The sequence below is a fragment of the Planococcus citri genome, chromosome 5, assembly GCF_950023065.1.
Source record: "Planococcus citri chromosome 5, ihPlaCitr1.1, whole genome shotgun sequence".
Classification (NCBI taxonomy): domain Eukaryota; kingdom Metazoa; phylum Arthropoda; class Insecta; order Hemiptera; family Pseudococcidae; genus Planococcus; species Planococcus citri.
Genome location: NC_088681.1, coordinates 19,228,016 through 20,332,309, shown reverse-complemented (window position 1 = coordinate 20,332,309; position 1,104,294 = coordinate 19,228,016). Strand labels below are relative to the sequence as shown.

Sequence of the window (1,104,294 nt, the reverse complement as noted above, 5' to 3'; positions counted from 1 at the left end):
AATTTTGGCCCAAATGAAGAATCCTTACTATGTTTTTTGAATTTTTTTCCGAAACAACTCAAAAACGTTTTTTCAAAATTTGGGTTCCTAATCCCGACCACCTCTAAAAGTTAGGTGCCCTAAAATTCCGACCACATTTGAAAGTGCAGCAACCAATAAAATACTATTTCACATGAAAATACAGTAAATGGCTTAAAAGATAGATTGAACCTTCCCCCAACTCATATTAAAATTTTGGGGTTGTAGAATAATTCTTTATGGCTTTTTGGAATTTTCTTCCGAGGCACCTCAAAAATGACTATCTGAATTTGGTACCCTAATCCCGACCACCCTGAATTTACATGATCTTATGGGTGGCCGGGATTAGGCGACCCATGCCATTTTACACTTTCGTAAAAAAAATTTTATACATACCTTTGATGGATTAGGAAAGTGGCTACATCATCAGAATTGTACTTTAATAATGATCACAACACATGTATAACACCATAAAATTATTTATAGCTAGTTAAAATTTTTTGACAATGAAAAATGACAAAAAACTTTGATATAGTGTGGATTAGAGGGACTACGAGATATAGGGGGGAAAAGATCCTATACCAGTGTGTGAAGATTAGAAATATTCCTTAGGCGGGGAATATTTGCCAATACCTAGATTGCTCACTTGCTCAGAAGGGTGTAGTTTTTCTTTTTCTACTCTGCTCTATACATCATTTAAAAAGAATACCTAATAAAGAAGTCTCTGCTCTATTTACAAGGTATATTTTTAGGCCTACATTTTACACACAAATTCATCGACATACGTAGTATTCTCTAATTTTAGTAGAAAGTATGAAACGAATGAATTTAGTTTGAGATGAGATGATCTCGCCATGCGTGTGTTGGCGTAGATCATGAAAATCGAAACAATAATCTAACTTGAGATTTTACCCTAAACACCTATGAAGAATAGGATATGCAAAAATAAGTAGTTTTTTGATGATATTTACACGAGAAAACAACATAAAAATTAATCTTCATGGATTACGACACCTTGCTCGAAATCCATGCGAAGGGTAGGGTATAATATTAAACTTAAACTAAACAAATAAGTGTATCTCACCACTTACGACAAACTGTAAGGTAAGACCGCCTATAAGTACGCGCGGCCTATAAGTACGCATTGCGTTTTTCTCTGGTGTGGTTGAGTTTGAGAAAAAATTGGAAACACTGTAATGTTGCTTGCACAGTATTGCACAACATATCAAAAAATCTCCGCTCAATTCAAACACTGAGAATTAGAAAAATGTAAAAAAGTGATTTTGGTGGTTTCTAAAAACGGGGATTCAAAAATGTGAAGTTGTGTGAAGGACATTCAAAATTATTAAAAGGCAAGTTTCAATAACTCATTTGATAGAAAATTTAATGTACTTTTTAATGATGTAATGTAATTGAAATTAGATGTAAATCATTTTAAATCACGTTTTTGAGCAATCTTGTGAAAAATCCAAAATGTGCCCGCAAGTACGCACCTCACCTTATATGGAAATTTACATGGAATTTTTTTTTTTTTAAAGGTACCTATGTAATTTGAATGAAATTAATTGAAATCGGTAATTTTATTTTTTAAATAACATAATGAACACTACTTACAGTCTTTTTTTTGCATTCTAAAAGTATTTTCATGAACATGCAATCCATGTAGGTAGTTGTACATGAAAAAAGACTGAAATAGTATTTTTTGGAATTTTCTTGCAAATAAAATTATTTATTTCAATTATTTTTATTGCATGTGTTCTTAAAATAATTTTCCTAAAGTTGTTTTCAAATAAAATTGAAGATTTTAATTGTTTTTACTGAGTATGTAGGCTGCATACTAATAGGAAGACGTTTGCGTACCTATAGGATACCCCCTGTCCTATAGGTACGCATTTGAGGTGTCTCGGCATTTTCAATTTTACAAAAAGGGGGTGGGGGTTAGGGCAAAAGTGTTCAGGGCATTTTGTAGCCAAGACCCTAAGGTATCTTTGGCCAAAAAATCATCGCGTTAAATCAATATGGGTAGGAGCCAGAGCGATTCTCCCACTAAGTGCGTACTTATAGGCGGTCTTACCTTACATGTTTTCCATCTCTTTTGGGTGCCTAACCAATAACTAAGGCGTTTGATGGAACTTAACTAAAAGAGGTGCGCTTTAATTCTTTGCCTATCTTGGTGATGTCCGGATACATCCCAAGATATCAAAAAGGTACACTAATTATTAATCGTACATATCGCACCTCCGGAGTAATAAGGTCACATCTCAAAATAGTGAAATTTTACAGGAGAGTGATTTTCTTTTTTTTAAAAACTTGATTCATTATTTTTATCAACTTATAATTAATTGTGAGGAATGAATAGCACCTCATTTTAAAGATCTGGTATCCTACCTTCATTTAGCATAAGAACACTTTGAAAAATAAAATCTTAAAGAGGAAATATTTCAATGTTTGGAAAACATTTTGAGTTAGAACCTTTCATTAAAGTTGATGTGGAGGCGAAAGGAAGCGTCCAAAGAAAATTTCATGATAACAAAGTTGTAGAGAATTAAATTTCCAATCGACATAATGTCGTTAGTTTTTTTCTAGAGTGCTTAGTTTTTGAGTTTTTCTCAAAAAACTAAAATTTCATGATATGTGCAAATTCATTTTTCTGAAAAGTGATCAATTTAAAAATTTTTTCCATTTGGTACAAACCAATAAAAAATGCACTCCTTGTGATTATTTCTAACTGACAAACATTCAAAACAATCAAAACTATTTGTTAACACTTTGTATGTACGAAACTTTCTCAAAAAAGATGGAGTTTTTTGAGATGTACCCTTATAACTCCAAACAACTTGCAATGTTGTTGAGATTTTGAGTTAGGCCATTTGGGTTTTTTACAAGATCTAGATAATGTACCCAACTCATAGTGTAATTTTTGGTTGAGGGGGGTCATACAAGCCCCAAAAATGCAAAAACATCAAAATCATTTTTTTTTTGAGATGTGACCTTATTACTCCCGAGGTGCCGAGGTGCGATATGCACAATTAATCTCACCGATTTGCGCAGGTTATTTACCATCAAGGGAGATGCCCAGATGGAGAAAACAAAAGAACTTTGCCATGGTCTCCTCCTATGAGGCACTCCCATGGCATAAATTTTATCAACGTCCTGCTAAAGAACCCGGAACGGACGACCGCGAATCACTGAGACAAGAGACAAAAACGTTCTGCACTGTTGAGTAAGAACTGCCAACTACTACTTAAGATTTTGGCGCGAAGATCAGTATCATAAAGAGACTTGAGATGGTCAAGTCTCCACCCCTATTAGTGGGGTACCAATAGCGTAATTGCCAGTGATGGCAAAACTTTTTCATTTCAGTTCAAGTTTTTAGTTTTTAGTTTCAGTTTTATTTTTTTCAGTTCAAGTTTTCAGTTTTTAGTTTCAGTTTTACTTTTTTCAGTTCAAGTTTTTAGTTTCAGTTTTCAGTTTTGATTTTTTCAGTTCAAGTTTTTAGTTTCAGTTTTCAGTTTTGATTTTTTCAGTTCAAGTTTTTAGTTTCAGTTTTTCATTTCAGTTTCAGTTTTCATCATTTATTAAGGTTCAAAACGAAATGAAAAAAAAATTTCTTTTCTTTCATGAATTTTTTCATACTCATATATTAATTTAATAGTCGGGGAGCCCACTTAAGGATAAATTGCACCCCCTCGTCGATCCTCCGGGACAACTTTTTTCTTAAAGGGGAAGTCCTAAGGAACATTTCTAGCCCTTGCACTCAAAAAAAAACTTGGCCCTACTTACAAAATCGCATCCTTTTTTATTGACAGGTGAGCCGAAATCGCAGATTTCGTGTTCCAACATAGGACTTGCACAAAAATTTTTAAACCGTACAAAGGTATATCGAAAGATCAAGCAAAAATTTATCACCTGTCAAAATTTCAAGTGCTAAAGTACGTTTTTCGATTTTTGGTGAATTTTTGAAAATCAAATTTGGGCCAAAAATGAGGGGAAAAATCAAAATTTTACCAAATAGACCAAGAAAGCTGAAATTTGGGACACACCCTATTTTCGACATGACAAATCGATTGGAAACTGTTTCAAACCGGTTCGAGCAGTTCTGGAGCCTCCAGCAGATTTTTGAAACTCGAAATTCCCACAAGATTTCACCAACATGGAGTTGGAAAGCTGAAATTTATTCTGTAAACTAATTTCAATGCGCTACGAAGTACTGCAGGTGAATTTCAAGTCGTTTTGGAGCCTCTGGCGGCTTTTTGATTATTCCTGGAGCCTCCATCAGATTTTTGAAAATTTCAATTTTTACAAAATTTCATCAAATGGCGATGGAAAGCTTAAATTTACTCTACACTCCAATTTTAACATCCTCTGAAGACGACTTCAAGTGGGTCCAAATCATTTTGGAGCCCAACGACTTTTTGAAAATTACTGGAGCCTCCAGTAGAGGCAGTAGATTTTTGAAACTTGAAATTCCCAAAACATTTTACCGAATGGAGTTGGCAAGCTGAAATTTACTTCGCAATCTAATTTCAATACGATATGAAGTCGACTACATGGTGGTTTCAAATGGTTTTAAATGATTTTGAAGCTTCCAGCTACTTTGTGGAAATTTCAATTTTCCAAAAAACACCACATGACCTCTCAAAAAGTCGCTGGAGGCTCAAAACGTCTTGAAATCCACCAGCAGACGACTTCGTAGCGTATTGAAATTAGTTTGCAGAATGAATTTTGACTTTCCATCTCCGTTTGATGAAATTTTTAGGAAATTTATAAAGTTTCAAAAATCTGATGGAGGCTCCAGTAATTTTCAAAAAGTCGCCGGAGGCTCCAAAACGACTTAAAATCCCCCTGCAGTTGACTTCGTAGCGTATTGAAATTAGTTTGCAGAGTAAATTTCGGCTATCCAACTCCATTTGATGAAATTTTGTGGGAATTTCGAGTTTCAAAAATCTGCTGGAGGCTCCAGAACTGCTCGAAACGGTTTGAAACAGTTTCCAATCGATTTGGCATGTCGAAAATAGGGTGTATCCCAAATTTCAGCTTTCTTGGTCTATTTGGCGACATTTTGATTTTTCCTCTCATTTTTGGCCTAAATTTGATTTTCAAAAATTCGCCAAAAATCGAAAAACGTACTTTAACACTTGAAATGTTGACAGGTAATAAATTTTTGCTTGATCTTTCGATTTACCTTTGTACAGTTTGAAAAATTTTGTGCAAGCCCTATGTTGGAACGCAAAATCTGCGATTTCGACTGACCTGTCAATCAAAATGGCCACCATTTTGTAAGTAGGGCCACTTTTTTTTTCGAGTACAAGGGCTAGAAATGTTCCTTAGGACTCCCCCTTTAAGAAAAAAGTTGCCCGGAGGATCGACCGGGGGGGGGTGCAATTTATCCTTAAGTGGGCTCCCCGACTATAATCTAATTTGCTACTTGGCAACAGAAACTTCATATTTCAAATTCAAACATTTCAAACTCAAAAATTAAGTATGAATAAATAAAATCATGGTCTGGGGGCTGAAAAGAAGACAATGTCAATGGTATGCTACTTGGAAGGAGGATTGCATCGTCCTTTTGCCGACAATAAATTGTTATTTTGCCACAATAATCAAAATTTTATAATTAACGTGCTGAGCAGTGAGCACTGTAGTATCAAAAAACTTTGAAAATCCAGTAGTTCAGTTCATCAGTTCTGTTCAGAAAAAGTGAAAAATTTACATTTTTTGTATAGGTACTTACAAGTAGCATCTAGAATGGCCCCAGCAAAGCAAGGCCAAAAGTTTTCAGTTTTGGAAAATTTGTGATTTAAAAAGTAGAACAATATCAATTTTAATGAAAAAATTAGGTTTTTCTGATCTCAACATTTTTTAAATTCAATAGGTTTTTTGAAATTGTAACCCTGAGAAGAGAATCAAATTGACAATGACAATTGACATTTGACCCAGGCTGGCAACTCGACGAGGGCAAAAGATTGGATAATTTGTTGTTCAAAAATTAGAACAAAATCAATTTTATTGGGAGAATTCGCCATTCGGTTTTTCTGAATTCAACTTTTTCTAAATTTCATCAATGGTTTTTTCAAACTCTGACTTCTGACTCTTAGCGGAAAGAAGGGGTTCAATTTAAATTGGCCCGAGCGAAGCGAGGGCAAAAGCTTTTGAAAAAAATGAAAATGTTGAAAATAGATTCATGATTTTGTCGACAGAATGGCAAAACTTTTACATTTCAGTTTCAGTTAAAGTTTTTAGTTTTCAGTTTCAGTTTTATTTTTTTCAGTTCAAGTTTTTAGTTTTCAGTTTCAGTTTTATTTTTTTCAGTTCAAATTTTCAGTTTTCAGTTTAAGTTTTTCTTATTTCAGTTCTAGTTTCAGTTTTAGTTTCAGTTTCTCCATTTCAGTTCAAGTTTTCAACCAGTTTCAGTTTCAGTTTCAGTTTCAGTTTTCCATCACTGGTAATTGCTAAGTACACCTAAGTTTGAGGAATTTATGTGATTTTGTTAATTTATGCCCAAAAATCCTATCTCGAGCTATAAATGTCACCAAGAATCACTATCTCAAGTCATAACTGTCAACGGCTCGCGAACCCTTTCTCTTCGAGAAGGGTGCCGCCTTGTATGTGCGAGTACGTAGTGTACTTAGCCTACTTCTTGTAAGATATTTGTACACGTTACCTATATTTACTACATATAAGGGATATGTTACGTCAGCACTACCTTCGGCAGTGGGGCCAATCTGCCCTCTGTCAACTTTTTGTTGACTATGGAATTTTTTCAACTTCAATTCATTTTGCGAGTTTTGGCTTTACAATGGCCGGGAATGTCTCAAATTATTCGTCTGTGTCTGTGATAGAGGAACATGTTTATATCACTTTCCAATAGGTAGCGCTAATAATAGACGCGATATAGAGGGTGGTCGGGATTAGGCACTGGGCGGAATAGGGGTCTTTTACTTAACCCGTTTTTCGCGCATACTGCGCTCCCTTTCTAGATATGAATGTTCATTTAGAAAATCATTTAAGAATCTTGTAATTCCCAAAAGTTCTGTTTTTTGCTAACATTATTATTCTTGCTTTCTGCCAAAAATTGTGAAAGGTTATGGATGTTTCAAGGATTGACAGAAAAAGAATTGTTTCAAAGCAAAAAATTCCAATAATTCTTCCTTTTTATCAAAAATTACCCAAAAGCATCAATTCTTCTCCAAAATATTCTAAAAAACATCACTCTGTCATCGCTTCATCAGAAATCAAAATAATGTCCTACTTTTCCATACAAAAATTGAGAAAAAGTATCATCTTTCTTACCAACAATTGCCTGAAAAGTCATGGTTTCATTTTTCAAAAAGTTGACAAAAATTTCAAGTTTCGCTTTCTCCTTACATTTGAAATGAAACTAATACTAAAATCTCTTTTTTTGACAAAACTTGTAAAAAATATACTTACTTAGTACATTAATGCTTGCCTTTTTATCAAAATTCTCGCCCTAAAGGTAAATTGATAAAGATTTTCACTTTTTTTTTCTTCAAAATTTACCTAATAAAAGTCTCGCTTTTTTATTATTGCCAAAAAGTGTAATGTTTTTGCCATTGCCAAAAATTTTCTAAAATAACTGCTGATTTTAAAAGCTGTTTTCATTGCCGAGGTGCGTTTATCCAACTCTTCATGTATGCATTAACTGCCATTACAATTGAAGCATTATGTTTACAAACGGTACTATGTCCAAAAAAAATATTGATAAGAAATTCATGGTACTTATCTAGTACAGTTTGGAAACGTAGAAGTGGTGACTTTATGCTAGATGGATTATCAATCTAAGGGAAATTCAATAGAATGGTTATTTTCGCCATTAATTAAACCAATATTTCTAGAAGCAATCGTCATTTCAAGCCTTGATTAAGGCTCCTTTTCCGAAATTTTCCCCTTTGAGAGCGTTCCACTGCTCTAAATAAACATTTAATAAACGTACATATTCTCATCCATAACCAAACACGAGCAATTTTCACAAATAAAATTCATCCATTTCCACTATTTCATTCCCTCAATACTCCATTTATCTACCAAAAAAATAATAAAAATCGAATTAAAAATATATAATTAAACATCGATACATCATCATTCATAACATAGTATTAAAATTTGTCTTTGAAATTATCACGTTCCAAAAATATTTTAAAACAGTATAATAAAATCTACATAGTACACATCGTGCAATACTAACCAGTTCTTTCCAAAAGAAAGTAATAATAACGTAACCATCAGAGTAGAAATAAAAAGTATGCATGACCCGTCAGGTTAATTCATCTATATACACGCTTATAAATTGGCACTCACACAAACGAACAATAAAGAGAAAAAAAATCACCACGTACAAGGAACCTCTTTTAAAAAAATCACTCCTCGTACAAGTACCTACAATAATATTATAAAATACGTACGTAGGTACAACAATTTCCCTAAAGTAAAAGCCAACTACATGAGAAAAAGAATCGAGGAAACAAAAATAGGTATAAGTATAGGTATTCGGTATAGCTTAATTTATGAAAAAAAAAATCGAATAAACCACAAAATAACAAAGCGTACAAACATCTACATCGAAAACAGTCATAGTCAATGAAAAATAAAAACTTGTTATCACATATATCACACCATATACACGAACGAAAGAAAAAAAAAGAGTTAAAAATTCAATAAGCTTAGAAATACACAATCATGATACATAAACATTTAAAGTATATGTAATTGTTTCAGGATTAAAAATTATTCACAATTAGGCTCAATGTATAGGACAGAAGGAGGAAGAAGTAAAAGGCCATGGGTGTATTGGGTCGACTATTAAGGTGATATTTTCCCCTTGAACTCAATACAGATTGACTAGAGTTTTGAAGTAATTAAAATCCCTGATGGAAAAAAAACCTAGTCGACTCGATACGTAAGTATAAATTTTTCAATTCAAAAAAAAAGATTGTTCGTTTTCAAATAATAAAAAAAATTACGACTGGAATAGATACCTAATATTTTACAACAACAAAAAAAAAAGTCATCTAAATAAAATAAAATATAAAAATCTTCGCTTCGATCAATTATTCAGTCTTGAATACGGATCTTCCGTTTCAATTTCTTTAGCTTTTAATAATAATTTTTGTTCAAATTTACGTAACTCGTTGCGTTCTCGGATCATATCCAGTAACTCTTGCATTAATTCGTATTCGCTTTCTGAACTTTCTGTAAAATAAAACAAACCAATTAGAATAAAAAAAGTCACCAAAAAATGAAAATTAAGTATTGGAAAAATTAATACGAACGATTCTTATTTCTTAAAGCTTTCTCTACGTTGACACCTTTGTACTCTAATTCTTTCTGTTTAACCTCGATTTCTTCCAATTGACGTTGGATCTCTTGAGCCATCCGTAATCTATGCCCCCAAAAAAAACACCAAAATTACTCATCTGTTAGATTATAAATTAATATTCGCTAATAAAATTCTGACTCTTGCATCGTTATACCTTTTTTGATTCTCACGCCTCGTCTTACGATGACTAGATCTCAATTTGGAAGCGTTAATAGCGGCATTGTCATCTTTACTTTCTATACTAGTCACCGAAATATTTTCATCTAAAAAAACGACCTCTTTGGTTAGTACGAATTAGTCCTCCACCAATTTACCCAAGTTTTTATTGGTTATGTTCGAATGACTCCCCCAGAACAAACCTGATTTCTCTCGAGCCGGAGTATAGCAAACTGGAGAAGGTGGTCTAGGAGGTGTTTGATCCATTTCCGCTGATCTCTTGATTAGATCGCAATCGCTGATGTATTTAGTCTGCAGCGTTGTCGGCGTATCATCGCTGGCTAAATTTTTCTCCTGTCAAATACAAAAGTATAAAGGTGAGATTAATTACTCGTATGAGAAAATAGGTGAGATAATTTACACAAAGCTGAAGAGACGAGATAATAAGGGTGCCGACGACTAAAATATTGGTATTGATGCTGCTGACAATAGCTGCGTACAGATTATTTACCAGATAATTGAATAAATATTGTAGATAATATTAAAACACAACACAACTCGAAAGGATTTCAAAACAACTACAGACAACGTTAATTAAAAAATGAAGCAAAATTTCAACCAAAAAAAAAAGGGTTCTAACTTTAACTACCAGGTTGGAAAATGAAAAATCTTTGATAGGTAAGTTCAAATTTTTAAAAAACTATCAAATTCAAGTTGCCAAAGTTGGTATAACTGAAATTATTCGAAAATCAATTCATGGATCAAAAGATAGATTTGCAATTAAATAATAAAAAATAAAAAAAAACAGAACATATAAATAGCATAACACACCTTAACCAAATTCTTGAAAAGCAAAAAGTATATAGCAATATTAATCAATTTGGCAACACTGTAATTTGTTGAAATTGCATTTCATCAATTGAAAAACTCGAAAAAAAATCACTATAACGTCACAAGGTATAAAATTTTACACAAAACTGGCTCAAATAATCTAGAAGAATTAACGATACATTTAGAAAATTGAGCTACAAAGCTGAAATTTTTGATACACTGGTCAGGCTTTTACTGCCCTGATCAAGGATCTGAGGTGTTTGGTCCCGTCCGGAGTGAGTTTTCCCCTAAATGGATCAGACACTTCAGATCCTTGATCAGAGCATAAAATTGGACCAGTGTATCAAAATGCAGCTTTCTAACTGAACGTTTCAAATGACCCCCTTTTTTCTGCTAATTCTACTAGAGTAAAATTGAAAGGTTTCTTTTTTTAAAAAAAAAAAAGGAGAAGGTTTTTTTGAAAAAGCAGACGCTAATACAGCAAACAAGCTAAATTCAAAACGTAAGTCTTACGTTGTGTTCCAAAATTAAGGTAAAAATGTCATCGGCCGACTGAAAACAAAATTAGTAAAGAAAAAAAATTAACCTCGTACGAAACATGGACGAGTAGGTAATATTTTCATTCGAACGGAAATCTCCTTTCAATTTGCACAAATCGATACCGTGTGTTCTAATTTAATATCAATAATATCAATGCTGAAATTCACATTTAAATGGGGGGGGGGGGATTGATTGAAAATTATGTCTTATTTCGAAAAAAGTGAATGATTAGGGTGAGGCGGGGAGGGCGGAGATGTATTGAGTCTCCGAATTTAAAAAGTGGGTCGATATTCGAACTCAGTGATCTCTATTCAATAGAATTCGACATATTACACCACATTTTCATAATTTTTGAAAGAAATAAAAATTATTGGGCAAAGAAGGACATTAAGGAGGGTCGAATACAAAAAAGTAATTTAATATTTGAACTCAGCGCCCTTGAAACCCCAATAAACGACATGTCGCTCGATTTTTCAATTTTTCGACGGTTTGTTCATGTTTAGGGGCGAGAGGGGGCTCAGAGGGATCAGATCGAAAAAATAAGTCTATATTTGAACTCAGCGTCTTCAAATCAGTAACAATCGATATGTCACTTGATTTTGATTTTTTTTTCCAAAATTTCGTTCTGAATTGAGGGCCTTGTGCCCCCTGAGGGTAGTCAAGAAGTCAAGATCAAGGAGGGTCGAATACAAAAAATTAATTTAATATTTGAACTCAGCACACTCGAAACCCCAACAAACGACATGTCACTCAATTTTTCAATTTTTTGACGGTTTGTTCATGTTTAGGGGCGGGGAGGGGGACTCAGAGGGATCAGATCGAAAAAATAAGTCTATATTTGAATTCCGCGCCTTCAAATTAGTAACAATCGATATGTCACTTCATTTTTGAATTTTTTTCTAAAAATTGTTCTAAATTGAGGGCCTTATGCCCCCTAAGAGCAGTCAAGATCAAGGAGGGTCGAATACAAAAAAGTAATTTAATATTTGAACTCAGCACCCTCGAAACCCCAACAAACGACATGTCACTCGATTTTTCAATTTTTTGACGGTTTGTTCATGTTTGGGGACGGGGAGGGGGGCTCAGAGGGATCAGATCGAAAAAATAAGTCTATATTTGAACTCAGCGCCTTCAAATCAGTAACAATCGATATGTCACTTGATTTTGATTTTTTTTCTCCAAAATTTCGTTCTAAATTGAGGGCCTTGTGCCCCCCAACGGGTGTCAAGATCATGCAAGTTCAAATTTGAGTTTTTCAAATTTCAAGTACTGGTTCCGAAGCTTCAATTTTTTCTTTCAAACTACCAGTAAAATCAATCTTGAGAAATGGGGTTTGAAAATTTGGCGAAAATTACGAGCAACCCCCTCCCCCCTCTTTCATCCCGGAGGATCAGGACGGAAATTTAGGGGGCGGGGGAGAGAAGGAGGAGGGAGTAATTTTACAAATCGATTACCAAAATTCATCAAGAAAAATTGGAACGAAATGATGAATTATCGACTCTAAAATTGCAAATGGATCGTTCACGAACGATTAATTTTGATTCCAAGCAACGAATCAGTTCATTCGTGAAAGATGAAATCACCAATCAACTCGTATTTTAAATTTTGTTCATATAATCCTGAATAGTGAAATATTATTCATTTCAGGGACTCATCATGAATTTATTAGATTACGAAGCAAATCGTTCGCGAACTCTGAATCATTTTAACATGAAAAGTACCTATTGATTTGGACATTTTTAATTCATTTGCAAACCATTGTCATTCGTCAAATTGGCACACGACTTTTAAATTAATTCCTGAAAAAAGAAGTTTTCCAAAATAGGAGCTCAGAGACTGGAAATGAATCATTTGCGAACGATTCTTGAACGATCAAGCTCGAACGACTCGATTTGGACTATTTCTTTAGTAAACGATACATCACTTTTACATTTTGAATTTTACGTAAAGTAAAACATTCGCGATGAATCATTCATAATTGAATCGTTCGCGAACGATTGCATAACTCCCAGTCTAGAAAATGATTATTTGTCAATGAATCATCATTCACGAAGAGTAAAATCTACAAATCATATGAATTCGATAAAAAAAAGCATCGGAATTTAGAGTCAAGACAGCACAGCAAATCAAATCATTCGCGACCGATGAATCGATTTTGAAAATTTCAATTCATTCGCAAACTCTCACCGATTGGTTAATCTTTTAAAATTCATTCATAACTTTTAAAAATGATTTTACAACTTCAACTATCCAGACTTGAGAAATTCAAACTGAATCATTCGCGAACGATAACGATATGAATCCAAGATAGAATCAACCGCTCGTTTTGGTTTTGGACTGTTTCGTTCGCAAACGAGAAACGACAGATCGTTTTAAATTTAGTACTGAACGTTCATGATGAATCATCATTCGCGAACGACTAATAATTTGAAATGAATCGTTTGCTAATGATTCTTTATGAATCCGGGTAAGTAATTTTCGAGCAAAACTTTCAAATTCAAAAGCAGGAGTTATTTTATAGGATTTTTTTGAAAGCTTTTCAGGATCTTGAAAACAGTGCTTCTCAGAATTTCATCCTTTCACTAATTTTCAATAAAAAGTGCAAGATTTTAGAGCCAAATGGGAAACTTTTCCAGTAGGTACCTAGTACCTACCTCTGTGTTTTTATTCATTCAAAATTGAAAAAAAAACTTTGGGTCCTTACAAAAAAAATTTCATACTTCAGAAATTTAGAAAAAAAATCAAAAAATGATAAATGAAGCTCTGTAGTTGAAAATTTAGTTGGGGGATTTTTTTTTGTGAATCTAGAACCGTAGATCAAAAATTATGAACTCAAGCTCCCACACGTACAGACACAAGCTCACCATTTTCTCTTGGTTTTTCCTTCAAAATTGAATCATTTCAACATTGATATCATTCAAATCAATAGAACACACGGTATACTCGACACCTTCCATTAAAAAACCATAAAAGTTATTAATTAATTCAAATAAAAATGGAAAAAAATCAATACCTTAGATCTTTCCTTGCTCATCAAGGCGATTTTGAACTTGAGTTTGTTCAGACTAGAAGCGGACGGTGTCTCTTTTATAGGAGCTGCTTTGGTAGGTGACTTCTTGGTGAAGAAATCGGATACAGCTTGGATGATACTTTTCCGGCGATCTTTATCTTTAGCCATTTTACTCCTCGGCGATATCGACTGCCCATCCTGAAATCAATTCCAAAAAAAAAAAACAATAAATAATTAAATATCCTCCTCATACTTCCATTTACTGAAAGAAAAAACTCTCATCTTTACAACTCACATTATTATTTTTACAGTCAGCATCCATGATAGCGTTTTGCAACGCATCCAGCACATTCGGTGTACCTTTCTCTTCGAGAAACTCGTTCGACTTTGGATAATCGTAATAGGCACTTTGGACGGCTTTTCTAGCAGCTATTTTCTGCTTCAGTAACTTAAGCTTGTCTTCCGGACTAAGCCCTAGTTCCGAATCACTCATCAGTCTAGCTCTGGTTCGAGCCTGTTGCCTGATCGACTCCGTAGACTTCAGGATCTCCATTCGTGCGGTCGACGGAAGCACCGGAGTGAGCAGCTTATCACCTACATCATTCAGTGCTTTTCTGATATCCGGTAACGAGAAAGATTCGGCGTATTTGCCTTCCGATTGTAGAGACTGTTCGCTAGCTTTTTTACTCAGATTTAACGACGAATAGGGAATATTTTCTTTGAAATCGTCACCGTCTCTGATGGGATCGTTTTCGACAATGATGTTATCGCGAACACGACTGGTACTCACGGCGGCCATATCTTCATCTTTTTTATCATCCGGTCTGCTTAGCAGAGAGTTCTGGGAACTCGAACTGTACGGGCTAAGGGACGAACGCGAGTTACGTTTGGATTTCCGATCTTGTAAAGATTTACCTTCGGATTGCAATTTACTCATGACCATTTCGTGGATCAGGTTTTTCTGTTTGGATCGTTCTTTCGAAAGCTGTTCTAGTTTTTGACTCGGTCCTTGCGGTTCTTGAGGTGGTTCGGGTAATTCGACCGGAGCTGGGGGAGTGATTTGCTGCGACGGACCGGGTTCGGTCGGCGATCTGACGGATTTATTTCTTTGTTTCCTTATGTCGATGGAATCTTTAACGTTGCCGAAAGGAGAAATGCGATCTTGAAAGCGATGAACGAAGTTATCAAATTCTTCGCTAGGGCTCGGTCTCTGGAGGGAATTGTTATTGATATTATCGTCGAATATCCTAACGGTGATGTCTTGATCGCTGGTACTCGTTCTGGACGTGCTGTAATCGCTAAAGGACGGATAATTCGAATTGACGGCTTCGGCCAGCGGTGTCTTAGCTTCGTCTTCACTGGTAACGTACTCGATGTATCCGCTATTCTTCAAGAACATCGGATTAGCTGCTTCGGCCGTCTCGCTGAGATCGTCGTCTTCACCCGTATCCATGAACTCGATATCCATATCGTCCAGATTAGCCAGCATTAGCGAGGTCGGTTTCGAAGGCCCGGATTCCGAAGGTCTACCGCACACGTGGACGAATTCATCTCTCAGCTCGGATTTCAACGATTTAGCATTAGCGTCGCGATTCGAGCGTTTTTTCTGCGGTTTCTGGTGACGTCTGTAAGTGATGTTAGACGTACCCAAGATCAAATCGTCGAAATTCTCCGATACGGCGCAGTCTTCATCGCGAGCCCAGTCCGATAGCTCGGTTTCGGTGAACACAGCCAGCGTGTTATCGTCTCCCTGGCACGACGTCGGCGTCGAAGGACTGCTTTTATCGCTGAACGAGTTCTTATCGCTCGTCTTCTTCGCATCGTTCGAGATGAATAGCTCGGCCGGAGTCGAGACGTGTTTCAGGATCTGCGCTTCTTTGTCTTTCGAGTCGACAGGCATCGCCATGATTTTACTAGGCGAGCTTTCCTTACTTCCGGTCACGTCTTTTCGTTTGCATTCCACCGGCGGAGGAGAAGGTGTAGGGGTAACGTTCACATTCGCACTGTCTTCGGTACTGGAGGCAGCATTGTCGCCCAATTCGCTATTCTTCTCGACATCTGCGTCGCTTGGTAACAATTCGCCTTGCGAATTATGTATTTCGACTTTTGGCAACGAGATTTGAGCATTGGTATTATGGTAACTGCGTTCTTCGTCTTCTTCGCCAGCCGACGAGTCGTCCGAAGTCGACGTCGTCGTGTCCTTCTGCGGAGCCTGATTCTGATGCTTCTTTCTAGGCAGATCCGGTACCACAATCGATGTCTCGAATACCGGACTAGGTTCCCTGCGAACCTCCACAGGCTGCTCCTTGGTCACGATCTCATCAACGTTGGTATTCTTCGCCGGATCGCAAACATGTTTGAAATCATCCAATCCGGTGAGCTCTTTGGATTTACGCAGATTCGTCGACGACGTAGGAGACAGCGTAGGTGACCTTTTCAGCATACTCGAACCGTCCAAGAAAGCCTGCATCGAAACGCTCGGCTCCGGAGCCGGATTCAGCAACTTCTGGTGTTCGGAGATCTGATCAACGAGTGATTTAAACTTCGTATCGAGTACAGAAGTGGAGCCTGATTTTTTCACAGTGTTTGTTGTCGAATCGCCCAACAAGTATTTCTTTTTCAATTCGAGAGAGATTTTCGAAGCAACTCCCTCCGTTGATTGGGTTCTATTGAGGTAATAATCGCCTCGATTCGGGTTCACGAATGGTAACCTGGGTCTGGTCACTTCGGTCGCCGATCCGGATCCGTTCACTACCGTCGTCTGCTGCTTGGACGAAGAATCGTCTTTTATCTGTGGTACGCTTTTCTCGGCTACGTTTTTACTGATAATTTGTATTTTTTGAACCTCTTCTAGATGACCTTTTCGAGTTGGTAGGCTTTCGCTGATGACGATGTCCGGTATTTCCGATTTTATCACCGTGCTGTGATTTCGCTCGAATTCCGAATCGGTTGAGATTTCGGTGGCTGAGTTTTCATCCGAGTCGCTATCGTCATCTTCGTCGCTGTCGTCTTCGTCCCCTGAAGACGTGTATTCGCCGTCAGAAGCAACCTAAGGATGAAAAAAAAACCATTGTAAATTATTTATCGTAGAAAAGTACGCTAATTTAAGGTACGGAGAGGTGACTTTATGGGAAAAAATCAACGACCTTTGTAAAATTTAAATTAGGTAAAGCTCGTGCAACACGAAAGTGTTATCGGACGAGATCATACTCGATGAACTCAACGTAAAGGCACACTCGAGTGACTTCGTTCTTCAAAAAAAAAAACAACTCAAAAAACGTGCAAAACCATGCTGATGCTCGATTAGTAAATCAATTTTTTAGAAGCACCCTATACTTAATAGCCTAGATTAAGTTTCGTGTTAAATATAAATAAGAACCCCACATTGCTAATTTTGTTTAGCATTCGTAATGTTAGTTGGATTTCGAGACAGATGGTAAATATGGGCAATGTATAAGCTCGAAACACAACGACAAAAAAGAAAACAACCAAAGAAACACTCCCGACGAAGTTTGTTTACCTGTATGTGTTAAAATTCGTTCTTCAATAACGATTATCTCTCAAAATTGAACTCGTGTCATAATCCTCCCGCCAAATTATCGTAAATCGTACAAACCAGCCTCAAATTACACGTATAATAAAAAAAAATTAAACTAAAAAATCAAGTAGGTATCACGAAGAAAGAAGGAGAAACAAAACGCTCTAACCAAAAAAAAATATAAAAAATAACGCCTCATATAATTATGTTAATAAAAATTAGACCACTACGAAAAAAAAAATGAAAAGAAAATTATAAACGTATGAAAGTGAAAAAGAAGAGAAAAATCTTGGCAGGATGAACGCATTCAATTCAGTACAAAACTTGGACGCATTCGACCAAAATGTATCACATAACGATGCATTCTTTTTTACTGCGGTTTTTCTTTTTATCGTTCAAAGGTCGAATGACACTTTTGACCGAAGAGATAGAAACAGAGTCGGAAGAGAGATGCGACGAGTCAACGGTACTAGTATACTTCACCTCGGTATCCGATCCGGAATCCGAAGCGTTCTGACGTTCCGGTACTTTGAGGCGGACTCCTTTCATACGCATTTCTCTCACTTTGGCTTCTTCTTCGCCGGTGGCCGTGTCGCTCTCTTCGTCTGTAAAATAAATACGAGATTAGTGTTTTTCATTAATTATATTTCAATACTTTTAATAAAAATGTTTACAACTTTTTCAATGCATGATTTTTATGTACCAAGATCCTTTCTGTCGAAAATTCCGATCGTAATTCAAAAATTTTTAGAGATAATAAATTCTCGAACCCTCGCATTTAAATGTATTTGTATGTAGTTTACTTTCATAAAGTTTGAACTTCCAATTTTGAACAACTTTTATAAAATATCTAAACCTTTAAAAACTCTGCCGATTTTGATGATTTTGGCAATATTTTTTAAAAACCGTTTTAAATTATTTGTCGTAGTAAATTTGCAAAATTGAAGCATTTCTGCAACACTTTCAGGAACAACAAAATTATTTTTAAAATGCAATTTTAAAAACTTCAACTTTTTGGATTATTTGCTCTTTCTTTAAAAAAAAATTCAATCAATATTTTAAAAACGTTGTCGATTTTAATGACGTTATTTTGCAGAAAATTCATTAGCACTGTTTTTCATTATTGCCATTGCAAATTTACAAAATTCAGTCATTTTTGCAACATTTTGAAGAATTTTCTTCTAATAAAAATACAATAATTTTGCAACTTTCAGGCAAACTGAACGTTTGGGAAATTTTTCCACTTTTTTGAACATTTTTTCAGATATTTTGAGGATTTTAAAAATTTTGTTCAACAAATTCAACTGTTGAATTGAAATTTTAAAAAAATTTAAAAAAATTATTTCTGAACTGTATTTTCTTAATTTCAACACATTTTCGAATTGTTTTTGATCGCTCCTCTCAAAAATTTAATAACTTCTGCAATTTTATCAATATGGTTTTCATTTATTGAAATTTTAACGATTTGTGAATTTTGTTTGAAAAATTTTCTTCTATATTTTGAAACTTTTTCATTAAATACGATATAAAATTAAAAACTCTGGATATTTGCAATGAGTTTTTCAACTGTTTTTATTGCCACAACAAATTTAAAATGTTGAACTTTTTTACAACATTTTCAAGAATTTTCGTGAAAAAAAATAGGTAAACTTTGATGCAATTTTCAAACTAATTCAACTTTAAAGTATTATTTCACATTTTTGAAGATTTTTAATGAATATTTTGAGCCTTTTTCCAACTTTCTTCAAATTTTTCTGTTGAATTAAAAAAAAAAGATTTTAAACTGTGTTTTTAACATTTTAATACATTTTTGAAGTGTTTTTGCTCAAGTTTTTCAAAAATTTAATGACTTACAATTTTGTCAAAAAGTTTTTATTTTTCTTAAATTTTAATGATTTTTCCACTTATGTTCCAGCAAAACTTCAATTTAATCAATTTTCTTCCCAAATTCGAACAATTTTTACAAAATATCTGTACTTAATTTTAAAAAATGTGCAGATTTTAAAGATTTTTGCAATAATTCTTTGAGACTGTTTTTATCGTCGTTACAAATTTGAAAAATTGATTCTTTTTCACACTACTTACTTTCAAAAAAATTATTTCTTTTTCCAAAAATTGTCTCAAAGTCTCGCTTTTTTGCCAGAAATTGCCAGAAAGCTCATTTTTATGGTAAAATTGCCAAAGTTTTGCTTTTTGCCAAAAATGGTAAAATATTTTACCGGATTAAAAAATGATAAAAAGTTTTGCTCTTCAGCAAAATGGTTAAAATTTGTCGTTTTTCAAGTACAAAAAAAAAGAAAAAAAACTCCAAAAAGCCTCACATTTTTTAAAAATTGTCCAAAAGTATTGTTTCTTGCCAGAAAAGTGCAACTTTTTCACAATCTTCAAACAATACATCACCTTCTTGAGATTTTTATTTTCAGCAAATATTTCGAGATTTTTTCAATGCTTTTTGCCAAAGTTTTTCATTATTATTTTTGAATTTATTTTACGGAACTTCACAAAAATTTAAAAGCTTTATGAGCAATTTCCTGTAAAATCTCCAGATATTCCCCTACTTGAATCTGCAATTCTCAAAAATTCAGCCCTTTTTATGTCTTTTTGAAGGAAAAAAAATTACAATATTTTACCAATTGTTTTCAACTTTTGAAGATGCGATAATTTTCGAATACTTTTTGCAGATTTTTCAAGTCGGCCATTTTCAATGAGTTTTAGAACATGTACAATTTTTTTTAATTTTCTCGATCGAATTATTTTTCGGCAACTCTTAATAAAACTTTTGAAAACTTTAAAAGATTATTCGTCTCTTTTTACACAATTTTGAAAAGTCCATCATAATGCATGAAAATTTTTTAAAAGAATTTCGAAGCATTTTAGATCAAATTTCATCCATTTTTGCAAAATTTTATAATTTTTGCAACACAATCGCGAAATTTAGAATTTTGCTTTGCAAACGATTTTTGTGAAATTTCAATGATTTTTCCATTGGAAATTCTCGGTATTTCTTCAACAAACTTCTACATTTCATACTTATTTTTGAATAAGTACCACACTTTTGAAAAATTCAACGATTATATAAATTTATTATTTAAATAACATTTCAACGATTTTAGGAGAACATTCAAGGGCAATATTCATAAGAACTTTTTCTGACAAAATTTAAAAAATTTTTACAACATTTTCAGGAAACTTTTTTTCACAACATTTCAGAAATGTTCAAGATTTTGAATGATTTTTAGAACACAACCAATGGCTATTTTTCCAAACAATTTTTCCATAAAATTTTTTGCAATGTTTCTGAAGGACTTGATATGGTGAGATATGGCCTGAATAGCTTAGTAGGTATTCTAATAATGACCTATATACGGAGCTGGAAGCTAGGTAATGTGATAGCTATTTATAGATGCGTTCATGTACCAAGTATGTACCTCCGTACAACTTGGTATTGAAACGCATCTTCACTTAGTTTCGGTAACTCGAGCTCGCTGGAGCTAGGTCAAAGAAAGCGTACTTTCGCAGATGTATAGGAGGGCTAGGGCAACGTAGCCCCCCTATTTTCCTGATTTCGCCCACTCGGTCAAGTGGATAAAATGTGTTTTTAACGCGAAGTTATTTAATTATTTAAATATTCGTCGTGGTACGTAATTGATCCCTTTGGACATACAACCGATCTCCCGGGCATCAGTAATGTCTCTCGTTGAATAGGTACCTATAGTAATCCATTTCTGCCGCCAGTACCTAGTATTAGTGAGTACACCTGAAAGAGGCAGAAAATGTTATCATTCCTTGGTAAGTGGTGTTTACACCATTTAATTGTGATCTTGGTACCATCTAATTTGATGTAAATACTCGTGAACCTGAACAACAAGTACTACGTTCACGAGTATTATTCAGATAGGGAATATTTTAACATCTGTGTGATAACCTTTAATTCATCATCTTCGATTAAAATTATGTTATTCAAATTCATTGATTGAACATTTTACTTTTACTCAATTAACGCGAGTCGTCTATAATAGGCTGCGGCCTTTCATTATAATATGAATTGATTTAGTTTAATTTATATTTTTATTCATCTGTCATGTTGGACCAAATTGTAATAAATCATATTGACACGCAAGTGGCGTTTTGGTTGTTATTATTTGGTAGAAACATTAAATGCATATAGTTAATTGGTATGATTTCCTGCTCTCCGACTAAAACCACTCTATCTTGGCAATAGGTAAATATGCACTACCTATGTAGTGATATTTGGCTCATTCTCCTAAGTGCAAAAGAAAATAATATCTCTATAACTAGTCTTTACTGTTTTAACTATATCAGACTTTTTTTTGACAAAATGTTGCAAAGATTTTTCTAAACGACTATCAGAAGTTTTGTACTACATATTTTTCTTCGCCTCTAAAAATATTTCAGAACGATTTTCACAAAATGGTGACATTTTTCAAAGATTTTAACAAAACGTCTTTTTCAATTATTTTTTCAGAATAATCGATAAGTGACCAATGGGCCAATATTTTAACAACGATTTAAATTTTATTCAGTATTTTCAAGGTTGATCTAGTTCAACTGAATTCGATTATTGTTCTAAAACTCCCACTCAATTCAAAAAATTCACTCACCATCGCTTTCGAATTCGCAATAACTTATATGCTCATCGGCCGAATCATCTGAAGGCGAGCTGTCACTTTCATCCGGCGGTATTATCTTCCGACTGACGTTATTGATAATCAAGCTATGACTATTCGGACCGGAATTCTTCCTATGGGGCGTCTCAGTCAAAGGAGACGCTGGTAACGAGGTGGAAGAAAATCGTCGAGTGAATTCCAGAGATTCGTTGTTATCTAAAGCTGGAATATCGATAGCTTGAGCAAATTCGTCTTCGTTTTCTTCTTCTTCTTCTTCCTCAGAATCACTATAAGTACAGAAACATTAAAATCAACACATCGGGTTTTAGATACTTACGCATGTAAGTGCAACCTCCTCCACCATTATGAAAGAAGGAAAATTCTCCATTACGTACCTGATATCTGACACGTCGTCGCTGGATGCCAATTCGTTGGCCGAAGTACCAAAATTATGATCGGTCCATTCGTCTTCGTCCATCTCGTTTCTCGACGTGCTACCTACGTCTTCTTTATCGATATCTAAATTCTCGAATTCCACTCGTTCCGGTGTATCGGTCGAGTCGTTGAGGAAATTTAAATTGAGCTGCAAAATACGTAGTACCTCGAATTAGTCCAAATCCAATATCAAATTAATTTCTAACGATAAATCCGTCAGATATTTACCATTGTAGGAGTCTTGGGTACATTTTCGTTTTCTTTATCGTTATTCGAGATCTCATTTTTATAATCGTTCTGTCTATTTTTCACCTTCGTCCTGTACGTTCCAGGGAATCCGAAATGCTGCGTGCAATAAAATCTGCTACCATGTTTACCATCTCGATCAAAACTATAATTGCCTGAAAAAAATCAACCCAGCGAAAATTAAACATCTTGTCTATTTTTCAAATAAACTACAGTTGGAGTTTGAAATAAGCTTACCTAATCTTAAAGAAATGCCACAATACTCGCAACGGAAACAACCACGATGGAAAAACCTCCCTTCGGCGCTCAGCCTCTCCATAAGATAGACCCGTTTACTGCAAAAATGACACATCTCGCTAGCTCCTTGACTACTAATTACGACAGGATTACGCGATTCCTAGAGTAGAAAAATAAATGAATTAGTTTTTACGTAAGTAATTAAGTACTTGATCCTTCGAATTGAATAAATCCTCATCCTTACAGATTTCTGGATTGTCACTTTCTCATCCGATGGCTGATTCAATGTGGTTAACTGAGCTGCCATGGCTGATACTTTATTAGCTCCTCGTTGACCTTGCTCCAGAGCGGTTCCATTGCGAAGCTTTTGTTCGAGCTTTTTCAGCGTGTTATCGTATTGTGCGTATTTTGAATCGTTGTGCGAATCTCGATCTACCAATTTCTTCTTTACGGCGCTGAACTGTAAACAAACGCAAAAAATACACCTTCGGTTAGTAATTTGGTTTTTTAAGCGGATACAAAAATGTTTGTTTTTAAAGAGATAATTCGAGTCAGAAGTGATCACTCAATTTAAATACTAATAACATTTTCTGAGGGGTCGATTTTTAATCTGGTTTAAGGGGGCAGGAGTTTCGATACAGTGCCCCACGATTTTCAGTAATGTTAACATGGGATCTTATGTATCATCACACCAACTAAAAAATCATCCTCATTTCTCCTCGGTCTCTTTCAGGTGGTAAGGGGTGGAGAGAAGGTGTTTTTCACATCGTCGATTTTTCATCATGTCATCAAACTTGCCATATTATTTGACATGTGTACTACTGATGGATATTTTCTAATAGAGTTCCACCAAAAAACGAAAAAAATTACTAACTACTAAATATACATTTCTCGAGATAACCATCACAATTCAAATACGATTTTCGTCTTAATTGATGAAAAAAATGATACAATTGAGCCACATTCTGTAAAAATTGCTCAACAATTCGTTAGATTACCATAAAAACATGCAAAAATTGATGAAACATTGCAAAAATCAGGAAAAATTCCGCAAAAACATATCTGAAACGACTGAAAAATTGTTGAAAATTATGAAAAATCGATCACATATTATACCAGGGGGCTCCGTCCATTGGTCTCCCTCTCTATGGAACCAAATCGGTTCAAATTTTGGAATTCAGTTTAAAAAATTTGGAAGAAAATGTTTTTCCAAATTTTTTTTATATTGATTTTAGCACCCCCTCCCCCCAAATTTGGGGCCATTGAAATCAATTTGCCCTTCGCTATATTTTTCGCATCAAACGTATATTGAACAAAAATTCCAAAAGTGCAATAAAATCTGTAAACCCAGCAGAAAAAAAATCACTGAAAATCAATTTTTCATAATTTTTAGCCATTTTTTGATCACGTGAGACATTAATTTGGCAGCATTTTTTATGTATTTATTTTTGCAATGTTTCATCGACTTTTACCCAATTCATGTGATTGCCTTTATGACAAATTTTTGAGCTATTTTCTCATCATTTTGCTCAACTTCAGTAGATCAGCAATCCTTAGAACACTATTTTCAGCAGCCGAAGTTGATTTTTCGAGAATTTTCGATTTTATACAAAAAGAGAAAACTTGGAGATAGAAATCTGAAACAAGGTTTGTATACTGAAGTCGGCCTACCGAATCGATTGTCACAATCATTAAATCGATCTGGAGACTACAGCAAAAATTATTCACATTCCTCTAGCGATTTCAAATCGCTCCAGAAGACGTTGTAATCACCTTCGACAGCTTAAAATTTAATCCTATCATAAGGTCGGTGTTCCAAATCAATTAAGATCGAAGAATTGAAAATCTGAGGTATAGAAAAGTGTACCTACTTTTTTACGAGTTAAAAAATCTCAAATTTTCGAAAAATTCCAAATTGTCATTTTTCAAAAGAATTTTCTCGAAACTTCACCTCTACTCATAAAGTCTACCTTCCATCAAAATCGATTGCCACCATCGTTGAATCGATCTGAAGCCTTCAGTGAAAGGGGATGTTTTTTCAATAATTTTAATTCTCTATACAGAGGCATTGTAATCAACTTCGGCAGCTAAAAATTTAGTTCTGATGTCTTGTTGACATGCTCTTTCAGTGAGCCAAATTTCAGCTCGATCGGAGTTGACGAGTTGTAGAGATTTTCTTGTAAGCCCAATTTCAATGAACCGAGTAGGTTGTATGCCTAATGTATAATCACAAAAGGATCAAATAGGTGTATGTAGAACAAGAAAACGCAACAATTTTATAAATTCATTGACACACCATCGAGAATTTCAATTGTTGAAAACTTTTTTCTTGCGAAAAACGAATTAACTTTTTTACTCATCAAGATTTTTTTTTAGTTATAGAGAGTCTGGTTTGTCCAACTTTTGCAAACAAACACTGAACACCACACAGTTTCATCATAGAGATAGAACATTGCACATTATTCATCATATTTTTGCGAATTTTATTATGTTTTCAACATTTATTATTACTGATACAATCAAATGATCAACCATTTCGATGATACAACACGTCAACTCATACACAGGTACTAATGAAAAAATCAGAATGGAGATTGAAAAAATGTGTATATTACATCAAGTGAAATACCAAATTCATTACTTTTAATATCTACATAATAAGAGATACAACTTCAACTTACACTTACACTAAAAAATAAATACACTTTGGGAGTTGAAAAACAAGGACACTAGATCCAACTGGATCAAACCTAACCAGTCATTTCCTCCTGCTTCCCATCGGAAAATTTGATAAGCTATAATATTTTTTCATCATAATACGTAGACGCATCAAAAATCATATTTCATACAATTTCTATAGGTACAGTCTGCTGCATAGTGATACTTCCCGTAGCAGGCTTGTTTGTTTTCATTTTACTAGTAATTAATATTCTAATAAACACTCCTTCTAATAAGTATCCAATACGATGTATCCGAAAATAAACTCCTTTTGTCATTCTTCTGGAGTTCTTGAAAAGCTCACAATCGTTTCCTATGATAACCATTGAAATTATTTCTAAAACGCTTATTACAGCAGAGAATCCACCAAGCATCATAAGAATACGTATATGTAGACCAAATTTTGACCACAATTCTTTTTTATTCACACTAGATAATCTAATGTACCAGAATGTACCAATAACCAAAAATAAACGTGCAATCCGGATAGCTTTCATCGTTGAAAGTAATTCACAAATCCAATCTTCCATTCCCCCAAATGAAATCAAAACTAATGAATAAATTAGCGGCATACACGTACTGAGAAGACAAATAATAACAAATTTTTTATTCTGAGTCCCTAAAGAAGGTTTTTGCAGGTAGATAGCAACTTTGCGGAAACACCAGAATAAATCCATAGCAATTATAAATTTGATGAATGTGGCCATTAACATCAAATGTAAACCTAAATAGCCAAATTTATAAGACCTGAGCAAGTAAGAGTAATGTCCTAATTCCATTAGGAATAGAACACTGCGTATAAAGGCAAACACATAGATCAACAGTAAGATGAAACAATAAAAAGTAAGATACTTTGAAAGCAGATTTCGAGGTGTTGCTGCCTTATAAAATTTGTGCACATAAGAGGCTACGCAGAATGTCGAGAATACACTTAGGCCAATGGATACGATCTTTTCGATGTACTTCCATGGTAGATCTTCAATCGCCATGCTGTTGATAATTTCATGATTAGCAAAGAACATTAACGTGTGTATCGCAATTTTTTTGTCCTGAGTCCGAAATAAAACTTTGATTTGGACATAATATTAGCATTGTATGCATATATGTACAATTGTACATTCCCAAATTACATAGTTCCGGACTCGAGACGTAACATACTCACAACGCTGCAAGCATCTTGTACTTATAAATCTTTTTGCTTACCTATTCGGAATATAATGGTAATATGAAGTAACTTGAATTTATAAAATTATTCTTTCAAAAAACAATCACACTTTTTTCACTTTATAAAGCGTCCTAGTTGTGCAATAGTAATTTTAGATATACTTCATTAAGCGATATGCACCTTTTGCAAACATGTACCTGCAAAAGTTTAATTATAGTAGAGAGCTACCTATGATATTGACAATTACTCATCTTTACCATAGGTAAACAATTAAACATGAATTCATCACACCAATATTCATCACATTTTGAATCATCAAGTCAAAGGGTATTCCCAGGTATTAAGATATGAGAAATGGCCCTGTTCCCAGATACAGAAAATCATGATGGATTATTGTTGGGTACCTCTAAACAAAATTTTCGAGCAGAATTTCCGTCACCCAACCCACCCTATTAAAATTCCAAAAATAGGGAAATTCGATTTTTGAATACCAGCGCAAAATTTTATTGAGCTCGAAATTTGGTAGGAAGGAGATCTTTCAGATACGAATAAACTGCAAAAAGCTTTTAAGTGGGGTTCAAAGGAGTACGTTCAAAATTGTGGTTCCATAAAATTTCTAAAAATAAAACCCCCCAATTTCTGCCTCAAGGGTCGAAAATTAGAAAACCACATGGCATAACGTTTGTAGGGTTTAAACACGATATTTTACACTAAAAAGTTTTTGAAAATAATACTCAGTGGTTCCTAAAAATTCTTTTTTTATTCACAACTTTGAGAGCCCCTGGAACCCAAAAATGATCATTTGTGTTAACTACCCACGGATTTGTATTTGCGACATGTATTACAACATTTTTAAGAATGGGTAAGTCGATAACTGTCTGGTGCCAAAAAATGTCCTCAATATCGGGACTCCTTTTTTACCAACTGATGCATCATGTGCGCAGTATGTTGACAGGCTGTACTGGTGCCAGTATTAAGACCACCACGAGAAAAAGGTGATTGTTTTTTGAATGTAAATAATACCGCAATAACGACACCTTCTAGCAGGTATCCTAAATAATGAAGAAATAAAAAATACATAGTTATTCTTGTGCTTTTGAAATTATTCTTTTCAGACTCATCATTCTGAATTTCCAAGATGCTAAATATAGCGGAGTAGCCACCAAGCATAATGACTTCTAAAACACTAAATATACCAGAGAATCCACCCAGCATTGCAAGAATACGCATATGTAGACCATGTTTAGACCATAGTTCTCCTTTATTTGCAGCAGCTGACCCAAGGTACCAAAATGCACCAATGATTAAAAATAAACGTAAGATATGGATAATCTTCATGATTATGTATGGTTCAAAATGCAACTGCATATCTAGCATTTCTACGCCGATCATTATGTATGAAATTAACATATAAAGTAAAGGTACACCAGTACCAAGAATACAGTAAAAAATAAATTTTCTGTTTTGAGTTGTTGAGGAAGGTTTACGCAGATAGATAGCCACACTGCGAAAACACAGAAATACGTCCAAAGCTATGATGAATTTGAGGAAGGTTGTTGTCACCATTAAGTATAAGATAATCTACTCCTTTTAATAATAACAAACAAAAACAACAAACTCAATCGTGAATTTGTATCTAACATAATAACACAAATTAACGGCTGTATGATGTAAATCAACAATAAGAAAAAACAGTAAAAAGTAATGTACTTGGATAAAAGATTTTGTGGTGTAGAAGTCTGGAAAAACTTGTACAAATGGATGATTACGCAAATTGTCGAGGAAATGTTCAGGCCAAGGAATACAATCATCAGTATGATCCTCAGCAGGGATTTCATCTCCATCTTGTAGATTGATATTACACCAGTTCAATTTGAATGAAATGATATTGGATACCAGATGTGAAATGTACAACAGGTATTTATGATCAAAAAACAATTACATACCTACAAAACAAAAGCCCACATTTTCATGAATTTGTCTACTCTATTTACCTTTGTGGAATTAAATTTTAAATTTTTTCTCACCAACAATTTTTTTTTTCAACTTGTTTTACCACATGAAAATGTTTTTGTACTAGATAAGTAATAATTAATGCACCATTTAACCTATCCAACTTTGAGAGTAAATGCGAAAAAATTGTTACAGAGAGGTGATACCACAAATTATTCATCACATTTGTCATTTTTATTAAATGTGTATCAGCTTTTTTATCAGTAAAATCATCAATGTTTAACACTTTTAACACCTACCTAAATGACAGTACCAGATCTGGTTAGTTTTAGAATTGTATGGACCCATCTCAACCTGCTCAGATCAAAGTTCAGATCATATTGAATCCAATAGGAAGACTTACCTATTGATCAAGTCTAGATAATAATTTTCTGAATCTTATTAGATCTGACCAGATCTAACCATATCAGACTTGTGGTCAAATCCGATCTGTTCAGATGTGATACATCCTCACAACTGCCACTCAAATGAAATGTACATACCTCACCTTGCAGAAGGTAGACTAGTGAGGTGATGAACTAATATTAAAGTATTGTGTGCTGAATAAACCACAGAAGTTACACTTTTCATCATGTATTTTGTTTCATTTATAATACATATCACATACTTACCCAACATTCAAAATGAAACTAAATAATTTAATTTACAAGTTTTTTAACAAAGAATGATGGTGTAAAATATTAAATCACTTCAGCTGATGCGCATTATAATCAGAATCACCTCTGCTAACCCAATAACTACCTGAACATGAAGATACAACCTGCTGAGTATGTACACATGTACTAGTACCAGGAGATCTGAATGTTTCTTCTCTAAATGTGAATAATATTGCAATAACAAACCCTTCCAGAGCGAATCCAAAATAATGTACCCAAAAACCTGTGATTATTGTTGTATCTTTAGAAAAAAACACCAACGAAATGACTTCTATAATGCTTAATATAGCAGAGAATCCGCCAAGCATTGTAATCAGACGGATATGCAGGCCATATTTAGACCATAATTCCTTTCTATCCATAGTGGCTGACCTAATATACCATAATGTACCACAAACTAAAAATACACGCATGATACGTGTAATTCTCATGAATGCAAATGGTCCCAAATTAGAATATAAAGCATCAAATTCCACGCCCATTGATTTGGACCAAATTAACATGTAAAATAAGGGCAAATTTGTACCAAGAAGACAAAGAATTACAAATTTTTTATTTTGTGTAGCCAAAGGAGGTTTTTGTAAATAGATAGCAACTTTGCGGAACCACAAGAACAGATCCAAAGCAAAAATGAATTTGATGAACGTTGTCACTGTCATAAAGAATACAAGAATAGGATCCCATGTTGTGTTGTATTGTTGTAAATCACCATTGTTCACAGCAATGGAGATGAATGTAGAAATGTAGAGCCAGAATAAGGAAATACAATAAAATGTAAGATACTTTGTTACAAGACTCTGTGGTGTTGTGGTCCGAAAAAACTTGTAGGAATGAATAACTGTGCATAATGTTGACAATATGAGTAGTCCAGTTATAGAGATGTTCAGTATTATTGATAGTGTATTGCTGATTTCCAAAAAACCTAATTGAAATAAAATGAGTAGATTAGAAGTCTAAGAATATGAAACACTTGGTGCCTACTAGGTTATGTACTATGAAATACAATAAGATTTCTTGACCATTATAATATGACCAAAAAAATCAAGTACAAAAAGATTTTTAAAGAACAAAGATATTCAAAAATTTGCCAACTTACCCTCCATAGGACAAATAATTTGGAAGTCACCAAAATTAATTTTGAAAAAAATTAGTCTGCTTTTTGCACTGTATCAAAAGTCCTCTTCAAAGAGTAATAATATGCATCACTATAATCCAACTTTTATACACAGTGGTGACAACAAGCACGTGAAATAGTATCATTAGATAAATGTAAATTGTAAGTGGTAATACATGATAGGAAAAATTAACTCATCAAATTTCCTATTCTCGTTTATTGTCATCATCACAATCATCAAACAATTATCTTTCTCTTGGAAATATGCATATAACATGCATGTGAGATTTACAACTGAATCACTCCTTTTTCATCATTTTTCAAACATGTTTGACACTGTCAAGGGTTATTCATGATCCCCATGTCAAAATGTGCATTTTTAGTGTTACAAACTTTATTATTGGTAAGCACTTTCAGATGTATCCCACCTTGATGTACCTAAATCATGCATTTTGTTGAGGAATTTTTCATATATGTAGATGGGAAGTGTTTGAAAGATGCAAAAAAAAAAAAAAAAAAAACATTTTCACCTTTGGAGGTTCTCAGGGTTTCCATGTTGAGGAATTGAATTGTTGAAAAGTGTTATAGTGTTCCTGGTCCAATTTGCGAAACAAACCAAAACATTTTTCAAAGAAGAAATGGACCTTATATTATTAGTTTTAAAAATTAGAAGCTGGCTTGATAAAGCAGGAGGGTTCCTAGAAAGGAACGACGATTTGGGTGATAATTTCCGCCAATTTTCCGGATTCATCGCATGGCAATTTTGACATGCATAAATTTTGAGTGAAGGTCATCCTCATTCTAAACCACTGCAAAAAACACCACAGTTTAATATGTCATAAAAGATAGAGATATAATATTGCAAATTATTCATCATATTCCCAGTTTTCTCCTTCATTTAACTTTTATTATCACTGACATCAACAATAAAATGTTCATTGCTCACCCATAATTTTCTTCCACGTGGAGATAATGCAGCACACGCAGGAATATTTACATAATGATGTCAATAAAATTTCCTCTCAATAAGTACATACATGCAGCACAAAAGATTGGTCAACATAGATTTAAAATCAACTAAGGAACTTTCACATCTGCCTCACTCAGGTTTGAATGAAATGTAGCTAAACTTGTTGCAAGTAGGGGTAATAGACTGAATATGTACCATAGCCAGAGCATGTATTTGTTACCATTAAAACATCACATACTACCAAATATGAAAATTGAAGCTAATTGGTTCATTCAACAAATTTTTGAATTACAAAATGAAATTGTCTCCTTATTCATAGGTATATTAGATGACATTAGATTGCATAGAAATGTTTACTTGTAGAATAACACAACCTACTAACAATCATGTAAAATATTCTATTATATAATTTATAATACAGACATTGCTTGCAACAGTTGAAAAATAATATAATCATTTCACTGGATACATATTGGAATCACTAATCATTACTGTCTTTGCTAATCCAGCAAATATTTCCCAAAGTCGAATTTCATAACATACTTGAAGATGTAGCTTGTTGACTACATACACCAGCACCTGTACCAGGAGATCTAAATGTTTCTTCTCTAAATGTGAATAATATCACAATGACAATTCCTTCTAGAGCATATCCAAAGTAATTTACCCAAAAACCTGTTATTATTGTTATATCCTTGAAAAAAAACACTAGTGAAAATGCTTCTATAATGCTTACTACAGAAGAGAATCCACCAAGCATTGTAATCAGACGGATATGCAGACCATATTTTGACCACAATTCCTTTCCATCTATTCTAGCTGACTTGATATACCACAATGTACCACAAACTAAGAATACACGCACAATACGACATACCCTCATGACCTCAAATGGTCCTAAATGATCATATAACGGTTCAAAATCCAATCCCATAACTATGAACCAAATCAATATGTAAAATAAGGGCAAGCTCACACTAATAATACAAAGAATGATGAATTTTTCATTTTGTGTCCCAACCAAAGGTGGTTTTTGCAAGTAGATAGCAACTTTGCGAAACCATAGGAATAGATCCAAAGCGAAAATGAATTTGATGAATGTTATCATGGTCATCAAAAATATAAGAATAGGATCCCATGTTCTGTTGTATCTAGCTGAATCACCCTCGTTCACAGCAATGGAGATGAATGTAAACATATAGCACAAGCATAAAGAAAAATTATAGAAAGTAAGGTACTTTGTTACAAAACTCTGGGGAGTTGTTGTCCGCAAAAACTTGTAGGAATGAATAATTGTGCATACTGTTGACAATATGAGTAGGCCAGTTGTTGAGATGTTCAATATTTTTGATAGTGTGTGGTTGATTTTCAAATCCATTCTGTTGATTGATATTGTACAAACCTAATTCAAATATGTAAAATTGATATACGTATGTTAGAAAGGAAGTCTAATATGAAACACATACTGCCTACTCTGTTACTACAAAATATGTACAACATGAATTCCTGATCATAATATGACTATATAAATCAAATCAGAAAAGATTTATAAAAACCAACTATGCTTATTCAAAAATTTGTCAACTTACCTATAGGCGTACATTATACAGATTTTGAATTTACTAAAATTATTTTTGAAAAAAGACCAGCCTGCAACTTCGCCAAGAACAATGAATACGAGTACGTGCAACCGTTCCATTGGATACCTACGTGAAAGTTGCGGCATGATATGAAAAATTTACTCATCAAATTCCTCATTTTCATTTTTTTCCATCATCACAATCAGTAAACGATTATCTTCCTCTCTCATGGAAATATAATATAATGTCTGCGCAAAATTTATAACCAAATTACTCATTTCTCATCAGTCTTCACTTTTAAAAACATTTGGCCCAACCAAGTCTTATCAAGGATCAAATACATATGTTAAACAGGAAAACGCAAAAAATTCTATGAATTCATTCACACACCTTTGAGAACTTCAAATGTTGAAAACTTTTCTTGCAATAAACAAATAAGTTTTTTTTTACTATACCTAATCAATTTTATTAGTAGAGTCGGTTTTATCAATTTTTTCAAATAAACACAGAACACCACACAGTTTCATAATAGAGATAGAACGTTGCAAATTACCCACCATATTTTTGTCATTTTTATTCCATTTTCAACTATGTATTATCATCACTGACATCATCAAACGATCAACCTTGTTGATGATGCAATACGTCAACTTTTACATATTATCTAATAATGAGGAAATCAGAATAGAGATTTAAAAAATGTGTATTTTACATCAAGTCCAATACTAAATTCATTACTTTTAATTTGTAATGAGAAATGCAACTTCAACTTACACTTACAATAAAAAAATAAATATGCGTTGGGAGTTGAAAAACATGGACATTAGATTATTATTGGATCTTGGAAATGTACAGATTTGATCAAACCTGACCAATCATTTTACCCCTGGGTAACTTGATTGAGAATTTCAAAAAAATTGAAAATGGAAACTACATATATAGACTTTTTGTTGGAAAATTTGATAAAAAAATATATACCTTTTTTTTGAGATGGTACCTTATGTGGACATTCAATGAAAAATCAGTTTGTAATATTTATAGAAACACTTCATCATAATAGGTATAGACACACAGGCACCATATAAAAAATTATATTTCAATATCATAAATCATAACATTCATGCACTTCCTACAGGTACAGTCTGCTGCATAGCAATACTTGCTGTAATAGGCTTGTTTGTTTCTATTTTACTTATGATTAATATTCTAATAAACACTCCTTCTAAGAAGTATCCAATATAATGTATCCAAAAATAAACTACTTTTGTCATACTTCTGGATTTCTTTATAAGCTCACATTCGTTTCCTTGGAAAATTATTGAAATGATTTCCAAGACACTTATTACAGCAGAGAATCCACCAAGCATGATAAGAATACGCATATGTAGACCAAATTTTGACCACAATTCTTTTTTATTCGCACTAGATAATCTAATGTACCAGAATGTACCAATAACAAAAAATAAACGTGCGATCCGGATACCTCTCATGGTTGAAAATAATTCACAAATCCAATTTTCAATTCCCCCAAATGAAATCAAAATTAATGAATAAATTAGCGGCACACACATACTGAAAAGACAAGTAATAACAAATTTTTTATTCTGAGTCCCAGAAGATGGTTTTTGCAGGTAGATAGCAACTTTGCGGAAACACCAGAATAGATCCATAGCAATTATAAATTTGATGAACGTGGCCATTAACATTAAATGTAAACCAACAAAGCCAAATTCATAATATCTTGGCCAGTAGGAGTAATGCCATAATTCCATTAGGAATAGAACACTGCGTATAAATGCAAACACATAAATCAACAGTAAGATGAAACAATAAAAAGTGAGATACTTTGTAGGCAGATTTTGAGGAGTTGTTGCCTTATAAAATTTGTGCACATAAGAGGCTACACAGATTGCTGAGAATATGCTTAGGCCAATTGATGTGATCTTTTCGATGTAGTTCCATGGTGGATCTTCAATTGCCATGCTGTTGATAATTTGAAATACATGATCAGCAAAGAACATTTAACATGAGTAACTTTGTATCGCAAATTTTTTGTCCCAAGTCCAAAATGAAAGTTTGATTTGGACATATTAAGTAATGGTAATTTACAAACAAAATCCCCCACACCATTACCAAATAGCACAGTTCCGGACTTGGAACATAACATATTCACAACGTTGTCCTAAGTACATATCTACCTACTCTACTTATAAGTAAATAAATCTGTTTGCTTACCTATTTGGATTTTTATGGTAATTTGAATTTATAAAATTATTCTTTTGAAAACATAGTCACACTTTTTTCACTCTTCATAAAGCGTCCTAGTTGTGCAATAATAATATTAGATATCATTTCAATAAGTAATATTATGCAGTTTTTGCAAACATGTACTCGGCAAAAATGGTATTATAGTATAGTGATAGCTATGATATTGACAATTAATCATCTTCACCATAACGTGATGTTTATCACATCAACTACCGGCCACATTTTAAATCATGACGTAAAATTTATAACCCAGATGTAATAATTTCAGGTTTTTATAAGTGAATCACTCCTTTTTCATCACTTTTCAATTCATTAAAACCAAATGATAAAGTTTTCAAACTTCCTTAGATATTTGACACTGCCAAGGGTCATTTTTGATTCCCACAGCAAAATGTGCCTTTTTAGCATTACAGCTGAATTTTTGGTAAGCACTTTCAGAGGTGCTATCTCACCTCAATGTATTTTTTTGAAGAATTTTTCATATACGAGCAGATGTAAAAAAAATTGCATTTTCACCTTTGGAGGTTCTATGTTGGGAAATTAAATTGCTTTGAAAAGTGTTATAAAGTTCCCTGCCCAATTTGCAAAATAACCAAAAATTGTCTTTCAAAGAAAATTGGACAACTTAGTATGTTATTGGTTTCAAAAATGAGAGGTTGGCTTAATAAAAAAGGCAGGTTCCTGGAAGGGGGTGATTTGGGTGATAATTCCCTCCCAAGGCAATTTTGACATGTACAAATTTTGAGTGTAGGTTATCCCATTCTGAACCATTGCAAAAAACATCACAGTTTATTACTTAATACAGATGTAAATTGCAAATTATTCATCATAGGTATTCCCTGTTTTCTTCTTTATTCAACATTCATTACCACTGACATCATGAAATAAAATGTTCATCGCTCACCCATTATTTTCTTCCACGTGGAGATAGTACAACAACCTCTGCAATATTTACATATTGTCATAGGAATAGGTATTCCAACCTACTCATTGCATTTCAAATCATGATGTCAATAAAATTTCCCCTCAATAAGTACAGCTCAAAAGATTTGCAAATAGATTAAAAATCAAATAAGGAACTTTCATAGCTGCCCCACTCAGATTTGAATGAAATGTAGCTAATTTTGTGGCAAACAGGAGTGATAGTTAATAGACTAGATATGTACCCGAATATTACAAATGAAATTGTCTCCTTATCCTTAGATATATTAGATAATAACAGATTGTATAGAAATTTGTACTTGTAGAAGAACACAACCTACATGTAAATTAAACGTAAAATAGTCTATTTAATACAGACATTGCTTGCAATTGGCTGTGCGACGCATACATAGAGCGCGCTGCTACGCGCCGAAACGTAAAGTTGAAAACGGGTCCACTTGTACAGAGAGCATAGGAAGAAATCGCGTTTTTTAATTTTTACGCAAAAACGGTTGGGTTTTTTACCAATTGCATAGGGCATTATTTAAAGGGAATTTAATTTCCGATTTTTTGGTGTAAAAAAAATTGAATTTTGATAATTTCTTTCGCCCCTTTTCAGCATTTCACAACTTTTTAATTGAATTTCTCCGCGAGTATTGAAGCTAAAAATCTGGTTATTATATTAATGTAAAGAGGAGAAAATGCTGATTACTGAGAAAATTAAAAAAATTGGATTTACCGATATATTTTTTTGTGAAATTCTGAAAACGGGTGAAAATTGCTACACGAAAATTGAATTTGTCGCGTTGGAAATGGTCGAAATTCATTTTTTTTTACACCAAAAAATCGGAAATTAAATTTCCTTCAAATAATGCCCTATACAATTGGTAAAAAACCCTACTGTTTTTGCGTAAAAATTAAAAAACGCGATTTCTCCCTATGCTCTCTGTACAACTGGACCCGTTTTCAGCATTTCGAGCGTTCGCCGCTAGATGTCAGCCACTTTGCGTCGCAGTGCCAATAGCTGAAAAATATAATTATTTCACCTGATACATATCTTAATCACCAATCAGCAATTGCATGAGGTACATGAAGATGTAGCCTGCTGACTAGATACACCACCACTAGGAGATCTAAATGTTTCATCTCGAAAGGAGAATAATATTGCAATAACAACTCCTTCTAGAGCATATCCAAAGTAATGCACCCAAAAACCTGTGATTACTGTAGTATCTTTGGAAAAAAATACCAATGAAAATGCTTCTATAATGCTTACTACAGCAGAGAATCCACCAAGCATTGTAATCAGACGTATATGCAGACCATATTTGGACCATAATTCCTTTCTATCCATACTAGCTGACCTGATGTACCATAATGTACCACAAACTAAAAATACACGCACGATACGTGTGATTCTCATGAACTCAAATGGTCCTAAATGATCATATAAAGGTTCAAAATCCAAACCCATTACTATAAACCAAATCAATAAGTAAAATAAGGGAAAGCTCACACCTATAATACAAAGAATGATGAATTTTTCATTTTGTGTCCTAGCCAGAGATGGTTTTCGCAAGTAGACAGCAACTTTGCGAAACCATAAGAATAGATCCAAAGCAAAAATGAATTTGATGAATGTCGTCATTGTCATCAAGAATATGAGAATAGGATCCCACGTTCTGTTATATTGTGCTAAATCACCCTTGTTTACAGCCATAGAGATGAATGTAGACATGTAGAACAAGCATAAGGAAAAACTGTAAAATGTAAGGTACTTCGTAACGAGACTCTGTGGTGTTGTAGTCTGGAAAAATTTGTAGGATTGAATAATTGTGCATAATGTTGACAATATGAGTAGGCCAGTTATTGATATGTTCAATATTATTGATAGGGTATAGTTGATTTCCAAATCCATTCTGTTGATTGATATTGTACGAACCTAATTCAAATAAAATGGGTATTTATGTTAGTGTAATATGAAACACATACTGTCTACTAGGTTACTACAAAATGCTGACCATAATATGACCAACAAAAAATCAAAGATACTTAAAAATTCATTAACTTACCCATGGGTCTATATATGTATTATAAAAGCATATTGAATTCACTAAAATAATTTTACTTAAAAAAAACTAGTCTGCTTTTAGCACTTTATCAAGAGTTCTCGTGGTAGCATCAACAGCAACTACGAATATATGCAACAATTTTATTGTATACATGAAACCTGCAGTGATATGATATGAAAAATTTACTCATCAAATTTCTCATTTTCATTTTTTTGTCATCATCACGATTATTAAACGATTATCTTCCTCTCTCATGGAAAATGTATGTATAATATGCATGCAAAATTTTCAACTGAATCACTCATTTCTCATCACTTTTCCAATCTACCTCAAATGAGCATCATATTTCCATTACCAAGTATTCTGGTAAAATAAGTGAAATACTGTAACTTTTAGTCAGAAAAAGAATTCAAAAGGTAACCAAAAATGTAAAAAAAAAAAACTCCAGCAAAACAATGCAGAAATATTCACAAAGGAGCTCGATCATTGAGATTTTACCAACTTTTAACAAAACACAGAATTTCATGGAAATTATATTGGCATAAAAATGAACTTCGTCACAATTTTTGCCAAAAAAAAGTCAAATCACTTAGCAACTTTTTGATCATTTTTAGCAGAAAAGTGACCATTTTTGGCAATTTTTAACAAAAATCGAGATTAATAATATTTTTGCAATCCACAATTTTCAACAATTTTTGGCAAAAAAGGCGAGATTTATTGGCGTTTTTTGGTAAAAAATGTGACAAACTTATTAATAGGTAGTGTTCGTTTAGAAAAATATGAGACTTGATCATTTTCAAAAAAAAAAACAAAGCTTTCTGGCCAAAAAAGTGAGAATTTTTAGCGATTCTTGACAAAAAGCAAGATTTTGACAATTTCAGTAAACTGCAGGGCTTTTTGGCTACTTCTGGCAAAAAAACAAAATATTTTGACTAATACTTTACTGTTAAAAAAAACAACAAGTAATGTTTTTGGAAATTTTTTGCAAGTGCAAAAATTTTAAGCAACAAGTAATATTTGGCAAAACGAGACTTTTTGGTTGGCAAAAAGCAAAACTTTTTGCAATTTTTGGTTGAAAGTACAACTTTATCATGTATAACAAAAAGCAGAGATTTTCAGCATTTTTTGGCAAAGCAGCGAAACTTAGAAGCAATTTTTAGCGAGAAATGAGGCTTACTTCTCAGTAATTTTTGACAAAAAGTAAGACTGAAAATTTCAGTGACTAAAAGCTAGGTCTTTTCGGCAATTTTGACAATGTCTGACAAATAGGTAACACATGAAGTTTCGAAGCAATTTCGGCAAAAAAAGAGATTTTTGGAATTTCTTTAGAAAAAACTGCAACTTTCAGCCATCTTTGACATGAAACGAGATTTTTTGACATTTTAATGAAACGCTAGATTTTTTGCTGTTTATGGCAGAAAGTAAGACCTCAAAAATGTTAGCTAACGGCAGGGCTTTGAAATTACCAAAACATAACGCTGAAAAGTCATTTCCAAATGAATATATGTATTATCTACCTAGGTATGACATGAACACGAGTTGATAACATCAAAAAAAATTTCTAAACTGTGCTCTAGGTATGATTGGTTAATTTCAAACGAACGTGATGTGTGTACTTCCAAGAAGGAAAAAAAGATAATAGTCGCAGAGTTGATGATAATTTAATTTGAAAAAAAATTGAAAACACAATAAATTTGATGAGTAATTTTCACACTTCCGTGATGAAATTACAGTAGCCGTTCTATGGTCACTGCACAGTATAGGAACTCGAAAGTCGGACAAATAATACTGATGCTTTTGTGATCATTACACAACAATGATGCTTCTAAAAGTGATTAAAACTTAAATACGTGTTCTTTGCAAGAATATATTGTATAATTTTACCAACTGAAATCCATAAAGGTGAGTGAACAACTTAATAAAATATCAATGCTCATTTTTTATAACTACCTATTTCATAAAAATGTATGCTTCAAATTAGGTTCACGCAACATCCATCAACACCATGGAAGATATTAAAACCTTGCAGAAGATAACAGTATCAATTATATTTATTGGTCCACTCATATTGGCAACAATCTGTGTCATCGTCCATTTGTGCAACTTTTTCCACACTAAAACTCCACAAAGTTTGTCAACGAAGAACCTTACTCTTTACTGTATTTTTTTACTATTGAGCTATATTTTAATATTTATACTCGCTATCACATTGGCAACCGATTCAACTAGAACTACCGATTGTTTAATGATGATTATTTTACACCTGATGGTGACACTATCGTTCATAAAATTAACTATGTCTTTGGATCTATTCCTATGTTTTCGAAAAATAGCTCTCTATCAGCAAACACCATCTTCGGTTACTCAAAATAAAAAATTCATTGTTCATTGTCTTCTCAGCACAAGCGTATTCATACTTTGCGTATTTATTTGGTTCGAGGTACAGGGAACAAGAATTGAAGACTTTTGGTGGTTTCAAAGCATGAGAATTATTCGCGTTGCGCGTTTCTTTTTAATTATCGGTGCATTTTGGTACATTAGATTTGCTAGAATAAATAGACAAGAACTATGGTCTAGATATAGTCTGCATATTCGTCTTCTGACAATGGTTGGTGGATTTTCTTCTATAATAAGCATCTTGGAAATCACTTCATTCATCATTCGGAATAATCTTCACTGGCTCAATGAGCGTTCTTCCATTAGAAGTATTGAAAATTGTTATTTTTTCATATACTATTTTATGTACGTACTACAGGGAATCGTTGTTAGATTATTGCTCACATACAGAAATGAAACGTTTCATTCTATCTCTGAAAATGGCGAACAGTCACTTCATGGAATCAATAATAAAGGTACACTGGGAAATTATTCACATTTATCCGTGACGTGAGAAGATCTGCATGATCTACTTACACTCTATATCCTTTTGTAGAATTAATCAATTTTTAAGAATTTTTTTTAGCAGATGAATTTGTCATAATTTTCAAATACAGATGTCTAGAAAATTTCTCTTTGTAGTTTTTCTTTTAAACCTTGCTCAAAATGTATCCTTTTCAAAGACTCAAAAGTCATCGATGGCTGTTTTCGAACATTTCTGGTCTCCAAAGGTGAGACTATATAATAAAACCATTTCAAAGAAAAAAGCTACAATTTTCAAAGCATATTTTAAAATTATTTGAAATTCTTCCGGTATTGAAATGGTATCTAGTACGTTTTGAAACTGTTTCAAAACTATATTTAATTTTGAAATTATAACGACTTGTCAAGTCAATGACTTTAAGAAGGCAGACAGGCAGACCGACAACCTTGGAAGCTAGAAAGGTAGATTAGAGACCTTGAGAGTCCAAACAGACAGATTATTAATAACCTTAAGAGACCACACCGGCAAACAGACGACTTTGCACAGCCAGACAGGCACTCAGGCAACCTCTAGACGTGAGACAGACGACTACGAGAGACTAGACAGGTAGGTCAGTGACCTTATGAATCCAGACAGACGGGTCAATAACCTTTAAAAGACAGACAGACGACCAGGAGAGGGTGCACAGGTAGCTCAGTGACCTCAAGAGGTCAGTTAGATTGATAAATAACCTTAGGAGGCCAATGAAGCAAACAAACATCCTTGGGAAGTCCACAACAGTCCACAGTTTTTCTGGAGATCAGGTTAGATACCTTTTTTTGGTGCAGGGGAAGGGGGGCTAATGACGATAGAAAATAATTTTTTGATGAATTTTAAAATTTTCTTTCAAAAAAACTGACTTTCTGATCAAGCTTTGGTATGAGAAAACAGCCCATGGAAGAGATATCAAATTTCAATCTCTTTTCTCTGTTTTAAGAGGTTTAGAAATAATACATTTTTTTTTTTTGAAAACTTGAGTGAGAAATTTTCTGAGCAAGTTATCATCAAATCGACTTTAACTGCCTGATTGGCCAAGAAATCTTCAGTTGAAAATAGCAATTTTTTAATGTCTTCCTCTTTTCAAGGAACTTACGAATACATTTGCAGGTATTCTCAAAATATTCAAATTCTATGGAAAAAAGATTTCTACAAAACAAAGTCAAGTTCAGTGAGTAAGTAAGTAATTCAATAACAGTAAAAATTCATTCAATTTTTTTCTTCAAAAATTGCAATTTTCAATAATTTTAGCGATTATGGGATAAAAAATTGGAATAAAAAAAGGAGTTGAACAATTTACTCTTTAGTTTTTGCCACCTTAAATTAGCACAAATTTTGCACTAAACGTGACATTGAAGGCAGCCTCCCCAACGAGATGTCGAAATTTCAGTTTTAAATGCGATCCTTGAAATTGAATACCCTGTTAAAATATTTTCGTTTGATCATTGATTTGTTTTTATTTTTTACGTATTTCATTTTTATCATCATTTTATTCTTTTTGGATGGGGAAACACTGGAAAATTTGTAAAATTCTATCTCAGTACAGTATTCGCGATTTTTTGTCCTCTCATTCCATTTCTTTTTCAGGCATCTACCATCAGCCCAAAATTACTTGAGTATTAAACGGGGAAAACCTGTAATTTAATAAAATTCGAGAAATCTGTGCCAAATAAGTACATTTTTCTCTTTTCAAATTTTACTAATTATTTGAAAAATGAAAACTGGGTCCTCTGTGAAATCTGTGACAAATACTTACATTTTTCTCTTTTCAAATTGAACTAATATGTACTTGATAAATGATATCTGGCCGTCATCTGTGAAATTGATTAATACAGTACATGAATCGAAATATCAGAGAATCGATAAAAATTTAAACAGATGAAGGATGTGAAGCATCACTGTAAATACCCACGTTCGGGTAACTGCAAAGAGTAGCGGAAATTTATCCGTACATCCTTTACATGCTGCACTTTTTGATAAAACAAATGCATCATCATAACGTAAGAGCTTCGCGTAAGAGAAAAAGTAGTCTTTGAAGCAGAAGACGATGGAAAAGAGAAGTTTCTCATTTGAAAAAAAATTGAAGGTGCTGAATCCCACAATATTCATTTATTAATTTGGTTTTCAATAATTAGTAAGACTATTTTTTCAACTTAGCAAAAATTTGGTAGGTAGTCGTTACTTACATTAATTACAAAATTATATATACATCATTACTCGTCGATTTAACCTCATTTTTTTGAAGTGCATTCACCCTTTTTCATCGTATCTATTCATTTGGAAAAACAAAAGATAGAAAAATGAAAAACGTAGAATTTGATGAGTAACTATCAACATCATATCTCAGTGATAAAACTCTAAAATCAAATCGTGAACTGGAATAATTTATACGCAGTAACAGAATAATAAATCAGTCTGGTACTAATCAGCAAAACGTTTTATAAAGTGGAAAAAAATCCTTCATTTTTTGCAAGAATATTCGATGCATTCAAATCTATAGAGGTAAGTAAACGAATTCATTGGTAATTATTAATGCTTTAGTTTTTTCATTTGATATTTTTTAATACTGATCACGAATATGAATTTCAGGCATCTAACTCACACATTTTCTTCACATTGGATTGCTGATGAACTTTCAATCAACAACATGGAAATTAAAAATATATTGCAAACCACACTGCTGATCATATTCAGTGCTTTGAGCATATTATCGACAATTTCCGTAATCTGTCATTTATACAAGTTTTTCCGCACCAAAACACCACAAAGTTTGTTGACAAAATACCTCACTTTTTATTGTTTCTTCTTACTACTGATCTACATTTTCACATTATTCTTGGTTGTCTTAGTTGTTTTGATTGTAAATGAGAATGACATACACTCAAAATTGTTTAATATTTCGATGAGTATTGTTTTATGCTTGATGGTGACAACAGCATTCATAAAATTCATTATTGCTTTAGATTTATTCGTGTGTTTTCGCAAAATTGCAATTTACCCGGGAACACCTATTTCGGCTCCTCAAAAGAAAAAATTCATCGTGTATTGCCTTCTCGGTACAATCATGCCTTTACTATACGCATTAATTTCGTTGCAATTAATGGGCACATGGTTTGAAGACCTGTACTCGCATTTTGGACCCTTCGGAATCATGAGACTTATCCGTATCGCGCGATTGCTTTTCATAGTTGGCGCAGTCTGGTATATTCGATCAGTTGGTATGAATAGAAAGGAATTGTGGTCAAAATACAGTCTACATATGCGTATTCTTACAATGCTTGGTGGATTTTCTTCTATAATGAGCATTTCGGAAGTCATTTTAATGATGATTCGGGGTGATTTTCCACAAATCAGTGTGTATTTTGTAATCAACTATTTGGGATACCTTCTAGAAGGCACAATAATTACATTTAGCACCCGTTTCAAAAAAGAAACATTTCCATCTTCAATTGCCGGAGAGACTGAGTTCAAAAAGTTCCCATGTCATGAATAATTTTATGCAGAATTGAATTCGTTCATGTTTTTAAGAAATTATTATTAGATAACAGATGTACATATATGAAATTGTAATTTTAAAATAATAAAAATTTTCAGATATTTTCCGTCATGATTTTTTTTAATGTTAGGTAAGTGCAGCTAATTACGCCACGCTGGCAATTACGCCACTACATCAGTTCTCATGGTAAACGGGTAGATGGCGCCATGTGACGATTTTTAGGTGATTGTACTGTTAAAACCCAAGGTAGGAAAACCAAAAATATCTCCGGACCGGATAATTTTCTGATCTGTGGCTCGCTTTTTCGTAAATTTGATGCCAAAAAAAATCGTCATGTTAAATTGATCACAATTTGGACAAGTGCTGTAATTTGTAATAAGGGCGAAAAAAATTATTGAAGATATGTTTCCTGTAGTAAATTTAATGCCGATTTCAATGCGATAAACAGTTTTTCGTTATTTCTGAAAGTAAGTATCGAAATGTTGGAAAATATACAAAAGTACCAATGTTGAAAATTACGCCACTTTAACAAAACTCTTTCAGGACTTTCACATTTTTGTCCAAAATGCTAAAAAATAATTTTGAGCGATGTTTTTATCAATTTTAAATAATTTTTTTCTGGTGGATGGGGGGATAGTGGCGGAATTACCTGCATATGCTGACGATTACACCACTTTGGTGAATAATTTTCAGAGATGGAGGGGCGGGATAGGTGGAGGGGCAATGGAAACATTTTTTTAAGGGAAAGGTAGCCAATAAGATGCCCAAAATGACAAATGATTTTTACCAATGTTTTCATTGATTTTAAATGGTTGTTGATAATTACGCCACTTTTGTGAAAAATTTTCAGGAGGAGATGGGCGGTATCGGGGGAGGGGTAGGAAAACAATTTTTTTTGGGAAAGGTAGCCAATAAGATGTACTTTGAGGTGGTTCATTCACATTTTTGCAAAAGATGCATTTTAACCCCACTAAATGACCTCAAACCTTAGCATGGCGTAATTACCTGCACTTACCTTTGTACTTGATTGATTTAAATCTCATAATCATAATTAATACTCAATTGATACTCAAATTTTTAGAACCTCCCAGAGCAGATGAATTTAAATTTGTGGATTGATGTGGTAGAAAAACATCAATTTTTCTTATGAATAACGTCATTTGCCATTCCAGAGGCGAATAAATAACATGGATCGACTTTTATACTTCGATAAACTGAAATTTATTCAAATGAAAAATTTCTAACTTTAAATAAAAATTGACAATAAAATTGTCATCGGAGAAAAATCAATAACAATAACAAAAATAACGTTGTTAACGCATCAAATATTTTCGGAGTAATAAACTTATTTCAAAACAAAAATAAGTTCAACATTTTAACTTTTTCAACTTGCTGCTAACCAGCGATATTTACAATCACGCAAACTACGTAAACTTAATCCGCCTGGTGCAGCCACATATTACCGAACAAACAATAAGAAAATTTCGACGAATTTAAATTCTAACAATATTTTCCTAGAATAAAATTTAAAGTGTAATTTACGTACGGCCAACATACAATTGTACAGTGCGTACTCAACGTACTATAACGAAAATCTTTACAATTTTTCCAACTGATACAATATTCATATGGCTTATGAAAATTTTTCTTTTCTTTTTTGGAGGCTTCAAATGTGAAATTTGTATATTCAAAAATGAGAAACAAATTAAACTAAACGGAGCGAGGCGAAAGCTTTTGAAAATTTGAATTTCGAGATGCCTAAAATTGAGGGCGTTTTAATGGGGAAAGTTTATTTTTTGTTTTTTAAAATTTTAGAATTTGAATCATTTTTTTTTCAAGTTAATTTTGAAAAAGACAAGAGAACAGGCTCGAACGAAGCGAGGGCGAAAGCTTTTGAAAATTTGTACCTAAGTACGTATTTTGAGAGGCATAAAAACGATGTTTTTTTTGTGAAAAGTTTATTTTTTGGCTTTAAAACTTGATTATTTTTTAGAATTTTCCATCTTGATTTTGATAAAGAAGAGAAAACAAGCCTGAGCGAAACGAGGGCAAAAGTTTTCGAAAATTTGTGTTTTGAGAAGTAAAAAATGATCCGAAATTTGCATCAATCCTTTTTTTTCAAAATTCCAGGGATTTTGCGTGAAAATTACAAAATTTTGGGACATTTCCCTGACTTTTCCCGATTTTCCAGAGAATGGACATACTGAAACACATTCAAAAATCAGCATAGGTACCAAAGCAATTTTTGGAGGAGAAACCCCCGGTTTTTGAAAAAAAAAATGTTGACCCTAAAAAATCTTCTGTTACTCCACTACCCCTCAAACTGACCTAAGAGGCTGAAAGTTACTTGAAGTTTTTTCCAAAATGTTTGTATTACTCATTGCTTCGATCAAAGTCATTTTTGCAGCAGCATCGACTATTTATTTTGAATTTTTCATGAATAAAAATCCAATTTTTTTTATAATCAATCCAAGTAATCTGTGATGATTTTTGGTTATTGGTAGCATGATAAAATCCGAAAAAAGTGATTCCTCAAAATTGATCCACGAATAAAGTTTTACATATCATTAATAATTTACAAATTATCATTGTGTAAATGATTCGAATCATGGATCACGAATAAAAAATTTTGATCCGGATCAAAGTAACCCTAGATTAGACAAAATCAATCATCTTTGACCATTAAGCTCATGTGAATGGCTATTGGCTATATGAACGTGAAAAAAATTACATTTTGTGGTTCATAATGAAGGTAAGTACATTTTTTTTGGAGGAAAATAGTAAGCAACATTGCATTCAAAAACTCTCTCGCAATCAGAAATCAACTGATGACTCACTTATTTGAAGCAAAAAATTATCAACACATATAACCAAACATTACAGTTACTTCATACTACATAGAAGTTTGACACCAATTCGTGGACTATTTCATGAAACATTCAAAAGTGGGGCATTGAATAATGAAAAAAAACCACCTCATCATCACCCCCCCCCCACATACACACACTCAATTCATCCATAATACCAACGAAAAAAAAAATCAAAGAAAATTCGAGATCAATGAATCACTTCTGAACTTCATCTTGAACTTTCAACAAAAGTAATAAAAACCCGTATAAAATTTCTCATCATCAAAGGATGATGGATAAATGCTTCAAGAGTGAAATACAGATCTATTTAATAGACTCTTTCATGGATATCACTAAATGACTCACCGATTTTTATGCATGCTCACATATTCTACAACTTTCATGATTGTACTCACCTGAAACAAAAGAAAAATACAGTTGAGGATTAGTCAAAAAATTCAAAATTATAAAATTATTGATTTCGCGGTTTCATTTCAACTTATCAGAACATTTAGATCTATGCTCATTTCAGTCAGGACTTAAATCACGGATAAAAATCCACGATGAGCCCGGGGGGGGGGTCAAACTCATCCATTCCATTTTTCACTCTGGGCAAACCTACTTTTGTATTTTCAAAAAATTTAGCCTCCAGTGAAGGCTCAGAAAGTACACAAAAGTGGTCTTAAATGAACCAGAAGATCTTCCCTTCTATCACAAACCCTATAGGTCCAACTTTCTCCAAAATTTAAAGGGCTCATACCCAAATTGCAAATAAATTAATACGAGCATTACGAGCAGTTATCGCAAGTACGAGTACATTCACCTCATTTGACATCCTGACTGGAAATGTAATACGTAGTTTAATGATGAACGCAAGGGAAGTACATTTGCAGAAAGAAGGACGACAATGGTAAACCAGTCAGAGATGACCCCAAAAGATAAAAAAAAAAAAATTGAAAACGAAAAATGAGTAATTTTTTATACGTAATATCTTTATCCTGAAAAATCCGTCTGCGAAACTAGGACGACATTTTTTGACTCATCATAAATCATCATTCGACGAACAGAAATGGTGAAGAGTGATACTCGATTTTTGCAAGAATCGTAAATTTTATAAGTTCAAATCCACATATGGGTAAGTTGAAAACCTCGTAAGTTTTCTTATTTCACTCGATTTTTCACTCATCATATCTAATGAATAATTATATGTTTCATTGTACGATTGTAGTGTATTTCACATTGGATATTTTATACCTACGAGTCACGTGGATAAAAATAAATATCAATAGACAGCATGGGACTAAATGACCAATTGTTAACAATATTGGACATCATATACTCTGTCTCAATCATATACTCGGCGATTTGCGTGATCAATCATTTGTACAAGTTCTTCCGCACCACAACACCACAAAGCCTGTCCACAAAGAACCTCACTTTTTACTGTTTTTTCTTACTGCTGATATACAGTTTTACGCCAATATGGATCATTATGGACAAAGTGATATCACGATTATACGGTCAGATTTCTTACAATATTATTTTACAATTGATGGTGACAACGGCGTTCATCAAACTGATTATCGCTTTGGATTTACTTACGTGTTTTCGTAAAGTTGCTATACACCCGCAAACACCTTCTTCAGATACTCAAAATAAAAAATTCGCGATTCATTGTCTTCTTGGAACCAGCATACCTTTGTTTTATAGTACTTGTACGTTAATTTCGAAACAAGTATCGTTTACAGAGTTTTCGGGACAGTTAGCAATATACGACGAATTTTCGATGATCATGAGAATTATTCGTATCGGACGTTTAATTTTAATTATTGGGGCATTCTGGTATATTAGATCAGCGAGAATGGACAGACAGGAATTATGGAGAAAATACAGTCTGCATATGCGTATTCTTACAATGCTTGGTGGGTTCTCTTCTCTGATAACCGTTGCTGAAGTTATTTTCATGATAATCCAAAATAAAAACGGAGCACTTGCATGGGATTTAAAGGTGCCAACTGGAAAGGTGTTTTTCTGGATATATTATTTGGGGTATCTTTTAGAAGGAGTAGTTATCAGGATGGCACTCACTTACAAAAAAGAAACATTTCAGTCTATTACTAGTACTACTAGTATGCGTGATCAAAGTACAACATAGTGAACGAATTCGAAGCAGGGGGACAAAAAAAAATCACATTTTTCTATTACATATGAATAAAAAGTCTACAGTCTACATGTACATAGAATAAGCAATTATTTTAAGTGAAACATTTTTTATACAACGTCTAGATTGTGCACTTAAACATAGAATATTTTTATATAAACGTTGTTTTAAAAATAATTCAAATAAGTATAAATGAATAAGTTTCCATAAGGAGATGATTTTAAGAAATTTCATATAAAAATATCTTCACACGTGATTAATTAGATCGCAATTATTTAAAAAAATAATTATTCGATAGCATAACGAATTTTTTCTAATCAAATATAAGATGTTTACAAATTTCAACTTTCAATATTTTCCTCATTAATTCAAAGACTCGAATAGGAAGCAAAATATAGAGTATTCCACTACAGATTAACCCCCTTTTCACCAATAACATAGGCAACCCATCCTGATCATAAGTATGAAGTTCCTAAATTTCCACGCAAACGGGAAACTTTTGATTTTTTGGATATTTTTATTATGGAAAAAGCTGGTCAAAAACCCACTCTTGAGGTATCCCCTCCAGAATCGGCTCAAATGTGGATAAACTCGTTAAACAGGTCGAGTATAACGCACAACACGATTTTTAGCTGCCCAATTTCATATTCCGCCTTCTGGAGCAAATTCAAAATTCTGGAGAAATCGAAAACTGCGCTGGAGGCTCCAAAAACGGTTCGAAACTGCGGAAAGTCGCCTCGGGGGGGGGGGGGGGGGGGTTCAATTCTAGACGAAATACAGCAAATCGCGCAAACTTCAAAAATTTCATCGCACTCGGGAAATTTTTGATTTTTGATAATTTTCTTTATGTAAAAATTTGGTCAAAAACCCACTCTTGAGATGTCCCCTCCATAATTGGCTCAAATGTGGATAAACTCGTTAAACAGATTGAGTATAACACACAACTTTATTTTTAGCTGTCCAGCTTCATATTCACGGCTTCTGGAGCAAATTCAAAATTCTGGAGAAATTGAAAATCGTGCTGGAGGCTCCAGAATGGCAGGAAATGGTGGAATTTGGATTATTTGGGAAATTAATATCAGTTTTTGGACTTATTTTGATCATTTTTACAGATCAAGTACGTATTTTTTTTACAAAAAAAAGCATAAATCACCAAAAACAGTCAATTTTGAGTTTTCAAACGTTCGCCAAAAATCGAAACATGAAATTGGGCAGCTGAAAATTTGGTTTGAGGGGTTTTAGACCATGCTCTTTCCAAAAATCGCGATCCCATTCAAATCGGAGCCAGACACCTCAAGATGTTCTCTTGTAAGTGTTTTTTGAATTTTTAAAGATGACCCACCTGGAGGAAAGTTTTGAAAAAATTCACGTTGTTAGACTCATGTCTCCTCTATACATTTCGAGTGAATTCAATATTTTTTATTCAAAACTTGTTGAAGCAAGATTTTTTCCCGAAAAAAGCGTTTTTTACCATTGTGGGCAAGAAGGTGGAGGTGGAGAATTCCTTCGGTACAAAATTTTTTTTGAAGATATCCAACAATGTTTTATAAAAATTTCAAAACTCTGGGGACAGGGAAAATTCATTTATTTTACCTGGGTATTTACCCTTTTATATGAGTAAGAGCTATAAAATGTTTAAAATCGTAATTTCCAATTCCAAAATGAAAATTTGAAGTTTGGCAGTTGGGAAATTCTATACAGATTTGATCTAATGATTTGAAATTTACCAAATACGTATTTCGTCAGTGAATTATTTGGTATTCAGCATGAATTTTACATTTCACGGAAACACGAAGATAAATTGTTGAATCATTGTGATTGTAACAAAAAAGTGGGGACAAATCACCATTTTATCACTAGGCACTAGTATATGTATGCACTCGTAATGTATCTTTGTGATTTTAAATATTAAATCCAACTATAGCAAAACATATTGGTGTTCGGAAAAGATGGACAAATTCACGAGTAAATCATAACTCCACAACTAAAACGTCTTACTAAATAGATAGAATTCATACATATACAGGAAGAGTAAGTAAGTATCTCTATTTAATTTTTTTCTCTTTATTACATCCTTCGCTGATCATGCTTATAAATTAATCATTTCATTTCCATTAGATTTGCACAAGACAAGTATCAAAGTTCAAACAACAAAATGGAAACTGAAAATGTGGGCAATATGTTCAACATTGTATTCCTCGGTCTGAGCATAAGCTCGACAATTTGCATAGTCATACATTTGTACAAGTTTTTCCGGACCACAACACCACAAAGTCTGTTGACAAAATATCTCACATTTTACTGTTTTATCTTGCTATTGATCTACATTTTTTCATTCATCGTCATCATCATGGATATAAAGCATTTAAGTACTGTTTTAGTCTACTCGTATTATTGGAAACTTGTCATTATCATTGTACACTTAATGCTGACGGCAACATGCATCAAATCCGTGGTGGCTTTGGATCTATTCCTGTGTTTCCGTAAAGTCAATATCTACCCTGGGACACCTTTTTCGCTAACTCACAATAAAAAGTTGATTATTTATTGTCTCCTCGGTGCAAGTATACCATTACCTTACACCATAATCTCATACGTAAATACAGATTTAAATATTAAATACGTTTGCTCTAGTTTTGGACCATTTACAATCATGAGAATTATTTGTATCGCGCGTTTATTTTTCATTTTTGGTGCATTTTGGTACATTAAATCATCTAGTGTAAATAGAAAGGAATTGTGTGTAAAATATGCTTTGCACGTTCGCATTCTTATAATGCTAGGTGGATTCTCGTCTGTAAGAAGCATTTTGGAAATCATTTTCGTGATGATTTTGAAAGATGATAAGCGTCCAGATTCTGAAAATTTAATAGAAATTATGTGTCTCTTGGTGTTCATAAATTATTTGGGATATCTTTTAGAAGGTGTTGTTATTACAATATTACTATTACTTTCATTCAGAAAAGAAAGATTTCAGTCTCCCACAATCGATACATCTGGTCGACAGACTACCGTAGTATATAGTTCACAAAACTTGGAACAATCACTTGGGTAATTCATTCACAATATGATAAAATAGTTCGTTTTCATCATCAATTTGAAGAATCATTTCCTTTTTGTGAACACATTCTGAGCCTGCGCAATGCATTGTAAATCTTTCTACATTAATGTTTTCTAAGGTAGCGTAACATGATTAGGTCTGATCCGGATATTCAATGGATTCAATTTTATCTGGCCTGATCTAAACACATTTTTACTTCGATTTAGATCGGATTTGTTCAAGCCAACCAAATCATATAATTATTTTTCCTATTTATAAGCTGTATATTCTAATCAAATCTATTTTTGTAAAGTGGCATTATTATTTGGTAACATTAAGCATGTTGTGCTGATTATTGAATAAACATTTAAAAAAATTTTTATAGCGACTTCTTCATTACATGTAGGGACCTAACGCATTGATAAACGCCAAATTCATATCTTGGACACTTAAATTTTTCATTTGATGCTTTTGAGTGTTTTGCAATTCATAAATAATTGGCGTTTTGGCATCTCCAAAACCCAGCAACACTCAATACACCAAGGGTAGCGACTAGCGAGGGAGAAAAATTTTCAATTCGAAAAGTAACCGTTCAAACAATAACTATGGTAAGTATTTTTTTTCTGTTAGATTTAATATTAGAATCTTAAGATTTTTCTTAAATAAGTAACACGTTGAACTTATTCTTTTATAGAGTAACATGTGCAGGTTGGTTCCCATGAACCAATCTGCTATACACATTACATGTTATATCAAATCACCAAGTCATGCGGCTTTCGATGTTTAAGACGCCTAACCAGCAAACTAGTATCTAACAGTTGAATTGCCTCTGGGGTTGATGCGCATATGAAGTCGTTTCTCATGCTTTGTTGCAAATTCTCTAACAACTTTATCTACCCATTTTATCTCAAGATCCTTATGAAGTGCTTCATTTATTTGAAACCATATTGCACTTGCACCAGTCATTGTTCAGAGAGTTTTATTTTGAACTGTTCAGATGATTTTATGATTTGATGCTTTAGCACATCCCCATAACTGTATCCCATATGTCCACACAGGTTTGATTATCATTTTGATAAATTAGCCTTTTACTCTCAATCTTCATTTTTGAATGATATCCAACCAATACATTTGGCGGAGTTTCAGGTTGATTTGGGTTTTCTTCCAGAGGCAAGATGAATACCCAGGTATTTTGCAAGGCTGGCAACTAGAATTTCATTCAGTTTAATGTAGATTGTAGACTGTGTACTAAACATCACATTTTCTCTTAGCAAATCGTCGCCCTAGATGCAAAAGCTCGTATCTCCAATTCTGAGATCACACCTTGTGTAAACCGTTCTTTTTGCACTGTAGCGCTCCCTCTCGGACTTCACTGCTCAATTAAAAGGTAGGCATGAGGGATGGTACCCCTCATACCTACCTTTTAGTTAAGCATTCAAGCTCTGTTGTTTGGGCTTGGGATGAATGAACTGACAAAATCGCTGTGTCATCAGCAAACATTGCAGTTTCAGTTTCTTCTGATGTTGGTATATCAGCTGTGCACATTAAATATAGAATTGGTCCCAGAACACTACCCTGAGACTCTCCTGCATTAATTGGATGCTGAGTAGGTATGGCATCTTCATTGAACACCCTGAATAGGTACTTTTTCTGTAATATAGAATTTCAGCAAACTAACGCAATTTCCTAGTAGGATTTCTACAAGTTTTGATTGGAGACCTTTGTACCATACTCGGTCAAATGCTACTGCTACATCAAGAAATTCTGCAGAATTGGCAACTGTTATCAAAGTAGCCATCATCTCGCACCTTGGGAGTAATTAATAAGGTTACATCTAGAAAAAAATTGAATCTGACATTTTTGCATTTTTGGGGTTTGTATGACCCCCCTCAACCAAAAAATATAACACTTTGAGTTGGGTACATTATCTAGATCTTGTAAAAATGCAAATGGCTTAACTCAAAATCTCAACAACATTGCAAGTTGTTTGGAGTTAAAAGGGTACATCTCAAAAAACTCCGCTTTTTTTGAGTGATTTGTACCAAATGGAATTTTTTTTTTAAATTGATCACTTTTCAGAAAAATGAATTTGCACATAATGAAATTTTAGTTTTTTGAGAAAAACTCAAAAACTAAGCACTCTAGAAAAAAAACTAACGACATTATGTCGATTGAAAATTTAATTCTCTACAACTTTGTTCACATGAAATTTTTTTTGGGCGCTTCCTTTCGCCTCCAGATCAATTTTGATGAAAAGTTATAACTCAAAATGTTTTCCAAATTGAAGATTTTTTGATCAAAACTTGTTAAATAACCTCCCCTCCCCCCATAAACCAAAAAGCGTTTTCTGCCATTTTAGGCAAGGAGGTGGGACGGATTTTCTTTTTCACAAACGTTCATAAAAATGTTGACAAAAAACAAATAGGGTATTATTTGGGATTTTTGAGAATCAGAATTTTTTGAATAATTAGACCAGCCCGAATAAATACAAAATAATAATAATTAGATATAATTGTCGTTGTCGAAAATTCGAATCGTTGATTGAATATTGAAGGTAACAAGGTACCACATTTCATTCATCATTCTGTTGGAGATGAGCGTAAGAACATTTTCCAAACATACGTTCTCATTCTACTTATGATGTACTTGCTGCTGAAAAAAAAAACATTCGCTTGGTATGTATGTAGTATATTGTATTTTCTCATATTTTCTGACTTCACCAATAGAGGCTGATAATTTACAGGAGAAATAGTTCTCTTTACACGGCACCAGACAGCGTTAGTAGGTAATAGGTATCTAGGTTACTGAAAACCTGAAAACATAATGATGATGACGATGATCCTAGGTGATTTTAATAGGGTTCCCCTTGGTGGGGGAACCCTAAAAATCGTCATTTACCAGGCATTAGTATATTGTGATGCATGTACGAGACCTATGTAATTTTGAATATTGAATCCATCTAACGAAACATACATATTTAGTGTTCGGAAAAGATGTACAAATTCACGAGTAAATTATCATTCCACAACTAAATTGTCTTTAAAAATGTGAAAAACCATGCTTCTTATTTGTAAGAATAACTAAATACGAGTAAATAAAATTCATACATACAGGAAGTGTAAGTAAACCAATTTTCAAATATCTCTATTTATTTATTTATTTTCATCAGATCCTTTGCTGATAATGCTTATTGTACATTACATATATTAACCATTTCATTTCCATTAGGTTTGTACAAGACAAAGACAGTAGAAAACAACAAAATGGAAACTGAAACTTTAGGCATTACGTTGAATATTGTATTCCTCGGTCTGAGCATAAGCTCGACAATATGCATAATCATACACTTATACAAGTTTTTCCGGACCACAACACCACAAAGTTTGTTGACAAAACATCTCACATTCTACTGTTTTATCTTACTATTGATCTACATTTTTTCATTCATTGCCATCATTATGGATATACATCATTTAAGCACTGATGAAGTCTATTCGTATTATTGGAAACTTGTCATTATCATTGTACACTTGATGCTGACGGCCACATGCATCAAATCCATGATTGCTTTGGATCTATTCCTATGTTTCCGTAAAATTACCATCTACCCTGGGACACCTTTTTCGCCAACTCATAATAAAAAATTAATTATTTATTGTCTCCTCGGTGCAAGTGTACCATTACCTTACACTATAATCTCATACATGAAGACAGGTTTAGATATTGAATATGTTTGCTCCAATTTTGGACCATGTACAATCATGAGAATCATTTGTATCGCGCGTTTATTTTTCATTTTTGGTGCATTTTGGTACATTAAATCATCTAGGGTGAATAGAAAGGAATTGTGTGTAAAATATGGTTTGCACGTTCGCGTTCTTATAATGCTAGCTGGATTCTTGTCTGTAAGAAGCGTTTTGGAAATCATTTCGGTGATGATTTTGAATGATGATAAGCTTCCAGATTCTAAAAATTCAATAGTAATTATGTATCTCTTCATAAATTATTTGGCACATCTTCTAGAAGGTGCTGTTATTACAATATTACTCTCATTCAGAAAAGAAAGATTTCAGTCTCCCAAAATCGATACATCTGGTCGACAGACTAAACAATCACGTAGGTAATTCATTCGCGATGTGAGAAAATGGTTCATTTTCATCGTCAATTTGAAAATCATTTTTTTGTGAACACATCTGCGCCTGCGCAATGCATCGTATTTCTACATTAATGTCTTAAGTAGCGTAAAATGATTAGATCTGGTCCGGATATTCACAGGATTCAATTTTATCTGATCTGATCTAAACAGATTGGAGTTTGGTTGAGATCGGATCTGCTCAAGCCAGTCAATTCCTATATTTTTTCCTACATATATGAGCTGTATATTCTAATCAAATCTATTTTTGTAAGGGGCGTTATTATGTATTTGGTAACAATGAACATGTAACTATTGAATATACCTTTCTAAAATTTTCTATAGTGACTTCTTCATTGTACGTAGGAACCTTACTCATTAATAACTCATTGGGAGACTTGAATGTTTAAATAATCATAACTCTTATTTCAGAATAAGTGCGTGATAACTTTCTGTTTGAACAATAATCAATGACCCATTGTAAAATTTTTGTTCAATTTTGCATAGAATTACCCAAAATAGATATTGAAAAATTGTATACTATACTGTAAAGGCCCATATCGAAACTGGTCTTGACATTTAGATGCTGGGAATATAATAAATATTGGCACGACAGAAAAAGTGATTCGAACGACAAAATAGGGTATTTTCAACGACAATTGTTGAAGATGGTTCACCACGACAATTTACAATTCGATTTCATATATAACGACAAAAGAAATGTAATCCACGTCCAAATAAAATTTTGACTCCCAAAAAAATCCTCACCATAAAAGTTTTTCCAAAAAAATAACGTGTAAAAAAAATTGTAAAAATGAATTGTAAAAATGGAAAGTCCTTTATTTTTTAAAAAAACTCCTTTTTTAAGTTGAATTTAAAAAAGTTTTGCGTTCCAAAAAAATTGATTTATTCTAGCAGAATTGGTAAAAATTGTGAAAAAGTTTTGTTTTTGGTCAAAATTTTCAAAAATTGTCAAAAATCTTTTTTTTTTGCAGAATTACTACAAAAATGTTGCTTTTTACAAAACTGCAAAAAATTTTGCTTTTTTACCAAAAATTGCCATAAGTTTTCTATTTTTTGAAAAAAAATTTCTAATCACGCGTTGATAGAGCACCTCGGAATGTTTTGCTAATCGGCAAAGGAAAAATGTTATGAGAGATTTGATGATAAATTTCACATGAGCGTGACGTATTCCATGGAAAATGAAGATAATCGTCATACATTGGGTAGTGATAACAAAAAAATTGAACAAAACACGGTAAATTTTGATGAATAATTTCCATTTTGATACCATCGATAACGAAATTGACGCACACGTTTGTTCGCAAAAGCTAGACTGATTTATAGATGCATTAGTACCATAAATTATTATCATTTCATAAATGGAACTCTCGAAAAAGTGAAAAAAGCTGATTTGTTTTTTGCGAAAATAATTATAAAAATTCAAAAGGGTAAGTAAGTAAACGAATCCATGAATATCTATATGCTTTATTTTATACATATTTATATTTTTTTTCGTTATTTCGCTTGTGTAGAAGATATGTAGATACCTGTACTTCTTTCATTTCAGACTTCTGATCTACTCATTTTATTCCAAATAGGTTTGTGTAATATCAATCAAAAGAGTGGGAATGGATACACTAACGACAATATTGTACATCATATTGATTGTCATTCTCATATTCTCGACATTCTGCGTATCAATCCATTTGTACCAGTTTTTTCGGACCACATCAACTGCACACAGTCTGTTAACAAAGTATCTCACTTTTTATAGTTTTTTCTTATTATTGATCTACATTTTCACATTCGTCTCTATTGCTGTGAACCATGGGGACTTGGCAGAATACGACAGTACATGGGATCCTTTAATTATATGCTTGATGGCAATCACAACGTGCATCAAATTCATTATTGCTTTGGATCTATTCCTGTGTTTTCGCAAAGTTGCCATTTACCCGGGAACACCTTTTTCATCAGCTTTTCAAAGTAAAAAATTTGTAATTTATTGCGCTCTTGGTACCAGCATACCCATAATTTACACATCTATTTGGTTCATAAAAATGGGTGTGGATTTAGATCCTTTATATTATCATTTAGGACCATTCGAGTTCATGAGAATCGTACGTATCGTGCGTTTATTTTTGATATTTGGTGCATTCTGGTATGTGAGAACTGCTAATATCAGTGGACCGCAGGAATTATGGTTAAAATATAGCTTGCATATTCGTATTCTTACAATGCTTGGTGGATTCTCTTCAACAGTAAGCATTATAGAAGCCATTTCATTGATGTTTTCCCGAGACACAACCATAGATGTGAGTTTTTGGATGCACTATGTGGGATATTCTCTGGAAGGTGCGCTTATTAAGATATTGCTTGCACCCAGAAAAGAAACATTTCAGCCATCCACTACTGCTGGATCTGATCAACAGGCTGCATATCATGCATGAAAACTGAATGCACCAATAAAATCATTTTAATGAAAAGGTCTACACTCTACATCTATCATTTTTCATCTAATGTCTAAGTATGTAGTATGTACTCGTAATGATGAAATATTTTCAAATACTTATAACTGAACAGTGATTAATAAATCTTAAGTTTTTATTTAAAATGTTTTCACAAAGAAGTTGTAAGTTGTGAGAGAAATATACATGTTTTGTTTTTCAGAACATAACGAGTTTACTTTATTATAATTGTCGTATCAACCAAATAATTCATCCCAAGCATTGAAAACTCAACCAACAACTCCTATTGAGGTAAAATTATACTCACTGAAAAAGCATGTCACCCACACCTCAGAACTAAATTTTGAGCTACCGAAGTTGATTTTACGATTTTTGACGAATTTTTGAAAATTATGGAAATAGTCGATCGATAAATTAATTTTTCATTATACATGCTACGAAAATGTAGCATTTTACCCCCGTTTACCCACCGCGAAAATACACTTTTTCCTACTGTGATTGAAAAAATTCCTCTTTCCGTCTCTAGGGATGGAAAAGAAATTCTTTTCCGTCACACTGTGATGGAAAAGAATTTACAATATATTAGTCAATGTGAATTCTTTTCCATCTCTAGGGATGGAAAAGAATTCTTTTCCATCCCTAGAGATGGAAAGAGGAATTTTTTCAATCACAGTAGGAAAAAGTTTTCACGATGGGTAAACGGTAGTAAATATGCTCTATTTTTTCGTAGCATTTATAATGAAAAATATCTTACAAGATAGTAGTCAAAAGTGAATGAATTCTTGTCTCGTGCGTTGGCTCCACTCGCCTTCGGCTCGTTCCGCCAATCTTCGCACTCAACAAGAAATCATTCACTTTCGTCTACTGTGTTGTAATATACTATTCTACAAAAAAAATTAAGATATTATAGAGATGAAAATTTGAAAATTAGATCAAGTCAAACACCAGTGTAATCCCCCCCCCCCCTTTAGGATCAACGTTGACTTTTTTCCAGCAGACGTTTTAATCAACTTTGGCAGCTGAAAAGTTAATCATATTCTAAACCGACTAAGGCAAGTAAATTGCAAATCCGAAGAGACGAGAATCTCAAATTTGAAACAAAAAAATCCAAAATTGTCACCTTTTTGCCACAAATTAGGTAGGTACTCAAAATTTCTTTCACACCTTCAAATCGACCCTTCTCTCACATCCACGAGAGAGGTATCAAAATTCACACAAAAATTTCTGAACCAAACAAAGCTTGATCGAGAGAGCCTAGAGAAATGTACCATGAGCCAAAATTTCCAGAGTTTAAGTGCTTTTTTGATTTTTGGTAAAATTTGAAAATTGAGTCAAAAATGAGAAAATCAAAATTTTACAAAATTGACTGGCCAAGTCCATTGGAAACAATTTTGAAACGTTTTGAGCAGTTCTGGAGCCTCCAGCAATATTTAAAATTTGCAAGCTGGAAAGCCGAAATTCACTCTGCCCCTCTCAATTTCAAAATGTCGAGTCGACTGGACGTGGTTTCGAGTTGTTTTGGAGCCTCCAGCGACTTTCTAGAAATTCCTGGAGCCTCCAGTAGATTTTTGAAACTTCAAAATTTTCACATGATTTCACTAAATCAAGTCCGGAAGCCAAAATTCATTCTACACTAGACATGCTGAGTCTACAGCAAGTGGTTTGAGGTTGTTTTGGAGCCTCCAGCAACTTTCTAGAAATTCCATTTTCAGGGTGTCTAACAAAACTCCCCAGACAAAAAAATCATGACTTTTTCATAACCTATTTTTAACATTTACGCACTTGTCAAACAGGGTTGCCATTTTTTACAGGATCAAAAATTAGGTATATCAATTTTTCATTTTTCCAATTTTGGAACAAATTTTTGATTTTTTTTTTTCATTTTATGGGCTTTTTAAAAAATTTTCAAGCGTGTTTCGAACAAAATTCATGACTTTTTCATAACTTTTCATGATCGTTGGACACCCTGATTTTCCAAAAAATAACAAAAAATCTCTCATTTTTAACCAAAATTTAATTTTTAAAAATTCACCAAAAATCTAAAAAATAATGCTTTTCAGCAACTGAAATTTTGGCTGGTGGTACATTTTAATATGCTCTTTCGATACAGCTTCATCCGATTTACAAAATTTGAGTGGGAGTTGGGCTTGGGGTACCTTAGAACCATTTGTTGTTCAAAAAAAAATCAGAACTTTTCACAGAAGTGAGGTAAAAATTCCAAAAGTGTTCAAAAATCACACGATATACGAAAAGTAAAATTTTTCACTTCCAAAATAGGTATTCTCCAGGATACATCGATGAGTATAACCGAATCGAAAATTTGTCGGGAAATATTTCAAGCAGTACTCACGTCAATATAAGGGATACATTTTACAATTTTTCATTTGACGTAACAATTCAAAGCGCGATGAGTGATCGGCGATAAATTTTATACCCGCGTTTAATTTTCTGCCGGAAGAAAGATAATATTTGAGTATTTAGTGATAATAACAAAATTAACGTTGAAAATAAAATGGTACGTTTGATGAGTCAATTTTAGTACACTTATCACGTCCTCATAGAAAAATTATCATCCCGATCCGCAAAAGTTGGAGAAAAAATTACGCATTATTAGGTAATTATTGTATTGCTTCACGCTCCGTGCAACCAGAACGCTTCATATAAGGAGAAAAATGGTATTCTTATCCAGCGAGAATAATTTCATAAGTTCAAATCCATAGAAGTAAGTAAACAAATTTTCAAAGATATCCATGCTTTATTTTTTCATCGGATCTTTCGCTGAATTATGAATTCGTACTTGTATTTTTCTGCTTACATTAGGCTCTCTCATAAAACTCTTTGTGATGTCAACCAACGACACGGAAAGCGACCATTCATCTCACGATCATCAGTTCTGGACTATAACTGATATTATATTCGTTATCCTGAGCATATTCCCGACAATCTGCGTGATCATTCATATATACAAGTTTTTCCGGACTAAGACGTCACAAAGTCTGTTAACCAAATACCTTACTTTTTATTGTTTTTTCTTACTGTTGATCTACATTTTGACTGCGGTAAAGGCATACTGGAATATTTGGCCTACATGTATCATACTTATGATATATTTGATAATGGTATCCGCATTCGTCAAATTTATAATGGCTCTCGATCTATTCTGGTGTTTTCGCCAAATCGCCTTCTATCAGCGAACCCCTTTTTCGACCACTCATAATAAAAAACTTATTGTTTACTGTCTGCTTGGTGCTGGTGTACCATTACTTTACTCGGCGATTTGGTTCAAATTATGCAACCCACGAGAACATGGATGCGGTACAATAAACTCGTATTTTGGACCATCCGTAACAACGAGAATTATTCGTATCGTGCGTTTATTTTTGATTATTGCAGCATTCTGGTGCATTAAATCTACTGGTATGAACAGACAAGAGTTATGGTCAAAATCCAGTCTGCATATTCGTATTCTTACAATGCTAGGTGGGTTTTCTTCCGCCATAACAGTTCTGGAAATAATAATTTCGATGACGATACAGGATAAATTCGATAAACACTGGAAGGATGATCATTGTATGGAGAATGTGTTTTTACGAATAAACTGGTTCGGGTGTATTCTCGAAGGAGCGATTATTCGGATGTTACTCGCGTTTAAAAAGGAAACATTTCAGCCTGTTTCTAATACTATGAACATCCCTAGTTCATCGATTGTACATATATAATTCGTGGAAGAGCCATTTTTTGAACAAAAAATCATTATTACTAAGATAGCGAATTGTATATATGTATGTACTATGTATACCATGTAATTAGCAAACAATTATAGATTTTCATGAATTTTGAATTATGAATTATGATACATTCAATACGCTAACCTATCATCAAAATAATTCTACGAGGTGTTTCATTCATAAGTAATCTAACCTCTTTCCATCTAATAAGTAGGCAACTCACACTAACAAGGGAACCGTCTCAAAGCGTCCATTTTCGATTTGAACGGGACCACGATTTTTGGTAAAAGCGTGGTGTGGAACTCGGCTACCCAAAATTTCAGCTGACCTGCCTATTTGATTTGATTTGATTATACATATATTTTCGAAAAGTTGTGATTTTTGAAAAAATACAAAATTTACTCGGTAAAAATGATGGAAATTACTCCTGAAACTAATATAAAGTCCTTCGAACCGTTTTGGCTGTTTTGTTTATCTGTGTATTTTTGTATTTATTTATATTTATATTTATTCTTATTTATTTTATTTTATTTGTGTTTTTTTCAAATCTTTTTTGGTTTTTGCATTTGTTATTATCCGAGTGTTGAGGAGAGAGCCGATCCCCCGCTCACCGAAAGGTACTGGTGGGTCGTTAAAGGTACATATTTATTAAGATTCATGTATGGAACGAATAAACAATAAACAATAAACAATTTCACCATTTTCAGTCATTCTGGAGGCTCCAGCGCGATTTTCGATTTGTCCAGAATTTTTATAATTTCTCCAGAAAGCGTGGACATTATTTTATGCCACTAAAAAACGTGGATCAACTTCCATAATTTGATGTTTAGCTGCCCAAATTAATTTCTAGGCCTTTTGGAAAAATTTTTAGAATTATAGAGAAATTGAAAACCTCGCTGGAGGTTTCAAAATGGCCGGAAACAGTGTTTGGTTCGAGAAGTTGATACCTATATCTAAGTTTCAGGGTAAATTTCTGCCATTTTTAGTGCATGAATTTTATATTTTATAAAAACGCATAAATTATCAAAAATGAATGTTGAATTTTTAAAAAATTGCCAAAAATTGAAAATAAAATCAATTTGGACAGCTGAAATTTTGATTATGAGGGTTTCAAATTGAGGTCTTGTTCAAATCAGAGACGGATTTCTCGAGAGGTAGATACTTTGGACTTTTCATGGTTAAGGTTCAATCAGCAAAAAAATCAACACTAAAATTACAAAGGGTGACAATCTGACCAACCAACAGATAACAGGTAAACCATTGCACTTTCAAAAAATTGTGGTACTGTTCAAATCAGAGGATTTTAAAGAATGATCGGCAAAAATCACAAAAAATCACAAAATAATTCCAAAAAATGAAATCATAAAAATCACTACAGAAAAATTAATCAAAAATTGATTTGAAATCAATACAAATAATTTTTTCAGTCACCAATAGTTTGCTTCACCACACAAATATTTGAAATGAATAGGAACAACAAAACGCTCTCAAAGGAGATGAAACGTTTAATATTATGAGCTCCAAAATTTCAGGCGCCCTTGATGTAAACAAATTTTTGAAATCAAAATACCCCCATCACATTACCGCCCCCCCTTCGAGATAAATAAACAATCACACAGCGTTTATAAGTAACCCTATGGCACATGGAAAAAAATAAAATGAGTACCTACAATAGGAAACATAAACTTACAGCGGTGACTAAAATTTTGAAATAAGTATGATATAAAATTCAAATATATTAGGCCATAAGTATAAATTTGTAACACAATGAGCAGAACATTAGATAATAAGCGATAAAATTGTAAATGAAAGGAATGTTTAGAAATTTCATAGCAGATGATATTTTACAGATTTGACGTTATGATTCAAAACCAATAGTTATTTCCGTGATAAATTTCACATAGAAGTTTCATTTCCAGGAAAAATATAAATAATGGGTGAACTGTTGATGGTATTGATAATGAGGGAAAATGAACAGCAAATTTGATGACTAATTCTTAATATCATATTTCTATAACAAAACTATTGCGCACAATTGCCAAAACAGGACAATTTTGGTGAGGCAGGTAACCTACACACATTCCAAAACTATAGTGCTTGATGAAGTGACAAAACCTGTTTTTCATACAAGTATGTAGCTTATAATTCAGATTCACACAGGTAAGCAATCAAATTTATTAATTTTTATGCTTCGTTATTTTCATACAATATTCTACTAATCGTGAATATATTGTTTCACGGCAGGTTTTTGCATCAGACTTCTAATCAATTCATTTCATTAAAATCAAGTAGTTCTCATAATATCAATCAAAAGTATGGAAACTAAACATCTACTGATTATCATACTGTTCATCATTTGCATTGCCCTAGGCATATTCTCAACAATCTGCGTACTCATACATTTGTACAAGTTTTTCCAGACTACAACACCACAAAGTCTGTTAACAAAGAACCTAACTTTTTACAGTTTTTTCTTATTGCTCTTGTATATTTTTACATTCATCATTGTTATGGCAAGCATAGGTTTTCACAAAGACACCTATATGTGGCTTTACATCATCGTTCTTCACTTGATGGTAATAACAACCTTCATCAAGTCCATTATTGCTGTGGATCTATTTATAGGTTTTCGCAAGGTTGCCATTCATCAGCAAAACTTTTTCTCAACTACACAAAATAAAACATTCATCATTCATAGTCTTCTAGGAGTGAGCATACCTTCACTTTACATGTTAATTTGGTTCATAATATTGAGTGTAGAAAATACAAATATGTATGGATGGTGTTTTGAACCATTTGTGATTATAAGGACTCTTCGTTTCACACGTTTATTCTTCATTATGGGCGCATTCTGGTACATTAGATACGCTGAGTTGAATAAACAGGATTTATGGTCAAAGTATAGTCTACATGTTCGTATTCTTACAATGCTTGGTGGTTTCTCATCTGCAATAAGCATTGCAGAAGTCATATCAATGATAATTTTGAATAAACATGGTGAACAGGAAAAGATATTTGAAGAGGTGTATTTTTGGATACATTATTTGGGGTACTATTTAGAAGGAGTTGTTATTAGGATATTGATCATATTTAAAAAAGAAACTATTCAACCTACTATCCAAAGCACATCTGATCAAAATACAATAGGCTTGTAGTTGATGAAAATGAAGTACACTATATGTATTTGTGAAATACGGATTTTCAGAAAATTTTCATTTCAATAATTTTATGTTATTGAATAATTGAGCTGCAGAAACAGCAGCAAACACTTCAACATTTTTTGATAGTTGTACAGCACTTGACCAATCCAATTTTTCACAAAATCTGTATTATTTGGTCAAGATTTTTTTTTCGGAATACTGGAATTTTTAGGAAGTTTCTGGAGGCTCCAAAACGACTTGAAACCAAAAATAGGATATTATATCCCAAATTTTATCTTCTTGAGTTGATTTGGTAAAATTTTGATTTTTCTCTCATTTTTGACCAAAACTTAATTTTCAAAACTTCACCATAAATCGAAAAATGCACTTTAGCAACTGAAATTTTGGCTGGTGGTATTTCTTCATATGCTCTTTTGATACAGCTTTGTCCAGTTCACACAATTTGTGTGTGAGTTGGGCTTGAAATACCATTAGAATCACCTTTTAACTTAAAAAAAAAATTAGAACAATTCAGAGGAGACAAGTAAAGATTCTAAAGAAGTGTTCAACAATTATATGAAATGCGAACAGTAAAATTTTTCATTTCCATAATGGGTATTCGCCAGGACACATAGGTAAATCTAATATAGGTAATCAAAAATTTGTGGGAAAATATTTCAAGCAGTATACTCACATCAATATAAGGGGAACATTTACAATTCGTATTTGATGTAACAATTCAAAGCGCAATGAGTGATTGGCGATACATCTTATACCCGCCTTTAATTTTATGCCGGAAGAAAAGATCACAAAATTACCGTTTAAAGTAAAATGACATGCTTTATGAGTTAACTTCCATACACTCATCACATCACAGACTTGATTCAACATTATAATTTGTGAATTTCACATAGAAGTTTCATTTCCCGGGAAAATGAAAATAATAGTGAAACTATTGCTGGTAATGATATTGAGGAAAAATATATAGCAAATTTGATGAGTAATTCTTAATAGCATATTTCTATAACAAAACTGTTGTGTCCATTTGCCAAAACAGGACAATTTTATTGATGTAAACTACACTCATTCCAAAACAAGAACATTTAATGTAGTGAAGAAAAATCTGGTTTTTTTATACGTGGTTTATAATTCAGATTCACACAGGTAAGCAATCAAATTTATCAATTTTTATGCTTCATATTCTGATGATCATGAATATAATATGTTTCACGATAGGTCATTTACGTATTTTGCATCACACTTCATTAAAATCAGGTTCTCATAATATCAATCAAAGTATGGAAACTAAATATCCACCGAATATAATACTGAGTATCATTCGCATTGCCCTCGGCATATTCTCAACTACCTGTGTACTCATTCATTTGTACAAGTTTTTCCTGAACAAAACACCACAAAGTCTGTTAACAAAGAACCTAACTTTTTACTGTTTTTTCTTATTGCTGTTGTATATTTTTACATTCATCATCAATGTTATGAGTGACATAGGTTTTAATAAAGAGGCCTATATCTGGTCTTCTATCATCACTGTATACTTAATGGTAACAACAACTTTCATCAAGTCGATTATTGCTGTGGATCTATTTATGGGTTTTCGCAAGGTTGCCGTATATCAGCAAACCTTTTTTTCAACTATACTAAATAAAACATTTATTGTTCATAGTCTTCTAGGAGTAAGCATACCTTCACTGTACATGTTAATTTGGCTCATATCAATAAGCGAAAAAAATACAGTTATGTATGAGTTGTATTTTGAACCATTTGTGATTATAAGAACCCTTCGCTTAACACGTTTATTTTTCATTATAGGCGCATTTTGGTACATTAGATCAGCTGAGTTGAATAAACAGGAATTATGGTCAAAGTATAGTCTACATGTTCGTATACTTACAATGCTTGGTGGTTTCTCTTCTGCAATAAGCATTGCAGAAGTCATATCAATGATGATTTTGAATGGCAATGATGAGCAGAAAGAGATTTTCAAAGGCACGTCTGTTTTGATATTGATACATGATTTGGGATACTATTTAGAAGGAGCTGTTATTAGAATATTGATCACATTCAAAAAAGAAACTGTTCAGCCTACTGATCAACATGCAATAGACTTGTAGTTCATGAAAATGAAGTAGGTAGGTACACTAGGAAAATTAAATTCACCAATTAACGATTAAAAAGTTCCACAAAAAATGCATACTTATTGTTGGAAGATACATGTATTGATTGATGTACGTACCTATAATGAAAAATTAATGAATTAATTCCAATTGGATATTTTATAAGCAGACTTTTAAGAAATTTTCAAGTTTTGTTTCTTTTTGCAATTGGAAGTGTATGTACATATCTTTACTTACGCATATTTAAATCACTTAAATTCTAAGGAAATTATAATTATTATTATATGTAATATGAATTTGTGAAATACAGATTTTCAGAAAATTTTCATCTCAATTATTCTATGTTATTTAATAATAGAGCTGCAGAAACAGCAGCAGACTCTTCAACATTTTTTTGGTAGTTGTACAGCACTTCACTAACCAAATTTTTCACAAAATCTGTAGGAATTTGGTAAATTGCAGCCCAGTGAAATTAATGTTCTTCAAACACAAAAAAGTAGGGAAAAACTGATACAAGTTGTATTCTATTCAATTTCATGACTTCTGTCAAATTTTTTCTACTGGGGAATTTAAAAATGAAAAAAAAAACAACATTCATTAAAACCTTGATTATAATTCTAATGTTTTTTTTTCTGTAATAAATTTGATCATACTCGTATTATATTTCCAGGAAAAAGAAAGATAATATTTAAACATAATATGAAAACAATATTGAATAAACAGGAAATCAGATGAGTAAATTCTAAACACCATACCTCTGCCTCATATCATAAAATTGTTCTCGTTTGCAAAATTTGAAAAAAATAAACTCAGGTTTGGCTTATCATTCCACAACTACAATGTTTTGTAAAGTGAAATATTAACAACTCGTCAACTGAAAGAATAATTTTGCGAATTCGAATTTTTAAGGTAAGCAAACAAATTTATAATTTCTGTAATTTTTTCAAAGTGACGCTTGACTAATGAATTTCAAATTGTCAACAGCATGGCAATTGAAGGTATAACATGGGATCACACAGAAAAGATCACATCCATTGGCCTGAGCATTTTCTCAACAGCTTGCGTAGTCATTCATTTGCACAAAGTTTTCCAGACCAAAACACCACAAAGTCTGCTAACAAAGTACCTAACTTTTTACTGTTTTTTCTTATTGTTGATCTATGTATTCACATTTATGCGCGGGATTGTATTCCTAATGGAATTGGGAGGTTATTCGCAATTGCACAAGCACCGTCATTTTGGAAATTTCATTTTATACTTTATGTTAACGGCCACACTGATCAAATTCATTATTGCTATGGATCTATTCTGGTGTTTTCGCAAAATTGCAATATATCAGCAATTGCCTTTTTTGGCTACAGAAAATAAGAAATTCATCATTTATTGTCTTCTCAGCATCAGCATTCCTACAATTTACACATCAATTTGGATATCATTTGCGGGACTTCAAGATTGGCGTTATACATTTGTTTTAATAGTGCGAATTATAAGGATAACGCGTTTATTTTTGATTGTTGGTGCGGTATGGTATATTAGATCAGCTGGTATGAACAGACAAGAGTTATGGTCAAAGTACAGTCTACATATCCGCATTCTTATAATGGTTGGTGGAGTCTCTTCTATAATGACAATTCTAGAAGTGGTTTCTGCGATGATTCAGAATAACGACGTTAATAAGCATCAACAGAACGCCAAACAAATGGAAAAAGACGTGTACTTTTGGATAAATGTTTTTGGATATTTTTTAGAAGGAATGTATATTAGGATATTAATCACATTTAGAAAAGACACATTCCAGTCCACTACTGCAGATATACCTCGTCCGCAAAGTGCACCAGTCACAAGTTTATAAAATAGGTACGCGTATTATGATATTGAAATGGGCTCCCAAAATCATATTGATTTGTGGCGTGAAATGGTGTGTACTAGATAAGCATTGATTATCAAATAAAATCTTGAAGAAGTGGATAGAGTAGCAGGAAATCACAACTGTGGATTACATATTGTGATGATACACGCAGGTTATCAGAGAATATTTGACACAAAGTTCACATGTACTTTTGACACATAATAATTTATAATGATGAACACAGCTCCTCAGTTTCTATTTGACTCACAAGGAAAACTTTACAATTTGTCGACTTCGATTGAGTTGAAATTTGACTGACTGAAGGAGCATGTCACTTGGCCTTCAAAACCTTTTCAGCTGCGGAAGTTTATTTTTCAATTTTTAATGAATTTTTGAAAAAGGTGAAAATAGCCTTCTAGCATGTACATCAATTTTCTATAAAAAGAGTAAAATATACATATTTAGATAAAAATCTGAAACTCAGTTCACAAACTGTGGCCGACCCCTCCCCTCCCCCCTCCTCATCAGTTGACACAGTTTGTTAGTCAATCTAGAGCCTCTCGCAAAACTTGACTTTTCTACAGAAATTGTAAATCTGGTTCTGAGGTTTGAATGACGTGCTCTCTTGGGGAGCTAAATTTCCAATTAATCAGAGTAGTTGACGAGGTGTGAAGATTCTGTATTCTGTATTTTTAGCCCAAAATTCCACAATTCCACAAGTTTTTCCTCATTTCTCGAGCTAATATAGTCTGACTCTCATTTCACTTTTATGTGCTCTCTAGACTGGAAACTGAATTATGAAACTAATTTCAAAAAATATCACAATTTTCAAAAATTGATGATCATAGCCCAGCAAAAATATGACAAAACATACAAATTGGTTTCAAAAATGAACAATAAGTTCACGAATTAAACTTTATACCTTGATGAAAAATTCGAGAGAACTGCATTCTTCTTCTACAGTTGTGAACTCTCTTCCCCTCTCCATTTCAAAATGACAGCTTCAATCTGATGGTTCTTGGATAGCTTGATGTTTGTGTAATGATAGAATAATTATGTTCATAATTAAGTACCAATGTAAAAATAATTTTAGAACATGTGACTTCTTCAGAAATATATATTTTTCATGAGGTAATGGCTCATTTACGATTTACGTATTTTGGAATTCAAAGCATTTAATACCCCAATAAAATAATTTTGGGCCAAAAGCCCACCCCTCACCCCATCCCCTCAGCCAGGGGGCCATAAAAACGCTTTCTTCAGGGGAAAAATCCTGCATCAGCGCGTGTTTGAGATACATTTTTTCTGTGAACGAATATATTATGTAGTTAGAGGATACATGGGAGTACCTCCCTGAATTTTTTCAGAATTTTTCATCGATGAGATACATTTTTTCTGTGAACGAATATATTATGTAGTTAGAGGATACATGGGAGTACCTCCCTGAATTTTTTCAGAATTTTTCATCGAATGGGGGGGGGGGAAGAAAAGGAAACAAAAGGAAACTTTAAATCGACATCAACAAGTAAACCATTGCACTTTCAAAAAATTGTGGTACTGTTAAAATCAGAGATGGATTCCTTGAGAGGTACATACTCTGGATTTTTCAAGCTCAATTGGCAAAAAAAAATTAAAATCACAAAAAATTCCAAATAAATGAAATCATAAAAATCACTACAGAAAAATTAATCAAAAATTGATCTGAAATCGACAAAAATAATTTTTTCAATCACCACAAATAATACTTTGCTTCACCACAAAAATATTTGAAATGAACAGGAACAACAAAACGCTCTCAAAGGAGATGAACAATATGAGCTCCAAAATTTCAGTTGCTCTTGATATAAACAAATTTTTGGAATCAAAGTATCACATCACATACCGCCCCCCCAACCCCACTAACAAAATAAATAATCAATCACAAAGCGTTTATAAAAAACTCTGTGGCAGATGGAAAAAAAGAAAATGAGTGCCTACCATAGGAAACATAAATTTACAGCTGGTGGCTAAAATTTTGAAATAAGTATGATTTGATATGCCATATAAATTTGTAACATAATGAGCAGAAAATCAGATAAGCGATAAAATTGTAATGAAAGGAATGTTTAGAAATTTCACAGCAGGTGATATTTTACAAATTTGACGTTATGATTCAAAACCAATACATAGTTATTTCCATGATGAATTTCACATGGAAGTCATTTCCAGGAACAATATAAATAATGGGTGAACTATTGGTGTTATTGGTAATGGGGAAAAATGAGCAGCAAATTTGATGAATAATTCTATATCATATTTCTACTTATAACAAAACTGTTGTGCACATTTGCCAAAGCAGTACAGTTTTAGTGATGCAGGTAACCTATACTTAATCCAAAACTAGAGTGCCTAATGAAGTGAAAAAACCTATTTTTCTAACAATTACATAGCTTATAATTCAGATTCACATCAGGTAAGCAATCAAAATTATTAATTTTTATGCTTCATATTTTCATACAATACTCTACTAATCGTGAATTATATTGTTTCACGGTAGGTCCTTCACACATTCTGCATCAGACTTCTAATCAATTCATTTCATTAAAATCAGGTTCTCGTAATAACAATCAAAGGTATGGAAACTGCACATCCACTGATTACCATACTGGATATCATTTACATTGTCCTAGGAATATTCTCAACAATCTGCGTACTCATTCATTTGTACAAGTTTTTCCAGACTAAAACACCACAAAGTCTGTTAAAAAAGAACCTAACTTTTAACTGTTTTTTCTTATTGTTGTTCTACATTTTTGCATTCATCACTTTTATTATGGGACACATAGGTTGTTTTCAAAATAACGCTCAACTCTGGCCTCTTTTATTCATCATATTTTGTCACTTGATGATGACGATGACTTTCATAAAGTCCATTATTGCCTTGGATCTATTCCTGGGTTTTCGCAAAGTTGCCATTCATCAGCAAACCTTTTTTTCAACTACACAAAATAAAACATTCATCATTCATAGTTTTCTAGGAGTTAGTGTGCCTTCACTTTACATGTTAATTTGCTTGATATTATTTGGAGTAGGAAATCCAGTTATCGATGAGTGGTATTTTGATCCATTAATGATCATGCGAATTCTTCGTTTCACGCGTTTATTTTTCATTATAGGCGCATTCTGGTACATTAGATCAGCTGGGTTGAATAAACAGGAATTATGGTCAAAGTATAATCTACATGTTCGAATTCTTACAATGCTTGGTGGCTTCTCTTCTGTAATAAGCATTGCAGAAGTCATATCAATGATGATTTTGCATGACAATGATGAGCAGGAACGGATTTTTGTATGCATATATTATTTGGGATGCTATTTAGAAGGAGCTGTTATTAAGATATTGATCACATTCAAAAAAGAAACTGTTCAGCCCTCTGTACAAAGAATAAATCTGATCAACGTACAATAGGCATGTAGTCCATGAAAATGAAGTACACTAAGAAAATGGAATTCAGCAATTGACGAGTGAAGTTCCACAACAAATACATAGAAATAAAGAATCTGTGTATCTAATGATTCGGTATGTAGTGTATTGATTGGTGTAGGTATGTACATCGAAAAATAATTCATAATGAGTAATTTTTAATTGGATACCTATTTCATAAGCAGACTTTTAAAAAATTTTCAAGTTTTGTTTCTTTTTGAAATTAAAATTGTAAGTACATATCTTTACTAACGCATATTTAAATTGCCTAAATTCTTAGGAAATTATCATTATTATTAGTTGTTATTATAGGTATGTAGTATGTACTTCTGAAATACAGATTTTTTTCAAAAAAATTTCATTTCAATTACTCTACTACATATATTTACTTTTGAGCTGCAAAAATAGCAGCAGACTCTTTTTAACATTTTTTGACAGGCGTACATATGGCCCAATACAATTTTTTTGCAAAATCTATAGGTATGGAATCAAGTAAATGAAAAGCTCAGATGACATTTTTTTTCAAACTCAAACAAGTAGGCAGAAACTCAATTTTTTCAACTAGGGAATTGAAAAAAAGAACAGAGCCATAATTATAATGTGTTTTTTTTTTTTTGTAATAAAGGTCATATTATATTTCCAGGAAAAAGAAAGATAATACATACTCGTATGTGAACGTATGAAAAAAATTAAATAAACAGGAAATGAGATGAGTAAATTCTAAACACCATACCTCTATCGCATATCACAAAATCGTTGTTCTCGTTTGCAAAATTAGAAAAAGAATTATTCACGTTTAGCTGATCATTCCACAGCCGCAACGTTTAGTAAAATGAAATATAACAACTCGTGAATTGAAAGAATAATTTTGTAAATTCGAAGTTATAAAGGTAAGTAAACGAATTTATGATTGCTGTAATTTTTTTCAACTGATACTCGACTAATTATGAATTTCAAATTGTCAACAGCATGCTACTTAAAGAACCATGGTATCAAATAGAAATGATCGCGTCCATTGGCCTGAGCATTATCTCGACAGCCTGCGTAATCATTCACTTGCACAAGGTTTTCCAGACCAAAACACCGCAAAGTCTACTATCAAAGTACCTCACTTTTTACTGTTTTTTCTTATTGCTGATCTATGTATTCGCATTTATGCGCGCCGCTTTATTCCTAACGGGATTAGAACGTTACTCATACCTGCCCAACTATACTCGATTTAGCCAATTAATAATTATACATTCGATGTTAACGGCCACATTCATCAAATTCATAATCGCTATGGATCTATTCTGGTGTTTCCGCAAAATTGCAATACATCAGCAAACACCTTTTTTGGATACTAAAAATAAGAAATTCATCATTTATTGTCTTCTCAGTACGAGCATTCCTACAACTTACACATTAATTTGGATATCATTTGTGGAAATTGAAAAATGGCTTCGTGACTCATTTTTAATAATGAGAATTATAAGTGCGGTGTGGTATATTAGATCAGCTGGTATGAACAGACAGGGGTTATGGTCAAAGTACAGTCTACATATCCGCCTTCTTATAATGGTTGGCGGAATCTCTTCTATTATGGCGATTTTAGAAGTTGCTTCAAAGATTATTCAGAATAACGGCTTTGAGCATCAACCAGACGATGAGGTGCCCTTTTGGATAATTGTTTATGGATATTTTTTAGAAGGAATGTATATTAGGGTATTAATCACATTTAAAAAAGACACATTCCAGTCTACTAATACAGATTTATCTTGTCAGCAAAATGCACTAGTCAGAATTTCGTAAATATTATGATAGCGAAATGGGCTCCCAATATCATATTGATTTGTGACGTGAAATGGTATGTACTAGATAAGCATTGATTATCAAATGAAATGTCTTGAAGTACTCAAGTCCTGAGCATTTTTTAGGAACTAGCTGTCTAAAAAGCGAAAATAACGGAATTGATGTCTGAACTCATGTTGTGTAGTGATGAAATATATTTGTAAGTAGGTAAAAAAAGTATGTAAAAATAATTTTAAAATATGTGACTTCTTCAATAATATATTTTAATGAGGTGATGGTTCATTTATTTTGGAATTCAAAGCATTATAATAATGCATGTCTCAATAATTCACATGCATTAAAAAAAAAGGTTCATCAGGTGTAAGGTACCGAATTTGCAATGAAACAGCAAGATAATCCGACTATAATGAATTAAGATTCAACTCACTCAGTGTCCTGGAAATAAATAGGGCCATGAACACTGGACAGCTATGACGAACCCCCCTCCAAAAAAAAACAGCTTCCGTCAAAAATGATAAAATTATGAACTTAAAGATCAAGTAGGTATCTAAACCTTTTAGAAATGTGATATGTTCTTAAACATTTTAATCAAAAATTTGAATTTGAGTTTTCACAACTTTTGTAATATACCTAATTAATAAAAAAAATTAATTTATTTGTGTTCAGATCAAGTAAAGAGAAAGCGAAGTACTGGAAAAAATAGAAATGCTATCAGGAAACTCACGATTTTTCACTCTAATATTTTTTAAAATACTTAATAGGGAAATTTGTACAAAAAAAACAAAAAAAAAACTCAACAAGTCACTAAAAACTGAGAAAAAAATCAGCGTTCAAGCGTAAAAAATTGGAATAATTTCCCCAAACTTATAGATTTTTTAGAAATTAACCACAAATTCATATTTTTTTTCGAATTAAAATTGACATTTTTCAGCTCACACGTAATTTGACACTTTGGACGGATTTTACTCGAAAAATCAACGAGTATTTCTGAGATAAACGTACACGCGCTGTTTTTACAGGAAAAAAATAAAGATAACATCAAATGGAACATTGATGATAAGTAATTACAAAATTTTAGTTTTCATTTAGAAAAGTTGAAAAAATTGATCCATCGATGATCATTCCATAATACAAAGTAATTAAGTGAAAAAAGTTGACTCTTGAGTACGAGAATTTCATGGATCCAAGCCCATTAAATTAGGTAAGTAAACGCCATCATGATTATCTGCCAATCATTAAATTATTATTTTAAAATTGAATTTTAATAAAAATAAATTTAAAATTTTTGATTAACAATTTAACTCAATATTTTTATTTTTTTTAATAAAAATAAGTAAAAAAAATTTTGATTTAAATTTATTTATTATTTTTTTTTAATTACAATTTTTAATAAAAAATAAATAAGAAATTGATTAAATTTTGATGAAAATTTATAAAAAATTGTAGTACTTACTACCTACACATATTTCGCATTAAGCTTCTAACCTACTCATTTCATTCAAATTAGACTTTCGTAACACCAATCAACAAAATGCCAACTCCAGATCCACGATGGATTACAAATTCACGAAAATTCATCTCAATTGGCCTGTGCATATTATCAACAATCTGCATTTTCATTCATTTACACAAGTTTTTCCGCACCAAAACACCGCAAAGTCTGTTGACAAAATACCTCACTTTCTATTGTTTTTTCTTACTGTTGATCTACATGTTTACATCGATACGTATCATTATATACCTCACGGAATCGGAAAATCAGTTGTGCTTGAAATACTTGGGCCGAATTATTCTACACTTCATGTTAACAGCGACATTTATTAAATTAATCATCGCTTTGGATCTACTAGTATGTTTTCGTAAAGTGGCCATTTATCAACAAATGCCTTTTTTGGCCGCCGAAAATAAGAAATTCATCGTGTATTGTCTTCTTGGCGCGATTGTGCCACTATTTTACACATTACTAATACCATTCGATAAAAAACCAAACTGGTATCAAGAAAATGATTTGTTCATGAAAATTATTCGATCTGCGCGGTTGTTTTTGATTTTTGGTACATTTTGGTATATTTTATCAGCTGGTATAAATCGGCAGGAATTATGGTCAAAGTATAGTCTACATTTGCGCATTCTTGCAATGCTGGGAGGATTCTCTTCTATTATAACCATTTTAGAAATCATTTCATCAATTATTTCGAATGATAATGAAGATGGTAAGCTTGGCATGGATCCTAAATATATGCCACTGGTACGGTACAGATATTTTTGGATTAATTTTTTTGGGTACCTTTTAGAGGGGATGTTTATTAGGATATTGATCACGTTTAGAAAAGAAACACAGCATTTTACTTCTGCAAGTGTAGCAAGTCAACGGACTGTACCTTTAGAAAGTCCATAAAGTATCGTGCTAGTGTTCTGTATCGTGCTATTCATGAAATTAGAGCATGATAAATTATCGGGTGTTTTTTAAAAGGACTAAAATTTAAACTATGTAAATTCAAGTTCAAATAATATGTTTTCATAAAATAATTTTAAATATATCTAAGTTTCATTTTGTAATTTCATATCTAATATTAATATGTTTTGATTTTTAAACTATCACCATTTTGTTACCTACTTATACAATATATATTAATTTATTGTAATTATTAAAATACAGATTTGTAGAAAATTTCAATATTGAATTCCTCGTTTCATCCGATTAAGAAACACTAATTCACTAGTCACCAAAATAATACATCAACGTTCCACTTTTTCACTTTGCACAAGGAGAATACCATTTTCATGTTCATTTCCTTTCGTTTGTTTTACTCCAAAAATATTTCAGAGTCCATTCATCCAAAAAAATCATATTCCCTGGCTCTTCACCAGTTTCTTCAATTTCTTTAGGTCATTCAAACATCAACTACACTCCACACAGGGTAAGGAAGGGGGAGTTGGAGGTCAAAACTAGTAATCAAAAATCACTCACCTTATCATCAAATTGCTGTTTATTCCATTTGGGCACTTTGGCAGCTGACGATAGAAATTTGCTTCCGTATTTATTTTCTTCGATTTTCTTCTCGAGTTCTTTCACGTTCCAATCAGTTTTTTCAATTTTACCTTTAAAAAAAATATCAAAAAACGCATCGATTAGCGCTACTACCTCAACACACGTTTTATATTCGAGAAACGTCAAAAGTTATCCACCACCTTTACTTATGTAAAAGCAAGCTAAATCGCGATAAAAACACGACGATCATTATCGACAAAAAATCCATCTAATCTCGACCAAGATTCGAACTTGGACATCTGTAAGCCAGGGCGAGTGTGTTAAACTAGACTACTGAAGCTCGTAAGTTTTCTTTTCGAATAAGTTGATTAAGAAAACAAAAATTGAAAAAAAAGGTAAAGAAAGAAACAAGAGATTAAAGAAAAAAAACAAAGAAAAACACATCGTAGTAAAGGAAAAGAAAACTCAACGTAAAGACTCCACACAAACAGAAAAAGGTAAGATTCCTATCATCTAATATTGTACGTATTTATAAAAGAATATTCTAAAATAGGGAGTGCTTTAAACTTTCTTCAGCTCTAACAAACTATGTAATTATATAAGTTAACCAAGAACAAGAAGAAGAAGAAAACAAACGAAAAAAAAAGAATAGACGTCAAAAGGCCACACATATTATAAAAAATTAACACCGTTAAAAGATATATCACGTCTACGAAGGAGAAGAGTAAAAAAAAAAAAAAAAAAGAAACAGAAGTGAAAACAAAAATAATAAAATATCATACAACATGTATAGAGACCTGAGTGTACCCTTTTATAACAAATAAATAACAAAGTAAAACACCAATAACAAATATAACGATAACAGTAACAATGAAAATTCAAAACCAAACAAAAAAAAATTGAATTATCCGCAAAGAAAAATACCTCAGCCCCAGCCAGGATCCAATTTAAATCACCTACGTATCTATCTGTACAGACGTGCTACCTGTTATCACCACCGAGACTTATTTGCAGATTTTTTATCGTCATAATGATCGATTGATTTTTTTTCAAATAGGTACCCGTCACCTCGAATACGATCGCTCGTACAGCGCTAGTAATCGAATTTTAAACAAAATTAGATTACCGATTGCTCGCAGCAGGTCTTTTGGTTTCTTTTCGTGTCTCGATCCTTCCTTTAGTTTTGTTTCGATGACTCGTACTCGGCCGGAGAAATCTTCTTCTAATGGATTCTTTTTCACTTCTTGTAGTTCTTTAACGTCTCGATCCTGAATTCGAAATAATAAAATTAATAATCATGATTCAAAAAAAAAAAAAAAAAATTGACAAAGAACACACAATTATGTGAAAAAAAACACGTTAGATCGTTAAATTGAAATACACAACAAACAACAAAATTAAGCCTATTCAAAAACACACATGACGGATGAGTTGAGAAAAAAGAATCAAATAGCACGATTTGGTTAAGATCAGAGTATTGAATCGATCCGAGTTCTAGGTCGAGTTCAACTAAATGTTTGGTTAAATAAGGCGACATTAATCACACCGATTTCGCTTACTGGATTCAACAGCTTCCTTTCAAGATCCTTAACTCGCTCCTTAAAATCGGGCGCTTGTTGTCTGTATACAAACATGGAATAATCTTCGAACGGAATGCTATCGTTTTCTTGTTTTTTATTTTGTTGCAGCATTCTCATGCTTTTCATTATTCTCATCGAGACCAGTTTTTGATCGTTTAATTTACTATGATTATTTTCAACGTCATAGTATACTTTCTTTTTAGCACCTTCGAAACAGTGTTTTCTTTCTGCCTGGTTATACATAGGTACACCAGACAATGAATATATTCCAATAATTTCAATATTTGTACGTAAAAAGATTGCTGATGGAGTGAAACTGGCCCAAAAAATGTCTCATCAGCTTAACGTTTCTAGTAATTGGCAACGCTGTATTTTTACACGTGACCGGATTGATGACAAAAGGCTTTCATTTCATCACAGACAAAATATACTTACATTATTTTCAAATTTTCATCTTTGGGAATCTTAAAATCATTTGATTCAATTTCAAGCGAATCGTTCGCGAACGAATTTCAACACTGACTGATTAAAAAAGAACTTTTCAAATTGACTTGAGTAAATTCCACTCAAAAAAGACAACTACTGGAATCCAAATTAGGCACATGGAAATTATTTTAAAATGAACTCCGCAAAATATGAACGAATCGTTCACGAACGACTGCTCTAAAAATTATGATTTCATTTAACTGAATCAATTTATTCCTGGATCAAATGTTTTCAAAATTCGACTCATCTCTATTATTGAACTTCCATTGAAAATTGCACAAAAAAAGAATTGAATCGTTCGCGAACGAATCATTCATTACCACTACCGACGAGATTTTCGATTATGGGAGGCAATCAGGATGGGCAAGTAATTGAAAATTGATCGCTCGTCAATTTCAAATGATTCTTTCAAAATGATTCAGTCACAATGAACAAAAATCACTATTCGTTCACGAATGACTCACTCTAAAATGAGCAAGACGTTCGCGAATGATTCACTAGGAAATTTAATGAATCAGTTTGAATATTATGAAATTATTATTGTTTGCAAACAAGCCACTAAATCATTGATAAGTTCAAGAACGATGTCGTTTGCGAACGATTCGAAAACCAAGTGAATCGGTCGCGAATGATTCACTTTGAAATTTGTAAAACTAGTTCGAAGATTGAAATCATTCTCAAAAATTTTTTGAATATTGAATTGAATTACTCTCAAGCAGAATCGTTCACGAACGACTTACTTTAAGAATGACTCAGTTGCTCCTGAACGAATTTTCTTAGGAAGTTCACTTTTCGCGAATGAATCATTCAAACGATTCTGTAATTTCAGAATAATTTTCTGGAGGAAAATTGTCAATTATCTGACTTCCCCCCCCCCCGTTACATCATCATTCCAAAATTCCTCCCCAAATGAACTAACAGCGATGCCAATTACCTAGATATGCGCTCTCGAAACACATTTTTGAGCCATTATCACTCCACAGAATCGAATATCAATAGCATATTTCGAGGAAACGATGATCAGTTACTTACTATGATCCCAGAGGTACATCCGCTCTTTCTTTTCTTCGATTTACGAGGAGGTACGGGTGCATCTAATGGCCTATTAGGTACCGTGGGCGATCTGCTTTCTCGATATCGTTTCCTAGGTATCGAACCAGATAATCTACTCAATAAGGATAATTTCTGCGATTGCGATAATTTACTAAATGAATTTTTGTACGCTGCGGCTTGTTCGATTGTGTCTTTTGTTTCAGGATCGTCTTCATCCTGCGACAATGCGACAAATAATTAATTATTATTTAATCTGTAATCTTGGGAAAATGTCCATAGATCAATAGGTTGGGAAAAAAAATGAATTTTACCATTCTGTGATGATGGATGCAGGGTATTTCGCCTCTGAATATGTCGTAAATTTGAGTCAGGTACGATAACATGGTTAAATTATCAGGTACGTCGCATTTTTCCATTTCTACTCCGGTCATAACCTAGAAACACAAAACAAAGTAAAATCAAACAGGGCTTTGAACACAATAACTTGAATTTGAGCACTTTACACAGTTCAAAAAAATTACTCACAGGTAAAATACCGTACTCCTTTTCTAAAATATCAAAAGCTAGTTGATTATTGGCCGCGACATGGGTCGAATTTAAAGACTTAAAATCAATGAGATCAGGACGATATCGATGTATGATAGCACACAGAGCTAATCCATTTTTAAACGATTTGCTGGTATCTTCGATGTATAAATCTCTATACAGGGCTACCTGTCTTTTAAGCCACGATAGCAATACATCGTGATGGATTTGAGTATCTGTAAAAATACAAACACGAGGATTAATTTCTGTAAAATAATTTCAAACGTGAAGTAAACTCAGAGCCACGCTGATAATTTACCTTTTCTTCTACGTTTTTTCGAATAATCAGAGATCATATTAGACGGAGCTTTTAAGCAATTCTCCACAGCCAACGGGTCATCGGAAGCGTAAAGATTTTTAACTTGAATAGGTAAGACGAGCCTGGTATTCAGATTCGGATACCTGGTGTGCGGATCTAGCGTATAATTGGCCGTATCTCGAGACAGGTTCTCGGGAGTAGTTTGATTCAACAGCCTATAAATCGATTCACGTTCGGCGACCACCTCCAATGGATTAGATAGTCCACTGCCCCAACTTCGGACAACCCAGCAGGCATCCATTGAGCTGAGGAAGCCTCTAGCGCAGCCTGATCCGGTCGGCCAAAATGGCTAAAAATAAAAACGTTCAATTTTAAAATATTTTCTAAAATTTCTATCATTTTCGAACTTACAAAATGGAGTTGATGGTAAATAAACCTACCTCAAGTAAACTGTCACCGACCAGACACATCAAAAGCTTGTTATTTTTGTGCTGTATTACACGACTGGCGTTTTCAGCCGCGTACATCGAGGTGAAATCAAACATGGCGACGTCTGGTTGGCCATAATGATTGACGGCGAACTGCAACTGAGGCAGTTTATATTCGGTAGAAAAATCAGCCGCTTCTCTGGCGTACTCCATTAGGGCATCTTTGTTGATATTTTCGATGGCTAGGAGCTTCGCTGTGTCGGCGTAGTCCTGGAAAAAGAACGAAATATTCAGTCTGATAATAATTTTATTCGTCGATATACACATTAATTTATCAACAATTTTGCCTCCGTACCCCCCCCCTTCCTCCCTCCAATTCCATTCCCAAACCACTCAACAATTTCGAAACGAATAATTTGATTACTGAATCCTTTTAATATTTTTCCTAAAATACATACAAAAAGTTTATAAACAACTGGTATCTAACGGATTTTTTTCCTCGAAAAAATCACTACTTTTTTCAACCAAATTTTCACAGGAAAATTTTTTAAAAAATTGAAATTGGAAGAAAATTCGTATACTACAAAGTATTTTTTAATTTCAATCGAAATTTTAAAAAAAAATACAAAAAATCATTTTTTGAATTTTTTTTATTTTTTCACTAACTTTTTGACTAAATTTTCACTGCTTTCACTACCTGTAGGATACCCTGATAAATTATGGATTAAATTATTTAAAAAACGAAAATCATTTTGAATAAATGAACAGAAAACATTTTGTTAATTAAAGAATGATTATAAGGACTAATGAGAAAAAAGTTTTCCAAGTTTTAAAAATTGTTTAGCGTAAATAGAATAAAAAAAGTCACAGGAATGAAAAAAAAACTGTAATTCCATACAGATTATTGTAAAAATTCATAAAAACCACACAAAGACAAATGGGGCATTTTTATATTTCCTAGACTTAGAATTGAAGGTGCTCGAATTTTCGGAAAATTTAAAAATGCAAAATGTGTAATGCTTTCAAATTTTTCAAATGCACTAGTGTCTTAAATTTGGAGTTGAGACAAATGATGAATTTGATTTAACATCTGGAGAATTATGCAAACTCGAAGAATCAATATTTTTAAAAAAATAGTCCAGCATGGCTCCTTTACTTTTTATGGTAAGCAACGCAGTTTACAGCTACGTAGTTTGGACTTTGAGTTGCTGTATCCCCACTCCCCAGGCAACCGATTCGACATTTTTGCCTGTCTGTACGAGAGCACTTGAATAAAATTTTTGTCAAAAATGTTGGCAATTTAAAAAAAAAAATGAGAAATGAAAAATCTTAAAATTGTCACTGAAAACATTATTTTAAATGGTTTGAAAAACATTCATATCAATATTACTTCGAACATAATTTCAAAAATCTTACAAACATTTTCATTTTTTTCCTTCTCCAATAGTAATTGATTACTTTGGCAAATTTTTCACCATTTCAGCCATGCAGGTGATTTTCGAGTCATTTTCAGCAGTTTTTTTTTTTATCTGAATATAATTGATTTTTTTTCAATTAATCTGAGTTTGTAAGACAGGCTAAAATAATATTTGGATCATTTCAAAGAATTTCTCCAAAACTGGAGACTCCAGCAATGAGACTTATTTGTCTACTTTTTAGGAACATGAATCATATGTTCATTTTTGAAAACTTTTACACTTTTCCAATTTCAAATTACTGCACTTGAAAAATATTTATTCAAATTTTAAAAAATGCCCAATCTAGAAAAATTCATCGATTTCTCATGAAAAAACAAAGCGTTTTTTTTATTTTTCGAATCATGAATTTTCGAAAATTTTCTCGCAAAAAAATTTTTGTTTTTTTCTTGAAATTCGAATTTTCAAACGCTTTTGCCCAGATTTTCACAACTCAGTTTCTCTTTTTCAAAATGAAAAAAAAAAACAGATTTCAAGCTTCCAAACATTTAAAAGTGAAACTAAATTTTTTTTCCTATTTTTTTCAAGTGGTATGGATCAATTAATCCCCAAATTTGTGATTTTATTTCTTATTTTGCTTAAAAACCCTTTCATTTTATTCAGCAATATTGGTTTATTCTTTCATATCAGTCGACAATTTTTTTATTTTTCATCCAATCGAATCAGAAACTTGAAAAATTAGGTAAGAAATCGAACATCAGCTTTCTATCTCGATTGAACCAGATTTTCATTAATAAGTACATATTCATAAGCCAAACTGACATTTTCAAAATTTGTCCAAATTTAAAAAAAAAAATAGGAAATTCAATTCAAAAAATGTAGCATTGTGATGCTGATTCGTCACAACCCAACATTTTCAAGGCATAATTTGCACAAAAAAATGCCATTTTTTTGGATTCTCAGAAAAGTTTTTTCCAAATTATTAATTCAAAATTTCGCATTGATCAGAATTCAAAAATTAGAAAAAAATGGCGAAAAACCACTCTCATCGCGACGATCTTGTCTAGTTAGAATGACAGTGAAGTGTGCTGCCTCACCCATTATCTAATAAAAATCTCTTCTAAATTCTTTTTTCAAAAATACAAATGTTTGTAAAAATACTGCTTGCATCAAAAAATTTTTCAAAACATCTTGAAGTGCCCTAACCACTGAATACCTATTGAAAAAATGATTAGGGTTCGTGTTTTTCAAGGGGAAGGGATCGACAGCAGTCTACATAGAGAAATATTTTCAATTTTTAAAACAACATCTTCCCCCTCCCCTCCCCTTCCTACAAGATCTAACACATCATAATCACTCGATATCAATTACTCACGTTAAGTATGACTCCTTTATTGAGTAAACTCTGCTTTTTAGCAGTCATCACGAAATAATGGGTATCATCCTTGTAGTAAACGATGTTTTCCAAATCGATACCCGTCGCTTGGAGCAGATCTTTGAAAAATTTTTGATTAAAAATATAGGCTACTCCGCTAATCTCTTCGACACGAGCTTCCGCTTCACTACGATGATTGATAAAATTAGCCGTTATAGCGATGGCCAATTTACCTCTGAATTCTTTCCTCTTGAACCCTGCGAAATGGTAAACAGAAGGTCAATATTACACATACTAATACGAATACTTAAACATAATAGATCTCACACCATCAAGTAAGGTAGCTCCTAACTTACCTTCCAAAGTATTTCGTTTACCATCTGCGCCGATCAAAACATCGAATTCGTACTGCGATACCGGATGATCTTCTGGTGACACTTTAGCCTTCCAACCAATTTCTAAATAAGAAAAAAAATACTTAGTTAATTCCTTCATTAATTAATAATACACGTGCCGAGTCATTCTAAATCAAAAAACAATTACACAACGAACGCGTTCCCTTCACTCGAGACCAGTCCTTGAAGCCCCCTTGCCCTGCTACTATTCAAATGTGCACCAACCATACCTTAGATAATCACTTCCTAGACTTACGAGAGATTCGAGCAATATACAAAAAAGTATCCACATCTGGATATACTTATTTTAATCTTCTGGCATGCTATTTTTTCCTTCACTAAATGCCAAAGTCTACAAGATACGCGTCAATTGTACTGATAATTGTCGCAATTAAGTAAAGAAGAAAAAAAAGACCCTCTCTTTGTACCGCGAAGTTCGTTCTCAGCAATGGCTTCTAATTAAATTAAACCGCTGCTGCGAACTTTGATGAAAATAATAAAAAAAAAAGACGTCCTTACAACGCAAGATGAATACCTATATACTACGTAAACGTACGGGTATAACGGCTTAGACCATTTAACTCGTTAAATAAGTCGAGTATGATTCTCGAAGGTCCGCGTGCAACAAATCATAATAATGTACGAACTATACGTACGAAGACCGACATCTCAACTCATAATACTATTATATAGAATTAGAATACTACTTATTAACACGATGCACCGTCTGAGTTTGCACTTGATACCCTATTAACTCGAGAGCTTATTTCATGGTCTAATTGGCGCATGCATCGTTCGTTTGGAAACCCGCAACATGCATCGAATTAAAAAAAAAAAATGAAGAAAAACTCCGCGGAAAATTAAGTATACCTACAAATGTATCTACGAATGCATTTTCTTTTTTATTCGCAGAAAAAATTCATACTTACTATCTTCGTCTTGATCTGAAGGATAAATCAGCGATTCGAAGCCGACGCCTTCGTGAATCTCGACGCCCAAAAGTAACGCTACTTTTAATAATATGCATTGCAGTTGCCTTATACCTGCGGAAAATTTTAATTAATATCGTGCCAATTCGAGCCGCCTGCATGTTGTAAACGTATATTAAACTAAATGAATTACAGCGTCTCTGAAACACTTACTAATATGATCGATGGAACCGGCGCAAAACTTGCCGAAAAATTTCTTAGCACCGAGGGCCCTTAAATCGTGGATAACGAAAGGCCATAAATGTAATACGTTATTTCTAGTCATACGGTCTCGTTTTTCTATCACTACTACTTTGGCACCTAGTAACTGAGCTTCGATCGCTGCACGTAGACCGCATGGTCCGGCACCGATGATTAACACCTGTAAAATAAAATTTAGAATTAGCAACGTGAAAATTACTTTACGTTATTTGCGAGTGATCGAAAATCACATAATGTATCTACATATTTTGGGTAAAAGGGGAAGGGGAAGCAATAGAATCGACTCCTAAAAATGTGTATATGGAGCATTAAAGAAAAAATTCAAGAACTTTAGTCTTAACCTCCTCAAAATTCGAGAAAAAAATTGTAAAAGAACAATACCAGTAAACTGTAAACATGGAAAACATTTCCAAAAAATGGTCGAAAAAATAATGAATTTTGAAAAAATATTTACAATTTTAACTTTTTAATTTTTTTATCTCAAAATGGACAATTATCCCCCCTCCACTCCAAAATCAATTCAAAATAACAGAAATTTCACGTTCTTTTTTTATCAGATGAGACGTTAAGTCCTTACAAGAGAAATAGCTCATCTGAAAAAATTAAATTTTTGTTAAAAGATTTTCAAAGAGATGGCAATTTTTTTTAGAAACGTTGAAAAGAGTAAGTTGTAAATTCAAGAAAAATTCAAATTTTTTTCGAACAGAAATCATTTTCTATTAAGGCAATTCAAGTCAACAACACATACGTAGTTTTCAATTTTTGCCTCTTTAACAATTTTTCTGACCTCGAATTTAAAAGTTTTCGAGCACAAAAAAATATTTATGTTGGTGAATTCCGATGAAAAAAGTAGTGGCATCTGTATTTTGGATAAACAAAAGTTTTGTTGAGAATTTTCATTTTTTACATAGCTCTCTTTCTAATAATTTACTTTTTTAATTTAAAAAAAAAATGTTCTATCCAATTTTCCAGGATTTTTGACTATTTTAAATTCTCATTTTGAAAAAAATGAACGAAAGTTTTCGTTTGTTTGCACAAGTACATTTTTAGTCATCAATTTTTGATTTTTTTGATACAATGTTTCATGCGTCTGAATTTGGACGAATTTTGTTGAATTTTCATCGGTTATTGGAATTTTTCAATGCTTTTTCATATGTTCTAATGTCAGTTTTAACTTTTTTTTATTGATTTTTGGACAACATTAAAAATCTGTATGGTTTTTTATGATTCTAACGATGTACAATGCAATTTTATGCAAATTTCAGCATACTTCAATCAAAATTTTATCAATGTTTCGCACTTTTTTTATGTATTTAATGAATTTTTGCTAAATTTTCATAAAATTTCATCAGTTTTTGGTGATTTAAAATTTTTTAAAAGCTTTTTTAATTATTTTAATATCATTATTACAATATTTTAAAGATATTTTAGGAATTTTCGCTAAAATTTGTCCAAATTTTCATGACCTTTCATCCGTAAATTGATGGTTTTCGAGTATTTTAATGCTTTCCAGATATTTTCACCTCATTTTATTATGGTTTCATGATGCTTCAGGTAATTTTTGCTGATGTATGCTAAATTTCCAAGACATCAGTGTGCATGTTGTAATATTTTAACGACGTTCTATACGCAATTTTAGCAACTTTTGCCAAATTTTAGTAAGTATAATTCATAAATTTTTGACAAATTTTTAATTATTTTATTGGTTTTTAATCATTTTTATCACATTTAATTGATATTTTATGCAATTTTCGGTGATATTTTTGCAAACTGCAACGACAATTTTTTGTGCTTTTAAAAAATAGTTTTCATGTAATTTTTGGAAAATTTTTAGTACCTTTTACAATTATGCATTTCAATGTTTTCAAGTGTTTTATGTTATTTTAAGATGTTTTAATGACGTTCTATGCAATTTTTACCAATTTTATCAGATTTTGATGAAATTTCATTAGTTTTTGGCTCATTTTTATGAATTTTTATGTTTTTCAAATTTATTTCTATGTCAGTTAAGCATGTTTTTGCAATGTTCAATGCAATCTATGATAAGTTTTGTCGAATTTTGGTAAAATTTGATCAGTTTTTGATATTTTCAAATGACTTTAATTTTTTAATAGGTTGTATTATGTTTTTTTGATGAGTTATACAACTTTTACTGAATTTTGAAAAATTTTCCTGAAATTTCACCAGTTTTTGGTAACTTTTAGTTAGGTACTTTATTAATACCTTATCAAGCATTTTTAAGTAAATTTTGTCAAATTTTCATAAAATTTTATCAGTTTTTTGTTACTTATTAAAATAATTATGTTGCTTTTAACAGGTTTTTATGCCATTAAAAAAAATATATTTTCATGTTTTTAGATAATTTCAACAGCTAAAATTTTCCCAGGGTGTCTAACAAAACTCACAGACAACAAATCATCATTTTTTCATGACCTATTTTTCACATTTTTACCGCATAAAATACCCCCCCCCCCCTAAAAAAATTAAAAATTAAATAACTTGAAACTGCGAGGATTATTTTTCAATTTGTAGGCAAGTAGGTAAGTATTTCATTTTTTTTTTCATTTTTCTGATTTTTTTTCATTTTTTTTTATTTTATGGGCTTTTAAAAAAATTTTAAGTGTGTTTTGACTTTTGAGCAAAATTCATGACTTTTTCATGACTTTTCATGACCGTAAGACACCCTGTTTCATCAGTTTTTGGGTAATTTTGAAAGGTTTTAATGGGTTATAAGCGTTGAAATGACATTTTCAACAAATTTTGCTAAATTTTTATTCGTTTTTTTTTTAAATTTTGATAATTTTGGTACTGTTTAAGAAACTTTACGTAATTTTTACAATAGGTACTTTGATAATGTAATTTTCATTGGAATTTTTCCTGAAATGTCATCAGTTTTTGGTAATTTTTATTGATAAATTTTACAGGATCTAAGCAAAATACTTCAAAATTTACAAAACGAATCTTAAAGAATCTGTGAAACAAATTTAGCAAAATTTCATCAATTTGAGCCAAAAACAAATTATGTTAAGGAAAAATCGAAAAACAGAAGACGTCTTTCAAATAAAAACATTTAACAGATCCCCACATACCGTCATCTTTCTTTTTGAAAATTCCACGAATCATTATGTATTTATAAAACCAAATTACGTAACCAAAATTCGGAGAAAAATCAAGGTATAAAGTACTCATAAATTTCATCCACCCCGATATTTGTATTTCGTCCCAATACACCCTCGAAAGCAATCCTATCGCTGTTCAACGTACTAGAAATAAACATTACCTAATTATCACGACAGCACGAGCACGTGGCTGTTAGTAGCACATAATAAAGTGGTTTATTTTTTTTATAACCCTTTGCCAGAACACCTTGGTAACGGTCCACGTTCTAACGCCCAACACACCATCGTCGCATCGTCCGTACGTAATAAAATTAAAATACCAATTACACGATAACCCTACAGTCGTCGTCGCAGTAGCGTTGAAAAATTAAAAGTATGATATAAATTATTTCAAAAAAAAAAAAAATTACCCTCGTATTAGGACACGCTTTGCCTCGATTGTAACACTTATGATTAGCTCGTTTATCGAATTTATTCCATAATGCTTGAGCTCTCCAGGAACATAATTTGCTCTGCAACATAACATCATCGGTCAAATCATCCCTTCGATAAGCAAAATCGTTCTATAAAGTATGTGTATAAGATGACGTACCTTAAGTTTAGGGTAAAACTGCGGAAAATTTGTCGGTTTAAGGTTCAAAATTTCGCACAGGTTACGATAATTGCACAATATGGTTTTGAGGGTAGCTGCGCCGCAGAACTTATCGAACAAGTCGGAAGCCAAAGCCAGCTCCGGCGACAAGACCGGTTTACGGTGATGGTGATGATGATGGGCCATCAGTTCGGCTCTTCTTCGTAGTCTGCTGTAATTGAAAACAAAAATAAATACACGTTAGAAAGATACAGACACGAGCAGAAAACATGTACATTACATCGATACATCTACTTTATACAGCTAGTACGACGAGTATATGGTCAATGGCCCATCTCATACTCGATTCCCTTACAAGGTTCGATACACATAGTGCACAGACATATAGACAATGTTAAGGTCAATTTTGGATTCTGAATCGGAATCATTCGGTCGCGATCGAGTCGAAGACGCGAGACAACTGCTTAATTAAAATCCATCTCTCGTGCTCTATAAATCAGTCTGCAATTAAAAGTACGTTTGCATTTCACGGTCGAGCTGCGCTTCAGCGAATCGTCTCGTTGTAAAATTTTCTACCGGGGACCAATTTACTCGCACTCGTACTCGTACCTACGATGTTTTTGTGCGTTTCCCCAACTACCCCTCGTACCTCAAAATGTAGCAGGATGTTTTCTAGTCTTGTACCACGCCGATCTAAAATAAACGACCGAATAACTGCCAAAAAGGTTCGTAACCTATTTCGAAATGGTGGCACTATACTCGTGTTTTCGTCTCTTAGTATTCAGTTATCGTTCGCCCATTTGACCATCTTCATCTTTTACAATACCAATACGTACGTATAGCATTATGCCAATGCAGCACGTACATAGGATGATATTTTTTTCAACCGACTAATATTTCAAAATACGTCTTCGCTGCAGATGTGTATGTACTTCATACATATTTACGAATTGTTCACTATTGTCCCTAAGTCTCGGTGTGATTTAGTGGGTCATCTCTAAAAATCGGACATTTTCTTCAACCTAAAATGATGAATACGGTACCGAGATTTATTTCTAATCAACATTTCCCTCGCACCCTCAACTTTCATTTTCATTTTCATCCCCTCGAACTGATCCCCACTGGTCTCGTTCTCGACCTTATTACGAAGTTGAGGTCGTCACAAATTACCCACACAAAAATATACTCACCGAAAAAGAAACCCGGAGAGAGTGGTCCAAAAAATTACATACACATAACAGCACACGCTTACAGTGGGCGATATTAATCACGACATCGGGCCCAATCAACATAACATATACTTACTACAAAAGTGCGTGCGAGCTGCGCGAAATATCAGTCTAATAAATCACCCAACGACGACGAGACCATTGCGAAAGTACCTACACGTTTAACCGACAATTATAATTATTGAACGGTTTATACGAGTACCAATCGAATGAAACATTTTAAATGTAGGTATTGATATTGCTATACAGAAAAATGGCACGAGCTGTAGAATCCGTTAGATCGTTGGCGTTGTGCGCGAATGTGAAAAAATTTAAAGTAAAAAGTTGCAAACTTTAATTCATATATCGTAGGTCTAACCTCGAGGTATGTGGAGTCGTATAATTATGATAAAATGCATCTTAAAAAATTCGGTAGAAAGTAATAATGGTATAGAAATCTGCACGAGCTCGCTAGTTACATATTAAATCATAAGCATTGGACGGGCCAATTTGCCAAAAAATTGAAGCACTGTACTCGTAAAATGTTCTACTATGACGAGCCAAGTATGTAACGTTAATCCTTTTCACACTCATTAAAGTGTCAAATTTTTCAAACCAGAAGAATTTCGAAGAGGTGACGTATTTTTAAAGCAGTGATTCGTCGAACTTCAGAACATACCATCAGGTGTTATATTTCGTCATTCGACAACCAAAATGGTAAGAGCTCGAGTTTTCAAGAATCTTGGATAAATTTTTAGTTACGTCTTTTCCTCTGCAATATTTAGGAAATTACGTTCAAAAAATCAATACGTGTTTTTCGAATTCCATCGTCGCTCTTTATTAATGTTACTTGATCCTTCAACACCTGGAAGAAGTTCAACTGATGAATTTGAAAATTTAAAGTGGGAGAATTTGAACAAAAAAATAAATTTGAGTCATCACTTTGGATATTAACGTACGCGAATTTCCAAAGCCAAAAGATGTAAATATGAGAAGAAAAAGTCAAATTGGTGAAAATTCACTTTCATAAATTTAAAAACTTTATCGATTCTTTTCTTCTCAATCATTTTATAAGATCTGCGAAGGAAAAATTCAATGCAGGGTCATTCCACATCAATTCCACCAAGAAATGGTAAGAGTGAGGAAGGGGAGGGGGTCGGCGATTTTTTTGAAATTTTTCCTGTGGATAGATCTTCCGATGAGATGACCAATGGAACTTTTTCCAATAGTTAGGGGCCTTGAAAGGCTTTTTGGTAATATCATAAAAATCAGTGTTGTCACATTATTTCGTACGAAAAATTAGCTCGAAAAGTTTCAAAACGTAGTTTACATAATTATCGTTCCGACTCTCAAATATTCTGAAAAAAAATATATTATAGACAACTTTTCATGCTGAATAACATATTTAAAAAAATGGGATGACGTTATTTCGTTAAGTCGAATTTAAAAAATTGAAAGTTTGCGAAAAAATGTGATTTTTTGATTTCAAACATGGAAAAAAGTTTTGATTGGTGAAGTTGACCCTTTTGACCCCTATTATTATGCATCCGTTGAAAAAGTTGAAAAAACCTTTCAGGGTGTCCACTCATTTCTGGAAATGATTTTCCCTGACTTTTCCAGATTTTCCAGACCATTTTTTATTTATTTTTTATTATCTATGCTTACCCCACACTTTAATTGAAGAGGAATGGGGGGGGGGTGTAATTTTATTTTATAAGCTTCTCTTCGAACTGGATACTTCTTCGGATATAAAAAAACAGCTAAACTTCGATTACCTTTTTGAAAATTTATCTTTCGAGAAGTAAAAAATAATGTTTTTCTTTCATCACAGGTCCTTATCCAAAATTTGCAATAATTGATCGTTTTTTAAAATTCCAGGGATTTTGCGTGAAAATTACGGTATTCCCTGACTTTTCCAGGTTTTCCAGGCTTCTGGACACCCTGCCCTTTCACTTGATGAAATGAACTCATCACAAAAAAAAAAACAAAATTCGAAAAAATTCAATTTTCAATTCCAAACATCAAAAAAAGTTTAAAATTTAGTTGTCTTATTTTGATCTCTTTCTGACGTATTTTATTTCATAAAAAAGTTGATAAAAATTAAACTCATAGCAAAAAAAAAATAAAATTCGTTCATTTTTTGAATTTTTTCGAATTTTGATTTTTTTGTGATGAATTTCTTTAAATTAAAAAACATACAAATTTGTAGAATGTGAAAAATGTCAATTTTTTGACAAATCACCAACTTCGGTAGTTTTCAGTCATTTAGATGCTTTTTCAATCGTTTTCATGTCATTTCAACACGTTTTCAACACTTTTCGAGCATTTTTGACATGTTTTAGAGAAATATCGCCAATTTTTCGCAATTTTCAGCGAGTTTAATGTTTTTTTAAAATTCACTTTCAACATTTTGAAATACATTTTTAACAAAATTTCATTTAAATTTTATAATTATTTTCCAATGATTTGCAGTGATTTTAATGTTTTGATTTGTATTATAAAAAGTTTCAATGATTTTTTGCGCAAATTTTGTTAAATTGCAAAAATTTCATAATTTTTTTTTGAGTGTATCAACAAATTTTTAACACTTTTTCAAGAATTTCTGACAAAGGAAGAGTATTGATAAGGCCATTTTTTGGCACCAGACAGTTATCGACTGGACCTATCTTAAAATGTTGTAATAAATGTCCCAAATACGAATCCGTGGTTAGTTAACCCAAAATGACCATTTTTTTGGCTCCAGGGGTTCTCAAAGTTGCGAATAAAAAATAATTTTAGGAACCACTGAGTATTATTTTCAAAATTTTTTTCAACGTCAAATATCTGTTTGAACCCGGTAAATGTTATGCGAGGCGATGTTTTCTATTTTCGACCCTCGTGGGCAGAAATTGGAGAGATTTTAATTTTTGGAAAATTTTGGAACCACTATTTTGAACGTACCCCTTTCAACCCCGCTAAAAAGCTTTTTACAGTTTGTTAGTATCTGAAAGACCTCCATCCTACCAAATTTAGGGCTCAATAAAATTTTTCCAATTTTTCGTAATTTTGATATTTTATTTTGGGAACCCCTGGAAAATAAGAAACCTGCTATTTGCTCCAAACGTAACGTTTTGAGGCATATATTCAACTATCTAGGTGAACAAGTTTAATTAATCTCCCTGTATATTCGTAATTTTGAAACTTTTTTTTAGAGTCCCCTACTTTGGGCACCCCTAAAAAAGGCGTTGATACATATTTTTTCAAATAAATTGAAGAATTTACATTTGAAACACACTAGCAAGGGTTCGATAATTTTTTATTTGATTTTTCCTCTAACTTTCATATTTGAGCCATTTTGGGTCAAATTCAGAGGGGGTACTCCTCGAAAAAAAGTTAAAGTCACGTTTTCACGATTTCAACGAAGTAAAATCTCAGAATTTGAACCCAAAAAACGTCAATTACGAAAGTTACAGGAAAAATAAAATGAAAAATTATCGGGTGGGGAGGGGTCGACTTGAGTACACAAATCGATTTTCAGATTTTCATCTCTACGATTATATTTATGTACTCTTTTTGACAAAAGTTTATAAATATACCTTCCAACAAGCTATTTCCGATTTCTGTCATTTTCAAAAAATTTGCGAGTTTAAAATTTGGTCCTGAGATCTGAATAACATGCTCTTCCAGTAGCCGAACTTCAGCTAAATCAGAGCTGACGCGTAGTAAGAGTTACCTTCTTGTAAGGAATTAAGTACATGAATTTGACAATTCAAAAACATCAATTGAAAAAGCAGCGAGTTATACTTCCAGTCCATTCATTCGCGATCAGTGGTATTTAGAACATCAACTTTGCCAAAGGCACGAAGAATTTTGTTCGCTTATGTATAATTATTCTTATGACGTCAAACTGTACATGCGAGTTTCAAAGCAGCATTTCAAAACGAGTTTTTATTTGACTTTTTTTTATTTTTCACTGAAAAAAAAGTATTGAGGGAAAAAAAGATTGCAGTTGTTTTTATCCATTCCATTTAGGATGATTATAGATTAATTCGTCTCAATTATTACCTCTCTCATTCAAACAACTCCCAATCCTTCTACAAAAAAAAAAAAAAAAAAAAAAAAAAACACAATAATTGAACTCCAATTTCTACAACATTAGAAATTTGAGGAAACCACAAACAATGAAAAATGAATGGAAATTTTCAAAAAAAAAAAAGTGTCACGATTACCACACATTTTTAAACGTCATATTTCACCAAGCCGAGTAGGTAAACAAGTCGATAAAAAAGTATGCTAATTTAAACTGCACCGATACAACGATTCGAATCATCGAATCAGTGTTTTGCGATAATAAAAATACATCTTTACGATAATCGATCATGAATACGTAATAATTTTTTGGGTTATTTGATTTGTTAAGAAGGCGCACATGTATAATAATATGGATTGGATTTAATTGTCATTTAACGGTATCTCGACCGAGTACGCAGTGCCAAGGTTTTTTCGTGTGTACCTCTTTTAGGAAATACGTAAGTACAATATTATCAAGTCGTACAATGGCCCCACTACGTACACCGCCGCGCTAACACACAGAACAGGATATTAAATGATGGCGGTTGTATTTTAATTGACAACTACTGCATATGATCTGCTTTAATATATACGACACGCACTATAGTACAGCAAACTGATGTGCATACGTAAGTAGTATTTACGTGTAGATAGATAGAGCTGCTGTAGGTATGCATTTAATTTTTAGATCAGACAGGGATAAATAAAATGTCAGTTTTCAATTTTTTTGAAATTAAAAAAAAAATTAATTTGATTCATTTTGAACTTTAAAATTTGAAATTAAATCGCAGTGGAGCAAAAAACAAAAATTTGATTCATACAAAGTCGATCCATAATTTTTGCCCTACCCCCCCCCCTAGGGTGTCCCTTAAAATGTAAAAGTAAATATTTTTTCGGTCTGACCCCCTAAATTTTTTAATTATATCATAAAATTCTCGAATACAAAATTTTAGCCCATTTGGAGGTCATTAACCCGTGCCGACTTGGCCTAGAATGTTTAAATGGGATTTAACATAGGTTTTCAAGTGAAAATTGCATTTAAATTCCTCTTAGGCGCCTAAAAAATAATTCCGAGGGGTTTTTACAAGAAAATGCTACAAAAGCATGTCAAAGACCATATAAAACAATAACGAGTTCATGGGGACCCCCCTACCCTTTCTTCCTGCCCTAAAAATATAGGGGAAAATTCAATATTTCCAGGGTGGGAAGGAAGGGTAGGGAGTCCCCATGAACCTGTTATTGTTTTATATGGTCTTTGACATGCTTTTGTAGCATTTTCTTGTAAAAAACCCTCGGAATTATTTTTTAGGCGCCTAAGAGGAATTTAAATGCAATTTTCACTTGAAAACCTATGTTAAATCCCATTTAAACATTCTAGGCCAAGTCGGCACGGGTTAATGACCTCCAAATGGGCTAAAATTTTGTATTCGAGAATTTTATGATATAATTAAAAAATTTAGGGGGTCAGACCGAAAAAATATTTACTTTTGCATTTTAAGGGACACCCTACCCCCCCCCCCCCCCATGGATAATTCCGACACGATTCTCCAAAATCTACTTTCCAAGGTTTTGATTCATTTTTATGCAGTTTTAAGTATCAGAAAATTCCTAATTTAAGATCGATCGTCAGCAAATAGCAATTGATTTGTAAGATCGAAAACAGAATGAATAATTTTTTACAAAAAATTTCATATTTCCGTGAAAATTAAATAAGTGCCTAAAAAGGTAGGAGAAGCCAAACTTCAGAAATGATTGAAAACTGAATTTCAGCACGTAAAATTTTGCCTGACGATACTTTTATGCTTATTGAATTTATTCAACTCTCATAGGTAGGTAGAGGTACTGAGGAAACTACACAGTCCACACTCCAGTTATTCCATAACCATTTAACAGATTATGACGGAAGTTCCGTTGAATAATAAACAAGTGAGTGACCACAGGTATACAAGAGGGAGAATAGTCAGTGTTGAAACGAGAAAGAGATTAGAAAATTATGCTGATGCGGCAGATTGATATTTTTATTTTGATAACAGGGCGGTGAGATACATGGTTTTTTCCTATTAGCAGCGTAGGTTTTTTTCGCCCAGTATTCTCATCGCCCTTGGTCGCGAATGTTGTCGATTTTTATGACGACTTCTGATTAGAAGTCAGTTTTAAATTGTAATGGTATGAAAAGCTGCGAAGTGTAATTCCGAAATATAATCGTTTCGTTTTTGGGCAGATCGTGTTATTTATTTTATAATAAACAAGTGTATTTATCTCGAATTTCGGATACAAAATTTCTCATGGTAGCAGAGCGTGGTTTGCGATGGAAACTGCGGTTGGAAGTCACTCAGAAAATTCCAGGATGTGCCAAAAATCGATTCCAGAAAGTTGGTAAAGTATACAGTTACAAGTATGGCATTTTGATTCGTTCAAATTCGTGAATTACCTACCACATTGCAGTAAGTGAATATAATTTTACTCTTGCATGAAAATATGTACCCTGTGTACTGAATATATGTATGTATTACACGCGAACGTAATTATTGGGAAAGCTACCGTGGCGATTTTTTTGGTACAGCTTACAGATAAAGTTGTTTGTGACTCGTGCATGGTAAAATTTGCTGACTACAACATCCGGTGCTGACTGCAGCAGCGGCGGATGTTGTTATCAGTTGGCGAGTTGGATTTGAATTTCTGAGAACGTATATTATTGCGTGGCTTTAGAAATGTTTCGAAATATCTTCTTTCTTTAATTTTTAATCTTATCAAGATGACGGCACTTTTGTACAGAATGAAAGCTTGAGGAACGCTGAGTTGGAAATATTAGGTAGTTGTTGTTTTTTTTAGAATAACATTGATAGAAAAATGATCGTTTGCATGCTCGTCATATAGCTAGCTTCTCAGTATGTTTTTTTCTTGCCTTCCAGAGTGGTTGCTCTCGCATATGTCGTGTTGAGGTGCGAAATTCGGAGCTTTGGTTCGTGAAATATTTACTAATGTACTTTTTGAGCTTTGAGTTCGCGAAATAATTACTTGTCCTGTGGTTGTGATAAAAACTGAGCTATATTGAACGTATTAACGAATTCGTGTTGCTAACTCTTTGTGAAGAAAACATTGCAATATTTTGAGTAAATTTTTGAGAAAGATCGCGATCGAGTGTACCAGCATAATTGCTGTTATTGAAGACTGAAAACATAAAATTTTGTGCACGTACGAAATGTTGAGAATGCCAAGAGTACCTAAAAAGGGTGAGTTTGAAAAATAATTGATTTAATAAAATTGTGATGTTGAAAAATAGTGTAAATTTTCGAGAATAAAATTGAAATTTGGCTGGTTTGAATTTAAAGTGACTCAGGTTCGTGTTGGGTGAAGCAGTGATGGCTGGTATTCCGCATTGCTGTGACACTCAGCATGAAGTTGGTGTTTGAATGTGTGTGTGTTCCATGCATTTGGACATTGACCTTTTTGGGGCAACTGGCAATTGACCCAAACTGCTTTGAGCATTTTTTATTCTTTGAAATCGAAATAAAGTAATGATAAAATGTTTGAAAAATTGAAAATTTGAGTTGAAATATTTTTGTTGTTGTTTTTTGTGCAGGAAAACGAATTGCATTCAGCATTGAAACTCTTACTGAGATAATTACTGAGGTGGTTAAAAATGTTATGAGGCCTAGCCAGGCTGATGTTAAAAGAGACTACAAATTAACCAGCACTACTAGAATTGATTTGTGGAAGGATAAGTTGGTTTCTGAGTTATGGTCAAAAGATTTGCCGAATGTTTTTGAGGAACCTGTTGTGTATAAAAATTTGAATGTTAGAAGAGTGGTAAAGGATATTATTTTGAATCGCCTTGATGATACCTATCATGTTCAAGTTTTGAATATTGAAGAACCTTCCGAGATAATCACCAGAGTTTTTGAAATCAAAAGAGCTGAAATGAATCTCAATACTACTCATATGAGGAAGCGTTTTGCTGAGTTGCGTTTGAATAAAGGGGAAAAGGCATCCCAATTTCTGGATAGAATGGAGGAAATTATCAACTTCTTCAAGTTTATTGGAAAACCAATTCCTGAAGACCAGATAGTCGATCAGGGAATAAATGCAACGTTGGCAGTGTATCCGAGCGTGAGATTGAGGCTTTTGCCTGACAAACGAATGCAAGAAGGTACCGAAAGGCAATTGGGTTTCTCGGACTTCAGGAATGTTTTGATTGAAGAGGAAAATGCGTTCCCTCAGGAAAAAGAGAAGCCTACAGTACTGTATGCGGCAGAGAAGCCCATGAAGAAGGATTATTCGTCGAAGGAGTGTTATAGATGCCGAAAGACAGGCCACCTCGCTCGTGAGTGTAAAACTCAGAAGATGAAATGTGGAAATTGTAAAAAGTGGGCCTTTCATCGTACCAAGGATTGTACTTTCAAATATCAAAAGAAAAACGCAGGAAAGTTTAAGAGATATGGAAAGAAAGATCCAGAAAAATCTGGCTCAAATAACTGGCGTGATTCTCATACGAAGTTCAGAAAAGAGAGGGAAGATGTGAAAAATGGAACTCCTACTACTGATCGGACTGAAAGAAAAGAAAAGCAGCCTGAAAAGGATCGTACTAAGGAAAAACCCAAAGCTCATCTGGCGAAGGTCACTGATGAAGGTAAGAGTTCAAAAATTGCTAATAGAATAGAATTTATTTGTGACACAGGTGCAACGGAGCACATGGTCAAAGATATTGAGCCCTTGAGAAAACGAAAGAAATGTAATACTGAGATTCTAGGAGCAAATACTGAAGAAAGTGCAAATATTGAAGTAGTAGAGAAAGGTGTGATAGAAACTGTAGTAAATCAGAAAGATTTCGTGATTGAAAATGTATTGTATGCACCAAAGTTATCTGAAAATTTGTTTTCTTTGAGGAAATTAGTTGAAGAAGGGTATGAGGTTAGACTTACTAAAAATGACGTGAAAATAGTCAGTGAAAAGGATGGAAAAGTACTGACATCGGGAAAATATAGGAAACCTTTCTGGTATGTAGAATTTGAAGTTCCTGATAAACCTGAAGCCTTTGTGACTGAGACAAGGCAAGGTCCAGTTAATCCTTTGAATGTAGGAAAACAAAAGGAAAAGAGGAAAAGGGAAGAGGAATTACCTGGACCTAGTAAAAAGTTGAAAGTAACAAAGGGAGAGAAAAGTGAAAAATTAAAGGAACTGGAAAAAGAAAGTAATGAGAAGAAAGCTGAAGAGAAAGAGAAAAATGAATCGGATGAAAATGAGAAAGAAATCAGTTCTATTCAGGATGGGCCTATTGTCAAGAAAGTGGTAGAGTTGAGTGAGAGGGGATTGGATGAATTTATGTATAGTAATGAAGTTGAATATGAGACCCAAGAGGACATATATGATAATGAGGAAGCCAGAATTAAAGCACAGGAAGGAGATGGTAATAGAAAAGATTTGAGAAAAGACCTTGGAATGCTTTGGCATATTCGACTTGGACATCTGTCTTTAGATTATTTGAAGAAACTTAGGGAAAGTGTACCTGAATTGAAGAATGTCAATTTTGAGGAAAATATCCTAGATTGTCAGATTTGTGCTTTTGCAAAAATGCATAGATTAGCATGTTCAGAGGAGAGAGAACGAGTTAAAAATCCATTGGAGCTAATACATAGTGATGTTATGGGACCAATTAATCCAGTTTCATTTAGTTCTCATTATAGGTATATAGTGACTTTTATAGATGACTACTCTAGATTTGCAGTCGCCTTTGCAATGCATAAAAAGAATGAAGTAGGCTCATGTTTTGAAATGTTTATTAGACAGTTGAGGGCCATTTTAGGAAATCATATTAAAATAGGGAGAATTCGAAGTGATAATGGAACAGAGTATACTGGAGGAGAAATGAAGGAAATCTGTGAGAAGGAAGGAATAATTCAGGAATTCTCAGAGCCAAATACTCCTCAGCATAATGGAGTAGCTGAGAGGTTTAATAAGACCTTGCAAGAGAGAGTGAGAGCAGTAATATTTGATTCAGGAGTACCGAAATCCTATTGGGATAGTGCTGTAGGTTATGTGGTTCATACCTATAATCGAACTCCTCACTCCAGTATTGGTTTTGAAAGACCACTGGAGAAAATGATTGAGAATATTGATCTGAGGACAAGACAGTTGAAAAGATTTGGATGTGTAGTGTATATGCATGTAAATAAGAGAATAATGGAAAAATTGGAGAAAAGAGCTATTGTAGGAATTTTGGTAGGATACACAAAAACTGGATATAAAATCCTTTTACCTAAAAGTAGAAAAATAGTTCGTTCGAAGCATGTTCGTTTTGTAGAGAACAAAACATACAGAGATTTAGAATCAAATAATTTAGGTTTGGATGAGGTAGAGATAATGGATGAAAAAGCATGGTTTTTGTTTGAAGAACTGGAAGAAAAATCAGAGAAAGGAGGAAATGAGGAACAATTGAAAAATATGTCAGATTCGGAGGGAGTAGTAGAAAATAAAGAAAGTACCTCAGGAAAGGAGGGAGTGATTAGATCGGAGAAAGAAAATAAAATTAATGTAGAAAATGATGAGTGTATTGAAATAGAATCACATTTTGCTGAGATAAAAGATGCTTTTAAGAGAGCAATTGAAGAAGCTGAATTAGATCAGAAATTAACAGATGAGGAAAATTATTCACTCATGGCTGAATTACAGAAAGATCCTGTCACTATTAAACAGGCCTTGGACTCTTCGGAGAGGTCCTATTGGAAAAAGGCCATTAAAGAAGAATTGAATGCCATGGAGAAAAACGAGGTATGGGAGTTGGTAGATAGGCCAAAAGAAACAATAGAAGGAAAACCAAATGTGTTAGACTCACGAATGTTATTTAAAAGGAAGTATGAGAGTGATGGGAGAGTGAGACATAAAGCCAGACTAGTGATAAGGGGATGTAAGGATAAGAGAAATTATGACTTGAGTGAGATTTATGCTCCAGTTTCCAGGTTGGTAAATGTAAGGACTGTTTTTGCAATTTCAAATAAATTTGATCTCGAAATGAGACAGTTGGACATAAAAACAGCATTTTTGTATGGAGATATAGATGGAGAAGTGTTTATGGAAATCCCAGAAGGAGTTGAGTGCAGTGCTGAGATGAGAGAAGAAAAAGTGTGTAAATTGAAAAAGGCACTGTATGGGTTAAAACAGAGCCCAAACAGGTGGCATAAGAAATTCTTGAAAATCATGAGAAAACTAGGATTTAAATACGAATTGCATGAACCATGTTTGTTTTACATCAAAGATGGTAATACTATGATTTTCCTTGTATTGTATGTGGATGATATTTTATTGATTGGAAATGATATTGCAAAAATGAACGAAATTATTGAACAACTGAGTAAGGAAGTTGAGTTGGTAAATTTAGGTGAGCCTAGAAAATATTTAGGTGTGGAAATTGAGAGAGATAGGAAAAACAAAGTGATGATTTTGAAACAGGAAAAATATTGTGATGAAATACTAAAAAGATTTCGAATGGATGGGTGTTACCCACAAGCTACACCTATGGAAAAATACACCACTGAAAAGAATGTTGTAGTAAATGAAGTTAAGTTTCCTTATCGTGAGGCAGTGGGTAGTTTATTGTACTTGGCTAATGCTACAAGACCAGATTTGATGTTTGCTGTAAATATGCTCAGTAGAAAGCAAAATAATCCAAGTAAAGAGGACTGTCATGCAGTGAAGAGAGTGTTCAGGTATTTGAAAGGGACAAAAAGTTTAGGTTTGAGGTATGAAGGGAAATCACATGGTTTAGAGTGTTATGCGGATGCAAGTTTTGGAAGTTGTGAGATAACAAAAAGATCAACTACTGGCGTTTTAGTGAAATTATTTGGAGATGTAATTTATTGGTCAAGTAAGCAACAATCTACTGTAGCTGGGTCTACATGCGAGGCAGAGTACATAGCCATGAACACTGCAACTTTTGAGGTGATATCTTTGAATGCTTTTGTTCACAGATGTGTGAGTATTGACTATACACCAATAACTATGAGATGTGATAACACAGCTGCTATAGAATGTGCAGCTAAACCAGGAGCGAAAAGATTAAAGCATTTGACTGATATAAAATTGCATTATGTGCTTGAATGTAATATTAATAACAAGATAAAGATAGTGTATGTACCTTCAAAAGAAAATGAAGCGGATATTTTTACAAAACCGCTTGCCAAGAAAGAGTTTGCTTATCTCAGAGATAAGCTAGTTCGAAATTAAAAAGATTGCTTTTATGTTGTTTGTTTGTTTGTTTTTCAGATGTATTAGAACTGATGGTATCGGAATCGGACAGTGATATGGACACAGAGAATTGAATTAATAATCTACAACTCGAAAATTATGTCTAATTTCATTTTTATTTCAGAATATCCGTTTCCTATCTGTATCAACATGATATTATATATGCATACTTATACCTATCTAATTTTATAAAAATGTTCTGTTTCAGCATACCTATTAAACCTATTAAAAATTGAATTTGTTGATTAATAAGTTTTTCTTTCAGATTTGGAAGCATAATTTTGGAGGGAGTGTTGAAACGAGAAAGAGATTAGAAAATTATGCTGATGCGGCAGATTGATATTTTTATTTTGATAACAGGGCGGTGAGATACATGGTTTTTTCCTATTAGCAGCGTAGGTTTTTTTCGCCCAGTATTCTCATCGCCCTTGGTCGCGAATGTTGTCGATTTTTATGACGACTTCTGATTAGAAGTCAGTTTTAAATTGTAATGGTATGAAAAGCTGCGAAGTGTAATTCCGAAATATAATCGTTTCGTTTTTGGGCAGATCGTGTTATTTATTTTATAATAAACAAGTGTATTTATCTCGAATTTCGGATACAAAATTTCTCAGTCAGGCTAACATCTAACAGAGCTGGATATATGTATACGTACAATATTACTACGCGGTCCATTCGACATTGACACAACCAAATCAATGGCCTCGTCATTAACATTATACACGTAAAACGTAACGAACTAACGATGGTAGTAGTAAAATTGACCTAGATGATTGCTCTCCCTGCTGTGCTCCCTGCCATCGCTGTAACCTGGGTAATTCATCCTTCTGTTTACTCTACAACGAGTGCAGATTCGATTTTTAAGTAACAGGTGGTCGGTGTGTGCCAAGAGATGGATTAGTTTTACGGTGCACGATGACAGCGTGATGCGTGACAATAACCTCATCCGGCTTAACAAACAACGACACGACACACCCGATCGAGGAACAGGAAGAGTGACTACCTGTGTCATATGTGCGTCTTGTGCGTATATGAGTGTGTGAAATTACGTACGAGGTGAATATTTTAATAGAATTTTTCGTTGATTTTGTGATGTATTTTACTTTAATCGAACAAAATATTTTTTCAAAAGTTCAAAACTTACAGCAGAATTTTGGTTATTTGATGTGATGAAGATAGAAAAAAATTGAGGAGTTGCATCCATGGACACTCGTCCAAGAACTTCGATCCTTTATTTCAAAAACATGTTTCGAGTTTTTCGAGCTAATATTTCATCCCTCTATTTATGAAACATCAGTTTTGAAAATTTTTGGAAAAATATTTCTGGTCAGGAAAAAGTTTTTAAAAATGGATTACATACTCAAGTACCTATTTAAATTCATTTAAAATTTTGAACAAAAAACTTTGATATCATTTCAATTTCATCACTTTTCAACCAATGTGATTAATTCTGAAAAAATTTTGCTTTCACTTTCCTTCAATTCATTCTTATGTAGGTGCTACACGAAAAAAAATATTTTTATTATTATCATCTACCTACATATCCTTGAAAAGCCCCCCCCCCAATGATAAAAACCATCAAAAATAACTTCATTGGATGGAAACAGCAGAGCCAAAATCATATCAAAATTTTCTCAAAAAAATGTTCTACTACGAACTAAATTCTACAAATACCTACCCTCCAAAAAAGTAGTATAAAAGTGAAAATTTATAAGACTCCTTTCACAACGCAATAAAATTAAATGGTAGAATTGAAAAAAAATATCGACGAGAAACTCGGATTACTTAACTGTGCATATTATAAAATTACGAATTTATGATGCAAACTTTCCTGCGATGTACTACACAGAATAATCCTATTTTCGAGGACGATTTACAAAACTACGAATGAAGAATATATCGCAATTCTCATTGCTTGATGCAGATTTGTAATTTTGCATGCACAGACCCATCTTATGTACCTAACCTACGCCTACGAGAGTACGAAATATTGGTAGAATAACCATCATGCGAGTGTTATTGATGCAACAAAAAAGTTCATCAAGTTATTCGAAAAGACGAGTAATAAAAAATTTTATGAATGTGTTTTTTTTCACGCTCAATTAATCTTGTAGGTAGGTCTATATGTACCTTTGTCTAATGCACTAATAATATAATGTTTTTTTCAAGACTGCTCACTCCTGACTAAAATTTTTCTGCAATTGTAATGGAAACAACAACTGAAACCTATGACCTTTCATCGTTAAAATAAGAGTTTTCCAAAAAAATCAATCTGAAGAAATCATAAAATTAAGTAATTATCTACTTGTAACCTTTAGTGCAAAACTGACAGGAAATTGAGATGAAATTTTAAAATAGAGTATGATTCAAGATCAATTTTTAGAAATTAAAATGATCGTATTTCATTTTATGAATTGATTGTAGATTCCCGCATAAGTCATGAACTATATTCGTATTCACTTACTTAGTACCATGTTCTCCGACTCATAACGCAAAAATTTTGACTCACCTGAAACAAAAAAAAAAACAAATAAATTAGCGATTAATGAATGAACTGTAATGCAGGCATCGTATAGCAAATTTGAAAAATTAAAAGAAACTTTTCCAAAAAAAAAGAAATCAAAAAAGTAATCATAATTTTTACCCAATGCTTAACCCTATTCGTCAAAAATGAATACCATATTATAGAAGTGCCTTCACAGTGACCAACACATTATCCAAAATTCAGAATCCCAGGTCATCCCCATCACACATAAATTTTTCATTTTTCCAGTGTTGTGGGGTCTTCCAATATTGTATCACCCAGGGGGGGGGGGGGGGGGTGAGAGTTCACAATATTTTTACCACCTCAATATTTTTCTATTCAAATTTTTCAACTTGTTTTGAACGTTTTCAATAAAATTACTGTCATAAGTATTTTTTTCAACACGTACAATTGCTCTAAAAAAAATGCAAACCCAAGGTTTCTACTAAATTGAAAAAATGGGGAAAGATGATTTTTTGATAGAATAAATTTCCATTTTTGGACCACTTTTTAAAAAAATCAAGCAGCTTTGAAATTCAGCATTGATGAGTGATTTTTTATAGAATTTTTCGTGCTGATCAATGAAAAAATTTTATTACGTCAAGATTTTTCACCCCTTTGGGAGTTGATGACACCCTTTAGCACTGAAATTCTATCAATTTTTGGTAACTTTCAAGTTATTTCTATGATGATTTTCCGATTTTTACATAATCATATTTTTATGTGATTTCATTTCAATATTTGACCAATTTTTTGGAATTTTTCGCTTTTTTTTTAAATTTTTGGTAACTGAGCATTTTTGCGATATTTTCCTCAATTTTTACAATGATTTGTCAATTTTCAGCCAATTTGAACAATCTCCAAGGCGTTTTAATAAATTTTAAAGCCATTTTCGCGAAATTTTGCACAATAATGCTGATTTTTTTATCAATTTATCGTAACTTTCAGTACCGGGTAGGTCAATTTATTAGTAATTTTCAAGTACATACTTTTTTCATTTTTGATAAATGATCCTTCAATTTTATAACAACGTTTGATTAATTTTTGGTAATTTTGTTACAAAAAAAAAAAGAGTTGGCAAAGTAAAACGAGACCGACAATTTTAACAAAAGGAATGGTTTTTTTCTGACAATTCCTGACAAAAAAGTGAAAATGATGGACAGTTCTCAAAAAAAAGTAAAAATTTGGATTTTTTTCTCAAAAAAAACGGATACCTATTTTTAAAAATTATGTAAAAAGCAAGAATTTTTTACAATTTTTGGAAAAAAGTAAGACTTTAACAATTTTAGCAAAAAACAGCACTTTTTTGGGAATAATGGTAAAAAAATGATTGGTAGATATGTACTTTTTAGCAATTTTTGGTAACTATCCACCTTTTTTTTAATTTCATAAAAAAATTGACAATTTTAGCAAAACATAACAATTTTTGAGGATTTTTAGCAAATAAATTAAATTTTATAGGTATTCACAATTTTTTCTGAAAAATGAGAATTTTTGACAATGAGCAAGATTTTTGGGCAATTTTTGGAAAGAAACATAACTTTGTCTTGGATTTTTTATGTGTATGGGTGGGGGAGGGGGAGAGGAGAGATTTCAGAATTGAGTTGGTGAATTTTCTGTCCATCCAAAATTCCGTCAGTAAGCTTGTTCTGAACTTTTTAAAAAAATTTCTTGAATTATTCATTTTTGTGAGAAAAGTAGGGGGGGGGGGTTGGAAATTTTCATATTTTTTTTCAATCGAAATTATTTTAGTTTTAAATTTTTTATTTGGAGGGGGGGTGGAATTTCCAGAGTTGACAAATTTTCATATGTATTTGATTTGTTTTAATTGACAAGAGGAACGTTTCTAAATATCTTGTGTAAAATGTGAAAAAAGTGCTGAAAAGTAGTGATTTTGAAAAGGTCTGTCAAATTTCATGGCTAGGAAATAGGAATGAGCTAACATTTTGTAACAGATCAAAAAGTTATAAATATTATGAAAAATAATTATTAACCTAATTTAATAATCTCTTTAGAACTGATTGAATTAAGATTTCGTCTTCGTGTTTCTTTTCATTTTGATTCAGTTTTTTGAATTGTTTTTAAAAACGGAACGTGAAACAATTTCAACTCTTCTTGTACAAAAAAATTAATAACTTCTTGAAAATCTCGTTAAAACTCGACTGGTGAAATGAAACAAAAACAAATCAACGAACTGAAAAAAAAAACAATAAGAAAGAATACGAGTAGATTGAATGCGAACGCAAAAGAAGACACAGACGATGTTACTATCTTGCTAACATACTCTGAATCATTAAGTAGAATTTTTAAATTAGTCACAACAACTGCGATGATGACTCACTGACGATCGGAGACCTTCTTTACTTCTCGTCGTGTCATTCTTCGCGTCGATATGCCTGTTTGCTTGTAATTTTTACGTTTCGTTTTGATAATATACATATACGTACAAACAATAGGTCTAGATTAGGGCAGAAGAAGAGGTAGGCGTGGAGAGTATTACCTTTGATGAAAGTTTTTGTCATTTAAACAAGCTCTGTCTTTGTTATATGCTGCAGTTTGTCGGTTTGTTGTGGTGAAATTTGATTTGGGAATTAAAGCTTTGCGAACATAGTTTACATCATAAGTAAATGGACTCGACGACGCTGAGATGGAATATTAATTAGCGTCGAAAGGTCTCTATTGCATGTACGTCTTTTATGTGTACAATATTAACTCATAACTCGAACTTGTTTGTAAATTTAGATACCGTATGTGGGAAGCTTTTAGATAATACTGTACTGTAAAGGCTAATATAAAGCTTTATGAAACAGTAAAATTTTACCATCGATGGTGGAAAATTGGATTAAATCGAAGGTGTATTTCTCAGAATATACCTGTCATGAACTTTTAATGCTTTTAATGGCCGACAGCAAGGAGACTGCATTTCAAGCCAATTTATTGCGTAGGATGTAATGGTTTTAGGAAGCATATCGACTGATGATAGGATTTTCGACTGGAAAGCTAAAAAATAGGATAAATTTTACGCGAATTTCTGAGAAAAAATCGAATTTTTCGAACTCATGCTGTAGAGTTGTTTTTTATTTGTGCAAACAATCTGTACAGATTTCGAAGACAAAACAAGTTCGATGCGAAAATATAGATTGGAGAAATCGGCGACACGACCTGCGGAGACCGCAGAACGAATCTCAAGTTCAAGGTACATACAATATTATACATATCGCGATACCTAGACCTACCATTTTAGGTAAAAAATGTAGGCGTTTGAGGCGTCTGTGTGTTTTTTCTTACTTCAGACATAACGCGATTGTATAGATCCATTACACATACTGCCAATGAAAGCATCGTCGAATGGGTAAAATTACATCATCGCCATTATTGTGCTGCTCTGCTCGGTCGAAGTATAAAAAAATTATTGCAACGAAATTTTTTTTTTACGTCGTTCCTATACTACTACGGTGATGAAAATGCTATGTATAGCGTGATGATAGAGTAAAAACGTCCCCTGCACCGTTCGCATGCCCTCCTTTTTTTTTTTGCAATTACTCGTAAAGGATGAACGTGAACCGCGTTGCGACGCTTTTACGGCGGCATTGGCCTGCTGACGGTTAAAATTAACAAATTATTATGTTTTTAACCCTATTATTATTATTATATCGGATAAACTGGCGATATTAATGAAAAACCTAAGTGTATTAACGTAGTACTGTAGTAGGTATATAGGGTAATACGTAATCATCTATATAGGTAGTTTTTTCTCTGTTTTTTTTTTCATCGTTGTTGATGGAAGTGTCGTCAGGCACGTTGTGGACACGTGTCGTGGTGATAATTATCGCTTACTATTAGAAGACGTGTCGTGTCGTGGTCTCTCGATGATGACGACAGCGTGTGTACTGCTAGACACGAATATAATCGATATAAATGGTACGTGAGTGACCACGAGTCTGTGGTCAGGACGTCTGCTTTGTTCGGAGATGATTAATTATGGTATATTGCTGCGGTGTAAATAGAGATGTACGTCTATTGAGGAAGCAAGAGGACGAAAAATGGACGGTCTAGTTTCGTTTGGTGCTGGAATTTTACGTATTCGTTAAATTGAGAGGAGGAGATTTCATGATTGCTTGGTGTGATGTTTTTATTGTCCGTATCCTAGATGGGTGAAAAATTTGAATTTGAAGCTTTCTTTGTGCATTTGTTTTGCGCTCGAGTGTCGCGGAAGTCATGGAAAAAATTACGGTTTCCTGACTTTAAATTGGTAAAATAATCAAATAACCTGAAATCAAATTATAAAGTGATGAAAATGCCATTACAGGGTGTCTCGTACAGGAATTTGTTGGCCGAAAATCACTACCTTTCGAAAAAAAATCGTTACCTTCCTAAATATTTTCAATATTTTCAATTCAGCTCCCCTCCCAAAAAATAGATATTTTCATTTTTTTTTTTTTGGTCTGGAGTTAAAATTGACTCAATGATTATAAAACCATCGCTATTTATTCAAGTTATTACAATTTCTCGTATGTAGGTATTAAAAAATTCAAAATGAACGAATTCGAAAAATATAAAAATATAAAAATTAAAAATAAAACAATTCAAAAACAACTAATGACAAATTGACAGAAAAAGGAAGATCTTTTTGACGATTTTGACCAAAAAGGTGAGGCTTGAGGGCGATTTTGGCAAGAGAACAGCATTTTTTTTATAGGTACTACACTAATTTTGGTAAAAAAAAATCAATATTTTTAGTAACTTTGGTAAAAAAAACAGAACGCTTAGAAATTTTGACCTACGTATAATACAACAGAAATTTTTGGTACCTATTATGTATTTGACAAAAAAGTAGACGTTTTCGGCCAATTTTTTTTCAAAAAAAAAAAAAAAAAAACAAGACTCTTTTGTCTATTTTAGCAGACAGGCTTTTAAGAGGGGGAAGAGTCGTCGATTTTTTGAAAAATTTTTTATTCGTGAAATTCATCATTCGGAAAAATGGCAATTTGAGACTTTTTCATCCTGGAAAGAGCAATTGGAGAAATTTTCAGGAACCCGAGTTGACTAGAAAAGGTTTTAAGGCGTTTTGAAGTCTCCAGAAATTTTTTTGGAAATTCCAGTTTTCCAGAAAATGAACTTTGGCACTTAGTTTTTCAAATTTTTCATTTTTCACTACCTTTCAAGCAAACTTGCTATATAAATCACTAAATTTTTCACTACTTTCACAACCAACATTCAAAATCACTATCTTTTCACTACTTTCACTACCTGTAGACACCTTGCATTAGAACGCAGGTAACCAAAATTTTAGGTTTTGAAGCTCATTTTTGAAGAATTTTTGAAAAATTCAAAATAACTATTTTAAGGACAATTTTCAAACTTTTTTATGAAATATACATTTTTTAAGCAAAGTGAACCAATGTGAAAAGTTCCATCATCTCAAATTAAATACTCACGAAAAATTTTCAAAAAGAAAAAAGTCATCACAAGCTCAGTTCCAAAAATTTTCGAATCCTCCTCCCCCCCCCCCCAAATAAAAAAACAAAACTGAAATTGCATCCAAAAAAATTAAACATAGCTCGTACTCAATATTTTTCGAATAAAAGTAACTCAAGTAATCAAAAAAGTCCGGAAAAAGTAATCAAAAAGTAACCCAAAAACTCGATACTCGTAAAACAAGTGTGTAAAACATTTTAATGCAAAAAAACAAAAACAAAAAACGTCTCAATTAGATTCAATGTAGGAGAAATAACGAAAGAAAACGCTCTATCCAATCAAAATCTGATGAAACTCAATCGAGATTTTGGTAATTTATACAATTTTTGTTGAAAAAGTGGGACTATTCCGCAACTTTTTGGCAAAAAAGCGAGATTTGGCAAGTGTGATGAAAGGCCGGAATTTTTCGCTATTTTTGACTGAACGTAAGACAATGGCAATTTTATCAAAAAAGTGAGATCAGGACTTTTCGGCAATATTATTGAATAAACAATTTTCGACGATAGAGCGAGACTTTTTCCACGAATTTTTGCAAATAAACGAGATTTTTAAGCAGTTTTTGACAAAACGTTGTAATTTTTTGAAACTTTTTGCAAAAAAAAAAAAAAAAGAAAGGTCTTTAGTAATTTTTATGAAAAAACAAGAGTTTTGGCAAATTTGACGAAAGATGAGATTTACAGCAGTTTTTGGCAGAATTAAATCTCTACTGTCTGACAGTAATACTCAAAACCTTAGACTCCTTACCTTCCTGAAAGAAATCGATCTGTACAACAAAATCTAACTCCAAATTGTCTCCACGTCTCTAGCCAAACGGCTGTACACGGCGTGGTTAAATAAATTTAAAAAAAACAAAATTATTAAACATTCTTTTCAAAAAAAATAACTTTGGCAGCCAAAATTTTAAAAACGTAACCAAGTAGGTACAGGACCTGATTGAATTTTTGTTTTATTCTGAAAATTTTCACTACACATGTACACAATCCTTCTTTACTTCTTACAAAGATGAAATAAAAATTGATTCAAAAAAAAATTAAAGAAAAAAACTTATCACAAGCTCAATTCCAAAAATTTTCGGATCCCACTCCTTCCCTACCCCCTCCCCTTAACCCTCCCCAAAAAATCTGACACTGAATTCAAAAGCTCTTCGTTTTTTCCCAAACGTCGATTTTTCGCATTGCAAAAAAATATTGAAGTTTCTCACGAAAAAACATTTTTTTGAAGGAAGAATAATGCAGAGAAACGAAATTGCAAGACATATTATTTCTCACCAGAAGAGAGTGATTTCTCCTAAAGAGCTCAACTTTTGTTATATTTTGAGCAGAATTTGTAAAATACAAATTAAAAATTAGAACCCGTCACTTTTTGCCTCACAGACGTTGAATTTTTGAAACCTCGAATGAATATCTTCCTGTCCCCAAAACGTGAATTCTCGTGATTCATTATCATTATCAACGAGGAAACACACTCATAGAGTGTAGCCTATCTCATTCAACGTCATCTCTTCTGTTAAGCCTTCGTCATTGATATCAGATTAATATGTACAACGAATGGTGAAAAATCGTCGTCGTCGCTCGTTTGAATAATATGCTAAGCTTTCGTTCGATTAACGCACATTCGACATATCAAGTACAATAAGGCACTACGGATAATAATGAATATAATAATGCGTAATAAACAACGTATTTATGGCAAACACAATGCGGATACATTGACCAATCGTTGCATTTTATGTGCACATTATATTGTACATTCAATATGTGTTTTCAATACCAATGTACGAGTTATTGTTGAAATTCTTATTTTCATTTTAATAATGGATGAATTTTCTCTGATTTTTCCTACTGGGTGTTCGATGAAATGAAAGGTTTGGCAAAACGTCATCAACGTATGTTGTACTACGTATACAACTACATACAAGACGCATGATGCACGTTAAGTGCATGCGAAAAAGTGTTACGGTAGGTTTATTTATACGACTTGACGTTCTGAAAGTAAAACCCAATGAAAGGGAATAGATATACCTGCTACGTTTATTTTTAAACTGTATCGTCAGAAATACCAAGAAGTTGAACTGAAAGTAGTCGAGATGATCGATAAATTGAAATTTGAAAAGTGACATCATTCGTATGTAGGAAGTCAGGTACTTAATGCTTTCAACTTACGTCCACTTGATTGCAATATTTACTGGCTAGCTCAATAAAATATCGAGCATAACAAAATTTTTAAAATTCTCTCTCATTTTCAACACAATTCCAGGCAAAAATCAAACCACTACGAGAACGAAATTATACCTCAATAAAATGATCACATACGATATCTAAAGCACCAATTTTCCACCAAATTCGTCTAATCAAGCCCCATATACCAGGCCCTAAATCAACACTCAACCTCACAATACTCAACGCCAATAATTAATAACAAACTGTCAAAAGTCGAAAGTCGAAAGCTTCAACCTTGATGAAATTCGCGCAAATAACACGTACCTATAACGAATTAGCTGAAAACGTCGCACGAACGTGGACGCCTCCAGTTTTGAAAAACGCGGAAGTTGTCGATCTCGATACACATTTACATGGTACGAAAAACCTACGCGATTCGCTAATAACATTACCTGCGGCGTCTTGGCACTTGGCATTACACACTCAATAACTTTATTCGCGCACTGTACATATTTTAAATGATATTATAATCTCGAGCTAGGAAACGAGCTTCGACATTTGCACCATATTCATAATTATACTTACACTAAAATCATAAGTATCAACATCGTTTAGCGTATTAATAATTATGGCGAGCGAGGTTAAGTCGATGCGACGCGACACACCAAATTCAAAATTAAATCGTTCGTAGACTCCGCTATCCCTCTTTCTGCAGTTTCAATTTAACGCCAAATTTTGCACCGACATTGTCAGATACTTCAAGCAGTAAACTAATACGATTGATGTGGTTGTGTCTGCTCGAAAACTAATCCAATACTTGAGAAAGTTCACCAGGGTTTTCCAATTGGTGTTTGAGAATGAAATTATCGTTCTTCATTGAATCCATCATCTTTGCAACCCCCTCCAGGATGTCTACTAAAATCTAGAAAGCTAAATTCGTGTTTTTTGTAGCTTTTTCGTACTCCCTGCAAAATTAAATTTCGACCGTGTCAATGTCGTCAAATTTATCCATAGTTACCTCCCCCCCAATCAAGTCTTCGAAATGTCCACATATATTTTTAAAAATATTCCAACAAAATTTTTTTGAAATTTTTTCTCCGCGAAGGTACCCACATAAGATTTCAAAATTCGCCCTCTTCACCCCTCCCATCATTTCATCATTTTATTCAAAAGAACGAGAGAATTGTCAAAAAAAAAACAAATTCACGCACCCTCTAAGAAAAATCGTACAGTTTAAAAATCTAAATTTCAGACATTTTTGTGATTTTTGGACTACTTTTCTGTTTTTGAACAATCATTTTTCAGAAAATTTGAAAAAAAAACAAGTGGCCCAAGCAAAGTGGGGGCAAAAGAAAACTTCTGATTTGGAAATTTTTTTTCTGTATTTTCTTGAACTCTTATGGTAAACAATTTGGGAAAACCAAGGGAAAAATTCGCAATTTTGGACGAATTGTGCATCTTTTTTACAACTTTGGCAACCATACTGTTGAATTCTCAAAAAAAATTGGAATTTCGAAAGTTGGCTGCGAAAATAGTGAAAAAGATGCACAATTCATTTAAAATCGAGAATTTTTCCATAATTTTCTCACATTTTGTGTCAAACGATGATCTCCTAAATTCTATCACTTCAGAAAACACTCAACTACTTCATTTTCCAATAAACCCCAACCCACCATGGCTTTCTTTCAGCCCAAAAATTGAACTCACACTAACGGAAAAATCCCAAAGACACTCTGCAAATCATATCCAAAACTATAATACTCTCCTTGCCAAATACCCAGACTTCGTTCAAATCTATACAGATGGCTCAAAATCAGCAGACAGTGCGGGCTGCTCAGTTATCCATGACGACCACGCAATACCTTTCTCATTGCCTCACCACTTTTCAGTACTCTCAACTGAACTTTATGCAATCAAACTAGCGATTGAGTACAGTCAAAATCTTATCTCTAACAAAATTCTAATACTATCAGACTCTCTATCAGCCCTACATTCAATCCAAAATTTCCGCAAAAAGAAACAACATCCAATCTCCCAACAAGTAGTCCAAATCCTACATTCATCAAATAAAGATATCATCTTATGCTGGATCCCTTCCCACTCCAAGATCCCTCAGAATGAAAAGGCAGATGAAACAGCAAAACTATCGCTAAATATGTTCCCAATACCAAATATTCCAATTCCACTCTCAGACATAAAACGAAACTGCAAGATTTTCGTTCACCGTTCTTTTCAGAGATCGTGGGATCTGGTCCCAAGTACCAACAAACTCAAGCCTATAAAGAAAACAATTGATTCCTGGAAAACCTCCTTTCAAACATCTCGAAAAGATGAAGTCATTTTGTTCAGACTTCGAACAGGCCACTCCTTACTTTCTCATGGCCATATCCTAAATAAATTACCTAAACCATTATGCGAAATCTGCAATATCCCTGTCTCAATTAACCACCTAATAACCGAATGCCCAAAATTCCAATCTGAAAGAAATCGTCTAATCCCAAACCCCACTCTTGAATCTCTACTGTCTGACAGTAATACTCAAAACCTCAGACTCCTTACCTTCCTGAAAGAAATCGACCTGTACAACAAAATCTAACTCCAAATTGTCTCCACGTCTCTAGCCAAACGGCTGTACACGGCGTGGTTAAATAAATTTAAAAAAAAAAAAAAAAAAAAAAAAAAAGTAAATTCAATTTTTAAAATTTTAATTCCATTCTCAGTGAACTTCCAAGTCTTGAAGTTAGAAAAAACGTGTGCAGGTTTCACTTTTGTAACTTAATTGCATAATTCTTCCTCAACACAAAAGCAAACGGGGTTGAAGTTTATTCTACAAGTTTTAGCTTATATGGTACACTGGTCGAAAAATAATTCTAAAAAATATTATTTTTGGCACGAAAATCGGTTTTTTAGACTTCAATTTTTCATATTCGAAGGATGTAGATTTCTACGAAATTTAATTCGAAAAAAAAGAGAAGTAGCACGAACGAAGCAAAGGCAAAAGCTTTTGAAAATTGTTATTCAAGAAGTACGGAACAGAGGAAATTGAATAAAAATTGGAAACAACGACAAGTTGGATACTGACGCCAATTTTTTTAGAAAATTTTCGTGCTTTCCGAAGAAATTTCTATACTATGTATTTTCGTGTTTTTATGCTACCAAGTCAAATTCACCCTTTTTTCGTGCCCGTATAGACACTCTGTTATCAGAATTGAAAAGCAAATCGAAAGTCCTGAGTGAAAAGAGAGTAAGGGGGTGAGGAGGGTGAAAAATTTCACTTTATCGAAAAAATGATTTGGTATCAAATCATTTTTTCCACAGGCGATCTTACCATCAAATAACACGTTTTAAAATTTTGATTCGGAAAATTTCTTCATCTTCGCCACCCCCCCCCCTTAAAGCATATTTTCTCGAAAATACTGAAAAAAAATTGTAAGTCACAACTTTATTCAATTCAATGGCATTTGGCATTTTTGAGTAATCAAGGTGTCTAACAAAATCTAAAAACTAAAAAGAATTGGACCTTGGAAGGACTTTTTAGAAGGACATTTTCAAAATTGAAAATGTGCTGTTCCCCCCTCCAATTCATTTTCATAAAATTGCTAAAAAAAAAAAAAAAACTTTGGAAATTTAGGTATAATTTTTAAAAGAAACAAAAAATAATCAAGAAAATATGTACATCAAAAAAATATGGATTATCAATTATCATCTACATACAAAATATTCAATTTTTTGCTATCATTTGACGTCTTAAAAAAATGAAAAATTCTGAGAAAATTGAGCATTTATTTTTCGCTTGATTTTGATTAAATGACAGAATTATTTGAAAATTCGGAAAAAGGAGGACCTTATTCGGGCAAATTGAAGGACTTTTTTCTGACTTTTTTGAAAAAAAGGATCCATAGGCAAAAAGACAAACTTTTCCTGACCTTCTGGATCGGAAGGACTGTTAGACACCCTGGTAAGTAATGAAACCATTTCCTCCCTTTTTCATGAGCTGTTGTTGAGTAGATTTTTCTTCGTCTGGGGTGATCCAATTGTAAAAATTTCCAAGTTTTGGCTAAAATCTTGAAAAAACTAGAAATTTGGAAAATTTTTTGTTCTGTGCACTTTTTTTTGGGAAATTGTAGAAGCTCGAAAAAAGTTAATTTGAAACTGACTCAGTCTCCACTCTTCTTGGAACAGCTCAAAATCAGGATTCAAGGCAATTTAGGGTCAAAACTACGAGACTTTCAAAAAAAAAATACTGAACAAAAATGGTTGTGCACAAAATTTTCCAACTACGTTGAACAGTTCTTTTAATCTTCAGAGCATTCATTTGTTAAACAATTTCGCATAGAATGAATAATATTGAATTTTTTCAATTAAAAAAAAAAATTTTCTCACTTGGCTTTTGAATTTTTTTTTTTTCTACTAAAAATGAAAGTATGCGATAAAATTTACATCAAATGATTTATAAAAATGATGAGATCAGTTTTTTTTGTACTTCCTATTTTTTAATCTCTATTGTGCCCTCAACTGTGTACAATTCATCCCGATTTCATACCTTTCTTAAACAGATTCATTCGATCGATAACATAAGATTAGAGTATGGGGAGATAAACTCAAAACACCTCGAAAAAAAACACCAACTTGTCACTTTTTACCGAATCAACGATATAGGTAAAATATTATAACTTAATACGCTGCTCAGTCGTCGTCAAACCGTTAGTGTCGGATTTAAAAGGACAGTCGTCCCAAGGTTTTAGATTTTAATACAGCTTTGAGCCCGTCTCTACGTGGATTAAATTCCACACTATGCTTCGAATAAATTCCTAAGTGTTTTATGTGTGTAGGTTCTATAGGTAGTTAGAGATAGGTATGGGTAAGTTAAGTACGGGCAGGCAGGCGTTTAAAGCTGCGCAACCCTCGCACCATGGTTATACGAGTATCTTATGGCTATAAAAATACAAGTATACTTTATACTTTCAGAAGACGACCAAGTCGAAGAAGCTTCTTCTTCACCACTATATACCCTCACCGCTGCAACTTATATAATGCTCTCTTGAAACACAGCGTGGTTTTTATTTTCGAAAGAAATACTTGTAATGGGCGTTATTAAATCAAGGTCGAGTTAATTTCATTCGTTTCACGACTAATTTACCCCCTCATTCCTGTCTTATTCGTCGTCGCACTCAACGTTGCTGTAAAGTTCATTATAAAAAGTTTTTATACTCGTACGTCAAGTAAGCCTTTAAAAATTTGCGAAATTAAAAAGAGCTCGTGGTGATGACGTAGCTTTAGATGCTTAAAAATAAAAGTTCAAAAATGACGAAGCACGAGAAATGGAGGATCGATTTTTTTTCGAATTTTTGGAGTCTTGCGGTGGATGAAAGTAAGAAAATAATGTTGAAATTGAATTATTTTCTGTTGTATTTTGGCATTGGCGAAATGTTTATTGAGGAATTCTTCTAGTGTTTAATAAAATATCAGAAGGGGGGGGGGTCAAGAAAAAATTGGCATTTTGAAGTCACCATCAAAGTTCAAAATTTTCCATAAACATTCAATTGCAAAAATAATACACGAGAACATCGAGAAGTGACATTTTCTCTTTATTTTTAGAAGAATTTTTCAAGATTCTCCATTATACGAGTAACTACATCTTTATCTAAAATGTCATAATTTTCATAACTTTACACGCCATTAAGTTGGGCTTTTTGAAAAATAAAATCAAAATAATACGTTCGAAACCTCGAATAACTGACATGGAATGACCTGGAATAACAGGCTTATTTCTGGACACAGTGTTTTTATATAATTTCAGCCAACTCTTTCCCTTCCTTACAGCAGCTTGAAAACTCCATTTTATAATGTTAAAGGCAAAGACTAAATAACCCTTAGATTTATTACGACTTACGGCGAATCGATGTACGAGCAAAGAGAAGGAAGGGGCATATCCGACACGATACATTAAACTGAAAAAAATACACTATCAACTCGATTAATACTTTTTATTGTCTTCTCTCAGTCTGCGTATTTGGTCGCAAAACAAGAGACTCGTCGTTGACCTAGCAGAAGAGGGTTTCAACATCCTTTTCCTTCCCTCCCCGATCCTCATCCACTCAACACCGATATACTTAAACTTTGGGCAATGAAATCGAACAACTTTATGGAATTTTTCGCACAATCATCGTGTACCCGGGGTTTTAGTTTATTGTTAAGGGAAACTCGTCTCTCATAAGATCGATTTATGTATATAGCGTCCGTCGTCGTCGTAGTCGTAGTCGTAGTCGTCGCTTGTGCATGGAGAAGGCGGCTCTGGCTCATACTTGAAATCCCCTTTTAATCGCTGTGTGTTTCTACAACCCCTTGACTTATCGCCGGTAACCGGAGTAACCACTGTGTTTCCATCTCTTTATTATACGTTTAAAATCGTCGACATCAGGACGAACGTGAACGTACCTATTAGCCGGCCACCCTGACCCTGCCAGGCCTTCACGCAAATCCGATTCCGGCGACTACGTTTCTCGTTTTCAAAATGTATAAAATTATTCCAAAAATTTCGTCGAATATTTTTTGCCTCGTGCGCAACATCATCATCGTCGTCGTCGTATAGTTTTTATTCGAGCACGTAGTAGCTGATTTCGTTTTCCATTTTGGATAAATTGAAAGAAAAATAAATTCGAGGAATTTTTTCCCTTCTCTGGTGTGTGTTTTTCGACGGTGAATTTTAGTACGTCGTATTTTGTATTACGCCGAATATTGTCGTCGTCGTCGCTTCTTTGGCGTGCTCCTTTTTTTTCATCTTTTAATAAAATATTTTCAGCGAAAATTTTAATTTATCTCGCAATAATTTCTAATTTCCTTTTTACGCGGTATTATTTTTCTTTTCAATCCGTAAAAGTACGTATTTTCTCAAACGAAAGGTATTTCGACGTATAATTCCGTCGGTATTTGACTTTTTTTTTGTCAAAAGATTTTGTCGTAATGTTTAAGAAAGATTATTTTCCTCGAATGTTTCTCTTTGCTAGTCATCGGGTGTTACGTATTGCAAAATTCGAGTTGATTCTCGAAAAGTCGAGAGAGGTTTTAATGAGGCCAAGGACCGAAAAAAACATTGAAAGTAGAAAACATCGGAGGTTGAGAGTTGACTATTTGAAAGAACAGAAATTAATTTTCTAGACTCGTGTTTTTTCAACAAAAAAAATGGTCCGAAAATTTTGGAATGTAAGTATACGATTGGGAAGCTTCAACTCTAGGAACCTACTATTCAAAGTCATATTCCATCAGACTTGAGTTTCATTTTCGACGACACAAAGTGAAAAAATGTATTTTGAGGTCAATTGATTAAAAAAAAAAAAAAAAAAAAACTCAGAATTTCAAAATGTGTGATTTGGGCAGCTATAACTCGAGGAATCCCCCATTCAGGATATTACCAATATTTTTACTTCCCACACGTTTTGAGGGGCACTTTCGACATACTTTTGCCAATTTGTTACAAGTCAGATTTGATCGTAATAGAAATTTCAGAAATTGGCCACTTTTTTCAACGTTTTTGATATTTTGGACACAAGTATGTAATGTCAAAAATTCTTGGAAATTTTTTCCAAGTTTATAAAAGTCAGAGAGAACATTTTGAAACCTGATAACATCACAAATGTCAGAAACTGTTCCTTTCTTTCAAAGTCTTTGAAAATTTGATTCAATGTCAGGAATCTATCAAAATAAAAAAAATGCTGTAATCAACATTTTTTTTAAAAGTCAAGCATAATTTTATGAAATAGCCCCCCCCCTCCCGCGCAAAAAACATGTCCATATCTGAAAAAAAAACTTGAAACGTAAAAATGTACGATTGGGTAGCTAAGAGAATAATTTGTCAAAGTCATACTCACTCCAAGTACCCTACCAACGTATTTTGAGAGCTATTTTCGACATGAGTAAGAAAAACCATATTTTTGAGCGCAAATTTAAAAAAAAAAAAATACCCTGGAAGTAAAAAATGTTCGAAGGGAGCCACCACATAGTCGTTAAATGAAGGTTGCGCCCCACTTGTTGATTTAGATTGGATTTGAATCACCCAAATTTGTTCATGTGAGGTATCATGAGAGTTCTGCGCCAGGAGTTAAAATGCTGCTCTTTTGCTCCTGGCGCAGAACCCCCTTAGTAATCGTCTACTGCAAAAAAGAACCCTTTTTGAACCGGACAAAGCCAGATTAAAAGAGCATGCAAGAATATATCACCAGTCAAAATTCCAGGAGCTAAAGTCCAATTTTCGATTTTTGGTGAATTTTTGATAATGAAATGGCTAAAAAGGGAGGAAAATCAAAATTTCACTGAATGAACCTTGAAAGCTGAAATTCGATATATACCTATATTCGATCCAGCGAATTGATTGGAGACAGTTTCAAATCGTTTTGGGGTCTTCTGGAGCCTCCAGCAAATTATAGAAAGTTGAAATTTCCACCAAATTTAACTAAAAATAAAATTGAAAAGCTCTAAACTCGCTCTGTATCCTAATCTCAACATCCTGAGTTAACTGGAAAAGAGTTCGAGGCATTCTGGAGCCTCCAGTGACATTTTCGAAATTCCACTTTTCCATCCAAAATTGGTGTCCATCGATTCGAAACCTTCTTTTTGTCCAGCGATTTTGTAATTGAAAGGTTGAAAAATTTCATATTCCTCCACCGTTTCATCGCAGAAAGCTGATATTCAGTTTATACCCCAATTTTAATAACTCGAGTCGACTGAAGCTGTTTTGGAGCCTCCAGCAGCATTTTGAGAATTTCCGTTCTCTAAGGGAATTTAGCCAGATTTTTTGCAGTTTTTCAGGATAGTGAAATTCACTTCATTTGGTAAAATTTGGAGGAAAAATCTGCTGGAGGCTCCAGAACTGTTCAAAACGGTTCGAAACCGCTTCCAATCAATTCAGTGGGTCAAAAATAAGAGTACGTACCAAATTTCAACCTTTCAGGTCAATTTGTTGCAACTTACTTTTTTTATCCGAGCTTTCTAGACCTCAAAATTAGGTAGGTATCTATGAAAAATTCGTGTAATCGACGGCTTGGTAAATTTTCAGAAGTGCTGATTTCGAATTTTAATTTCAGCCTACTAAGCCTCATGATTTTAAAAAAATTGGAAAATTCGAGTGACTATGGTTTGTTTGGGTTTTAGATTTAGAAGTGCATTTTATTTCAAATTTCAACTCACTTTTCTGACCCGAAAAAAATGAAAAAAATTCGTGTGGATAACTGCTTGCTGAATTTTTCAAAATGGCTGATTTCTAATTTCAATTCATCTCTTTTCAATAACAGCCTAAGGTAATAAGCCCCCCTCCAAAAAAAACGAAAAATTCGAATGACCTTATGACCTGTTAATGTATGGTTTTAAGAAGTGCTGATTTCAAATTTCAACTCGCTTTTAAGACACAAACTCTCTAAATTTCGCAATTTTCTCCCAAGTTTTGAAAAAAAAATGAAAAATTCCGGTGATCGCCCAGGCATATGTTGGTCAGCATTTTAACGACTGCAAATTTCAAGTTTTGAAACTGTCAGAAAAGCTTCTTTATTCATTCTTGAAAAATACCAGTATAGGGTAGGTATGTGCAAAAAGCTTCAATATTTTTACTCCCTAAAGATTTGTTAAATTAAAACAGCAAAGCTCCATCAATTATTATAAAAAATGTCAAATAAGTATGACTTCTTCCCAACGGTACACGTCCAAAAAATCTCAAGACAGAACCCCCCCCCCCCCTTCAAACAAACAACGGCTAGGCAAGGGTTCAATTTCACACCAATTTTTTTGCCTTCTTTTCACCTCTTGCAAAAACTGTTTAAAATCCGCCTACATTTCCATTAGCACTACCGCAGCGTTGGTTCAAAAAGTAACCCCAAAAGGTTAATAATTCTTTCCATTAATTAGCACACGGTTAAAACGATGAATGCGACGAGTACTAAATTCTGCCAAATGCATCGTCGTCGTCGCTAAGCAACTAGGAATTTATTTCGTCTTCAACTTCGTACACTTATACGTATTGCTTATACAATGTAGATATTCTTCACAACTCCATACACACTCACTATCTCGATCGGCCCATTAACAATGGCAAAAAAAAAACTCCACGCTGAACTTTTCTTTCTTGCAGCGATCGCAAAAGCTCCCCCTTTTTCAACTTATCTGATAAGGAAAAAATCCGAATGGATGAAACTATTCGAACGAAAGGAACAGATTAACTTCTCACGATGATTTGTATATATACGTACCTCTACCTACGAGTATGTAACATAGGCGATATTTCAGGTACAAAAACGATAATGGGATTGGGCTTTTCAAAAGCTCATTGCTTTTGTGTTTACAGTCTGCCATACGTGTTGTTTCAAAACAAAAAGATTATTTCGCTAATACCAACCAAAATATACGTATATTAACGCCAAACATTGCGCAAAAATCTATTTCAGAATCGAGTCTCTACAGACACATGGTCGTATACTCATGAGCAAACAAATAATATGCGGTATTACGTGATCAAATTCATACACACGTATGGGGAAAAAGTTACCCGTCGAGGCTTTTTAGCACCTCGCTGCACGCTGCCCTGACACGTCAACAGCACGCGATCTAAAACCCCCCTCACACTGGTCGGTTCGCCCCCAGCTTGGGCTCAACACACCCCCACAGTTTGGCCAGCCGTAATCCCTTTATGGTTGGGCAAAATATAGTGGTATGTTAAAAATTGCTGCTGTAGAGGAATACGATTGCGTCGTATTTACTCAAAATATTCTATACGAAGGGGTACACGGTGATGGACGCGAAGCAGGCATCGTCGATACGACGCGCCACCGTCATTGCCCCTTGCATGCCTCGCCGTGTTTTGTAGCATTTGGCAAAGCGCCTGTTTCGTTGTCGTGTTTCGTTTCGGGCCGCGGCCCATCGTAAATATTTTCTCGTGAAAAAATTTTCTCTCCCCGATCACGTTTTCTATATCGTTCGAACCGTCTACAACAAGGGTTAAAGTACGTCGCGCCTCGTTCAATTTTTCAAAATTTAACACCCACCCCAGCCTCGTCCTTACTCGTACGAAAGTCTATCGCCTTTAACAGCATCGCAGAAGACGTGTCTGTTCTTTTCTCCTTTCTTTGCCATTTTATCTGCTCGCAACTATGGCATTAGCGTGTACTAAATCACATGCTAGTCATTGTACTATACGTACGTAACGTACGTATGACTGTCTGCTCGAATAACTTGCATCTAGACGACGACGACGACGCGGGAGGACGACTCTAATGCGCTATTTGATATTTAAACGAGCCAAACAACAACGGGAAATTTGTTCGAGAAAATCCGCAATATTCTCGCTGACATTTGAGTAAACGTAGCTGATGTCGTAGCAATACTATAGCATATGTCGTCGAACTTGAGCGAGCATCGTTCTCATCGTCGAAAATATACAGCCAAAAACGTGTATTACTCGTACATGCTGCGAAAATACCGCGTACACGTACGTATCGAATTTTCAATTACGATCACGAGTTTTCCCATACACATATGACTCGCGAGTGTTTTCATAATGAAATCTATAGGTATACTCACGAAAATGAGGATCACATATTGGCGAAAAAATTCGTTGTTTTTCTATAATAATGAACATCGTGCGTTTTCGTGCATACCTGCGAACAAACAAAAATTCAACATTAGTATCACGTTGAGTCGTATATTTGGAGAAATTACAGCTAAATTGAAAGTAATATGATTGTTTTTATCAAAAATAAACAACGAAACCTGAATTCATCAACTTTACGAGTAAAATTACCACGCATTTTACGAAATTACCCGACATAACCACGAAATACCGTAATTACCGCGCTCATGCCAAGGGTAAGTTTACTTCATAAGTGATTTTTCATCATTTACCAGCGATTACTAAATTTTACAGAATTTCAGATCATCAGTAGGACGAGAATTACGGATAATTACCACGAATTATCGATAAATTACGTCAATTACCGATAATAACAGTATTTTACAGTTGATTATGGGTATTATGGGTTAATTACAGTAATAACTGTTTGTTTTCAAGGAACATATGATACGTTACAGAAAATTAAATTGTCATCAACTCGCAGATGATAAGTGATTATCGCAAATTACCAATAAATCACGTCAATTACCGGTAATAACGGTAAATTACTGGAAATTTCGGTAAATTAAGGGTAATTGTGGAAAATTGCCTACAATTGTGATAAATTACGCGTAATGATCAATGATCATTGATCACAATTATGGTGAGTCAATTTTTTGAACCTTACAAAGGGGAATCGAAATAAGAGAACCCCAGCATATTCCACCAAAAAAATTATTCGATTATTTGATTATTTCTTTAAAATTCAAAGTTGGTCAATTTCTTACAAAAACAAAAAATTGATCAAATTGGCAAAAGAGCTGAAACTAAGTTTGCATCCTTTCTTCAAACACCTGAGTCGATTAGTGACGGTTTTGAATCGTTGTGTAGCCCTCAGTGGATTTTTGAATTCTCCAGTTTTGAAAAAAAAACGTTTTAAAAAGTAGAATGAAAACTTAATTCAGCATCTAAAAATTTGGAATTACCATCTTTGTGACCCTTTCGATCGATTTAGGCACATATTTTCAAAATCTTTTTTTGTCGGTTCAAATTCAAAATTGTTTCCAGCAATTAGCTATCATTTTTTTTTGGACGGAGGGGGGGGGGGAATTAGAGTGTACCCTATCTTCCACTTTCCGAGTTGAATGATGATGATTTTGAACGGTTTTCAAGTCTACAGAGCGTCAGTAGATTTCGAGGAATTTTTCATCTGAATTTCATTTTTACTCTACTCGCAGCATTTTTTCGAAAAATGAAGAGTCTGAAAACCTGCTGGAGGCTTCAGACCACGACCAGTTCGAAACCATCATCACCAATCGACTCAAAAGGTTCAAAAAAAGTACAAACCAAATCTCATGGTCAGCCTTTCAAGTACTAGTACGTCAATTTGATCAAATTTTGTATTTTTATTTTTTTCATGAGAAATGGGCCAAATTTAAATTTTTTAAATTCACCAAATGAAATTTTAGCACCTGAAATTTTCGCTGTGGAAGTATTTTGGCGTTCTCTTTTGATGCCCTTTGTCCGGGTTGAAAAATTCTTTGTACAGATTGGGATACTTCTCTTGTTGGGTAATCTGGGTAAATTACTCGTAATTGTGGTAAATCAAAACTTCAAAAGTATTCAGAATAATTCAAGAGTTATTTTGGTAAATTACGGGTAATTTTGGTAAATTACGGGTAATTTCGGTAAATTACGGGTAATTTCGGTAAATTAGGTAATTTTGGTGAATTGTATGTAATATTAATAAATTCAGTGTAAGTGCAATTTGGTAAATTACAAGTTATTTTGGTAAATTACGAGTATTTTGGTGAAATACGAGTAATTTTGGTAAATCACGAGTAATTGTGGTAAAATACAAATAGTTTTGAAAAATTACGGGTAATTTTGGAAAATAACAGATCAGGTGATTATGGCAAAATACGTGTAATTACGGTAAATTGCTGGTCACTAAAGAAATTCACAATGACACATTGTTCAAATTTGTGAATTTTTCAATCATTATTCTTGATGAAAAGGAATACTCGTATTTCAAAAATCTGTCTCGGATGTTTTCATTTTTCCGTCACTTCAACAAAAAAAAAAGGTATAGCATATTTTTGTTTACTTCGGAATGATTTTCTCATATTAATCAAGTACGTATTCGTAGAAAATAAAATTCAGCATAATCTCACACAATCGATGGAGCGAAGCTATCGCAAGGTGCATAAATTTTGAAGTAGTTCTTTACCACAAAAGTTAAAAACCCCAAACTTTCCCATTTTCTTCCACCAAAGAACATTTCGCTCAACTTTGACATAACGTTCTAATTTAATTAATTATCATTCCAGCAAGTCAGACATAAACAGAGAAGCTTTTCGTCTACAAATCTAATTACTGATACGAGTAAGTCTAAGTACCACGCTGTCAACAGAGTATTTCGTACCTTTGTAAAAGTTTCGCTTCATCGTTGATCGCTCGAATTACTCGTAAGGTATTTTAGCAAACTGCTAAATAGCCATTATGTTAATGGTCACGACGACGACGACGCAGCTGCGCCGTCAGTGACTCATACTTCTCCATAAGCGGAGAAAAATGTCCTCTAGCAGCTGGACCAACCAGGGCCCAGCATTCGAATCGCCATAGGCGAGTTATTTTTCATCTGCCTCGGGCACAGTTAGTGTAAAACCGTTCGGCGTTCTATACGCTTGTAATATTTTGCGACAATAAAGAGTTAAAAATGTGAACCGATTTTTTGTTCTATTCGAGTATTAACATTTTGGTGACCGACGACGTGATTTGATCGCGTTTTCGCGATTTTCGTTTCGTTTTTTCCGTTTTCTCACACTGTGAGTGACTTTACGCGTTCGTTTCTTCGTTTTCTCACACTGTGAGTGACTTTTCGAGTTCGCGATCGCGACTTTCGAGTTCGTTTTGGCGACTTTCGTGTTTGTTTTCGCGAGTTTTCGTGTTCGTATCTTCGTATCTTCGTGACTTTTCGTAATGGCACCGCCAAAACGTACGCCGGAAGCGACTCGGCGTTTGCGCGACAATATTATTAGGATGTTCGAGATTAATAGGGACTGGCTGGGAGACACAACGACGGACAAGCGGCCTAGGGAGCTCAAACGACGTATCAAAGGTTTGGAAGATAAGTACATGGAGTTCACTGCTTTGACCAACGAACTGCTGGTTGAGGATGAGTCCGAGGGAGCGGACACAGAGCAAGTTGCGGTAAGCACCGAAAATTTATACTTTGAAGTTGTCTCCCGACTGGAGGCTGAACTAGATCGATTAGAAATCAACAACGAAGAGCAGTCCGAGGCTGGCTCTCAGTATGGCAGTTGTAAAAGCCATAAAATCGAACAAAGCAACGTCTACCGAAACGAGAGTTACCTACGTTTGATGGTAATAAACCAGAAGAGTGGCCGAGTTTCTTCCAGCGGTTTACGACCGCGCTTCGTCACCCTAGTATTTCCGACCTTGAGCGCTTTGAATACTTGACTGGATGTATTAAACAGCCAGCATCCGACCGTATTAGCCATATACCACTACTCGAGACTAATTACCAGTTCGCTCTTCGTAAACTGAAGCGTAGGTATGAAAATAAACGCTTAAATTTACGACTACACCTCGGCAAGTTATTCCAGCTCCCCCTTACTAACGAGAACGACGCCTCCTCCCTCCGTAAACTGATTGATGTTACGACATCTAACATTCGCGCATTGGAAAATTTGGACCTAAAGAGGGACAGTTTTTCCAATGAATTACTGGTACAACTTATCAGTTCGAAACTCGATCGAAAGACTAGAGAAATGTGGGAGACCATTCGTGGGGAGGCAGAAGTAGACGGAGATGAAGAAGATGACGAGCAAGCAGCTGAGAAAGATGCCGACACCTTCTCAGAATTTACTGACTTCTTGGAGAAACGATTACGCGTCATTTCATCTGTATTTGCCGGCAACAAGACCGATAGCACGTCGACGACAAAACCCCCCCGTAACCGCACAGCCTCTCTCATCACAACTTCGACTGTGAGTCCTCGTTCGTCTACTGGTGCCGCGGCTGCTGGTACTGCGCCGCCCACCCCACACCCCTGCTTGTGCTGCGATAAAGCGCATCCACTTTACATGTGCGACGTATTCAAGTCGCTTGGCATAGTTGATCGTTATCAGAAGGTTCGTGATGCAAAACTCTGCGTCAACTGTTTTTCAAATTCGCATTGGGCGAAAGACTGTAAATCGATTCGATGTAAGGAGTGTAGCCGATTACATCATACTCTACTTCATCCGCCACGGACCACGAATTCGGTACAAGGGACACCGCCCCCTCCCCCTCAGACTACAACTACAGCACCTGTAACCTCCACCACAACTACTACAACGACAGCCGCATCTATCGTCACTGCTGTAGCAAACCGAGCACGTGATGTGCTACTCAGCACCGCTCTCGTTCATGCGTCATCCAATGAGCAGGTATGTGAAATACATGCCTTACTTGACGGTGCGTCTCATGTTACGTTGATTACTTCCGAATTAGCTCGTACCTTGAACTTGAAATTATCGCACTCGACTACTGCGATTTCTGGACTCGGTGGTCACCTATCGGCGGCGGTGGCTACTACCTCGATTCGTATTGCTGCGCGGGATGGAAGTTTTTCAAGAATGTTACATGCGACTGTGGTCAACCACGTTACTGACCCCCTCCCCGCCACCAGCTTCGAAATACCGTCATCTTGGTCGTTTACTCAGCAGTACAATCTGGCGAATCCCAGCTTCAACGTGTCGCGATCGATTGATATGTTGATTGGCGCAGATTACCTGTACGACATCGTTTTACCAGAAATGGTGAAAAAACCTTCACTACCAACACTTCTCGCTTCTCGCCTTGGGTGGTTAGCCACCGGACCCTACTCTGCCTCGTCAAACAGTACCAATCTACGTTGTCTCAAGGTAACTGTCGCTAGTAACGAACTTCGAGCTATCTCTTCATTTTTGGGTCTAGATGACGTCGTGCACCCAAAGGAACAACTCACGGCCGACGAGGTCGCCTGTGAGGAAATTTTCGTGAAAACTCATCAGCGTGATGAGACCGGTCGTTTCGTGTTGGACTTACCTCGACGTCCTGGAGTCGCGTTGGGTGAGTCTCGTCATCTCGCTATCGCTCGACTAAAACGTGCTAGAATCGATGACAAGTACAACGAATTCATGCGCGAGTATGAAGCTTTGGGTCACATGAGCAAATGTGCTCCCCCCGCACCTGGTGAAGAAACATACTACATTCCTCACCATGCCGTGTATCATAACGGCAAGATACGCGTAGTTTTCGACGCATCGATGAAATCCAGCAACGGCGTTTCACTGAACGACTGCTTATTCATCGGACCTACTGTCCAACCAAAACTTGAGATTATTTTACTACGTTTTCGTATGCATCGTTACGCCCTTGTAGGAGACATCGAGATGATGTACCGTCAAATACTCTGCGCTGTGAAGGACCGAAAATTCCAACGAATCGTATTTTTCGTTGATGGTGAAATTATCGACTACGAGTTAAATACCATTACATATGGTACCAGTTCTGCGCCATTTGAGGCCACCCGTACTCTCAACCGAATTGCAGAAGATGGTGCAAGTGAATTTCCTCTTGCGTCTGCTGCACTGCTCGACAACACTTACATGGACGATTGTCTCTCCGGAGCTGACACCAAGGAAGAAGCGCAAAGGCTGCGTACTGAACTTATCGAGTTGGTTCAAACCGCGGGAATGAAATTTTCTGCGTCGAAATGGCTATTGAATGAACCTACGCTACTCAACCCAACTGACCGTTCGTCTAGTACTTCACTTAACCTACATTGCGGCCGTACATTAGGTGTGGCATGGAATACAAATCGAGATACATTCAGTTTTCCCTCCCTCGCTACTCTCGCCTGGACTGGTGATACATTGACTCGTTGTAGTGCACTTTCGTGCATCTCGCGTATTTTCGATCCGATTGGCCTACTTGCGCCTCTCACCGTAGGAGGAAAACTCCTCATACAGGAATTATGGTCCGAGCAGATCCAATGGGATGATGCGGTGGAGCCAGAATTTCAAATTCGTTTCGAGGGCTTCTTAAAGGATGCTGCATCGGCGGCGGCGATCGAGTTTGAGCGGTACCTCGGAACCGGTGACTACAAACAGGGACATTTCGAATTGCACGGTTTTGGAGACGCTAGTCGACAGGCATACGCAGCCTGTATCTACATTAAAGGTACCTATGATGGGAAGACTGTGACACGTTTATTGGTCTCAAAAACTCGTCTTGCGCCAAAGACATCACCTCGGACTATCCCTCAACTAGAACTCTGCGCCGCCGACCTACTGGTGCAGCTTTTGAAGGGAGTAACAACAGAATTGAACTACCCAATCTCGAAGTGTTTCGTTTATACTGACTCGTCAATTGTCATATCGTACCTCGCCAAGCCAGCCGGCCACTGGAAACCATTTGTGGCAAATCGTGTACAACGTATTACCGATTTGATTCCGCCAGCCCAGTGGCGACACGTACCAGGGGATCAAAATCCTGCTGATTTGGCTACTCGCAGTGATTCATTCGCCACCTTTCTCCAGCGACCAGAACTCTGGCAATATGGTCCAGAATTCCTTCAAAACGTTGAAGGTTCTTCAATTACCTCTCCTCTGTTCGATGAACGTGCATTAAGCGATGCACGTGTATCCGTTAATGTAGTTGTTGCAGTCGACACCGTCCAGACTGAGCAACCAGACTTCGTTAGTCGAGTAATCACTCATTGTTCCGAATACGTACGTGCTCGAAGTATTATCGCATCAATGCTCCGAGTTAGAGATTTCCTACTGACACGAGTCCGTAAAACAACCCCTCAGTCTGGTCATTTTACAGCAAAGGAATTGACCCGAGCGGAGTTGGAATTGTTGCGCGCCGCTCAACGAGATACCTACGCGAAGGAATTAGCTCAACTTGTAGCTAACCAACCGTTACCACGAAAAAGTCAACTGAAATCGCTTTCACCGTTCCTAGAACACGAGTTACTTCGAGTCGGAGGTCGGATCTCACGTGCCGACCTACCCTACGAGCGCCAACATCCAGTCATCTTACCTGCTTCTCATCGTCTTACGCTACTACTGATCCGAAATTGCCACCATCGATTTTTTCATGCTGGCACTCAATTCATTGAGACTCAACTACGCCGTCATTTCTGGATTGTTGGCCCTCTTCTGCCTCGTATACAAAAATGTATTCGTACTTGCGCTCGATGCGCCAGATTTCGTCAAAATGCTCAACGTACCCCAATCATGTCCGACCTTCCTTCAGCACGAGTTCGTCCTTCAGCACCCTTCAGTCACGTTGGTATCGACTATGCGGGTCCGTTCAAACGTCGTTCGGATATACGCACCCGTTCCCAAACAGAGTTGAAGACCTACGTGGCAGTTTTTGTGTGTTTTTGCACTCGCGCAGTGCACCTGGAAAGCGTATCCGACCTGTCCACAAAGGCGTTCTTAGCTGCGCTGCAGCGTTTCGTTTCTCGTCGTGGAATTCCCACTAATATCTATTCTGACAACGGAACTAACTTCGTTGGAGCTGCCAACAAACTCCACGAGGAATTCCAAAGGCTTGCCAAGGAACCACAGATACATTCGTACGTCAGTGACCTGCGCATCAACTGGACCTTTAACCCCCCAGCAGCCCCCCACATGGGTGGGTTATGGGAAGCCGCAGTAAGGGTGATGAAGTTTCACCTGTATAGAGTCATTGGTGAGACGGCGCTGAACGTCGAAGAATTCAGCACCGTACTATGTCAAATTGAGGCGATTATGAATTCTTGCCCAATTACGCCAACTTCGTCATCGTCACAGGACCTGGAAGTTCTAACCCCAGGTCACTTCCTCGTTTATCGTCCACTAACCGCCTTACCAGACAACATCACCGATTCCGATCTTCGCCCTTCCCAGAGATGGGATTTACTCACGCACCTTCGTAATTCGTTTTGGCACCGTTGGTCTGCCGAATATCTGCAATCGCTTCAGAAACGAGTCAAGTGGACGAACCCAACACGCTCATACAACGTCGGCGACATCGTCCTTCTAAAGGAAACAACGACCCCGCTTACCTGGCCACTGGCTCGCATCATCCAAGTTTACCCCGGCGCAGATGGCATTGTGCGCTCGGTCGACGTATTCACTCGCGGTGGAACTACATACCGCCGCCCCGTGGTAAAACTCATACCTCTCGTAGATGTCGATGAAGCGAATTTCGACGCCGCTACAGACACCGACGTCGACGGCGGCGGGATTGTTAATGGTCACGACGACGACGACGCAGCTGCGCCGTCAGTGACTCATACTTCTCCATAAGCGGAGAAAAATGTCCTCTAGCAGCTGGACCAACCAGGGCCCAGCATTCGAATCGCCATAGGCGAGTTATTTTTCATCTGCCTCGGGCACAGTTAGTGTAAAACCGTTCGGCGTTCTATACGCTTGTAATATTTTGCGACAATAAAGAGTTAAAAATGTGAACCGATTTTTTGTTCTATTCGAGTATTAACACATTAAGTTCATCGTGCATGTATACGAGTATATGTATTTTCACGCTGCATTTGTTAAACATACGTATGTGTACACACGTAAAACATGTTGTCTATAAACGAGGATGCTTTGTGCTCACTGCTCACGTGGAGAAAGTCGTAGCGAAAATATGATTAAATACAATGCACGACGAAAGACGTTTAAATCGACCGATTAAAGGCCAATTTAATGACAAATGAATTCTTCTCGATAACGCGAATGACCACGTGTTTGTTGCCCAACATCGTGTATCTGATCGAGTTCACTTTTCAGGTATACCTAAATATACGAGTATACGAATTTTCCATCAACTTTATGCACGATGATGAGGAGGTTCCTACTTCGTATACGTTTACGACTTACTACTATTATACGTGTGTATGTTTCTCGTCCGTATCTACGCGCTTCGAAGTGGGCAAATAGGTAAATTAAAGAGGTGAATGTACGTCGTTCTGCTCCAGTTGTTAAAAAACGAGATGTACTCATCGTACTACAAACGTTAAGCATAGAGTTATATTAACCAACGGACGCGGACACCGCGCCGGGACGCGCCTTATCTCTCATACCGGAATATTATTACTATTGCTTTCAAATGGAGACTTCTCTCACTCTCTCCTTCTCTCTTCATCTCTATACGCGATATATCGTGGTAGAGTTCATCAACCCTAAATTCGAGATAAAAATTTGCAACCGGCCGCGAGTAATTGGCCGCTAACGAAAACATACTACTACATTGCCCACGAACATGAAGAGTACGAGTAGCTTTTCGTCGTCGTTGGACGGCTTGTTGCGCTATTTAATACCGCAAATGCTCCTATGGAACTCGTATACGAGTATACATTGCGGCCGCGTTAATAAACTATTCTCCGGGTATAATTACAAACCAACAGCAGCCAGACAACGTAGTTAGAATACGTCGGCTTAGACCGCATGCATTAATTAAGCCGTCCCGCGAGTGTTGATATTTGCAACTATTTTTCACACCTTATTACCCACGCCCCCATATCGCTATTTGGTCGTATTATGGATAGTTATAGGTAATCATACTGTCGCTGATGTGTATCGTTCTACATATTCTGGCTAATCTAGTTAATCCCGCCAAAAATCTCTAACCGGTGTAATCTCAAATCGGGAAAGATTAATTTCGATACACGTCATAAATTACACATTAGGATACATTTTAAATTAATACCTTTGGTAATTTGATTTTTTTAACCACCGTTTTTGGCTACAATGTTACAAGGAAAGCAGAGAGGTTCTGCGAGGTTGATTTTATTAGTATTTGAGGGAAAGGCGGGCGAGGTGGAGGGGACGAACTATACTACATCCCCGAGGCATTGCTCATCAATCTCGTGAAGGAATAACTTGAGATATTTGGTTTCGAATTTAACAACGATGGATTTTTGGGAAAGATACGTGTGGCTTGAACTCAATTTCTTCAAAACAACAACAACAACAACAACAACAACTTTAATAACCAAAAAGAACTTTAAAAATAAAGAAAAAGTCACAAAACCTGCAGAGTAAAACATTCAAATTGAAATGTTCTGGTTTTTGAAATACGAGTATGTACATAATTTGCAACTCTTTAGAGACGTTTTGGTAGGTATAGGGTGTCCAAAAAATGATACTTTTAGTCAATTTGGGACAAAAAAGCGAAATTTTTGGACAACATTCGGAAAAATGTGAGACTTTATGAGATTTCCAGCAAGAAAAAAAATAGCCATTTTGCTAGAAAGCAAACAGTTTAATCATTTCTGAAAAAAAAGAGAATTTTCGATCATTTTAGTAAAAAAGCAATTTGGCAACTTTTACTCGTACAAAGGGAAGTTCTCCTTAGCGAATTTCTGCCAAAAAAAACTAGAATTTTCGATTTTTGGCAGAAAAAAGAAATTTTTTATCAATTTTGCTAAACGCGAGAATTTTTTTCAATTTATAAAAAAGTGAGAATTTCTGGCATTTTTTGCAAAAAAAAGATAGCTTTTAGCAATTTTGGTAAAAAGCGAGAATTTTTGACAATTTTAAGCAAAAGAATCAAGATTAAAAATCTCAGAAAAAATCAGGACTATTTTGGCAATATTGAAAAAAAATTATAGGTAAATTATTCCTTTACAATTTTTATCCAAGATGTGAGATATTTTTGCAACTTTTAGGCAAAAAAAGGAGACGCCGCGCCGGCTTGAGTAATTTTTGAAAATGAATGAGATTATTTTCTATGCAATTTTGCTATAAATTAAGTATTTTAGTCAATTTGAGGCAAAATACAAGATTTTGGAAAAAAAAACTAGAATTGTGGACAATTTTAGGGAAAGAAATACGTTTTTTAGCAATTCTGCTACGCACGAAAATTTTTATCAATTAAAAAACTGTTTGGAATTTTTTGCACAAAGAACGAGAATTTTTGACAATTTTCGGCAAAAAAGGCAAGACTGAAAATCTCTGCAAAAATCAGGACTATTTGGCGGTGTTGAAAAAAAAAAATTATATGGAATTTATTCTTTCACAATTTTTGTCCAAAAAGCAAGACGAACTTACCCTACATTTCTGCAACTGTCTAGTAAAAAAAAAAAACAACAAAAAAAACGAGATTTTCTAGAAATTTTTGGCAAAAAAACCAGACCTTTTGAGTAATTTTTGTAAACAAGTGAGATTTTTCAAGGCGAGTTTGCTATAAATTGAGTATTTTAGTCAATATTTTGACAAAAAGCAAGACGTTGAAAATTTCAGTAAAAAGCCGGACTTGAATGATACTTTTTTTCGCAATTTTTGTTGAAAAAACACACTTTTGGACAATTTTGAGAAAAAAGTTGACCGTTTTGGAAATTTCTGCAAATTTTTCAAAAATTAAAATGAATATTTTTGTAAACTTTTTGAAACGAGAATTTTTTTGACAATTTATTTTGGCAAAAAGCAGGATTTCGTCGGTTCTTGCAAAAAAACAGGACTTCCTTGGTAATTTTTGGTTTAAAAAAAAAACGAGTCTTTTGGGTGTTTTTGGGTAATTTTTGAAAAAAAAAAATTTGTCAATTTTTGGCAAAAATCAAGACTATTGACAGTTTAAGCGAAAAGCAGGACTTTTTGATAAATTATTGGCGAAAAAATAATGATTTATTTTTCACAATTTCAGTCAGAAAAGCGAGACTTTTTTCAACTTTTTAGCGGTAAGGCGAGACTTTTCGGAAATTTCTGGCAAAAAGCCACATTTATTGCAATTTTTGGCATAAAGCGAGATTTTGACAACTTTATAGCAAAAGCCAGCGTTACCCGTTCAATTTTTAATATTCTGTTCCAAATTTGATCAAATTTTCAAATTTTAGTATGTACCTGAAAATTAGTCTAATGCATTTTTTTGGATCCTCCTTGAATTTCTTATTACTGTCAGGTTTACAAATTCTCATGTCAGTGCCATCCAGTTTCATATTCCTTTTTTTGGAAAGGGAATTCCTCGAGTCAAATACATATGTAACATTTTCATGGGTTAAACAACTAGTACCCCCCTCCTCCTGCTCCTGCTCCTCCTAAAACTCAACTAAAGAAAACATTCTCAATTTTCAACCAAATTCTCTTATTTTTCTCAACCTTCGTATCTTGAAAACGATTGGCCCCTCTCTTCTATACTATAGAATGATGAATGAGCCCTTTTAAATCCCTAGAGCAAACGTCCCCTCCTCCCTCCAAGATTCTGAGAGCATCACATTCACTTCATTCTCCTTTAGTCCTTGCACATACAGCACGGAACCAAAATATTACATCGAGATTCACACCAAGCAAGGCGCGCACTTGCCTTGCCTACCATCATTCTGCTTGCTGCTTGCGTGAACTTTATTATGAGCTCATAAATTTCTCAACGTGGCGTTATTATTTCACCAGTATGATTTTAAATCACCTTAGCGCATCCGTTGCCGGAGTGTCGTTAGAACACCGGTTGTTAAACAACGGCGATAAAAAAATAACTCATTTTTCTACTCGGTTTTCTTTTCTTTGCACTCTACACGGTACAGAGAGTCAAACAGAGTACACCAATACACCATACATACACGATCCCAAATGCGGACGTATTCCGCATACCACACAGGTTGTTCGTTGTCGAGCAAGTGCACCAGCACGCGTCGCACTGTCACAATAATATGATGCTCACAGAGATACTGGAAGGAAAAAACCAACTAGTAAGAGAAGAAAAAATTAGCAATAGTACATTTTTAATTCAAACATAAATACGCAGAGCTGAGGAGGCGTACAAATGGCCTACTAGTTTAAAATAATACGACATGATTAACAACAGCAACTACTACCAGGACAAGACAGCTTAGAAGCATGTGTGAATTACGCGACGCCCCTTCGATGCTCACCACGTCTTGTATGTACTTTTTTGGCGGTGCACGATCGCGTCCGTCCGTCCGAGTCGGACATTTGTAGATATATAGAGTCGTCGTCTCTCGATGAATTAATAATATACATAGTTCTGCATTTCCATATTTCTTCTCTCGTTTTTGGAGCAAACATTTCGGTAATTTGTTCTGTTAAATACGATATGTATATTAAACCAGTACAAGGTTTCGTGTAATGTGGTGTTGACGAAATATTAATGAATCTAAGGCAGAATTGTTTTGTAAGCATTACATGTACTTACTTAAGAATCACGTTGAGTAAATTTATAATTTTCATTTTAAAAAATGTTTCTGAAATGATTGATATTATAAGATAGGAAAGATTTTGAGCGATACAATGTCTCAAATACATGTATGGGAAATGGATTATGAAAATTTTTTGTAAATACCACAAAAAAGTTGTGAAATAGCTGTAAAGTCTCAAAGAAAGTGAAATAAACCCTGTCTACAAATGACTTCTAAATACAAAATAATTTTTTTTTAAAATCTACATAAACTTGCACTTTTTCTGCGAGAGACAATAACTTCAATTTTCCTTTAATTTTCACATTCAAAAAAAAAGGACAACACAAATTTTTAAAAAAATTCTAAGAATGATCATAAATTATAAAAAAAATAACACAAATTATCACAGTTAGAGATGAAGATTTTTTTACTTTTTTTGAGAAATCCCCAGAAATGTCTGATTCAGCAAAAATTGCAAACATCCTCACTTTTTAAAATCAAAGTTATAGCAAAACATTATTTTGCTACCGAAACTGCAAAAATCGTGTTTTTGTTTAAATGCAATACCATTATCCTATTTGTCTGGGGAAATTCTAAAAAAAGTGATTTTTTTTGCCAATGGCAAAACACATTTTGATTTTTTGCGAAAATTGAGGGGAAATGCAGTTTATTTTTTGTTTACCAAAATTGCATAACAAAATACGTTTTGGTGGGTAAGTAATTGCAGAAAGTTGTGCTTTCTTAGGCAAAAATAGCAAAAAATACAGCTTTTCAAATCTGTTGTTGCTAAAATGGGAAGACCTGGGCACATACTCAATTTTTTCCAAAATAAATAACTTTAGTAACCAATCACAAAAAACCAGAATATTTCAATTAAAAATGTAAAAACAAAAAATACAAAACAATTCTGAACATACCAAGTAAAATATAATAATAATGAGAATCGAATGAGACTCTGACAATTTTAGTAGAAAGCAGGACTTTTTGACTAAAAATGATGCCTTTTTCAAATTTTTGTCAAAAAAGTGAGAATTTCTGGCAATTTTAGTCGAAAAAGCAAGATCTTTAACAAATTGCATAAAAGTTGGAGCTTTCGAAACTTCTTGACAATTTAAGGGATTTTTTAGTATATTTAGGTAAAAAAGCAAAATTTTTGAGCAATTTTGTTGAAACCGAGAATTTTGGTGAATTTTTGGCAAAAAGCGAGACGTTTTTGCAACTTTTCGTTTAAAAACGTATTTTTTTGGGAAATATTGACAAAAGACAAAACTTTTGCGCAATTTGATACATTTGAAATTTTTTGCAAAGGAGCGTCTTGCAGAAAGGATACACTTTTAATAATAATAATAATAATAATAATAATAAGACGCTTTTGCTAAAAATTTGAAAGAATTGAATTATTGAAAATTTTTTTTCAACTAACACCTTAAGAAACCAAAATTTTAAAAAAGCAACCAAAAGTTATTTTTAGTAACTTTAATACCTAACTTAGTTACTAGAAAAATAATTCCCAGTACGCTCCTGCAAAAATTCTACTTTTATGTCAAAATTTCAAAAAAAAATCGTGCTTTTTTGACAAATTGGCAGAAAATTTTTTTTAGAAAAAAATTGCAGAAAATCCTGTTTTTGTTGCCAAAATTGCGAAATAGAATACGTTTTGGGGGGGGGGGGAATTGTAGAAAGTTGCGATTTTTGGGCAAAATTTCTAAAAAAAAAATGCCAAGTTGAAAGGGCAAGAAATGTTGCTTTTTTGCGAATAATAATTGTAGCAAAATCCGTTTTTTTATAAACTTCCAAAAGGTTGTGTTTTTTTGTTGAAATTGCTAAGTTTTTTTTTTGCCTTTGCAATTATGTATTTATCTGGCGAAATTCTAAAAAATTGCAGAACATCATTATTTTGCGAGCGTTGCTATCAAAATTTCGTTTTTTGGTCAAAATTGTTAACATGTCGTGCTTTTTTTAAAAATTCAAAAAAAATTATTTTCTCTAAATTGCAAAAATTCAACTTTTTTGTTAAAAATTTTTAAAAAATTATGTTTTTTCGCTAAAATGAAAAAAAAAGTGTACAGTCATAAACTAACTCACAAAATTCTGCTTTTTGTCTAAATTGTCAAAAATCTTGTCTTTTTTGAACGTTTTTTGTTATAGCAAAAAACTCCCGCTCTTTTAGCCAAAATTGCCAAAAACTTACTTTTAAGCCAAAATTGTAAAAAAAGGTGCTGTTTAGCCAGAAATCACAAATTTAATTTCTTGAAAACAAACTTTGAAACTATAGTCTTTAATTTTTTCTAGTTTTAGTCAAAAATGGAAAAATTTTGAATTGAATCAGAACATTTGAGAAAAAAATCCTGACAAAAAAATGGGGAGGGGGGGGTGTGAAAAATAATTAATTTAATTATGTGCTATTCAAGCTGGAAAAATTTCAATCGATGAAACTATCGAACAATCATTTTCATTTTATATGTACATCCATTTTCAGCAAATTTCTGTCTGCGGCGCCCCTTTCTTTAGAGCACATCATAAGAACTTTTTGAAATATCCAACCAGTATTTTTGAAAAAAAACTGCGAACTATCACCTCCAGAACCCTACTTTGAGACTTCAATAGATTTCTCAGGCTTTTTACCACATTTATATCGGACAAAACTTGACTCATTCAACCGGAGGGCAATCTATCCAGATGATTATTTATAATAAAAAATCTTCATAGCAATATTTCGAATTTACAACCTAGTCTAGCAAAGATTCATCTAAAAACATAAAAAATTGCAAAGGCCAATAACACCATAAATACTTGTACACGAAACAGATGGAATATTCACGACATTGTAATTCGTGCATAACCAATTAAAATTTAAAAGATCAATATGCACAAAAATTTCACCACACTTCCGCACAAAAACAGATACAACGTTAATAAAATCATATAAATTTTAATAACTACTTATCGAATACATTGAATACAATCTGGGCGAAATATTTATACGAGACCTAATTCAGCCAGTTCACGAGAAAACTTTATCCATATATTTTAAACTACACGTCATATATGCGAGCTTTTATGGGCTTTTTAATTTTCGTACGTACGTACGTATTTCCTGCAACACAAAACTCGTCGTATACAATACGATTCCATCGCTGTTCAGTATATAATCCTCCATCATCGACCTTTCATCTCCTCTCTCATTGAACGTCTAATCGTTACAGACATCTGGCAATTCCCAAAAGCTTCATACTTGGGTGAAATTTTTGGCAGGACACCTTGTATGGTATGCATATAAAAGCTTCGTTTTATAGGTTATTCGAACTAAACACCATTCTGCTTTTGCGACTCTGTACAATGGAATCGTTTACGTGCCATAACGACCATTCAATTCGATGTATAAACTGTTCCCATTCTTTCTCCTCCATTCGATCGCAATACCACACCGATTCATTGGTACATACATACAATTGTGTTATAAAGCCGATGAAAAGCGAAAAAGAAAAACATATAAAATAGCTCGAGCTCGTACAGTCGTACACGCTTTCATCGAATTACACAAGTTGGCTTTTAGTTTTAGGAATCACTATACTATGCACACCAGATCCATATAGTTTATAATTAGGTACAATTCTACAGTACGTCTTGGTTCGCGTTTTACTTAATAATTAACTACACCACGGTATACCAGTCTTGCTGCCTGCTTCCCTTCTTCTCGCTAACTCTTCTATGTATTGTTGATTGTAGTAAAAACAAAAAAATATGTACGTATACATATACTATAACGAAATATGCATTGTACGTTTCTTTGTTTTATCGATAATCGCGGCGTTTGTTTGTGACTTCACTTCACACACATAGACGACGACTTTCTGTTACCTAGATTCCAATATGCACTCTACAGAGATACTACACTTCTGCCTTCTGAAAAAAAAACACACGCGAGAAGAGAGCTTATGGTACACTTTACACTTGTACATAATGAACTTCATATATTGCGGACGTAAATTCGTATCAAACAAAAACACAACAGAGAGAGAGAGAAAAAAAACAGGAAAAATTTTCACAGTTTACAATTCGGTGCATATTTCACGCTCGACGAATTCATTCGCGGTACAAAAACCGCTACACATGCGATTTAGTCGCATTAAAACATTTGGGAATTCATTTACTCGCTCGTATTTGGCTGCTGTAGGAACGAATTTACAACGCATTTGTATTATCTCGATAACAAGAAAGGTCCATTTTTGTCAAATCAGCTACTCAAGTATAGTAAATAATCACGAATTCCGTCATATTTTATCGATAGTTGGGGATAAAAAAAATGCCAACATTTGGTTCCTTATCTTCCTAGCTCGAAACTAATGTTCATTCAGATGAAGATAAGCGACAGATGAAATTGTTTTTTGTTGATTAGGATACAGAATGAACAAAACATCTTTGATGAATCATGGGGAAAAAAATGCAAAAATGGACCATCTATACACTACTAAATCAATTTTTCACATCTCAGGCTCCTAGACTGATAAGGATGATGGTGCAAAAATGATCAAAGTCACCCTACGAATTTGAATGCAAAACTTGAGCCAGAAAAACAAATTTTATCCGGATTAGAAATTTGTAGACCAATTTTTCTCCTCCCCCAGTCAATTAGGTGGAGCAAGGGGGGAGGGCGACACAAAAATTTTCGAGGTCAAAAAAATCGTAAAATTCAGGGTTTTTTATTTACGATTTCAATTGATAGAAACGGATTTTGAAAGTGGCAAATTTTTGGAAAGAGCATGATTTGAAACTTTCATAACCAAAATTTCAGCAGCGTAAATGATTTTTGAAAATTCAAAATTCACCATTTTCTGGGGCACAAGTGCTTTTAAAAATTGTATTTATTCAGTAAAAATGATGAAAATTAGTCCTGAAACTAATATTTCACTCCCTAATACAAATTTCACAGTTTCGAGCCGTTCTAAAGCCTCCAGGAGCGCGTTTTGGATTTTCCAAAAATTTGTTAATTTCTCTAGAAGACGTGGAAATTGATTTGAGCACATGAAAAAAATCGAGTCCTGACCTTTTCTCGACCTGTTTATTGAGATTATCCACATTTAGACAGATTTTCAGGCATACATCACGAGTGTGTTTTTTTTACCATCATTAAGTACAAGAGAAAAAATTCAAAAAAATCAAAAATTTTCGAAAATAAATTTTTGAAATTTGAGCGAATATTTTTCCAGAAGTTGTGGAAATTAATTTGGACAGTAAAAAATCAAGTTGTGCTTAAATATTGATAAGTTCAACAAGTAAAATGCTGGTCAAACAATCACATTTGATGGATCTGCAAGGAAATAGTCCCAAATATGAAGTAAAACTGACTCGTTGAACAAGCTGAAAATAATTCACGACTCGATTTTTGGCTGCCCAAATCTAAATTACCACACACTTTCTGAAGAAATTTGAAAATTTTGGAAAAATCCAATTCAAGCTGGAAGCTTTAGAATGACTCGAAACCGTGAAATTCAGTTCAAGGAGTCGGTATTAGTTTCAAGAACAATAATTCCAATTATTTTTATTGAACAATTTTTTTTTTTTTTTTTTTTTGAAGAAAAGCACAAATTGTCGAAGTGCAGTTAATTTTAAATTCTCAAAAATCCATCAAAAATCGAAAAAATCAATTTGGGCAGCTAAAATTATGATTGCTTAGTTGAAATCAAAAGCGGATACTTCGATAGTTTCCCTGATCAGTTACATAAAAGGTGCGAAATTTCGATATGGCATTTTCTATAATATCTTTTCTAAAACTGAACCCCCCCCCCCAAATTGCTGAAAGGTCCAAAACGATTCGAAATCACCACCAATCGTTTAGAGAAGTTGAAAGTATCGTAGAAATCCAATTTCAAATTTCTACTCCAATTTTGGCAAAATTTTGATTTTTTTGTTGAAAAAAGAGCTTATGAATTCTCAAAATTCGCCAATAATTGAAAAATTGTACTCACAAGGAAACTTTTTAAACTGACATCCTCCAATTTGAACGAAACTAAGCAGTATTGAGCAGATAAAGTTCAATTTTGGATTTTTGAAAAATGTTTCAATTTTCTCCAGAAATTTTAAATTTTTTTGGAAGGGTCAAAAATGAACTTTGGAACCTACGTCTTTGGTCAGTGCTCATTGAAGACCCTCTCAACCAAAAGAAAACTTTCAAATTCCTGAAAAATGATGAAAATGGACCACTGAGACCATAAAACAAATGATTCCCCTCCTCTCCGCCCAAAACCGTCCAATTCTTACATCATAATAATCTGGGTTTTCTAATCAAATTAGAAATAATACGTAATCTTTTAAAACCAAATAATTGATTTTTTATCTTATACATACAGAAGTCAATATTTATCAACGACAGACACAGATAAGGTGCTGGAAACTGCATTATTTTTATTCCACACGTGTGATTATTCAAGATAAAAAACGACTAGTCGTCTAGGAAGGCACTGGCTGGTACCCAATCCTCTGCAATGAATTCGATTCAATCTACATTCAAATTCAACCAACTGCGTATAAACACGTTGCAAAAAAACCACACCTTATCAAAACCCGAGCTTGACCAGGTGACCACACTGATCAAAGTAAAAAGGTCGAAAACCGCAGAGGACGAATTAATCACTCTGCGTATACGTCATTAACTTCATTTTTTAACATGGTAATAAAATTCGTCAACTCGAACCATCCAACTGGGCATTGCTCGAAAACACAGGTACGTGAAAATTTTACACGAAAAATTGTTCTCCAATTACGGGTCCATTGAATAGGTAACTAACGGAAGCGTTGTTGTCGATGTACCGAGCAAGGTGAACAACTCGCACACGTACCGCATGACGTAAACCAGAAGCATAATATGCTATGTATGCTATGGCTTTATCAATGGTTTAGATCTCTCACTCCAAGTCTTGGTATGGATCTTCCTATGACGTTCCCAAAGTACACATATGTGCATGCATACGCAAACTACATGCGTTTATCACTAATTTAGACACGACCATGTCTATCTGCAAATCTGCAATCTGCATACTACTACATCATCTTGAAGGAATTTTGACCATTTTTGTTTTACTTTTTTCGCACTTCGCAGCATACCTACCTACCTATACATTAAAACTGCATCCTTGGCATAGCCTCTAATACTAAAAATAAACCGTACCATTGCAACAATGTACTTTCTCACATTTTCACATCGTCATAAAATTAAATGGTTTAATGACGCTAATTCGATACTCGCGTCGAACAAAATGCTGAGTAATGTAATTTTCACACATAACTATGTCTCTTTGTACCTAAGCTTTAGTGATTCAGAATCAGTGTTATTGTTTCAGAGTAATTAAAAAAAAAAACAAGCTACATCACGGTTAAGGGAAAATATTTCACAATTTTTTAAAATGCCATAGAACTGTTGGAAATTTACCAAAAATATAGCAAAAAAATCATTGAAAAAGTAAAAAAAAAAAATTGAAAAAATTCCCAAAATTTGATGACAAATCATCAAAACATGAGCTAAATTAAATTGTTTGAAAATTCTTTAAATTGAACTAAAAGTTTATGAGGAAACATGAAACATAACAAATTACTAAAATTACCAAAAATTGATCACATTTTACTAAAATAGAGCAAAATAGAGCAAAAATTGCCGAAAAATCGTTAAAATTCCGAGCGAATAAAAAACTAAATTGATTATTCAGCAACACATTCATAAGAAATCTCATGAAAAATGTAAAATATACACTAAAATTAATAAAATTTTCCCGAAGTTGAGGAAATAATTGAAAAAAAAAAAAAAAAAAACTTGATAACGACAAAAATTTTAGGAAATATCCAGCAGTTCAAGTAAAAATTGAAAGAATCATCTTAAAAGCTAAAAACTACAACAAAAATTCCATAATTTGAGCATTTCTGAAAAGAATCACCTCCTTTTCTGAATTTCTGATAAAAACTCAATTTTTAGGACACGATTTCAATTTTACAAGAAATATATAACTAATATATCTATCTATAAGAAATAAACGAAAAAATACTACAGGTGATGGCCTAAGCACACACAAGGAGATGATTCAGATTATCAGTTCTCACGTGGCAACTTATTTATTTTATTTTTTTTTCAACGAAGACGACATCGGCTTGTCTTCCTTTGTACGTAGCATAGCGTGTAAGTATATTTATTTGCATAACCTCGAAATTCCACGTACGAATATATCGTAGAAGCTCCAATATTCCAAATACTTAACGCTACAGTGTTGACTGTGGAGCCAAAGTAAATAAATAATAGCGTAAATTTCTCTCAAATATCTATAAAAGTACTGCAATGAAACTTTGAAAGGGCACTTGGGCACTTCTTTATAAAATTAGATATACTGACGCATGGTTAAATTCGTTCAATTGAAATTATCACAGAAATTCGTTCGAAAAAATCCGAGATGGTTTTCATCCTTCAAAATTGAAAAACTGAACAGATCGGGCGATAATCACAGCATCTGAATCAAAATTTTATATCATCCAAATACATGCTCACATATCATTCAAATAACTCGTGAAAAATGTTACACCTTTTCATCAAAATCGATTCGGCGCTGAGTGTAAAATAAAAGAAGGTGCATTGAACACTTATGCAAATGAAGAACTAAACGTATACGTGATTTTCAACGAAATCTGAATACACATAACACTTATAGCAAACACACAATGGGTAGATATGATATAGTACAAAGTCAGCGTAAAAATCTGCAGACAAAGGGAGATTTTCACACAAGCGAAAGAAAAAGGGGGGATCTCAGAATCAATCCAGTACAAGAGGGACTGGTGAGTATGGCCCGACAAAGTAAGGAGCATTTTGCTGAGAATGAGAAGTATGAAAAGTATAATGGAACATTGACCAATTTCAAATTGCATGTGTACGATAGACCATACGACGATAATAACAGACGAAGATATTTAAAAGCTGCCTACGCAGTCGCAACCTCCGCGAAATAATTCGTATTTCGTGGAATATTTACGAGTGATGAGACGATGTGTTATGAAAAATAACGACGCGATGGGTATCTTGGATTTCTTTAGGGTGACGAGGAGTGACTCTTTGGTATGTTGGTGAATGTGCTATATAGAATAATGATCAGGTAGATATATCGTTCTAGGAAGACAAGAAGAATAGAACTTGTGTATGGATTTGGACAAAATTCCATTTCGATAATTGTACACTATTTGTCTAGGATCGCATGCTCAAGGGCTAATTTAAGGGAGAGTAGAAAAAACATGATTTCAGAGACAGAAAATAAGGTACGGATATGCTCAAAACGGGATTTCATTACCTTATTAAAAAAAAAAAACTACTAAAAATTGGAATAAAATTATATTATGAATACAAAATATTGGAGGTAAAATTTCAAGAGAGTTTTCAATTTTTTTTCAAATCAGTTCTTTGGACCCGAGGGAGAGGAACTTGACAGAGGAATTTCCAGCATTTTCATAGCATGGGGATGTGGACGAGTAATTTTTTCCTCTTGAATTAGAGACAGTGATTTTTAAAAAATCTTTTCATTGACTTCTACAGTCATTATTCAAACGTTGAAAATTGATACTGGACCTATAAGGGCAGAAAGGCAATAAAATTGCACATCACTGAACATATTATTCGAAAATTTAAGAAATTTTCACACAAAACAGTTCCAAAATTTCAGCTACCACAGTTCATTTCTCAATTTTTAGCAAATTCTTGAAAAAAGTCAAAATCATCTGATGGAAGTGGGCATTTTTTGATTGAATTGATGCAGTCGTTCTGGGGTATTTGAAATTTCGCGGGGGGGGCTCCACAACGTCTAGAATTCGCAAAAAATGGACTGGGGCAGGTGATGGTTCATATCAGCTGGCAGCCAAAATTCTAGCTATTCGACTCAATCAAGTATTCCACAATTTAAATGGTACCTGGTTTTTAGGAAATTTTTGCATATTTTTATAAATTTGCCAAAAATTGAAAAGCAGATTATTGGGGTAGCAGAAATTTTGATTTTTTTGACAAATTTGAGGCCGAAGGTTGGAGTGAAAGGGGGAGTATCTGAAATGGTAGAAAAACTCTGGTTCAAACAAAGCTGTACTGAAAGAACAAGCAAGAATACTCCACTAACCAATCAAAGGGTCAAAAAGGTAAAAAAATCCAAATCTCGCCTGATTAATTTTGAGCTGGGAAGCTAAAATTTGACATAATACGAGTATACCACATTTTTTGGCAACTAAAAATTGATTGGAGGAAGTTTTGATTTGTTACGAGCACTTCTGGAGCCTCCAGCAAATTTTTGAAAAAATAATAATGGCTCAAATTTTTGCAACCGACGATTTTTTTGCTTCGTGTTCCTGCAAAATGCTTTTCCATTCCTAATCTTGTGTAAATTTGGTTTGGTCAACATTGCAGGTTGCCACCGAAAGTTGCAATTTATCTACAATCGTACTCACTTTCAACTTTGCAAATTACATAAATAAAGGAGGTTCAGTTTCAAGAGCAGTTTCGGAGCCTCCAGCAACTGTTAAGAAATTGGATTTTCCTGAAAAGTGTTCCAAAATTCGTCAAAATGGACTGGAAAAGGAGAATTGCGGGAATAAAAGTGAATGAAACCTAATTTGGTAATTTGTGGAATGAAAATTTACAGCAACTACATACAACAGACTTATTTTGGCTTTCGAAATATCTCAATATATAAAGAGCCAAAAAATATAAATCGGATTTTCAGTTTGTCGTGACCTATTCAGATTATTTTTCTGATGCCAGATTTGATTTCCAAAATGTTGAAAATCAACAAAATAAATCAGAAAAGCTGGAAAATTAGTTAAAAACATAAACAAAAGGATTTTTCAATTTTTTTTTTGATTTGCAGATGACACTGGGACAGTGGGACATCCTCAATTTCAATTTTTCGAATACTTGAATATTTTTATAAACTTTCGTTAAAAATTGGAAATTGATCCATCAGAATCAGAATTAATTTTCTTTCTGAATCTGACACTGGAAAATGAATGGAAAAAATTCCAGCAACATGTCAAATAATTCGATGTTTTGGTTTCGGAAGAGAGAGAAAAGCATTTTTTCAAATTTTGAGGAACTTTATCCACTTCAAGTAGGTATAATATTTCAAACAATTGTTGCCGATTTCTCGTCAATTATTTTTACGATTTTCAGTCATTTTTATGGTTGTTTTACAGTTTTTATGATATTTTATGTAATTTTTAACTAATTCCATTTCATTTTAATGAAGTTTAACTTCCTTTGTTGGTAATTTTTGAAAATCTATGCAATTTTCAAGAAATTTTTCTCAAATTCTGAAATATTTCATCGATGTTTACAATAATATGTTTTTAAAAAAAAATTTTCATGTCATTTTATGCAATTTTTATGAACTTTTTATTCAATTTTTTCAATATTTCGTCACTTTTTGGTAAGTTTGTAAACTGCAATGAGTATGCTGAAAACATTGAAAAATATTTTTAAAAATGGGCATATCTTGAAGATTAAAATTCATAAACACAAAGATAAAGCAACAGAATCAATTTATAGCATTTTCTACTCAAAAAATACTTACAGGTTTCGTAAAAATTGAAAAATGACTTGAAAATTACGAGATTCGAATCACTTTTTTATGAGCAGGGATTCGTGATCTGTGATTCGGATCATTTTTTTCGTGATTCGTTTGAACCTTGCACACTTCCATTTTCTCACGAAATATTAATTCTAAATCACAATTATAAGTTAATGAAATTTGAGGTTCCCAACATCAGAAATCCATGAGCTTCTTTGAAACAATAAAGCCCCTTGCCCAAAAAGACAAAATGACCCTTGTCGCTTGCAGCTCATTTTCCGGATACAGTGGGAAAAAATCAGTGATACTTCTCACCAATTGGTTCCAATTTTTGAAATTTTCGAATGAAACTTTTCAAAAAGAAATTTTCACAAGGATATATTTGAGGTTACTTTTCACATCACCCCATGGTTTGAGTGGAGGGGAAGCTAAAAAACATAAAAATATCAAATTTTCGGTTCTAAGAGAATTACACACACGAGTCATTCATTTTTGAAATATTCGTCACCGGATTCTGCAGTTAAATACCATCTCATCTCCAACGTCAAAATATTTTAGATTTTTTAACACTTGAAAAGAGATAAAAGTCGTGTTTTTCAAAGATAAAGAACCATTTAACACGCAATACTATCAGATAATATCGTGGTTTGGCACGTTTTTTCAAAAAGATGAGATAGAAGAAAGCAAGCCACTGATAAATCCTCAAATTCTCCTACACTATAGTGGAAAACGAGTAAAACTCCTAAAAATAAAACCAAATTGTCAGAATTTTGAACTTCGACCATTCGTACAAGTATAGAAACATCTCTCCGAACACCTGTACTCGTCTTTTTTATACATTTTTTTCCTCTTAAAATACAAAAATCGTTCACATTTACGACCTCCGGAGGCTGCGAGGTTACACGAGACCAACATAATGTAATTCTCCGGAGACTACTTGTTTGCCGAATTCACTTAAACGTTTATATACTCGTATATTAAATCGATAATCTATTCGAGCCCGAAACCCCACAAACAGTCGAGTCGTACTCTTTGAAGGGCCAAAACAGATATTTTTCCTCAAAAGATTACAACTTTGATACAGAATTTTACGACAGTAAGTATATGAGACGGTTCCAAATTCCAATATCCGAAACACTATTATTACAACGAATACAACAAGAGGGTTGCTGGGATCTTTCTTCTCGTGTACCTACTTCTGACATTGCAACTCTGTTTGCTCTTTTTTTCTCCCCTTAACCTTCGCGAATAAAAATCAATGCTCTAGTTTATGTACGCTGTTCGAGGTAAAAAATGGAAGGAAAAAAAATTAAAAATACTACATAGTCGAGCCAGCCAATTTCAACAGAACACCTTTTTTTACGTAATTCACACGTGTAATCAAACAAATCCACCCATCGGAGTTTATCTAGGTGAAAAAATCTAGGAAATTTCGATTACTTCAAAGAATCGTCAAAAGATTAGTATTTTTACGATTGAAACTCGACGTACTGTTCGAGTCGCAGGTTAAATAATAAACACGTTACTCGAACAAATACAAAGTTCCACGAATAGGTAGGTAGTACATCGTTGATGGTATTTTTTTATTTTTTTGAACCCATTAGAATCATTAGCAGGATTAAATTCACCATATCGGAAGAGTACGAAGAGTAGTTTTCGTTGTTCGAGTAATAATACTCGTACCCAAGCAAAGACTCACTCGATTAATCTGTAGGTACGTGCATTACGAAATAATCCACATTGGGCAACCAATCGGTAGTAGGATGGTGACATTGATATGGTAAAATCTATAGCTAATAATTACCACGGTTTAGGTCACGAAGTTGATTCGAGATTCGACAAGTCGACCGAGCTAAGCTACGCAGTCGTCGCATCTTCATCGTGTATTGTTTTCTCATCTCGTCGTGATCGTCTCTGCCAAGAGGTGAATTTTGGGATGCTGGTCGTCTGACTCGAAAATATCCCATGCGAGGTTTTTCAATCAACACCCTGTTATTTTTTTTTTTCAAAAGATGACGTCAAGATGACCTACATGCTGCACGTAACATTGACCCAGATTGAAAAAAATGTCTCTGAGTTTGAAAAGCGCGCTTTTTTATCAATTCGAGTACGATAGTCGACATAAGTTATCGATTCTTAGATGACAATTTAGATTGGGTTCGGTATACTTCTTTTCTGAGACGAATTATCGAAAAAATATTCAACGCTTCGATGATTTTTTTAGTTATGGTAGCTTCATGACACCTGTTTTTTTTCTTCAAATACACCCAGAGCTCGAGTATAGGTTCTCTGATCTCATAGAATCAACCAGCATGGCATATTCGTTTGGGTTCTCGACTCGAGCTTGAATTTTAGAGGTGTTTTTTCTCTATAGCTGAGTAACCAAAATTGTGCAAGATTTTCTTCTATCGACGTAACCGAATAATTTTCATTTTCTTCAGAACTTCTTATCTTCTCTGCAACTCGTGAAACACATTCATGAATTGAAAATGAAAACGTAGCCCATTGAAGTAAACCTGTAGTATTTTCAGGCAAGATTTCGATATCGATGAGTAATCTAATCACAGCGTATTTCGGACAAGATTACAGTAAACTTTAATACTTCGGTATCTCTATTTCATCACGACTAGGAAGTCTGAAATGATAACTTTTCATTTTCATAACACAAAACAACCGTGTAGTCGAGCCGCGCAGATAACTCAACAAAGAGAGATAACACACTGAAAACGTTTCGATAACTTCTACCTTAGAGAATACACTCTTACAACAATATTATTACTTCTCACATTGATGAGCATTCCCATATAACAAAAGGTTTTATATCCGAACAATTGGTAATTGTATTTACACAGATATCATAATGCACTTGGACGATTATTGGAATGGAAACACCTTCTCAAAATGCATCACTCTAACATGGCTCATCTCGCTATCGTACGCAGATCTTCGATATTTGTTCGTATTCGTTCGACTATATGGAATTATTAATGAGGAATTTTACCTGTATTCATTAACCGAAGAGTTGATTCAGATGATGGTTTCAAGTAGAAAGTGAGGAGAGATCCATTAGGAGCATGAGCATGGTAAAAATTAGTACACAACACACACTGTAAACTAAGTATACAAACTCGCGAACGAACACATTTACACGAACAAATTACACGCGAAAAGCTTACGAATATCACGAAACTTTGATCACTTGATTTCTTTATCCTTTTATTTGTTTTAAAACGAACATTTAATTATAATTAACGACGAACAAAACATTACGAAGAGAAACACTTCACTACTCGGTTCTTGTTGTCAAACTCTCGTTCCCAAATTGAAATTAATCAGAAAAGCAGTGTTACCAACTCGTCAAGTTGGTAGAATTTAAAGCGAAAATAACTAAACGAGACGTTATTTATAACCGATTGGTGGGTTTAAATTTGCGGTGAGGTGATCAATGTTCATTATTTTAGCTGAGCTTTCATATTTTTTTGATTTTTTCATTGTCGTTCGTAAATAGGAAATTATTCTCACATTTTGATATTTCAACTTTTAAGCAATGTGGTGATTGATGAATAAATCAATTATGAATGAGTTTTCCAAGTACCTGGTAACTTCAATTTACGATTTTTACTTCGGTGTTAGGGTAAAATTTTCGCTTCAGCGTTCAGCATGAAAAGTGACCGTCCAAAAAATCAACTCAGCATCTCATCTTCAAAGTTCAAACACCAGATTGAAACTTTTTATTTTAATTAAAATGATTCATTTTCATTTTATTCGAATAAAAACGCAATCTCAAAAATAGAATAATTTTATTACTCTGTAGAAAAAAATTATGCAAAAAAGCTGCTTCAAAGTTCAAATACCTTTTTCAAATGAAAAGCGAAAAACAATAAAATACAAAAGAACATAATTACGAAGATAATGTTCGAGCCATATTCAATACAGGAATAATTTCATACTTCAAATTAGGATAATCGTTACAAAGAGATTCTAAAACATTGCATAAATCAGAATTAAAAGACTGGTGCTTTAAATAATTATTCTGCACCACTTCTTCGTTCTGATTGAAGCCTTTAATTTTACCAGCTTTCACCGAGTATAGGAAATCTGCGAATTTTTGTTTAGCGACTAATACTTCCAAATTCTGTGAAAAGAGAACATCGAATATTGAATGAAGGAAAATTTATGAATAGATAGCACCGGGAAGTTGTAGAATTGATTCAAAATATTTAGAATAAGTACCATTTGCTTTTGTATAAGAGCTTCCTTCATTTTAACATCGAATTCTTGATCTGCGTTCTGAAGATCTTCGATTTCCATTTCGGCTTTCTTCATTTTCTCCATCAAATGTATGTTTTCTTTTTCCAATGTTGAGTATTCATCTTGGCGACATTTCAGTTCCTATGCAATGTTGAAAATCAATAATGAATGATGACGTAAAATTTGAGCATATCGAAATAAAATAACCATCGTGTTAAAGCTCAAATATTATAATAATATTCTAAATTTTCATGCCTGCGTATGGCAAGTAGATGATAATTACTTTTTCCATTTTGGAAATTTTATTCTGCAAATTTCGTATCTTGGTTGAAAGTGTTTTCTCAACTTTGATAGCGTTCTTTTCATTTTTCTCTTTAGCGATGTTTTTACCAATAATATTATCTCGTTTTGAAACACACGATTCTAAATCTGATACCAAACTTTCCTGAGCTTTTTTCAATTGAGCATATCTTATCTGCAATGAATACCTCATAGTCATTAGTAAACAATTAATTATACTATGTTTATTGACACAGATAACTCGAGTACAATGCTACTAACCTCCATTCTATGAATTTCAGTTTTCATCGTACCAATATCACCATTTTCACTTTCGTCTTGCATTATATTACGTTTCATTTCGTTCGCTAATTTGATCTTCTTTTCCCATTCCAAATCTTCGCGTTGTAATTCAAGAAGCTTTTCTTCTAAAGATTTCTTGGATTTTTCCAAATTCTCTATTTCTTCGACAGTGACCAAAGTTTCTTGTTCTGATTCCTTGAAAAATAACATCGAGTTGAAAAGAAATCTTGTTTTTATTCGAGGAAAAATTTAAGCATAGGTATTGAATTAAAAACCTTTAATTTTTCCAAGACTTCATTCTGTGAAATGTAATTTTCACTATCGAGCATTTCTTCTTGACGTTTTTTCTCGCTGTATTCGCTATTCAACTTCGATATACGATTGAACATGAATGAAATTGATTTGTCGATGCGTTTACTTTCTGCTTCGGCTTTAAAAATGTCGTTTTCTAATCGCTGTACACTTTGTTGGAATAAGCTCACGTCTGTAAATGAAAATGTTTTTAAAATGAAAAATTAATTTTATTCTATCGAAATATCTATTATTTTTTTCAACTTCGATGAAAAGGGACAAAGGAGCCCGATTTTTAGAATTGAGCTTACTTTTTCTCAATTCGTTCAATTCGTTAATACAACGTGAATTTTTCTCCGTTAATAATAAAACTTCGTTTTGTTTCCTGATCCATGCTTTTTTCTTTTGTTCGATTTTTTCTGAAAGTTCTTCAATGTCTTCTTTAGTTTGCTGAATCCTATCTCCCAATTCCGTCGAAGCGAACTGCAAATAATAAAAACCATTTCTTCAATGATGAGATGAGAAAAAATCATGCTGCGAAATTGTACTCAAAATATAATCACTTTTTCTTCCAGCCGTTTTAGTTCTTTTTGTTTGATATCCAAAGTACAATTGTGTTGTTTCACTTCGAGTTTAATATGTTCTAAAAATTTCTGATTTTTTGAAAATTCTTCTTCCAGCGAATAAATCGAAGCTTTTTTGTCTTCGACGCACATTTTACTAGTTTCTAATTCTTTTTTCTTGATTTCCAACATTTCTTCGTTTTTATGATACTCATCTTGCATTTCTTTGAGAAAGATTTCCTAAAGACAATCTCAATGTTATTTTTAAATTCGTTATGATGTAAAGTGGAAAAATAAAATCATACTTTTTGTTTAATTTCTTCTCTTATTTTTTTAGTTTCGTCGTATAATTGAGAAGCTTCTTTGTTGGCGACCATTTCATCTTGTAATTCTAAAAGAATTGATTCTTCCAGTTTGTATTTTTCAACGTTCAGTTTCCTGATGGTTTCTAAAAGTATATCTAATTCACGTTCTTGATTTTGTTGTTCCTAAACATGATTTCAAATAATGAAAAAATAAAAACAAATACATCTTAAACGAGAAAAAAATGTGTTTCAACTCACTTCGAGAGTATCTCTGAGTGTTTTTTCTGTGCACTCTATCATGCCAGTCAATTTGTCAATTTCCTCTTCAAATTCTCTTTTTTGCTGCTCCATATCGTGACATTTTCTTCTCACAGCTCTCAAAGCATCCTTTCTCCGATTTTTGTACGACAATAGGAGCTCATTTTTGGACATTTCTTCTTCGATGTTCTTTTCATAATTACGAAGTTCCATTTGATGTGCTTTATACTCGATGTCTTTATTTCTGTGTAAAAACACATTAAATACTCGTTAATAAAAATTTTCAAAGTAAATGGTGCTCAGAGTATCACAGAGTGCGAAAAAAATGTATAAAATATTACTCGAATTCTTTTTTAAAATCCGAATACTTTTGATCACGTTTAGAGACCAAATCTACCAAATTTTTCCAAATATTTAACAAATTAGCGTTATCTTGACTTTCAATTTGAAATTCATTTTCACGTTCTGATATAGTTTCTTTCAAAACGACTAATTCCGAGCAAGCGGTTTTAATTTGCGTTTTGTACAACTCTATTTGCATTTGAACTTTAAATACTTCGTTTTCTAATTTCAATAAAAGGTAGTCCTAAAATAGTAAACGTACTTAAATTATTCTTATTACTTTGTAAATTTATTTAGTGGTTGAACTTGCAACTATACTTCTTTTTCTTTTTCGGTTAATTTGGTCTTTTTTTCAGCTCTGTTTTTAGAAATTAATTGACTCAGAACTGCCAGAGAAGCTGCTTGTTTTTGTTCGAATTCTTTGAGTTGATGTAGCAGATTACTTTGTACTTCGAGTTTAGTTCTTAATTCGAGAGCTAAAATAATTACGAATTCGTGAAATAGAACGATAAAAGAAGACGAATTTTTCAACAGATGATCAAAATATTCTCACTTAATCTTTCATATTCTTTCAACTGAGCTGATTCTTTAGCAAGTTGTTCTTTTTCACGTTTCAATTCTTCTTCTTCTCGTTGTCTTTCTAGTATTAAAGTTGATACCGATTCGTTGCATTCTTCGATCGACTTCTTTTGCTTATCGATTGCAGCTTTATGATCGTATAATACTTCTGTTAAATTTAGTGTTTCAGATTTTACAGCTTTGATCTCGTATTCCTGTAAAATTGTACTCAAATATAGTGTTACAGAAACAAGAAACACATCACAAATACAGGCTATCGACTCGAGTTTACTTGAATGAAGACTCACCAAAGCATTGTTTTCTTGACGAAATTCTTGAATTTTAGTCTCGAGTAATTTTTTCAAAGCTTTTTGAAACTTTATCATTAGAGGGTTCTCAGGATGAAGAATTTCAAAATTCATCTCGTTGCTTTCTTCAACGTTGACTTCCTCTTCTTCGTTCGAACGTTGAGTCTCATAATCGGAGAAATAATCACTACCGACAGACATTTTCACAATATTTATGATTATTTTGATGGAAAGTTGAAAGAAAATTTGCAAAATTCGGCGATTTATTTTTTTGAAAATTTTTTTATTACATTTCTTATCACTATGACAACAAAACAAGCGCGCAAACGCGAATCGTTCAAGTAGGTAATTTGAAGAAATTGAACTTCAATTTTTACAATAAATAGAGAAAATTTTTAATTTATGAGAATGAATTTGATAAGAATAATAGATGAACAATAATATATTATAAAATCATTCAGTTTTATTGAGGAAATCTAATAAAAATTGCAATTTAAAATTCAACAAAATAGGTATCTCGATCACGCGCATTTCGACTATCGATACGCAACATCGATTTCAAAATCGATTGATAAAAACACGAACCATTTTTTAATTCTGGAGTTAACCACTAAAAAACCAGCAAATACGTTCATTAAGCTACATTTTATTATCGTCGTTGATCGTCGTGAGTGTTTAAATGTTCGGATTATTCGAAATGTACATATTATAGTGATTAATAAATTATTTATTCGTTCGATTTACGTGATATATTGTGGTTTAAATGCAATTACGGTGTAATTATGTGTTTTCGTGTTCGTGAATGGCTCGTCAGTGTTGAACGGAGTGTCGATACCTAATCTGTGAATATGTCGGTTGAAAATCGTTCTAGTTCTGCTCTTTTCAAAAGAGCAGAACAGCTCAAACGTTGGGAAGAATCGGAAACAAATCGTGAATCCGGCACGCCTCGAGATAAATCTAAAAAGATACAATTCTCTTTGGAATGTGTATTCCTAGCTGCCTGCGCTTCTGGTGATAAAGAGGAAGTTTTGAAGTTACTCAATGTCGGAGCTGATATCGATACCTCAAATGTGGACGGATTATCGGCCCTTCATCAGGTACTAGAGAACGAGTATTGTTTTACTTCGTATTCGATATTATATTCTACATATATGACTACGGTTCCATTCTTTTGGCCAACTATAGCTACACACAGCTACATAGAATGGTTGTATGATATTTGGCAATTTGTCAATACACTGCAGTCGACTTTATTGTATAAATTTGTAAACCCTCGAAGTTTGCAGAGATTTTGGTACATCAGATAATTGTGCACAGGTGACCCAAAATCATCTTACTCGAGTGTATTCGATCGACGAAATTACCAACACTAGTCGCAGGCAGGCATTTCCTCGTATAATTATGTCGATAACGGGACAGGTAAACAAATAATTCGCCGTCTTGAATAAAAATTGTTCTAAATGCTGACTCGACAGATAACTTGAAATGTATAAATCTACCTAGTACGTATGTATTTCGATAAATCTCGACGTAAACGTACGTTATTGGATTGTAAAAAAAGACTCTCGATTGTTTGATAGAATGATAATTTAATTATAGCTCGTTTCTATCGTGTCCTGTCGATGGTGGCAGTTTAAAATAAAATCTGAGATCACACGAGTAAATTATTTTTAGACAGACCTGTCTACTAATAGCTGATTTACGTGTTCGTATAAATGTTAACACTTTGAGATCTGTTTTGTTTCCAAGTCTTATCAGGTTCACTAATGTACACCGAACTCCAGGTCAGGCTTCATTTTATCAATTCGTTCTGTATTGGAAATTACCCCAGAACATCTGCCGGTTAATTTTTAATAATTCGACGTCTGCTGTACCAGACATAATCGAGCGAATAAATTTGCAAAAGTGGTTACCAAAGTGGAACGAAAATTTACTCCAGATCACTCGATCCATCTTCGACTCATCGTTTACTCATTTGAGCAAACTCTCGAGTCGAAAAAAAATTGATCTATATTTCAAAAAATTTGGGTAAAAAAAAAATACAAAAAAAGTTTTTCATCATAATGAGAAATGACTTCAAAGCTGGTTAATGGTTATTAACCTCACATTAGGTATCTCAAGTTACACATTTTCGGTATCAAATTACGTCAAGGCGAGTAAAATTCGACATAATTATTCGAAACATAGTATATATGTATAGGATTGGAAACTACCTATACATACACAAACTACGTCGTGAAAAACTGCACCATTCGAACACCATCCTCACATCCTCCCACACAAGCGTATCTTTAAATTCTCATATTTCACGGTTTGAAAAATTACCATCATCAGGAAATTGGTTACTAAAAAGGGCGCGAAACGAATAAACGTATAATTTGTCATTTAGTTTGGAACAATGTATCCGAATCTGATTCGAATTCGAATGCCATAAAATGGATTTACTGAATCGTCGTCGGTTTTTTTTTCACCTTCGATTGTTGGTGCTGTTGGTTGATCCATTGGATTGGATACCTACAACAATGCCGATGATTTTTTTTCTCCTACTGCGATGTCGATGAAATGATGAACATGAGATGAGTAGATGACCCTGCGGAAAACGAAAAAATCGCCCGGAGAATGGCCAATTTCTGGACTATGGACCAGAGAGAATTGTACATCCAGAATCTAGTTTACATTTCGAGTCACGTCGTCGTCGTGGGAATTCAAACTGTTTAGAAACTAGTTCGGGAAGCCATTTCCAAATATTTATGCAAACGGTAGCCGGCACAATCGTATGGTGCAGTTTTTTTATGCATTGGAGAAGAGACCACATTGCTGAAAAGATTCTGTGCCACGAAATGTGACGATTTGTGCGAGTTTTCGAGATTTGATGGATTGGAGAAGAGTGTTGGGAAATTGGATGAGGTGTAGAGGGATGAATTCTTCAGAGTTTAGGGTGGTGAAGTTTCAATTTTTTCTCAATTTAAAAGTTATTTATGTATTCTATGAAAGTCTAATCGAATATTTTGCATTTGAACTTGTCTGATGTGTTGAATGATTTCATTTTGCACGAATTTCTGATTTTTCAAAACAAAAAATTCATCAAGTTCGTTGAGATTTCTCGAATAATCACATTTTTTTATGTCAGAATGTTTGGAAGGAACCCTCCTTCGGCTTCCCCTCTCCCCAAAATATACCTCTACCATTCGTTCAGAATACTCGTGGACAATAAATTTCCCCTGAATTCTTTGATGTTGAACAAAAATGTCATTTTTGACCGACCTTACAACGTAAATACCCTGATGTGTGTTTTTTTAATGGAAATTTCTTATCTTATCTATGTTTACTTTTTTCAGTTCCCTTTTTTTTTTGCGCTGAAAACATCAGATTCGAGCCATTAACTTGTTTTCCTCGGTTGAAAAATTTCCTGATCGACGGTTTCTCTTTTCAAAGTACGAGTACAAAATGTCCTTGAATTGAAAGAAGCACCCCATAATTTGCATTAATTTCAAGGTATTTTCCAAAATGATTGGGTGTTTCATGATTTCAAGATGAAAATATATTCAAGTTCTTATCGTAAATTGAATTAAGTACTGTTGAACCTCGAGATTTCCAAATAAAAATTGGATCATGTTTTAATGATTTGATGTTACCAACAAAAAAAATCAAAATCAGATGGGCGAAATAAGAGTCCAAAAATACGACTTATAGGATTATGTAAATTGAATGCCTCCTTGGTCAAATAAAAGTCGATTCTACATAATTATGTTTATCTGAATAAGTCATCTCTTTCCAAAATTCCTTCTTCCAAAAATTTTGAGGAAGTGGAATTCATTTTCCATGCTCTGAACAGTGCTTCAAAATTCTTTCAGAATAGCTACTATTTTCAGGTCTCCTTCATTTGAGATGTTTTCAGCTTCCAAAATCGATGTAGAAATAGTTCTGTATTGTTTTACTTCAAGTCAAATTGCGAGGAAGCTTTTTCAACCCTTGCAGCAGTCGTATTTTTGGGTCAGTTTGAAATTCAATTTGTGCTTCAAAGCACTGGTATTCTGATTTTTATAATTTCTTCAACTTTATTCCTAAATTTAGGGGCTATGAGGTGCACCGAAAGGTCGTATGCGGAAATTGGCGGATACTTTCGAATTTAGTGCCCTCTAAAACCTTACAGCTCCCTTAGTATTTAATTTCAATCTTTTTGATATTTTGGCCATTCGTGTTTTAGGGCGCTAATTGGCAGAAGGGGAGGGGAGGGGTCGAGTTGGATTTAAAAATGATGAACGCCTTCAAATTGATGGTAATCACTAATCAATAATGCTACTTCAGTTTTTGAAAATTTTTTGAATTTTGATGAAAAGTTGTGGCTCTTGTGCCCCCAGGAATGATAAGATCCTATTTTAAGAATTAGTTTGTTACTAATACCTAAGATAAAAAAGGCATTCATTGTAATTTTTGCAAAATTTTTGTTCATAGCTTCAAACTTTTGCACTTATCATGAGAATTAAAGTTTTTACTTTGAAAGTTCAGGTTTGAGATTTTGAAATTTTTTTCCTTTGAAATGATGTGAAATACCTAGTTGATGAAAAGTATCAAAAAGGACTAAAAAAAATTATTTAGTCTCAAAGCTATAAATTTTTGTATCTTGATTTGATGAAAATTCTATAAATTCATCAATTTTTGTCTTGAAATAATCACAGTGATCTTTCAGGGTGTCTAACAGGTACTGCAGGTACTGCAAGTACTGTAAAAGTACTGCATTGAAATCCTCGGTACTGCAAGTACTGTAAAGTACTGCATTTTGCCTGAAAAGTACTGTATTTTTTCTCAAAATCATTGATTTAAAATTTTTTTAAAAACCTCAAAATGAATTAATTGGTGAAAATTAAAAAAAAAAAATGTTCATTTTGTACCTCAAAAGATGCAGGGTGTCCACAAGCCTGGAAAACCTGGAAAAGTCAGGGAATTTCGTAATTTTCACGCAAAATCCCTGGAATTTTGAAAAAACAATCAATTGCTGTTATGAAAGGAAAACATTATTTTTTACATCTCGAACCACAAATTTTCAAAAGCTTTTGCCCTCGCTTCGCTCGGGCTTGTTTCCTTTTCTTTTTAAAGGGCCAGAAGAACATTTCTAGATGATAAAAATCAAAGTTTTAAAGCCAAAAAATGAACTCACGAAAAAAAACATCGTTTTTATGCATCTCGAAATACAAATTTACAAGAGCTTTCGTCCTCACTTGGGCCTGTTCTGTTTTCTTTTTCAAAATCAACTTCCTTTAAAAAAGCATTATTCAAATTCTAAAATTTTAAAAGCCAAAAAAACTACTCGCTCTCACTAAAAAAACCTCGTTTTTATGCCTTTCGAAATGCAAATTTTCAGAAGCTTTCGCCCTCGCTTCGCTCGACCTTGTTCACTTTTTTTTAAAAAGTAGTTAACTTCCTTCAAAAAAACATCATTCCAATATTAAAATTTGAAAATCAAAAAATAAACTCTTCTCATTTAAAAAAAAACTCGTTTTTAGGCATCTAGAAATGAAAATTTTCAAAAGTTCTCGCTTCGCTCGGGCCAATTTGTTTCTCAATTTTAAGATGAACAAATTTCACATTTTGATGCCTCCAAAAAACCATAAAAGAAAAGAAACATTTTCAAAAGTTATTATGAATATTGTAATCAATTGGCCAAACTTGATGCACGTTTCAGGGTGTCCACAGGTCTGGAAAACCTGGAAAACCTGGAAAAGTCAGGGAATTTGGTCGGTCTGGAAAAGTCAGGGAAAAGTCAGGGAATTTCGTAATTTTCACGCAAAATCTCTGGAATTTTAAAAAAACGATCAATTGAAAATTCTGAATAAGGACCTGTGATGAAAGAAAAACACTGTTTTTCACTTCTCGAAACGCAAATTTTCAAAAGCTTTTGCCCTCGCTTCGCTCGGGCTTATTTTCTTTTTCAAAGACAACATGAAAATTTCTTGATTATATAAATCAAGTTTTTATGCCAAAAAATGAACTCCTCACGAAAAAAACATCGTTCTTAAGCATCTCGAAATACATACAAATTTACAAGAGCTTTCGCCCGCGCTTGGGCCTGTTCTGTTTTATTTTTCAAAATCAACTTCCTTCAAAAAAAAAAACATGATTCAAATATTCTAAATTTTAAAAGCCAAAAAAAAGCTACTCGTCCTCACTAAAAAAACCAAACATAAAATTCAAATATTCTAAAATTTTAAAAGCCAAAAAAAAGCTACTCGTCCTCACATAAAGAAACCTCGTTTTTATGACTCTCGAAACTCAAATTCTCAGAAGCTTCCGCCCTAGCTTCGCTCGAGCCTGTTCTCTTTTCTTTTTCAAGAGTAAACTTCCTTCAAAAAAACATCCATTCCAATATTAAAATTTAAAAAACCAAAAAATAAACCCTCTTCGCATTCAAAAAAAAACTCGTTTTCAGGCATCTTGAAATAAAAATTTTCGAAAGTTCTCGCCCTCGCTTCGCTCGGGCCAATTTGTCTCTCATTTTGAAGTAAACAAATTTCACATTTTGAGGCCTTCAAAAATCAAAAAAAGAAAAGAAAAATTTTCAGAAGTTATATGAATACATAGGTATTTTATCAATTGGCCAAACTTGATGCATGTTTTATTTATTTTTAATTAGAAAAGTTAATAATCAAAGTTAAGCTGTTTTTTATATCCGAAGAAGTATCCAGTTCGAAGAGAAGCTTATGACAAAAATTACCCCCCCCCCCCAAAAAAAAAAATTAAAATTGAAGTACGGGTGAGCATAGAAAATTGAGAAAAATGGTCTGGAAAAATGGAAAAATTGGTCTGGAAAACCTGGAAAAGTCAGGGAAAATCATTTCCAGAAATGAGTGGACACCCTGACGTTTATTCATTTATTTATTCATTTTTAATTAAAAAAGTTGATAATTAAAGTTGAGCTGTTTTTTATATCCGAAGAATTATCCAGTTCGAAAAGAAGCTTATAAAAAAAATACACCCTTCCAAAAAAAAAATTTTTCTTGAACCAAAGTATGGGGTAAGCATAGAAAATTGAAAAAAATGGTCTGGAAAAATGAAAAAATTGGCCTGGAAAACCTGGAAAAGTCAGGGAAAATCATTTCCAGAAATGAGTGGACACCCTGAAGATGGCAACACTTATATTTTTTTTTTATAGGCGTGGTGACACTTTTTCTTCTGTAATTTCAATTTGTTTCGATTGGAATACTTATAATTTTATCGACAAATTCCCACTGGTTCAAAAATATAATTTTTTTCTTGGGGGGGGGGGTCGGTGTAAGCTGGATTAAAAAAATATAAGGTACTGCAAAAGGTACTGTAAAAGTACTGCATTTCTTCGGAGAATTTTTGTTAGACACCCTGTCTTTCTGGAAAACCTAACCTATGGAATTAGTAAAAGGTCAGAGAGTTTCGTATTTCTACGAAAGACTAGAAATTTTGTTGAGGAATTTTTCCAATTTTATCTTCAAATCAAAAAATTTTAATGATAAAATCTTCGTAGTGTGTTAATACTTTTCTGGTAGTGTAATTAAAACCGATTTTACTCCAATTTTTTTTTTTTTTTTTTTTTTGAAACTCTGCCCCTCGGTTGTTTTTTTTCTATTAAGGGGGGGGGAATAAACATTTTTCAGAGTGGTTAGTAGTTGAGAAATTTGTAAAAAAATGTGTAGAAATTAAATTTTAGAACGAGGAAATGTCAACGAATAAATAAAAAATCCATGCAGAAATCATAAAATCTCAGAAACTGCCAAAAAAAATACTCAATTTTAAAACCCTGTTCTAAAACGTTTTTTAGAAACTGAAAACTAAAAATTTCAAAAAATGTTTTCAAAATCAAATTTTAGTGGAAAAAAAAATGAGAAATCGGCCCAGAAATTATTTAAATTCCAGAAATTGTATGTACCATAAACCATAATGTTCAAAATACATATTCTAAAACGTTTTTTAAAAGCTCAAAACGGAAAATTTCAGAGAATATTTTTAAAATTTTGCACCTTTGTTTCACTTGGTCAGAAAAAACTTCCTTTTTGATGAAAGAAATCGAAGAAAAAGGTCAACATTTTTAAAAAAACGTACATGTCTTAAAGAGAAAAAATTGAGTGATTATTTTAGAGAAGAAGAGGATGAGAGAGGCCACAGCACTGAAAATTTAGGATTGAAAAAACGTCAAGAAATTCAATTTTTCACATTTCGTAACTTTCTTTTTAATTTTTTCTCATTTTTTAAAATCAATTCATCAATAATTCTGAATTTATTGAAGAATTTGATGCAAATGAGGTACATACATATGGCTTTCAAAGCTGAATTTCGAACTAAAGTTTGGTTTAAATCAAGAAAAGCTCGCATCGATTTCTTAATTTTTCACTTATTTGTCCTTTTAAAATTTTTTGAAAACTTCTAGATCATTCATGACTCAAGGTTTGGATGATTAGAAATTTATTTTCGCTCATTTTGCAGGGAAATTAATTATGCGAAGACAATTTTCTTGTCATGACTCGTGAGTTGGAAAATATATTCAAATAGGTCATACTTATCTCAATTTTTTTTCATGGTATTTTGTAAATAAAGGGTTTCTTGCAGGATCCCAATGTCCAAAAAAGAGTTTTGAATGAATTTCAATTTTTTTTGAACTGTGATCAAATTTGGATTCATTGTGTGTGGTGACTCGAGAATATGAAAATCCTGAACTTCGTAGCCTTCAGTGATTAAAACATAATAAGATTTCTCGATAAACACAGGGTTGGAGATTTGAATGAAAATTTTTTCATTTTTTTATTTTTTTGGGGTGTTTATAATCAACTAGATTATTACACCCTACGTCAGATTATATTGAGAATGTCACGATTTGATTTGTGATTCGAATCAATGAGCCATGAATTACGTTCACAAATCATTTTTTGCTCCTCGTTCTCTTCATTAGAGAACGTTAAGTTGTACTTTGATTTTTGCAACTTTTTTTTCAAATTTTGAGATACTTTATCCACTTTAAATAGTATTTCAAACAATTTTTTAAAATACATATATATACCTACTTCAATTTTCAATTTTGCAAAAATTTCATCAATCCGTCATTTTTATGCTCATTTTACAGTTTTTATGATACTTCGTGTAATTTTTACTTTATTTCATTCCACTTTGACTTATGTGTATTGGATCAATTTTATTGGTAATTTTTAAAAATCTGCGCAATTTTCACGAAATTGTGCTCAAATTTTGAAATATTTCATGAATTTTTACTCGGTTTCATTTTCTAGCAGTTCTTCATTTTTTGGTCATTTTCAAGTCTGATCAATGCAATTTGCCGAAATTATTGAAGTAGAGTGAAGCGATGGGCGTATCTTCAAAATTATAATTCCACAAACACGAAAATGAAACAATTGAATCAATTTTCAGAATTTTCTCCCAACTCTGATAAAACATAAAATTTGAACAAGATTTTGGATTTCAAATTTTTTTAAATAAAAATTCGTTTTGACGTATTTTTTGTGAAGGGGAGAGGGATGGTCCAGTTTTGTTAATAGATAAGTAAGTTTGTTTCTATTTTGAAAGCAGGTACTTCATTTCTTCGCCTTGAAAAATCATACTACCTGAAACCGAAGCAATATTATTCAAAAATTTTTTCGTATGTAAATTTTAGCTGATCCCTTCCCTATTTAATTTTCAAGCAAAGGAAAATTTCAAAAAAAAAATGAATTCTCTTCTCCCCCCCCCCCCCATACAATGTGAAAAATGTAATTTCAATCATCGATTGGAATATTAAATTGGGCAAAATGCATCAATTTTTTCCACTTTTTTTTAAAGTTTGAAACCACTGCTTACCAGGTCTCTTCCCTATTCACCGAAGCATTGATCAAATCATCATCTGATTCTTAATATTTGATAATAATCGAGAATGAATTAGTGACCATGACCACCCTTTATAAAAACCTAAAAATCGACAAAATGTCGAAATAACATGATTTTTGAAACCATTTTTTTAAAAATTTTATATTATGTACAACTAAACGCTTTTTTCCAAGCTTTACCACTCGCAATATGGTAGTATGAAATTTACAACGACTTTTAGGGGATTTACTCGCGTATACGAGTGGATTATCATAGCAGACAGGTGTCGTCAAATCGCGAGGATTACGTTAGTACTCGAATTTCTATCCCGGTATATCCGTATAACTCATCTTTATAAAAATATCTACTCCTCCGATAACCTACATTCATCTGCTGTCTGTCGTGTCGTCGTCTCAACGTGTGGGAATTTTTTTTGTAAATTTTCCATGGTCATTTTTGATAAGGTAACGCGCCAAATGACAACGAGTACACACAGATTAGCGCGAGCGTGCTGAGATGACACTACAAGGCGTTAATATTATCGATGATTTCAACCAAGATGAAGTGAAGTGTAGAGAAGTCGAAGAAGAAGAAAAAAAAACATCATCACCTTTAAACCTACGACAACGACGTCGGTTTTTTTTTTTGTTATAATCGAACACTTATGGATAAATACTTGTTGTGTATTTGTTGGATGAAAAGAAAAACCGTGGTAGTGTGTACGCAGTTTACACAAAGTGTGGCGGAAATAAACGGTAATAAGTCTTCATTAAGTATAGTACTTCTATATGCGGGGGTTTCTCATCTTATATAGTGAGTGCTCAGTGCTGTGTGTGGTTTTTGTAAATATATTTATACGTGGAGCGAGTAATTATTAAAACGATGGCCGGTGCTAGAGAGAAGATTGAAGGGGCAATTGGAAAATATCATAGCCTTATAGAACTGTGGTGGATGTCCGGCCATACCACGGCTGCTTCGGATAGGTTTTTTTTTTAAACCAAGCTAGAGTATACGGTAACGAAGATGATGTATTATGCTTGTACGGTTAATGACTTTAATGACCAACTCGTACCCAGGCGAGCGTTTTATATTTGTATGTAGATTGTAGGTTAATCAAGTAACAATTAACGAGGGTAGCCGCGTGTCCCCGCACACGAGATGGGCAAATAGCATTTTTCAAATATGTACACATAGGAGGATAGGATACAAATACGTGGTATGGAAACGAGCATTTTTACTCTCTTATAAGAGAAGACGACGACTATATGCGACGACGACGTCCGGAGTCCGGACTTGATATATACGTATTATGTGTACCACACCAACGCTAAAAATGGATAAATGAATACGAGGAATTTTTCATTTTACTTACTTGGCAAATGATCCGAAAAATTTTTTAGAGCTGGTGATCATGTGCTGGTTGGTGTTGGTAGTACAGAGACTTATGTAGCTGGGCGAGAGTGTGTGTCTGTGTACTATAGACACGAGTATTAAGCTATGGTATCGAGTAGAAGAGCGTATAATTTTCGGAATCATTAAACCGTGCACTTTATTATTGCGACTGCGATCTTTGGCGATGGTGATTTTATCACGAACGTTGTACGTGTCTGTATCGATAATTGTTTCCTCGATGATTTCACCGCGTGCACTTCGGATATTGCATCGATGCTGCTAACTGCAAATAAGTATACCGAGAGTGTTGGCAAACGGCGGTGTCGTTCGATCGTGGTGCAAGTTTGCTGAAAGTTGTGTAAGGTGATGGGGTGTTGGTTGGAAAAGTTGTGGATTGGTGATTGACGACGAATAGAAGAGTTATATCGAATTATTTCAAGCAGGTGGTTGGATTTTGAAAGTGAGACGTGGAGAAAATTAGAGCTTAAGTCCTCGAATTGAAATTTTGGTCCGATGAGTGGTGGAGAGAATCCACTGAGGCCCTTTTTATAGCCCACTATTTTGAAAAAATAGATGGGCTTGTGCCCAAAAAATGAATTGATATTCGAACTCAGAGTAGGCTCGAATTAGTAAAAATCAACATTTGTAGGTATGCTAGGTATAGGTACATATCGCCATAATTTCTCGATTTTTTGATTTTTTTTTCGAAATTGTGTGGATTTTGTAGTGGCACAGAGAGACCTACCAAAAAAACAAACGAATATGAGGTCAAATCAAAAAAAAAATGTCAGGACCAAGAAAAATTGAATAAAAATTTTTGGAAATGTAAAGAGAATTTTCCAAGTTGATGAAAAATTGATTGAAAATTATGTAAAAATCGATAAAATGCCTCCATAGTCAAAGAAAAAGTTCCAAGAGTGAAAATCCCGGCAAGCCCGTATCCAGGATTTCCTCCTGGGGGGTGATGAATGACTCATAAGTAGGGGACAAAAATCACAAAATTCCCAACGGGCTCATATGTATAAAAATTTCAATAGTAGGCACATTTCAGACATTTTCATGCTGAATTTCAGCTTGAAAAACGTGTTGATCAGAGTGAGGTTTTTGAAATTTATCCAGTAAATTGTTTATACTTATTTACATATAATGAAATTCAGACAAGCACGAGCGAAGCGAGGGCAAAATTTTGGAAATTTGTCAATCCAAAGAGTAAAAAATACTACATTTCTGATTGTAAAATTGATTTTTCTGGATTCAACTTGACACTCCTCACGTCCTCAGACTTGAATTAGTAGTTTGTTCAACTAGGGAGCGATAATGATTTTTGACGATTTTCGAGATTATTGCTCAAGCATAGCGAGGAAAATAATTCAAAATTGTCGAAAATCATTTTTACTCCTGAGTTGGATAACATATTTTTTGGTTATGAGGGAGAAAAATCCCAGTACCTATTCAATTCCAATAATGATCAGTAAGCTGGAGCAAAATGAGCACTTTTTCTCCCTTATAATAACGAAAAATATGCTTCCAGAAATTTCAATTTCAAAAAAGGAAAGCAAACAAAAGCATTGGAAATTCATAATTCAAGAAACAAAAATAATTAGTACATTTACATAGATTATGCAACTACCTGGGGAGATAATGTGATTTTCAATGAATTTTGAAGTTTGTAGCAAATTATCCCCCTAGAAACGTAAAACAACATGATTTTTTTCCTGTGATTCAATGCAAGAAATTGTAATAAAACAAAATTCATCTTGAAAAATCATTGTAAATTAAATCAATGTTTTTTTTCAAAAAATAATAAAATTTTAGAAAACACATTAAATTGACGTCAAAATTGTTAAAAACATTGTTTGAATTTGAAACCGAATTGAAACGATTGTTCGAATCACGATTTGGATTAAAAATTTCGTGATTCGAATCATTTTTTTGCTCTCTTCCTTAGACGAAATAAGTTACAAATTTTGCAAAATTTTATGTACTTCTTTGAGATAGTTTATCAACTTGAAATGATGTTTCAAGCAGTTTTTGCCAAGTTGACCTCCAATCTTGATTCTTGAGAAATTTCATCAATTTTTGGTGATTTTCAGTTGTTATTTTCATAATTTGTGAACGATTTTGATGCTTTTTTTCATGTGTTTATATCATTTCAATAGGCTTTGAATGATGTTTTAAGCAAATTTCGCAGAAATGTCATCAGAGGACCATTTTCAATGCTTCAGGGTATCTAACAGACAGTGAAAGTGAATGTAGTCAAAAAAGTAGTGAAAAAAGTAAAAATTCAAATGCGCAACAAAAATATTCAAATCATTGAAAAAAATTTTTATTTTTGATGAAATTAAAAAATACTTTGTGTACACAAGTTGTCTTCCAATTTCAATGTTTTTGAAAATTTTCCTGTGAAAAATTTGACTTTAAATTTTTTGTGAAGTGGAAGGGGGAGGGGGGTCGAGTGGAGAGCATTCCGAAAATTGGGTTGAAAAAAGTAGTGATTTTTTCAACAAGTTTTTTTGTTGTTGTTTTTTATATTATTTCAACAAGTTTTTAAGACTTTTTATGCAATTTTTATCAAATTTTGTTGAAATGAACAGCATTATTTTTATTGATGATTTGTAGTAATTTTAATGCTTTATGTTTGTTTTAAGCCATTTTTAGCAATGCTTATTTTCACCATTTTGGCTGCATTTTATCAAAATTCAATAAAATTTCATCTCATTTTGGTAATTTTTACAAATTTTAGTCACCTTTTCGTGTTTTTATGCCATTTTAACAAGTTTCTGGTCCTTTTTTAAGTCTAATTTTCATCTTATTTCTCAAATTTTGCAAAAATTCCGCCAGTTTTTGGCGATTTACTGAAATTTTGATGTTTTTTCTCATTTTTGTATCACTTTGTAACATGTTTTCAACTCTCTTTCTAATGCAATTTTTGCTAACAAAAAATGTTATTGGTTTTTGGTACTTATTCTATAATTTTACATATTTTGAGAAATTCTTCTACCATTTTTTTTTTCTTTTTAAGAAACTTATACTGACACTTTAGAATTTGTATTTCTTTAGCGCCACTATTTCGGTCAATTCGATAGTAAAGTTTATGATCTTTTGAAAATTTTTTTTTGACTTTTTTACGTAATTTTCATGGAATATTTTCCGATTTTTTTTTTTGATTTTTTCAACATTTTTTGTCCAATTTGAAGTTATAATTTTCACATGTGTAACGATTTTTATGACATTTTCTGCAATATTTACAATGTTTACATAACATTAGTGAGCTTCTGTAAATTTTTTCTTAGTTTTTGACTTTTTTTTTTTTTTTTGATAAATTTCACATTGGTCAATGTTTTTTTTTTTGGTAAGTATTTTTAGTAATTTGTGTGTATTTTGTGTATTATTTTGATAATTTTTTTGTATGAAATCGTTAATAACGCATCATTTTATCAACTTGAAAGTACTTTTCAATGTTTTCTAAATTATTACTTTTTTCAATGCAATTTTTTTTATAACATCTTGAGCCTTTTTGCAGTTTTTTTTTCATAAAATTCATCAATATTATTTTATTCTGTTTTAAGGAAATTTTGTTTGGTAAAGTTTGAGAAAAATTTTCAAAATATCATGTGTCCTTTTCTTGAAAAATTTCTGTTTCTGAGTGCAGAAAATAGCAAAAATGTTATCCTAAGCAGGGGGGGGGGACAAATCAGGAGTTCTGGGTTTTTTCATTTCATTTTCTCCCCTCCCCCCTCCAAAATTTTTTTCGATGGACTTTTTTTATAAAAATGTAAGGAAATAATAAATTTTGAAATTTGGTAAAAAAAAAAATGTTGTAAATTTGAATTTGATGTCAGTTAGAATGGGAGGCAGGTATTTTCATTCTTAAGGACATCTCAATATTTCAAAAAAAATATAAAAAAAACATGATCATACGATTTTTAAAACTGCAATAATTTTAAAAAATTTGAATTTTCAAAATTTAGAAAAATTTGAAATTGAAATTTACTTTATCTCTTATCAAAAACAGATGAGCTTCATGTTCATGTCTCCTACACTGAATTTGATGCGTGTTAAAAATGAGGGGGGAGGGGAAGTTGAATTCTTACACTCGAGAAAACTCCAATTTCATTAGGAGGGCTCATGCAATTTTTGGAATATCGAACTTATAAGGGCAGTCCAGGTAGGGGACAGATCCCTCTGATAGTACATATGTGAAAAAAATTCACGCGTCAACTTTCGCTGTATTGACACACACCTATGGGTCACTAGTCACACCAAAATACGTATGAGATGTTGGCACATGTGTTATAATTCTAGACCTAGACCTTCCTAATTGCTTTTGAATTGTAGAATGATTCGAACGAATGGGAAATTTCGACATTTATTAGCGTAGTTTTGTGCTCTACGATGTATTATGGAAATTTCGGAGCGAATCTACTTCTCCTCTTGCCCCTCTACATTATGGAAGTTTATTTTTGACCATCCTACATATTGAACAACCTGTTGAGAAATCACTCGAAGAGCGCACCGTACTCGTATAGTATTTGAATATTCGATGTGACACTCGAATTGGCGAAATGTGCTTGGACTAGTATAGTATACGAGTATGGGTATACCACAGCACCGGTACGATTTTCGTTGCTGGGTTTAATGCATTGCACCTCTCGACTGCATCTATTTTTATCACTCGAGACGACACGTCAAGTGCATTAACCCAGTACTTGGCCTTCCTGTTGAAAATTTCCTTATACACGTTTTCGCTATATCTTATAGCACCTGTGTAGGTTATACGTAGTAATATGTGAATTTAAAGAGGTACACTATGGATTGTGTGCTTTTAACCGAAATTAGTCCGAAGATGGCTTTTGAGGAGACAGGATCACGCATATGTTACCTATTAACCCATCGAGACGTTCGGCGACCCGAGTACGGTTTACGGTAAAATCTTTAAAAAGACTCGGTTTGGCTCGATTTCATCAGCAGCGCAACGATGAAAGTTGAATAGTTTAATTAAAACCGCGAATATATGGTTTGAACGCAATACACGTTTATCTTCCATTGGGTTGACGACATCTGCGAGCCTATGCCATCGACGACATGAATGAAGCCAGGTCACATAATGTCACATCCAGTTTTAATTATGTCGTAAAATTATTACTAGGGTTTTGAATTATACTCGACCATGTTTTTTTTTTCTTATTTCTTTTCTTCTTCGTTGTCGTAGTATTTTTTTTTTTTATCTCGTATATAGAAGACTATACGAGTACACCGTTTATGTATCTAAAAGTACATAGACGACGTATACTCGTCGTGTATGTCTTATTCGTGTAATAGACTTCGGGCTCGCGCACGTCTTGTGCGTGTACCGTGTGTCTTAATAATTCTGCGACGCGATAAGCTTCGCATTATTACAGGTTGATATACCCTGTGCTTTGAGTTTGAATTGGACCTGCCATCGTTGGAAAAATTCGCGTTTGAATGGCGTATTTTATTCGATATAAGAATAGATTTTTTTTACGACTTGATAAACTTGGAGCATCAAAGAGATTACTTTACTTACTTACCTTAATTTGTTTTTGTTTTTAGTACACGTACATATTTTTCGCGTTGGTTAGCCAAATTTCAAACAAGATTTGGATTAATAATTTTTTCTCGAGTTTTGAATTGCTGTATGGTACGTCTTCTTGGAGTTAGTTGAGTCTAAACATTCTGTGACCCATTACTAAATATTCCTTTGTACGGTGGATAAAACTATTAAATGAATTAGAAAGCCAACACGAAGTGCTTGATTCGCTTGAGTGAAAAATTAGTTTAGATGGAAAAAGCAGATCGACGTTGTAGCCGAAAAACTGTATCACTGTTCGCTTTCACTGTGGTTATTTTGCGGTGTTTGATTTAGTATTTATATCCGAACTAATCGTGTTATGTATTGCTATGAAAAGACTGAAAATCTAGATTGAAATCAGGTTTTCCTCGAAAAATACTCCTACAATGGATAGAAATCGATGGGAAAATATCTGTACTGCGATTGGGTGGTTTTGATGAAATTCAATGCGAGCGAAAATCAGAAAATCGAATTAAATTGAACTCGAAACCTCAAAACTAATCACTTCACTAGGAAATTTTGTTTCTCTTCATTTTTTTCGTCGGATTCTTATAGTTTTTTTTTTTTTTTTTTTTTTTCTAAAAAAATCGATCTTTTATTAAATTTTTATCAATATCAATTCAAGTTGAACTTTTCAACTTTTTCTCAAGTATATCTCGAAAACAATGCTTCCAAGAAAAAATGAATAGAATTTCACTATAGTATTAAATTTTGGGGTCTCGTTTTATTCATAGGGTCCTTGATTTTTTACTATAATCAATAGTTCGTGTTGGAAATTTTTTTTTCAATTTTTTTTCCCAACAGAAGGCCAATTTTTGTAGAAAATTGAGGATTTATCAGAAGAAAAAAAAAACATAAAATCAGGGTTCGATGGAGGAATTTTTTGTTTCATAGTCAGCTGTTGAAATGTTAAGGTCCATTGAGAAAATTCATTTCAGACTGTCAAAAAATTCATAAAATTGGAAATTTCCTTCTCTTGATTTTGTCTTTCTTGTTTTTTGAAAATTAGTCGATATGCATTCTCAGCATTTTCATTTGCTTTTTCAATTTATTCAAAAGAGCTGAAAAATTTTCAAAAAAACTGAAATCTGGAAATTTGCTTGGAATTTTGTATTTTTAAAGAAATAGACCTTCGAATGATTATCCTCGAGATTGACGTTTCTATCAAAAAAATGGTACGAGGAAATTATTATTTAAATGATACACTTATTTTGATTGTAATTTTTCCTCAAACATAACATTAATCCCCTGATAGCATTGATTTGAGAATGATGCCAATGGTGATACTCAAAGTTGACGAATTTATAGGATGGTCTCCAACTCGAAAATGTATTCAAGTACATTAGACTATGGTTTTGAGTTTCCATACAAATATAGCTTTTCATTTCAAACTTCTCCAAAAAAAATCCTAACGCCTTACCACGTGATTCATTCAAATAAGTTAGTTGTAAATGTCAGAGCTCATACTCGGTTATTTTTTTTTCCTTTTTCTTTACAAAATTCTAGTTAGGTACTCTAGTTACTTTTTTAAAATAATTTACATTAGCCTTACTTCTTGAGAGAAAAAAAAACAAAAAACTTTAATAAAATAATTTATTTACAAAAGTATTGGGTCATTCCATGCCAAATCGGCGGATTTTTGCACGAGGGGTCTTCGATTTTTTTCAAAATCAGATCATTTGTAGAGGTCATCAAACGATGACGAATGACGCAAACCGGACATTCTTTCGATTTTTTTTGACAGAGCTGTGGCGCTTCAAAGTTTTCCAAAATGGCCGAAAATGGAAAATTTCAGTTGCAAATTGCTCCGGTTGTACGTGGTATAGAATTTTGAACTTTTTTTCAAATTGTAGTACTTTGAGAGGGCAATCGACGAGTGATGTCAAAATCAGTGTTGCCACTTTCAAAAACCTAAAAAAATCGATTTTAAAACTTATAATTTAAATATAACCACGATGTCCGCCATTAAAAATTCTGAAAAAATTCTCAGTTTTAGTCCTTTTTATGTAGAATGACATATCAAAAAATTGGACTGGTATCTTTTTTCATTTTCGAGAAAAAAAAATTACAAGTTTTACAATCGCTGCAAAAGTACCATCAGAAACCTAAAAAACGAAAATTTTTGCATTTTTGAAATATTTTACCAATTTGTAGACGATAATGTGAAAAAAATACCCCTCCCCCCATTTGTCAACGAATTGACATTTTTTGCGCTATAAATTTTTATTTCATAGTGAAATATGTGCATTTTTCGTCAATTTGTCGACAAATTGGGGGGAGGGGTATTTTTTTCACATTATCGTCTACACATTGGTAAAATATTTCAAAAATGCAAAAATTTTCATTTTTTAGGTTTCGGATGGTACTTTTGCAGCAATTGTAAAACTTGTAATTTTTTTTTCTCGAAAATGAAAAAAGATGCCAGTCTAATTTTTTGATATGTTATTCTACATAAAAAGGACTAAAACTGAGAATTTTTTCAGAATTTTTACTCGCCGAGATCGTGGTTATATTTAAATTATAAGTTTTATAATCGATTTTTTTAGGTTTTTGAAAGTGGCAACACTGATTTTGACATCACTCGTCGATTACCCTCTCAAAGTACTACAATTTGAAAAAAAGTTCAAAATTCTATACCACGTACAACCGGAGCAATTTACAACTGAAATTTTCCATTTTCGGCCATTTTGGAGAACTTTGAATCGCCACAGCTCCGTCAAAAAAAATCGAAAAAATGTCCGGTTTGCGTCATTCGTCATCGTTTGATGACCTCTACAAATGATCTGATTTTGAAAAAAATCGAAGACCCCTCGTGCAAAAATCCGCCGATTTGGCATGGAATGACCCATTCACTTTTTTATTCTTTTCCAACTGATTGCACTTCCTTTTCAGCGTTACAGTTACAAAGCCCTGCTTTTGGCTAAAATTTTTGAAATATTTCTCAGCCAAAAATAGCAAAAAGTCTCTGTTGTTACTAAAATTTTCAAAAAGTGTTCTTTTTCACCAAAAAATCGCCAAAAAGTTTCACTTATTTGAAAAAATTTCAAATGCCTCACTTTTTTCCAAAAATACATCTCGCTTCTTGTCAATATTTTCCAAAAAAAAATCAATTTTTATCAATATACTGCAAAATAGTCTCACTTTTTCGACTAAAATGGCAAAAAGGTGTCAGTAATTTTCAAAAAGTCTTCATTTTTGCCAAAAATTATCACTTTTTTCAATTATATGAAAAATCATTTTTTTTAAATCTGAAAATTGCCAAAAAGGCTCACATGTTTTGCTAAAAATTGTTGAATGTAGTCTCACTTTTTCGCCAAAAATTGTATTTTCTTGCAAAAAATTACTAAAAGTCGGGGTTTTCTCAAAAATTGGTCAAAAGTCTCATTTTTATGTCAAAAATAACTGCGTTTTTTGCTAAAATTGTTGATATGTACCTTGCTTGTTTGCCAAAAATTACCAAAAATTCTCATTTTTTTGTCAAAAATTGTCCAAAAAAATCCTTGTTTTATTACTGAAAAGTTTACCTTTTGGTTAATTTTTTGGTTACTTTTTTGGACTACTTCGGTTACTCAAGTTCTTGTTTTTGGAAAAAATTAAGTACAAGTTTTTTAGGTTTCATTCCATCCCCGTCTTTTTGACGAAATTTTAAAATTTTCAACACGTCGAAAATACCAAAAAAAATTACAAAAAAATTTGTTGTGAAATTTTGAATACTTAATAATTTTTTTTAAGGATGTTGTATTTTGAAATTTGATAACCCTGCTATTTTTTTTTGAAGGGAGAGGTGGCAAATCAGGGTAAATTTACATCAGAATCAGCAATTTGAACAAAATGTTGTCTAAAATCGAGGTGAAGCCAATAAGGCTGTTCAATTTTTGTATAGTGGAAACAGTTGTACGTAATATTTTAGCCATTTTTCTCGATTTTATGTAGTATTTATCTTTAAAATTTTGTCCAAGATCCAAAGTTGACATTGTAAACTTGCTTATCCACTGCAATGGTTGATTTTTATGAAATTTTTTTCAAATTTTCTTGCTTTCACATTATTGCGATTTAAAATATGTACCTAATGTAAAATAACTCTCAGAAATAATCATGCTCTGTTGTTTTAACCAGAAAATGTTATCCAGATACACTCACGTCAATGCTACCTATTTTGCATATTTATTTTGGTAAATGCACATTTGTGTCATATTTTCACCATGATAAATGCATTTTTTCAATCTGCATAATGAAAAAATTCTCAGTGCGTAAAACTTCTTTTTGTAGCCTGTTTATGAATTCAGTTTTCACTCATAGTGCAATTTTTTTTCACGATATTTCAGATCAACTCAATTTTTTCTCCCCACCCTCTTCCCTCCATCGAGGACGAGAAGGAATGTGGATTTTGAATGTTGAGAAATTTAGGAAATGAAACTTTTTAAATTCACTATTGAGAATTTTTTTGGATCCTGTAGTCGTATTAGTATTTTTTAATTGTTATACATTTAAGTCTGAAAATCTGAGGGGGGTAATTTTGTTACCCTTAATGCAATTTTTTTCAAAATTCATCTTTTTGAATTATTTTTTGTTCACGAAATGGAACCTTATTTTTGCAACGAATGTTTCCAATTTTGGAGGAAGAAGTTTTGTCCATCATTCTCCATACACCAATCCAATAAAATTCGACTTATTTTTTTTAAAATTGCTTGATAATGAATAAAAATTGAAATCCATTTGATTCTCGATTGCCTTTTGCTTTCAACAATTGATATTTTATCGCTATCGAAAGTGAAATAAATTCTATCAAAATGAAATACTACATTACAATATGGCAATGCAAATCAATCCAGGACGTGGTTTTCGTGTAATTGCGATAATGACTTACGAATTTTAACATTCTACCGTACTTATTATCAGCTGTTGTGTAGACTTTAGATACGAAGTTTTGATCTGAAGTCTAAACCCTCTCCTTCCTCTTCTCCGTGCCATTCTTTCAACAAAAGATTAAAAGAGCAAATACGCCATATAGAGCCCGAATAACTCACTCGTTCACGATGTTTTTCTTTTTTCACTCATGTATACTTACTCGTACGCGAGAATATTTTTTACAATGGAAAATTATTCACGGTTTTTTTCTTTTTTTTGATCTATGTTACAGGCGTGCATCGACGATAATTTGGATATGGTGGAGTTCCTGGTTGAACACGGAGCTGATATAAATAAAGGCGATAATGAAGGATGGACTCCTCTACATGCGACAGCGTCTTGCGGTTTTATCAGTATTGCGAAGTAAGTGACGCTGATGACGGATCGTCTGACTTGATATGTACTTTTTTGCCAGACTGATTTGACTGAATGTGTGTGTGAGAGAGAGAGAGGGAAAGTGGTACAGTCATAGTCGTCGTAGAGTATCGTATTTATATTGTATTTTAAGTGTATTATAGATTGCTGCGTGTGTTTTTCCTTTTTATGGATGGTTTTCTGGTTTTTTAATTTTGTAAATTACCGTGATATGTCTCGTATCCCTCTGGCTGCTTCTACTATAGCTCGACTTGACGTAATTGATCTGCTTGGATGACAGGATAGGTTTACTACAGATTAATGAAGAACAGCTAATCTTATAACTATACTGAAGTTACTCGGTTCTCGAAAATACATATCTATTCAAAGCGGTATCCATCCATAATATGTATGTAGGTTTTATGTACATATATTTGTATAAAACATCCAAGTATCTATTTCATAGACCGCGCGGTGTATTTTGTATTATCGCATCGGCGACAAATACAAACGCACACACTCCACACAGCGACATATTAAGTAAACGAAAGAATGAGCAATGCGCTTTGTAATTTAATGAAGGGTGAAGAGGGATATAGAAAAAACTACTATTTAACTGATAATATGGTCAGCAACCGGTTTCGAGATTTCGATTCGAGACGATCGCGTGGTTGCGTGACGCGGTGGCGTATCATTTCAGAGTAAACATTATGGCTTTGGTGATCGCAGACGAAGAAAAATTGAAAGAGAGCCCAAAAAACACATCACTGGGATAAAATTTAGACGTTGAATTTCATTTTGGAGAATTTTTGAGCATTTAAAATTGGTTTATTTTTAATGGAAAAAATTAAAATTTGGTTTGTTCACATTTTTTGAACTTCTGAATGGATTTAGTGATGATGATGATATTTGAACCATTCTAGAATTTGCATTGGATTCTTTTGTTTTTTAATTTTGAAAAAATTATAATTATAAATGGACTAATAAAATGAAAAACGCTCATAAATTAATAAGTCTCGTTTTTGTCAAAATTATAGAAAAATTTCAACTTTTGTCAAACTTGTGTTTTTGGCCATAATTGTCGAAAAATACATTTTCTTCTGTCATCAAAAAAGTCCTGATATTTTTTGCAAAAATTAACAAAAAAAAAACCCCTGTTGTTGGCCAAAATGTCAAAAATTCCTACTTTTGCCAAAATTATCATGAAATCTCAACTTTTGTAAGAATTGTCAAAAAAGCACTTGTTTTTTGCCAAAATGATCAAAAAATCTTATCGCCAGAATAATTTTCAAAAAAGTTTCATTTTTGCCAAAATTGTACAGAAGTTTCTTTTTTGAAAAAATTATTTAAAAATCTCAACTTTTATCAAAATTGCCAAAAAAGTTCTGTTTTTTGCCAAAATGTTCAAAAAATCTTATCGGCAGAATAATTTTCAATAAAGTCTAATTTTTTCCAAAATTGTACAGAATATTTCTTTTTTGAAAAAATTATTTAAAAATCCCAACTTTTTTCAAAATTTCCGAAAAAGTCCTGTTTTTTGCCAAAATCGTCGAAAAATACCTTTTTTTTGACGTTATTAAAAAAATCCTAATATGTTTTGCAGAAATAACCAAAAAACTTTGTTGGTAACCAAAATGTCGAAAATTCCTGCGTTTGCCAAAATTATCAAATCCTTGTTATGTTTTTTGCCAGAATTTGCTGCAAAGTTCTGTTTTTGCCTAAATTATCAAAAAAATCTCGTTTATGTCAAAATTTTAAGGAAGTTCCTTTTTTGGCAAAATTATAAAAAAACTACTAACTTTTGTAAAAATTGCCATAAAAAACTCCTGCTTTTTGCCAAAATGCTCAAAAAATCCTGTTGCCAAAATTGGCAAAAATTCTTGCTTTTGCTAAAATCATCTTAAAAAGTTCTGTTTTAGCCCAAATCATTATTAAAATTTATTTTTTTTGTAGTTCTCAAAAAAAAAACAGTTTTTTGCCCAAATAAATGCATAAATTATGTACCAACTGCAAAAAAAAACTTCTGCTTTTAGCCAAAATTTTCAAAACTCCTGCTTTTTGTCAAAATTGTCTGCAAGTTCTACTTTTTTGACGAAATATTGTAGGAAAAGACCTTTTTTTGACAGGTTATCCAAAAAATTCTGTTTCATGGTGAAATGGTCAATAAAATCCAGTTGTTAACCAAAATAGTCTAAAATCACAGCTTTTGCAAAAATTGTCAAAAAGTCCTAACGTTTGCCAGAATTTGTCAAAAAAGTGCTGCTTTTTTCATTTTTTAAACAGGGTGTCTAACAGGTACTGCAGGTACTGCAAGTACTGTAAAAGTACTGCATTGAAATCCTCGGTACTGCAAGTACTGTAAAGTACTGCATTTTGCCTGAAAAGTACTGTATTTTTTCTCAAAATCATTGATTTAAAATTTTTTTAAAAACCTCAAAATGAATTAATTGGTGAAAATTAAAAAAAAAAAATGTTCATTTTGTACCTCAAAAGATGCAGGGTGTCCACAAGCCTGGAAAACCTGGAAAAGTCAGGGAATTTCGTAATTTTCACGCAAAATCCCTGGAATTTTGAAAAAACAATCAATTGCTGTTATGAAAGGAAAACATTATTTTTTACATCTCGAACCACAAATTTTCAAAAGCTTTTGCCCTCGCTTCGCTCGGGCTTGTTTCCTTTTCTTTTTAAAGGGCCAGAAGAACATTTCTAGATGATAAAAATCAAAGTTTTAAAGCCAAAAAATGAACTCACGAAAAAAAACATCGTTTTTATGCATCTCGAAATACAAATTTACAAGAGCTTTCGTCCTCACTTGGGCCTGTTCTGTTTTCTTTTTCAAAATCAACTTCCTTTAAAAAAGCATTATTCAAATTCTAAAATTTTAAAAGCCAAAAAAACTACTCGCTCTCACTAAAAAAACCTCGTTTTTATGCCTTTCGAAATGCAAATTTTCAGAAGCTTTCGCCCTCGCTTCGCTCGACCTTGTTCACTTTTTTTTAAAAAGTAGTTAACTTCCTTCAAAAAAACATCATTCCAATATTAAAATTTGAAAATCAAAAAATAAACTCTTCTCATTTAAAAAAAAACTCGTTTTTAGGCATCTAGAAATGAAAATTTTCAAAAGTTCTCGCTTCGCTCGGGCCAATTTGTTTCTCAATTTTAAGATGAACAAATTTCACATTTTGATGCCTCCAAAAAACCATAAAAGAAAAGAAACATTTTCAAAAGTTATTATGAATATTGTAATCAATTGGCCAAACTTGATGCACGTTTCAGGGTGTCCACAGGTCTGGAAAACCTGGAAAACCTGGAAAAGTCAGGGAATTTGGTCGGTCTGGAAAAGTCAGGGAAAAGTCAGGGAATTTCGTAATTTTCACGCAAAATCTCTGGAATTTTAAAAAAACGATCAATTGAAAATTCTGAATAAGGACCTGTGATGAAAGAAAAACACTGTTTTTCACTTCTCGAAACGCAAATTTTCAAAAGCTTTTGCCCTCGCTTCGCTCGGGCTTATTTTCTTTTTCAAAGACAACATGAAAATTTCTTGATTATATAAATCAAGTTTTTATGCCAAAAAATGAACTCCTCACGAAAAAAACATCGTTCTTAAGCATCTCGAAATACATACAAATTTACAAGAGCTTTCGCCCGCGCTTGGGCCTGTTCTGTTTTATTTTTCAAAATCAACTTCCTTCAAAAAAAAAAACATGATTCAAATATTCTAAATTTTAAAAGCCAAAAAAAAGCTACTCGTCCTCACTAAAAAAACCAAACATAAAATTCAAATATTCTAAAATTTTAAAAGCCAAAAAAAAGCTACTCGTCCTCACATAAAGAAACCTCGTTTTTATGACTCTCGAAACTCAAATTCTCAGAAGCTTCCGCCCTAGCTTCGCTCGAGCCTGTTCTCTTTTCTTTTTCAAGAGTAAACTTCCTTCAAAAAAACATCCATTCCAATATTAAAATTTAAAAAACCAAAAAATAAACCCTCTTCGCATTCAAAAAAAAACTCGTTTTCAGGCATCTTGAAATAAAAATTTTCGAAAGTTCTCGCCCTCGCTTCGCTCGGGCCAATTTGTCTCTCATTTTGAAGTAAACAAATTTCACATTTTGAGGCCTTCAAAAATCAAAAAAAGAAAAGAAAAATTTTCAGAAGTTATATGAATACATAGGTATTTTATCAATTGGCCAAACTTGATGCATGTTTTATTTATTTTTAATTAGAAAAGTTAATAATCAAAGTTAAGCTGTTTTTTATATCCGAAGAAGTATCCAGTTCGAAGAGAAGCTTATGACAAAAATTACCCCCCCCCCCCAAAAAAAAAAAATTAAAATTGAAGTACGGGTGAGCATAGAAAATTGAGAAAAATGGTCTGGAAAAATGGAAAAATTGGTCTGGAAAACCTGGAAAAGTCAGGGAAAATCATTTCCAGAAATGAGTGGACACCCTGACGTTTATTCATTTATTTATTCATTTTTAATTAAAAAAGTTGATAATTAAAGTTGAGCTGTTTTTTATATCCGAAGAATTATCCAGTTCGAAAAGAAGCTTATAAAAAAAATACACCCTTCCAAAAAAAAAAATTTTCTTGAACCAAAGTATGGGGTAAGCATAGAAAATTGAAAAAAATGGTCTGGAAAAATGAAAAAATTGGCCTGGAAAACCTGGAAAAGTCAGGGAAAATCATTTCCAGAAATGAGTGGACACCCTGAAGATGGCAACACTTATATTTTTTTTTTATAGGCGTGGTGACACTTTTTCTTCTGTAATTTCAATTTGTTTCGATTGGAATACTTATAATTTTATCGACAAATTCCCACTGGTTCAAAAATATAATTTTTTTCTTGGGGGGGGGGGGGGGGGGTCGGTGTAAGCTGGATTAAAAAAATATAAGGTACTGCAAAAGGTACTGTAAAAGTACTGCATTTCTTCGGAGAATTTTTGTTAGACACCCTGTTAAATCAATTTTCATAATTTTATATTTTTTTTCTCGATTTCCTGTTCTATTCATTTTTTCTAGTTCTTTTTAAAAATAGAAAAATTCTGACCCAAAAACAATGTGCAATTGTACCTTGTGAATGAATATTTAGTATGGGTAAAGGACCTTCAAAAATGCTATAAAATTGATTTTTCAATTTTCCTCTCGCTGTCAAGCCAAATTTGGATCAAGTTGGTCGATTTTTTTATGGTTTGTAATCTTCATTGAAAAATATAAATTGTATAATTTATCATTCGGCTATTTTTGGAATCACTTTTTTTCATTCACTTTCACGAGACGTTGACCTGATTTTTCTATAATCGCGTAAATTACCTCTTGATTTTGGGACAATAATCTGATTTTGAACCAATCCATGATCTAGAACGAATTTTAGATGACTTTTTAGTACAATTTTGGGATTTTTTTTCAAAGTTTTTGAATTTTGGTAAGATTTATTGAACTTGTGTGTATAGTTTTTTTGGATTTGAAAAAGATTTTGTTAAAATTGTTGAAAATTGAAATTGAAATTGAAATTTGTATTTTTTGCAAATTACTGATTTTGAGTTAGACGTCTGAATAATTTTTGGGTAATTTGCCCATTCTTGATAACAAGTTTGACTTGCGATATTTTCATTCTGAAGGATTTTTTTCACCAAGCATTCTGGAAACGTGTTTAAATTGAAAAGAATGTGAGAATTGTAACTGAATTGCTCTGACCTCAATTTGAATTTTTTGGTATTTTTTTATTCACAAGAATTCATGATAATAATCCTGGCTAATTTTTTCAATTCTTTGGATTTTAATGATTTTTTTTGTATCATTTTTACATTAAAAATGAATATCAAAAATTTCTCATTTATATGGAATTTTAGTATATTTTTAGGAAACGAGTTTAGGGCTCATGAAATGTTGATGAGATTTCAAAAAGTAATCAACCCCCACCCCCAACACTTCAACATTTAGAGCACTTACCGCCTTCCAAAGGTGAAATAGCATATTTCAGAACAGACCAGACTTTGGATAGGACACCCTGTATACTCTGTAAACCTTGACTATATGGTATATTCATTCGTTTATCCTATTGCAGAGATATACGTTTTTCGCGTATAAATCCTAAACGTACGTTTATCGTATACTCTCTGCACATAAATCTAGATCGACAGACTCGACCGATTTAATTTATATTTTTCGCCTCCTCTCGTTCGCGTATACACACAATATACTACACACATAATGGCGATAGAAAAAAAAAATAGAAGCAGCTTTTTCAATGAAAAATTTCACTCGGGCTGCGCGAAATTATATTATCGGTGTATTTTTAGAACATTATGTAGCAGCAAACACGTTCGCCATCCAACTGTTGTTTATAACACGAATTTAAGCTTCTTTTATGCGCTAATTTCTATCGAATAAGTCTTTTTTAGGGTTTCGCCTCTCCTCGCCACATAATACCACCTTATTACATATCGTCATAACGAGAAAAATCACGTTCATAAATTTAATAACGCTCTTTTATAATGGAGATTTTTTTCCGCCCTTCTACGTGCGTCTATATGGTCTATTGGCGTATAGCTCGCCTATCATTATCACGTGGCCGTGATTTTATGATCTCAACGTGAAATTTTTTCCTCTTTTAATCAATCGCACGACGACGACGACGTTGCAAATCAATAATTCAATAATCTTGAATTTTTATCCGGCAAATGCGTATTTGGACGAGTAAATCCCTCAATTGTAATTCGCATGTATAGATAAGATAAATTTACGTGTAAACTTCCCGACGCTGCTGTTGCTGCTTATACACCACTCCACTGAAACAATACGATTGCTCGTCTTATCTGGTACTCGAAGAATAATCCAAGTATGAATCGCAAAACTTACGTAACTTTTTTCGAAACGAAAGAACGAGAAAGAAAAACAATAAATCTCAGTTTGAAGAAATTTGTTTACATTTTGGTTTATCGATATTCGTATCAGTGACGAAGATCATGTAGGAGGCAATTACAAAGTACACCGGCGAGTATTTTTTTTTTTTGCAAAATTCTCTCGTTTTGTGGATGTTAAATTGTAAATTTGGCGATACGATGTGTGAGCTTTACTCTTCTCATTAATACCGTTAACTGCGAGCAGGAAATTTGTTATTAGCGCTGATTCGTAATCTGGCCAACATAATCAGGTAATTATCCGTACAAGGCGAGTGTACATAAACGAACGTATGTCGATAACGTTATTATTAGCACGGCCCGAGTAATTAAGCCACCGCCACCACCGCCGCCGTCCTCACTGTCGTATGTATGTATACCGACCACCAAGTGCCCGTGCCTGTGCCTGAGCCCGATGCCAGGCTTTTGTTATTGTTTTGTTTCAATTATAATCTTCTTTTTAGATATGAAAATATCAGCATTGTTTCTTCGATGCATGAAACGAGACGACGACGACGATAATATAGGTAGTTCATATGTCGAAAATTTTACAAGCTGGAATGAATCCTCGAGTATTGAACGAAAATTTGAAATGGAGAAGTGACCGAAATTTTTTGGTAGATATTTTGAACATATTTAGAGCATATTTGGAGAGGGAATGGTGTCAGAGGGATCGGATCTGAAAAATGAGCCAATATTCGAACTCAACGCCTTCAAATCAATAAAAATCGATATGTCACTTCATATTTCAATTTTTTTTTGAATTTCATCAAAATTAGGGGGGGGGGCTTACATCCCTTGGAGATATTAGAGTACATTTTTTTTTTTTTTAACAACCAACTTGAAACATGACTGAGTATTCAAGAAGTCAGAAATATGCTAATATTTCTTTAAAATTTTGAACCAACTGGTTCTGGTTGTAAAAGAATCCAAACCCTAAAAGTCGAATGTTTAATGGGACACCTTGTGTATCGCATACATGTTCAAATTCCACCTTCTAAAATTGTTCTCTGTTACTTGATCACACCTTGTACAACTCGACAATAAAAATAAGGGGCGAATTTAAAAACCTCTTTAGCGGTGAGTTTTTTCATTCCAACACCCTTACCTACTGTATAATGTACCTTTACCTACCCTTGCTTCTTTTTGATAAAATGTCAACAAACGATTAACGCCGTTGATGTGTGTTTCGGGTTTTGGTTTCTTTTCTTTTTTTACACTTCTTATCATACGCCTATGTCGTTTAAGTCTCTAACCGATTTTAATAATCGAGGGGAGTTCACTTTGTGTGTGTAAGTTACTCGCGAATACATATTCAAAAGGTTGTACTTACTCGTACTTACCTATACCATTCTGTGAAATACTCGTACGTATATGTACATGAAGCGGTTAATATGGTGCGTGATTTAGAATTTAAATGTGTAATTATTTAGTAGCGGTAACGTATTTTCTTTCGAGTTTTTCTACAAGGGTAGTATTGAGTTGGGAGTGCGTGAATTGATGTGGTATTGTAGAGGGTTGTTTCTCCCTTCTACTCTCTTTCATTTTTTTATAGCAATTATGCTGATTTGACGCAAATCAGTGACTCTCGAGCACGAAGTGTTTCTCAGTAATGGAAAATAGAAAGACGTTGGTTTCAGTTTTTAATTTGATTTCGAAGCGTTTGATAAATTTTCAGTAAAAGTGAAAAAGTGATTTTTAATTGCAGATTTTTGTGTATCTTGTTGAAAATATTTAAAGAGTTGAGGAAAAAAAAGTAACAGCCGAATTACTTGGTTTTCAAATTGATATTTGAATTTTTGTTCATTTTATTCTAAGAGTATTTGGTGGATTGTTCGTCTGCACTCGTGAATGAAATACTTATTAAAAATTACATATTAGATTGTTATTTTTCTCTGTAGCCTAAATAACTTGACCATATCAGTGATTCGTTCAGTAACGAACGATTTTTCTCACCTCTGAGTGAATCATTTACCAACAAATCATTTTTAATTCTTATCAATGTATATTGAAAAGTCAAATTCCACGCCCTTTTTCATTGTATTTGATTAAAAAGAAATTAATTCAGTTGTTCTCGAATGATTCGTCACTTCGGAGCGAATCGTTCGCGAACGAATCGAGTTCAAGTATTGATGATAAGATTAATTAAAACTGTCTAATTTCGTCATGACATTTAGATCTAATGTTGGTTTTTCAGCGATTAATTCGTTCGCGAACGATTTTTTCCCCTCTGAGCGAATCGTTCGCGAACGAATCGCTCGCGCAATTTTTGTTAGCAGATTGAAATGCGATTCGTTTTTCATTGTCCTGTATTATCTGAGAATCGTTCGCGAACGGGGTTCAGTTTTTGGTGGCAATTGATAGGATCAAAACTGTCAAGTTTCGTCTTTTCATCTATACTATACCCAAATTTGGTTGTCGAGTGTTTCATTCGTTCGCGAACGATTTTTCCTTTCTGAGCGAATCGTTCGCGAACGAATCACTCGCAATTTTTGTTAGCAGATTGAACAACGAATCGTTTTCTTTTCTCCTATGTTATCTGATTTTATCCCAATATAAATCCAGTCGTTCGCGGATGATTCATCGCTTCTGAGCGAATCGTTCGCGAACGAATTAGGTTCATTTTTTGATTACTATTGATAGGACCAAAACTGTCAAGTTTCGTCTTGTCATCTTATCATCTATACCAAATTTGATTGTTCAGTGATTCATTCGTTCGCGAACGATTTTTCCCATATGAACAAATCGTTCGCGAACGAATTACTCGTAATTTTTGTTGGCAGATTTTTTTTTTTTTTTTTTTTTTGAAAAAGCGAATCATTTTCCCTTCTCTTGTATTATCTGATTTTATTCCAATAAAAATTTGGTCGTTCTCGAATGATACATCGCTTCTGAGCGAATCGTTCGGGAACGATTTTTCCCATCTGAGCAAATCGTTCGCAAACGAATCACTCGCAGTATTTGTTGACAGATTGCAAAGTGTTTCGTTTTGCTTTTTCTTGTATTATGTGAATTGATTCCCAAGTGATTCAGTCGTTCTCAAATAACTAGTCGCTTCTGAGTGAATCGTTCGCGAACGAATCGTGTTCAATTTTTGATGATAGGATTAAAACTATCAACTTTCGGCATGTCATCTGACCTCATTTGATTTTTCAGTGATTCTTTCGTCCATGAACAATTTTTTTCCTCTGAGCGAATCGTTCGCGAACGAATGGAATCTAGTTTTTGATGATACGAGCAAAACGGATACCCGAGTTTCGTCATGTCGCCGATGTCTATACTTGATTTGATTTTTCAATGATTTATGTATTTATTCGTTCGTGAACGATTGTTCTTCAAGCGTATGAATCGTTCGCGAACGAATGAATTATCGATACATCAGATCAGATCAAATAGAAAATTATACAAAAGAGTTGAAACTTGACGTTACAAATTTACTGACAAAAATTGAAATTGATTCGTTTGCGAACGATATTAGCCCAAAAATGATGAATCATTCGCGAGAACGACTGAATCACTTGGGGACTAAAAAAGATGATATACGGTAAAACAAATCGAAACATCCTTTAACCCGTTAATAAATTTGCGAAAGATTCGTTCGCGAACGATTTTCCATCTCTGAGGAACTCATTCGCGAACGAATGAATCACCAACAAATCAGACCTTATAGAACATTATAATATAGGTACCTTAAAGTTGGAACTGAATTGGACATTGAGATTGAGAACACAAGATCTATCTACAATAAAAATTGCTGTTGATTCGTTTGCGAACGATTCGTTCTAAAATGATGCATCATTCGAGAATGACTAAATCACTTGAAAACCAAATCACATTCTAGGCAAAATGACACATTCTTTGATCTATCAATAAATTGCGAATGATTCTGTCACAAACGTTTTGCTCGGAAGGGAAAACCTTGACAATTTTTGTAATTTTTAAACATTTTTGGATTGATTTTGCCAAGTTATAGAATTTTCTCTATATTCAACCATTTTTTGATATTTTTCTCAAATTTGATATTAGCTATGTATCTCGTAATTGCACGATGCCTTTACAGAAATTACAACGTAATTTCGTGCTAATTGCATTGTAATTTCATAATAATTTGGTGATAAAATGTTTGAATTAAATCCTTCGTTTGTAATTTTCATTCTGGAGTATCAAAATTTATTTTTTGAGAAAATAAAAAAATTATACAATTTCCCCTCAAAATGCTGGTAATTACCGTGATTTTCGTAATTGAGAGCTCAGGTAAATAATACTCTTGCTCTCTGCATTTTAAATGAGCCCGAAGTACGTAAATACTCGGTAATTCCCGGCTATCACTCCGATTCATCTAAATCCACCTTGTTAACTCGCTGAAACCATTATTCGCGTAGTATTGATAACACATATAAACGCGATTAATCCAAATAACGAGTTCGTTGTCGCGTAATTAATTCCCTAGACAGGTACGATTTACTCGTAATGACGGGTAATTTTACACAGAATAGGTATTCATTGACTTGTTGCCCGAGTAGACAAGGTATACATTATTTAATTTGTATTAGGTACGGCGAGAAAATTCTCTCAACGCTGGTTCAAAAAAAAAAAAAAGAAAAAAAAATGAAGGAATTATTACCTAAATGCGGTTAAATTAGCGGTAATAAAACATTGGCCGAAGGCACGTGGTGGATAATTTGGTACATTGCAAGTTGAATGTACGTGGTCGTTGTCGTCATCATTGCTTACGAATCAGCGAAAAAAAAAGAAGAGACACTCATTACTGCAGGAAAGACCCCAATTGTCGTAAAATCGACGAGATGACGTAGCTAAGAGACAAAAATTGGGCGCGGTGGATGTAAGGACGTTGTACATACGTAGCACAAAATACGAGTGTAATGTACATTGAGAGATTTTGTAAAAATTTCAAATAATGTACTACTACGTACATACATATGTATTAAGATGACTTCAACGACGTCATTAGAGGTGTGCGGCAGCATCACAGAGCAATCGTGGCCACGTTTTGAAAATTCATCAGAAACGAAAAGTTTACGCGAAACTTGGATTGGGATCTCAAAGAGGTGTGAAGGGGAGAAGGCTACAGTCTCTCGAACGCGTCAACGCTATTTTTGACCGTCGTAAACTTCGACTATACGACGGCCACGAGAAGAAGCAAATAGAAGTTGTGGCTTTCCGCTGGCGTCGCACCTTACGACCATCGTAAAAATCTCTGAAAATAGCGAAATTAGGGTTTCGATGTGGCGCTGGCTGGCATGGCGATCGTCGATGGTGCTCTAGCGAAATTGTGTGCTGGTGATCGAAGTACATTGGGTGTTTTTTGGTGGGTATGGGCAAGTGTGTCAATCATCGTCATAAAGTCTGGTATCGATAATTCGAATTGTTGTCAGTTCATTTCTGAAGGTGTACGATTGAGTGAGACAAAATTTACTCGAAAAATGGAAGAATTTGAACTTGGAATTTTGGAATAATATAGGTTTGATGTTGATGGAACGAAGGAGAGAGGGAAGAGAAGGGATACAACTTATTATTAATAGAACAAATTCGCTCAAAATACCTAAACTGACCTACATTAAGACGAATCTGTCTGATTCGAACATTATTGGTAGGACATAGGTTGTTGTGAAGAGAGAGAACAAGCAGACCATTTTCTCGCGACATAGCCTACCGAAATCGTATTGGATTTCGATTTCTTATATGTTCGTATATAGCCCCGAAAGAGTTATAAATAAAAACCATTGGCAGCGGACACGTGGTTATTTACCTTAAACTTATTTCTAGGCCGGTAGGATCGTCGATGCGGAATATTTTTAGTCGACTCGACTCGACTCGCCCGATCACCCGGCTGGCTTCTCTTGGCGTTATGCGGTTAATTAACGATTTGTTGTACAGTCAGTGTGCGCAATGGATAGCTAGAGCTAGCCTATGCGGCGGCGTGGCGCGAACCTGGTTCAGGGCGATTGCGACCGAAGCTGGTGGAAATGATTGATCCGAGAGAGATCGATTATCGCACATCAAAAAGTGACGCTGACGATGATGGCGTTTCTATCTCGCGAGCCAAAGGATCGACACCGTCACCTTCGTGGCTTCGTATAGTCGTTGTCTTCGTAGACCATTGTTATCGTCTCACAGAATAGAGCATAGATCACAGTACGCGTAGCTTTGACTTTGGCTCGATTAAATTACCAATGTACACTGTACTGTTTCCATTATGGTATTTAATTGGTGTAAAAATTCTTCCTACATTAATTATACCAAATGCCGCGGTCGGGCTGGTCAGTGAAGCTCGCCGATGCTTGATTTTGTTCATTTTTCTTCTCGTATATGCGGTGGATGCCTCATTGGGATAGATTCAAGACATTTACTGCGATAGTTTGCGCTTTTTATTTTACTGCGATTCGTTGAAAATGTCTTGTGGAATCCTAATTTCGATATTGTGAGGATGTGGAGTTTGGGAGTCTGATTAAAAATTATTTTTTTTTTATTTGAAGGTACAAAAAGAAAAGCAATCTGTTGCAAAATAGTAACATTTAGCTTGAAAAAAAAATGTAAAAAAATTGTCTGAAATTGATGAAAGTTGTAAAATTTTTGTTACAATGACACAAAAATCGATGAAATTGATGTCAGTTATGTTAAGTACATTTTTTAAAAAAATAGAGGGCTAGAAAGACTTCGAAGAGTCGCGTGCAAAAAGTAAATGAACATCCGAACTTAGCTTTATCGAAAGCCAATAAAGTAAACGATTGATAACAGTTTATAAAAATTTCTGAAAATGTTGCAATATCAGGATGTCCAAAGGTCATGAAAGTCATGAATTTTGCTCGAAACACACTTGAAAATTTTTTTAAATGCCCAAAAATGAAAAAAAATAGAAAATTTGTTCAAAAAAACAGAAAAATGAAAAATTGAAATACCTAATTTTTCATCCTGTAATAAATGGTAACTCTGTTCGATTTCCTCGCAGTTTCTTTAATTTTTTTGTTGGGGTGGGGTGGGGGGTATTTTTATGCGGTAAAAATGTGGAAAATAGGTCATGAAAAAGGTCATGATTTTTTTGTCTGGGAATTTTGTTAGACACCCTGAATACAGAAAAAAATTTATGAAATAGTAGAAAAATCATCCTAAAATTTATAAGTATGAACAAAGTTTTCGAAATATTGTAGGGCAAAGTACTCGTAAGTATCAAATTTCGATCAGAGGTGTCAAATGTTGATCGATCACTTCAACAAAGGCAGGGCTCGTATTTAGTTATTTTTTAAGTAACCGAGTTACTGAAGATTAGATTGAAAGCAACTTTTGGTCATCTTTTCAAAATTTTGGTTACCTACTTAGATAAGCAAGTTTTTTTTTCAATTTTCAATTATCAAAAATTCAATTTATTGAAAACGAAGTCTTACCTCACTTTCTGCAGAATGATATTTCTGGCCAAAAGACGTTAAAAGTGGTTACTTTTTTGCCAAAAATTTCGAAAATTCTTGGTTTTTACAAAAGTTAGGTAGGTGGGTACACAAAAGTCTCGCTTGTTTGCCAGAAATTGTCAAAAGTATCGATTTTTTGCCAAAAAGTTGGGGAAAAGTTTTACTTTTTCGATAATCAGTACAAAAAAACTACTTTTTTCTCAAATATTGATCAAAATTTTCACTTTTTTGCTAAAATTGTTGAAAAGTTTTGCTTTTTGCCAAAAATTGCTTTTAAAAAAATGCTCAGTCATTTGTCAAAATTGTCAAAGTTTTGCTTTCTGCCAAAAATAGCCAATAGTTTCTCCTTTTGTCGAAATTGCCAAAAATTCTCGTTTCTTGCCAAATATTCCTGAAAATTCTCGATTTTTTGCAAAAAAATCCAAGAGTCTCTTTTTCCAACAATTTTCAAGATCTCGCTTTTTGCTAGAAATTCTCAAAAATTATCTAATTTTTTGTTAAAGTTGTCAAAAAGTCTCGTTTTTTACCTAAGAGCAGCGAAACAGTTTTAATTTTTGACAAAAATTTTTAAAAGTTTTGTTTTTTGCCAAAATTTTTAAAGTCTTGATCGAGTTTTATTGTTGAATATTAATTGGAATGTCGTAGGGTAATTTTTTTAACATTGGTAAGTGCATAAATTTTATTGAAATGTACTTTACTATTTTTTTGGTGGTTGTAAGGTTAAAAAATTAATAAGTATTTTCAAAATCGTTCCTTTTTCTTCGAGTTGCACCAAAAATACAAGAAAATATTTTCTCGATATTTTTATTTTCAAAATGGAACTAAATCCACTAAAATTCAATTTAACTCACTCGCCAATTTTGCAAAACCATTGCACGATTCAATGCAATCAGAAATTTTGTATTCAAAAGTTATAATATGAGAACGAAAAGAGGGTGGAAGGGAATCAGAAATATTCCAAAAAAGAATTAAGTCTTAAAATAATTTGAATCCCAAAAAATACTTTCATTTGTGAACTCGCTCTTTGAAAAATTTTTTCTCGATTCCCATAATTTTTGTCGTTTTGATTCCAGAATTTTTAATGTACTCTCCAATTTGAGCGAAATCAAGCTTCAAGCTAGATCGAAAAAGCATGTTCTGAAAACCTTGTACTTAACAAAGTAGGTAGGTAGCTAGGTACATACTTTTAAAAATTTCAAAATTTCAAAAAACCGGTTTTAGGGCAATTTTTGAAAGTTTTCATGAAATATAAATTTTTTTGAGCTAAATGATTCAATGTGAATTACTAGTTTTGCATCATTCTGGAATCTCCAGCAATTTTTTCATTTTCTTCAGAAATTTCAAATCAGTGTGGAGGTGACGTAAATAGACTTTGGCACATAAATATCTTGGGTCGCCTCTTATCAGGCGATATCTTGACGAAAAACCCGCTCATTTTATAAAAATTTGATTTTTTTTTCATTTTTCCTTGAATTTACAAATTGTTGAAAATTCACTTTTGAACTGGCACTCCTGGAATTTTGCGGTAACCACCTAAAACGGTCGAGAAGGTGCCCAATTAGCGTCGATAAAAATTATAGGTTCTGAAGTAAATTTTTGGTCCCACTAAAGCCATTTAAAATTTCTGGAGAAAATTGACAAATCGCTGGAGGCTCCAGAATGGCTCAGAACTTGCAGCATTGATGCATAGAAGTTGAGTTGAAGAAATTTTTTTTTTTTTTTTTTGGGGGTGTTTATAATTACAAGATTATTACACCCGTAAGGGGGGGGGGGCTAGATTTGGTTTGTGAGGCCGATGTTTTCTACTAGGGAGATGAATTTTTGTATTTCTGAGGGATCGTCAGGGATAGTAGGTGGGTTTTCTTTTATCTGTAGTGTAAGTCTGTTTTGTTTTAGTTGGGGACAGTTGAAAAGTATGTGTTGGATGGATATGGGTTCGTTTCTGCAAAATTGGCATGAGGGTTTTGGTTCTTTTTGGTATAAGTGGTTATGAGTAATTTTTGTGTGGCCTATTCTTAGTCTGGTAATCAGGATTTCTTCTTTTCTGTTCAGGTGGCCTAGATTTTTCCAGGGGAGAGTAGTTTTTTTATGTTGGAAGAGTTTGTTTGAAGTTTGTTGTGACCAAAAGTTCTGCCAGTTAGTAAATGTGTTGTGAGTGATTAGAGATTTAATGTCATCAGGAGTGAGAGTGGTAAGAGGGGAGGGGGTAGCGGCTGTTTTTGCTAATCTATCAACAGTTTCGTTTCCAGTGATACCTATGTGGCTGGGAACATACATGAAGCTAATTGAGTAATCATAATATTGGAGGTTAAAAAGGGACTTATGTATGTCTTGGACTATGGGGTGGTCAGAAAAAATGTTTTGAATGGATAGCAGTGAACTTAGTGAGTCGCTTTGGATTAAGAATTTTTTATTTTCTGATTGAATGGAAATTATATCTATTAGGCAATGTTTTATGGCAGTGAGTTCAGCAGTAAAAATTGAGGCACAGTTGTGAATTTTGAAACTGAGAACTTTGTCATTAATTGAGTAAGCATAACCAGTATGAATATTAGTAATTTTTGAACCATCTGTGAAGCATAAGTTATATTTAGTATAGTTTGATAACAGTTCTAAATAATGACTCTTGATTAATAATGGGGAGTGATCATGTTTTGGGTAGTTTCTTAAGTAGAATTCCATCTGTATAGGTTTAAGAGACCAAGGGGGATAAGATATTGGTTGATGTATTAGGTTTTTTAGGTCAATTTGTAGGTTGTTCATATTTTTGATAAATTCTGGGATTGGACCTGAAGTATGGAGGAAATGCTGAGAGCTGTAGACATTGAGTGACCTTTGAAGAGGGTGAGATGGATTATTTGCAACAGTTGTTAAGAATTTGTTTGTCGTGAGAATTTTCCTAAAATCAGGAGGAAGCTCTGCAGCTTCACAATAAATACTATCAATTGGAGACGAATAGAGAGCACCTATGCAGATGCGCAAGGAGGAATTTTGAACAGTTTTGAGAATGTTAGTAGTTTTATTTGACAGGTTTGTAAAGCATGGACTTCCATATTCAATTTTACTACGTATCAGAGCTTTGTACAAGTGAAGTAATAGTTGGCGTGATGGGTTATACTTTGGATTTTTAACAATTTTTAGTAAATTTAGACGTTTGTTAAGTTGAGCTTTTATGTTGAGAAAATGAGGCGTCCAAGTAAGTTTTTTATCAAAAGTAAGTCCAAGGAATTTAGTGGTTGGTTTAAAAACTAAAGGATATCCTTTGAATTCAAGGATAGGTTCTGGGTAGGTTTTATTTCTCTTGGTAAAAAGTATACAGTGAGTTTTAGATTCAGAAAATGTTAGTCCATTTGTTTCAGCCCATTTTTCAATACAATTTAGAGTTTTTTGGATAATTTCTGAGGCTAGTTTGATGTTGTTTGAACGTATTGAAATGTTTATATCATCTGCAAAAATTCTTAAGGAAAGAGGTTGAGGAATAATACTACAGATGTCATCAATTAGGAGTATAAATAGGATGGTGCTAAGCACAGAGCCTTGAGGGACTCCATTTTCAATATCAAAAAGTTCAGAGTATGTATTTTCAATTCTGACTCTAAAGGTACGATTTGATAAAAAGTTTTGAATAAAGTAAGCTAAATGCCCTCGAATCCCTATAGAATGTATTTTTTGAAGTATTTTGTATCTCCATGCTTTGTCAAAAGCTTTTTCAAGATCAAAGAAGACTGAGAGTACAAATTCTTTATTTTGAAAGGCAGTATTGATTTCCTGTGTAAGACTAAAAAGATGGTCCAGAGTAGATCTTTTTTTCCGAAAGCCACTTTGAAAAGAACTGAGGGAATTTGTAGAGTCAATATACCAAGTAAGACGTTTCATAACCATTTTTTCTAGAATTTTACATGGGACAGAAGTTAAAGAAATAGGCCTGTAACTGGAGGGAAGGTGAATATTTTTCTCAGGTTTAAGTATGGGAATGACAGTTGCAGTTTTCCATGTTTGAGGGAAGGAATCTGAAGACCAGATTATATTATAGAGGTTTAGTAAGTCATTTTTACTGGTGTCAGAAAGATGTTTCAGCATATATGGATGAATATCATCTGGTCCAGGTGATGAATTTTTGATGTTGTGGTTTAAACAGTACAGTAGTTCGTTTATAGAGAAAGGTGCATTATATGGTTCAAGGTTATCAGATGAAAAATCAAGTACTACATTTTCAGTTTGGTTTTTGATTGTTTGAAAAGCTTCACTATAGGAACTTGTTGCTGAGACTTTAGAAAAAGATTGAGCCATGGTGTTAGTAATGTTATCTAATGAAGTAATAATGTCATTGTTGTGGAGAAGATATGAAATGTCAGATGGGACATAGCAGCCTTTTAATATTTTTATTTTAGTCCACATTTCTTTTATACTAGTACTGTGAGTGATATTCAACATGAATTTGGTCCAACTATCCCTTTGTTTTGATAGATTTGTTCGGCGAGCAATTGCTCTTTTTTTCTTAAAGTCTATGAGATTGTCAGTAGAAGGATATTTTTTGAATTTTCTTAAAGATCTTTTTCTTTCTTGAATAGCAATTTTCAACTCTGGACACCACCAGGGTACAGATTTTTTAGGGACCTTTGAAGAAGATTTAGGAATGGTTTTGATAGCAGCTTGAATGATTGAATCAGTGAAGTACTGAACAATAGAGTCAAGGTCTTGACAAGAGAAATCTAATGAAAGCACTTCTTTATTAAAATGAGACCAATTTGCCTTATCTAGTATCCATTTTGGAAATTTTGCTTTTGTGGGATTATGAATTTGATTTGGAATGGAAATGGTAATGGGAAAATGATCACTGTGTTGAAGATCATCTTGGGGGTTCCAGTCTAAAAGGTGTGAAATATTTGGAGAGCAAAAGGTCAACTCAATATTTGAGAAAGTACCATTTGATATATTAAAGTGAGTAGGTTTTGAAGAATTGAGGAGAAAAATATCATTTTTTGATAAGAATTTCTCTATAACATTGCCTCGATTATTGTTTGAATTTGATCCCCAAATTTTTGAATGAGCATTAAAATCACCAAGTACAATGTATGGTTTAGGTAATTGTATGAGAAGGTTTTCTAGTTCTTGTAAGGTTATGTTTTGATGAGGGGGAATGTAAATATTGCAAATTGTGAGGTTTTTTATGCTATAGTGTGGGGTATTTATAGTTACAGCATTGGCTTGGAAGTTACCTAAGAAGATATTTAGTTGGGATGATGTAATTGTATTTTTGATATAAATGGCTGTGCCGCCACAAGCTTTATCACCTCCTGGGAAGTCAAAACGGAAAGAAGAGTAATTTTTGAGCCTAAAGTTATGGTGAGAGTGTAAGTGTGTTTCTTAAAGGGCAATTATTTCAGGATTTTGGTGGTAAACTAGGGTTTTGAGCTCACTCAAATGACTATATATGCCATTTATGTTCCATTGAATCAAAAAAGTCATATTTGTATGATTTTAGTTGATATGTGATTTTTAGATTTTCCAGAATGAGGGGGGGGGGGTCAAGAACTTCAGGCTGAGTATCAGTATAAACTATAGTAACTAATAACATATGATAATCTAGAATACAGAACTTAAAACCTACTCAATAACTTTAGTTTGTACAAAGATTGAGAAGATAATAATACTTAACAGCTCATAGGAGACATTTAACAAACATGTAGCTATAGTATGAGAAAGAAATGACATTACATACATGTTACAACAGTACATCTTTTCAAATATTTAGTAAAAAAAAAAAAAAAAAAAAAAAAATCATTCTGTCTGGTTGATGCCATTACTCAGAAGTTGAATCACCGTCAGTTTCCATTTTCTGGACATTATCTTTTGAAATCTTCTTTCGGAGCTTGGTAAAACGAGTCTTCATAGTTCTAGTATCAAGATGTGGGTAATTCTGGTTCAAGATTTTCACTACACCATCCATGTCATTTGTAAATTGTGTAATTGTTGACATTGGGTCACTTTGTCCTTTCAACATATCCATCATAACTAGAAAATTTGAAAATGATATTGGATATTCCTTTTCATGTAATTTGAAATTTTCTTCTATTGATTTGATGCTCCAAAAATTATTTATATTTCATGATAAAGTTCAAAAATTGCACTTGAATGTGCTTTTTTGAATTTTAAATTTTTTTTAAAATTCGCCATAAATCCATAAATGAGCTTTGGAATTTGAAATTTTGATTACAAGGGTTTTAGGACCCTCTCTTTCGAACTAACTTGATTTCGTTCAAATCGGAGAGTATCAGTTCAGAAAGTTTCCTTGTTAATAATTTAATAATTCATTTTTAGAAAGTATTTACTAGTATGTGGTTCACTTGCTTGTTTCAAATCCCAAAAAGACAAATGCTCATAATAAAATTGATGCATACCGAACATTGAAAAGCTCTCAAAAAGTTCATCACTTACTCTCAGACTATGTACTGTATTTCAGAGGCACTACGTATGCAATATTTCGTGAACTTCGAAACGTTCGTATTTTCTAAATCGAGTCTCAAACTTATACTAATCCACGAATAATATCTCCAAGCTCTAGATTTTTTTTTCTTTTCGCATACGAAATGAACAATTTTCGGCCAAACAATTCGTCACGACGAGCCACCTATATAATTAAAATCGCGAAAAAATACTCGCCGCAGAGGCTCGTTGGGAGGTTTCCATTCACCGAATACCTTAAACTGTCGCCTCGAGCTAAGGAGGAGACTGTGACTCTTTCGAGTGCAAAATTTTTAGATAAAATACGCGAAAAAAAAGAGCAAACCTAAACGATGCGCGATAAACCGGTTCGTCGTCGGTTTGTTGTATTCGAGTGCTGAATTGTAATTGGAATACGGAATACAGGATGATATTTGGAACAAGATTGATTCGCGTGATTGGTTCAGAGATATTGTGACTTCTTTGATTTGATCGAGTTGGTTGGGAACTGGGAAACGTTCGCGTCTTTCAAGCTCATGATGACTGCGCCCGTCGTCACCCATAATAATTAAAAATGTATTCGGGTGACTTTTAAGGACTATAGAGACTACATAGTGTAGTATTGCTTTTATTTTTCTGTGTCATCGATTTCCTCCTTCTTCACTTCATCCAAAGTACGTTTCTTCTGCGAATATCGGAGTTTTATTCCAATTTTTTTTTTTTTATTATTAAATAAACCGTATACTTTTGCGATGATACGATACGAGTATATAGCTAATGTACTCTGTATCGATTTGTTTTCGACCTTTGTTTGGCACGAGCTTATTGTCGACTTGAATGTATACGTCTCATTAGCTTACAAATCTCCCGAGTAACCTTTTTAAATATACGAAAAAAATAAGCAAGGAGAAAAGGTCAAAAAATAGAACGACGCCATCGCCATTTGCACCATCTTTATAATTGTGTAGGTATCAAAAAGCACATAAGTAATCAGGATATTTGTATCGCGATCCTCGAATGAGAAGTATTCGTTAAAAAACTGAAGACATTTGGGATAAAGTTATGTCTTTTTAAAAGGCAGGATATGGTTGGCGACGATTGACCAGTCAAGCTGAGCTTTTCATTCATTTGAATTTATTTTTTATTTCATCATTAGTCTTCTTATTTTAGAATTTTGAAAATTTTGTGTAGAATTTGTTTCAAATTGACGTATTTTCTACCTACCTTTTGAAAATCAACCTCGGTATTAATTTTCATTCAATAAGATCGTTATGAAAAAGCAACGTTTATCGAAGTAAATTTCAGGACGTTGAGCTACTGTTCCCACGCTGGTTCGTAGGAGGTTCTCCTTCACAATTTCGTTGACTTTAATATGGTTCATACTTCCTGCTAAGCTCCATAGGGTGCAAATTATCTTTTGAGCTTCCTGGTCTTACACAAGACATCCAAAATCTAAAAAAAAAAAATAATAAATACTATAGAAAATTGGGAAAAATCGAGGAAAACCATTTCTCGAAAATTTTGAACACTCTTTTATATTTGGTTCTTGAAACTCTAGAAAAATTAGGAATTTTCTCTTCGAAGACTCTCAATTTCTAAGGAGAAATATGAATTAGACGGATTACAGCACATATTTGGTCTCTCCTTCAAAAATGTCTCTCGAAGAGAGTTGGAAATCCCCAAAAAAATCAGTTTGAGAGAAGTAAAAAATTGAAGGGAAATTATCGTTGGAAAAAAGTCTGTTTCCCCTTTGTTATAAAACTTTCAAAATTTTTCTCATTTACTTAATCTCTCCTTTTTTTTCATTTTTTAAATAGTTTTCTTTAATAAAATTTAAAAAAATTTGAACTCCAAAAAATTTTATTAGAAATAATTTTGCTTGAAAACGTTTTGACCCCTGCCTTCCCTCTCTCCATCGTCCCTCTATCATAAAAAAATGCAAAAAGTTGCTCGGCCAAGATTGCATTAAATTAGCAGCAAATAGATTAACACAAAATCGGGAAAAAAACGATTAAAAACAATTTATATGGTGTTAAGATTGCAAAATATTGCACAAATCACACAAAATTTGATGAAATCACGTGGAAATTATTGAAAATTCTACTAGACTGACATAAAAATATAAGAGAGTGAGCAGAAGTTGATGCAACATTACAAAAGCTGGGTAAAATTGGACAAAAATTGATCGAAATTTCAAAAAATTATAGTTTTGTAAACATTGACGTAAAATTTGGAGAAAAAAGAAAAATCAGGGAAAAGCATTATTGAAAAAGAGTAGAATGAGGGAGTCGTACTTATACTTTTTTTTCTGCTGTTTTCTATTTTTTTTAATGAAACTTTGAACTTTTTTATTTACCTTAGTATGTTGTTATTCTCCTTTTTTTCTCAAAATTTTAAATTTTTTCTCTACTTTTTTTTGTAATTGTAAAAATTTAGAAACCTAAATAATTTTTACTGACAATTTTAGTTTTAAAAAATGTTGCCCCCTCCCTTCTTTCTTACTCTATCCCTCCTCCCCTCCCTCTCCCCATTTACAAGAAAATACAAAAAATTGTTCAACACTGCAGAAAATTAATAGCGATGATAACCTGACAAAAAACAGTGAAAATAACGAAAAACAGTTAATCGAATGCTAAAATTGCAAAAAATTGCACAAATCGTGAAGAATTTGGAGATCATTCGAAAATGATTAAAAATTGATTTGAAATCGCATACATTTTTTTTAAAATGATTAAATAACATCGTAAAAAAACGAAGTTAGTTTAAATGGTGAAAACTGTCTGAAATTGGAGAACATTGATCAAGTTGTGGTAAAAATTGATGAAAATTGCATAAAAATGTTGAAATTTTTGTAAAATTCAAAACTAAATAAAACTGTCAAAAAAGACATTATAAAAAACGGTTTTAAGTGAAACGAAATTCGTCAGAAGCGATGAAAAATCAGAACTATCATTGTTAAATATTCTACAAAAATTCAAAATTTTGATAAAATAAATCACTCAAAATTATTGAAAATTTCTATTAGAAATGGTGTTAAAATCGTCGAAAATGAAGAATAAAAATGAGGTACCTATTATCAGAAGTGCTCAAGATTCAACAAAAAATTGATCAAAATTTACTAACGAATTCCTTGAAATGTTTAAAAAATTGATTAATACGAGTATTGCAAAAACTTGTCAAAGTTGCATCAAAATGCTCTACATTTTTATGTACTGAGCAAATAGACTATTTTGATGCCGATTGCCATCAACATTTCATCAATAATTTATTCATTTCTTCAATAGCCAAAAATTTTTCCGAAATAATGAACATTTTTTACTACCTATTTTATTGTTGGAAGAGATGGAAGGTGAGGGGGTATGTTTTTGGGAATTAGTCCTTTTTTTCGATAATATGAGATGATAGTTTTTATAATTTGTAAAAAAATTCTGCTGAGATCTTACCGAAGTCTTGGGTTTAGATTTGGAAATTTTATTAAGGTTAGGTCTTGTAATGATCTTGATTTAGTTAGTTCACCCCCTCCCTCCTGTCCATCTGCTGGAAACTTCTTGCCTCCATTCTTCGCTCATTGAAGTATCAAAATGACCCTTTTTTCACCCCTGAAACCCCATTATGATTATGAAATCCATCTGCTTTTTCAATTGTAAAACATATGTAAGCCTATTATTATGAATACATAAAGTCCTCGTATGTATGAAAAATACTCAAGATTACATTCTATGTTTCAGGTATTTAATCGAACAAGGGGCCGATATCGCAGCGGTAAACAATGATGGAGAATTGGCTGTCGATATCGCCGAATCGGACGAAATGGAGGATTTACTACACGCTGTACTCAGAGAAAAAGGTAATTGACTCTTGACTTTTTTTTCACTCGTGTTAATATGTACCTATCCTTTAATTATATTAGCAAATTCGCAGCTAGTGATCGACGATCGATCGCTGGAACAGGTGGCGGAGTTAAGGGGTGGGCAGAAGTGAGTGAAAATTTCATTTTTTAAAGATCTATGTTCGAATGTATAAATTATTACTGGCCGCCTGCCTTATAAAGATAGAAGTGGAATTCGTAGCGTATGCTGAGTCGACGATGAGGGATGGCGTGTTAACGAAATACGACCAAGACGAATTATAGAGTGCAAACAAACAGCAGGCGGTGGCGCCTGGTGCGTTGTATTCAAATAAACTGGTCTTTTTTTGTTTTTATTTTTCATTTTTCAACGTATAATATATTATTATAACAATGTATACGCGGAGTTTTCGAGTATGTAATTGTTGATGAGATATGAATGAAAATGCAATTTTTATTGTGTTTTGGTCATCGAGCAAATAACTCGTCGTCGTTGTTGAGTGTTACATTTCGACTTGGTTTTTGTGTGTGTGTGTTTTTTTTCGTCGAGTCGAGTAGGTATACACCAATGCGCGAATTCATCGAACCGTGTAGATTGCTGATGTGCTGGACGAGGAAGAAGAAAGCTTGCGGTATGATTGGCGGATAGGTTAAGGAGGAATTGTACGCTTTGGGTTCGCTGGCTGTATATGGAGGTCGTTGTGGAAATACTGTATATCTATATCTGTGAAGATGAAAAACTACGACTACGAGTATGATGATGATTTGAACCATGTCCTCAGAGAGCGACGAGCGTGAATTTAAAGGTGAGGAGGGGTGTAGTGGAATTGAAATGGTTCGAGGTACATATTGGTGAAAAAATTCAAGATTTTTCTCAGGGGTGGATTGGATTGTGAGCTCCGATGAACGAATTTGCTTTTTATGATTTGGAGTTTGTGAGAAATTTTTTTTGAGGAGGTTGATTTTTTTAGTCTTGATATTGAATAAAAAAGTGGAAAAAAGCTGAATTTGTCAAAATTTTGCGAAATGAGGCATGAGCGAATGTAAGTGGGACAATTCGTAATGATATCTGAGAATAAAAATTAAAACATGCTATTTTATAGCCAATCAAATTTCTTATCAAGATTGATAAAATAATGATGTCATCATTTCCCTCAATTTCGGTTCGAAATTTTTAAATTGTGGTTTATTTAACGAACAACTACCTCTGCAATCTTATGTAATGAAAAGAAATGATAAGATTATGTAGTAGCGAATGAATCACGAATTACATTGAAAACCCGATAAGCGAAGACACATTTAAATTTAGTAAATAAATAAGCCATTTTAAGCTGCTAATACGAGTAATTGAATAGATTCTTCGGAAATGACGAATTTTTTATCAAAATTTGTCGGACGAAAATATGATGCTTGAGATAATGCAAGGTGATGCAAAGATCGTGTGCAAAATGGAATCCTAGAAAATTGGTATTTTTTCCCGAAGTTCATTGACCCTGAAATTTATTGATGTGAGCTAGATGAAGTACATTCATTTTTTAAAATGAAATATCCTGTTTTTTGATGTTGTTCTGTTTGTTAGATATTAATCCCCTCTACCCTCCTTTATTGACACTTGCCTAGACAAATTGTCAAGCTCGAGTTTTATTCCTCAAAATCAAAATTACTCAATTTTTAATTTTTTTGCAACATTTAAGAATTTTTCATTCATTTTCCCACGTTGAAACGATTCAGAAATGAAAAGTCTTGATTTTTCGACAAAAAGTTTGAAAAAGTGTAACTGTTTTTTCCAAAAATTTCAAAACGCGTCCTTTTTTTAAAAATTACCCAAGTCTTGCATTTTGCCAAAAAATTTTAAAAATTCTTGCTTTCTCGAAAAAAACAAACATTTTTGCTTTTTAGCAAAATGGTTAAAAAAGTCTCATTTTTTTTGCAAAAAATTGCCCCAAAGTCTCACATTTTTCCAAAAATTGCTCTAGTCTCATTTTTTTGATAGAAATTGTAGACTACTTCTTTTTGCTAAATTGTCAGTCTTGTTTTTTTGATAAAAATTCTCACTTTTCAACGAAATTGCTGAGAAGTTCCACTTTTTTCATGAATCACCCAGAATTCTCGCTTTTTTGGAAGATCTTGCCAAAAAGTATTTTTTTGCCAATTCAATTCTCAAAAAATTCTGTTATTTCCTAAAATTGTCGAAGTCTTAAATTTTGCCAAAAATTCTCACTTTCTCGAAAATGACAGCAATTTTTGCTCTTTATCTAAATAGTTTTAAAAAAGTGTAATTATTTTGAAAAAAATTGCCCCAAAATCTCACTTTTTAGACCACAATTGCGAGAAAATGTTTTTTTTTTTTGTTAGTTATGTAATTAGCAATAAGTAATGAACTTCTACTTTTTGCTAAAATTGTCAAAGTCTTGTTTTTTGATAAAAATTCTCACTTTTCAGCAAAATTGCTAAAAAGTCCCTTTTTTAAATAAATTACCCAAAATTAAACGGTTGAAAAAAATGTCATTTTTTTGAAAAAAATTGCCCCAAAGTCTCATTTTTTTGACAAAAATTTTGGAAAAATGTCATTTAAAAAAAAATTAATTACCAATTGTGTATAAATTGCTGCATTTTGCTAAAATTGTCATGAAAAATGGCTTAAAAGTCCCATTTTTACATGAATTATCCTTAATTATCGCTTTTTTTTAACAAAAATTGCCAATAGGTATTGTTTTGCAACAATATAATTTTCAAAAAAATCACACTTTTTGCTAAAAGTGTCAAAGTCTTGTTTTTGACCACAAATTTTCAAGTTTTCTCATTATTTTTGAATTTTTGGCGAAATGGCTTGAAATTGTTGTTTTTTGCAGAAAAATTTCAAAAAAGCTCATTTTTTTCAATGAGTTGTTCAAAAGGTTTGCTTTCTACCAACAATTGGATTTTTGGACAGAAATCGCAAAAATTGTTTCTTTCATCTTTGTTGCCAAAAAATTGCAAAACAGCACAATTTTTTTATAATTAAGAACCGAAACATTTCAATTTGAAATTTGATGTTTTTTTTTGTCATTTTTGTCTGCATTTATATTTTACTTTGTAGGTTTTGCCACTTTTTTGATTACTTTTTAGAGATTTTTTTAGCCAAGTTCCAGAAAAATTGAGTACCAGTTCCCTACGTGTAAATTTTGAATACTTTTGAGACCATGTGGTAGAAATTTTCACTATGGGGACCTTCAGGTTCATTGCAAATTTCAATAATAATGAAGTTATGTCCTCAAAAGTACTTGACTACAATATTTTTTTCTATACTTTTTCATTATCCTACGTTGACTTCTTCGTGAAGAAAATCACGTAATAAAAAATGTCAATGTTGTATGCCCTGTGCCTATTTGATAAAAGCTTACGAAGCAGATGAGATACCTGGAGGTCATGTTCCAATGATACATAGTACATACATTGAAATCAACACTCAACTGTTGACCGTAGGTTGCATGCAATATCAGCAAATTTTACGAAATAAATACCCTCTCTTGCTCTTCGATTTCCAACATGTCCAATCCTACTGCTCGAGCTTCATCGTCATTCTGAGATCTGCGTCGTCAGCATTTCAACGTGCACCCATCTTACTTATCATTTAGGTGGCTATTTATTGATAGTAGAAGATGTAGGTAGCTGATGCTGATTGGGATTCTTCGAAATTAAATCGACGACCAAGACGTATTCCTTTTGAATATTTTCGCGTTACCGAAATACCTACTGAAAGAAAAACGCGTATATAAAAATTCCGCCACGAACAGAAGTCGTCGTGATCACGAGTACCTAGAATCGGTACGTTTGTGATTGCAAAGTGTGCTGTGCGTGTGTGAGAGAGACGAAGACAGAATGAGCGAGAGAGAGATGTTGCATAGAGCATAGAGTATACGAATACGAAAAGATATTACCGCTTTGATTATTTATTGCTTTCTACGTTATCGAAGAAAGATGTTAAAACAGAAGGCTAGGTGTTACGTATGTACTTGTTGCATATTAATAAACACTGTTGTTAACTGTATTTGGTAACTTGCCATATTCCACACCCCCTTAACTACCTTACGCTGCTTTGTGCTTATGGTCTATGCTGGTATAGTACGTATATTTATATTCCAAACTGTGTGTATATTTTAATTTACTACCGACTGCCCATCTCTCGGTACAATGATGCACGTTCTACGAAATTTTGTTTCCTGGATGGGTTCAGCCCTCTTGGAAAGGGCCAGGTCAGTGTGGCTGGAAATTTTGTTGAGATTTTGCAAAATTTCTGATGCGAAAGGTTTTGTGAGCGGTGCGGTGTGGGAAGTTGAAATAAGGACTGGAAAAATGAGAGGTGATCAATTGGAGAGATCGGTATGAATGCTGTGGGAAATCAAATGCAGGCTTTTTCGCACGCGATCTAATGAAATATTGAGCTATGAGCTCGGAACTGAAGTAAAGGTACAAGTTCGGATCATTTTGAGAGAGATCGTTGAATAATAAATCATTTCTCTCGTTCAGTTTGGTCGCAGAGAATTTAAAAACTTTCAAAATCGGGTGATTTTTTTCCAAAGGGCATTGTTCTATTACAGCATCATTGAATAATTATCTAATCATCTTTCTCGTTCATTTTAGTCGCAGAGAAGTCAAAAAATTTTCAAAATTCTGTGATTTTTTTCAAAGGGCATGTTCCAGTTTTTCAAAATTTTAGTGCCTTGATTGATTTTTTGATGTTTGACGAATTTTGAGAAATTCTAAAGAGGGAGTCCTAAGGAGCATTTTTAGCCATTGCTCTCAAAAAAAAACATGGCCCTACTCACAAAATGGCGGCCATTTTGATTGACAGGTCAGCCTAAATCGCAGATTTTGCGTTCCAACATAGGACTTACACGAAAATTTTCAAACCTTACAAAGGTAGATCGAAAGAGCAGGCAAAAATTCATCATTTGACAACATTTCAAGTGCGAAAGTGCCTTTTTCGATTTTTGGTGAATTTTTGAAAATTAAATTTTGGCCAAAAATGAGGGAAAAAATCAAAATCTTACCAAATTGACCTAGAAAGCTGAAATTTGAGATATACCCTATTTTCGACCTGCCAAATCGATTGGAAACTGTTTCAGACCGTTTAGAGCAGTTCTGGAGCCTCCAGCAGATTTTTGAAACTTTAAATTCCCACAAAATTTCATCAAATAGAGTTGGAAAAACGAAATTCATTCTGCAAACTAATTTCAATACGCTACGAAGTCGACTGCAGGTGGATTTCAAGTCATTTTGGAGCCTCCAGCGACTTTTTGAAAATTACTGGAGCCTCCAGTAGATTTCTGAAATTTGAAATTTTCACAAAATTTTATAAAATGGAGATGAAAAGCGGAAATTTACTCTGCACTCCAATTTCAGCACTCTCTGAAGACGACTTCACGTGGGTTCAAGTCATTTTGGAGCCTCCAGCGGCAGCGACTTTTTGAAAATTCTTGGAGTCCCCAGCAGATTTTCGAAACTTGAAATTTCAACAAAATTTCAATTTTTTATACTTTGAGAACAAGCCTCCCTCGGGTGGCTCTTTTTTTGAAGATTCGCATTTTTGTGCACTTGTCCCTCCTCTGTTGTTGGATTTTATGAGAAAATAATTCCTCATTTTTTTTCTTCGAGTCCAATAACAGATGTATTGTAAACACGCCCCCCTCCTTAGTTGAATAAACATTAAAAAAATTAAAATTCCTTTATCCGAAAACTTTCCATTTTTGCATCAATTTTTTTCAAAAATAATCCTCTTTTCAAAAAAAAAAGCTTGTCCTGATTACCCAAGGTATTTCTGTGTCCTTGTATTCACCCCCCCCCCCTTGCAAAAATAAAAGATAAAATTAATTTTTCATTTTTGCATCATAATTTTTCAAAATACGAGTACCCAATCCTATTTTCAAGAAAAAGTCTCTTGCGATTCCTCCGAGTTATTTTGGTCTTCTTGTATTGGACCCCCCCCTCCTTGAGAACAATAAAAATCCAAATAACCGTTTTATAAAATAAGATACGTTCCATTGGTCCCCAAACAGTGCCAGTCTCCCTTTCAAAATCGTAAAAAATTGGAAAAAAATGAAACAATCAATCAAGTCATTAAGAATTTTTTTCAATTTTCGAAGTCGAAATTCGTCCACATAACCACATTTTTTTTCAAAAAATCGTCCCTCGGTTTTCCAATATTGGTCGATGCTCTAGCCGAGGACCATCTTGGTTTTTTTGTGGGGAGGGGAGGGCAGATTTTTTTCTTGAAAATTGCAAAAAAAAAGTTTATCGCCTTTAATTTATTTTGTGTTCAAACATTTTTTCAAGCCTTGAAAGGCTGCGTACAATAGCAGTAGGTATCAAAATATGTTTAGGACGGGGGGGAGGGATTTCTTTTTCAAAAGGAATTATAGTGTTGGAGTAGAAATGGATAATTTTTGGATATATGTATTGGATTTTTTTCGCATCGTTTTTATTATTCTTGTAAGTTGAGGCTAAAATTTTCAGAATGTGTTGTGTCTTCATAAAAACCAACAACTTTGAGAGGTGGGAGCAAAAAAAATTTCAAAAGTAGAATTTGACTAATAAGAGTTACATCTTCCTCCTCTCTCTCTCCCTCTCCCATTTTGTGAAATGGGAATTATTTTCTCATGAAAGTATATGCCAACATGAAAGGCTCAAAATTGTCAAAATATCCGAAGAAATTCCATTTGTTCAATTAATTTTAGTTGAAGTGTACTTCAAATCAGCAGAATAAAAACATCCAGACCCCCCCCCCCCGAATTTCAAGAGCCAAGGTATATTCTCAAATATTGAGATATTTTAAAAATTAAATTTGTGTCAATGGTCAAAAAAAAATTGAAATTTTACCCAACTGATCTAAAGATCTGTTTGCGTTAGATATTAAATTTTTTTTCTCGCTTCCTCCTCATAATTACTTGAAGCGGTTTAGAGTCATTTTTAAGTCGTTCCATACTTCTGCAGGGTATTTAACAGGTAGTGAAAGTAGTGAAAAAGAAGCGAATACCTTCAAATCACTGGGGAAAAAGTTTATTTTTGATGAAATTGGCAACAGTGTTGGAATACGTGACCTTTACGTACTTAACATACTTGTAAGTTTAGCCAATAAATTTCTAATTTCAACTTTTTTGAAAATTTTCTTGTGAAAAATTTGACTTTTTTGATTGTTTTATGTATTTGTGAGGGAGGGAGGGGTGTCGAGTGGAGAGCTTTTTGAAAATTTGGTTGGAAAAAGGGCAGTGAAAAAAGTAGTGATTTTTTCAACCAAAAAAAAATCCGTTTCAGAAAATTTGTAGATCTCACAATTCCACAAAATAATGATCTAATCATTCTAGATAGCTGAAATCACTCGTAAAGTATCTCACTTTTAGCCTCACAAATTGATTAAAGCTAGTTTCGAGGAGTTCCTGAAGCTCATTAAAATGTTTACAACTCAACTCGTTCAGCAGAATTTTCAAAAGATGGTGTAAGAAATACAAATAGAAATATCCGAATTCTTCTGCAATGTTTCAAAATAGCTCTTAAAAATGAACTCTTAATCAATTTGAAAGATCGAGATTTCTTCTTACTACTCAAGCAGCTCGAAATGCAGTTGCATTGTTTACGCGAAATGATGAGACAACCTGTAATCTAGAATCATATCAGTTGTAAGAATATCCTTTTCCTATCCTCATCTCTGGGTTTAAATCCTGCGGATACCTTTTTTTTTTCCGAATCATAACCATTTATCAATACACAGGATGCGAGGAGTCGATGTATATCGATATCTCGTACTCAGCACGTCAATCTCGACCATGCACAATACACTTCATGTCTTCAGAAGCTGAGGCTACATCACCATTAGAAAGAATAAATACGCCATTAGCAGCCTCGTGTGAGATGGTTAATGGGCTCGAGAAGTCGAGATGGAGGAGAAGAAGAAGCATATTATTATTTGCATACGCCTATAAACACGCCACACGGTCTGTTTCGTAAACGATGATGATAATTTTAATAACATCGCGTTCGATGATTTTACAGATTTTTATCTGTACGCGCGTCTGGTCCAATGAGTTGCCCGAGATATTGTATCGAGATTTTTTTTCGCCTTGTCTGCCTCCTTCATTTTTTTTTTGCGTGAGTGTGTGTGTGTTTATTTGTATTTGTTTTTTCTTTTTTAAACGTTAGTTAGGTACACAAGTCGAAACAATTTCTTTCCGCTTGTTATGGTTTTAAATGAAGGATGAAGTGTTGCAGCTAAAGGTACCTATATACACGCTGGTCATCGTCGTCGTTATCGATAAACCATAGACTATACTTCTTCCTTCTTTATTACTGTCTTTCTCACGATATGGGTATAGAGGTACTTACACTATTACCGTATGTCGATTTGCCTGCATGCTGAGATGATATTTTTTACCCTTTAGCGTTAATATGTCCATTAATTGGTATCATATCGAGTAATGAATGTGTATAAAGAGGTGTATTCGCCTCTGTAAGACCAGCAGGGTTAGTGAAAGATTTTTTTTCAATGATAGTATAGGATTAATAATCGTGGTTGCGAAATATACTGAAATATGTACTGGTGAAGTTGTGAATGAGGTAATGTCCAGTTTGAGAAAGAAAAAAAATGATCTCATTATCCCTACAGTTCGAAGTATTCTGATATTATTTTACAAAGAATTTACCTCAACGTTTGTCTTCTATTTAAACGATTCGATTTCTATCGAATTATACGTTCATTGTTCACTTTTCTCTCAATTTCCTTTATTATGGTCAAAAAGTCGATGAATTTTAATCATCGAGTATTTTCTGTTGATTTCAGGAATCGATTTAGATGAAGCTAGAAATAAAGAAGAACAAGTAATGCTGCAGCATGCAAAAGAATGGTTAAATTCCGAAAAATATGAAGACATTCCTCACGAAAAGACTGGTGCTACCGCATTGCATGTAGCTGCATCAAAAGGTTATATTAAAGTAATGGAGTAAGTACTGATTGTTGCAGTTTGTCTTCCTTCGTCTTCTGCTGTGACTGAAAAGTTTAAATTTACTGTTTGAATGTGTTTGCAGTACTCTGATACAAGCTGGGGCAGATGTAAATGCCCAAGACTTTGACGGATGGACCCCTTTACATGCGGCCGCGCACTGGGGCCAAAAAGAAGCGTGCGAGATTTTAGTCGAAAATTTCTGTGATATGGATAAAAAAAATTATGTGGTATGTGTCCCTTGGATTAATTTTTTTTATGAATTTAGATATAGCCTATTTAAGGATTTAAAAGTAAGCTAATAATTGAGAGGATGTGTTTATTTAGAGAGGGAGAGGGGTTGTTGTGTCTCTGTAGAGTCCGGCTTTTGATTTTTTTTCAAATAATGTGTATACCTAAGAGAATCCTAAATATAATATTCTGTATTCTGTAAGGTTAGTCTGAAGAGTGACTTTAAATTAGAAATCAGGGAAGAAAGCTATCTAAAATGTGAAAATCATGATAATTATTTTCAAATTTGAATTTCAAAGCAGTTCCTTGCTTAATTATGAAATATTTCTGATGACGATGGCATCAGTTTTCAATTTTAAATTCTTACGACGAATAGAAGGAGGTTCATCTCTCTTCTGGTCGTTTTCTGGCCCAAGCCCTTTTTTGTTCGATGGGTTCAATTCCTTCGGAATCTTTTCAAAAATTTCTTGGATTGCGTCGAACAGTAGTAAAAAAAGATATGAGTTCACTCAAGAATTATCAAAAATAGACGAATTATCCAAAAAAATTCGAAAAACATGTTTAATGAATTCTTTCGAAAATATCGAATGGAAAATTAAAGGAATTTGTTCGCATGTTTCAAAATAAAATGCTACAACATGACTTTGATTCCATCAAAACTTGAATTTTTCTTGAAAAAAAAAAAGTGTAGAATGAAATTACAAAACCAAATTTTTTACTACTCAAACAAATTTTAACGAATTGTAAACATTTAAAAAATTGTTAATTTATTTTTCTTCGCGTATAATTTTAAAATTTCAACGTTGGTCAGTTTTTTTTTTTGGAAACTTTCAGATCTGATTTTAAGTATCCTTTTGGGATTTTTATTTTTTTGTTCAATTGCCAAAGAACCAAAAGATTTGTGAAAGAACAAGTTGAAAATAGTTACGAAGCATTTACAATTGGTAAAAATCACCGGAAAAACTGATGAAAAATCCAAAAAAATTCACTTAAAATTGTGTAAAATTTTATTGAAATATGTTTTGAATGATATAAGAATAATTAAACATCATTAAAATTACAAAAAAATGTATTACAATTTTACGAAATTGAATAAAATTCAGTAAACACTGCTCACTGCATCTTCTCAAAACATAACAATCATTTCAAATTGTTGAAAATTGATGAATTTTTAAAAAAATTTGACGTGGTGAAAAATGTATAAAGCATGATTAATTACGAGTAGAAACTCATTGAAACGATATGAAAACACTGAAGTATCATTGAAATTATTAAAAATTGCCAAAATTTCAGCAAAATTATAAGAAATAACACAGAACGTTGTTGAAAAATGCTAAAATTGCGTAAAAATATTTTTTAAAAAAAGGGCTGAATTTTTTTGTAAAATTTGTAAAAATTCCGCAAAATTCAACAAAACTTGCGTAAAAATTATAAAAACACGTTACAAATGACATATAAATTGTTAAAAAATGCCATAAACAATTTCAGCAAAATGTGTGAAAGTTTGGTAAAATTTAGCCAAAGTGGAAATTCTACAAGATTTTTTTATAACAACAAAACATGTTGCAAATGACCTGAAAATAACTACTTAAAATCCATATAAATCATTGGAAATTATCAAAAACCTATGAAATTTTAACAAAATTTGTCAAAAATGTAACCAAATTTAACAAAATTTATGAAAACGTGTTAAAAATGAGATAAAAACTCTAAAAACTCTAAAAAATTATCAAATGAAAAGCTGATGGAAATTTAACAAAATTTGTCAAAAATGTAACCAAATTTAACAAAATTTAAGCACAAAACATCATAAAAACGTGTTAAAAATGAGATAAATACTCCAAAAATGAAAAAAAAAAACAGAAATCAAAAAATTACAAAATGAAAAGCTGATAAAAATTTAACAAAAGTTGTAATAATGTAGCAAAATATCTCAAAATTTGTCAAAAATTTACTTAGCGTAAATAAAACACTAAAAAAGCTTAAGATTCATCAAACGTTATCAAAAACAAATTCAATTTTAGAAAAATTGATAATACCTGCAGTGATTTATCAAGAGCTGTCAAAATTTAACAAGGTTTGTCAGATCTGAATTTATGAAAAATTTGGATTAAACATTGTAAAAACATGTTAAAAATGGAATAGAAATACTTTTCAAAAAAGTGAAAATCATTAAAAATGACCAAAAACTGATGATATTTCAACAAAATCTGTCATAATTTAGCAAAATATATCAAAATTTGGTAAAATTTGTCAAAATAAGGCAAAATTTTGAAAAATTCAACAAAATTTGCTTCAAACATGACAACAACACGTTCAAAAAAGAATAAAACTTCTAAAAAAATGTGTAAAAAAGTCATGAAAAAATTACCAAAAACTGATGAAAATTCAACAAAGCTTGTTAAAATTTAGTTCTGTGAAACGTCATAAAAACAACCATTAAAAGCATAAAAATCTTTAAAAATTCAAAATCGGTCAAAATTTAGCAACCGTTATCAAGTATAAATCTGTCAAAAATTGAGCAAAATTTTTAAAAAATTTAAATAAAATTCATAAAACATCATAAAAACATGTCAAAAATGAAATAAAAACACTAAAAAAAAGAAAATGAAAATGATAAAAAATTATCAAGAACTAATGGAATTGGGCCTTTAAGCGAAATTGTAAAAATATGTTGTATTGTTACTTATTTTTTCGAACAACTTAGGTAGGTATCTCTTCTCTCAGTTGTTTTCATTGTTGAAAAATGGACCATTTTATGAGAGAACTTTTTTGTAGATTTCATAAAGTTGTATCGAAATCATAGTTTGAAATTTAAAATATTTCTTCGGACACTTGTGACTTGTCTATTCATATTTCCGAATTATTAAGTACGTTTTAGGAAAATCTAGTATGAGGTGTAGTTGTGCATGAGCACATTTTCCCTTTACATTGGGGGAATTTCCGTTCAGATTAGCCGGAGAGACTTGGACGTAAGTTTCTTGCGAAATTCGTAGTGAGGCATCTTGCTTGCAAATGTTTCTTTTTAATAATTCCTGATTGCTTACAAATCTTTCTGATTTACATCTGCATTTTTAAGTCACTTTTTAAAGGAAGCGGAAAATTGAAATTTGAAACCACATTAATCCATCACCATTCAAATAAGGTTTTTGGACAATTTTATGAAAATTCTCATCATGCTTCTATGTAGAATACTTGACTACAGTTCGTTCAAGATTTAGTTCACCTTTCCGGAGGCCAGGATCTCAAATTCAATCTTACTTAAGACAGTGCAATACGAGAATACCTATGGTTTTCTTTTTCTAACCCATTGGTATAATTCGTACTGTATAAGCACAGGCTGTGCAACCAGGCCACGAAGCCAGTGTATTCGTTTACGCGTCCGGTTTAATTATAGATTAGGCGTCGCGTAACGCGAATCGTTCTCGGTATTACGAGTATAAGGACGATGGCGTGTATTATAAATTAAAATTCGTAGGAAATGAGTTTTTGGTTTTTAAGCGTAACATTAGCAACGGTATCAGAATTCTGAACCGCTGCACCGTCTCTTATGCTTACTTAGGTACTCAGATACAGACGAGAATGATAATTTGAATAATAATAACGATGATAATTGTGACCGAAAACAGGGACAAACTGCGTTTGACGTATCGGAAGGTGAAATGGTACGACTGCTAGAAGAATTAAGAAAGAAACAATGTTCACTGCAAAAAGATACTAGATCTGATATTAACGCAATAGTAAATATTAAAGATTCGCCGAAAAGAAGGTAATCATTATACTAATTTTAATTACGCTAATATACGTATGCTTCAAATCGTCTATAGCATTTGCATAAGTACACATAAGAATAGAGCCTTGGCTACCTCATGTAGCTGCTGCTCGAATTAAACGGTTTTGAAAAATAAAAAAAAAAAGTTTTCGGTAAAGGTGGTCGCTGGTTGGATATGTGTGTCCCTGTCCACGAGCCATCGCAACAGCTCCCTCTGAAGTGTGTGTACAATGAGTTGAAGAGAGAGAAAAAACGAGTACATCGTTTTAACGTTTAATTTTTTTCTATACTTTAATACTTTTCTTTAATACGTTTCGCGCTACGTGTAATTTGTTTTTTTGGCATCGTCGACGAACCCGTTTGGTAGAAATTGGACGTTTTGTACACGTTTCATTGAACGAATTTTATGCGGCTAGTCTGGCTCCTAGTGTACGGAGTACGGATTTGATACACTTTGTGTTCCGATTCTGACTCCAAGTCCGAGGTTCGACTTAAAATAATCGGATGCGGTTACGGATTTAGAATTCGGATCGGGGAAACGTTTTGTAAAATGTGCGTGATTTTTGCCAATGAATCACCGTGTGCGACGTGTACCTACCTTGTTTGCCTTTTGTGTGGGTTATTTTTGGTCGAAATTGGGTTCGCGAGGTGTTTGGCGAACGCCTTTCGTTTCGAGTGATAGGAATTTGTGAGTGATGAAGCGAAAAAGATATACAGGGTGTCCTCGTGAAACGGATGTTACGTGTATGTTTTGGATTTGAGTATTCGGTGATGTGTTCCTTGCATTATTCGTGTTTTGAGAAAAGAAAAATTTTCAATAAATTTTGAAATTTCTTCCCCCACCCCCGCTCTTGTGTTTTCCCTCATATTGATTTCATGTCGTGAAAAGTTGGTGCATAAATTTTTACCTGGATCCATACTTCATTAATTCGAAAAGAAAATGAAAGAATTTTCAATGAAAAAAATTGGATTTGAAGAGCAACTTTGCGTAAATCTTCCTCCCCCTCAACCTCCCAAAAAAATCCATACCTGAAAGTTGTAGGTTTGTGATAATTTTGGGGTAATTTTGATTTTTTCTACATTTTTTTGATTTACTAAACTCTATAAATTTTGAAAACTACATATAATTTCGATTTTGGTCTGTTGGGGTGCGAAACTAGGACCTTTTCTCCTTTTCAAAATAAAAAAAAATGTTCGAGACTGGCTGAATTTTAAAAAAATTTCTAGTATGAAAAATTTAGATTTTTTTCTCCTGTTTTTTTGTAGTACCAACTCAGTAAAAAAAATCAAAGAGACAATTTTTTATTTTTTTGAAAATTTTGAAATTTCGATCCCCATTTTTGGAATTTGAATGATTTATAAATCTAGTTCCGGACATGAAATTTTAGGTATGTTTTTTTCATCTTGAAAGTTTGGATATGTTCAGCGAAAAATTGTTACAAAATGGTTCAGTGAAATTTTAAGCCCTTTAAATTGATATTTTCAACATCGCCACGTTACCTGCCATCCCCTCCACACCTTCCAAACTGCGAGTTTCAAAATTTTATGAAAAAGAATAAATATCAACACTTTTTTTGGAAAATTGACTTGACGTTTTCACAACATTTTCACTGTTACCCAAAGAAAGCCCCATATTGAAAGTTTTTTTTTGAAGTTCTAAAAATGAAAATTTACAGAAACAAATATTTAAAAAAATTGATAGTGGTGCTAAAAATTGTAAAATTTCTGAAAAAGTTGTGCTTTATTCATTTGAACTTTCATTCAGAGTGAAAATATTGGGTTTTTTGGTATTTACAAGGTAATCTTTTGAGCAAACATTCTCCAATCTGAACGAAAGCATGCTTCAGGTGCTGAAGTTCATTTTCGGATTTTTGGTGAATTTTTGAAAATTTTAAATACCTATTCAAAAAATCTGTTTTGAGGACGATTTTCAAACTTTCTCATGTAAATGTATAAATTTTTTGAGCAATGTAAACCAATACGAATGATTACTTCAATTCAACTTCCACTTATTAACAACTAGCCATTTTAGACCATTCTGGAGCCTCCAGTGATTTTTTTAAAATTTTCTCCAGGTATTTCAAATCGCTCTGGAGAGGCCAAAAATGAGCTTTTTAGCACATTATAAGTTTGATTGGTGTCTATTGGACGTCCTTTCGACTGTTTTCGTTGAAAATTTGATTTTCTATTTTGTCTGGAATTTTCAAATTGGTCATAAATTTACTTTTGAACTCACACTCTTGGTTGAGAGGATGTCCAATAAGAATTGAGCGAAGTTGTAGATATCAAAGTTAATTTTTGGCTCTTCCAGAGCGATTTGAAATTTCTGAAGATTATTAGAAAATTGCTGGAGGCTCCAGAATGACCCGAAACTGTGAAAAATTAATCAAAAGAATTATTCATTTCATTTTACTCAAAAAAATTGTGGTACATTTTTATGAAAAAGTTTGAAAATTTCCCCAAAAACAACTTTTTTGAATTTTTTAAGTTTTCAAAAATTCGCCAAAAATCCTGAAATAATCTCCAGAAACTGAAGTTTTGGTTACTGGGGTTTTTTGGCATGTTCTGAGAGGCTACTTAAGTAATAGAATCTTGAATCCATTTTTGGCTTCTCCAAAACGATTCAAAATATCTGGAAAAAATTTAAACATCCTTGGAGGTTCCAGAATAGTCCAAAATTATGTAATTCACATTAGTTTATTTTGCTCAAAAAGTATACATTTCATAAAAAAGTAAAAAAATCGCTTTTAAAACATTTTTTTTTTGAATTTTTTAAATTTACAAAAATTTGCCAGAAATCCAAAAATGATCTTTAGGGCTTGACATTTCGATTATAGGGTTTTTGGAACATACTCTCTCGATCTAGCTTGGTTTCATTCTAATCGGAGTATAAATTCAAGAAGTTCCCTTGTGAGAAAAATGTACGTAAAAAGACCAAGTTTGGTGAACTACTTAATATTTGCAGTTTTTGAAATAATATCGCTCCCGTTCCTACGTGTCTTGACCAATTTCTCAAGAAATGGAAAGGGGCGAGAGGAGGTAGAATCCGAAAAACACTTTCAACTAATGTTGAGAGCGTATTTGAATGAGAAAATTTTTGAAAACAGGGAATGTATTTGAAAATTACTGTGCTCATGAAGTGATGATCGATGAAATTGATTCTGGAAGATTTTCCGAAAATATTTCCTGTTCATTTTTGTCCCTCAAACTTGAAAAAATATTGAGAAATTGCCTTTTCCTCCTCAAAACAAGGTTGAAAGCGAAAATCATTCGAATACAATTTTCCCACTTAAAAATATCCGGATCAAATCGATTTTCATTTGAAAAAATTTTTAAATTCTGAAAAATTGTCATAGAAATGAGGAGAAGGGCGTGAAACTACAGAGTTCAGAATTTTGCCAGGTTTCTTGGGATCATTTCGTTCATATCAATTGTTCTTCCAAGTTCAATTTTTGAGAAATGCTGAAAAAAATCGAGTCACCCTGGTGCTCATTTTGAAATTTTATTTAAAGGACACTTTGCGTAAATTACCTCCCTCCCACCCTCGCAAAAAATAAAGTGGTAGGTTTGCGATAATTTTGAGGTATTTTTGATTTTTTTCAAAATTTTATTTGAGAACTAAATTTTTGAAAATTTGCATAATTATCTTCAAAAATTGGATTTAAAGGAGCTTTGGGAGACCTAATTTTGAATGAAATGAATCCCTTTTTTTTATTCCCAATATCATTGTGCATGAATTTCAAATTATTCTAAAATTGTGCGATATTTGAAATCACCATCTAAAGATTTTATAACCGAGTTGTTGAATTTTTACGTGAATTCGTGAAACCTCAAAAGAACGAATGCAGCTTGAAAATCATGAGGTAGGCAACCCATACGACACGTGAATGCGAACAGTTGCCTACTCTTCTCGAATGCAGCATAAAACCACACTCGAAACATCGACTAAAACGTTAGAAAAACAGCCATAAATTCAAAATGAAATTATGTACTTACTGTTTGAAAAAACGATTGTTAATTAAAATCGATAATGTTTTACAGTTCATTTGTATAAGTGTAGTATTTACGACTCATTTACGTGTATTTTTTTCAATTCCATTACGACTGTTTGATTTATACAGGCTTTCTATGAACGATAAACCATCGCTGGGTAAAGAGAAAGATGGCACGACGGAGAAACAAACGTTAGGTCAATTAATTTTGGAGGAGGATGTACCTCCTGTTGATAAAGTTCCTAAAGTAGAGCTTAAAATTGAGACTGAATCGGACGAAAAGCGTAGAATTGCCGATGAAAATAATGGTAAATTGATCCACGATCGTAATTATTTCGAGCGAATTTTTCAATTTCTATAACTCTATTTTGTTTTTTTTTTTAGATAAAAACATTTGCGTTAATAATGACGCTAAACCGAAGATACGCAATTTACCAGAACCTGCTGCAAAAGTTCCTATTAACTCGGTGAGTTGTGATGTACAACATACGTTTTTCCATAGCCCACGGAAACGAAAATATGTTTCTCGCTGGTAGCCAAGATGGAGGTCGTAATTGACCTTATTTGCTCGTATAAATTTCAATATAGATCGTTATAGCGAAATGGAAATTAATCGCAGTTTAATAAGGTTATATTTTGTAATCGGAACGTTTGAAAATTTAACGAGTATGTCGTCCTTATCGGGTGCATATTCTCGTAGTATATTATATACTCGATAAAAGGTTATTGAACCCGAGATATGCACGGTGGTGATTTTTTTCAAAATATTAGGTTGTATTTACATGTGTGTAATATCTTATGTTTTTTTTTTCCAAAGGTTCCTTCGTCGCCTTCGAAATTAACGAATGATAATGACGATGTTCACGTTCCCTCGTGGCGTAAACCAGTTTCGTTACGAAATGCAATCAGAACTCCGTTTAGTGAGTATATTTTTGTTTTTATTTTTCGAGTACTGAGTAAGGTATTATGATGGAGTGTTTGAGAATTTGTGTGTAGGTATTTTAGTATTTGAGGTAGAATGAGAATTTGGCTGCTTTATTTAATGAATGAAGTTTTTATTTGTTCTGGGTCATTAGAAACAATTTTTTTAAAATAATATTTCTGTTACGAGAAGATTATCTCATAAAGATGTTCATTAAAAAATCGATGAATTTTTGTTTTAATGAGAAATTTACGATTGAATTTTCGTTTAATCTCATTATTATATTTTTCATTTTCCGAGTAAATTGAAATGTTGTTGATTGTACGAAAATTTCGCAGAAGCAATAATGTACTCGTAATTTCCTATTTAATTGGCTGTAGAAATTGTTTCATTCGTGATGCTTTACTTGTTCTCATGAGTCACGAGAATTTTTCATCGCCAATATCTATTAAATCGTTCGATGAAATTTCTCGTGATGGGAATTTTCAAAATTCAAATGTTTATTTTTCTAATCATTGGGAAATGGTGTTTTTTCATTTTTTGTTGCATGGTTGTCGGTTTCTATTGATCGCGATATTGTAATTGAAAAATTTGAAAATTTATTACATGCTCCGACTCCTCCTTGTATCCACTTTCCAATTTTTTTTTAACAATTTCTATTTTTAATGATAACAGTATGGTAAAAGAAGGAGAAAAGAATGTAGGAAAAAATGTTAATACTGTTTAAAAAGTAGAAAAAATAGCTTAAGTAGGTCTAGGTAGTAGGTACCATTATAATTGATGAAAAATTGTTAATTAGCTAGAGCTGCGTATTTGAATTTTGATTAAAAATCAGTTCGAAAATTGTTTAAAATTCGATGAAAACTTTTTCAAACGGTGTGAAATTTTTTTGCTCTTGTTTTATGAATAATTTATACGGTGTTATAGCAATTTTAATAATGTTTTGAAACGACTTTCACATACGTTAAACAATTTTTACTGCATTTTAAAAATAATTTTTTTCATTTTAATCTCAATGACGTTTATGCTACGTTAATTTATTAATCGTTTCAATTCATTTATATGATATATTCATATTTTTTATGCTATTCTGAGTACATTTTACATTAATTCATTCTCGAAGTTATAGAGTTTAGAGGTGTAATCATTTTAAAATCGTTGAATATTTTATATCTTGGTATAAATGTTTATTCGATTGCGCTGCGATCGTCCAGTGAAAAGTAGAATTTTGCTTTTGAAGTGGAAGATTTAAATTTCACTAAATTTTTTTATTATTTGATCAAAAGGTCTCGAATGAATAGAAATTTATTTATTGTTGATATTTCGTATTGTTAATGTAATTGTGTAGATTTTTTTGTATTTCAAGTTTGAAATTTCAAATCATGAGTAGACTGATGAATGGGTTTAATAAACAAAAAAGAATACCCACATTAATGTGAATAAGAAATCGCGATGTGATGAAAAATCAATGCTAACTTCATCTTTTATCAAATTTTTTGTTGTTGACTTTTCCATACTTGATGAGCTGATGATTTTGTTCAAATACTTAGTTTCCTTTTTAAAAATATGTTTTTGTGTTTTTATTTGAAAATCGAAAAAATGCTTCAATTTTCTTATATTTTTTTAATATTATAAAGCTTTGGTTTCTTGAGATTTCAGCAAAATTTGATAATCATTATATCTCTCACACTTGCTTCTTTCAGTTTCATAAAAATGCTTCAATTTTTAATATTCTGACAAAATATCAGATTTTTGTATTGTCAGATAGGTTTGATTATCGCGTTTCTTTTCAAATTTTTAACCCCCTTTTGAATACCAAAAAATTCTTCAATTTCTTAAATTTCTTGTAAGTTTTCGATCTTTTTGTTTGAGAAATTTTTATTTTAATTTTTCCAAATGTTACTTTACTAATCTGAAAATTCTTTATTTTTTCAATTTTGATTCATGTTCATAATTTATTATGACTTGAAGCCGTATTTTTCCAAATAACTCTCCTCCCCTTCCTCTTCCCCGCCCTTTCCAATATTACAATCGTGTTTTGTTGTTTGAAAAATTCCATCTCGGAATTTGATGAAATTAATTGGAAAAATTGTGTAAATTTTTGAATCGATAGCTAAAATTTTCAATGTTGATTACAGTTGCATTCATTTTGTCCAATCTGAATTCATCAGATATTTATTGAGATTTCAAAAGTTGTTTCTTAAGCTGCAAAAAGTTGAGAATTGAGATTTTAACCCGCAGGTTTTTATTCGAAAGTTGAAAGATTTGTGCCGTAAGCTCAAAAAGCTCAACAAAAATTATTGTTTGAATTCTGAAATCGATGTCTAAAATTTAAAAAGTTGATTAACGTTACATTAATTTTGACTAATCACAGTTCATAAAATTTTTACATAAATTCAAAAGTTGCAAATTTGAATCCCATGAACTTGGGTACATTTTTTTTTCTTTCGGCGATCTTTACCGAAGCGAGGCCTCTTTAATGGTGGATCAATCATTTGTATGAGTTGTGAATTGAAAACAAAGTCACGTATGAAAAATGTTTGCGTTTAATATTAGAATCCTAAAAGTTGATATGTACATAAGATGCGTTAAGTTGAGAATTGAAATTTTGACTAGAAAATTGAAATTTTTGTATCATGAAAGTTCAAAAAGTTGCTAATTAAGCTGCGAAGACCAAACTTTGACCAATCAGAATTTCAGTATTTGGAAAACACCCTCTCTATGTCGTCTGTCTGTCAGTCTGGCCAATTAAGGTCATTGACCTGTCTGTCTGACATGTCAAGGTCGTCTGTTCTCCTGTCTTGACATCTCAAGCCGTATGTTTGCCTGTCTGGACTCTCAAGGTCATTGACCCGCCTGCCTTGAGGTCAATGACCCGTATATCTGGCTTCTCAAGGTCATCTGTTCTCCTGTCTGATATCTCAAGGTCATTGACCCACCTGTCTTGAGGTCAATGACCCGTATATCCGGCTTCTCAAGGTCATATGTTCTCCTGTCTGACATCCCAAGGTCATTGACCCACCTGTCTTGAGGTCAATGACCCGTTTGTCTGGCTTCTTAAGGTCGTATGTGTGGTCTTTTAAGGTCAATGACCTGTCTGTCTGGATTCTTCATATCGTCTGTCCGTTCCTTCAAGGTTATTGAACCGCTCGTCTGCAGTGGCGTAGCCAGGATTTTCTCAAGGAGGGGGCAAAACCAGATTTTTAGGCATGAAAAATCGAAATGAGGGGTAATTTTTTGGAAATCTATTGTAATGTGTGGTGATTTCATGAAAATGAAGGTAAAATTATTGCTCGAGCGAAGCGAGAGCGAAAATCTTTGGAAAAAATGGGTCCAAACAACGAAAAAACGTCCATTTTTGCATGTTTTCTTTCAAATTTTCGCTCTCCTGGGGGGGGGGCCATGGGCCTCTTGAGGTCAATGACCCGTTTGTCTGGCTTCTCAAGGTCGGATGTCTGTCTCTATGGTTTCTTAATATGGTCAATGACATGTCTGTCTGTCTGTCTGTCTTCTCAATGTTGTCCTGTCTGCCAGTCTGGCCTCTCAGGGTCATTAACCCGCATGTCTGGCTTCTCGAGGTCATCGACCCGTTGGTCCGGCTCTTCGAGGTTGTCTGTCTGTCTGTCTGTCTGCTTGGCTGCAATTATTATTTGGTTCTCGGTAGAAAATTTTTAAATGGTTTTTTCCCAGAAAATTGCAAAAGCCCCTTTTTCGTCATCAATGCCATAAAAAGTCCTGTTTTATGATGTTAGTCAGAAAAGTTTTGTTTTTTGCCAATAGTACCAAAAAACGTCCCATTTTCTGTCGAAATTTTGAAAAAGTCCTGTTTTTTTCATTTCCTCAGTCAACTTTCGTAATTTTCCATTTGTTTATTTATTTTTTAATTATTTATAGTTCTTAGTTCTCTATAAAAATAGAAACATTTTGACCCCAAAAGAGTCTGTCTTAAATAAATTTGAGTCTCTTCTTTACCAAATTGACCCCTCCCCCCCCCCTATTTAAATGTAGGTGCTATTTGAAGGGTCTGAAAAATTGGATAAATTGGTCTGGAAAGCGGGGGGAATGTATCGGAAAATGATTTCTTCAATGAATTGGTCACTATGTTGGATATTAACTTAGCTTCTGTAGTCGACTATCCTGTTCTTCAAGTGTGCCTCAAAATTAATCAAAATTGCAAAAAATTGAATTGGACTTGGTTTTCAAGAGTGCTGAGTTTGAATATTCACTTACTTTTTGAATACGACCCTTTCAGTGCCCTTCATCTACCCTCTCTGTTATTTTGAAGGGAAAAATGTACGTAAATCGCGCCATATTTTCGTAAACTCTTGTATCTAATTGTGTGAAAATTACAAGGCTCTTCCAGTTCTCCTCACCTTTCTAACGAGAAAGTGTCAAAAATGACGATGATTTTAGTTTTTGGATTTGAAAAAAAAAGGTAATCAGTAGTCTATTGTTTTGGATTTGAAATTTTCGAACATTCTTCACGAGATATAAATTTTTTTGGAGGGAGGAGAGGGAGGGGAGGCAAAGAACTTGCCTTAATTTTTTCTACAGATCGCTTCGGTTGTCGTAGGTAATTAATTAACAACGTGCTATAATCGATGTCGCAGTATCAATAAAAAAAAACAATGGTAACTCAAGAACGAGGAAAAGATACCGCCGCGTCGCGCGTGAAATTTACCAGACAATGAAACATCACAACGACGATGGTCGCAGTTACTAGAACGCAGTTTAAACATTTATGGTTTATTGCTTATTGAATACCTACGTTTTTTTTCTCTTTTATTTTATTTATCGTTCTTACCACGACAGTCGGAGTCGGACACCTGCGTGACGACTTATGTACATCTCTATGGTACTTTAAACAATGTGAACAAACAGAACAAAATAATATAGACAACGGCAACAAAAACACCATAAACATCTCGGTACCTATGATTTCAATTAAGATGGATTTTTCGAGTGGTTTTTCATTATTGCGAAGTTGCGAAGAAGATGATCTATGGAAATGGTGGTCGTTGGTCGCGATCGTGTTATTATGATTACTCATCATTGTAGTAGGTAGAGTGAGAGGTACCATTATAGATCGGGCGATTAAAACAAACAAACAGGGTCGCCTCCTCGGTGTGTTTTGGCGCTTAATGTACCTCCTGTATAAGAGACCTCTGTTCTCTATCTGCATAAACCAGTTACCTACCAGTTCGGGGGCTTCATCGTTTTGTTATTATAGAAGAGTTGCAAAATGGAAAACAAGAGGAGGTTATTATGTAATATGTATTAACATGCGCTATAGTGGTAGAGAGATAGATATATACGTGTAATGATTCATGTGTCCACTATGGTGTATGTCCATGTACTTTGTATTAGTTGTAGGTATTGACTGTATATGTAGAAGATGGAAAGAAAGAGAGAGAGAGAGGTGAGCACGCGAGCTTTATGATAAAGTCGATGGAACACGACGCGGCGTGTTCTTTGTTGCGTGGTTGTTGTATCGGTGCGGCGACGATTTGTCTGAATGTGTGTGCTGTGCTGTGTGGATGGCGGTTTGTTTATTGTATACTTCGAGCTTTATTATTAATGATCACATTTTACGATACTAGGATTCGAAGATGAGAAGTTATGGAATAATAATAATACAGCAGCATCCAGCGAGTCGGTAGCTGTACACGATGATAAAGCACCTGAGGTCGTTTTAAGACGTACTCAAAGCTTCGAAGCTGATGATAAGTAAGTTTGCGATGGCATATCTATCTACATCTGTACTGTACCTTACCTACCTATATCTATCGTATATATCTTATAGTACTATACGTACGCTAATCATACGAGTATAACCTAACTCGATTAACCGTATATAGCTTATACGCTTAATTGACCAACTTTTTTTTTTTATATTCTAATATGGCTCGACGATTTCAAACGTTATTTACTTACTATTATTTCACCTACTTACCTACTAGCTGATTTTACGTCTTACGTGTGTATGTGTGTGTTTGTGATCGGCTTACATGGCGCTTTTTACTATGTATAATATAGGTTTTATCGAAGGTATTGCGAACTGAAAGCTAAAATCGAATCTGGAAATACTCACCCTGCGTTAATTCCTCCGCATACAAATAACACCGGCAGCTTACCAACGCGATCTGCGTCGCTGAAAGAAAGAGCAAGGTATGATTATGATTCTTTTTGTATTTCTCATCGTTTTCCCGCAACCAACCAACCAACCAACTATTCGAGTACCTTGTATCACTATCAATCGGCTTCGGCCAGCCAATGAGTCCGGTGTAATTGGAACCGTGTCGTTATGTAGTACCTGCTATTATTGCTATATTATGACTGACATATGAAATAGATATGGATATTGCTATGATTGCTTTGCTGTAGCCAAGTCAAGTGACGAGAAAGTGACTCGTATCGTAGATTTATACTGCTTTTACTAATATTCAAATTTCCCCGTGAAGTTATAAGTCAGGGTTTAACCCTTTGATGAAAAATCTGAACCTGTTGATCAAAACGTGATTTGTGAGAAAAAAATGCATCGCATGCTAGAACGCTTGGGTATACATTATTTTGTGTCTATTTGCTCAAAAGTTGCACTACGGTGGTCAAAAGACCCCTCATTTTTTGCTCAGAGGTTTTGGGTGAGTGAAATGTCATTCCCCCCCCCCCCCTCCCGCCATAAATTTAAAATCAACTGAGAAAAATTACTACGCTCCACTTTTTTTCTCGATTACCTGTTCTTCATCGAGATGGGTTGAAAAAAGAATTTACCACGGATTTTGTTGAAATTCGGGGAATTGGTTCACTTTGGATTGAAAACGTTCCATAAAAAATTTGAGATCCTTAGATCACATGAGAGTGCAGTTATTGGTACCCAAATAGGGTCGTTAAAAAAAAAAACAAAGAAAACCCTATTTTTTGCAATTTTACCTCATATAACTTTATAAATGTGGGAAATAGTGACTCGGGCTCGTTTGCTTTTCTTTTTCGAGTTTGAACTTTTTTTTTTTGAATGATTATTCAGATTTTAAAATTTTGAAGAAAAATACTCGTAATAAACTTTGTACGAGTAACTCATCGCACGAGAAAAGAGCTTTTGCTCTTCGCTTCGCCAGAACCAGTTTGTTTCTCTTTTCCATAATTAAAAAATTCCAGTTCTGAAGCAGAAATGAGAAAAAAATTTTAGCTAGTCGTTATGCGTATGAATATTAGGCAAAATTATACCTACCTGTCAAATAACAGAATTGCTATTTTTTCTCTTATTTATTTTATTTTAAAATTCTTCGTTTTGTTTCGAAAAACAATAAAGCGAATGAGATCCATTTTTGGGGTCGGAAGCAAAGCGTAAAAAGTGACGATTCTTGTCGCGATTTAAATTCATCAAAATAAACAATTCAATTTTTTTTCTAATTTTTTTTCATGAAAATGTCCAAGATTTCTACCAGGTCGCGAAAGCCGCGGAAAAGTTGAAATTTTGAAAATAGGTCGCTACTCTCTAAATTTGAAACAGTGAAATTTCACTGCTTAGCAGTCACGACATTTTGCCTTCTTAAAAGCAGTAGTTTTTTACTGCAAAACAGTAGAAAATCTACTGAATTAGTCAGTCAAAATTATTTTTACAGACCAATTCAGTAGATGCTTCAAATTTAGGGAGTAAAGTCGGGAAAAGGTCGAAATTCTGACCAATAATCACCAAAAAATCGCATTTTTTAAAAAAAGTTGACCAAAAAATTTTTTTTGTAAAAAAGTTGCAATTTTTTTCAAAAATTTCCAAACAATTTTTTTTGCTAGAAAAACGGAATTTACTTTTGTAAAAAAAGGAAGGACATTACCGAAAAAAAATCGCGAAAAAAAGGTCGTGATTTTGAAAATATGTCACAAAGGTCGCGGTTTTTACCAAAAATCACCAAAAAGTCCGAATTTTTCGAAAATTTTCAATTAATTTTTTTTCGTAAAAAAATAAAGGATGGGGGCACTGAAAGAAAAATTGCGAAAAAATGTCGCGAAAAGTCGCGATTTTGAAAGTATGTAGTTCGCAAAAAATTGCAAAAAAGTCGCAATTTTTACCAAAAATCACCAAAAAGTCAAAAATTTTTTCAAACATTTTCATTTAAGTAATTTTTTTTTGTAAAAAAGTGAAGGAGGGGTATCAAAAAAAATCGCGAAAAAAGGTCGCGATAAGTCGCAATTTTGAAAATAGATTGCAAAAGTCGCAATTTTTTTCAAAGATTTCCAAATAATTGTTTTTGTAAAAAAATGAAGGAAAGGTACCGGAAAAAATCGCGAAAAGAGAGGAAGAAAGAGAGTTGTAAATTCTCAAGATTCAGCTTTTTAAAAAAATGTGTTTCATTCAGTCGAAAAATAGAGATGAAAAGACTACAGAAGACAAATTTTTTCGAAAAGATAAATTCTCAAATCATTCGGGGCCTTTCCTTATCCTTCGAAAAATAATCGTGGAGATTTTTAGTTTGAGATCACAAGGATTGGTCAATCAAATGTCTCGAATCACAAAGGTGAAACGTTTAATATTTATTTTCAGCCGAATTTGGATTTAAAAAAAAAAAAAAGTCTTTTTGAATCCCAAAATTGTGTGTATAATTTTCTGTTGAGTTTATAAAATTCACCTCAAAAGATTTGCTTTGAGTTGTTACGATGGTGACAGTTTTTGATCTCTTTCGTAAGTTAGAAGGTGCTCAAGAAATAAAACATGTGTACCTATTTATATGAAAAATATTCAAAATTTGGGAAGGGAGAAAGAAAGGAAATTCAGTAGTCAATTGCAATTTTATTGACAAGTAATTTTCAAGAAAGAATCAAGTACGATGATTTTTTGAGAAAAAAAAACAATGGCTATTTTACTTCCTCAGTTACAGTTTATAAAATCCATACACATTGCACTGCACAAACATAATTTCTTTGAAAATTTTGGAATTAGTGCCTTTTGAAATCTCGAAATACAAATTTGATTGAGGTATGGCAGGCCTTTGATGCGACATACACCTTTGAAACCGGTTCAGTGGTTCGTAATTTGCACTACTAATAGGTACTTGATTTTTATGAAAGTGAAAGTATAAAAAAAATAAGTTGCAGAGCTTTATAACTTAACATACTCTAAATATTTTTTCATATCTCAATTTTCTTGAGAATTATCATCGATTGCTGACTGAGAAGGGGTTTGAAAAACCGAAACTGAGAATTTTTTCAAACGCAGAATACTCGACGATAGTGACTGGTAAATGTGGGTTGAAGGTTATTATAATATAAGAAGTAGGTCGTTTCTCGAACCTCATCTGTCTGAAAAATCTCATTTTCGAAAAATTTGAACACTTCTTCCTCAGGAGAAACACTCTTTGAGTCTTTATGATCTGTGGGTATTTTCGCCTGCAAGATGTACTTGTACTTACACAATGGTACATAAGTTAGAACGAATAAGTCCATCGTTCGCGTCACTCTCTATACCTAAGATCACACGCTAAATGTGTATGTGTCAGCTCGAAAAGATTTTATACACTGTACTAGTTTCCTTTAATGGTAATTCTGCTAATAGATACATTGATCACGCGGCGGCCACTACTCGTATACCCAAACGAGCGGTCCGTTTAACCCAGTCATTAATACGATGCTTGTCCAGTTTTTAAGTGTTTTTATCGTGCTGCCGTTCAAAAACCCCTATTTATTTGTAAAATTCTGAGTACTACGCGAAATGTGCGAAATTTGAAAATTGTGTATCGTTCAAATCGAAACTAACCAGTGACCGTACAGTTAGAGCTGTGTTATTTAGTCAAAGTGACGCGAAAGTGGTGGATACGAGATTGGTCATCGTTTTACGAATCATAGGTGGGGGGGTTTTCGGTCAAATTTGACCATCGAATATTGAACAACAGCTGATGTAGGATGGCGTCGAGTAAGTTGTGCTTTTTTTTTGCTATGGGTGAAGCGAAGGATTGGGAATGTTGAAAAAATTGGTGATGGTTTTTTTTTTTTTCAATAAAAATACATATTTGGTGTCTTTACGTTTGAATCGAATTTTTCGAACAAAGTGTAACGAGTTGTGTTTTGTGTTTGTGCTCCATTTTTAAATCTCTTCCCTACTTTTGAAATTTTTTCGAGCGATTGTAGAAAAAATTCTTGGAAATGTGTTTAGAGAAAGTAGAAACCGTCTACATCGAAAGTAGGTTCCTCCTGCGTCTTCTTTCTGGAAGTGTATAAAAAATACTACGCTGGTGAAGGTATTTTTCAATTTTTACGTAGTAACGGAATTCTCGAAGTTAACGAAGAATGAATCATTTTTTGAACGAATCGTTCGCGAATCATTTCATAAAATTTTATTTTTCATGATGAGACCTTGTGGTCAATTTTGAATTCATTTAGTGATTTAGAGTCGCGTTTTCTAAATTCGTTCGCGAATGATTCATTTTACGATTATGTAATTCAGTTGTTCACGAATGATCCACTAGTGAAATTTTGGATTGTTTTTGAAAGTCGTTCGCGAACGATTTGTTTGAATTCCAAGAGTCACTCAAAATGATATTGAATTGGTAATTTTCTTGATCGAGTCCAGTATTCAGAATATGTTCAAAAAACGATTCATTTTTGATGATCGATTCAGTCGTTCGCGACCGATTCCGTCTTGTGTTTTTTGGAGTATCAATAGTATCATCATCGTAAACCTGAACTGGGAGGAACAATCGATCGAAAAAGTCGAATTATGATTCAGTATTCGTTCGCGAACGACTGATTCGTGCACTCGTTCAGTCGTTCGCGACCAATTCGGTCCCATGTTTTTGTAGTGACGTCGTAAACATGAACTGAGAGGAATAGGAACAATTCAAAAGAGTTGAAATTGATGATTTAATATTCGTTCGCGAACGACTGATTCATGCACTCGCGAACAATTCATTTCGAAAATCATTAAAATATCTCCAAAAATTCAACCTAAACAATGAAAATGCTGATCGTGATCGATTTTACAAATTTCGTTCCCGTTGTGAATCATGTGGTCGCTGATTCAGTCGTTCGCGAACGAATTTTCACTTTGAATGGTCGTAACGTTGAGCTTCTGATGAATTTGATGCTTATAAAAGGTAATTTTTCGATCGGTCATGCCGAATTCATTTGTTGTGAACGATTTACGTGAGAATTGATGAAGTCGTTCGCGAATGATTCGTTCGAAAATATTGAACGATTTTTGCCAGTTCTAAGAAAATAATTTTTTGGCTGTTTCTTTCATATTCAAAGGACATATTTTAGTGCCCAATTGCGAAATTTCGATTTACATGTTCTGAATATTTTGGAACAGTCCTTAACCTGACCCCCTTCCCACTTATTGGGGGGGGGGTGATTTTGGAAGCTCCTGCGCCAATTTTGTTGTGAAAAAATGGATTTTTTGAAATTCTTACGTTTTTTGGATTGTGAATTTTTTTAATGAAAATAGAAGAGTGGGGAGAAGAAGGGGGAGGGATCCGTCTATCAGAATTGAATGGATTTCTAAGAAAAAAAAAACTTTTTCAAAATAATTTTGTATTTATGTAAATTGAAATTTCTTCTCGATAAAAGATATTTTTGATCTCAAAGTTTGACATAATTTTCGTCTTGCTTCTCCCCCTCCCCTTTATTTAAAAATTACAAAAATGGCAATCTCCTCAGCTATTCTCGCTCCTGATCTTAATCTACATATTTTTGGCCAATGGCCAGTTCTGAAAAAGTCTTGACATAATGTTTCCTCTTGAACAAATCGATTCGTTTGAAAATCCACCGAATGATTCGACTTATGTATGAGGTTGCAATAATTCCATCTACGTAAAAAATTTATTCAAAATAAAATAAATGAATAAACATTAAACATCGTGAAGACAATTCAGCTTGCCAAATTATGTATGTATTTCAGAAACACTTTCCTCGCAAAATCACCCACTACCCCACCTACACGATTTAAACGAAAAAAAGTAATCGAAATCGTTGTAAACAAATCCAATGTAGCCAGCTTAGGAATTGATCGTCGAGAAATACAAGTATTCCAGTCTCGAATTATTGAAAAATTTGAACCTTATGATTCAAAATTTTGACGAATCAACCGTAAAGAATTCCGTTACTTGCTCCCTTCCTCGGTTTGTCTCACATTTCGATAAAAATATAACAGTAATCGTAAAATTACGGTTTGTTTTATCGAATGGGTTAAAAATTCACTTATTACTTGTATTAAGTGATTAATAAACTTAGGTAGATATTTCCGAATGAGTCATTATCTGGCACGCCTATTTACATACTACACCTTTTTCGAGATAGCTCGACGACACTGGTGTACCAGTGAATCATGTTATAGGTCAATGAATGGACTCTCGACTGTGTGGCATGAAATGAAACTTGGGAAAAGGTTTTTATTTTACGAAAATTTTAACGATAATTAGTGTTAATGTATTTTACTTGTAAATTGTCGATTGCTAATTTTTATTTCATTTTTTTTTCTTTCAGGAAATTAATGCGCGACGATATACTATTACCAATAACATCATCGACGACTCCCACGTGTCCGATTTCGTCTACCACTAACGCCATTTCTGCGACGGCAGTGCAGGACATTATCGCCGCATCGACGACTGCAGGAGTCGGACCAAATTCGATCATTTCGCGAACTTTGACGGCTCAGCAAGTCAGAAGGTACTTACTGTTTTGCTTATACCTATAATGGTGTAGTTTGGTTACATCTTCTAGATCTAGTACGTACCTACGTCCTACACTGTACTGTACCTGTGGGAATATAATGCCTCATATATTAGTAGGTAATGAATGGGGCTAGGAGAGATATTAGTTCTATAGAGACTCAGCTCCTATAATAATTAGGTGGTAGAACCTATAGATAAAGGTATATCATCCTTATAGAAAACATTGCTAAGATCATGTGGTAGATCTACCTACACAAACACATTCGTCCTGTTTAGAATGCATCTACCTCTAATTAGCGTATTCTATAGTAGATTAATTAAGCTATTTTTTTTATACCTGGTACATATATCTATAAAATGCTGTTGAATCGGATTTTAATTTCAACCGAATTACCGCAGTGGTAATAAAAATGCGGCTAATAGCGTTAACGCGACAGAACAAACGACAATGTCAGCTCCGACTACGCCGATCGCTAGCAAACTTAGTCCCGGAAATATCTTCAAAAATTTCTTCAAGTGCGTATTTAGCCGATCGAAGTGTGCACTCGCTTGTGTGGCTGTGATTTATATTGCGCTTGAATGGTTTTTTCATACCTTAATTTTTTTTCTCCTTCATCCACGTCTTGTGTGCCTTATACAAAGTATAGAGATCCATTTGAGTAACATTTTATTTTGAAGTATGTAGATGTAGTGTGTTGTTTTTTTTTAGTGTTGATACTGAATGACATTATCAGTCGCATGTAGTGTTTTTTGGCACTGTAGTTGTAGGACTGGAAGGGAAGGAGGGGGGGGGTTGGAGTTTGGATTTCTGAATCTTTGGACAATTGAAGGGTTTAATTCCAAGTCGGCCTAAGTCCATTTTTATCATTTTTGAGTTAGCAGCGCCATCTGGTGGTACAGGTCGGTTAACACCTTTATCACCTTGTCCCAACACCTGGCGTTACTTTTTTCGCTCAGGAGCGCTGTTTTGCCGGCTCGAAAAAACAGCTGATTATTCCAAAGTGGCCTAAATCCATTTTTTACGAGTATTTGTATACAAGTGCGGTTGCGCCGGTTTTTTTTCAAGTTTTTCAACGATTTTCGAGAGACGAAATTTGAAGGTGCTTCGAATGAAATTGTTTCAGAAATGTATTAAATCAATGATTCGTGAATTTTTTTTTGAAAAAACGCGTTTTTCAGCTCTTTTTCGAAATTTTTAACATCAGATAATTCCAAATGGGCCTAAGTCCACTTTTTCTGACTGTTTGACGCGCTCTGGAGCTGAAAATACGCAAAATTAAAAAAATACCAATACGGTACTTTAAAGCAGAAAGATCAAGCTTCACAACCATATAATCACATCATTTATTATTGAAGCGGAAGGGCGAGAAAAACACTTATTTGTGTTTTTCTCGAAACGGAAAAAATGGACTTAGGCCGACTTGGAATTAAACCCTTCAATTTTATTATGAGTTGAGATGGTGCAAAAATTATATCCGCAAGAGAACTGCTGCAACCTTTCATTTTGTTGGAAAAATCAGTGGGATAAAAAATATTGTTTAAAATGTAAAAAAGAATAATCATCGTAATATTATTCAATAAAAGTCGTAAAATATGAGAAAAATATCAAAAAGACTCAGAAGTCGTTCAAAATTTATCCTAAACTGTAGGTGAAAATTTCATTAAATTTATTTTGAAAAGGTGTAAAATTGATCAATAATCGGGAAAGTTGTCTGAATTCTGAAATTATCTTAAAAATTGAACCCTTTTCCATTAAAATCTCTAAAAATACTGCAAATTTTGTAAAAAATGATTAGATATTGCTTGAAAACTACTTCAAATGCTTTGTAAAATTGGCCAAAATAGAATACAAATAAAAATAAATCTTTTACCGGATTTTTGAATTCTCGAACCCGATTTTCCAAATTAATATGACTGAAATGACCATTCTCGTTTCTCACAAATGAATTTTTCCAGAAAACTTCATTTTGAAATGTATGAATTTCGTGCAATTTTAATGACGAATTAAAAGTTTTATGCAATTTCGATTAAAAACGAGCCTTCCCTACAAGTTTGATGAAATAGTAAGATTTTATTGAAATGTTGACAAAAAAGGAGATTTTTTGGGAAGTTTGGCCAATAAAAAAACAGGTCTTTTGCAAATTTGGCGAAAAACTGAACTTTTACTCATATTTATGAATTCGAATTTCGAAATAATGGGATTCGAGGGATTTGTCATTCGAAAAAATGGCGATTGGGAACTCTGTAAAATTGATTAAAGTTGCTTAATGCGGTGTAAATAAATTGTATGAAATATTGTAAAAATTGAATATGAATGATTGAATGCATCAGTATTATGAAAAATATCTTGAACTTCAAAAAAATGCTACGAAAATTGTGCAATGTTTAAAAATGGTTGAAAATTTCATTAAAATGATTTAAATTGATAAAAATGTGTTAAGTAGGTACGTAAAGGTAAAGGTAAGAGTATAGTTTCTTTCCATAGGGAATAAAATTTCGCAGTGAGGAATAGAATTTTATTAAACTCACCTGCCATTAATTTCTTGTACCTTGCCTATCAAAATTGATGCAATTTGAAGAAAAATGTGCCCAATTCTGCATACGAGTATAAAAGATTAGGGCCTTATAAATGTAGAATTTTTCTCTCTTTTCTTTCACCCAGTTCTTGTGGCTAAAATTCTTAAAAAATAAAAACACTTCTCAAAACTTTACATTTTGAGAAAAAATGTTGAAAATTCATCAGCTCGTTTTAATAATGAAATGAATTTTTTGTGTGTTTTACTAACTGTTTGCGAAACTTGAGTGAATAAAATGATTCATATTTTGATGGTTTTTATGCTGATTGATGATTTGAAAAAATATTAACTTGTTCTTTATCATTTTTTTTACTGACTTGAATTTTGTTTTATTGATTTTTCTTATGTTTGATTTCTTGAAATATTTTTTTCTTCATAGAAACTTATATTTTAGTCAAAATTACTTATAAATGGCTGCAATTCATTTTATTTATTTATTTTTTCTTCAAATAATGCAGGAATGAGAACTTTAGAAGTGGAATCTTGTGGAAGGATTTTGGATCCCTCCCCTCCCCCCTCTCAAATACTTCTTAAAATCCGCAACCATTTTCGATTGTTTTCGTTGTGGCAGCTGGTAATCCTCAGCTTTCCACCCCCTTCCCTCTCAAGTATCTCTATAAAACTTTGAGTTTTTTTTTGTTTTTCAAAATTTCGTGTGATAAGTGATAACAGAGTCCCAATCGCTCAAAATGAGAGCTCCTCAAGCAATCTCTGTAAAAAAAAAAATTATGATAGATTAAAATGTCTACTTTTGAACCAATGGGTCTTGTGGAGAAATTTGTCCATCACCAAAAATATGTTGGAAGCGTCTTCTGTGCTGAAAATTACAAAAAATGAGTTCAAGAAGCAGCTGAAATGAAGATTTTTGCATTTTATTCAAAAATATCGTCAATCCAAAACTTATTTAGAATAATTTCACGGTCTGATTCATAATTTGATGTCACGTGTTTTGCTCGCTTTTATCGAGTCCCCTTCCCTCTCCCCTTTAGAATCTACCAAATTTTAATCGTTTTTTTTTTTCTTTCAAATTAAGGTACACTATTGAGTCATTTACCTTATTGAATGAAAAAAAGACAAAAAATGAAAAATTGCAAAGGTTTATGCAATTTTGAAGAAATATTTTAATATTTTTCCCCCTCAAGATTGATACAGCTTGAAAAATGTTTTGGTCTCTTGATTGCAAATTTGCAATATTAATTTTGATTTAAATGTTGATATTTTTTTAGTAATTTTGATTTTTTCAAAAGTACTAATAATACTTGAGCAAGTAAATTAATACAGAGGTCTTGCTCAAAAAAGTAATGAGAAAATATTTCTGATTTCAATAAAAGTTACCTACTCACATTTTAAAATTTATTATAAAATTCAAAGTGTAAATAAGAGATGCAAGGCCTCCGAAAGATGAAAAGGAGATTCACAATGAAGAAGACAGAATATTATTTAATTAGCTCCAAAGTTCATCTCCTTCACAAAACTTCAATTCGAACCTTAAAATTTTAAATGGAAAAACGTATAAAATGAATTTCCCGTTTTTGAAATCCAATAAACAGTCTTCCTTAAGTTGATTTTCCAATTTTTTCAAAATGAAGTCGAGCAAGAAATTATTGTTAAAAAATGGTCTGAATGAGACTTAGCAAACATTTGAGCTTTCAAGGTCAGTAAGTATCTAATCTTTTTCCTTCAAAAGCTCAAAAATTTCAAAATTTAAACCTTTTTTCAATTTAAAAAAAAATTGATATGAGAAAAAACTTGTTTAAAAATTTTTTGCCCTATGATTTTTCCTTCAATTTTTGCTTCTATTTATTTTTGAGAAAATTCGTTGAAAAATAAGTTCAATTTTTAGTTTTTTTTTTGTTTTATATTTCAAAGACGAACAGTGAATATTTTAAGTGAAAATTGAAGTGTGATTTTAGGGCTGCTGTTTTCACCCAATAAGATCATTCACGATGAGTTTTCTCCATTCGTCCATCTTTTTCAAGACTCGATTCACTTACTAAACTCTGAAAGGGCGGAGGGGAGTAGAGAGGAAATTTTCTCGAAAAATCAAATTCAATGAATAAAAACGTAATAAAATCATATCGATTGAAAGCTCAAAAAAATTTCTCGCGTTTTTTTGAACTCGAAAATAAAAAAAACGAAACACGAAAAATTTTCATTCATTCCTCGATCCTATAGGAGAAGGAGGGGGAAATCTACGAAAAATTTATTTCTAAATTCTTTCTCCAAAATTTGAGTAGATTTCAAAATATTGGAATTTTGTACACTGGGAGGAAGGAAGGGGGGGGGGGTAAAGACCGAAATAAATTGTTCATCTATTTTGGCCTATTTTGACCTAGGGAATTTGATCAGCTATGGAACGTGCCAAATTATTTAAGATTTCGTGATTCTTGGATTTTTTTGCTGTTTATAATGACGAACTGAAAAAAATTGCATTTTCTCGCTCGTCTAGTTACTTATTCATTTCCTTCTTCCTCTCCCTTTCCAATTTTACAGACTGAAGGCTAGTTAAATGCAAGGACCAATTGGTGGTCACAAAATAACATAGTACCTTGAAGCAGGTACCACCTACCCAAACATACCCATCCTAATTACCTGACACTTGCACCTATATTCGAATTATTCACCGATGAATGACCCTGCATCGAGCATGTACAATTTACGAGTAATTTTCACGCCATACTCAGCGAGCTTATGACTAATCGGTATTTCATTGACGAGGATTTCGTATTAAGTTGACTAAAAAGTGTAAAATTGCGTGGAAAAATAACAAAGGGAAATTATTGTCGCAGGTTACTCGTGTTTCATTTGAATTGAAATTGTGAATTGCGACTTGATTAAGTATAGTGAAGCTTGATCGTGTTAGCGTTGTTAGTTATTTTTTGCATGAAGTTTTTATTTTTTTGAAAAGTTTTGTTATTATTTTTGTTGAAAAGTATGGTACTAGCTAAGCTTGTTAGCACTTGGTCGCAAAGTGTTGAACTGTAATGTTATTTATTTCATATCTATGTATTTTACACTTATCACTTATTATTTTATACATTTACTAGGTTTATTGTAGAAAGCAATATTTATATGTGTACAAATTTCTATGTATATCAAGCACTTGAAATTTTTCGGTCAAAATTTTAACGATTTATTTCAACGTACTCTTACAGATCTTTCGTACCACCGGTCAGAGATGAAGAATCGGAAACGCAAAGAAAAGCTCACGCGAAACGAGTCCGAGAGACGAGGCGATCAACCCAGGGTGTCACGCTGGAGGAGATAAAATCGGCCGAGCAATTGGTCAAGAAGAAACAACAACAGCAACAGCAGCAATTACAACTAGCGTCGATGCAGCTCAACAGTTTAACACCGACCGGCGAACAAACGGTAAATACTAAGGGTAAACTTCGGGTACTGGTTTTTTGAGCTATTGTTTTTTTTTTACAATTTTCTATCTGGCGACTAATTCGGCCCATGTTGAGAACAGTTTCGGCCAATTCTGCCATAAATTTTTTTTCTTTTCTCTTGTGTACGTGATAGATAAATTTGTTGTTGTTGTTGTGTACCTTCTGATACAACGGTGTGTTGTCTTGTATGTGAATCTCTCAACAGCCTAGTACTGGAAATACTACAAATACGGAGCAGAATGATGTTGTTGTAGAACCTACGAGTATATCTGTTAGCGCTACGATTACTACAGGCACAACTACTGTGCCACAAACTAATAAAACTACCAATGAAAGAAGACCTTCGTGGCGACTTAGAATTGATAATGGTTGTAAGGTGTGTGTCAGAATCTGAATTATTATTGTGTACTCTCGTTATAGTGTATCTCTTTCTGTGCTATACCTTTACTACATTACGTATTATTATCGTGACACCTATGGTTTTTTTCCTTCACCATTTTTTGAAGTGTAATTACTCTTTTCTTCGCGAATGTCGACTTTTTTCACTTCACTTCACTCGTCATTAACCCCCTGCGCTTGTTTGTTTACGTTTTGTGATGTGTGAATTAGGATAAGAAAAGGAGATTGGTGTTTTGTGTGTTGGGTTGTTTTTGGCCGAATTTTCTGCTTAGCCAGGGATATAGTGAAACTTGAAGGATTTTACATAAACTATCATTCTTCCCCTCCCCCTTCCCCTCTGAAAAATGAATAAAGGAAAGGAGCCTAGAAATTCGTATAACGATAGGTTATTATTGCCTTCAAATTGCTTGCTTATTTTATTTAGAATTCATGAAATTTGTTCAACTAAAATTATGAGAAAATGTTTAAAAATTGAAGTAAAAAAATTCTGAAATTGAAAAAAAAAAATCTTTTGAAAATTGTTCGAATTGACGAAAGTTGACAATTTTTTCATTGTATCGTTGTAAAAATATTATTAATGAATGATTTTAAAATTCATGAAATTTTGTAAATAGGTACGCATAAAATTCGATGAAAAGTTTTAAAAATTGCACATTCATGTCAAAATTCTCAAAATTTTGTCGAAATGATATAAAAATTGAACAAAAAAATTTGAAAATTATCAATAACGTTGTAAAAATATTGAAAAATTTGAATTGCATAAAATTAGTGAAATTCACATGGAAATTGATGAAAATATGAATCGTAAAAATGAATGAAATTCGATATTGTGAGTCATTTGTTGGATTACCTACAATTAAAAATGGTGAAAAATTTTATGAGTTGCTGAAAATTGAATAAAATTCTTGTAGGTAAACATAGTAATTTATAAAAATTTCAAAAATAAAATTATAATTAAAAATTTCTTGACCGAAAAAAGTATCTTAAAAGCAGTTTAAAATTTAATTATTGCATACAATTTTTGAAAGTTTACAAAAAAGTGATGAAATTATTATAGGAGAAGATGCTCAAAGTGCACTAAAACCATTAAACTCATAAAAAAAACTGATTTGAGAAAAGTTGTGAATATACAATTATACATATCTCTGTATTGTTTAAAATTTACAGAATTATCGCAGAAATTGATTCAAAAAAGGTGTAGAAAAAAGTTGATTGAAAATTGTAAAATTTGTTTGAAATTTCTGAAAACTATTACAAAATTGTAGTAAAGTTGAAAATTTTTTATGTGGTCCTGTTTTTATTTTATTTTCTGTTTTTGGGCAATTTTCATGCCATTTCAGCCATTTGAAATTTTTTTAAATTCTGTCATCTGAAAGGAAAGATTAAAATTAAAAGTCTCACGCAAAACTAATTTTTTTTGAATACCTAGTTTTTTTTTTCTCGGAGAAACCGAATTTGGGATTTTTTTTAGATTTTTAACAAACGTTTCAGTCTTTGATTTTTGGAACTATTTTCAGAAAAAAGGAAAACTCTGAGCTCATTTTTCTAAAAAAAAAAAAATGTTTTTTCCCATCATTTTCAACTAAAAAAAAAATAAATAAATGAAAAATTGTGGATGTAGGTACATATTTGTATGTTTTTTTAAGAAGATGGATCCGTTTCTTCCCCCCCCCCCCCTCCTTCTTTGGCAACACATCAAAAAGTGAAGTTTTGAGTGTTTTTTTTTTGTTTTTTTTGTCAATAGTTTTTTCTTATCATCCTTCATGAAGTCTTCTCTGAATTAGTGTTGATAAAAATTTGTATAATTTGAAAAGTATTTAGAAGTCGGCTCAAAACAAACCGGATTGTGATTGGGGGGGCTGTCCTATCCAGTTAGATGAAATTGTATTTCGAGTACTCGGCGGTTTGAAATTAGGATTAAAGTGTTCAAAATTTCAATAAAAAGCACAGAAAACATTTTTTTTGTATTTTTTTTTTTTTTTGGATAAATTAGAATTTTGCATTTTTTGGAAGACGGAGGAAGAGGGGTCAGAAAATTATCAGAATTGAATTTGAATAATTTTTAAGCACCAAGAGTAAATTTTTGAAAAATTTCTTCAAAATGAGTAGGTAGGTAGTAGGTACCTAGTTCGAAAAAGTAAATTTTTTCTGAAAAGTTGATTGAATTACTTGGAAAAATAAACTTGAATCTCAGATTTTATGAAAGCATTATTTCCAAGAGAATTAAACCTCATTTTTATCTGAAGTTTTGTGCTGTAGAATGTATTTTTTTAGAGGATTTCCATTGACTCATAGAGTTTTATATTCTTGACTCAAAAATCACAAAAGCCTTATTTTCATTTCTGCTCTCCTTTTGACATCTTAATTTTACATATGTCACCTCCCCCCTTCATAAAATTCAAAAAAATCGTAATTTTTTCATGGATTCTTATTTTTACTTCATATGATGTAGTTTGGGGGGAAAATTTAATCAAAGTACACATTTTTTTCTTTTTCCATTTTATTTTCCTTCTTCGTTTCATGTCTTTTCAAAATTGAATCATTCATCAGTGTTTGAAAATTCGGCTAAGAAATGACGTTTGCTTATATCTACAACTTGTGTTATCGCGATACTAACCTAATTACTGCCTTTTACGTTGTGTGTGTGTTTGTTCGATTTTGTGAATGGTTTTTTAAGATAATTTCGTAATACGCTACGAAATGTTTGTAATCGTTTTGATATACGTATTACGATAACGAGTGATTTTGCGATGCTAATTGCAAAAGGTATTACGATGGTTGCATGTGCGGTGTGTTATTGTGCATGTAAGTAATCGTATGTGTGATTGTTTGTGTGTCTTATCTCGCAATTTATTCCTTTTTGTTGCCATCGAATGTAAGCTAGTTTTTACTTCATTCTGATTCAGTGAAATATTACTTACTTACCTGGTACCGGTAGTGTTCCTGGGTGTGAAAGGATCTGATAGAAAAATGACTTTAGAAAGGGTAAATGTTTTTTTGCTTTCAATTTTTGTGTTTTTCACCGTTTTTCTTTGTCGATTGCAACCTTGTAATTTGTTTTGGTCGAATGGATTACGGATTACCTTGTTTAATAATTTTAACATGAATGATTCAAGTTCGATGTGCTTATTGGGTCTGGGTTTGCGTATTATAATCGAGATACTGAACTTGGAAATATGTGTTTTGTTTTTTAAAGTTCATGTTGGAAGATGCTCGACGTAATGAAAAAGACGACGACGCTATTAATGAAAATGTTACTAGATGGACGACCTCGCAGTCATCGCCAAATGAAGCTACCGATACCGCTACAGTTACTTTACCTTTAAGAAAACCTAATAAGTTTGCTGAAGATGGAGGTAATTTGAATTTACTTATTTATATTCATTATAGTAGATGATAATAATATGAATATTGAGATTGAATTTTTCATATTCTATCTTTGAAAATGAGAATGAATTTTTTAAAACTTGAAAATTTTTACAATATTTCAAGATGATTGAATAAGACTGGATGTGAGGTGAAGAGAGGAGGCCAGCTTTTCATCAGATTTTTTTAAGGTTCACTAAATACAATTTCAAAGTTCCCATCAACCTTCCAGCTCTGGAATTTCCTGGTCGTAGGCTCGTTATTTCAAATTTCAATTAGGTATATAGTTGAGATGTTGAGATTATTTTACTGAATTGAATAATTCCAATTGTAAAAGTTAACAAAAATTCCTAAAATAAGAGTGGTGAATTTTGTATAAAGGAATTTTTGGTATTTCTAATTTTGAGGAAGAAATAAGCTTGAAAATCTTCCAACAGAGTAGTGCATATTTTTCAGAAACCTTTTTGTTTCTCGTCGATAATTATTTATTTATTTGAAATTTTTTTGGCACGGTTTAGTGGTAAAACGTCGGTTGATAGTCTTGTTTTGCTGTTATTTGATTTTTACGAGTATTTGAGCTATTAACCAGACATCATTTGTGCAATTTTCAAAGAAAAATTTGCAATGTAAACAATCTCACGTTTTGTTTTTACTGTCTTCATTAATTTGCAATTGCATAAGCTGAGACGATTCTCGGGCTTTTAGCGGATTTTTCAACTTCCGAGAATTTGAGAAAGATTTGAACGTAGTTTTTTGAAATCCTCTTCTAACGGTTCAAATCGTCGTAATTTTTCCTGCTAATTATTTTTCGAAAAAAATGCAAAAAGTTGTGATATGTACTTGGGGAATTTTTTTTAAATTCTTGTAGGTAAGTCATAAAAAAAAGTTTTTTGAAGTCAGATTAAAACCAACTAATTGTTGTCCAAATTGTATCTGGGGTCTGATAAGTAGGTGACATCAAAATGTCAGAAATTGTTTTTATCTCTTTCAAAGTTTTTGAAAATCTAATTCATCTAATATCAAGAATTTATCAAAAAAAATGTTCAAAATTCTAAAATTTTGACATAATATTGAACATTTATTTTGCAAATTACAAGTTTTCTTTTTAACCGCTCTTTCGCTTGAGCCACTTTGGCTTTTTATAAAACTTTCTGGAAATGAGATAATTTAACAAAATCTTCGTTAAGTAAGGAAAGAAATGAAAATGTTGCTAGTTAGTAGACGCTAATTCTTGACACATGCAAGTCTATAACCTTGTATACCCCCTCACCTCCCGTAAACATGAAAAAAATTGATTTTCGCGTTTAAAAAATCCTCTTTTTGTTCCAATATTGCCGAACAAAAGTCCTGTTTTTTTTTTTTGCAAAATTTGCTTATAAGGTTCAGAAGTGTAAATTTTTGAAAAACTTGTCAAAAATCTCAATTTTTAAAAAACTGGTAAAAAAGTCCATTATGTATTAAAAAACTGGTCAAAAAGTTTCAATTTTTGATAAACTAGTCAAAAGTCCCAATTTTTGGAAAATCAATCAAAAAGTCCCAATCTTTGAAAAAACAGTCAAAAAGCTCTCAACTTTTGAAAAACTAATCAATAATTGCCTTTGAAAAAGTTGTCAGAAAGTTGAAAAACTAGTCCATAAGTCCTAATTTTTGAAAAAATTTTTAAATATAGTCTGATAAACTTGTCAAAAAGTCCCAATTTTTGAAAAACTACTCAAATAGTCTCAACTTTTGGAAAACATGTCGAATAGTCTCCACTTTTAGAAAACATGTCAATTAGTCTCAATTTTTAAAAAAACTAGTCAAAAAGTCCTACTTTTTGAAAAAGTTGTCAGAAAGCCTCAATTTTTGGAAAACTTGTCAAAAAGTCTCAATTTTTAGAAAACGTGTCAAATTCAAAATTAGTCTCAATTTTTGGAAAACTTGTCAAAAAGTCCCAATTTTTGAAAAACTAGTCAAATATTCTCAACTTTTAGAAAACATGTCAAACAGTCTCAACTTTTGGAAAACATGTCAATCAGTCTCAATTTTTAAAAAACTAGTCAAAAAGTCCTACTTTTTGAAAAAGTTGTCAAAAAGCCTCAATTTTTGGAAAACTTGTCAAAAAGTCTCAATTTTTAGAAAACGTGTCAAATAGTCTCAATTTTTTAGAAAACTAGTCAAAAAGTCCTAATTTTTAAAAAAGTTGTCAAAAAGCTCAATTTTTGAAAAACTTGTCAAAAAAGCCTCAATTTTTAAAAAACTAGTCAAAAAGTCTCAACTTTTAGAAAACTTGTCAAAAAGTTTCAAGTTTTGAAAACATTGTCAGAAAGTCTCAATTTTTTGTAAACTAGTCAATAATAAGTCCCAAATTTTAGAAAACTTTTCTAAAAAGCTCAATTTTTTGAAGAACTAGTCAAAAAGTCCTAATTTTTGAAAATGTTGTCAAACAATCTGGAAAACTTGCCAGAAAGTCTCAATTTTTGAAAAACTAGTCAAAAAGTCTCAATTTTTTAAAAAACTAGTCAAAAGTCCCAATTTTTGGAAAATCAGTTAAAAAGTCTCAACTTTTGAAAAACTAATCAATAAATTGCCAAATTTTGGAAAAGTTGTCGAAAAGTCTCAATTTTTGGAAAACTTGTCCAAAAGCTCCAATTTTTGAAAAATTAGTCAAGAAGTCTCAACTTCTGGAAAACTTGTCAAAAAGTCTCAAGTTTTGAAAAAGTTGTCAGAAAGTCTCAATTTTTGGAAAACTAGTCAATAAGTCCCAAATTTTGGAAAACTTTTCAAAAAGTCTCAATTTTTGGTAAACTAGTTAAGAAGTGCCGATTTTTAGTATAATTCTAAAAACGTGCTCATTTGTGTAAAAATTTTCAAAAAGTGTTCTTTTTTGGTCAAATTGTCTAAAAGGGGTCAATTTTAGCTTAATTGTCACACACTTCGAACAGTCCTGTTCTTGCCAAGATTGCTCAAAAAATCTTATTTTCGCTAAAATTATCAGATAATTTCAGTTTGAGTACGAAAAAGGCATAAAAAAGCACGAATTTTGGTAGACACCCTGTCGTAGAGCTTTTTGAAATTACGATGGAAAGTGTTACAGCTTCCCAATTCAACCTTTAAAAAATATGCAAAATAGTCACTCCCCTCCCAAACTCCCTCCTCCATCACAATGATTGTTGATTAATCCGTAGGATGATTGACCAAAATTATGTAAAAAAATACCATTAATTTACTACTTCGTTTGAATTTTCAAATGAATTAATTGTACCCATTTTCATATTATTTATTTTTTATTTTTGTTATCAGAATTGGATAGAGAAGATAACCAAGAAGCAGCGAAAAATGTACCTACAACTCAACCAGCTAATCCTAGAAGGAAGCGACCTAAAAGAAGATCAACCGGGGCTGTGCAGTTCGATAACGAAGTTGTAAGTAGATTATTTCCTCCTCGGCTCGTATGAAAATTCCAAACATACGAATTTTTTTCTTTTTTTTTTCTTCACAGGATGAAAATGAGAAACCAAATTCGACCGGTGAAACGACCAACGAAAAAATTGACAACGAGGTGAGTAGAACTCGGTACCTACTAACTAGCTACTTTTAAAGAAAATGGCAGCATCAGTCGTCGCATCTTCACTCGCTGGCCCGTACATCGTACATTTTAGTCGAGTAATTTCTAGATAATTTCACGGACGAGCGACAAATTTACCTTTATAATACAAACACGAGGTTGAAAAATTGGTCGCGGTCCGTTTGCAAACTGGCGCTGGTGGAGTATTTAAATGAGATACGAGTACGAGTACTTGTGACATGGTCTTCGTCAGCTGCGTCAGTTCGTCACTCCGCACAATAATGGCATTGTTTTTTATTCGATGAAATTTTTGGCATCGCGGATCAGCTCGGATCCGGTGGGCTTTGAAAAGCGAAAATAACACGCCCCGGTTTTTAAAAAGTTCGCGAATTGCAGTATTAAAAATCGAACGCATTTGAAAAGTATTCGGTGACCGGTGTTTATGGATGGCGTATCTATAATTAGATATTCGATGCGTAAGTTTGGACGAGATATGTTTTTAAAATATCGCGGCCCCTGGCAACCGTACAGAAAATCGGTTTGGTAAATAAAAATGCTTTTATTCGATGCTGCGATGGTGATGATGATGATGATGATCGTTATGTAGTTACAACAACGTTGCTGCGGATCGTATGCATAACTCGTATATTTCGATCCAAGACTCGACCGACCCCGGTTTCATGATGGCGGTCTGTGGTCTGATAATCATCGGATTTAAATCTTATTATTATGTAAACGATGATGGCAGAGTATTACGAGTAATTTACCGCAAATGTGAGGCCAAGTTTTGGCAATGGTCGTGTTTCAGAGTCAAAGAGGTGCGAGGTGTGTGGCAGGGTGGTTGAAATTTTCAAGGATACTGTGACATTTTCGTCGACGTAATATTTACGTATTATTTTTGTTGGAAAATGATCGAATTTTGAATTTTTTGAGTTTTGCTTCGGATCTTTTTTGCGATAGTTTTCTTTCGTTGCAGATTATTAGAGGTCAGAGGTTATAAATTATACGAGTGTGTTTGAAATTATTACCATAGAATTTGAAGATGAGGAAGAGTTTTCAGGGAGGGGAGGGGCTGTCGTAAGCTCCAAAACGATAATTGTCGTCGTAAATATGACCGGATTATCGTAAGTGAGGTTCAATGACGACAAAATGGCAAGGCCAGCGAAGAAACGCCACACGTTGTGTGTTTTTAAGAAAATTTATTATGTATACGAAAACAGAAATACACCATCGTAAGCTGAACGAGTGGTGCTTTACTTGACCTCGTTATGTTTATATAAATACGGATGTGTTGTTGGGTGGGTGGGAGGGGGGGGGGGGGGGTCATTTAAAAATCCAAGTTTGGAGAAAACGTTTTGAGAAATCACCTCTTATCGTGTTGAATTTTTTGATATTTTTAAATGTGGAGGAATTGACTCAATTTCGAGACGATGTTTGATATTTTGGACCCTTCGTCTCTTCAATGGTAGTCCAACTTCGAAACCGAAAGAGCTGTGGGTGATTAAAATGTTCAGGAGTCTTCTATAGTGTATCCAAATTTGAAGGCGCTGGAGCACTTTTCAATTTCAAAGTTGGATTGAACCCGGAAGAGACATTTTTTGTGCTCCTTCTTAATATTGTACAGTTTGGCGCTCTCGCGAACCAAAAATAACGTCTGGTCCTCCGATTTTGTTGCATTTTTTTTTAAATGTCCTTTTATGGTGCAGTGACTGAATTTTTTTGCTCAATCCCCAAACTTGAAAGATTTGTATCTTGAAATTGGTTGAATTTAGAACGAATCCGTTTTCAGAATTTTGAAGAAAATAAATTCAGAATTCAAAATCAGTCATATTTATTAAAAAGCTCGAATTTGAATTCTCAAAATGGAAGCTCAATTTTTCATGATGATTGTGATGACTTGGAAAATTGCGGTAAAGACGAATGTTTATCTACTTTGCAACGAAGTCTGGTATCTGAGGCACAAATGTCAAATACCCCTAATTTTGATCAAAATTCAAAGAAAAGAAGTCAGTTGAGTGACATTTTGATTTTTGTGGACTTTTAAACACGTTCAACAGTTGGAATTTTGGATGATTTTTTTAGATTCAACCTCTATAATCCTCCTTCTCTGAACCCCCCTTCCCTTCTTCTCCCGTTTGTGATATTGAACATGATCAAAATGTCAAAAAATTAAAAACTATGTGTAATGTGTATTGTTTGTTAGATTTTCGAGTATGCTGATTTTAAATATTCGCTTATTTTTTGCATAGGACATATCTATGCCCCTCCAGCCACTAAATTTTGCAAAAAAAAGTCATGAAAAATTATCAAAATACGGCGTGACGTTCTAGATTGTTGAGTTCGAATATTTATTCATTTTTTGAACTCAGCCCATTGGTGTTTTCTTCTCCAAACCAAGTACTTCATAAAAAAAAAAGTAAGATGCTGTGAGAACACCGAGAAAAAATTGCTAAAAAAATTATGAAATTAAAAAAATTTTCAAAAAAAACTGAAGCACTTCATTAAGTAAAACCATAAAAAACACTGTTAAAATGAAGAAAAAATTCAAAATAATATGAAAAATCAACCAAAAAAATGCAAAAAAAAATATCAATTCACAAAATGAAGATTCTGTTAAAATGTCAAAAAATTTCAAATATTGAAGGAAAAACTTGGAAAGTTATCAGCAAATCAAAAAATAAGGATTGATTATTTGAAAGATTGAAATTTGAAAAACTGTGAAAAAATTGAAAGAGCTTGTGGAATGTGGAGTAAAATTGAGCTAGAAACTAAAAAAAAAATAATTGGTATCATTTTGATGAATATTCTGTTGAAAGATTTGTGTTTTTCACTTGTATTCATAAAAACAACAAAATATACCTGTAAAAAAAAACATTTTGAACATTTTGAAAAGGAAATCAACCAAAATGTGTCGAAAAGTACTAATAGAACCACATTAAATAATTATTTTAAGAAAAAAAATTCGAAAAAAATATTGATCGATAAAGGACTGTGATAATTTCAACAAATTATGGCAGAAAATTATAGATTTGAAAAATAAAATAAAATATGGGAGGTATTTTTCATCTGTGTCTGTGTATTTTCAAAAAATCAGAAAATGAGTGAATAAAAATAATGTAAGGTGCACCGGGGCAAGTCAGAATGATTTTTTGCAATTTCAACTTTGACCAGCTGTTACTCCCCTTCAAATGAACCAATATGGATCAAATTTATTATGTAGGTTCCCATAAGGGTTCTTAACCTATGGTAAAAATTTGAGCGTGATTGACACAGTAGCTTTCGCTCAGTGGAATAAAATATAAACTGTCCTGACTTACCCCAATTGGGGGAAGTCAGAACATGCTAAACTTAGCAGAGGCGTAGATCACAAACGGAGCCTCCTAGAAAAATTGCATAGAAACAAAATTGTAGAGAATTTAATTCTCTTTGAGATCACTCTCATCAGATTTTCACTAGGACGCACGGTTCGTCCGCTATATGCGAAAAACTAAGAAATAGAAAGTCTGTATTTTAGACCAAATTCAAAATAAGTTCAAAACAACAACAAAATACAATTGAACCAAAGACATCTAAAATGAACCTGAATCGCGAAAATTTTTATGCCGTGATGAAGTAGGGGTAGTACCCTCAAGTCACCTTTAGTGGCACTTCGCCAGATATAAACCTCTAGGCGCTAGAGCAAGTTTTCTAACTTACCCCGAATTCCAACTTCCCCCGGTGCACCTTAGAAGAAAAACATTTTGAAAATCGTTTTGAATCATGGATATTTTTTGTTTGAAACTTTATTTTAAAATTTCATTAATAGGAAGGAACTGAATGCAATTTTTTACAAGTTTAAAAAAATGTTTCCAAAATTACCAGTATCTTACCAAAAAATAGCAGCAATTTACCAAAAACCAACCAGTTATTTATCAAAAACTAACCAGTAATTCACTAAAAATTCCTAGTAATTTTCTGAAAATTGAAAGTAATTCACCAAAAACAAAACTATTGGTAATTTACCAAAAATTACCGGTAATTACCAAGAAAAAAAACCTTTGATTTACCAAAAAAATCACCAGTTTTTCCTCGAAAAAAATTACCAGTAACTTACCAAAAATTTCCTGTTATTCATTTCATCCAAAAAATTACCCGTAATTTATAAATTTACCAAAACAATTACCTGTAATACAAAATAAATTTACCTGATTTTACCAAAAAATTACAGGTGATTTACCCAAAATGTACAGGAAATTTATTCAAAATAATAACTTGTAATTTACCAAACAAATTACCGTAATTTATCAAACAAATTACCGTAATTTACCAAACAAATTACCGTAATTTACCAAACAAATTACCGTAATTTACCAAACGAATTACCGTAATTTACCAAAAACTTGAAAAGTTACCGTAAATTACCAAAAAATTACCGTTTGTAATTTACCAAAAAATTACCTTTAGTTTACCAAAAAAAAAATACCAGTAATTTGCCATTCACTGAAAAAAATGTTTGAAATTTACCAAAAAAAATATTTGTAATTTACTGAAGAAAAATGTCTGTAATTTACCGAAAAAAAATACCTGTAAATTACCTTGAAAAAATGATCTGTAATTTACCTAAAAAAATTAATTGTAATTTATCAAACAATTACCGTAATTTACCAAACAAATTACCGTAATTTACCAAACAAATTACTGTAATTTACCAAAAATTACCGTAATTTACCAAAAATTACCGTAATTTACCAAAAATTACCGTAATTCGTAATTTACTAAAAAAATACCTGTTGTGTACCAAACAAAATACCCGTAATTTGCCATTTACTGAAAAAAATGCTTGAAATTTACCGAATAAATTACCTGTAAATTACTCTGAAAAAATTTCCCATAATTTACCTAAAAAAAATTACCTGTAATTTACCAAAAAAATTACCTTGAATTTACCAAAAAAAAAATAAATATCTTTAATTTACCTAAAAAAAATTACCTGTAATCTACAAAAAAAAAAAAAAAAAAAAAAAAAAAAAAACATTGCTTGTAATTTACCAAAAAAAGTATGTACTGTACTTTATCGAAAAAAATGTTGAAAAAATTGAAAATTGCGTGTGACGTGACGTATTGTTTGCTGGGTTCTCAGAGGCACTGATTTTGAATTTCGTCTTGCTTTCAGGGATGCGGAGCGGAATGAATTTCGTTCCGGGTTCAGGGTTCAGCTCCGACATAAAAAATAATTCTGTTCCGGTTTCCTGTATCGTTCCGCTCCGATTAAAAATATCGTTCCGTTCCGGTTTAGTGTTCCGTTCCGCTCCGATTTTTCTTTTTTGTTTTAGAGAAGGTTGCATTCAAAATACATCAGAATTTTCATGTTCTGAGCAAAAATTGAAGTTGAAAATGTTGAAATACCCGAAATTTTAAAAAAATGGTTGAATTAGGCGCGTTTTAATGAAATTTAAAGTCCACCTCACTGCTCACATGAGAAATTTGAATTTTGATCGCTGAAAATTGCAGCTTTGTTCCAAAAGTACATTGTATAAATGGTCTTTTTCATGTCATTTACCATGTCTTTTTACAATTTTCTAGTTTATTGAGGTAAAATTTCAGCAAAAACACCTTTTGTTCACACTATAATCTTGAAAATCGTTCATTAAAGGTCAAAAAATTTTGTTAGGTCGGAGCTTTAAAAACCCAAATTTTTATTCCGGTTCGGTTCCGGTTTCGCTCCTGCATATTTTTTGAAAGTTGCTCCAGGTTCCGTTCCGCTCCGCCAAAATTCTCACAAAAGTTAGGGGTTTAGCGTTCCGGTTCGTTCCGGTTCAGTTCCGCTCCGCATCCCTGCTTGCTTTTTCGATAAAATTGTTCAAGCTGCACAATCAGCCGCTAAATTTCAGAAAAATTGAAAAATTTGTATGACCTGTGATTTGTTGGGTTTATAGGAGTGCTGATTTCGAATTTCAGTTCATTTTTTAGTAAGGAGCTTCATAAACCTCCTACCATGAGCTTTGAAATGTCAAAAAATTTCAAAAATTCGTGTGACTGATGATTTGTTTTGGATTCTAAAGGTGGTGATTTCAGATTCTCAATTAATTTTCCGATCCCATTCCTCCTTCTCCTCTCTTCATATCGCTCACCTTGAATTTTTTGTATTTTACGACAGTTAAATATAGATTTTTGGTAAATTTTTTAACTAAAAAAAAAAAAAAAAATGTATAATGCATTATTTTTTTAAAATAAAAACTGAATTATTTTTTCTTATGGGTAAAATTCGCTCAATTTTTTTATCATTACGCTGACGTTTACCTACGTAAATTAACCCAGTAGACACTGTGTCTAATAGTGAGCTGAATTAATGACAGGGCTAAAAATTTGGCGCACACGGTGTACTTGAGATTTCGCTAGGAAACCATCTGTGTTGACGATTAGACCAGTGTGTGTATGTGTATTTCTATATAGGTACGTGTGTATTGGAGCAAAAGAAGACGTATTGAAGTTAAAATGCTGCCAAAGGTGTTGCGAATGGTATACCTCACACAATGTCGTATTTCTTGGACTCTGTGGCATTGACGGTGGCAACTCTTGGTTCAGTTCACGCTTTACCTGTAAATTAAAAATATAATTTATAACGCGAAAGAGCAAAAAAGAGCGAAAGAAAGAGAGGAAAAGGAGAGACGGCGCGGATAATTTCTATTTAGATTAATTAAACCAACATCGTGATGTGTACGTGTGTGAAGAAGACATCCATATGTGTGATTTTCACGTCGAATATACGACGACATACTCCTCCTTATTTATATAATCAGCGTCCAAAAGTGCTCTAGAAAGAGAGAAAAAAAGGGGGCTAGGGGATGTGAGACGTATGCGCGTGCTGCCCAAATTGGACGACGAAGCTGTAGCGTAGGCAGAATCTATTTATGGGTTCGGCACGCTTGTTACTGTTACTGTTACTACTCTTATGTAGCCGCCGAAGCACAGACTTACGCATATAATTCAGTATATTGCGAATAATGTCCGCTTATCCACGTAATTCGACGTCGTCTTCGTCGCGACGCGCCCAAAGGCCGAGTTCGTTTTCGGGTACGCGTTCCAGAAACATTTACAGTTCATCGAACCCGATTCAAAACACGTTTAGTTATCCGTACAGTACATCGGCCGGATCATGGAGTCCGACTACCTCTTCTTATTCGGCCGGATTGACCACTTATGGCGGTACACCGTCCGGCTACGGCGGACTAACCGTACCGAATCCGAATACCTATCATTCGTCTTATTTGAATAACTATAATAGGTCTTCGTCTCCTTCGTATAGTCCGAGATCCTCGTTTATTGGTTCGTCGTACACAACGAGTCCGGCCAGTACGTATTCTCCGAACGCGATCGGTAAATCGGCTACGTTTGATTTTAATCTAAAAAGACCCGCGAGTTCCAGCTCCTTGGCCAGTCTGAGGAGTACCGGATCCGAAGGATATGCTGTGAGTACAAGCAGGCGAAGATGATGATGCGATTATGATGTTGTCGTTGTTGTTATTGTTGTTGTTTCCTGGAATCCGGTCTGTGGAAGTGTTTTTACTACATATTGTTGCATTTGTATATTTCAGAGTGGCAATGGAGATAAATCAGGTAGATCGTCTAGACTTAGCTCAGCGTCGTCTGTAGCCGATGAAGATTTCAACACAAACCAAATTAACGCTAGTTCGCCGAGTGAAAATGGAGAACTGGATTATAAAAAAGTAAGTGTGATTTTTTTGTGTATTATAATTATGATACTCTTTGTGCTTAAATGGAAACTTTTCGAGAGTTTCGATGAAGCTGGTTGGTTTTGTTGCTTTTGAAGTCAATCTCTGGTCAACATGTTTCAGATTTGAATGGAAATTCGATTGATGAGAAAATCATGTCAAAAATACCCTCAAAATCAAATTTTTAGCTACCCAAGTTGATTAGGGCGTTATATAGAGAAATTCGATACGTCGGATGAAATCGAAATTTTGCTCGATGCTACAGACTGATTCGAAAATGTTGAATATTGATTTTAGGTGTAAACGTCGAATAAAAATTGGGGTTTTATGGCTCAAAAAAATCAAAAACAGTGAAAATATTTGATTGAAGGGATCATTTGAGGAAATTTTGATCATTTGTCCCATTAAACTGTTTAAATTGAGCAAATTGTCAAATATTGACCAAAAAAAAAATGACAAGGAAATTGTTGAAAATGGTGTACATTTTCATAACGTTGTAATTTGACTAAATTCTGCAGAAATTTCTCAAAAAATTTAACATAATGGTCAAAAACTGACAGAAAATGGGCTTTTGACAAAAATATTTGAAAATTATGAAAAAGTTGATAAAAATTTCATATTTTATTATTGCAAAAAGTATCAAAAAAGATGGATTTTTTTGAGAAAAAGATAGAATTTGAAAAAAAAGTCATTAAAAAAATGTGGAAATGGTTATTCAGACACCTATCTTTTCAGAACTGATCAAGTATTTGTAAAGTTGATCAGCTGAAATAAGTATTGCAAAAACCTGACAATTTATTGGAAAAATCTTTAGAAAAAAAAACAGAATTATCAGAAAATGAATTTTAAAAACATAGAAATTGTTGGAAAATTAAAAAAAAAATTGATAAATTTGTTTTTCATGGAAATTGTTGAAATAAAAATAAAGAAATACTTATTGTAGAAAAAACTACAAAATATCAACGAAATTATCCAAAATTGATACATAAAAATAAGCTAAAATTAGGGGAAAAAATTGACAAAATATCATCAGATTTGTTTAAAATTGAGCGAAAAAAAATCACGAAAAATTCGCTACATTTGTTTGAAAATCAGTGAAAATTTTACCAAAACTCCCAAAAAAATAGCCTTAAATCCCAAAAAATTGAAAAAAAAAATGCTGAAATAACATAAATAGGTACGTCTTAATGTGATTCAAATTGCTTGAAAAGTGCAAACATATGAAAATTCTCCTAAAATTGACGAAAAGTTAGCGAAAATGTCTGGGAAAATGTTTGCAAATTATGGGGGAAAAAATCTGTAAAATTATTTTTCAATTTTTTGCAATGTTTCTTCAAGTAAGTCTCAAGAAGAATCGCATGAAAATCTTTGAGAAAAAAAATCAAATTTTATTAAAATTGTGCAAAAAAAAGCTTTGAAAAAAATTGACAAAATTGGTGAAAAATCCTTGTTTTTTTTTCAAACACATGGATGCCAAAATTTTACAAAATACCGAGAAAATTGAGTTGAATCAACATAAATTTATGGGGAAAATTACGCAAAATAACTTCTGAAATTCTTCTGAATTTTTATGAAATTTTGGACAATTTGTACGATGTACGTACGAAATAATGGTAGGCTAAAAGTTCACTATCATTGTCTGTAAAATCTGTAAAAGTAGCAGAAGTGGCTTGAAAATTATTTGATACGTATATAACTTGAAAGTGATTTTCAATTAGGAGAAATAGTCAATAAATAAGTAACATTTAAAAAAAAAAATGCTCCGAAAAAGTTGGCCTCATTTTAAAATTGTTGAAGTTACTTAAAAATTCCTTAAATTGCGAAAATTAGGTATATAAAAATGCTTTTTAAATAATATTTAGAAATTTCAAGAAAAAATTGGGAAATTTTGTAAAATTGTCTAGAATTTTTGACGATTTTTTTTTTTTTTTTTTTTTTTGAGATGAAAGGTTGGCAAAATAGGTTAAAATGGGTGGAATTATTTCATCAGTTGACCTAAGACCTAATTCACATTTTACGTTTTCAACAATTTTTAAAGTCAAGTATGTGGTGTTTTGAAAAATATCGCACAAATTACTCGAAATGTTGGAAAAATTGCCAAAATTGTCCAAAATCACCAAAAACTTGATAAAAATTGCATGAAAAATTTGAAGAAAAAGATTTGGATTTGCTCAAAATTAACGAAAAAATTAAATTAAATTTTAACCAAAGTAAAATAATAATGGAAATCATTTGCAATTTGACAAATTGGGCTAAAATTTTACCAAAAATTAGGTAAGAGCGTCTGAAAGTTATCTAAAATAGTAAAATTAACATGAAAGCCATTGAAAATGATCAAAAATTGACAAAGTTTCCCAAAACAACTAAAATGAGCGAAAATGTTCTGAAAAATTAGCTGAATTTGAATTTTACATGTTCGAAAATCATGCTTTGTTTTGAGAAATGTTGCAAACATTGCTCAAAATGTTGACATACTTAATAGTGTAAAATTACCAGAAACTTGATGAAAATAGTTACCAATGAGAAATTTTGAAAAAAAAAGAAAAATTTTGCGAAATTGCTCAAGTTTACGAAAAAATGAAATAAGGCTTTGAGAAAAAATGTTTAATCGTAGGAGGTTCAATTATAAAAATTATGTATACATTTTTTCTAATTGTGCTAAAATTTTTCAGATGAACGGATAAAAACGTCTGAAATTAATCTAAAATATTGAAATTGGCATAAAAATGGTTGAAAATGTGGTAAAAAAATCAAAATAATGGCAACATTGTTCGTAAAATGAATTGACACAAAAATAGTTGAAAATGTAATGAAATACGTAGAGGCCAAAAAAATTTTCAAAATTCGAAAAATGCCAAAATTTTTTCTAAAAATTGGCAAAAGTGACAAAAATTATTGAAAACGCTGAAAAAATTGATGAAATGCCTGAAATGGTTTCAAAAAACCAACCAAAAGTGCAGGCAAATTATTGATAATGATGGTAAAAGCTCATTACGTAATCACAATTTATGTGAAATTTGGAGAAAAATGTTCAAAATATGAGAAGATTTACTCAAAATATGCAAAATATTAATTTAAATTGACAGAATATCCACATGTGGTTCGAGAAATAATCAAGTACATAAATCTAACTTATCTTCCTCATTCTCATGTTACAGTTATACGAAGAAACGCTCGTGGAAAATGAAAGACTACGAGATAAACTAAGAAAAACCGAAGACGATTTAACCGAATGTAAATTAAGATTGACTGATTCTTCTTCTTCATCGTCATCGACGGTAAGTTCATCTTGAAATCTACAAATACCTACTTCCTTTGACTGTATAGTGTATATATATGTCAAAGCCTACTTCGTCATTTTGAAAAATAAATCACCATATCGATTAATTTCTCTTCTGTGCTTTCAGACAAATAAAAATTCACTTTCTGAGATAGAAAAACGAGAAAAAAGAGCTATGGAAAGAAAGTTATCAGAAATGGAAGAAGAACTAAAAGTAAGTTGATTTATACTCCAAATAATTAATGATCTTTTTGAGTAGCAATTTTTATCATTATTCTTACTCGAATCGAATTGCAGTATTCTCTTCCTTTATAATTTTATCACGATCGCATAGATTTTTTAAAATTTTAATGAGTGTAGTTATTTATTGAATGACGCTTTTTGAATCACATGATCAAGATTAAATTACGTATTTTTGTGTAGCAATTGCAAAAATTGAAAGCTGAAAATGAAAGATTGCGCGCCGAAAATAGAGCGTTAACTCGAGTGGTTTCTAAATTGACCACCTCAGCTAATGCTGTTAAATAGGTAATTCACTAGAACGAGAGTTTTTAAAATACAGTGTGAAATGTGACGTGGCGTGTTTGTTTTTCATCACTCGAATTACATACCTACTTAATTTTTCAGTAATTTTTTTGAGTTTTTTATTAATTTTTTTATCGTGCTAACAAAAGTGTTTTTTTTACTGTTGTTTTTCTTTTTCAATAATCTCAGTTGTTTGCTCTTAACAATTTAAAGCAGCTTTAAAATGATTTTTTCAAGTTAGTTCTCCTTTTCTCCACATTATCAGAAGTCCAATTTCAAAATTTGGATTCTTCTTTTTAAAAAAAAAGTCGTAAAATTAAAGACATTTTTGTCAATAAATTGTTTCATTAAATTTGATTGAATTGGGAGAAAGGAAGAAAAGGAACTAAGAGATGACTTGAAAAAATTCCAGTCGGAAATTTTTTTCGAAAATTCTAAAAAAAAATTATAATTTTACCAGATGATGTTACTTTTTTATCATTTTTTAATTTTTTAAAATGAACGTTTTAATTTTGGGACACCCTGTATAATAACTTTTTTGTGAAGTTTGCTTATGTTTCCCTAAACGACTGTACTGTTTTGAACTCGATGTACTCGAATTTGTTAAGCCATGTTTTAATGTTCCTACACCATGTTCATTTTCTTTAAAAAATGTAATTAATCAATGAATTAATTGTTTTTTTTTTCATTTCACAGCAAATTGAACAAATAAAGCAAGAAAACCAAAGATTAAAAGATGAAAATGGCGCTTTAATTCGAGTGATAAGCAAGCTATCGAAGTAGTCTCGATGTTGGCGTTTGACGTTAAGACGTTATTAATATTCTCGTTTTATTATTTTGTTTTCTTTGTCTATTCGTATGAATTTTTTTTTCTGTGTTTCGCTTATATATTCGAACGTGATTTGTATACCTGCGCACTCTCGAAATCATTTTAATATACCTGTATTTCATTTTTTATATTATACAATTTTTTTTTCTCTTGTGTAGTTATTTAAGAATTTATAGATCTTCATTAGAATGTAATTGTTACGATTTCTTTCTTCTTCATTTTTTTTTCGTGCGAAAATTATTTTAACTTATATGATTGATGTATAAATAGGATTTTGATTATTTTATAAATATATAACTATTATTCGTTTGTAAATTGCTGTCTAATAGTTTACAGTTTGGATAAATTGAGTAGTTGGATGGGTGCCAGTTTTTTTTAAATTTCAAAAGCTTGTGACGATGTCAAAAGTCAGGGTCAACGGTGTTTTAATTGTAAAATTAACGTACGGATAATTAACCGAGAATAGTCACACTTCGCGTAGGTACGTTTGTATTTTCAGTGTTCCAAGGGTACTTGGATGATGAATTAACACGTGAAAAGATCGTTTACTTTGTATGTTGTGTTGAATAGATTTATTTTATGTGAGAAAGGAATAACGTGAGGATGTCTGTGTAGATCCTTTCGATCAGATTCCATTCTTGGTAGCCATTGTGGTGTATACGAGTTAGATAGATCTGAAAAATAGAAATTTGGAATGATGATCGATATAGGTCATAGGTAGCTGATTTGTAAATATACAGGGTGTCCGGATATTAATTAACGAAGCTAAAAAAAAATATTTCTGAATAATGGTCTTAATATTAAAAACATGTAATGAAAATTTCAGATTTTTCAGTACATATCGCAGAGCTTGGATCACGAGTGGACGAACAAAATCAAAAAATGTTATTGTGACGAATTTTCTATCTACAAAATTGAAGGGGCAAACTTGATTCAAAATTTGCAAGTTTGTTGTGCTCTAGATTTTGAAAATTTAATCGTGTTTGTGCCTTTAATTTTGGAAGGGAGACAATTTGCCATACCTAATAACTTTTTTTGTTTGCCCATTTGAGCAATGGTCGAATTTTATTGAAGTCATTTCATTCAATGAAACAAGTATTTTCTCATTATCGTGTAAACTGAAGAAAGCACCCCATTTTTGAGCAGAAATGTACCAATTTTGAAAAATTTGCCAAAAATGAGAAAAAGTTTGGATCATTCAAGTCACCTCAGTAACTCAATTGGTACCTATGTACATATTTGAATGAACGAACAAAAAAAGTAATTGTGACAAAAGGGGACCAGGATTGTTTATGCACATGTCGCATCTGGTACTTCATCAGCAAGTTATCAGCTGTTCTTCCTGTTGGTATATCGCCATATGCGACAAGGTTTTTTCCCAACCATGTTGATGGTGGTGGTAAGAAATAATAACAGAGGCCGATTTCATTCCGAATTATTTTCCTGGAATTCAAATCATAAAAATTTGGGAGAAATTCTCCTCTATCTAGTGAGTGATAATTGAGTAGATTAGCAGGTACCTCTGAACTCTTTGTCAAATATCAAAATCAAAACATGCAGCATAATGAAGTACATTTACAAATATGAAGACTCAATGCGTCAATGTGAAACTTTACTCACAGAAAATATCGTTAAACTCTGCAAGTAAGTAAATATATGGATACCTTTTTCATTATTCAAAGTCAAACTGACCATTTCTAATGATTAATTGACATGTATTTCATCAACAGCTATTCCATGTGTCTAGTACAGTCACCCTCGATTTCATCATCCGAGTTCACTGAACGAGTTAAGAAATACGAAATTATGAAGAAGAAACTCAACACAGCTCAAGAAAATATTACTACGTTAAAATCAGAGTATAACGACTTAACTCTGCACTGTTTGAAGTTTACCTTATCTGGGATTAATTTTAAACAAGAGTTTTTCAAGTGAGACCATCTCAATTTTAAAAATTTTACCATTATCAACAATCAGTACCAACGACTTGACCCGCGTTTATTTTGATTTTCAGCTACTTAGCTCGCCAAGAGACATTAAGATCGAAATTCATCGAAACTATCAACGAATGCAAACATATAAATTCGTGTTTGGATGACATTCTACGGGACTGTTCGAATGAAGCATTGAGCGAGAGTTCTAATCAAAATACATTGAAACGTGGTTGTTTGAATACAGCTGTTCGATTTGATTTGTCTTCAATTCCCAAAGTATATGTTTTATTGCCAAAACTCGATTGGGACTATGGTGATTCTCTTACTTCGGATAGTCACAGTCTCAAGCCTAATTCGTTTTCAAACGAGCACGATGAAGAGTTGTGTACATCTGCAGCTGCTGCTTCTGCTTCCAAATCGCGGGAAGTTTCATCTTCAGATTTAAATAGCGATGTAGCTGTGAAAAAATGCAACCTAACGACCGTTTTAAAAAACAAGAAACAACTGAAAAATTTGCTCTCTTCGAAACGAAACGAAGCTCCTAGTAAGTTGCAAGTGTGAAGGTACAGTACCTACTTAATCGGTAACGGTATTGGTCTAAAGGGTAGGTCTAGGTACCCTCGATAAGATAGGCAAAATACCCTTAACCTCGGATTTCGATGAAACTCACACGGTATGTTTTGTATCTTCGAAAAATGATTTTGGGCCCATAGCCTGCTCCCCACCCCACCCCCCTCAGACAGAGGGGGCCAAAAAACGCGCTTTTAAGGGGAAAAATTCTGCATCAGCGAGTAATTGAGATACATCTATTCTGTAAACGAATATAGTTAGAGGATACATGGGGGTACCTCCCTGAATTTTTTCAGAATTTTTCATCGCATGGGGGGAGAAGGAGGGACAAAAGAAAACTTTAAATCGACATTACTCCGGAACGAAAAAACATGCCACAACGATTTTTTCGTCAAATATGTATCTTTAGGCCTACTTTCTATAGAAATCATCACCCGGCCATTTGGAGTGGTGGGTCAGGCTCAAAAGCTCAAAAAACTCTCAAAAAACCACGTTTTTTACGTTTTTCTCCAAAAATATGGACAAATGGCGGAAATTGAAGAGAACTAAGTTGTTCAGCGTGAAATTTCATCTCAGAATGTGTAATATTTGAAAATCCATTTATACCGCGTGATCGTAAAACCACACGCTGAGGGAACCTCTTGAGGTGTCCGCCTCCGATTTGAACGGGACCGCAATTTTTGGAAAGAGCATGTTCTAAAACCCCCAAATCCAAATTTTCAGCTGCCCAAGTTCATTTTTCGATTTTTGGCGAATTTTTTAAAATCCAAAATTAACTATTTTGGTGATTTATGCTTTTTTTTTTAAAAAAAAAAGTACGTACTTGATCAGTAAAAATGTTCAAAATGAGTCCCAAAACTGATATTAACCCCCCCCCATCCAAATTTTTACAATTTCCAACCATTCTGGAGCCTCCAGCGCGATTTTTCAATATCTCCAGAATTTTGAATTTGCTCCAGAAGGCATGAATATGAAGTTGGGTATAGCTAAAAATTGAGTTGTGTGTTATACTCGACCTGTTTAACGAATTTATCCACATTTGAGCCGATTCTGGTGCGGACACCTCAAGAGTGGTTTTTGACCAGCTTTTTTTCAAAATAAAAATAATTAAAAATCAAAAATTTCCCATTTGCGAGAAAATTTTTGAAATTTGCGGGAATCACAGTATTTTATCAGCAACTAACCCCACGAGGGCGAATTTCGCCATTTCCAGCTATTCTGGAGGATCCAGCGCGATTTTTCAATTTCTCCAGAATTTTCAATTTGCTCCAGAAGGCGTGAATATGAAGTTGGGCAGCTAAAAATCGAGTTGTGTGTTATACTCGACCTGTTTAACTAATTTATCCATATTTTATTCGATTCTGGAGCGGACACCTCTAGAGTGGGTTTTTGACCAGCTTTTTTCATAATCAAAATATCCAAAAATTGAAGGGAGGCCCAAGAAAGGCTGGAAGATCAAGTATAACACACAACTCGATTTTTAGCTGCCCAACTTCATATTCACGCCTTCTGGAGCAAATTGAAAATTCTGGAGAAATTGAAAAATAGCGCTGGAGGCTCCAGAACGGCTGGAAATGGCGAAAGTTGGATGGGGGGGGGGGTTAATATCAGTTTTAGGACTCATTTTGAACATTTTTACTGATCAAGTACGTACTTTTTTTTTTTAAAAAAAAGCATACATCACCAAAATAGTTGATTTTAGATTTTCAAAAATTCGCCAAAAATCGAAAAATGAACTTGGGCAGCTAAAAATTTGGATTTGGGGGTTTTAGACTATGCTCTTTCCAAAAATCGCGGTCCCGTTCAAATCGGAGGCGGACACCTCAAGAGGTTCCCTTGTGAGAAGTATTTTTGCTTATGTCAAGAATCAAAATAGCTGAAAGGGTATTCCTGGGTGAAATAGGTGAAATGCCCCTGTTCTCAGATTTCTGAAACTTTGATGAAACATTGTTGGGTACCTTTTAAAAAAATGTTGGAGCCAAAAAAATTCCCCCCACCGCACCTCTCTTGCTCATAATAGCGAAAAAACACATGGGGGGAGGGAAATCATGCTTCAACGAGTTTTGAAAAAAAAAATTCTGCACTCAAAGTATATGGAGGAGACAGTATAATGAAAGTACATACATATTTTGAGATTCTGTTTTACTGAGCGATTGAAAATTTGCAAATCTTTTTTTGGTGGGGGGGGGGGGGGGGGGTATTAGAAGTTGGTGTTTTGAAAATATTTTCTTCGCAAATGTTTCGCTATAATGACGAAAAAATATTGAAAGATATATTTCTGAAACTGAGGAAATATTTTGGAACGCTGTGACGCCAATATTTTACGTTTCAAAAAATCAAGAAAAATTGCAAAAAATTCCTAAATTTTTGGTAATTTTTCTAAATTTTTGAGTTTTTGAAGATGGCTTACCTGGAGGGAAAATTTGAAAAAAAAATACCAATTAAGTATAGTACTCATGCAGATGTATTTTTTAAAATAAAAATTTTATTTTGTCAATATCTTCCCCCTGTGGAGCGAGTCAATAATTTTTATAAAAATATTCACGTTGCTCGAATCATATTTTCTTCAAATATTTTGAGTGAATACAGTTTTTTTTTCAAAACTCGTTGAAGCATGATTTCCTCCCTCCCCCAAGTGTTTTTTCGCTATTATGAGCAAAGGAGGTGCGGTGGGGGGAATTCTTTTGGCTCCAACATTTTTTTTTAAAAGTACCCAACAATGTTTCATCAAAGTTTCAGAAATCTGAGGACAGGGGCATTTCACGTATTTCACCCAGGAATACCCTTCGCCAGCTATCTTGATTCTTGACATAAGCAAAAATACTTCTCCACGTGTAGTTTTACGATCGCGCTGTATAAATGATTTTCAAATACACATTCTGAGATAAAATTTCACGCTGAACAACTTGCTTCTCTTCGATTTCTGCCATTTGTCCATATTTTTGGAGAAAAACGTAAAAAAACGTGGTTTTTTGAGAGTTTTTTGAGCTTTTGAGCTTGATCCACCGCTCCAAATGGCCAAGTGATGATTTCAATAGAAAGTATACCTAAAGATACATATTTGACGAAAAAATCATTTTGGTATGTTTTTTCGTTCCGGAGTAATGTCGGTTTAAAGTTTTCTTTTGTCCCTCCTTCTCCCCCTATGTGATAAAAAATTCTGAAAAAATTCAGGGAGGTACTCCCATGTATCCTCTAACTATATTCGTTTACAGAATAAATGTATCTCAATTACTCGCTGATGCAGAATTTTTCCCTTGAAAAGCGCGTTTTTTGGCCCCCTGTCTAAGGGGGGTGGGGTGGGGAGCGGGCTATGGGCCCAAAATCATGTTTCGAGGATACTAAACATACCCTGTGAGTTTCATCTAAATCCGAGGTTAAGGGCATTTTGCCTATCTTATCGGTAGGTACCCTTTATAAAAAAAAGAGAATTTGTTTTCATTTTTTTTATTTCTGATCAGATCTCAGCCAATCGTTGGTGTGCAAAATTTGTCATCAGAATATCAGTACCAAAGGGAGTATGAAAAGACATATGTTTTTGCACGAAGGTTTAAAACCATTCGAATGTGCCAATTGCAGTAAATCGTTCGCAAGAAAGCGAGATGTGAAGTCACATATATTTTCAATCCATATGCCCTATCAAAGCAGACCATATAAATGCGATACTTGCAGAAAATTTTATTCAACTTGGAGCCATCTGAATCGGCACAGATGCTCAGCAACACTAAAGAATCATTCCACACATATTTCAGGTATACCTACGGAGAGGTAAGCTTACAAGTGCTCGCCAAATTAGTCTTATTGTAGGTAATTTATGAGTTGTTAATATTATATTTTCGTTTCTTTTTGTTGTATTTGCATTAGATCGTCGCCAATCTCTGACCTGCAACATTTGCGGTGGACATTTCAGTCTCCGAAGTGATCTCAAAAGACATATGTTAATTCATGAAGGTGTGAAACCGTTTAAATGCGCTGAATGTGGGAAATCATTCAGAAGAAAATCTCATATGAATGAACATATCCGTGCATATCACTCTCCATATCACACCCGACCATATAAATGCGACATTTGTGGAAAACGTTTTGTAGCTCAGTTCCATCTAAATACTCACAAACGCCTTGCTGGACATTATCGCTCTTCAAAATTATCCAAATTTACATCTGCAGATGTAGATGATGGTGTAACTGTTGAGGAACGAGACTCAACTATTGTTTTGGGTGCCAAGAAAGTTAGAAAATTGGTGTCATCGAAACGAAAGAAAAACTCAAGTAAGCTACATACAACACATACATACAAATGGTGGTTTATATCTTCATTGATCTCAATTTATTAGCTACAGATTAAATTATCAAATTTTATTTCTTTTTATTATATTTGCATTAGATCCGAGCCAGTTTTTTGTTTGTAAGGTTTGCAGTCGGAATTACAGCAAGCCGGCTTATCTGGAAAGACATATGACTTCGCATGAAGCTTCGAAACCATTTAAATGCGCCGAATGTGATAAATCCTTTGCAACAAAATGTACTCTGAAGCAACATATAATTCTGATGCACATCAATGATCAGAGGTCTCTTGACCCTCAGTATTATTACTGCGCGCATTGCAATTATCGAGGCCAATTCAAGGAAAGCTTGGTTTATCATATCAAGAGGCACCATATATCAAATTTAAGTCTCGATGAATTTAGCTGCACCGTATGCGGAAAAACATTTACACAAATGGGTCATAGGAAAATTCACGAGCGAACAGTTCATGTTAAAGAAAAATGTTTCTGTTGTACAAATTGTGGAAAAAGATACAAGTACGATAGAGATCTTGCACAGCACTTGAAACGTGAACAGTGTAAGACTCAAGTAGTGCATAGTACATAGTATGAATGATATTTTCTCCTCAGTGAGTGTAAGATTGCCCTCAAATTTTGTTTGAATTTTTGAATTTTTGATGCTGCAAATAAACAAATTTAGAGCCATTTTACAGTATGTATTTCATTTCTTAATGTCGTTTTTCATTTTGATTGATGTAAGTACCTATACCTACCTCCTAAGTGTGTTCAATTTTAGTTATCATACCTAAATTAGTAATTTTAATTATTGATAGATTTTAATATTCCTTATTTCAATTCACGTTAGATATTGCACTGTTGGATCGTCATTAATTAAATTTGTTTTTCATTTTATAAGTATTTTGTTTTGTTGAGTACAGAATAATATGGGTGTGTGCCTATAATGGTAGATATGGTTTTCAAGTAGAGATGATAAATTTCAGGAAATTTATTTTTTGGAAACTTTCAGAAACTTTCGGAAACTTTCCGGAAACTTTCTGGAAATTTATTTTTCTTCAATGAATGAGGCACCCCATACCTGTTTTTAACAAATGCCAGTTTCAAAATGTTATTGGTCAACTACAAACTGATGAATTTCCAATAATTCTGTTTTTTTCATTTATTCTCATATTTTCTGCAATAAAATGTCATTTGTGTGGTGTTTTATGAATTAAAAAATGTGACCAAGTTCAAGAATTCAACGATTACTTCACAAAAAATAAAAAACTGCACCAGAAAAACTCTAAAAGAAAAAAAAATGCAGGGATGTGAACCAAAATTTTCAACTGGAACTGGAACTGGAATAAACCAGAACATTTTCGAGGAAATAATTTTCAATTTTTTATCCAATTAGCTTTTACTGAAATCAAAACAAAAATTGGGATTGGAACCCAAATTTGAAATTTTCATTTCTCTAACCATAAGCTTGTAACCTTTGAATAAATTTGGTTAATTATGGCCCATTAAATTGCGACAATTGAGACAAATATTGCCATTTTCTCTCATTGGTCATTGAATAATTTTTTTTGTTTAAAAAAATTGATTCTTGAATCATTGACAATGCATATCTTGAACTTCTTGAAGGAGACAACTAATTATAGGTATTTGTTTTTGAAAAAATGTGCAGTATTTTTTTAAATTTCAAGAAATTGTCTCAAAATGGTTCATCCACACTTCCACAGGTTTATTATTGTTACACCTGTTGAAAAAATGATTCCAAGTCATACACATACGTGTATTTCGAAAATTTCATTCAAAAAATTTTCTAAAAAACCAAGAAAAACATATTTTATTGTTTTAAATGTCATAATCTAGTGGTGTTTGTTTACTGTTTACAAGCATTTCCTTATTATGAATAAAAATTCTGAACTCTGGTGAGCGTTTTGGTGAAAATTTATAAATTTCATAAATTTCCATGAAAATGGAAATTTAAAAATTTGAAAGTTTCCGGAAAATTTTCTGAAAAATTTCAAGAAAGTTTCCGTTGAAAGTTTCCTCTCATCTCTATTTTCAAGTAAGTAGATATACAGCTCAAATTAATTTCGCCTAGGAAAATCTCGACTTCTGTTTTGGAAAAGAACATTTATGCAACCTGAAACCCCCATAACCAAAATTTCAGCCAGCCAAATTAATTTTTCATTTCTGGTGAATTTAAAAAAAATTAAAATTTGATTAGGTATTTTTGGCGAATAATGCCTTCAAATTAAAAAAAAATGTGACGTATATTTATTCAAAGAACATGGTCGAAATTAGTCCTGGAACTATCATCAATTCAGTCAAACCAAATTTCGCAATATCCGGACTGAAATCGCCCATGAAAATTGAGCCAGGAAAGAATAATTATTGGAAATTATTGAAATTATAGTTGATTTTTTGTCCATTTTAGCGAGTTTGAAGTTTGAAAAAACAAAATTTGTTTATTTTTTGATGTAGAATTAATACCTATCCGCATTTATTTTTTTCATGGCGATTTTTTGAAATCATTTGTAGCCCCTGGTGAGAATTGAATTTTGGCTCTCGCTCAAGCATAGTTCTTAGACTTGAAAACGTAATTTTGCCATTATTAGCCCCTTCAATTTTTAAAATAGGCAACTCAACTAGTCTGCTCAATTACACTAGGCAACGGCATATTTGTTTTCGGGTCGAAAATGGGCTTAATCGATAGTTTAGACCCTAAAACAAAAAACAGAGTGAGGTTTTTCAATTTGAGTTGTTTTTGTAGTCAGGAGAGATGATCAAAGTTGCAAAAATGGCCGTTTTTGCCCTATTTCACGAGTCTGTGGCGACATCAGTATCATGTTTCCAAAAAAAACAAGGTCATATTCGGATTCTACGCACTTTTTTAAGTAAACATCTTTACCGGATTTTTGATTTTCGAACATTCAAGCGCATACGGAAGATTTTCGTTTGTAACACGAAATTTTTACTGCACGAGAACCTCGCCCGCGCGAACACGGTTCCGCGCCACGATTACATCGTGGAGTAACGCCAGCGTCGCGCGCTCCGAGTTTTAAAATTATGTTACAAACAAAAATCTTCCGTATGCGCTTGAATGTTCGAAAATCAAAAATCCGGTAAAGATGTTTACTTAAAAAAGTGCGTAGAATCCGAATATGACCTTGTTTTTTTTAAAAACATGATACTGATGTCGCCACAGACTCGTGAAATAGGGCAAAAACGGCCATTTTTGCAACTTTGATCATCTCCCCTGACCACAAAAACAACTCAAATTGAAAAACCCCACTCTGTTTTTTGTTTTAGGGTCTAAACTATCGATTAAGCTCATTTTCAAGCCGAAAACAAAAAAAAGGTCAAAAATTGTTGCCTAGTGTTATTAACCTTCACAACAGCTGTGTTGTTATTTGTTCAGTTGTTGTTAACAGTAGCCGCTAGCCGAGTTCTTCTAAGTTCTCTCAGAAAATCAAATCATATAAAAATGTAAAATATGAAAGAATTCTCTTCTATCTAGTCACTAGTGAAAATCAGTCTGTACGTCCTATAGCTATTCTGTTCTCTATTCTATCAAAATATCAATATCAAAAAATACAACATTATGAAGTATATATACAAATATGAAGACTCAATGCATCAGTGCGAAATTTTACTTACAGAAAACGTTGTTAAACTCTGCAAGTAAGTAAATTATGGATATTTCTTATTAAAATTGTCCATTTCGTATGATTAATCGGCATATATTTCATCAACAGCTACTCCATATGTCGATGGTGTTGTGGATAAAAGGCCAAACTGTTTTTTTTTTTCCAAAGGGCAAATCTGTTCTCGGTCATTTTGAGTAAATACGAAAGGGCCAATCTGCATTTTTTTACATGAAAGTATAATCCAAAACGGCGAAACTGAACTATTTTTTTACTTTTTTTTTACATTACAGACCACTACAAATTTATCTTTGATGGCCAGTAATTTAAAAAAAATTGCAAATGTACCAAAATGATCTCAGAAAACCCAGACCTACGAGTAAACAAAATAATACGAGGGTGGATTAAAAAGTATCGCCAACAGTGCTCTGGAGGAGAGCCTATATGGAGGTACGAGTATTTTGAACCAAATGAGCGCTCATTTTATAGCTTGAAGTTTTAGGAAGACGGTGGTGTGTTCAGTTTTTAGATACCTACAACTCGAAAAAATGTTGATCGTATTTGAAATTTTTGAGAAAAGTTATTCGGTTGATGGGGCTGGAGTATCGTACATTGCGGTCTAGTAGCAAGTCTAATATCTATATCAAGCAGTGTGTGCAATCATTTGATAGTCCAAAGCCTCAGGAACACGGCGGTGTATTCAGTTTTTTTTGTTTGACTTGTACAAATATTCTTGAATGAATTCAACGAGATCATGGTATAGCTAAGTGATGTTAATTTTCACTAAAAAAAAAACGCCCAAGTCACTTTGGACATGTTCAACATTGTTACAACATGTTGTACAGAAAAACTAAATACATCACCATGTTCCTGTAACTTCAGACTACAAAATTACTGCTCATGCAGCTTGCTATAAGAATTAGTCTCGCCGGTAGAGCGCAAAGTGTACCTACTTGTGTATCCTGCATGACCTGAAATTTTTTCCTCGGCCCATTCGAAGGCCTCCAAAATTTTTTCTATAACTCATAAAGAAAAATTAAGCACATCATCGTGTACCTGAGACTTCAGGCTACAAAATCACAACTTCTTTCTCAATAGAAATGAAATGAGGAAGGATCGAGATGACGGATTTGCTAAACTATTTGAACCTGAACCAAAGACCAAAAATTCAGGTAATTTGAGTACGCTGTATAAGTATTTGGCATTATTTGGACACATTTGAGTAATTCTGTTGGTTTTTCTAGAAATTAAAATATCAAAAGAGCCTCAGGAAACGAATTTTATCCGTCAAAAAAAAGAGTTCATTCTGAAGATGATTAAAAAAGATACCAAAGCTCGAACCTTCACTGATGACTGATAACAAATCGATTTCACCCCTACATACAATATTAGACTATATGAGCTTTCATTTCGCGGCCGAATATTTCCCATTTGCTAAGCATTTGCCATTTATCAACAACAAAACATCTATTATTTTTTGCCAAATTTATCAGATTGGCCCTTTTTTTCATGTTGAACCTGTAGGTTGAACAAATACAAAAGGGCCAATCTGTCCACTCTCGAACTATTTCATCATTATAAATTTCTCAAGCTAGAAAAAATATTATCAGTGGATAATAATGGAAAGCGAATGAGTTGCCTTCATCAAAAAAATTGATACATCGGCCAAACTACTCCTTAGTACGATGATATGACACTTTCGAGTTTAGAATGCAAGTTGGAAACTCAGTTTGGCCTTTTATCCACAACACCATCGATGTCTACAACAGTCATCTTCGATTTCATCATCCGAGTCCACTGAACGATTCAAGGATTACGAAATTATGAAGAAGAAACTCGACACAGCTCAAGAAAATATTGCTACGTTGAAATCAGAGTATAATGATTTAACTCTACACTTTAAGAAGTCTACCTCATCAGGAATTAATTTTAAAGAAAAGGTTTTCAAGTAAGGCTATCTCAAGTTCCAAATTTCAACATTATCAACAATCAGCTAGTACCAACAATTTGACGTATGTTTATTTTGATTTTCAGCTACTTAGCTCGCCAAGAGACATTGAGATTGAAATTCATTGAAACAATCAACGAGTGCAAACATATAAGTTTGCGTTTGGATGATATGCTACAGGACTGTTCTAATGAAGCATTGAACGAGAGTTCTAATCAAAATACATCGAAATGTTGTCTTTCGAATACAGCTGATGGATTCGATGCCGAAACTCGATTGGGACTATGGCGATCCTGTTACTTTGGATAGTCACAATCTTAAGCCTAATCCGTTTTCAAACGAGCATGCTAAAGAGCTGTGTACATCTGCAGCTGCTGCTTCTGCTTCCAAATTGCTGGAAGTTTCATCTTCAGATCATGAATAGCGATGTAGCTGTGAAAAAATGCAACTCAACGACAGTTTTAAAAATCAAGAAACTGAAAAATTTGCCCTCTTCGAAACGAAGTGAAGTTCTTAGTAAGTTACAAGTGTGAGGTAATCGGGAATTAGTCTAAATTTATTTAACAAGAGAATTATTTTCGTTTATTTTTATTTCTCATCAGCTCCCAACGAATCATTGGTGTGCAAAATTTGTCATCAGACTATCAGTACCAAAGGGAATATGAAAAGACATATTATGTTTTTTCACGAAGGATTAAAACCATTCGAATGTGTCGATTGCAGTAAATCGTTCGCAAGAAAGCAAGATTTGCAGTCACATGTATTTTCAATGCATATGCCCTATCAAAGCAGACCATATATATGCGATATATGCAGCAAATTTTATTCAACTCTGAGCAATTTGAAGTATCATAGATGCTCACCACAGAAAGTTTCGGGTATGTAGATAAGTTTACAACTTTTACAAGCCCCTAGTAATTATCAAGTATGAGGTAATCGGTATTGGTCTTTTATAAACAAGAGAATTATTTTCGTTTATTTTATTTCTCATCAGATCTCAGCCAATCGTTGGTCTGCAAAATTTGTCATAAGAATATCTGTAACAAAGACCAGATGAGAAGACACATGTTTATGCACAGAGGTTTAAAACCTTTCGAATGTGCCGATTGCGGTAAATCGTTCACAAGGAAGGCAAATGTGAAGTCACATATATTGTCAATGCATATGCCCTATCAAAGCAGACGATATAAATGCGAAATATGCAGCAAATTTTATTCAACTCGGAGCAATTTGAAGTATCACAGATGCTCAACAACAACACTAAGGAATCATTCCACACGTGTTTCAGGTATGTATAAGCTTACAAGTGCTCGCCGAATTGCTCTTATTTGTACGTAATTTATGCGAGTTGCTCATATTATATCTATTTCTTTTTTGTTGTTGCATTAGATCGTCGCCAATCTCCGGTCTGCAAAATTTGCCTTAAACGTTTATGTCGCCGAAGTGATCTCAAAAGACATAGGTTAATGCATGTAGGTCTGAAACCATTTAAATGTGCGGAATGTAGTAAATCATTCAGAACAAAATATGAAATGGACCGACACACTCGTCAATGTCACGTACCCTATCGTACCCGACCGTATAATTGCGACGTTTGTGGCAAACGTTATGCAGCTCAGTTTCATCTAAATGCTCACAAACGCCTTGCTGGACATTATTGCTCTTCAAAATTATCCAAATTTACGTCTGCAAATGTAGATGATGGAGTAATTGTTAAGGAATGTGTCTCGACTAATGTTTTAGGTGCCAAGAAAGTTAGAAAATTGGTGTCGTTGAAACGAAAGAAAAACTCGAGTAAGCTATATACATACTACAAAATATGGTAGTTTAATCTTCATTGATCTCAATTTATTAGCTGATTAAATTATCAAATTTTATTTCTTTTTATTTGTTTGCTTTAGATCTGAGCCAGTTTCTCAGCAAGCAGGCTCATCTGGAAAGACATCTGATTTCGCACGAAGCTACGAAACCATTTAAATGCGCCGAATGCGATAAATCCTTTGCAAAAAAATTTACTCTGAGGACACATATAATTCTGGTGCACATCAATGATGAGAGGTCTCTTGACTCTCATTATTACTGCGCGCATTGCAAGTATCGATGCCAATCCAAAGAAAGCTTAGTTTATCATATCAAGAGGAACCATGTATCAAATTTAAGTCTTGATGAATTTAGCTGCTCCATATGCGGTAAAACATTTTCTGATAGTTTTCATAGAAGACGTCACGAGCAAACAGTTCATGTCGAAGAAATCTGTTTCTGTTGTATGAATTGCGGTAATCTATACAAGCGCGACAGTAGTCTTATAAGGCACTTGGAACTTGAACGGTGTAAGGCTCAAGTAGTGCACATTAGTATGAATAATCTTTTCTCCTCAGTGACTGTAAGATTGCCCTCAAATTTTGTTTTGAATTTTTGATCCGGCTAATAGGCAATTTTAGAGCCATTTTACAGTGTTTCTTAATGTCGTTTGTTTTTCAATTGATTGTAGTACCTACCTACGTCCTAAGTGTGTTCACTTTTAGCTACGGTATATTTTAATATCATTATTTTATTCACGTTAGATATTGCACTGTTGTTGTTAGTAATTAAATTTGTTTTTTATGTTACAGGTATTTTGTTGTGTTGAGTACCTACAAAATAATATGGGTGTGTGACAGTGTGCCTGATATGGTAAATATGGTTTTCAAGTAGCTAGCTAGAGGTACAGCTCAAATTAATTTCACCAGCAAGGAAGATCTCGATTTCTATTTTGGAAAAGAACATAACCTAAATCAGCCTTCCAAATTGATTTTTCATTTTTGGTGAATTTTAAAAAAATTAAAATTTGATCATTTTTGGCGAATATTGCCTTCGAATTCAAAAAATGTAATGTATACTTATTCGGCGAGAATGACCGAAATTAGTCCTCCAAATTTCACAATTTCTGAACATTCTCAACATTTGATTCTGGAGTCTCCAGTGCAATTTTCGATCGCTCAAGAATTTTACTGTAGAGTCCAGAAAGTGTGGATATAACTACATACCAATTTGGACAGTTGAAAGTCGATTTGTTGTCTATCCTCGACCTTTCTAGAGGATTTATCGTTAATTGAGCGGATTTATGGGGGGGGGGGGAGGGAGCATCACAAGTTCGTTTTTTGACTAGAATATTTATAAAGAAAAAAATCCACGAATCTGTTTTTTTTCTCATTTTCTGAAAATTTGTACGTATGACTGATTCTTGTCTACCAAGACTAAAACCAACCCTCCTCCCAATCCAAATTTCGCAATTTCGAGGTAAAAAAATCCATGGTTGCAATTTAAAATTGTTGCGAAAATAATACCTATTCTGAAGAATTTCTATAGGAATTAGGAATGGATTTGATTTGTACGTTTAGTCGTTTATTACCTAGATTTATTTCTACATGAACTTATTTGGTCAGAGACGGGAGGGAAGGGGGAGTGGATGGAAAAATAAATTTTTCAGGGTTCACTTGCAGAGTTCTGAAATGAATTTTTGGATTTTTGACGAATTTTTGAAAGTTAAAAAAATCCTGTAAAGCTGATTCGAGGGTGATTTTCAAACTTTTTTATAAAATATAAATTTTTTGAACGAAGTGAACGAATACATACCTACGTATTAATAATTTCTTCAATTCAACTCCCACACATCATCAACTACCAGTTTTAGGCCATTCTGGAGCTTCTAGCGATTTTGTTATGTTATTCTACCGAAATTTTAAACCGCTCTGAAAAAAAATGTAAAAAATGATTTTCAGCAGCTGGAAATCGCCCATGAAAATTGAGCCAGAAAATAATATTGAAAAATTGAATTTTTCATGACTTTTCTTGCTAATTTGTGGTCACTGAGGTCAAAAATGTCGTCCAAGTTGAACCTTGATTTCTGATTTTTGAAAAAATGCGATATTTTTCAAAAAAAAATGGAAAACAACTTTTCCTAGATTTTTTGGAAAATTGAAACAATAGGGGCGTTTGAGGACTCTCCAGCAAGTTATAAAACCTCCAATTGCTTAAAAATCTCAAAAATTCTTCGAAGAATTGAAAAGTTTGCTTAAAATTGACGAAAAATTCGCGAAAATGTCTGAAAAATAATTGCAATGGGGAAAAATTCACTTACCTATTCAGTAAAGTTATTTCTCAATTTTTTGTAATTTTTTTCAGGTAGAATGAAAAACATTGAAAAAAAATCATCAAACTCTTTAAAAATTGCATAAAATTGTGAAAAAACTGATCAACATCTCTGAAAAGGTTACTCAATTGATGGAATGGAAAAAAGCTTTGAAAAAAATGGACACGATTAGTGAAAATTGCCCCTTCAATTTTCAAAATAGGCAACTTAACTAGCCATATGCTCATTCCATGTTGTCATTTTTGTGAGTGATAAGAAATGATAACAGAAGCAGGGGTTTTTCTCAGTTTTCTGGAAAATTTAAATCATAAAAATATGCTAGAATTCTCTTCTATCAAGTGAAAATCAGTCGGTACGTTTATACTTAGCTACATATTCTGTTCTCTACTCTATTTATTGTAAAAAAATACAACATTATGAAGTATATTTACAAATATGAAGACTCAATGCAAAACTACCACACCCTTGTACACTAGTATATAAGCTTGTAGACTTGGTTATTTTGTTCAATAGTGATTTAAGCCTGATGATGAACACTTGGTGTTTGAAAAGCTTTGCACTAATAAATAGTAAAAACTGAGAAGCAAGAGTTATTTCTTCCTAATCTAACAAACTTCTCGCTAAAAGGTTCTTTTTACCTTTGATTTAAGTTTGTGTTTGGATGATATGCTACAGGACTGTTCTAATGAAGCATTGAACGAGAATTTTGATAAAAAGACATCGAAACGTGCTCGTTCGAATACAGACGATGGATTCGATTTGTCTTCAATTCCCAAAGCATATGTTTTATTGCCAAGACTTGATTGGAACTACGGCGATCTTTTTACTTTGAATAATAACAAGCTCGAGTCTAATTCGTTTTCAAACGAGCATGCTGAAGAGTTGTGTACATTTGCTGGTGCTTCTGTTACCAAATCACTGGAAGTTTCATCTTCAGATTTGAATAATGATATAGCTGTGAAAAAATGCAACTCAACGACCGTTTTAGATACCAAGGAATTTAAAAATTGGGCTACTTGTGAACCTAATGAAGCTCCTAGTAAGTTGCTAGTGTCAGGTAATCGGTATTGGTCTCTTATATACAAGAGAATTTTTTTCATTTATTTTTGTTTCTCATCAGATCTCAGTCAATCGTTGGTCTGCAAAATTTGTCATAAGAATATCTGTAACAAAGACCAGATGAGAAGACACATGTTTATGCACAGAGGTTTAAAACCTTTCGAATGTGCCGATTGCGGTAAATCGTTCGCAAGGAAGGAAAATATGCAGTCACATATATTTTCAATGCATATGCCCTATCAAAGCAGACCATATAAATGCGATACTTGCAGCAAATTTTATTCAACTCTGGGCAATCTGAATCATCACAGATGTTCAGCAACACTAAGGAATCATTCCAAACAAGTTTCAAGTATGTAAGCTTACGTGTGCTGGCTAAATTAGTCTTTTTGTAATTTATGAGTTATTTATATTGTTTTCGTTTCTTTTTGTTGTATTTACATTAGATCGTCGCCAATCTGCCGTTTGCGACATTTGCAATAAATATTTGAGTCGCCGTAGGGATCTCAAAAGACATATGTTAATTCATGAAGGTCTGAAACCATTTAAATGTACTGAATGCGATAAATCATTCAGATCAAAATCTAATATGTATCAACACACTCGTCTATATCACACTCCCTATCACACACGACTATACAAGTGCGACATTTGTGACAAACGTTATGCAGCTCAGTGTGAACTAAATGCTCACAAACGCCTTACTGGACATTATTGCTCTTCAAAATTATCCAAATTTACGTCTGCTGATGTAGAGGATGGTGTAACTGTCGAGGAACGTGACTCAAGCTATTTTGGGCGCCAAGAAAGTTGGAAAATTGGTGTCATCGAAACGAACGAAAAACTTGAGTAAGCTACAAACTACAAAATATGGTAGTTAATCTTCATTGATCTCAATTTTATTAGCTGATTAAATTGTCAACTTTTATTTATTTTTATTTGATTTGCATTAGATTCGAGCCAGTTTTTCGTTTGTAACTTTTGCGATCGGAATTTTAGCAAGCGGGCTTATCTGAAAAGACATTTGATTTCGCATGAAGCTTTGAAACCATTTAAATGCGCCGAATGTGATAAATCTTTTGCAAAAAAAGATCATGTGAAACGACATATAATTCTGGTGCACATCAATGATCAGAGGTCTCTTGGCTCCCTTTATTACTGCGCGCATTGCAAGTATCGATGCCGAATCAAAGAAAGCTTAGCTTATCATATCAAGGAAACCCATGTACATATCAAGTTTAAGCTTTGCCCTTGATGAATTTAGCTGCACCGTATGCGGTTGCGTGAATAATCTTTTTCCAGATCACTGTAAGATTGCTCTCGACTTATTTTTATACAGCAAATTTACAGCGATCTTACAATATTTTCGTCGTTTATCAATTAATCAATGTACTTCCTATGTGTGTTCATTTTTAGCTATTTTATTATCAAATTAGTGATTTGAATGTTTTTTCTAGATTTTAATATTCCTCATTTCAATACATATGTTACCTATTGCACTGTTGACATCGATTAATTTTTTTTTCATTTTATAGGTTTTTTGTTTTGTTGAGTTCAAAATAATATGGGTGTGCCTAAGGCTAGGTTTTCAAGTACGATAGGTATAACTCAAATTAATTTCACCCGGGATCATGTCGACTTCTCGAAGTTTCCATCCCCCTAAAGTACGTATTCAGCTCAGCTGTTGCGCTATGCCCAAACCGAAAAATTTTATGGTTGTAATTTCAAATTTTAGCGAAAATATGTTATGTAAGTACCCGTATTCTAAAGAATTTCTGTAGTGTAATGGAGTTGATTTGTATGTTTTTGTCTACATTTATTTCTATATGAATTTATTTGGTCCAAGAAGGAAAGGAAGGGGGCGTGGATGAAAGAATTATATTTTTCTGGGTTCACTTACGTCGTCGTCGTATCAGCCGGTTTCTAGCGTATCTGATAGTTTCTCTCAGGGTCTTACAGGGAGTCGAGTTGGCTGGTGAGTTTGTTGTTAATATCTGCGATCGTTTCCTCCCTCTTGTCGTTCTGCCTTGAATTTCAGAGTTCTGAAATAAATTTTCGGATTTTTGTGAATTGAAAAAAAATCTGATCAAGTTGATTCGAGGCTGATTTTCAAACGTTTTCAATAAAATATGAAGTTTTTGAGCAAAGTGAACGAATATTGATAATTTTTTCAATTCAGCTCCCACACATCAACAAGTAGGTACTAATTCATCTCCGGTGTCACATTGCCCCGATAATGCTTCTTTCTGCCGAAAATTTGTCATTTTTGGGATTTTGGACTCATGATGAGCTGGAAAAAAGTTGTCGAATTTTGCATTTTTAATGACAATTTCAAATTTCTGACTAATTTGAGGTCGCTAAACCTAAAAATGACGTTCATTTTTCAATTCAACCCCGAATGGGTCAGAAAAGGTAATTTAAAAATGTATAAAATCGTGAAAAAATTGATCAACAATTTTTAAAGGGTGTTACTCAATTAAGGGAGGAACGCTTTAGAAAAGTTGTAGATAAAAATGGACAAAATTGGTGAAAATGTTTGTTTTTAAAATTTTTTAAGCATTTGACGCAAAAAATGTTACGAAATATCGAGAAATTTGCATTGAATTAACATAAATTTAGATTTTATTTAAGAAATAAAAACACTACCTACGTATATGAATAATATGAGCATTGAGCATCATTTGAATGATTAGAATAATTCAAACATTTCATTTTCCCCTCATTTTATTTTCGATGCTTTTTTTCAAAATCAAAATTGGTGAAGTTTTGCCAACGCAAGCGACAAGCCAACGGCGCTAACGCGAAGCACGTGGCTCCTTCAATGCATGAAATAGGCAAGCCAACCACCTGTTGTTACCTAGAGATTTGTTGGAATAAGAGTCGTTTTGAGCATCATTATATATATCGTTCGTTGTGAAAATAGTTGTACTCGATTATTTCTATGTTGTAAAAGTAGGATGTTCGAGTATTCGTTTTGTATCGCTCATGGAAGACGTTTCTCGTCTATTTTATATTAATTATAAGTTCGTTTTACGTCTACATTATGGCGTTTATTATATAAATATATCGATAAAATGAATGTGCGTTCTGTTTAATGTCGTTTCTAATTATCGTACTATCGAAGAAAAGATCCACGAACGAGTATACCCCCCTCTGTTGCACAACAAGATTGTTAGTGATAATGATAAGAAATGATAACAGAAGCCGATTTCTTCTTTTGGACTTTGAATTCAAATCTAATTCACTCAAATCCTGAAAAAAATAGTGAGAAAATTCTCTTTTATCTAGTTAAAATCAATTGGTACCTTTAGCTGTTCTGTTCGGTCATCTATCAGTATCAAAAAATACTACATTATGAATTATATTTACAAATATGAAGACTCAATGCGTCAGTGTGAAACTTTATTTACAGAAAATATCCTTAAACTCTGCAAGTACGTAAATATAAACATTTCATTATTCAAATTGACCATTTCGAATGATTAATTGACACATATTTCATCAACAGCTATTCTATGTGTCTGCTGTCCTCCTCGATTTCATCATCTGAGTCCACTGAACGAGTTAAGGAATACAAAATTTTGAAGAAGAAACTCGACACAGCTAAAGAAAGTATTGCTACGTTAAAATCAGAGTATAATGATTTAACTCTACACTGTACAAAGTCTACCTCATTTGGAATTAATTTTAAAGAAACGTATTTCAAGTGAGACTATCTCGAATTTCAAATTTCACCATTATCAACAATCAGATCCAACAACTTGACGTACGTTTATTTTAATTTTCAGTTACTTAGCTCGCCAAGAGACGTTAAGATTGAAATTCCTCGAAACAATCAGCGAGTGCAAACATATAAATTCGCGTTTGGATGATATTCTACAATATGACTGTTCAAATGAAGCATTGAACGAGTGTTCTAATCAAAATACATCGAAACGTGGTCGTTCAAATACAGCTGATGGATTTGATTTGTCTTCAATTTCCAAAGTATATATTGTATTGCCGAAACTCGATTGGGACTATGGCGATCCTCTTACTTTGGATAGTCACAATCATGAGTCTAATTCGTTTTCAAACGAACATGCTGAAGAGTTGTGTATAGCTACTGCTGCTTCTGCTTCCAAATCGCTGGAAGTTTCATCTTCAGATTTGAATAACGATGTAGCTGTGAAAAAATGCAACTCAACGACTGTTTTAGAAACCAAGAAATTAAAAAATTTGCCCTCTTCGAAACGAAATGAAGCTCCTAGTAAGTTGCAAGTGTGATGTACTCTACCTACTTAATCAGTATTGGTCTAAAACTTTCTTTTTGTTGTATTTACATTAGATCGTCGCCAATCTATTGTTTGCAACATTTGCAGTAAAAATTTCAGTCGTAAACTTTATCTCAAATTACATTCATTAATTCACGAAGGACTGAAACCATTTAAATGTGCTGAATGCGATAAATCATTCAGAACAAAACATAATATGAATAGACATACATGTCACACTCCCTATCACACCCGACCATATAAGTGCGACATTTGTGGCAGACGTTATACAGTTCAGTGTCATCTAAATGCTCACAAACGCCATGCTGGACATTATTGCTCTTCAAAATTATCCAAAACGTCTGCAGATGTAGTTGATGGATTAAATATTAAAGAACGTGACTCTACTACTGTTTTGAATGCCAAGGAAGTTAGAAAATCGGTATCATCTAAACAAAAGAAAAACTCGAGTAAGCTACAAACTACAAAAATGGTAGTTAATTTTCATTGATCTTAATTTATTAGCCGATAAAATGAATTATTAACTTTTATTTATTTATTTTTTTGATTTGTATTAGATTCGAGCAAAGTTTTCGTTTGTAACGTTTGCGATCAGAATTACAGCAGGTGGTATCATCTGAAAAGCCATATGATTTCGCATGAAGCTTCAAAACCATTTAAATGCGCTGAATGTGATAAATCCTTTGCAAGAAAACATAGTATGAGACGACATATAGTTATGATGCACATAAATGATCAGAGGTCCCTTACCTCTCAATATTACTGCGCACATTGCAATCATCCGTCACAATCCAAAGAAACCTTAGTTTATCATATTGAGAGGCACCATGTATCGAATTTAAAGTCTCAATGAATTTAGCTGTACCATATGCGGAAAGACATTCAGAAAAAGGAATCTCAGAACAAGGCACGAGCCAAAGGTTCAAGTAGTCTTGCAAAGCATTTGAAACTTGAACAGTGAAAGCTGCAGTAGTACATTTGTATGAATAAATGATCTTTTTTCCTGGGTGACTGTAAAGTAGCCCTCCACTTTTACATATGTACATATTTTAATATTGCAAATTTACAGCCATTTTACAATAGTACCTCGACCTCCTAATTGCACTGTTGTCATCATCATTAATTACCTAAATTTGTTTTTCATTTCATAGTTTTTTTCTTTTGTTATGTACAAATTACAAAATAAAATGGGTACCTAAGTATGCCTAATCAAATTAATTTCACCAGGGATCATCTTGACTTCTCGAGGTTTCCATCCCCACTTCTTCAGATCGAATGCTCTAACTCTCAGGTACATGCAAAAATAATATACCTACAACCTACTCTAAAGAATTTCTGTAGGAATGGATTTTGATTTGTACGTTTTCACCTACATTTATTTCTACATGAACTTATTTGGTCAAAGAGGGAAGGAAAGGTGGAGTGGAGTGGATGGAAAAATTATTTTTTGGTATCTGGCTTGCAGAGTTCTAAAATATATAAATTTTTGGATTTCTCTAACGAATTTTTGTAAATTAAAAAAAATTTGATAAACTTTTTTATTTTTATAAAATATAAATATTTTGAATTTTGAGCGAAGTGAACGAATATTACATAATAATTTTTTTAATTCAGCTCCCACGCATCAACAAGTCAACAACTACTGATTTTAGGCCATTCTGGAGCATTTAGCAATTTTGTGATGTTCTCCAGAAATTTCAAATCTCTCTGTAAAAAATGGATTTCAGCACCTGGAAATTGCCCATGAAATTTAAATTGAAAAATATTATTCAAAAATTGAGTTTCTTATTTTTTCTTGCTAATTTGAGGTCACTGAGCTGAGTACAAAAGTGACGTCCCAATTGATCATTGATTTATGAAACAACAAAATCAAATTTGCAAATCTCTAAAAATTCTTCAAAAAATTGAAAAATTTGCCTAAAATTGATGAAAAAATTCTCGAAAATTTCTGAAAAATGATCGCAATAGGTAATAATATTATGGGGGAAATATGTATTCACGTAAAATTAGTAGGTAGGTAAGTAGTGATGAGAAAATTGTACGAAAATGATTGAAAAAAAAACATCAATTGAGGTGCAAAATTCGGTGTTTTTTTTAAACATTTTTGAGCTCAAAAAAGTGCAGTTTTCGAGTAGAAGGAAGCTTCGTCCGCACTGAATTTCCTGTGGCAATTTGTGAATTTGCGAAGCACGTGGCTCCTTCAATGCATAAAATAGGCAAGCCAACCATCTGTTGTTCAACTTAGAGGTTGTTAGTGATAAGAAATGATAACAGAAACCGATTTGCGTATGAAAAAAATTGCGAGAGTGAGAGAATTCTCTTCTATCTAGTGAAAATCGATTGGTACCTTTAGCTATTCTGTTCTGTCATCTATCAGTATCAAAAAATCTAACATCATGGATTATATTTACAAATATGAAGACTCAATGCGTCAGTGTGGAACTTTATTCACAGAAAACATCCTTAAACTCTGCAAGTACGTAAATAGGAACATTTCATTATACAAACTGACCATTTCGAATGATTAATTGACATACACAATATATGTATTTCATCAACAGCTATTCCATGTGTCTACTGTCATCCTCGATTTCATCATACGATGAGTCCTCTGAACGAGTTAAAGAATACAAAATTTTAAAGAAGAAACTCGACACAGCTCAAGAAAGTATTGATAAGTTAAAATCGGAATATAATGATTTAACTCTACGCTTTATAAAGTCTACCTCATTTGGAACTAATTTTAAAGAAACGTATTTCAAGTGAGACCATTTCAAGTTTCAAATTTCACCATTATCAACAATCTGTACCAACAACATGATGTACGTTTATTTTGATTTTCAGCTACTTAGATCGCCAAGAGGAGTTGAGATTGAAATTCATTGAAATAATCAGTGAGTGCAAACGTATAAGTTTGCGTTTGGATGATATTCTACGCGATAGTTCTAATGAAGAATTAAACGAGAGTTGTAATCAAAATACATCGAAACGTGGTCGTTCAAATACAGATGATGGATTCGATTTGTCTTCAATTCCCAAAGCATATGTTTTATTGCCAAAACTTGATTGTGGCTATGCGGTGATCCTTTTACTTCGGATAGTCACCATCTTGAGTCTAATTCGTTTCCAAACGAACATGCTGAAGAGTTGTGTATGGCTACTGCTGCTTCTGCCTCCAAATCGCTGGAAGTTTCATCTTCAGATTTGAATAGCGATGTAGCTGTGAAAAAATGCAACTCAACAACCGTTTTAGAAACAAAGAAATTGAAAAATTGGGCTTCTTCGAAACAAAACGAAGGTTCTAGTAAGTTTCAAGTTTGAGTAATCTAGCATTGATTTCAAATTTTTATATGATTTATTTTCATTTCTTTTTATTTATGTAATTTTCATCAGATCTTAGCCAATCGTTGGTCTGCAAAATTTGTCATCAGAATATCTGTAACAAACGCATGATGAGAAGACACATGTTTTTGCACGAAGGTTTAAAACCTTTCGAATGTGCCGATTGCGGCCAATCATTTACAAGGAAGGAAAATATGAAGTCACATATATTTTCAATGCATATGCCCTATCAAAGCAGACCATATAAATGCGATATTTGCAGCAAATTTTATTCATATCAGAGAGATCTGAAGAATCACAGATGCTCAACATCTACAATACCAAAGAAAGTTTCAGGTATGTAAGTTTACAACTTTTACGAGTACAAGTACAGGCCGAATTTGGTCTTGAGTATTGTAATTTATGAAATGTGTATTTGTAATATTTTCGTTTTTTTTTTGTTGTATTTACATTATTATTAGATGGTCGCCAATCTCTCGTTTGCAACATTTGCCATAAACATTTCAGTCACCAACAAAGCCTCAAAAGACATATGTTAATTCATGAAGGTGTGAAACCATTTGAATGTGCTGAATGCGGTAAATCATTTAGAAGAAAATATGATATGAATCAACATATCGGACAATATTGCTCTGCAAAATTGTCCGAATTTACGTCTGCAGATGTAGATGACGATGTAACCATTAAGGAACGCGATTCAACTACTGTTTTAGAGGCCAAGAAAGTTGAAAAGTTAGTGTCATCGAAACGGAAGAAAAACTCGAGTAAGCTATAAAGTACAAATACTGGTTGATATTCATTGGTCTCAATTTATGAGCTGATTAAATGACTAACTTTCGTTTCTTTTCATTTGATTTGAGTATTGAACGAGAGTTGTAATCAAAATACATCGAAACGTGGTCGTTCGAATACAGATGATGGATTCGATTTCTCTTCCATTCCCAAAGTATATGTTTCATTGCCAAAACTCGATTGGGGCTATGGCGATCCTCTTACTTCGAATAGTCTCCATATTGAGTCTAATTCGTTTTCAAATGAGCATGCTGAAGAGTTTTGTACATCTGCTGCTGCTTCTGCTTCAAAATCGCTAGAAGTTTCATCTTTAGATTCGAATAACGATGTAGCTGTGAAAAAATGCAACTTAAAGACTGTTTTTAAAACCAAGAAATTGAAAAATTGGGCCTCTTCGGAACGAAATGAAGCTCCTAGTAAGTATCAAGTATGAGGTAATCGGTATTTGTCTTTTATAAACAAGAAAATTATTTTCGTTTATTTTTATTTCTCATCAGATCTCGGCACATCATTGGTGTGCAACATCTGTCATCAGAATATCGGTAACCAAGACCAGATGAGAAGACACATGTTTCTGCACGGAGATTTAAAACCTTTCGAATGTGCCGATTGCGGTAAATCGTTCACAAGGAAAGAAAATATGATGGTACATATATTTTCAATGCATATGCCCTATCTAACAGTAAACATACCATATAAATGCGACCCTTGCAACAAATTTTACTCATCTCTGAGCGATCTGAATAAGAACAGAAGCTCAACAACTCTAAGGGATCATTCAACACAAGTTTCAAGTATGTAAAACATACAAGTGCTCGCCAAATTAGTCTTATTGTAGGTAATTTATGAGTTGTTAATAATATTTCCGTTTCTTTTTGTTGTATTTATGCATTAGATGGTTGCCAATCTCCCGTTTGCAACATTTGCCGCAAAAATTTCTGTAACCAAAGAAATCTTGAAAAACATATGTTAATTCATGAAGGTCTGAAACCATTTAAGTGTGCTGAATGCGGTGAATCATTCGGAAGAAAATTTGTTATGAATCAACATATCACTGAATGTCACACTCCCTATCACACTCGACCGTATAATTGCGACGTTTGTGGAAAACGTTATGCAGCTCAGTACCGTCTAAATAGACACAAACGCCTTTCTGGACATTATTGCTCTTCAAAATTATCCAAATTTACATCTGCAGATGTAGATGATAGTGTAAGTGTTATGGATTGTGACTCGACTACTGTTTTGGGTGACAAGAAAGTTAGAAAATTGGTGTCATCAAAACAAAAGAAAAACTCAAGTAAGCTACAAACTATAAATGGTAGTTAAGCTTCATTGATTTCAATTTATGAGCTGTTTAAATTATCAATTTTTATTTCTTTTTATTTGATTTGCTTTAGATCCGAGCCAGTTTTTTGTTTGTAAGGTTTGCAATCGAAATTACAGCACGCGGCATAGTCTGAAAAGACATTTGAATTCGCATGAAGGTTTGAAACCATTTAAATGTGCCGAATGTGATAGATCCTTTGCGAGAAAACATGATATGAAGCAACATATAATTGTGGTGCACATCAATGATCTGAGGTTTCTCGACACTCGTTATTACTGCGCGCATTGCAAGTATCGATGTCAATCAAAAGAAAGCTTAGTTTATCATATCAAGAGGAACCATGTATCGAATTTATGTCTTGATGAATTTAGCTGCTCTACATGCGGAAAAACATTTAAGCGACGGTATGACAGAAAAGTGCACGAGCAAAGGGTTCATGTCGAAAAGAAATGTTTCTGTTGTATGAATTGCGGTAATCGATACAAGCACGATAGTGGTCTTATAAAGCACTTGGAACTTGAACAGTGTGTGCTCGAGTAGTTCAGTATGAATAATCTCTTCTTTTTGGTGACTGTAAGATTGCCCTTTATTTTTATTTTAATACGGCAAATTTACAGCCATTTTACAGTGTTTTTGTTTGCTTTTCAATTAATCGATGTACCTCTTGAAACTGTGTTCATTTTTGCAGTTAGATATTCTTTATTTCAATTTGAGTTGGTTATTGCAATGGTGTCACTAATTAAATTTGTTTTTCATTTTATAGGTTTTTTTTTGTTTTGTTGAGTATAAAATAATATGGGTGTGCCTCATGGTACGGTTTTCATATGGGTAGGTACAGCTCAAATTAATTTCACCAAGGAACATCTCCACTCTCGAGGTTTCCATCCATCGATTGAATGCTCTAAAGGTTCATATTCATCTGTTGCTCTCAAAAAAATTTATGGTTGTAATTTTAAGTTTTAGTGAAAATAATATATTCTGAAGAATTTCTGTAGGAATGGATGATTCAGGTATTTCTACATGAACTTATTTGGCCAAAGACGGAAAGTAAGGGAGAGCTGGGATGGAATAAGTAAATTTTTCAGGGTTCACCGGCAGAGTATTGAAATAAATTTTTGAATTTTTAACAAATTGTAGAAAATTGAAAAAAAGTCTGATAAAACTGATTTGAGGATGATTATTGTAGGGGGAGATTTTGCACATCTGGGGTGTTAGTTACTTCGATCCTTAGCTTCTAGGAAAGGATTCACGAAAGTAACGAATCTCTCTACATGAACAGGACCCTCTGAGTACCATTGGTTCAGTCCGAGAACCTCACGGGGGCCCAACCCTAGATATCGGTTGGGGTTTGAGCCAGAATAAATAAAACTCGTAAATTGGGAATTTACTCCTTGTTATTTCCTCTGGGTGAGTGACCAAGCCACCAATATCATCATAGGACGAATTTGAGTGTTGGGAAACGAATATTAATTACGTAAATAAGAACACAGATCTTCTTCAAGTACATCTAATTATCTCAAATTACGAGAAAAGAACAACATGAAGTTGATATCTCTTGAGAGTAATTATTGGAGAAGGAAAGGGAGGTTGAGAATTACTACAAATTCGTAGCCTATTCTCGGATTGGTATTTTTTGGATAAAAAATTGGTAAAGAAAAGATAAATACCTGGGATTGTGTTGAGTTGGGAAGACAATATAATTAATTCCAACCATACTAGGAATTAATTAAAAATTGCTTGTTGTATGGTATTACACTTCCGGAAGTTCCAATACACCTGACTTTATAGAATTAATAATTATAGGGAGTATCACAAGTCAGTGTGAAAAGATTCCCTATCCAATAAAATTGGACACGTAAATAAGAGGCACTTCCGTAAATAGTGACCCCTGAGCTCCATGTACTTGGCTAGTTTCATCCACTGCGTTATAGAACGAATAGAATTAATGTGAACGAATATTCTGACCCCCGAATCCACACTGGTAGCCCCCTAGGCTTGGAGAGTCTAGGAGAGCTGACCAGGCAGTTCGGCAGTACATTGGATACTGACTGTACAGTGGAACTAGCAACTATGAGCTTAGGGTAAAAATGAGTCTGGACCAAGCAGCAGAGGCAGCGGATGCGCGCGTTTCTAGGCTATGATTGGCTGAATATTATGTCATGAGATCGCGGAAATACCCATGTATTGATAGTATCCGCGAGCTGAATATTCGCGTCAGGTTGGGCAATATAAGAAATGTTTTTTCTCCCAGTTAGGTAGCAGAAAAAGCTGTTTTTTCTCCCTCTACAAATGCCCCGATTTAGGTGACAGATGAACAAGGGAGAAATATGGTACGTAAATCAATAAGAAGCGGGAGAATAGAATTAATAGAATCAATAATCTTCATATTCAGCATCAATAATCTGCGTGCCCAACCTATCAGCTAATCAATAGAATCAATAGAATCAATACTAATCATCCGCGCCCACTGCCCCGAATTATGTAGCATATTTATGTGCTTGTGAAGTGTGTACCGGAAGTAATAGAATTAATAAGAAATCCCTACAACTCAACCAAGATATTCCAGGGATAAAGATAGAAGAAAGATACATGGAAAATTAAACTCAAGAGTAAAAAATACAAAGTAGAAAAATGCATAAAAAGTTACAAAATACAGTAAGTGAAAAATGCATAAGTAGTTAAAGTAGAGAATAAAAAATAACAACAATATTTACAGTATGAAAAAATGAAAAAAGAATATCAGGTATTTTCGTAAATAAAAATTGAAACTTGAAAATATAATAGAAAAATATGAACTGGAAATATTCAAATGTATGTAAAAATTCATTTCCATGTATGAGAATAAAATTGTAAAAAACTCATTATTAATTGTAACATTTTTTTTTTTTTTTATTTAGGAGTACCAATGGGAAGAATACATACCGCATTGAAATCGTGCAGAGTCAACTTACGTGAATGCAGAATCAGTGAAGAAGGTAGGTCTAAATTGTTTACCGTGTAATAATCTAGCTTCTTGGTATGCCGACTGAAAGCCACTATGATATGTGGTAGGCTATCATAAATTGAATTCTGATGATGAATTAATCGAACTAATATAATATTTTCGGCTTGTTTTCCCTGGTACTCGTGTATGGTATTTACAGGAAATCCTTTGCTGGCTAGTATTTGCTTCTCGTTTTGCGTAAATACTAGGTAATGAGAATCAATAAAATGAGGCAAATGGTTGACATTTTTCAAGGTATGCAGGTTCATTTCAGCATATACTTGCGAAGTAGACAGCATTCCATGTTGATAAAATTCTGATAATAATGCTGTGGTGGTAAGAGTGCATCGAAATGAAATGTTCAAAAATTCTATTTCTGAAATTAGATACTCTGGAATGCAGGAAAAATGGATTGATGGTATAGGCGAGCGATTGATGTACTGTATTTGATGTCTGTCTCCGACTAAAATTACTTCTGAAGCTCGAGCTTTCTCTACTGCAAATATAATTTGGCCAAAGTGAATTAAGAAAGCTTCATCAATAAATATTCGAGAGTAGCGAGATGTATTTTGGCTCATCAAATAAGAATCAATAGTTCGGTAGTTGCGTCGTAAAATATTTTCATTGATTGAAAATCCATTTATCTCATTATAGCGCCTGCGAAAATTCTCTGCACTGTCTTTCGTTGGGAATAAAACCAAATCACCAATGTTTCGGGTATTATCTAAAATGTAGGTAGTTTTACCGCAGCCTGGCACGCCTTGAACTAATTTGAAGCGAGGAATTAATAAATGTTGAAGATTGATATTTTTGCACGCAAAGAATAAATCATAATCGCTGAGAATTCAAGTATCTTGCGTAACTATCAGTTTATTAGAATTAATTTTGAACGAATGAGAATTAATATCTGAAAATTTGATTAAATTAATTCCATCACAGGCGTATTTGTAATTGTTATGTCGAGGTGTTTGAGTAAATTCATTAGAATTGATATCGTAGATTCCCAAATCAAATTTAGGTAGAGTTAATTTTTCTGAATTTTCGCAGCTAGAATGAATAATGCTGGCATTCCACAGTGCTGAAATAGAATTTTGGTACCAAATGTTGATTTGCTCATTTGCCGCATAGAATAAATATGAATAAGTATTTTCTTGTAAATCAGCCATTTCTTCAAAATTGATAGAAATAATAGAATAAATAGAAATAATAAATCAGGTTTGAACTAAAAGGTTGTACTCGTTGTAAATGAACAAATGACTAGAAAATAGAAATAATATACATATTCTTTGAAATAATAAATAAAAAATAAATCTTGTCACCGGGAAAAATAAAAAGAAAAAAGTGAAAAAATAATACTAGCTTTTGATTGGCTTGAAAATTGAGCTATTTTTTTTGTTTTTATGACGTAACCAGCGTTATCAATCACCGAACTGTATTTGTCTATTTTATAAAAAATGATAATTGCGAAAATATCGATAGAATCAATAATACATGGTAATTAATACAAATCATTAACGTCGTTTTTCAGCTCTTCTAAAGCTCGGAGAGTTCGGTCGCTTGAGGTATGGTTTTCGTAGTCGCTTATCAGCTAGATATGGAATCAATCCCAGCAAGATTTCGAGATGGAAACTCTGCGGTAGTACTGGAAGATCGTTCTCGGTTGGACCCTGTTTATCGATTATTGTCTCAATTTCATGAAGGTAGATGATTCGTCGTGTATTACTGAATAATACAGCCTTGTATCGGAGCCAAGCGCGAAAATCTTTGCAAAGCTGATCATTTTCCTTAGTAAGTATAGGTGGTAAAAGTATGATTTTTGATACGTGCGTATTCTTAATGAAACATATCAGCTGCTTCGCATCTTCAATAATATCATCCAGCTTACGTTTGTCGGCAATGTCACGATGTCCAATTGATAGTATGATATACTTCGGCAGCACAACGACAAATTTGCGCAAGTTCGATTGTAAATCTTTAATTGAGATTGAACGATTGATGAACAAATTGTTAGGCAGCTGATTGATAAGGTCAATGTTTCCTGCTACAGCATCGTCGACTATGCCATTAATGATTCCATCGCCAATTAACCAATGACTTTGTAGAAAATAAACAGGTTCGGGTCGTCGATCTGAACGCTTGAGTTTTCCAGCCACTAAATAGAAGTAAAATTGTGGCTCATGACAGTAATTTGCCATATCGCGCGGAATTTGTCTATCTAAATAGAAAGGCAGTTCCGCTACTAAAGAGTGAAATGTGGCTGTTGTCACGATACCATTTTGAGGAATGCGCAGCTTCGAAAATACACCATATGTTGGTTTATGATAATATGTAATAGGCTGGTTCGGTCTTATATCAATTCTGTTGATTTTTAATCGTGCATTCTCTCTGTTTACAGGTATAATTGGAGCTGGAACAGGCGCTGCTTCGTGTACGTGTGTTGGAGCCGATGGCTGGAGTACTGGATGAAAGACTTCTTCGAAGTTGATATCTGATGTAGTCGATGAAGCTGAAGAAATCGAGTATTGATCGCATTGATGTGGAGGTACATATCCAGATGTCGAGGGCTGAAGGTCGGAATTTTCGGCGACAAAGCTTTCTAATGCTGCACGTAATTTTTCAACTGTAATCGTAGGTTTAGCAGACGTACCGGAATCAGATGGCAGCGGCGAATCGATTTTGGCTGGAACAGCAGCTTTTTCATCATCAGAGCTCGATTCGGACAGATTTATCTCAGGAATGGCGATCGCTGGCATCGACGCTGGAGCGGAGGTTTGTAACGTTTTGATCAGCTTATCTTTCTCTCGAATTTCTCCGGTTAATGCTGCATTTTGTCGTAGGAGCTGTTGAAGTTCAGAAGCGAGCTGGGAATTACGTTCGTGCTGATTATTCATCGCGATATTCATCTCTGTGAGCTGAGCTCTGGTAGCGTTATTGATGATGAGGCGAATGCTTTCGGCGATTGGTGATTTTTGAACGACGATTTCACGTAGTGCTTTGATATCAATATTCGCGACGCACTTTTTGAACGGACAAGGTATTTTTCGCTCTTTAAGAGTTTTTGTTTTAATCATAAAGCACTTCAAGTGCACCAAATGGTTACACTCCTTACCAGTGATTAATACCGCAGGTCCAGTGGCACCGGACGGAGGAACAGCGAGCGAACCGTCACAGAAAGGGCAGACAGCTATCGAGAGCTCATAAGTATGATCAATTTCCGCGTTGGCCATAGCACTGGCAAATTAATTAGAATTAATAATTATAATTATAGAATGAATAGCTGGAAACTTGAATAAATAAACGGCTTGAGTAACGAGCGAACTGAACGAAGACATACAATCCTTACGAAGAACAAATTACTTATGAAGACAGAATCAGTACTTGCGTAAATTCCTGGTGCAAAAAATGGCCTAAAAGGCTGACGATGGAAGGGATTATCTCGCAAATATCTTGTTAAATGTTGGGTAAAGGGAGTAGAAAGCTATCTGCGATAGCTGTTTATCGCTAGATGTCTGGCAAATTCTATATTTAATCCCTTATCTATTGTAGACAGCATTGTTAGAATAATTGCATTTTAGAAGATATATTTGTTGATAATTTCTGTCTGTATGCTATTTTTATCCTTGAATAAATAGAATCAATAGAATCAATATCGTGTATTAGTAAATTTTCTTTTTGACGAACCATTTTCCGCAAATTCCACCTTTTCACCAAATGGAACAAGTTAAACTCTGTCAGGATAGGTAAAATGTACTCGTGGACATTCTCAAAGCAAAATGAACAATCTCCGAGTTGGTAATTAATGATATCAACGTTGTATGATGTTAAAATAAAGTCGAAATATAATATTTACGCGTTCACGATGAAATAATATGAAATAATAACTGAAACTTCTTTGAAGAGATGAAATTAGGAAACTATGTGTATAAAACGGCTATTTGAATAAATAGAACAAATGGTAATCATCCCCAGTATTATTATTCAAACGATGTATCGTAATATCACCATTCTCTTGAACATATTAAATGATAATTATTTACAGGCTAAGAACTCAAGTAGAATCTTCTCTTTCGAAATGATACGATATAAGGAATTACTCTTAGAGACATGCATTTCTAGATATGTTGATTTCGCATTGTAAGTAATTGAATTAATTGAAGTTGTAATTGAACAAATGAAACAATAATGTTCTTGCCATTTTTTTTTATTTTTATCTTCGGCACAACAAAAGGAACATAACTCACAGCTATTCAAATTGCAATAATAACAGAATCAATATAACATAGAACAAGTAGAAATAATACTCAAAAATCAACGAACTTAGAATTAATAGAACTAATATAAACTGGTAATTTCGTAAATACCTGTCAGTAAGAAAAATGCGACTAAAAATCCAAATTAATAGAAATAATACACGAAGACATGTAAAAAGAATAAAGGTGATATCGAAAATAACAGGCTTTAACGTGGAGATAATATCGAATGCTCAGCCGAATCGCCATGTCTTCATTTCAAACTTAGAAATAGAAAAAATAGAAAAAATAACAAAATTCACAAATTCAAACAACGAAAAAAACAGAAAACAAAAGATTTACGCAAATGACGGGTATAGAATTAATCGAAATAACGCAACATATGAGCCAAACGGTAAATGATATCGAAGTGTACGAACGGATGCGCATATATGATGCCGGCGAGGTCAGCATGGTAAGGCTGGACGCGATCTACTGTTTCTTCCAAAAATTGCAGATAGGTAACGCGGGATCTGTCTAATTGAGGCAAAATTCCTCGCTGCCATTCGCGATAAGATCGACGAGTCTCCGCATCTGGTCGTCGATCAGCAATGATTATCGGGAGGATGAGAATTCGCTCCACGCGCTGGTCTAACAAAAATTGAATCAACGCTGACGTGTTTATTCTGGCTGTGTGCTCGGACTCAAGCGTTAGGTCGTGTCCTCCCATGGCCACTACGCAGAATCGAGGTACGTTACGAGCGTGCTGTTGGATGTTGTGGCGAAGGCGTTTGGCCGAAAGAAAACTTCCTGCGAAACGGCTACGGTCCCAGCGACTTTTCAACGTTGGATCTCGTCTCAGCGGTTCTCTCGCAACACCGTGAGCAAGACCGTCGCCAATCACCCACCATCCGTTCAGGAAAATATGGGTGGTTGGACGGCGGTCGTCCGGTGACCAGCTCGTATAAACTGAAGAATACATCTGCTGACTATGCAGAGTATACTCGTGACGAAGCTCGTGCTGAATCTGCGGGTTGAAAGTATAGCCAGACTGGTTCAAAATAGCCATAATATTTCCACGTCGATGTGGAAATACAGCGCTCTGGACGCCACCATCGTAGACGCGTATTTCGCGCCTCGTTCTAAAGTCTTCGTACGGGGCGTCTTCATCATCTAGCAGCGGTTGGCCACAAGGTTGATGGTCATTGCGCTGTTCGGTTGCATTCCGCATAACGTGGTTTACCAAGACGTTATTGGAGTTGTAAAATGAAGAGAAAACGTTACGTGTACTAGGCCGGAAAGGCTCGCGAAATCGCGACGGTCCGGCAACGTTTCCTACTTCTCCCAGTTCTGGCGCTACTAAAACTGGTCCAGAATTCGATGGGTGAGGCTCCTCGAGGTTTATATCGTCGAGATTAGGAGCGGATGGAGCTGGAGCATTGACCGCAGTTGGAACCGACTCTGGAATTACACCATCTTGAGCATCTCGCTCTTGGTCCATACGGCGTTGCATCTCTCGTTCTTCTGGAGAATAAATAGAATTAATTAGAAACAATTGATCAAAATCACGATTAGGTAAAGTAATTTTAGAGTTTGAGATGCGTAAATTTGCAATAGAATTAATAGAATTACCGTTCGGTTGAACAAATCCTTCTGCAAACGCTCGATCAATTGGTTCATTAAGGTCGTTGCGCTCATCGACGTCTTGACAATCGTTGGCTCCGTTATCGTTATTTGCGCAATTATCTGGAGCTCGATCTTCTTGATTTTCGGCGGCATGAATATTTTCATTTCCAGCAGCCTGATTATCGTGATTTATCATCTGATGCTGCGCATCACCGATGTCGTCGTCGTCATCGTTATCTCGACGGTTGAGATCGTCTTCGAAATCTGGGATTATAAAGCACGTATCGGTTATAAAATTACTCCATCTTGGAATATATCGATGCGGGCTATAATCAATATAATTACCTTGGTAATCTTGCGCCGGTCGCCTAAGTCGAGTAATTTCGCGTTCTAAATCTGCGATTCTTCCGGTCATAATTTCATTCTGCGCTACCGCATCACGAAGCGAATCATTTGATGAATTGATGCGCTCACGCTGGAAATCAATCGTGTCGCTGAGATTTGCGATTCTTTGCCGGTGTCCAGAGTTGGTGCAAATATTGTCAGGCGTCTCGTAGCGGAAAATAACACTGTGATAGTGTTGTCGAATCAAAATCGCACCGCAACTTCGATGTTGACATTTTGCGGGGAGATAGCGGTAATTGCCGGCGGGCGTACGTTGCTCAGTTAAGCTTTTAACGCACTCGCGATGGTAAGTATGTGGACAGGTTTCATTTCGTACAGTTTCTTGTCCTGCCACGAACTCCTCCCCGCAGTACTGGCATACCGGAACACGATACCTTTCCATTGGCCTAGAGGACAGAAAAGAATCAGTGTCAGATGAGTTATCGCTGGAATCTTCGATGCTTATAGATTGGATAAAATCCGTTGGAAAATCTAATCGAGAAAAGTTAGGTTCGTATACACGTATATCATCCATATAGAAAGTATTACACAGCGAATCAAAAGTATTTTCCCATTGCCCTTCTTTAAATCTGGCTCGATCAAATTCGCGCTGTCTTAAGAAAGATGAATTTTCTGGCTTCCTAAATGAGTATTGATTGCCATTCCATGTGATAAATTTATGAATATTCATATCGATAATAGAATTAATAGAAGTAATAGAATAAATGGAAATAATCAATACCTTTTTCACGAAAATCGTAGCGAACAAATGAACAGATCTCAGCAAAACAACCAATGATATAGCAGAACGAATAAACTGGAGAAATAGCAGTGCGCAAGTACAAGTTTCACGAGCGAAATAGAAATAATATGAATAAATAGCTGGTCAATTTACCTTTCCGCAGATTTCGGTTCAATAATCGTCGAACAAATTAATATCTTCGTCAATTGAAACAATTAATCACAGCAACTAGGTTCGATGCTAAATGACCAAAGTAGAATGAATAGAATTAATCGTTCGTCTGGATTTTTGGTTAAAATAGAATTAATATGTCGTACCAGTAACAAAACGAAGCTGGATCATATCGTGAATAAATTCTTGAACAATTCGATTCACCAATCAACGAAAATCTGCGATAAAACACTCAGATTAGTAAATTGACGATGAAAACAGCAATGTACTTAGGCTAGCTGGTAAAAATACACGTACAGAACCGAAGTAAATGTTGAATTTTGATTTATTCTTTTCCAAATTTGAAAGATTATTCCAAATAGAACAAATAGAATAAATAGCACGTGAAAATTTCGTAATTATCTTTAATTTGAATTAATTATTAAAACAATGGCTGTCTAGGTAGCCTAAAGCACGTGGTGAGATGGTAGGTACGAATGTACGTGTGTTTTACAGCAGAATCGGTAAACCATGCAAATTATTAATGATGAAATCAACACTTATACTTACGATTCAATAGAACAAATAATTCTCCAATCAATACGTCGTATTGTCCACCTTGATTGCAATGAGGTCGTAAACAAATAGCTGGAATTTTCAAAATGGTTTAAACGATCGAACAAATGTAAAAAAAAATAGAGTAGACGAACCAAGAAAATACAGCACTGCGTAAATCTTACCGATTATAGAAATAATAAGAACGAAATTAAACTTTGAAAGAATAGAAAAAATTTCACCACGTTAGAGATGTACGCACTAAACACAAAGAGAAGCAAAAGTCGAATGATGAAATGGTAGGTTCGATGCGTATGCTTTGGCTGTCGTTGCTATTTCGAGGAATCAAGATAAGGATTATTTGTACTCGAAGCCTGACTTCTTATCGCAACCCCCTTCCCTCTGTACCTATAATATCGGTCTGCGACAGTCTATTTTCATATACTAAGCAAAGATCTGCTTGTCGATAATGGTTAGGCGTAGCTCAGTTCGTGTATAAAAATAGAAAAATATTTACAAGGTCGTATTTTCGATGATTTTATTTGATAGATTAAAATAGAAATAATACACGATTAATGAGATGAAAATAAAATTACATTTCTTCGCCTGGAAAAAATACGTAATATGTACATGATGAATAAATTGAACAAATATCAATCAACCGGAAATTGCGCAAATATCGGTCGAATTCATAGTTGGTTAGCTTCTTCTAAAGATTGAGTGAATTTCACGATGCGGTACGCAAGTTCAGCGTATATTAGCGGGTTTGAGTAATAATTTCCAGCTCCATCTTTGTAGAAAGGATCAGCTCTATCTGAAATTTCTTCTAGGCTAGTCGCATATTTCAAAATTTGTGGGTCCATTGCGATTAAATCGGTACGAAGCCATTTTCGAAATTTTCCCCGGAGCGAATGATCTGGCAGCATATTTGAATTAATATTTGGTAAAATTAAAATGTCTTCGACGCCTTGATCCAATAGAAAAGCAATCAGCTCCTTTGTGTTATAGCAACATTTATTGAACGTTTCTTTCAGTATATCATGGCAGCCTATAGATAGGATGATTCTTTTTGGAACTAGGATTTTATGATGCTTGATATTATGCATCAAACGCTTCGCTGAAATATTCGTACCAGACACCTTTGAATTATCCCACATCTTTATAACTCTTTTTTCTTCTTTGACAGCATATCTTGCAATTGCATGCGCTATGCCGTCGCCAATCAGCCACCAGCCGTTAATGAAACAATGCATAATGTGCATACCGTCGTACCTGCTTAATGAAATGTAGCGGCTTATGTAGAAATGCTGCTGAGCGTACGTGTAGTGGTCTTGATAATCTGGCGGCATAATTGGACCGTAATCGCAATTTTCATTGACCAATTTGTCTTCTAAATTATCCCATGTAATTGGGAGAAAAACATCTTGGTAGCTGCCATCAAAGCGACGAATTCTGATGATATTTTCAGCTTTATTTACGTATCGAAGTGGATAGCAATTGTCCAGTGGGTACATTTTTCCAGAAATAGAAATAATAGAAAAAATAGAAATAATAGAATAAATTAAAATTTTTCTTCTTAGATGAAATGATATTTACACAGGTCTGCAGCAATGAATAATTTCATACGAATCAATAGAATGAATAGAATAAATAGTGGTAGATCAATATTTTATTTGTATTGGGATATTCGTGAGCAAGAGATGTTAGCTGAAGTCGGTTGAAAAATATAATAAACAGCTTTTGAAATGAAACTTGCGAGGTAGGTAGAAAAATAATCAACATGTTAGGACCGGAGGGTCGGAGGGCATTTGCGACCAATCAGGAAGCTCGGATAACAACTCAACGAATTTCATTCGCTGCTCATGATCGAGCAGGTTCAGAATCAAAGAATAAACGTGTTTAAAACGCCTTCTACCTGTCCGCGGCCCGTCTTCAGGTGCGTCAGTACCTTCGTCGTAATTGATATTTTCGCGCTTGCGCATATTATATCGCAAATTAGCTTGCTGTTGAATATTTTCGCGAGATTTTTCATCTGGAACTACCTGAGATAAAACAGCATCAAATTGTTTGGAATCATAATCATTATTTTTCTTACGAAACCGCTTACGAATCTGAGTAAATTGATCTAATTTTTCCTCATCGTTCATTTCGCTGAATTTGCGAGTTTTCTTCTTTGGTGGAGCTTCTAGCTCTTTAATAAAGTTTTCCAGCAAATCTCGATGCTCAGCAAATTGCTTCATTCTTTTCTGTAAGGAGCGATCATCATATTTGGAGCGCAATTTTGGTTCTTCGCGTAGCTGCTTAAGATGATGTAGGTTGAGGTAGGTCGTAATTTGACGTACGTTGATAAGCCTCTTATCAGTCTTGTCAGCAATTTTTTGAACTTCGTAACAATTTTTCCCCGCGTGAGCCACCACTACATATGGCCCAAACCTTTTTGGAAAAAGTTTAGCTGAAGCTCCTTTGTCTGCGGATGATAGCCTGTGATTGGTTATCATAACAAGTTCTCCTGGTTTAAATATTCGCGGATCACCAAAACGCTTATTATGTTTTTGCTCCCTGGATTGAAAATCTAGCTCACGCTGCTCCTTGATATATCTGATAAGAGCTTGATGATTCGTAAGTTTCTCAGCTGCTGCAATGTCAAATTCGGTAGTGTATACAGCTTTACGAGCGAGTCTATCAGCGGTGAAGTTACCAAAATCAGTCTCGCGTGCATAAACATGAGTAAGTTCGAATAAGTCAAATTGAGATTTCAGCTGAATGATTTCTTTAAATATTTCTTGATGATGAACTGGCTTCTTTGCAGAGTTTTTCCAGTCGTTATCAGTCCATTTAGAAAAAGTATCATTAACAGCTGATGTCAGGTATCGGGAATCAGAAATTACGTGTAATCGAGTAATTCCTTGCTTGATAGCAATTTTCATTGCGGTAAGTAGAGCAATAGCCTCAGCTAAGTTATTAGTCGGTGTATAATTTTCGTGCTTGATTCTTTCGGAAACATTTTGTTTACCCTCAGGATGCCAGCAAATGCCAATTCCAGCGATAGCGTCATCTGAACCGTTGTTAGCGCAAGCGCCGTCGATTGATACCCAAACAACGTTATCAACAGAAGTGTAAACATTGTTGAGTAGGTCAAGTTTCGAGTTCATTAAATCTTCGCTGGTAATAGATGGTAAATCTTGACGTTCTTTCTTCTCCAGTAATCTGCGTAAATGATATTTGGCATTGAATGTTACTCTTCCAGTAGGAAGGTCGGTTTCAAATTCTGCAATTTGCCATACTTCGTCTGGAGGAACGTTGACATCATTCGGCGTATTGTTAATTTCTTCTTCAATTTCCTTGACGTAAGTACTCCATCCATGGTGTGAATACGCACCATCTGCATTAATATTCATTTTAATCCGCAAACGGTCTCCAATAATGCGCATAGTTCTCTCAACCAAGTTTGATTGAGGATTGTGCGCTGTTGAGTGTCCAATCGCTATCTTGTATTTCTTCAATAATTTACGCCAAATCTTGTTGGTAAATTGTGTAGCGTTATCTGTGATTATTTTACGAATTTTATACTTTTTTGAATGAATCTCTTTAATTACAGCTTCCATAGCGCTGGCAACAGTTTGCTGGAGAATATCTTGAAGTGGTGATAACCAAACCTTTCCGGACAATACATCTTTCGATACCAAAAGATATTTCGGCTGATTGGAATAATTTGAAATCGGTCCAAGAATGTCTACCGAGATTACATCAGCAAGTCCGTATGAATTAGTGTATCCAAATTCGAGTGGTTTCTTTTCTGAATAAGTTTTATTTGCTTTACAGTGCAAACACTCGCTGGTGATAAAACGAATAAAATGCTTCGCATTGGATGAGTAGTACATACGACGGAAAATAGCTTCAAGCTTGTTAGCTCCAACATGGCCGTAAGTCTCATGAAGAAATAGAATCATGTCTTTGAAGATTTCGTCGGGCAGCACTGGAACACGGCTCTCATCTGGGTAATTGAAAATTAATGTTTCTTTGTTATCAATTACTTCAATTGAATAACGTTTAGCTAGGTTATTTTTAATTTGTACTCCTCTCGCATCTAAAAATTCATCTGGTGTTTTTAATCGACGAAAAATGTCTGCGCATTTTGGATCACGTTTCTGAAATAAACTGAGACGATTGAGATAATCCAATAAATGAGAACGAATACGCAGTGAGAGGTCATTTTCTTCGGTAATGAAATTGGAACAATTCGCACTGTTAATAGTTAGTTCGGGAGCCTGCATTCCGAACCATTTCTTGTGTCTTCTTCGTAGGTCGTAAATCAAATTGTAGCAGTTAAATAACGTAATCCATCCAGCGGCTTTTCTGTGAACCTCTGCGATGGTCTCGAATTTATGTACAATTGAAAGTAAATCGCTACGAACATGAATTGTTCTGCCATGGAGCCATAGTTGTAGTTTTTTGATGCTTTTGGCCAAGGTATACATTTCTCGTTCAATTAAGGTATACTTCTTTTGGTGCGGCTTAAAACTATGGCTGGTAAATAGAATAATTTCGTCTTGTCCTTCGTAATTTTGATACAAAACAGCATTCATGGCATCATTAGATGTGTAAGTATCTAGGTACAGGTCGATCTTGTCTCTTGCTGGAACTAATTCGAAGTCTTTTGTATATTCTTGCTTCAATTTCTCAATAGCTGCATCTTGCCTAGGCCCCCATTCGAAGGGTACGTTATCGCAGGTTAACTCATACAAAGGTGCAATAATTTGTTGATATTGAGGAATAAATCTTCGATATAATCCGGTCAAGCCAATCAGCTCGAGAATCTCGATTTTATTCTTGAGAACAAATTTTCCACGCTTAGTGTGCTTCGCGATGTAATCGTTGAATTTGTCAATTTTACATGATTGCTTTGAAATTCTGCCAGGGCTAAGATCGAATCCTAAATGCTCAGTTTTTCCTTTGAAAAATGTAGTCTTTTTCGCATTTAAACGTAGATTGTTGATTCGTAGAATAGTAAGAACTTCCACCAATAATTCCAGCATGTATTCGAATGTTGCAGAACGAAGAAGAATATCGTCGACGTATTTGGTGATTCCAGCTTTATCCGGGATGATATCGTTGACCATATTTACAAACAGCGCTGATGAAACTTTCAAGCCATACGGCAAACGAATACATTGATAAACGCGTCCATCGACTTGAAATGCACAATACTTGCGTGAAAATTCATCCATGACCAACTGCCAAAATCCTGATACGAAATCGAGCGTACAAAACAGCTTTGCTTCAGCATCTTGAGTAATAATCCTGTCAAGTAAACCAGCTTCATTGTAATTCTCTGCTAATATTGGATTTAAATCCACAGGATTCAAGCAAACGCGGATTTCCCCGCTTTTCTTGACGTTGACTACAATGGGGTTTACATAAGTTGAATCTGAAGGTTCAATGACATTTGTTGCCATCATTACTTGAAGTTCCTTACGTAAGTCATTCATTAATTTCTTTGATGGATTATACTTAGCTCCTCTGTATCGAATATCTTTAGTTGGAATGTTGAATTTTAATCGAACTCTTTTCCCGGTATATTTTCCAGGAAACTTTGAAAATATGTCACGAAATTCGCTCAAAACATCGAAAGCTCGTTCAGCTTGAGAAACAGTAATTCTTCCAGCAGTAACAGCATCTTGAAGGTCAGCTTCCAGTCGTTCAATAAATATATCTGGACCGTCGTCTATAACTCCATCAGGTAATCGGTGATAATTGCTAAACATATCTGTTCGCCGTAAAATGTTGTTCATTTCTAATCTATATTCATCTTTCAGTTTCCCGCCGAAAATATTCAGCTTACCTTCGTATTGCTCAGGCGTCAAAAAGTCCACCATTTCAGTATGAACTTTCGTAGATGGTCTGCAAAGTGCTTTTCGGCGCTTGATTCTTGGTTCAATTCCAAGATACTCCATCGACTGGGTTCCAATTAAGAATACGTGATTACAGCCTTTCAGCACATAAAAAGGTATTTTCAGTGCATGTTTTCCGAAGTATAATGTTGGCACAATAATATATCTTGCTGTTTCAGCTTCTTTTGAATCAGCTAAAATACAAACAGCTGGATTCTCTAGCTCGATAAAATCCAATTCATCAGAATGGTGTCGAATCAGGTGTAAAGCTGTTTCCTCTGACATTATATTTGGCACTGCCCCAGAGTCAAGCTGGGCTGGATAACAGGAATTTCCAAGTCGTAGTGGAATTACGCAGGTAATGGTGTCATTTCTTTCGTGTAATAATTGCGATTTTAAATTATCGTTCATTTCGGAGACTTTTATCGGTACTTTCGTGAAAGATGATGATTTCAGGGCGTTTTGTTCTTCTTGATTGACAGATATGCGATTTACCATGTTGACTGAATATGCTGGAAAATAACGATACTCGGGAGAAGAAGACTGGGATTCTTCGTCTTCAGCCTGCTCATCTTCCTGCGCTGAACCGTGCTGGACATTTGTTTCGGGAGCATTTGCGTCGAGCATACCGGAAATGTCATGCGAGTTATCTGTTGTCTCGGTGAGAGTGTCTGATGTATCGCTGGCAGATTGATTTAAGGTATGCATCATTTCAGCTGCAGCTTCTTTATTAGGACAGTCTAATATTTCTTGAATTAATTTTAATGAATTCGCTGTCATATGTTGTAGTGAGCCATCTGGTCGAGCAACAAATTGAGCATTCGGGTCATCTTCGGTAGTCAAATCAGTAATGGTTACAGGATCACGTGAATCCATGAAGCGCTTGGTTGGATCACAGAAAGTTTCGAGAAACTCAAGAATTCTTTCTCGTCCGGTAATTCCAAGGTTATAATAATCGCCTTTGTCGTTTAAATAGAAACAATTTTTATCAGGAATCACGTTGTCATTTTCATCGCAGGCTACGGTATACTTGGTTCCAACGAGTATATTTTCCACTACTTCAGCGAAGAATATTGCTGGATACAGCGAATAGCGTACGTTGCGAGTTGAACAGACATCTAGAAGGATATGACGAAAATCGAGCCATCTCTTGAATTAAGTTGTTGGTTCATCTCCAGCTTTCGGACGAACTGGAGGAAATATTACGAGTATGTCTTTAAATTGTTTATTTACTAGTAGTCGAATTATTCTATCGAAATAATTCTGAACGTATTTCATATCGATCGATGAATTATTCAGCTCAAAATCGCCCATTGAAATTAATACATGTTGTTTGGTGAATGAAGCGTTTTCAATTTCATGAGCTAATTCTTTCAATAAAATGACCTCTTTTAAATAAGGTTTTTTATCGAAGTCTAGTTCTGGCATTCCATATTTGATATAATAAGCCAGACCATCACCAATAATTTCGTAGTCATCGAGTGCTGATGGAATTCGATCGAAAGTAATAGAATTAATAGAATTAATTACAACTCCTCGTCCCCCGCTTGGCTCGCAGGGGACTTCCTCAAGTTTTTTGGCTTGACAACTTCAACTTCAGAGTCTTCGCCGTCAGAGCTTGAGTCAGTATCTAGCTCCTGATGATTTTCTTCTTCTTCTTCCTGATTGTCCATTAATGACTGATAAATATAGGTGCACTTTTCCAAATCTTCGGCAGTGATACCTAAGGAATTTAAATATTTGGTTGGAAAACGAAATGAAGGTTTCTTCGGTGGTTGTTTAGGGTCTTTGGATGCCCCAGCGCCGGCGTTGGTACCACTGGTACTTGGTATAGCGTCGTTAGCTTTCAGGGCGGTTTTTCCCTTATTTCCAAGTTTATTGAACAAATTTTTAATCGCACGTCGATCAGTATTTCGGTTCGGAGTGGACATATATGGCGGTACCCAAAATTTAGTATAAGGAGGAATGGTTTGATCGTTAACTTCAGCGTTGGCATTAACGTATTCTTCATGTCGACGCATAACTTGCAGTTTTTTCTTGAATCTGATGCGGTCTTCTTTGCATTCGGTGAATTCAAATCTCAAATCCTTCGGTACTTTTAGATAGACAGTATCCAGCAGCATTGCATCAGTAATATCGGAGTCAGCCAATACATTGAACCACTTGAGTAAAATTCCAGCTATTTTCTTCGATGATTTCTGATTAAACTGCATCTTGAGAAAGTGACTTCTGGCATTATTTTGTTCAACGCCATCCCAAACTTTCTGTACGAATCCATCACGATATTTGAGATATGGTAATTTTGGATTAACGTGCTCCTTATACGCCTTGGCTTCATCACTTTGAATAATTTGCGCAAATAAATTACGATACTGAAATTCGCTAGCGCGCTGTTCTCGCATAAAATGTTCGAATTTCTCAATGAAGCTCATTACTTCATATTTGTTGGTATTATCGTAATAAATATCAGCTTCGCGTAGATGTTTAGCTTTAAGATTCATTTTTCCTTCGAGGAATTCTAAATCATACCGCAATGTACGTTGACGAGGTTTAACTCCAGTGTCTTTTGTTTTAGATTTATTTCTTCGAGCAAATACACCGGATTCATTGAATGGATTAATATTTCCACCGCCATCGTCGTCGTCATCGTCGCTGCTGTCATCATTGTTTCTTCGCGAACTGGAATCATGTCCACCACTGGAACCCCCAGGATCAGAACCGCGATCGTTATTTCGAGTAGTAGTAGATACTTCGTTACCGATTGGTAAAATATCAGGATCTCTGGACGGGTACTTACCGTGCACATTGTAATAGAATAAATCATCGACAGAATAAGTAAGTTCAGTTGTTGTATCTTGAATCATATCGGTTTTTCTGTCAATTCTTATGGTATCTTTCTTTAAAGATTCAAACATCTTGTCGTACATTCCAAATTTACGCGAGGCTTTTCCCAATTCTTCAGTCAAATATTTCTCCAGATTTTTATGATCTGATGAGCGTTGTTCTTGAAAAGTAAAATACACATCTTTGAGATCTCCTCTCGTGGTCGAAATTCCAACTTCAAGACCTTTGATGCGATCCTTAACCGCAGATGTTCGAGCAGCCCATCCGGTATTTTCTCTCTTGATCCAGTCTATAATTCCTTGAGCGTGAGCCAAAGATACAGCTTGATCATTTTCCGGTAGTACATACTCAGCTACCTCAACCGCAGGATAAGGTGCCTCAGGATTAAAATCATCAAAACAATATACTCGGCCAGCATCTTGATCGACGTCATTATTTTCATTTTCATTTGCCCCAGCCTCAGCATCAGTATTCACCGCGACGTTACGAGTTCTAGGTCTTCCTTCACCGTTGTCAATTTCTTCCTCAGCATCGGGATCAGCTTGAGGGAGTCTTCGAATAACTGCTGGAGGAGGTACCTGTAAATTGATTTCTGGAACATCTCCGAACATGTCAATCCAATGATAAGTTTCTTGAAGTTCTTCGAATTCATTTTGGGTAGCGTCGGGATCGTTGTCGTCTTCGACAACAGTTGACAAATTAACACGTGTGGGCTGGGTTTCCACTGTTCTTCTTGGAGTGGAAGTCGAGGGCTCGAGTATAGTTCCGTCTGGAAGAGTGTATCGAACTTTCTTCTTTCCGCCTTCAGTAGAAATAATTGGACTAGCAATCACTGATTGCTGCTCAGGAGTAGCCTTCTTTTTTGAAGCGTAAAATCTCTGGGTTTCGGTAATAAATCTCGACGTTGCTCCTCGCTCAGAACTTTGAGTCGGATGTCCGAGTTCTGCATTTCTTCGAGCAGTAGCGCGAGTCCATGGCTGACGCGTTGGCTGCGCTTGAGGTTTTGGACGAGTCGAGGTTTTTCTTGATTTTCCATTAGAATTACGCTCTGGATCGCCGTTACTCATTTTTTCGAATTAGTACTTGCGTAAATTGCTGGAGTAGTGTAATTTATTGAATAAATTAATCGTCGAAGTTATTCCCGTTATTACGTACGATGAAGTATAGAATTAATTGAATCTTTATTAGAATGAATAAAATTAAACAGATGTTATCGTATAATGTTTCAGGAATACTTACGTAGCTGGAAAGCGAGCTGATAAATTTCTCGAAGAGTTCAGATAAATACAGCACTCCCAATATTACAGCAAGTAGAAAAAATACAATTTGACAAGGTAAGCGTAAATGTGTCCAGAGAAGTATCCACATCAATAGAATAAATAGAATTAATGTGTTTTATTTATTTTCCAGGTTCGAAGGCGCTGATAGGTAACGTAGAATTAATAAATCAATAATACTTGCCGCGTCGCGTTTAATAGCTAATAATTAAACAGGTATCGAAATAATATCCCAATTCTGGAAAAACAATAATATTCGTAGGAATATTTTCCCCAAGTTCGCAATGATAGAATTAATAGAATTAATTACGTGGATTAATTAGAAATAATTGCGCAAATAACAGCAGTCGAATTAATATTCAGGACTATGGTATATTTGAGTTCCGTTTGACTGGTTCTAAAATATTGAAAAAATTCAAAGTCTTGAAATAGAAACAATATTCGAAAGAATAGAACGAATAGAGAGCAGTAGACAGCTTGATGTGAACAGGTCAAGAATCAATAGAATAATGAAGCTTCTGTTCTCTTACTGCTTGGGTATCGACCTACTAACCATACCGCGAGGGGGGTGTGTCGTCGTATTTCCAGGAGTAGGGATGGTTAATCGCGATTATTGCACAATATTTTGCTGCTGGCGTTAAAATATTGCGTTGATGGCGTTTAAATACTCGACCGTGTCGATGTTATCTCGTTGATAAATTCTGGATCTTTCTGTACTGAACAAATTTGTAAGAAACTTCGCGAAAGAAGATAACAATGCTATCAACGGCGCTAACCAGCATCAAGTACCTGCTATCCATCCGTAAACGATAGGGCTCGCAAAATATTTGAATGATGCTGATAAGGAAGCTGCAAAACTACCTAAATATAGAACAAATATCTAACGGTGCTCGCGTAATCGCGAAGGGTAGACAATGGACTAGTATGTTTATCTTGATATAGGTATTTGTGGATTTTCCCAGCTGCTGATTATTGTGTAATTGAGATAACGATTGATGTTGAATGTGTCGAGTGTACGAGATAAGGATCGTGTAAATACCCGCGGCTATTGTATTACGTTAAAAATACTTCCGTTATCTTGTTTAAGCGCCAGCTTTGGTCAGGTTCGCGTGTATTTTAATCGGACGTGTTTATAAATAGAAAAAATATGAAAATGGGAAAAAACCCAGTGCTATTATTGTCACACTTTCAAACCTGTCGAATTCTTGTTCAAGGTCGTCTTAGGTTCGTGGAAAATCCCATAACGAGTGTAAGAAGTGGCAAATTTCATTCCATGGAAATAAATAGAACAAATAATTGTCATTTTGCCGTCATAATTTCTTCCATAAACGAACGAATAAATACGCGATTTCTGGTACTTTCCAGTGTTGTGATTGGATGAACAGTTAGAATAATCATCCAATGAGATTCGCTGGTATTAAATTACGAATTTTGGTCGTAATTTTGCAAATTATTTTCGCTCATAAATGCCATAAGCATACTCTCGTACCATGTAGAGTAGAATCAATAAATGAACGAATAGAATGAATTTTTAATTCAAATAGAAATTATACGTAATCGAGTGAAAAAATGTACTTTTAACTGCTACATGACGAAAAAATACGTTCGGATAAGTTTTTCATCAATATACTTCGAGATGATTTGTGGGTATGTTGCCCCAGGGGGTGTAAAAGGTCCACAGGGGGCTGGAATACGAACAAATACTCGTTTTTTTTTTTTTTTTTTTGCAGTAAAAGGGCAATTACGTGTGTAAATGCGAAGATTTGCGAATTAATTGATATTTTCGAGTTGGTAAAATTATGGTGATGGGTAGTAAATCCGAGCTCGTGAAAATTTCACCACCATAAACGTTCGTTGAAAGTGAATTAATATTCCATCCGTGGGTACTTTTATGGAATTAATAAAATTAATGGAATCAATAGAATTAATAAATTTTCACTTCTCAATCTTCGAAATAGAATAAATAGATGTTTTCACAAATCTTGATGTTGTTTGGCATGAATTTTCGAATCAATCGCTGACTTATGGAATTTTTTCCATTGGCGGGGTTAAAAAAAATACATGGATGTAATAATTACGAAAAATTCTGTTTCTTTCTGCAACTTTCTCTGTAGTTCTGATTCGTCTGCGCAGCCAAATCAAATACCCAAATAATAGGAGAAATAATCAGTTTTTTTCGTGAAATACTGCATCATACTGGAGCTAAGAATTTCCTAACAGAAATATCTTGCTATGAGGAAATAATTTGAATTAATGAGAACTAATAGAATCAATAGAACTAATAGAATCAATAATGCTGATTATTTCCACACCTATGGGCTGGTACACCCATAGGAATTTATCTTGAATTAATATTTAAGTAAATATCTTCGATCCCCACCAGGGATGCCAAAATGTAGGGGGAGATTTTGCACATCTGGGGTGTTAGTTACTTCGATCCTTAGCTTCTAGGAAAGGATTCACGAAAGTAACGAATCTCTCTACATGAACAGGACCCTCTGAGTACCATTGGTTCAGTCCGAGAACCTCACGGGGGCCCAACCCTAGATATCGGTTGGGGTTTGAGCCAGAATAAATAAAACTCGTAAATTGGGAATTTACTCCTTGTTATTTCCTCTGGGTGAGTGACCAAGCCACCAATATCATCATAGGACGAATTTGAGTGTTGGGAAACGAATATTAATTACGTAAATAAGAACACAGATCTTCTTCAAGTACATCTAATTATCTCAAATTACGAGAAAAGAACAACATGAAGTTGATATCTCTTGAGAGTAATTATTGGAGAAGGAAAGGGAGGTTGAGAATTACTACAAATTCGTAGCCTATTCTCGGATTGGTATTTTTTGGATAAAAAATTGGTAAAGAAAAGATAAATACCTGGGATTGTGTTGAGTTGGGAAGACAATATAATTAATTCCAACCATACTAGGAATTAATTAAAAATTGCTTGTTGTATGGTATTACACTTCCGGAAGTTCCAATACACCTGACTTTATAGAATTAATAATTATAGGGAGTATCACAAGTCAGTGTGAAAAGATTCCCTATCCAATAAAATTGGACACGTAAATAAGAGGCACTTCCGTAAATAGTGACCCCTGAGCTCCATGTACTTGGCTAGTTTCATCCACTGCGTTATAGAACGAATAGAATTAATGTGAACGAATATTCTGACCCCCGAATCCACACTGGTAGCCCCCTAGGCTTGGAGAGTCTAGGAGAGCTGACCAGGCAGTTCGGCAGTACATTGGATACTGACTGTACAGTGGAACTAGCAACTATGAGCTTAGGGTAAAAATGAGTCTGGACCAAGCAGCAGAGGCAGCGGATGCGCGCGTTTCTAGGCTATGATTGGCTGAATATTATGTCATGAGATCGCGGAAATACCCATGTATTGATAGTATCCGCGAGCTGAATATTCGCGTCAGGTTGGGCAATATAAGAAATGTTTTTTCTCCCAGTTAGGTAGCAGAAAAAGCTGTTTTTTCTCCCTCTACATTATCAAACTTTTTGTTGTGAAATATACATTTTTTTTGAGAACAGTGAACGAATATTCATAATTTTTCCAATTTCAACTACTACCAACTACCAGTTTTAGGCCATTCTGGAGCTTCTAGCGATGTTGCTATGTTCTCCAGAAATTTCAAATCGTTCTGAAAACGTTCAAAATGAATTTCAGCAGCTGGAAACCGTCCATGGAAATTGAGCCAGAAAAGAATATTCAAATATTGAAATTTTATGACGTTTTCTTGCTAATTTTAGGTCACTGATCTGAGCACAAAAGTGATGTCCCAATTGAACATTGATTTATAATTTTCGAGAAAATGCCGTTTTTTGCAAGAAATTAGAAAACAACTTTTACATGATTTTCTTAAAAATTGAAACATTTGAAACAATGATTCAAATTGCAAATCTCAAAAATTCTTCGAAGAATTGAAAAATTTGCCAAAAATTGATGGAAAATTCGAGCAATATTCTAGTGGAAAATAGAAATATTCAGTAAATTTTTTTTCAGATTTTTTGTAATGTTTCTTTAAGGTACATATAAGAAAATTGTACGAAAATTATTGAAAAAAAAACATCAAGTTTCATAATGTGTAAAATTCGGTGTTTTTTCAAACGTAATTTTTGAGCTCAAAAAAAGTGCAGTTTTCGAGTAGAAGGAAGCTTCGTCCACGCGACTGGACACAGGAATTACGTAAATTCCCCGTGCCAAAAACCCCCCATAATCGAAAATTCAACTCGTTTACGCGCGAATGTCGATAAGTCATTTTTTGAGGAATAAAAGCGCCATTTTGGGCCAAAAAATGACTCATTGAAATTTGTGCGTAAATTGGTTGAATTTTCGGTTACGGGGGTTTTTTGGGACGGAGAGTTCATTTCCGGTGTCAGATTGTCCCAACGACGCTTCCTTCTGCTGAAATTTTGCAATTTTTTGAACTCAAGATGAGCTGGAAAAAAGTTGTCGAATTTTGCATTTTAAACGCCGTTTTCTGACTAATTTGAGGTCGCTGAACCCAACAGTTACGTTTGTTTTGCGATCAGACTCGTATTTTGCGAAATAGAGACGATTTCTCACTGAAGCGGCGTCCTGCGACACGAATGGACACCAGATTTGAACTCGGCGACCTCGAATTAGTCGAAAACGAAATTTTACTAGACTTTTTTGGAAATCGAAAAAATCCAAATAATGCAAAGGGGAGTTTATGTATTTTTTTGGGCAAAAAAACTGAAGCTTAAAACCTGGCTGTGGTTTTTTTTGGGGCGAAAAATTCATCTCCGGTGTCAGATTGACCCTACGATGACGCTGATGCTTCCTTCTGCTGAAAATTTGCCATTTTTTGGACTCAAGATGAGCTGGAAAAAAGTTGTCACATTTAGCATTTTTAACGACAATTTCTGACTAATTTTAGGGCCCTGACTGAACACAAAAATGACGTTCATTTTTCAATGCAACCCCGTATTGGTCAGAAAAACGTTATTTAAAATTGTATAAAAACGGTACCAGTGAAAAAATTGATCAACAATTTTGAAAGGTTACTAGGGTTACTCAATTAATAATGAAGAAACGCTTTAAAAAAAAAATGATTGAAAAAAATGGACAAAATTGTTGAAAATTTTTTGTTTTCCCAAACGTCTGACGCAAAAATTTTACAAAATATTGATAAATTTGCATTGAATTAACATAGGTTATGAAATGAAAACACTACCTACAAGGGCATTATTCAAATGATTAGAATGATTCAAACATTTCCCTTTTCCTTTTTTTTGATGATTTTTTTCAAAATTATTGGTGTTGGTCAATTTGGAGTTTTGCGAAGCACGTGGCTCCTTCAATACATGAAATAGGCAAGCAATCAGACACCATCACAAACCATCTGTTGTCAGTGATAAGAAAATGATAACAGAAGCTGATTTCTCCAGACTTAGAATTTCAAATTTTCAAATCATGATAATAATTATGAGAGAATTCTCTTCTATCTAGTAAAATCGATTGGTAGCTTTAGCTATTCTGTTCTGTCATCTATCGGTATCAAAAAATACAACATTATGGATTATATTTACAAACATGAAGACTCAATGCGACAGTGTGAAACTTTATTTACAGAAAATACCCTTAAACTCTGCAAGTACGTAAATACGAACATTTCATTATTCAAAATGACCATTTCGAATGATTAATTGGGATAGGTATATTTCATCAACAGCTATTCCATGTGCCTACTGTCATCCACGAATTCATCCTCCGAGTCCACTGAACGAGTTAAGGAATACGAAATTATGAAGAAGAGACTTGACAGAGCTCAAGAAAATATTGCTATGTTAAAATCCGAGTACAATGATTTAACTCTACACCGTTCAAAGTCTGCCTCATCTGGAATTGATTTTAAAGGAAAGTTTTTCAAGTAAGGCTATCTCGAGTTCCAAATTTCATTATTATCAATGATCAATACCAACAAGTTAATGTAGGTACGTACGTTTAATTTGATTTTCAGCTATCTAGGTCGCCAAGAAACATTGAGATTGAAATTCATTGAAACAATCAACGAGTGCAAACATATAAATTCGCGTTTAGATGATATTCTACATGACTGTTCGAATGAAGCATTGAACGAGAGTTCTAATAAAAAGACATCGAAACGTGATCGGTCGAATACAGCTGATGGATTCGATTTGTCTTCAATTCCCAAAGTATATGTTGTATTGCCAAAACTCGATTGGGACTATCGCGATCCTCTTACTTCGGATGGTCACAATCTGGAGTCTGATTCGTTTTCAAATTCATCTTCAGATCTGAATAGCGATGTAGCTTTGAAAAAATGCAACTCAACGACCATTTTAGAAACCAAGGAATTGAAAAATTGGGCCTCTCGTAAACGAAATGAAGAACCACTTGAATGTGCCGATTGCGGTAAATCGTTCACAAGGAAGGAACGTCTGAAGTCACATATATTTTCAATGCATATGCCCTATCAATGCAGACCATATAAATGCGATATTTGCAGCAAATTTTATTCGACTAGGAGCCATCTGAACTATCACAGATGCTCGGCATCTGCGAGACGAAATACAGTTTCAGGTATGTAAGTTTACAAGTGCTGGCCAGATTGGTCTTATTGTAAATTATGAAATATTTATATTATTTTCCTTTCTTTTTGTTGTATTTACATTATAGATCGTCGCCAATCCCTCGTCTGCACCATTTGCCATAAAAATTTCAGATACCAAAGTGGTCTCAAAAGACATACGTTAATTCATGAAGGTCGGAAACCATTTAAATGCGCTGAATGCGGTAAATCATTCAGAAGAAATTATATAATGAATCAACATATCAATTCATGTCACACTCCCTATCACACGCGACCATATAAGTGTGACATTTGTGGCAAACGTTATTCAGCTCAGTGGGATTTAAATGCTCACAAACGCCTTGCTGGACATTATTCATCTTCAAAATTATCCAAAGTTTCGTCTGAAGATGTAAATGATGGTGTAACTGTGAAGGAATGTGACTCGACTACAGTTTTGGGTGCCAAGAAAGTTAGAAAATTGGTGTCATCGAAACGAACAAAAAACTCGGGTAAGTTACAAACGACAAATGGCAGTTAATCTTCATTTATCTCAGTTTATTAGCTAATTGAATTATTAACTCTCGTTTCTTTCTATCTGATTTGTGCTAGATTCGAGTAATCTGTTCGTTTGTAAAATTTGTGATCAGAATTTCAGCAGACAGGATCATCTGAAAAGACATATTATGGTTTTGCATGAATTTTCAAACTCATTTAAATGCGTCGATTGCAATAAATCTTTTGCAACAAAATATGGTATTAAACGACATATAGTTCTGGTGCACATCAATGAGCAGAGGTCTCTTGACTCTCATCATTATTACTGCGCGCATTGCAAGTATCGATGCCAATCAAAAGAAAGCTTAGTTTATCATATCAAGAGGAACCATATATCGAATTTAAGTCTTGGTGAATTTAGCTGCACTGTATGTGGAAAGACATTTACAAGAAGGCAGTATAGAACACTGCACGAGCAAACGGTTCATGTCCAAATAAAACGTTTTTGTTGTACGAATTGTGGTAAGCGATACAAGTACAATAGTTGTCTTGCTAGGCACTTGAGACTTGAACAGTGTAAGCCCAAGTAGTGTATTTTTGTATGAATAATCTTTTTTCCTTGGTCACCGCAAGATTGTCCTAGACTTTTATTTTCACGTCAAATTAACAGCCATTATTCAATATATTTTTTATCATTAGGGTCTAATGAATTATTAATCGATGTACCACAGGTGAGTCCATTTTTAGTTATTATCAAATTATAAATTTCGGTGATTGTTATAGATTTTGAGTAAGTTATTCTTCATTTCAATACACGTTAGCTATTGGACTGTGGTCATTAATTTTTGTTTTTCATTTTATATGTTTATTGTTACGTTGAGTACAAAATAATATGGGTGTACCTAATGGTATGATTTTCAAGTATAGCTCAAATTAATTTCACCAGGACCAGGCATCATCTTGGTTGCAATTTCAAATTTTAGCGAAAATAATACCTGCATTCTGAAGAATTTCTGTAGCGATTTTGTAATCTTCTCCAACAATTTCAAATCGCTCTGTCAAGAATAAATTTTAGCTCCTGGAAAATTGCCCATGAAAATTAAGCTGGAAAATAGTATTCAAAAATTGAATTTTTTACGACATTTTCTTGCTAATTTGAGGTCACTGAGCTGAGCACAAAAGTGACGTCCCAATTGAACTTTGATTCATAATTTTCGAGAAAACGCAATTTTTCCCAAGAAGTTGGAAAACAACAGAACTTGAAACAATGATTCAAATTGCAAATCTCAAAAATTCGTCGGAGAATTAGAAAAATTGCCTAATTATTAATGGAAAATTCGAAAAGTGTCTGAAAAATGATTGCAATATTATCGGAGAAATTTCTAGTGAAATTATGATTCAATTTCTTCTTCTTGTAATATTTCTTTTAGGTATATAAGGTATAAAAAAATTGTTCGAAAATTATTTTTAAAAAAAACATCAAGTTTTATTAGGGCGAAAAAAAGTTGTCGAATTTTGCATTTTTAATGACAATTTCAAATTTCTGACTAATTTGAGGTCGCTGAACCTACAAATGACGTTCATTTTTCAATACAACCCCGAATGGATAAGAAAAAAGGTCATTTAAAATTGTATAAAATAGTGAAAAAATTGATTAACAATTTTTAAAAGGTGTTACTCAATTAATGAAGAAACGCTTTAAAAAAGTCATTGAAAGAAATGGACAGAATTGGTAAAAATTTTTCCAAACATTTGATGCAAAAATGTTACAAAATAGGTATCGAGAAACTTGCATTGAATGAATTAACATAAATTTAATTTATGAAATAAAAACACTACTTACCTATAGGAATAAAATGAGCATCATTTGAAGGATTAGAATTGATTTAAAATTTCAAACATTTTCTTCTCCTGGTATTTTTGATGATTTTTTTCAAAATCAAAATTGGTGAATACTGAATTTAGACTTAAAGTTTTCCAACGCGATGCTCGTGGCTCCTTCAATGCATAAAATAGGCAACCCAACCACCTACCTGTTCACTGTTAGTGATAAGAAATGATAACAGAAGCCGATTTGCGATTTTTTTTTCTTCTCTTGGACTTTGAATTCAAATCATGAAAATCATTGTGAGAGAATTCTCTTCTATCTAGTGAAAATCGATCGATTTAGCTATTCTGTTCGGTCATCTATCGGTATCAAAAAATACAACATTATGAATTATGTTTACAAATATGAAGACCCAATGCGTCATTGTGAAACTGTACTTACAGAAAATATCCTCAAACTCTGCAAGTACGTAAATACGAACATTTCATTATTCAAATCGACCATTTCGAATGATTAATTGACATATATATTTCATCAACAGCTATTCCACGTTTTCAAACGAGCACACTGAAGAATTGTGTATAGCTACTGCTGCTTCTGCTTCCAAATCGCTGGAAGTTTCATCTTCAGATTTGAATAACGATGTAGCTGTGAAAAAATGCAACTTACCGACCGTTTTTAAAACCAAGAAATTGGAAAATTGGGCCTCTTCGAAACGAAACGAAGCTCCTAGTAAGTATCAAGTATGAGGTAATCAGTATTGGTCTTGGAACTTTTTTCGTTTATTTTTATTTCTCATCACTTCATCAGATCTCAGCCAATCGTTGGTCTGCAAAATTAGTCATCGAAGCATCAGTGACAAAACCGAAGGGAATATGGAAAAACACATGTTTTTGCACAGAGGTTTAAAACCATTCGAATGTGCCGATTGCGGTAAATCATTTGCAACGAAGATAAATATGAAGTCACATATATTTTCAATGCATATGCCCTATCAAAGCAGACCATATAAATGCGATATTTGTAGCAAATTTTATTCAACTGGGAGCAATCTGAAGTATCACAGATGCTCAGCATCTGCAGGTATGTAGATAAGTTTAAAACTTTTACAAACCCCTAGTAAATATCATGTATGAGGTAATCGTTATTGGTCTTCCGTAAACAAGAGAATTATTTTCGTTTATTTGTATTTCTCATCAGATCTCAGTCAATCGTTGGTCTGCAAAATTTGTCATAAGACTATCCGTAACAAACGCCAGATGAGAAGACACATGTTTATGCACAGAGGTTTAAAACCTTTCGAATGTGCCGAATGCGGTAAATCGTTCACAAGGAAGGCATATGTGGAGTCACATATATTGTCAATGCATCTGCCCTATCAAAGCAGACCATATAAATGCGATATTTGCAGCAAATTTTATTCAACTCTGACTAATCTGAAGTATCACAGATGCTCAACATCTGCGATACCAAAGAAAGTTCCAGGTATGTAGATAAGTTTACAACTTTTACAATCTCCTAGGAGGTAATCGTTATTGGTCTTCTATAAACAAGAGAATTATTTTCGTTTATTTTATTTCTCATCAGATCTCAGCCAACCTTTGGTCTGCAAAATTTGTCATAAGACTATCTGTAACAAACGCCAGATGAGAAGACACATGTTTTTGCACAAAGGTTTAAAACCTTTCGAATGTGCCTATTGCGGTAAATCATTTGCATATAAGGCACATGTGGAGTCACATATATTTTCAATGCATATGCCCTATCAAAGCAGACCATATAAATGCGATATTTGTAGCAAGTTTTATTCAACTCGGACTAATCTGAAACATCACAGATGCTCAACATCTGGGAAGAAATCAAAAAAAGTTTCAGGTATGTAGATAAGTTCACAACTTTTACAAGTACTGGCCAAATTGGTCTTAGATGCTCAAAAACATTGAGTACCTAATCATTCCGCTCCTATACCATTGCGATTTTCATCTCTAGGTTGTACCAAGAAAGAGAACAAAATTGTGTCTAGAATAGGAAAGAAAGTTTCAGGTATGTAAGTTTACAAGTGTTGGCCAAATTGGTCTTATTGTAAGTTATGAAATGTTTTCAAGTATCATTTCCGTTTCTTTTTGTTGTATTTACTAAAGATCGTCGCCAATCTCTGGTTTGCAACATCTGCCGTAAACATTTCAGTCGCCAGTACACTCTCAAACAACATATGTTAATTCACGAAGGTGTGAAACCATTTAAATGTACCGAATGCGGTAAATCATTCAGCAGAAAATTTCGTATGAATCAACATATCGCTGTATATCACACTCCCTATCACACTCGACCGTATAATTGCGACATTTGTGGAAAACGTTATGCAGCTCTGTTCCGTCTAAATACTCATAAACGCCTTGCTGGACATTATTGCTCTTCAAAATTATTCAAAACGTCTGCAGATGTAGATGATGGAGCAATTGTTGAGGAACGTGACTCGCCCACTGTTTTAGGTGCCAAGAAAGTTAAAAAATTGGCGTCATCGAAACGAAAGAAAAACTCAAGTAAGCTACAAACTACAAATAGTAGTTAATCTTCATTGATCTCAATTTATTAGCTAATTGAATAATCAATTTTTATTTATTTTTATTTGATTTGCTTTAGATCCGAGCCAGTTTTTTGTTTGTGACGTTTGCAATCGGAGTTGCAGCACGCGGCGTGGTCTGATAAGACATTTTAGTTTGCATGAAGCTTTGAAACCAGCATTTAAATGCGCCGAATGTGATAAATCCTTTCCAAGAAAACAGAGTATGAAACGACATATAATTCTGGTGCACATCAATGATGAGAGGTCTCTTGGCTCCTATTATTACTGCGCGCATTGCAAGTATCGATGCCAATCCAAGGAAAGCTTAGTTTATCATATCAAGAGGGAACATGTATCAAATTTAAGTCTTGATGAATTTGGCTGCTCTATATGCGGTAAAACATTTTCTGAAAGTAGTAAAAGGAGGCGTCACGAGCAAACATTTCATGTCGAAAAGAAACGTTTCTGTTGTATGAATTGCGGCAATCGATACAAGCACGATAGTGGTCTTTTAAAGCACTTGGAACTTGGACAGTGTGTGCTCGAGTAGTACAGTATGGATAATCTCTGCTCCTTGGTGACTGTAAGATTGCTCTTTATTTTCATTTTAATACGGCAAATTTACAGCCATGAGCCATTTTACAGTGTTTTTTTTGCTTCTCAATTAATCGATGTCGCTCTTAGAAATGTGTTCATTTTTAGCAGTTAGGTATTCCTTATTTTAATTTGAGTTAGTTATTGCAATAGTGTCATTAATTAAATTTGTTTTTTCATTTTATAGGTTTTTTTTGTCGTTTTGTTGAGTATAAAATAATATGGGTGTGCCTCATGGTATAGTTTTCATATGGGTAGGTACAGCTCAAATTAATTTCACCAAGGAACATCGACTTATCGAGGTTCCCATCCACCGATTGAATGCTCTAAAGGTTTATATTCAGCTGCTGCTCTCCAAAAAATTCATGGTTGCAAGTTTAAATTTTAGCGAAAATAATACATTCTGAAGAATTTTTATAGGAATGGATGATTCAGGTATTTCTACGTGAATATATTTGGCCAAAGGCGGAAAGTAAGGGAGAGCTGGGATGGAATTGGAAAATTTTTCAGGGTTCACCGGCAGAGTATTGAAATAAATTTTTGAATTTTTAACAAATTGCAGAAAATTGAAAAAAATCTGATAAAACTTATTTGAGGATGATTATCAAGCTTTGTTGTAAAATATAGGTACCTTCATTTTTTTGAGAAAAGTGAACGAATCTACTACCAGTTTTAGGCCATTATGGAGCTTCTAGCGATTTTGTTATGTTCTCCAGAAATTTCAAATCGTTCTGATAATGTTGTAAATGATTTTCAGCAGCTGGAAACTGTACATGGAAATTGAGGATGACGTTCCAATTGAACTTTGATTTATAATTTTCAAGAAAATGCAGTTTTTTTGCAAGAAATTGGAAAACAACTTTTACATGGTTTTCTTAAAAGTTGAAATATTTGAAACAATGATTCACATTGCAAATCTCAAAAATTCTTCGAAGAATTGAAAAATTTGCCTAAAATTAAAATTGATGGAAAATTCGCGAAAATGTCGGAAAAATGATTGCAATATTCTAGGAGAAATATTCAGTAAAATTATTTTTCAATTTTTTTTAGTGTTTCTTTGAGGTACCTATAGGAAAATTGTACAAAAATTATTGAAAAAAAACATCAAGAATTATTAAGGAGCAAAATTCGCTGTTTTTTCATACATAATTTTTTTGAGCTCAAAGAAGTGTAGTTTTCGAGTACTGAGAAAGCTTCGTCCGTGCCAAAAAACCCCCATAATCGAAAATTCAACTCGTTTACGTGCAAATTTTGATGAGTCATTTTTCGAGGAAAAAAGCGTCATTTTGCGCGAAGAAATGGTCCATCGAAATTTGAGCGTATATGAGTTAAATTTTCGGCTAGGGGCGGGGGGGGGGGGTTTGGGACTGCGAGTTCATTTCCGGTGTCAGATTGTCCCGACGACGCTTCGTTCGCTCAAAATAAGCTGAAAAAAAATGTCGAATTTGGAATTTTTAACCACGTTTTCTGACTAATTTGAGGTTGTTGAACCCAAAAATCACGTTCATTATTCAATTTAACCCTGAATGGGTCACAAAACGTTATTTAAAATTGTATAAAATAGTGAAAAAATTGATCAACAATTATGGAGAAACGCATTAAAAAAGTCGTAGAAAAAAATGGACAAAACTGGTGCAAATTTTTTGTTTTTTAATTTTTTCCAAACATTTGACGCAAAAATTTTACGACATAGATTTAATTTATGAAATAAAAACACTACCTGTATGGGCATCATTTGAATGAATAGAATAATTCAAACATTTCTTTTTACATTTTGATGATTTTTTTCAAAATTGGTGAATTTGGAGTTTTGCGAAGCACGTGGCTCCTTCAATGGATAAAATAGGCAAGCCAACCATACCATCTGTTGTTACTTAGTCCTAGGGGTTGTTAGTGGTAAGAAATGATAACAGAAGCCGATTTGCGTTTAGCTATTCTATTCTGTCATCTATCAGTATCAAAAAATCTAACATCATGGATTATATTTACAAATATGAAGATTCAATGCGTCAGTGTGAAACTTTATTTACAGAAAATATCCTTAAACTCTGCAAGTACGTAAATACGAACTTTTCATTATTCAAATTGACCATTTTGAATGATTAATTGACATACCTATATATTTCATCAACAGCTATTCCATGTGTCTACTGTCATCCTCGAATTCTTCATCCGAGTCCACTGAACGAGTTAAGGAATACAACATTTTGAAGAAGAAACTCGACACAGCTCAAGAAAATGTTACTACGTTAAAATCAGAGTATAATGATTTAACTCTACACTGTTCAAAGTCTACCTCATCTGGAATTAATTTTAAAGAAAAGGTTTTCAAGTAAGGCTACCTATCTCTAGTTTCAAATTTCACCATTATCAACAATGAGCTAGTAGTAAACAACTTGACGTACGTTTATTTTAATTTTCAGTTACTTAGCTCGCCAAGAGACGTTAAGATTGAAATTCATCGAAACAATCAGCGAGGGCAAACATATAAATTTCCTGTTTGGATGCTATTCTTCATGACTGTTCGAACTCTAATGAAGCATCGAACGACAGTTGTAATCAAAATACATCGAAACCGAGTCGTTCAAATTCAGGCAATGGATTCGATTTATCTTCAATTCCCAAAATATGTATCTTATTGCCGAAACTCGATTGGAACCATGGCGATCCTCTTACTTCAGACAGTCACAATCTTGAGTCTAATTCGTTTTCGAACGAGCATGCTGAAGAGTTGTGTACATCTACTGCTGCTTCTGCTTCCAAATCGCTAGAAGTTTCATCTTTACATTCGAATAACGATGTAGCTGTCAAAAAATGCAACTTAACGACTATTTTTAAAACCAAGAAATTGAAAAATTGGGCCTCTTCGAAACGAAATGAAGCTCCTAGTAAGTATCAAGTATGAGGTTATCTGTATTGGTCTTTTATAAACAAGAGAATTATTTTCGTTTATTTTTATTTCTAATCAGATTCCAGCCAATCGTTGGTCTGCAAAATTTGTCATCAGAATATCTGTAACGAAGAAAAGATGAGAAGACACATGTTTTTGCACGAAGGTTTAAAACCTTTCGAATGTGCCGATTGCGGTAAATCGTTTGCAAGGAAGGAAAATATGAAATCACATATATTGTCAATGCATATGCCCTATCAAAGCAGACCTTATAAATGCGATATTTGTAGCAAATTTTATTAATCTCGGAGTGATCTGAAGTTTCACAGATGTTCAACATCTGTGAAGAAACCAAAGAAAGTTTCAGGTATGTAGATAAGTTTACAACTTTTACGAGTGCTGGCCAAGTTGGTCTCATTGTATGCACATAATTTATGAGTTGTTTATAATATTACCGTTACTTTTTGTCATATTTACATTAGATCGTCACCTATCTGTCGTTTGCAACATTTGCCGAACTAATTTCAGTGATCGAAGTTATCTCAAAAAACATATGTTAATTCACGATGGTGTGAAACCTTTCAAATGTGCCGATTGCAGCAAATCGTTCACAAGGAAGGGAAATATGAAGACACATATATTTTCAATGCATATGCCCTATCAAAGCAGACCATATGAATGCGATATTTGTAGCAAATTTTATTCATCTCAAAGCAATCTGAAGTATCACAGATGCTCATCATCTACATTACCAATGAAAGTTTCACGTATGTAACTTTACAACTTTTACAAGTGCTGGCCAAAATCGTCTTATTGTAATTTATGAGTTACTTATTTATATGATTTTCGTTTCTTTTTGTTGTATTTACATTAGATCGTCGCCAACCTCCTATTTGCAACATTTGCCGAAAAAATTTCAGTAACCAAAATAATCTCGAAAGACATTATGTTAATTCATGAAGGCGCAAAACCATTTAAATGTGCTGAATGTGGTAAATCATTCAGAAACAAATATGATATGAATCAACATATCCATCGATGTCATTCTCCCTATCACATCCGACCATACAAGTGTGACATTTGTAGCAGACGTTATGCCACTCAGAGCAATCTAAATACCCATAAGCGCCTTGCTGGACATTATTGCTCTTCAAAATTATCCAAATTTACGTCTGTAAATGTACATGATGGTGTAACTGTTAAGAAACGCAACACGACCAAGAAAGCTAGAAAATTGATGTCATCAAAACGAAAGAAAAACTCGAGAAAGCTACAGACTATTAATGGTAAATTAATCTTCATCAATTTCAATTTATTAGCAGTTGATCAATTATCAACTTTTATTTATTTTTATTTTATTTGCATTAGATTCGAGCCAGTTTTTCATTTGTGGGGTTTGCAATCGGAATTTCAGCAAGCGGGCTAATCTGAAAAAACATCTGATTTCACATGAAGCTTCGAGACCATTTAAATGCGCCGAATGTGAAAAATCTTTTGCAACAAAACCTGCTGTAAGACGACATGTAGTTTTGGTGCACATAAATGATCACAGGTCTCTTGGCTCTCATTATTATTGCGCGCATTGCAAGTATCAATGCCGATTCAGAGAAAGCTTAGTTTATCATATCAAGAAAGACCATATATCAAATGTAAGTCTCGAAGAATTCAGCTGCACCATATGTGGTAAAACTTTTTCTGACGGTTTTATTAAAAGGCGTCACGAGCGAACAGTTCATGTCAAAGGAAGATGTTTCTGTTGTAAGAATTGTGGTAATCGATACAAGTACGGTAGGGGTCTTGCACAACACTTGAGACTTGAACGGTGTATGCCCACGTAGTGCATTTGTATGAATAATATTCTTTTCTCCTCAGTGACTGTAAAAATTGTCCTTGACTATATTTTAATACGGCTAATTTACAGTCATTTTACGATATTTTCGTTGTTTATCAATCATTAATCAAAGTACCTACCTCTTAAGTGTGTTCATTTTAAGCTATGATCAAATCAACCATATTGCACTGTTGTCATCAATTAAATTTGTTTTTCATTTTACTTATAAGTTATAAGTTTTTTAAAAAATGTATCTACCTACAAAATAATATGGGTATGCTTAATGGTATGATTTTCAGTAGGTAGGTAGAGGTACAGCTCAAATTAATTTCACCAGGGATCATCTCGACTTCTCGAGGTTTCCATCCCCTGAATGAATGCTCTAATAAGGTAATATATTCAGATATTGCTCTGTGCCCCCCCAAAAAATTCATGGTCGTCATTTCAAATTTTAGTGAAAATAATAAATTGCCTATATTCTGATAAAAGTATATTTTTTGGGGTCCATGCACAGTTCTGAAATCTGAAATGAATTTTTGGATTTCTCTGACGAATTTTTGTAAATTAAACAAAGAAAAAAAACTGATAAAGTTGATTCGAGGCCTCGACCTTCGAGGGTGATTTTCAAACTTTTTTTATAAAATACAAATTTTCAGCTTCCACACAATCACACTACAACAATCAACAACTACTAATTTTAGGTAATGTTCTCCAGAGATTTGAATTTCAGCACTTGGAAATTGCCCATGAAAATTAATTTAGAAAATGATGATATTCAAAAATTTAATTTTTCATGACGTTTTCTTGCTAAGTCGAGGTCACTGAGCACAAAAGTGACGTCCTAATTATTGAAATGTGAATTTTTATTTTTAATTTTTGAAAAAAAAGCAATTTTTGCAAGAATTTAGAAAATAACTTTTACTTATCTACTTGGTTTTTTTTTTAAAAAAAATTAAAACAATTCAAAGCAAATCTCAAAAATTCTTTGAAGAATTGAAACATTTGGCTAAAATTGATGGAAAATTCGCGAAAATGTCAGAAAAATGATTGCAATATTCTAGGGGAAATATTCAGTAAAATTATTTTTCAATTTTTTGTAGTGTTTCTTTGAGGTACCTATCGGAGAATTGTACAAAAATTATTGAAAAAAAAACATCAAGATTTATTAAGGAGCAAAATTCGGTGTTTTTTCATACATAATTTTTTTGAGCTCAAAGAACTGTAGTTTTCTAGTTTTGAGGAAGCTTCGTCCGTGCGATTGGACACCGGAATTGAATTCCCCGTGCGAAAAAACCCCTGTTTTCGAAAGGGTCACTAGAGCTACTCAAGGAGAAACACTTTGAAAGAATTATTGAAAAAAATGGGCAAAATTGGTGAAAATTTTTAGTTTATTAATTTTTTCCAAACATTCGACGCAAACATTTTACAAAATATCGAGAAGAATTAAAATTTGAATTAGCGTAAAGTTAATTTATGAAATAAATAAAAACACTGCGGGCATCATTTAGATGATTGGAATGATTCAAACATTTCCTTTTTCCCCTTATTTTTGATAATTTTATTCAAAATAGTGATTTTTTTTGGAGTTTTGCGAAGCACGTGACTCCTTCAATACATAAAATAGGCAAGCCAACCATCTGTTGTAACCGTTGTAACTTGTAACAGTTGTTGCCTAGAGGTTGTTAATGATAAGAAATGATAACAGTGACAGAAGCCGATTTCTTCAGTTCTTCTTCTGGACTTGGAATTCAAATCATGAAGGGAATTATGAGAGAATTCTCTTCTATCTAGTGAAAAATCGATTGGTACCTTTAGCTATTCTGTTCTGTCACCTATCAGTGTCAAAAAATACAATATTATGGATTATATTTACAAATATGAAGACTCAATGCGTCAGTGTGAAACTTTACTTACAGAAAATATCCTTAAACTCTGCAAGTACGTAAATACGAGCGTTTCATTATTTAAATTGACCATTTTGAATGATTAATTGACATACCTATATATATTTCATCAACAGCTATTCCATGTGTCTACTGTCATCCTCGATTTCACCATCAGAGTCCACTGAACGAGTTGAAGAATACAAAATTTTGAAAAAGAAACTCGATACAGCTCAAGAAAATATTGCTACGTTAAAATCAGAGTATAATGATTTAACTTTACACTGTACGAAGTCTACCTCAATTGGAAGTAATTTTAAAGAAACGTATTTCAAGTGAGACTATCTCTAGTTTCAAATTTCACCATTATCAACAATCAGCTAGTACCAACAACTTGACATACGTTTATTTTGATTTTCAGTTACTTAGCTCGCCAAGAGACGTTAAGGTTGAAATTCATCGAAACAATCAGCGAGTGTAAACACATAAATTCGCGTTTGGATGATATCCTACACGACTGTTCTGATGAAGCATTGAATAAAACTTCTAATAAAAAGACATCAAAACGTGGTCGTTCGAATAGAGCTGATGGATTCGATTTGTCTTCAATTCCCAAAATATGTATCTTACTGCCGAAACTCGATTGGGACTATGGCGAACCTCTTACTTGGGATGGTCTCCATCTTGAGTCTGATTCGTTTTCAAAGGAGCATGCTGAAGAGTTGTGTGCATCTGCTGCTGCTCCTGCTTTCAAATCGCTGGAAGTTTCATCTTCAGATTTGAATGGCGATGTAGCAGTGAAGAAATGCAGCTCATCCTCAACGAGCGTTTTAGAATCCAAGAAATTGAAAAATCCAGGATCTTCGAAACGAAATGAAGCATCTGCTCCTAGTAAGTTGCAAGTGTGAGGTAATTGGGATTGGTCTGAATTTATAAACAAGAGAATTATTTCCGTTTATCTTTATTTCTCTACAGATCCCAACCAGTCGTTGGTCTGCAACATTTGTCATCGAAATATCTGTAATAAAAAGCAGATGAGAAGACACATGTTTTTGCATGAAAGTTTCAAACCATTCGAATGTGCCGGCTGCGGTAAATCGTTCGCTAAAAAGCAAAATATGAAGTCACATATATTTTCAATGCATATGCCCTATCAAAGCAGACCTCATAAATGCGATTCTTGCAACGAATTTTATTCATATCGGAACAATATGAATAATCACAGATGCTCAACAACCCTAAGCAATCATTCCACACACGTTTCAGGTTTGCAAGCTTACAAGTGCTCGCCAAATTGGTCCTATTGTTCGTTATTTATGAGTTGTTCTTGTTCATAATATTTTCGTTTCTTTTTGTTGTATTTACATTATTAGATGGTCGCCAATCTCTAGTTTGCAACATTTGCCATAAACATTTCAGTCACCAACAAAGCCTTAAAAGACATATGTTAATTCATGAAGGTCTGAAACCATTTAAATGTGCTGAATGCGATAAATCATTCAGAACAAAAGCTAATATGAATCAACACACTCGTATATGTCACACTACCTATCACACTCGACCACATAAGTGCGACATTTGTGACAAACGTTATGCAGCTGAGTGGGAACTAAATGCTCACAAACGCCTTGCTGGACATTATTGCTCTTCAAAATTATCCAAAACGTCTGCAGATGTAGATGATGGATTAACTGTTAAAGAACGTGACTCAACTGCTGTTTTGAATGCCAAGAAAGTTAGAAAATTGGTGTCATCTAAAGGAAAGAAAAACTCGAGTAAGCTACAAAGTACATACAAATACTGGTTTTATTCATTGGTCTCAATTTATTAGCTAATTAAATTATCACATTTTATTTCTTTTCATGTGATTTGCATTAGATTCGAGCCAGTTCTTCGTTTGTAACGTTTGTCATCGAAATTTCAGCAGGCGGTATGATCTGGAAAGACACTTGATTTCCCATGAAGCCTTGAAACCATTTAAATGCGCCGAATGTGATAAATCCTTTGCAAGAAAAGATGTGATGAGAAATCATATAATTCTGATGCACATCAATGATCCGGGGTCTCTTGACTCTCATTATTGTTGCGCGCATTGCCAGTATCGATGCCGATTCAAAGAAATGTTAGTTTATCATATTAAGAAAAACCATCTATCAAATTTAGTGATTGATGAATTTAGCTGCACCGTATGTGGCAAAACATTTTCCACCCGTTCGAGTAGAAAATTTCACGAGCGAACAGTTCATGTTCAAAAAAAAAAATTCCTATTGTACGACTTGCGGTAAGCGATACAAGTACCATAAGAGTCTTGCAAAGCACTTGAAACTGAACAGTGTATGCTCAAGTAGTGCATGAATACCTAATGTTTTATCCTCGGTGACTGACTGTAAGATTTAGATTGCCCTTAAACTTTTATTTTTATATGGCAAATTTACAGCCATTTTACAATATTTTCGCAGATCAATTAAGCGATGTACCTCCTAAATGTGTTCATTTTTAGCTATTCTATTATCAAATTAGCACTTTTTAATGATTGTTTTAGATTTTAATATTCATCATTTCAATTCCCATTAGATATTGCACTGTTGTCATCTATTAAATTTGTTTTTCATTTAATAGATTTTTTGTTTTGTTGAGTACAGAATAATATGGGCGTGCCTAATGGTGTGGTTCTCAAGCACAGCTCAAATTAAGTCCACCAAGAATCGTCTTGATTTCTTGAGGTTTCTTTCCCCAGATTGAATGCTCTAATAAGGTATAGATTCAGCTGTTGCTCTGTGCCCCTCCCATAAGAATTTATGGTTGTCATTTCAAATTTTAGTGAAAATAATAAATCACCTATATTCTGAAGAGTTATATTTTTCGGTGTTCAGTTGCGGAGTTCTGAAAATAAATATTTCACATTTAAAAAAAAAAACTGATAAAGTTGATTCGAGCCCTCGAGGGTGATTTTCAAACTTTTTTATAAATTAAAAATAGAGCAAAGTGAACGAATATTAATAATTTTTTCAATTCAGCTCTCACGCAATCACACATCAATAATCAAAAACTACTAATTTTGGGCCATTCTAGTGGAGCTCTTAGCGATTTTATAATGTTCTAAGTATAGAAATTTCAAACTGCTCCATCTAATGAATTTCATTTCAGCTCTTGGAAATTGACCATGAAAATTAATCTAGAAAATAATGTTCAAAAATTTAATTTTTTATGACGTTTTCTTGCTAATTCGAAGTCACTGAGCACATAAGTGACGTCCCAATTAAAATTTGAATTTTGATTTATAATTTTTGAGAAAATGCAATTTTTTGCAAGAATTTGGAAAATAACTTTTACGTGATTTTTTTAAAAATTATAACAATAATTCAAATTGCAAATCTCAAAAATTCTTTGAAGAATTGTAACATTTGGCTAAAATTGGTGGAAAATTCGTGAAAATGTCTGAAAAGTCAGAAAAGTGAAGAGTGATCGCAATATTATAGGGGTCTTAAAGTAGAAAATTGTAGAAAATTATTGGGAAAAAAACAAAGTTTTATTAAAATTGTACCTACGCATAAAATTGTGAAAAAAAATTGATCAACATTTTTGAAAAGGGTTACTACTTACTGGGGTTACTTAATAGTCAATTGATGGGAAAAAGTTTTTTAAAAAATCGTTGACAAAAAAATATAAAAATGGACAAAATTGGTGAACATTTTTTTTTTCAATTTTTTCCAAACACTATTCAATTCTACGAAATATCAGGAAATTTGCATCTTAGGTTTTTAGTGTACATCATGTAAATGATTCAAAGTTCAATCATTTCTTTTTTTCCTTATTTTTGATGATTTTTTTTCAAAATTGGTGAATTTGGAATTTTGATTTTTGCGAAGCACATGGCACATGGCGCCTTCAATTCATAAAATAGGCAAGCACTCAAGCAGTCATAAACCATCTGTTCGTATTGTGATAAGAAATGATAACAGAAGCGGATTTGTTCTGTTCTCTTAACCTGCCTAATAGACTTGGAATTTAAATCATGCAAATTGTAAATAATTATGAGAGAATTCTCTTCTATCTAGTTAAAATCGATAGACACTTTTAGCTATTCGGTTCTGTCATCTATCAGTATCAAAAAATACAACATGATGAATAATATTTACAAATATGAAGACTCAATGCGTCAGTGTGAAACTTTATTTACAGAAAATATCCGGAAACTCTCCAAGTACGTAAATATATGAACGTTTCATTATTCAAATTGACCATTTCGCATGATTAATTGACAATTTCACTTATATATTTCATCAACAGTTATTCTTCGATTTCATCATCCCAGTCCACTGAACGAGTTAAGGAATACGAAATTTTGAAGAAGAAACTCGACACAGCTAAAGAAAATATTGCTATGTTAAAATCAGAGTATAATGATTTAACTCTACACTGTACAAAGTCTACCGCATCTGGAATTAGGTAATTTTAATGAAGAGTTTTTCAAGTGAGACTATCTCAAGCTTCAAATTTCACTATTACATATCAACAATCAGAAGGTATCAACAATTTGACGTATGTTTATTTTGATTTTCAGCTACTTAGCTCGCCAAGAGACATTAAGATCGAAATTCATCGAAACTATCAACGAGTGCAAACATATAAATTCGCGTTTGGATGATATTCTACAATACGACTGTTCAAATGAAGCATTGAACGAGAGTTCTAATCAAAATACATCAAAACGTGGTCGTTTGAATACAGCTGATGGATTCGGTTTGTCTCCAATTCCAATAGTGTGTATTTTATTGCCAGAAGTCGGTTGGGAGTATGGTGATTCTCTCACTTCGGATAGTCACAATCTTGAGTCTAATTCGTTTTCGAACGAGCACGCTGAAAAATTGTGTACATCTATTGCTGCTTCTGTTTCCGAATCGCTGGAAGTTTCATTTTCAGATTTGAATAGCGATGTATGCAACTCAACGACCGTTTTGGAAACCAAGAAATTGAAAAATAAGGCCTCTTGGAAACGAAATGAAGCTCCTGGTAAGTTACAAGTGTGTGCTAATCGGTATTGGTGTAAATTTCTAAACAAGATAATTATTTTCGTTCATTTTTATTTCTAATCAGATGCTAGCCAATCGTTGGTCTGCAACATTTGTCATCGGAGTATCAGTAACATGAAGAACATGAACAGACATATGTCTTTGCACAAAGGTTTAAAACCATTCGAATGTGCTGATTGCGGTAAATCGTTCACAAGGAAGCAACAAATGAAGTTACATATATTTTCAATACATATGCCTTATCAAAGCAGACCGTTTAAATGCGATATTTGCAGCAAACTTTATTCATCTCGGAGCGATCTGAAGTTTCACAAATGCTCAACCTCTGTAAAGAAACCAAAGAAAGTTTCAGGTATGTAGATAAGTTTACAACTTTTACAAATGCTGGCCAAATTAGTCTTATTGTACATAATTTACGAGTTGTTAATATTATTTCCGTTTCTTTTTGTCATATTTAGATACATTAGATCGTCGCCAATCTCTCGTTTGCAGCATTTGCAGTAAACATTTCAGTCGTCAACAAAATCTCAAAAGACATATGTTAATTCACGAAGGTGTGAAACCATTTAAATGTGCTGAATGCGATAAATCATTCAGAAGCAATTATGATATGAATCAACATATCAATCTATGTCACGCTCCCTATCACACGCGACCCTATAAGTGCGACATTTGTGGCAAACGTTATACAGCTCAGTGTGATCTAAATACTCACAGACGCCTTGCTGGACATTATTGCTCTTCAAAATTATCCGAATTTACGTCTGCAGATGTAGATGATGGTGTAAGTGTTGAGGATCGTGACTCGACTACTGTTTTGGGTGCCAAGAAAGTTAGAAAATTGGTGTCATCGAAACGAAAAAAAAACACGAGCAAGCCACAGACTACAAATGGTAATTAATTAATCTTCATTTATCTCGGTAATTTATTAACTGATTAAATTATCAACTTTTATTTCTTTTTATTTGATTTGCATTAGATTCGAGTCAGTTTTTCGCTTGTAACGTTTGCGATCGGAATTTTAGCAAGCAGGCTAATCTGGAAAGGCATTTGATTTCCCATGAAGCTTCGAAACCATTTGATTGCGCCGAATGCGATAAATCGTTTGCAAAAAAATGTTTTTTGAAGCGACATGTAATTCTGGCCCACATCAATGATCAGAGGTCTCTTGATTCTAATTATTACTGCGCGCATTGCAAGTATCGATGCCGAATCAAAGAAAGCTTAGTTTATCATATCAAGAATAACCATGTATCAAATTTAAGTCTGGATGAAGTTAGCTGCTCCATGTGCGGTAAAACATTTTCTGATAGTTGTAGTAGAAAGCGTCACGAGCAAACAGTTCATGTCGAAGAAATCTGTTTCTGCTGTATGAATTGCGGTAATCGATACAAGCACGATTGTAGTCTTGTAAAGCACTTGGAACTTGAACAGTGTAGGCTCAAGTAGTGCAACATGAATAATCTCTTCTCCTTGGTGACTGTAAGATTGCCCTCTATATTTATTTTAATACGGAAAATTTACAGCCGTTTTACAATGTTTTTGATGCTTCTCAATTTATCGATGTACCTCGTAACTATGTTCATTTCTAGCTGTTAGCAAATTAGCAATTTCAATGATTGTTTCAGAGTTAGATGTTCCTTATTTCATTTTGAGTTGTTTATGGCATTGGTGATTTAATTAAATTTGTATTTTATTTTACAGTAGTTTTTTTTTTTGTTGAGTAAAATAATATGGGTGTGCCTAATGGTATGGTTTTCAAGTAGAGCTCAAATTAATTTCAGCAGGGAACATCTCGACATCTCGAGGTTTCGATTCCCAAGGTACATATTCAGCAGCTGCTCTATGCCCCACCCAAAAAATTCATGGTCGCAAATTGTAATTTCAAATTTTAGCGAAAATAATGTATTGTAGATTTACATAAGTAATTTGTACGTTTTTGCTTAAATTTATTTCTAAGTACGTCTTATTTGGTCTGACAAGGGAACCTCTTGAGGTGTCACACTCCGATTTGAACGGAACCGCGATTTTTGTAAAGAGTATAGTCTAAAACCCCTAAAACCAAATTTTCAGCTGTCCAAGTTCATTTTTCGATTTTTGGCGAATTTTTGAAAATTCAAAATTGACTGTTTTTGGCGATTTATGCTTTTTTTTAAAAGTATGAACTTGATCAGTAAAAATAGTCAAAGCAAGTCCCAAAACTAATATTAATTATCCAAATCCAAATTTTTCCATTTCCAGCCATTCTGGAGCCTCCAGCACGATTTTTCAATTTCTCCAGAATTTTGAATTTGCTCCAGAAGGCGTGAATATGAAGTTGGGCAGCTAAAAATCAAGTTGTGTATTATACTCGACCTGATTAACGAGTTTATCAACATTTGAGCCGATTTTGGGAGTGACACCTCAAGAGTGGTTTTTTGACCAGCTTTTTTCAAAATTTTAAAAAATCCAAAAAATCCAAAAATAACCGTTTGTGTGGAAATTTTTGAAATTTGCGCGAATCTCTGTATTTTGTCCTTAACTAACCCCCCAAATCAAAATTTTACAATTTCCAGCCATTCTGGAGCCTCCAGCGCGATTGTCAATTTCGCCAGAATTTTGAATTTGCTCCAGAAGAAGTGAATATGAAGTTGGGCAGCTAAAAATCGAGTTGTATACATTACACTCGTCCTGTTTACGAGTTTATCCAAATTTGAGCCGATTTTGATAGTGACACCTTAAGAGTGGTTTTTTGAGGTGTCACTCTCGCTCCAAAACGGCTGGAAATGTGCCCTAGAAATGGTAGAATTTGCGCTCCGGGGGTTAGTTCTTAAAGAAATACAGCGATTCGCACAAATTTCAAAAATTTCCTCACAAACGGTCATCTTTTGATCTTTTGGATTTTTTAATTTTGAAAAAAAGCTGGTCAAAAAACCACTCTTGAGGTGTCACTCCCAAAATCGGCTCAAATGTAGATAACCTCGTTAAACAGGTCGAGTATAATGCACAACTCGATTTTTAGCTGCCCGAAACTGCATATTCACGCCTTCTGGAGCAAATTCAAAATTCTGGAGAAATTGAAAAATCGCGCTGGAGGCTCCATAATGGCTGGAAATGGTAAAATTTGGATTTGGGTAATTAATATTAGTTTTGGGACTTATTTTGACCATTTTTACTAATCAAATACGTACTTTAAAAAAAAAAGCATAAATCGCCAAAAACAGTCAATTTTGAATTTTCAAAAATTCGCCAAAAATCGAAAAATGAACTTGGACAGCTGAAAATTTGGTTTTGGGGGTTTTAGACTATGCTCTTTCCAAAAATCGCGGTCCCGTTCAAATCGGAGTGTGACACCTCGAGAGGTTCCCTTGTGAGAAGGAAGGAAAGGGAGAGAGGATGGAATAATTGAATTTTTCAGGGTTCACTGGAAGAGTTCTGAAATAAATTTTTGGATTTTTGACGAATGTTTGAAAATTTATAAAATCCAATAGGTGAAGCTGATTCGATGGTGATTTCAAACTTTTTATAAAATATAAATTTTTTGAGCAAAGTGAACGAATATTGATAATTTTTTTTGTTTCAGCTTTCACACATCAATAAGTAAGTAGGTACTAATTTTAGACCATTCTGGAGTTTTTAGCGATTTTAAAAGTATGTTCGAAAATAGAAATTTTACTACGTTTTCTTGCTAATTTGAGGCCACTGAGCACAAAACTGACGTCCAAATTGAACCTTGATTTAAAATTTTTGAGAAAATGCAATTTTTTTGAAAATTTTTTCACTTCGGATGTTTTTTTTTTTTTAAAATTTTGATATCAAAATCATTCACGAACCATGAAGTACAAATAAAGGAATTTAGGAAGTGTTGACTTGAAAAAAAATAATAATTCATATTAATTAGGGAATTAATCTCTTCAAAATTTACGCAATTTCAAAGAATTTACTTCGGTCACATCAAAGTAGAGCAGTAACACTTCTATGAAGTGTATCGAGTTCATTTTTCCAAGGTTATAACACAGTTTCATCGAGCACGTAATTTTGTTCATTTTCAGTTAAACTCGACATTTAAGTGATTAGATATTACTATAGGCACTGACGTTACACTTATGTAGTTACACGTATATTGAAAACTCGTTCGGTAAATTATCGATAATAATCGCTCGGATAGTCGATAATTCATCTTCAAACAGACGAATAATTGGTAAAATTATCTAAATTTCGTACTCTACGCGCGATAGTAAATTAATACCATAACCATCGACGCGTATCATTGGTGGAAAAAATCAATAAGTAACTAGAAACGCACAAGATCATGTATTACGGTAACTGTACATAGAACAGAATGAGTCTGAAAATGAACAACTCGCCTTATAATTATAAAAAAAAAAAGTTTGACGAAAAATTAAAATCGCGTAAAAGCACAACATAAAAATAGGAAATAGAAAAAAAAATATGTATTAAAATTGAAACAATGCGCGTACAACGCCAATTATTACTCGTATTACGACTCGACAAATCAATACATCAGAAATCTAGCTATATTCTAACACGATGCGAATTCGATCCTCAGATTCGTAATAAAGGATTAACAGAAGATTAACACAGTTGGATATAGTAAAAGTACATCGATAAATAATAAAACTTACAAAATACTGATTAATTTTGGAATCTGAATAGAACGAGAATGACGAATATCAATGCGACGGACCACCGCAGCATTTTCTACGCTGTGACGAATTATTTTCTTCTTCGTCGTCGACTATGAGAACGTTACGTTTTAGGCTACCGCCTCTACTGAGGGCGTTTTCTTTCAGTTTACTTTGCTCTTCGGCTTTATGTAACATGAGCTGAGTCAATTCTAAGAATAATTCTTCTATGCCACGGTTTAGTTTTGCTGACACGAGATAATGTTTTGCGCCGACTTGTTTGGCGTATCTGGAATAAATAGAATTGAACATTAGTCGAGTAAAAATACAGCTATAAAGTTGAAGCTGAGAGGTGAGGTTAACTTACTGTTCAGCTAATTCTAAAGGTACGATTCTATCTTTCTCGAGATCAGTTTTATTACCAACGATAACTATGCAGATATCTTGGCCTAACATTTTCTTCAACTCTTTAACCCAGTTCTTGACCTGTACGTAAATAAATTGAGGGGGTCAATGAACGATTTCAAATAATATTAGCGATATTTTCACTAGGATTACTTTTTGAAAAGAATCTTCATCCGTAATATCATACACAAGTACTGCGCCATTCGACATTCTGTAGTAAATTGGGCCCAGAGCGTGAAATTTCTCTTGACCAGCAGTATCCCATATTGCTAAGTTGACTCGTTTACCTCCAACGTTGAGCTTTTTGTTCAAAAACGAAGCCTGCAAAACACTTCCTAGTGTTAGTACATGTTTTAAGTGGTCTTTTCAATTACGTGAAATGCTCACCTGAAGGGTACTAAGATGCTTATCGTTGAACTTATCCTCGACGTAACGCAGAACAATGGACGTTTTGCCAACGGCACCTTCGCCCAATAATACGATTTTGAAATTATGATTACCAGATGTTGAAGCAGTCATGGTTAATTTGAAAGTTTGTCGTTCGATTGCTCAATAATAAGTCACATTGTTCGACTTGATCAATAATTAAACGCGAGATCGAGTGTTTTGACAATTCCGATATTATGTTCGATTGAGAATAATCTAATCTGAAATCTAATTACTTTAATGCGAAGTTTAAGTCAAGACAAGAAAATAATCAAAATTTTCTATTATCTATTTTACTAGAGAAAGGGGGAAGAGGAGAGAAAAAAAAATTTCGAAAAAAATTCGATTTGTTGACTTTCAAAACAGAATTTCAAAATGGATGAATATTCAGTGTTGCCAATTGAAGATTTGAAAAATTGGTTAATCGATTTGTTGGCTGAAGATGGGCGGGAGGGGAATGTGAGGAAAATCGCAGATTGATAACAATTTTCACGTGTTTTTGAATTTTGAAAATAATTTCAGAAATTATGATCAAATCGCGATGATTAATTGAATTAATTGAATAAATTATAATATTCGACGTCAGAAAGTAGTAGATACCGAACAACCATGTCACTTGATCAAGATGAAGTCCTTTTATTCATTAAATCCGAAGATAAACTCAGCAATCAGGAAAAATTACTCCAAGAACAAGAAAGGTAAATTGAAATTATCCTCAAAACCTTACTCAAAACATGGCTTAATTTCATCTCTTACGAATGTTCACAGACTAGAGAAGATAGTTCTCGGCAAAAAACGTGGCTTATTCGACGCTGTAGGTAAATCAACATCAGATAATGAAGTCGAAGAAGATCAAGAAACTGACGACAAACCTCAAATTACTGATATCCAATCTAAAGCAGCCTGGGTCGACGAAGACGACGATCAAATCGAGTAAAATTGATCAAATACGGAGTATTTAGTAATCTTACATCGCTGTTTTAAACAATTTCTATCTGTTAATTGCTCAGAATCCCTTTCAAATTGAAAAAATATGCTACGTCGCAATCTGAAGATAGTTACCAAAACGTACTCCGGAGAAAATTCAATCAAACTGTAGGAACTCCGAAATGGGCTACGAAAAAAGAACCTCAAAAAGCTGACAGTGATGATGACGATATCGATGAAACTAGGGTAAGAATTACGAGATTATTCATCGATCATCGTATTGAAAAGAGCTGAGATTATATTGATTGTTTTATTGCAGAGATGCGGTAAATTATTGACTAAAAAATCACCTACTCTACCGAAAGGTGTAATAAGAGTGGAAAAGATGGAAGATTTGAATAAAGAAACGAAAATCGAAGGACCTCTGATAAACGCTGTCGAATTCCATCCTACTTCTACGGTCGCTTTAGTTGCTGGTATTTCGGGTACAGCTTCGATATTTCAAGTAAAGCTATTTTAAGTGGTTATTATTTCTTTTTTTTTTAGCCAAATTTGGTTTAATTATTCAATTCGAACTTTTATTTAGGTTGACGGAGTAAATAATAATAAATTACAAACCATCAAGTTTAAAGATTTTCCTATAAATTGTGCTCGATTTTCAAAAGATGGCGAACAATTTTACGTAGGGTCACGAAGCAAACGTTCCTTTTTCTATTACGATATGATGGAAGGTAAATCTGTCCAAGTGCCATTTCATCATTCAATCGGTGCTGTGAATATGTCGGTATGTAACTTTAACTCAGCCAAATGCCAGAGTATTTCTTTAGCTAATTTATTCGTCAATTTTGGTAGAATTTTCAAGTATCACCGGATGGTAAATTTATCGCCATATGTGGTAAATATGGAAATATTCATTTACTCGCTGCCAAAACTAAAGAATGGATCGGTGATTTGAAAATGAATAATGATGCTATCGACATTTGTTTTAATAATGACGGATCCACGATGTACTCTTACGGAGGTAAAAACTCAGTTTTCGAGTAAATTAATATCCATATACGTTATTTACTCCAAATTAATCCTCGTATTTACAACAGATAGAGGTGAAATTTACGAATGGGACATGAAAACGAGATACTGTGTGAAAAAAATGCAAGACGAAGGATGCCTGAAAGGTATCAAAATGACACTATCGAGCAATAATCAAGTTCTAGCCACCGGATCATCTTCCGGTATCGTTAATTTATACGAAATGCCTACGAAATCGAATTACATCGAACCGAAGAAAGTCGTTAATAATTTAGTCACCCCTATTACATCTCTACAATTCAACAGCTCTTCGGAAATATTAGCTATTGCTTCGAATGAAAAAAAGAACGCAGTGAGACTGGTAAGATTTTATCCTCGTTGTGTAAATTTTCATCTACGAACGATTCGTTCAACTTTTATTCATTTTCAAGGTGCATTTTCCAAGTATGACGGTATTCTCGAATTTCCCCGGATTCCAGTCGAATATCAGTCTCGCCAGGGTTATGAGTTTCTCACCGTCGAGTGGATTTTTCGCTATTGGAAATGATCAACGGAAAGTGCTACTGTACAGGTAAAATTATTGAGCTGTTTAAAAACCGAAGTACTCTTCAGTATTTCAAAATATTTCACTCAAACGAAACGAAAATTTATTTCCAGGTTGAAACATTATAAAAATTACTGAACCACGATTCAAATATCCAGCAGTGAGGAAATATCTTTCTACGATTTCATTTTTTATGTTCTATGATTTTTTTTTTCATGTAAAAAAATTTTATTGTTAGAAAAAAATAAACAAAAAGAGATTATTAAACAAAAGATTTTACTTCTTTAATAAATTAAATCAGATATTTAAAAAAAAGAAAAAAAAATACAAATTTTATACACATACAAAGATTTTTTAGCTGACAGCTAAATTGATTTTTTCAAATTTGAATGATTTGAAGTAACTTCGAAACCAATGGTACACATTAGTAAAAAAATAACAAAAATTGAAATAAATTAAGGAACGGTACAACGGACGTTTTTATAGATTGGTAAAAACTTCAAGAAAATTTCAGGATATCATCCAATGATGGTCCATTTCGTCCTAAAGGATCTTTCGGAAGCATAAAAGTATTTTTTACAAAAGTATAATTAATCAGTCTGCAGAAAAAAACAATGGATTAGTAACAAATTAACGATTTGGTAGAAAATTATCAATACATATACCTGTTTTGTACGGTTTCCAACCAAGCTGGCTCTTCTTCGCATATATCTCTGTATCCGTCGTTAGAAATAATGACACCTCCTAATTCGCTAGCATATTGTACGATAAAGCTGAAAAAAATTATGGATTAGTAATGCAATTATAAATATTTATAAATCAACAAATAGTGATGTTATTACCGATCATCATAAGGTGTAATATATTTCCCGAAAAGTTTGCGAGAAGGGGTATAAGATATGATTCCATCTTTTTCGTAGACTTCTAAAATGTGACTTTCTTCAGGTGTTCGTCCTCTGTGTCTATAATGAGCTGGTAAAAAACACGTTATTTCGGTATGACCTCTCTTAATAAAATATTGTATCACTAGAATAACGCCTTGAATATCAAAGCAACCGTTTCCGTATCTAAAAAACAAAAATAAAAGAACACATGGAAATGATAAATGTAAACACAACATTGCCAACGAAACACGATGATGAAATCATACCCGTGAGCAACATTTGGTCCGTCGATAACTACGGGCCTCAACCCAGTAGTTTTTTTATCACCAACAAGTATATTTGACTGAGCAAGTTTAAGAATCGGTGTAAATTTTTCTTTCGTTTTACGACCATCGCTGACGATCACCACATCGTCATTCTTGAGCTGCTTTTTTTTACGTCTCTTTGTTCCTGCATCAGGCGAGATCTGCTTCTTTTTACGTTTCTTTTGATTGACACAAAGATTTTTCGTGAGGTAATCGGGTATAGGGATGTAGTCGGGAGCTGGCATATTTGGTTTATTGTTACAGAACGAATCGCTGTCATCTAACGTGATTACTTCGACGGATGGATTTTCAGTTTCACATTCATCTTCGCTAGAGCTAGACTCTAATATGCTAATAATATCTGCAGAATCGTTAATAACTAGGACAGGATCTTTGGAGTCTTCTGAATCTGAAAGCGTGACGACTTCGGGTGTTTTTGATTTTGGCTCGATAATTGGTTTAACTGGAGCAGGTTCTTGAAATTTGGGTTTCTCGAATTTCTTCGTTTTCGTGGATTTCTTCGTCTTCGTGGCGACCTTCTTCTTCTGGTTCGGCATTTTGATTAATTTGATACCGGAAAAATCGAATTTGTATTGGGACATTTACACTTTTTACAACGCACATTGATAAATTAAGCTCGAATTTTATTTTAAACGTATTTTACGTTAAAATTATCAAATTTTTGAGCACATTTTGTGATAATGCGATTGTTTTCCTATTTTGCATAGATTGAACTAGATTGCATAGATATTCAACTTGTGGGATAAAATTTTACGAGCGAAACCTGGTGGTGAAAAAAGTAACGAGAATTTGCTTCGAAAAAAGAAGACGTTGGCTATCTTGTTTTTTATGGTCTATGTGTTTACATGTCATTTTGGAAATCGTGGCCGATACCTACGAGCTGATAATTTCTGTTGGAACTTGAATAACTTGATTTGTTCTAATTTTTTGCCTTATAAATACAATTATTTAAGTTTCGGTGAGATTTTCGTCGAAAAATTAATCTGATTTTGGAGTAAATTGAAGCCAATTTGGTGTTTTTTTTTGGTGATGGTTTATTCGTAGAGTAACAGAGAATTCCGATGGTACTTTACTTCTAATTCGAGAGAAATAGATTTGTGCATTTCGGAATAGAAAGTTTATCCTGGAAAATGGCAGTAAGTAAACTATATTTCAAGACCTTTATGGTCGTCATTAACTGTAAAATACATTGACTTTAAAATCTTTTGAAATTATTCTATTCAAGATTTACTAACTTTTGTTTTCACTTTCACAGGCTGCAAAAGGAAAGCAAGCCACTAAAGGCCAGAAACAAATCGTTGCGGAGAATAAATCAACTCTACAGTTCTACAGAAATATGGCTCTGATTGCAAATGCTTTATATCTAGTATCCGGATTTTTCTTCTTTGATATCTTAACTTTTAAGCAAATTGTGAGTAACGACAACGTTCATAGGAGAATGGTTTGAAAGAATTTCTGGTTCAATGATTATGATTTTCTTTTTGTGCAGAGTTTACTGGTATTTTCTTCTTCATTGTATATTGGTAGCTATCAATTTATGGCAAGTATGGCGAAGACGAAATATAGTGCTGAGGGTCAATTAATAGATTCGGGTTTGGATCTGAATATGGAAGGTGGTGTGTCTGAGTGAGTTATTCTTGATTTTTTTCGATTAAATTAATATTTTAATCGTCTCGTTTCATTGCTGTTTTTTTGTTTTTCAGACATATCAAAGACTTATTCATTTTGACTGCTGGCTGTCAAGTATTATCTATTTATTCTTCGTATTTCTGGTTGCTATGGTTATTGGTTGGTATCTGTTGGATTTTTCATTGTTTTAGTATTTAGTGTTGAGGTGAAATGCTCAAATGTGACCGCCTTAAGGTTTATTTTTTTAGTTAAATGTAGGTTGGCAAGCCATAGATTACTTTTACTGACTTGAAAATCTTATCAATTAAAAGTAGAGAGAATCTCACATCTTTTGAACAACTTATTTTCAAAACAATTTCAAATAAACCTCAGTTTTTTTTGCTAAAAAATATTAAAAAGCCCTGCCTTCTGTTGAAGTTGATAGATGGTTATTTCCGACCTAAAATAAAAAATCTCGCCTTCAGTCAAAATTGCTAAAAAAAAGTCTCGTTTTTTTCTGAATATTTTTTTTTCAAAAAAAAGTCCAAAGAGTAAGTTTTTTGTAAAAATTGCGTCAAAGTGCCACTTTTTCCCCAGAAATTGTTAAAAAAGAAAACCTGTCTCGCTGCCTCTCCTTCTGCCAAAAATCAAAAAGGCTCGAATTTTTTTCCCAAATGTTGCCCAAATTTTTCTGTTTTTTCTAGAAATTGGTAAAAAAAATCTTTCCTTTTCTTAAAATTGCCAGTATCGCCTTTTGTCAGAAATTGTCAAAAATGTGCACTATTTTTTATAAAAACAGTCATAACGTCTCACTTTTTCACTGAAAAGTTTCGAAATGATTCAACTTTTTTGGCAGAAATTGCCACCAAGGGTCACTTTTTTGTCGATAATTTCTAAAAAGCCTTTCTCTTGCAAAAATTGTTGTAGTCTGGATCGATTTTTTTTGTAATTTTTTCTGCATCAACTTCTTTTGATGTGTGCAGATTGGACCTGACATTTAAAATTATTCTCAAACTTACCAAAATCCTCACTTGGCTCTTAATCTCTCCATTTGAACACCAGCGCAGCCACATTTGGGCATTTTACTTTACTTGAATGTGCCCAATTACCCATGCTCATGTATTAAACGTTCTGTTTCTTTTGTATCTAGGCTCCTGGAAGAGCACTGTGGTTAGCTTGGGTAAACTTCCTCGGCCCATACTTCCAACAACAATCAGCTGCCAATCAGCCACCCGAAGTGAACGAGAAAAAGCAAAAGAAATTAGAAAGACGTATGAAAAGACAACAAAATCGATGAAATGTATTCCTGTGCATGCTAAAGACGATACTTTAATATAATAATAATTCTTCAGTGTAAAAAGCGTATTTTAGCGAAATGTTACCTGTAATGTTAATTTTTTGTACGCCTCGTATATCTATTTTTTTTCGTGTTCCTGGTCTCAGAGCTTTTCTTCGGATTTATATTGTTTAAATTTTTTGTATCGATTATCATTTTTCTCCCTTAATAATAATTGAAGGGATTTTTTTTTGAGAACGGTTGATCGGTTTATAATACGTACGTATTTGTTGATTAAATTTAGGTAATTATTTGTAAGTATTTATCTATCTGTATTTCTATAGTGCCAATAATGTTGATTGTAATTTGTAAATCGTCTTACTTAATTTATTATGACCTTCGAAAGACTTGAAAACTAGAATACAAGCTGTTGCACGTTATTGTAATTATTATATTTCATTTTTTTTGCATCATTTTAACTTTCAAAAAAAAAATTTCAATCGTGTATTTCGTTTTTGTAACTTGCCAGCTTCGGTTTGTGTTTTTGGCCAATAGCCAAAGTACTGGAGGGGGAGGGGTTACAAATTATTTTTTCGTTTGATCATTTTATTGATTTTTTAAAATACATTATAAATTATTATGCAATTTGAAATCTTTGCAGTTTTGAATCTTGATTCTAAGAAATTTCAAGTGAAAATCGTGCCTGAATAAATTTATCGAATATTGGCGAAGTGAAATTTGATTTCTGAAAGATCATCGTTATCATTATTTATTATTGAAAAACAAAAATTCCAATTGGGCAAAATTGCCCTCGGGCCTCGACTACTCATTTCAAGTAATTAAGTTCAGTAATTTTTTGTGTATTGACTATTGAAAAAACGAAACCTGATTGGTTCCTCCGAAATGGTCGAAGCCTGGTCCTGATCTAGTGATCGTAATTAATTAATCAAATCAGCTAATCTAGCATTGATCCTGATCATCCAGTGATCCTGAATTCGATTGAACCATCCTTGAAGCCAAAATTTAATCGAAGCCCAAGAGCGTCTAAAGAAAAGAAAGGAGTAAGGAAACTTCTTGTCTTGCACGTAATCACTAATCAGTGATTCATACTTCATCTCAATTAATTATGTGTTTTATGGATTAATTTTATTAAAATTCAACGAATAATCGTAAGTATAATTGATTATAACATCAATCCATCGAACAACGATCAAATTGGCTCGTATTCAACAATGCAGAATGTATAATTTCTACTACTATCGTAAATGGAAGTTGTTGAAAACTGAACTCTTCTAATCGTATCCTTTTTTTTGCAGTTCAACTCGTAAAAGTCGTAAAATCTCAATCACCAAATGTTCAGCAGTACATTCCATTACGTAACGAGTGAAGTAACTCGTTTCACAACCGATATATAGCTTTTTGTAATAAATACACAGACATCTTGGTAAGTAATAAGTATCGATAATACAACCGAAAGTTCATCACCATGACTAGTGCATTTGGTGGCATGATATTTCGACCGAGCAGACCAACTGTGCGGTATATGCTGAGACTGAAAGAAAGTGAAATAAATGACGCTAGATTAGTCATTGTAGCGATGGTTTTTATGTAATTCTAATACATCTTTCCGGCTTTCAGCGTTCGGTGTTTTTGAACTCGTCTCAGGATGGTTCTTCGCGTGTGTTCGAAAATCAATTCCGCTGATGAAATCTACTCGCTGGTAAGCAGATATTGGATATTGTTTAATTATTTCTTCACGCTAATAACCAAACCATGTTTTGTGTGAGGACCAGCTACACTCCTTTGTTATCATATGAGACGATAAGGTACACAATATTATGCGATTTATGACACTGAAATGCGATACCGTAGGTACCTTCCTTGTTTATATTTTCGCACATTCGTCCGTTTTGGTTCGTTTCATTCTAAATATTTATTCTGGCTTTCAGTTTCAGCTCGTCAGATATTGATTTACTGATGTAATGATCATCTCTATACGCATACGGAGTTACGGACGTTTCCTACAATGAACCACTCTTCAAATCGGAAAACCATACTCGAATCAGCGGATTTTCGACTCGATCGTTGATACTTTGCCAAGTTTATTAATCCCACGCGTTCATCGCTGCTTTAAACTATCGAAATTCGTATCTGTTGGCACCGGTTATATAATTCATTTTGCAGTAACGCATCTGCGAATTAATCGTACGAAGAGTAAGAAATTTCCCCCATCGAAGAAACCAGTTTTTTAATCGAATATTCACCTTGATCTTGACATTAGAATAGGAAAAAAATCTGCAGAAAAAAGGTTCCAACCACGATGGATGTAATCGCGGCGTATTTGACATTGAATATCGCAAGATCTTTTTCGAACCAGTCGTCGTGTTCTCAGTTCCTTTTTCGATAATTACCGAATGGAAAAAGTCGTGCTAGATATTCGCTATTGGCAGTGTTATCATTGAACAATATTCGTAGTATGTTTGTGTACCTTTTAGCTATGTCGGATTTTTTAAAATAGTCATTAATTTTCGTCAAATTTTCATCGATTTGGTAGGTACGAAAAAAATATTCCATTGACAATAAAACAACGATTAAGGTACATTACATACTTCGACGGACCAAGGACAAACATCTACCTCTAACTACCCACTCTCGCCTATTGTTCGTCGATACATTCGATCTTCGATCATTATTTATTGAAAAGTACCCTCGTCTTTTTCACTCGTGTCGTAGCTGTCTTCGCTGTTGTTACCGCTGTTCGCGCTTGTGTTGGTAAGTTTACTTACGTTTTGTATTGTTTTATTCTGTTAATTGTTTCATTAACCTGGACACTGGAACTGGATGTTTTGATTCGAGGTGCTGTGGGTTTTTTCGAGATGTGATTGTGTTGATTTTTTAATTGATTATTGGATCAAAGTGATAATTATGAGTTGAGATGCTGCAATTTTCTCGTTGGATCGGTCAAATTTGGTATTCTAACGTTTTATAGAATGTTTTGTTTTGTTTTTTTTTTTTTTTAAATAATTTCATATTAAACTAGGTTTTTATTTTTTCTAGTTCATTTATAATTTATTACCTAATAGAAAAAATGAACATTTTTTTAAATTTTTTTTTAATTCACTAGATATTTTGAACTTTTGATCAAGTTTTTTTTTTAGATTTTCAGTTTACCAAATTCAGATAGGTATCTCAAGATGAAAAAAAATCCACCGACTCTTATGAAAAAATTAATATTTTTGAGTTTAATTCATTTTTTAGTCTACAAGATTGAGACTAATTTGCTTCATTTTTTTTTTACAACCACTCGAATCAATCTTCAAATCTGTTCGATTTTCTAATACAGCACCTGATGGATCATTCATCGATTAAAAATTAATATTAATAACAATAACAGGTACTCGGATAGAAACACAGGTCATGAAATTAGTGAAATCCTTGACCCTCTACTAGGAATTATTAATTTAGTACGAAGATGAGAATTTCGCAACACGTTTTGAAAAAACGTCGAACAATCAACGATCATTCACTGTCAATAGGCCACAAAAGTACGTCTACGTTCTACATACCTCATCGTATTTTCGATCCTATTTACGTTCTTGTTTCGTGAGAAATTCGTCAAACTATAAGTACGCGTTAGTACATTAAGAAGGTCTTTTTCTCTCGCCGATGTCACTAATTATCGCCTTTGGGCTAATGACACCCGAAGCACGCGTACTTGAAATAATTATTGTGGTCCTGGTAGTACTTACCTTTATATGAATATCGAATGGCGATGAATCTGGTATGGTAGTTGTTGAAATTAGCATCGGTATTTTGTAACTCTGTACTATTGCCATTTTAAAAAGATAATGCTCGAGATGTACCTACTGAGAGGACCATTATAACTTGATGCTAGATGAACTGTTACGTCAACGTTACAACTTATTATACTTACTTAGTAGATTATAAGTAAATAGGCTGTCTATTGACTGGTGCCTACCTACTTTGAAAGGCAATATTGAGCACCTGCTGTAATCTGTCAGATGCGTATGCTTTGTAGAAGATAGGTTCTTATTGTGTATTTGTTGAATGATCGGATTACAAGTGAAGTTCGCGTTTTGGTTTCTTGGTTGCAGATATAATCGCGATTATGTCCACTGCCCAGGTGATACCGTCTTATCGATGGGCTAATGATTTTGTAAACAAAGTTAGCAAGAATGATAATGGCACCGAGTTATCAGAGTTCGCCGAACGAGTCGCCAAATCGGAGCTTAGAGAAGATAAACAGACCCGGGAACAAATGCTGGACGCTTTTCGAGACTGGATCGCTAAGAATCCGGATATAAAAAATATTAATACAGGTGAGCAGTAATTTTTGATACGAATGGTTCTTTTTTTCGAAGAGTAGATATTCGTTTTTCCAAAACGGTTTCAAAATTGGGGTTTCGGTCTTGATTTTTGGAAAATTGGACGATTTTTTTTCACGTGAAGTAACTTTAAAACCTGCACTTGAACTGATGGTACTTTTTTCGTCTGGAATTTTTTTTGCATTTTAGAAAGGTATATGAGATGAATGCTCAATTTTTGAATTTTGACATTCTGAATGAAAGTGTCGCCCTCCTTTCTCCCTCCTTATTGGCGTTTAGTCTCGCTTCTTCAGCTAAATGCAGTTGAAGGTGAATAATTTCATTTTTCAAAAACAAGTTTTTGTTTTTTTCCCATCAATTTCACCCTTTGTCCATCTCCCTCCCCCCTTATTATAAGTCTACTATTTCTAAATTTGAAAACTTTCTTCCCAAATTTGAAGAACACTTTGAACACAAATTGTTTTATAAAATTAATTCAAGGACACCTAATTTTTCTTCAATTTTCTTGATTTCAGCATCCATTTTTTTCAATTCCTTGGAAAATTTTTTGTTTTTAAATTTTTTTTCTTCTACTTAATGGATTTCAAACCCCACAAATACTTGATGAAATTTTTTCGAGAGACTGTTGATCAACTTGATTAATTTTGATTGAAATACTCAGAGTTATTTTTATTCATAAATGACATTTTCGGTGAATTTTTCGTCTCATTTTCTTCCATTTCTTTTTAGAATTGTTTTTAAAAAAAAACAAAATGGATTTTTTCAAAACTCAAGAAAGTAAACTGAAAATCATTCAAAAAGTGCATTTATCCGTATTGAAAAAAATCGTTTTTTTCAAAATATAATTTTTTTAGAATGTTAAGTTAAAAGTTCATTTATTTTCAAAAAATCTAAAAAAAAATTTTACTGCGTTTTTTCTGCAGAGCTCGTGAAATTAAAAAAAAAATAAAGTGAAAAATGACGCACTGACTACATTACTCATGCTCTAGTATAATGGGAAGTTGGGGTTGAAAATAACCACCCCTCCACCTTTGCAAACTTTTGATTACCTACTTCAATATGAATATGTAGGTAATATTTTGAAATGAAAAAAGATAGCGATTTCAAAATTTAGGTTGAATACTTGAACTTGAAAGGCTACACTCTCTGAAAGAAAAACTTTCTTGAAAAAAATAATGAAATTTCTCACCAAAGAAAATTTGTTGATTAGTCAAAAATATTTACATTTCATAGATGAAAATCATCTCAATAAATTTTTTTTGCAAAAATAAGAAGTAGGTAATTTCAAATTTTGAAACTTCCAAAGCTTGAATCATCTTGAATGGCTTATTTCCCCTCCCCTCCTCTCCTTTTTTTTTTAAAAAAAGAAAGTAATTAAAATGAAATTCTCAAAAAAATTGAATTATAAAAATAAAATCTCGAAATCAGGTAGGTACAACTTTTGAATACATTTTTTCATATTTTGAAAAAAAAAGATTGAAAATTTTATGAGAATGAAATTTTGACCAATCAATGATTCTGATTCTGATTTTGAATGAGGTGATTTTTGTGGTCAGGGAGGTCAAGAAGACAATTTTCCCCCATTTCCCTGAAAGCAGTGTTGCCCAACAGAAAACAAAAATTGACTCGATGCATTTTTTTTATGTACATATCAATAACGTAAGGATAGAATTTTCGGCTTTTCATCCAGCCTGTTATTGAAATTATTCATTTTTGATTCCTTCACTCCCTCCCCTCCCCCTTCAAAAAGGCGATAATTTTTACTTTTTTTTAGAGAAGGGGAAAACGCAAGCGTGGAGGCAGATTTTGAAAATTGGTGCCTTAATTAATCAAAAGGGTCACAATAATGTAAATTCAACTTTACAGATGTTGAATTTCATTCTTAACAATTTTATGACATTTTTTTCAAAATTCTGAAGAATCCCAAAATCTGCTAGAGGCTCCAAAAAATGACTCGAAAGTTCGAAATCTCCACCAGTTGATTCGAATGATCAAAATAGAGCATAAACTATAAATTTCAATTTTTTACACAATTTTTATTTATTTATTTTTTTGGGGAAAATAGGCTCAATTTGAATTTTTAAAAATCTGCCAAATTCAAAAACTTATTTAAACCCACAAAAGTGGATTCATCATGTAAAACTACCGGAATCCTTGAAAGATCCCTTTTCTGATACTTTTCAGGTCTAACCTGGTTTCATTTTGACAAAATAAATGAAAAAACTAGGAATTTCTCATGTACCCTTCTCCTTTCGCCCCTCCCCAGTCTCCTCATATTCCATGAACTTGAAAATTATTGAGAAAACGTTTTCAAGGAAATTCATTTTTATTCGATTTTTCCTCTTCTTCATGTTTCACAAAAATTTTCAACTTTGGATCCTGGTAGAGGAGTAGGGAGGATTGAACCACCAATAAAATCTGAATACTTTGACAACGTAGGTATTTTACGAGTAAATTCGCAACAATTTTTTTTTGAAACTTTGACATATTTCGACCTTCGAGAGAAAAAAGAATTGAAAATTTATTCACCACAAGTCGACTTTTAAAAGGGTCTTTTTGAAATTCAAACTGAACATTTTTTTTTGAAAAATAAAAAGATCAATTTTTGCAGAATTAATTTAAAATCCAATTACCTATCTACTCTTGCATGTATTTTGAAAAAAAAAATGTAAAATATATTTTTATATCAAACCATCCGAAAAGTCAAATATGTACAACAGATTGGCTGTACCTCTTCGGTATTTTCCCAATCGCTAATCGTTATTTTTAATCCGTTTAAAAAAGTTGACCTCTGGAATTTCCCTGTTTCTCGGTAGGTATATATCTAATCTTCTCTTAAAATGCCATTTCAAGATGAATAAGTATAAGGCATTGAAACAATCGCTGTAAAAACCGCAAATTCGCCAAAAGTGGAGAAATTCTCCATCAATAACAAAAATACAGTCACCCTTTCGTCTGCTAATGATTCAGTTTAATCATCGAATGAATCTTACATTATTATAAACATTATATCATCAGACCATGTGCTCTATGAAGATGAAAAACATCCAATGACATACTTTCGCCAAACCGGTTTTCAAGTTTACCATTTTTCAGTCAGCGTCTATTTTTAATGCGAGACAATTATCTTCTTTATATGTAATTCGCATATGTAGGTACCTATTCGTTAATGATTTTTTGTTTAATCTGTTGCAGACTCTAATTTCTTGCTACGTTTTTTACGAGTTAAAAAATTCAGCTTACCGATGGCTCAAGATATGTTATTAAAGTACTTAAACCTCAGACAGACTTTTCGACCATATTTTTACAATCTGGATTACTTGTCGCCTAGTATTAATCAGCTGATTGACGAAGGGTAAGAAAGCAAGGATTTCTATTCGATGAATCAGCTTCAGCCTTCTATTCGTACTGCTACGCTACACCTAAGCTTTCTAGAGAAATGGATTCGAGTAGATATGCTAATGAGTTGGATTTTTTCCAGGTACTTGTTCGCTTCGCCTAACAGAGATAAATTGGGAAGACGTGTGATATTTGGTCATGCAGGTAATTATCGCGAAATTGAGTCCTCTCCTTTTTTCGGTGTAATTTTTTTTTTACGAGTATTGTACATATTTACCCTTAGTAATGATTTTATTTTATATGTGTAGCAAATTTGGACCCTTATAAGCACTCAAATGTTGACTTCGCCAAGATACATATTTTAACCTACGAAGCTCTGTTATGCGACGAAGTCACTCAGGTCACCGGAGTGGTTCATTTTGGAAACTGTTTGGGAGTATCGCCGGCAGTTATTACGTACTTTTCGCCTAAGGAATTTTACACATTGTTGCGTTGGGGAGAAGTGAGTTGATTTTATAAAGGTCGTTGACCTTGTGCAACTTTTCAATGTTTGAGACGATTTGCTCGGTGACGAAGCAACCTGAACAGCGTGTATGTGAAGTGTTTTATCTATCGTGAGAATTGAAGGGACGTTCAAATAAAAAATTAACGTGACCATGGCCTTCATTTTTACCAAAAGAACTCCTAATCCTTTCGTATATTCTTGGTTAAAAAAAACAAAAAAAACAAAAAAAACCTATTAAATTTAATTATTACTTTTATTGTTGAAAAATTTGCAATGCTTAGATTTTTACGTAAATTTTAATTTGATGAAATGAGAAGGATGATGGGAGTGGATTTTGAATTGTAAATTATGTTTTGACTCTTATCTGAAATTTACAAAAAAAAAAAAAAAAAAAAAAGTATAAAATATTTAGAGTGTCTGAGAAGTGAGCGATCAAACTAAAAATTTAAATTTAGCCAAGTACTGTGAATGAACATCTTAATAGCTCCCTTGTTACGAATTTTTTTTTCAACCTGACGTATGTATTTGTTTTCTCTTACAGCAATCTGTTCCAATGAGACACAAAGAGTTCCACTTCATCAATGTTCCAACTCCTTTGAAATACATTTACGAATTTTTCCAGTCAACTTTTAGCGAAAAAATCAGGAGTCGATTTATGGTTGGTTTAATTTTGCTAGCTCGAGTGCACTTGTGCGTAGATACTTCGGATAGGTACTTGAAAAAGAGCTTATTACAGAACGTGTTTTGTTTTCCATTGTATTATTACAGATGCATCATTCTTTGAACGATATTGTCGACCACATGGATATTGACACGTTACCGAAAGAGTACGGTGGCACGATTCCAATGGCTGATATGATCGGTACGTAAATGAAAAATTCATATTTAAAGCTTCAATTAATTGCTTGGTTTGAAGGGAGTTCGACATAACGACAAACTGCCGGTGAAATGCACATTGCTTGTCCATTTAATACACTTACCTACCTGTATTTTTAATTACTCGCCCTATTAAGCATTGGTACCTATCTATGATATTTCACATAACACCAGTAACAATCAATAATACTAAATACCATTAAAACTACATATGTAAAATTAAATAAAATGAAAAAAGAAATATTGCACTCGAAATACTCGTTGCAGAAATGTGGAAAAGCGAATTGCTACAAAAACGCGAACGATTACTTTCGTTGGATAAAATGGTCCTATTGAATAACGACTGCGTTACAAAAAAGAAATATTCCAAGTCAGCCAAGGCTCAAGCAATGACCCACGTTACCGGCAGTTTTCGTAAATTGAATATAGATTGAAATCCAATTTTATTGTTACCTGTATTATTTCTTTGTGTATTTTTTTTCTATTTTTTATTTTTATTTTTTTTTTCAAATAAATGCTATTTGTATATTTTTTTGTCAGTTTTACTTGAAAATTGTGTGATCTGCTTCGAAGAGGGGATGAAAGATGAATTTTAATTTCAATTACGTAATCCCTGTCCTTAATTTATGAATTATCTTATTGTTAAATGATGATCTAGGAGGAGGGAGTATTTATTGAATTGAATGTGTTCTCGTATGCATTAAGTTAGGATATTTCGATCTTAATTTTTATCGAATAAATTTCGTAGATCTGTATTACATATTTGTATTGAGGATGAGGATATTCAAAGTGGCAAAACGCTCGATTTGGTGTTATTGATTAACTAACGTAATTTTATTATTTTGTTCAGGTCTTTGTCTTTAAAGAAGAAAGAAATGTAGCCGAAGAAAGAGCAAAATTATGCCAAATATTGGAGTGGATAGAAATTTATATTTTGCTTTGAACCGAGTATTCCTTCGAAGAGGTAAATAGGCAATTTATCTGTAGATAAGTTGTATTGGTCGTGTACTTTGAATGGAAAAGGATGAAGAAAATTACTTCGCTTCTTATCGTCGTGAGCATGGTCAAGCAATCTCATAATGTGGAAAAGCGAAAAAAAAATTGTAATACTGCTTGAGTAACGAAAATATACTCATTGGAAAATTATTACAAAAAAAAATCAGCAAAAATTCTTGAAATTGATGAAAAAAAATTAATAATTTACGATCAGAGTTTAGCAAAATTATTTTTTTAAAAAAGGCAGAAATTTTGGTAAATTGCACGAAAAATGTTGAAAATTGAAAATATAACTAGAAATTTTGAAAATTGGAAAAATAATGTAAAAAAATGCACGTATAAAAAGTCCAGTTCTTCTTAAAGAAAATTTGCAAAAATCATATGACAAATGATGGGAAAAAAAGCGTGGAATTTTCAATAAATTGTGTAGAATTCCTGGAATTTGAAAAAATTAGCAAAATTTGCTGAAAATCAATTCAAGTGACTTGAGAATTATTTTAATTTTTTTTAAAAAATTAAATAACGTAAAAATCATTAAAAATTCAAAAAGTCAAGTTGATGAAATATCATTACAATTGAGGTAAAATTGAGTGGAAATTTCCAACAAAAAAAAATTATAAAAAAGTTGCATTAAAAAACTGTAATATTGAAATGCGCTTAAAAACTTTTGATTTTAATATTGATAAAAGAGTTGTGAAAAATAATTAAAAAATGCCAAAATCCTCGATCAAAACTCGCTAAAATTACCTGCTTGAAAATGCGTAAAATTGTACAAAAAATGCTCAAAAAATTCCTAAAAACCAAATAAATAAAATTGCAAAATTGGGTGAAATATTGTAAAAATTACACTACACATCGATAAACTTGTTTGAAATTAATACGAGTAAAAAATTAGAAAAATTTGTTACAAATTGAAAAAAAAATAAAAATTTGTGTGAAAAGTTTAAAAAATTTGCATAAAAATTTTAGAAAATTGCTCATCAAACCTTTGGTACGGAGGTGGTAAAATTTTGAGATTTTTTTTTAAATTGAAAATATTAAAAAAATTAGTATTGTAAAAATCGTTAAAATTTGTAAAAAATTGTCAGAGTATCGCAAGTTTGGAAAAAGTTCATGTTTTAAGAAGAAAAAAAAGTGCGTAAAAAATGAAAAAAATTGCTTAAAAACTTTTGTAAATCATAAATTTTTGAATAGTGAACAAAAATTATGAAAAAAAAAGGTGCTTCAAGAATAAAAACGTTGGTGAAACAGAATGAAAATTGGGCAACATTTCCAAAAAGTGACCAAATTTCCATAAAAAATGTTGAAATACTGGAAATTTGAAAATGTATAAAACATGTAAAAAATTGCAAGAAAATTAGAAAAAAGAATAAAAAGTTATTAAAAAACGTGTAAAATTATTCGAAAATTGTTGTAAATTTACAAAAAGCGTGGTAAAATTTCTTTATCAAAATTTTAAAATATCGAATAGGCTTACTTATTTTTTAAATTTTATAATGCTCTTTGTCTTGAAGCCTCATAAAACTGAATTTTCGACTTTTTTGGGCTCCAAATTGGAAAATTTTTGGACCTGTGCTTCATTAGCATATAATTTTTTTCATGTTGAAGAAATTGGTGAGTTGGAATAATTAGGAAGAGGCTGACAGAATCGTTCAATACGTTGATTAGGTGGTCGGTTCTCAAAGAGAAGACAGTTTTGAAAAAATTGTGGTTTTTTCGCTCTAGCCCCTACTCAACCTGTTTTGGGAAAAATTAGAGAAAATGACACGTTTTCAAAATTCAATAAATAGTATACTTTCCAAACAGAATCTGAACTATAGTTCAGATTCTGTTTGGAAAAATTTTATAATTTTTAGACTATTTCTCTCTCGATTCTCTAAAATTTGCAAATTTCAATGATGACCAAAAATTGGCGCGACTGCATTCCAAAATATTTCCCAATTTCAGAAATGATATCTTTCTATGTTTTGGCAAAATTAATGCGAAATATTCAAGAAGAAAACATTTTCAAAATACGAATTTACCCAAAAATGAGCGTTTTGCAAATTTTTAACCACTCAGTGGAAGTGGAACCCTCAAAAGTGGTCTTGGATTTTAATGGCAATGGCCTTAGCAAAGCAAAGCCTCCAATATTATCTTTTCAAACTGGTTCATTTTTCACAAAATAGCTTGAGTAGGGACTATACAGCAATAAAACCACGATTTTTTCGAAAATGACTGCTCTTAGAGATTCTGCATTTTTCCTCCAGGGGTACTTCTGGAGCTTAAACATTTTTCTCGTAAGTGAAAGTTACTACCCAAAATGAAGGTCTCCACTGAATTTGGTTCAGAATCATTTTTGACATTTTTTTTCGCGATCCTTTCTAATGTTCACGTCAACATTTTAATTCAAATTCATCAATGATAATTTGTATTCATTCATTAAAATTAACGAATTTTATTGTCGTCTCACTTCCTTAAATTGTCAGCTACCTATGTATTTAAAAAAATGTTCAATTCTTTCAATATGTTCGCTTCTCAATTCATCAATTTGATAATTTGTATTCATTCACTATTCGAGGAATTTTATCCTTTCTCGCTTCCTTAAATTGTCATCGATTTGAAAATTTTTTATAAATACCTTCGTCGGTTTTGTCTAAACGTTTCATGATTAGATGCTACCTATATAGACCTACCATGTGGTAAACAAAGAGATCTCGTCTCTTTAATAATAGAAAGACAACGCCAAGAATACACTATACTCGTATGTACGTGACCGATGGCAAGAATATTGTTAAATTAACAACCGAGGTTTCGGGTTTCCGTATCCGAACAAAGTATCTGATATTTACATATTGCTCTAAATTGCTAGTCGAATGTCAGCTGTAATTATCAAGAAGAAGGCATTCGGAGAGACTTACGACAATTTAACTTATATCAGGTCGTTTATTAAGAGAAGGTTTTTAATTAACGTATTCGCCTTTATACCCTTACTTATACCAACACCAGCGCCACGCTGCAGACGTGATTCATATTTCTGTCCGCTCAAATATACTTACTAAAGTCAATTATCTATTTAAAAAACGCGTATAACCAAACCGAGTACCTAATTAAGTAATAAAATTATTTTTACAACGTCCAAATGGAAAATAATGCTATATCATTGGTCAGACTATCGTTCGTATATATTATTTTTCTATCACAATTATACAAACCTAAATAGGTAAACAATTATTAACGAATATAGCAAATTCTTTCACGCCTCGTTGCGTAATTTAATTTCCCATTTTTTTGAATTCGAATCGAGTTTTTTTTCGAAAATTCTGTACAATGTCAAGGTTAATGAAGGATTTTTTTTATCGACTTGGCTGTTTTTCTTTTTATTCAACTCGCGGAAAATTGCCCTCGAATTGAGAGATAAAATGAAAGAAATTTATGCGATTGTTAAAAAAAAAAAGAACTCTAATGGGGATTTAATTTCGCCTATTTTATTACGCCTGCTTTAGTTTTCCATTGTCTTGTCTGAAACTTTTGCCTGGAAATGGCAAAATGATTAAGGCTAATTTGATCTTTGCATAATGAGGAATTTTTCCAAGAAATCCTCGCGTAATAAATTTTTTTTGGACTGAAAATTTTTTTTTGTCTTGTAACAGTGTTGCCATTTGTGTGTTTTCGAGAATGATAATTTCGAAACTATGGTTCTTAATTAGGCTTCGTTAAATTATTGTTTATTGATTAAACTTTGTTTGTTTGTGTTTTTTTTGCAGATATTTTGAAATAATTTGGATCTCTACTCTTATCTGATTTGTTTTGAAAGTTTTCCGATGCAAATACTTGCAAAAACTAGTATTAGGATGTTTTTGCGAACAAAAGAGAAACCAGTTTTTTTACGTGGTAAGTTAGCGGTTTCGTTATGGTAACTTTTTTGCTAATTTTTCAAACTTGCAAGTTGCAAAAATGAGTCGGTTCTATTTTGCGACACGAAAATTTGAATTATACATATTCATGAGTACGGGTTTCATTTAGAATCACGTGAAATTTGGAAATATAGGGTGCTGAGGGGGAAAAAGGGTGTATGTTTTTTTAAGAAATAATCGCAATTTTATTGTAAATTAGAAAGAACGAATGAATACTTAGTTATTTTGAGTACCTACCTAATCAAATTAGTAATTGTTCTTTCTTGTTTTAGTACGAAAAAAAAAAAACCATTTCACAAGCTCGTCGTACAAGAAATTTAGAATTCATTCCTGGTTTCGAAAAATGTTTTGTGGGTGAATAAATGTTTATTTGAATGCTAACTGTTTTGAAGGATTTTTTTTTTAGATCTTTGCGGATGTTTGGGATTTTTTTTGCAAGGTTTACCTACATTTTCTGATAAATCTAGTCGTAAAAATATTGCCAAAAAAATAAATTTGCAAAAATTTTTGATCTGAAATAAAAAAAGTTTTTTTTAAAAAATGGGAAATTTCATGTTTTTTTTCTAAATTTTTATTAAAAATAACAAAGAACTCGGATCTTGCGATGAAAAATGTTTTTCCATCCCTCCTCTTCTCCCTCAATTTGGAAAATAGATTTAGAAAAACTAGAAAAGTCAGAAAACTTCATTTTCGTGATTTTATTAAGAGATGAATTCATTTGAGATTCGATTGAGTCGTTATCGCCATCACTTTTTGTGGAAGCTAATTCACATTCAGTCGTGGAAAAATATTAAAAATTATCTCGAAATTTGATTCAGAGTGCAGACAGTTCCTTCGAGAACGATTTCCTCGATAAAAGTACCTTTTAAGTCGTGTAATAATGATTCGTTCAAGTGAACGATTCAGTCGTTCGCGAATTTTGAACGACTCATTTGAAGTCGACTTGAATTTGACGAGTAGCAATGGTTTATTTGAAATTGATTCGTTATCGTTATTATTCGCTCAAGACTGATTTATTCGGAAATAATTGATTCGCTTAAGATTTCACTGAATCGTTCGCGAACGATTTGTATGATATCTATCATTATTTTTCATCTGTTCACTTGAAATAGTAATGTATTCACAGTTACCTCAAAAGATTTGTTCAAAACTAAGTTCAATTCATTGGGATGTTCAAATTTGACGAAGTCGTTCGCGAACGATTCGTTTCAAGTTGAACATTAATTTCGTAATCAGTCATTTGAAAACGATTTCTTTTGTTTAGTAAGTTACATTGTGCGTTCAGTTCAAATTGTTCGTGTCGAAGTAGATCCTGTCGTTCGCGAATGATTCACTCTATTGCTTCAGTATGATTGGGCCAGAATTGATGCTGTGGGTCGCGAACGATCCATTTTAATGGAATCATTTTTTTTCACAATTTCACAAATGCAAATCTACCTATTTATAAATTTTCTGAATATTGACGAAGTCGTTCGCTAATGATTCGTTCGAATCTGAAATTAATTCGGTTATTTGAGACCGAAACGATCCATATGTGATTAGTTAGAACATTTAGTTGGAAACATACATTCAATCGTTCGCGATTGATTTACTCAATGGATTTAGTGCACTTATCCATAATTGGCGGAGTCGTTCGCGAACGATTTGTTCAAGGTTCAAAGATATTCCGTCTCTCAGAAACGGTTCGTTCGCCTGGGCTCCTTATTATTTGGTGGAAAACGGCGGTCGTGAATAAGATTGACAGAAGAGTAGTCGTTCGTGAACGGGTCATTTCATCAATTAAGCATTGATTCAGTCGTTCGCGAACGATTCGATTAAATTCACACTTGATTGATTCTGTTCCTCAAGCACAATTTTCTTGCTATGACTCTTTAGTCTTTATCCATACAGTCGAATACACAATCAAATATTGTGTTTGTTTGGCAATGAGATGTAGTCGTTCGCGAATGATTCAGTTTATTTTTTCAGAATTTTATAAATTTGATCACAGACAGTCCATTCAAATTGAATTTCATTTTTAGTGCAATGTGCAAATATCTCTGATTTGCTTGAAATACATCAATTTTCAATTTGATGTGGTCGTTCAGAGGATGATTCGTTCAAATTGAGAGTAGATTTGATTCTTTGAGAAAATTAGCTCTTTCGTTTGGATGAAGTAGTTGTTCAAACTTCGAAGTGCATTCATCCTATCGTTCACGAATGATTCACTTGATAATGTTACTGTAATTTGAGTTGCATTAGCGGAGTCGTTCGCGAACGATTCATTCATATTGAACCTGAATTCGATTCCTCGAGAACGATTTGTTTGCTGTGTTGTTTTTATCCAGTCCTATTCTTGTATCTATATGTATTTTCCTCGGGATTTTCATAAATCATCACTTGATCACAGTCGTTTGCGAACGATTCATTTGAAGTGGAAATCAGTTTAATAATTCTGTTATAGTAAATTATTATTTTTGAGCAAGCTGTTCAAAATATATTCAACCGTTTATAAATGATTCGTTTAATAGGTCTTGTAAAGAATTATTTTGTGCAGAACTGATGTAGTCGTTCGCGAACGATTTTCTCAATTTGAAAATGGATTCGGTTTTTTCAGAAAGATGTGTCTGCTGTCTGCTATGAAAGTCGTTCAATTGTGATCAACTTCATTGATTCGATTATCCAATATATTGTATTCATTCAAAATTGATTCATTTAGCAATTCTAGGTACCTATTCAATTGATTAAATATGATTCATTCGATCCCAAACGAGTCATTCCAAAGTGATTCATTCGTTCTCGAACGAGTCACTCTGAAGTGATTCATTCGTTCGCGAATGAGTCACTCCAATAATCAAAGTCATTCATTCGTTCGCAAACGAGTCATTCCAAAGTGATTCATCCATTCGCGAACGAGTCACTCCAAGTCTAAAGTTCAAACCCAAAGTGAATCATTCGTTCATGAACAAGTCACTCCAATGTGATTCATTCGTTCTCGAACGAGTCACTCCTAAGTGATTCATTCGTTCGCGAACGAGACACTCCAAAGTGATTCATTCGTTCTCGAACGGGTCACTCCTAAGTGATTCATCCGTTCGCGAACGAGTCACTCCAAAGTGATTCATTCGTTCGCGAATGAGTCACTCCAAACCAAAGTCATTCATTCGTTTGCAATCGAGTCCTTCCAAAGTGATTCATCCGTTCGCGTACGAGTCACTCCAAGTCCAAAGTCCAAATCCAAAGTGAATCATTCGTTCATGAACGAGTCACTCCAATTTAATTCATTCGTTCTCGAACGAGTCACTCCAAATCCAAAGTGATTCGTCCGTTCGCAAACAATTCACTCCAATGTGATTCATTCGTTCTCGAACGAGTCACTCCAAAGTGATTCATCCCTTCGCGAACGAGTCATTCCAATGTGATTCATTCGTTCTCGAACGGGTCACTCCAAACTGATTCATCCGTTCGCGAACGAGTCACTCCAAAATCAAAAGTGATTCATTCGTTCGCATTCGTTCGCGAACGAGTCATTCAAAAATGATTCATTCGTTCATGAACGAGTCATTCCAAAGTGATTCATCCGTTCGCGAACGAGTCACTCCAAAGTCCAAAGTGAGTCATTCGTTCATGAACGAGTCACTCCAATGTGATTCATTCGTTCTCGAACGAGTCACTCCAAATTGATTCATTCGTTCGCGAACGAGTCACTCCAAACTGGTCATTCATTCGTTCGCAAACGAGTCATTCCAAAGTGATTCATTCGTTCGCGAACGAGTCACTCCAAACCAAAGTCATTCATTCGTTCGCAAACGAGTCATTCCAAAGTGATTCATCCGTTCGCGAACGAGTCATTCCAAAGCGATCCATTTGTTCGTGAACGAGTCATTCAAAAATAATTCATTCTTTCCTGAACGATTGGTTCGTTTCAAAATTGATTCTGTAGTTCGGGAATCGCAAATAAATCATTTTGACCATTGATTCAATCATTCTTGATCGAATCATTCTAAAACCTGTGATCGATTCTTTTTTCTTTTCTTTGAGAACTAAAATTTAAATACGTTTCTCGGTCGATTTTTCTCCGAATTCAGGTGCTATGACCGATTCGCCTTGAGGGTCGATCCTCTCGTCCCCAGATAATTGCCTTTTTATGAAAATATCCCCACGTATGGTTTTTCAACTGAACAGAGAGAGTCATTGAATCGAATAAATACATATTTTATTCGACGTAGATACTTCTATCTCTTTCGTATAATCGTATAATATTCTACTTCATCTTTCACCAATATTCTCATCCAGCATTTGCATCATTTTCATAAATACCCAAGCCCAACCCCACTGCCAGCTGTAGCTACCTTATTCTCATCGGTCAAACTAGTAGGTATATCAACCTCCTAGACTGATGACATCAAACCAATGACCGATAACGACCGCTCTGTCCGCTCTCATGTATATTAAAAAAAAAAGAGAACATTTACGCCAGCGCATTTATCATTATCACGTAGGTAAACAATAAGGCTTATTTTATATCTACATTTATTTACTTATACATTAAACCGGTTTAGGTAAAATGCATGAATGAAGATCTCTTTATGCTCGTATTTATTTTATATTCTTCTATTTTCATTTCAGCTTCCTCATATATCACGTTCGCGTTATAATCGAGATGTCCGGTAATTAAGACACAACTACAATATCGATAGTACGATGAATTACAAAGTTAAATTCCATCCAGACTTACGCATACTTAATCACGTCTGAGAATTTTTATAATAACGAATCGATCGCTAATACGTCCACAACACAGAAAGGTAGGTATAAGGCAAAAAATTCACGAAGTATTGCAAATCCGTGTACAACTATAGGTACATTCTGTGTAGTAAATCGACATTGAGCTCTCTGTACTATAGAAAGGCTCCAGCTGGGGAAAAATAGAGGCCCGAATGTGGTGATTTTTCTGCGAATTTTTTCACATTATTTTACTATGTACTATACGCATATCTATAGGCGCAGATTGGCGACACCTGTTTAAATGCTGCGTGGTAATTGCCCAAACACCGCGATAGTTGAGTGTCGAGTGAATAGGGATACCTTAGTGCATAGTATCCTTGTACTATATATCGAAAGAACAATAGACATTGATAAGTAATAATTTAGCGATAGATCGGCCGTTTAAAGCTGACAGCTCTATTTACTAAATAATAATTTACATAATGCATATAAATTACCGGTACGTTTGCGGAAAGTAATATTTTTACTAATTATAGCAATTATACCAAAAAATTATTAACCTAGCACTCCTTATCGCAGGAAAAGAGGAAATCGATGCGTTTTGAGGAAGTGGTATTCCTCCTCTGTAGAATTAAACCTAGCTATCTCTACCTACCACATATATACTATAACTAAATATACGTGTATACCTATGCAAAAACCACAGCCTACAGCTCCGCGTTCAATTCAGCTAATTTTTTTTTTTTTTGTTTTAGTCTCCTCCTGGGTTCAAATACCCTTATTTGCCAACAGGGCGAGGCAAAGTATTGAGAAAATTTCCCGTATATTGGGCTGATTGTTAATGTTAACTTACTACTCGTGATAAAGCGTTGAAAATCAATTTCGTTGCATAGATTTAGTGGTATTTTTTTCTAATTCCTCGAAATCGTGTTAACTTATAGCGTGACCGGAAATATGGCTTAGGAGAAGGGTGAAAATGAAACAAAAAAATTAATTACTCGTCTCGAGAATGAATATGTACGAGTATAGTTTTTGGTTTATTAAAATCTTTCACGCGTTGAAACTCTCGTATTTCAAAGTGAGGGTATAATTTTCAAATAGTGTTGTTTCAAGGGATGTTTGTTATATTCACGAATTTTTCAGTCGAATTTCAGACCAAGAGGAAGGAAGGTGGTCAAATATTTTCACTCATAAAATTGCATTTTTTTTTTTAAATTTCAATCTCAAAGTTCTGGAAAAGGGTAGGTAAATTACCGAACAGTTTTTGAAAAAAATTAAAATTCTTACAATTTAAAAAAAAGCAAATATTTGGCGTCTTATTACATAATCATTACTCATTTTCGTAAGTAGGTATTCACTATGTATACTTGTATACTCAACACTTATATAAATATTCCTCAGGCTATGCGAAAAATATGTATCAAATTTCTGAGATTTGCAATTGACGTAATTTACGCTCATTTTTTTGTCTTAGTCATTTTACTTAGGATTAGGTATACTTATTTACATAATTGTACGTGATTTCAAGCACATATACTTACCTTTATTTTTATAGGTACTATTTTTTTAAATAGAAAAATAATTGAATGGAGATTGGTGCCAGAAATTACTTTTATTCCATTTGAAAATCATTTTTTCCAATTATGCGAAATATTAGATGCAAAAAGTATCGTTGAATGGATTTAAAAAATGCAATAAAATGTCTTTGAAATGCATGAAAACTGATCGAAATGTTATAAAAATCGCTAAAAGTTCGTAAAAATGGCGACAATATCTTGGAACATAGTACTCGTAGGTAATTGGAAAAATGAAAAAAAAATGTGAAATTCGTTAAGTTATTGTTAAAAGTAGAAATAAAAAAAAATTGACGTCATGTCCCCTATTAAAACGCATAATGATGAGTTTCTGTGAAAATAATTGAAAAAATTTATGTTCTGTTTTTTAGCTTTGGTAAAATGCCTTGTTTGAGGTACATATATTCTCAGGTATCAAAGAAGTCAAAAAAAGAAGGGCCCAAGGGGGAAGTTCCAGAGCCTCGATTTCCTCAGTGAGACCCGAGAAATGGAGATCCTGAGTTTAATGTTGAATTAAGCCATTGATTGTTCAGATGTTGAATTTACAAAATTTATTGAAAAATTTCAATTTTCATGTTTCTCGAAATGAACAATTTGGCCTGAACAACGTTTGGAATTTAATATTGTTGTGAATCCATTTTGGCTCTTGATAGCTCTGAATATAAACGAAGTATAAAGATATGTGTTGTTATTTCTGCTGGTATTTTTGGTAATTTAATTAGGTCTCATTTTGTGAATTTTACAGCGATTTACGTTTTTCTAAATTTTAAATAGAAAAACGTCTCAGTCTAGGGACATTTTATCAAAATTTTGACAAAGGTCATTAAAATCTCATTAGACTAGTATTTTCTCGTAGGTACTTAAAATTCAAATTTTTCAACATTTTTAAAATTTTTTATTAGAAAAAAGATGAAGACTTGAAAATGTCAAACTTTAGCTCAACATTGTATCAAAATTCCATCTTTATAATATCTAAATCAAGTGGGCAGTTTCTGATTTTTTCTAATTTTAAATTTTTTCGGAACGATCCCCCTCCCTCCCCACACCCTCTTACCATCTGAAAACAATTATGGTGGTGATTATTTGGGGTTTAAAGCACAAAATTGTTTGATATATTGTTTTTTAAAAAAAGTTTGAATAAAATTGAAAAAAAAACTAAAACAATTCTATAAACACAAAAAAAATTAAATCCAATGTGAAAAATCTGGAAATTACTTTTTTTGGAATTACGAAAACTGACAAAACAATTTGGAGAGAAGGCAGAGTTTTAAAACATAAACCAAAACCAAATCAAACAATAATTTTTGATTTAAAAAAAAAAAAATTAGAAAAAAAACGAAATCAAAACCATTGAAATTGATAAAAATCGAAAACCGAAACCGAAACCAAAATTAAAACATCGTAAATGGCATTTTCATTTTCGTTTTTCTGCTCGTAGATAGAAATGTGCCAAATTCTTTAAATTTTAGCCCATTTTTATGAAAAATAATTTTGAAAATTTGTGAAAATAGAAATTCTTATTTCTATTTTTCTCATTTTCAATACATAGTTACCTACTCGTTCATGTTTTGTGAACATGATTTCATCTTCCTTTAGGTTCACGTTCGGATGCTTTTATTCAATGCAACCTTTCAGCCTTTTTTTTTTTTTTTTTTTTTTTTTTTTATACAAAAATTGAAATTGAAAATTGAACTTTTTACCTTTGATACCGTTGATCATGGAAAATCTCCCCCCCTCCCCATTGCTTCAAAAAAACGAACAAATTCCAAATAAATGAATAAAAAAACGAAATTGAAACTAAGTAATATTATCTTATCTATAGTATAAAGCTACAAGCAAAAAAAGTTCAGCAGGCTCTCATTTGGCTCCAATTATACCTAGGAAGCTAATTTTTTTTTCAATAGAAAGCTCTCGACGAGTACTTGATGCGAAAAATATAGCGAAGCCCAAATTTTGATTTTTAGGGCCCCAAATTTAAGAAAAAGGGGGCTAAATTCAACATAAAAAAATTTTGGAAATATGTTTTCTTCCAAATTGCATTATAAACCTAATTCCAAAATTTGAACCAATTTGGTCCCATACAGAGGGAGAAATGGCCCAAAAACTAATTTTTGGGCCCCCTCCTCTAAATTTATGAAAACTGAACCGATTTTGCTCATTTTTTTTTCAAAATATTCCTTATGACCTGTAGATATGTTATAAATCATTTGTAATTCAAAATTTTTTAGTTTAAGCATGAAAAATTAAAAATCAAAAAAGCATTATTTTGAACAATCATAACTTTGAACTTTAATTTCTCAGCCGAATATTTCCAATTTGCTAAGCTATACTTCTCAGCCGAGTATTTCTCTTTTCAATTACCCATTTTGCTTAGTAATATATAGTTTGTTGTAAGGAAAGGGACTTGGGGGCAACCTTGAAAAAGCGAGCTCTAAGAGAGAAAAAGGAGAGCGATGGGGGGTTTGGGGGCGCAGCCCCCAAGAGCGAGTTCCGAGGGCGAAGCCCGACGAATGAGTACGGGGGTGAGGCCGCGAAGCGGCCAGGGGGCGGAGCCCCCTAGTATTTTATATGACCAAAAAAAAGATTGAATACTTGGAAAACCGAAACCAAAAACAGAAACAAATTCGCATGCCTGAAAAAAAGTAGAAAAAGTAAAAAAAAAACTTTGAAAATTAATCAAAAAATTAAGAAAAATATAAATAATTCTGAAAAAGATGAAGAAATTATCAAACAACTTGAAATATCAGTTGAAACCTTTTTCTAGTTTTTGAAAATAAAACACACGAACGCTCAAAAAATTTTCAAAAAATAATCTTGGAATGACTTTTTGAGCTGGTTGTGAGTCAAAAAAAAGTCACGACTTGGGCTCTAAGTGGTGGAAAAAGGGTGGCCTCCTCCGCCTCATTACTACCTCAGTTAGCATGTATTTTGTACTCATTTCATTTTCTTCTTTATTTTTTTGAAAATCGAGGGAAATTGTTGTTGTTGTTGTTGTTGTTTTTGTTTTAAATGACTTAAGAAAAATGCCGAAACAAGTTTTTGTATACATATGAGAAGAAAATCAAATTAGGTCGCCCTTCAATCACGATGTACGTAACTTTTTGAAACACATGCCCAAGATTGATTCAAAAAAGGGTCCTTTTTATAGGAGAAATTCGTGATGATTTTTGAGAAATTCTTTAGAGGGGACCTTATAGAAATTGTCAACTTTGATTGACCTGAACTAAGAAATAAATTTTGAGCTTCTGAAGTGCATTTTTGAATTTTTGATCAATTTTTGAAAATTACAAAAAAAAACATCATTGATTGCTAATTTTTTCACACGCACATTTAATATTGAAATAAAAATCTGAAAACGGTTTCAATATTGAAGTTGATCTCTCCCCCCTCCCCTCCCTTCCCCTCCCCTCCCTCCCTGACCATTTTTCGAGCTGATCTGGAGCCTCCAGCGAAAGTTCATTTTTCTCCAGTATACCGAAAATATTGCAGAAGACGCTGTAATCAAATTTGGCAGCTGGAACTCTTTCAGTGAGCCAAATTTCAGCTCCATCAGAGTTGACAGATTGTTCCGTTGTTGGTTGAATTTGCCTATCTTGAATCTATAAGCTCAAAATTTTGGCACATCTTTGATTTTGGATCAATAGGATACAATATCTTAATCGAATATTATCCAATCATTCAAATCTAGTCATGTTTTATTATTCGAATTAATTTTAAATTTCGCCTTCGTAATTTTTGCAGAATTTCCAAGAAACCATCGCTCGTATATTTTGTCGACACATTATTATGAATAGCCTGCGTCAGCATCTCTGCGGATATGGACACCTCTGTCATCGTCATCGCCAACGAAGAAGGGGAATCTGCCGATGTACTGGTGTATTTGTACACAAAGGTACAAGTTTGATCGGGGCACACTGCGTATACCTAGTCCTACGATTTGGCCCTCTACTTCACTCCACGTCCATAGACCACGAGATACACACGCACACACATCATCGTATTGGTAAAGAAGAATAAGAGAGCACATAGAGAAGAAGAGAAGAAGAAAAAAAACCACGCACACTGGCACACACACTGTAGCAGAATATGAGAGAATAAAATCGAGACTATATTAACTGTAACGTGGTCTAAGCCGGTGTGAAGATCACTCAAGGGAAGGTTAGAAATACGTAGCACGGTGCCTGGCTATTGGGCATACGAGTTGGCCTTGCCATTGAGATATTACGTTTAAAGTTTACAATTAGCGCGACGGCGGCGTGGCGGCGGTAGCGGCGGCGTGTAGTGCGCGTGTCGCGTCCGTTTTGTTCCTTTCGCGCGAGTTCACTCACTTCCTCGTAAGAAAAATCCTTCATTCGAAAGTGAGATTCGTTAGAAAGTGGATCGCGGTATCGTCAAGTTTTTCGCGCTTTTTTTTTTCGGTGTCCAATTTACTCTCGATTCGTTGAATCGGTTTTGGAAATTGAACTTTGAATTTTTTCTCGAGTCGACTCGATTAACTCGGATTCGCCGTTGCGGTCAAAAAAAAAAAAATAGACAACATGACGCTGGAGATGGAGAATCGAATAAATTCTGCCGAGTTGCTCCATATGAAGGAATCGTTGGCTATAGCAGAAAGCTTGGCCAGAGCTAGTCTGATGACTTCTCCATCGGCCGAACGACGACTTCGCGCTAGACAACTGGAACTCGATTCCAAAGATGACCCTAATGGATATGTGCCGCCTAAACACGTCTTACTCTATCTCGTCAGGTACGTAGTCGTAGTATACGCATCCACCATCGTGTATTATATATTTTAATGACCTAAAGTCTCTTCCTTATTTGGCCAGCACGTGTGATCTGTTGTACACGATGCAGCTTGCCAAGATGAGTAAACGTAATCTAGGTACGAGTTTTTAGACCTGTGTGAGAGGTTGGTGTCGATTTAGTAGCGTGTTGTGGATATTTTTTCCAAGTTTTGCGAAAAAAATTATCTTAGTGTGGATTTTTACTACAAAAATTGGTGAAAATTTTCCTTAGAGGTGGTCACATTTTGTTTCAAAATTGGAGAAGAAAATTTATGAATTTTTCACCCTTTTTGTTTCGATAGACTCCCCTTTAGCTTTAATTTTTTTTTTTCGTAAACTAATTTTTATCGATACTTCTGACTATAAAAATCTTGAAATTTTATTTTGGTGATAAGGTTTGATTTTTTTCCCCTGCTGGAAATTTCAGAGTCCTTCGACCCCCTCTCCCCCACACTTGCTGGATTCTATAAATTGGAGTAATGTGAATAGTAACGAATTTTTAAGTATACTTACCTGTTAATTCGGATGAGAAGTGCATTAATTTCATATTTAAAATGCTCAAAAATTGACGTAGGTAATTGTATCAAAAATTGCTGAAAATGAAAAAAACCCTCAAAATTCAAGTGAAAAAAATCTATTAAATTTATTTTTTGGGTGGAAGTGAAAAGGGTGTAGACTTTTGAGAATCTCTAGGTCTAATATCAATTGAAATGCTGAATTAACCATAGAAAAATATGATTTTGATATCTTTAATCGATATGGCTAAAATACGAAATTTGAAAATTTTCAAGTAGGTTGACAAAAATTGATAAAAAATTATACATTGAAAAAGCACTAACATATTTTGAGGAACCCAGTAATTTTGAAAAAAAAAAAATTGAAATTACTTGTGTCTCGATGTTAAATTGTCCTGGAAAATAATATAATCACGAATCATACTCCCTCCTTCTCCCCTCTGGAGAAATTCAAATAGAGAATCATATTTTTTTTTTTTTTTAACCTGGTTTAACGATTTGCAAAATATAATTCCTCTCGAAATGAAGGCTAAAAAAAAAATTAACGAAGGGAATTTTATTGTAAATTACGTAGATTTTATTTGTACATATTTATTCTTCCAATAATGACATGTTTTCTCTGAAAAGTTTGAAAGGAACTGCCCTTTGGGAAATTATGCTTCAATCTCATAAACTGGAATTTTCTCCCACGGGGACGAACTTTCACCTTGAATTATAATTTTCTATCTTTATTTAGATACAGAGTTGCTTTTAAAGTTCGATAAAACGAAGTACTTCAATGAAAGTTTATTTGCCTCAAATTCGTTAAAAAAATAGCGTGGAATTTTTAGTAAAATTTTGAAATGTCTGAATCGATTTTTTTTAAAATAAATTATTCTGAAAAATTAATGTTTTCAGTTCAGTTTGCACTTCAATACGATTTCATAATAAGTTAGCCTGAATGTGAAAAATACGAAATACATATTTCTCGATTAAAATTATTTTTTTACTCACTTTAAGTATCCTTGTCTAGTTTTCAAATTTCCACCATTTTTTTCTAAAAAAAAATTAAAATTAAAATATTTTTTTCCTAAAAATAAAAATATACATTTTTAAAAAAATAAAAACAGATTAAAAAAAAATTTCTCAAGGTACACAACTACCTACTAATATTATTATAATGATTTTGTTTCTTTTCAAATTGGAAATTTTATTTATATTTTTATTAAAATATCTCAAACATACGAAAAAAAAGTTTTTGTTGAAATTTTTATGTCAATTTCACATTTATTTACCTACTAATAATCTTTAAAAACCATTTTCCCAAATTTCAAGTTTTCAATCCAGTTTTTTTTTAAATTGCCAAAAATGGCAACACTGACTTTAGCACCGTTCATAAAATTCTAACATAATGAAAAACAGTTCAAACCATCAAGTTGTGTAGAATTCCCTTTCCTGGAATTTAAAATTTTCAGTTGGTGGTCAATTTCAAAGAATAATCTGGACACATCTTGGGGGCATTTTCGGAACCCACGATTAGCCAGACTCTCATTCCACAAAGACAAATATTTCGCATTTTAATTCATAAATCAAAAATTCTTAAATTGAGAGAATATTTTTGTAGTTTTTAAAAATTTTTGAACACACAAACGCCCCCCCTTCCAATTTATGTTTAGAGCTAAAAAAATCAGCTCTTCTCAAGAAAAAATGTTGGAAAAAGGAAAAATTTATGGACTAAGTGTACAAATTCTCAAAATTTTGAAGCATTCAACTCCTTCCCCTCCCCCCCACCTCATCTCAATTCGTCATAATTTAATCAACCCATCTTGAAAATTTTGGCTGATTTGGAATGCCTGGGATGATCCAGATTCCAGATCATATTTTGATAGAATGGTTTTCGATTTAGATTCTTGGGAAAGGCTTTTGAGGTCAGAGGGGAGGTCCAATGGAAACACTAAGATCGTATTTGTCTTCTATGTACCTACTTGAAAACATGATTATTAATCAATGTATCCCATAACTAGGATATTTGTCTGAATTTTTACTCCTTGAAAGGGGGAAGGGGGAGGGTGCTAAATGCCTTATATGGGATCAAATTGAAAAACGAAGACCATATTCGTGTTCAGTCCCTTCGAAAATAAGTCAATAAATATGTCATGTATCCAAAGTTTTCTGAAAGTTTCACCCCTAATGAGGAAGAGGGGGGGGGGTAAAGATTTCAAAGATGAAAAAATCTATCTTTTATAAATTTTCCAACTTGAAAACCTGGAATTTTTTTTAAAAAGCCTTTATAAATTGATTTTTGGGCTTTTTTGAAAAGTACTAAAAATGTTGACCGAAACCTTGAGCAACAAAAATTTTGAAATATTGTCCCTAAATCAAGCGAAAAATTTGTAAATACTTGTTGATTCGCTGGTGCTGATTTTTATAAAGATTCTTTTTAGCCAATTTTTCTTTAAACTGCGGAAGTTAAATCTAAAAATCCACCATCTCATCTGTCGATTCGAGAGGTAAAAAATTAATTGTTAGATCAATTTTTTTTACTTTCTACCTTAATTTGGGTGAATTTTGGTACTTTTCATGGGTCAAATTTAAACTCTGAAAAATTCGTCAAAATTCAAAAAAATAATGTAGGTATTTTTGAATGTTCTTTGATTTTTTTTGCCTCGATTACAAATTTCTTCATTGTTCAGTATTGTTTTCTAGTTGATAACTTTCAAAATGGTTCTCCCTTTCGATGTCAAATTAGGCATCTTAGGAAATTAATTTTTCGATGTTTTTATGGTTATCGTACTTGGTGGTTACATCTTCTCATAACTAGATCCCGAATATCGGTAACGTTTTACAGGACATCCTGTATATACTTCGAACGAATACACGGGTTCATCGATCGATCGATCGATTGCACGTAAAACTGATACTTGTGAGTAAATTATTCGTGCTGAGGATCGACTTTCTACCGTATTTATTGCGCTGATTCACACGAGGAATAATTAGAAATCACTCCACAAGTCACAAGTTCTGGCTTATGGTGATGACTAAGGTTGCTATTCGCACCTGGTACTCGTATTTTTAAATATGTAATTAGTAATCAAATTATAAAAGCTTGAAAGATCACCAAGGAAGCACCGAGTTGTGTTTTTTTCGATAACATTACGATATCGTCCTATAATACGTGCAGAAACACCCTCACACCATGAAAATTGAATAAGATTTCGTCGAAAAAACCGCGATACACTTCAGGCCTCGGTTACATAAGCTCATTCTGAAACAAAACAGAAGCGATAGGGAAATGAAACCGGCGAAAATTAAAATGTGAAATTTTTTATTTAATAAAAAACAAAGGGTTTAGGTTTACGGAACATGGAACGACGTCGTCGACGGAGAACGAGTCTAATTATTACGACGACGACCGACGACGTGTGTTGTGTATATTTGGTGAGATTATGACGTCCTTGAACTTCTTATAATAATGTGATGTGAATTGATCGTGTCAGTTTCATTCACATTGGGCGTAAAATTTTTACCTACAACGTTTAAATTGGTGCACGATATAGGTACGATTTTTTTCTCATCGTAACGCCGCAGCAGCGGTTTTTTACGATCTAGTTTTTTTTTTGGTCATTTTTTTTTTCAAACATTTATCTCATGTGTTGAGCAAAACTGGCCAGAGATTAATCGCCTCGGACTAAATTAATCTGCTTTTGTAGTTCATTAACACGTCGTTGATAAATTCTTTATTTTTCTATACTGTACCAGAGTGGCAGTATCACTTTACTTCATGTATCATATTTTTATTTGTATGTGAATGACGCTGTTTACGTAAACAATCACGTCTTGTCAATCATCAAACCGTGAAAATTGTTTACTGACCGGTCAACAGTGCCCAAGATGTAGATTTCGTCACAATTATCCAACTCCTTTCTCAGTTTTTCGCGAAATTTTCACGAGCGTGTAAATCAAGTCTCGTCTAGTAGGCCTGACGATAGTGTTCAACTTTACCCTAGACCGTAGAATACCATAATAAGTACGTGCTTATTACGCTGAATTGAATTAACCACTAATTAACGGTCGTTTTGATGCGTTCAACGGCAATAGATAGGTAAGGTACTAGATAGGTAGCTACGGTCGTTACGAAAATTATGTATAAGTACTACGAATGTGTTGTTTTCACAGAGAAAATAATACGTTAATACCTACCTAGGTATGCGAGATTTGAAATTAGCGTGATTCGAGTAGTCGTCTGGTCGATGTACGTGATGATTTTTTATCATTTACGGACCTCTCAGCTCTTCCTCTGTTCGTATCTGAAGTCGTTGGCCAATTAGAGGATCAATTTAGTTTACCCTCTAGAGGTTACTTTATTAGCAAAAGTATTTGTACATATAATTTTAAAAATGTGTGCGCAGATTCTCTAACAGATCATTCCTCGTCCTCCTCGCAACATTTCTACCCTTGGTACCCATTGTTCGAATGGTTTATCTATCAAAGGCTCACCTTTGCTGGCTACTTTTCATCAGGTGACTAAATTCATCTGGGTTAAAAAGGAATGGAGGAAGATCAGGAAAATTCCAGGCTGCTAAGGCAATTAAGACAGGCTTTCCCAAAAGAACGCCCAAAATTTAAAACAGTTTTAAAAAATTGCTAAAATCCAGTTTCTAAAAATTGAAGAAGGATGAAAGGGATGCAGAATCTAAACCCATGAAAGGCTCGATTGGACTATTTTCAAATAGATTTTCCAAATTTAAACCCCCCCTCGCCCTCCCTATCTATCTTGTATCCAATTGAGTACGATTTGGAGATAAAATGATGATGACTTTGGCCATCATCAAGATATGTAGCAATAATAGGAAAGCTCAACCAATTTTTTTCAGCTTCTCGTATAAGTGAGACCCTTTGGATTGGACTGGTACCATCAAATTCAAAAGATTATCAACTTTTAAAAAATATCGACTACTTTTTCATCAATATTTTTCAGTTTGATATTTGTAATTTGTGGTGTCGATTAAAATTCGATTTTTCAAGGCCAAAAATGATGAAACAAAAAATTATAAAATGTATTTAAAATAACTCGATGGCATCTTCAACTATCAGAAAACCAGGGGCGGATTTACATACAGGCTACAGGCAATACATAGGGTCATAGGCAGCTGCCTAGGGTGAAAAATTTTAGGGGGCGACAATTTTAGAGGTTATTTTTTTTTTTTTGAAAAATATTCCCTCATTTGCCAAAAAATTAAAATTTGAATGTTTGCACTTTGCATCCGGAGAAGTAGTATTAATGTTTGGTGATGGTGAAGATCTGTAACCTCTTCTAATAATGATTTAGGCACAAATTTCCAAACTCATATTTCTACCAGCTTTGTCATTGTCGTGGTCACACTCCTTTACAGGAGATAGCATATAGGAGGGGTGTTTCATAAGTCATAGCCAGCCACGCTCTGTGTCTCAGCTCTTATGAAAGCTACAGAAACGAACGACCACTCGTTGGATTCAGCAAGATTTTCTGAGTTGGAATACCGAATTTTGGGTCGCTAGGTACATTTTTGTGTGTTTTGCATTCATTTGAAATGGAAAGTCCTTTGATGTGTCCGTCCAAATTTGGTAAACGTATGAATACTATGAAAGTCCAAAATTTTTCAGGAGAACAAAAAAACGTTTTAAACATTCATATCTTGTTATTTGCAGTTCTAGATTGCATTATTATATTTTAGGGGTCTTAAGGGTATGGCCTGATGATATTTTATAGGTTGATCAATTATAATTAGTTGAATAATGCGCTCTGAAAGGACGTACGAGGTTTCTACTAAAGACAACATACAAGATTTTCATCATACTTACATACAACTTATGTTGTTTTTAACAAAGACTTACGAGGTTTTCAAATTTACAATTGATGAAAATCTTGTGCTTACCTTGTTTGTCGGACTTACGTGTTCTTTAATGTTGGATTTTCACTGATTAGAGCAGTAGGGTGTGTTTAAAACTTACGAGGTTTTTAAATTCGGATTCCTCGTTTTTTTTTTACTATTGACACCACAAAAAAAGCATTTTCAAATAAATCTGGACTTGCGAGGTTTTTATACCAAGCCATCGAAATGTTGATGGAGAGTGTGCCATGCCATTTCAAACAGTTAGAGCCAGTGTAGAATGATTTAAAGTGGGAAGAGAGCGAATACTCAACAAAGACTGAGCGAAAAAGCCAAGAAACGCAGCTGACAACTGGTTCGGCCTTTTGGCTTGGTTTTCATTGAGTATTTGCTCTCTTCCCGCTTTAAATCCGTCTACACTGGCTCTAACTGTTCAAAATGGCATGGCACGCTCCCCATAAACATTTTTCAATTGATTGGTGATTTTTCTTCCTCAAAATTTTTTCCTCTATGTGAAAGTGGACAACTGCACATCGTAAACCAAATTTGGACGGACATGTCAAAGGACTTTCCATTTCAAATGAATGCCAAACACACAAAAATGTACCTAGCAACCCAAAATTTTGTAATCCAACTCAGAAAATCTTGCTGAATCCAATGAGCGGTCGTTTGTTTCTGTAGCTTTCATAGGAGCTGAGCCACAGAGCGTGGCTATGACTTATGAAACACCCCTTGTACTTCCATCTATATTAGCTAGTTTCTAGTGTATCTGATCGTTTCTTTCAGGATGCTATTCCTATTCTCCTTTTCTTGTGGGTGGCCATCATCTGCTTTACTTTGGTATGCATTTCTCTAGAGTTGTGCCTTTTCTCCAGTTCTTTTATTTCTCAGTACTTCTCATTCCATTTATTTTTGGCCATTCTGCACAATCCCATGATCTAGTTATTTAGTGCTGTGTATTCACTACTTGGTCTGTTTGCTTTTCTTAGTTCTTCCATCAGATCCAGTATCTCTTGAGTCATCCATGGTTTGTGTTTTCTTTTTTCTTTGAGCGGAATAGACTTTTCTGCTGCTGTTTTAACCTTTTGCTTCTATTCTTGCCACTTTTCTTCAATACGTACCTTGTTCTTCTTCCAACTTGTCTTCCTTTTGTTTTTCCAGTTCGTCTTGGAATTTCTTTTGTGCGTGCTTTGATTTGATTTTTGCAATGTCAAGTTGTTGGTATTGTTCTTTGCTCTTCTACTGGTTCTTCATGACTATCTTGACATTTTGCCGCCAATAGCTTATGGTCAGAGTTATAGTCAGCACCAGGATATGTATGACAGTTCTTCACTGTGTTCTTGAATCTTTCTTTTATGAGCATGTAGTCTATCTGGTTTCTGACTTAATCTCTAGGACTGACCCACGTGTATAATCTTCTTGCATAGATCATGTCTTTCTGCAAACTCTATGAGCATTTCACCTCTTTCATTCTGCTCTCCAAGCGCATTATTTTTTTCTAAATTAGGTACTTGATTGTCAGAGAAAGATAGAAAAATTGTAAACTTTTGAACTTTTACCAAACTTTAAAGCAGCAGATGTGGGTCGGGGGACTGAGTGATGTGAAAAATACATATTGCCATAATCGAATTCTGCGGCCCAAAAAACATATATTTTGATGCATCACAAGACCATATTTAGTGAATTTTTCGACATCCCCCTTATGCCCCACGATACCTACCAAAACATGAAAATTTTGAAAAATTTTGGCGACTAAAAGTCATTTTACTCTTACAACATTTCGTTAAACTGCTTGAAAATCATTTTTAAACCGATTTTATAGCTTTTTACGCAAATTTAGCCCATAAAGATGAAATTTGAAAAATTTGACCCCCCTTTAAAGCAGTCTGGCGGGGCTTTGGCAGCACTTTAGGGTCGGCAGACCTACTACATATTCTGATTCAGCGTGAAAAATGCTATAATTTGGCACCAATTTGAGCCATCAGTTTTCTCGGGCAAAAGTTCAGAAAAATTGTGAACTTTTGAGCTTTCGCTGAGCTTTAAAGCAGCAGCTGCGGATTAGCAGACGAAGTGCTTTTAAGTCCCAGCTTTCAGTTATTTCAGGGCAATCGCAGTGGGTATAGGTCTTCTACTAATATGAGAAGTCCGCTGGTAAAAGGGCCTTAGCCGACGGAGGCCCTTTTTTCGAATTTCATCGCATCAACTTTTCTCCGAAATGCCCTTTTATCTGTTGGCCCCGCATATATGTATGTATTTGAGTTTATACTGCTCATCGTATCTCACTTCAATTTTAGCCCTTTCTGACTACAATATTCTCCTGAATTATCCTCCTAAAAGTGTTGAAAGATGACTAAAATTTCATCATTATTAATCATTAAAATAATACTGTCCACATCTGATGAACTTTTTAATGGTCCTCCGAGCCGGATATTTTAAATAAAAAGTGTTATGGGAAAGTTCAAACGTGAGTCGCCACTGTTGATGATGATGATGAGGAGGAGGAGGAGGAGAAGGAGAATGAGAAGGATGGAGAGGGAAGGGGAGGAGAACTGGGGAAGATGGTGGTAGTGGTAATATTGGTGATGTTTTGAATCTCTATACAAAGTTGTATTGATTCATCAATATCCTGGTTCTGGGTCTTTTTTCATCTCCTATAGGTTCTTTTGCACCACCCGAAGTCCCTCAATCCCCAAAAGGATCCAGTTTGGTAATGTATTCATCGCATTCCCGGATCCCTGAACATCCTCAAATTCAGCCTTCCTCCCCCTTTGCTATTGACTACTCTCTGAGAATTCGTTCGATGTTAGTTTTTCAGCTTTTGCATCTGCTATTTTTTTCTTTAATGGGTATCTGGGTGGACTACATCTTTATGAAGGAAAATGGTCAAGTTTTCTATGATGGAGATTCAAGTATGATAATATTGTTTCAATCACGCACGAATAGCGAAATTAAATTGCTAATTAAACTCCAAGGATTAAGAAATGTTTTTTTTTCTCCTTTTTTTTTCTCAAAAATTAGCATGATTTTACGAGCTGTTGTTAATCAATGGACGTCATTCTGGGGTAATTTCCGGATTACACCCTTTTCTGTATACCTGTACCTCATACAATTTGAAATTAAAATAGAACAACTATAGAGTGAAATTTCTAAGGTCAAACCAACAACAATGCTATATTTTTTTAGACTTACGTATTTTTAAAAAGTAGTGATGTTTAATTAAGAACTCTATTTCCACTATTGAACGGTTTTTACATCACTGTGACTTGACTCGACGCGCGACGTCAGCTTCGCGTCATAATTTCTGATTAATAACCCGCCAAGAATTTACAATATTCCCCCGGAAGTTGGAATTTAACAGTTTGTATGTATAAGTCCCTATATACGTAGCCTACGTTGAAAATGGATGATGTGATTTAATGCATACAAGCATATAAAGTGCATATATGTGTATAGGGACGATAACGCGTTGTAAGAAAAAAACTCAAAAAAAAATTAACGAATAATTCAAGTAACTACTGCGTTGTATTGACGTCAAAGCACATTATCACGTGAATATTATATTTTGAGGGGCAGGGGCCGATTATGCAAATGATGAGCGGAAATATCGAGTAGAAAATTTAACTACTTACTTAATTAAGAAATTCTGGGATTGCTCACAGTTATGTTGAGAACAAAGAATACTTTCCATTAAAATTATTACGTCAAAATTTACAAAAATTATTCAAATCTGATTTTTCAAAATTTGGAAAAAAATTAATTGGTTGCTAAAATTTAGGCTGACCCTCCCCCTTCCATTGGCGCAAAGAACGTGATACCCTCGTCAAAATTGCTCAAAATTTACTACAAAAACATGGTCAAAAGCGTGTAAAAGTCATTAAAAATGAAATGACAAAAAAATAAAATTGTTAGTTTACTCAATTATTTTGAAAATTGTTCGGAATATTGACAAACTGTCTGGAAAGTTTATGAAAAACCATCCAACCTTCATTGAAATGGTATGAAATTGTCCCAACTTTACATAGAAAATTTTGAACAAAAAAAATTGGGTTAAAAATGAGTGAAAAAATATTGACTGAATTGCTAAATTTAATTTGATTAAAATTATGTAAAAAAATAAAGTAAAAAAATTGAAAAACTTTGAAAATGATGTGAAAATTAAACATCATTAAATTGTGGAGCAAAATCTGACAAAAAAAATACTCTATCAAAAAATCACTTCTTTCCCTTTCAGTTTTAAAATTTCACCTCCCTTCAAGGTGCCCAGAACTAGGGTCCAATCTGCCTCTCAAGTGTTTTCGTAAAATCCGCGTAAAAGCTCGAGAATCACGATCACAACGTTTATAATTACGATGACCTGTCGACCTTTAAAGTTTAGTTTTTTTTTTCAAAAATTACTAATTCAAGGTGTTCCCTTTCGCGTGTAAAAAAATACGCCGTAACGAATTTGTGTGATGACTGAAAAATCATCGCATAACAGATCTCGAGACGTGGGTACTCATATTTTTGTGGTTATTTTAATATAATTATGTGTGGACATACGATACGAATGTACAATATGTATCGTATGAATAATGTATTGGTCGTTGCATTCTCTCAATCATCCGATCTATTGTCAAGATCGTCCTTTCGATGTAAATATGAGTAGTACTACTACGTCTTCACCTCGTCGCGTCGTCCTGTCGTGTCCTCTCTGCAGCATCTCCTCATCGTAGTATGATCAAAATATTCCATTTTTCTCGCCTATATTTACCTACCTGCGCTGTCAAGTGTACCTATTGTATAGGTTGGTATTAACGTAGGTAGTAGGTACTTCTTTACACTTCTACCTACCTACTTACACGCGGATGAGATAACTGCGACTTTTCTTTCTCATTACCTAGAATAAATTTTCGAATTATCAAGATTACGAGAGAAGTCGCGTCAACTTATATTACCATCATAATGTGCTATAATAAAAAAATAAAAAAATTACACAAAAGCAAATTGTTCAAGAACACGGATCTGATCAAAGATACTGTTCAATTTTGCTCCATTCGAAGAGAACCTGCGCAGCCTACAGTGACGTAAATTGGATATTTTTTCGTCTTCAGTCTTTTAGATGTAAAGTTTGTGTCTCGTAATAGGTACCTATAGGAGCTGGAATATTGTTAAATTTTCAAACATCTTTGGTCGAATTATTCGGTGTATTGTTTATGCGATAAGGGATTTTTCGCGTACGTATTGTTATACATACTCGTTGGAGAGGTCTGTCGTGTGTAACCTTGGAGAAAGAAATGCTCGATTGAGATGTTAAAATGTATAAGTGTATTGAAAGATTTGGACTGGTGATCGCTGGCGCTGGCGTATCCTAAGGCTAGGTGTTGTTTTACTGATTTATGAGTATTATCGTGGCCCAAACTGTACAGTAATTAGATGGTATCGTGTATTCGATAGGTGTATTCTAATATTTATGCCTTATAGACGAAATTTTGTCGAGTTCGCTGCCTCTTTTGCATGTCTACCTACCGTACCATTCATGTATAGTATTTCCTTCCTGAAATGATAAATTTGGCTATAGCGGAAGCTGATGAAGCTAAAATGTGTTGTAGATCACGTATAGTAATATTGTGATACCTGGGTGGTTTCCTCGATACCTGTGGGTTCTTGATATTATGTAGAATTTATCTTTATTTCTTCGCTTTTGATGGTATAATTATTAAAGGCTCGCTTCTCGGTTGGTATCCCTTGAGCATTGACTGCTCGTGAAAGACTTCATAAGTACTTAGGTACTTAGGTAGGTATCCGTTAGAAAATTTGTTCACGAGACCTGGTTATTAAATTGCAAAAACATTTTCCTCTAGTTGTATGCGACTGTGGGTTGAAGTGCCAAACTTTGTTGGGAGGGGTGAGGGGGAGGGGGTTATCAAATGTTGATAACTTTTAATTATTGGCTGTTTTACGTCTCCAAGAATACCTAATTGATTAGACGATCATCATTTGGCATTCCTGATCAAGCGTTGGGTCATTGCACTAGAAATGAACTTTGATAGCTGATTCATTCTTGCCCCTCTGCCCCCTTCCCTTCCTTCTGTATCAAAAAAGTCGGACAATGACCGAAGAGAAATTGCTCAAATATCATGAAAATTGGTATATGAGAAAAACATGAAGCTGCAAACTTTTTTTTTTGATTTTTTAATAAAAATTGATTTGACTTAAGTAAGTAACATTTTTCTGACTTTATTGCCTGCGTCAATCTTTTGGTTACAAATGACATAATCGTTTTGTAATTTTTTTTGGATTTTTTAAAAATGATTTTTGCTCTTTTTTTTTGAAATACGTGGGTTGGTAAAATGTTTTGATCTTTAGGTCTTTTTTGCACAAAATTTCAGTTTTTTTTTTTGTGATTTGGAATGACTGGTGTTTTATGTATTCATGTTTTTAAGACATTTTGACAACGTTTTATGTAAATTTCTCTACTTAGCCAAATTTTAGTGAAATTTCTTTGCTTTTTGCTAGTTTTTATACTGAGTATTTTTTTTTTTCGTGTTTTTACGTAGGTAATTTTACATGTTCTCAACAATTATCCATGCAATTTTTTGCCCAATTTTCCTGAGATTTCGAATTCTTTGCAAGTTTTTATTGATTTTGCGGATGTTTCTTAGTGTTTATATCATTTTTACGTGTTTTTAACCATTTTTCATGCAATTTTTGCTAAATTTTATTGAAAATTTTCAACTTCTTGCTAAAATTTATTGATTTAAATATTTTTATTATGCGTTTTTATATCACTTTAACAAGTTTTTTATTTTTTAAAATGAGAATTTTGTCAAATTTTACTGAAATTTTTTTTTGACGATTTAAGAAGTGATTCTAATGGTTTGTTCGTTTTTTAAGGCATTTTGGAAATTTTGTATGTAAAATAATTATGTAAATTTAGGCCAACTTGGTCAAAATTTCTTCAATTTTTTTCTGATTTTTTATTGATTTTAATGTTTTTTTCTCGTGTTTTCGTAATAATTTTTCGTGCTTTTTTGTTAAATTTCACCAAAATGTTGCCACTTTTCGGTATGATTTTAATGTTTTGGAGGGAGGGAGGGGGGTATTTTTTACTCCTTTGCAACGTGTTTTCGACTCATTTTCATGCAATTTTCGCCAAATTTTCCTAAAATTTCATCAGTTTTTTGTTAACTTTTTTATTCAAATTTTTTTCTTGTTACTTTAACATGTTTTTCGTTCTTTTTCATTTATTTTTTCGACTTTTGTCAAAAGTTACTGAAATTTATTATTATTATTTTTGATGATTTAAGCAGTGATTTCAATGTTTTATTTTTCTTTTCAAACCATTTTGACGATTTTTTATGCAAGTTTATCCACATATTGCTCAATTTTGCCAAACTTTTTTCTCATTTTTTGATGATTTTCATTGATTTTAATGTCTTTTTTCGTGTTTTTATTTCATTTTGAATGTTTTTAACATTTTTCGTGCATTTTACAAAAATTTTACCATTTAAGAAATTTTTTTGCCGATTTTAATGCTTTATTTTTCGTGTTTTTAAGTAGTTTTTCGTGTTTTTGATAATTTTTCACGTGAGTTTGACCTTTCATCAACGTATCACACTTTTTGGTAATTTTTTTGAATTAATTTTGCGGTATTGTTTTTTTTGTTTTCAGATTTTTTTAAAGCCATTTTTACTGATTTTTTTGTTTTTTTTTCGTGTTTTATTTATTGTTTGTGCAACTTTTCAAAGATTATATTGAAGAAGCTCTATTTAGTATCATTTTTAAAAAAGGGATTTTAATGCTTTTTCTCATTTTTTAATGCCACTTTTATGTCTTTCCAACTCTTTTCATGCAGTTTTTTGCCAAATTTTTTTTTTTTTTTTTGGGTGTTTATAATTACAAGATTATTACACCCGTAAGGGGGGGGGGGGTTAAATTTGGTTTGTGAGGTTGATGTTTTTTATTAGGGAGATGAATTTTTGTATTTCTGAGGGTTCGTCAGGGATAGTAGGTGGGTTTTCTTTTATCTGTAGTGTAAGTCTGTTTTGTTTTAGTTGGGGACAGTTGAAAAGTATGTGTTGGATGGATATGGGTTCGTTTCTGCAAAATTGGCATGAGGGTTTTGGTTCTTTTTGGTATAAGTGGTTATGAGTAATTTTTGTGTGGCCTATTCTTAGTCTGGTAATTAGGATTTCTTCTTTTCTGTTCAGGTGGCCTAGATTTTTCCAGGGGAGAGTAGTTTTTTTATGTTGGAAGAGTTTGTTTGAAGTTTGTTGTGACCAAAAGTTCTGCCAGTTAGTAAATGTGTTGTGAGTGATTAGAGATTTAATGTCATCAGGAGTGAGAGTGGTAAGAGGGGAGGGGGTAGCGGCTGTTTTTGCTAATCTATCAACAGTTTCGTTTCCAGTGATACCTATGTGGCTGGGAACATACATGAAGCTAATTGAGTAATCGTAATATTGGAGGTTAAAAAGGGACTTATGTATGTCTTGGACTATGGGATGGTCAGAAAAAATGTTTTGAATGGATAGCAGTGAACTTAGTGAGTCGCTTTGGATTAAGAATTTTTTATTTTCTGATTGAATGGAAATTATATCTATTAGGCAATGTTTTATGGCAGTGAGTTCAGCAGTAAAAATTGAGGCACAGTTGTGAATTTTGAAACTGAGAACTTTGTCATTAATTAAGTAAGCATAACCAGTATGAATATTAGAAATTTTTGAACCATCTGTGAAGCATAAGTTATATTCAGTATAGTTTGATAACAGTTCTAAGTAATGACTCTTGATTAATAATGGGGAGTGATCATGTTTTGGGTAGTTTCTTAAGTAAAATTCCATCTGTATAGGTTTGAGAGACCAAGGGGGATAGGATATTGGTTGATGTATTAGGTTTTTTAGGTCAATTTGTAGGTTGTTCATATTTTTGATAAATTCTGGGATTGGACCTGAAGTATGGAGGAAATGCTGGGAGCTGTAGACATTGAGTGACCTTTGAAGAGGGTGAGATGGATTATTTGCAACAGTTGTCAAGAATTTGTTTGTCATGAGAATTTTCCTAAAATCAGGAGGAAGCTCTGCAGAAGGAGGAATTTTGAACAGTTTTGAGAATGTTAGTAGTTTTATTTGACAGGTTTATAAAGCATGGACTTCCATATTCAATTTTACTACGTATCAGAGCTTTGTACAAGTGAAGTAATAGTTGGCGTGATGGGTTATACTTTGGATTTTTTACAATTTTTAGTAAATTTAGACATTTGTTAAGTTGAGCTTTTATGTTGAGAAAATGAGGCGTCCAAGTAAGTTTTTTATCAAAAGTAAGTCCAAGGAATTTAGTAGTTGGTTTGAAAACTAAAGGATGTCCTTTAAATTCAAGGATAGGTTCTGGGTAGGTTTTATTTCTCTTGGTAAAAAGTATACAGTGAGTTTTAGATTCAGAAAATGTTGGTCCATTTGTTTCAGCCCATTTTTCAATACAATTTAGAGTTTTTGAATAGCATTTTACCACTTTTCTGCAATTTTTATTTTTTTTGGTGTTTTTTTTGCTATTTCAATAATTTTAACGTGTTTTTAACCATTTTGGTCAAGTTGGGTTTTTATGCAATTTTTTCCTAATTTTACCAAAATGTCACCACTTATTGGTATTTTTAAAATTGATTTTAATGCTTTTTTTCTGTGCTTTTAGCTCTCTACAACATGTTTTCGCATCTTTTTTGTGAAATTGTAGCCAAATTTTACTGTTTCATCATTTATTTTGTTGATGATTTTCAGTGATTTTAGTGCATTTTTTGTGTTTTTGTGACATTTCAACGTGTTTTCATCCTTTTTCTTCTCAATTTATACAAAATTTTGCTAAAACTTGATTTTAATGTTTTTTTCCGAATCTCTCTAAAATTTCATTACTTTTTGATAATCTTATTCTTATCACTAAAATTTCATCATGTTTGTTTTGTTGAGTTGTAACTGTTCATTTTGAGAAGCTGCAATACATTGCAGCCAAGCGTTGACTATTTTTAGAGTCGAAAGAAAAAAATTCAGAAATTGCTTCAGGATTTCCCTTCAGTCTGTACCTACTCTATACATGTGATTTTGAAAGTTTTCCCTTCAAAAAACTATCATTTTTGTGTCAAAAAAGGTAAAGTGAAGAGGGGGAAGATGATTGAATTTTTTCGGCGATCTTTTTGTTGCCCGAAACATTGATATTTCCTGTCTGATTTTCCAATTCTGGGACCTCGACATTTCACCTTTTTTTACGCATATTTACACAAAGATCGGAATATACCCTTTCCTCTCATCATTATAATATGTAACAAAACATCATGAAATTGACGTAAGTTGTTCGAGTCTTCTCTTTCCGGTATAAGCTCGCAATCATCCTTGTAGACCAATTGACCCAAGTCATTCTTCACCACGATCCCCGGAACCTTATAATTTTATTGGTAGCTCTCGTAGGTTTAGTTTGGGTAACATATGAGGTATAACAACCTATGCGGATGCGGTACTATTGAATTGAATCGAACGAATGAACCATTGAAAAACCCACAGTATATGATGTATTTTTACGTCAGTTTCTAAAGTAAACATGCTACATCATACCATATACCCGCAGAAAATCGAAACACTCGGAGCTGCACTGCCCTTGTTATTCGAGTACGCGATACCTTGGGATGGACAATAGTGCGACATTTTTGTAAAAGGTCTCTCTCATTAATCCAATTGTATCGGATTAGTGTAAATAGGAATAGGATGAAAGGTCGCATCAATGTCCGCATCTAACTATACAGATACGAATAAATATACAGAACAACACCAACGCTGAACGCCAAAGTATCGCTCGTTGACGAAAAAAAAGTGAAAGTAATTTAAACAAAAAATAAAATAATAAAAAAATCGTACGTACTACCTACCTCTATACAATCGCTGCTTCTATTCAAAATGTAATATTGATGGATTACCTACTCGGATTAGAGTCTATCGGAAGCGAAATAATACAGATTAGCGAACCGATAACATGGGATGTAGCCTAAAACCTATATCTAACCGATGGTACGAGACTACGAGTGTATTGATCGTCGAGTTCTTAACTATAGTAATTTTCTCATTTGCGTGCTTTTCAATTACGTTGTCTGTACCGCTGAGAACCCGGCGGATAGACAGTGTGTAAGATGAGAATTATCGCGTGGAAGCTGAGGTATTAACTTGTTTGATTTTCGATAGGTGGATGATCGGTTTTCAATATTAAAGATGGTGTAAAATTACAATTCGCTGAAGAAAAGGGTGTAAAATCGTATTTTTTGAGACTTAGAGGAAGAAAGGAGGAGGGGGACATTCGAGGGACAGAATCTATGAGAAAGCATAGACTAAGAATGTGAGAAATTGAGCAACAATTTTCAGCATGGCATTTTAAAAAATTTTAATACTTTCGGAATTGGAATATGGCAAAAGCCTCAGGACTTCTGGGAGAGGAAATCGAACAAGTTGAGATTACAATATTGAAGTATGTAGGCAGAAGTTGGGTCAAGAGGTTTCTTAGGGCTTCATAAAGAAAACAGGACATCGACACTGACTGACGAATTGAACGAGGATTATTTTATTTTATTTATTCTACCCCATAAATACCTACCTACCTATTTAATAATTTGAAAATTTAGGTACATTGAATTTTTTTAAATTTATACAACAATTAATTTAATCATTTTGGAAATTTTTTGAAAGCCCACATAAATGGACTCACTTTTGGAGTACTTCTAAAGTTATTTTTTGTATCAGAAAATCATTTGAAAATTCATCATATTTGTTGATGAATTTTATTTTGCCTTTTTTACGACAATTTTTCCAAGTATAAAAAATAAAAACCAGCAGGGGGCCAAAAGATTCAAAATTTGGGAGACAAAATATAAGACATGAAAGCCAAATTTCAAGTTTCTACCTTAATTTTAGCAGATTATAATTTTGTCAGTGAAAATGAACCATTTGAATTTTGATGAAAATTCCTGGAAAATTGGAAAGTGGAATTCAAGGCATGAAATTTGAATTGGTGGCGTATTTTTGAATGCTCTTTCAATTTTTAAAATTTGTTTCAAGATTTTTCGCCAAAGCCGAATGAGAATGGGGATACCTTATGCTTGCCAATAATGAAACAAAAGTCAAACATTTGCTGTTTCAGGTGACGCCAAATTGTTGAGAAACACAACCCTGTGAATATTTTTGTACTAAATTTTTTGTTGCTCAGGTATTCAAACTTTATCACACTGTATTATTTGCTGATCAGGTGGGCATTATTCTCTCTAGAGAAGGATCTCATTCGACACAAAAAATTTCATATTAGATCAGGAGGAGGAGGATTGAAAGAAGAGTAAAAAATACACTATAGGCAAAAATTTCAGCTGTTGCAATTCATTTCTAGATTTTTGGGGAATTTTTGAAATTTTATAGCCCAACTTCTTATGAAAAAAATCAAAATTTGATAGAATTAACGAAAAAGGCTGAAATTTGGTTTATACCCAATTTTAGACCTTCAGAGTTGATCGGTGATGGTTTTGAGTTGTTGCGGAAGCTTCAGAAAATTTTCGATTTCTCCAATTTTCTAAAAAAAATATTATAATTTGGGCCAAAATGAAATTCAGAACCTATCAAGTCGGATATTTTTTCCAGCCAGTGATTATTTTTGAAAAGAAATGAAAAATTCTTCGTTCGTGAATGTGTGAATGAAAAGGGCTGAAATTCTGATTGTAACCATCTTCAACAGCTTTTGAGTCGGCTGCTGATGGTTTTGAGCTGTTCTTCTGGAGCTTCCAGCGATTTTTTTGTTGTCCAGTTTCTGAAAAAAAGTCTATAAATAGGATCAAAGTGAAATTCAGCATTTATATAAACTCAGATTTACTGTCTTTCTGACCTTTTAGTTCGATTTAAGCATAAATAGTTTTGTTACAGGTCAAATCCTAAATTTTCTCCAGCAATTTTTGAAAAAAAAAAAATGAAAAATTTGTAATTTGCAAACACGTGAACAAAAAAAGTAAAAATTTGGTTTGTACCCTATTTTTGATCTTTCAAGTCGATTGGTGTAAATTTTGAACTGTCCTGGAGCCTCCAGCGGATTTTCAGTTTTTCCAGTTTTCAAAAAAATACTGCAAATTGGGTCAAAATGAAATTCAGCTCCTAAAAACTCGGATTTACTGGTCTTTATGACCCTTTAGATCGATTCTGGCATATTTATTTTCAAAATAGGTATTGATTCAATTTTTTTGAAACTAAACACGTGAAATTTTGGCGGTTTTTTTCAAATTTTTCAATTTTTAATGATTTTTTAATTTGTTTTGTAGCTTTTTTCTGTTGATTTATAGCATTTTTTTTAAATTTTACAATTTTTACAAAATATTTACAATATTTTACCAATTTTTTTCATCGTTTTTTATATTTTTTCGCGAACGTTGTGTCGTTTAATTAAATCTTACAATTTTCTCTTGCGATCATTTTTGAAAAAAATGAAAAATTTTACATTTGCGAGAATGTAAACGAAAAAAACTAAAATTTGATTTATGTAGTTGCAAATTTGAGTTCCCTAACGCTGAATATAATTTTGACCCTATTTATGTCATTTTTTTGAAAAACTTGGAAAACCGAAAATCCGCTGGAGGCTCCAGAACAGCTGGAAAGTCGAAACCATCACCAATCGACTCGGTAAATTAAAAATATGAGTACTCGTATGGTATAAATCAAATTTTATCCTTTTACGTTGATTTGATCAAAATTTTTTTTTCATGGGAAATGACTATCTAACAGGGTTGGGTATCTACGCGTAGAATAACCTATTCTACATTTTGGTGTAGAATGCGTAAAATTTGATGTAGAATGTGTAAAATGCGTAGAATAGGCGTAGAATGCGTAGAATGTGTAAAATATGATGTAAAATGCGTAGAATGCGACAAAATCACCCATCTGAAAGCCAAAAATATTGTTTATTTATCAAAAATGTGATTTGAAAAATGAAAATTCAACTATTTTGTTCAGCAAATTAAATTGGAAATGTGAATTTGGAATTTCTTCTTTTTGATTATGTAACCTGATTATAAAATAAATAATGGAAAAAATGAAAAAATAAAGTTTTTCGAAAAAAAAATTGTCTGCACATTTACCTATTTTACGCGTATTCTACGCATTCTACACATTCTACGCATTCTACGCATTTTACATTTTTTCCAGGCTATTCTACATGTGCTATTCTACGCGTAGAATGTCCATGTATTCTACATGGTGTATTCTACGGCACAACCCTGCTATCTAATGAGCCTTTAAAATTTCAAAAATTTGCCAAATATCGAGAAATGAATTTCTGCTGCTAAAATTTTGAACTTGTTGTAGTTCGCAGGAAAGGGGGGATTCGAATGAGCGTGACTAAAAAAAGAGCAAATTCACTCTATTTAAAATTTTCCCCACATTTTGGTCAAAAATATGAAGCTTTAGTGCTCCTTGGGGTATTGAGATATGATTTTGAAAATTGATTTATTGAGAAGAGATGAGTTTTCATTTCAAAACTTCCTTTTTGAGCTTTTTAAATTTTAATGACTGATTTGAATTTGAATCGTTTGCCTTTTAGATTGAAAATTTCGCTTACAAATTTGCTTTAAATTCAATCAGTGTTGCCTTCTTGAAAAATGATCATCATTATTAGTCTGTATTTTTACTCCTTCGATTTCTGTAGCTGGCAAACCAGTTTACACTTCTGTTTCTTGGGTTGCTATTTTATCAGGCGAAATTTGATCAGCTCAATTTCAGGCCCAGACTCTGTTGGTGATTGAAATTAGGCGGGCGGGGCAGCTTTGAAGAGGAAATATGAAGAGTTCGTTTCAAAATTTAAATACTTATTTGAAACAAAAATTTTCGAAAATAATTTTAGGTAGGTACCTATGCTTTGTGATTTTTTAATCAACTAGATTAGGAGCCAAGCAATACGAAATAATTTTTTTCGAAATACCTCCTTTTTGAAATTGGGTCTGAAAGTGAGAAAAAAATATACTGCTGAGATTCGAAAATGAATTTTTTTTTCAATGACTCGACACAAAATGACAAATCGCGAATTCGCGAATCGAATCTTTCATTCAGAGATTTGTTACAACCGCGAACCGCGATCGAGCGCTAGTTGTACATTCATTCAGCAAACAATCAGCTGCTGTAAACAAGAGGCCATTTTTTCAGTCGAACATTTAGATAACATTATCAATAGTGGTAAACAAATTACAGTAATTATCCACCGATCGGTTAAAACATGTCTAAAATGTGTAAATTTAATATTCGACAAAATTAACGAGTATTTTTGGCCTAAAACAACGAATCGCACCGAAGACAAATGCACCAAAGTATCATTGTATGTATTTTTACCAACATTATTAGTATAATTAGGTATATCGTATATCAGGTTATCTTTTTCAGCCTGCATAATACATGAACAAAATTGAAATTAATTATAATACATATTATCGATGTGATGTGTATACCTGACGAATTAATATGCAAAATATTACACTTGAAAACAAAAAATCTACTTTGAACGTCATAATATTCCAAGTTGATAAGCTATCTCAATAAAAAAATAATATCGTAAATCCGGGTTTCTTCCCATCATTTCTAGTTCATTCGCTGTAATACGAGTATATAAATATTAAATAATAATTAAGTTATAAAAATATTGTTAACAAATTCGAATGAAATCTAATCCGAAACGTTTGTATTTTTGTATTATGTTTCTACAGAATGGGAAGCTTCACATCGGCTCATATTTACAACAACGATGACCACGAAGATAACGATATCGAACTTCCCAAATCGATGAACGGTGACGATTTGTTGGCTATTTTCGAAAATGACACCGCAACCAATGCTCTGCAATTGCAAAGGGAATTCTTACGAGTTAACGATAAAGGTACCTAATATCAATGTTAAAATTTACGAATTCAAACCTGTGTATAAAGTTCCATCTATGTATTTATTTACCCAATTTTATTGATGATGCCATTTAGGAAATGTTAAATTGACGTGTTGTTATTTTCCTTCTGTTCTAGCTTCTGATATCCGAGTGATGCAATGGAACGTGTTATCTCAGAGTATGTATCGATTCCGATGTTCAAATTTGTAAACAGTCAACACCTATCTAGATCTACATACGTAAAAACTGACCCAATTTTTTTTCGTGTTTTTTTTAGCTATTGGTCAACATTACGATAAATTTGTCAATACTCCTCGCCGGGCTCTCGAATGGAAACACAGGAGATTTTATATTTTACAAGAGATGATTACCTACATGCCGGATATATTCTGCTTACAAGTAAGTTTACGGGTATATTTATCTCTATAGGCAAGTATAGGCCTACCCAGAGTGGCAAGATTCAGATTTCAGAGGACGAAGACTAAAATTCAATTAAAATTATCGAAATGGTTTTTTAAAAAGTCAGAATTAGTGAAAAATTACAAAAAAAAAATTGTTGAAGTTTTGAGCCATTGCTGGGTACGTTGGAACTTGGAGGATTACCTTCGTTCAACTTGCTATACCCCTCCTCTTGGGGCTTCAATGCTGATGTACAACTGTAATTTTTCGTTCAGTTGTCCAATTTTGAAGCCCTGATTTATAAAGGACGTTCAAAAGAGATTTTGAACATTCAAAGTTGATTTTTTTTTTTAGAAAGTTCACTTTCAAATGTATTCAAAACCAAGAGCTATCATTTAATTGAATAGATCTGAATATTTTTTGCTCTGTGATGTCAATATCCTAAAGAGGCACTCTTCTCTCAATTCTGGCTCAATTTTGAAAAAAAAATTAAAAATTGTGTTGCATATTGTTTAGCGATGATTTCGAATTTTAAATTACAATTCTTACTTTTAAAAAATTAAAATTTTTGTAACTTGTGGTTTGTATTTTTTTTTTTTCATCGTTTCAAAATTGTCTGGAATTATTGTTTTTTTTTTTAATCAAAAATTTACTAAAATTCTCGCGTTTTGAGAAAAATTGTTAAAAATTGCTGACTGTCGTTTTTTTTGCAAAAAATTCCTATTTTCTTTCGTCAAAATTATCAAAGTCTCGCTTCTTTTTTTCAAATATTGCCTTTTTTGCCAGAAATTTTAAAAAGTCTCGGTAGTTCAACTTTTTAAAATTAAAAACCAAAACATTTCTATGTAGTTGTAATGCTCTGTTTTTTTTGTTTTTTTTACTGATTTTTTTCTGCATCTAAATGTTTTTCTCACGTTTCGTCACTTTTTCGGTCAACTTTTTGGTTTCTTTTTTGAGCTTCTTTGGTCACTAAAGTGATATATTTTTTGTGGGGGGGGGGGGGGGAGAAATTGAGTGCGAGCCCTGAAATATTGTATCTGTTTCTAATTTGAATGTAGACTCTCATTCTGTTGTTCAGTTTATTTTCAAAATTTTAATTTTAATTTCCAAACTTTCTGAATTAAAGTCAAGGATAACAAAATGAAAAATCGTTACATCTCTCGCTCAAAATTTTCGAAATTGAGTTTCTCTCGGTGTCTCAATTGGAAGTGGAGGTAAATTGTAAAATATACTGTGAAAAAATCGAAATCAGTGACTCCCAAAACTTAAATTTTCATTGTAACCTTGAAATTTTCAACAATTTTGAAATTCGACTCCCGTGCTCAATTTTGAGTCAGACGAAAAATCAACTAAAAATATTGAAATATAGCGACTTCAACTTGTTTTCAAAAGTTGAGTCCGCCATTTTTGAAAGGTTGAATTTAAAATTTTGAACCAATATCAATATAGAGCCGAGAATTTTGATCAAATTAAAATTCACAGGGGCTTGGAAATATTTTTGGTTCATTTTTAGTGAACTTTCCCCGAATTATTGATTCAGAAAACGAAGTTTGCTGAAGGCTCCAGAGTAACTCAAATCCGCCACTAATTCATTTGAAAATATGGAAATAGGATGTTAGTAAATAAATTCAAACATCAGCTTTAAGTTTTTTTTTACGTTTTTAAAGAAATGCTAAAATAAATTTTTGAAAAATTCTATACGCGAATTGGGAGAAATACGTACAGTTGTTGATTGAATGAAATCGTGGAAAGAAGATTTTCTATGTTTTTTTCTTTCTACGTAGATGCTTAAAAATTTTCTCCATGTCAATTTCTCATTCGTTCCCAACCTAAAAAAATTTTAAATCTATTTTTCTTCTGTTTTGTTCTGTTTTTTTTTTCAAAAGTAAAATTTGAAAAGTTCTTTTTTAAATAAATTGAAAAACGAAATTTGAGGAAGTTGGCAATTATTATTCATACTCTGCCTCTGAATAAGTCAGTTAATAATGACGTGACGTAATAGAGGCGTTCCCTACGAGATGATTTTTTTTCAAAACAATCGAGAATAAGGCAACTACATAGTTAATAAACATTATGAATTCCTACTCACCTTGAAAATGCTCAAAAAATATTCCAAAAGAACGGTTCCAATTGCAGAATATGTTGGAAAGATGATGGAGATTTAAAGAGAGGTCGTTTGTGAAATACTTTTTTGCAAAAATGAGTGCAATTTTTATCTTGCTAAAAATCTTCGACAAATTTCTCCAATTTCTTGCTGGAAAAATTTTGGAAAATTTTCTTTTTGAACGATTATCTAAAAAAGCTGTTCGAGGTAATGAAAATTCAACATTGCTGAAACATGGAATTTTATTGAGTTTGAATGGAGGTATGTTCAGATGTGTACTTATTTACCATTTTTTACAAAGGTAAACTTTCCAGTGAGCTAGGTATTGAAATATCTTGTGTAGGTACATATTACAAATTAGTTTCGATTTATGTAAACATTTTACGTAATTTAAATTAACAATCAACATATTTGTTACAAAAATTGATCTGATCTAGAACTAAATTATTAACTGGTTTCGAATCGGTTCTAATATCTGTGAAATTAGCTGGTTGAATGGGCGAGTTTACTTTATCTGATGAGTGGTGTAAATCAACCTCTGTTGAAACCGCCACCCTGTTGATTATAACCGCTACCTTGTTGACCAAAACCACTTGAACCGCCTTGTTGGAAACCACCTTGACCATAACCACTTTGACCACCTTGGCCGAAACCGCCTTGACTGCCTTGTGATCCACCACTTGAACTACCAGCAGTAACACTGCTTTGTTCTTTATGGACGTAGCTATTTTGTCCACCTTGGCTACCTTGACTGCCGCCTCCCTGTGCATAACCACTTTGACCACCTTGGCCGAAACCACCACTGGCACCACCCTGTTGAAAACCACCACCGCCCTGTTGGAAACCACCGCCGCCAATAGGGCGGCCACCACCGCCAAATTGTGCAGAAACCACGGCAACACAGACTAATGAAAGAATCACCTAAAAAAAAAAACACAGGGAAATTAAAAAAAAAAACTTGTTTACGCTTCTTAAATGACTAGATAATGCTATACATAAAATCAGGGTAAAATCGAAAAAAAACACACATAGGTAACTTTAATAATTATATTCGCTGAAAAGTTCGTTTTTTAGTTAAATGTATGCTATAAAAAAATTTGAGATCCTCCCCTCCCTATTTGAAAGCATCGATTTGCTTCATTTATTTTTATTGGCAATATTTTTCTGGATTTTATTGTTCCTAATCGCTACATCGGATCATTTTGGCTGATAAGAAGAGGGATTTTTTGCTAAATGCTGAAAAATTGTGTGAGATGAACGTAATGGAATTTGAAAACAGCGAACAATAACATTTCCCAAATTGAAAAAATTTCTGTATGAAATTGAGGCCAGTGCCAACTCCATGTGGTAAAATTTTATTTCAAGTTTAAAAAATCTACTGAAGGCTCCAGTAGTTTTAAAAAAGTCGCTGGAGGCTCCAAAACGATTTGAAATCCACCTGCAGTCGACTTCATAGCGTATTGAATTTCGGCTTTATAACACCATTTGATGAAATTTTGTGGATATTTAAATTTTCGTAAATCTACTATAGGCTCCAAAATGACTTGAACCCACCAGCAGTCGACTTGATGAAGTGTTTAAGTTTGAGTGCAACGTCAATTCCGGATTTCCAACTTCATTTTGATGAAATATTGTGGACATTTAAAATTTCAAAAATCTGCTGGAGGCTCCAGAACTGCTTAAAACGATTTAAACCCTCTTCAAACCGTTTTGACAGGTCGAAAATGGGGTCTTTCTCTAATTTCAACTTTCTAGGTCGAATTGGTAAAATTTTGATTTTTCCCCTTATTTTTGGCCTAAATTTGATTTTCGAAAATTCACCAAAAATCCAAAAATAGACTTTAGCACTTGAAATTTTAGCTGCATCGTGATCAATTTTTGCATTTTGTGCGAGTCCTATAAGTTGGAAAGCAAAATCTACGATTTCGGCTGCCCTATCAATCAAAATGGCCGCCATTTTGTTAGTAAGGCCAACTTTTTAATTGGCTAGTTGGCTTCAAAATTTTCGTCAGGGTGTCCCCTTCAAGAAAAAAGCCGTCCCACTCCCAGAGGATCGGCGGGGGGCAATTATTCTTACTGTCATATGCCAGACTATGGATGTTTCCTTTTCCTCCATTTTCAAACTTTTTTTCAACTTTCTTACCTCTAAAACCAAATGAGAGGTTCTGTGACTCAAAATTTTTGAAAAACAAAAATTTTCCTAATTTTTGATGCTGCAAGGGAAATTTTGAACCTTTGCTCCCTCTTTTCGACTCATTATGGATTCCAAATGTCCTGTCTCCTGTCTTCAGATTATCAATTTCAATGTTTTAATTGAAAAAATAGTCATATCAGATCATTTTTTTGTAGTTTCCAAAAATTACAATGAATAGAAATCTCTTCAAATGAGTTCTCATAAGGTCAACATTATTTTCAGATGGTTTCCAGTTTCTGGTCGAAAAAATCAGTGCGATGCCAAACTTAAAAAATTATTTTAATAATAATTTTTAAAATTTTCACAGCATTTCAACTCACTACTCTCCGTCTCAGATTGTCTCAGTATCCTGTTAACCCAAATTTGAATGATGAACTTGAGCATTTCTAGTTTTTAGTCCAAAAAAATCTTGTAATGTTACGATTCAGCTATTGGAGACGATAAAATCCCAACTTATTTTTAAAATAATAGTGCCAACCCTTTTATCTCGACCCATAGTAGTTTGTGGATAAATTGTTTAAAAATTCGTCGCTTGACGTTTGAAAAAATGTAATCTTGCCCCTACACCATTTTGTGTGTAGTTTTTGCTTGAAAGATTACAGGAAATTCAAAAAAATAGCCCAGAAAACCGAGAAAAATAAAATAAAATAATTTCTATCAAAGATTGGCTACCCTGTATAAATCTTGGATTCATATCCAGCGTGTTGAAGTGCCCTGAAACGCATTTTTTTCGCAAGCATTTTGTCCAGTTTTTCAAAATTTGATTTTTGATTTAATTTTTCACGAAAAAAAGAGATTTTAGGGTGAAAAAATAAACACTGAAAATGTTGCTAAATAATTTCGAGAAAAAATGAAAATTGGGATAATTTGATAAGTTGAATTCGAGCATAAGCCTAACGATGAAAAAAAAAACTGGCCAAAAGGAATCATCCCTACAGCAGATAATTTTATCAAAACATGATTTTTGTAATCGTTTAAGTGGATTTGGCCATTCGAAAAGTGCTGAAAATTGGCATAATAAAGAATGAATTGAATAATATTTCACCAGCTAATTTTTAAAAAATTTTTGAAGTCGGGTCGAAAATAGCTGACTAAAATTTTCAAAAGAGAATTTAAAATTTTCTCCTACGATTGAGCTAAAAGTGTGAAAATTCTGTACTTTGAGATCACACTCCCTGTAGACATGGAGGGTGGTAGGATTCTAATGATGGGCTCAAAAATCGACCCTGAAGAAAAATTTGAAAAAATGGAATTTAGATGATTCACTTTTCATAGCCTGCTGTTGCCCTTTGAAAATAAGCCACCATCTATCGAATCATAAAAATTGAAAAAAATGAACTCCTCAAGACTCACACAAAAGTGTCAAATAAATAACACTTTTTCCAAAAAAAAAAAAATCAAAATAATACCTAAATTTATAAAGAAAAATAATACCCATCTAATCCTTAAAATGAAACAGAAATAGGTACTTACGAATTTCATCATCTTGTTTATGTTAAATTAACACAAATTATACAAAATCGATTAAAACAAACAAGTACTTAACGTATCGCTGGAAAAATCGCAAATGATACTGAACTCGAAGATTCAAACATAAGCTGTAGCTTAAATAGATCCGGTTGAATAATAAGTAAACTCGTTTTAGGAAAACGATGCCCAATATAATACTCAAGGTTAATACCTATGCGAATAAATAATTTAAATAAAGAAGCTACATAAATGTATCTCCGATTGAACGATAATTTTCTTCGAATAAGGTAAACTACCCTATAGTGAGTATTTATTTATTATACGATTCTAAAACGTGGATTGGCGACAAATAAGATATATCTACCAGCTACCTGGATATTACATAATATATTTTTACTAAATTCAAATCAAGAAGAGAAAAACATGTTTGGAACAAACTCCGTAGGTACCTAGTTTTGATGGAACCAGTTGTTGTCATCAATAATTCTGAAAAATTTCCATGCCTGCCTGGTTTTTTGTCAGGTCATCCTACCTCCGAGCCCTTTCCCATTTCATTTAGGCCGCTAAACTCTTAATGAGTTCGCCTTTTTTACGTGTTATTGTTTTTGTATTATGGTAATTTTTGGCAAGTTCGTTGCTCGTTTCGTTCGAGAATCGCCCCTAGGCTCGTTTTTTGCCTTCAAAAGATACCTACTTTCGAGCCAAATAAATGAAATTGATTGATTGATTGAATATATCGTTCAAATGTATGTAAATGACAAATTTCAGTCTCTTGGACTAATTTTGAGAGGGATCGAGGACGTGGAAGTAAATTGAAAGTAGCTGAAAATGAGAAAAATGGATCAGTTTTTTTTTAGTTATTCGTAAAAAGGGATGAAAAAAGATTAAAAGATTGAAATTTAATAAAGTCAAACCCAGGGTAACCTCTGAATGTGTAATTATACCAATTTTGAGTCCTCTTCCAAGTCTACGTTTGAAGAAATATTTTTTCACAAGATCATCTTTCAAAATTTTGAAAATTTTTACTGTGGGGGGGAGGGAGGGAATCTGGATTTTCGAGGTCCCTAATTTCGGTTTTCACTCTCATTTTGCCATTCATTGCAAATTAATCCTCCAAGAAAAGTTGATTTTCAGGGTTTGAAAATTTGAAACACAAACAGGTTCCCTGCTGGTCAAATTAGCTCAGTTTTAGGGTTTAGGGGTATTCAATTTGCTCAAAATTATTCTATGTATTAGTTTTAACGAAGTAATTTTTAAAATGGGATCGAAAAATTTAAGAGACTCAGGGGTCCTCAATGTTGAATGAAAATTCAAAAACCATTCAAATATTGGCTTACTTTTTCGATCTCTCGTGTATGATCAAAATTCTAAAAAAATTAAAAAAGAGGTGTGGTGTCGTTTATCAAGTTTTCAAGGGCGATGAGTTCGAATATCCGTTTATTTTTCAAAAACGACCCCCTCAGTGCCCTTCCAGCTCTCCAATTTTGAAAAAAAATTGAATTACGATGCATAAATAGAATTTGCCTACAGATCTTATAAAGATTTAAATTTATTTACCCAGACATGGAATTATTTTATTGCAAGATTCATTACAACCTGCAGGTATATTCACAACACGAGTAAATATTTTTTGGAATTTCGCCATTCGAAGAAGCAGCTTGAACATTTATAGTTGTTGAGTTGAATACCTACCTAATTCATAGGTACTTATCTATTTGCTATTTTTAATGGAAAAAAAAATTAATTTCGTGGATCTTGAAAACTGGTGAATCAGTTTTTAAACGATTATAAATAATATTTTTACCAGTTTACGTTTTTACAACCAATCTTGTCTTGTGCCTCGTTCTTTCGTTTGGTTGATTCTTTTTTTTTTATTATTAAAAATTCATCGTCTGTTCTCTATCAAACCTGATTGGTTCATTTTCGATAAAATTTTGGAAATCGATTAGGACCACTTTTGAATCGATCTAAAGCCTCTTGTAAAATTTGACTTTTTTGTAGAAATTATTTTAAATCACTGTGGAAGGTGCTGTGATGAAGTTTAGCTGCTGAAAATTTACCTAATCCTTTCATTTCGCTTAATCTGTGTTCTGCTAATTTTTCGATAAAAAAAATGATCAACAATTTTTTTTTTGAAGCATTGTGTAAAAAAATTATACGATACAACCGAGTATAAAAAATAAAAAATTCAAATTTGGTGAGACTCTGGGAGATGGAATTTTATTCATTGATAATATTTTTACAAAAGCAAACTAACGTTCCAGTTCGTGAACATTTTATGCAAATTAAACTAGTAATTATTTATCTATTCAAAATAAACATAGGTAGGTATATCTAAAATCAATCTGGTCAAGAACTAATATTATTCAACAGTCTTAAAACTACAGGCATGATCATTATTTGCAAAATTGACTGATCGAATCGAAAGGGCAGTTTACTTTCCAAAACCACCACCTTGTCCTCCAAAGCCTCCTTGACCATATCCACTTTGACCACCTTGTTGATAACCACCTTGGCCACCTTGTTGGTAACCACCCTGTGAACCACCTGCGGTGAAGCTGCTAGTTTCTTTATGTACATAACCAGTTTGTCCTCCGGCTGAGCTTCCTTGGCTGCCGTAGCCGGCGCCGCCACCTTGTTGGTAACCGCCTGCGCCACCACCCTGGTAACCCCCACCACCAATACCACCAGCACCGTGACCGTATCCGAGTCCTCCGAGTTGTGCGGATACTACGGAAATGCAGACTAATGAAACGAGTGCCTGGAAAAACATACAAAAGTATTCAATTTGTTAGTCTGTGTTCCCATAAATGAGTTGATAATAATATCAAGAGATTCTCTCGGTCACTCAGTCACTGATTTTGATCATTTTGGTTCTTTTTTGTTACCCAAATGACCGGTCATTATCTCGAAAAAAACTACATTTCGAGGCATATTCAATTTACATAGTTACAATCACATTTAAAGGCCCACCTTTAAAATAAGCTGGAAAAAGGGTATTTTTTGGCCCAACTCTCCTCCTCTTCCTCCCACAAAAACCTTAAAATCTCAGAATTCTCGATTGAACATCTGCAAATAATATTATTTTTTCTAGATCACATTTTGACTGGAAACGTGTTTTGAGGACTATTTTTCAAACGAGTAAAAAATTACATTTTTCGAGTCCAATTTAGAAAAAATCAAATCTCTAAAAATGTGTGCTGGAGAAAATACAACTCTGGAGATTTTTTTTACTAAAATACTCGTATATTTCGGGATCCAACGTGTTTTGAAGGTGAAAAATATCTATGCATTTTTTGGGCTTATTGAATTTTTTCAAAAAAAAAAATACTTCCAAACTTTAAAAGTGTGATTGGGCAGTCACAATTACTCTGAGAATATTTTTTCTAGATCATGTTTCGATTTCCAGCATGTTTGTTATAAGGGCCACTTTCGACATTAGTGGACAAAATGGTATTTTATAAGCTTATATTTTTCAAAAAAATGCCCCTTTTTTGCCCTTTTTAATGCCCAAAAAAAGTCAATACGATGACAAAATGTTCAAAAATGACTAAAATCAAAAATGTTGATTTTCGAAATTTCGGAATGTATTCAACTCTTTAATGCTTGGTTCGTCCCAAGACTCTCATACCCCAAATAAGATTTTTATTCCGATTTTCAAATTAAAACAATTCTTGCATTGGCAAATTTTCACTTTTCATTTTTTTTTTCAAACATAACGAACTAATAGGTATGTAAAATTGCAAAAATAATGCCTATTTGTCAAGATAATACCTTCTTTGTTAGAATTTATCATTTTCAAAATCAAAAGCTTGATGGAAAATCTCATTTTTTTTTACTTGCAAATAAAAAACAATTCATACAAATAAAAAGGAATTCGGGAATGAAAAAAACTAATTTTTCCCCTACTGCAGATACGTCTATTGAGTGATTAAAATAAAAAAGAAATAAATATACTCAATAAAATAAATTAAGACTTTACAAAAATGACAGAATAATAATAACATATAACTATGTAAGAAAAAATTAAAAACACAAAAAAATACACAAAAGAAGGTAATACTTACGAATTTAATCATTTTGTTGAAATGTAAAGGCTTATTTAAAATTGAATAAAACGAACGAAACTACAACTCAATGTAATTGTACAACTAGTAAAATGTAAACGATTTTAAACTCGGAGGGTATGAGCTGCAGTTTAAATAGATCAATCTGAATGTGAAAATGGACTCGTTTTAGGGGGAAAAGATATTCTACGAGAAGATAATTACGATAGGTATATACGATATTCGAATCGAACGATAATTAAGTCATTTTGAAAAAGACATTAGCGTGAAGGTCGTTTTTGTTTTGAAAATGGTATTTGAAAGTTTGATTGCATATGTATATTGAAAATAAAGACGTATTATTGGAACCGTTAAGTTAATCACTGTGTAAATTACTTCCAAGTATCTACCTGACTATACTAGAAACCATATTCATCATCGGTGTAGATGAAATGGTCTATTTTGTGGTTTTATTATTCGAAAATTTCAAATTTCAAATGCTTTTTAAAATGACATGTTAGTTTTACTCTGAGGGATGTGTCATTTGCGAGAATCCCTGTGAAACAAAAGCAAAAAAAATCGAAGAAAAAAAATGAGTGATAATTTTAACAAGGTGTGAGCATCGAAAGAGAAAGATTCAAGTGCCTAAATGTTAGTTTATTGGATCAAAATAATTTTTACGTGCACAAAAATGATGCAAAATTTAATTTTTACAAGTTGAATCGATCCAAAAAATTGTATCAAATGAGGTTATCTCAAATAATTAAAGTTAAAGGATCAGTTTTTTTTTCGAAGTCGCGGATGATGACAAGCTTGGCCACAGTTGAGAGAAAGTCGTCAGCTCCGGAGTTCCAAGATCCTAATCAGCTTGTCCAAAAACCCAACAAACCATACAAATCTGATGACTTTTTTTGATTTTGTGAAATTCAGTGCTCATTGTTGAATCTTGGAGGTGCGTATCTAAAAGCAAGTCAGATTTTTTTTCTTGGGGGGGGGGGGGGGGGGAAACTTTGGTTGAAACCGATTTCAAACCATTGGATAAAGTGGGGGTCTGGTCATAACGAATTATGGGTTTTCATAAACGTTGATTCTCATTTTGAAAACTTGTTGACCAAAAAATCAAAATTGTGTTCCCTGGGGGTGGGATTTTGGCACCAACGTCGTATTTTTCAAAATTTTTGGTCCAGACTATCCTATAAGATGATTAGGTTGGGTATATATTGAGGGTAGATGTGGTCATCAGAATGAAAATCTTTGCCCCTGAAAACCTCGATTTTGACACCCATTTATTGCAAATTTTGATCTCAAACCATTGCCCCTTTTTTTGGGTGCTCAGTTTTGATTTTGAGGTGAATTTTCAAAATTACACATACATACAATCAACGCACTCAGAAAATTGTAATGCGATATCCTTATCACTTTTTCCTAAGCTTTACAAATTTTGTTCGTTCACCCCTCTCTCCACTTTAACAAATTGAATTTTTTTGTTTTTTTGTTTCATCACTTTTTGGTTGGTAGGTATTTTTTTAGTGATTCCAGTATTATTGATCATTTTAAAACTTTTTCGTGCATTTTTGACGAATTTCGTTGAAGTTTCTCCACTTTTTGATATCAATATCAAGTCAGTAATTTTTTTTACATAGTTTTTAAAATTTTCAAAGCAATTTTTCATTCATTTTCAAAACTTTTATTGAAATGTTATCATTTTTTGGTAATTTTTTAGTGTTATTTTCACACTTTTTGAGATTGGTACTTGGTAGTTGGTAGATAATTTTAGCACATTTTTAACAGTTTTTCATTCATTTATGGCAAATTTTACTTTATAATTTTCCTTGCGTTTTTGTGTAATTTTGAGTAATTTTGTCATGCATTTTTGCAATTTTTAGAGATTTTTAGAAGTTTTGCCATATTTTTATGTGTTTTTTGAAAATTTTATAAATGAATTTCATTGGTATCCATCATACATACAAGTATCAATGGGGTTGCCACTTTTTAACTAATCAAGATAGGGAGATGCGCGTAGCGTCATTAAAAAGATCAAACTTTTTTCTTTAAGAAACAATAATAGATAAAAATGATATATGAAGAGGACAAGTTTTTGAGAAATTCTAGAAAAAAGGTAAAAATCATCAATTTTTGAACACGTTTTTACGGATATTTTGTTTTGTATGACCCTCCCTGATCAACTACGTTGATGGTCATCCACATAGAAAAATTCTACATAAAATTTGCTATTTAATGGCGCAAAGTGCAAGTCTCTACCTATCATGGTTCTCGACCCACAGAAGGTTAAAGTTTCCAACCAACATTGAAAAAAAAAAATTTTCAATCGAGCATAAGTTTGCCCCTTCAATTCAAAAGGTCGGCAAACACACGTAGTTGTGCTCAGCACATGTTGCCTACTTACCTGGTGAAAGGAGGTAGGTCACCTACGAAACACCCTGTATTTCGCTTTTGGCGGCGTGACCTTCATTTGTCATTATAACACATTTTTAACTTATGTATTTTTATGCATTTTTTCCAAATTTTGTTGAAATTTTAATAATTATCGGGATTTTTAAAAATATTATTTCACCTATATTATAATTTTAAGACCTTTAAAAACCTTTTTATGGTGCATTTTTGAAAAATTTCACTTACTGTAGGTACTTTGAAGTGGTTATTATGCTCCTTTGAATGTTTTGGCATCATTTCAAATCGTTTTCATATCTTCCCCCACATTTTTGATGAATTTTACCAATATTTCATCATTATTTAGTTTCAAATTCTAGTGTTGTTTTTTGATACCAACCCTTTGAGCTTCCCAATAAAGCCCTAAATTTGAAGAAAAGTAACCGAAAAATTTGTGTAACTTGTGGTTTATAACTCAGATTTTTACAAAAGATGATCTTGAATTTAAATTAATTCGTTTGCTCTCAGAGTTCAAATAAATTGAAGAAATTGGGAACCTATAATTTTTGATAATTTTTAGAAATATCTACCTACACCTAGATATACATTTACTTAGAATAATTTCTTAGTCAATTTTCCATTCGAAGCAGATTTATTCATTATGATTTTTACGACTTTTTCCAGGAAGTTGATCATTTCGAATTTCTATGCAGAACGTTATCAACTCAAGGATACGCGGGTATTTTCTGCCCTAAACCAGATTCTCCTTGTCTACACGTCAAAGACAACAATGGCCCGGATGGTTGCGCTATTTTCTACCTGAAAGAGCGATTCGACGTGATCAAAACGAAAAAGAAAGTTTTACCTGTATGGACCATCAGTAGCAATCAAGTACGTATATTATGCTTCTTTCTTCATCACTGGACGCTACGTCCTTTCGTATACCAAAATAACTACAATCCTTTCATTTCCCAGGTCGCTATCATCATCCAATTGCACGACAACTGGTCAAACAAGGACATCTGCGTGGTCACCACTCATCTAAAAGCTCGCCCAGGAGCTCTAATGTCTTCCATACGTAAAGAACAGGGCCGAGCTTTAATGGAATGCGTATCAGCTTACTCGGATCAATGCCCTTTACTCATTTGCGGTGATTTCAACGCCGAACCAACCGAAGCTGTTTACGACGTCATGTGCAGCAGTACCTCGAACTTGGGCAGCGCTTACGCCTTGGACGGTAAAGAGCCATCGTATACTACTTGGAAAATCAGAGAAGAAGGAGAACAATGCCAGACTTTGGATTACATATTTTACACTAAGAATAAATTACGAGTCGACGCTATATTGGAATTTCCAAACGATGGACAAATCGGTGAAAATAGATTACCATCTTTGGTCTATCCATCCGATCATTTGTCTTTGGTTTGCGATATTTCGTACGTTTAAAAAGAAAAATTTCATCTTTTTGTTTTAATAGGTTGAGGATTTTTTTTCGTTTGTTTTTTTAAAAAAATAAATACTTACCTACAAGTAAAATATAAAAAGATTATATTTAAAAACCCGGAGCCGGACACGTAATTTTTATACGAACCGATGATGAATTATTTTTATAAATTTACGCGGTGATTTTATTTCTTTCTTCTTTTTTTTAAAAAATGCAATTTTTTCTTGACTCGTTTGAAAAAACGCGCCTATCAAGTTGTAAATTGGCATTTAGGTTATTGACGAGTGTAATTTATACTTTTTTTTTCTTCTTTTTTTGGAGTATTTTGTTGATATTTATTTTTTATTTATTATTTGTTAATTAATAAAAAGAAAATCTCAAGAATTGCGTTGGTTTTTTTATTACGAGTTTCCTTAGTAACGAAATTTTTTGCAAAAAAGTTGAACTTTCAGATGTAAAAGTGTAATATCGAATGAAATAAATGAGCTAGACGTGATCAGCGATGCTTAATTAGTAATAATCGATCCCTCGTACACTCTATTACATAGCTTTTAATCAAAGCAAAAAGCTCAATTTTAAAAAGTTCATATTTGCCTCATAAAGTTCAGATATGCAACCCAAACGACATCGACACGCTGAACAAACTAGTTTGAGCGATTTTTGATGCTAAATCGGACCTATTCTGCTATTCATTAGGAGAATATGAGATATTAGGGGTTCTATACTCCTAATACTTGAACTTTTGAATTTATTTTGTGAGCTTTAGGGAGCTTTTTGTAATGTACGAACAATCGTCTGAGAGGTTTTCCAACACAGAGAATCTATGTTTAGCGTCCGTTCTTCCAAAAAGTTCAAAGTTTCCTGAGAAATGAAACTTTTTCCAAAAAAGTTGAACTTTGAGGTACAAAAAAGCTCGATCGATTAAAATAAATGAGCTTGACGTGATCAGGTATGCTTACTTAGCAATAATCGACCCCTCGTACACCCTATTGACTTTTCATTGAGGTAAAATAGAATAGAAAGCTCAATTTTCAAAATATGACTGTGGCGCTATCTGTAATGCAAACAGTGAACTAACTGCTTAAAAAGTGAACAAATTTTGAAAATAAAATGATGCAGCGCTTTGACGGTAAAAAATGGAACTTCTTTTGTTCCTACAGAAAAAGAAGTTGGAAATACATTTTTCTATATAAAAATTAGGATAACAAAAGAACTTCTCATTTTCACCACCTGTAGCGCTGCATCATAAATTTTCAACTTTTGAGTATATTTTATGAGCTTTAGGGAGCTTTTTATAATGTACGAACTGTCGTTGGAGGGGTTTTCCAACACGGGGAATCCATTTCCACTTTTCCAGTGTTGGTTCTGCCAAAAAGCTCAAAGTTTCCTTGATAATGAAACCTTTTGCAAAAAAAGTTGAACTTTCCGGTGTAAAAACATAATATTGAATGAAATAGATGAGCTTATCGTGATCAGCGGTGCTTAATTAGTAATAATCGACCCCTCCTACACCATATTAGCTTTTAATTAAGGCAAAAAGATCAATTTTTAAAAAGTTCGTATTTGCCCCTTAAAGTTAAGATCTGCAACCCAAACGACACGCCAAACAATTTTTCAAAGATCGGTGTCTTTACCTTAATTGAAAGCTAATTAAGCGTACGAGGGGTCGATTATTACTAATTAAACATCGCTGATTACGAATACGACATTTATTTTTTTCCATATCGCATATGTACCTTTGAAAGTTCAATTTTTTTAATAAAAAACTTCATCAAGAAAGAAACTGTACACTTTATGGTAGAATCAACATCGGGAACCCATTCTCTGTGCCCAAAAATTTCACCTTCGACAGTTCGTATGTCTCTGAAAACTCTCCCTACAGTTCATAAAAAAATTTCAAAGTCTCATGATGTTTTTTTTAGCAAATTAAGTCGGTGACGGACGGGTGTTTGTGTTTGATTCAAGGAATTCGAAAATGATGTTCATTTTGACGATAGATCAATTATTCGATGCTTAAATAGCTATTATGCATCTAAATATTAATTTTATAATCATATTCGTTGCATCTTCGATCATTTATTGATAAGGTAGAAAACAATTTCCGTTGACGAGGAATCGAATTGAACGTTTTTATTCAAAAATATCAGTTGATAAGTTCATAGATTAAATCACTAAAAATAATTTACAGAATAGAGAATACAAAAACAACGCAAAAAGAGAGAAAATACAAAAAAAAATACAGATAAAAAAATATAGATAAAAAATATAAACAAATAACTAATAACTAACAACTTGATGAAGGGATAAATTACATTACATAAATTTCTAAAAATAATAGAAGCAGATTTGAATGGTTTCAGACTTGTCTTTTCTGGTTAGTTACGTTTGCGTTGCAACCTTAAACGACGGATTCGCAAAGATCTAAAAATAAAAAAAAAAGACATAAAATTAATATAGGTAATTCAAACTTAAATATTACGTAAAAGTTGAAATTCCCACAAAATTTTAACAAACAGGATTGGAAAGCTGAAATTTACTCTGCATTCCTATTTCAACAGGCTTTTACGTCGACTGAAGGCAGTTTCCAGTAGTTTTTGGAGCCTCCAGCGATTTTTTGGAAATTTCTGGAGCCTCCAGCAGATATTTGAATTTTGAAATTTTTACATAATGTCACCAAATGAGGTCGGAAAGCGGAAATTTACTCTGTACTTTAATTTCAACACGCTTTTACATTGACTTAAGAACGGTCTCAAGTCGTTTTGGAGCCTCCAGCAGATTTTTGAAACGTGATATTTCCAGAAAATTTTATCGAATTAGGTTGGGAAGTCGAAATTCACTCTGAATTCTAAATTCAACACGCTATTACGTCGACTGAAGGCAGTTTCCAGTAGTTTTTGGAGCCTCCAGCGACTTTATGGAAATTCCTGGAGCCTCCAATAGATTTTTGAAACTTGAATTTTTCAGAAAATGTCACCAAATGGGGTTGGAAAGCGAAAATTTACTCTGTACTTCAATTTCAACACGCTTTCATATTGACTCAAAGACGTTATCAAGTCGTTTTGGTGCCTCCAGCAAATTCTCGAAACGTGAAATTCCCGCAAAATTTTACCGAATGAGGTTGGAAAGTCGAAATTTACTTTGCATTCCAATTTCAACACGCTATTACGTCTACTGAATGCAGTTTCTAGTATTTTTTTGAGACTCCAGCAACTTTTATGAAATTCCTGGAGCCTCCAGCAACTTTTATGAAATTCCTGGAGCCTCCAGCAGATTTTTGAAACGTAAAATTTCCAAAAAAAATTACCGAATGTGATTGGGAAGTCGAAATTTACTCTGCATACTAATATCAACACGCTATTATGTTGACTGAATGTGGTTTCCAGTAGTTTTTGGAGACTCCAGCGACTTTTTGGAAATTTCTGGAGCCTCCAGAATTTTTTTGAATCTTGAAATTTTTACAAAATGTCACCAAATGGGGTTGGAAAGCGGAAATTTACTGTGTACTTTTATTTCAACACGCTTTCATATTGACTTAAAGACGTTATCAAGTCGTTTTGGAGCCTCCAGTAAATTTTCGAAATGTGAAATTTCCGCAAAATTTTACCAAATGAGGTTGGGTAGTCGAAATTTACTTTGCATTCCAATTTCAACACGCTATTACGTCTACTGAATGCAGTTTGTAGTAGTTTTTTGAGGCTCCAGTAACTTTTTTGAAATTCCTGGAGCCTCCAGCAGATTTTTGAAACGTGAAATTTCCAAAAAAAAATTACCGAATGTGATTGGGAAGTCGAAATTTACTCTGCATACTGATATCAACATGCTATTATGTTGACTGAATGTGGTTTCCAGTAGTTTTGGAGACTCCAGCAACTCTTTGGAAATTTCTAGAGCCTCCAGCATTTTTTTGAAACTTGAAATTTTTACAAAATGTCACCAAATGAGGTTGGACAGCGGAAATTTACTGTGTACTTTTATTTCAACACGCTTTTACATTGACTTAAGGACGGTCTCAAGTCGTTTTGGAGCCTCCAGCAGATTTTTGAAACGTGAAATTTCCAACAAAAAAAAAAAATGACCGAATGAGGTTGGGAAGTCGAAATCCATTTTGCATTCCAATTTCAACACACTTTTACGTCGACTGAAGGCAATTTCCAGTAGTTTTTGGAGACTCCAGCGACTTCATGGAAATCCCTGGAGCCTCCAGCAGATTTTCGAAACTTGAAATTTTCACAAAATTTTACCAAATGAAGTTGGATAGCCAAATTTTAGCTTTTCAACCGCATTTGGTAAAATGTGGAAATTTCAAGGTTCAAAAATCTGCTGGAGGCTCCAAAACTGCTAGTAACGGTTCAAATCTGTTTCTAATCAATTTAGCAGGTTGAAAATGGGATATATTCCAAACTTCAGCTTTCTAGGTCAATTTGATAAAGTTTTGATTTTTCCCCCATTTTTGGCCCAAATTTGGTTTTCAAAAATTCCCCAAAAATCGGAAAATGCCCTCAAGGACCTCAAAGTTTGACTAAAGATGTATTTTTGCATGCTTTTCCAGTCTGGTTTTATCCGGTTCAATAATTTTTGTGCGAGTCCTAAGCTAGAAAGCAAAATCTGCTAGCAATCCAAAGATGTTGAGTGGCATGCGGTTCTACTTACTTGAACATTTAGGAGCAGACGTGTTGTAGCATGGGCTTATTGTTGTCCCAAACCTGATCCACTTGGTTTCGGCTGCTCTGACGCAACTGTTCCTTCTGCGCCTCTATCCGACGTCGAATTCGCCTCGCCGATATCCAAATTGACCTTCAACACAGGGGAATAGAAAATACGAAGTAGGTATCAAAATGCTAAATTCAAGTAAAAAAACATAGGTATGTACTTACAGATCGTAAGTGTTCTCGTAAAACCTCAATACGTTGATTTCCATTTAGAGCTTTTAGATGATCCTTGTTTATGACGAATTCGAAAAGTGTATGCAACCGTTTGCATACGTCGATGGTATTGATTAATGTTACTCGCAGTCTTTCTTGACCCTTCAAATACAAACTGTAACTGAAATTCATATAAATCTATATAAATAAGTTGATTATATAAACTAAAGTAGGTAGGTATAAGAACTTAAAATCTAACAACAGACTTACTCTGCGAATAATTCTCCCCTAGAACGCGAGTAAATCTCATTCAAACGTCTGTAGACCGTTCTTAATGCGACAATTACCCTTTCCGCTTTCTCCAAGTAGGGGTTTACCAGCTCGTAAATATCGTCGTCAATTCTAAATCCCGATAATCCTTGCCTGTAACTGATAACAAAATGTACAATTTACTTAGTAACTTAGAATATCTATAAGGATTTCAATGGCTACAGGGTGGCCAGAAATATCGGGTACCCCTAAAAAAGTTTTCTAACTAAATACTTCGGTTGGTCACAGTGAATGATAATAATGATAACACATGATTGGTTGTTGGACTGGAGAGAAAACATTCCACCAATCATATGCATCTATTTCACGTTGCCAACCTATATTTTTAATGAAAAACTTTCTTAGGGGTACCCGATATTTCTGGCCACTCTGTATAGAATAAAGATTAAGAGATAGGTACCTACTTATGTGTAGGGTGGATCCCCTCCCCCTCCCTTCACAAGAAATGGTTGGCGAATTTTAGCCAAATTCAGCAAAAACCATCATTTTGAGTTGAAAGTCATTTCGAAAAAATTGAAATATTGGAAGTCCTCCTGGAGGGAAGAAATGGGCCCTCAAACGGGGGGGGGGGGCGTATTTTCAACAAAATCGTTGATTTTTCGAAAAGTGATCCAGTCCCAAATGAAAGCATTTGAGATTCTGCATCGATCTATGTTATTGCCTTCAGAACCCAAGACCATTTATAAGGTTCTAGTTACTGAGAAATTGTTTACGAATTTTTTTTACGAAGAATAGGTCTTCAGGGTCTTCTGTAGGTACCTATGTGTATTTTAGCAAAAGTTTGGACTTTCAGGCAGTTTTGACTAAAATGGTGTTGGGTATTCGAATGAGTAATTTTACTTCGTAGAATGTGGTAACACTGTTCCTCGACTATTCGATTTTTGTCCGTTATTCAGTAACTAGCATTCAATTGTAAATACGACATGTGTTTTAAATTAACGAATTGAAATGAATTCAATTTTGAGAAGTTATCATACTACCACTACATATACTATTTTGAAACTATTTGATGAAAAATCGAGACTTTTTGACAACTTTTCGGCATCGAAGTAAGGATTACAGCAATTTCTGACGAAAAATACGATTCTAGGAAATATAAAACGAGGCTGACAATTTTAACAAAAAGAATGGTTTTTTGAAAGTTGCTGGCAAAAAAACAACACATTTAGGCAGTTAAAAAAAAAAACAAAATTCAAAATTTTCTAAGAAAACGACTATTTTTAGAATTTTTTTACGATTTTTGGCAAACAGCAGGATTTTGACAATTTTAGCGAGAAGAGGAACTTTGTGAGAATTATTAGTAAAAATATAAGTATGTACAGGGTGACCAAGAAAAACCTTTCAAACTTTGGTAACCACTTATCAGTGTTCAGGAGGGGTTAGGGGAATGGTAAACGTGGTTCCAGGTAGCCAAGGGATGCCGATTTGCCGAATTATGTTGCAGTGTATCGTTTTCGTCATGGAGAAGTGGACATCTCCACAGCGCGCTTTTATCGTAAAGGCATTTTACAAAAATAATGACTCCTATGTTAAAGCAATTCGCGCGTTTCGAAAACAATTTAATTTCCATGGAAAAAGTGCTGTACCTACGCGACCTACGGTGAAATTATGGGTCAAGAACTTCGAAGAAACCTCTCAAGCTGGAAAAAAAAAGCCAACCGGGCGAAAACGATCCGTACGAACAGCAGAAACAGTCGAACGAGTAAGGCATTCTGTACAGATTAGTCCCACCCAATCTTATCGAAAACGAGCCGCACATTTGGGAATTAAACGATCTTCTATGCAACAAATTTTATCGAAAGACCTTAACTTTCATCCATATAAAATTTTAATTACCCAGAAGTTGGAAGAAACTGATTATGATGCCAGAAAATCGTTTGCTGCGGATATGCTCGAGAGGATTGATTCTGGTGAGGTTCCCTTGAAATCTTTACTCGTTACAGACGAAGCACATTTTTACATAAACGGCGATGTAAACAAGCAGAACATGCAGTACTGGTCTGACAACAACCCGATGAGCGTACAAGAGAAACCCCTTCACTCCGCCAAGTTGACTGTCTGGATGGGCGTGGCTGAGTACGGTTTAGTGGGGCCGTATGTTTTCGATGGAACAGTGAACGGAGACCGGTATCGCGCGATGTTATCCGAGTTTCTTATTCCCGAACTGAAGCGAAAACGAAAATATTCGGCCACCTGGTTCCAACAGGACGGTGCAACGTGTCACTCAGCTGATAAAACGATTACATTGCTTCGTGAACATTTCCATGACCGAATAATCTCGCGCAATACCAAAATTCCCTGGCCGCCACGCTCACCAGATTTGTCCGCTTGCGATTATTTTTTATGGGGTTATCTCAAATCCAAAGTCTATGTCAACAAACCACAGACCCTAACTGACCTCCAGAACAATATTATCCATGAATGTGCCCTCATAAGTCAAGGAATGTTGGCAAAAGTGTTCAATAATTTTAGAAAACGTCTGGAGGAATGTGTGGAAAATGATGGAAAACATCTCAACTGCGTTATTTTTAAAAAGTGATTTGAAAAGTTTAATCGAATATAAGGTTTGTAACTGGCATGTTTCTACTTTATTTTAGTTCCTGAATCATTTCAGTAGATGTTTTTCTCTTTGAATAATTAACAAAACAAGTTTGAAAGGTTTTTCTTGGTCACCCTGTATTTTTGGCAATTTCTAGCAAAGTACCTACCTAAGCTGGGATTTTAGATAATTTTGATAAAAAAAAATTTTTAAGCAAAAATTTGATGATTTTGGTAAAAATTGGAAATTTTTGAGAATAAGATATTAAGTAAGTACATCTTTCTTTGCAACTTATGGCAATTTTACGTGAAAAATCTAGACTTTTCAGCTGCAAAAAATCTGTATTTTCAGCAATAAGAAAGACTTTTTAGAACTTTTTGCAAAAAATCGAGAATTTTGACACAATTTTAAGCAAAAAGAAAGACCGAATATTTTTGGGGAAAAGTGCGAATTTTCAGTAATTATTGGTCAAAAAAATGATTCTTTTTCGAAATCTTTGTTAAAAATGGGAAAAAGTTATTGGTCATTGACATTTTTTTAAAGCAAAAAAGCGGAATTTTTAGGTAGGTAACTAATTTTTAGGAAGGCAAATGGATACTTCTTGAATTTTTTTGCGGAAAGGTGACAATTTTTTCGTAAGAAATGAGGCTATTTGGAAATGATGACAAAAGGGGGTCATTCCTCGTCAATTCGACCGAGAAGTGGTAAGGGGGTGGTCGACGATTTTTTTGTGATTTTTTTTGTGGAAAAGTTGGCCCATTTGACCCTTATTTTTACGCATCCGTTGAAAAAGTTGAAACCCCCCTTTCACTCGATGAAATGAACTATGAACTCATCACACCAGTGGCGTAGCCAGGATTTTCTCAAGGAGGGGGCAAAACCAGATTTTTAGGCATGAAAAATCGAAATGAGGGGTAATTTTCTGGAAATCTATAGTAATGTGTGGTGATTCCATGAAAATGAAGGCAAAATTACTGCTCGAGCGAAGCGAGAGCGAAAATTTTTGGAAAAAATGGGCCCAAACAACGAAAAAACGTCCATTTTTGCATGTTTTCTTTCAAATTTTCGCTCTCAAGGGGGGGGGGCCATGGCCCCCTTCGCCCCCCCCCTTGGCTACGCCACTGCATCACACAAAAATCATTTTGTTATGAGTGTAATTTTTATCAACTTTCTCATGAAATATGTCAGAAAGAGATCAAAATAAGACAACTGAATAAATTTAAACTTTTTTTGATGTTTGGGATTTGAAAATTGAATTTTTTCGAATTTTGATTTTTTTGTGATGAGTTTTATTTCATCGAGTGAAAGGATTTTTTTCAACGGATACGTAAAAATATGGGTCAAATTCACCAATCAAGACTTTTTTTCATGTTTTAAATCAAAAAATCGTATTTTTCGAAAACTTTCAATTTTTTAAAATCGACTTTACGAAATAACGCCATCCCAATTTTTTAATATGTTGTTCAGCATGAAAAGTTGTCCATAATATATTTTTTTCAGAAATTTTGAGAGTCGGAACGATATGAAAACTACGTTTTGAAACTTTTCGAGCTAATTTTTTGTACGAAAAAAAGTGGCAACACTGATTTTTATGATATCACCAAAAAGTCTTTCAAAACCCCTACATATTGGAAAAAATCCATTTTGGTAGGTATCGCGGTTATCGAGTAATCCGCTGCTGAAATGGATGATATTTCAAGTTCACTGAAAACTTTTACCCCCCCCCTGCCGGCCTTTAAAAAAAGGCTAGAGGGCTACGATTTGCGCCATAGGTCATCTCATCGGATGGTTTTTCCACAGAAAAAAATCGCCGACCCCCCCCCCCTTAAGGTGCCTGAAGTTACCTTGCAAGATAATCTTCGCCTTAGTAAATCGGCAGGCGAAGTTACACTGTGCAAGTATACAGGAAAGTTACAGGAATCGTATTTTGAGCACACCACAGTACCAGACCATCAACTGACACATACCCAATAACCTTTGGACAACTTTTCTTGTACAGGAGGGGAGAGGGGGGAGTTTTAAGTGGAAAAATAGCCGATTTCGATGATAAATTTTTTTTTATACCAATACAAAGAGGGGTGCGGCCAAGGTGACGATGCTAGGTTGTGATATACCCTGAGACGAACTTACCGTGCAATTTTCAGAGTTTTTCTATGCATAGGAGGGGAGAGGGGGGAGTTTTAAGTGGAAAAATAGCCAATTTCGAGGATAAATTTTTTTTTATACCAATACAAAGAGGGGTGCACCCAAGGTGGTGATGGTGGGTTGTAGTATATGCTAAGACTAACCTACCCTGCAATTTTCAGAATTTTTCTATGCATAGGAGGGGAGAGGGGGGAGTTTTAAGTGGAAAAATAGCCAATTTCGAGGATAAAATTTTTTTTATACCAATACAAAGAGGGGTGCACCCAAGGTGGTGATGGTACGTTGTGATATACCTCGAGACGAACTTACCGTGCAATTTTCAGAGTTTTTCTATGCATAGGAGGGGAGAGGGGGGAGTTTTAAGTGGAAAAATAGCCAATTTCGAGGATAAAATTTTTTTTATACCAATACAAAGAGGGGTGCACCCAAGGTGGCGTCGGTGGGTTGTAGTATATGCTAAGACTAACTAACCCTGCAATTTTCAGAATTTTTCTATGCATAGGAGGGAAGAGGGGGGAGTTTCAAGTGGAAAAATAGCCGATTTCGAGGATAAAAATTGTTTTTGACCAATACGAAGAGGGGTGCACCCAAGGTGGTGATGGTACGTTGTGATATACCTCGAGACGAACTTACCGTGCAATTTTCAGAGTTTTTCTATGCATAGGAGGGGAGAGGGGGGAGTTTTAAGTGGAATAATAGCTGATTTCGATGATAAATTTTTTTTTATACCAATACAAAGAGGGGTGCGGCCAAGGTGACGATGCTAGGTTGTGATATACCCTGAGACGAACTTACCGTGTAATTTTCAGAGTTTTTCTATGCATAGGAGGGGAGAGGGCTATTTTTCCACTTAAAACTCCCCCCTCTCCCCTCCTATGCATAGAAAAACTCTGAAAATTGCACGGTAAGTTCGTCTCAGGGTATATCACAACCTAGCATCGTCACCTTGGCCGCACCCCTCTTTGTATTGGTATAAAAAAAATTTTATCATCCAAATCGGCTATTATTCCACTTAAAACTCCCCCCTCTCCCCTCCTATGCATGGAAAAACTCTGAAAATTGCACGGTAAGTTCGTTTCAGGGTATATCACAACCTAGCATCGTCACCTTGGCCGCACCCCTCTTTGTATTGGTATAAAAAAAATTTTATCATAGAAATCGGCTATTTTGTCCACTTAAAACTCCCCCCTCTCCCCTCCTGTACAAGAAAAGTTGTCCAAAGGTTATTGGGTATGTGTCAGTTGCAGTGCTGTGAGAACGAACGAAAACGGGAACGCCTAAAGAACGCTACTTTTTAAATTTCCTTTAAAGAACGAACGGACAATCACACAAATCTTCTTGAAGAACGTTCTTACTCAAGAACGGGGACAATAAAATTGCAAGAACAGAACGGGAACGGGAACGGAGTACTAATTTGGCGTTCTCAGATGTTCTTTCAGGGTCCTCTAATTACCTCCCAAAATTCTGAAAAATAGGGAAAAATAAGCTTTTTCCACAAACTTTTAGTTGTTTTTTGGTACAATTGAAGAAAATGAAAAAATTTCCACCAAAAATTGCTTGGCTTGTACCACAGAACACTATTGAGAACGGGAACGGGAACACAGGAACGTGAATTCTGGAAATTTTTTCGAGAACGAGAATGAGAACGGGAACGCTTCTGCTTATGGAGCAGAAGAACTAGGAACAGGATCGAGGTGTTGCATTTGGGAACAATAAGGAACAAAGAACAACGTTCATTATAGTGAGATCAAAGAACGGGAACGGGAACGAGCACTTCCGCGTTCTCACAGCACTGGCTCAGTTGACGGTCTTGTACTGCGGTGTGCTCACAATACGATTCCTGTAACTTTCCTGCATACTTGCACAGTGTAAATTCGCCTTCCGATTTACCAAGGCGAAGATTATCTTGCAAGCTAACTTCAGGCACATCCCCCCTTAACACTTCTTGGTCGAATTGACGCGAAATGATCCAAGGGTGATTTTTTTTTTAGCTATTTTTGGCAGAAAGGTAGACTTTGACTAGATATTTTGCATTGTACCCAGTTAAAAAACAATACAAAAGATGCGTATTTTCGCAAATTAGTTATTTACTTCCTGATATTATTTGCATTTTTTTCCCCTCAAAATGTACCTATGCAAAAATTGAATTTTGGAAATTTTTAAAAAATCATTTTTAGTAACCCAAACTGAAGAAAAAGTACTTAACCAAAAGTTACTTTTAGTAACTCAAGTAATTTAGTTATTTGAACAGTGACCAAAGTACGAACCATGAGCGAGGACAAAAGCTTGTTTAGAGAAGTAAAATTTCTCAGGTGAATAATGCTTTTTTTCATATAACATTTCTTTAAATATTTGAATGTGACGTATATTTTTCTAGTTCAATTTTTTAAAAAACACACAGGAGTCTAAAGGGAGTGAGGGTAAAAGATTTCAAAAATTCGTATTTTGAGAGAGGAAAAATACCTAATTTTTTTATGACGAGTCTGCCTATTTTTTGACTCCACAATTTTAAAATTGGAATATTGGGTAATTAAAAATGCCAGTTGTAAAATAAAAGAAAAGCAGACAGGCTCGAGTCATGTTTAAAGAAAGTGAAATTTTTTCAAGTGAGTGAACGTGTGAGGTGGATAAAATTTGCTGACCAAATTTTAATTTTTTTACATTTTCAAGTAGGTACACCTACTTAATTATAACGAGTTTCTCATTATAACCGATTTATTGCGAGAATATTCTGTATACTTATATAAATTACGGATTCCGGATATAACGAGCAGATGTCTCATTGTCAGTCCATTGAATCTTCCCATAAGGAATTTCTTTCTACTGCAGGTAGTGGTACATATAAAAACACAGTATTGTGTAAAGCAGTGGAAAGATGCACTGTACCTAATGTAAAAGATGCGAAGACGCGAAGGTTTAGAAAGATAGAAAGTAACATAGGCATAGACCAGTGAGTATGGGGGGATGAAGAGGGTGTGTATTGTTGAAAACTGGGTCGCATTGTATGCACCAATGCACCATTGTGTGATTGTAATCAGAAACAAGATACCCGGAAACGCACCTCTTTGTCTTTAGTTCGTGATTTTTGGCCACTACATGTTAACGGTTTGGTATGCAAACTAGAAATCGCATCTGCTTCTGCTGATAACGCCTAACGGTGTAAAGAATGCTCATTGTAATTGCGCCAGGATATTGAAAGATAATATTATCACTGGAACTAGGAAAATATTTTGGAATGCGATGGTGCCAATTCTTTAGTCATCATCGCCAATCTCACTATTTCAGAAAATCGAAAAAATTTCGTAACTTTTGGGCGACCAATAAACTGGGGTAACATTGATAGAAAAATCGATTTTTTTTTTGGTGGATTTTTCAGAGTTTTCTATTCCTATAATTTGAGTTGGATTTTCTTCTTTAATTTAATTTTTTTTTCTCCTAGCTGAAAGACCCATCTTTCATTTAAATTTTGACGGCAGAATGAGATGTGTAGCATAAAATGTGGTCAGATGTGAGGATTTTTTGAAAACTCGTTGAAAAATTTCAAAAAATGGGGCATGGTAACTTTACCGAAACGTGTTTGAACAAAGGGGTAACATTGATGGAGTACAACTGCTTACAACTGCTCACAATTGACCTAAAAAATTGAAACATTTTTGCTTTCATAGGTACCTAGACCTACTACCTACATATCGCGAAATATTTATGTATTTTAAAAATATAAGATGGTAATTTCTCTTTTTCAATTAGGTACCTACCTATCTCAATAATGCAAATTCAAGTTCTTCCACATATCTCCCACTTCTCCCACCCATGAGTGGTTTGGTAAAAGAGAAATGAAAAATTATACGAATTGTAAAGCTTAATATTTTATCTCTTCAAGTCTCTAAGGTAACCTAGATTTGTAGTATTGAAATTTTATGCATCCAAAGCATGATAAAAAACGATTGCAAGATAATTCTGGTCAGTGGTTACTCACCCTTTGCTACAACCGGCGATGAAATGCATTCGACTTAGGTTAGATAAAATTCAAATCTATACTTTTGGTCGACAATTTTTGTCAAATTTCAAAATTCAAAATAATATTGCCATTTTAATCAGGCAATCGATACCGGGTGTCCAAGAATAAATGGGGTTTGATATGTTTTGACAAGTCAAAATGGGGAAAAATTTCCCCAAATCAAAATTGAAAAATTGAATAATAATTGAAAAAAATGCGCTTTTGATTTATTTTTTTAATGACTCAAACGTCCGTTTTTCAAATGATTATTCAATTTTCTAATTTTCAAGCGGGAAATTTTATTTATTTTTTTTATGACATCAAAACCCCTTAATCTTGGACACCGCGGGTAAAATAAAACCAAATTTTGATAAAATAAAAATGATCACACAAAAGTCACAAGCACCACACACTCGTTATAAAATCTACTAGAAGAATAAAATCGACTCGAGTTTCCTCTATCGAAAGAAACTTGAATCAACATATCGTTTAAGTGCTGTTCGGGCGCATTCGGTAATGTACGGTTTTCATTTTCAAAACAGGTTGTATACATGTACCGATAGCGACAGAAGCAAAAACCCACAATTTTTTTAAAAAATGTCCCCTTTTTGAGCACCCATTTCTCCCCTCCAGGCTCCCGGGACATCTCCTGATCTAAAAAAATTTTTGAGAAAATTTCAACTCAAAATTTAGGGCTTACAAATGCTGATGGTGGTCAAAATCCACCGTTTTTTTTTTTTTTTTAAAAAAGCCATCCACTATTTCTGAGATCGTATTAGTATGTAAATACAGTTGAACGAGTTAGTTTCTCTCCTTTTGCCCTTAGAATGTTGCCATGCAAAGTTGATTTTTCGACTTTCTTTTAAAAAATGAAAAAACAAAAATTACGAAAATTGTACAAGAAGGTGTGAAAAATTTCCCATTGAATAGAAAAAAGTTGCAAAATTTCCAATTATTTCGTAGCCGCAAAAAGAAATGTAATGTAAAGAGTTTACGTTTTACTTACTTCAGCAGTTTATTCTTTGCTTCGTCGATGAGCTCTTCACATTGTTTGAGCCTTTCTTCAGGATCATATGGGGTTATTGGAATCCTATTCATGACGATCAACCTGGCCGCGTGAATCTGAATAGAACACGAATCGAACTAAACAAACATCAAATAAAACATCAAATACCTATTGGAGATTTTTTTTACAAAAATATTCAAGTTAGGGAAATTCCATAGTAAGTTTTTGAACACGAATATATGACCTCAGGTTTTTGATTGGATCCCATTTATGGAAATCATTACCTATTTGTTGGAGTTTTATTTATTTGGGGAAGTTCCGGGGGGCCATGGGTGAGGTCAATTTGAAAAACTAAGGCTATATTCGTGTTCAGCGATATCGAAAACATAATATTTCATATTGTGTCACACGAATGAAACCATTTTTTGACTTCACAACCCCTTTTTTGGTGGGGGGCAGGAGGGGTGCTGAGGGTCGTGGATGAGGTCCAATCAAAAATCCGACGCCATATTCGTATTCAGCGTCACGAAAAACATACCTACTATTTCATGTGTCGTACAAACAAAACACAATTTTGAACTTTTACCCCATTTGGGGAGGTGCTGGGGGCCATGGATGGGGTCCAATCAAAAATCAGACGTCATATTCGTATTGAGCGTCACCAAAAACACACTATTTCATGTGTCACACGAACAAAACACTTTTTTGAACTTTCACCCCATGGGGGGGGGTGCTGGGGGACGTGGATGGGGTCCAATCAAAAATCTGACGTCATATTTGTATTCAGCGTCACCAAAAACATACAATTCGATATATTACATGCCCCAGATTTTTTTTTGTAAGTTTTGCCCAAATTTGGTGGAGGGGGTGCTCCCCTTCCATTAAAAGATCCCATCTCGAAAATTAAATATTTAAAAAAAGCATCAAAAGGTACATCTGTGGAAATTTTTTCAGAATTTTAAATGGTACCTCCCACTTGCAGCGCCATTTTGAAATTTGAACTTTCAATTTGAAAGTTCAACTTTCAACTTTTGAAAATTTCAAAATGCTTAAAAAGTTCAAAATTTAATGCCCTTTCGAACAGGGGGATCAGTTTTGATCAAAGCATCATAGCTTTGGAGGCATGCGCTGCTGAAGTTTAGTACCTCGAGACAATGTGAGAATAATTGAAGCACCCCCCCCCCCACCCACCCCATGAGGGGGCTGGGATCAAGAAAATTATGGTGTATTTCGACCTTATAAAGGGTGTCCGGAGAGTGGCAGTACAAATATCAGATTTGGATGAGTAAAAAAAAACACGTAAGATAAAGAAGTTGCCTAATTTGAGAATTGAAGGGACAAAATATACGTTTTCAAAATCCAAGAGCCAAAATCCAATTTCGACCATAAGGGTCGGTAATACTTTGAAAAATGAATAAAATTTTAGGTGACAAAAATGGTGAAAAATTAAATAATACATGCTATTCATCTAATCGAATCTCTGAAAGAAGTGACCAAAAGTGTCGTTTAAAAGCTGAAAATGCACGTGTTGCCTAGAAAAATATGGATGAAAAAATTTCGAAAAATTTCCGTCCAATATTCCTACAATTTTGAAAAATGTTGGTTAACGTATTGACAACTGTGAAACTTGGAAATTTTTAATTCAAGTTGCAATTTCACCCCTTTTAAAGGGGTTATACAGATGACTTAGCGATCTGAATATCACGGGAGTTAATTTTGGACCATACAAAGAACAACGTCCGCTGGTTATTTTCAAAATTCGAGGACAAAGTCAAATCACCTATTTTACCGGATTATGCTGTTTCTAAACTACCTACATAAATGTCGTTCTATAAAAATGTAATTGTTTTCTTGCAAGGTTGGTAGGTACCTATTGAAATCTTAAATCAAAAATTCGCAATTTTTCGTGTTTTTTTCTGGCCTTTTGGCCTCTGAAAATAAAAGCTTTTGAAGATTAATAATTTTTCAACAGTATAAAACAACATTATTTTCGATGTTAGAAGTCAAATTTTGTACCCATAAACTTTTCACAACTTTTCCCAAGTTCCCAACATTTTCCAACTCACCCAATTTTCTCCAGAAATTTCCAAGTTTTTGTATAAATCTTTCTGTGGGGGGCATCCTCTACTTATTCGACACGTCTCTGATAAATATAGATATTAACTAACTATAGTAAAGTGATCTCACTACGTCCCTTAGCTACATAGTTCATTAATTACGGTAAATGCTTTGAGTCATACCTCGAAAAACTTCAGTAGAGTCAATTTATCTCTCTCGGGTCAAGACCTCTCAGACCAGTTGATAACTGCACTTATTAGATGATATGTATCGCACTAAACGCGAAATGAATAATGTCTAATTATATAAATCACTATAATATTATATACAAGGAAATCAAAAAAATAAAAATAAAAATATACTGTAATGAAATATACGTTTTGAATTTACGTTTCACTGACACTCAACACAACACCAATAATACATACATATTAACACCAAAGTAATATCGTAAATGAGGAGCCTAAAAATCAAAACTCATGGAACAATACAATTTCGGAAAAACAACGATACCCGATTCCGCCCACTGCACTAATGAAAGAAACGTCACAAAATGTGTGAAGTGAACCTGTTGAGTAGGACAACTGGATAGAATTCCATGAGAAATTTTTTTTCCAAAGTTGCGGTATCGTGAATTTTAAGGTGGTTTATAGCTTTACCTACTTTCTTTTGTAAATATCTTGAAAACTAAGCCCCCTAGAAAAAAATTAACGACATCATGTCGATAGGAAATTTAATTTTCTACAATTTTGCTTCTCTTCAATTTTTCTGTAGAATGCTTCGTTCCGCCTCCAGAGAGCTTTTAAACTTTTAAAGGCTCAATATTTCCAAAAATTACCTATACTTTTTTTTGAAACTATTTTGAAAATTAAGCTTTCTAGAAAAAAACTAACGACATTATGACGATTGGGAATTTAATTTTCTACAATTTTCCTCGATTTAGTTTTTCCGTAGAATTTTCATTCTGACTCTAGAGAGCTTTAAAAGTTCTGAGCGCTCAATATTTCCAATTTTTTCTATACCTCCTCAGTAGAAATTCACATTACATATTTGCTAGAATAATAATTAATTTTTAAAAGGCAATCAGTCAGGAGTATTTTTTCATTAATTTTCCAGTGAATTTTTTCCAAATCAATTTCCTAGTGATTGCGATGTATAAAAAGGTAAGGTATAAATCATAAATTGATGGGTGTAAACGAAACCGAATACCTATTTCAAAAATGGCAGAATTGAACCCTAAATCACTGAAAAGGACCTAAAACTGCCAAAACTTCGATCAGAATTGCCCAAAACTTTAACGATGATTTGGAAGCACTCGACTGAAAATTACCAAACGCTACTAACAAGGGAACCTCTTGAGGTGTCACACTCCGATTTGAACGGGACCGCGATTTTTAGAAAGAGCATAGTCTAAAACCCCCTAAACCAAATTTTCAGCTGCCCAAGTTCATTTTTCGATTTTTGGCGAATTTTTGAAAATTCAAAATTGACTGTTTTTGGCGATTTATGCTTTTTTTTTTAAAGTACGTACTTGATCAGTAAAAATGGTCAAAATAAGTCCCAAAACTAATATTCATTACCCAAATCCAAATTTTACCATTTCCAGCCATTCTGGAGCCTCCAGCGCGATTTTTCAATTTCTGCAGAATTTTGAATTTGCTCCAGAAGACGTGAATATTAAGTTGGGCAGCTAAAAATCGAATTGTATATTACACTCGACCTGCTTATCGAGCTTATCCACATTTGAGCCAATTTTGAGAGTGACACCTCAAAAGTGGCTTTTTGACAAGCTTTTTTCAAAATTAAAAAATCCAAAAAATCAAAAGTTTCCCATTTGTGTGGAAATTTTTGAAATTCACGCGAATCGCTGCATTTTGTCCAAAACTAATCCCCAAATCCAAATTTTACCATTTCCAGCCATATTTGAGCCTCCAGCGCGAGTTTTCAATTTCTCCAGAATTTTGAATTTGCTCCAGAAGGCGTGAATATGCAGTTGAGCCTGAGCAGTTGAAAATCGAGTTGTTGGGGACCTGTTTAATGAGTTAATCTACATTTGAGCCGTTTTCGGGAGTGACACCTCAAAAGTGGCTTTTTGACAAGCTTTTTTCAAAATTGAAAAATCTAAAAAATCAAAAGATAACCGTTTGTGAGGAAATTTTTGAAATTTGCGCGAATCGCTGTGTTTTGTCCGTAACTAACCCCCCAAATCAAAATTTCACAATTTCCAACCATTCTGAAGCCTCCAGCGCGATTTTGAAATTTCTCCAGAATTTTGAATTTGCTCCAGAAGGCGTGAATATGAAGTTGTGCAGCTAAAAATCGAGTTGTATATTACACTCGACGTGTTAAACGAGTTTATCCACATTTGAGCCGATTTTGGGAGTGACATCTCAAGAGTGGTTTTTTGAGGTGTCACTCTCGCTCCAAAACGGCTGGAAATGGTAGAATTTGCGCTCTGGGGTTTAATTCTTGAAGAAATACAGCGATTCGCAGAAATTTCAAAAATTTTCTCACAAACTGTTATCTTTTGATTTTTTTGATTTTTTAATTTTGAAAAAAGCTGGTCAAAAAACCACTCTTGAGGTGTCACTCTCAAAATCGGCTCAAATGTGGATAAACTCGTTAAACAGGTCAAGTGTAATGAACAACTCGATTTTTAGCTGTCCAACTTCATATTCACGCCTTCTGGAGCAAATTCAAAATTCTGGAGAAATTGAAAAATCGCGCTGGAGGCTCCAGAATGGCTGGAAATGGTAAAATTTGGATTTGGGTGTAAGGGGACAATATGCCTTCACTGGCTAGACAGGGATATTCATCGTATCTCTCTCAGTGGGTTTATAAATCTTTCATCTAAAGGAAGTACTGGAGAATCCAATCAATAGTTCGATTCTACAGTACTTTACGTAGATGAAAGCATATACTCGATGCACTTAGGTAAGGTGTTAAGTACGTGGGAACCACCCAAGAGGTGTTTTCACATCGTTCCATTAAGGGCAGATGTGAAAAGCTCACAAGTTCGTAAAGCTCAATTCCTTCTCGACTCGAGGCTAGAAGCCAAGTTGAGATGGAATTGATCTTCACTTGTCGATTCGCGCTTCGTCTGGTAGGTCTGACCGCGGAAAAGTAATAAGGCCACTCACTCCTACGTAAGAGTTGTGCTTGAGTCCCAAGTCCTCTGCCTTAACGTTCGTGTTTAAGGGAGAGTATTCGCGTTTAAACTTAAGTCCTAAATTCGCTACCCAACGCGGGCAATTTGATAGTTACACGTAGGTGGGTAAAAGCGATCCTACTTACGCCACTATTTGGTGGAATATATATTGGTTATACGCGTAGAGTTTTATATGTTTTAGACTTAAGTTTCGTGTTGTAATTTTATTCCAAAATTATAATACACTTTTCGTGTTTATCGTGTGTTCTTATTTCGCGTGCGGTTCGAATTAATACAAGGTAAACTCGACTAAATCTGTTTAAATTTATACATATTGGTGTTGTAAAAGCTGAGCTAGCAGCGGGTAAGTACTATTTTAAAAGGTGATATATTACATCTCTTAGGGAGTTAGATTCATCCTGACCTACTAGGGAAATATTCTTATCCTCCTATCATTGGCAACGCCTCTATATATCTATTTAACATTGGCGCCCAAACGTTCCTTTCTGTGAAAAGATTTACGACATTGACTGCTTGTTTAAAGTGACAGTTTACTCAAAACGTCATAGTAAACCTTTCCTGAAGGGTAGCACGTACTTTGCGAGACGTAATTCTATGCTAAAGGCTCGTAGGCCAAACATTTAGCAAAGAATCGTAACTTTATTATTTAAAATAAAGGTACTTCGAAATTTTCAATAAAATTCGAAAATCCAAAAGTCTGACAATTTAAGAGTTTGAAGATTTGTTGGACTCGAAGAAATTTCGAAAACCCAATTAATTTCTGTGTATTTGAACTGAAAAGTACAAATATTCACGAAAATAATTATTCCAATACTCAGTGTATTTTTTATAAAGTGCTTTATTAACGTTTTTTGCTACTCGTTTTTTCTACCTACTCAAGGCTCTACTTAAAGTGAGTAACTTCAGATCAACATTTAGTTGAACTGAAAGGTAGAAAAGTTCCTCGAGAATCGAAAAGTGCGGACGACCTAGCAGAATCGATAATATTCACATAGAAAATACTCACGAGCATCCAGTTTTTCTTCTCAAAATAGCTCATTGTGAAGAAAAATTGTGACTAAATTAATCTAGTCATAAAAATCTATTGTGTAATTGAACTAACTGGGTACAATTATTCAATAAATTTATCCTCTCCTCTCTATCTAGTGGAAATTTTTTCGGAAAAATCTACCAGATAGCTTCCTATCAAAATTATTTCTTTCCTGTGCTTTTTACCTACGTCAAAATAGGTAACCTCCACCCTTTTTGTCAAAACGTAATTTTATACACTGTTATTTTTGTTTTAATTTGTTATTTGATTCGTAATCTATTTGATTACTTAATCTCAATTCAAAATTTCTAAAAGGGATTTGCAAATTTTCTAAATTTCTAAAAGGGATTTAAAATTTTGAGTGTGCTGTATCGTGGACATTTTTCTGTGTTTCATTAAAATTAAAATTTGAAAAATAGGTTATTGTTAAAATATAGTTACGTATTCACATTAACCGCCACGCGCCCCTACCGCCACCCAGAATCGTGTAGTTTTTGTCAAACTACCTGCGACGTTGTATACAACAAACCACCCTCTCGAACAAGGGTGAAACGAACGTGTTTCTTAAGTGCTTGTTGACAGTCGCGAAGTACCCTGCAGAGTTGATAGACTAATTGATTCTTGAAAAACCTTAAAGGTTAACAAATCAATACTAAAATAGCACACGAAGTCTGCTCATTAATTTTTATTTTTATTTAAATACAGACACGAGTCTGGAAACCTTTTTCTCACCCTTACGTGTAGTTATATGAATCAGGACGGTCCTGCATTTAATACGAGAAGAAAAAAGGGAGAAAAGAAGGCGAGTAACATTCTGGAATCTAGGAGTTTAACACCTACGAAGATTTTAATCTCGAATAAAATCGAAAAAAGTACAGAAAGTACTCCAGAACAAGGAAAAATGTCGGACATTGAAGATTATATGCCACACATTTCTAACGAGTCATTTTTTGAAAGCCAGGTTAGTGACAATCAAAATGCAAGTACTTGTCAAACGGCTACTCAAGAAGTATTTGACAAAGAAAATGATCCACTAAATGTAAATTTTGAAAAGATAATAGAAGAAGAACCTGAAAGGCTTCAACGACCTTTTCAACCTGGTGAATATAAGGAAGCATTAGATGATAAGACTTACGAATGTTTTTATAAAACTTGGGAATGGCAGGATGATATGCAGAAGGAAATAAAAATAAATTATGAACTTCAAGATAAACGCATTCTAAGAAATGCAAGATTGGCAGGAGAGGCTAAAGGCCAAGCTGAAGCAGCTATAAAAAAAGCTGAGACAGCCACAACCAAGACAAATAAAGTCATTCAAGACGTCAGTTTATGGTATGACGATATCGACCATAAATTGAAAAAGAGTGAGAAAATCGCCAAAGAAATTTCAGCAGATTTATGTTCTACAAAAACTAAAATCAGGGATTCTTTGAGAGTCAGAGATGAGGGATGCCAGAGGATGTTGGAAGAAATTAAAACTATTCAACAAAGAATGACAGCACCTGCATCTGTTCGCGGCGATTTACAATTTATACCTCAAAAGTATAAAATGATCGACCCAAATTGTGTCAAAAATTCGGGAATTTATTTCTCTGACGAAATGAGACACTTTCCTCACGAATTCTTAAAGGAATTTGAGGATTTCTTTGAAGGAGTGGGATGCTCTGAAGCTCAGAAAATTATGGCTTTCAGAGCTGTGATTTTAACTAAAAATAAAACACAGTTCAAAGAAACCATAAAAAATATGAGCACCTATCAGGAAGTCAGAGATCAATTTTTATCATTCTATTGGAATATTGAAGCGCAAAATGACGCAATGATAGAATGTAGGTACAATAATGTACACGTCGATGACATAAAAAGCATGGCGGTACATATGATAAGATGGGCGAGAACTTTGAGCTATCGCACATATCATTATGATTCTGAGGTCATTCGTGTTCTAACGAATAAAGCCCCATTAGAATACAGATCAATGATTACTCAACCAGGTCAAACTATCGATCAATTTATTGAAAAACTTAGAGTTTTATCAAAAATTGACGTAGATCCCAAAAATGAGGTACCCTACGTAATAGGAAAAAGACCTCAGGTAACGGTTCAACAGCAGAAGCTGCCATGGACCCCAGCAGCTCAAAGTGCTCAAAACCCAACAAATACAAATAAAATTCGTGTACCTGTATATGCGAAAACTCCAGAAAAACCTTCAACTTCTACGAGCGAAGAAAGCTCAAAAACAGCTGAAATTAAAACTGAATCTGGAGTCCAAAAAGGGCCTAATGGTGAAATTATAAAGAAAAAATTTAAACCTAAGAGTCCTTCGACAGGTCAAGTTATACCAGTGCACCACTTAGAATACGATCCAGAAACTGATCAATATTACGAGTTGAGTGACACTGAGGAAGAAATTCCACCTATGAACGTCCAGGCATTGGGTATTTTAACGGATATTTTAAGTAACCCCAATGCTGACCCCCTGGACATGCAAATGCTAACAGGGGCACTTGTGAATTTGGCTAAAGCCAATTCGCAGGCGGGAAACGGGAGCCATTAGAGGACAGCGGGGCATCTTCTAATGACTTTTGGGCCCCCAGTAATATGTTCGAAAATTACATATGGGCTGGAGATGGCATAGCGCATTTTTTAAAAAGGGGCCAAGTACAATTTCAAGAGCAAATACCTGGTTACTTAAGAGATCAATTGTGCTATGAGGATTTATTCGATAGATTAAAAAATGTGAATTTTCCGAAAAATAAGAGATTCATATTATCTTCAGGTCAAGTAGAAATTAACTACTCAAGAAAACCTTATAACGTACTTGAACAATTATTACGAAAAATAATTGCAATGCTTATAAATGAAAAAGAAGCAGAGTGCGTAATTTTACTTTTTCCTATAGTAAAGCCTAGAGCCGTAGCAGAACAGGAAGTCACTATGGCTAGATATATCGCTTTTCGAGAAATTTACTCGAGAGTATGTAATGATACTAGGGTCTTTATTTGGAAAAAACCAGCTTACAGATACCTAGAAATGGAGACTTATCTCAACTCTCACGGTATAGAACGCTCAAGACCAAAAATGAGCGAATCTGGATTTGTGATGCCAAATGTGGATAAATTCCATTATGTAAAATCACTAAAGCGCTATTTTCCATTAATAGCGACGTATCACGAGCTATTTGTGCTAATGTCTGAAGAAATTTATAAATTTGAAGAAATTAGAGCACAACTTACAGCTACAGATGGACGAAGGAGCATAACTGGACCCCTAAAGGACATTTATGAGCCTGAAACAGCTCCATATATTGACCCAGGTCATAAAGAAACGGAGTTAGATCAAGAAGACGAGCTTTCAGAAGAAATGAAAAAATTAAATCACGAGGAGAAAAATTCCTCAATGACTTTTCTTCAACCTGTAAGCGTATTAAAACGCAAACTTGAGAAAAAACCAGTAAACGTGGTAAAAAAGCAACGTGTATCCTGGGCAAAGCAACTCAACTTGGTAAAATGTTTCGAAAAGGATGAACCCCTGAGGGCACTAGATGCGGTTGATAACGCATTAATTGACCCAGAGCAAATTTGCAGACATGTGGGGCCACAATTAGTGACCCAAACTGTGAACGACCCTACTTGTGTCATTCCAATACACATAGGCAAAAAGACCTTTGCTCTACAATTGGACTCAGGGGCCCTACCCAATGCAATTTCGAAAAAATTATTGACAACTTTGTTAAGGGAGTCACCTGAATCCATCAGATTTATTCCCCTCCGACGTACAGTCCAACTAAGGTTGGCTGATAATACAGTCATAAGGTCAATGAGCCATTTAGCTGTAATTCAACTTGAATTCGGCACTGAGCTCATTGGAGTGCCATTTTATGTACTCGAATCGTCAGGAAGTACATTCATTATGGGGAGAATATCATTAGAATACATAAAAATTCTGATTGATATTCCAGAAAGAGTAGCCACCTGTAGGATGGACCCCAATAATGAATACGTAATTCCTTTTATGAATGCTGACGAAGCTCATGAAGCTTTTACCATATTCTCACTGACCCAAACCAGCAGGCAGGGTCACAGAATGGTTATAGATATGGCCAAGCATACAAAATTGGCTGATATCCATAAAGAAATTAAATTAGAAGAAGAAAAAGCTCGAAAACTTTTTCTTGAAAATTTGAATAAAGACCTATGTGATGCTGTGAAAAATAAATCAATCACACCAGAACAGGCTAAATTGGCAGAAGAAAAATTATGCCAATATAAAGACATCTTCAGCTTGAATCCGGGATGCTACAAAGGTGAAGAAGTGGACTTTAAGTTCAAACCTGGTAATGAACACCTGAAACCTTGGAGAGGTGAAAAGTTCAGACCAAGTAAAAAACTTTTACCTGGCATCAGAAAAGCTGTAGAAAAAATGCTTGCGCTTGATATAATTCGACCTTCTCACTCGACCTATATTAACACGCTCGCACCTGTTGTTAAAAAAAACGGGGATATTCGGCTCTGCTTGGATGCAGATGAATTAAATAAACACTTAGAAAATGTACTAACAGAGCCGGATACAATTGAAAGTATGATTTTTGACAATCCTGGGGATATCCTATTTTGTACTCTCGATTTTACTGCTGGATTTTTACAAAGATTATTGAATAAAAAATCCAGGCAATTTACTGCTTTCCAATTAGAAGGGCAAGTTTATGAGTTCACAAGACTACCTTATGGTACAAAAGTATCAAGTGGACTTTTTATACTTATGATCAATGCAATCATTGCAAACAAAAAGGGCCGTACCAAGTACGTAGATGATTTAAAAATTTCAGGAGAAACTTTTGAAGAGTGCTTGGACAACTTAATTGAAGTTTTTGAACTCATTCGTGAGAGTGGCTTAAAGCTCAACCCAACGAAAACTCAATTTTTCAGGAATCGAGCTGATCATCTCGGCTTTGTGCTCAGTGACAAAGGCATTGAGAAACAAAGTGAAAAACTGAAAAAATTGGAAGAGTTTGAAAAGAAAAATACCAAAAAGGGTAAATTTTCTTTGAAAAAGAAAAATGACATTTTAGCCCTAGTTGGACTGACGGGATTATATAGGAATTTTATTCCCGAATATTCCCAAATTGTGAAGCCCATTTATGAGCTCACAAAAGGTGAATCTCAAAACGTAGAGTGGGGAGAAGAGCAGCAAAAAGCTTTTGAAAAGCTCAAGGAATTATATAATAAAGATTTCAAATTGCAGCAACCCCCCCGAGAAGGAGATTTATATTTAGATACCCAAATATCGCACGATGCGATGAATGGAGTATTATTTTTCAGACGTGATGAGGAAAAACAAATCATCATGTTCGTCTCAAATGCTTTCAAAGAGCATCAGAAAGAATTTACATTATTTGATAAAGAAATAATGTGTCTCGTAAAAAGCATTTTAAAATTGCAAATGTGGTTACATGGAAGAACTGTTCATGTGAGATCAAATTTATTGCCAATAGTCAATAGGTTTAGAGAAATTTCGCAAACTCACAGAAAAGCAGCTCACTGGATTACAGTGCTCAACAGTTTCGACTTAGTATACGACATGATCCACTCAAATAGGTCACTTTATAAAATTAAAGCACCTGAATTGGAAATTAAAGCCTTAGAGCTTGACAGTTATGAAGCTGATATTGAAAGTTCGGACACTGACTTGGGAAATTCAGATACTGATATCGAAAATTTTGGTTCTGATCTCGAACCCATTTCAGTAAATTTTATGCAAGAACATATTTCACAATTGCATAGAAAACTAGAACAAATTGGTAAAATTCAAAGCTTTGATGTTACGTGTCAAAAAATTATGAGAATTTTAGAAGAAAAAGTTCCCATAAATAATAAGAAACAGCGTGACATTCAAAAATTGAAAATGATGAAATTTGAAATTCAAAATTCCAAAAACAATGAAAAAGTTCTACACAGAATTTTGGAGAATGGACTGAAAGTTCCATGCCTCCCGGACGAACTTTTTTATGACACCATAGATTATTTACACGATTCTTATGGTCATGTAGGGGCTGCGAAATTGGATATGATTTTTCGCAGAATTTACTACCATCAATGCTCATTGGCATACATCAAGGAAATTTGCAATACATGTATCGTATGTAAAGTCAATAAAAGCTATACAAATAGCAAAACAATAGAATATGCTCAAATTGAGGCATACGCTATTGGCGATGTACTCTCAGCGGACATTTATGGACCCCTACCTGCTTTAAAAAATCAACCAAAATACCTCTTGGTTGTGAAAGATATTTTTTCAAATAAAACCTGGTTGCGCACCCTATTTCAAATTAAAAAGAAAGAAGTGTGTCAACAAATGGCTACAATCATAGAGTACATAAGTAATAAAAATATTGAGATCAAAAAGGTCATAACAGATAATGGGTCACAATTTATCTCAGACTCATGGTATAACCTATTAGAAAACCATGGCATAAAAGTGGCGCACACAAATGTGTATAACCCACAATCATCGTCTGTGGAAAGGACGATGAGGTCAATTGGAGATAAAATTAGGGTCAAATTAAATAAAAATCACGATCCCTATAAAACTCATCTGGGATGGCACCTACTCATTACTGAGGTTGAGTTGGAGCTGAACAATACACCAACCTCCTTCGGTTTTAAACCTAATGAGGCATGGGGAATTAAAGATAAAATTTGTGAAACCCTACCTCAACAATCAATGAAATTTGATTTTAAATTTGAATTGACAAAAATTAGGAAAAAGATGTCTGAGAAAGAAATTCCCTCGACGACATTTTTAAAATGCATGGAAAATAAATTAGATCCAGAAAAGGACTTAATTTATGACACCGATGGCTACGTCAGGGTGACAGCTGACGGGGCTTGCTCCAAAAATGGCGATATAAATGCCATAGCTGGAATTGGAATCTGTTTCGCTCCAGACTCCAAAATGAACATTTCTGAAAGAATTGTCAATAAGCATTATGCCACTTCTAACAATTTGGCAGAATTAATGGCGATTCATGTGGCACTTAGAGTACTAAAAGCGAATAATATTAAAAAAGTAAAACTTTTGAGTGACAGCAATTATGCTGTAAAAGCTCTAAATTATAGCATATCAACATGGCAAACGAATAACTGGAAAAATGCTAAAAACAAACCAGTTCATCATGAAATGCTATTCAAGAAAATTCTAGAATTAAAAATGGAATTTGAAAGCGTAGAATTTATTCATGTTTACGCCAGAAAACATGAATACACGAATATAATTGCTGATAACCTTGCGAAAAAGGCTGTCTACACAGTCGAGCAAAAACAGCAATGTATAAGTGAAATGTCTGAAAGACAAGTGATTGAAAATTTCATAAGAGAGAAAAGGCGATTAAAAAGAATTGAAGAAGAATATGCTTTCAATAAATCGCACTTAGACCCCATCTTATTAAAACCAGGAGATTGGGTCCTTATGACAAATCATAAACAATCAAATGCGGAACGAAAAACTGCATCAAAATTGTATGAAAAAAGGACAGGTCCTTTCGTAATAATTCAGAGAAACGGGCATAATTGTTACTTATTACAGCCTAAGGATGGAAGTACAGTCAATAGGGTGGCCAACATACGCCAACTCACCCCATTCATTTCCAAAGAAAATTTGGAAAAACTGAAAAACGACACCTGTCTAAAATCAAAATTAGACTCTCGAACCTTAGAACAGAAAATTAAAGATTTTTTGACTGAATATGAGAAGGAACTTCAAAACGGAATGAATGAAGAATTTGATGAGTTAATAACTCCAAATTTCGAGCCAATTTCAAAAAGCGACCTTAAAAACGCTTCAAACAATGTCTTGAAGGAGCTCAGTGCCAATGCGCGTGCACAACGTGCAGCGGAAAGGGAGGCTAAGAAAGCTGAAGGTAATCTGAAAACTTCAACTCCTGAAAACACTGAAAAAGCTCCAAAATTGGATCTCCCTGAACAGCCAGAAATTGCTGGGGCAGTCCAAGAAACCCCAACCCTAAAAAGAGGGAGGGGGAGACCCAGGAAAATAGACTTTGGTAAAGTCGAAAAAACTCCTGAAATAATTGAAAATAAAAAAGGTACTATTGATACCAATAAAATTCTAGAAGAAATTATTCAACTAGAACCCACTCAGGATGACAAAATTTTGGAAAAATTGGGCCCAACAGACCCAAAGAAAGTCCAAAATTTTGAAAATTCTAAAGACTTAAGTACAGGGGCACTACTTGAGGATTCCTCACTCATAAAAAGACCTAGAGGAAGACCCAAAAAGTGTACTCCCCGTGAGCCCACTGGTGAACCCACTAGTGAGCCCAATATCACTGTAAACTTGGCTGATTCGGAACCAAAAGATGAAAATGAAAATCTCTTTGGAGAATTACCAAGTCTTGAAACTGATGAGGAATTGAGCGACTCAACCTCAGAAAAATCAGTAATCAATCAAGCTATCACGAAATCTGATTTTAAAAAGTCTAATAATGACAAAGCCACTTCAACCCCAAAGCGTTCAAAACGCATATTGGAAAGAAAAATGCGCCTAGGGGAGGACCCCAAAGCCATTAAAAGACCAAGATTGGAGTTGAAAAAACTGGACTATGGTTCGGATAGCGATGAAGACCCTTACTCATTATTCTTTGAGGCAGTTATGGAAGCCTACAACGAAGAATATCAAAGCCTAAATTCTATGACAGTTTTGGAAAATCAGGATACTGACCAAAATGCCATAGAAGTTGTAGCAAATCCATTTAGGACAACGGATGACGAAGATTCAGAAAGTTCAAATGACTCTGAATTTTATGAAAGGATAAATGAAACCATAGAATTGGTCAGAAACGCGACTGAAGAAAGTTCACCTGATAGGAGCTCTGAAAGCTCAGTGGTCACTGTCATAGAAAATGATCAAAGCACAATCATTTTCTTTGAGACAGAGACAACACAGGAGGATGCTAGAATAAGCTTTCAACCAACTAAAAGGTGGATACCAATTTTTGCTTCGGCAATATTCATTGTAATTTTATTTAGCGTATTCCATGCATTTTTAAATAAAAAATCTTATGATGAATAAAAATATATACTTGTCTACTTATTTCAACTTTTTCAGCACAATTCTCACTCTCTTTTCGAAAAAGACAGGAATGAAGAAAAAATGAAAAAGGGGAAAGAAGAGACAGGTATGAAAAGGAAAAATTCTAATTTGTTAAAAACAATAAAAACGCATTCGCTCCATAAAAATTATTAAAATTCTGAAACCTTTTCTCAGGTACTATTTTGGGAACTTTAGAAATAAAATTTACAAAAATTAGTGAAGGAAATGAGGAGCAGAAAATAAAAAAAAAGGGGGGCGAATGAAAAATCAAAATTCAATTAGGATTTCGACTATTTCTAGGAAATGTAAAAACCATATAAAAATGGCCCATTTCCGATTCTTCGCAAATTACAACAAAAAATGATAAAATTACCCTTTTGTTGTGTTTTCGTTTTTTACTCCCTATAGAATTTTGGACAAAATTCACCAATAGGAATATCTCAAAAAACTCTAAAGTTTTCACTTTTTTGACCAAAAAGGCAAAAAGAGAAAATCAAAACTTGTTCTCAAAAATAAAGATAAAATTTTTTTTGGGAAGAATATTTTGACAAAACTTTTCTGATCAACTTTGAAATCATTTTTCAGAAAGAAAAATTTCAGAGTAACTTCTTAAGAATACTGAGGCTAAAAACTAAAAAATTTCAAATTCATAAGAATGGAACCTCAAAATCGAAAATTTTGAAAAAGTCTCTGGATTTTCAAATTTAGAAGAGTCAAAAAACTAAAATTTTATGCAGCTTCTCGAAACAAAATTTGAAAAACCCAACAGAATGCTGATTATTGACGTAAAAATACCAAAAAATACATTCTAAAAGAAAACAATATTTTTTTGAGAGAATTCAAAAAATGGGAAAACTTTCAGAAAAAGCTGATCGAAATTAGCGTCCCAAAATATTTTTTCAATTTTTCAAATTGATCCTAAGTTATAAAAACAAGACATTTGCCTCACTCTTCAGACGAAAAACTGAAGAATTTGCCAAAAAATTTGGCACAAGCATTCAGAGTTGTCTACCTAATGAAAACTCAGACCTCGGAGACAAAAAGAGCTCACCTAAACATTTGCTCTAAATTGTCAAAACAAAAATCAGAAAGCAAAGAAGAATTTGCTAAAAAATTCATCATCTTTGCCCATTTTTCTTCATTTCGGAAATAAAGAGAAACCTCTCTGAATGGGGGACACCACATCCGCCCTCAATTCGCCCCAATAGTTGCCTTAAAAATTAGCCTACGTTTGTACCTCTGACAACTTCAGAAAAAAGAGAAACTTCAAAAATGAAAATTTTGAAATGAAATTTTAAAAAGTCAAAACACCCCATATTACGTTTGCTCCACAAAAATTAAAATTGTCAATTTTTGAAAAAACCGTCCAAATTTTGAAAAAATTGCTAATCAGAGTTAATAAAAAATAATCATTAAAAAATTGAATTGAAAATTCATACTGGGTTAACGGAGATTTTCTCTTGGCAAATTCATAATTTTTTTAAAAAGGAGAACTATGGGATACATTGGAATGGCTCGAAAAATTCAAAATTTTTCCAAACAATCCAAACAGCAGGGGGAAAACTCAAAATAAAAACCTCTGTATAAGGAATGAAGAAAACTGCATCCAAAATGCTGAAAAACTCATTCAAAAAACCACTTTTTTCTCACTTTTGGAAATTTTTTCTCGAAGGGCCCAGAGAGTGGCTTTTTCTGGTAGAAAGGCCACCCTCTCGACACTTCGATGAAAAAACCAAAAACTCATAACCTGAAAAGAGTTGAAAAAATCTACAAGTATTTATTGTATTTAAAAAATTACATTAAATATGAATAGGCATGGAAAAAATTTCGTACCTCAAACCCCCAACCCTCCAGATCATAAATGGATGAAGTTAAAGCAATTTTTTGAAAAAATTGAAAATTCAAAAAATTTGAAGAATTTGAAAAAATTTGACAAAAATAAGTATACGTTGAAATCACGAAACCCAGGGAAGAATGGAAAATATCCAATTCTCACATACACCCATACCCATAGAAAGACAAAAATTTGACAAAAAACTCATTTTTCAAAAATCAAAATTTTTCTTGGAAAATGAAAATGTTCAAAAATGGTCGAATGTAGAAATTCATTACGATCTAACATAATGTGAACAGTCAGGAAAATAAAAAGCCTTCAAAAAATGAAAATTTGAAAAATTGAAAATTTTTCCAAAAAATGAAAATTATAAAAAAGGGCTAAAATGGACGGATATAGGCTAATAATTAAAAACGATCGATCATAAAGTTGAAGAAATAAATTCTCTTCGATTTCCTTTCCTCTACCCATACCAAAAATGCACTCTAAAGGGGTCAAAAATCACTTTTCGCTTTCTAACCCATCAAAAACTGAATTTTCATGGGAAAATAATTACTCTAAAAATCTCCCCTGAAATTAATGCTAATAGTCAATTATATTGACATGGCAAAAAGACACCTGCCTATGAGCAAAATAAGAGGAGATTAAAAGTAGATTGAAAATTATCAATTTATCTACCAGCCATCGGACGACAATGTTATCTGCAACGTCGCCGAGGCCGATAATTTCCTCGAATTTTGCAAGTTCTAAAAGAAGATATCGCAGATAAGAAAAAAGTTTAGCCAAAACCGGATGGGTTGAAACCTAATCACAATAAAATAAAATAATAATACCCCCGACTGACGCAATATTGGATATAGATTTGAGTGATTGCTTGACAAACGTTCGAAGACTGTGGTTTAAAAAGCATCTTGTGCATGAAAAAGCAAAGTTTGAAAGTGTTTTGTGAATCGTGAAGTTATTAAACGTAATTTTCATCGTGGGTATCCTGCTACAATTTCAAGAGCAGTCCTATTTAATTGAAAATTGTTCGATTGATAATCTACTGTAAGTATTATTATCACTCATACATACCTATACCTGTTATGTACTATTTATTTTGCATTATATGTACCTATACGTGTATGTGATAGTATAGATAGGGTAGTAGGATGAACGAATCACAAGCCAGCCGGAAGTATTCGATCATCCTACTAAGCCAAAATTGAGATTTGCCATTCTCGGCATGAGGTAATTTTTCTGCTCATTAATACGAGCAGAAAAATTTACACCCATTCAGAACCCTCAAAAAATGTTTCAAAAACGGAATTGTGAAACACTCCAAAAATGGGAAACTATGGCTGACTTACCCCCAACCATATCAAAAAACTTCCCAAGTACTCTGCTAGAGTACAAAAATCTGAAACGATTTCGATAAAATGACACAAAATCTGATAGATTCGATCATTTTGAAACTAATTAATTCAGAAAAGTCGTCACTTAGTATTTACGACAAAAAAGTGAAGTGGTCCCTGAAAAACTTCGAACAAATTCAAATCAGAACCAAATTTCAATCTTCATTTGTCTTGAAAATAATTAAAATTAGTAAAAAATCATCCAAAAGGCGATTGGCCAAAAACTAAATTTGAAAATTTAGGAAAACAACCTAAAAATCAGTTAAATCTGAATAAGTAGGTACTACCTACCAAACCAAAACTATCTTACTAAGTAGAAAATTTTCTTAAACTAATTTTGCCTCGAAATTTTAGTATTGAATTACTCAAAAAATAATCCTATTTTGAACCTAGGGCTAAAATGAAAATCCAAATAGGTACCTACCAAACAGATTTTTTTTTTTTTTCTCTTTTCAAGTTTTATTAAAACTACTCCTTTTTTTTTTGACTCGAACATGATAAAAAAATACCTGATAGGTAAGATTTGGAATTGAGAAACTAAAAAATTTACAAACAAGTAGGTACCTACCTACTTCAATCATTTGGCAAATTTACCAAAAATTTTCTGTTTATTTTCTCCAAATGAAATAAAAATTAGAATTTGTTTAAAATACCTTATTCTATACACACGAAGACAACTTTTCACAACAGTTCAGAAATAAAATTATTTTCACCAAATAGGTACCTATTAAAAGAAATTCTGAAACACTTTATCTCAAAATTATTAGCTTTTCACCAAAATGAATAATATGGACAATTTTGAGGAAATTTTAATACTAAAAAGTTTAAATCCAAATGAAATTTCAGTTAGGTAGGTATACCTATCTACATCACACAAAATTCGTCTGTTTATTTCACCGATCTAAACGATAAAACTTCGGGGAATATTTTTTAACTACATGAATTTTGAAAATCAAAATGATTCAAACAAACAAAAATCCGAAAAAACCTAATAAGTAGGTACCTACTCAATACAAAATTTTGAACTTTTTACGATCTTCTTTTTCTAAAACTACTGAAAGTAGAATTTAAAATGAAACATTAACAAATTCTAATAAAATTCGAAAGATTAAAATGAATTTTTTTTTCAAAATCAAAGGAATAGGTATACGTACCTACCTATTTCCTAACTCGAAACTAAATATTCATGAAATGAATAAAAAGGGACCACAAAACTTTAAGTCAATAAAATTAAAGTCGTATTGAACTGACTAAGTTAATTAAAACCCTTCGATTCCCCCCCTCTTTTCTTTTCTTTTTTCTTAGATGCCGAAAAAAGGTGAAAAACAGCAGATCGACCCGAAAGAGTGGAAGGTCAAAGTGAACTTACCTCCTACGACCAAAAATCCGATCACAGTAAAGGGACGCCCAACCTCGAAATTCATGGGCCTCGTGATAGCCGGTTATTGGTTGTATGACTTGGGGAAGACATACATAACTACGAGAAAAGAGGACAAAAAAGAATGATTTATTCGGGTTACTTTGGTGTTCTTTGTAGTTGTTATTTTTTATTTTTTTTTCGGTGACTCGCACCATATTGTGTATACTCATACCCAGTATCTTTTCCTAAGTTTATGTTAAAATAAAGCTAAAAAATACGTATGAACAACGTGTCGCCTACTTCATTTTCACCTATACAACTTAAAAGGTTACCTACAATATTATACATACACTCAGCGCGAAAAATAATGCCTATAGGCTAAATTACTCCAAACTACGAGAACATGGACAACGAATTCGTCCATATCTGGTAGGTACATAAATCTGTCGAGGTAAAACACTGTCAAAGAATAAATCCTTCGACACATCGAATATTCACACTTTGAAAATCGATAGGTACCAGACTTTCCAATACGAGAGTCTGGACCTTATAAAAATTAGCTCTTTTGGGAAGGGAGCTCAGGGAATAAAAAACACATTCGGGATAAGTACTTAAAAATCGAAACTAAATTCAGTTGGTATTCTATTTCGAAGGTGATAACTTCTAAAATTTTATTCAATAGAAAATATCGTGCAGTTTTAGTAACTTCAAAAGTCAAATACAATCACTCCTAAAAGAATTTAATTCAGTTTACATCGATAAAACTTTTCGAATAATTAATTAATCGCGAAAAATAATTAAAAATTTACAACGCGGTAATTAAAATAAAATTTATTCGTACACCACCCACGGTGTGAATCGAACGTCAACCGGTTCGGTAAATTTTGAGTGAATCGAGCTGAACGCGATTGATAATTATTATCAATTTTCGATCGAAACAGTTGTATTTTTTACTTTCAAAACATTGTGTTTTTTCGATTGCAAAAATTGAGCGAAACAATTATAAGTTATACCTGAAACGCCTAAACCTAGTATTGAAGAAAGTAGAGTATTCCAAAAACTGGATGTACGAATTATTGGAAGATTTCTACAGAACCGAAGTAAGTACAAGTGCACTTAGCTCACTAATAAAGTATCCCGGTTCGAACAAGAAAAATCCCAAATACCATATGGATCAAAATTATTCAACGTTGAGTTAGTTCAAACACCACACAAAATTCTCAAACCCACATTAAAACGTTTAGAATGGAAAGTGCAACAAACTCCAATTTTGAATACCGAAATCTTTTCATAACTATTACGATGAATTCCAACTAGTGCATTTTGAAGTAAATCACAAGCAGATATTTGTGAACAAAGTTGTGGATTCTAGCCAATAATCTTGAAACGCTCAAGAACCAAGAAAGTTGATCTTTTTTCAGAAAAAACTAGAAATTCGAACACTAAGTTCGTGGCAAACTTTTGGTATCATATTAAAATAACCGAAAACCCTAATTTTTGGAATTTACCACTCAAACTTGAATACTAAAAAATTCCGATTATTGGTACCAAATTGGCTTATTTATTTTTTCTTCGAACCCCATTATCAAAAGTTGATTTTTTTGTAGAAAATTGATTGATGATTCGAAAACAGTGTTATCAGAAAAAGCCATAAAAATGCAAATTCTGTATTGTTCCGAATTCACCCCCATTTCACTGACAATTAAAATTATTAGAGTGAAAATTCTGAAAAATCGAATCAAATCTTGATCAGGTTAAAATTTTCCTTTAGGAAAAGTTGATTTACTCAAAAATCACACATTTTGCCTCAAACGTTTATAAATTTTCAAATTGTACCCCGACTAAGGTATTAATTTAAAAATCCATCTCAAGTTTGGGCTAATGTCTAGAATTTTTTTTTTCACAAAACAAACTAAAAGTTTGAAAAATTCTACTCGAGTTTACAACCCAAAAAACGCTATAAAATACTCAAAGTAGAAATCTTTTTGGAACTTTCTTCGTAAATTAAAAATGATAAAATTGAAAACTTCAGCGCAGATCGGAAACCAAATGTCAAAATCTTGAATACCCATCAAAACATTCATAAAAATTGGAAAACTAATAATCAACTGAAAAATGATTAGATTCAGGCTAAGCGGAAAAAATTGAATTTTTTTTAGTAATCAACAAATTTGTCCCATACAACCAGCAAAAAATTAAACCATCACACATTTTGAATTTTTTTTTAAAAAAATATTTCAGTATTACCGATGATTTAAGATTCAGATTATTTCGAAATTTGGAAAATGAGATCAAAAATTGAAAATTCACACTTTTTTCAAAACCTCAACGAAATAATCTCAGCTACCAAAAAACCAAAACTCGAAAGTGAATTAAGTATAGAATAAAAAGTTCGAAAAAACTTTAGAAGAATAATAATAAAAATTCCTAATTTTTCGCCTACCTAATTCTACACATTTCGAGAAAATGATTTTTTTTTTACCTTAAAAGAAAAATAGAAAAATATAAAAAAAAAAAAATACTTAAGATAAAAATGAATCAACAAAAACGTTGAAAAACTAAAAAATAAAAAAGCTTTGGCAATTAAATGACTAGAAAAAATAATAAAAAGCTGAAAATTATATTTTCAGAAAAAAGTAAAATATTTTTGGTAACTAAATAATAATCAAAAAACAATCAAAAATTAAAACTGAGTGTTTCGATGAAAAATAAAAAATCTTTGGTTTCGTAAAAATTAAAACTAATAAAAATTGAAAAAATTTATCAAAATAAATCACAACCCAATAAAAACCAAAACAATAAAATGATTTAACAAATCGTAAAATATTTCATCTTTGGCTAATTTTTCGAAACAAAATGTAAATGAATACCCTTTACTGCCCAATAATCCAAAAAATCACTAACCTTGACCGATTTTGAATCGTTTTAAAAGTTCCAAATACTCCTAAAAGGAATAATCAAGACCCAGTAAGCGGTATTTGAATCGAATAAACTATAAGTTTTACACAACTTTTAGTTGAAAAATGAATTCATTTTTGAAAAAGATGAAAAAATAATTATTTTTTCAATAAATAACTAATCATAAAAATTTGTTGAAAATTTTATTTTTTCAGACGGAAATGAAGATCTTATTGTGCGACGAGTGTACGGAACCGTTGGCCGAGCCAGGGGAGCACGCTCCAAAGGACGAGAATGGGGTGAAGAAAGAGGATCCACCGTATGTAACGGTTTGTAAACATGCGTATCATTGGGGATGTATCCACTATCTTTTCAAAACGACTACAACCCCCTCTCGCATCATTTGCCGACATCCTATGTGCAATCGAAGTCTGACTAACTTTGACTTTGTTCAGTTAGAATGTCCAACAAGGACACAAGTGGTAAACCAACCCCCAAACAACGAGCACATCAGGCAGATGAGATCGACGATAGGTCAGCTCCAAAAAGAAATGGAAGTTCTAAAAGAACTAATCAAAAACTTACAATCGAAAAATGAGAAACAGGCAGCCGAACTGAAAGAAAAAATCGATGCGAACGCCGTGCTTTCGAGCTCATTGACCGATTTAGAGCGCCGATTCAATCTTCTAATGGAGCAAAAATTGAATCAGTACATTCAAGCTGGACCATCGACCCCCTCCTCTTCGATTACATCAGGATCGTACTCGAAAATTCCAGCTTTAATGGAATTAGGTACTTCGTACGTGGGACCACCAGAGTACGATCTCACCGGCGAACCCCAGCGTCAGATCCGATTCGACGCCCCGGGTGTCGAACCAATGGACACAATGAATCCTAACATTCCAATACCTCAAAAAATTGAGTATTCGACTCCCCTAAATCAGTTGTACCCGACGCAAGAGTATTATAGAGATCGCAGTTCATCCCTACCTTCAGCGAACCGAGGAAGACGAGGAATCAACGAGCGAAGAGTATTCAGAATGCCGCGAGGTACTACGAAGCGAGGCCCGCCTCCGAGAGCGCTATCTCCGCGCGAAAATGAGCCCGAAGTACCTGAAGAAAAGAAAAACCCATCCGCCGAACAGCCCCGGTACCACAAAAAATACCTGTCGCGTTTTGGCAGATCTTCCAACGAACTCGAGCCCTATTATCCAATGAACGCGTACCCGTTTTACTTCACCGCCGCGGGCAGACAGGACAAAGCTAAAAATATTCACATGGTACTTTTTATGAACCAAGCGATGATGATCGGGGACGGACATATCCATGCGATGGTACATTGCATGGTTGATGAAGAAAAATATGGCCAATATCTCGATAATACCATCTATCGGCGAGACCTCTTAGCGTCTGATCTCTTTCGATTACTCGATTCAATGATAATATTACCGAAAAAATTATTTATCTCGATCGGTAATTTTGATGTGGTCTGCAATACATCTTACGATGACTTCACCGATGAAATGACGAAGATCGCGAATCTCCTTAAAGAGAAAAAAGTAACGGAGCTGATTTTAGCACCATTAGTGCACACGCCCCAACTTAACAACATCGCTTTTGACCACATCAAATTGGCACTGGAAACAGACTGGGGATTGTTAGCAGGTGCGAAGACGACGCGAGTAGATGAATTTTTCGAACAACTGGATAAAATCCCACCGCCCAGAGATGAATTTGGTCCATACCACAACATCAAACGCTACGAAGAAATTTTGGACAAATTGGCCGAAAAATTCATCCCCCTTCCAATTTCTCTGCAAGAAAAAATCAAGAAAGGGAAAGTACTTCAGCCACCGAGTAAAGATCGACGACGCATTGAAATGCTCCGAAAGGGCCTAATTTCAAAAGACACCGAATCGAAGCCGACCATGTCAGTCCCACCAACCATCAAACAGGAAGAAATGGAAACTGACGATAAACCCTACACTCCGGATCAGTTGGCCGAATTAAAACGGATCGAAATAAGAAAGAAATTAATCGAACAGAAAACAGCTGAAAATGCCCAACTAGGCAAATCTGATGAGCACCCTGTAGGAGCTTCGACCAGCTCAGAATTGGCACCCGAAGATGCGCAAAATACGACACCGCAAATGCCAATTTTGACCCCTCGTACCGACTTAAATCCGGCCACGCTGAACATGCCATCGACCTCCGCTCAGGCTATTAACCTGCCAGAAGTGACGCTCACCGCTATTAACGGTCAACAGGTGATACCACCCCTCACCTTTGGGATGAACTGGCAAACATTATTTGACCAGCATGCGCAGAGTTGGACCCAGGAAATGGAGCACCAAACCAGCGCGACGACAAACGAGTCTGAACAGGCTCCAAAAACACCGAACGTGTCGCTCACTGAAGAGCCCATCGTCATCTCTAGTGACGAGGAGAAAAAAGAGGGCTAATGGCTCATATTTTAACGCTCTATTGACTCAAGGTAAATTGCACAGAGTTTTTTGAATTTTTTAAATCGCGTAAAAAATACCCAAATATTTGAACTACTTTTTCAAAAAACTCGAATTTTGGAAGAAATACCATCCAAAAATTACCTAGGTACAAATACGATTAAAAAACAAAAAAAATTCGAACTAAAGTACCAAAATTATAAAAAAAAAAAAAAAAAAAAAAAAAAACCCCAAAACATGTCGATATGAGCAAAAATGACCCTCTCAAAAAATGTAAAAATCAATCACGTTATTTTTCCTTCAATTTTGTTATTTCTTAATTTCAAATCAGCTTCGAAAGCTTCTATTTATTTATTTATTTTTTTTTCTGAGCTAAATTTCTCTGAAATAGAAAGGAAAAAGTCAAAACTTATAATTTTTCGTTTTTTAGATTTTCTGAAGTTTTGAATAATTTTATTTATTGTATAAAAAGTGATTGATTACAAAAGATTACCCCCTAAATTTTTTTTTAGAAAAATCAGACTGATTTTTTAATGGAAAATGGTTTGAATTAAATTAAATAAAAACTCGAAATATTAGCGAATTTTCTACCTCTTGACTCAGTTTAAAAAGCACAATTTTGGCTTTAAAAGTGCTCAGGTAGTCTTCAAAAAATAAAAAAATAAAATCGTCGTAAAAAAGACCACCCAGCTGGAAGATAACATCCACCTTCCCACAACCGGTACCGTTACGCTCACGACCTTCACCAGTAACCTAGTAACCGCCAAAACCACCTAAAAAACTGTGTCAACCTAAATTCCATTTTCCATTCATCGATCCGACCATTAAAACGACCCGTAGAGCAGAAAAAATGAACATCCAAAAATGCAAATAAAGTTAAGATGTAATTTATTGAATATTTATTGATAATTTTTTTTTTCATTACAAAAAACTCTACGCATTAATTTATCTATACATTTGTATAATTAGGTTATAAAATAGCACAAAATATTTTTTTTATTTTTTTTTTTTTTTACAAACATACAAAATTTGTACTCTAAAACTACGATACAATAATACATGTATGTAAAATTTTTTTTTACAAACTTAAAATAAATTCAATTTATTTTTTGAATGTTTACAATTATTTTTTTTTATTTTTTACAAACTTATATTAACGTAAAATACGTTTACAGAATCAAAAAATTCAAATTCAAAAAATTTTTTTTTTTCTCCAAAAATTTACAAAAATTTTAATTTTATTTTTTTTTAAAATTCTTTTTTTTAATTTTTTTTAATTTTTTAACAAAGATATCACATTCAGGGCACAGAAGGCCATGTTGACTCAGACCGTAGACGGTTAACATTCCTTTCAAAAATCTAGCTATCTTTGTCTTCCTGTGGAACAAAAATGGCATAAGTTTACTCAAATTTTATTTTTAATTTCTATCTAAAATTATTTTCTAAAAGAAAATACAACCTGGAAAAGAAGTCCATGAGCCAAGAAAAAGGATCTGTGCATTATTAGTTAAGGAAATCTTCTTTGCCTTCTTACTGGAACAAAAAGAATTAGGCCAGAACTTTCTAATTTTAAAATTAAAATTAAAATTATCATTTTAATTATCATTTTTCCTACTTATTTTTTTTTATAACTAATTTAAACTACATAATCGTAAAAATGCTATAAAAATAAGCCAAATTTTTAGATTTACTCACCTTATTGTAAATACGAAAAATATCCCAACAGACTGGTTCAACTTTGGCTCAATCCTATTTTAAGTTTCACCCATCTTTCTCTGAACTGGTCCTAAACAAAAACAACATTTTTTATTTTTAATTTATTTCATAACTTTAAAATTTTTTTAGAAATAAAAAATGTACAGATATTTTAAATCGATCATGTGTTTAAATTAGACTGATTAATCCTAAGAAACAAAAATGCTCTTAAATTTTACATTATTTAATAAAAATGTAAATATGTTTTTGTACTTATCTTTAGTTTTTGATAAACAAAGTAATTCTCTTGCCATCGTCGTTGACCAAAATACACCTGTAAAGAAGAAGAAAAAACTTGAAATTAATTATGAGAAATAAGACTGACTAGAAATTAATTTATTCTTAATTAACTATAAAACAACGTTAAACAAATAAAAAAGAAGAAAAACAACGTTGCTTAGAATTAAGTTTGTTTAGGTACATTCCTATTTATTTTTATAATTTTTCTTAAAAATTTATTTTCCTTTTAAACTTTTTTAAATTTTTTCAAAATTTTTTTTTTAATTTGTTTTATGTTTCATCGAATAGTGGTGGTAAGTAGTTTCGCTTTCAACCGAACTCCGTGTACAACAGAAAGGTAGCGCAATTTTTTTCCAAAAACTTAGCACTCTATCATAAAAATAAAATTCCAAAATTTGAATTTTTTTTTGAAAAAATGAACATTTTTTCTGATAAAAAAACAATTCATTTTTCCTCAACTTTTTTTTTCATTTTTCAAACTTCCCTAAAAAACAATTTTTCTTGCATTTTGAAGAAATGACAACTTTTCTAATAGAAAAATAAGTCACTTTCTTCAAAGTTTTTTCAAATTTTTTAATTTTTTTTCTTTTTTCTTATCAATGATTAATTTTTTAACTTTCAAAATGCTCAAATATCACATCAAACTTTGATAAAATTTTTTCCTTTAGAATTTTTTTTTAAATTTTTTGAACTTTTTCTTTTTTCAATTTTTTTTTAAACTATAAAAACTCTACTCAAATTATTCAATGAATGACTTTCCAATAGAAAACCATCCATTTTTCAAAATTTTTAGTAAAAACAATAGCTATACTCAAGCCAACCTTACCAGCAATTTTTTCTTCAAAAATTCTTGGTCAGACTATCCAAAGACAACAAAGCCAAACAACCACGAACTTCTTGAGCTTTTTTCATCTTCTCCTGAAATCATAAAATTGAGGAAGGGTACCTTTTAGATTAACCCTCCCCCTCAAAGATTAAATCGTACTTAAATACTTACCATTTCGGCCATGACCCTGCTGTGGAGTGACCAGATCAAAGGTAGCTTCTGGATTGATTTATTGATATCTTGACTTCGGTCAAATATTGATGGTCAATTGTAGTTACTCTTTATCAGTAAGAGTCAACTCACCAGCACACTCAAAATCCACCTCACTTTTGGAATTATAATAAAAACCAAAGAGTTTCAAAATTTATTTTGGGATTACTATTCCCCGCATCACTCAAGCAAAGTACGGGGGGCAATAGGGTCACATCCAGTGAAGCACAATGTCACCTTTTTTCAAAATTTCCGTGCTTTCCTCTACATTTCCTCAGGGGATACTTTAGAAGTAAACCCACGTTAGGGGCAAATGTAAGGGGACAATATGCCTTCACTGGCTAGACAGGGATATTCATCGTATCTCTCTCAGTGGGTTTATAAATCTTTCATCTAAAGGAAGTACTGGAGAATCCAATCAATAGTTCGATTCTACAGTACTTTACGTAGATGAAAGCATATACTCGATGCACTTAGGTAAGGTGTTAAGTACGTGGGAACCACCCAAGAGGTGTTTTCACATCGTTCCATTAAGGGCAGATGTGAAAAGCTCACAAGTTCGTAAAGCTCAATTCCTTCTCGACTCGAGGCTAGAAGCCAAGTTGAGATGGAATTGATCTTCACTTGTCGATTCGCGCTTCGTCTGGTAGGTCTGACCGCGGAAAAGTAATAAGGCCACTCACTCCTACGTAAGAGTTGTGCTTGAGTCCCAAGTCCTCTGCCTTAACGTTCGTGTTTAAGGGAGAGTATTCGCGTTTAAACTTAAGTCCTAAATTCGCTACCCAACGCGGGCAATTTGATAGTTACACGTAGGTGGGTAAAAGCGATCCTACTTACGCCACTATTTGGTGGAATATATATTGGTTATACGCGTAGAGTTTTATATGTTTTAGACTTAAGTTTCGTGTTGTAATTTTATTCCAAAATTATAATACACTTTTCGTGTTTATCGTGTGTTCTTATTTCGCGTGCGGTTCGAATTAATACAAGGTAAACTCGACTAAATCTGTTTAAATTTATACATATTGGTGTTGTAAAAGCTGAGCTAGCAGCGGGTAAGTACTATTTTAAAAGGTGATATATTACATCTCTTAGGGAGTTAGATTCATCCTGACCTACTAGGGAAATATTCTTATCCTCCTATCATTGGCAACGCCTCTATATATCTATTTAACATGGGCAATTAATATTAGTTTTGGGACTTATTTTGACCATTTTTACTGATCAAGTACGTACTTTTTAAAAAAAAGCATAAATCGCCAAAAACAGTCAATTTTGAATTTTCAAAAATTCGCTAAAAATCGAAAAATGAACTTGGCCAGCTGAAAATTTGGTTTAGGGGGTTTTAGACTATGCTCTTTCTAAAAATCGCGGTCCCGTTCAAATCGGAGTGTGACACTTCAAGAGGTTCCCTTGCAAGACTTTTATGAAATTTTCCCGAAATGCATCGACGAAGTAGTGCTAAAAACGCACTGAAATGATTAAAAAATACTCGAGAAAACATTTAAATTTTAAATTACTCCCCAAAACTTCTGAAATTTCAATGCAGTTTTTTCAAAATGCGCGGGAAAGTGTTTAAAACTGATTCACATGATCTACAAATCTAAAAAAAAAAGCGATAAAATAAAAATCCTTAAAAATCACACACGGCTCGTAGGTACTTAATTTTTTTCCAAAAAAAGTAAATTTAGTAGCTAAAAAAGCTAAAAAAAAAATAACGAAGATATGACAAAACATTTTTATGTAGAAAAAAATCACAACATGTAGGTTGTATGTTCATTTGCTATGTATTCTGTGTACGTTAGAGTCAGTTGGATTACCCAATCTTCTGCCTATTCAAGCTGGCTAGGTATTAGATAGATCTCCCCGCTAAAGGGATATTTATTGACAAAATTAATAGGTAAGGAGATCATTCGACACAAACTCTCTTACAGTAATCCCTCTCTCTTTAACAATAACAAAATACATCTACGTCAGAAAGAGGTCAAAATAAGACAACTGAATAAATTTAAACTTTTTTTGATGTCTGAAATTGAAAATTGAATTTTTTCGAATTTTGATTTTTTGTGAGGAGTTCATTTCATCGAGTGAAAGGGGTTTTTCAACTTTTTCAACAGATACGTAAAAATAGGGGTCAAATGGGTCAACTTCACCAATCAAAACTTTTTTCATGTTTTAAATCAAAAAATCGCATTTTTTTCGCAAATTTTCAATTTTTTTGAATTGACTTTATGACATAATGCCATCTCAATTTTTTAATATGTTGTTCAGCGTAAAAAGTTGTCCATAATATATTTTTTTCAGAATTTTTGTGAGTCGAAATGGTATGAAAACTTCGTTTTGAAACTTTTTGAGTTAATTTTTTGTACGAAAAAAAGTGGCAACACTGATTTTTATGATATCACCAAAAAGCCTTTCAAACCCCTATATAAATATGGGAAAATATTCCATTTTGGTAGGTATCGCGGTTATCGAGTAATCCACTGCTGAAATGGATGATATTTTAGGTTCACTGAAAACTTTCACCCCCCCCCCTCGGGTGGCTTCAAAAATGGGCTAGAGGGCTGCGATTTGCGCCATTGGTCATCCGTTCGGAAGGTCTTCCCACAGGAAAAATTTCAAAAAAATCGCCGAAACCCTCTACCACTTCTTGGTCTAATTGACGTGGATAATAAATGAAAAAAAAAATTCAAAAAATTTAAATTTATTAATAAATAATAAGTAACTTATTATATAAAATTTTAATTATCAGTAAATAGTTTAATTCAAAATAATAATTTTGGATAGGTACCTATTATAGATTAATTTACTGAAATTTTATTAATTTCTGATTAAGGATATGGTACATCTTTAGTAGGATAACAAACATTCCCACCTGTAAATTCACAAAGCTTCACAGTATTTGGAGCCTGGCCCTGGATAAATGCTTTGGGGTTCTGATCCTTTGGCCCGTATTGACAAACGAGTGTTAGGAGCTGTACTTCAGTAGTTGGGCTTGTGCTCACATACACTGGCCCACATAGCCTATCCTCTAAAAGAGCTGTGATTCCGGCGGGTGGTTTTGTTAATTTTTTGCACATGTCTCGGCTGCGTTCTGGAATTGCACAAGGATGCAGCCTAAGAAATGAAATTCAGAGCGGTTGATTAATTCTTTCACGCGAGAAAAAACGTTTTTTTGGAACACGCCGCGCCGTCGCGTCGAAGTATTTTTCTCTTCTGACATGTAGATATCGCATGATGTGGGAGAATTTTTTGAAATTGAACAATGATTAATCGTATGAGCATTCATACTAAGTAAATGCAAACTATGGTCCATATAAATTCCAACGAAACAAAATCAAAATGAGTTGGGAAATCCACCTCATTCCAATTTTCTTTCTGATGGTTTCAGGTGAAGTCTCTTGTTGAGAGAAAATATTCCCTACAAGTACAAATTTTTGACCTCTTACTCTTGCCCTTTCTTCATGTTTGATCAGTATGCTGTGTGACATTTTTTCGTTCCAAAATTTTTTTTTTAGGTACCTACTCATTGTCAGTAATGCGTCACAAGAATTTTGAAAATCCAAGGACATGGGCATTCAGTATTCTCACGGAGAATTACCCAATTTGGTTTTTATTTCGTTTCGGACAAAAATTCTGATGGCTTTTTACGAACAATAAGAGTAGAAAAATTTTCAAAAATTCTCACAAGGGAGGTATCCCAACTCGAGGCTATCGTTTTTAAAACAGAAAAACCGAAATCGAAAGAAATGCAATTATTTTTTGATGCTAAAGTGCATTTTTCGATTTTTGTTAAATTTTTTCAAATCAAATCTTTGGACTAAAAATGAGGGAAAATTAAACATTTTACCATTATTGACCTAGAGAGCTGAAGTACGAGGTGTGCCTTACTATTGCACCCCCTGTCGATCCTCCGGAACAACTTTTTTTTAAAGGGATAGTTCTAAGGAACATTTCTAGCCCTTGTACTCCAAAATAAAAAGTGGCCATACTTAAAAAATGGTGGCCATTTTGATGGACAGGTCAGCCGCGAAATCACAGATTTTGCATTCCAGCATGAGACTTGAACGAAATTTTTTAAACCGTGCAGAGGTAGATCGAAAGATCAGGCAAAAATTTATCACCTGTCAAATTTTCAAGTGATTTTTTCGATTTTTGGTGAATTTCTGAAAATCAAATTTAGGCCAAAAATGAGTGAAAAAATCAAAATCTTACCAAATTGACCTAGAAAGCTTAAATTTGGAATATACCCTATTTTCGACATACCAAATCGATTGGAAACTGTTTCAAACCGTTTTGAGCAGTTCTGGAGCCTCCAGCAGTTTTTTGAAACTCGAAATTCCTACAAAATTTCATCAAATTGAGTTGGAAAGCGGAAATTTACTCTTCAACTGGTGTGTTTTGAAGTCTCCAGCAACTTTTTGAAATTACTGGAGCCTCCAGTAGATTTTTGAAACCTGAGATTTCCACAAAATTTCATCAAAAGCATTTGGATAGTCAAAATACATTTTGTGAACTTATTTTAATAAATTATGAAGGCGACCGCAGGTGGCTTTCAAGTCATTCTGGAGCCTCCAGTAAATTTTTAAAACTGTAAATTTTCACAAAATTTCATGAAAATGTTGTTGGAAAGCCGAAATTTATTCTGTAAACTAATTTCAATACGCTATGAAGTCAACTGCAGGTAGATTTCAAGTTATTTTGGAGCATCTAGGGAATTTTTGGAAACTACTGGAGCCTCCAGGAGATTTTTGAAAATCGAAATTTCTACAAAACTTCAACAAATTGAGTTAAAAAGCCGACTACCTGCCCGTGGGTTCAATTCATTTTGGAGTCTCCGGCGACTTTTTGAAAATTCTGGGAGCTTCCAGTAACTTTTTGAAACTTGAAATTTCCCAAAATTTCATCAAACGGAGACGGAAAGCCGAAATTTACTCTGCACTCCAATTTTAACACCCTCTGAAGACGACTTCAGGTGGGTTAAAGTCATTTTGGAGCCTCCAGCGACTTTTTGAAAATTACTGTAGTTCCGAGTTATTACCAGATTTTTGAAACCTGAAATTCCCACAATATTTCATCAAATGAAGTTATGCATGATGATTTCAATGGTTTATGAAGCTCCCAGCTACTTTTTGGAAATTTCAATTTTCCAAAAAACGCCATGCAACATTTCAAAAAGTCGCTGGAGGCTCCAAAACGATTTGAAATCCACCAGCAGTCGACTTCGTAGCGTATTGAAATTAGTTTGCAGAATGAATTTCGACTTTCCAACTCCATTTGACGAAATTTTGGGAAATTTCAAGTTTCAAAAATCTACTAGAGGCTCCAGTAATTCTCAAAAGGTCGCTGGAGGCTCCACACCTATTTGAAATCCACCTGAAGTTGACTTCGTAGCGTATTGAAATTAGTTTGCAGAATGAATTTCGGCTTTCCAACTCCATTTGATAAAATTTTGATGGGAATTTCGAGTTTCAAAAATATTCTGGAGGCTACAGAACTGCTCAAAACGGTTTGAAACAGTTTCCAATCGATTTGGCATGTTGAAAATAGGGTATATCCCAGATTTAAGCTTTCTTGGTCAATTTGGTGAGATTTTGATTTTTCCCTCATTTTTGGCCTAAAGATTTTCAAAAATTCACCAAAAATCGAAAAAATCACTTTAGCACTTGAAAATTTGACAGGTGATAAATTTTTGCCTGATCTTTCGATCTACCTCTGAACGGTTTAAAAAATTTCGTTCAAGTCTCATGTTGGAATGCAAAATCTGCGATTTCGGTTGACCTGTCTATCAAAATGGCCGCCATTTTTTAAGTAGGGCCACATTTTTTTTGAGTACAAGGGCTAGAAATGTTCCTTAGGACTAACCCTTTAAGAAAAAAGGTTCCAGAACATGCTCAAAACAGCTCGAAACCGTGTCTAGTCGATTCAGGGGATCAAAAATAAATCACATATCAAATTTCAGCTTGCCAGGTCGATGTGGTGAGATTTTGATTTTTTCCCATTTTCAGTAGCCCAAATTTGGTTCTCAAAATAAATCACCAAAAATCGAAAAATGCACGAGATGGGATACCTCTTTTGTCAGAAAATCAACGAATCATCTTACCCTTTGAAAGTTTTCATTTGCTCTTCAGTAAAATCACACGAACCGAATGCACATAATGTAACAAAGAGTAATAATATCAAGTATAATGCGATAACTTTCGGTGTCATTTTGAACGTGTGCAAAAAAACAATCGAATTCCAGGTTTACAGAGATGAACGACTGATCACTGTCTATGGTTACTATCAACGAGAAAATATTTCACAATTTACAAAAACAGCTATTCAACAACCGCTTTTTATTCAATTTTTTGAGCATTTTATTACCTACCATGCGTGAAAGCTTTTCCCTCATTTTTTACCAGAAATTATTGTAGTTTCTGCTGATTTATTGTATTGGTTTACATAGCCTATAATGTCGAACTCGCGTGAGTTTTAAACGATACACTCGTATGAAATTCAAATTTTATGTATTTGGAATCAAACATTGCGATGACGAAGTTCGAATCAACAAGTTTTGATTTTCGGACTCTTCTTTTGTGGTGTATAAAATGCGATTGATCGTGAATCATTCGTACTTATTTGCTTTTGTTTCATTTCATGTGTCAGTATTATAGCATTTTCCCCCAAAAAAATCGCAAACTAATGCGTGTTGCGAATGGTGATGACCATGTGGTTTCACAACTGTTGAAATCGTAACTTAATGTGTAATGGTATTTGACATGTCAGTGCGATGAATTATTATTTGATCGCGCCGATGATAATTATTTCACGCTGGCAAAATGGCGAGTTACTCGATCGAAAGGGTCACGATAAAAAAAAATAAATGTGAGATTATTTCGAAGATACTGAAAATGTTCACAGAATCTTTTTTACAGGAAATTCAATTTCATACAAAAAAAAAGGCCAATGACCTTGAGAGACCGTATATGCAGACAGAGGGGTCAATGACCTTAAGAAGCCAGACAGATGCCAACGACAAAATTGCAAATTACTTTTAGATACATATATAAGAGCATTTTTTCATGCCTTAGAAAAATTGAAAAAAATTGATTTAAAAATGATGAAAAATGATTAAATGTAACGTGATTTTGATGATTTTTTTTTTTAAAATTCAGAATTACCTGGAGCGAGAACGAAAATCATTTTTGAGGAAATTCGCTTGAAAAATAGTAGTTTTCAACAATTTTAAAACACAATTGACAGCTTTTAAAATGCCCTGGGGTTCGCCCCTGCATTAAATATTCAAGTAAGTCGATTTCTTTGAGCAATAATTAAAAATCAGGGTAACAAAAGAACTTCTCATTTTCACCACCTGAAGCGCTGCATCATAAATTTAAAAATTTTCAACTTTTAAATAAATTTTGTGAACTTTAAGAAGCTTTTTATAATGTACGTACTGTCGTTGAAGGTGTTTTCCAACGCGAGAAATCCGTTTCCGGTGTTGGTTCTGCCAAAAAGCTCAAAGTTTCCTCGATAATGAAAGCTTTTTGCAAAAAAGTTGAACTTTCAAGTGTAAAAGTGTAATGTCGAATAAAATGAATGAGCTTTTCGCGATCAGCGACGCTCAATTAGTGATAATTGACCCCTCGTACACTCTATTAGATTTTAATTAAGGCAAAATGCTCAATTTCAAAAAGTTCGTATGTATTTGCCCCTTAAAGTGAAGATCTGCAACCCAAACGACAGGCCAAACAATTTTTCAAAATTAGCGTTGTTACCTTAATTGAAAGGTAATTAGGCGTACGAGGGGTCGATTATTACTAATTACACATCGCTGATTACGAATAAGAAACTTATTTTTTTCCATATCGCATATGTACCTTTGAAAGTTCAATTTTTTTAATAAAAAACTTCATCAAGTAAAAAACTCAACACTTTATGGCAAAATCTGCATCGAGAACACATTCTCTGTGTCCAAAAATTCCACCTTCGATAGTTCGTATGTCTCTAAGAGCTCCCTAAATCTCATAAAAAAAGTTTCAAAGTCAGATGATTTTTTTTTAGCAAATTAAGTCGGCGTGAGTGACGAGTGCTCGATGCGAGGAATTCGATAGCGATGTTCATTTTAACGATAGATCAACCTATTCGATGCTTTAACAGCTATTACTCATCTAAACCTTAGTTTTATAATTATATTCGTTGCATCGTTGATCATTTATTGGTAAGGTACCTATAGAACAATTATTTCCGTTGACGAAGTAGGTACTTAATCGAATTTGAATATTTTTTAATTTAAAAAAAAAAAAACAATGTTTTCACGATAGATTATTTATTCATCAAAAATAATTTAACAAAATAATATGAAGAGTGATATTCCAAAACTCGCTTTGTCCATTTTTACAACTTTTCAGGAGAGAGGAAAAACAGTTTCCCTTTAAACGGGTAAATTGGTTTTTTAGGCGAGTTTAGCACTTTATTTGGGTGGATTTATGATGTAGGAGTGTAGGTATACATTTCATCCACTAAATACTGCTGAAAAAAATTTCAATAGAAATGGACAAAGCACGTTTTGGAACATTATTTTTTTTTTAATTTTCAGTGAATTGGCTATTTAGGTGAGTTTAACACCTCATTTTGGTAGGTTGATGATGTAGGAATGTGAGTTAATACTTCATCTACCAGGTACCACTGAAAACCCAACTTTGATAAAAATGGACAAAGCGAGTTTTGGAATATCACTCTTCATATGTAGTATAAAAATATGGTAGAAAACCTACATTATAATATGTTATATCAATTTATAAAAAAAAATAAAAATAAAAACAAATTCTTATTAGATTAAGTACAGGTAATTTAAATTGAAGAAAATGGGTATGCAATAAATTTAAAAAAATGATACATGTTTTTGCATTTTTTTTTCTTGAATACGAATTTTTTGTATAAAAATTTTGCGAAAAATCGATAAGGAACTTGAGTAATAAACCAAAGTGTAATAATAATTAGACTGGTACATTTCTCCATTGTTTCGACGATACATGTTACTGTAGTCTCATTACGATACGTTGATTTCGCTACATTCTTGAGTTCCTTCTGGTTCCAGCGCATTTGCGTCGATTCACACAAGCCTTGGGTCTTTTCAGTTTACGCTTCCGTTGCAACTTTTTACTAGCTTCGACGGGTTCGCAAAGATCTAAAAATAGAAAAAACAATACATAAAATTTAAGCTTAACGAAATTCCCACAATATTTTAACAAATAAGAATGGAAAGCCGAAATTCACTCTACACTGTTATTTCAACATCACGCTATTACGTCTACTGAAGGCAGCTTACAGTAGTTTTGGAGCCTCCACTGCCTCCAGCAATTTTTTGGAAATTTCTGGAGCCTCCAGCATTTTTTTTGAAACTTGAAATTTTCACAAAATGTCACCAAAATGAGGTCGGAAAGCGAAAATTTATTCTGTACTTTAATTTCAACACGCTTTTACATTGACTTAAGGCCGGTCTCAAGTCGATTTGGAGCCTCCAGGAGGTTTTTGAAACGCGAAGTTTTCAAAAAAATTTACCAAATGTGGTTGGGAAGTCGAAATCTACTTTGCATTCCAATTTCAACACGCTGTTGCGTCGACTGAAGGCAGTTTTCAGTAGTTGTGGAGCCTCCAGCGACTTTTTGGAAATTCCTGGAGCCTCCAGCATTTTTTTGAAACTTGAAATTTTCACAAAATGTCACCAAAATGAGGTCGGAAAGAAAAAATTCTGTACTTTAATTTCAACACGCTTTTACATTGACTTAAGGCCGATCTCAAGTCATTTTGGAGCCCCCAGCAGACTTTGAAACGTGAAATTTCCAAAAAAATTTACCGAATGTGGTTGGGAAGTCGAAATTTACTCTGCATTCTAATATCAATACGCTATTACGTCGACTGAATGTGGTTACTAGTAGTTTTTGGAGGCTCCAGTGACTTTTTGGAAATTGCTGGAGCCTCCAGACGATTTTTGAAATTTGAAATCTTGAAAAATATTTAACCAAATGAAGTTAGATAGCCGAATTTCGACTTTTCAACTTCATTTGGTAAAATTTTGTGGAAATTTCAAATTTCAAAAATCTCCTGGAGGCTCCAAAACTGCTAGCTACGGTTCAAAACCGTTTCCAATTGATTTAGCAGGTTGAAAATAGGGTATATTCCAAACTTTGTCTCTCTAGGTCAATTTGATAAAGTTTTGATTTTTTTCTCATTTTTGAGTCAAATTTGATTTTTAAAAATTCTTTAAAAACCGAAATATGCACCTAAGGACTTCAAAGTTTGACTAAAGATATCTTTTTGCATGCTCTTCCCATCTAGCTTCGTCAAGCTCAGGTTCATTAATTTTTAAACGAGTCCCAAGCTAGAAAGCAAAATCTGCAATTTCGATTAACCATGTCAATCAAAATGATCATCGTTTTGTCAGTAATGCAAATTTTTCTTAATGACAAGTTTGCTTTAGAATGTTCCTTAGGATGTCCACTTTAGAAAAGAAATGTGTCAGAGTTGATCGATTGGTTGGGGTGGGGGGTGGGGGTTGGGGGTGTAATTACTCCAAGTTTGTCATACATCAAACTAAATACGATGAGCACTTCAAGTTTTAACTCACCGGTGTCACTGGTGGCTGAATTGTAGTTCGAAGATGTTGCGTCGTCTTCCAATACCATAGGATCGCATGCCTCTAAATGCATCTGAACAATCCGAAAGTATTCCGTGGAATCGGTGGAATCGGTGGAATCGGTGGAATTGATTATTTTTTGAAGATTTTGAAGATAATCCTGGTCCAGGATAAATTCACAGCACGCATTCAGACTTTTACAGCTACGAATTGTTTCGTTCAATGGCGATCTTATTAATAACCCATGCTGTTCTAAATACCATCTGAAATTCATACAAATTTATCAAATTAAAATCAAATTGATTATAATATGTAGTATAAGTACACTCACGTAGGTATATTAGAATGATAATGACCGACTTACTTCTTGCAAACGTCCGCGGAGTAGTTTATTCCCAGCAAATATAAATAATCCCTTTTAAAATCCTTGAATGCGGATTTCAACTCGGTAATATCGTTCACGGCCGTTCGTAAGTATGCTGTTACCATCTCGTAAATCTCATAATTTGAACGTTGAAGCTGGGAACTGATAACAAAATGTACAATTTATTAATAACTTAAAATAATAAGGATTTCAATGGCTATAGAATTAAGATAAGGGATAGGTATGTCCTATGTATAGGGCGGATTCCCCCCCCCCCCCATTCAGCAAAAACCATTATTTTGAGTTGAAAGTCATTCAGAAAAAAATTGCAACACTGGGGATGCTCCATGGGCCCTCAAACAGTGAGCATTTTCAACAAAATCTTTGGTTTTTCGCTACTGTCATTAATCAACCTGTTTTGGGAAAAATCATCTAGTCCCAAATAAAAGTATTTGAGATTCTGGGTCAATCTATGTTATTGCTGTCAAAACCCAAGACCATTTATAGGGTTCTACTGAGCGATTGAAAATTTGCAAATTGTTTATTTTTGAATAAATTCGTGTTTTGGACATTTTTTCTTCGCGATATTCTGATGGCTCCTTGCTGGGACCCTTTTACCCAGAGACAGCTTTTAGAAAAATATGGAAAGCTCAACTTAATTGAGCCAACTGTCAGTGACTTTTCAAATGAGCCATCTTTCATCATAAGTACCTACCAACAAATCTCATTATTTATGCAGCAATACATTTTTCTCTGTGTGTTTCCAAAACTTTTCAAAATTAATTTTTCTATTCTTGAAAATTTTCGAAAACAACATAATCAGGTACCTAGGTATGAATGTGAAAAGTTGATTTTCATGAGTTCAACATTTTCAAATTTTAACAATAGTTTCAGGAAATTATACTCGTATTTTCAAAAATAGGAAGAAAGGCCCGAGCGAAACAAGGGCAAAAGATTTTGAAAATTAATAATTCTTCAGAAGTAAAACAACATTATTTTTAATGCGAGAAGAAAAATGATCTAGCCCAAGCCAAGCGATGAAACGAGGGTGAAAGCTGTGAAAAATTGATGATTTGGATTTGGAAGGCAAAGCATTATGTATTCTTGATTCAAAAAGTTTTCAGGAAATTAGAACATTTTCAAACAATATAGGATTGGGAAAAAGCACTCAAAAATTCACAATTCTTCATTTTTTCAGGACGAAATTTCATGTTTTCAAAAAGAACGAGTTTTGGCAAAAATTAGAAATTGTTTACGCAATTTTTTCACGAAGAATAGGTCTTCTTTAGGTAGGTACCTATTTTAGCGAAAGTTGGGACTTTCTGGCAGTTTTGACTGCAATGAAGAGACCTTTTGGGAAATTTCAAATAAAACATCATTATTTTTACTTTTTCTACTTTCTACTCGCCAACTTTCATTTTTGAGATATTTGTGACTGAAGAAGAAAATTGAACTTTTGAACTTCAAGCGCAAATTTCTTGATAGCTAACCCAAGCTCTCTCTAAAAAAAAAACTGTGCTCTACGAAAATAGTATTTTTTTGTGGGGCACTTAGTTGACCCAAAAAATCCATTTTAATTTTATACTCTCAAAAATGGTGGAAAATGGGGAAAAAATTTTAATCGAAAAATTATTTTTTTGGAACATTTCTACAAATTGGAATTATTTTATTTTTTTCAAGATCAGTGTGGAAAATCTAATCAGAATCGTTTACGAAAATTCAATATATTTTTCATCAGGTCGAGGGGCCCTCATAAGGATCAATTGCACCCCCCCTCCCCGATGATCCTCCGGGACAACTTTTTTCTTAAAGGGAGAGTCCTAAGGAAAAATTTATCATCTGACAAAATTTCAACTGCTTAAGCGCCTTTTTCGATTTTTGGTGAATTTTTGAAAATCAAAATTTAGGCCAAAAATGAGGGGAAAAATCAAAATCTTACCAAATTGACCTAGAAAGCTGGAATTTGGAATATACGCTATTTTAGACTTGCCAAATCGATTGGAAACTGTTTCAGACCGTTTAGAGTAGTTCTGGAGCCTCCAGCAGATTTTTGAAACTCGAATTTCCCACAAAATTTCATCAAATGGAGTTGAAAAGACAAAATTCATTCTGCAAACTAGTTTCAATACCCTACGAAGTCGACTGCAGGTGGATTTCAAGTCGTTTTGGAGTCTCCAGCGATTTCCTGAAAATTACTAGAGCCTCCAGTAGATTTCTGAAACTTGAAATTTTCACAAAATTTCATCATGAAGAATGAAAAGTGGAAATTTACTCTGTACTCCAATTTCAGCCCTCTCTGAAGACGACTTTAGGTTGGTTCAAGTCATTTTGGAGCCTCCAGCTACCTTTTGAAAATTTCTGGCGTCTCCAGCAGATTTTTGACACTCATTGAGTTGGAAAGCTGAAATTCACTCTGCACATGTATGTGCTAGAGTTAATTCGGACAGATTTTGTGACATGATTTTAAAAACTGAAGTGTCCAAAAAGGCGCAGGAGGCTCCAAAATGGATTGAAACTGCATGCAATTCACTTCAGAATAATGCAAAAAATAGGATGTCAACTGAATCTCATCCTTCTACCTCAAGTGGAGGCGAAAGGGTGAATGTTTCAAATTTTCAAATAAGCATGAAATCGATGCACAAAAATAATATGTTTCGAACTGGAATAGGGAACCCTGTCTTAGGAAATGGGCAGGTGTTAAAATTGGAATGCATGATAAATTTCGGGTTTCCAACTCCATTTTGACGAAATTTTGTGGAAATTTCTATTGTAAAAATTTGCTGGAGACTCCAGAAATTTTCAAAAAGTTGCTGGAGGCTCCAAAATGACTTGAACCCGCCTGAAGTCGTCTTCAGAAAGTCCTAAAATTGGAGTGCAGAGTAAATTTCTACTTTCCAACTCCATTTGATGAAATTTTGTGAAAATTTCAAGTTTTAGAAATCTACTGGAGGCTCCAGTAATTTTCAAAAAGTTGCTGGAGGCTCGAAAACGACTTGAAATCCACCTGTAGTCGACTTCGTAGCGTATTGAAATTAGTTTGCAGAATGAATTTCGGCTTTCCAACTTCATTTTGATGACATTTTGTGGTAATTTCGAGTTTCAAAAATCTTCTGGAGGCTCCAGAACTGCTCCAAACGGTCTGAAACAGTTTCCAATCGATTTGGCAGATCGAAAATTGGGTATATTCCAAATTTAAGCTTTCTAGGTCAATTTGGTAAGATTTTGGTTTTTTCTCTCATTTTTGGCCTAAATTTGATTTTCAAAAATTCACCAAAAATCGAAAAAGGCACTTATAGTCCGGCATATGATAATAGGAGTAATTGCACCCCCCCCCCCCCCCCGCCGATCCTCCGGGACAACATTTTTCTTAAAGGGGACATCCTAAGGAACATTTTAATGCAAAGTTGCCAAAAAAAAAGTTGGCCTTACTTACAAAATGGCGGCCATTTTGATTGACAGGTCAGCCGAAATCGCAGATTTTGCGTTTTAACATAGGACTTGCACAAACTTTTTCAAACTTTACAAAGGTAGATCGAAAGATCATGCAAAAATTTATCACCTGTCCAAATTTCAAGTGCTAAAGTGCGTTTTTCGATTTTGGGTGAATTTTTGAAAATCGAATTTAGACCAAAAATGAGGGGAAAAAACAAAATTTTACCAAATTGACCAAGAAAGCTGAAATTTGGGATATACCCTATTTTCGACATGCCAAATCGATTGGAAACGGTTTCAATCCGTTTTGAGCAGTTCTGGAGACTCCAGCAGATTTTTGAAACTCGAAATTCCCACAAAATTCCATCAAATTGGAGTTGTAAAGCTAAAATTCATTCTAAAAACTAATTTCAATACGCTACGAAGTACTGCAGGTGAATTTCAAGTCGTTTTGGAGGCTCCAGCGACTTTTTGAAAATTCCTGAAACCTCCATCAGATTTTTGAATCTTCTAAATTTTCACAAAATTTCATCAAATAGAGATGGAAAGCTGACATTCACTCTACACTCCAATTTTAACACCCTCTGAAAACGACTTCTGGTGGATTTCAAGTCATTTTAGAGCCTTCAACGACTTTTTTGAAAATTGCTGGAGCCTCCAGTAGATTTTTGAAACTTGAAATTTCTCCAAAATGTTATCAAACCAAGATGGAGAGTCGAAATTCGTTCTGCACACTAATTTCAATACGCTACGAAGTTGACTGCTGGTGAATTTCAAGTCTTTTTGGAGCCTCCAGCAACTTTTTGAAAGGTTGTATGACTTTTTTTGGAAAATTGAAATTTCCTAAAAGTTGCTGGAAACTTCAAAACCATTTGAAACCACCATGTAGTCTGCGAAGTAAATTTCACCTTGCCAACTCCATTTGATAAATTAATGTTGGGGAAATTTCAAGTTTCAAAAATCTACTGGAGGCTCCAGTAATTTTCAAAAAAGTCGCTGGAGGCCCTAAAATGACTTGAACCCACCTGAAGTCGTCTTCAGAGGGTGTTAAAATTGGAGTGTGGAATAAATTTCAGCTTTCCATCTCCATTAAATTTGATGAAATTTTGTGAAAATTTAAAGTTCCAAAAATCTGCTAGAGGCTCCAGTAATTTTCAAAAAAAATCGCTGGAGGCCCTAAAATTACTTGAACCCACCTATAGTCGTCTTCTGAGGGTGTTAAAATTGGAGTGTAGAGTAAATTTAGAAAAATGTTGTCCCGGAGGATCGGCGGGGGGTGCAATTACTCCTATTGTCATATTATGCCGGACTATTAGGCAGTTAAAATTTTGTCAGATGATAAGTTTTTTCCTGCTCTTTCGATCTACTTTTGTAAGGTTTAAAAATTTGTATGCTAGTCCTATGTTGGAACGCAAAATCTGCGATTTCGGCTGACCAGTCAATCAAAATGGCCGCCATTTTGTAAGTAGGGCCAAGTTTTTTTTTTGAGGACAATGGCTAGAAATGTTCCTTAGGACTCCCCCTTTAAGAAAACAGTGGTCCCGGAGGATCGGCAGGGGGGTGCAATTGATCCTCATGTGCCCCCTCCCCCGAGTAACTATGTCCACGATCCTTGCTGCGAGTGCTACCATCCGGCTAAACCACATGAGAAAAAAACTGACGATTTTAGAAGAATGCAGGCACATAAGGTTACATATAAAAACACAGCAGTGCCAAGTGCTTAGGTAGTGGTCCGAGATGGTCTAGAAAGTAATATCCAGATGTGTACGAGGGATGAAGAGGGTGTGTATTGTTGAAAACGGGTTGCATTGTATGCACCATCCATTGTGTGATTTTGTAAACAGGCAGAAGAAACCGGAAACGTACCTAATTAGCTCGTGTTTTTTGGTCATTCGCGAGGAACGAGGAACACCAAAACAATAAACATAGAAATCGCATCTGCTGAATGCTGATAACAATGTAAAGAATATTGCCTTTTTACTCTCTCTTTCGCTCTTTCTATCTTTCTGTCTCTTATTCTTCCCGATTCATGCCTTTATTATGCTATCTTCTAATGAAAAAATCCTTGTTTAGAAATACATATGCTGATTTGCTGAATGATTGGTGTAGGTATACCTAAAGCGTCGAATATTTTTCTACTGGAACTGGGAAAATGAGTTTTCTACATCACCGAAAAATAAAAATTCGAAAATTCAATTTTCAATTCCAAACATCAAAAAAAGTTTAAAATTCATTCTGTTGACTTATTCTGACCCCTTTCTGACGTATTTCTAGAAAAAGTTGATAAAAATTACACTCATAGTAAAAAAATTAAAATTCGTTCATTTCTTGAATTTTTTCGAATTTTGAGTGATGAGTTCCTTTGAAATTGATGGAGATACGTAGGTATGCTTTTTTTAAAAAAAGAACAAAGTGAACTTTTTTCGAATATTTTTTAAACATTTCTTCGACTATCGCCTACACGGTTCAACATGAGCAAAAAACGATAAGGACATTTTTTATTGGAATTTTTTTTCTCTACAAGATTGTAATTTCACTTTTTCAATTACCTACAGTATCTCAATGATGAAAATTTAAATCTCGCTTCTTACACATATCTCTCACCCATGAGTGGTTTGGTAAAAGAAAAATGAAAAATTATACGAATTGTAAAGCTTAATATTTCGTCTCGTCAAGTCTCTAAGGTAACCCAGATTTGTAGAATTGAAATTTTATGCATCCAAAGCATGATAAATAAACGATTGCAAGTCTTACCCTTTGCTACAGCCGGCGATGAAATGCATTCCACTTACGTTAGATAAAATTCAAATCTATTTTTGGTCGAAAATTTTAGTCAAATTTCAAAATTCAAAATAATATTGCCATTTTTATCAGGCAATCGATACCGGGTGTCCAAGAATAAAGGAGGTTTGATATGTTTTGACAAGTCAAAATGGGGAAAAAATTTCCCCAAATCAAAATTGAAAAATTGAATAATAATTGAAAAAAACGCGCTTTTGAGTTATTGTTTTAATGACTCAAACGTCCGTTTTTCAAATGATTATTCAATTTTCTAATTTTCAAGCGGGGAATTTTCTTTCTTTTTTGATGACATCAAAACCCCTTAATCTTGAACACCGTGGGTAAAATAAAACCAAATTTTGATAAAATAAAAATGATCACACAAAAGTCACAAGCACCACACACTCGTTATAAAATCTACTAGAAGAATAAAACCGTCTCAAGTTTCCTCTATCGAAAGAAACTTGAATTAACCTATCGTTAAAGTGCTGTTCGGGCGCGTTCGGTAATTTACGGTACGGTTTTCAAAAACTGGTTGAATACTTGTACCTATAGCAACAGGAGCAAAAACTCACAATTTTTTCAAAAAATGTTCCCTTTTTGAGAACCATTTCTCCCCTCCAGGCCCCAGGGACATCTCCTGAGCTAAAAAAATTTCCAAGTAAATTTCAACTACTCAAAATTTAGGCCTTATAATGCTGAATTTGGTCAAAATCCACTTTTTTTAAAGCCATGCACTAGGTAGGTATAATGTATAGTGTTTATAATTATTTTACTTACTCCGTTAATTTCCTACATGATTGATTCATCATGGTTTCGCATTTTCTAATCTTCTTTTTGGTTTTAATCAGGCTCTTCTTAGTCTCACTATCCATGACGAACTTGACTGTGAATCTGAATAGAACACGAATCGAATTAAACAAACACCAAGTACCTATTGGACAATTTTTTTTTTACGAAAATATTTAGGGAAATTCCATACCAAGTTTGTGAACACGAATATGACCTCAGGTTTTTGATTGGACTCCATATATGGAAATCATTACCTATTTGTTGGAGTTTTACCTATTTGGGGAAGTTCTGGGGGCCATGGGTGAGGTCAATTTGAAAAACTAAGGCTATATTCGTGTTCAGCGATATCGAAAACATACTATTTCATGTGTCACACGAATAAAACCATTTTTTGACTTTATAACCCTTTTTCAGGTGGAGGTGGGGGGGAGGGTGGGGTGCTGAGGGCCCTGGACGAGGTTCAATCAAAAATCAGACGTCATATTCGCGTTCAGCGTCACCAAAAACATACTATTTCATGTGTTTCACGAACAAAACACTTTTTTGAACTTTTACCCCATGGGGGGGGGGGGTTCTGGGGGCTGTGGATGGGGTCCAATCAAAAATCAGACATCATATTCGTATTCAGCGTCAACAAAAACATACTATTTCATGTGTCGCACGAACAAAACACTTTTTTGAACTTTTACCCCAATTGGGGAGGTGCTGGGGGCCGTGGATGGGGTCCAATCAAAAATCTAACATCAAAATCGTGTTCAGCGTCACAAAAAACATACAATTCGATATATTACATGCACCAGATTTTTTTTTGAAAGGTTTGCCCAAATTTGGAGGAGGGGGTGCTCCTCTTCCACTAAAAGATCCCATCTCGAAAATTGAATACTTCAAAAAAGCATCAAGAGGTACACCTATGGAAATTTTTTCAGAATTTTAAATGGTACCTCCCATTTACAGCGCCATTTTGAAATTTGAACTTTCAATTTGAAAGTTCAACTTTCATTTTTTGAAAATTTCAAAATGCTCAAAAAGTTCAAAATTTAATGCCTTTTCGAACTGTGGGATCAGTTTTGATCAAAATATCATAGCTTTGGATGGATGCGCTGCTGAAGTTTAGTACCTCGAGACAATGTGAGAATAATTGAAGCCCCCCCCCACCCACCCCACGAGGGGGCTGGGATCAAGAAAATGACGGTGTTTTTCGACGTTATACAGGGTGTGTGGAGAGTGCTAGTACAAACATCAGATTTGGATATAAAACCCAGTACGAGTAAAAAAAAACACGTAAGATAAAGAAGTTGCCTATTTTGAAAAATTGAAGGGACAAAATATACGTTTTCAAAGTCCAAGAGCCAAAATCCAATTTTTACCATAGGGGTGGCCGGGTGGGTAATACTTTGAAAAATGAACAAAATTACCTATTATGGCTTTTTGCCCAACTTGCAAATTGATGGGGCTACAAATGATTTTCAATTTCAAAAATGCATACGTGATGAAAAAAACTAATGTGGAAATAAATGGTAGTACGTCATAAAAAATAAATAACTTTTGTTACAACCTTTTTTTTCTTACTTTAAAATTTAAGAAGTTTTCGAAGCTCGACAATTTCTGATTACCTGAAAATTCCATTAAATTAATGTACTTACAATTTTCGGGCTTGAAAAAAATATTTTGAGAAAAAAATTTTGTGGTCCAAATTGACTAATTTAGGCAAAAATCATGAAAAATTGAAGTTGCAATTTCACCTCTTTTGAAGGGGTTATAGATTATTTAGAGATCTGGAAAGTTTATCGCGAAATGAATAATTTTAAAAATGTTCAAAAACGATGCTTTTATTTTTGACAAAAAATTTGAATCGTTCTATATCACTACTGAAATCCTATAAATCCTAAATTCGCAATTTTCCAAGTTTTTTTTAGCCTATTGGCCTTTGAAAATAAAAGATTTTGAAAATTAATAATTTTTCAACAGTATAAAACAACATTATTTACGATGTGAAAATTCAATTTTTCTACCCTTAAAATTTTCCTAACTTTTTCCAAATTTTTCAACTTTTTCCAGCTCATCCAATTTTCTTCAGAAATTCCCATCTTTTCGTATAAATTGGGAGGGGGACATCCCCTGCTCATTTGATACGTCTCTGATAAATTGAGTAAAAAATAGTAAGATGATGTCACTATACGTACTACCTACTAGTTTATTAAGTAAATTATTTGACTCATACCTCGAAAAACTTCAGTTGGGACTGAGACAACTTATCTCTCGGAAATGATCGGAATGATAATGCTGGAGCTGCGTACCTACGACCGCTGATAACACTTAGTCTTATTAAGATAAAACACCGAAACGCGAAAAAATAATTATGTAATTTCTAATTATAGTATCAATATTCAATATACACAAAAATTATAGGAAAAAAAATCAAAAAATGTACTGTAAATTAAATATGTTTTGAATTAACGTTTTAGTACACAGACGCTCAACACTGCACATATAATATTAACACCAAAGAAGAAAATCGTAAATGAGGAGCCTGAAAATCAAAACTCATGAAACAATAAAAATTTCGAAAAAACAACTAAACCTGATTCCGACCACTGCGCTAATGAAAAAAACGTCACAAAATGCGTGAGACTCTTGAATAGGATTACTGGATAGGTTCCATGAGAAATTTTTTTTTCAGAGTTGCGGTATCGTGAATTTTTAGGAGGTTTATAACGATACTTATTTTCTTTTGTAAATATATTGAAAACTAAGCTTCCTAGAAAAAAATTAACGACATTACGTCGATAGGAAATTTAATTTTCTACAATTTTGCTTCTCTTCAATTTTCCTGTAGGGTGCTTCGTTCCGCCTCCAGAGAGATTTTAATGTTTTGAGGGGTCAAAATTTCCAATTTTCTTTCTCCTCAGTTGAAATTCTGGTTGTTTGCTAGAATAATATTTGTAATTAATTTTTAAAACGCGGTTAGGTAGTCAAGATTAAGTATTAAAATCATTGAGAATTACAGAAAACTGCTAAAATTTTGGAAAAATATTTCCAAAATACATCAAAAAAGTGTTTAAAACGCATAAAAATAATCAAAAATTACTATAAAAAAAAATTTTAAAAAAACCATCAACATCGCTGAAAATTACCAAAATTTTTATGAAATTTTCCCGGAATACATCAAAGAGGTGCTTAAAAGACAAAAAATACTCGAAAAAACTTTAAATTTCTAAAAATTACTCACCAAAAAGTCTGAAATTTCAGTAAAGTTTTTTCAAAATGCGCGAGAAAGTGTTTAAAACGGATTAACATGATCTACAAATCTAAAAAAAAAAAGCATTAAATTGAAAATCCATAAAAATTACAAGTGGCTCTTACTCAATTTTTTTCAAAAAAAAGTAACTTTGGCAGCCAAAAAAGCTCAAAAAAATAACGAAGAAAAAACAAAACACGAGAAAAACTTTTTAATGTAGAAAAAAATCACAATACTTACCTATACACAATAAAAAAAAATCGTAGAAGTTAATCTGCAACGTAAAAGCCAAATTTATGTTGTGAGAGCTTCATAATGAACAAAATGGTCAATATTTTGATACGAACCCCGAAGAAAATTGCCCCTTCGCTTCGCTCGGATTGCCCACATCTCTTTGTACTAGTGGCTGATCCCTTCAAGAGTCACCATTTTATTCAAAGTCCGAGGAAAATTGCTCAAAAATTAACTTCAACAACCCTCTAGGCCAATTTGGAGGGGCTACAGGTACCCTAAAGTTTAAAAAACACATAGAATAACCCCAAAATCCACTTTTCTGACCCTGGAGAGGACTTAAGTAGGGCTGAAAGCTACAAAAAGGTAGGTTTGTTTTTAAATGTCTGAACTGAAAGAAAACAAAATAGACTTTTTGCAGCCTACTACTCGACCACAAAAAAATCCAGATGGATCTCAAAAAGTCTGAGGTATAAGTATGGGTAAGTGAAGACAGAACTTTTGCATTTCAGTTTTCAGTTTTTGTTTCAATTTCTTCATTCATGTGTCAGTTTCGATTCCAGTTCGAATTTTCCATCACTGCAGACGGGTCAATGACCTTGATAGACAGTATAGACAGACAGAGGGGTCAATGACCTTAAGAAGCCAGACAGATGATAACTACAAAACTGCAACTTACTTTTAGATATGAGATGAATCCTGCATTTTTTCATGCTTTGGAAAAATTGAATAATTTGAATAAAAAATGATTAAAAGTAACGTTGTTATTTTGATATGAATATTTATTGCATTATTCTTTTGTAAATTTCAATTTTACAATATTATATTCATCGCATCGTTGATCATTTATCGTATTATTGATAATGCTAAAGAACAATTTCTGTTGACGAAGAAATCTAATCTGAATAATTTTCAAATTACATATGTACATAATATTAAAAAAAAAAAAAAAAAAAAAAACGATCCATTTTAAATTATTTAATTCGTATAATCACAACTCGAACGTTTTCATTCAAAACCAACAACAAAAAAAATAAACGAGAAATAGTTTCACTTGATATATGAACATACCTACATATAAAATGTGATGTAAATCTAGACAGTGAAAATATCTAAAATAGACGGTAAAAAATTCAGTAAAACACCCATAAAAATACAGAATTACATACCTATGTAATAAGTAGAGACTCGTAGAATAAATCTACAAAAATAATACAACCAAAAAAAAAAAAAATGGTGAGAAAGTAATAATCTTAGAATCTTACTGGTTAATTTGGTGAACAAAAAGTAACCAAACTGTTACGAAATTCGAACAAAATAATATTCCAATGCAGAAAAAAAAACAAAACACAATATTCAAAATACCTATTCCAAAGCAACAAAACAAAACAAAACATTTAAATTAAATTAAATTAAATGTAAAAAAAACATTCCAATTAAAATCTTAAAACACTTGTAAAACTAGATTGAGACACAGACTTCGACTTTTTTTTTGGTAAAAAGCATCGCAAAAAGCAAGTTTTAGGAAATTTTAGCAGAAGGTAAAATTTTTTCAGAAATTTCTGGCGATAAAGCGAATCTTTTGAGCAGCAAATTTCAGAAAATAGTGCGATTTTTTGAAATTTTTTGCGGAAAACGAGACTTTGACAATTTTAGTTTAGCAGAAAATAAGGCATTTTGGGATTTTTTAGGAAAAAAAGCGAGACTTTCTGGCATCTGGAAAATAATACAACAATAACAATATCTATAATAAACTAGTGAGAAAGTAATCTTACTGGTTACTTTGGTGATCAAAAAGTAGGTAACTAAAAAAAAAATTCTAATACAGGAAAAAAAAAACAAAACACAATATTTTAAATAAATACTTATTCTAATCCAAAAAACAAACAAAACGAACCATTTAAATTAAATCACATTAAATGCAAAAAAAAAACATTCCAATTGAAATCTAAAAGTGTACTTGTAAAACTAGATTGAAATTTCGACTTTTTTTTGCAAGTTTTGGAAAATCTTGGAAAAAAGCAAGACTTCTTGGGAATTTCTGGCTCATAAAGCGAGACTTTTGAGCAGCCAGTTTCAGAAAAAAGTAACTTTGATTTTTTTTTGCAAAAAACTAAAAAAGCAACGTTTTTTTGTAATTTTTTTGCGAAAAGCGAATCTTTGACAATTTAATTCAGCAGAATAACTATAGGGTTTTTTTGTATATTTTTAGCACAATTCCAGCAAAAAACAGAACTTTTCAGCAATTTACGACAAACAGCAAAAGTTCTTGGGAATTGAATTTCCGAAAAAAAACTAGATTCTTGAGCAACATCTGAAAAAAAAAACGATGCTTCAGAGCAATTTTTGAAAAAGGAGTGAGACTTTTTGGAAATTTTAATTAATAATTAATAAAAATATAATTATTTTTGGCGAAAAAAAATTTTCCAGTTTTGACAAAGTTGAGACTTTTTGATAAATCTTTGGCAAAGATGAAAATTTTTAGTGAATTTTAGTTAAAATGTTTATTTTTTGGCTATTTTAGGTAAAAAAGCGATTTTTTTCGCAATTTTGGTAAAAAAAAGAAACTTTTGTAACCAAAATTTTAAAAAAATAACCCAAAAGGTACTTTAAGTAACTTGGATTATTTGGCAGGTAACTTGAAAAGTAACCGAGCACAAGCCCTGCGTGATGTTTTCTAGAAGAATCTTATTTAAACAGTTGTATTCTTCAAAAAGATGTGAACTCGAGAAATATTCTCTGTGCAAGTGATCACTTGATCAGTTGAGTGATGGACGACGACTGCAATGGTGCAATATGCTCAATGATATTAAAAATCATGAACCCATTGATCGGAAATGAGTTTCAGTTTCACTACTATTTTTTTGTATGTACGATGAACCGACTGCTCATTGTGATGTTTTCTATACGGTTTAAAACTGAATGGGGAAATTTCTCATCTAAATTGTCCTTATTTTGGATTCAACATGATAGAGTAATGCTCGGCTAACAGATTTTAACAATACTTACAGTATTTCGTTGTAAGCGTGGAAATAGTATTACCAAGTACTCTATTTCTTGTTACCTATGTTACGTCTACAACAAAAATATTACATTCAAGTAAATAAAAAACAAATAAAATAATAAAATCAGTCTGACAGCTGTTACACGAATTGAAATTACAAGAGTACCTAATCTAAAACAACACAGTTGAAATCGCCAGCAGCTAAAAAAAAAGAACACGGTTATAGGAAGGAGGTGCATATCGAATCGATTAAATACTGAAAAATAACGTAGGAAATTAATACATTGGCTGCAAAATCGACCGTATTAAAATGAAAGTCGAAGACAATCTTACAGTCACCTAATGCTGAAAGATCATTCATACGAATGTGCATTACTTAAGCTTACACACTTCAAGTTTCAAGTGTCTGGTAAGGGCGAAACCGTGCTTGAATCGTTGACCGCAATTCGTACAACAAAAGCAGTTTCCCTGTGCATGAACTGTTTGCTCGTGCTGTTTTCTATACCAGTGAGTGGTAAACATTTTACCACATACGGTGCAACCGAATTCTTCGAGACTTAAATTCGATATATGGTTCTTCTTGATATGATGAACTAAGTATTCTTTGGATCGACATCGATGATTGCAATGTGCGCAATGATAATAGGAATCAAAAACCGTAACTTGACTCGGATCTAGTGTAAATAGAATAAAAATAAATTCAAGTAGATAATTCAGTTACCGAGCTTAAATTGAGACCAATGATGGCAATGATGATTAATTAAATATAGCATTACTTGAGTTTTTCTTTCGTTTCGATGATACCAATTCTTCAACTTTCTCGAGAGTCGCGTCATGTTCTTCAACAGTTACACCTTCACCTACATCTGAAGACGAAAATTCGGATAATTTTGAAAACCAGTCGTGCCTAGTGCGGCGTTTGTGGTCATTTAGCATCCATTGATATGTAAAAAGTTTGTCACAAATGTTGCATTTATATGGTTTAGTGCGATAGGGAGAGTGACATAGACGGATATGTCGCTTCATATGCTGTTTTCTTCTGAATGATTTACCGCATTCAGCACATTTAAATGGTTTCAAACCTTTATGAATTAATATATGTCTTTCGAGATCCCTTCGGCAACTGAATTTAACGGGGCAAATGTTGCAAACGTGAGATTGGCGACGATCTAATGTAAATATACAACAGAAAGAAACGAAAATGATATAAACAACTCATAAATTACAATACGACAAATTTGGCCAGCACTTATAAACTTACCTACATACCTGAGAATTTCTTTCGTATCGTAGATGTTGAGCATCTGTGATTGTTTAGATGGCTCCGAGATGAATAAAATTTGCTGCAAGTATCGCATTTATATGGTCTGCTTTGATAAGGCATATGCTTTGAAAATATATGCGACCTCATAGTATCCTTCCTTGGGAACGATTTACCACAATTGGTACATTTAAATGGTTTTAAAGCTTTGTGCGAAAACATATGTCTTTTCATATTCCCTTTGTTACTGACATTCCGATGACAAATGTTACGGACCAACGATTGGCTGAGATCTGATGAAAATTAAATAAAAAGAAACGAAAATAAAATCATCTATAACTGCAAACCAATGCTGATTAACTCAAACTTGAAACTTACTAGAACCTTCGTTTCGTTTCGAAGAAACTGAATTTTTCATTCTCTTGGTTTCTAAAACGTTCGTCGAGCTGCATTTCTTCACACCTACATCACTATTCAAATCTGAAGAAGAAACTTCCGGTGATTTGGAATCAGAAGCAGCAGGAGACGTAGAAATCTCTTCACGATGCTCATTTGAAAACGAAGTTGTGTGTGCAGGTGTAGGAGGATGATCATCATAGTCCCAATCGAGTTTCGGCAACAAAACGTATAATACACTGGGAAGCGAAGACACATCTAATTTACTAACTGTACTCAAATTATTGTCCGCAGTATTAGAACATTTCGATATAGTTTGATTAGAATCCTCGTTCGATACTTTATTATTAGTACAGTCATCGAGAACGTTATCCAAACGTGATTTTATAAGTTTGCACTCTTTGATTGTTTTGATGAATTTCAATCTCAACGCTTCTTGGCGAACTAAGTAACTGAAAAATGAAAAAATATACGTCGAGTTGTTTATTCATACACGTATGATGTATAGTGGTTGAATTGAAATTCAATACACAAAATATAGCTCACTTGAAGAACTTGTCTTTAAAACCAATTCCAAATGAACGTGAACTCAAATTAAGCCGAGTTAAATCACTGTATTGTGATTTCAACGTTGAAATATTTTCTTGGACAGTGTCCAACTTCTTTTTCATAACAATGTATTCCAATGACCAATCGAGTACCTTTCCTATTTGGGTAGACTCGGATGATGAAGATAACTGCGACTGCAGTACATATTTCGAACAGCTGTAGACGAATTAATATAAATTAATCGCTTGAAATGGTCAATTTGAATTGTGAAATGGTAATATGTACTTACGTGGAGAGCTTGGTAAAGTTTTCGGCGAGTAAAGTTTCGCACTGACGCATCGAGTCTTCGTAATTGTAAACATATCTCATACTGTTGTATTTTTTAACGCTGTAAGATAATGGCGGTTTAGTTGAACTAAAGTAAAACTGAACTAAATATAATATTGAAAAATACTAAACGATTTTCAATTGGATTTTATTTTTATGCTGAAAACTGACATACAAAAGTTCAGAAGAATTCATATTGTTTATCATTTTCTTATCACAGTGCAACAGATGGAACCTCGACAATGTTCGGGCTAGTTCGGATAGATCTTTTGTCAGCTCGCAGGCGAATGAGGTACTACCTATTTAAAAAGGAAAATAAAATTACGAAATACTTAATTTTGAATTTTTTATTTTTTTCAAACGTCTCGTTTTTTGAAAAAAATTAAAAAATCGACTACTCCGTCATTTCTTAATAAGTGTCAATTTTGAAATTTCAAAGTTTGAATTTTTTCGAGCTTTCAAGTTCTTCTGAACTCCGAATCAGAACTATTAACTTTTTGAAATCCCTTTTTGTTTTTTATAATTTATAATTATTGCTTATTTGACTATTATTCGTTCACTTGTTGAGTGTTGATCTTGATACGTGTTCATTTTGAATTTAGAATTTGAATATCTTATGAATTAATTTCAATCTTCGCGATCAGGGATGGAAAGCTAGCTAAAAGCTAAAAGCTACGGAAGTTTGGGATTTTTGAAAGCTAAAAGTTCTAGCCAAAAGCTTCATTTATTCAGCTTTCTTTCAGATTTTTTACAGATTCATTTGGTTCAGTTTCTGCCTGAGTTCCATCTTTTTTTTCATTTTCACATTTTACTTTTCAGTTTTCTCGTGTTTTTTTTTCATTGTGGTTGTGAGTTTCCATTTTATTTTCTATTCGCCTCATTAAAAGAAATGTTAAAAGCTGAAAGATAAAAGCTGAAAGCTCAGGAAGTTTGGGGTCTCATCTTTCAGCTTTCTATCCCTGTTCGCGATTGCAAAAAATTAAATCGAAGGAAACAAAATCATTAAAAAAATTTATACATACCTACCTAATATATTGTGTTGGAGTATCTAAAGCTGATCGTATTTATCTCATCAATTATCAAATTTATGAACTTAGATTTTTTTAATTCGTTTTCGTTTTTTTAAAAATCATTACTCAACAGTTTGTTTAGGTACCTACAGTAAGTACCTACTTTATTTTTTGATAACATGAAGTGTCAATTTTCAACTAATGTATATTTTTCAAAATTCAATGTTCAGTCCAAATTTGAATTTTGAATTTTATTATTTATTTTAGCTTTTAGGTTTTTTTCATGTTATATTTTATTTATTTTTTTATTACTTACTACTTGACTAATTGTTGATTTGTTTATTATACTTACTTGATGACGAAGAGTGTCTATTTTGAATTGATACATTTCTCAAAGTTCTGGACTTGATTTTTTTTATCATTCGATATTGTTGTTGTTATTGTTTCCTGTCTACCTATTTTGACTTTTCATTCATTTGTGATGAGTTGAAGATGAGTTTGAAATCTTATCATTTTGAAATTTTGAATTTTTTCCAAAAAAATTGGAAAACCGCGACCCACCCACCGAATTTAAAAAAACGGTCCAATAGGAATATGTTTCACCCAGAAATTTGCTCTCCATGTAGCCATAGAGGGGAGTCATATATTGAATACAATCAATTTATTATTTTTATTCGACGTTCAGCGTCTTTTGTACCAATCCTACCTAATCGGCGTTGATCGAAGTGTTGAATATATTTTTCAAAAATGGAGTAATTGGTCACTTATTTCAAAAAGGGAAGGGTGGAAATTGAAAATCTTCTAGAGAAATTTTATTCTAATATTCTGAGAAAATCGAAAGACTCGCTGAAGGCTTCAGAATGGCTCGGAAGAATGAAATATTTCGATTTTTTGAATTTACTTATCCTTTATAAAATATTCTCATTAAAAAAAAAAACACGCATTTGAGAGTTGAGGTGTCTGTCTGAAAATTGGCTCATTAGTGGATAAATTCTTTGAAGAGGTCGAGATCGATACAGTTATTCGTGCAAATTTCCAAAATTTCCAAACAAACAGAAAAGTAAATTACTAAGTAAGTATTGATTTTTAAAATTTTTTCTTCACAAATATTCTGGTTTTAAAAAAACGCACTCGAGTTGTTTGCTCGAAAGTCGGCTCAGTCAAATGTGAATAAATTCTTCAAACAGGTCGAGGATATATGCAACAACTCGATTTTCATCTGCTCAATTTGATTTCCACACAATTCCGAGAAATTTTAAAATTCTGGAGGAATCGAAAACAGCGCTGGAGGCTACAAAATGTACAGAAATTATGAAATTTGGTTTGAAGGAGTTGATGATAGTTTCAGGGCTAATTACCGCAATTCTTACCAAATAAGTGTACTTTTTTTTATAAGGCATGATTTTGCCAAAAATAATCAATTTTAAATTCTCAAAAATTCGCCAGAAATCGAAAAATCAACTTGGACGGCTGAAATTTTGGTTATGGGGGTTTCAGATTATGATGTTTTCAAAAATCGCGGTTCTGTTCAAACCGGAGGCAGACATTATTAAACTGTTCTTCATAACCATACGAATTATAAGCATATCTAAATTTCTACTCAAGGAAACAAAAATACCTAAAAATGAAAAACAAATTTAATTAATAACAAAAGACTGATATACGAGTATAACGAGAATTAAAATAATGAATGTTAACATCTAAAACAATCGTTGAATTTGCTAATTTGCCAATAAACAAAAAATAACACACTTTTAGGAGGTACATTACATCGATTACTTGAGAAACTACGTTTAAAAATATTGTAAAATGGCTTCAATATTGCCCCATCAAAATAGAAGTCGAGGGCAATCTTACAGTCACTGAGGAGAAAAGAATATTATTCATACAAATGCACTACTTGGGCATACACTGTTTAAGTCTCAAGTGTTGTGCAAGACCACTATCGTACTTGTATCGATTACCGCAATTTGTACAACAGAAACATTTTTCTTCGACATGAACAGTTTTCTCGTGTCTTGCTCTATGATACCTTTTCGTGAATGTCTTTCCACATACGGTGCAGCTAAATTCATCTAGACATAAATTTGATATATGGCGCCTCTTGATATGATAAACTAAGCATTCTTTGGATTCGCATCGATACTTGCAATGCGCGCAGTAATAATACGAATCTGAAGTCAACAGTTCATTGATGTCAGCATTGTGCATCAGAAGCATATGTTGCTTGACATAGTCTTTTCTTCCGAAGGCTTTATCACATCTAGGGCACTTGAACGGTCTCAAACACTCATGCAAAACCATAATATGTCTTTTCAGATGATCCCGCCTACTGAAATTCTGATCACAAATGTTACAAACGAAAAGATTGCTCGAATCTAGAACAAATCAAATAAAAAAAAACAAAAGTTAGTAATTTAATCAGCTAATAAATTGAGACCAATTCAGATTAACTAGCATTTGGCATATTTAAATGGTTTCAGACCTTCATGAATTGACATATGTCTTTTGAGATCTCTTTGGCAACTGAAATTTTTATTGCAAATGTCGCAGACGGCAGATTGGCGACGGTCTAAAATGAATACAACAACAAAAAAAAAACGAGAATACATAATATGAACATCTCACAAATTGTAATCAGATCAGTGGTATTTGACCAGCACTGGTGAACTTACATACCGGGAACTTTCTTCTGTATTGTAGATACAGTTGATTTTTTTTTCTCTTTCTTGGTACCATTTGGGGTTGAAAATCGTGATGATTTGGACGTAGAATGGCAGCTTAGTTTTGATGACCATCTGTGATTATTCAGATGGCTTCGGGTTGAAAAAAATTTACTGCAAGTATCGCATCTATATGGTCTGCTTTGATAGGGCATATGCTTTGAAAGTATATGTGTCTTTATATTTTCCTTCCTTGCGAACGATTTACCGCAATCGGCGCATTCGAATGGTTTTAAACCTTCGTGCGATAACACATGTTTTCTTATATGTTTTTTACTAATACTTTGATGACAAATATTGCAGACAAACGATTGGCTCTGACTGAGATCTGAAAAGAAACAACAATAAACTAAAATAATTCTCTAGTTCAGAGATTTAGAACAATTCTGATTACTTCACACTAGCAACTTACTAGGAACTTACTAGGAATTTCACTTCGTTTCGAAGAGACAAAATTTTTCGATTTTTTGGTTTCTAAAACGATCGTTGGATCGCATTTTTTCACAGCTACATCGCTATTCAAATCTGAAGATGAAACTTCCGGCGATTTGGACGAAGCAAAAGCAACAGTAGATGTACAATACTCTTTAGCACGTTCGTTCGAAAACGAATTAGTCTCTAGATTGAGACTATCTAAAGGAAAAGGAAAACCATAGTCCAAATCGAGTTTCGGCAGTAAAACATATACTTTGGGAATTGAAGACAAATCGAATTTAACAGCTGTATTCGAAGAATCACATTTCGATGTATTTTGAATACAATTTTCGTTCAACGCTTTAACAGAACAGTCACGTAGAATATCACCCAAATGTGAATTTATTTGTTTGCACACGTTGATTGTTTCGATGAATTTCAATCTCAGGGGCTCTTGACGAGCTAAGTACCTGAAACATGGGTGTCAAATGTAGTCGATTGTTGATAGTATGTTGAATAGTGTTTGAAAACTTGGACTTACTTGAAAAACGTCTCCTTGAAATTATTTTCAAATGAACTTGACCTCAAACTGTGTAGAGTTAAATCATTATACTCTGATTTTAACGTAGCAATGTTTTCTTGAGCTGTGTCAAGCTTCATCTTCATAATTTCGTATTCCTCATCTCGTTCAGTGGACTCGGATGATGAAAGCGAAGATGACTGTAGTAGGTATTCCGAATAGCTGCCGATAAAATATATAATAAATTAATCATTTGAACTGATCAGTTAGTATAATGAAATGTTTGTATTTACTCACTTGTAGAGTTTAGCGATGTTTTCTGTAAGTAACGTTTCGCATTGACGCATTGAGTCTTCATATTTGAAAATATACTTCATAATGTCGTAGTTTACAGTTAAACTAGGTACAGTAAAATCGAACTACATTATATGTACTTGGGAAGAGTACAAACAAAATTTCGCTAAACAGAACAGTATAGAATTATATGATTGAAAAAGTAGATTATAACATATTAAAGGTGACGTTAATCGTTAATTAGGTGACGTAAATATTTACCTTTCAAAATCCTAATCAGTTTTTCTTATCACTAAAACATGTTTGGAAAAAAAGCGCGCAGTTTTCAAATCATTCTCAACCACATGTTACAACTTGTGTGAAGTGAAGCTGAGTAGGTTGCTATGACCACGACGTTATTTAATATTTTTACACTTGAAATTAGAGAAAATGAAAAATCGTTTGGTAGAATTTCAAAATATAGATTGAAAGGCGTTGAAAGGCTAAAGGAGCGTACACACGATCCAATATATTTGACAAACCAGGTTTGTCAAATTGACATCGTTGATAAAATTTATCAACATATAATCAACATATATTTGGTTGCATGGAAAGTCAAATATATTAGATCATGCAAACGCTATGATAATCTAAGTTTTTTTTCCAAATTTTCAACGTTTTGTTGATCGATGACACCAATTCTGAAAATAGAAATTATTTATATTTTCAAAATTATTTTCAGAGTTGTGTCTATGGTGTCTCCGATCAACAAAACGTTAAAAATTTGAGAAAGACATCATCAGAGCGTCCACACAACCGAATATGTTTGATTAAATTCAATTTGATTTGACAAATCGAGTTTGTCAAATATATTGGATCATGTGTACGCTCCTTTAAATTTCAAAATGCACATTACAAAACGTTGGACAAACATTTAAAAGTCAAAGAAACTGACCATACATATAAGTCACTCAATTCAAACTTTCAAAGGAAGTTTGAGTTTGTGCAAAAAACTTTTGCCTAGAGTTTTACATCTCTAAAAGAACACTATCGAGCCTCGAGGTCAATCGACTTATGTAAATCATTTTATGGTTTTGTTCATAAAATGAGGGGATGGGACTACAACCATTAAATTTTAAAGAGGGGGGTTCTAAAAAATGCATAAAGGCTATAATAATTTAGTTTTTTATTCTCTCATACAAAATAAGTCAATTTCGATTTTTTTTCAAAAGTTTCGTTTAAAAAAAATTTGTTTACTCCATCATTATTCTTGATAAGTGTCAATAATTTTGAAATTTCAAAGTTTAAATTTTTTCAATCTTTCAAATTCTGAACTCGAAAAGGTCGGATCCGAACATTTAATTTTTTAAATTCGTTTTCGTTTCTTTTTTTAAATCATTACTCAACAATTCGTTTACTTTATTTTTTGATAACATGATAAGTGTCAATTTTGAACTAATGTATTTTTTCAAAATTCAAATTTCAATGTTCAATCGAAGTCTGAATTTTGAATTTTATTATTTATTTTAGCTTTTAGGTTTTTTTTATTACTATACTTGACTGTAAATAACTGTTATAATTTGTTTATTTTATTATAATTATAATTGATGAGTTTCTATTTTGAATTTATAAACTTGTATTCAATCTTCAAAGTTCTGAAGTTGATTTTTTTATTACTCGATTTTGTTGTTGTTTTTTTCAACCAATAGACCTACGCCCTGCCTACCTATTATTTGACTTTTCATTCATTTGTGATGACAATGAGTTGAAGATAAGTTTGAAATCTCATTATTTTTCATTTTAAATTTTTTTTTGAAAAAAAAATCGGAAAACCAAGATCCACCCACCAATTGTTATCGCAAAGCAGGGGGAATTGAAAATTCAAAAAAACGGCCCAAAGGAGCTTAAGAAAATTTTTCAAAATCTTGATAAATATTGAATACAATTAATGTTATTCGACATTCAGCGTTTTTTGTACGAATCCTCGATGTTAGATCGAAGTGTTGAGTATATTTTTAAAAAATGGAGTAACTTGGTCTCTTATTTCAAAAAGGGAAGGTTGGAAATTGAAAATCTTCTAGAGAAATTCTATTTTAATATTCTGGGGAAATTGAAAGTCACGCTGAAGGTTCCAGAATGGCTTGGAAGAATGAAACATTTCGATTTTTTCAATTTAATTATTCTTTATAATATTATATTCTAATGAAAAAACAAGCTCTTGAGATGTTCGTCTAAAAATTGGCTGATATGTGGATAAATTCGTTGAAGAGGTCGAGGTCGATACAGACATTTGAGCAAATTTCCAAAATTTCCAAAAGAACAGAAAAGTAAGTAACTAGGTATTGATTTTTAGAATTTTTTCTTCACAATTACTCTGGTAAAGAAAAAAAAAAGGCACTCGAGTTATCGGCCTGAAAGTCGGCTTAACTGTGGATGAATCCTTCAAACAGATCGAGGATTAACCACAATTCAAACTTTATCTGCCCAAATCAATTTCCACACGATCCAAAGAGATTGTAAAATTCTGAAAAAAATCGAAAATCACACTGAAAGGCTTCAAATGTACAGAAACTTTGAAATTTGGTTTGAAGGAGTTGATGAAAGTTTCACCGAATTATAGTATACTTTTAAAAGGCACAATTTTGCCAAAAATAATCAATTTTAAATTCTCAAAAATTCGCCAGAAATCGAAAAATTAATTTGGACGGCTGAAATTTTGGTCATGAGGGTTTCAGATTATGCTGTTTTCAAAAATCGAGGTCCCGTTCAATCCAAAGGCGGACATTATTAAACTGTTCTTCATAACCACCATACCAATTAGGCATATCCAAATTTCTACTCAAGGAAACAAAAATACCTAAAAATGAAAAACAAATTTAATTAATAACAAAAGACTGATATACGAGTATAACGAGAATTAAAATAATGAATGTTAACATCTAAAACAATCGTTGAATAACACACTTTTAGGAGGTACATTACATCGATTACTTGAGAAATGACGTTTAAAATTTCTGTAAAATGGCTTTAATTTTGCCGCATTAAAATATAGAAGTCGAGGGCAATCTTACAGTCACTGAGGAGAAAAGAATATTATTCATACAAATGCACTACTTGGGCATACACTGTTTAAGTCTCAAGTGTTGTGCAAGACTATTATCGTACTTGTATCGATTACCGCAATTTGTACAACAGAAACATTTTTCTTTGGCATGAACTGTTTGCTCGTGACGTCTTCTATAACTACTATTAGAAAATGTTTTACCACATATGGTGCAGCTAAATTCTTCAAGACTTAAATCTGATATATGGTCCCTCTTGATATGATAAACTAAGGTTTCTTTGGATTGGCATTGATACTTGCAATGCCCGCAGAAATAATAATCAAGAGTCAACTGATTTCTGATGTCAGTGACGTGGACCAGACGCATATGTCGCTTTACATGTTCTGTTCTCCTAAAGGACCTGTCACATTCAGAGCACTTGAATGGTTTTGAAGCTTCATGCGAAATCAAATGTCTTTTCAGATTCTCCTGCCTGCTGAATTTCCAATGACAAATGTTACAAGCGAAACGACGGCTCGGATCTAATGCAAATCAAATAAAAAGACACGAAAGTTGGTAATTTAATCTTCTAGTAAATTGAGACCAATAGACCAATGAAGATCAAGTATATAGCAACATTCAAATGGTTTCACACCTTCATGAATTAACCTATGTCTTTTGAGACTTTGTTGGCGACTGAAACGTTTACGACAAATATTGCAAACCAGAGATCGGCGACGATCTAAAATGTAAATACAACAAATAAAGAAACGAAAATAATATAAAAATTTCATAAATTACAATAAGACCAATTTTGCCAGCACTTATAAACATACATACCTGAAACTTTCTTTGGTATCGTAGATGTTGAGCACCTGTGATTATTCAGATGGTCCTGCGTTGAATAAAATTTGCTGCAAGTATCGCAACCATATGGTCTGCTTTCATAGGGCAAATGCATTGAAAATATATGTAACTTCATATTTTCCTTCCTTGCGAACGATTTACCGCAATCGGCACATTCGAATGGTTTTAAACCTTCGTGCAATAACACATGTCTTCTCATATGCTTTTTACTGATACTTCGATGACAAATATTGCAGACCAACGATTGGCTCTGGCTGAGATCTGAAAAGAAACAACAATAAGTAAACGAAAATAATTCTCTTGTTCAGAGATTTAGAACAATTCTGATTACCTCACACTAGCAACTTACTAGGAATTTCACTTCGTTTCGAAGAGACAGAATTTTTCGATTTTTTAGTTTCTAAAACGATCGTTGAATCGCATTTTTTCACAGCTACATCACTATTCAAATCTGAAGATGAAACTTCCAGCGATTTGGACGAAGCAGAAGCAACCGCAGAGGTACAAAACTCTTTAACACGTTCGTTCGAAAACGAATTAGTCTCAAGATTGAAACTACCTGAAGTAAGAGGATCACCATAGTCCAAATCAAGTTTTGGCAATAAAACATATATGTACTTTAGGAATTGAAGACAAAGCGAATCTACCAGCTATATTCGAACGACCACTTTTCGATGTATTTTGATTGCCATTTTCGTTCAACGTTTCTACAGAACAGTCGCGTAGAATGTCATCCAAATTTGAATTCATTTGTCTGCACACGTTAATTATTTCGATGAATTTCAATCTCAATGTCTCTTGACGAGCTAAGTACCTGAAAAACAGGGAGAAATGTAGTCGATTATTGATAATGTTGAATGGTGTTTGAAACTTTGGATTTACTTGAAAAACGTCTCCTTGAAATTATTTTCAAATGAACTTGACCTCAAACCGTTTAGAGTTAAATCATTATACTCCGATTTCAACGTAGCAATGTTTTCTTGAGCTGTGTCAAGCTTCATCTTCATAATTTCATATTCCTCTTCCCGTTCAGTGGACTCGGATGATGAAAGCGAAGAAGACTGTAGTAGGTATTCCGAATAGCTGTCGATAAAATATAATCGTAAATTAATCATTCGAACTGATCAGTTTATATAATGAAATGTCTATGTTTACTCACTTGGAGAGTTTAGCCATGTTTTCTGTAAGTATAGTTTCGCATTGACGTATTGAGTCTTCATATTTGAAAATATACTTCATGATGTTATAGTTCACAGTAAAACTACAGTAAAATCGAACTAAATGATTAATACTATAGAATTAATGAATTATATTATATCATTGAAAAAGTAAATTTACATGTTTAAAAGGTGACGTATGTAGATTTTGATTCCAAAATGATAAATTTATCAGTTTTCCTTATCAGTTATCACTAACAGATCAGATGTTTGGGAAAAAGCGCGCAATTTTCAAAATTATTCTCAACCACAAGTCACAACTTGTGTAAACATCTTGGCCACGAGATCACGACCTTATTTTTACACTTGAAATTAGAGAGAATGAAAAACCTTTCGGTAGAATGGCAAATTACAGAAGAGTCCCATGTGTACAATGTGTTTTCCTTTTCATTGACTCAATCAACTTTCTGCTACAAATATGCTCAACGAAACAAAAATACCTAAGAATGAAAAACAAATTTAATTAATAAAAACAGACCCGTTTCAAACGTGAATTAAAATAATGAATGTTAACATCTAAAACAATCGTTGAATTTGTTAATTGGCTAATAACAAAAAAAAAACACACTTAGAAGGTGAGGTACAACGATTACTCGAGAAACAACATTAAAAAATACTGTAAAATGGCTCTAAGTTTGCCACATTAAAATAGAAGTCGAGGGAAATCCTACAGTCCCTAAGGAGAACAAATTATTCATACACATGCACTACTTGAGCACACACAGATTAAATTTCAGGTGCTTTTCAAGATCTCTATCGTACTTGTATCGAATACCGCAATTCGTACAACAGAAACATTTTTTTCAACATGAACGCATCGCTCGTGATTTAACCTATTTTGCCTGTTCATAAATGTTTTTCCGCATACGGTGCAGCTAAATTCTTCAAGACTTAAATCTGATATATGGTCCCTCTTGATATGATAAACTAAGCTTTCTTTGAATCGGCATCGATACTTGCAATGCGCGCAGTGATAATAAGAATCAAGAGTCAACTGATCGCTGATGTCAGTGACGTGGACCCGAAGCATATGTCGCTTTAAATGGTCTGTTCTCGTAAAGGGTCTGTCACATTTAGAGCACTTGAATTGCTTTGAAGCTTCATGCAAAATCAAATGTCTTTTCAGATGCTGCCGCCTGCTGAAATTCCGATGGCAAACGTCACAAACAAAAATACCGCTCGAATCTAGAACAAATCAAATAAAAAGCCACGAAAGTTAGTAATTTAATCAGCTGATAAATTCGGACGAATGAATATCAACCAGTATTTGTACTTTTGTAGCTTACTCGAGTTTTTCTTTCGTTTCGAAGACACCAATTTTCCAACTTTCTTGGCACCCAAAACAGTAGTCGACGAGTCATGTTTCTCAACAGTTACACCATCATTTTCATTTCCAGACGTAAATTTGGATAATTTTGGAGAGCAGTGTCCAGCAAGGCGTTTGTGAGCATTTAAGCGGAACTGAGCTGCAAAACGTTTGCTGCAAATGTCACATTTATATGATCGGGTGTGATATGACGAGTGAAACAGACGGATATGTTGATTCATATGATATTTTCTTCTGAATAATTTACCGCATTCAGCACATTTAAAAGGTTTCAGACCTTCGTGAATTAACATATGACTTTTGAGACCACTTGGGCGACTGAACTTAACAGGGCAAATGTTGCAAACGAAAGATTGGCGACGATCTAATATAAATACAACAAATAAAGAAACGAAAATAATATAAAAATTTCATAAATTACAATAAGACCAATTTTGCCAGTACTTATAAACTTACATACCTGAAACTTTCTTTCGTCTCGCAGATGCCGAGCATCTGTGATAGTTCAGATCGCTCCGAGTTGAATAAAATTTGCTGCAAGTATCGCATTTATATGGTCTGCTTTGATAGGGCATATGCATTGAAAATATATGGGACTTCATATGTTCCTTCCTTGTGAACGATTTACCGCAATCGGCACATTCGAATGGTCTTAAACCTTCGTGCAAAAACATAATATGTCTTTTCATATTCCCTTCGTTACTGGCATTCCAATGACAAATCTTGCAAACCAACGATTGGCTGAGACCTGATGAGAAATAGTAACAATTGACGAAAATAATTCTCTTGTTCATAAATTTAGAACAATTCTGATTACCTCAAACTTGCAACATACCAGAAATTTCATTTCGTTTCGAAGAGACGCAATTTTTCGATTTCTTGGGTACTAAAACAGTCGTTGAATTGCATTTTTTCACAGCTACATCGGTATTCAAATCTGAAGATGAAACTTGCAGCGATTCGGAAACAGAAGCAGCAGGAGACGTGCCCACCTCTTCAGCGTGCTTGATAGAAAACGATATCTCAGGATGACAATCCAAATCGAGTTTCGGCAATAAAACATATACTTTGGGAATTGAAGACAAGTCAAATCCACCACGTATCGATGTGTTTTGATTGCAATTTTCGTTCAATGCTTCAACTTCAACGAAACAGTCACGTAGAATATTAATTAAATGTGAATTTATTTGTTTGCACTCGTTGATTGTTTTGATGAATTTCTTTCTCAATGTCTCTTGGCGAGCTAAGTAGCTGAAAATCAAAATAAACGTATGCCAAGTTGTTGATAGTGATTGTTGATAATGTTGAAATTTGAAACTTGAGATAGTCTCACTTGAAAAACTTCTTTTTAAAATTAATTCCAAATGAAGTAGACTTCAAATAGTGTTGAGTTAGATCATTGTAGTCTGCTTTTAACGTTGTAATGGTTTCTTGAACTGTGTCAAGCTTCTCCATAATTTCGTGCTCCTTTTCTCGTCCAGTGGACTCGGATGATGAAATCGATGATGACTGTAGTAGACACTTCGAATATCTGTTGATGAAATATATGTAAATTGGGTGGATAATCATCGAAACAGACAGTTTGAATAATAAAATGTTTGAAGTTACTCACTCGGAGAGTTTAACGACGTTTTCTGTATGTAAAATTTCGCACTGACGCATCGAGTCTTCATATTTGTAAATGTACTTCATGTTATATTTTGATAATGTGAAAGAGGACAGAGATAATCGTAGTTTGCTAAATTAATAATTAGGAAGAGGTGTAAAAACCGACATTCGTCAAATAGATTAGAATCATCATCGAAAAGATTACATCATTTAAATTGAAAAAGTAAATATTTTTATTTTCCTTATCACTGATATCACTGAGACAGATGTCTGGGAAAAATTCGCGCTTTTTTTCGAATTACTCTCACTCTCAGGGCCGAATTCATAGACGTTACTTAAGGGACACTTGGCTAAGTGGTGAATTTTGATGCAATTTTTCTCACGAACGAATAAAAATTTTATATTTTTAAAATGATAAATCAACACTTAGGAGTCCAATCTATCAATTTATTCAGAAACAAAATTTCAAAAATTCAATCACGCCCAGAGTTGGCGCGATTCCTTGGTTCGTCAGAATCGGATTCCTGAATTACGATTCTCATACTTGGGAGAATCGCGATTCTCCAGTCTCGATTCTTTCACAAAGCGAATCCGGTTCTGAATCCGATTCTTTAGCGGTTCTCGATTCCCTCCGATTCCGATTCCCAAATACTAATTTTTCTCAACTTCAGGACTGCACAAATGAATCTGAAATGAAATGAGTAATTTCCCCAACTTGGTATATGCTCATTTTGCATGTTCTATTCTTTTGTTTGTTGCTGTGAACAGGGAATCGCAGGGAATCGAGAAGGCACGATTCTCCATTAAATTGAATCCGATTCTTACGTTGCGCGATTCCTTCACTGTATAGAATCGATGATTCAAGATATTTTCACACAACAGCTAACCTTTAAAAAAATGTCATCAGTCCCGAGCTACAAAATGCAAATGCATCACTTAAAAGTCATTAAAAACAGTACATTTCACTGTTTTAACACGTGAAAAACATCTGCAAGGAATCGCAGGGAATCGAGGCGGTGCAATTCTCTATAAAAGGGAATCGGATTCCTGCATTTCCCGATTCTTTTGACTTGGGGAACCGCGATTCGAATCCGATTCGAATCGTGAGAATCGGATTCTTTCTCGATTCTTTCACGCGATTCGAATCGCGCCAACTCTGACACGCCTGGAAAAATTGCTTCAAAATTCACCACTTAGCCAAGTGTCCCTTAAGTAACGTCTATGAATATGGCCCTCAGTCTCAACATCACTATCATCACAAGTCTGAAAGTCACAACTTGTGTTGTGTTAAAAGTGACAAGTGACCATTACGTTTTAAATTTAAAGAAAAATCTTTTAGTAGGAAATTTTCATCATAGATAACTAAGTATGTTAGCGAATGATGATGGCAGGTTGTTTTTAATTTGTGTCTCGCATTTTCTCGAGGTAGGTATTCGATTTGTTCCCAATAATACATGGATTTTCCCATTTTTATTGCATTGTACGTTGAGGTGGAATTGTGAATTTGTGAATACTAAGTGAACATGAGTTCAGAGTTTAATTTCTAGGTATAACTACATCCTTATGAATTTAATTGCCAATGGACAACAGATTGAAGGAAAAAATGATACATTAATATGTACGAATTTAGGTATTTACTTACCTAATATAGACATTATTACCAATATTATGTTCATGAAACTTATGAAATATTCTTCCAAAAAACATAGGTAGGTAAGCTTTTTCACTTTCATGAAACGTATGTATCTTTAATGCAAAATTTACGAGTACCTATATTTACATGCATCAATAAATTTATGATAATTTTTGAATACTGTAAATAAAAACGTATATACAGATCATTGGCAGTACTAATCATTTTGCTGTGGAAGTATGGAGATACCATATCAAATATTACTCATTAAATAAGTATGCTATGTATTTCCTTTATCCTCTCTGTCAAACTTGATGTACTCTGTATGTACAGTAAGTACTATATATACCTATATTCTCTTCAAGGCAACACGAAAAAATTAATTTAAAAAACGATAATTTTTTGTTTTAGGTAGATCTCACGACAGTTAGAGATTCAAAAATTGACCAAGAAAATTACAAAAAAGAAAACTGCTTCAAACTCAAAATTGTATAAAATTTAAAAATTGAAAATTTCAGTCTTCATGGAGATATTTTGAATTTTGGTGATTTTTGTTCGTCAACTTTTTTTGAGAGGTAAGGATGGGCGAGGACTAGCAGAAAATTAATATTACATTACATCGTTAAATATGTACTTACACCAGATTATAGGTATCGAAAAACGTCGTGTTCCCAATTAGCTATAGGTACCTACCCTACATCTAACAAATTCGTTGGGTATCTAATAATTTATAAATACTTTAGAAATTTTTTAAAATCATCTCAGCATTCTTGTGAATGTTTGTATAGTGGAATTGAATTAATCCATTGAACGCAATTTTATATTCTACCTATTGCTTATTTTAATACATAAAAAGAAATCAACGTTTTTTTTTTCATCAAAAATCGCTGTTTATTTTTAATTTTTTGCTCGTAAGAAAATTACGAAAAAAAAAATCTAAAAACTGTTTCAAAATTATAAAATTAAAAAATTGAAAATTATAGTCTTTTCGGAGATTTTTGAACTATTTTGATTTTTGCCAGTCATCTCTTCTTGTGAAGACAGAAGGAGGGGGGCTAGCAGAAAATTAGTTACGTTACATTGTGATGGAAATCAGTCCTGAAACCATATCAACTCCCTCGAACCGGATTTCACCATTCCGAACCATTCTGGAAGCCTTTAGAGTGATTTTTGATTTCTTTAGGATTTTAAAATTTCTCCAGAAGGAGTTGAAATCAATTTGGGCTGTTAAAAATGAAGTTGTGGTTCAGACTTAACCTGTTTCAGCATTTATTCACATTTGAGTCCATTTCTAAGCAAACACTTCCGACTTTACACGCATTTTTTTGAACAACTTATTATTTTTGATAGGTATAAGTGGAGAATGCTTATCAAAAAAATCCACTTGAGGTATCCGACTGGAAATCAACTCAGATGTTGATAAATTCGTTAATTAGATCGAGGATAAGCAGGATTGCGATTTTAGGCCATCCAGATTCATTTCTACATACTCCATCTGGAGACATTTTACAATGCATGGAGAACACACCAAAAAAAACATGCTAGAGGCTTAAGAATACCTTAAAATTGAGAAATTTTGGATTCGGAGAGTTGGTTTTACTCTTTAGTCAGGATACAGCCATTCGTGCGAATTTTCAGAATTTCCCAACACACAGAAAATGTGAAAAAACTGATTTTTTAAATTTTTTCTTCAGAAGTTATCCTGGTTACAAAAACGCACATGAGGCGTCCGCCTGAAAATCGGCTCAATCGAGGGTAACTCCTTTGAACAGGTCGAGGACAAACATCTCGATTTTTAGCCGGTCAAATTGATATCCACACCTTCTGAATTCTGGAGTGAAATTCTGGAGCGATTAAAAATTGCACTAGAGGCTCCAGAATATCCGGAAATCGTGAAACTTGGTTTGAGGGAATTGATAATGGTTTCAGAACTAATTCCGATCATTCTCACTGAATAAGAATACATAACAATAATTTTAAAGGCATTATTCGTCAAAAATAATCAATTCTGATTTTTCAAAAATTCACCAGAAATCAAAATATCAATGTGAAAGCCTATAAAATGAAAAAAATGTAATTAATGACAAATTGACAACAGTGCAATTTGATAATAGCTAAAATGAACACACTAAGGAGGTACATACATGGATTAATAATTGAGAAACAATAAAAATATTGCGACATAGCGATAAATTTGTCGTATTAAAATAGAAGTTGAGGGCAATTTTACAGTCACCAAGGAAAAAAATTATTCATACAAATGCACTACTTGGGCATACACTGTTTAAATCTCAAGTGTTGTGCAAGACTACTAGCGTACTTGTAGCGATTACCGCATTTCGTACAACAGAAACATTTTTTTCCGACATGAGCCCATCGTTCGTGGTATGCTCTACTACCCATGGTTCTAAATGTTTTTCCGCATATGGTGCAGCTAATTTCATTAACACTTAAATTTGATATATGGTTTTCCTTGATATGATAAACTAAGCGTTCTTTGGATTGGCATCGATACTTGCAATGCGCGCAGTAATAATGAGAGTCAAGAGATCTCTGATCATTGATGTGCACCAGAATTATATGTCGTCTCACATAATTTTTTTTTGCAAAAGATTTATCACATTCGGCGCATTTAAATGGTTTTGAAAATTCATGCGAAATCATATGTCTTTCCTGATGATCTCGCCTGCTGTAATTCTGATCACTAATGTTACAAACGAAAGGATTGCTCGAATCTAGAATAAATCAAATAAAAAGAAATGAAAGTTAGTAACTTAATCAGCTAATAAATTGCGACCAATGCATATCAACCAGTATTTGTACTTCGTAGCTTACTTGATTTTTTCTTTCGTTGTGATGACACCAATTTTTCAACTTTCTTGGCACCCAAAACAGTATTCGAGACATGTTCCCCAACAGTTTCACAATCATCTACAATTGCTGACGTAAATTTGGGTAATTTTGAAGAGCAATAATGTCCAGCAAGGCGTTTGTGAGTATTTAGATGGAACTGAGCTACAAAACGTTTTCCACAAATGTCGCAATTATACGGTCGGGTGTGATAGGAAGAATGATGTCGACGGATATGTAGATTCATATGAGATTTTCTTCTGAATGATTTCCCACATTCAGCGCATTTGAACGGTTTCACACCTTCATGAATTAACATATGTCTTTTGAGATCACTTCGGAGACTGAAATGTTTACCGCAAGTGTTGCAGACCGGAGATTGGCGACGATCTAATGTAAATACAACAAAAAGAAACGAAAATAATATAAATTTCATGAATTACAATAAGACCAATCTGGCCAGCACTTATTAATTTACATACCTGAAACTGTTGAGCATCTGTGATAGTTCAGATTGCTCCGACATAAATAAAATCTGTTGCAAGTATCGCATTTATATGGTCTGCTTTGATAGGGCAAATGCATTGAAAATATATGTTGTCTCATATAGTCCTTCCTTGCGAACGATTTACCACAATCGGCACATTCGAATGGTTTTAAACCTTTGTGCAAAAACATATGTCTTTTCATATTCCCTTTGTTACTGGCATTCCAATGACAAATCTTGCACACCACCGATTTACTGAGATCTGAAGAGAAATAACCATAAACGAAGATAATTCTCTTGTTCATAAATTCAGAACAATTCTGATTACCTCACACTTGCAACTTACTAGGAGCTTTATTTCGTTTCAAATAGGCCGAATTTTTCAATTTTTTGATTTTTAAAACAGTCTTTGAATTGCATTTTTTCACAGCTACATCGCTATTCAGATCTGAAGATGAAACTTCTAGCGATTTGGAAGCAGAAGCAGAAGGAGCAGGAGAGGTACATAACTCTTCAATGTGCTCATTTGAAAACGATGTCTCGAAATTATGACCATCCAAAGTAAGAGGATCACCATAGTCCCAATCGAGTTTTGGCAGTAAAACATATACTTTGGGAATTGAAGACAAATTGAATACATCAGCTCTATTCGAACGATTTTGTTCAACTTCAGAATCTTGTGAAGCATTCTGAATAGAATTCTTATTCACAGCTTCATTGGAACGATCGCGTAGAATATTATCCAAATTTGAATTTATTTGTTTGCACACGTTGATTGTTTCGATGAATTTCAATCTCAATGTTTCTTGGCGAGCTAAGTAACTGAAAATCGAAAAAACAAAATGAAGTCTATGTTGCTAATACGTTGAATAGGTAATACTTGAAACTTCGAACTTACTTGAAAAACTTCTCCTTGAAATTATTTCCAATTGAACTTGACTTGAAACTGTGTTGAGTTAAATCATTATAGTCTGATTTTAACGTAGCAATATTTTCTTGAGCTGTGTTAAGCTTATTCTTCATAATTTCGTATTCATCCTTATCTCGTTCAGTGGACTCGGATGATGAAATCGAAGATGACTGTGGTAGAAAACACTTCGAATATCTGTTGATGAAAAGTTTATGTAAATTAATCATTCGAAATGGTCAGTTTGAATAATGAAATGTCTATATTTACTCACTTGCAGAGTTTAGCGAAGTTTTCAGTGAGTAAAGTTTCACATTGACGCATTGAGTCTTCATATTTGTAAATGTACTGCATCATAATGTTGTATTTTTTGATACTGATAGATGACAGAACAGCATAGCTAAAGGTAGCAATCGATTTTCGCTAGACAGAAGAGAATCCTCTCATATTTTTACGATTTGAATTTCCGAGAGAAGAAATGGTAAGAAATGGACTTCTGTTATCATTTCTTATCACTACCAAAAAAAGCCCTACCAGGCTACCATAGCCCTACCAAAAATAACAATATGTTTGGCCTTGGCTAGTTGAGTTGCCTATTTAAAAAATTGAAGGGGCAAACTAAACTACGTTAGGTAAAATGGCGATGGTAAATGCATCGAAGTACATAAGTACCTAGTTATCACCTACATACGTAGTAATTGAGAAAACTCTTAACGAAGTATTTTCAGAAATGAATACGATACGTACAGACACACATCACAGTCGGAGGTAACTTCATCTTCACCCTTCAACTAGACAAATAATTGAAGTTAAGCAGCCAGGCACGTATAATTCAGAGGCTCGAAAAACATTATTTTTCATCGTTTTATCTGAGACTCAATGCATTTCTAAATTGAGATTTGAAGGATTTATTTTTGAACATTTAACGATAACACGACGTACCTATCTATTTCTACTTTTCTACCAATCAGAATGAAAACATGAAAAAAATGAACATAATTAACGGCATCATCATCATCATATTCATGCACGTGATGTACCTACTTATTATAATTATCAATTGTAAGAATTAAGTAAGCGTAGATAAGTGTCTATTTAAAACTTGAACAATCGATAAAATCGATAAATTCACTAAAACAGTACACACTTAAAAAGTTAATGGGTCAAATCTTGAAAATTAACGTGAAAAAAAAATGGAAATTCGACGCGTTGAAGTACGAGTCGAGAAATCGATGTTGACGAAACACATCATTTTCTACGTAAATTGTGGATATTTCGTTCGTGACGTTTTCTATCGCTATCAAGAAAAAATGTTTTACCGCATATGTTACACGCGTATTTCACAAAATTGAAATTTGGTAAGTGCTGTCTCCGGATATGATAGACTAAGGAGGTTTTACTTCGATAACGACGATTGCAATAAGCGCAGTAACAATAATGCCAATCATGAGACCATTGATGAGCAGTTAGAGCTGAATGAGATTTAAAATATTTACTGCAGGTTGAACATTCCAATAAATTTTTGAAGAAATGAGCTAATTCGTGTTGCTTTAGCTTCACCTTCTCACGGAAAGATTTGCGGCAAACGATACAGATGTATTCTGAGTTGTATTTAAGCACACGTTCCTTCATACTGAGCAGCTTTTCAAACGACTTTCTAGACTCGGCATAGATAAATCGTTTCTGTTCATCATGTACGAACATGTGTCTTCTCAAAAAATCCTCTGTTTTGAAATCTCGACCACAAATGTTGCAAAGGACTAACTGGTTTAAATCTAGAATGGAAGTCGAATAAATAAAATGAAAACAAACGTATACCTACCTAGAATTTCTACCTATGTAATTTAATCAACTAACAAATTGAAAAGATTATGATCGATTGACTTACCTGAGAGTGAGACTACATTAACGTGTCGATTCGATGACATAAATTCTGAAACTTCTTCGAGACCGAAAAGGGTTGCTGAGTTGAACTCATCGTCGACATTATCTGAAGACAAAGGGTCGTATGTTTCGAAATCAGCGCTCATTTCTGAAGACGATGAAGCTAAAGGAAGTCGTATGAAGGAAACAAGCGTAATTAAATCAGCTATAATAAATTAAAATCATGATGACCAACTGACGATATATTTGTAGCTTACTTGAGGTCACATTTCGATTCGACGACACAAATTCTCCAACTTTCTGGAAACCTAAAAGGGTTGCTGCGTTAAACTCCTCCTCCTCAGCTACATCGTCACCTAAATCTGAAGACAAAAGGTCGTACATTTTGAGAGCAGCACTCATTACTGAAGACTTTGGTTCGTGCGATTCGGCATCGAAAGCTGCAGGAAAACCATCGTGATTTTTATCCAAGGTGTTTCCGCTTTCGCATTCGTCGATTATTTGAAGAAATTTCAATCGTAATGCCTCTTGGCGTTCCAAGTACCTGAAAATTGAACATAATAAAGTCAAGCAATTTGATACACATACCCATTGATAAAATTTAAAACACTGTGGACTTGCTTGAAGGATTTTTTAGTAAAATCATCTTCGCATGAACTTAAACTCTCGCAGTGTCTAGTTAAATCGTCATATTCTGACTTCAACGGTGAGTTATTTTCTTCTGATGTGTCACGTTTTTGTTTCATAACTGCGAATACTTGGTTTCTTTCGTTGGATTCAGATAGAGATGGCTCTTGACATTTCGAATAGCTGTTGATGGAATAAATGTGAATTGATAATTGGAAATGATTCTGCAGTTAGTGCAGTTTGAAGTATCTACTTATGAAAAAATGCTTACTTTGATACTTACGTCAATAGCTCAGTGCGATGTTTTGTGAGTGAAGTTTCGCATTGCTGTAAAGATTCTTCATATTCGTAAACATACTTCATAACGTCGTATTTTCGGTCATTAATTATACAGTGGATTAGAGTTAAACTTGTAAGTTAAGGGCCGATTCCGCATACTTTATTGCATAAGCAGCAGGCAGAATCCTTGACTAAGATTCACACGTTGCAAGTTTACTTAATTCAAGTACATTCACTTTTAAGTACCTTGATCATCTCTGGTTGCTTGAATTGAATAAACTAGCAGCGTGTAAACCTTGCTTACCACCAAGCATCTTCAGATCTGGAGATCTACTGAACAGAATTAGATGAAATTTGAAATATATATACTTTGAAACAATTAAAAGAAAATGTCGGATGCGATTTTCATTTGATTGAGTATTTTCCGCAGAATTTGAAATTGAAAATAAACGAAATTTGAACACTTTTCAATCATTGATCATTCCAAAACTATTCAAGTAATCAAAAATCCCATCCGACATTTTTTTCTAATTGCTTCATAGTATCTATATTTCAAATTTCATCGATTTTCGTCGGATAGATCTCGAGATCTCAACACTCGAAAATCAGGCGGATCGGGTATGCAATCGTGTATGCGGAATCGGCCCTTAAGGGGATATTCTCAATACACCAAATTTTCTCATTGCATAACCAAAATGCCTTATTTTACATTAGTCTTATGGAACAAACTTTGATATAATTATTCAGAGCCGCGGATGGACAGAATGGGCTCAAATTTGAAATATATATTTTTCAAGACATTTCGAACAATCCTATGCATGCGTTTGTCAATACGTTGAATAGTTTTCGAAAAAATACAGTTTTAAAAATGTTGGATTTTTCACCAAAAAGTCCCAAATTTCATTAAACCGTATTTTTTCGAAAACTATTCAACGTATCGACAAATGCATGCATAGGATTGTTCGAAATGTCTTGAAAAGCATATATTTCAAATTTGAGCCCATTCCGTGCATCCGCGGCTCTGAATAATTATATTTACGTTTGGCAGGCAAACCGATATACTACCATGTATTGAGAATATCCCCTTAAACTAAAATAATTGATGAAATCGAAATCACAAATCGGATAATCGGAATTCACCGGGTGTCCAAGAAATAAGAATACGGGATTTTTATGTCACCAAACAGGAAAAAAATTCCCTGCTTGAAAATTGGAAAATTGAATAACAATAAATCATGCGAAAAATGGAAGTTCAAGTGATTGTTTCAATGAAACACAAGAGTATCTTTCATTTTACATTGAAACAATAATTCAAAAGAACATTTTTTCAATTGTTATTCAATTTTTCAATTTTGACTCAGGGAAATTTTTTTCCCACTTTGGTTTTTCACAAGCCCTTATTGTATTGCATTCTATGGACACCCGGTACCTATGAAGAGAGATATAAGAATGATCTTATCAATTCTCATATCAAAATGCAAAAATCAGCGTTTTTTAGTGATGTTTGCAAAAATGAAGGAACAAATAAAGGAAAAACATAGAGAAATGAGAAATACATTATTTTTAAAAACTGAAAGATAACGCTTATATTTCGAATCAACAAAACAAAAACCAAAAAAAAACCTTATACTATAGCATCAGTGTGAAATTGGTGATGCAAATCAAAATCACGAAACTATCAAAACAAAACTTAAAACAAAAGGTACACTGATGAACTCTCAAAAAGTAACGAAAAAAAAGTATATGCAACGACAATGACATTCGCCACATTAAAATACAACTCAATACATACAAGTTTAGAACATTTTCCACTACTTATACAGGAATTTAAGACATGCTGACGAATCGAATTGACAAACTAAAATACTCCCTCTTCAAATGAACACTGTTTACGTTCCAAGTGTCTTGCAAGGCTGCGCGAGTATTTGTATCGCATACCGCAACTCGTACAGCAATAAAAATTTCCTTTTGCATGAAAGTTTTTCTCATGACGTCTTCTGGCACCGTTTCGTTCAAATATTCTACCGCACTGGGTGCAGCTAAAATCTTCAAGATTCAAATCCGGTATATGTTCTCGTTTTATATGATAGGCTAAGTTTTCTATCAATTTACTTCGATAATTACAATGAGCGCAATAGTTAAGAGAATCAAGAGTCAACTGATGAGGAACATGTGTCAGCAGTACATGCTTCTTTACATATTCTCTTCTTGCGAACGATTTACCACATTCGCCGCATTTGAATGGCTTCAAACCGCTATGCAAAAATTTATGTTTTCTCATATCATGCGGCCTACTGAAAATCCGACCGCAAATGTCGCAAACTGCGCATTGACTCGAATCTGCCAGACCAATTGAATAAAAAGAAATCAAACGTAATTTCATCATCTGACGAATTATAGTAGAGATTAATGGCAATAGCAATAACATACTTGGAGGTATATTTCGGTTCCAGGGCATTGATTCGTTCACTTTCCTGGTACTGGAAAAAATAGCCAAGTGACATTTATTCACAGTGATTCCGCCATGCATATCTAGAGATGAAAATGGCAGTTCAAACGCGGAAAGATGTCTAGCCAAGCGCTTATGAACATTTAGTCTGCTCTGAGACGTAAAACGTCTGTCGCAATTATCGCACTTATACTGCCTGGTGTGATAGGGGTTGTGAAGTAAACGTGCATGTTCTTCCATAGTTTCTTTCTGTGAGAATGACCTACCGCATTCGGCGCACTCGAATGGTTTCAAACCTACATGCAAAAACGTGTGTCTATTCAAATGATGTTTACTTTTGAAATTTCGACCACAAATTCCGCAAACGATTGCCTGTCCAAGATCTAATACAAGAAAAAAACATAGGTATACCCAATTTAATCAGATCATAAAAAATGTAGACCAAGAGTGATTAATCATCAGCTCTAGAAACGTCTTACTTGCGGCTTTATCTCGATTCGCCGAGCCGATTTTATTAATTGCATTGGTTCCCAAAAAGGTGGGCGAATATTCGAACAATTTCGGAGCAGGAGTTGCAATTGAAGCATGTTCCAATTTCACTGATCCTTCGTGTGAATTCAGATCGCTCCGAGATGAATATTTTTCGCAAATATTGCTTTCGAGGCGAGACTTTGAACGATTTTGAAGTTGAACGTGTGTCAGTAGTACATGGCTTTTCATCCAGTCCTCCCTTGAAAATGATTTATGACATTCGGGGCACTTGAATGGTTTCAGACCTTTGTGCAAAATCCTCGTATGCCTTCTTAGATTACTTCCGTTGGCGAAATTCCTACTGCAAATGTTGCATGAGAATGAACGGCCAAGATCTAATGAAAAAGTCACAATAAAAAGGAGTAAAAGTAATGTAGGTATTAATCTGCTTATAAACAAATAGTATGCAGTCCAATTGGCAAAAAGTGTTCAGTTGACTGGCAATTATTGCAGCCCAACTGTCCAAAAATTCAGTTGGCTTTTCGTAGATATGGGTGTTAAAGTCAAAATTCCAGAAAAGACGTATTTTGGATTTTTTTAGTTGAACAATAGGAGAATGAAATCTGAAAGGCCCTGATTTTCAAAATGATTTTTTTTTAAAATTATGTTTTTGAGCATGTTTGAAGAAAGGGCTCTAAATGGGTCATGAACTTGAAAATTTTCAAAATTGATTGATATTTCGTCAAAAAATCAAAAAAAAATTGAGCTTTTTTGGAGATGTTTGAGCCCAAAATTGGGTCCCTTTACTTTTTTAAGCACATTTGAAGAATTTTGAGCTAAGAAACTAGGTCATCATTTTTAGGGCTGTCATGCAACCTATCAAAATAGATTAAAATTTTGTCAGAATAACAAAAATTTCAGTCTAAACATTTTTTTAAAACTTTTTAAGAATTCTGAGCCCATAAATCTGGTCTTGATTTTTGGTATTTTTGAAAAAATCAAAATGGTTAAAAATTACAGCAAAAAATTATTGATAGAAATTGATTTTCTGCCGAAATTTCAATTAATTTTAATTTTTAATATAGGTAGTATGTGAACTTTTTCAAAGATTGCTACAAAATCATGATTCATGAACAAAATTTGGGCTCAAAATTCTTCAAAAAGTCCAAAAAACAATTTGATTGTAATCGTTGAATTTTTCGAAAAATTGTAAACTCATTTCAGTAGGTCGCATATAAAACTTTTTCAGAAAGTTCAAAAATCATGACTCGATTTAGAGGTTCAAAATTCTTAAAAATTACACAGAATACATTTTTGTCGAAATATTTTAATTTTTCGCGAAATTTTAACTAATTTTGATTCGTCGTATGACACTTTTTCGAAAATCTCAAAAATCATGACTCCATCTTTGGCTCAACGTACTTCATAAAAAGGCTCAAAATAGTTTTGATATAAAATTGTGATTTTGGGATGAAATCTTGATCGATTTGGATACTGGATAGGTATAGCATGAGAAGATGAGAACTCTCTCGAAAATCGCAATAATCACGATTTGTGACCCAATTTTGAGTTCAAAATTCCTTTCCATAAATTAAGACCTGATTTTGAGGCTCAAAATTCTTCAAAAATGCACAAAAAACAGTTTTGTCGGAATAATTAAATTTCTTGCCATATTTCAATTCATTTTAATACACAGCATAATGACACTTTTTCACAAATTCCAAAAATGTTGACCCGATTTTGAGTCTCAAAATTCTTCAAAAATGTTCAAAATGCATTTCCGTTAAAATATTCAAATTTCTTGCGAAACTTCAACCCTCTTTGACAAAGTCACTTGATAGCTTTTTCAAAAATTCCAAAAAAAATGATCCAATTCTGGTCTCAAAATTCTTCAAACATGTTCAAAAAAGTTTTTACGGAAAATTTTGATTTTTTGTCAACGTTTTACCTCCTTTGATAGGCTACATGATAGCTTTTTCAAAAATAAAGACCCATTTTTGAGCTTAAAATAATTCAAGGGTTCAAAAAAGTTTTTACGGCAAATTTTGATTTATTGCTGAAATTTCAACTCATTTTGATCAATTTCAAAAATCCCAAAATCTGAAATCATGACTTTTTTTAGGCTCAAAATATTAAAATTCTTCTCAAATGCTCAAAACACTGAATTTTTTGTAAAATTTGAACCTAGCTGAATAGATTGCATCACAATTTTTTCAAAAAATCTCATAAATCATGACTCAATTTTGAGCTCACAATTTTTCAGAAGTGTTCAAAAAAAGTGTTGATAAAAAATTTTGAAAACTCATGGCTCGATTTTAAAGCTCAAAATTCTTCAAAACTGCTCACAATGCAATTTCGTCCACATATTTCAATTTTTCGCAAAATTTCAAGCCAATTTAACAGGTCACATGACAATTTTTCAAAAAACAAAAAATCATGACTCAATGTTGGGCTATTTAAATTTTTTCAAAACGCTCAAAGTACATTTTTGTCAAAATAATTCAACATTATTCAATTTCTCGCGAAATTTTAACCCATTTTGATAGGTCGCATGTCACTTTTTCAAAAATCCCAAAAATAATCACGATTCGTGGCTCAATTTTGAGCTCAAAATTCATCAAAAATACTCAGAAAACAATTTTGTCAGAATAATTAAATTTTTCGCGGGGCTCTAAAAATTACAGTGTAAATAAATTTCTAGAGCATTTTCGCTATTTGGACAGTCGACCGAATAAAATGGTACAAGAAGTAAATGAATAGGTACCACTGCATGTGCACAACTTACTCGAGGCCACATTTCGCTCCGATGAGGCCGAAACGTTCACTGGCTCGGCTCCTAAAACCTTCGTCGAGTAATATTTCTTCACAGCTGGATTATCTTTTAAATCTGGGGACGAAAAATCGACCGATTTGGATACATTATCTGTAGGAGAAGTACACAGTTTAGTTGAATTTGACTGTTCTGATGAAACCAGATCTTTAGCGAGTTCATTTAAAAAAGAAGACGTCTCAAATTCGTCCCATTCGAGTTTCGGCACAGATAACCATAAATCAAATCCGGACACTGCATTCGAATGATCGGAGGTAGCGTCAAAACAGTTCGATTGATTTCGATTGCAATATTGCTCGTTCGACACTTCAACGGAGCAGTCTTTGAGAATATCATCTAAGGAGGCGTTGATACGTTTACACTCGTCGATTATTTCAATGAATTTTAATCGTAATGCCTCTTGGCGCACCAAGTACCTGAAAATCAAACAAAATATTATTTAGGTACCTAGGTATATGTAAGTAATTCAAGAGCTAAAAGTTGTTGGTAGGTAAATGCCTATAATGATTCAATCAAAACTCACTTGAAGTATTTTTCGGTAAAATTACATTGAAATAAACTTAAATTAAAGTTGAGTCGAGTTAAACTATGGTATTCTGATTTCAAACTGGAAATATTTTCCTGTACCGCGTCCAGTTTCTTTTTCACAATTATGTACACGTCGTTCCTTTTCGTGCGCTTGAGCAGAAATGACTCATCTTGGCATTTTTCATATCTGTTGATTGAATAAAAATATACAAATAATTGATCATTCAAAACGATTAGTTTGAATTACGAAATGTTTACCTTTACTTACTTGCGGAGCTTGGAGAAATTCTTCTCGAGTAAAGTTTCGCACTGCCTCATAGAATCCTCATATTCGTAGAAATACTTCATATTGATGTGTGTTTATTAGCTAATGGTACATATAGATAATAGTCCCGGTTCAATATAAAACTGAACTAAAGGATACAAATCGAATTTCATGTAAATTATTCAAGCAGAGATAATAATAGCAAGATAAAGTGTTGCAAAAATCAACATGCATCGTGTGTTACTTCTCATCACATTATCACCATAAAACTGAAGGGAGAAGAGAAAACTCGTCCCATTCAAACCATACTGAACATGATTTTACTTGAATAGAACTTTCATCTGTAGATAAAATGATAAACAATTCCAAATGAAATTCATACAAAAATATTCAACCGAACTGAAAAATAAAGTCTTTTTATTAAAGCTGCGCACAAAATTCTTTCCATTTCGTTCGAAGTCGATGTATTCAGATAAATAAATTTATTCAGCCAATTTTTAATGCTAAACAGTTCACAATGACCCATATCGTGTATTCCTATTTTCATCTTAAAAAAATAAAAACATAACACAAGGAACTATAGGAAGACCTAACTAATGGAACTTTGAATCAGTCTAACAGGTATTTAATAAACTAAAAAACGACCATGAAGGCACTAAAATTCAACACTTCCTAACCTAAATCATAAATTATATACCTACTTAGTCAAAAGAGTTAAAAAAGTAATGAGTTAAAATGCACTAGGAAAGCCAATTAGATATTAAAAAGGCTAAAAAAATAATACAACAAAATTCACCGAAAAAAAAACAATGTCGAGGATACATTCAACTATGCAACAGGAACTACAGACAAAATCACGAGAACGATCGAGTTGATTTCGAGTCGTCGAATCACTCGTTATTGATGCCTACTTCAGTGTGCAATGATTACGTTTCAAATGCCTTTCCAAATTGAACTCACTTTTGAATCTTTTATCACAACTCGTACAGCAGTAGGGTTTTCCTTCCACATGAGCCGTTTGCTGGTGACGATTTCTACCAGATCTCTGCGTAAATTTCTGGCCACATACGGCGCAGCTAAATGGTTTCACACCTTGATGTATAGTTAATATGTGGGCTTTCAGAGCATTTCTCGTACTTAAACGACGACCACAAGTGACGCAAACGTATGATTTGCGAAGTTCTAAAACAGCAAAAAGAAAATATAACAAAAAAAACATGAATAAATCAATCTATGTACTCGGATAAGGATGCTATTGATTGATCGGCGATCGTAACTCACTCAAAGTACTGGTAATAGTTGAGTAGTATACTTCGCCACCTTCATTACGAGACAACGATTCCAAGATTTCGGTCGCAGAAGCCATAGGAGAATCGAATTTTGGAAATGACTCCGAAGTACCTAATTCCAAACCAGAAGACGAATCGAATTTGGTGTTCAAATTATCGTCAGTAGCATGGGCAGATTCTGATGGACTTTCGGCGGAATCTTCATTCATCGTTTCGACAACCTTGCCACACAGAATATCATCCAAACGAGAGTTCAAAAGTTTGAATTTATAGATGAATTCGAGAAACCTCATTCTCAGTACCTCTTGACGTTCCAAGTAGCTGAAAATGCACGTTTTTGTTAGTCGAGTTAATAATATAACACAGGTGACATTTTGAAACACAAGCTATTTATAGACATAGAGTTACCTTAGGAATTCGTATTTGAAATTATTTTCGGAAACATGCAAGAAGTGTTGTGTTAAATCACTATACTCCGATTTTAACGTTGCAATACTCTCTTGGGCTGTGTTGAGGCACTTCTTCACAACTATGTACACGTCGTTCATTTCTTCTAACTCTGAGGAAGAAGCATCTCGACATTTCGAGTACCTGATGATGGAAATGCATAAATGTGAATTAATAATACCAAAAAATGAGTAAGCATTTCGAATACTGATAAGACTGCATGTACTTACTCAGAAAGTTTGATGAAGTTTTTCTCCAATAATTTTTCGTAACTTTGTATACCATCTTCATAGTTGTAAACGAACTGCATCGTACAAACGTTATTCTTCGATGACATTATTCAGATTGAACGAGGTATTTCGCGAAATTACTCCTAAATTTATGCTTGAACTGAATAGAGAATATTATTGCTCCAGCTACAAAAATTACAATCGATTGTGCAATAGAACAATGCTTTGCCTCACCTCATTTCGTCATATCAAATGAAAATAAAACAAACAAGAAAGAGCGGGTTTTTCGCAGGATTCAGGTTTTTTCATGTGGTTCAGTTCATTGATTCGCACTTTTAATCTACAAACCAGAGGTCGCTATTTTCGCTTTCAAAAGTTTCAAAATTTTTGAATTTTTTTAAAAATTTTTATTTTCTGGTTTTTTTTTCCTATTTTCTAAAATACTTTCAATGATTTAATTTAATGTATCAGTCCGTTACTATTTGCTGAAGCCTTCAAATTCAGAATTGCTCGATACGATACAACTAAGATACAAATTTTTAAAAAAAAGGTGTCCAGAATCCAGAGGAACGGTGTCGGCAATCGAGATGAGTTGAAAGATCCGACATCCGACAAATGAATTTTTTTTAATGACTAAAATAATACATACCTACATGTACTTACAATTACAATGGTTCAAATGTTCAAAAACTCCAAATTTATAAATTTCACACATTATAAACTAGGTATAAATAATCAAGACCTCAAGAGCAATGCATTCGATTATTTCAGAAAATACTGAACTTATACGAGGACGAATGAGTAGGTACATTTCACTTTTCAGTTTTCAGGTCACCGACGAAACAAAAGGATGAATCATACATTACAATCACATGTTCATGTACGTCATTCATACGTTTACAAGCTTAGTATTGCAAGGCCATCTAATTAATCGTACTCGAATCGTTTCATCTTTCAAATTAACCGTTCGTTCATGACGTTATCTAAATCGATCCTCACAGCGAATGTTTTCAAAATGATTTGAAGCAATAAAATCACTGAAAATCAACGTACAAATATGAAATTTCAGTGAAATTAAATTGCCAAAGATACTTGGAAAATCATTGAAAACCACTAATAGTAAAACATGAAATTTCAACAAATTTGTCAAAAATGGGAGAAAGAAAAGTCTTCAAAACACTTATAATAACAATGATACCAAAATAGCTACTAATCAAAAAGTACAGAAATTACTGAACATTTTTAAAAAGTGATAAAATGTCAGTACCATATTTGCATGAAAAAATGTCGAAAACTTTTCAAACTGTTGTAAAAAAAAAACACCAAAAAAGGACAGTTGAAATACATAACTATAAAAGTAACAAAAATCATCAAAAAATTACTGTGAAATTTTCCCAGAATTCGCGAAAAAGTGCAGTTGAAAACAAGTTGGATAGGTAAGGATGTATTTTAAATTTTCTCAAATCAAACTAAATAATCGTTTTGATTTGTACTCATTTCAGAAGCCATTACTTCACCTATACTTACGTACCTATACTTTTATTGTACAATGTTAATTTTGAATGAAACTAATCGTGTGAATATCTTCCTTTCAACTACTACCTGTACTAGTATTCGTCGATTGCAGCTGTTTGGGTTGCCTATGCTGAACAAGTTGTGAAAGGGCAAACATGGGTATTGAGATTGACAGATCTTGGATTTTATTCATCTAAATTCGTAGATGCACCGATTAATCTCGATAAATGCTTCGTTGAAGCTTGAAGCTTCAGAGCTTCAGTTCCGGTGTTTGATTATATAGGTAGTTAAGTACATGTAGATAATTCGACGAATGTATTTTAATAGAACAAGAAAAACTAATATTATCTACACAGCATTAGCTAATATGGTACGCACATCAATGGGTACGCAATATAACAAATAACGAAAGTATAAAATGAAAATTTAGATCACAAATATAGGTAAGTGACTACTCACCTAAAACAACTAAAAAAAAAAAAAAGACCAGAGTTAATGTTACCGATCAAATTTTCAAAAATATGAACGAGAAATTGAACAATGCTGGCACATTTTCCACATTAAACTACAAGTAGAGACCAAATTTTCATTCGTTTAAAAAAAATTCTGAAATCGCGAGAAAAAAACGTTCATAATAAGGAGGAATTATTTATCGAGGTACCTGCCGGATATCTTCACCTATTTAAGCGTACAAAATCCTTTTTCCAAGTGTTTTTCGAGATCACTATCGAACTTGTACCTATTTCCGCAGATCATACAACAGTAACATCTCCGCACCCCATGACAATTTTTCTCACGATGGGTTTTTCTAGCCCAAACTGTAGTAAATGTTGCGCTGCAAAAAGTACAGCGGTGTATTTTTCTATTTTTTCTAAAACTCATCAATAAATGCTTTTTCACGTGATTGACCAACTGATTTTTAAAACTGAATCGACGATTGCAATACGAGCAATAAAAATAACAGTTATCGGTACGTCGGTGAGTAGGTAAAGGTGACTTAGATTCGCAATATTTACAGCTAGCTGAATATTTTGAGACGTTTTCTGAAACATGCTGCAGTTCGTGTTCGAGCATTTCACGCTTCTTGTGGAATAAATCGCCGCAAACGCTGCACATGTATTCTGGATTTGGTTCGTGTTCGTGTTCTAGAATATGTTGATTTAAAAAGTCCTCTTCTACGAACAATTGACCGCATTTGGCGCATTTTAATGGAATGTTGCTAATTGATGGCTCGATATCTATAATGCAAATCGAATATAAAATTATTAAAATTAGATCATTTGAATCATATGTACCTACTTAAATGAAAGACCAGTCAGTGTTTAACTCACTCAAAATTTCATTTTGTTCCGATGAGACTAATTCTTTGACTTCTTGCACTTTCTGAATTTCCGAAAAGCTTGTAGAGTAGTTTTCAGTCACTGTTGTAGCCGTATCATCGCCGACATCTCGAGATAAATATTCCAGCAATATAGGATGAGTAGATGTAAAAGATTCTTTGAATTCTTCCCCTTTCTGAATTGCCGGAAAGCTTGTTGAGCAGTTTTCAGTCACTGTAGTCGTATTATCATCGAAATCTCGAGATAAACATTCCAGCAATGTAGGATGAGTAGATGCTAAAGAAGAGGTACAAGATATTGTTGATTTTAACGGATGTTTCGTAGAACTCAACTCTTCGGCAGTTTCATCGTTAGGAATAAACAAAATCGTCTCACAAATATAATTCGGGTCAGGAACAGAATTGTCATCGTCATCGTCTTGATCCTGATCGAGCTGCGGCGGTGGAGTATCAGGTTGAGAAGCTGGATGTGATTTGAATAATACTTTCCATCGATTATTGCACGTGACACGAAAGCATTCCGATGAATTCTCGTTCAACTTTTCAACAGAAATGCGACAGAGATCATCTAAACACGAATTTATGCATTTGCATCGTTCGATTAGTTCAATGAATTTCAATCGTAATGATTCTTGACAATTCAAATAGCTGAAAATCGAACAAAAGTATAGTTAGGTAAGACATGATATGACACTGGTAAAATATTTAAAACGCATATACCGGATATACCTACTTGAGGAATTCTTCAACACATTTATCCGCTAACAAACTCTTGTAGCGATGAGTTAAATCATCATACTCTGTTTTCAATGTCACAATATTCTCTTGAATCGTGTCAAGGCTATATTTTATAATTGAATACATGTCATCCTTTTCAGAGCATTGTGATAGAGATGGCTCTTTACATTTTGAGTAGCTGATAAGGAAACAGGCAAATGTAAAAATTAATTATGCACTTACTTATATTTGAAATGCTTTGAATTATGATATGTTTATTTATAAATAGGTAGGTACTTACGTCAAGAGCTTGGTGAAGTTTTCGTTCAATAATGTTTCGCATTGTCGCATTGAATCTTCGTATTCGTAAATAAGTTTCATCGTGACTTTTTTTCGGAAGTTAAATAAATTAGAACGCGATTCCTAAAAACTAAAAACAAAGCACTAATGGAATGGTGCGATCACCTACATGAATACATTCATAGGTAATAATAAAAGTGAGCTATGGTTACCATTATTGTCCACGTGTGCATTGCGTCATTCCGTCACTCCTTCTTTCTGTCAACTGGCAACGACCTACAATACACACACAGCTACACATAGCGATAGCTGAAACCGCGGAAAAGAACGGAGTTTTCAAATTATACTAGCTCATTTTTACTAAAATACGATGAGAAGTGGGACTGCTAGTGCGTAACCGACATGTAAGCTATTTATAAGTACCTAGCTGTCATTGTTGGAAAAGAATTTGAACTTTGAAGTAACTAAGCATGCTTAAGATAAGATTGTGAATACAACGAGACCTAGGCTAAAGGTATAGTTTCTTTTTTTGATCAAATGATAAAACCAAAAACTGATAATAAAATGAACAAAAGTACCTATCTACTCATAGAATGGTCATAATGGAAGAAGAAACGCGATTAAAACGAGTGAAAGAAATTATTTTTGATTATCAAAATGCATACTTACGATTCTGGCTGAAGGAAATTTTACCCTGGCTAGGAAAATTCGTGTTATTGCCCCTCACCCTACAAAAAAAAAATAAATAATTGATGAAAATAAACTAAAAAAAATCAAACTGCATAAAAATATAAATAAATACCTAAATAAATAAATAAATAAATGAAAAAAGCTACAAATGTATTTTGAGCATAGAAATATTCAGTGGAGTGCACAACAAGTTATTTTTACCTCAAATGATGGCTGAAAACCCGAATTAGGTATTCCATTTCTTTTCAGAATACCTACTTCAATATCAGAAAAACACAATAGAATGTTTTGGATCTTTGAAATTGTTTTCCAACCTGATTGAATTGATTTACTTACATGAAATTTAAATTCGATTCACAGCCTTTGAGAACAAAAACAGACCCTCAGCCACCATGATTTGCCCCTTCCCTCCCAAAAATAAAAACAATTCTGTGGAAATGGAAAAGTAATTAAATTCGAAGTGTTTATTTAAATACTGGAGTTTTTCAATAAACTTTGAAGGAATTTCATTGTTTCTGGCAATTCTAGCTCACATGGAAATCAGGACCTGACCTTTGTTTCAATCCTTCCGCTCCCTAAAGAATTAAAAAAAAAATTAGAAATGTATTTTGATCAATATTTTTATTTTTAAAAACCCAAAATATTAAGAAAGGTTCCGTTTGGCTAAATAAGTATTATGATTTTTTTTCAAATAGGTGGGTGTCTCGTATTTTGACGATCCTTGGAACTGCTTGTGAGCTCGTTCCAGCGAGCGTACCTCGTAAGCCTTCGTAATCACTAATCAGTCATCGAATCACATTTTTTAAAAAAATGATCTCATGCCATAAAAAATCCACAACACACGTCATAGCATTTGATATACACGTACTTAGGTATCATTTCAATTAAAAATACCATACGAAAGCATCCTTCATCGCATCATTCTGATGAACAGATAATGAAAAAAAAAACTTCAAGATAGGTACCGATCAAATAAAACCATTTGATACTTTTTTTTTCAAAGAAATTGAAACAATTTAAACATTTTAAACATTTTTTCGGAGCTACAAAAATTAAAATCTCGAAAATTCAAAGAAATATTTTTGAAAACGAGGAAAAATTTTTCAAAAAAAATTCCCAAGTATTGGAAAACCGAATTTTGTTTCATTATTTTCACTTAAAAATAATCATTAAAAAAATACGAAAGCAAAAACGTGAGCAAATTTTTCTTTGAAGGAAAGTGTTTGAATCATGGTATACAAAATATGAACTTGAATTAGAATTTTAAAAAAACGCAACAAGTAGATTCTTCACTGTAAAAAATTCCTTACACTTCGACGTTTAAATTGAAAAGACAATTTATCAGTGCAAAATTCCTTTTTTAAACATTTTTTATCAATCGTATATTTCATTGTAGGCGTTCAAAAATATATACCTAAGAAAATTGATTGAATTTCTTCAAGTTTATACAGAAAGGTGAGAAATTTTCGCACTTGCCAGAGGATGAAAAATGAAGAAGCATCAAAAAATACATTTTCATGGTCAAATTTCTGAAGCTGAATCGTGTTTTTCGATTTTGCTAAATTGTTTAAAATACAAATTTGTGCACATTTTCCACAAAAAACGCAAATTTTGTTCGAATTGGGGTAGAATGATGACATTTGGCCTACACAGCATTTTCAAAAACTCGAATTGATAATAATTATTGATTGGTAAGTAATAATTATGGTTTGTTGTAGAGCCTCATGGAGCTGATTTTTTGATTTTCCAGTTCTGAAAATGAACGATTGAAATTTTTCACAAAATAATTGCACAAAACATATTACGAATAGTTCACAGAAAATCTCTTAAAATTTCAATTTTTTTTTCAAATTCATTAAAAAATGTTGTTTATCTTCTACCTACCTAGTTGGAAAAATGTTGAATTCAATTACTGTGAAAAATTACTCAACTTTGCGAATTCCTGCCTTAGTCTTTTTGTACTGTAAAGTGGCTTTAAATTTTCCCATTAAACAATTTTTCACATATGTGCAGGGCTCGCACTCAATTTCTCCAAAAAAAGTAACTTTAGTTATAGGTACCAAAAAAGGTAAAAAAAAGTAACTAAAAAGTACCTAACTAAAACGTAAGCAAAAAAGTTACAAGATATAATAAGCAATAACAAACCATTTTAATGTGAAAAAAGGCCACAAAAAAGCCAAAACATTAAATTACAAATACAAAAAAAGTACACGAAACATAAATATTGAACATTCTAATTATAATCTAAGTACATAATGAAACTCGATTGAGACTTTGGCAATATTTTTAATAAAAAAACTGGACTTTTTGGCCTAAAAACTTGATCAGTACCATAATCACTGCCAAAAAATTATGCTTTTTCTTTTCCAAATTTTTGTCAGAAAAGTGGAACTATTTTGAAACATTCTAGCAATAAAGCAAGTTTTTTTTTTGGCAATTATTTAACATAAATATGAGAATTTTCGGCAATTTGAGGCAAAAAACAAAAATTTGACAATATTTTAATACAAGGTACATATAGCTTTTTGGGCAAATTTAAATAAAATTATCAGCCAATTAACTATAGAATGATTCAAGGGCTGAATTTAATGTTTATTATTACTTAACGTGATTCAAAATATAAGCGTAATAGGAACCTAGCTTACTTTAATTATAACTTAGTTAATAGTATCAGTCTTAATAGGGATCAGTATGAACCTTCAGAGAGCTTAAAAACTAACGCAAATGGTTGCAAATTTGTCCAATTGACAATTGAAAAAGTTGAACTTGAAAGACCTAATATTCAAAACGCTGCTGAAACTGATTTCAATTGTTTCGTAAAGCAACGGCTGAGCTTGTATCTTTGAGAACTAGGTTTATGCAGCTGTGCACCTTTAACAATAAGAATACCATATGCTCTACATTTCTATACATGTACCACATGTTCGTGACGTCTTCTATTACTCTTACTCGTGAACATTCTGCCACACACAGTACAACTAAATCCAGCAACATTCAAATTAGACGAATGTTGTCTCTTTTTATCACAAACTGATTTACTTTTACGCTGATGTCGATGATTATCATCGTGATTACGCGTCTTCTGATGAGGGAAGTGTACCATAAGTATATGATTTTTCATATAATCCTTTCGGGTGAATGATCTGCCGCATTCCGCGCAACTGAAAGGCTTCAAACCTTTGTGTTTAATCGCATGTCTTTCCACGTTTTGTCTCCATTTAAAAGTTTTGCCGCAAACGTTGCAAGTAAAAATTTCCCTGGGACCTGATACAAGAAACAATAATGATTTAATCTACTTACGAGTTCAAAATAAATGACTTAATTGTTCATCCAACTTACTTGAGGTAGCTGAAGCTCCATTTTGCTTCGCTGAAACGGATCGTTTTACTTTTTGATTCTCAATAGACCTTGTTGAGCTCTTTTTCTTGCCCGTTACATTGCTAATAACCAAATCAGGAGACGATGAAGCTTGAAAAACGCCAGCCGAAGAAGTACCTATACACAATTCAGTTGATTTTGTCTGTTTAGTTGTGTCCAATTCTTCAACATCGCTCATAGCCATTGACCAGCTCGAGCTTACTTTTATTCGAAACTGTAGAAGTAGATGAATCCAATTCAACAACTACATTTAACTGGTTATAATTAGCATCACAGCCACGAAATTGTTCTGATGGATTCTGAATGGAATTCTTCTTCTTCTTCTCCGCGTCAACACAACTAACATACAGAATCTCATCTATGCATGAGTTGATCCGTTTGCATTCGTAAATGATTTCCAGGAATTTCAATCTAAGTACTTCTTGACGTTCTAAGTAACTGAAAAATACATAAAATGTTCATCTCATGTTGGTAGGTTGATGGGGAAGGAATTTGAAACACATTAGACTTAATTACTTGAGGTATTCTTTTGCAACATTGGTTTCAAGTAAACCCCGATAGCGTTCGGTTAAATCACTGTATTTCGATTTCAACGATGTAATATTTTTCTTCGCTTCGTCCAGGTACTTTTTAATAGTCGTGTATGCGTTTTCCACCGCAGAAAACTCTGAGGAAGATGACGTTGTCGGCGTTTGATCTTTTAAAAACCTATAATAATGAAGTGGTTTACCTATCTAGAAAATTATATTTAAAAATTATTGTTTGGATTATGCTGTGTTTACACTCACTTTAGTTTGTCGTAGTTTGCATTCATCAACTTTTCGCATTGATGCATTGGATTTTCATAATTATAGATGTAATTCATATTGAATCTACGAGGATAACTGTGCAATACTGCAATCTTCACTGTAACTACACATGAGTCATGAACAAATTAGGTACTAATTAAATCGATATGAATTCACACTAAAAAATTTCTTAAACACGTCGTCATTCACGCAATCTTAACGCAATCATGCCAGTCACTTCTTATCACTTACTGATAGCAAAAAAAGAGATTTTGTAGTAGTTTCTATTAGTGTAGTAGTAAGGCTCGTAGTAGAGTGGTAGGAGAAATTAAGGATAAATCACAGGGAGAGGCACCCACTACCTACCAAATCAAACTGGTTTCTGACCCACGTGACCTGTCTAATCTGCACGTTTCTTTTAGTTCCTCATTCATTTAATTTTTTTTTATCAATTCAATGTTTTATGTTAATTCAATAAGTAAGTATGTATTTCGCTAAACACCCAACAGGGAAGTAATCCAAACCCAAACTAACATAAAAATATTTGAACCAGACAAAACCGAATCAAAAAATGACCTCAAAACACATCACCACTCACCAGTAAACATTTCAAGAGTTCAAATTTATTTTTCATTTTTTGGTAAATCAGGGTAAATCTTTTGAAAAACTTCTCATGAAAAAAAAAAACAAAATTCGATTAAATTGGATTGAAAGGCTATAGGTGGATATTGGATACGTATGGCGAATTTGCCCCCCCCCCCCCCCGAGAGCTTCAGGGTTGATATTTGCATGGAAGGTGGGTACCCTTGAGCACCGGCTTCCGTCACGAAAGTTTCAGACCCCAGACCCCCCCCCCCCCCCGTTTCTGAGAAACCGCCCTTTTTCTGAAATTACAATAGAAATTTTTTTCTCAGCCCGATGTGAACCGATTTTTTTCAATTTTTGGTATGTTGTGAGCATCTATAAGAGGTATCCCCACAAAAAATTTCACCCCCCTCCCCCCATATTTTCCCTCAAAATGGCGTTTTTTTAGCTTTGTTTGCCTGTTTTAGTTTTAGCAATGGCCATGATTCGGCACAAAAATGCGAATAGCATTTTTAAGTGTATTTTTGACGCCTAAAAAACATATATTTTTTTTCAAAAAAAAAAATTTTGGTGAAATTGAAAAAACTTACAGAGGGGGTATCGGGGTAAAAATGGATTCTGGTGTAAATTATTGTTTTTGGTAATCGAGGTGTCGTTTCCATATGAATCGAACCCCCCGAACACGAATATGACGTCCAATTTAATGCTACCCTCAACCACACCCCTCCAGTGCCTCTGCCCCCACCTCAATTTTTACTATTATAATAAAAATTGAGCTATATAATAATATTGGTGTCGTTCTCATATGAATCAAACACCCCGAACACGAATATGAAGTCAACTTTTATGCTTCCCTCATCCACACCCCTCCAGTGCCTCTGCCTCCACCTCAATTTTTACTGTATTAAAGGTATGAGCGTTTTTCATAATATTGGTGTTGTTTTCATATGAATCAAACACCCCTAACATGAATATGAAGTCCAATTTAGGTCTACCCGCATCTATCCTCTTCCAGGCTACAGCCAGCTCCTCAATTTTTACTATTTAAAACGCGTGAAACTATGTTCATAATGTTTGCGTCGTTTTGGTACGAACCTTGCGATGGTAATTTTTTTTACTTCTTTTTAGTAATTTTTGTATGTCGTTGAGTTTTCAAAAAAGGTATTGTTTAGGTGGGGACAGAGGCACTGTACGGGTGTGAATGAGGGTAGCGTAAAATTGGATGTCATATTCGGGTTCGGAGAGTTCGATTCATATGGAAACGACACAAACATTATGAAAATATCAAAACTTTTAATACAGTAAAAATTGAGGTGGGGGCAGAGGCACCGGAGAGGTGTGGATGAGGGTAGCGAAAAATTTGACTTCATATTCGTGTTCGGGGGTCAAATTCATATGGAAACGACACTAATATTATGAAAATAGCTCAACTTTTAATACAGTAAAAATTGAGGTGGGGCAGAGGCACAGGAGGGGTGTGGATGAGGGTAGCATAAAATTTGACTTCATATTCGTGTTCGGGGTGTTTGATTCATATGAGAACGACACCAATATTATTGTATAGCTCAATTTTTAATATAATAGTAAAAATTGAGGTGGGGGAAGAGGCACCGGAGGGATGTGGTTGAGGGTAGCATTACATTTGACGTCATATTCGTGTTCGGGGGGTTCGATTCATATGGAAACGACACCTCGTTTACCAAAAACAATAATTTACACCAGAATCCATTTTTACCCCCTCTGTAAGTTTTTTCAGTTTTTGACCACAATCCACCAACAATTTTTTTTGAAAAAAATATATGTTTTTTAGGGGTCAAAAATACACTTAAAAATGCTATTCGCATTTTTGTGCCGAATCATGGTCATCGCTAAAACAGGCAAACAAAGCTAAAAAACGCCATTTTGAGGGGAAAATATGAAGGGAGGGGGGTGAAATTTTTTGTGGGGATACCTCTTATATAGATGTTCACTACATACCAAAAAAATTGAAAAAAATCGGCTCACATGGGGCTGAGAAAAAAATTTCTATTGTAATTTCAGAATAAGGGGGGTTTCTCAAAAACGGGGGGGGGGGGTGTCTGGAACTTTCGTGATGGAAGCCGGTGCTCAAGGGTACCCACCTTCCATGCAAATATCAACCCTGAAGCTCTCGGGGGCAAATTCGCCATACTTATCCACCTATATAGCCTTTAATTTAAACAGCCAATTTTTGACACAGAAGTCAATTTTTTCATTTTTGACAAAAAGCAGAGTTTCAACACTTTTAGAATAAGAAAGGTCTTTTTGGAAATTTCTCTCAGAAAAACGTCCACTATTCGACCATTTTGGGAAAAATGTGAAATTTTTTGGATTTTTTTATTAAATTGTTTTTTTTAGTCATATTGCTGAAAATTATTTTTTTTCAATTTTAAAAAAAGCGAAAATTTAGGACTTTTTGGGAGTTATTGGAAAAAAAGTGATACTTATTCTTTGGCAACTTTTGGCAAAAAAAGCAAGAATTGGGTAAAATTCTTGTAAAAAAAGCGAGACTTTGTAGCCATTTTGGTAAAAAAAAGCGAAAAATTTTGGCATTTTTATAAAAGCGAGAATTTTTGACAAGTTTTGGCAACAAAACAAGACTCTGAAAATTTTGACAGAAAGGACTAAATTATTCAAAAGTCAATCGAAATTGCTCGAAAATTCGCAAAAAATTTAATTACTCCCACAAATTTTTTTTCGACATTTTTGAAGAATTTGAACCCAAAATTGGGTTTTGATTCAAGAGTTCTAATGCAACTTATCAAGATGGATCAAGATTTCGACGGAAAATCACAATTTTATATCAAAACTATTTTTGAGCACATATTGGGAGATTTTTAAGCTTAAAATTGGGTCCTGATTTTCGGGATTTTTAAAAAATTTTACGCGACCTATCAAAATGGATCAACAGTTTGCGAGGAATTGAAATATTTTGACGAAAATGCGTCCCAATTCCTCACAAAGAAATTCAACTTTTGGACAAATTTTGTAAAAAAGGTAGACTTTCTGGGAAACACTAAAAAGTGATGACTTAAAACTTTTTCAACAATTTAGCTAGGGTGTGTTTTTGTCAATTTTTCGCAAAAAGCAAGCCTTTGACAATTTTAGCAAAAAGCGAAACCTTTTTATAGATAACTATTAGCAAAGAATGGTAGGTAAGTAGGTAAGTAAGTACTAAGTACACCTAGAATGTTTTGAATGTTTGAAATTTGAGAACAAAAACAAACCTTCAGCCAATGTGCTTTGCCCTCTTCCTCCCAAAAATAAGAACAAGTCTATGGAAAAGTTATTTAATTGAAGCATACGTTTCCAAAATGCACTAAGTCCAACAAAATATTGATAAGAAATTCATGGTACTTGGTACAATTTGGAAACGTAGAAATTGCCCAAATTGGCTGGTTTTTTGGGCCGCAACTTTATGCTAGATGGCCTTGCAACCTCAGAATCTTTGAAAATGGACTTGGTGTGTTTTGGAAACGTATGCTTCAATTCGAAATGGTAAATGGTTATTTAAAAACTGGCGTTTTTCAATAAACTTAACCATTCTGGCTCATATGGAAATCAGGACCCGACCTTTGCCTCTTTCCGCTTCCAAATGAATTGAAAAAAACCTCAAAAAAAACTTTAAATGTATTTTTAATCAATATTTTTAAGCACCAAAGATACATATTAAGAAAGATTCCATTTGGCTTTTTCTTCAAATTAATATAGCTGTGTATATCAACATGAAAAAAAAATTCAAAATACCAATAAAATACATAGAACAATTTTTTTTTTTTTTTTAATCGAAACAATTCGAAGATTTTTAATATTTTTTTGGAGCTAAAAAATTATAACACTTATTAAAACCTCGAAAATTCGAAGAAAGGATGTTTAAAAATGAGAAAAAATATTTTCAAAAAAAAACACCAAGTACATATTGGAAAACTAAATTTAAAATGTTTTACTTATTATTTTACTTGAAAAATAATCATAAAAAAAATACGAAAACAAAAACGTGAGCAAATTTTTCCTTTAAGAAAAGTGTTTGAATCATGGTAGGTACCTAAACCTGTACATACAAATATGATCTTGAATTTGAATTTTAAAAAACACAACAAGTAGATACTTCATTTTAAAAAATCCTTACACTTCAACGTTTCAATTAAGAAGACAATTTATTAGTGAAAAATTAAGTTTAATTTTTTTTTTATCGAGCTTACGTCTTTATTGTAGGCATTATAAATCGTGTAAAGAAATTGATTGAATGTCTCTACGTTTATAAGAAAGGTAGGAAATTTTCGCACCTGACAGAAGAGAATTAAAAAGACATCCAAAAATACACCTCCATGGTCAAACTTCTGTTGCTGAATCGTGTTTTTCGATTTTGTGAAATGTTTTAAAATACAAAGACACATTTTCCATGAAAAAAAAATCAACGCAAATTTTGTTCAAATTGAAGTAGAATGATGACATTTGGCTTACAAGTTGCATTTTCAAAACTCGAATTGATTTTTGTATTATGGGTATGGAGGTCAAAATTGTCAAAAGAGTAACTAAATTAACCTATTTTGAAACTTTCTAGCAATAAATCGAGACTTTTTGGCAATTTTTTACATAATTAATATTAAGAATTTTTGGCCATTTCAGATAAAAACAAGCTTTTTATAAATTTAATAAAAGGCATTGCTTTTTTGGCAATTTCTGGCAAAATTATCACCCTTATTGTAGACGATTTAAGGGTAGAATTAATGTTTAGGTATTCTTAACATCACACAAGTAGGTATATGCGTAATACCCAGGTATACATATAACAAAAGCAAAAATTAAAACTTACCATTAACTAACTTAATTAATAATTTTATTGGTATCAGCCTTAATGGGGAATGCACATCACAATTACCAAATTGAATTATCGTATAAATTATAATCAGTAAAATCTTCATGGAGCTTAAAAACTAACGCAATTAGTTGTAAGTATGTCCGATTGAAATAAGTTGAAAGAATAATATTCAAATTGTTACCGAAACTGATGGACTCGAATGTCACAGTGAGATCATTGTTTCAAGTCTTCGAAGTTCACTGCAAAATTGAATGATAGAACAGGAACTCGTTGTGGTTGAGAACGGTTTATGCAGCTGTGTATGTGTACCTATGTTCTACATTTTTGCATGTACCACAAGTTCGTGGCGTTTTCTTCTAAACTTATTCGCGAACATTCTGCCACACACAGTACAACTACTGGATCCCGCAGCATTCAAATTAGACGAATGTCGTCTATTTTCATCACAAACTAAGTTACTTTTACGCTGATGTCGATGATTATCTTTCTGATTATGCGTCTTCTGATGAGGGAAGTGTACGGATAGTATATGATATTTCATATAATCCTTTCGGGCGAATGATTTGCCGCATTCCGCACAACTGAAAGGCTTTACACCTTCGTGTATAATCATATTATGTCTTTCCATGTATCGTCTCTTTTTAAAAATTTTGCCGCAAACGTTGCAAGTTAAAGTTTCTTTGGGATCTGATACAAGAAACAATATAATGATTTAATTTAATCTGCTGCTTACGAGTACAAAATAAAATGACGTGTTTGTTCATTTAACTCACTTGAGGTAGCTGAGGTTTCATTTAGCTCAACATCACTCTTAACATGGCTATCAACCAGTTCAAGTTTACTTTTCTTCTTCGGAACTGTCGAAGTAGATGAATCCAATTCGACAACTACATTTAACTGGTTATAAGCATCACGGCCACGAAACTGTTCTGATGGACTCTGAATGGAATCCTTCTTCTCTGCGTCAACACAACTAACATACAGAATCTCATCTATGCATGAGTTGATCCGTTTGCATTCGTAAATGATTTCCAGGAATTTCAATCTAAGTACTTCTTGACGTTTCAAGTAACTGAAAAATGCATAAAATATTCATCTCAAGTTGATGAGTGAGTTGATGAGAAAGAAGTTCGATTTAAAACACACTTAAACTTACTTAAGGAATTCGTTTGCAAAATTGGTTTCGAGTAAACCCTCATAGCGCTTGGTTAATTTACTGTATCTTGATTTCAACGATGCAATATTTTTCTTTGCTTCGTCCAGGTACTTTTTGATAGTCGTGTATGCGTTTTCCACTGCAGAAAACTCTGAGGAAGATGACGTTATCGGCGTTTGATCTTTTAAAAACCTATAACAATGAAGTAATTTATAATTATAAGTCAATTATTCAAAATTGTTTGGATTAAGTATGCTGTATTTACACTCACTTTAGTTTGTCGAAGTTTACATTCATCAACTTTTCGCATTGTTGCATTGGATTTTCATAATTATAGATGTAATTCATATTGAATCTACGCTATGAAGATTACAGTGCAATGTTGCAATATTCACCGTAGGTAACTACACATGAGTCATGAACAAACAAATTACTAATTATGAACAAATGAGTCAAATTACAAATCAAATCGATGTGAATTCATTACCAACTAAACTAAAATAAACGTCTGTTCAGCCTGCCGCCACTTCTTATCACTTACTGATAATATTTTGTAGTAGAGGGAGAGGTATAGAGCCTTAGGAGAGGTACATACTTAGCTACTTTCCCATCAAACTGGTTTCTGACTTCTGACCCACATGATCTGTTTAGTGTTAATCGGCACGTTTCTGTTAGGTAGTTCCGCATTCATCAATTTTTGTTTATCAACTCGATGTTTTATTTTAATTCAATAGGTAATTATGTACTTAAAATATTAAGATGATGATGAAAAGTTAAAAAAAAATGAAAAATGAAGCATATTGCCGTTGAAACTTTGAACACAACGATAAAACACCCAACCAAGTAGTCCGGCATATGGCAATAGGAGTAATTGCACCCCCCCCCCGATCCTCCGGCACAACTTTTTTCTTAAAGGGGACATCCTAAGGAACATTTTAAAGCAAACTTGCCAAAATAAAAGTTGGCCTTACTTACAAAATGGCGGCCATTTTGATTGACAGGTCAGCCAAAATCGCAGATTTTGCGTTTTAACATAGGACTTGCACGAACTTTTTCAAACTTTACAAAGATAGATCGAAAGATCATGCAAAAATTTATCACCTGTCAAAATTGCAAGTGCTAAAGTGGGTTTTTCGAATTTTGGTGAATTTTTGAAAATCGAATTTAGGACAAAAATAAAATGAGGGAAAAAATCAAAATTTTACCAAATTGACCAAGAAAGCTGAAATTTGGGATATACTCTATTTTCGACATGCCAAATCGATTGGAAACGGTTTCAACCCGTTTTGAGCAGTTCTGGAGCCTCCAGCAGATTTTTGAATCTTGAAATTCCTACAAAATTCCATCAAATTGGAGTTGTAAAGCTAAAATTTATTCTAAAAACTAATTTCAATACGCTACGAAGTACTGCAGGTGAATTTCAAGTCGTTTTGGATCCTCCAGCGACTTTTTTAAAATTCCTGAAGCCTTCAGTAGATTTTTGAAACTTGAAATTTCCCCAAAATTTCATCAAACTAAGATGGAGAGTCAAAATTCATTCTGCAAACTAATTTCAATACGCTACGAAGTTGACTGCTGGTGAATTTCAAGTCGTTTTGGAGCCTCCAGCAACTTTTTGAAAGGCTGTATGAAGTTTTTTTGGAAAATTAAAATTTCCTATAAAAGTATAGCTGGAAGCTTCAAAACCATATTTTGAAACCACCATGTAGTCTGCGAAGTAAATTTCAGCTTGCCAACTCCATTTGATAAATTAATGTTGGGGTAATTTCAAGTTTCAGAAATCTACTGGAGGCTCCAGTAATTTTCAAAAAAGTCTCTGGAGGTCCTAAAATGACTTGAACCCACCTAAAGTCGTCTTCAGAGGGTGTTAAAATTGGAGTGTAGAGTAAATTTCAGCTTTTCATCTCCATTTGATGAAATTTTGTGAAAATTTAAAGATTCAAAAATCTGCTGGAGCCTCCAGCAATTTTCAAAAAAAGTCGCTGGAGGCCCTAAAATGACTAGAACCCACCTAGCTGAAGTCGTCTCCATCTAGAGGGTGTTAAAATTGGAGTATAGAGTAAATTTCAGCTTTCCATCTTATGTAGTTTGATGAAATTTTGGGGAAATTTCAAGTTTCAAAAATCTACTGGAGGCTCCAGTAATTTTCAAAAAATCATTGGAGGCTCTAAAATGACTTGAAATTTACCAGAAGTCGTTTTCAGAGGGTGTTAGAATTGGAGTGTAGAGTAAATTTCAGCTTTCCATCTCCATTTGATGAAATTTTGTGAAAATTCAAAGTTTCAAAAATCTGGTGGAGGCTTCAGGAATTTTAAAAAAGTCGCTGGAGGATCCAAAACGACTTGAAATTCACCTGCAGTACTTCGTAGCGTATTGAAATTAGTTTTTAGAATAAATTTTAGCTTTACAACTCCAATTTGATGGAATTTTGTAGGAATTTCGAGATTCAAAAATCTGCTGGAGGCTCCAGAACTGCTCAAAACGGGTTGAAACCGTTTCCAATCGATTTGGCATGTCGAAAACAGTGTATATCCCAAATTTCAGCTTTCTTGGTCAATTTGGTAAAATTTTGATTTTTTCCCTCATTTTTGTCCTAAATTCGATTTTCAAAAATTCACCAAAAATCGAAAAACCCATTTTAGCACTTGAAATTTTGACAGGTGATAAATTTTTGCATGATCTTTCGATCTATCTTTGTAAAGTTTGAAAAAGTTCGTGCAAGTCCTATGTTAAAACGCAAAATCTGCGATTTTGGCTTACCTGTCAATCAAAATGGCCGCCATTTTGTAAGTAAGGCCAACTTTTATTTTGGCAAGTTTGCTTTAAAATGTTCCTTAGGATGTCCCCTTTAAGAAAAAAGTTGTGCCGGAGGATCGGCGGGGGGGGGGGGGTGCAATTACTCCTATTGTCATATGCCGGACTAAAGCCCACCAAGGGAAAAGTACCTGACAAAAACAGAATCAATAACTGACCCCAAAGGCCAAAACACATCACCACCACTCGCCAGTAAACATTTCTTTTCAAAAGTTTAAATTCATTTTTCAATCTCTGGCAAATCTTTAAAAAGTAAAATTTGGCCCATTTTTTATGAAAAAAAAAAAAAAAAAAAAGATCAAATATTGGCAATGGCATATAAACAGCTGAAGTTAGACTTGTTCAAGTTCAAACGAATTTTCAGATTCTCCCACTCAGACTCAGTTTACGTAAAAATGCTGACAAAGAGGTGAAAATGAAATTCAGCGCTAAGGTGGGCCGTCATTGACTTTCATTTTTGAAAATTGGTGGGAGGATACGATCAAAAGTTACATTACAGCCTAACACAGGGGGACTTCATGGGACCACAGGAAAAATTTAGGATCTCTGACTTGAACTATTAAATACATTTTCTATATCAACGAGGTTTAAAATTTTAAAATTTAGTTGAAAATCAGAAAGAAATTGATGATAATTTGATCTTATTACTGATTCACATCGGTTCTGTTTCAGGGTTCGTACTCAATTTTTTCCAAAAAAAGAAAAAAACAACTGTGGTAACTAAAAAAGCTTGAAAAATTGACCAAAAAAAAAAAAAAATACCAAAACTCGATCAAAACATTTTAAAACAGAAAAATTACCCCCCCCCTCACCCCAAAAAACGACATATTTTAGTGTTTTACTTTTCAGTTTTCAAAGTTTGGATTATTTTGCCACTCTTTGGTGAAAAAAATGAGAATTTTGGCAATTTTCAGCAACAGAGAGAATTTTTACACTTTACAATTTCCGGCTAAAACATCATTTTTTTAAACAAAAAACTGAACTCTCACTTTTAGAAAAAGGAAGATATTTTTGGAAATTTCTGTCAGCAAAACGGGACTATATGGGACCATTTTTGGAAAAATGAGAAATGTCTTGGATTTTTTTAATCAAAATATTTTTTGGCCATATATTGCCAAAAATTAACTTTTTTTTGGACAATTTTTTCAAAAAGTAAGATTGATGATTTTTTTTCAACAGGCAAGACTTTGACAATTTTAGCGAAAATCAGGACTTACTCGTATACTGGGAATCATTGGCAAGAAAGTGATACTTTTTTTTTGGCAACTTTTGGCAAAAAAGCAAGACTTGGCTATAACATTGTTGAAAAAAAATCGAGTTTTTAGCCATTTTGGTAAAAAGCGAAATTTTTTTGTAAAATCGAGAACTTTTGACAATTTATGGAAACATAACAAGACTTTGATAATTTTGGCAGAAAGGGCTAAATTACTTATTCAAAAGTCAATCGAAATCGCTCGAAAATTCGCAAAAAATTTCATTATTCCCACAATATTTTTTGTTGACATTTTTGAAGAATTTGAACTCAAAATTGAGTTGTGATTCAAGAGTTGTCATGCAACTTATCAAAATATGGATCATGATTTCGACGGAAAATCACAATTTTCTATCAAAACTATTTTTTAAGCACAAATTAGAAGAGCTTAAAATTGGGTCCTGATTTTTGAAAAAGTCGGTATGCGACCTATCAAAATGGATTAATAGTTTGCGAGGAATTGAAATATTTTGACAAAAATGTGTTCCAATTCCTTGCAAAAAATAATTGAATTGATTTGCTTGAGATTTAAATTCGATTCACAGCCTTTGAGAATAAAAACAAACCTTCAGCCAACGTGATTTGCCTTCTTCCTCCCAAAAATAAGAATGTTTATTTAAAAATTGGAACTTAACTTTGTAGGAATTTCATCGTTTGTGGCAATTCTGGCTCATATGAAAATCAGGACCCGACCTTTGCCTCTTTCCGCTTCCATAAAAGAATTGAAAAATTTTAATGTATTTTTAAACACCTAAAATATTGAGAAAGATTCCATTTGGCTAAATAACAATTTTTTTCAAATTCGTATTAGCCGTGTATTCAACATATAAATGAAAAATTCAAGATACTAATCAAATAACATAGAACAATTTTTTTTGTTTTGTTTAATCGAAACAATTGGAAGATTTTAAATATTTTTTTGGAGCTAAAAAATTATAATTTATTAAAACCTCAAAAACTCGAAGAAAGAATTTTTAAAAATAAGAAAAAATATTTTCAAAAAAAAAACAAGTAAGTATTGGAAAAAACTGAATTTAAAATGTTTTATTATTTTTACTTAAAAATAATCATAAAAAAAAATACGAAAACAAAAACATGAGCAAAGGTTTCTTTTATAGAAAGTGTTTGAATCATAGTACCTACACAAATAAAATATGATCTTGAATTTGAATTTGAAAAAAAACACAACAAGTAGATACTTCATTTAAAAAAATTCCTAACACTTTAACGTTTTAATTAAGAAAACAATTTATTAGTGAAAAATTAATTTGTAAAATTTTTTATCAATCTTGCGTATTTATTGTAGACCTTTTAAATTGATGGAATTTTTCTACATTTATAAAAAAGGTAGGAAAAGGAAATTTTTGCACCTGACTGAAGAGAATTGAAAAGACATCCAAAAATACACCTCCACGGTCATCAAACTTCTGCTGCTGAATCGTGTTTTTCGATGTTGGGAAATCTTTTCGAATATAAATTTGACACATTTTTCATGAAAAACGAAAATTTTGTTCAGATTGAAGTACAAATGACGATATATTTTGGCTTACGAACTGCATTTTCAAAAATTTGAATTGATTGGTAGTAAGGGATTGTTCTAGAGCCTTCGGAAAATGTTTTAATTTTCCGATTGTGAAAATGAAAAATGAAAATTTGAATTAGTAAAAACAATTTTTGAAAATTCGTGTTTTGATTTTTTTGGAAATTTTTACAAAACTGAAAAGTTAATGAATCTGTTTCCTGAAGGCTTCAAAATAAGTTCTTTTTTCAATAATTTTACTTTTTCAACCTATCAATTGTACCCATATCTGTTTTTTTTTTTTTTTTTTTTTTTTTTTTTACCGAACTATCAGGTACCTAATTATAGTTGAGACTGGATTTAAACAAAATAAGCTCAAATATGGTACATGTATTTTGGGTTCAGTTTGGAGTTGGATTAACAAAGTTTGAGTGGAGATGAACTGACCTCAAAATTTGCTTGATGTCCAAATTTTTATAAATATGTACTTGAAGAGGGTGAAACAGGCCAAAAAGTCATCCTAGGAATCAGTTGATGAGAAATCAAAAGTTGTACTACGTCTATATAAATTTAAAAAACATAGGAACTTTTTTTTTTTGGGAATTTTTGGCAAAATTATCAGCCTTATACTTAGAAGATTCAAGAGTTGAATTAATGTTAATTCTTAACATCACACAAGTATATGCGAATTACCTACTATAAAACAAACGTAAAAAAATGAAACTTAGCCAACCTAATCAATACGTATCAGCCTTAGCCCTTAATAGGGGATGCATATCACAATTATCGAGTTAAATTATCAGTCAGTCAGTAAACTCTTCTTGGGGAGCTTGAAAAATAACGTAATAAAAGTTGTAAGTTTTCCCAATTGAAATAAGTTGAAAGAATAATATTCAAAATTCAAAGCATTTCTGCATGTACCACCCGTTCGTGACCAGAGTTGGCGCGATTCCTTGGTTCGTCAGAATCGGATTCCTGAATTACGATTCTCATACTTGGGAGAATCGCGATTCTCCAGTCTCGATTCTTTCACAAAGCGAATCCGGTTCTGAATCCGATTCTTTAGCGGTTCTCGATTCCCTCCGATTCCGATTCCCAAATACTAATTTTTCTCAACTTCAGGACTGCACAAATGAATCTGAAATGAAATGAGTAATTTCCCCAACTTGGTATATGCTCATTTTGCATGTTCTATTCTTTTGTTTGTTGCTGTGAACAGGGAATCGCAGGGAATCGAGAAGGCACGATTCTCCATTAAATTGAATCCGATTCTTACGTTGCGCGATTCCTTCACTGTATAGAATCGATGATTCAAGATATTTTCACACAACAGCTAACCTTTAAAAAAATGTCATCAGTCCCGAGCTACAAAATGCAAATGCATCACTTAAAAGTCATTAAAAACAGTACATTTCACTGTTTTAACACGTGAAAAACATCTGCAAGGAATCGCAGGGAATCGAGGCGGTGCAATTCTCTATAAAAGGGAATCGGATTCCTGCATTTCCCGATTCTTTTGACTTGGGGAACCGCGATTCGAATCCGATTCGAATCGTGAGAATCGGATTCTTTCTCGATTCTTTCACGCGATTCGAATCGCGCCAACTCTGTTCGTGACGTATTCTACTGTGCTCTGTACCAAATATTCTGCCACATACAGTACAATTAAATCGTGTCAGATTCAAATTGGGCGAATGTCGTCTCTTATCACCAAAAGGAAAGTGAACTAAAAGTATATGATTCTTCATGGTATCCTTTCGGCAGAATGATCCACCGCATTCAGCGCAAGTGAAAGGCTTTAAACCTTTGTGGAGAATCGCATGTCTTTCCATGGTTGCTTTCGAATAGAAAGATTTGCCGCAAACGTTGCAAGTACAAGTAACAGTTTTTCTGGGATCTGATGCAAGAAACAATAATGCTTTATGTAATCTGCTTACGATGAGTACAAAATAAATATGACTTGTTTGTTCGTTTAACTTACTTGCTGTAGCTGAGGCTTCATTTTGCTTCGATTGGTTATTATGAGTATCACAGCCACGAAGTCGTTCTGATGGATTCTGAAAGGAATTCCTCTTCTCTGCTTCAACACAGCTAACATACAGAATCTCATCTATGCACGAGTTTATACGTTTGCATTCGTAAATGATTTCCAGGAATTTCAATCGAAGTGCTTCTTGACGTTTCAAGTAACTGAAAAATGCATAAAATGTTCATCTCAACTTGATGACTGAGTTGATGGCAAAGGAATTCGATTTAAAACACACTCAGACTTACTTAAGGAATTCGTTTGCAAAATTGGTTTCGAGTAAACCCTCATAGCGCTTGGTTAATTTACTGTATCTTGATTTCAACGATGCAACATTTCTCTTTGCTTCGTCCAGGTACTTTTTAATAGTCCTGTATGCGTTTTCCACTGCTGAAGACTCTGACGAAGATGACGTTATCGGCGTTTGATCTTTTAAAAACCTGTAATGATGAAGTAGTTTACCAATATAAGTAAATTATTTAAAATTGTTTGGATTTTGCTGGGTTTATACTCACTTTAGTTTGTCGAAGTTTGCATTCATCAACTTTTCGCATTGTTGCATTGGATTTTCATAATTATGAATGTAATTCATATTGAACCTACGAAGATGACCGTGCAATACTGCAATCTTCACAGTAACTACACATAAGAGTCACGAACAAATTACTAATCAAATCAATGCCAGTTTACATTAAAAATTACTAAAAATAAACTAAAAAACGTCATAATTTACGTCTGTTCTGTATTTTACACATGCACATACGTAGATCACTTCTTATCACTTACTGATAGTGAAAAAGAGATTTTGTAGTGGGGAGAAATCACAGGGAGGGAGAGGTACCTACCTACTACCTGTACAGGGTGGACAGAAATATCGGGTACCCCTAAAAAAGTTTTCTGCTAAATACTTCGGTTGGTCACAGTGAATGATAATAATGGTAGCACATGATTGGTTGTTAGACTGGAGAGATAACATTTCACCAATCATATGCATCTATTTCACGTTGCCAACCTATATTTTTAATGAAAAACTTTCTTAGGGGTACCCGATATTTCTGTCCACCCTGTACCTACTACCTATCAAATCAAACAGTCTTTGACCTGTCTAATCTGCAATTCAGCAATTCTGCATGTTTCTTTTGGTTCCTCAATTCATTATTAATTTTACCAACTCAGCAATGTTTTATTTTAATTACTGAAAAATTAATCATTTCCGTTGAAGTTGAAGCTTCAAAGTTCGAACACAGTGACCCCAAAACACATCATTAGTAAAAATTTGAAGAGTTAAAATTTATTTTTCAGTTCATGACGAATGTTTAAAAATTCAAATTTGGCCCATTTTTCATGTAAAAAAAGTTGAAATGTAGAAAAACACCAAAATTTGATAAAATTGAATTGAAGAGCTCATTGCAAAAATAGAAAATATAGCCCTTGTCACTTTGAAAAAAAATTGAGGAGGTTCTTTTCTCCAATGCATTGTATGGATGTATAAGTATGATAGCCCTCTAAAAGTTTTTCTTAGTGTAACAGGAATTACTCAAGTTGATAAAAAAATCACTTTGAATACACTATACCAATTCATCAGGACTTTACAGTGGTTTTTTGTCTTGCTTGTTTTTTATTTTCATTTTGGACAAGGGCTATTTTCGAAATGAGCTCAATTGCCATATACACAGCTGAAATCAGACTTTCAACTTGCAAGGTTACCATAATTTCCAATCTCTTGCGAGTGGATTGTTGATGGTTTCAAAGCATTCTGCTGCCTCCAGCGAAGTTTCGGATTCTCCCACTCAACGTCAGTTTACATATAAAAATGCTGACAATGAGGTGAAAATGAAATTCAAAAGTTACAGCCTACAGGGAGACCTCAGAGGACCGCAGGAAAAATTGTGGATCTCTGACTTGAACCATTACTCTTCAGTTTTCCACCAACGAGGTATCAAATTTCAAAATTTACATTGAAAATTGAAAAGAAATTGATGACAATATTATGATCTTATTAGGTACATCAATACACATTAGGTAGTTCAGTTTCAGGGTTTGTACTCAGTTTCTTTCAAAAAAGAACAAGGTAAAACAACTTTGGTGAGTAACTAAAAAAGCTCGAAAAAGTAACCAAAAAAATACCAAAACTCGATAAAAACATTTTAAAACAGAAAAATCACCCCCCCCCACTCCAAAAAAGCACGACATTATTGTGGTTTTATTTTTAAAAATTTGGATTACTTTGCCACTTTTTGGCAGTTTTTAGCAACAGAGAGAATTTTTTAAATTTCTGACAAAATAGTCAATTTTTTGACAAAAAGCAAAACTTTCAGACCATTTTTGAAAAAATGTGAAATTTTTTGAATTTATTTTTTTTTTTTGCAAAAAAATTTTATTAGCCATATTGCTAAAAATTGAAAAAAGTTTTTAAATTTTAGAATAAAGCGACAATTTTTGACAAATTTTAGCAAAAATAAAGACTTTTTGGGAATTATTGTCAAGAAATGATACTTTTTTTGGCAACTTTTGGCAAAAAAGCAAGACTTTGGGTAAAATTTTTGAAAAAAAGTGAAATTTTTTAGCCATTCGAAATTTTTTTTGTCATTTTTGTAAGAATGAGAATTTTTGGCAACAAAACAAGACTTTGATAATTTTGGCAGAAAGGGCTGATTATTCAAAAATCAATCAAAATTGCTCAGAAGTTCGCAACAAATTTATAATTATTCTGACAATTTTTTTTTCGAAATTTTTGAAGAATGTGAACCCGAAATTGGGTTGTGAGTCAAAAGTTGTCATGCGACTTACAGTATCAAGATGGATCAAAATTTCTACAAAAAATCACAATTTTTCATCAAATTTTTTTTTAAGCTTAAAATTATTGGGTCCTAATTTTCGGGATTTTTGAAAAAGTGTTAAGTAAGTAACCTATCAAAATGAGTTAACTATTGATGAAGAATTGAAATACTTTTACAAAAATGCGTTCCAATTCCTGGTACTAAAAAAAATAAACTACCACTGGACATAATTTTTGAAAAAAGATAGACTTTTGTTTGAGATTTTTGGGAAAACGTGAGACTTGAAAGTCAACTTTTCTTTTTAGCAATTCAGCAAAAAAGAGAGTGCTTTTGCCAATTTTTAAAAAAAATCAAGCTTTTAACAATTTTAGCAAAAAATGAGACCTTTTTATAGATAATTATTAGATAAAGATGGTACTTTTTTCGCAATTTATGTCAAAAAGGCGAGCCTTGGAAAATGTTGGTGACAACTTTGGGTGAAAAAATGAGACTGCTCGGAACTTTTTTTAAAAAAAAAGGCAATCTTTAGCCATATTTCTAAAAAGAAAAAATTTGTGCCAATTTTTGAAAAAGCGATAGGTAATTTTTAATGATTTCTAAAAAGCGAAACTTCGAAGTTACTGCTGAGTGCTGATCTATGGATGATTTGTTTTGTTGTTCCACATTAGATTACTCGAGTTTCGACAGTAAATAGGTAGTCAAGTTGAAAAAAAAAAAATTGAACTATGATTACGTTAAACTTCAGACATCATATTATAGTTATGCATGTGTAAATTAATATGTACTTAATGTATAAAATTAGGAAAGGTAGGTACGATTTTTTTTTCAAAACACAAATTTTCCATCTCAAACTAGCAAACTAACTCTCAAGTATTTTAATGAAAAGTTGAATTTGATAAACCGGTGGGGGGGGGGGGGGTTGAAATTAATTCAGTAACTCGTTCTAAACATAAAACAATCACGCACAAGTATATTTCTTCATAACAAAATTTAAAATAATAGTGAGTAAACCGCATTGATAATAGGATAAAAAATATTAAAATATGAAATAAAACCAGCGTACCTCGGCACAAAAGCCTTTAACTATTTAAAAAGTAGGCACAAAGTCGAAAACAGTTCATCAGTGAAATCTTTAAGAACATAAAAAATAGTAACTTATCAAACTAATGATTAAAATTGAAAATTGGCAGAATTAAAAATCAAAATACATGCTGAAGGAGTAAAGGCATTTATATATTATTTTCTACGATAAAAAAAAAAGGCGAAACAACAAGGAAAAGCGATTGAGCCGAAATTTGGTCCACTCCATCTCTCAGAACCAAATTTTCAGCTGTCGAAGTTGATTTTTCGAATTTTGGCGTATTTTTGGAAATTGTGGAAATGACTATTGATAATTTTTTACAAAAATAGCAAACATAAAGATGAAAATCTCAAACTCAGTTTATATATACTAAAGTCGAACCCCCGAATCGATCGCCACCATTTTTCAGTCCATCTGAAATCTCCAGAAAAAGTTGAATTTACTCCAACAATATTTCAAATTGCTCCAGAAGGCGTTTTAATCAACTTCAGCAGCTAAAAATTTAATCCTGTGATAAGCTCCACATTTCAAATAGATTCAGGCGAATGAATCGCAAATCTGAGGTGACAAGTTGAAAAATGAAAAGTATAATTTTTTATCAATCTCAAATTTTAAAAAATTCAAAAATCGTCAATTTTTGCAACAAATTGCTCAAAATTTCATCTACTTTCTGAAGTCGACCACTGAATCGATTTGCATCATTTTGCAATCAATCTGAAACCGGGTTTTCTCCAGCAATTTCAAATCGCTCACAATACTGACCTAAAAACGATAGGGTATTATTTCCATCCACTCGACGTTCATCTGATACAGTAAAATGTGCCTTTTAGTCTGCCTTGAGTGTGGGGGTAGGTCGACTTGAGGCAGTTGGAAGAAGTTGTAAGAAAATTGTTACAAAATTGACATTGGATTATTTTTTGAGATTTGAGATTTTTCAGCTGTTAATAAAATATATACGTGCTTATCAACACGCCACCTCAGATTTGCAATTCATCGCCTCCAAATGATTCGGAATGTCAAATTTATAACCAATTTTATCAGATTTCAGAGGCCGAAATTTATCACAACACCTTCAAGAGCAATTTGAAATTGCTTCAAATTGTGCTGGAGGATTCACATCGGCCCGAAAATGGCGACAGTCGTTTCGGAGGGGGGGGGGGGCGGGGTCATCGTCTTTAAACGCTAGATAAAGTTTTGTGTTGCGAAGAAGATCATGGAATTTTTTTAATTTGAGATTTTTCAAGCAATCTGAGCCTTTTTTGCCACATACGGTGCACCATGAATCCTTCAACTTTCAAAGTTGATTGTTGTTCTTCGGCAATATGACAAGATATGCTACTTTTATGCAGGAATCGACGATAGCAATACGGGCAGTCATAATGAGAATGAGTCTGCCGAAGAGTCACATGATTACAAAGTACACGACGTCTCATGGCTTTTTTCCTTGGGAATGATTTTTCGTATTCGGCGCAATTAAAATGTTTCCTGCTTTTCATGCGAAATTGTATGCTTCTTCAGATCAGCTCTTCTGCCAAAACGTCGGTCGCAAATGTTGCAAACGAATGGTTGGCGGTGCTTCGGGGTGTGTTTCACAAGTACGTGACTTTTTACATGCTCTTTCCTTGTAAACGATTTGTCGCATAGGGTACAGTCGAATGGTTTCGGATTTTCATGCAAAATTGTATGCCTGTTTAGATGTGACTTGCAGGCGAACTTTCGATCGCAAATGCTGCAAACGAATGGATAATGGCGCTTTGAGATGTGTTCCTGAAGTATATGAATTCTCATATTTTGTTTCCTCGAAAACGATTTACCGCATTCGGCACAACTGAATGGTTTCAGTTTTTCATGAACAGCCATAATATGTCGCTTTAAATAATATTTATGCTTGAAATTCCGACCGCAAATGTCGCAAATAATTGCCTTGCTATTCTTAAGATTTACAACCAGTCCTACGAGAAGAAACAAAAATAATTATTAATCCGCTCGTAGTGAACTGTTGTAATAAATCAGCCTTTTTAAATTACTCGAGTCTTTATTCCGTTTCGATGGAACAAATTCAGTACCATTCAACGGAGCGGATTCCGGTGATTGTGTTCCAACTGCAGTAACCAACTCTTCGGTATATTCGTTTGTAAACGAAGTCTCAAGATCATCATCCATTCTCATGTGCGGATCGCTATCGTCATAATCAATCGTCCTCGGTGACATATTTGTTTCCCAAACTGAAGACGATTCCAATTCGACCGCTTTACTTAATTCACAATGAGCAGCATGAAACCGTTCCAGTGGACTTTGAATGGAATCTCTTTCGAGCGTTTCGACAGGACTTCCATAAAGAATATCATCCAAACACGAGTTGATGCGTTTACTCTCGTAAATTACTTCGAGGAATTTCAATCTTAGCGCTTCTTGACGTCTCAAGTAACTGAAAACAAAAAATGCAAAGAATGTTAACCACGTAGATGAAGTACTATTATACCGTGGAGTTTTGAAATATGATAAACTTACTTGGGAAGTTCTTCGGTAACATTATCCTCAACCTCGAATAAACACGAGTAGTGTTGGTTTAAATCATGGTATTCTGCTTTCAACGATACCATATTTTCTTGGGCTGCGTCCAAGTATTTCTTAATAGTTATGTATGCTCCTTCCATTTCAGAGAACTCTGATTCCGACGATGGGTTTAAGAACCTGATGATTGAATAAAGATGTGTTAGTTACTCGAAATTATTCGAATTAGGTGTACAGCTGTGTTTGTGCATACTCACTTGAGTTTGGCGAAGTTTCTCATCAATAACTTTTCGTATTGGTTCATGGAATCTTCGTACTCGTAAACATAATTCATGTTGGATGTTGGAGAGTGAAACAGCGATCTTCACTATGGAAATAGACGGAACGTTAGTGATCTGTTTGTAATTATGAATGAGAATTTACAGCATCGTCGAAGAAAACAAAATCATCAATTTAGAAAATATGCACGAAACATTGATAATCAAATGACGAATGATAATTATTCGAAGTATCGCCGAAGTGCTTAAAATAATCATTTTTTGTAGCCTTGTAGGCAATGCACGTGCTGTTATCACTTCTTATCACTTCCTGTTAGTGAAAAAAAGGCGGTATTTTCAAATAAGTATAGCAAAATTATCTATTCGATTCGGCGCATTTATTAGTGTGAACAACGCGAGGTAATTAGGTTTCAATTGTACAAAATCGTCGAAATAATGGAATGATAATCGTATCATCATAAACAGTCATGATAATCATGATTAATGTACCTATAAGGATAACCTAAGGTAATGGTAAGTACAGAAATGATTGAAATCATATAGAAACAAATCATCTTTAATTATTCAAGAAAAATACCATACAAAATGTCAGAGTATCGTTGAAATAGGAAAAACTCGCCATTAATAAACATAACAGTACATGAAAATCATAACAACGTAGAAAAAAACCACACAAAAACAGACATAAGATAGGTACATACAACAACAAACTCTCAGGAAACTAGTGATGGGATATTATCGATATTTCGGGATATCGATATCGTCCAAATATCGGAGGTCTGATATCGATAATATCGATATATATCGGATGTTTTTGATGTTCATAAAAAGACCATAAAACAGCTGATTTTTTATGAAAAGAGAAACTGAATCATTTCTAAGCTGTTTCTATTCCTTATTTTTTTGCTTTTTCAGTATCTAGCTACCAATTTGGCGCTTTTTAAAATAATGATGACATTGATGACGTAATTGTCAACATTTCATCATTCTACAGATGTGGCCCATGGCTACCATTAATAGCCGTGATAATCACTATTTTACTCTAAAAGAGTCTGAAAATGCTCAAAAAGATCAAAAAAATACCTCACAGAATTTATTTGCGGGATTTTTGCATAATTTTTAAAAATTTTCCGATAATCGATTATCGGCTTCAAAATATCGATATATATCGACGGCGGCAAATATCGATATATATCGATAAATATCGATAATATCCCACCACTACAGGAAACACAAAACCACGTACCTAGAAACGACAAGAAAATTGTCATAAGACTTCTACAGGGCTCGAACTCAGTTTTAAAAAGTCACTTCAGTAATTTAAGAAGCTTGAAAAAGTACCTACTCAAAAATATGTAATCAAAAAAGTAACAAAATGTGACCAAAACTCATTTCAACGTATGAAAAACTGAAGAAAAACAAACACTACCATGTTGTATTGATCAAAAAGCGTAGGTAACTGTTTAGTTTTAAATTTTAAATCGTCTCGTGTTTATAAAAAGAAAGGAATTTGCAGCCTACGAGCTACTCGTAGATGTGCTGAATTAATTTATGTTTCCTTGACATCACTGTATCATTCTGTACATTCCAATAAATCTATTTACACTTAACATATTGTGTGACCATCGGATAGCAAGACACATGTTCTTTTTGAAAAGATAATTAATAAACAAACAAAAAATGGGTAGCTTGGTCCCTTCGAGAACAAGAGACAAGTAGTTTTAACCTTCGGCTGTGTATTCTCTGGTAAAATAAAGTTGTCTTAGGTTCGATAACCGCGCACTTCTTACTCTAGTGGTGCAAATGATATACTATTGAAATTACACAGTGACTTTTTGGGCAATTTTTGCCTTTGGATAAAACAGTAAAAATTTCTGCAATTTTTGTCAAAAAAAAAAAACAAAAAAAACACAATTTCTAGCAAAACCAAAAAGCAAGACTTCGAAAAGTTTAGCTCATAAAAAAAGGGCATTTTGAAAGTGTCTGGCTAAAAAGCGAGATTATGAGGACAATTTTTGGAAAAAAGTAATATTCCTTTTAAAAAATTTGTTTGAAAAAAAAAACAATAATTTTTGAATTTTGAATGTAGAGTTATTTCAGCAAATTTGCAAAAAAATGAAAATCTCTGCCGATTTTTAAAAACGCGAGAATTTTTGACAAAATTATTGACAGAAGTAAGACTGACAATTTTTGCCAAAAGCAGAACTTTTTGGCAATTATTGGCAAAAAGTGATATTTTTGGTAATTTCTGGTAAAAAACTGACACTTCTGGGAACTTCAGGGAAAAGGGTTACAATTTGTTCAGAATTATTTCAGTTTCTGAAAAAATAATTTTGACAAAAAAGCAAGACTTGGTAAAAGTACGCATGCAATTTTTGGCAAAAATTGAAATTTTTTAAAAATTTTTATCAGAAAATTGAGATTTTGAAAAAAAATTTTCCCCAAAAATTAGACAAAACAATCCTCAGTAACTTTTGGCAAAAAAGTGAAATTTTTTGAGTTTTTGATAATTTTTTGCATTTTTTAGGTAAAAAAGTAAAACTGTACAGTAATTTGGTGAAAATTGAAATTTGAAAATTTTTGTCAGTGTTTGGTAGAAAACGAGACTTCTGGTACTTCTAGGAAAATTTATGGCAAAAAAGTTGAAATTTTTGAAAACAAACTGAAATTTTATTGATTTGTTCATTTTGGTAAAAAAGTGAAAGTTTTAGTAAAAGAAGACGAAGTTGACTTTTTCGATAATTTTGGGTACATTTTTCAGCAAAAAAGCACAACTTTTTGGCAATTTGGTAAAAAGCGAAAATTCTTGAAAATTATAAGCAAAAAAGCGAGACTTTTGGACAATGTTTGAAACAAACTACTTTTTAAATTTTTTTTTTAAAACAGCAAGTTTAAATTTTTTACAATTTTGTAAAAAATTTAGGTTTTTTTTTGATTTTTGAAAAAGCGACAATTTTTGACAATTATGGGTAAAAGTGATTTTTTTGATAGTTTTTGGTAAAAAAAACCGATTTTTTTTAAAACAATTTTTGGTAAAAAAGCGACACTTTTTGGTACTTTTGGGAAAATTTTTGTCAAAAAAGCGAGACTTTACAAGAAATTTTGGGCAGAAGAATCGAGATTTTTTTTTGAAAATTCTGGTCAAAAACTTGGATTTTTTGCAAAAAAGTTACATGTCACACAATCCTTATAAATTTTTGCAAAAAAGTGAAAATTTTAATAGTTACACTTATGTTTTTGACTTTCTGAGGCAAAAAAAAGCAAACCATTCTAGCAATTTGGTGAAAATCGAAAATTTTTGTCAATTTGTTTGGTGAAGCGAAACTGTTTTACAAAAAAAACAACTATTCTGAATTTTTAGCAATTTTTCTAAAAATTATGGATTTTTGTCAATTTTTAAAAACGCGAGAATTCTTGACAAATTGACAATTTTTCGCAAAAAGCAAGACTTTTGACAATTTTAGCCAAAACCAGAACTTTTTGGCACTTATTGGCAACAAAGTGATACTTTTCGGAAATTTCTAGTGAAAAAAGGCGACATTTGTGAGCAATTTTTGACAAACAAATTGAGATGTTTTGGAATTTTTGGCAAAAAGCTGAAGTTGTTCAAATTTTTTTTTGGCAAAAAAAAATACAAATTACCTATTCATAATTTTTTGGCAAATTGATGAAATTTTTAGCAGAAGACTTCTCAAGTTTTTGACAATTTTTGGCAGTTTTGGGTTGAAAATTAAATTGTTTCAGCATTTTGATGAGAAGCGAGAATTTATGTGAATTTTTGGTAGAAAGCAATGAAAGCATAACTTTTTGCAAGTAGGCAACCAGTGATACTTTTTTTGTAATTTTTATTGAAAAAGTGGAATTTTACAAATTTTTGGTGAAAATGTGAGAATTTTAGCAAAAAATCAAGGGTTATTAATCGAGTCTTTGGGTAATTTTTGGAAAAAAGTGACACATCTGGATCACAATTTAGCAATTTTTGGCAAGAAGAAATAAAATAACATTTCGACAATGGTCACAAAAGTGATGACTTTTTGCGATTCTTTAAAGGGAGAAAAAAAATCAAAAATCAATTTTTTGTCAGTAAATCAATGCACGTTGCGCTTGTTAGAAAAAAAATCGAGATTACTTGTTTGAATTATTTTCAAAAAAATCAAATTTATAAATTTTTATCAAATACGAATACAGTTTGGTTCGCAATTTTGTCATTTTCTTATTCTCATCTTCGAAAACCTTGCACTTTTATGCTTAAATGTCCATAGTTTTAATTGAGAAACTGTAATCGAGCTCGAACCCTGCTTCCATCATACACGACTAGACTAATAAACAAGCCTTCGACGAAATATGCATCTTTAAATTAAGTTTCGATCTGTAGTTTTTTTTGCAGTGAGCGCACATATACGAATTTTTGGCAGCGTGATTTTTCATATGACGTTCCCTGTTATCTCTGTGGTTAAACCCTCGATTGCAAATTGGACATAAGAATGTTCTCAAGTTAGAATGAGTATTCTCATGTCTTAATAAATGAGAATGCTGTCGGAATTTAGACGGACAATAGGTACACAGGTAGACTTTCGTTTCAGTGTGGATTTTCTTATGTCTCGATAAACTATCTCTTCTCGAATAACTCCGATAACAGATATCACATCTGAATTCTTGAGATCGCGACGAGTTGTTGACATCTAACGCAAACGGATCCTGTTCTTCGGTCAAAGTGGGCTGGCTTTCGATAGGGTCAATATCTGGGCTCGAATCCATACCATCAGTACTGTTTGGATTTTCGTGATCATCGTTCAAATTGAAAACTGTAAAAAAGAGAATTATTGTACCTTGTTTACGAATACTGTAAATTTTAATTAAATCGAGATACCTATTTCGTATTTAGGATCAGTACTGTTTCTTGTTCGAAATTCATCATCGATCGATGTAAGTATATAGTGAACGTGAAATACCTCAATACTTAGCGAATGGACATTGTTTTAGTACAATATGGCCTTTCAATGCCCATTTACTCGTATAAGCTTTATTGCAATCATTACAAATGAATTCTCTCACATTGGCGTGTATTTTCATATGACGAGTTAACGTTCCATTCTGCGAGAAACTCTTATTACAAATAGAGCAGTAGTATCTTTCGGCTGTGTGAGTTCGCATATGTCGATTCAAATCACCATTATTGATATAAGTTTTTGGACATAATGAACAAGAAAATGGCCTTTGTTTGCCAAACGACGAGTGTAAAATTTTATGCCTGTCTAGGTTATTTTTTTTGGTAAACTGACGTCCGCAAGTTTTACAAGACAGCCAGTGATTTGGAAACTTGGACTTGGATTTTCGTTTTCTTTCACGTCTTACAGCGCGGAAATCCTCTAAAACAGAAAAAAATCGAACTGGTTTAAGAATTTCAAAAAAATTACGATATTAAAATCAAAAGTTAGAATTGTAAGCCCAAACAGAAATGATAATGGATTATGATGCAAAATCGAACAAACATGCTGATCCCAAATACGTATCTTTATCAATACCACCAAATAGACCAAGTTTCGAACAAAATTTATCAAAATTACGTCAATTGATGCGACATATCGCTCACCTTCATCAGAAGATTTATCCGTCACTTCATCCCACGTTACAGTAATAACTTGTACATCACCGGAAACGCTGACTTGATCGGAAACTACATTCTCTACATCTTCACGATGTTCGTCGATACTATCGGGTATAAGTAATTCAGGCGATTGGATCCTCGGTGATCCTGGTACAAAAACTTCAGTCTTAAAACATTCAGTAGACGATGTATCACAAAAATACGGTAACAGCGAATGATTTTGTTCAGCTTGGAATTCAGTCTGTTCATTATTCGAACTCGTGTTGAGATGTTGATACGATGGCAAACGTTTATCAGTTAATTTTTGAACCGATTCTATCATCGACTTGATTCGATTTCTTGGTACAGAAGGTAGTTTTTGAAAAGAACCTTTCTCTGACATTTGTTTTAGTTCGTCGAACATACGAATCAATTCGTCTCTTTCGCTTACGGTTTCTTTTAATCTCGAATCTAGTTCTGTAACATTTTGCGTAGCTGTTTGATAAGCTGTTTTTAGATTTTCGTGCTCGTTACTCATTTCAATGTATTTTGATCGAACGTCGTCTTCGTTTCTAACATAACTACAATAAAAAACAAAAAATTAGAAGGTGATTGAAAGGAAATTACTCGAGTTGAAAAGTACCAACTTGAGGAAGTCTTTCTCGCATGTATTCTCCAATAGTGTTTGAAAACTCGTCAATAAACTGTGAAAATCTGAAACTGAAATTGAAGCATGTCCCATGAGAGGTACTTCATTTTCACGTACATTTCCTCGTAATATTTGATATCCTCGGAGTAGATTGTCGAACTCGTGAATCAGGTTTTCTACTTTCTTTCTCATTGCTACGCACTGAAATTAGAAAAGTATTTTTCATTAGGTAGTGATTCGATAATGATAAAGACAGACCGGGATCTTGTTTGTGAATATTTGGACAAATAGAAAACTTACTAGCATATTTTGTAGCATGGTTCTTGAATTTTATTGCGACACTGTTCATGGAACAGAACATGAAATTGTCGAAATTTTAGAATTAATGGCACATAACTTGGAAAAACTTCCACATCCTTTTTTCAAATTTAATTTTCGATTTCGAAATTTTTTTGATTAAAGTTTTGAAAAAACAATGATGTCGAATTTTAAAATTAAAAAGTGCCTCAATCAAACAGTGTAGCCAACAGTATTTTTTTGATTTGATTGAGTTTCGATTCAATGTCAGCAAGAGAGACAAAAAGGTCAATGACCTCTAGTTTTCTTTCCATTTTTCACGTTTCCATTCCAAAATCACAATTTGCTATTGCTTTGCTGCTTCAAATTTTGAGTTTCTTCTTGAAAAATTCAATTCAAAACTGAAATGATATCGTCAAATGTTGAGTGGAAAAGAAAAAGAAACCCTAGAAGTAGAAACATTTTAAATTCAATCAAAATTCAAAAATCATTTTTCAACAAACTTTGGGAGTTAGAACAGAAGATTCCTCAATTTTCAGCACCTTTCAAACTGATCTTCTTTCCTTAAAATTTGGAGAATGGAGATGTGTTAAGAAAGAAGAAATAAGAAATGAATCAATGCAAAATTATACAGAAATCGTAATACCTTTAATTAAATACAACAGAAAACGAAAATAAAATACACCAGATAAAATCATCTGCCACCCTTCTTCTTCCTTTTATGCTGTATTTTACTCCTTTGTTGCAAACGAGGAGCATGCGCACTACTTTGCTGACCAGTACTGGTAGCTGCACGTTTCGTGATATCACTGCAAAAAGAATGCAATAAATTATCACTGCGATCCTTCACAAAAATGTAAATAGTAATTAGTAAATCACTCACTATTGATCGCTAGACGTTCCAGCAGCACCTTGTGTTCCTTTACCAATACCAGTATCTCTGTGTCGGCGATCTTTCTTCTTTTTATAATTTGATCTTTCGTATCTAGGCAGCCATCGTTCGGGATCAGGAGGTACATTGGGATCGTAATTTTTAGGCAATTTGGGCTTCCTTTTCTTTTTCTTCTTCGTTTTCAAACTCGAGTCAGTGCCCGATGCTTTGCTATAATTTGAATAATACAAATTAATGATCACATGTCGCAGATGAGCAAATAAACGGTGGCAATAAAGTCATACCCGGGAGATGGCTGTACTTTCAATTTCTTTTGCTTATTCGTATGCCATGATATGTTCTCTAATGCAGATATATCGACGTGGTCGACGTTAATTGGAGGTAATTTTTCACAGAATTCTGCAGCTTTTTGTTTATCAAACTGAAATAACATTTGCGATTAAAGAAGTGAATTTTTCAATTATTTTCTGAATGAGAATCCAGACGAACTCACTTGAACATACGCTATAACTAATTTAGCGATAGTTTTCTGATCTTGAGGATCTAAAGATAGTAGGTTATGCAAACATTTTACGGCAGCTTGAGGATCATTTTCACGTAAGTAAAATTCGGCAGCTTGTTTCCAAAATGATTTTAAATCAATGTCATCGCTCTGAAAATACAGTTTAAATAATATAACAACTTTATATTAATTATGAATGATACTGTACGAATGATTTTACATACTTTATGAGAAGAATGCCAAGCGACTGCTTCGTTTAATAAGTTAACAGCGTTCGAATGATCTTCTCGAGCGGCGAGTAAAGTTATTAGAGCACTCACGATACCAGGTCTGTAATTATTTTTTACTAAACTTTCTAAAAGTTGGAATGCTTTGTCTCGATCATCCTGAAAAACACATATTTTTATAAATCACCACAAAAACTTTCGAAATTGACTAGAGAACCCAAAAATCGAACCTCCGATAGTAACAACTGGACGGCAGTCAACGTTGATTTTAGTTGATTAGAGATATTTTTAGAAGCGAATTTCAACAGCAGATCAACCGCTTCAGAAACTTTCCTTTCTTTCGCCAAAATAACCGATTTGATCAGTACGGCGCCTTCTCGCAGCGATGGGAAATTACTTTCTAGTTTGTTACACAATTGCACACAATATTCAGTCTGTAATTAGATCGGATTTTAGCACAATGTGATCTCAAACGAGAGATACGAATTCAGGAAATATCTGACCTGCTGATTATACAACGCGAATAAACACTGATTGAAAGCAATAGCTCCACGTTGACGAGACGCTAACTTGAATTCAAGATTATCTACGGTACAAGATCTGATTTTCTTCTTGGAATCGAAAATATTTTGATCGCGATTTATCACAACACTGTTATTGCTCGCTACGGCAATCACCGCGATATCTTTAGGTTTATGTTTCAAAATACCATTGTACATATTTTGAGCTTCTTTTTCTTGTCCTAATTTCTGCATGCAATACGCTATTTGCGTCCTACAATGTGAAATTGATCATTAGTACGACATTTTTACAAGAAAATCGAAGAAATGAGTTTCGTACTTGATGACAGCTAGCTCGTCCAAGATGTCTTCCTCGGCCAATCCATCGTCTTCCAACGAATTACGACATAATTTCTCAGCAGCTTGTAGTTTCGCTTTAGCTTCGATGTAAAGACCTTCTTCGGCCAATCTACAAGCTGAATTGTACAACAGTTCGTACGTATGTTCGCCAATTTGCGGTATTTCTTTTTTCTAAAATAATTTTTTTTTTGGTTTAGCTTTTGCTCGATGATCTAATAACGAATTTACAACAATATACTTACGGAATATTGTTGGGTAGCGACGATACTTGCTATCGCTGCGGATAAATTGGTCATACGTTCGTCTTCGTAATCATCGTGAGAATTTTTAATGATATCTCTGTACGTTTTGAAACACTCGTCGTACCTAAACGTAGAAAAAATCGTGAAAAATGGTTCAAAATTTTCGATAATCGATGAATTTACCTTTCAAGACGATATAACACTTGTGCTTGTAACTCCTGAAGCTTGAGTGTCGATATTTTACAGGATGTTATCACATCGAGAGCTTTTTTCGGATCGTTCAACCGGTACCAACAGTAGGCTCGTTCGAACGTTAAACTTCTGCAATATCAAGCATATATAAGTGTTGGAAAATGTACTCAAGTAGTACGTAAGAGATCTATATACATACTCTAGTTGATTCTTATTGCTTTCTATGATGTTTACAGCCTCTTTGAACTTCGATAACTGGATTAAACATACTATTTTACAATGAAAAGCTTCTACTTCTTCGGGGTGTTTCTTCAGTACTGGAAAGATAAGAATAACATGAAAACAGCGACTGAAAGTCTGGCTTTTAAGAGTATTTTCACTGATGACTTACTTTTATCAGAAACACTGAGAGCTTTTTCGAAATCATTGTTCGCTTCCAACTTCTGTAGCTCCGAATATAGGGCGCACAGATTCGCCTCCAAGGATTCCATCGGTATCAGCTATGAAACAAGAAGTACAGGGAACTACGACTTGTTCAGAATTTTAAAATATTTACACTTTAAAACCGAAACATAATGAAAAATAATGATCTTTTTGAACGAACTCGTCGTCGTCAAATGTACGTGGAATTATAAAAATATGGCCGAAGGGTGATTTACTAGAAAATGAACAGCTCCGAGAGCTTTTTAGGCTTTGTTCAGATTTCAACTTTGTTTTCGTTCTTGAGAACGATTCGAATTTGATATTCGAGTTGATTTTTCCTCTTTTTAAAATCTTACTGATAAGAACTGCCTAAGGTGTTTTCAAAATATTTCATGTCGGCTTCTATTCATTGATTTTATACTTTTGTATTATTTCGGCTAATTCCTGAGTAATTATAATTGAAAAATGGCTTCCGATGGTGAAAACAACGCCCTTCTTCTCAAGGAAATCTTGCAATCAAATCACAGATTCAGTCGTGATATTTACAACGTAAGTACTCTATTTCAATTTTTCTCTCATACATTTTTAGAAATTGGTTCTTCGCCGCCTTTAAAAATCAATATTTGCGTTTAGATTTTAGCAAACGATAACCAGGACGTCATATTTTCTCCCATCAGTCTGCAAGTAGCTCTGTTACTAACTCTCAGTGGAGCTCATGGGACCACCGCCCAAGAAATGAAGGCAAGCCTGAACTTGAGCAAAGAAAAAGAAGAAATTTTGCAAGGAGCTCATTTGTTATTGGAGAACCTGAAGGTTTGAATTTTCAAGTTCCAATACAGATTCTTCATTTATTAGTAAAAAATGCAAAATTCCATAACGTATTCAAATTTTAGAATCCGAATTTGAAAATCGCGTCTCAAATATTCATCGAACAACAGTACAAGATTAAAGACACGTACGAAAACTTGGTGAAAAAATACTTGAAATCCTCTTTCGAAGCTGTCGATTTCAAAAAGTCTGCGGACAAAGCTACCGAAACTATTAACTCGTGGGTATCTGAAAAAACGGAGAAAAAAATACCCAATTTGATCCCTGCTGGTAATGATTATTGTGCTTTTTAATCGTTAGACTATATTGTGAAGATTCGAAATCACGTTGCATTTTTTTTTTCAAATTACAGGTCTCCTGGATGAATTTACTCGTTTAGTGTTGGTAAACGCAGTGCATTTCAAGGATGAATGGCGTACTAAATTTTCTGAAAATGAAACTTACGATGAACCGTTTTATTCTGCCAAAGATAGCCATGTCGTTGTTCCTATGATGCATGTAAATAAAAAATACAGATATTTGGAAGAAGACACGTATCAAGTTCTTGAGATTCCGTATAAGGTATTTTATATTTTGAAAATTGCTATTTGCTTGAATCGAATATAATATTACAGCCTATGGTGATCTGTACTTTCAGAATGAAGACTTCCGTTTATTAATTCTTTTGCCTAAACAAATCGAAGGACTCCGTCAATTAGAAGAAAAACTATCGGAAATTCAATTTTGTCAAATATTCTACCATTTAGAAACTCGAAAAGTAAATTTAACGTTACCGAAATTCAAAATGGAACAATTTACCGACATGAAAGCAGTTTTGAAAAAGGTTTTGTTCATTATTCTGCTGCGTGAAATGCTTGTTTTTTTTCATTTTGTAAATTAATTTTCAATCAATGTATGATTTTTCTGTCATCAGCTTGGTATGGAAACCATGTTTGGTAACAGTGCTGATTTCTCTGAAATGTACGCTGATGGAGAAGAATCACTCTGCGTTAGTGATGTTTTGCATAAAGCTGTGCTTGAAATTAACGAGGAAGGGAGTGAAGCTGCGGCTGCAACTGGTGAGTTCATCTGAATGTATATTTTTTTACGGTGATCTCGTATACTAAAGTAATTCTGTTACAGCTGTGATGATGATGGTGCGGATGTGTGCTCCTATGGTCGAAGATGAAGAGCCCGTTGATTTCAAAGTCGACCATCCGTTCATGTTTTTGATTCTTCATCGAAGTACTATTCTGTTCATGGGCAAGAAAAGCGTCGTGTGATTTTTACTTTTCACTACTCAGTCTTACCTACGTTTTCGATGAGCTTCTTATTATTTGCATTTATAATCCGTACCACCAGTATTACATTGCTTTACTTTCGTGTGTAATTAATTGTAGAGTAAATTAAAATATTTATTTTATACTTTTATCTATGCATTGATAATTTGATGTGGGCTGTGTGTATCGTACCATTCCCCTTCACTTTGCGTACCATACCTAGGTTTTTTATTTATTGTTTTTTTGAAACTTGTTGTTATTTTTTTGAAAATGAATTTTAAATTCTACTTAGGCTTATTAATGTAAACTTTCATAATATTTTTGCTATGCTTCTAAGCCTACTTCTTTTGTACGTTGCTTTTACATATTATTATTATACTGTTGTTTAATACTTACTTATTTTCACGTGTTTAGTAATTATTTGAATTAATCTGTTACGAGTGTTACGGAAATTATATTTATTATCTTTTTAGTGTTGTTCTTTCTATTAGATGTATGTTTCTTTTCGTTTTCTCTACTTCTAGTATTATTAGCTTGGATTATTTCGTCGCTCTGTTTGGGAATCTAGTCAAAACCAACGAATAAATCTGCAATTTTTATTTTCAAAAAACTGAAAAAAATAAGAAAATGAATTGATGGAAAGTATGACATATTAAGAGTAAGATGAGTAGTTTAAAAATATTAAATACCTAATTAAAAGCAAAATTAAACATGAGAGAAGAACTTTCGTTCATTTTGAATCAGATGATTTTGTGCAGGAAATAAATGAGCAGAATGAGCTCATCCATACCCCTCGCCCTTCTCGCCCACTCTAACACAAACACCTTCTTATCATTAATTTAACAGAACCAGAATTATTCGTAGAATTAATTAAAGTATCGCTACAGTATTATTTTTAGTAGTGAGTAAGTGGTGAGAAAAGTTTCGAATTTCATTCCAAAATTTTCGAACAATGGCTTCAGATGATGAAAAATCCGCCCAACTCACACTGGAAGTATTACAGTCGAATCATAAATTCACTAATGGCATCTACAAGGTAAGCTATATGCCCACTTTTCACGATTTCTTATACATTACTGCTTAATATTCATCCAAAAATTGCATGTTGTCCTCAGATCTTGACAGCAGATGAAGACAATGATTTGATATTTTCGCCCATAAGTCTGCAAATAGCTTTGTTGATGACATTCGGTGGTGCTCATGGGAAAACCGCCGAAGAAATGAAAACCAGCTTGAATTTGAGCAAAGAAAAAGAGGAAGTTTTACAAGGAACTCAAATTTTACTGGGACAACTGAAAGTAAGCTTCGTGTTCAATTTTTTCTATTGCCTGTACGTTCGAAAAGTTGATCATTTTTTACCTTATGTTTTAGAATCCCAATTTGAAAATAGCTTCGCAAATATTCATCGAGCAAGAGTATAAAATCAAGAGTACCTACGAAGATCTCGTGAAACAGTATTTGGAATCGACTTTTGAAGCTGTTGATTTCAAGAAATCAGCAGATAAAGCTACGAATGCAATCAATTCTTGGGTGTCTGAGAAAACCCAGAAGAAAATCTCAGAAATAATTCCGCCTGGTACGTGCAGTTTATAAAATGTGTGTACGTATCAAGACGATATTGTAAAATAATTGTGTATTTTTTTTCATCATTATAGGTACTTTGAACGAGTTTACTCGTTTAGTTTTAGTCAATGCTGTGCATTTTAAAGATGATTGGCTTCATAAATTCTCCGAACATGGCACCTCTGAAGAGCCTTTTTACACGACCAAAGATAGCCACGTCAATATTCCAATGATGCACATTAGTAAAAAATTCAGGTATTTGGAGGATGAGCTTTTCAAAGTTGTGGAAATTCGGTACAAGGTAATGAAAACGATTTGTTCATCAATTGAATTGGCTCGGATTGTGATTTATATTACGAAGCAATTTTTCAGAATCAAGATTTCCGGTTATTGATTCTTCTGCCTAACGAGATCGATGGGTTGCGAAAATTAGAGGAAAAATTACTGGAAATTGAATTTTGCAAAATATTCCATAATTTAGAAACTCGTACAGTGAATCTAACATTACCCAAAATGAAGCTGGAAAAGTTCACCGATATGAAATCTGTGTTGATGAAGGTTAGTTCTTACAACTTAGATACTTTTCAACCGAAATGCAGGTCTCTAATAATAAAATCTGATTTGATACAGCTTGGTATGGAAACCATGTTCGATGAGAGAACTGCTGATTTTTCCGAAATGTATGCCAAAGGAGAAGCTCCTCTCTACGTCAGCGATGTTTTGCATAAAGCGGTCCTTGAAGTTAATGAAGAAGGAAGTGAAGCTGCTGCCGCTACTGGTGAGTTGACCTGAGTTTATATTGTTTTCAAATCCTTAAAAATGAAACCATTTTACAGCGGTAGTGACCATGATGGCGTGTTGTGCAACGTTTAGTACTGAAAGACCAATTGAATTCAAAGTTGATCATCCGTTCATTTTTATTATTCTTCATCAAGACGTTATATTATTCATGGGTAGAAAAAGTTTTGAGTAACTGTTGTCGAGTTATTTCCTCTCGAGCTTCTGATTTTTTGCATTTATAAAGTATTGCATTGTTATAATTTTCTATGTTATGTACGAATTACTTTTTACTTTTTATTTGCAGTGCAATTATTAATGTAGTTTTAACGTATAAGTCAATGTGAGCTGAGTGTTGTATCATTCGTTTCATGTTAATTGTTACCGTACTTACTTATAGCTTCTTATCTACGTATATTTCCATGAAAAAAATGTATGTGTCAACTTCCAAGAAGTATTGATAAAATTATAGCATGAAAAATGTTTGATTACACTGTTGCAGCTGTGAAGGTGTTGATGAAGAGAAGTCTCGTTATCGAGAGAGAGCCAGTCGAGTTCAAAGCTGACCACCCATTTATTTTCCTGATTACTCATCAAGATGTTATTCTGTTTATTGGTAGAAAAACCACTGGCGTGTAATCGTTCAAGATTACCTTTTTAAAAACCGTCCCCACGAGCTTCGATATATTTGCATTTACTTACTAAGACATAATTAGTATTACCGTACAAATCTATGAACATTTATATTCGTGCAATTTTCATTACCAAATTAAATTCTGGGCTGTGTTTTTGTATACTTCCTTTCCTAACACTCAACTTGTGGCATGAAATTATTGTATTTTTGACTCGAATTACCATAGATATATTGTATTTTTGTATACTTCATTGCAATTGATAGCTATAAGCTTTTTTAACTTTTTACCTGCATTGCTTTCAGTTTTTAACGATAGTTGTTATCCTAATTATTTTGTTATATTTTATTACCTACTGTTATGCTAATTTATTTTGTTGGTTTACGTTTGCAAATGAATATAAAATAAGCGCATTCGTGTCGTGTTTTATTTCGTTATATGTAGCTCGTGAAACATGGTCTGTAGGTGTAAGATTTGTGTTAGAAGCGACGAGTAAGATGGAGAGCTTAATTTGGGTATTATTTTATTTTTTATGGTCGTGCCTTGTGTGTGGGTTGAGTTCGAATGGTCGACAATGTCGGCGTTGGTCGTTACGTTACTCGTTGGTTGATCTTGTTCTTGATATTGTTGACATTTTGACTTGACAGAATTCGAAAAATCAAAAATCGACTGGACTATTATGAAAATTGAAAAGATCTCGAGATGAAAGCTTCGAAGAAAGCTACAAACAAGTTCAAGAACAAGAATGAAAGTTGAATTTGAAACATGTTTTGAACCTGCAAATTTTTATTTTTCGTTTTTCGATTCTGATTCAGTGATTCACTTCATTTAAAAAGAGTTGAAAACGCCTTTCTAAAAAGAATTTTATGAGGTCATCATCAACTCGAAAGCCAATAAACTTTGATAAAAATACCGGTTTTTTTCAATTTTTCAAAAGTTTTGCCTTCGATTGAACTTGGTCTTGATCTTGAACTTTCGCCGATAATTTCATTTGATTCCGGTTTTTTCAAGTTCTGATTCAACTGTGAGCTGCGTAGTAGCGAACAAATTATTTCAAGTAATTCTGTGCTAGTGTTCTTCAAGAAACAATTCAACTATTTCATCAACACCACACACATCACACATCCTCTGTACTGTTCCAGTAAGTTCGTGCTTTTTTGTTCATATCGTCGTTATTGCTTGCAATTTCTCTAAAATACGTTTGAGAAAATGAAAAATGGAGTTTGTTAATGAAAATGCGCATTATTCGCAAGATAGAATTAATTTAAAAAGTAAGCTTTTCAACATCATCTATTTATCCACATCGTAAGTAATATAGATCTCTGATTCAACTCGTTATTTTCAGATAAATCGCCGTTCGAAATCGCAAAATCCAATAAGAAAGCGTTAGGTGATGTTGGCAATTTGATCCATTCCAAAGCCACTCAATCTAATCTGAAATCAACTCATCTAAAAGTCGGCTCGTTTATCGATCAAAGAATCAGAAGTCCTAAATCGCCCAAACAGCAGAATAAAGTTGCTCAAAAATCGAAGAAATCTACTCTGCTAGAAAAAATGGACGACGAATTTTTCAAATGTTCTTGCTCATCCCACGATTCCGGTAAGTGTAAAATAATCATCTGTGTACTCTAGAAACCCTTACGTGTTGAATTTCATCTCGTGTTTTTTTCCTAATCAGATGATTTTTCCTACGAGTTACCCGACTGCTTGAAATTATCCAAGAAAGAGATCGAATGTTTCGCTACCGAATGGAGTAATCTGGCACCGCTAGAAATTGACAATGATCTGGATGTCTCGTTGGAGCTCACACCGGGTATGGTTTTGATTTTTTCACCCAAATAAAGCACCGTTGATTATCGAGCTGCGAATTATTCGTATTTTTTATATTCTAGTTTCGAATGTTCCTTTATATGATGATGACTCGGATGATTCGTCGTTCATGGACGTGTTGAATGAAAGCCTATATTCTGTTTCTCAACTTCCTGAAATAACCACCGCTGGATGGGAATTTGATTAAATGTTTTTGTACAAATAACGATTCCGGTGTAATGCTATAAGCTTTTCATCGTGTGTTTCGAAAATCGTATCCGATTGTGTTTACTTTTGATAATCTTTGTATAAGCTAAGCGTATTCGTAATTTTTTTTTTCCTAATGAGTGAAATTGATACGTGAGTTCGTGTCTCGTGTTTCTGTAATAAATTTCGTATCGTGATTTTCTTCTTGTGTGGAATAATTTTGTTTACGTGTAATTCTATATGATGTTTTCTGCGAAGTGTTTCAGTAATCTTACTGACTATCGTTGGTTTCTTACTCTGACTAGGTATTGAGTTGATCTCGAATGAGAGAATGCAGATTTTTCGTTAGTTGATCTCGATACTGATTTCACGAGTGATGAATTTTCCCACATTTCAAGGTAATTGGCCTTTTTCGGTGAAACAGTGTTCGGTTTGTACGAATTATTAAGTTTTGTTTCATCACACCTGATCTCGAATCAAAAAGTAATTTTTCCTGCTGTAGCTGGTCATGGTTTGCTATGTAAATGCAACGAGTAAGTAGGTATTTTCATGAAGTAAGTAGTGAAATCGATACGAAGAGTCCAATTTTACTAACAGAGTTATTTCACATCAAGCATTTTTGAAACCTCAACGTATCGTTGTCATCATACCTTTCATCAATTTATTATTCTATATCTATTTATAATCGATGAGTGTTGTGAAAGTGGCAACACTGATCACGAATTTCATAGTTTTAGCATGTACCGCCCTTTTTATAGGTAGGTATTCGTATGGGTTTTTAATCCAATTAGTTATTCATGTAACTTATTCATGAAATATAGTATTTTTTAATTGTTCGTCTCGCCTCGTTTTGTGCCTAAAATAACAGGTTATGGGCCCAGGCCCCTTTCGAACTGCGTTTTGTGTTAACTTATGAATTTTTTAAATGAATTTTTATGTCGTTTTTCGGGCAATGAATTTTGAAAGTAATTTCGAATTTTTTGAACTTGTTTTTCGTTTTCGTTTTCGAAAGAATTGAACTCGTGAATTTTTTGAACCAGAACTTGAACCAGAACTATGGAACACCAGAATTCGAGCCTACCCAAATTAGTGGGTAAATCAAACTACAGAGAATGGAGATTTCGTGCAGACCTTGCAATACAGTCATTAAAACTTGGAAAGAAGCAGTCAGCAGAAGACCTAGAAGTGAAAACAAAGGTATTAATTGTAACTTCGCTATCCGATCTAGTAACTCCGTGCATCATGAAATGTAAAACTGCTGAAGCAATTCTAGAAAAATTGGACTCCCTTTATGGGTATAAAGAAGAAGATCTTGATAAATTTCAATCAGAATTTCAAGAATACAAGTATGACAATTCGTTATCGTTTCTCGAAAATTATAGCAGATTAGAAGTATTGAAGGAAAAAATTGATGAGTTGGATGAAAATCCAATTACTGAGTCCACCTTTAGAACTAGAATTATGAGAAGTCTCCCAAAACGATTCAACAATTTTAAATCTTGTTCAAAATTAGTGAAAGATATTACATTAGACGATTTGGTGGATGCACTTGATTCCGAAGATATTCGTTTGAAAAAAGAATTTGATGAAAAGAAGAAATTGAACTCCAGAAATTCGTCGTCAATTGCATTGGCTGCAATTACCTGTTACAAATGCAGTGTTACCGGTCACAAGGCTAGTGAATGTACTTCAAGGACTCCGAATCCGAATTCCAGATCCACTCCTAGCAGCAGCAACCATGGTGAAAAGAATATTCAGAATCCTGTCCAGAATGCGGAAGTTGGTAATAATACCTGTAAATACTGTAAAGTTGCTGGTCACGAAGTGAAAAGCTGTCCAATCTTGGAAAAAAGAGCAAGTGCCGTCTGTTTCAAATGCAAGGGGAAAGGTCACTTTGCCAAAAATTGTTCTGGAGAACAAAAACCTGACCCTGAGAAGAAAAAAAGTATCGCCTGTGTTGGTTTGACTTCGTTGGTTGGTTCAACTGTAAATAAAGAAATTGACCCAAATACTTGGATTTTGGATTGTGGCTGCACCGATCATGTTTGTAATGATAAATCAAAATTCCAGAATTTAGAACCTGTCAAAGCTGAGATTCTCGTTGGTAATAATTGTTCACTCAAGGTTAAATTTCAAGGTACTGTAATTTGTGATAATGTTACCTGTAATTTGTATTTTAAAAATGTCTTGTTAAATGAAAGCTCTCCTGTAAATCTGATCTCTGTGTATAAGCTGTTAGATTCAGGTTGGGTTGTGAAGGAATTGACTTTGAAGAATTTTATTTTAGAAAAGGAATCGTATACTATCACTGCTAAGTTAGATCAGAATAATTTGTGGATTGTTGATTTTAATTCAGTCAACACTGATTCGAGTTCATCTGGTTCATCTAGATTTGAATTGTTGTCTTTGGTAAAATGGCATGAGAGATTTGCACATCAGAATTTTGAATACACTAAAGAACTTTTGAACAGATTAGAGGTGAAATATGAGAAATTGCCAAAAGATTACAAGTGTGTTGATTGTTTGAAAGGGAAAAATTATGTTTTGCCGTTTGATAACAGTGATTTTGCTGCAACGGAAGTTGGTCAGATGACGCATTCAGATTTGATGAGTTCTCCTACTTTGTCTTTAGGTGGCTCTAAATATGCATTATGTTTGAAAGATGATTATAGTAATTATCGTACGGTGTATTTTCTGAAAAGTAAAAGTGAAACAGCTGATTAGGTTAGAATATGTAGAATCATCAAAAAATCTGGCTGATTTTTTGACAAAAATTAGTGATAAAGGTGTTATCGATAAATCACTAAAAGCATTGTCATTCGTTTAAACTCGTTTTTTATTGATATTTTATTTTATGATATTGAATTATTCAGATTATTCTTATGGGAATTTAGTTTTATAAAGTCGTTTTTGAAAGTGACATATTTTGTTAATCAATATTTTATTGGGATTTATTTCTTATCCGTTTTTATTCTTATTCTTATTGGATTTTTTGGGAATTAATTTTTAGAAATCTTGGCTTAGTTTAAGGCTTAAGCTGTTTAGAATTATTTTTTAAGATTTTTAGAATTTCAGAAATTCGTGATACTGTTGAAGGAGGGTGTTGTGAAAGTGGCAACACTGATCACGAATTTCATAGTTTTAGCATGTACCGCCCTTTTTATAGGTAGGTATTCGTATGGGTTTTTAATCCAATTAGTTATTCATGTAACTTATTCATGAAATATAGTATTTTTTAATTGTTCGTCTCGCCTCGTTTTGTGCCTAAAATAACAATGAGTAATCACCTCAATCTTTGATAAAATTCATAACTGAATTATATTCAATATTCATTGACTAATAACATGACTCATTGAACTGATTCCATTTAAAAATTATAAAAAAGAACTGGAGGAAAACTAGTTCAGATGAGTTTACAGAAGGGTTGTGAATTCCAACGCGTGTGCGCATGCGCGTTCAATCCCAAACAAAAATGGATGTTCCGCGATTTAAAAAAACGTACTGGAATTCGTGATGTAATATTTTACTATTTAAATAATCCGGATGAACCTACTTTACGTAATTATGTAAATTTCCTTCTTAAGTGTTTGGATAAAGTGATGCTCTAATCGAAAAAATGTCTCGATTTGAACTGAACTAAAACGTTTGCTTGGTGGAAATCCGTACCGGCGACTCAAATGGATTGGCGATTGGGTATAGTTGTATTTTAAATTTTGAATAATTAACTTGATAGTTTATGTTGTAAAAATTTGAAACAAGACTTTAAAACCACCTCGTTCATTTACATGTCTAGGTTCGGTTTTCCTGGATGCAAATCGTATGGTCGAAGTGTTTTGGAAGCTATAGTTTTTGATTCTGGAATGACAATCACTATGACAGGTAGGCACTAGGCAGGTACTTGACTTTTCATTATTCTGTTTCAATGTTTCACTACTGTAATCATTGTTCATTCGATCTCAACGTAGATAATATTGCTATTACGACAGCGAACTAATCGATCACGATCAAGAAACGTGAATTCGTCGACTAAACCAAGCTCCAGATCGCCGAAGCCGAGAATTCTACGCTCCTACAATCAAAACGGTACCCATTCCTTGTAATTTCTAAAGCTGTACACAGTAATTATATCGCGTGTGTTTTTTAATCTTACTTAATTCGCCATCAAGCGTTGAAATGGCTTAAAAATGTATCGTTTTTTGTATACCATAGGTGTCATGTCGAGAGTGTTAAGATCATATGGCAGCAGGACAATGTATGAACATGATTTATGTCATTTTTACGAGCACGCGAAGCGCTTGCGTCCACCTAACCGAGTAAATTCACATAGCTGTTATTCTTACGTTACGTTGGTCTTATCAGTGGTGAAATACTGTTACCGATTCGCGGTACCCTTTTAACGTGCGCCATAAGTTGGCTAAAAAATACGTAATTTTGATCGAAAAATATTACTCGAGAGTGTTTCTCGACCAAGATCAGCGTTTTAGCCGAATTCATTGATAATTTATTTTTTTTTACGTATAGATCAAACGTATTCGATCAGTTTTTGGTGATAATACGAAAGATATTTACGATTTTGGATCAAATAACGTGTAATACGATGTGCATTTAGCGAGTTTTATTATAGCGGATTTTGAGTAGGTAATTATGCGTAATTGTATAGTGAAATCTTCGAAATGTAGTATTATTTTGAAAGATTTTATCACGTTCGATGAATTGTTCGAAGAATACTATACGATTTGTTTTCACGTAACGTTCGTTATTCCGGCTCGATCGTCGACGTGATTTTTATATAAGTAAATGAAGATTAGCAATGATTAATTAGTTTGTGATTTCTCTGCCGAAAGGGTTGATTGTGTTTTTTGAAAGGGTTTTGTGAATTTAGTTGTAATCGAACGGTATTACGCGAAGGAATCGTCAAAATATTCAAATATCGTACGTTGATGAAGTTTTTTTGATTAATCCCAAGATCATTTTGAATCGGTACCTACTTCATCTTTACGAAGTGGTTGCTAAACTTACACATTAATTTCTCTATCGTAAATAAATAAGAATAGATCGTCAGTCACAGAAGATAGGAATAGGATGAGATATTTTTGGCTCGAGTTTTTGCTTAATGATCTTCTTATCAGATAAATTGATCGTTAACGTTCGACAATTTTGGAATTACGAGATCATAAAATTGTATTAAATGTTCGAATGGAGGTTTCAATCGTTAACTGAACCGTAATAAGGTGTGTAAAGGCATCGTTCGATTTGAAGTTTTTTTTTCGAAAAAAGGCGACCGTGAATTTTGATGTTTTTATATTTTTATTCAAAGTTACACTTGTGAAAAAAAATATTTAGTACTTTTGGCAATTCAAATAGAACTTATCGAAATGGACTTTAGGCTTCTTAATTGCACTTTGAACATAAAAAACTTCACTTTGAACAAATTTATTGCATATTTTATGTCGAAGGAAGTACGACTAGTTTTACGATTAAAGAAAAAAGTACTCATTGCAATATTTCAGATGATTAGATTCTCGAACGTTTTGATTTATGTGAAAAATGGTAGCCTACAAATTTCTACTTCGAGATATAAATAAATATAGACAACAAATTAAACAATCGAAATAAAAATTTTAATTTTCTGAACGGGAAAATAAATTGCGAAAGTAATGTATCAAATTACCCATGCATAAGGTAGGTATTCTATATTCGACTTATTGTTCCAACGAATTTATTTATTTCAAGTGTTAAACGTCACGTAAAATGATATTTTCTAATCTTGCAATTTTTAGTGAAAATGCTGAATTGCTGATCGTGAATTTGTGATGTTTTCAATGTTTGAGAATTTCACGGTGTTCGGTGTAGTGAAACTAATACCTACCATTGGTGTATTTATAAATTTACACGAATTTTATTTTTATTTTTCTGTTTTTAATTTTTATTTTTCGATTATCAGGTCATCGATGACCTCGAAAGTTAATTTGTTAAAAAAGGTGCTCAAAAACAGATCTAACGAGTACATTGGGTAACGATAATTTATTATGGGTTCCTTTTTTTAAGTATCGTGAATAGGTAGCTTGTTGTATTGTGTACCTAACTTCGACTCAACATTTCAACAACTCGTTTTTCGTTTGCGATTATCGTGTTATTGAAGTTTTGTTTGGTTATTTCAGTGAAAAAGGCTGCAATTTCTTCCAATTTTCTTCGTCGAGTAGATAAAGTGGTTCAGTTTTGATGGTTTTGATATTTTTTTTGTGAACAAATTATGCAATGTGGATGTTAGTTTGCCTAAGTATTTTACTGTAGGGGGATCGAAATCCATTTCCAGTCCTTTTAATTTACCTACCTATTTATTTTGTCGAGTATATGAGGTAAAAGAAGAAGAGCAATTTTATTTTTTCCAGAAATTTATTGAGTTGACTGGAGATGATTGAAATGAAGTAAAATGCAAAAAATTAATTAAATATTTTGATGGTTCAATTATAGTTTTTTCCCCATCATTTTATCTTCTTTATAAGTGTTTAAAATTTTCATTTCAAAATAAATAAACAAAAATAAAAATGAATACGTACCTTACCTACCTACTCACTAAATTGATAACTGGGATGTTATTTCCAGAACATTTGAAATTGAAAAAAAAAATTAAAAAGTTTCCGAACATAATTCTTTGTCCCTTCTTGATTTAATTTAATTTATTTGTTCCTATTACCAATTAAATGTAAAATATTTAATTACTCAGGTGCTTAGTTGTTTTTTTTTTGTTTTTTAATAAGGGACTTCACAGTGTAATTTATCATTTATTTTTCTTTTGTTTCAAGTGTTCGTCTTATTCTGGTGAGACCAAATCCTTAAAAGTATCCAGTCGATGACCAATCATGTTTTCCTACCTGCTCACTTTTTCCCTGAAATGTACCAATTTGAAACGTGAATATTTTTTTTGGTTGGAAAATAATTTTTAATCTTACAACTTTTAGTGTCAAATATAGTAAAATAAAAAGGAAGTACAGAGAGCTTCGAAATTTGGAAGAAACCATAGAAATGTTGAAGGTGCCAAATTCAAAATTTTTTTGTCCAGTGTTGACATTATCGAAGTATTTTTTCTCACCAAAATTCAACTCATACGTAGATGATTGAATGAAAGATGTAAATTCGAGAATTTTTAAGACTTCTTTTACCAGCTTTTTTTCTCTTTGAAGACTATTTTCTCGTATTTTAGATCGAATACTTAGTTCAGATTTTTATCAATTTTCTAAATCTGTTTTTATTATTTGATCCCATATAGGTCCAATACGTTTTGTATCACGTTTCTCGAATCGAGTTTTCTGACGAATTTATCGACTTGGCGAGGCGCGGTATGGTGATTTCGAGTGGTTTTTGAATTTATTTGTCGTTTTGCTGTCTCTGTTTATGTTTCATTGTTTGTTGTTCGTATAAATGTAGGTGTATCTCTCACTACTACCCGTGTACCCGCATTCATTAATGCCAGACTAGCCCCTGCGATGATAACAATCTGCAACTGTATTTCCATACTGTGTGCCATGCCATGCCATGGTATATGTGCTACCTCCACCTATATACGTACTGAAATATCGTGTACCTATTTCAGTTCTCGCCGTAACTCTTCAGTCTAATTAGCGTTTCAAAGGAAGACCGAAACCACTTGCAAGGACACCTTTTTCCTGAGGCTTTATCCCTATGTACGTCTGTCGTCGAGCATCGTTTATGTAGGTACATACTGTGAAAAGATAGCGGTAGGGCACGTGTATCGGTTGGTATACGTAAGAGTATCTTTATGAGTACACGTATGAGAATGTGAAGGAAAGAAAAAGCTGCACAGAGATAGAGAGATCCTGCTCACTTTAGTGTACAAATATGTACACGCGTGAGTACACATTGCGGTGTAATAAAGATGTACGTACATACGTAAAAAGTGTTGTCTAAAAAGGTGTAGTTTTTTTTTCAATGTTTGAGATTAAGTATTGGTGATTTGGATGTCTTTTAACTGATTGTGAACCTTTCCTCTTGATTTTCGTTCGCCTGTGCGTGGAAAAGGATTCCATTCCCCAAGTGAAATGATATTCTGGAGAAAGTGCATTTTTTCAGAAGTTCTAATGTCAATTTTTTTTTAATTTTTTGGACATTTGTAAAAAATGTTACCTACTCTTGTTCAACTTTCATTCTGAGATCTTCGAAAATCTAGTATAGAAGCGGTTGTAGTAGCCTAGAATTTGAAATGAACGTCAGGAAATAACAGAAAAATCCCACGTAGCGTATCAATTGAACTAAAATTATAGGACTTTTGGAGTTTTGACGTTCAATACAATAGCAATTTTTTACCGAACCCTTCCAGTGTCTTCCACAGACGTTTTGGTTTGGTCCAAAATGTTGAATAACATGAGTACTTATCGTTTTTCATACCTTCAGAGATTTCAAGTTCGAATTGGGAATTTTTCAAATCTGACCGCCTTCATTTCTAAATTTAAAAAAAAGTATGAAAATAGCTTGTAATATATCAATTGTACATTTTTGAGTGGGTAGAGTTAAAATTCGTTTCTCGTAAACGTTCCATTCTCACTTCTTTCGCAGGAAACTACGATATGATACAAATGTAAAGAGAATTTTGACGTAAGCCAAAAAAAAAAAAAAAAAAGAATAAATAACATTAATTAACAAGTAATTTATGATATCAAACTTTTTTTTTTAAATTTATACTTTGAAAGAGAAGATTTGATTTATAAAATGATATGACACCTATTTTTATTCAAGGGCAACTTATTCCGGGCTCTGATTAACTGAAAAACCTGACACGAATGTACCTACTACCTACCTAATGATAATGAATTATCCATCGTGGAGGAAATAGACGTTCTAAATTCAAAAATTGTCAAATCTCGATTTCTGCTAAAAATCACAAAAAATCTCGTCTTTGATTAAAATTTCCACATTTTTCCCACCAAAATTCTAAAAATTTCTGCTTTTTTACAACCAAAAAAAAATCTTAGAAGTCCCATTTTTTTTTGCCAGATAATGTCAAAAAGCTCTATGTACCTTTCTGCCAAAATTGTCTTGTTATCGATTTTCACCAAAAATCTCAAAACATCTTGCTTTTTGTCAGAAATTGCAGCAAAAAATTCCAACTTTTTTTGCTGAAATTGTATTTTTTACCAAAAAGTTAATTTCAATTTTTTTCCCGCAATGATTGCAAAAAATTGTGCCAATGAGTGCCAAAAAGTACACAGCTTTTTGCAAAATTTATTGTATGTATTAGATTTTAATTGGAGTGTTTTGTTTTGTATTTTTTTTTTGCATTCAATTTAATGGATTTTTTTTTTGAAATTCATTTCCAGTAGATTTTTGAAACTTGAAATTTCCCCAAAATTTCATCAAATAGAGATGAAAAGCCGAAATTTACTCTGCTCTCCAATTTTAACACCCTCTGAAGACGACTTCAGGTGAGTTCAAGTCATTTTGGAGCCTCCAGCGACTTTTTGAAAATTATACTGGAGTCTCCATCAGATTTTTGAAACTTGAAATTCCCACAACATTTCAGCAAATGGAGTTAGCAAGCTGAAATTTACTTCGTTAACTAATTTCAATACGATATGAAGTCGACTGCATGGTGGTTTCAAAGTTTCCAGCTATTTTTTGGAACTTTCAATTTTCTATAAAACGTCATACAACCTTTCAAAAAGTCGCTAGTGGTTCCAAAACAAATCGAAATCCACCAGCAGTCGACTTCGTAGCGTATTGACATTACGACATTAGTTTGCAGAATGAATTTGTGCTTTGCATCTCCATGTGATGAAATTTTGGGGAAATTTCAAATTTCAAAAATCTACTGGAGGCTCCAGTAATTTTCAAAAAATTGCTGGAGGCTCCAAAACGACTTGAAATCCACCTGCAGTCGACTTCGTAGCGTATTGAAATTAGTTTGCAGAATAGATTTCGGCTTTCCAACTCCATTTGATGAAATTTTGTGGGAATTTCGAGTTTCAAAAATCTTCTAGAGGCTTCAGAACTGCTCAAAACGGTTTGAAACAGTTTCCAATTGATTTGGCATGTCGATAATAGGGTATATCCCAAATTTCAGCTTTCTCGGTCAATTTGGTAAAATTTTGATTTTTCCCCTCATTTTTGGTCTAAAATTTGATTTTCAAAAATTCACCAAAAATCGAAAAAGGCACTTTAGCACTTGAAATTTTGACAGATGATAAATTTTTGCCTGATCTTTCGATTTACCTTCGTACGGTTTAAGTGCAAGTCCGATGTTGGAAGGTAAATCTGCGATTTCGGCTGACCTGTCAATCAAAATGGCCGCCATTTTGTAAGTAAGGCCACTTTTTTTGAGGACAAGGGCTAGAACTGTTCGTTAGGACTCCTCCTTTAAGAAAAAAGTTGTTCCGGAGAATCGACGGGGGGAGGGGGTGCAATAGATCCTTATATGCGAGTTCCCTGATTAATGATTTTCAAAACTTTGTGGCGTTCAGACTCCCCTTCCCCCTCCCTTCCTACACCTGTACAAAAACCCACATACCTCGAATGCGATCGAAACATGTATGTAGGTACTTGGGTATTTCAATTTTCTTGATTAAAAAATTAATCTCCCCTCCCCCTCCCCCAATGAAAATATTTCAAGCTCATTTTGAAGAAGACAGCCAATTTTCTTCCTCAAATAAGCCCTAAAATAATTCTATGTTTTCGACTTCAACGTTTTTAGGGTCAAAAACGTCGAAGAGATTGTAATTTTTACTCAGGCGATTTCCCTCCGGTTTTTGCCTAGTGGAGGAGGGGGGCGGGAGCTTCCTTTATAACCGTTGAGAGCAATCAAATTAATTCAGAATCTACTCACGATATTGGTGACTCAAATTTCTTCTCAAGCAGATTTGCTCGAAACTTCGTTAGGAACTATAAGCAATATTCTAGTTGTTTTCAGATTCCACGGGGGGGGGGGGGGGAGATATGATTTGATTGGATCCTGTCAGATCTAATCTAATCAAAAGTCTAAGATCCATGGAATGTTTGGATCAGATCTGATCAGATTCAATCATTTTTCGCTGGAATTGAAACCTTTAAAAATAGTTTTTCGGGGGGGGGGGACTTGAAAAATTTGTTTTGAAAACTCTGATTTGCTTACAAGGGATCCTCTTGAGGTGTTACTCTCCGATTTGAACGAGACCGCGATTTTTGGAAGGAGCATAGTCTAAAACCCCCAAAACCAAATTTTCAGCTGCCCAAGTTCATTTTTCGTTTTTGGCGAATTTTTGAAAATTCAAAATTGACTGTTTTTGGCGATTTATGCTTTTTTAAAAAGTACGTACTTGATCAATAAAAATGGTCAGAATAAGTCATCCCAACACTAATATTAATTACCCAAATCCAAATTTCACCAATTCCAGCCATTCTGGAGCCTCCAGCGCGATTTTACAATTTCTCCAAAATTTTGAATTTGCTCCAGAAGGCGTGAATATGAAGTTGTGCAGCTAAAAATCGAGTTTTGTATTATACTCGACCTGTTCAACGAGTTTATCTACATTTGAGCCGATTTTGGAAGTGACACCTCAAAAGTGGCTTTTTGACCATTTTTTTCAAAATTAAATAATCCAAAAAATCAAGTTTCCCGTTTGTGTGGAAATTTTCGAAATTCACGCGAATCGCTGTATTTTGTCCGTAACTAACCCCCCAAATCCAAATTTCACCATTTCCAGCCATTCTGGAGCCTCCAGCGTGATTTTCAATTTCTCCATAATTTTGAATTTGCTCCAGAAGGCGTGAATATGCAGTTGGGTAGCTAAAAATCGAGTTGTGTATTATACTCGACCTGTTTAACGAGTTCATCTACATTTGAGCCGATTTTGCAAGTAACACCTCAAGAGTGGTTTTTTGACCAGCTTTTTTCAAAATTAAAAAATCAAAAGATAACCGTTTGTGAGGAAATTTTTGAATTTCGCGCCAATCGCTGTATTTTGTCCGTAACTAATCCTCCAAATCAAAATTTCACAATTTCCAGCCATTCTGGAGCCTCCAACGCGGCGTGATTTTCAATTTCTCCATAATTTTGAATTTGCTCCAGAAGGCCGGAATATGAAGTTAGACAGCTACAATCGAGTTGTATATTACACTCGACCTGTTCAACGAGTTTATCCACATTCGAGCCGATTTTGAGAGTGACACCTCAAGTGTGGTTTTTTGAGGTGTCACTCTCGCTCCAAAACGGCTGGAAATGGTAGAATTTGCGCTCCAGGGGTTAGTTCTTGAAGAAATACAGCGATTGGCACAAATTTCAAAAATTTCCTCACAAACGGTTATCTTTTGATTTTTTTGATTTTTTAATTTTGAAAAAAGCTGGTCAAAAAACCGCTCTTGAGGTGTCACTTCCAAAATCGGCTCAAATGTAGATGAACTCGTTAAACAGGTCGAGTATAATACACAACTCGATTCTTAGCTGCCCAACTGCATATTCACGCCTTCTGGAGCAAATTCAAAATTCTGGAGAAATTGAAAAATCGCGCTGGAGGCTCCAGAACGGCTGGAAATGGTGAAATTTGGATTTGGGTAACCAATATTAGTTTTGGGACTTATTCTGACCATTTTTATTGATCAAGTACGTACTTTAAAAAAGAAAGCACAAATCGCCAGAAACAGTCAATTTTGAATTTTCCAAAATTCGCCAAAAATCGAAAAATGAACTTGGGCAGCTGAAAATTTGGTTTTGGGGGTTTTGGACTATGCTCTTTCGAAAAATCGCGGTCCCGTTCAAATCGGAGTGTGACACCTCGAAGAGGTTTCCTTGTTAGTACTTAAAGGTTGCTGAAAAAAAACCGAAACATCATTTCTCAAGAATAAAAATATCGAGCCTACTTACTCGTTTTTTTTTGTTGGCAAATAGCGTCTGTTTGGTACCTATACGTAAAGTAAATAATGTTAGATATCAAATTATTGTAGGCCCCTTTCAATGTCAGATTCGGCAAACTTTCACACGTGATGTGTGATTTGCTGCATTCTTTAATGGAAAAGAAGCGAATTGTGACCATTTCGCATCAAATATATAGGTACTCGTGTTGTATGCTTACCTTGGAAGATGGTATTTGTTCAAGATGTACGTTTACGTCCTATACATGTGGTGTTGATACAAGATAAAGAAAGATAGACTGTTGCAAAAAAATAGCCATCATCGCGTTGTAAACTTGGTAAATGTAACCCTACGAATGTAGTATTTTGTCGTCGAAGAAAACTTGATCGTTCGAATTTATATAAGGATAATGGAGTGAAAATGTTAGCTCGTTATGTATGTAGAATACCTCAGACCTAACGTTATGTTTAGAAAATGTCCTGTCTGTATTCGTATTTGTTTTCTTTTATCGATATAAATTTAGATTTACTCCTACTTATACCTACCTATGTATTTGCTTATTTGTTTACAGATTCATCGACCACGTCTTCGTCGAATCCCGCCGATCATTCGTCGCATTTGTTCGAGAATAAAGAAAGCTCGCAGCTGTACAGTGAAATATGAACACGAATCCGAGAAACGTAATAAACACGGTGGAATCGGAAGAGTCATCGTCGTCGACATCGAGACGACGACGATAGAAGAGGATAAATCGTGTACGACACGAGATCGCCTCCTCATCATCGTTCGCACCATGACTCGGGTGAAAATCAAAATCACTTGGATCAGTATCGCAACTACGACGAATTTACGCGACCAGGACGACGACAATAGCATCATCGGTAGCGGTAACTGCAGCAGTAGCGATCAAAGGCGAAATTTCGTACAACAAACAAAATGCGAACGCAGGCTGCAAACATGAACGTCGAAGCGATCCTGGATCACTACGTGTACAATGTGAGCAGCATCGTGAATGCTACCAGCGCCGGAGATGGCATCGCCGGAGTCGACGACGACGACGACGTCTATAGCGTGACCATACGTAAAATTTCGAATTTATCGCGTAATCGTATCGCGTTAGGCGTCCTGTTGTTATTATTTTCGGTCGTTACGGTTCTCGGTAATTTACTCGTTATCGTGGCCGTCATTCGCGAACGCTATTTACACAGTTCGACTAATTACTTCGTCATGTCGCTGGCTTCGGCCGACGGTCTGGTCGGACTGGTCGTCATGCCGCTCAGCACCCTGTACGAGATCACCGATCATCATTGGATATTCGGTATAAATTGGTGCGACGCTTGGCGATCGTTGGACGTGCTCTTTAGCACAGCGAGCATACTGAATTTATGCGTTATATCGTTAGATCGATATTGGGCTATAACTGATCCGTTCACGTATCCGACCAAAATGAGCAGACGTAAAGCGTACGTTTTGATTTGCGTCGTATGGGTTTGTTCGTCGGTTATCTCGTTTCCGGCCATAATATGGTGGCGAGCGGTCCGCGACGATGTACCTAACTACCAATGCCCGTTCACCGATAACCTAGGATACTTGATATTTTCATCGTTCATCTCGTTCTACCTGCCTCTGTTCGTAATGGTGTTCACGTATTTTCGTATTTATCGCGCGGCCGTGTTTCAAACGCGATCCCTCAAGTCGGGCAGCAAACAAGTGTCGTCGACCGGAGAGACCGGACTCACGTTACGTATACATCGTGGCGGTACCGAACGACAGGCAGCCTGCACTTCGACGCTGCAGCTCAACAACTCGTTCACGTCGGTCAACGGTGGCCTCTCGAGGCAGCCATCGGCTACCTCTACTAATCGAATAATGCAGAGTAAATCGCTCCATAAGAATTTCTCGCTCAGCAGGAAACTCTCCAAGTTCGCCAAAGAGAAAAAAGCCGCCAAAACGTTGGGTATCGTGATGGGGGTGTTCATTATATGTTGGTTACCGTTTTTCGTGCTGAATTTGGCCTCCGGGTTTTGTGATAAGAAGTGCATCTGGAACGAGGATCTGACTACGTCCATTGCCACCTGGCTCGGATGGATGAATTCCGGAATGAATCCGTTCATATACGCGTGCTGGAGCAAGGATTTTAGAAGGTAGGTCCCAGTTTGGGGTTAATTTTTTATTATGTATTTATTATTATTATTATTTTTTGCATAAGTTGACAAATTTAAGTCTTGAACTGATCAGAAAGAGACAAGAGTAATTGCAAACCCCGAATTTTCATTTAGTGACTTATTCATAAAAGGCTTTTGATTCAATTTTAAGGACCATTCAAACATTTTTAGTCGAAATAAATTCTGAGCAAAAGGAGCGAAAAGTTCAAAAACTGAGAAGATTTCGGTGAGAATATCGAGTTCGCTATATTTAAAGAGATTCATATTTTCGATTTGTATTCTCAACCTTGGAGGGTGAAAAAGAAAAAAGTCAATCGCCTCGCTCGGGCAAATTCGAATTCTACTGTGCAATTTTTTAAAATTTTTCAAGAATGAAAAATTAATTTCAGAATTTTAAGAAATATTACTAAACGAATACCTACAGGGTTGGTACTGGTGCGAAAAAGTGCAAAATAATGGAAAAAGGTGCGAAATTTCAATCAGAAATACCAAAAAGCACAAATTTTTGTACCTCACAAATTGTAAATTTTCTGAAATTTTCGCCCTAGTTTCGCTCGGGCAAAATATAAAATATTCTGTTCTCTTTTTGAATTTGATTTTCAAAGGCCAAAACGCTAAAAAGAAACAACGAAAATTTTTTTGAATTTTTTTGCAATGGAACAATTTAAATTTTTTGAAAATTATTCAAAATTTTTGTTTCCAACTTCCTCTTTCAAAAATATTTATTCGAACCACATCTGACTAATTAGCATGTAAACTACTGAGGGGAGGGAGAGGAGGGTTTCTGGAATAAAAAGTTGAGAAAATCTGACGAAAAAAGTTGCGAAAATTTCAGTCTCACCCCCCTCCCCCCCACAACATATCACTTCGTTGCGTCTCTGATCCAAACACTTTTTTTTTTTTTTTACAAAAATTCAACGTGTAAGGTCTAAAAATTTAAAAGAGTGAAAAAAAATCTTGGGTAATTCGAATCAATGCTTGTGATTATTCAATTCTCGAAATTGAAATACTTCAACAGACGAATGAGAGAGGGAGGCCGAAGGAAGAACAGACGAGGGGGCGATTCAATATTCAAAAATTTGAAATTAATCAAATGAGAATATCGAATTAAAGGTTTACGGAGGCTCTGATGATTTTCGTAATGGTCCAAGAAGGGGATCAAAATGTCTAAAATTCGTATTCAAAAAACAAGATGCTGTAAACGTTCCAAAAAAAAAAAAAAACAATTTTAGATTGCAGAAACAACGAGTTCTTTTATTAAATTACTTGTGAACTATTATCATTAACATTTTCTAGAAAATTAATTTATATTTTCGCAATGGTTCGAGGTTCGGAATTGAAATTGACAGAAACAAGAAAGAGAGACTGTTAGAAAATTGAGAACATTTTAATGCAAAAATCAATTTGAACATTTTCGTTATGATTCAACTTTCAAATACAAAATTAGCACTAACTCGGTAAAAATGAGGAATGATAGATCTGATTTTTTGTAAATCAGAACAGTACATAAAAATCAGAGGAGAATTTTTGGAGTCAATCATTTTCACAATGATTCAGCCCATCAAAACCAATATGGTACTGCCGGAAGAAGGAGAAGATAAAGTTGACATTTTGAAAATTTGAGTACAAAACTGAAACTCAAGATAAACAAACGTTAAAAAAATATATTTTTACAATAATTCAAGTTTTCAAAACAAAATTGGCGAAGGAGGAGGAGAATAGAATTGAAATTTTGAAAGTTTGATAGGTAATTCAATTCTCAAAATATTGGAAGTAGACTTCGATGTAGGTATGGTATAATAAGTAGAGAGGGAGAGATTCAAATTTTTATAACACCTTAAAATACGTATTCTCGAACAACGAGCATTTTCAAGAACATTGAATTTGATTTTTTGTGAGAGAGTGAGAAGAGGGACAGGGAATTGAAAATTTGAAAACTTTAATGCTAAAATCAACGTAAATAAATTATTTTTATTAAAAAAATAAACAAACAATTTGTATTTTTATTCAGCTTTAAAATTCAAAATGGGCCTCAACTAGATTAAAAAAAAAAGAAACAGGAGAGTGATCTCAAATATTTTCGTAAATCAGATGCGAGCATTACATGAGCAATTTCGGAAATAATGGATTCCATTTTCGCCATGATTGAATTCATGAAACCGAAACAGAAGTAAGAGGGAGGAGAGTAAATTAAAATTTAGAACATGTGGATGCAACAATCAAGTTGAACATAACAATAAATGAAAAAAAAAACTCACTACGATTATTTTCGTTATGATTCAGCCTTGAAAAGTTATGGCTAAAAGACTCGAATCATTTTCAAAAACGTTTTCATATTTTTTATTCAGATCGGAAGACCAAAAGTAGCTAAAACGAGAAGGGATTGGAAATTTTTGAAGATTTTTCATTTCAATTTTCATTTTGATTCGTTTTTTCAAAATCTAAAAAGACCAGAGTTCAAAAAGTCACTATTTCGATAGGGAAAAAAGCAAAAATTTTCAATGAAAATTAAGCTTTGCTAATGCTAATGGCCTAAAAACGATAGATGTGCGAGTACTGAAAGTGAGGACATCAAGAGACCATTTGAATGAAAATTAAAAAAAAAAATCAAACATTTAAGACACTTTAAACGTTGAGCTCTTGCTCCGGGGGAGGGGGGAGTTTAACTATATGGATTTGAGAATTTGAAATTTTCATTTTTCGTGCAAAAAGTCAATTTTCTAGTATTAATTTTTGTTAAAAAATGAAGTTTTTTTTGGGAATTTTTAAAATTTTTGGATTTTTGTTAAAAAAGTGAGACTTTTTTGCAATTTTTTTGTAAAAAAGTAAATGTTGTTTGGAAAACGTTGATCAAAACGCAAAACTCTGATAATTTTAACAAAAATGCAAGGCTTTTTGGCCATTTTGGATATAAAAATGAAAATTTTTGGTACCTTGGGCAAAAAAGTGAGGTTTTGACAATTACATCAAATACGTATGAAAGCTTGTTTTGGCAATTTTCGTCAAAAAAGCGATACTTTTGGGCAAATTTTTTGGGAAGAAGTAAGCATTTTTGGAATTTCTTGCAAACAAACGACAATTTTTCAGTAATTTTTCGTAAAAACCGAAACTGTTTGGCAATTTTTGGCATTTATAACAAAAAAAGCAAAATTTGTTCAGCAATGTAGACTTTTTCGAAACTTTTTTGTAAAAAATTGAATTTTCTTGGCGAAATGTTGGCAAAATTCAATTCAATTCAATTCTTTATTTGAGATACGTGCGGCAGCATTGCTGCCATCATATCAGGTTAAGCATTACATAGACATAGATGATTATTTGAATATTACTTACATAGGTATAGAATACAAATTTCAGAGTTAAAATTGGATAAAAGTACACTCGATTAAGACATAAAAAGATGATGAGTTAAAACTATAGGTATGTATATAAAATTCTACACCAGGTTATTTTCAACAGAAAAAAAAAAAAAAAAAAGAAAAAACAAAAAAACAGAAAATAAAATGCAGAACTTTGACAATTTTAGCAAAATCAATTTTTGGCAACAAAGCAATACTTTTGGGGAAAAAATGAGAAATTTGAAATTTTTTGCAAACAAACGACAATTTGTCAGTAATTTTTGGTGAAAGAGTTAGACTGTTTGGCAATTTTTGGAATTTTTTGGGAAAAACGCAAGATTTTTTCAGCAAGTGAGACTTTTTTTGCAACTTTTTTGTAAAGAAGTGAATTCTTTTGGAAAAATGTTGACAAAAAGCGAGACTTTGAAAATTTTAGCAAAAGTAGGTAACTTCTGGCAACAAAGCAATACTTTTGAGGAATTTTTGATGGGTGGGGGGGGGGATTAAGAGATTTGAAAATTTTAAAAGACAATTGGTAAGTAATTTTTGGTATTAAGAGTACATAAAACATGTTTGACAATTTTTGGAATTTTTGGAGAAAACACAAAATTCTTTCAGCATGTGAGACTTTTTTGCAACTTTTTTGTAAAGAAGTGGATTCTTTTGGCGAAATGTTGATAAAAAGTGAGACTTGAGACTTTGAAAATTTTAGCAAAAGCAACTTCTGGCAACAAAACGATACTTTTGGGCAATTGTTGATTGGGGGGGGGAGTGAGAAATTTGAAATTTTTTGCGAATAAAGGAAAAATTCTAGCAATTTGTGGCAAGAAATAACACTTTTTGGCAATTTTGACAAAATCTGAAACTTTATATGTATACTTTATTAGGCAGAAAGCGAAACTCACTTTTAAGATACCTAAGACATGAACACTCCTGAACCACACAAAGGTCTCCAATCAACGCGAGTAGGTAACAAAATTTCAAAATGTGAAAGCAAGACCTTCATCAAAAACTCTAGTTCTACTTCTGTTTAATTTTTCAAAAAAAAAAAAGGTGCAAGTATTCAAATTCCAGAAGCAAAAACTTTTATACTCAAATTCTCTGATCAAAATTTCATTGAAACAACGCTTCAATTCGAGACGTCAAGAGCGTTCCAAATGGAGCAACTTTTGAATACGTTACTTGGAAACGAACATGAAAAAGTCAATAATAACTCGTATAATTTCACTGTTGAAACGAACCTTGGGCTCGGAGTCGTCAAAATCTCCTAGGTCAACCGGTCAAGACATTGAAAAAAATCCTAGTCCATTCGAAACAACATCCAAATAAGAAAATAAATCAACGCCTACTTCGGTAAATATTCCTCTCCCAAGAGATATACTTTTTCTAATTCCTTTACAACACAACAACTCGTAGTCAAAATCGAGATGCTGTCAACATGCTATACGTGAACAGTTCAACACCAACAAACACCACATGATAAGGAATTCGCGATGAAAAACTCGACGACGAATCTACTCCTAAGTATAGTAGTTGGTAATATCGTAGTACAAATAGAAAGTCGGTTGGTTAGCCCTTATCACGCATAAAGTCACGTAAAAAGGTCGATTACAGCTTTTAAAAGGCCGAACCCAAGGTCCGGCGTAGAAATATGTGAAAGATATGGCCGGCACATGTGTACCAAATGGCATAGTTATGGTGCTGGGACCGCATCTTAAAACGTTCAAAATTCGTCCACGATTCTCCTCTCTCTCTGTGTCTTTCTTCCTCCTTTTGGTTATGGGAAAAACGCTGATAGCGATGGCGATGCGTACTCTGCGTCTCTCTGGGAGCAACGACAACAACACTAACGTGACGTCGACGACTCAACGTAGACGGGGATGACGTTCATTTTCTAAATGAAAAACCACTTCTGGCTCGCAAATCCCAAAATAATTCGAGCGAATATTACTTTTCCAAATGACTAACAAAGCAGCGGATAAATTTCATAGTGTCGCGTCGCGTTCGACGCGGACCGACCGGGCCCCGGCCCGGCCGGCGCGCATTTGGTACGATACACGAATAAATTCACCCAGTATAAGAGTAATTTATACCCTTACACGTAGTATTTCTGCACTTCTTCGCCGAATAAACGTACCATTTATGCACGCTGGCTCTTCGCGACATTCTCTCTACACCCACACTCGGTACGAATTATTACTTTCTAAACTATACGGTTCGGTTCGGTTCGTGTTGCTCGTCGACATCAAGAGTCCTTTTTCATAAACGTGATATTTCAATAATTATGTAGCATACAGATGTCAACGTCCGACAGGAAGAAAGTAGGAAAAGAAGTTGAACCCAGGTGAAGTGAAAAGAGATGATGGAAAAATTACACATCGCTGTACAAAAATATGATTTCAAACTGACACACCCCGATTTCGAAAAAAAATCGACAAGCACCAATCGCGAGCATAAGTGGTAAAAAGTTTATTTGGACACATTTTATTTTATGGTGTCTTTAGGACAACTTAAATTTTCCAAATAATTACCGGAGGCTCTGAAACGGCTTCAAATCCCTTTCAGTCGACTCAGCATGTTGAAATTAGGATACAAAACGAATTTTTGCTGTTCAACTTTATTTGGTGAAATTGTGCAAATTTCAACTTTCAATCATCTACTGGAGACTCCAAAACTGCTCAAAATAGTTTGAAATCGTTTCTAGGTAGATTTGAGGAGTCGAGAATAGGACAATATCGAATTTCAAATTTTCAGGTTAATTTGGAAAAATTTTAATTTGATCTTCAAAAATTCACCAAAAAACGAAAAATGTTTTTTGGTGGCTGAAATGTTGACGAGTGATGTATCTTTGTATGCTCTTTTTATCGAGCTTTGCCCCGTTCAGAAATTTTCGTGCCAGTTCAGGGTATCTAACAGGTAGTGAAAGTAGTGAATTCAGTCAAAAAAGTAGTGAAAAAATTCACTAATGCGTTCATTGTATAGTTTTGTAAAATCATTTTGATTGAAATCACAAAATACTTTATATACAAATTTTCTTGTACCTAATTTAAATTTTTTTGAAAATTTTCGTGTGAAAAATTTTACTGTTAGTTTTTTTGTGTGTGTAAGGGGAGGGGGTGGGGGTCGAGTAGAGAGCTTTCTGAAAATTTGGTTGAAAAAAGGTAATGAAAAAACATCTTGCGCAGTTCGCAAGATTAACCGACTTTGCCACAAAAATTTACCAATTTACCAAACATAACCCCAGCAATTTATAACATTTACCTCAGTAATTTACCAGACATTACCTCAAAATTGACCAATTTAACAAAATTTACCAATTTACCAAAATTTACCAATTTACCAAAATTTACCAAATTACCAAAATTTACCAATTTACCAAAATTTACCAATTTACCAAAATTTGCCAATTTACCAAAATTTACCAATTCACCAAAATTTGCCAATTTACCAAAATTTACCAATTTACCAAAATTTACCAATTTACTAAAATTCACCAATTTACCAATTTACCAAAATTTGCCAAAATTTGCCAATATACCAAAATTTACCAATTTACCAATTTACCAACATTTACCAATTTACAAAAATTTACCAATTTACCAAAAATAACTCCAGCAATTTACCAACATTTACCTCAGTAATTTACCAGACATTACCCACTAATTTACCAATTTTCCAATTTACCAAAAATTACCCCAGCAATTTACCAACATTTACTTCAGTAATTTACCAGACATTTTCTCACTAATTTACCAATTGAGGAGCTCATTGCAAAAGTAGCCCTTGTCACATGAACTTTTAGACGCTTTTCACTCGATTGCACCTATTGCCAAATGCGGAGATCATGTTGTAATGATGAAATGACCGTCAAGTTGGTCTACCCTGAGTAGCCCTGAGAGGAATTGCTTTATAGAGTTTACATTCATGATACTGGGTACGCTCAAGGGAGAGGTTTAGAGATTGCATAGGTTCATGTGACAAGGGCTACTTTTGCAATGAGCTCCTCAATTTTTTACCAACTTTTTTTAATTACCCCATTAATTTACTGCCAAAGGTTTTTACCAATTTACCAAAAATAACCCCAACAATTTACCAACATTTACCACAGTAATTTACCGGACATTACCCCACTAATTTACCAATTTTTTATTACCCCAGTAATTTACTTCCAAAGGTTGACACCAATTCAACAAAATAAATTACCCCACTAATTTAACAATACCAAAAATTACCACAGCAATTTAATAAAATTTACCTATTTACCAAAAATTACCCCAGTAATTTACGAAAATTTACCAATTGGAATACCAATTTACCAAAAATTATGCTATTAATTTACCAAAACAAAAATTACCCAAGCAATTTACCAACATTTTCGACCAACTTTAATTACGAGTAATTCACCAAAAATAACTGATCATTTTATTTACTAAAAATTACTATTAATTCGCCAAAAAAAAATTATCAAAAGTTACTGGCTATTTACCAAAAAATTAATGTTTTTTGTTGAAACAAAAATTACACTAAAAATTTTTGAAAAATGTTGATTTTTTATGGCAAAAAAATTTTGGACGGATAAAATTAGCAAAAAAATTAGCAAAAAAATCAACAAAAAATTTTCGCCTCTTGACTCGCGCGGGATTCGAACTCCCGACCTCTGGCGCACCAATCTGCAACCTTCACACTCTAACCACCCCATCTATTTGTTGGGGGTGAGCCGTTTTCGAGATATAATGGTTTACACAAATTTCAGCTTATCCATAACGCTGAAACACACTTAAACGTTCATATCTCGTAAACGGCTGAATCGATTTCGACCAAATTAAAAATTTCTCTAGTTCAGTATCAAAGCAATATTTTGCCATCATCAGTTTCGACTTAAAGTTCGAAGCTTTTGAGTTCAGCCCGGCACAAATTTATACATAAATTGATATACCTATAAATATATAAATAAATATATCTATATATATATAAATATTCTAGGGGGTAAACTCGTAACTTTTTTATAGATTAACCAGCAAACTCATAACGTTTTGGCAAACTCGTAACCTTTTTAGGACGTGACTTTTCGATGAGGTGCCATATGAATCTAGAAGGTGTGGGGAGTCTACTGGCAAAGTTTGAGCAGGGACGTGAGATTGCTGTTTATACACTTTCTCTTTTGACTCAATTTTCAAATGAGTGCATAGCCTAATTATTATGTACTAGGACATGAGGAAAAGGTGTTTATTGCCAAGAATGCCAATAATCATTTTTTAAGTTCTGTTTGGTGATTCTGGTGGTTGAAGGTCTCCTCTTTCACGTCGCGTGGTCAAAAATCGCCTAAATTGAATTTTTGACTGCTCAATTTTAATTTAGAGCTGATTATACAGGTCCGAATTTTCGTGTTTTTCAACATTAACATTGATTTTACGGGGAAAGTATGCGTCCTAAGAAAAAAATGCAATGAAGGAAATTGTAGAGCATAAAATTTCCTTTCTGCTCAGAGCTGGTTATTTTTTTGTAGGATGCTTTGTTAAAAAGCTATTTGCGAAAAACAGAGACGTATGGGACTTTTAAAAAAAAGCTTTTCTGAAAAATTGATGTTTCGGCAATGAGATACCTCTCCACAGGTCACCCAAAAATCAAGTTAACGAATATAACGCGGCCTAACATCGAGTACTATCAGGCCTATGGGGTGACGCGTCGAGCGCATGCACGGCAACGAAGTTACAGGTGGGACCTGAGTTTGTATTTTATACAAAACGTTATGAGTTTACCTGTATGCGGCTATATATAAACTTATCTCGTTTTGCGCCATATGTCTTATCGTGATCAGCATACTTCAATTCGTCAAGAAAACCCACCCCCACCCAAATCCTCAACCATCATGACAAATACAATACCTTGACTTTCCGTTTCACGGCAAAGTCGGTAATAAAAGACAAGTAATGATTAAGTAAAAAAAAATCCTTTACTAGATACCATGGATCAACTTCATGTAATTTTCAATAACCGGGGGGGGGGAAGGAGGTCAATTTGATTAATTTTATGACACTTTCTGCAGTTTTGACGAATCATCATTCAATTTTGAGAATTTCCGATTAATTCTTGGTATTTTTCAATTATCCAAGCAGTCGATGCAAAATTTTACCCAAATGAGACATTGGTTTTCCCAAATTTTTGTCATTTTTTTATGGTCCATCAATTTTTGATATTTTTGAAACATTTTCACAATCAATTTTACAACTTTTATGATTTATGTACTTTATTTGTGAATATTCATTTCTGGCTCTTTATATTCAGGGTATCTAACAGGTAGTGAAAGTATGTAGTGAAGAAGTAGTGATTTTTAAAATGGGTAGTGAAAGTAGTGAAAAAGTAGTGAATTTCGTTGAAAAGGTAGTGAAAAAATGAAAAAGTTCAAATTCGTTCCTTTTTATCGATCTTCATTTCGTAGAAAAGAGTTCATCTGTCGATTTTTTTAGAGCCTGAATTATAGATTTACGAGAGCTTTTGCCCTCGCTTCACTCGGGCCATTTGCTCTTTTTCCTCATGCAAAACTTACTGTTCAAATTCAAGAAATGTTGAAAGTTTGAATCAGAAAAATGAAATCCACTCTGCACAAAGAAACTTTTTTTTTACTTCTCAAAACGTGAATTTTTGAAAGCTTTTGCCCTTGCTTCGCTCAAGCTCGTTTGTTTTTTTTTCAATTTTGAATTTTTCAAAAAAAAATCATTTGAATTTCAAAATAATTTTGAAGCGAAGCAATAAATTTCTTATAATTAACTCATCACACAAAAAATCATCGTTTTTTATACCTCTCAAAATACTGATTTCCGAGAGCTTTTGCCTTTTGCCCTCGCTTCGCCAAGGCCAGTTTGGTTCTCCTTTCCGCAATTGAAAAATTCCAGACTTGAGGGAGAAATCAAAATTTTATACGTTGTATGAATATTAGGCAAAATTGTGTCTTTCAAATGACAAAATTGTAATTTCATCTCTTACTTGTTTTACTTTAAATCTCACCGTTTCATTTCGAAAAATTGTTGTCGTATTTTTTCCCCAAATGTCGTTTAAATTTTCCATCAATTTTTTTTTGTATTTTTTAAAAATTTGTTACCTATGTTAAAAATAGTTTTTTATTCGCCCAATTTCATTACATTAGCAAAAGAACCTAAAAGATTAAAATAAAATCAAAAATTGAAATGATAAAAATATTATATTTTCGACATTCGCTTGCTAGAAAAAAATCTTGGGATGTTTGAAGACATTGGAAAAGCGAAAAATTCTAATTTAAAATTTTGCCTTCCACTTGGCTCCTTTTCTTATAAATTTTTTTTCCAATTGCAATTGTTTTGAAATTTTTTAATTTTCCAGTGAAAAATTCGACTTTGGTAATTTTTATGTGGGGGGTGGGGGGTGGGGGGTTGAGTGGATAGCATTCTAAAAATTCGGTTGAAAAAGGATAGTGAAAAAAGTACTGATTTTTCCAAATAAAAATCCGTTAGATTAAATGTCGAGATCGTCAGAATTTTTACTTTGGCCTTCGACCATTATTATTTCATAAATATCTGTTGATTGATCGATCATTTTATAACTAACTAATCCACCTTAATTTTTCTTTGTTTTAGGTAAGTACAAATTTCCTTCCAAAAATGATAGAATATGAACTCAGGTATGAGAATAAGTAAGTAATTTTATACTTAATCCTGATTATGAGAAAAGTTACGTGAGTCACTTCTACATACACCTGTGACCTTTTTAAACCTTTTATTTTCAATGGCAAATCAAAAAAAAATCCAAAAACACGGAAATTGAAAATCAGTTGAAATAATTGTCCATCAGGGTTGAATCGAGGTGATCTGATTTTTCAAATACGAATTTTGAAACAGTAGATTAACATTTTGAGTTCACAAACGATTTTGATTTTTAATAAATTTAATAAAAATCAAACTTGGATCGAAAATGAAAAAAAATCATAATTTTAGCAAATAGATCAAAAGAGCTGAAATTTGGTGTGTGCCCTGTTTTCGACCCTACAAATCGATTGTAAACGGTTTCGAACCATTTTGAGTGGTAGTTCTGGAGCACCCTAGCAGATTTTTGAAAATTGAAGTTTCCACAACATTTTACCCAATTGAGTTGTTGAAATGAAATTTACTTAGTGCCCCGTTTTCAATATGCTGAGTCGATTGGAGGTGGTTTCAGGCTATTCTGGAGCCTTGGGTATATTTTGGAAATTTCAGATTTTCTAAAAAGTCGTCTAAAAACCGTCCAAATTAACTTTAGCGCCCTTTTTTTCAAAATACAGGGTATCTAACAGGCAGTAAAAGTAGTGAATTTAGTCAAAAAGGTAATGAAAAAATGAAAAAATCCTACTTTGTATACAAAGTTTCTTTCAATTTCAATTTTCTTGAAATTTTACTGTGAAAAATTTGATTTTGTTAATCTTTTCATGTGTGTGTGTGGAGGGGGGCGGGGTCGAGTCGAGAGCTTTCTAAAAATTTGGTTGAAGAAGGGTAGTAAAAAAAGTAGTGCAAAAGTAGTGTTTTTTCAAAAAAAAAAATCTGTTAGAATTACAATTAATTAAAAAAATGTTCAGTTCACTTCTCACTCTCCGAAGTCCGAACACTCTGTAGACAGGTACATTTAATAATACGAGATTCAATCGTATCGAAATAGATTTTTTCCGTTCGTTTCATCCTATTTTTTTTTTTATTTTTTTTTTTCAAACACGTAGGTAATCCAAGTACAACGATAGTCGATATGCCCTTTTATTAGAATTAACAAGGCGCGGGATTTGGAATAAATTAAAAATATCCCAAACTACTACAATACATTTCCACGTAATAAATACGTACACATTGGCCATAGAGTACGCATCATCGACATTAAGAGGATTTAATTTTCAGCTTCAGTTGGTTCTATGGCGCGTAGGTACCCCAATACCAATACACAAGAGTCCCAAACTACTAAACGGCTCAATGGAGGGATTGATTAGGATGTCGTATTGTACTCGTATTCGAATATTATTGCGTATTGTTTTTTTATTTTTCACGATCGCCATCGTCATCATAAATAGGTATTTTTTTTTATTTTTGCACGAATCAATCGACGCGATGAATTGAAAAAAAATATCCAATCACTGGGCTGATGTCGCGTTTCCTATTGGAACAATTTTCGATAAAATTTTCCACTCTGGTGTACCTAAATTGTCATGAAATGCAATCGAGATCGCATACGTAGATTTTCGAAGCGCGAGTAATTTGGTAGTTTTTCGCACTCTGGTCTCTCTTTAACTCACACAAGAAAGGGTGGGGCAGAGGGAACGTTATATACTAGCGCGAGTGTAGGACTTAATTTTGTAGTTCTTTTTGCTAAAATGATCAAAATCGTGCTGTTTGCCAAAAATTGCAAAAAAAGACCTCGCTTTTTAACAAAGTTTCTAAAAATAGTCGTTTTTTCAAAAAATTTTGAATTTTCAACTTTTAAAAAAAAATTGTCCAAATGTCTCGTTTTTTTGCCAGAAACTGTCAAAAAACCATTCCTTTTGTTGAAATTGTCAGTATTCGTCATTCTCAACCTACCATGTTATTTTTCAACAATCATTTTAATTAGGTACGTACATAAATAAAGTAGGTATCAATTATTTGTCCACTTTGTTTTCGAGGTTGAAACACTGTTGGATTTTCTGAATCATTCAAACAGTGTCCCATGTTCAAGATCTGTTAGCTAAACATAGAATTTGCTCTTGAAAAAATGTTTTGAATTTTCATATTTCTTTTTCAAAATGATAAAACGTGACCTATATTTAACGTAAGTTACCATAAGCCATACAGCTAGTTAGAAACACACAACTAGTTATAGCTACCTAACATAGTAGGTACATAGTAGGTACCTTCCTATTGTGCGAATTCTAGAATAAAAAGGGTTGTGTTTGCATTTCATCGTAGGTATAAAGTCTCTAAATTGAAGGAGCTATTTTACGTACTTGGAAAATTTCCCGAGGTTTGTAGCTTCTGTTTCTTTATGATACCTAAAAGGTGCTCGGGTTTCTTTGAGAAAAAACCAATGTATCATACATTCAGTGCCGAGTGTCACTAAAACAATGTAATTTTATTTCTCATAAAGTAATAATAAGTAATAAAATAACGAAGCTGTATACCTTTCTTTACCTACGTGTACGTCTACGTATGTATGTAGTATACGCACATAAGCCTACCCTCTACCCTGTACCTGTCCTACCCTAGCCCAGTAAAGCTTTGGTGGTCGCGTCATCCTCTCAGAACAATGAAAGTCTCTGCTCGCTCTAGAGGTATGATAAAGTGAAAAAAGTTAGCGGTATGTTTTATTACCGCGTAAGTGTGTATGATTTAAGCAGCTTTTTACAAGAGATGAAGTGCGAAGTAGAGCCTACTACGAGTAGGTACTGGGTAGGTATACTATTATCCTATTACCATACCTACCTACTCAGCGTCAGCGGACGACTACGACTTGGTCTAGCGTGGTGAAATTTGTTAAAATGAAAGGTCTCGGAATAATTTGTATTTTTAATTAGAATGTTGTCGCCTTGAAAATTTACTGATTAGCTGGGTTTTTAGTATGCAGTCTACTCGGTCTCTCGGTCGTTTTATGGGGTGTTATATTTGTATCTCGACGTCGTCGTCGTTCGCTGCCGAAGGTAATTTTCTTCGCTCAAGAAGAAAACTCGTTAGAATTTTATTCTCAGTCGTCGTTGTCGTTGTCGTCGTCGTCTTTGGTGCATGTTCGCAAACACACCGTTAAATTCGCTCAGCAGCGTATTCAATCGTGTCAAGTTTACTTACGAATACTAAAGTTTTTCTTCTTCTTCTTCATGCTATATACGGTGTTTTCCATCTACTCTTTTGCTTTTGCGGATCGGATAATCGCGACACCGAAGATTTGATTAATTTCTTCGGTAAACTTGTAATTTAAATGTTGACAAATGCGTGGCAATTGGACCGCTAAACGAACATACTTATACTCTTGATACTAACCCATTGAGGAAATCCATCGAGCTGCGAACAAAAAAAAAATACCGGCGAATTTATCAACGCGAATTTTCGAAATGAACTCGTCGTCTTGAATGAATTATTATCCAGATACTTATACTTCTTACTGACTTACCTAGAGCGAATCGTAGATATTAAATTAATACCATTAATAATTTTTATAATAGTAAAGACAAAGCGAACGTTGGCGCTGGGTAACTTTTAGAAAAGAAGATACCAACTTAGTTTCGTATTTTTCAAAACACAATAAACTACAGGGTGGTTCGAAAGTCACAGTGCTAACGTTTTTCCGTCGCTGCGAAGGTTTTTTAAAAATTTATCTCTGGATTCGGATTAAAAATACCTACTGTGATTTGATTCATGATTTGAATCTTTTTTCAGAATGTGTTTCATGATTCGTGATTCGAATCATTTTTTTCAGCTGTGATTCATGATCATGATTCATAAAAATTATAAGTTATGAATCATGTTCACACAAATCATTTTTTTGCTCCGTATTCTCTTCATTGAACGACTTTACTTTTGATTTTTGCAACATTTTAAAACGACTTTACTCTTATCAACTTTAATGATGTTCGAGCCAATTCAATTTTGCTAAAATTTCATCAGTTTTTGCCGTTTTTGGCAATTTTTAGTCAATTTCAAGTCTATTTTTTGTGTAATTTTTACAAACTCTTATTCCGTTTTGATGATATTTGATCAATTTTATTGGTAGGTATTTTATAATCTGTGCAGTTTGACGAATTTTTTTTCGAATTCTCAGATATTTTGTCAATTTTTGGGCATTTTAAATCAGGGTGTCCACAAACCTGGAAAACTTGAAAAAGTCGGGGAATTTTGGAAATTTACAGCATTTTTTACTCAAAAGTCAGTGAATTCTGTGAGAGGTTACTTCAAACAGTTTTTTCCATTTCTCATAAGAATTTTTAACTCTGAGGGGTCCATTATTGAGGAGCCACAAACCCCCAAATATCGTGAAAATTACAGTTTTTGGTTTTTTTGGGGGGTTTGTGGCTCCTCAATAATGGACCCCTCAGAGTTGAAAATTCGTCAAAACACTTTGAAGTTGTTTACACTATTGCTTTTTATGGTCAAAATGATCTATTTCAAAGAAATTTGGTCAAAACTGAAGTTTTAGGTTTTTCACTTGTAAAATCCTATGTTAATTCCCATAAAGACATTGAGCGGCCCCAAGGCACGGGTTAATCCTTAGGGATTTGGCTGAAATTTTTTTTGTGAACTACCTACCCCTAAAGGAAAAAAAATGAGCGAGTGAGACAGTGAATATTCATCAAAAAAAAGTTTTGCTGCATAAATGTGGACAACCCTAGTGTTTTAGGTTACTGAAGTCACTTTTTTTGGAAAAAAATGTACGAGCCCTGGAATTTCAAAAAAACTATTGATAAAATTTGTTATGGTTAAATCTAGAATGATTAGGTAAGAAGAGAGAACGATAATTACCTCTTGGTGTTTTGGACAATAAATATCCCATTAGGGGGGAGATACATCTGATACCTAGCTAGCTCAGATAGGCGTTTCTTTCAAATAATCAAACCAGTTTCAACTTAAACAGAATACATAATAAAAGAACATAAAATAGTTACTATGTACAGGTTTATTCTATTAAAGTTGTCCAATAATCACAATAAAATGACATCATCAATTAACTATGATTAGGCTATAATTCAGAGCCGGTGAAGTAAATTTTTCTAGTGTGTCGCAAAAAAATTACATATGAGAAGCGTAGCCAAGACCCCCCCCCCCCCCAATAAGCGTAACTGGACCTTCCAGTAGGGTATGCCAGTTTTCCATGCGTGAAAGGAAGGAGGAGGGTTCAAATTTTTAAAATGTTCAATTTGACATTTCTTTATTCATTTTTTGTGAACAATTTAACATACAGGGGGGGGGGGTATCGCTTCGAGTATTATAAGTTCCCATTTCTAGAACTTTTCTGTTTGGTTTTCATATTCTTAAAATTTTTGAAATCAGTATCTTGACGTCCAGACTGAAGCGAGGGCAAAAGCTTTGGAAAATGTGTGTTTTGAAAAATAGATTGAACAACATTGGCCCGAGCGAAGCGAGGGCTAAAGCTATTAAAAACTTGAAGTTTAAAGAAGCAAAACAACTGCATTTGAGATATAGAAAATATTAATGTAGCCTGAACGAAGCGAGGGCAAAAGCTTTTGAAAAAAATGAGAATTTTGAGGACAGATCGGTGATTTTGTCGGCAAATTAACAATTTTGCTACCAAATTGACGTTTTTTTTTTAAATTTTTCAAATTTTCTCATATTTGGTGACAGATTTTCGGTCACCAGAAATCTGCTATGTTGCACTTGGCGACATATGCGACAGTGCTAACGCCGGCCCTGCTATAATTAATTTAGTGGAGACACTACCATGTAAGCAACTACATACAATAGACTCCCGATTATCCGACCTCTGATGATCCGATCAAAAAAGTACATTCAAAGTCTTCCGATTAACCGACCAAAAAAAGTTGGATAATGTTTTTTTATCCGACTAATGCTGAATTTTCGATCAAATTCATGTCAAATTACACTTTTTGTCTCATATAAGTAATACATCAGTCATTTCTATTGCAATGCAAGTTACAGTATCACTAACATGCTCTCTTTTTGATAGAAAATTGACGAATTGGATATATTGAGTTGTTCTTTTTTCGTACCTCACATGAGTATGAACTTTTTCTGTTACCTTAGTATGTAATTTTAAAGTTTTTAGTCATACTATTTTCCTGTCCCGACTCATCAAATTTCAGTAAAAAATCAAAAATCGATTATCCGACTATCTTGGTTATCCGATGCCTCTCTGCCCCAATTGACATCGGATAATCGAGAGTCTACTGTACTTACCAAACACTGCTGACCGTCTCACCAACTCTTTTCCTTAGCCTACCCCAATAATAGTGGCTGTAGGTTAGGGTGGTCCTTATTCGGTCAAAAAAATGTTTTGGGATTTTTTTGATTCCTCCCCCCCAAAGTTGTTCCCTTGTATGAGAAAATAAATCCCTGAAAATTGTAGCCGGATCGGATAATATTAACCCGTGCCGCAGAGCATCTGAAATTTTAGAACTGGTAGACTGCATAGCCGTTGTATTTTCCCACGAGAGCTGCGCGGCGTTGTTCGTGTTTTCCCCTAACACGCATACTCCATAGTTTTATGTTCGGCTGGATGTAGTGAAAAATTTTTTTTGACAAGAAGGTCTCCTTTGGCCCTCAAATAAAGATCCTAGAGTATAATCGGCATCAGAAAATATTTTGAGGTGATTGAGATACAATTTCTGAAAAATGCTCAAAATCAACATAGAAAAATTCCAACAATTTTTTGATTTTGAAAATGTAATACCAAAAAAGGATACAAAACAATGTTAAAAGAAACTCTAAACCAGTGTTACCAATTTTAGATTGCTCCCTGATAGCTCGCAGGGGTGACATTTGTCAAAATCATGCCAAAAGGATATGTCCCTCAAAATTTTTTATAATGAACAAATATTGCTGCAATGATGTAATCGCTGTAACAGGCGGCCAATCCAAAATTGGTAACACTGGTTTGGAGTTTCTTTTGACATCGTTTTTGGTATCCTTTTTTGGCATTACATTTTCAAAATTGAAAATTGTTGAAATTTTCCTATGTTGATTTTGAGCATTTTTCAGAAATTGTATCTCAATCGCCTCATTTGACACCCCTCCTCCCCCCCACTAGATCGCATGTGTAATTCATTTATCAAGAATCTGGAAAAATTGGAGAAATTGGTCTGAAAAACCTGGAAAAGTCAGGGAAAATCATTTCCAGAAATGAGTGGACACCCTGTCAGAGCATTTTGAAATTTTCAATGGATATCTGTCGAAATTGAAACTGCGAAGTTTCGAACTCATACCTGCAAGCACGCTGACTTCTTTACATATATGTAATTTCATCAACAAAGATGGAATTTTTCATGAAAAAATGAGTCGATCAACGATAGGTAGGTACACTATGAAAAGGGTACATCGAAGCACGCAATAGGAACGTGCCAAATCTGCGGTCGTGTATCATCGCTTTATAGTGCGGTATACATAGTCATATACCCGACGCATAAACCAATTACACACGTACACAAATGTACATCACACACTCTCGTACGCTCGCCGTTTTATAGATACTTTCGCCTCACACGTACGTAAACGTTAGAGCATACCTTTTAACACGGTTTAAACGATATACCCATATAAACGAAAGCCTTCACACAGCGCGATGAGGGAGGATGAGAGGCGCGTGAGCTTCTCTATGGGGGTAAATTGGATCTTTTTATAAAGTTTCGCCATATCGTAATATAGTGTATAGTGTACTGCGCGTACAACAACCATATAATATAGAGAGTATAAACGCGTGACATCAAACCGACGATTCATTCATCATTATTAAAAAGTCTTCTGTGACAGTTCGCTCGTTTTAAATATTTTTCATCTATTGCGGCCTCACATACTCGTAGGGTTGCTGCTATTGCTGCAGCTGCTGCTAGTGTTGTTGTTTTTTTTTGTAGTTGTTGGAGGGGGGGGGGGGGTTGCGAGCTTATCAGTCGAATGGTTTCATCTTAATCCTATAGTGATCTATGGATATGGATCAGAAGGAGAAAAAAATTGAAAAAAATTGAGACAGCGACTCGGCTACTGCAGATCTGCATGATCAGCAAATGTGGCTTTCTGCAAGCACAAATATTCGCATTCGACCATTCGTGGCCTGTTTCTCGTATTTCGCACGCACGTCCACACCACTCAAGAGGGTATTAATAATCGAACTTGGTGCTTAAAAAAAAATGCCCCAACTCGCGTGCTTTAGTACCTACCTATTGAACTTGGCAGGCACACCGACCGTCGTATGTATACTCAGCATATAACGTAGGCAGGCAATAAGAGGTAGGTAAATTTATTCATTGTCGTGTTAATGTGCGTATACACCTATTAGCGTACTTCATCATATTTCACCATTTTTTCATTTGTATTTTCGAGCAACAGCGTCAACGTGTCATGAAACGAGAACTTTCATACTTGACCTTTTGATAAAATAATATTGTGTCGTAGGTACCTACTAAATATACGTTCGTATATTCGATACCTACTGACTAATTACCTACTCGAATAAGCAGGTAATCGGATACGGAGAATGCACTGGTGTAATCGTAATAAAGCTAATTACTTACCTCGGCTATGGGTTTTACAGTACACTACCGAACACAATAAATTATCATACGCAAAGTTCGTGTAAACGAATGTATTTGTCAATAAAGACAACTTAAAACCGACTCGGAGCACTTCAAAGGGTTCAACACAACGATTATTCGGGGGGAATTACAAATTACGTTAACACTACTAAATTATTACTAAATTATAAAATATACAAAAACACTTTAAACCTAGGGCCGGAGCTCTAAAGAATTAAGGACATATTAACTTGGCAACTCGTATACTCGCGGATTCGAACTACGAGTTGGTCCAGTTGCCAAGGAAGCTGGAAGGCTCATTTGACACCTTGACCACTCATTGTTACCAACCACATCACCGAACGGTGCTGGAAGGGTTAAATTACCTGTTTATACACATACGTGTTACCATTAAGGCATATCCGTCTAACATATGCCCTCCGAGGTTTACTCAGCTATGACTCAGCGAGCTAAGTTCCCAGCAGAGGAAATCACGGTGTGAGACATAGACATGACTTAATGCTAACACTGTCCGTACGGACCCTGCTGCCCCCCATGAGTTTCTCGGATGAGAAATTGGTGAGCAGAGAAGAAAGAAGAAAATTCTCAAATTTGGAACCACAGCGCACCCTAGGTGTTGAAGCAGGCGCGTACGTGACCCACTGAGCCACCAGAGATCGATCACTCGAAATACAATGTACTCAACAAATACACGTAACTACCTAGCTCTAGCCTAGGATACACGACATCAAAAAAGTTGCCAGTTAGCAATAATAAGATCCTTTTTTGTTTCAGATATCCGTCCAAAAAGGTGAGAATATGGATCGATTGAAGATAAGCCGCCTGAGCTCTGAACGATGAAGCGAATAAGAGCTACGTACGTAGCTGCGAGTTCGATGTCCAAGTCAACATGTCCAAAACAGGTGAGAACCGGTTACCAACTATTGCTATTATTTCGATGTAACTACTGTGAATAATAATCAAAAATAAAATAAAAAAAAAAAAAATATATTAAATTTGGATTTAAACTAGGCTCGTAATTATACACCTTGTATACTAACACAATTGTTTCTATTTTTATGTTTCAGGTTTATGGGTCATTAACGCCTCCGAGCCGGTTTGTATTTACGTTCGTATTCATTCTTACGATTAAGTGCAACGTTTAGGAAGAAAAAATGTGCAAATTATAGAATAAGTTTGTACTTTTATTCGATGTATAGGTTACAACATGCATTGTAAATACTGATTATTGTTTATTGATAAAATAAAGAATAAATACCCAAAATAGTTTTGTAAATTATTACGATACTCAGTCTTACTTCTTCAGACTTATACAGTAAAGTAACGTTCGTTAAATACAAAAAAAAAATTATTAAGGAAAAAACAATAAAAATTAAAACAACATCCTCGAGATAAACGAAGTACAGTTATGTAACGGAAAAACTGCAAAAAAATTCAACAATTGGTAAGAAAGGATAAAGTAAAATAATACTATTTAGTACAAACTGGTATGAAATAAAATAGAAAAGCACTTCGAGGTTATTGATCATAAAGATCGCAGATGGCACTATTCGTGCAGAAATGTAAAATTTAAATTCCAAAATTTAACCTCGATAAAAAAAAAAAAAAAATATATCAAAAATTTATCAGTATTTACAATGCATGTTGTAACCTATACATCGAATAAAAGTACAAACTTATTCTATAATTTGCACATTTTTTCTTCCTAAACGTTGCACTTAATCGTAAGAATGAATACGAACGTAAATACAAACCGGCTCGGAGGCGTTAATGACCCATAAACCTGAAACATAAAAATAGAAACAATTGTGTTAGTATACAAGGTGTATAATTACGAGCCTAGTTTAAATCCAAATTTAATATATTTTTTTTTTTTTTTATTTTATTTTTGATTATTATTCACAGTAGTTACATCGAAATAATAGCAATAGTTGGTAACCGGTTCTCACCTGTTTTGGACATGTTGACTTGGACATCGAACTCGCAGCTACGTACGTAGCTCTTATTCGCTTCATCGTTCAGAGCTCAGGCGGCTTATCTTCAATCGATCCATATTCTCACCTTTTTGGACGGATATCTGAAACAAAAAAGGATCTTATTATTGCTAACTGGCAACTTTTTTGATGTCGTGTATCCTAGGCTAGAGCTAGGTAGTTACGTGTATTTGTTGAGTACATTGTATTTCGAGTGATCGATCTCTGGTGGCTCAGTGGGTCACGTACGCGCCTGCTTCAACACCTAGGGTGCGCTGTGGTTCCAAATTTGAGAATTTTCTTCTTTCTTCTCTGCTCACCAATTTCTCATCCGAGAAACTCATGGGGGGCAGCAGGGTCCGTACGGACAGTGTTAGCATTAAGTCATGTCTATGTCTCACACCGTGATTTCCTCTGCTGGGAACTTAGCTCGCTGAGTCATAGCTGAGTAAACCTCGGAGGGCATATGTTAGACGGATATGCCTTAATGGTAACACGTATGTGTATAAACAGGTAATTTAACCCTTCCAGCACCGTTCGGTGATGTGGTTGGTAACAATGAGTGGTCAAGGTGTCAAATGAGCCTTCCAGCTTCCTTGGCAACTGGACCAACTCGTAGTTCGAATCCGCGAGTATACGAGTTGCCAAGTTAATATGTCCTTAATTCTTTAGAGCTCCGGCCCTAGGTTTAAAGTGTTTTTGTATATTTTATAATTTAGTAATAATTTAGTAGTGTTAACGTAATTTGTAATTCCCCCCGAATAATCGTTGTGTTGAACCCTTTGAAGTGCTCCGAGTCGGTTTTAAGTTGTCTTTATTGACAAATACATTCGTTTACACGAACTTTGCGTATGATAATTTATTGTGTTCGGTAGTGTACTGTAAAACCCATAGCCGAGGTAAGTAATTAGCTTTATTACGATTACACCAGTGCATTCTCCGTATCCGATTACCTGCTTATTCGAGTAGGTAATTAGTCAGTATGTATCGAATATACGAACGTATATTTAGTAGGTACCTACGACACAATATTATTTTATCATTACATTTGAACTTTCTTCAAAACTTGCACCAGTGTCATCATTTCACGATCGAAAAGCGTGAAATTCTTCTGATGTGTTTCGAAAAGTTTCGATACAAATAAGCAGATATGCTTCTCTTTCGATACCTTATCTATGTAGAATAACACAGCGTTCATTGCATCTTCGGATACGTACGTATCAAGATACAAATCACCATCTTGAGGCGGTGGTTTCAGTTTGAAATCTTTGCAATACTCAGCTTTCAATTGCTCAAAAGCTTTTTCTTGCTCCTTGCCCCATACGACCTTGTCTTCATTACCCTTGGTAAGGTCATAGATAGGTCGCAAAATTTGCATATAATTAGGAATAAAATTCCTATAAAGACCGGTCAGTCCTACCAGAGTGAGAATTTCTTTCACCGTTTTTAGTGCAAGTTTCCCTTTCTTCGTGTGTTTTTCAACAAATTCCATAAATTTCTTTATTTTCTCACTCTGTTTGGCAACTTCATCTTTTGAAATAATGAAGCCCAAATGTTCCGCGTATTCGCGGAAAAATTGCGTCTTGTTAGGGTTTAATTTTAAACCATTCTTTCGAATTGCTTCGAATACTTCTTTCAGACGATCTAAAGTCTCTCTAAATGTTGCACCAGACACCTTGACGTCGTCAACAAATTTAGTCACTCCTTTCATGTCAGGAATCACCTGATTTATCATGTGAACGAACTCGCCACTTGATATTTTCAAACCGTACGGTAATCGACAAAACTCATAAACTTGTCCGCATACTTGGAATGCGGTGTATTGACGCGATGCCTCGTCGAGAACCAGCTGCCAGAAACCGGCAGTAAAATCGAGAGTGCAAAATAATTCATCACCTTTGTTTTCAAAGATGATCCATTCAACCGGGTTCGGTTCTGTAAGCACTTGTTGTAGTTTTTTATTGAGTTCGTCGGCATCTAAACACAATCTAATGTCACCGTTCTTTTTTATTACTGGCGCCATCGTATTAATGTATTTTGACCGTGAGGGCCTTATTATACCTTCTCGCAACATTTTTGCGATCGTCTTTCTCAAGGCTTCCATGATTTTCTGCGAAGGACGGAATTTTTCACCTCTCCAAGGACCCAGTTTTGGGTCAATGTCAAACTTGAAGTTGACTCTTTCGCCAACATAGCGACCTGGCGAGTTGCTGAAAATGTCACAGTAGCCTTCAACTTCTTTATAGGCATTGTCTGCCTCTTTCGCGGTAATTTTACCCTTGAGAACGAGGTTGTTTAAGTCATTCTTCATATTCTTTTTATAGAGCTGTTGAGCCTTGAATTGCTCATCGAATAGCTCTTGGTCGAAGTATCCCGATTTTCTGTGTAAGTTGTGCACCATTTCGTGCATGTATTGTGGTTCAACTTCACAATGGTAGACGGACAAGGCGTCCCTATATTCGTCCTCACGTAGGTAAGGTATTTTGAACGGTTGTCCATTTCGTGGTTTACATAAAGCATAATCGTGCCCCTCTTCTAGCTGAGGTAAAATACCTAAGTATCTCATGGCCACACGGCCCATTATGCACGATTTGGCGGGAGTATCCAAGATGTAAAATGGTGAGTAAATCATCTGAGTACCTACTCTCATACAAATTTCCACGATATGAGTCATTGTTTTGACTAATTTATCATCAGCCATTCTTAATAGTACCGGACGGCGTAATTGGATATACTTAATCCATTGAGGGTGTTGTCGAGTAATATACTCGACGACAGGCTTCGAAATTACATTGGGCAGAGCCCCTGAGTCCAATTGCAGCGCCATCGGTTTTAATCCAATCATAACCGGGATTACACACGCTGGATCGACCGTTTGGTGATCAATAAATTGATCACGAGTCATAGATTGTATCTCATCTTCGTTCGAAGCAGGGTGTGCATACTCGATTGCATCAATCGCATTGACTTTCAATTTAGGTGTTTTATCCACTTCCGGGTTCTCGTCATCAGAATTAGCATCTTCCATAATCACCTGGTTATCACCTTTGCCAAAAATCTGTTTTGGCGGTTTTGGTGAAAGAATGGTCAATTCTTCAAAGTTCACCAGTTTGGATAAGTGGCCAGCCTTAGCTGGCGGATCATATACAATTTTTGCAAAAATTGCATCGCCGTTTGGCGTTATTTTTCGACGTAAATAAACACCCGTATTTGGACAGCAATCAATTTTCATAGACAACGCTTGGATTAATTTCTTCATCATCGAGTTGTTTATGTAAATTTTCTCGTCCATAGGGTTTTTATTTCGGTCGATATTCGATTCGAATAATGTTTTCAGACGTCCTAATGCAGCTTCCCGCGGCGGGGCCTCTCTATCACGTTTGTAATCAAGTACAGATGTTTCCCATTTATCGAGAGCGTGCACAACCATCTGAAACACGTGCGTGTACATCGACATGTCTGGGTAATATCGATTGTACGCTTTCGAATAAAAGAATTTATTCTGTAATGGTATTACATTATTTCTTTGATCGATCGCAGGTCGATCAAATTCATCGCCATTTTCCGTATGGATCTTTTCTAATTTTAGATATGCGTACGCCATCTGGCGCCAAAATGTGATACGTTTATCGTCTGTTAGTTTTACTAAAATATTTCTATACGCAATGTACCTACTTAAGCTTACTGGTTTGTCACCTTTTTTACGAGGTTTTACCAGCGGCATCATTAAAAATATATGCTGGACTTTTTTAACGTCCAATAGCAAATTAATAATACTGTTAATTTGCTTCTCTACGACCTCGTAGGGTTTTCTTGAGAAATTCAATTCTCGTTGCCCTAACGATAATACCACCTTGGCAGTAGGTGTGAAAGTCACCTTTTGCAGGCTCGCATAGAGCTCTTCTAAACCTATTTGGTCACGTACGTAATCTGGTAATTTTTCAATTTGGTCAACATCACCTCGTTTGAGATGATGGACCAAACCATCTCCGATCCACACATACTCGTAAAACATATCGTTAGGGATCTCTATGTGGCTAGGTTTATCCCTCTCTTCCCCTAGCTCTGTCGGTTTCCCGAAGTCGCCGTGGTGGCTGCTGGTTGAGTCGTCGTAGACGCTGTATTCGTGGTGCTCGTTAGAATACTCGTAGCTGTAGGAGTAGGCGGGATGTGCGGGTTGTTTACGTTCGTGGCCACGTGCGTGGCGGTAGGTGCTGGATGCATAAGCGTGGCGTATTGAACTTGCATCGAATTGTCAACGGTTTGTTGCTGTTGCGGTAATTCGGTAATTGTCGCTTGGTGCATCTGTTGATTTAAACATGCATCATACCAATCATTGTATTGTTTTTGTATTTCATCATACAATGGTTGGTGTTCATCGCTATAATAAAAATCATCATCGTCATTATATTGGGGTTGAAGGGGTACTTGTGTACCAGTTACCATTCTTGGTATTCCGTTCGGGTCTATCATCATAAACTTAGCTGGCATTATTGGCAATGGAGCATTCTGTGCTGTGGGTGGGGGCATTGGAATTGCTGCATTGGCGTTCGCATTATTATTTTGCGCGGGTGGTGTGTAATACACATTTTGGTTGTGATTTGCATTCCGATTGTTTCCTCGATTAAATATGTGCCTGGGTATCCACCCCTGTGGATTAGCTTGGCCTCTAATTAATGGGGGATACCGGAATGCATTCGGGCGTACCGGCGGTACTGTTGGAGCTGAAAATAGTGGATGTTGCATTAATGGGGGTGGAGTGGGAGGGAGCGGTCCCATCGGTCCCATTTGGATCGTAGGTGGAGCATGAGGGGGCCATACCCCACTCATAATCATCTGTTGTTGCAACGTCCACTGGGGGGTTGGTTTGGATTGCACGTTCGGCATAATCCTTACCTTCTTATGTTTCGCAAAATCGATATTGATTTCACTCAACGCACGTAGCTTTTCGATAAATTGCTCTATCGTTTGGCCTTTCTTTTCAACTCGCATCTGGTACGCACCAGGAAGTTTATGCGCGATTGTATCAATTATATACGATGTGCTACGATGATCGGAATGGCTTAGCGCGATTGTAAATCGAATTAATTGTCCAATTACGTCTTGTAGACTGTTAGCACAATCAAAATTATCGCAAGCTCGTTCGAGCATATCTTGGGCTCGTTCATTCCAATAGAATCTCAAGAAACTTTCCTTTGTACGCTCGTACGTATCATCTGGCGATAACGTCGTCATCCAGGTCTCGTGATCATTCGTAGCTACTACTGTAGTAAACACGTGCGCTTTATGCGCATCAGGAGCATTTGTAGCGTTTGTAAAATGCTCAAACTTTTGAATAAAATCGTGTGGAAATAAACGATTTTGTTCCGTGAAAACTATATTAGATGCTTTTAATAACATCACGTCGATCTTATTAGGTTGGCGGTTCCCGCCACCTCCTCCTCCGCTCGGAGCGTTATTAACACGTTGCTCGAGGGTATTGACCTTTTTGGCAAGGTGTTCGGTAGTAGCATTTGCATCCTGCAATACTTCTGCATGTTCCTCAAGCTTGTGATCTAGCTCTTGTATGTCATCAAATAATTGATGCATCTCATCATTTGTATCACTTATAAGTTTATTGGTGGTTTCCTGGAACCTGTCATTTTTCTTGACGTACGCCGCAGATGCTTTGTTGATTTTATCAACCTCTTTCTGGTTCGCTTTGGCTATATCATTAGCCTTACCGGCCAATGACAATGCACGATTCGCGGCATTACTCGCCTGTTGTGACGACACGTCAATTTCATTGATTCTATTTTGCATATCTTTTTGCTTTTTATATACCTTTTTAAAACGACCATCGACATAATTCCAGGTGTACGTAAGTCTTTCAGCAACTACATCGAACGATAGATCGCCGGGCGGCATTGTGGGAGGGTTAACTACCTCACCGTCACTCGCGGTAAGGTCATGACTTTCGTCGCCAAAATCGTTCATTTCGTGTATAGGACCTAAGTTGTTTAATGAGGGATTTCGCGACGATTTTTTACTACCTGCGTTGCTTGGTTTGCGACCTTGCAAATCTCTCTCGTTTAGGCTTCGTCTGTTAGGCCTATTTCTTAGTCTGTCTTTAAGTTCCGACATACGAGCGATATATTGGAACGAGTATTACACAAATAAAATTACTAGCTCGTAAAACTAGAGGCGTTGACAGACAGCAGAAATGCGTGAATGAGTCACACATGCACCGCAGATATAGTTGTTCTGTCTGGGACAGGTTTCGCACCTCGGACGTTGTACAGAGGTTCCCCTCTGAAATCAAGCGTGAAGAGGTCAACTAAGTATGTAGACGCGTTCGCGCCTTTTTTCGCACCTAATTGCACACGTTTACAAATATACAAATACCTACACCGGTATTTGTTATCCGAAAGCGGAAGCGAAGCACAAATTAATTAACTTTAAACAGATTACAGTAGCTAACTGTATATTAGGCGCGTTTTTCCGTAAGGAAAATCAAGCTCACTTTGCATGCAATAAAGATTTGCGTTGAGGCGCCAATGATAAAATAATATTGTGTCGTAGGTACCTACTAAATATACGTTCGTATATTCGATACCTACTGACTAATTACCTACTCGAATAAGCAGGTAATCGGATACGGAGAATGCACTGGTGTAATCGTAATAAAGCTAATTACTTACCTCGGCTATGGGTTTTACAGTACACTACCGAACACAATAAATTATCATACGCAAAGTTCGTGTAAACGAATGTATTTGTCAATAAAGACAACTTAAAACCGACTCGGAGCACTTCAAAGGGTTCAACACAACGATTATTCGGGGGGAATTACAAATTACGTTAACACTACTAAATTATTACTAAATTATAAAATATACAAAAACACTTTAAACCTAGGGCCGGAGCTCTAAAGAATTAAGGACATATTAACTTGGCAACTCGTATACTCGCGGATTCGAACTACGAGTTGGTCCAGTTGCCAAGGAAGCTGGAAGGCTCATTTGACACCTTGACCACTCATTGTTACCAACCACATCACCGAACGGTGCTGGAAGGGTTAAATTACCTGTTTATACACATACGTGTTACCATTAAGGCATATCCGTCTAACACTTTCAACCCGAAGCGGAGAGAAATGAAAAAATTACGTGATTTTCAGGTTTTTTTTTTTACCAACCTTGCCTGTGTTTTTGTACCGAATTATTATTTTTCATCAAAATACGTACCTCTATCACTGGCCTTTCTCTCTTTCGAATTTCCTGTAATCAACGAAAAATATTTCATCCTCGAAATTCTAAAAGCTTAATGAAAAAAAAAATCCCAAGCCACAAAGTCACGAAATGAGAAAATTTTTCGAAAAAAAATTCGCTTGTTTAGTTTTTCTCCAATTTTACGCTGAAAGCAAAAAAAAAAAAAAAAATTAAGGAAGATATGTACTCGTAGATCCCACAACACTTCCTAATATTTCGACGTCGAATAGTTCCACCTCGATGGCAAACGAAGAAAAAAATTTGTCAGTCGAAAGATGATTTTATTCTTCAATTTTTACATTAATTAAGAAATTTTTTCCGCGTCGTCCACTCGACTCGATAGTCGATACCGTATACTATATTAAATTGACAACGTTCTCGGCTAGGGGATTCGGATAACAAGCGCGAAAATTCAATCCGGTACGATAAATTGACATCAAGTTCGGTATTATTGTGTATAGAAGAGTGGTTGTTTGGGTGTAGTAGTCGTCGTCGTAGTCGTCGTATCCGTTGTAAATTCTCTTAGCAGAATTTCCATTACAGAGTAATAAATTCTATGAAAGTTATAACCCATACTGAGTTTTCGCCCAGGATCGGATTGTTCGCGACTTAAAATGTTTTCAAAAGCTGACATAACAAAAGCATTAAATCACAAATCAAAGTTTTTCTCTTTTGCTGCAGCTTTTTTTCTTCTCTCGTTCTTTGCTCTCGTGCGAGTGTGTTTTTTTCTACTCTGTTTCCATATTACGTACTATAAAGTATCTTATTTCACCATTTTGTATGGTAAAACGTAAATACGTAAACGTATATTCGTATAGTACCGATGTTAACTCGAATTATTTCATTGTTAATCTTTGGCCATGAATACTTTACCATACAAGGTGCACGAAAATTAATTTTTTCATTCTGATGCACCAAAGTCGAATTACGAGTGGTCATCGTTTTTTAAAAAAATTATTCGATTGTCACAGAAAGATGTTCGAAATCGTTCTAACTGAAACTTCAGGTGCCACAACTGATGTGTCGGATGTTATTTTTAGCTCTTTTTGAAAAGATATCAAAATTTTTACTCGCAGCGAGTTTGCCTGATAAAATCAAACTTTTTTCCCCTTTAATCTAAACCACAGATAAGAGAAGCAAAAAGGTAGTAGGTATGTAGTCCTGAGCTCAGATTTCTTGGAGGGTTCAAGAAATTAAAGGTCTGAGAAGAAACGAGATGCATCAAATTACTGCAGATAAAAGTGCATCTTTTTCATTATGATTTTTAAAAATGTGATTTTTCCACAAGTCATCTTGAACAAAAAGAAGGGCGGTGTTGAAATGATAATTACTCTGGGCGTTTTTGGGCTCCCAGTCTATTTGGAGCCTCGTTGGTCATCATTTTTCCAAGTCAACGTGTAAGAATTAGTTAGATCAGATAACAATTTGGTTTTCACTTATGTATTTTTGATGTAGTATGTAGGTATCTGATTTAAAAATAAAATTAAAGCAACAAATACAAAAAAAAAAAATACTTCAAACGTAATTTTTTGAACAAAACGCCAAATTTTTGGGGAAAAAAATACAATAAATGTTAAACGTGACTTACATCCATCTGGTCATTTACTTGGACATCTTATAGTACCTCTCATATTAATTCTCAATGAAGCCCAAATTTTGTTTTGAAACAACAACGTCAATTCAACTTTTTTCCATGAATGTGTTTTTTTTTTCAAATTTGAATGAAGCCAAGAAGTTGAACGAAGATGCTCCTTAGTACTTGTAGAATTGATAAATTTTTTGGTCAAGCATATCAAAAAACGATGATTGTGCATAGATGGAGTATACACAACGAAGCTGCTGATGGAGAACTGTAGTGATGCAAAGTTATTGATATACATCAATGTATGTACATAGACTTAAGAAGATATTAATGTGTATCGATGTAACATTTTGATCATTGATGCACATAAAAATTGCAAAAATTTGTTGAAAACTGGTTTTTGGAACTGCAATTTGGACTTAATTTTATAAAAACCAAAGATCTTTGATATATCGAAAATATTGATATAAGCTCACAGCAATAATTTTGCACCACTATGGAGACGAGATGAGAGTATAACCTAGAAACCCACATGTGCTTTGTAGATCTGGAGAAGGTGTACCTATGATCGAGTATGAAGGAAGAAGTTGTTCAAAATCCTAAGGAAAATCGAAGTGAACAAACAAATAGTATGCTTAGTTGAAGAAATGATAATGTAATAAGAAAAGATCCGGAAACATGTCGAAAGCAAAGAAGATAGGAACGGGAGTAAGACAGGGATGCTCAATGTCGTGTAGCCTGTTCAACATCTACTTCGACAACATGATTAAAGAATGGTTGAAAACCGAGCCAATATAGGGCTAGACATCAATGACACCCATGTTAATACCCTGCTATTTGCTGATGATCTGGTGGTCTTTGCTGACAACGAAGATGACTTACAGAGAGCGATGTACAACCTTCAGAAAGTAGCAGATAAATACAGAATGAGAATCTCATCGTCAAAAACAAAGGTGATGGCCTTTGAGAGGAAAGAGCCAATACGTAGTAAAATTATTGTAAATGGACTTCCGGTGGAACAAGTCAGAAGCTTTAAATATCTCTAATGAGAGCTACATATCTTACAAAGGAGAGTTCAATGCACAATTTAAGATCAACAAATTCCTGAGAGTAAGAGGGGTGATAAACCGAGCCATCCCTCCAAGAAAAGTCAGAGCCAAAACTCGAATAAGAATCTACAATACACTGGCAAGACCAATGCTGTTGTATTGAAGCAAAACATGGACGATGAGAAAGGATATAAAAAGCAGAGTAACCGCAGTGGGAATGAGATTCATGTGAGCCATGGCAGGATATACGAGATGTGATAGGAAAAGGAATGAAGACATCCTGAAGGAGCTAGGAGCAGAGCCAATCATTGGATAGGTGAAAGATTACAGAAAGAAATGGCAAAGACACGTTGATAGAATGCCTGACGAATGGTCCCCTCAAAAAGTCAAAGAATACACTCCAAATGGCAGAAGGAGCAGAGGAAGACTGAAGAAAAATGATTCAAAAAAGCAGGCTTGTTAACCGAAAAAAAATATTTTCAATCAAGGTTACCGTTAAAATTTAGGTTAAAGGCGTCGACCGTATATAATGGACGAATAATTCAAATCGCAGGAAATGACGGCCACATTTTGGATGCAGAATCCTGGAAACATTCTGCACATGCGCCGAACATGATGCTTACGGCGCTGGTGGAGAGAGAGACGGTTCCCTGGTTCCACCCATGTTCAACCAGTAAACCGTCTCTCTCTCCACCGGCACCGTAAGCGTCATGTTTGGCGCATGAGCAGAAGGTTTCCAGGATTCTGCATCCAAAATCTAGCCGTCACATTTTGTCATTTTTTCACCGTTGAATTATTCGTCCATTATATACGGTCGACGGTTAAAGGTTACAGTTAAGGTTATTCATTTTTCAAAGTTATGGTTAAGGTTCAGGTTACAGTTATTGATGATCATTTTTTTTGGTTAAAGGTCAAGGTTAAGGTTACAGTTTTTGGTGGTAATTTTTCCAGTTGAGGTCGAAATTTCAGTTAATATGTACATAGTTAAAATTACAGTTGAAAATTTTTAAAACTTTTGTTTGAAATTTTGAAGTTTAAAAATTGAAGAACTGGTAACATTTGAATTAAAAATCTAACAATTTTTTCAAGAAACAATTCTTCATTAGGTATATCATTAAAATATCGTTTAAGATCGAGTCTTAATAGCTTAATGACTGATGAGTGATGCAAGTATAGTTTCAAATTTTTTGAACTCTCTATTCATGTTTTTAAATTTCATCGTTTGATCATTTTTTTGATTAAAATTTCAAATTACTACAAATCACATTTAAAAAAACCATAACCAGTTTTTTAACAAAATTTTCGGTCTTGGTTATGGTTCATTTTGATCTCAGAAAATGGTTGTGGTTACGGTTATGGTTAGTGATATTTAGAGAAAAACTTTTTTGGTTAAGGTTAATTTTTTTGGGTTAATTTACCGGTTAATTTGTGGTTACAGTTAATGGTTAAAAACTGGTTAACAAGCCTGAAAAAAAGACAGAAAAAGATGAAACAAAAAAGAAAACTCAATGAACATTTTTGAGTCATGTCTTTCAATTTCGCTCAAATTTTTTTTACAACATATACCCACCCAGTAAGTAAGAACCCCGCAATTAGTTTGGTCCCAACCCCCTGAGGGGGCGGGTGGGGAGCTTCCATTATTTTCACATTGTCTGGAGGTACTCAACTTCAGCGGCCCATTCCTCCGAAACTATGATACTTTGATCAAAACTGATTTCACAGTTTGAAAAGGCATTGCATTTACAACTTTTTGAGCATTTTGAAATTTTCAAAAGTTGAAAGTTGAACTTTCAAATTGAAAGTTCAAATTTCAAAATGGCGCTGTAAGTGGGAGCTACCATTTAAAATTTTGAAAAAATGTCCATAGATGTATCATTTGATGCTTTTTCGAAATATTCAAGTTTCGAGATGGGACTCCTTAATGGAGGGGGAGCACCCCCACCCCCAATTTTGGGAAAAACTTTCGAAAGAAAATCTGGGGCATGTGATATATCGAGTTGTATGTTTTTGGTGACGTTGAGCACGAATATGCCGTCAGATTTTTGATAGGATCCCATCCATGGCCCCCAGCACCTCCCCAAAGGGGGTAAAAGTTCAAAAAAGTGTTTTGTTCGTGCGACACAGAGAATAGTATGTTTTTGGTGACGCTGAACACGAATATGACGTCAGATTTTTGATTGGACCCCATCCACGGCCCCCAACAATTTTTTTGGACTTTTACCTATTGAGGGAGGTTCTTGGGGCCATGGGTGAGGTCGATTTAAAAAACTATGGCTATATTCGTGTTCAGCGATGTCGAAAACATACTATTTCATGTGTCACACGAATATAATCATTTTTTGGGGGGGGGTTACCCCCTTTAGGGAGGTGCTGAGGGCCGTGGAGAGTCCAATAAAAATCGTTATTTGAATTTCAAAATCTTGAAACAAAATGATAAACTTTTTATAAGTACTTACCTCGTCATTACTTAAAAAATATAGTTTTTCATACATTTCGAAATACTGACTTTCGAGAGATTTTTCCCTCGCTTTGCTCGTGTCCGTTCGCTTTTCTTTTTCAATTTTGGATTTTTCAAAAAAAAGTCTCATTTGAATTCCATTGTTTTTTGCCTGCTGGAATACTAATTTTTGAGAGCTTTTACCTTCGCTCCAAAAACTACTCCTTCGGTTTTATCGGATGTAAAATGTCGTGTTTTTCTGGGCCTTTGCAACGCCGTTGATGATATACTCGTATCTATCTAAATATATTTATCGAAGTAAAAGAAAGTGTAGAAAACCCGGAGCAAAAGACCTAAGCTACGCAGCCCATACAGGTAGAATTTCAAAGGTGTTGTTGTTCATCTGGCGCTGATGCGGTGTCTGCTTAATTTACATCGATAATGCGAATCTTTTGTAAAAGCTGAAACGTCGAAGGGTTCGATTTTGCAGATTTTTATTAATACTTACACCCACTATATACCAGATACCTATATCCACATCTAGAGGGGTAGTTGCTGGCGGTTTCTCTATCTATACTATAATACCGCACGAATCGAGTATATGTATATTCGTATCCGAACTATGTACGCGAATACCTACTTCACTGTGAAAAATGTGCTTTGTGCTTATCCGCAAAGAATGCATAAAATTTGATATTTTAACCGATCGCGCCGCAGTCTTTTTTTTTTACTCTGCTTTTTGTAATTCTTTCGGTTTTTGAGCGTATATTTTATAGTATAGTATAAAGAACACTGCTATAACGCAGTTCCGCTTTGATATACGGATTTTATTGAAGGATTTTTTTTTATTTTAATTTTGCCGAGCATCGATGTTGTTGCTGCGTCACAATCGAGTTGGTTTTATCGTAAATAGGTATGAGGTAGGTACTAGGTACCTGCTTTGTGTAGTCTGTATGGAAATATTGTTGTTATTGCGAGTGTTTTGGAATGTCTTTGGGCTTTGGCGTGTTTTTTCCAATATCGAAGAAATTAAGGTGTGTTTTGTGCGTTATGACACGACTGAGTAAGAAATGTTTGTATCGGAATTTTTTTCGAAATGAGGAATAGAAAATATGTAGCTGGAACAAAAACAATACAAAAGTTGACGTCGAGAAGAAAACATCGTAAAAAATCTAATCATTATGACTTCTGATTTTGAAATTTTGTTAAACACATTGTTTTATGTCAAAATTGATAATTATGAAAATGTCGACCCCCACGCCCCTCCACTTTATCATCCCATCAAAAACGAGCGTTTATTCTAACATACTTTAGATCAAAGTCAGTTTGAAGAATATTATATTATGTACTCGTATTATCAACTTATACATATATCCGTAGAATGTGCATCTTTTATTAAACCATCTTTTCTCCGAAGAGCACGGTGCACAGCGTGTGACAGTTTTCACGGCGAATCGATTATGCAACATTATTAACACCCTTGTGTAAGGCGGTCGTGGGCATTATCGTTGTCAGGGACATATTAAGCAACAGGAAAGCCCGATTAAAAACGCTAGGTAGTATGTAGTATTTTTTCCCTATTATCGTCGACGAGCTGTTGCGATGCATTTACGTGTAAAAGTGTATGGAAGTTGGGTCTGATTCGTGTTCAAAGACCATTTCGTGGAGTAGAGTTTGTGGTCGAGTATTGTATATGGGTAATTATTGTCGTCAGAGCATGTGTAAATGATGTGAATAGAAAATATTGTCGAAATTAAGACCTCGTATGTGTCTGTGTAGAGGTATTATTCGAGTAACCACAAATCGTCTCGCCTTGATATACCTATTAGTTAGTTAGCTGCGCTGTATCTGCTAATAAGAATGAGGTAAGAATATAGATGAGGCACGTATTAGAGTAAATAAACATACGCCTACGCGAATTAAAGGGTACCTCCTGTAACCGTGTATAAATGTATACCATATATTTTTATTTTACGTTTATTATGTGTTTGTGTATACATATTATTTTAGACGTCGCGTCACCGCCACACCTCGCCCTATCGTGCTATCTTTATACTAGTTTATATAGCATGTGCTGTCGGAAATGGGGTGATTTCCTATTATTTATTCATCGAGGAAATGAAAACAGCGACGTGTGGCGTAATAAAGGCTAATCAAGTCTTCGCAGCGCAGTAGAAATATTTCTTTCAAAACTCGCGCGTTTGAATAAGAAAATAAATCGCGCGCTTTGAAATAATTATGTAGAATTCAATGCTGGGTTAATTTTAGGTTTTCAAATTCTAATTGTAATTAGAAGAATAATTTTTTTTTCCGAGTGAGCAGAGGAGGGGAGAGAGTGAGGTCCAACTTTGCTGTCCTCAAATCTCTGCCTCGTTGTAAGTCTTGCATATTCAGATGTACATTGTACGCATATCGAGGGCAGGGCTCTTAATTTTTGTGAATCAGTCACCAAGTAGTCACCATACATGATACATGGTAAACTCATATTCGAGTGTTAGGTGATTTCTTGGTGACGGATTCACCAAGCAGTGACCATATTATGTAATCGATTTATACCTACTTGGTGACTTTCGGTGAATTCTGGTGACTATAGGTGAATATTGGTGACTTTTGGTGAATTTGCCGCCAAGAAGACATCAAAACATAAAAAATTCACATTGCACTGTCTGGTGACATCTTGGTGACAGGTTCATCAAACAGTGACCATAATTGATCAATTTTGGACCTGGTGACTTTCGATGAAACAGTCGCCAAGAAGTCGCCCATAACATGGAAAATCCATGTATTGAACTATATGGTGACTTTTTGGTGACAGATCCACGAAGCAGTGACAATATCATGTGATCGATTTGTACTTGGTGACTTTGGGTGAATCCTGATGACGTTTGCTGAATCAGTCACCAGAAAGTCACCAACACATAGAAAACTCATATTTGAATGTCTCACCAGGCATTCGAAAAATTTTTCAAGGGCCGTAGAGACAATCTGGTGATTTCCTCTTCAAAAATTCTCCACAAAAAAACAAATCAATACCCACTTGGTGACTTCGGGTGAATCTCTCATCAAGAAGTCACCAGAATTCACCAAAATTCACCAATGAGTCACAAAGCATACAAAAAAAACTTTCAAGAGACGTCGTCAGGGCATTCTCAGGGTGTCTAACACTGCTATTTATCCTATTTATCCTTTAAAAGTCCTTTTTTTTTTGCCTATGACACCTTTTTGTCCTTTAAATGTCCTATTTTTCAACAATTTTATCCAAAACTCCTATTTTTTTTCCAAATTCTGGTGATTTCTTCACCAAGAATTCGCCATAAGAAAGGCGATAACCCCATTGGTGATTTCTGGTGAATTTGTCACCAAGAAGTCACCAGAAATCACCAGGGAGGCCCAACACATTCAAAAATTTTTTCAAGGATCGTGAGGACATTCTGGTGATTTATTCAGCAAAAAGTTGCCATGAATAAAAGAAAATTCACTTGGTATAAAATATGACTTTTCTATGTTCTGGTGAATCCTGGTGACATCTGGTGAATCATTCACCAAGATTCACCAGAAGTCACCAGGTGTACAAAATGGCTCAAATATGGTCACTGCTTGGTGAATCTGTCCCCAAAAAGTCACCAGGGTATAAAATATGACTTTTCTATGTTCTGGTGAATTCGGGTGACTTCATGGTGAATCAGTCACCAAGATTCATCAGAAGTCACCAGGTGTACAAAATCACTCAAATATGGTCACTGATTGGTGACCTGTCTCCAAAAAGTCACCAGGGAAAAAAACAGACTTTTCTATGTTCTGGTGAGTCCTGGTGACTTCTGGTGAATCCATAACCAAGATTCACCAGAAGTCATCAGCTGTACAAAATAGCTCAAATATGGTCACTGATTGGTGAATCTGTCTCCAAAAAGTCACCAGGGGATAAAATATGACTTTTCTATGTTCTGATGAATCCTGGTGACTTCTGGTGAATCATTCACCAGGATTCACCAGAAGTCATCAGCTGTACAAAATTGCTCAAATATGGTCACTGATTGGTGAATCTGTCTCTAAAAAGTCACCCTGGTATAAAATATGACTGTTCTATGTTCTGGTAAATCCTGGTGACTTCTGGTGAATCAGTCACCAAGATTCACCCGAAGTCATCAGGTGTACGAAATCGCTCAAATATGGTCACTGCTTGGTGAATCTGTCTACAAAAAGTCACCATGGAGTTGAACATGACTTTTGTATGTTCTGGTGAATCCTGGTGACTTTTGGTGAATCATTCATCGAGATTCACCAGAAGTCACCAGGTGTACAGAATCGCTCAAATATGGCCACTGCTTGGTGAATCTGTCTCTAAAAAGTCACCTGGGTATAAAATATGACTTTTCTATGTTCTGGTGAATCATTCACCAAGATTCACCAAGAAGTCACCTGACATTCAAAAAAGTTTTCAAGGGCCTTAAGCACATTCTGGTGATTTCTTCATCAAAAAGTTGCCATAAATATGACGAAAACCCACTTGGTGACTTCTGGTGAATCTGTAACGCAGAAGTCAACAGAATTCATCAAGAATTCACAAGGTGTTCAATAAAATTTTCTAGAGTTATGAGGACATTCTGGTGATTTTTTCACCAACAATTTGCCATAAAAAAGATGAAAAACCCACTTTGTGGGTTCTGGTGAATTCGTCACCCGGAAGTTACCAGAATTCACCAAGGAGTCACCAGACATTCAAAAAAAAGTTCTGGTGCCATGAGGACATTCTGATGATTTTTTCACCAACAATTCGTCATCAGAATGACAAAAACTCACAGGGCGACTTCTGGTGAATCTGTCACAAAGTACATACTCACTAGAATCCCCCAAGGATTAACCAGACATTCAAAAAAAATTTCATGCGGCATGAAAACATTCTGATGATTTTTTCATTAACGATTCGACACATAAAAAAAGAAAACCCACTTTGTGACTTCTGGTGGATCTTTTGCCTAAGAAATCGCCAGAATGCACCCAGGAGCCACCGGAAATTTGAAAAAATGTTCTAGGGTCGTGAGGACATTCTGGTGATTTTTTCAGCAAGAATTCGCCATAAGAAAGACAATAATCCACTTGGTGTCTTCTGGTGAATCTGTCACCAAGTAGTAACCAGAATTCACCAAGGATTTACCAGGTATTCAAAACAATTTTCAAGGGTTGTGAGGACATTCTTGTAATTTTTTCACCAAAAAGGTCACCATATAAAAACAAATTAACTTGGTGACTTATGGTGAATCGGTCACTAAGAAGTCACCAGAATTCACCAAGCAGTATCCTGACATTGGACAAAGTTTTCAAGGGTCATGAGGACATTCTGGTGATTTCTTCCTCAAAAATTCGCCTTGAAAAAGAAAGAACCCACTGGGTGACTTCTGATTAATCTGTCACCAAGAAGTCACCAGAATTCACCTAGGAGTCACCACCAGGCATTCAAAAAAAATTTGCTAGCGGTTGTGAGGACATTTTGGTGATTTTGTCACCAACAATTCGCCATAAGAAAGACAAAAACACTCATGGTGACTTCACTGGCGAATCTGTCACTAAGAAGTCATCAGAATTCACCAAGGAGTCCCCTAGCCCCTAGCTAATATCCAAAAAAATTTTCAAGTGCCATGTGGGCATTCTGATGATTTTTTCATCAAGAATTCGCCATAAGAAAGAAAAAAGCCCACTTGGTAACTTCTGGTGAATTCGTTACTTTTTTGCAAAAAAATTATCAAAAAGTTTGGCCTTTTTTTAAACACTATCCAAAGGTCTTGCTCATTTTAAAAAATTCTCGCTTGTTAGCTATGGAAAAGTCTCGCCTGTCTTATCTAAATTTGTCGAAAGTTCCAAATTGAAAAATCTTGCTTTTCGAGAAAAAAATTGAGGAAAAATGTTATTTCTTCGCATTGATAATAATTCCCAAAAAATTGCTAATTTTTGCTTTTGATTTCTCTTCCACATATCATTATCTTCAAACTTGCTTAGGTACACGTACACGTACATACATTAACCAACAACAAAGCAGGGTGGTGTACAAAAAAGATCCGTAACGATGAGAGAAAAATTGACCAGTTCTGCCCAAAACATCTCAACTGAAACAATTCCCCAATCGGCTAGAAATTTTACAATATTTGCGACTGATGCGAAACAAAAAAAAACCGACTCATACAGCCATACCACGACACATACCAAAACAAACACGAGAGAAAAAAACACCAAGGACGAAGAACTCGAAGGGAAAAACACTCGAGCACGAAACCGCCATATAATCTGGAACAATGGCTGCGTTTAACAGATAACAACAACCGTCTACTGCTAAATTTCTTATCAACGTAGCAATATAATACGACTAGAACAACCGTGCTCTTGAAATCGCTGCATCGGGAATGAGAGTACGAGAAAAAAACCTATATTTCGACCGCAAATTACGTAAATTGGATTAAGAAGGGTGGGCTCCGAACGGAGGCAACAAATCGCCGAAATGGGTCACTATTATATAATAAGAAACTGATAAAGTTACGAGACTCTGTTTTACGAGTACACAGCACGTTACGTTGTCACGCTTAAGAAACTCCCCTCTCAATTTCAGCACCCTCTCATCGTTTCAACATCTCTGTTTGCGAGACCAAAGCGAAAGCCACATATACGTGTAGAAAAGAGTTGATAAAAAATTACTTCGATCGAATTGATGGTAATTTTTTTCAACGCAGCTTCGTATCGAAAGAGCTTATTGCGACGACGATACGGGTGATAGTTTCGGAAGCTTTTCTCGCGCGAGTTATACGATATCGTCCGAAAATTTCCAAACTTAAGCAGCAGCAAAAGCAAAAGAACAGAAATGTCATGGGAGGGGGGATCTACAAGGATAATTCGCACAACCGCGACTGCCATTGCCTTCATCCAGTCTTCGGATATACCTTCTTATACTACCTATATAGTAATCGATTTATTAGCCATAAATTCGTATCCGATTGGTGGCTGCGGCTGCTTCTCTCGCTTCTCGCAGCTCGTTGCGTTGTCGGAAAGCTTCTAGGTAAATGTCATTTTTTGGCGAAAATCGTAAATACTGGCAAAAGACCAACATTTATATAAAATGCGTTCATTTCTCTTCGTCGTCGTCGTCGTTGTTGTTACCTCGCTCGGTGTGCGAATTCATCGGTATTCTGCGACCTGCGAAGACTCGGCGATGGGTAGAGGTGCACAATTCTGGCAGAATTATCGTTACCAGCGACGACAACGACGTTTCTATCTCTCGAACGCGAAAATACTCGAGTATAGAAGTACAGGTATTGAGTACATAAGGAAAAGAATTTTTCTGTGCGATGTAAAGAACGTAAAAAAATAAATCAAATCGTTCGAGGATCCCCCCCCCGCAAAATTGTTCAAAATTTATACTTCGAGTCTTGCAGGTACCTTTACGGATGTTTTGTAGAATTCTATGAAATAATTTTTCGACTTTAAAACATTTCCAATCCAATGGCACATTAGGATACATCGGTTCAATATTCTTGCAATAACACCTTTGCATAAAAAGTATTCTTATATACCTATTTGAAAAAAAGGAACTAAAATAATTATAAATATTTCACTTTGGCTTACTTATAGTTAATGTTGAAATGAATTAAATTTCTTCTACCTTTACTCTCTGTCGACCGGCTTCCCCATTCGCGTATTTCATCTTTATTCATGTTAAATTAAAGTACCTACTCTTAAACGTTTCGCGATACTTTTACCTGCTTAACCAGCCACTCCGAGTTGGTTGAAAAATGTTTTACTTGAGAAAGAAATATTCAAGATGATGTAAATTCTTGTTTTTTATGCTCGTAATTTCAACGTCGTCGTCGCGAAATACAAGATAAGAGAGCCATGCGACGAAATGAAAAAAAAATACAACGTGCGAATTAATTAAAATAATTGTATTTAATTTTTGCTCATTTTTTTCCCAGTTTTGCTTTCAAGTTTTTTTTTCTTTTTTTCATTAAAATTTTGTTTTAGTAGGGAAATTTTTAAGAGTGGTGAGATTTATCTCGACTGAGGTAAAAGTACGAGTACTTGAGAAATAGAGGTGGTTGTTGATGGTATTTTTACAGTTGAAAACGTGTTTTATCGAGAAAAGTATTTTTCGCAAATATGTACCTACTTGAAGTTGAACTCTGTTTGCGGAATGAAATGAGGAATGTAGATAGTTGAAAAAGAGGCGAGAAAAAGATGCTAAATGATGGGTTTGAATGATAGTATCTCTCATCAAAGAACAGGAAATATTTTACTCTTATACTACCCGTGAAATGTCACTGGGTCATTCCACCTCAATTCGACCAATGTTTTTGAGTCATGTCCTTCGATTTCACTCAAATTTTTTTTGTCGTCCAACAAAGGAAATAGAGAGCAAAAAAATCACGAATCAGAGATTAAAAAAAAAATTCAAATCGCAGGATTTTGGATCCGAATCGTGACTCAAATCGAATCATTATTCGAACCTTCTCCAACCCTCACTTCAGTGGCTGAAATTTTTGTACTTGATGTAAAATATTCTGATCAATCGAAAGTTTATATAATGTCAGAAGTTGAAGAGAGTTCTGCGCCAGGAGCCTTCAGATTTTTTCATGGATGACGAAGAACGTAAGTTTTTACTTTTTATTAGCTCAGCACCAGAACATTGTTGAAAATTGTTAATATTTAAATTTTTGGGTTTTCATTTTAAATCGAGATTGATAATTATTGTGAAGTAATATCTGATCGTATGAGAGTTGTATGAACCAAAAGTTGAAGGGAGTTCTGCGCCAGGAGCATCGAAATTTTCAAATGAGTAAGTAACAATTATTCAAATTTTATTTCTAGATGGTATAATGAGGGTTCAATTTAGAGGTTCGAGTTTTTTTTCACGATATTCCAATGTCATTCCACAACTTTTCCCGAATTTTCCCCCAAATTCCCCCCAAAAAAAATCAAAAAGGGTCAGAAAAAAACTAAAAATTTGTTTACAAGGGCTTAAACAATGAAAAAAACTTGAGCGGATATACCCAAGCTTACAAACCCTTCTCCACCCTCTTAAAATCAAAATTAATTTTCAAACGTATAAAAAAATAAAAATTTGGAGGGGGGATTCAAAAGTGTCAGAAATTTTGTTTTTGGGACATATCTCCCCTTGTAAGTGACCAACTGACCAAATCGGTTCAAATTGTGGAATTCGGTTCAAAATGCGATTTGGAAGAAAACATTTTTCCAAAATTTTTAAAAATTGATTTGAGCACACCTCCTCTCAAATTTGGGGCCCTCAAAATCAAAATTTGCCGTTCGTTATAGTTCTTGCATTGAATCAATTCAATACTTAAAAAGAATAAACTTGTCAATTTTTCATAAAAGTAGAAAATGGAGGTGAAATCATGAAATTTTTTCAAAATTTTTGGACTTCTAAAATTATTTTGACAGCAATTTCACGTGAAATCGCATTGTGGTCCCCCATTTGCTGCGGGTATCTGCCAACGTAGAAAAAAAATCATCTGAAATACTTATTTTACACTTCTGAGAATCGTCCTCAATTTTTTTAATTCAGGGCCTTCTTATTGTTAGGCCTCAGTACTCTGAAAATCATTTTGGATAAAGTTAATTGAAGCCGGGATTCAGGAAGCATGCTAAGTGCCCTGAAAATGAAAATTGAGTTAAGACCGCTACGATGTTCTACATCAAAATCAGCACCTTTTTACCTACTTACGATACCCAATACCTACTTTTAGTACTTTAAAATCAGGCCGAAAGATAGCGCACTCTGTAAGTGCCATACCTGAAAACGTAAGGAAGTATTCTAAGTGCCGTTTGAGCCAGCCTATCGAATAATTGTTTTCTGTACAAGTTATGAGTTGAACCTGCTTCTATTTGTTAATACGGAAATTACTCGAAATTTTGATCGAGGACATAGGTATTTGAGGTGAGGAAAATGATCTACGTAAAAAACTCTACAAGATGGAGTTGGTTTGAAAGTTTTCCGCGCAATAGAAAAAAAAATATAAAAGCTCAAAGTAGTAAAACTTTTAAAAAAATATTATTTTTTCGAATTTTTTTGTAGTTAAATGCAATTTACTCGAAATTTTGATCGAGGACATAGGTATTTGAGGTGAGGAAAATGATCTACTTAAAAAACTCTACAAGATGGAGTTGGTTTGAAAGTTTTCCGCGCAATAGAAAAAAAAATATAAAAGCTCAAAGTAGTAAAACTTTTAAAAAAATATTATTTTTTCGAATTTTTTTGTAGTTAAATGCAATTTACTCGAAATTTTGATCGAGGACATAGGTATTTGAGGTAAGGAAAATGATCTACGTAAAAAACTCTACAAGATGGAGTTGGTTTGAAAGTTTTCCGCACGATAGAAAACAAAATATAAAAGCTCAAAGTTGTGAAACTCTTAATAAAATATTATTTTTTCGTGTTTTTTTGTAGTTAAATGCAATTTACTCGAAATTTTGATCGAGTACATAAGTATTTGAGGTAAGGAAAATGATCTACCTTAAATTCTGAACAAGATGGAGGTTGTTTGAAAGTTTGCCGCGCCATAGAAAAAAACTTATAAAAGCTCAAAGTTGCAAAACTCTTGAAAAAATATGGTTTTTTCATGTTTTTTTTGTAGTTAATTACAATTTACATATGTACTTGAAATTTTGATCGAGGACATACTGGTTTTCATGTTTTTTTTGTATTGTCGAATTTCGAGCTTTTAAAATTAAAACCAACTCCCTCACCTCAAATACCTATGTCCTCGATCAAAATTTCTAGTAAATTGTATTTAACTACAAAACAACACGAAAAAACCACATTTTTTCAAGAGTCTTTCAACTTTGAGCTTTTATAAGTTTTTTTCTGTGGCGCGACAAACTTTCAAACCAACTCCATCTTGTAGAGTTTTTTACGTAGATCATTTTCCTTACCTCAAATACCTATGTCCTCGATCAAAATTTCGAGTAAATTGTATTTAACTACGAAAAAATACAAAAAAACCATATTTTTTCAAGAGTCTTTCAACTTTGAGCTTTTATAAGTTTTTTTCTATGGCGCGGCAAACTTTCAAACAACCTCCATCTTGTAGAGTTTTTTACGTAGATCATTTTTCTTACCTCAAATACCTATGTCCTCGATCAAAATTTCGAGTAAATTGCATTTTCCTTACCTCAAATACCTAAAAATGCAAAAAAGGGTATTTTTCTATACGTGAATTGTTCAGTTTAAAAAATCGAAAATCTGGCTAATTTTTTCATAGGTTGGCGAAAAATAGGTGAAAGTATGCTATGTGCCTTGGTGTTCATAGCCACACACCAATATGACGTCACAATCACGGTTACCGCCCTTTAAACGCGAATATCTCGAAAACAGGTTTAGGGCACTTAGCATGCTTCCTGAATCCCTGCTTCAATTTTTGAATTTTCGAAAATTCTAAAAATTGATTTTTTTCCAACGAAATGGAACAATTTAAATAATTTTCCAATTTCTAGGCTCCAACTTTGACAACTCCTCTGGGACCTTTCCAGACCCAAAAAAAATCATCTGAAACTTACTAACTTCATGCATTTCCACACCACAAACCTACACTCCAAGTCCTCCTCCCCTGCCCATTTCTACGACGAAAAAGTAGGGGAAAACGAGAGAAAAAAATTGTTCAATACACCAACACACACATACACGTATGTGTACTACACACGTGAATGAAGAAAAATAGTTTTATTGTCGCTTCGTTGTGCAACGCACGGTTTATTTTCCTGTCATAAGAATACGATAATAGAAATAAATGATATAGCTTTGGCGAGCTACCACCTTCCGCGCCCTATCGTCGAATAAACTAGCACACAGTACAGGTAAAGGTATCGTACACGTAGCTATAACAATATAGGCTATAGGTGTACTATATAAATAGGTTTATAGGTACATAGGTACCTGTACACCAAGGTAACCCAATCCCGATCATCGTCATACCGCGTATACTATATTTAAAAACCTATACCAAACACTATATACGACGTACGAGGATGTTGAAAATAGATATTTTCAATTTTTTCCTCCTGCCAGCCTCGACCTATCTGTTCTTCGGCCGCATTTCACACTATTTCAACGCGCGTTACCGGTGCACAGCTACTAGGTACACATAGCATATGGTCGAGTATACTACGTAGTACGAGTATAAAGAGTACGTGGAAATAAAAAAACGATCATAGTCGACTATCAACGTGGTGGAAAAAAAATGAACGGATGAAAAATTGCGCCATTTTTTCCGACCGTTATGCCCCATTCGTTGGTTCGATATAATAAACCGGCGAGTTAATTTGTTTTGACGATTTGGTTTGATGAATTTAACGTGTGTTATAGTACACCATCGCCGTATTGCCACCCCATCAGCGTAAGTTTTAATGATCGCCGGAGTGAGAGAGTAAAAAAAAAAGGGTAGTTATTTTTTTCGGGATACATCGAGCGAAAAAAAAAACAGCGAACTGAACGACCTTCTATTTTTCGAACATATACACGCTGTATATCTACCTACATGTACAACAGATCGACGTAAATGAAATGAAACGAGAAAAAAAAATAAAAACCGTAAGTGTGTTGCTATAGGGCGTGTGCATTCTTTATGAGTTCAAATTACCCGGCATCTTTTATTTGTGTGTACAGTACTGAGTACACGTACCGGGTAGGTACTGTTTTCCAAGATAAATATTAAACGAAGACCAAGACGACGACTGGTAAACATGTTTTAAAAAGCCTGCTGCCATCGACGCGACCGTAACCTATCCCCTGCTCTTCGTTCTCCAAACGTAAATCATGCTTACAATTTACGTACGAGTGCTTTTTTTCAAAAACTCCCCTTTCATTTTGTGTGTATTTGAACTTGCTCTACTCATTGCCCTCGTCGTAACGTTACCTTGACTTTGGAGGCAATATTTGAACAGAAATCGTCCAAGGAATTTATTACAAGCCGAACCCCATTCTGTTTTCAAAATTCGAACGGAAAATTTATTACCGATTGTTTTTTTTTCGAGTCAATTTTTTTGTACTTACCTGAATTTCTAAAAATGTCGAGTAAAGCGAAAGCAGACGTTCAATGAATAAATTCTCAATTTTCAATACATATTAAATATGTAAATGTAGAAATTTTTCTAAAATTCTATCACTTCTTTTAATTTAAATGCAGAAGAGAGAGAAAGATAGGTGAGGAGGAGGGTACTCGAATGTAAAATGAAATCATCACTCATCAGTCAAGAATTCTTGAAAATCTTTTCTTTGTGGTGCCGTTTAACCCCTAAGGGGTATCGTGACTATGGTGCTCCGGCTGCCGTTTCTGTGACATGATATACCAGCTCCCTCCAACTGTCTCTGTCTAGGGCGCTGCTGCGATCGCATCTGCCCTTGTGACGAACCAGAAATATTTGAGGATTCGCCTAAGTACCACTGCCGACAGCCTCTTCTGGACACCAATTTCTCCTAGGACGGACACAATAGTCCTTTTCTATGGGATCCGAAGCATTCTCCTCCAGCACTACATTTCAAGCGCATCAATTTTTCTTCAGTCTCCCTCGCGTACTGTCCAAATTTCTGATGCATAGAGAAAAACTGAGAAAACCAGAGCATTTACAAGTCATATCTTCAGAGTCTTGCTCACTGCTGCATCCGACCATATTTTCTTTAGGCATGACATGGCGCTTTGTATGATTTGCTCTCTGTGTCTTATCTCGGCTTCATTGCCACCTTTGTTATCAACAATGAATCCCAGGTATACAAATTGATTTACCACTTCAATTCAGTGTTGGCTGTCAACTAAAAGTTTGACATAGTTGACGTCAACTTGGCATCAACTATTTCAAGTCAAAAAACTGTAGTTGTCTGTCAACTTTGTCAAATTCATAATTATTCAAGAAAAGACATGTCAACCTATTTTTATCTGTCAACTTCATCAAATTCATAATTATTCAAGAAAAGACATGTCAACCTATTTTTATCTGTCAACTTCATCAAATTCATAATTATTCAAAAAAAAACATAGTTTTGTCAGATTTATTAAAAATTTGGAAATTTCTACATGATCATGATAATGAAACAAGAAATCAAAAATAGAAATTAGAAATGAAAATATAAATTGTTGACAATATGAGTGGCTGGAGGAAATCCGTTATTTTAAAAATGAATTTTGATTGGTCAATTCATTTGACATATGTAGTTGACATAATTGACATGTCGACTATGTTAAATGTCAATTATTCCATTTGATGCATCAAGGCACATATCACGGTCAATTCCATCAATTTCCTAGATTTCAGGTGAGTTGTTCTCTGGCCGATTTACAATCATGATATTTATCTTTGCCTTATTTATTAACAAGCCATATTTTGCACTAACCTCTTCCAGACATTTCAGAAAGCTGGTCATATTTTCAACACTTGAGACAATGCGGGTTGTGTTGTCAGCATAGTGAAGGTTTGACATGCGTACGCCTCGGATCAACGCCTGAGCCATCTTCATTGGTGTTTTCTGACATGATCAGCTTCAATTAGAGATGTGCAGTGTGAAAAGTGAAAAGTGAAAAGTACTTTTCTTTCAATGAAAAGTTGAAAAGAAAAGTTCCTACTTTTCATTACACTTTTCAGTTTTCACTAAAAAAAAAAGCGAGTGACCAATCAATTTACTCATCAGAGATCACTGACCTCATTGATGAAGTCAAATATCAAGTTTCACTCTCTCCACTCCTCCACCTTCGCAATTTAGTGCACATTTTTGATATTTTTCACAACATTTTTTCAAAACTGAAAAACCCAAAAATGTCAGAGGCTCTAGAAAGGCTCAAAACTACCACTATTTGATTAATTAGGTGAAAAAAAAATGATTTTGTTTTTTTGTGTGTTTTAGATAGTCAAAAAATACATCAATTTGAAGCTCTTACAGAGAGCTTTAATATGAGATTCACACGATTTACTTTTCACACTTTTCACAACTTTTCACACTTTTCAATGAACTTTTCACTTTTCATTTCACCAAAATTACTTTTCTGAAAAGTGCACATCTCTAGCTTCAATGTCTCACAAATTATATATTCTCCATATATGTAGATTAAACAAGAGCAGGGATAGAATGCAGCCTTGTCATACGCCTCTCTCTGGGTGGAATTTCTCTGACGTTGTTTCTCTGTTAATTCGGACATTTGCCATGCTCCTCTCATACAACCATTTGATCAGCCACACAAGATGTATTTTAGTACCCATCTTGAGTAGAATTCTCCACAGCTTTTTGCATTGCACGCAATCAAACACATTCTTGTGATCTACAAAACATAGCACAGTATGCACATTGTATTTGCATGATTTCTCAATCAGCAATCTGAGGTTGAGGATCTGCTGCCTGGTTCCTCTTCCTCCATCAACCTTTTATTTGCCTCATCTGGACCACTATTCCAATGGTATATTTTGATGCAAACCTTCCAATTCGAGCTTGTAAAGAATGCTTCTGCACATTGCGTGAACTTGTCTATTTCCTTACCCCCTTACCATGTGTATGATCATAATCGCGTGTGGAAGGTGATAACTTTCACATCTGATCATACTCGTGGTAAGTGGGGTAAGGAAAGAGACGAGTTCGCGCGATGCGCAGAAACATAAGGTTTGCATCAAATATTTGCTTGATTTCTGATTGGAATAGCGGTCCAGATAAGGAATTAATGGTCAATGTCTTCCTCTCACGAATCCTGCTTGTTTTGGAGGGATTTGGCAGTGCATGAGTGAGTATAACCTGAGACTTATCAAGGAGATTGTTATGTAGTTCTCGCAATTCTCAGGAGATCCTTTTTTGTACAGAGTGACATATGTCGACTGTACCCAGTCCTCCAGCCATTCACCGCTCAGCCATATCGAGTTGCATGTGGTGTGGATTTGGTGAGTGACTTCTTCGCCTCCAGCTTTGAAGACCTCAGCCGTTATCTTATCTGGTCCTGGAGCTTTGTTCTTTTTCAAGTACTCAATGGCATTGATGACCTCATCAAGTAGAATTGGTGGCTCCTTCTCCTTTATGAGATTGATCCTAGGTTCATCAGGTGGCTCCACTTCCTCGGCATATAGCTTCTTGCAGTACTTTCTCCATGTTTTTGGCAACCTCTTCTGCATTAATCATTCTAAAAAAGTCAATTTTTTTAAAATTTTTGAATATTTTTGTTTTTGAAACCTTATGTGTATACTTATGTAACGCTTAGCCAATCTTTCCAAAATTTTTCGAAAAGAGGAGGAGGAGATGAAGAGTTTTAGAGAGCAGCTAATAGAAAGAAGGAAACACTTTTCAAAAAGTATAGGAACCGAATATCCGAAATATGTAGTTGGAATAATTTTTTTAGCTTTGTAAATAATTTTTTAGATTCAATATGTCTAATGAATAATGATGAGCCCATTAATCAAATGAACTAATCAACGATTGTACTTTTTCTTTGTTTCAGGTCAGTAGATACAAATTTTTTGTCGTAAGATTTATAACTACTTGGATTTCGTTAATGAATATGAAAATAAGTAGGTAAGTCATTTTACAATATTTATGGGAAAATTTTTTGCTTGCAAATATCTCTTCATGCATTTATCTTCAAACATCCTACGTGAGCTAGGTACATAGATCATTGAGACATTTTATTGGCATTTTAGTAGTTATTTATTTTTTTGGTCTTATTATTAGAATCTCAATATTTTATTGAAAAAAGTGAGATACGTAGTTTGAGGAAATCAAACGACAGGAAAGTGAATTAAAATTCATTTTGTGTAGACGAGCTTGGTCTAGTTCATTTCCATTTTGAGAACTTCTGTTTTTCTTTGGGGCTCTGAATGTAAATCAGCACCTATCTGCAGTTTAAAATTTTTTAAATGATTTTGTATATTTTTATTGCAGAAAATGAGAATGGGGGGGGGGGTGTAATTAATTCGGCAAAATTGAAATGTATCTTCACGTGGAATTTTTTGTAAAAAACTTTCATTGCTTAGGTAGGTAGCTAGGTAGAAAATCTATGGTTTCCCAAAACGATCTCCCTATAAAAAACAAAAACGTCTCTTCACTGATAACGTTGTCGAAAAAAAACACTCGCACAAAACCGTAGTAAAAATACCTTAACACGAATACCCATGCAAACATCCTCTCTGACATCTGGCTATTTTCGTTCACCAAGCGAGCTTTTAGAAAGAACAAAAAAAAAAGGTCCGTAAATTAATTGGTTAACCGATAAAACGAGAGCATAAACGAAATGATTAAATTAGCGTACGTATACGAGGAATACGAGGGCGAACATGCAGAACAGAAGGAAGAAAGTTGTACTAGTATTTTAGGGGGTGAACGTCGAGGTTCTCGATATAGGTACATAGAGAATACCTCGACGTGTGTATTTGTACTGAAAATTACGACCGACGTAGACGTGTGTATGGGGGTGGTAGGTTATGGGGGGGGGGCTGAAGGTACCACGTAGGAAATTATTTTTTGAAAAGGGCCAGCGCGCGAGCGCGACCGACACACATCGAAAGTTTTAATGAGAGCGAACAGCAGCAGCAGAGAACGACAGGATGGACTATACATAGGTGGAGGCAGGGAAAAAAAGGTTAAATATGCAAGTACAGCACCACGCCGCCGCCAGCCAAAAGGTTTTAGTTGTACGAGCGAAAGAACAACTACCAATTAAAAAGGTAATTTGAAAGGTTAAAAATAAACAACGTGTACCCTATCATTAAATATATGCTTTTGTAAACTTTTTTTTATACGTCGTTGGCGTGTTGCGCCGCGATGAACACTTCATCGGTTGCGTTTATTGTTATTACGGCCCTTATTCTTTTCCCGGCGACTGCTGCTAATGCCCCCTGTCCTGAGGGGTCAATTGGTGGCGTTTTTTTAAACGGTCGGCGGCTGCGAAGGGCCGATTATCGGTTTGTCGAGGTGTGATTTTTATCAGCAACTTGGAGAGGATATTTTTCCAATTGGAATGTTTTTTTTGCCTGTTTTTTTGTTTGTTTAGATCGACGATATGATAATTATTGCTGTAATGAAGTAGGATCGCGATAATTGCGAAATTGTATTTTAAATTATAGGAAATTCCTAAATTTGCGTAGGTTTATGTTTCAATATTCATACTTGATTCTACAGTGTGATTGAGGACGGAGGTTTCGATATTTTTGTGCCCCAATATTGAAGTCTTATGTTTACACAGGTTTCAAAAATGTCGAAAGAAGATTCAAAATCAATCATTTTCTGCAAAACTTCATTTTTAGAAGTTTACCTTAATCCGAGGCTATCATTTAAAAATGTAGAAAAAAATACTGTGGCTCCACTGACCTCCCCCCCCCAATTTGAAGCTGATTTCGAATTTCAACTTACTTTTCGATACGAGCCTCGTAGACCCAACAATAAGCATCCCCAAATTTCAAAAAAATTAAAAAATCTATATGATTTCGTGGTGTGATGGGTTTTTGGAGATGAATTTTAATTTTTTTCTTTCACTTAGAAAATTCTACCTACTGCTCGAAAAAAGGTTGATTATAATAAACAATATCGAAAATAAACTCCGAAAAAAATAAAGAAATAGAGGGGGAAATGCCAAAACGCTATCCTGAAAAACGCCAAACGACGGATTTTCCATCGGATTAGTTCTGCGTATGGAAAAAAGAATAGAAACTATAGCTGAAGAGTGGATTCGGTGTTTATGTGTAGCATACGAGCTATGGGTGAATGTGTGCGTAGTGTGACTGCGTGATTGGCGACGACACGCGAAATTGCCAACAGAGCTTTACTTTTCGCTCGTAACTTTTTCGCACTTGGCGAAAAGAAAAGCACAAAAAACGACTGAAGGAGAAGAGGAAATTTTGCTCGCAACGATGCGATGGTATCTATCGAATCGACTATATTCTCGATTGTACGAACGAGGGCTTTGGAAGGCACGGTTCAATGATAAATTCTCCTCTACTTGTCCCAGCGTCTTTTTCCGTTTTACTGTACGATATAATATACTCGTAATTTTTTCATTTTTAGTTTTTTTTTCTCCTCGCGAAAAAAAGCGAAAACGTTTAATAGTAAGGGGTCTGGCGAGCCGAAATATTGGAAAGAGAGATGACGGATTTGAGGAAGCACTGTCGTGTAAAATGAAGTTACGTAGAAAGCTGTATAAACGTACAGTACAGGGTGTTTCGTAAGTCAGCATTTATTGGTCTATTAACAAGATTTGCTTCGGGTACATTGAAATTGGATTGAAAAAATACTTACTGTGAGAGTTTGCGAGGTCGATTTGTGCCTTATTGTTCAATTCGAGTTTGGATTTTTTTTTCATTTCAAGAAAAGAAGACAATGTTTTTTTTTGTTTAATTGTTTATTATATCATTAATTTTTTTTACAGCTACAGTTTACGATTTCTTAAGATTTAGATTTTTATGCATTTCACATTCGCATGGGTCGTTTCGTTGCAGAGGAGGAATTTTCCTCGAAGTCAAGCTTGGATTTCTTGTCCATTTGTCGTGATCTGCAGTCAGACTTGCGTTTTTTCCCACCAGTTTCCTTTGGTGGTCGTCGAGGAGCGTTTATTCGTTCAGGCTGGTCCAAATACTTGGCCAGACGTTTTCTCTGCTGAATTCGTCGGCGAACTCGTCTTCTCATGATTCTTGGCAGCGCAGTGTCTGATAAGTAGATGTTGTACCAGTTTCTGCGCACAGTCAAAGCAGCCTTCATGGCAGGTGGGTCAAGCATTCGAAATATCGTCGTAGATATTTCCAGCGGCAAAGCGCTGATGAAGTCAAATTTACATTCACTGGACGACATTTTTATTTCGCACGAAAACGTTCAATTTGTTTTTCTCAGTTAAGAGCAGTTTAAATAGCGATAGTTCAGTTTGAAAGTTTGATCGCTATTAACTTCTTAGAAGAACAGCACTGGCTTATATAGCGTTTCATTTAGGGCGGGGTGCGTGACCACACCCATTGGACCAATCAGATTCTTGTATGGGTGTGGCTCATTGCCACTATACGAGCATGTGATGTGATTTGGGGTGGGGCTGCACATCTTACAGCCACGCCCATGGGACCAAGCTGGTACTCCATGGGCGTGGTTGGTGCTCGTGCCATTCGTGGAGTACGTGACCCAAACAGGGTTTGGTTTTTTAAACTTTGAGGGACAATTTCTAAGGGGCTAATGTGGTTTGAAGGGCCACGGAAAGTTTTTTCTTGAAAAGAAGATTGTTTAGAAAAAATCTGATGCAAAAACAAAGAATTTTGAAAAGTTGAATTTTTTAAATTTTTCAAGTGGGGGGGGGCTGCCGTCACTACTGTTTTGCAAATAGGAGGAAAATAAAAAATAGGGGATCATTTTCTCACTCGAGGTAACAACTTCAGGTGGGAGGGAGGTGGAAGATGGAAAATTCCAACTTTGAAAAACAGGTATATTATTCTATCTACACGATCATTCGACTCGAAAAAAAATCGCGATTTGACATTTTTGGAGCCTGCAGCGGGTTTCAAAATTGAAAATTTGATTGTTGAAAAGAGGACGAAAAAATATGGCCGCTTTCATTTTAGAGTATTTATTGTGAAAACTTGAATTTTCATCTTGGAAGTTCGGTTTTGTGCTTTTTAGAGAGAGTTATGAATGAAATTTAAATCTTCTAAATAAATGTATAATTATATTCTATAAAACTTCGTAAACAGATTTGTTTCAAATTCAACCAGTCTCGATATTTATACTTGGTACGTTCCTACGTTCATGTCCTTTTATATCTTGTAGATCGGCCAGAAAAAAAATCGCATTCAAAAATAGATGTCGAATAAATTGCATACTCGGTTCGCCGTAAATAATGCGTCAGACCACGCTGTGTCGTATTTACGGCGAACCGAGTATGCAATTCTATCAACACCCTTGCACTTATGCCCTGCAGAATGAAGGGAGTAGGTCTCGATAGTGAGAGGAGAAAAAAAGTCGACTAAAATTGATCCATCAAGAGATATAAATCGCTTGAAAAATCAATTTTTTTTTAGCACTTTTGAAGGTTCTTTGTTCATTTTAAATTTTCTGAAAAAAATTTGGTATCATTTTATTTACAAGTAATTGCACTGATTGCACATTTTTTTTCTGGTCAGAATTTTTCTATTTCTAAAGAGAACTAGAAAAAATAAATAGAAAAACAAATCGAGAGGAAAAATATAAAATTATGAAGATTGATTTTAAAAATGGAAAAAGCAGCACTTTTTAGACAAATTCTGACAAACGTTAGAACTTTTTAACAATTTTTGCAGAAGCTGTACTTTCAGAAAAGCAGGAGTTTTGAAAATTTTGGCTAAAAGCAGAAATTTTTTTTACAATAATTTATTTATTTTGGCAAAAAACAATCGTTTTTTTATGATAACATAACTACGAAAAAAATGAATTTTGACCATGATTTGGCAAAAAACAGAACTTTTGGGTAATTTTGGCAAAAGCAAGAATGTTTGCCAATTTTGGCAAAATGATTTTTAAAAATTTTGGCAAAAAGCAGGAGTTTTTTTTGGCAATTTTTACAAAAGTTGGGAGTTTTTTTTATAATTTTGACAAAAAATTGACTTCTATACAATTTTGACAAAAACGAGATTTTTTTAACAATTTAGGCAAAAACAGAACATTGCAAACAATTTTGGCAGAAAACATAACAAGGGACTTCTTAAGATAATTTTGGCAAAAGCAGGAATTTTCAAAATTTTGACTACTAACAAAGTTTGTTGGTCATTTGTTCAAAAAATATTAGGACTTTTTTAATAACGTCGAATAAAATGTATTTTTCGACAATTTTGTCAAAAAATATGTAGGATTTTTTTGTCAATTTTGACAAAGTTGGGATTTTATAAATACATTTTTCAAAAAAGAAACTTCTGTACAATTTTGGCGAAAATGAGACTTTTTTGATAATATTCTGGCGATAAGATTTTTTGAACATTTTGGCAAAAAACGGGTGTTTTTTTGGCAATTTTCACAAAACGTTAAAAGTTGATAATTTTGGCAAAAGTAGGAATTTTTGAAATTTTGCCAACAAGCGGGTTCTTTGTTCATTTTTACAAAAAGTATTAGGACTGTATTGATAATGTCAGAAGAAAATATTGTATTTTTTGACAAACATTTTTTTTGGAGGTACCTACTCAACAATAATCCATCATATTTTTCGAAATCTGGGAACAGGGCGATTTCGTCTATTTTACCTGGAATACCTTTCGAACTTTCGAAATGAAAGCTCAACATTTCAAGATGAGTACATATTTTGAAAATAGCTTCATTTACATAGTTTACCTCTATCAGCCAATGCCCTCCTCACATTTCCACAAAAATGACTCAATCTGTATACCAACAGCCTGGAAACCTTACCTCTGTGTATAGGTACTTCATCACCTACTTTATACTTCGAATGCACTAACTCAGGTAATAATGTATTTCAAAATCACGCTAGGCGTTGATAAGTTCAGCCCTTTCCACTCGATAGCTCTAGTAGAACATTCGGTATGACCAAATGATGTATTAGATGAAATGACAAGAATCGGATGTTGGGTTTTGTCCAGATGATAAACGTCGAAAACACGGTTTTTGGCGCTGACTCTACAATACGTTGCCTTTAAACCATACACCACGTTACTACACATACACAGCTTGGTACATCTTGTACATGCAACACTATCGTCGTGCGAGAGAAACAAGCGTCAGCAAAGGTATCCGCTAAAATAAGGCAGGTGCGGTAGACAAGAGGTAAAACAGTTTCAGCCGATTTAACATACACGATGTGTTAATACGAGAGTAAGAGTATAGGGTAAGGTACGTATCGCGTATTATCGTACTCCCTGCTCTCACATCCAAAAAGGGTACGTACAAAACGACTTGGTTATGAACTGCTGCGTACGAGTATATAAAACGTTTAATTCTCTCAGCGAATTAACAACCGTAGGTAGAGGCACATACTTCGAGAGAGAGAGAGTGAGTGAGAAAGAGAAAGAGATCAACCTTGGCAGAAGAACACGTACATCGGTAAAGAGAGAAGAGCAGAGTAAAACGGTGGTATATGTAACGAAAACGTTCGAGTGTTTCGTATCCTCTATGTCTTGATTACCACACGTTGTTGTCGGTAAATTAAGATTTCGTCTTTCTGTCGTTGACACACACACACTGCCACAGCGTAGATAGTCGAGATACCGCCAAATACGACTATTTACACAGACACGTAGTAAGTAGGTAGGTACCTACTAGCTATAGGTAAGCTTATAATAATACGAGATAAGAGATCCTCGAGTCACTTAACGCAGGCAAAAAAAACCTCCACGACTCCGGCTCCGGCACCTTTACCTTTTTACTGTTCATCGTCGCGTATCAGCGACACGCCGGAAGCTCGTGTTTTTTCTCGCTTCTTCCTCCTTTCGAAAACGACCATTTTGTTGGCTGCGGCACAAAAACCGCGACTATGCATTAATGCCCATATAGGTAAGGAAGAGGGTAAGGTAAGGTACTCGTAGGTACGTGCGGCAAAGCGACGCACTTAAATTACCGATGCTTCTTTGAAAAGTTTAACGTAGTAAACTTCACAATCACCGGTTTTGCTCCCTTTGCCTGCTTCCTACTACGTCCGTTTATGTACGTAGAAGCGAAAAGAAGCAGAAAATGTTTCTTAATATCCAGACAGGTTCGCGTAGCGGAAATATTAGGCTATCAAGCTCGCTTATAATATAGTATACGAGTATATTGTATATTGTATGAACGCTGTGTGTACTATGTAGTGTGTATGGAAGAACGAGACGAGCGGCAGAACGTGCAGACTTCATATTATGTGCGTATATATCTACAGGGTGTTTCACAAGTGAGATATACTCCCTGCAATCTGGCGAACAGGCACTCGTAAGGTCTTTTTGGAAGATGTTTACTCAATTTTCCTCGTCTTTATAATTATGTAATTCGGTTTTAAACACAAACTAAGTTATCTATTGCTTCATTTGGAATCCCATTGCCCTCCATTTGGGTGACTTGAAAAAAAAAAAAATAGATGCCCAAAAATTGTCATTTTGGGTTAACTAACCACGGATTCGTATTTGGGACATTTATTACAACATTTTTAGAGTGGTCGAGTCGATAATTATCTGGGCCCCTCCTTTCAAATGAGAAAAATTCAGCAAAAAATCAAAAAAAAAAAAAATTTCAAAAAGTTAAAAGAGTTGAAACAATGTTTAAAAATTGAAAAAATTCCCAGAAATTGAACAGAAATAAAATTTCAAGTTGAAAAAGTTCAGTAAAATCTTTAAAAAATTCAAAAATCAAGTTGAAAAAACACTGAAAAAATTGTCAACTCTTTAATTTAGAAATTTCAAATAGGAAAATTCAGCAAATTCAGTAAAAAAAAAATGTTTTTAATTCCAAAAAATTTAAAAAGTTGAAGGAGCTAAAATTTTTCCAAACAATTTTAGAAAATTGAAAACATTTAAAAAATTGTTGAAAAAATGAAAAATCACCAAAAATGTACCTATTCCAAAACAACACTGAATATTAAGTATATTTATTTCAATTCCAAGAAATTGAGAAGATTTGAAGCACAACATGTTTAGATATTGATATCCTCTTCAAAAAGTGGTATCATAAGCTCGAAAAGTTTCATGATCAATCGACTTCTATGTAAAAACAAAAATTGAAGAATAAAAAATGAACTGCGCATTTTTTCTCTTTTTCTGCAGCAAATAAATTTAAAATTACGTATGTCGTAATTATACGACCAGAGTCACGTACGCCTGTACTTCAAGTCGTGGACCACACCCACCACGTGACGTGGTCGCATAACCACACCCACCTTCAAATCTGATTGGTTCATTGGGCGTGGCCCCATCATAACCACACCCAATCTAATGTTCTATATAAGGGAATAACTCTTCACCAGAATCTTCAATAGCGACCAGACTACCAACCTGAACGTTGCTATTAAAACACTGCTCTACTCATTCAAAAGTAAAATTATTGTGCAAAGTTCTTGTGCGACGTAAAAATGTCATCTAGTGAATGTAAATTTGACATCATCAGTGCTTTGCCACTGGAAATATCTACGACGATATTTCGAATGCTTGACCCAGCTGCCATGCAGGTTGCTTTGACTGTGCGCAGAAACTGGTACAGCATCTACTTATCAGATCGTGCGCTGCCAAGAATCATATGAGAAGACGAGTTCGCCGACGAATTCAGCAAAGAAAACGTCTGGCTAAGTATTTGGACCAGTCTGAACGAATAAACGCTCCTCGACGACCACCAAAGGAAACTGGTGGAAAAAAACGAAAGTCTGAAAGCAGATCTGGACAAATAGATAAGAAGTACAGAAACAACTTCCAGGAGACTTCCTCTTCTGTTGCAACGAAACGACCTATGCGAATGTAAAATGCATGAAAATGTTATAGTCTTAAGATATTTTTAACACAAATAATTGATTGTAAAAAATAATTAAACTGCAAACAAGCAGCGGTGTTCTTTCTTGAAATTAAATCGACGAAAAAATAAACTGATATTCATATAAAATAAAGAAACTGCGGATGAATAAGGTATACTAACTCCTACTCAACCTCCTTCTGAAAAAGGAACCTGGGAATATCTGGAGATGTCTGCCTTCGATTTCAACGGGACCGTGAATTTTGGAAGGAGCATGGTTTGAAATCTCCAGAAGCAAAATTTCAGCGTTCCAAATTATGTTTTTGATTTTTTGCGAACTATTGAAAATTCAAAATTAACCGTTTTCAGCGATTCGTGGTTTTTTTGATTTTTTTAAAAACATATTATTCATTCAGTAAAAAGTAATCCAGAAACTGATATCAACTTCCTCCAATCGAATTTCATCATTTCCCATTATTCTTTAGTCTCCAGCGCAACTTTCGATTTCTCCAAAATTTTTAAAATTTTTCCAGAAGACATGAAAATCGATTTGAGCAACTAAGAATCGAGTTGTGGCTTATTCTCGACCTGTTTGAAAAATTAATCTAAAATTCAGTCAATTTCAAAGTGGACACAAAAATCAAGGTTACTAATAACACTATGGAATTTATCTTTTAATAAATCAATTTTTGTTCAGAAACTGAGGGAAGGACCAAGTTCCACTTTTTCATCTTTGAAGTGGGGGGGGGGGGGGGCAGCAAATCGAACATTAAATAGTGATTTTCGGATGAAGATGGACGAAATCCAAGGGTTGAATTTTTTTAAACGTGAAAATGTAGGTTTCTTCTTTTTTTGAGAAAGAGGATAATTTACACTTTTTATCACGCAGAAGAGTCAAAAATATTCAAAAGTATTTCCAATGATAATGTTCAAAAATCGTCCTTAAAAGAGCTTTTTAAATAAAAATTTAAGAAAAAATCAAAAAATGAACTTAGACTATTGAAAATTTGGTTACGAGGGTTTTGGAACATGGTCTTTCGATCTAGCTTGGTTTCGTAAGGCTACAGAGAAATCAGATTCTCACGTAAAAAATACAGTTCTGGGACAATCCCTCGAACTGTCATCAGTTTCAGTGAGTTTGGTCAAAATCCTTCGATTTCTTTTTCGCGATCCGCCCTAATCTGTATACAATAGTAAAGCGATAAATTGCAGGTAGGTCATACAAACAGTCTCACTTTCAAAATACATAACACCACTCGAGAATATTTTTTCATTTTTTCCCCTTCTGCACCCTTACACTCTGTAGGCACTTATTCTCGACAATTTTTAATCTTTTTCCTCTCTCTGTTTCTGTCTCTCTTCTTGTTACTTACTTTTGGAAAATTATACGGTTTCGAGTTTCATTATTCGCTACACCAAACACGAAACGCTGCGACGACGATGTCTTTAAGCGACTTCCTTTTCACGACGCGAGGCGTCGTCGTCATCGCGTCACGATGAAAATAAACTGCGAACAACGCGACGATAATAATTTTAAATAATAGAAACGCGACAGATTCTTCGTTTTGGTAATCTTCTCCCCTCGGGGCTCGTTTTTTTCCTTTTTTCATTTCTTCGCCGAATATTCGGGGTTTCTTTTTGTCCGCCGATGCGACGACGCGACGACGTTCATCAGCTTTTGCTGTATACAAAAATAATCACGATTTCGCGCGCCGTGAAATTAAAATTCGGCTTTCGTTCGTGTTTGTCAATTGAATAAGGACGAAAGTTTCGTATATAGACCAACTGAGCCAGCGAAAAGTTTCTCTCCTAGAGAAATAAGACGAAGGTTTTCAGGCGGAATTGAAATGTTTTGCGGGTGCGAGCGAAGAGGGTGTGTAAAGTGGCTAAGTCGTGGAAAATTTTACTCCGAGGGGATTATTTTGACGAGCGTTTGGAACACGTGGATTCGAGCGCAGAAGAGTGGAAAATTTCATAATATGAGGCATTTATGATCGTACGAGGTACATATTTATATGGATCGTGGATTGAGGAGTAATTTTTTGTCAGTATACTTTCGAGATGTCTGCATAGGTGATAAAATTAAAAACTAGGTAAATGATCATACGAATGAAGAATTATTGAGAGATACAACTAATTAAAAAGGTCTCTACTGATGGAGGGTTAAAATATATTCAATATGGCAGACTGAGGGAAAAAATTAAGAATGAAAATTGGGATACTGTCAATGGTGAGGGGTCTGTGGATATGCAGATGGAGAGCTTTCTGCAGAAATTACAAAAATTAGTCTTGGAGAGCACAGCTACCATAAATCCATCTTCGACTAAGAAGGCCCGTAAACCATGGGCATCCCCCACACTAGTATATCTATCACAGGAAAAGGCAAGGCTCTATAATCTGGTAAAAAAGAAAAAAAGTGATCCTCGGGTGTTTGCTCAATACAAAGAAGTTTCTAGGCTGGTAGTCCAACAGAGTCGTTTTGAAAGTAGAGAGTATCACTCTAGACTTTTGGAAAGTTATGGTAGTGACACAAGGAGTTACTGGAGTCATATTAGGAAAGTGAAAGGCCAGAAACAGCAAAATATTGAAAAAATTTAAATTGATGGTAGAGACTATGCTGTTGGTGAGGATAGTGCATTTATTGCTGATATGTTTGGTGAGTATTTTGGGAATACAGTGGAAAACCTGGCAAAGAAATTCGAAAATAATAGTCCCTCTGATTCATTTCCAGAAACCAAAGTTGTTGGTAGTTTTCAAAATTTCGAAATTACTGAAGCTGAAACCTTTAGGCATATTATGGAACTGTCAAATAAACCTACCTCTGGTCATGATGGAGTTCCAGCTCGTGTGTTTCGCGAAAATGCTGAAAGATTAGCCCCCCCTCTCACAGACTTATTTAACCTCTCACTGGACAAAGGTGTCTACCCTAAATGCTTCAAAAAATCTATAATTGTACCAGTCTTCAAGTCAGGAAATGCTAAAAGTATGTGTAATTATAGGCCAATCTCACTGTTGCCAGTGATCTCTAAGATATTCGAAAAAATTATGAAAGAGAGAATGCTGAAATTTTTGCAGAGATTTTACTTTTTTGCGGATAAACAATATGGGTTTCTACCACATAAATCCACAGATGATGCATTATATGACCAGATTCTAGAGATTTCAACCCAGCTGGAAGCTGGAAAATCAGTTGCTGCAGTATACATTGATTTATCGAAGGCATTTGATACAGTGGATATTGAGATACTTTTAACAAAACTCTATAACTGTGGGTTTAGGGGGACTATCCATGATTGGCTGAGGTCGTATCTGATTGGTAGAGAACAGTTAGTCAAGGTGGGAGGTGTGCTGGGGAGAAGAAGACCTGTTAAATGGGGTGTACCTCAGGGTAGCGTCTTGGGACCTCTGCTATTTCTCATCTATGTAAATGACCTTTTTAGGCTGAGTGCTGCTAATGGTGTACTGTTTGCATTTGCGGATGATATTTCTATAATTTTTCACGCTAATGCAGTGAACCTCCTACTAAAAGTTATCAATGCAGCTCTGGAAATATTAACAAGGTGGTTTATTGCTCACAAGCTAACACCAAATATTAAAAAGACAAAAGTAATAGCATATGCACTCAGAGACATACCAGACATCTCAGGGAAGTGCTTCTTACATGAAAGGGTAGATTGTTCTAAAGGTTGTCAATGTAGCCCAATTGCACAGACACATGTTGTAAAGTATCTGGGGGTAAATTTTGATTCTAAATTAACGTGGAAGGGGCACACAGAATTCCTACAGGCCAAATTACGTGGACTCAACTACCTGCTGTATTATTTGTCTGGGTTTTTTCAGGAATACCATCTCAGAAAAATATATTTTGCAATTTATGATTCAGTTCTAAAATATGGGCTGGTTGCCTGGGGTGGAGCTGCTGACAGTCATATTCAGCCTCTTGTGGTCTTGCAGAAATGGGCAGTACGGAATATTGTGGGTCTTCAAAGGAGAGATACAACCAAAGGTCAGTTTTCAAGGCTTGGTATTTTGCCGCTAAAAGAAGCATACCAACTTGCTGCTGCTTCCTATGTACACAAAAAAAAGCCATCATTTCATGTTGGTCACATTCGAAGACCTGGTTTAAGGGCCCGTGACCTTGTGGCTGAGGTTCCTAGGTGGTCAGTTGAGAGAACACGCATGCAGGCCCCATATAGACTGCCAGTAATCTACAACAATGTTCCTCTTGAAATTCGCCTCAAAAGCAGGGTGGAGAATTTTAGAAAAAGGTTGAAGGAGAATCTTTTTGAAACTATTTAGTTGGTACTCCAACTTGTATTTTATACTTGGCTGGTTGTTTACTATGTAGGAATTCGTCACCTAATTTGTTATCTATGCACCAAGGCTGTTCCAAAGTTCTGGTTTTTTTCCCTCAGTCTGCAGCTTACATTTCCCTCATACCTACTGTTGATTGATTGTTTGTTATTCAACAGTTTCCTGGTTATTAATTATTTAGAATTCCGTTTATCGTGTAAAAATCTCATTAATTGAATGTTGTTCAAAATTCTTCACCTAGTTGGCTATAACATTGTTCTAAGCCTATGTTTATGTCCGAATTATACTTTATTTATATTATATGTTCTCTATTCCCCTTAAAACATAGTGTATGATGTTACATGTATCATGTTTCCATTAGTTTATTTTGCATTGTTTATTATTCAGAAATTCTCACTCGCTATAACTTTGTGATTATGTCCAATTTGATAATTTTTTTATTTTTTATTCATGTGTTGTCTGTTACCCTTGAAAAGTAGCCTATGTTGTTATACATATTAGCTTATTTCGCGTAATTTACTATGTAACTTATTTATAAAGAGAGCCATATGTCACTCGCGCAATAGCGCATCGGCGTATGTACTAAATTTATAGTAAACCTATCCCTCCAGCCTTGCGCTGTGCGCTTAGGTTGGGTGGGTGTATATCTAATCATGTTTGTAAAGCACAATTTCAATATACCTCTAACCTCTCTCTCTCTCTCTCTCTCTCTCTCGTACGTACAATTTTTTTTAAGCCAATGAGTTAGGTTAGGTTAGGTTAGGTTCTTTCGAGTGATATTCATTACTTAATGTTAATGATTAGTTCTCATCTCTTCGCCCTTCGAGACGAGGTGCGCTTTTCTTCCACTTTTCATTGTTTGATTTGTCGAACGTCAATTAAGCTCAGCTTTTATGCTAGCTACAATTTTACAACCGACTGTGTTTTCAAATTAAAAGAATTGTACTGCAGTTATTTTGCTATCGTTGGCACAAAGAGACGACAATTTCCCCTTATATATGCTCTAGAAACAATATAAATCGTTTAAGAGCGTTTTACTCTTTTTTTTCAGCGCTTTCTCTCATTCTAGTGCAGTATTTTTTTTTTTTTTTTGTTATGCTTTTCCGACTCTTTATAGTAAGAACGTCGAAACGAACGAGTTAATTGTCAGTTGTCATAATGGTGAAATGAGTACTTACATAAGTCGTAGAGGTATCTATAGCGCGAAATTAGCTTTGATAACAGAACTGGGTGATTAAGTTTTTCTTTTTTCTCTTTTTTTTTTTGTTGAAATGTACGATTGTATAATTATGTACATGGATCGTCAACTCTGAACTCTGTCCTTATTTTTCTGTTCTGTGCTTGTTCTAGTTGTTCATGATTTGATTGGTAATGTCACCGAGTCGATTAGTTGGGTCAATTGGTGTTTTAATTAATTCCAAAATGGAAAATATCGACGCACAATGAAAATTTTAATTACTGATCACAGCTTCTTCGATCCTGTCGAGTTGAAATTGGAACGTACTGTTTTAATTCCTTTTTTATGGGTCTTATAGCTTTCATATTTTGTAAATTTTTTCTTTCCTTAGCTTACCCTTCTCCCCCCACTTTCCAACTAAAAATACATTCGATCGACAATTTCACCGCAACAAATTTCCCACATCGATTCCACGAACAGAAAAAAATTCTGCAATAGGTACACACACTTCGAGCCACAGAATCGTCTTGGTTCATGAAATCCTTTGAAACGAGCACAGTACGAGTACGTTCGAATTTTCTTCTCAATGAAATTTCCGCTTCAAGGTTGTTTAAATGACATTCGACACTGTAAAACCACAACCCGCATAATCTCTTTAGCAGGTCCTCGCCCTTTTGATTTTTTCTCTCTACAATTTTGCCACCGTTTTACCGTCAGCCAACGCATTCGACACATTCTATTATCAAACGTTTTTCACACATGTTGTACGTCAAAATCTACAGCAATGGTGGGGTAAAGAGGTGGAAATGATGAAAGGACGCCGAAGGGGAAAATTTTCCTATAGATGACGTTATGTTGAGGCGATGTACTACACGCTATAAGTTGATGTATTTCAATTAAGCTCTCACGGCGATTGTTCAACTTGCGTTGTTGTTGTTGTTGTTAATTAAGCGCGAAAAATCAATCTTGTCAACGTCATTGGCAAAATTGAAAAAAGTACAAGGTATTTAACGAAAAGCTATAATCTCGACGTGTGGTGTACGAGTAAAAGTAGATGTAATTTAAATTATGAACTCGAGTACAGGATGTAGTTCGATAGACGAGAGAAAAGTTTTTTAAAAGTCTGGTTTGTCAAATTGTCGATATCAAAACGTAGGTACATACATATAAGCTTTGCTGGTGAAATAACATGTTTGGATTTCACGTCTCCGGCAAATTTAGGATTTGAGATCGCTCCCCTCCCCTCCCAAAAAAACCGACAATTTCTAGAAACTTTTAGCAAAAGAAAAAACGAAATTTTTTGTTGGCAATTTCAACAAGAGGTGAAAATTTTTACAGTTGTTTTGGGTGCGGGGAGGGTAGGGAAGCAAGAATTGACAATTTTAGCAAAAGGCAAGTAAGGCTTTCTATACTTCTTCGCAATTTTTGGAAAAAAGGCGATACTTGTTGGAAATTGTTGGCAAAAAACAAGAATGTGACGATTTTAGTGAAAGGTAAGGCTTTATGGCAAAAGGCCAGGTTTTTGAGAAATTTTTAAAGAAAATAATTTCTAGAGACGTTTTATAATTTTTTCGCCAAAAACCGAATATTTTTAGCAACTTTTCACGAAGAACGAGATTTTTGTGCAATTTCAATAAAATATGAGGCTGGCTGTTTTTTGGCAGAAAGTGAGACTTTTGTTGACAATTTATAATACTTTAAGGTGTCCAACAAGCAAGAGAACATTAAAATCCAATGGAGGGATTCAAAATACAAATTTCTGAAAAAAGGAGATTTAAAAATCTGATCAGAAAATAATGTAAAGTTACCAAACACTTTCAAATAATTCAGATTTTTAGAAGAAACAAAATTCCAGTTTTTTACTTCCAAATGCACTCATGAAGAAATTTGAAAAAAAGAGAAGAAATACGTATAGAAAGATTCAATGATTGATAAGTTGAATAAAGTATAAAATTCCAAAGACATTCAGGAGGACACTCTTTCAAATATTATTTTAATTATTGAACAGTGCGCGAGAATTTTTTCAGATGAAAAAATTTAGGCCAATGTTTTTCAATTTTTGAAGGGCAAAGAAGAGGAACCCTTCGAGAAATTTTTGATCATTTAGTGATTTTGGCAACAAAAAAAATTACGAATTCGAGAAAGCTTGTCCAGCGAAGTGAATAGAATCGTTCACAACCGATTGGCGATTAAACAAATTCATGATTTCCAGGTGAATAACTCAAGAACGAATCGATTCATTTACTCAATTTTTGGTGAATCATTCGCGAACAAATTGAAAAATTTCTGATGAATCATTCGCGAACGAATTGAAAAATTTTGGTGAAGCATTCGTGAACGAATTGATTCGTATGAGTGACTTGTTCGCGAACGAATCGATTCATTTATTTAATTCCTGATGAATCATTCACGAATGAATTGAATAATTTTTGGCGAATCATTCGCGAACGAATTGATCCGTATGAGTGAATCATTCGCGAACGAATTGGTTTGTAGGAGTGACTCGTTCGCGAACGAATCGAATCATTTATTTAATTCTTGATGAATCATTCTCGAACGAATTGATTCGTATGAGTGAATCGTTTGCAAACGAATTGATTCGTATGAGTGGCTTGTTCTCGAACGAATCGATTAATTTACTCAATTATTGATGGATTATTCGCGAACGAATTTGAATAATTTTTGGTGAATCATTCGCGAACGAATTGATTCGTATGAGTGAATCATTCGCGAACGAATTGATTCGTATTACTGAATCATTCGCGAACGAATTGATCCGTATGAGTGAATAATTCGCGAACGAATTGATTCGTATGAGTGACTCGTTCGCGAACGAATCGATTAATTTACTCAATTCTTGATGGATCATTCGTGAACGAATCGATTAATTTACTCAATTCTTGATGGATCATTCGTGAACGAATTGAATAATTTTAGGTAAATCATTCGCGAACGAATTGATTCGTATGAGTGAATCATTCGCGAACGAATTGATTCGTATGAGTGAATCATTCGCGAACGAATTGATTCGTATGAGTGAATCATTCGCGAACGAATTGATTCGTATGAGTGAATCATTCGCGAACGAATTGATTCGTATGAGTGAATCATTCGCGAACGAATTGATTCGTATGAGTGAATCATTCGCGAACGAATTGATTCGTATGAGTGAATCATTCGCGAACGAATTGATTCGTATGAGTGAATCATTCGCGAACGAATTGATTCGTATGAGTGAATCATTCGCGAACGAATTGATTCGTATGAGTGAATCATTCGCGAACGAATGGATTAGTATGAGTGACTCGTTCGCGAATGAATCGATTAATTTACTCAATTCTTGATGAATCATTCCCGAATGAATTGATTCGTATGAGTGAATCGTTTGCAAACGAATTGATTCGTATGAGTGACTTGTTCGCGAACGAATCGAATAATTTACTCAATTCTTGATGGATCATTCGCGAACGAATTGAATAATTTTTGGTGAATCATTCGCGAACGAATTGATTTGTATGAGTGAATAATTCGCGAACGAATTGATCCGTATGAGTGAATCATTTGCGAACGAATTGATTCGTATGAGTGACTCGTTCACGAACGAATCGATTCATTTATTTAATTCTTGATGAATCATTCACGAATGAACTGAATAATTTTTGGTGAATCATTCGGGAACGAATTGAATAATTTTTGGTGAATCATTCGCGAACGAATTGATTTGTATGAGTGAATTATTCGCGAACGAATTGATTCGTATGAATGACTCGTTCGCGAACGTATCGATTAATTTACTCAATTCTTGATGAATCATTCGCGAACGAATTGAATAATTTTTGGTGAATCATTCGCGATCAAATTTATTCGTTCATGAATGGTTCCCCTAAATGAATTAATGCTCTCACCTCTCACGAACAATTCGTATGAAAACAGATCCAGTTGTTATGGTAATAAAGGTTCTAGGTAATGACAATGAGTCTTAAAATGTTGGAAACATTTTTTTCGATATAATTATTTTAATACATATTTTGGCCTGATTAATGCGAAATATTTGAGTACCTATAAAAAATTTCCAAAACTCGAATTTAGCCAAAAATAAACGATTTTTGTAAGTTTTCAACCGCTTAGTAGAACCTCGAAAGTGGTAGCCTAGGTCGACGCAGAATCTCAATAATACTATCTTTTAAAAGTGGGTAATTTTTTACAAAACAAGTTGTGTTGGGGCTACAGCGAAAAAACACGATTTTTTTTCAAAAATGCTCTCTCTTTGAGGACCTACAATGTTCTCTCTAGGGCCACCACCAGAGCTGAAGTTTCTTCTGAGCGACTTTTGACGTTCCAACTCAATTTTGAAGGTCTCCGCTAAATTCGTTGAAAATTCTTCTACATAACTATACTGGTCTTGATGAACGATTCTTGTTTTCGTCGAAAAAAAATCTTCATTTTTTACCAATTATATCTCAATAATCGATACGAATAATTTTTTTTCTTCTTTTATGAAAAAAAAAGAAAAAAACAACAGCGAGAATTTTTTTGACAACGCGTCGTCGTCTAGTTGACCCTGCGAGTCGAAAAAAAAACACTGTATAAAACCTGGGTCAACGTGGTATAGGGCAGAATTTATTTCCGTATAATGCGAAGGGTTTCGGTTTTTTTCATTTTTGCCTCAAACACAATGACGAGATTTTTTTCGTTTTTGTTCTCAGATTCGAGTCTGCGAGTCGAGCTCGGTGCGGGAAAACAATGTTTTGACGGGTTTAATGGACGAAAAGTTTTATACAAATGGAGAATTAGTGACGAGGGTTGATTATTTTATTTTTTTCCCCGTTCTGTTCTGCGACGACAACAACGAGAACGACGACAACAACAGCAGCAACAATTATATGTACGACACAACAGTGAAAACCAGGACGAGGTTAGCGAGAAAAAAGAGTGACTTTTTGACAAAGAATCTAATATTTAAAATTCGCGATACCGTTCCCCTCCCCCAACCGTGGCCTTTATTCTAAACCATCATATCGTTCGAGTGTTTTAACTGTGTGCAGTATTAGTGTGAGAGGAAGATGTGGTGGAGGGTGGAAAGTGTACTCGTATGTAAAGTTACTGGTAATAGTGTCGAATCGAACGAACGTTTTCCTTCCAGGTTCCAAAATTCAGCTTTGGTATTTATTCGCTTTCCTATTTCGTATAGGTTCGTGTACGGTGCCAAGTGCCAAATTAGCATTTACTAGTGTGATGAGATGTCCAAAGCAGCGGATTAAATTCACCGAAAGAATGCTTTCGAATTTAGCGAGCTGTTCGTCGTTCGTAATGTATTTATACGATGATTTCGTTAAAATGAAATAAATTTTTGATAAATTGGTTCATAGGGGTTGATCTTGATACCTAATTGACACTATTGAACAAAAAATTTTGAATTTGACTCTCGCCTTTCTTTTCCTAATTTTTTAGAATATAAAAACTTCTTCAAAATGTTGGGTCAATTGATATGATTTCAAGAAACTTTCTCGTCTTGAAGTGTTCCTAGTTTTTTCCTCTTCAAAAATTGGAAAATGTTGAACTGAATTTTTCAACCTGAAAATCCCCCCCCCCCTCCCAATAATATCTCTCAGAATTAGGAATATATTTTTTTTTTTCATTTATCTTCTAGCTTGCTTGTGAATAATACTATAACCTAATGTCAAAAATTTCTAATTTTTTTCAGTCTCGTAAGCATTTATTCTCTCAGGAGACACGAAACCGAGTTTTCTCAGCATGAAATGAAAAAATTCTTACGACTCTTTCAGTCGTAGTCTACTGTTTAAACTACACGTACATTATCTAAAAATTTAACGCGCTAGAAATTTTCTCATTTCGCAGTTTGCATTTTTTTCTAACAAATTTTTCAGTACCAAGTTTTCGAAAAAATTGAAAATATTCTTCTTCAGCGATAATAATACTTACAATATTAGGTATTATAGTTTACTCAATCAAATCCTGGCCGTAAAAAATTCCATAACACCGCACACGAGCGAGCAATGAATGAGAAAACCTTGGCAGCCTGGCAGGACTCGTGGGTCGTATTCCCAATTGAAATACCCACGCCGTACCTATATATTTTTTTTCGAAAAAAATTGAAATTAAAGCCGATAAACACGCGAAAAATACGCATTTTAAAAAGGTACTTTGGGTTCGTGTTTCCTCTCTCATTGTCGGTTTACGCGATGGGAAAACTTTTTTTTTTTCATTTGTTTGTCTCTCATTTAGGTACAATAGCGCGAGCGAATGTTTGGAAAAAGCTGTTATTAAAATGAAAATACCGCCAGTACGATGTACTAAATCACGATGCGAAGCGAGGCGCCGCCGTGGTCCTTGATGGGGCATGAGGGTGAGGGCGTGAGAATATAGTACAATCGTAAATTTGGTCAAATGATCGCGTTCATGTTACGAATAGTACGAGTATAACGGCTCTCGGCAGCGATTCGTGAAATTTTAATTTCGTTCCTTTCGCGGATACTCGTAAAATGAACATTAGGTGCTTGTCTGTAATTATCGGCTGGCTGCGGTGAATCTGCTGTGCTATACCAGCCCGGGCGTGGGGTTGTTTTTACATATTTGACTACATGCGAGTATTTCATCAAAAACACTACTTCGTGAGAATTTTGACGAAAAACATTACAATTTTTCGTCAACTTGCAAAAAATTGACACTCTCTGATAATTTTGATGAAAAGCAGAAATTTTTTGATAATTTTAGCAAAAATAAGATTTTTTGAGCAATCTTGGCAAGAACAGGACTGTTTAACAAGTTTGGTGAAAATTGGCTCATTTTAAGAATTTTACTAAAAATGAACTCTTCTGATTATTTTGACCAAAAAACGGGAATTTTTTGATAATTTTGGTTTAAAAAGCGCAAATGTATTAGAAATTTTGGAAAAATTATTACTTATCAACTATTTTATCAAAAAATTACTTCCTGAGAATTTGGACGAAAAAACATTGCAACTTTTTGTCAGCTCGCCAAAAATTGACACTCCGATAATTTTAGGAATTTTTTGACAATTTCGGCAAAAACAGGATTCTTTCGGTCAGTCTTGGCAAGAGCAGGACTATTTGAAAATTTTGGAAAAAATTGTCTCTTTTTAATAATTGTACTGAAAATGGACCCTTTTGATTATTTTGACAATTGGCAAAAATAAGATTGGTTTAGACAATCTTGATAAGAACAGCACTGTTTGACAATTTTGATCAAAATTGAGCCATATTAGACAATTTTACCAAATATGGACAGTTTTGACAAAATAAAAACAAGAAGTTTTTCACATTGTTGGCAAGAGCAGGATTTTTTAGGGCAGTTTTGACAAAATTAGCCTGTGTTGACAATTTTCCGAAAAATGGGCTTTTTCCAACAATTTTGATGAAAATGGACGTTTTTTGATAATTCTGCTAAAAATGGACACTTCTTGACCATTTTGCCACGTTTTTTGACAGTTTTTTCCAAAAATTGACACTTTAGCTTTCTGTTCTTAATATCTTGTACTACAACTTTCCGTTCCTCTCCTATTCTTGCTAATACTTCCTTGTTGGTAATGAAGTCCTTCCATGAAATCCGTAGTAGCCTTCAATAGCACCACATCTCAAAAGCAGATATGTACTTTCTTCTCACATTCTGCACTCATGGTCCATGTTTCACAGGAATACTTCAGAACAGTCCATACGTAGCATCTCATAATTCTCTTTCTCAGACCTAGACTCATCGTTCAATTTCCCAGCACATATTGGCTACGTTATTGAAAGCACCTTTTGCCATTATAATCCGTGATTTAATTTCTTTAAGATCTCTACCATCGTTGTTAATCAGCGCTCCAAGGTATCTGAATTGATTTACATTTTCAATTTCTTGAGTTCCGATGTTGATTTTGACCTCTTTATTGTCTCCTTTTGTAAATCGCATTACCTTGGTCTCGCCTGCGTTTATTTTCATTCCATATTTTAAGGGAGTGATTTAATACCACGACAAAAAAGGGCGTAAGCATGACAAGCATAGGCACTTTCACGCCAGAAAAATCATTACCACGACTAAATTGGAAATTCCCGACAATAAAGAGCTTACCACGACATAAAAGGTACTCCAACGACAAAATAATGCATCAAATGACAAATTAAAAAATTCACGACATTTTATTACTTTCAACTGCTATATAAGGCAATGCACGACAAAATTTTTCTATCAAAAACAGGCATTTCACCGACAGAAATAAACGTTTAAAAAATATTAAAATGATACCAAAAAAACGAAGTAGGTACCTATGTAAAAAATTGCTGTTTATACGTATGTAGAAGTAATGTTTTGTGGACTTTGATGGGCGACCCCTCTTCCTCTTTTGACCTCAGGGACGAAGCGAAAGGGGGCTAAGGGAAGACAGTTTGCCCCCCTTCGATTCCGCGAATGCAGGAAAAACTTGGGAAATTGTGAAAAATTCAAGAAAGTTAGGAAAATACAAAAATTCCAACAATATTTTAGTTTCAGTTTTCAAAAATTCAAATTTTTTACAATCATGTATTTAATTATCGTTCATTTGCCGACAAAATCGCCAATCTATCCTCAAAATGCTTATTTTTTCCCTAAGCTTTTGCCCTCGCTTCGTGTAGGCCGATTTGGTTCTCTTCTACTGACTTACAATTTCACTCAAATTTTTTTGAAAGAAACCCTCAGTTGATTATTTGTCAAAATTTGTACAAAATGTAATTGTGATTGAACTGATATTGTTCTGTCGTGTATGAAATTATTTTGTCGTGAATACTGCTTATCTCGTTATTAAATCGTAGTCTTTCATAAATACTTTATTGTCGGGCGTCATCTGGCGTGGAACTTCATAATTTTTTGTTGTTCATTCACCTTTTATGAACGAAAAAATGCTTGTCGTGATGACGCCCTTTTTCGTCGTGCAAAAAATATTTCCCCGTGCAAAAAATATTTCCCCATATTTTAATCCGGCACTGTTGATTCGGTCAATCATCTGCATCTGCGCTTCTGTCCCAGCAAGGATCACTTTGTCGTCTGCATAACTTATTTTGTTTATTCTCTTGCCATTGATCTTGAATCCCATTTGTTTGATTCGCGCTTCTCTCATTATTTCTTCTGCATACACGTTGAACAACCTGGGTGAAAGAGGGCATCCTTGCCTTACGTCTCTCTTTATACTACAATTGCATTTCTTCAAGATCTTCAACATCCTCTCATGGTTGACATGATCAAATGCTTTCTCATATTATCTTGATCGTGTCTTTCTGCAAACTCTACAAGCATTTCACCTCTTTCATTCTGCTCTCCAAGTGTGTACCTCCCCACAACTTGGCTGCCATGACCATGATCGTTCCAACTTTGGCATTGCATCATTGTTTTGTGAGCAGCTCAGTCATCACTTCTTCTAGGTTGTTGTAGAAGTTGATTATGGCATTGATTTTGTCGCTGATTCTGGTATGTATTAATACAGTGGAATCGCGATAACTCGAACTCCGTTAACTCGAAAACCTCTGTAACTCGAAGGTCTGTTTCTTCAACTCCCCATAAGACTCAATACAAAATTCACCTCGTTATCTCAAAAACTCCGATAACTCAAAGTCAACTCCTTTCCCTTCAGCTTTGAGTTATCGAGATTCCACTGTATACCCAAGCCTAGTTTGTGTCATGTATGTGTCTTTCCCAGCATAGATCATGTCATAGTCTTTATTAGAGCTGAAAACGGTACTCGCTGACAGCGGATAACTACTGTACCTGTACTGTAAATTCTCGCTTCTCGCTAGTAGCTGGTAACGAGTTGAAAAAATTTCACACTGGTTCACATTATAACTTGTAGCGAGTTGAATGCGTTGCTGGTGTGCTGGCATGACGTCATCATTGTCATCAAACACTGTCAAACGTCAATCACACATATGAACAACATGTGTCGAAGCGTAACTCCTCCCACTTACCCATTATCAAGTTTTGGAGTGCGTGCGCAGACTAAGTTCAAAATCAATCGGGTTGTGCGCACTATATGCTACTATCTACCCCCGAATTAACTGGATACCCACCACTAGCGGGTTTAGCCAGTATTTTCACCAGATACTGGTTAGCGGGTAGCGTAACCATTTTCAGCTCTTGTCTTTATCTACCAGGTTTCTACCATTTCTAGTCCATTGGGTCTCACTTATTCCTAATGCGTCGATTTGTAATCTTCTGGCTTCCATAATTACATTAGCAAGTTTCCCAATTTGATACAAAGTTCTTACATTCCAGGTTGCAACGTTGATGTTGTTCTGCCTTGTTTTGACTCCGCGCATATTCTTCGCACCCTATCCGGCTGCCTTGGCGGATGAGGATCAGCCTGATAGAGACTTATGAAGAAGACCAAAATTAAAAACAAATGAAAAAATTAAGTAATTTTCAATAGAAATGAATGAAACTAAAATGAAATGGAAGCTACCCCCCCCCCCCCCAAAAAAAAAACTAAAAACGAACACTGAAAAGTGAAAAGTAACGAGTGAAGTCCTCAAAATGAAAATGAAAAATCATCCAAAACCTTGAAATCGGAATGAAAAAATGCAATTGTTCATTGGAAAACCTGAATTGAAAAACATTAAACGTTGAAAATGAAAAACAAATGGAAAACTTTATGATTCAATTTCTTGAAATTTAGTATACCAGATTGGACAAAAATTGAGCAATCACGTTAGAAAAAAAAAAAGAATGAGATGAGGCTAAGAAAATGGATATGCTGAAAGTTTGATAGATTTTGGCTCAAAATTTGTTGATTTTGGAGCGAAAATTTCAAAATCCTCTGACATTTGTTTGAAATTTTTTCTTGTAACTGAACACTGTTCTAGAAATTATCAAATTTGGGGAATCATACGTCCCTTTTTTCTACCCTCTACTGTAGGTCGGAGAAAGGAAAAAGGAAATGATCTGGCCCAAGCGAAGCGAGGGCGAGAATTTTTGAAAATTTATGAATTCAAGAAGTAAAACCCCACTATTTTGGTAATTCTTTGCTTTTCCCTGCTTACATAATTTCTTCCTAACTTTCGCCAATTTCTCAACTTTTTCCAACTTGACCAATTTTTCGTGAACATTTCCAACTTTTCGCCTGAATTTTTCTCATCCTCTGCCCCCCCCCACTGCTCGTTCAACACACCTCTGAAAAATACACAAAAACTAAGAAGGGGAAAGGAGTTGGTAAGTGGGACACATGCCGCATGCCTGCCTGGAAGAAGACGAATTTACTCGTTGTTACGCAGTTAAATCGCTGCTTACACTACGAATCGACAAAGAAATCAAAAATATTTTCATTTGTAAAATTGTTGAGCCAGGGCGGGCGGGTTGGTGGCGCAGCAGCGCGTGACGCAAACACGCAGTGTCTTTTTGTAGCGTATAAAGCGAGAAAGAAGAAAGTTTTTCGATTAAATGGTGGAAAATTCTCCTCTCTTTTAGCAATAATACTCGCACACAAATAAACCTAAAATACTCTAAGAGTCGTAAGTAAAAATACAGCTCTGTTGTGTGTGTGTTCAGCTCGGCGGGAGATGGAAACGAAATCGTAAAAACACTCGGCGTATCCGTAGAAAACTTACAGACGCGCGATATTAACTCAACTCGTATTTAATTTGAACGTGCGGCGGATTTCGCACATCCGCGAATCCTTTATTCTTTCTCTCTCTTTTTTTTTCTCTTGAGCGGGGGCGTTTCATTTTGAAAGTATACTTACGTGTGCTAGCACCTTAATTATATCCGTTTCTTTATGACAAGCTGTACCCACCTTTGGTAAGCTGCGAGCGAGCTTACAGGTGTATACTTTTGATTGGAATACACGAGTAGATATAGCAATAAAGAAATGCACCAGAAGGAGGGAGAATGGATGAGACCAGCTATTGCTGTTGAAATTTATTTGCAACTGATTGCACGTAGGTGTCTAGATCAAGGGTGTACTCTGGACAGTGAAGAAATATCTGTGAAATTTCCTCATTCCCTCGAGCATCTAATGTTGGATGATGCGATGTACGAGTAATGAGAGTGGGATGATAAGATACGAGCTTTTGTGAAAAAAAGTGAAAAATTTCCAGCACAAGGGGTTTTAATAAGTTCTTACTGTTTCTTTCTGGACTCCTCTATTTGCGCCCGTCTAACGACGATATGATTATATTCTTGGATATATCGTATTTTTAAATTGCGTAAAAGGTACCTACCTACGTATATAAATGGACTAATCCGGTGGCTGGTTTTATGTTCTTTTTTTTTAAACCCTTTTTAAAAGTAAAACATCGTCAGGTACCTTGTTAAAGTGAAAAATGGCCCGTGTACTAGTTCGAGGAGACCTCGTCGTACTTTATACAAGTGTTCCGGTGCTGAAGGGAAGAAACGAGGGGGTACTTGAGGCGAGGCCTTACTTACATAATTTTCATTTCGCATATAAATGTCCGAAAAATATTCTCGAGTTGTACTTGTTTTAGAACGTTAGAATAAAAGTGCTTTTTTCTTCGTTTTAAACAACTTTTTTTTTTTTGGTGCTAGGTATGTACAATCATCAATCCTGAATTTTAGTTAGTCGTTTGCGAGTATGTGTTTGTATTTGAGGTTTCTCAAGGTGCCGACTACGATTTTTGAAATAATTTTGTCTGTGGTAAAATTCAAAGTAGGTCGTAAAAAGGGAAGTCTGATTCCCAAAGGTTGATAATTTCTGGAGCGGAGTGTAGCAAATTTCGAGCCAAAATTTATCAAACTTTCAGCACAATCATTTTTTTAGCGTCATCCGATTCTTCTGTTTTTTTTTCTATTGTGATTGCTCAACTTTTGTCCAATCAGATACTATATTTCAAGAAATAGAATCAAAAAGTTTTCCATTTGTTTTTCATTTTCATCATTTTATTGTTTTCCAATTCAGTTTTTTCAACGATCAATTTTGTATTTTCCAGATTAAGTTGAAGGATGATTTTTCAATTTCATTTTGAGAACTTTCACTCGTTAGTTTTCACTTTTCAGTGTTCGTTTTTGGGTTTTTTGGGGTTTTTATAGTTTCCGTTTTCATTTTGGTTTAATTTATTCCTATTGAAAATAACTTGATTTTTTCATTATTTTTTCTTATTTTTTTCCATTTTTAATTTGTTTAATGTTTCGTTGTTCGTTTACTTTTCAATTTCTCTTCTTTAGTTCTCTTTTTGGTCTATTTTTCCATTTATTTATAATTATTTCATTTTTATTTGTTGTTTTTCGTTTTCTTCATTTTTTTTTAGGCCTATCATGTTCTCAACTTACCCGCATATTTTAATTTTTTTTCAATTTTTCATTTCATTTTCATAATTTTTCATCTTTTGTTTTTCAATTGTTTTGTATTTTGAATTACGCATACATAATTAATTTTCGTTGTTTAACCATTTTTCATACATTTTTGGGACACTTAATTCAAAATTCATTGCTATTTGGTAACTTTCAAACATTTCAATTCTTTTTTGAATATTTTTGCAACATTTCAACACGTTTTCAACACTTGTTCACGTATTTTTGGCAAATTTTATTGAATTTTAGAAAGTTTTAAATTTTTTTTATACGTTTTTGAATGTGTTTGCGTCGTTTTAACACGCTTCGATAACTTTTTCAAGCATTTTTGGGGCTGATTTCGTACATAATTTCATCATTTTTAGCTATTTACGTGATTTTTCGATGCGTTTCAAGTGTTTTCACACTATTTCAACTTTTTTGTATTTCATTGTTTTTTTGCTCATTTTCAGTGATTTGAACCATATTTATTTGACAAGTTTTAAATAATTTTTTGTGGATTTTGGTCACATTTCATTCAAATTTCAGTAATTTTGGTTCACAGTTTCATTTTTTCCAGGTTTTTACTAAAATTCAAAAGAAAGTCCTGTTATGCTTTTACCTATAACCCTTTCTCTAAAAACAGAAAGCTCTCCCCTTTTTTGCCAGAATTGCAAAAAGTCATTTTTCCCCCCAAAGAAATAGCACCGAATAAGTCCTGATTTTTTCCAAAACTAACCGAAAGCCCTGTTTTTTTGTTTTTTTTTTTTACCAAATTTGCAATTTTAACAAACTTAATCGAAAACTTTGCTCTTGGTTTTTAATTTGATTTCAATTCGTTGTTTCCATTGAGTTTTTTCACGATCAAATTCGTTTCTAAAATGTAAAGTATATTTTATATTTTTGTTTTTACATTTTTTTCTCTTACAATCGTTCCCTGTGTTTCGTTTTTGATTCAATTTTATTTTTTTGTTTAATTCAGTTTTCTCAAGATTGATTTTCATTTCTGGAATTTCAAGGTTTTGGTTTTCCATTGTGGTTTTTATGGTCAATTTAGTTTGTAGAATTTTTTATTTTCATCTCTAGGTTTGAAGATAATATTTTTTTGGATTTTATATTGAGATTTAAAAAATTTTTTTTAACACATTGATTTTTTTTATCTCTAAAAACTCGATAGGAGGATTTTGGGATTATTGTGGATCTAAATTTTTTAAAAAGATGTAACAGTTTGCTTATTTAAAGAATCTTTTATTTATGGATAAAATTGAAGTAAGTAGGAAATATTCTGATTCGGGGCATGAAAAGCATTAAAATGAGGCTGGGGGTTTGAATTATCTTGAATTTTTCAACATTTTCGATGCATCGTACACAATTCTTTTCAAACTGAAAGAAGTCAACGCAGAACAAAATGCATAAAAGTTAATTAAATGCAGAATTTTCAAATTCTAGAATATTTTAACTCTTCCCCTCCCCATCCATATTAACTAATTGAGAGTCCCAAATGATCTTACTGTTAACAGATTATCCGTTTCAATTTCTTAGTGATTAAAAATTGTCGAATGAGGGGATATTTTGCAGCTTTAAAACACTTTGGTGCACTTTTACCCTCAAAATGGGCTCTGCGAAGTGCGAAGTCAGAATTAATCTCTGATGGTTGACTATTTGTGCGTATATTATTTCATTTTTGGACCAAAGAAGTCGGTACGATGAAAAATATCAAAAAATTATCGCGAATCACGTTGAAAAAAATGGATTTTCTCCCCTCTTCCTTCTCTGTTTTTTTTTGTAGTGGATGTTTAAAAAATGAAAAAAAAACTGGGAAAATTGGGGCAATTCCATCTTTAGTAGATTTTTTAGTTGTGAAAAAATTGACATAAAAAAGGGGAAAAAATACTCTTACGAAAAATAATATCCACAGTTCTCCTTGACCTGGCTTTTATGAAGTAATTTGACGAGACATGCATTCAATTAACAAATGACTCTACGTACGAAGGTATCGATTACAACATTCATAAAACACACTATGGCCACATTCAAGGCTCGGTATTATACGGTAGAACATTAAAAAAGTTTGTTAATTACTGATATACTATCTAATATTTATACGATTGCGAATGTTCCGGTAATTACGCGCGAATATAAGCAAAATACATATAATACATGTAAAACGAGGGTAGAAAAGGGGAAAAAAAGATGACGTGAAGTCGCAAGCGTATTAACAAAGCATTACCGAGCCTACAGCTTGAGAATGTACGAGTAAACCCCTGCATTGTGAAAGTTGCAAGTATAAAAACTTCACACACGCGAAGTGACGACCTAAGAGTGGGCCGCCCCAGCGCGGTGGTGAAGTGCGGCGATGGAAAACAATAAAGTGAAAATGAAACGTAAAAATTACCAACAATGGGGGTAAAAAGGCGCGCTGATCATTTGAGCGTTCGTTATTAAAAAGTGATAAATTTTTTTCGCCTTACCGTTTTGATATATGTTCTTTTCTTTTGTCGGAATGACATTTTATTTTGCCAGCTATATTTTACCATTTGGGCATATAATTTTCCCAAACTTTCCATAATCTGAAAATTGTCTTTGGAACTAAATTTTGTATACAGAATGTGCGGCGAGCAGGAGTAGAGTTTTCAACAAACGTGATTTACCTTTTTCTGCCCGCGGTCTGATTTCTTTCTCTGTACCTTTTTTTTTTACTCGTCACCTCTTTATCCGCAGGTCTTTTGTTATACGACGACGCAGGTTTTTCCCCCCTTTCTGGGCTTTTCTGCGTGTATAAGCCGAGGTTGTTTTCCTCCTTATAAGGTTGTTGTTGTTTTTGGTTGGTTTTGTTTTGCGCAGCTCAGGAGGGAATTTTCTCCGACGATGTGAAAGAGATTTATGAATTTGTCAGAACGTAAATTATTATTTCCATTCGCGAATTAAGATATGATTCGATCACCTTTGCTCGTCTGATTAATTCGGGTCGGTTGGATTTTTCCCAAATGTTTCCTGTTTCAATAATAGGTACATACTTATTGACATGCAACGGAGCTGTATCTCGAAAGCTACGCAGATTTTTTTTTTTTTTTTTGAAAAAGAAAGGACGTAAAAAACTTGCAATTTGGGCCAAATTTCGGACGCTGAATTTTATTTTTGGATTTTTGAAGAATTTTTGAAACTTCAAATTTCGTTCATTTTGAATATAAAACTTGAAATTTTATCAAATAAAAATAGAAAACTAAATTTTTAGTTTGTATCTTATTTTTGAAATCCAGAATCGATCTGTGGTTGAAAACCGTTAGAGACAAATTTCGAAAATCGTTTTTGTTGATTCGAACTCGGACTTGAATCTGTGTCTTTTTGAGAGCTAAAAAATCCAAAAATTCACTGAAGGCTTCACATTGACTTTCCTCCCATTTCCTAGACCAATTTTTCAAATTTTCCAGGATTTTCACGCATCAACTACACAGAAAATAAAGGAAGAAAGTTTTGAACTCGACTTCAAATTTTTTTCATTTCTTTAAATTTGTTTAAAAATGAGGGAGGGGGAGGAGTCACACATTTCCATTGAAAGTTGCCATATAGAAAATCGCTTACCTGAAATGAACACTAGAATTAGTTACATCGATGATATTTTTTACGTTATTTTATTACAGCTTGCTCTTTCAGAGCGTCTTTGAAATTTGAGCTTTCAGCCGAAATGTTCAACTTTCAACTTTTGAAGATTTTTACGAGTGTTTCTGGCTTTACTAACAGGATATTGTTTTGTTTTGTTGCAGGTAAATTTCACATCATTGTCTAATACTTTGCTATAATTTGTTCAATTCGGTGACATCACTCGTCGTCAATGGAGTAAGTCTCTAAGTATCTATATAAGTACTTTTCGATAAAAAAATGGTGATGAGAATTTCGTTTCAATAATGCTTATGGCTGGCGTAGAGTATTTACAATCTATCGAATTCAATCTAGCTGAAGCTTGACTTTCTGAACGAGAACTTCACTCACATTACAGAACTAGTAACTTTTGAACTGTTGAAGTGACATTTTCAAGTTCAACAGATTTTTGTGATAAAAAACGTTTAAAAAGGCATTAAAATCTTTTTGTTTTTTAGAAAAGAAATTTAGCCAAATCTAGAAAAAAAAGTGCTGAAATAATCTGAAAGTGTGTTTAAAATGGGAAAAACATGTAAAAAGTATTAGAAACCATTAAAATTTGCCAATAATTGATGAAATTAAAATAAACTTTTTCCAATTTGAAAGAAAAACTGTGTAAAACATCAAAAAAAACCTATGAAAAAACGAAAAACTCATAAATTACGAAAAACCGTTAAGATTTTGAAAACATTTGTCGAAAAATTGAGCAAAATTTTCATGAAACATCGTGAAACATGTTGAAAATGACATAATTACGCTATTAAAGGCATTGAAATCATTCCAAACTACCAAAAATTTCATCAAACATGGTCAACCCCCCCCCCCTTCCCCTCTAAAAATATAGAAATATTATAAATAATCATTGAAAGTCACCAAAAATTTATTACATTTAATCAAAATCTTCAAAAAGTTATATTTCAGGTACTGGAAGCATTTAAATCGTGAAAAATTACAAAAAACTGATGAAATTTTAGCAATATTTGCAGGAAACATTGTTGAAACATGTTGAAAATGGCATCAGAAAAATACTCGCAAAGCATCGAAATCGTCCAACATTATCAAAAACTGACGACATTTCAGAAAATTAGTCAAAATTTTGCATAATTTGTACATTTATAAAACATCGCAAAAACGTATAAAAAATGATGAAACCCTCTTCTTTTTAAGAAATCATTAAAACCATTGAATTTCATCAAAAAATCATGAAAGTTTAAAAAAATTGCATAAAATATTGGTAAAATTTGTGTTGAATGACGAAAATACGTAAAATGCACCAAAATCGTTAAAACTTACCATTAATTGATATTTGAAAAAAATTCAATAAAAAATGTGTAAAACGTGGTTTTAATTATGTGAAAATGACTTAAACATACTGAGAAAACGTTAAAATCACCCAAAACTACAAAAAACTGATGAAATTTCAAAATAATTTGTCAAAATTCTGCAAAATCTGCACAAAACATTGTAAAAATAATATGTTAAAAATGATCAAAAATAATGAAATTATTGCTTCAAATTAGAAAAAAATTACATAAAATAAAATTCTTTAAAGATTTTTCATGTTTTTGAAAATTATTAAAAAATGGTGGATTTCAAGTCGTTTTGGAGCCTTCAGCGGCTTTTTGAAAGGTTGTATGGCGTTTTTTGGAAAATTGATATGTGGCTGGAAGCTTCAAAACCATTTGAAAATATTGAATTAGTTTGCGAAGTAAATTTCAGCTCGCTAACTCCATTTGATAAAATTTTGTGGGAATTTCAAGTTCCAAAAATCTGGTGGAGATTCTAGTAATTTTCAAAAAATCGCTGGAGGCTCCAAAACGACTTGAAATCCACCTGCAGTCGACTTCATAGCGTATTGAAATTAGTTCGCAGAATGAATTCCGGCTTCCCATCTTCATATTTGATGAAATTTTGTGGAAATTTCGAGTTTCAAAAATCTGCTGGAGGCTCCAAAACTGCTGAAAACGGTTTAAAACAGTTTCCAATCGATTTGGTATGTCGAAAATAAAGTATATCCCAAATTTATGCTTTTTTGGTTAATTTGGTAAGATTTTGATTTTTCCCCTCATTTCTGGCCTAAATTTGATCTACCTTTGCATGGTTTGAAAAATTTCGTGCAAGTCCTATGTGGAACGCAAAATTTGCGATTTTGACTGACCTGTCAATCAAAATGGCCGCCATTTTGTAAGTAGGGCCACTTTTTTCTATGACAAGAGCTGGAAATGTTCCTTAAGACTCCCCCTTTGATAAAAAAGTTGTCCCGGAGGCTCGAAGGAGGGGGGGGGCATAGATCCTTATGCGGACTTCCCGAGTAATGCCAGGAGAGCAGTGAAAACTTTCAAAATAGTATATTACACAACGAGGGCCGAAAAAGTGATTTTGAACTCGTGTGAGTTGTTCCCCTCACTAAATCACTTTTTCTCCGAGTTTAGTGAAGTAATTTTTCCTGAACGAGGGTGGAAAGTACTTATTTTTACATCCGAGCGATTCTCGCGAGGTTGGAAAAGTAGTACTTTTCACCCCTAGATAGGAAAATTGAATTTTTAGCGTTTCATTATGTTAATCGAGATAAATAATGGAAAGCGGTCTGATCGTATGAGAGTTACATGACTCCAATGTTAAAGGGAGTTCTGCGCCAGGAGCCTGCACATTTCGATAAGGATGATGAAAAACGAAGAGGTTGTCTTGTTATCTGTTTAGTAGGCGGGTTCTGCGCCAGGAGAGCAATGAAAACAGTCTGAATTTGACTTTTTAGTGTTTCATCATGTAAATCGAGATTAAAAATGTGAAGCAATGTGATCGTATGAGAGTAATGTGATTCCAGATGTTGAAGCGAGTACTGCGCCAGGAGAGAAATGAAAACAGTTGAATTTGACTTTTTTAGTGTTTCATTATGTAGAAATCGAGATTGAAAATGTGAGGCAGTCTGATAGTACGAGAGTAATGTGATTCCAGATGTTGAAGCGGGTTCTGCGCCAGGAGCTTCGAAATTTTTAAATACAAAATATATTATCTAGTGTGTGAGTTTCCACAACCAGTTCGTTCTCATCGAGAGGGAATTTGGCTCACTGAAAGAACATTTCATCCATTTCTCATGTTACTGAATTTTGAGCTGCTGAAGTTGATTTTCCAATTTTTGGCGAATTTTTGAATATGCTAAAAATTATTTGTAAATATTATGTTTTAATTTGTTGGAAAATTTTCAAATCTTGAAATAAAACTCTGAAAATTGGGTTTGGCGCCAAAATCAGCCCTCTTCCCTCCACCGCCTACCTCCTCCTCCTATAAATTTCAACTACATTTGAGCCAATGTGGAATCTCTGGCAGAAGTTGACTTACTTTTCAGAAAGAGCTGTTGTATGAACTTCGATGCTAAAGATTTAATTTCAAGCTACGGATAACCAAGTGGGTAACTCTGTCAGAAAACCCAAATTTCAGCTCGATTAGTAAATATTCGTTTACTAGTAGAGATAAATATTTATGTATGTAGTTGAACGCCGAAAAGATAAGAAGTGGTGTAAAGAGAATACAGAAACGAGCTGAAGAAAACTATTGGATGAGATGCCGGCGTTAAGCGAGTAGAGAATCAACACTGTATGCAGCCAATAAAACAGGCTGAAGAGAAAGCTAGGGGGGAAAAAAGAAGCAGAAAAAGATGAGAAAAAAAAAGATTAATGGTAAAAGAAGAAAATAATACGCATCAGCTACAGGCTACGGGGCAAGACGGCGCGGCGCGGCGGTCTTAGATATTAATTTTTCCGCCATCATTAATTAAATTCCTGTCTGATTTGTTATTTAATGATGTTTTCGGTGCTTAACGTTCTCGAACTCGCGTATATTGTATTACATAATGTAACTATACGAGATGAGTCGGGAGTCAGTCCGACAAAAATCTGTCATCTAATTATTCGTTATATTCGTCGTCGTATATGCGCGTGCATTGAGTTGGAGATTGTGTGCGTCGTCGTGCAATGTGCAGAGTATAAAGAAGCGGTGCTCGGTCGAGTGGAATGATACGAGAATTTTTGAAGTGGATGCTGGACACCGGACAGGGACAAGGACACGTACGAGTGGATAGTTTTTGGCAAATTTGTGACGCATTTTGCACTCGCATTCGCACTCGTCGCGTTGTCGCAGATTTGTCAGTTTTAGTTTATTTTGCGTATATTATTATGTGCGAGATATTGCACGAGAAAGCGAACGTGCTGTTGACGAGCGTGTGATGTGTGCCGAGTGTGTTTTTTTTCTCTTCTCAGTTTTATTTATCACAAAGTCATCGATGTTGAAGAATTTTCCTCGCTTATCTTGAAATACTACGCAAAGGCGGAGGTTGAGGGATAGAAAGAAATATTTAATGAAGTAGAAATGAAATTGAATTTGTAACGGAACAATAACAACTGCGATGGAGAATTTCGAGCGAAAAATGAACTTTTTTCCGGATGGTGACGAAGGAAGTGAGAAAATGGGAGGGAAGGAGAAGGAGTAAGATAAGATACGTGTATGTGATTGTCAACCATCCAGGTACACAAGTGTTTGAAGAGAAATTATCTTTGATTATGTTGGATTCGTGAAGATTACCTACTTAATCAAATTCGTGAAATTCTAGCTATACCTACCTGTTCCAAGGAATGTCGAAGTAACCAACGATGCCCAAAATGGTATTTTTTCCACAAAAAAAAATTCGCCCTGGTTTGAGATAAAGGACAAAAATTTTACGAGGCAAACAGCAGCAGAAAAATTTCGCTATTTTCGTCGCAATCGTCTTCGTAGTGGTGGTAGTCGTCGTCGTTTTCTAAAATCGAAAGTAAAAACCATGTTGTAAATTATTTACCGTCTGCTGTTTTTACCAATTTATAACGCCAACTCGCCGCTCGCCTTTGTCGTCGGAGGAGAAAAACATAAATTTTTATTTACTTTTTCCGTTCCATTTGTCGTGGCGTTGGCTCAAGCTACACTGCGAAGGACTGGTTAGTGGGCACCCTGTGTATAGTGGTCTCCTCTGTACGTACTATACACCTCCTATTCACAATTCCGAATAAAGCCACCAATTTACCGACTCTTTTTCGTATTGCTTTTAATTTTGATTTAGACGAAGCCTTTGCCCCGCTCTGCCCTCTGCCCAGCTACCCTGTTTTACTACGCTGCTACTTTAATCGACGATTAATTTAATTACGAGACGTAAGTTCCGTTTGTCGCATGTACGCCAACGCTTTCGATTGCGCTGGATGGTGTTGTGTCTTGTATATATATATTTTTTCTTTGCTCCTCTTTTCTTTGCGGCGGATGCGGGAAACGTTATAGGATTTTTCCTTATTGAATCAGCGTGTTCGATTGCGAAATCCGGTATTGTAGAGATACTTGTGCGGTTGTGGTGTGTTTTATTGCATGTGCTGGTTGTGTATTGAGAGTGGAGTGAAGTTTTATTGAATGTTTAGTGGTGATTTAGACGTGGAGAGGTGAATTGGTGTAGTATTTTTGTATGAAAAGAGGATCCTGGGTCATATTTCGTCCTGACAAGAAAAACTTTTTAACTTAATTGTGCTCTCAGATTTGAACGAAACCAAAGTAGATTGAGAGAGTATGTCTTAAAACCTCCATGTAAGCCAAACTTCAGACGCTTCAGTTCATTTTTCAATTTTTGGTGAATTTTTTATTGAAAATTTATGATTTTTTTTAGGAGTATTGTCATATTCTGAATACCAACAACTTGACATTGCAAAAATCAAATCAAAGTACGTGCAAAAGAAATTCCAAGAAGAACTGGAAAAACAAAAGGAAGACAATTTGGAAGAAGAACAAGGTATTGAAGAAACATGGCAAGAATGGAAGCGAAAGGTTAAAACAGCAGCAGAAAAGTCTATTCCACTCAAAGAAAAAAGAAAACACAAACCATGGATGACTCAAGAGATACTGGATCTGATGGAAGAACGAAGGAATGCCAACAGACCAAGTAGTGAATACACAGAACTAAAATCACAAGATCATGAGAATGTGTAGAATGGCCAAAAATGAATGGTATGAGGAGAAGTGTCAAGAAGTAGAAGAACTGGAGAAAAGACACAACTCTAGAGAAATGCATACTAAAGTGAAGCAGATGATGGCTGCCCATAAGAAAAGGAGAAGTAGAATAGCATACATGCGAAGAAAAGACGGAAAGTATTGTGTTAATCAAGAAACATAAGAGCTCTGGATCAACTACATATACAAGAATTGTATAGAGATGACACACGTCCGGCTCAAATGGAAGTTTCATCTACGGAGGAGGCACCACAAATTGAAATGTGTGTGCTGAGGGACGCAGTGAAGAGAGCCAGAAACCACAAAGCAGTGGGGGAAGATCTCATACCAGTAGACTTGATTAAACATCTAACACCTGATTGTGAGTACGAAAAGGAGCTGCTGAAGATAATAAATGAAATATACGATGAAGGTACGCTGCCTAAGAACTTCAAAGCAGTAAATTTTGTACCAATACCAAAGAAGAACAACTTGCAAAAATGCTCTGAATATAGAACCATCGCATTAATGAGCCATGCTCTAAAGCTACTACTATCCATCATAAGTGCCAGAATTGAAAAGAAGATAGATGAAAATCTAAGCGAAACACAATATGGCTTTGTAGCAAAAAAGGGACGAGAGATGCAATTGCCCTGCTGAAAGTGATCATCCAAAGGTCGACTATGAAAAAGCATTTGATCGTGTCAACCATGAGAGGATGCTGGAGATCCTGAAGAAATACAATATCGATGACAAAGACCTGCAGATAATCAAGAACTTGTACTGGGAGCAGAGCGCAAACATCAAGTTTGGAACTGAGTACTCGGAGAATAGATGTGGTATAAAGAGAGGTGTGAGACAAGGATGCCCCCTCTCACCCAGGCTGTTCAACGTGTACGCAGAAGAAATAATGAGAGAAGCGCGAATCAAACAAATGGGATTCAAGATCAACGGCAGGAGAATAAATGAAATAAGCTACGCAGATGACAAAGTGTTCCTTGCTGAAACAGAAGCGCAGATGCAGAAAATGATCAACCAAATCAACAGTGCTGGATTAAAATATGGAATGAAGATAAATGCAGAGATTTACAAAAGGAGACTTCAAGGAGGTCAAAATCAACATTGGAACTCAAGAAATTGAAAATGCAAATCAATTCAGATACCTTGGAGCGCTGATAAATAATGATGGTAGAGATCATAAAGAAATTCAATCACGGATTGGAATGGCAAAAAGCGCCTTTAACAACCTAGCCAATGTGCTGGGAAATCGAACGATGAGTCTAGCTCTGAGAAAGAGAATTATGCGATGCTACGTATGGACCATTCTGAAGTATTCCTGTGAAACATGGACCATGAGTGCAGAATGCGAGAAGAAAATATCTGCTTTTGAGATGTGGTGCTATCGAAGGCTACTACGGATCTCATGGAAGGGCTTCATCACCAACCAGGAAGTATTAGCAAGAATAGGAGAGGAGTGGAAAGTCATAGTAGAAGATATAAAGAATAGAAAGCTAAAGTATTTAGCTCGTAAAATACGAGAAAACGGTATTTTCATGCTAGCGGTACAAGGGAAAATTCAAGGAAGAACTACAAGAGGAAGGAAACGATCGGAGATGTTAACAACAAACTCACCGGCCAACTCTCCCTGTAAGACCATGAAAGAAACTATCAGATACGCTAGAAACCGGCTGATATAGATGGAAGTATACGCTATCTCCTGTAAAGGAGCGCGACTACGACGACGACGTCATATTCTGAGAGGTTTCAGATCATTCTGTTCAGATTTTGCAATTTTTGCATAAATTTTGGGACAAAGGAAAAAGCGAGTCCCTGAGAATTGAGACTCGGAGTCTTTGTAGACGCGAGTCTTTCAAAATTATGAATTTGAGTAATGAATATCGAGTCGTCAATTAGGAAAGACTTGGATTCTTATGCGAGCCTCAGTAACATGCGTGCGATAGCCTTTACGAGTCTCCATTGTCAAATTCAAAATTATTCTTATAGGTATCCCCTCTCTGACCAGCTTGAAATTATTAGAGAAGAAGGTACAAATATGGACCCCTCTAGCTTTTTGGCTTTAAAGGGTAGAAAAAATTATCAATTTTTTTTTTCGAATATACCATTCAAAAGGCCAAAGACTCTAGTATATTGTGTAAATTTTTTTTTTTTTTTTTTTGAAAACTCACAGAGAAATTTGAAATTTTTTTCTCTGTATTCTAAAAACCATTGAATCAACATTAGATGAAAAAAAATTTAGGGGTCCATATTTATACCCATGCAAAAAATTGGCCAAGTTTGTGAAAAATGAAAAAATCATGGTCCCATTTTCGACACTTTGGACTTGTCTTCTTTGTTAATAACACTTTTCTCGACATTCTAAAAAATATTGAATCAAAATTAGGTAAAAAAATTTAGGGGTCCATATTTATACCCATGCAAAAAATCGGCTCACTTTATGAAAAATGAAAAAAATTATGAAAATCAGTTAAAGTAAAGACAAATATGAAAGTATATTTTGAAAGTACACATTGTAAGCTACTTACTTCGCTAATAATTTTTTTCCAAATTTTATTTGAAGTTGATTAATTACTGAATGAAAAACTTGTAAAATTTTCCATTGGGAAGAAAATAATGCGCAAAAAAAAACAATTGCTGATAAGAGACACCCAAGTTTGCATGGATCCGAAATAAGTACTTAGATCATCGATACTACACTACTAGTATAATTTTTAGTACCCAGCATGACCGTAGCGCTAGTAGTTGTACACTAAACCATGGGGGGTCCATATTTGTACCTGGGTCCATAATTGTACCTTCTCCTCTACCTACCCACTAAATGTTCCTCAAAAGTCAAAAAAGTGCGTGTTTTGTAAAAAAAAAGGATTTTAAGATTTTTATTACTTTTGATAGAACTTTGAAAAAACCGATTTGGAAATTTTTTACTGCTCTCCTATTGCAGAACCCTCCTAGTAAACTGATATCAAGAAAAAATTTTCGTTTTGCATCATTCTAATCTAAATGTGAAGGCTCCTGGCGCAGAACTCCCTTCAACATCTGGAATCGCATAACCCTTATATGATCAGACTGCTTCACATTTTCAATCTCGATTTACACAATGAAACACTATAAAGTCATATTCGGACTGTTTTCACTGCTCTCCTATTGCAGAACCCTCCTAGTAAACTGATATCAAGAAAAAATGTTCGTTTCGCATCATTCTAATCTAAATGTGAAAGCTCCTGGCGCAGAACTCCCTTCAACATCTGGAATCGCATAACCCTTATATGATCAGACTGCTTCACATTTTCAATCTCGATTTACACAATGAAACACTATAAAGTCATATTCGGACTGTTTTCACTGCTCTCCTATTGCAGAACCCTCCTAGTAAACTGATATCAAGAAAAAATGTTCGTTTCGCATCATTCTAATCTAAATGTGAAAGCTCCTGGCGCAGAACTCCTTTCAACATCTGGAATCGCATAACCCTCATAAGATCAGACTGGTTCGCATTTTTAATTTCGATTTACATAATGAAACACTAAAAAGACATATTCGGACTGTTTTCACTGCTCTCCTGGTGCACAACCCTCCTTGTAAACTGTTAACAAGACAAAAACCTTTGTTTTGCATCATCCTAATCTAAATGTGAAGGCTCCTGACGCAGAACTCCCTTCAACGTATGGAATCACATAACTTTCATACGATCAAAAATTTAAATTTTGAAAGTTTTCACTGCTCTCCTGGCGTGGAATTAACTTCTGGTTTCATTTAACTCTCAACTGATCAGAATTTATTTTACATTAAAGAAATTTAAGGTACCGAAGTTTTGCTCAAATTCTGTTTGCGAGACTTTTTTTATCTACATATTTTAATTGTTTGTATGGCATTTTATCAAATATGAACTCCGTTTTGTGAAATTTTCGTTAAATTTTGTTCAACTTTGCTAAAATTTCATTATTTTTTGGTAATTTTCAAAAACGCAAACAAACTTTAAGAATATCTTAGATAAGTAATTTTTTCTCTATGTGAAGCAATTTCATTATTTTTTGATCACTTTAAACAAGTTTCCAGGATGTTTTGTGCAGATTTTGTTCAATTTTGACAAATTTTTTAGAAATCTCTTCAAACAAACATTACAATTTTTTATGCAATTTTTGTAAAATATGGGCAAGTTTCAGGATTTTTGTTGAAAAAATTCAATGATTTTTAATGACTTTTTTTAAAAAAAAATTCTCGTTCAAATTATGCTGAATTTTGACTAATTTTCTAAAATGTCGCCATTTTTTGATAATTGTGAACGATTTTGAATTCTTGATGCTTTGTAAGTGTCGTGATGCAATTATTTTCAACATGTTTCAACGCAATTATTACAGAAATTTCATCAATTTTTCCTAATTTTTCACAATTTTTTTACAATTTGAATGCTTTTAAAGTGTTTTCAATACCATTTCTAATATGCTTTAATCATGTTTCATTTAGCAATGTTTGCAAAATGTTTCCAAATCTTCACCAGTTTTAGTGATTTTTAACGATTCAATGCTTTTTATGCAGTAAGTTTTTGTAACATGTTTCAACTACATTCTATTTTGGAAATTTTGATACAATGTAATAAATTTTTGATGGCTTTGATTACCTATTAATTAAAATGATATATTTGTGTTTTTTTTTCATGTCATTTTAATAGGGTATTGAATTGACTATTGGCCATGTTTTATTAAATTTTGCTCAATAATTTTTTTTTTCAAAATTTGATCAGTTTTTGGTTTTTTAGGATTTTTTTCCTTTTTTCAGTGTTTTCTGTCATTTTAACAGGTTTTTTTATACATTTACACAGTTTTTTGTTCTCAAATTTGATAAATTTTGTTTGAATTTCATCAATTATTGGCAAGTTTTAATAGTTCTAGAACTTTTTACACGTTTTTCTCATTTTATACTCACTCACTACTGAAATTTGTTGTTTGCATTTTTGGAAAAAATGCGGCTAAATTTCATTGTTTTTAAAATGTTTTCTAACTATGACTTCATTTCTTCCTTTTCTGATAGGTACCTACTCGTATGTTGTGATGAATCAGTGTAATGGCAATTTTTTACTAATTTGGGCTCATTTGTGATAACTGACCTTCAAATTTGTTTAAATCTAGTAATTTGTCTGATCTTTAGGCCATTTTAGAAAATTTAAAACCTCATCATAGCTCTCAATTTTCCTTGAGAGCACTGCAATTTTTTTTTGAGATCCTCGTGGGTTTCCATGTGTGAGTGTGGTTGAAAGAATATTCATCTTCTGAAATCGTCAATGCTTATCAATGGTCCATTCTCTCAGTAATTCGACCTCGAATTTCCCGCATTCAGTCCAAAAATTTCAATACTCGAAACAAAAACAAGCCATTGCGATGCCTATAATTAAAACTAATTACGATTTCGTCTTTCGAGTACCTGTCATCAAACTGCACGAGTTCACCTTTCATAACCCATACATTGTCATGACATAGTCCTCGTGCTCGTCGCGTACTATAAAACTCGACTAAACTAGTCGTGTTTCAGCACACGCGAATAATTTCGGTCGATTCGTTTCGCATTCGCATATAAATTGGCAACCGCATAGTCATGCTCGTTAATTGGCGATTTGAACATGAGAGCTATACTTGCGGTATTTCACAAAGAAAAAAAAAATTCCGTCAGCCAAAATTTTCTCCCCCTCCCCGTATCCCGAAACTGTACCGATTAGCGGGAGAAAAGTAGCAGAGATAGATGCGAGGCCCTGTCTTCGGTGTACGATTCGCGATAAATCACCGAGTAAGAAATTTTTTCGCCATTAAAAACTTTTTCGCGATGCAATAAATCTCGTTTTTCGTCGGTATCGCTATCGCTATACCATATCGCCTTCGCGAATTCGATTAATAATTTATGCGAAATCAAAACGAAGGTGTAGGTTACGAAAAGCTGAGGCGGATGAGAGGTTATGCTTGAAAATCTCAGGTTTTTTTTTGTGCAACGGATGCTTTGTGGTGGTGTTGGAATGAAATTTCATGTACCAAAAATCAAAGGGTGCTCCAGTGTAAAATGGGTAAAATGTCATCTGTCTTCGAATTTTTGACATTTTTAATGTTGATGAAACATTGTTCGGAACCTTTGAAAAAAATGTTGGACAAATTTTCCCCACCCCACCCTCCTTATTTACAATGACGAAAAAACGATTTTTTGTCATTGTTAAGGGGCAGGGGAGTGGAGGGGAAATCATGCTTACCTACTTTAACGAGTTTTGAACAAAAAATTTTGAATTCACCCAAAATATGTAGAGGAGACATGAGTCTAGCCTCGTGAATTTTTTGAAAATTTTTTGACCCACCAGTGAAGTTGGACTTGCAGTTAGACCCTCCTAAGGGTCACATTGATGGTCATTCCACGACATCTCGAAATGTTCAATGATCAATCGACAAGAAAAAAAAGAAATGAAGAATAAAAAATCAACTGCGCACTTTTTCTCATTTTCTGCAGTTGGATTCCTTATGAAACAATCATGTTCAATATTTCAGCAAATAAAATTAAAATTACGTATGTAATAATTATACGACCAGAGTCACGTACGCCTGTACTTCAAGCCATGGACCACACCCACCACGTGACATGGTCGCATAACCCCACCCAATACTGAAACGGTTTGCAGCTAAGGACCACACCCACCTTCAAATCTGATTGGTTCATTGGGCGTGGCCCCATCATAACCACACCCAATCTTATATGCTATATAAGGGAATAACTCTTCACCAGAATCTTCAATAGCGACCCGACTACCAACCTGAACGTTGCTATTAAAACACTGCTCTACTCATTCAAAAGTAAAATTATTGTGCTAAGTTCTTGTGCGACATAAGAATGTCATCTAGTGAATGTAAATTTGACATCATCAGTGCTTTGCCGCTGGAAATATCTACGACGATATTTCGAATGCTTGACCCACCTGCAATGCAGGCTGCTTTGACTGTGCGCAGAAACTGGTACAGCATCTACTTATCAGATCGTGCGCTGCCAAGAATCATGAGAAGACGAGTTCGCCGACGAATTCAGCAGAGAAAACGTCTGGCCAAGTATTTGGACCAGCCAAAACGAATCAACGCTCCTCGACGACCACCAAAGGAAACTGGTGAGAAAAAACGAAAGTCTGAAAGCAGATCTGGACAAATAGATAAGAAGTACAGAAACAACTTCCAGGAGACTTCCTCTTTTGTTGCTACGAAACGACCTATGCGAATGTAAAATGCATAGAAATGTTATAGTCTTAAGATATTTTTAATACAAATAATTAATTGTAAAAAAAATCTACAAAATAAAAAAAAATTAAACTACAAACAGTGGTGTTCTTTCTTGAAATTAAAATATAAAAATGCATAAATTAATCGATATTCACATGAAATGAATAAACTGGGGATGAATAGTACTCCTACTAAACCTCCCATTGAAAAAGGACCTCTGGATGTGTCGGCCTTCGATTTCAACGAGAATGTGAGTTTCGGAAGGAGCATGATCTGAAGCCCTCATAAGCAAGATTTCAGCAGTCCAAATTATGTTTTGAATTTTGGCGAATTGTTGAAAATTCAAAATCGTGAGAATTGGGAGGGGGAGGCGGCTCCTGGTACAAAAATTGTAGATCTAAAGATCAAGCAAAAATTTATCACCTGTCAAAATTTCAAGTGCTTAAGTGTGTTTTTCGATTTTTGGTGAATTTTTGAAAATTGGAGCCTCCGGCAACTTTTTGAAAATTCCTGGAGCCTCCATCAGATTTTTGAAACTTTGAATTTTCACAAAATTTCATCAAAATAGAGATGGAAAGCTGAAATTTACTCTACACTCCAATTTTAACACCCTCTGAAGACGACTTCAGGTGGGTTCAAATCATTTTAGAGCCTCCAGCGACTTTTTGAAAATTACTGGAGCCTCCAGTACATTTTTGAAACTTGAAATTCCCGCAACATTTTACCAAATGGAGTTGGCAAAATGAAATTTACTTCGCAAACCAATTTCAATACGATATGAAGTCGACTACATGGTGGTTTCAAATGGTTTTGAAGCTTCCAGCTATTTCTTGGAAATTTCAATTTTCCAAAAAACACCAAACAACCTCTTAAAAAGTGGCTATAGGGTTATCCCAATTTTCAGCTTTCTTGGCCAATTTAGTAAGATTTTGATTTTTCCCCTCTTTTTGGACCTAAATTTGATTTTAAAAAATTCACCAAAAATTGAAAAACGCACTTTAGCACTTGAAATTTTGACAGGTGATGAATTTTTGCTTGATCATTCGATCTACTTTTGTACAGTTTGAAAAATGTTGTGCAAGTTCTATGTTGGAACGCAAAATCTTCGATTTTTGCTGACCTGTCATTCAAAATGGCCACCATTTTGTATGTGAGACCACTTTTTTTTTGAGTACAAGGGCTAGAAATGTTCCTTAGGACTACCCCTTTAAGAAAAAAGTATGTCCCGGAGGATCGACGGGGAGGGGGGTGCAATTTATCCTTAAGTGGGCTCCCCGACTAGAAGAGCTCACGTCTCGGATCCCTCCGTCTGCCATGGGTGTAGAAATGGGGCTGAAATTAGTGCACCCATTTGACCCCTATTTTTACGTATCCGTAGAAAAAGTTGAAAATACCCTTTCACTCAATGAAATGACCTCATCACAAAAAATCAAAATTCAAAAAATCCAATTTTCAATTCGAAACATGAAAAAAAGTTTGAATTGATTCAGTTGTCTTATTTTGACCTTTTTGTGACGTATTTCATGAAAAAGTTGATAAAAATTACCCTCATAGCGTAGCAAAAAAATTAAAATTCGATTATTTTATTTGAATTTTTTCCAATTTTGATTTTTTTGTGATGAGTTTATTTCATTGAGCGAATGGTTTTTTTTCAACTTTTTCAACGGATACGTAAAAATAGGGGTCAAATGGGTCAACTTCACCTATTAAAACTTTTTTCATGTTTTAAATCAAAAAATCGCATTTTTTCGCAAACTTAAAATTTTTTAAAATCAACTTTGCAACATGTTACCATCCTAATTTTTTAATATGTTGTTCAGCATGAAAAGTTGTCCGTAATATATTTTTTTCAGAATTTTTGAGAGTCGGAACGATATGAAATCTACGTTTTTAAACTTTTTGAGCTAATTTTTTGTACGAAAAAAGTGGCAACACTGATTTTTATGATATCACCAAAAAGCCTTTCAAAACCCCTAACTATGGGAAAATGTTCCATTGTGGTAGGTATCGCTGTTATCGAGTAATCCACTGCTGAAATGGATGATATTTTAGGTTCACTGAAAACTTTGACACCCCCTGGCTGCCTTTAAAAATGGGATAGAGGGCTGCGATTTGCGCCATTGGTCATCCCTTGAAAAGGTCTTTCCACAGGAAACATTTCAAAAAAATCGCCCGTCCGGTGGAATTGACGTGGAATGACCCTTGAGGGAAGAGGTTGCCCAAAAATTTACTTTTTTGTGAAAAATTCAATTTTTGGGTAGCCCACTTCCTAGAATGTGGTTTTAATAAAATAACAAAGATTTCTCGCCTAGTTCCTTCATGATTCCAGCAGCTATTACGAATCCTCTCATGCCTCTCTCCCTTCCAAATGCCCAGAAAAGTAGCCAATTTCATTCTTTTCACGACCAAAGTATAGATACACAAGTTTTCTCGAAAAGTTTCTTCAACACAGATGTTAATGTATCCCATCTCAGGACGAGTGGGCGAAATGATGTCTCCATTTTGAAGTATCTATCTACATTATTGCCACCTTTTGCTCTTTATGCACATTTGCCGCCATCCTAGACCTACGCATACATCAACCCTCTACGCTATAAGGCCCGTATACAGAGAGAATTTCTGCATTTAAAATCAAAAGTCATCATTTATATACGAGAGAAATGAAACACACCTATGTGTACGTGTATAAAACCGCACCAAAAACCGTAAACGGATCACTCATCAATCCACCTACGCAGACATGCGACCAAGCCAACCTTCATACGATGTAATAACTCATTCATCGTTTAGCCACACATTCGTCGATATACGCGATGTTTCATTCTGCGCAAATAAATGGTTAATTAATTTCGCAATTTTGTACGCCGAATACGACTTTTAAACCCTTCTCCAGCTACCTCGTCGCCAGTTCACTGTTCCTACCGCATACACTAAAACGTACGCGTATTTATTTCTTCTATTACTCGTCGGCTGCTCTTCCATCCTCATCGTATATATCTTGAACCGCATCATAGCGGTGTGCAATTACGTACTTACTTAACGCACATAATCGTCATCCAATTTGCCCGAAACACGTTCGCAACGATACTGGAAAAAGAAAAGCATCGGCATCCAATCTAATTTTTTGCCTGCGAAGAAGTCAAGCAGGATGGAAATTGTTAATGAAATTTCCCTTTTTAAGCGTTATTGTTTAGTAAAATGGCGTCGTTATTCTTGGTACTATACTTGCTTAAAACTAACAACTATGAAGTAACTTGAGAAAGTGAACGAGAGAGTGAGAGAGAAAGAGAAAGATGAAAGTAAATACTAAATAAAGGCTCGACGTAAAAATACCGCCGCCAACTTTTCCTACCGCCGAGCAGAACTTACTAGAATACCAAATCCTATCGTCGTCTTCCTTATTAACGCGCTCAAACGAAAGCAACCTTTAGTGTTTTTCGCCCTTTCTCTTCGTTTCGTTGCTTCACGAGTCGAAGTAAGCGCGCCAAAAAGGGGAGGGAAAAATCAACGATTTTATTAAAATTTCCTTCTACTTTTCACCCACCTTGGAACTTGGATATATGTACCTATACTTATACTGAGAGTAAAGTACATAAGTATATACAGTACGAGGTGGTGGAGATGGTGCTGGCGTGAATTTTCACACATTCCACGACAACGACACAAAATATACTTACAGCCACCACATCGTTGTTGTGGCAGCAGAATCAGCGACGTCGCCGTCGTCAAGTTTATCAGAGCACGGAGAGAGCTTTTCGATACGTCAAATGCATTTGCGTGTGTGGTGCGTGAAAAGTTACATCGTACGTCTTTTTGGTTGCTATTTTCGTCGTTTTGAAACACTGCTTGGAGCTAACCTCGTGTACTTATTACATATTTGGAGTAACCAAGTGTCAGAAAGTTAAACCATGCAGAATGTATTTTAATATCGTTCTTGGAAAATTGGTAAAAGTTGGTCTCCTTTACCCCTTTCCCATTTTGAGGTCACTTTAATTCTTTAGTTTAAATAGTACATAACTTGGACTGGTTTTTTGTCACTTGCCAAAAAAGTACGGTTTCTTTTTTTTTTCTCAACAGCACATTCGAAAAGCGCTGATGTTTGCTGAAATTGAATAAGAAGTACTGTATTTTCTCAGGTTCTTTTGTCAGAATTTTAGAATTTTCATAAATTAAAAGACAAAAAAAAAGTCAAAAAAATCGTTATTTTATGTGAATTGCCAACAAGACAATTGTATTTTACCAAAATCGTCAAAAGGTACCTACAATTTTTTCTTAAAATTTGTCAGGGAGTCCCATTTTTGCAAAAACTGCCTTGAAGTCTCATTTTCTGTCAAAACTGTCAGAAAGGTCTATATTTTTCTGTGCTTACCTTACCAAAAAATCCTCTGTTTGGCCAAAACATACAAACGCAGAAAGTGGGTATTACCTGTAGGTACGCTCTTTTTTTTGATGGAATTATTGCAACATAATACATACCATAGGTAATGTTATTTTTTGACAAAAATGCAAAAGGGCGCTGTTCTATCGCTCTGTAAAGTCCAATGTTCTGCCAAAATTTTCGAAAAAACTGTTTTTTACAACAAAATTTCAGAGAATGATCCCATTTTTGTATAAATTGTGAGAAGGTTCTAATTTTTACCAAAATATTCTAGAACAGAATTCACCAAGGAGTCACCAGATATTCGATATCAATTTCTAGGGTCATTAGGGCATTCTGGTGTATTTTTCACCATAAATTCAGCTGGAAAAAAGTCGAAAACACACCTAGTGACTTCTGGTAAATTCACCAAGGAGTCACCAAGTGCTAAAAAAAATTTCAAAGGCTCTGAGGACATTTTTGAGATTTTTTCAACATGAATTCACCTTGAAAGAATCGAAAACTCATTAACTGTACTTCTGGCGAATCTGTCACCCGAAATCATCAGGATTCACCAAGGACTTACAAGGTACCTATCCAAAAACCATTTCTAGGATCATTAGGGCATTCTGATGATTTTTTTCACCATAAATTCAGCTTGTAAGAAGTCAAAAACTGACTTGGTGACTTCAGCTGAATCTGTCACCAGAAGTCACTAGGATTCACCAAGTAGTCTCCAGAAATTCGAAAACAAATTCTAGAGTCAGGTCAGTCAGGTGGATATTCTGGTGTATTTTTCACCATAAATTCAGCTGAAAAACAATCGAAAACTCACCTGGTGACTTCTGGTGAATCTGTCACCAGGATTCACAGAGGAGTCCCAAGACATTCGAAAACAATTTCTAGGATCATTAGGGCATTTTGATGATTTTTTCACCATAAGTTCAGCCAATAATATTCAGAAACTGACTTGGTGACTTCTGGTGAATCTGTCACCAGAAGTCACCAAAATTCATCCAGCAGTCACCGAGTACTAAAAAAAATTTCCAAAGGCTCTGAGGACATTTTCGTGATTTTTTCAACACGAATTCGCCTTATAGCAGTCGAAAACTCACTTGGTGACTTGGAGTCCCCAGACATTCGAAAACAATTTCTAGGGTCAGGAGGATAGGTATATTATGGTGTATTTTTCACCCTAAATTCAGCTGGAAAAAAGTCGAAAACTCACCTGGTGACTTCTGGTTTATCTGTCACCAGGATTCACCAAGGATGTCACTTAGGGCATTTTGGTGTATTTTTCACCATAAATTCTGCCGGGTTCCCTCCCTTCAAATATCCCCTATTATGGTTTTTGAGACAAAATATCCCTGTTTAGGGTCGGTGGGAGGAGGAAGAGGTAGCTGAGCCTTCTTTTCTATTTAGCTGACTGGGAATAAGTCCTCCTGGCGCAGAAAAGCTCTCAACTTTTGTGCTCTCTTTTGGGCATTTAACTATCAATTTGATGGTGCATTTTGTATAATGTTTTTTTTTTGCTTACTCGAACGATCTGATCTAGTGCAAGGAATAAGAGTCAGCAGGACCTCTTTTTCTATTTGGCTGACTACGAATGGTCCTCCTGGCGCAGAACCGCCCTCATCTTTTGTTCGCTGTTTTGGGTGTTTGTTGATATGATAGTGCTTCTTAATTAATGTTGTTTCTATGTATGTACCTACTCGATCGATTCGATCGGGTGCAAAAGGAAAGAGCTAGCAAAACCTTCTTTCCTATTTGGCTGGCTACAAGTAGGTCCTCCTGGCGCAGAAACTCCCTCAACTTTTGTGCGCTGTTTTGAGGTTTTTATCGACGTGAAAGCGCATTTCAAATGATTAGGGTTCCCCGAGCCCGAGCCCCGCTTCGGGAAACCCTATTATTTTTATTTCTGCCTGCTCGAACAATCCGATCTATTTCTGTTCATGAGAGCGTAATCAACATGAGAGAGGGGCGTTACATTACATTGACCAATTTTCATCGTTTCATTGCATAAATGTTTGAACCAACAACAATTTGGTAGACTTCTTTTGTGCACTTAATCGAAGCATCTTTAGGATGGGGGGGGGGGTGATTGAAAGCGAGAGGAAAAGATTACCAGTTGTAAAATTATTTACTTAAAGATTTTAATTTCGAAATCATCGTCCAACACAACGGGAAGATATCGTTATGAAATCGCGTGAAACGAACCCACTTAATATAACGTTTAGTTTTCGGCCTATATAAATTACGACTCGACGAGCTCGAGAAATTGTCTATAGTTTCGCAGATTCACTGGCGTGTAAAAATGAGCGAGCTAATATAGACGATAAAAACATTCCATAAACGAATCGTTCGCGCATCTGTGCATACCTGCGATGATTTTCAACCTCGAAAATACGCGCAGCGATGCCCTATCGAGTTAGACTAAAACTGCGAACCGCGAAACTTTCCCATCAAGTTGACCACATTCTCATCTGGTTCAAATACGGTCAAAATAATTGATTCAATCAACTCGCGAATAATTATCTACGTATAGCCGAGAAAGCCAGAACGTAGGGGTATCAAATACGTATTGTAATTTAACTGAAATACCGGACGAATGTGGTCGTTTGGGTATTCTCTCGTCGCGGTTACGTACGCAATTTTCTCCACAGTACTAGAAGTATATTGTGCTAATACCATTTTTGGTCTACACGGTCATCATTTGTACATCGACTATGTATACTCGTTCAAGAATTTGCCAACGTAAGCAAAAAAATCCAGGCAGAAATTTCGCAGAGTTGGAAAGATTTTCAGAAATATTCACATAGATATGTTCGCCCACACGTGCTTGCAAATTATCTACACGTCCATTGGGGGGGGGGGGATTCGCTAGCAGTGCGGGGATTGGAATTAAATGAAAAAAAAGTAGGTACTCTTGTTGCGGTGTAAGTTATAAATAAAAATTCTCGTAGGAGGAAAGATCCAGATATATTTCTCATTCTGAACGAAGTAAAGAATTTCCTCGTTTTATGGTTGAAAAGTTGAACTTTTGACTGTTGAATGACCTTTGTCAGTGGTGATCAGTTGCTCGTGTATTGTTTCAGGCACGAAAAAAAGAAGGATTTTACTCGGTTGAAAGATTCTTTGGTATTTTTCATATAAGTATCAGTAGGTAGATACGTACCTAAGTTATCTACAAGAACGTAGAATATCGAACACCTACGCCACGTTTACAACTTTACACGTGGTTCAGCTATGAAATTAGCTCTACACCCGCGTCATTCTGGTTACCTCAACCTATTTTTTTTCTTCCTTTCCTGTTCCTTTTCCTGTCGAAAAAAAAAAGGATACTGCGGGATAATCCTTGGTCGAAGAATAGTCTTAGTTGGGTACACCTACTTTAAAAGGTAAATGTAGAGTACGAGAGTAGGTATTTTTTTTAAATTTTCATTTGCCTTAATATTGCTGGGGCTACTTGTTGCTTCGTCGTTCTCGCGCGTCTCCCTTGTTGGGTATTTTTCACGTTATATTTACCTAAGCGAAGCTATTCTGCGGTAGTTTTTTGTCCTCTGTAAATGGCGAGAGTAAATTGTGACGTTATTAGGGATGTTTTCTAGTGGTGTAATTTTTTGTTGGAGATGAGTCGTAGTAATTGTACACGAGTATGGATTTGGATGCGTAGAATGTTTGGACCAGTATCATTTTTTTTTTTGAAGAATTTTCTTGGTTATTTTCTTCTATTGGGAGGGAGGGGGGATGCACTTCAAAGTGCCCTTGTTTCAATCTTTAATTATGATGTATGGACTTTCTGATCCACCTGTTTTAAATGAAATACTCTCAAAGATAGATAAGTACATTGAAATTTTGAATTGAAACGAATACATTCTCTCGTACTTGATGAAAATTGAAAAAAATAAAGCTGAAAAACGAAAAACGCGAAAAAATTCAATTCCTACCAAACAAGATATTCTCGTCGTAATAAAAAACCTAACCGCGAATGTAAATTTCACGCAACATTGCATCGGATGAAAAAATTTTCATTTGAAACAAATTACGTAGAATATTAAAAGTAGACGATGAAAATTATTTTTTCCATTACATAAGGCTCCGATGATGTAGCTGAATTCGTCGCGAAATTATTTTTCGTCGTTATATAACTCGTCGTTGCAAACGTATATTATTATTTATTCGGTTCAAATATTTGTTTGCTTTTTTTTCTCTCTTTTTCTCGGCTCAGTGCAGTATTCGTATAAATATACGTATAACCTCATAAAGAGCCTCGGGTATGTTGTATAAAGTTCATTTGTCGAGTCTTTTTTTTTTTGTGAGTGACGATGCTTTGAGAGTTGTCTTTTAATCGTTGGTTTTTGTGGAAAGTTTGTCTTTATTTGAAGAAAGGAAAGAAAATACTGATGGAAGCTTGAGGCCTGAGTGATGATAAATGACCATGAGGAAGGGAGGTATAATATTATGTACATGTGAATGAAGTTTCTTTAAAAGGACTGGAAAAAGACAGCTGGCGAATAAAAAACATTAATGTAAAAAAATATTACGAAAAAATTTTAAAATTTGTGGAGTTTGGAATTTTCTTTGAAATTGGAGATGGTTGAAATGGCCTTATGTGAAGCTTAGGTGTTGTTATATATATTTTACAAAAGACTCGAAACCTTTATTTTTTACTTAAAAATTTCGTTTTTTCTCGTAAAAGGCTTCTATTTGTCTTCAAAAATAGAGCTCATTCAACATCGAAAAGATGAAAAGACAAAAAGACGGACAGATGGAAAGACGGAAAGATAGAAAGACTGGATGAAAGAACGAATTAATAAAAACATGAAATAAAATAAAATTTCAGTAAGTATTCAGTTCAGTATTTAGTTCAGCATTTATATGTTTGGAAAAAAAGGGCACAACTGTAGATCTATCAACGATATTTGGAGCTCATGATGTTCGAAAAAATTTGACCTTCCCCCCGCCCGCCACCCCTACCTGATCGCTTGTGTAATTCATTTTTCAAGAATCTGGTAAATTAGAGAAATTGGTCTGGAAAACCTGGAAAAGTCAGGAAAAATCATTTCCAGAAATGAGTAGACACCCTGAAGGGACTTCTGACAACATTTTGACATAAGATCAGCACTACTTTAGCAAATAGTAAAAATCAGGAATTTTTTGCTTCACGAGAATTGGAAAATTTTTAAGAACTTTGACAAAAAACAGGGTTTAATTTAATGTACAAATATTCCACTCGATTTTTGCAAGATTTTTTTCCCAAACTCCGTGATATTTCATCATATTGGCTGTTCTTGATTGTTTTCATGTAATTTTAATACATTTTGGGCATGTTTAATTGAATTTTTGCTCAATTTTGTTAATTGTTACAAAAATTCTACCGATTTTTCAAAATTGGATTTGTTAATAAATTTAATTTAATTTTAGTAGATCTGATCAGATTTTATAAGAGAGGGTCTGATTGAATCTGACGAGATCAGAATAGAGAATAGGTCTGATCAAACCCGATTCATCAGACCAGATCAGATTTGATCAGATATACGGCTGCATTCGTCAGATTCAATCATATCAGAGTTTTGATCGAATCAGATGAATCAGATCTGCTCACTCCTGATCAAATCCAATCATTTTTACTTGTTTTTTTTTAATAAAAAAATATTTTTTCGATACTTCAACTTATAATTATTTTTAACTCGTTTTGTGACATTTGAACTCATTTTCAAGCAATTTGTGCTGCATTTTTCTCAATTTTGCTAAATTTTTGTTTTTTAATTTATTATAATTTTCAAAAATTTGGTACTTGACGCAATTCAACGAAATTTTAATATCGATAATATTTTACCAAATTTTGGTCATCTTTGATGATCTAGAAAATTTTTGCATGATTTTGCTCCAATTTCAAAACGTCTTAGTAGGTTTGTTCAGTTTAACTCTTTGTTAATTTTTAGAATCTTTCCGTTATTTTAGAGCGGATTTTACTGCATACTTTGGTAATGCAACTCTCTTTTGTCTTCTTCTACTTTTTTTTTTTTTGGAAAAAATTTCATCTTTTCAACAGTTTTTGGTTTTGTATCAATCTCACGAGGGAACCTTTTGAACTGATACTCTTCGATTTGAATGAAAACAAGCTAGATCGAAAGAGCATGTCCTAAAACCCCTGCAACCAAAGTTTCAGGTTCTAAAGTTCATTTTGGATCATTGGAAATTATTTTGAAAATCAAAGAAGGTTCCGAAAATTCGGTTTTGAGGGGGTGATTTTCAAACTTCTTCATCTTTGAGCAAATCGAACCAATGTGAATAAATTACTTCAATTCAACTCCCACCCATCAACACCTTCTCGTTTTGGGCAGTTTTATTGGACTTTTCGGTGAGTTTCCAAATTTCTCTAGAAATTTAAAATAGCTTTAAAAATACCGAAAATTAACTTCTAAAACGGTCGAGAGAGTGCCCAATAAACGCTAATTAAGGCTATGGCCCCAAAGAAATAAGTTTTGGTTCTTTCAGAACGATATTATTTGAAATTTCTGGAGAACATTCATTGGAAAACCGCACAAGGCTTCAAAATAGACCAAAACTATCAGCTGGTTCTGTGTGGGAACTTATTTTGAGAAATTATTCACAATTGGTTCATTTTACTCGAAAAGATTTATATTATTATCATGAAAAGAAAGTTTAAAAATCGTCCTTAAAACAGCTTTTTCAATATTTATTTTAATTTTTAAAAATTCCCCAAGAATCTAAAATTTTGATTACGGAGGTTTTATGACATCATCTTTTGATCTAGCTTGGCTGTATTCAAATTCGAGGATGCCAGTCCAAAAGGTTCTCTTGTAAGCAATTTTTGCATGATTTTTTTGTTGCTTTATCAAGTTTTCACGATCTTTCTTACAATTTTTAGTATCTTTGTTCAGTTTTACTAAAATTTCATCAATTTTTCTACAAAAGTTTTGTAGTTTTTCTGAATTGATTTCAAATTTTTTCACCCAGTTTTTCGCATAATATTTTTAGCACCGTTTCGAATGATCTTACAAGGGACCCTCTTGAGGTGTCAGATTCCGGTTTGAACGTGACCGCGATTTTTGGAAAGAGCATAGTCTAAAACCCCCAAAACCAAATTTTCAGCTGCCCAAGAACATTTTTCGATCTTTGGCGAATTTTTGAAAATTCAAAATTGACTGTTTTTGGGTGATTTATGTTTTTTTAAAAAAAGTATGTACTTGATCAATAAAAATGGTCAAAATAAGTCCCAAATCTAATATTAATTACCCAAATCCAAATTTCACTATTTCCAGCCATTCTGGAGCCTCCAGCGCGATTTTTCAATTTTTCCAGAATTTTGAATTTGCTCCAGAAGGCGTGAATATGAAGTTGGGAAGTTAAAAATCAAGTTGTATATTACACTCGACCTGTTTAACGAGTTTATCTACATTTGAGCAGATTTTTAGAGTGACACCTCAAAAGTGGCTTTTGGACCAGCTTTTTTCAAAATTAAAAAATCCAAAAAATCAAAAGTTTCCCGTTTGTGTAGAAATTTTTGAAATTCATGTGAATCGCTGTATTTTGTTCAAAACTAACCCCCCAAATCCAAATTTTACAATTTCCAGCCAATCTGGAGCCTCCAGCGCGATTTTTCAGTTTCTCCAGAATTTTGAATTTGCTCCAGAAGGCGTGAATATGCAGTTGGGGGCAGCTAAAAATCGAGTTGTGTATTATACTCGACCTGTTTAACGAGTTTATCTACATTTGAACCGATTTTGGGAGTGACAGACACCTCAAGAGTGGTTTTTTGACCAGCATTTTTCAAAATAAAAAAATCAAAAAAATCAAAAGATAACCGTTTGTGAGAAAATTTTTGAAATTTGCGCGAATCGCTATATTTTGTCCGTAGCTAACCCCCCAAATCAAAATTACCCCCGGAGCCCAAATTCTACCATTTCCAGCCGTTTTGGAGCGAGAGTGACACCTCAAAAAACCAGGCTTGAGGTGTCACTCTCAAAATCAGCTCAAATGTAGATAAACTCGTTAAACAGGTCGAGTGTAATATACAACTCGATTTTTAGCTGCCCAACTTCATATTCACGCCTTCTGGAGAAAATTCAAAATTCTGGAGAAATTGAAAAATCGCGCTGGAGGCTCCAGAATGGCTGGAAATGGTGAAATTTGGATTTGCGTACATAATTAGTATTAGTTTTGGGACTTATTTTGACCATTTTTATTAATCAAGTACGTACTTTTAAAAAAAAACAACATAAATTGCCAAAAACAATCAATTTTGAATTTTCAAAAATTCGCCAAAAATCGAAAAATGTACTTGGACAGCTGAAAATTTGGTTTTGGGGGTTTTAGACTATGATCTTTCCAAAAATCGCAGTGCCGTTCGAATCGGAGTGTGACACCTCAAGAGGCTTCCTTGCCAGATGTTTTATTTCTTTTCTTTAGAGGGAAAAATGTCTCTTTTAATGTCTGTGAGTGGGGAAGGTAGGAGAGGGTAATCATCTAAAATTCAGAGTTCTTGAGTATGCACGAAAGATGCTGAAATGCTGTGAACAACTCACCTAATGTACACTCGCACCTTACAATGCAAAAAACGCGAATGGCAAAAGAAAGACTCGAAAGTACTGTGAAAAAAAAAACCTCCATTACGACTATTTCCAATGTGTTTACATCACTTCTTCCCTAGTATTACATAGTTTAACAAATTAGCTCAAAAAGGACCAGAAGAGGAAGAGGCCTGCTGATACGGTGGCGCGAAAATGGTAGGCTACTCGCGCGCCATGCCACGTCGCAATGCTATGGCGATGGCGATGGCAAAACAGCGAACGAACGCAACGAATTTCCATTAATTATATGGAAAAAGGAGTTACACAGTCGCCATTTACAAACAATCTATCACGGAAAGAATGACAAGGCTTGTCTGGAATCTCTTTTCATTAGTTACCACACGTATCGTGTACGAGTTGGCTTTTCTTTCGAATTAAACTTTCTCGCCCGAGTTTTTTTTCTCGGTCCGCTCGGATTTTTTTTTCTCATTTAACACACGCCAAGAAAAAGCACGCTGCGGTTGTGGCAGCGACCGCGCGAAATTTACGCGTAAATACAATTTTAACGAGTCGGAGGTTTCGCCAAATTGAAGAATGAAGAAAGCAGAAACGCACGCGGCAAAGCCGAAGTTTACAAGAGGGGAAAAACGTGAGTCGTGAACGTATTGAAAATCGTATGCGTTGGTAATTAAAATTCATTCTTTGAACTTTCGATAAATTTCACTCTTCGGTTTTTCTCTTACTGCTTTACTTATATACGGGAGAGCGAGAGGTACGAGGGGGAATACCATTAAACTCGAGAGTTAGCGAAAGTTTCAACTGTAAAGATATTAAAGCTCGGTGTTCTGCGGTCGAAATTCACATGGTGGTGAAAAATTCTCGCCTCTTGCGAGTCGTCGTGCTATTTTCGCATGTTTATCACGTGTTATCGATGCGATTTTCATAATTTTCAAACTCCTCTGCGAGCTCGAGGCTGGTGCCCCTTCACCGTGGTTAATTTTTTTTTCAAACTTTCACTCTGGTTGTATGTATTCGGGAGTTTGCGATATTTTTCAAGCCCCGTCCCACCCCTCTTTGTTCACCTCATCATCATCATCGGCGAACGTGTGTAATTAATTTCGCGCAATATTGAGTTATTTCGCGAAAGCCTTTGTACCACGTCGGACGAACGCAAGATTAAAATAATAATATTTCATTGTGTATAAAACGCTGCTGGTTCGGTACATTGTGCTCGTGCCCTGTGCACGTGGTGGGAAGTTGGCTCGGGTAATGTTTTTCTCTGTGTATTATGCCTGCGTGATGGTAGTGTATGAGAACACGTGACGTTGAGAATTAATCAACGCGATTTTTCTACCATTTTTACCTCTATAGTTGTACATACTATATCAGACATACAGTACGTTTTTCAACCCCTATCGGACACATCTCGTTTTTACCTTAATGGCTTTTTTTTTGCAAATGTAAAAACGTGTCAAATGTTTGGATTTGCGTTAACGTTGAAAAATTCGTTCGCCAGAATAAGATTAAATAAAACAAAAGCCGGCCGAAAAAATTACTAATGCCCCATACCGAGTTACCCCTTCAATTAAAAATATTATAAGCGTTATTTTGATTTTTTTTACGCCGTCGTCGTCGTCGAGTAGGTCCGAAACATTTTCATGACTGGGTATTTTTCATTAAAATGTATCGCGCGCCAAATACACGTCACGAGAATATTTTATATTTTTAGGATGAGTCTTGAAACGTGATACGAAAATTCGCGTCTTGGTAATTTTAAACGGTGCTGTTTGCAGGGGTTACTTCATCAGGGGCGAAAATTCTGCGGAGGAATGAATAAAGAGTCAATTAGTTACGAGATGAGAAGGGGTTTTATTCAAATTATGGAGATATTTTTTTGATGGAATGGAAGCCTTTGGTGATCGTCTCGATGTTCTGGCCACACGTTATCCAAGAAATACTCAGAAGTATCGCTTTTTTTTGGCAAGAATTGTCAACAATTGCCAAAAGTATTGCTTTTTCGACTGAAATTGTAAAAAAACTATCGCTTTTTTTGTCAATAATTGTCAAAACGTCTTGATTTTTGCAAAAAATTGACAAAAATATTGCTTTTTAGCAAAATTTCAAAAAAAATATGACTCTTTGCCATAAATTGAGCACTCAATAATTTAGCTTTTTTGCCAAAAATGACCCAAACGTTTAGCTTTTCACCAAAAAAACTGCAAAATATGGTCCAACTTTTTATACGAAAATTTCGAAAAAATATCATTTTTTGACAATAATTGTCAGTCTGGCTTTTTGATAGAATTTATATCTTTTTTTTTAACGAAAGTACCTACTCGTTTTTTTCCCGCACTCTCGAGTTTTTTTTCGTCATGGACGCAATCTAGTAGTGTACTTCTTTGAGTTTGGGCTACGAATAGAGTAACCGAATTGTGTTGAAAGTTATACAAGCATCTTCACAGGATTTCAAACTTTAATTATCACTACTTACTTTTACGTGATTTTAACGCGGTATTGTAAACGATTTTTTGTGTTGAAAATTCCGTGAAAATTTTATTAAGCGCATTGATTTTGCAAATTTGCAGCCTGATTTTTGGGCCACCCTGTATATGTAGGTACAGTAAGTATTAGATTGTCGCATTGACATAAAGATTCGCTTTTTGCCACAAATAGCTGATAAGGTCTATTTTTTGCTAAAATTCTTATCGAAGTTTTGTTTTCAGTCAAAAGTAGCAAAAAGTCTCGTTTTATCGACTTTTCTTCGTGAGAGCTAGTATTAAATCAGTTGAGGGAATCATTCATGAACGAATTGATTAATTTTTTGAAAGAACCATTCGCGAACGAATAGATTCATTTTTAGCGAATTAATTCGTTTGCGAAGGAGTCACTTAGACAAATGAATTCGTTCGCGAATGATTCACGAAAAATTATTCGGTTCGTTCGTGAATGATTCACTAGAAAATAATTCAATTCGTTCGCGAATGATTCACCAAAAATCAAGAAAATGAATCGATTCATTTGCGAACTAGTTACTTACACGAACCAATTCGTTCGCGAATGATTCACCAAAGATTAAGTAAATGAATCGATTCGATGGCGAATGAGTCACTTATACGAATCAATTCGTTCGCGAATGATTCACCGAAAATTAAGTAAATGAATCGATTCGTTCGTGAACGAGTCACTTACACGAATCAATTCGTTCGCGAATGATCCGCCAAAAATTATTCAATTTGTTCACGAATGATTTATCAACATTTCAACAATTAATCAAGATTCGTTCGTGAGTGATTCACCAAAAATTAAGTAAATGAATCGATTCCATGGTGAATGAGTCACTTATACGAATCAATTCGTTCGCGAATGATTCACCAAAAATTAAATAAATGAATCGATTCGTTCGTGAACGAGTCACGTACACGAATCAATTCGTTCGCGAATGATTTATCAACAATTAATCAAGATTCGTTCGTGAGTGATTCACCAAAAATTAAGTAAATGAATCGATTCGTTCGCGAACGAGTCACTGACACGAATCAATTCGTTCGCGAATGAATCCCCAAAAATTATTCAATTCGTTCGCAAATGATTCACCTGTATAGAAATCAATCAATTTGTTCAATCGCCGATCGGTTGTGAATGATTCTATTCGATTCGATTCGATTCACTTCACTTGAAAACAGATCAATTTCTATAAGTTACACTAATTTCACAAAAAACGAATAAATCGTAAATTGATTGATTCGTTTGCGAACGATTAACCAAGATATCAAACAATTTATTAATCACCAATCGGTCGTAAACGATTCGATTCGATTTTAAACAGATCAATTGCTGTAAGTACAAATGTTTCAAAAAAAGGTGGATCATATTCGTTCGTAAAATATTTTTATTTAAAAAAAAACTCGGTCTCCTCACGCATTTGTGTATTTTTTTTTTTTTTTTTTTTGTAAATTGCAAAAAAGTTTCATTTTTTGCCAAAAATTGCTAAAAATTGTGATGTTTTTCATAAAATCTCTTTTTTTTCAGAAATCGTCTCAGATGTGTCGATTTTTCACCAAAAATTGTTAAGAAGCTATTTTTTTCTGTAATTGTGAAAAGATTCACATTTTGCCAAAATTGCAAAATCCTCAATTTGTTGCTCATAGTCAAAATTGCTAAAAAAAATGTTGCTTTTTTATCAATCAAAAAGTTGTAAAATCCACATTTTTGGCAAAAATTGCTAAAAAGTATCATTTTTTTGGCTCTAGTTGCCAATTGTACAAGTTTCTATCTGGTTCCATTTTTAGATTTCAATTAAAAACAAAAGTTCTGGTTTTTTCTATGTTTTTTTTTCTGTATTAAAATACTTTGCCCATGTTTTGACACTTTTTTGGCTACTTTTTGATTACTTTTTCGAGCTTTTTTGGCTACTGAAGTTACTTTTCTTTTTGAAAAAAATATGTAGGTACAACCCGTCAATGGCAAAAATTTCAGCTGCTCAAATTGAATTTTTGATTTTTGGCGGATTTTTGAAAATTGAAAGTTGATCATTTTTGGCGAAGTATGATTTTAAAAAAAAGTGTATAATTACACAGCAAAATGATGGAAAATAGCCCTGAAACTAATATTAACTTTTCTAAATGGAAATTTTCTCATCTCTGGCCATTCTAGAGTAATGTGGATAAATCCTTTAAAAGGGTTGAGTATAAGGCTATAAGCCACTACTCGCGCCCTCTGAAGAAATTTTGCAACTCTGGAGAAATCGAAAATCGCGCTGAAGGTTCCAGAATAGCCAGAAATGGTGAAATTCAGTTCGAGAGAGTTGATTTCAGTTTCATGACTATTTTTATTTTATTATTTTTTTTTCAAGAAAGCATAATTCGCCAAAAATTGGAAAATCAATTCGGGCAGCTAAAATTTTTGTTATGGAAGTGTCAGACTGTCATTTTTTCAAAAATTTCGACCCTGTTGAAACCAGTGGGTGCACCCCTAGAGGTTCCTTTGTGAGTAACGTCAATTTTTGTAAACTAGGGAAACAAATTGTTGAATTTTTCGTGATGTCATACTTGAAAAAAAAGTGACAATTTTTATTATTTAGAGAATTTTTGATTCCAATAATCAAAGGAAGGAACAAACCACCAAAAAACTCTTGCATATTCACACTTATCGTTCGACTATATCTCAATAGTTAACATTCCCTTCACTTTATTCGACTAAAAAAAGATTTCTTTCACACTCGTACCTACCTTACCTACATACCTGTCTATTATTCTACACGAGAAAACTCTCCCTTTCTGTACGTATCTGCTTTACATCGAATTCAATCAACCCTATAGAACACACCTCTTCTTCCTCGAAGGTAACATTTCGCAGCGAACCGAACCGAACGCGTTGAAATCACAATAAAAATCCGATCCTCTCTTGAAAAGGGAGAAAATTCGAGTTCAACGAGCTTTGCAGTGTATTCGATATGTAAGTACTCGTATATAGAAGATTACACTCTTAAGGGAAACCCCCCGAGGAAAAAAAGGATCACGTGGGCATTTTGGAAATTGCATCTCGCCGTACGCGTATATACGCGGTGGCTTATATCGCTGTTTATTCACCTTTTTTTTCCAGCTCTTATTTCTTTAGTTTTTTTTCTCGCCATTTAATTCGCCGCATGCGACGATTCAGTCACCGAAATATACGTAGGTACAAAGCGACCGAAGAAGAAGAAAATGGAAAAAAGAGTGAAATAATCGGGTAAAAAAAAAAACAGTCGTGCATCAGAATAATCCTGAGAAAGTAACTTGGTTCGATAATTTGTCACGCGAGTCGTCCGACATTAATTTATTTAATGGAGAACACGAATTAAATTGCCATTTCGTCTTTATTAGATTTTACTTTAAAAAGGTACCTACTACCTATACATATAAGTACCTACATATAGTAGGCATATAGAGGTATTGGTATCTGAAACATGTACGAATACTAGTAATGTTACTAACCATAAAATATGCAATCTGAAAAGATTTTTCGTTTTTTGCAATGTATTATTATCACGTAGGCAGGCACACATAAAGCCTCGCGTGTTTCGTTGCTTTTCGTTTGAAAGCAGCTCAAATCTAACATAAGTTAACAAATTTATATGTGAAAGTTTTAACGAAATTCAAAAAGGAAACCTAGCTACTCGTAGGTCAAGCTCGCGCGTGTAAACAGAGAATCTTTGATCAGCGTCAAAACACGTGTACCTAGCACTTGTACCAACTGCCTACTAATTCTCTGACATGAATAGAAAAACAATCACAAATCAACTCTTACTTTTATAGGGACAAACTTCACTAATTACTTATTGATATACAAATACGTACTTATTGTAATGACCAAAATTTGCAATACTTGTGGGGTCTTTTTTGATTTTTAATAGCAATTATGACGTGTTGAAGTTATTAATGCTTGGAAAATCCTATTTTTAAAACGCCTTTGCTATATCTGTCATGGAATGCTATCATTTATACCAGACACGTGTCACGACATACATGTTAGAAAACTAGACACGTAACGTATAACTCGCGTGTTGAAACGCTTCTCCCAATATTAAAAAAAAAAATACCTGTACAATTGTTGATGACACGTGTCATTCTGGAAATGAATCGTGACAAAAGTCAGAAATCTCGTACAATTGCAACAAGTGTTTTTGTCGAATTTATTGCAAGGTCACAACATCCTGACAAACACTATCAATGACTTTCAATTACAGTTTTTAAAACATTTTTCTTGTTAAAAATTTGATTTCTTCATTTTTTTGTATGTGTGTTGGGGGGGGGGGGGGGTCGAAGTGAGAGCTTTCTGAAAATTTGGTTGAAAAATGATGTTGAAAAAAGTAGTGATTTTTTTCAAAAAAAAAATCCGTTACTAGATACTTACCATGATCAACTACTGGTAATTTTCAATTACCTATTGAAAGAAAGCGGGGGGGGGGGGGCAATTTGAGAAATTTCATTACACTTTCTGCAGTTTTGACAAATCATCATTGAATTTTGAGAATATTTTACAATTTTTATGATACTTATATTTTGTCAATATTAATTTTTAGCTCTTTATTAAACATGGAGATCGTCAGAATTTTTACTTTGGCCTCCGACCATTATCATTTCATTTATCTATTGATTGATCAATAATTTCATCACCAACTAATCCACCTTAATTTTTCTTTGTTTCAGGTGAGTACAAATTTACGTCTAAAAATTATAGAATACGAGCTCGCGTATGAGAATGAGTAAGTAGTTTTATAATCCTTACGAGAAAAGTTACGTAAGTCACTTCTACACCTGTGACCTTTTATTTTCAATGGCAAATCAAAAAAAAAAAAATTCCAAGATCACGGAATTTGAAAATCATCTGAAATAATTGCCTATCTAGTTTGAATCGAGGTGATCTGATTTTCCGAATGCGAATTTGGAAACGGTAGATCAAATTTTTGAGTTCACAAACGATTTTGATTTTTAATGAATTCTTATAAAAACCAAACTTTGGTCAAAAATGGAAAAAAAAATCAAAATTTTACCGAATGAACCAAGGAAGCTGAAATTTGGTATATGCCCGGTTTTTGACCCTCCAAATTGATTGGAAACGGTTTCGAGCCATTTTGAGTGGTAGTTCTGGAGCACCCTAGCAGATTTTGGAAAATTATAATTTTCTCAACATTTTACCAAATTGAGTTTTTGAAACGAAATTTACTTAGTACCTACTCCTTTTTTAATATTCTGAGTCGGTTGGAGGTGGTTTCAGGCTGTTCTGAAGCCTTCGGGTATACTTTTGGAAAATTTCAGATTTTCTACCAAGTAGTCTAAAAACTGTCCAAATTAACCTTAGCGTCATTAAAAAAAAAAAAAAAATACAGGGTATCAAAAAGGTAGGTATTGAAAATTTGTGAAAAAGTAGTGGTTTTAAAAATGGGCGATGAAAGTAGCGAAAAAGTAGTGAACTTAGTCAAAAAAGTGATTAAAAAAATGAAAAAATTGATTGAAATTAAGAAATATTCTGTATCTACCTATACAAATTTTCTCTCATTTTCAATTCTTTTTTGAAAATTTTCCCGCGAAAAAACTAAATTTTGTTATTGTTTTTTATGTGAGGGAGAGGGGGTTTGCTTGAAAATAGTGAAAAAGTAGTGATTTTTTCAACAACAAAATTCTCTCAGACATTTTGCATAACTAAAATCACCCTCCAGTCTTCAGAAAAGTAAAAATAGGCGAAAATCTAAAAGAAATACCCAAGTCCATTATGTGTGGCTTCAAAAATATGCGCTTGGATTACTCCATTTCAGTCTGGTTTCGCAAAATGTAGTTTTTCAGTCGTTGTTATTTTTCTGGGAGTTAGCCATGGAGAGTGATCTTTATTCATTTTCAATCCAAACGTACCTAATCTGGGAAAAACGAAAAATGAAAATGCACTTCACTAATGCTTTTCTGTTCAAGATGGACCAAATCCAAAGATCAAATTTTTTTGAAAAAAAATAAGTAACAATACTATTCATTTTTTTGAATTCTTATGAAAAGAGACAAGTCTCACTTTTTCATCAGATAGAGGGAGGTCAAAAATATGTATTTTACAATAGATATTTTTAATGAAAATGGACCAAATCCGAGCATTAGACAGGGAAAAAACACCAAAATTTTAATTTTCTATTTTTTTAAAAAACCTGAGATCTAAGTATTTGTAAGTTTGAGTGGGCATTACGAAATGTGAATATTGAAAATAATTCGCTTCATTTGAGGCAAATGATGTGAACCCGAAAAATTGAAATCAATAAAGCTATAGTAACTTGATAATAATCTTTAATGATAATTATTGTAAAGGCATAGTCATACATAATTAAAAATAGTAGCTCTGAAATTTATCTGTGAATGAGATAGATAGAGATTCTAATAGGTAGTCAATTAGTCATTATCAAAAAAAGGAAGAAATTAGAATACGGGGTAGACACCTTCTATAATACTCGTAATTGCCAAAAAAATGTCAAAATTCTGAAACTGAACAAAAAAAGGAAGTAGAATACCTAAATGAAAATACGTAGGTATCTACAAGGTAGTACCTATGTAAGAGGATCAATTCTTATAAAATTTTCATTTCTTTGGAATATACACTTTTAAAAATCTTTCAAAGCTTGAATCGACCTTTTCTTCTACATCCAAAGAAGTCAGACGATAAGGATACTCGTAATCTTCCCATGGAATCGCGGCAAAATTAAGTTTATTTATGCCGTAATAATCGACGTTTAATTTTTTTTCAAGATCTGCGGTCATCGGACAAATGTAAGTTAATCCAGTTTTTGGATCATCGTTGATTATTTTATCCCACGTGTGAATAAGAGTATCGTTTTTGTCACAAAGCTTATCAGTATCTGGGATAACGCTAGGATTATTATGGATTACGATTACCGCCATATGTTTACTGTTTAACACTTCGAATTTAATAATTCGATAAATTATTTTTGGAATTTCCCCGACATGATGGCGTTTATTAGTATCCGATAAATACATTTCTCGTGAGCCGCTCGGTACCATCATTTCCAATACTCCATGTACTCCAAAAATAACTTCGTTAACGCTTGTTTTCTGGCAGTGAAAGAAATACGTTATGTAGGTAGAGGTACACGTAAGTGTTCATTCACGATTAAACATTATTCCATCCATGGTCTTTTATACCCATACCTTGAAAATTGCAGCTACGAAAAGATCGACTTTTCTCAAATTTCCATCTGCGATGCTTTTCCAAACCGGTATAACGTTTAAATGCGAACAACTGGCGAGCCTGGCAGAGCTCGAGCCAAAATACCATAATGGAAGTATCTGCGATGGTGTTAAACATCCATAAGGTTGCCCGCATGACAGATCGGGGGTTCCTTCGAATAAGGACGAAGGTGCCAGAACGTCTTTCAAATACTTTTTCTGATTTTCCTGAATTACCAACAACATTGTTAATATATATTAATTTCTGATGAAAAAAATACACCAATGTCGACATAGGCATATCTTCAAGTCTAGTTCACTGCATTGGAATGTGTCAGAAATTGGTAATAATTATCCTGAAATTGATTGGAGTGGTTTCTTATGAAGAAAGCAGCATAAGTAGGTAGACTAGATACATACCTCTGAATACAATTCTTCATCATCAGGTCGGTAATTTTTGCATTCAACGCTTAAGTTTTTATATTTGAAAAAATCACTAAATTTGTCAAATTTTTCAACTTTTACATGTTTGTTGTTTTTTGAGCAGTTTATAGACAGTACATTTATCCAATGATAATCCTACAACAATACCAACAAAAAAGCAAAAAATTGCATAGGTACAATGTTTTATATGTAGTTTGATACCTCAAGTAGGTACTTATGTACCTAATACGTAATGAAATCCACATTACCAGAGCCGGATATCCATTTTTGAAATTACATTCAGTCTCGTTTTTAAAGTAATAAAGCTGAAAAAATATGTACAATATTTCGGTGAGAATACGAGTATGATTTCAAAAGTGAGACGAGTTGGTAAAAAACAAACCTCATATCCTATTCTATACTCTCCCGTAAATGTATTATAAATCATGGCGGGCTCGTACGACTCCTCACAAATATCAAGATCACTGTCTGTCAGTGATCGATTTCTCCATATAATTAATCGCGAGAATACGCTTTGTTTGGTTAACGAGACATCTTTGTTGAATTGATGTTCTAGAGGGCTAGAAGCAGGGCACGCGGCTAAATATTTGTAATCGTAATCCGTAACGTAGTATTTGAAGATAGTGATTTTACGGTTCCAAGGGTCTTCAAGGTCCCCCCATGGGCGTCCGTCGCGTATATTAACAAGTAAAGCTGTGAAAACAAAGGCAAGTGTGAAAAAATGAACGAATCTCGAGGTTTTGCTGAATATTATCGAATTGATTGAAGTCATAGGATCGAATTTCCTTATAGTCCAGGAGAATTAGTGTTTCTTCCTAGGGATACTGCAGGTCCTTTTTGATGTGCTGAGTAAAGATCTGAGGTGTCGGGGTGCGTCTGCGTTGTGAGCATCCCTGTGGATCTTAGCCTCCCAATTTCAGTTTTTATTGATTATTTCCTCAACTGCCCGGAACTCAAAATTAGTTAAACAATAAAATAATCTGCATCAGATTTCCTTTCAGATGATCTATAGATCATTTTCGTAACCTCAAGGGGGGAGGGTGGACCTACAGCTATCCAAATAAGAGTGTTCTCTTGAAATAAGTATGCTATAAATGCGAAGGAGAACGGTTTTTAAACCTGTTTTCGAGTCCTAAGTAAGTATGAAAATACGAGTAGGTATGTTCCACTCTTTCCGGTGACATTCTGGGTAACCATGACATCCTCCTACCCTCTCTCACCACATTGAAGCAATACGTAAGTCGAATGCGTGTGTTAGGGGAAGGGGATACACATATTGAGATTTCTAGAAGCATCTATTCTAACGTGCATCCATCCCAAACGCTTTAGACAGCATAATTTCTAAATTCCCCCCTAGGCTTACATGTGGACCCTTGACCTCTCCAATTCAGTTTTCACCACCTTTTTTCAATTTAAATATGTACAAATTTTTTTAGGCGAAATTTCCTTCTCTGCAACTTTGAACAACGAAAAATTTTCTACCAAACGAGCAGTACAGCTTTCTTACCCCTAGAAGTATTTACTTGGCAAAATAATTATTTAGGTACCTATCTATTTTTTCTCTCAAATTATAAAGGTAGACAATTTGTCTCGCATCAAGAATGTTGCTTCACTTCCAAAATTATTATGAACTATCAAAATGTACCTATTGCTTTCGCTGTGCTCGAATTAAAAATTTCTGAAAAACATTTAAATCCAGAAAAATCAATTTCTCAAGTCAAAAATAAAGTTTTTTGACCTCTTGGGTTGAAAAAAGAATTCCAAAAGTTCTGCCCTCGCTTCGCTCGGACCATTTCACATTACTTTTCTAAACTTAAAATTTCTGAAAATTTTTAAAATTGAAATTTTTGAGAAGTTTTAATTCAAATATGAAATACATATCTACGAGTATAATATTTTAAATCCAGAAAAATCCAATTTCACACATCAAAAATAAATTTTTATTACCTCTTATTTTCTTGTGAAACATTCACAAAGGAAACTTCCGAACCTTGCTCAAATTAGCGTACGTTTTCAAGTTATCCATTAATGTCATGGCTCATTGAGGGAAATGAAGAGGATTTTGGTGAAAATGAAGTGCATTTTTGTATACAGCACCCTATAGAAAACCTGAAAAATGATGTGTCACTTGAACAATGTTACTTCGGACCCTTGAGCTAAATCCTGAGCCCTAATCCTTAAATCCGCCACCATTGGCAAGTTTTTAAAAAAATATAAACGGGGGGGGTGGTGGTGGAGGGAACTTGGTGGAATTCCGGTTTGCAAATTTAGGGAAATGGAGTCTGCAAATTTGTGGATCCAACCCTCCCACCAAGCAAACGTGATTGTGTTACTGTGTAGTGTGTACCTACACTTTTTCAATATTTTCAAATCGGCGGATTTTTGCGCGAGAAGACTTGGCTTTTTTTCAAAATCAGAACATGTGTACTTAGAGGTCATCAAACGATAACAAATGATGCAAACCGGACATTTTTGCGATTTTTTTTTTGGCGGAGCTGTGGGGCTTAAAAGTTTTTTAAAATGACCGAAAATGAAAAATTTCAGTTGCAAATAGCTTCGGTTGTACTTACGTAGTATAGAATTTTGAACTTTTTTTTCAAATTGTAGTGCTTTGAGAGAGTAAGCGACGAATGATGTCAAAATTAGTGTTGCCACTTTCGAAAACCTAAAAAATCGATTTAAAGACTCATAATACGAGTTAAAATTCTGAAACAATTCTCAGTTTTAGTCTTTTTTTTTTTTACGTAGAATAACGTTTCAAAAATTGGACTGGCAATTTTTTTTTATTTTCGAGAAAAAAATTATCTACATGTTTGGCACTTAAATATCGTCATAAAACCTAAAAAATGAGAATGTTTGCATTTTTGAGATACTTATTTTACCAATGTTAAATGTGTAGACGAACATGTGAAAAAAATCTCCTCCCCCCCACCATTTGTCAATGAATTGACGAAAAATGCTATTTTTCGTACTACATACCTACTGAAACATTTTCGAGCCAATTCTCCTGGACTATAAAATAAAAGAGAAGACAAACATCTTCAATGTTACATATGTAAATTTAAAATTAAAGCTGTGAAAAGGAAAGCAGACGCGAACAAAAAAAATCTTTGAAGTCATTTTTATTAATCAATGAAATCGTCACCTTTTTTTGATAGCACTTCCGTTACAAAAACACATAGAATAAAGTAAACCAATGGATTCATTTTCTCGAACGTGAATCATCCATCGTACGGTAGTTAAAATTTCAAACCGTTCAAAAACATGTACATAATAAACTGCTTACATTTAGGTAATGAATATCATTGCAACTTCCTTCTAGGCCTTTTTTAATTCAAGAGATATCTTCAGATAGTATTACGAATACGAAATATCAATATTGAAAACGATTTGCTTGATGTGAGACACGTGATCCAAAAAATCAAAATATTGGTTTAACAGTCTGATAATAGGTACTCGTAATCACTAATCAGCGTTCAATAATGTTGTACCGAAACGACCGTCAAACCCTGAAAGTGATAATTTCCTCTAAGTATTCCTTAATAAGCTTAAAAGTTTCTTGAGAATTTAAACTCAACTGAACACAGTAGATCCCCCCGTCGATCCTCTGGGGCAAGGGCAACATTGAAATTTATTAATAGAATGAAGGTCGGCATCCCAACTGAGTTTGATGAAATTTTGTGGAAATTCAAGTTTCAAAAATCTGTTGGAGGCTCCAAAATGACTTGAACACACCTGAAGTCGTCTTCAGAGGGTGTTAAAATTGGAGTGCAGAATAAATTTTCGGCTTTCCATCTCCATTTGATTAAATTTTGGGGAAATTTCAAGTTTCAAAAATCTACTGGAGGCTCCAGTAATTTTCAAAAAGTTGCTGGAGGCTCCAAAACGACCTGGAATCCACCTGCAGTCAACTTCGTTAGGCATTGAAATTAGTTTGCAGAATGAATTTTGGCTTTTCAAATCCATTTGATGAAATTTTGTGGAAATTTTCATTTTCAAAAATCTACTGGAGGCTCCAGAACTGCCCAAAACGGATAGAAACAGTTTCCAATCGATTTGGGAGGTCGAAAATAGGGTATATCCCAAATTTCAGTTTTCTAGGTCAATTTGGTAAAATTTTAATTTTCCCCCTCATTTCTGGTCTTTGATTTTCAAAAAATCGAAAAAGGGACTTGAGCATTTTAAATTTTGACAAGTAATTTTTTTCAACTTTATATAGCAAATAAAATAATTGTGTTGATATTGGGTCAAAACACTAGGAAATCGATAGTATTGAGATCCTTTTTTAGTCGTATTTTTGGTAAAAATTGGTCCTTGAATTCCTTTTTTTTTCTTCAAAATTCAACTGTAATTCCTAAAAATAGAGCGATATTTCTAAAACTTTTTTTTCAAGAAAAATGATTGGGCCTTGAAATGTGATCAAGTGACCATTTTTTTCGTCAATTTACCTATGCTATTTTTGTGCCATTTCATAAAATTTAACCTAGACTCTATAATTTTTCTATAGGACAGCTGAATTTTTTCTGAATAACGTCATGTCACGGCTTCCAACGCTTCAGTGAAAAAAAATAAGCGAAATCGATGCCTGAAGGGAGGGGGGTTGAGAAGATCCCTGGTGAGAATTTTTTACAATTTAATTTTATTCAGGTTACCTACTAAATTTTTTCGTTTTTGAAATTTCATCAATTTCCCTGGTCTCTGTAGATTGATTAAATGTTCGACTATGCTTGTTTAAAATTCGCGAATTTTCATCCCCTTCCCTCATTCTAAAGAAAAAACATCAAAAATTTCCAATTCGAATTAATCGTCATCGTTCGCTGGAGCTGGAAAATTTCATACAAAATTCAATCAATAATTGAGTAATTTCGAGTATTCTCCCAAAAAAATGTATCTCATGTCCTCCTGTGAGAACAAAATATAGGGAAAATTTTCGAACGTAGAACCAAACCGAGGACAACACGTACCTACGACGATACATGTAAAACGATGAGGAAAAAAAGCATCGATGAAAAAAAAAAGGTCATCATCGCTTATACACTTGCGGAGAAAATACCAGCATCAGAGGGGGCGGTGGTGAGCGGAGGCACAGCCTTTCTTCTTGAAAACGGCGCGTTTTGCTTCTTTAAACTACAAGGTACAAGGTGGGAGGAAAGTCTCCTCGCTTGTTAGCTCATTTAGAGAGCGCCGCGAATAACGAAACGAAACTTTATAAATTTTCAATAACGCCTTTTTACTTTGGCTGGTGGCTTATGGCATGGCGTATAGATGGTGTATCCTCTCTTTCTCTCTTTATATATAAAAGTAGGTACATAGAAGGTACACAGTGTTATTTTAAGGTAGATATACGTATAGTACACATAAGAGATCCCTGAAGATTGATTACGCTTACGCGTGCTTTATTTCATCGAAATCCAACACAATCGAACGACTTATACATACTATAGTCAAGGTTAAATTCATATACTATACTATCTGTTGTGTAGTATGTATAGTTTTTTTTTCTCTTCCTCTCAACTGTTCCTTCTCCGTGGTGGTTTTTTTTTTGGAATCGATATATCGTTATTGTATGGTGCCTGGTTCGTGTAATAGTTGAAGAGCTTTGATTTTGATTCGTTCTTTTATAGCGAGTGGACTTGGAAATTACCCTAAGATATTCCTGCCATTCCGCTTGGTCTGCGAGTTGTTGTGCCAAAGTATAAAGAGTATAATTGTCGAACCATTTGCTGGTCTGGAAACAGGTGGTTGCTTTTAAGTAAAACTTTCAAAGCGGAAATGAACTTTCATCGGTGCATTACTGATTAGAAAACTTTTTACAGTACGTGCGGTTTTAAAAGCTAGCGTTTAATTAAACCAGCAATAAATGTAGGAGGGGGAAATAATGTAAAAGTGGTTTTGTTGTTTTTATACTCGTACCAAGAATCCGTGTACTGTAGGTACTTGTACTTAGGTATTGAAATTCGATGCTGATTTTACCATGTGACCTTTTTTCCCCCCTTCGACTTTCGTTGCGAGTTGAATTCTTTTGAAACGTCGTCTTTAAAAATGTAAGTCTAATTATTAACGTTGCGAGTGTTCGAGAGCTAAGGAAAAAAATAAGCAGAAAAAACGCAACACTCCATGAAATTTGTAGGCGTTTCTGGTGCGTAAAATTTCATTTATTTTTTCGACGAGTCGTTTAAAGATTTATAGAAAGTGGGCGAAAACGCAGAACGGAAAATTGTACAGCCGTAGTCGGGAGTCGTATAGTTTCGCTTTCGGCCAAGATCCTTGCACTACTGTTGGGACGGGTCGAGGTCGTATGTACAAATACGAGTACGAAGAGACTTTGCTGCCCTATACGTATATGGGTATACATACTATAAAGAAAAACACAACACACATCTTACGTTATACAGCGGCAGCAGCGTTAGTTTGCCTTTGCAATGAGAAAAAAGATTTATTTAAAAGATAAACGACGTTTGAAATTTTTAAACAACAATGATATCTTCTTGGTTAACTCGACTAGTTCTTTGTTTTTCAAATATTTCTGTCTCACTCACGCTTACACCGAGTATTTTACGTAGTACTCTGTTTTTGTATCGCTAAAATGCCTCGACGTATCTTGCAGTGTATCCGTAGAACAAAAAGTTGCTTTTGTTATCGTATATTGTGATACAAAAGTTCACGCCGAGTAACACGATTTTCGATTTGCAAGATTATTAAGAAGTATTGGGATTTGATTTATTGAGAGATGTGCTGAAATATCGTTAAGACATTGCTTATATTATCTCATAAAATTGATAAAATAAGTTTTAGGTGTAGAGTATTACTAATGATGATTTTTTTTTTTTTTGAATTTCAGGTGAGTACGAATTGTTCACGTTTACGAATATGAGTGAATGTCTAGAATAATCGTCGATAAAAATAGCCTAAGTAAGTTATTTAATTTAACATCGATTTAGATATTATTGAAGAATATTATGAAATTGAAAACATGTTTGCCTTGTATCTGGAAAGACGCATTTGTCAATTTTATAAGCTGAGGATTTGGCTCCTGGCGCAGTATAGCCATACTCAAATAGGTAAAGTTTAAAAATCGCACTTGAAAGAAATCCCTGACATAGATAATTTTGTTTGAACTCTCATAATAGTAGGGGTACCAAAGTGAAAATTATCAAAACAATGGCATCGGAAAGATATAAAATTTTTGCGATATTCCTTCGAAAGGGGACCATTTTCCGACCCCGAAACCACCATTACATTTTTGAGATCGAATTGCAAAATCGATCCAGGGGTTCCCAAAGTTGTGAAAATTGAGCACCTCCGTTGTCATCTGTTTTGGCCAATAAATTCTAACCAAAAGGGGGTAGAGGGGTGCTTGTGGTCTCAAATAACTCGTATTGGATCACTTTTGAAATATCTACCTATGACCGTTCTCATTTAGTGATACCCTACATTTCAGTGGTTACCAAAGTTGAATTTTTGTATTCCAAGTTTTTGAAGTCACGCATTCAAACGAATATTGTCAGTAAATGAATTTTGCAATCAAAAAATGTTTCAGATAAAAAATTTGCAAAATTTTATGACGATTTCAAAAATGTGTCATTTTTTTCCTTAGCATTGATGGGGGCCGAGCTGAGGGGGTTGGAACGTCAAAAAACGTGATCTAACAAAGTTGCATCCAACCCTGAATTTGAATTTCTCACGAGGTTTTACCGTTGAACTGTTCTCTTCAGTTGAACTTAAGATTGATCTCGATACACGCAACCACAATCCACTCCCCCACGCCTCACCCCCCTCGCTAGAGCTTCAATACCTACTAAAAGTGCACTCTGAACCAAAAATAGCTTCATTTATGAGGTTTATGATGCCAAAGTGTTGACTCTAATTAATGAACTTTACATATTTTCCGATGCACGCATCCACAATCAACCCCCACACTCCCACTTAAGCCTCCATAATCATTCGAAGTCCACTTTTGACCCCAAGATTGCATTTTACGTCAGAAATTGATAGAAAACATATAACCAACGGCTACTAGTGATTTAAAAGATATAAAATTTACGCGATATTTCCTCGAAAGGGGACCATTTCCTGACCCCGAAACCACCATTACATTTTTGAGATCGAATTGAAAAACCGATCCAGGGGTTCCCAAAGTTGTGAAAATTGATGTCCAGTGTGATTTTTTTCAGTAAATGTGAATTTCAATTTTCGATTTTGGAGTTGCAGAATAAAGTTTGAAAAAAAAATAGAAATTATTAAAAATTCTATTTTTAAAGACATCTCATCCATCATTTATTTTTGAGGTAAAGTGAGTGGAATAAATTGTCACCAGTTCCACCGCGGAGCTTATTTTGTGAGGGAGTGCGGTGGAGGGACGCAATGTAGCAGTTTTCCCAAAAGGAAAGTTCGATGAAAATATCGAAAAATTGCCATACAACATACAACACTAAAAAAATGAAAGAATTAAAAAAAAATTCTGGTAACTTTTTCGAAAAATTTTGAATTTTTTTTTAGGTCAAAATTATCCAAATACAAAATCTATCAAGTTTGCCACATTGAAAATTTCGATTTATGGAATATCATTACCGGAAGAGAAAAAAAAGTGACTAAAATTTTTCATTTCCAAAAGCTTATAATTACCTATGTACTTCCAAAAATATTTTTTTGGTATTTGATTTTTTCTCAAAATAGTGCTAGCCACCAGGCGGGGTTAAGAAAATTGCGGAATTGCAACTTCAATTTACGATTTAGCAATAGCATCCCCTAAAGAAGGAAATACAAAAAAGACCTGTTTGTCCCGTCACTATACGTATACATGTATATTTTATTTCAGTTTTCAACCCCTAATCCTATCCTATAATTATAGTTTTTCTTTTTTCATTTTATTTAATAGAATAATTTTGTTGTAAAAATATTACAACTTTCAAGTTCAAAAATGTACTTTTCTGGATAATGGAACAGTAACAGAAGGAGGAGGGGGGATATCATGGTCAAATGCATCGAGAGGTATCTTAAGCTCATTTGGAGTCAATACTTCAGCAACATAACCTCATAAGTGAAGCTATTTTTGGTTCAGAGTGCACTTTTAGTAGGTATTGAAGCTCTAGCGAGGGGGTGAGGCGTGGGGGAGTGGATTGTGGTTGCGTGTATCGAGATCAATCTTAAGTTCAACTGAAGAGAACAGTTCAACGGTAAAACCTCGTGAGAAATTCAAATTCAGGGTTGGATGCAACTTTGTTAGATCACGTTTTTTGACGTTCCAACCCCCTCAGCTCGGCCCCCATCAATGCTAAAGAAAAAAATGACACATTTTTGAAATCGTCATAAAATTTTGCAAATTTTTTATCTGAAACATTTTTTGAGATTGCAAAATTCATTTACTGACAATATTCGTTTGAATGCGTGACTTCAAAAACTTGGAATACAAAAATTCAACTTTGGTAACCACTGAAATGTAGGGTATCACTAAATGAGAACGGTCATAGGTAGATATTTCAAAAGTGATCCAATACGAGTTATTTGAGACCACAAGCACCCCTCTACCCCCTTTTGGTTAGAATTTATTGGCCAAAACAGATGACAACGGAGGTGCTCAATTTTCACAACTTTGGGAACCCCTGGATCGATTTTGCAATTCGATCTCAAAAATGTAATGGTGGTTTCGGGGTCGGAAAATGGTCCCCTTTCGAAGGAATATCGCAAAAATTTTATATCTTTCCGATGCCACTCTTTTGCGATTTTGAAACGATAGACTGACATGGTACCCCTACTATAAAGGTGGTGGAGAATCGAATGAAAAAAGTGCAGAAAATATTTGTCAACAAAGTACAAAATATGCCAAAGTTTGAGCGAAATTGCGAAATTGTATTTTGTAAAAAAAATTGTAACCCTGATTGAATGATAAGGTAATTTTTTGATTTACATTAAGCCAAAGAGGTCTCATACTTGGAACTTATTAAAGGAATTGTTGGCGGAGGAAAAAAAAGCTTGAACTACTGAGAAAATGACTTTTTACACGATGAATGCAAGGAGAATTTTTATGGGGGGGGGGCTGCTGTATAAATTGTAGTGTAGATGTGGATCTGAAAAAAGTTCCTGGTGATTTTCATTTTGAAAGCTCGAAAATAGTTTGAGCACGATAAAAGTTCAAAGTGCTTGGTTTACCACTTTGAAAATATACTCACTTTCAAATGTACCAATTCTTACTTACTCTTAGCAGTATAAAATTTGAATAGTGTGCTCGGAGGACTCCCCCCCCCCCTCCTTTAAGACTGCTTGAAAAAAGCGCACAAAGCCAAATCTTATTTAAATTATATCTTTGTAGAATGATTTTCAATGATTTTGATGTTCCATTCATATCTCGAACTCACTGTAACAGTAGTTTTGTCAAGTACAAAAGTATTTATCAATTTTTGGTTAATATAATTTATTTTTTTGTGCTTTTTCGTGTTTTTAAAAATTTATCTATAATTATTTTAAGTACTTTTCCGCTCAATTTTAGCTCATTTTCACTAAAATTTCACCAGTTTTTTGTGATTAAGAATTTTAAATTCTTTATTCGTGTTTTCAAGTCTTTTTAACAATGTTTTATGCTGTGCAACATTCACTCTTTCACTGAAATTTCATTACCTTTTGGTAAACCTTAATTGCTTTGCTGCTGTTTTTGTGTTTTTTACGTACCTAACCTACATCACTTTAAAAACTCCTAATAGATTTTTTATACCTACCTACCTACGATTTTTATCAAGTTTTCCCCGATTTTGTCAACATTTGATCACTGTTTGGTAGTTTTTGTTGATTCGGACGCATTTCATTCATGTTTTTAGTGTCTTTTCGTGTATTTTTTTGACAAGTATTGTGAAAATTTTGTCAATTTTTGATGATTAAAATCGTGCTCAAAAAAGTTTCGGTAATGTTTCGTACATCTGTTGCTAAATTTTGCCATGTTAAACTGAAATTTAATCATTTTTGATTAATTCGCGATGATTTTAATGCTATATTCGTGTTTTTAAGCCATTTCAAGGAATTTCGTGCAATTTTTGACATATATTGTCAAAGGGTATTCCTGGTTAAGATAGGTGAAATGGCCCTAATCTCAGATTTGGAAAATCATGATGGATTATTGTTGGGTACCTCCAATAAAAATTTTCGAGCGGAATTTCCGCCCCCCAACCCGCCCCCCTTGGTCAGTATAACCAAAAAACGCGTTTTTTGCGCGAAAAATTCGGTGTCCATGAGTGGTGGGGATAAAATTCTGGTACCACGCGGAATGTGTAGGGAAAGCCTGGGCCTTTCAACACGATTTTTTTCAAAAATTTTTATCGTAGTGGTGGGGGTAAAATTGACAAAAGAAAACTTTGAAGCGCCACAGCTCCGAACTGAAGGGTGCTACACAAAAACCGTTTTCGCCAAAATGTGTCTTTTTACAAGTACTTTCTTCCTACTAATCCATGAAATTGAAATTTTGTCTGCAAAAGGCTCATATTTGCAAAAAACCCTGAAAAATACGCGGTTTTCACGTTTTTTTGCAAAATTATGCGAAATATGCGAAAAATGAATAGAACAAAAAATGTTGAGCGTCGAATTTCACCCTAGAAAACGTGTTCATAAGGTTGTCAAAACGCTCATCTACTGAGCTAAGCGCGCGCACACATATCAGATCTTTGCAGCATGTCACATTGGTCATGTCGTTACATAGTATGGGGCGAAAAATCGCTACTGCAAACTTGTCAAAAATTCCTACTTTAGCCAAAATTATCAAAAAAGTCACTTTTTGGTGAAATAAAAAAACTCTAACTTCTATCGACATTATCAAAAAAGCACTGTTTTTGGTCATAATTGTCGAAAAATACGTTTTCTTCTGAATGACGTTACCAAAAAATCCTAATATTTTTTGTAAAAAATGAACGAAAAGACCTGTTGTTGTCCAAAATTTCAAAATTCCAATTTTTTTCCATAATTATCAAAAAATCGTGACTTTTTGTAAAAATTGTCAAGAAAGTACATGTTTCATGCCAAAATTGTTGAAAAAAATACCTTTTTTTGACATTATTAAGAAAGTCCTAATATTTTTGCAGAAATGACCAAAAAACTTTGTTAGTAGCCAAAATTTCAAAATTTCCTTCTTTTGCCAAAATGATCCTAAGAAGTCAGTGCTATGTTTTTTGCCAGAATTGTCTGCAAAGTTCTGTTCTTGCCTAAATTGTCAAAAAAATCTCGTTTGCGTCAGAATCGTAAATAAGTTCCTTTTTTGTCAGAATTATTAAAAAAAACTCCCAACTTTTGTAAAAATTGCCAAAAGAAAACTCCTGCTTTTTGCCGAAATGTTCAAAAAATCTTGTTGCCTAAATTGGCAAGAATTCTTGATTTTCCCAAAATTATCCTAAAAAAATCCTGTTTTTTGCCAAATCATTGTCAAAATTTAATTTTTTTCTAGTTATTTCAAAATAAATAGGACGTAAATTACATGCCTAGGTGTTGTAAAAAAAAACTTTTTCCATTTTTAAAATCAATATTTTGTAATTTTATATTTCTTCTCTTGATTTTCTTTTCTATTCTTTTTTTCTAGTTCTCTTTAAAAATAGAAAAATTCTGACCCGAAAAAAATATTCAATTATACTTATAAATAAAATGATAGGTACCTATGTTTATCACATCAATCTATGGGTAAGATACACAACGTATATTTTTTTTTCAGGATATGTAGTATTGGTAAAGGATCTTCAAAAATGCTAAAAAATTGATTTTTCAAACGATTTGTCCCTCATGATGGGCCAATTTTGGTTGAAAATTGTTTTCCTCTCATTATCAAGCCTGGATTAAGTTTGTCAATTTTTTTATGGTTTGTAATAGTTACCCCTTGATTTTAGGACATCAATCTGATTTTGAACCAATCCATTTTAGATGACCTTTTAGTACAATTTTGGGATTTTTTTCAAAGTTTTTGAATTTTGGTAAGATTGAAATTTGTACTCGTATTTTCTGCAAATACTGATTTTGAGTTAGATTTCTGAACAATTTTTGGGTAATTTGCCCATTCTTGGTAACTTTTTGTAAGTTTGACTTGCGATATTTTCATTTTTACGGATTTTTTTGACCAAGCATTGTATGTAGAAACGAGTTTGAAATGAGAAGACTGTGAAAATTATAACCGAATCGCTCTTTCCTCAATTTGAATTTTTTTGGTATTTTTTTATTCACAGAGCTCATGATTACAATCAAAGCTAACTTCAGTAGATGAGCGTTTTGACAACCTCATGAACACGTTTTCTAGGGTGAAATTCGACGCTCAACATTTTTTGTTCTATTCATTTTTCGCATATTTCGCATAATTTTGCAAAAAAACGTGAAAACCGCGTATTTTTCAGGGTTTTTTGCAAATATGAGCCTTTTGCAGACAAAATTTCAATTTCATGGATTAGTAGGAAGAAAGTACTTGTAAAAAGACACATTTTGGCGAAAACGGTTTTTGTGTAGCACCCTTCAGTTCGGAGCTGTGGCGCTTCAAAGTTTTCTTTTGTCAATTTTACCCCCACCACTACGATAAAAATTTTTGAAAAAAATCGTGTTGAAAGGCCCAGGCTTTCCCTACACATTCCGCGTGGTACCAGAATTTTATCCCCACCACTCATGGATACCGAATTTTTCGCGCAAAAAACGCGTTTTTTGGTTATACTGACCAAGGGGGGTGGGTTGGGGGGGGGGCGGAAATTCCGCTCGAAAATTTTTATTGGAGGTACCCAACAATAATCCATCGTGATTTTCCAAATCTGAGATTAGGGCCATTTCACCTATCTTAACCGGGAATACCCTTTCATCGACTTTGGTTTTTGACAATTTGCGTTTTATTGACTTAAATGTTTTTTTTTCATGTTTTTATGGTTTTTTATGCTAAATTTTGATCAAATTTTACTGAAATTTTACAAGTTTTGGTTCATTTGCGCCAACTTTAATAATCATTGTTATTTTTGCTATTTTTTTAAAATCAATTTTTTGTCAATTTTTTCTGCAATTTCATTACTTTTTGACGAGTAGGTATTATCAATTTCAATGCTTTTTTTATATTTTTAGGAGTTTTTAAAAATTGTTTATGCAAAATTTTGTCAAATTTCTACAATTTTAGATAATTTATTTTCATTGTTTTTTTTTTCATGTTTTTAAGCCATTTCAACAAAGTTTTATGCAACTTTTGATAAATGCTGTCAAATTTCACTGAAATTTCATTAGTTTTTGAAAAGTTTAATCGAGGTTTTCATGTTTTTTCTTCAATGTTGAATGTTGATAATTGTCTATTTTTTTCAATTTTTGCCAATTTTGTGCTGAAATTTCAATATTTTTTTGTTGATTTACCGTGATTTTTTAACGCTATAATTTGTGTTTTTAAATAATTTAAACGCTGTTTTGTGCATTGTTAGCTGGAATTTATCAAACTTCACTGAAATTTTATCATTTATTGCTAATTTTCAACTGTTTTTTTTTTGCTGTTTTTGTGTTTTGTATTTCCTAGTATGGTTTTATGCAATTATCTGTAACTTTTCTCCAATTTTGCCAAAATTTCAGTAATTTTTGGGAATTTCCATTTAGCTGTAGGCTATGACATTTTTTCTTGAAGTTTTCCCCGCAAACTGTACAGAGATTTCACTATAGCTTTTCCTTTCGTGATTTCCTTTACAAATGGTTTAAATTTTGCTTCACTTTCATGCAACTTTTATTTGACCAAGATCATAAAAGTCATCAAAAAGTCATCCTTTGGACGCAATTACCAAAAATTATCCAATATGTGAAAAAATTATCAGAATTGAGCAAAATTCTACGAAAACTGGAAAATTATTAAAATGCCATAAAAATTGTTTAAATTGGCTGAAAATTGATGAAACGTTTTGAAAAATTAAGCAAAATAGTGCAAAAATGCTCAGTTATGAAAAAAAATTGTGCAAAATTACGAAAAATAGATCAGGCATTGAAATGAATTTGAAATCGTGAAAAAAGTCATATAAAGAATAACGAAAACCGTGAAATTATATGAGGTAAGTATTTGAAACCTGCGTACCTATTTTTTTTTAAAAAAAAGGTCCTGTAAAAATGCTCAAAAGGTCTTCCTTTTTCTTTTTTTCCATTTAGTAGACACCTTGTAACGTTTTTTTCGTGGTTTTTATACGTTTTCAAAGCAATTATTGGTGCCTAATTTTTGTACTTTTCAGCAGTTTTTAGCGATTTAGGTACAGGGTGACCGGAAAGTCATGCAACCCAAATTTTTTTTTAAAATAAAAAATACGTTTTTGAACAGGCCTTTTCAATTGCGTTGTTATTAATAGTAGAAGGGTACTCCCCCAAGTAATTAAAGTTTCACCCCCCATTCAAATTGCATAGCGAACATTTTGCAGGGGCAGACCAGGCATACTTGAATAATGAGTACCAAGCAGACAATTAGCATAGGTGTAAGAAAGGTTGCCTACGTCGGATTATTTTAAGGTGGCTTATGCAACGCTACACGATGGTCTTCACCAGATGATGCACCCACCGCCATTCGCTGATCGTTATTTAATTTTCCAGGGAAAAAAACTTTAAAAATTTTTTGGTGAAAAATCAAAAATTTTTACTTATTACTAAAAATGTTGTGGAAGAATCATTACAAGGGAACAAGTTTATTAGCTGCGAATCACTTGGAGTCTCTGCTATGCAACGACTGCCATTTCATTTCTTTTTGGCTGTTGATATTTTTTTAAGGAACCAATTTTTTGGTTGCTGGAATTTCCAGTCACCCTGTACTTGTTTTTATTGCTTTAATTGGGTTTAAAATTGGGTTCAAAGATGTTTTATGCAATTTCTATTGCATTTTGTCAAATTTCACTGAAGTCTATTACTTTTTAGTAATTTTTGGTGGGTTTAATTTTTTTTTTTTTTTTGTATTCAATTGATTTCATTAGTTTTTTAATGCGATTTTTTGCCATTTTTACTGAGTTTTATCAACTTTTGAGCCACTTTTTCATATTTTGATACCAGTTTAACATAATTATTTTCAACACTTTTAATACATTTTACCGACTTTGCCGTGAAACGGAAAAGTAAGGTATTGTATTTGTCATGATGGTTGAGGATTTGGGTGGGGGTGGGTTTTCTTGACGTTTTGGAGTGTGCTGATCACGATAAGACATATGGCGCAAAACGAGATAAGTTTATATATATATTTATTTATATATTTATTTATATATCAATTTATGTATAAATTTGTGTCACGCTGAACTCAAAAGCTCCGAACTTTAAGTCGAAACTGATGATGGCAAAATATTGCTTTGATACTGAACTAGAGAAATTTTTAATTTGGTCGAAATCGGTTCAGCCGTTTACGAGATATGAACGTTTAAGTGTGTTTCAACGTTATGGATAAGCAGAAATTTGTGTAAACCCTTATATCTCGCAAACGGCTCACCCCCAACAAACAGATGGGGTGGTTAGGGTGTGTAGGTTGCAGATTGGTACGCCGAAGGTCGGGTGTTCGAATCCCGCGCGAGTCAAGAGGAGAAAATTTTTTGTTGATTTTTTTGTTAATTTTTTTGTTAATTTTATCCGTCCAAAATTTTTTTGCCATAAAAAATCAAAATTTTTCAAAAATTTCTAGTGTAATTTTTGTTTTAACAAAGACATTAAGTTTTTGGTAAATAGCCAGTAAATTTTGATAATTTTTTTTTTTTGTTAATTAATAGTAATTTTTAGTAAATAAAATGATTAGTTATTTTTGGTGAATTACTCGTAATTAAAGTTGGTCGAAAATTTTGGTAAATTGCTTGGGTAATTTTTGGTAAATTGGTAAAGTTTGGTAAATTGGTAAAAACCTTTGACAGTAAATTACTGGGGTAATTAAAATTCGGTAAAAAAATTGGTAAATTAGTGAGGAAATGTCTCGTAAATTACTGAGGTGAATCAGAATGTTGGTAAATTGCTGGGGTAATTTTTGGTAAAATGGAAAATTGGTAAATTAATGGGTAATGTCTGGTAAATTACTGAGGTAAATGTTAGTAAATTGCTGGGGTAATTTTTGTTAAATTCGTAAATTTTGGTAAAGTGGTTAATTTTGGTAAATTGATAAATTTGGGTAAATTCGTAAATTTTGGTAAATTCGTAAATTTTGGTAAATTGGTAAATTTTGGTAAATTAATAAACTTTAGTAAATTGGTAAATTTTGGTTAATTGGTAAATTTTAGTAAATTGGTAAATTTTGGTAAATTGGTAAATTTTGGTAAAATGGTAAATTTTTGGTAAATTGATAAATTTTGATAAATTTGTAAATTTTAGTAAATTGGTAAATTTTGGTAAATTGGTAAATTTTGGTAAATCGGTAAATTTTGGTAAATCGGTAAATTTTGGTAAATTGGTAAATATTGGTAAATTGGTAAATTTTGGTAAATTGGTAAATTTTGGTAAATTGGTAAATTTTGGTAAATTGGTAAATTTCAGTAAATAGCTAAATTTCAATTCTGGATAAAAATTAAGCCATTAAAAACCTCTAAATTTTGGTAAATCGGTAAATTTAGGTAAATTGGTAAATTTTGGTAAATTTCGGTAAATTGGTAAATTGGTAAATTTCGGTAAATAGGTAAATTTTGGTAAATAGGTAAATTTCAGTAAATAGGTAAATTTCGGTAAATAGGTAAATTTCGGTAAATAGGTAAATTGGTAAATTTTGGTAAATTGGTAAATTTTGGTAAATTGGTAAATTTTGGTAAATAGCTAAATTTCGGTAAATTGGTAAATTTCGGTAATAATTTTGTTTTTTGTCAACAATTTTCCTGATATATTATTCCACTTGTAATATGACGGTTACGTCTTCATAAGTACGCTAATTTTTATTTGAAAATCAATTTCATAAAAGTGTAATATGATGGCTACTTATGATTGACTATTTTATTTTGTCAATGTTTTCGACCTTTCTTATTCATTAAATCGGTAAATTTGGGTACTTCTGCGCATTTTGATAAATTGGTAAATTTTTAAGTAATGTCTGATAAATTACTGAGATAAATGTTGGTAAATTACTGGGGTATATTTAGAGCAAAGTCGGTTGATCTTGCGAACTGCGCAAGATGTTTTTTTTTGTTGCCAAATATGGAAATATTATCAGTTTTTGGTGATTTACAATCCACCTATTATTTTTATTTTTTTTTAAATTTTTATTTAAAAAATGTTTCAACAATGTCTTATGCAATTTTGTTTGAATTTTGTTAAAATACTGTATTTTTTGCGGATTGCAGTGATTTTTTGCGTTTTTGAATTATTTCAACGATGTTTTTTTTTCACCGCACACTTACTTGGAAGATGTCTTCCAGAAAAGAGTGCGCAAAGGTGCCATTTTTCAATGCTCGAAGGGTGTGTGCAAGCAAATGTCTCATTTTTACTGCTTGAAAGTGACTCCTGAAAAAAGTGCTCAAGGGTACCATCATCATTGTCTGAAAAATTCGCTCAAATATGTATTCCAATTTGACTGCTTGAGAGATATGCAGAAGTGTGCTTATCTGTTCGAAAATGATGAGAATTAATTCGAGAAGGTTGAGTTGTTGAGTTTCAGGATTTGAGGAGTATCGAAGCTACAACAAGATTGAATTTCAACTCGAAAGTGAAGGAGCCCAATCTGTGCTCTTTCAGAGTCTATGGATGCTAAAAGTTGGCTTGTAAAAATATGGTTGACCGATCTAAGTTTTCAGAAAAATATTCTCAACATTTCTTACCCTCTGTAAATAATCAAGCTCCTCCATCTTATGTGTAGAAGATATTCATTAGTTGAGAAATTCAGACAGCACGAATGTGATCACAAAAATGATGAAACTTTTGAACCCTTTCAGTACTCATTCTGCAAAACGTCTGCTTTGTTTGTGTTTTCTCGCCTTTGTGTTCTTGTTCTTGCTATACGTTTCTAATTCAATTGGAATTTCAAATCAGTCGTTTTACAAAATGGTTAGTTTCCGGCTAAACACACATTTCTCGTGTATTACTACTCGTACATATGTGTGTGGGAGTACTCGTATGCATACAAATGACACGCAGCAAAGAGATAGCTATACGACCAATATCGCAAATTCAATGCCAAAGGCGGTTGCCTCAAATTAGTATTTAAATTCCAGCGGTGTTTGGGGCTACGACGTTGACGACATTGCTCGAAGTCGTCGACGTCGTCGTATACATACTCGTATACTCAACACTCTCGACATAATACGAAGAATAAAACTACACGTAGATGCTTTCCTTACCCAGTATAACTGCTGCCCTTTGCCCGATGGGCCCAACCACACAAATGCTGCCGCCGCAAGCAGTGGAATATCCATTAATGCTTGCGAGTTTGCGGTTATGGTCGTCAGCGATGCTTTCTCTAGCTCTGTATGCGGTGAGATTTCACAGTATCGACGCGATCGACTCCATTAACCTTGTATATCTTGGAATACGGTACGAGCTGCCTACCGACGTTTATCTAGGTATACGAGAGAACCTGACAAATGTCGTCGTTTTCGCTGGCCGCTTGTATTATTCAAATTTTAATTAAACGTGCTAATGTTTTGCAAATCTTAAAAGCAACTTACCTTTGCTTTAACTTGCTGCGCTAAATTTACCCTTTAGTTGTACAGTATTTCCTGCCCCTGCTATACGGTGAACGAGTTGTGTGCCAGTGCTGCGTTGTGTTAATCCTTTCTAATGCTAAGTACCTCGTCGGAAAACCTGCGTTGTTTTGATTCTAACACGTCATTGTCATTCGATGGACAAAAAACACCCATCATTGGTCTGACTGAGTGGAAAAAAGTGTAACAACTTTTAGTCTCTTATTCGATTCGAGCTAATGAAATTGACAATCTAATAATAGCAGGTATCGTGCTGGCCTGGCTATTTACACGTATCCTATGGCCGTGCTTGATGCTCGCCAATCGCAGCCACAGCTGCTGCTGCTTGCGAGAGCCTTTTCTGTCGTTGACACCAGCTTCGAGCTTGTGAAACTTTTTAAAGCTCGACAGCGCCGCGCCGTCGAAAATTTCTAATCTAATTTCACTTGTCAAGAGCGATGGTACCTCTTTCGTTGCTGGCGCGATTAACGTTTTTGTATTCCCTGGACGATTCGATGGGTAAAATTATTGGTTTGCCAATTACCTGGCACATCCCCCAACGCGTCTCTGTCGTCGGCATCGCTGGATTATAGATTAATTGCATTTCACGCGCGAGAATAGTATAGATATATTCGATTATGTAGGCATACGAGTAGGTATAGCAACGAAGTACTTCCTTGTACCCTCCTCCTCTTCCCTAGTGCCGAATTTACTGCTTGGTATAAATTACAAGAGATGGGTATTTTTGGTTGAAGAGTTGATGGATAGAGAAGTATTGAAGTTTTCTGAAGAAATATTTTGCTAGTGATTTCTGCTGTCCGAGTATGATTATTACTCCAAATTACGTCGTCCCTGGTCATATTTCAAATTGCAGTCTCGTTTCAAAGCTCAGTTTTGGAACTGCTGGGGAAAATAATATTTTGTGAAGTGGTCAGCATTTTTCAAAACTGTCGAATATTGGGATTAGCCAGCAAGAGCTCTGTGAGTCAATTTGTATACGTTTCGAGGAATGCTTTTGTCCATGAGTGAGAAACTGAATTTGCGAGATTAATAAAGAATCTAAAAAGGGAACAGAACAGCTTCAATCAACACCAAAAATGATCGAATTGGACAAAGGGAAATCGAAAGAGGATCCCAAAATGCGCAACCAGAAACATTTCAGGAGTTTGAATTCATTTTTGATTCTTGAGTAATCTTTGAAAATCAAATTTGGTCAATTTCTCATGAAAAAAAGTCAAAATTTCATCAAATTGAGATAAAACGTTGAAATTCGGTATGTCCTCTATTTTTGACCTTCCGAGTCGATTGGTGATGGTTTCGAAACGTTCCGGAGTTTCCAGCGAATCTTCAAAAAAAAACTCTGTACCTAAATGGGATGAAAATGAAATTCAGCGCTTATAAACTCGTAATCGCCATGTTTGAGACCCCAGCTGTCATCGAGTAAGGCACATATTTTCATAATCATATTGTTCTGGGCTAAATCAATCATTTTCTCCGACAACTATTTTTGAAAAAAAAAAAAAAAAATTAGAAAATTCATTGTTTGTGTGTGTGCTGTAAAGGAAAAAACTGAAATTTAGTTTTCACCCAAGTATACCTACTTATTTCACGAGTTGATTGTGATGATTTTGAACCGTTTTGAAGTCTGCAGCAGATTTTAAGATTCTCCAGTTTTCAAAAAAATGCTGTAAATGGGGTGAAAATGAAATTCAGGACCCATTAACTTGGATTTACCATCTTTGTTGGTAATTTTGTGGTTAATTACTGGTATTTCTTTGGTAAATCAATGGTGATGTTTGACTGGTAATTTTTCGTAATATATTGGTACCTAATTGGCTAATCTTTGTAAATCTACTAAGTAGTAATTTTTGGTAAATTACAAATAATTTTTGCCAAATTACTGGTGTTTTTTTTTTTTTAAATTAGTGGTAATTTTCTATTTTTGGTAAAATATTAATAATTTTCAATTTTTAGTAAATTACGAGTAATTTCTGGTAATATTACTGGCAATTTTTGGTTGGAAAAATTGTCCGTTGGTTATGGTGTCATAAACTGAAATTGAACATATCAAAATCAAAATGTGTGTACTATGCTTTTAAAATAGGGTATGAATGGAGACTACCAATTATTGTACACACTTGTGAAAATGAGGAAGTAGACTGCTTGTGCTTACCTTTGGAAAGAGTCTCAAATTACAAATACTTGGGAGTTGTAGTCAATGAAACACTCTCATGGATGGATCATTGTGTATTATTAAGGGGTAAAATGAGAAGTCTGAATTATCTTTTATATTACTTGTCTAAATTTTTAGGGAAATATCATTTGAGGAGGATGTATAGGGCTGTTGTGGAGCCAGTGCTACGTTATGCGCTACCTGTCTGGGGAGGGTGTGCTGATTGTTATCTTCAGCCAATCAGGGTTTTACAGCATAGAGCTGTTAAGACCTTGGTGGGTTTAGACAGGTACTCATCAGCCACAGAAGCATTTCAGAAAGCAGAGGTACCTGCCTTGAATGATATATTAAAAGTAGAAACATGTAGACTTAATTGGAAAAATGAGTGGGACAGTTGGCAGGAGAGAGATGCGTTCAGGCCTGCGTGGAGCTGGTGAAATGTGGCTCAGGGTACCTAATTGGGTTAAGGCACACTCTCAGGCACAGTTTGGCTTCAGGGGGCCACAAATGTACAATTCGCTACCGGCAACAATTAGGGGGATAGCCAGTGGAAGATTGAGGGACAGGGCCATAAAGAAATACCTCTTGCAATAGTCTAGTTTTTGCTGCATTGGCTTTTCAATTTATTTTGTTTTTTTTTGTTTTTTGATACCATTTACTCTCCACCTCCCCTCCAACATTATATTGTACTATGTTTCGTGGTTTTGTTAATCATTTTTTTTTTTTTTTTTTCTTTCTCTCTCTCTCTCTCTCTCTCTTTTCATACCATTACTTTGTAATTTGTCAGCTCTTTTCTATAGTTTGGTTGAAATATCTGCGTTTTATACTTATTATTTTATTTTGTTTTTTGTTTTTTGCTTTGTTGTCTTTGATTGTCTATTGTTTACCGGCCTCCGCTCGCCTTTGGCATAGGGGTGTCGTTAATTTGTGTACCTACTTGCCGTGTAATGTTATCTTCAATAAAATAATTATTATTATTATTATTATTATTATTACTGGTATTTTTTGGTTAATTACTGGTAACTTTTGGTACATTGCCGGCAGGGATTCTTTGGTAAATTACTGGTAATTTTTGATAAAATACTGATAATTTTTGGTAAATTGGTAGGTAGAAATTTTTCTTGGTAAATTATTTGTAATTTTTGGTAAATTACTGGTAATTCTTGGTAAATTACTGGTAATTCATGGTAAATTACTGGTAATTTTTGATGAAATACCAATCATTTTTGGTAAATTGGTAGAAATTTTTCTTGGTGAATTATTTGTAATTTTTTGGTAAATTACTGGCAATTTTTGGGAAATTACTGGTAATTTTTGGTAAATAACTGGTAATTTCGGATAAATTATTTGTAATTTTTGGTAAATTACTGGTATTTTTTGGTTAATTGCTAATAACTTTTGATAAATTACGGGTAGGTAATTCTTGGTAAATTACTGGTAATTTTTGATAAAATACTGATCATTTTTGGTAAATTGGTAGAAATTTTTCTTGGTAAATCATTTGTAATTTTTGGTAAACCATTTGTAATTTTTGGTAAATTATTTGTAATTTTGGGTAAATTATTTGTAATTGGTTATCTTGGTAAATTACTGGTAATTTTTGATAAAATACTGATCATTTTTGGTAAATTGGTAGAATTTTTCTTGGTAAATTATTTGTAATTTTTGGTACATTACTGGCAATTTTTGGTAAATAACTGGTAATTTTTGGTAAATAACTGGTAAATTTGGATAGATTATTTGTATTTTTTGGTAAATTACTGGTATTTTTTTGGCGAATTACTGGTATTTTGCGGTAAATTACTGGTAGTTTTTTTTTGATGAATCATTTATTGGTAATTTTTAGTAAATAATTATTTACTGGTAATTTTCGGAAAGTTGCGCAATAGAGGAAACTTTTTATTTTTTATATGAATAAACAGCAAAGGTAATTTTTGGTAAGTTACCTACTGGTATTTTTACAATTCCAATAATTTTTTTTTATGAATTACTGGCTTTTATCTTCTTCATTATTATTGTGTTGAACTGTCGAAAACATGAAAAAAAATTGATTGATATTTTGTACTGAAGTGGATCATTTATACCCTCCACTATTTTTAACCCATTTCTAGAGTTCGCAACAAAAATTGAATCTCTTTCAGCTCATTGAAATTGTTATTTATGTACCTATTTAAAAAAACGAAACAAAATTCATTTGGTCTATTCAAGTTTAAAGTGGAAAACGTGGAGCAAATTCAACGTTACCGTCTACTTAAGAAGACGAGGGGGGTTGGGACTTGGGATTCACTTTCAGTGTACAATTCAATTTTGAAAATTCTGATTTCACGATTCATTATTTTCTCAAAAATAAATGCACTGGTGAGCTTTTTCTGATTTTTTCAAAAAATAGCCAAAAATTGAATTTTTATTTCGGATGTATAAAATGTTATTTGAAGATAAAGATTGCAAGCTCTTTCCATGAATGGAATCTTAGCTGGATTGGAAAGCAAAAAAAATTACTTCACTAAGTTTAAGACGAGAGAGAGAGTCGTTTTTAGAAAGTTGTTGAGAGAATTTGAAAAAATGTTGATGAATGACGTCAAAATACCATGGAGATCATTTTGGGCCTCTGCATCTCTGGCTCAAACTGTCATTTTTATAGTGGAATTGAAAAAATTTTTCTATCGACCTACAAATCAAAAAATTTGCAGTTTTTCTTGTTTTTCAGGAGTTTTACTTCACTGGTGGGTATCTGAAGCTCCAGAGCCCTAGGGGTGTAAAATTTACGAAAAAGCGCTGAAATTGCTGAAAACTTTCTTGCACTCTTGATTCAACTTTTCTTCATTTCAAAAAAAAAATCAAAAATTAAGGTGCAAGTGACTTAAAATTTATTCAAGTTTTTTTTTCACTCTATGCAACAAATTTTTCTTTAAATTCCTTTCAAAAAACCGAAAAGAATCCACTCTACTCGTATTTCAAAGACCCTCTTCAAAAGAACCTAAAAAATAATAAAAATTATCACTTTGAAAAATTAGAGCTACCTACTTGAAATAGAGTTGTAAAAACTTATCCTCGCAAAAACACCACCGCATTCTCGTCGTACTCGTACTTACATTTTTTGGCAAGAAATTCGTCAAAATTTTCGCGTCTAAGCATTTCACTTATAATTACGTCGTCGCTGTAATTCCCATAATAAAACTTTCTTCGGCGACGAGTAAAGCGAAGAAAAAAAACGACGGGTTATGTTTACAAAACAAAGTAGGTAGAGGTAGAGGTACTACTTGAGTTTTAAAGCGTATATTTACCGTCGACACCCTCGCTCCAGCACGTCACCGTTAAGCTGATTTAACTCTGTAAACAACTCGCAATTACGTTAAAATTTTAATTATTCTCGAATAAATGGTTATTCTATTAATCGTACTTACTTGAAGAATACGCGAAATTACAAAATAAACACACGCAGCCATCCGACGAGAGCTGGCGTAACCGCAAATGAAAGTAGAAAAAAAAACTGCAACCATGAAAAAATAATAACCAGCGTTAAAACTTGAAATTTCGTTTTTCTTGATAGCTTCTTTAGTATTATTTCATTTACCTCGCCTCGTCGTCGAATAGAAGAAATCTTGTCACTGTGTTGACTCTTGATAGACACAACTGAGAAAGGAAATTTTCCACGAATTTGGCTATTTATAATTTCAGTCCTATGATATTTCAGCGGTTCTCTCTTCCTTTGACCTTCCGCATTCCTTTTTTTTTTTTGGTGATACACAATTTACATTCCTCTAATCACACGCAGCATGCGTTCCATGTACTTACTATTACGAAATCTTTCGAGCTTATTACAATGTTCACTGGATCAGTGTCAGGGAAATGTTTCCTTACCTACTATACAATATTTTAGAGAAGAAAACGAGCATCAGGGAAATAGACGTGCGGGTGTTTATGCTATGTCTCGAGCCAGCGAAACATTTCAATAGCTGGTACGCGTATTTAAACTCGTCCGTCTTGGCTACAAGGCGGAAAATTTGCTCGAATACGAAATGTTTTGATGAAAAAGTTTTCGCATGCACCGTCTTGTATAGCTCATTCATCCACCTACCTCGTGTTTCTCTGATTCTTCTCTTTTGCCTCGCAGAACATGGTGTATTTGTATACGTTTTCGTCGTCATCGTCCTTGTACCGCCGTCATCATCGTAGTTGTTCGGCGAATTATATTATTCATTCATTACTCGTCGTATTAACCTTATATATACGTACCAGCTTCGAGTCGTCCTTTTCGAGTCTTTTTTTTCTCAATGATTCACCCACACAGATATTCTCGCAAGGCTGGCGAATGAAATTCGAGAAAATATTTCTTAATATTAAGATGATATTCGTATCAGGATGTGTAGGTGGTGAGAATACTACTTACCTTGACTTATAATCCCACGTAGGTATATCAAAGCCTTTGAATAGGTATAAGTACAAATATCTACCGGTGACCGAAAGATTCTTTGCATATTTTATAAGAATTTAAGAGATCGAAGTGCACTGCGTATTTTGTTCTTGCTGACGTAAGTAAGGTATAAATGGTTATCCAAAATACTCGTACATAAGTGTTAGTTGTTTCGCTAATAGTCGGGGGGCCCGCATAAGGATCACCTGCACCCCCCTGCCGATCCTCCGGGGCAACTTTTTTCTTAAAGGGGGAGTCCTGAGGAACATTTCTAGCCCTTGTCCTCAAAAAAAAAGTGGCCCTACTTACAAAATGGCGGCCACTTTGATTGATAGGTCAGCCGAAATCGCAAATTTTGCGTTCCAAAATAGGACTTGCACGAAATTTTTTAAACGATACAAACGTAGATCGAAAAATTAGGCGAAAATTCATCACCTGTCAAAATTTCAAGTGCTAAAGTGCGAAAATCAAAATTTTACCAAATTGACCAAGAAAGCTGAAATTTGGAATCTGCCCTATTTTCGACTTGCCAAATCGATTGGAAACTGTTTCAACCCGTTTTGAGCAGTTCTGGAGCCTCCAGCAGATTTTTAAAAATCGAAATTCCCACAAAATTTCATCAAAATGGAGATGGAAAGCCGAAATTTACTCTGCAAACTAATTTCAATACGCTGCGAAGTCAACTGTAGGTGGATTTCAAATCGTTTTGGAACCTCCAGCAACCTTTTGAAAATACTGGAGCCTCCAGTAGATTTTTGAAAATTATAATTTCTCCAAAATTTCATCAAACGGAGATAGTCCAGTCATTTTAGCAACATTTTTAGTCGAACTTCGAAAAAATTGGGGGCAAGCTGAATTTCACATCATTTGTTTAGATTGGTCTCTAAAACAACCCATCAAAAGTTACACCCCCCAACTTGCCGGCTACCCCCGCTAGAGGTCATTAACCTTTGCCGATACAGGGTTTTCGGCTGTATCGCCAAAATGAAGGGTCCGAGAGGAAAAATGTTCGAACAAAAATTGTTCTACGCTAAATTTCCTATCAGCATGACCAGTCCAGGTTTTCCCAAAATGCCAATTTCACCCTTACTAAGGAGGGGGTAAAGTTGTCAATTTTATGAAAATTGTTTTAAAAAATGAAAATCGGAAATTTAAAACGTGAACTCGATTCACAGTAGACTCAAAAATATTTTGGCCAAAGTTGTACACTGCAACTTGTCTGCTACCCCCACAAAAGGTCATTAACCTTCGTCAATCTACGTTTTTCGACTATATCGCCGAAATGAAGGGTCGGAGGGAAAAAAGTGATTGAACTAAAATTATTCTACGTCAAATTTTCTATAAGCATGACCAGTTCAGTTGAAATATATTTTTCGATTTTTGGTGAATTTTTGAAAATCAAATTTAGGCCAAAAATGAGAAAAAAAATCAAAATTTTACCAAATTGAGCTATAAAGCTGAAATTTGGGACATATCTTATTTTCAACCTGCCAAATCGATTGGAAACAATTTCAAACCGTTTTGAGCAGTTCTGGAGCCTCCAGAATATTTTTGAAACTTTTTTTTTTTTTTTTTTTTTTTTTTTTTGGGGTGTTTATAATTACAAGATTATTACACCCGTAAGGGGGGGGGGGCTAGATTTGGTTTGTGAGGCCGATGTTTTCTACTAGGGAGATGAATTTTTATATTTCTGAGGGATCGTCAGGGATAGTAGGTGGGTTTTCTTTTATCTGTAGTGTAAGTCTGTTTTGTTTTAGTTGGGGACAGTTGAAAAGTATGTGTTGGATGGATATGGGTTCGTTTCTGCAAAATTGGCATGAGGGTTTTGGTTCTTTTTGGTATAAGTGGTTATGAGTAATTTTTGTGTGGCCAATTCTTAGTCTGGTAATCAGGATTTCTTCTTTTCTGTTCAGGTGGCCTAGATTTTTCCAGGGGAGAGTAGTTTTTTTATGTTGGAAGAGTTTGTTTGAAGTTTGTTGTGACCAAAAGTTCTGCCAGTTAGTAAATGTGTTGTGAGTGATTAGAGATTTAATGTCATTAGGAGTGAGAGTGGTAAGAGGGGAGGGGGTAGCGGCTGTTTTTGCTAATCTATCGACAGTTTCGTTTCCAGTGATACCTATGTGGCTGGGAACATACATGAAGCTAATTGAGTAATCATAATATTGGAGGTTAAAAAGGGACTTATGTATGTCTTGGACTATGGGGTGGTCAGAAAAAATGTTTTGAATGGATAGCAGTGAACTTAGTGAGTCGCTTTGGATTAAGAATTTTTTATTTTCTGATTGAATGGAAATTATATCTATTAGGCAATGTTTTATAGCAGTAAGTTCAGCAGTAAAAATTGAGGCACAGTTGTGAATTTTGAAACTGAGAACTTTGTCATTAATTGAGTAAGCATAACCAGTATGAATATTAGTAATTTTTGAACCATCTGTGAAGCATAAGTTATATTTAGTATAGTTTGATAACAGTTCTAAATAATGACTCTTGATTAATAATGGGGAGTGATCATGTTTTGGGTAGTTTCTTAAGTAAAATTCCATCTGTATAGGTTTGAGAGACCAAGGGGGGTAAGATATTGGTTGATGTATTAGGTTTTTTAGGTCAATTTGTAGGTTGTTCATATTTTTGATAAATTCTGGGATTGGACCTGAAGTATGGAGGAAATGCTGAGAGCTGTAGACATTGAGTGACCTTTGAAGAGGGTGAGATGGATTACTTGCAACAGTTGTTAAGAATTTGTTTGTCGTGAGAATTTTCCTAAAATCAGGAGGAAGCTCTGCAGCTTCACAATAAATACTATCAATTGGAGACGAATAGAGAGCACCTATGCAGATGCGCAAGGAGGAATTTTGAACAGTTTTGAGAATGTTAGTAGTTCTATTTGACAGGTTTGTAAAGCATGGACTTCCATATTCAATTTTACTACGTATCAGAGCTTTGTACAAGTGAAGTAATAGTTGGCGTGATGGGTTATACTTTGGATTTTTAACAATTTTTAGTAAATTTAGACGTTTGTTAAGTTGAGCTTTTATGTTGAGAAAATGAGGCGTCCAAGTAAGTTTTTTATCAAAAGTAAGTCCAAGGAATTTAGTGGTTGGTTTAAAAACTAAAGGATGTCCTTTGAATTCAAGGATAGGTTCTGGGTAGGTTTTATTTCTCTTGGTAAAAAGTATACAGTGAGTTTTAGATTCAGAAAATGTTAGTCCATTTGTTTCAGCCCATTTTTCAATACAATTTAGAGTTTTTTGGATAATTTCTGAGGCTAGTTTGATGTTGTTTGAACGTATTGAAATGTTTATATCATCTGCAAAAATTCTTAAGGAAAGAGGTTGAGGAATAATACTACAGATGTCATCAATTAGGAGTATAAATAGGATGGTGCTAAGCACAGAGCCTTGAGGGACTCCATTTTCAATATCAAAAAGTTCAGAGTATGTATTTTCAATTCTGACTCTAAAGGTACGATTTGATAAAAAGTTTTGAATAAAGTAAGCTAAATGCCCTCGAATCCCTATAGAATGTATTTTTTGAAGTATTTTGTATCTCCATGCTTTGTCAAAAGCTTTTTCAAGATCAAAGAAGACTGAGAGTACAAATTCTTTATTTTGAAAGGCAGTATTGATTTCCTGTGTAAGACTAAAAAGATGGTCCAGAGTAGATCTTTTTTTCCGAAAGCCACTTTGAAAAGAACTGAGGGAATTTGTAGAGTCAATATACCAAGTAAGACGTTTCATAACCATTTTTTCTAGAATTTTACATGGGACAGAAGTTAAAGAAATAGGCCTGTAACTGGAGGGAAGGTGAATATTTTTCTCAGGTTTAAGTATGGGAATGACAGTTGCAGTTTTCCATGTTTGAGGGAAGGAATCTGAAGACCAGATTATATTATAGAGGTTTAGTAAGTCATTTTTACTGGTGTCAGAAAGATGTTGAAATTTCCACAAAATTTCATCAAATGAAGTTGGAATGCGGAAATTCACGCTGTAATCCAATTTAATCACGCTATTAAGTCAAACGCTGGTGGGTTTGAGTCATTTTCTGGCCACCAGCGACTTTTTGAAAATTCTTGGAGCCTCCGGTAGATTTTTGAAACTTTACAAACAGTTAGAGAGCTAAAATGTATTCTGTAAACTAATTTCAATACGCTAGGGAGTCGACTGTAAGTACATACCTACATTTCAAGTCGTTTCAGAGCATCCAGCGACTTTTTGGAAATTACTGGAGCCTCCAGTAACTTTTTGAAACGTGTAATTTCTGCAAAATTTCATGAAAAGTAATAGATTTTGTGGTATTTTTTGAAAAACAGAAGTTTCTAAAAATCTGCTGTAGACTCTAAAACGGATTGAAACTGCCTGCGATCCACCTCAGAATAATGTCAACAATAAGGTGTCTCTGTTTGGTGAAATTTTATGGAAATTTCGAGCATTGAAGTATCTGCCGGAGGCTCCGGTAATTTTCAAAAAGTCACTGGTCGCTCCAAAACGACTTGAAATCCACCTGCAGCTGGCGTCGTAGCGTATTGAAATTAGTTTGCAGATTAAATTTCGGCTTCCCAACTCCGCTTCATAAAATGTTGTGGGAATTTCAAGTTTCAAAAATCTGGTGGAGACTCCAGTAATTTTCAAAAAGTCGCTGGAGGCTCCGAAATGATCTAAACCCACCTGAAGTCGTCTTCAGAGGGTGTCAAACTTGGAGTGCGGAGTAAATTTCGGCTTTTCATCTCCGTTTTATGAACATGTTTCAAAAATCTACTAGAGGCTCCAGTAATTTTCAAAAAGGTTCTGGAGGCTCCAAAACGACTTGAAATCCACCTGCATTTGACTTCATATCGTATTGAAATTAGTTTGCAGAGTAAATTTCAGCTTTCAATCTCCATTTGATGAAATTTTATGAGCATTTCCAATTTCAAATATCTGCTGGAGGCTCCAGAACTGCTCAAAACGGGTTGAAACAATTTCGAATCGATTTGGCATGTCGAAAATAGGGTATATCCCAAATTTCAGCTTTCTTGGCCAATTTGGTAAAATTTGGATTTTTCCCCTCATTTTTGGCTTAAATTTGATTTTCAAAAATTCACCAAAAATCGAAAAACGCACTTTAGCACTTGAAATTTGGACAGGTGATGAATTTTTGCCTGATTTTTCGATCTACGTTTGTATCGTTTAAAAAATTTCGTGCAAGTCCTATTTTGGAACGCAAAATTTTCGATTTCGGCTGACCTGTCAATCGAAGTAGCCGCCATTTTGTAAGTAGGGCCACTTTTTTTTTGAGGACAAGGGCTAGAAATGTTCCTCAGGACTCCCCCTTTAAGAAAAAAGTTGCCCCGGAGGATCGGCAGGGGGGTGCAGGTGATCCTTATGCGGGCTCCCCGACTATAATTAAAACAATTCAGCGAAATTGAATTTTGGTCAAAAATTTATGAAACGACTCTGCCATCGCGTAAATGATAAAAAATAGAGATTACAAGCTGCGGTGCGAATTTTGAAATTAACTATAGCTTTAATACCTGGGCATGTCAAAATCGCTTAGTCAAACTCACGTAGGCATAAAACAAATATTTTTCAAACTCCAACGCATCGGTGATCAAAAGTGCAAAGAAGCCGCAACGAGTAGGAAGTACCTACCTAAAATATTGCCACAGTAAACTCACAGAAGAAAAAGGAACCTAAAGAAGAAAATCTGTAAAATTATGGTAAAAAATTCCAACACTCTAAACAGATTAATCTTTCAATTAAGACGAGGGCAGAGGTTTACGTAGGCGAAAGGTTGATATAATTGAAGAAAAAACGAGAAAAAAAATGATAAAAAAAAAAACGAAAAGCTGACTCTAACCCGCGAAGAATATTTACCTCTGTCATAGTACTTAACCTACGTCTTCTCCTGAAAGCCGCGATGAGCGCAGTATAGAAAAGCGAACAAAAAAATACCTATTAACGGATTAGTTAATTGTCTCACTGATTTAAAAGCTTGACAGAATTATTAAGAAAGTATTAATTATGAAAATTTAAACGACGAAGACGACGATGCGAAGAACCATATAGAAAGGGATGAATTCACTTTTACTAAAATCTTTTAATATAGAGGGAGGTTAGTTGGCTGATTTTAAATGGGGGGAGGAATCTAAGAGAAGCTGAAGAAGGAGACGACGACGATAGAACCGAGTTTGGTGCGTGGCACAATGGACGCCTGCCTCAAACTTTTCCCATTAATTTCGCCCGGCGAAACTTTTTAATCGTCTTCTATTGAAAATTTTCTTTCGGTATCAATTTGAGTAACATTAAACTATTACGTTGGTCGTCGAATGTGCGTCGCCTGCCTAAAAATTCGACGCTGCGATAAAAAAAGAAAGAAATAACAACCCGGTAGCAATAAGCTAATTTTAATTCGAAATTCGTATAAAAATTTTTCGCTTTGGAGAACATATACTTTATTCGTATAATTGGGTAGGTTTAGAAGTTTCATATTTTTGGGGGTTTTCGACTGGTTTTTTGTAATCGTGAAAATTCAGGTTTTCGAGTAGGTACAAATAACTTTTTTCTGAGAATTTTCCAAGTGTAGGCAGAAGTGTTGAATTGGTTTGAAAGTTTCATCTTTATTGTAGTATTTTTGAGGTGGCAGGAGCGGAATGGGTTCAGAAATGGCTCGTGTAAAAGCATGCAGAAGAATTATTCAGCCTATTAACATCAAATTTTTTTTTTATACTGAATTTGACATATCTTCAATTTGTAAAATAATTTGGGTTGGTCCTTGTTTCAAAATGACGCTTTTTTATAGCCCCTCGCCCCAAATAATATGTTTCATTTGATTGAAAAATAATGTATTTTGTTCTCTGACTTTCTTCTAACCTCCGCCCCCCTAAAAAGGTGCCCAGTTCTCAAAAGTTAAAGCTTTGGGGATTTATAGACTATTAAAGTGGGTTGCGAAAACAAAATGCTAGAGGATTTTGATCAAATTCCATAGAGACCTTCATTTCAAGTTGAAAGTCATCATGAAAAAATGTTTGCTTTTGAGGTGGCCTTGGTGGTAAAATCTGGGCTTTCAAAGATGAGACATTTTCGAAAAACTCGTGGATTTTTTGCTCCAGCCTGTTACCCAATCTGTTTTGGGAAAAATTGTTCAGCTCCGAAGGATAGTATGAAATTCTGCGTCAACTTAGGTCACTTCCATCTGAATCCAGGATCACTTTTAGAGTTCTACTGAGCGTTTGAAAATTGGCAAATCACGTCTTATTTTGGCATTAATTCGTGTTTTGATAATTTTTTTTTTCAAAATATTTTACATTATTGCTTAAGTAGCGTAAGATATCTTTTCTGAAACTGGGGAAATATTTTGAAACGCAGTAAGTAATGCCAAATTTTTCATCATTATTTTAGATTTTTTGAAATTTGCACCTAATGACCAAAAAAATAGTTCTAAAAACATGAATTCACCCCTAAGTAAGTAATTATTATGATTGACAAATTTGGAACCACTGAGTAGAAACCTAAAAGTGAGTATAGATTTTGATGGCAATGACCACAGAATCTCAATGCTTTCATTTGGGACTGGGCCATTTTCTCCAAAATAGGTTGGGTAGGTGCTAGAGCAAAAAACTTGACCATCATCTATTGTGCAAGAAAGTATAAAAAGTCACACAGGACCACCATTTCACCATCATCATTAAATCTATGCTCAGTAATAGGATGTTCTATGTCACCCACATGGGAAAGTCCAGCAGATGGAGAAAGAAAAAAAAATGGGCTGCCACAGGGGAGTGTTCTCATTCCAATGCTGTTCAACATTTATACACAAATGACTAGCCTATTGGAGATCACTCACACCAGACACTTTCTGTAGGTATGCAAATGACCTGGCAGTAACTGCGCAGGGGGATATGCACATAGAAGTATGAGAAATGTTGCAGGAAATCCTGAATAAACTAGAGACTTACTATGTGGACGATGCCCTCAGACCAAATCTATCCAAAACTCAATGAGGTGAAGTGCAAATTAAAGCTGGAAGGGGGAGGAGTGCACCTAGAGAACTTTGAAATCTCAAGTATTGTGGTATCACACTCAACCTAACCTTCACATAACTATAAGAGGCATTGTGAGGTCACAAAAATTGAGGTAGAAGCTAGAAATAACTTACTGCGAAAAATCATATCAACTAGATGGAGAGGAAATTCAAAGATGTTGAGAACAAAGCTGTGGAACAGAAATAAAATGATCCCAAAACTGGAACCAATCAAATCCCGATTCAAATCTAATCCCAAAACCGAAAAAAAAACAGAACCGATATAGTTTTGAACCCAAAACAACCTGGCAACTGAAACAAAATCATTTTAGTTTTGGGATTTCAATTTTTGTCTTTTTCCCGCAATTTTATTTTGATAAATTGTCATTTTACATAATTTATCATCATTCATTCAGATTACAAGTACAGTAAAACCTCGATAAGCGCAACCTCAATAAGTGCCAATTCGCGTTAAGTGCAACAAAAATGAAATCCCCAATCCCTACAGTCAATTTACCATGTAAATTCACCTTCATAAGTGCAAATAGTAACCTTGATAAGTGCAACAATTTTTTGGCAGTAGAAAGCACCTTTATCTCTATAAGTGCATGCTGCTGTACGTTTCACCTCTATAAGTGCAAAACCTACCTACACAATAGAAACTGTAGGTGAATCTAACCTCTGTAAGTGCAATTTTGCTGTAAGTTTCACCTCTGTAAGTGCACTTGCCAGAGAATTTAACCTTTGTGAATTGATTACCTCGATAAGTGCAAATTGTGGAAAAACAACCTTGCTAAGTGCAAACCTCTTTAAGTGAAAAACTCGATAAGTGCAATAATTTTTCCTGTCCCTAGGTTGAGTTTGCACTTATCGAGGTTTTACTGTAGAATAAAAATTACTTGTTCAATTAAGAAAAATATGAGTTTTAAACGTTGAACTAATTACACCAGCAGATTCCCCATGTCAAAACATTTAATTTTTTAGACCCCTTTGCAGGATCCATTAGTCAATTTGGGCTCAAAATTGGTTGAAAAGAAAATCCTGAAACCAAAACCGATTCATCCCAGAACCAAAACAATTTTTTCAAGCCCAAAACAAATCCTGAAACTGAAAAGAAAATATAGAAGAACGAATCCTGAAACAAATCCAATCCCATCTGGATATGAATAAATGTCAATTCCAAAACTAAGACCAACTAGTGTTGGACAGTGGACACCTACCAAGAATATGTGGCATCGCACCTCCTGGGATAAGATGGTGTGTAGCCGCTGATGTAAAAAGAACAAAAAAAGAACAAACCCCTTGTTATATCATGTTCAACCCCAATTGGGAGAAAATCTGCCCATACACTGAAAAAGATGCCAAAACCAGCGGGTTTATTGACATATGTGTACGTGCATCTAAAAAGGTCCCACATTGTTGGTATGGCGTTATGAGCAAGGTGGTATACTAGACCAAATTTCTAGTCGAATGAGACTTCACGGAGCCTTCCAAGTCCAAATCTCGCTGATATGTGACTTTGAAGTTGAACTTTCAAAAAAACATATTTTGAGAAAAACGAGCTTAAAGTTTTTGCAAAAATTTTCCTCTTTTAGATCGCTTTTTTACCATTTTAACACGAAAAACGCAACAATATAGCGCTGATCATGATAAACAGCTGTCTCTTACATCCAACCAGTCATGTTGCTATGCAACGTAGTGCAAAGCGAAGCTAGAGTGGTAACACTGGCGCCTGCGAGAGTATTGGACTGGCTGCGCGATGGCAGGAAGGGAGTGTACAGTGTTCACATTTCGTTTTGTGGAATATGAATGGAAGGTTGAAGCGACTTGCGGTTTGCGGCATTTGAAAGAGAAGGGTTGACTCTATCAGAAACGTTAAAAATCCCAGAAACATACCGTTTGACTTTCCTACATAAAAACTTCTATAACTCCGAAACTAAAACCGACAAAGTGGGACCTTCTTAGATGCACGTACACATATTCTGAATTTACTTATGCATGAAAAACCGCTGTTCAGAAGGCGGGTTGGTGCACCAAAAAAAAAATCTGCTAAAAAATACACTGTGAATATTTTGTAGTGTGTTTTTCTCGGGTAAGGCCACAGCGCTTTCAAATTATGTGGTGCATATCTTCACCAGGAAGAACCCAACTACAAAATACGCCACTAACCTGTTTTTTTGGCATATTCTTTCACGTTTTGCTAAATAACATACGTAAATGCGGAATTTTACGCAAATGTTTTAGCATAGTATAGAAATATTTGCATTCGTTCCATCATATTATATCCAGGTGGTTAGGTAAGTAGAAAAGTCACTCTCTAACTCAGAGACCCGGGTTTGATACCTGGCAGAGCCAAAACATTTTTCATGAATATTGGACATTGGCAGAATTTATCACATAAAAAATATACTCGTGCTGATTAATGAGCAGAAAAGTATTGGGGGAAAGTGTTGAAATTCCTGCTGCGTTTTTTTTTTGTCCTGTATCATCGGCAGATTTTCACCCAATGGGGAACCAAAAAGAGCTGATCCCAAGACTGAAGTCCAGGAAGAGTTTTATGAGGGAGACACACTTAATGGATGTAGACCTGGTGGAGGGGAGAAATACTAGATGGTCGGGCCTGGGGGAGACCACATGTTGCAAGAACCTGGCAAATGCAAAAAGGGTGGCTCACACTAAACCAGATCCAAGCAAGATGCACCCAGTTGGCAGTAAGCCTTACCAGATGGGGCACACAGGACGATGTTGAGTGTCTAGATTGTGGGCAAACACAGAATGACAACCTCCTCCTTATATGCAGCACTAGCACTGCGTACACTAGAGAGCAGCTGTGGGGAGAAATGAACAACCTCACTGAAGACCTAGTGCAGAGATCGAGGGGAAGAATATGAGGAAATCCGATCGTCCCGGACATGACAAGAAGAGGAAGAAGAAGAAGGCCTCATATCTCTTATTCTGGGTCATCTTCAGAGCTTAATTTTGTTTCGAGTGACTTTTAACTCATAATGAAGGTTTCTATTAAATTTGGTCAAAATCCGTGGACTTTTTCAGTGGGGGAGGGGAGAGATTCGCCCTATGACTTCCTTACGAGTATTTTGGAACTGGATCACTTCCTCCAAAACGGTTGGGTAAGGGCTTGAGTGAAAAACCGTGAAATACTCGCACTGAATTTTGGTACCTCATCCGTGCAGAAAATCGTAGTCTGTACACGACGTATTGCAATTTTAGCCAACACTAATGTACAACTCCTCTGAAACTATTTTCAATAAACGTTGCCATTTTCTGTGTAATCTGTATACAGTAAGTACACAATACAGCCAGGTAATTGTACTTTTATTATACCTTATCTGAGATCTTTATTGCGCGAGATTTGTGCTATCAATGAGAAGGAGTATAGCTATTTATAGCGTTTATAAAAGCACTATACTAGAAAAAAATGTACTTGTGTTAACGTCGAGAGAAGTTTTGTATATATCAAAACTTTCCTAGGTACCATTTATGCCTCGCTACTCGTTCACTTCGTCCATCCACCTATCCTAGTACATCCAGCACGAGGTACCTTTTATATAAACTATACTACATGAGTAGTAATGAACTAAAAAATAATACTTTTACAAAAGCGAGTTGATAACTCGTACATACGAAATTTTATTAAATGTTCGAAAGCTAAAAGTTTTGGCGTGAAAAAAAATCGGTGAAATGGGAATAACGAAGCGTGAATATAACGATTGTAACTACAAAGTAATGCGAAAATTTCGAGTGAGGGTGTTTTTTTATTCTTTATTTTTATGCATGTAAGATACCTTTATCTACCTACCTGTATGAAGGAGAAAGCATTTTTTCTTTTCACGTGGGAAAGTATTTATCAAAATAGAAAAAAAAGTCGTAGCAGTCTGCCGCTACGTAAGAGCCAAATTTTTGTGCCAGAAACATTGAGGGCTCTTGAACTACTCGCACCCTCGCTTCGCTCCTGTGCTTCGCCTGTATTTGGGCGGACGTTGTCCCCCCTGCACCCTCTTGGGCTTCGCCCAATTACCTCCTGCTAATGTCTTTTTCTCGTGTTCTGCGCTTCGCTTGAACTACTCGCACCCTCGCTTCGCTCCTGTGCTTCGCCTGTGTTGGGGTACACCCCCCTTGGGCTTTGCCCAATTACGTCCTACGAACATCTTTTTTTCATGTTCTGCGCTTCTCTTGAGCTACTCGCACTCTCGCTTCGCTCCTGTGCTTCGCCTACCTTTGGGGGGACATTGTCCCCCCTGCACCCCCATGAGCTTCACCCAAATTACTCCTTCCACAATTTCTTTCTTATGTTAGCGGGGGGACTCTGCACCCCCCTTGGGCTTCGCCCGACTCCCTCCTTCCGCGATTTCTTTCTTATGTTAGCGGGGGGACTCTGTCCCCCCTGCACTCCCCTTGGGCTTCGCCCAGCTCCCTCCTTCCGCTGTTTCCTTCCTATATTCGCGGGGGGACTCCGTCCCCCTTGCACCCCCCTCGGGCTTCGCCCAACTCTCTTCTTCCTCCTTCAAAAAATGTGGTAACAAACCTGTCTTGACTCTGAAACAGGTCAAATGGGGGTGGAAGGTTGAAACTGGCAAAAGGCACTTCGGGTACATCCTCCAACTGTACTGTGAAAATTTGAGCCCTCTAGGTCAATTTGGAGGGGCTATAGGCTTTCCTAAACATCCAAAAAACACGTTTGACCCTAGAAAGAGGTCAAATAAGGTTGGAAGGTTGAAACCTGAAAAAGGCACTTCAGATACATCCCCCCAATGTACTGTGAAAATTTGGACCCTCTAGGTCAATTTGGAGGGACTGTAGGTTTGGCTAAACGTCAAAATTTTCAAAAAACACGTAAAATCGATGAAAAAATCCACTTTTTTGACCCTGGAGAGGGGTCAAATGGGGTTGGAAGGTTGACACCTACAAAAGGCACTTCGGGTACACCTTCCCAATATACTGTGAAAATTTGGACCCTCTAGGTCAATTTGGAGGGGCTGTAGGTCTGGCTGAACGTCAAAAAACACGCAAAAAATCCACTTTTTTGACCCTGGAGAGGGGTCAAAGGGGGTTGGAAGGTTGAAACCTGCAAAAGGCACTTCGGGTACACCCTCCCAATGTACTGTGAAAATTTGGACCCTCTAGGTTAATTTGGAGGGGCTGTAGGTCTGGCTGAACGTCAAAAAACACGCAAAAATCCACTTTTTTGACCCTGGAGAGGGGTCAAAGGGGGTTGGAAGGTTGAAACCTGCAAAAGGCACTTCGGGTACACCCTCCCAATGTACTGTGAAAATTTGGACCCTCTAGGTTAATTTGGAGGGGCTGTAGGCTTGGCTAAATGTCAAAATTTTCAAAAAACATGTAAAATTGATGAAAAAATCCACTTTTTTGATCCTGGAGAGGGGTCAAATGGGGTTGGAAGGTTGAAACCTGCAAAAGGCACTTCGGGTACACCCTCCCAATATACTGTGAAAATTTGGACCCTCTAGGTCAATTTGGAGGGGCTGTAGGTCTGGCTAAACGTCAAAAAACACGCTAAAATCCACTTTTTTGACCCTGGAGAGGGGTCAAAGGGGGTTGGAAGGTTGAAACCTGCAAAAGGCACTTCGGGTACACCCTCCCAATGTACTGTGAAAATTTGGACCCTCTAGGTTAATTTGGAGGGGCTGTAGGCTTGGCTAAATGTCAAAATTTTCAAAAAACACGTAAAATCGATGAAAAAATCCACTTTTTTGACCCTGGAGAGGGGTCAAATGGGGTTGGAAGGTTGAAACCGGCAAAAGGCACTTCGGGTACACCCTCCCAATGTACTGTGAAAATTTGGACCCTCTAGGTCAATTTGGAGGGGCTGTAGGTCTGGCTAAACATAAAAAAACACGCAAAAATCCACTTTTTTGACCTTGGAGAGGGGTCAAATGGGGTTGGTAGGTTGAATCCTGCAAAAAGCATTCAAGGGGCATCCTCTTATTGTATGCTGAAAATTTGGACCCCCTAGCTCAATTTTAGGGGTGAGTGGGTCAAAAATAGGGGTAAAATGTGGTTTTTCCCAACTAAAATGGAGTGGGGATGACCTAGGAAGCTGAAATTTGGATATGTTGATCACAATGGAGGTTCTGACCTATGGTATGATTTTGGACCTTTTTCGTTCATTTGGGGCCTTTTTATGCCCCTCCCAAAAAATGACCTTTCTGTAATTTTCAACTTTGACCCTTGAAACTTCGGGGGTCAATTCTAGGTCCTAAATGAACCCCATTTCCCAAGTTTGACCTTATTTGATCAATTAGAACAGGTTCCAGGTCATAAAATGTAAAAATTCAAGTTTCGGTGAAACTTATATCTATATACATGTAAAAACCATACATTACGAGATCCGTTTTATATAAAATCGGGCATTGCGAGATCCTGAGATCCTTTTGCCGGATCTCGCAAGTTCTCTCATATGCCATGGTACTCGTGAGATCCAGGGGACCCTGTACACACATTTTCAGCCGGATCTCGTTTTGCCTACTATTCATATACTTATATACAATTTTTGAAAATAGATAAACGACGCATCTTGCGAGATCCACCCCCAAATCAGGTTTAGGCCATTGGTGGATCTCGGTTTATGCGGATCGCGAAATTGATGGCGGCAATGCATAGAAAGACACTGTTTACACACTGGAACATGCGTTCGAACGAAGTTGTAGGGTTATTATTTGAGTTTTTAGCATTTTTCGAAATTTTTTGGGGTGGATCTCGCAATGCCTGTGTATATGTCGGATCTCGCAATGTACTATAAGACAGTATATATAAATAAATAAATATTCTAGGGGGTAAACTCTAACTTTTTTATAGATTAACCAGCAAACTCATAACGTTTTGACAAACTCGTAACCTTTTTAGGACGTGACTTTTCGATGAGGTGCCATATGAATCTACAAGGTGTGGGGAGTCTACTGGCAAAGTTTGAGCAGGGACGTGAGATTGCCGTTTATACACTTTCTCTTTTGACTCAATTTTCAAATGAGTGCATAGCCTAAGTATTATGTACAAGGACATGAGGAAAAGGTGTTTATTGCCAAGAATCATTTTTTACGTTTTTTACGTTCTTTTTGGTGATTTTGGTGGTTGAATATGTCCTCTTTCACATGGCGTGGTCAAAAATCGTCTAAAATAAATTTTTGACTACTCAATTTTAATTTAGAGTTGATTATACAGGTCCGAATTTTCGTGTTTTTCAGTCTAAACAGTGATTTTCTGGGAAAAGTATGCATCCTAGGAAAAAAATGCTATGAAGGAAATTGTTGAGAATAAAATTTTCTTTCTGCTCAGAGCTGGTTATTTTTCTGTGGGATGCTTTGTTAAAAAATTATTGGCGAAAAACAGAGACGTATGGGACTTTTAAAAAAAAGCTTTTCTGAAAAATTGATGTTTCGGCAATGAGATACCTCTCCACAGGTCACCCAAAAATCAAATTAACGAATATAACGCGGCCTAACATCGAGTACTATCAGGCCTATGGGGTGACGCGTCGAGCGCATGCACAGCAACAAAGTTATAGGTGGGACGTGAGTTTGTATTTTATACAAAACGTTATGAGTTTACCTGTATGCGGCTATATATAAATATATAAATATATATATATATATATAAAAACTGACACACCGGGAATCGTCTAGTTTGAGCTTAAAACATCAAGAACTATCAAAATTTTTCATCCCCGACCTTTTTATCCAAAGTTGGGCCTACCGCAATAGCCATCATTTTTTACAAAAATTTGGCTAAAAAAGGGCATAAATTCGAGTCTAGGGTTTTTCTGACAATTTTCCACGAATTCAAAGTACCCAAAGCTGCAGCTGAAAATTGCTCCCTCCCTTAGAGGACAATTTTGAGTTCGATTCGTCTCTCACTATCCCTCTCCAGAATTCAATTGACTCGAAATAGTTCCCTAACCTTCCTGAGCTGTTCGACGAATTTTCAAAATTATGCCACAACTCTCAATATACTCGAAACAGTGCAGGGAAATTCGACCAGAAAACCACCGAACAAAAAAAAGCTACGCTAGTTACACAATTTTCGAATCAAACGTTACTATTGTAGGTAAATTGTTTTCTGGGCCACGCGCGGCAAGAATACGAGTAAAGAAGGAAGAATGGTGGAATGTTGGGCGCACTATGCACGTACACGAGATACCTCAAAGTAACCTTTTTTCTTTCACTTATCTGGAATATCTTTCAGAGCGATAATTACCAGTCAGTTTGCAGGCTTGTTTTACGATCGGTCGTGTATTGATTTTCATTGGCTGCCTTTGGCTGAAAAACAACGCCAACTGGCGCTATACATAATATATACCTACGAAGGGAACGTGAAAAAAATTTATTTTTAGCGCATTCAAGTAGCGTACGACGCGATAAATAAAATTGAAATACAGAAGAATAAGGTGCGAAAATGAAAATAAAAAAGGAAAAAACACAGCTAGGAAGTGAATAGGAGTGAGGGAAAAAACCTTTCAAATGTTGCTAACATAACGTTAGGTATTGATAAACAAGTTCTACTTGGTGCTATCGCCGGTAGTGTTCCAATCAAGCGTTAATTCTGTTGTGAATTTTTATCACCGTTAACCCTTTTTTAAAAAATATCGTCGGTGTTTTTTCTTTCTTTTATACGTATACGAATACTTCACCTGTATAAATGATTACAATGATTTTTTTTTAACACACACACGATGATACGATATGAAGCAGGGAAATACAATGTCGGCTAAGTGCCAATCACGTTTTTTACGGGAGAGCGAAAACGAGTTCGCATAACAGGTACATCTTATAGAAAGCGCTATCTCTCGGTGTTCCATAGTACAACTTGGAGTCCAAGTTGTACTATGGAACACCGAGAGATAGAGCTTTCTATAAGATGTACCTGTTATGCGAACTCGTTTACGCTCTCCCGTAAAAAACGTGATTGGCACTTAGCCGACATTGTATTTCCCTGCTTCATATGATGATTGGAGAAGGCAACTAAGTATACATTTGTAGGTGAAATGGATAGATTGGGGATTCCTCAACCGATGCACAAGTTGAGCGAACCGAATCACGCGAATTTTGTACAGAATTTAGCGACGAAGTAGTACGTCGAATAATTTTGCATAATCTAAAGCCGTTGCTCGTCTCTCTCTGTCTTATACTACACTCAACATCGTACATGTAAACGAAAAAGACATCAACGACTGTAAGGGTTAACTTATGCCATCTCGAGGTGCACACTAACACAACACACCAGGCTCCGAGATTGTCACCTCCCCTTTGCTGACAAACGTTTTGTCGCTCTTTCAAATGGATTTTCGACGATTTGCATTTCCTGCTGAATGATGCGTATGTTGTGTTTATTCGTATTTCTCTTCCAGGGACTTGAATTACCTCACTGTCTTTCTTTTTTTTTTTTGCGAAGATCAACTTGAGGATTCTAAATGAATTAAGCATGGTCCGAAATGTTTCACGAGTGTTTAAATTTGTCTTTGAAAAAGCTTTCAAGACAACCTGGCGCAGAAGTGACAGAGGGATTTTTTTACTGAGTTGAAAGACCCGAGGGGAAGAAGCGAATCGCGAATAAGAGATGATGTAAAAGATAATTTTTTCATCGACAATTTTTCCTCTTCAGATAACTTTTTTGATGATATATAATGCATATTTAAGAACAATTGTTTCCCTTTTTTTTCAACATTTTTGAACCAAGGTTCTAATGTTGATATGGTTTTGCTTTGTTATAACTCAGTATTTCCTTTAGGGTGTTCCTTATTTTGAAAAGTTGGAATTTTGTAGCTCCCACCCCCCCCCAAAACATGACCTCAAGTGATAAAATAATTCCCTATTTTTTATTTTTCCCCTTTCTGTAAAAAAAAGTGGTGCGTAGCCCTCTAAGTGCGGAAAAAATCAAAAAAATCAAAAAAAAGTTCTATTCATGAAAATTTTTTGTTTCTGTGCGAGAATGTTTCTAAATAATCCCCTTTTTAAGAAAAAAATTTCCCCGGCACTTCAAACCATATTGGCCTCCTAGTAAGGAGCCCCTCAAAGTTGAAAAAATCACAAAAAATGATAATAAATCAAAGTTATGGAAAATTTGATGAAAATATCTCATTTCCACTTTAGAATTGTTCTACATAACCCCCTTTTCAAGAAAAAACCACTGTTGGACCCCCAAATGATTTTGGATCTCTTGCATGGAGCCCCTCAAATTTGGGAAAAATTAAAAAAATATTATAAATTGATGTCTGTAGAAATTTTTTGAATTTTTTTTATTTATGTGCAGAATCTTTCTGAATAAGCACTTTTTAAAGAAAATGAAAAACCTTCCCCCGGTGTCCCAAATCATGTTGGTTACCTTTAAAGCCCCTCAAAGTTGAAAAAATCAACAAAAAAATGGTAAATTCATATCCATACAAATTTTTTGATAATGTTTCATTTCTGAGCAGAGTACTTTTAGATAACCACCTTTTCAAGAAAAGTACCCTTTTGTCCTCCAAATGATGGTGGTCCATTTTTATGAGACTCCCAAAATTGAAGAATATTTGAGAAAGATGAAAACTGATGCCTGTACTCGTAATTAGGTGAAAATTTTTCATCTCTGTGTAGAATGCTTCTATGTAGATAATTCTTTTTTCCAGAAAAACCTTTTCTCAGTCCCCTCTACAATGCTCACTTGCTCACCACCTGCATAGATGATAGGGATTCACAAAGTTGAATTTTTTTTTTTGGAATGGTGGTGAAGTCTCCTCTGCAAAGATAGTTTCAAGTCATGGATATGTTTTTTTTTTTTGCTTTCAGAACGTCAATAAGTTTTCTGTGAAAATTTGACATCAGTTAATTTTATTACAAAACGTCCACTTCAATGTTTCTCAAAGTCAAAATTCAGAAATTTGTACTTTTTGTACAAGTTTTTAAAAGTCTGACATAGGTAGTGCTTTTCTGATGAAGATCGACCAAATCCAACGATTAGAATATGGAAGAAAAAAATGTAATAATATTCATCTGTTTTCATTTTCTGGGGTAGGAGACGTAGACAAGTTCCACCTTTTCATCATGTAGACAGGTCATAAAATATGTTTTTAATTTCTAATGAAAATGGACCAAATCCAAGGATTATGATGTGAAAAAAAGTAAAAATTTCAATTTTTCTGATTTCTTTTATATTCTGAGGGGAAAGGGGGAGAGGCGTGCTCCCTAGCATGACTCATTTTTACTAATGTGATTGAAGAAGTTTTTCTCGTGAAACCCGACAACAATTTAGGGCGTCATTAAATATTTTTTCACTAGTACATATGTATATTGTAGGCATAAATGTGAGCTCTCCCCTCTAATCCACTGGTTAGTCTTGGGTGGAGATATAGGATGCTAAAATTGGTATATAGGTTGATTTTATGTTAGTAGGGACTTGACTGAGGTGTTAGAACTAGAAAGTTCACAATTTTAAACATTTTTCCTGATACTTCGATTTTTTCATATATGGGAAAATTGGGGGGGCCCACCAGCACGACTTTTTTTCACCTAGGGGGCTGACATTTTCAGGGTATTATTTTCTCACCCGAGGTCATGTTTTTTGGGGGGGGGGAGAGAGAGAGCGAAAAAAGTCGAAATTTTTTTTTCACTATACAAATAAGGAACACCCTAATTTCCTTAGTACCTTGTTCAGCTGTCTTGCTAGATGAGAAGCAGTTTTAGGCATTCACGGGGTCAAAGTCACTTGATTCTTCCAAAATATAAAAAATTTTCTGCGACACTCCAACTTGAACCCTGACTTCTAAGTAACTGTGAACAACTCTGCATCACTTTTTTCTCATATTAAACCATTCTCACTCCAGGTTTCTTGCGGCTTTCCTTCTGAACCTTTCTTCATTATTATTTGCTTATTCCTCATAATAAACGATATGAATCTATGCACAGTAGATGGAATGACTATACACAATTTCTCAAAACACAAATTTATCAAGTAATTAGAACACGAGAAGACAGAGTAATTTACAGAAAATCGACGGTAATTAATATTATCAAGTCATGAACAAACGACGAGTGTAGGTCTAGGTATTCTATACATACTACCTAAAACAAGCGATTTTTAGACCACTGAAACACTCGAAAATATTTATTTACTATCGAAGCTCACGTCGAGTCGTAAAACTTACGATTAATCCAACGATCGTGCTAGTATTTCTATAACCTTTGTTTACCCTCATTTAACCATCACTTACTCAAACGTGTTTGCGTATACACAATCAACAAATTATACTTATGACTCTAGTCCCTTCACGTGCTCACCATTTCGTCCAAATATTCCTCCATTTGGTAAAAAAAAAAACACCACTCAAACACACGTCTTCTATGAAATCGATTAAAACAACAAACGTGAAAGTTGGCTCACCTTATATGTAGCTACACCCAGCACAGAGACCTACCTTGCTCTATAGCGAATAAACTGCGAGAGGTAATCGATCATTAACGATAGACCGAGCAACCAGCAACGTGATCGCGAATACATAGCAATACAAAGTAGACCCTATACATAATGGGTACCTATAGTAAGAGAAGAGAGAAGACGAAGGCGTGTGAAAAACCTCGATATACGTGTCAAAGCGAAACAATATCGCAACCGCAAATAACAAATAAGTTACTTTTTGTCGCGTTCGTCGCCCTCGCTCTCCTTTACCACGCCTTATACTTGCTCTTATACTTACGCTGTATAAGAAGAAAATCTGGTATAATCTCGACAATAAGAGAAGAAAACCGTTGATATCCTAAGGCTGCTTTTCGTCGCTCTAAATAATGTTGATTAGTTGACGAAAGTGCGTTAACAACCCTTCACGTTTCATAGAGTACCTCAATTTATCAAGGTTTTGTTGTTTCAAAGTTGTTATATTCAGTGTCGTTGGGATTTATCATTAGATAACGGCATTATTCAAAATTATTTCACTTCTAATTAGCAATATCGCGTCGTTGATAATTTGCAGCGATATTTTAAAATTTCCTCGTAATTTTTTTTCTTCTTCGACTGCCCTGCCCTTCCTCGAGCCAAGCATGGCATGATCTGCGTAGGTCTAGAAGTAGGTTCTCATTTGTACAGCGGATATAAAGAAATTTTTCGAAATTAATTTCTCGCGAAGGATTAGATGATAAGCGAGCGCTACTCCATGTTTTCGAGTGTCTCGTTAAATTGTACATGGGGAATTGGCAATTGGCAGTGAGAATTTTTCGCTAATAAACTCGTCCTTTTAATCCCTACGTTGAGCTGCGCTTCTTTTCGGCTTAATATTCTTAACGGCGAACAACGTTGATTGATGATTTTGTCGCAAAGTAGCCCAGTACCTACTCGTTTTAGCAGCGAGAAAAATGTTTCGAGATTTAACAACAACAACAATGAAAACAGTGTCAAATCATCCCCAGGATGGCTGTTTTTCAAGAAAATCTAGGTCTGGATTGGCCTACATATAAATATGCGCAAAAATTTTAAAAAGTCCAAAGTTGTTATTTTTTTTGAAAACTTAATTTAGGTATTTTTTTCGATTCAAACCTTGTTTCAGTGTATTTTTGGCTAGGTATATTTTCCCCTCCTTCTATCAACTTGAACATTTTTTTTTGGAGGGTGAGGCTGGGAACAAAGCCAAAGTCCATTCCATGTTCATTAGATTCAAAAAATATTTCCCTCCCCCCTGCATCAAAAATTTTGTCAAAACATCTGAACTCTGTTTGTAAAAATTGCCAAAAAGCACTTTTTTTTTGCCAAAATTCTCAAAAAACCTTATCTTATTGCCAGAATAATTGTCAAAAAAGTCTCATTTTTGCCAGAATTGTACAAAAGATTTTTTTGAAAAAATTGCCCAAAAAGTTCCGTTTTTGCCAAAATTGTCGATAAATACCTAAGTAGGTACTTACTTTTTTTTAGATGTTGCATCAGATCATAAATTGCTGGTGGCTTCGTTCAAATTGCTTTTTTGCAGTGGGAAGAAACCAACAAAGAAAAATCGCATATACCTTACTAACCAAGACCCTATTGACAAAAATTATGTGATAGCATGCTAAAACGTATGCTTTTATGCATAGCACAACATTACCTTAATGCCAAATCCGAGTACGAGTATGTCCATACAAAAAAGTACGATTTTACACATCACTGATAAGGTTCGGATATGCTCGGAAGGGTTCGTTAAGTTCTGATTGAACATCAGTCAGCTTCGTGCATCTTTGGTGGTGCATTTTAACCATACTCGGATGCAAATTTCTCAATTCAGGGCTTCCCAGAGTCTCTTATCAGTGAGGCAAAAAGACAATTTTGTTTTTGATGGACATACACGGATTTGGCATTAAGGTAATGACAAGCAATGCATGAAATTCGACTTTTTCCAAAAAAAGCATGCGATTCAGCCTGCGAATATCATGCGTAAAAGTAATGTTAAAGCCAGGGTTGGCAAGTAGACTATATAGTCTACTTTACACACTTTGTCTACGTGTAAACAACGTTACTGTAGACAACGATAGTTTACATGTAGACATTGTAGACTATGTAAACTATGTAAACTACACAGTAAAACTGTTTTCTGTTTTAGAATGAAGCCTTTTTTACATGGATTTTGGCAGAAGATTTTAAAAATTTGTGGTTAAAATCCAAAAAAAGCTCAAAAACAAGATTCAAAAAACATTCAAAAACTAGATTTTTGAGAATCTGCCTCTGCGTAAACAAAAACAAACCTACTTGGCAAAAAAGCAATACTTTTCAGTTTTTGACAATTTTTGGCAGAAAAACTACTTCTGGATAGGTAATTCTTGAATAATGTGAAAATCTTTAGCAATATTGTCGAGCTGAAAAGAGATAATTTGAATATCTCACAAAGGAAAAGTTGACAATTTCAGTGAAACACAGCATTTTCCTAATTTTTCTAGTAAAAATGAGATGTTTTGCATTTCTTGGGTAAAAAAAAAATGAAACTTTTGAACAATTTGTAAAAAAAAGTAAGGCTTTTTCAAGTGTTTGCAAAAAATGAAAATTTTCAGCAATTTGGCTGAAAAAACGAGAATTTTCTTCAATTTTTGAAAAAAAGCGAGTAGTACTTTATTTTTGACAACGTTTGGAAAGAAAAAAAACTTGAAAAAAGCAAAACTGACGATTTTAGCAGAAGTATATAGGTATCGTCAATTAATACATACAGAGTGGGTGAGTGGTCCAAAAGTCAGGCCGCACTCTCAAAGTTTTCTAGTCATGGCGAAAGCGCGACGTGCTACATCGAGCTCACGCTGCAAAGAAAATTGAATGGTTGGGTTGAAATTTGTCCAGACGTGTTCCAAACATTCCAAACTTTATTTATCACTACATACTAACTTATGCATTTATGTAATTTGAACATGACATAGAGGACTTTTTCGTAGAAAACTGTTCTCTCGTTTTTTCGATTGTGCAAAATTGCAGCCTGACTAATGGACCACCCTGTATAGTAAGAAAATTATACTTTTTCACAATCTTTATTGCAAATGCAAGATTTTTTTTCTGGGTAATTTTTTACAAAAAAAACGACAATTTTTAGCAAGAATGGAGATTATTTGAGAATACACAAGTTCAAAGTTGACATACATTACACGTAGTCTACAGAAAGTCTACTTTACATGAAGTTTACATAGATTACACGACAAATGTAGACTATGTAGACAAAGATAATCTACGCGTAGAGAACCAACCCTGGTTAAAGCATGTAAAATAATAGAAAAAAATTGAAATTTTTTTTTGCCCTGGGTGGGAATCGAACCCTGGACCTGCAGTTCCGTTTTTTCTGTGTTACTTAGACCACTCAGCCACTTCGCTGCTTGCGAAGAGTGGAGTTATTTCCGCATAAATGTTTGCATTTTTTGGACTTTGGAGAAAAATTAAAAAATTTAAGAAGTTCACATTTCACAATGTACCTATAAACATTCATGTGGAAACAACTCCACTCGTTGCAAGTAGCGAAGTGGCCAAGTGGGTTAGGTAGTGCAGAAAAATAGAAACCACAGGTCCCAGGTTCGTTCCCACCCAGGGCAAATTTTTTTTTTCAATTTTTCTTTCATTTTACATGCTTGAACAGTACTTTTATGCATGCTATTCGCAGGCTGAACCACATGTTTTTTTTTTTTTTGAAAAAAGTCCAAATTCACACATACGCATCTACACGTCTGTTTTTATGCATAATTTTGTCAATAGGGGAAAGGAAAAAAATATTGATCACACAGATAAAGAGGGGATGTCGGAAGAAACATTGAAGTTCATAGAAGAGCGCAGAAAAGTAAAACTGGAAGGAAATGATAACAAGTACAAAGCCTTGAATACTTAGATGCGTTCAGAGAAATTGCAGGAAAGACAGAGAAGCCTACCTGAACAAATGTTGTGAGGAAATTCAATAATATGCTGACCACAACAAATTAAGCATACTATTCAAGAAGATAAAACAGATCACCAGAGATTTTAAACCACAATCATGTGAAATCACAGTTGAGGATGGTATAGTCGCATGGGACTCGAATTCAAGATTCTAGAGAACTGGAGATTGTATTGTAGCAAGCTATATTGGAGCAGGACACATATGAGTGGTGGTTGTTGTTGGGGGCCCACTAGTTGCTTGTGACTATGACGTTGATGATGATGATGATAATATCACAAAAGTCCTAATATTTTTTGTAGAAATGACCAAAAACTTTGTTACTTGTAGTTGACAAAGTTTTAGAAATTCCTGCTATTGCCAAAATTATCCTAAGAAGTCCTGTTTTTTGCCAAATCATTGTAAACATTTTTTTTTGTACTTAGTTATTAAAAAAAACTTGTTTTTTTGCCAAAATATTGTGGAGAAAGTTTCTTGCTTTTAGCCAATATAGTAAAAGCTCGTTATAACGCTCCTCAAGGGGCCGAATTAAAGATTGTTATAAGCCAAAGCGCGCTATAAGTGAAAGTTTTTGTGTGAACAGGACTGTCTAGGGACCAGAAGAAATCAGCGTTATAACGAAATTAGTGTTATAACCGGAAGCGTTATAACGAGCTTTTACTGTATTTTCAAAAGAAACTCCTGCTTTTTGTCAAAATTGTCTGAAAATTCTACATTTTTGACAAAATATTGGAGGCAAAGACCTTTTTTTGACAAGTTATCCAAAAAGTTCTGTTTTATGCTGAAATGGTATGCTATAAAATCTTGTTGTTAGCCAAATTAGTCTGAAAGTACAGCTTTTGCAAAAATTGCCAAATAGTCCTAACATTTGTCAGAATTTTTTGTCTAAAAAGTGCTGTTTTTTCTTAGAAATTAATTTTTCCACCAGGGTTTCCCTCTTGATAGGTCAATTTTTGTCGAAGAAATTTTTTGTCTCTCGCTGTCAAGCCAAATTCGGATTAAGTTGGTCAATTTTTTATGGTTTGTAATTTTCATTGATAAATATAAATTGTAAGTACATATTTATCATTCGGCTATTTTTGGAATCACTTTTTTTCATTCACATTCAGGAGATGTTGACCTGATTTTTCTATAATCGCGTAAATTACCTCTTGATTTTGAAACAATAATGTGATTTTGAACCAATCCATGATCTAGCACGAATTTTAGATGGCTTTTTAGTACAATTTTGGTATTTTTTGCAAAGGTTTTGAATTTTGGTAAGGTTTGTTGAACACATGTGTATGGTATTTTTTGGATTTGATTTTGTTAACATTTTTGAAAATTTACTTTGAAATCGAAAGTATTTTCTGCAATTGCTGATTTTGAGTTAGACTTCTGAACAATTTTTGGGTAATTTGCCCATTCTTGGTTACTTTGTGTAAGTTTGACTTGAGATATTTTCATTTTGAAGGATTTTTCTATAACCAACCATTGTAGAAACGGGTTTAAATTGAAAAGAATGCGAGAATTGTAACTGAATTGCACTGACCTCAATTTGAATTTTTTTTGGTATTTTTTCATTCACAGAGATCATGACTCATGACTACAATCCTTGCTAACTTCAGTAGATAACTGTTTTGACACCCTTTTGAACACGTTTTCTAGGATAAAATTTAACTGTCAACATTTTTTGTTCTGTACATTTTTGCATATTTCGCATAATTTTACAAAAAAAACGCGTATTTTTCAGGATTTTCTTGCAAATATGAGCCTTTTGCAAACAAAATTTTAATTTTATGGATTAGTAGGAAGAAACTACTTGTAAAAAGATATATTTTGGCGGAAACAGTTTTTGTGTCCAACCCTTGAATCCGGAGCTGTGTCGGTTCGAAAAGTCTTCTTTTGTCAATTTTACCCCCACCACTATAATAACAATTTTTGAAAAAAATCGTATTGAAAGACTCATGCTTCCCCTACACATTTCGTGTGGTACCAGCATTTTTCCCCCACTACTCATGGATATCAACTTTTTCCCGCAAAAAACGCGTTTTTTGGCTATACTGTCCAAAGGGGTGGATGGGTGGATTGAGGGGCGAAAATTCCGCTCGAAAATTTTTTTTACAGGTACCCAACAATAATCCATCATAATTTTCTAAATCTGGAAACAGAGCTATTTCGCCTATTTTACCTGGGAATGCCCTTTCCCGCTTTGGTTTCCTTTGTCTTAGTATCTTAGGGGATTTGTTCGGTACTGAGCTCATATTTTGACTTAGTTTTTCAATTGTACATTCCTAAAGCTCGCTCCCATTTCGAATTTTCATATTTCTTGCACAAAAATATCAGGTATGACGACTACTCGAAATTTGTGGTGTACTTTCAAAAACCGCTGCTGCGTTCAAGTATTCGATTAATTTTTTACCATCCATCTATGGCCTTCATCGCAATATCGGTCAATTAAAATGAAATTCTTCGAAAGGAATTTCGAAAACGTCGTTCATCGCTCGAAAACCAAACCCACCAGAAGGTTAGCAGCTATACCTACAGTATATCTCTCATACTTTAGTTTAGCACGTAAACAAGGAAGAGTGAAACCGTGTACCAGGAAGTCACGAGACTGCGCGCCTTGTTTACCATTCATCAGTCGTCAAACTTATTCAAAAGTGAAATTTGTATTAGCGTGAGTAGGTAATCTTTTGCAAAACCGCGCTCTCCAAGTTTACCTACTTTATCCGAGAGAGATGACTTACGTATGTTCGGAACTACGTTAGAGAAAATAAATTTACTTTTATAGTAGTTTGGAAATTCGACGTTGAATTATTTGCTCGCCGCCACACGAGGCGCAGTAAATTACGCGTAATTTTTCGTCTCTCTGTTCCTCGTTTTGTCAAGACTTTCGGGAGACTTTTCGATTCCAGTGTAGACTCGAGCGGGGCGAGGGGTGAAAAAAAGTTGGCCAATTAATTCGTCGAGTTAACAATGCCTGGTTTATTAATCGTAGGATGTCGGCAGAGGCCAAGATGGCTTGATTGCGTCTTTGGTCGGTGCTGGTTATAAGAAAGGATATGGGGGAGTGAAGGACTTGAATGCAGGTTGTAAGTGGAGCTTGAGAAAAAATTCCTCGTGAGGTAAGAATTGATGGAGATTTGCGCAGGAACTTTTTTTGTGGAATTGGGTTTCGGGATTTTCAGACTGTATGGCTCCTATGAATATTTTTCAATGGCATTTTTTTTTATTAGGTTACATAAATTACTCAGAATCCATGCTGAAAATATTCATTTTCAAAAGTGTACGAAGAAGTTCTTATTTAATTTTAAAAAGTTGAGTTTTATTGAATAAAACTGACTGGGGTAGATACCTCTCGAGGTGTCCAGTTGTTCACATCCGATTTAAACAGGGGTTCGATTTTTCGAAAAAGCAGAGTCTAAAACCTTCATAACTAAACTTTCAATTGCCCTAATTGATTTTTCGATTTGTAGTGGGGACTAGGGACTCCTGGTTACCTACCTAGTGGGGTAACTATGCCCAGGCTGGGGGTAAGCTAACTGGATTAGCGCCCTCTGGTGGATTCGTTCCATCCAGAGGTAGACCCTGCCGAAAGCTCCTGCCTATGTGCAGTTCTTTTATACTAGTTGACGTAGCAGCTTTTACGCTGGCCGCTTTCCGTCTATAAAAGAACGCTCAGCAGAATAATACCACTGTATTGTATCGTGTCACCTGTATGACCAGGTGACCATTCACCTATTTGCTTAATAAACGTTATATGAACAGTGCTATGCCTCTTCATTAGTGTATTGAGTATTTGGGTCCATAATTGCTTGTTGGGTCTGACGTAGTAGTGCTAAGTTGGCGTGCCCCCAGAGTGGATAGCGTAGGGAGTGGCACACCTAACGGGCAAAGTTGGATTTCCCTCCAACAGATTTTTGGTGAATTTTTGAAAATTCAAATATATAGACCATTTTTAGCGATTAATGCTTAAAAAAATGTGTACCTATGTACTTATTTAGTAAAAATGATAGAAATTGGTTCTGAAACTAATATCAACTCTCCTGACCAGAAGTTCACAAATTTTGAGCAATACTGGAGCCTCCAGTACCATTTTTGATTTTTCCAGAATTTTAAAATTTCTTCAGATGGTGTGGAAATCAATCTTGGTTGCTAAAAGTCGAGCTGTGACTTATTCTCGATCTGTTTAAAGGCTTTATTCAGGTACATTTGAGCTGATTTTCAGGTGGATGCTCCAAGTGCTTATTTTCGATCAGAATATTTAGAAGGAAAAAAATTCAAAAAATCACAATTATACAAGTTGAAAAAAATGAAAAAAAACGACAAATGACAATAATTATAATGTTGCTTTATTCCTATAAAATTATTAGTCGGGGAGCCCACTTAAGGATAAATTGCACCCCCCCCCCCCCGTCGATCCTCCGGGACAACTTTTTTCTTGAAGGGGGAGTCCTAAGGAACATTTTTAGCCCTTGTACTCAAAAAAAAGTGGCCCACTTACAAAATGGCGGTCATTTTGATTCACAGGTTCAGCCGAAATCGCAGATTTTGCGTTCCAACAATAGCACTTGCACAAAATTTTTCAAACTGTACAAAGGTAGATCAAAAGATCAAGCAAACATTCATCACCTGTCAAAATTTCAAGTGTCAAAGTGCGTTTTTCGTTTTTTGGTAAATTTTTGAAAATCAAGTTTAGGCCAAAAATGAGGGGAAAAATCAAAATTTTACCAAATTGACCAAAAAAGCTAAAATTTGGGGTACACCATATTTTCGACATGGCAAATTGATTGGAAACTGTTTCAAACCGTTTTGAGCAGTTCTGGAGCCTCCAGTAGATTTTTGAAACTCGAAATTCCTACAACATTTCACTAAAATGGAGTTGGAAAGCTGAAATTTATTCTGCAAACTAATTTCAATACGCTACGAAGTCAACTGCAGGGGGATTTCAAGTCGTTTTGGAGCCTCCGGTGACTTTTTAAAAATTCCTGGAGCCTCCATCAGATTTTTGAAACTTTAAATTTTCACAAAATTCCATGAAATTTACTTTACGTTCCAATTTTAACACCCTCTGAAGACGACTGCAGGTGGGTTCAAATCATTTTGGAGCCCCCAGCGCCTTTTCGAAAATTGCTGGAGCCTCCAGTAGATTTTTGAAACTTGAAATTCCTGCAACATTTTACCAAATGGAGTTGGCAAGCTGAAATTTACTTCGCAAACTAATTTCAATACGATATGAAGTCGACTACATAGTGGTTTCAAATGGTTTTAAATGGTTTTGAAGCTTCCAGCTACTTCTTGGAAATTTCAATTTTCCAAAAAACACCATAAGACCTCTCAAAAAGTGGTTGGAGGCTCCAAAATGACTTGAAATCCACCAGCAGATGACCTCGTAGCGTATTAAAATTAGTTTGCAAAATGAATTTTGACTTTCTATCTCCGTTTGATGAAATTTTTAGGAAATTTAAAGTTTCAAAAATCTACTGGAGGCTCCAGTAATTTTCAAAAAGTCGCCGGAGGCTCCAAAACGACTTGAAATCCCCCTGCAGTTGACTTCGTAGCGTATTAAAATTAGTTTGCTGAATAAACTTCAGCTTTCCAACTCCATTTTGGTGACAAAAAATCTACTGGAGGCTCCAGAACTGCTCAATACGGTTTGAAGCAGTTTCCAATCGATTTGCCATGTCGAAAATAGGGTGTATCCCAAATTTCAGCTTTCTTGGTCAATTTGGTAGAATATAGATTTTTTCTCACATTTTTGGCCTAAATTTGATTTTCAAAAATTCATCAAAATTCGAAAAACGCACTTTGGCACTTGAAATTTTGACAGGTGATGAATGTTTGCTTGATCTTTTGATCTACTTTTGTACAGTTTGAAAAACTTTGTGCAAGTCCTACGTTGGAACGCAAAATCTGCGATTTCGGCTGACCTGTGAATCATAATGGCCGCCATTTTGTTAGTGGGGCCACTTTTTGTTTTGAGTAAAAAGGCTAGAAATGTTCCTTAGGACTTCCCCTTTAAGAAAAAGGTTGCCCCGGAGGATCAACGGGGGGGGGGGGTGCAATTCATCCTTGAGTGGGCTCTCCGACTATATATCATTTTTCGCAGCAAAAAAAAGATGAAAAATTAAAAAATTTTGATAACGTATTGAAAAAAGTTGCTGGGTTCATTTTGAAGATAATTCGATCACATCATATTTTCCTTTCATTGCAGCAGCAAAATTATCGAAAAAAATTTAATTTTGAAACGTTGTTTTACTTCGTTCCTCCTTCCTTCCTTTTCATTCACCACTGCAATTTTTGTAATGGATCAGGTTTTTTTCTTTTATAAAAACAAGCTGTGCGAATGGTAAGAACCCCCCAAAAAAAGAAAGAGAAGAAACCCACGTTTCGAAAACAAACTGGTAAAAAAAACAAGGGTACACGAGAGGACATCGATGTTTGTGGTATACGTAAGTGAAAGTACGTATAAGAGATTCCTTCCATGTCACCAATTGAAGTAGATGTTAACATCTTGAGGGACTCATAACGTACGTGACGGGACTGGAATATAATGCAATACATTGTGTCAGCGCTTGCAAAACAAAATGTCAAGAAAAAAGGAAAAGGAAAAAGAGCAAAATATTGCCAAAGAAAACATAGCGAGACGAACGGTGTGAAAAAGTTCCCTCCGCTTGAAAAGTCGTCAAGGAAAAAAAGGACGAAAGAGTAGAAACGAAAAACACATATTTTTAACGTATCTACCTACCTACCTACGATTGGATGTTAAAATTAAAACCGCAATAGTTACCAACAACAGATTTGTTCATGGTGTGATGAGAATAGAATGAACGAGATTTACCTCAAAAACATCCCGAATGAGAAAGGAGGGACACTGGTGTCAGAATTTTTTACCATACCTACATACCTAACAAACATACGTGTAATGGAGGTTATGCAACCAGCAACAACACACAACGTGTCTCAGTATTGTGGCAACATACCCCAGCATAATAAAAACTGTCAACGTCCTGCGAGCCGAATATATTCGCAGGACAGGCGACAGGCTGAAAATACCTCAGCATGGTCTACAGTTGGTTGTACAGCATGGATTGAATTGTGATGTTGGAGTTCGTGCTGAAATAGATGCCTGATCCGTAACCCAGGGTACGAGGGAGGCTGATAAGGTATTCTTCGTAGTAAAGGATTCGTTTTCGAGCCAGGACTAAGGTTGGTTACCGAGGTACCTCTATCCACAATAAAAGGTCCAAGAAGAAAAACGAATACCTACCGACGATGTTGTGTGTTTATTGTTCGAGTAAAACGTTGATGCTGCTTTGTAAAAATACCACCACCAGCTAGGACGTGGATGAGGACGACGACGACGACGATGGTGAAAAGGGATGACAATCCTTTCGCACCGATAAACCCTTTTTAGCTTGTTTTCAAAACCTTTGTAATTGTTTGAAATTATGCATAATAAATAAAACGAACCAGCGACGTTGCTGGTCGTCGTTTCGAATCTTTCTCGATTGCGTCGTCGACGAGAACGTGCGCGATCGTCGTAGTCGTCGTCATCGACAAAACCTTTTTTTTCACTTTATTTTTTTTTCATTTTTCCAGGATGTTCTTTTTTCTACTCTCGATTATTTTGATATACACTTATAATGGCGAGATATAATTTTTTTTGTAGCTGGAGCAGAAATGTAGTCATCCAGAAAGATAAATACTCGTACTACGCCTTGCAGGGCGTTTTAGTCGCGGATGTATTCGTTATGTGTTCGCGTCGTCGACTCGTCGTCGTGTATACTATAAATTTTGTCAATTGAAAAATTCAACTGTTCGCAGGGGTTAAAGGATTAATCACACGTATGGCCATAAAAAAGGTCGTGTGAATATTTTGCCTGCATTCGATACCGAAAACGGGTATGATATACACATTACGTTCAAGTCTCGCTGCGCAATCTTTTCGATTATTTGGCTCAACGGGTGGGTAGAAGTTTGCCTTCATGATATCGTTTTGAATGGAAAATTTTTGATGTTTTTCTCCCAATAAACATTTTGACCCGAAAAATGCTCTTGAGGTGGTCGCCTGGAAATTGTGCGAAATGTAAATAAATTCAGGTAAGCCACAAGTCGATTTTCAACCGCTCAAGTCAATTTCCAAGCCATCTAAACAAATTTCAAGATCCGTGAACAATTTTTTCTAGAAAAATGTGATTTTAATAAATAATTACCAAAAAAGTTACAAAACGTGAACAAAATTTATTTGAATGCAGAAAAAATTACTAAAAAAAAACTCGATCGAGACTTGAACAATTTTTGCAAAAACCGAAAATTCTTGGAAATTATTAGCAAAAAATTTGAATTATTTCGTTAACTTTTGGTAAAATAGTGAGACTTTCTGACTGTTTTTAGCATGAGAATTTTTAGCAATTTTCTATACAAAAAGCGAGATTTAGACAACTTTTGGAGAGAAATGAGACTTTGATTTTTGGTAGAAAGCGAGCGACCTTGACAAGTCTAGCAAAAGGCACGTTTATTAGCAAAATTTTTAGCAAAAAATTGAAACTTTTTCGAAATGGTAAGAATCAAAACTTTGACAATTTTTAGCAAAAAAATAAATCTTTATGAGAAAAAAGTGAATAGCAGTTTTTGGAAAAATGAAAGATTTTGACAATTATTATTTTATTGCAAAAAGTATGTCTTTTTGACAACTGACAAAAAAACGAGACTTCTGGTTGATTTTTGGAAAAAATTGAGACTTTGTCACAGTATTAAATTTTTAACTCTGTTTTTTTTTGCTGAAAGCTTCAGAAGGGTTCAATAATGATGGAAATAGATGAAGGGGAGGGGGACGACATTGGGAGGAATAAGAAGTATTGAGTACCTACTTACTTTTCTGCAAAAATTGTCAATTTTTGAATGTTTATCAAAAGTTTGATATTTTTAATCTCTTGTAAGAAGTATTTTTTCAATCCATTTCCTCAGATTTCTGATTCAACCTCCCCCCCCCCGGTCAGATTCGAGGTGTCGAACTAATAGCAGGATTAAATTTTTAGCTCCCGAAGTTAATTACCTACTTCTAAATTTCAGTTCGATCAGAGTAGATCGGTTGTACAAGTTACCTACTTCTTGTATAGACATCTTGATTTGAGACCAAATTCTCGATCGAGGCCAAAAAATTACTCAGTGAGTTCAAAAACCTCTTATTAAATCACCACATGATGATTTTTTCCGACTTTTTCGGTTTTCTAGATGGATATCTTGATTTAATTCCTAATAAATTTCCTGAATTCAGCTGTATTTGCTTAGTTTTCAAAGAAAAGAGTTCTGCGCCAGGAGGAGTTTCAATCAATGGAGTTTGACATAGGGCAGATTGGCCCCACTGCCGAAGGTAGTGCTTATTTTACTGACCCCTTATATTGAAAATATTGAGAACGTGTGAAATTATTAAGAAATGTAAAAATCTCGCATTCTTCTGTACCTTACGTACAGTACATGACGTCAGATCGTTGTCCGAACCCTCCTTATATTAATAAAGGGTTCGCGACAAAGATGTTAGAATGATAGATTTATGAGATCTCTATTTAGCAACGTATGTGGCGGCATTCCACCCCCTGTGACAGGTCAATTAATCAATGATCTCGCGGCTCGCGTTGTGATGACATTTATGATCGAAGATAGGGTTTAAAAATATTATTTATGAGCTCTGTACTTGTACATAGCAATTCTCGCGCATTGCGGATACACCACCACTCTTTACAGGTTGGGATTTTGCTGCTATGTACGTCTTTATATTAGAGATTTCTTGAGAAAAATCCTCACTTGGTTTCTGCAAATACGCGTTAGCTGGTTCCTTGTCGCCTAATAATAAAACGGATCGTGGATGCGCCCCTAGGGGAGGCCACGATCGAGCAATGGTTATTTGTACCCTCTTCTAGCGAGGTAATTTAATTCGTTTTAATATATTGATCGATCTCATGATCGATAAATAGTATTTGTTTCGGTAGTTCGTAGCAACCCATGGTGTTATTGGATTACGCGAAGTCTTACATGCTATCTCGTTTAGTTAAGTTCCATCAATGCCTTTAGTATTGGGGAGGCCACGATAGAGATGGAAAAAAGCGTATAGTGTTCTGTAAGTAATAAAATGTGCAAACTAATTAATTATAAGCTTTTTCATCATAGTACGTCTGACTAAAATGTCTAGTGCTATGACCTTAATTAGATGAATACCTAGTTATATTATCAGGTGCCTAATAGGTATATATTTTGCATGTCCTATTCCACCTGCAAGTGGCATGGATGAAGTAGTAATACTCGAAAAATTACATATCTCTCTGCAGGCTTTCTCACTATAGGTAGAGTTAAGTCATTTACGTCTCCAAATATCATTCATTCAAATGCTATGTGAAAACATAATTGCACACGATGTATGTTTATGACGATTTGTAAATAGTGTAAATATATAGTATAAGTAAAACAGCGTTTTTATTTATGACTATAAACATTGAATGTGTATGGTTGAATAGATAGGTTACAGCCTTCTGAGCTAGCTGGCAATAGGCAATTATTCCCCACGTAAGGAATTATTCTTATCTTCACTGAGTACGAAATCAAACATTTCCTTCTCCCCCTTAAGTAATCTATCCGATTCCAACTATATCAAGTTAACGAATTTTATGTTTTTATGGTGATGTTTTCACAACTTTTTAAATTTTGACATGGATGTGTTTTGCGGGGAGGGCATTGGAGGGGGGAGGGGAGGGGAGGGGGATCCATAACAAATCTTCGTCCTATTGAAAATCTTGTAAAATATAGATTCTTCTGAAATTATGCCGGATTTGTAAAGACTTTTGGAATTCAGCTTTCTGCGCACCCCTTGTTGGGCCAGATTTTAGATGACGTCCCTAAAACCGCGATTGAAAAAATTATTTTACAATTTATTGAAAAATTTGTCATTTAACCGTCCCCATCTCGCACTCTTCTAAGGCTCACGTTCAGGATCGGGGTAGAAAAACGACTCAAAATTCAGAGTTACTCACTCCAGAAACCTTTGTTTGCACTCCCATGATTTTGATTTTCCGAAAATTTAAAATTGAAGCTCCCACTCCTTTCTGAGATCAAATTTTGGAACGGAATTGAATGAAGAATTCAGAATTCAGAATCCAGAATCAGTAAATCTAAAAATCTCTTTTCCTAAAATTTAAAATTTATAGCCCCCCTTCTTTGTTTAAGGTTCAAATCAGAAATGAGGGTTAAATAAAAAAATAGTAGTCCTAAAAATCTCTGTTCAAACGCCCTTATCATCATTTTACAAAAATTTATAATTCAAACCCCCTTCCACCAAGTTCAAATTCAGAAACAAGTTGAAAAATAATTTGAAACTCGGAATCAGAAACTTCAAAAACCTTTATTCAGATACCAACGTTTGTAATTTTCCAAAATGTTGAAATTTTTAACCCTCGCTCTCAAGAATTGAAAAAAAAAAAAATCCGCTGGAGGCTCTAAAATGGTTCGAAACCATCATCAATCAACTCGGTAGGTCGAAAATAGTGTACAAACTAAATTTCAGCTTTTGTTAACGAGTTCGCAAACGAAGATTTTTTCAATTTTTTTTTTTCAAGAATTAGATATCACTGGAGAAAATGTTGGATTTGAACCGGTATGTAATTTTTTTGATAATACACGTGCCTAAATTGATCGAAGGGGTCGCAATGATGATAAATCCGAGTTAATAAGTGCTGAATTTCATTTTCACTTTATTTAAACACCCTTTTTTTTTTTTTTTTGTCAAAAATTGGAGATACCTACCAAAAATCGGCTGGAGGCTCCAAAACGGTTCGAAACCGCCACCAATCGACTCAAGAGGTCGAAAATAGGGTGTAAATCAAATTTCAGCTTTCCAAGTCAATTTGCTGAAATTTGTATTTTTTTATAATTTTTGCCCTTTGAGATTTCAAAAATTCGACAAAATTCGAAAAATGAATTTCTGCACCTGAAAATTTGGCTGGTGATATATTTTAGGATCCTCTTTCGATTTCTCTTTGTCTGCTTCAAATTTTTTTGTGCCGGTTGGGGTACTTCTCTTGTCAGTTTTACTCCCCCCCCCCCCGGTTCACCATTTTGAAAAAACTGATTAACCAACAAACATTGTGTGAGAGAAAATTTCCCTCAAGATCAAAAAATCGGTTACATTTTATTATTATTAATTACTGGAATTTGTCAGTATTGATTGAGAATTTTCTTAGGTCAACTTAGTTGACACGTTTCTCTTGAAAAATGCTCATTCTGAGAAAATATTTTTCGTACAAAATTCTTTGAATTTTTTTTAGCCTGATCCAGCCTATCCTGATTCCGGAATTGGGGATGGGACCAATCACAAAATCCTTTTTTTCAGCCAAGGAGTCCAAATCCATCAATATTTCGCATGTCTGATATTTTTTCCATTTTTATTTCTACTTTTTTTTTTGTCTTAACATGAATCGATCTCAGCAGTAAAGATTTCAACAACTCGAAACTTCTTACTCCGAGACATATGTACATGGTATATTACCTCTTCCTAATGGGTATTTAAAAAAATTGCAATTACCTGTTTTAAAATGAATGTATCTTCAACTGATGCCTATACCTAACACCTATTGGCTGCGTAACGGTAACGTTCGCGTACATTGTCAGATATTGTGCTCGAGGACGCTGCGTTCATTTATCACGTCACCTTTTTCCGCTTTTTTTTCCTACAGGCGGCCGAGACGTCCCTCTTTTTCCATCATTTACACGTTGTCGATATTGGCAAGCTCGACACGATGTGCGAATTGAAATGGATTAATTTTCATTTTCCAAGGTTACCTACACTGTAGACGTGATAGCCGAAATTTAGCCATTTGCCGAAAATTAATGCGGAAGCTGAAGAAAAAAAAACGATCCACTTTCGCAGCTGATTTTTTCTCACTTTTTGATAAAAACTGAAGAAAATATATACGTGAGTTCTGGTAATGTATGCGGATTAAAATGAATATACACGTGTAGATGCTTCGATCCACGTGACTTTTTGAGAATTTTTTCTTACCTATATAAGACGTAGGCGCGCGTTTCTGAAACATATATTTAACTCGTGTTCTATTAGGATGTTACCCGAGGCATGTGGAAAATGGAAATCCCTGGCACGATTTATATTTCTCATATACTGCCAGGTAATAGGGATAGATACCTGCGTATATATTCGCGTGTCTCTTACATCAGAAGGAATTATACATATACCTTTACCTATGTACTACGTGTAAATCGACGAGACGATGAGGTGTGCTTTTATCAGCTCGCGCGTTCTCGAACGATATGAGGGCAAATTATTTCGTCGAATGTATCGAAAGCGCGACTCGACTCGACTCGGATTCGTTGCGGGCTATTTCAAATGAAAAATGTTTCTCTTCCCCGACAAAAGCTTTTGTGTAGGTACTTCGATGTTGTGTAAGTTAAAGTTAAAGAAAATGTTGCGGCACGACGACGTGGCTGAATGTATTTGTACGAATGAATCCATCTTTGCATTGTTTATTTATAGATTTAGTTAGCAAGTCTGCTTGAAAGTTTTATGATCAAATAGAACAAATCTAGTTTATAACGATCATCGCACCTACGCCCTTATATGTACTTATCCGCGTGTGTGTATATCTTTATGTGTGCACCAAGAAGGTGCTTCTAAATTACCAACGCTTTAAAAGCTCGCTTCTTAATCGTACCAACCTATACCGTGCTTACCGAGTCGAAATAAATAATTGAATCGTCGTCGTCGTCCAGACGAAAAAATATAATCGGGTGAAAACGAGCTAGCGTAAGAAGAAAATACTCTTAGAGAAGAGGGTTCTTGAGAAACATACACGTTATTGTAGATATGTACTATGTAGTGTACTATAAGATGATATTCGATAGAAACAATCGTTCCGATTGAATCTGCAATAAACCAATGAGCCGAGAACTTTGGAAATTTTTATAGCTTCTTCAATATTGCGTGCTGCAGCGGTGCTGAAATTTTATTCTATTCGCGATTTGGCGAGATTTATCGGTGGCCTCATCTTCGAGCGAATTTATCATATTGTATTTATACTCTTGAAAAGCATAAAGACCAATGAATTGCAAATATTTGGAATAATAATTCGTAAAATTGTTCATTTTTAATAAGAAAAAAATTTTATGGTGTTTTTTTTTTACCAATGGTGATTTAAAACCTTTTTTCCTTTTTTTTTTCGTTTCTATCCTTCAAAGTGTTTTTTATTTCTACGAGAAAATGATTGTGTATTTTTATTAGTTTGAATTATAAAATAATTTATCGATGTATCAACTAACCCATTGTGTTTATTTTTTTGTTTCAGGTAAGTTCCATTTTTGTGCTAAAAGTTACTGGAATTATGGACCCATTTGTGAAAATACTCGTGAGTAAGTTGTTTTTATATGTACCTACTACCTAGCTACCTTCGGGTGAATTACCCACCCCCCTCCCCACCAAAAAAGTCTTCGAATTTTGACCAAATTCAGCGGAAACCTTTATTTTGAGTTGAAAGTCACAAAAAATTTCAGATTCGGAGGCGCCCCTAAAGGGCTCTCAAAGAGGGAGAATTTTCGGGGAAAATATGGATTTTTCACTCTAGCATTAATTACCCAACTTGCTTTTGGGGAAAATGGTTTAGTTCCGAATGAAAATGTTGAGATATGCTATTGAATGACGTCAAAATTCAGCAAGACCATTTTTAGGGTTCTACTAAGCATTTGAAGATTTTCAAATCGATTATTTTTGGATAAACTCGTGTTTCGAAAATTTTTCAAAATACCTATTTTACAAGATATCAATTCCCGAAACTGAGAAAATACGTACACATTTGGAAACGCAGTTGTGCACACTTTTTTCGTCACTGTAGGTAAACGAGTGTGATGAAATATCAATAATATTTGTCCATACAGATTTAATTAGGAAGAGGGAGGAGGGAAGGGGAGAAAAAAGTCGAAAATCCCGATTTTAGATGAAAAATTTTCTTGCTGAGATCAATGATGCCTAAACTTTGAGATTAAAAAATTTAAATTAAGCTTAAAATGCTCATAAGAATGTCTGGGTCATTCCACGTCAATTGGACCAAGAAGTGGTAAGTGGATTCGGCGATTTTTTTGAAATTTTTCCTGTGGAAAGACCTTCCGAAGGGATGACCAATGGCGCAAATCGCAGCCCTCTAGCCCATTTTTAACAGCAGCCAGGAGGTGTCAAAGTTTTCAGTGAACCTAAAATATCATCCATTTCAGCAGTGAATTACTCGATAACCGCGATACCTACCAAAATGGAACTTTTCCCCATAGTTAGGAGTTTTGAAAGGCTTTTTGGGGATATCATAAAAATCAGTGTTGCCACCTTTTTTCGTATGAAAAATTAGCTCGAAAAGTTTCAAAACGTAGTTTTTATATCGTTCCGACTCTCAAAAATTCTGAAAAAAAATATATTATGGACAACTGTTCATGCTGAACAACATATTAAAAAATTGGGATGGTAAATTGTCGCAAAGTCGATTTAAAAAAATTGAAAGTTTGCGAAAAAATGCGATTTTTTGATTTAAAACATGAAACAAATTTTTTATTGATAAAGTTGACCCATTTGACCCCTACATTTACGTATCTGTTGAAAAAGTTGAAAACCCCCCTTCACTCAATAAAATGAACTCATCACAAAAAAATTAAAATTCAAAAAAAATCAATTTTCAATTCCAAGCATCAAAAAAAGTTTAAATTTATTCAGTTGTCTTATTTCGACCTTTTTCTGACGTATTTCATGAAAAAGTTGATAAAAATCACACTCATAGCAAAAAAATTAAAATTTGGTTATTTTTTGAATTTTTTCAAATTTTTATTTTTTGTGATGAGTTAATTTCACCGAGTGAAAGGGGTTTTTCAACTTTTTTAACAGATACGTAAAAATAGGGGTCAAATGGGTCAACTTTACCAATCAAAACTTTTTTTCATGTTTTAAATCAAAAAATCGCATTTTTTCGCAATCTTTCAATTTTTTTAAATTGACTTTACGACAAGTTACCATCCCCATTTTTTAATATGTTGTTCAGCATGAACAGTTGTCCATAATATATTTTTTTCAGAATTTTTGAGAGTCGGAACGATATGAAAAGTATACGTTTCGAAACTTTTTGAGCTAATTTTTTGTACGAAAAAAAGTGGCAACACTGATTTTTATGATATCACGAAAAAGCCTTTTAAAACCCCTAACTATGGGAAAAAGTTCCATTTTGGTAGGTATCGCGGTTATCGAGTAATCCACTGCTGAAATGGATGATATTTTAGGTTCACTGAAAACTTTGACACCCCCTGGCTGCTGTTAAAAATGGACTAGAGGGCTGCGATTTGCGCTATTGGTCATCCATTTGGAAGGTCTTTCCATAGGAAAAATTTCAAAAAAATCGCCGAACCCACCTACCACTTCTTGGTCTAATTGACGTGGAATGACCCGTCTGGAAACCAAGTTTATGAGCTCTTGGACTTGATAATTATTCAAAAATATAACTTTTCAAATGAAATTTTAACGAAATTTGATTAAAGTAAGTGAAAATTGAATAAAATATTAAAACATAATAAAACACTTTTAAAAAACTAAAATTATTTTCAATCATTGAAAACTGATGAAATTTTGCTTTGAGTTGGAACAATTTATCAAATAATGCATAAAACAAGAGTAAATCTTATTAAAAATAAAATGATAAGAATATGAGAATACCTATCCTAGAAAATCATTAGAAAAAAATCACCAAAAACATGAAATCGTAATCGAAATACGTGAAAACAGCATGATAAGACTTGAAAAACACATTCGATGAAATTTCAAGAAAATTTGAAAAAAATTCAACGAAAACTGCATTAAATGTTGTTGAAACCTTTTAAAAGTTGCCAAAAATTTCAAAAAAATAATGAAAATAAATTTTACTAAATCAGGTGAAGTCGAGTGAAAATCGTACAAAACTGGTGATTAAAATAGCACTAAAAAGAAATCCAAAATATGTAGTAAAAAAATTATGTTTTAGAAAAGTTGCGAAGATAATGGAGAATTTCCCAATCACAAGTTTTTTGATTTAAATTCGACATTTTCAAGCTTTTCGTAAAACTTTCTTTCATCAAATGGTAATTCGATTTCCCAGAAATTGTCGATAGAAAACGAATAATCTCGCTGCAAAACCATAATGAATCGTTCAAGAATTTAAAATCGATAACCAACCTATAAATTAATATAAGTGGGTACTTTTGCCTTATAATATACTCAGCCGTACGTTACATTAACTTGACGCTGGTAAAAAGCTTAGGTCAATGTCACGAATGTCATTTCCGGCCACTTAAAAAAGTAATTCATCGTCGCTCGAAACAATGGAAGAGGAAAAAAGGCTAAAATTATTCGATTTTTAAGTAGGTTTTATACCTACACACTTCATCATCGATGCATAACTTAACGCCATCGGCATGGCATGGCACCCTGAAAGCAGCTTGAAAGAGGAAGTGAAGAGGGCAACAGGGGTGCAAAAAGAGGTGACCAATTCGATTACACGTCGAGCAAATTAAGTCGTATCACGTTTAACACGTCGAATATTTTCTCGCTTTTGACGACGACGCTTTTAAAAAATTACAACAAAATTGAAAAATTTCTTCATGGGCATCGATATCGTGGTCGTCGTCGCCGCCGCTGTGTTTTTTAATGTTTCTTCGTCTGTGTCTCGTTCTGTTTTTCTGCTCAATTCGGTTTTTATTAATTTAAATTTCGCAAGGCACGAAAGGACCGTCAATTGAAAATTTTACCTCGTGATGCGTTTTAAAATTGAAATCATTCTCGAGGTTATTACCACAATACAACGCTGCACAGCGTAGGATACGAATAGAGACGCCTTTTAATAGGGCAATTAAATTCCGAACGAGTAGCTCGATATAACGATTATGTTCGTATTAAAATCACTTTTTAAACCGTATCCGCTGGTTTTATCAAAAAACCCAGAGCTGTACCGATTTCAAATAATCGTTTTTTTCCCTTCAGTCTGCGCTTCTCTGTCTCCTCCTCCAGCTGCTTGTGAGGGGAACAATCGCCGAAAATTCGAGTCGTTTTAATAATCGTAAAATTATCCGAGTGAAGCATTGTTTTTTCGACGAGATTTCGCGTCGAAGTGATTTTTTTGGGGGTAGTTTTTTGAACTAGATAATTTTTAAGTGAGTAGGTACGTAATAAAGATAATTTGCAGTAATTTTTCACTTTTGAATTACAAAAAGCATTTTAAAAAACGAGTATTTTAGATACCCCTCAAAAGAAAAGACTTTGAAAACATATGTACCTACAAATTTGAATTTGGCATTCGATCCAACTAACCAGTGCCCTAAACTGGGTTAAAATCCGAAAAATTGAAATGTGATAAGTCGACTTTAACCAATTTTGAGTACCAAGTTCAAAAATCGATTCGATTTTTTGCTCTCAACTGACTATCCGCCTACATTACAAAAAACTCTATAGTATTTTTAGCCAATTCAACACGAAAATTTGTCGATTACGTCATTCGAGAATTAATACGAGTGTACACATTTGAAAAAAAAATTGATACCTCGAGCGTGCCGACGTCACCGTCGTCGATGACATGACGATTAAAGACGCTGATGGTGAAATACACTATACGATGGTTGGGCTAAAGAGAACAAAGTCGTATAGATATTTGCTACTATAATAACGTATATTCGGATCACGCTCGTACTAATTAATTAATTAAGGCGCTAGATAGCACTATATATGAATGATACACACGCACACCTTGGAATACTCATCGTATGAGCGAGCACGTCATCGTAGTGTATACCGTAGTAGGTACGTATATTTTCGTAAAGCTCGCATATGCATATCTTACACAAGATATACGTAGTAAAGAGCTATATAGGGACTAGGTATACAAAGATACATCCAGAATAGACATCGGGGAGTGAGAAAGCGAGAGAAACAAAACGAATGGGTGGAAGGTTGGCCGTAGAATTTCTTCTCAAAGATTTCGGGCACGTCGTCGGTGTGCTTCGCTATTCATCGCGTCAAAATTAATCAACTCTCGTTCGGCAGCCGCCATTATAAACGCGAATAATTTTTGTCAACTGCTATCTACCGCGGTGCACAATTGATTAATATTTTATAAACGCAGGACGTACGACTCCGAATATAAGCGAATATTATCCAGGATAGATCAACTTTGGCACTGCAACAGCTTCCCAGTGAGCATTGAAAAATCACGATTTGGGCGAATATTATCTTCATGCAGGTGAAGGTAGTTTGAGTTTTGCAATTACTGCATGGAGTTTAGGATGATAAAACGAACAAGCGATGTTGCATGACAAATTATTGTATTGGACTATAGGAAAGAACTAGGTAGTAGGCACAGTATTATTGGAGTGAGTCTCCTTTTTTTTTTTGGGAGGGAGGGGGGTTCAGGTCTAGAAAAATTTATGATCCTAAGGGTCATTCCACCTCAATTCGACCAACGTTTTAGAGTCATGTCACTCATGTCCTTCGATTTCACTGAATTTTTTTTTACAATGGTCTATTCAGCTATAATAAGTAAGAAACCTGCAATCAGTTTGGTCCAAGCCCCCTCAAGGGGTGGGTTGGCTTCAATTATTTTCACATTGTCTCGAGGTACTCAACTTCAGCAGCGCATTGCTCCACAGCTATGGTACTTTGATCAAAACTAGATTTCACAGTTCGAAAGTGCATTGCATATTGAACTTTTCAAGTATTTTGAAATTTTCAAAATGGCGCTGTAAGTGAGAGCTATCATTTAAAATTTTGAAAAAATCTCCATAGATGTACCTTTTGATGCTTTTTTGAGGTATTCAATTTTCGAGGTGGGATCTTTTAAATGAAAAGGAGCAGATTTGTGATTGGACCCCATCCACAGCCCCCAACAATTTTTTTGGACTTTTACCTATTGGGGGAGGTTCTGGGGGCCATGGGTGAAGTCGATTCGAAAAACTAAGGCAATATTCGTGTTCAGCGATATCGAAAACATACTATTACATGTGTCACACGAATGTAACCATTTTTGTGGGGTTACCCCCTTTGGAGAGGTGCTGGGGGTGGACGGGTCCAATCACAAATCTGACGTCATATTCGTGTTCAGCGTCACCAAAAACATACTATTCCATGTGTCACACGAACAAAACGCTTTTTTGAACTTTTACCCCCTTTGAGGAGGTGCTGGGGGCCGTGGATGAGGTCCTATCAAAAATCTGACGTCATATTCGTGTTCAGCGTCGCCGAAAACATACAATTCAATATATCACATGCCCCAGATTTTCTTTTGAAAGTTTCACCCAAAATTGGGGGTGGGGGTGCTCCCCCTCCGTCAAGAGTTCCATCTCGAAACCTAAATATTTCGAAAAAGTATAAAAATGTACATTTATGGAAATTTTTTCAAAATTTTAAATGGTAGCTCCCACTTACAGCGCCATTTTGAAATTTGAACTTTCAATCAAAATACTGAAAAAGTTCAAAATTCAATGCCCTTTTGAACTGTGAAATCAGTTTTGATCAAAATATCATCGTTTTGGAGGAATGGGCTGCTGAAGTTGAGTACCTCGAGACAATGTGAAAATAATAGAGGCCCCCCTACCCGCCCCCTGAGGGGGCTGGGACCAAACTGATTGCGGCTTTCTTACTTACTGGGTGGGTAGATATTGTAAAAAAAAATTGAGCGAAATTGAAAGACATGACTTTCAAAATCGCCTTATTTCCCCCAGGACAGACACATTAGTCCTCATCTCCAATCATGGGATCCGAAGCAGTCTCTTCCAGCACCACATCTCGAGCGCATCAATTTTTCTTCTGTCTTCCTCATGTACCATCCAGGTTTCCAATGCATAGAGAAAAACTGAGAAAACCAGAGTGTTTACAAACCTTATCTTCAGAGCTTTGCTCACCACTGCATCTGACCATATGTGCCCGCGTCTAGAAAAAGGGTACTAAGGGTAATTTTTTCAAAATTTTTTTTATTTTTGATTTTTATGTAAAATTTCGTCAAAATTCGAATGAGACCGGTCCCAGACCCGTAGAGTGCTTTTTAAGCGCGCTACACGCGTTTTAAGTGAGTAAAGTCGAAAAATAAATTTTTTTAAAAATGGAATTTTAGGGTTTTGATCAAATTTTATTTTTCTTTCAGGGTAACTTGGGTGAAATTTTTTTTTTTTTGATTCTTATGTAAAATTTCATGAAAATTCGAATGAGACCAGTTCATTTTTCATTTTCAATTGAAATCATTTTTAATAATTATTAGTTTGCACAAAAATTCATTATTCATTGTTCAAAAGCAAAAAAAAAATGATTAAATTAGATTTTCTATAAAAATTCAACTCGTAAAAATAAAAATCGCAAAAAAAAATTTTGAAAAAATTTTGTGACCGAGGCGGGACTCGATCTCGGTACCTCTCGCTCCGCGAGCGGGTGCCTTAACCAAGCGGCTAGCGCTACTGCAAGGCAAAATGCGTTTTTCAACAATATACATATTGCTAAACAGAGTCGAAAACTACATCACCACGCGAAGTTTCACGTTTTTACACTCAAATTACGTGAAAATACAAACGTAAACTTTAAACCGCTCTCCTGTAAAATTTACGTTTTTACCCTTAGTACCCTTTTACTAGACGTGGGCACATATCTTCTTTAGGCAGGACATGGCGCTTCATGTGATTTGAGCTCTGTATCTTATCTCAGCTTCACTGCCTCCCATGATGTTTGTCTTTGCAGTCAACCATATATAAATGAACAAATGAGTCAAATCGGAGTTTTTGACAGCTACATTTTGGATGCAGAATCCAGGAAATGTTCTACATATGCGCCAGTTTAATAGTGTTGGCGAAGTGGTGGGTTGTGTTATGAGTGATGTCAACTGTGTTGCAATGCTGAACCATCTCTCCCATCACCAGCATCAAACCCTCATCAATCAGCACACTGTAAACATTATATTTGGCACATGAGTACAAGGTTTCCTGGATTCTGCATTTAAAATGTAGCAATCAAGTTTGGCTGATTTTTCAACCTTGCATTATTTGTCCATATTATATTGGGAATCGAAGTGTGATGTCACAATTATGTCACAGCTCATTTTTACCGGATTTCACATTCTCATTTGGTCCCAAACAAAACTGTAGTCCCATAATAAACCATGTAAAAATGGTATGCTTGCCCTTCAAATTTCTCAATGAATAAGACACTTGTTGATAAAAAACTCATTTAAAACAAAAATTCAGACTTTCTAATATCATATGTGACCCCACCTGACAAAATCGACCATTTCAACAAAAAAAAGTGTCCAAAATAATGACGTTTAAAATAAGTCTTAAGGGTATAGACACTGTACCTGTGCCCTCAGGGTAAGACGCCGAACTGCAGGCAACGGGGAAAAGGGACAGTAGTAAAATCTTGTGTCATGCCAATTTCTCCCACTGGGTGCTTTTGGCTGCGCTATACGTCAGTTTGCAGGCAACGGGGAAAAGGGAGGGTTGTGTAGTCTGGAAGGAACTCCTGGCTGCGCGCGCAGTCAGGAGTGCCTCGCGGACTACACAACCCTCCCTTTTCCCCGTTGCCTGCAAACTGACGTATAGCGCAGCCAAAAGCACCCAGTGGGAGAAATTGGCATGACACACATAATTTAGCCAATATGGCCGCTAGTTCGTTGTCTTCCCCCAGGTGCAGTGTCTATACTTAAGGGTCAAAAGATGAGATTTTTGAAAAAAAAAATTTTTTTTGAAATTTTGTCAAAATGGTCGATTTTGTCAGGCGGGGTCACATATTATAAATCGAGCTTTTTTTAACACAACATTACAGAGAAAATTGAAACTGAAAAGTAGCAAATTTACATGCAATCTTAGGGAACACATCCATAGGTTGGGACCAAATGAGATTGTTTACTTACACACACATATGTATGTTTTACAGCACACAAAGATCCGCTTCAATTCCCAATACAGTCTACAGTCTTTGCTTTATCTATCAGTAAGCTGTATTTTACACTAACCTCTTCCAGACATTTCAGAAAAATTGTCATATTTTTGACACTTGAGGCGATGAGGGTTGTGTTGTCAGTGTGGGGAAGGTTAGACTTGACTGAGCCATTGCCATTAGCACATTCTGCTATGATTAACTGCAGTGTTTTGCATAAGTATTAGATATATATTCTCCATATATATAAATATAGGTAAGTATAGATGAGACAGGAGCAAGGATAGAATGCAGCCTTGTCATACTCCTCTCTCTGGGTGGAATTTCTCCAACATCGTTTCTCTGTAAATTCAGACATGTGCCATGCTCCCCTCATACACTTGTTTTATTCAGCCACATCAGATGTATTAACACAACCATCTCAAGTAGAATTCTCCACAGTTTTTGCCATTGTAAGCAGTCAAATGCTTTCTTGTAATATATGAAACATAGCACAGTACACAAATTGTATTCACCTGCTTTCTTAATCAGCAGTCTGAGATTGAGGATCTGCTCCCTAGTTCCTCTTCCTCTCACAAATCCTGCTTGATATGGAGGGATTTGACTGTACATGAGTGAGTATAACCTGTTGTACATGATCTTCAATAGGTAGTGCATTGCTGGCATGACTTATCAAAGAGATTGTTCTGTAGTTCTCGCAATTCTCAGGAGATCCTTTTTTCTACAGAGTGACAAATGTTGACAGTACCCAGTCCTCTGGTCATTTGCGATTCAGCCATATTGAGTTCTATATGTTGTGGATTTGGCAAGTGACTTCGTTGCTTCCAGCTTTGAAGACCTCAACCATTACCTTATCTGGTCCTGGAGCTTTGTTCTTTTTCAAGTACTAAATGGAAAAAGTGTATCTATAGAAATTTTTTCAGAATTTCAGGTGGTAGTTCCCACTTACAGCGACATTTTAAAATTTAAACTTTTAATTTGGAAGTTCAACTTCCCACTTTTGGAAATTTCAAAACACTTGGAAAGTTCAAAATGCAATACCCTATATTGAACTGTGAAATCAGTTTTGATCAAAGTACCATTGTGTTGGAGGTATGGGCTGCTGAAGTTGAGTACCTCGAGACGACGTGAAAATAATTAGAGCCCCTCCCTCCACCCACTCCCTGCGTGTGCTGGGACCAAACTGATTGCGGGTTTCTTGCTTATTGGGTGGGTAGACATTTTTTTTTTAAATTTGAGCGGAATCGAAAGCCATGACTTTTAAAATCACTTTTTTTTGGTCGAATTGACATGGAATCACCCTCAGAACACCGATGATCTGGTCTTCAGTTTTGGTTGTGAAGGGGGGGGGGGTAAAGGCAGAGTTCCGTATCGTTCCGGGAGAGTGCTGTGCTTGCTGTGATTCGTCCAAAACCTCGAAAAATTCACCCTAAAACACTATACGAATTCCATAGGTACAAATTCAGGTAGGTTTTCGACCAAGTTAACAGCAGCATCACACGTTCATCTCCTAATACCCTCTCCTTCTTGTTTCCTTCGCATATTCGACAATGTTTCCGCGAATACACCACCATGTGTTGCGTGTAAAAGTAGGTAGGTATACCTGCCTACTCGTAAAGTAAACCGACGAGCGGGCCCGGTGGAATCGTAAATTTTAATTTTTTTCCAAATCGGATCGTCAGCGGTACTTCTCGTTGGCTCGAAACGCAAAGAACCCTTGCATTCTGCGTATTATTTTAGCTGATTGGAATACTGGGAATAATCGACGGATCGTTCGGTTCCTGGTGGATATAATGGCGCACATACCTACTATACTAAACACACGTGTATACGATACCATATACATATATACGTGGCTGTAACTCGATACCGCACCAAGTCAATTCACGAATATAGAGCATCATATTGGTGGCGTGGAAATTGCTTTTTCTGCGCTATTAGGTATATATAGTTTTTATCTCGTACATTCGTAATTAATGTAGAAACTTAGCTCGTAACATTTTCGTTGAAATTTCGCGCAGCCATGAATCACCATGCATGGTACAATAACGAGGCCCGGCTTGGCTCGACCCAGCTCGGCCCAGCCCCATCTCTGAAACGTAACGTTGTATGTTTTGAAACTCTAGTATACACATAAACCATACCTACCCTCTTTTCGCTATGGGATGTACATAAACACATGTATACATAAGTTGAGCGCAAAAGTTGATGTCTTTGTTGGTGGAAAAAAAAAATCATAGCAGGTTGCTTTTATAGCCAAATTCTGCTCTAAAGTTAATCGTGGTTTGGTTGTTTTGAGAATTTTCAGCCTTTGGTATAAACCTCTAAAATTTATATCAATCTCGTAAAAAGAGTAAAGGTTAACTGAGTGAGCAATACTGTCAGCTGCTGGTGTTGAGCCTTGAAATTCGGATTCCTATGATCGCAATGAAAACAATCTCAACAATTTAGGAAACTAAAAAGAATGAATTACGAGTTGGTTATTTTTGAATAAATTCAATTGATGAAATTGCATTTTCTCTTTTCAAAAGCTTCTTAATTGATACTTACATTCGTGATGGCGAATTGATGCCGAAAATTTCTACAATAATTTTTCCTTCCTCCTTCCCCTCTTGTTAACATGTATTCGCAAATTGAAGGAGGAAAATAACTGAAAAAGCCATTTACTCATTACTAACCGTTTTGCTCGGCGTAACGCAACAACTTATTTATAAGGTGGCACAATAAGACGAATAATGAAAATAAAAAAAGAAAGCGCCGCGGAAGAGTCGAGTCGCGGCTTCGTTCGACGAGTCAAGTAAAAAGTGGTGGGGAGGGGGTGGAATAAAATAGACTCTAATATCGCGCGTGAAAATATTCTCCGTACGTATTTTTTAAATTGGACTCCATTTTTATGAATAATTAAATTAAATTTTCATTTCGCGCAGATTTATAAACTTAATTAACGATAACGCGAAATTTTTTTAAATTGATTTTTTTTTTCATTGTTGCCTCCTAGTAAAAAGAAGAAATAAAAATTGATTTAATTTTTTCTTGTTTTTTCGCCGCCATTTAAAAAAGCGTTATTCGAGCAGTGTGAACGGAGTCGGGGGTAAAGAAAAAAGCTACCAATTTTTTTCACGTCTTCGTGTTTATATTAAATTATTATTATACTCGAAGCCTGCTGCCGTAGTCTTTTGTGGTTCGCAAAATATTTGTGTTTTTTCTTCTCGTATTCTTTGGCAGAATGGCTCTTGTTCAAAGTATCCAGAATGTTTATCTTATCGTGTACCGTCGTCTTCGTCGTCGTCGTCAATATCGCGAAATTCTTTACAACGATGAAACAAAACAATACGAGAAAAAAGAAAATTCTATACTGGGTGTAAGAGATTCCGCGTTTTGCGAGAATACGAGTAAGTATTCTTGTCTGTATCTCTGTACAACTTAGGAAGTACGTAATAGTGAAGATTGGGGGTGACATTTACCGAGATGATTTTATTAGGCAGTAAGATACCTATCGACGACGACGTTTGCATTGCGATTTTTTTTTATACCCAGGTGGATTTTTTCAACTCGACAAACGATGATAATTGAATTACGTACATTGAAATGTGATGCGGATATTCGTTTGGAATGATCAAAAACGCTGTATCTGTGCTAGTTTTTTTAGTTTTTTTATTAGGTATTATTATTTAATTCAATTTTTTGATAACTTGACAATTATTTGTCTGTTGTGTGTCATAATTGTCTTCATGCAGTCGTTGAGCACATTTGATTAGGTTTAAATGATTTTTTGGGGGGGGGGGAGGGGGGGTTGAAACTTTTGTTAAAACTCCAAAATAAGATGTGCAAAACGGAAGCAAATTTTTTCAAATGATAATTTTTAAAAATTTGAGTGCAGTTTTTGAAATTGATAAAAGGTGGTTCATTCTAGTAGCTATGTAAAGTCAGCCCAGTTTTGGGTTCGCACATCCTGATTTTCTCAAAAATTTTATGTGCATCTTTCACCTGCGAAAAAACATTACGATTTTTTGCCGACTCACAAAAAATTGACACAATCCGATAATTTTGATAAAAAATGGGAATTTTTTGATAATCTTAGCAAAAATTGTTTTTTTCTTAAGCAATCTTGGCAAAAACGAGACTGTTTGGTAATTTTGGCAAAAATTGGCCCATTTTGACAATTTTACCAGAAATGGGCACATTTTAACAATTGTGCCAAGAATGAATACTTTGTAGAGAGGATTTAGGTGGGAAACTTGTCCACCAAAGAGAGGAGAGTTGTCCTGGTACCTGTCCTAGGTATTAATTAGCCGACTCTCCTCAATTTGATGGACAATTTTCCCACCTAAATCCTTTCTACATTTTTGGAGCCCCACGTTGGACGCCAATGTAGAGAGGACTTAGGTGGGAAACTTGTTCTTCAAAGGGAGGAGAGTTGTCCTGGTACCTGTCCTGGGTATGCTCGCTTGCTCGCCGCTCGGCTAATTAATACCCTTCACAATCCCTCATTGAGGTTGTTCATATGTCACTAAGCCTCTTTGCAATAACATAAAAGACAATAAATCAGGGTTGTGCAGTAGAATACACCATGTAGAATACATGGGCATTCTATGTGTAGAATAGCATGTGTAGAATAGCCTGAAAAAAATGTGGAATGTGTAGAATGTGTAGAATGAATGCGCAGACAACTTTTTTTTTTTCGAAAAACTTTCATTTTTTCCATCATTTAATTTATAATCACCGTTCCTCTCCCCTCCCCTCACCCTCCGAGGGGGGCTGGTACCTCGAATTTTTTTTCCAATTTTTCAACTAGAATTTGGGTGTTATTTGCGAAAGTGGTTCTTTCCTCGTCCACCCAATACCCCTCCGAAAGTGCTGGTACCTAAAAAAAAAAAAAAATTGTGTATTTTTCAACTAAAAATTGGGTTTTAGCGGTGAAAATTTGAAAATTTGAGTTTTTCATAATAGTCTTGTTAGAAATAAGGGTGGTGCGGTGCACTTTTTTCATTTTATAATTTTTTTGTTTTTCCAGGCCAACTTTCAAAACTATCTGTAAATATATCTCTGGATGAGTTCAAGTCCATCTCCAAAATATGATTCTCAAAAGAAATTGATTCGGGAATTTTCGAAATTCTGGAAATAAAATTTTGAGGAAGAAAGCTATGAGCTAAATTAAGAGAATTTTTCTCAACTTACTGGCTCATCTTTCCGGATATGGGCCTTGGGTCATCTCTTCAGACAAGACTAAGCTCATCTCCAAACGATTTTCGGTTGACGAAAATTTCTCTAAAAATGTCTTTTCAAACCGAGGGCTTTAAAATTTTGGAGAATGGAAGTCATGAACCAAATTTTAAAAAACGGGCGATCTCAAGGGTGGGTCCAAGGGTCATCTCAGGGTAGGCCTAGGGTCATCCCAGGATACGGTTAGATGAGCCCAGCATCATTTCCGGATTTGAATAGCTGAGTCTGGATTCACCTCCGGATGAGTCCCAAACTATTTCTTCAGTTTCGATAACGATATCTTTCCCTATTTTGGCTTGATAAATGCGAAATATTTCAGAAGAAAAAATTTTCAAAACACAAATTTACCTATAAATAAGCGGTCTGCAAATTTTCAACCATCCTGTTGACCTCTAAAAGTGGACTTGGGATTTTGATGGTAATGGCTCAAATTCCATCTTTTGAGACTGGGTAATTTTGGTAGGCTACAGCGAAAAAACCAACATTTTTTCGAAAATGCCTGTTATCTTAGAATTCCTCCATCATTTTTTTCACGGTCACTCAAATGTCACAGCATATTTGACATTTTTTACTTTTGATAAAAATCACGAGGCTCTGTCCTCCTCCCTGCCCCACATATGAAGGTTTATTGGAGCGTGTCAACCATTTACTATTCAGAAGTTTTCAACACTTTGGTCATTTGAGATTAGAGAAAGTTGGAAAAAATTCACTCCCGAAGTTTACTGTTTGGGGATATGCTTACGTCCTCGTAGAATAAGTAGGTATATTTTTATCGTATCGAACAAAATCCACGAATTAATTTTTCATAAGGGTAGGTCGAATTTCCCTGGTAAACGTAGCACAGCACACCGAAGACTTACAATGTTTCCTATTCAGTGGCATAGTTTTGGGACTCCGGATATACTAGTATATCTACTTTAAGATATCTCGAGTGCCCTCGCGTCATCGTGGCAGAAAAATTCACGATGTCAAAGCGGTAGTTTGTACAATTGCGATATTACGTCTAGGAAAATACGAGTACATATACCTACACTTGTCGAATAAGAACGCTACTTTGGCGCACACGCTTCGTTAAGTCGATTTAATATTTAATCATTGCGATGGGTAGACAAATCACTTGCAGGCTTTCGTCGAGCTTTCGTCGTATGGTTGTTTGGTTCGAAAGAGTAGAAACGTTTTCGGAATACTCTCGCATATATTGTACTCTTGTACTATCGTACTGTCTTGCCATAGTATAAGTAATTTCGCCCTAGTCTTTTTGTCAATATGATACACGAGAGAAACATCGTAGTACATATAATTTGGCCATGTTTAAACAAAAATGGTAAATATACATTAACGCGCGCTGCATCATCATCATCGTGCCTCGTGCCTCATTGACACGACATGGCGACGATGTCGTTGCGATATTTATTTATACAGGTTCTCCCTCCCCCCCTCTTTCTCCCTCTCTCGACTCTCTGTGCTGTATTAGAAAAAAGCTTTTTAAAATCTTCTTCGTTCTCAAAAGAAGATGAAGGTGTACTTCGACGTCGAGCTCAGCATTTGGAAAATATTCGATTAATACATTCGTCATCTTTGAAACTAACTTAATTAAACAAAAGATCGTCAGTACCGAAATGAAAAGTAAGGAAAACACGCCGAAACTTTAAATCGGTCTCTTCTTCCCCTCCCCCATCCCCCTCTCCCGTGTGTTTCGTCTCGTCTTGTACTTTTCCAAGACCACATCGCTATATCGATTTAATTTACCTACAGAATTCGAATCGAATCGACAAAAAAATTATAAGGTACCAATGATGGTTTCAATGTGGCATATTTACGTTGGAATGATTGAAATTGTAGGTATGTATTTTGATAAAGTTACGAGTGTGGATTTAAACAAGGCCGACCTGGCAATTTCTGAGATATGTGAGGCATCCAGACTCAGAAATGTGCGTTTTAGTTTTCACTATTCTCTCATCAGAGCAATGAGAAGGCATAAATTGTTATCACGATGCATATCAATGTTCCTCGGAGGGAAAAAGCTAGTGCAGAAGAGACGAAAAGATAAAGCTCGAGAATTTTTCTCATGTCTGCTTTCAACGTTTAGCACATTGATATGCGAGATTTGGTTTTCCAAAATTTCCACTAAATATGCTCGTAGCTCGAAGCCCCCCTTGCCCTCAGAGAGAGCCTTTTTGCCACGTACGCGAACACAATAATGTAGGTAAAAAGGTAATACGCACTCGTACCTACTCGTACTACAGATATATACATCTTTTCATCTGTGCACATTAACAAGGGTGTTATTCTCGCGTTTTTAGCTTTTACGAAACAAGGACAGAATATTGTTGCATTAAAAACTCATTTTTCAATTTTCTCCGACGTTTCGCCAGCACTTGTAGGCATACATATCTCGTAGATGGTGCTGCAGATTTCCTCATCTGTATACTCGAGTTATTCCGTTAGCATCGTCTCGTCGACCTGGTTCGAGACCTTTGACTTCGTACTACATATTGCCGAAGCTCGAATGAAAGATGTCGATGCGTGGGAAAAAATTCGACGCGAATTGATTTCGACGACGATGCAGGAAAAGGGAAATGAAAATGAAAACCGATGGTTTCCCTAAACAGAAGCCTTGTTTGATGTTATGTTTTTTCCGTTCCATTTGACAAAATAGTTACAGGGAGAGGTTGTTTTTATTTAGATTGGGCGTGTGTGTGTGTGTTTTTTTATGGAGAAATTGAATTACTACTTTTGCTATAGGTGAAGGTTATAGGAACGCTTTATCGTGTCCTTGGATGATTTTTTCTCAATTTCGAATGATCAAGTAATCTGAATGGTTGCTTTTTAAGGGATTTTTTTCTATGTTTAGTGATTTTTTAATGATTATTATCCAGTTTTGGGATTTTCAGACCATTCTGTAAAAACTTTTTTATTTTTGATTTCGATTAAATTTATGCATAATTTCTGGGAGAACTTTCCTGATTAAAATGAAATTTCTGGAAAATTTTGGCGAAATTGAGACTTTTTGGATTAGGAGGGGAGGGAGTGGTATGGTTTTTTACCTCCCATCCACTAAATTAGTCGATTAATTCTAGTAAAATACGAATATCTCTGTAAAAAAGGGAGATATCTCCTTGACCTCGTGCCTTAGAAAGTTAGCCGATTGTATTTTACTTCGTATAGTACATATAATATGATACATTTATGTACCTACCTACACACACGATGCAATGCACACCGTCGGCGTCGTCGCGTCGTGTCGACGCCGTCAGCGAGGGAAAAACACAAGAATGAGGAAATGAGAAGGTGCGGAAAGGAGTAAGGAAGGAAGGAAAAAAGTGAAACATACCATCGCATCGCGGCATTTATATACCCGCGAATGTTCCCAACAACGTATGGGAATATTCCGCGATTAATTTTATAGCATTCCTCGGTTTTAATAGGGGTAATTTATAATTTGCCTTATCGTTCGTTATTCTCGTGTGAAATGTTGGCGCGCGGTGTGAAAATTACCGTATTACCAGGTGAACTTCGATAGGTACGATTGCGGTAACTGGGTAAGTTGAGTTGTCGAAGCAGAAAGGGATAGCCGAGCAGGGTGTAATAATAACGAGCTAGGAGCTACTCGTAGTATACACGTAGAGTACATTTTGGGTTTGAAAACTTCGTTAAAAGGCGAGTAAAAAAGAAAAGTATCGGAGTAAGCGGTGGAGATATTTTCTCGGCCGAATTTTCCAGCGCGAGTTACTTCGTTTTTATTTATGTAGCTGAGAAACGAACGGGAGAATGAAGTTGCGCTGCAACAAGTGTTTTGTTCGGTGGGCATTTTTTTTCGAAATTTCGCGTGAAATTACTGAAATAGGTACGATTTTGAAAAAGCCTGATGAAATTTTGAGCTTCGAGTCGAAATTTAACTTCTATTCCGTTCGTCTCTAGCCCTGATTAAACTATAAATTCAATGTTTAAAGGTGATATCTGAATAGAAAAAAAAATGTGTAAAAATTGACTTGGTGACTGAGCCGCCACCCTCGCTGTACAATCATCTCGACAAAATTCAAATTTCAAAATTAAAAAAACTAAATAAAAATGGATTTTCTTAAGGGGCTTTGAATTTTGAACTTTTAAAGTCATTTCATTATTCAACCTCTTTTCTCTCCCCTCTTTCCTCACTCAGTAAAAATAAAAGTTGAAAAATTTTCAAAATTTACTCTGATGGGTTGGCAAGCTTTAAATGGTTTTAGAAACTGTTGGTTTAGGAACTTCGAGAATTAAGCACTTAGGTAAGTAGGTACCTAATTGTAAATTTAGAGAATTCATCACATTTTTTCCGATGTATGTACTTTTTGAAAGTTGGACAAATTTTTAAAAATTGAGTATAATTTTAAGAATTCCTCATAAAATTGAAACTGTTTACAAGTTCTTGAAAGTTGAACGAAATCTGAAAAGTCTTAGATATATTTTTCTCAAGGTCACTGACCTGCTGGCTAGTCTCTCGTGGTAGTCTGTTCGCTTGTCTGGTTTTTTGAGGTTATAGACCCATTTGTCTGACCTCATAGGTTTTCTGTATTCCTGTCTCGTTTTTAAGGTCATTAATCCCTTTGACTGGCTTCTCAGGGTCATTGACCTGCCTGTGTAGCTTCCCATGGTCGTCTCTAGCCTGCACCTATCCTTGTCTGGCTTCTTAAAAGTCATTGACCCATCAGAATGTTTACTCAAAGCCATATGCCTGCGTATCTGATCTCTAAAGGTCATTGACCCGCCTATGTGATCTCTGTCTGAATCTTAAGGTCATTGACCCGTCTATCTGGGCTGTCGAGGTCATCTATTATTCCTTTCTGGTCTTTTCAAGGTCATATGTCGTCTTGCATGTCTGGCTGCTCAAGGTCATTGATCTGTGTGTCTGATATTTCAAGGTCGTATGTCTCCCTGATGCCCGGCTTCATGAAGTCATCGATCCATCCACATGGCTTTCCAAGGTCATCTGTTTGCCTGACTGGCTTCTTGAGGTGATTGGCCCGCCAGTTTTGCCCCTTAAGGGTTGTATGGCTGCCTGTCTAACCTCGTAAGGTCATTGACCCGTCTCTCCAGTCTCTCAAGGTCGTCTATATGCCTGCCTAATCTCTTAAGGGCTATCGACCCACCTGCTTGGCCTCTTAAGGTTGTCTGTCCGTCTGTCTGTCTGTCTGTCTGTCTGTGTCTTGAGGTCATTGACCCGTCTGTCTCCCTTAAGTATATAAAAATGTTTTCGGTACTCAAATTGAACCGATTATATTATAGTGAAAGGGTGAAAATTTTTTACGTGCAACGATTTCACTTGAAATGTGACGGAAATGTTCCCCTACATTTTATGTGAGTTGTTGCCCAAAAAAATTGTCGTATTAGGGTATCGATTTTTTTTCAATTTTTCAGATTAAAATTATTGCTTTTTCAAAACTCGATAGTTGTTTAGTTGTGTTATTTCATCTAAACGAAGGAAAATGCAGGAAACATGCCTTGTTTCCATTACAAGCATGGGATGGAAGAACGAACAGGAACGAAGAACAAAAGAACAGCCAATTTTTGAAAGAACGAACACCTGGAAAAATCCCAGTTAAGAACATTGAGAACAAAGAACGAAAATTTTTTATTTGTTTTTGAAGAACAGAAGAACAAGAACCTTTCTTCTGATTTCTTACCTTGTTCCCGTTCTTCTTCTTTTCACTCTGTTTTCATTGTTTTTTTTAGTTTTTAATTTTTTTTCATCATTTTGGGATATTTTGTGTCAAAACTTGAGAAAAAAGTGCCTAAGTTCGGTCAATATGCAAAAATTGTTTTTTTTTTTTAAATTATTTTTTCAATCATTTTAGGATATTTTGGGGCAAAACTTGAAAAAAAAAGTGCCAAAATTTGGCCCATGTGCAAAAAAATTTGAAAATTAAGAGAACTAAAGAACATTGGGAACGTGAACCAGAAAACATTTTAAAGAAAAGAATGAAAGAACGAACAAAGTTTCATATGAGTTTTGAGAAAGAACGAAAGAAAGAACATGTGAAAATTCATTTCAGGAACAAGAGAAAGAAGAACGAAGAACAAAAGTTATTGTTATTCCATCCCTGATTATCAGTCCATGTTCAGAAATGGCAATTTCATTCGTAATGAAGCGGGCATGTATTTTTCAAATTAATCCGTCAATAGACCACTCAAAATACATAGGTAGCAAAATATTCTTGCTAAAATTGTCTAAAAATTAATTCGATGTCAAAAAGTCATTTATGGTTGTCAAGAACATTGAGTGAGTCAAAAAATATCATTGCATACGAGATATTTATGTAAAATTGAAAATTTGTCCCAAACCTGTCAAAAAATGTAGTCAAAAATCAAAATTATTAGAGAATCGGTTCATGTTTGATGGGAATAATTTACCAATGAATACCAGTAATTTACCAAAAAGTCCAGTAATTTACCAAAAAGTCCAGTAATTTACCAAAAAGTCCAGTAATTTACCAAAAAGTCCAGTAATTTACCAAAAAGTCCAGTAATTTACCGAAATATTACCAGTAATTTACCACAAAAGACCAGTAATTTACAAAAATATTACCCGTACCTTACCAAAAATTACCAATAATTACCAGTAATTTACAATTTACCAAAAATTACCAGTAATTTACCAAAAATTACCAGTAATTTACAATTTACCAAAAATTACCAGTAATTTACCAAAAATTACCAGTAATTTACCAAAAATTACCAGTAATTTACCAAAAATTACCAGTAATTTACCAAAAATTACCAGTAATTTACCAAAAATTACCAGTAATTTACCAAAAATTACCAGTAATTTACCAAAAATTACCAGTAATTTACCAAAAATTACCAGTAATTTACAATTTACCAAAAATTACCAGTAATTTACAATTTACCAAAAATTACCAGTAATTTACAATTTACCAAAAATTACCAGTAATTTACCAAAAAGTACCAAAGATTTGTGATTTATTAAAAATTGCTTACCAGCCATTTACCAAAAATTACCAAAAATTTACCAAACAAAAAATTACAAATGATTTTATTATCAACAAATTTTTGTTGTTTATTAAAAATGAAAAGAAATGAAAAGGTCATTTTTGAACAAATGAAAAGGTCATTTTTGAACAAATGACGCAATTTTTTGAAAACGAATGATTTTTCCCCAAATTCTCAAAAGTCAGATTTGATGTCTATAAGCCCTTACAAAAAAAAGCTAATTTTTGTCCAAAGTTTCCAAAAGTCTGCCATAATAATATCAAGAATTCGTGGTTGTTTTTTCCATAATGTTGAAAGTACGTGTCTAAAACCAAATCTCCGAATATGAGAAATTGGTCAAAATTGTTCATTGTTAAAACTATAACACGTGTGACAAATTCACCTTATCCACACTCAAGAGCATCCGACCATTTTCCAGAATTACAAGTTTTTCACTTCCAACGAATACGTAAAATGCCATCAAAGGAGAAAATTCGACTAAAAAAAGGCAGCCCGAACAGCTTTTGGCAACCTGGTGGCTTTCATAATGAAAACCCATATCGCTTCGGTATCGTTTACTCGCGTGAATTCATCACGTAGCTTCGTCTAACACGTTTTATAAACGCACCGCTCAAGCTGCTGACTAAGCGATGAGGTTTTTTCCCCGGCGTACCTGTCGTACCTGCCGAATTAATATGGTTTTATGTACTTTAAACAGCTGATAATGATACGTTCGATAAGCAGTATAGTATACTCGTCTCGTACCTCTACTTACACCGCTCACCACCAAGTTTCTTTTTGCTTTTTCTACTCGTATATTTAGCGCGAGTTCTCTTTTTCTCACCTTTTTCTCTCAAGACGACTACGACAGGTTCTGCTCCGTAATGATGATCGATAAATATTCGACGAAGCTCTGCGGTATAACTCGATTGCGCCGAGTAATCGAAAATTTAATTTCCACCTTCGCTTTTCGCTTATAGGTACCGTGTACAGGTAAACTCGACTCGTTAGGCGGCGAAAGAACAAATTTTACATCAAAAAACCCCCTACCTAACTGTTCATCCTGCCTGTGACTTCCACATCCACTCCTGTCACCTCCACTTTGTAAGGAAATAATTGCAGTCGAGCCTGGCCAAATTTCATTCGACTCGTCGTCGTCGTCGATGTCGCGGTTTTCGCAAAAAATCTCCCTCATCGTGCGGTAATAAACTATCCAAAAAACGTCACCGTGTATCGAGAGTAGAATACTCCCTTCCTCGAGCTACAGCTGCTGCTGCTACGGCGACCGCCTCACCTGTATACGTTTAGAAAGGCGTCAATTCTATGCCAAAAATAAGAGAAAAATCTTTTCCATAATTCTCCACAGAGAGGCGTGCTATTTCTTCGACACGGCAGTTCTCCCTCCGTTTCACTCTTTTCCTGGCGGCGTGCCGGTAAGTCCTTTAATATGGTGAGAAAATTTAAATCCCTCGAGGCCGACGAAGCGACGACGGTGTATTCGTATACGCTCTACGCGCTGCTAAGATGCGCCCGAAGGACGTTGTCGTAGTCGTCGAGTAATCCTCTTATTAAATATATACTACACAACACGTATATACGTATACAGGGTGTCCCGGTTCAGGTTGATAGCCTTCCGCAGTTGATACAGACAGAAAGCTGAATCGGGGTTCATCGTCATTGCGAAATATTTTCATTTTCTGCCATTAAGCGCTTATTTTGATAAAAAAAATTCCTTTTTTCCAAAAACGCTCAACTTCTGCCGAAATTTTTATGTTCTGCCAAAAATGATCATTTTTTGCCAATATTTTCAATTTTAGTCAAGATTTGCATTATTCTTTCCTAAAGTTTAATTTTTTTACTAGAAAAGATGTTCATTTTGGCCAAAAATACTCAACTTCTGCAAAAAGTCCTCATTTTCCGCCAAACCAAAATTGCTCAATTTTCAGCCTAAATTTTCAATTTTGTTTTTTGCCAAATATCCTCGTTTTTTGTACAACATACTTATTGCTCAATCTTACTCAAAAAGTCGTCAGTTTATTGCCAAAAATTAATTATTTTTTGTCAGATGTACATATAAGGTACCTGTCCATCCAATGAAACTCATTTTTCTGACAAAATGATGAATTTACTTACTAAAATTTTTCTTTTCGCCAAAAAACGCTCAACTTTATGTGAAACTTTTTATTTTTTCAAAAGTTAAATTTTCTGCCATTATATTTTGACAAGCATAGGTACGCAAATTCTATCAAAAGTTTCATTTTTTGGAGCTCGATTCTTTAAAACATGTTTATTTTTCCATATTTGGCCAAATAAATATTCATTGTCTTGATTAAGTGGAACCAGACATAATTAGTTATAGAGTAAGGGTTTTAATTCTTTCCTTATGGAATCAGCCAAGAAATATTCACTAGGTTGTGAATATTTTCCTCTTGTCCCAGACTAGCTTGTATTTTTGGGAGAGCTTAGATACATAATACCAGCTCATCATATGCACATCCTCAATTCTTCTTCAAATAAAAACACATCTTAACGCCTTTCAATGCGATTTTATTAAAGATATACCTAGTAGAAATACATAATATAAAATAATTACAAGATTATTCCACCCCCTTCAACAATGACCATGCTAATTTTGATGTGAATGTCAATCCATCCACATCCGTCACTTTTCGATACCACATGTAGATGTGAATTTCGACCCTATTTCAACCCAGATGGAAAGTCTGTACAAAATGAGAAGTTGAACATAAACTCCTTACATTGAGAAGGTGCAATACTTTATCTAAGAGTACTGAACTAATACATTTTCATGTCAACAACATGTCGATGTTAACGTTGATGTGAAATATGACATCAACTAATACATACATCCACAATATCAAAGTCATTTTCAAAATTTGAGAAATCTTTAAAAATTTGGTCGAGGTTGGTGTTGATGTATTTGTGGACCATCAACTTTCACATCAGCATATCAGCAACAACTCCAAACTATGAAAAAATGAATTATTTTGTAAATGCAATCAAAAATTTGTTCTTCTTTCCAAATCAGATGATATTTTGCAATTGTTCACTTTTCTATCATTATAATATTGGAAAAAACTGTAGTCAATGCAAATGTCAACTTAGACAATTGTTGTGAGGGATAATGTCATGCGAGCTACAGCTCACATGACGACGACTCACGTCAATATATTATACACTAATAATTACTAAGTATTAGCCCTAAGTATTTATTAGGTGTGAAAACTACCTAAGGACATAGCATATATTCATGTTTTTCTACTAGAATAAAATAGGTATCACCTTCACAACCACTAATGTGTACTAGGTGTATTTTATCCTATCTTACCTTTCACAATTAATAAGTGTGTTACAACACTTCAATCAATCAATCAATCAATCAATCAATCAATGGACACTGTACACTTTTCTATCTCTTTTTGATGCACACTCTCATACCAGGTGCTACAAAAGAAACATATTAATGAGGATCGATAATTATATAAAAACGAGAAATACTCCCGATATCTCGATTGATCTGGATGGATTTAAAAGAATCATGATTAATAAGCATAATCATTAATCATGTTAGAAAAACACAAACTAACCATGTTAAAGGTGGATTAAACAGAAAAGGAAGGTCATGGGCATTGGCCCATATGCTTACACATCATTTGTGTATAAGTAGCTAACTCATCACCGTTTTGACGAGGAACAAACCATCGCAAAATTGTAAGACCAAGTGAAGCTCCTGGTTCAAGAACCTTAATTTATACCCAATGACCATTTGGAGGGAACAAAAGATCACCTTGGAAGATTGTATGATATTGAGGGGGTCCCTATAGCTATTGGCGGGATCCTATAATCATACAAATTGTAGATGCTATGTACTATCTTTTAGGAGGTTACCACGTTACCATGCTTCCAGTATATGTATAAAAGCATATTATGTAGAAGTATCTATGTACATATAAGGGGAAATTATGCGAGAATACTGCATTGGGGAAAAATCTGCCCACACACAGAAAAAGAGGCCAAAACCAGCTAGTTTATTGATGTATTCTGAATATACACATGAAAAAGTGCTGTTTAGAAGGCGGATTGGTGCACCAAAAAAATCTGCCAAAAAATAGGCTTTGTGAATATTTTGTAGCATATTTTTCTCCTCAGCACTTTCAAATCACATGGTTACAAAATACGGCACTAACCTGTTTTTTGACATAATATTCTTTCACATATTTGCTAAGTAGAATAACCATGTAAATGCATGCGAATGCTTTAGCATAGTTCGTATAGAAATATTTGCATTCATTTCATCACATGCCCTGGTGGTTAGGTAAGTAGAAAAGTCACTCTCCAACTCAGAGACCCGGGTTTGATCCCTTGCAGAGCCAAAAAATTTTTCATGAATAATAATAATAATAATAATTGTATTGCTGTAAGGGACTGCAAGCGGCATTTACAAGACATCTTACATATTATTACATCGTAGTGCCTACTGAGCTACTTTACAACAATAAAAATACACAATAAAATGAAAGGATTGAGACAAAACAAATAATATAAATAATTAAATAGGGTTAGAGTTTAGGAACTCATCTACATCACAAAATGACTTTTTTAGTAGCTGTTTATGAAGAGCTTTTTCAAATAGCTTAGTATTTTGAACATCTCTGATTTGTGGAGGGAGACTATTAAAGATTTTGACTGCCATAGTATCTATTCCTTCCCTGTTCACTTTAGTACTCAATTGATCAGCAAAGATTGAGTTTACCCCTCTAGTATTATAAGTATGGGTCAGTACAGAAGGCTGAATAATATTCTTTTTTATCTTTATTGATACCTGTAGAATATATAGGGATGGTGTTGTAACAATTTTTTCATCAATGACGGTTTGTCTACAGTATTGGGTAGGGGCTAAATCAAACATTGTCCTAATAATTCTTTTTTGGATAAGGAATATCCTACATATTTAGAAAGGTTTTGTTTCCTCCCCAAAATGCAAGTCCATATGACATAAATGTAGGAATGGATGCTGTTTTCTTCAATTGATATAGAAGGTAGTTGTAAGATGATAGTTTATTTGAAAGCTTATAAATACATGGTTAGTCCACTTCAAGTTAGTTTCTACAGTAATGCCCAAAAATTTTGCAGTTTCCCTGAATTCTGGTAAAAAGGAATTCATAGAATTGTCCAAAGTGTGCTGTATGCCGGAGGTGAAGGGGACTACTGCAGTTTTCTTTAGGTTCAGGGCCATTTTATTAATTTCAAACCATGAGGTGAGATCAGATAGTGCCTCTTTATAAGGATAGAGATTTGGTTATTTTTATCTGCTTTCAGGAGAACAGTGGAATCCACTGAAAGAAATGATTTTCAAAACGCTGTATTCAGTCTCGAAATTGATGCAATGGTTACTGCACAGTACAGTAATTTTCAAGTTACCTCATTTTGATGTAATGATTACATAGTTCAAATCAGAGAATGCATCAAATAATGGAATGAGTACATCGCCAGGATGGATTTATTGCATCACCTTCTAAAATTCATTTCTGTGTTCTCATTACATTTCTTGGGGGACTCAGTCCTGCAGACATAGTATTCAGAACATCATTTGGTGGGTAATAGTTACATCATATAGTAAGCAATGATTACATTCCTTAAACATGGCTGAGAACCATGTAGTGATTTACTGAATACAGTAAACGATGTACTCAGTACATCGTCAGTGGTAAACATTCCCAAACAGTGAAAAACTTATAAATACTTTCTAGGGCCTGAATTAAACATTCTACTCGCGGCCATGTCGTTAAGTGCAGGCAGTTAGAACGAGAGGTCGCAGGTTCGAATCCCGGTTAGGTAGGAAAATTTTCGTAGGGATATTAGGTCTTGAAAAATTCGGTGCAGTGAAAAACATTTAGATGTGCGGAGAAACTTGAAATTGATAAAAAAAAAAAAAAAAATACCTAACCCCACTTTTTAAAATTTAAATACTGTTGAATAAAAACGATGGAATGGTTACTGCACTTCTGTGTAATAGTTACTTCTCTAAATGTGTACTGATTAATGTGTTTCATTCCCATACCAAAATTACCGCATTTTAATGCACTGAGTGCATCGTTTTAATGCAACTATTACTGTTTATTTCTTTCAGTGTGCAAATAACGTTAAAGGGTAAGAGATACAATTGGGTAAATCATTTATGTATGCTATGAAAAAGAATGGACCCAATATCGTTCCTTGGGGAATACCCTGTTTTGTTTCCAACTCATCTGAATAAATAACTCCATTATCATCATTAATTTCAACTATTTATTGGACATTGGCAGAATTTATCGCTTAAAAAAATACACTCGCTGATTAATAAGCAGAAAAGTATTGGCGGAAAGTGTTGCAATTCCTGCCGTATTTTTTTTTGTTGTGTATCATCCGCAGATTTTCACCCAATGGGGTAACTACCAGGTGGTGAGGGCATACCTTCTCATCACAGTCTATAAGAATTGCGCACCCCTCTTTGAAAAACACTCATTTTTTGCCAAACATGCAAAAATTTTTGATTTTTGTGGTCAGATTTTGACAAAACGTGTTGATTTGTTGTCCAAAATATTCAATTTTACACTTAAGTAGGTACCTATAATGATACTTAGTCAAAAAGTGTTCATTTCCTGTTTGGAATATTCATCTTTTTAGCCAATGAGCTCTTTGTCCAGAATATTCATTTTCTGTCCAAAAAATTTCAAAAGTGTTCATTTTTTACTGAAATTTGTAATTTTCTGCCAAAAATGTTATTTTTTATCTGTTTGCCAAAGATATTGGTTTTTCTGCCAAAAATGTCAATTTTTTTGAGAAAAAAACCATTTAGGGTCACGGGTGGTTAGTTGTCAATAATTGTTAGTTGTCAAATTGCGTTTTTAAAAGGATACATGAACGCTATCTCCACGAAACCTTCATAATAACTTCGTGCTATACCTACTAATGTTCCAACATGCAAAATTGGCTACATAGCTTTTTATTTGGTGATACAGTTTTGAAAAAAGTGATTTTACAGGTGCGAAGTTACACATGTTAAATTGGAACTTTTCGTTTTTAAACATCAAAAATATGCCAAAAGTAAATAAATTATACATCAATTTAAAGGAAATTTTATCACGGATTCAGTATTCACATGTTCAATTACAAAAAATTTTGAAATGAATAAAATTTTTTGGTGCAAAGATGAAAAACGAGAAGTTGTTAGTTGTCAAAAAAGGGAATATTGTTAGTTGTCAATGAAATAGAGTACCAAAATATGCATCAAAGTGGGAAAATATTTTTAGAAAATTATCTATTGCATTATTGAATCATTTTTTTTCTGCCTTTCATTCTATAAAACGAATAAAAAGTTGTATTGATCGATTTACCTACGCAAAAAAAAATTCAAAGAATGACAAGTCAATTTTTAAGTCATTGATGGATATTTTTTCAAGTTTTTGGGTTTATCTAAAAGTTTAGTCCTTCTCACGTGTTATCTTTTTGAAAATTTTCGAAAATTGAATTGTAAGTTTTTTTTTAAATCAATAGTGAATGCGTGTTTGACAACTTACAACAGGGGTGGTTGTTAGTTGTCACAAAAAAGTATCTCACTAAATCCACCATTAACTATTCATCACATGAACCAAAATTCAATTTTAAAAAAAGAAAACATGCGCAAAGAATCAAGCTTTCAAATGAGCCCAAAACCGCAAAAAAATATTCATAAATGGCTTCAGAAACTTCAAAAAACTTTTTTTTTTGACAACTAACCACCCGTGACCCTACTCTATAAAAATAGTCATTTTGGGAGAAGTTTTGTTTTTCAGTTTCCGAAAAACTACATAATTATAATCCATGGGTGAGGGGATGTGGGCCAGCAGTTTATTGATCCATCCTTGTGGAATGAATCGCTATTCATGATTGCAACAGGTGAGCAAATGAGACCAGATTGGAAAATTGTAAAAAAATGACGTGGAGAAACAATTATTAAAAATTATGATTTTCTGTCACAAAAAAATATAAATATTCACTTACTGCCTTCCGGAGTATTTTCACTACATTTCAACCACTGAACGTTGAATTTTCGCATTTACCCAGTTGGTTTAGATACGCAGAGCGAGTAAAATTCCATAAATTCGCTCGCTCGTTTATATTTTTTTTCGCTTTTCAAAAATGTCGATTATTGGAACAGGTCTGTTATACCGCATTTGTATATAAAAGTACACAGGACAGGACGCACTATACACACACATCGCATCCCCTAAGGAAAGAAAGTCATATCGAGAGTATAACGTATAACGGTTATAACAGCTAGGCAAAGGCGAAAGGCATCGATTCGGTATTATTCTCAGGCGGTTAACCGGCGATATAAATCCTATATTCTGTGCCAATGCACAGGTATTATACACTACTTGAACTTGTGCGCGCCAATGTGCTAAATCTACGATTTCATTTCCGTCGTCGTTTGTTCGGCAGCTTACCTATACACCATTCGTCATTATACGGTGTGTATACGCTCGATTACTCGAATAATAAAGCGTCGTCGTCCTTGTAGTGCTTAAGTTATATGTACTCTCCTTATAGGTACCTTTAGCACGTTGGCAGCATCTGCGAGAAATTCGACATTTACGACAAATTTTCAGACTGGGTTTATTTCCCTTTACTTTTTTCGCTTTGAAATGTCGAAGTTTTTTTTTCTCTTTTAAAGTCTGTTTCTTTTTATTCGTTTCCTATTTATATGTATCTTTCTGCAGTTCAAGCTCGTGAAAAAAGACTACAGGTTGACTGGTTGTGGTTGGGAAGCTGAGTGAATTATTTGTGAAGATAAGGGAAGGAGATTTTGTGTCCAAAAACGAATGTATAGGGGGTTCTCGTTCACTCTAAGGGAAATCAAAATTGCTCTTTTTCAGCCCACTGGTCTTAAAATCTTTGTATATCCGAAAAATCTTCCTCAAAAAATGCTAAAATTCGATAAGAAAAAGAAAATCATCCAGTTCGGATAATTCCAATTTATACAGCTTAGTTCGCGTCATTTCTCGAAGGATCGGTATTTCAATTTATACCTGCGCCTTGCTCCGTATCTATACATCTTCAAATTAAAAGAAAAGTCGGTTAAATAGTAAATTTAATTATCTTTTAAATAGTGCCCCGCTCTGTGCTCCCCCCATCTCCTCAGTCTTCCCGCGCACCGGTCGGCGAGGTCGAATCGAGTTAGACTATAAATTTAAATTTTAGCCATTAACAAAGAAAAAGGCATATAGACGTACGACGACGAGGCGAATTTCGAGGTTTAAATGCTTACTTTACGTATATCTACGTGATGGTTTTATTGGTGTGCGTGTCTTTGTATGCGTAGGTACCTTATACCCCTATTACTTTATACTTACAAACGGAAAAAGTTTTTCATTTGTCGAAATATAAAACTTTTCGCTACAAATTTGGTCGTCGTCGTCGCTTGCTCTGTAAGCTCCAAGGTGCCGACAAATACGACGAATTATTCGCGTACGCGTAGTCGCTTTCTAATACTTACGTAAACGTATAAAATACTACAATACTACAAATACATATCAAATAGCAAAGTTTATACTTACTCGTCCGAGTAAATTATACCGATAATTTAATTCTTTTTTCACTCGCTCGCAAATCCAATTTAAGAGTAAATATCCCCAGCGAGAGGGTGTGTTTATTTCTAAGTACGTTTCCCAGCTACGTATCTTTTTATTCTTCGAAATTATTTATATGTGATTATGTGTATGGTATGATACACCTAAGTACTTTTTTTTGTGTTTATTGTTAAATTGAATTTTGCTTCGTGGATTCTCGCTCTATAAATCATGAGACAATTTTCATAAAAACTCATAAATGGTAGAAGATGAGAGTAGATTATTTGTTTGAAGCAGCGTAAAGTCGAATAAGAAAAAAGGATGGGCGAAAAGGAGAGAGCAAAAATGGAAAAAAGTAAAAAAAATGAGAAAATTTTGGCTCTAATAAGGATATATTTACTGTGTGTTTCATATGCCTACACAACGCATTACGCACATCGTTATACAGGGTGTCCTGTCTTCGTTCTAGAATACTTTCAAGCCAACGTATATGTACTGATCTGATGTGTGAGTCACTTTTTTCTCATTTTTCACTCTTCTCTCATTTGCTCACCTGTTTCAAACGTAAACACATTCATTCTACCAGGCCAGGATGGATTAAAGTGCTCATCTACACCCTTCTCCGCCGGGTGATATTTTTCAAAAACCGGAAAAATAACTCCTCTTTCAAAAAATGAGCTATATAAGTGAAATCAATAATAAATACAGAGTGGCCTAAAAGTCAGTATTCCGATTTTCACGTTTTAGTTTTTCGTAAATAAATCAAAAACTAAGCATCCTAAAAAAAAAAACTCCAACGACATTATGTTTCCTCAACACATTTTTTTTGTAGGACGCTTCATTTCACCTCCACATCAATTTTTATGAAACATGTTTGCAAATTTTTCAAAAGTTCATTTCTAAGAGTTTTAGTTTTTTGTTAAAAAAAGATCAAAAAGTAAGCATCCTAGAAAAAAACTAACGACCTTATGTCGGTTGGAAATTTAATTCTCTACAATTTTCCTCGATATAATTTTTTTGTAGGACGCTTCTTTTCACTTCCAGATCGATTTTTATGAAGCTCAGTTTGCAAATTTCAGTCTGATAGTTTCTCAAAAAAGAATTGCTGAACTCATGAACCTCACAAAACTATGCATGAAACAAACCATCTTCCAATATTATGGTGGAAAGTTCTACCAACAAACAGGAGGAACAGCAATGGGAAACCCTTTATCGCCATTCATGGCAGACATTTTCATGAGCCACTTAGAAACCAAACTTAAAGAAATAGAAACATACTTCCCTAAGATTTGGTTCAGATATGGTGATGACATCTTCAGCATTGTACTAGAGGACTTCCAACATAAATGGTTTTCTTAAGACCATGAACTAACAATATGCCACCATCAAGTTCACCTATGAGTATGAAAATAACCAACAACTGCCGTTTCTGGCAGAGCTGTGGGACTGAAACGATTTTGGGATTGGATTTCGGTTTCGGGTTTGAAATTTTTTCATTCTGGGATTGGATTCATTTTGGGATTTGTTCTTCTAAATTTTTATTTTGGTTTCAGGATTTGTTTTGGGATTGAAAAATTTGTTTCAGTTCTGGGTTGAATCGGGTTTTGGACTTTGGTTTTGAGATTTCCATTTCAACCAATTTTAAGCTCAAATTGACTAATGGACCCGGCAAGGGTTAAAAAATGTGAGGGTTTAATGTGAAAAATGGTGTAAGTAATTAGATTAACATTTGAATCAGTCATTTTGAAACCCCCATTCTGAACTTTTTAAAAATTTTCAGGAAATGAAAAAAACTGTTTGTGCGCTTTATTTTCATGGTATAACAGTAAACTTGTGCAGTAATTGATAGGTCTTATGATTACAAATATTTCTGTACCTGTACCAGAACTTGAAGTTTTGTAGGCTGCGAGCAATATTCCATTGTGAAATATGTGGAGTTATGGGGTTTTTAAAATGACTTTTTTTTAAAACCTGAAAAGTGACACGTAATCCTAGAAAATCCAGTAACTACAATACCCAAAATGATTTAGTAAGGATTTTCATTCATTTATTGAAGTTATACCTGCAATCTACGATTCAATTTATTTAATGTAATACAGAAGCAACAAAAATGTTTTCCATTTCACGGCATAAATTAAAAAATTGAATTACGTTGATGTTCATGAAATTAATGTTTTTTGTTTGTCTTATAAAAAAATGATTTCAAAAACCTTGTAAATGCAGGAGTTATGGGGTTTTCGAAATGACAAACGCTGAAATATGCACTTTTGAGCTACCTTCCAACTTTATCCGATAGAGCTTGCAAAGCACCATCAGAATCAGTGAAAAACATAAAAACCCCTTAAATGGTGATTTATGAGGTTTTCGAAATGACTGATTCATTTTAAATGCATATTTTACTTAATTTGTCTAGTAATTTTTATTATAATCTGAATGATTGACAATAAAAATGATGTAAAATGACCATTCAAAATAAAATTGCGGAAAAAAGGTAAAAATTGAAATTCCAAAACTAAAACAATTTTGTTTCAATTTTGGGATTGTTTTGGGTTCAAAATTATATCGGTTTTGGGATAAAAAAAAATAACAGTTTCTGGATTGGTTTTGGGTTTGGATTTGAATCGGGATTTAGTCAGTTCCAGTTTCAGGATCGTTTTGGTCACACAGCTCTGATTCCTGGACATCCTAATCACCAGAAAAGACAACAAATTGGAATATGATATCTACAGGAAGCCTATTCACACCAACAATTACATCCCTGCTGACTCTTACCAGCCCTGGAGCCAAAAACTGGCTGCTTTTAACAACATGGTCCACAGATGTTGTGCACTACCCTCGAGCCCAAGAGATAGGAAGAGAGAATTTGACTACATTAAAAGAGTAGCCAACAATCTGGGTTATAAGACTAGAACTATAGACACCCTCATCAAAAACCATGTAAGCAAACAAAGATTGTAAGAGATTACCACATTCCAATTGAGATAAACCAGACAATCAAAGAATCAAGTTGACTCACTACCCTGTCATAACCAACAAACTTTACCAGATCTTCAGGAAAAATGATTTAGAACTAGTCACAACTAATCAACATAAACTGAAAACCCTACTGGGAAGCCTCAAGGACAAGGACCCAAAAACTGACCAATCAGGAATTGAATCGGTGAGAACAGAAAGGGGCTAAGTCCATTTTCACAGTTTTTAGGAATAACAAAAAACTCATTTATTTGGAAATATAAAATTTTTGGTTAACATGCTTAAGGTCATTGAAAGAGAACCCCAAGACACAATTTTTAGCACAGTTTTGAAAAAAAAATATTCACATGTGCTGGCGCTGTTGCTGCCTAAACAAATGGGACTTGGACCCTTTCTGCACTCAATCGCCAAAATTTCTCTTGAAATTGCTCGGGCACGAATGGGGCTTGATTCTACATCTGAGTACATCACTTGGACTGCTATCTCATTCAAATTGACCAAAAACCCCTTTTCAAGCAAGTTAATCCCCTTGTACGGATCTCTGTGGAATGGAATTCTCCTATGATCGAAGTTTTTGCAATATTTTAGCCATTTCTTACTCTGCAGAATTGTGAGATGATTAATTGACATCAACTAATCAATATTGTATTTTATTTTTGTTTCAGGTGAGTACGAATTTTTGCTGTGAATAGGTCCATAAAAGAAAACGATTAAGTGAGTAATTTCTATAATTTTAAGCATACGATAATTTCTGAATTAAAAAAAAATACTAATACTTCATTCGAGTTCAATTTCTACCTTTCATGGGTAATTTGAAATTCGTGAAAAAAATTTTAAAACGCACCGGAGGCACCAGAAAATTAATAAAGAAACTTTTAAAATTTCAATTTTCAACCATGGAGGCTTCAAAACTTGCCTTAAAATATTGATGAAACCAATTTTTAAAATAAATAAATTGTGTAGAAGGGGAACATGCAGACTTTCATTTTCAATATTTCTATATTCCAAAGCCAGTATGGAATCATACATATTAAAGGAGAAATTTTACTACCATTTCAGCTCAAGATACACCCGCTTTCATTGTTTCCAAATTGCTCGAATTTAAATATCGAAAAATTCACCAAAAAAAAAAAAAAAAATGGCGAAACTGCTTCAAGCAACAGTAAAATTCATCTCCTACGCACAACGTCGTATTAAATTTTTCCCTCCAAAATCCAAACTCACACGTTCGATTGAAAAAAAAAAAACCATAGATGATCTTTATCTTTGTTTATGCCACGCTTCTTATCTCATCTCAGCCATCGCATCGACACAATCGAATCCTTATTGAACTTTGCCATATGAGAAAGGGATTTCCGTACCATTGTGGTGGAAAAACACTGGTGTAATTTTCCACATTCTCCAGAGAGTGATCTCAATCGTACTCGCGTAGTCGTGCGACGCAGCCCGTTCTTGTGTATAGGTCTATCAAAAATTTCAAATCAGACTATGTTTGTTTTTTAAACGAAACAGGCGCGAGTTGAATTTCGATTCGACGTTCTCCGCGAAAAAACACAGTTGTTAATTTTTAAACGATGTGTTTCGAATGTTGGAAATTTCGTCGACGTAAAAACTAATTATGCTGTTCTCTTCCGGGAACGAAAAAGGAGAAATTTATTCCCTATAAATTACATTATTTTACTGTATCGTATCGCGTGGCAGGTTTCGGCGAGAGAAAAAATATCTACGTAAAAAGGGAGAGTTAGTAAACGAAAGGTAACCTACGAGTACGAGTACGTGAGGCGATGAAAACGACAAAAAGGCAGAAAGCAGGAAAAGAAAACATTTTATGTTTAACATGGCGTTCTTTTTGCTGTAGTAAGGTTGAACTTTGAATTATTAGATAAATGACAAGGATCGGCGTGGCGCTCGCTTGCACCATCGTAACTTATACGTTTTATTTTTCTGCATAAACCGAAATTAGTCTCGCAGATCGACCCTCGCAGAAAAAGGCAGAGATGAGACGAGCAGTGAAATGTTCTGTCCTGCTTTCGAGCGGTGGTTTGTCTGCGTTGAAAGTTTTCATCGGACACCCGGTCAATTAGGTCGTTAATCATTTGTCCATTAACATTGTTCGAGAGCTGTACAAAATCGTTACTCTAACTCTAGGCTCTTGTGCTATGGTTCAACCCCTCCCTCCCTCTCTTCCTTCCTCCCACGCCTAATTTACGACGTATCTATTTGCTTGGCAAAAAAAATTTGCTATTTTTTTCACTCACCTGAGACAATTGAAGTATTGGATGAATTTTCCAATAGCTTTGTTGATTCTATTGATACCTTATTTTGTCCATGCCCATAATTCAAGGCGTTATGTACAACTTTGATAATTTCAATTTGTCATAATTCCTTTACAGGGGCGTGCCAAACAGGGTGGAGGGAGTGGGAGGTGTTTTACCCCCCTCCAAACTTACGGGACTTTGGTCTGTGAGATTTTAAAATCTGAATATTTTGAATTTTCACCACGTTATTGAATCGAGTAATTGTAGAATTTTGATAACGACACAGTCCAAAAATAAGAAAAAATTCCCAACATTCGATCAAAAATCTTCAAAAATCACTCTCTCAAAATGAAAAATTTGATTTTATGAAAAAACACATCTTTCCCGAAAGGAAAAAAATCATTGCAAAATATCAACTTCATATACTCGTACAACGAAGTATACACAACGCACCATATAAAATAATAGTGAACGCTGCTTCTTTTTTTTTCAAAACTGAAAAAATGCCAATAAAATAGGATAAACCCATATTAGCATATTATAATAGAGAAAGCAAGTATGTGAAATAACACGTTTAGAGAGAGGGGCGAAAAAAGAGGCGAAATTGAGTGAAAACTTCATTTTGTGGCTGAGTATAGTAGATACTCTCGTAGTAGGAAGAGCAGGTATATGCATCGGAGGCATCCAGCTACAAAATACCACTTTGGAGAAAAATGATACAGCGACTCGATAGTTATAGGTATACCTACGAATTCGTCGATATGAAAACTCTTCAGCCAATTTATTACTATACAATAAAATAGTATATCTATAGCGTCGAGGTAGGTTATAAAGCTCTTTTGAGGCGAAATCGCGAAATATACTTATTGATTTTTCTTATTGTCATTTTAATAAACCAATTACCTACTCGTACCTCTATCTCGCAGCGTAGGTTATCATCATCGAACGTAATACGTAACTATCGAATGACTGACACAAATAAGATGGGTCCATTGATGGTATGAGATATTTTTCATCTGAAACCCGAACCACTTCAACGATGATTTGATACAGGGTGCTCTGTAATAGTACGTGTCGAATAATATTTATTTGCAAATACTGAAATTTGCCAAACTACACAAGCGTGAATCTGTTAACAAACCTTGGAAATTGAAGGGGCAAAGCTAAGGTAGGTACCTCATTTTTTTTTAGCAGTCACAAAGGAAAAATTTAAACACGACAGTGGGAAAAGATAAGAGCTGAGGTTTATTTTCGATAAAATTTGAAGAGCTCTATTCCAAAGTGGGTTAAGTCATTTTTTAAAAAAACACGTTTTACGGAGATTTTTACTTCAAAAGTGAGTTAAGTCATCGATTTTTCAAAGTGATTTTTTCTACAAGTAATTGTTCAATGTCCAAAGAAAGAAAAGGTGCACCAAACTTTCAAAACAGAACAAATTTTAGCAACAAAAATTTTAAACGCATTTTTTGGTGAAAAAAATGACTTAACCCACTTTGGAATAGAGTTCTTCATTTAATTTTAAAAAAAGAATTATTTTTAAAAAAAGTACTAAAAAACTGGATTTTTGGAAATGTTTGACAATCAACACAATTTTAATACCTATCGCTAAATTTGAAAAATGTCCCCACTAAATGAAATGAATAGTTGTGTAGTGAGAGCTGAAAATTTGTTCTGTTAGGAAGTCTTAATTCTGCATAGAAATAGAGTACCTAGTAATAAAAATTTGTTTATGTTTCAACCGAAATTCTGAAATTAAATTTTTTCAATGTCAAAAATCCTCGCAACATTTGCTCTGTTTCACTGTAATTGTGTTCGGATGTCAAAATTTTTCCTTGTGAGCTGTAGAAGTTGCCAAGAGAGGGGAATAAATTGATACTATACTTTGGAGTGGGTAGGCATTAATTTTTTTTGTGGATGTTGCAAAACAATTGAGGAGAAGAATCGAAAAAAATAATTCTATGTAAAATGAGGGAATTTTATTGCAAATTTTTATTGGTTTGAGCATTTGTTTCTATCATTGTCTTCAGTTTTACAGCATTATGGTTACGAAACCCTGCATTTTGCTACAATTGTCAAAATCTCGATTTTTTCCAGAAATAATAACGAATCCATCTTCTTTCAAAATTAATAAAAATCCTCATTTCCTTTGCTAAAAATTGTGGTTTCTCGCAAATAGTTCTCAAAAGTCTTATTTTTTTCCTAAAAAAATACCCAAAATTGTTGATTTTTTCCAAGAATTGTCAAAAATTGCCAAAAAGTCTCGCTTTTTACTAAAATTGTGAAAGTTTTTCTTCTAAACAAAAATTTTAGCTTTTGCTTTTTGCAAAAAATAGGTAAAAAATATGGCTTTTTGGCAAAATTTCCACAAAATCTCACTCTTCAAAAGTTTCATTCTCTGGCCTAAATTACCCAAATGTCCCGCTTTTTATCAAAAGTTGCCAAAAATACCTATGCGTAGAAAAAAGTATCTCCAGGGCATTGCATTTTGAACGTTTTAAGTACCTATTTTGAAATTTTCAAATTCAAAATGTGTCTGTAAGTGGGAGCTACCATTTAAAATTCTGAAAAAATTTCCATAGATGTACCGCTTGATGCCTCTTTGAAATATTTAATTTTCGAGACGGGATTTTCCAATGGAGGGGGAGCACCCTTCCCCCAAATTTGGGCAACACTTTCAAAAAAAATTTAATGCGTGTGATATATTGAATTGTATGTTTTTGGTAACGCTGAACACGAATATGACATCAGATTTTTGATTGGACCCCATCCACAGCTCCCAGAACATTCCCAAAGGAAGCCTTTTTTTGAAAAAAAAATGACAAAAAAGTATCGCTTTTGGGAATCATTCTCAAAAAGTGCTGCTTTTTGCAAAAATTGTCAAAGCCTTTCATTTTGCCAATTTATTATTGAAAATTCCTACTCTTTTGTCAAAATTAATTGTCAGAGACCCGTTTTCTGCCAAAAGTAGGAAAAAGTTTAGTTTTTTGTATAAATTACTCAAGTCTCGTTTTTTGCCAAAAATTGCTAACAATTGTAATCGTTTTCTAAAAATTCCAAAGGGTTTCAATTTTTTTCTCAAAATTTGTCCCAAATGAGTCGTTTTTTTGCCAGAAATAATTTCACGAAGTCTCACTTCAATAGCCAAAAATCTCGTTTTTTTGTATTTCAAAAAATCAAAACCGAAAAGTTCTGTTTTTTTGTGATTTTTTTTCCTGAATTAAAATTACTTGCATTTTGGTCATTTTTTTGAGTTTTTTTGGTTACTGAAATTATTAGACTATTATTATTACTAGAAAGATATTAGTCCAACTCCTGCCGTGCTCACAAGAAATTTTGAGACCTTATTTTGAAAAATTATCAACTTGTTATAAGATTGTTCTCTAATACGTTCATTCTGAAAGTTTAAACTCGACGAGCAGCTGATTTTTAATTTTCGATTAATTCTTTCTTCAATCTTTGCAAACATATTTTCTCCAACTTCAACCAGTCTTGAGATATCAAATTATATGTGTAGTGAAAGTAGTGAACAAGTAGTAAATTTAGTCAAAAAGGTAATAAAAAAATGAAAATATTTAAACGTCCAACAAAAATCTTCTAATCGTTGAAAAAAAGTTTATTTTCGATGAATTTGACAACTTGTTTTTTTATAGGTGATTTTGATTGAAATTAAAAAATACTCTGTATACAATTTTTTTTCAATTGCAATTCTTTGAAAGTTTTCCTGTGAAAAAGTTGGCTAGGGGGGGGGGAGGGTCATGTGGAGAGTTTTCTGAAAATTTGGTTGGAAAAACATTGTAAAAAAAAGAGTAGTGATTTTTTTCAAAAAAAATTTCGTTGGATATCATGCATATGCGCCTTTTAAGTGTGGCAGTTTCACGTAGGATTGCAAATACAATATGAAAATAACGAGGCTCTCTGGAGGGTTTAGAAATGAAAATGGCGATTTTGGCAGATCATCGAAGGATGAGCCCAAGCTCCTACTCGTAAAAAAATTGAAACGAAATCGAAAGATTGAACTAAATTTTTGGTTCAAGTTTGAGGACTACCTGAAGATGTTAATAAAATTGCATACTCTGTTTGCCGTAAATACGACTACGTGGCGTATTATTTACGGCAAACCGAGTATGCAATTCATTCAACATGCATATTTCTTTGTAATTTCTTACAGAGAGCTTGGTTTAACAGAACTTTTGTGTCAATTTACAGAAAATTTGTCTGTAAGAGTTTAAAGAAAGTAAATGGGTTGGGAAAAGGGTCAAAAGCCTCCACTTTTGATTTAAATTCAAAATAATTTCAAACTTGAACATTTTGTTTTAAAAATTATAAAAAATTAAGAAAATTTGATATCGAGTTCGAATATCTATTTTTTGCTTTTATTTTTTTTCTAATTCGATTCCTCGATATTCTCCCAATTCCTCATTTTCCAAAGTAGGCCGAAGGGAGGGGAAAAGGATAAACTAATGAAACACGAATAGATTAAATCGAATCACCAATAATATCACCTGCTCTAATAACGATGCCTGTCTGCGAAAGAATCAATACGAATAAATCCGCATACCTGTACCTAGACCTACTACAGACTCTCGCATAGAAAGAAAACTGGCAAAATAAAACATAAAGAAGAAAAACACGCTTTTTACGCGAATATTTCCATTTCACGAAGGGGTAGGTGGGTAGATAGGTAGGTAAAACTCGTCGGCTACAGTAGCCGCTGCAAACAGCAAACAGAGATACCTTAACCTACCCACGCACGAACACAAATTGGCCGACGAAAGTACCCAGAGATGAGAGCGAGAATTTTTGTAAATTACCCGACCCATTGTGGAGGTAAACTGGAATAATTTCCACTTGTTGCTGCTCCGAGGCGTGTAATAAATTCAACGGGAAAAAAAATTATTCCCTCGTTCAAACTCTTTTTTGTCCATTTGTTAAGTTGTTTTTTTTTCTCGCTACGAATTTACCGTTATATAGCTCGCGAAAAGGTGTAAAAAAATAAATGTTTTTGTGTACCCGCTGCGCAGCACTCTTCTCTTTCGAGTACGCTTCCATCTTCTTCTTATACTCTTATATTATTATTACCCCGAGCTGTGGGGTGAAAAGTTTACCTATTTTTGCTATTTGAATTCGGTTAATTACAATTTGTTCTTAATTACTGATAAGCTGTATACTTACTGTAGTTTTGCTCGATTGGTGAGCAAAGGAGAGGGGGGGGGGATGAATTTACTAAGTACACTATACATAGGTAGGTATAGCCATTATGACATCATCGTACATCTTTGTAAAATGCAAATTCGACGCGAGAAATACCATTTAGTGCGAGTTTTTTTCCCTCTAGTCGAGAATTTTAAATTAATTATTCATTAAGGAAGCGTAATTAAAAAAATAAAAATACTAAAACGAATGCAATTTTCTGGTTATTAACGAGAGTAAATTACGACTACCAGTAAGTATACGAAAGAGGAAAGAAAAAAATAGTGAAAGAACAGGCGTGAAAATACTAGGAAGAAATTTGTTTAGACGTCGTATAATCATCTGTCGAGTTTGAAGATTTCTCAAGAGATATGACGTCATAGTTTCTCCACCAGTACAGAGTTTACAAATCAAATTTCAAGTCGGCGAATAAAATATATAGCTAGGTAAAGGTATAGGAAGCTTATGTGGAGTGAAATTCGCGAATGTAGCAATTTTCTTTAAGTATACTTAGGTACCTGAGAAATATCAAACCTAAATTAAACCAGATAGATTGGTACTCTAGACGAATCAGAGGTACAGAAAAAAAAGTGAGATACTGGTTATTATTACCTACTCGCTGTATTACTCGTATAGGTGTGCTTCTCAGAGAGTACTACGAGTAATTCATTTTAGCCAATTGATATTTTTTCGTACGTTATCTTTGTCGAGTTTAATTTACCGGACTGAATAATCTTTCTAAACGAATTAAATATCGTAGCGAAGAGTTAGGTATCGTTGTTGTGTATTCTTTCAAGTTCGATTTCGAATGAAAAATTTTTATTTTTATCGGCGTATTGAATAATAAGTGATATTACGTCATTGGAGAGGGTAAGGGTGAAAAATGAAGCCATCGTGAATCGAAATGCTCGTGTTATTCGTATAGTGTTTCGTATTTTTTCTATTTCGAGAGTTTGTATATTTGAAGAAGAAAATAATATTGGAACAAATGACGTAATTTAAAGCACTTGGAGATTATTTAGCATGTAGTGGTGGTATTTCGGTGGTGTAGATTCGCCAAATGACATTGAAACCGCGCTGGGTGGCCTCCTAAATGTAAAAAATAGAGTTTTATTACTCTGTTGGAATCCTTGTATATGAATACAAGATAATACTCGTAGGCTTTCTTTGAAGAGGCAGAAATTATTACCTACTGTAAAAAAAAAGATATTACGTAAAGAGGGGAAAGGTAAATAGCAATGGTAATGTACGCAGATTTATTCGATGTTGCCACGTGCTTGGAAAAAATGCAGGCAAATAATAAGCTTAAAAAAATAATTGCAGGATTAAAACACAATAATATGTCTTTTTTTTTTAATTCAACGAATTTCCCCCTATTTCTTTGTTATAGGCACGTTTTTTATAACGACGAATTTTTTTACAATTCATTTTGAAACCGAATTTGTTATTAGGTATAATTTTCAAAGAATCGAGACCTTTCTAAATAATGAAATATTTTTCAAAGATGAAACGAAGAAAAAAAACGAGTCGACGAAAAAAAAAGCTACCTAGTTGTAAAACATTAGAGTGGGATGAAAATATTCAAAGAATTTGATTTTTATTTTGTTCGAAAATGTTCTACCAGTTAAGGGTAAAGGTACCAATTATCGACCCCCTCCTTAAATCCGACCCCCGCCCCTCTAACTCGTCTGATAATGCCACACATTTTTGGAAAGACATTTTTCTTATTCCTTTTTCACAGAAAAAGCGAATGAGACCAAAATCATCGCTGTAAAGCCAAGTGGTGAGAAGTGACAAGCAAAAAACGAAAACCAGAAAGTCAACATTAAATTTTGAATTTTATTGTTCGAAGTGAGCTTGTAAAAATATTTTTTGGCGGATAAATTTTGTGTCAATTTTTATTTAAAGCTGACACTTGAAAGAATAATTAGTGCAAATTACTTTTGGATGATTTCAACGGCGAGTTTTCAAATTTCTGGTCAAAGTTACTTTTATGAAGTGCCCTAAATTCGACCCCCCCCCCATTGTTTTGACAATTTCAAGACTTTGTTTTTTGCTACAGACATGCCAAAAGATGAACCAAAATCGTAAGAAATGGGCCGAAGTTTCCGGTAAAATGTTCTAAGGTACTTTTATGTTGATATGTCAAGTAATAAATATCTGTTTTAACGTCTTCAGAGATTGATTTTGGTGTTTTTTTACTAATTTTTAAATTTTAACATGGTTTTTGAGGTGGTCAATATTAGGGTCACTTTATTTTTCTAAGTGACCAATTTTCATAATTTGTGAAAACGTTCTAAATACTTTATATTCAGGTATTAAGCGATAAATATTTGTTTTAACGCCTTCAGACTTTGGTTTCGGCGTTTTTTTACTCATTTTTAACACGTTTTTTTTAGGGGGTCGATATTTGGGTCACTTTTTCTTTGTTGAATCTTTGAACTTTTTCGGAAAATGTAAAAAAAAAAATGGTAAATGAAAATTTTGGGTCTTGGAGCTTTGGGATGTTGAAGTAGACATGTCAAGCTGTTGTTTAAGCCATCATCGACATTTCCAGCTCAATTTGGCTCCGAGAAATTCAAAAAATAAACTAGGGGGTCGATATAATTGGTACCTTTACCCTTACCTACCTTAAAGTAGTAGCTGGAGCCTCTGAGAATCTTATGAGATAAATTTTGAAGAAAAAATTAATGAAATTCGAACATAACCTAATGAGATTCGAACATATCATTATTAAGTTAATACGATGCACAATTCGAAATAAAAACGATGTACAGTAAAAGCTCGTTATAACGCTTTCGGATATAACGCGGATTTCGTTATAACGCTGATTTCTTCCAGTCCCTTGACATCCCCATTTAAACCAATGTAAAATTAATCGCGATATAACGTTCATGAACGATTATAAATCGCGTTTTAACGCTCTAAAATTCTGAAAAAATTGCATTTTTTTCACAATCTTGACAACAAAAACCCATTTTTGCGACAAAAAAGCAAGACTTTCTGAACATTTTGGCCGCATCAACAGTTTTTTTTTGCAATTTTAATTTAAAAAAAAAGTAAAAAACATTGTTGGCAAAATAGTTTCAGTTCATGTACAACAAACAAGTAAAATTATTTTCGATTTTCGCCAAGAAAAGTATGTTTTTTTTTTAAATCAAACTTTATACTACAAGCTTGATTAAAATTCTTACAAAAAAAGGCAGATATCTACAGTTTTTACAGAAGAGTAGAATTCTAAATTTTTCGTCTGTGTAGAAAAGAAAACTGCAATAAAATTTTTCATAATTTTGGTAAGCAACTGATTACTTTTTGGAAAATTTGGAACAAAAAAGCTAGGCTTTCTGAAAATTTTAACCAAAGAAAACAGTTTTGTAAAACTACGCATCAAAATCAAAGTAAAATTTAAGATTTTCAAAATAAAGTTCACGTTTCAACTTCCTTTTATTACGCTTTTTCAGTTTTAAAACGAGAGTTCCCGGTATTACGCTCATCAGCGTTAAAACGAGACTTTTGCTTATAGCGTGTTTCGGCTTATAACGCTCTTTTTTTTGGTCCCTTGAAAAGTGTTATAACGAGCTTTTACATATTTAACATTTTACAAACAAACAAATAAACGGATAGAAAATCGCCATAATGCGACGGATATTCGAATAGAAAAATCTAAAAGTCAGGACTGATGTTTGGTGACTTCTCAGAAACATAAATGATACATTGTATCTCGATATTCGAAGAATTATGCGTATTTGCGACGAAATAAATAATTACAAATAATGATGCGAATTTAGAATTTTACATTATTTTTAACACTTTCCCTAATTTGAGAATTATCAAGCAATAAATTGACAGCAAAACTGCTCCGTTTGAACATGAAGAACAATCATGTTTCCTCAAATTTGGTCAATATTGAAGATGCTTTGTTAGCGGCAATGAACTCGGATTAGCAACTCAATCAGCTACCTGGATCCACAACATCGCTGCGTAAGCACTTTTGAAAGGTACGCCAGTTATTGAGTAAAATGTACTCAGACATCAGGTGAAATCAGCATAGCTGGAACATTGGAGCTGTCTTCGAATCGTGTTTTAGACAGCTGATGTCTTCGGTGGTAAAATTTTCCAGAGTATTTGATAACACACTGGCTACGTTGATGTGTGTGTCTCTGGTGATGTAAAGCAGCTCGTTTGCTGCTGATTGATGATCGATGGGGAATATCAGACATAACAATGTCTGATCGCTTTCCCTGAGTTCTAAAACCTAATGAAGTTCAAACATAACCTAATGAAATTTGAACATATCATTATTAATACGATGCACAATTCGAAATAAAACACGATGTATTCAACATTTTTACAAACGTACAAAACTACAAATATGTAAGGTGCACCGGGGGAAGTTGGAATTCGGGGTAAGTTAGAAAACTTGCTCTAGCGCCTAGAGGTTTATATCTGGCGAAGTGCCAATAAAGGTGACTTGAGGGTACTACCCCTACTTCATTACGGCATAAAAATTTTCGCGATTCAGTTTCATTTTAGATGTCTTTGGTTCAATTGTATTTTGTTGTTGTTTTGAACTTGTTTTGAATTTGGTCTAAAATACAGACTTTCTATTTATTAGTTTTTCGCATATAGCGGACGAACCGTGCGTCCTAGTGAAAATCTGACGAGAGTGATCTCAAAGAGAATTAAATTCTCTACAACTATGTTCCTGTGCAATTTTTCTGGGACGCTCTGTTTGTGATCTACACCTCTGCAAAGTTTAGCCTGTTCTGACTACAGTTCATATTTTATTCCACTGAGCGAAAGCTACCGTGTCAATCGCGCTCAAATTTTCACCATAGGTTAAGAACCATTATGGAAACCTACATAATAAATTTGATTCATATTGGTTCATTAGAAGGGGAGTAACAGCTGGTCAAAGTTGAAATTGTGAAAAATCATTCTGACTTGCCCAGGTGCACCTTACAGAAAAATAAAAGGATAGAAAATCGCCATAATGCAAACGTTAGCGTGAAAACGGTAATAATTAATCGAATATATTTCGGATATTCGAAAATAAAAATCTAAAAGTCAGGATGGATGTTTGTTGACTTCTCGGATACAATGTATGGCGATAATACGAAGAATTGCCAGTAAAAACGCCGTAATAAATAATTACCTACTGATAAATACGCAATTTTACATTATTTTTAACAGTCAAGGCTGAAAGTCAATGTGAAACCTCAACAAGTATCACGTTGGGCGCCATTTCTAATGCGAAAGCTCAATAGGCGTGTTTTTTTTTGTGATGACTTTTTAGGTCTTTGTTATTCATTTCTTCTTGGGGGCATCTTAATTCTTGAAAATTGTAAGACAATAAAAATTATCTGAGTGTTAATTTTTGGTGAGCTGGCAAAAAGTTGCAATGTTTTTTCATCAAAATTCTCAGGAAGTAATTTTTCCAAAATTTTCAATAAATTTGCGCTTTTTTTGTAGATAAAATTATCAAAAAATTACCGTTTTTTGGTCAAAATAATCAAAAGGGTCCATTTTTAGTAAAATTCTTAAAACGAGCCAATTTTTACCAAAATTGTCAAACCGTCCTACCCTTGCCAAGACTGTCCAAAAAAGTGCTGTTTTTTGTTGAAACTGTCAAATAGTGTCAATTTTTGACGAGTTGACAAAAAGTTTCAATGTTCTTACGTTCAAATTCACAGTAAGTAATTTTTTCATAAATTGTTGAATGGTCGTAGTTTTTTCCAAAATTGCTAAGAAATTTGTGCCTTTTTTGCCAAAACGTTCAAAAAGCGTTCATTTTTGCTCTGGCTGTCTAAAAAGCCCTCTTTTTATTTCAAAGTTTGCGAGACAAAAGTTTTTTACAAAATAGCTTAAAAACTTCTTTTTTGTCAAATTTAATTTTTTCCTCGAATTCTTTCATTTTTTGTATGACAATTTTTCGATTTTTTGAAATTATTCTTTGAAAGGTGGATTGTCCTTCCAGTAATTTTCCTTCCGTGTACGTGCAGAAAAGGCCAAGAAATAAAATACCGAATTCCGCATGAACGAAATTTCCCAGAATGTCAGAAAAAAAAGTGGGTAAGTAAATACGTAGGTATCCCACGAGTATGTATGTGAAATGTTTTTTCCCTTCTTTTTCTTTTTTTCATAAAGAGTTGAATTACGCAGCAAGGAAAACTGAAAGTGACGAGAATAGAATGAAATGTTTTTTAAAAATACACTAGGTCTATTCTCCCTACACTGTCCCACATTTCATCGTTTAAAATGCTATTAAAAACAGCGTAGAATTTTTTTTCTTTAGCCGTTTATTATGCCTTCGTTTCGCCATATCTTAAGGTAGTACCTACTATGTACATAACCGAATATTAACCATTTATGCAACGAGGTATTCGCCGAATACACTTAGGATTAAACTATCACAATGGGTGGGTTGTGCACGTGCACATAGGTACACCATGCTGTATTTGGAGAGCGAAGAAGTCGCGAAAACGTAACGTCGAAACGATAATATTATGATAATTTACTGTCGAAAATTTTAGTTTACTTTCTACTGAATTACACACACCTAAACAATTCACTTTGCCCGGGCACTTGGACGCGATTCCATTTTATGGCTGGTGCTTAAGTTAATTACTTTTTAAGTCATCCAGTCACTTAGCACTTTATATACACCTTTAAATTAATTCCAATTTGTACTGGTGGTCGTTTATTTTGAATTAATTACCTCATCCGGCTATTTCTTGGTTTTAACGCGCCGCGACGATTATCTCTGTTCGCGTAAGTTTTTGGCCACCATCGTCGTCGTCTTCGTCGTTGAATAATTCGCTAACATTTGTTCGCAAATAAGCCCGAGAAGAAAAGCGATAACTCACTAGAGTTACCCGCGCTGCCCGCCGCGTCCGTGTCGGCTGGCCTATAGTTGAGAATTTTTTCTCGAGTTTTGGTCTTTTTCAAGGTCACGTTGAAGGTTGTGTAGATACAATTGTTCACGAAGTAGATATGTATGTAGGTGGAACGATTTGGATATCAAAGGGTGGCTTTTATTTTATACTACGTAAGTTTAACGGTATTTCCATCGAATTTCAATTACAGACGATTCCCTCTTCCTCAGATGCGGGATTGTTTTCATCGAGATTTTAGAAATTTTGGCTTGAAAGAACGTAAATCTGAATCAATTCGTTCTCGAATGATTCATCAGAAATTAGGTAAATGAGTCGATTTGTTCGCGAACAAGACGAGTCACTTATACGAATCAATTCGTTCGCAAATGATTCGCAAAAAATTATTCAATTCATTCGCGAATGATTCTGAAAAATTATTCAATTCGTTCGTGAATGATTCACCAAAAGTTATTCAATTCGTTTGCAAAAGATTCTAAAACATTATTCAATTCGTTCGTGAATGATTCACCAAAAATTAAGTAAATGAATCGATTCGTTCACGAACGAGTCACTTATACGAATCATTTCGTTCGTGAATGATTCACCAAAAATTAAGTAAATGAATCGATTCGTTCGCGAATGATTCATCAGAAATTAGGTAAATGAGTCGATTTGTTCGCGAACAAGACGAGTCACTTATACGAATCAATTCGTTCGCAAATGATTCGCAAAAAATTATTCAATTCATTCGTGAATGATTTTGAAAAATTATTCAATTCGTTCGCGAATGATTCTCCGAAAATTATTCAATTCGTTTGCGAATGATTCTAAAACATTATTCAATTCGTTCGTGAATGATTCACCAAAAATTGAGTAAATGAATCAATTCGTTCGCGAATGATTCACAAAAAATTATGCAATTCGTTCGCGAATGATTAACTAAAAAACTGTTCAATTTGTTCGTGAATAATTCACCAAAATCAAAAAGTAAGTGAATGAATCGATTCGTTCGCGAATGATTCGCCAATAATTATTCAATTTGTTCGCGAATGATTCACCAAAAAATTATTCAGTTCATTCGTGAATGATTCACCAAAAAATCGAATAAATGAATCGATTCGTTTGCGAATGATTCACTAAAAAATTGTTCAATTCGTTCGTAAATGATTCACCAAAAATTATGCAATTCGTTCGGGAAAATATGATTAACTAGAAAACCATTCAATTTGTTCGTGAATAATTCACCAAAATCAGAAATTAAGTGAATAAATAAATGGAATAAATCGATTCGTTCGCGAATGATTCACTAGAAAATTATTCAGTTCGTTCGTGAATGATTCACCAAACATTGAATAAATGGATCGATTCGTTCGCGAATGATTCACTAAAAAATTATTCAGTCATTCGTGAATGATTCACCAAAAATTGAGTAAATGAATCGATTCGTTCGCGAATGATTCACCAAAAAATATGCAATTCGTTCGGGAATGATTAACTGAAAAACTATTCAATTTGTTCGTGAATAATTCACCAAAATCAGAAATTAAGTGAATAAATAAATGGAATAAATCGATTCGTTCGCGAATGATTCACTAAAAAATTATTCAGTTCATTCTTGAATTATTCACCAAAAATTGAATAAATGAATCGATTCGTTCGCGAATGATTCTCCAAAAATTATTCAATTCGCTTGCGAATGATTCTAAAACATTATTCAATTCGTTCGTGAATAATTCACCAAAATCAAAAATTAAGTGAATGAATCGATTCGTTCGCGAACGAGTCACTTATACGAATCAATTTGCTCGCGAATGATTCACCAAAAATTGAGTGAGTGAATGGATTTGTTTGCAAACGAGTGACTCATATAAATCAAGTCGTTCGCGAATGATTCACTGAAAAATTATTCAATTCGTTCGTGAATGATTCACCAAAAATTGAGTAAATGAAACTGTGAGGAGCAGGAATGCCTTAACCGCGTATCGTGGGTATTCTTATACCCACTATACTCGCGGGTATTAATGTATCTTTTCGTTATACTGGTTTTTCTATGAAAAACCAGTACATGATATTTTCATGTATTGTTCTACCATGGTGTGTGTGTGTGTGTGTAAGCTTTGACGTCAGTCAAGGACTTTTCCGAATTCGCATAGGGCTCGTCTCTAGGCGAACCGCACTCGATTCTCACTTGATCTTTTACGTCTGGCCAGGGTAGAACTTCTCGTCACCAAAACGATTGTTCATATCGTTCAATGGGTTACACAGTATCCTTCCTGCAATTTATTCTAAGTATTACCCGCTTGTTCGGTGTGAATTTGTATGTCTATTAACGTAATGTAAATCGTGAGATACATCGTCTCGTTATATCGTTTTTATGGTATTTTGGATCACATCCCATAATCCGGATCTTGGGGTTGTGATCTAGTTTCAAAATGTATTCCTCAGACTTAACAGAATTATCGATCGGACCTAGTATTGGTGAGTCCACAGGAGAGATAATTTAACGTGAATAGTTCTGGGTAAGTAATGAAAAAAGCTTACTTGTAGAGTCTGGTACTCTGCTGCGGTTAACTCCTTTTATTAATTAATCATAATTAATATTACGACTAACTAATAGTGAGTAGACATAATTATACCGTGTCTATGTTCATAGCTATATTATTGCCTTAATTGACAACTAAGTATCTACGTGTTGACAAATGTTTCGTATTTTGCTACATACTCGAATATTTGTTCATTCGATATGTATTTTCTATGTAAATCTGCCTTTGATCTATTCGATTTACATATTTTCCATGTATAGATGTATAAACAAATATAGGCTATCTGTACATGTTCTTTCGAGTTTTATTTAATGGTACGTAAAGCTCAACTTTTATGAATGATAGTGAGTTGCTTATAGAAAGAGCCTGCCTCCAGAGCTAGTTAGGTATCAGGCAATTATTCCCCTCCCAGGGAATAATTATTTGATTCCCTTTTATGAGCCGCTAGACAAAACTTCTTACCGTCAAAAGTAATTAGTTACTTTCTACCATCGCCATCTATTAAGAATATCACTATATCAAAACGATTTTTTCGCGAATGATTCACCAAAGATTATTCAATTCGTTCGCGAACGAGTCACTTATACGAATTAATTCGTTTGCGAATGATTCACCAAAAATTAAGTAAATGAATCGATTCATTTGAGAACGAGTCACTCTTACAAATCAATTCGTTTGCGAATAATTCACCAAAAATTATTCAATTCGTCACCGAATGATTCACCAACAATTAATCAATTCGTTCGTGAATGATTCGCTAAAAATTGAATGATTCGCCTAGAAATCAATCAATTTATTTAATCACCAAACGTTTGTAAATGATTCGATTTGATTCGATTCAATTGTAAATAGATTAATTGCCATACAAATGTTTCAAAATAAGTGAATCATTCCGTTCGTAAAAGATTTTTATTTGAAGAAAAGTCAGTTTTTTCACGCGTTTGCGTGAGTGTTTTTTAAAAATAATTTTTCCCAGCTTTCTAATCCAACATTTTTTTCTATTGAGTGACTTTATTAGTTCATTGCCTTCACAGAAAGGTATTGCGTTTCCGCTGTTTCAAAAGTTTACACAGAAGCTCGTTCTAAAATACGAGTAGAATTATCTGTGAAAACCTTTCATTAGAAAATTAATTCTTCTCTGACTTGCCTTTTTTCATAAATTCCCCAGTCTCCTCCAAAATGTTCTAGCAAATAGAAAACTACTCGAAGCCATGTTGACAAAGTAGTAAGTGCATCCTCATCACATGTTGAGAATTGATTAATATCCGTCGGCTTGTCCAATTTTTTGTAGTCCATTGACTCGCCTCCTCGGCAAGTTTTTAAAAATTCAGTTGCAAATAGCCTAAGATGGAGATTTTTCTGGATGACTTTCAACTCAAAATAAAGTTCTCCATTAAATTTGATCAAAATTAACTTCTTTCGCGATTTACCTTATAATTATCACAAACATTTACCTTTTGTGAACATACAGTAGGCAAAGTTTACGGAAATTTTACACGACGAGACGTGTACTGTGTGTCCTTCATCGTCGGTTAGTTTTTGAACGCATATGACATATTCTCTGACGTTTGGTGTGGCATAACTAGATTCTGATGGGCTAAAAAGGAGAGATGCAGACCTATGTAATTTAATTACGAAGTACGTTTGTAATTAATATCAACTTATTGGAATAAGTTAGCCGAACGAAAGGCAGCGCGAAGCAGCAGCCATGGTGACGGCGGCGTGCTTTATAAGTATAATAGTTTCATTGAAAACATTTATTACGTCCATAAAATTGAATACTCCCTTGCACATTTAATTAAAACTACACCAAGCAGCTAGCATTCAGCGGTGTAGAGTGCGAGGTGTCGCGAAACTTGAACTGTATACTTTAGTATGGTACTCTAGTACAATATACAAAAGGGGTTATAATTTTTCATTAAAACGTTTTGATATTTTATACCGTTTTATATTTGCGATTACTTACTTTAAATTTCCAACTAATTTAACGAAGTGCTGTGTAAGATGAGAATGAAGTGTAATGTGTGGGTAACAGAAAGAGGGAGGTGGTTTTTATCACGACGACGACGATGCGAAGACTGGAAAAAATAGTGGTTGTGGTGACTCGTAGATGACGACTGAGGTACCTTGACGAAAAAAGCTTGTATTTTGTCTCATGCTCCTTACCACACAAGATAAGGGTGCGAATAGAGGGGGGAAATATTGAAGGATTTTGACCAAATTCAGTGGAGACATTCATTTCGAGTTGAAAGTTACCCAGAATCAGGAAAATTTGAAGCTCAACAGGTACCTATCCATGGAGGAGAAAACAAGGTGTCCTCAAAAAAGGGGAATTTTCGAGAAAAAAATTACGATTTTTTCGCTCTAGCTGTTACGAGTACCCAACCTGTTTTAAGAAAAAATAGCCAAGTCCCAAATTGTACGATTTTTGACATTCTAAATACCTACTCGTACATCGACTTAGTAGTCCGCCACATGGCAATTGGAATATTTGCAACCTCCTTACTGATCCTCAGGGAAAACTTTTTTCAAAACGTATAGGTCTTCACTAACAAAATGGCAGCCATGGACTCGCACGAAACTTTTAAACTGGACAAAGGGCAAAGCTAGATCCACATAGAGTAGGAAAAAATTCATCATCAGCCAAAATTTCAAGTGCTAAAGTGCACTTTTTGATTTTCGGTGAGTTTTTGAAAATTAAATTTAGGCTTAAAAATGAGAAAAAAATCGAAATTTTACTAAATTGACCTAGAAAGCTGAAATTTGAGATATACTCTATTTTCAACCTGCCAAATGGATTGAATACTGTTTCAAATCGTTTTCAGCAGTTCTGGAGCCTCCAGCAGCTTTTTCAGAGTTGAAATTTCCACAAAATGTCATCAAATGCAATTGGAAAGCTGAAATTCATTCTGCAATTTACGTAATTTCAATACACTACGAAGTAAGTCGACTTCGAGTGGATTTTAAGTTGTTTTGGAGCCTCCAGCGACTTTTTGAAAATTACTGGAGAATTCAGCAGATTTTCAATATTCTCGAAATTTCAAACTTCATTAATAATTGATGAAATTTTGTAGAAATTCCAAGTTTGAAAAATTTACTGGAGGCTCCAGTAATTTCCAAAAAGTCACTGGAGGTTCCAAAACGACTTGAAATCTACCTGCAGTCGACTTCATGGCGTATTCAAATCAGTTCACAGATTAAATTTTGGTTTCCCAACTGTTTTTGATGAAATTTTGTGGAAATTTCAAATTTCGAAAACCTACTGGAGGCTCCATGAATTTTCAAAAAGTCACTGAAGGCTCTAAAACGACATCTGCAGTCAACTTCCTAACTCCATTTGATGACATTCTGTGGAAATTTCAAGTTTCAAAAACCTGCTGGAGGCTCCATCAATTTTCAAAAAGTCGCTGGAGGCTCCAAAATAACTTTAACCTATCTGCAGTCGACTTAATACTGTGTTGACGTTGATGTGCGAAATAAATTTTGAATTTCAAACTCTGCTTGGTAAATTTTTTGGAATATTTCGAGCATTGAAAAATCTGCTGGAGGCGCCAGTAATTTCCAAAAAGTCACTGGAGGCTTCGAAGCGACTTAAAATCTACCTGCAGTCAACTTCATAGCGCATTGAAACTAGTTTATACAATGAATTTCAGCTTTTCAACTGCATTTGATGAAGTTTTGTGGAAATTTCAAGTTTCAAAAATCTACTGGAGGATCCAAGAATTTTCAAAAGTCGCCGAAGGCTCCAAAACGACTTAAATTCACCAGCAGTTGACTCAATAGAGTGTTTAAGTTGGTTGCATCGTAAATTTCGGATTTCCAACTTCATTTGACGAAATTTTGCAGAAACTTCAAGTTTAAAAAATTTTCTGGAGGCTCCAGAACTGCTTAAAACGGTTTGAAATTGCTATCAATCGCTTTGGCAGGGCAAAAATAGAGTATATTCCAAATTTCAGCTTTCCATGTCAATTTTATCAAATTTTGATTTTTTTCTCGTTTTGGCCTAAATTTGATTATTTTTTTCAATTCACCAAAAATCTAAAAATGCAGTGGTCTCAGATGTTGATAGCAATGACCTTGATCGACGCAGAATCTTAAATGAATTTTTTTGGATCAGGACATTTTTCCTGAGACAGGTTGTGTAGGAGCTGGAGCGAAAAAACTACGATTTTTTCGCAAATTCTCCTCCTTTGAAGACCCATATCACCGCTTCAGGGGTACCTCTAGTAACTATACACTTGATAAATTTCGAAAATAAACAAAAAAATGTAAACAGGCTACTCGCAAACATCATCGCAACAATTCAATCTGAAAATTCTGCATGGGCGGCTTCTGCGCCAGGAGGAGTTCTTTTTCGGTACTCAGCAGCATGTATGCGATACTCGGATGAAAAACAGCTGTACCTCGGCCTTCGACGATCATGTGACGTAGGCCTGGGCCTACGCAGCTTCGTATAAAAATTCCAAAGGCGGCGACTACGCAACGTACTATACGAGCGAAATATGATAATTGATAAATACACGTTGGTATTGAATGCTTTCATCGTGTCATCGTAATCACCCCCAGTCCACCGACGGCTGCCTTCGTCCGATGTAGTTTTGGATTATTTCGCATAGTACACATACTCTTACACAGCATCGGAATTGTATGCGCGTGTATTATGAAGAATGCGACCCATTGTGGAAATTTTATTACCGCAATTTATTCGTATCGTACAATAGCCAACAAATATGTCGAACCATTCGACAACGAGGTTTATAAAACGACAAAACACGCCGCCACCTCGTCCGGCCACTGCGCCGCAATTTAATATACGACTATTATAGCTCTCTAACACGACGATTATGTGTAGTATATACGAGTATATGTCGTATAACGCGTGCGAAGCTTTGCGGTATAAGTCATAATGGGCGGGGGGGGAGAAGATGCGGGGAAAAACGAGCTGTGTTTCTAAATTAAAAACCTATATAAGTATTGCTCGCGAACGTAATGATGTGAAATTTTCTCGTGCCGAATTCGAATTCATCTTCCAGCATGTTGCAGCCTACTTGTATACTCGACGCTCTCGCATGTTATCATTTTGCTGCTGCATCGATGCATCCTGTTTTTAGAATTTTTTTCTCATTAATTGAGCCAAAACATCAAAGGATATCACTTCTGAAACTTGAAAAATATTTTGGAACGCAGTGGCGCCAATTTTTTTGTCATTATTGAAAATCCCAAAAACACCAAAAAATTTAACAAGTTTTTGGCTACTTTTCTCCGATTTTCTGGAAAAATTGTAACAACACGTACATTTATCCAGAGAGCCAATCACTATAGGTAAGTATTCGACTCTCGTCCGAAAATAAACGAAGAAAAAAAAAGAGAAAACCTCTCTCAACCATACCCAACACATCGAGAGCAATCTCTTCCATCGGTTTGATTCGTCCCATTCGTCGATTCGTTTTAATCAAAAGGTTGCCAGTAAAGTGGTCCGAACAAAAAGCTTAATTTTTGCTTAAATTTCACTATTTTTTTATTACGATGCGGGGGTGCTCGTGTGTCGTCCTCGCGAATACACCCCCACTTGCTGCGACCAGCACTCGACGAACACTTTACACAATTACATTTGGCATTCGTTAAAGAAGTTTATTTGAAGAGGGTAACCTTTAATTTTGAGTCGACGTCGACGCTCTTAATTTTCTTTATTTCAGCAGTTTACAAACGTAAACGCGAGCAAGAAAAGTTCGAGACAATTGAACGTAATACGCAAAGTAAATAGTTCTGCGACGTGTAAACATTTTGCGAAAATGCCGAAAATCCGTCGAGCTTTCTCACGTGTGTGTGTGTGTTGGACGAGTGGTACTAATTATTGAAAGGAGTCCACGGAATGAGCACTGAGACGTCGAGGGGGCAAGAGTAATGAACGCCTTTTTCGACACGAGTTTCTATAGATACAGGGGTTTTCTTTCTAGGTCTTTTGAGAGTGGATCTGTTTCAGTTGTTTTTGATTTGGAATAGGTATAGGTAGCTAATGATAACAGTTTTTGGTAATTACGAGAAAATTATAGAAATGATGGCCCATTTTTGTGAAAAATGTTGCAATTTGCAGATAATTAATTTTTAATTGAGTACCTATATTTTTTAATAGTACTTCTTTCGATTAATTTATTTTGTTTTTTCTATCTGTTTCAGGTGAGTGGAAAATATTCAAGTTTTCCATTTTTATTTGTCGATTGATAGAACATAGCCGTACAGTGAGTAACATCAAAAATTTCCATCACCATTTATGAATATTTGTATACAAATGATGATGTAGCACAAAAAAAGAACGTATGATTTTTGATCAAATTTTATGAAGATCTTCATTTCATCTGTTGAAAATTACCCAAAAATGTTCAGCCCTTTTCGTATTTGGGGGGGGGGGGCAAGAGAGCAGGGGGCTTTAGCGATGATATTGCATCAAAAGTTGCAAAAAAAAAAAAAAAAAAAACACCACAAAAATCTACTTTTTTGTTGCTGGATAGTATGTCCTAGATTTTTGTCCACATTGCAAGAAAAATGTCCTGATTATTACTTTTTTTTTATTCAAAATTGCAAAAAACCCTGTTTATATTGATAATTGCTAAAAAAAATTCTGTTTTTTGTACAAATTGCAAACGATTCCATTTTTGGCAAATAACAGGTACCTAGTGAAAGTTGTGAAAAAGTAGTGGTTTTAAAAATGGGTATTGAAAGTGATGAAAAATTAGTGAATTTAGTCAAAAAGGAAGTAAAAAAATGAAATAATTCACACGCGAAAAACCTTTCAATTATTGAAAAAAAAAACATATTGTGTTGGAAGAGGGAGACAGATTCACAAAGCAGTGGCCACATTAGAGCGATTTTGTACACCTGGTTACTTCTGGTGAATCTTGGTGACTGATTCACCAGAACATGAAAAAAATCATTTTTTATCCCCTGTTGACTTTTTGGAGACAGATTCAACAAGCAGTGGCCATATTTGAGTGATTCTTTACACTTGGTGACTTCTGGTGGATCTTGATCACTGACTCACCAGAACATAGAAACGTCATATTTTATACCCTGGTGACTTTTTGGAGACAGATTCAGCAAGCAGTGGCCATATTTGAGCGATTCTTTACACTTGGTGACTTCAGGTGAATCTTGGTGACTGTGTGGTGGTTTTGGGACGTCTTTGCTTTGAGGGAGACGCCGCCAAGACCAGCGTGCATATAGTAAGCCCAGGGAACCTAAACTTGCCCGATATCCTTGCAAAAGATATCAAATTGCAGTGATGTTGAGACACCTCATAAATGATCATAAGACCGCTAAATGTTCGTAATGTTTTATTCACTTCTCTGGTATAACACACGCGAAGATTTATAATAAAACACACTACACATTATTGAATAAAATACACTTGTAGTATCGACTACAAGCGGAAGCTCTGAACTTGCTACCTTACGCTAGCACCAGTGAAAATATACCTAACGAGCTTTCAAAGCTCGAAGCTCGGAGTGGCGCATCTCGAACTACTTCGACAGAGTGCACTACTCGTAAGCAGTGCTGCCACTCCGACAGGAACACAACTTCCCTCTAGGTGGAAGCTGCGGGCGCATCCCCTACCGGTACATATGCCCCGCTTCCATTGAACAGCGTGGACATCGGAGATGCTGGATCATTGAAGCCAAAACTTGGCCAATCGGACAACGGACGGTAGGGCCCCTCTGCCCCGCTTCTATGAACCCGCAGCTTCCAAGATGTTGAATAGCTAGGTTCTTCGGCATCCATCCATGACTTCCAACAAGTCGAATTTTCAATTTTTTTTTTTTAACATCTCTGCTGTTTTTTCACGGCACTAGCAACTTAAAATTACCTTAGATGCAAACAATTTGTCATATAAATATTAAAACAGGTTACATCTTAGTCGCTAAAGTGCTACAAAATTCACAAACACAAAATATTTACATAAAAAGCAGAGAAATGTACAAATTCAAAATAGATAAAAAATGAATCAAAATCTACAATTGTGCAAAAAACACGCGCTGAGCTGCGTATCAACTGGTTCGATGTAAGGCCAAAACTGCGCCAAAAGCTTTGCCAACACGAGATCAATGAACTCTTCTGCTGGAGCAATTAACAGGTACTTTTTTAATTAATTACGCGTTCCGAATCGTATTTCTTGATGTTAAACTAAACAGGGACTTTCTTCTCTTTCTACAGCAACTTTCCCGGATTCAATCAGCATCGAAATAAGCTCACTGGAGCCAAACGGGGATGACTGTTTTCACCAAGGGCAAACGATCCAAAGTTCATTGGTAATTCCAATTGATCAGAGATGCCGGAAAAATACTCCGATAACCGGAAAAGCATCAGAGAAATTACAGGTACGTTGAATCTTGGTTACGATTCATTTTATTTTCTCTAACATGTTGGCGATATTTTTCAACCTCTCTGTTATCAGCAAGCTGACATTTTTCCAAATTGGAAGTTTTCGGAGCTGGAACCGGAATCCTTTTTTATCATCTCTGCTGCAGTAAGTACCCTATTTACACATCTCTATCTACGCGTACAAAGTGATCTTGTTAGCTTTAGATCGCGTCGCGTTTGTTTTCTCTCGTGTTGTGTTGATTCAGTGCCGCGTTATCGTCACAGACAGCTAGTCGCTCGTTGCTATGTCCACACACAGCTGGGAATATTGGGCTATTCCCACGGACAGCTAGGAACATCGCGCTCTATTCACTGACAGCTGGCCAGTTGCGATTTTTCCAAGTTCAAAAATTGCGATTTTCTCTCATTTTTTCGCAATTGAAAACCTTCTTGCGCCTTTCTCGACCTGTGATCGAACCTGGATTTTGAACATCTCTATTTTTTGTGAAAAATTACTCGTTCAAAATTCCCCAACACATGCTCACGCGATTTTTCAACTTCTCTTGGAAAGAAAAAATTTACAATTATTTACAAAAAATTCTAAACCTATGTGAACTAATAGTTACGATTAGTCAAAATAAATTAAATTAAAACTAGTCATAAATTAAACAAGACTAAATTTTATCCGAAGTGCAACTTTGAAAAAAAGAAAAAAAATTTTAATAACAAAATGAATAACAACGCTTAAATTAGCACTAATTCCCAAACTATCGCGAAAAATACACAGTACTACTTAATCTGAGCACATCAAATCAACGAATGAAAGCTCTAATGCTACAGTTGTGTATCGGAAATTCCATAACAATAGATGAGTTCTTACAAAATGGCGAATTATCTAGATTAAATGTACCTAAATTATCTCAATTGTAATCTTATCAAAAAAATGTTGCACTCGGAGATAGAAATATCCTAAATTACATATATGCTAAAAGTAGTTGGCCTTGAACGCAACAAAAGCTCATTTCTCACTTAATTTGGCCTTGGATGAATACCTTGTGAAAGCTTTCACAAAATATGCACGTTCAAAACTTTCCAACATCTCTAAGTGAATAAAATTCACGGTCTTTTTTCGCTTCTTTTTGTTACGAGGATTATCACGGCCGTCTGGTGCATTTTTATCTCGTAAGCTCGAGCTTTCAGCGTTGGTAGGTACCTGCTTCGTTCTCGAACGCGTTTCATATCTCTCCCGCGCCGCTTCCCTCTTCTCTTTGTACTCATCTTCGTCCGGAAACGTTTGTTTGAGACAATCTTCGAGCTTTTTCTCTAGGAGGGGGGGAAGCTTTTTTCGTAATCTCTTTTTTATTTCGCGGAACTCTGCATCGTGTTTTGTAACATCTCTTTTAGGTCTCTCTGCTTCGCAATTTTGGCGAATTTTTTCCAGGGTTTTTTCAGGCTGCTTTCGCGAACCTCTTGGTAAATATTCCGGATCTCTGGGGTCATCGACCTCCTCCTCATCAGTATTTTCTTCTTCCATTTCAGCATTTTGACTTGTGGTTTTTTTCTTCGAAAAATCTCTGATTTTTTCCACCAAATCTCTGTTGTCGAATTTTGATCTCTGCTTTAGGTCATTTTTGAGCTCTTCCAACTGGTTTTTATTGAGGTATGACGTCATTTGGCGAGTGTTAACAATCTGCTCGTCGGTAGGGTCAGCTACATTTTTGACCATGTAACAATTGCTACCTACATGCTGTTCAACTGTATATGGACCATAGCGTTTTTGAAATAGCTTTTTTGAAAGTCCTTTTTCATATGATGACAGACGATGAGAAGTTAACATGACCAATTCACCATTTTCAAAAATGGTAGGGGGCCCATGTAATTTATTGAAAGCGACCTCATTATTTATTCTCTGCTGCATTCTTTTTTCGCGAATGAAATTCACTAAAGCCTGCTGCTGGGTCATATTTTCAATATTCTCATCAACCACTTCTTGGGTATATACAGCCTTTCTGGCCAATTTATCAGCTACGAAATTATTATGATCGTGTTTTCTCGCCCTTACATGTCTCAATTCGAACTCCTTGAATTTTTTAGAGAGTTCAATGACCTGCTGGAATGCTGCTTTGTGATGAACTGGTTTTTTGTTGGTATTTTTCCAGTTATTTTCTACCCATCTCTTTGAATTGTGATTTACTGCAGTGACCAAGTAGTTGGAATCCGAAAATACTTTGAGCTTCTCTATCTGGTTATTTAGGGCAATTTCCATCGCTTTTATCAGTGCAATGATTTCTGCCAAATTATTCGAATTTTTATATTCTGGGTGCACAACTCTTTCCGAAACATTGAAGTCTCCACTAGGTGTCCAACTGATTCCGATACCCGCTATTGCTTCATCTGTACCATTTTGGGAACAGGCTCCGTCTACAGCTACCCAGATAAATCCTTTCTTGTCAACAATGAGCTTTTTTGGGTCCATTTTGAGTTTTAGAGCTTCTTCTGATGTTATTGATGGAACATTATTGGCACGTTGCTCTTCTCGTAATTTACTCAATTCGAATTTGGCATTTATTCCAGTATTAGGCACTGGCAAATCTTGAGCCAAGTTATCAGGAATTCCCCAAACTTCATTTGGCTTCACTCCGAACTCTGTAGGTGTATTATTTATTTCATTTTCCACCTGTTTGGCATATTTGTGCCATCCATGATGAGTATAATCGAAGTCCTCAGCTGATTGGTTGATTTTTACTCTCAGCCTGTCGCCAATTATTCTCATTGTTCTTTCCACTAAGCTTGATTGTGGATTGTACTTGGTGGTGTGGCCTATTTTTACACCATAGGATTTGAGCAAATCATTCCAGGTATCACTCACAAACTGAGTGCCATTATCAGTGATTACTTTGCGCACCTTGTGCCCCAGTTTCTTTATCTCTTCGAGTATCTCTTTCATCGCTTTTGAGACCTCTTCTTTGGTTGCCACAATCAGGGTTTTGAGCCACACTTTGGCAGTAAATACACATTTTACTACTAGCATGTATTTTGGGTCCTTGGCTTTGTTGGCGATTTGGCCAATTAAATCAGCTGACAAGACATCTGCTATGCCATAAGACTCAATTTGAGCATACTCTAGCTTCTTTTTCTGCCCAAAGTTCTTATTGTGCTTGCAATCGAGGCATTCGCTTGTGGCCAATTTGGCAGATTTTGGCACGTTTGGCAAATAATACATGCGTCGAAATATCGAGTCAATTTTGGCAGCTCCCACATGACCGTACTCTTCATGTAGGTACATTATGGTATCTTTATACAACTCATCAGGCATGCATGGCACTCTTGATCCATCTTCTCTGATTCGATGCAGTATTTTTACACCTTCTTCTTCTTCCAAAATGACATATTTTTTCTCGAGCTGTTTTTTCGCTTTTCTCTGCTTAGAAGTCATGTCAATCTCGTCTGCTTGGAGTCTCCGAATGACTTTTGACCAATTTTCATCTCTGTTTTGGTACAAGTCCAGCCTCTTGAGACAATCAATCAACTGCTCTTTAACCAAATCTTTGTAAACAACGCCAAGTGGCACCATATGAGTCCAATTCGTGCTGTATAAGGTCAATTCAGGTGCTTGTCTATCCCACCATTTTCCAACTCTTTTCGGCAGGTCATAAACAAGGTCGTGGCAGTTAAAATGCGTTATCCACGCCGCTGCTTTGCGATGTATTTGAGCCAATGTGTTAAATCGGTGCACAACTGACATTATGTCTTTTCTGACATGCACAGTATATCCATGAAGCCACATTTCGAGTTTTTTTAATGCATTCGCGAGCGAGTACATCTCTTTCTCTATTACTGTGTACTTCTTTTGGTGCTCTTTAAATGTATTGCTCACAAACAGCACAACGTGATCTACACCATCTTCGTCTTTCTGGTATGCCACCGCATTCATGGCATCTTGAGTGAAACTCGTTTCTAAGTAGAAATCTGCACCATCAATTGGAGTGGCTAATTTGAATTCTTTACGATACTCGTTTTCCAACATCTCTAATGCATTTTGCTGCTCTTCACCCCACTTGAAGTTTTCTTTTCGAGTCACTTCATAAAGTGGCACTGCTAGCTGCTGATAATCTGCAATGAAGCGCTTGTAGAATCCAACAATTCCCAAAAATGCCATAACTTCTTTTTCATTTTTGAGTTTGAATTCGCCTTTCTTGTTGGTGTGCTTCTTTTTGAATTCATCAAGCTTTTGGAGCTTTTTATTTTGCTTCAAAATTGCCCCAGGCTGGAGTTGAAAACCAAGATGGTTGATACTCTTTTTGAAAAACTTTGATTTTCTTGGATTGAGCCTGAGTCCATTATCTCTGATTATTTTCAGTGTATCAACCAGTAATTCCATCATTTCTTCGAAAGTCATTGCCTTGAGTAGCACATCGTCTACATACTTCGTTCTGCCTTTTTTTGCTTTCATGATGGTATTTATCATTTTCACAAATAATGCAGATGATACTTTCAATCCATATGGCACCCTTATAAACTGGTGGACTTCTCCATCTACTATGAAAGCACAATACTTCCTATATGCTTCATGTAGTACCATCTGCCAAAATCCTGCCACAAAATCGAGGCAACAGTACATTTTGGCACGTCCGTCTGTTGTTATAATTCTATCAAGCAATGGAGCTTCATTATAGTCATTCTCGAGTATAGGGTTCAATTCCATAGGATTCAAGCATAATCTCACCTCGCCATTTTTCTTGATATTTGCTACCAGCGCATTGATGTAAGGTGAGGTCGAAGGTTCAACGATCTTTTTGGCTATCATCACTCTGAGAGCTTCTCTCACGAGTGGCATCTGTTTGTTAGATGGAGTATACTTCGGACCATGGAATCTTTTGATATTCTTGGGATCCTTGAATCTCAATTTCATCGGCGGTCCTGTCCATTTTCCAGGATACTTGCTGAACACACAGGCAAATTCTTTGAGTATGTCAAATGCTTTTTTAGCCTGTTTCTTCGTAATGGTTTCTTCATTTACAGCTTGCTCCAAATCCGATCTCAGTGTTTCCAAAAATACTTCTGGACCATCGTCCACATCTTCAGGCTCCATTTCCTGGTACTTATCAGCTGTGTTTGCTCTTTTGGATATGTGATCAATTTGCTCAACGCTCTTTTTCTTTACTCTGATTCGTCTGAGTGTAATCTTCTTTTTGTACTCCTCCTCAGTCATAAAGTTGAGTGTTTCAATCTTCTCTTGGCCTGGAGGGCAGCATGTGGCTCTTTTATTTTCCACATCAGTCTTAATTCCAAGTACCTTCATGGTTTTGGTACCAATTATAAAAGTCTGGTTACACCCTTTCATAATGTAGAATGGAATTTTGAGCTCGCATTCTCCAAATTTGAGTTTTGGCACAATCACATATCTGTATGTCTCTACCTTTGAATCGTCAGCCAAACAGCACACAATAGGTTTTTTCAGCATGATATACTGAACGCTGTCATAGTGATCTCTGAGCAGGATGTTCGCAGTTTCTTCTGATATTACATTAGGGGTTGCCCCGGTATCAAGCTGCGCTGGGTAGGTGGTGCCATCCATCGTAAGTGGCACTACACACGTGTCAAATTTGTCTTTTTCTCTGAGGATTTGCTCTCTGACTCGAGCCTCAATTTCCTCTCTGCGCAGCGGTGGTTTAGGTGTAAGAGGTTGCTGGATTAAATTCATCGAAGTTCCTGCTGTCGGTTGTGCACTCTGAGTTGTGTTTTGAGGCACATGTGTTGAATTTTGGGACATACAGGTTGTGTTGGGGGGGCTTAGGCGTTGCCCCAGTCACGTGATTGACTGTTATTTTTAACTTCTCTGATGCCCCAGCGGATTTAACAGGTGTTTGCCACGTCTCTGATAAGTTTCGTTCCTCCTCATGAAGGGAGGGGATTCCTATCTTGTTGAGTAGCTTTTGGAGCGCTTGAGGTTTCATGAACTTTTTTAACTTCTCTATTTTCTTTACAGCATCAGCGACTTCCTTTTCGATGTTTTTAGGAATGTCTGAGTTTTTCTTTTCGATCAGGGTTTTCTTCTTTACTATTTCATATTGCAAGCCATCTTCCTCAGTTATAACTTCTCTACTCTCTTCAGTCTGAGTGCCATGTTGCTCAGTGCCATTCTCAGGAGGTTTCTTCTGATGCCAATCGTAATTGTACATTTTATCCATCTCTTGGAACAACTCTGTTTTGCGTGCAAATCTTGGATAATATCTGCCATTTTTTCTGCTTAAATGGAATTTATGCATCACTGGCATCATGTTGTAATCTTTATCAACACGAAATTGACGCTTATATCGATCTTGTGAGTCTCTTTTCAAGTCCAAAAATAAGGCAGCAGGAGACCACCAAAATGACACAACATCGTCTTCCAGTGACTCTAGCGCTTTTCTGTATGCAAAGTACTTGTCCATTGATACTGGGTTGCTCGCAGAAGTTTTTGGCTTTACCAGTGGAAACAGCAAAATGATTTTTTCAAATCCTTTCTGCTTTAAATTCTCCATAATCTGCTTTGCATAATTTTTTACAACACTCGAAGCCATTTCTGAGTAGTTCAGTTCATATTGAGCCAGTGATAGAATGGCTTTTTTCTTCGTAAAGGTGGCTGCTCTGATGGCTGTTTTCAGATCGCTGATATTGATCTGTTCTTTGAGATAAGGCTGAGTGATTTCAGGCCTTCGTCGTGGTATTATATTTGCTAAGAATACGGCGAGTGAATCTCCGATGAGTTCAAACTCTTCTTGTGGTAGCTCATGGAATTGCTCCACTTGTGCTAATTTGCACGCGTCAGCTACTCGTTTCCCGACGGCAATCCTGCTGAATCAATTGATCCCTCAGGTGAGGTAGGGGGGGATTGTTGCTCCTCTGAGCTTTCATTTTCCGATGGTGTTTCTTCCTTATTTATTTGGTTAACACCATGTGTCTTTTCCTTCGGTTTTTTGTACTTAGACTCATCTCTTTTGTCTTTTTGGTGGCTTTTGGTAGTCTCTGATTTGGGCTGACTTTTATTTTTATCATAGGTAGGCTTTTTATACTTGTCAGTTGTGCGCTCGCCTTTGTTTTCATTGGTATTATTCCGGACTGTTTGTGAATTGGAACGCCTATCAGTGCCGCCAAAACTGGATCAACGATTCTCTGATCTTTGTTGCACATTTCGAGTCTGAGTAGCAGGCCTTTCTGGTTCAGGTGGTCTCTGAGCAAACTCTTCAACACGAGTCATTCCATTCAGTCTTTTCTCGAAAATGTTGATATCTTGCAATTCAATCTCAGTAAAACGTGGTCTGAGACTGGGTGTCATTTTGTAGTATATCATCATAATGATATCCTCGAATGGTGAGTTCGTAGTTTTGAGCACTTTCAGCCATATCATCAATTCTGAACATTGTGTGGTCGAAGATGTTTTGCACACTGGCATATTTCTGAAGTGATTTCTAGCCTCATTTTGTCTCTGAGGACCCCAAGCACAATCGATGAAATCTTTTCTCAATTGATAATAATCAGTATTGTTTTCTTGCAAATCTTTCCAAGGTGCCATATAAATCAGCTTATCATCAATTAGGACCATTAGGGCATCGCAGTACTGACTTTGGGATACTTGGTATGGCTGCATACGTCTTTCAAATCGGTGCAAAAAGTTGTAAACTTGGTACTTATTATCTTCCGAATATCTTACCCCAAATTCACGTAATCTGTCTGGTCTTATGTTGAAATTTGAATTTCCAAACTTGATTCTATAATTTAATCTGCGTTCTGGGGGGTTGTTTTGTTGCTCATTTTCAGCCTGAATCCATCTAGGATCAATCTGCACTTCTTGATCATCGTCATTTCCATGTCGATCATTCGCTCGATCATCGCGTCGATCATCTCGTCGATCATCTCTGTTGTCGCGATTATAGTTACTGCTATTACTGCTGCCATCGAAGCTGTTACGATTGTTGTTGTTATAATCACTGCTTCGGTCGCTATTTCGATCATCTCTGTTATCTCGATCATTTCTGCTGTCTCGTCGATCATGGCTGCCTCGATCGTTGTCTCTATTATCTCTGTTATCTCGATCGTTGTTTCGGTAATCTCTGCTATCTCGATCATTTCGATGGTCTCGATCGTTGTTTCTATCATCTCTGTTCGATCGTGATTCTCTTGACGATGATCTATCGCGATTAGGTCTGTTATTATGCGTTCGATAGCTATTGTTACTGCTACCATTGTTGCCACATCTCTCGTTACTGCGGCTGTCATTATCGGTGTTGCCCCTGTAGGGGGCGGGGGACCTTGATCGATCTCTAGATCCTCTCCTTCCTCGGAAAAGATCTGCGCCTTTGCCTGGATTTACACTGCTGCGACTGGCAGTGTTATCGGCATTGATACTGTTTACGTTGTGCACAACTGTCGGCACAACAGGGGGCTGGTAGGGTGGTTCTTCTGGATCATGAAGCTCTGCTATGAAACCGTCAACGTGGTCTTTCCATGATAAATACTCAGCTCTTTCGATCTGCATATTTTCTTGATCTTCTAAATACTGCATTTGGATCTGATGCATTAAATTACTCATGTACATATTTCTCTCTTTCATTTTGTTTATGATGAGCATGTGAGAGGTGAGTACCCGATCAGTAGTTTCTCTGTAGGCTCTGAAGGTTGTTCTCATCTCTGATCTTAGATCATTGATCTTTTTCTCGTGATCTTTTTTGAGATCTAATTTCATTCTGGCCATTTGAGCACGTAGCTCCAGATATAGGTGACCTACATCCTCTCTGGTTCTTGAAATCGCCTTTTCCGAGTCGATTACTCGACTACTGATGGTGTCTTCATTTTTATCGTGATTATCAGATGCAGCATAGGCCCATTTTCGAAAAATTAACTCGTCTTGAGACAATGGCGCTGGATATTGCTCATCAGGCTTTTTCTCAATTTTCAAATCAATTTTCTTCTCAAAATTCACAGGATCAAAACTGCAAATTTGGGCCATCTTGGATTCAGCAATATTTTTTAAACATCTCTCTGATCGGTTTATTTCATCTTCGAGTTCATATTCCAGTTCATTTTGGTTTATCGATGCATCAGGATTTTCAAATCCTGACAGTAGTGCACTGCTTCCAGCTATGGCTTCGTCGGCACCATTCGCATCTATTTCGTCTAAGTCAGTTTTTAAAAAATCCAAATCACCATCTTCGAGTGCTTCCTGATATTCCTGGGAATCGATCCGAATTTCAGCACTTCGCCATTCCCTTCTCTGATCCAAAATGTTCTCGTGCAAACTGCGCAATAATTTTCGATCTCTAATTTTAGGTGGCTTCGATTTAGGTGTTTTTTGAATTCCTAGTTGTTCACGGCGTCGAAAATCAGCATCTTTCGCAGCATTTCTGGTCGAACGTCTCAGCTGCTTTTTACCGTTATTCTGATTTTCATTTAAACATCTCTGATTTTCATTTACACATCTCTGATTTACGCCGTCACTGTCATATTCTCTGATTTCAGGTCGCAATTGTGTCACACGTGTATCCAGGTTAATCGATGGAAAACTGGATCGTCGCGAATTGTCAATTCCAGGATTTGGAGAATTATTTTCAGCCGTCATCTCGTATAGTCGTCACATCCGTTCAGGTAATAATTCAAGAAATTCATCCGATAACTATTCCAAATTATTCGTAGCCATTATCGAACTTTGTAACTTCTCTGTTTCAGGTACGTGGTACAAGCTTTTACAACGTTCGGCGCTTGACCTTGAGCTTTCGTGTCGAGCTTGTTCAACTGTGCTCGGTTTTTCCAAACCAAAGCTTGTCGAACTTGGTATGAAAGCTTTATTTCTTACGCGATTTTCGACACTTTTTCGCGATTTTTTCGAGAATAAAATCTCACGTACCTGTTCTGATGAACGTTGCGGTCGCCAAGTTGACCGTTGGTTGATCGTTGCAGTCGCCTAGTTGACCAAATTGGACCGAAATTTTTCCGAATAAACGATAAAAAAAATTCGCGATTTCTTCGAATCGTCTCTGTGAGGTAAAACCTCAAATGGAAAACAAGTTTCCGTTGCAATAAATTGCAATTTGCGTCTTACGAACGCAATTGTAGGCTAGGCCTGAGAACACGCGGTGTGCCTCGTTTTCGACTAAAACGTCTCTGCTTGCGCCTAAATATTGCAATAAATGCAATTTTGAAAAGCCCTGGGTTAGAGAACCACGCTTGGGCGCCAAATATGTGGTGGTTTTGGGACGTCTTTGCTTTGAGGGAGACGCCGCCAAGACCAGCGTGCATATAGTAAGCCCAGGGAACCTAAACTTGCCCGATATCCTTGCGAAAGATATCAAATTGCAGTGATGTTGAGACACCTCATAAATGATCATAAGACCGCTAAATGTTCGTAATGTTTTATTCACTTCTCTGGTATAACACACGCGAAGATTTATAATAAAACACACTACACATTATTGAATAAAATACACTTGTAGTATCGACTACAAGCGGAAGCTCTGAACTTGCTACCTTACGCTAGCACCAGTGAAAATATACCTAACGAGCTTTCAAAGCTCGAAGCTCGGAGTGGCGCATCTCGAACTACTTCGACAGAGTGCACTACTCGTAAGCAGTGCTGCCACTCCGACAGGAACACAACTTCCCTCTAGGTGGAAGCTGCGGGCGCATCCCCTACCGGTACAACTGATTCAACAGAACATTGAAAAATAATTTTTTTTATCCCCTGGTGACTTTTTGGAGACAGATTCACCAAGCAGTGGCCATATTTGAGTGATTCTTTACACTTGGTGACTTCAGGTGAATCTTGGTGACTGATTCACCAGAAGTCACCAGGATTCACCAGAACATAGAAAAGTCATTTTTTATCACCTGGTGACTTTTTGGAGACAGATTCACCAAGCAGTGGCTATATTTGAGCGATTCTGTACACCTGGTGACTTCTGGTGAATCTTGGTGACTGGTTCACCAGAAGTCACCAGGATTCACCAGAACATAGAAAAGTCATTTTTTATCACCTGGTGACTTTTTGGAGACAGATCCACCAAGCAGTGACTATATTTGAGCGATTCTGTACACCTGGTGACTTCTGGTGAATCTTGGTGACTGGTTCACCAGAAGTCACCAGGATTCACTAGAACATGAAAAAATAATTTCTTATCCCCTGTTGACTTTTTGGAGACAGATTCACCAAGCAGTGGCCATATTTGAGTGATTGTTTACACTTGCTGACTTCTAGTGGATCTTGATCACTGATTCACCAGAAGTCACCAGGATTCACCAGACATTCAAAAACAATTTCTAGGATCAGGAGGATATTGTGATGCTTGACTACTTATGGTGAATGATGTCACCAGAAGTCACCAGGATTCAACAAGGAGGCACTGGATACTCAAAAATAAGTTCTGTGGTCAGGAAGATATTGAGGTGATTTTTTTATCATAAATTCACCTTTATAAAAGTCAAAAATCACAATCATGGTAACTTCTGGTATATCTGTCACCAGAAGTCATCAGGATTCACCAGACATTCAAAAACAATTTTTAGGGTCAGGAGGATATTGTGGTGTTTTTTTCATCATAAAGTCACCCTTAAAAAATCAAAAACTCACTTGGGGACTTCTGGTGAATCTGTTCACAGAAGTCACCAGGATCAAACAATGAGTCACCAGACATTGGAAAATTTTGTTATAGGTCTTGAGAACATTCTTGTGGTTTTTTCGCCAGCACTTCGTGTTGAAAATGACAATAAACCCATTCGGTGTGCAGTTACTCTGCTTTTTATATCCTTTCTCGTCGTCCGTGTCTCACTTCCATACAGCAGCGTTGGTCTTGCCAGCGTATTGTATGTAAATTCTTATTCGAGTTTTGGCTATGACTTTTCTTGGAGGAATGGCTCGGTTTATCGCCCCGCTTACTCTCAGGAATTTATTGATCTTAAGTTGTGCGTTGACTTCTCCTTCATATGATAGCTCACATCCGAGATATTTAAAGCTTTTAACTTGTTCCACTGGCAGTCCATTTACAATGATTTTACTGTGTATCGGGTCTTTCCCCTCGAAGGCCATCACTTTTGTTTTTGACGACGAGATTCTCATTCCGTATTTATCAGCCACATTCTGAAGGTTATGCATCACTCTCTGCAAGTCATCTTCATTGTCAGCAAAGACCACCTGATCATCAGCAAATAGCAAGGTATTGACATTGGTGTCATTGATGTCTGGCATTTTAGGCTTCATTTTCAGCCATTCTTTAATCATGTCATCAAAGTAGATGTTGAACAGACTGCATGCCATTGAGCATCCCTGTCTTACTCCTCTTCCTATCTTCTTTGCTTCCGACATGTTTCCAGATCTTACTCATATTACATTATCCGTGTATATTTCTTCAATTAAGCGTACTATTTGTTCGTTCACTTCAATTTTCCTCAGGATTTCAAACAACTTCTTCCTTCGTACTTGATCATACGCCTTCTCCAGATCGACAAAGCACATGTGGGTTTCTAGGTTATATTCTCTTCTCTTCTCCATCAGCAGCTTTGTTGCATATAAAATAAAAAAATTCAGACCTTTAAATTTAAATTTTAAAAAAAACAAAAACAAAAACTCTAAAATCTAAATCAAGCACTAAAATTTCTGGGTCTTAAAAACAAAAATTTACCCCCCCCCCCCTTCAAAAAAACCTATAAAAAAATTGGGGACCTAAAATAAAAATCTACAAAAATATGAAAACCAAAACGACCCCTTCCCCTTCCAAAAAAGTCTAAAAAATTAAAAAGCAAAAAAACTTTAAAACAAAATGAAAACTGAAAGTCGAAAAAAACTGTTGTCAAAACCCTGAAGAGAAGTAATACGCTCAGACTTTGCTGGTTTCCAGACCTATTTTTCCAATTTTCCAAGGAAAAAAAATCAATTTACACAATTTATTTCAATATTTTCCAAAAATTTAATTTTTATACTCAAGTAGCACGCCAGTGCGATGTTGCCAAACAACGCCTTCCTAACAACGCCAGTTAATCCGCCATGCTTCAATGTACTACATTGTTCGCGAAAAAAGTGAAAAGTGCCAAAATGTGACTGGATCTCTTCAAGTTATCATCAATTCTGAGGTACATAGTTTTCTCCCACATCATTCATAACATATTTATTCAAATCCAACATAATTTCACTCCAACAGAACATCATTATAAAACCTCATATCGCACATATGAAAGAAAAACTCACATCTTTTTGCTCGGTTCGCCAGGCTGCGATCCGCTCGCGGTTTATTTTTTGCGCGAAATTTATTTTCTTTTCGACAATATTAAATACCTAATTTGTTTATTTTAGATTTCACCGCGCCGACGACGACGACGAGCCAAGCCAGGCCGATGCTTTCAATCTCGACTTAATAAATTCCACGTTATTATTTTCTTCTCCCCTTTGTCGTCTGCTTATACTCGTACGGTTTGTGGTTCACGTATATAATACGTACATAGTACATACACAGAAGAGTCAACATAATATACGAATTTATTATCGCGTAAAATATTCAATTCATCCGGTCGTTACGCCCATCATATAGTCGAATTCGTTCTCAATCGGTGTAAAGGGGTACGTAAAAGCTTTACCAAACCGAGATTCGTTCGCAGATGCACAGCAAGAAGAAGAAGAAGAAGGAAAAAAATGCCATAATTTTTCATCAACGCAGTCAAATTGTTTGCCAAGCTTCGTATGTATCTGTACGCTTTCGTAGATTTTCTTTTCTCTTTTAATTTCGTTGCTCTTTTGTTCTTTCGTATTGTTTTAACGAAATCGGGCATCATACCGAGGTTAAATATGATACCTATGCGAGAAGAGAGACCCTCGCGTGTAGTAATAGTCTGTGTTTAAAATAGTACATCGTCGAGTCGAATGTCGAAATACTTATCACTTCAATGTGGAAATTATTAACCCTCGAAGAATCCTTTAAAAGCGCTAGTCCACTTGGCTGCTGCTACGAATTTGACTTTTGGCCAAATTTTTATTCATAACGTTTCGATGTACTTTTTATAGTACCTACTCGATGTAAAAAGTTGTTCGGAGTTATTATATCGATGAAATATGCTCGTTTTTAATAAATTACACGGGATACAGGAGATTTAAAAATCTATTAAGGTGTTTTGAAAATTTTCCATAATCATCGTGTAAGTCGACAATGTGCTATGGATAAATTACAATTTCATTCAAAACTCAAAATAACCCGAGCCTGACTTAAAAATCACTCAAACTCCTCTCGGTCCTTTGGGAAAAAAATCATTCAAGAAAACTTACGAGGTGAAGTCAAATTATAATTCACACATTCTCCTATATCCAGTCAAGAGCCCGTAACAATGTATACGTACATGCATCATCATCATCATCAACAACAACAATAAAACAGCAAACAACGACAATTCCCTCCCCCTCCCCCCTCAACAAAATAGAAAGTAAAAAACACCAAAAAATAACGATATACAACAATAACGACGATTCGATATAATTGAAATGTTTCTTCGGTCGCTCGTGTTATTTTTTACTCCAACTTCAACACGAGGGTTTGTTTTCTGCAGACTGGTAAGCGACTGAACAGGTAGGTAAGAGAGAAGGTGAAGAATGGTAATTTCAATTTTTAGCCGCGTGCGATTCGCTACACAAAAGCTCGAGCTATTGTAAGGATTTCTTAAGGTTGATTTTTTTTTCATTTTCGCGCTTATTTTACACAAAGGTCGCGAAATTGCCACGACCCTGATTGTCTGGCATCGACTAGTTATTTTCATAAGTTATAATAGTGTATTATTGTGGTATTTCTTTTCTCTACTTTTGACTTTATTTTTTGTTCGATGGGATTGTTACATGGGTTTCGTATTGGCCTCTTTGCGTAGATCGAGATAGTCGCGCGAGCGTTTTGTATTTTTTAAATTACGATGAGTTCGCGACAATTGTCACGTCACGCGATGTTTTCGAGAATAGAGTTAATGTGACCTTGGAATTGAAATTGGAAAAGTGAAGAATGGCATTAATTGTATGATGCCGTTTCAAACCATTTGAATTTGTATAGAAAAATCTCTGAGAGGCCAAAGGTAGAACAGAGGAGGAGGAATGATGTATCTGAAGGCGAAGAAATATTTTGGAATGCAGTGGTACCAATTTGAGGTAGGGTGAACATTTTTCAGCTCAAAATTTATTTACTTTCAATGAACGAAAAACAAATAAAAATAATTCTAAAACAAAAACCCAAAGAGAATAAAGTAAAAAGTAAATTTCAAAGTTTAATTGCAAAACTCCAACAAAATGAAAGGGCCTTTGGCAAAAACAATTACTCGTACAATTTATTCGCAGATCAAATTGGCAGAGAACAGGACATTATTGTTAAAATTGGCTTCTGGTGAAACCGTCACCAGAAGTCACGAATGGGTTTATTGTCATTTTTAATACGAATTGCTGGTGAAAGAACCACCAGAATAGTCTTCAGGACCATTAAAAATGTTTCGAATGTCATGTCTGGTGACTTCTTGGGGAATCCGGGTGACTTATGGTGACAGGTTCACCAGAAACCATCAAGTAACTTAATTGTAATTTTCAACACGAATTACTAGTGAATAAACCACCAAAATATTCTGAGGACCTTTAAAAATTTGTTTTTGTTTTTCAATTTTCATCTCTTATTGAGATAGCAAAAGTGATGGTTTTTTTATTTTCATTTTACAGGTCTTCTGACTTCCAGTTTTTGTTTTTTAAATTCTCGTGTTCTTTTTCACTTTTGATTTTGTTTTTTTTTTCGGTTTTCGGTTCATTTTTTGTAGGTATGTAAGTATTTGTTTTTAGTTTGTTTTCGTTTTGTGAAATTTTTGTTCTCATTTTGAGATCGTGACTTTGATACTTTTTCAATTTTCATTTTGAGACCATTTTGACTCTCAGGTTTCATTTTTGTTTTTTTCCCTTGATTTTTGAATTTATCAATTCCAGAGTGTCTACTGGCAAGAAAAAGGCGAGAAATTCACTTGGGTGGCAAGAAAGTTGGAAAATAGTATAGAAATTCCTTCAAAAAGCAAGAAAATTTCCAAGAATTCACATCAAAAATCTCTGAAAAATTGAAGTTATCCCACCAAAATTTCAAGTTTTCATTTTGTTAAAATTGATGTTGTTCTACTTTTCGAATTAAAAATTTTCCAAAAATTTTGCCCTTGCTTCGCTCGGGCCATTCAAGATAGTATTTTCAAAAATTTTAAGAATTCAAAAATTAAATAGGAAATTTTTGATTTCCAGGTGATACCCAAACCATTTTAAAAGGGCAAATTTTTTATTTTCTGAACAGAACGACTAACTTTTCAAAATTGTTGATATTATTGTGCTCCGATGAAAATGTAAAATAAAGCATACAAAATGGTCGTTTTTTTCGTTTTCCACACCAATTTTTTCAACAAATTTTCGCTCTCGCTTCGCTCGAGCAGTAATTTTACCTTCCTTTCAATAAAATGATCATTCATTGTGAAGGGTTTTCCGAAAACAACCTAAAATGTCGATTTTTTGTGTCTAAAATTCTGATTTTGCTCTCCCCTCAATCACAAGTAAAAATACACCTAAGCTCTTTCATGGTTTGATCCTGTAATTGTATATGTCACTGGTATTCAGGCACGTTAAAATTTTGATTTTTGTCGAAGAAATAACAATTTTTTGTTGGAAAAATGACATTATACTCCCCCTTCCCCAAATAACATGACAACATGACTTCGATCCGCATTCGAGTTTACTTTTCATTTTGTTACTGCTATCATCATAGAATAATTGAATTCACTTCAGTAGACTTGCCTCAATGTTTGTTTTATTACGTTTTTTATTACTATTTTTTCATTTGAGGATTTGAGAAATTAATTCACTTTTCTGCTTTGAAGAATAAATTTTTGAGAAATTTGGGGGGAGTTAGAGGGGTTGGCGAAGATTATCTATGCGTAAATATGAAGAGGGGTAAGAAATTTCATTTTTGGAAGCAAGAAAAAAGCAAGAAAAAGGCGATAAATTCGCTTGTTTGATTTTAGTCGTTAGTTGGTGAGTATGTTTCTTTTTTCATTTTTGATATTTTTCAATTTTATTTTCAGAGATTCTAGTTTTATTGGCTTTCGATTTCACTTTTTTTCAATGTTTAGTTTCTTGTTTGTTCATAGTTTGTTTATGTTTTTCGATTTTTTCTATTTCATATTTCGATTTTTCCTATTGAGATTGTGAAGTTGATGTTTTTTGGTTTTCATTTTGAATTCTTCTGAGTTTCGGTTTTGTTTTTTTTTTGTTTTTTCTTGGTTGTTAGTTGGTATTTGTTTTAATTTTTCATTTTCATTTCAGGTTTTTGATTTCATTTTGGTGGGGGGGGGGGTGTTTTTCTTATTTTTTTTTGTTTAAGATTATTCGTTCTTAGTTCATTTTTTTGGTTTCCAGTTTTTATTCTTTGAATCTTTTATTTTTAGTTGCAGTTGAATTGGGACTATTTTCTAGTAGGATGACTAGGTAGACACTCCAGGCAATATCTAGCCGAAAATCCGCTCGTTGTGTACTTTTTTTGATGATTTTATTTTTTCACATTTATTGGTATTTACGTAAGATATTCATTTTTGAACTATGTACCTCCTCTGAAATTTCGGGTCGAAAGGGTACCCATTAAGCTCAGACCAACGTTGCATGTTCCAAAGTTCATTTTTGGTTCATCCAGAGGGATTTGAATTTTCTAGAGAAATTAAAAATTAGCTGCTCAAAACCAATACTATGCAATATAGTGCTGCTTGATATGTCGTAATGCTCTTTCTATCCAGCTTGGTTTTTCTTACGTTTTCACTTTCAACGTAACAAGAAACAATCGATCAAAACGATTAACAGACGTGGATAGACTTTCCAATTCGATAAAATAGAAATTTATTTTAAATAAAAAATTTCAATAAAAAAATAAGAACATAAATTTGTCGAACATAACGTATTTACATAACAAACGATGATGTTTTCGCATCAAAAATTCAAGGAGTAATAACCCTAAACGTATACAATGACAGAATCGAAAATTTAACGCTTAAATTCTAACATAGCCGCGTATTTTTCTTTAGAACTGGACACAGCCAGTAAATATCGCTAGATTTGGCGAAATACACTTGTATTCGCTAAGATAATCGTAATTTTACAGCCGAATATTTCTACCTAACAATTCGCGTCAAAACGTATTTTTTCATTTTTATTTAAAAATAAAATTCGCGAATTTGCAACTGCAAAAGTCGTAACACTCCCCCTCAGATTTACAATCACATGAATGTAAAGCTGGCAACACAAAAACGTAACTAAACAAGAGGCGCGTGATAACGTATTCGTAAATAAACAATCAGTATTTTAAATTCTACAAAAGATCACGAAAACGTACAATTGATCAAAAATTCGTTAGTTTATAATAACATATAAATTATTTAGAAATACGTACACGTTTATTAACCAATATCGCATACCATCGTTATGAAATATTCACCAAATATTCGCATCATTTTATTCATTAAAATCGTAATCAGAAAATTTGCACAAAGCATACACCTGTACTTTGAACAAAAATACATTTGATCAATAGTTCAAGTGAACTATGAAAATCAACTTCAATTATCGTTTCTCGAATCGTTCAACAATGCATCGTATATAAAATCGCTACTTTCAACAATTCTGTTTTTAAAAATAAATTTCTCGAATTTAAACTTGTCTTCTGTTTTATCAGACAGAACGATATCGACACAAGAAGAATAAAAGCTTTCAAGACTACAAATCGAACGTTCGCTCAACTTTTCGTAATTATCGAATTTCAAAGGCAAATTATTTTCGTTTAAATTTTGGACCGAATTCACTGAATAATACATCGCATTTTTCAAAATGACCTTTGACTCAAGTTTCAAATCATAAGTACCAAAATTCGTTTTACAGTTTACAAATTCTCGTTTTTACAAATGAGTATCATTTGATAGCTCATTTCCGAAAATCGAATACGTTCCTAAATCGTGTACTGTTTCCAAATTTACAACATTCGGATTAACGTTTAAATTGTTCCTGTTGGTTGTACCACTTGGTACATTATTAATGGAAAATTTCATCTCATCAGTAGATTTACCAATTGATCATCATTCAATTCTACTGAATTGAAAGTATCTCGTTTTAAAATCGTTAACCAAAATTTGAAATTCACATTCATTTACGTAATTGTGCAATATAAAATTAGCACACATTGTACTCGTATTTTTACACACCAGAATCGTTTTGTTATCCTACACCAGAATCGTTTTGTTACCCTCAAAGGAGTTATTTTCCACACAGGAATCGTGTTGTTATCCTCAAAGGAGTTATTTTCCACACAGGAATCGTTTTCCACACAGGAATCGTTTTCCACACAGGAATCGTTTTCCACACAGGAATCGTTTTCTGATTTTTTTAAAAGGTTTTCTCCTTAGTCATTTTCTGATTTTTTTTAAAAGGTTTTCTCCTTAGTCGTTTTCTGATTTTTTTAAAAGGTTTTCTCCTTAGTTGTTTTCTGATTTTTTTAAAAGGTTTTCTCCTTAGTCGTTTTCTGATTTTTTTAAAAGGTTTTCTCCTTAGTCGTTTTCTGATTTTTTAAAAGGTTTTCTCCTTACCACATATTCAGACTTTTCGTTTTTTTTTTTTTTTTTTTTTTTTAACTAGGTCTAAACCCAAAGCGACATCGACAACATTTGAAAATACCCTCCCTTCGATGGAGCTTTTCACTACTTCACATTATTTTTTTATTTTCATTTCCTACTGTACTCGCATCAACGCAAATATCGCTTACAATTTTCGAAATTGTAAACAAATCGTTAACTTCACTCTTCCACGCATCATTACCTGATAATAAATTATTTGGATCGTTACTCAAATAAATCACGATTTTCTTTTCTCGTTTTACACAATTATCAACAGTGGTCATTTCAAAATCAAGACCATTTAACAAACTGTTTTGAACTCGTTTACTACTATCGTTTTTCACTTTCGTATCACTTTCAACACTGATCACATGATCATATTCTTTGTCAATTTTTTTAAAATTTCGTTCACCAAACAATTATCAAAATTAGTGACGTTTGATGCCGCCCCTCCAATGGAGCTTTCTACAAAACCGTTTCTATTTTCGCAAACATTTACGTTATTATTAAATAAATTCAATTTCAAATCACCTGATTTGAATTGAGTAAAAATCACTTTCTAAAATTAAACTGTTTTCTAAATTTAAATCGTTTACAAAATCGCGTAATAAATTATAATTCGAATTCGTTGAATAAATTAAATTCACCTTATTGTGACTCAAGTACTTTTCATTTTTCAAATTGAAAATACCTGATGACATGTATTTCAATGATACATCATTCATCTCAGCTCGAATTCGTTTCCCATCATCACATTGGACTGTATCAAAAAATCGTTCATTTCTGTCTGGGCTGCTCGTAATTGTCACCATTGTTCCGAATTTTGTATTCGGATCATTTCTGCTACCGTCGCCGCTAACCATTGGACCAACAACTGCTTTTCATCATTTTCAAAATACACCACCGATATCGTCGTTTAGAATTACGTCGTCGCGCATTACAATTCGTCGTCATCGTGAACCTAAATTTTACGCTACCGTATCAACCAAAAATTACCGTTGTTACCATCAATTAAAATCACGTTCGTTGTCGCTGCTTTTCGAAATTCATAAACCAAAATTCGTTGTCGTTTTGTGGATAGAAAATTTGTCATCGTGAGCCAAAATTTCCTTTCACCATTCGTACCATTCATTTCATCGTTGGAATCGCTTGCACTTCGCTCAATTCGGAATCGGACTCGTTTTTCGTCTTCGTCGAACTAGTGCCCAAACTCGCACTCAACATTTACTGAAACGAAAATAACGAACTTAAAATCGGATCGGAAGGTCAATGAACCTCAGCTCGTGCTACCATCTTACGTTTTCACTTTCAACGTAACAAGAAACAATCGATCAAAACGATTAACAGACGTGGATAGACTTTCCAATTCGATAAAATAGAAATTTATTTTAAATAAAAAATTTCAATAAAAAAATAAGAACATAAATTTGTCGAACATAACGTATTTACATAACAAACGACGATGTTTTCGCATCAAAAATTCAAGGAGTAATAACCCTAAACGTATACAATGACAGAATCGAAAATTTAACGCTTAAATTCTAACATAGCCGCGTATTTTTCTTTAGAACTGGACACAGCCAGTAAATATCGCTAGATTTGGCGAAATACACTTGTATTCGCTAAGATAATCGTAATTTTACAGCCGAATATTTCTACCTAACAATTCGCGTCAAAACGTATTTTTTCATTTTTATTTAAAAATAAAATTCGCGAATTTGCAACTGCAAAAGTCGTAACAGTTTTGTTTAAATCAGAGAGTATAAGTTCAAAAAGTTCTCTTGTCAATGTACTGAATACCTCTGTCTCCATATTAAGTTTGAAGTCAAAAAACCAAAGAAAAGCTTTTCTTTTTGACTCATTTTTCTAGAAAGAAGTATTATATTTTGTAGAATTTTAGTATCTTTCCTTGGAACTCGAGTTCCTATCCTTCTTGCTGCAGGTCTATGTACGAGTAATAGGTACCTATACTTACCTTCTACGTGTATCGTGTCAGCTCAATCAAATTACTTGTTCTGTTTTTTCCATAACAAGATAGTACTCGAGTATAATCGTACAATGGATCGATGACGTGTACCAGGCAATATTCGGCAAACAGGATAAATTTAACCCCAATTATACGAGCTATATCGTACAAATATATATGTATAATATCTATCCCACAATACTGTTAAAAATGAACCAGAAAGAGAGAAACGCCAGCGCCAGCTGAGGATTATCCGGTGATAGCTGCGTTATTCTACCCCCCCCCCCCACCGCATTTATATCGTCATTTTCTTCGGCCTCCGTGGCCAAAACGTTAAAAAGGCGATGAAAATTTATTCGTTAATGTTTCCACTTTCCATCACACCCCCCGTGTACCCTCGAAAGGATGGTATACGTATATTGGGGTAACACGATGAGGCATCGAGTTCGGGGGGCACGACGGCGGTAAATAAAAGATTTCCCGCCGTTTATCTTTAAATGGCGTGCGTAAACGTAATAAAAGAACTGTTAACGATTTCCGACGACCAGACTTTTCATCCGCCAAATTATTCCGTCTTTTAAAGTAATGCGTCAATATCGTTAAACATTCCGCCGCATAATTCGACTTCTGCTACAATACCATCGCTATCCATCTACTATACGAAGACGACGACTAACTTACTGTGCTGCTTTAAAGCTATAGGCCATTTAAAAAAATAGAAGAAAATTTTCAGCCGAGAATTTTTCCCACATATATGCGCTTATTTTTCGTCTCTTCGTCGTGTGTGTGCATCGTTTTTATATTGGCAGAACCCTTTAACCTCCGAATCAATTTATTTTTTTGCAACGCACATTCGCACACATATGGGTCCTTGGATAATACTCGTATCAAAGAACTCTTCGTCGTTCGCTTCGTCCCCCCTTCCCCTCCCTTTCCCCTCTCTTCCTATTGACCCGTATTTCACGCGCGCTAATATTTTACTGTTGCCAAAATTCTTCTATATACCACCACTTGATTTCGTGTAATAACGAAAAAACTTTACCAAAAGAGCAATTTTTTCCCAACTGCTATTACTCTATAAAGTCAGCTTAATAAGAATATCCGCGATTTATTCGACGATGTCTTTATGCATTAAGTTAAATTTACGAAATAACAGTCAACTTTGTTTTTACGATCGTTTTTTACAAGGTTTACATATACTGATGTATAAAGTAATATACCGCCAGACAACGCGTATCCATTTTACCAGTAATAAGTCGAAAGAGGCGAAATTACGTACAAGGACTTCCTCTTTAAATTTGCTCTTGTAACTTCTGCTTCTTTGTATATACATAATATCGCTATGGTATTGAACGTCTCATCCACATTATTCTATGCCCTAATCCTGAATGTATACGGTAATAACGATTATCATAACGATACACGGTTCGCCTTTAATATCGTTTAGAATCACTTGTTCTGCTTTTTTTCTTTTTACGATATAAAAATATTTTTTCCGCAAATTGATAAAAATGTCCCACTCCGTGTGATGATGTAATGTAATGAAATCATTGTTCAAGAACTAAAATGGTGCTGAAGTCGACTCATTTTTGCCATCTGATTCTTTCCACACGCCTTAGGGTGTGAATGCCTCTGTAATTGAGTCAAAGCAAAACCTTTTTTTTTTTTAAAATGAAATTTACGAATTTGATACTCACATAAGGTTTAGGTATTATTTGGAAACGAATTCTGTTTTCAAGCGAAGTGATTCGAATCGAATCGTATCGAATCATTCACAACTGATTGGCGATTGAACAAATTGATTGATCTCTAGGTGAATCATTCGCGAACGAATTGATTCGTATAGGTGACTCGTTCGCGAACGAATCGATTCATTCACTAAATTTTTGGCGAATCATTCACGAACGAATTGATTCATAAATTAAAGAATTGTTCTATCCTCCAAAAAAACTCTTCAAAAAAGAATTACACCCCGCCCTCTCCCCGATTCCTAATGAACTTACTCCATGAACAAGAGGTAAAAATTTCAGTAAGAAAATGTTATGATATCATGGTGGAATCCGCCCCTAAGAAAAATCACCTACCACTTCACCAGATGGTATGAGACAAACTATGAAACAGCTAATGAGCCAAAAATTTGGGGGCTGACAAATCTTCCACACTCCAGAGTCAAGTTAGATTACTAAACTTATTTGAGGGATCTGTCCGCCCAAATTCTTGGCTCATTAGCTGTTTCATAGTTTGTCTCATACCATCTGGTGAAGTGGGAGGTGATTTTTCTTAGGGGCGGATTCCACCATGATATCATAACATTTTCTTACTGAAATTTTTACCTCTTGTTCATGGAGTAAGTTCATTAGGAATCGGGGAGAGGGCGGGGTGTAATTCTTTTTTGAAGAGTTTTTTTGGAGGATATCAGTACTTTTTTTTCTATGTTGCAATTAGAGCGGGCAAATAGCGGTTTTAAAAAGGAAAAAATTGGCACATCAATTTTTTCTTCGGGAATGTGTTCGGATGGACCCTCTGAACCACCAAAAAAAAGCCGACTCTCCTATCCCTGGAGGAAAATTTTTTAGGGGGCTGAAACCGGTTCCGATTCACGTTTTTTGCGTTTTACTCCGTAAATATTAGGTTTTTGAGAAAAACTACCATGACGAAAAATGTTCCCCTTTGAATTCTCGACAATTTGATGCTACGCTCGATACCCATTGCTCAAGGAGGGTGTCAAAAAAAAGGGGTGGAAAGAGTAGGTGTTTCAAAAAAGGTCAGTCCAATAAATTAATCAAAATTACCACTTAAAATCATTCGTTTTGGCTCAAATTTTTTTTACAAAGTCTACTCACTCAACTACTAATCAAACTATCATTGGTTTGTCTTCAACCCTCCTCGGGGGTTCGTGAGGGTTGCTTGATTTTTCAAGTAACACACTACTGAATCATATATTTGAAAAACAAATCTGGACGTGCGATATATCGAATAGTATGTTTTCGAGGTCGCCAAGTGCGAATATGAACTTATTTTTTGGGTCCCACCCCCCAATGTCCCTCTGTGCCCCAAAATGAGGGTAAAAATTTTGAAAAATCGTGAAAAGTCGAGTGATATATCGAATTGCATGTTTTAAAAGTCACTGAGCACGAATATGGTCTTATTTTTTGGGCCCAACCCCGCACAGCTCCCAACTGCCCCAAAAAAGGCCAAAATTTTGAAAAAATGTGAAAAGTCGAGTGACATATTGAATGGTATGTTTTCGAAACCGCCGAGTACGAATATGAACTTATTTTTTGCCTACAGCCCCTCAAAGCCCCTCTGTGCCTCAAAATGAGGGTCAAAATTTTGAAAAATCTTGAATAGTCGAGTGATATATCGATTTGTATGTTTTCGAGACACTGAACTGGAATATGCACTTTTTTCCTGCTCTACGTACGATCCCTCAAAATCCCCTTACGCCCCCTAAATAGGATAAAATTTCGAAAAGTCACCAAAAAACGTATAATACGTCGAATAGTATGTTTTCAAGATCGCTGAATACGACTACAGAATCATTTTTATTATTTCACTCATTTTACTATTCAAACGTCCTACTAACGCCACAAAATTATCCTCAATGTTTTTAGTAGGTAAGATGTCAATCTTCTTGTCTATCTCAGTGTTTTCATTTCGATTGTTTTCCTGTAAAGTTTTCGATTTCATTTTTTACAGTAGACTCCCAATTATCCGACTTTCAGGTTATCCAGGACGAATTTATCCGACTTACTTTTCGCATAAAAAACATCTGATTTTTGATTTTGGAGTGTAAATAATAATGCAGGATTCAGCATTTTGTATTCTAACAGTGTTATTTTCCTTGAAATCGATCCAACTTATCTCAAAAAATTATAATTTGAGTCAGTATTTCATTGTCTTTTATGTACAAAAGTACGTTTTTTTTTGTTTATTTGTTATTTTTTCAATTCTTTGTTCCTGTTTTGAGCCAAAACTCGATTTTCTGAATGAAAGCTTGTCGTCTCAAGCTTATGCACTTCATTTTTACGCTTAAAACATCAATTTTGGATTATCCGACTTTTTTGATATCCGACCAACCTTACACCCCCGATTAGGTCGGATAATCGGGAGTCTACTGTATTGGCTACCAATCGAAAACAAAATGAAATAATTTTTTTTTTGATGGAAGAAAACATCGAAAATTAGTAGTTCGTAGTTCGTGTTTTTTAAAAAAAACATACCATTCGATATATCAGTCGACTTTTCACGAGTTATCAAAATTTTGACCCTCATTTTGAGGCACAGAGGGGCTTTGAGGGGCTGTAGGCAAAAAATAAGTTCATATTCGTACTCGGTGATTTCGAAAACATACCATTCAATATGTCACTCGACTTTTCACATTTTTTCAAAATTTTGGCCTTTTTTTGGGGCAGTTGGGAGCTGTGCGGGGTTGGGCCCAAAAAATAAGGCCATATTCGTGCTCAGTGGCTTTTAAAACATGCAATTCGATATATCACTCGACTTTTCACGATTTTTCAAAATTTTTACCCTCATTTTGGGGCACAGAGGGACATTGGGGGGTGGGACCCAAAAAATAAGTTCATTTTCGCACTTGGCGACCTCGAAAACGTACCATTCGATATATCACTCGACTTTTCACGATTTTTCAAAATTTTGACCCCCATTTTGGGGCACAGAGGGGCTTTGAGGGGTTGTATGCAAAAAATGAGCTCATATTCGTATTCAGCGACCTCGAAAACATACTATTCGATATATCGCACGTCCAGATTTGTTTTTCAAATATATGATTCAGTAGTGTGTTACTTGAAAAATCAAGCAACCCTCACGAACCCCCGAGGAGGGTTGAAGACAAACCAATGATAGTTTGATTAGTAGTTGAGTGAGTAGACTTTGTAAAAAAAATTTGAGCCAAAACGAATGATTTTAAGTGGTAATTTTGATTAATTTATTGGACTGACCTTTTTTGAAACACCTACTCTTTCCACCCCTTTTTTTTGACACCCTCCTTGAGCAATGGGTATCGAGCGTAGCATCAAATTGTCGAGAATTCAAAGGGGAACATTTTTCGTCATGGTAGTTTTTCTCAAAAACCTAACATTTACGGAGTAAAACGCAAAAAACGTGAATCGGAACCGGTTTCAGTCCCCTAAAAAATTTTCCTCCAGGGATAGGAGAGTCGGCTTTTTTTTGGTGGTTCAGAGGGTCCATCCGAACACATTCCCGAAGAAAAAATTTATGTGCCAATTTTTTCCTTTTTGCCGCTGCTTTTTTACGTTATTTTCCCGCTCTAAATGAAAAGTTCAATCCAATGAATGACAATAGCATTGGAGGCAGGAGAATGCAGAGAGTGGAAAGATTACCTGAAATTTTTCATTGAACTGACTGGAATAAAACCAGTGGGGTTTCAAGGGTGATGAAGGGGGTGACCAAAAATTCGCTGATCAGTAAAAGAAAAAACTCCAATTTTGTCAAATAAAATGACTTGAATGACGAATAGCGAATACAAATTTTTAAAATGAAATAATGAATTTTTGATACTTAGTTTTAAAATGGATTTTTTTTTTAGTTTAGGAAAGGGATAAAAGATAGCCGAGTGGCAAAAACGTTCAAAAATTCAACAGGAGAAAAACTATGTAATTTTCAGAAATTTGTTCATTTTTTTGGTTTCAAAATTTTAGAATTTAAATGTCAAATTTTTAAAAATTTTAATTTTGAAAATGAAACTCAAACAAACCTGAGCAAAGCGAAACGTTATTCCTAGAAGTACAAAAAAACAATGTTTTTTAAAAAGTCAAATGTGTATCTTGTTTGTTTTAAATATTTTTAAAAAATTTTAGTAATGGAATTTTTTTAACGTTCAGTTTGAAAAAAACAAAAACGAAAATTTGTCCTATTTTAAGAAGTGAAAAACAACGTTTTTTTTTACGATTAGTCGTTTTTTGTGACTTCACAATTTATTCTTTGGAATCAAACATGGAAAATAGAATCAAAATCGCCTTAAAAAAATCAACTCAGAAAAATAAATTTTTGGTTCCAGTGGGATTCGAACCCGAGACTACTGCGTGGAAATCCGCAGCTTAAATCATGCAGCCAACTAGGCTACTTTACAGTTGGCGCATTTCAACTGCATACAAGGCAGGTTGTAACGCCAACACGTGCTGTACTTCAAATCTAACGGTCATTTTGATATTGAGCACAATAATAATAATTATTGCGTATAAACCAAAGGTCCAATTAGTTTAAAAATATTAAAAGACACTTCTCCGATGTTCAAAATATATTTGAACAAAATTTCAGCGTTATTGGTTCCCTATTCGAAGCTGTAGCTTTGTCTAAAGAATCAAAATGGCGAAAATTAGTATTATAAATTAACTGTTTCTTTAGACAAAGCTACAGCTTCGAATAGGGCACAAATCACGCTGAAATTTTGTTCAAATATACTTTGAACATCGTAGATGTGCCTTTTAATATACGTACATCTATCCCAGCTTTTGTTTGGTTGTACTTTTGATACATATACTCCTCATTTTTTCAAAATTTGCCATTTTTCAGCATCTTTAGACTCCACTCAAGCTTGATGTAATTGGGCTACAAAGCTCAATTTTTGCATGAACATCAAGTTTGTGGTAGAGAAGTGCCTTTTGATATTTTGGGTCAATTTTGAAAATTTTTGGGGCCCAAAAAGGAGGGGGTGCAGGGTCAATTTTGAAAAAATTTACAATTTTTTTACCTTAGTCAGTAATGGTTGACAAATCAAAGCTGTATTCCAAATTTCATCAAAATTGGTTCGGCCAATCCTTCAAACTTTGAGCAAGTGTTGAACAAGAATTTCGCCAAAATGACATAAAAGAGGGTAACTTGAAACTTTGCGAATTTTTATCGTACAAAAATTATTCTTATATATTCTGAAAGGTCTTTGAAAAATAAGAAAAAAAGTATCTATGCGTTTTTTGAATAAACGCATAGTTTTTGAGAAAATTGCGTTTGAAACTCGGGGAAATTGCATTACGAAATAGTTACAGAATATAACTCCGTGCGCGTTTGGAACCGTGGGAGGGCGGGGTGGCAACGCTACCGCGTCGCCTGATTCGTTCACGGATGATTTTTTTAAAATAATAATCGATTCGTTCATGGATGATTCCCTTGAATGAATTAATACCTACCTGCAGGCTCTCACGAATATTTCACTGAGAAATGAATCAATTTATACGTAAACAATTCGTTTGCAAACAGATCAACTTGCTGATGAACGATTCGTTAGGAATGATAGAGACTTTGTGATTTCAAGTTTCATCGAAATTGGTTCAAACCGTTTGTAGGTAATGAGTTTAGAAAATTTTGAAAAAAAAAGTTTGTCACTTGATAAACTTGGAAGCTAATTTACCAAAAATCAAGTAAATGAATCGGTTCGTTCGCGAACGAGTTACTTAATACGAATCAAATCATTCACAAATCATTCACCAAAAATTATACAATTCGTTCGCGAATGATTCACTAAAAAATCCAATTCGTGAACGAGTCACTTATACGAATCAATTTGTTCGCGAATGGTTCACTAAAAAATTCAATTCGTTCGCGAACTAGTCCCCTGAACAAATCAATCCGTCCACGAATGATTTACCAAAAATTATTCAAGTCGTCTGAGAATGATTCATTTCAAAATTCAATTCGTTCGCGAACGAGTCACCTGAACAAATCAATTCGTTTGCGAATGATTCACCAAAAATTAATCAATTTGTTCACGAATGATTCATTGAAAAATTCAATTTGTTCGCGAATGATTCATCAGAAATTATTCAAGTCGTTCGAGAATGATTCATTTAAAAATTCAATTCGTTCGCTAACGAGTCACTTGAACGAATCAATTCGTTCGCGAGTGATTCACCAAAAATTATTTAAGTCGTCTGAGAATGATTCATTTCAAAATTCAATTTTTTCGCGAACGAGTCACCTGAACGAATCAATTCGTTCGCAAACGAGTCATCTGAACGAATCAATTCGTTCGCGAGTGATTCACCAAGAATTATTCAATTCGTTCGCGAATAATTCTGTAAAAAAGTCAATTCTTTCACGAACCAGGCACTTATACGAATCAATTCGTTCGTGAATGATTCACCAAAAATTATTCAATTCATTGGCAAATGATAAATGATTTACTAAAAAATTCACTTCGTTCGAAAACCAGTCACTTATACGAATCAATTTGTTCGCGAATGATTCACCAGAAATTGTTCAAGTCGTTCGAGAATGATTCATTTAAAAATTCAATTCGTTCGCGAACAAGTCACTTATATACGAATCATTTTGTTCGCGAACGAGTCACTTATACTAGTCAATTCGTTCGCAAATGATTCACTTGAAAATTACATTTATTTGCGAATGATTCACCTAGAAATCTATCAGTTTATTCAATCACCAATCTCGTGAGTGATTCGATTCTATTGTAAACAGTTCAATTGCTATACAAAATGTTTAAAAAAAAAAGAATCAATTCGTTCGTAAAAGATTTTTTTGTTTGAAAAAACTCGGTTTTCTCACGCATAACGCGTGAGTGTTTTTTAAACATTCTTTCCTCCGATAAAAGTTTTTTTTTCCAGAAGAAAATTTTGGATGGTCTGTGGTCAAAATTTTAATAACCTGGAGAGAAACGAGTAAAAACAGAATTTTTTTGAAAAAATCAATTTTAAAGACTGTGAGGTATCCTTTTCGCGTAATTCGATGCCTCTGAACACGAATATCGAGTCAAAATTTTAATTGCGCTTCTCCTACCTCCTCCCCACCAGAACCCTCCATCAAAGGGTACCTATCCGAGGGTTAAAATTGATAAATCGGCTCTCGGCTCGGATTTTGAATATAATCCAAAGATATCTTTAGGGAGCCAAAAACCCATTTTTAATCGCAATCATTTTTTGTCTTCCCCTCCCCTTCCCTCTACATAGAAAAAAATCGCGATTTTCATGTTAAAAAATCCTATTCTTCGACCACTTTTGACTCAAAAATTTTGAAATTTCGTTGGTGTGTAGGAAACACAGAGACTAATTCGTAGATATTTTCTACACTGCATTCTAGCCAAAAATTCCATTAGAAACTGTGAATTGCCGGAGCTCAGCACCTAAAAGAGTTTCAGGCAACATTTTTTCACCAAAAACTGTATTTCGGACTAGGTAGGTATATTATTTGCAGTAATTTTTTCAGATTTTTTGAGTAGTGAACCCTGGTTAAAAACTTTTAAGACCCAGCAAAAAGACCAGTAAATCAGAATTTATTGGAAAAAAATCAATTTTGATGAATAAGAAGTGAATTTGCCCCCGAGAGCTTCAGAGTTGATATTTGCATGGAAAGTGGGTATCATTGAGCACCCGCCGTCCGGAAAGTTTCAGACTCCCACTACCCTGTTTTAGAGATAGGCCCCTCATTTTTTCAGCCCTTTGTGCGCAGATTTTCTCAATTTTTCAGTATGTTGTAGGAACCTGCTATGCTAGGGGCATTCCTATAACAATTTTCGTCCCCTTTTTATCTCTATTTCACAAAAAGGGGATATTTTAAAAAAAGGGGGTGGGGATCTAATATTTTGCACGTGATGTTTCTACCATGCAAATATCAACCCAAAAGCTCTCGGGGGCCAAATCACCATTCTTATCCCCGTATGGTCTTAAGAGAAGAAAGAACCATTTCTAAGAATATGTTTTTTTAAATTTGATCCCATTAAAATATTTTTTTGAAGTTTCAAAGCTCAATTGAGCAAATTCCACTTTTTCGAGTTTGAAAAATTCTTTTAAAAATTGACCCAATAAAATTTTAAAAAAAATCTTTTCACCTCTTTGGACAATTGGTATGCACAGAGGACTAAAATCTTACCCATCCATAGGTAGATAGATATATAAGTATGTAGTATTCATGATTGAAACAACGATTTCTTGCACCGATAAACACAAGGATGTCTTTGTTTATGACAATAATGTACCTATAAAAAACAAACAAACCAAACAAGCACCGCATTCCAAAGGTTTTTTTTTGCATTTTCGTCAAAGAGAATTTAAAATCACTCATACATTGTAAACGCCGTACAATTTATTGAATCAAAGTAGCATAACAGCGTAGGTACCTAGTAGTACAGGAATTTTAAGATTTTTATTCGGACTAATTCCTACAAAAGGTTTTTTTTGCGGGATACTGTAGGGGAAGGGGTCCTATTTAACATACTAAAAGTCTCACTCCGTACCCCGCGTGCGTCGCGTGCTAAAGCGTGAAAAGTGTCACGCCGCGGCGTTTTTTGCGATTTTTTCGCGAGGGGTTGATTTTACGTCAAAAATAGCTTTATTTTTGTGTTCTACGTCAAATTTCCGATCTAGTGATATGTCAACTGTCCTTCTAGCCCCAAGGGGGGTGGAGCTAGAACCATTCAAAAAAGGGGGGTTTCCTGAAAAATACATAAAGGCTATAGGGGTCTAAGAGGGGTGAAATGGTCCCCAAAAGCGTTCGAGTTGATATTAGCATGGAAGATGGGTACCATTGAGAAACTTCCGCGTGAAAAATTTCAGATCCACGCCACCTCCCCTTTTTTGGGAACCCGCCTTTTCTAAAATTTCAATAACACTTTTCTCGGCCCCAATTTACCCGATTTTGAAAATTTTTCAGTATGTTATGTATATCCTTTGTAGGTATCCCCACAAAAAATTTCAACCCCCTCCCCTCATATTTACCCCTCAAAATGATGTAAAAATGTGTTTTAGGGAGGGTTGGGGTAAAATGGGAATTTTGGGGAAAATAACCAATTATTAATGAGTAAGGTGTCGTTTTCTTATGATTCGATACCGCTGAACACGAATATGATGTCAGATCTTTTGCTAGATTCATCCAGCCCTCTCCAGAGCACTTGACCCCCTCAATTTTTACTATTGTTAGAAAGCATAAAATAAGTTTAAAAACGCCATTTTGAGGGGTAAATATGAGGGGAGGGGGTTGAAATTTTTTGTGGGGATACCTACTAAGGATATACATAACATACTGAAAAATTTTCAAAATCGGGTAAATTAGGGCCGAGAAAAGTGTTATTGAAATTTTAGAAAAGGGGGGTTCCCAAAAAAGGGGAGGTGGCGTGGATCTGAAATTTTTCACGCGAAAGTTTCTCAATGGTACCCATCTTCCATGCTAATATCAACTCGAACGCTTTTGGGGACCATTTCACCCCTCTTAGACCCCTATAGCCTTTATGTATTTTTCAGGAAACCCCCCTTTTTTGAAAGGTTCTAGCCCCACCCCCTTTGGGGCTAGAAGGACAGTTGACATATCACTAGATCGGAAATTTGACGTAGAACACAAAAATAAAGCTATTTTCGACGTAAAATCAACCCCTCGCGAGAAAATCGCAAAAAACGCCGCGGCGTGACACTTTTCACGCTCTAGCACGCGTCGCACGCGGCGTACGGGGTGAGACTTTTAGTATGTTAAATAGGACCTCTTCCCCTACAGTATCCCGCAAAAAAACCTTTTGTAGGAATTAGTCCGAATAAATCCTCTCATTTCACCTAAAATTCCTGTACTATAGGTAAATTATTCATATACGTTTATACACAATGTGTATGGTAATTTATAAACAGAATGAATTATTCGAAGCAACATCGCAGATACGTATGGTTTTAATTGCCTTCTTTTTTTTTTTCGACCAACTTTTGAAATGAATGTAAATTTTTCATCGAAGATTTATAATGATTCAGCGTGAAGTATTTTAAACGATTTTTTTCCTACCCTTATCAAATTACCATAGAGAAATTTTTATTCTTTTTTATACCGCTGCTCGTCGGTAATAAGTTTTAAGAATTTCTTTGCGTCGTATATTTCTGGCTCATTTATGTAATTTTTTTCATCGAAGTTCTTCAAGTTTGGTAGAGCGGAGCGATGGTAAAAAAAAATAAGAATGCGGAAGAGACGAAGAGAGTTTTACACTTTATAAAGCAATAGATTGGGGGGGGGGGAACTGCCTATAGTGGCTGCGATTTGTGCTGAAGAAAAATTCGACTTTTTTTTAACCTAGTACTCGTATATACCTAAGTTACTTCGAAGTAGTATAGGTATCGGGAAATAAGTGGAATATCTGAAAAACGCCAAATTTTCTTCTTTTTTAATCTTTTTATTATTTTGCTCCTTTTTCTTCTTTTTTTTTCACTTTACCGTAGAGAAGAGTATTCTTTACATCTTAAGACATTGTATTTTTGCTACGGTAAGAAATGTTATCCTTTTTATCCTTCACATTAAAAGTTTCGTTCATCCGCTTTTTTTTTTCTTTACTCCTTTTGTGCTCGAAATACGCTATCACTGTCTTTTTCCACTTAACCATCGTTATTAACAATAGAAGTAGAACCACTTCTCTTTTAATTCGCTCTTTACGTTCATCCACTTGAAAACAATAGGAACAAAATCGTCGAGGAACTTGCTTCTTTTTTTTGTACTTATGCATCTCGTTCTTCTTCTACTTCTTCTTCTCTTTTTTTTGAGTTGTTAGTATTTCGTCGATGTCCCCCGTCTGCGTTTTTTTTGCAGTCGGTGTCTTTATATTATTGGATTTAATTTATGACGTACTATAATGAGCGTTAGATAGGGGAGGGTTGCGATTTATTGGCGAGGTCGATTGCGAAGTATTAAAAGGTAGAAGAGATGGGAACATGATTCGGAAATCGGATGCACGAGCAATGGTTTGGCTCGAAACGAATGAGGAAGAATAGGAATAATTTCAGACCCCCTCCCCTTCCGTCATTCCTCTGGGACAACTTTTTTTTTTAAAGGGTACATCCTAAAGAACATTTTAAGGCAAACTTTCCTATAAAAAAAAACTGTCCTTACTAAATAACAAAATGGCGGCCATCACCAGCCACAATTTCAATTGATAAAGTGCATTTTTTTATTTTTGGTCATAGTATTTTTAAAACAATTGTAAAAAATCTGTGAGCGACCAAACTACCCTGTTTCTAGGACACATACCTACACTTTCTAGCACACTTGAACGACCTGTAGATAACACATTCGAATTACCCAAAGGTCATACAAAATATTACACAAAGTAGCACACACAAAGAAGATACATACAACGCCATACAAAACGTCCGCAACACATTCTGTCATATTTTTCAAGCACAAAAGTTGCACCAGAGAAGCAGGTCGTACAGCGATTGCTTTTAATACCTTCCCACGTTCGCGTCTGGAATTCTGGGACTTCGAGAGACATCGACGAGAGACGACCAACGACGATACGATAATTTAATATAATCCAATGCTCATCTAAGTTTTTTCCTTTTTCATTTTTTTTTTTTTTTTTTAATCGAAAAATGGTATAACCGTTTTAGCGTCGAAAGGAGATCGTATTTTATTCGCCAGTTTTTCCGATAATTTTCACGTTTAACGCGAGGCTACGGTTAAGTAATTGCTTTATAGCAGCTGCATTTGACAAATGAGAGTACACTGAGCAGGCGAGCGGGACCGGTGATCCGTTGAAAAAGGTTAAAAATGGCGTTTAAAAAGAAAGATGAAACTGTATAGAAGGTATATGGTATAGCTATAGCTATTTACTGTGTATTCTTGTAAGTATAGGTACAACAGCGTACGAATATAGAAACGTGCGAGTAGCGAGTGCATGGTGACACTGAATGGGTGCAAAGCAGATAAAAGAAAGCTACATCGGTGGTTGTTCGATTTTTACGACGTGTTTTTGAATTTTTTTGTCAGAGATGTTGGTCTCGGTTTGGGGGTGTTTTTTTTATGGATTTCTTTCCGCGAATAGAATTTACTAGATTTGTAGTATTTGAAATTAGAATCATAAATTTTCTGATGAGCATTAGGTAAGCATATTTATTACAAGGATTGAATCATAAATGAACAATGGATGCTCTTTTCAGAACACAAATATTCTCTCTGCATCATAATATTTAAAAAAGGAGAACTTTTCAATTAAAAATTCATTAACATTTTTTTTTGAATTCGTGAGAGTTTTGCAATAGTTGGCCAAGAGCGAGACTGTTGACAATTTCGGCAGAAGAAGCGTGTTTTTAGCAATTTCTAGTAAAAAAAAAGCAACACATCAGGACAATTTTTGAAAAAAATGAAATTTTTTGTAATTTTTTGACCTAGATAAATGAAGGCAATTTTTGGAAAAAAGCGACTTTTTGACTATTTATACAAAAAAGCACGACTTTTTGCTACTATTTGGCTAAAAAAGGATGAAATAGGTACAAACTGCGCTTTGAAATGAAGGATGTATTTAATCATTTACAATGAATAAAAATATGTAGGTACCTACACAAAATGAAGAAAACTGCATAATGTTAAAGTTAGCAAGTATGAATATGTATCTAAGTTAGCAAATTAAGTACATAAGTATAATATCAGAGATCACCAGTAAAAATATTACAAAGTCACAATTGATTTTAATTGATTTGACAAATAAATATGATCCCGATAGTTTGATGAATTACCAGTAATAATGGTGAAATAAACAATTACAAATAATGACATAAATTTTACTTTACTTACTTTCAACACTTCCCCTAATTTGAGAATTATCGAGCAATAATCCAAGTCTTTTATCGATGACATCAATCCAGATTGCTCTTGTAAAATTTACAATCTGGGTTTCGGCAAAGGTGGCTTCATTAGAAAATCGGTCAATTGCTTCTCGGTTCTAACATGATTCACACTGATCATGTTTCTTAAATTCGGTCTTGAATGAAGAAGTACATACTTCCTCTGGATATGCTTTGTTCTGCCATGGAATTCAACATTCTCTCCCACTCCTGTGTAACGACAATGATGTGGATTTAGATGTAAATGTAGACACATCAAAATCCATCACAATTGAATGCTTCAGTGTAGATGTAATTGTAGATGTTTTGTAGACATACTTGTAGATGATTTGAGGATCATCTACAAACGCATCAACAAAACATCTACAATGGATCGACATTAGCACGCCCTTTTGCAACGTTATGTTACAAAATTTTAGTTTCAAAATTGAAAATTTTTCCCAAAAATTATTTTCTCAAAGTTGGCCACTTCTCCTGCACAGAGAAGCATTCACGCAGAGGCCAATCTCTGCTAAGTACAGACAGAAGATGTGTACAAATTATAAGATGAACAAAATTTTCTTTATAATTTATAAAGAAACAACACAATACTTTATCTAAGAGTACTAAACTAATACATTTTCATGTCAACAGTATGTTGATGTTGATGTCAATATGAAATTCAACATCAACAAATACATCCACAATATCATCGTCATTTTTCACTCGTTTATTTCTTGAAATTTTTTTTCAAAGAGTAGTCGATGTTTTGTGGATTGATTTGTAGATCATCTACATTTGAAGAGTCCAGGGAAAGAACCAGGTAAGTCACTTTTTCAATCTTCTGAGTTACGGCGTTTTGAAGTATCAGAAGGCTCCAATTTTGTAGCGAATTTGAATTTCATCAAGGTAATGACTGGAAATACATCACACAACATCCCACAAACACAACTTGAGGCATTGTAGGAAAAAAATGAAGAGATGAGCCAGTCACGACTTGAAAAGTCACTGTTTTCGTGAAAAAATCAAGCAAAAAATCGAAAAATTAGTGTTTCGCAACAACTTGAATTCGATGAAAATCGATTATTATGACATAATGAAAAATTTTTGTATTCTAAATAGTTGACGATGTTGAAATTTTCTTCCTGTCGCCTCACATTTCGTCTCGGCTCATTTTTCTCTTCTCCTCTTTTTTTTAAAGGCCATTTTAACCACGAAAAATCAATTTTTTTCAAAATGTAAATGGACTACATTTTTCTACTCCTCAGTGTGAATTTAATTCAACCCTAAACTCATTTTTGAAAAAAAGTGACTTACCTACCTGGTTCTTTCCCTGGACTCTTCATTTACATCGACTTGTAGATGTAACATGCCAATGTTTACCAAAAAAATATAAAATTTTGAAAATTTTGAATGGAGGAGGTTTATTAGCCAGAGAATATACCAAGAGAATCACAAAATGTGCATATGTTCATTTAATTTTAGCAAACAAATGGTGTAGATGGTGGTGTGGATGGTTTGTGGATGTCTACAGTTTGTTACGCTGGCTACAATCTTAATGGTGTTTTTGTTATCCACTAATCCAACACAACAATTGTCATTGTCAACATTTGCATCAGCCATGGTTTTTTCCAATATACCCGTAATGATAGAAAAGTGATCAATTAGTTATTTAGTAGGAATGTTCTGTCTGTAAATAAGCCACGTTAGTAAACATTTTTGAAATTTTCTCATCATTTCTGATACCTTGACATGCAATGTCGACATGTTGATGTAAAATTTGATGCTTGAAATTTGCATCCACAACTATGTCGACCAATTTTTTAGAATTAAAATTTTGTTTTAGCGTTTAAAAGTTTAGTAAACATTTTAAAATATCATCATTCATCTTGTTTGAAGAGAAGAACTTTTTTATGGAATTTATAAAATTATTCATTTTTTCATAGTTTGGAGTTGTTGATGATAAGTTGATGTGAAAGTTGATGGTCCACAAATACATCAACATCCAACCTTGACCAAATTTTCACAGATTTCTCAAATTTTGAAAATGATGTTGATTTTGTGGATGTATTTGTTGATGTCAAATTTCACATCAACATTAACATCAACATGTTGTCGACATGAAAATGTATTAGTTCAGTACTCTTAGATAAAGTATTGCACCTTCTCAATATAAGGATTTTATGTTCAACTTCTTATTTTGTACTGGCTTTCTGTCCGTACCTCTTGGAGATGGCCTTCGCGTCGATGCTGCTTTCAGCACAAGTCATCCGAAACTGATTCAACCCAGAACCGAAACAAATTTTTCAACCCCAAAACGAATCCTGAAACCGAAATAAAAATTTGAAGAACAAATCGCGAAACAAATCCAATCCCAAAATGAAAAAATTTCAATCCCAAAACCAAAATCCAATCCCGAAATCGTTTTGGTCCCACAGCTCTGCTTTTTTGTAACAAGGTATTGACGAACATATCCATACAAACTCCCCAAATCCAAATTTCACCATTTCCAGCCATTCTGGAGCCTCCAGCGCGATTTTCAATTTCTCCAGAATTTTGAATTTGCTTCTGAAGGCGTGAATATGCAGTTGGGCAGCTGAAAATCGAGTTGTGTATTACACTCGACCTGCTGAACGAGTTTAGGTATATCCACATTTGAGCCGATTTTGAGAGTGACACCTCAATTGGCAAATTCTGACAATTCTTGCCGAAAATGTGAGATTTTTGGATGGGGGGGGGGAGGGGATGAGACTGTTTGGAATTTTTCGCATAAGAGGTTCCCTCTTTGGAAAATCAAAATTTTCAACTCTCAGAACCATAAAGAGATATTGAAAATACTCTCACATAATCACATATCCATAACTAGAAAAAATGAAGGAATTTTTCATCCAACCCCTCTTTTTTCTTAAAGATATAAAATTATGAATTTTAGAGTTGATAAAAATGTTATCAAGATGTACATATCACAATCCGTATAGGAAAATGTAAGAATAATCAATCATCTTAAAACGCGAAACACTAAGTAATTCCAAATTAGCTCCATCTTTTGTTGCAGATTACTCAGAGTTGGCAATAACGCCACTCATACTGATCCTTATTATTACGGATACTTATTAAATCCAAAATTAATAAAAACATCGAGTTAAAAAAAACGAACCACCATCATCTCTCGATACTTGTCTGAATAAGGAATAAATATCATTCAGCATGGTACTCTACCCCCTAATATATTTTACCACGTGCTGGAGCCATGTATCAAGTGGATAATCCACGTGTATGCACTATGCACATACATCACACGCATAGCAGAATGAGGAAAACTCATACCTATACTCATCTCGTACAAGAGGAAAAGACTATGGCATTGCCGAGCAGTGACGCCTCCTCCTCCCCAATTTACATACGAACGCGAAAATTACACCGACGAGGCAATTTTTCAAAATAACTGACACGAAAAAATATGTCGGCATTTTGAACTTTTAATAGGAAAAAATAAAATGCCAATCGTATGACGAATGACGACGATCGAGCGAAACGCAAATCAATCGAATTTGTAGCATTATTTTCCCGTATATTATAAGCCTCTGATAATCTGCCCTACAGCTCCGGGCTAACAATGAAATTTTACTTTTATTCGATAAAAATGACACGCATATACAGGGTGTCCTGGTTTCGATCAGCAAGTCATCAAGGCTCAATTATATTATAGCATCTCATGAATCGTTTTTCTGTCGTTTCAATCAACTCCTCAAATACTCATACCACTTTTTAGTTAACCTAGCAAACTGTGACACCTTGTATACCTCTCAACGATCACTACAAATAAGTAATCCGAAAGTATAAGAACATCACATTCCATCCCACGCATAAAAAGTAAAACCGTGTAAGACTTTATTTTATCTTGTTGGAAAAACAAAACATGCAGCGTGCCGCCACACTATACCGTTTGAATTGTACTATCGCGTAAGTATTACGGCGGAAACATTTCACAGCTAGAAAAAGGATTAGCCTTCGTATGACCCTTTTCTTCACACTTTTCCTGCTTTTTCACGCATAGGTATACGCGATACTTTGAGATCACAGCCCAGCTTTGTCGAAGAGTTCGTTTGATGAGGTTTTTTCTCAGGACCTCTCGTACTATGTGCATGTGACTAAACACGCCATTTCACTCTATCTACTCCCTTCCTCTTTCGACCGAAAAAAACGATGCGATTCGCGAGATCTAACGTACCACAAAAATGCTTTTAAAAATCGCTTTTCCAGCCAAACTTGAAAAAAGAAAAACACGTCGGATTTTCCTTTTGAAATTCTATTCATTAGGGATATTACACGATGAAACCACAAACATGGTCAAAAAGGACGTAAGTATACTTACTTACCTAAATTCGTTTGAGGCAAAAAATGAAAAAAAAAAATTTCAAACGCAAGAGTCCGACACCTACTCGTAAATACCTAATTTATCGTATGTATTAACTTTTTTTTTTACCTCAAATGCACGTGGAAGAGATGAAAAATTTCTATAAAGGGATGAATTTTCGCGCGGCGTTGTGTGTACCAGAAAGAAACAACTTTTAAAATTCCATACATACATTTACAATTATCAAGGTCCGCTTTTTCTCTTTTCAATTCATGTGAATATTAAAAATCCTAAAAAAATTGCAAAGTTTCAAAAAATTCCAATTCTTTATCTGCCCAATCGTCAAAAAAATCTTGATTATTTTAAAATCATAAAGTTGCAAAATCAACCTTTTTCGGCAAAAATTTCGAAAAAATATCTCATTTTTGACACTTTATTGCCGAAATATCCTTTTTGTTAAGTTAGAATTGTAAAGGTGTTGCTTTTTGCAAAAAATTGACAAAACATCTCGTTTTATATCGAAATTGCTGAAAAAATTTCACTTTTCATCCAAAAAATTACCTAAATGTACCTACTTTTTGAAAAAATTTTCAAGATCTTGCATTTTTGCAAATGTACAGTCAAAAAATTTTGCATTTAGCAAAATTTTCAAAAAATTTCACTTTTTTCCGAAAATTGCAAAAAATATGATAATTATCAAGTAGTCATTTACTGTCAAAAATTTTTGCATTCAGCAACATTTCCAAAAAGTTAATTTTTTTAAAACAAAAATTGCCCAGAACTCGTGGCTTTAGCTAGAATTATTGCATTATCAAGATCCCTGAAAAAAACGAACACCCAAAGACATCAGCTGTTTGAAACGTGTGATTCGTTACTACTTGAGCAGTATAGTTAATCAATTCTAATTGTAAGTTGGTTTATAAACGTGATCCAACTGTCATACAGCTTGAATGTTATAGCGATTCAGATTTCGTTGGGTGTCCAACTATGACTGGATCAACAACCGGCATTCTGATTAAGTCTGCTGATGCGGCAATATCATGCATCAGTAAACAATAGCAATTGGTAGCTGACTCAAGTTGTGAAGCCGAGCTAATCCCTGCTAATGAAGCATCAAAGGAAGTCATCTGGATAATGAGATTATTTCGAGAATTAATCAATCTGTCCCATGTTCCTGTCTTATCTCGTTCAACAATGACCATGCTAATTTCAATGCAAATGTCAATTCATCCACATCTGTCAGTTTTGGATACCACATGTCGATGTAATTGTCTACCAATGTTGATCAGCATTCATGTCAACAATCGGTCCAACATAGGGTCAAAATTTGCATCAACATGTAGGATCCAAATGTGACGGATGTGGATGGATCAACATTTTATTTATGGACAAAATACAGCGATTCGCGCAAATTTCAAAAATTTCCATGCAAACGGGAAAGTTTTGATTTTTTAATTTTGAAAAAAGCTGGTCAAAAAACCACTTTTGAGGTGTCACTCTCAAAATCGGCTCAAATGTGGATAAACTCGTTAAAGAAGTCGAGTGTAATACCCAACTCGAATTTTAGCTGCCCAACTGCATATTCACGCCTTCTGGAGCAATAAATTCAAAATTCTGGAAGAAATTGAAAATCGCGCTGGAGGCTCCAGAATGGCTGGAAATTGTGAAACTTGGATTTGGGGGGTTAGTTTTGGACAAAATACAGCGATTCGCGCGAATTTCGAAAATTTCCACGCAAACGGGAAACTTTTGATTTTTTGGATTTTTCAATTTTGAAAAAAGCTGGTCAAAAAACCACTCCAGAGGTGTTACTTTCAAAATCGGCTCAAATGTGGATAAACTCGTTAAACAAGTCGAGTGTAATACACAACTCGAATTTTAGCTGCCCAACTGCATATTCACGCCTTCTGGAGCAAATTCAAAATTCTGGAGAAATTGAAAATCGCGCTGGAGGCTCCAGGAATGGCAGAAAATAGTGAAATTTGGATTTTGATAATTGATATTAGTTTTGGGATTTATTTTGACCATTTTTACTGATCAAGTAGATACGTACTTTTTAAAAAAATGCATAAATCGCCAAAAACAGTCAATTTTGAATTTTCAAACGTTCGCCAAAAATCGAAAAATGAACTTGGGCAGCTGAAAATTTGGTTTTATGGGTTTTAGACTATGCTCTTTCCATAAATCGCGGTCCCATTCAAATTGGAGTGTGACTTTCTCAAGAAGTTCCTTTATTAGTCTCGCTTTTCTTTCAAAAATTTCCAGGAAGTAGGCATCATCTTTTGCCAATAATTCCCAAAGAGTTTTGCTCCAACTTGGGCAAAACTCTCAAAAAAAATCTGAGGCATTTGATACATCGAAATGTATGTTTTTGGTAACACTGAACACGAATATGACGTCAGATTTTTGATTGGACCCCATCCACGGCCCTCCCGCACCTCCCCAAATAGGGCAAAAGTTCAAAATAGGGTTTTGTTCGTGTGACACATGAAGTAGTATGTTTTTGATATCGCTGAACACGAATGTAGCATTGATTTTTCAAACTGACCTCACCCTCAAGTCTCCCAAAACCTCCCCCAATGGGTACAAGTTCAAAAGAAATGTTGGGGCTGTGTATGGTTCAATCAAAAATCTGACGTCTTATTCGTGTTCAGCGTCACCAAAAACATACAATTCGATATATGTATCACATACCCCAAATTCTTTTTAGAAAGTTTTGCCCAAATTTGGGGTGGGGGTGCTTCTCCTCCATTAAAAGATCCCATCTCGAGAATTGAATATTTCGAAAAAGCATCAAAAGGTACATCTATGGAAATTTTTCAGAATTTTAAATGGTAGCTCCCACACAGAGCGCCATTTTGAAATTTTCAAAATACATAAAAAGTTCAAAATGCAATGCCCTTTCGAACTGTGAAATCAGTTTTGATCAAAGTAAGTAATGGGTATTGCTTTGGAGATATGTGCTGCTGAAGTTGAGGACCTCGAGACATTGTGAAAATAATTGAAGCCCCCCACCTACCCCCCCCCCCCCCCCCACTTTGAGGGGACTGGGAGCAAACTGATTGCAAGTTTATTGCTTATTGGGTGGGTATAGACATATCGAAATGCATGACTTTAAAAATTGCATTTTTTTTTGGTAGAATTTACTTGGAATGACCCTACCCATCAATATTTGATATGCTTAAATTCATTTTTCGACTTTGGCAAATTTCGCAAAACAGCTGTTCAATTTTCAATTGAAAAAAAAAACAAACAAAATCGTTTGCTCACAACTAGAAGAATTTCAAAATCAGCTCACTCATCCTCCTAGTTCTTTTTCGATACACGTATGTATTTTCAACACGATTACCAATGAAAAAGACGAGACGAGACCTCGCTGGCAAAAAATGTTTTTCGATCGGTTCACAAAGCAAAGAAAATATGTATTTACCAATACTCGCCTCCTTACTCGAATTAGCACAACATGTTTTTCAAAACAAAGGTACGTGTACGTATGTATTATACAGACAGACACAGAGATAAGATGAGGGAGTAGGTAGGCTTTGAGTCTTAACGAAAAAAAAATACGATGAATATTTAACCCTCGCACACCAAAGGCCGATCCATCGGCGCGTTAATGGTCAATCAAGCGAAAATAATTCCGACTTCGGGGTACTCTCTAGTCAGCCCCCTTCACCCCACACAACTTTCATCTGTGGCCTAATTCGTATTAGCACGAGTACCTACTCTGTTACGTATACGTCTCGTCTTCTTATACGATATACTTACTTACTATGAACACACGTGTATGTACGTCGATGATGAAGGCAGGCAAGGTGCAGCACATATAAACTCTCCTCTTATATATGTGTCATTTTAAGGTAAAAGGTCCCACTTTGGCAGATTTTCGAGATTTGAGTTATGACCACTGGGTGATAGGGGGAGACATTCCTGATCGAATGAGACCGAAACGAGCCCAATTCGTTGATATTTGCCGGAGCTACGGCGTTTTGAAGTCGCGTACCTGAAAAAGTAAGTTTTGAGAAAGACGCGTTTGAAAGTTTTGGAACCGTTTTTCACTACAATTTTGCGATAATGTGACGTAGAACGCTCCTTGATGTCTCATATGATAGATTTTTTGATGCTGAAAACGATGGTGATATTTAAAAAGAACAATACTCGACGGAAAATGTAGTTTAATGAAGAAACAACGTGAAAAAAATGAAAATTCTGGGGAAAAAATCGAAAATAGAAGTACAAAAATTATAAAAAAGCATTTTTGAATTAAAAAAATATTTTTTGGCGTGAAATACAACTTGGAAAAAAATATAATCGAAAAAAAAATCTCAAAAATTTTTGACTGGTGCGGGGTTCGAACTGCCGACCTCCCGCTTCACAGTCCGTCATCGATGCCACTCGGCTATCATCGCTGCTAACCGAAACTGGTTCTTGAACGGCATACAAGTAGTCGAACACATCCACATGTATTCCCGTACACATATGTGTGTGCAGCCGCATAAAACCATGTTCATACGCGCAAATAGGTGAAAAATGCATCGAAAAATGTACGCATCTTTCACTGTAAGGCTGTAGTTTACCCACTTCCCGTTAGTGGCGCTAGTTGAAAGTTTGGGAGGTGATATTAGAGATGACTAACGACCCAAAAATGACATTAACACAAAAGGTCCCACTTTGACCCAATCTGACTAAAATCCATTTTTCTCGAAAATCAGTAAATTTCAAAGTGGGACCTTTTACCTTGGAATGACACATATTTTCCATCTTTATTAATCTTATCCGAGTCGAAATCGCGTCATCTTTATCAATTATTGATCGGAAAACACAGCCATGTTCGACTCGTGAGACGGTTGCTGGCGGATGGATGTTCAAGATGGAATATTTTTCGAACCAACGAACACCTCGTACATGTTTAAAGATACTATACTTTTTACCGACTTTGCCGTGAAACGGAAAAGTAAGGTATTGTATTTGTCATGATGGTTGAGGATTTGGGTGGGGGTGGGTTTTCTTGACGTTTTGGAGTGTGCTGATCACGATAAGACATATGGCTCAAAACGAGATAAGTTTACATATATATTTATTTATTTATTTATGTATTTATTTATATATTTATTTATATATCAATTTATGTATAAATTTGTGTCACGCTGAACTCAAAAGCTCCGAACTTTAAGTCGAAACTGATGATGGCAAAATATTGCTTTGATACTGAACTAGAGAAATTTTTAATTTGGTCGAAATCGATTCAGCCGTTTACGAGATATGAACGTTTAAGTGTGTTTCAACGTTATGGATAAGCAGAAATTTGTGTAAACCCTTATATCTCGCAAACGCCTCACCCCCAATAAACAGATGGGGTGGTAGGGTGTGTAGGTTGCAGATTGGTGCGCCGGAGGTCGGGTGTTCGAATCCCACGCGAGTCAAGAGGAGAAAATTTTTTGTCGATTTTTTTTGTTAATTTTTTTGTTAATTTTATCCGTCCAAAATTTTTTTGCCATAAAAAAATCAAAATTTTTCAAAAATTTCTAGTGTAATTTTTGTTTTAACAAAAAACATTAAGTTTTTGGTAAATAGCCAGTAAATTTTGATAATTTTTTTTTTGTTAATTAATAATAATTTTTAGTAAATAAAATGATTAGTTATTTTTGGTGAATTACTCGTAATTAAAGTTGGTCGAAAATTTTGGTAAATTGCTTGGGTAATTTTTGTTTCGGAAAATTAATGGCGTAATTTTTATTGGTAAATTGGTATTCCAATTGGTAAATTTTCATAAATTGCTGGGGTTATTTTTGGTAAATTGGTAAAGTTTGGTAAATTGGTAAAAACCTTTGGCAGTTGGCGTAATTTTCATTGGTAAATTGGTATTCCAATTTTTAAATTTTCGTAAATTGCTGGGGTTATTTTTGGTAAATTGGTAAAGTTTGATAAATTGGTAAAAACCTTTGGCAGTAATACTGGGGTAATTAAAAAAAAGTCGGTAAAAAATTGGTAAATTAGTGAGGAAATGTCTGGTAAATTACTGAGGTAAATGTTGGTTAATTGCTGGGGTAATTTTTGGTAAATTGGAAAATTGGTAAATTAGTGGGTAATGTCTGATAAATTACTGAGGTAAATGTTAGTAAATTGCTAGGGTAATTTTTGGTAAATTCGTAAATGTTGGTAAATTGGTAAATTTTGGTAAATTGAATAAATTTTGGTAAATTGAATAAATTTTGGTAAATTGGTAAATTTCGATAAATCGGTAAATGTTGGTAAATTGGTAAATTTTGGTAAATCGGTAAATTTTGGTTAATTGGTAAATTTTGGTAAATCGGTAAATTTTGGTAAATTGGTAAATTTTGGTAAATTTGTAAATAGCTAAATTTCGGTAAATGGATAAATTTTGGTAAATCGGTAAATTTTGGTAAATTGGTAAATTTTGGTAAATTTGTAAATTTTGGTAAATTTGTAAATTTTGGTAAATTTGTAAATTTTGGTAAATTTGTAAATTTTGGTAAATTTGTAAATTTTGGTAAATTTGTAAATTTTGGTAAATTTGTAAATTTTGGTAAATTTGTAAATTTTGGTAAATTTGTAAATTTTGGTAAATTGGTAAATTTTTGTAAATCCGTAAATTTTGGTAAATTGGTAAATTTCAGTATTTGTTTTGTAAATTAGACGCCTCAAATTGTTTAATTGTTTGTTTATTTTCCTGTATAACAGAGCAAAGTCGGTTAATCTTGCCTACTGCGCAAGATGTTTTTTCATCTGCAAGAGATACCTAAACCTATTGCCAATCCCATAAATGGAACGTTTTCATATCACGCAGAAGGCGCTGAAAAAAAAACTCGAGCGAAAAAATGAAAACTAAAAAGAGCACTGACGACGACGTCAACGATACGTGTACCTATTTTAACACCTTTAACTATTCGCGGTGGATACAGAGGAGCGATATGGCGACAATGGCGGTGTAATTTACGTACACTGCACACCTTTCTGTAACAGATATGCATACTTTTACTCATATACCTACACACGATATCGTCGTAAAGGTTTCAAATTTCATCCAACAAATTAACATATCAACTGAATAAAACAGCTATTACATGTTGGCTGCGCGTCGTATCGTCGAGAAGACACATTCGCTATGTATTCTCTGGATGCTGCTTATCCATCGCAGGTACCGTCTGTCTCTCTTTATAAATTCGTATCTTTCTAAATGAGTCATATGTCACGAAATTATACGTACGTATTACACACATATGTTCACGTGGGTGGATGATTTCTTCTGAATGGGTACAAATTTAAATACGAAGGTGATTTGAAAGTATAGGTAAATGTTTCATGTCTGGAATAAAAGGTGACTTTTTTATGGGTACTTTAGCCTTTTCATTATTGGGTTGGTAACACGAGGTGCTGAACTAATACACTCAACATACATACAACAGGTACCTACAGTACCTACAATAACTTTATTCCAATTAAACGAACAATAACTAAACTTGTTTCAACACACAAAGTGTAAATATATATACCAACTTCACTATTACAAAATAAGACCCTTAAGACTATAAAAACAGTAAATTTTAGGATGATTCTTTTTGATCGGGTTTTACAATTAAATGTGTTTTAGGTTTTGACCCCTTGTTTTTTTGTTTCACGTGTTTTTAGTAGGTATCAAAGTTCCTTGATCATCCAAATTTTGGTCTTGAACGCTTTCATTCGTCGTTGCTGATTTTGTCTTTGAACCTTGGGTTTTTGCTTCATCTCTATTGATGCTTCTCGATGCACTCAGGTTTGAACTGAGTACGGAATTTGGTGAAGGTGGTTGTTGAGTTGGTTTTTCAATTAATAGTGTAGGCTTATTAGAAGGTTCTGATGGTTGATTTTTTGTTTCACTATAATGTGTTTTTAGTATCAAATTTCCTTCATCATCCAAAGTCAGTTCTTGAGCATTTTCATTCGTTGCTGATTTCGGCATCGCACTCGAGGTTTTTGGTTCATATTGATCGATGTTTCTCAATACATACGAGTTTGGACAGAATGTAGAATTCGGCGGAGATGGTCGATTCTGTACCACCGGAGTTGGAGGTCGAGGTCCAACTTGTTGAGTATTTCTGACCCCCATTCTTGCGACTGTGATAGGTTGCATTGGTTCAGGTTGATTCTGTGTGCAGGCGAAAGCAGCTGCATTTGGATTGCTTCCTGTGAGCAATTCTTGTGGTTTTGGCATTCGTATGTTTCCAAAATTCTCAAGGTCTGCAGACATACCATGAGAATGCGTACAATCACGAAGGGCACAATGGTACAAGTTCTTGTACCGGTTCAATTCCGCTTCAGCTTCACTGGCTCTGTTTTGTAACAGCGTAATACTTTGTTGATATTCGGTCGTGTTTCGGGCATATTGTGCGAGTTTATCACGAGCAAATTGCAATTCAATTTGCAAAGTATTGTTAGCCAATGGGCCTAAGTAGATGGTTGTAAGCAACGGATTCATCGGATGAATTTGATCGCCTTTTACCAGATTATTGCAGCCTGGGTGGACACAGTAGAAAATTTTCTGACCTTCTGTGTTCAACACAATTGACGAGTTGTGCATTTGGATTAAGCAGGCGTAATGGTAACAGTGCCCACACCACGTCATTGCCAACACTTTTGAAACTCCTGGTGGCTGAGTCCACTTTGTCCGCAAAACCGGCTGCCTGCATTTTTCACACAGGATCATGGGAACTGCTTGCATCTGTTCAATGAACGTTTTGTTTGTTTAGTAAAATGAAATTCATTTACATAAGTATATTATTTATATCAAAATTTGACTGATTTAGACTCGATTCAACCCCCCCTACCCCCTCCCCCCCAAAAAACGATTCTTGAGATTAGGGTCCAAATAGTGAGAATTTGGAGTCCATAAAGTATCGTAGATGAGAAATTTGCGATTTCACCACTTACAAAAAAATTTCGCCATAGTGTCCATTTTTTCTCTCCCATGTTTTCAGAGAGTCACCCTACAATATGGGAAACTAATCTCTATGCATCCTACAAAAAAAAAAAAAAAAAAAAAAAAACAATAAAAGTGTTCCTTAAGTGCATCTCTGCAATTTCAGTTCAAAAAAAAATTATTTTTAAGGCACCTGTTTTACCTCAAATTTGAAAAATTTCTCACAAAAACATTAAAATTCAGTTCTTGGTTTTTATGAAAAGTTTTAGAAATAAGTGAAGCAAAATTTAACTAAATTAAAATGTGTTCAGAATGACATTCCTTTTCAAATTCGAAAGATCTTTATTTTGATATTTTTTCTCACCCCCCCCCCCCCCTCCTCATCCAACAAAACCCGGCTCACCCCTCAAAAAAAATAAAATTGTTACAATCAAAAGAAAAAGTTTAAATAAGAGTTTATTTCTCTGAGCCTAATCTACAGTTTCAGCCATACTAAAATTACATTATGAAGCAACCCTTTGCCCCTCAAAGAAAAAAATAAATATTCTTGAAAAATAATCGACATTTCAACAGTTTGTTGAATGCCTGAGAAATTTTTCTACGTGGGAGAAGTTGAAATGAAAAAGTGGGTAAATGCTATTTGAAAAAAAATGAAGCTGAGTCATCTCTCTTTTTTGAAAATGAGAGATTTTCTCGATAAGTTGAAATGAAAGTGGAAATATTCAATCTGACAATCTGTGATATTGTTATTCAAATTCCATTTCATTTTCACGAGTAATTTTTTGTATTTACAACATTTATTCGCAGTTTTCACTTTTTTCTGGATTTTGGATTTTTGAATAATATTTTAAACAAAAACAAAAAATTGTTCACTGATAACATACCATGAGTATTTATTGTAACTAAATTTGAAAATTGGGCTCCGAGAAATATCCAACTCTTATTTAAACATTTTTTGAATGAAACAATTTTTATTTTCAGAGGTGAGTAAGGGAAGGATGAGAAAAATTATTACTGTATATGTTACCGTTAAAGTATTTACTCCAGGTAATGTATGAAATAACTAGTTATTTCATACATTAACGAAAAAGTGTTTAATGCTAGTAAATTGTTCACAGTTTACCTAGGTAATGTATGAATAATCTAGTTATTCCATGAAATAGCTATGTGTGATCAGTTAAATCATGAAATGAGCTGTTGAAAATATTTTTGTGGTGAGTTTTTCATCAAGTGAAGGGATTTTTTCAACTTTTTCAACGGATACGTAAAAATAGGGAGTCAAGTGGGTCAACTTCACCAGTCAACACTTTTTTTCATGTTCTAATTAAAAAAATCACATTTTTCGCAAACTTTCAATTTTTTAAAATCGACTTTACGACATATGTGACGCGGCCAGCGATACCATACCATATGTCGGCAAAAATTTTTTTCGTTTTATTGTGGTTTCTGGTAGTGTTTTTCTTCCTCTTTTCAATGGTGCAAACAGATTTTCAAAATATTAAAATCTGACAAATTTTCAAAATTTCAAAGTTGCGTATTTTTTGAAATTCAAAAACCAAAATTCTGAGAAAAACGTGTTTGAAAGTTTGGGTTATTTTTGTAACATTTTTAAATTTTTTTTTTTTTTTTTGATTTTCTTCATCTTTTAATGGTTTTACATCATAATATTTTTTTTTTTTTTTTTGACATTTTTTTATGAAAAGCACTTTTGTAAAACCGGTTTTTCACCACTAAAACGACGTGTTTGAGATCGGTGGGTACACCCATTCCAAAGTATAGGCTTCATAGTATATGAATCGACAAAAAATTTTTTTTTGATATTTTCTGAGTTTTTCCATGAAAACGCGATTATCTCAAAAAAAAGTTTTCCGACATATGGTATGGTATCGCTGGCCGCGTCACATATAATGCCATCCCAATTTTTTAGTATGTTGCTTAGCATGAAAAGTTGTCCATAATATATTTTTTTCAGCATTTTTGAGAGTTGGAATGATATGAAAACTACGTTTTGAAACTTTTCGAGCTGATTTTTCATACGAAAAAAAAGGGCAATACTGATTTTTATGATATCACCAAAAAAGCCTTTCAAAGCCCTAACTATGGGAAAAAGTTTCATTTTGGTAGGTATCGCGGTTATGGAGTTATCTAACTGTTGAAATGGATGATATTTCAAGTTCACTGAAAACTATAAGGGCTGGAGGGCTGCGATTTGCGCCATTGATCATCCCTTTGGAAAGTCTTTCCACTGGAAAAATTTAAAAATGATCGCCAACCCTTACCATTTCTTGGTCGAATTGAAGTGGATTTACCCTTCACATATGCTGTAGCTTTGAATTAACCTTCATTTCTTACTTTATCGCAGTTCATTCATTGAATTCACACTTCAACTAAACACACCTCGTGTATGTATGAAATAACTAGTTATTTCATACATTAACTGGCATAAATACTTTAACGGTAACATATACATACAACTCTTTACGAAAAAAATTTTTATTCTGACCATACTTCATTGTGTTAAATTTTGGTTCATTTTTGAAACTTTTTGTACAAACCAAAAAACAAGAACTACCCAAAAATGCGATTTCTCCGCATTTCTCTCGGATGATGTGGACCCCAATCTCAAAAATAAGCGGGTCCAGCACTGGAGAAACGACATTTTGGCAAGATCTCGACCACAAACAGATTTTTCTGCGCTAAAAATTTTACTTCTCCGATTTGATGTACAGAATCGTTTTTTGGGGGGGGGGGTTGAATCTAGTCTAATTGATCAAAATTTTCATTTCAAATATGTATCTACTCGTGAATTTTATGCAAAATCTGTATAAATTTATCTTACCTTAAAATCGTCGTAGATATCGAAAATTCGTACCAGGAATAAATTCCGTTCACAGGAGGTGTCAGGTGTACCCCACTCAGTGCACTTCACTTGAAAAAGTTGATTTTGTTTTCGAAACCAGATTAAAAATTACAGTATTTACAACTATTTCGCCACGATCGCGATTGCAGCTCAATAAGAAATTCAAAATTCACAAGAATTTGCAAAAAATTACCCGAAGTTGCACTCAAAAAGCACAAATCAACGTTCACTCGACATAATCATCACAGGAATACATCAGAATTCAGAAATGACGAATGATGGAATGAGGCGTTGATAAATTTCATCACATTCGTACAAACGTACAGACAGGGTGCGTTGCATTTTTATCCTCCCTGCTACACCTTGGTTATGAAAAAACTGGCCACTTAACCAATTCCAAGAAGTTATTGGCGACAGTTTGGCGGATAAAAAACCGTTGAGCCGTCCGAGGCACGAAACATTTTCGCGTTATGTTGAGTGTGTGTGTGTGCACTACTTGTACAGTAGTAGTATCTGCGAGATTGATATTCCATAGTATTGTTTTCCAAGAAATGAGAATAAACTTCAGACAACCGAACGACGACGTTCTCTGGCAGCTGCTTGCTGCAAATCCTTCTATTCTATCGGATATTTTGTGTTCGACTTCGAATCATATTCGAAATCAATTATATGTATTAGAAGTACATATTATTGAAGCTAGTCATATGTAATGCAATTTTGTTCATGTTATCTGTTTTTTTTTCCTTCGTTGGTTAATTTTAGGGCTTGCATTTTTGTGCTTCTTGGACAAGCAAACGCGAAGAACAGCCATTTACCCGAATAATCGATAAGATTGATATCGTTTTAATTAGACGAAGTTTCGTTGCGCCAATCGAAGTAATTAACCTTCGTTTTGATGACGTTTGAAAAAATTAGATCGCCACTCCCGAATGGCTCTCGCTTTAGAGTTTTGATTTTTTACTCTTCCACCCTTCGGGTTGAGGGATTTTTTGAGGAAATGAATCTCACGTACCTACTTATCTCTATAATTTTAAAAAGTTACATTTTTGGACAAAATTGACAAAAAGTCACATTTTATGATAAAATTTTCAATAAGTCACATTTTGAAAAAAAAAATTGAAAAGAAAAATCACATTTTTGCGACAAAATTGACAAAAAAAAACTCACATAAAATAAACAAAAAGTCATAGTTTTTGACAAAAAATCACATTTTGTGACAAAATTAACAAGAAATTGGCAGAATTGTCGTAGAATCGCGCTGCTTTTTTGTTGAAATTGACGATCCCATTTTAGCTGAAATTGTCTAAAAGTCACATTTTGAGACAAAATTTTCAATATAAGTTACGTTTCTGACAAAATTTATGAAAAAAATCACATTTTTAGACAAGATTTGTCAAAATTTCCAATGAGTCACATTTTTTGATAAAATTGTCAAAAAGTCACATTTCTGACAAAATTGATAAAAAAAATCACACTTTCTGACAAAATTGTAAAAAAGTAACATTTAAAAAAAAATTAATAAGAAAAATCATATTTTTGGACAAAATTGACAAAAAGTCACATAAAATGTACGAAAAATCATAGTTTTTACCAAAAATAATTGAAAGAAAGTCACATTTTGTGACGAAATTGTTGAAAGTCACCTTTTCAGACAAAACTTTCAATGTCACATTTTTAACAAAATTGAAAAAATAATCATGTTTTTTTACGAAATTGTCAAAGAGTCACATTTCTGACGAAATAAAATTGATAGAAAAAAATCACATTTTTTGACAAAAATTGACAACAAGTCACATTTTTTAGACAATGAGTCACATTTTTGACAAAATTGATTAAAAAATCACATTTTTGGGCAATATTGACACAAAGTCTCGTTTTTTGTGAAAATTTTCAATGTCACATTTTTTAACAAAACTGACAAAAAATCACATAAAATAAACAAAAAGTCACATTTTGTGACAAAATAATTGGTGGATTCACCTTTTCAGACAAAACTTTTAATGTCACATTTTTAACAAAATTGATTTTAAAAAATCACGTTATTATACAAAATTGTCAAAAAGTCACATTTCTGACAAATTTTGATCAATAAAAATCACATTTTTTGAAAAAAATTGACAAAAAAGTCACATTTTTTGAAAAAAATTGTCCAAAGTCACATTTTTTGGAAAAATTGTCCAAAGTCACATTTTTTGGAAAAATTGTCCAAAGTCACATTTTTTGAAAAAATTGTCCAAAGTCACATTTTTTGAAAAAATTGTCCAAAGTCACATTTTTAGACAATGAGTAACATTTTTTGACAAAATTGATAAAAGAAATCACATAAAATAAACAAAAAGTCACATTTTGTGACAAAATTGTTAGAAGTCACCTTCAGACAAAACTTTTAATGTCACATTTTTGGCAAAATTGATTGAAAAAAAATCACGTTTTCATACAAAATTGTCAAAAAGTCACATTTCTGACAAAATTTGATCAATAAAAATTACACTTTTTGATAAAATGAACAAAAAATCACACTGTTTGACAAAAATTGAAAAAAGTCACATTTTTTGACATAATTGTCGAAAATCACATTTTCTGACCAAATTTTTAATGAGTCACATTTTTGATAAAATTGATAAGAAAAAAGTCACATTTTTAGAAAAAATTTTCAAAAAGACACATTTTTAGATAAAATTTTCAATAAGTCACATGTCATACATGTTTTGACAAAGTTTTCATAAAGTTACACTGTTTTTTTGTTCAAAATCCCGTTTTAGCCAAAATTATCGAAGAGTCCCAATTTTTGACAAAATTACTAAAAAAAATTCTTATTGTTCGCTTGAAAATCCAAAAAGTACGTATCTATGTATTAATTTTTGCTTCAGCTGTCCAAAAAGTCCTGTTATTCGGCAAAATTTCCAAAAAGTCGTACCTAATATGTATATCTATTTGTCAAAATTGTCCGCATTATTTTTGCACGACTTTCACTCTTTCCTGATTTGGACATGTTTCACTGTTTCGTCATGTTTTGTTGATTTGTGATATTTTAATGCTCTTTTTGAGTGTTTTTACATCATTTTCAATTTCATACAATTTAACGCCATTTTTCTGAACTGAATATAATTATCGTGATTGTTTTTTCGTAATTTTAGTTCTACTATTGTGTGGTTTTTTTACATAATTTTTTTTCAATTTTAGTACTTTTTCTGGCAATTTTGACAACTTTGACTGGAAAGGCCACTTTTTGATATTTTTAGCAATTTTAATGCTGTTTTGAGTGTTTTTAACTTACTTACGTCATTTTTGCACAATTTTGGTTCTTTTAGTCCTTGTGGTTTAAAATCTTGTTTCTCTGATGTCATCGCATCTTTCATCTTCTGCATTACCTATGTATTATTTCAACACATTTAGGTCTATTTTTCTTACTTATACTATTATTCGATATCATTAATCATGATTCAAGTAAGTACATAAACTAAAAAATTATTTTTAAATGCGATTAGGTAAATCAAATCAGTAATAAGCCATTCGACCCGGATATTCAAATCGAGGTGGATTTATTTTTCACGTAAGGTATTTTATTATTTGGTCGAGTGCTTCTCCGGGAGCGAGTAATTAACCTAGAAGTACGCTTACCTAACAGTAGGTAAATCTCATTAACAATCTCAGGTTTCGGGGGCTTCGATTAATATTTAGTATTACAAACTATACGAAGCTATCGTATCTTTGAATGGGCTCGTGTAAGAGTCATATTTGCTCTGGTCTCTACTCTCGAAGAGTTATAGTTGGAAAACTATACGAAGATCGAACTTGAAAGTTTCACGTACCATAGTGTGCATCGTCTAGGGCTAAACTTGCACTGTAGTACTTCGATTTAGATAATTACCTATCTACTATAAGTATAGAGTCATTTTCATGTAGTTTTAAATGTCGACTAGCCAACTAATTCACTTCTAAAGTAATAGTTTAGGCGATTGGCTCGAGAGAGAGAATAGATTAAGTTATTAGTTTCATGCTTTCGTCGAGGTCGAGAAGTCGAATAAATAGGACGGAAAAAAAGCCCCGAAGTTATTTTAGCCACGTGAATGGGATTATTATAATTTATATATGTTTCACAAGCGCTGGGGGGGGGGGTGAAGACGAGGTGTCATAATTTTATATTTATTTTCGTGTTATCGGGGTGACGTGAAAATAAACTCGCACAGTGCTGCTGGGTGTTTTTCTCCTTTCGTGTGATGAGGAGTTTCGTCGAGAGCCGAGAAGGGTTTTTTTTCTCCAGTTAGGTAATTTTTTTTTTCACCGAGGGTTGTTTAATGGGAAATTATAAACGGTGTTTTTCAACTTGATATACAGATAAAAGAAGTAATAAAAACATTTATTTTAAAAAAGGAGGACAGATCGCTTGATTTTCGGGTTTTTCCTGCTTATACATTTGGACGCACTATAAAAAAGCTTTAAGAGCTAAATAAAAGTCGCATCTAGGATATCCGCTACATAAACATGTCGAAAAGATGCATTCCTGGTCAGTTTTGGAGGGCTTTGGATAGAAGATAAATTGAAATCAGAGTTTGAAAAATGTCAATAGGGGTTTTTTAAGCTAGAAATGGGTCAAAGAAGGGACTAAGTACGTTTAAAATTTTTTCTCAGTTACGATTTCTGTTTCGTTGGTTCGAGAAGGAGAAAAATTCGAAAATAAAATTGGTAAAATTATCATAAGTAGTTGGCTGAAAAATTTGAAAAAAATTTCGATCCATCTGCCGCATAATTTTATCACGAAATTATCATTTTTAATGCTACTTATTCGGTTATTCTCGTGTTTAGTTTGATGGTATAAAATTAAATACTTACGCGAATTAAAAAAAAAAAACATAGAAAGAAGAAGAAGGAGAGAAAAAACGCATATCATTAAGTCGCACACGCTTGTATATAATTATAAAGAATTAAAATTCCCAATTCCGGTCGTTTAAATTTTACTCGAAAATTTCATTTGTTATTTCAAGCGTAAGAAACTTTTTGCTTTAACTACAACAAACGCAAACTTTTCAACAATTAACCCTCGAACCGTCATTTATCGCGCGGATTTCTTCGCTGTTTTTTTCCTCTCTGTTTCCAGTTTCGGTTTGCAACTTTCCCCCCTCCCTTGGTCGAGTTATTGCGCGAAAGATAATTATTGGTAATCATTCGATTTTTTTTTCTCTTCTGCTTGTCGGAATCACAATGCTTTGACGAAGTATAAACTTTTCAGGGCGAGATGAGGGTTTATTTAATTAAGATATTTTTTCCATCGTCTCTTTTTTGTTCTAAGTGAATTAAAAAAGTACGCGACTTGCATCGAGTATTAGAAGTAAAGGCAAAGTTGGCCTTTTGTCGAGATTTTTTCCCGCGCTTAACGAGAATCGAAGGATTTTTCTGCTTGCTCGTCGAGTTATACACTTAATCTACACAGCTCGACGAGAAGTAGATTTTTATACGACGACAATCGACGTACGAAGATAAAGTTTTCGCTGCGGGAAATTGGCACCTTTGCATAGTTTCGTTTCGATTTGTACGAGGATAAGGAATTTTATACAGAGTTATATCACCGAAAAACGCTCAAAACGTGAGGTGTTTATCTTGCTCGGCTGGAATCGTGTGGCTTTACACGACTCGAATAATTTTATTTATTTGTCAATTATAGGATGAAAAAAAATTTCAGGAGGCCTATCTTTTTTTAAGTTATGTATACGATGACTGAGACGACGACGGTGAAAGATAACTTGGAGAAAATTCGAATTATTCTCGAGCTTTTTAAGCTTATTCGTACACGCGCGAAGATGGTTGAAGATTCTTTCCCCAGCGAGCTTTATTTCGTACTGCACTGTCGTAGTATTCTTCTTTATTTTCGCGATAATCGGTCACGGAAAAAAAGGAAAATTATTTTTTGAATGCTAAACTTGATGTATTTTTAATGATGAAATATTTCAATTTTTATTATACACCGGCGTGCCGGAGTTGTACGAATTTGTAACCATAAATTCGCGTTTTATCGAATATTTTTTTTCTCTCGCGACGAGTATCGTCGTCAGAAGTTGGGTTTTTGTGAGACCTTTTTTTCTCTTTTTTTTTGCCAAAGGTCTATGCCGGAATTGACTAATGTTTACGGAATCGGCGAATGAATTTTTTGATGTATGGGTTGAAGGAAGTATTCGCAGTGTATTTGTACAATACGAGTTTCGTGTTTGTTTTTCAATCTTTTGTCACTTTGTGATCCCTTATGGTCGCATGACATTTTTTTTAGATCAAGAATGAAGTATGTTTTTAATTTTTAGTGTTGATAATTATTGGAATTTATGTATTTTCAACTCGTCAGAATTGATCTAAAATTTGTTTGTTTTCTTTTTGTTTCAGGTGAGTACCTATATAGCTACCTACGTATCCGATTTTTGTTGCAAGAGTAGAAGAAATAGACGAGTGAGTACCGAGTTGATAGTTTCTGAATTTTGCTAGAATCTTACAATAATTTTTGAATTAAAATTCGATCATTCAAAAGGACATTTCGCACTAATGTTAGGAGAACTATTTGTGCCCTTCGATCTTATGACTATGTTCAATATTCTTGTCGAAAACTGTTATCATAATATGACTTTTAAGAAATAGGGACTATAGAGATAGGAGAGGAGTTGCATCAAATAGGAAGTTGAAGTTTGAAATCAGCATCTTTGAAAACCAAAAAAATCATACATGGTGAAGGGTCATTCCACGTCAATTCGACCAAGAAGTGGTAAGGGGGTTCGGCGATTTTTTTGAAATTTTTCCTGTGGAAAGACTTTCCGAGGGGATGACCAATGGCGTAAATCGCAGCCCTCTATCCCTTTTTAAAGGAGGCTTGCAGGGGTTGTCAAAGTTTTCAGTGAACTTGAAATATCATCAATTTCAGCAGTGGATTACTCGATAACCGCGATACCTACAAAAATGGAACTTTTTCCAATAGTTAGGGGTTTTGAAAGGCTTTTTGATGATATCATAAAAATTAGTGTTGCCACTTTTTTTAGTACAAAAAATCAGCTCGAAAAGTTTCAAAACGTAGTTTTCATATCGTTCCGACTCTCAAAAATTCTGAAAAAAATATATCATGGAAAACTTTTCATGCTGAACAACATATTGAAAAATTGAAATGGAATTATTTCGCAAAGTCGATTTAAAAAAATTGAAAGTTTGTGAAAAAATGCGATTTTTTAATTTAAAACATGAAAAAAAGTTTTGACTGGTGAAGTTGATCCATTTGACCCCTATTTTTTACGTATCCGTTAAAAAAGTTGTAAAAACCCCTTCACTCGATGAAATGAACTCATCACAATGCAATCAAAATTCGAAAAAATTCAATTTTCAATTCCAAACATCAAAAAAAGTTTAAATTTAATCAGTTGTCTTATTTTGACCTCTTTCTGAATGACGTATGTATTTCATGAAAAAGTTGATGAAAATCACAATCATCGCATAAAAATTAAAATTCGTTTATATTTTGAATTTTTTCAAATTTTGATTTTTTTTTTTTTGAAATTTGATGGCTTATTTATGAATGAGGCTTAGAAGGCTCCTATCAGAAAACTTGACTGAAAATAGAAAATCAGGAGCTTGCAGATGAAACCCCATTGAAGGGTTCAAGAGCCTCTGATCAAAAAATTAAGTGAAAATTTGGACTCAGAAACTCTAAGACCCAAACAAAGCATGGGTCACTCGAATTTTTCAATTTTTTTGAAATTATATGTATTTGAAGGCTTAAGCCTTATGACTTATGAGGTTCAGGAACCTTTTATCAAACAGAAAGTTGACATTTGAAATCAGCTCACCTAAAAAAAATCAGTATCTTTTTCAATTTTTTTTGAAATTTTAGGGCTCATTGTGAGGCACACGGTGCTCTCTTATCAAACAAACGAATTGAAATTCAAATCCCGCAGGTCTAAAAAGCAAAACAAATCATACATTATCAAGCTATCTAGATTTTCTGATTTTGGACTCTTACTCGAAAAGTAACTACGAGTAAATTTACTGACAATTATTTTTGAGTACATTTATTTCAAATTTTAGTTGTTCGAGTTATTTTTCTAAAAATATTGTTGAAAATTAAATTTTTCAAAATATTGGAATTTTGTCAATTGATTGTCAAAAATACCTGCTTTCTAGCAAAACTTCCAAAAAGTTTCGCTTTTTTAGCAACAGTTGCTGAGAAACCCTGCCTTTTGCTAAGTCTCGTTTTCTACAAAGAATTGCTAAAAATTGTAGCTTTTTTGTAAAAAATTTCAAAAACTTGTTTTTTATTTACCAGGAATTGCTTTAAAAAAAAGCCTTTTACCTAATCTTTTCCAGAAATTGTCAAAAGTCTCGATTTTGGCCAAAAATTGCTGAAATTATCTCATTTTTTTATCTCGTTTTTTTAATCCAAATATCCCAAAATAATTGACATTTTTTGGCAAAAACTGCAAAAAAATATCACTTTTTTAGCACAAAATTGCCTAGAAGTTCTGCTTTTTGCTAAGTACTTACAATTTGTACAAGTTTTCGAGTTCCATTTTTAGATTTTATACCTGATTGAAAACGAAAAGTTCTGGTTTTTCGGTGATTTTTCTCTGAATTAAAACGTTTTTCTCATGATTTGCCACTTTTTTGGTTATTTTTTTTATTACTTTTTGGTCACCTGTTTTGAGAGTTTTGGTTGCTGAAGTCGATCTCTTTTTTTTTTGGGGGGGGGGGGAATCAGTACGAGCCCTGCAAGTTTGATAGCTTATTGTAAAGCTCCAGATCCAGATCCATTTATTTGGAAAAATGATTTGAAAGTTGAAGAATGCTCCTTTAAAAGCCCTATAAACCAGGCGTCGCGTCGTGCAAATTTCTCATTAAAAGATATCAAATTTGAGTGCTCATTGAGTGGCTCAAAAGTCTCATTTTTTAAAAAAAAGCAAAATTTTGAAATCGGCATATCTAAAAACTTGAACAAAACAGTAGTTCATTCTGATTTTAAAAAAAAATTTTGACATCTAGAGGCCCATTGTGAGACTCTGGAGTCTCTTATCAAAGTTTCAACTCAAACTTGACAATAATTTCCAAGAACCAAATGAATTTTTAATTCAAAATCAGCACTTCTGAAAATCCAACGAATCATACCTAGGTCACGAATTTTTCATTGTTTAAAATTAATTTGAGACTTACTGTGGCCTTCAGGGGGATCATATCGAAAAAATGAGTCTAAATTCGAACTTAACGCTTTTAAAAACCAAACAAACCATACAGTAGCTCAAATGTTTCATTTTTTTCGGAATTTGAGATTATGTATTACGAAGCTTAGGAGCCTAATATCGAAAAAAGTAGTCGAAATTCGATCTCAGCACCTCTAAAAACCTTGCAAGTCATATGTCACACGATTTTTTCATTTTTTTTTTAAATTCGAGACCTTATTTGTGGACCCTAGGAGCCTAATATCGAAAAAGTAAGTCGAAATTGGAACTCAGCACCTTTAAAAACCTAACAAACCATATGTCACACGAATTTTTCATTTTTGTCAAATTTGAGACCTTGTTTGCGGGCACTAGGAGCCTAATATCGAAAAAGTAAGTCGAAATTAGAACTCAGCACCTTTAAAAACCTAACAAACCATATGTCATGTCACACGAATTTTTCATTTTTGTCAAATTTGAGACCTTGTTTGCGGGCACTAGGAGCCTAATATCGAAAAGTAAATTGAAATTCGAACTCAGCACCTTAAAAAACCCAACAAATCATACATCACACGAATTTTTCAATTTTTTTGAAATTTTTTGGGTTCACCCTTCAAAAAAAAAATGAAAAATTCGTGTGACCTATGGTTTGTTAGGATTTTATAGGTGCTGAGTTCGAATTCAAACTTACATTTTCGATATGAGCCCCCTGGACCCCAGAATAAGGCCCTACATATGAAAAAAATGAAAAATTCGTGTGACCTGTGGTTTGCTTGGTTTTCAGAGGTGCTGAGTTCGAATTTCGACTTATTTTTCTGAAATGAGCTTCCTAAGCTCCGCAATAAACCCCGGAATTTAAAAAACAAAAAACAAAAACAAGAAAAAACATGTGACCCTTTGGCTTGTTAGGTGTTCAAAGGTGCTGAATTCGACTTTCATCTTACTTTTCCAATATGAGGCCGATTTTTGATTTCATTCTATATTTTAGTACACATTTTATCACCCTGAAAGACAACGTTTCAAAGGTTCTCTCCTATAAAGTTCGTACGTTTATGCTTGGAAGTTGACTTTAAGCATTTTTTCACCTTTTCTTGTTTTTACCTTCGCAAATATAAGATACTTCATTTGCTTATCACGCGTAGATATTGAATATGCTTTCAACGTGATTTTCAAAAGAAAGCTTTGTGTGATTTGTTCATGCGCAAAACAGATTATTTTACTTTTTCACTCGCAGAAATAATAAATAACCGGAAATTCCACCATTATTTTTGTCGTTTTATCGGATCAAGGACTTTTTCTTTCTTTTTTTTTCTTCAAGCAGATTTTCGTGCGTTTGTAAAGACTAAATAAAACTTTACATTGAAACTCGTATCTTTTTGAGCTTTTCTTTTACGCAACATGTTTCTGTTTTTTTTTTTCACCCTCGACAGCTTGAAAAAATTCTGTTCTTATACACAAACTTTGATACAAATGATACCTGTCCATGTCCTTGAACAATTTAACCGATGATATTATTGAACCGCGATTTAAAAGAAGAAAGGGACAGAAATGACGAACGTTTTGATTTTATACCTTGAGAAGACAATACAAAAGACAAAAAACACAGCTATATTTTAAACGTGTATTTTACGTATATAATAACTGTGAGCTTTGCTGAAAAGCGAAGAAGAAGATTTATCGAATCGATGAAACTATAATGGAAGAAGAAATGCTTAGAATGCTACTTTGAACAAGCACTCGTTATGTTATAAATTTTGGCATTGAATGTCACACAATTGGCCAACCGCCAATAAACTGGCTTTTTTTTACAGCGTTTAATTTAATTTCACCGCGTTTTCGGCAGGATAAAATATCGAACAGCGGACTTGGAACTCTCTAATTCTATATCACTAAAGCTCGTATAAATGATCATTTGATAGATTTTACTCTAATACTAGTATATACTTTTTCTTTTTCGTCGGTTTGGGTACTTTTTTCTTTTCTTTTTCTTCTTTTTTTTTCGCTTTTCCGTTCTTTATCGTGCTTAGATTGGTATCGAAGATAGAGAAAGATTTTTATACATCGCGTTTATTTATCTACTATAGAGGAAAAGTGATGAAAAAAATCAACGTTTTAACGATATAAATATCGAGTGTACTTAGAGATGGATGAGTTACAGATATTCGTGTATGGTTTGTGATTTGCCTCTTCCCCCCCTCCCACTTCAAAGGAGTATTTTTTAAATTCGAATTTCAAGGACAGAATTATTGTCTCGTATTATATCGAGTATCTTTCTGCTACTTCAATTAAATACGATCTAAACACCTGATGAATTTTTTTCTCACTGTGTGTCTGATTTTCTCCGAGGAATGATCTTTCAATTTGTTGGCGAGAAATTACTTATACTATTTATCGAGCTTGGCAGAAGTGTTAATATCGGAGGATATTACAAATCGCGCCGCGAATTATCAACGACGTCTTTATTTCCGCGTTTTAACTACGCGGAAGAAAGTTTAATAAATGGTTTTGTAAATTGTCAGCATTCTAGACGCGAAAAACCACAGCCAAATGTTGTATCGGGAACAAGATGTCGAAACGTGGTATTTTACCCTGCGAGTAGTTTTTCTAATTATTATATCGAGCGAGGTGCAGACGAAGAGGAGGGGTTTTGGAGCTGAGAGGATATGTATCGAATCGAAAATAGGTTTTAATAGTGTTCGAAGAGGGATGGAAATTGTCATCCAATTAAAATATGGCACAAGGACGAATTTGAAAATATCCTGAATGCGAATTGAAATTTTTTACGAGAGTTTATCACGAAGTTTTACCATTTCGTAGCACGTATGGTGTAGATAATTCGTTAGGCTGGATTTCGCTGTTCGAATGATTATACTTGGGTTGAAAAAATTATGAAAATAGCCCCCCCCCCTTATTTTGTAAAAATTGGGAAATCTAATTATGAAATGGTATTTTTGCGACACCCTGTATTTACATATCGTTCCAAATTCGTTGTTTTGCTTCCTTTGTTTTCGTCTCTGAGACTTTTACCGCCTCCTAGCTCATCTTTGCCCTTCAACGATTAAGACGATAACAACTCGAACCTTCAAGAATCCGGATAAGTATAACTGACTGAGTCGAATCGAGACGAAGAATTAAACGAGAAACAAACGTGTTTTTATCAGACTCGTGTGCGAGAAAAAAAATGAGCGAAATGATTAGAATGGAAAAGTAAAAAAATACGCGAAGAGATAGAAGAAAACTTAATCGTCTAAATTTAGTATATTTTTCTTATACGAGTTGGGGGTAAAATGGGTACGTTCTGCTGGAGGAAGAATTACGCGGAAAACAGTGCGCGTTTCTGTTTCCGGATGTGCGAATGAAGATGCAGGGAGGGGGAATGGGGGGGGGAACGCGAAAAAATGGTATTTTTCACAATTTTTGTACCTCAGCTAAACGAGTATGTTGATAATTTATTTCTTTTATACGGAGAAGAGAAGCTTTGCTGTGTAGGTATATGTACTACATAGTATAGGTACCTACTAAAATTGAACTTCGTCGTAATTTGCGGTTCCGTTGCTACCGCCGCGAAATGAAATTATATGTGCTATAAATTCGATTTTGATTATGTTATTATGCTTGTGCCGAGGTCGAAGAACGAGTACCACGCGATGAGAGATGTAGATACGAGTAGAAGCAAATTTCTCTGTCGACTCGTGGGTAATTTTCATCACGTAGAGAATCCTTCTTTTTTGCTATCATACAAGCTTAGGTTTGATAATCAATGATGGCGATAATGAAGAAATGTACGAGCTATTGAGGTGTTTCTTGTTATATTTGCGTGAGAGAAAATGAAGAAAATATAATATACTTACTTGCGTTATATGTCAGAATTAATTAGATATTTAGTTCACCATTTTGATAAACAAAAGAAAAAATCCAGGGAAGTTCTGAACATTTTTTGAAAATTTTTCACCCCCAGATATTTTGCATTACCTTATTATGCGAGAATGTGGAAAGCTCTCATTTTGAAATTTCGGAAAACGTGTATTTTTAGAAATGTAGGTATAGTGATTGTTAATAAAATTCTGTTACTTACTAATGAAATTTGATCATAACCTAATGAAATTATGGGTACCAGACATGTTACACTGTGCCTATTCGAGATAAAAACGCTAATCGAGATGTATTTCATTCATAACTTTATCTGAATTCGTATTCGAAGGTTCATGTGAGGTTGTATTATTCAAAAATTAGATCGCAATTGTTAGCTGTTGATATCTAATTGCAATTGCGCGTTATCATTTGACATACAGATTGCGGATCGCAGTTGTGAGCTGTTGATATCCATATTCGCCTAATTGTTATCATGGATTATATCAAGGGTATGAAGCCACTGTCCGGTTCCAGTGATTGGCTGTCCTGGAAAGATAGAGTGCTCGACGTACTCGCCTTGTTTAATGCCGTGGACATCGTCAAGGGAAAATCAACCTGCCTGGAAGAACCAAAATTGACAGATAAAGCCGAAGACACTGCCGAAAGACATAAGTTGATTGCAACATGGCAAAAATCTTCACACCAAGTGAAGATAATCATTTCACAAACTGTTTCCCAAGAGCTACACAGTCGCATTGCTGGTAGACTCTTAGGGTGTGAAGCATATGGGTAGTGCTCATGAAGGAATTTGACAGAAAGGCTGAAGATCAACTGTTCTGCGAGTGCCTTAATTTCATCAGTACGGAGTGGAATGATTACAAAGATGCACCCTCTGTTGTTGGGTGAATCAAAAATCAACATCGTGACTTTTGAGCTGGTCTAGAAAATTGCCATAATGCGAACATTAGCGTGAAACCGGTAATAAAAAATGAATGAAAAACGGATATTTGAATAGATAAAATCTAAAAGTCATGATTGATGTTTTCTCACTTTACACATACATTGTATCTCGATAATACAACGAATTACCAAGTAATTACAAAAAAATACTCGTACGACACATTACACGCTTTATTTGTAGGTAAAATAGGACCGAACGTTTCGGCTATACTCGTAGCCTTCATCAGCGGCATATAGCAACATACTAAAAATACAATACACGAATATGATGAACAAAGAGTAACAACCAGATAAAAATGAAAATAAATACACGTAAATACCAGATAGAAAACGACAATACAGAGAGAGACCTAACTTATAACAAGTCGACATATTTCGTTAAAGCTCGCCATATCTGTTCTGAAATTAATTGCATTTTTATTTTGATTTATGAAGATGCATTCCGAGACGCGGCGTTTTAAAACATTTTTTTCAAACGTCAATATTTTCACATTATCAAAATCAAAGGAATGCCCCGTAGATGCAGCATGTTGAGAAAGGGTGGTGGTGGTTTTAGCAGTTCTTATGTCATATTTATGTCTGTACACATGATTAGCTAAGTAGGTAAGTACCTGTTTCCCCTATGTATACGCCATCGCATTGGTTACAATTTATTGAGTAAACAAGGTTGCTGCACTTTAATTTTTCGTTTTTATCTTTGAGTCTAGAGTAAAAATTCATTTTATTATTGTAATAGATAGCTTTTAGCAGCAATTTTGGTAGTGTCAGAGTTTACAATATACTTGATGCGATCAAAGTATATACCAGTATAAAGAATAGATACATATCTTACATTAGGACTATCGGTAACATTTTCAACTGTGGTTTCACTCTGACTACATTCATTAGATGGAGAATCGAAAATTTTTTTGGCTATCATTTTTGGAAAATTGTTGAATTTGAGAATTTCAAAAAATTGAGCCCTAATATCAGTGTAAAATTTGGGTGAAGTAAGAGTGACCATATGATTTTTGAGATTTTTAGCTGTATTAATCTTATAATGTAGGGGTTGATGAAGGCTACAAGTATAGCCGAAACGTTCGGTCCTATTTTACCTACAAATAAAGCGTGTAATGTGTCGTACAAGTATTTTTTTGAAATTTTTCACACGCGTAATAATTCTGTTTTTGCTAGTAATTACAAAGTAAATGAACGATTACAATATCTATGCGAATTTTCACTTTATTTTTCAACACTTACTTACTGCAAATTTCAAAAAATTTCATTACTGTCAAGTGTCAATTTCAAAAAATTTTGATAAATATTCAAAAACTTGATAATTTTTTTCGGTGTTTTGAAATTGGTAATAATCGCCTAAAATTTACACCTCTGCGTTCCAAAGTAAATACTTATTTCTCGAGTTCCAAGAATGACCTACCTCTGGTTTGGATGTTTTGACTTATCTAATTGTAGGCTAAGGTAATTACTTGATGGAAAATATTTGAGAATAAAAATTTTCGAAACACAAATGAGCGGCTTGCAAATCAACCGCTCAGTTGATCCCCAAAAGTGCTCTTGGATTTTGATGACAACAGTCTTGGTCGTCGATGTAAAATCTCAAATACATATCTTTTGATAGTAGATTATTTTTACCTAAACAGGTTGAGTATGGACTTGAGCCAAAAAAATACGATTTTTAAAAAAACGTCTCGATTATTTATGGAAGTGCTTATGAATTTTTTCAAACGGTGTATTCTCCTGGACAGAAGACGCATTTTTAACGTTAAGTATTTTCGTCAAGTTTTTTCAGAAATGCAATCTTGAAACAAAAATATATCCAGGCCTTTTTTGTCATTTATTTTTTAGTGGTCCGTTAATTCTCAAAAGTTGTAGGTCCATCATTTTTTGTACCCCCTCTAACCCCCCCTCCTCCTCCCAAACTTCCCAAAATTACTGATTTTCGCCACAGTTGCTCAAAAAGTCCTCTTTTTGTTCTAAAATTGTCTACCTAGTCCTGTTTTTTGCCAAGACTCGAGTCAAAAAAAGTTGTAAAAAGTGAGTATTTTTGTTTTCAAAAAAAAGGTAGAAAAGCGTTAGTTTTTGGTTCCTTTTTAAGGAATCATATTCCTTCTCGAAGAAGCTACACAAGTAGGTCAGTGACCTTGAGAATCCAAACACATGGATCAATAATCTTAAGTGGACAGACAGCAGACAGACAGGCAACAGACTGACGACATTGGGAAGCCAGCCTTGCACGTATAGAGAATCTTGAGAAGCAAGACAGGCAAATCAATGACCTTACGAGAATAGACGGACAATCTTGATATGCCAGACAGACAGGTCAATGACCTTGAGATCCCAGACAAACGGAAAGACCACCATCAGGGGCCGATCAGACGGGTCAATGACCTCAAGAGGCTATTATAGGCTGGTATGCAACCAACCTTAGAAGGTCATACTGACAGGTCAATGACCTTATGAACCCGAACAGACAAAAATACGACCTTGGGAAGCTAGACAGATTGTTCAATGACCTCGAGCGTTCTGTCAGACAGAGATATGACCCTGAGAGGCCAATCAGACGGATCAATGACCTCAAAAAGCTATAGGGCAGGTACACAGCCGACCCTAGATAGATCATACCGACAGGTCAATGACCTTACGAAGCTGAACAGACAGAAAGACGACCTTGGGAAGCTAGACAGATTGTTCAATGACCTATTGAGCGTTCAGACACACTGGTCAATGATCTCAAAAGACCAAATGAACAGGTCAATGAACTTCTCAAAAGGACAGGTGACTTTGAGTGGCGAGACAGACATGAATCAATGACCTTGAGTGTCAAGACCGGTAGACAGACGGGCCAATGACCTTAAGTGGCCAAAGAGGAAGACATACGACCTTGAGAAGCCAGACACACGGGTTTTTTCTGTATTCAATCATTTTTATTGATCTTACGTACTTAGTGCTTATTCAGGTTGTATACCGAGTCAATAAGTCATACAAAAGTCATACTTTTGGCCTAAAATCATTTGAAAAAATTAAAATTTCAAGTAAAAATTGTGTAAAAACCACTATTTTTTAGACAAAATCTTTTTTAAAAATTTCGTTCTCTCTCCACCTGGGCAATATTTTAAATTTCCCTTGATATTTCTGAATTTCGAAAAACTCATCAAGATCAAGTTGTATTCAATCATTTTTCACCTATATCTTTCAATTTTGTCAACTTTTCAATAAAAAATAAGTTGGTTTTCAACATATACACAAAGTGCGTACAAATTATCCACAACTTTCCCCCCCCCCTTTTAAAGTATAATGTTGGGAGAGCATGAAAAAAATTCAGGATTTATCCAAGCTGTTGGAATATTTGCAATTTTGTAGTTGCCATTTTTCAAGATCGTTGCCCCCACCCCCTCTCTAGTGAATCAATAAATTTGAATTTTTTTACATCGAAAATGCATCTTTTTCCGCAACGGTTTTTTTAAAAAGACTTTAAAAAACTGCAAATTTGGTCATACAAAAACCATAAAAATATGTCATACAAAAGTCATACTTTTTGCTAAACTGGTATGAATTTCGTCGATTTTGATGCTTCATTTTTATTTAAGTAGGTTTTTCATTCTAAATGATTTTTCACCAATGAGATTTTCGGTAAAAACTTTTATAAAAAAACGAATATTTTTTTCAGTTTAGTTTTTATGTAGTTTCAATTAAGGTTTTCAAAATCGATCAATTACTTATTCCAGTTTTCTCAGTTTTCAGCTGTTCAAGCTTAAGTTTTCAGTTTTCCATGCCATGCTTTTAAATGCACAGGCTCAAAATCATGCCCAAATTCTAGGAAATTTCACTTGTGCCTGAAAAAGACACTTCTCAAAGTTTTTCGACCTTTTTTGGGCAATTGTTCGAAAATTTTGGTACCAAAAAGGACACCTTTAGTTTTGGATATGCGGACTAGAAACCACACCCAGACTTCAGGTAATTCAACTTGTGACTAGACGAGACCATTTTCAAAGTTGTAGCTGCCCAATCCCATTTTTATTAACCATGCATTTTTTGGGCAACTTTTCAAAAATTTAGGGGCCAAAAAAATAGATACACTTTTGGATGCTCAGATTCGAAATTGCGCTCAAACTCCAAGAAACTCAACTTGTTGCTGAAAAAAATTATTCCCAAAGTTTCAAATCAGGTGAACTCTGAAATTTTGTATTGGAAAAGCAAACAGTAATTAGGTAGGTACCTACTAATTTAATCAGTTTCGTCGAGTATACTTCGGATCATATATGATTGCCTCATGAGCATTTTTTCGTTCTCTTCCTCGTTTCTAATATGTAGGTACTTGTTGTCGAGTGAAATACCTGCTGTAAAAATTTCTGAAACACCCTGTATAACGTATCAGCTCTTACGGTGTGAAGAAAAATCACGGTCGGGTCGGTGCGAGTTTAAATGGCAATTTGGTGGCTGGCAAATATTTCATCGTTAAGCGTTTAAATTTAGTAAAACGATAAATTTTCTCACCGAAAAAGGAGGAGGCAAAGAAGAGCGATAGGGTGCGAACGATACGTAGTAGGCTACGAAATCGGACACATAATATTATAGCGGAGTATTTCGACGAGCCGGTAATGAAGTAAAACCACACCATCATTTGTACCATAAAGTGAGGTGCCTCTACCTCTTTACCTCTACTTATACCATAGAGTAGGTATGCTGGTAGTTTACTTATGTACTAGTATTTATAGTACACGTGGAGATGAGGTTGTATATTCGTAGTTAGCTAGCTGTCTACTACATTCACATATACACGATGTGGCAGCTTATATAGTAGGTAAGTATACTTACTATACATTTATAGTAAGTACGTACGTAGTATAACCCGAACAACTTACACGCTCGAGTTGACCGGATAAATCAAGCTACGTCTCTCGTACCATCCCTTATATATTGCCCCAAGGGAAAGGAGAGACCTGGGTGGTTGGTTTTAGGCAGAGGAGAGAGTTAACACGAGACCAATGTTTGCGGATGGAAATCGAATCGTAATTAAATTTAATTCGAGAAGATAAGATTAACCTAAGAAAGGCGTCGGATGCGTTATTTTATTGTTACGCGCGAATAACGTGTTAATTTAAAGATAATTTAAGAGAAATTATTTTAAACGGCGTTCGAAGTAAAAGGTTTCGTGTGTTTGAGTTTGATGATGCGTCGTTTTTGTGGTTTAAGCATCGGCTGTAAAATATTCGAATGGGAACGAGGGGATTCTTTCAGGATAATTTGAATCGTTCTTGTGGGAGGAAGTTCAAATCTTTTGTAATCTCTCCTGTTGATGATTGTGAATGGGGAAGATTTGACTTCGAATTCGTGTGGCTTGGGTCTGAAATTCGTTAGAGTTACATATCGAGTGATATTTTCGTTACTCGAGTGCTCGTCAATTTTTTCCTCCTTGGTGTAAAATTTGCAATTACCTATTTTCTAAAATTTCAACGATCTGAAGTTTTGATTGGCAGATTTCTCAAATATGTACATAGTATAATATTATTTCAATCCTTCGAATTGGCATAAAAATATCGATGGAAAAATTGTGTAAAATGAGGAATAGTTACGATGATAAATACACATACGAAGACGCGAGAAAGGGTTTACTGGAGACGAGTGCGAGTGGAGATATACCTACACCTAATCCGCCTACAATCTACGTTTCGCGCCATCGACGCGATGTAAAATTTCTCATAATTAATTCAATTCGATACCAAACGAGTATAAAATGTAGCTAGGTTAGGTATTCGCCAGACACATCGTACCGTGAAAAATCATCCAAACTCGTACGCGAGCTAAATACCCAAAGGTGCGAAAAATTCACACCGCATAAAGCAGGCTTATAATATTTTGTAAACCTTGAACTTCGTGTATTGTATATCTATACACTCCCTACCCTTCCTCTTCCGACCATAAAACCGACCAAGAGACGTAGAGAAATTCGATGTAGTCGAATTACCGACACCGCAACGCTTTTACCAAATCATACCTATTATTTGCTCTTTTGGGAAAACTGCACCATAACATCGGGAAACTTTGCCCAGCAGACTAAGTACATATAAGTTGAAAATTAAAGATGTTACATATTTTCAATGCTCGCCCAATTCTGGACTGGAAAAATTCCAAATTTAGCCAGTTTTAGGGAGATTTTTTAACTTAGTGGCTGAATATTATCTCAAATTGGGAAAAAATTCAAAAAAAGTACTTATATTGTGTGGGTACTTAGTTTATAAAAAATTGATTTTCCAAATTTTTTTTTTGCGATTATTTTTTAATTTCTCAGGAACCTTTTAAACCGATTTTGATGAAATACAAAATTGAGCTTTTGGAAATTCTCAAGGGGTGACTTTGCACAATTAAAACTCATTACCTAGATAACGACTGAACCGATTTCGATGAAGCTTGAAATCTCAAAACGCCTCCATCATTCCTAACGAATCGTTTATTAACGAGTGGCTCTGTTTTCAAACGAATCGTTTAAGAATAAAGTGATTCAATTCTGAGTGAATTGTTCGTGAGAGTATTAATTCATTAAAGGGAATCATTCACGAACGAATCAATTAATTTTCTGAAAAAACAATTCGCTTCAATTTATGAATCAACTCGTTCGCGAATGATTCACCAAAAATTATTCAATTCGTTCTTGAATGATTTGCCAAAAATTAGGTGAATGAATCGATTCGTTGGCGAACAAGTCACTCATACCGCATACGAATCAATTTGTTCGCGAATGATTCACCAAAAATTATTCAATTTGTTCGTGAATGATAAACCAAAAATTAGGTAAATGAATCAATTCGTTCTGCGACTGCGAATGATCCCCCAAAAATTATTCAATTCGTTCGCGAATGATTCACCAAAAATTATTTAATTCGTTCGTGAATGATTCACCAAAAATTAAGTAGATGAATCAATTCGTTCGCAAATGATTCCCCAAAAATTATTCAATTCGTTCGTGAATGATTCGCCAAAAATCAAGTGAATGAATTGATTCGTTCGTGAACGAGTCACTCATCCGAATCAATTCGTTCGCGAATGATTCACCAAAAATTCAGTACATGAATCGATTCGTTCGCGAATGATTCCCCAAAAATTAAGTAAATAAATTGATTTGTTCGCGAATGATTCATCAAAAATTATTCAATTCGTTCGCGAATGATTCCCCAGAAATTATTCAATTCGTTCGTGAATGATTCGCCAGAAATTAAGTGAATGAATCGATCCGTTCGTGAATGAGTCACTCATACCAGTCATACCGCATACGAATCAATTCGTTTGCGAATGATTCACCAAAAAATTAAGTAAATGAATCGTTTTGTTCGCGAATGATTCCCCAAAAATTATTCAATTTTTTCCCGAATGATTCACCAAAAATTATTCAGTTCGTTCGCGAATGATTCACCAAAAATTATTCGAATCGTTCGCAAATTATTCTCCAGAAATTATTCAATTCGTTCATGAATGAGTCGCCAAAAATTAATTGAATGAATCTATTCGTTCGCGAATGATTCACCAAAAATTAAGTAAGTAAATCGATTTGTTCGTGAATGATTCGCCAAAAATTAAGTAAATGAATCAATTCGTTTGCGAATGAATCTTTTATACAAATCAGTTCGTTCGCGAATGATTCATCCAAAATTATTCAATTCGTTCGCGAATGATTCATCTAAAATTATTCGATTCGTTCATGAATGATTCGCCAAAAATTAAGTGAATAAATCGATTCGTTCGCGAATGATTCACCAAAAATTATTCAATTCATTCGTGATTGATTCACCAAAAATTGAGTGAATGAGTCGATTCGTTCGCGAATGATTCTCCAAAAATTATTCAATTCGTTCGTGAATGATTCACCCAAAATTATTCAGTTCGTTCGCGAATGATTCCCCAAAAATTATTCAATTTTTTCCCGAATGATTCACCAAAAATTATTAATTCGTTCGCGAATGATTCACCAAAAATTATTCGAATCGTTCGCAAATTATTCCCCAGAAATTATTCAATTCGTTCATGAATGAGTCGCCAAAAATTAAGTAAATGAATCTATTCGTTCGCGAATGAGTCACTCATGCCGCATACAAATCAATTCGTTCGCGAATGATTCACCAAAAATTAAGTAAGTGAATCGATTTGTTCGTGAATGATTCGCCAAAAATTAAGTAAATGAATCAATTCGTTTGCGAATGAATCTTTTATACGAATCAGTTCGTTCGTGAATGATTCATCCAAAATTATTCAATTCGTTCGCGAATGATTCATCTAAAATTATTCGATTCGTTCATGAATGATTCGCCAAAAATTAAGTCAATAAATCGATTCGTTCGCGAATGATTCACCAAAAGTTATTCAATTCATTCGTGATTGATTCACCAAAAATTGAGTGAATGAGTCGATTCGTTCGCGAATGATTCTCCAAAAATTATTCAATTCGTTCGTGAATGATTCACCCAAAATTATTCAGTTCGTTCGTGAATGATTCACCAAAAATTATTCAATTCGTTCGTGAATGATTCACCAAAAATTAAGTAAATGAATCGATTTGTTTGCGAATGAGTCACTGATACAAATCAATTCGTTCGCGAATGATTCATCTAAAATTATTCAATTCGTTCGCGAACGATTCACCAAAAATTGAGTAAATAAATCAGTTCGTTCGCGAACGAGTCACTTATACGAATTAATTCGTTCGTGAATAATTCACCCAGAATTATTCAACTCGTTCGTGAATGATTCACCAAAATTTATTCAAACCGTTCGTGAATGATTCACCAACTATTAATTGCATAATTTGTTCGCGAGTGATTCGCCTTGAAATTAATCAATTTGTTCAATCCTCAGTCAGTTGTGAATGATTCGATTCGATTCGATTCACTTCGCTTGAAAATAGATTTCCTATACAAATGTTTCAAAAAAAAGTGACTCAATTTGTTCGTAAACGATTTGCACTTATTTGAAGAAAAGTCAGTCTTCTGCGTGTTTTTTTTGGGGGGGGGGGGGAGTAGTTATAACTGTGTCGATCTCTCCTGTTCCCTTCAACAGTATTCAATTCAACTATGCATATCTTATCGTTAGCACTACATGCTACATAATAAATATGGAATCGTCGATACTTATCGACTGCGAAGAGCGATTACTTCCGCAATAAATCGGGATTACAGAGATATGCCATTTGTATGGATCTTTTCAACGTCTTCAATAAACATGTGCTCGTATACCTATTCGTCGAAGACGCGTGTACTCGTAAATGCAGATGAATTGCACCCTGAAGTACAAATATGTACAGTACACTGTGCAGTCTATGTAAACTGAACGAAGCAATACGCGACAATTTTAATTTTGAAATTCGTTCGTCATATTTTATCGAATGTAAACATCACGTCGACGTCTTGAAAATAAATTTCTCTTCTCCCGAGTTCATACCTACTCGTATAGATAATATCGTAAATTCAATATACCATCGAACTTAAATACACACATCTTACCTAAGCAGAGCGAGTATGTAAGATACTCGCATCTCGGTGAACTTTGACATCGTCACATCTCGTGTAGGTACCTAGGTATATAAGGTACTTTACGCTTACTTGTTATACACGTATAGCTTAGCAGTTCATCCTTATCGCGAGTGCAGAGATTTAAATAACTTGGCGAAATGATTTCGCAGCTTGGAAAAACACTCGAATCTTAAGTGTTTACGGATTACTCCGTTTTAATATGTGCCATAAGTATAGATAGGTACTATAAGTATGCGATGTACTGTGTGCATACGTACAGACAGAAGTACCTGCGATAAATCCAGAGATGAAATCTTCGCTGGAGTAGAAGACGTGAACAAATATAGTTGTTTTTTTTTTTTTAGTTTCACTTTACTTTATCCCTTGTCGTTATTGAATTGGAAAAGCACACAAGTTCGACGTGCTTTGCATTATTATTCTTGACGTTTTCGATGTGGGACATATTGCGAATGGGATCACGACGAAGATGGAAGATTTTCACTCCCAGCAAGATGAAAATTAAAAATACAAGTGTTTGGTGTAAGAAGAAAGGAAGAGAGAAATGGTAAAATTATACGAGAGCTCAGATGCCGAAATTGGTCAAATATTGAAGAAAAAGTTGGATTTTTGAAAAAAATATAAAAAGTAGCGAATTTTTGATTTTGGATTCAGCCAGTACTAACTTTTTAATAGAACAATTCAATTTTTTTTCAACATTTAAAATTATTGAACAGTTTTGTTTCCAACTCCCCCTGCCAAAATTTGTCCCAACCTCATCTGACAAATTGGCATGAAAAATACTAAAGAGGGAGGGGAGTCTGGGGTAAAAGTTGGGAAAATCTGGCGAAAAAAGATGGGAAAATTGCAGTCTCACTCCCTCACGACACATCACTTCGTTTCGCCTCTGATTGTACAAAGTCAAACCGTATACTTAAGTATAAAAATCATCATCATAGCATATACCTTATTTTATTAGCAGTAGAGCTGCGAGTTATGCTGCCAAAGTTTTATACCGCAGCGCTGAGAAGAAAATACTTTGATAATAGGTCTTTTCCCATATATCGGCTGCGGTGGTCGTGTTTGAAATTCTAAATGAGGCATTTTCCGGTTCCAGCTCTGCTGGCCGTTCTCGAATACGTTTCGACTGTGTGTTTTCACACTATATAGGCAGAATAGCGCCACCTACCCTCACAGCTCCGATGTGCCGGGGGCTATTGTTGTAGGTACCGATGATGACCTCTAATTTATGGTTACGATTTGTACCGTGTGGGTTGCTATGTACTTCGCCCAGCTTGATCTTCGATTCTTTTCTTTAAGTTATTTTTTGTTTGTTACGACCCCTCGTCCCTTCCTGCAGAGTCTACATTGGCGCGAAGTTATAGGCGTAACCGAGTCGGATAAGTTTTGCCTCTATCACACTCACACTCACATATGCGAACATAAAGTTGAAATTCTCCTTTGCCAAAAATATTTCTTCCAATTTTCGGTTTCACTTGGTTGCAAACTTCCGCTTTCCGGCCGCGCTGCTTCATCGAAACGAAACGTATCGTAAATTCTCATTAGGAAAAAAATTCTTCTTTTGTGCCTCTCCTCTTTTTATATACAATTTACGTACTGTCGGAGAGTTTTATCTGTAGCATACGAAAGTCGATTCGAGGATTCGATCTTTGCCTCGTTTGGCCTGCTGAGACGATATACTTACTACTCGGGTTTTATAAGACGACAACGATCCGAACGAATGCGAGCTATTTCCTCGTTCGAGTGTGTTAATACACGTTGAACTATCTACGATGAGGTTGAAGAGAAGGGTCTATAGGTAAGTTATACGAGTACGAGAATCGCTCTCTAAGGTACTTGTGTGTATGTAAATATTATAAATGCGCTGTTTATTACGTTTGGTGTATCAAATTTCGAGTACTTAGTCCAGAATAACGTTCTAGAGAGCAATTTTAAATGCTATCTGCGATTTAGAGTGTCGACGTTGTTGTTTTCCCATCTTATACGACGTAAAGGCAACACGCGAATTGAGCAGTGTTTTAATTCCGCGCTATATTTACACCTATATGTGATGCTTATTGCCTACATGGGGTGTATTCTTGCTTAAATCCATCTCCTGCGTGTTTATCGTGGCGTTTTGTACCGTTTTATCAGCATCTTGTTACGTGAACGTGATTTCACCTATGTTATTTGTGACATGCTGGTCGTCGAGATGTACGAGGAGGTTTGTGGTGACTTGAATGGATGATGTGAACTTTTATTTATGTAAAAGCTTCGTTGTGTTACGTATGTGTGTGTGGATTGGTTCAAAAGTCAGTGCTTTTGTGGAGGACTATTTTTAAATTTATTGAAAAAGTTATTTTGGCGACAAGTTGATTCAGAAGTTGATAGTGTGAAATTTTAAGGGAGGGTTTCCGAACATCTCAATCATTACATGATGGAGAGGAGGGAGAGCGTATTCCTATCGGTGGAAATTTTTTTCAATTGATTGGAAAAAAAATCATAAGAGCATCAATTTTAAAGAATTTTGTATTTTTTTTTTTTTTTTTTTTGGAGAGGGGTAGATGTGATTTTAAAAATGAGATTTTTACACGTTCAACTCTATCTCAGTGAAACCTGAAATTGTTGTGTTGATAATTTTGTAACTGGTAATTTTTAGTGTTTTTTCGTACTTAGCTGAAACAATTTTTTGTGTGGCGATTGGTGGTAACACTGACGTTCACATGTTGCACATTCGCCTGAAGCTCTTTAATACAAGTATGGAAATAGTTATGCTCTTAAGATAGTCAAAGCATTTTACGTATGTTTTTTGTACTGCGCATGCCAGGTTGGTGTTGTCACTCGGTGGAGCAACCAATGGGGTGCAACGTTGTGAATAGATTTGATGCCTGTGCAGTATGTAAAATTTACATAAAATGCTTTGACTATCTTAAGAGCATAATCTATCTCCATAATTCTATTAAAGAGCTTTACATTGCCATAGATTTTAGTTTTTATTCCACTCAATTCAACAATAATTGAAACGTTCTTGCATTATTCTTCATTTAATTAAATCAAATACTACAGATGATGGGCCCAGTGATTTCTGGTGACCTGCTAGTCTTGTATTTTGTTGTTTATCGAGCTTTCCTTGTGTTTTGGTACTTTTGGTTCAGATTTGAGCAGAAGAAATGGGTACTCAAGTGAAAGGTACTGAAGCAGTTCTGGTGCAGCATGTTTTCAAAGGTAAAGATTTTTTGGAATGTGAATAGGGTTAAAAAGTACTTTTATTCTTGGCTATATAGTCTAAAATGGTAACACTACATTCCAGTTGAAGACCGCGGCACGTTGAATGTAAAAGGGATCAACTAAGATCAAACTTTGAACTTTGAATACTCAAAAATGGTGATAGCTAGAGATTTGGGGAAAAAACCATTGTAGTAGAGAGGATGAAATTCCGCACATTTTCATGTATTAAAACATGTATGTGTTTGTTGAAAATTTTGAGTAATCTTGATTTCAACGTCTTTTGAAGCCCAAACTGCAATTACTCAAAAGTTTCATCGAACACATACATGTTTTAATACACAAAAATGTGCGGAATTTCATCCTCTTTACAATGCCCCCCCCCCCGAAGCTCTAGCTATCACCGTTTTTGAGTATTCAAAGTTCAAAGTTTGATCTTAGTTGATCCCTTTTATGTTTTAGCGTGCTGCGGTCTTCAACTGGGATGTAGTGTTACCACTTTTGGGATGTAGTGTTACCATTTTAGACCATATAGCCAAGAAAAAAAAAGTACTTTTTAACCCTATTTCAAGTAGAGACACAATTGAGAAATTTAGGCTGCATTTTCTGCTATCCAAGAAGAAGATCCTACAAAACTTTCCGATGGTGTGAAGAATAAAGCAATGGATGCAATTGTCAGTATGCTAGACAATAGAATACTGGGTGTGGTTATGTTTGCATCAAGTAAAATGGAAAAGTTACGTGCTAGCTGTGCTCCTAAAAATGTTGGAGTTTCTGTTTGTTTACAAATGTGGCAGTCAAAGGTACATAAGGGCAGTTTGAAATGATGAAATATTATGTAAACAAATTATCCACCCTTGTGCATCATTGCGTATTCAAGATGGTACCATACTGATTCAGAGCATAATCACTACCTGAAAAATGGATTGGCCATCGACTGTATATAATGGATGAATATTTCAAATTGGCGTGTATAAAGCCAACTTTTTGGATGCAGAATCCAGGAAACCTTCTGCTCATGCGCCAAACATGATGCTAATGGCGCTGGTGGAGAGAGAGATGGTTCGCTGGTTGAACAATTGAACCATCTCTCTCTCCACCAGCGCCATAAGCATCATGTTTGGCACATGAGCAGAAGGTTTCCTGGATTCTGCATCCAAAAAGTCGGCTTCAACTTCGGCCGTTTTTTTTTTTTACTTTGAAATATTTGTCCATTATATGTGGTCAACGGGATTGGCTGAAGATTGTTTAGAAACATGTTCAACTATCCGAGTGGCATTGCAGACAGGTGAAGTCTTTGTTGAAGATATTGAGAGTATTACCTATACTTGAAGAAAAGAAGCCAATTGTGCAGAAAGTGGTAGTTGAAATGAAAATGTCAGTTGAAACAAAATCATCAGAGTCTAGTTTGGGTCTGATCAAAGCAGTGATGGTAGCAGCAACAGTAGCAGAGCAGCTACAGTTCCACCTGTGAGAGGTCCCACCTGCTACAGGAATCAGGGGAGCGGACATTTGGCAAAGTACTGTACTATGTATGGCAAAGATCGGCCTAATTGTAAGTGCAATATGTGTAAGTGTGGCAAGTATGGCCATGAAGAAGCTAAGTGTTGTAGTGCTGAAATGGATAGAGGGAAACCAACCTTTATAAATGTATATAAGGCTTCTTGACTCATTCTTATCTGTATATTGTTCATGAGGTTGAATTTGATGAATGTTCATTGTTCAAGGAACTGCAGATGATTTTTGGCTTCATTTTATGCAGTCAACTGCTTAATCATTTGAGGTATTTTTAACCTACCCATTTCCCCTTCAATTTCCCTCCCTAGTTCCTCACTTTCCACAAAGTAAAAAATGAAAAAAAAATGTTGTATATTTTTTTCTTTTTTTGAAAGGAGGGGGAGGAGGAGGGGTTCATTCATTCAAATGTTTCCCCATGATTTTGTGAATGACTTTGGAAAAGTGTAAGACTACCTCGAATAGCCTTACTAGTTAGAATATTTTTAGCTGAAATTATGTACTAAAAATATTTTCAAACTTTGAAGAAAATAGTTTCATTTACCTAAAACTGATGGGCTTAATTTTTTTTTTAAGTTTTTAGAATTTCTGAGTAGACTGTTGCATGTGTTGCTTATTTGTAGGATAAGGCAGAAAATGTGCGTTTTTTTTCACCCAAGGTCTGTCAGGAATTCACGAAGAAAAAAATTAAAACCATAGGTGCCACGCGCTTAAATTCCTTTTAAAAATTCCTTTCTCTCTTTTATTTATTTTTTTTTTCATGTACCTACTTAATTTTCAATTTTCGTATTTTTTATTATGATGAAAACAAAAGTGAAGTACCATAAGTACCTACATAGGTAATTCTAGGTCCAAACGTTGAATATTTTGCTGCGTCGAATCGAGGTTACAAAATAATGTTTCGAGTCTCCTTTTTGATCCGGTCGGAAAAATAAATAAATAAATTCGACCTATCTCAGCATTGGTCATTTGTACCTATATGTAAGGTGTGCTTACGTTACCGTTACCAGCTCGCAAACGTGTTACGTACCATATTAGGTACTAGGGGGCTACGCCCCCTGAGCCGCTTCGCGGCTCCAACCCCCGGCTCGCGCCCTCGCTTCGCTCGGGCTGCTCGCATGGCCCTCGCTTCGCTCAGGCTTTACCTCTTCCTTTCACTCAACAGCTCGCGCCCTCGCTTCGCTCGGGCTGCTCGCCTGATCTTCACGTTGCTCAAGCCTCTTACTCTTGTTTTCATACAGTCATAAAAAATGTAACTAAGAAGCTCGAAAACAAATGAAAGAACCCTCAAGAAATAAGTTTTTTGGATTTTTGACCGAGGTCCACCACTTCAAAAAATTTGAAAAAAAATACCTATGTACTTTGGTTTGCACCACTTTTAGGTTTAAAGTAATAGCAGATTAAAATTATTTTCTTTTCGGCTTTTTGCCTGGCATACAGTCCATGAAATTTGTAAAAAATCTACGAATTCACCTTCCCTATTTCTATACACCACAGAAGTTTAAAATTCTATTTTTTTTTTTTTTTTTTTTGGTTCCCCAAAAGATACTCTGCGATTTATTAATTTGATAACATATTCTTGAACATATGAATATTTTCAAAATTTGGGCTTTAAAAAACCTATTCACTCAGTGATGGGATATCAAAATTGTATTTTCCCCCTTATCTTCGATTTTAGAAGCGGGAAATTCCCCACTTTTTCCGACAAAAATTCATGATATTATTTCCCTTGGTTTTCCCATTTTTTTGAAATTAAAATTACGAAAAAAGTACCTACTAATAAAAAAACAAAAAAAGAAAAAAGTGAGGAAAAAATAAAAATCACAACTGCTAATTTTAAAACTTTGGTATAAAAAATGGTCCGATATTATTATAATTTTTTTAAGAGTAAAGCCACTCAAATCTCAAAATCTCTTCACTTTCTCACTTTTTTGGTCGAAATATCAAAATTTCATGCATTTTTTTCTCATTTTGAGAATCAATTTCTCATGTTTTTTCCTATTTTACAATTTCCCACGATATCTCATCACCGAATTATTCACTTATCACAACAGGGGCACCCTTTAATGATTTTTTTCTTGAGTGATAAGTAAAAATCTATTTCAATATGAATAAGATTTCAAACATTGTTTTTTCAAGTTCTTAAAATGCAGACGAAATATTCTAAAATCTGATGTATCTAATATCTCTATCTATCCTTTCTGTGTTTCCCAACTCACCCCCTCCCTCCCTTCCTTCCTTCGAAATGCAAATTCAGAGTTACTGGTGCATAATGTATACATGTATGTAGGTATGTAATGTATGTAAGCCTATGTGATCTGGTTTTCGTGGAAATTGTGTACAATAAGGCTTGGCTGTTAATTATTGTCTTATTCATATCATTGATGCATGTGTCTGGTGTTGTAGAGTGTTTGGAAACGGCAAAAAAAATATACATTGTATCATGAAATGCTTTAAATCAAATGTAGGGTGAAGAGGAAGAGGCGATTTTTTGTATTGTTGTGAGATACCACAGTCAGGTATTCGCGAAAGAGCCACAGAATACTCGCCAACCAAACCGGTTTTAGTGCATGATGACATGTTGAACATCCCTAAACGTTCCAAAACGTCGTTTTACTGGATTCGGCTGTATAAGTTCTCAACTTTCAACTCGCTCTAGAAGCTTTCCTAATTAACTTTTCAAAGTTTTTAGATTTTTCCTGACAACCTGTTATCCACACCTTTCCACACCCCAAGTTTGAGCTTTCTAGCTATCATAGTTTCTCTAATAATTTCTATCACCCAGTAAGTAAGTAAGTAAGTAACATTCGGCGATATATATATTGATACAAATAAGGTGAACATTCTCTCAAATATGATGTCCTATGTAAACGGAAACGCTTGTTGTGTAAAGCAATATTAAAAATTCCATTTGAGTGGTTCCTAGGGTTATTGCCTTTTATAGGAAGAAAAATCTGGGTTGAATTCGATTGCAGTGTAAGCCTATAAATTTTTAATACCTACTTTCATACAAAAAGTTTTAGGTATTTATATGAATTCTCGTATATTGCGCATGTTTTTCTGAACTTAAGACGACGAAATCGTTACCTCTGCTGTCTGCAGTCTCTGCACATTTCAAGTCTTCTCACTTTTTACGGAAAAACACATACAGTGATAATAAATAGCTCGGTATAGTTGGTTTGGTACGTTAAGTATAGAACCCTTTTTTTTTTCATAGGTACCTACCTACGCTTTTAAATCTCTTACCCATTGAGAAAATAGTAACAGTTTTGCTAAACGACGACTGGACCTTCATCCTAAAACACCTAAATAGATTTTCAAAGTAGGTGAGAGTATCTGTTGGGTTACAAGGTTTATAGCACGTTCGAGTTGTTAAAACACACTACAAAATACAGTGGACATGGCGAAAGGGGGCTGTGGGTGGTGTCGTATAGTCGGACTACAGGGTACACCGAAGAGCGTTCTTTAATTTAATAAACAATTCGAAACATGCTCCGGATTCATGTGTTGCGTTTATGGGAAAGAAATAAAGTTGGCAGTTTGCGTTCCGCGCCTGCGAACCTTTCCTCGCCTTGTACTCGTATACTGAAACCCAACTTCCCTCTTGACGTACACGCAGCTAAAGCAGCCAGCTTCCATCTTCTCGGCGTATATCGTAAGGCTCTCTCTGTACACTGTGTATGTATATACACAGTTAGTTGAAATGCTGGCGTTCCTTTTACGGTTAATTAACGCCTTAGTCGAGTCAAAGTTTTAACTAGTTTTGACTAATACATTTTAATTTACGTCGCGAACTTAACCCGTTCGCAAATTCGTTATCTTTTCTAATTCGCTGCGAGTGTTTCCAAATACATTTCTCCGCATGGTTTTACTATGATGATGGTGTGTGACGTAAGTACGATCAACGTGTGTAGTTGCGAGGTGGGTTTTTCAATTTGCGAGGTTTTTCATTCGAGGGTACAGATAATTGATGCTGATTGGTGCTTCAAACCATACTTGAAAGGCTAAAAATAACTAATGTATCGATAATACTAAATCGTAGGAAAGATGTAGGGCTTTGCTGATACTTACTCATTCAAAATTTCAAGTTCATAATTCGCAGTGGTTCTTTGTTCGAGAGCTATGACGCATTAAAATTATACCTACTCCATAATAAACAACGAGAACGAGCTCTTCATGAGTGATTCTGTTATGTGTTTCGTGGCATTTCTCCAAATTTTGAAATGAAGTACCATTGATGGAAGGCAATTTTCAATTGTGGAATTGCGCGGAAAAGTAATTTTATTCGGCACAGCCAATAATACCTGAAAAAAAACATGCGATCGATGGAGTAAACGTTCAATATGTTCATGTCTTGTGACCATATGAACCTAACGTATAAATACTTAAAAGATGTCCAGAAAATCAATGATCAAATTTGAACTTTGAAAGGGTACTTTGAGAAGTGATGGTCGTTGACCAAAATTCCTTTTCTGAGATCGATAATCCTTGAAATTAAAAATTGTAAACAGTTTCAAGATGTCCAATTTTTGGAACAATTTCAATATTGATTTTTTTTGTCATTTTTCCAGCGCTAATCAATGTCGTCTCGCTGACATTAGAATACAAAAAAAATTTTTCGAATTCTTCAAATTTTATCAGCCTTTTTATAACTTTTTAAAAAACTGAGCAATTTGAAGTACCAAAAACTTCCAACTCTTACAAGTTTGTAACTGATCTGATTTTAATGTACAAGATACAAAACAAGTGATTTCTCCTTAATTACGTAGTAGCAATTTTTGGTGAATTACTGTAACTGCAATCTGTAAGTTTGAGAAAATTTCTGTGATCTTTGGTAAATTAGCTACTGATAATTTTTGGTAGATTACTAGTAATTTTTGGCGAATTATTGGTATTTTTTGGGGAATTACTAGTAATTTTTGGTAAATTACTGGTAAATTTTGGTAAATTACTGGTAAATTTTGGTAAATTACTGGTAAATTTTGGTAAATTACTGGTAAATTTTGGTAAATTACTGGTAATGTTGGGTCAATTACTGGTAATTTTTGATTTTTTGATGAATTATTGGTAATTTTAAATAAATTACCGGTAATATTAGGTAAATTACTGGTAATTTTTGGTAAATTACTGGTAACATTTGGTAAATTACTGTTGATTTTTTGGTAAATTACTGGTGTATTTGAGTTAATTACTGGTAATTTTTGATAGATTATTGGTAATTTTTAGTAAATTAATGGTACTTTTTAATAAATTTCTGGTTATTTTTAGTAAATTACTGGTATTTTTTGTTAAATTTCTGGTAATTTTTGGTAAATTTCTGATAATTTTTGGTAAATTACCGGTATTTTTTGGTAAATTAGTGGTAATTATTGGTACAGTGGAACTTCAATAACTCAAAATCCAAGGGGAATGGTCATTCATTCGGCTTATAGAGGGTTTTGAGGTAATAAGGTTCGAGTTATGCAGGTGAGATTTTGAAAGGGTACAAGTTGTAGAGGTCTTACAAAATGACTGAATTGAGAGATATGTGAGTGCAAAAAGATACAAGCATGAATTGAAATAATTGAGTTATAGAGCCATAGAGGTAAACACCTGACAACATACGACTTATAGAGGCTTTCTCGCTATTTTTGGCAAAAGTTTAGCTTCGAGTTACAATTGGTTTGTGTAATCAATTCGACTTATCCGAGTAAAGTTAACAGTGAGTGTTACGGAGATTTCAAAGGGAATGGAAGGGGGGTTGGCTAATAGAGATTTTGGAGTTGACGAGTTTCGAGTTATCATTGTTCCACTGTAAATCACGGCTTATTTTTGGGAAAATAACGGGTTTGGTGACTCACGCTGGTAAATTTTGGTAAATTTTTGTAAATTTGCTAATGTTTGATAAATTTGGTAAATGTTTGTTAACTTGGGTAAATTTGGTAAATTTTGGTAAATTAGGTAAATGTTGGTAAATCTGGTAAATTTTGGTAAATCTGGTAAATTTTGGTAAATCTGGTAAATTTTGGTAAATTCGGTAGATAAATTTTGGTAAATCTGGTAAATTTTGGTAAATTTGGTAAATTTGGTAAATTTTGGTAAATTTGGTAAATTTTGGTAAATTTGGTAAATTTTGGTAAATTTGGTAAATTTTGGTAAATTTGGTAAATTTTGGTAAATTTGGTAAATGTTGGTAAATTTGGTAAATTTTGGTAAATTTAGTAAATTTTGGTAAATTTGGTAAATTTTGGTAAATTTGGTAAATTTTGGTAAATTTGGTAAATTTGGTCAATTTGGCTGAATTATTAATATCTAATGACTTGATAATTTTTAAGAAACTGGTTATTTTGATGAATTATTGGTAATTTTTGTTAACTATTGGTATTTTGGTAAGTAATTGGTGATATTGGTAAATATTGGTAATTTAAGTAAATAATTGGTGACTTTGGCAAACAATCAGTAATTTTGGTAAATAACTGGTAAATTTTGTAAATTACTGTTAATTTTTGGTGATTTACTTACTTGATTTTTTTGCAAACTTGTAATTTTGGTTACCTATTGGAAATTTTGGTAATTAATTTGTTATTTTAGTAAATACCAATGGTTTTGGTAAATACTGGTAATTTTGGTAAATACTGGTAATTTTGGTAAATACCAGGTAATTTTGGTGAATAATTATTAATTTTGGTAAATAATTAGTAATTTTTGTAAATTATTGGCAATTTTAGTGAATTGCTGTAGATTTTTCATCGATTACCTCCCTAGTAATTTTGGTAATCCTGTCATTGTTAGTCATTTTTGGTGAAGAATTGCTAATGTTTGGAAAATTTATTGTAATTTTCAGTAAAGTAAGTTGGCCTATGTACTGGTATTTTTTTGTAAACTACTGGTAATTTTAATATGAGTAACTTCGCGTACCCAAATTACTGGAAATTTGTTGTAAATTACTTGAAGGATGTCAATGTCAGAATTTTAAAAACCAAAAAAAAGTGAATCAATTTTTAATATTTTGAGAGCTCAATTTATTTTACAGTTATGTTTTGTCTTACTTCTAAATACGTTGAAAAATTGACCTGTGCTAACAAAATAATCTTTTGTAGACAATATAGTAGATATGAATTTTAAAAACTATAAAATAAAATCAAGTAATTCTTAAGATTATGTGAAACTCTCAAAAAAAAAACAAAAAAAACTTCCGAGCATTTTGTTAGACGCATTTGAAAACGAAAATGTCCTATTGAGTAGCTGAAATTTATGTCAGACAATGTTTGTTTTCAAAGTTTTGAAAATTGGAGATGAGGAGGAGAATCCTCTAAAATTCGACTAACGAAATTTCAGTTTTCAAAAAATAAAAAAAAAACAAACAATTTTTTATTCAAAAACCTTATCCTATCACTTTCACATTTATATTGAGACGGTCAAATTGTTACGATTACGCTAACGCACTGTTCCGTCGTCGTCGTCGACTAGAAAAATGAGCATTTGAGTCTTAACGAGCGACAAACGAGCTCCAGGCAATATTTTTTTCATCTTCAATCCGAGCCCCATAAATTTACACCAGCGACTTGGAATTGTGTGAGGCGACGCGACAACCGTCGGTTTTACAAATGAGATAAAAAATATCGGAATTAAAAAACGGTTGAATGTGAAAATTTACAAATAAAAACAACCACTACCTACGCGACGATCCGAGCCGAGCCATTTGCTATGCAGTGAGATGGACGGGAGTAGAGATTCCTTTATACCCATTGTAAGAATCAGAATAACAGAAGAAAAGGAAAACAAAGAGAAAAGAAAAGAAATAAGAAGAGCATAAAAATGTGAAAATTAGATACCGTCGGTCGAGAAAATTACAAGAAAACTTTTCTCCGAACTGTTTAATATGTAGAACACGAGACGAAGATTCATTTTTAAAACAAGGTCTACTGCTAAAAAGTACACCGAGTAGATATCTAATGTATATTCTAGCGCAGTCATGGTTTTCTCATTCTTTTATCCCTTTTTTTTTTCGTTTTTCATTCAATTTTAATCACTTTTAAAAAATTCAAAAAAACGTCAAGTTTTACTCGCCTGTTTTTAAAACAAATACAGACTATTTTCTGATCATTTTTTTCACCAGTCTGGTTGCGAAATTTTTACTACTCGTGTATTTTTTGTATCTAATTTTCAAAGATATTCTTCGTATTTTTTTTTTTTTTTTAGATTACTTTAAAATGTAGAAAAAATGAGGGGAAAATGATGATTGCGCCTTGACTACGTTAGAAAATACATAAGATATCTGCTACTTTGCATAAAGCTCGTAATTTACATAAATTTACACGTTTCTTTCACCCTTCTTACTATCACAGCTCGACTCGTTCATTTGATCGGAACCATTTAAAGGGTGAGATTTATTAGTTATGCGAACTGTTACCGAAATTAATTTCGATAGCATTTCGTCTTCTTAGGTTTTCTCATCCGTTGATTATTTTTACCAGCCTTTCGCTGTAGAGTACGCTCTCATTGCGTATTGTCGAATAATTTCATAAGCATGCGGATTTTTTTTTCTGATGCTGAAATTCTATCTGATAAAATAGGTATTCCCACTGGCACAAAAGCCTCTGAACTGGATCGAGCTGGATCAAAAAAGTATGCAAAAATATGCCACCATTCAAAATTTCAAGAGCTGAAGTGCATTTTTTGGTCAATTTTTGAAAATCCAGAAGCAAACCTTTCCCTTCTCTTTCCAAAAAAAAAAAAACTCAGCGTGAGAAGACCGACTTTTCTTCAAACAAAAATCTTTTACGAACGAATTGATTCACTTTTTTTGAAGTAAAGCAAATTGATCTGTTTACAATCGAATCGAATAATTTACGAACAATTAGCGATTAAAAAAATTGATTGATTTCTTGGCGAATCATTCGCAAACGGATCATCTAATTTACAATTGATTCAGTTTTTGTGAAAATATTGTATGGGAATTGATCTATGTATTTTCAAGTGAAGTGAATCAAATCGAATGGAATCGAGTCATTCACAACCGATTGGCGATTGAACAAACTGATTGATTTCTAGATGAATCATTCGCGAACGAGTTGATCAATAGTTACTAAATCATTCGCGAACGAATTCATTCGTATAAGTGACTCGTTCGCGATCGAATCGATTCATTCTCTCAATTTTTAATGAATCATTCGCAAACGAATTGATTCGTATAAGTGACTCGTTCGCGAACGAATCGATTCATTTACTCAATTTTTGATGAATCACATTCCCGAACGAATTGAATCATTTTTTGTGAATCATTCGCGAACGAATTGAAATTTATTCGTATAAGTGACTCGTTCACGAACGAATCGATTCATTTACTCAATTTTTGATAAATCACATTCCCGAACGAATTGAATCATTTTTTGTGAATCATTCGCGAACGAATTGAAATTGATTCGTATGAGTGACTCGTTCACGAACGAATCGATTCATTTACTCAACTTTTGATAAATCACATTCCCGAACGAATTGAATCATTTTTTGTGAATCATTCGCGAACGAATTGAAATTGATTCGTATAAGTGACTCGTTCATGAACGAATCGATTCATTTACTCAATTTTTGATGAATCATTCACGAACGAATTGATTCGTATAAATGACTCGTTCGCCAACAAATCGATCCGTATAAGTGACTCGTTCGCGAATGAATTGATTCGTATAAGTGACTCGTTCGCGAACGAATCGATTCATTTACTCAATTTTTGATGAATCATTCGCGAAGGAATTGATTTGTATAAGTGACTCGTTCGCGAACGAATCGATTCATTTACTCAATTTTTGATGAATCACATTCCCAAACAAATTGAATTATTTTTTGTGAATCACTCGCGAACGAATTGAAATTGATTCGTATAAGTAAATGACTCGTTCGCAAACGAATCGATTCATTTACTCAATTTTTATGAATCACATTCCCGAACAAATTGAATCATTTTTTGTGAATCACACGCGAACGAATTAAAATTGATTCGTATAAGTGACTCGTTCGCGAACGAATCGATTCTTTCAAGTGACTCGTTCGCGAAAGGATCGAAATCGATTCATTTACTCAATTTTTGATGAATCTTTCGAGAACGAATTGATTCGTATCAGTGACTCTGTTGCGAACGAATCGATTCATTAATCAATTTTTGATGAATCATTCGCGAAGGAATTGATTCGTATAAGTATAAGTGACTCGTTCGCGAACAAATCGATTCATTAACTCAATTTTTGATGAATCATTCGCGAACGAATTGATTCGTATAAGTGACTCGTTCGCGAACGAATCGATTCATTTACTCAATTTTTGATGAATCATTCGCGAACGAATTGATTCGTATAAGTGGCTCGTTCGCGAACGAATCGATTCATTTACTCAATTTTTGATGAATCACATTCCCGAACGAATTGAATCATTTTTCGTGAATCATTCGCGAACGAATCGTTTCATTTACTCAATTTTTGATGAATCATTCGAGAATGAATTGATTCGTATAAGTGATGACTCGTCCCCGAACGAATCGATTCATTTACTCAACTTTTGATGAATCATTTGCGAACGAATTGAATCATTTTTTGTAATCGCAAACAAAAATTGGAGACAATTTCTCGCATCATATCGAACTGAATTTCATCCTCCACTCAAACGCATCGCAGTCTATTCTCATATACCGCTTACGACTAAAAATCCACCTCCTCTTCCATCATTCCAAACAATATAACCTCGTTTTTATCTGCTCGTGCAGTTTTCTGATTTTCTCTATCGCAAACGCGACAAATGATACAAAAACTCGTTTATTTCTCGCAACTTGCGCTAATACGAATCATCCGACGCGACGAGTAATTTCACCTCAATTATTACCCGAATTTAACCACGTCGATGATTTGTTCGTCATTGGAACGCGATTAACGCGATAAAACAACAACAAACAGTAGGTAATTGTGAAAATTCAAATTGTAGTATTCGACTCGTACTACGATTGTGTTGTGTGTAAGGAACGAGAAAACGTTATTATTCAGGAAGTAGCAAACTAGCTGGAAGGGTTCGAGGTGAGGCGAGGAATACGAGTAGATGAAATCGACGTTTTCAATTGTTGGTATTTTAATTCGCGTTCGAAGGAGAAATTACCGAACGCAGTCATAAGGAAATTGGCGAATTTTCGCCGATAAAATAAACTACTCTTGGCGTGGTATTGACGATGTTGGAGGCGAGGAGTGCGGTGGAATTCCCCGATGGTGTTAATAAAATTGCATATCGGTTTCGCCGTAAATACGACGAAGAACGCGTGCCATACGTATAGTCGGAAGCATGCACCTCGCTCGCCTTGCTTGTGGTTTGATTAACTCATTTAGCTCGTGTATGTTGAAAATGACGTGAGACATGAGGTAGGGTGAAGAGGACGAAGAGGGATGGATTGCGGTAGCGCACGTTTTGTATGTAAACATGTGTATAAGATGACGAGACTGGAAATCAATTTAACTATGGTAAATACAACACGACACCGCCAACAATATTGTAAATATAAAAATTCTTCTTCGGTATCTAATATAAAATTCCGCCAAATCTGTACTACATAGCTGTGCTGGGATGCTGTGTGTTTGTTATGCAGTACCTAACCTATATGTTGTCGTGTATCGATAGCTCATGTAAAATGCATGTTTGACAAGTTTCTGAAAACTGCGAAATATATGAATGTTTTGTGAATTTATAATCCTCCTTTGTTTTTAATATTTTTGTAAATTGCGTAGACTAAATTAAAAATTTATAAAAAATTAGAAAATAACTAATTTATGTATTATTATGAGAACTGTAAAATTGGCATATGATTTGATTTATCCCTGACCTTGATTTTACCCCTTGTCCCTTTCTGGATTTTTGAAGCAAATCTCGACGTTTTCGTATAGCTCTAGATTTTTGTTTCTGTGTCTAATTTTATTTTCTGCGAGTAAATAATTGATTTCCAAAGGGGGGGGGGCGAGGAACTTCAAAATCTCAAACTATTACATATTATGTATGCGTGTATAAATAGGGATATTATGTTATATTGGAGACACTGATTCTGACTCCGATTCTGTTCCACTCCAAATTGAAAATCAAAACTAAGCCTCCTAGAGGTTTTAAATTTTTTTGCTATAGGTGTAATTTTTATCAACTGAGGAGCGTTTTTCCAAAGTCAGCTATGTTCTTTTTCAAATCACCAAAAACCAATAGATGTGAATCCATCGTACGTAGCTGGATTTGGAAAACCGGTGTTTGCGCATACATTTTTCTTTTGCCTAGAGTATGTAGAGGAACGAGACCGGCAATCCATTAGCGAAATCTGATGCGAACACTTCCAAACTACCCGAAACCGTAACTAACTCGACAAAATTTCAAAATGAACATAGCTGACTTTGGAAAAACGCTCCTCAACTGTTTCATGAATTACGCCAGGAAGAGGTCAAAATAAGACAACTGAATGAATTTAAACTTTTTTTAATGTTTGGAATTGAAAACTGAATTTTTTCGAATTTTGATTTTCTTGTGATGAATTCATTTCATCGAGTAAAAGGGGGTTTTCAACTTTTTCAATGGATATGTAAATATAGGGGTCAAATGGGTGAATTTCTTTTTTTCATATTTTAAATCAAAAAATCGCATTTTTCACAAACTTTCAATTTTTTAAAATCGACTTTACGAAATAATGCCATCACAATTGTTTAATATGTAGTTCAAAATGAAAAGTTGTCCATAATATATTTTTTTCAGAATTTTTGAGAGTCGGAACGATATGAAAACTACGTTTTGAAACTTTTCGAGTTAATTTTTCGTACTAAAAAAAGTGGCAATCCTGATTTTTATGATATCACCAAAAAGCCTTTCAAAACCCCTAACCTAACTATTGGAAAAAGTTCCATTTTGGTAGGTATCACAGTTATTGAGTATTCTACTGCTGAAATGGATGATATTTCAAGTTCACTGAAAATTTTGACACCCCTAGCATCTTTTAAAAAAAGGGGTAGAGGGCTGCGATTTCCGCCATTGGTCATCCCATCAAAAGGTCTTTCCACAGGAAAAATTTCAAAAAAATCTCCGACTCCTCTTACCATATCTTGGTCGAATAGACGCGGAATGACCCTGCTTCGATACGAAACCGTAAATATCACCGTAAGAGCCGTGTTTTTGTGGCTCTGCTGACTTGTGTTTACGAGAATGTTTTTTCGTATGGGCAATGTCGTTCTTCATGACGTTCCTTTATTTCGTGTAAATACACATATTGTTGGCTGCTTTTTTTCGTTTTTTTAAACGTCGACGTCTTCCTGCATGTTTACTTTATTAAAAAATAAATAAATTGATCTGTTTGTCTCGTCTCATTTATTTGTTTTGTTGCGTTTCTTCAATTGATTATTATATTTAATTAATTATTTAATTAATATTTAATTATGACACGATTAAAGTGTAAATGCGGTGTCGCGTTTGCACACAAAAATTCTTTGATTCGTCATATTCGGACGAAGCACAAGAGGGAGCAAATCACCAAAAATTTTTTTTCAAACGCTCAATACGTAAGACATACATATACTTTTTATATTAAATATGCTAAGTGTAGTTATAAAATAAGTTTCCAAGACTTATGTGTGTAGTTCATTGTGTTGTGATACCTATGCACGTCTCATCACATTCTACCTACATGTTTCAAACACGTATTGTACTGATGTGTTATGAACAGCTGGTTCCAGTTGAACATTAGCAATACGAACGTACATCGTAGATTGTTACGTTAGAATAAAATGACTTGGATAAGAGTTCTTATTATTATTATTATTATTTATCTTAGGAATGTAATGATTGCAAACGAAGATTTCAGAGAAAAGACAGTCTACAAAGGCATATTCTACAGCAACATATGAAAGAAGAAAAACCTACCTACGTAAGAAAATTGCTCGATCATTTATTCAATAATTTAAATTCTGACTGAAGTTAACTTTATTTTTAGGTGTTTTGAATTTCTTCAACTTTAGAAATGTAATCGTTGTGGGAGTGATTTCCATAAAAAAAACGCTCTAATACTACACTTATCAAAAACTCAGAAATGCGTAAGTATACAAAAATATTGAGTCCGTCCCTGTTCATAAAAAAAAAAAAACATTAATTAATAAAAACATTGATTACCTACTAACATTTCAGCAATCCGATAAATCAGCCAGCATCGCGGAAAAAAGCATTTCAAGTTCAGAAAAAGATCAGGTAAATTTTCTTCACACTGGGCACTTGTTCAAATTACGATAACTGTATCACATTATTAAAATGATCTTTCAAGTCACAATTTTCTCCACTTACCTACCTATCTACCTACCTGTAAAATAATTTTACGGATGCATAGATAGTTCGGCGTATCCATAGTCAAAACCTAAAATACCTACACATCATTTTGAGTTCTCTAGCCTGAATATATACTGACATATTCCTTCAAATTTTTCTAAAATATGTAGGTACCTACCTATTGACATCGATACTAAATTTTACTGTTATTTACAGGGGTTAAAAAGGTACAACTGCGTAATGTGTGAAGAGAGCTTCAAACTGCAATCTGAAATTCGAAATCATCTTACTCAAACACACGGCATCGATACAGTATCGCACGAATTGAAATTCAATTCCGTAGAGACGTTCGAAACATGGAAGGAAGAAGAAGAAAAAAAATTGATTTGCCAATTTCGTCGGCAGAGGACAAGCAAAAATAAAAAAAGAAAAACCACAACTGTAACCTACACCTGCTCTAGGTCAGGGCAGCACACGAGCAAATCAACAAATAAACGGAAGCTGAAATTACAAGGAACAAAAAAGATAGGAGGCTTTTGTCCTGCCAACATCGTTTCTACACGAACTAAGCACAGTGATGGTACTTGTTCATTGTCAATTTTATACACGTCAACCCATGTTGGGCATACTGTAAATGACGAATCTCAAGTAGCCCACATGAGAATACCCATCAAAGATAGGAACGAAATTGCCTCGAAAATTGCAGCAGGAGTTCCGTTCCGCAGGTTGCAGCAGGACTTGAATGAAAGAATGCAGGAAGAAGAATTCACAAGTAATAAGTTACTTTTAGCAACAAATGATGATTTTAGAAACATCTCTAAAGCATTCAACATTGGAAATGCGAATTCCACCATTGATACGGATATGGAGGATGTTGAAAAATTTCTGAATGAAAACGAGGAATTCGTTTTATTTTCAAAAAAACAAAAGGAAACTGTTGACGAGTATCCGGAATTGGAAAAAGATGATATTCTGATTGTTCTGATGTCTGGAACCCAAAAAAAACTTCTTCAAGAATTTGGTAAGGTTGCAATGATATGATAGGTACCTACCTAATTATGAAGCACTTGAATTTATTAATAATTTGAATTTTTTTCAATAGGTAAAATGATATGCATGGATGGGACCCATGGGATTAGCCCATATGGGTTTGTGCTGCACACTATCCTCGTAATTGACGAATTCCAGGAAGGTATACCAGCAGCTTTTGCCATTTCAAACAAAAGCGACTTACCAACGATGAAGGCATACATATCGATTGTGAAGAAGGCAGTTGGGGTAATTCAAAGTCAAGTTATAATGAGTGATATGCAGCCAACATATGCCAACGCGTGGCAGGCAGTCATGGGTCCAGCTGAGTTTGGGTCATTTTATTGTACATGGCACGTCCGCGAGGCATGGCGGAAAAATCTTAAGAAAATCGCAGATAAAAGCACACGAAAGGAGGTCTACAACGATCTAATGGCTGTGTCATGTGAGCGAAGTATTGCCGATTTCTCCACAAAATTGGAAAATTTTTTAGATAAGTATACTGCAATTGATGGATGCAACGATTTTATAGAATACTTCAAATCCAATTATTATAATTCCCAGGAGCAGTGGGCTTATTGCTATCGTTTCCACATTGGTATAAATACAAACATGTATTTAGAAGCTTTTCACAAGAAACTAAAATATCACATTGGCGATACAAAAAAGATACGACTTCTGTTTTTTGGTCTAAATCTGTTGAAAACTTGTATCTTACAATTATATCGCGAAAGATTACGCAAAAAATTTATTGGAAAACTTTCTTTCAAGTTGAGGAACTTGAGAGCTCGCCATAAAGAAGCTTTAAAAAGTGCTGAAGAGTTTGTGGTGTCAACTTCGGATGAAAATGCCTGGCATTATAAGAATGGAAAACATACATTGATGAAAAATTTTAATGAGTGCCCAGAAACTACATGCCGTTTGAAATGTGACGAATGCCTGGTATGCATTCATCAATTTATGTGTACATGTGAGGACGCATCTATTCGAGGGAATATGTGTATACATGTACACATATTGTGTCGAAGTGTAATGAAAAATGCCGCAGCGCCAATACCACCATCCCTTCCTGCTGATGAAAGTAGAACTGAAATTAGAACCAGTACTACTGAGGAGATCAATGAACTGAATGAACCATCAACTTCCAAGTCCAAAGTTCGAAATTTGCGGCTCACGCCAGAAATGAAAACTGAATATGAGGAAAGATTCAGAAATATTTTAAATTCTGACAATGCAGTTTTGATCGCCGATGTCCGAAAGAAATTAAAATGCTGGGAACTGCAGTCCCAAAAAAAGAAGTTTTTAAAATCAAAGTTGACTGGGTTCACCGTAAATAAGGGTCGCGGAAAAATATCAAAACAAAAACGATTTTTCGCAACTAACAAAAAATTCATAAAAAATAAGAAAAAATCTCGAAATACTAAAGTTGTTTAGTAAAAACTTAGATACCTATGTAATTTTTGATTTTTTTAAAGAAGTTTCAATTTTTTTTAAAATTGCGTTATTTTTGAATTTTCAACTGGAAAGTTGGAAAGTTCCGATTTTTTTCTAATTTTTAAATGTGTAATTAGTTTAGTTTTCTATCAAGTATCCGTATTCTAGATACCTGTATTTTAAAATTTTATACTACTTTGTAATTCTTTAGATGGGAAAATCAAAATGTTTCAACTTTGGCTTCATGTAGAATGAAGGATAGAATTAGAAATATTACGGTGAATCTATTGGCGTATTCGATTATTTACGTAATAAAAATTTGGTTCAAATAATTTTTTTTACACGCAAACATAGTCAGACACGTAAAAAAAAAGCAAAAAAAAAACGTGAAAAAAAAACATCGTGTGACAGAACAGAGAACACGCAGGAAACAACTTGGAACGGGACACGAACTCACCAATGCACAAATAAACGAAAGATACGAATGAATGAACGAACGAACACGAACTACAGAGAAAAAAACGAGAGCCACAAAAACACAGCTCTCGCGGTGATATTTACGGTTTCGTTGCTTCGATACCATGATCCATTTTATGAAAATTTGAATCTCAAGCCTCACTGTGAGGACTCAGTTTTAGTTTTGAGTTTGAACGAGTTGTAGAGCTGGAAGCAGTACCCTCAAAAACCTATGTTTCATTCTATTTTTCAAAATTTTGAGCCCCCAATTCTTCCTATGGGGCTTAAGGGGACTGAATTTTGATTTTATTGGTGTGGAATTGATATCAAAATCAGCCTATTTAAAACACCTATAATTCGGTAGCCACATTGAATTTGTCAATATTTTGAGCCTCAAGCCTCCGGTGGGGCTTCGAAGATCTCAATTTTGATAATTTTAGATTCAGAATCAGCGCTTCAAAAACCTCCATTGTGAAACCTATACATAATTTTTTTTCAGTAGTTTGGGATTTCCCTCCCCTTCCCCCTATCTTCAGGGAAGTAATGATGAATATTTCTACAAACTCTTGCTTAAGAAAATGAAAAGTGATGTAAAAGCCTCTAAATGTACGTATTTGGGATTATGGAACTACCCCCTCGACCCCTCCATAAATTTTCATTTTCGAAAAAAATTTTAAAATTTTGTAGCATAGCATATGATTATTAATCTTTTCCATAGCGTTCATTTCGAGATTCGAGTAGATTTTTTGAAACGTACGTTCCTTCCTCGGCCTCGCAATAATCTCTATGTAAAAAAAAAATTGAAAAATTATTGGCAGAAGTCCCCAACAAACCGTGATCAATTGGTCATGGTCGCCAAAATGTGGCCATATCACCTCCCCTCCTTCCCCTTCGGCATAAACCCGCATCATTATGAGATTCATGTACAGGATATGAGTTTGTGATGCCTATTGGAAAATGAAAACTTCAAAAAATTGTTCCAAGAAATTGCAGTGGTTGATTTTATTTACAAAATCCCTTCATTTTGGAATAAAAATTGTAGACTTTCTTGGATTTTCTAGTTACTGGATGCAGGGGTGTTCTGAACGGGAAAGGGGGTGGAGGTTGAATCAGCCCCCCCCCCCCCCACACAGAAAAATTTAGACGAAATTTGGGAATATTTGGGGGGGGGGGAATTGGGTGAGTTGGACATTTAAGAAAGTTGGGCAGAAATTGTGTAAGCAGAGAAAATCAAAAAATTACCAAAAACTATTGGGTTTTACATATTGAAAAATAAATCATCAAAAATTTTCGTCCTCGCTTCGCTCGGGTCAGATCCTTTTTATTTTCCTTTCTCCAACCAAAGTTGACAGAGTAGAAAAATTGACTTGTCACGTAAAAAATACGGTTGTTTCACTTGAAATTTTTCAATCCAGTTGGGACTGTCAAAAAGTCCCAACTTCTGCTGAAATATCAAAAAATGACCTACTTATTTTTCGCCAAAAATTCAAAAACAATAATTATTTATTCTTAATTTTTGCAGAAATTGGGTGTTTTTTGCAAGTATAAAAAGTACTACGTATGTCCTGAAAAGATGAAAAATTGTGAATTTTCGACAGCTTTTATCCTCTCCTCGCTCGGGCCCCATTTATATTTTTAAAAATACATAAATTATAATTTCCTGAAAATGTTAAAGCCACGAAAACCAACTTTTTCATTTTTTCATCATCAAAAATTCAAAAATGATGTTTTACGTTTCGAATTATCAATTTTTCACAGCTTTTGCCCCGCTCGGGCTGGATCATTTTCTTTTTCTTTTCTCTGACCAAAATTGAAGGGTGGCAAAATTGACTTCTGACGTCGAAAACAACGTGGCTAAAAATTAGATATTAGTATTTTTGATAATATTATAATTTCCTAAAACCTATTTATTTTTAATTAATGTTGAAGCCATGAAAATCAATTTTTTGCATCAGTTATTCTACTTTTGATATTATCAATTATTTCAAAGCTTCTGCTGTCGTTTCACTGGGACAGATTTGATTTCTACTGAGCAATTTTTCAAAAATTTCCAAAAACGAAAAAATTAACTTCAGAAATTTAAGAAACATAGCCAAATAAATACCTACAGGGTTGGTGACTGTGCAAAAAAGAGATAAACAACGAAAAAAGGTGCAAATTTTCATCCAAAAATACCTAAAAGGACAAAATTTTGGCGGGTAAATTTCTTCTGTGAATTTTCTGAAGCTTTCGTCCTCACTTCGCTCGGGCAAAATCGAAAATGTTTTGTTCTTTTTTAAAATTGAAGAGCTCTATTCCAAAGTGGGTTAAGTCATTTTTTCCCCAAAAAAATGCATTCAAAGTTTTTGATACTGAAATTTGTTCTGTTTCCAAAGGTCGGTGCACCTTTCCTTTCTTTGAACATAGAACAATCACTTGTAGAAAAATTTACTTTGAAAAATTGATGACTTAACCCACTTTTGAAGTAAAAATCTCCGTAAAACGTGCCTTTTTTTAAAATGACTTAACCCACTTTGGAATAGAGCTCTTCAATTGATTTTCAAAGGCCAAAATACAAAAAAAAAAACACGAAAAATAATACGAAAAAATTTTCGAATTTTTGATTTTAGATTACAGTACTAACCTTGCAATAGAACAATTCAAATTTTTCGTCGAGTATAAAAGCGTCGTTTTTGAATATTTAAAATTGTTCAAGATTTTTGTTTCCGACTCCCTCTTCCCAAAATTTGTTCGAACCACATCTGATTTGACTAATTAGGTTGAAAAACACTGTGGGCGGAGTGGGGGGGTGGTCTGGAGTAAAAAGTTGGTAAAAATTCAGTCTCAAACGTCCTCTCTCTCTCCCCCTAAGACGCATCACTTCATTTCGCATCTGACCGAATACCCTGGTTTCTAGTACTTTCAAGGATGCCGAGTTCAAATATTTTTTTCTCGTGATACAGTATTCTTTTGTAAGTACTTTTTAGGTAGTAGGTCTCCCATGTGCTTTAATTCTGAAAAAATGAAAAAATAACTTAAATATTAGGAAAATTTTGCGTGACTTACTATAGATTCTCTCTATGAGGTCGCTGAGCTCGAATACTATTATTTTTTCGTTGGATTCGACCCTTCTGTCTCTCGATCTGCACAATCCTGGTACTTGAAAATATTCAAACTCAACGTCCTCTAAAATCTAACTTACGACATGTCACTTTTGAGTTTCCGATCTTTTCGACCATATTGCTGAAATTCATTCAGTGGGAAACTGGAAATTACGAACAGTTGTTGGAGGTTCCAAATTGGCTGAATTTCTATGTACAATCTAGCTTTTCAACTTTATTAGGTAGTATTTTGGGAAATTTAAATCTTTTTTAGAAAAATCTCGAAGCTCCAGAACTGCTCAAAACAGCTCGAATCCGTCCTCAATCAATTGAGGGGGGAGGGAGAGTGGTCAGTAATAAATGCCAATGAAATTTCAGATTTTCAGCTCAATTTGTTTAAACCAAATTCGGGTTTTAGAAATTGCTTCGAGCTTCAAAAATGAACTTGGTCCTTTGAACTTTTGTTTAATGGCATATTTTCGAATGTTTTTTCGTCAATCTAAAAAAAATTCTGCAGTCAAGACACCCCCTTCGTTGATAAAATTGAAACACGATTTTTTCAGTGTGACCATAGTTAACCCTGTCCCCAAGAAAGCTTCTGTATAAATATAGGGCATCCCGTTCATTGTACAGAGACATACGTTCTATGTGTTATAGTTCAATTTACGAGTATTTGTAGCATACAAGTGAATGAATATCATGCACGTTCCCTCCTCCCTGCCTAGTTCCTAGTGCCTGCCTATTCGTAGTTCGCGATTTTGTAGCCTATTCGATGCTGTTGTTTCGCTTACTCTGCGGTAGGTAGACTATACGTTTGTGTATCTTCGAACGTTATAAAAATATTGATTCAAAATCTACGTAAAAAACGAAGATATACGTACCTACTACCTACCTACGTTCATCTTCGCTGTAGTATTTTCTTATTCGCAATAGTACGAGAACAGCATCTCAGCCAACGAAAACGTACTCGTAACTGGTAACATTGGCGTGTATATTTATGCTACGTGTAATCTGAAAATATGTAGCAGTATACCTACCGCATTTCGCAAGCATGAGATGTTTATCGTAAGCATCAACACGTCACGTATAAGCCGCCAGAGATCAAAGCTGAATAAACAATGTCACCGGCAATCAAAATTATACTACCTTATGTACCATATACGTCGCTTCACGGGTACGAACTACCAACATTTTCAGTATATCGCCGATTCGTCTTCCAAATGTCTCTTTTTCTGGCGTGTTGGCGTTTGTTGTAGGTACTCGTATACCAGTATACCAGAGTATTTGTACGTCTATGTATATTACCTTACCTGCTATACAACGTTGTCGTATATTTACGTAGAATATACGCGCTATTTTTAAGCTTTTGAATTAGGTAAATAAAAACAGAAAAGAAAAAATAATATATTCTTACATAAGTTACATATGTACACATAACACACACGTACATATGTATGTATTTTGTATGATAAAATATGTACAGCAGTTGAGTCGAGAGTAGGTTGTACTACGAGTACGACGCGACGACTTGCAACATACGAAATACGTACGCAGGTATATACGTAATGTACATATACGTCTTTTCGAGTCGAGATTTTTCCTCTTACTTACGACTTTTTGTGTATGGTATTTTGTTAGAATTTTAAGTAAACAATCTTCGATGTCGTCGTAGCTTACGTTTCACGTTGCCTGTATTATTAGATATTGGCACATATTTAGGAAGGAGAGTAGAGGAGAAGGGATGAGGGTGTTGAATGTTGATTGTTGAATTAGATATCTGGGGATTTGTGCGTTTTGTAGAATTTATTAAAACATGAATTTCAATTTTTCTTAACGATAGTTAAAGTCCAGCATATGACAATAAGAATAATTCTGCCCCCAACTCCCCCTACCCCCGTTGATCCTCTGGGACAACTTTTTTCCTAAAGGGGACATCATAAGGAACATTTGAAAACAGGAAAGACTCGTGACTTGTGCATTATTGTGGATGTACGTATAACAAAAGATGGTGGGTGTGGGGGGGGGGTGGTTTTGACCAAATTCAGTAAAGATCTCTATTTCAACCTGAAAGTCATTCAGAAAAAATTTCACATTCTTACAATAATTTGAAAAAATCTATTTCAAAAAAATATTTTGAAAACTCGAGTATTTTTGAAATTATGTAAGATTTTAATTGGGGTTAGTGGGCTAAAAAGAGACAAGCAGAGGACTATTATTTTTTTTGAGGGAAAACATGACTTTGAAATTCTTGCCGAATTTTCGGTCTATGAAAATTTCGCCTCCACCTATATAGCAAGTGGCTTTGCTTTATATCAGCTGAGTTTTGTTTCGGTTTCGGTAGGTATTCTAAAGCTATGGCGATTTTTGGACGTAATTATTTTCTACGTAAGCTTTACATCATGCAAAAGGTTATTTAAAGGTGTGGTTGCGTTTTACGCATGAGAAAGTGTGTTGCAAAGGTTTGAAATTTTGGACTTGGTGTATAAATCACTGCCCGGATAAGTTGGCTACCTACCTACCTTGAAATACAGTAAATGAGGAATTTTTCGTCTCATTTGAATACTGTACCTAGTTGGGTTGCAATGTGTAAATAAGTTATAAGGTTTTGTTCGAATTTCTGAAATGGTTTTTAAAATTTTTTATTTGGTATTGATTGTGTGTAGAATTATTTTTTGTGGTGTAATTTTTTTAATGTATTTTTTTGTTTCTTTTTTGCTTACAGGGCTTTCGTAAGAATATTATGCGCTTGTTGTCCAAGAAGAGTTCGAAGAAGACATCGGTACGCTTTACGTTATCGATCAAGTCAGGTATTAAAAATATTTGCTTTGTGATTGTCCATTCTTGTACATAAAAATTATTCACGTAAATTCCACGACTGTACCGTATTTTCGATAGATTCGAGTGTATCTTTGTACTATGTATATCGTACTTACTTGAAATTAATTGATATCAGTTCAATTATTTTTCTTGATGTGAAAAGGTTTGGGAAAAAGGAGAAAAATTCGGGAATTTAAATCGTTTCTAAGGCATTATTTTCCTCATTTCAAAAGAAAATCGTTCGCGAACGAATCAGCATAAATATTTCAGAAAATCGTCTGGTCTGAGAACTGAATCCGATTTCTAATTGTGGAGTTGTTTCAAATTGTTTTACCTACTTACCTCATTATTTGACCAGAAAATAAGATAGGATTATTTTCGTACGATGCATTAAAATTTTCACTCAGTTCGTTCATGAACGATTAATGCTTTTTGCTTTGGAACTCATTATTGGCGAATAGTTCAGTCATTTTTCGAAAGTAAATTTTTTGAATAAAATTGTTTTTGTTCGAAAATCAGTCAAACCGGTTTTTAAAAGCGACAAATCGTGGCTCGAATCGTTCGTTATGCAGATGATTCATTTTTGACAGTTTGAGATAGTAAATTATTCCATAGAAAGTGGAGTTTTCTCTCAACCGATTCATTTCAAAATGATTTCTTGAACAAAAAATTGATTCAATTTTTTTGTACGTACAATGTGTCGAGTGATGAATGAATTGATTTGTCTGCGAACGAATTGATTGAAATTTGAACGAATCATTCGTGAACGACTAAACAAGTACATATAATACTTTCGTTTTTATTTTATTTTTTAAGCTAAATAAATTGTATTCTGAGAACGATTCGTTTGAGATTTGAGTTATTGCTTTATTAATAAACTGTGATTCGTTCGTGAACGAATCATTTGCAAAAAAAATTCCCATTTTTTAATGCATCCGGCAAATATTTGTAGATTTCAAGAACTAATCGATAATGAATGAGGAATTGATTCGTTCGAGAACGAATTTCTTCATTTTTGAACGAATCATTCGCGAACGACTCGTCTACTTACCTTAAATTTGGTATTACACTACTTTGTTTTTTGAAAAGCTTGATGTGATTTTCTGCGAACGATTCATCTGAGAATTCGAGATTTGAGTTGCTCTAAAAATAAACTGTGATTCGTTCGCGAACGAATCAATTCATATTTGAACGAATTATTAAAAAAAAGTATTCCTCAAAATACTGCATTTGGTGAATATGTTTTAAAAAAATAATTGAAATGAATTATGAATCAATTCGTTCGCGAACGAGTTGCCTGACGTTTGAACGAATCATTCGCGAACGACTGTGCCATTTATTAGCCAACGTTTTGTTTTTTTTAAAAGAGAACAATTCATTCGAATTTTGAGCTGCAATGCGCCAATTCGAAAATATCACGATTCCGAATCACGATACTGAGAACGTGAAAGAATCGAGAGATCGCGATTCTTGATGATCGATTCTTAAAAATCTGTGAAAGTTTAGTGAAAAACAGCTTGAAAAGTCCAAAAATTGAAATAAAAAGTTAATTCACATTGGTTAATTTGGTTTAAATCGATTCGAAATCGTTGCATTGCTGGTTTTGAGCTGATGCAATAATGAACTGTGATTCGTTCGTGAATGAATCGATTCGTATATGAACGAATCATTTACCAAAAAAAAAAAATACTCATCATTCATTTCTCAAATAATGCACCAGGTGAATAGAATATGTTTCTGTTACTAAATGTAATGATGAAAGATGATGAATCGATTCGTTCGCGAACGAATTTGTTCAATTTTAAACGAATCATTCGTGAACGACTGAGAATCTCTTACACTTTAAAATGAAAACTCATTTGTCATTTCTCAAATGATACGGCAGGTCAAGTGAATATGTTTCAAGAACTGTTAAAATAATATTTTCGTTCGCGAACGATTTCTTTCACGTTTGAACAAATCATTCGGGAATGACCTCTGAGCCTTTAATTTTTTTTAAAAACTCTGTTCTCAAAAGAGCTGAAATGATCGTCTATCTCTGTGAATGATTGTTTTGAGTTTTCACTACTTGATTCAATGAATCGATTCGATTGTGAACGAATCGGTTCGTATGCGAACGAATCTTTTTCTAGAAAATATTTTTTTGCACAATCCATCAGATGAAAGTGTTTCAATTTCAAGAACTACATAAAATGTTAAATTGATTCGTTCGCGACCGAATTTGCTCATTTTTGAACGAATCATTCGCGAACGATTGGGCCGTTTATTGAATAACACGCTGTTTTTCAATACTATTTCCAATGATCAACTGATTCGTTATCGAACGAGTTAATTCAAGCTCAAATGAATCATTTGTGAACGATCTAACCGTTTCTGAAATGATGTTTGTTTTTATTCATGTTAAGCATTTGTGAGGAAATGAAGGAGTGATTCATTCTTGAAAAAGTGTCAATTAAAATCTTGTTATAATCATGTGTGAACGAATTACACGAGTCATGGTTCATTTTAGTGAATGAATCGAATCGTTCGTGAACGAATGAACGGATCAATTCAATGAATCATTTGCGAACGACTGCATGATTTCTTGAAGAATAGATACTTGGATAAGTACAAGTACATTGTTTTTTTTTTTCATTCTGGTATAGTATAGATCATCTGCAGACGATTTGCTCGAATCATGAATCAGTTCGTTCGCGAACGACTGATTCACTTTTCAGGACGGTTTTTCAAAATCACCTTGGAGAATAATTTCTATCTGTGATGATTAGTATTTGTAGTATAATGAACGAGAAATAGGTATTTATGAATCTTGTAGGTAGTCGTTCGCGACGTTCGCGAATGAATCAAATAGTCGAGTTTTCAAGCAAAAATTCTCGAATATAAAAATGTTCCAAAATTTTGATTTGTGAAAAATTTTGATTTTCTTTCAAAATTTTGTTGGTCGTTCACGAATGATTCGTTTGACATTTCGATTCATTCGTTCCCAAGTGAATCGATTCACATGTAAGCGAATCATTTACTATCGATGATTCAAATTGTTCAAGACACTCGTTCGTTTATTAGGTACGATTTTTTTCTTCAGAAAGGGAGGGGGGTTCAGCCCAATCGTTCACGAACGATTCACTTGAACAATGACTCTTTCGTTCGTTCTTCGACGAATGCATCTGGAATACTTATAATATAATCATTGTGGAATTTCAACTGGTATCGCTCGAATTATTCGAACATACGGTACGGTTTTTTTTTCTATCTTGCACGTTTGATTATTATTTTTTAAGCAAAATTCTCAAATCAAAGACATACCTATTGAGATATTTTTTCAAATTCGAAATACCCTTAACCTCTCACAATTATTCCACAAAATATCGCAATTGCCATGTCCAAGCACCATTTCGTTGGTCTCGCACATTCACCACGAACGACTACAATTTTACCTCATCGTTTACGAGGAACAACGACTCCTTATACTCGTATATTATAGTACTCGAGATGCTCGTCGTCGTTTTATAGCTCGAGAAAATATGATATAAAAAAGATACCTACGAGAAGAAAACTGGCGAAATGAACGCGGGCCAATATGAAACGCAGCAGAGCAGCCGGCCTCGGCTTCGATATTCTATAAATTCGCAACTTTTATCGGACGCATTAAAAGTTTAGGCGTTTAGAAGCAGCAGCTCGACACGCGCCCGATGAAAGTCACCGACGACGACGCCTCCTCCTCCTCCTCCTCCTCCTCCTCCTCCTCATCCGCGTGTACTACTAACTATAGATAGAGAGCTAGGTACCTATACTGAAACATTCTCAGATAGTAATTTAAAAAGCTCAACTACAAAGCAGCCTGTATACCTATAAGACGAGAAAGGTACCAGAATGGACACAGATACCCCAAACGAGCCAGCCAGTTTCACAGAAAGTGAACGTGAAGGAAGATGGAGAAAACGCGCATAAAAGAGACTAAGGGGTCGCAAAAATTGTCGTCGGTGGAGGTAATTGCATCCCCCTTCGCTGTCCCAGTCACCCTGTTGCACCCCTTCGTCTACATTAAAGTGTTCTATGGCTGTACTTTTAGAAAGTTTGGCTCTATAAACAGATTCGTGTGTAGGTTTACCTATTGAGGTAGTACTACGTTTACCTGCCTACGTATACTTATAGTAGGTACGTTGTTGGGTTTTTTATTCTGGTAATGTATCAAAAGACGTGACCATCGCCCCCTTCTTCGTTATTCCTTTTGGGTATGAGTAGCTGTAAATTTTCATTTTATGTTGTGAAGAAGATGAAACACACCGCAACACACAGAGAAAAAGTATCTTTCTGGTTCGTTTCGACGAAAGATTTGTTAATTCGTTTTTAATAATATTGAAATTTTCCATTTCCATTTATTTGAAGGCATCGTAGCGGCAATTTCCAGCAAATCAGTGAGACCACATCGAGCAAACAGGAACAATAAACTTTAATTCGGACTCATTTATCGTCACATAATCGACCCGGTGGAAAGAAAAGGGCTGCTTATTTAACGCAAAGAAGATAGAATAATAATGATGCCTGATGATAGAAGACGAATTCTAGTCGACCAGAAATACGAATAAGGCTACGTCGAAAATTTCTAGATGTGAGAAATTCATCGACGAATGAATCGACGAAGAGTCATTTGTGAATTTAAAGAGTTGACCGGTGTCGAGTAATTTACAATTGGAAATTCCAATTGGATGTTTTCAAGTCAATTTTGGTATCTCTGTTTTCCTCTCTGAAAGTGTTTAGATGTGTGAATGAGAAAGTAAATCCTGAAATAAGGCTGCTTTACGATATTTTCACAAGTTGGGACCTAAGATACTTTGCAAATTGACGTACAAGTATGAAAATTACTCGTGGGTACTTTTTATGGAGTCAAGTTTCCAAGTTCAGATGTACGTAGATAAGTTTGAAGATAATTAAAATGCTAAAAGGGTTATTCGCCTGCTGACAGGGTGCTGATGTAACTAGGAGGAGATTTTATTGGTGAAAGAGAAAGTGTTGGCTCGTGAACCGAGAGAATGTATCTCATTGTCACCCAAAGTACATCAACTTCTCCTTTTAAAATGGATATGTTTTTGACCTGACGATGAAACTTTTAGACTGGAATTTTTCGATTTGAACGAAACCAAGCTAGATTATTGATGGAGCATGTTCTAAAACCCCCTTAACTTTAATTTCAAGAGCTCGAGTTAATTTTTGGATTTTTGGCGAATTTTTGAAAATTTGAAAAACTCAAATGAGCTGTTTCAAGGATAATTTTTCAATCTATTCGTGAAATTAATTTTTTTTTATCAAATTGAACAAAAATTCAACTCCCAAAGATCCATTCTGGAGGCTCCAGCGGGTATGTAATTCCCTTCTTGAAACAAATCGCTTTGGAAGGGCCAAAAATGAGAACTTTATCTCCTTTAACTTGAGCGAAAATTCATTAATTTTTTTATTCATCTTATTTTCAAATAAATTTTAATTTACAGAAAGTTTTATAGAACTTTAGCCTTCCCCTACCCTCATCAACTTATAGCACACTTTGATTTAATTATTTGACCATTTAAAAATGAAAATAAAAATCACTCGTGTGCAGTCGATTGATTTTTTTCGCCAAGACATCAATTTTTTTCATCAATTCAATACCTACGTTCCTTTGAGAAAAACCTCGTACTTTTTCGTCCCGAAATTAGTCGAAAATTTTTAATTTTCATCCAATACGAGTGAAATTTTTTATTCCAAGGTTACGACGATACTCCTTGAACTGCTACACGTACTGGTATAGCTTAGCTACAATACATATTATTAAGGGTATTTCGAATGAAAAAATATCTTTTTAATCTTTTTTAGTACGATGGTATGTGTGTTGTTCTTTTTTTTTTTGTTCTATTCTGTGTGTCTATGTTTAAAAAAAAATGTACATAAAAGAAGTAAAAAAAAAAAAAAAAAAAAAAAAACATTTCAAGGTGGACAGTTTTCGCAGTGCTTAGTATGGTGGCGCTTTTACTTTTTAATATTTACGAGCTCGGTTATCTGTTCTCCCAGAGGAATGCGCTACGTGGCCGGATTGATGTTTTTTTGTCGTTAATTTTCGACTATTGCGTTAGAACAATGGCGAACAGCGTTTGCGGTAATTTTCGCGATAATAAATGAGCCGGAGGGGTGTCTCGTTTGAACAGCTTCTGATGGATTTCGGTTTTATTGCCGGAGAAAAAAAAAGAAGGAAAGAGGTAGGATTTAATTTTGGGCGTAGTGGCAAATGTCGTGAAATTGGAAGAATTGCCAGAGAGTTCGGATAATTGGAATTTTTTTTTGGTAAGATAACGGATTTTGCAATGAGTAAGGGTTGCTGGGGGGGGGGATGGTGCGGTAGGTGTTGTCATTTTGTGGGAATTATTATCAAGAATTTTAAAAGTAGGCTGCTTATTTGAGTATTAATTTTTGAAATAGAATATTGAATTTTTTTTATGGATGTAGGCATTGTAGGCATATACTCCATCCAATTGAAAGTTGATCGTGACAGATTTTGATTATAAATTCTTTACTTTAATGATTCATTTCGATTATTTAATTCATCAAAATTCGAATACTTATACTTGAGAATTGTTTTTTTCAACTTATTCGAACTTAATGATCTTTTTGTAGAAAAATTCGAAAGATCAATATTATATGAAAAAATTGAAAAAAGGGTGCATGCAAATGTATCCAAGCCCTATGACTATTCATCACCCCCTTTGTTCAGAATCAGTTTTGTCTGCATTTCAGTGCATATGAACAGGTTCAAAAAATTGTTAAAATTCGAGAAAAAAAATAGCTTTTGAAAAAAACTGAAAATTGTGTTTTTTATTATCTTATTGTTGAAATATTGATAGAAAAAAAATCAGTACATATTTTTGAGAAAATTTCATCAGAAATGTGGTTATTTTAATTGAAGGGCTAATGGTGAAAGTCGCCTTGGTCAGAAGTGATTTTTGTACAAATCAATGAAAACGTTGTTGTCCTACTTCAATGGTAATGTAAAAACTTTATGGTCAAGTATTAAAAAAACATCTTCAACTATCCCAGAATGCATTACAATACTCATTTTTCCCTTTAAAGTTGATGAAATATGAAAAAAAAAAAATGCTTAAAGTTGTGTGAACAAATAATTGACTAAGGCGGTTTTCACCATTAGCCCTTCAATTACTCGGAGATGATATTCATTTGACCGGAAAAAGATAATTTTCAATTTATTTTGATTCATTTACTGAATAAAATGTTTCAAAAAATATTTTCCATATTTCCATAATTTTCTTTCGAAATTTTCCCAATTATTGAGACAAAAAGTGAAAATGTAAAGTAAGGTCAAAGATAAGCACATTGAAATGGAATTTTTCGAAATAACCCAAATTAATTCATCAGACTAGGTCGTACATATGAAGAGTGATATTCCAAAACTCGCTTTGTCCATTTTTATCAAAGTTGGGTTTTCAGTGGTACCTGGTAGATGAAGTATTAACTCACATTCCTACATCATCAACCTACCAAAATGAGGTGTTAAACTCACCTAAATAGCCAATTCACTAAAAAAAATTTAAAAAATAACGTTCCAAAACGCGTTTTGTCCATTTTTATTGAAATTTTTTTCAGCAGTATTTAGTGGATGAAATGTATACCTACACTCCTACATCATAAATCCACCCAAATAAAGTGCTAAACTCGCCTAAAAAGCCAATTTACCCGTTTAAAGGGAAACTGTTTTTCCTCTCTCCTGAAAAGTTGTGAAAATGGACAAAGCGAGTTTTGGAATATCACTCTTCATATGTACATATTGCTTTTTTTCAGAATTCCGAAGAAAAAAAAAAACTTGTTTTTCCATTTTTTTTTTCGATCATTGAGTGATTTTTCATGCTTATATTTTTCCTCATTTCAGAATGTATTATTTTTTTTCTCGTTCTTCTTTGTTTCTTCGATTGATTTTTTTTTTTTTTTTTTAAAGAAATTGTGACAGAAAAATCTTGACCAATCTCCCCTTCTTGTTGCGTTGAAACATTCGAAAAAAATCATGTTTTAAGTCCTATTTTTGGCTAAACATTGTCGAAATTTCTAAAATTTACTGTTTATTTTTCCCTTTTTCTAGAATTTTTATTTTTTCTACTTCCTTCTCAAAACAGAAACATTTTCACCATTTCACCCAAGTATATATTTTGACCCTATACCTTCTTTCATTGGAACTTTTTTTTAAAAATTTTTGTTTAAAATTCAGTTTTGGTGTCAAAAATTGCAAGCAGCTACTTTTCTTCATTTTTCTTGTATAAACTTGAAACTTTCCATTCATTTTCATTTTTTTTTTCAGTTCTCTTAGAAGTAGAAAAATTCTCACCTGAATAAATATGAACCCCCCCCCTCAATCCACCCACCACTAAAACTTTTTTATCAAGTGAATTGCAAAAAATGCAGAAAATTTCATAAACAAATCATTGTCACTTTTTTTCAATCAAACTTGTAATTTACCATTTATTTTTCCTTGTTTTTAGAATATTTATTTTTTTCTAGTTTCTTCTAAAAATGGAAACGTTTTGACCCGAATAAAGTTTGGGCCCCTTCCCTCTTCTATATCAACATTTGAAAACAATTATTGTAAAAAGTCCTTGTTTTTTGCCAAAAATTGCGAAATTTTTCCATTTTTTTCATTTAGGTTCCATTATTAGTTTTTCCATTTTTTTTTTTTTTTTTTTTTTTTTAGATTTTTTTGTAGTTCCTTTCAGTTATATAGATAGAAATTCTCACTCGAATAAATTTCAAACCCCCTCCCTTCATATTCGCCGACTCACCTGTTTAAAACCAGTGGTAGTGACAGACACTGTTTAAAATCAGTGGTGCTGACAGACACTGCTTGAAACCAGTGGTAGTGACAGACACGGTTTAAAACCAGTGGAAGTGACACACACTGTTTAAAAACATTGGTAGTGACAGACACTGATTGAAATCAGTGGTAGTGACAGACACTGTTCAAAACCTGTGTTTGTGACAGACACTGCTTGAAACCAGTGGTAGTGACCAACACTGCTTGAAACCAGTGGTAGTGACAGACACTGTTCAAATCCAGTGTTTGTGACAGGCACTGTTTAAAAACAGTGGTAGGGACAAACACTGTTCAAACCCAGTGTTTGTGACAGACACTGTTCGAAATCAGTGGTAGTGACAGACACTGTTTAAAACTAGTGGTAGTGACAGACACTGCTCAAAACCAGTGGAAGTGACAGACACTGTTTAAAAACAGTGGTAGTGACAGACTCTGATTGAAATCAGTGGTAGTGACATACACTGCAAAAAACCAGTAGTAGTGACAGACACTGTTTAAAACCAGTGTTTATGACAGACACGTACTCCTCCTTCTCTTTTTGAAACATTTTGAATGAAAACTAATCATGTATGTGAAAAGACTTTTTTTTCTGCAGAAAATTTCAAACAAAAAATCTCCAAATTCTTCGATAAATTTAGAAGTTCTTATTTATTTTTACCTTTTTTTAAAATTTTTATGTTCATTTCTTTAGCTTACTTTGAAAACGAACAAATTTTTATCCTGATTTTTTATCTAAATTGCGATAAATGTATGTTTTTTTTTTTTGTTAAAGAATTACAGATCTTTTCTTTTTTCCAGAATTTTTATACTTTTAAATTTTTTCCCAGTTCTCTTGGAAAATAGGAAAAATTTGACTAGAATAAATTTGTCATCCTCTCCACTATTGAAACATTCTGAAAAATTTTCTTGCTAAAAAGGCCAGCTTTTGTTCTGCTTTGTCCTGTTGGAGCAGAACCTCTTTTTTGAGGGGAGGAGGGAGGGAAATGGCAGTAAAAATGTTAAAGTTTTCATTTTCCTATGAGATTGGTTTCAAGATATATGACATATTATGTATTTACTTAAATTTTATAGGTGTTCCTGATTTTTCCAAAATTTTTAAAACAGTTATAAATCAAAATCTAGAATAAGTAAGTACTAAGAAAATTTATCCACCTGCGAAATCTCTTTGCTTAGTTGGAAAATAGGAAACACTGCTTCTAGAAAAAATCTTCCAAAAAAAAATCCAAATAAGTAGATATCTGATCATCGGTTAAATTTCGTGAAAATTTTGAAGCATGTTGACAAACTCTCATCATTAGAAGGCACTTTGGCAATTTGTTAATCATTCAAAAACTCATGTAAATAGCATTTTGGAGACTTCTGATCCTTTTCTCAGCTTTGGAGTACATTTTTTCCAAGTTATTTAGTCGTATAAGTAGGTCAAAGTTTCCTCAAATTGCTCATTTTGATCTACCCTCTATTTCCTTTTAATTATTTTTTTTCAAATTTTTGAACCAAATAAAGTAAAGGTTTTCAAGATTGCCATTTTTCAAAATATTTTTTCTACTCGAATTTTATCAATATTTCATACAGGGAGGAAAACTTTCGAAGATATTTTTGTTACTCTGACGTCATATTTACTCGTTTGTTTCATTGTTTCTGATTTGCTGTGAGGTTTTGATCTGAAATTTTCCTTTCTACAGGGTGATTCAAAATTTATTTCGTTGATTAGATAAAAAAAAAAACAATAATTCTCTGACATAAATCTTGAACTTGGGCTACATTTCCTTGACCTATAAATGTTCATAAATCAAACTCTTATCTTCTAAACTGTACAATTGGTTTATTTCAAATTTGAATCTGGCATCTCTGACGTAAGATTAGCTAGTTTTGTTATGTTTATTTTTGTTTTTCCCCCCTGAAACGAGTAGATCAATTTCGAATCACCCTATAGAGAGCCGAACTGTTTAAAAATATGTTGGTTTTTAACAATTTTCGCCGAGTTTCACGATTTTTATCGAATTCTCGACGAAAAAATATAACTCACCGTTTGCGTATATACGAATTTCCGAATCCGAAACCACACGGGAATGAGGCGAAACACCAATCCGAAACGGGGGGGGGGAGATCCGGAAGGGGATGAAAATCACAACAAAACTGCTTAGCCTTTCAATTCGGCTCTCGCTGCTGCAAGTTCAATGATAAGAATCTTTTTATCTACTAATTTGCACACGTAAGCAATAAAATGTTTCCCAAACATTTCACCCTTTACCCGTTCTCTTCTCGCTTCGCTGTTATTCTCTGGCACACTCTTCCAAGTTCCACTTCTCTTCTCGTATTCCATTCGCACAACTTTTGTTGCGTTCGTTGCTGTTTGCGCCAGCCAGGTTTATGTGTACCAAAGTTCTACGCAGTTAATTAACGAGGGTAGGTAGTGGCTAAAGAAAGAAAGAAAAAAAAATGAAATCGATAAATTTGTATTTGCTTCGCTGCGATTTTTTTTCTCTTTGTTAGTGTAAGTATATAAATGTAATTCTCGATAGGGGAGGGGAAATGGGGAAAAAACCACAATAGGCTTGGAGCTAGAAAACTGTACAGCTAAAGGGTTAATTAGCGACTGATTTGATTTTGTTACAGTTTTCCAGTACGTCAATGGTTTTAGCTCCGGCCAACGTGACTTACGCTACAGTCAACCAGAAAGAACTCTTTAACATATAAGTACCTATCTTATATGATACATACGTATATTTGTACCTACCTGTTTTTTTTTGTGTTTAAATATTGGTGTAAAATTACGTATATATTCCGGTTGTTTCTCGTTATTTTATGTATAGCTTAAATAATGATTTTTTTTCCTGTTTCGTGTTTTCGTGTATTTATTATTGATTACTTTTTTGATGTGAGCATTAAAAATAAATACGTATACGAGTTTCTATTTTTTGCTGTGTAGTTTATTAATTATTTTCATACCCTAAAATGCGGAGGTGGATTTAGGCAGGTGTCAGTGGGTGGTTTTTTCGAAGAAGGGGAGACAGAGACTCGTTAGGGAATTTTTTGAGCTAATTATGAATTATTGTATTCTAGATGCATGTTTGGTGATGGGAAAATTGCTGGTGGAAGATTTGATTTCTCGATGAATTCTGAAGGCTATTTCTAATCGTGATTATGTGTTTTCTACTGTTTCAGTCATCGTCTGGAGTATTATCGTCGAAGAAACGTACGAGATTTAAGAACCCTAATTATAATTAGTTAGTTGCCAGTTTACTTAGATTTCTACGACGTCCTAAAGCCTGCATTTGCGACGATTCTCCGAAAGGTAAGTGACCCAATAGCCCTAATTTTACAAATAACTCGGATCAATTTGCTTGCTGATCGAGCTCTGGTTGAGTATACACATAATTCGAACGAGTAGACTGGTTCCTATTTCGTTCCAATATACCTACCAACCTATAACAAAATAAATTTCATCAAAGCACGTGCAGCATAGGTAACGTTAGGACGACGATGAAAATATATAAGATAAAGATATAGCTACGTATCCATTCGAGTATGACCTCCAGAATAAGATTTTTGATTAGTTCTCGAGAGCAAATGACATCGGTGTAGGAAAAAGAAAAGACGTTCTCGCGCGAAACTCCGTCGAGAATTATAGTACGTGCTGTTTTCATTACATCTTTTGTCATTTTTCACCGTTTGGTTAATTTCAAGCGAACTCACCGAACACCGAACACCGAACGTTGGTTGGCAAACGAACAGTAGTCGTCGGGTCGATGTCAGATTCTATAACCCATCTCCCGAAATAGCAATTTTTTGCCGTACTAGAATTGCGAGATGATTAAAATTTTAGGCAATTTATTTTTTCGTCGACGAAATTCCAAACTATTTGTCAAATTTGACGTGTACGCGGGTATTGTAACGTACAAGTGAAGGTACCTAAACCAGACGTTACAACGAGTAGGTACTTGAGAAAAGCAAATTTATTCCGAGTGAATTGGTGAAATGTTTTTTTGACTTTACATCGCACCGTATTTGGCATATTTTACCCAAGGATCAATAAGCTATGACGATATGATAGATAATTTTAAAATGAAATTTATGTTTCATAAATTCTCTCAACGTTAATCCAACGCCAGACTGGATGCTTGAAACGTGAAACGTGAAACTGTTTCGATACCTCATCGAATTGCGTATAATTCGCTATAACCCCTTAAAACTTATTCGAACGGAATAACGTAATAAGATATCGCAATTGAATACGATTTGCTGGCTAATTTTATATACGTAGTATCGCAGATATCAACGTAACTTAACCTCTTACCTATATGTATATTTGGATTTATCGTTTCGAATGCTTACCTAGCTATTTATTTGTATTTTAGATAAGTCAATTTTTCACTTATCTTGTTGTGCTGCGAGTTTATTTTTGGATATTTTGAGCATGCTTAGTGAAAAAGTAGGGTAAGGGGATTCAAGTAGTTGGATTGAAAAAATAAGCCAATATTCGAGTCCAACGTCTTCAAATCGGTAACAATCGATATGCCACTTCATTATTGAATTTTTTAAAAACTTTGATCTAAATTTAGAACACTTGTATGGGTATTTAAATCTCATTTTGAAAAATAAATTGTTGGAATAAAATAAAAAGATGCCCCAGTGTAATTTTTCCAAATTTTCCGGTGATGAATTTCAACTTCCTGTCTTATTATGAAATGTGTGCTTCAGTCGTGAAAGTTCAGTTTCAACCTTTATACATATTATAGGATAGGTACCTATAAATGTTAAATTTTGATTTTATTTTATATATTCACTTTCTTTAAAATCCCTCGAACATCTTTGCTCATCCATATTTAATCAGTCTCGAGGTACCTATAAGCTTTTCTAATCTGAATAATTTGTAAGAAACATGAAAATTATGAGGATCCTTTTCCCTTGCCCCTTCATTCCCGAAAAATCGGAGTATAAATTATGATGATTTTTGTACAAGACCTCACTGTGGAAAATGTGAGCAGCTGGAGTGACATTTCGGAGTCTAATCCAAAAAATACATGAAAATTTGAACTTGACGACGTTGAATTAGTGGAAATCGACATGTCACATCATATTATGTTCATCTTTTGTACTGTTTTGTTTGGGATTAGCAGGAGGTCAGAGGAAGGCATAGAAGGGATTTATTCAAAAAATAAATGGATATTTGAATTCAGCGACCTCAAAAACCTAACAAATGATGTGTTATTCGTCATTTGTAATTTTTTGGCATTTTGACCATGTTTTAAGACGCCTACTGAGGAAGTTCTGATTCAGAAGGCTCGGATCACAGAAGTGAGCCGATATTCGAACTCAGTGCCTTAGAATTAGTAACAATCGATATGCCACTCCACTTTTAGATTTTTTTTGAATTTTCATCAAAATTAGGGCTAGTAGGGGGGGGGGGGGAGGAGGTTGCGAGAAATGGTCCTGGAGATGATTTCAATCCGTTAAACTGACAATACTTGGGGTGGGTATAGTTAGATGTTTTCAAACAGGTGGAGAATTGGCAGATGACCTTGGGAAACTAGACAGACGAGTCAATGACCTTGAATGACCAGACAGTAACCCAACCATACTGATGGGGTCAATGACCTTGAGAGGCCGGGCATAAAAAACAGACAACCTTGAGAAGCCACATAGACAAGTCATTGACCTTGAAATGATGAACAGATGAAGAACAGATGACCTTAAGAAGTCAGATAGACGGGTCAATGACCTCAAGTGGCTGAGCAGGCAAACAGACAATCTAAGGAGAAATACAGCCGGGTCAATGCCCTTGCTAAGCCAAACAGACAGGTCACCTTGAGAAGCCATACAGACAGGTGGCCTTGAGAAGCCAGACAGACGGGTCAATAACCTTGAGTGGCCAGACAGGCAGACAGACGACCTTTAGAAGCCAAACAGACAGGTCATAATGATCTTGAGGGGCCAGGCGGGCAGTCGGGCAACCTGGAAAAGCCGTATATAGAGGTCAATGACCTTGAGTGTCCAGACCAGTAAACAGACAACCTTGAGAAGCAAAAGATACGGGGTCAATGCATTGACTTTTTAGATATGGACCCATAAGTCTAATGTACAGCCATTGTCTTGAACGTAATACGTTGTGGTTTGCAATCTGCGCATGCGCCAGTTCTCAAAAAACACTTTCAAGCTTTGTTGTAACATTTGGGCTAAATTCTGAAGGATTTTATAAAGAATTCTCTAATCTGCTGTTTTTGAAGGATTTCGAGGTTCTGAAGGATTTTTCTAAAAAGGATTCTGGAATCTGCCATTATTGAAGGATTTTGAGGTTCTGAAGGATTTTTTTGAAGGATTCTGGAATTTGCCATTATTGAAGGATTTCTAGATTCTGAAGGTTTTTTTTGAAGGATTCTGAAATCTGCCATTATTGAAGGATTTCGAGGTTCTGAAGGATTTTTTTGAAGGATTCTTGGGTCCACATCTCAAGGTTCTGAAGGATTTTTTAAAGGATTCTTTAATTTACTGTCATCTGGTACAACAACAATCCTGTAAACGTTTTTCAGATTCGGACATGCGCAGAAGCCAAACCTCGACCAACCAATGAACTATGTTCAATACCATTGTCTTATAGACCATTAGCAGTTCATATCTGGAAAGTCAAATTGTGTCAATGGTCTCGAGTGGCCAATCAGGCTGACACACGACCTTGAGAAACCAGACCAATGGGTCAATGACCTTAATATGTCACAAAGGCGAACAGACAACCTTGAGAAATCAGATGCATGGGTCAATGACCTTGAGTGACCTAACATGCTGATAGATGACTTTGAGAAGGCAGTCATACAAACGGGTCAAGGACCTTAAGTGGCTAAGCAGGCAGACAGGACGACCTTAGAAAGCCAGACAGATGGGTCAATGATCTTGAGAGGCCAGGGCCAGACGGAAGGGTCAATGACCTTGAGTGACATGTCAGGCTGACAGATGGCCTTGAGAAGACGGACAGACGGGTCAATGACCTTCAGTGGCTAGGCAGGCAGGCAGACAGACGAACTTTGAAAGACGTACAGATGGATCAATAACCTTGAGAGACCAGACAAGTAAACACTAGACAGACAAACTAGGGAAGCTATACAGACAGGCCAATGACCTTGAGTGGCTAGACAGACATCAGCGAAATAGAATATCCATGCTTATTTCTGATTTTACGAAATTAATTAAGAATGTCGGGGTATTTTCGAATAGGTACTTTTTTTTTGAAAATTATGCATAAAAGAAAAGAATTGAAATACCTACCTACTCAGGTATTTAAAAAGACACTACATTCTAATTTCGAGTGAAATTTTGACAAGAATTAGGATTGAAAAAATATTCAGTAAACTTACCAAAAAAAAAAAAACCCTCCTAAAAAATGCGAACCATAGCATTAGATAACGTTCGAGACTTTGTAGCACCTTTGTAAGAAATTTTTTCCTGTGAGATACGAGTAGTATCACATTTAACGAATTACGTCGTCGTATTAATGATACAGTCAGATACACAGGTGTTTTGAAGTTCGTAAAATTGCTCCTTCAGATCCCAAGTTCACATTTTGCTTCAATTTTTGGTTGCCTCATTACTAGGCGAATTATTCGAGCTGTAAAAATTTCTCCTAAGAAGTTCATAAAATTACTCCTTTAAAGCCAAAGGTTCGGCAGAACCGGTATGCACTGTTGCAGTTCATGCTGCCCGATTTCCATGAGCAAAATAATTCAGAAAAATACAAATTTCTTACAAGACCCCTTAATTCAATTTTCATTCTAATTCAACGCCCATACTACAAAATTATCGATGAATTATTGAATTTCACTCGCGAACGAGTGTTTCTCAAAACGTCAGCGGAAGCTGTGACGCGAAACTTAATTCGATATCGAGAGCTAAAAAAACCACCAGTCATTTTTACTCTACCAAAGCTACAGCGAGAATAAAGCTACAGTATACTGTGTATAATAGTCTGTTTCGTCGAAATGAAATTCTAATCCTTGACGCGAGCTTTATTCCTCACTACTGAACAAATATTTCATCGGAATTAGGTACTCGTATATTGCTAATATTTAAATGAGATTTGTTTGCCGTTCGAGAGCCATGGGATTCCCCATCCTTGTAGTATTTCATCTCCCTCTTGCGTAGCCACCTTTCAATAATACAATCGCTGCGAGCGGAAGGAAAATCGTTGCAGAAGTATAAAAACTTTATAATGGAAATAGTAAAACTAATTATTAGTTGCAGCATGTACGAGTATTTGCCAACGTATATTATGAAGATATACTTATATAGGGAAAAAATAATAATAAAATAAAATAATAATAAAAAATGAAAAAAAAAAAACGACAAACGAAATAATACATTGTTGTTGGAGAAGTTGAAATGAGAAAACTTTCTTACAACTGGATGAGCATAATCGATTTGTATCAAGTTATTTTTAATTTACAATTTGTTCGTTGCGGTTGCGGATGCTCAAGGTGGAGATAAAGGTGGGGTGTACAGATTATCTGGAGGTTTTAAATAAATTTTGATGACAGCGTTTCGATTTTACCTTTCAGGTTAGGTATATACCTCACCGTTGACTCGAGTGGTCTATTGTTTTATTTTATTTATAAGTATTTCTGTTCGATTGTTGGAGAATGACGCGCTTTCAGAAAGTTCTAGCTACGTGGTTGAAATATCGAGTGAGTTTAAGGCCAACTAAATTGTCAAAAACTTCAAATCGTTTGTCTTAATTTTAGTTCACTTGATAATTCCACGAGGTACGCATTTAAAATAGAAAAGGTGTGCTCGTGTTGGGAAATCAAGGTCGTTGTTACATTGTATCGAAATCTTGATCTATTAAGAATAAGTAGGGTACATTTCCCCGTACCCCCCCATTTTGGGAGGGGCGGTAAAAACCACCTAGAAGGATAGTGCTAGGTTAGTGCTGGTTAGTGCACGTATCGCCGACGTTAGTGCACGCCCCCTTCACCCTCATTTTTTAAAAAATATGTGGGGGGGTACAGGGAAACGTGGTACCCCCCCATTCGCGGAAGGGGGTTAAAAACCACCTAGAAGGATAGTGCTAGGTTAGTGCTGGATAGTGCACGCATTCCCGACGTTAGTGCACGCCCCCTCCAACCCAATTTTTTAAAAAATTGGTGGGGGGGTACAGGGAAATGCTGTACCCCCCCATCACGGAAGGAGGTTAAAAACCACCTAGAAGGATAGTGCTAGGTTAGTGCTGGATAGTGCACGCATCCCCAACGTTAGTGCACACTTTCTTCACCCCTTCGCCCCCTTTTTTTAAAAAAATTTGCGGGGGGTACGGAGAAATGATTTACAAAAAAAGGGGAAGAACGTTGTTGAAATGGTTAAAACCCACATAGTTCGATTCAGTTTCGTTAGTGCTGGTTAGTGCACACACTTATACAATTATTCCCCCTCCCCCTCCCTCAATATTAATTAAATGAATAATTTTACACCCTATAGTCCAGTAAAATGAGCATCGAATAGGGAAAATCGAAGTGGCAAGCTGATTTTCGGTATATTGGGCCATTTTGATGTCCTGAAAACGAATCCGAGGTGTCCCCCACTGTACCGAGTGAGCTACCCCCCCCCCCCAAATCGGGTGTTTGGCCAAAATCTCGAATAGTACATATTGACTCTAGCGCAAAAATGGTTTTACAAAATGTTCTTCTACTTGTACGTCAAATTTTCCATCACATGAGCCATTGATCAATTTTCCAGTCCCAAGGGGGGGTGGTGGTGGACTTACGGCGCATCGAACATAGGGGGGTTTGGGATAGCTTCATAATGTTGATAGTTAATCATCATTAAATCGATTATATTGTTGTTTTACCAGGCGAATTATTTAACTCCTGTTACGAGATGTATTTTTTAAGTGTTTCAATGACTTTTCAATCCCTTCCCAAGCGGATTTTCACACACTTTTTCGCAATAATTATGTGATTTTGTGTCTTCGCTGAAGACTCATCTCCTCCCCTCACACTTCCTCAAATTTTTCTAAAAGTCCCGATTCTGTAACATTAAACTAAAAATTCCCTTTAGGTACATTTTTTTTAAAGGCGTTCCTATAGCAGTCTTGCTAAAAAAAAAAGCATTTTCCTCACAAACTTCTAAAAGTTTGGAGGGGAGGAGTGGGATAGGAAATCACTGTAATTCTAATCTGCACACTTAATACTTTCGGTTTTATGTGAAACAAACAAACTTTGGAGACTCTCATTTCTCAAGACTTGAGTGAACTTGAACTTTGAAGCAAATCTGATTGTCGAATTTTAGAAGAATTACATAGGGGTTCCAAATCAGTGATAAAATTTGAAAACTTCAACTTGAAATTGGACTTTCAAGCAAACATATTGAAGTTGAATTCTAAAACTGAAAAAAAAAATATTGCAAATACTTTTTTTTAGATTTTGTGTGTTTATAATTTATAATTACCTAATTTCACAGTTTTGCGCTGCCTATTACGATTGAATTGGAAATTTCATTGCGAGAACGAGAAGGTAGGTAGGTAATAGGTATTCAATGATTTAGGTTCACCCCCCCGCCCCTTCAGGGGTGAGAAATATGAAGGAAGGTCCATTTTATGGCAAATTACATGAATTAGAACAGAACAATTGCACAATTTTTCCAATTTGACCCATATTAAAGAAGATGGATAGAAAAAAGTTGCAGGGGGCTTGGGACCCACAAAGGGGGAGAATTCATTACTCTACGTTAAAATGGGTGTTTGCTGTTTGAAACTGGTATTAACATTCCATTCGACATTTTTACATTTTTTCGTACATTTCAATTCACTTCACGTACGTTATATGGGCAAATAACTAAATGGCGAGGGGCAGGAGGGAGGGGTGACACTGGTAGTCCGCTCTGTACCTCAAAAAAAACAAAGTGAATCACCATCATGCCATTTTTGAATGATTAAAAATATTACGATCAATATTAACTATCAACGTTATGAAGCTATCCCGAACCCCCCTATGTTCGATGCGCCGTAAGTCCACCACCACCCCCCCCCCCCCTTGGGACTGGAAAATTGATCAATGGCTCATGTGATGGAAAATTTGACGTACAAGTAGAAGAACATTTTGTAAAACCATTTTTGCGCTAGAGTCAATATGTACTATTCGAGATTTTGGCCAAACACCCGATTTGGGGGGGGGGGTAGCTCACACGGTACAGTGGGGGACACCTCGGATTCGTTTTCAGGACATATCAAAATGGCCCAATATACCGAAAATCAGCTTGCCACTTCGATTTTCCCTATTCGATGCTCATTTTACTGGACTACAGGGTGTAAAATTATTCATTTAATTAATATTGAGGGAGGGAGAGGGGGAATAATTGTATATGTGTGTGCACTAACCAGCACTAACGAAACTGAATCGAACTATGTGGGTTTTAACCATTTCAACAACGTTCTTCCCCTTTTTTTGTAAATCATTTCTCCGTACCCCCCCACAAATTTTTTTAAAAAAAGGGGGCGAAGGGGTGAAGAAAGTGTGCACTAACGTTGGGGATGCGTGCACTATCCAGCACTAACCTAGCACTATCCTTCTAGGTGGTTTTTAACCTCCTTCCGTGATTGGGGGGGTACCACGTTTCCCTGTACCCCCCCACATATTTTTAAAAAAATGAGGGTGAAGGGGGCGTGCACTAACGTCGGCGATACGTGCACTAACCAGCACTAACCTAGCACTATCCTTCTAGGTGGTTTTTACCGCCCCTCCCAAAATGGGGGGGTACGGGGAAATGTACCCGAATAAGTAAGCGAAAGAAGAATCGTTGTAGAAATTTGGGTATGTTGCTTGTCACGTTGCGTTGTTGTCAGATTTGGAGTAATTGAGGTATTTCTCAACTTTTTTGATATCTTTGTTGTGTCAGTGTGTGAGGTTGAAAATCACGGTGAAAAAAAAACGAATGTTGAATTATTCAGGAAGTTCATTATGGTTACAAAGGGGAAAGCTAAAATGAGGGGAGGAGGAGTAAAATAGAAACCATTGCCATTTTTGATCTCAGCGTAAAATTTTAACCTACTTTGATAGGTCACACGACAAAGTTTGAGAAAAAATTGTGAAGTCAGTATTTTAGGGGTTGAAATTAACAAGGGCTGAGGTGTGAAATGACAACTTTCATTATTTTTCATCTTAGCTTAGAATTTTAAACCATCGTGTGTCCTATCGAAGTGTACTAAAATTTTTTGTTGGATCAGAAATGGAACAGTGGCGAAAGTTTTCAATATTACCCCCTCCTTTTATGTTTACATCCCTTAAAAACAAACTTCGCTATTTCTTTTTCAAATATAGTTGTGTGACCTATTGAAATAGGGTAAAATTTCACACTGAGAACATAATTAGCGTCCGTTTTTATTTTGCAACCCTTCCCGTAGTTTTGCCTCCCCCACACCCCCCACACCTCTCAAAACATAGCTGCACTCATCTTTTTTCAAACATTACCGTGTGACCTATTAAAATAGGTTGAAATTTTGCACTGAGAACATTAGTAGTGGCGGATTCCATTTTGCAACCCCTCCCGTTGTTTTAGCCCCCTCTTCCCGTTCCAAACCTAGCTTCACTCATTTTTTCTCAAACATAGCTGTGTGGCCCATCAAAATGGGTTAGAATTTTGTGCTGAGAACGATAGTGATGGCAGTTTTCATTTTGCGATTTCTTTCCTTCTTTTAGCTTTCTCTCAAAACTCAATTCCACCATTTCTTATTCAAACATAGTCGTGTGACCAATCAAAATAGGTTTAAATTTTGCGTCAAGAATAATGATTGCTGCAGTTTTCATTTTACAGACCGTCTTCTTGTTTTAATGCCCCCACAGAACCCAGCCACCCTACATATTTCTTTTTCAGTCTAGCCATGTGACCCATCAAAATGGGTTACAATTTTACGCTGAAAACAATGCTGGTAGTGATTTTCATTTCGAAAGTTTTCCTCATTGAATTATTGAATTTTGACTCTAAATATTTCCTAACAAAATAGAAAATGAAATTGTTCACGCTGTTTTCGAAGCATTTGTATAATGTATAAAGTAAGTAATCTATATACTCGTACAACAATAAAACTCAAGGAAACATGTTCTTGCTTCGAGGGTTATGGTCACTGAGGTCACTTTATTTCGACTTCTTTTCGATAACTCGTATTCGACGAAAAAAAAGTACATTCTCTTACAAGCCTTGAGGTGTAATATACTTACTATGTAGTACATTATCGCTGTATTAAGAAGTCAAGATAAGGCGCATGGTGAGCAAACATTTGTAGGACATAAATACCTTCATCGACAATAAAGATTAACACTTTTTTCAACACGTTTTTCAAATTTGCATGTAGCATTGTTCAAGAGTTTATGTGCTTCAAGTGATTGGCAGACAGTATTAGAGCTTTCCCTGTAAAAGTAGTATGTGACGCCCGCAACTTGTTCATTTTCTACATATTTCTTTCGTTTTTAAAAATTTAAATACAGGTAGGCGTCTGTCAGTTCTGTCTTTTGTTTGTTATCAGCGCTAAATAAGTAATCAGCCAGCAGGAGTAAGTACTCATAATTCATTTCCAGCTGATTTTACATGAATCATGATTTTCAATAAAGTATTCGCTGAAATATTCTGGGCTGTTCTGATAATCGTTTATGGAGCTGTTGATGTAAGTAAAGTTTAATTCATCAAATTACCCAAGTCTGAGGTTATCAAATAGATATTTTTTTAGTAAGAGCACTTTTTGAGCTCAGCTATAATCAAGCTTTTGTTTGGAAAGAAACCTAATGGTTTATAATTTTCTTAGGGGAAGGGTGTAATAAAGACCGGTTCTGGAGCACCTGTTGATAGCTTGACTGCTACTCTAACAGCTGGTCCCAAAGGACCTGTTGTAATTCAAGATACTATCTTGATCGATGAATTAGCTCATTTCAATCGAGAGCGTATTCCTGAACGAGTTGTGCATGCTAAAGGAGGTGGTAAGTTGATGATTTGGAAATAGCCTAAGCCTATCGCGAATACATCAAGTTTTTGTGGTTTCGATCATGTTTTCAAAATTCCTTTTTCAAAGGAGTTGTTACTATAGCGATTTGAAATTTATGGAAAAAATTTGAAACTTGCTGGAGGCCCCAGAATGGTTGAGAGGTGCTAATTTCTGGTTTGTTTCGAATTAAAAAAAATAATTCTTTATGAAAAAAAGTTCAAAGTTCACCACTACAGCATACAGCATGTCATTTGAAGTTTTGAAAATTTTGATTTTGGTTACGAATATGTTTTTTTTTTTTTTTTTCAACCTACTCGTAACTCAATTTTCATGGAATCTTGGTCTGAAATTCGCACTGTTTCATGAAGAATCCTGTGAAAAATCAAATTTTGAAAAAAAAAAATGAACAAAATTCGAAACAGGGCAATTTGTCAATGAAAAGTTCGAAGTTCTCATTAAGTTACGAAAAAGGTGACGAAATTACGAATTTTTTTTTCGAAACTGAATGACGTCATTGTTCATGTTTTCAAAAATGAAATTATGTTTTTGAAAAAGTAATTATGCAGTAAGAATTTGAAATAATGAACAATTTGTTCGTGTTATTAGTATTTGCCATGAGTTTGTTTTTTAAACCAAACTTTTCAAATTATTATTTTTTCTTGTTGCGCATTGAAAAAAAATGAGTATAGGTACCTAGCTACCTACCTACCTACTTATCTTTCTTTTGCTTTTTTCAAAATAAAAAATGACAGGTTATTATAAGTACTGCCTTGTTTCATTCAGGTGCATTCGGATTTTTTGAATGTACCCACGATGTCACAAAATACACGAAACTGGCCCCTTTCGCCGAAATTGGAAAAAAAACTAGAGTAGCGGCTCGGTTTTCTACTGTCGGTGGAGAAAGTGGTTCTGCTGATACCTTACGGTGAGTAAAAAATGTTCAGCAAAATGTTTCATAACTTTTTAAGTGGCTATAAAGCCAGTGTCGCCACCTTAAATTCTCTTCTAAATAAAGGAGAAATATTCTGATCTTCTTTATACTAGATTTTTGAAGCCATCTTTATTAGTTTGTGTAAATTTTATTTTTCATCATAAATATACTGACTGACTCACATGAAAAATTGAATTTTACTCGTCCATTAAAATAATACCTATGCTAAGATTTAGAAAAATATTTTTTTGGATTCTCATTCTAGTGGGTAGGGTATCTTTCATCTTAGGTTGTGCCACCCAAGCTGAGAAATAATTCCCTGCAATTTATTGTTCCCCTGTCTGAAATAAAAAAGGTAAGGTAAAGTGGGGTAATTCCGATGGCAAAATCCAAAATTTTAGCAATCTCTCATTTTTTGGATTTCCTGTACATTTTGGGGCAAAAATGATGTAACAACTTTATTCCTGCGTCCTTCAGCTACACATTGACTATATTGAAGAGTGATTTGTGTGAAGGCTTCATACATATAATTGAAAAAACATTTTGGAAGGTTGAGTTATCAGAATTATCCTAAAAATGGGGTAATTCCGATAATGAGTTTTATAAGGAAAGGAATTCTCCCAGGGTAATTCCGAGCCAGTAATGTTGAAATATACCATTTATTGCATATTTAGGTTTTTATTTCATGTAAATTGAATCATTAGAACAAAAATTTATTTTTTTTTACAAATATGCATTTCTGAGGCATAATTTTTGAAAACTAGACCAACTAGAGAAAAATGCCCCGTTTTGAGGATTTTCTTTGATAATTTCGACTCCCTAAAACTATAATACATCAAAACAGAGAAAAAAACCTTGCAGGACAATTTTGCTGGGGCTATCGGAATTACCCCGCAGCATGAAAAATGATCGACATGTTTAATAATTCAATGCCACCAAACAAATAATTATAAAAGCAAAATCAAAAGAGGTACTGACACTTTAACACGTATTCATCAAATATCAGCTTCTAAACAGAATTTTTCAACAAGTTTTGAACAATAAAAACGAGTTTCAAAAGTGCACTGTTTTTTGCGGCAAAGGATTTGGGCATTCAGATTTTGAACACTGCACAGACTTGACAAAACAGAGCAGATGAACCATCTGATCATTAATGGGTGTAGGTTAGCACTAAAACTACCTACTTGCTTCATTATTTGTGCCAAAATGTGTTTTGCAACAAAGCTAGGGCTTGCTATCGGAATTACCCCATATCGGAATTACCCCACTTTACCTTACTGCAAAAACTCCCCCGAGTTGAATATAATCAATAAAAAATGAAAAAAATTCAATTTATCCGAAAATGTCTCATTTTTGCTTCAGAATTTTTCTAAATATCCAATTTCTCTTTCGAGAGTGAAATTTCCTCGATTTTCTGAGCCATGTTGGCCCTCTACTCTTCTACAAAATCTCCCAATTTGAAAGAAAATTAAAAAATGGAATAAATCAAAATTACGAGCAGTTAAATTATGTTGCCACGTTGTCAGAATTGGAGTAGGTAATTGTGGTATTTTTCAACTTTTTTGATATTTGTTGTGTCAGTGTGTGAAGTTGAAAATCACAGCGAAAAAAAAGGAGTATAAATAGTTGTATTAAATTATTCAATTTTGATCCAAGAAGTCAAATTTGGCGACAACAGGAAAACTAAAATGAAGGGAGCAGGAGTAAAACAGAAACCATTGCCATATTTGGACTCAGCGTGAAATTTTAACCTACTTTAATAGGTCACACGACAAAGTTTGAGAAAAAATTACAAAGTCTATATTTTAGGGGTTGAAAACAAGGTTAGGGGTGCCGGGTGTGAAATGAAAATTTTCGTTATTTTTCATTGTAGTTGAGGATTTTAAACCACCTGTGTCCTATCGAGGTGTACAAAATTTTATGTTGGATCAAAAATGAAAAAGTGGTGAAAGTTTTCAATATTACCCCCTTACCTCTTTTTTTGTTTACATCCCTTAAAATGAACAAACTTAACCATTTCTTTTTCAAACATGGTTGTGTGACCTATCGAAATAGGTTTAAATTTTGCACTGAGAACATTAGTAATGCCCGTTTTATTTTTCAATCCCTTGCGTTGCTTTACCCCCCCCCCTTCCCTCTCAATGCATAGCTGCACTTGTCATTTTTCAAACATAGCCGTGTGACCTATTAAAATAGGTTAAAATTTTGCACTGAGAACATAAGTAGTGGCGATTTCCATTTTACCGCCACTCCGGTTGTTTTAGAACCCCCCCCCCCCGCCCACTCTCTTAAAACATAGGTGCACTATCTTTTTTCAAACATAGCCGTGTGACCTATTAAACTAGGTTAAAATTTTGCACTGAGAACATTAGTAGTGGCCATTTCTATTATGCAATCCCCCCCCTTGTTTCAGCCTTCTCTCTTCTCGTTCCAAACCTACCTTCACTCATTTTTTCTCAAACATAGCTGTGTGACCCATCAAAATAGGTTAAAATTTTATGCTTAGAACGATATTCTAAATATCTTATTGTTTTTCCTTGAGAAAAATTCCCTCGATTCTCTGAGCTTTGTTGGCCCTCTTCTACAAAGTCTCCAAAGTTGGAATTTTTTAAAAAAATTACTTACCCTCTTTTTAGGAGGAGAAAAACTTTCTAAACCTAAAATGAAAAAAAATTAAAAACAGTAAAAAACTGAAGTCTGTACAAATGTGTTGATAATTTTTCATTTTTGAGTAGAATGTTTCTAAATAGACCTAAACTCCTATGTTGGTCCCTTCGTATGTATTCTTAGAAAACCCCACAGTTAGAAAAATCATTATAAATGTAGAGACATCAAAACTATTAATTTTTTTTCACCAAAAATGAACCAACATTTACATTTTTAAATTTTTTTTCAAAGAGATCCTCGAGGTTTCGCCGTAAAATTCTACACAGAAGATGGAATATGGGATTTAGTGGGATTAAACACTCCAGTATTTTTCCTCAGAGATCCTATGCTATTTCCAAGTCTTATTCATTCCCAAAAAAGAAATCCAGTTACTCATTTAAAGGTATGGTACTCGTATCTACAAAAATAAATGAATTTTTTGTCAATCGTAATCATACAGGAGAAATATTGAATATTCATGTATGCATCCGGGATGTATATTCAATTTCAGGATTACAGATCGTTCTGGGATTTCATCACCTTAACGCCAGAAACAACGTACCAAACATTGAATGTTTTTTCGGAAATGGGTATACCAGATGGTTTCAGATTCATGGACGGACATCCAGTCCACTCTTTCAAATTAGTTAACGCATATGGAACACCTTATTTTTGCAAATTTCATTTTAAAGTACCTGCATAAAAAAATTTAAAGATAGCATCTCGACGATAAATTATTCCCATTTCATCGACGCTTTTATTTTTCACGCAGGCTCCGGAAATAAGAAATTTAACAGCTGATAAAGCGGCCGAATTAGCTTCCTCGGACCCTGATTACAGTATTCGTGATTTATACTTTGCCATCGACAGAAAAGATTTCCCTACTTGGACGTTGTTCATTCAAGTTCTGACTTATGAGCAAGCCTACTCGTATAAATATAATCCATTTGACGCGACTAAGGTAATTCCTGAAATTCTGATACATTACTTTGAATCTTCCCCCACCCCTCCGGAATTCTGACCTAAGGTTTTTCCATTTCATCCAATTTTTTTTTTTTTTTTTTTTTTTTTGACAAATTCATGTGAAATGAGTAGATATTGTCATGTTGTTGTAGATATTGCCAGTTAAGGACTTCCCCCTAATAGAAGTAGGAAAGTTGGTCTTGAACGAAAATCCAATCAATTATTTCGCCCAAATTGAACAGTTGGCATATGCCCCCAGTAACATGATACCTGGTGTAGAGGCCAGTCCAGATAAATTGCTTCAAGTATGTGGTACCTATCTATTGCTGGGTGGTCAGCAGAAATATCACAGTTCAACAGCTGTATTTTGTGTAGGCTCGTCTTTTCGCATACGCAGATACTCAACGGTATAGACTCGGAGCTAATCACTTACAACTACCAGTCAATTGTCCTTGCAACGCGAACGTTAAAGTTACTAATTACCAAAGAGACGGAGCAGCGGATTACGCCAATTACAGTCTCCAAGGCGCTCCGAATTATTACCCCAATAGTTTTGGAGGACCACAGCCAAATCCAAGAGTAAAAATTTCACCTTATAAGGTCTCAGGAGATGTCGAAAGGTAAAGAAACATGTTCTTGGGACAGATGTTGAAACAAGGAGGAAAACTCCCTCTCTTGAAGAAATCTCATCTTAGATCATGTTGAAATTAAATCATTAATGACTTATACTTTTCGTGCAATTCTGTGTAGATATGACACTGGTAATGAAGATAACTACAGCCAGCCAAGTGCATTATGGGACAGTTTTGACGAAACACAACGTACCATATTAGTACAAAATATTGTCTATTCCTTGGAGAGAGCTCATCCTTCTTTTATTCAGGTATACGCCCCTGACAATTTCATTTTAACTATGGTTTCAGTACAGTATCCTCAAATTTCGCTCAATTATCACTTCGTCGACTAAAAATTGCCCGGAGATGTTCCTCCTCCCCGACAAAAGAATGGTGACGAAAATGGGGTGAGTTGGAAAAAGTTGAGAAACTTGGGAAAGTTGAAAAAAAATGCGTAAGAAGGGAAATTCAAAGAATTACCAAAAACCGTGGATTTTTACTTCTTGAATTACAAATTTTCAAAGGTTTCAACCGGGCGAAAAAGAGTAGAAAAATTGACTTCTTACATCAAAAGTAATGTTCTACTTGAAATTTTCCATAAAAAGCAAAGGTCTCTCCAATGCCTTCCAGTCAAAATTGCCAGAAAGTCACAACTTCTGCTGAAATGTCAAAAAAAAGTAATATTTTTCGTCGAAAATTCCATATAAAAAATTGAGTTTTACTAGTTCACTAAATGTGCTAAGATTTTTTAAAATATTTTTTTGGATTCTAATTCAAGTGGGTAGGGTATCCGCTAGATTGTACCATCCCAGGACCCAGGTGAGAAATTATTCCCTACAGTTTACTTCTCACCTGTCAGGAAAATCAAAAAAAAGTGGAATAAATCAAAATTAGTTAAATGATGTTGTCACATTGTCAGATTTGAAAGATTGAGGTATTTCTTAACTTTTTTGATATTGGTTGTGCCAGTGTGTAAAGTTTAAAATCACAGCGTGAAAAAACTAGTTTTGTTAAATTATGGGGAAAGCTAAAATAAAGGGAGGAGCAGTGAAATAGAAACCATTGCCATTTTTGGCCTCTGCGTGAAATTTTAACCTACTTTGATAGGTCACACAGTAAAGTTTGTGAAAAATTATGAAATCAGTATTTTAGGGGTTGAAAACAAGGGTAGGGGTGTGAAATGAAATTTTTCGTTATTTTTCATCTTAGCTTAGAATTTTAAACCATCGTGTGTCCTACCGAAGTGTGCTAAAATTTTATGTTGGATCAAAAATGGAAAAGTGGTGATTGTTTTCAATATTACCCCCCTCCTTTTATGTTTACATCCCTTAAAAACAAACTTCGCTATTTCTTTTTCAAATGTGGTTGTGTGACCTATCGAAATAGGTTAAAATTTCGCACTGAAAACGTAAATACTGGTCGTTTTTATTTTGCAACCCCTCCCGTTGTTTTACTCCCCTTCCCACCTCTTGAATCATAGCTGCACTCACCTTTTTTCAAACATGGCCGTGTGACCCATTAAAATAAGTTGAAATTTTGCCCTAAAAACATAAGTAGTGTCCGTTTTCATTTTGCAACCCCTCCCTTTGTTTTTGCCCCCCTCCCAAGCTAAAAAAACACACACACACACAATTTCAAATTTTTGATTTCAATTTTTTAATAGAACAATTCAAATTTTTTGACCATTTAAAATAATTCAACATTTTTACGTACTTCCAACTCCCCTTCCAAAATTTGTTCGAACCATATCTGACTAATTAGCATGAAAAATACTGAAAACAAGGCGGGGGGGTTAGGGGTGAAAAGATGGGAAAATCTGGCGAAAAAAGTTGGGAAAATTTCAATCTTACCTCCTCTCTCCCTCTCATGACACATCACTTCCTCACACCTCCGGGAAGAAAGTTTCTGTATTTAATCTCTGGTAAAACAATATCCAACTTTTAGAGCATACAGTATACGTTCTTCAACAATAATACTTACCTACTATTTGATGGAAGTCAGTAGCCATTTTTTTATGTACCTATATACGTACAGCAAAAGCAACTTCTCATTGCGAAGAATTTTACATTTCATCGAAATGATGAGAAAAATTGAAAATACTAATTAGTAATTAAGGTAAAACTGCCTATTAGTACGCACCGCCTATTAGTACGCATTGCGTTTTTCTCGCGATTGGTAACACTGATCGAAAATTTGACCACACCATGACGTAGCTGACTAATGACCCTAGTTTCTCCGAAAAAATCACGCAGTTTGATTGAAAACTCTGTCTCGAGAACAATTTGAATGAAAAACTGTGTTTTGGATTTTTTTTTCATCAAAATGGGAAATGAGATTGAACATATTAAAATAATATTATTTGGTAAGTATCTTATACCAATCGATCTGTAATTTTATGTAGTTTCTTATGAAAAAAAAGACATTTCGAAAATATTATTTTATTATAGAGCTAGACATCATTTTATGTCAGAACAAAAAACTTCCTATAAGTACGCACCTCCTAAGTCCTATTAGTACGCATCATTTTTGCATGTAAATTTTCATTTTTTTGATCATTTTGCATTAAAATGAATAAAATTAGCTGAAATTGGTATTTAGTCCATCTAAGTTCAAGATTATGAAGTCTGATCATGATACTGATGCTAATTTCAAAAAAATGGACAAAAAATATGATGTCAAAAAAATGTATTTTTTTTAAATCTGAAAACTTTGATTTTTCGGATATTTGAATTGCTAATTTGGTTTTTTTCACAGTAATTCCCTCTAAATATGCCATTACACTTTTTCAGTGCTTTTTGTTGGATTTTTTACCATTTTCAACGTGTATTTACTCATGCGTACTTATAGGCGGACGTTTGCGTACTAATAGGAAGGTACCTTCCTATTAGTACGCATTTGAGTTGCCCTCATTTTTGCGTTATTACAAAAAAGCAGCAATGGGAAACTCAAAAGTGAGTAAGCAGTTATGTAGCCAAGGGTTCAAAGTTTATGTGTACAAAATTTCATAAATTTTTATGCACAACTCTGGGAGCTGGAGCGTCTCAAACCTTAACCGCGTACTAATAGGCGGTCTTACCTTAGGTAAATCATAAATTTTTTGAATGTTTCAGAAAAGAGCTGTGGAAATGTTTTACAAAGTAAATAAAGAGTTAGGTATGAGGGTAAAAGAAGCTTTGGCCAAGAAAAAATAACGATAAGTAGATAATTTATTTTTTAGTGAATATGTATAAACATAAAGGCTGGGTTGCTGTTCTTACATTACATATTAGATTTGTTTCATTTTCATTGGGTTTAGTTTTTGCATTCATCTGTCATCATCATCAAGTCGTACTACCTCTCGACATTTATCTCGTAAGCATTCATAATTCGTTTGGTTTTTATTCTGGAATTTCCTTGGAGTTTTTTTTCCCCACTTTTTCTACTTAGAATTTACAAATTGATCAAAAATTCACTTTTGGATCCACATCCCTGGAATTTCGCAATAACCATGTAAAAGGGTCGAGATGGTGCCCAACAAGCACCGATCAAAGCTATTGATGCCTAAGTTAATTTTCGTTCTTTTCAGAAAGATTAAAAATTTCTGGAGGAATTTGAAAAATCGTTGGAGATTTCAGAATTGTTTGTTTTTGCTGCAAAAAATCCTAGTTTTAAAATTGCCCTCAAAACAGCTTTTTTCAACTTTTTAAATTTTCAAGGTTGCCTTTCAAGTTGCACATCAGACGTCATTAATTGGGAGTGAAAAATCAAATTTGGATTTTAACCAATGAGTATCACGTAATAAATGAGTAAATTACGAATAAATGGGTATAAACCAGTTTGACTGGTTGTTTTGGTTTTTGTTACGTTAATATAGGTTGAACCAATAGGTTTGATTTTGTTTCGTGGTTTAGTTCAGGTAAACTGGTAAAACTGTCATAGAAGCGCTAAATGCTAAAATTAATGTCACTTCCATAGATAGATATAAACTAGATCGGTACAGCTTCGGTGTCATAGCTGATTACGAAGCCACGCTCTCCAACAGCTGATTTCGAAACAGGTGAAATGTGCATAGAACCCAGAAGGGGAAAGGAGAATGGAAACACGTGTAAATATCTCACTGCGATTGGCTACTTTTCCGCTTCGGTTTTCTCTATATTATAATTTAAACGTAGGTATAGGTAAACTGCCGATCTAGTTTATATTATTGATATCTGCGGTTACTTCATTTCCTTTCACTACACAGGTAGATAGATACCTATAATTAAAGTTTTTCCTCAAATCTAACGTAAGCGATACCATATTAAGCATACGTCATGTACGAGTATCAGCAATTTCCCATGACTATTTGTGAATTCCTTGTGTTTTATGTAATTATTCGGTCTTGCTTGTTGCCAAGTAAAAGAAGTGTATTTGTAACTGTTTAGTGTCATTTCAACACATTCCTCTTTGTTTTGTTTTTTTTTTATTCAAATACAATTAGGTAGGTCACATTTGTACGTTTGTTATCGGTGCGAAATGCACATAGGTAATGAGTCTGAATAATGAATAATTCATTTTCGTTAAATTTTGCTGGAGTCATGTCTTTCGATAAAGTATTCGTTGGAACATTTTTGGCTGCCCTGATGATTGGCGATGGAGCTGTCGATGTAAGTAAAATTCAACTCATCAAATTACTCGTATTTAAGGCAACAATTCTCGAGAAGATTTTTTGGCTAAAAGCATTTCTCCAGCTTTACCGGGTCAGACGTTTTGAAACTTGTGCTTTTCGTAGGGCAAAGATATATTGAAGACCAGTTCTGGAATACCTGTTGATAGTTTTACTGCTTCTTTAACCGCTGGTCCCCATGGACCTGTTCTGCTTCAAGATACAATCTTAATCGATCAGTTAGCTCATTTCAATCGAGAGCGTATTCCTGAACGAGTTGTGCATGCTAAAGGAGGCGGTAAGTTGGTTACCTACTTGAAAATTTCTTTCATAAGTGACGTCATGTTGTACAGGATTTGTTCAAGTAGGCCTACTTACTTACGAGGGAACTTTGTCAACTTGTCACCTACGGTTTTGTTGAAATGTAGTTCACTAAAATTTCATGTCAGAACCTAAATTTTAGTTTTTTGACGAATTTTTATAAATGGCTGAAATAGCCTATTTACTGGTAAAGTTCTCAGAAAAATAGTAAACCACGAGATAAAAATCTAGAAATTGGGTTTCTGTGCTAAAATCGACCTCCCGAATAGATCGCAACAAATTTCGAGTCGATCTAGTCTTCCAGCAAAAATTGGATTTTTTCCAAGTGGTACTGAAATTCCTCCAGAAGGTGCTGTATTCAACTTTTTCAGCTGAAAAATGTGATGTAACATCCTATAAATACTCGTAAGCTTGATATTCTCCATAAAAATTGCATTCAAAGTGTAAAAAAATTTGTCTTGGGAGAAGTTGGTCAAAAAATAGGATCGTAGGGGAAAATGGAGAGGGAAAGCTAAAGTTTGCTGTACGATGGGAGGGGGTGGGGATTCTCGATGCGTTGAATACGGATTTGAGAATTATTTTTTTGTGGACCCAAAGCCTTTCAAATTCTGTTTTTTGAGCATTGATAGTCACTGCAAAAATATTCATTTTTTTGCACAAAAATGGTTATACCTAGTAGGATGAATGTTGCTATTGTTAGGTACTTCGTGCTTCCAAGAAAAAAATTCTAAAGTTAAGGAACTGGGATCTTATAAAATGAGGTGGACCGACGACCTTGGGAAGCCAGACAGACTTACAGACAACTTTGAGAAGCTAGACAGGTAGGTCAGTGACCTTTAGAGACCATACAGACGACCTTGGAAAGAACCAACAGCTGGATAGACAATATTGAGAGGCCAGAAAAGTCGGGTCAATGACCTTTAGAGACCAGAAAGACAGACGACCTTGGATGAGAGGCTAGAAAGGTAGGTCAGTAACCTCGGGGAGCTCGACAGGCGAACAGACGACCTTGAGAAACCACACAGACGAGGCAATGGCATTGAGAGGCCTGATGGGCTAGGTGACTTTGAATGGCCAGACAGGCAGACTAGACTGACGACCTTGAGAGGGCTAAACAGAATGTTCTGGGGAGGGAGGGAAAGGGGAACAGCTCTTTGAATGCTGGATCCGTTAACATGATTTTGACAGATTCTAGAGGAAAGCTGCTTTAACGTCCGAACTGTATGCTCTATAACCTGTCCTAACTTGCTCGACCAACGATGCTCCAACTTTCAAGATGGCCTTCCTTCCCCTCCTGAAACTGACAGGCTGGCGAAATCTATCTGATTTTAGCACCTCTTCCCCCAAATTTGGTACTCTTAAAATCAAAATTGACCCTTTAGTATATTTTTGAGAGCCTGTACCTACTCATCAAGGTCTTCTGATTTTGAAAAAAAAAAACAAAAACAAAAAAGAAGTGAAATGAAAATTAAGGAAAACTTCAAGGGTACTTTTTTAAAATTTTTTTATCAAGTAGTACCCCACTCCCTCTCTAATTGGAGCGAAATTGTTCAATGTTATTGTTGTAAGGTGCATTTCAGTTTTAAAATAATGTTGGTGAGGAAGTTCAAAAGTCTTAAAAATATGGGTTTTGGGGCATATCTCCCTTCTTCGTGTGAGCAAAACGGTTCAAATTTTGGATTTGAGGATAACACAGATGCAGATGGGGTCATGGTGAAGGGCAGCTGGTGGATGCACTGAATAAAGCCCTCAAAATTTTGTCCTATCTCCTCTCCAGAATCTCAATCTTCCTATTTTTTCTCAGATCCGGCTACTTGAATGCGAGTTCTGCAATTAAAAAATTCATTTCTTTTTGTTTGTTCCAAAATTTTAGAATTTCGAATGATGAGTTTTTGAAAATTTCAATTTTGAAAATGAAAATCAAACAGGCGCGAGTGAAGCAAGAGGACAAAAACTTGTTTGGAGGTGTAAAAAAACAACATTTTTTAAAATTTGAATGATAGATTTTTAAAGGTTCTTTAATTTGAAAAAACAGACACAAGAACCCTAGCGAAGCAAGGACAAAAGCTTTCAAAAATTCGTATTTTTGAGAGGTGAAAAACAATGCTTTTTTTTGTGATGAGCCTATTTTTTTGACTCTACAATTTTGGAATTTGAATAATGAGTAGATAATTGTAAATTTTAATTTTGAAATACGAGTAGAAGAAATAAAACAAACCGGTTTGAGAGATGCGAGGGCAAAAGTTTGCAAAAATTCATGTTTAGAGAAATTTTAAACCTAAGGCCATGGGCCCCTCAGTGTTGGGGGGGGGGTCCCCATAGCGATCGCCAAGAATATCATACGCCAGTCTGTCTCTGGGCTAAAGTACAATTTTTTCATATCACTTCAATTTTGAGGCTATTTAAATCAAAATTGGTCCTTCGTTTATATTTCTGGAGAAAATATTCGTCTGGAGCTTTAGATTTTAAAAAATATCAGCTAAATGAATATTGAAGGAATTCTTCAAGTTTGCATCTGCAACATTCGTCAAAACATAACAATTTTTGAGTAAAAATCAATATTTTTTGAATCATGTTCAAAAACCCTATTTTGGAAGGCTTGAGATCCCCCCCCCCATTGAGATTTGGCCATCAAAGAATCTCCACGTTACAAAATTTAGGTTTCCTCAAACGAATGGGTACCTCAAAATTCTCATTACCCAAGTTGGGTTAGTACCTACCTACTAAAAAAGGTGACCTCACATTTTTTTGAATTGAATGACGTCATCATTTTTGTATAAAATGCTGTGTGTGTAACTAGATAATGAAAATTTAAATGAGCAATTTTTTTTTTGGTTTTATTCTATTCAGGCGCATTTGGATATTTTGAATGTACTCGCGATGTCACAAAATACACCAAGCTGACCCCTTTCTCTAAAATTGGTAAACGAACTAAAGTAGCAGTACGGTTTTCCACTGTTGTAGGGGAAAGTGGTTCAGCTGATACTGTTCGGTAAGTAAAAAAGGGAAAAGTAGGTACATTATGTTGGATAGTGCTAAAAAATCAGAAATATTATTCCTAAGGCCGAGCTAGAATGAATAAAACGAAGACCTAATCTAATTATATAATATTTGCAACATTGTTTTTTAAAGTGATCCTCGAGGATTCGCCGTCAAATTCTACACAGAGGATGGAATATGGGATATAGTGGGATTAAACTCTCCAGTATTTTTCATCAGAGATCCTATGCTATTTCCTAGTTTTATTCATTCCCAAAAAAGAAATCCAGCTACACATTTACGGGTATGATATCCACGAAATACGAATTTATCTCCAATTGCCTATTCGTATTCGTACAGGAGAAATAATATGTCTATCCGAATTTAATTTTAGGACTATAACGCGTACTGGGATTTCGTGTCTTTGAGACCAGAAACAACGTACCAAATAATGACAGTTTTTTCGGATATGGGTATACCAGATGGTTTTAGATACATGCACGGATTTGGAATCCATACTTTCAAATTGGTCAACAAACATGGCGAAGTTTACTGGTGCAAATTCTATTTTAAAGTAAGATTAGGCTGTACAGAAATAGCTACAAGCAACCAGGCTTCGAGACGACTAATCGTCTTCATTTCATCGATACTTTTTTTTCCATCTAGACAAATCAAAAAATAAAAAATTTACCAGTCGATGAAGCAGCCCAAATAGCAGCCATGGACCCCGATTACAGTATTCGTGATTTATACAATGCCATAGACCAGAAAGATTACCCTTCTTGGACATTGTACATACAAATTATGACTCATGAGCAAGCCGTAACGTATAAATATAATCCATTTGACCCAACTAAGGTAATTCCTGATGCAAAATCATAAGATGAATTTTAATCTTCCCTCTCCCTACCACAAAGTGGTTTCATTTCATACCACTCTGACCCATTTTGCGTGTTCTGTTTTAGTAGATGTGGCCAACTGAGGACTTCCCATTGATAGAGGTTGGGGAACTCGTTTTGAACAGGAATCCGATCAATTATTTTGCTGAAATTGAACAGTTGGCATTTGCCGTTAGTAATATGATACCTGGTGTAGAGCCCAGTCCGGATAAATTATTACAAGTAATTGTTATGAATGGTCAGCAATTATAATACGAGTAGACCTGCAATTAGACTGACGAGTGAATAACTGTGTACTTTGTGTATAGGGTCGACTTTTCGCATACTCGGATACTCAACTATATAGATTAGGAGCTAATCACTTACAATTGCCAGTCAATTGTCCTTGCAACGTTAAGGTAACTAATTATCAGAGAGACGGAGCATCAGATTACGCCAATTACACTATAAAAGGTGCACCTAATTATTACCCCAATAGTTTTGGAGGACCACAGACACTTCCTCGGGTACAAATTTCACCCTATGAGGTCTCAGGGGAAGTCTTCAGGTAAAGAATTCGTTCTTGTAGCCTCTAAGAGATTCATTAAATAATGATTAATTACACGAGTGTGTATTACGCTACCTATATGTAGATACGAGACCGGCGATGATGATAACTATAGCCAGCCTGCAGTGTACTTATGGGACAGTTTTGACGACGAAGAACGTTCTAGATTGGTACAAAATATTGCTGATCATTTGAAAAATGCTTATCATTTTATTCAGGTATGCATCTGATGGTTTCAGTAGGTACTGTCTGATTTATAATGCAGTTGTACATATTACCCCACCAAATAAAAAACCACTTTTATTTTTCTTTACGAAGAATTTCACCATTTACCAAAATAATAAGAAAATATGAAGTATAAAAGTACTCACTATACCTAATCAATAATCTTGAATATTTTGAATATTTCAGGAAAGAGCGGTGGATAATTTTTCAAAAGTAAATACCGATTTTGGGGATAGATTAAAGGCAGCTTTGGCAACGAAGGGATACACATAGGCTAATTCATCTGTAAAGGTTGTGACCAGTGTGACGTGGTACTTTTATTACATATTGGATTGGTTTCAGTTCCATTAAAACTTTCAAATACTTAGTTTTTACTTACTTTTTCAAGATTTTTTATCAGTTACGCCAGCCCTTTGGGAATATAAGGAGATGATTATTCTATTCTTCCAATTTTTCTATTCTGCATAAAAGGAGTAAAATGAAATCTGTCGCTATTTTTGAGACTAGCGTGAAATTTTAACCTATATTTTGATGGGTCACATGACTTGTTTTGATAAAAAAATCTAAGTTCGATTTTAAAACTGAGAGAGGGGATGTGAAATGAAAACTGTTGTCATTTTTGTCCTCAGTGTGAAATTTTAACCCATTTTGATAGGTCACACGGCTGGTTTTGGAAAACTATTCATAAAGTTAGTTTCAATTTGGAGCTTAATGGGGGGGGGGGAGGTGAAATGGAAACTGGGGTCATTTTTGATTGCAACGTGAAATTTCATATTAGTTATGTACTTTGATAAATCACTCGACTAGTGTGGCAATTTTCGATAATTCAAGGATGGGATGGGAATTTTGATTCAGAGAGTGAGCATATGAAGAGCTCAATTCCAAAATGTGCTTTGTCCCAGATTTTTATTTTTGGCAAATCAAAAACAAAATTCGTGCACACACAAAGATGTTTTAATGTCATTTTTCAATATCAGACAGTGTAGTGTAAAGTATTCCGAATATTTTCCCTGCGATTTTTTTTTTTCAAAATGATACCTCTTTGTTCAATCTGTGTACGAAGTCGCGAAAAATGGGACTAAGCACGTTTTGGAACTGCATACAGATTAGTTTCAAAAATTATCACGTTGAAATGCAGTACTTGGTACGTTTTGGACTGGTACAATGTTTTGTTAGGTAATGGACTACTGCACCCTATTGGACTTGGCACTTTTTGGAGTGGTAGTTTGGTTGAATAGTTGAATAAAACAAATTTTTTCATGACATTTTGCCGGCAAAAACAAGAAATTTTTAATTCAAGTGGTACGTGCGGCGGCATATTACCGCGCATACTGATCCCCAGTATCTTCAAATTTATTCTGAAATATGTACTCAATTTAAAAAAATTTGAAAAAAAATCATTTTGAATAATTTAAATTTTGCACAAAAATTCATTATATATTTCAAAAGAAAAAAACTTTTGTCAAAAATCAACTTCAAAAAAAAATCGAAACTGTAAGAAAAATAATTATGAAAAAAATTTAAAAAACTGTTTGCCTGAGGTCTCAATCGAACTGCCTACCTTCCGTTCCGCAATCCATCATCACTGCCACAGGGCTAGCGCTACGGATTTTTATTCCACGTTTTCGAACTGCATACAAGCCCAAACAGTGACGAAAACTACTCTCTCATCATGCATAAGCATACATGTATGTACATACGTATAAAAGGTGCCCCTTTTGCTGCAGATCGACGATTTTGATCAAAATATTGGACTAAGCACTTTTTGGAATTGTAAAAAAAAATGAAGAGGTTTTCAATGCCCTGGATAGAGGCGTTACAGGCTAATTTTTGGCTCGTTGACATCCTACCTTTGTGAGTGACGATCTAAACTACAGAATTCCGTCAAAAAACGTATTTTTTTTTTTTGGACAAAGCACATTTTGGAATTGAGCTCTTCATATGGTTTATGCCTGATTTCTTGATGTCTTGATCAGGATTGAAGCTGTTCCTCCTTAGGGATGCATACTCTGACAGTGACTGAGTGGTCCTTGAAGCATTCAATGATGGATGGTTTCACTATTAGTCACTCTAGTTTAATCTAGACCACACACTAGTCTCAGTACTGCTATCTTTTTGATCTTAAGTTGGTCACATTTGGCAGCAAGTGATTTCATCATTGTTACAAAATCTTTGATTGTCAGCTTATCGTTGTACTGTTCTTTGGTGATGGCATAAAGGATGTAATTTCCATCTTTCTTTACCTCAACAACCACAGAGTGTCCTGGTGGCCAAAGGCTCTCGTCTGAACAGGAGCGCGTTGCCCCTGGACATCCTGAAGTCTCAGCTGATACAACGGGCCAAGTCAAACTGAGGGTATTGTCTCATCAGATTATCCTCTATTTCCTCCAGGGTGAAGATCTCATTTGATTGGGTCTCTATTTTTCTCTAGTTGGAGCATTAAATTCTCTTTTCTAGTTCCTTCTTGACTCATTTGAGGACTTTCTCCACCCAGGCTGGGGTTATTTACCTATTTGGTCCATCTGTAGGTAATCAATATAGGGCAGTAGATGACCAACAGGGGCCAGCCCAACTAGGCGGTACCCTACTGACAAGAAATACGCGGTGCTGCATGGCGTAAAAATGACAGTGCGTATTTCATGCAATTAAATGGGACTACCCGGTGTTTACGCCTTCGCGTAAGTGCGTAAACGCAGTCTGTACGCGGTGAAATTGTCATCCGTAATCGCGGATTTGCCCTTACCCGCGGTCAATCGCTCACAAAACCGCGTAAACTTGACAGTAAACCGCGTTTTTAGGGGCGTTTAGGCCAGCGTAATCGCGGATTCCTTGTCAGTAGGGTAGAATTTCTCTTTTATCCCTCTTAGTACAAGGTATTGCATTGTGGATTGGTATATGTGATGTATAAATATCAGAGAGTAGGGATGGTCCAGTTAACTGTCAGTGATTAACTGATCCATTGCCTGGTTGATTATGTTACATGCCACATTTTGGATTTCAATATCGGTGAAGTATTTACCAAAACAAAAATCGAATGTGGACTAATAGGATTGTCCAACCTCGGTTTTCGTGAATGTTTTAAAGTTGTTTTAACAAATAAGATGTGTTGGATGACGTCTTAGAGTGTTAATCCATTTCTGTACAGTCCCAGCAGGGGGGGCTGAATTTAGGTATTCCAGCCTATTTTTGTACCCTGAACACGAATCTGTGGGATCCTGCCTGTCCCAAGTGAACTTTCCCTCAATTGTGGATTTTGGCCCCTCGAGGTTTTTTGCCCTCATTTCCCCAAATTGTCCTCAAATGGTGGTCCACTGGTCCTAGCTCAGCTAGCTCAAAAATAGGGTGTATAAAAGTTGTTCTACATTAATTTTCCCGATCACATGACCTATGAACCAACTTTGTCTCCTTAAGGGGGTGGAGCCACATTGTAGAGGGTATTCAAGGACCACAATCATTCGCCGTAGCAGGGAACTTTATGCCCTTGGTCAGAGGCTACACTGCGTAGCAGCGCTCTCTGGACAGGTTAGTTCATCCAGAGCTGATGATTGAAATGGACAGCTATGTCCGCCTTGCAGTTTTCTGATAGTCGCATTAGAGAGCAGAAGTTATAAGTTAAGTTGTTCTTGTACTGGTTCATAGTCCTGTGCATGGCACGGACGGGTGCTATCGATTGTATAATTGAGTATTGTGCAATAAACCTGTGAAAGGAATATTGTATTGTCTTGTTTACTATTGATAGAATGTGTGGTAAATCCCTGACTAGGTTCTTACTAGGAAGGGTGGATGCGAGCTTACTCCAACCCATTTGTGGAAGAGTAAGTCAGAATCAGTGTTTACCACTACAACAGCCAATCGAATATATGGAGTATCTGAATCTGAGCCGTGATAGGTATGAAATTTATTATGTTGTTTACATCTAAGCCCCCCCCCCCTCACTTGAATCATTTGAGGTCAGAAAGGAGTTCAAGGAAACAATGTAAGTAGGTAATGTTGAAATGATCCAAAATATTTTAAAATGAGTATTTCAGACATTTTCGATAGATCTTGTAAATGCATCAACTTTTCAACTCTAAAAACCAGGAAATGCATTAAAAGTCTACCTCGGAGAATGAGAATAACTTTGAATTTGACAATGAAGACTCAAGTTTATTATATTTTTAAAAAAAATGTGAAGTACACAAAAAGCCTCGAGAACATTTTTTGTCTTGTTTTGTGGTGTAGGTACAATATTTTACAAAGAAATTCATGATAATGCTCGGCAATAAACTCGACGATAAGCTTACCTTCAACGTATTTTTTAGGTTTTGGTTGATAGGTATGCTTGAGTAAAATTGAAGTTTCGACTCGATTCTATTTGTAAAAATAAGTTATAGGTATTGGGAACTTTCCTGATTCTATATGTACGTGAACTCTTAGTACCTATTTCAAAGACATAACTCGCATTTATATACCATGTATGTAAAAAGTTGTAAATAGTTTCTAGTGACTTCTATGTTTAATTTCAACATTATTTCTTCTGTTACCTATTCATAATTCATGTGAATATCCACAAGTAGGAAATTGTTTGTATTTCTGTTTGCTTATTTGTCTCTTTTGTTTGTTATTAGCACTAGACTAAATATAGGTTAGTCTACCTATCAATCTGAGTAAGTAGTCTAATTTGTTTTAGTTAAAGTTAAAGTGGTCATGACTTTCAAAAAAGTATTCACTGCAACCTTCATTGCTGTTTTGGTAATTGATAATGGAGCTTCTTACGAGTACGTAAGTAAACTAAGTACCTATGCAGGTACATATTTATCAAATTATTCAAGTCAGAGGTTCCCGGATACTTTCACTGGGGGCACTTTTTGAGCTCCGATAAGTCGAACTTGTTTGGGGGGGGGGATTGTTTTGTTTTTTCCTTATTTTTGGCGGTTTCCGAATTCGGTCTTTTTAAATTTTATGCCTGCAGCCAGACATCTTTGCCAGATACAAATTATTACTTTTTTTCCCTCTTTATCACTGTACAATTGCGGTGTAATTGGTATGTATTTCAATAACCCAGGGAAAAATTATTGCCTACGATTAGATCTGAAGTGATCGAACGATGAAAGTGTTTTATGTAGACTAATGATGAGTACTTTCCGTAGGGAAGTGGTAGTGTATTGTGGACCAGTTTTGGAGCACCTGTTGATAGCTTGACTTCTTCCTTAACAGCTGGTCCACAAGGGCCTGTTCTGCTTCAAGATACAATCTTAATCGATCAATTAGCTCATTTCAATCGAGAACGTATTCCTGAAAGAACTGTGCACGCTAAAGGTGGCGGTAAGTTAATAGTTCTCTTTGACGATTTTTGAGTAATCAATGCTTAAAACTAAGTATTCCATCTATAGAATTCAAAAAAATATTTTTAGTTCCAATTAAAGATAGTTGAATGGATAAGAGTTTCCTCGTAAAAAATATCAGAAGGTGTTTCTCAAAATGAAGAATCCATCAAGTTTTTGTGGTTCCTTTTCATTGTGTCTCAAAGATTATATTGTGAAAAGGTTGCCTCTCTTCTGTCTCTCTCTGGTTGCTATTGAAACTAAATCTCAGCTGAAAATTTTCCCATTTTTCGCATTAAAAAAAATACACCTCCATCAGTATTTTTTTTTTAAAATTATAAATAAAAGATGACTGATTATTAATGGTTTATTTTTGAAGGCGCATTCGGGTACTTTGAGTGTACCCACGATGTCACAAAATACACAAAACTGATCCCTTTTTCCAAAATTGGTAAACGAACTGACGTAGCTGTGCGATTTTCCAGGGTTATAGGAGAAAGCGGTACTGCAGACACTGTCAGGTAAAGAATTGGATGCTCAATAAGCACAGACTACAATAGATCATTTTTGACTTTTCCAAAGCGGTTTGAAATTTCTGAATAAAATCAAAAATTGCTGAAGGCTTCAGAAAGGGCGAATTGTTGATGCATGGGAGTCAATTTGAAAAAATTATTCATATTTGGTTCGCTTCGCTTAAAAAAATTTCTATTTCATAAAAAAGTTTTTAGAGTAATTTTTTTTTAATTTTCAAAAATTTGCCAAAAATCCAAAAATGAACTTTGGCACTTGAAATTTTGCTTACGTGGGTTTAAAACAATAAATGCTCTTTCGATTTAGATGGGTTTCGTTTAAATCTGAGAATTTCAAAAGATTTGTTTCATTATTTCATAATATTTTTAAAGGGATCCCCGAGGATTTGCTATAAAATTCTACACAGAAGATGGAATATGGGATATAGTGGGATTTAGCTTTCCAGTATTTTTCGTCAGAGATCCTATGCTGTTTCCAAGTTTTATCCATGCTCAAAAAAGGGATCCAGTTACTCACTTAAGGGTATTGTAGTCACGACATATGAATTTACCTATACTCCATTGTCACATTCACTGGTTCATTTACCTACCTAAGATTGAATAAATACATTTAACTTTAGGATGATAGTGGGTTCGATTTCGACTCATTAAGACCAGAAACGACGAACGCAAATATGTATCTGTTTTCGGATGTCGGTATACCGGATGGTTTCAGGCACATGGACGGATTTGGAATCAATACATTCAAATTAGTTAACAAACAGGGTATAGCGTATTGGTGCAAATTCCATTTTAAAGTAAGAAATAGATATCAACAAGTGACTGAGCTTCGCTGTTTTTATCTATTAATGGGCTTACCTACCCTTAACATTTTTTTTTCTTGTAGACTAATCAACAAGTGAAAAATTTATTCGCCGATAAAGCGGCTCAAATAGCATCGCAGGATCCTGATTACAGTATTCGTGATTTATACAATGCCATCGACAAAAAAGATTATCCTTCTTGGACCCATCGACCTTTTAGTTAACCTAGACGGCTACTCATATGCAAAATTATCCCACTGGTTATGTCGCCAACTCTGTGGATTTCAAATTAGAAACAAACGCATCTGCGCATGTCTCAGGAAAATAGTGTGTGTATTTTGTTGTCAGTGGATTAATGGTGGAAGTGGGGGTGCTGGTGGTGTTTCCGTTTACTGTTCACAAGCATCAATTCCTGAGACATGCGCAGATGCGTTTGTTTCTAATTTGAAATCCACAGAGTTGGCGACATAACCAGTGGCCTTAGTTTGCATTGGAGTAGTCGTCTAGGTTAACTAAAAGGTCGATGCTTGGACCACGTATATTCAAATTATGACTTACGAGCAAGCTGAAAAGTATAAATATGATCCGTTCGATGCAACTAAGGTAATTTTTTGATGAGGAACAGTTTACAATTTGAACAAAATCGAACTCGCTAATTTGAAAGAGCATCTCCTAAAACCCCCAAAACTAAAATTTCTAGTGTCAAAATTCATTTTTGGATTTTTTTTTTTTAATTTAAAAAATTCAAAAGACCAAAAAAAATATAGGTATATTTTATGCATATAAAAGTTTGAAGATTTCCCTTAAAATATCTCTACATAAATTATTATTAAATTTTGTTGGCAAAATTGGTCTCGTAACCGTAACGTATCGAATAGTGTTCGGTAAATTTAGTTTTTATTTTTAATAAAAAAATAAATTTCGGTTTCGCGATATAGATATTGTTGGTTACGTATTAAATGGATTTTTGTTCTTTTCGTAAAATCGCGTAAACTGTTGGCTGCTAAATTATCGTTGTTTTTTCGTTGTTTTCGTTAGTTACTAAGTTAGTTCGCGTTAATATTATTCTTGTCTTCGTAAAGTAAAGTCATCGAGCTTTTTGCTCAGTTTCATTTGTCTGGTTTATTGATCGTTAAGGTCAATGACCGTTAATAATAAATATTTATTTATTTTGTTGAAAGTTTGTTTTCGATTTGTCGAATGTTAGGCAAGTTTAATATTGTTGTGAGTCAGATTTATCGATTTTGATCGATTTATCGTACATGGTAGCGTAGAGCGTAGTTCGTGAAAGCTCTGTTTCGCAATTCGACGTCCTGTGTGGAATTTTCTGGCTTGTGTAGCTTCAGCGTATTGGTTCGTGTAGTGTTCGACGAAGTAAATGTCGACAGTCCTGTCCTATTTGCGGTCAGGAAAATCGGTCAACGTAGACGACGACGACAGTAGTGTAGATAAGCGTAAATCGAGCGCCGAGTTTCGTGGTTTTTCTGAAAAGGAAAAACCAGAACAAAGTATACCGAAGTCGAAAGGTAAAAGTAAAGTAACGTTACAGCACATATCTGAGTCATCCGGCGATTCGGAAGCTGGTCCAAGTTCAGCAGGTTTTGGTGATTCGACATCCGACGATCCGACGATCCCTGTTGACTCCGTTCCTCCTCCGTCTAATCCACCATCCGGTCCTCCACCTCCTCCACCTCCTGGTCCATCCGACGACGAGTCCGAAGGTAGTGAAAGTAGCGACGACGAGTCCGACGACGTAGCTGTAGAATCCGATTCGAGTAGTTCGTCGAGTGAAAATATGTTCGGTGCCGGTGATAATCGCGTAATGGAGTCGATGGTCTTTCGCGGTACGGGTTTCGTTTCCTGGAAAAGAAAAATAAAGGTCATTTTGTCGGCCAAAGGATTACAAACCGCGATTGTACAAGTAAATTCGTTATCGCCGCGTAAAAAAGCGAAAGCTTTAGAAATTTTAATTAGGCACGTAGCTGAGAACGTTTTCCGACTGGTCAAGGAGACAGAGGACCCGTACGTATTCTGGACGGAGCTCAACTCCTTGTACCAGGCGGAAAACCAAGCAGCAATTATCGACTGTCGAACTCGTATTTCGAAGATTGTCATCGATATGTACAAAGGTCCGAAGGAGTTCTTGGAGGCATTTTATACGCTAGTCAACGATATGGAGAGCTTGGACGTGAAATTGACTCCATCGGAAATCTATACGTATCTGATCAACACGTTAGGCAACTCGCCTAAGTACGAGTCAGTGCGTATGACTGCTCGAGGACTAGTTCACGTCACAGCTGGAGACCCAAATCCAAAAGTGATTTCGTCGTTGCTTTTGAGTTTGGAAGATACCTCGAAGAACTCCTCGACTTCGAAGAGTTCGACAAGTACCGGTTCAGCAATGGCCGCATCCGATCAATCCGGTAATAAAAATAATAATAGTCGTAATCGTAATCGTAATAAGTCGCGTAATCGTAGTTCGAACTCGTCCGGTAATTCGTCGAACGGTAACGGTGATCGTAATGGTAATAATGGCTTCGTACAAGCCAAAGATCGTACCTGCTATAAGTGTCATAAACGGGGCCATATGGCCAAGTCTTGTCGATCCGCCGGAGGGAATTATAGAAACGATACCAACCCTCGGGGAAGTATCGTTTGCTATCGTTGCAATCTGACTGGGCATATCGGTCGAAACTGCCCACAGAACGGTGATTTGTCGCGTAATAATGGTGGTAACGGTTCGTCGAGTGGTACATCGGGTACGTCTGGTCCGTCAGGTTCGTCCGGTTCGTCAGGTCCTCGTCCGTCTATCGCGTTAGGTCTTTTTCCGTCGACATCTGGAAAAAAAGAAAATTTCTCGTTAGATGAAGGTCGTAGTCGTAATATCGTAGATGAATTCGTTAAAAATAGTGTCGGTCGTAGTAGTTTCGGTGACAGTGTTGCGATTTCTAATTTCGGAAATTCGCGTAACGTAAATATCGGGTCGAACTATTTTTTAGGTGACTCGACTGCTTTGAATCTCGGTGAAGAAAATGCATACGTCGAGACAAACGACGACGACGGCGTCGATTTTATCACGTTTGTCGTCGATAGTGGTGCGACGTCGCATTTTCTGAAACATCGTGGAGTCTTGCACGATGAGAGGAAAATAAACGAAAGTTTACAATCCGCTCATTGTGAAGTCTCTTTGATCAAAGAAGGAGTAGGTCGATTGAGAGTTCTAGCCGATGACGGAAACGTCTATTGGTTGAACAAGGTATACTACGTACCTAGTCTTTCTTTTAGTCTTCTGTCCGTGTCGAAAATCGTAGCGAATGGTTATCGTTTCTTCTTCGATGAAGATCCTCGTTTGGTCGATCCTGCGGGAAATTTAGTGTCAAAATTAGTACTTAATGATAATGGATTGTATACGATTCAATTTATGATAAATATACCTCCTATTTTGTACTCCTGTTCCAATTATTCATCTGCGTTAATTTCTGACGATAGTAGTGACTCGACAAATGTAGGTAATACTTCGACGACGATAGGTAATGATTCTGGAGTTGTAGTTTCGAATGTTTCTAGTGTAGGTATAGGAAATACCAGTACGTGCAGTGACAGTGATGTAAATCTGAAAAATAAAAAGAAAGTAAATAGGTTAAAAGGTGAAGGTGACATCTGGCATCGTAGGTTGGCTCATACGAGCAAAACGGTACTAGATAAGATTCCTGAGTTACGTGGATGTGATTGCCCACCTTTCAATCAGTGTCAAATTTGCTGTAAAGCAAAACAAAAGAAACATACCTACGATTCGAGTAGGTATAGGTATCCGAATCCACTCGATCTCGTTCATATTGACGTAATGGGTCCTATTACAGAAGGACTAGAAGGCGAGCGATATTTGATTGGCTTCGTAGATGACTGTACGAGATGGGGAGTAACGTTCGGAATGAGAAGTAAAGCCGAAGTAGGTACCTACCTGAAAAAATTTGTAAATATTAGTGAAACGTTATGGAGTACGAAAGTGAAGCGTATCAGGTGCGATAACCCTAGTGAATTTATTGGAGGTACCTTTAAAGAGTTCGTTGATGAAAAAGGCATATCGATGCAGAACAGTGAGCCTTATGAAAAGCAGCATAATGGCACCGCCGAGCGTTTCTTCCGAACCATCCAAGAAAAAATGCGAGCTCTATTGTACGAAGGAGGTTTAACGAATAAATTCTGGCTTTACGCTGCATACACGGCGAACTACGTGTACAATCGTTTACCGCATTCTGCCTTGAACGATCTGTCACCGTACGAGCTGTGGAATCGCCGAAAGCCGGATTTATCGAGAGTGAGATTGTTTGGAAGCGTTGCACGAGTTTTAGTACCGCCTGAAAAGAGAAAGAAAACCGATGAGAAGTCGATAGATATGGTATTGTTAGGTTTTACAGAGACAGGTTATGTATTGTACGATGTTTTACGAAATAAATTTACGAATTCGAGTTGTGTAGAAATAGACGAAACGCGTAAGATACACAATGTTATTAACGATCATTTGTTAAAAACATCGGTATCAGTGAGTGTAAGCGATGTGAATATCGTACCTACGGTTACACCGGTAGGTAACGCTGATTCAGCTCCTGGTTGCTCCAATTGGATAAACCCAGATGAGCTGACTGAGGCCGAACGTAGCGGTGATAACTTGGTAGATCGTAGTTTGATCGATACATCTTCTTCAGATGAACGTAGCGACGATTTTGCTTGCTTTGCACTCGCTGGGGTTGATGACCTTACGTATGAAGAAGCGTTGAACGGCTCTGAAGCAAAATTTTGGCGTGTAGCGATAGATGAAGAGTTAAAGGCGATGGAGATCAAAGACGTTTGGTATTTAGCATCTGAAAAAAGTGTAAATAAAGAGAATTATTCGAAAGTAGACAGTAAGTGGGTTCTAAAGAAAAAAATCAACTCGAATGGTGGGGTGAAATTTAAGGCGAGATTGGTGTTGCGTGGTTTCAAAGACAATCATTTCTATGAATTGGATGAAATATACGCGCCAACACCTAATCAACCGATAATACGCTCGATGCTCAATCTAGCTATGGTCAACAAGTGGCAGTTGAGACAGCTAGATGTGAGTACAGCATTTCTCAATGGAGATATAAATCGAGGTATTATGTTCAACCCACCGAAAGGGACTAATGAAGAGAAAGGTGTCGTATATATTCTCAAACGTTCGTTATACGGGTTAAAAACAAGTCCCAAATCGTGGAACGTAAAATTGAACGAGTACTTACTTTCGCTCGGTTTCGTAAGGAGTAAAGTCGATCCTTGTGTGTATTTCGACGCTGAAAATCCTCTACGTTGCGTTTTTGTCGTTTACGTAGACGATTTTCTAATTACAGGTTGCGATGATCGTCTTATTGAGTGGTTAGTCAAGCGATTGAATGAGCGTTTTGGAATCAGAGACCTGGAACAATGTAAGAAATTTATTGGTATGGAAATTAATCGTAGTAAAGACAAGTTAGAAGTTCATCAAAACACGTATATCGAGCAATTAGTTAGTGATTACGGGCTGTCTAATTCGAATAGTATTTCAACTCCCATGGAACCGAACTTGAAGATTACAAATCTCAAGCTCGATAAAAGTTATGAAACCAAAGTGCGTGGTCTCTTAAGAAGTTTGAGTTACATAGCAAGGGGAACACGTCCTGATATTGCTTTTGCTGTAAACTTTCTAAGTAGATACCAGCACTTGGCAAATAAGGAGCTATTCGAATACAGCAAGCGTATCTTAAGGTATCTACGTAGTACGTTAGACGTGAAACTTACCTACGTAATACCTAAAGTAGTCGATAAACACTCTGTAAGAGTGTACGTAGATTCGGACTTCGCTGGTGATTGTTTAGATAGAAAGTCAACGTCTGGAATTTTTGTATTGCACTATGGCAACGTAATTGACTGGGTAGTCAAGAAACAAAATTGTGTAAGCCTTTCGTCGTGTGAAGCTGAATACGTTGCGTTAAGTACGTCTGGAAAGGAAGTCTTGGCTTGGCAAAATCTGTTTGTCGAATTAGAAGTTCGTATTGACACCGTACCGGTGTATTGCGATTCTAATGCAGCGATTGCCGTTGCGAATACGGTCGAATCGAAACGTACCAGACATATAGATGTCTGTTATCATCATATACGCGATTTAGTCACGAAACAGATAATATACTTGCAAAAGATATCTTCGGCAGATCAACTTGCCGATATTTTGACCAAAGCCACTACACGTACCGTATTCGATAGACTCTGTGAGTCATTGTTTAATGCTTAAATTAAGTTTTCGAGTCGATTTTTATGTAATATAAGTTTAGTTTAACTGAAATTTTGCTGTAAAAATATTTTAGCTCAAAGTGTTTACAAACACCGGTATTGATAAGAAGCAACAAGTTTTACGTTTATTTAAGTGGTACGCGTGTTAGGGAAAATATTTTTATGGTGGGGTGTTGGCAAAATTGGTCTCGTAACCGTAACGTATCGAATAGTGTTCGGTAAATTTAGTTTTTATTTTTAATAAAAAAATAAATTTCGGTTTCGCGATATAGATATTGTTGGTTACGTATTAAATGGATTTTTGTTCTTTTCGTAAAATCGCGTAAACTGTTGGCTGCTAAATTATCGTTGTTTTTTCGTTGTTTTCGTTAGTTACTAAGTTAGTTCGCGTTAATATTATTCTTGTCGTCGTAAAGTAAAGTCATCGAGCTTTTTGCTCAGTTTCATTTGTCTGGTTTATTGATCGTTAAGGTCAATGACCGTTAATAATAAATATTTATTTATTTTGTTGAAAGTTTGTTTTCGATTTGTCGAATGTTAGGCAAGTTTAATATTGTTGTGAGTCAGATTTATCGATTTTGATCGATTTATCGTACAAATTTCTTAAATTTTCAAAAATTCAAAAATGAACTTAAGAATCTAAAATTTTGGTTACTTATAGTACGAAGGTTGTAAGAAATGCTCATTTGATCTAGATTTTTTTCGTTCAAATCGAAGCCGAGTTCAAAAGGTTACCTTTGTTGAATGAAATTGAAAATTATAAATAGAATTTTTCCGGCCTTGTTGATGATTTATGGTAGGTATCGTTTCAACATAGATAAGCTATTCTTGGAAAATAATCGTGTGCGTTTATCTCTAAAATTTCTACAGTATAGCAGGGGTTCCCAAAATAGCATTAAAAAGGTCAAACACCTTATCATTTTATTATTCATTATAACAAGTTCACTGTGACAGTGTATTATTCGAAAGGAAACCAACCAATCTGTATGAAATTTTCAGGGTACTTATTTCGAAGTATTTTGTACAACATATCAAAAGGAGACTACTCTAAAATTGTTCAAATTGGAATAGGGATCTACTGAATGCGTTCAAATATGCCTGTATATAGGGTACTTGCAAAGTTCAAAGTCATTTTTGAATTTTTTGCACAACACCTATTCGTATTTTCTTAGAGCTTTAACAGAAATTGGTAGATAATAAAATTTAATTGATATTATAATATGTATAGTTCTGCTGAGATAACCAACCCATTTTAAGAATTCGACACAACACGAGAAAGTTTTCTTCGTAAATATTGAGAATGTATTCAAAATATTTTCAATTTTTCTTCCATCTTTTGGTGCCATTTTTTAAAAATTTTTGATTAAAAGTATATTATCTCATGATTTAATTAGAGTCTCGAGGAAAGGACAATGGAGGTTAGGGTGGATTGCTCAATAAAAAGTCAGCAGATTTCGACCAAAATTCAGCAAAACCTTCACGTTGTAGTTGAAAGTCATTGAGAACACATTCTACCTCCGGAGGTTCGTTTGGAGGGGAGAAATGAGCTCTCAGAGAGGGGACAGTTTCGGAAAAATCGTGTTTTTTTAACTCCTGTCACTACCCAACCCGTTTATTCGTGTTTTGAGTATTTTTTTTCTTCAGAATATTTCGCAGTAATCATGCTAAAACATCAAAAACTATAATTTCTGAAACTTTGTGTCAATTTTTGGATCATTATTGCCAATTTTTTTGAAATTTTTAATAATGACTAAGAAGTGCTTATTTTTGACCCAATTGTTGATAAAGTTCCAAAGTGTCCATTTTTAGTAAAATTGTCATGAGGGGCCAATTTTTGCAATGGTTGTCAAAAATTGTAAATTTTTGAAAATGGTTGTCAAGAAGTGTAATTTTTTGTAAAAGTTGTCAAATAGTGTCAATTTTTGGCAAAATAGTCAAGAAGGGTCCGTTTTTGGCAAAATTGTTAAAAATTGTACATTCTTGTCAAAATTGTCATAAGAGACCAATTTTTGCAGAAGCTGTCAAAAAGTGTCAATTTGGGGGGGGGAGATGTCTAAACGCGTTAATTTTTGGCAAAGTAGTCAAGAAGTGCTCATTTTTGGCCTAATTGTTGAAAAGTCCTGAAGTACCTATATCTAAAAGTATCTATTTCTAGTAAAATTGACACGAGGGACCAATTTTTGCAATAGTTGTCAGGGGTGTCAATTTTTGCAATTGGTTGTCAAAAAGTGTCAATTTTAGCTATGGTTGTCAAAAAAGGGTGAATTTTTGAAAAAATTGTCTAAAAGTGTCAATTTTTGAAAAAGTTGTAAGTAAGTGCCTATTTTTAAAAAAGTTGTCAGTAAGTGTCAATTTGTGTCAATTTGTGCAATTTTTGAAAAAGTTGTCAAAATAAAGTGTCAATTCCTAAAAAGTTGTCAGGAGGTGTCGATTTGTGTCAATTTTTGAATAGTTGTCATTAAGTGCCAATTTTTGGAAACGTTGTCCGTATGTGTGTAAATTTGTGTTAATTTTTGCAATGGTTGTCAAAAAGTGTCAATTTTAGCAATGGTTATCAAAAAAGGTCAATTTTTGAAAAAGTTGTCAAAAAGTGTCAATTCTTGAAAACGTTGCCAATAAGTGCAATTTAAGTCAATTTTTTTGAAAAAGTGCAAAAAGTGTCAATTTTTGAAAAAGTAGTCAAAAAAGGTCAATTTTTGAAAAAGTAGTCAAAAAGTGTCAAGTTTTGCAATAGGTGTCATTAAGTGCCAATTTTTGAAAAAGTTGTCAGTAAGTGTCAATTTGTGTCAATTTTTGAAAATGTTGTCAAAAAGTGCCAATTTTTGAAAACGTAGTCAAAAAGTGTCAATCTTTGAAAAAGTAGTCATTAAGTACCAATTTTCAAAACAGTTGTGAGTAAGTGTCAATCTGTGTCAATTTTTTAAAAGGTTATCAAAAAGTGTCAATTTTGATAAAGTTGTCATCAAGTGCCTATTTTTGAAAAAGTTGCCAGTAAAAGTAACAATTTGTGTCAATTTTTGAAATAGGTGTCATTAAGTGCTAATTTTTGAAAGAGTAGTCAAAAAGTAACAATTTTTGAAAAAGTAGTCATCAAGTGCCAATTTTCAAAAAAGTTGTAAGTAAGTGTCAATCTGATGTCAATTTTAAAAGTTATCAAAAAGTGTCAATTTTGAAAAAGTTGTCATCAAGTACCTATTTTTGAAAAAGTTGTCAGTAAAAGTCACAATTTGTGTCAATTTTTGCTACAGGTGTCATCAAGTGCCAATTTTTGAAAAAGTTGTCAGTAAGTGTCAATTTGTGTCAATTTTTGGAAATGTTGTCAAAAAGTGCCAATTATTGGCAAAATAGTCTTGAAGTGCCCATTTTTGGCATAATTGTTAAAAATTGTCCATTCTTGTCAAAATTCTCATAAGAGTCCAATTATTCCAAAAGTTGTCAAAAAGTGTCAATTTTTTTTGAAGGGGGAGGAGGGTCAAGCGCGTGCGTTTTTGGCAAAGTTGTCAAGAAGTGCTCATTTTTGGCCCAATGGTTAAAAAGTCACAAAGTGTCCATTTCTAGTAGAATTGTAACAAATGGGTCAATTTTTGCAATGGTGGTCAAAATGTGTCAATTCTTGTGATGGTTGTCAAAAAGTGTCAACTTTTGGATAAGTTGTCATCAAGTGTTCATTTTTGAAAAAGTTTTCAAATGGTGTCAATTTCTGGAAAAGCTGTCAATAAGTGGAATGACTTAATCAATGCGAAATATTGAGGAAGAATAAAATTTTCAAAACACGAATTTATATCCAAAAATAAGCGATTTGCAAATTTTCAATTGATCCGCGTTGGAACGCTAAAAGTCACAAAACCGGTTGGATACTGACAGGAGTGAAAACAATCAAATCGTCCCCCTCTTTAAGAGCATATTTTTCTCCCCAGAGGCACCTGAGTACCTTTCAACTCAAAATGAAAGTCTTTGCTGAATTTGGTGAAAATCTGACTTTTTTTTGAGCGATCCACTCCAATGTAGGTATTTACGAGATGCTGTAAAGAAATGCCTCAGCATGAATTAATTATAACTAATAAGTTTAGAAACCCCTGCTTTAGAAAAGCGCAATCAGTTAATACTCCACTTATACGTATAAACTTCATTTTCTGTTTTAAGTAGATATGGCCAACCGAGGACTTCCCACTAATAGAAGTAGGGAAACTGGTTTTGAACAGAAACCCAATCAATTATTTCGCACAAGTTGAACAAATGGCATTTGACCCTAGTCACATGATACCTGGTGTAGAGCCCAGTCCGGATAAATTGTTGCAAGTATGTTTCAAGTTAAATGGATGTGGATTGAGTCAACAGCAGTAAATAGGTAAAGCAATTCAATACAACCAAGTGATTCACCGGTGCACATATTTACTTTGTGTAGGGCCGTCTTTTTGCGTATGGCGATGCCCAACGTTACAGACTAGGAGCTAATCACTTACAATTACCTGTCAATTGTCCTTTCAATGTTAGAGTTACTAATTACCAAAGAGACGGAGCATCTGATTACGCCAATTACAGTCTACAAGGTGCACCGAATTATTTCCCAAATAGCTTTGGAGGACCACAGCCAAATCCAAGAACGAAAATTTCACCTTATGAGGTCTCAGGAAAGGTGTATAGGTAAAGAGGATCATTTCTTCTGATACTCTAAAACATGTTTTCTAATTGAATGTTGGTATCACGAGACAAATTTCGCGTGAGATGTACCTACTTTTAATACCTATACTTTTCATGTTTTACGCATAGATATGAATCTGGCGACTATGATAACTATAGCCAGGCTGCAGTATTTTGGAATAATCTTAGCGAAGGGGAACGTTTCAGATTGGTGCAGAATATTGTTAGTGTTTTAAAGCCTGCTCATGTCTCTATTCAGGTGTGTACCTTCAACCTTTGATTGAATGGAGTATTATGAGTAGTGCCTATACCTACCTACCATATGAAAAAGTAATCTTTCATCATAGAATTTCTTTTCCTGAAACTAAAATTTTTATATTTACTTACGTGTGTTCCAGAAAAGAGTGGTGAACAATTTTTCCAAAGTAAATATTAATTTTGGTTACAGATTAAAGATCGCTTTGTCGATTGCAAAAGTATGACTCGTAATATAGACTGTACAATCTTGTATGTAATTAAATTACTAAGGCTACGTATGAATGCCAATAAAACTTTCAATTATTTTCTTAGCTACTTTTTCAAGATTTCACCATCTGACTGAACGAATCACTAAAATGGATGAAAAAAGTCCTCCGACTGTACTGATTGAGTGATTGAGTTCAAGAAAATCATCACAAGTATTACCTACTCCCACAATATCGGATAGAAATTCATATTTTAGAGAATAATTTTCAATTTGACCATGGAGACTCATAAAGGACTCGATATTTATGACTCAGTCATAAGTCTAAATTCTGAGGGACTCGCCAATTGTACTTAAAGCTCCTGATCGAAGAGGCGACCAAAAATAAATAAATAAAATGAATGCAGGGATGGAAAGAGGAAGAATAGTGCTTTTCATTGATGTATTTATTTTTAAACTAGATAACCTTCAGGTTTATGAAATACTTTCACAAAAAAAAAAAATACTCAGATTACCTAGTTATTTTGATTTTTTTTTTTTTTTGGTAAAAATTTCTAGTTGGCAAAATTGCTCAACCATGGAACTTATGAACTTGAAAACTGCATGTAGAGTAATGAGCATATTTTCTTGACTGTCTGCAAGCAACCTTATTGACGTTATTACTAACATTTTTCATTTACCAATGCAATTTTCAAGAAGTAGGCGTTATTAGGTGCAAGTACCTCGAAAAAAAAAGTTTATTTTTTTTTTGTCTTGTTTTGTGATGTAGGTACAATATTTATTACAACGAATTCGTGATAATGCTCGACAATAAATACGACGATAAGCTTACTTTCAACATACTCGTATTTTTTAGGTTTTGATTGACGTGCTTGAGTAATTAAAGTTTTGATTCTCGATTCTATTTGTAAAAATAAGTCATATCAGGAACTTTCCTTTATTCTACGTGAACTCAAGACCTAACTTGCACTTAAGTATACCATGTAAAAAGTTATAAATAGTTTCTAGTAAATTTTAATTTCAACATTAGCAAATTCTTCTGTTATTCATATCCACAAGTAGGGTATTGTTTAAATGTTTATGTTTCTGTTTGCTTGTCTATTGTTTGTTAATAGCACTAGATTAAAATAATTTAGTCTACCTATCAATCTGAGTAAGTATTCTAAAATTTGTTTTAGTTAATGTCACAGTGACCATGACTTTCGAAAAGGTATTCTCTGCAACCTTCATTGCAGTTTTGGTAATTGGTAATAATGGAGCTTCTTACGTAAGTAAACTAAGTACCTACCTTACCTACATAAATATCGAATACATCAGATTACTTAAATTAGAGGTTCCCGAATATTAGAGCACTTTTTGAGCTCGGATAAGTCAGACTTATTTGGAAGATAATTGTTTCGATTTATTCCTTATTTTTGACGTTTCCAAGCTTGGTCGTTTTAAATTTTATGCCAGTTAAGCATCTCTGCCAGGGGCAAATGATCAATTTTTCTTATCTTTATCACTGAACAATTGTGGTGTACCTCCCAGGGAAAAATTATTTCATACGATTAGATCTGAACTGATGGAACGATGAAGAGGTTTTAGTAATAATGGTGCGTACTTTCCATAATAGGGAAGTGATGTATTGAAGACCAGTGCTGGAAAACCTATTGATAGCTTGACTGCGTCTTTAACAGCTGGTCGCCAAGGACCTGTTTTACTCCAAGATACACTCTTGATCGGTCAATTAGCTCAGTTCAATCGAGAACGTATTCCTGAAAGAGCTGTGCACGCTAAAGGTGGCGGTAAGTTGACAAATTGTGAGAATTTAGAAACTCGAATTGATGTACCTACATAACTACCTACCTACATATTTTATAAGCACCCACATGTTGTACAGTTTTTTTTGACAATTTTTGAATACCTAACCATGCTTAAAATATTATTCCATTCAAGTATAAAATTCAAAAATATTTTGGTCCAAGCCACCCTCAATATGTATATCTCAGCTGTTTTCTTGACGAGGATTGCCAGGGACTCCGAAATCTCCAATTAGAATGAACGAAAAAAAAGAAAAAAATTCAAATTTTTAGCTGATGAAGTTGATTATCTGATTTACTGATCGTAAAATAACATATTAAGACATCTTTATCTGAATCACAAAAATTTCAAAGCTGCAAAGTTTTCTACCCCAAGTACATATTTTTTTAAGATGAAAAATCAAATATGATTGATTACTAACGGTTTAAGTATTTTTGAAGGCGCTTTCGGATATTTTGAATGTACCCACGATGTCACAAAATACACAAAACTGATCCCTTTTTCCAATAAGAGTAAACGAACTGACGTAGCTGTGCGATTTTCCACGGTTATTGGAGAAAGCGGTTCTGCAGACACTGTCAGGTAAAGAATTCTCTTCAAGGTCGCGGTGTAGAGGGTGCCCAATAAGCACAGAATAAAGTTAGGTATAGCATCAAGCATGCTAAAATTGATTTTTGACACTCCCAAAGTGATTTTAAAATTTCTGAAGAAAATTAAAAAATCTCTGGAGGCTCCAGAAAGGGCGAATCGTTGACGCGTGGGAGTAAATTTGAAGAAATTATTCACATTTGGTTCGCAATTTGCTCGAACAAATTTATATTTCATAAAAAAAAAGTTTTAAAACATCTGTTCAAATTGTTTTTGAGTTTTTAGAATTTTTAAAAATTCGCCAAAAATTTAAAAATGAGCTTTGGCATTTGAAATTTTGTGTAGCGGGGGGGGGGTGGTTTAAAACACGTTCTATCGATTCAGATGGGTTTCGTTGAAATCTGTGAAGTTTGAGTTGCAAAATCAACTCTTTCTCGTTGCAATGTAACAATTATTTTTAAAGGGATGCTCGAGGATTTGCCGTAAAATTCTACACAGAGGATGGAATATGGGATTTAGTAGGATTCAGCACTCCAGTATTTTTCATCAGAGATCCTTTGCTATTTCCAAGTTTTATCCATTCCCAAAAAAGGAATCCAGTTACCCACTTAAGGGTAAGTTGTATTCACGATATAATGAATGTACTCCATTGTCACATTCAATAAATTGTGTACTTACCTACCTACCTACCTAAGATTGAATGGATACATTTAACCTTATAGGATGATAGTGGGTTCGATTTCGACTCATTAAGACCAGAAACAACGAACGCAAATATGTATCTGTTTTCGGATGTCGGTATACCGGATGGTTTCAGGCACATGGACGGATATGGAATCAATACATTTAAATTAGTTAACAAACAGGGTAGAGCGTACTGGTGTAAATTCCATTTTAAAGTAAGAAAAAAATAGCAACAAGTGACTATAGGCTTCGCTGTTTTTATCTACTCGTATTAATGGGCTTACCTACTTAACTTCTACATTTTTTTTCTCGTATAGACTAATCAAAAAGTGAAAAATTTATTCGCTGATGAAGCGGCTCAAACAGCATCACAGGATCCTGATTACAGTATTCGTGATTTATACAATGCCATTGACAAAGGCGATTATCCTTCTTGGACCATGTATATTCAAATTATGACTTACGAGCAAGCTGCGAAGTATGAATATGATCCGTTCGATGCAACTAAGGTAATTTTTTGATGAGGAACGGTGTTGTGAATATTTTCTATCTTTTCCAAATTCAGCAAAAACCTTCGCATTGAGTTGAAAGTCGTTCAGAAAACATTTTACAATTAGTTCCGGGGGATCCCTTGAAGGGGAAAAATGGGCTCTCAAAGAGGGGACATTTTCGAAAAAATCGTGTTTTTTTTCACGTATGTCACTACCCAACCTGTTTATTCGTGTTTTGAATTATTTTTTCAAAATATTTCCCATTAATCATGCCGAAAAATAGAAAGGTATAAGTTTAGAAACTGGAGAAATATTTTGAAACGGAGTGGTGCCAGTTTTTGGATCAATATTGCTAATTTCAAAAATAAAATAAAAATATCAAAAAATATACCTAATGACATTTTTTAGATTTTTTGAAATTTTCAATAATGACGATTTTTGGCCCAATTGTTAGAAGTCCCGAAGTGTCCATTTTTAGTAAAGTTGTCATAAAGAGGTTAGTTTTTGCAATGGTTGTCAAAAAGTGTCAATTTTTGAAGAAATTGCAAAAAGAGTCAATTTTTAGCAAAGAAGTGCCCATTTTTGGCATAATAATTGTTAAAAATTGTCCATTCTTGTCAATATTGTCATAGGGCTCAATTTTTGCAAAAGTTGTCAAAAAGGTGCCCATATTGGGGGAGGGTTATCAAAATGCGTCAATTTGTTGCGAAGTAGTCAAGATGTGACAATTGTTAAAATGTCTCAATGTGTCCTGGAGCCCTGGTTCTATTGTAAAATTGTCACAAGTGGACAATTTTGGAAAAGTGGTCAAACAGTGTCAATTTTTGAAAAAGTTGTCATTAAATGGCAATTTTTGACAAAGTTGTCGAAAAGTGTCAATATTTTAAAAAGTTGTTAAAAAGTGTCAATTAATCACTTTTTGAAAAAATTGTCAATAAATGTCAATTTGTGTCAAATTTTAGAAACGTTGTCAGCGAGTGCCAATTTGTGTCAACTTTTGAAAAAGTTGTCAAAAAGTGTCAATTTTCGAAAAAGTTGCCAAAAAGGGTCAATCTTTGAAAAATATGTCAAAAAGTGTCAATCTTTGAAAAAGTTGTCATTAAATGCCAATTTTTGGAAGAGTTGTCTGTAAGTGTCAATTTGTTGCAATTTTTGGAATCGTTGCCAAATAGTGTCAATCTTTGAAAAAGTTGCCAAAAAGTGTTAATCTTTAAAAAAGTTGTCAAAAAAGTCAATCTTTAAAAAAGTCGTCAAATTTCTGTCGACTGAATGCTCGTGTTAAATTGAATTTTCAAAAGTGTTGTCAAAAAGTGTCGATTTTTGAAAAAGGTGCCAAAAAGGGCCAATCTTTGAAAAAGATATCAAAAAGTGTCAATCTTTAAAAAAATTGTCAAAAAGTGTCAATCTTTAAAAAAGTTGTCAAAAAGTGTCAATTTTTGAAAAAGTTGCCAAAAAGGGCCAATCTTTGAAAAAGATATCAAAAAGTGTCAATCTCTTAAAAAATTGTCAAAAAGTGTCAATCTTTAAAAAAGTTGTCAAAAAGTGTCAATTTTTGAAAAAGTTGTCATTGTATGCCAATTTTTGGAAGAGTTGTTTATAAGTGTCAATTTGTGTAAAATTTTTGAAACGTTGTCAGTAAGTATCTAATTTGTGTCAATTTTTGGAATCGTTTCCAAGAAGTGTCAATCTTCGAAAAAGTTGCCAAAAGGTGTTGAATTTTTTAAAATGTTGTCAAAAAGTGTCAATTTTTGAAAAAGTTGGCATTAAATGCCAATTTTTGGAAAAGTTGTCAATAAGTGTCAATTTGTGTCAAATTTTGGAAACGTGGTCAAAAAGTGTTGATTTGTGTCCATTTTTGGAAAAGTTGTCAATGAGTGGAGTGACTTATCAATGCGAAAATATTGAGGAAGAATAAAATTTTCAAAACACGAATTTATAATTATCCAAAAATATGTGATTTGCAAATTTTCAATTGATCAGTGGAGCCCTAAATGGTCACAAAACAGGTTGGATAATGACCGCTAGGAGTCCTCTTTGAGAGCTTATTTTTCTCCACCAGAGGCACCTGAGTAACTTTCAACTCGAAATGAAGGTCTCTGCTGAATTTGGTCAAAATCTGCTGACTTTTTTTGAGCGATCCACGTAAAGAAATGTCTCAGCATGAATTAGTATTGCTGATAAGTTTGGAAAAACTCCTGCATTCGAAAAGTGCAATCGATGCATGAAAGCGCTAACAGTCATAATAATTATATAGGTACAAACTTCATTTTTTCTGTTTCAAGTAGATATGGCCAACCGAAGACTTCCCACTGATAGAGGTAGGGAAACTGGTTTTAAACAGAAACCCAATCAATTATTTCGCACAAGTTGAACAAATGGCATTTAACCCTAGTCACATGATACCTGGTGTACAGCCCAGTCCAGACAAATTGTTGCAAGTATGTTTAAATGTATTGCTGGGTGTGGATTGAGTCAACAGCAGTAATAAAATGCAAACTATCTACTTACTTTCCGTAGGGTCGTCTTTTTGCTTACGGCGATGCCCAACGTTACAGACTAGGAGCTAATCACTTACAATTACCTGTCAATTGTCCTTTCAATGTTCAAGTTACTAATTACCAAAGAGACGGAGCATCAGATTACGCCAATTACAGCCTACAAGGTGCACCGGATTATTTCCCTAATAGCTTTGGAGGACCACAGCCACTTCGAGGAGTGAATATTGCACCCTATGAGGTCTCAGGAAAGGTGTATAGGTAAAGAACATTACCTATTTCTTCTGATAATTTGAAATAATCTTTAAATCTCCAAAACAATGTTTTCTAATAATTAAAAGTTGCTATCACGAGACAAATTTCGCGTGAGATTTACTTTTATACATACCTACATACTTTTCATGTTCAACGCATAGATATGAATCTGGCGACGACGATGATAACTATAGCCAGGCCACAGTATTTTGGAATAATCTTAGCGAAGGGGAACGTATCAGATTGGTACAGAATATTGCTAGGGAATTGAAGCATGCTCATGTCTCTATTCAGGTGTGTACCTTAAACCTTGATTGAATGGAGTATTCTGAGTAGTGTACCTATACCTACCTACCATATGAAAAAGTAATCTTTCATCATAGAATTTCTCTTCCTGAAACTAAAATTTCGATATTTTTACTTATGTGTGTTCCAGAAAAAAATGGTGAAAATTTTTTCCAAAGTAAATACTAATTTTGGTTACAGATTAAAGATCGCTTTGACGATTGCAATAGTATGACTCGTAATAAAAACTGTATAATCGTGTAGGTATGGTTGTATGTAATTAAGTTACTTTAAGACTACATGAACGTCAATAAAACTTTTAATTATTTTCTTACCTACTTTTTCGAGATTTCAATATCTGAACGAATCACTAAAATATGGATGAAAAAAGCCTTCCGATTCACTTTACTGATCGAGTTCAAGAAAATTATCGCCAATTATTATTCCCTCAATATCGGATAGAAATTCATATTTTTTCAAAAAAATTAAGTACTTAAGTAAAATACCTGAACGTTTTTTTAGTGTTTTTTATGCGGATCAAAACCGTTTTAATTTTTGAACAATTTCTTGTTTTAAACCCAGCATTGATTTTGGAAAATTAATGCAAACCAGCTCTGCCTTGGTTGAAAAGCATTGCAACTTAGCATGAAGTTTTTATTGCTTACTCTTCATTTGTCTTACAAAGTACCAAACCATTAAGAGATATAATAATTGCTGTAGGTAAATGATAAAATACCTATAAATTCATAGAAAGTAGCAAGTACGTCATGCATTCCTATTGGACGAGATAAGAATGCGAACGTGAAAATAATTTCCACGATGATGTCGCCGAATTTCTTTTATTAAAATTTTCCACCAGCCAAAATTTCGTACTTATTGCAGCTACTTTGTTCAAAATTCATAAACTTCAGGAATAAGATAATATTTTGACATGTTATTTTTTTTCGTCGAGAAATTGCGCAATGTTACGAATCAGAGGAAGGGGGTCTTGTACTTAAATTGATAATTCGTACCGAAAAATAAAAATACACGAGCAGAAATCACAATTAAATACTTTAATATCTAAATTTCACAATAAATAGAATGCCTTAAAGGTAATGAAAACACATTCACATACGTATGATGTTGTAATTATGTAGGTAATCTGATCTGCGGACTACTTCAACAGATACTTATCGACGACAAAACCTGATAATTGGCGAGTTTTTAAAACTCAGAACAATAAAACGAGGACACAACAAAAATAAATAACCACATAATTTAGGTAGTAATAGGGTATACTTAAGACTAAATACAAAAATTATAATAATTATCTCCATCTCGACTACAAATGAGATATCAATCAATATTCCTACTTTCTTGCACTCAAAAAAACATCGTAACTCAAGAGATTCACATCGAAAACAAAAAATTAAAAATAAAATGCGTAAATAAGAATAAATTAAATCGATGAAGTACAATATTAGACGTAAAAATAATAAATGAGTCCGGCCTCTTTTACGGATAATAATTAACATTGGTTTCCAAAACACCAAAAAAAAAATGTATACATAGAGATGAGGAGGGAAAAAGAAAAAAAGAAAATGAAAGTAAAAATAAAAAGCTTTTTTGAGTACAACATTTTGAGAGACAAAAAAAATGCTTTCACGTAAGTTGTCGTTAGAAAAAAAAAAGAAAAACTAATACATAATATTTATTGTCTTAGGAATAAATTATGTTAAGGACTCGCGATACTCGTTGACGTATTATAAACACGAGAGAAACAGAGAGTATTGCTATAGGAAGCTTTTTCTTTATAAATATTCAAGCCAACGAAGCACGCGACATTCAAGGATTCTCGGTCGACGATGTGACCGTAGGTCTTGATACTTAATTTTGTGATTTAGGAACAAAACTGAACACCGCCGCTGCTTTCGGTGGCAATTCGACGTTGGAACTGAAAATCCGGCTCCTTTGAAAATGAAATTTTAATTAGAAATTTGATACGGTGAAGATTATTTCGTAAAAAATATGATTTACGTACTTGTTTGGGTATTGATTTCCAAAAACGCGACCACTTTTTATAACGACGATCAAATCATCAGGAACTGTTGTAAATTGATCGAAATTGACGACTGCTGACTCATTACCCAAATTCCAAGCAACCAGGTATCCAGGATTACCAGATTTTATTCTGAAAAAAATACATAAATAAATTATTCAAAAAAGAATCAGAACAATTAAACAATTTTTTTCTGTTTTTTATTGAGGTCAATTGGCCATGATTCAAGTTGAAAAACGATCCACTCTAACGAATATCATATTACCAGTTATCATTTACCTGGTAAATGCGAATACTGTGCTGCTCGAGTTGTTTGTATTCTTGAGAACGGTGCTTTCGAAAGTACCATAAGTTATAGACGGTTTTTCTCGTAGCTTAATTAATTCTTTGACTATATTAAGATGGCTCTCAGGATTAGCTGATTGATTAGCCTGAACTTGCTGCCATAATTCTTGGTTTATTGTATTATTATTCGGATGGAATACTGTAAAAAAAAAAAAAGAATTAAAGGTTAATTTTTCAGCATAAGACTAGAGAAGAAATTTCAAAATCGAAAAATCACCATTATCGTAGCCAAATTCTTGACCCAATTTCAAAACAGGAGTTCCTGGTAACAAAAAGCTAACTATTCTCAATCCATCGATAGCTTCTTCGGGGAAACACTGTTTTACATCTTTCGTACAATTCCACTGAAAAATAAATTATCAGATAAGTAAAAAATTCACGTAATCTTAGTTAAACCGAGGAATTTTCAAATACCTCCCAAGCTGGTTGATCAACGCTGCTTTTCCATCTGGTAATATCATCGTTTAATTGAGTAGCATTGAAATTAGGTGGCAAGAAAATCGGCCTGAAGACGAAATTAGCGATTTCTCTGTCATCGCGAACACCTCCACTAACACCTAAAATACTGAAAACAACGATCACGAATCAGTAAACTTGTCGAAGACTGCATTCTCTGCATTGGTGGACTAAATTTTACCTACCCCGATTGATTTTTAATAATCGAACTCCAGTTTTTCAGAAGTTCAGTCGTTTCTGGTCTTTCAAAAGTATTGGAGTGGTAATAATAACCATATTGATCAGCAGTAAAGCTGGTATTTCGAGCCACCTTTTCGTCCTCGAAATTAGCATCTTCGAGTAAATACTCCGTTCGGTCTAAGAAAAATCCTTTTACTCCAAGATTCAGCCAAGTTAGGAAAGTGTCCTGTCGTGAATCATGAAAATAAATTATAATGTGTCATAAAATCTCATAAGGGAGAAAAAAATAAACTCACGTTGAATAATTGTAATGTACGCGAGTTTCTGAAATTGAATTCGGGTTCGTTAGCGAGGAACTGGTGGAGAAAATATCGATTATTTTCTTTGCTCCATGCTGATCCACCGTATACACTTTTCTGGAAATTTAATAAAATATTACTGCATGTAAATTGATGAAGACTTTGAATGATGAAAAAACAAAAATACTGAAGTAATTACCCAATTGCTGGTATTTTGTTCTTTATTTTTAGGGTACCAGACGTAAACATCCTCGAAGTCTGTTTCGTTGGAAGTTGCTCTGATGAACAGAACGTGATTTTTACTAGATGAATTCGGTATGAACTCGATGATAACGTTGATATCTGTAAATACGATAAAATGAACAGTAGCAATGACCAATTCTATTCACAGGATTTTCATTTAAAAATACAAAAAACAAAAAATAATACCTTTTTCTTTAGCGTAGTCGATAATTTTGGTTTTAAAATCATCCAAACTCTTCAAAACAGGCATAACATCGGTAAAATTGGTTACATCTAAAGGTGTACTAAGATCTGCATTAAGAACGTATTTAAGTACTAAGGTTTCAACTCCAAGTTCTTTCAGATGATCGATATGTCTTCTTAACGAATCTGCGAACACAAACAACCATTACTACTTTCGATCCCATAAGGTCCGAGTTTGAAAATAATTCATTCCTTACCAATAACTAAACCGTCTTTTTGGGGTAACGTTAAGACTTCAGTTTTATACAGCGCACTGCGTTGCCACCAAAGTGGAGGATCGGCTTGTTTGCATTTAGGGGTAACTATTATAACAGCAATAGCTCCGAATAACATTATAAACCATATAATCCAGAACAGAATGAATAAAGTCCATCGTATTCGAATCCAAAACGGATCTTTGGAATATTTCAACAGTTCTTCTTTCGTCAATCCGGTGAACTTGGACTTGATGCATTCGACGTTGATAGGCGATACCCCATTTTTGGTTTCAGTATCTGGTATGAATTTTGCAGCTTCGGGAGGTTGCGATGTGCCTTTTTCTGAGAATAGTTTCTCTCCGTCTTCTTTATCGTCAGACATCATTTTACAGCAGTGATTTCAAATCTGTTGACAAAAAATATTGTGTAAGTAGATGATGAAAAATATTAGCTGATAACGTGATAAGGAAATGTAAACTGGATGAAAAAAAAGGCTATAAATTAACACCGTACGTTGGCTAATTGAACGAATTCTTTAACCAAGTCGAATATACTCTGTCACTCGTTTATCTACTAGTACAATACACTAATTATTCTTAATTTGAATTCTCTTGCACTTTTTCCATAAATTTTCCCAGTCACGAGCTCGAAATTGTTATCACAAGAGCAACCATAGATAAGCAACGAATACTTACGAAAATTCATGTAAAGATACGTGTTAAGCTGGCGTTAACTCATTAAACAATGATAATTATCGAATTATCTATCATTAATAGTTAACTAATTATCTGTGAAGTAAAATAATCAATTAAATACTCATAATTTTCTAAAAATTATTCAATTTTCGTGGGCTGGACATTGATCATTTAATTACAGTGAGGTAACGGTATCAACGTAAATTCTAGGTAAATACCAATGCTGCCAACCTTATTTTTGTGGCGGACTACGCTTACAAGTGTACCGGACTACCTCGTAACAAGTGTACTCGTAAAGTGTACGTATTACAAGATGGCGTCCGTTTGTTTAGTTTTTTCAAGTTTTTTCGTAGAATTATTTTATCGCGAGATGAATTTCGGATATTTTATGACAATTTCTTTGATTTAATTACGTTTAATGTGTTAATTAATGGATAATATCGAGTAAAATACGTCGTTGGTGTGTTATAGATGTTTAATCGTTCGGTTCAACGAAGGATTCCGAAGATTCTGTGATTGAAAGTTCCAGCGGTGAGTGTTGATTGTTCCTTCGATGTTTTCAATTGTTACGAACTTGAATCGTAATAAATCGTATCCATTTACTTTATTCGAGATGTATTTGAACTTGGAATGTTCTTTGTTAGTTTTACAGAGTCGAAGTTGAGCTGTATAGCTGCTCGAACGTTGAACAGAAAGTTGAGTCTGTAGGAGTAAGTCGTCGAAGAGTCGAAGACTATCATTCCGGCAAGTGTTTCGTTTCATCTTCCAGTCCCGAATCATCGTTATGATAATGAAAGTAAGCTATTAAGAAGTAATACATTCTTCTGATTATTCGTAATGATCGAGTTAGAATATATTTTTTAAGTAATATTGATATTTGGAAACCTTGTTACTTGATCAAGGCTTCGTAAGTCGTTCGTTCCGACGCTCTGTTAATTCCATCTTCGTTTCAACTTTCATCACTTTCGTCGTTTCAAAAAGGGTTTAAATGAATAATTATTCGGGGTAATACGTTTCGAGATCATTTCTACGCATTATTACGTCATATTCGGTGAAGAATTGGAGTTGGAGTAGCATTGAAATGATGACTAAGCGTTCGACAATGTAACGTTGGATAATATCACTAAGCATTCGGTAATTCTCATCGTCTTACGTGGTTTTGAAGATAGCTCGTGTTTCATTTTCACCAATTGAAGTGTTTCAATACCTATTTGATTTCAATAGTACACCTATTTTGGAATACCTTTACCTACTCGTCGATGTTTAATTTCCGAACATTTTTACGAAGCTAATCATCGAAATTTTCTCATCTTGGACTGGATAACTATCAACATGAGAGAAAACTTGCAAATTACTGAAATTCATCTAAATAAATCCAAAACATAGTCGCGGGCGAAGAAAAGTTAACATTTAGGAGTAGAAAATTTAGCATTTTTCAACGAAAAAGTTCCCGAAGCCGAATCTGCATAAAAAAGTTTACTTTACAGCTTGTCATATGAACTCTAAACTCGCACGATGGTAACAGATGTCGCGCATATCGTTATAATGTTCTATTGATGACTTTTAAATGACCAACAAATACAAACTTTCGTCGAAAACTTTTTACTTTTCGCTAACATGCCGAAAAATAATACTTTTTAATAGACAGTCCGATATAATGCGGTTATTGATGGTCTACCGAACACTTGTCTTAATTTTTCTTCATAAACTAACTAACTGTACGCCTATACGTGAATTTGTTACAGGTGATGTTTCCCTATCTCTCTGTCCTGAAGCCAGCATTGATTTGAATAATCTCACTTTCGCTGTATAAGTAAGTAAGTAGGTACCTATCTCTTTCATCAGCAACTAATACTATTTCAATGATACGTTCCCTTCGAATAGGATATCTTGTCATCAGCGTTATGTCCCTTCTTTTTTATGTACCTATGTATCTCATCGGTATACCCAGCTACATTTATGTTATAGTCTCGTTGGTAAAGGAAAAAAAAGTATTACTCGTTACATAAAAGTAGGTAGATAGGTACGCGATGTACGCAACTTGGATTTTATTGCGAGTAATGCTCTACTTAAATTTTGAAAAGTAATAGCGCATGTAAGTTAAGTACTAAACATAAACGGAAGCTCATAAGTTTTGAATAAAATTCTAGCATAAAAAAATCGTAAAATTTTATGAACGTTATGTATCGGCCGTATGGTGCCTGTACAAATACTAATATTGAGGTGTTGTTGCAGCGTTTTTATTTGCAGGTTTGTAAAAAAAAAAAAAGTCCCTCACCTGATAACGTATAGTACAACACAGAAGAAGCATAGAGTGTAGTTTTTATTCGCAGATGAAGACTTTGTATTTTAGTAATGGTTTCCAATAAAATTGTATGATTTTTATAGATTTGTAATAAAAACAAAAGGCTTATAGTACTTCTAACTAATATCACCTATATATCCGAAGATACTCCTCCTACTCTTGCGTATAGGTATGTCCCCAAAATACGTTTTATTAAACGATTTTCAAAACGTCTTTAAACCAACTTCCCATCTCGTATAGGTATCTCTATCTCTCAGCTCTTTTAGATAAAGTTAGACATATTTTTTTTTCCTATTCAACGATCGCATTTTTAAATGATTTTTTTTCTCGTCGGCAAATCGCTAATTAAAATGATACGGTGAGAATGGCTGGCGCGGCGCTAACATTAGATTTAATGAAAAAAAAGAGGCGAAAAAAATTGTCGCAGAGTCGAATCGACGATATTAATTTTTTACCAACCATTTTGCCCCTATCGAATCGTATTTTTTCTTCCCTTTTGTTGAACAAACTTTCAATCGAAAAGAATAAATTATTGAGTAAAATTATTAAAGTATAACGTGTAAGAGGCGATGAAATTACTTTATAAAAAATTTCGAATTAAAGTGAAAGCACCCGACATAATTAAAAAAAATACCCATTTGTTTTGCAGGTCTCGTTTACACGGAGAACGTGAATTATTCATCGGAGCTGTTATACGAGTATACGACGAGAATCGATTGCCGGAATGGAAATTGTAGATATGATTTGGTGCGAGTTACGGTGAGTTTTTAAAAGTTAGCGATTTTTTTTCTTCTATTTCAATTTTGTGTGTTGTATGTTCCGTTTGTTTTTTACGATTTTTTTTTTCAAGTAAGAAACTATAAAATTACAAACTGGTTTGGTAGGTAGTTGTATGGTACTCCTCCACTCTACGCTCCCAAAATATGTCAGATGTGATTGAGAAAATTACGTAAAAATGATCCAATGATCCTTTGAAATGAATTGATAAATTTTCAACTTGAAATTTGAAGTCCATTCTTATTCTCTCATCTTCATAAAACCAGAATATTAAAAACTGTAATAAAATTCGTACCAGGTACTAAATTGGAGGCAACATAGGACAAATTGCTGATTAATTATGTAGGCCTAGGTACATTTGATCTGAAGTCTCTATTCGGTTTTGAGTTCTCGAAGTTGAGGTTGAAAGTTTCCCCTCACCCTCCTCCTCCTCCTCCGACTTCCTTGAAGCGGTTTTCTCAATTCAGTATAGAAAAAAAAATTTGTTTAGGGTGTTTATATGTAATTGCTAGAGGATTTTTTCAAAACGATGTTTGCTGGATTTCTGTAATTTTTGATGAAATTCATTCAAGTTTGCTTGAATAAATATTAATTTTTGGCGATTTTAATGTCGATTGTACATATTTTTTACTTTATGTAATTTTTGTAAAATTTTAAACGGTTTTGGTAAAATACTTGATCAATTTTTCGTAGTTTTCAACAATTTTTTTTCGTGATACTTCGAACATTTTTGTGAGATTTTGCTCAAATCTTGCAATGTTCATTATTTTGAAAAGGTTTCAATTCGGTTCAGTGGAAATTCAACTGTGCTGTATTGAATTTTTGGCTGAATTTTGTTTCATTTTTTTTACGAAAAGTAGGTGAATTTCTGGTGATTTTCAGTAATTTTCGTGCCAATTTTCTTTTTTCTTGTTTTGTTTTTTTATTACTTCAAATGGTTTTTTCAAAATTTTGATTAAATTTTGATGGTATTTCATTGGTTTTTCGTAATTTTCTAAAAAAAATTTCAATATCTCAAGCACTTTTTTTTAGAGAGAGATTTTGCTCAAGTTTTACTATGTCGATTGTCAGTGATTTCCTATTGTTTTTATGTAAATTCAACTAGTCACGATATTGTAGGCAATTTTTTCTCACAATCACAAGGCAACCTCTTGAGGTGTCACACTCCGATTTGAACGGGACCGCGATTTTTGGAAACAGCATACCTAGTCTAAAACCATTATAACCAAATTTTCAGCTGCCCAAGTTCATTTTTTGATTTTTGGCGAATTTTTGAAAATTCAAAATTGACTGTTTTTGGCGATTTATGATTTTTTTTATAAAGTACGTACTTGATCAATAAAAATGGTCAAAATAAGTCCCAAAACTAATACATAATAATTACCCAAATCCAAGTTTCACCATTTCCAGCCAATCTGGAGCCTTCCAGCGCGATTTTTCGATTTCTCCAGAGTTTTTGACTATTTTTATTGATCAAGTACGTACTTTATAAAAAAATCATAAATCGCTAAAAACAGTCAATTTTGAATTTTCAAAAATTCGCCAAAAATCAAAAATTTGGTTTTGGGGGTTTTAGACTATGCTCTTTCCAAAAATCGCGGTCCCGTTCAAATCGGAGTGTGACACCTCAAGGAGTTCCCTTGTCAGTTTTATGATGAAAAGATTAATTTTTTTGGTTGTGATTTTTATTCATTTTTAGCCCATTTTACAATTTTTTTCATTTTATACCATTTTTAGCAATTTTTTGTGGTTTTTAATTATTTTCATAATGTTTTATCGAACCATGACCAATTTCTAGAGATTTTAAATGATTTTTATGACAAATTTGATCATTTTTTGATTATTTTATGAAAAATTGCAGCCAATGCAGCTGATTGTAGTTTTAGCAATTTTTAGCACTTTTTTCGAAATTTCAGAAATTTTTGAGAGATTTTGATCAAGTTTCACCCCTGTTGACAATTTTTAGTGGGGTTCAATTTTTTTAATGTGGTCTTAGCAAGTTTTAAGTTTTAACAATGTTTTATGTAATTTTTGCTGAATTTTGTTCACTTTTAAAAATCCAATTTTGTGGTCATTTGTATGCAGATTTTAAAGTTTTTGGCGTCTAATGTAATTTTTTGCCAAATTTTTAAAATAATTTTGATGATCATTCTGCGGGTGTATTTTTATTTTCAACAACTTTTTTCAATATTGCAGTGATTTTCGAAGAACTTTAGAATACTTTGTGGGGTTTTGACGAAATTGCATTCAAATTTGATAGTATTTTAGTCAGTTTTGGTAAATTTTTCTCGAGTTTCGAGATGTTACTATTTTTTTTAGTGGGTTTTCAATGTTTTTATGCTACTCGTATTTTAAAATCGTTTTGTTGAAATTTTGCTCAATTTTATCAAGATTTCATCAATTTTTGGTAATTTCTGTTTATTTTAAACCTGATTTTATGTTGCTATTGTATAATTTTTTGCATTTTTCGCGTGATTTCCATTTCGATGATTCAATTTTTTGTAATTTCCTTTGAATTTTTGACGATTTTGAAGGATTTCTGCAAGAATTTTGGTAATATTTTGTGACACGTTACATCGGTTTTTGGTCATTTTTTACTACAGATTATTGTGTTAGGGCATTTAAAACAAATTTTTCGCCACAGAATTCCACAACATTTTGTGAGTGTAATTTTCGCTCGAGTTTCAAAAAGTAATGAAATTTTTTTCAATAATGAAATTTTAATTTTATGATTTTTTTATTCCTTCTACATAATCTCTTTCAAGGATTCAGAAAGAAGTAAGGGCGAAGAGAGGGAAATGAATCTTGCAAAAATTGTCAATTTCAATTACTTACATGTCCTTCTACTTCTCAAAAATTTCCTGACTCAAACCGAATTTTCCTCATAAAAATTTCAATTTTTGTATCCAAAAGAGAAGAGAGAAGGGAGGTGTTGTGAGGTTATCGATCTGTCTAAAGTTAATTTTTGAATGAGGTCGTATGAAAACTGAATAAATTTTTGTCTGCACTTGAATGGTAAAGTCTTGGAAATTGGTCACTTATTCAATCATTTTTGTGATGAACATAATTTTGACATTTTTATAAAATTTGTAATGAAGTCATAATATTTTTTACATGTTCCAATACCATTGGATGTATACGATTTCCAAAATCCTCACAATTTTTCCAATGACCAATTGCAATGATCTTGAAAGAATTGGTTCAAAATTTTGTATAAGAATAAAAAATTGACCGAAATGTGGCTCTGAAAAAATTGGAGATGTGAAATTATTTTGTGAAGGTTTATTGAAAACAAAACGAGAACTCAAGTCCACGTTGTCTTCTCGTTGAAAAAAACTTGCAGAATCCACTCCCTTCTCCACTCCCTCAAAAAAGTCATTTGTTTGAAATTTTTTTAAAATCGACGTTCATTAAAATTGAATGAAAACTGGCGTTATTGTCCCATTTTTAAAATTTTCGTCAAACCAAGATACATATATCCTGCTATCCAATTTACCCCCTCCCCCCTTCATCGGATTCTCTTCCACTTCGCTGTTTATTCTCAATTCATGTTGCATACTTTCAATCATCTATCTGTATCCAAATACCATCCCTATACGAACAAGCTAACCTCGTGTAAAGGGCGCTTTTGACTTATAACAGATTTTTATATTTTTTTAGCATCTGGAGACCTTTTCGTTTTTTTCCTCTTCTTTTTTTTTCGCTCTTCTATTTAATTAGAATTAAAATTGGAAATCCATTTTTCATTTACGCGGCGATGAAAGAAACAAAGAGAGAGAGAGAAAACGAAAGAAAAAAGTGTATTTTAGTCGAAGCTTAATTTCCTCGCACTCACTTGGCAATAGAAGTTACTTTTTATAATGGAAAACTTCGGGGCAAAAATTATTAAAATTACTTAATTTCGAGAAAATATTTCATTTCTTTTATCAACTTTGAAAATATTTTTTCTTTCGACGAAAATGGCTACGAAAAAAAAAGAGGAACGAGAAAAATCATTTTCGAAAATCGGGTTCAGAAAATTATTTAGCCTATTGTACTCGATTCGGCCTATAGCTTAAAAATGTGAGAGGATTTTCTTATAGGTCTAAGGCCTATACTTTAAAATGTACGTATAACTTTTGCTGGTAGGCTATACGATGCGATAAAAAATACGTTTTATTAGTTTTTCCATCATCGTGTACTGTTACTGTTTTTTCCTTTCAAATGAATATTTTCGATGGGTAAAAACTTGGCTGCGTTTGCATAAGAAAGCAGAGAGGAACTGAGAAGGTGAATGGGAGAGGGTGCTCGTTCTTGTCTTTTTGTTTTTATTCCTAGCGTATACTAAGTATACATGTGTAGTATAATATTTCGTTGGGAAAAAAAAGTAAAACACATCACGCAGCATATCGTGGACTCAACTATGATATACGTTTATAAGAATATTATATCGTTTGAAATATATATAAAAGGAGAGAAAAAGAACACTACCGGAGGAAGAAAAAAAATCGCCGTTTTAAAGCGCAGAATAACGGTCTAAAATTACATGCAATATAAGATGTGTTGAAGATAACCATATGTGGTCAAGCCTTGATTTGTTTTCGATATGCGAAAACACCGGAAAAATCTCATAACTTGAGCACCGTACCGTAGTGGACCTAGTAGGTGGAGTTGGCCGGTTTTTCGCTCTCCAGTCGAACTCGAAACGGTCGAATAGTGACCAGGGGTTGGTAAAATTGGTTCGGAATGTTTTTCGAGTCGGATTTAGATGGCAGAGTTTCCTCAAACGAGACGATGAGTCGTTTCCTTGTATCCTGGTTCGTCGAGAGTATACGTTTTTTTGAATCTCGAAACCACCCCCTCCCCTCTCGACCCCTTCGAATTTGGAGAAAACTCAAAGTATTGGAGCATTTTGCATACCTAGTTACCTACGTATAGAAAATGCACGTCTGCGGTTTCGTTCGTTGGCCGTGCATGTTGAGAAATCGTCCATTTTCGTCTCCTATTTTGTAAAGAGTAAAAGGGGCATAAGTTAAGACCAATGGGAGGTTAGAAGCGCAAACGTAATAAAATTGCAAAATAGCTTATGTTCACGTGCTTTGAAATAATATCAAAGATGATATTATCCGTTATTTGGGCAACTGTACGGTAAAATACAATACTCGCGGGTAATTCCGCTGATAAAACATGATAAATTGTTCTTTCAACATGCTTTATCATCAATATTCTATTTTGTTTTCTTTGGTAAGTTATTTTTTCTCTTTGTTTTTTCGCGTTTGGCTTTTTTTGTTTTATTTTCGATTTCGAGATGTTATTTTTCTGTACACCGACACGCTCTGCCATCGCGTACGTATCCTTTTTGCTATGTCATACGTTAACATAAAAATTTAATATTATTTCTTTTAAAGGTAGGTAAATGAAATACAACGTAATCGTGTGTATGCTGTACTGTTGCTCGTATACGTACGTCTTGGATAGGTTAGATAACCTAAACCTATCTATGTACTGAGATACGTGTATTCGAGTTTTCGTGCTGTGGATTTTTTATTATTATATTTAATTTTGACCAGTTTCGGTATCAATTCTGAAACTTTTTACTTTGAGTGGTATGGAGGAGAGGGTCGAGTTTTTCCTCGTTAAATTTTCAATTATTATTTTTTTTTTTTTTCAAGATTTAAATAGATTATTGTACTTACATAAAGTGGAACTTCTTCTTTACCTATGGTGAGGTTTAAATATATGTATTGAGTGCTTGGAAGAAAAAAAGTCCAACGATTGAAATTTGATAATTTTGACCTCATTTAGTTGCATTTGGTGAAATTAATTTTTACTCGTGAAAAGTAAGCCCCACACAAGAAATAGAATCCTGCCAAAAGCTGCCGAGAGAAAATAGTAACAAAAAATTCCTCCTCTTCCCTTACCCCTTAAGAGAACTTCACTCTTGTGGAAAAATTTTGAAAATTGTCCAGAATTTTGCAATTTTCAGTCAAAAAGTAGGTGAATTTTGTGAAATTGTGCATGTTCAGGTGCTTGATATTGGTAATTCTATGAAAATTCAAACAGATTCTATCGTTTTTCTCATTAAAATGTTTGACCTCGTTAGCGAAGCAGAATGTAAAATGTAACCACCCCCTCCCCCCGGGTCACGGTACTACAGAGTTATTTTGGTTTTCAATTTTTCCCGTAAGTATTTGAAAAAAATTATTCATTTTGAATTTAATTTTTAGAAAAATTTTTGTTGAAAAATTATGGCTATTGCGGTATAAACTCGACTTTGGAAGTTGAAATTAATTATCAGTAACAAAATACAACAAACAAGTATCATCAACAGACGAATCAAATAACTCATCAGGACATAGAGTAGATAACTAAATAAATAAATTATTTATTTTATTTCATGGCTCGAAAGATTTGCTGTTTTCCAAAACCGGACTCAAAAGTCTTGTGTTTTTCAAAAATTGCTAAAAAAAAGTTGAGTTTCCACCAAAATTAACAAACTGTTCTGTTTTCAACCAAAATTGCTAGAAAGTTGTGTTTTTTGTCAGTATCTTTGGAGAGCCCGTCAATTTTATAAAAATTGCTAGTAAAGCCATTTTTTAAAATTGTTTAAAAATCTACATTACTGCAAGATTTTTTTTGTGATTCTTTCAGAATTTTGACTTTTTTTCATTTTTTATGTTCTATCTTTTTACTCCACTTAAAAGTTCTATGTTTTACCAAAACTGCTAAAAAGTTGTGTTTTTTGTCAAAATCAATCAGATTTAAAATTTAAAATTTATTCCATACTTTTTCTGGAATTTTGAAACTTTTTTTTTTTGCTTCTCAAAACATGAATTCTTGATTGAAAAATGTCCTGCTAAAAGTCCTGCTATTTTATTTTAAAATTTAATTAGACACCCTGAAATTTCAAAAAAAAAAAGTAGTTTTTTTGCCAATAATTCCACAGAGCTCCTGCACTTTTTGGTCAAAATTGCAAATAAATCCTGTTTTTTTTTTCATTTTTTTGAATCGTATGAAATTTTTCGTTCCTTTTGTTGTTCTTTCAAAATTTTGTTTTTTCCTCATTCTTTGTATTTTTTTTTTTTTTTTTTTTTTTTTTTGAATCCAAGTAAATGCTGACATTAAAAAAATTTTCAAAATTCAACTTGAATTGAGTTTTACCTTCTCTTTCTCCGCCCGAATGGTCCAATGAAATCAATTCGATGCCAAAATGCCCAAAAATTACTGTAATACTGAGCGGAATTTGGATCGAAATACACTTGAAAATTTTTTTAAAAGCCCATAAAATGAAAAAAAAAATCAAAAAAATGAAAAAATTGAAATGCCTAATTTTTGATCCTGTGAAAAATGGCAACCTTGTTCGATAAGTTAAATAGGCTGTTATACCTATTTACTTGGTAAAAATGTGAAAAACAGGTGATGCATGATCATGTAAAAGTCATGATTTTTTGTTTGGAAGTTTTGTTAAACACCCCAGATTTTCAAAACTTTTAGGGCATTCAATCTTTATAGGTACCTTTTATTTTTTCAAATTATCCTGTTTACTCGTACTTTAATTTTTTAGCCGAAAAAATTGCTGGTAATTGTAAGAAATCAGATTCAAACTTTCTCAAAAATAAAAGCTACCCTAGTAGGTAAAAGTGTGTGGATTATTGAATAAAATTTGCCGTCGCTCTGATGATGTTTGAAAAAAATAGAAAATTAGAAAAATCGGTCCAAAAAAGTACGAAAATTTAGGAAAGATTATTTCTTTGAGAGACAGACTGGACATTTTGATTTCATACAGGATTACAGGAAATAAAGTAAGTAGGCCAAGGTACCTATCTTGATGAGAATTGAAAACAAAAGACCAAAGTGTGGCACAGAATTTTTTATTTTCCCCTCCCATCCACTTTTTTTGCTGTGAAATTATCAATTCTCAATTTATTGTAGTAATTTTCCAAAACCCAGGTGTAAGAGGTTGGAAAATTTTCATTTGAGAAAAAAAAATTGAAAAATGAAAGGTTGCCTCAGAGATTTTTTTCGAAGTGAAAATTTCTGTAGGAGAATTTTTCAGTCATTCAGGATTTCTATTTTCTACGTACATACACAAAATGTTGAGTAATAATGATGTAGCTCTGGTTTACTTATTGGTCGGCGGAGAGAGAGAGTAATGGTCCCAGAAAATTTTTTCGAAATCTATGTTCGTACATTTTAAAAATTTGTAAAGCAATTACGTGAACTTCAGATATTTATGTACCAAATTTCTTGTTTTCAGCGTCTCATCTCCTACTTAATTTGGCAAAACAGTTCAAAATTTGCCTCGAAACTGTCAAAAATTTTGTTTTTCAAGATTAGCTTCTATTTTTAATGAGGCCAAAAAATCCCGGATAACTTTAGATTTTGTTTTGAGGCTAAAAAAATGTGACATTAGAAAAAGAAAAAACAGTTTTCTTAAATTTTTAGTATTATGTACCTTTATTTTGGCGCCCCCTCTCCTCAATTTGAAGCCTCTGAAATAAAAATTGAACCTTTGCTGTTTTTTCAAGGATGAAAATTTGAAAGTTCGGTTTTAAAGCTTTTGAATTATTTTAACCGTTGATTCCAATAAGTCTCTTGTCTAATATCTGCAATGTTTCGCGAACAAATCCATTCCGAATCAACTAGTTCAAATGTTGGAAAATTGCGGAAACCCCCCCTCCCCTCCTCCTCGTCACAACATTCTTGTGATTATTTTGAAGATCATCGAAAGGAACTCGCCAAAAAAATTCAAGTTTCATCAGACGGTTCTACTTACTTAATTTTTGGTTCAAATTGAAGCAGAGTAATAATTATGTAATCTTAAAATGTAAATCGTGTATTTACGGCGAACTGGTTATGCAAATCTATTAACACATTCTTAACGCGGTTTGAATGAAACCTGAAAGTAGGTGAACCATTTGAAGAGAAATGCTGGAGTTTTTTTTTTTAGAAGCTGACTCGCGTTTTTATTTAATATTTTACAAATAAACTGGAACCACCCCTCTCCCCCTCTTCAGTTACTCGAATGCCCTTACGTGGATTAATTTAGAGCTCTGGCCCTGTTGTATGAGATTAGGTGTAGGTTGAGTGAGTTCTTCTACCAAATATTTGAAACACAAGTGTACAGTTTGGATAGTTTAATCACGACTAAACTTGGTATACAAAATGATATAAAATGATATCTTAAGCTAGAAAATAGCTTATATTTATATGGGTAATTTAGGCTTAAAACTGACAGTCGTTGTTTTATTGTTATTATTTTATTTTCTCGCCTCTAGTCACGAACCTAGCAAGGCATCGTTTTACGTATGCCTTGTTTTGGTTCGTTGGCCTTCTCTCTACCTATTCGTTCATATTTGCATACTGCAAATTTTCCTCCTCTCGGAAAAAAAATGTCCTCATTTTTACTCTATACTTTCTTTTTCTTTTTCAACTCAATTTCAATTTCTTTCTGACTTTTTCTTCTCTCCTCTAGTAAGTCTAAATTTATCTAATAAATAGTTTATACAATCCATTGAATGGCTGCAGTTATACTCTTCTGGGTAGTCCTTCTCAAAAATGATGCTGTGGTTTTGTGATTTCCAATTTTGAAAGTTTTTCTTCCAATTCTTTCCCCTTGGTTTTGGTTTCTTCATGTGGTATCTGGTGTTTCCATTCGAAATGTTTTGGAATTTCTCTGATTTCTGTTATGTTTATGTGACTGTGTCCATTTTCAATCATTGACCCTTGGATATGGATTGAAATGGCTTCTATGGCAGGTTATTACTGATTCTGAGTTTGTTTTTCATTTTTCCTGTGATATTGCTATTCTATATACATCTATTTCATAAAAATAGCCTATTCCTTCAACTATAGGAATAATTTATATAAAGTACTAATTTTTCTATAAAATGAATTCTGCTGAATTGGCAGTTTTAAATAATTATGTACATTGTGATCGCGATGTATTTGCGATATATTTTCCATTGCTATACTTAGATTAATTCTTAGTTTTAACTAGGTAGGTAGACAGATAGGTACCTACATTTTTTTTTTTTTTTTTTTTTTTTTTTCATTCATTTAAGTACAGTAGGTATGTTTTCATTGATATTTACAATCTTATATGAACATTATTTACATTTTGGGCACTTGAAGCCCCAAGAGGTCTAGTTTGGGTTACTTATACCTATACTAGGCCAAATTACAATCAGGAGAGGTTCTGAGGACACGATGGATAAGGTACTACTATTTCCTTATCCTTCCCCAGAATTTTCTCTCCAACCCTGCAAGCCCTCAGATGTTCTTGCAGGCTCCCTACTTTATTGATCTTTATAGCTAAACTATGTCTAATTAGGGGTATTTTTGTCAAAATTGAGTACATTTTTCAGTGGTTTTCTGGAATATTTATTTTTATTTCTATTTTGGCAAATTGTTACACATATATGATACATGTTCCTCGCCTTCTTTGTATGCTGGGCCCATAAAATTTGCTGATTTCTGTGATTTTTCTACCTATTATTTCATAATTTTAGCTTACATTGTAAAATTCATAAGTATATTTTTTAATAGGTAAATCTATGATCGCGAGCTCATAGATAGCTTAAAAATACTCGTAAATCTAAAGCTCCTAAAATACTTCATAAATTTAACCCTTAATACTAAATTTTTCAGCAAATTTTTGATTTTTTCAATCTCGAATTATGTACTTTTTGAGACGCCTAATGTGAACAATTTCAGGCTTGTCTTCTCTTTCTATTTCATAATTCAAGTCATTCATTTTCCTAAGCACTTTATAGGGTCCATTGTACTTTGCAGCAAATTTTCCCTTGTGCTTAAATGGAATTTCTAGAAGTACCATATCTCCAGGTGAATGGTTCACTTCTTTGTGTTTTTTGTCATATTCAATTTTCTCTTTTTTCTGATTTTCAAAAATTATTCCAGGTACCATTTTTCTGATTTTTTGGATTTCTTCTATTTCTTCCATCCTGTCCCTTTTTGCCCTAGTGTCTAGGGACAGTCTGTTTTCTATTGGTTGATTTGGATTTTGCCCATACATAATAAAGTATGGACTGAGTCCTTTAAATCTCACCAATGGAGTGGTATTGTATGCAAAAACTACAAATTTCACAAATTCACTCCAATTTGTCCTATTTTGGTTACAATAATGTGCCAAACTTTTACTCAGCACACCATTGAATTTTTCAGTCCCTCCTTGTGTCTGTGGGGAAAATGTTGAACTAAAGGTCAGTGTAATTCCGAGTCGCTTACAGGTTTCTTGAAATTCGGAATTTTTAAAATGTGTTCCATTGTCACAAGAAATTTTCTTTGGGCATCCATAAATCGTCATTAATTCATAAAGAAATTTTATGACTGCATCAGAGGAGGCTGTGGCTACTGGTTTGGCAAATGCAAATTTCGTAGCTCTACATGTGCCCACCAGTATGTAGCTGTGTCCGGAGCTTTTGGGCAAAGGGCCCACAAAATCAATTTCTAAGTGTCCTAAAATTTCACAAATATTTATTTCAATAGGTTTCAAAAGTCCTGGAATTTTTCCAGCTTCCTTTTTCCGAATCTGGCAGGAATGACAACTCCTCACGTAATTTTTCACATCCTGGGTCATTCCAGTCCAATAATATTTCATTTGAATTTTATTCAAAGTTTTATTTGCTCCAAAGTGTCCTCCACTTATAGCACAGTCATGGTATGCATGTAGTATCTCGTTTATAAGTAGGCGAGGTACTACTACTGGCCTTCTAATTCCCATTGGAGTTCTTTGATTTATGACCAATACTTCATTTTCATTCAAATCATACCTCCTACTTGCCCTTTTATACTGTTTATAATTTGGATGTTTTTTATCAAGCTGACCTTTTTTTGCTTTTATTAAATTGTTACAATATTCATCTTTCTGTTGTTCTTCCTTGAAATTGGTTCCAATTTTTATTTCATTTGCCACTTCTGTTCTACTGAGCACATCAGGGACCACATTTTGTTTCCCTGGTTTGTGCCTAATTTCGAATTCGTAGGGGGAGAGTTTATCTATCATTCTCCCCATTCTGGCATTTGGATCTTTCATCCCTCTACAGCTGACCAGAGCTGCATGGTCAGTATAAACTGTGAAGGGAATTCCAAATAAATACTCACGAAAATGGGTAATAGTCTCCACTAGAGCTGTCATTTCTAGGTCATAGGCACAATATTTCTGCTGTGATGGTTGCAGTTTTTTACTGAAGTAGGCTACTGGATGAGTTTTACCTGTTTTTTCATTTACTTGAGATAAAACACCTCCAATAGCTATACTAGATGCATCTGTTTCAACTATAGTTTGCCTATTTTCTTTATAAATTCCCAAAACTGGTTCACTGGTCATCAATGTTTTCAACCTTTGAAAGGCTTTTTCATGTATTTCTTCCCATTTCACTTTTGTATTATTTTTGACATCTCCTTTAGTCAGATCAGTCAAACAAGCTGATTCTTTGGCAAAATTTTTTATGAACTTTCTGTAGTGCCCTACCATTCCAATGAATGATTGGACCTCCTTGATAGTCCTTGGTTGTCTGAAATTTACTATGGCTTTTATATTTTTATCAATTGGTTCAATTTTCTTTCCATTCACTTTATGGCCTAAAAGTTCAATTTCGTCATAGAAAAATTTACATTTTGAGGTTTTGAGCTTTAAGTTCAATTTGTCTAGCCTTTGTAGGGTTTTTTCCAAATTGAGTAAAGCTTGCTTAAAATCTTTTCCATAAGCACAAATATCATCCATGTAAGCCACCATGGCCTCATAAAGTAGATCCGCAAATTCGGCATTTATGGTTTTGCTAAAGGCTGCAGGGCTGTTCATCAGTCCCTGAGGTAATCTTGTGTATTGAAATAACTGATTTTCTATTATTATGGCAGTTAAATATCTTGAAGCTACTGAAATTGGAATTTGATGAAAACCAGAGTTACAGTCAAGTAGGTTGAATAATGTGGCTCCTTCTAGGGCCATGAGTATGTTGTCTATCCGAGGTACAGAATTTTTATCAGCAATTAATTTCTCATTGAGCTTGCTAAAATTGCATAAAAATCTGTATTTGTCTTTTTGTTTGAGTAGAAAAGCTGGTGCACTGTATTGAGATCTTGATCTTTCTAAAATGCCTGATTTGAGCATCTCTTTTACCTGTCTCCAAATTTCCCTCCTTTCTACAGGAGCCAGTTTATAAGATCTCAGGCTAACAGGTTCGTCATCCTTTACTTTGAGCTCATATTCTTCCACATTTGCCTTGCTGATATGCAAAGAGTCCATGGTAAATAAATGCCTAAATCTTCTCAATAAATGCACAATTTTTTTCCTATTTTCTCCTTTCATTTTGGGTGAAATATCAATCAGGTTTCCTTCTAGGTCTCTCACCTCATCTTCATTTTCGTTTATTTCACCTTGGGTGTGGTTTTCCTAGCCTTGAATATTATTCACTACCTGTTGTTTGTTTTCTTTATGGTCTTTAAAAACTCCGATTCTTTGCAATTGGTATATTTTTTTACTCACGTTTGTGTAATTAAATAGCTGAAGTATGGCCTGTTTGTTATTTTTAACACACACGCCTGTTGCTTTTATGCCTGATTTTTGATGAAACAAATCATTAGGTATTATCATCCTGTTATTTTTATTTGGTTTTATGTCATCAATTGTGATTATTTTTCTCTCTTTAGGTTTCAAAATAATTTCTTTGAAAGAAATTACATGGTCTCCAATAGTGTCAATTTCTTGTTCAGGTTGTTTGAAATTTTTCAACCATTTTTCATCCATAGGTATTTTTATGGCATTTTTCCCAGTTCCTAGTTGGATATATTTATTTACGAAATCTATGACAGCTGCATGTTGTAAAAGAAAATTTATCCCTAAAATGATATCTGAATTCAAGCCCTCTGTTACATGAGCTTCTACCTCATATTTCTGGCCTTCAATACTGAATATTTTCTTTAATTTTCCTTTCACTTTCATAGCAGAGTCATTTGCACACACCAAATTTACGTCAGATTCTTCAAGTTCACTGTTGCTATGTGGTATTTTTTCATTAATCAGCGTTAAATTACAACCAGTGTCTATGACACCTTCATATACATGGTTACATAACTGTATACTAACGTTGAGGTGGTTACCATTTATTTTACCTACCTTCAACTTTTTTGCTGATTTTGCTTTTTCCTGTTTACATTCCGAACGTGCATATTTACGAGTATATTTACGTTCGTTGATGGTTATAATTTTTTCTATAGTCTTGGTCTCGTCTGTATTAAAATCTTTCAACAGAGTAAATTTATTGAAATGTACAATATTTCTAAAGTACTCTGTTTGTTTTCCATTCTGTAGATAAAATGTTGGTGTGTGATTCGGAACTGGGTGCCTACTTCCTCAATCTTCTTTATTCTTTATTTTCCTCTTACTTGGGTCCAAAAACCAGCAATCATCAATTAAATGGCCTATTTTTTTGCAATTTGTGCAAGTTTTGTTGGACTCATTTGTTTTTTCCTAGTCATTTTTCTGTTCAGTATTGGTTTCTGAATGCCAGCAGGTTTCCTTGAGATGGCCTGGTCTTTTGCAATTTGTACAAAATTTGCTTGATCTGTTTGGAGTTGGTCCTTTTCCACCATTATTTTGACCATTTCCCCAGTTTTGTTGTTTATTTTGAAATTGATTTTGCCATTGACCCCACTGATTTTGCGATCCTTGGAACTGATTTGGTAATCCTTGGAACTGGTTCCACTGTGGTTGGTAGGTATTGAATGGATTTTGAGAATACATGGGATTTTGCCAAAAATTTGGTGGTTGCCAAAAATTATTTTGTTTCCAGTTTTTTGATTTATTTTTTCTCCATTGGTCATTTTTTGATTCGTTTTGGTTTGATTTTTGTACAACTACTTGGTTCACTTTTTCAACTTTTTCTCCATCTGATTTACTGATTTTTTCTTTCAATTCAAAAATTGCCTGTTCCATTTTCGCTACCCTATCTTCCTCCTTGCTGGATTCGATTAATTGTAGATTATTTTCGTATTTTTCAATGTTGTGCTTTAATTTTTTCAAATCACTATTGTCAAATAAACCTATAGCAGAGATTATTTCTGGTCTTAGACCTTTCATTATATGTTTACAAACTCGTTTCATTTCCATTTTATCGTCTACTATAGCACAGTAATTCACAACGTCAGTAATATATTGCATTGCTGACTCATCTTTTTCTTGCTTCCTTCTCATTAATTTATTTTCAGTTAGGTCTATGTTTGCACTTTCATTGAATTCTTCTTTAAATCGTTTTTCTAATGTTTTCCAGTCTTTGACATCTTTTTCTATTTGATAATAAACTTGTAAGGCTAGGTATGTTAGGTATGCAGGAAAATATTGGAATTTTTTCTCATCATCCCATCCATTAATTTTGGCATATAATTCGTAATTTTTCATAAATGTAGTCACATCACTGTTGATTCCTGAGAATTTTTCAGGATGGAATGTAAGTGGTTTTATTATTGTTGTATTCGTTCCTGAACCTCCTATTGTCATTTTGAAAAAATCTAGTACTTCTGGGTCTTGAGGAGATGTAATTAATTTTTCGTAAACTTCCTTAAAATATTTTGTTTTGAATTCAGTTCCTTCTTCAGCTCCTTCTTCACAAAATTTTCGCAATTTTGATCTGTATTTTTCAACTGTGGTTTCTCTTGGAATTTTTAATTCATCGAAATATTTGTCAAATTTTTCTTTTGGAACACCAATAATCCAACTTAATTCCAGGTTTGCAATTTTTTCCAACTTTTCAGGAGATGAAGTAATTAAATTATCACTTGATATTTCTAATAGAAAATTACTAAAGTTACTTGAATCAATTTCTATACTAGAGGTTAGTTCACTTGAATCACTTTTAAAATTAATTTCACTTTGGTTATTGATTGAATTTTCATTCATTTACCTTGATCATAGTATGAGTAGGTACACTTCGTTCTTGGTAGGTCCGTTCGAGCGCCAATTTGTTGTATGAGATTAGGTGTAGGTTGAGTGAGTTCTTCTACCAAATATTTGAAACACAAGTGTACAGTTTGGATAGTTTAATCACGACTAAACTTGGTATACAAAATGATATAAAATGATATCTTAAGCTAGAAAATAGCTTATATTTATATGGGTAATTTAGGCTTAAAACTGACAGTCGTTGTTTTATTGTTATTATTTTATTTTCTCGCCTCTAGTCACGAACCTAGCAAGGCATCGTTTTACGTATGCCTTGTTTTGGTTCGTTGGCCTTCTCTCTACCTATTCGTTCATATTTGCATACTGCAGGCCCCGATGAAGTATTCAAATCATCAGAAAACCAGACATAGATGGGTATAGGTTTCAAAATACGTTCCTCTTTATTTATAATTTCTTCTGTATAGGTACCTAATTCAAGTCAATTTCTCGTGATAAAAAGAGAAGTCCACCAATAACCGATTCGAAATCAGAAATTCAAAGTCTCGTTCAACTACACAACCGACGAGTGACGAACGTATCGATACACCAGAGCCAGAGCAACCCTCTCCTCCCTCTCTTCGGTGTAAATTCCAACCCTTTCATGCAAAACCAATCGTACGCTGTAAAAATGGTAAAAATACACGCCCGTTATAATTGTTTTTTCTGCTGGTTGCTTTTTGCATTTTTTTTTCTCTTTCTTTATCCCTCGAATTCTCAAACATTCGAATAAAATCACGAGCTGTTATTATGATTTTTTTGTGCTGCTAAAAACAATAAGTAAATTTTTCAAACTCCTTTAAATTATTATATAAGTTCGTTTTTTGTTTTTTTTTCTAAATGAAGGGACTCGAAATGGTATTCGGACCAGTGCCAAAGTATGCGAGGAAATTTTTCGATAATATGCGAACTTTGAAACGAGCTAAAGTTGAGGATGAAAAAAAAACGCTACAGAGTGAGAGGAAACCCTTTTGAATATAAAAGCTCGCTATATTATGTATAGTTAGTGCTAAGGGAGGTGGTTTTTTTCTCTCTTCTTCGTTTTTGAAAACATATTTTCAATTTAATAAATTTATTATTTATAACGGTCGTAAAAACCTTTAAGCAGAAATTGAACTCAATTCCATTACCGAATGTTTATGGCTGTAGAAAGACAGAGAGACAAGCGAGAGAAGAGGAACGCGTTTAAATACGAGCTGAAAAAGTTTTTTAACTCGCGATAAAAAAAAGAAAAATTATAAATGACTTCGTCGAATTATGTGACATAGATGCGGAGGCGGGGGAAAAGGGAGAGGCAGGCATCTATCAACTAACTAATATAATACTTACGCCTGCTTCATGGGATGGTAGACTACTCGTAAGCTGCTGAGGGTTATTTTTAACGATATTCTAACGTGAAAACACTTTGGTATTAAAAAGTTGCCAGGCTTTTGGTGGGATTTTTTTACTGCTGAGCGGGTCTCTCTTTGGTGGGCGTAAAAATGACGTTTAGAAATGAAGCTTATTTTTTTTCGAGTGTGTGTGTGTGTGTGTGTGTGGAACGATGGATGGTGTGAGAATGCGACGAGGTTTCTCAAAATGTCGAGAAGTTAGTGATCTTGATCGAGGTGTTGGAATGTGATTGTGTTGTGGAATAGAATTTGGGTACGATGGTGAGAATTGAGCAAGTACTACTGAGCAGTTCAAAATTCAGTTTGCCGAATTGATTCTTATATTTTTGACGAATTTTTGAAAATCCAAAATTAATCTTTTTCAGTGATTCACTTTTGAAAGAATATGTAGGTATATTATTCAGTAAAAAAGATGAATATTAGTCCTGAAACTATATATCAACCTCCCTCTCCCCCTCCCCCAACAATCGAATTTCACCATTTTCGATTTCTCCAGTGTATTGAAATTTCTGCAGAAGGCATGAAAATCAATTTGGGCAGCTAAAAATCGAGTTTTAGTCTATTCTCGACTCATTTAACAATTTTTTTTTTTTTGAACAAAGTCATTACTCATTAGGAAAAAAATTCAAAAATTTTCTGTTCGTTGGGAAATATTCCAAGTTTGCATGAATGACTGTATCTTGTCGAAAATCAACCGCACTAATCTGAATTTCACAATTTTGAGCCGTTCTGGAACTTCTAGGGCGATTTTGAATTTCTCCAGAAAGTGTGGAAATTATTTAGGTATGCTAGAAACCGAGTTGTGGCAATCTGGATCTGTTAAACAAATCAAGAATAAGCCACAACTCGATTTTTAACCACCCTTATTAATTTCCTCGCCTTCTGGAGAAATTAAAAATCGTGCTGGATGCTCCAGAATAACTGCAAATGGGAAAATTTGGTTCGTGGAAGTTGCCATGTAGTAGTTACAGGATTTTCCTACATTTCAACTGAATTTTACCTTCAATGTTTTTTTTTTCAATTGTTGAAAATCGTTCATTTTGAATTTTTCAAGTCTCCAAAAATCGAAAAATCAATTTGGGCAACTTGGATTTTGGATTGGGCGTTTCAGAGAATGTTTTTTTTCAAGAATCGCTGCATTCCCGTTCAAATGTGGGAGGGACTCCTCAAGAGGTTCCCTTGTCAGAGACTGATTCACTTATGCAATATCTTCCTTGCCTACAGCCTTTGAAAAAAACAACAACAACGAAGATCTTTATTTTAAAATAAGATCTCAACACCCCTGAAGGATACAAGGGCTATCAGTTTTGAACTCTTTATTGACCTGATCCTAGTTTTTGAGTTTGAATGGTGACTTGGTGTCCCTTCAAACCCATATTTTATTTTTTTTTTAAATTAAGAACTGGAGGGCACAAAGCGAGGTTTCCATTCGAAAAAATAGATAAGTCTTCAAATTCCATGCCTTCTGTTCAATCAACATTCCATTCCACCTTTTCATAATTTTTACAAGTTTAGATGCCTAAAGGGGCTCTGAGGGGTTGTAATATGCTGTATGGTGGTAAAATATGACGTTTCATTGTAGAATTGGAAGAGAGCTGAATTTTAAATTATTGAATTCATGTTATCCACACTTCAAAACCAAATTTTTAGGAGCTGAAGTCGATTTTTAGAATTTTGGCGAATTTTTAAAAATGATTAAATGACTGAAATTGCCCATTAACTGACAAGGTATTTATAAAAATGGTAAACCACGAGATAAAAATCTGAAATTCGGTTTGTATGCTATAAGTAAAGTTGACCTCCCGAATCGATTGGAAATATTTTCGAGTCGATCTGATGCCTCCAGAAGAAGTTGGTTTTTCTGCAGCTTGCTATGCTGGAATCGCTCCACAATGCGCAGTAATCAATTTTGACAGCTGGAATTTTAATCCTATCATAAGTTTGATATTCTTAATCGACCAGAGTAGTTGAATCGCGAATCTGAGGTGACGAGTTCACTCGTGTATTTTTTTTTTTTTACAAAGTCGAATATTCCATATTTCAAAAAAAATCCAGTAGAACGTATTTCTGAAGAATATTATCCAAAACTTCGTCTTTACACTATAATCAACGTTCTCGAATCTATTGCGATCATTTTTGAAACGACCTACTCAGAGCCTCCAGCAGAAATTGATTTTCTCCAGCATCCTACTGAAATCACTCCAGAAAGTGCTGTAATCAACTTCGGCAGCTGAAAATTTGGTAACTTGGTTCTGAAGTGTTGATGACACGAACTTCCAGTGAGCCAAATTTCGGTCAAATCAGAGGTGACGAATTTGACGAAGTTTCCTTTCAGTAAATTCCAGTGGCCCCTACACAAGGAAATTTTTTCACTTAAAATTTCATAGCAAATCGAGAAAAAATACTGTCATGTTTAAAATGCATAATATAACAGAATTAGGGCTTAGTTTATGGCCAAATTTGTCTTTTTTCCTGATTGTTTGAATTTAAGAGTTCAAAAACTTCTTGAATGATTTTTAAGTTAACTTGATTTTGAAACGTTTCAATTTTCAAAATTTTTTAAAATGAAATTGAAAGCATGAAATTCGTATTATTAAAAAAAAAAATTTCCATCTGATTTCTTGGATTCAGAATTCCAAAATTTCATAAACTTTTTGATTTTATCAAATTCAATTTTCAAAATTTTTAAAGTGAAATGGGAAGCATGTTTGTATCATTTTTTGATACCTCCTCACTTTTCAGTGTCTCTTGATTTTGATCCAACAAACTCTAAAAGGTGTACTTTTGGAAAAAAAGTTGAATTTTGATGATAGGCGGGGGGAGGGGGTGGGAGGTAAAAAGTCGTTCGAAATTGTCCAACTATGAAGCGAAAATCCTTGAGAAAATGTTATGTGTCAAAGGACGATGGATGCTGAAGACGAATTCTGTAGGTGGTTTATTTCTAAAACCATCTCTGTACAACCTGCCTTTCCCCCTAAAAAAAATGATAAAATAACCAAGGAACGTGGTAGAAAGTTTCACTAGTCGGTGGAAATTTTTGAAAAGGCTCGACTGGCGTTGGCGTAGCGTAGTAGGTACAATTTTGGGAACCCTTGTAATATCGAGATGAAACCTGATGTTGCGATATTTAATTTAATCTGCTCTTAATATCGCCGTATGAAAATATAATTTATTACCCGTTTGGAAAAAATCCAATCGAAAAGTTGCTAAATGCTCTTTTTTTCCTTCCTTTTCGGTATAGTTTTTCTTCTCTTCAACGTGGCACAATATTAACAAAGATTTTTGTTTATTATATTTTCTTGGAGAGAGCGCTACGTATGCCGGGGTTTTCCTTTATTAAATCCAATAAATATTAACGTATGACAAGTTACACGTTGTTAGTTTTTCCCAAAAACAACTAACACACAACCGACGAAGGTACCTATATAGTGGAAAAAATATACGTGTAAAAAATTATCGCCCTGGAATGTGCGTCGCGTTGTCAGGGTGTGAATGTGTGTGTGTGTGTGTGTTTTTTTAGGTAAGGTTGTGCACGCGCGGATACAATTTTTGAAATTAGTTTTATTCGAGTTAAGTGATTTGGTATAATAAATTACAATATTGAGCGTGTCATTAGTTCGACGATGGAGGGAGAAACAGCAGACTCTCTCGGGTTAGGGTTTTTTTTCTCAATATTTATGGTAAAAAGTTATACGTGAAACGGTTTTTTTTCACGCTCCCTATATAGTACGTACTTACTTCTCTTATAAGCGGATAATTTTCGATGTGAAAATAAAAACTACTTTTCGCGATACCTTTACCCCGATCTTTTTCATCGTTAAGTGGTGGGATGAAAAAGTACACACACACGATGTTCGAGCTCATTTAGTTGCTCGCGTTGATAAATTTGCATATGTTTGAGTTTTTACGGCGTGGCGTTAATTAAATTGCATATTCTGATGATCGAAGGTGTTGACGAGTTCTGAAGGTGATTTTTCGTGTGTATTTGCTTCGTATAAGGAGAATGGAAAGTGTGGAAATTGAGGTCTAAGGGATTTTTTTTTGAAAAACAAGAAGTTTGCCAGTCACGTCGATGATTTTTTGTGGAGGGGGGGGGGGGTGAAGAGAGTCATGGAGAATCTTAATTTGAATGTGAAGTGTTCTTAATTTGTAACATTACTTCGTCTAAATTCGAGCCATTTGTGCATGATTTTTTTTCATGTATTTTATTATGAAAGTAAGCACCTATACTTACCAAAAAAAATGATAATGGGTAAATATTTCGCGATATTTTATCAAATTAGTTTTTAGACATATTATACAAGACCTTGAAAATGAAAATCGTATATATATCGTAATAATAAATCATCGTCGCCTTATTTGGCGATATTTTTCTCCGTGTTATTTTCCGGTTCGGTTCATCTTTTATTTCATCTCGTTCGTTTTGTTGTTGTTTTTCTACTACAAATCGCATCTCACAGGCCGCTATTATAAATTTTGCCGGAATTGCGAAATCGAGCATCTGACGGAAATGTAGAGTAGACCTGCCTACCCTACACTATATACACGCGATACGCACCAGGAAACTATGTACATGCTACGATACAAGCAAATACTTGACTTACATATTGCAAAGCAACAGATGGTATAAAATTTATAATTATTCTCTCTTTTTGTGTGTGAGAAAAACATCGTTAGACTCTTTCGCGAGCGGAATACGAGTATTTGGAACGATGACGTTTGTGTTTGTAGGATCAAGGTTAATGACGAATTGTTCTCGGATTTAATTTGTTTTTAATTCAATATGAAATTTGTAAGTAATTGTGTTTGAAAAGGGGTAATTTGGTGTACAGTATGTCTTGAGAAGTGTAACTTGGGTGTTTAATTTGATTATTCGTGCTGTGTGAAGAAAAATAACTGCGGGGAATTGAATGCGGATTGTTTATTGATCTAATTCTTGAAATGATCTGAGAGGTTTAAAAGTGCTGAAAAGTGAGTCAGGGTGTTTAGTCTTCGATGCTCATTTTGTTTTTTGCTCATATATCCAGCTATGCTGATTTTTTTTTTTTGCCAGAATTGCTAATAAATGTATACCTAGATGATACTTTCGACTGCTTTTCACCATTTTTCAATCAAACTTTTAAATTTTCCATTCAATTTCACTTTGTTGAAAATTGAAAAATTTTAGTTTGATTTTTTTTTTAAATGTAATCCCTGTCCCATTCCTGAAACCTTGAAACAAGTATCTTGTAAAAATATCCGTCTGAAAATCTTACGAATGTTCTGACTTTTTTTGTTGTATGTTTTCCTGCATTTCTCTTTCTCTCGCTCAAAAAAAGAAATTCCAACGAAAATCCCGCAAGAGTTCTTGAGACGAAACGACAGGGAGTTGTGAGGGGGTGGCTTAGGGTGGGACACACTTTCAAAGTTGTCAAATTTGGAAAAAAATGTCAAACTGCCGATTTTGCCAAAATTCGCTGACATTGCCGAGCAGACTCAACGAAGTCGAAAGAGCTCTCTACCTCACTTCGTTCGGGCCTTTTTGCTTTTCTTTTTTTAAAAAATAAAAAAAATAAACCATTAGAATTCTGAACTAAGCGAAAAAATCAACCCCTCATAATAAATACCTAGGGTACATACATTGTTCTGTCATCCATCAAAATACAAATTTTCAAAAGCTTTGGCCCTCGATACGCTCGGGCTAGTTTGTTTCTCTTTTACAAGCTATGAATACCTACTTGATTACCTATGATATCATTTGGAAGAATTGTCTTCTCGTCTTTTACTTATTTCACATTGAAAAACAAACTCACTTTTTCATCCAACAAAATTGGTATTTTTTTCTCATATCAGTCGGCATATTTTTGGTTGACAACCCCCCCCCCCCCCCCCCACTTTAGTTTCGCCGCCGAATATTAGATATGCATTTTGATTTGGAAATTTTAACCACTCATTCTAGGCCTACCTAGCAGATTTATATGCTGGAAACATCTATTCTTGGTTGCTTAAGGTTTATTTGTGCCTAATACATTATACCTTGTAAAATATGATGGATTGATGGTTGTCGTCTGTGGTTTATTATATTTAATTATGAAAAATAATTTGTTTGTTTTCAGGCGTATCGATGATCGGTCGAAAAAAGTATAAGTACCTGGATTTTTGGGTTCCTGTCGCATCTTCGGTGAGTGATTTTGAAAAATTATTAATAATTTAATTGTATTTTCGTTCAACTTGAAGTAGGCTGACTGCTTACCGATTTTCTTGAAAACTGGTCTAATAAGCAGGAGGTTCTTGCAAATCTCGAAAACGTTCAATGTTGCTGTTTTGAAAATTGTCAAAAATGTACTGAAAGTTGAATCAAAAATATTGTAAATTGAGAAAAAAAGGTAGATATCTCTAAATCGTTTTTTTTTCAGTGCATTGATTTAGCTTTGGGATTTGGAAGCTTTTAAGCCGTTCTTAAAAAGTTCATGTTTACTTATTTTTCAACTTTTGCTTTATTTTTGACATTTTTTTAAAAACACGAATCCCAGTCTCTTTTTGATTGAAAAATTTGGCGATTTTTTTTACGAATTTTAAAGCTTGGTTGCAATGATTTTCGCAATATTTCAACGAGAATTTTTTTTTGGCTTTGTGGTATGTATTGAAATCTCGACGTATGAATCTATTATTTGTCTATAATTTATATCAGGGATGAATATATGTAGTTTCCTTTATAAAACTCTCGACTTGAAAAATACGCTTATTGAATGACTGGTTCTATGTAGCTCTGTCACTGTGTCTAGAAGTAGAGAGAGGGGATCACTGAAATTATTGGACAATTTAAACGGCTGAAATGTGAAATTATCTTACTTCAAATCTCAATTCCCCAATTCACAGGATCGTCTGGCTGCTGGCGACTCATCGCCTTTTTCTGATATTTCAATGAAAAAAAAAATCAAAATTCATCCTGAAATCATTGATCTTTGGCATTGTTTGAAATTGTTTTTCTTTTATCAAAGGATGTCGTATTTTCAAGATTTTCAACTTTGAGATTTTCCTTTTTTCAGAATTTTAATTTTTTCCCTGTTTACGTTTAAAACAGAAAGTAGAATGTTTTTTTTTTCAAAAGCAGTTTTTGGGTAATCGAATCGCTATAACGGGAAATAAGCATCCGATGATATCGAAAAAATAAAAAATTTTCATTCCCCCCTCACTCTGTAAAAAATTGTGCAGTGTTTGATATAGAGATTTTTTGCGAAGGGGATGAGGGAGGGGGGGTCGACTAAAAATTTGTCAACCAATATACAGAAAAAATACAAATTTTGCCGATCTTCCGTTTTGGATTTTTGAGGGGCTAAATTTGAATCTTTTTTATATTTTAAAACAAGAAAAAAATTGGTTCCAGCGAGGCAAGAGCGAAAGTTTTTGAAAATTTTATTTTGAGAAGTGTAAAAACAATGCTTTTTGTATGGGAAGTTGATTTTGAAAAAAAAGCTAGGTATACGATTGTAGAGTTGGGCGAGAGTTGAGCGAAGCGAGTGCAAAAGCTTTTGAAAATTTTAATTTTGAAACGACTGAAAACGATGTTTTTTTTGTGCAAGGAATTTATTTTTTGGCTTCTAAAATTTTAGACTGTGATAGATTTTTTTTCAGGATGTTAATTTTGAAAAAGAAAAGAGATCAGGCTCAAGTGAGGACGAAAACTCAGGAAAATTTTCATTTCGAGAAAGTTTATTTTTTCACTTTGATATTTTTTTAGAAATTACATTTTCGAAAAAGAAAAGAAAACAAGCCCGAGCGAAAAGAAGGCCAAAGCTTTAAAAAATTTGTCTTTTAAGAAGTAAAAAAAAAAAAAAGGGTTTGTGTCTCATCTCGCAGGTCCTTCTTTTGACGGACCCTTTAGAAAGCGCGAGATCGGGGCAAATTACCTCTTTGCCCCCTCCCCCCTCTCGATGGCTTTGTTTTTGTGTAAAATACCTATTCGTAGAAAATAGGTAGCTATGTATCTGAATTTTGCATGTTTTTTCGCATTTTCTTAATTCCGATGCATACTTTTGTAACATTTTCTTCGAGATTCCAAATCATTGTTATATTCATTTTTACCTACAAATTCTCCTCAAATATCGCAGGGAAATTTTTCCAATTTGTTGGAAATTTCATATATTTTCAAATTGCTTGACAGCAAAAATATTGTTTGACCTCAAAAATTATATCGAAATTTCAACATGATGCTGCCAAAAAAATTTGAAAATTTGTGAAATTCTTAGCTTTTTTTTATAAAGGAGCGCTGGAACAAATCTGAATAATTATTTCAAAATAGGTACATAGCAGGGAAATCAAACAGGCTTGAATTTTTCGACAGAGGGCATCTCTTTCATTTTTGTTATTGTCCTTTAAAATATTGTAGAATGCCTGAGTGGGCATTTTTGGGTGAGGCTGGAGGGGAGGGGTGTTTTGTTCGCTGAAAAGACTCTATTTAAGATTTTAATGAATGAATGATAGATGTATAAAATGATTACAATACTGTATTGTACATGATTGTCAGATGTGCGAAGGAGGAAAGGGTGAGGAGGGGGGCGGGGGGGTTAGTGAAGGCTGCGAGTACGAAACGACGAAGTATAGGTAGTGAAAAATGAAAAACCTTACGGGATACTTGGCTTCACCTTTGTCACCTCCGCCACCACCACCACCATCATCATCAGCAGCATCATCATCAACATCGCGTTATATCAATTCGGGTATAAAAATAAGGGTACGTCGTCGTCGTCGTCGTCTCATACGCTGTAGGTACGTGTACATGGCACGTATAAATAGGTATACTGTACCCATCATATTATAGTATGTGTGCTTCATATATCTATATACAGAGTGGTACTGTATAGATTGGCGATGGTATAGCGACGTCGACGAAGCTCGGGGTACGTGGTGCAGGTCCTGCAGGGACGACGAACGGTGGATGGGCGGGGGGCGCGGGTGCAGGCGGCGGGCGTCGGGTACACGGTTAAAATGATAGGTTCATTTGTCGGGACATCAATACTAACAGCGGCGAAAATCACTTCTAAACTCCAACAACATCATAACAAAGCATTAAAATCAAGTTCAGTTGAGTAGTAATTGATTAACAGCTGCTGGCTGCTTTCCTATAGACTCTGCGTGAGAAAGGCGCGGTCTAGGCGGCAGCCAATGGCGATTGGGCGCAGGCGGAGCCCGAATTTCGCGCTCTAGGGTAATCCCGGTGAGTCGAACACGAGGTGTAAAAGATACCTTTATTATCGTGTGTGGCGCGTTGAAAGATGGCTCAAAAATGATGACGAGTAAATAGAGCAAAAGCGATTTTATTGTAGACGATAAAGCGATATATACGCGCGACTGACGTAGATATCTTGCCTAATAAGCGAGAAAAAAATTCGTCTGTAGGCTATTAATTTATATAATAATTGTTGTTTTTGTTGGTATTTTTTTTCTAGTTTTTTTTGGTTCATTTTTTCTGATTTTTTTTTTCTATATGTTTAGTTTTTGTTTTTATTATCTTCGCGGCGTGTGAAGTCTATCTCTTCTTCTCGAGTTTGATTAATCGATAAGTATAACGTAAATATTTACCTCGAGTCGTGCTATCTATAATTTAAAGTTAACGGATTTCGTGGCTACTGCGAATTACGATTTAATTAAGAAGTGTTTTCGGTCGTTGTTTTATATACATACGAATGATTGTTTGTTTTTTTTTGGAACAAAATGATGTGCAATACCACTTGACTATGTTGCGTTTTGGTTCGCGTTGTTTTACTTAATTGACTGTGGTGGAGTTCATATAATTATAGAGCTACTGTGCATCGAAGGAGGAGATACTTAGCTAAGTATATTTTTCCAAGGCGGAAAATCCGGGACGCGAAAAATCCGTCAAAATTGATTTCACCAAGTTTCCACATTTTGTGCTTCCAATCACGGCTTCTTGTACGGATCTGCAGAGCGAGTCTACGGACTCACAGGATTCGAGTAAATCCTCGCAATCTAACATGATCACGCCGGTGTTCAATAATTTTCTGGATATGTCGTCGACGAGTCCGCCGCTGGCGGCGTTACATTCGATGACGGAGATGAAGTCGAATACCGGATCCGGTAATCCGCACGGAATCGATCATATACTGTCGAGGCCTGCGGCGCTGCATCGGACTTTTACCTCGATGACGGCCGCCGGAATGGCAGCGGCGGCCGGAATGGCGTCGTATTTCCATCACAACGGTACCAAGCATCCGACCCATACGTTAGCGGATTTCACGTCCAGGTCGCCTATATACTGGCCTGGATTACAAGGATTGGTCAGTAATCCGATCGCGTGGCGGGATCGATTGGCTAACAGTGAGTACCTAACTTGATATTATTGTTCTGTATAGTACGTAATTAGTGATATTGCATGTACATATGTAGAGATTGGTGTCCCGATATCCCTATTCCCTGTGATGAGATAGTTGAACGTGTTACCCAGGTATATGTGAAATTGAGGGGGTAAAATGCCATGGAAAAAAGAGCCAATTTTGAACTAGTTTTTAACCCTATTAGATTAGGCAGATGGTCCATCTGAACGATTGTACATAGATTATGATTTAGGGTTGCCTTACGATGCATAAAAGTATTTATATCCTTTTGAAAAAATTCACTGTGTGTGCACAGACGACGATTTGTTCGAGGGTGGTTAGAGATATAAGCGTGCGAATAGTGTTGGTATTGAAGGCTAATATTTTTTCAAAGTATCAACTTGATTTAATCAGTCATTTGAGAATTAATTTTCCAACCTGCTGGTGGAATATATTTACATAAGGTGCACCGGGGGAAGTCAGAATGATTTTTCACAATTTCAACTTTGACCAGCTGTTACTCCCCTTCTAATGAACCAATATGGATCGAATTTATTATGTAGGTTCCCATAAGGGTTCTTAACCTATGGTAAAAATTTGAGCGCGATTGACACAGTAGCTTTCGCTCAGTGGAATAAAATATAAACTGTCCTGACTTACCCCAATTGGGGGAAGTCAGAATGGGCTAAACTTTGCAGAGGTGTAGATCACAAACTGAGCGTCCTAGAAAAATTGCACAAAAACAAAATTGTAGAAAATTTAATTCTCTTTGAGATCACTCTCATCAGATTTTCACTAGGACGCACGGTTCGTCCGCTATATGCAAAAAACTAAGATATAGAAAGTCTGTATTTTAGACCAAATTCAAAACAAGTTCAAAACAACAACAAAATACAATTGAACCAAAGACATCTAAAATGAAACTGAATCGCGAAAATTTTTATGCCGTGATGAAGTAGGGGTAGTCCCCTCAAGTCACCTTTAGTAGCACTTCGCCAGATATAAACCTCTAGGCGCTAGAGCCAGTTTTCTAACTTACCCCAAATTCCAACTTCCCCCGGTGCACCTTATAGGCAGAGTGATTTTACTCTTTTTTTTGAGATGCGTCATTTCTAGTACCTGAAGCCTAATGCTACTTTTTTGTCAGATGACCCTTGAAAAGGACGTGCTAATGGATATTTATTTTCCCAATGAGCTCCAAAGTTTCACTATGCCTATTTTGAAGTACCTATATCTAGATCAAAAAGTACCAACCGTAAAAAAAATAAGGAAAAACCCACATGGTTCAGAAAAAGCAATTACCTATGATAAATTCGAAATTTTCATTTTTATTCTTCTTACTAAGAGGTGCATAAAAAAAGCCATTTCTTCAAGATTTTGATTCAAAGATGGGAGAAATTTTGAAAAAAAAACCTGATCACGCAGAGAATTGAAAAACAACGTGTTTTAGGTTATCTCTAAAAAAAAAAAATATTCGTTGAAAAGGGAAAATATTTTAAAATTCTGAATATTTTTTCTATAATTTTTGAATATTTTGAACTCATTTTTTTTGGAATAAATTGGTTCTATTTTTTTTTCTATTTGAACAATAATGAATGAATTTGAAGATTATTTTTACCTACTGCAAAGGGTACTGTCTGTACCTACAGATTTTGCTCGGTTTTATCCTATTGGTCTCAGATGTTGAGTTATCGTATAGGATAGGTGCACTTTAGATGCTTTAAAAAAATTATACGTAGGTACCTTACCTACTAAAAATCATTGATTTTTTTTGATAAAAATAAATTTCTGCAGTTTTATTCAATTTTAACTATAGAAATGAAATATTTTATTGATCGGACGCAGTAAGTAGTGAACTTTCTGAAAATAATTCTGCGTGATTCGAAAATCTGAGAGATTTTTAGCCCCTTGACCATTTTCTGTACTCCTGAGATATCGACGAATTTTGAAAATGCTGAAATAGGCTTTCTCGATTATGATATTTTCATTTTGAATGGTTGATGAGATAGTTTAGTAAGGTATTGTAAGTGAGAAGCATCTCCTCTTGTCCTCTCTTGAAAAAAGGAAATAAGGCTGTGAAGAAGCTTGTTATAGAGAAAAGATAACAAATCAATCAAATTGTAGGGAAAAAAATAAAAAAATTATAGTGAAATTTTAATGATAAAATAATATTAGGTATATCATAAGATATTGATCCTGATCTACTCTTATTACCTAGCTTTTTTATGCCACGAATTCGAAGTTGAACAAATTCATAAGTGAGATAAAAAATTTTGAATCGTTTGTTTGTTTTTCTTCTATAAATAGTGAGTATCCTACTGGGTAGTTAAAAACACGAATTTTAATTTTTGAAATTAGAAACTGGAACATTTACTTGAGTGAAAAAAAATTAATAGGTACTTACCTATAGGTGAACAAAATTGGAGAAACTGAAAATAAAGTTTTATATCATTGAGCATGTGAAACATGTTGAAATTTCATTGAATTTTCCTAAATTACCTACAAATGACCAAAATTTCGAAAATTTGAATTTTCAATCTACTGTTTCATGATTTTATGCTGCCTTAAGATAAAATCGACAGAATAATAAACAAAAATCATTGATGAATAAGGTAGGCAATATTCGAGAAGACGGTTCTGACATGTTCGAGTATAGTTCTGTTCTGAAATTAATTTTGGTCTGTTGTAAATAGAAAATGGGAAGATCTGTAGTCATGATTTCGAGTCACAATTTTTGAGAGAAAAAGATAGTCACAGTCAGTACCTATTGTAAAAATCTTGATCTATTTTTTTTTTTTTTTTTTTTTTTTTTTAATGAATTTTTATGGCCCATTGGCCCTTGACGCAAAAACTAAAACTTTCCCATCATCATTATACTTACAACTAACAAAAACAGGGAGTTTAAACTTATTAATATCCAGGGTATATAAAAGGTTCTAAAATGCGTTCATATTTTGTACCTATTGCTTTTTTCATAATTTTGATTGAAATTGAAAAAATGCTTTCTATACAAATTTTCTTCCTATTTAAATTTTTTTGAAAATTTTTATGCGGAAAATTTGACTTTGTTGATGTTTTTTGTGTTTAAAAGGGAGGGGATCGAGTGGAGAGCTTTCTAAAAATTTGTTTTCTGCCAAAATCATCTTTTTTACCAAAAAATGTGATTTTTTTGTCTCGACTCAACAGTGTCAAAAATTGGGACTTTTTCTTCTTGTTTTCGATTCAAGTTCCTCCAAGATGGGTATTTATATTTTTTTTTTCAGAATTCATGAACATTTTCTTCCTGTTTCTGGTCAAAGTGATGACTTTTTCTGAATCTAATATTTTTTTGGTCAAAATCGTTCATTCTCTGCAATTTATTTTTTTTTGCCAAAAATATGACCTGATTATTTTTAGGGGGGAGGGGGGTGTCAAAAATCACGACACTTTTTCTTTTTCTTGCTGGTCAAAATGATGACCTTTTTGAATGCCATTTTCGAGTGGAGAGCTTTCTAAAAATTTGTTTTCTGCCAAAATCATCTTTTTTACCAAAAAATGTGATTTTTTGGTCTCGACTCAACAGAAAATGGAAATTTTCTGTCAAAAATTGGGACTTTTTCTTCTTGTTTTCGATTCAAGTTCCTCCAAGATAGGTATATATTTTTTTTCAGAATTCGTGAACATTTTCTTCCTGTTTCTGGTCAAAGTGATGACTTTTTCTGAATCTAATATTTTTTTGGTCAAAATCGTTCATTCTCTGCAGTTTATTTTTTTTTTGCCAAAAATATGACCTGATTATTTTTAGGGGAGAGGGGGGTGTCAATAATCACGACACTTTCTTTTTCTTGCTGGTCAAAATGATGACCTTTTTGAATGCCATTTTAGTCAAAATCCTAATTTTCTGCGAATTTTCTTAGTTAAAAATACATATGCAGCAATTTTCGGTTTCTTCGAACAATTTAAATCACAGCTTTTGAACAAAATGATTTTTTTTTTTTAAGTGACTTTCCCTCCTTATTTCTAGTCAAAAAGATGACTTTTTGATTATGGGATCTCATTTTATAGTCAGAATCGATTCTTCGGGGTTTGTTTTTTGCGAAAAATATGAATGACTTCTATGCTTAAGAATTTTTTTGATTCGCTGTTTTTAGTCAAAATGAGATTTTTTTTCAAAATTCGTGACTTTTTCTTATTTCTGTTGCTGGTTAAAGTAATGACTTTTTCTGAGATATCATTTTAGTCAAAATCCTTCATTTTCTGCGAATTTTCTTGGTTAAAAATATGCAGGAATTTTTGATTTCACCGAAATATTCAAATCACAATTTTTGAGCAAAATTATTTTGAAAAAAAAAATCAAAACTCGTGACTTTCTCTTCCTGTTTCTAATCAAATTGATGGCTTTCTGATTGTGATATATTATTCTGGTCAAAATCGAGTCTTTGGGGTTTGTTTTTTGCCAAAAATATGACATTGTCTATTTTTCTGAAATGTTTGAATAGGAATATGTTTTTGGTCAAAATTCGTGACTTTTTCTTATTCGTGTTATTGGCCAAAGTGATGACCTTTTCCTGAGACGCTATTTCGGTCAAAATTCTCCATTTTAAGCGGGGTTTTCTCGGTCCAAACTTCTGGCCTTTTTTCTTCCTGTTTCTATAGTCAGAGCGATGACTTTTTCTAAAATGTCATTTTAGTTAAAATCCTTCATTCTGTACGATTTTTTGGCCAAAATTTCGGCCTCTTCTATTTCACTGAACTGTTTGAGTCACTGTTTTTGGTCAAAATGACGATTTTTATCAATATTCTGATTTTTAATACGACGACTTGGAATGGAACCCACGACTCTTCACACCTTTCCTAATTTCTTACAATTGGGCCTCGCCAATACTGGCTTTCTGAGAAGTCAAATTTTTCATCAAAACTCGTAGTTCAAAAATCATAATTTCACGACTATACTTACCAAAAAAGCATTTCCCATCAAGAAACACTCTCACTAGAACAACTTCCAACGAAACCTGAAGGACTACTTCCTGCTCGCTCCTTCATCTTCCCCTTCCTCAGCGACTTGGCGTAACGCAGCCATCGGCGAATCAAAACGTTAAATACTCGACAATTGCCATCAAAAACGTTGACGTAGTTAACATTTTTATTAAATCGTCAGCCTAAATCGAGCTTGGTCGATTAGCGCTAGCGTATAAAGTACAAAATTGCTATTCAGAATTAATCCGAGTCGAAGTCGGACGCGGTGTGGCGCAGATTCAGAGTCGGACGAAGGGTAGGAATTGACGATGGCGCGGCATTTTACGTACAGTACAATGCAACATTGGTACACAGAAGGTAATAAATCAAGTCGAGGGAGCAATCATGCCTGTGTAAAAGGGGTTCAATCATCCCCTTATGGAGTGCTGTCAGCCGATCACGCCTCTCTAATGACGCCTCTCTTGAAAACGCTGCCTGTCTCTCCATCTCTCTTTTCCAACACTTGGGCCGCAACACAGCACACTTTTCCATGTGTAGTACAAATATTGCACAGTATATATTTGTCTGCCTTCGTCACTGCCGCCGCGCCGCACCTTCTCCCCAATTTGCCCCCCCTTTTTTCTGGCCGCAAACGAGGCGCGTTTGTCTGGTGTACGAGTATTTTATATCGTATATACTTTTACGTTTTCAACATATTATATACACGTATAAAGCTCTACACCTATACCAAAAAGGTGAACAGAGGAGGGTACAAAAAGAGGCCCCACGACAGCTGAGGCTGGTACATCACTTTTCCCATTTGATTTTCACGCCGCCGTTGCCTTTTTTTCCCTGTTTTTAATTCGAATACACCCCCGTCAAACGTCGTCGATGGTTTCATTCTACCTGCCCCCCTCCCACCTCGCCATCGAGCCGCTCACGTTCGTTAATTAATTTGCTGTTTTTTCGCCATCTCGCCGAAGTCGATTTTGTAATATAGGCGCGAGAATTTGACGCAATGTCGATCGAATATGTGGCAGAGGGAGAGAGGCGAAGGCAAGAGGCAGTTTTCCGACGATTATTTACTGTCGTTTTAGTTATACGAGTTTTCATTTTTGATGATTTATTTTTTCCCCCTTCAGCCCTGCGAAAAGGAGAGGCAGGGTTTTGGAGAGGAAACAACCGAACAGGCGCGAAAATCGACTCGATTCCATTACACGAGTTCTTTTCCCGATGCGGTGGGTTTTTTTTTCACTCTCTCTTATACCCTCGAACTTTTTTTTTGCTATACTTCGATTTTTTTTTTCCTCCGCTCGTTTTCGGTTCTTTCGCATACACTGCAACGGTGTATGCAAATTGATGAAGCGTATCCCTCCCTCACATCGTCGTCGGTCGTTAATGGCGATGATTTCAATAAGAACAAGTACCCGGAACCCTGCCGTTAATGCGCCAGCTATCACGGCAGATTCATTTGATGGCAAGTAATTCGTCCTAATGGGCTGTAATATTACTGCAAAGTAAAAGCAGCTAGTGCAGGAATTCGCGCAATGTGCACAGCTTTACAGAAAAACGAACAGAGCGAAGGGATGAATAAGCGAAGGGAGAACGAGGGAAATGGAAAACATCGAAGCTCTCCCGTTTCTTATTTTTATTTCATTTAATACGAGCACGAAATAACCTAATCAGTAGAACCCTCTTTGTGATGATCATCTTCATTGGGCTTTTCGATTCGCAGAGATGAAAATAAATCCATTTTCGATAATTAAAAATACTTATACTTATCTATATTTAGAAGAAGTGAGTGTTTCACAGCTGCAGGAATTGTACTCGTTTACTTTTTAAAAATGTTGGTCACTTAAAGTTACCTACTTTTTTCATTTCCTTTTTTTTCAAAAGTTTATCTAAAATTCTTCGAAAAAAAAACATTGTTTTTTTTATTCAAATGGCATCATTGCTTTTTCAGCGTTACGAATTTTATTTTTTCAGTTCTGATGATTTTTCTTTAGAAATGTTTTTTTAGGTAGGGGTTTCTTAATTTCGACAGGTACAAATTATTATTTTTGAATTTCTCGATGGTTTTTTAGTAGTATAGTGGATTTTCTCCTGTTTTTGATTGATTTTTACATCTTGAAGTTTGATGGTGATTTTTTTCTAAAATAATTTTTCCATGATTTTTTTCGCCTGAAATTTTTCCAAATTTTATCACGTTGAATTCTCGTGATTTTTTCATGAAAATTTTACCTTTGTCTTGTGTGATTTTATTGCACAAATAGTCGGAATTTCTCCTTATTTCGGTTCGATGCGATTTGTGAATTTTTTTCTTCGTCGATTTCGTGAGTTTTCTTTTGAATTTTTGTAGATTTTTCCCCATTCTGGCGCGTATGATTTTTTTGAATTTTCGCAAGTTCTCTTTTTCCAAGTTTTTCGGTGATTTTCTCGGAATTTTCATCATTTCCATAATTTTGTTTTGAATTTTATTGATACGTTTTCCTGCCTAAATTTTTGTTCTTAATTTCGGCGAAACTTTTTTAAATTTTCTCCTAATTTAGCCCCAAATTTTAATAATTTTTTCTGCCTAAATTTTTGCAGAATTCCCCTGTTTACAGATTTTTTTCGAGATTTTGAGTTTGATGATTTTATTTGAAATTTTTTTTGAGGATTTCTTGATTTTTTTTCAAGTTTTAATCTTTTGAATTCTCATATATTTCATTTTACAATTTTTCGACGATTTTCCCCAAATTTTCGTGTTTTCTTTTGTGCCAAAATTTTTGTGAAGTTTTCGCAATGTTATCGTTAAAAATTTCATGAGTTTTTTTTCAATTCTTGCGATATTTTTTCGGTGAAGTTTTTCTACTTCTGATCGAATTTTTATTCTGGAATCGTTGTGATTTTTTTCAACTTTTCAAATTTTGACAAAACTCTGTTTCTTGGTTCATTTTGAATTTCGCCTTGAGTTTTATTCTTAGAGACTTACGTATGATTTTGATTTATTAAAAGATCACGAAGAGGGGTTTCAACGTTATTTTTTATCTATTTTTTTTCTCTCCAGATCTTGGTCTTTGCTCTGCTTCTTGTTTTGGTCATTTTCTCTCAATTTCAATCATTTTGTCGCCGTTTTTCCATTTTGTTCTTGAATCGTGTCAACTTCTGACAGTTTTGATGGAGGATTTTTTTAAATTTTTGAAGCAAGGTACATTTTTTTTGTATTCGAATTTTTAAAATGATTTTCACAAATCACTTTTTTTTCAAATTTGGATTGCAATCTCCCCCTCCCCTGCCGCCCATTTCCTGTTGATTTTAATAACTTTCCCGTTTTAAAATAATTCTTCTTATTTAGGGAATTTTTTTACATTCTCAACACTCAAATGTTTTTTTTTTTCATCAATTCCTCGTTCATGTCAACATTTCTGCTATTTTACAATTGATATTTTTGTGTTTGATTTTCTGAAAATGATTTTGAATAAAAGATTAAATTTCGTTCCTCCCTGTTTCGGTAGACTTTCCTCTCTCTCTTTCAATGTTGCAATTTTTTCAGTAGTTAAACACATTTTTTGATCATGTTTCCGGAATCCAATATTTTTTTCATGTTTTCTTTTTGAATTTTGATCTACGAGTAAGTAGTTTATTTTCGAAATGTTGATAATTATCTGTTCTGAGCTTTTGCTATTTTTTTTCAAAATGGTTTTTATTCGAATTTCGATGTTTTTTCTGTGTTTTTTGAAAAAACTGCTATCGAAATTTTCGTTACTTTTTTTTTGTAATCTAAAATGAAATGTAATGTTTTGTCCTTATGCATTGAAGTTTTTTGGTTGCCTGCACTTTTTTACATTAACATTTTTTTTTTTGTTACTTTTTGGTTACTAAAGTTACTTTTTTTGAGAAAAATTTGAGAACAATTCCTGTATTAAATTTTAAAATTCAATAAGTAAAAAAGAACTCGAATTGAATGATCGAAATCATGGTTTTGGCCAGAAAATATCATGGTTCTAGAAGACCTTAAACATATAATATAATGGCGTTGACCAGTACCCGCCCACCTACCCACCTACCTACCTAACAGAAAAAAGAATAATTTTTGGCAAAGCTAGACAGGGTATTATCGAATTGATTTCTAAGATTATAGAAAAGTTATAAATTTCATATTTCGATATTTTATCTGAAATATTTCGCGACGAAAAATGTTGGATTCGTGTTTGCCATGGTCAAAACATTGTGTGTAAACATAAAATATAACTTAATCTCAATATTTTAACCACATATAGAAAAGAAATAACGTTAGCAAATCTCATATTTACTCGCTCGTTGGTCAAATATCTACTATACACATATAAGATGCCAAAAACTCGCCAAGCAATAAATTTGCCATCGCGGACATTACTTATACGATACGTGTAGATATAACTACGCGATGCAGGAATAGTGTATCAATAAATATGAATGCGAAGTTAAAATATAAACACGAGTATCTGCGGATTACCAGAGTGTATATATTGTTGGGAAAAAGAAAAAAAATGATCGCAGCGATAAAATAATATCTCGAAAGCTGGCAACAATTTACCTACATATTTGTCCGAGAGCTGCTAAATAATGAAAAGAGAACAGCACGATGAGATGAAGTCGAAGTCGTGTGAAAATTTCTATATTCTATATGAAAAAACCCCCAGATTATCAGAAATAAGAGAATATAGACCAGACGGAGAAACAAGCCGACTCGAAGTAAAAAAACAAAAACCCTCTTAGGTTGTTTATTATTTGTCGCGACATTAAAGTCGGGCCTGGGCAACTGTTACATGCCAAATTGGTGGGCGCATTTTGTGGCCTGTGCGATGCCAATACATTGCAAGCTGTTACCGCTCTTTCTCTGCATGAGAAACGATTGGCGGGCTGGGAAGTGCCGAATAGTAACATCTCCCTTCGTCGTAGTAGTATCTCGGCTTAGGTTTATACTGTGTGTAGATATTCTGTTGTACGACGATATTGCGATATTGTCGTCGTCGTAATGCAACGTATCGGAAATATACGTATTTTTTATTTGACGATGGTCAATGTGTCTTTGCTGAGGCGAAAAACAGCCCCGAAAACATCGTAAAGGGATTAAGCCGTCTATTAAGTTTATTAAATTTTTATTTCGGCGAGCACATATAACTTTTTCAACGTATTGAGAGAAGAAAAAAAAAAGAAGAAAGAGGATATAAGCAGAAGATTTACAACTCGTATGTATCTCTCTATATCTTTGTTGCGTGTTTGTTAGAATACGAGTAGATGCTGTGTATGGGGAAGGGAAGACGAAAGAAGGTCTCTGTAGTACTGAAACCGTATATTATCCACGTACAAAACCATACACAGTAGGAGGCTCCTGGATTTTGCATTTTTTTCCTCTCTTTTTAACCCTCCAAATAAACTCGCCTGCACACGAATCTCTGAATGACGATCATGTGATCACCTATTCGTCGTATATTACACATACCGAGGTACCTAAAAGAAAAGATTAACGAACGAAATTGACCAGAAGACGAAAAAAAGAATTAATAGAGGTGTAATAAAGCAATATAATTCTCACATATCTAGAAGCAATCCTAGCAAATTATACGATTTGTGTGATATAAATGAATTTAACTGCCTGTATATGAGGTATTTTTCATGGGTAACGTCGACCACGTGGTTCGCTTGAAAAAATAATTTAATTACCTATACGGTAAAAAGTAGCGTTTAAGTTGGACTATTCTGGTCGTATTCCTAAAATTTGCTTTTTCCTAAGTTGGGTTTTTAATCAGTCCAGAGTATTTTCAAAAATTCCCACTGCCAGTGATTCGGGTGTCTCTTTGATTTTTCTATGTTTTTGGTAAATTTTTGAATGTAGAATAATCATCTTTTTTTTTACCAGAAATCAACATTTTTTTGGTGAAAATGAAATGTTTTTTAAAAATAGAGAACTTCTTTGATAAAAATGGACATCATTTTTATCTGATCTGACCCCTTCTGCAATTTTTTCAGTTTTTGAATCGTTTTTGAATTTTTTTCTGCATAATTTTTTCATCAAAATTTTGAAATTCGATGAAATGATCGAAATGAAGATATCCAACTGGATTTTTCAAGAAGGTGGATTATTGAATTGATCTCGTTTGAAAAAATAAAATTGAGAATCTCAAAGTTTGAAATCTTAAATTTGGAAAGCCCAAATTCTGAAAGTTCAAAATCCAAAATCTCAAAATCAGAAAACACAAAATCTCAAAATCTGAAATCTCAAAATCTAAAAATTCAAAATCTGAACTCTCAACATCCAAAATCTCAAAGTCTGAAATCTTGAATTCTGAAAGCCCAAATTCTGAAAGTTCAAATTCCAAAATCTGAAATCTGAAAATTCAAAATATCGAAATCTGGAATCTCACTTTCTGAAATCCCAAAATCCAAAATCTCAAAATCAAAAAGTTCAATTTTTTCTGCTCTAAACATAAAAATTTACCAAAAATTGAAAAATAGATTAAAGGAGCTGAAATTGTGGCTGTGGAGATTGAAACTGTTCCAAATTCTGTTGAAATTTAAAACTGAATCTATCAGATATTCTAGCATTTTGTTGATTTGTAGCGTACGTTCAAATGATAGCTAACATTGAATTTTCTGCAAGTTTCTAAGCTCAGGTAAAAATGTTGCTAGATTTTCATAGTTTACCTATACCTATATTTTGTGCTAAAATCATGTAGGAAAATAATAGTTTATTCAATTATAAAATTTTTAAAATTTTTAAAATTTTGTGCAAAATGTCTTCATTTAAAACCCTCAATAAAACAAGACCAGGTATCTGAAAAATGCATGAAATTTTTCCCAAAACAAAATACCTTCACTGAGGGGAATTTTTTAAGAAAACAAAAAAATTGCATAAATTCTCAATTTCTGACGAATTTTTGAAATTTAAAATCATATACATATTTGTGGTCAATCAGCTCAAAAAAGAAGAGATGAAACCAAAAGGGTCTCAATAGGTCTCATGAATTTTTGAAAAATTAGCTTTGAATTTGAAAGTACGAAGGACGAAGGAGAATGAGGGAACTTCGAACTGAACATCTACCAAAACATAATTTAGAGGTACGTATATGTCCGAATTTTTCGTCCCATCAAGGGACTGATTGAAGGATCAGTGAGGCAATATTGGTGATTTTCCATTTGTCTGGGCGAGAATGGCTCATAAAATTGTTTTGAAAACCATCGAGATGATTTTTAGACAGATTTTACAAACTGATTTAAAAACATATTCACACGAGTCAAAAAAATGAGGAAGATTTTCTGGTTGGGGGGGGGAGAGAAGGGGAATAAAATTTTCAGAGTGCTCCAATTACGATGTTTTTGATGGAAAAAATTGAAAGTTCTAAACTTTTTTGGGGGAAAATCAATTTCTAAACATCTCGTTGAAGAGGTTATTCGATTTTTTTGAAGATCCCCCCTCCCTGGTTTCTTCACCCTTTTAGAGGAAGAGTGAGATTTCAAGAACGGGTGTCATTTTGCCCTAAGAAGGAGAAACCACCTGTTGATATGGGAGTGAAATTTCTGAGATCTGTTTGAGAGGTTTCAATGGATTTTTTATTGGAAAAAATTATGTCAAGTTATTAACTTTTTTTGAAACGAATTTTTAGAAGAATTCGTTGCGTAGAAATCGTATGATTATTGTGACCCTCCCCTCCCCCTTCTACCTTACATATCAGGGTATCTAACAGGTAGTGAAAGTATAGTGAACATTTGGAAAATATAATTTCAACTTTGGATACCCACGTCTGGAACCATTTCCTTAAAACTACTCGACTTGTGAATTTTCAAAAAATTTCGCCCTTGCTTCGCTCAGCCATCATTTCCCCTTTTCAGATTACATGAATGTAACTACTTTGAAAATGAGACTTTCCGACTCAAATTATTCAAAAATATCAAAATCATGATTTTTCTCATGAAAATAACGTCGTTTTATTTCTCGAATTCCACATTTTCCTAGGTTTCTTCGTTGCTGGGCTCAGATCGATTTTCTTCCCTATTCCAGAATTTGAATTTCCATAAAGTTATTGTTCCAATTTGAAAATGTCAGAGCTGAAAAAGTGAACTTGCTTTGAAATTTAAAAATTTCACATCAGTTTTTCAAATGTGACATTCTTGGAATGACTCCAACAAATTTGGAAAAAGTTATCGGGAGGGGGGGGGGATAAAAATTTGTTCAGAAATGTTTTTTTAAATGGTAGTGAAAAAGTAGTGATTTTTGTCTGAGAAAATACCCTGCATATCCTTTTTGTGCGCAGATCCACTTCAAAAAGAGCTATTCATGGGAGCAAAATTTCAATTCAGAATTTGACCGTATTTTTTAGCTGGAAGATGACGTGGGAATTAATGGTCAATTTGCACAGTGATGAACATTTTTTCTTCAATCTTAACGAAGCATTTGAGTTTTAAATTCTCCAAAACATCGGTGACCAAAAATGTCCAACCATCTCCTCCCCTTTTTCCTCTTCATTTTGAAAATTACTTCGCAACGTAACAATTTCGTTATTATTCTGAAATGGTTTTTACCTCCAAAAAAAAAATGAAATTAAATCTACTCCAGTTTGCTACCGAAACCTGCCAGCAGAACAATAAAAATTAACCAGATTACTACTCGGGCACAAGTACCTACGTATTAGGTGCTGTGCAATCGAATCACCGTGGATTTTTCTTTCTCTCATCTGGCTATCTTAGTCTGTGTGTGTGCTGAGAGGAAAACTAACAGTAGGAATTTGCGAAACCCTAGATTATTATTACAACGGAGGCCGAATTGCCTTTAACGACATCTATAACCGTTTTAAAGTGTAGCTTACGACTTGTCTAAAGAGCGGCTTTATTCAAATTAAACTGTTCGTCGTTTAGTTTTATCAACTTTTATGCTCGACATATACAGACGGTTTTTTATTATTAAGATGTTGTTGGGCGGTATTCGAGGCAGCAGAATACGAGTAGATCTTATAGGCAGGCACACGATGATATTGTACTGTACATCTATCTACAGCAAAGACTTAAATTTGACGCTGGCAGGTTGAAATTGAAAAGATTTCCTCGGACGGATTTATTGTACGGGTAGGCCTAGCCGATGAAATGAAAAATATACTCGTACCTATACATTTTATATACGGTCTTAGGGGGTAGGAAATTTATAAACTAACGTACGAGCTGTACTAAACTGACCGATAAATCGCAGCGAAGACCTATACCTCGTAGATGCTGAGCGTGTGAGCGAGTACATTGCTCGTCGAAAAGAATGAAATAAAAATCGACGAGATAGCGATTGTAAAAAAAAAAAAAAAAAAGAAAGGGTTATGATGATGGGCGATGGTGTGGCCGAGACGACTATATATACACACGACTATGAACAAAAACATCGACATCGAAACGGAAAGAAAAAGTATCCTATAAGCTACGAGTAGGTACACGCAAGGTTTTGCTGTTATTGAAAGTTTAAAAACATCTCCTATAACATAATATTATATATAAGAACTTGTACAGAAAAAGAAAACGTCGAAGAAGGAGGGGGAAAGAAAAGTATAAAAATCTCAAGCACACCCACCGGATTTCGAGAAAAGCAAGTTGTAATAAGAAAAGCCCATCTTGCACGTATAAAAATCGACCAGAAAAACAATGGTAACAGATATAATAATAGAGAGAAAAATATCTTTTACACTTTGAAAATATGTGTGTAGTTTGCCAGTTTTTTGAAATGTTTTTCCTTATATATATTTGTCGGCTCTCGCGATTCAGTTTGCCTGTGTGTGCGAGTGTGTGTGTGAGTACGCGAAAATCGTGTAAAAACTGTATTATCGTATATGGTACCCCGAACCCTGTACGTGGAAAAGAATTTCTGCTGATTTTAGCAACATTCGCGTCAGGGGTTCGTAAAGTTGTACGGGAACGAGGAGCGAAGAGAGTAACTTTTTTTTCGTCGACGCTTTTAGTATTTTTTTCTGCTTTGGTGTAGGTAACTTGTGATGTGTAAAAGTTTATGTATAAGTTACATATGGTAAATTTAGAAACGTTGAGAGGAGCTAGGAGGAGAGCGGGAATGTTATTAAAAAGTCATTAGGCGTATCTATCACCTTATATATATATTTTTTAGATATATTTTTCCTTACAACAACGTGTAGGTACGAACTACGAAGCTATCGAGACGACATGCTATAATAATATGCTGACTTGATGCTGGGTTAATAGATGAGGCACGTACATGTTGTATATTCAGCCAGCCTTAAGCCCAAGGTTCTTGGATATAGTTTAATAATATGTAATAGTGACGTAATATTATACCTGCCTCTTCGTCCTTGCATTATTTTTTTTTCTTCGAATATTCTACGGAGTTTCTTGAAAATATGGAAATTTTTTCCACAATTTTTACGTGAATTTTTTTTTTTGCTGAGATAGGTAGAGGTACCCTACCTTTGAAAAATTTCCAAATAATGGGGTGAATTTGGTATAGGTACTTAGTTCGGCTTAGAAGTGAGCTGAGTGTTTTACATTGTTCTTGAAAGCATTTTTTCGAGGGTAGAATGAAAAATTGCATGCAAAATTTCATATTTTCCATCGCAGAGAATCAATTTTTTGAAACAAAAAAAAAAAAAAAAAAATTACGAAAAAATCAAGGGAAGTATAAAATATTATAGAGTATCAAATTTCTTAGCAGCAACGTAGGTTATTATGATTCATGATTTCTACGAGTAGAATGATTTATGTTTGAGATATTTTGAGCTAAAGTTGGAAAATTTACTTTTTTTTTAGTTTTTCTCGACCAAAAAAACGATATTTCAAGAAAAACTAGAAGGATTTGCGAAGAAAATGGAGCAAAACAGAATTGTGGAGCATAAAATATCTCACTTGTGGAGTGTAATTTGTTTATAACTGAGAAGAAGGAGGATGGGGGTCATTTTAGAAATTTATATCTAAAAATCTTAAATCTTCCTGATTGAAGCATTTAAGATGTTTTTAAAAATTCGTATGATTTTTCCAAAATGGGATGATGTTGAGATCATTTAAATTTTTGGTATTTTAATTTTGAAGTTATCATTGTAACGTGATATTTTTTCAAAAAATTGGAAAAAATTGCTTCGAAGAAGTATTTCTTTCTGTAGTTTTAAAATTGTCGAAATTTCGAAAATGTGTCACTGTCGAATTGTTTAAAAACTTCATATCTTCTGGAGTCATTTGATTATGATATCAGAATTTCATTTTTCATGCTCACCCCCTCTCTTCTACCTTGAAAATATTGATCGATTCTGGACCTTTTTTTCAAGAGAAACTTTGGAGAAATCTCAAAAAGACGATAAAAATCCAAGCTGTTTGATTCAATGTCCCCTCAAATGTTCAAAGTTTCAGTATAGTTTTTTCAGAAGATTGAATTGACGTCATTGCTGAAAAAGTTCCAGATTTATGTTCTCTGTTATGTTCAGAAGTTTGGGAGTGGGTGGGTGGGGGGGGGGGGGTAAAGCTAAGCTGATCTGGTCGACTTGAAACTACTTTTTAAAAAATAATAATAATTTTTTTCATTTCCTTCGCATCACTTCTCCTTTCCTTTTCTGCCCTCCTTCAAAAAATACAAAAATTACAAATCTGCAAAATTTGAAAAAACAAAACAGTACAGAATTTTGATTCTATGGCTTAATTAAGGTACTGTATAATGGGTATGATCGACGCGAGACAACCAAAATGACTGACGTCGATCATACCTATTATACAGTACCCTAGCTTAATTATTTACTACAAAATCTGGAAATGGCGACCAATTTTCGTCTATTGAGATGAATGGTGTCGAGCCTTTCGTCTTTCTTATGGGTAGGTAAATATTTATCGAATAAAATTAAAATTTCGTAATCTGTCTTTATTTTTCGTTTTTTTTTTAAATTTTGTGAAATTTGTCACGTGACTTTTGCCCCACTCTGTACCCTACATTTGCGAGGAATATTTTCAAAATATTTCTTTCTGAAATTTTGAAACTTTGAATGCTTGAAGAAAAGATTGAACTCTAGCGCAAAAAGCTCGTTCCTTTGGTTTTTAGCACTAGATGCTGAAAAAAATATCGTTTTCTTTTTTTTTTTTTTTTTAGAAAGAAATTTGACGTGTTGAAGGATCTAAAAAGTTGAGAAATCAAATTTTAGGTCGAGAAGTATAAACTGTAAGTCGAGGCATTTTCTGAAAGATCTTAATAATTCGAGAATTCGTCTCAAAACTTTACTAGTTTGACGGTGCTCGCGAAAAATTGAATGCAATGAATTTTGTTTGGATGATTTTATCGTGACAATTTTTAATCATGAAAAATGTGGTTGATTTTGGATGCAGAAAAAAAACCATAAATGCAACTTTGAAAATTTGTTGAACACCCTGTGATTTTTATGAAAAGTACGTATTTACTCAAGTTTCTGCTGTTTTTTTTTTCTTCTTCATAAAATCCTACTTTGATTTATTTTACTAGGCTATACCTTTGAATTTTCCCCTGCATTTCCTGGCAGTGTGAGGGAGAGGAGGGATGGAATGAGAGCCGGGGAAGGATTGAATCAAAAAAATGAGTTGATATTCGGGTTCAACATCCCCAAAACCTGTGAAATCATTATTATGTCACACCACTTTTCCAATTTTTCGGAGATTCGGGGCCAATGGACAGCGCTAGAGAGATCAAATTAAAAAACATCAGCCAATATTCGCATTCAGCGTCTCCGAAAACCTATTTGTCCGTATTTTTAGTTTCTTTGCTCGCTCCCCCCCCCCCCACCACTCTCCATGGTTTTGCAGATCTCATCACGAAAAGTTTAGGTATTCTTGTCAATGCCATAAAAATGTGTGTATGCAATCAGCATAGTGGATTTTTTCCAAAATTTCTAATTATTGCTCATAAATAATTTGGCAAGCCAATTATCAAACCTTCAAAGAACAGTTTGAATTTGAATTTTAGAAATTTTTGACGATATTTTGTGGAACTTCTTTCAATCTTTTTTTTGTAAAAGTGCAAAGGAGGGTCAGTGATTTTCATAAATTGAATCTACACAAAAATTTGCAGCAAAATTTGTAAGATTTATATACTTAATTATGTATTCATACACCAAAAACTGGACTAATTTGAATTTTCAACCTTTCTCCCTCCCTCCCATTTCGTTCCCTTCTACCTTGTAGAAAATCGATCTTTTGTGAAATAAATCCAAATCGACGATTTTTCTCACGGATAACTTAGAAATTGTTTTCTATCGATGATTTAAAAAAAAAAAAAAAAAAAAAAAACAATAATCAAACATCAATACGAAATGATTGCATGAAGATTTTCACTTCGAAAAAGGTTGCATTATTTTTTGAAACAAGTACCTGAAATTCGATATCAGACTTTTTATAGCTTCGAAGATGGTGTATTTGATGGGGTGTAGTGCACTATTCCAAGGTTCAATAGTTCGATAGGTACCTAGTACTGTATGTTATCGTAATAATTCTGCAGACTTGTTTATACGCCCCTTGGGAACAGCGTATAAGTATCATCACCTACACAAAAAAAGAAGTACCTATACCCTGTTTTCGCGAAATTACTTTTATAGAAAATATAATGGCGTACTTGAAAACGAACAAAACGAAAAAAAAAATCAGAGAATCAAGTCGGTTTATTTCCCAATATCGTAAGATGGGATTTTAATTTCGAATTTACATCGTTCTATACGTCGAATTAAAAAAGCGAATTTTACGAAAATATTCGTATGATGTGTAAGTTAATTCTGGCAAAAAAAAAATACATGGCGGTTTATGATACCTATGGCGAAAGAATATAACGACGAACGAAGAAAACGATGACGACGATGTCTGAAAAATCATAAGGGGGTGCGTGAAATTTTACGCAGCCCTGAAAACGCGCGCAATATACAGTAGAATGAAACAGTATATATTTTAAAATGTTACTCCCTGGAGAGCCGTCTTTGCGCTCTCAAACACAACGTCTTCATTGAATTCAATATGGCGCCATTTTCCTCAGCTTATTGCTTCCACATACACGACTCATCAAAACAATACTCTGTAATACACATTTGGGCCGTAAGAGTGCACCCTTTCCGCGTCCGTCCACCCGGTATCCGGCCGCGGAGACGGATGCGGCGTGGAAAATTTCGGCTCACGTGCTGTATAACACAAATAACCACATTATCAACGTTTTTCCTTCTGTATAAACACGCACACGTATTGCTATCATTTAGCGTTGTTGTTTCCTCCTCCTCATCATCTTCATCCTCATCCTCATACGCGTCCTGCTCTCCAGCTCCTTTATAGATGTGCTTTCTTTCTCATGATACAGCATCTGTATCACTTTGCTGTGTTTACGTACTACGTATATAGATACGGTTATTTTTTTTCTCTTTCTTTTCATAATGATGTGCCTGGCGTTTCGGTTTCAAATGTTCGGTTATATTTTCTGTATCATTATGCGGGGGAAGTAGTGTTAAGGGGTCAATATGATTGATTTTTTCAGAGCCCCCTGTATCCAGAGATCCATCCTGCTTTCCTGCAAGACCATATCTTTGGACTTGATAAGACAAAAATTTTAAATTGATGAATCGCGAATATTTTCAATTTGACTCCCCCCTTCCTTCTCCAATATTTTTACCATCAAAAATATGTTGTATCTTGCTTCATTTTTCCCAACGAATGTTTCCCATCGCTCGTTGGCTCTCATCAGTCACTTACCCAGTGACCGAATTATATTCATACAATTGTGTTGCTAAGTCATCGTGGAACTATCGGGTTATAAAAAATCCTCGTAGATAGGTAAATATAAGGAGTAATAATCGTAAAAAATCCATACCACTGGGAGATAATTTCAGAGAAAGGATTGATAACTTGTTACACTATGCTGGTGTAGTTAAAACCAAGTCATATTATGAATGGTGGAAGAAGAGTGAAGGAAAGTACAAGACCGCGAAGAACGGAATGCACTCGTACTTAAATTGAGAGGAAAAAAAGAAGAGAACCAACAAAAAAAAAAAGGCACACAAAGAACAACAACTGCACTCGGAGTGAGCTATAGTCGGATGAACTGCTGGAATTGGAATGGAATATAAAAAAAAACACAGTCGAGTAGAATTGTAAACAGATACAATCAGCGTCCTCTTTTCCGGGTCGATTGTTCGGTAGCCAAGAGAGAAATTAAGCGAGAGCTAATTAATGTAGCGGGATGCGTAAGACCGGAGACTCGGCTGTGTTGGTACGTATACAAGGTGCTCGAGGCGTCATTAAGTTGTAAAAAATAAAGAGAAAAAAATACCATAAAACGCACAGCCAGAAAGAAAGAGGGAAACATAACGAAGAATTAAACGCCAAGGAATACGTAGTTCACAGTAGAGGTGTATTTGCCTCATCGTCGTTATGTGTGTTATAGTCGTGGTAATTCATCGTGCCCGAGAGCATTTCATCGCTCTGTGATCGTTCGGTGATCTGCTGGGGTAATTATTTGATGTAGGAATGAAGATGAGATTTTTGAGGAGTGGAGAATGCAGGAGTTTTGGAGCCTTCGGTGTGTGTTCCATCAATGTTCAACTTCGTTAAAAGTGAGAGATTCTGTCATTCTGTATAGCTTATCGGAGAGGCAGGTATACCAAGGGGTCGAATCTGGAAAATGAATAGAAATTCGAACTTACCGTCCTAGAATTAATTAAAATCAACACTCCAAGAAATTGGAAGGCCATTGAGAGGCAGAATCCCTGAAATAAGTGGATATTCGAACCCACAACCCTCGAAAACGTTAGAACCAATAACTTTGATAATATTCAGGAGCACTAGTGAGGGGTCTCAGGGATATCAGATCGAAAAAATGAGTCAATATTCGAACTCAATGTCTTCAGACTGGTAATAATCGATATAGATCACCAATATTGACCGACCTTCGAAATTCTTTGGGATTTTGACCAAAATTGGGGGCTCTTTGAAAGTACCATAGCGATCTTTACTTCTTCAAATCTTACTTCGAAAATTATTACTGTGTCCAAAAAAAAACGTAAAAAATTGCGTTCCCAAAAATAACTCGTATTTTCAAATTTGAAAATTTTCAGCATGTACATTGTATCACAAAAAGTTGAGCTTTCAACTTCAAAACTTAAGTTTTCAGCTGTCGTCATAAAAGTTTGATTTTCATTATAGTAATGCAAGTTCATTTTTGAACTTTCAGCATAAAAGTTTGATTTTGAGCTTTCATTGTGAAAGGTTGATTCTGAATTTTTGGTTTGAAAGTTCAATTTTCGTTTTTGTTATGCGAGTTTATATTTTAAAACTTTGGCTGTGAAAGTTTGATTTTGAACTTTCATCGTGAAAGTTCAAATTAGAGATTTCATTATGAAAGGTAAATTTGAAGCTTTCAACTTGAAAGTTTAATATTTGCAAGTTTTTCAAACTTTCGTCATCAAAGTTTGAGTTTGAGCTTTCATCGAATAAGTTTAATTTTGAGCATCCATTATGAAAAAACAATTTGATTCCTTCTATTTGAAAGTCATGGAAATTGGAATCTGAGCTTTCATCACGAAAGTTTGATTTGAAGCTTTCATCATGAAAGTTCAACTTTAAGCATTCACCAAAAAAGTTCAAAAATGAGCTCTCACTGATAGTTCAACTTGGAACATTTACTTACTTCAAAAGTTGAATTTTCTGATGAAATGATGATGTTGAGCTTTTATTATGAATTTTTGATTTTGAACTTTCTCCTTAAAAGTTCAGTTTTCATTCTAGTCGTGCAAGTTCATTTTTGAACTGTCATCATAAAAGTTTGATTTTGAGCTTTCATGGTGAAAGGTTGATTTTGAATTTTTGGTTTGAAAGTTCAATTTTTGTTTTTGTTTTGTGAGTTTATTTTCAAACTTTTGCTGTAAAAGTTGAATGAAAGTTCAAATTAGAGTTTTCATGAAGGGAAAATTTGAAGCTTTCAACTTGAAAGTTCAATATTTACTAGTTTTTTGAACTTTCTTCATCAACGTTTGATTTTGAGCTTTCATCGCAAAAGTTTAATTTTTAGCATCCATTATGATAGATTAGTTTGGAGCTTTCAACTCGAAAATTTAATATTTTTGCAAGTTTTTTTTTTTGAAAACTTTTTTGTCAACGCTCAATTTTGAGCATTCATTATGAGAGGTTGTTTTTGAATTAAGCTTTCTACTTGAAAGTTCAATTTTTTGCAAGTTTTTCTCACTTTTGTTATAAACGTTTGATTTTGATTTTTAAGTATTCATTATGAAAGGGTAATTTGGAGCTTTCAACTTGAAAGTTCAATTTTTTTGCTAGTTTTTTAGAACTTTGGTTGTAAACGTTCAATTTTGAGCTTTCATTATGAAAGGTTGATTTTGAATATTTTGGCTTGGAAGTTCAAAACTTTTGTTATAAACGTTTGATTTTGAGTATTCATACCAAAAGTTCAATTTTGAGCTTCCAACTTGAAAGTTCAATTTCTTTGCAAGTTTTTTTGAACTTTCGTTGTACACGTTCAATTTTGAGCTTTCATTATAAAAGGTTGATTTTGAATATTTTGGCTTGGAAGTTGAATTTTGAGCTTTCGTTATGAAATGGTAATTTGTAGCTTTCTACTTGAAAGTTCAATTTTTGCATATTCTTTTCAACTTTCGGCATTAAAGTTTGATTGTGAGCTTTTTTCGCAAAAGTTCAATTTTGAGCTTTCATTATGCAATTCAAATTTTGATCTTTCATTATGTAAGTCAATTTGGAGCTTTCAGCGTGAAAGTTTAATTTTCTGCTAGTCTTTTTTCAACTTTCGTTGTAAAAGTTCAATTTTTATTTTTGCTATTCGACTTCATTTGTCAAGTTTCGTTGTAAAAGTTTGATTTTGAGTTTTCATTGCAAAAGTTCAATGTTGAGCCTTCATATTCAACTTTGAGCTTCCATAATGAAAGTTTGGTTTCGAACTTTCACCTTTAAATTTCAATTTTTATATCTGTTTTGCAAGTTTATTTTCGAACTTTCATTATAAAATTTTCATTTTGAGCTCTCATGACAAACGGTTGATTTCGAGCTTTCGCATTGAAAGTTGAATTTTCGGTTTCCATTGTGAAAATTAAACTTCGAGCTTTCATCATGAAAGTTTGATTCGAGTTTTTTTAAATGAAAGTTCAACTAAATATTACCTAGCTCCCTATTTCAGCTTCAACTATGAACGTTCATCTGGAAAATTAAAATTTGTGCTTTTCTATCATGAAAGTTTAGCTTCGAGCTTGCGTCATGAAAGTTCACCTTTGAGCTCTCAAATTCGATTTTTATAACGAAAATGTTTTTCCAGTGAAATAATTCTGACGAAAAAACCACATCAGAATTATGTACCTACATACATTGAAATTGAACGAATTCTCACTTGACCTCTCACCTCTTTTCAACAGTTCTTGAGGCATTCGCGATGAGCAATCTTCTACAAAACATATTTTTACACTCTTGTTCTCGCAACAAACCTCATAATTAGGTACGTACATCGAGATTTCCCTCGAGCAACCGCCTACTTTTCCTTATTCAATGCACCATACCCAAAGCAGACGAGAAACCTAAACCAAACTAACGCGGAAGTCGAACCAAAAAAAAAAAAAAAAAAAAAAAAAAAGAGGAAAAGAAAAAGCGGCTAAATTTCGCTCGCGAGCATGGCCATTTAAATCTATCGTTTAAAGTATAAACCGAACCGTCCTCGACGGCGCGGCCGAAAACAGCTAGGTGAAGAAGAATATAGAGCTATTGGAGAATGGTGGATGGGGGTGTTGTAGAAGAGGGACCAGGGGGCATCGTCGTCGGTGGCGTTAAGATGACGAGGGGTATAAAATAACGATGTAGCCTAAAAACAATGCCGAGGGTTCATGTTATAAGCGTGTTTTCGTTGTATACGCGTTCTCGTCGTTCACGTTGCCTGCCTTCTTCGCTCGCTCGCTTTTCCGAATTATCAAACGAGGAAAAGCGTTCAACCAGCCGGTGAAATAGACTGGAATAGGATGTGAAAATGATGGCGTCTTTTTCCACAACTACAACCAATCCCCTCGCTCGATTCTCGTTTCCTTTCCTTTCCTTCGCAGTTTTCTCTCTCTCTGGATGTTTTTCTCGTCGTTCTCGTCATCGTCGTATAGTCGTCGTAGTTCGCCTATATACCCTAGTATCGTATAGTTTGCTTATGCCTGCGCTCGTCTTCTTACTCTATACTATACCTAACCTATGGCAGTAACACGAGTATGAAAACAGCCACCATATAGACGACGTGCGGCTCTCTTCAGCTCTTTATATGACGATAGTGGAGGTATATTTTTCCCCAAAAACGTCCGTTATTTTTCTTTTTCTTGCGCTTTTTTTTTTTTCGTTTTTCTGTACACGTATGTAGTGTATACTGCCCCCTCTCTATTGTTTACTTGTTCATTTTTCTCTTTTTCTCTCTTTGAAAACAGTGGGTGTCAAAAAGTTGCTTTTTAGCGACGATTCTTTAATAATTATGGCGGAGTTTTGAACAGTATAAATTTGGATCATTTTCGTCTAATTTTTCACTCATATCCCTCGGTCCAGTCAAGTTTTGTGAAATTAGAAGAAATGAGTTTTAAACTGCTCTAACTTGGTTACAGTTTAGTTTTAACGATCGTAGTTTTGAGATGAAGCCTAATGCAAGAAATTTTGACTCATTACATGTGCAAAAAAAAAAGTGATGTGATTCGGAAAATAGTTTAGGTACATGGAAGTTGATAAAATCATGGAACTTGAAAGTTTCCTACAATTGATGAAAAATTACCTAAATTTGTCTGAAAATCATTAAAGTGAAACAGTTGAAATTTATAAAATGTTATTGATATTATTTGAACTACTTACCAAAAATTGTTGAAAATCGAAAAAAAGTGTAGATAAAATATCATAAAGTGATCTAAAAATTTTCTAGAATTTGTGAAAAATTGGTTAAATTTACTCGAAGCTGATTTAAAAAGATATAAAAACTGATAAAATATTGCATACATCACACAAAATACATATTTTGGACAAAAATTCCTAAAATCAGCAAAATGGCAAACATGCCATATTATAAGTCATCGTTAAAGATGGCGAAAAATTGACTCGTAAAATTCAAACATTATACAAAATATGAACAAACTTGTTGAAAAGGGCCTTTGAATTAATGACATTTCGCGAAAATTTCCATCTGAAAATTGAATGAAAGAATGACAAAATATTGCAAAAATTCCCAAACTTCGTTGAAAAATTGCCCAGCTTAAAATTCACGTGAATTCTACATGAAATAATCATTGGAAATAATTCTGAAAAATTGATCCAAAATTTTGTTGAAAACTAAAAAGGAATTGATCAAGTTCCATGAAAATTCTTTGTTTGGCTAAAAATGATGAAAAAAAATCGAAATTTTCTCAAATATTTCAAAGACAGAAATCACTTGAAATTATAAAAAAATTGATCCATCCGACTAAAAAACTGTTGAAAATTGAGAAAAATGTATTTTATTGTGATCTAAAATTAAAATTTAATTCATGTTATTGAAATGTTTTTCACAAGCTGGTGTTTCGACGAAGAAATAATTATGACCCACCTCTCCCCCCTCCCATTATTGTGATGTTTTTTCAACGAAAAATTTAATAAATGAGAACAAAAAAATATGTTTAATTTTTTTGATTATAGGTAAGGTAGGTCTAGATGGGTATCAAGTAACTTCCTATTTTATTTTAGAATTTGTATGTTGATCAAAAAATTCATTTTCAAGTAACCAAGTTACTCAAAGTAACTTTTGGTTAATTTTTTTCAAAATGTCATTCACTAAAGGCAGGTACTTTTTTTAAAGAAAAGTACAAAAATTATGAATTTCCAAGTCTCGCTTTCTGTCAAAAATTGCAAAAAGCTTCGACTTTCGTCAAAGGGTATTCCCGGATAAGATAGGTGAAATACCCCTGTCCTCGGATTTTTGATTTTTTGATTGAACATTGTTGTGGGTACCTCTAAAAAAAATTGTAGACCCAAAAATTTGTCCCCCACCCCCCCCCCCCTTGTGCACAATGACAAAAAAACTGTTTTTCAGAAAAAAATTGCACTTCAACGAGTTTTGAATAAAACATTTTGATTTTACCCAAAATGTGTACACTGTCTAAAAATTTTGGTTTTTTACAAAAAATTATGAAGAAGTCTCGTTTTTTTAACAAAACTGAGAAAAAACATATCGCCAAAATTTCAAAAAGTTCTCGTTTTTTGTCAGAATTTCAAAAAAGTTAGGTAATGTTATTTATTTAAAATTGTGAAAAATTTACATTTTCTTCCATAAAGTGTCATAGTTTTGCTTCAGCCTAAAATAGCAAAGGCTCACGTCACGTTTTTTTTACTTAAAAATCTTCTAAAAAATTTCAAAAAGTTTGCTTTTTTCCAAAAAATTTGACATTTTTGCCAAAAAGCTGTGAAATAGTCTTACTTTTTTTGCCATACTTTGTAAAATTATTGTATTCATTTTTCGCCTAATATTTTTGTCAAGAAGTCCTTCTTACTTTTTGCTAAATTACTAAACTCCCGATTTGAGTTTTATCATCAGATTTCAATGGAAACGTTTTGTCTCGTAATTCTTTTTACATTAAAAATCAAAAAGTGTTTTGTGTTTTTTTTTGTGATTATTTGGTTACTTTCTCGGATTTTTTGGTTACTACATACAAAGTTACTTTTTTTTTTTGGAAAAAATTGATCCATGATTCATTGCAAAAAGTTCAATTTTTTCATCGATAAAAGAAAATTAGCTTAGCCTAAAATTTAAATGTATCTTTCAATTTGAACAAAAAAAAACAAAAAAATTGACGAAATGTTGAAAAAAAATCATTCAAAAACTGATTAGGTAAACAAAAGTAAATTATTTTCATTATTTTATTTTCAAAATGGCCCAAGAAAAGTGCAATTTTTTGAAAAATATCAGGAATAAAAAAAGTTGGAATTTCAATTAATTTGAAAGTAATTTGAATCACTGAATTTCAAGAATGAAGGGAAATTTCTATGTTGAAGACGAAGAATTTTCAAAAAAAAAAGACAGTTTATGGCATTCCAAAAAGAGTAAACGAGTGTAAATATCTTGAGGCTTGATTCAGGATCCAAATTTACTTATAATTTTGTGATCTGTGCGATGTGCTATGTGATCAGAACTTGATAAGATCTTGTGAGTGACCGGGGGGGGGGACACGATGGCTATTATGATCATGTGTGAACATTTACTTTGTAATAGACCGTTTGCTTTCCTCTGCTCTCATAATATATGTTAGGTTTATTTTTTCACTCAATTCCCTATGCTATGTACAATTGATTAATTCATTTTTGTTTTTCTTTCTTTCCTCAGTGACCAGCTCGTCAAACGACAAAGACAACAAAAAGAAGCATACCAGGCCCACGTTCAGCGGCCAACAAATATTCGCCTTAGAAAAAACTTTCGAACAAACCAAATACTTAGCTGGTCCAGAACGAGCAAAATTAGCATACGCCTTAGGAATGTCAGAATCACAAGTCAAAGTGAGTAACTCAAATTCTCATATTGTATGGTAACTTACGTTAGATAGGTACTTACTGTATGACCAATATCAAATACTCTTCAGCTACCCCTCATGTATAGAACGAAATCGTCTCCTCTTCATCGACTTCGGAAATGCTCAATTAGCCGAAATTTATCGCGCTAAATTAACGCTTAATTTAACCAAAAAACCAGAAGGGTGGCCTGCATCATATTACGCTCGTCGAATGAATTTAAACGGCGTACCACCGCCGCGTCGCGACGACCAATATAATCGATGCGTTAACGATACGCTCGTCGTCATCATCATTCCGCTTCAAAGCTGCGTGTAAATTTTAGTATAATGCTAGAGTATATGGAAGAGAAGCTGAGAGAAGGAGGCGGTGCACTTTCTCAGCACAGTCACACCGGTGCAGGAGAATACTACTTACTCGTACATCTATGTATAGTAAGGATAGGCTTACGTATGTATTGCAGAGCTCATCTCTAAAGCATAAAAGATGAAGATAGAAAGAGTGGTAAGAGTGAACGAATGGAATTAACGAAACAGATTTTCATTCTAGGCGGTGCGTGATGTTGCGTGTGTAATGATGCGGACATTATGAAAGCGGCATTGTAATCTATAATGTTATCTTAAGTATGTACACGACAAGCATAGTGTGTATACACACAGCAGCAGCACAGCAGAGAGACCGAGAGAGGACGTGTAAGGGAAGGCGCGCCTGCTTATTATGTTTGTGGTGGGTGTTAAACGCACGTGTCATGCGGCCGGGTAAATAGAGTTTGTCTCTATCTCTCTCCATCTCACATCGCTGGATGCTGGATGCTGGATGTGGGATATACATACATAGATATAGAGTATGCGGAGGTACTTGGAACCGTGGAACGTAACACGCGTATTATACATACTATCTCTGCCAGGCCACAGTATTAGTATACGAGTACAAAGTACGAACAAGCGATGAAGATCCACCATCCGAGCTCTTGGGCCGAAATACGCTGTATCATAATGTTATACGAGTATGCTCGTGTATTTGCAAGGGTTGCTTTGCTAGACGCCGCCGCCACCGCTGCTGCTGGCCGCACGCCGTCGTTCGGCAACAATTTTACATCATTAATCCGACCAATTTTGTATTCTCGAATGTTACCACCGCGAAAACGAGTATTTGTGTTTATGTATGTGTTAGGAGTAGGTATACGTATGCAGTGTGTTCGTATATGTAGTGTAGGTAGTTCAAAGGGGGAGTATTTGCGTGGATTTTGCATACCTGTGAGGAGTTTGTGTATGATTTTTTTGACTTCGAAACAAAGATATGAGTTTGGCCGGAAAATTACTTTTTTTAGGTTTCATCCTCCTCCTCGATTTAGCCTTTCTGACCCTCAAAGCTGACCATTTTATAAAAATCATGGAATGTTTTGTAAAAAACTGAGCTTTTTTGATAATCTTAGCAAAAAATTGTATTTTTTACAATTTTGGAAGAAAATGGGACATTTTGGAAAATCATGGCAAAAACATTGACTTGGCAAGAAAGTGGTACTTCCGGATAATTTTGACAAAAACCTAGACTTTCTGGCATTTTTGGCAGTTATCGAGATTTTTTTGGAGATTATGGAAAAAAAAAAGGTTGCATTTTTATGATGTTTTTTTGTCTAATTCGAAGTTGCCGAGCACAAAAATCACAATCGTAAATTTTTACAAAGCAAATTTTAAAAAAGCCTTGAAGCGTCTTCTACTCACAAAATTTAGCAGAAAATGATTCAATAAAATTTTCCAAAAATGTTTGAAAAATGTTGAAATTGCGTTGAAATACTGTACCTACTCGTAGAAACACTCAAAGAAGCATTAAAACACAGAAATAATAAAACATAGTATCTAACAGGTATAGTAAAAGTATAGTGATTTTGAAAATGGGCAGTGAAAGTTGTGACAAAATAGGTATGTACTTTGACCCCAAATTTTCTTCCAATTTCATTTTTTTTTGAAAATTTTCCTGTAAGAAATTTGACTTTAATTGTTACTTTTTTTGTGTTCGGAGAAGGGAGGGGGGAGCTGGTAAGGGAGGGGAAAAGTTGGTAGTGATTCTTTCAAAAAAAAATCCGTTAGATACCATGTTCAAAATTTTTGTAAAATTGGCATAAAAATGACAGAAGGGTGAAAATTTATTCAAACTAGATTTTTTTTTGAATAAAAAATTTTCCATTCCAAGAGAAAACTCGGAAAATGAGTGGACTAGCAATTTCGGCAAAAAAAAAGTAGTAGATACCTACTAATTCAAACTTTTGGCAAAAATCATTACTTTTGTGGCAATCTTGAAACAAAAACTAACTTGAGACAATTTTCGCAACAAAAAAAAACTGAAATTCTGAGGCACTTGTGACAATTAAACGCCAATTTTTTGGAAATCAAAGCAAAAATCAGGATCATTCAAAACAAACAAAAGAACTTCTTGTCAATTTGGTAAAAAAAAAAAACAAAAAAAAACAGGACTTCTTTTTGGCAATTTTGGTAACAAATCGGACTTTTTGATATTCAACCTAGCCCAAATAAGATTTTTTTCGATTTTGGATAATCAAGGCAAAAATTTGGACTTTCTGAAAAGCTTGGCAAAAAAGCAAGATTTTCTCAACAATTTTTTTAGTAAAAAAATATGTAGTAATTTGTGAAAATGTTTGCAAAAAACATAACTCTATTGAGAGTCTTTTTAGAAAATGGCGCATTTTTGATTGTTTGGGAATGAGGGCCGAGGGGGGGATCTGATCGGACTTCTTCATGTTTTGATTTTGGCAAAAAAAAAGCATTAAGACATCCTCACCAATTTTGACAAAAAAGTAAAGCTACTGGATTATTTTGGCAAATTGACCAGATTTTTTGATAGTGTTGTCGGAAAATAGGGATTTTCTGACAATCTTGACAAAAATTGCACTTTTATGGAATAAAAGACGTTTGTGCTCGTTTTATAAAAATTGCCTGATTTTGATACTTAGCCCTTTTACGCGTGTTTAGACTAAAGATTCCCAAAGTATTGCCTAAATTAACATATGTTTTCACTTGAATTTCAGCAAGGTCAGATTGAAGATCTTTCACTCTAGGAAAACTATTTTTTGTTTCAACCACCCCCTCCCGCCTCCTCTCCATAAATTGAAGAGTCCCAAACAGCGGATAATTTTCGAATTGAACAAAACAGAGTCGAAAAGGAACTCAAAAATTCACTATCATGGCAAATTTCAATCATCTGAATTCCATTTCTTAAGTTTTGATAAATTTGAAAAAATTCAAAATTGACTACCTATTTTTTTTTTAAACTCAAAATTCGGTCTAATTAAGATGAAAGGCCAAAATTTGGTTCAAAATTTCAAATCTTATTTTTATTCCTTTCAAATCGTGATTGATGGTGGTTTTGAACCCTTTCAGAGCCTCTTGCAGATTTTTATATTTTCCTGTGATGAATTGCTAAATTTCATTTTGGTCCTTTTTCTCAATTTTTCCAAAACCGGACTATTTAAAAATGTGCTGAAAATGGCTCCACAATAGAAATCCGCGCAACAATTTAAATTCGCAAGTTTGGCACTTGAAAAGAAAAAAAATGTTCAAATTTTTTCCTGGTCATTAACTTTTGATACCAAGGTAAGGCATACTTAGTTCATCTATCGTAAATTTCAGTCGATTTTAAATCACGACTAATCTCACCTTTTCGAGCTGAAATTATCACAGCAGCAAATTTCTTGGCATCGCGTTCGAATAATTTCGTAAGCCAAAGCGAAACCTAAACAAATCAGGCAATCTTTTTTTACTAGGTACTCTCATCCGCGAAGTTAATATCCTCGATTTATATTTACAGCAATCTCCCAACACATCCCTGATCCCAACCAAAACACCACCACCGCTCAAATACACCTCGATGATCTTTATCATTTAAATGAAACCGCGCGCAACCCTTAATATCGAAAAAATACCCAAATTTCGCTCATAAAGTGAACCATAAAACTCCACCTTCTTCCAACCGCCGCGCAGCAAACCGAACATACCTTAACAATCTACAACAACAACGACGACGACGAAGGAAGTAAAAAAAAACCACCACCGCCACCTTCGTAAATACGTACAAAACGAGGAAAGGAGAAAAAAAAACCACCACAACCCGGGAGTAGTTTTAGTTCTGTGGCAAGAAGAGAGAAAAAAATCTCCGGGGACGTTAACGCCACTTTGTTGACAATATTTTTCTACGCTGTATTTACATTTTTATTGAAAGCGAAACGGTATAACCGCGACAGCTAATACCGCTAACCATAGGGTAGAGAGTGACAGTTAAGGGGTCGTTTTCAGATACCTTCTGCATAAGGGGGTTTTATTCAATTATCTGAGTAATCCACCAATTATAGCGGAGCGTCGACACTTCTAAAGCCCGAGACTGGTTACCATGGCGACGTAGATAGCGGTCGACTGAAATATAACGGTCCAGGTCTCTTGTTACCTAATCTGATGAATATCTAATCTTTTAAATTGCATATCTTTTAAATGTGGTCACGCGAGTATATGTAACTGTGTATAAATTTCTATCTCATATAATTCGAACGTGACCACCCCCGCACTGGTGCCCTGTCCCGCGTGCCTTTGAGCTTCGCTCTATTCCCATCACCGATCCTTTGCTTCGTTGGGCTCGATGCGACCTTATAATAATATTATATGTACATTATAGTCGTATACAGTAAATATTATAGAGCTTCGAATTTAATTAAGAAAGATTTAAATTTCGAGGATTACCTGAAAATATCAAATTCACGCAGATTTGATGTTCACCTGCATTAAAACTCTGGTAATTTCATCAATCAAGTTGATATACTTCTACTAGAAATAAAACAGTTTGATAAGTACGCTCTCCGGCATCGCAGTCAAACATCAAACGTACGATTTATGCGTATTATTACACCCATCGCAAGCGCCATCGCCATTTTGTCCTTCTCTTTATGTACTCGTAGTTTCCCCAGCACACGGTATATGCTCGTTAACCACGCCTCTGCTGTAATTAAAATCTCATTAATATGCTTTATATACGGCTGCATATAGCTTATCGTAAACGATTTTTATTCCAGCAAGAGTATACGTATGCACATGCTGAACTAAGTGAAGGAAAAATTCGAACGAATGGCCAGTCGAAAAATAGCCAGGTCGTGACATTTGCAAACCCAAAAAAAGGTTAAAAGCGTGCCCAACAAAGGTGAACTTATCAGGGGCAGTAGGAAATGTACCCTTTGGTAGATTTTTATCTCTGGTATAAATTGGTTTGGCGAGTTATTCGTTCGTTCGAGGTATTTTCGCCGATTGGGATTGAGATTCTATTATTGCTGGAGAAAGAGCCGCAAGATCTTTGAACGAAATGGGTGGAAAAAATTGCAAAGGTTGGGTCACGAGATCAGAAACAAAATAATTTGTACGATTGATTTTCAATCCTCTGAAAGTGCACTTTTACAATGAAAACATCAAGGTAAAGATACCTACCTTTTTTCAAATTGCTGACTCGTGAAAAAAATTATTTCAAGACCTAAATTATTCTCACAAAAAAGTTCCTACTTCACTTTAAGAACCATTTTTTTTTTTTTGACCAGAATAGGAAAATTGAAGGGTATCCTTACAAAAATACATTGCCTAGAAAATTTTCAAAAATTGAATTTGATTTTGGTGAAGTTTTAAAAATTTGAAATTGGGTCATTTATTCTCATGAAAAAAAATGAAAATTCGATCAAATTGAAGAAAAAGGCAGAGATTCTTGAATTTTTTGGTTCCTAGTACCAAATACCTCAGAGTGCGTATAAGCATTTTCCAGACACCTGAAATCGTTTTAAGTACTATTTTTCAATCCTCGTTTCTGAGCTGGTTCAATAATTCAGCAAAGTGTTTTTTGAAAACAATATTTTTTTGTTTAAACTTTCTATGTTATGACCTTTCAAAGGTTATGACAGGGTGTCTAACAGCTCTGCTTATGTAGGCCTATACTGCATTTTGCTCGTATGCCCTTCAATCTTGCTCTTGTCTTGATTTTTCGGTAAAATTGCTGAGAAAATCCTGCTTTTTTGGCAAAACTTCCTATGTAAAAATTTTGAATCGTTATAAAAGTACCCTCCGTTTTTTGACAAAATTATGTATTTTCTACATGTCATACTTTTTTGCCAAAATTTTCAAAAAAGTAGCACTTCGGTACAAAAATTGTTGAGAAAATTTTTCTTTTTGGCCAAAGCTTTCAGGAAGTCTTGATTTTTGCCTTGATTTCTCGAAATGTAGTTTTGATGTTTGTCTTGATTGCTTCGATGATTACACCAAAAAATTCCTGTATGTTTTTTGCCGAAATTGCCGAGAAAATCTTTCTGATTTGCCCAAGTCAGAACACCCAAAAAGTCCTTGTTTTCGTCTTATTACTTGCTAAAAAAGGCCGGATTTTTTTTTTTAAATACTGTTTTTGTCAAAATTGTCTCAAAAGTTCTGTTTTGCTAAGATTGTCGAGATAATCATTTTTTTGCTGTGAAAAATTTTATGTAGTTTTGCTTTTTTGTCAAAGCGAAAACATCCAAAATGGTCCTCTCGTATTTTTGACAAGGGTTTAAAATAATGCTATTTTCTGCCAAGACTGTCTAAAAATCCGGTTCCAGTGGTTCAACTTTTTTTTCGCTGTAATTATGCCAAGCATGCTTCAATTTTTTTCGCAAATGCCAAATCATCAAAAAAAGTCGTGATTTTTGACTTTTTTTTGCCAAAAAATGCCAGGTCCCCCTTCCCGTAAAAAATTTAAAAAAAGTGTTTCGCTAAAATTATCAAATCAAAACGTACCATTTACTTTTCTGCCAGAGTTACCTTCCTTAAAAGTAGTGTTTTCGCCAAGATTTCCAAAAAAAATCTACCAAGATGGTCGGAAAAAGCGTGTTTTTTTTGGCAAAATTATATAGAAGAAGATCAGACCCTCCTCCCCTCCCCCTCATCACCAAACAGTAATTTTTTTAAATCAAAATTGACAATAAGTCCTTTTTTTGTTTGTTTGTTTTTAAAAGTCCTCATTTGCTTTTTTCCAAAAAAAAAAAAAAAAAGGGAAACGTGCATCAAAAACCTTTGAATTAGGTATTGAGAAAAAAAGTTCTCATTCGCGAACGAATCGATTCATTTACTCAATTTTTAATGAATCATTCATGAACGAATTGATCAATTTTTTGAAAGAACTATTCGCCAACGAATCGATCAATTCGTTCGCGAATGATTCACAAAAAATGATTCAATTTGTTCGTGAATAATTCGCCAAAAATTGAGTGAATGAATCGATTCGTTCGCGAACGAGTCTCTTATACGAATCAATTCGTTCGCGAATGATTCATCAAAAATTGAGTAAATGAATAGATTCGTTCGCGAACGAGTCTCTTGTATAAATCAATTCGTTTGCGAATGATTCAGTAAGTATTGATCATCTCGTTTCCGAATGATTCTCAGAGAAATCGATCAGTTTGTTCAATCGCCAATCGGTTGTGAATGATTCGATTCGATTTGATTCACTTCGCTTGAAAAGAGATCAATTTCTATGATACAGTAGTTTCACAAAAACCGAATCAATCGGTAAATTAATTGATCCGTTTGCGAATGATTCACCAAGAAATCAATCAATTTATTCAATCTCCAATCGTTCGTAAATGATTCGATTCGATTGTAAACAGATCAATTGCTGTGCAGATATTTCAAAAAAAGTGAATCAATTCGTTCGTAAAAGATTTTTGTTTGAAGAAAAGTCGGTCTTCTCACGCTAAATGCGTGAGAATTGTGTTTTTTTTTGCCTGAATTACCTCAAAAGTTCTGTTTTTTTTGCCAAGATTGCCAAAAAAGTCATTGTTTTTGCCAAAATGATCAATAGTAATTAGTATGTAACTATACATGTATGTACTATTTTTTCGCCGTAATTGCGAGTGAAGTCCAAGTTTTTTTTCCAATTTTTCAATCATACATACTTGTAATACTCCATTTTTTTCTGCTTTCAGAATTTTGAATTTTTCGTTCTTTTTACGAGTTTTCTTTCAGGATGGAAAAAATATTTACCCGAAAAAAATCTAATTTAAATAAATGTTGACCCTCCTGTCCCTCAAATTGGAGCATTTGAAAAAATGTCCTGCCAAAAGTACTGCGTTTGCCCTGTTTTGCTATTATGTTATTGTTGTCATAATACTTGTGAGACTTCTTGTATGCGATTCAGCTTCTGCCTAAAAAAAATTTTCACAGAAATTACTGGAAAATGTCTAGAAAATCCAAATTTTGAACATCATCTATTGCAGCAAAGGGAATGACTCTGTTTACCCCCTTCCCTATCTTTTCCATCCGGAAAGGCGACGTTTGGAGTTACCTTACATCATATTGTTTTCAGTGAGTGAAATACCTAATAACTTTGTCTGTACCCTGTTGGCTAAAACAAGTCCACGTGTCGTTGCAGATTCGCATTTCTGCAGCAAAATTACTTACTTGTTTTCCCCTTGCCCTGCCCTTCCACCATGCAACTTGACGTTTTCGGCTGACGTTAGCCTGCCTATACGTGTTTACAGTGAAATAATAACGTTGTTCGGATGCTGTAGTAGGCTGCAAATAGGTTCACATTTCAACTGTCGATGTTGCGGATTCGCGCACGTGCTGCGAATTATTTACCCGAACAGTAAAATTATCGGTCGATTTGAAATATATTACGGAATACGACGAGTATTTCTATCGGAGAATATTTCGTGGCGGATTTCAGCTCGTTAAGTACATACTCGGGAAAATGATAGCGCTGTATAGCATAGTACCTTCATACTACAGCTACCTGTTTTCAATAAAAAATTTTCCTCGTATTCGTATAATCGACTATAGCGAGGTATCTTTCGTCGCCGAAACGTTTTTTCGATTTACAAAGCTGGTAGAAAAAGTATCATCGAGCAGGTAATAGAGGCGCGATAAATCTTGGGACATAGGAGGTATACGTCGAATATAAAGAGAGAACGAGAACGAATGTGTTTTTTCGTAATGTTACGATGAGAAAATCCCGGATTAAATAGGATGAAATTTCCACACTATCAATCCGTTTTAAAACGTGTACGGTGTATAGGAAGAGGCGTTTTCTCGATTCGACGACGACGACGACTTGGGGGGAAAATAATTTGTCGCAATTTTTTCGTCTCTTTTGGTTGCGAAATGGAGAGAAGTATAAAGACGTGTGTGAGAGTAGATAGTATATAGTGTAGAATATTCACTGGAAACGAGCATTTTATTGTTGGCAATATGCGCGAGAACGAGAATAGTATACGTACGAGTAGGTAGGTACCTATTAAGAAGGCGTTGAATTTGATTTCGTGACTTTTTTAAATTGTGAACATGAACTCGTGAATCACGCCCGTGTGTCGTTTTTAATAGCGTATGGTATCGTTTCGTTCAGCAGAGGCAATTTGCAGAGAAGAAAGGCGAAGAAAGGTGCAAGTATGGGGTGAAAAATGAGAAAAAAACAACGCTTTAGTTGGAATTAAATTATAAATAGTAGCGTGTTAGTTTAAATTAAATAGTTTTAAAGACCCTCTTCGCGCTCGACTCGACGCAGCAACGAGGAACGTGTGCTGACGATGATGCGAGTATCAATATCATCGCATCTCGCAGGAGGGGTTATAAGTGAAAGTATATAGAGCAAATAATGCTGCGACATGTACTCTCTGAAGTATAATTTAATAATGGCAAATGGTATACAGCGGTTACATCGGTGGGGTCTTGCTAGGATTAATTCACTAATGTGGTGTCGCTATAAGGGTCATCGCTGAATGCAGATGAGCCGTTAACTTTTAATTCGACGACGGCGTCGTATACTAATACACTATAGTGTGTGTGTACATACTACATATATACGTACAATGTACATGGTATATACTACGGCGGCGTCCCATATGGCGTTTACAACGAGCAGAAGAAAAGAACTGACTTAATTTGGAACAGGGGTTACGGGCAGAAGAGATTTTTCGAATTTACTCCTTTTTGAAGGGTTTTCCAATGTGCGAGTGCTTTTTTTTGTGGGTTTTGCGTATTGCTTGTTCTTTTCGATTGTAATGAGGTGTTTGATGATGGGGCACATGGAAGATTATGGCCTTGGGTACGTTTGAAGAAATTTTGAAACAGCTGAAAGGCATCGACAGGTGATCTATTTTATATCAATTCGAACCAAAAAATATGAAGCCGGTTCTCCAATTTTGCCCCCAAAGAAGTATGGTATTCTTTGGACGGTCCAGTAGTGTAATCAATAATCATCATAATTTCCTTCCAAACTAGTATTAGGGTTGAAGAAATGCCTGAATTTCCTCCCATTTATAAATTCGTGGAAATCATCTGAACTTTAGGGAGCTCATATCTAAGACTAGTTGAACCTGAATCAAACCTGTTTGCACGTTTTTGAACGAAACAAAAATGCGAAATTCAAATCAAAATTTTGAAAAGCTCAAAATTGAACTTTCAAGGTGAAAATTTCACTTTTTAATGATGAATGCAATGGTTGAAACTGCTGTTCAAAAATTTCAGAAAATTACTCCAAAAAAACTTTTTTTTGCGACGTTTTTTTCAACTGATCTAAATGGGAAATCAATACCAGTGGGGAAGGGGGTGGGGGGTTATTGCAAGGCATGTGCATCCAATCGATTAATTCTGGTCTTTGAATTCAAATAGGTACCTCTACAAAATATCTATTTTGTGGATTCTGTTCCTCAGTCCTCATAGTGCCTCTTCATTATTCAATTTCGAGGAAAATGATGAACGAGAAGGGAAGGGGAGGAGGACCCTCGAGATTTTACTCAACTTGATTGCGATTATTATTCAAATATGAATTAGATAATTTTCAACGATTTTTGTATTAGGCTGAAATTTTTCTTGATTTAAAATTTCATTGAGATTTTCTCGATTTTGAAATCATTTTTTCAAAACTTTGCTTCATTTTCTTCAGTTTTTTTTTGTTACATATTCTATAAAAAATTTTTTTTGCATTTTCAGAAATTTTTGCGATAAGGTTTTAATTTAATTTTGAGACCATTTTAAAAATTTTTTGTTGTTTTCAATTGCATTCAAGCCAATTCAGTGACTTTTCTTCTTTGAATAAATCATATAATGTTTCGTTCAATGACTGCAGATTTTTGGAGGTTACAGTTTTCAAAAAAAAACCGTTGAAAAGAGTTCAAATAGAAATTGCTGATATCTAGTTTGTAATGTGAAGAAAATCACCGGAAATTTATGGGGGGGAGGGGGAGAAGGAACTGGAATGTCAAAAATTTTGTATTAATTACACTTTTTTTCAGCTCAATTTTAATCTAAGGTGGGCCTTAATTGAATTTTCAAAAATAATTGAAAAATGGAAATCAGCAGCTGAAATTTGATTCGTGAGGATCCAAAATCCAAAAATATTATTGTGTGCATTGGAAGAGGGGGAAGAGAGGGACAAATCAGCAGTTGAAATTGAATTTGTGAGGATCTATAATAAAATTATTATTCTGTGCATTTTTGACATTATTTTAAGGGGAGGATAAGAGATGGGAGAAAACTCAGACCTCAAAATTTGGATTTTTGAAGGTGCTGAATTCATTCCTGATGAGATAGGTATTACTCTGAGTTGAAACTTTGAAAGGGAGGGGGAAGGGGGGATCAAAACTCACATTTATCGTTTTAGGTCTCAAAATGAGGATTTTCGAAGGTGTTGAATCACATTTTCGATCTCAACTATTTTGAGAAAAACTTTTATACTTGAACATAGAGCTTGACTGTCAAAACAATCACATATTTTTAGGCACGGAAAAGTCGTGCTTTTTCCAATTTTTTAAATCAAATTTCTGAATTTTACGTTTACTTTCTTTCTATTTCAAAATTTTCGTTTTTTTCTGTTTCTGTTTTTGTTTTTTTTTTTCGTTACTTACTTTCAATTTTAATAATTTTTTTTTGAAAATAGAAAAAAATACTTGACTAGTTGACTCTAATAAAGTTTGATTTCACCTCCGATCGAAGAATTTGAAAAAAATTTCTTTTAAAAATCCTGTTTTTTGCCCAAGTTATAGAAAAGTCGTGCTTTTTTCCATTTATTCGTTTTCTCTTTGGTGATTTTTGATTTTCGTTTTTCATTATTTTAAAATTCTCTTAGGGAATTTAAAAACGTTTTTGACTTGAATAAATTATGATCCCTTCTCTCCCCTCCCTTCTCCTCTCCTCCCAATAAAAGTTATCTGTAATCAATTTTTTTTAGTGTTGCTTTTTCGCCAAAATTGAAGAAATTCAGTTTTTTCTCAACATTTTAGAAAAATCCTGCTTTTTTACATTTTTTAAAATCAGATTTTGAAGTTTTCCATTCAATTGCTTTCTCTTTCTAAATTTTTTTCTCTTCATTTTCTAGTTCAAAAAAATTGTGATTTCCGTGCATTTCTACCCCCCTCCTCCTCTCTCCCTCCCTCCCTCCCTCCCGCTCTCCCACCCACCCCATTTGAATAATTTGAAAAAATTCGATTTTCCATTTCTTCAATCAGCTTTCAACAGTTTTCATTTATGTATTACATATCTCTTTTCTTTCAAATTTTATTTTTCCTCAATTAAATTCAAGTTTTCTTTTGATGTAGAAAAATTTTGTTTCAAATAAATTTTAATCCGATCCCTCCTCCACGTTGAAACAATTGAAAAAATTTCTTGCTGGAATAAGTTCTACCTATGTCTTGCTTCTGCTTCTTATGACACCTTGATAGTGGAGGGGAGGAGCATGAGCAAAATCAATATTTTCAAATTCACCATGTTGAGTGCCATAATGTGAGGTTTTAGGTGAGGAAGGAAGAGAGGAGCGAAACTTAATTTTTTTCCAATTTTTCGTTTTGTGTATGATTAATGTGGTTTTTGAAGATGCTGAATCCATTTTTGATACATTTAGTATCAAATTTTGAAAAAGGTGAGGCAGCTTAGACTGTGGAATTTTGTTTGACTTTTTCCGAAAAATTTTCCAATTTCTTTGAAAGGCATCTTATATGTATTAGTCAACTTGGAGAGAAAAAAGTTTGATCTTGGGAACGTTCCGATGTGGTGATCTACTCGTACATACAAGGTGGCGCATTTTCCGCGAAGAAAAACACACGCTATGCGTTCTTCTGAGCACCACTGACGACGTCGTTGTTGTCGTCGTCGTCGCGCGTATAAATGACTATACCTACCCGTCTTGCCTACCTACCGTACCATAGCGAGGGGTGAGATTTATACGAAGCGAGTTAATCCGATTCGTTCTGTCAATAACTCATCGCAAATAAGATTAGCAACACAGCGACACGGATGCAAAAGTAACGTTGTTTCCATTACTCTCTGGCGAAAATATTAAAAGTTGACACGCCATTAACGTCCGTTTACTCTGTTATCATTAGTCTATATTACACGATGTCGCTCGTTTTATGTTCGGAGAAAATAAACCCAACAACACCCCCGGCTCCTCGCCTCCGGTCGACGACGCCCTTTAATTAAATAACATTCCGAAACTGCGAGAATGAGTATCTTTTAATTTAATTTTATTTAAACTATAATATCGTCACCGAGACGACCTCCGGCTGTGTATACTGTATTGTATATGCGAGAATAGAAACACGAATTAATTACCGTGTGCCCGATTCAATAGCAGATGGAGTATTGGGTTAGGAGGGGGGAGGGATGGGGAACGTTATTGGGAACTTCATATAAAATGTTTTTACGAAGATGAACACTGTATAGACAAATTCGAGGAATTTGCGAAAGATTTGCCGAGTAAAATCTCCCTTCAACCCTTCTCTGTATCTCTCGAACGCGTATATTTTACTGCGCTAGTTTTGCTCCTCTACTCTTAACTTGTCTGCAGGCTGTTTGAATTAGTTGATTCGTTTCAGCGGAGAATCCCGAATCCGCACTTTTATTCGCGAATATAGTACATATAATAAAATCTGCGAAAATCATAAACGAATATTTCAACAAAATGGGGTAATACTTTTGTTATAAATCGCGAGCCATTAAGTTTAAAAAAGCGCAATTCTTCATTCGCTTGTCGAAGGGGGATCTGGGTATACTATTTTTACTGTTCATGTACAACTTATCGCCCAAATTCATCACCACTTGGTCGCTGCGAATGGCGAATTTTTACGATCGTTTTGAATAAAAATACAAAATATAAAGTGTCATTTTGCCTTCGTTTACGTTTACATCATTCGTTCGTTGCATAATTTAACGAGGATAGTTTAGTTGTTTTTTTTTACGAGGAAAGCTTTCCCCTCCCCCTTAGACTGGTGTTTTTTTTTTTTTTAGTTTTCGACTTTGCTGCGTGAAACGTTACTGGATGAGTTTTTTTTATTAGTATTTATAGAGCTGTAAAAAAATCGTGTAATGAATTAGATTATAGATGTAATGGGTGTATTTTGAAGTGTTTTTGTGAATGAGTTTTTTGGAAATATCCCAGTTGAAGATGGGGGGGAGGGGATTTTGGATTTAAAAAATCTGATTCCAAAATCGAAATATTTGCCTCAATTTTTCAATTTTCAACGAATTTTTGAAAATTTCAATTTCTTAAAAAATGGACACTTTGGTGAAAATTTGATTTAATTTTCTCAGTAAAATTGATACAAAATAATTCCTGACCCTCTGATGAAAATTTGATCACATTTATCAAAAACGCTACATATTTGTATCTTTACATTATCCATTCTTACATACTCTCCCCTTTTCTAAAAACCAAACCCCATCGTATTCAAATCGAGAAAATCCAATTTGTAAGCTACAACAGAAAAACTTGTACTCGTGAATACATCCTTTCATCCTTGTTTTTAAGATGATACTTATCAGCAATGCAGTCTGCATTCACAACACACATGACCCTCTCCCTCCTCTTCTCAATGCTCTTACATCACTTTAGAATGCACCTCTTTTCTGATCAATTTCGAAAAAAAAATAATCGCGAACGAAGACTTCACCCACATTTTCGAACGAGCAATCCCCGCTGAAAAACACAGTCCAAAAAAAACCTATAATACAAGATATATACACACTAATTGAATTGAGATCGATCAGAGACGGTGGTATTTCGCGTCAAGTGGCGCGTATTTTGTGGTCACACAAGTCGCTTGCGCTGAAAGGGTAGCTTTTATCAACCCTTGCGAACATAAAGCGATAAATTATTGACACCCGAGACCGAGAGAGAGCTAGGTGCACGCACCGCGCCCGAGCCTATCGTCATTATCGAAACACCGTGCTAAATTACGCTATATACGCGATAAAAATAAAACCAGGGTGGTTTGATTCGCGCCCACCATCCCGACAACGTCGAACCGTTTAAACGAGTTGTATTACTAATACGAGATACATTTTGAAAAAAAAAAAATGCGAAAAAAAAACTAAAATATAAAACTACTATACATATCCTATCAGCATAACGTGGCACCACCGATCAAATGGTAAGATATTAATGCGCGAGTGTCGCGTCGAGCCTGCCTTCGCTTCGCTGCTGTCAAAACACTCTAATAATTTAAAAATATACGTCAGATTTTTTGATACGGCCCGATCGGCGGCGATTCGTTAATAAATCTGCATGTTAATGCGTACAGCCTCCATCGCATCGCCACACGTTTCCTCGTGCATAATTTCCCATACATTGGAAGCGACCATCACCTCCTCTACTCTCTCGTCTCTCCTCGGCTCCAAATAAAAATCCAACCTCCCTGACGCGATCGGTAATAAATTTTTAAATTGTATCAAACGCGTTTAATTAGTTTCACACTGATGTCCATCGCGCAGCGATCCCTTTTCGTCATAAATTTAAAGCTCGAAAAGCTCGAATACTATACGGACTGCTGCTGCTACTCCTGTCGCTGCTGCAGTCATCGTTGGGCTGGGATTCTCCTGAGGCACGCCATGATGCTGCACCTACTCAATCGACAATAGATTCTTCTATCATTACGAAATAGCAAGCAGATCTAATCAGACATGCACAAGAAGTAATCAAGACTTTCTAGAGTGGCACTGGTTGGTGAATATGCGGGCTTAGCGACTTGAAGGAAGTCAACTAAACTGGTGCAGCAAGAAATTTCGGGATCCGGAGGCGAAATATGTTTTCTGCAGAGCTAAAAAAAATAGAAACAATTTTTTTCTGAAAAGGCGAATTTTCCAAACAACATATCATTCATTTTTGCTGTGAATTGCTTAGTATCATCGCTCCCATCCTCCCTTTCCCAATAAAATTTTCCTACTCGTTTTTTTCAAGACTATTAAATTTTCGAATTCGATTTCCTAAATCAGTATTCCTCAAACGACCATTCTTCCGAATGAATTTTCCTCAAAAACTGAATTTCAAAATTTAAGAATTTCTCGCAATCTTGGAAACTAAATAAAAACTTATAGGCAATTGTCTACTCTTCGTTGTGATTTTGATCAAGACGAAAGATTTTTTTGCAATTTAGAAAAATAAAAAGTAAAACTCACCATACGCAAATTAAGATGAAAAAACAACAGATCCTTTTAGAATTTAAAAAAAAAAATGAAATTTCTGGAAATTTTGAAAAAAGTATGATTTTTTTGCAATTATTTTGACACAAAAAGTAAGTTACCTATTTTGACAAGAAATTGTTTTTTTTTTTACAATTCTGGCAAAAAATTGTTATCTTTTTTTGTTTTGACAAAAAATGTTTCTTTTTTAACAATTTTGACAAAAAATTATTTTTTTTGCAAATTTGACAAGCACTGCAACTTTTTGTGACAAAAAAGTAAGACTCTAGAAATTTTGACCAACAAAGACGGATTGTTAGCAATTTTGTCAATAAACAATATTTTTTGGCAATCTTTCCTGGGCAATTCTGATTAAAAAAAGACTCCTAGGAAAGTGTTAAAAAACAAGACTTTTTAATAATTTTTGTAAAAAAGAAAGAACTGAAAGAAGCAGTAGGTAATTTTAATAATTCTGACAACAAACAGGTGTTCCTGGGCAATTTTGATTGAAAAAAATCACTTTTTTTCAATACATATTGGCAAAAAAACACAATAGGTTCTTTTTGAAAAATTTGTCTGAAAAAAAAACTAGTCTTTTCTGCTTTTTTGGAAATAAACTGAGCGATTCGAGTTCTTTTCAAATGAAGGAATGTGCGGGAACCAAAATTGAAAGAATTTTACAACCTTTCTGAGTGTAACAAATATTCAAAATCTTCAACCAAGATGATAAAAAAATTGAAAAATGAATAATGGGGAATCTTTCACTCAATTTCTTCCCCGTTCTTTTGGTGACGACTTCAACAAAATTTAGAGCTATATTGTCCAAAAAATTTACCTTCCTTGAAGGACAGCAAAACTGATAGGGTTGTCTAATCTAACAATTTTTTTTCTTCTAAAAATTACCTACTGCTTTTTCTATCAACTTACTCGCACAATTCCATAAGAATTAGGTAGGTACTTACTCAAAAATTTAATTATGAAAATTTTCAGGTCGCTTCTCCACCCCCTACCCCTAAAAGTTACAAAAAAATGAAAATTAATTTCAATCGTCTGAATAAAAAAATAAAAAATTCAACAGTGCAACCAACTCATAAAAAATTTGCAATTCGTTTCAAATTTTGTCGACTTTTTCTCTAAACCTTATAAACAATTGAAAATCATTTATCATTAGCCTATTGGAAAAAACATGCAACTTTTTATGAATTGGCAGCACTGCACCAATTGTTTCGTTTTTTTTTAAAATCTGATTAAAATATTCACGGTGGGCTGGGTTTTATTTTTCTAAATTACAGAACGAAAAAGGTGACTAAAGAAATCTTTTGTGACTTGTTTTGTGACTTTTTAGGTGTTTCGCAAGTTTTTAAACCTAAAAAAAAACTCAGGTCGGGGGAGGGGTAACAAATTTCAACATCGGCATCAACTTACATTGATCAATAACTTTCCATTGCGGTGGCTTGAGTAACTGAAGACATCGAAAAAAGTTACTAAACAGGAAAAAAATCACGAAAAAATTACAAGTTTTTCGAATGTTATCATAAGTGAAGGGTCCCAAATTTTGATCAAAAACCCGAAAAAAATCAGAAGTAAAGGGGTGTGTTGATTGTTATCGATTTGAAGACGTCAAGCTCAAAATATTCTCCAATTTTTTGATACGACTCTCCAATTTCCTTCAGCTCCTACTTCAATAAAATTCAAGATGGCAAATTAAATTTTTTTCGAAAAAATGAATAAGTATACCTAAATATTGAAGCAATTTTTTCTCTTTGTTTTTAGACTTTAAATATGCGTCAAAGAGCATTGTACTTTCAATATTTAATTCATTTTGCCAAACTCCAGAGCTGCACTCAAATTATGGGGTTCACATGTTTAAAAATAAAAAATGATATTTTAAAAAAAAAATTGCCAAAATTTATTAATTTTTAAGCAATGAATATCAAGATGAAAATAACTTTACTCGTCATCTCTCGTGTACATTTTGTGACGTTGATGAAGCTGCCCATAATTTTGAACTGCTATGCCCTTTCACTTTTGAAAATTGAATCACTTTGTCGACCGCCTTTTCAAGAATACCTTGGCTCTCTCCTTCTTGTCTCTCCTTTTACCATTTTCATGCTCGATTGGGAGCAGATTTCGGATTTTTAAAAATTTTTCTGGGCGATGATTGAAATTTTGAGGAACGTTTCCCCACCCACGACATTAATTTCATTTCAACGCAAAAATTGAAAAAAGGTCCTCTTTCATTCCATCCTGCTTCGGACTGGCGGAGAATCATGAAATTTGGTTAACAGATTTTCAACAATTTTACAGGAAAAAATAATTTACCAGGGTACAATTATTGCATCTCAAAAGTACAGTAATGATTTTTCAAATTTTTAAAAATTCACCAAAAACCCATTATAATTATGCTGTTGAAATGAAATCGTGCAACCTGGGTAAATATTCTCAAGTGATTTGCTAGCGAATTTCATTTGATTACTTCATTCAAGTAACTCTTCCTTATACTATTAATAAACCAAAATACGACGCAAAAAACCTCCCCCGCCCCCCTCCTACCCCACACTACAATCTAATCATTCGAGCATACACATCATTGCAACAATCCAGCTCACAATCAGAACCTCATACCGTATTTAAAATCGTATTTATCGCGTCCGTTACGCTGCTGCGGACACAGGGCATAGAATGTGCAGGGTAGTATCTCGATCTGGTATCGGTGCGGGGTGCGGGACAAGGTTCATAATTCGTATAAATAAATAATAATTACCATTTCGTTGATGTTATTGTAAAGGATTTCGGAACTCATTTTCACTATCATACGAACATAATCTGGAATTAATTCCTTCTGGGATAATGAATATCGCTGCGAGATGAGTTCTATGATTTTATATATCAACCTGCCTCCGCCTCCTCCTACCGCTCGCCTTTCGTCTGTACCATTTATACCATTTCGCGAATACGTATATTATAACTCTGTATGATACGCGGCATTTATACCATTTTACTATACTGTAGTATACACATAGAGCATTTCATCCATATATAATAATGTCGCGCTCGCTATACTTCCTATATCTTCGTGCTATATATTGCAACATTAATTAATTTCCATAATCGAATTTTAAACGCGTTATATATACATGAAGGCGCGGATTACGACGATATTAACATGAATTATATATCCGCGAGCGTATTACAACCCATATCAGCGACGTAATCTACTGAAATGGCAGCTTGGTTGAGATCGTGTAGATGCCTCTCTTTTTTTCAGTTAGGTAGGTATACGATTCGTTGAAGAAAAATTACATCAATGACGTGAATAGAACGTTTCGGAAAAATGAACAGATTACATGGAGAGAAAGTGTGTCAACACGAATCAAGATTAATTTTTATGAAGCTTGGAAATACCCGTCAAATACAGCTGGAATTTGCAGATAAAATGGAATTATGAAATGAGCGTCTAAAAAATGAATGAAAATCAAAATTTTAGATGAAAATTTGAAAATGATGGAAGATAACTGAAAACTCTGTCGGAAGCTCTGAAACTCTTGAAGAGAGTCAAATTCGATCCTGAGAGGTTGAGATCAGGAACTGCTGGGGGGGGGGGATTTTATTCATTTTTGAGAGGTTTTATTGTTTGAAAGACAGTTCAAATTGGAACAAATCTATATTTAGGTGAGATAGAAAAATCACTTACAATTCCATATACTGTACACATTGTTAACATTCTCCTGTGTTATAGTCTAAAAATGATAACATTATCAAAATTATCTTTTCAACATAGATACCAGCCCAAAATTGCCGATGCTAAAGTGAATTTTTTCGATTTTTTGAGCATTTTTAAAAATTAAATTTTAGTCAAAATGAGAAAAAAATCAAAATTTTAACAAATTGATCTAGAAGATTGGAATTTGAGGTGTAAAGTGAGTACCCTTTTTTTAATCCGTCAAATCGATTAGAAATAATTGATCTTGGTAGAGGGTAATTATGGAAGGAGTTTTAAAAGTGGCTAAAAATATCTCTAATCTATAAGTCTAAAACATTTTTAAAATACAGGTTGCGAAGTACATACTTATTTAAAATAGAAAGAATAGAATTAGATAGTCTGTTGGTCAGAAGCATGGGCAGTAGCAGTTGGCTGAAACGTTTCTTTTCTGAATGTAAATAATATGCCAATAACCACTCCTTCCAGAACACTTCCGAGATAATGTGCGAGAAAATATACGATCGTAGTTTTTTTCATACAAAAATTATTATCTGCAAATTGACTATCTTCCTTCTGTGTAATCATCGTAATGATTTCCGCAACGCTGATTATGGCCGAAAACCCACCAAGCATCGTGAGAAGGCGCATATGTAAACCATATTTTGACCATAATTCCTTTTTATCTATACTGGACGATCTGATGTACCAAAATGTACCAAAGATCAAAAATAAACGCCCCGTACGAATAATTCTCATGATGGAGAATGGTCCATAATACAAGTGTGGGTCGCCAAGTTCAGAATCCCGGAGTTTGAGCAAAAGTAATGCGTAAACTAAAGAGATGCTGGTACTGAGCAGACTGTAAAAGATGAATTTTTTATTTTGGGTAGCCCTAGAAGAAGGTTTTTGTAAATAGATAGCTACTCTGCGATAGCACAAAAATAGATCTAGAGCGATGATGAATTTAATCAGAGTCAAAGTCACCATCAAGTGAACAACGATAGGAGTGACGTAGTATGCGTAACTTTGGCGGTCATAACGTGGTTCTATTACGATTAAAATAACCCATGTGAAGGAAAAAATGTAGTTCAGTAATAAGAAAAAACAGTAAAACGTCAGGTTCTTCGATGCCAGACTTTTTGGCGTTTTAGTGCGAAAAAACTTGTACAAATGAGTTATCACGCATATGATTGAGAATATTAATAATAGGAAAGCCAGTATAATCTTCAGTATGTTCTTGAGTAAATTTTCAATTTCCATGTTTCTTATTATATGTACCTATTGTATGATTCCACGTGAACTCAATGTAGGTAAATGAGATGAGATGTAAGTTGGAAGCCTGCAAAAGGACAGGATTGATGATCACTGATCAGCAAAATATGAAAGGGGGAGGGGGAAAAGCTCAAATATAAATAAAAATGTTCACTTACCTAGGCCAATGATGATTTGAATTTGTAAAATTATTCTTGCTAAAACAAATACATTCGATTTTATCAATTATGGAATTGAAAGCATCACTAAATTCGTCCAACTTTTAAAAATAATTTTATTATAAAAATATGATATTGAATAATTATTAATCATCAAATTAGGTAGTACTTTTTTTCTTCGTTATCAGCAACTGTATAACCATTTATACCGCTGTATCTTCCTCTCTTCCGAAAATATAGGTAATGCACATTTAAATGTTATCATCCGAATCACTCATTATGTAACGAATGATTACATTTAGTTCACTTGAAAACGCGATCAAAAATTTTTTTACCAAAAAAGAGACGTTAGAAATTGAAAAAATTTTTCCACGATCAGTTATTAACACTTGGGTATCGAATTTTTTGAAAAAGACTTGATCTTCAGAATTCGTCCAATCATTTTTTGAGGTATTCACTCTTTCATCATGGAGAAATTAGTTTATTTTCCAAAAAAAAGAAAAAATTCCTCTCTCATAATACTGAATAATACTCTCTTTAAGGCAGCACAAAAATAATTCTCAGCTCATACAATACCTAAGCAAAAGGAAAAAAATTACTCGAAAAAATGAAAACCCACGTACACTCCCAGCTTTATTTTTGAACGAGAGAACTAAAAAAAAAGGCTTGTACACTGCCTAGATAGCGACGCAATCCTTATATACTTACGGCATCGTAGAGCATATTCGCAATGGAAAATATGGTAGGATGGGTGAGAGAGAGAGGGGGGCTGGGAAGCAGAAACAGAAGAAGAAGAAAAGTTCAGAGATTATTAATATTAAAAAGTTTTTAAAAGTAGGGAGCATCGCGCCAGAGTTAATAAGTTTAAAGCAGCGAAATAATATAACGATGTAACTAATTTAATTTCATTTTTTGTTCTTATCTGCGAGTTTTAAAACGTTCAAAGCGTGTTGCGGGGTCGGTATAAGTTTTCTACGTTGAAATATAAACAGAGAAACGGTAAATTAAAATGATAACTTATAAATTGTCCCGAACGGTAAGAAGTTTACGAAAGAGGAGACTTTCCTGGGGATTTTTTCTGCGGCTTTAGGTTTATTTGTTGGTTTGGTTTTGGATTAGATATTTACACTCGCGTTGTTTGGCTCGATGTTTAGTGTATTTTCTTCTCATTGAATTTTCAAGTATTTGGGATAAAATTGCTCATTTGTGATCTTGGATTCGTATATTTTTGTACGTGCAATTATTTGAATTCTGAATTTGACGAGTATTTTTTCAAGGTCCATACTTGCTCGCATGTCCAGTGTCCTTTTTGGGCCGTCTAATTAAAAAATTTTCGCAGCTAGCAAAAAAAGTGCTGAGAGATATGCTGTGGTTTTTTCCCACCTCGCATCAAGGACCAAGGTATACAGTGGTACACGTTACCGTTGTCTACGAAGATAGAAATAAAAAAGGGTATAAAATAGTAGAGATGAGAAAGTATATAAAATGGTGGAATTGTAGCCAGTTAAATACTCTCACGGGTGGAATTCATTTAAATAATAACGAAAGTGAAGCTTTTAAGAGCTTTATGTTTGCGGTATTATCCTTCTCGCGCCTTTTGCCTTTCACAAGCTTCGCTTGCTCTATGTACTGGATGGAGTAGAGTACGAGGGGGTGCTGAAGCTTATGTTTAGCTTTTTGCGTTACTCTCTATGTTTCTTGTTGTTAACCCTCGACCTCCTCTCTTGCTCTCTCACTCTCTCGGTCGGCTCGAGTTATGGTATATTCTTCGTGTACATGTTATAATTTTCTTATAACTTGGTATATTTTTACGGATGGTGTGTTTTTTTGTGTTTTTGTGTGTGTGAGTGTCCAAAAGTTGGAGAGGTGAATTCTCGTCAGAGTCAGCAAGGTTTGGACGTTCTCTTAAGATCTCTAAATGGCTGAAGATCGACTTGGCTGGTAAAAAATTGACTCCTGATCAATATTTTCGTACATTTCAGTTGCATTTTTTACGTTCGGTTTCGTGCGATTCTCAAGATTCTCAAATGCTTTTGCAAGCTTCAAAAAATTGCATGTTTTAGCAATGAGAATATGTAATTATTTCATTTGGTGGAAATTATTTAACAATTGACGATGTTTCTGTTACCCCAAGGATTGCCTCTAAAATCATTTACGAAACTAAAACTGAGAAATTTGTTCGAAAATCATCAAAAGTTGTTCCGAAATATTTCAAAAGTATGCTTTAGACGCTTTTCTCAAAAACACCTTCTCATTTCATTATTTTAGGTTGCTCGGTTTTTATTTCTTCAGTACTTATTTGAATTTTTTTTAGAGTATAGACAGCTATATAAATACTCATAAAATCCCCCCACCGCCCCCTACCATCGCTCGTTATTGTACATATGTTCAGTTATCTCGTTAATATTTTGAAGATCTGAAAATTAGAAAAAAAAATTGGCCTGAGAAATGAGAGAAAACGTACCAAAGGCAAATAATTTCTCGAATGGAGAGGACACTCTATGAAACGAAAAATTAGAGCTGTACAATAGCATTGCCCCCTCCCCTACTCAGACCACCTCTCGGCGATGTTCAGCAGGAAGGACCCAGAAAGTATGAAAATGCTAGACTGGAATAATATTTGTAGCATTCGTTATATTTTTTTCGGTGGGAGAGAGGGGGGTTTCTATGAAGGGCGATGTTTTATTGAAAAATCAATTTTGTGACCTTTCAACAGAATACTTTTGAATTCAAGATTATTCCCCAACATTTCATTACTAGGTACATATTTTTTATATTTTTTCAGAGTATCTAACACGTAGTGAAAGTAGTGAAAAAGGAGTAAATTTAGTCAAAAAGGTTGTAAAAAAATGAAAAAAATGAAAAAATTTAAACATGCATCAAAAACCTTCAAATTATGGAGAAAAAAGGTCTCGTTCGCGAACGAATCGATTCATTTACTCAATTTTTGATGAATCATTCATGAAGAATTGATCAATTTTTTGAAAGAACAATTCGCCGATGAATCGATCAATTCTTTAATTTATGAATCAATTCGTTCGCGAAGGATTCACAAAAAATGATTCAATTCGTTCGTAAATGTTTCACCAAAAATTGAGTGAATGAATAATTGATTCGTTCGCGAATAATTCTGATTCATCAAAAATTGAGTAAATGAATCGATTCGTTCGCGAACGAGTCTGTTATACGAATCAATTCGTTCGCGAATGATTCATCAAAAATTGAGTAAATGAATCGATTCGTTCGCGAATGAGTCTGTTATACGAATCAATTCGTTCGCGAATGATTCTGATTCATCAAAAATTGAGTAAATGAATCGATTCGTTCGCGAACGAGTCTGTTATACGAATCAATTCGTTCGCGAATGATTCATCAAAAATTGAGTAAATGAATCGATTCGTTCGCGAATGAGTCTGTTATACAAATCAATTCGTTCGCGAATGATTCATCAAAAATTGAGTGAATGAATAATTGATTCGTTCGCGAATGATTCATCAAAAATTGAGTAATGAATTGATTCGTTCGCGAACGAGTCACCTATATGAATCAATTCGTTCGCGAATAATTCTAATTCATCAAAAATTGAGTAAATGAATCGATTCGTTCGCGAACGAGTCTGTTATACGAATCAATTCGTTCGCGAATGATTCATCAAAAATTGAGTAAATTAATCGATTCGTTCGCGAATGAGTCTGTTATACGAATCAATAAAAATTGAGTAAATGAATCGATTCGTTCGCGAACGAGTCACCTATACGAATCAATTCGTTCGCGAATGATTTATCAAAAATTGAGTAAATGAGTCGATTCGTTCGCGAACGAGTCTCTTATACAAATCAATTCGTTCGCGAATGATTCAGATCAGAATTGAAAAAAATGAACGAGGATTTGAATAGTCTGGATTTTTTGTTTTGAATGGTTGTGAAAAAGAAGTGATTCTTGATCTTAAAATTCCTATGGAGAGACTTCGAACTTGTATCAACTTTTATTTTTCTATTAAACGAATATTTCTTTCTTCTTTTTTGCTTTCAAATCTTGGAATAATCAAAAAAAAAAACACAACATTTTAAAGAGTTTTCTTTTTTTTAATCTCAACAGAAATTTGAAAAAATTGAATAAGAATTTTTATTCAATTTTTTACATCTCCATAGACCTTAATTTCTTGAGAACTTCTTTTTGGATTTCATTTTTGAAAAAACACGCAAATAATTGAGAAATCACTGAAAACAAAATATCATGATTTTTATTTTCTCAAAATCTTCCGGCGATAACGAAAGGTTGCCTATCGTCCAAATTGAAGGGAGTCCCTAATTTTGAAATTCAAGAACTTGCCTTTCAGAAGTATCAACTTTCTCCAACTCTATAATATAGTAGTGAGAGATTTCTTTACTCAAAGCTGTTCCCTTTTTTAATGCGCAGTTTCTTCAAACATCAATTTCGATCAAGTATGTTTAATTACTGTACCAATATTTGAGACTTGAACGAAGTAAATTACACATCCCCCTGCCCTCAGCAACCCTTCCAACACGCCAATAAGACGAGGCAAACCCCGTACTACAGGGGACAGGTGTGAGAGGGTGAGGAAGACGATCCAACGTGAAAGGTGGAACAGGTACTCGGCTGTAGAAAATTTCGCTGGTAATCATCGTGACAAATGGCCAAAACGTCAACTCGTCAACCATTAATCAATTTCTGCCTAGGTGGAGGGTGCGGTTCAGGGGGGCATTGGGCGTTCGGCGGTGGGCTCAATGCCGCCGTGGTTTTACTCGTATCCTTTACCCGCGCCGCAACAGTCAGAAAAGCCAGCATTTCTGGTACACCGCTGACGACGACGACGACGTCCTGCTTACTGGTGGTGGCTTCGGCGGCGGTGTAGGCAAATCCCAATTTACATAATAGCGATTTGAACCCCTCTCGATTGGCGAAACCGAAACAGTTACGATACGCGAAGCAGAGGCACAGGCGTTCAGCATATATTACATTAGTTTAAACTGTTATCGAAAACGCTATCTTCGACTTAATAGTACAAACAATGTTCACACCACATCGGCGCGTTTCATTCTTCCCTCGTTACTTCGCTATTATTCGATTTAAATCCAATTTACGTCTTGTGACTAATGATAAAAATGCTCGAAGGCGGTTTTTTTTTCAGCTCCTCGACAGTCGCCGATCTCTTCCCATCCTCTGCCCTGAACAGAGCTTTGTAGAGATGAAATACTATGATTTTTTTACAGCGTATTTATCATCTTGGACTCGTCTTCAGCTCTTCGTCTTGCCTATGGTGATAATTTTTTCGATGTTTTTCTTCGCGTTTTATCGTATTTTTTTTTTGGTTTGGTCGACGACTGATGGTTACATTTATATGTATATTTGATGATGGATTCCTTCTAGTAAGACATTCTGTTGTCAATTTTCCGTTAGCATCGAGATACGTCTGGTCGACTGATGAGATTTTAAACGCGTCGCGGATCCTTTTGTCAGACGTCATTCCAGATCCAGAGTAATTTTTCCTGTTCGGGGGCTTCTTATAATATGGAAAAATTGAACGAATGTTGCATTTCAAGATTAAGGGCAACCCCCTTCCCCTAATTCTCCCAAAAAATACGCCTCAGCTTCGATTAACACAACTTCGGAAAACTCGGAGAAATTCTACTATATCGTGTATGAAAAATCCACTCATTCTTCCAATCCCCCCTCCCCCTCTCTTAGCTACGATTCTGTACGTGGTATTTGGTGAAACAGCAGCTCTATGTAGTTGCCTTCGTCGCCACCTTATTAAAACACAACTGGCGAAATGGTGCAAATAAGTTGTATAAGCGGTGTAGCATAAACCACTTCGTGTTATTTAATTAAGAGAAACACATTCGGAAGGAAATTTCGGCGAAAACTAAGATAGTATCCTTATGTAATTTAACGACGAAATGTTCTATTAAAATGGATAACTGCGAATCGTGTCTACACAACGGTGCCAAACTAGGCTTCGAGAATACTAGCAGCACCATCATCGTCGTCTCCTCGCGAAATACCGCAGCAGTCTTTAGTTGGGCGAAGAGAATTTTGGCTGAAAACACGCGAAACTCGGTTTATATACTCGCGTAGCGTAGATGGGAATTGGGGAAAAGGTGCGAGATGGGGGGGGGGGAGGATTAAACCAAATATGCTCGGAATTGTTGTAAAATAATGTGGGATCTTTTTAACGCGTATCGTACGCCAGTATATAGCGATAATAAAACGAATAATTTAATAAAGAGACCGTTGAGATTTTACACTGCTCGATGTACCTATATAATATTTTGAAAGAGAGCCTGTATACGAGTATATAACCCTTCTTCCCTCGGATGTGCAAAAATACCCCGTGTTTTTCGTCCCTCTTCATCTTCATCGTGCTCGCTTTATGGATGATGGTTTCTTCTCTCGGGCATAACCGTATCAACAAACAACCAATCCACTAGCTCTACCCTTTTTTTTTTTTTTTTCATCCGGGCCTGGTTACGAAATTAAACCGTTTTCATTTACCGATAAATGGCGTATATATTACCTACTAAGCTAAGAGTGCACAGGAGTCTATTGTTGCTTCATTTAAAAAATCCTTTTTTGCACACCCAGTCGCCGATATGGATATGGATATGGAATTGTTTGCAATCATCGTGAAGTTTTGTTGATTTAGCGTTTTTAAAATAGTTATATCGCAGAAAAGGGTTACTGCTTTGGATGAGTGTATGTATTTTTTTAAAAGGCTGTGTTTTTTGACGCTTTTTCATTTTATATAAAGGTTCGTTATGGTTTTGTGTGTGTTTTTTCTGTCTCGAATGGGCCGAGAATGATGTTCCCTCGAGATGTACCATACGAATGCGACGAATCGTTCAACCTGTCGGAGTCGTTGCGATTGAGTTTGTGTAGTTGATGAAAATATTACTCGTATTAGGGTGGTGAAGGGGGATGCTGTCAGGAGGGTGTGAAACGTGTATGTAAGGTGAGATGATCTATGATGCGAGGGTTTTTCTGGTGTTTTAAAATGGATATGTGTGAGGAATTGCTTCGGGATTTGGTGCGAAAAAGGAGGAATATTTTGAGGTGTGTTTTTTATGACGAGGGAAACTACCTGCTTGAGCTGAGTCTGGGTTGAATTGAATGAAAAGAGCATGCTTTAAGACCACTCTAACTGAAATTTTGGACATTGGAGTTGATTTTTCGATTTTTGAAATGAACGAAATTCGAATGCTTGAACTGATTGATTTGAAACTCGGTATGTAGGTGAAGATGTTTGAGGGCAATGACCCTGAATTTTTGCAGATTTTCTTGGCTCCAACGACGACCTACAAAATCCACTTTGAAAACTACAAATCAATGTGAAAGGAAGTTTAAAATCTGAAAAATGACTAAAAAAAATTATTTTTCCATTTTTCAGTGGATTTTCTACCTTTGGTAAATTTTTTTGCAATTTTTCGAGAGGTGGCTGCTGCTCGATGACCATAAATTCAAAAACGATCAATTTCGGACAACATTTTGTGTTTCTCGCAATCATCAAAGATGGTGAACTTTTTACTTCTTTTGAGCTTAAAATTCAGAAATTTATCATGGAGGGCCATTTGGAGAGGTTTATGCAGATCAAAAATTTTTAAACTGATGAAAAACTGGCGAAATTGCGTGATTGTCTTCAATATAAAAATTTGGGAAATATACATATAACTTTTTTTGGTCACTAACTCCTTTTTTGAAGGCGTGCCAATTCTCGAAAATTGTGAGTTCATAATTTTGTGTAGCCCCTCCTCACCCCAAACATCCAAAAAAAATTTTTTTCGCTTTGAAAAATTCTTTTTTGGCTTTTTTTTGTTCCAAATTTGTACACATCAAAAGATATCAATTTTTAGACAAGTTGTTGAAATGTGTCAATTTTTGGGTGGAAAATGTCAAAAAGCGTCAATTTTTGGCAAAATAGTCCTGAAGTGCTCATTTTTGCCACAATTGTTAGAAAGTATCAATTTCTGTGAAATTTTTCAAAAATTGTCCATTTCTGATGAAATTGTCGAACAGTCCTATTTTTGTCAAGATTGCTGAGAAAATTAGAACAGACCAATAAAATGATGGGGGGGGGGAGAAAAAGTTCCTTGGAATTTTTATATTCATATTTCAGTCATTTTTACACGAATTCTCATCACATTGACTTCTTTGACCATGAACCAAGAAAATATTTAAGCCACATTAGAGTGTCTAATGGCCATGAAAGTCATGAAAAAAACAGGTATTTCGGTAGGTGGTCATAAAAGTCATGAAAAGTCATGATAAAGTCATGAATTTTGTTCGAAACACACTTGTAAATTTTTTTTAAAGTCAAAAAAATGAAAAATTTGTTCAAAAAATCAGAAAAATGAAAAGACTTGAGTACTTAATTTTTAATCCTGTAAAAAATGGCAACCCTGTTTGACAAGTAAATAGGCTACCTATTATACCTATGTTGACACTTTTCAACAACTAGTCTAAAAATTGGAATTTTTTGATGTGAACAAATTTGGAACAAAAAAAGTGACTTTTTAAAAGCGAAAAATTATTTTTTTGGATGTTTGGGGTGGGGAGGGGCTACAAAAAATTATGAACTCACAATTTTCGAGAATTGGCATACCTTCAAAAAAGAAGTTAGTGACCAAAAAAGGTTAGGTTGGGAGGAGCAAATTTTCAAAAAAAATATGCTTAATGTTCCATGTAGAAAAATTGAAATGAATTATCCGGAGACAGTTTGAGACATGAAGGTGAGGGGGGTGCAAGTGACCAAAAATCTACGTTGAATTTCAACAACAGAAAAACCTAAATGAATAATGTGAAGAGAATTTGGTCTGTTGGTGATGGGAGAAAAATGAGGAGAATTGAACATGCCTTAAGCGAATTGGAAAATAGATTTTTTTGAAACATTTTGTCAGAGCTCCGAGTGGTCCTCGTAACATAATTTTCACGCTGCAATTGAATATGTATAAAAAAATATCGTGGCCACAGAAATTGAGAAAAAAATTTGGATATGCCAATCTCTACCCCTGAAACTTGAATAGGTACGATAAAAACATTCATTTTAATTTGCAAATCGAAAAAATTCTATGATTGGATGAACTTTCGAATGGTTTTCAAAATTTTGAAGCGAGCAACACCTCAATTTCTAAAGCTCTTTTCTGGAGTCAAAATAACATGGCGTCAAAATGTTCGGAAACTTGAAAAAATGTGATTTTTGAACTCTTAAAATCATTTAATCCTTTTCCCACCCCTCCTAGCACGTTCTGAGACTCCAATAATATAATTGGAATTTGGTTTGAAAAATCCTTAACGAGGCGTCATAATAACAACAAGTAGGACCATACGAGAAAACAGGGACAATTTTTGAATATTCCAAATCCTGCCTCTAAATTCATCCTTTCGCAAAAAAAAAAAAATTAAAAAGATGATCGATTACAAAATTCCGAAAAAAGGAAAGAAAAAAGAAATGGAAAACTTCAAAAGCCTATTAAAAAATGGAAAAGAATATGTTTTTTGGACAATCTTGTCAAAAAAGCAGAACAAAAACCAAGATAACCTATAATTTCTTCCATTAATTTCGTTCACTTTAAAATCATGGTGGGGTGGAAGGAGGGGTAAGCGCCAATTTATAAAAAAAAAAGATGCTAAGGACCCGATTATAGTATAGAAATAGAGAAACCCATTATTATCCTATGTAAACTAATATAAAGGAATAAAGGTTACGACGAAAACAAGCTCACCCCGCTCGTTCCCCCCTTCGTTGAACATTAATTAATTCGCGTTTTAAACTAAGGGATTAATTAAATAGGTATTATACGAAGTGATTGTCCCTTAACGCGAGCTCTCGCGATTTCCTGGTTTAGAAAATTATTAGCATAATAATAACAACGCAGCCCCGCCTGTCCTGCGATTGGCCCCTCGACCTCGTCGCGTTCCTTCTAATAAGGCAGAAGGGTTGATCATCGAGAACGTTGATCACGATAATACGCGGTATGTTCTGTCTATGAGTAGGATTAACTTCGATATCGATGTAATAAGGGACGAAACTGAAGCAAGAATAAGGCTGTACGTATATAAAGTCGCATCTGGGGCTCATCGTCTCACTCTCTTCAAGTTACACTATGCTATCTACACTGCATTATAGTATGTATGCTCTATGCTACGATGTAAGTCCCGTCTGCATTTTCTTTATACGGCGACAATATTGATCACCTTTGTAGGGAACTGCTGCTATTGCCGAAACCCCTTTGTCATTATCTACAATTTTACTTGCATACTATACGACGACGACCGATGTCTCTCTCTCTTTCTCGCTTTATCTCGTTCGTGTACATTGAGTATGCGTATTAATGCGGTGGTTGTATTACATTATGCCTTTGCCCACCCTTTTTACTCGCCTTTTTTTTTCTTCGTTTGGGTGTACGAAGATTATATCGTAAAGAAACGCCCACTTGGTGAGGTGTGTGGCTAGCTGCATGTACACAGATGAGGGTTTAATTGATAGTGTACTTTTTTTTGAAGGGGATGAGAGTGGAGAAGTGGTACTTTGTGGCTGAATTGATGATGATTGAGGAGAATTTTTGAAGGATTCGGTGAAGAAATTTCTGAAGACATGAGATTTGATGAATGAGTCTCTGATTTTTCTAATTTTTGGATCCTTTTTTTCAAATTGATGAGAATTCTGCTGACTATAGAATACGTATAAGGAGAGAAACTTGTTGATATGATGTGCAACTATGTACTATTTTCGGTTACCCTGTGTGTGGAGGAGGAGGGGGAGGGGGGGGTAAAGTGTAAATTTTCTTCAAAAAGAAACGTAGGTACAGTGAAATCTGTTGAAATTACTTACTGCCATATGTGTGTAAAAATCTCTGACGTTGAAAGAAAAAATCCCAATTTTTAAAACTTTCATAGGAACTTTTTACGTTGAAAAAAATTCTGCCAAGAGAAGAATTTCAACTTGCTCAACAATTTTTAACCGGGCAGAGCTGGATCGAAAGATCATGCAAAAATATATCAGCAGCAAAAATTACAAGTGTCTGATGAAGTTTTTGATTTTTAGCAAATTTTGAAAATTATTGATCCAAAAATGAAGAAAACCCCGAAATTTTTCCAAATTGACTAAGAAAGTTGAAATTGGTGTGTAATTTGTATATCCCATTTTCGACCAGCCGAATTCATTGGAAACAGTTTCGAACCATTGTGAGCAGTTGTAGAACCTCCATAAGCCGTTTTAGATAGCCTCTCCTGAAGTTCACATGATTAATTGGTCAACAATCCAGAATCGACGACTATGGCAGATGATTCTCAAATCTGAAGTGAAGGCTTAAAAATGGTATTTTTTCACCAAGTAGGTACTTGAAAATCTCAATTTGTTAAAAAATCAGTAATCACCTGTTTCTGTTCCGAGTTGCCCGAAATTACCAAAGAGGGGGGGAGGGGAGGATCAAATTTTATGGGTGGTAGAAATTTTAATTTGATTATTTTGTTGTGAAAATGAATGATTTTGAAATTTGAGACTTTTCAACTTGGAAGGCTCCAGATGGGGTTGAAAATGATTTCAATTGATTCAAGGAAACCGATGTCAGGGGTAGAAGACGTGTTTAGTGATTTACTGTAGAAATTAATGGATGACTTTTATCCTCTATATGGAATTTTCTAATGACGTAATGACTAGGAACAGAGCAGAAGCGGTAATGGCCCTTAACAACTTTTGAAAATAATAATTTCTGATTCTGATTCCAATATCAACCTTTAAGGATAGGTCTAAAAAGTTTGAAGCATAGCAAAATGATTTATTTTTAAAATTGAAGGGCCTAAAAAATTTCGTGAAGATTGGCTATGACCTCATTAATACAGGCGAGCGTAAAAATTTCTTCGTTTATTATTGAAAGTTACTCTGAAATTGATGTTCAAAATCACAAAAAAGTTCATTTTTAAAATTTTTTGAAATTTGCAGTAAAATGATCAAATTTTTTAGGAGAGGGGGGGGGGAGAGGTAACGTTTATTTGTTGAAGAAATGTTTGCAAAAATTGACGATTTTGGAATTTATTTGTTCTGCTTTTTGCTCTTCTATCCTGCTTAGTCCTACTTTTCTACCAAAACGTTCTAAGAGAGCTCATTTTTGTCTCATAATTGTTCAAAAAATTTCATTATTTTCAAATTTGCAAATTGTGTCAAAAAGTTCAATTTTTTTAAAAATTGCAAGAAGGGCATATTTTTGGCCAAAGTTGTGAAAAAGTTGTAATTCTTGTCAAAATTATCAAAAAAATGTCCTGTTTTGACTGAAATTTCTGATAACTGATAAGGTCCTGTTTTTTGGTCAAAGTTGTCAAAAAGTCTCACGTTTTGGCAGGGCTGGTGGAACGGAACAGAACGGAACAAATAAACGGAACAATAAACAAATCAGGAAGAAATCTTATTCAGAACAGAACAGAATGGAACGGAACGGAACGGAACAGAACAAAATGAACAAAACCAGAACAGAACAAATAAGATAACAAAGTGTTCTTGAACAGAACAGAACAGAACAAAACAGGAAAAAAAATGGAACGGAACAGAACAGAACAGAACAGAACAAATTTCAGCTTTCCAAATTCCATCTTCATTTGGTAAAATTTAGTGGAAATTTCGATTCTCAAAAGGTCAATGATCTGCTGGAAGGTTGCAGAAAATGCAGAATTGCTCCAAATGGCTGAAAATCATTTTCAATTGATTCGGCGGGACAAGATTACCTATAAGTAGCACATTCCAAATTCTGGTTTTCTAGATAAATTTTCAGAATTTTGTAAAATTTTGATTTTTTTCTCATTTTGGGACCAAATTTGAGTTAAAAAAAATTAAATTCATCTAAAAATGAGAAACAAAATGCACTTCAGTTTTTGAAATTTTCATAATTTCAGATGGTGACAAATTTTGCATGTTAATTTGTTCATTCAATGATTTGATCTAGCTTTGTGTAGTTCAATTCAAAAAATTTTCTGCCAGGTAGGATGCCCCCCCCCCTTTGTTAAAACAGAACGGAACAGAACAGAACAGAACAGAACGGAACAAAACAGAACAAATGGAACGGAACGGAACGGAACAGAACAGAACAGAACAGAACGGAACAAAAAAAAATGATGAGCAAAATGGAACAGAACAGTAAAAATGCGAAGTGATTTGTTCATGAACGGAATGAAACAAAACGATCGTTTCGGTCACCAGCCCTGCGTTTTGGCAAAACTGTCAAAAATCCTAATTTTTGCTGAGATTGCTGAGAAATCTCTGTTTCTTTTAGCAAAATATTAAAAAAATAATGAAATTATTCTTGCTTTGTACAAATTGTTAGCTGTCTAAAAAGTCCTATTTTTTCTGAAGTAAAAATCTTATTTTTTTTGTCAGAAGATATCCATTCCTGTTTTTTGCCCTGAAAAAACTGGGTTTTTTTGCCAAAAAATATTATTTTTTTCTGCAAAAAAACAAAACAAAAACTACCAAAACCCTGGTTTTGAAAGAAAAGCTACCAATATCCTGTTTTCTGGTCAATGTTGTTAGAAAGTTTCATTTTTCGCCAAACTGTTAAAATATCCTCATTTTTGTCGAGATCTGATTTTCTGCCAAACATTCAATTCTTGTCTTAGCTGTGTAAAAAATCCTGTTTTTTTTGGAATAGAAATTTTGTTCTTTGTCGTCCCCCTCCCCCTCCTAAAAAAATTGGGCCAAAAAGCGACAGAAATCCTGTTTTTTGCCTAAAGTGCCAAAAAGAGGCATGGTTTTGTTATTAAAATTATCAAAAAATTCTCATTATTTGGTCAAAATTGTCAAATAATAATGGTCTATTCTCACCAAAATTGTCAGAAAGTCTCAATTTTTTCCAGCATTATTCTAAAAAAAAAAATCTTGCTTTTATTGTTAGATACGTTTGGAAAGTAATTTTCTGCAAGTCCTGTTTTTTTGTCATAATTTCCAAAGAGTTTCACATTTTTGTAAAAATTGTGGGTAAAGCTTTGCTTTTTTCCAATTTTATTAATTTATTATCTTCTTGCAGAATTTGATTTTTTCCCCTAGTTTTTTCCAGTTTTATTTGGGAAAAAAGTATTGTGGTTTGAATACATTGAATTAACCCCTATTCTCCCCCCCCCCCACAGAATCTTTCCGGATGTCCTGCTTTTGTCCTGCTTTATCATATTGCCCTGTAAAAGGTACGTGCAATTACCTTTTTTGGCTCATCTTAGTCTTACATCTGCCTCATAAGATGTTTGCGTATTTCGACTGCCAAATCACAAAGAAATTATCAATTTTTCATTTTGTCGTTAACTTTGTCGAGAAACAAATCTTTGAAATTGCAGACCACCTTGGAATTAGTTATAGTTATGCAGATATCGTTTGTGGGTAGCTCTAGCTGGTGGTTTAGTTGTAATTTAGCATCGTGGCATTTTCTTTTCTAGTCTTCTGTGGCGCGAATATTTTTAATTATTGAGCATCGTACTTAATCTTGTTGAAAACTCATAATGAAAATCTCTTCGGGGGCGACTGAGACTTTCGCACGTATCAAATCAACAATAATTCAACACCACCCACCGCCTTTAAAAGTAATTTACACCATTGAAGAAGTAAACTTGTTGTTGAGGTGCTACTAGCGGGGAGGACGTGTTAAAGTAACCAAAAAATAAAAACGTAACGCTATCATGGTCAGAGGCAAAGTGAGGACGAGGAAAAGCAAAGGCAAGTGCAAAGGATGAAGGATGAAAAACATAGGAAGAAGAAGAAAGAGAGACAGAGAGATGGCATACACAACAACGCAGAGATAATAAGTGAAGAAAAACAGTAGCAAAGGAGGGGAGACAAGGAGGAGGAAGAGGAGGATGAAGGAGATTGCAGAGAAGAAAAAATGAATACGAAATTTAACTATTAGATTAAACGCCGTTGAACGGAGGTTAAGAAAGTTTTTAAAGTTGGTTGTAGTATAATATAATTTGTCTGCAGTTTGAGCCATTTGTAAGCAGATATTACCCAGATGGGAAGATATTAAATAAGTGAAACTTTATAATAATCTTTTGCATTAAATGGGTGCGATGACGTGACGCGCGGCGCGGCGCGGTGCAGCGCAGGCGAAGAAGAAGAAGAAGCTCCGCTGCATGAGGAGGGGGGAGGGGGTGGCACGGCAGAGGAGACAGTGGGTATAGCAGCGAGGGTGGAGAAGAAGAAGAAAGAGTGTACAGACACTTGCTACAAGCTGTTGTATACGTTTTTAATTAAAACCCTGTTAAGGATCGTGCTAAGGGTTGGCGTAGTATAGTTGTTGTAGCTGGCGGCGCGGCGCGGCGGGCGCTAACTTTTAGATATAATGTAATTAAGAGACTCGGTGTATTTGTAAATTACACGGTATTTAGTCCACCCGCAGTGCTTCCAACTTAACCCCGGCCGACGCATGAATTTCTCATCAATCACGAGCCACCTCCGGGTTTTTGCGCGCGATCCGGCAGGCGGCCGGAGAGCGGAGCGAGCTATGCTGCTCATAAGGCCAGGCAAGGCAGCGAGCGAAGGAGGGAGGGAGGGGGGTTGCGCTGTGCGCGATGCCAAAATGGTTTTTGCGTTTCGGTTATACCTACCTTGGCTGTTTAGGATGCTGTACCTTTTACATTAATTAACTGGCATTAAGAATATATTTTCCACACTCGGTTCAACCAACCGAGCAGACGAGTATCTATGCTAGGTAGAGGTACTATACTAAAGGATGAGCGAAGAAGAGGAGACGAACGCGATATTATTTCTTAATTGTTACCTCCATTAAGTCTAATATTTTATAATAGATACGAGCCCGCAGTTCGTATACACGAAGCTCTGGCTCACGCGGCAAATAAAAAGCCATCTTTTTAATTACCTACACCCTATACAATACCTATAGTACCTATCTCATCGTTTATTACGATTTAGTACCTAGTTTTTCCCACTGGTTTTTTTTTTTTTTACATACACCTGTACTAACCTTCGTTATTTTTTTTTCTCTTTTTCTAGGTATGGTTTCAAAACAGAAGAACAAAATGGAGAAAGAAACACGCCGCCGAAATGGCCACAGTCAAGAGAAAACAAGAAGAAATGAAATCAGAAGAAAGCGACGACGATGATAGAGAGTTCAACGCGGCGAAACGATTTAGAAGAGAATTAGCAGCTCATTGCGGTAATCCACCGCCACCTCATATTCAAACATAGCATCCGATTTGGCCGACGTGTGCCACGTTACCAGGATCACACATCGGTTTAGATGCGAAACAAAATAGAGATTAGGGTGATTTTTTTTGTCTTTTTTTTTCCTTTTACTTTTCCGAGTCGCGTGTGTTGTGCTGGTTGTTGTTGTTCCAGGACCAATACAAGCACACGCGATAATTGATATTACCAAAGAGAATGTGTAAATTATTATTTACCATTTTGTTTACTTAAATATAATTTACGTGTTTTATTTTTGTATATATTCCTGATTGAATTTTTTTTCTCCTCTTTTTTTTTTCATTTGAATATTTCAAAAAATATATAAAAAATGTATGTGTAATATTATGTTTGTATTGTTGTACATAGTTCGATTTATATGTGATTACGATATCGTGTAATTGTTTTACAATTATTGGATTTGTTATACGGAATCAATTATTGGTCGCTTTTTACATTATGTAGGTTCCTAAGGTTATCGTTATTTTTTAATTTGTTTAGCCTTGTTTTGTTCTCTCTCCTTTTTTTTTTTTTGGGTTTCTGAAGTCGATGTGTAATGGGTCACAAGGCGAGGAATTTAGGGTAGCGAAATTTGTCCTGGAGATGTAGACGTTTTAGAACTCGAATCTATTATTGGCAACGTCGCATCACTTTCAGATCATTTTAAAGCAAGGTCTCCTTTTGACCTAGGTCAGCGTTTCTTTTTTCAAAGATGTGGGTTAGCAATTATTTGTTTATGGCATTCAGGAGTAGTACAAACCTATTTCTTCAAAAAAAATATCATGGTGGGGGGGGGGGGTGTAAATCAGATAAAGAGCTTTTAAGATGATGGAGTATCCTGATGAAAGATACGGTTTTCAAACGTTCAGTCTTCAGTATCAGCATAAAATAACTTTTGAGAAAGCTTGCTCGTCGATGAATATATTTTGATGTGTTTGAATTATACGCATGTCTGACTGAAAGTATTGGCAACGTCGCTTGACTATAAAATAACCTGATTAAGAGTTTACATGATAGTGGGCGTATCTCAATGGACTGGAAAAAATTACTCTCATGTTCAAATGTAATGCTGAATGTATCATTGGCAACGTCGCTTTTCTTCAATAGTCAGGAATATGAGGATGTGTCCTGACAGATCATTGGCCAATGGCACAATATTTTGATAATTATGTATCGCATCTGTTTGGGTTTTTGAATAGGATTTCTTTAGGTTTTTGCTAAAAGATGATGCTTTCAACTTTTTGCTGTTGGGTTTGAAATTATTGTAGTTCTTGAATTTTTCGAACAAAACTTTTTGATATTGACTCGCCTTGTACCCTTTTTGTTTAATGTTCTAGTTCCAGTGGTCTTTAATATTCTCATGCTGCTGTTGCATTGCTTCGAGTTTTTCATTTTTGTGAGTGAAGGAGGGGGAGAAGGGGGGTTTATATTGACCAAAAATATGCGTGTTTTAAAATCAAAAGAATTCCATTCAGAAATTTCTCCATTCGTTTTTGAAAAAAATGTTCAAAAAGTTGGTATATATTTGAAAAGTTTCAATGTCTCACTTCGTTTTTTAAAATAATTTTTGATAGGCATAATATTAATAATTTGCATTTATTGGAGTACAATTCGAAAAATTGGAAAAATGTTCAAAATATCATCAATCTCCCTCCCTCCCCCCTCCATTTAAAATATTCCATAAGACTGAAAAAGAGAAAAATTCGTGTGTCAAATTTTGATTTCTTCCCCCCCCCCTCCGGAAAAAAACATTATGAAATATTGGCAGAATGCCTCACCAATGATAGATTGGAATGATTAAGGTATTTTGGCCCCCCCTCCCCCTCGAAAAATCCTAAAATGTTCGAAGAAATTGACGTGTAAAATATCGAACATATCCTCTCTCCCCTCCCTCAATGGGAAGTCGTAAAGTATTTGAAACATGTTCTACCAAAAATCCTGATAAAATCTTGCTTTTTCTTGTTGAAACTTTTTTAGATACCTTCACTAATTGTACAAAAAGACGTGTTGAACCTCTCCTCCTCCCCTCCTCACTAGAAAAAAAAATATTTTGAGTTGTTTGGAACTTGCTTTTTATTATTCCAATATTCAGTTTATCGATAATATGTACATTAAGTATGTATTATTGGCAAAGTTACGTCGGCGTCGCCTTAAAGGACTTGATAATAAGTGAGATTCCAAATATGAGAAGCGTCTGCAGCGTTGCCAAATACCTGTTCTGACAATCACAACTCTGAATTGATTGTTTGAAAACAAAAATCAAATTTCTGAATTTAAAATTTGTTATCTGATTATGAATAACTTCCATGTCCTTATACCTACTTACGATATATGCTCATTACACATCGATATACGTACCTACTTGATTAAATTTTTCCGGCTGTCGTTTAAAGCAAATTCAATAATTGAAATAAGTAGTTTCACTTTGATCTCTTTAAAATTAGAATGGAATATTATTAGTACCTACATACTTACATGAATGTCGTTTTGCATATATACTTGAATATTTTTTCGTACTTAATAAACATGTTCCTGAATATTAAACGTTTATTTTTCTCAAAATGGGTAGAAATGGTCAAAGAATATATTTTTTTTTTTTTGAAACAAAATGACAACAAATTCAGGTGCCCTTTTATTTATACGAATGCTTTTTTGTACTATTAATTAATGTGTAAATAAAGTGTTTACATTTTAATAGGTGTGTTTTTATTGAGAAAAAGATGCGCGGATTTTTTTTGGGAATATTTACAATAGGTAGGCCTACGATGAGTGCTACCTACAGATTCATAAATGATGAAAAAAAAAATAAGTGTAACATTTTCATTGATTATATTTTGAAAGAAAATGTATTTTGGAGTTCCTTTCCTATACATCTTGTGCTGATTCAGTTTGTGTTGATCCATTATTATTTCTATGAATTGGCACAGCTAAGGAAAAAGAGGGGAGTTATGACCCAAGAATTATTGGTGTGTTCAAAAATTACTTTCTGATTTTTTTGTCAGACTTTTCATTTTGTAATTCCAAATATCTAGTTAACTTGAACAAAAAACGTATCCATGATTCTAAACTATCCTTGGACGAGAGGAGACTTTACACCCATTTTTTTCGAAAAATCATCTCTGAAAGGAGAGGGAGAGAAATGTAAACGTCTTTGATGCCTACTCGAAGAAATCGATAATCGATATATGTATCAAAAAAGTTTTCGAAAACGCTCACATTTTGTTACTCGAGTATTTTTGTAGTGTCAACTTCTGCAAAAAGAGAATATGAAAAGCCATCAAAAAAAGTAGGTGGGCCCAATTATAGGTGATTAGGTATCGAATGGAATGGGTGTTATTTATTCTATGATTTTCTAGTGTGATGTACCCCTCCCCGCCTGCTGAAATTAGCAGAAAAAAGAGAAGAAAAAAGTCTGCTCTCGAAGAAAAGTTTTAAAATCGTGGATAATTTGATTTTTTTTGCTTCGACTTGAATTTTTGTAGTAGGTGTAATATTAGTTCTCCAAATTCTGACTTGAAATATCTATAAAAGTCAATCGACTCCCCCCCCCCCAGTTTTCAATAGTCAGCATCGCGTGATGCGGATTTGCTCATGCTTGAAAAAATTGTTAGAAGCGTCAATAAGATTTCTTGATATTTTTCAATTCCTTACAAATTTTGCAAACTATGTTTTTGCCTTTCATTATAGGTACCTTCCTTTGAGGAAGGAAGGAGAATTTCATTACTGTTTTACTCATGTTGACTCCAAAATCTGCGAATGGGTTGTGATTGGGATGTTGAAGGGGGGGGGGGGAGAGATAGTGGATGCTAAAAGTGTCCCTAAATAAGTTGTATTTTTTTGAAGGTTGAAAAGTTTAAAAAATCTCAAACTTTAAAAATCGTTGTTTTTTTTCAGCTAAAGTCAAAATGTGCCTAAAGTCATGCCATGTAGGTATAAGGAGGGGGAGGAATGTTTGATTTTAGGGGTACCTACTGTCACGTACAGAAATGCGAGTAGGAAACACACGAATTGTATAAAAAAAACATCACGAAAAATTCCACAACAAAAGTACCGATATGTGGTTCGATTAATAAACATAACGGTACATTCGCACGTTCAAGGGCGAGGTGGATAGCCCTAGCATAGCGCCAGGCGCTAATGAACGATTAGTCGCGAAATAATTAAATTAGAAGAAAGAACTATCCGCCTCCTCGTAATAATAATCGAATAGAATTAAATTGAATCGTGTATATTGTATTGTGAATCGAAAAAACGTTGATGTTACCTGTATCTAATCGGAGGAAATATTTATCTTGTTCGAATGCGTGTAAGTATATGATAATTTTGGTGACTGTGATATTCGTGTCGAAAATACTGCTGAGTGACTTATGATCTATTTGCTTGTGCGTAAAGTCGAATATATTAATCTCGAATTTGGTTCGAAGGGGCGAAGCTACACTACCTAGATGAATTAGTTTTGAGTGAGTAATTTTTTTCAAATTTTGAGAACTCTTGAACTTGATAGAAAATGAACTTTTAGCTTTTCTAATTGTTTAAATGCGATCATGGTGTAGTTAAGAGACTATTTAAATAAAACCAAAAAAAAAATAAAAAAATTTTAAACTTGAAAAAAAAACCTAAAAAATCTGAAACTTTGACCTTGTTGGGAAGGAGAAGAATGAACATTAACTTGAAATTTTGAAATTTTGTCCACTTTTTTGATATCATTTAGCCATGGTTTTTTGCCAAGTTCGTCTCGTCTCATCAATTTAGAAAAAAATTGAAAATTATTATAACTGAACCTATGATAGGAGACGGGTGGGAGCCCACAATTTCAAGAAAAAACACGACAACAACAACAATAATTTGGATCAGTTTTCAAATTGCTGATTCCCATTTTTACATCAGCTTGACCTCAAAATCTGAAGTGAGGATTTGTAGGAAGGGTTAGGCCCTAATAATTTTGAAAAATACAATATAAGTCCTTTAGTGAAATTTTAATTGTATAGGATCAAACATGCGTTGAAATCAGAATCGGCTTGTTCGAAAGTCATTCGATACTGACATCAATTTTTTCGTCCTTCTCCCTTGTTTGAAGCTTATTGTGATGAAAGGCCTTGAAAAAACACACCATGTCTATCATGAAATACAATTTTCTTTCCAACTACATGTGGCCCGTAATCTAAGTAAAAATTTGAGAAACTAATTTTAAAGTAAGAAAAATTGATGAAAAGAAAAAAATAAGGTTCATAAAAATGAAAAAATCAGTTTTTTCGGAAAAATTTAATTTCTTTTTCACCCGATTTACTGGAAGAATACCTAATTGATATTATTAATAGGAGGGGGCAGTGGATGGCGTAGTCAATAGGAAAACATAAAGTGGGCAATGTTTCTAATTTTCATGTTCATTGTGTCTAAAAATAAATACAGATTTTCACATACCTAAAATTGGTTTTCTCCTCTCTTTGGGAAAGAATCCTAGCTTTTACATATTAATTGTCAAGTGGAGGCTTAGTTCAAGAAGATTTAATTTGATGAAGCAGGTGGAATTCGATTTGCTGTTTATAAGTTACTTGTAGATACTCGTATAAGTCCTATGAGTACTTAATTATTAACTAACTAAGTAATCGAAAGTATTGTTTAATTTTTCTGTTTTAGATCACAACGATTCTTCGTCTAAGGAATGAGAAAATATGATGATAAGTAAGTTTTAAAAAATTTTTTATGGTAGACCAACATCCTTAAATTATCTGCCAAACGCCTTCTTCAAATTATGCCCCAAATGCAGCCTACCTCTGACAGAAGAAATGAGAGTGAAAAATCATCGCCTAAAATAATTCGAATGTTTTTTTTTCAAAATGTTTGAAATTTTTCTGACAGTAAGTAATTAAATTTGAAACCTTATGTGTATGACAGAGGCTTGAGCTAGTTGGTCAAAGTTTGTTATTTTTAGCTTATTTTATTAGTTTTGAATTTCGAGCCTATTTTTCCTCTCTTAAATTCTGAAATTTTGCAAAGCTTAATGAATTATTTTGCATTTGGAAAAAAAACATATTCTTTCAATTAATTAGAAACGCTATTCATCGGTATTTCCGAATTTTTAAACATCGACTACCGCGATTTAGGCCTTCTCATTCATTCTCATCGGAAGGAAAATTGGCTCGAAAAAAAGGCGAAAAATGATAAAATTAATTTCTTAATAAGATCGAAAAAATTAATTGAAACGGTTACGTCATCATTCGTGTTGCGTAAAAACCGCGTTCTCTGGCCGGTGTGGGGAGCGGGAGCCGGAGAGAAAAGAAAGAAGGAGAAAAAAAATATATAGAAATTGGCAATCGGTATAAATTAGAAAATTTTTGCGAAACAAGTTGTAAAAATAGTCGCAAAGTTGGAAAAGTTTTTGATTAATAAAATTACCGAAGGAGGAAAATATTATAGAAAAATGCTTTTTCCAAACTATTCTGCAATTTATTTAGTATAAGAAAATGGATTCACATTTTGATTGAGTTTCCAATAAGCTGGATATTACTTTTTCGGGACGGTTTGTTTCGTGTATCTTTTATAACGACCATATAGTGAAAGAAAATGATTCCATATAAGCTAACAACAACAGCATTACGGCTGTTATACAACGATAAGAACAAAATGTGGCTTTTTCTGCTCTTTTTCTTCTCGTGCTTTTTCAGCCAATCGAATTCCCGTAATTGAAATGATAAGAATCTATTGTTACTGCATTTGGCGCCGAGCTTATTTCTTCCTACGTGTTACCATGGTAACTTATTCCTTTGTGGAAACAGCCAAACCAAAAACGCGACACGTTCTTATAAATAATCACTTCACAATGAGAAAGAATAATGTAATGTGAAGAATGTTTTTAAAGTGATGAGATAACTTTTTCAAAAACCAACTACAACGAGAAAATTTTTATTGCGTTACGCCAAATATATATCTATACTTGGTTAGTCGAGAAACAAAGGGAGGAGGGAGGAAGGGAAAAAAAAGGCTGAAATATTCTCGCCGAGTTACCATCATCGTCGTCGAGCGAGAGAAAATACCGAGCTGGTTATTTTTACTCGCCAACATTCGCATTTTCCAAAATTACGCTGACAAATCGCTTACGCGGTGGTTTTTCTACTCGTCGGTTTGCAGCGAATGAATTTTTAAATAGATTTTTCCATTCGAATATACGAATAAGAGCCTTGTGACTTGCGAAGAATAACGACCCAGCGACGGTTACATGTCGCTGCCAAGTGCCATAGTATTCGTTTGAGCGTAGAAATGCGGAAAAAATGATCCATTATAGGCTACCTAATGTGAGAAAGGTCGAATCAAACATGGAAAACGGTCGCATTTACAAGTATCACATACTTAGATAGGTACATTAGGTAGTTGGTACATTATTATAAATAGTGTACAAGACAAATTGAAAGAAATTAATTTAAGCCATTGAATTTTCCCAAAGAGTGAATGTTTAATGCTCTCGTATCTTTATAGTGCACCTATATGCTCCTATAATATGATTATGTACGCAACAGTCAAAGGTACCTTCTGTGTAATGTGTATGGGCGATTATTACATGCACGTTAATGTAGATGTTGTTATAGTACTATGTACTACTACTGCTACGTATGGAAAGTATAATTCGATGAATTATGATTTGCTCGTTCTCTCTTTCTCTCTGTTGTCGTTTTGTATACGTCTGAAAATAGAGCTGCGAGTCGACTTTATAAATTAATTCTTTTATTCACGATGAAGCATTTTTACAGGGGGTAATCCTGCTCGCGCAGTCATTAGGTTAAATGTAACTATATCGTTTATTGTCGAATCTTTCTAAGTGGGTCTCAAAACAGTGGTGTTGTGTGCCCGCAGGGTACGCCTGGTACTTGTACGATGTATACGTTAACTAGACTGCTTCGGGTGTTTTTGGTTGCTGGAGAATATGGGTTGCTCGAAATGTCATTTGGATGAAGGTTTTTTATGTGTGAAAGTGAATGGGAAATGGACTAGGCTGTTTTTTGGTAAAATTTTTATACAGAATAATATGTTGAAAACTGATTTTCTCTGGTATCCTGCAGACTTTTTGTTTATAGTGATGGTCATTGACAATGTGGTGATTTTTCTTTTGAAGTGATGAATCATTGATTTCTGTTATGATCACTACACTGACTTATTCTAGTAATTTTTTAGGTGGATTGTTATGACATGTGAGTTATTTATTGATCTTTTTTCAAGAAGCTGCTACTGATAAGAATTAAAATTGATAAATCGATAATTTTTTACACTGATTTGTCAGGAATCATAAGTGATTTTTAAGTGGTTGCCATTTATATTTCAGTAACTTCTTCACTGATTTTTCAGTAATTACCTCCTATTCCTCCAAACTAATATTCCTATGATTTTTTTTTCTAGTGGCTGTTTTAACGGAAGTTTTTTATAGTGATCAAAATCAAAAAATTGATTTTCATTTTTTACTCTGCTGAGTTTATGCTCAGAGATGACCATTGGCATTTCAATGATTTGTCAAGTGTATAGCTATAGCTACCAATTCTACCATTGATATTGGTACATGTTTTAGTGATTTTCTTCAGCAATTATTTCTGTACCTAATCAATTAATCATACGTAAATTTCAATAATGTTCCGAGTGATTTTCTTGTCGTTGCCATTGATATTGACATTGATATTATGTCTCTTGGGCCCAGAGTCCGTCAACAAATTCTATCACACGTACCGATCAGCATTACGTCACGTCGATCCGCGTGTCGCGCGAGAGACCGGACAATTGAACCAATTACCCCCAAGAGGCCAGACAGGCGGACGTGTGATCATGAGAAGCCAGATATACAAGTCGATGACCTCGAGAGACTGGGTGGTTAGGTCAGTGACCTTGAGATGCTGGAGGAGCTGACATATGATCTTGGAAAGCCAGACGGACGGGCCAATGACCTTAAAAGGCCATACAGGCAGGCAGACAGACAAACTTGAGAAGCTGGTTAGACGGGTCAATAACCTTAAGAGGCCAGACAGACGATCTTGAGAGGCTAAATGAACAGGTCAATGACCTGGAGGGACTGGGTGGTTAGGTCACTGACCTTGAGAAACTGGAGAAGCAGACAGATGATCTAGGAAAGCCAGATGGACGGGTGAGTGACCTTGAAAGACTTGTTGGTTAAGTCAGTGACTTTGAGAGACTGGAGGAGCAGACAGATGATATTGGAAAGCCAGACGAACGGGTCAATGACCTTAAAAGGCCATACAGGCAGGCAGACAGACAAACTTGAGAAGCTGGTTGGACGGGTCAATATCCTTAAGAGGCCAAATGAACAGGTCAATGACCTGGAATGACTGGGTGGTTAGGTCAGTGACCTTAAGAAACTGGAGAATCAGACATATGATCTAAGAAAGCCAAACGAACGGGTCAATGACCTTAAGAGGCCATACAAGCAGGCAGACAGACAACCTTTAGAACCCGGCTATATGGGTCAATGATCTTGAAGACAGATGCGTGACCTTGAGTAGTCAGACAGGTGGTTTAATGACTTTGAAACACCATGCAGATGTTCTAGAGAGATCAGGCAGACAGATCAATGACTTTATGAAGCTAGACAAGCGCACAGACGATCTTTAAAAGCCAAACAGACAGGCCAATGACCTCAAGAGATCAGACAGACAACCTTGAAGAGCCAAACGGATGGGTCTATGGTGTTGAGATGCCAGACAAGTGGGTCAATGACCTTCAGAAGCTAGACAGTGCCTCCAGTGATGATCTTGAAAAGCCATATACGTGTACGGGTCAATGATCTTATGAGATCAGTAATGCGGACATATGACCTTGAAAATCCAGACAAATTGGTTTATGACCTTGAAAGACTGATTCGATAGGTCAATGATCTTGAAAATCCAACCAATCAGACATGCGACCTTGAAAAGGCAAACATAAGGGTCAATGACCTTGAGAGGTCGAAGGCAGGTGATCTTCAGAAGTGAGATGAATGTATAGAACTTTAAAGGAACGGGCAATTGACCTTGAAAAGTTTAGCAGAAGGAGTCAATGACCTTGAAAGGTCGTGCAGTCATGCAGGTCAATGACCTTAAAAACAGAGACAAGTAGACAATAATCTTGAAAAGCCAGACAGAGACGGGTCAATGATTTTGAGAAGTCAAGACAGTCAGACTGGAGACCTTGAGATGCCATACAAATGGGCCGATGACTTAAGAGGCCAATGCAGGCTGGCAGACAACCTTGAGAAGCCAGAAATGCATTTTTTTAGTGGTTTTCTTTGACGATTGGTGATTTTTGACTGAATTTTTTTTTTCAGAAAACTTATTTTCATACTGTAGGTACATAGTTGGTACCTACCTACAGGGTGCCCAGAAATATCGAGCACCCCTAAAAAAAGTTTTCTACTAAAATACTTTGGTTGGTCACAGTGAATGATAATAATGATAGCACATGATTTGGTTGTTGGACTGGAGAGATAACATTCCACCAATCATATTCATCTATTTCACGTTATTGCCAACCTATATTTTGAATGAAAAACTTTCTTTGGGGTACTCGATATTTCTGGGCACCCTGTGTCTACCTACCTACCTATTCTGAGATATTTTCTCAAGTGACTGTGATTGATGATTGGTGAGTCTTATGGTGATGATTTGTTCAGTTTGGGACCGTTGATACTTCACCGATTTATCTCTGATTTTTGATGTAATAGTTCTGGCCTACATTAATATGCTTATTCTGGCGTTTTGGGGGGGGGGGAGGAAAAAATTTCTTTTGACATTTTAGTGATTTATCGTGATATTTTACTACTTTTCAAGCTTCACTCTTCACCAGTATTCTATGATTTTTTTTCCTATAGTGGCATATCTCTGAAATTTCAGTGTTTTTTTTCCATCGACCTTTACTAATATTCTAGTAATTTTTTTGTTGGGGGGGGGGAGGACTGTCTCTGATGTTTTAGTAATTTTTTAAATACTTACTGAGTTTGTATTGATTTTTTTCACTACTTTTGTGAAATTCATCGTTGAATTCTTCGTGTGCTGTGATTCTCTTTGAATTTTACGAAATTCGGAATGAAGGAGATCGAGGCAATTTATTCAATAAATGACTATTGGGTTCAAGTTTTAAATTTTTTACCAGTTTGGCAATGTAATTTGATCGATTATCTTGTCATTGAAATGACGAAAAACTCGGGTGGGGGGGGGGGGACTTCTATAATTTTTGGCTATGTGACTGAGGTATTTGCCACTTTTGTCATGAAAAAGTTCTTATGCAGATTCCAATTTAAAAAATTCCTATCAGGTCCATTTTTTTTTTGTTTTTTTTTGAGAAATTGATCAGTGAATTGCTCGTGGCTTGATGAAGTTGGTAACATCAAACTGATAAGAAAAGCATTTATTATCTTTCCTCAGTTTTGATAACGTTCATCTCAAATTGACAAAAATTTGGCTACATTTGGAAAATTTTCAGTTTTAGCCTTACGTAAATTTCACTTTTCTCTATCCTGCAATTTTCTTTTTCAATCAATCAAATACTCATTTTGAGTGTTTAAACTAAACATTATTTAATAGCTCTTCTTATGCTCTGACCTCATATCACGTTAATGGTAGAATTCTTCTCATTTTTGGTGAAAATTTCACTACAAATTATGAGTCAAAAACTCATGAAGTTCTATTTCCATTTCAAAAACACGAAATACAGGCCAAAATACCTCAACAATGTCTACTTTCCACAGCCCTTAGCGCGTGACAAGTGTTGGCTTAAAACGAATAATACCAATTTGTAAACCTCGATTGGCCAATTTCTAGCCACTTGACGAAGCACCAATACTCCAATAGCCTGCCTATAAGGTCTCATGACTCCCTTTGCTCTCATGTCAAGCGACCTTTGACACGCGATAAATATAAATGCACGACACTGTGAAGTACGAATGTGGAAATCCATTCGATTTTTACATTCGGTGATCAGCACCTTTCACATTTTGCGACCAGAATATTGCATTTTGCTCGTACCTTTGACTTTTTGTACAGATGTAGGTTACATAGAGCAACAGCAGTTGCATTTAGACTAATTGATGGCGCGAGTGTTTCACAGTCGAGTAGAGATGCTATCTTTGAGAATCACTAAACATTTCGAGTTATAAAAAGTAATTGTATTATAGCAAGACTTGTATATAATATATAATATGGTTATATGGCCCTGCAATAATACGTCCCTTTTTATTATTAAGAAGCTGTTATACATTCGATTGAATGATTTCGTCCCTCCCAAATGCTTAACGTTCGCAGATAATGTTGACAAAAAAGGGGAGGTACCATTAACTCGCTTTATTAGCTTCCATGTTGCAGTATGAAATATATCGCCTCACGCATAAAGACAAGCGTGTAAAAAAAAGCATCCAATTCTTTAATAGTATTTTACGCTTTTTAATTTTTTTCCCAGTATCTTCTTTGTACATACGTATAAAGAATACATATGTGTTGGTATGTCAAACTGCCTTACTGTTAGAAAACCGGACAGAAGGACATGCTATAGGTCTACTCTACGCCGAGGTTTATTATAAGACACGTGCCTTATTTCTATGTACTTTGTCAACCGACGACGACGACTACTATGGCAGTGAATTTGCTGTGTCTTTGGTGTTGGTAATTAGCGCTCTAAACGGCCCAGTTGATTTGCTATGTGCGGATTCATTTATCAAATATTCTGTCGTAGAGCCCTTTGCTATGCGAAACCCACGTTAAACTCGAGAAATGCCTTATACTCTGTTAAATTGCTTCATCTTAACAGACATCCCAGAGTCAGACTTCTCCTCTCGGCCTCCGCCTCCACTCTTCCTGCTCATCATTCTCGATGGTTCATCTCACTCGTAAAAGCTTTCTAAATTACGACATAAAAGGGATTTTACTTTCCCACTTGCTAAACCATAGGATCGTTCGAAAAGTATACATGTGTTAAATTTAATCATAGACCCGAGTCCAGATCGAATTCGCCAGATAAATAGGGTTCCAAAAAAAGCCACGCAGTTTCGCGAAATACTCGAGATGTTTTCTTTTTCGAAGGGGTTGAACGAGTGTTTGTGCAAAGGAACCCGAAGCCGAAGCGTATTAATTCATTTTTAGCGCGATTAAAACCTTATAGTATAGCATTAAATAGCTTTGCCAATTACTTAGAAAATTTTAGATATGCGACCGCGACGATCATCTCTCTCGACTCCCCTTGTTCGGAGTGTTTTTGTTTTCTTTCATAGTGGTGATGAAGATATTTTCGGGGGAAAAAATGTCCTATTCGAGCTTTTAAGCACGCCCTGTACTCGTTACTTTTATGTTATAAGACATGTTTTACCCCAACTATTACTCTTATACTCGTCGTCGTGCATGTATACCCCGAAAACAGGGTTGGTTTTGACTTTCGCTGCGCAGTCTTTTTCATTATACTGTTTTTTATTAGATTATAAGAATCACTTCGCTGGATATGGCTTTTAACGTTTTCATTTTCGTTATATTGTTTCACGGGCGTCTGAATTCCTCCGCTCCGGCGAAAGAGTGTAGATGTTTTATAAATTAACCCGATAATGGATTTAATATTGGGGTACAATTTTTTTTTTGTTCTTTCGTAGTGCATTTTTTTTTCTTTTTCGCGTTTTGGATTATTTGGGAGTGTTTTATGATGAATGAAGATGGATGTTGGGTGATTGAGGAAAGAGAACGTGGCTTGATGATGTTAATGAAAATCTTTGTCTGTGTGTATTATGACGTCATATATGTAACAGGATATTTTTCATGGTTTTGTTTCAGATGAACTTCAACTCGATAATATGAAGACATCATTCGGTGGATTGTCGCTGACGTCATCGTTTCGTCGTTTTTCTACTATCAGGTAGGTGGATAAATTGAATATTATCGAGGATTGATGTGATGTAATTACCTGCTAACTCCCCCTCCTACTTCGCGTCTCGACTTTGTCCCTGTTGGTCGTCTTACAACGTGGTCCACAGTTCTGAAATTTTCAAAAATGGAAAGTCGAAACAAATTCTACACATCTCCACACTCCAGGATAAATTATTTATAGTCCAGTCAAAATATAATTAGACCCAAACATGATTGCGATCTAAGGTTTTTTGGTGAAAATTGTCTAGGATGGTGTGCTGAACAACATACTGAAAGTCCCCGCCCCTATCCCTGGACCTAACCCCACACAGAGGATCAAAGCGCCTCCCCCCATCAGTTTTTCGTCAAAAACTCCTAAAATATTGACTTTTGAGTAAAATGAGCTCAGTGATTATTTCATCTCCTCTCAAAATACCTATCAAATGAGTTATCGACCAACTCCCTAGCCGCAGGGGGGGGGGGTGGCGATACGACCCATCGAAGTGATGTGAATTTAATTATTTTACATTTTATGACTTGGGACTTGGAACCTGTCCTGATTGATCAAATAAAGTCAAACTTGGTGAATGGGATTCTTTTGGAAGTTGGAGATGACCTCTGGAGTGGGGAGAGTCAAAGTTGAAAATTACTGAAAGGTCATTTTTTTTGAAGGGGCATAATATGGACCCAAATGGATGAAAAGGATCCAAAATCATACCATTGGTCAGTACCTACATTGTAATCAATATAATGTATCCAAATTCCAGCTTCCTAGGTCATTTCCACCGCATTTGAGGTGGAATTAAGGTGGAAACCCTCTCATCTTACCCTTTTTTCGGGGGTTTCCACCTTTGAGAAAATGTATTTTAGACGAATTTTTGAAAATTAAAAATTTGGTGATTTTTTACGAGAAAATTGAAACTTAATGGAAAGTTGAAGAGCTGAAATTCGGTTCCAGGTGAACCCACTACTCCTATTTTCGACCTCCCAAATCTATTGATGGTGCTGTAGAACTGTTCTGAAGCTTTTAACGTATTTTTGAATTTTCTAGTTTTGAAAAAATTGCCTTAAAAAAGTACCCATTCAGCATGATTTTTCTTCATGGTGATTTTTTCGATCAATTCAGGCACTAATTTTCAAAATCCATTTTTTTCTCTAGCGAATTTAAGCGATCATTTTCAGAAAAAATTGTTTAGATTTGAATCAGCGAAATGAGTTTTGTTCAAATTGATCAAGATTAAAGATCTCAGAGACTGTCATTCTTCAAACTTTATAGGTGCTAAATTTTATTTCGACTTTTGTAGTTGTTTTTTACTAGAGAAACGAAAATTCCGGCAGAGGTTCCAAAATTGCTTGAAATTGTCACCAATCGATTTCCATGATGAAATGTAATTCTATTTTAATTTTTAAAAATGCATCAACATCCAAAAAATGAAACTGAAAATTTGAAGTTAAGCAAGGTGACGTATTTTTGTATGCTCTTTCGATTTGCCTATATTGGGTTCAAAAAATTTTTAGTCATTGGGATACCTTCCTTGTCTGGCACAAATTTACCAAACAAAGGGAAGTAATCCAACAGGCACAATAATTTTTAAACTGTACCAAGAGGAATCTACAGAAGGCCAAAAATTAACAACCAGTAAAAGTTTCAGGTGCTAAAATTCATGTTTAAATTTTTTGCGAATTTTTTGACTTTTCAAATTGGGCTTATTTCTCTTGAAACAAATGAAAATTTGATAAACTTGACATTAGAGGCTGAAATTTGGTTTATATTCTACTTTTTAGCTCCAGAATCGATTGACAAAAATTTCGAACCGGTTTGGAAATCTGCAGCAAAATACTTGGTTTTCTTCAGGTTTTTGAAAATACGTTATTGTACTCGTAAGTAGAGTGAAAATGAAATTCAGCTCATAAAAACTCAATTTTACCATTTTTTGACTCTTTCAATCGACTTGGGTACATATTTTCAAAAATTTTTGTGCTTGATCAAATTAATTTAAATTTTTCCCTCGATTACATATTAGCAAAAAAATTATGGAAATTCTCTGGAAGTTCTCCAACAGTTCTAAATCTTTATCAACCGAGATCACCTCGGTGGGAAGGGGGGGGTGCGAAAATGAGGCAAAAAATGCGGGTAAAGTCTCTTTTGCAAAAAAATTTCTGAATCGTGAATGGATATGGTTTTTGCTTCATGCCAAGAATTCATTGCAATTTTTTCGAAGTTCTAATCTAACAAAATGTCAGCGTTTTTTCAGGCAATGAAATTTATTTTTCGATTTTTTGCAAATTTTTTACCAATTAAATTTAGTTTAAGTATTTCTTTTTTGAAAAAAAATCGAAATTTGATAAAATTGGCATAAAAGGCTGAAATTTGGTTTAAGATATGTTCTATTTTTGAGCTGCGAAATCGATTGGTGATGGTTTCGAACTATTCTGGCAACCTGCAGCTTATTTTTGGTTTATTCTTCAGTTTTTGAAAATAAGCTGAGATCAGGATGAAAATATAATTCAGCTCATATAATTCAATTTTACCATTTTTCTAACTCTTTCAATCGACTTGGGAGCATATTTTCAAAATCTTTTTGTATAGTTCGAAATCTTCACCAATCGAGATCACCTCGGAAGAGGGGCGAAAATAAAGCGTAAAAGGGGGGTTGGGTAGAGTCTCCTCTGCAAGGAAAATTTTAAATCATGGATATGTTTTTTGCTTTATGCCAAAGATTAATCGCAATTTTTTTTAAGTTTTCAATCACGCAGAGCAACGTTATTTTTTCCTCAAAAGTCAAATTTTATATTTAAAAGTCGAAAATTGAATTTCTTGATTTTTTCTAAGTCCAGTAAAATCTGGCAAAGTTTGTAAAGTCTCAAATAAAATTTGCCTTGACATTTGTAAAAAGTTCTTGAGTTGAGAATTTTTTCCAAGTTTTCAAAAATTTGACATTACACATATGTCTAAAATTTAACATGATTTTTTTTAAAAATCCGACTTACCTTATGTCAGAAAATCGATGAATTTTTTTCCCAAACTTTCCAAAAAGTCCATCGATTTTCTTCCAAGTTTTCACAATTTTGACATAATGTCATAAAATCAACCGATTTTTTTCGTTTTCCAAAGTCAGCGTTTCAAAAAACCAGCGTTACACAAATTTTGGAATGACCCCTGCCGTAAAAAACTTATCTAGATATGTCAATAAAGTTCGTCAATTTTCGCTTTCACTGCGTTCGCGAACGACAAATTTTTCATTTATTTCAAAAATAATTGCTGTAGAAAAAATCTGAACCAGTACAAAAAGATTTTGGCTTTTCAGCTCTCAATAATTTTGAATTTCAAGGCTAGATTTTACATAGAATAAAGTATCGAAAAGTACTTAGAGGTCATTATCACAGGTGCAGACTCCAGATCTAAAATGTCCATACATTAAACACACTTTTACCAGTTTCGCAAAAATAACAACACATACTACAAAAATATATAGCTACAATGGCCCTGTATACTTTAAATGAATTTGCGTATCGAAATACGTAGAAAGCGAAGAGATGCGGAGAGACGAAGACGAGCTCCTCGAGTAAAAAATTTCTGCAAGCATCATTAAAATAAACGACGAAATAATTTAAAAGCGACTCGTCATAACGAAAGCTTAGGCGTGCGAAATTGCTGCCTTGTACTAAAAGTTTCAACTTGGTAAGCTCGAAATATACGCTTAAAGCCTATTTGGCGCGCGGACTGTTACGGCAGTAAACATCTTATTAGAACTTGTTATACCGCAATTTAATAACATATTCGCAAAGTGATGAGCTTTAAAAGTTGAATATGTGTATCTCAAACTAAATGTACGTAATTTATTAAGAGCTCTTCTCGACGCAATGGTTACCAATTTATATTTTTAATACGAGCGTGAGCATAAGCAGACGCCTCTTCTTGCACATTTTCCTCCTCCACTTCGTCACTCCTCTTGCTCAATTTTTTCTCGTTTACTCTCTCGCGCGCGAGCTGCCGCCTGCGATGTCTTTCTTTCCATCGTATCTTCGTCGTCGTCGTCGTAGTCGTCGACTCAAATAAACCTACCTTGTTTACAATGTAAATAAGATTAAAGTTCAGCGAAGCAGTAAATGCAAAGTTACCAGATTTCGCGTGTAGGTTAACTTTGTCAGCTTGATTGAGTACAAAATGGCGGCAAGCGAGACATTTATCGCTTTTTTTTCGTATTTACGCGACCCCCTTATCTGCGACGACGTGGCGGTATAATTCGGTGTTGTAAAATCCGCCAACTCTGCTGCCCCCTTTTTTCTTATACGAGTACGAGTACGTATACGTACAGCAACCAATATAATACTTATATGTGTTTCGTATAGTTGTATTGCATTGTTATCAGTGAAACAGTGGCAAGAAAAATAGCTCCATTTAAAAATCCTGTTACTTTGGTGAAAACCTCGGCTATAGCTTTTTATTTACGTCGCAACTCCGTCGTCTTATACGTGCCCCCATTGTTGCTATCCACCGAGTGAGTCAAACATTCGGTACGAGTCTGCCTCTGGCAGAGTGTTGAGTTTCTTAACTAAACTAACGAGTAATTTTCAAATTTGGAAATATTTCGATCAATTATTTTTCTGGGCTTATTCGAAATTTATTTGTACCTAATGTACAGCTAACGTAAGTACAAGTACACTGACATTGTAGAATAGAACAGCAATGTCACGAGATTATACTGCCGGGGGGAGGGGGTTGAATTTGTATAAAATTATGAGTACTAATGTCAAAATTTTCAAAACGAATTTTCCATTTTATGATGAAATACTTACTGGTAATTTTTTAGTAACTTACCTACTGGTAATTTTTGGTAATTTTAGTACATTATTGGTAACTTTCGCTAAATTACTGGTAACTTTTGGTAAATTACTTGTAATTTTTGGTAAATTACTGGTAATCTTTGGTAAATTACTGGTAATTTTGAGTAAATTACTGCAGATAATCCTGAGTAAATTACTGGTAATTCTGAGTAAATTATTGGGAATTCTGAGTAAATTATAGGTGTGCTTTTTGGACGTTTCATTGGACAGAAAATACACAAATTTTTTTAACAATTTTGGCAAAAATTACGACCATTTGACTGTTTTATCAAAAAACTACTTCCTGAGACTTCGACGAAAAAACATCACTTTTTTTCGTCAACTTGCCAAAAATCAACACTCTGATTATTTCAATATGAAACAGGAATTTTTTGAAAATTTTTGCAAAAACTGGATTTTTTGAACAGAATCGAATGTCTACTTCTCCATTTTCGAATATTTTGAGAAAAACGCAAAAAATCTCCCTAGCATTTATCGTAACATGAAATACTGAGGTAAGTAATACATCTAATATTTTTGTACCAACATGACAATAGGGACCCACATGTTTGTTTTACCCTACGCGTTGCCATAAGAGTTCCTGAGCAGTTTCAAGTTTGGAGAAGTCAAGTTTTGTCTCGAACTGTACTACTGTACACTTTTTACACCGTTTTAGGGCACTTCATCAAAAATTTTTCTAGTAATATGGTGTTAAAAGTTGAAGAAAGCTTGGAAAGTTTGAGAGATTAAAATAATATTGCATTTTTAGACTATTCATTTGGAAATTGAAATAATTTTCCTTTTTTTTTAAAGTAAAAAAAATTAATTTTTATTAATAAAAATGAAAGGTGTTTTTTAGGGGAAGGGTCCCTCACTTGATGAATTTATTCAATTTCAAGGCATAACACTAGTCCTTTATTCAATTTGCACCAGGTTCGTTTTAAAACTTGACTTCTCCATTAAAAAAGTACACTTTTGATTCTAACCCCTAACTTTACACGCTGTTTTACCATACTTCCTTGCACAAAGTTCAAATTTTGACATTTTCATCGGATGAGGCACATGTTGTAGTATACCAAACCATGCTTAACTCATTTTCAAAAAAAAGTGGAGAAGTAGACTTTTGATTCTAGTGGTCTCAGTTTTGGCTATAATTAACCCCTTCTGACAACTTTACCAAAAATGGACACTTTTTGATGATTTCACCAAAAATTCACACTTTTTGACTAAAAAAAAATAGTCCCTTGTAAGCAAATTTGGCAAAAAATCAGGATTTTTGTTAGGCAATTTTGGAACAAAAAAAAGGACTTTTTAAACGCGAAATTCAATTTTTTTTGGATGTTTGGGGTAAGTAAAGAAGGGGGTACAAAAATTTATGGACCTTCAACATTCGAGAATTTGTGTGTCCCCAAAAAAGAAATGACTAAAAAACGCCTGCTTATTGATTTTTAAGTGAATCATTCGCGAACGAAATAATCAATTTTCAGTGAATCATTCACGAACGGTTTGATTCATTGTTGGTGAATCATTCGCGAACGAATTGCATAATTTTAGGTGTATTTTTCTTTTTAGTGTAGTGAATCATTCGCGAACGAATTGAATAATTTTTGATGACTCAATTGAACTAATTGATTGATTTTCAAGTGAATCATTCGCGAACGAAATGATCAATTTTCAGTGAATCATTCACGAACAAATTTATTCATTGTTGGTGAATCATTCGCGAACGAATTGCATAATAGTCCATATTCGAACGATATTGTCCATATCTTGAAAACGTAAACAATCGGTAAATTTAGAGCCGTTGTCGCTTCTTATCAGTAAATTTTGGGCCAAATATCCTGAAAAAAGTATTACTTTTCGCTTTTTTTCTCGCGAGTAGATAAATTTTAAATTAAAATACCGAAAAACTGAAGTATTTTCGACCGAGAATTCATTTCTGGTTAGTTTTTTTTAAATTTTATATGGAGAATTCTTTAAAAAGTGCCACTTTTACGTGATATTTGCCCCAAAATTGAAGAAAAAGGTACTGATAAGGACCAAATCCGCCATGTTGTGACGTCAGTCAAATATGGTCTATTTTAGGTGCATTTTTCCTTTTAGTGAATCATTTGCGATTTTTGGTGACTCAATTGAACTAATTGATCGATTTTCAAGTGAATCATTCGCGAACGAAATGTTAAATTTTCATTGAATCATTCACGAACGAATAGATTCATTTTTGGTGAATCATTCGCGAACGAATTGAATGATCTTTGGTGCATGATTCGGGAACGAGTTGAATAATTGTTGGTGAGAATCATTCGCGAATGAAATCGATTTTTAGTGAATCATTCGCGAACGAATTGAATGATTTTTGGTGAATTAATTGAACAAATTGATTGATTTCTGTTGGAATAAATAATTAATTCGAACAACAATCCGCACTTTATTTAAACGACGCAATTAACAAAAGAAATAAATAAATATAATTAAACAAAATCAAAGGAAATAAATTAACTGCTCTGCAGTATTTGCATCGTCTCGGACGTCTTAAACAGGAGTAAGCCTAAAAGGCAATATGGCAGTTTATGAAAAACCAAAATCAGTGTTGCCACGGATCCAGATCTTAATTCTGCTCAACACTCCCTTCTCTGGATCTTCATAATTTAATCTAAATTATACAACATATTCGCGACTATCGCGAGAATCACCGCTATCGGAATTAGTAGCATCTGTATCTGGAAAAATAATTACAACGATTAACAAGTTATGCTAACTTGTAAGTAAGTGACCTAACATACAACAAGTTCTTGAAATGCACTTCTTTCAACAATTTTATTCATCAGAATCATCGAATTCCACTGACTTCAAACATACATCCCTACATCTTCCAAAATTAACCTGATCAAGAGGTTTAGTCAAGAAATCTGCTGCTTGTCTTTTCGTACTAATCCACTTCAATTTGATTTTTCTTTCAGCTGTAGCATACTTCACATAGTGATAACTCACATCGATATGACGCAACTTTCCTGCCTTTCTAGAATGAGCTAAAGTAATAACTGCCTTGTTATCTTCGTATATAACTGGAATCTCTTCCTTAAATGGTGTAATTCTTTCGTACAATTCTTTTAACGCTACAGCTTCCTTACTACATTCTGCTAATGCAACATACTCAGCCTCAGCCGCTGACGTACTCAAACAATTCTGTTTCTTGCTCTTCCAAAATACTGTACTTCCCCAGAACTTGATAATATAACCGGTTGTAGATTTCCGATCATCTTTATCAGAAGCATAACTAGCATCCACATAACACTCGATTCTTCCTCCTTCAGGTTTGAATTCTAGACCAATTTCTATAGTTCCTTTCAAATAATTCAGCAAGTCTCTTGCTCCCTTCCAATCTTCATTCCTCGGATTATCTTGGTGTCTACTCAGATGATTCGTAGCGAGAGCAATATCTGGTCTCGTAGTCATTGCTAAATATAGCAAACTACCAACAATTTCACGAAACGAAAACTTCTTGTATCCAGCGATTTTCTTCTCAATTCCTCCCTTCTTCATCAAAGTCCTACTTGTGGATTCACAGGGAACAATAGGGATTGATGAAACCTTTTCTACACCAAAACTGAACTTCGTAACGATATTTGTGACTGATTCAGTCTGATGCAAGGTTACCGAGTTGTTCTTCTCTTCTCTAAATTGAATACCTAAAAACTTGTCTAACTCATTGATTTCTGTAATCTTCAAATTTTTCCTCAGAATTTTCTTAATTTGGGCAATCTTATTCTCATCAGTTCCGATTATAATAATATCATCTACATACAAGAGTAATATAACAAAACGTCCATTACGAATCCAATAATAAATGCAACTTTCTACAATATCTCTGACCATTTCACATAATTTCATAATTTCATCGAACTTTTCATTCCATTTCAGAGGACTAATCCTTAAACCATACAATGCTTTCAAAAGCTGAATCACTTTCGTCGCTTTCCACCGTAATTCTTCCTCAAATCCTACTGGAATCTCCATATAAATGGTTTCATCCAATTCACCGTTTAAAAATGCACGTTTCACGTCCATTTGATGTATTTTCAGATGATACTTTCTAGCTATGGCAATAATCAGTCTTACAACCGCAATAGGAGCCACTGGAGCATAAAGCTGAAACTTTTCATACTTCTTTCTTTGCATACATCCAATAGCCGCTAATCTTGCACGATAAGTTGGTTCATCTTTTCCTGGTTTTAACTTGAATACCCATTTACTACCTATGACGTTCATTCCTGGTTTTCTATCTACAAGTTTGATGGCATCACTTCCTTTAATAAAATCATACTCTTCTTTCATAGCCGCTCTCCACTTTCCAGCATCAGGACCAGACAGAGCTTCTTTCACATCTATTGTTGAGTGAAAATCAATAGTCATAGCTTCTCCATGCAACAATAAATTATCTGAACTTTCCTTGCTATCTGAAGTAGTTTTTAAAACATCAATATCTGTATCAAGATCAATAACCGTTTCTTCGATTTCAAACTCATCAAAATCATCTTCGTTTCCATCTGACTTTTCACTATCACTTTCCTCATTTTCAGACTTATCAGTACTACCTTTCAACCATCTTCCACCTGCTTCACTTTCTTTAATAACTTTCCAGCTATCTTCGGGTTTTGTCTTTCTAGCTACTTGATCTCCATACACTTTATCTTCAAAGCATTCAGCATGTTTCACAGGCTCTACTTTCAACGTTACTGGATCTAAGACACGATTCTAACTTCTTCTTCTTGGGATCTTTATTCACAGTATACACTAAACATCCGAATCTGACCAAATTTTCTAACGATACTTCTTTACTAAACATCTTCTCATACGGTAACTGAAATTTGATTGATCGGTGAGGTACTCTGTTATAAGTATACACAGCAACAGCTGCAGCATACTCCCAAAATGACGAAGGATACCCGGAGTCGAACAACAGTGCACGTATTTTGTCTTGCATCGTACGATTAAACCTTTCAGCAGTACCATTCAGTTGACTGGTATAGGGTGGACTTGGTTCAGGTGGGACCATACCTTCTGCTTTACATATGTCTTTCAAAGCTTTATTTATATACTCTGTACCATTGTCGCAGCGTAACTTACCGAATTTGTACTCATTACCAAAAATACACTTCATTTCAGCAATGTATGACTTAAACATTTCTGGTACGTCACTTTTATTATCTATTGTGAACACAGCGGCATACCTACTGTAATCATCAATAAATGATACAAACATACTTCGCCCATTTCCAAACGACGACGGAAATCCCATACAAACATCAGAATGAGTCAATTGCAGTGGTCTTGTTGCACGTTCTCGAGTTTTATTGCACGGTTGAGCAGCAAACTTGGCACAAATACATACATCACATTCTTCAACTTCGGTAGAAAATAACACAGACTCCAATTCTTTCTTTGAATCCGAGAGTTTATTCAGATAACCAGAACTTGTGTGACCAAGTCGGCGATGCCATAACATACTTTCAACCGGCGACTTATTTACTTTAACTTTCTTTGGACAAGGAGTTGATTTATCGTGATCAGACTTACGTTTCCGTTTCGCTACAAATACTGTACTCTTTTCCATTTTGTTATTAATATTCAACGTTAACGTCCAATTATTATCCACAAATGGAATTTTCAAAACAGACTGTCTATCAATTGCTCGCAAGATGTTTGCCTCTTCATCATTGAAAATAACAATATACCCCTTCTCAACAAATTTTCTTACAGACAATAAATTCACCGAAAAACTTTCATGCGCGTACACTTCTGTTAGAACAATTTTCTTCCCTTCCTCAGTTGTCAAATACAAATCCCCACATTTTGTCACCAACACACTACTTCCATTCTCACACTCAATTTCTTTCGGAACTCTCAACGTCCTCACATCGCGCAGCAGATCAGGACTACACAGAAAGTGCTCAGTCGCACCAGAATCGAGTAACATTTCAAGAGTTTTAAATGATTTAAAATTATAGTTACCAGACTCACCTCCTTTAGCCATATGAGCTCTTCCTCGCTTAAATTTGGAATTCTTCGGAGTGGACTTCCTTCCATGATCTTCTGAATTAGCAGTTCTCGGCGGTTTCTTCGGGTTATTATAAGGACAGCTACCGGCTTCGTGTCCAATTTCTCCACATACAAAACATTGGCGTAGCGTACATTCGAAAGCGCGGTGACCCGGCTTTTTACATCGATAGCATAGTTGATTGAACGGCTTCAACGGCTGGCGAACATTCTTATCATACTTGTCATACTTGTCATACTTTTCATTACGACTGTGACTGTAATCATTCTTTTCACTGCGACCGCGATCAGAGTTATCTTCGTCACGACGATTTCGACGATCGGTTTCGTTGTATGAATATGGTTTAAACTTTCTTTCGTTACGATTCTCTTTCTTCTTTACATCTTTACTCCTAGTCGAATCGGCGTTACCTTTTATCCTATTAAGAACATTCTCACGTTCTTTCTCGAACTCACGATACAACTTTTTCGCCTCTTTATAAGTAGCATTTTTCTTACGTCTGAAACTATCCCAGATCGACGATCGAGATTTGGGAGGTAACCCCATGACAAAGATATCGCGCGTCATTCTTTCAGAGATTTGCTCTCCCGAAGAATTGTAACGTTTTACAATTTTCTCAAACTTACTAATATTATCACTAACCGATTTCTCTTTATCTACCTGCCAGAAAGAAAGGTCAATCCACGCACTGATAGCCTCAGCATCCGTACTCGGTCTCCTGTATTCAGTCAACTCTTTCATTATCTCACGAGACGTAGTTAAGCCATCTACCAGCTTTAAATGATCTAAATCGAGACGAGCCGTGATGATAGACTTAGCCAGACTTGCTCTGGGTACTTTATCTTCCAACTTAACAAAAGGAATCGAAGACGCAACAACATCGTCAAAAATACAATCTAAAACATCAGCCGCCTCCGCTGCCGCTCGAATATGGGAGAGCCAGTCTTCGAAATCTACTTTGTTGGTTAAGCTGATGCTAGGAAAGTCAATTTTCCTCTGCTTCCAAACCCTTTGCTCCTCACCATCATTAACTACATTTCCATTCAAAGCTCTCAACTCGTTCTGAACTCTCTCCCTAGCGACTTCCAAGCAGTCTAACTGGAGCTGAAGCTGTTGAGCTCTGGAACCTGTATAAAACAAACACAAAAAAAATTCATTAAGCCCTAAGTCCTGACCTTTCATGCAAACGCGATTATCATCATGCATATTTGCTCATACAACCCAACAAAAGCATATTAAATCACAACAATTCATGCTTCACTGCAAATTAATTCAAATTATCATGCAAAACAAAACAATCATGCAACATATTGCAAAAAATAAACAATCAAAATAAAAGCATGTGCAAATTCAATTTACACATTCACCATCCAGTATATTACTTCTGTGTAAATCACCCTACTCAATCAATATGACGTCATCTGCTTCACTAAAATTGAGTCAATTATCAGGCACTCAATTAGCCTTATTTATCCGATATTTTCAGCTCATTGGAATCACATTCACATTCTAATTACATAATAAACCGCCTTCATTTGCGGAAATATACATTCGTTTCAATTTCTTGCACTCGCAAGTGCTCAATTTACACAACATTACTACATCACTAGAGATGGCAATCATAGTATAAAGAACTACAATTAAACCACCAACTAGTGTATTATTGCATGCGACGTCGCCTACGCTAAATCTACTAAACATGCAATTAATAAATTTATTAATTACTAATCACTTACCATCTTCATCTTCGTTAAGGTTAGCATTTCGATTTACTTCTTCTGCCATCTTGATCTTTCCAAATCGTTGTAATTATTTTTCCAGTGTTGGAATAAATAATTAATTCGAACAACAATCCGCACTTTATTTAAACGACGCAATTAACAAAAGAAATAAATAAATATAATTAAACAAAATCAAAGGAAATAAATTAACTGCTCTGCAGTATTTGCATCGTCTCGGACGTCTTAAACAGGAGTAAGCCTAAAAGGCAATATGGCAGTTTATGAAAAACCAAAATCAGTGTTGCCACGGATCCAGATCTTAATTCTGCTCAACAATTTCTAACTTCCGAGTGAATTATTTGTGAACGAAGTGTTAAATTTTCAGTTCATCATTCACGAACGAATTAAAAAAAGTGTTGGTGAATCATTGGAGATTTTTAACCGCTGAGTTGAACCCGATAACTACATATAAGTGGTCTTGGATTTTCACGACAATGACAGGGACAGGGCATCTAACGCAGGTGGTGAAAGTAGTGTAAAAGTAATGAATTTAGTCCAAAAGGTACAGTGAAAAAATGAAAAGTTTTTTATTGTGTTTTTTCATATTTTTGATTGAAATTAAATAATACTTTGCAAACAAAACTTTTTCCGGTTTCAATTTTTTAAAAATTTTCTGTGAAAAAATCTGACTTTGTTAATTTTTTTTATGTGTGGGAGATGGGAGGTCGAGTGGAGAGCTTTTTGAAAATTTGGTTGAAAAAAAGGTGTAGTGGAAAAAGTAGTGATTTTTTTCAACAAAAAAAATTCTGTTAGATACCACGATACATATTTGTAGATTGCCGCAGAATTTCAAATGTGAGTAGGTACTTTCATCTGGGACTGGGCCGGCCGTCAATGCAAGAGTACACATTGATACTTTTACTTACCTATTGTATTTTGAAGTTCAGAAGTCACTTCTTATGTAATTTTGGAGTGATTGTTTGAGCTTTCTCCAGTTTTGACATAATTTTAAAATTCGACATCGAATGCATGCGCTAAACTCACCGATTGGTGTTGAAAAGTCACTTTCTAAGCTTGGGATAGGTAGTTGGTTGAAGTTCTACAGCATTTCAAAATTTTAAAAACTAATAAAAATTCAAACAAAAGCAAACTAAAATAAAATACTTGAAACAAATGTATGTAATGAAAATTCAAGCAACAAATTTATCAAGATGGAAAAATTACTCGAGTATGACAATTTAAATTAAATAAAAAACTAAAATTGAAATGAAAATCAAATTAAATTTGAATAACAAATAATTAAGTGAGCAAATCCAAGTTGAATTCGAATGAAAGAAACTCAAATAAATTGAAATTAGGTATTAAATTAGAATAAAAACAAATCAAAGCTTAAATTAAACTGAACTTGAAAAACCTAGAAATGAATTTATACTGATAAATAAAGATGAAAACGAATTGTGCAAATTGAAATAAATATAAATATCTATTGATTGAAATGAAAAATGAATTAAAATTTAAATGCAATTAAAATAGGTAATCTAAATAAAAATGAGACGAAACTCGTCAGAATAAAAATAAATAAATTTAACGTTGAAGCGAGCTCAATTAAACTTTTGAAAAAGTTGAATCAATAAAAATTAATA

General features: G+C 34.3%; 47 protein-coding genes and 8 long non-coding RNA genes across 99 annotated transcripts; 30 read left to right on the top strand and 25 right to left on the bottom strand.

The window, feature by feature from the left end:
• Positions 1–8,081: 8,081 nt before the first annotated feature.
• On the bottom strand, positions 8,082–154,381 carry Mical (Molecule interacting with CasL). 7 transcript variants are annotated; one of them, XM_065366133.1, is made up of 29 exons: positions 154,078–154,381; positions 91,074–91,284; positions 90,892–90,993; positions 87,315–87,522; positions 87,102–87,215; positions 86,134–86,235; positions 85,778–86,034; positions 83,000–83,257; positions 82,560–82,908; positions 82,241–82,476; positions 82,027–82,149; positions 81,695–81,931; positions 80,156–80,407; positions 79,723–79,864; positions 78,576–78,706; positions 23,221–23,436; positions 22,977–23,136; positions 22,722–22,894; positions 22,454–22,641; positions 22,053–22,345; positions 21,140–21,187; positions 17,914–18,035; positions 14,188–16,941; positions 13,896–14,090; positions 10,856–10,894; positions 9,715–9,865; positions 9,510–9,618; positions 9,309–9,418; positions 8,082–9,228 (listed from the first exon to the last, which is right to left on the bottom strand). In XM_065366133.1, exons 2-29 carry the CDS (start codon positions 91,257–91,259, stop codon positions 9,083–9,085), a joined length of 7,401 nt encoding a protein of 2,466 aa, XP_065222205.1. In that variant the 5' UTR covers positions 91,260–91,284; positions 154,078–154,381; the 3' UTR covers positions 8,082–9,082. The 7 variants fall into 7 exon arrangements, with proteins under 7 accessions (XP_065222205.1, XP_065222207.1, XP_065222208.1 ...); XM_065366135.1 differs by having other exon boundaries at positions 91,074–91,281; XM_065366136.1 differs by lacking the exon at positions 154,078–154,381 and adding an exon at positions 107,037–107,056.
• On the top strand, positions 40,189–41,460 carry LOC135846837 (uncharacterized). Its single transcript, XR_010559022.1, has 2 exons — positions 40,189–40,355; positions 40,435–41,460. It is a non-coding gene; the product is annotated as an uncharacterized LOC135846837 (long non-coding RNA).
• On the top strand, positions 62,032–63,236 carry LOC135846836 (uncharacterized). Its single transcript, XR_010559021.1, has 2 exons — positions 62,032–62,220; positions 62,319–63,236. It is a non-coding gene; the product is annotated as an uncharacterized LOC135846836 (long non-coding RNA).
• On the top strand, positions 98,036–105,119 carry LOC135846835 (uncharacterized). The gene is made up of 2 exons (XR_010559020.1): positions 98,036–98,707; positions 104,591–105,119. It is a non-coding gene; the product is annotated as an uncharacterized LOC135846835 (long non-coding RNA).
• On the top strand, positions 116,277–117,427 carry LOC135848336 (uncharacterized). Its single transcript, XM_065368234.1, has one exon. The coding sequence runs from the start codon at positions 116,277–116,279 to the stop codon at positions 117,327–117,329; it is 1,053 nt and encodes a 350-aa protein (XP_065224306.1). The 3' UTR covers positions 117,330–117,427.
• LOC135847089 (uncharacterized) lies at positions 128,830–134,836 on the top strand. The gene has a single exon (XM_065366495.1). It carries the CDS (start codon positions 130,118–130,120, stop codon positions 134,672–134,674), a length of 4,557 nt encoding a protein of 1,518 aa, XP_065222567.1. The 5' UTR covers positions 128,830–130,117; the 3' UTR covers positions 134,675–134,836.
• Positions 154,382–154,888: 507 nt separating the features above from the next.
• On the bottom strand, positions 154,889–158,811 carry LOC135847721 (coiled-coil domain-containing protein 40-like). The gene is made up of 13 exons (XM_065367388.1): positions 158,535–158,811; positions 158,222–158,441; positions 157,987–158,144; positions 157,668–157,912; positions 157,327–157,570; positions 157,069–157,251; positions 156,764–157,003; positions 156,512–156,683; positions 156,185–156,393; positions 155,889–156,104; positions 155,611–155,802; positions 155,310–155,468; positions 154,889–155,211 (listed from the first exon to the last, which is right to left on the bottom strand). The coding sequence occupies exons 1-13, from the start codon at positions 158,733–158,735 to the stop codon at positions 154,978–154,980; spliced, it is 2,673 nt and encodes an 890-aa protein (XP_065223460.1). The 5' UTR covers positions 158,736–158,811; the 3' UTR covers positions 154,889–154,977.
• Positions 158,812–159,153: 342 nt separating this feature from the next.
• Positions 159,154–261,708, top strand: Mbs (Myosin binding subunit). Of its 6 annotated transcripts, none has more exons than XM_065370057.1 (23): positions 159,154–159,631; positions 180,479–180,609; positions 205,098–205,216; positions 214,029–214,188; positions 214,274–214,418; positions 217,944–218,188; positions 222,313–222,491; positions 222,568–222,650; positions 223,001–223,103; positions 228,706–228,832; positions 229,142–229,273; positions 235,577–235,762; positions 236,167–236,283; positions 241,499–241,715; positions 241,941–242,111; positions 245,331–245,490; positions 248,783–248,904; positions 248,982–249,041; positions 256,622–256,753; positions 259,918–260,037; positions 260,167–260,253; positions 260,463–260,567; positions 261,261–261,708. In XM_065370057.1, the coding sequence occupies exons 1-22, from the start codon at positions 159,383–159,385 to the stop codon at positions 260,565–260,567; spliced, it is 3,150 nt and encodes a 1,049-aa protein (XP_065226129.1). In that variant the 5' UTR covers positions 159,154–159,382; the 3' UTR covers positions 261,261–261,708. The 6 variants fall into 6 exon arrangements, with proteins under 6 accessions (XP_065226129.1, XP_065226133.1, XP_065226131.1 ...); XM_065370059.1 differs by having other exon boundaries at positions 159,155–159,631; positions 218,049–218,188; XM_065370061.1 differs by lacking the exon at positions 229,142–229,273.
• A 128-nt stretch (positions 261,709–261,836) lies between these two features.
• LOC135849542 (gastrula zinc finger protein XlCGF57.1-like) lies at positions 261,837–269,077 on the top strand. The gene is made up of 6 exons (XM_065370066.1): positions 261,837–263,037; positions 263,124–263,324; positions 263,408–263,871; positions 267,359–267,649; positions 267,762–268,166; positions 268,282–269,077. Exons 1-6 carry the CDS (start codon positions 262,958–262,960, stop codon positions 268,767–268,769), a joined length of 1,929 nt encoding a protein of 642 aa, XP_065226138.1. The 5' UTR covers positions 261,837–262,957; the 3' UTR covers positions 268,770–269,077.
• A 4,546-nt stretch (positions 269,078–273,623) lies between these two features.
• Positions 273,624–276,373, top strand: LOC135849543 (oocyte zinc finger protein XlCOF6-like). The gene is made up of 6 exons (XM_065370067.1): positions 273,624–273,763; positions 273,850–274,279; positions 274,366–274,641; positions 274,758–275,051; positions 275,153–275,557; positions 275,665–276,373. The coding sequence occupies exons 2-6, from the start codon at positions 274,048–274,050 to the stop codon at positions 276,180–276,182; spliced, it is 1,725 nt and encodes a 574-aa protein (XP_065226139.1). The 5' UTR covers positions 273,624–273,763; positions 273,850–274,047; the 3' UTR covers positions 276,183–276,373.
• Positions 276,374–276,478: 105 nt separating this feature from the next.
• LOC135849544 (zinc finger protein 235-like) lies at positions 276,479–280,460 on the top strand. The gene is made up of 4 exons (XM_065370068.1): positions 276,479–278,934; positions 279,016–279,306; positions 279,401–279,803; positions 279,908–280,460. Exons 1-4 carry the CDS (start codon positions 278,562–278,564, stop codon positions 279,930–279,932), a joined length of 1,092 nt encoding a protein of 363 aa, XP_065226140.1. The 5' UTR covers positions 276,479–278,561; the 3' UTR covers positions 279,933–280,460.
• A 1,375-nt stretch (positions 280,461–281,835) lies between these two features.
• LOC135848335 (zinc finger protein 845-like) lies at positions 281,836–321,615 on the top strand. The gene is made up of 14 exons (XM_065368233.1): positions 281,836–282,388; positions 315,085–315,282; positions 315,373–315,956; positions 316,053–316,457; positions 316,558–317,029; positions 317,114–317,174; positions 318,510–318,736; positions 318,813–319,003; positions 319,082–319,354; positions 319,472–319,756; positions 319,859–320,146; positions 320,261–320,314; positions 320,413–320,814; positions 320,915–321,615. The coding sequence occupies exons 1-14, from the start codon at positions 282,309–282,311 to the stop codon at positions 321,385–321,387; spliced, it is 3,993 nt and encodes a 1,330-aa protein (XP_065224305.1). The 5' UTR covers positions 281,836–282,308; the 3' UTR covers positions 321,388–321,615.
• LOC135849540 (zinc finger protein 678-like) lies at positions 285,455–289,452 on the top strand. The gene is made up of 9 exons (XM_065370064.1): positions 285,455–285,704; positions 285,790–285,990; positions 286,073–286,532; positions 286,622–286,906; positions 287,032–287,334; positions 287,431–287,778; positions 287,860–288,156; positions 288,258–288,662; positions 288,763–289,452. Exons 3-9 carry the CDS (start codon positions 286,382–286,384, stop codon positions 289,230–289,232), a joined length of 2,259 nt encoding a protein of 752 aa, XP_065226136.1. The 5' UTR covers positions 285,455–285,704; positions 285,790–285,990; positions 286,073–286,381; the 3' UTR covers positions 289,233–289,452.
• On the bottom strand, positions 295,743–298,919 carry LOC135849541 (uncharacterized). Its single transcript, XM_065370065.1, has 3 exons — positions 298,810–298,919; positions 297,537–298,731; positions 295,743–297,428 (listed from the first exon to the last, which is right to left on the bottom strand). Exons 2-3 carry the CDS (start codon positions 298,603–298,605, stop codon positions 296,287–296,289), a joined length of 2,211 nt encoding a protein of 736 aa, XP_065226137.1. The 5' UTR covers positions 298,606–298,731; positions 298,810–298,919; the 3' UTR covers positions 295,743–296,286.
• A 1,532-nt stretch (positions 321,616–323,147) lies between the features above and the next one.
• On the top strand, positions 323,148–334,769 carry LOC135848334 (zinc finger protein 62-like). The gene is made up of 12 exons (XM_065368232.1): positions 323,148–323,485; positions 323,566–323,763; positions 328,457–328,926; positions 329,011–329,301; positions 329,409–329,822; positions 329,914–330,317; positions 332,094–332,239; positions 332,326–332,484; positions 332,600–333,048; positions 333,133–333,420; positions 333,527–333,961; positions 334,048–334,769. Exons 1-12 carry the CDS (start codon positions 323,406–323,408, stop codon positions 334,515–334,517), a joined length of 3,804 nt encoding a protein of 1,267 aa, XP_065224304.1. The 5' UTR covers positions 323,148–323,405; the 3' UTR covers positions 334,518–334,769.
• A 2,573-nt stretch (positions 334,770–337,342) lies between these two features.
• On the bottom strand, positions 337,343–338,830 carry Rab21 (RAS oncogene family member Rab21). Its single transcript, XM_065369955.1, has 4 exons — positions 338,486–338,830; positions 338,252–338,419; positions 338,061–338,179; positions 337,343–337,982 (listed from the first exon to the last, which is right to left on the bottom strand). The coding sequence occupies exons 1-4, from the start codon at positions 338,615–338,617 to the stop codon at positions 337,742–337,744; spliced, it is 660 nt and encodes a 219-aa protein (XP_065226027.1). The 5' UTR covers positions 338,618–338,830; the 3' UTR covers positions 337,343–337,741.
• A 152-nt stretch (positions 338,831–338,982) lies between these two features.
• Positions 338,983–341,296, top strand: wcd (U3 small nucleolar RNA-associated protein 18 homolog wicked). The gene is made up of 9 exons (XM_065369936.1): positions 338,983–339,222; positions 339,293–339,457; positions 339,535–339,697; positions 339,771–339,956; positions 340,038–340,235; positions 340,304–340,472; positions 340,549–340,841; positions 340,912–341,051; positions 341,138–341,296. The coding sequence occupies exons 1-9, from the start codon at positions 339,134–339,136 to the stop codon at positions 341,160–341,162; spliced, it is 1,428 nt and encodes a 475-aa protein (XP_065226008.1). The 5' UTR covers positions 338,983–339,133; the 3' UTR covers positions 341,163–341,296.
• A 221-nt stretch (positions 341,297–341,517) lies between these two features.
• On the bottom strand, positions 341,518–342,939 carry LOC135849486 (uncharacterized). Its single transcript, XM_065369953.1, has 4 exons — positions 342,175–342,939; positions 341,867–342,091; positions 341,690–341,797; positions 341,518–341,623 (listed from the first exon to the last, which is right to left on the bottom strand). Exons 1-4 carry the CDS (start codon positions 342,813–342,815, stop codon positions 341,524–341,526), a joined length of 1,074 nt encoding a protein of 357 aa, XP_065226025.1. The 5' UTR covers positions 342,816–342,939; the 3' UTR covers positions 341,518–341,523.
• Positions 342,940–343,071: 132 nt separating this feature from the next.
• LOC135849491 (transmembrane protein 208) lies at positions 343,072–345,623 on the top strand. Its single transcript, XM_065369957.1, has 5 exons — positions 343,072–343,370; positions 343,490–343,645; positions 343,724–343,860; positions 343,938–344,022; positions 344,993–345,623. The coding sequence occupies exons 1-5, from the start codon at positions 343,365–343,367 to the stop codon at positions 345,137–345,139; spliced, it is 531 nt and encodes a 176-aa protein (XP_065226029.1). The 5' UTR covers positions 343,072–343,364; the 3' UTR covers positions 345,140–345,623.
• A 551-nt stretch (positions 345,624–346,174) lies between these two features.
• Positions 346,175–369,474, top strand: Cralbp (Cellular retinaldehyde binding protein). 8 transcript variants are annotated; one of them, XM_065369948.1, is made up of 14 exons: positions 346,175–346,287; positions 346,435–346,562; positions 346,757–346,838; positions 346,912–346,986; positions 347,068–347,332; positions 347,400–347,592; positions 347,673–347,890; positions 349,234–349,458; positions 352,660–352,819; positions 352,946–353,007; positions 353,112–353,305; positions 353,850–353,966; positions 354,077–354,170; positions 354,452–354,712. In XM_065369948.1, exons 8-14 carry the CDS (start codon positions 349,248–349,250, stop codon positions 354,616–354,618), a joined length of 1,005 nt encoding a protein of 334 aa, XP_065226020.1. In that variant the 5' UTR covers positions 346,175–346,287; positions 346,435–346,562; positions 346,757–346,838; positions 346,912–346,986; positions 347,068–347,332; positions 347,400–347,592; positions 347,673–347,890; positions 349,234–349,247; the 3' UTR covers positions 354,619–354,712. The 8 variants fall into 8 exon arrangements, 7 of the variants coding, with proteins under 7 accessions (XP_065226020.1, XP_065226023.1, XP_065226022.1 ...); XM_065369951.1 differs by having other exon boundaries at positions 346,912–346,990; XM_065369950.1 differs by having other exon boundaries at positions 346,906–346,986.
• Positions 369,475–369,711: 237 nt separating this feature from the next.
• cu (curled) lies at positions 369,712–406,837 on the top strand. 2 transcript variants are annotated; one of them, XM_065369943.1, is made up of 6 exons: positions 369,712–370,104; positions 392,233–392,402; positions 392,542–392,583; positions 392,683–392,804; positions 405,694–405,900; positions 405,985–406,837. In XM_065369943.1, exons 1-6 carry the CDS (start codon positions 369,896–369,898, stop codon positions 406,453–406,455), a joined length of 1,221 nt encoding a protein of 406 aa, XP_065226015.1. In that variant the 5' UTR covers positions 369,712–369,895; the 3' UTR covers positions 406,456–406,837. The 2 variants fall into 2 exon arrangements, with proteins under 2 accessions (XP_065226015.1, XP_065226016.1); XM_065369944.1 differs by lacking the exon at positions 369,712–370,104 and adding an exon at positions 391,571–391,847.
• LOC135849492 (uncharacterized) lies at positions 395,133–398,733 on the bottom strand. The gene is made up of 2 exons (XM_065369960.1): positions 398,576–398,733; positions 395,133–395,829 (listed from the first exon to the last, which is right to left on the bottom strand). The coding sequence occupies exons 1-2, from the start codon at positions 398,585–398,587 to the stop codon at positions 395,440–395,442; spliced, it is 402 nt and encodes a 133-aa protein (XP_065226032.1). The 5' UTR covers positions 398,588–398,733; the 3' UTR covers positions 395,133–395,439.
• Positions 400,766–402,799, bottom strand: LOC135849493 (uncharacterized). Its single transcript, XM_065369961.1, has 2 exons — positions 402,640–402,799; positions 400,766–401,333 (listed from the first exon to the last, which is right to left on the bottom strand). Exons 1-2 carry the CDS (start codon positions 402,649–402,651, stop codon positions 401,007–401,009), a joined length of 339 nt encoding a protein of 112 aa, XP_065226033.1. The 5' UTR covers positions 402,652–402,799; the 3' UTR covers positions 400,766–401,006.
• A 1,731-nt stretch (positions 406,838–408,568) lies between the features above and the next one.
• On the bottom strand, positions 408,569–420,764 carry LOC135848034 (uncharacterized). Of its 3 annotated transcripts, none has more exons than XR_010559298.1 (5): positions 413,482–413,615; positions 411,586–411,744; positions 411,328–411,496; positions 411,104–411,247; positions 408,569–408,874 (listed from the first exon to the last, which is right to left on the bottom strand). XR_010559298.1 is itself a non-coding variant. In XM_065367807.1 (5 exons), exons 1-4 carry the CDS (start codon positions 420,332–420,334, stop codon positions 411,140–411,142), a joined length of 459 nt encoding a protein of 152 aa, XP_065223879.1. In that variant the 5' UTR covers positions 420,335–420,764; the 3' UTR covers positions 408,569–408,874; positions 411,104–411,139. The 3 variants fall into 3 exon arrangements, 2 of the variants coding, with proteins under 2 accessions (XP_065223879.1, XP_065223878.1); XM_065367807.1 differs by lacking the exon at positions 413,482–413,615 and adding an exon at positions 420,306–420,764 and having other exon boundaries at positions 411,586–411,738; XM_065367806.1 differs by lacking the exon at positions 413,482–413,615 and adding an exon at positions 420,306–420,763.
• LOC135848033 (uncharacterized) lies at positions 413,020–414,223 on the top strand. The gene has a single exon (XM_065367805.1). The coding sequence runs from the start codon at positions 413,033–413,035 to the stop codon at positions 414,182–414,184; it is 1,152 nt and encodes a 383-aa protein (XP_065223877.1). The 5' UTR covers positions 413,020–413,032; the 3' UTR covers positions 414,185–414,223.
• A 27,163-nt stretch (positions 420,765–447,927) lies between the features above and the next one.
• On the bottom strand, positions 447,928–450,849 carry LOC135847088 (uncharacterized). Of its 2 annotated transcripts, XR_010559083.1 has the most exons (4): positions 449,467–450,849; positions 448,341–448,674; positions 448,105–448,178; positions 447,928–448,022 (listed from the first exon to the last, which is right to left on the bottom strand). It is a non-coding gene; the product is annotated as an uncharacterized LOC135847088 (long non-coding RNA). The 2 variants fall into 2 exon arrangements; XR_010559082.1 differs by having other exon boundaries at positions 448,341–450,849.
• Positions 450,850–457,970: 7,121 nt separating this feature from the next.
• LOC135847226 (uncharacterized) lies at positions 457,971–467,299 on the bottom strand. Its single transcript, XM_065366675.1, has 4 exons — positions 466,848–467,299; positions 460,662–460,823; positions 460,289–460,560; positions 457,971–458,848 (listed from the first exon to the last, which is right to left on the bottom strand). Exons 1-4 carry the CDS (start codon positions 466,874–466,876, stop codon positions 458,730–458,732), a joined length of 582 nt encoding a protein of 193 aa, XP_065222747.1. The 5' UTR covers positions 466,877–467,299; the 3' UTR covers positions 457,971–458,729.
• A 4,799-nt stretch (positions 467,300–472,098) lies between these two features.
• Positions 472,099–481,887, bottom strand: LOC135848333 (zinc finger protein 808-like). The gene is made up of 13 exons (XM_065368231.1): positions 481,637–481,887; positions 481,361–481,561; positions 480,829–481,289; positions 480,362–480,733; positions 480,168–480,254; positions 479,580–480,060; positions 476,844–476,967; positions 476,635–476,798; positions 476,343–476,561; positions 475,779–476,248; positions 475,409–475,693; positions 474,916–475,308; positions 472,099–474,813 (listed from the first exon to the last, which is right to left on the bottom strand). Exons 1-13 carry the CDS (start codon positions 481,714–481,716, stop codon positions 474,512–474,514), a joined length of 3,639 nt encoding a protein of 1,212 aa, XP_065224303.1. The 5' UTR covers positions 481,717–481,887; the 3' UTR covers positions 472,099–474,511.
• Positions 481,888–484,470: 2,583 nt separating this feature from the next.
• On the bottom strand, positions 484,471–490,115 carry LOC135848332 (zinc finger protein 224-like). The gene is made up of 14 exons (XM_065368230.1): positions 489,680–490,115; positions 489,401–489,598; positions 488,903–489,318; positions 488,528–488,815; positions 488,027–488,431; positions 487,476–487,925; positions 486,862–486,907; positions 486,683–486,784; positions 486,406–486,606; positions 486,171–486,337; positions 485,873–486,082; positions 485,497–485,784; positions 485,312–485,398; positions 484,471–485,198 (listed from the first exon to the last, which is right to left on the bottom strand). The coding sequence occupies exons 1-14, from the start codon at positions 489,757–489,759 to the stop codon at positions 484,723–484,725; spliced, it is 3,414 nt and encodes a 1,137-aa protein (XP_065224302.1). The 5' UTR covers positions 489,760–490,115; the 3' UTR covers positions 484,471–484,722.
• Positions 490,116–490,346: 231 nt separating this feature from the next.
• Positions 490,347–496,472, bottom strand: LOC135849296 (zinc finger protein 14-like). The gene is made up of 6 exons (XM_065369662.1): positions 495,827–496,472; positions 495,544–495,750; positions 494,992–495,467; positions 494,641–494,907; positions 494,144–494,548; positions 490,347–494,043 (listed from the first exon to the last, which is right to left on the bottom strand). Exons 1-6 carry the CDS (start codon positions 495,907–495,909, stop codon positions 493,574–493,576), a joined length of 1,908 nt encoding a protein of 635 aa, XP_065225734.1. The 5' UTR covers positions 495,910–496,472; the 3' UTR covers positions 490,347–493,573.
• A 154-nt stretch (positions 496,473–496,626) lies between these two features.
• On the bottom strand, positions 496,627–498,619 carry LOC135849300 (myoneurin-like). Its single transcript, XM_065369669.1, has 5 exons — positions 498,347–498,619; positions 498,058–498,246; positions 497,694–497,980; positions 497,441–497,599; positions 496,627–497,327 (listed from the first exon to the last, which is right to left on the bottom strand). Exons 1-5 carry the CDS (start codon positions 498,424–498,426, stop codon positions 496,801–496,803), a joined length of 1,242 nt encoding a protein of 413 aa, XP_065225741.1. The 5' UTR covers positions 498,427–498,619; the 3' UTR covers positions 496,627–496,800.
• A 1,280-nt stretch (positions 498,620–499,899) lies between these two features.
• LOC135849294 (zinc finger protein 184-like) lies at positions 499,900–505,027 on the bottom strand. Its single transcript, XM_065369660.1, has 6 exons — positions 504,889–505,027; positions 504,616–504,807; positions 504,048–504,508; positions 501,271–501,657; positions 500,773–501,174; positions 499,900–500,682 (listed from the first exon to the last, which is right to left on the bottom strand). The coding sequence occupies exons 1-6, from the start codon at positions 504,966–504,968 to the stop codon at positions 500,201–500,203; spliced, it is 2,004 nt and encodes a 667-aa protein (XP_065225732.1). The 5' UTR covers positions 504,969–505,027; the 3' UTR covers positions 499,900–500,200.
• Positions 504,896–507,950, bottom strand: LOC135849307 (zinc finger protein 394-like). 6 transcript variants are annotated; one of them, XM_065369683.1, is made up of 6 exons: positions 507,086–507,950; positions 506,852–507,011; positions 506,583–506,765; positions 506,167–506,495; positions 505,846–506,067; positions 505,120–505,226 (listed from the first exon to the last, which is right to left on the bottom strand). In XM_065369683.1, exons 2-6 carry the CDS (start codon positions 506,956–506,958, stop codon positions 505,144–505,146), a joined length of 924 nt encoding a protein of 307 aa, XP_065225755.1. In that variant the 5' UTR covers positions 506,959–507,011; positions 507,086–507,950; the 3' UTR covers positions 505,120–505,143. The 6 variants fall into 6 exon arrangements, with proteins under 6 accessions (XP_065225757.1, XP_065225755.1, XP_065225753.1 ...); XM_065369681.1 differs by having other exon boundaries at positions 506,852–507,037; positions 507,501–507,950; XM_065369682.1 differs by having other exon boundaries at positions 506,852–507,037; positions 507,515–507,950.
• Positions 507,951–508,666: 716 nt separating this feature from the next.
• LOC135849297 (zinc finger and SCAN domain-containing protein 2-like) lies at positions 508,667–511,460 on the bottom strand. Of its 4 annotated transcripts, none has more exons than XM_065369664.1 (6): positions 511,392–511,460; positions 510,935–510,998; positions 510,724–510,852; positions 510,439–510,621; positions 509,698–510,353; positions 508,667–509,604 (listed from the first exon to the last, which is right to left on the bottom strand). In XM_065369664.1, the coding sequence occupies exons 3-6, from the start codon at positions 510,801–510,803 to the stop codon at positions 509,045–509,047; spliced, it is 1,479 nt and encodes a 492-aa protein (XP_065225736.1). In that variant the 5' UTR covers positions 510,804–510,852; positions 510,935–510,998; positions 511,392–511,460; the 3' UTR covers positions 508,667–509,044. The 4 variants fall into 4 exon arrangements, with proteins under 4 accessions (XP_065225736.1, XP_065225738.1, XP_065225737.1 ...); XM_065369666.1 differs by lacking the exon at positions 511,392–511,460 and having other exon boundaries at positions 509,698–509,982; positions 510,082–510,353; positions 510,935–511,224; XM_065369665.1 differs by lacking the exon at positions 511,392–511,460 and having other exon boundaries at positions 510,724–510,866; positions 510,935–511,230.
• Positions 511,461–513,539: 2,079 nt separating this feature from the next.
• Positions 513,540–521,323, bottom strand: LOC135849304 (zinc finger protein OZF-like). Its single transcript, XM_065369674.1, has 6 exons — positions 521,185–521,323; positions 515,579–515,702; positions 515,307–515,498; positions 514,993–515,228; positions 514,752–514,907; positions 513,540–514,676 (listed from the first exon to the last, which is right to left on the bottom strand). The coding sequence occupies exons 2-6, from the start codon at positions 515,653–515,655 to the stop codon at positions 514,318–514,320; spliced, it is 1,020 nt and encodes a 339-aa protein (XP_065225746.1). The 5' UTR covers positions 515,656–515,702; positions 521,185–521,323; the 3' UTR covers positions 513,540–514,317.
• On the bottom strand, positions 520,881–530,912 carry LOC135849306 (zinc finger protein 761-like). Of its 4 annotated transcripts, XM_065369677.1 has the most exons (5): positions 522,647–523,029; positions 522,431–522,563; positions 522,160–522,351; positions 521,777–522,075; positions 520,881–521,690 (listed from the first exon to the last, which is right to left on the bottom strand). In XM_065369677.1, exons 2-5 carry the CDS (start codon positions 522,505–522,507, stop codon positions 521,320–521,322), a joined length of 939 nt encoding a protein of 312 aa, XP_065225749.1. In that variant the 5' UTR covers positions 522,508–522,563; positions 522,647–523,029; the 3' UTR covers positions 520,881–521,319. The 4 variants fall into 4 exon arrangements, with proteins under 4 accessions (XP_065225749.1, XP_065225750.1, XP_065225748.1 ...); XM_065369678.1 differs by lacking the exons at positions 522,431–522,563; positions 522,647–523,029 and adding an exon at positions 530,286–530,908; XM_065369676.1 differs by having other exon boundaries at positions 522,431–523,029.
• Positions 530,913–533,500: 2,588 nt separating this feature from the next.
• On the bottom strand, positions 533,501–537,435 carry LOC135849303 (zinc finger protein 701-like). 2 transcript variants are annotated; one of them, XM_065369673.1, is made up of 5 exons: positions 537,001–537,435; positions 536,403–536,512; positions 536,143–536,325; positions 535,659–536,059; positions 533,501–535,583 (listed from the first exon to the last, which is right to left on the bottom strand). In XM_065369673.1, exons 2-5 carry the CDS (start codon positions 536,477–536,479, stop codon positions 535,105–535,107), a joined length of 1,140 nt encoding a protein of 379 aa, XP_065225745.1. In that variant the 5' UTR covers positions 536,480–536,512; positions 537,001–537,435; the 3' UTR covers positions 533,501–535,104. The 2 variants fall into 2 exon arrangements, with proteins under 2 accessions (XP_065225745.1, XP_065225744.1); XM_065369672.1 differs by having other exon boundaries at positions 537,006–537,435.
• A 149-nt stretch (positions 537,436–537,584) lies between these two features.
• Positions 537,585–543,346, bottom strand: LOC135849299 (chorion transcription factor Cf2-like). Of its 2 annotated transcripts, XR_010559516.1 has the most exons (5): positions 542,960–543,346; positions 542,658–542,860; positions 542,017–542,591; positions 541,294–541,792; positions 541,091–541,228 (listed from the first exon to the last, which is right to left on the bottom strand). XR_010559516.1 is itself a non-coding variant. In XM_065369667.1 (4 exons), exons 1-4 carry the CDS (start codon positions 542,975–542,977, stop codon positions 540,738–540,740), a joined length of 1,287 nt encoding a protein of 428 aa, XP_065225739.1. In that variant the 5' UTR covers positions 542,978–543,339; the 3' UTR covers positions 537,585–540,737. The 2 variants fall into 2 exon arrangements, 1 of the variants encoding a protein (XP_065225739.1); XM_065369667.1 differs by lacking the exon at positions 541,294–541,792 and having other exon boundaries at positions 537,585–541,228; positions 542,960–543,339.
• Positions 543,347–543,582: 236 nt separating this feature from the next.
• On the bottom strand, positions 543,583–546,506 carry Srp72 (signal recognition particle 72). The gene is made up of 12 exons (XM_065369661.1): positions 546,263–546,506; positions 546,071–546,188; positions 545,863–546,000; positions 545,680–545,803; positions 545,418–545,608; positions 545,081–545,351; positions 544,808–545,011; positions 544,575–544,736; positions 544,342–544,500; positions 544,133–544,269; positions 543,840–544,058; positions 543,583–543,765 (listed from the first exon to the last, which is right to left on the bottom strand). The coding sequence occupies exons 1-12, from the start codon at positions 546,360–546,362 to the stop codon at positions 543,651–543,653; spliced, it is 1,938 nt and encodes a 645-aa protein (XP_065225733.1). The 5' UTR covers positions 546,363–546,506; the 3' UTR covers positions 543,583–543,650.
• Positions 546,507–546,641: 135 nt separating this feature from the next.
• On the top strand, positions 546,642–548,853 carry LOC135849302 (serpin B3-like). The gene is made up of 7 exons (XM_065369671.1): positions 546,642–546,843; positions 546,928–547,107; positions 547,188–547,392; positions 547,475–547,683; positions 547,760–547,945; positions 548,036–548,180; positions 548,245–548,853. The coding sequence occupies exons 1-7, from the start codon at positions 546,760–546,762 to the stop codon at positions 548,382–548,384; spliced, it is 1,149 nt and encodes a 382-aa protein (XP_065225743.1). The 5' UTR covers positions 546,642–546,759; the 3' UTR covers positions 548,385–548,853.
• Positions 548,854–549,201: 348 nt separating this feature from the next.
• LOC135849301 (serpin B6-like) lies at positions 549,202–551,768 on the top strand. Of its 2 annotated transcripts, XR_010559517.1 has the most exons (8): positions 549,202–549,417; positions 549,497–549,679; positions 549,753–549,957; positions 550,037–550,245; positions 550,317–550,502; positions 550,575–550,722; positions 550,781–550,967; positions 551,224–551,359. XR_010559517.1 is itself a non-coding variant. In XM_065369670.1 (7 exons), exons 1-7 carry the CDS (start codon positions 549,334–549,336, stop codon positions 551,358–551,360), a joined length of 1,152 nt encoding a protein of 383 aa, XP_065225742.1. In that variant the 5' UTR covers positions 549,205–549,333; the 3' UTR covers positions 551,361–551,768. The 2 variants fall into 2 exon arrangements, 1 of the variants encoding a protein (XP_065225742.1); XM_065369670.1 differs by lacking the exon at positions 550,781–550,967 and having other exon boundaries at positions 549,205–549,417; positions 551,224–551,768.
• A 508-nt stretch (positions 551,769–552,276) lies between these two features.
• On the top strand, positions 552,277–553,571 carry LOC135849490 (uncharacterized). Its single transcript, XM_065369956.1, has 4 exons — positions 552,277–552,624; positions 552,699–552,953; positions 553,032–553,166; positions 553,246–553,571. The coding sequence occupies exons 1-4, from the start codon at positions 552,570–552,572 to the stop codon at positions 553,368–553,370; spliced, it is 570 nt and encodes a 189-aa protein (XP_065226028.1). The 5' UTR covers positions 552,277–552,569; the 3' UTR covers positions 553,371–553,571.
• A 138-nt stretch (positions 553,572–553,709) lies between these two features.
• Positions 553,710–925,141, top strand: Dop1R2 (dopamine receptor 2). Of its 6 annotated transcripts, none has more exons than XM_065369941.1 (7): positions 556,840–557,062; positions 557,163–557,248; positions 557,335–557,452; positions 557,579–558,007; positions 566,779–568,351; positions 819,243–819,368; positions 913,291–913,348. In XM_065369941.1, the coding sequence occupies exons 5-6, from the start codon at positions 567,144–567,146 to the stop codon at positions 819,349–819,351; spliced, it is 1,317 nt and encodes a 438-aa protein (XP_065226013.1). In that variant the 5' UTR covers positions 556,840–557,062; positions 557,163–557,248; positions 557,335–557,452; positions 557,579–558,007; positions 566,779–567,143; the 3' UTR covers positions 819,352–819,368; positions 913,291–913,348. The 6 variants fall into 6 exon arrangements, with proteins under 6 accessions (XP_065226010.1, XP_065226013.1, XP_065226014.1 ...); XM_065369942.1 differs by lacking the exon at positions 819,243–819,368 and adding an exon at positions 924,844–925,141 and having other exon boundaries at positions 556,845–557,062; positions 913,291–913,347; XM_065369937.1 differs by lacking the exon at positions 819,243–819,368 and adding an exon at positions 924,844–925,141 and having other exon boundaries at positions 556,846–557,062; positions 913,291–913,375.
• On the top strand, positions 587,278–590,757 carry LOC135847029 (uncharacterized). Its single transcript, XR_010559071.1, has 2 exons — positions 587,278–588,843; positions 589,009–590,757. It is a non-coding gene; the product is annotated as an uncharacterized LOC135847029 (long non-coding RNA).
• Positions 686,534–689,564, bottom strand: LOC135846548 (uncharacterized). Its single transcript, XR_010558979.1, has 3 exons — positions 689,432–689,564; positions 686,669–686,979; positions 686,534–686,591 (listed from the first exon to the last, which is right to left on the bottom strand). It is a non-coding gene; the product is annotated as an uncharacterized LOC135846548 (long non-coding RNA).
• LOC135848730 (uncharacterized) lies at positions 903,631–904,870 on the top strand. Its single transcript, XR_010559422.1, has 4 exons — positions 903,631–904,177; positions 904,269–904,343; positions 904,435–904,494; positions 904,786–904,870. It is a non-coding gene; the product is annotated as an uncharacterized LOC135848730 (long non-coding RNA).
• Positions 904,882–907,617, top strand: LOC135846769 (uncharacterized). The gene is made up of 3 exons (XM_065366051.1): positions 904,882–905,590; positions 905,672–906,753; positions 907,546–907,617. The coding sequence occupies exons 1-3, from the start codon at positions 905,227–905,229 to the stop codon at positions 907,615–907,617; spliced, it is 1,518 nt and encodes a 505-aa protein (XP_065222123.1). The 5' UTR covers positions 904,882–905,226.
• An 8,847-nt stretch (positions 925,142–933,988) lies between the features above and the next one.
• LOC135849481 (catalase-like) lies at positions 933,989–944,618 on the top strand. 2 transcript variants are annotated; one of them, XM_065369934.1, is made up of 11 exons: positions 933,989–935,690; positions 935,781–935,866; positions 936,005–936,176; positions 936,965–937,106; positions 940,011–940,161; positions 940,270–940,449; positions 940,531–940,719; positions 940,874–941,026; positions 941,097–941,341; positions 941,472–941,604; positions 944,446–944,618. In XM_065369934.1, exons 2-11 carry the CDS (start codon positions 935,798–935,800, stop codon positions 944,524–944,526), a joined length of 1,515 nt encoding a protein of 504 aa, XP_065226006.1. In that variant the 5' UTR covers positions 933,989–935,690; positions 935,781–935,797; the 3' UTR covers positions 944,527–944,618. The 2 variants fall into 2 exon arrangements, with proteins under 2 accessions (XP_065226006.1, XP_065226005.1); XM_065369933.1 differs by having other exon boundaries at positions 933,989–935,866.
• Positions 944,619–945,802: 1,184 nt separating this feature from the next.
• On the top strand, positions 945,803–951,297 carry LOC135849480 (catalase-like). The gene is made up of 10 exons (XM_065369932.1): positions 945,803–945,960; positions 946,086–946,257; positions 949,131–949,272; positions 949,413–949,563; positions 949,654–949,833; positions 949,926–950,117; positions 950,228–950,380; positions 950,467–950,705; positions 950,791–950,923; positions 951,117–951,297. The coding sequence occupies exons 1-10, from the start codon at positions 945,856–945,858 to the stop codon at positions 951,201–951,203; spliced, it is 1,554 nt and encodes a 517-aa protein (XP_065226004.1). The 5' UTR covers positions 945,803–945,855; the 3' UTR covers positions 951,204–951,297.
• Positions 951,298–953,819: 2,522 nt separating this feature from the next.
• Positions 953,820–969,061, top strand: LOC135846285 (catalase-like). Its single transcript, XM_065365282.1, has 12 exons — positions 953,820–955,482; positions 955,600–955,691; positions 956,060–956,234; positions 956,613–956,754; positions 957,136–957,286; positions 957,384–957,560; positions 957,650–957,770; positions 958,093–958,169; positions 967,998–968,150; positions 968,257–968,495; positions 968,622–968,751; positions 968,891–969,061. The coding sequence occupies exons 2-12, from the start codon at positions 955,617–955,619 to the stop codon at positions 968,972–968,974; spliced, it is 1,524 nt and encodes a 507-aa protein (XP_065221354.1). The 5' UTR covers positions 953,820–955,482; positions 955,600–955,616; the 3' UTR covers positions 968,975–969,061.
• Positions 969,062–969,853: 792 nt separating this feature from the next.
• Positions 969,854–975,890, top strand: LOC135846284 (catalase-like). Of its 2 annotated transcripts, none has more exons than XM_065365279.1 (11): positions 969,854–970,013; positions 970,134–970,222; positions 970,571–970,742; positions 971,199–971,340; positions 971,810–971,960; positions 972,069–972,245; positions 972,348–972,539; positions 974,807–974,959; positions 975,039–975,277; positions 975,433–975,565; positions 975,708–975,890. In XM_065365279.1, the coding sequence occupies exons 2-11, from the start codon at positions 970,151–970,153 to the stop codon at positions 975,789–975,791; spliced, it is 1,515 nt and encodes a 504-aa protein (XP_065221351.1). In that variant the 5' UTR covers positions 969,854–970,013; positions 970,134–970,150; the 3' UTR covers positions 975,792–975,890. The 2 variants fall into 2 exon arrangements, with proteins under 2 accessions (XP_065221351.1, XP_065221352.1); XM_065365280.1 differs by having other exon boundaries at positions 969,868–969,938.
• A 706-nt stretch (positions 975,891–976,596) lies between these two features.
• LOC135849478 (maltase A3-like) lies at positions 976,597–980,407 on the bottom strand. 2 transcript variants are annotated; one of them, XM_065369930.1, is made up of 11 exons: positions 980,256–980,407; positions 979,561–979,966; positions 979,307–979,489; positions 979,077–979,219; positions 978,875–978,994; positions 978,584–978,804; positions 978,357–978,507; positions 978,160–978,286; positions 977,877–978,081; positions 977,580–977,729; positions 976,597–977,507 (listed from the first exon to the last, which is right to left on the bottom strand). In XM_065369930.1, exons 2-11 carry the CDS (start codon positions 979,943–979,945, stop codon positions 977,426–977,428), a joined length of 1,767 nt encoding a protein of 588 aa, XP_065226002.1. In that variant the 5' UTR covers positions 979,946–979,966; positions 980,256–980,407; the 3' UTR covers positions 976,597–977,425. The 2 variants fall into 2 exon arrangements, with proteins under 2 accessions (XP_065226002.1, XP_065226003.1); XM_065369931.1 differs by lacking the exon at positions 980,256–980,407 and adding an exon at positions 980,074–980,229.
• A 163-nt stretch (positions 980,408–980,570) lies between these two features.
• Positions 980,571–1,090,055, top strand: LOC135849494 (uncharacterized). The gene is made up of 7 exons (XR_010559551.1): positions 980,571–980,786; positions 980,900–981,051; positions 982,001–982,068; positions 983,210–983,319; positions 1,006,758–1,006,822; positions 1,081,833–1,081,877; positions 1,089,974–1,090,055. It is a non-coding gene; the product is annotated as an uncharacterized LOC135849494 (long non-coding RNA).
• On the top strand, positions 1,009,874–1,078,838 carry LOC135849487 (homeobox protein Nkx-6.2-like). Its single transcript, XM_065369954.1, has 3 exons — positions 1,009,874–1,010,979; positions 1,038,235–1,038,404; positions 1,076,007–1,078,838. The coding sequence occupies exons 1-3, from the start codon at positions 1,010,637–1,010,639 to the stop codon at positions 1,076,199–1,076,201; spliced, it is 708 nt and encodes a 235-aa protein (XP_065226026.1). The 5' UTR covers positions 1,009,874–1,010,636; the 3' UTR covers positions 1,076,202–1,078,838.
• A 7,225-nt stretch (positions 1,090,056–1,097,280) lies between the features above and the next one.
• Positions 1,097,281–1,103,865, bottom strand: LOC135847450 (uncharacterized). The gene is made up of 3 exons (XM_065366979.1): positions 1,102,667–1,103,865; positions 1,100,894–1,102,057; positions 1,097,281–1,097,592 (listed from the first exon to the last, which is right to left on the bottom strand). The coding sequence occupies exons 1-3, from the start codon at positions 1,102,713–1,102,715 to the stop codon at positions 1,097,531–1,097,533; spliced, it is 1,275 nt and encodes a 424-aa protein (XP_065223051.1). The 5' UTR covers positions 1,102,716–1,103,865; the 3' UTR covers positions 1,097,281–1,097,530.
• Positions 1,103,866–1,104,294: the final 429 nt, after the last annotated feature.

What these genes read in the sequence shown, in the direction of transcription:
- Mical (XM_065366133.1), bottom strand. Translation starts at nt 91,259, where the DNA reads ATGGCCCATCATCATCACCATCACCGTAAACCGGTCTTGTCGCCGGAG. An exon ending in GAAAAAACGTAGAAGAAAAG is followed by an intron (nt 82,477 to 82,559) that starts GTAAATTATCAG and finishes GTATTTTTACAG; the next exon opens with ATACTCAAATCCATCACGAT. An exon ending in AGCTTTAAGAAATAAGAATC is followed by an intron (nt 9,229 to 9,308) that starts GTTCGTATTAAT and finishes TTTATTTTACAG; the next exon opens with AAAGTTCAGAAAGCGAATAC.
- LOC135848336 (XM_065368234.1), top strand. Translation starts at nt 116,277, where the DNA reads ATGCACAATTCATTTAAAATCGAGAATTTTTCCATAATTTTCTCACAT.
- LOC135847089 (XM_065366495.1), top strand. Translation starts at nt 130,118, where the DNA reads ATGTGGGAGACCATTCGTGGGGAGGCAGAAGTAGACGGAGATGAAGAA.
- LOC135847721 (XM_065367388.1), bottom strand. Translation starts at nt 158,735, where the DNA reads ATGTCTGTCGGTAGTGATTATTTCTCCGATTATGAGACTCAACGTTCG. An exon ending in AAATTTCCAAAATGGAAAAA is followed by an intron (nt 155,469 to 155,610) that starts GTAATTATCATC and finishes AACATTGCATAG; the next exon opens with GAACTGAAATGTCGCCAAGA. An exon ending in CTCTTATACAAAAGCAAATG is followed by an intron (nt 155,212 to 155,309) that starts GTACTTATTCTA and finishes CTCTTTTCACAG; the next exon opens with AATTTGGAAGTATTAGTCGC.
- Mbs (XM_065370057.1), top strand. Translation starts at nt 159,383, where the DNA reads ATGTCGGTTGAAAATCGTTCTAGTTCTGCTCTTTTCAAAAGAGCAGAA. An exon ending in GATTATCGGCCCTTCATCAG is followed by an intron (nt 159,632 to 180,478) that starts GTACTAGAGAAC and finishes TCTATGTTACAG; the next exon opens with GCGTGCATCGACGATAATTT. An exon ending in GAATTGATAATGGTTGTAAG is followed by an intron (nt 242,112 to 245,330) that starts GTGTGTGTCAGA and finishes TGTTTTTTAAAG; the next exon opens with TTCATGTTGGAAGATGCTCG.
- LOC135849542 (XM_065370066.1), top strand. Translation starts at nt 262,958, where the DNA reads ATGAAGTACATTTACAAATATGAAGACTCAATGCGTCAATGTGAAACT. An exon ending in AATATCGTTAAACTCTGCAA is followed by an intron (nt 263,038 to 263,123) that starts GTAAGTAAATAT and finishes TTTCATCAACAG; the next exon opens with CTATTCCATGTGTCTAGTAC. An exon ending in GAAACGAAACGAAGCTCCTA is followed by an intron (nt 263,872 to 267,358) that starts GTAAGTTGCAAG and finishes ATTTCTGATCAG; the next exon opens with ATCTCAGCCAATCGTTGGTG.
- LOC135849543 (XM_065370067.1), top strand. Translation starts at nt 274,048, where the DNA reads ATGGCGATCCTGTTACTTTGGATAGTCACAATCTTAAGCCTAATCCGT. An exon ending in GAAACGAAGTGAAGTTCTTA is followed by an intron (nt 274,280 to 274,365) that starts GTAAGTTACAAG and finishes ATTTCTCATCAG; the next exon opens with CTCCCAACGAATCATTGGTG. An exon ending in GAAACGAAAGAAAAACTCGA is followed by an intron (nt 275,558 to 275,664) that starts GTAAGCTATATA and finishes TGTTTGCTTTAG; the next exon opens with ATCTGAGCCAGTTTCTCAGC.
- LOC135849544 (XM_065370068.1), top strand. Translation starts at nt 278,562, where the DNA reads ATGCTACAGGACTGTTCTAATGAAGCATTGAACGAGAATTTTGATAAA. An exon ending in TGAACCTAATGAAGCTCCTA is followed by an intron (nt 278,935 to 279,015) that starts GTAAGTTGCTAG and finishes GTTTCTCATCAG; the next exon opens with ATCTCAGTCAATCGTTGGTC. An exon ending in TCATTCCAAACAAGTTTCAA is followed by an intron (nt 279,307 to 279,400) that starts GTATGTAAGCTT and finishes TATTTACATTAG; the next exon opens with ATCGTCGCCAATCTGCCGTT.
- LOC135848335 (XM_065368233.1), top strand. Translation starts at nt 282,309, where the DNA reads ATGAATTATATTTACAAATATGAAGACTCAATGCGTCAGTGTGAAACT. An exon ending in TTTAAAGGAAAGTTTTTCAA is followed by an intron (nt 315,283 to 315,372) that starts GTAAGGCTATCT and finishes TTTGATTTTCAG; the next exon opens with CTATCTAGGTCGCCAAGAAA. An exon ending in GAAACGAAACGAAGCTCCTA is followed by an intron (nt 319,004 to 319,081) that starts GTAAGTATCAAG and finishes TCACTTCATCAG; the next exon opens with ATCTCAGCCAATCGTTGGTC.
- LOC135849540 (XM_065370064.1), top strand. Translation starts at nt 286,382, where the DNA reads ATGGCTACTGCTGCTTCTGCCTCCAAATCGCTGGAAGTTTCATCTTCA. An exon ending in AATACCAAAGAAAGTTTCAG is followed by an intron (nt 286,907 to 287,031) that starts GTATGTAAGTTT and finishes CATTATTATTAG; the next exon opens with ATGGTCGCCAATCTCTCGTT. An exon ending in GAAACGGAAGAAAAACTCGA is followed by an intron (nt 287,335 to 287,430) that starts GTAAGCTATAAA and finishes ATTTGATTTGAG; the next exon opens with TATTGAACGAGAGTTGTAAT.
- LOC135849541 (XM_065370065.1), bottom strand. Translation starts at nt 298,605, where the DNA reads ATGAATATTCATAAATTTATCACATGGAATGGCAATCAATACTCATTT. An exon ending in AGGATTTGTTCAACCGAACG is followed by an intron (nt 297,429 to 297,536) that starts GTAATTCTATTA and finishes TTTATTCTCCAG; the next exon opens with AAGAACGAGAGATGCAACGC.
- LOC135848334 (XM_065368232.1), top strand. Translation starts at nt 323,406, where the DNA reads ATGGATTATATTTACAAATATGAAGATTCAATGCGTCAGTGTGAAACT. An exon ending in AATATCCTTAAACTCTGCAA is followed by an intron (nt 323,486 to 323,565) that starts GTACGTAAATAC and finishes TTTCATCAACAG; the next exon opens with CTATTCCATGTGTCTACTGT. An exon ending in CAAGCCACAGACTACAAATG is followed by an intron (nt 333,962 to 334,047) that starts GTAATTAATTAA and finishes GATTTGCATTAG; the next exon opens with ATTCGAGTCAGTTTTTCGCT.
- Rab21 (XM_065369955.1), bottom strand. Translation starts at nt 338,617, where the DNA reads ATGACTGCTTCAACATCTGGTAATCATAATTTCAAAATCGTATTATTG. An exon ending in AGCATCTTAGTACCCTTCAG is followed by an intron (nt 338,420 to 338,485) that starts GTGAGCATTTCA and finishes AGTGTTTTGCAG; the next exon opens with GCTTCGTTTTTGAACAAAAA. An exon ending in ATGAAGATTCTTTTCAAAAA is followed by an intron (nt 338,180 to 338,251) that starts GTAATCCTAGTG and finishes ATTTACGTACAG; the next exon opens with GTCAAGAACTGGGTTAAAGA.
- wcd (XM_065369936.1), top strand. Translation starts at nt 339,134, where the DNA reads ATGTCACTTGATCAAGATGAAGTCCTTTTATTCATTAAATCCGAAGAT. An exon ending in GTACAGCTTCGATATTTCAA is followed by an intron (nt 339,957 to 340,037) that starts GTAAAGCTATTT and finishes ACTTTTATTTAG; the next exon opens with GTTGACGGAGTAAATAATAA. An exon ending in TCGGTGCTGTGAATATGTCG is followed by an intron (nt 340,236 to 340,303) that starts GTATGTAACTTT and finishes CAATTTTGGTAG; the next exon opens with AATTTTCAAGTATCACCGGA.
- LOC135849486 (XM_065369953.1), bottom strand. Translation starts at nt 342,815, where the DNA reads ATGTCCCAATACAAATTCGATTTTTCCGGTATCAAATTAATCAAAATG. An exon ending in GGACCAAATGTTGCTCACGG is followed by an intron (nt 342,092 to 342,174) that starts GTATGATTTCAT and finishes TTTGTTTTTTAG; the next exon opens with ATACGGAAACGGTTGCTTTG. An exon ending in ATTACACCTTATGATGATCG is followed by an intron (nt 341,798 to 341,866) that starts GTAATAACATCA and finishes AATTTTTTTCAG; the next exon opens with CTTTATCGTACAATATGCTA.
- LOC135849491 (XM_065369957.1), top strand. An exon ending in ATGGAAGGTGGTGTGTCTGA is followed by an intron (nt 343,861 to 343,937) that starts GTGAGTTATTCT and finishes TTTGTTTTTCAG; the next exon opens with ACATATCAAAGACTTATTCA. An exon ending in TCTGGTTGCTATGGTTATTG is followed by an intron (nt 344,023 to 344,992) that starts GTTGGTATCTGT and finishes TTTTGTATCTAG; the next exon opens with GCTCCTGGAAGAGCACTGTG.
- Cralbp (XM_065369946.1), top strand. Translation starts at nt 348,591, where the DNA reads ATGAGAATTTCGCAACACGTTTTGAAAAAACGTCGAACAATCAACGAT. An exon ending in TGTGATATTTGGTCATGCAG is followed by an intron (nt 353,008 to 353,111) that starts GTAATTATCGCG and finishes TTATATGTGTAG; the next exon opens with CAAATTTGGACCCTTATAAG. An exon ending in TCCAATGGCTGATATGATCG is followed by an intron (nt 354,171 to 354,451) that starts GTACGTAAATGA and finishes TACTCGTTGCAG; the next exon opens with AAATGTGGAAAAGCGAATTG.
- cu (XM_065369943.1), top strand. Translation starts at nt 369,896, where the DNA reads ATGACGCTGGAGATGGAGAATCGAATAAATTCTGCCGAGTTGCTCCAT. An exon ending in CTTACGAGTTAACGATAAAG is followed by an intron (nt 392,403 to 392,541) that starts GTACCTAATATC and finishes CTTCTGTTCTAG; the next exon opens with CTTCTGATATCCGAGTGATG. An exon ending in GGACCATCAGTAGCAATCAA is followed by an intron (nt 405,901 to 405,984) that starts GTACGTATATTA and finishes TTCATTTCCCAG; the next exon opens with GTCGCTATCATCATCCAATT.
- LOC135848033 (XM_065367805.1), top strand. Translation starts at nt 413,033, where the DNA reads ATGGTAAACGTGGTTCCAGGTAGCCAAGGGATGCCGATTTGCCGAATT.
- LOC135848034 (XM_065367806.1), bottom strand. Translation starts at nt 420,334, where the DNA reads ATGCATTTCATCGCCGGTTGTAGCAAAGG. An exon ending in ATCGCCGGTTGTAGCAAAGG is followed by an intron (nt 411,745 to 420,305) that starts GTGAGTAACCAC and finishes TTTTGTTATCAG; the next exon opens with TTACAGGCAAGGATTATCGG. An exon ending in TACGAGAACACTTACGATCT is followed by an intron (nt 411,248 to 411,327) that starts GTAAGTACATAC and finishes CCTGTGTTGAAG; the next exon opens with GTCAATTTGGATATCGGCGA.
- LOC135847226 (XM_065366675.1), bottom strand. Translation starts at nt 466,876, where the DNA reads ATGCATTTCATCGCCGGCTGTAGCAAAGG. An exon ending in ATCGCCGGCTGTAGCAAAGG is followed by an intron (nt 460,824 to 466,847) that starts GTAAGACTTGCA and finishes TTTTGTTATCAG; the next exon opens with TTCCCAGCTTCAACGTTCAA. An exon ending in TTCAGCCACCAGTGACACCG is followed by an intron (nt 458,849 to 460,288) that starts GTGAGTTAAAAC and finishes TTCTATTTTTAG; the next exon opens with ATCTTTGCGAACCCGTCGAA.
- LOC135848333 (XM_065368231.1), bottom strand. Translation starts at nt 481,716, where the DNA reads ATGAAGTATATTTTCAAATATGAAGACTCAATGCGTCAATGCGAAACG. An exon ending in GAAACGAAGTGAAATTCCTA is followed by an intron (nt 480,734 to 480,828) that starts GTAAGTTCCTAG and finishes GTTTCTTTTCAG; the next exon opens with ATCTCAGTCAGAGCCAATCG. An exon ending in GATACGAAAGAAATTCTCAG is followed by an intron (nt 475,309 to 475,408) that starts GTATGTAGGTAA and finishes TATTTACATTAG; the next exon opens with ATCGTCGCCAATCTCACGTT.
- LOC135848332 (XM_065368230.1), bottom strand. Translation starts at nt 489,759, where the DNA reads ATGAAGTACATTTACAAATATGAAGACTCGATGCGTCAGTGCGAAATT. An exon ending in GAAACGAAGTGAAATTCCTA is followed by an intron (nt 485,785 to 485,872) that starts GTAAGTTGCTAG and finishes GTTTCTTTTCAG; the next exon opens with ATCTCAGCCAGAGCCAATCG. An exon ending in ACATAGGTTAATTCATGAAG is followed by an intron (nt 485,199 to 485,311) that starts GTGTGAAACCAT and finishes GATTTGCATTAG; the next exon opens with ATCCGAGCCGTCGTTTCGCT.
- LOC135849296 (XM_065369662.1), bottom strand. Translation starts at nt 495,909, where the DNA reads ATGATGCAGTACATTTACAAATATGAAGACTCAATGCGTCAATGTGAA. An exon ending in TTCAAGGAGAAGTTTTTCAA is followed by an intron (nt 495,468 to 495,543) that starts GTAAGTTCGAAG and finishes TTCGATTTTCAG; the next exon opens with TTACTTAGCTCGCCAAGAAA. An exon ending in GAAACGAAATAAAGCTCCTA is followed by an intron (nt 494,908 to 494,991) that starts GTAAGTTGCAAG and finishes ATTTCTCTTCAG; the next exon opens with ATCTCAGTAAATCGGTGGTG.
- LOC135849300 (XM_065369669.1), bottom strand. Translation starts at nt 498,426, where the DNA reads ATGAAGTATGTTTACGAATATGAAGAATCTTTACAGCAATGCGAAACT. An exon ending in GAATCGAAATGTGACCTCAA is followed by an intron (nt 497,600 to 497,693) that starts GTAAGCTACAAA and finishes GACTTCCTTTAG; the next exon opens with CTTCATCGTCTTCAGAAATG. An exon ending in TAATGTAGTCTCACTCTCAG is followed by an intron (nt 497,328 to 497,440) that starts GTAAGTCAATCG and finishes CTTCCATTCTAG; the next exon opens with ATTTAAACCAGTTAGTCCTT.
- LOC135849294 (XM_065369660.1), bottom strand. Translation starts at nt 504,968, where the DNA reads ATGAAGTATTTCTACGAATATGAGGATTCTATGAGGCAGTGCGAAACT. An exon ending in GGAGCGAAATGTGGCCTCGA is followed by an intron (nt 501,658 to 504,047) that starts GTAAGTTGTGCA and finishes CTTTTTCATTAG; the next exon opens with ATCTTGGCCGTTCATTCTCA. An exon ending in GAACCGAAATATACCTCCAA is followed by an intron (nt 500,683 to 500,772) that starts GTATGTTATTGC and finishes TTGGTCTGGCAG; the next exon opens with ATTCGAGTCAATGCGCAGTT.
- LOC135849307 (XM_065369683.1), bottom strand. Translation starts at nt 506,958, where the DNA reads ATGTCATCGAAGAATAACGTTTGTACGATGCAGTTCGTTTACAACTAT. An exon ending in AACTTCATCAAACTTTCTGA is followed by an intron (nt 506,766 to 506,851) that starts GTAAGTACATGC and finishes TTCCATCATCAG; the next exon opens with GTACTCGAAATGTCGAGATG. An exon ending in AACTATTACCAGTACTTTGA is followed by an intron (nt 506,068 to 506,166) that starts GTGAGTTACGAT and finishes TTGCTGTTTTAG; the next exon opens with AACTTCGCAAATCATACGTT.
- LOC135849297 (XM_065369664.1), bottom strand. Translation starts at nt 510,803, where the DNA reads ATGAAACTTATTTACGAATACGAAGATTCAATGCGACAATGCGAAACA. An exon ending in AACTTCACCAAGCTCTTGAC is followed by an intron (nt 510,622 to 510,723) that starts GTAAGTACCTAC and finishes TTTCCTTATCAG; the next exon opens with CTACTCAAAATGTAAAGAGC. An exon ending in GGAACAAAATGAAATTTTGA is followed by an intron (nt 509,605 to 509,697) that starts GTGAGTTAAACA and finishes TTTGCATTATAG; the next exon opens with ATATCGAGCCATCAATTAGC.
- LOC135849304 (XM_065369674.1), bottom strand. Translation starts at nt 515,655, where the DNA reads ATGAATTACATCTATAATTATGAAAATCCAATGCATCAATGCGAAAAG. An exon ending in TTCTACAGTTTCGAATAAAA is followed by an intron (nt 514,908 to 514,992) that starts GTAAGCTCGAGC and finishes AATTGTGTATAG; the next exon opens with GTACTTCTTCGGCTGGCGTT. An exon ending in TGGAGCTTCAGCTACCTCAA is followed by an intron (nt 514,677 to 514,751) that starts GTAAGTTGGATG and finishes TTCTTGTATCAG; the next exon opens with GTCCCAGGGAAATTTTTACT.
- LOC135849306 (XM_065369675.1), bottom strand. Translation starts at nt 530,362, where the DNA reads ATGAATTACATTCATAATTATGAAAATCCAATGCAACAATGCGAAAAG. An exon ending in TTTGCAAACGAATTCCTTAA is followed by an intron (nt 529,935 to 530,018) that starts GTAAGTCTGAGT and finishes TGCATTTTTCAG; the next exon opens with TTACTTGAAACGTCAAGAAG. An exon ending in TGAAGCCTCAGCTACAGCAA is followed by an intron (nt 529,642 to 529,725) that starts GTAAGTTAAACG and finishes TTCTTGCATCAG; the next exon opens with ATCCCAGAAAAACTGTTACT.
- LOC135849303 (XM_065369673.1), bottom strand. Translation starts at nt 536,479, where the DNA reads ATGAATTATGTTTACGAGTACGAAGATTCCATGAACCAATACGAAAAG. An exon ending in AGAAACTTCGCCAAACTCAA is followed by an intron (nt 536,326 to 536,402) that starts GTGAGTATGCAC and finishes TTCAATCATCAG; the next exon opens with GTTCTTAAACCCATCGTCGG. An exon ending in GTTACCGAAGAACTTCCCAA is followed by an intron (nt 536,060 to 536,142) that starts GTAAGTTTATCA and finishes TTTTGTTTTCAG; the next exon opens with TTACTTGAGACGTCAAGAAG.
- LOC135849299 (XM_065369667.1), bottom strand. An exon ending in TGCGAGAAAGACTTCCTCAA is followed by an intron (nt 542,592 to 542,657) that starts GTTGGTACTTTT and finishes TTTTTATTGTAG; the next exon opens with TTATGTTAGAAACGAAGACG. An exon ending in GGATAAATCTTCTGATGAAG is followed by an intron (nt 541,229 to 542,016) that starts GTGAGCGATATG and finishes TCTTTTTTACAG; the next exon opens with TTTTCAATTTGAACGATGAT.
- Srp72 (XM_065369661.1), bottom strand. Translation starts at nt 546,362, where the DNA reads ATGGAATCCTTGGAGGCGAATCTGTGCGCCCTATATTCGGAGCTACAG. An exon ending in TCGCGTTGTATAATCAGCAG is followed by an intron (nt 545,012 to 545,080) that starts GTCAGATATTTC and finishes ATCTAATTACAG; the next exon opens with ACTGAATATTGTGTGCAATT. An exon ending in GGAACGTCTAGCGATCAATA is followed by an intron (nt 543,766 to 543,839) that starts GTGAGTGATTTA and finishes TTCTTTTTGCAG; the next exon opens with TGATATCACGAAACGTGCAG.
- LOC135849302 (XM_065369671.1), top strand. Translation starts at nt 546,760, where the DNA reads ATGGCTTCCGATGGTGAAAACAACGCCCTTCTTCTCAAGGAAATCTTG. An exon ending in TCAGTCGTGATATTTACAAC is followed by an intron (nt 546,844 to 546,927) that starts GTAAGTACTCTA and finishes ATTTGCGTTTAG; the next exon opens with ATTTTAGCAAACGATAACCA. An exon ending in TGTTATTGGAGAACCTGAAG is followed by an intron (nt 547,108 to 547,187) that starts GTTTGAATTTTC and finishes TTCAAATTTTAG; the next exon opens with AATCCGAATTTGAAAATCGC.
- LOC135849301 (XM_065369670.1), top strand. Translation starts at nt 549,334, where the DNA reads ATGGCTTCAGATGATGAAAAATCCGCCCAACTCACACTGGAAGTATTA. An exon ending in TTGTGGAAATTCGGTACAAG is followed by an intron (nt 550,246 to 550,316) that starts GTAATGAAAACG and finishes GCAATTTTTCAG; the next exon opens with AATCAAGATTTCCGGTTATT. An exon ending in TGAAGCTGCTGCCGCTACTG is followed by an intron (nt 550,723 to 551,223) that starts GTGAGTTGACCT and finishes ACACTGTTGCAG; the next exon opens with CTGTGAAGGTGTTGATGAAG.
- LOC135849490 (XM_065369956.1), top strand. Translation starts at nt 552,570, where the DNA reads ATGGAGTTTGTTAATGAAAATGCGCATTATTCGCAAGATAGAATTAAT. An exon ending in TTGCTCATCCCACGATTCCG is followed by an intron (nt 552,954 to 553,031) that starts GTAAGTGTAAAA and finishes TTTCCTAATCAG; the next exon opens with ATGATTTTTCCTACGAGTTA. An exon ending in CTCGTTGGAGCTCACACCGG is followed by an intron (nt 553,167 to 553,245) that starts GTATGGTTTTGA and finishes TTTATATTCTAG; the next exon opens with TTTCGAATGTTCCTTTATAT.
- Dop1R2 (XM_065369938.1), top strand. Translation starts at nt 567,144, where the DNA reads ATGCGAACGCAGGCTGCAAACATGAACGTCGAAGCGATCCTGGATCAC. An exon ending in TGGAGCAAGGATTTTAGAAG is followed by an intron (nt 568,352 to 913,290) that starts GTAGGTCCCAGT and finishes TTTTGCTTACAG; the next exon opens with GGCTTTCGTAAGAATATTAT. An exon ending in TACGTTATCGATCAAGTCAG is followed by an intron (nt 913,376 to 924,843) that starts GTATTAAAAATA and finishes ATTTTGTTACAG; the next exon opens with TTTTCCAGTACGTCAATGGT.
- LOC135846769 (XM_065366051.1), top strand. Translation starts at nt 905,227, where the DNA reads ATGAGAATACCCATCAAAGATAGGAACGAAATTGCCTCGAAAATTGCA. An exon ending in AAAACTTCTTCAAGAATTTG is followed by an intron (nt 905,591 to 905,671) that starts GTAAGGTTGCAA and finishes TTTTTTCAATAG; the next exon opens with GTAAAATGATATGCATGGAT. An exon ending in CATCAACTTCCAAGTCCAAA is followed by an intron (nt 906,754 to 907,545) that starts GTTCGAAATTTG and finishes CACGAACTACAG; the next exon opens with AGAAAAAAACGAGAGCCACA.
- LOC135849481 (XM_065369934.1), top strand. Translation starts at nt 935,798, where the DNA reads ATGATTTTCAATAAAGTATTCGCTGAAATATTCTGGGCTGTTCTGATA. An exon ending in ATCCAGTTACTCATTTAAAG is followed by an intron (nt 940,162 to 940,269) that starts GTATGGTACTCG and finishes ATTCAATTTCAG; the next exon opens with GATTACAGATCGTTCTGGGA. An exon ending in CTCATCCTTCTTTTATTCAG is followed by an intron (nt 941,605 to 944,445) that starts GTATACGCCCCT and finishes TGAATGTTTCAG; the next exon opens with AAAAGAGCTGTGGAAATGTT.
- LOC135849480 (XM_065369932.1), top strand. Translation starts at nt 945,856, where the DNA reads ATGAATAATTCATTTTCGTTAAATTTTGCTGGAGTCATGTCTTTCGAT. An exon ending in TGTGCATGCTAAAGGAGGCG is followed by an intron (nt 946,258 to 949,130) that starts GTAAGTTGGTTA and finishes TATTCTATTCAG; the next exon opens with GCGCATTTGGATATTTTGAA. An exon ending in GGTGCAAATTCTATTTTAAA is followed by an intron (nt 949,834 to 949,925) that starts GTAAGATTAGGC and finishes TTTTCCATCTAG; the next exon opens with ACAAATCAAAAAATAAAAAA.
- LOC135846285 (XM_065365282.1), top strand. Translation starts at nt 955,617, where the DNA reads ATGACTTTCAAAAAAGTATTCACTGCAACCTTCATTGCTGTTTTGGTA. An exon ending in ATGGAGCTTCTTACGAGTAC is followed by an intron (nt 955,692 to 956,059) that starts GTAAGTAAACTA and finishes TACTTTCCGTAG; the next exon opens with GGAAGTGGTAGTGTATTGTG. An exon ending in GGTACTGCAGACACTGTCAG is followed by an intron (nt 956,755 to 957,135) that starts GTAAAGAATTGG and finishes ATATTTTTAAAG; the next exon opens with GGATCCCCGAGGATTTGCTA.
- LOC135846284 (XM_065365279.1), top strand. Translation starts at nt 970,151, where the DNA reads ATGACTTTCGAAAAGGTATTCTCTGCAACCTTCATTGCAGTTTTGGTA. An exon ending in GTAATAATGGAGCTTCTTAC is followed by an intron (nt 970,223 to 970,570) that starts GTAAGTAAACTA and finishes TTTCCATAATAG; the next exon opens with GGAAGTGATGTATTGAAGAC. An exon ending in GGTTCTGCAGACACTGTCAG is followed by an intron (nt 971,341 to 971,809) that starts GTAAAGAATTCT and finishes TTATTTTTAAAG; the next exon opens with GGATGCTCGAGGATTTGCCG.
- LOC135849478 (XM_065369930.1), bottom strand. Translation starts at nt 979,945, where the DNA reads ATGATGTCTGACGATAAAGAAGACGGAGAGAAACTATTCTCAGAAAAA. An exon ending in AAAAGACGGTTTAGTTATTG is followed by an intron (nt 979,490 to 979,560) that starts GTAAGGAATGAA and finishes TTGTGTTCGCAG; the next exon opens with ATTCGTTAAGAAGACATATC. An exon ending in TTGATCAACCAGCTTGGGAG is followed by an intron (nt 978,287 to 978,356) that starts GTATTTGAAAAT and finishes TTTATTTTTCAG; the next exon opens with TGGAATTGTACGAAAGATGT.
- LOC135849487 (XM_065369954.1), top strand. Translation starts at nt 1,010,637, where the DNA reads ATGATCACGCCGGTGTTCAATAATTTTCTGGATATGTCGTCGACGAGT. An exon ending in GCGGGATCGATTGGCTAACA is followed by an intron (nt 1,010,980 to 1,038,234) that starts GTGAGTACCTAA and finishes TTCTTTCCTCAG; the next exon opens with TGACCAGCTCGTCAAACGAC. An exon ending in TGTCAGAATCACAAGTCAAA is followed by an intron (nt 1,038,405 to 1,076,006) that starts GTGAGTAACTCA and finishes CTCTTTTTCTAG; the next exon opens with GTATGGTTTCAAAACAGAAG.
- LOC135847450 (XM_065366979.1), bottom strand. Translation starts at nt 1,102,715, where the DNA reads ATGGCAGAAGAAGTAAATCGAAATGCTAACCTTAACGAAGATGAAGAT. An exon ending in CCTTAACGAAGATGAAGATG is followed by an intron (nt 1,102,058 to 1,102,666) that starts GTAAGTGATTAG and finishes TGTTTTATACAG; the next exon opens with GTTCCAGAGCTCAACAGCTT. An exon ending in AGCTCATATGGCTAAAGGAG is followed by an intron (nt 1,097,593 to 1,100,893) that starts GTGAGTCTGGTA and finishes TTATTTTTCCAG; the next exon opens with ATACAGATGCTACTAATTCC.